Source organism: Schistocerca serialis, chromosome 8, assembly GCF_023864345.2.
Source record: "Schistocerca serialis cubense isolate TAMUIC-IGC-003099 chromosome 8, iqSchSeri2.2, whole genome shotgun sequence".
NCBI classification, from domain to species: domain Eukaryota; kingdom Metazoa; phylum Arthropoda; class Insecta; order Orthoptera; family Acrididae; genus Schistocerca; species Schistocerca serialis.
The window spans coordinates 556411367-557482322 of record NC_064645.1 but is presented as its reverse complement, the minus strand read 5'-3'; the positions used below and the strand labels follow the sequence as shown (position 1 = coordinate 557482322).

Genomic DNA, 1070956 nt, shown 5'->3' with positions numbered 1-1070956 from the left:
ATGTCTTGCTTTCTGTCAAAATGTATTCTTGTTGTGCAGTCTAATGAGACAAGATATTTGTAATTCAAGCAGTTGTGATATGATTGTATTATACATACTTTATGGTAGTTATGTGTCAATGTATAAAGAAGCTTAAACAAATTGAGTTTGAAAGAAGAAGTATTTTTAGTCAATAGATAGATATGACAAGGATTCCACCTTCCTTTCAGCCAGTAGCACAGAAGACGCTGCAAAGGAAAAGAAATTCATTGAGAAGAGCAAAAGCACCGTTATTCAGATCTTATTAGCATGTCTTAATCATAATTAATTTACAACACAGGTGGCCACAAAACTATATTATGTATCATTCATTGATCAATGAAAAGCTAAAGAAAATAATAAACACTTCAGAACAGGTAAGCATGTTGGTACTTGCGAATATGTACATATGATATGGAAGGAGGGTAAGGAGGAGGATATTTTGCTCATGCTGGAGAAAAAGTTATTTATGAAACACTTACTTTAGCAAATGGTCACATTATGCATGAAACATAATATATGGATTGTACGTGTGTAGCAGTAGGAAAGCGTAGCTGTGGAACTCTTGGGGCTGTGTTAAACAAATGTGAAAAACTTATGACTTGTTTTGTTCTTGTGCTTTTCAATCTGGTTTGATACAGCTCTCCATGATAGTCTAGCGTGTGCAAACCTCTTTATCCCCAAATGAGATTTTCACTCTGCAGCAGAGTGTGCACTGATATGAAACTTCCTGGCAGATTAAAACGGTGTGCCGGACCGAGACTCGAACTTGGGACCTTTGCCTTTTGCGGGCGAGTGCTCTACCAACCTTTTTTTTTTTTTTTTTTTTTTTTTTTTTTTTTTTTTTTTTTTTTTTTTTTTTTTTTTAAATGCCTCTGAACTTTGTATAAAAAAATAAAATAAAAGAAGAAAGGAAAGGGTATAATACTTTATTAAATTTTATTTGTTGTTCATTTTGTTCTTATTTTGTTCTTGTGTATTTATTTGGATTTGAAAGCAGGTCTCCTGCCCACGGTTTTTTTTTTTTTTTTTTTTTTTCAATGTGCGAACAGTCACAGTTAACCAAGCCTGGAAAACTAAAACAGAATGAAGACGCCATCGAAGATATGAGACATAAAGAGCATGAAAAGAAAGCTACCACGTCGTAGTGAGGCTTCCCAGCGACTGCGCCCACTGATAAGATTGTTCAATATATGGTCGTTTGCAGTTCGTTCTGACCTCATCTGCCACTGCCTGGAACATTCCAGCTACACGGCGGGCTGTGAAAGGCACTCCATAGGTAGTTTGCAAAGCACTGTCGATATCTGGTATGCCTGGAAATAGCATGATGTCTTTCTTGCAAATAGAGCCAGAAGTCAAGGAAATCCTTGTGTCCGTCACGACGGAGGTAATGGACGGCATGTCCACGTATCCAGGTGACAGAGTTGGTTCGAGTCTTGGGGTAAAATGTCTCATCCGGAAACAATAATGTGCGTGCAGATATATGCTCCGGCCTAACTCGCAAGAGATAAGCCAGCATCTGCCGCACTAGGTGCCAAACCGGTTCCGCCTCTCCACAGCTGAGGCGGTGCTCGTCAGAATCTACTGTATTACAGCCCACACAATTGGGAGATTCTGTCATGTGGATATTGTAGAGACGTTCTTGCGTCACGAGCTTCCCATTAACGACGACGTACCATTGAGAAACAACATCGGAATCAAGCATGGCATCGTGTACAGTCTTCCACACCACGCACCACCGTACGTCAGGATATTTTAGTTCGACCACATTTAGGGGGCAGCGTTGCAGCATGTCACGATATAGGCGTCAAGTTGTGGCCATTTGTGGTGTCGTGAGCGCGACACTGCAATAACTTTGTTCTAAATAGAAACATCCTATATAAAAGAGGGGCGCTGGGATGTCCTGTAGTGGCACCGGCGCTCTTAGTGAAGCAGGACGTAGCGCCGTCAGAAGCAGACTCATGAGGCTCGTAGGACAACAGCGCAGCAGACTTAAATGTGAGCTAACATAGAGGGCAATGGCCCTATCATGGACGTTAACTAGGCCAAAACCACCTTTTTCCTTGGGGAGGGTAAGAGATACGTATCTGATCTTCAGTAACATACCAGTGGTGACGAAGTATCCCAGCACTGCCATAATGCTACGAGCCAAGGGCTTCGGAATGGGTAGCGTTTGGGCGACATGCGGTATGCGGGGCGCAAGGTATACATTGGCATAATACGCCCGCTGAACGATGTTGAGGGATCGCAAGCGCTGATTTGCAATTCCGGCCCTAATTTGGTTAAGAAGGCGTCGATAATTGAGCGTCATCGCGCGTCGCATGTCGTTCATGAAATCTAAGCCCAAGCAGCGTACAGTATCACTGAAGCGTAAGGGGGCAATGTGTTCCTGCGGTAGCCCAATCCCGATGCTCAAGGCGACGGACTTGTCAACGTTGATTTGGCTACCAGAAGCTGTACCGTAGGTTGCAATCCAGTCCAAAGCCGCGGCCATATCGTCAGCTCCTCGTATGACGATCAGCAAATCATCCGCATATGCTGTGCAGCGATAGATGGAGCCGCCGAACTGTATCCCAGCGAGCCTGTCTCGGAGACCACACAACAAGGGTTCTAAGGCCAATGCAAATAACAATGTTGATAATGGACATCCCTGTCGTACCGATCGACGGATCAGCATGGGTGCCGTCAGTCTTCCATTGACAAGAACTCGAGAAGTTGCATCATGTAGTAGGCGTGTCAACACTGTGATAAAGGGGTCGGGGTATTCCATGCGCCGTAGAACGGCCGTGAGGAAAGTGTGGCCCACACGGTCAAAAGCCTGGCTGAAGTCGATAGACGCGAGGGCTGCCGGCAAACGTCTCACCCGTGCAAGGGAGATGAGATCTCTGTAACGACATAACGCAGTTCTGATGTTGTTGGGTCCCCCCAAGGACGTCTGATCGCCGGACAAGATGTGCAATAGTGTGCCGCGAATACGTTCTGATAGCAGCCTCGAAAAGATCTTGAAGTCGCTGTTCAATAACGTTAAGGGACGATAGTCGCGGACATGATTCCGTCCCTTCGGCTTATGGATGGGGACAATCAGACCTTCCAAGAATGGTGCAGGCAATGTTGTATCCGGGGACATCAATTCCTGGCAAATTTCAATCAAACACGGTAGCAACAGTTGTGTAAAGGCTCGATAGAACTCTAATGGTAACCCATCAATTTCTGGTGATTTATGGGGAGCACCTTTACCAATGGCGTCGAGCACTTCCTCTCCTGTCACTTCTCCCAGTAAATTCGGTACCATGTCTGGTGGAACTGTACCGTGGACATGTGCTGAAACGGTGTCTACCGTCGCCATATCAGGGAGCACTGCTGAATAAAGTTGAGCGTAATGCCCATAGAAGGCTTCTGCTATATCTGCTTGTTCTACCACATGTCGACCGTCGTCGGTTATCATGTCGGTTACCAGTGCCCTGCGGCGCCTCCTGCGTTCTATGAGCACGTGGTGCATAGATGGCCTTTCTGATTGTATCATGTCTGGAGCACGCGACCGTATAACAGCGCCTTGTAAATGATGGCGTGCTAAGGAGACGAGCTGTGCTTTCGCGCGATTGACTGTGATCTGCCTGTCAGGTGAGGGCTCCATAGCAAGACATTCCCGTAGGACGGTGTAATAAAAGTTTTCCGTGCTCCTCCTCCATGCTGCTGCTTCCCGGCCATAAGCCATGAAGGAGCGTCTAAGAGCAGGCTTCGCACATTCAATCCACCAACTGAGGGTCGATCGGTACCGACCACGACGCCGTAAGGACGCGTTCCACGACTCTTCGACAGAACCTTTACATGCCGGCTCGTCCAGATGGGCGACGTTCAGTTTCCAGGGGGGCCTACTGCGCCACACACGTGCAGGTTTGAGGGCAATGGTGCAAATATAGGCTGTGTGGTCGGTTAATGCAGTGGGCGAGAGCTCTGCTCCTCTCGTCGCCGTCGAAAGGGTGCTTGTGACGTAAATCCTGTCCAACCGACTTGATGAATGGCTTGTATAATGGGTGTAACCAGGAGATGGGCCATGGATGTGGCGCCACGTGTCAATCAGGTGGAGGTCACGCACTAGCATTTCCAATTCCGCACACGGGACGTGATGCGGCTGCTGATCAGATGGAGATAATGTACAGTTAAAATCTCCTCCGATCACCATATCGTCTATGTGGCCCATAAATAGACGCGTAATATCTTCCGAAAAAAAGCGGGCCCGATCTCTCCGTCTCCCTGATCCTGAAGGGGCATATACATTGATGAGTCGTACACCGTTGACAGTTACTGCCATGGCTCTTGCACTCGGTAAGTACAGTACGTCCGTAGCCGCCAAACCGTCCCGTAACAGAACAGCCACACCACAATCGGTAGAAGAGGCATGGGAGATGTGGGCGGTATATCCGTAGAAGTCAGGGAAACTAGCGACACATACTTCCTGTAAGAGGGCCACGTCGATGTCCGCCGCATCAAGCATGCGTTGTAGCATTGTCAGTTTGTGTGGTGCCCTTATCGTGTTGATATTGATTGTGGCAAGGCGAAAGGTGTGCTGCCTAGCCTCTTCACCTAGGGTAGACGCCATGGCAATAAAAGCTAACCGCAAGAGATGCCGGACCCACCAAACCCGTTACAAATCATGAGTCGTTCACGCTAGTAGTGGCATCCCCAATGCCGCCCCCTCCGCTGTCACCCGTTCCCTCTTCAGAAAGTTCCTCAACATCGTCCGACCACAGTGGGTGCAACACGATGCTGTGTGGCTGATCGGCACCTAAATCTCTCTCACGTACATCGTCTTTGGTAGAGGTAGACGGATCGCCACTCATCGACGCGACCTGCCGCGTTTGTGGTGCAAGAAGTAACTGGGCACTCGTAGTATGGGCAAGTGAACCGTCTACACCACTTAGATCCTCAGCAGGCGCAGCATCCATGCTGTCTGATGAGATGTCACCTTCTTGACCGGCCGTGTGTAGGAGGCAATCATCAGAAGGGGTCCGACAACGTCGCTTGCGTCGTCGGGGCGAACGTTGCTTTCGAACGTGGGAGGCAATCCAGCATCGTATCACCTTCCGCTAGGGAAGCCGCGGTTGGGACAATGTTCGCGTCCACGTCCATCGCGTTCTGAATGTTATGTTGCGTCTGGAGTCCGTGGGACTGTTGCTGCTGTTGTTGCTGTGGAGGGGGCGACATATGGGTTGGCACCGAGGGTCCTTCCTCTTCCTCCTGTGGTACTTCTGGCGTCGATGGATGTGTCTGATCGCCCGTTTCGTTCTCAACTATGCTGCGTATCGTCGTCTGAGCGTACGTGAGGGGCAGGATTGTCGTCCCCGTCGGGGAAACGGAGTCTCCCACTGGTATCTGCATAATTCTACGTTGTAAGCAGCTCGATCGAACATGGCCTTCCTGCCCACATCCGGAACAGGTACGCGGTTGACCGTCGTACATGATGATTGCACGACAGCCACCGATGTTCAAATAGGACGGCACATGTTTCTTGAGCTCAAGTTTAATTTGGCGCACACCATTGTAGACCTTATACGTCGAGAAAGTTTGCCACTTTTCTGCAACGTGGCTGACAACATTGCCATATGGTCGGAAGGCGTCCTTGACAACTTCCTCTGGGACCTCGAAGGGGAGCTCAAAAGCTCTTACAGTCCTTAGGCCCATGCCTGCATGATCCACTGTCACTGCACCGATATGCCCATCAGAATGTTTGAATCGGAGAGAGTTCGAGTATTTAGAAACCACTGTCGCGCAGACCTCTGCACTGGTCATTTTAACATAAACCACGCTCGCCGTTATAGAAAAATGTATTCCGACGACAGTCGCCGGATCTAAACGTAGATCGTCGCGTATGAACTGTTCTATTTCATAGGCTCGAGGACGCGCGTGATCTGGTTGGAAAGTAATTTTGATCGTATCGTGGCGCCATGTGTGTGCCATAATCGGACTGAACTTGGAACAAATACAACTCGCGCCACGAGAAGGTAAACACAAGCAAGCGCTCACGGTCGCGCACGGCGAGGCGCAGCGGACGTCCTCGCCCCACCGCAGCCGAAAGCAGACTGTCCAACTGAGCTACCCAAGCACGACTCATGCCCCTTCCTCACAGCTGTACTTCTGCTAGTACCTCATCTCCTACCTTCCAAACTGTACAGAAGCTCTCCTGCGAACCTTGCAGAACTAGCACTCCTGAAAGAAAGGGTATTGCGGAGACGTGGCTTAGCCACAGCCTGGGGGATGTTTCCAAAATGAGATTTTCACTCTGCAGCGGGGTGTATGCTGATATGAAACTTCCTGGCAGATTAAAAGTGTGTGCCGGACCATGACTCGAACTCGGGACCTTTGCCTTTCGGGGGCAAGTGCTCTACCAACTGAACTACCCAAGCACGACTCACGCCTCGTCCTCACAGCTTTACTTCTGCCAGTACCTCATCTCCTACCTTCCAAACTTTACAGAAGATGAGGTACTGGCAGAAGTAAAGCTGTGAGGACGAGGTGTGAGTCGTGCTTGGGTAGCTCAGTTGGTAGAGCACTTGCCCGCAAAAGGCAAAGGTCGCGAGTTTGAGTCTCGGTCCGGCACACAGTTTTAATCTGCCAGGAAGTTTCAAACCTCTTTATTTTTGCATAACTACTGCAATCTTAGGCCCACTATTGTTCCTCATATATGTAGACAATCTTCTGTCTAATATTCAACAATAAGAATTAGGTCTTTTTGCAGATGACACTAGAATTGTTATCAATCCAAGCATACTTACATTCTGTGAAAGATGTTACCCTCAACTTTAAAAGGCACAACATGTTCCGTTCTGTATATCTAGAGGTATTACACCAATGATAAGTGTAACACTTGGTGGGGAAGTAATAAATAGGGTGGAAACTTCAGAATTCTTAGGTGTCCATATCAGTGAGATTTTGAACGGGAAAAGGAACACTCTGGAACTCTAAAATACTTGGTTCAGCCACATTTGCACTTAAAATCATTGCAAGTCTTTGGAAGAGACAAATTAATAAGTTGACGTATTTTGCACATTTTCATTCAATAATTTCATATGGAATAATGTTCTGAGTAACTCATCTTTAAGAAATAAAATCTTCATTCTTCAAAAAACATACTGTAAGAGTGATATGTGATGCACACCTATGATCTTCTTGTAGACATCTGTTTAAGGGCTACTGTTTCATGGTATATTTATTCCCTCATGAAGTTTGTTGTAAATAATCCATTGCAGTTCAAAAGGAACAATGATATACATAATTACAACATCAAAATGAAAAATGACATTCATTACTCCACATAATGGCTGTCTTTACCACAAAAAGGGATGCACAATGCTGTAACAAGAGTTTTTGAAAACTTACCCAGTGATATAAAATATCTGTCAGATAGCAAAGTAAAATTTGGAAACAAACTAAAAAGGTTTCTACTTAAAAAATCCTTCTATTCTGTAGAATAATTTCTTTTACTGTAATGTGTAAAAGGTTGTAGGTAGGAATTACTACTCACATCTGTAAAAAGATATTATAAATTTTCAGCTTGCAGACATATTTACAAATTAATTTGCTATGTGTATGTAAAATGACTTGATCCACATCACTAAAATTTATCATGCAGATGCTCCATGGAACATGAAACTAATTAACTAACCTACATCTATCTGAACCTGCTTACTGTAGTCAAACCTTGATCAGCCTGTTTGATGTTCACCCCCACACTTCCCTCCACTGCCAAACTGAAAATTCTTCAACACTTCCGGATGTGTCCTGTCAACTGATATTTTCTTTTAGTCAAGTTGTGTCGTGAATCTATTTTCTTTCAAATTCAATTCAGTATTCCCTCATTAGTTATCTGATTTACCCATTCAACTTTCAATATTCTCCTGAAACAATACATTTCAAAAGTTTCTACTCTCTTCTCGTCTGTACCTTCTAACACAGTGGTTCCCACTCTTTTTGAAATCATTATCCCTGAGTGCAATCAGGTATTAGTTAGTACACTCTTCCCCCCACCCCACACACCTTCCTCCCACCACCATTGACATTATGACCTAACTGAACTTTAGAATCAAATCAAATTTTCATGAACTCTCTTACTTTTACAATAATGGATGATGAATTACAATTAGTTTTTATAGTTGTTTTATTAAACTGCAGACTGAGACAGGCAATTAATACTGTTTACTTGTAAAAACCTCTTTTATAGAATGATGAAGCAATTCTCAGTGCATTGCGATTGCTGTCTACAACTCCTCCTCAAAAAGGAATGTGAACTGTCCATACTGAGGATAAACATTTGTTACAAAAGATGCTTCCTCTCTACCATTACTGTCCCTGGAAACACTTGCTTCACCAACACCCTGCATCCCCATTTCAAATCATTCAAGTTAACGCATTATCATCACATAATTAATTCAATATAGAGCACTGACCCACCTACTTGCTTGGAGGTTCACAATGAATTTGACTCCCTGCTCTTCAATCTGATTCTGCATTCCTGATTTCGGGCCAACATCTATCTTCCATAACATCTACCAGGCCACTGAAAACCACAGCCAATTCTTTGAACATTTGACCCCAAGCAAATCAGTCACATTTCCCATTATATTTACACTGAAATTCATTTTTTTTACATTTGCATTCAGAATGGTTCCCATTGCATGTGCACTGAAAATTTGCTCCTGTTTATTATTACCAAAAATTACTTCCTGTACACATGCACTGAAAACTGTACACAAAGTATAAGTATGGAAATTTACTTTTTGAATTTTGGTACTTTTTCAAATTTACACGGAAATCAACTTTTTGCACTTTCTCGTCAAATACTACTCTTTGTAAACTCTTCACTTCTTTATCTGTCTCCAATGCTCTGTACATATCTATCACTGATAACTTGAAAACAGGTTTCTTTACTTTAATGACTTTCCTCCTCTCAGTTGCTTCACACTGCAGCACAATATTACTTAACTCGACCTTCGGTAATTGCTTTACACTTACCACATTACTAATTTCCAAAGCTTTACATTCTTTTACAACAAGATCATTAACTTCAATACTTTCATTTACTACCTGTACACATTCTGTCTCCACATAAAGAACATCAATATGTAGGCCTACATCAACAATTTTCTGTTCAACCCCCAGATCCTGAATATTAACACTGCTTATTTGCACTACATCTGTAATAATTCATTATCATTATTATTATCATCATCATCATCATCATCAACTGCATCAATATTTATGTCTACATCTGTGTGCATTATCACCAGATCAACATCAGTAACAACTTCGCTAACTTTTTCACTTAACACCAACAGACATCCTCTTTATATAGCCCTCTCCCCCTTCTCAATATCAATAGTATTTACCTGCTTTGTATTGGAAATCACTTCATTACTATCTCAAAAGAACATATTGACACTACTATAGTTAAATAATTCTGACAAAAATCAACAACTTCCACTCCCTTATTACATTTGTTTTGAAATACAGTTTAATTTTACAACCTGTGATGACTGAAAGATACTAATTTCAAATCAGAATTTTCTGTTCCATCTTTATTTTTCTCTATGAATTTTGTAAGATTAGCACTAATAATACCAATTCCTTTTTTAAATTTCTTTTAATATCACTAATTCTTCTCATCATCCTTTGAAGCATCTCTCACTGTGTTCAACAAAGACAAGAGTGTTGGCTTATGATGCATATCTTCCCACCCTGTTGTCTTATGGAATTATTTTCTACAGCAGTGCACCTAAAATGAGTAAGTTGTTTACTCTGCAAAAATGAGCACCAAGAATTTTCTGTGAAGTACTTCTTGCAGAAGCTGCTTTAATTACCTTGAAATTCTTACCCTTACTTTACAATACATGTACTCCTTAATGGTTTTCTTTGCCGATAATACAATGTGCATTCAAGGTATAATATCACTGTTTTTTTTTTTTTTTATGACTAGAAACTGAAACATGCAGTTTGTTTTAAAATACGTGTGCACTCATTGTGAATCTCCCTGCTAACAAGTTTTCCAAAGGTCCTCAAGAAATTGGTATACATGAGAATTGTTAATCACCTGAACAGCCATAACATTCTCAGTCAATGTCAGTTTGGTTTCCGGCAAGGCCTATCAATCGATAATGCTATTTTCTATTCTCGAATCTCTTAACAGAAAATTGGCACCAATTGGAATCCTATGTGAGCTATCCAAAGCTTTTGACTGTGTCAACCACAAAATTCTGCTGAATAAAGCAGACTACTCTGGGTTAAATGGAATAATAGGAACATGGATTAAATCCTACCTTTCACATAGGAAACAAAGCGGAATCCCAACTTTATCCAAGTGAGGCACAATCAACACTGGAACGCCTCAAGGCTCAGTACTGGGACCCTTACTGTTTCTCATATTTGTAAATGACATCCCACACATCACCATGTCAGTGAGCAAGTTCACCCTATTCGCTGATGATACTTCTCTTCTAATTGACAAAGCAACAGGGAACAACCGGGCAACATCTGTGAACAATATATTTGATGACCTTCTGAAAAATGGACTCTCTATAAATACACTTCTGGCCATTAAAATTGCTACACCAAGAAAAAATGCAGATAATAAATGGGTATTCATTGGACACATATATTATACTCGAACTGACATGTGATTACATTTTCCCGCAATTTGGGTGCATAGATCCTGAGAAATCAGTACCCAGAACAAGCATCTCTGGCCGTAATAACTGTCTTGATATGCCTGGATATTTAGTCAAACAGAGCATGGATCGCATGTACAGGTACAGCTGTCCATGTAGCTTCAACACGATATGACAGTTCATCAAGAGTAGTGACTGGCGTATTGTGATGAGCCAGTTGCTCGGCCACCATTGACCAGACGTTTTCAATTGGTGAGAGATCTGGAGAATGTGCTGGCCAGGCCAGCAGTTGAACATTTTCAGTATCCAGAAAGGCCCGTACAGGACCTGCAACATGTGATCGTGCATTATTCTGCTGAAATGTAGGGTTTCGCAAGGATCAAATGAAGGGTAGAGCCACGGGTCATAACACATCTGAAATGTAACGTCCACTGTTCAAAGTGCCGTTGATGTGAACAAAAGGTGACCGAGACATGTAACCAATGGCATCCCATACCATAACGCCGGGTGATACGCCAATATGGCGATGTTGAATACAGGCTTCCAATGTGCGTTCACTGCGATGTTGCCAAACACGGATGCGACCATCATGATGCTGTAAACAGAACCTGGATTCATCCGAAAAAATGACGTTTTGCCATTCTTGCACCCAGGTTTGTCATTGAGTACACCATCGCAGGCACTCCTGTCTGTGATGCAGTGTCAAGGGTAACCGCAGCCATGGTCTCCGAGCTGATAGCCCATGCTGCTGCAAACGTCGTCGAACTGTTCGTGCAGATGGTTGCATGATCCGTTACAGCCATGCGGATAAGATGCCTGTCATCTCGACTGCTAGAGATAAGAGGCCGTTGGGTGCAGCACGGCATTCTGTATTACCCTCCTGAACCCACCGATTCCATATTCTGCTAACAGCAATTGGATCTCCACCAACACGAGCAGCAATGTCGCGATATGATAAACCGCAATTGTGATAGGCTACAATCCGACCTTTATCAAAGTCGGAAACGTGGTGGAATGCGTTTCTCCTCCTTACATGAGGCATCACAACAACATTTTACCAGGCAACGCCGGTCAACTACTGTTTGTGTATGAGAAATCGATTGAAACTTGCCTCATGTCAGCACGTTTTAGGTGTCGCCACTGGTGCCAACCTTGTGTGAATGCTCTGAAAAGCTAATCATTTGCACATCACAGCATCTTCTTCCTGTCAGTTAAATTTTGCATCTGTAGCATGTCATCTTCATGGTGTAGCAATTTTAATGACCAGTAGTGTATACAAAATTCATTATGTACGGTTTCATATGGCACATATAGAACTGGGGGATATAAATATAGAATGTAATGGATAACAAATAAAGCAAGTTGACTCAGCTAAGTTCCTGGGTGTGTACATAGACTGCAAGCTAAATTGGACCAACCATATCCTAGATCAGTGCTTCCCAACAGACGCGGACCCCTAGGGGTCCGCGAGCTATGCCAGAGGAGTCCGCAAGATGCGATTAGAATAAAAAATATACTAAATATATCTCGTATGATAACAGATTTTTTGTTTTGACTACTTCCTGCATGAGCAGAGATTTAGCTAATGCTAACTTCTGCGTCTAGTGCCTTCCTAGCGTCAACTGACACCAGCACACTCTAGCGCAAAAATGGAATTAGATAGAGGAAAATAGTTCTGCTGTATGCCCTTAGACTGTGCCCACTGCCTCTTAAGCTCAATATTGTTTCAATAATGAATATGTAATGTTTTTTTAAGGACCAAAAAAAGAAAACGTATAAAAAGACTCTTAATTTGGCTTTTTTAGGTACCTGATACTGTGGTACGACAAGGTACCAATCATGCTCGATGAGGGGGTCCTCGAGCAAATTTTGTTGGGAACCCCTGTCCTAGATCTAGAAAAAAGGCTACATTCTGCAACATTTGCCTTACGCATAATTGCATCAACCACACATAAGGAGCCATAAGTGCTGCTTATTTCGGATATTTCCATGCACTTTTGGCTTTTGGAATCATCTTTTGGGGCAACCAGCCCTTGGCAAAATAAAAAGTTTTTATTGCTCAGAAGAGAGCTATATGTATCATGAGTGGTGTGCAACCAAGGCACTCATGCAGAAATCTGTTTAGGAAACTACAGGTATTTACAATGATATCTCAGTACACATACTCCCTTGTATGTTTCTTTAATAAAAACCACTCTCTCTTCAAAACTAATGGTGAATATCATGGTCACAACACAAGGTCAAAAGAGGACTTTCATAGTAACCAGTCAAACTATACCCTTGTACAGAAAGAATAAATTATACAGACATCAAAATTTACAATGCTCTATCCAGTGTCATCAAAAGTCTTGCTCCTGAAACACTAAAGTGCAAGAGTAAACTGAAGTAATACCTAATACAAAAGTCATTCTATTCGATTAGTGAATGTTTTAGTACACAGGAGCAAGTTTTTATTATACAACCAAGTTAGCCACGCAATGTAAGCATAAATGATACTATTTGTTGCTGTAATGTTATATTGTTGCTCAAATACTTTGATATTATTAATCTCAATGTGTACACATAAGTGTTAATTCTGATGTCCCATGTTCTTAGAAAGAGTTTTGTAATGAATTAACCATATTGTGTGCCGCTGTATTGTTAATATTGTAAAAATATTGACTTGTTCCATATCCTTGTAATTGCATTGCTATCAGGATCAACAGAACTCGCAATAAAATAAAATAAATGTGTGACAGAGATGTCACCACTGTTTGGCACACATAACTTTAGTGGTAGTGGTAAGAGTGAGAACCATTTTTCATACTTAAAAAGATGTTTTTTTTGCTGCAAGAAAAGCCTATAATCATTCATTTTCTTCAATTGTGTGGTATGTCACTGATTTAAATTTATCACCAGTCAAGAAAGAAATGTGGTGATAATGTCATGGATGTGTCTAATGCGTGTTCATGGGTGTAACAGTTCAAAGAAGGCAGAATGTCATGTGATAACAAACTGAGACAATGCATTGCACCAGATAGTCTGAAAATATGAGCTAGCAAGTGGAGAAAGGGGTTTTGGAGGATCAGTTTATGAGTGTGAATTACACTGCTTCCAAAGTTGGTATTTCCATGGGATCCACACACACAATCCTGCATGAAGATCTGAAAATGTGAAAAGTGTCCTCCAGGTGGGTGCCGCTAATGGTGACAGATGACTGCAAGGTTGCGCATGTAGTATGTTTCCAGGGAATGTTGACATATGATGATTGCATACATGGGACTTCCTTTCCATCATGACAATGGATGAGACTTGGTTGCCATTTTTCAATCCTCGAATGAAGTGCCACTGCAGTTTCATTGTGACAACAACTCTGAAGTAATTTCTCATGCTCCCTACTCACCTGACCTGGTTCATATTGACTTTTGGCTGTTTCCAACAATCTAAGTCACTCTTTATGGTTGCGCATTCACTAGCCATATTGCTATTGGAGCAGCAACTTTCCAGTGATCGAACCAGACAGCTAAGGAAGCATTTGAAGAGGCAATGGAATCATGGCATGAACATTGTGAAAAATGTGTATGGTTGCAGGAGATTATGTCAAGAGACGACAAAAGTTTCACTGTTTTCATATGATTAGCTCATGAGAGAAAGAACTAAGGAGTTGTAACTTCAACGCACTCCATAAAAAATAAGTTTCACCTGAATGCAATTTTGCACAGTCACACAAAAAAGGCACAAAAACAGTTTTATTGCAAAGTTTTCTGCCTTCTCTAGGGTTCAAAATGGACTCATATTCTTTGGTGGATAGATATTCAACAAACTCCCAGTTAACATAAGTTCAGAAATTTGATATCCGTACAAACTAAAATGAAAATTAAAATCATACCTCATTAGCCACTCTTTCTACAAATTACTTGAAAATCTAGATTCAAGGAATGAAAAATTGTTAGCGGCATGGTGAGTAGCAGTGTTTATTATAAAGCTGCATGACAAGTAGCAATGTACTGTGAACTGGACTCAGTGTTTACACACATAAGTAAATACACTGCCGGAGAGAAAAAAATCAGTACACCTGTAACAATGATGTCAGTTTTGATTGATGATGGCGTATGTCCCCTGGAGGATAGGAGATATACTGATAAAGGTTTCAATGTTGTCCATGAACAGATAGCATAATGGCATAGCTACCAGAATACTATCTGTGTCTACTCTTAAATAGAGAATGCTCATAGCAGAAGGCTCAATGTGGTGGAGGCACATGAAGCAAGCATGCAGCCATGCCATGGACACTCGTGCTTTCTAAAGCCAACTGAGCGAGTTTGAAAGGGGTCAAATTGTGGCCTTACAAGTGGCAGGATGGTTCTTTTGGAGAACTGCTACAGAAGCTGGATGTGTCGCATCAGTTGTGCAGCTATGCTGATATCGTCATCATGTGCATATTCTCACACCCGCAGAAGAGGTTCTGGATACCCATGCAGCATAGATACCCTCTGGTATTGTCATATTGTCTGCTGGCATTATCATATTGTCAGCAGTGGCAGATCATACAGCTATCACAGCACAGATCAGAATGTTTGTGAGCCCACACATGTCAACAGGAACTGTTACACAGTGGGACTAAGAATATACACACCTCTAGCCTGACTCACAGCACAGTATCAATGTGCACAGCTCAACTGATGCAGGCAGAGGATCACTTGGAAGATGGAATGGCACACCGTATTCTACAGTGATTAAAGTACATTCTGCCCGCATGCAAGTGATGGTTGACTGTGCCTAAAATGTAGAGCTGGTGAGTGCTGTCCCATAGAGTCCATACTGGCCCAACATTGGTCTGTGCGCGATAAGCTACAATTCTTGTTCATCTTTGCTGTTTCTACAGGGGACACTAACTAGCGCTTGGTATGTGCACAACATTGTTAGGCCTGTTCTTTTGCCATTCTTGCAGCAGGAAAGTGATGTATTGTTCCAAAAGGATAATGCTCACCCACACACTACCTGTAAGACTCAATGTGCTCTGCAAGAAGTGCACCAACTTCTCTGGCCACTACAACCTCTGGACTTGTCGCAAATAGAGCGCATGTGGGATACAATTGGACGAGAAGTAGGGGGGGGGGGGGGGGTTGTTGGTTGTTTGAGGGAGGAGACCAGACAACGAGGTCATTGGTCTCATCAGATTATGGAAGGGCAGGGATGGAAGTCGGCCATGCCCTTTCAAAGGAACCATCCCGGCATTTGCCTGGAGCAATTTAGGGAAATCGCGGAAGACCTAAATCAGGTTGGCTGGACATGGTATTGAACCACCTTCCTCCCGAGAAATGACTCATGTGACTCATCAACCAACAATTCTTACACAACTACGTGAAGAGGTCGAGCAGGAGAGAACAGTACTCACCATCTGCATGATAGACTGGATGCCAGAGTCAGTGCCCGCATTGCAGCCCAAGGTGGTTACACCCTGTACTAACATGCTTGTTTCAGCATGGGTCAATACCTGGTACATGAGAACCACTTGTGATATTGATCTGTAAATATGATAATTGGACAGGAATTTCACATTATGCAAGACACCTTTGTGATTTCCAAGCAGATATGTTTCAGTACTTTTTGTGTTACCTTTAGTGGGTTTGTTTATTTGTTGCATACCAAGAGTGTAGTGTACAGCACTCCCTCTAATACGGATGGAGAAGCGGAGCAGTGAACGGAGCTGTTTTATTAAGATTTACAATATAATTTACCACTGGTTGAAAGAATTCATAAGTCTCTGCAGAGACAACTGCAGTATTGCATCTGAATACTGGAACATCTTAACTAACAGGTGTGAGTGTACAGGAAATTGTAACATGTAAATTCCTGAAGTGGTACAGTATTACTTATAAAGGAACACCAAAGGTGAAATTTGAGCTCAGTTACATGGGGATTTAATCAAAAATACATCTGTACTGATTACAAGAATATTTCATACTATACTCAGTGGCGTTGCAGAACTACACATTTACCATTATCTTGCAAACAGTTCGTTTACAGACCTGTGTTTACTGGAATGTTTTTTATTCTATTATTGTATACTTTCATTCTTTCTCAGTTTTCACAACTAATTACAAGGGACATATCACAAATAATCCAAAGGTTGATATTACTGGCTAGCCGGTGTGACCGAGCGGTTCTAGGCGCTTCAGTCTGGAACCGCGCAACCGCTGCAGTTGCAGGTTCGAATCCTGCCTCGGGCATGGATGTGTGTGATGTCCTTAGGTTAGTTAGGTTTAAGTAGTTCTAAGTTCTAGGGGACTGGTGACCTCAGATGTTAAGTACCATAGTGCTCAGAGCCATTTGAACCATTTGATATTATTGTGGCTTCTTTAACGCTACAATGATAAATACCACCAGATGTAGTTGGGAACTTGAGGAAGAAGCAAATGTTTTTGTTTTTTCACTGTTCACTGTAACATAAAATTGGCAAGAGGTAGAAATGGAGCCAGCAGGAGACTTGGTTACTGTGACTGTTGAAGACCAGAGGTTGTACATCAAGATTGAACCTTTATGTGCCAAAAACACAATAGAAATCCACAGAGTGGAAGTGAAGTTTGTAGTGAGTTTATAGAGGGTTATAGTACAATTTTGTGTTGGCGTTTTTAGGGGGAGGGGGATGTGGGCTCAGACAAGCACCTATGACAATCTAAGACCCAGAAGGCCAAAAACATCAACAGATAAATGAAGTGCGACACTTGTGGTGGAAGCTCTTGGAGAAGATCACAGTGTTACTTATGAGGAACTCTGTAACCACAAGAGTTCCCTCAGCATTAGTATTCCATATTCTCACACCCAATTTGGAGAAGAGAAAAATTTCTGTGCGATGGGTCCCACACTGACTGCTGAAGAGAAGCATAAATGTCTGGACATTGCAACCTTGGTCAGACAATGATTTGACTGTGAAGGTCAAGGATTCTTGTGTCAAATTGTCACTATTGATGAAATGTAGATTACAGACTTTGAACCAGAATTGAAACCACGGTCCAAAGTGTAGTCCTTCAGATTCTCCACATCCAAAAAACCTCTACATGCTCAATCAAATGATAATTTTTGTTTGTGATCACCAAGAAATCTTCTTGTCAGACAGAGTCCCATGTGGAACAAGTGTCACAGCAGTGAATTATTGTATCTTCATGCTAAACCAGTGCCAAAAAATGCACAATACCCAACCTCAGTTGCTCAAGGCTGGGCCACCCATTCTCCACGATAATGCTCACCCACATATTGATAATGTTGTAGTCCAAAAGCTGCACGAATATAGATGGGAAGTGTTGCCATATCCCTTCTACAGCCCTGACATGAGTCCCCCAGACTTCAGCTTCTTCTCAAAGCTGAAAAAACTTATGTGTGGATGTCATTATCTTCCACTGGAAGAGCTTTCTATCACTGTTACCCAAGCCACTTGACAGATGAATGGAAGTGGAGTCCTGGATCGAATAATATAGTTTCTGAGATGTTGGGATCAGTCATAGAGAAGCTAGGGCTCTATATTGAAGAACTGTAAAGAGACACTGAAAAAATAATTAATAAATAAATGTGTAAGTGAAAAAAATTTGCGTGCGTTATTTATGAAATGTCCCTCGTATGGTACAGCCTGTACAATAACATACTGTACCCCTTCCAAGAGAAAATTTTCCTTATGGTACAAAGAATAATACAAATAATAAGAGAATATCAATGTGGTCAACCACTATACTTATATGCAAAGCATGGCACACTAACCAAGGCAAACATTCAACTGGTGGGCCAAAAATTGAACAGAAGTCATGATGGGATGAGAAATATGGGCAGCCCATTCTTCAACAAACAACCAGTATCTATTCGAAATAAATACAGTGTGTTTAATAATATTAAAAGGAAACACACTTTTTATTCTGTTGATCAGCATCTGAAGCCACATCTGCATTAATCACATAACTTCCCCTTTCCCCCAAATAACTAAAATCTTGAGAGAAATATGTTGTGAAAACACTATGTACACAGTGATCAGCTATGCACATAGTTTATTTTTATTATTATATCTTGTTCCAACAAATAATCTATTTGTCCTCCATCTTGTATCTCTGGCAACTGTAAAATTGATGCACCATATGAATGAATAAAAGTTCCTTTCATTTCAGATCATTCCTCAACTCCTTCTGTTGTCCATGTTGGCACACTTTTTTTTCAAGTCTCCACATCACTGAAGCTGTAGAAGATCAGGAACAAAGCTAGCAGACTTCTAGCATCTCTTAACCTCTGCCTGAATTGACAGGTATGACCACAATATAGCTATCTACACTAATCATTACTTACTGCCCCCACCACTTCTCTCCTCTGTTCCTATTCTCCTGCCCTATTCCCACACGAGCATTCAAGATCTGCCACTCTTCCTCTACAATTGTTGAGTGACAGACAATATTACTACGGGTCAAATGGTGAGGCATTCGTAGACATGTTTTTTCCTATCATTTCTTTCTACTATGCAACAATTTCCACATCTGTCGATTGTGACAATACCGGTAGTTATCGTGCCTCGACAGACTATTAGATGCAGAGTGACTTCTTGTTAACAGGTAGCACTATATTCCACTTCTCTAAAATAGCAGAATCTATCACAGAGGCTCTTATATACCAATTCACTGAAATAGACTTAATCTATGCGTAGAATTTAGCTTTTAATTGGCTTGGACTTTCAGGCAGGGTACTATACATTCCTTAGGATGTAAATAAATTAAATTCATTGCTCCAGAAAGTATCTCCAATGGGATACCGAATGAATGAGAGTAAATGAACATGTTGGCCCCAGAACCTTTTATGATATAGCAGTACTGTTTTTACTTGGTATTATTTACAGTTCTGGTTTTGGCAAATATTTCTTCCGCAAATTGGTTACCGTTTAGCATTAAAGTGGCTATCAGTGGATAAATCCAACTCAACACACCATACTCACTATTTTATTGTATTGTATTTATTGGTCCAGTAAATCTTACATGTACAATACAGCACATCAGATATTTGACAGGTCAAAGTATATCTTACAATTAAAACACTTTAGAAACTAGAAAATTATGTTCACAAAATTTTACAGCACTTCATATACTGGGCAAGTCAATGTGTAAGTTATAATTAAACCACATTAGAAATTTGAAGTTTACAACTGAATACATGTATAAGCCAATATTAACAATTACAGTATTTGCATGATCCTCACTTAAGCTCTAAGGATTTTTGAGGAACTCTTCTACACTTCACATACTGGGCAAGTCGTTATACAACTTATACTTGAACCCCATTAGAAACTTGAGAATTACATCTGAATGTATTTATAGGCCAGTATTAATGATTACACTATTTGCATAATCATCACTTAGACTCTCGAGAATTTTGGAGGAACTCTTCCACGCTATAAAAGCAATGTGTCAACAGATATTCTTTTAATGCTGCTTTAACATTTTTTACATCAGTCTTTACTTTAATTTCTCTTGGCAGTTTATTGTAGATAATTTTTCCATGGTGTAATGTTCCTTTCTGGCACAAACTGGTTTTTGTATGGAGTACATGAAAGTCAGTTTTCTGTCTTGTATTATGATGATGAACATTTTCATTTTTGGGGAGGATACTAGGATTTGTTATCGTATATTTCTTTATAAACATCGCACTTTCAAATAGGAAAATACATGGAAGGGGAAGAACTATCATCAGTGAATTATCTTTAACCTTTTATTTTCAATTTCTGAATGCGCTATGACAGAAGGTCAATCAATGGTTTCATTAGCGGAACTCAGCATCCCTAATCGAGCGAGAAAAAATCGCAAATCTATGCGCAAACAAAGATTATTATTCGTATGTTTGGGTGAATTCCATTAACTACTGCCGACGAAGGGTATATCCATGAACACACATTTCGGCTATGCACAACAGCCTGTCGATTTTAGTCACGATAAAGAACATTCTTTAAATATACCTTCTTTTTTGCGATTCCTATAAACATTTGTATGGCACTCAAATCATATATGATAAGAAAAACGAGAATATCTGAAAAAATCAACCTAAATTAAAACAAAAAATGTATGATATACTGGATAAAATTCGGTGGAAACTGGAAACCACAGAAAGTACGTGTTTACATGCCGCTGAGTGGTTCAACACCTGACTGTGATTCCCCTTTTCCAGCATAGCCAACAGTTCGTTTTGACTTTTAAAACTCGTAATTTGTGTCGCCTATACTGTGAATTTCATCAAGCATTAGTAATTTTGGCCGTGTAACAAAAGAATATGTATGCAATGACAATATAGATGGTTTTCAGTATGCGCATTTGTGATTATTGTGTTCTGCTTACGCGGGCATTTCAGACGAAGCGCTCACTTGTATTGATTTCGCCGTCGCTTCTGCGCAAGCTCGGAGTTCACGAAGTTTGTCCGACTAAAAATAAAGGGGGTGCGTCGCGTGAGCGCTGTAGTGGTGATGGGCTAATTAAGGTCTACAGTCTACCGCACATTGTAGAACGAGGACGCCGCTTGTGTTCACAGCGGTGGGAACGAACAGCTGTGGCGTCTTACAGGTAGAGCACTACTAACAATTAATCGTTGCCGAAGTGAAAGCAGTAGTGTTCAGTCGAAGCAGAAGCTTGTACTCAGCTGTAGTTCAGTTCAGTTCACGTGAATTTTGGATTACCGGTAGAGCAATAAGTAATATGACGAAAAAAGTATCCCTTTCAACAAGAAATATCTGCTCACATTTAAGTAAATGAGCTACGTAATTAATTTTTAATGCCATCATATGGCGATTGCGGCAATAACATTGTATCCCATCCTTGAGAAAGCACATTGCATAACCTGTCAGATAAAGACCACATTGCGTAAAGAAACCGTCGGTATGTCCAAAAATGCAGTGAATTTATTTATTCACGTTTGGGTGATGTTAAGTATTTCATTGTGTTTTACGGGTTAGGTAACGCAGTGAAGACTTAAGTGTTAAAACAAAAACAAAACAAAAAAAAAGCCGAAAGATAGCTTATTCGGCGACAGTTTTATTTTAAACATGTATGTGTTAAATCCCTTCCTGATTAGTTCACGAAATAAAATAAGGCATAGATCTATCATTCTAGTAAGGAAATTTCTCATTGCCAGAAAAATTATGTGATTTTTTTTAGTGCCCCGTGTAGCTGTCACACTGCAGTTTTCAGATTATTCCTTTGGTTAGTACAGTGTGGAAATATGGAATAAGCACATTGCAAGGCTTTGTGGAAAATAGTGTAACAAAAACTACTATTTTTCTTATTAAGTTCTGACAATTATTAATGATTTGTGGATACTTCGTGAGCAATATCATAATATAACCAACTTCTGTCATTTTACAGCAACATGCAAAGTATTAATAAAGCCAGACATACCATAGTATAAGCATAACCAAGCACACATCTAGTAATACAGAGTTTATGCACATGTGCAAATATAGTCAATTGTTCAAATATTTCTACTTGCCATTGTATGTGTAGACATGCCACTTAAATTTTTAAAACATGGAACTCCATATAATTAGCACACAAAAATCTGATACAAATAAGCAGTAAACAAAGTTCTGCTCTTCTACTTCACCTAAAAAAATATCATTGCCAAAACTGCAAAAACATGACATTTACATGGTACCAAACAAACAAAACAAAACAAGAGTTCATAAGCTACACATAAAACATATCACTGCTAACACCGTAAAACCATGACATTTATACTATACCAAATAAGCAGAACCATAGTTCATAAGCTACACATTTGAGTAGATGTCTACAACATGGAATTTACATGTTACTTGCCATATTCAACATGTAATTTACTTTCCAGTACTGGCTCTTGTAGGTACAAAGTGGACATCCACATTAGTGTACTTCGTGTGTTTGGGTTACTCATAATTCCCAGCCAACCTGACTGAGCTTGATGGCTGCGTACAGCCTCCAGTGTTGCAGTTTCACTGAAGAGTTAAATCATCCATAGGACTTCTTTTACAGCTTCACTGGCAACTAAAAGCTCAGCTTCAGCTGTTGATGAGGCCACACAGTTTGCTGATAAAGTTTACTGCTGTACTCAAAGAGAAGTATGCTTGCAGGACAGCAAGTAGTTGGTTCACTGGCATATTCAGCAGAAGTAAATATTTTCAGCTCTCTAGTAGGTCTAGGTCGTTACTGAAACCCGGGTATCATTTTCACTTTGACGTATTGTAAGATTTAAGATATGTTTAATCATTAACTATCTTCTGGTTTTTCCAGAAGCTGTGAGATAGCTTACAACAACAAAATTTCTAAAATTGTCGCTACAGCCAAATACGTCAACCATGCTAATGCTTCTTAATAGGTGGATTGAGTTGTCGTACCTTTTAGTTCTACCATCTGCACAAATTTCTCAGATGGTGGTAAGACAATTTGCTTTTGCCATATTAAATTAGATGATGATATGGTCCATCTGGTGACTCATAAAAACGGAATTATCTCCATCATATTTTTAAAAAATTCCAGCAGTTGGTACCACAAACTAGAATTCCATTTTCAGTCTTGTTGAAAGCCATTGATGCTAATTATCATTAGAAATGCAGTAATACAGACAGAGATGTATCCTGTTATACAGTGGGCCTAATCCAAAATTGAGCATTAAAAAATGAATCGTAATTTAAATATTTTGGAGATCATTTTAAGCTTTAAAGACTCGTAAAGTGCGTGCATATCATACCAATCTTATCATAAAATCCCTTAAACAGCTCCAGATATTTTTCTTCTTATGGTAGACTTTATATAAATGATGACATCACACCAGAGTGTGTTTTGTTTAAACATTAATGAGATCCAGTCCTCAACAATACTCAAAGTATGCCGCATTGTGTAACATGACCGTTCCATTATAAGCAGGACCATCACATTGACTGAAACTGTGTAGAACTAGGTCTCATCTGTGATGATACACTTTCTACATGTTCTGCATGAAAATCCTGTTTGTTAGAGAATTCATCATATCCTATCTGTTATTTTGTCAAAGTTCATGTAAGGCTTCTCTTCCAACTTTTCAATTTCTTTTTTCAGTGATGATGGACATTTACTCCATCTGGTGTCCTTATTCCACCAGAGTATTTCTGTGACCAGCCTTCTCTTAAGCTTGAAACAGTTGGATCTTTGAGTTTTTATATATATATATATATACACACACACACACACACACACACACACCTGCTTGTGTCTGTGTATGTGTGGATGGATATGTGTGTGTATGCGAGGGTATACCTGTCCTTTTTTCCCCCTAAGGTAAGTCTTTCCGCTCCCGGGATTGGAATGACTCCTTACCCTCTCCCTTAAAACCCACATCCTTTCGTCTTTCCCTCTCCTTCCCTCTTTCCTGATGAAGCAACCGCTGGTTGTGAAAGCTAGAATCGACCTGCCAGCGCTTTTGAGAAGATGTGACTTACCAAACGAAAGCGCTGGCAGGTTGATAGACACACAAACAAACACAAACATACACACAAAATTCAAGCTTTCGCAACAAACGGTTGCTTCATCAGGAAAGAGGGAAGGAGAGGGAAAGACGAAAGGATGTGGGTTTTAAGGGAGAGGGTAAGGAGTCATTCCGATCCCGGGAGCAGAAAGACTTACCTTAGGGGGAAAAAAGGACAGGTATACACTCGCACACACACACATATCCATCCGCACATACACAGACACAAGCAGACATTTGTAAAGGCAAAGAGTTTGGGCAGAGATGTCAGTCGAGGCGGAAGTAAAGAGGCAAAGATGTTGTTGAAAGACAGGTGAGGTATGAGCGGCGGCAACTTAAAATTAGTGGAGGTTGAGGCCTGGCGGATAACGAGAAGAGAGGATATACTGAAGGGCAAGTTCCCATCTCTGGAGTTCTGACAGGTTGGTGTTAGTGGGAAGTATCCAGATAACACGGACGGTGTAACACTGTGCCAAGATGTGCTGGCCGTGCACCAAGGCATGTTTAGCCACAGGGTGATCCTCATTACCAACAAACACTGTCTGCCTGTGTCCATTCATGCGAGTGGACAGTTTGTTGCTGGTCATTCCCACATAGAAAGCTTCACAGTGTAGGCAGGTCAGTTGGTAAATCACGTGGGTGCTTTCACACGTGGCTCTGCCTTTGATCGTGTACACCTTCCGGGTTACAGGACTGGAGTAGGTGGTGGTGGGAGGGTGCATGGGACAGGTTTTACACTGGGGGGCGATTACGAGGGTAGGAGCCAGAGGGTAGGGAAGGTGGTTTGGTGATTTCATAGGGATGAACTAAGAGGTTACGAAGGTTAGGTGGACGGCGGAAAGACACTCTTGGTGGGGTGGGGAGGATTTCATGAAGGATGGATCTCATTTCAGGGCAGGATTTGAGGAAGTCGTATCCCTGCTGGAGAGCCACATTCAGAGTCTGATCCAGTCCCGGAAAGTATCCTGTCACAAGTGGGGCACTTTTGGGGTTCTTCTGTGGGAGGTTCTGGGTTTGGAGGGATGAGGAAGTGGCTCTGGTTATTTGCTTCTGTACCAGGTCGGGAGGGTAGTTGCGGGATGCGAAAGCTGTTTTCAGGTTGTTGGTGTAATGGTTCAGGGATTCCGGACTGGAGCAGATTTGTTTGCCACGAAGACCTAGGCTGTAGGGAAGGGACCGTTTGATGTGGAATGGGTGGCAGCTGTCATAATGGAGGTACAGTTGCTTGTTGGTGGGTTTGATGTGGACGTATGTGTGAAGCTGGCCATTGGACAGATGGAGGTCAACGTCAAGGAAAGTGGCATGGAATTTAGATTAGGACCAGGTGAATCTGATGGAACCAAAGGAGTTGAGGCTGGAGAGGAAGTTCTGGAGTTCTTCTTCACTGTGAGTCCAGATCATGAAGATGTCATCAATAAATCTGTACCAAACTTTGGGTTTGCAGGCCTGGGTAACCAAGAAGGCTTCCTCTAAGCGACCCATGAATTGGTTACCCAGGCCTGCAAACCCAAAGTTTGGTACAGATTTATTGATGACATCTTCATGATCTGGACTCACAGTGAAGAAGAACTCCAGAACTTCCTCTCCAACCTCAACTCCTTTGGTTCCATCAGATTCACCTGGTCCTAATCTAAATTCCATGCCACTTTCCTTGACGTTGACCTCCATCTGTCCAATGGTCAGCTTCACACATCCGTCCACATCAAACCCACCAACAAGCAACTGTACCTCCATTATGACAGCTGCCACCCATTCCACATCAAACGGTCCCTTCCCTACAGCCTAGGTCTTCGTGGCAAACAAATCTGCTCCAGTCCGGAATCCCTGAACCATTACACCAACAACCTGAAAACAGCTTTCGCATCCCGCAACTACCCTCCCGACCTGGTACAGAAGCAAATAACCAGAGCCACTTCCTCATCCCTCCAAACCCAGAACCTCCCACAGAAGAACCCCAAAAGTGCCCCACTTGTGACAGGATACTTTCCGGGACTGGATCAGACTCTGAATGTGGCTCTCCAGCAGGGATACGACTTCCTCAAATCCTGCCCTGAAATGAGATCCATCCTTCATGAAATTCTCCCCACTCCACCAAGAGTGTCTTTCCGCCGTCCACCTAACCTTCGTAACCTCTTAGTTCATTCCTATGAAATCACCAAACCACCTACCCTACCCTCTGGCTCCTACCCTCGTAACCGCCCCCAGTGTAAAACCTGTCCCATGCACCCTCCCACCACCACCTACCCCAGTCCTGTAACCGGGAAGGTGTACACGATCAAAGGCAGAGCCACGTGTGAAAGCACCCACGTGATTTACCAACTGACCTGCCTACACTGTGAAGCTTTCTATGTGGGAATGACCAGCAACAAACTGTCCATTTGCATGAATGTTTGTTGGTAATGAGGATCACCCTGTGGCTAAACATGCCTTGTTGCACGGCCAGCACATCTTGGCACAGTGTTACACCGTCCGGGTTATCTGGATACTTCCCACTAACACCAACCTGTCAGAACTCCGGAGATGGGAACTTGCCCTTCAGTATATCCTCTCTTCTCGTTATCCGCGAGGCCTCAACCTTCGCTAATTTCAAGTTGCCGCCGCTCATACCTCATCTGTCTTTCAACAACATCTTTGCCTCTTTACTTCCGCCTCGACTGACGTCTCTGCCCAAACTCTTTGCCTTTACAAATGTCTGCTTGTGTCTGTGTATGTGCGGATGGATATGTGTGTGTGTGCGAGTGCATACCTGTCCTTTTTTCCCCCTAAGGTAAGTCTTTCCGCTCCCGGGATCGGAATGACTCCTTACCCTCTCCCTTAAAACCCACATCCTTTCGTCTTTCCCTCTCCTTCCCTCTTTCCTGATGAAGCAACCGTTTGTTGTGAAAGCTTGAATTTTGTGTGTATGTTTGTGTTTGTTTGTGTGTCTATCGACCTGCCAGCGCTTTTGTTCGGTAAGTCTCATCATCTTTGATTTTTATATATATATAATTTTTTTTTTAACTGTTCCAGTTGTATCTTCCCCTCACATCCATGATGTTCTCTATGCTAAAAGTATCAGCCTCCTAAATTACTTGATTTGATACTAACTTACTTTCAAATTTTGGTAATACTGTCAGAATTTTTCTAGTAAGTTTTGCAATATGTGCAATATATTGGCCCTCCACCATCAACATATTCAGGGTGTAGCCAACAAAAACTGTTTGTTGTCCATATGCATCCTAGTTCTCCTGAAATTCTTCCACAACTTTTGGTGCAAGTAATACATAACCTAATCAAATGTGGCAAATCTTTGAATAAAGAATATGAATGTTCTATTGAATGTTTAGCACAGGCATTTTTTCAGGGTACTGAATTGTAATAACAAATTTTTATCATTTGATTTCAAAAGACATCAGACCTTTTCACTGCCAAATTCCTATCCATCATCACCCTGAAACACTGACTGGATGATTACATCCATTTTTCACAGTCTGCATTATCTCTTGCCTCATTTCGAAAAATATAGACTTCTCTTTAAAAAGATAAACAGCTGATATGTAAATTCTTGTATAATTACGTGTAGAATAGGAACATATTGAACCTCATAAAGATTTGTTTTCCATAGATCCTGATAAATCTGCATTGATTTTTGCTGGAGTGCTGTTGATTTATATATGATGGTGGCCGAAAATGTGAATATGAAATTCCAGCACTGGTGCTGTTCATCCAGCTGGCACCACACGAGGGCACAGTCATGTGTATGTTTTGTAAACCCTCATCGCCAGATTTTTAAAGGCCTCATTGCTACTGTTGTGGAGGCCGAGTTGCCACTATTGTTACAGTAGGCTAAGTTTGTGAGTTTGTGAAATGGCTTCTAGTGCAGTACACTGCTAAGATAATTTCTCCCTGCCACTATTACAGAACTATGCCCCAGGGTCAGGTAACAGGATAGGAGAACGAAAGTTCTACAATACTCCAACGAATTAGTAACAAAGTGACACAAATAAGTTAAAATGGTTTACTTATCTTTGTGATTAGTTGAAATATGAAGTCTGCAACATTGTCTGGAATACAACACAGAAAAGGCCCTCAATGGCTAATTGCAAATAATCGTAGGTCAACTTCACAGTACATAGCAAATGCAATTTACAACAATTGTCCATTCACTTCTAAGAGCTCACTAAATGGCATTCCCTGTCTAAGTCAGCCCTGGATGATGATTTATAACAAAATGGGGGAGAGCTGCTCTTCTATCTTCAGAGTAGGCTTCTGTCCATTGTAGTCTGGTCATTGGCAGATTGTACTCGCTGGCAGTTGGCTGAGGTGAAGTCGATATCTTCATCCTCAGCACTGCCTGTGGTGCTGGTGGAACTCACGCAAGTGTTGAGTCTCTATGACACTGGCACCAGCTCGCATCTTTTTGCCTGTGGTGATTTTGCCCTGGCTGTGTCTTGTTCGGACGACACAGCAGCATGCATGCCTGTGATAGTGTGTGTGTGCGCGCGCGTGCGCGCATCACACTAGCTTGTTACAGAACGGTATTATGATATTATGAAAAGACAATGTTATGAAAAGGATAGTTGCTTACACACACACACACACACACACACACACACACACACTCACTCACACATGCAGACATCAGTTGTGTTTGCGTGAGAGTGTGTGTTTGTGTATGTTATCTAATTCCGATGAAGGCCTTTTTGGCTGAAAGCTTACTCGTCAGGCAGTCTTTTTATTGTGGCTGTCTGTGACTCTGCAGGTCAACTATATGGTGATTAGGAACTATTCTTTTCATAATATTATGATTCTTACATGATTGCTACTTATCATATAGATGAGACACTGAGTCACAGATAGGCACAATTAAAAGAGTGTTATACACTTTAACTTTCGGCCGAAAGGCCTTCTTCTGAAGATGAAAGTGCTAAAACACATGTTCACACAAGTACAATTCACACATACATGACCATTACCTCTGGCTGCCGTGGGCGGACTACCTTGTTGTAGGATTCGTCCGAAAGCTAGCAAAATTTTCATTCTTTTTTGTGTGCCTGTTAATGACTCAGAGCCTCAACTATTCGGTGAGTGATCTCCTTTACTCCTACATTTTTTAAGTTCTGCCAGAACTTTTCTTGCCATATTAACTAGAATATTGTTTACTTTTATTTGATTTCATTGCTGAGACAAAACAACAATGGTCTTACACCCCTGTTACCAGCTTCGAAACTAAGTTAATTGCGTAGTTTGTCCCCCTGTTATTCTAGTACAACCAGACAATATTCCTGAGGAGTAGTAAGAGATCCTTTACTAGATCATTGTTAAAAACAGTCCCTTCAGAGTGTAATGACCGAAATATCCAAATATTTTGTGTGTTTTAACCTCCTGTGCTTCACATTGGAGAATTAAATGTGGTTTGATGTCATCTCCCACACCACATAGTTTGCACATAGTGGCTTCTTTCACTATACACATCATGGGGAGGTGTTTACCTGAAGCTCCCATGGCCAATCATTAGACCTGCGTTAGTTTGTCTGCCTTTTGTTCAATCTGCAAATTTCAAAACTTCTCTTAAAACATACCTTCATTATATTGCCATGTTCATGTTTCTTGATCTTAGATCAATATTCTTTGTGCTGCCTGTTGATCCAACTGCATAGTTTAGATTTTACTATCGCCCGAGTAACGGGAAAGGTTCTGGTTCAACAAATGAATTCTTCGTCCGTTCCCTGGTCAGCCTATCAGGTTGCTCGTTACCTCTAATTCCTGAGTGACCAGGGACCCACAGCATATTTACCCACTTGCTTACCCTCACCTTACAGTTGATTCTGGTGTTATATTAGTTACTTTATAACAGTCAATCAAGATGTGTCAATAATCTTTCAGCTATGTGTCTTTTCTCTCTCTCTCTCTCTCTCTCTCTCTCTGTATGTGTGTGTGTATGTGTGTTTTACGTAAAGTTCTATTTTCTTTTGATTAATTAAGTGGAATATTGCTTATTTTATAACAATGAATCAATATGTATTGATCAGAAAGCTACTACTCTAGATGTAGTATTACAACTTATATGTACCTGTTTTTTGTATCTGCTTCGCATAAAATTTTATACTACCTTATACTTTGAAAAGTCTAATATCATGACTGTGATAACTGGGTACTAAATAAAGAAATAGAAATAAATGTTACTGGAAATTTATGTGATGCTGCTTCCTTTTGTCAACATGATGGTTCTGGAATTCATAAACATCATTTTTTTTAACAGCCCATTCACTCATGTCAGATTTTCAATGTACTCATAAAAGCTTGTGAATTCACACGACATAGTCACATATGGCAGCTGCAATGGCCCTTGAAGCACAGCACACGGTTTAACAGTACCACAAATCTATCAGCTCTGTGTATTCACTGCACCCTGTAGTGTAAAATGTGCCTTGTAACTCCACAGAATATTGCCCAATCACATGTCATCAACATTGGTATGTGCCAGAAACCTGAAAGCAAATTCAGAACATTGTGGTGGATCATGAGGTTTCATTTGCTGCACTGTCTGGATCTTGTACGGATACCAGTGTAATATAGATTGCATAACTTTCCGTACTGTTGACCATGGGATGGGCATTTCTTGTGACACTGCATGAGCACTAGCACTGCCCAGGCCACGTTGTGTGGTCAGCAACATCATCAGTAATAGCCTTCATCTTCCAGGTGCCACACCTAGCTCACTTGTACTTCCAAATTTCTTTATTATCTTGTTTAAACCATTTATTGACATTGGGCCTCTCCTCACATATTTCCATTGGAGATACTCTCTCAATTTCACATTTTAATTTCTGCCATTCGCATAAAACAGTTTCACTAAAAATGCTTTATCTCTCTTCTCAATAACCATACTGCTCACTCACATTATGGCTTTTCAAATGACAACATGAATGTTGTCATACAACCAGTGTACTTTGACAGATTTTCATCTGTTGACCAAAATTGGGACTAACTTTTTTCCAGCTTAAATCGGTTCCGCATTAATGCATTAGCGTATCTACCAAGTTTTGCTGCCGTACACTAAATACAGCCCACAATGGACCTCTGTGAAGAGCTGCACTTGAATTATAACCATGCGGTAGTTACTTCAGCATGAAGTTTTGTGGCGCCTCAACCCTTTCATTTGACACCACTTTGTTAGTGGTCGCTTTGCCTTTTCCAAATTTGGACATCATCTTCGAATAGCTTCTGGTGCTTTCTTTGCCTTAGTGTTCATTATCTCTGTACGGTATCTTAAACACAATTATTTTTCCATGTGTCTTACATGATGCATCCGTTTCCATCACAACTGAAGTTCTTCAAATGAAACTGCCTTTCTGATTTGGCAGCATGATAGATCCAATTATATTTACCATTGTGTATATTGTGGTCACTGTGAACTTTTGTTGTGATAACTGCACATTGTTGGTGTCACTTTTCATTCAATTTTTACCAGTTAATAACTTTTATAACTATCTATCAATGTATTAAGGAATTTTACCATCAAAGCTGAATCATTAAGTTTAACATATGGCAGTTGCATGTGTAAAACCAAACCTTCAAATTTGGCTGTATGACTCACAGTGTCTTTCACTCGAATATGATTAAAATTATAAAAACAGTCTTAATTTTTTTTCTTTTTGTATATCAGGTTGGGTAGACTAAGCAGCTTTCTTTCTTGTCAAAAAAAGGCCATTTAATTTTACCACTGTATCATTAGCTGTGTCATGCAATCTATAGCTTCTACATAACCTTCTAATGTTCAACATAATTCATGGGAATTATTGACATCTGTCAGTTTCACTTTATATGCTGCAGGTTGTTCACAGTTGCAAACATGTACTAGTGGTTCAGTTTTATGATGCTTGTAACATGAAATTCATTAACTGCTGGAACGTACAGTAAAATTTGTATCATAAGCTTCTACACATTCCTGTTTGCAGCATGTCATCTAATGATATCTCAAGACCGTGGAACTCCGTGATTAATCTACCAACAATATTTGAGCAAGCAGTTTAGACTTATGATGTAATGAATGCAGCAACAGTGGTAAACAGGAAGAACATTTACTCAAAGACTGTAACAATAAAACATGGCGCTCCACGAACATAGTACCATGTTTTGCTAACATATTGATGAATCACAGATACTTCGTGTGACATTGCCGTGCTTTAATGAACACCTGGAATTGTATGGGGTACAATAAGACACAAGCACCATTTTCTGCTACCATATTAATGAGTTGTAGAGATTTCATGTAATGCTGCCATGCTTTAATTAACAGCCGGAATTGTATTGGGTACAACAGGAGATACAAGCATCAAAAAAAAAAAAAAAAAAAAAAAAAAAAAAAAAAAAAAAAAAAAACACGTCTAACAGCAATACAGAGGAACCTAAACACACATGAACATGCACAGTGGGGGGATCTGTGTGTAAATCTTTGAGTGTGTCATTGTGCACATAAACATGCTCCTTTATGGGAAAAAATAGAGTTCTACATAATTAACACCTAAAATATCAGTTGCCAATAAGCAGAGATACAGATTTTACTCTAACAACTGTAACTAATATTTTAACAGAGTTTCTGTCAAATTTTTAAACTGACTGCAGGTTCCTGCAATGGATATTCCTGGTCAGTCCAGTATACTTGAAGCAACAAGGCTGGGTGAAACAGCATTTTCCGCAATGGAAGTATCAGGATCAGAGACAGCAGACAAGACACCTTCACCTGGAGCAGGCAGTGAATTTCTGGTTGACGAAGAAGCTGCCTCCACTTGTCCTCTGTTGACACCATCACCTCCTGCAGGTGCATTCCACATATCTCTCACCGCTGTGGCCCGACCACCAGGTAACTGTATTTGTAACATTAATGGAATATGTGTTTGTGAGTCTCATGTGGAGTCCATACTGAACTTTGGGTTCTACCATAACTGACTGGGCAGTTCAATTCAGAGGTCATATGGAGGCAAGGGCATATGACCTCTAATACGACCATGCCTAGTAAAGCATTGAGGTGCCCAAACCACCATTCTGGTTAAGGACAGCTATTACTTGTGAGTGTGTTGGGAGGAGGGGGTTGCAGAAAGAAGCAAAGTATGCAACCCACTCCTCTTCATTATGTGTAGTATGCATCTTCCCTTGCCTGTGTCATGGTGGGCTTACTGGTGCCACGTTGCTATCCCACTCACTTGCTGACTCTTCCACCCATCCATTTCCCTCTCTTTCCCTCAACCTCTCCCTTCTCCTCCACTGTTGCAATCCAAGGAGAAGTGGTCATAACCTCCCCCTTCCCCCAAACTACATTACCTTCAGAAAAAAAGCTAGAGTCCCGAAAATTGGAAGTAATTCTGGAAAATGACCAGCAGTGTTTAACACAGAATACTTTTCACTGCATATTTGAGGGCGTACTCATGTGGATGGCCTTGCAACTGGAATTGCTGCAGGAAACATTCCGGACAGGAAAAGGCATCATTCAAAGGCTGACCGTATCTGCTGCCAACAATAAATCTGACACGGTTCCGGAGTCCACAGATAGAACTGACAAACCACTGGAAGTTCACTAAGGCAAAACGAAAAAGTAATGCCCTCCACTAAGAAAAACGTGATTGAAAGACTGACTTTCCCAAACATAGGAAAAAATAGCTGAAATATAACAGCGCTTCTCTACTTACACACTATAGTCTGAAGACCCTTTGTTATAATTGTAGTCCTAAGTGAAATACTCATACTGATAATGCTGATTGAACACTTTGATTTTATATCATGTGAATCATGATGTTCTCCTTTGAAGAGAAGATGTGCAAACAAATTTGTGACACAGCTATGGCCACCCACATGACCCTCCTAAGCCAACCTGTTTATGGGCCATCTAGAGGAAACTTCCTATCCTCCCAAACTCCAAAGACTTGGTCTGGTTCAGGCTCATTGACATCATGATGATCTGGACTTGGGGAGAAAGACACCCTATTCTCATTCCTTCAGAATGTCAACACCTTCTCTCCCATCCTCTTTACCTGGTCCTACTCAACACAGCATGCCGCCTTCTTGGATGTTGACATCTTTCTCTCTGATCGCTCCATACACACCTCTGTCGACATTAAACTCACCAACAGTCATCAGTGTCTACATTTTGGTAGTTGCCATCCCTTCCACATCAAAAACCTCTCCCTGTAGTCTGGCCCACCCGAGGATGGCATACCTGTAGTGATGAGAACTCCCTTACACAGTATGCTGAAGGTCTCACAAATTCCTTTCCTTTTCTCACAAATTCAAGACCTAGTCTGAAAACAGATTTCCAGTGCTATATCCCCACACACCCCGCAATCCTCCCACCATGTCTGAGAAACAGCTATAAAGGAGTCCCCCTTTGTCACCAAATACCACATGGACTGGATCACCTGAACCTTGCCCTCTGTCAGAACTTTGCTTATAGCTCATCTTGCCCTGAAATTATCAACATCCTACCAAAGATCCTTCCCACCCTTCCTAAAGTGGCTTCTGTCACGCACTCAATCTCCACATCATTCTAGTCCATAACTGAGCCACTTCAAACCCCAACCCCTGACACAGAGATCCTATCCCTGTGGAACACCCAGGTGCAAGACCTGCCCAATCCACCCACACAGCTCTTCCTATGCCAATCCTATCACAGGCTTAGCCTACCAAGTCAGGTGCCGAGCCACCTATTAAATAAGCCACATCGTATACCAGCTCTACTGCAATCATTGCACAGCCTTTTATACTGATATGACTAGCAGCCAACTGCCCACTGTAATGAATGGCCACCACAAAACTGTGACCAAATGCAAAGTGGACTTCCATTGAACATAACATACTTGATTTCAATGACTACTTCACAAGCTGGACCATCTGGATCCTTGTCTCCAACACCAGCTTTTCTGAACAGCACAGATGGGCGTTATCCCTACAACACATTCTCTGCTTCCAAAATCATGCTGGCCTTAACCTTCAGTAACATATTGCCACACACCCTCCACCCAGCAGTTTCCAACCCCTCTGTCCTATCATCTCCTCCAAATTCCACATCCCCTCACCCTCATTGTGGGCTACTCTCTGCTAACACACTCACCATCTTTTACTCTTTTCTTCTCCTCTTGTTTTCTTCACCCACACTCCCCCTCCCCTCCCTTCTTTTCTGAAGATGGCTTCACTCAAATGCTACTCACACACACATGAGACCAGCCAGAAACAGCGGGCATGTGTGTGTGTTGTGTTTGTGTGAATGTGTATGTGTATGTTGTGTAGTTCAGAAGAAGGCCTTTTGCCCAAAAGCTTATTTGTTTAGTAGTCTTCTTGTGCCTGTCAGCAACTCAGCATCTTCATAATATGGTGAGTAGCATACCAGTCTATCCTTTGCATAATATTGTGTTTATTCCATCCTGGATTTTCCATAGTATGATGGTGGTAATATTGTGTACACAAGGCGTAAAAGGCCAGTGCATTGGTGGAATGGCTATTTGTACTCGGTGGGCCATGTGAAAAAGTTTGTGACATATTATGGTTGCACGTCGGGAATTAACATACTTACCATGCAAAATGGTAGCTTGAGGTAGACACATGGAAATCATTAGGGAACCAAGGATATCAACAATGTATGGTGAACATACAAAATTTCAGGCTTTACCTTTCACCATGGGCAACGCAGGATCCGGTGGCCTTCACTTAATGATATAGAGCAACAGCATTTGTATAGTTTTGTCAGTGCAAAGAAAAAAGCATCACTGCATAAAATAACCACAGAAATCAATGTCGGATGTACAACGAATGTATCTATTAGGAGGGCGCAGCAAAATTTGATGTTAATGGGCTATGACTGCAGAGACTGACATGAGTGTCTTTGCTAGCAGCACAACATTGCCTGCAGCATCTGTCCTGGGCTTGTAACTGTATTGCTTAGATCCCAAAAGACTGGAAAACTGTGGCCTGGTCAGTTGAGTCCCAATTTCAGTTGCTAAGAGCTGACGGTAGGGTTCGAGTTTGGTGCAGACCCCACAAACCCGTGGACCCAAGTTGTCAATAAGGCACTGTGCAAGCTGATGGTGACTCCATAATAGTGTGGGCTGCATTTACATGGAATGGACTGGATCCTCCCATTCAGCTGAACTGATCATTGTTCGGAAATGGTTATGTTCAGGTATTTGGGGACTATTTGCAGTTGTTCATGGACTCTGTGTTCCCAAACAACAATGGAATTTTTATGGATGACAGCGCATTGTTTCATTTGAGTGAATGATTTGGCCACCCACATTACCCAACATGAATCCCAGTGCACATTTATGGAACGTAATGGAAAGTCAGTTTGTTCACAAAATCCTGCACCAGCAACACTTTCACAGTAATGGATGGCTGTAGAGGCAGCATGACTCAGTATTTTTGCATGGGACTTCCAAGGATTTTTTGAGTCCATACAACACCAAGTTGCTGCTTTACGCCAGGCCAGAGGAGGTCCAACACTGCCTGACAGGGAATTAAAATGCTTCTAGAAATTGACTGTAGAGTTAATTCCTCATAATCATATCAATGAATTTTAAAATGCTACTCATTGGTGATTGTTACACTGACAGTTCCACTATCTTGAGCTCTGTTGAAGTGTAGCATTCAAAGAGCCATTTTAGACAATAACCACTAAACTCTAGAATGTGACTTGATTCCATCTTTTGTCTATAAGGCCTGTCCTTGTTTTAGTTGTTAGTTCAATGATAATAATATATTGCCTTGTTTCAATGTGTTACCATTATTATGCTTTCATGATTTCCACCTGGTGTCCTGACAAACAATACTCACCTGTCAATTTCCCCTTGCGGGAGAGCCATGAACATTCCTTATCATGTTAAAGTTGTTACAGAAATGGCTCTATTACTTGTCATGAGTTTGAACTTGGGACAAATAATATTTCCTCTTAGAGAAATGATAGTAAACAACAAAAGATGGAAAAGGGAACTGTAAAACATTCAATGTCTATGACCCAGGCATGGAGGGGGAGGGGGGGGGGGGGGCGCGCATTACTTATTCAACATGTAGAAGAGGCCAACCAGCAATGGGTTTTGTAGCTCTTGACCCATAGTGAAGGGAAAAATGCCTCGTACATGGATTCACATCTGGTTACATCCACTGGTACTTAGTTTTCCAATGGCTGGCATAGAAGTTTGAAACAGCCAGTCTTACCTGGTTAAATCTACATGGTCTCTCTAAGTGGCTCAGGAGTGCATTACACATCAAGAGACAGCCACAAGTGTGTGTGAAGTGATTGCAATTATGTTATTATTATTATTATTATTATTTCATAAAGATAAACAACAATGAGATTTTAGAGTTTGAGCAAGGCATATGTAATGAATAGTTTGAAAATGAGCTGAAACCAAAAACTGATAGTACTGAGATTTTGGGAGCAAATATAAATGGTTACCCTTGAGACAAGGCATGTGGGATGAGAGGTGGCACAGTCATAGCTCAATAGACAAAATATCACAAATTAACCATATTTAAAACTGAATCTGCTTACAAAATTGTTGAGGAAAGTTAGCTATCAAGGACCCTGTTGTTGACCACCAGACTTGCCTACAGAACAGAGAAAACCTCTGTTTTTTGGTATATGTATATTGTCAAGCCATGTCATAAAAGGCAGAGGAGTGTTTAAACACCCCACAATCAGTTGATGAAATCACTGTTTCATAAGTGGTGGATGAGACATAATTTACTGTTATGTTATTCTAAAAGCCATGTCTCAAAGGTACCTAGGACAATGGGTTTGGAACCTTATCCACAGAAGAAATGTTTTAGTCTTCTTGGTGTATTAATCAAGTTTACTTGAGCAGAATAGGTTTAGTCATTTAATTTATAATTGATAATAAGGCTACTTTTTTGGAAAAATTCCAAGTATTTAATGCCTGTACTTTATTAATATTCTTCAAAACTAGACACAGCACTGTTTACTTCAAAAACTTCTGTTGCCATGTAGAATAGATGTTCCAGTAACTAATCATAAATCTTAGTTTAAAGATATTATATAGCTGATTTTGTAAATATATAAAACACTTTAAACAACGTTATTTTATGTGAAATACCAGTCTGTGTTTCAGGGTATCAAAGTCCAGTTTTCCTCTAGTGTTGTGATGGTGTATGTTATCTCTTGTATGAAATTCACTTCAGTTGCCTTTTTTCATTAAGTAATCCTGCATATATATGTAGGTGTATGACAATCAGTATTATGAACTTTATAGAGAGGGACCTGCAGTGCTTCATAGAACTAATTATGCTCATTTTTCTGATAACTTTTCAAAATTTTGACAGTGTAACAGGAATGTCCCCTTTTCAGTATGTCATAGGAGATGTGTGAATGGAAAAATCCAAGTATTCCATCTTCAGATTCTCATTAATGGCTGCACCTGTCAGTTTCTAGCACATTTGATTTATTTGCTTCCCGGCATGGCTAATGTGTCCCTTCCTGTTTAATTTGGAACCAGTGTGAAAGCCGAACAGTTTTATGAATTCACTTTGGGCACCTTAAATCAATACTAGAATTAGTTCATGTGCATTATTAGGCTTACTAAGTAGTTCAATAAAAGAAAAACCAGTTCATTGCTAGTTATAATTTTCCTCAGTTTCCTGATGTAGTGCTGCTGTGCCATGATACATATTAAGCAGTGCCTTCTCATCTGCATTACAGACTTTGAATTACTCCTCCATGTTTCATTAATTGCAGTGAAGAATAGGAACAGAGCAAGGAGTGAGTCCAGTAGCACAAAAGCCTGACCTTTCGTCAGCATAGAGCAAATATTTCTGACTGAGACAAACTGTCTCCTACTGCTTAAATTGGACGATTTGATTACAGCTAAAGATGGCCTGTGTATGCTGTAAAATTCCAGTTTGTGCATATAGGATGTCAAAGAGTGTAAGTCAGTGACTTCACTGAGATCACACAAAATACAATTCATACGAAATCCTTAATTTAAAATGCAGGTGGTACCTAGTTAATGACCTTAGTGACAGCAGAATTTTTACCTTGTTGGAATCCAAACTGTCTGTTGGGGAGGAGATCATGCTTTTCGAAATATTTGTTTAGCTAGTTGCATATAAGAGACTTGAAGAGTATGGAGAAGACAGGACCAATAGAAATCTTTTCCAAATGCCCACAGAGAGATGGGATAAGTGATCATGCTGAAGCTGTGGCAACAGCCTTCATCAAAACACATAGAGCGGCAAACTAAGCAGAGAATTCTCCACGTTAAGTAAACAGAATTAAGATTATGTTACCTCATACTTCAGACAGGAGACAGATTTATATAAGTTGGACAATGAACATGTAGAGGAACTGTGGCTCAAAATTGAGCGAGTATTCAGTCATGCTGTAGAAAAATATATACCTGCCACAATAATCAAAGCTGATGGAGATCCCTTCCAGTGAACAAGCAATATCCTGAGGATTCATAATAAACAGTGGCCGCTGCACTGTAGCTATAAAAGCACTCCATCTTCAGGCTGCAAGTGGCCCATCGGGACCACCTGACTGCTGTGTCATCCTCAGCTGAGGATGCAGATAGGAGGAGCGTGTGGTCAGCACACCATTCTCCCGGTTGTTATGATGGTTTTCTGTGACCGGAGCCGCTACTATTCAGTCGAGTAGCTCCTCAATTGGCATCATGAGGCTGAGTGCACCCCGAAAAATGGCAACAGCGCATGGCTGCCCAGATGGTTACCCATCCAAGTGCCGGCCACACCCAACAGTGCTTAACTTCGGTGATCTGACGGAAACTGGTGTATTCACTGCAGCAAAGCCATTGCCTACTGTAGCTATAAAACAAAGCATAAATCTTTCAATAGATAGATACTAACTGTGTGACCAATATGTGTAGGATACAATAACTGTGATAGCAAAATAGTGTCGCAGAGTCTCTCCAAAAAAACTTATGTAATAATGGCTGTATTTTAAAACTGCCAGCAGCACAAAAATTAGTGTTTGTGAACTTATTAATAATACTTGGACTGAAGAAGGTGGCTATTGAAAACAAATGTTATTTAAATGTTTTTTCAGTAAGGAGGATAAAGTAATATTCCCTGCATTAGATTTCCATACAGATTCTATGTTTTCATTGTTCGATACTTTTGCTGCTCAAATAAAAGAGCAGCTAAAATCACTAAAACCTAGCAAGGTACCAGGACCTAGTAGAGTCCCTGTCAGGCTCTATATTCATTTTCAAACCTACCATTATACATAAGATGCCTCATAAATAAAAGAAATAAACTTTTAATGTTAATACAAATAAATGGAAAGTCAGGTAAATATCAGCAGATTTGTTACAAGAATCACAATGTCACCTCTAAATTTGTGAAATTGACCAGATATTTGTGGACAAATACAAGCTAATGTCATGCTACCACACTATTGTAGAGCAAATAAAACAAAAGGGGGACAAGAGTTGTCTACATACACACATAAATCTGTGTCGAATCCTGGGCCTTACAGGAAAGTGAGTATAGTGTTAGACTATTCTTGGAGTGCTGTGTCACAACAGTGTATTTCCAATAACACACAAACTGTTAGTAGTGGTAGTTTGCAGTCTCCCAGCAGAAAATATTGTACAGACTTAACTGAAGACCTTCTATTTGTGATGAGCTTTTAATATTGATCTCTTTGTAGATGGTGCTGACTGATGTCCAACTTTAAATATCTTCTGCAGTAAAGTTCCCAACAAGAAGACATTAATAAATTTTTATATACAACTACCATCAGTGACCAAGTTCATGTTGTGATACATAAATACTGTAAAACTGGTTCACAGCCCATGACTCAATCACAGTGTTTTGAGAGAACTTACAGGCCTTACACTGGGAGGAGATGTGCAAAGTAAACAGATTATATGAAATATTAACGTCATTTTTAAATATTTTCTATGATCTTTCAGTAATAACTTCCTTTAAAACAAAAGAAGGAAGATGGTTAACGCTATGGATTAAAATGTCTAGTGGATAAAATAAAGATCTATCTAATGCAAAGGATAGTGAAGCACCCAGAAGACATGGTTGGATGTCAATTTAACTTGATACACATACATTCCAGCAGTAGGTATCAAAATAATTAGAGGTGCAATCCTCTGCAAAAGGCAGAATGGCCACCAGAGTACATTAGTATTGTTTGTCTTTAGCGTTCTTCCAGGCATAGTAGGGCTATATGTGGGGCACGAACAGAGTCAGATGTAGAACAAGGACTGTGAAGGACATGGAGATGCCATTACTTGCATGAGACAACATTGTCAGCACCCAATAGGATTTAAAAGGAGCCTAATAATTGGTATCCATTGGGCCAGCTGTTCGAATCGAGCAGTGTTCAGATTTGAGGGGTGTTCGGATGTGGCAGTGGCCCATTGTTGGACTACGTGTGAACGTGAGAGTAGGTACACTACTGAGGGTTCCCATTGACCATGTCTGACCACCACAATGGAGGATTGCCATATTGTGCACCAAACACCTCAGAACCCCTTCACATTTGTGCCTGCCATCCAAGAACAAATAATGGACTCTTTGCAATATTCTCTGTCTTTCCACACAATTCGTCAGAGACTGGCAGCATAGCTGGGCAACATTAATCACAAAAGTTAGCTTCACTGATCATTAAGGCATTAGTAATAAGTTTGAATTTGTTAAACATTAAAGCATTGCTTCACAGGGAATTTATCGGAAGTTGAAGTTAATCGTTAACTTGTAATAGTTAACTTTATGTTGTGGGTAAAGTAAAATGAGCAAATGAATCAAATGCATTACCATTGTTTAAATTTTTTGCATGGGGAAGTTTAAGTGTGACATGGAAGATAGGAAACAGTATAATTATTTATTTTATAATTATTTAGTTGTCAATATTAAATTGTGGGATAATCAAAATACCAGAGAAAAAGACAGCATCGGTGCATATTTCCCTTAATAAGATGCTGCTTTAATTGAATCAATGATGCGTCTTCGCAGTTATTTACTTGAAATTGAACTTTTGCTGGGGCTTAAAGTTTTTATCAATTTCTCAAATTACTTCAGCTCAAGGACATTTAAAGGAATCATGTTTCTATCAGCAAACTTTAGTATGCACTGGTCCACATTGGCTTGAGACTCACTTCTGCCAGTTGCTGCAACATCAAAAGACTCTCCAATGCTTCTCTGTCATATGATTTTAACCTGATTACTGCTACTGGCTCTGCTGTTGAGAACTGAATGCTCAAGACTGATATTTGTTTTGGCTTTCATTGGCTGGACCCAGCATTATTTCTTCAAAATGTAAATAACGCAGTTCATGTGCTCTCTTTGTGTGTTGTTTCAAATTGTTAAGTCTAAAAGTGTGAGCCCTTACAGATTATTTTTTAGGCAATCTCACTTTACAGTCGAAAAGTATTTGTTCTCTTGATCCGGATACAAAATTAACATAATCATTTAAATGCACCCACAGATTTTTGTCAGTTGTAGAGCTAGAATCTGATTCCACAATTTAGTTTCCACTGTCAATCAACTAACAAAAAGTAGTACTTAATGCATACTCTGTAAACAAACAACAATAAATAGTGAACACCTACAGTTATTCTCACTCATACTTGATTTTTACATCAATTGTACACATCCTAGAGTAGCCGCACACCTACAAGACCTGAAGTTGTCGGAACATGAATTCTGCAGGTGGCATGGCCTCATTTTTGTCATAAATAGTAGGTACCTAATTAATGATTAACAGAGTTAAAGAAGGGTAACTTAAGTTAAAGAGTCCATTACTGTTTTTCAGAATTAACTTAAAAGTTAATCCATTACTTGAAAATTTAACTTCATTAATTAATGATTAATGGTCTTGCGCCCAGCTATGACTGGTAGCTGCCGGACTAGAGAATTACCATCGAAGACCTGAAGTTGTCGGAACATGAATTCTGCAGGTGGCATGGCCTCATTTTTGTCATAAATAGTAGGTACCTAGTTAACGATTAACAGAGTTAAGGTAACTTAAGTTAAAGAGTCCATTACCGTTTTTCAGAATTAACTTAAAAATTAATCCATTACTTGAAAATTTAACTTCATTAATTAATGATTAATGGTCTTGCACCCAGCTACGATGGTAGCTGCCAGACTAGAGAATTACTATCCAATTTGTAAGGTGCTGTTAGCACCACAACATGTATGAGGTGTCATTAACACCACAACACAAACAGCTGTGTTTGGAGTGGTTCTGTGACTAGGAAGCATGAGTTGCTGATGAATGGCATCACATTGTGTTCAGCGATGAGTCACGGTTATGCACAACTCCAAATGACCATTTTCGGTTAGTTTGGCGGCAACCTGGAGAGAGGTCTCATGCTTCCGGTGTTTTGGAGAGGCACAGCAATGTTACTCCTGGCATCATTATATGAGGAGCCAGTTGGTTTGATTTCAGGTAAAGTTTGTAGTGATTGAGGGAACTCCAATTGCACCTCAGTTTGTCCTGGATACTCTCTCATATGACAGTTTTGTGGTGCCTTTTTTCATCAGGATAATGCTTGTCAACATATGGCACTGGCTTCTATGAATTGTCTGTTGACATTGAGGTGCTCCCATGGCTAGAAAATTCCCCACATCTGCCCCTGGTACAACATGTATGGGGCCACCTGGATCATCAGTTCTGTCCAAGAAAACCATGAAGAATCTGTGGAACTATTAAATAAGAGACTATTAAAAATAGTGAGGTGAACGTAGCAGCTGCAACAGATACAATGACACATTGAGACCATGTGCAACAAAGTATTAATTCTTCTGGCTATTGCAACCTTTCACTGGCTTGTTAGGACTATCCTTAAGCTATCTTTTCAGCGAATCAGTCAATAACTCCAGTTCTATTTTTCTGACTGTGTTCAGTATGCAGTAGTGATATCAAAATATGAAAATATGTAACAATTAACTTACCCCTAATTACACATTCCTTTCAGTTGTTTTGGTTTTTACAACCATTTGTTACAAAGTAATCTACAATAGGAACCACACTCATTTGTACACTATAATTTGCTAATTGCCTAGTGTTTTGGATTTTATGGAGGATTTTGTAAGAAAATGCACTTTATGTTCTCACAAGCCTTTGGCAAATCTAAATAACAGTAATTATGTTGTGGGAATATCCTGTGGCCTTGTCAAGGCCTTTACTCGTGTGGACCATAACACTGTACAGCTACACCTTTGCTCTGTAATCACTGTGTTGCATGGCAGAGGGTACATTCCACTGTGCTGGCTATTAGAGCTTTATCTCATTCCATTCATGTTTGGAGCATGGGAAAAACGATGGTTTAAAAGTCTCTGTGCCTGCTGTAATTAAACTAATCTTGTCCTCATAACCCCCAAAGAAGTGATATGAAGGGGGTTGTAGTATATTCTTAGCGTCATCATTTAAAGGCAGTTCTAGAAACTTTGTTAGTATAGTTTATTGGGATAGTTTCCCTCTATCTTCAAGAGTCTGCCAGTTCAGTTTTTTCAACATCTCCCAGGGGTTCAACAAACCTGTGATCACCATGCTGTTCTTCTCGGTATACGTTCAGTATCCCCTACCAGTCCTATTTGGTATGGGTCCCATGCACTTTCTAGGATGGATTGCACAGGTGATTTGTAAGCAATCGTCTTTGTGGACTAATTGCATTTCCCTAGTAGCCTACCAATAAAACAAAGTCTGCTACCTGCTTTGCCAGTGTCCTTGCCGGAGTGATGACTCACATCAGATCACCTAAGTTAAGCCCTGTCTGGCTTGGCTAGCATTTGGATGGGTGATCATCTGGATTTGCTGAGTGCTGTTGGCAAGTGCGGTGCACTCAGACCTTGTGAGGACAATTGAAGAGCTACTTGATTAAGAACTAGCAGCATTTGTCACATAAACTGACAGTGGCCAAGAGAGCCATCTGCTGACTGCAGGTCCCTCCACTGCTGCATCCAGTGATGCCTATCAACTGAGGATGACATGGCAGTCAGTTGGTACCATTGGGCCTTCTGAGGAATTTAGTGTTAGTTTAGCTACGTGCTTTACCACAACTGAGTCTACTAAGTGTTACACCCAAGTATTTACTTGGTTTACAGATTCCAGCTGTGACTCACTAATATTATATTCATGGATACTACTTTTTTTATGAAGTGCGCAGTTTTTCATTTTGAACATTTAAAGCGAGCTGCCTGTCATTGCACCAATTTTGAAATCTTACCAAGGTCTGACTGAATATTTGTAAAACTTTGTTCAGACTGATTTCCATTGTAGGTAATTGCATCATAAGTGAAATGTCTTTGGTTACTATTAATAATATCCGCAAGATCATTAAAATATGACATGAACAGTAAGGGACACAACACACTTCCGTGGGGTACACACAAAGTTACTTTCGATGACTCTCCATCCAAGATAAAATACTGTGTCTTCCCTACAAAGAAATCATCAATTCAGTCATATATTTCATCTGATTCTCCGTATGATCATACTTTATTACACTGCAGGAATGTCACTAAATCCAGAATGAAGTAAAATAAAATATGGAGTTCACAAGTTTTGGTACTAATTCCACTATTGTTCTTAACTTACATTAGTAATCTTCCAGTGACCAAAACACTGCTCAGAACTTGTAATGCTTGCTGATGGTACAATTGTATGACTCAAGAACACAAACTCAGCCTTATCATCACACCCCAAATAATGGCAGAAGAGGCATATCGTTGGTCCAAAGAAAACAGTTTATATCATAATCACTCAAGTATTCATATGCAATTTCAGCTAATCAAAAGTACCTCACTGATACTATTGTGTAGTATTTTTATTGGACCTACAGAAGCAGTTTGTCCATAAGACATTGGACAAGACAATTTATATGTGTGCAGATGAAAGTGATTTCTATGCATACATATTTAAAACTACAAATAATACACACTTAAAAATTCTCTAATGAAGTAAAAGCAATCCTGCTATAAATATGACTTTAATGATTTTCCAGAGGTTTTGAGCTTAGTATTTGTTTTTATGTTTTTGGGAAGTTTGCTGTGAGGTTAACATTAGTTATCATACACATTTCTTGTCCTCACTCTGGGTATTAAGGTAAAATGAAAGCAACAAAAATGTTCATTGAAGCACCAAAGAAACTGGCGTAGGCATGCTTATTCAAATACAGAGATATATAAACAGGCAGAATACTGCGCTGTGGACAGCAACGCCTATATAAGACAACAAGTGTCTGGAACAGTTGTTGGATCAGTTACTGCTGCTACAGTGACAGGTTATCAAGATTTAAGTGAGTTTGAACGTGGTGTTACAGACAGTACACGGGCGATGGGACACAGCACCTTCAAGGAAGGGATGAAATGGGGATTTTCCTGTACAACCATTTCACAAGTGTAACATGAATATTGGGAACCCGATAAAACATCAAATCTCCAACATCGCTGCAGCTGGAAAAAGATACTGCAAGAATGGGTCCAACGACAACTGAAGAGAATCGTTCAGCATGACAGACATGCAACCCTTCCGCAAATTGCTGCAGATTTCAATGTGGGCCATCAACAAGTGTCAGTGTGCGAACCATTCAATGAAACATCTTCGATATGGGCTTGCAGAGACAAAGGCCGACTCGTATACCCTTGATGACTTTACTACACAAAGCTTTACACCGTGCCTGGGTCAGTCAACACTGACATTGAACTGTTGGTGACTGGAAACATGTTGCCTGGTCGGAAGAGTCTCATTTCAAATTGTATTGAGCGGATGTACGTGTTTAGGTATGGAGACAACCTCATGATTAGGTATGGAGACAACCTCATGAACACATGGACCATTCATGTCAGCAGGGGACTGTTCGTGCTGATGGAGGCTCTGTAATGGTTGGGGCGTATGCAATTGGAGTGATATGGGGTCTAGATAGGACTCTGACAGGTGACACGTACGTAAACATCCTGTCTGATCACCTGCATCCATTCACATCCATTGTCCAGTCCAACAGACTTGGGCAATTCCAGCATGACAGTATGACATCCCACATGTCCAGAATTGCTGCAGAGTGGCTCAGGGAACAATCATCTGAGTTTAAACATTTTTGCTGGCTGCCAAACTCCCCAGACGTGAACATTATTGAGCATATCTGGAATGTCCTGCACATGCTGCTTAGAAGAGTTCTCCATCCCCTCGCACTCTTATGGATTTATGGACAGCTGTGCAAAATTCGTGGTGTCAGTTCCCTCCAGCACTACTTCAGGCATTAGTCGAGTTCATGCACGTCGTGTTGCGGCACTTCTGTGTACTCATGGGGGCCCTACACGATATTAGGCAGGTGTACCAGTTTCTTTGACTATTCTGTGTAGAATAATCAAGTAACTCAGTTCAGCATGTCTTGCACGTAGACACGTCACACATTGTATTGACTTGAAGACAGTGATGTTAGCTTATTTTGATTTTGCAATGTTTGTGTATTTCTTCTGTGGGAATTAAATATAACTGAATAAAATGTTTATGCAGCAAAACCAAGCTGTAACAATAATGTGCAAAGAGAATACTCCATATCTTGCAAAAGTCTGCTCAAAAATGTTAGTTTCTTACACTTGCTGCTCACAACCCATACTCCCTTATGACAATAGATACTAATAACAATCTGCACCAGTGGAGTTGTGATTTAAAGATGCAAAATAAAAACGTAATTTCCGCGAGGCTTACTTTTCAAAATTTCAGAGTGGGATCTTGTATTCTAGTGAAAAGGTTTTCAGCACAGTACCATCATACATAAGGTAAGGATTTGTTAATACATATTAATTATAAACTTTTTATTTTATCGTCTCATCTGTTTTATTCAGCAGATGGCCATTAATGTGTGTTCATGTTACCAGGAGGCCAATTTCACATGTTTGAAATCAAATAATGTGAATCTCTGTGAGAGTGAGTCTTTAACTGTTTGCTGTGAGCCACTAGTGTGTTGTTCAGCTACTATTTGGGCCATGTCTGGTAAGGTAGAGCTTGGGCCATTGCTTGTTTTGCCAGCAAATGTTGTTGTTGTTGTTGTTGTGGTCTTCAGTCCTGAGACTGGTTTGATGCAGCTCTCCATGCTACTCTATCCTGTGCAAGGTTCTTCATCTCCCAGTACCTACTGCAACCTACATCCTTCTGAATCTGCTTAGTGTATTCATCTCTTGTCCTCCCTCTACGATTTTTACCTTCCACACTGCCCTCCAATACTAAATTGGTGATCCCTTGGTGCCTCAGAACATATCCTACCAACCGATCCCTTCTTCTGGTCAAGTTGTTCCACAAACGTCTCTTCTCCCCAACCCTATTCAATGCTTCCTCATTAGTTATGTGATCTACCCATCTAATCTTCAGCATTCTTCTGTAGCACCACATTTCGAAAGCTTCTATTCTCTTCTTGTCCAAACTATTTATCGTCCATGTTTCACTTCCATACATGGCTACACTCCATACAAATACTTTCAGAAAAGACTCCCTGACACTTAAATCTATACTCGATGTTAACAAATTTCTCTTCTTCAGAAATTCTTTCCTTGCCATTGCCAGTCTACATTTTATATCCTCTCTACTTCGACCATCATCAGTTATTTTACTCCCTAAATAGCAAAACTCCTTTACTACTTTGAATGTCTCATTTCCTAATCTAATTCCCTCAGCATCACCCGACTTAATTCTACTACATTCCATTATCCTCATTTTGCTTTTGTTGATGTTCATCTTATATACTCCTCTCAAGACACTGTCCATTCCATTCAACTGCTCTTCCAAGTCCTTTGCTGTCTCTGACTGAATTACAATGTCATCGGCGAACCTCAAAGTTTTTATTTCTTCTCCATGGATTTTAATACCTACTCTGAATTTTTCTTTTGTTTCCTTTACTGCTTGCTCAATATACAGATTGAATAACATCGGGGAGAGGCTACAACCCTGTCTTACTCCCTTCCCAACAAAGCAAATGTTAGTGAAAGATGAAATTTATACTTGTTTTATCTTATGGCATATTTATCACATAGTGTTCATTTTATGCTGTATTGTAGAATGGTGCAAAAAGAAAATGTATTAGTATTAATGTAATAAAAACTAATCTCTGCTAACTCAGTTTGAGCTGGACTCCTCTAGTGTGTGTGTGTGTGTGTGTGTGTGTGTGTGTGTGTGTGTGTGAGAGAGAGAGAGAGAGAGAGAGAGAGGAGAGAGACTAAAGATATGGCCTAAAATGTATGTAATAACTTTTCATTGAATGCAGAAACCTTTGTCACAGGTATGGCATATGAGCATCAAATCAGTCCATCAATTACTGACCCAGAGCTTTCGTCATCACTGCCAGGTCTTGATGGTGCACCAGGTTTCACTGCTATGAATGATGCCAACGTACCTGCACATGACAGCAGCCCAGCCATAGAAGGTGAAAGAAGCACATGTCCAAGTAGTATGCTTTCAAAAAAATTGGATTGAAGTAGAACCTAATAGATGTTGACTATATCATAATGTATATACACACATACTAGCACTTAATTATGTCTAAACTAAGTGCACACACAAGTCCACACTTTAATGCATATGCTGCTTTCAAAACCATAAGTTGCATTGCCAGAAATGTAGAAACATAGGAAAGAAGGCAGTGTGTCATGAAAATAGTAATAAATAAAAGATACGGAAGAGAGATTAAACATTTGCATACAAACTAAGGTGACAACCTCTCAATCAGAGCTCATAATACTGTTTTAACATTTTTCAGATGGTCCATCTGGAGCATTCCCAGGAGTAGCAGCAACACTGGAGTCGTCTTCCTCAAGCAGTTCTGTTCTGCACGAACCCACTGTCTGTGCACAACTTCTAAATTCTCATCATTATGCACACCTAACCAAGGGACCTGATGTGGCTGCATTTGTATGCCAAGTATGTTGTTTCTCTTAGTTTGAAAATGTTACAATTGATGAGATTCTGTCAAAGATCTGTTTGGGATGTAAATTTTTGGGCTTATTCTTGGACTACAAATTTTTATGGAACAAGCAGGTTGATCATGTATGAAATAAAAATTAACCCAGTCTATATGTATTAACAAAAGTATTACATACAATTAACATACATGTTAAAAATTGAAATGTGGTGTCACACTTTGCAAATCTCACTCTAATAAACATATATAAGTACAATAACAATACGGAAAGTATCGAATGCTACTCATCACTTAGAGGAAGCGGTAATCGGAGAAAGGCACAATGAAAAAGATTGCTAAAATATTGAAGCTTCCAGGCAAAGTGCTTCTTTCAAAACAGAAAATACACACACGGGCCACTGTCTCCAGGTATTGGGACCTATCTATTGTTTCCACGTTGTTATAATATTAGAAAAGGAAAGTTGCTACTCACCATATAGCGGAGATGCTGAGTCTCGATAAGTACAACAAAAAGATTCACTCAATTATAGCTTTCAGCCATTAAGGCCTTTGTCAGCAATAGACACACATACACACACACACACACACTCATACAAACGCAACTTGCACACACGTCTGCAGTCTCAGACACTTGAAACCACACTGCGAGCAGCAGCACCAGTGCGTGATGGGAGTGGCGACTGAGTGGGGGTAAGGAGGAAGCTGGGGTGGTGAGGGGTTAGGGAGAGTATTATGGGAGTGGCGGACAGTGAAGTGCTGCAGTTTAGACGGAGGGCAGGAGAGAAAATGGGGGGGGGGGGGGGGGGGGGGGTTAAGTAGAGGAAAGGAGAGAAAAAAAGAAATTAAGATACTGGGTGTGGCAGTGAAATGACAGCTGTGTAGTGCTGGAATGGGAACAGGGAGGGGGCTGGATGGGTGAGGATAAGTTGAAGCCAGAAGGATTCAAGAACATAGGATGTATTGCAGGGAAACATCCAATTCAGAAAAGCTGGTGTTGGTGGGAAGGATCCATATGGCACAGGCTGTGAAGCCGTCATTGAGATGAGGGATATCTTGTTTGGCAGTGTGTTCATCAACAGGGTGGTCCACTTGTTTTTTAGCCACAGTTTGTTGGTGACCATTCATGCAGACAAGGCAGCTTGTTGATTGTCATTCCTACATAGAATGCAGCACAGTGGTTGCGGCATAGCTTGTAAATCACATGACTGGTTTCACAGGTAGCCCTGCCTTTGATGGTATAGCTGATGTTAGTGACCGGACTGGAGTAGGTGGTGGTAGGAGGATGTATGGGACAGGTCATGCATCTTGGTGTATTACAGGGGTATGAGCCATGATGTAAGGGATTGGGAGCAGGGGTTGTGTAAGGATGGACAAGTTTATTGTGTAGGTTTGGTGGACAGCGGAATACCACTGTAGGACGTGTGGGAAGGATAGTGGGCAGGTCTATTCTCATTTCAGGACACAACGAAAGGTAATCGAAACCCTGGGGGAGAATGTAATTCAGTTGTTCCAGCCCTGGATGGTACTGAGTTATGAGGGGAATGCTACTCTGTGGCCGGACTGAGGGACTTTGGGAGGTGGTGGGAGACTGGAAAGATAAGGCACAGGAGATTTGTTTTTGTACAAAGTTGGGAGGATAATTACAGTCAGTGAAGGTTTCAGTGAGACCCTCAGTATATTTTCAGAGGGACTGCTCATCACTGCAGATACGACGACCATGGGTGGCTAGGCTGTACAGAAGGGACTTCTTGGTATGTAATGGGTGGCAACTGTCGATGTGGAGGTATTGCTGGTAGTTAGTAGATTTGATATGGACGGAGGTACTGATGTAGCCATCTCTGAGGTGGAGGTCAATATCTAGGAAGGTGGCTTGTTGGGTTGAGTAGGACCAGGTGAAGCAAATGGGGGAGAAGTTGTTGAGGTTCTGGAGGAATGTGGATAGGGTGTCCTCACCTTCAATCCATATAGCAAAGATGTTATCAGTGAATCTGAACCAGGTGAGGGGTTTAGGATTCTGGGTTTTTAGGAAGGATTCCTCTTGATGGCCCATAAATATGTTGGCTTAGGATGGTGGCATGCAAGTGTCCATAGCCGTACCCCAGATTTGTTTGCAGGTAATCCCTTCAAAGGAGAAGTAATTGTGGGTGAGGATATAGTTGGTCATGGTGACTAGGAAGGAGGTTATTGGTTTGGAATCCATAGAGTGTCTGGAAAGGTAGTGTTCAATAGCAGTAAGGCCATGGGCATTACCAATGTTAGTGTAGAGCGAGGTGGCATCAATAGTGACGAGCAGGGCACCGTGTGGTAAAGGGAAAGGAACTATGGAGAGTCAGTGGAGGAAATGGTTGGTATCTTTTATATGAGAGGATAGGTTCTGAGTAATAGGTTGAAGATGTTGGTCTACGAGAGCAGAAATTCCATGCTGTTGTTATTCCATCCTGGATTTTCTGTTGTTTGATATACAAGCATAAACAATATTGGATGAATTGTATACAGTTAAACACCAATGTCTGCCAATCCTAGGGGACTACTTCCTTCAGTATGTGGATTGGGCAAGGCAGCATCAGGAGGTGAGGTATGTCCCGTTCTGCAATCACCCATTGTATACAAAACATATCCAAGCATCGCTATGATGAAGTTGCAGTTGTAAATGAGGTACCATATAACACTGATTTGAGTATCTTGTTTTGATAGTATAAATTCACAGTATAGATGATTGTCCTTTCCCTCAAGATTTGCTCTTTCTATTTGTACAACTACTATTACAAAACAGTAATTAATTTATATGTATTAGAGTTAGGCAGTTCTGGCAACAGGTCAGTTGAATATAAAATTAGGGAGATATTACAAGAATGGCTGCAGAGTACTGCTTCGAAGAGTCTTAGCTCTGCAGAGTACTTGAAGCTGCAGTTAACAAAATTATATTTACAAGCGATGCAAAACAATCTACTGTCACCCAAGGATCAGTGGTGAGTATGTACAATTAACACTTTATCATAACACTTAATTGAAATGTATAAGCGATAGGGAGTAACATATAGTCAACTATTACGTATCCTAGCAGAAACTGGCTTAATTAAATTGGTGACCACTCAGTAACAGAGGGAAGTTGCAACTTCTACTAAACAAAATGCAATTTCACATTGGTTTTCATCAGCATTGAACGTTAATTTTCATCAGTATTGAATGATCAGTTCTCAGCCTGATGAAATAACAGTTACTGACAGTCAGTGTAAAATGAGTAGCAAGATTTTTATCTGAATTGAATCAGCAGAAAGAATATTTAGAAATCATAATGTCAAGCAATTCATAACCATAAGCTGATGAAAATTGCAGTAGTGTAAAAGAAGAACGACTTTTTGCTTGCTGCATGTTAAGTTTTTATTTGACTTATGCACACAGGCACATTTTGCCATACTTACAGGGCATCTTTGGTGGGTGTCCTGAAATATTACATGCTTTTTTGTCATTTGCAGATGCGGGTTTGCATATACAGGTTGTAAATTTAAAACAGTTCAGTATTATAATAAAACATAAAGGTACTTACAGTTCACCATCTAATTCATTGTTTATAAACCAAACAGCTTTCTCTCATGTGTCAACTGTTTGCAGAGTGAACACCAAGAAAACTGCAAGCTTTCAACCAGTTTGCCACATGAGAGAAAGCTGTTTGTCTTATAAACAATGAATTAGATGCTGAACGGTAAGTCCTTTTCCATTTTAGTATAACAATGAAATGTTTTAAGTCTGTAACCTGTATATGCAAATTATAACCTATATGTGCAAATGAAAATGCTTTATAATACATTAGGACACCCACTGAAGATGCCTCATAAGTAAGGTGAAACATGTATATGTGCAAAAGTTAAATAAAAGAACTTCATGTGCAGCAAGCAAAAAGGCATTTTTCTCTTAAAGTACTGCAATTTTCATACAGCTGCTGCAAAAATGGCCACCACAAGAAACTTGTTATATGCTGGTGATAATCACTATTAAAACAAATCTATCTCACTACTTAATATCTACAGTAATATCACAAACTAATTAATTAGCGACACACTAACAGGAGAGACGACATACAGTGATACACATTCAGGGCCAGAGAATCTAAATTAAGATTCTCAAAATGATAAGAAGTGTGGAGACTCTTAGTACATTTGGGCTATCAAAACAGTTTTGTTAATAACCTTCTACCTAAGTGGTTGTCAATGTGAGTCAGGGATATTGGTCTAGTAATTTCTCTGCTTCATCACAAGTATGTGATCAAGAAGGAAGATAATTCCTTCATTAATAACATCAATAGGATTTTTCAAGACTTAAAATAGCAAATAGAAAAAATGCAAAAGTGAAATGAGAGTCTGTGGCACTTAGAGATTTTACAACAATGCATAGCAAAGGCAGAAGAGATGAGCTTGAATGAGGTACAATAGCTTGATAGTGACATATGACACTTGCATGTGTAGGAGTGGTGTTTGCAGCCAGCTGATTTGGTGACAGTTCTGAGCTTACAGTAGCTTGTAGTGCACTTATAGGCTTGGTATGCATCATAGCAAATGAATACATGTTGGAAATTCCACTAAGAAACACCTGTGTATATTCCCATTGATTTCTACTACCTGAGGCATCTGTTTTGTGTTCTTCAGTGGAAAACCAGAAAGATAGTACAAATATTTATAGTTATAGAAAAACCTTGGAGGTATTATTGTATTGGTTGTACTGGTTGGGAAAAATCTGTCTGACAGTGTTTCAACTAGCCCAATTGTAGGCTTGACATTAATGTAAAAATCAGTTACAATCAACAAAATACAGTTGTTAAAACCAAGGATTTTGGTTTCACAATCAAAAAGAGGAGTAGTTATACTGTACTAGAAAATAGAAATACTGTTGGATAACCAATCCATATGTGAAATTGTGGCTATCTGGGAAAATAGTCTCACTGACAAGTTGAGTTATGTTTTGAAGAGGGCTGTTTCCCAGAGGTACTGAAATATGCTGAAGTCAAAACACTCTTCAAGAAGGGATCAAGAGAGATCATGAGAAATTATAATCCTCTCTTGATTCTGCCAGTCCCATCTAAAATATATGAAAAATTTGCTGTTGCACAAATCCAAAATTTCTTTGCAAAGTATTCTGTTATTCTAGACAATAAATCTGGTTTTCATCAGGGGAACAGTTTCACTGAGAAAATAAGTACATCATTAGGCAAGAGAAATAAGGTGGCGGGAATTTCCTGTGACCTCACAAAGGTCTGATTCTGTAAATCATGCATTGCTTGTTTACAAACTTGAAAAGTATGGCATTAGCTGCAGTGCCCTACAACGGCTTCAGTCCTACTTACCCAACAGAAAGCAAAGAGTTAGCATATCTTCAAATGGCTCATATTATTTTTCTGACTGGGAAACACAAGGCTCCATATTAGGCCCAGTCCTATTTCTCTTCTATGCTAATGACTTACCATTAAATATCATCTCCCCACCAGTTCTGTTTACAGATGATACTTCTGTCTCAGTTGAAGATCAGGATTCAGAAAAAATTCCCAGATCTGTGATCAGTACCTTAGAAACTTGGTTTCAGCTATATGGGTTGAATCTAAACATATCTAAGACTCACGTGATGTGGTTCAAAACCAAATAGTCAAAATGTGAGCAGATTAAGATTGTATACAACAACCAAGATATGGAAGAAGTTGACTCAGTCAAATTCTTAGGTTTAAATGTAGATAAAAATTCGAGCTGGCAGGCACACATCGAATACCTGGCAAACAAACTGAGCAGCTTTGCATTTGCAGCAAACAGCAAACTGCAACTGACATGGACTCATGAAAAGTAATGTATACAAGCTACTTCAAATCCTTTATGAGGTTTAGTATATTGTTTTTTGTGGTAACTCAACAAACATAGTGTGGATACTAAAAAATACAGAAAAAAATCATTCAAAATATGTCCACTGCAAATCAAAAATAGCCATGTCAACCATTATTTAGGAAACTTAAAATATTAACTCTGCCACCCTTATACATATATGAGATTATTATATTTTTGTAGACCAGGCATGAATTATTTGAGGGAAACCGTGAAAAGATACTAGAAACAAAGAAAATTTTATGCTCCCTACCCACTGCCTCAAACTGTATGCCCAGGGACCTCATTACATGGGAATGAAAATTTGTAATAAATTAAAAGGGAACAAGTTGATGCAGATGAATTTAGGTTCACTTAAAAGAAAGCTATATGAGGTACTGACACTGAAGTGTTATTACTCAGTGGATGAATTCACGCAGGACAAACTGGAAATTTTACACTGGATACAATGTGTTAGATATTCCAAGAAATATCCTTATAGTGTTATTATTTATTGTATTGCTATTATTTATTAATGTAAAAATCATTGTAACTGTGTTATAAATTTTTGTTATTTCTCCTGCACACAAACCAAATGGCTTGCAAATGTAAGTCATGAGATGAATAAAACACAATTCACAATACCGTCCATCCTCAACAAAAGATAGTGCTGCAGCAGAAAAGGATTACCTGGTTATAATTGATATCAGTGAGTCAAGGTTCAGCTCAAGGAACACATGGATCTGGGTCATTTATTATGCCTATAGGATGTTTGTATTATCATGAAATCTCATGGACAACTAAGTACCCTCCCAGACAAAGAGGAAAGCAGTGGATACACTGAAAAGTACTGTATTACACAAGGCTTTGTAGAAATCACAAGAATACTATGAGTGGCTGTATTATTATCTAGCTCTTCGTAAATTACTCCTGCTAGCAGATCAGAATTCAAACTGCCGTTTCCTTTACAAAAAACCCATTAGTTGAAAGAAAGCTCTGTTATTTCTCCTGGCTGCCACTACAGAAGTATTGCATGGCATCACATCCTTCTCCAACATTTCCACTAATGTGTGTATGTTGTCACAAAGCTATACTGTGTTCTTTTGAACTCTGTACTAGTACATTTACTAAAGCATAGTAATTCGTTATATTGACCATTGTATGATAAAGCTAAAATTATTGATTTCATTCACTACAGGCATCAAACATAAAAGGGACATATTCATCAAATAGAAACAATAACTATCTGAGTCTCTTTCTCTCACACCTGATAGCTGCTCAGTCCTTAGAATGAAGGTGATACAGAGGTGCACGTAAACACACTGCCAACTAGTGTGTGGCTTCAGGGCACATGGCTTTGTTTTTTGAGTTTTGAGTGCTGTGTAAGCTGATTTCTGTTTGTCACTGCCATATTGTCTCTGATAAAGTTGCAGTCAGTCAAAGTGTTCCGTGACTATACTGCCTGACAGCTATATTTCTGCATTGATTACACTGGACTTGCATTTGGGAAGAAAGTGATTCAGATCCCCTTCCAGCTATTTCTGTAATTCTCCTGAAGCACTTAAGGCGAATGCTGGGATGGTTCCTTTGAAATGGAATGGTCGATTTCGTTCCCCATATTTTCCCAGTCTGAGCCTGTGCTCCATCTCTAATGACCTCATTGCCAACGGGACATTAAAATGCTAATCTTCTTTCCTTTAGCCTTGTCTCATGAGGTTAGTCATAACATTTTGTAAGTCCCTTCCCTAAGAGGGATGAGCTTCTTAGTCCCAAGCAACACCTATTGTCAAGGCTTGTAGTCCGGAAGTCTCAAGTTCTTTTGACTCTATTTAACTTGGCTAGCAACAGCAATGGCAACACTTGCCTGTATCTGTCCTGGTCAGATCTCAAGCACTGGAGCAGATGTTTCATTGCTGTAGCAATAATATCTGAGGGAAATTTATCTAACCTGAATGATGAATGCATTTTGCACCCCTATACCACCTCAAACGGAGTGCAGCCAATAGATTCAAGCTCTATAGTATTATGATGACACAATGCAGGGGAGCAGTCTGTACCAGTGTGTATGGATCTGATTCATGTGATATGACATCATTTTGAGAATATATTTATGGACACGCTCTATGCGGACATTACTTTTTGGATGGAGTAGTTCACCCCTTCTTGATTTTTAATAATTTGCAAACTTATGTGAAAAGAGATTATAAGAAATAACTTTCTTCATCTGTTTTGATGGTTTCAGGGCTTCCAAATTCAAACTGAATTACATCACAAAAGCTTTGGCAACTGTTGCTGCAGTCACATCCCCCAGATGAGCCATAATTAAGAAATGGGGAAAGTAACCAATAATTGATAAAACATTTACTATTTTGAGCTGAAAAAAGGGACAACAAAGTCAAAAGGTTTAGTGCCTCCTTGAAGTGTTTGGAGAGGAATTTTTGGTTTTACATATTATGCCCTTTGTGCAGATGATACACAAGACCATTTTTATCTTTCAACAGCACCAAGTAGGCCACCAGCACAGTGAGACTATGCTTGCCTTTGTTGCATTCTTCTCACAGTGGCCTGCTTATGTACTACCATGTAACGGATGGAGAATTATTTCTCTAAGGGCTTTTGGAATAACGTGCCGATTGTCCTGTGGTATTTTATGATAAAATACTTTATCAACAACCCAAAAGTTGGGCAATGCTGTAATTTGTTTGCATTCTTTATCCTCTTACTGCTCTTTCTCTAGTTCAGCTATCAGGACTTCGTCGGCCTGTGTATACTGAACTTTCCAACTCGAGGAATCAGCATTTCAGTGAAGCTCTCCTAGCTTGTGCCTCACTGAGTAGTCATGTTCACTTAACTTCTAGGCCCGTCTAGTTAGTTCATTACCAGAGCCACTTCAGTGTGGCATAATCAGTCACACCCCTAAACTTTCTCCCATATAAGTACCATTTTTAATAATTTACTCTGTACACGAGAGCTAATAGCTCCTTCTCTATTCCACTGTAGTTAAGGTCACCTTGGTTAAACTGCCTAGACGTGTACCGAATAGGGCATTCAAATTCCTTTTGAACTTGACAAGAACACACCCAGTGGCACAATAACTGCCATCACAGGAGAGTATAAGTGGTGTCTAAAAATTGGGGAATGCCAAAACAGGTGACTGGGTTAGAATTCGTTTCAATTTTCACTGGATGGTTCACACTCAGGGGTCCCTGTAAATACTACTCCCTTCTTTATCAGTTTGGTGGCAGTTTTGGCATATTTCAGAACAAAGAAACTTTTGCAAGCCCTGAAAAGATTGTAATTCTTTCATGTTATCAGGGCAGGGATGTCTTTTACTGTGCCAGTTAACTGTGGATCAGATCAAACTCTCCTGATCAAAATAATACTTACATAACCTTATTCCAGACTGAGATTTTCATTTTTTATGTGCGATAGGAGAGCCCTTAGTCACTGCATGTGTTCCTCTAGGGAACTGGAAAACACAATGATGTTGTGTAAAAAAAACTAGGGACATTGAAGGTTTCCATCCCCTCACCAGTATATCCACAGACCATTAAATGTTGCTGTATCCGAAAGGTATCCTCAAATACTCTTAGTGCCTTGTTGGCACTACAAATGCAGTTTTTTCATGATGTGTTGGGGCAATAGGTATCTGTTGATAATCAGCTCATATCTGAAGTTGAGAAATATTGTTAATTGCCAAAATGGCCCAATGTTTTGTCAATTCTTGGGAGTGCATAAGTGTCTGGCATGGTTACTTTGTTCAAAACTCTCATGTTGATGCATATTCAGTACTCGTTTCCTCCTTCTTATGTACTTTTAGGAATAATCATGATAGGCAAAGCCCAAGGCTTGCATGACAATTCTATTGTCCCAGTGTTCTGCTATTCCCAAATCCTCTCTTCAACAACAGGTTGCAAATGATAAGGAATAGTAATCAAAACTTTCCTGGCAGATTGAAACTGTGTGTCGACCGAGACTCAAACTCGGGAGTTCGAGTCTCGGTCCGGCACACAGTTTTAATCTGCCAGCAAAGTTTCATATCAGCGCACACTCTGCTGCAGAGTGAAAATCTCATTCTGGAATACTAATCGACCTTGCGTCTCTGGTGTGAATCTCAGCACGCATCAAATTTGTAGTAGGCAAATCCCCTTGTTCCTCGTAAACTGTACTAAATCCTTCAAATACTGAATATGACAAATTTCTATCCTTCTGAGGCAGATGCGGGTACACCTTTCATGTTTTTAAGGGGTTGTGATGTCTACATTATTTACATGTACTCTTCTATATGTCCGCCTGTTCCTTCTTGTTACCCCATTTCCTCAGTGTGCAGTTTTATTTATTTGGCAACTCTTGGATGCTTGTAAAAGCTGTTCCCTGGCATTTGTAATGTCAAAACTATAAATACTACACAGCAAAAATACTTCTTCATTTAGTTCAACTTGTTGACATATTATTTTTCACGTGCACTTGGAACTCATCAGGGAACTTGACTTGCCTGCAAAAGACAATTTAAAATTGCTCAAAGAAATGTCTGCTACCAGATTAACTGCCTTTGTCACAGATTGTGAAACCACAGGAGCTTGTCAACTTGAAACCACTGCTAAAGGCGTATTTGTACATTTTTGTCAGCAGTAGATACTGCTGCAGCTGCAAGTGTCTGGTTTAAATTTTCCTTTAATATTTTTGGTTCTCTAACATAAGAGTTGCAATTTGCTAGTCATTCACAGTACAATACAGTTGAATTACTTTCATTACAAGCATCTTCCATCTGATCTCTAATCTTAACCATTCTCTGTTTCAGCATACTTTCCAAAAATATTTGCAAGATTAACACAAAGAGTAAAGTAATGAGATAAATAGCATAGTGTCACACCTCAGATAAACAAGACAACAAATCACTAGTAATAAACAAATATTATCAGGAAAATACTGCTTCAATGAAAGTCGAGGTAGCCAGGAACTATCTCATAACTCCATTATGCTGTAAATAAAGCTGTTTTCTTGACAGAGATAGTCTCACACCTTTTTATTCCATTTCCTGGCTTATCAGTCACTGTGGCCTCATTCAACACTCACAGTGAGCATCTTCAGGCTGCAACAAGGACAATATCTGGTGTAATACAGCTGGCTGACAAATGGGTTATGTGTGACAGAGTGAGAATCGATCCCACGATCCAACACTATTATGAACAGGCAGGCGGCAGCTGTCCAGATGATCAGGTATCTGTATCCAAGCACCTCCATCCACAAGGCATGCATACCTGGTGTGCCCATGAACATAGACAATTTGAATGCATAGCAATGTGTTACCTTGCCAGGTATGTCCTGCCACACAGAAACAAGAAGCTATTTACTACTCCCAGCTTGCATACAAGCACATGTGGCATAGTGAAATGTGGCTGGCCGGTGTGGCCGTGCGGTTCTAAGCGCTTCAGTTTGGAACCGCGTGACCGCTACGGTCGCAGGTTCGAATCCTGCCTCGGGCATGGATGTGTGTGATGTCCTTAGGTTAGTTAGGTTTAAGTAGTTCTAAGTTCTAGGGGACTGATAACCTCTGAAGTTAAGTCCCATAGTGCTCAGAGCCATTTGAACCATAGTGAAATATGAAAGAATAGTGTGCCAGCACTGTCCAGCAAGCTGGCAAGAAGTAAAAGATTAACAGCCTATTTTATAAAACTGAGATAATAGCAGCTGTATTTAAAAATAGCAGTGTTCCTGTTTTTCACTGTATAAAATGTTACTTAAATAAAGTTATAGCTGTGTAACAATAGTTAATTACTAATGCAGTTCCTAAATGTTACTTCTCTTTGTCAACGAAACCTTTGATTTATTCCACATACCTGAGGATTCTTCTTGATGATAATATCTATGGATCATGATGAATCAATAAAAAGATAAATTGACAGTTCCATTGTTTTGTGTTAATACTTTATCATTTAGGTTTCATCTCGTATCTTTGACTGTTTTGATTCTTATTTACATACTAGCATCTCCAAATGTTATGCTCTAATAAATATTAACTTCATACTTGAAGCTCAGAGTGAAGCAATGTTTTACTGTTTTTTGGTGCATGGAAATAGAATAGTCCTTAAAAAGTTATTTGAAAAGAAATTAAGAAGTAAGTTTAAATTTATACTCTATGGAGAGCTTCACATCATTCAGTGGCCAATTCTGCAACAGGGAAGAGGTGGTATTTCACTATTGGTCTTTTTTTAAATGTACATTTTGGTTTCTTTTATTTTACAATCAGCCTTATCTATATTCTGATTCCTTGGATTTTATCATGTATTTCTTTCATTGTTGCAGGAAAATGGAGGCAAGTCACCTTTGTCTGCTATCCAGTTGGCAGTATCACCATCAGCAAAGGATTATCCATTCCTCAATTGGAACTGGCGAATAATTCGACGTATTTCTTTTTTGGGAGCTATGTCATTAATTGTGGCAACCGCATGTGCTGTCATTGCAATTATGGTCAGCATACCCAAAAGCTGCAAGCCGGCGCATGAATGGTGGCAAGGAACACTTTTCTATGAAATATTCCCAGCATCTTTCATGGTTAGTAATATTTTTTATGACAGCACTGTGGTGTGTCAGGTACCAATGTTTTATTTCTTTGGGCATGTTAGAATGCATGTACAAAAAGTATATAGTGAAAATTCAAACTGTGATAGTGTCATTTATGTATTTTGTTTCATTATTTTGCATCTTCATATCATGTAATGCCCAGTCAATCTGTGGCAGCATTAGGGTCTTTGTCATTAGTTATCAGTAAAGATTAGAATTCCACGTGCTATAAAATCTCAGAAAATGAATGCATTCATGCACTATCAAACTACAATACATGCATGATCAAGTGAAAACTACATTAAAATATGCACAATCATTAATTTTTTGTTCCTGATTTATTAATTCACTCCCCGTTTTGCACAGTTAACAACTAACATTTCTAAATTATTTTCTGTGAGTTTCCTGCACTTACCAGTCAAAATAGTTTTGAGCAGAAAATGACCTCTTTACATCACAAGAAGTTATAGGCACAAATTTAAATGAGCAAATTTGTGACAATGTCAGGTCAACTTTTTCATTCATGCTTTCACCACAAAATACCTTGTTCATTGAACAAAAAATCCATAATCTGGGTTTTTGTTTATGATACAGTCCAATTTGTTCTTTGCATCATCTCTCACTTTCCCATGGGCATGACTGAGGTGTCCTTGAGATTCCTCAACAATTGACATTGAGTCTACATCTGCATCTACACCTCTGCATCATCTACATGGCTACTCTGCATATTACATTTAAATTCCTGGCAGAGGTTTCTTTGACTCAGCTTCACAATAATGCTCTGTTATTCCACTCTCAAACAGCTCGCGGAAAAAACAAACACCTGTATCTTTCCATGCAAGCTCTAATTGCCCTTATTTTAATATGATGATCATTTCTCCCTGTGTACGTTGGTGTCGACAAAGCACTCTCGCATTCAGAAGAGAAAGTAGCTCATTGAAATTTCATGAGAAGATCCTGCCACAATGAAAAACACATTTGTATTAATGATGTCCACCCCAAATCCTGTATCATGTCCTTACACTCTCTCTCCTATTTCTCAATAATACAAAATATGCTGCACTTCTTTGAACTTTGTCAATGCACTCCGTTAATCCTATCTGGTAAGGATCCCACACCATTCAACAGTAGTCCGAAAGAAGACGGACAAGCATAGTGTAGGCAATCTCTTTAGTAGACCCGTTGCATCTCCCAAGTGTTGTGCAAATAATGTGCTGTCTTTTTTTCACCTTCCGCACAATATTTTCTATGTGTTCTTTCCAATTTAACTTGTTCATAATTGTAATTCCTAAGTATTTAGTTGAATTTAAGGCCTTTGGATTTGATTGATTTATCATGTAACTGGAGTTTGATGGATTCCTTTTAGCGTTCATGTGAATGATCCCACACTTTCCGCTGTGTGTTGACAATTTTCGCACCATACAGATATCTTATCTAAATCATTTTACAGTTGTTTTTGATCTTCTGATGGCATTACTAGATGATAAACAATGGCATCGTCTGCAAACACCTAAGACAGCTGCTCGTATTGTCTCCTAAATCATTTACACAGAGAAGGAACCACAGAAGGCCTATAATGCTACCTTGGGGAATGCCAGAAATCAGTTCTGTTTTACTCGATGACTTGCCGTCAATTACTCCATGCTAAGACACTGAGACAGGAAATGACGAACCCAGTCACGTATCTGAGATGATATTCCATAAGCATGCCATGTGATTACAAGTTGCTTGTGAGGTAAGGTCTCAAAAGCCTTCAGGAAATCTAAAAATATGGAGTCAGTTTGAAATTCTTCTTATATATGCATTATGCATGTTTTTTCACCAAAAAGGTCAAAATATGCAAACACCCATGGAAAAAGTATACATATTTGGATTCAGAAAGTAATTAAATGGATACATCCTCCTAAGTCTAAGCTACAAGGGTGAGTCAAATGAAAACCTTAAATATTTTTTTAAATTTTATTTATTGTGTAGAAGTGGTACAAAGCTGTATCACTTTTCAACATAATCTCCCCCATGCTCAATGCAAGTCCTCCACCACTTACAAAGTACAAAAATTCCTTTAGAAAAAAATTCTTTTGGTAGTCCCCGCAACCATGCACCATGACTACTCTGTAAACATGCTGCAATGTCATTCAGTGTCACTCAGTAGGTTTCCTGCACTATGGCTTCAACTGCTGCATTATTCTGTGGAGTCACAACTCGTTGTGCCTGACATTGCCGAGGAGCATCTTCCACTGAAGTCACACCATTTGCGAACTTCATACTCCAGTCGTAGACTTGCTGCTGTGACAAACATGCATCACCGTACTGGACCTTCGTTCATAGATAAATCTCAATAGGTTTCACACCTTCACTACGAAAAAACCGAATAACAGAACGCTGTTCTTCCCTGGTGCAAGTCACAAGTGGGGCGCCCATCTTTATACTGATACTGTGACGATATGTGTGCATCTGCACTATGCTGCCACCTACAGGCCATTCTGCATGCTGTTTGTAACACATTTACCAACTTACAGGATAATGTGCGAAATTTTGATTTGTTATTACAAATTTAAGGTTTTCATTTGACTCACCCTCCTATATCCAGTGATCGTGTAAAAACACATATTTGTATGGAATTCTCATGTTTATTAATTATATAGGAATTTATCCATTTGTGAACTGTAGCATTTATTCCATAAACCTTCAGTTGATGTAGGAGGATATTGTGATTAATGAAAGTAAATAGCTTAGATAGGCCATAAATAATATCAGCCAGTGCTATAGTGTTACTGGTACTTAATATTTGTAACATTTTTCAAGTGAATGTGCAAATGGTGTTCTCTGTTGAACAACTCTTTTAAAATACAAACTGTAATATACTAAGGATGTTATTGTAGGATACCATGGTAGAGTACACCTCTTTCTCAATTTTTTTTGAAAATGGTGCCGGTAGTGCAAAAGGTTGCTCATTATTTACATCTCTCCTCCCACCTTTCTTGTGGAGGGATTTAATAATGGCATATTTCAATTGCTCTTGAAAATTGTTAAGTTCAGAAAAGACATTACTTATTATGTGGGGACAACTCTTAAGTATTCTGTTGGAAACATCATCAAATCTAGATGACAAAATTGTTAAGGCTTTAATGGCCACTTTTTGACAAACTGCCTGTTGGCTTCTGTCTCAGGTTCTTTGGCATATGTTCATCTCATAACTTTCCAGATATTTTGCCAGCACAAGTGGCTGACATTATGAGAGTTTCACCCTCCATTGCTGGTGGTGAACTGAAGCTGAATTCGGGGACACAGTCTACATGTAGCTGGTGCGCCAATGCCCAAAGTCTTCTCGTGGTCATTTCCAGTGCAGTTCTCCTCTTGCTACCTGCAACAGTCATTCACCGCAGCATGGGAAACCAGGATCCATTTACCTTGAGGCTTTCTTCTTTCTTATTGAAACTTTTCTTTTGTTCATGTATTTTTATAGCTTCTCTGAACAAGTGGCTGTTATAACTCTTCTCTATAGCCAGAACTTTTGTGTCAGCAAATTTTACTAGGTGGGCGGTCTCACAAAGCGTGTGCTCTGCCACGACCGATTTCTCGACCTGTCCCATCCTGCAATGTCGCTTATATTCTGTGATCCTGGTGTTGATTGATCATCCAGGCATTCCAACATAAACATTTCCACATGTGCATCGTATGCAGTATATTCCTGACATTGCAAGTAGGTTCCTCTTACCCTTTTCTTATCTAAGACACTCTTTGATCATCGTTTGTCAGTTTGTAAATAGTCTTTACACTGTGCTTGCGCAATATATGGCTAATTCTGTCTGGCAATGTATGGCAGAAAGCCTGTACACTGTGCATGTTCAGAGAAGGTAGAGAAACACACAAACACGAGAATAGCTTCAATAAGAAAGCCTGTACCCGACTTTCTTTTTCTGATGTATCACTTTTCTGATTGTTTGACTCTGTTATACTTTTAATATAACTTGTGGAGTACCCATTGCTCCTCAGAACACTTTAAAGGTGTTGCATTTCACATCTGAGGCACTGTGGCTCACATATTCATGTTGCTCGCATTATGAGCATATTAATCATGCCTCTTTTCTGGCTTGGCTGGTGATTTGATAGTTCGTGGAGGTATCAGTCCATGTGTGTCAGTTTTCAGTACACACTTTGTCTCAAGTTTTCACCATCCCTTGTGACCAGCACATCTAGAAATGGTATTTTTTTTGTCCTTTTCTACTTCCTTGGTAAATATTATGTTGGGATGGAGGCTGTTCAAGTGTCTTAAGAAGTCACCGAGCTGTTCCTTACCATGGCTTCACACAACGTAGGTCTCATTGACATATCTGTAACATGCCTTAGGTTTAAAAGGTGCCAAGCATGGCGTAAAGGCTATTTACAAACCAAAAAAGTAGGTCAAAGAGTGTCTCAGGTAGACAAAGAATAAAGGGGACCCACATGCAGTGTTGGGAATATGTTGCATACCATGCACATGCAGAAAAGTTTATGTTGGAATGACTAGATGATCAATCAATACCAGGATCACAGAACATAAGCAACATTGCAGGTTGGGGCGGGTGGAGAAATTGGTCATGGCAGAGCACGCACTGTGTGAGACCGACCACCTAGTAAAATTCGCTGACACGGGAGTTCTGGCTGCAAAGAAGAGCTATCACACCTGCATGTTCAGAGAAGGTAGAGAAATACACAAACATGAGAATAGCTTCAATAAGAAAGCCTCAAGGTAAACAGATACAGGCTTCCTGCGCTGCAGAACGTTGCAGGTAGCAAAAGAAGAACCACACCAGGAATGACTGCGGAGAAGCCCTTGGACATTGGCACGCCAGGTGCAAGTAATCTGCAGCCGTGAGATCGTCTTAAGGCCACCACCAGCAATGGAGAGTGAAACTTTGACAATGGCACCACTTGTGCTGGCAAAATGTAAGGAAAATCATCAGATGTGCTGCACGAGGTAGCCAAGCAGTCTAAGGCACCCTATTACGGCCCGTGTGGCTTTCTCCGTCAGAGGTTCGAGTCCTCCATTGGACATGGATGTGTGTGTTGTCCTTAGCATAAGTTAGTGTAAGTTAGATTAAGTATGTACAAGCCTAGGTACCGATGACCTAAGCAGTTTGCTCCCATAGAACTTAATACAAATTAATGAATCATCAAATGAACATCGGCCGAACAACCCGAGACACAAGCCAACAGGCAGTTTGTCAAATCTAGATGATCTTTTATTTTTAAAAGAGCATGAAATTTTTTTCATTTTGGAGGGAGAAGTGCGTGAGAAATGGACATGAGAGAATTTTGTGGGATTTGCTTTTACAACATATTGCTTTGATGTTTCTGCTTAACTGCTTGTTCATATTTTTTCAGCTGCATTTAAGAAATGATTATTAATCATACCTGCTACCTATGACTAAACATTTGTAGCTCTTCCATTCAGGCCAGTTGTGATTTTATCCTATCTGTGGTCTTTTATAGATTCAAGACTAGCATCAGAATTACAGTTTGTGACATAATATGCATGTTTCTTCTTTTTAATAACTTTCATTAGCAATTTTGAGTACTTTTTGTAGTGTTCAACTACTGTAAGATTTTTGCTTCGTGTCAACAGATACATTTCTTTTTTCCTTACTCAAGATTCTTTTATGCCCTTAGTGATCCATTGTTGTGGCTGTTTAATGTCCTTTCTGATTAATAATGAGGAAAACTATTTTCAAATATTGATATTAATTTATAATAGAGTAGATTGAAGTTTATGTCAGGAGTTTGTTCACTATACATTTATCCTTCTTATAAACTGTTCTTAAAAACTTTTGTTCTGAAGTAATTTATTTTTCTAACTGATTCTCTCTAAGCAGAATCCATACTGTAAGTCACTATATTTTTTATTCTAATTAACTGAGCATAATTATCAGAGAGCAATTTTTACAGTGAATACAGCTATTTTTTTGTTTTGAGCTTAAGAAACATTGTCATGGTTTGACTGTCTTTATTCACATCTGTTGGCGAGTTAATTACTGAGATGAAACTGTGGGAGCTAAATTAGTTTTCCAGAGCATTCTTTCTGTCAGAATCCTTTTTAATCTACATTGAAAATACCACAACCCATTAATCACCAGTACTTCTTGTTGTCAGATAGATAGCATGGTAAGGAATCTATATGCCTCATAAATGGTTCAGAATTTCTCAGTAGGGTTCGATATACAGTTACAATTAACAGTGAACTAAATACTGTGACTGCAATATCAGAGAGTCGCCCTTGAAATCAGTTAATGTATACAAACACGTGGGTCTAACAATTTGTGGGGACATAAGATGAAATGATTACATAGGCACTGTTGTAAGTAAAGCAGGTGGCAGACTACTGTTCATTCATAAGGTATTGGGAAAATGCAAGTTGTTTACAAAGGAGATTGCTTGCCTAACACTAATGCAATCCTTCCTAAAATGTTGTTTAAGTGTGTGGGACCCATATGAGATAGGACTAGCCACAGCTCGTACTGAAAGGTTGTTAGGCACAGCTGCCCCAAAATACATATTAAAACACATCTCTCAGTTGATAGTTACTGACTTAAAATTATCAGGATGTATTTTGAATAATTCCCACACAGATTTACATAAGACAGTCAACATGCTTGGAACTGTTGCTGTCAGCCGATGGTTTTCGAACAGGTAGTAGGTATGGTTGCACCAAAACAAGTGCAGGTTAACCTCTATTTAGTGTGAGCATTGGGGGCATATCTTATACAGAATACAGCTTAATCCTAATCAGTTGAAGTCCATATTTGGTGGATTTTATATTATAACTTATGAATAAATGCTGTTTCAAAGCACCAACAGATTGGTTATCTGGAAAACATGCCATTATTGGTATGATTTGTTGTAAGAGCATGACAGGAAGTGTCACATTGATGGTGAAAGAATTTTCATATTTCGCTACTTTTATATCATAACTTGTGTCATGAAAGCATGCATTTTCAAGACAGTGGCACATTGAAGGCATATTGAAAATGTGTCACTCTCTGTAATGTTTGTTAGAATTAAATGTCAGTTAATTACACACAGAAAATTAGCAGATTTAGCTGCAGACTTACAGTATCAAAGATTGTGGATTCGTTTTTTTGGGAAACCTCGAGCCACACCTGGATAGGTCTAACTGGGGAAACTGAACATGTACAATGAGGGGCAGCATATGAATGATCGCAGGTTTGTTTGTTTGTTTGATCAAAAGAAGAGCATCACGGAAATATGGAAAAAGCTGAATTTGCCAACCCGTGAAGTTAGATGCCAACTATCTTGTGAAAGCCTAGTCACAAAATTTCAGGAACTAGTATAGCGAGGAACCTAAGAATATACTACAATCCCATACGTGGGCTGTAATTATTGTACAGCAGTGAACCGTGGTACATATGCGGAACTGATTCACACTAGCTATCAAGAAGGGAGACCATGCACTGTTAGTGAAACTGTTTTATGCAAATGGAGCAATTGCAATGCTCTATTGAGAGAGTATGTCTGACGGAAAAGTCTAAGGAGAGGTCCGATGTCATTGAATGGTTTAAAGAAGATGAGGAAGAGGAAGGCTTCCTATCCGAGTGCAACCCAACCCAACCCAACCCAACTATCCGAGAGCAAGTTATTGATTGGGTTGCTGGTGTTGTAACTGACTATGGATGCTGTTTTATGGATGCTGCATCTTGTCGACATCTTTGGTACTCATATTGAACAACATGTGGAAGCAGCAGTTAATAATAAACTCAACATTATGTCTTTCTCACATTCTTGACCTTTTCTGCCCATGTCCAGTTTCTACTCCATTACATGTGCAAACATTTTTACGTATCATTCTAGCATTCTGGTAGCCAAAATCAGAACCTTTTTTTTGTGTAAATCAGTTCCTCATTAATGAATTAGAATATTGTGGTGTGTGTACTGTAAGACCTTCGGTACACACACCATCAGATTATTTGACTTCTCGCTCTAACGAAGTAGACGAGTGTCAGCAATATGTCTTGTGGTATTATCGTGGCATGTTTATCTTCTGCCGTTAGGTCAGACGATAGAAATGCCACATGCACGCTTAGAGTAACAGATTGACGGTGACCAACTTTAAACAGAACTTGATTAATTTTCACACACATTTATTAAAATAATAACAAGCATAAAAATAACTTAACTTGGTTCTGGATGCTATTTACAATTGACAATCTGAAGTTCCTGTGGTCTTGGTATGTTAATCTTATTCTCACATATCTCTGATACTTGACAAAGTGTCTATACATTTCTCTTCATGGCTATGTACAGGAATATGGTAATCTTATTAGGCACAGACTGAAACTTGACTGCAGACTAATGCAGACTGACTAATTGGAGGTCTGTACACTCGTTATAATACCTCGCGTGTTCTGGTATGACTACACGAGTGTGATCCCCGAGGAGAAAAGGTTCTACATATTAATACGCGGATCGGCAGAAGCAGAATTTGGTCCGTCTCTAAGACAGCGCCATCTTGTAGTGCGGAGTCGGACGAGCACTGCGCTTGCGCTGTTGTGCTTAGGGGGGCGCGCTCTATTGGGAAAGTTGTGTACGCGCTGACTACGCAGAACTATGTACACAACAAATATCTACCCTTTTCTGCTGCCATATAATAATTACATCCCATACAAGACATCTTTAAGTAGTTACACTTTAATTATAACCATCTGGTACATTCAAACAAAGATACAAAGTTTAATAAAATAGTAGGTAATGTACTCACTCTTTCCTCATTCAGCTTATATGTAATTCTCAGAGTATCTGTCTAATAAGATTTAGTCCATTTTATTCAACCAAAAAAAGTTTTGTACCATATTCAAACATACAGATAACTTTTCCTGCTCCATAGTGCAGTGTATAATATGATCAACATTCATCAAAACTAAAAACTATGTACCAGATGGGGACTCAAATCCATATCCCTGCACTACTCATGCACTCCTCATAACCAACTCAAAGTTCCAGCTTGCCGGTTATTTCCCTCCAAATCTAGAGAGCTACCCCAAGGCTGCTAAACTTGCCTCTCTGGAAGAAATGATAACTGTGGAAAATTAATGTTAATAACAGCCTCAGGAATGTTACTGAGATGAAATCTTTATACTCTTTTAGTGGATTAAAACTCATTGAACATAGAGGAAAAATTAAAAATTTTGAACAAGTAGTGCAGTGGTCCAGGTTTATGTCCTAGTCCTGCACACTAAGACAAATTAAACCATAAGCTTTCTACCTAGAAACTCTAATTGTACAAGTTCTTTAAGACCAAGGAAGTTAAATAATTTAGATATTTCGTTATTCTGCATGTTGTAATATGTTAATAGTGTGAGCTTCGTATTGAGAAACTAGAGAAGAGTAATGAAATTTCACAAGTCCCCCACATCATTTCCCTTGATACTTTGACATTGTCTTTATCCAGTAGGAATTGTTTAGTTATGATATTTAAGTGATTTGTTAAAGATATTTTAAACGTACTGTTTCTGAAGAGAGAGCTTTTCGAGTACAATTCATGAAGCTAAGTAATTTGATAGAAATATTTGAAGCGTATCATTTCTGTAGAGAAAGTGTTCCTGTGCAGTTCATGAAGCGTATGTTGTATATTTGAGTGACATTCATCTTTCTTTTAAAGCATGGCTAATGAGCTCAATCTGTGACTGAAGTGCTGGCATTGCATACACAGGTTTTCTCATTGGATTTTGTTCACTGTTTTGTTACTACCACATCATGTTTCTGCAAGTACCTTTTTTTCTTTCATGCAGGACAGTAATGCTGATGGAGTTGGGGACTTTCCTGGAATGTTACAGCACATGAAGTACCTTGACAACCTAGGAGTTCGTGTTGTGCACTTGAATTCTATATTTGCTGCCGACCATTATCCAGATCATTTTGCTCATCCAAAAAACTTACTTGAAATAGATCCATCATTAGGAACATTGAAAGACTTTCAAGCTGTTGTGAGCATTCTGCACCAAAGGAATATTTCTGTGGTAGTTGATCTCCCCGTTGCTGAAGCAATTCATGTGTTGGCAGGTAGTGATGTGACTACATATAATGACACAAGTCATGAAGAGACTTACACCAAGGCAATCTTTGCTGATGCTGAGGATGACATAATTGCTGAAGCAGCGGAGTTTTGGTTAAATCAAGGAATTGATGGATTTTATTTAAAAGGGCTGGAATATGTTGTGCATGGCAGTGATTTTTCAGACAGTATAATAAGGTGGCGAAAGCTGATAGATAAGTTTCCAAGCAGGATACTAATGTGCAGCATGGCTGCAATCAATGCCTTGGACTTTGATGCAAATCTGAGGCATATGGTCTTAAGTCATATGGATCTTGTTGATGTATATATTAACATCTCTTCAGCTAATGCTGGAACTGAAATTAAGGAGCAAGTTAATAAGATCTTCTTTGGTCCTGTATTTGGCAGGTAAGATACAGTCAAAAATTTTTACTACCATTTGCTTGGTATTGAAATGTGGCAGTTTTATTGTAGGTTTCTCTTATGTTATGTTAATTAACTGTTCCCTCTCTTAAAAAGTGGTAAATATTACAGAAAGAAAACAGAATAGTAAATCCTTCTCGCAGGCTATCACCTTCTTTTTGTACAGATTCCACAGAAGAATGTTTGTTCATTTGAAGCAGTGGAGTTTCTGTCTTATTTTTTCTAGGTATGTTCCCATATGTCTACAGTCTCTGAAATTCTTCAGCATCATGTTCTACACAGCCATTTTACAATGTTTGTCACAGAGGTTCTTATATCCATTACAAAAAATAAGGATTTCAGTTTATAGTTTATGCTTTCCCCTTTGTTTTTCCCTTGTTTTTAGTGTCTCATAGACGGAGAACACATTATTTTTACTTGCAATAGTGTAGGTGATGACTGAAGATTTCATCATAAATTCACTCTTTTCATTAACGACAAATACAATGAGTATATGTATTATGACACAGATTTAAGAAAACCTAGGTTCCTCAAGAGATTTCTGCAAGATAATTTGTTATTCTCACTGCACACTTCTCTAAAGCAAATACTTCATTGAAATTGACTGTACTGCAGATTTTGACATAGGAGAGTATTTTTGAGATCTTCTAGCAAACCTTTCTGCAGGTCAACTCAAACAGAGAGATTTCTGAGTGCAAAGTAGGCTGAACTGAACTTTTTGCTTAACCTTATTGCTCACTATATCTAATGTTTCCGCTCTGTCTTATTCATGTCTCATTTGGTAATGTGACCCCCTGTTCTCTGTTGTTATGATAACACTGTATCCCTGAAAGAAGTGTTTTTGAGAACACAAGGAGGGTGATTCATCAACAGTTAGAGGTCAGTCGCTTATCTCTGCTTTTATAGATGAGTGTTACTGCCACATTGCGTATTTCAGTTTTACGCCATGGCTCACTTACTGGTTACAGTGGTAACTTATAGGGGGGGGGGGGGGGGGGTGCTACCCTATCAGCACAAGATTTGAAATATCATCATAACTTGGCAAGTTACTGCTTTTAGTGATGTAATGATTTTTGTCATCCCTCTATCAGATGATTTGGCAAAATTGTTTTTTGGTGGCGGAGTTTGCAATGCCTATCTAAGGAAATACAGTGGACTGCCTTTGCTGGAGCATTTTCTGAGCTCTTGTTGTATTTAGTGGCTAATGATTCGAATTTTGTATTGTGTCTTGATGTTAGTGTCATCATGGAGTAAAATATAATTTACTTATCAACTTTATTCATTTCATGTCTAATAATGTTCCAAATTCTCCTAGCTGTGTTCTTAGTATTTTGAATTATAGTACATGATTTTTGGCTTGTTAATGACATGGGGAAGAATTTTGCAAATACTGCTTCTTTTGCATTTCTAATTATTAAAAGAGTTAGTCCTCTGTAATATAGAAAAATCTCTCATCTAAGCACAAGATACTTGGATGCTAGATGTTCGTCATCTTTTCTCTGAGTGTACACTGTAATTTCCTCTGTTTCATGATAAAGTAAAATTGAATTCATAGTGTTGTAAGAATATTTTTAGCAAAAAAATAAGATTTCTTATCTGCTGTGTGCTGTTGGCAAACTTTTTCACATTTTTCATCCTGTAAATTCTCACTAATATTGTAACTTTGTCAGCATTTACAATTCTATGAAATTTTATTTTTGCCTTCTTAGTCAAATCCGATTGATGAGGATACTTTATTGCTGTCCTCTGAAAATCTTGGTCAGATAAACCATTTATTAGGGGGTTCAAATCTGTTTTATGAACTACTGTGTCAGTTCTTGTTGGGAATGTTATTGTGGCAGTGAAACAAAAGCTCCAGGTACTCTTGACCATAAGTATCAAGGGTGAAATCAGTATTGAAATCACCACATACACTTCCCAAATCATCATAGATAATCAGTTCCCATTTATTTCTACTAAGTGTTATTAGTAAGCTCTCAGATTGCTAAATAAAATTTTAAACATATTCTATATAGGCTGTAGATATTCAGAACTGCTACCTTGTACGTTAAGAAGTGTACTGCTGAAGTGCAAATTTCAGAAAACTTTTCAATAACATACTCATCAAGCACTATGGCCTGAGACTTTAATCCATTTTTGTATGCACGAGGTGTGGCAGTAGTCACTTAGTCGAAAACGCAGTACAGTGTTTTGTAGCTTCTGTGGTTTATACATAATAACTGAAATTGTTTAAAGTGTCCTCAGTAGTTATCTGGACATTTAAAACATTGTTTAAACTCATATAATGTCACATAATTCCCCACTATTACCAGCAATGTTTTCAAATTCTTGTTCTATCATATCCCTTAAATGGTGTAGTTTTAATGGTTTTGTAGCACAAACATTGTCTTTCAGTATTCCTCGCATTGAAAAATCACTCTCTCTGAGGTCTGATGATCTTGGAGGCCAACCGATTTAACACTCCAGAAAATTGTCATCCAAAAACGCACAGACCTGTAATCCAAAATGTAAGTGGAGCATCATCTTGCTGCCAGATGAGGTTGTTTCATACAGTTTCAAGTATTGGGGTATTGGTGTAATTCAATAACAGTGTCTCTTGAAAGTTCAGTTATACCTTTCCACAATCAATGGTTCAAATGGCTCTGAGCACTATGGGACTCAACTGCTGAGGTCATTAGTCCCCTAGAACTTAGAACTAGTTAAACCTAACTAACCTAAGGACATCACAAACATCCATGCCCGAGGCAGGATTCGAACCTGCGACCGCAGCGGGCTTGCGGTTCCAGGCTGCAGCGCCTTTAACCGCACGGCCACTTCGGCCGGCTTTCCACAATCACAGTCCCATCAAAAAGATAAGGGACTATCAATTCTTCCTTGCATTTACCAGCCAAAACCATAACTTGTGGAATATTTAACTTCTCCTCAATGGTAAATCATGGATTTTCAGGAGACTGATACACATAATAGTGTTTTTTAACTCTTCCGTGTAAATTAAAACTTGCTTCATTAGATTAGAGGATTGTTTTGCAAAATAAACGTTTGCACTGTGTATCATGCACCAGTCACAGAATTCATGTCTTTGATCAGGATCATTCTCATTTAGGACATGTAATAATGCGATTTTATAAGTCTACAGTTCTAATGTTTCTAACATTCTCCTTAAACTTCTATCAGAAAATTGTAGTTCCTTAGCAGCTATTCTTGCTAAATTGTTGAGTGACTGAACAAATGCCTGTGCAATGAGCTGCAGTTCTTATTCAGTAGTTACTAATTTTGGGCAACCACTGTGTGGTAAGTCAGCTACAGAAGCTGTCATCTTGAACCTTCGATTTAATTAGTAGATTTCTTGTCTGCTTGGTGCCTGTGTATACAGCCACTTTTTAATGGAAGATCGTCTTACATATTCATAATTATGATCAAATTTCCACCTCATCTGTAAATCAAACAGGTTCTGTTTCATAGGTAATTTTCTGTTAATAATGTATAGTTCTCATGTTTACAATGGATGCACAAAGTCGCTTGTTAATATCAAATCAATTATGCTATCACTCTTTAAACAAATTTCACTGGATGCACATTTTGTAAATTTTCAATGTTGGTGATAGTATAATATAAGTGGTCTTCAGTCCTGAGACTGGTTTGATGCAGCTCTCCATGCTACTCTATCCTGTGCAAGCTTCTTCATCTCCCAGTACGTACTGCAGCCTACATCCTTCTGAATCTGCCTAATGTATTCATCTCTTGGCCTCCCTCTACGATTTTTACCCTCCACACAGCCCTCCAGTACTAAATTGGTGATCCCTTGATGCCTCAGAACATGTCCTACCAACCGATCCCTTCTTTTAGTCAAGTTGTGCCACAAACTCCTCTTCTCCCCAATCCTATGCAATACCTCCTCATTAGTTATGTGATCTACCCATCTAATCTTCAGCATTCTTCTGTAGCACCACATTTTGAAAGCTTCTATTCTCTTCTTGTCCAAACTGTTTATCGTCCACGTTTCACTTCCATACATGGCTTCACTCCATACAAATACTTTCAGAAATGACTTCCTGACACTTAAATCTATACTCGATGTTAACAAATTTCTCTTTTTCAGAAACGCTTTCCTTGCCATTGCCAGTCTACATTTTATATCCTCTGTACTTCGACCATCATCAGTTATTTTGCTCCCCAAATAGCAAAACTCCTTTACTACCTTAAGTGTCTCATTTCCTAATCTAATTCCCTCAGCATCACCCGACTTAATTCAACTACATTCCATTATCCTCGTTTTGCTTTTGTTGATGTTCATCTTATATCCTCCCTTCAAGACACTGTCCATTCCGTTCAACTGCTCTTCCAAGTCCTTTGCTGTCTCTGACAGAATTACAATGTCATCGGCGAACCTCAAAGTTTTTATTTCTTCTCCATGAATTTTAGTACCTACTCCGAACTTTTCTTTTGTTTCCTTTACTGCTTGCTCAATACACAGATTGAACAACATCGGGCAGAGGCTACAACCCTGTCTCACTCCCTTCCCAACCACTGCTTCCCTTTCATGTCCCTCGACTCTTATAGCTGCCATCTGCTTTCTGTACAAATTGTAAATAGCCTGTAGCTCCCTGTATTTTACCCCTGCCAGCTTAAGAATTTGAAAGAGAGTATTCCAGTCAACATTGTCAAAAGCTTTCTCCAAGTCTACAAATGCTAGAAACGTAGGTTTGCCTTTTCTTAGTCTAGCTTCTAAGTTTGGTATTTTTCACATCTGTCAACACCTGCTTTCTTTGGGATTGGAATTATTATATTCTTCTTGAAGTCTGAGGATATTTCACCTGCCTCATACATTTTCCTCACCAGATGGTAGAGTTTTGTTAGGACTGGATCTCCCAAGGCCATCAGTAGTTCTAATGGAATGCTGTCTACTCCAGGGGCCTTGTTTCGACTCAGGTCTTTCAGTGCTCTGTCCAACTCTTCACGCAGTATTGTATCTCCCATTTCATCTTCATCTACATTCTCTTCCCTTTCTATAACATTGCCCTCAAGTACATCACCCTTGTATAGTCCCTCTATATACTCCTTCCACCTTTCTGCTTTCCCTTCTTTGCTTAGAACTGGGTTTCCATCTGAGCTCTTAATATTCTTACAAGTGGTTCTCTTTTCTCCAAAGGTCTCTTTAATTTTCCTGTAGGCAGTATCTATCTTACCCCTAGTGGGATAAGCCTCTACATCTTTACATTTGTCCTCTAGCCATGCCTGCTTAGCCATTTTGCACTTCCTGTCAATCACATTTTTGAGACGTTTATATTCCTTTTTGCCTGCTTCATTTACTGCATTTTTGTATTTTCTCCTTTCATAAATTAAATTCAATATTTCTTCTGTTACCCAAGGGTTTCTACTAGCTCTCGTCTTTTTACCTATTTGATCCTCTGCTGCCTTCACTATTTCATCCCTGAAAGCTACCCATTCTTCTTCTACTGTATTTCCTTCCCCCATTCCTGTCAATTGTTCCCTTATGCTCTCCCTGAAACACTGTACAACCTCTGGTTTAGTCAGTTTATCCAGGTCCCATCTCCTTAAATTCCCACCTTTTTGCAGTTTCTTCAGTTTTAATCTACAGTCATAACCAATATATTGTGGTCAGAGTCCACATCTGCCCCTGGAAATGTCCTACAATTTAAAACCTGGTTCCTAAATCTCTGTCTTACCATTATATAATCTATCTGAAATCTGTCAGTAGTGATAGTACTTAATTATTTACCAAAAACTTGACCATGGTCAGAATTGTGCAGCAGTTAACTGACTTAATGCTGCACCCAGTAATAGTGACTCACACATTCCTCATAGTATGCTTACAGTAACGTAACTTGTGTTCATCGTGGTGTATCTGTTCAGTTTCTGTGACCCACTATGATGTTCTGTTATACATAGCAGATTTTTAGAAATATATTTAAATTTTCCATTTTCCTTAAGTGATATGTGAAATCCATTTTTCTTTTTAGCATTCTCCACTGACTTGCAACTATGTCTATGGTTATTTGCCTGCTCTGTCTTTCAGGAACACTTATCCTAAAAAACACCTAGTGAAAATATTAGAAATTGCAAGGATTAGGCAGACAGTGTTTGGGTTACAATCAATGCCTATGGAAATTAGTTGTGGAAGTAATCTGGTACCATAAATATTCAGAGGTAGACCAGACCATGTGTGGTGTGACTGTGTGAGGGGAAATGGATCAATCAAACCCATGTGTGATCACCCTGCTGTACTGAGCAACTCGTAAAGCTCTGCATTTACATATTCAACAGAATGCTACATCCAGGACTTACCGTATTGCTCAAAGAGTGACACAATCTTTGCATTTGTGTGAAGAGCATTCACACTTTCTCCAGAGGGCTAAAATCACAGGGGACATTGCTGAGCTCTGCAATTGGGTTAAAAATATTGTTACTTAGTGTCCTCTATACAAGATATTCTGTACTAGTTCAGACTTTCCCACACATGACAACTCACTAATAGAAAGGTCTTCCTGTGTGATCTGGACGCTTTTGTACTCTGTCTCCACAGCAGTGAAGTGGTTGGAGAGATCTAAAGTAATGCTAACAGATTTGCAGCATCTCATGAAACTCTTTACTGATCTATAGATTTGAGCACTTTCCTGTTATCTATCCTATTCCTAACTTTGCTGCTCCTCTCACTCTGCCTATGCTGCTGTCAGATTTGAGTTTCAAGATCAGCTGCTCTTTGTCCATAATCAACAACTACTACAGCACCAAAGGCTAGCCACAGCTCCAATCAAGCTGGCTTGTTTCATAGCACCCAACATGGAAAAGTGTGGTAGTCTTCACACTGTTACACAGTACTCACTACTCTACCATAGTTTCCACACATCTTCATTGTGACAGTATCTTCTCTTTAGTCTAGACAGTTTACATACTGACAGATGTTTAATGAAAAATTCCAATTACATGACTTTTACTTTTTTTCATAAAAAATGATTGACTTAAATTTGATGTTATGGAAGAAATATGTATATGTGATAACTGATAGGTTACCAAAAATTTTTTGATTAAAAACAATATTTCTAGTATGTGATTTAACTGCCACAAAATCAAGCAATAACTAAGTCCCAAGTTGCTCACCTGTAAAACCTCAAAACTCTCCAGACATACAACTGAAATTTTTGCTACGGGACCACTTTCAATCACATTTGTAGGCACAGATGTCATTGCTCATATTGTAGGAAGCACTGTGTCTTTATTTATTATAATAAAATAACAAATCTTCTTCAGTGCTTTGCTATCCTGTTCCTCATCTAAAAACTGTTCTTATGACTAATTGTCTTCATACTGAGTGTAATATAATCATGTGAACTGCACTGTGGGATTACTGCCTTAACTGAAGTGCCATTTTTAAAAAAAATTGGTAATAGTCATCAATATTTTTTACTTCAGTTTGTCAATGAAAAAAGTATCACATAGAGAGTTCAAACCACTGTGAAAATCAGTACCTATTGAATACTTACAGTCTACTTATTGAAGGTCTGTCAGCTGGGTAATCCTAGGCACATAGGCTAGTGTCATGTGAGATAGCACTGCCGTGTGTGTGTGTGTGTGTGTGTGTGTGTGTGCGTGTGTGCATGCGTGCGTGGGTGGGTGCATGTGGCAGGGGGAGGGGGGGGGGGGGGTGTGGAACACATGTGAGCTTGTACGTGTGTGCATGCTTAGCATCTCCGGTAGCATAACATTATTCTGCTGAAATGTGTGTGCTTTCTTTCCATTAATGGGCTAATCCTTGTGGTGAATACGCACCATTTTTACTGGCATGGAAATGTTAATGTGTGTATAATGTGTCTACATTATGTGTTGCAGTACTGAACCAAATTCTACTATTCACGGCAAACTATTTACATAGTACTGAAACAAACAACAGAAAACAGTATTTACACTAGCTTTTGAACCCTCCCTCTTTCTCTAGTTGAAGTACACGCATTCACACACAGACACCCAAAGATACAAACCTGCATCCATGGCAAGACAGATTGATGATTATCGATAGCAATTGCCTGGACAATTGAGGTGCGAACAGGGTCTGGAAAGATGCTTGAGGTGAGCAGGGGGTAGCACAATAGTGTGATGCAGATCTTTTGATAGGTGACCCAGTAGCTGGACAACTAGACAAAAGGCATTTAGAAGATAGAGCATATAAGAGGTAGAGAGAGGGAGGAGGGGTGAGGATGGAAGGGGGAAAATAGAGGAAGGTAGAGATGAGGAGGGAGACTGGGAGGGGAGAGAAAGAGAGAGAGGTGTAAAAAGAAGAGAGGGCGGTGAGAGAAGGCACTGTGCAATCTCGATGGGGAAGAAGTGGTGTGGTCAGAGGAGAGAAGGCAAAGGCAGGGTGAGGCAATGGGAAAAAAATTAGTGGAAGTTTAGACCAGGAGGGACTACAAGAGTGCAGGATATGCTTGAGAGGCAGTTCTCAACATCATGCTGGAAGGGAGTATCCATATGGCTTGTGCCAGATGGATGGATGGATGGACTAAAGCAGCTGTTGGAGGGATTTGTGTTGTGGTGCACAACATGTTTGGCAAATGAGTGGTCAAGTTTGCAGTTTGTGTTAGTTTGACAGTGGTCATTCATGCAAGTAGGCAGGTGGTTACTTGTCACACCCACATAGAATGCTTCACAGTAATCACAGCATAGGTAATATATAACACGGAAGCTTTCACAGAGGCCTCTGCCTTTTATAGGGCAGGAAATGCCTGAGATTGGACTGCTGTAGGAAGTGGTGGGCGGATGTATTATGAGACAGGTATTGCACTTGGGTCGACCACAAGGGAATGATCCGTAGGGTGCAGGATTAGAACCAGGATTGGAAGAGGGATGGACAAAGATATTTTGTTAGGTTCGATGGATGGCAGGTGGCAACATTGGGTAATGTGGGTATATCCCTCATCTCACACCATGAGAAAGTATAGTTGAAGACATGATAAAGGGTGTGGTTGAGCTTTTCAAGGGCATTGTAATACTGGGTGACCAGAGGTGGCTGGCTAATAGGTTTACTGGTGTCAGAGGAGGTGTCGGCATGGGATATCTGTTTATGAGTGAGTTGAATAGGATATTGTCAAAGGCTCTGGTCAGGTTATTGGTGTATTTTGTAAAACTCCTGCTTTCCACTGAAGATGTGGCGTCAACAAATGGTAAGGTTGTAAGAAAGAGATTTTTTGACATGTAACAGGTGATAACTGTTGGTGGGTGGTGCACTTGATATCAACAGACATATTAACAGAGCCATCTGAGATGTGGAGAGTGACAAGTAGGAAGGTGGCCCATTGAGTTGAGAAAGACCAGGTGAAGTGCATTTAGCATTAGGTGTTGAGGTTGTGGGGGAAAGAGCAAAGGTGGTCCCTGCCACGACTCCAGATCATGAAAATGCCATCACTGAATTTGACTCAGACAAGGGGCTGTAGGTTAGGAAGGATTCCTCCAGATGACTCAAAATAAATTGGCATAGGACAGTGCCATGCAAGTACTCTAGGCTGTACCATGGATTTGTTTATAGATTTTGTTTTTTGAAAGTGAAATAATTGTGGGTCAGGATGTGTTTGGCTAGGAGAATTAGGAAAAAGATTGTGTGTTTGGTATCAGCAGGACATTTGGAAAGGTAATGTTTCATAGTTGCAAGGCCATTGGCATGGGGGATGTTGGTGGACAAGGACATCACACTCACAGTGACCAATAGGGAATCTGGGGGTAATAGGACAGGAACTATGGGAAGGCAGTGAAGGAAGTGAGTGGTGTCTTGAATTAAGTGAGTGGTCTCTTGAATGTAGGATGGTAGGTTACAGATGTTGGTCAAAGAGGTTCGTTTTGTGGGAGCATTGTACCTAACAGCAGGGGGATGATGAGTAGGGCTATCTGTATAGTTGGGTGGTGTTTGGGGAGTAGGTGGTGGTCAACCCAGGTGCAAGACATGTTCCATACACTCACCTGTCACTTCCTACCACAGTCCAGTCACAGGATTTTCTAAGTATAAAAGGCAGGGCTACATCTGAAAGCATCCATGTTACATATCAGCTATGCTGCAATTACTGTGCAGCATTCTGTGTGGGCATGACAAATAACCAACTGTCTACTCATGTGATTGGCCACAGCCAAACTGTGGCAAGCTGCAAATGTGACCATCGAATTGCTGGATGTGTTGTGCATCACAAAACAGTTGATTCACTATGTGAGACATTTGGATACTCACTTCCAGCACTAATTTCTTTGAATTACACAGGTCTCTCCATAACCTGCCTTCTTGCAATCCACCTAGCCTAAACATCAGATAACCTGTTTACCACTGCCTCACCTTGCCTTTCACCTTCCCTCTTCTGTCCATATCACTCCCTTACAGATTGTGTACTGTCTTCTCTCACTGCCACCACCCCCATTCATGTGGGCACTCCCTCTCGCCTTCTTCCACCCCTCTCCTTTTCTCTCTTCCCTCCAAGTCTCCCTCTTCATCTCTAACGTCCTCTACTTTCCTTCCCTCCATCCCTGACTGCTCTCCCTTTCTCTGCCTCTTATATGCTCTACCCTCTGAACTCTTTCTTTTTGTCTTGTACAACTGACAAGATATCTGTCAAAAGACCCACATCAAACTACCATGCTACCCCCTACTTATCTCATGCATCCTTCCCTACCCCCTCCCCACCTCCATCTGCCTAGGTAACTGCTATCAATAATCAACAGTCAGTCTCACTGTGGCCATGGGTGTGTAAATTTAGGTGTGTGTGTGTGTGTGTGTGTGTGTGTGTGTGTGTGTGTGTGTGTGTGTGTGTGTGTAAATGTGTGTACTTTCACTAGAAAAAGAGCAGGAGCAATCAATAATCAACAGTCAGTTTAGCTGTGACTGTGGGTGTGTTAGTTTTGATGTCTGTGTGTGTGAGAATGTGTGTGTTTTGATTAGGAAAAGAGCAAGAGCTTGATAGCATGTGTAAATACTTTTTTCTGTTGCATGTTTCCATGTGCCACACTTCAGTGATTTGTGGGTGAGTGGTTGCCTTTCTTTTATATTATGTGTTGTTCAATCCAGGAATTTCCATTGTTGTTAAAGTGTTTTTATATTAATTCAACATTGTTCGCCTAATACAGAATCGGAATGAGGTAAATTACAGGTCTCCTGTCTTAATCTAACAAAAAATATTATCTAATTATAAAGAGACAAAACGGCTGATAACTACTTGACTACTGGAAGTAAAATACATAGTATGGATGTAGGTGTAGATTGCTGACTGAGACACTTAAAGTGGATGTACTAGTCCTATATTTCAGAGGTTTTTGTATTCTTTATACAGAGAGAAAGGAGGGGTTTGGTGTGGATGGTTGGTGTAGTGGTGTTAACATAAGAAGGCCGATGGATGAGTGATGCACAGTGGCAGGGAGCAGCATACTACATGATGATCCAACCAATGGCATAATTGTGCCACATCTTCCTGTAGCAAGCATTTCAGGATGTGCATAGAATATTTAGCATTGATTTTTATATTAGTTTTGATATGGTGAGGTTATGTAGCCACTATGGTGTTCATTATGGATAGCATAAAACAAACATGACAAGTATTGTGTTTAGGAGTGATAGTTATACGAATTTGTAAATTCTACTAGAGAGAGTCAGAAGCAGAAACAGTGGCCCGGTGTAGTGCTCACCCCAGTGACATCAGTTAACAGGGTAGGCAATGGCCGAAGCATGAGGCATGGACAGAGACAGAGAACACACTGGTATCACTGAAAAATTTCTTTCATCTCTCTTTGCACAGAACAAATCACGTAGCTGCCTTCTTACATGATGCACACCACTGTCAAGTTATTCAGATCCTAAGTTGAGAGAGCCTGTTGTGAAGGCAAGAGGAACAGATATGTCTTGTCCTCACAGCAGGCTGATCCCTCCCAACTAAGGATCTGAGTGACCTGGCCATCCTTTCCAGTTATCACCAACCAATCCAGGTTCCCTCTCTGAAGGAGGAACATACAAGTTCTAAAAACTGAGAATAATATTTCTACTTTCAATGTTTCTATTGGTGGTATTAGGTATTTTATCGGACAACAACTTTGTCCCCTTCTAATATAAAAGTTTTCTCAATTGAATTTTCCCATTGAGACTATAACTATTATTTATGTTTCACATTTTCACAATTTCAGGTTTATGCAGCTCACTATTTTACATGAAAAATAATGATTCCATAGTAATTTCCATGTGTGTTGATAAAAACAATAAGTATGTAAAATGTGAGACCGATAAATGTTACAACGGCCCTGATTTGTGAACATTGATTTTGTGATTTATTTGTTCAGCAGGCCTAACTATCCGTGGATCCACTGGAATATGGGTAGTGTGGAAACTGACAGGCTTGTTAATCGTCTGCAGACAGCCAATGGAAGTCTGGCAGCATTGCTGTTCAACATGATGTTGCCTGGTACCACATCAGTATTTTATGGAGATGAAATTGGTTTGGAAAATTACCACAACATTGAGGTAACTAGTTCTTATTCTTAAAGACTTACCTAGCTCTCAAGTGAAATAATGAAAGATGGAGGAATTTGCAATTGCACTCACTTGGAAAGGAAGATTTCCATTATTTGTTCAGACTTGCCCATTTAATGTATTCTGGAACACATAGGGATTATTCAAATAAACAAAATGATTTTGTGGAGATGTGTCCAAGTACTTTGTATCCAACAGAGTTCAAATTGTGTTAGTGTGGTGTAGAAAATGGAAGTTTGGGGACTGTGTGTCTTGTGTAATTGTCTTAGTGTACTTTTGTGTATTTAAAATACAATGTTATTGTCAGTTGTTGTCTTTTGTGGGAAGCTTCAGAAGGTTCATTGCCTAGTTTCTTTTTATTAGAAAGTGGGGCAATTTTTGTGAATGAATATAAAATTTAATTTGTTTATTTTGTGTTACGGAATAAATGGTGGATTGACTAGCCATTTTTTAATGTATGCATTGGGAACATACCTGTCAGCTCCTATTACAATAGAGAATGCTTTATTTCGAAGGGTTTGGAGGTACGAAAGGGTATGTCTGATGCCATAGATCACACTTCCAAGCCATACAAATGATTAGAAGGTTGTGCTGGTGTCACAGTAACAATTTACAGTTTGTTGTTAACCCTTGGCCTTTAACAAGAGGGCACAATTGAAATGAGAGTGCAGAAACTTTGCTTGTAGCATTGACTACATCCTAAGTTCAATCAACCAAATATTTAACTGACCCAAGGACAAAGCAACATGGCCATCGATGGAGAGTTGGCTGTCAGGAAGATTGTATTTGGCCATGAAGTAAACAGCTTGTCATTTGGTTGAGTTAAGTTTGATCTTCCAAATGTTGCACCACTGGATGGTTTTGTCCAGATGTTGTTACAAGTTACAATGGATGAAGAGAAGGTAGCAACAGCTGTAATGTATAGCAATGTATTGTCAATATTGAGTGCCATGTTTTTGCCAACTGGTTTTGCTGTTTGGTTATATCATTTGTGTAGGCTGTGTGTATAGTTGAATCAAATACCATTTGCTTGACGAATTGGTGCTCCACAAAAATGGAAGCGATAATACAAACTGTGCTCTGAGTACCCAAGTTGATCTAGTTCGTAAATGGGATCATTGGCCAGACATAGTCAGATGCTTTCTCCATATTCAGGAATGCTGCTCTTGTTGATTCTCTCTTTGGTCTAGCTCAGTGATTCCTAACCTCGGGGTAGTTACCCCCTGAGGGGTAAAATGAAATTTTAAACAAAATGATTTGATTATGTTTCTGCAATGAAACTAAATTATTTTTAAGAGATCATTATCCTTATCACTGTTCTGCAACACTGTAATGCTGATTGCATAAATTATCAGTAATCACATGTTTTTCAAATATTAGCTTTAACATGAGACACAATATGGTGGAGGTTACAGCTTATGAAATTAATGTATGAACATATTTTTCCTCACATAGTGTACCCTCTAAACACATACTTGTACTTTGTACCAAGTATCTACAAAAGTAACATTGAGTCATATACAGCACATATGCTTACATATGTCATGAAGGTGTCTTCTCCAAGTTTTAGTTCCAGCAGTGGACCAGAGATTGCTTCTTTATTCACTTTGCAACACATAAGTCAACTAATTTACAGCACAACACAATGTTGTAATGTTTGTAATGGCTACTAAACTGCTGTTTTGCCCACATAGTTTTCTTATTATTATTATTATTACTATTATTGTAATTAATAATGGCATTGGTCAGACACAAAGTATTGACAGCCTGAAGTCTTCCAATTTCTGCCAGTTCAGAAAACTTTTTTTGTTTTAAATGGAGATGTGGATGAAGCTAATGTCACTAGGGAGAGTGTTGGTACAGAGGAAGCATGTTTTGTAGCAAGTGACTTCTGGCCTCAATGTGGATAGTTAGCTTTCTTTTCTGAGGATGCGATGCACTGAGAATTGCTTCATCACTCAGTGAAGAAAGGTTGTTAGAATGAGCAGCACCCATTGTCTCACTGTCTCATTAGACCATGATTCAATAAAAAAACCTACAGAAATTTAATTTTTGTCATTGTAAAAATAAAAGTGTTCCTGGATTTTCCCCGCATTTCAAAGTTTAGGTAGATGATGGAGGAAGGGGAGGGGGTACTAGCTAATATCTGATTACACTCTGGAGCAATGTTCTCACAAAGTTTCGCAACCACATCTTAAGCTTAATAGATGTGCTCAACCAAGTCCAAGGTTTGCTGGATTGTGGAATGCTTGTTATGGAAACCAGATTCGTCAGGCATCACGATGTTGTTGTTTGATAGGAACCATTGTAGGTAGTTAAGAATTATTAGTTCGAGGATTTTGCTAAGGTCTGTTAGGAGAGAGACAGACTAATAGCTTTGTGGATGGAGTAGGTTTTTATCAGACTTCAGGATGGTGACAACTTTGCAGTTTTCCACTGTAGTAGAAGTAAGTTAGCTTAAGACAAGCATTGTATATGCATATCAGGTAGTTTATAGTGGCTGGCAGAAGTTATTTAAAGAGAGGGGCGGGGATGTGGTCATGACCAGGAGATTTATGATTCCCTTGGTGCTTGATTACAGCTCATACTGTGGGTTTAGAAGTGGATCTGAATTTTGCTGCTAGCCTGGTCTTTCTTATCTAAGTAACTCATCCGATAGCTGTTGTATCCTGCCTGTCACCCTCACCATTGACATTAATTCAGAATTGTGACTCTAATGATTTGCCTATTACTTTTTTGTTCACCATATATATTATTAGATTGTTCTTACCACAAAGTGGCTTGTTCTGTGATGGGAGCTTTTTGGTGCTTCATTATTTGCCACATCTGACATCTGTTGGAATTTAAACAGAGTAAGGAAAACAGAAATTTGAATTATTCAGATTAAAAAAGTGGGCTTAGTAGTGGATCTGAATTTTGCTGCTAGCCTGATCTTTCTTATCTAAGTAACTCTTCTGATAGCTGTTGTATCCTGTCTGTCACCCTCACCATTGACAGTGACATTAATACAGAATTGTGACTCTAATGATTTGCCTATTACCTTTTTGTTCACCAAATATATTATTAGATTGTTGTTACCACAAAGTGGCTTGTTCTATGATGGGAGCTTTTTGGTGCTTCATTATTTGCCACATCTGACATCTGTTGGAATTTAAACAGAGTAAGGAAAACAGAAATTTGAATTATTCAGATTAAAAAAGAAAAAGAACAGTGCCACCTTTCTGTGAAAAATAAGTATAAAAAACAGTGCAAAAAGACAGTAATCAGAGGATGGAAATCAAACAGTTTTCACAACATGCTTGAGATATTCTTGTTCAGACCCCGGACTATTGTGTATTAATTTCATTCATACTATTAAAATACGGCACATAAAATGTTTTTTATTGTGTGTCCAGGATAAAACAGAAGCAGAAAATGAAAACACAGAGTGTAATTTCTAGTACCATAACCAGTCTTGTATTAACACTGCTGTAAGACCTGAGAACCGAGAATTCAATTTCCTGTTTTAGATTATAACAAGATTTCGCATATATGCTAGGTGGAGGGAGAAACCCACCATTCACTCTCCATGCCATAATCAAAGGAGTAAAACTTAAGTGTCAGAGTTTTAAAGAGAATTGATAGGTGGGGCCAGTAGCACAAATAAGTGAATCCTTGAGATTTTTGAATCAGTCTAGAAGCTTTTGGGTACCACTTAATATTACAAGTGGCAATATTTAAAAAAAAAAAAAAAAATTCCATGACAGAAACTGTCATTAGATCATGTAAGGCAGTAGTGAAAAGTGGCAGCTGTAATTTGAATATCTGTTCAGCAGTTAGTAATATTCAGTAATCATTTGAATTCTACAGCTTCCATTATGGAGGATACAACAGAACGTCACCTTGAACCCTAAACTAGAATAGTAATACTCGATACAGTAGAGTTTTGAAGTAACCGATACTCCAATGTCTGATTTGAAGACTGTCAGATTCCGTGTATTTATCTTTATGCACTCTAACCTTGCTTACGTGGCAACCTTGCTTATGTGGCAATGGTGTCTACAACTTATGACCATTGAGTCACATATAGTAGTTCCCAAAGCACATTGAATACACCATTTAGCGTAACCTTGAAGCAAGCAGAAAACATTAGCTAGCCTTCTCTGTGCATTCCTCTGTATTTAAACTAATGGTCCGAATCAAAATGGTAATTGTGAGAATGTAAAATCATTTATTTCTGTAATTTCTTTTCATGTAATATTTTATGTAGATATTGTCTTTGGCTTCGAGTTTAACAACTCGAAGAGACTTATCTTTGGTCACGCGGGGAGGAGGTGGATCTTTGGAATACGAGGTTCAGGGTCTTTTATATCACGTGTTGGTTGGGTGAGGTTGTGATACAGATGTGGTGGAAGACAGTGTTTCATTTTATATTGGCATAGAAGTGTTAAATGAGAGAAGATTTATTTAATATGTGATGTGCATAAACTAAAATAACTCTTTTTCTCTAAAAAACAAAATACCACGTTACCATACAAACCAGTTAGTCTCATCCTAACATAAAGAAAACCACAGGAACCTTTCAGTGGAATCACTCCTAGACTTAATGAGGCCAAGATATACTATGACGACAATAATGCAGCCATCATTGTAAGAGCTAAGTACCAACACTGTTCATACTTGTGAACTATAAATTTGAACCTCCTGTAGATCCTAAGTCACCATGTGGACAGAGGAGTAGGACAACTTACAGACTGTGGAAATTTAGGAAGGAAGAGGTCTGTTATAAGGAGAATCCTTAGAATATGGAATAAGGCAGTATATATGTTAATAAAGAGAGGCAAATTCTAAAAGCTCCATTAACAATTAACCATCATCGAACAGCGATGCATTCTTTGTGCGAAATGACGCTAAAGTTAACATAGTAAAATTAGCAAGAAAACTGCTGCATAGGACAATCTGTTACTTGTATTAAATATCTGCTTTGTATGTCCTATTGTCAGCTTAAATCAGAAAATAATGTTTAACAACATGCCAAGTGAATAAAACTTACTTGCCATGCAGCTGACATAAATCTTCAGTCTGTGAGTCTTACATAATCAGATAATTTTTAGGAGTGGCTGAGGTAAAATCCTCCTCCCCCTCCCCCTCCCCCTCCCCCCTTGTGAAGTTTTGGGCATGGTAGGCATTCTTACTTAATGTGTGTTGTCAGCTCATTGAAGATCTTTGCACCAGAATGCATAACACAATCTGAATCCTAAACAAAGAGGCAAAGTGAATATGTTAATTGCTCATGTTTCTTCTATAGCATTTCTCGATATAACACTTCATCTACAAATGGTCTTTACACTGAAGTGAAAGTCATGGGATACCTCCTTTTGCCCAGCATAGTGCAGCAACTTGATATGGCATGGATTCAACATGTTATTGGAAGTTCCCTGCAAAAATATTGAGTCATGTTGCCTCTATATCCACTCAAAATTGCGGAAGTGTTGCTGGTGCAAGTTTTTGTGTATGAACTGACCCCTCAATTATGTCCCATGAATGTTCGATGGGATTCATGTCAATGGATCAAGGTGGCCGAATCATTCACCCAAATTGTCCAAAATGTTCTTTAAACCAATCTTGAACAATCGTGGCCCAGTGACATGGTGCGTTTTCATCAATAAAAATTCCATCGTTGTTTGGGAAGATGAAGTCCATGAATGGCTGCAAATTGTCTCCAAGTAGCTGAACATAACCATTTTCAGTCAATGATGGGACCAGAGGACCCAGTCCATTCCACCTAAATGCAACCCGTACCATTATGGAGCCACCACCAGCTTGCACAGTGCCTTGTTGACAACTTGGGTCCATGGCTTCATGAGGTCTGCACCACACTCAAATCCTACTATCAATTGTTACCAACTAAAATTGGGGCTCATTTGATCAGGTCACAGTTTTCCAGTTGTGTAGGGTCCAACTGATATGTTCTTGAGGCCAGGAGGGGCACTGCAGGTGATGTGCTGTTATCAAAGGCACTCACATTGATCATCTGCTGCCATAGCTGATTAATGCCAAATTTTGCTGCACTGCCCCAATGGATATTTTCATTGTACGTTCTACATTGATTTCTGTAAATTATTATTATTATTATTATTATTATTATTTTTTTTTTTTTTTTTTTTTTTTTTTTTTTTTTTTCCCTCTCATATTGCTGTTTGCCTGTTAGAATTGACACATCTATGCAAACGGCACTGCTCTCAGCTGTTAAGCGAAGGCCATCATCCCCTGCATTGCCCGTGGTAAGAGCTAATGCCTGAAATTTAGTATTTTTGGCACAGCCTTGACACTGTTGATCTTGGAATAATGAATTCCCTAATGATTTCCAAACTGGCATGCCACATGCATCTACCAAACTACCATTCTGTGTTCAAAGTCTGTTAATTCCCATTGTGCGCCCCTAATCACATCAGACACCTTTTCATATGATTCACCTGAGTACAGATGACAACTCTGCCAATGCACTGCCCTTTTGTATCTTGTGTAGATGGTACTACCACCATGTACATATCACTATCCTGTGGCTTTGTCTCCCCAGTGTCTTGTTGGCAATAAATGTCATTAAGGAGGGAACGTAAAAATTTCAGGTCCTTGGAAAATCTTCTGCAAGACATGTGGTTACTGACTATGTGCAATATTCTCACTCCTTGCTGCAGCTGAATACACAGTTAATTTACTTTAGGTGCAGTGCCACAGAAGATAACAGCACCAGAAAACAATGAGTAAAGGAAAGTAAAATAAGCTAGCGCCTTGTCTTCAAGTCAATACAATTAGAGGTACTTCTCAGTGAAAAAAACATATCAAACTGAATTTAAAAAAAAAAACTTAACTCGTCTCGAACAGGCCATGAAAGCCCAATGGTACTGACAGGCCACCAAGTCATCCTCAGCTCATAGGCATCACTGGATGTGAATATGGAGGGACATGTGGTCAGCACACCGCTCTCCCGGCTGTATGTCAGTTTCTGAGACTGGAGCCGCTACTTCTCAATCAGTAGTTCCTCAGTTTGCCTCACAAGGGCTGAGTGCATCCCGCTTGCCAACAGTGCTCGGCAGACCAGATGGTCATCCTTCCAAGTGCTAGCCCAGCCCGACAGCACTTAACTTTGGTGATCTGACGGGAACTGGTGTTACCACTGCTGCAAGGCAGTTGGCTATCCAACTGAATGGCAAGTATAAATATAGTGAGGGAAGTCCTGACAGAACATAAGTAATTCAAGAGTAAAGGATACCACTCACTGTATACCAGCAGCAATGAGTAGTTATCAGGTGCACACAAATAGAATGGAAACTTAGAAGAAATTCTTTGACGAGCCAGAATAAAAATACACACACACATGCAATCACGCACGCGCACACACACACACACTTACACACACACACACACACACACACACACACACACACACACCTGAACCCCTACATTGTGCCAGTTAGCCAAATATTAGCGGGATTGCAGTTCGACAGGTGGACAGGGAGGGATGGAGGAGGAGATTTTGTCAGGTGGTGGGAAGGGGGAAGAGATGTTTGAGGTGGATAACCAGTGGCTCAGAGTGAGGTAACAGATGTGCTGTTTAGGAATGCAGGAGGGAGAGATGGCAGTTAGACATGTTAGACATGTGATACGCAGGTACCAGTGCTGGCAAGGTGTGGCACATGATGGAGATGATGTGGAGGCCTGGATTGGGAGACAGCGACAGGAAAGAGGAAGGAGGAACTGTTGAGACCTGCAGAGACCAATTAGAGTGTCAGTCCACAGGGTGATCTCATCTCTGCAGATCCAGTTCGAAGCCTGGTCCCATCAGGATTACTTGACAGCTTGGAGATTGGTGGCTTCACCTAGTTGATGGTGCTGTTCGATGAGACTGTAGTAACTTGTCTGCACATTCGACCAATGTTGCATGACACCAAAGAAGTGTTGCTACTGGCTGAGCTTGGGGCATTTATACACACTCTGTGACAAAGCAAGCAGCTTGGCCAATCTGGCGAGTGCCGTATAGGGGCAAACAGTGGACAGTCAGCTTGTTGTCATGTGTGGCTGCACTAGGTGAATCAGGAACGTTGGATGGAGATGCAGTATGAGCAAAGGCCAAGAACTGACTGGTCTGCCAACAGAGCATGACATTGCGGAAAGCCCAAGACCAACATGCCTGGAGACAACGGAGGTAAATGCCAAGGTGGCCTGGCAACCAAAAATGTTATATTAAAAGCATTGTACAATCAGTACAATAGCCAAAAATGTCTACAGTTGAGGTACAGGACATTTTTAAGCCCTAGAACACAATTAAATTATTACCATGTTTGTACAATGTCTGTTCAGAAATTATTAGTTTTAGTGTTTATTTATTTATAACAAGTAATAACCATTTGCAGACATGTTAGTAAGTAACATGTATGACACACCAATCAGTAAGTAGTGACTTCAGCTGCTTAATAAGAAAGCTTGGTGTGCGATATGCATGAAAACAAACTGTTAAACAAATTATTTATAATATTTATTTCAGCCTTAATAAAACAGAGAATTATTTAGCTTCAGCTTGTTGACATTGCAGTAGGGACTACTATATAATAATTTATTTAAATATGATTTGTTATGCTTATAACAATTAAGAAATGGTTTGAGTCACGTAGAGTCATGACAGCTACTGGTATTTGACTACGTTCTGTGATTTCCTTCCTGAACAAAAGTAAAATAATAAATTAAAAAGAATGAAGCATAGATATTTAGCTAGGTGTTCAAAAAAAAGTGTTGACTACTTTGAGAGGTAGTAGTACTCATCAAAATGAGAAAAACAAGTCCAGTAAATATGCGTCTGGAAACGCATACTTTCTGAGATAAATCCAATAAACATGGGTTCGCAAATGTATACTTTCTGTGATGAACACATATTTACTGGAGGTTCAATGTGGCATCCATTCATGAAAATGTAATCCCTACCCTCTGGCGTAAGGAATGACGCACCCTTTGAAGTTTACCTGATTGTTGTTGTTGCACCTGCTGGTAAACGAGTGAAGAAACAATCCTGTAGTGTGTGCACATTGTTGATTGGCATGGCATAGACTAATTTCTTCAAGTGTCCCTATAAGCAAACATCTAGGGAATTGAGGCCTGGAGAACGAGCAAGCCAAGTTGTGGGGCCCCCTGACCAATTCAGCGGACCTGGTATGTCTGCGTCAGATGTTCTCACACATTCTGATGAAAGTGTTCTGGTGTGCCTTCATTCATGAACCACATTTGTATTCATTGTTGCAGTGTCATAGCCTCCAACAAGGTAAGCTATACGTTGATGAGAAACTACAGTTAATGTGCCCAGTTAACCTTTGCGGTAGCACTTATGGCCCTATTAATCTCTCGCCAAGGATGCCTGCCCATATAGTGATTGAGAATCTGTGTTGATGTCCTCCTTCCTGAATTTCTTGAGGATTTACATATGCCCATACATGCTGGTTATGGAAATTCACAACACCATTTCTTGTGAAGCCTGCCTCATTGGTAAATAAAATCTTGGATGTGAACAGTGGATCTGCGGCACACTTCTGCAAGAGCCACTGACAGAACCGCCATCCTGCCATGATGTTCCTGTGGCCTTAGGGCCTGAATGCGCTGTAGATGATATGAGTACAGCAATTGTTCATGAACTAGCCCCAGATACGACAGTGAGACATGGCTTCTCCTGCTGCTAATCGTCACACACTGGTCCTAGGAGTTTCTTCCACTGAACGTAGCACACGCTCCTCTATGTCAAGCATGCGGACTGAGCAGGGCTTTTCATTGTCACTTTCTGAGGTGCAAGGTTACCTGTGTCCCTCACACTGGTAAAGTCTGCTGAACAGCTTATCAGAGCCCACTCTGTGCTGTGGATATTATTCTGCATAGAGGGCATGGGCTCGCAGGCTACATCCATTTGCTAAACCATAGCAGAATATCTTATGCACCATTCCACTTGTCGAGTAGTAGACTTCCATTGCTAACAAGTTGTGGAAGAGAGAAAATGTAAATTTACACACCATTTGTTCATACAAACAGCACAATAATAGTAAACATGTAAGTGAATCCACATTTGAAAAAAGTAAAACACCATGATGCGTACCCAGGGTTGACAGTACTGTACAATAAGGCACAAGAACATGACAAAAACTAGTGTATCCTACAATACAACTCGAAACACACAACTGACTTTAAACAATCTAATGGTAGGTAAAGTATGGTCAGTAAGACATCATAATACCCTGCCAACACATTTGACAGAGTGCCAATGCAGCGACTGTGCTAATATCTGCAATCAAGTTTCGTGCAGCCATTCCTATAAACACATGTTTATCTTGGAATATATGTGTTTCTGGACTCATGTTTATTATACTTATATTTTTTGTTTTATTGAATACTACCACATCTTAAAGTAATGGGCACTTTTTCTGAACAACCTGTATATGTAGATTAAAGAATGTGTTTATCGAATTGTCTTGATGTATGCAAAAGAATATTTTTGATAAGGTGGGCCAGGGAAAGTACCAGACTTAGGATGCAATAGTTGGTCATGTGAGCAAGCTATGGAGTAAGTAAACAGAGGGGGCCTCATCATCTTTTGTCATCGTTGTTTGTGGAGTGAAGATGGCCTTTTGACCATTGTTGTTAGAAGAGGGCAGGTGTCTGTCGGTATGGTTAGGCAGCTGACAAGCCACGTGTGATGCAGTGGTTATGGATAGTGTAGTACAGACTTTGTGCTATTATAGTTGACAGTATTGGAACATAAAAGTATTAAGCAAATGAATGATAGGAATGATATCAGTGGCAGAGTTAATTCAATCTTTAACTGAGTTTTAGTGGAACTTTGAAAACGTTGCAAAGAAATGTATTACTGTTCAGAACTTTCTGTTTGATGCTCTGCATGCTTTGCACTGCTCTACCAATTGGTTCATTTAGGTATCTACTGCAAGTCTATTTAGAAATGTATGGCCACCTTCTGGTACATGTTTTCTTTGTTTGCAAGTAAATTTACAAGTTCAGTTTAAACCAGTGCATTAGGCTACCTCATTATCCTTGACAATACTGTACTTCATTTCATTTACAATAATTGTGACTTAATATATACTTGAAAACATATTCTTCATTTTATAAAATTGCACTGGCTATTGTGAAAGCTACATCAGTGCTTAATTATTTGGGTCAAACGGCAGCAATACAAAACAATGTTAAATATAGTTAAGCCAGAATTATTGCCTAATCACTGCATGCTGCCATCCAGACCTCAGCAAACACATGGTTGGTTTGTTCGTCCGAAAGTAGCCAGTGAGGTCACAACTCCAGTAAGTATGCTATGACAGGAGTTAGGCTCATATCACATAGCCAGCCCAGCTGTGGAAATGTCACACTGTGCTACACAGTGAACAACACAGTCCATCAATGATAGTACAGCACTGCATAGCAAGGTGCCAAGCAGTAGTATTGCAGCATCCAGCTGTAGACCTGTGGTAGCGGCTGGACCGCATATTCCTTGGCCTGTTGCACAGGCCCGTTGTGAAGATAAGACTCGTTCCAGTCAATAACGATGCCCTTGTTGCCATATCATTCTACTTTCCCATGTGGAATTCTAGAACCTTGCCAGTTAAAGGCTTTCTCAAGTTCAACACAAAATGTACCAACACTATAATCCTCATTGTTTAGTTCTGCAAGTTCTTAATTATGAATTATTGAAGAAGAAGAAGAAGACGGAAGAGTAGGGCTTAATTGGCTTAATGGTTCTGGCAGTACTTAATTATGGGATCATATGTGGCACTACATAGAGAGAATTGAATTGTTTTTTTCGAAAGAAGGAAGAGAAGTGCCTAGTGTCACCTCAGCAACTAGGTCATTTAACCCTTTTGCTGCTGTGAGCGTGTATACATGTACTGCTACACTGTTTCCCAGTTGCTGTGGACATGTATATGCATGCCACTTGGATTTTCCTACAGTACTATGAACGTCTGAATGCATCCTGAGCCACTGAGCTCTCAGTGCTGCTGATGAGTTACTTCCATATCTTGGTAAATAAAAAAGTTTCGAGTATGTGCCTCATTGAGTGCAGTCATTTGCAGAAAACCTAGGTTTGATATACTGAATTGTTTATGAGATATGATGACTGTTATGACCACAGGACGCACAATGTGCAAGGACATGAATGGGCGCATCGCACGCAATTGTCCTTCAGATGTAAAATCCAATAATTCAAGATCAAAATGAGATATCCTTCTGCTCTCAATTTTAAATAAAATTTTGTTATCTACATTGCATTCACTACAGTGTATGAGCTAAAGTCAACCATACACAAAGTTCACGCAATGTGTTTCCACCTCTTCAAAATCTTTAAAATTTCACACAGTGTATTACTTAATTTGATACAACACAGTAACTATGGCTTATAACAAAAAGAAATTAAGTGTGCAAAAATAAATTTTTTCTCCTAATAGCTTCCTTAAAAATGGATGATAAGTATTTCATAGCAGTCAGCAAGTCTGCATGGACAGAACTGGATGCATCACACCTGATCATCCATCAGACATGAACAAGATGAGATATCATTCTGCTCTCAATTTTAAATAAAATTTTTGTGTCTTATATACATTTCATTCACTGAAATGAGGAGCTAAAATCAACCATACATGCAGTTTACACATTGTGTTTTTACCTTTGTGAACTCTTTAAAATTTCATACAGTGTTTTACTTAATTTAATGCAGTGCAGCAAGTATAATGGATAACAAAATGAACTTCAGTTCTTTGTCAAATGAAGATATCAGACTGTAAGATGCGCAAAAGTCAAATTTTTTCGCCAAATAGTTATAGTGGGTCACGCGATCAAACTATAAATTAGGTAAATTTATAAATACACTTCTTATTTTAATTTTCTAAAGATATTACTTATATTCATCTGTAGATCAGTGATCAGGCATTTGTATTGCACTGAATAAATTAAATGATAAGTTACAATGAAGTGTAACTACAATTAACACTCCAATAAAACAGAACAAAAGAACAAAAAAAAAAAAAAAACAGCCTATTCAAACATTATCCTTCAGATAGTCACAATGTTGTTTTTGATGATGATGATGTTGTTGTGGCCTTCAGTTCGAAGACTGGTTTAATGCAGCTCTCCGTGCTATTCTATCCTGTGTAAGCCTCTTCATCCCCAAATAACTACCGCAATCTACATTCTTCTCAATCTGCTTACTGTATTCGTCTCTTGGCCTCCTCCTGTGACTTGTATCCCCCACACTTCCCTTGATATTTCCGAGTGTGTCCTGTCAACCAATCACTTCTTCTGGTCAGGTTATACCAGAAAGCTCTTTTCTCCCCAATTCTGTTTATACCTCCTCATTAGTTATGTGATCTACCCATCTAACCTTCAGCAGTGTTGGTAGCACCACTTTTCAAAAGCTTCTATTCTCTTCTTGTCTAAACTGTTTATTGTCCATGTTTCATTTTTATACATGGCTACACTCTGGACAAATACCTTTAGAATGGACTTAATTCTATAACAAATTCTCTTCTTCAAAAATGCTTTCCTGGCATGTCAGACTGCATTTTATAGCCACTCTGCTTCAGGCAACATCACTTATTTTGCTGCCCAAATAGCAAAACTCATCTACTACTTTAAGTTTCTTGTTTCCTAATCTAATTCCCCCAGCTTCATGTGACTTAATTCAACTACATTTCATTACCTTTTGTTTGCTTTTGTTGCTGTTCATCTTATATATCCTCTTTTCAAACCACCACCCATCCCATTCAACTGCTCTTCCAAGCCCATTGCCATCTCTGACAGAATTACAGTGTCATCAGCAAACCCCAAAGTTTTTACTTCTTCTCCCTGAACCTTAATTCCTACTACAAATTTTTCTTTGCTTTCCTTTACTGCTTGCTCAGTGTACAGGTTGAATAACATCAGGGATAGGCTACAACCCTGTCTCACTCCCTTCTCAACCACTGCTTCCCTTTCATTCTCCTCGAGTTGTAATGGCTGTCTGGTTTCTGTACAAGTCATAAATAGCCTTTCGCTCTGTGTATTTTATCTTGCTATGTCCATAATTTCAAAGAGAATATTCCAGTCAGCATTGTAAAAAGCCTTATCTAAGTCTACAAATGCTATAAACATAGGTTTGCCTTTCCTATCTTCAAAGAGAAGTTGTAGGTTCAGTATTGCCTTGCATGTTCCAAAATTTCTCCCAGAATTGAAAGTGATTTTCCCTGAGACTGGTTTCTAGCAGTTTTCCATTCTTCCATAAGGAATTTATGTTAATATATTGCAACCATGACTTATAAACTGAAAGTTCGGTGATTTTCACCCCCATCAGCAACTAATTTCTTAGGAATTGGAATTACCACATTCCTCTTGAAGTCTGAGGTTATTTCGCCTGTCTCATACATCTTGCACACAGATGGAAGAGTTTTGTCATGCCTGGCTCTCCCAAGGCTATCAGTAGTTCTGATGGAATGTTGTCTACTCCTGATGTCTTGTTTCAACTTAGGTCTTTCAGTGCTCTGACATATTCTTCTTGCAGTATCATATATCCCATCTCCTCTTCATCTACATCCTCTTCCATTTCTATAATATTGCCTTCAAGTTCATCTCCCATGTGTAGAGTCTCTATATACTCCTTCCACCTTTCAGCTTTCCCTTCTTTGCTTAGGACTTGTTTCCCATCTGAACTCTTGTAATTAATGCAGCTGCTTCTGTTTTCCCTGAAAGCCTGTTTAATTTTCCTCTAGTTGGTATCTACCTTTCTCCTAGTGAAATATGTTTCTATATGCTTACATTTGTCCCCCAGCCACTCCTACTTAGCATTTTGCTCTTACTGCCAATCTGATGTTTTAGACCTTTGCAATCCCCTTTCACCATATTCGTTTCCTGCATTTTTATATTTTCTCCTTCCATCAGTAAAATTCAATATCTCCTGTGTTATCCAGGAATTTCTACCAGGCCTTGTCTGTCTACCTATTTGATCCTCTCGTGCCTTCACTCTCTCATCTCTTAAAGCTATCCACTCAACTTCTACTGTACTCCTTTCCCCTGTTCCAGTTATAATAACATTATTGAATAATAACATTATTGAGTTTCTCCAGTCTTTTTGTCTACAATATAAATGATCTTTCATGCACTTGAATGCGCTCAAAATTTTTATCAGTTGTGTGGAGTTGATAGATGTTCTATAGATCACTGGCTTATGTTTCAATGTTTAATAGTTCCTAGTAATAACTACTATGAAATGTAATATTTGATATTTTCGCACCAGCATCCAGATGTGGATCACCCCAGGCAAGTAGTTCCTATGCATTGGACTGATGGTCCAGGCCTGGGATTCACTACTTCCAGAGTTCTGCCATGGGTATCCCCTTCTGTTAGCCATACCACCGTGAGTAATGGACTCCAGCAAGCCATAGGTAAAATGTCAGACTTGCGCAATGACAATCCTGTCATCTACATGAATGGTGTATGGAAGGAGGGTCAAATACGACCCAACTATTATATAAGGTAAAGCATAATTCAGTTGTAAAATAATGACAAGAATTGAATTATTGGCATAAATAAATGTAGATATTCAAAAGTTTAAGAATTATGACTGAGGCAGCAATTTCCCAAACCACCACTAAGTCTTGTGTTGTGAAACCATTAATAAATATGTTTGAAGCTACTAATTTTGAAGATTTGAATGTAAATAAATGGAAATATACTAATAGCAGGCAATTTGGAAGTTGTGAAACTTATTCTGGCAGATATAACATAAGGACAGACACTATGTATATAGCCTCATAAAAATGGTTGGATGTCAATGTAACTTTGTACACATGCACAACATTGGCAGGTATGTAAATAACTGGAGCTGCAATTGTCTTTGATAGGTAGAAGACCCACCAAAGTGGATTAGTGTTGCTACCCACACTTACTAGGACTGAAAATTTCCACGTATGTGCCCAACCAGGCCCAACTCAGGCCAGATGTGCTAGACTCAGGCCAGATGTGCTAGACATAGCTTTCATCAAGGTTGTCTCATGCACACTCAACCTTACGGTTGAAAACAATCATGACACAGAAGCATGCAGGATACTGAACTACAAGTGTGTGAATTGGACTCTGTTCAAGGAAATGCTCGATAGTTGTATTCCGGACACTCATGAAATTAACAACACACTATAAATTGAAGTGCCAGTGGAGGTTATCTCTACTACTGTCCGAGACACAATGTCTGATGCCATTCCACATACAACACCTCAACAACACTCAACGGCCCTGCCCCAGGAAATCCTGGGCTTTATTTCAGTGAGGAACTGCCTCAGGAGATACTGGCAGCATATCAGGTGTCCATTCTATAACTACACATTAACACTCTCCAGGGACTAATACTGGGGAAAATACAAAGGTTAGAAATGAACAGTGGGAGCAAAAACTCACAGGGCTAAATGCTACACATCCTGGCGTATGGGAGATAGCCAGACACTTCGCCAGGGAGAAACAGTACTTTCCTACTCTACAAGAACCAGACAGCCATGCATACTCCACAGAGGAGGAGGCACACCTCATGGCCAGAACACTTGAAATGTTTTTCATGCCGAATCTGGTTCCATTAGACCCAGTATTCACACTTGAAATGGACCGGGAGGTTACATGACTTGTAGATCAGATGTACTGGCACAAACGAAATCACATGGGCTATCAAGCATACCAATGCAAAGAAAGCCCCTGGTCCCTGATGTTTTAAACATTATTCAACAGATTGTGCTGCCATCATGCAACATCACAATGCTCATCCAGATACGACATGTAGCTTTTTGAACTGTATGCATGATATTAAGGTACTGCTGTGACCAGCAAGATCCCCTGATGTGTCCAGCTCAGATGTCGACTCTATCCTGGTGCTAGTGCCCCGGACCAGTTACAACAGTTGAGGGCCAGCTTGCCTCAAGAGGGGATACAACTACTTTATGACACACTTCCCACCCGAATCAGTGCACACCATCCAGGCCAAAGTGGATGCAATATCATACTGACAAGTGGGCTCATACTCCCAATTCTTTGTAAATATGACTGAATTTTGTAATCACTGAAAAAATGTCACTTACTCTTTCAGCCTGTGAAGTTTCATTTCATTCCCACCTCCACTTGTTGTGGTCTAATTTTTATGTCAGGCAATGTATATAGGAGTGGTTTTGTTAAATACTAAAAATAAAGATTTAAAATGAAATAACCAAGAAAATGAGCGAGAGAGATATAGTTGTCAACAAATGTGTTAGGACATAATAAGAGGCAGACACCTGAGCCAGCTGTTGCAGCTCAGCCAAAAGACAGTGTAAGGGCTGATGTGTAAGGGACAGAGGAAATTTCAAATGCTTAATGAAACATGATACTCAAACTCAAAATCAATTTTAGTAGTGATTCAGTATGATACTTGAGGTGTTTTTTTTTTTTTTTTACTTATTCAACCAACGATTGCTCCTTAGGTAATACATAAGTGTAGTGACACTGATTCCTATTTGTGAAGGTTGAGGATTGTGTGATACTTGTGTGTTGTAGAATGGTAAACTGCGCACTCACAGACACCTAATCCATTATCTGTTTGTGTTTTCCTTTCCCTTTTTAAAAATTTATTTCTGCTATATTATTTTCTTTTTTCCTCTGCTCAATGTTTCATTTTTCAGCATTTCTCAAAGCATTTACTTTTTCTTTGTTTTTCTATTGGCACTTATTCATATTTGTGGTAGTGTAGAGTGTCATTTCCTAAGACAAAGGAAGACAAAGTTACAGAAGCTTGTAAATCTTCTTTCTCCTCCTCTGTCAATCTACTATTGTCTCATAACTAAGATTAATTTTGCCTATATTTGTGTGTACTTGCATTCCAAACTCTGTTTTATGTATTTATTTTGTTTACAGTTATGCTGACAATGATATTGTAGTGATGGAGCGGTTCTATCCTCGTCGACACATGTACATTGTAGTTACCAATCTCGCTCCTCACAAACAGGTGCGAGATTTGTCATACATATATTTCGGTGGAACCATAAAGGTTGATCTACTTGGTCGCACAGGACAGTATATTACTTTCCGTTCTCTAACATTGTACCCAGGAGAAACTATTGTTTTGCAGCTGGACAACTAAATTGCAATTGATTCTTTCATTTTGGCATGTATTAACTTTTACAGCTGTATAGCTGTTTTGATGATAAACAGTGACTGTCATCTATTTACACTACATTAATAGTACAAATCAGATTGAATCTTACTTGTGGAAAAATATGTGATTTTTTAAGTCCATATTTGTCACTGGTGTATAGAAGTAAACATTTGTATTCAGCTGCTACAACAGTGAAATGGTTCGAGCTCAATACAGCATATCAGAATTTATCTGAGGATAATATTTAAAAATAAATTCTCATTCAGAATTTACTTCTTAATGAATGAAGTGAGTGAGAAGACATATGGAGTCAACAATACTGAAAGTAACTCACCCTTCCAAGAATTTAGGACCCAGAAAGTTGCTAAATGCAGTACTACCTTCAGCTGTTAATTGCAGATTACAATTTCAAATTTTATATGTTTTTAATATTTTTGGTCAAAATATAGAACTAAAGAGAACTAGGAAGACTGATGTATATATCACCGCTGACTTTTGTGTATTTATGTGGAATTATAAAAATAAATCAAGCATTACTTTTGGAAAATATTGGATTCTTTCTATTTAATAATTGGGTAAATGAATGCAAAAAAAACCTTCTTCTCTGTACTTCCCTCTCCTCTTTCAAGTGAAATATAGCTTAATACGATTTGATAATCATTGTAGTTGTGTCCACAAAATACTAATTGTTCATATTTTGCCAGAATTAACTTCACTTGAGACTGCAACAAAAGTCTCTAGTAATTATTGAATGAAGAAAAAAGCTGCAAGTGAAGTGAAGACAGAAAATAAGGAAAAAAGGAATTTTCAAACAGTGTGACAAACCTCATTAAACAGGTGGTTACAAGATGATTGAGAGTGAACTCAATGTGTTATTCTTGCAGCACATTTTTGAGCAATGAAATTTTCTTTCTTGAAGATGAATTATCCCATTACATTCCATTGGTCATTTTTGAAAGAAAATACATAAAATACATTAACTTACTGATTTGTATGTCCCCCAAGATTTGAAAAAAAATTAAATTGCAAATGTGACTGAACTAAATTGGTTTTTTTTTTTTTTTTTTTTTTTTTTTTTTTTTTTTTTTTTTTTTTCACTTTAAATTCTCATCAGTATAGGCACCTAACAGTACTGAAGTTTCTACTTTTCTACTTTAGTCATTATTTCCACATCATGTGTTAAATTTATCAGTAGTGTAACATGTCTGTGTGGGCAAAACTCATTCACCCGCCATGTTCCATTGATGCCATCAACAAGGAGGACCTTCAGGGATGTGGAACAAGTCAAGGTATACATTAGCATGAGACAAAGACATCACAGAAACTTCATCAGTGTATCATATTAACAATAAACTATCACTACACTGCTCAGTGCTGCTCACACGTATGCTGTCTAAATTTAATCAAATAAATTAATTGGAAAACTGCTACTCTGAATGAAGCTGCTGGCTCCTTAGTTTTATTATATGGCTACTATTGTCAGCTATTAGTAGTTTAACAGTTACTTGAGATTACAGTGGTATTTTTCAATGAAAATATTTTTACCTCTACAGTTACTAAGCCCTATTTTTAGTACAGTAGAACTCCAAATATCCAGATAATTGGATAATCATGGAAACATATCATTTCTTTTATTAAAAAAGTTAGATTTGTGTGTTCATCCTACTATAATATTAATTTAATGACTAGAAAACAATGTTGTTTGGATTTTGTAGAGTTCTGTACTTACATTGTGTAAGTTCTTGAACATATTGATCAGAGTCAGTTGGTTTGCTGCCTTCAATCATTTTCATGCAGCCAAGTCTCACTTCCAGTTTATTGTGGGGACACTCAGTTACCATTCCATCCATGTTAACACAGTGTCAAGACACTCAAATGCCTCACCAGCTGATGACCCCACATCTAGTTCTGCAACTACGTCATCCTTGTGGCTGTCAGTTTCATCTCTCTCCCTTTGAATGATTTCATCGTCACTTAGAATTTGGAATCTCAGGTTCAAAGAACCACAAGCAAGCCACTTGCCTGTATCCTCTGCAGTGTAACCAGTATGCCCAGGAATTTTCAAAATGATCTTTGTTATGTCCTCAAGTGCTGTTTCCTCCTCTGCTGCTTCTCTTTCTCCCTCTTCATTATCACACTTCTTCTTTTCACCTTTGTTTTTCTGTTTCTCACCTTTGGTAATGTATCAGCAAAAATAATCAATGTTTGAAAATGTAGTACAACTGGATAGATACAAAAGTCTACTCATCAAGTGATGGCAGGGAAAAATACATACAAATGTTAAGAAAATGTGCAAGTTTTCAGAGCCAGCAGGTCCATCTTCTGGCAGAAGGATAGAAGGGAAAGGAAGACAGATGAATGAAAAGGACTGGTGAGGTTTAGAAAATGGAAGGATTACGAAAATGTCACCCAGAACCCCAGGTTAGGGGGTCTTAGGGAGGATGAGACTCTAAAGAAAGTCTTTGCTTCTCATCCCATCCATTAAGTCTCCCCTGGCCTATTCTGAGTGACTTTTCTGTGATTCTACTCAGTTTTTTTTATCTATCCAGTGATATTGTACCAACATTATGAAAAGAATAGTTGCTATTCTCCATGTAGCAGCGAGACTGAGATGCAGATTGGGCCAAAGAAAAGACTGTCATAAAATGAGCTTTTGACCAACAAGACCTTTGTCAAAAATAGACAAAACACACACACACATAAACACAACTCACACATACACATGACAGTCTCTGGCAGCTGAAGCCAGACTATGAGCAGCAGCTGTTGTCATGTGTGTGAGTTGCATTTTCGTGAGTGAACGCGCGCGCGTGTGTGTGTGTGTGTGTGTGTGTGTGTGTGTGTGTGTGTGTGCGTGTGTGTGTGTGTGTGTCTGTTTATTTTTGACACAGGCCTTGTTGGCCAAAGCTCATTTTGTGACAGTCTTTTTGTTATGCCTACCTGCGACTAGGTATGTCTGCTATACAGTAAGTAGCAACTATCCCTTTCATTATATTGTTACATTTCATTCTGGATTTTTTCAGTTATTTTGTTCCATGCTTTTGGTTGAAATACCTTTCAATTTATTCCAAGATCTTTTTAATATGATTGTCTTCACCAAATTCTATGCTTCCATCATCAATTAAGAGCAGTTAATTTTTTTTATTTATTTTTTATTTTTTTAATAATTCAGTTTTTGGTGATGAGCCACAATGCTTTCTTCATTTCCATCTTCTGTCAAAATCTTCCTCAGCAGTTGTCTTCTGGGAAGAGTGTTATGAAACATCCATCTTTTCTGCCAAGAAGGCTTTCTATGGAGTTAGTGGGTGCATTATCACCACCTTACTGCCTTCTTTCCCTATGGCCTTTCGCTATTGTTTTTGCTTAAGGTATGAACATTTGAAAGCTGAAGGTTACTTGATTTTTCTATCAGCAGAAGAAATATTTTGCGATTTCCCACAGAGTTAGCACAGTTCAGTGTAGTAGCACAGTCTTTATTAAGCTTATGGCCAGGAGCACTAGTTTCTCTTTTAGAAGATACACTATGTGATCAAAAGTATTGCACATACAACAATGTGTGTAATGTATTATTTGTTCACAGGAAGATTTTGTCTTTTAATATGCTCAGTGTGGATTGATTGTAGAAAAATAAAGTAACATGCAGTGTACTGTCATAATTATTGAATAAAACCAGCAGTTTTAGTCATACGGTACAAGTTTCTTTTTCCTCAAAGTGATCTGGATAATTGGTGATCCAAATAGTTGGATTTCAGATAACTGGAGTTCTACTGCACATTATAACCAACCCTTGTTACTTGGAATGTAGCTAACACAAATTTTAAATCCCAGTATCTAGATATTCAGATAATTTATAGAAAGAGAGGCTAATGAGATATGATTTTAATTTTCTTTTTAATTTAATACTCAATTTATAGCTTTATGTTAGATGGGAGCTTGTTGAATATCTAACCTCCAGGGCACATAACTCCAATCTGAATTCTCGACAGGGAAGCAAAGTTCCCATGGAAATTTTTTTTGTGCCTTTTATTGTGCCTGTGAGTATCATGGTTCAGTTGCAACAGATTTTTATTATCAGCAAGAAAATCCATTAAGAAAAAAATGTACTGTGATGTGAGTGTGAGGATTCCAAGATCTCTAAAAAGGCTTCTGTAAGTTCTATGATTACTTTACACAATATTCTTACCACTTCCTTCTCCTCAACAAACACTTTATTTACTTTAGAAGACTGTTCTATAGGACGACAGGGAGTGAAAACATGCAAAATAAGCGACACTTATGTCTTTAGGTCAACACAATGGGAGGTGCTTCTAAGGGCACAAAGCACTGAACTGGGCTTCCTAATTAGTTTATCCATGCGTTGACTCCATCTTAACTTGATATCCAGCTGCACCCCATGCACACACTATGCTTCATTTAGTGTATGACCATTGATGTCTACTTACGGTGTTAACAGTTGATTTGGTTTATTTGAAATGTGTAATGTGAGTCTTTATGAAATCAAGACTTAAGCAGTATGTTGTGAACCACTTGTAGACCTGTTCAGCTATCATCTGCACTGTGTCTGCTGGAGAAGAGTTTGGACCATTGAGTAGTATGCTTGTGTTGTCAGAAACATTATAGTTTTTGTGGGATCATGTTCTGGAGTAACTCGTCAAACTGAGCAAAAGTTTTTAGAGCACAAAAATGTGTAATAAGTCTCATTTGTGGCATAAATTCAAGAACATCATGAAGAAATGTGTTCAAGGAACTGTACATTCTAACCACTGATCCTCAGTTTATTTATTCATTGATGAAAATTGTTGCAAATAATATGTCTTTATTTCAATATATAGTATGAGTACTAGGGGTAAGAACAATCTACATAAAGATCTAAAATCACTTACCTTGGTGTAAAATTGGGTCCAGTATTCAGGAACAAACATTTTCAATAATTTGCTAGCAACCATTAAAACTTTATAAATCACAATTTAAACAGTGTTTCAAAGGTTTTTTGGTTGAGAATTTGTGACGTAGCAAGCTGGGATCTCTTTACTTCCTCTCTTGTTTTGCCATCTGCCTTCTTAAATTAATTTTATTTTCATTTTAGCCTAATTACTGTTAACATGCATGAGTATAATCTGCATTTCCATAAAAGAGAAAGGTTCACCCTCAGTCTTAAGGAATGTAGCACCAGGTCTAATTTTGTGCTAGTTTTGTATATGTAATTGATTTCCTAATTTATTCTGACCATTCCTAGTTAATATCTTTTACTACAGATCATTATAGGGTAATTGTTTCATGAGGTAGATTTTATTTTTGACTTATAAACAAATATAAATTCTGGACTAATTATAAACATTTGGAAGAAGAACTACTAGGATTCTTAAAGTATTTATTTGGCTCTATTTGTAAACATATTAGCAAAGCCAGCCCTTAATTAGTTCCAAAGTAATTACCAGGTTTGTCAAAAGTATTGTTTGTATAACTATATCTGTTAATTTCATTATTTAAACAAATAATTCGGCCTAACCTTTGTGGTGGAAGGAATTTTTTGAAGTATTCAGATAAGTGAATGAGTTATGTTTTAATTGTAATTTCTGTAACTTAAACATCGAACAATGTATACTTGCAGTGCCTATTTATTATTGTGAGGATATATAATTGACCAATTTTTGCTCCCGAGGCAGGCAGTCTACAGCCAATTTTCAGAAGTGAAACGTGTATTGGTTAGATTAACAACAATGCATCAACCTTAAAGTGGAATAAGTATAACACAAATAGGCCATGTGTTAGAACATTTAATGACAATGTCTGTTTAATTTATTTGAAAAATATTTTCACACTTACCGTATTATTCTGCAAGAACTGTGAATTGTTTGATTAGCTTTTTACTGCTCATAGTTGTTCAACAGCAAACTATTGTAGCAGTATGCTGATGTTGCTTGCAACCTATTAATGAGGCTTATCAACATTTACCAATTGTGAGCTGGCCATGTTGTTGTTGTGGTCTTCAGTCCTGAGACTGGTTTGATGCAGCTCTCCATGCTACTCTATCCTGTGCAAGCTTTTTCATCTCCCAGTACCTACTGCAACCTACATCCTTCTGAGTCTGCTTAGTGTATTCATCTCTTGGTCTCCCTCTACGATTTTTACCCTCCACGCTGCCCTCCAATACTAAATTGGTGATCCCTTGATGCCTCAGAACATGTCCTGGCCATATAATTGTGTAATATTTGAGGGGAGGGGGGGGGGGGGGGGGGGGGTTGTGAACAGTGAAAGTAAAGAACTGTGAAATGCAATTGTGCAACTGTTGGCTACATCGTTTACAGTAGTCAGTGTTGAACTTTCAACCACCATTTTTCAGCTAGTGTAAGAATGCAGTACATCAACACTGGGGACTATCAACAAAGAAATAAAGCAGGTGAACATCACAAATTCCTCCTACTCTATATATGGATATCTTAACAGGGACTGTTAGACCAGCTTAAGTAAAGATGTCTGTTAGATTTCAGTTTTGACAGCACTTGATCACAACAACCATGATTAGGTATTTTGTGTAAGATAAATTTATTAAAAGTACATAACTATGTTTCATTCTGACAGTGTATTAACTCTGTAAATATTAGCAGTTCCAGTTTAATGTAATGCTTTCACGTATCTTGGCAATCTCCTGAAAAATTACCTGGGAAGTGAGTATTACATTTGGATGTTGAATGTTTTTATGTAGTACTTTCTGATACATTCCACACCCACGAGAATCATCTCGTTTTTGGGTCTATGGAATGAAAACTGAATGTAATCTAACCTACATAGGCTAGAAACCACAGTGGTCCAAGTGCTGATCCTTGTGGAACTCCACATGTTATGTCCCCACATTCTGAGGTCATTTTCATGTATGAGAAAGAATCTGTTAATTTCTTCCTGTTATGGAGGTAAGATTCCATCCATGCAGCAAGAATTCTGTTAATGCCATAACATTAGTTTGCTAAGTAGAATTTTGTAATCCACATAATTGAAGGCATTAGTGAAGTCAACGGAAAATTACATTAATGACCTACTGGGGATAGAAGAAGCTACACGTGCAGCTGAAGGTTTATTATGCAGACTTAGAAAACTGTTTTAGAAATAATAAAGTACAAAAAAAGAAAAAGAAGAATACCATGAGCTTTAAAAACAGTTACCAAAGATAATGAGGTAGTATTAAAAATTGAGGAAAACAAACTTGAACAAGTACCATTTGTAAAAGTTCTGGGTATCCACCTTGAGGATAAATTAACATATTAGTAAGTAAAGTTCAGGCTGCTATGCACTGCAGAAGTTAGCCAAAATTGTAAAGTCCTCAAAATGTTTTACTTTGCTCACTTTGAATCAATAATATCATTTAGAATAGAAATATGAGAAAGCTTAGTACATATGAAGGTACTCATTGTGCAGAAAAGGGCTATACACATACAGACCAATGTCAAACAACAAACACGCTGCAGATCAAAATTTAATGTCCCAAACATTTTAACACTAACAAGTGTTCATATACATAAAATACTAGTACACACTAAGAAAAACATTAATAATTGTAAGAAAAACGAAGAGGTTCATTAGCATGAAACAAAAAGTTGTTGGAAACAGAGCAATCTGATACAGCACAAGTCTATATGAAGGTAACAAGTCTATATAAAGGTAACATGCATGGGGATACATCTATTCAGTTACATCCAATCAGTATCAACCAAACAAGGAACATTAACCCTTTTAAGGACACATCAGAGAAATGCTGGAGGAAAAACCATTTTATTCCTTAAATAATTTCTGAATATTGCAAGGAAAACTCAAAAATGTGATGGGGAAGGGAAATGAAGAAGGCCTTTCGCTTCAGGAAACAACATAAATGCATGTATGCAAATTTAAACATAAGGGAAATACACTGTAAAAAAGAAATGAATAATGCTGCAATGTGTGCTATAAATGCGCTAAGTTGTAGAACACAATATATAACTGTTATTTTATAATCAAAATCTGATACAACATGTACCAATTGATTTACATCTAATGGCTAAATAAATCCGTGTTGCTCCTGTTGGTATTTCATATGTGAAATCTTTTATTGTGTTCAGTGTGCAGAATTCCCTACCAAAGCCAAACAGAGAGGTGGTGAACCTGTTATAATAAGTTAAACGAGTCATTGATCTACCATAGGCCACTGTCTCAGATAGTTTTAAGAAGACTGGAAGGAATTATATAGGTTTGTAAGTATAAGCAGTTTGCATACGTTCAGTTTTGAAGATGGATGTTATTACATCACATTTAAGTACATCAGGAAATATGCACTGAGTTATTGATTGATTACAAAGGTAGCTTAAGAGTACTTCTGTCAGAACATGACAAGATTTTAGTATTCTGCTACAAACACCACCATATCCAGCAGAATTACTGCTTTTTAATGTTGTTTACAGACATGCGGTAATTGTCTTCAATGACATACAAAGAGTACAGTCAGTGAATTATACTTGATGAAATAGTCGCTGCAGGACTGATGTTTGCATATATTAACAATTATTCTAACTGTCCTTTTTTGAAGCCTGAATATCTGATCTATGAAGGCTGCAGGTGCACGACCCCAAATTATAATCTCCTATTGCAAATCCAAGTCTGTTACTCCATAATATATTGTTTACAGGGAGTTTTACTATATTTGTGAGATGTTTCAGAAAGAAACTGTTTCAGCTAATCTTTTTACAGATCTGTTCTTGTTTATTGTATGTTTCAGCTGTAGATTGTGATCAAACAATAACCCAAATAGGGCTTCCCATTCATTGGTTTTTATGAGAAGCCTATGTTGAAATAATCATGGCTGTTATGCAGTGATGAATGTCATGGTGAAGTATAGTGTAGAAGGTTGGAAAACTTTTTGTCAGCATGGGTTTGTTTGGTGGAGGAGACCAGGCAGCTAGGTCATCGGTCTCATTGGATTAGGGGAGGACAGGGAAGTAAGTCGGCCATGCCCTTCCAAAGGAACCATCCCAGCATTTGCCTGGAGCGATTTAGGGAAATCACAGAAAACCTAAATCAGGATGGCCAGATGATGGATTCAACCGTCTTCCTCCCAAATGCAAGTCCAGTGTGCTAGCCATTGCGCCACATTGCCTGGTATCAGCATAGGCAAATGACATATATTTGATTATTTCAGCTACTATTCATATTCATCTGCCAGCAGAATGTCCAATGTGCTCACTCAAGAACTGCTGTGTGGGCCAATACACGAAAACTGGAGCAAGTATCTGACATATTGCCCCCACATAACTGAGAACAAAGGTGACCACTCTTAACAAATGGTTGAGGAACTGTCTTATCTGTTCAACACGAAGAAATATGTGGCAAGATATTACACAATTTATTTTGGTCAGAAATCACTGATTTGTACCAAGACAAGCAGAAACTATGGATCCAAATGGAATTCATAAAGAAATAGGTACAAAAAGTTGATTTTTTTCAATCTGCTTTTTTTCCATCTGATGGTCTTTATATTACATACTCTTTAACAGGGTATACTCTGCACTGCACATTTTTTCCAAGTAAACACTATGTGGCATAGGAATCATATCCCTGCTTTCTGAGTGAGTGGTCTTTCACACTGTGTTTTGTGGTACACTTTAAGTGCCACAAATTAGCTCCCAAAAATAAATCACATTATGTGCAACTTGAACACAGATATAGTGGAAATCAGTAATATCGTGATAATATTTTTCAAAGTTTTTGGCAGACCACAGTTAATTAATAGTGCAACAAGGACATCTAAAAATTCAGCACATGTAACTGATCATGTGATTACAGATGCAGAAATGAAATGTATTGATGTTCCTGTAAAAAATCTTGGACACTCTGATCACGCTGCCCAGGTAATAAAATTAAAAGCTACATTCCTACAAGAAAACCTTTTCAAATTTAAAATTCAGACTTCTTCAAAAGTATTGTTAATCCAAAGCTGGGAGAACTTCAAAAGTATTGTTAATCCAAAGCTGGGAGAAAGTGTATAGAGTGAACAATGTAATCACAAAATTCTATAAGTTTCCCATATTGCTTAATCTGATCTTTGTGGGTATATTTGCAGAAGTAAACACTGTCAGGCTTGGCTAACATTTGGATGGGTGACCATCCTGTCTGCTGAGCGCTGTTGGCAAATGGAGTGCCCTCACTCATTGTGAGGCCAGTTGAGGAGCTCCTTAATTGAGAAATAGTGGCTTCGGTCATGATAACTGACAATGGCCGGGAGAACAGTGTGCTGACCACGCACCCCTCCATATCTGCATCCAGTGACACCTATAGGCTGAGGACGACACAGCAGCCAGTTAGTACAGTTAGGGTCTTCCAAGACCTATTTGGATGAAGTTTAGTAATGTGCAGTAGTATTACCAGTATTGATGTCCGATAAAAACAAGTAGGTAACAGTAGGTGTTAAAATGTCCACCTAGACCCTTAAATATCTCAGTTTCACAAAATAAAACTATAGTGAGGCAGAATTTCTAAACTTTTTATCATTGTTACACAAAGATTTATTGCTCACTGCAAAAAGTAATACAACTATAAGATAATGTTTAACACTGATAGTAAAAGTGAAGCAGTCTGAAATGTTGGAAACCAGGAGAAACAAAGAGAAAGAGTAATAATGTACAACTGAAAGATAGGATAAGGTCACTAAATTATCTACAGAAAGGAAGTAACGAATTTTATGAATGAGTATTTTTCCAGCCGCAAATGACTTGCACTGATCATAACTGGTAAATATGGTACACAGGGCATAATGTAGACATAGCACAGGTGTCAAATGAAGCAAACATTTTTTGTGAAATATATATCAGATTCAAAATACATTAACATATGAAAACTACAATGTTACGGACAAAATTATATCAAAACATTTTGGTTATCATCCAAAGACATCTGCAGTGATGTAGCAGGAACAGTCAACAAATTCTGATTGTATAAAGATTATGAAATTGCTGTGGTTGTGATTCAAATTACCGTTGTTGAACAAGTGACAAACCTATTAAAGAAACTCGGAAAATATAGATGCCGAGCTACACAGCATCCTAAATTCTAATCACACACTTAAATGATCTGGAGATATCATCCCTCTAGATACCGTGGCATTATAGGAAGAGTGAGTAATCAAAATCATTAATTAATATAAGCTGCAATATGAAATAATAATGATGAAGTCCCATACTCCTTGACAGAGCATAGAGGAACGATGCGGGAGACCCCCACCACTGTACTAGGCAAGGTCCTAGTGGAGGTGGTTTGCCACTGCCTTCCTCCAACCGTAATAGGGATGAGTGATGATGATGAAGACGACACAACAACATCCAGCCATCTCGAGGCAAGTGAAAATCCCTGACCCCGCTGGGAATCGAACCCGGGACCCCGTGCTCAAGAAGCAAGAACGCTACTGTGAGACCAGGAGCAGCAGATGCAATATGAAAAAGAGCTGTTAGAAATCTGGAGAGGGTTTCTTCATTTATGTTTACCTTTAGTTTATTCAGCTTACCTGAACATATTTAGGTGATATTTATTTACCTGGAGGCATGCCTGCATGTCCCAGATACTATGCAACGTCTTAGAAGTTTTTGAAATTGATTGTATGACATCTGCACATAAATGACACTCTACTATGGGAAATGTGTCAAACATTGTACAAAAGAAGCACAGGATCCTTCTTCTTGCAAGTGTGCATTAACTGTTGTGAACAACAGACAACTTTGGTGAGGCAATGTCCTGTTTCTACATTGCATAGAAAAAAATTGACAAATCAAAGACAGCATCCAAGGCTTCAAAACTTAAACAGTTCATTGGTTCCCTTGTGGTAGCATTGAAGATATAGATATCAAAAGTCAATGCACTGCAACAAACTAGTGAAGTATTCTGGTAATAACCAGATATGCACCAAAGGTCATCAGTCTGTTGCATCAAGAGGGGAATTTGTTTCTGTGTCTCATATGTTACAAGAAAAAGCACATTATAATGTAGAACAAGTACTGTAATGGAAAGGTCTTGGTGGAATATAAATATTGGAAGCACAGCTACATTGCCCTGGCAGTGTCTGTTATGTATTCTGTTAGTTTTGAGGAAGGGTTGCACTGAAAGCTTAGCATTATTATCAGCCTTCTTTATGTACTTCAAACTCAAATACTTATGTACTTACAACTCAACTATACGATGAGTTGTTACCCTTACTCTGTCCATTATCTCTTACCTCATATGTACAGTACAGCTGCATTAGATGACCACCACAACACCTTGCTCCCTACCATATGTACAGCGTCTGGCACAGTTATCAGGAGCCTAATGTGTTGCTAAAGAATTTAATTCTGCCCTCATGTCTTTAAACTGCTGTTCATGCTTCGCAGCTTGTTTGATTAGTAAGATTTCGAAATGTTTTCTGTTCTTAAGCACCTCTTTCTCACATTTTACCACTCTACCTGACAAATTATGAACCAATTTAGTGGTCGCTTCCACCCAGCTTGTCCTTTATCTTTTCCAAGTTGTCCCCAAAATCTTTTTTTACAACATTGACTCCGGTGTTAACAAGGCCAACATCCTCAAAAAGTTTTCCTGCATCTACCCTTATAGCTTCTAATTTTGGCTCAATCATCCCTTTTCCATCTGATTTAATTTTCTTTACCACAGCTTTTACTGTTTCTGCTACATTTGCCTCTACTGAACCTATCTCTGTTTTTATTGGGCCTATCTCTGCAACCAATATGCCATTTTAGAGTTCAAATTTTGAAATATGCCATTTTAGAGTTCAAATTTTGCAGAAATTCCCTTAGCCATGCCATTGAATAATCCACAATTACATCTCCCTTTCTGGTTTTGAACTATTTGCCCCTCTAATATTGTCTCTGTCCACACTACCTCATTCACATTTTGGACTAACTGGCTCACTAACATTACCTGATCCACACATGCTGGGTGATTGCTTAATCACTCGAAGTTCTGTCACTAATGATGACCATGCAGTTTCACACATATTAATGCTATTGGCTCCAATACTTAACGTATTGGTCATGCTGACTGCCTCTGCTGTACTGCTGCTGCCCGCAGTGTTGATGCTGATGTGGTCAGTGCCGCCGCTGTTGCTCACACACCACTGAAGTCTCCACTGGCGCTGGACACTGGAGACTCAAACTCTGCAGCCTCCTCATAGCTTCTTCATCTATTTTTAAGTTTCAGCTTCCCCACACCTAACTTCTGCTACTGATTATCATGTACACAACTGCTGCAAAAACTTATGCTCAGAGCCTATCATGCAATAGATTTGGGACTGGAATCGCAGAATATTGTAAAGTATTAAAATTACAATTGCAATTCTAAAGGGATGAGACTCATATCCCGGACAAGAAAACTTCAATTGTGATGGTGCCTAATGGTTACTACTAGTGTTGTTGCTTTTCCACACAGCATCCTTTACAAAAAAAACCAGTTGCATGTTTACCTGTGGTTACTCATACTTCAGGTACTTGGGCTACGCATGGCTCCATTTAAAAAGAATAGCACAATAAAGCCATTGTATCAAACCGGGCATTTCAGCTTTCATGTCCTGTAGCTAATTTGCTGCAAATAATAACCTGTTGCTGTGGTCCTGCACTCAAATAGTCTGTTCATTGGCTGGAGTTGTGAATTAGGTAAATACACTGAAATACAAAATAAAAGTTGAATGAATAATTTAATAAGAAGCATTATATTCTAATGTCTGTAATTGATGTAGATGACTGAGAATTATGTTGAATAATGTTTATTCAAGAAAGTACATCTGAAATAAACATGAACTGGTTCTATGACATTCAATTAAAATACAGTCAGAAAATACTATTATCAAATGCAGTATAATTGTGTTGAGAGCATTATCTTGTAGCCAAATTCCCAAAAAATTGAATAGTCATCAAAGATATGTGAAAACTAAGTCAATTTTGTAATCACGGTACATAAAATATTCACCAGCTCAAAACAGGTCAGAGTTCAAGATGATTTAAAAATTATCACACACAATACAAAGCGTAACTCGTTCCCTGGATCACATTCAGACCTGTTGAAATATAAAATCCGTTCAGAAATTACAGTATGGTAGGAGCCATTTACTGTCCAGAATCGAACACCTCCATGATTGAGTACCACTAATTACCACAGGCAGGTCTGCTTCCATCCACAACTCATGTAAAAGTGGCTCGAATCACTCCCTTGACCTCTGCACTCAAAAAGCCTAGTCAACAGTTGCCTCCCATAACGTTCTGCTACTATCTGCTTTTCCATTGCCTGAAGGCTCTCCCCACGATTTCATTGTCCTTAAGCTTTACAGACATGATTTAACTCAGCATGACCTCTTCCACACCAAACTAATATATTAGAACAATATTTAAATAAGGAAATATTATAAACATTCAGTCACACTCAGATAAATATAAATAAAGGGTTGCCAGTAAATAAATAAGCCAGTATTTTTGCACAATTGCACTCATGAGAAATGACAACAGATTGTCATTAAATATTGTTTAAACAATTATTTAGGCCTGCTTGTTGGAAGTGTCTTTTGGCACTCTTTTACAAAGGTGATGTCAGCTAACACATATGACTGACCACTTCCTCAATTACCATGATTCTGTATTATCAATTATAATTAATATTTAAATAAAGTTACTGGTAAAATAGTAAACTGTTCATTAAATAAATCCACAAGTATGACAAAATGTCAGATATTCATGCCGTATTCAATTGCTGCATAGTTGTGGAAGATACAATGTTCTGACAAGCATTTTCATAACTAAAAGATTTAAAAAAATAATAAATCAAGAAATAAAATAGATGCAGGTATTTAGATTTCAGAGTTCATAGCTATAGTGCAATGCTATCATCTGAGGTATTGAATACTGAAATCGCATGAAGCGTTTAAAAGTGGTTAATTCAGGGGTTCATTGTGGAAAGTTTAATTCACTGTGAAATATTAACTTCTGTAGTTCTAGAGATGCTGAAATACTGTTGTGTCACTGGCTGTGCCTCATTTTTCTGAGATTACAAATTCATTCAGATTTACTTTAATGTGTAACTGTGATTTATTGTCAAAGTTCATAAAGCTGTAACTTAGCCATCTTTAGGATTGTCTGATGCTCTGCCATTTCTTGGAGTGTTGTCTGTCCTCTTAAGTGACAGTCTGTCATCAAAATTCCCCATACTGGGGGCCAACCCACATCCACCCCTTTGCTGACACCCTTGCACATGGTTCACCTGTACTGCTTAGTGTGACCTGCCCAGCCATGGCACTTTGGATGGGCTGGCCATCCTGTGCACTGAGCCCCAGGCCCCCAGAAGCAAATTCACCTTACCTTCTACCAATTCAAGAAGGCCAAATCACTCACCTACATACTCATAATGTTACAAAATGGCACCGTAAACACTAGTCTAACTCATCTCAATAAAATTATAATGTAAGTGAAGTTATAAAACCAATTTAGGATCACCCTATAATATATATGTTTTGTTTTACTTTCAGTTCTTTCAGGAAGTTTATACGCTTTGTAATTTTTTACTTCAGTGATGATACTATGAAAAGGGTAGGTTGCTACTCACCATGTAGTGAAGATGTTGATTCTTAGACAGGCACAACAAAAAGACTACTAAACATGTAAGCTGCCAGCCAGACTGCAGTCTGACCCCAGCAGCCAGACACAGTGGTCATGAGAGTCAGCTGTGTTTACGTGAACATGTGTGTGTGTGTGTGTGTGTGTGTGTGTGTGTGTGTGTGTGTGTGTGTTGTCTATTTCAGAAGAAGCCCTTCTGGCTGAAAGCTCATAGGTTTAGTAGTCTTATTGTTGAGCCTGTCTGCGAATCAACGTCTCCTCTATATAGTGAGTAGCAATGTGTCTCTTTCATAATATTGTCATTATGCCATCCCAGATTTTCCATTATTTGCTTCAGTGAATGCATTTAATTTGCTGTGCACAATGTTTTATGTCATTATAGTTCATCTTTATTACATTACTTAAAAAATTATAAAGTTTGTGGAAAAAAACGCAAAAGGTAGATTTAGGGGGTGCAAGGAGGGTGGGAAGATTGTCACAGCTTTATGTTCTGTCACAGTCACAGGATACAGACACAGGATAACCTTGGTAGGGCTCACTTCATTTGTACAAGTAAATGTGTGATAAGGTCATTTTTTTTTCATTAATAACTACTTAGTCCTACAGTGATAATGGACAGAGTAAAGGTAACAAGTGCTCAATCGTATGTGTTAGCTGACACCAGCTTCATAAAAGAGTGCCAAAAGACTCTTGTGACAAGCAGGCCTAAATAATTGTTTAAGCAACATTTAAAACAATCTGCTGTCATGAATCGTTAGAGAACTCGTGCAAGAATACTAGATTATTTATAAATTGGCAACAGCTAGTAGATATACTAGTGGATTGGAGACAACTTGGTGGGATGTCATGGGCCAGAGTAACTATTACAACCTGTTTGTGAAGTTGGGTAGCCACAATAGTCCTGACATTTGTGTGCAGTGTCACCAAATTGTGTATGATACCAGCAGGCAGCAGGACCTGTAGCTAGTGTAGGTTGAATGGCACTGTTGTCATGTGTAGCTTTGAGTGTTGGTGTACACTGCTGCGCAAGCAGTGAGGACTACTGCAGTCTGCAGGGATTGTGGGCCTGTGTGTCTGGTCAGATGGATTCTTGCAGCACAGGAGGTGAAGATCCACTGCACACATCAGAGTTGAATATTGGGATGCTGTTACTTTTTACCTGTGGCAAATGACAGTGAACATTCTGTCAGCCATAGCCAAGAACCACATGGTCGGCTCTGTCTCATTCACGATTATGGTGAGCTGTAGGTGTGTCAGTAACTTGATTAATCAGAGGTACAGAGGCTGCACAAGAGATGTGGCAGTGTACTATCACCCAGTTTGATCTTGTACATGACCTCTTGAAGCTTCTATTCCGGCCTGCAGGATTGTCTCTGTAACAGTGCCATTTTGGCCATCTCATATTTATTCTGCATTGGAGGCAATTTGATGATATCATAAATTAGTTCTGAGTGGCCTGCCAGGTGGCTGATCAGATGCATGTGCTTCAATTGATCACTAAAAATACCAGTTGTCTAAAAAACCAAACAATGGAAAATCCAAGATGGAATGTAACAATATTAGAGAAAGAAAGTTGCTACTTACCGTATAGCGGAGATGCCGAGTCATGATAGGCACAACAAAAAGATTCACACAATTATAGCTTTTGGTCATTAAGGCCTTTGTCAGCAATAGACACACATGCATGCACACACACACTCACGCAAATGCAACTTGCACACACGTCTGCAGTCTCAGACAACTGAAGCCACACTGTGAGCAGTAGCACCAGTGCATGATGAGAGTGGCGACTTGGTGGGGGTAAGGAGGAGGCTGGGGTGGAGAGGGGGAGGGATAGTATGGTGGAAGTGGCGGACAGTGAAGTGCTGCAGTTTAGACAGAGGGCAGAAAAGAAGGTGTGGAGGCGGGCGGGGGGGGGGGGGGGGGGGCGGGGGGGAGGGGGAGGGGGGGGAGGGGGGGGGGAAGTAGCGGAAAGGAGAGAGAAATAAAAAGAAATTAAAAGACTGGGTGTGGTGGTGAAATGACGGCTGTGTAGTGCTGGTTTGCACTAATGTCTAAAAAATGTGCTCAATGATTGCGAACTACAAACTTGGATTCATGGTGTTGAAAAGTGGTAATCTGAGCTGAGCACCACCCGCACATGTCAATTAACTGATGGTCGCACTGTGTCTGTGAAGAGTGTGAGGCAAGAAGCTGCTGACTGTTCATGCATAGTTGGTTGTTGCATGGTGAATTGTGAATGTTGAAATACATTGCACAGTGTAGAAGAGGTGGATGATGTGAACTGAGAAGGCACTCAAAGGAGTCTGTGAAATTCATTGGGTCTGAGTAAATTAAGAGGCAACAACCTTGCCGCAGTGGTAATACTGGTTCCCGTCAGATCACCAAAGTTAAGTGCTGTCAGGCTGGGCTAGCACTTGGATGGGTGACCACCCGGTCTGCCAAGCGGTGTTAGCAAGCGGAGTGCACTCAGCCCTTGTGAGGCAAACTGAGGAGGTACTTGATTGAGAAGTAGCGGCTCCAGTCTCAGAAATTGACGTACGGCTGGGAGAGCGATGTGCTGACCTTATGCCCCTCCGTATCTGCATCCAGGGTTGAGGATGACACGGCAGCATTTTTTTTTTTTTTTTTTTTTTTTAGTGTCAATTAAGTGGTTCATCATATGCCATAATTTTTGATGCAGCGTTGTGCCACTGTTGGCTTCCCAGAACAAAAATGGATTATTTGTGCTCTCAGTTTTTACAGTTGGATTCACACACTGTCCACACTGACCCTTTTCTGCAGTCCTGTGAACAGAGTCCATTGATGTAGGTGTGGTACCTGGTGGTGAAGTGTACCATGGCCAGACTGTCACTACGTGGTATGCAGGATCAAGTTCTGAGATGAATTTGTGGATATTCACAGTTGATGTGGTACCACCAATGAAAGATGTGGGATACTACAATGGTAGTAAGCCATCAATAGAGTCAACATACACAGATCATGAGAATGCTATTTCTTAAACAGAGCACTAATCCAGTCATTTGCATTCCTCTACTCACACCCTTTTTGTGTTGCCAGGTTCCCAAGAGCTTCCACTGCTCATGTCAAAGATATTCAGTCACTCTGGGACAAATGTCCCCAGATTGTTTTTTATTTGACTTATATTATACTGTCAGATACTTCGAAGCACACTCCAGTCTTCAGTTGGCAAAAAGTGACTAAAATCAAAAGTCTTCAGTTAAATAACATATTTGCTTTAGCACCTGTTTGCTAACCTCTGAGATCTTATAACACCATAGCAAAGTTAAGCAGGAACTCCATTGTTGACCTTGAGTGATTTGTGTAGATGGCAATTGTGGGAACCAAGCCCACTGTTGAGAATATGTTAGCAATATCTGCTTGTTCAATATAGTTATTTTTTTATGATACTACTTGAATGAACTGACATTGTTAAAATGATATTGAGACAACAGCGTACATTTACAGTTGAGGGCCGAGGGACAGGCTTCTTCTCATTGAAACACAAGGGGTAAGAGAACATGTGTTTATCTCTCAATTAATTTTCAAACTGTCTTTCTTCCTTTCAGTTGTCATGCCCTCTCTTGTGCCTGTGCCCTTGTTAGGGGCCTATCTTGCCACACATTTGGTATGGCCCTGCAAAAGAACTTGCTATGCATCATAATAAATGTAAATCTATCTGTGCCTCCTCTGTCTTTCAGAAATGCATTAGCAAAGCAAATAAATGAGGAAAAAGAAAGTAAATGGTAATTCTCTATAACATAAGGGGCAATCAAAAAGTTTTAAGGTGGTACAGTCCAGAATCAGTATGTCAATTAACATTGAGGCAGTCATTCCACCAATGCACCAGGTTGGTAAAACACCTTGTCCTGCTGCATGAAGAAGTCCGTAACAGCCTACTGAACTTTCTTGCCCAACAGGGATCATCAACCATTCAAGGCCCTTTTTAAAAGGAACCGAAGTGTGATGACGACATGGGGAGAGATCAGGACGATAGGTTGGAAGCTCAAGTGTCTCTCACTTATCCATAATGGATGAGGCTGACCTTCCATATCAACCAGTATCTTGTGCTGAACTGCATCCAGCACGGAACTTGGCACATAATTCACAATTGTGGTTTTCGACATACATGCTGCTGCATAAACATTCTTCGTTCTCTGATATATGTCTATTGGTGTTTGTCCTTCAGCAGCCAAGAAAAGAATAACAGCCTGTTGGTCCTGTTCAGTAATAACTTGTCATAGTTCACATTTCTGCATTTACCATATGCACATTTGAAAGGTATGAATGGCACACTAATCCCTTGCCTGCATGCTGGTTCTTATATACCCACATTGAAATCACACCACACTGAATACATGCTGCAGCAACACCCTCAAACACAAATGATTTGATTGCCCCTTATACTACAAATGTAACTCTAAATACACTGCATTGCAAAAGTCAAGGATGAGCTAGGTAAAGCAGCATAACCTATTAACTGCTTGGTGGAAGTGAATGAAAGTGTGACAGCATGTTGCCAGATTCTTCCCAATCCTGTACAGAAAGCTGGACATCACATGGCATGAGGTCAGTGTGACTGAAGTGCCAAATGTGGCTGGCCCCACAACACAAGCCAGTTGAAGAAATGGGAAAAGACAGTGTGTGTGAGTTAGTGAGCAGTTATGTCACACTGTGTTTTTCATTACAACGTGGCCCGGAGACAACATTTGGCCGACTTCACACGGGGAAGAATTGTCAGAAAACTGGACAAAGGATGAAGTGTGACAAGTGTAGCCCAGGAGTTTGGTATTATTCACAGCATTGTTTTATGTGCATGGGAAGCCTTTTAAACCACAGGCACTGCTGCTCGAAAGAGAAGAGATGGTCAACCGTGGTCAGCTACAGCACCAGGTGACCACTATGTTGTGTGATAGACAAGAAGGGACCAATTTCAAACAGCAGGTGCAGTTGCACTCATATTTAACTGGACTGCAAGGCATGCCATCTCACTCTCCATAGTTGCATGATGAGAGCATGGAGGTGATCTCTTCACCCAGTGACCAGTATAGCATTTTCCACTGACACCTGCACCTCGGCAGCACAATTTGCAAAGGTGCCATAGAGTGGGGATGGACCGACAAGGAGTGAGGTTGTGTGGTCTTCGTGGATAAGAGCAAATTCAGTCTCAATAGTGATTCTGGACATACCCCCATATGATGAGAGTTGGGAACACATAATCCACTCAGGAACGTTGTTGAACATGATGTTTCTGATGGTCTAGATCTTATGGTGTGGGGACACATAATGTTGAATAATGTTGATCTCCAAATCTTTCAACACGCCACTGTCACTGATCATCAATATTGTGACACTATGCTCCTTCCCATGTGCTTTTTTCAGGGATACATTCAGCCCTAACTTTGTTTTTATGGCTGTCAGAGTGTGACCACGTCGAATAGTGAAGTTGGAGGAGCTCTTGGAACAAGAAGATGTTCGTTAAATGGACCGGTCTGCCTGCACCCCGAGCCCATTCATTGAGCACATGTGGAATGCACTGGGGAGAGGTGTTGCAGCGTGTCCACATGCTTCGACAACCATCCAGCAGTTGTCAACCATTCTGGTGGAAGAATGGGTTGCCCTACCTCAAAAACTCCTTAGAAACCTTGTGGCCAACAAGGGAGAGCGTGTACTGCTGTGCATGGTGATCACACACCCTACTAAGAACCATGTCCCACATTTTGTAATGTCCAGAAGACTACTGTAAACCATAGTGACTTCTGTGTAATTATTGTCTTTAAATAAAAGAATCATTTCCATTTGTCACATTGGATGTTTCTGTACTCTACTGTATCAGTTTTTTCTATGTATGGACCTAAGTTTAATTGAGCTATGTTACTTTGCAGTGACACAAAATGTGAAAGTTATGTTTGTCCTCAAGTTTTTCACACCAGGGTATTTTAGGTTTAGTTCAAACGGTCAAAAAATTGTAGCTCAGTAGAAATACATTATACCAATGTAACCAAAACATTAATTTCAAATCCTGTGGTAGTCATGTGGTAACAAGCTACCAATAACATAGGAATAACAAATCTGAGCAAATGTAGGTTATAGATACCTTCCTCAAGAAAACTTGCCTATCTCTCTTCACACTTCCATTAAAAACCACAATTACTCAATTTATCTGGTGCACTATGACCTTCCCAATATATCATACACCAGTGGTGCGACTAGTCATTAATTGAAAACAAACCACAAAATAATCAAGTGTCCAGGAAAACAACTCAGGATGGAGCAGAATGTAACAAGCATCTACATTCTTTCATAATGCTGGAGCAAGCACTTTCCTCGGTTTAACGGAAGGTTCAGGAAATTTTTCAAGCTTCTGTAGAACAACTTGAGTATTGCACATTTTATTTAGCAGCGTCAATTTCACAGTATTTTAAACAGGCACCATGAATGTTCAGTGGTAAAGGTTAATATTATAAGTTGTTCTATTGTTTGTCAGACAAAGTTTAAGGGATTTGTGGCAGTCATGGTCCAGAGAGGACAGCCACGACAAGGACTCAGTGGGTGATGGCGGCAGAGGCATTGAGGTGCAGAGGTGAAGAGTGTGAGGTGTCCTTCAGCAGTGGCCAGGCAGGCTAAGGGCAGTGAGTAGCAGCTCGGCAGGCAATCCTGCTCAACACAACACAGATGAGGGCAACATCACATCGTGGGAGCTGTGCACACCCACAAAGCACAGCAGACACATAGTGCAGCACAATCTCAATTCATAAATGCACAGCTCATTAGCATAAAAGTAAATTATGGCCACAGTCAACACTGCTTTTGCCAAAGTTGAGCAATAGCTAACATTTATATTCATGATGCCCTTAAATTCATTCCCAAGGCTTTCAATGGTACAAAGTTCACATTAAAGGAACTTATAAATAACGTGGACTAACGCATGAAGCAGACCATCCAATAACCTTAAAATTTGTAAAAATCCATATAAAGAGCTCTGACAGAGTAAATTCCTCATGCATGAATTATCTTCCACATGGGAAGAAGTAAGCCACGTTTTATTAGAAAATTACACATGTAAGTGTAAATTGGGCTTTTATGCCTGTTAGATGATTCCAGTAGACAATCAAAGGCCTGACCAGTTGTCGACTGCAGAAGTAAGGTAGATTCACTTCAACATCAATTTTGTGATGCTGTTCATGGTGCAATGCCAGAATCAGAACTGGTGGGATCTTTGTCACTAGCAGGAAAAATAAGCCAAGCATAAATCATTCAAAGAATGTATGATGATTGCACATGGACAATCTTATCACCCTATGTGAGGCTATGGGAGTATCAATCACAGAAAAAATGGCAGTTATATCTACCAAAGAAAAAGGATTTAATAATAAAAATCATCAGGACAAAGTGGGGAAAGTTATCATTAAGTGTTTCTCATGTGGACATGTAGGGCATACATCTAAGGACTGCAGAAGTAATATTAAGTGCAAAGCATGTGGCAAGGCAGGGCATTTAGCATGAGACTGCCCACTTGAGAAAAGAATTCATCAAACAGAATGAGCTCAAGCATGCACAAGTGTCAAAGACTCTGGAGCCATTCAGACGCAAAAGTTACAACTTATTGGGACATGAAGGTTCCTTTAAGAAAGCAAAGCCAATTGTGTATTTCACATGTCATAGGCCAGGGCACATAGCCAGAAAATATACTGAAAAAGCAGAATTGTCTATGATACAAAAGAAGCAGAGAAATGACAGAAAAGCATAAGATTGCAGTTGCCTTATGCTGAACTGGGAAAAGTACTTAAAGTCAACTGTGAAAATAAAAGTGTTTTTTTTTTATGATTGAATTCCCCACAGAGTAGAGAATGTCTGTTAAGATTGCTTCTAAACACTGGAGCAGAGATTAGCTTGTTTAATATGAAGTATCTGTGAAGCCAGATTGAGTGTAGACCTGAAGAAGGTGCAAAAATTAAAGGTATTACAAGTCAACTCATGCGTATGTATTGGACAGAAGTTTTAGATCTTGGAATAAGCTGAGATTTAAGAGTGAAACTTAAGTTTCATCTGGTAGGAGGGGAACTTGATATTCCCTATACCAGTTTCATTGGTAAAGGCTTCCTCACAAAACATGGTGTAGGAATTGATTACACCAAGTGTACCCTGTGGATTAGGGGCTGTCCCTTTAAATTGTGTATGGAGATAGAAGCACAAGGTGCAAATACACAGGGGCAATGGCTTAGAAAGTCACAAAAAGATTTTGTAACTACAAAGTGTGAAGGCAGTAGAGTTCATAGTTCTCTGATCTGAGCCTCCCGAAGGACCTAGCAAAACAAAAATAAGCTGAAGAAATGGTGACATAAACAAGGTACCAGTAGGTCGATGTGTGATCAACAAGAAAAGGAAGCTACAGAGCCTAAGGCAGGCCAGATGGCTAGAAAAAACTTAGGTCCTCATGAGGGGAGGATTCTGAAGACAAGGGTGCAGATACTAGCCTAAGTAAAGACATAGTTGAGAAACAAGAGTTGCAGGAAGGCAAGTACCTATCAGAGGCTGTGGTGGAGCACAAAAATGCTCTTGTTTAGTTAGTGTTTTACACTACTGGCCATTAAAATTGCTACACCATGAAGATGACGTGCTACAGACACAAAATTTAATCGAAGATGCTGTGATATGCAAATGATTAGCTTTTCATAGCATTCACACAAGGGTGGTGCCGGTAGCCACACCTACAACGTGCTGACATGAGGAAAGTTTCCAACTGATTTTTCATACACAAATAGCAGTTGACCAGCATTTCCTGGTGAAACGTTTTTGTGATGCCTCATGCAAGGAGGAGAAATGCGTACCATAACATTTCCGACTGTGATAAAGGTCGGATTGTAGCCTACCGTGATTGCGGTTTATCGTATCGCGACATTGCTGCTCGCGTTGGTCGAGATCCAATGACTGTTAGCAGAATATGGAATCGGTGGGTTCAGGAGGGTAATACGGAACGCCGTGCTGGATCCCAATGGTTTCGTATCACTAGCAGTTGAGATGACAAACATCTTATCCGCATGGCTGTAATGGATTGTGCAGCCACATCTCAATCCCTGAGTCAACAGATGGGGATGTTTGCAAGACAACAGCCATCTGCATGAACAGTTCGATGATGTTTGCAGCAGCATGGACTATCAGCTCAGAGACCATGGCTGTGGTTACCCTTGATGCTGCATCACAGACAGGAGTGCCTGCGATGGTGTACTCAACGACGAACCTGGGTGCACGAATGGCAAAACGTCATTTTTTTGGATTAATCCAGGATCTGTTCACAGCATCATGATGGCCGCATCCGTGTTTGGCGACATCGCGGTGAACACACATTGTGTATTCGTCATCGCCATACTGGCGTATCACCCAGCGTGATGGTATGGGGTGCCATTGGTTACAAGTCTCGGTCACCTCTTGTTCACATTGACGGCACTCTGAACAGTGGACGTTAAATTTCAGATGTGTTACGACCTGTGGCTCTACCCTTCATTCGATCCCTGGAAAACCCTACATTTCAGCAGGATAACGCACGACCGCGTGTTGCAGGTCCTGTACGGGCCTTTCTGGATACAGAAAATGTTCGACTGCTGCCCTGGCCAGCAAATTCTCCAGATCTATCACCAACTGAAAACGTCTGGTCAATGGTGGCCAAACAACCGGCTCGACACAATACACCAGTCACTACTCTTGATGAACTGTGGTATCGTGTTGAAGCTACATGGGCAGCTGTACCTGTACATGCTATCATAGCTCTGTTTGACTCAATGCCCAGGTGTATCAAGGCCGTTATTACGGCCAGAGGATCTATGCACCCAAATTGCGTGAAAATGTAATCACATGTCAGTTCTAGTATAATATATTTGTCCAATGAGCACACGTTTATAATCTGCATTTCTTCTTGGTGTAGCAATTTAAATGACCAGTAGTGTAAATACATGAGAGGAGGCTGTTTCTATTGAGCTGTCGTGTACTGAAGTGGAAAAAGTTCTGAAATTTAGCACTAGTCCAAAGCAACTTGTACACAGGCTAGAAATGGTCTCAAGCATGAAAAAATTGAGAGTTAGTTTATTAAAAGAGAATTTACAGCTAGATCATTTCAATGCCATAGAACCTGATCCCCAAGGAAATTGATGCATCTGGCAAAAAGAAATGGAGTGCAGTAGCTGATTATAGAAAACTAAATGACATTACTGTCTTCCCACTCTGATGTATTGTTGATGTTCTGGATGCATCAGGTACAGCAAAATATTTTTCAACACTTGGCTTGGCTAAAGGATACTATCAGGCATTGTTAGATGAAAAGAACCAAGAATTTAGAGCTTTTAGTACACATTACATGCATTATATGTATGAAAGAATGCCAATGGAACTCTGTTCCTCACCCTCCTCATTCCAAAAATTGATTAAGTCAGTACTAATTGGTGTACAGGGTGAAAAATGGTTTATTAATTTAGACAACATAGTAATTTTTGGTCCATCTCTGGAAGAACACAAGCCTGATAGGGTGAGGCTTTTGAGAGACTAATGCAACACAATTTGAAGTTGCAGATGGATAGATGTGGCTTTTTATGGCAATAGGTCACATATATGGGACATATGTTAACCGAAGGTGGGTTAAGACATGATACAAACAAGCTAACAGAGTAGCAAAAGATTCATAGCTCGATACAATGAAAGCAGTAAAAAGTTTTCTAACGCTAATGTGGTACTATAGATGTTTGCTTAATGACCATAGTATAGTGGCAAAACCCCTACATGAGTTGCTGATAAAAGGTGTTAAGCATGAATAGGGCATCACGAGATAGAATGCGTTCCAAGAGCTCAGAGAGAAGCTACTCACTCCCTTCTATTACAATACCCAGATATTTATAAAAAGTTTGTAATAAAAACTGGTGCCAGCCACAAAATGACTGGTGCTGTTTCCCGCCAAAAAGACCTTCCAGTTGCATATATGTCCACAATTCTGAACAATGCAGAGCGAAATTATACTATAATTCAGGGAGAGTTACTGGCCTCAGTTTGGCTGGTCAAACATTTCAGAACATATGTATCTGGTCACAGGTTTATCATTTGTATATATCATAAACCACTACAATGGATGAGAAATATTACTGACCTGTCCTCATGTTTAATGATGTTTAGATTGAAATTAGAGGAGTATGATTACGAAATTTTGTACAACAAGGGAAAAAGCAGTCAGGCAAATGATGCACTATCAGAAATAAGGGAAGTACAGTTAGTTGATAATGAAACTATGACAAATGCCAGTGAGGAAAAGGTGATAGTCAAGGAGGATGAATGGCAGAAGATTACATCTGAAGAAAATACTGAAATTTTGCAACAATTCCATGACACACCCATGGGTGGTCATCAAGGGATGGTGAGAACATACAATTGAATTATAAAATACTGAACATGGTCCAGTATGGAGAATGATATTGATGACTATATCAGAAACTGTGTTATTTGTCAAAAAAAAAAAAAAATAGCCAAAAATAAGACAAAATGCCTTTCATTATAACACCAACACCAAAAGTGATGTTTGATAGATGTGATATTGAAATAGTCAGTCCATTGACAGTCTGACAGGAATAACAAGTATATAGTATTATTCCTGGATACTCTAAAAAAGTTAATTGTATCAGAACTGATACAATAGTAGGATGCAGATACAGCAGATCCCCCTGTACCAATGACAAGGATAGACAAAGAAGAATAATTTGTTTGTATTTTGATATATGGTTTGGCTGGTGATAAGTGCACATAACTGCTGATGGGCTGATGAATTTTGGTAAGACATATGCCTCATGTTGACTCAAGAGACTGAGGACTGCAATCAACAGACACCAAAAATCACCATATAGTTCAACCAAATTCAGTTTTTCCTCATTTCAGATTTAAGTGTTATGTGAAAAGTGCAGCATAATGCAGACCAGTTAGGAATAGTATACACATGATAAGATATGATTATAGAGTAATACATATAAGTGCAAGTAAATTAACTTGCTGAATTAAATGCAAGATAGACAATGGGCATGCAACACGCAAGCTGATTTACCACTACGAACCGATACAAATGTTGTGGCACAATAATTAGATGACTGAGAGTATTAATAAATATGTGCTACTTTGTGTCCACCAAGTAAGCTAATATGACACAAGGGGGGGGGGGTTATGTGATAAAACAAGCAACTTTGTCAATCTGATGACCGGTTATAGAGGCGAGCAGCAGAGAGGTAGCATAATGCTGCATATGGGTGGGCGAGATAAGCCAGGAAGGTTGGACAGAGCCATAGCATGAGTGAAGCTGCCAAGGTCAATGGGTCTGCATACAGAGCACAGAACTAGAGAAAGCCCAAGGCTAAAGGCCTGGTGACAAAATGAGTGAATGCCAAAATGTCCTGCTGACCGGATGTGTTACATTAAGGACATATTATGTCCACTAAAATAGTCAAAATGGCCTACACTTGAGTACAGAAAATACAGGGACACCTTTGGAATTGCCAGATACCCTAGAACACAATAAAATTAGTACCACATTTGTACAACATCTCAGTTAGAAGTTTTTTTTAAGTTTAAATGTTTATTTATTTATATTGAAGTAATAAGCAATTGAAAATGTAATTAATGCAAATGACACAGCAATGAATAGGTCATGATTTCAGCTACTTGCTGAGTGAACTTGGTTGTGCAGTGTGGAATAAAATAACTTGTTAAACAAATTATTTATAATATTTAATCCAGTTGTGGTAAAACAGAGAATTCCATACATTCACACTGTTATTTAGCTTCTGTATGTTGACATTGCAGTAGGGACTACGATATAATAATTTACATAAATATGATTTGTTAAGTTTGTAAGAATTAGGAAATGTGCTTTGAGTCATTTACTACAACAAGCAGAATAACATGCATTTGACTAGGTTCTGCACTTTTCCTTCTGAACAAATGTACAAGGGTGTGCTTAATTTTTTTATGTGAAAATTCTTAAAGATGTTTAAATAAAACAAACTTTTTTAACATTTTACACTTTATTCTTTATGTTTACATATTTATATCTCAATATAGTCTCCCAATGAAAAACCAGTTTATTGACACTATCATTGTAGAATGTTTGACTTTATTGACAGAGCCACAGCTTCACCTCTGCTTGCACCGTTTTGTCACTATCAAAGTTAAGTCTTCAAAGCTGTGCTTTAAGTTTTTGAACAGGTGAAAATTGCATGAAGCCAAGTTGGAACTATATTGAAGGTGATCAATGAGAGTGAACGCACGATGTTGGATTGTTGCAGATACTGCAATGCTGTCATTGAGTGCTTTGAGTCATTTACTACAACAAGCAGAATAACATGCATTTGACTAGGTTCTGTGCTTCTCCTTCTGAACAAATGTACAAGGGTGGGCTGAATAGGATAAAGCATAGATATTTATTTAGATATGGGAAAGGTATAAATTTATGTAGATTTAATAATATGTTTGTCAAATTTATAAAAAAACATACAAAGAAATGAAAAGCACATTATTTTCATTAAGGTGGCCCAGGGAAGTAGCAGACCTGACTCAGTAGCCAGTCATGTGACCAAGCTTGGAAGTAAGCAAGCAGAGGGGCCTTGTTGTCTTTTCATCACTGCCATTGATATAATAAAGGTGTGTTGTCAGTGATCTCTGTGTGTAAGCTTGCTAAGATTGGGCGTTTGACAAGCCGCACGTGTTCATGGTAGTTGTATTATGGACTTGGTGTGATTATGGTTGACTGCTTTGGCACATTAAAGTACAGGGCTATTACAAATGATTGAAGTGATTTCATAAATTCACTGTAGCTCCATTCATTGACATATGGTCACGACACACTACAGATACGTAGAAAAACTCATAAAGTTTTGTTCGGCTGAAACCGCACTTCAGGTTTATGCCGCCAGAGCGCTCGAGAGCGCAGTGAGACAAAATGGCGACAAGAGACGAGAAAGCGTATGTCGTGCTTGAAATGCACTCACATCAGTCAGTCATAACAGTGCAACGACACTTCAGGACGAAGTTCAACAAAGATCCACCAACTGCTAACTCCATTCGGCGATGGTATGCGCAGTTTAAGGCTTCTGGATGCCTCTGTAAGGGGAAATCAATGGGTCGGCCTGCAGTGAGCGAAGAAACAGTTGAACGCGTGCGGGCAAGTTTCACGCGTAGCCCGCGGAAGTCGATGAATAAAGCAAGCAGGGAGCTAAACGTACCACAGCTGACGGTTTGGAAAATCTTACGGAAAAGGCTAAAGCAGAAGCCTTACCGTTTCGAACTCATTGATGGGGACATGCTGCGCCGAGTGTGGGAGGAACTTGATTATCGGCTTGATGTCTGCCGAATCACTAAAGGGGCACATATCGAACATTTGTGAATGCCTAAAAAAACTTTTTGAGTTTTTGTATGTGCGTGCAAAGCATTGTGAAAATATCTCAAATAATAAAGTTATTGTAGAGCTGTGAAATCGCTTCAATCATTTGTAATAACCCTGTATTATGCGATTGAATAATAGGACTGATATCAATATCACAGTTAATTTGGTCTTTAATGAGTTTAGTGGAACTTTTGAAAACAGTGCAAATTATTGAAACTGTATTACCTACAAACTCTGAGATTCATTAGTATTCAAACCTTTATTTTGTCACTCTGCTTGCTTTGCCCTGCTCTGTCAATTGATTCATTTAAGTAACTGATGCAATTCTCTATAGAATTATATGGCCACCTTTTTGCACATGTTTTTTGATACTTTACTTGTAATTAAATGTAAGTACTGAATTTAAACCTTCAGATATCAAAACCTTTGCTTAATTCTATAAATTTTCACTATTGTGCTAAGCCACATCAATGCTTAATTATTTGAGCCAAGTGACAGCAGTACACAGCTGACCTTCCTTAGATATAGCTGAGCCACATTTATTGTAGGTCGTGTGTCTGTCCAACCACTGCATATTGAGATTTACAGGAGCTCAGTGAACACACAAGTGGTCCCCTCATCCAAAAAATAGCTGGAGCTCAGCTCCACTCATTCAAAAAATAGCCCAGTGAGCTCACAGTATTTTATCAAAGGGCACTTTCTCTAAAACTTTTGAAAAGATATGAAAGAGTGAAATAGGTCTATAATCAAAAGTGCTTTGCTTATCTCAGTTTTACACATGGATGTTACTACAGCATATTTAAATCTGTCAGAAAATATGCACTGAGTTATTGATTGATTACAAATATACATAGCTTAAGGATAATCCTATCAAAATTTTCATATTCTGCTAGAGATTTGACTCCTCCATGAACCAAAGACCTCACAGTAGCTTGCTTGCCTGAGCGATACAGATAGCCATCCTGTGGGTGCAAAACCAAAGGAGGGTTATCTGTAGAGAGGCGAGACTAATCTATTGTTTCTGAAAAAAAGAGCAGCAGCCTTTTCAGTAGTTTCAGGAGCAACACTCTGGGTGCTTGACTGATCTAGCCTTGTAATGTTAGCCAACATGGTCTTGCTGGGCTGTGAATGGCTGAAAGCAAGGGGAAACTACAGCTGTTATTTTTCCTGCAGCCATGCAGTTCTACTGTTTGGTTAAATGATGATGGCATCCTCTTGGGTGAAATATTCTGAAGGTAAAATTGTCCCCCACATGAATCTCCAGATGGAGACTAATTAGGAGGATGTCTTCATCAGGAGAAACAAAACTAAAACTGGCATTTGGCCAGTCGGAGTACGGAGTGTTAGATCCTTCAGTCCTACAGCTAGCATAGAGAATTCAAAAAGGGAAATGGGTAGGCTAAAGTTAGATATAACCTTAATCAGTGAATAACAGAACTTCTGGTCCAGTGAATGTGTGGTAATAAGCACAAAATTAAAAAGGGGTAATTCAGAAGCAGGTGCAATAACGAATAGGAAAGTAGGAATGTGGGTAAGCTATCATGAACAGCATAGTGAATGCGCTATTGTAGCCAACACAAAGCCAAATTTCACCAAGTTTTTATATGCCAGCTGACTCCACAGATGATGAAGAGACTGAAAGAATGTATCATGAGGTAAAACAAATTTTTCAGGGAGTTAAGGGGACAAAAATTTAGTTGTGATGGGGTACTGGAATTTGATAGCAGGTAAAGGAAGATAAGAAAAAATAGTAAGATAACATGAACTAGCGGAAAGGAATGAAAGAGAAGCTTGCCTAGTAGAATTTTGCACAGAGACCAAGTTTAATCATTGCTACCACTCCGTTTCAGAATCATGTAAGAAGGACGTATACATGCAAAAATCCTTGAGACACAGAAAGGTTTCAGGTTGATTGTAGGTGGTACAGTAGAGATTTTGAAACCAAATTTTAAACTGTAAGACATTTCCAGGGACAGATGTGAACTCTGACCACAATGTAGTGATTATGAACCGCAGATTGAAATTGAAGAAATTGCAAAAAGCTAGGAAATCAAGGAGATGAGACCTGGATAAACTGAAAGAAATGCAGGTTGTTGAGAGTTTCAGAGGATACATTAGACAACAACTGACTGAAAGAGGGGAAAGGAATGCAACAAAAGGTGAATTGGTGGCTTTGAGAGATGATACAGCGAAAGGAGTAAATGAAGGTGAAAAGATGAGGTCTAGTAGAAATTCCTGGACAGGCAGAAGGAGGGACTATAAATATGCAGCAAATGAAGTAGGTGAAAGGAAATAAATATCTGAAAATGAGTTTTGCAGAAAGTGCAAAATGGCTAAGCAGAAATGACAAATGCAAGACTGCATGAGAAGGCATAGCCAGAAGGAATATAGATGCACTTATAAGAAAATTAAACAGACATTTGGAGAAAAGAGAAACAGTAGTATGAACATTAAGAGTCAGATATCAAGCCAATACTAAGCAAAGAAGGGAGACGTCAAAGATGGAAGGTATTATGGAAGGATTATGAAAGGATAATTAACTTGAAAGCAATATTATAGAAAGGGAATAAGGAGTACATGAAAATGAAATAGGAGATGTGATACTGTGACAAGAACTTGACAAGCACTGAAAGACCTAAGTCAAAACAAGGCCATTGGAGTAGATGATATTCCATCAGAATTATTGTAATCCTTGGGTGAGCTAGCCTTGACAAAAGTATTCCATGTAGTGTGCAAGATATATGAGACACATGAAATATAATAAGATTTGAAGAAGAATGTAATTATTTCAGTTCCAAAGAAGACCGGTTCTGACAGGTGTGGACATTACTGGATCACCAGTTTTGCAAGTCATGGTTGTAAAATACTGATACGAATCATTTACAGAAGAATGGAAAAAGTGGTAGAAGCCAATCTACAGAAGATCAGTTTGGGTTCCAGAGAAATGATGGAACACACGAGGCAATACTGACCCTATGACTTACCTTAGGTTAAAGAAAGCATTTGTAGATTTAGAGAAAGCTTTTGACAATGTTGACTACACTACATTCTTTGAAATTATGAAGGTAGCCAAGTTAAACTACAGGGAGTGAAAGGTTGTTCACAACATTTTTAGAAACCAGGTTCATTATAAGAATCAAAGGACGTGAAGGAGAAGCAGTGGTTGAAAAGGAAGTGAGACAGTGCTGTAGCCAATACCAATTACGTTCAGTCTATACACTGAGTAACCAGTAAAGGAAACCAAAGAGAAATTTGGGAAGATGATTAAAGTTCGGGAAGAAGAAACAAAAACTTTTGAAGTTTGTTGATGACATTGCCAAGGACTTGGAAGAGCAATTGAATGGAATGGATAGTGCCTCAAAAATAAATTTTAAGATGAACATCAACAAAAATAAAGTGAGAACAGTAGAATGTAACCTGTTTAAATCAGGTAATGCTGATGGAATTAGGTCAGGAAATGAGACACACAACAGTAGACCAGATGTGCTACTTAGGATTTAAAATAACTGATGATGAATGTACAGGCATTTTCTTACACTCAGGCTTTTATTTATTTCAACTTTTCTTTGGACAGTGTTGTATCTTTGTACATTTCCCACCATATTTGCACAAACTAACAGTCAAATCATTGATAACAGTTAAATTTTTGTGAACCAAAATGAACCTTCTTCTTCTTCCATAGTGCTACAGCCCTTCATGGGTCTTGGCTTCTTCAACCATTTTCCTTCATGCCTCTCATTTCTTTTTGCAGCTGTTTTCTATCCCTGGGCTCACATACTGGTCAGATTCTTTATTAAATCAACAATCCACTTTCTTCTAGGTCTGCCTTTTCATCTAGTACTGTGGAACACACCTCTCATCATCTCCTTTTGTATTCTGTCCTTTGCCGTTCTCTTCACGTGCCCGAGCCAACATGTTCATTGTGATTTGACAAATGTTACTATATCTCTCTTCCTTCTATTAATACCTGTAGCTCGGTGTTATAAGTCTATCCTCCAGTGTCCTCCCCGAGTTGCTGGGCAAAAATATGTTGCATAGTATTTTTTGCTTGATGGTTCTTAAAGCATATTTCCATATTCTGTCAGTGTCCATACCTCTGACTCATATGTGACAACTGGGTGAACTAGGAAATTATATACTAAGAGCTTCATTCTTCTTGTAAAAAGGCTGTTTCTAAACAGTTATAAATTTGCAAAGCTCTGTCTTTGTTTGTATTCTATCCCTTATAGCCTTTCCAGTGCTGTTACCATTTGACATTAAGGCTCCCCAGTAACTGAAAGAGGACACTCCTTTGAAACATTTCCCCATTGATATTTAGATCTTTCTTTTTGTGATATATTTAGCTTATTTTCATTTATTAATTTTCATTCAATGCTTTTGTTTCCATAGCCAGGCATATTTCATGGTCATGGTCAGAACAGTGTTCCATGTAGCTGTGAATGCATTATGTTGGAGCTAAGTGAATTCAAAGGTGGCCAAATAATTGCTGCTCATATGGTGGGTGGTCCGTAACCAAGGTAGCCAGAGTGTTTAGTGCTTGAAGAGGTGCCATATTGAAGATTATAGTGCATACAGGGAAAGCAGAAAAATATCACCTGCTAAGTCACTACACAAACAAAACTGTGTGTTGAGTAATCATGACAGACTGTCTTTGAAGAGGATCCCGATAAAAAATAAGAGGATGATAGCTACAAAAATAACTGCAGAATTGAATGTCACACTCACGAACCCTGGTAGCACCAAAACAACATGAAGGGAGCTCCAGAAGCAGGGAATTGCACAGCGAGCTGGAATTCCAAACTCACACATCAGCGACACAAATGCCCTTAACAGGAAAACATGGTGCTGAAGCCATAAAACCTGGACTATGGAACAATGGAAGAAATTAATTTGGTTGGATGAGTCTTGTTTTGCACTGTTTCCAATTTCTGGGCAAGTTTACATCCCAAGAGTGAAATATGGCAGTGGTTAGTGATGGTATTCCATGGTCCCCATGGTTACTCTGAAACGTCACATTACTGCCAAGTATAAAGTGACAATTTTGGCTGATGAGATCCAACCAATGGTACAATGTTTGTTCTCCAATGGTGATGCTATGTTGCAAGATGAGAGGACACACGTTTTGACACTGCTCACATCATCCAGGACTGCAGCATTAGGATAAATTGTTGCACCTCTCATCACCTTAGTCACTAGATCTCAATATTATTGAGACTTTGTGATCTAATTTGGAGAGAAGAGTGCATAATTGCTATCCATCTCTATGATAGTTACCTGAACTTGTTACTATTTTGCAGAAAGAATGATTGAAAATCATACAGGACCTCTATTTGTCCATTCTGAGACTACTGAAAGCTGTTTTGAATCCAAATGGTTTTCCTACACCATATTAGGTACAGTATTGTGTCGTGTTTCTGATGTTTTCATATTTTTGTCCACCCCCCCCCCCCTCTATACTGAATAAGTCAGTGGACATTCCATCACCTAGTTTCACTCATTTATTAAAGACAAAGTTTTCATTTGTCTAATTGAAAATCTTTATTTATGCTCTTGTCTTTATCATTGTTATTTTGATAATCAAAATGAATGGAAGCACAAAATATAGTATATAGCAGTTTTCCTAGATATTCTGAAACAAAGGGAAAGTGTAAATAAATAACACCCAGAGTGGAAGAAAAAGGCCACACTCAATAAGTACATGGCTGCAGTGCCCTCAGTGAGGAAGATTTATAACTGATGATGGCCAAAGTAGAGACTGATCCTATTGTATATCGACATATACTTTAAGAACATTTGGATTTTTCTCCTTCATTACTGCTTCTATTTTGCACAAACTTAGTGTAACCTGTGGTTCATTATTTATTGATTCTTTTTCTCCAGATCTTGTCTCTTCTGAGAGTCTGCCTTTGGACATACCTGATGTTGCTTGCAATGTTGTGGTACATACATTTACTGTGTGGCTATCTTTTTCTCTTATGCTGTACTGTATTTACACAGCATTCTTCCTTTTTGATTTTTTTTTCATGATGTTTCTTCTCCCTGACAAAGCTGGGTCAAGCTGAGCAATAATCAGCAGTTAATGTTGACTTGTAAACCACTTAAGTCCCATAGTGCTCAGAGCCATTTTGTAAACCACTGATTTATTTCTGTTGTTGGTTCTGGTGGCAAGTGTTCACCTACAGCTGGTGTCCACCCTCCCCCCCTCCCTCCCCCCTCCCTCCTCCACACTCCCCTTCCCCAGTAAACTCTCTCACATTACCATTGAAAATGACAGCTGCTCTGTTATTCTACCTTCAGGTCTCTCTGAAGCAAAGCACAGTTCGCATTTAGTGACTTTTGCTTTGACTGGCGGAGAGCAAATTTCGAGTTTTGCGCAAACTTGTGGTTTCCAACACCCTGTAAGAACAGCAAACTTCAGCTTTTCACAAAACTGTTTCAACAGGTCATGCATGGCAAAAGCTTGATTTGCAATTACAAAAATCTAAATTATGTTCACTTCAACATTTATCAACTTTTGAGAAAATGCTCCTCAATTATTTGAAAACTTCAGTATTTCTGCCAGAACTTTGTTCTGGGTGCTCAATTTAATTTGGATTACTAGTTTTGACTGTTTCTTGTATAATTATGTTTCAGGTAGTACATGAGCTTTCCTTTTTTAATAACAGACTGGAGGATTTTACTATACTGGTTCCAATGAAATTTGAACATTTGACTGCAGTTTGTTCTCTGAAATAGGGAGATCTTTCTCTTCCTACCAGACAGTACTCTAGTCCCTTCTCTTTGATTCCCTTTGAAGTCTTGCAGGAATATGTCTAAGATACTGTTAAATTTTCCATTAACACTGCCTGCATTTGATTTGTATGATACAGCCAGCCAGTTGCAACAAATTTTTACTTTAACCTGGTTTTGACAATGACTGTGGATGTCCTCATCAGAAAACCCAAAAGATTCCATATGGTAACAGATGAAGAGATTTGTGAGCAAAATGCTATCATCATATAAAATACTTCAGAAGAAGATAACATTTAAAACCATATAACATAACAGACATATAACATTACTGGCATAAAATTGGTAATTCTCAGTAAAATTACAGCTATATGGCATAGCACACTATACTATATATACTATATTACAAAATTGTAAGATTTTTAAAAGCTCACTGCCTGCTTTATAAATTTCTGCCCATTTTTCTTTCCATAATTCCTGTCTAATCACTGTGATTGAGTCATTGTTTCTTGTTTTACAATACAATACCATTTATCTGTGTTCTGAACCCAACTGGTCACTATTTTTTATTATTAATGTCTGGCCACCATGACTACATAAACTATTGATGAACCATTTGACAGTTAAATTTCTGCAACTTATTGTGCCTAAAAACAAATTCTCAATGGCTGATGTTGTATCATGTCATTCAGTCCATGTAGAAAAGTTTACTGTGGAAATGAATAAAAATGTGGACATCAAAAACTCTAGGTACTCTTGAACAGTACTACTTGACAAAAAATACATATTGGAGGTACCCACAAACAATTGTTCTCCAATTAAGTCTGCATAACCATTTTAAAGCTGTTTCTAGTTGCTTTAGGAAACTTATGATACTTAATTGATGGCCTATGAACTGTCAGTACTACAAGCATGTGTGTTTTACTATCTGTTATTGTGGCATAGAATTCAAAAAGCAGTTCAGCTTAATACACATTAACCTCAATGGCCAGAGAATTAACTCAATTTTTTGTACAAACAGTGACTCCCACCTCCTTCTAATTGGTTGTACAGTAGCATGGTATTAGTTTGTATCGACCAAGATGGCTCTTTTCAGTTTAAGTGCCTTCCACATGATGTTTTAATACAATGCCACAAAAAAATGGTACACCTTTTTAGAGGTTTCCAATTCACTCAGTATTTATTGTTGCAATGGAGTACACGAAATGATTACATTTACATATCAGTAGCACAAGCAGTTCTGAGGTATCAGGTATAGAGCCATGATGAAACACCCATATTTGTTTGTGGTGTAGTCTCCAAGGGCAGCAACGTAGCTGCTGACTCTTGATTGTATGGATGGTGCATATTGTCATGGGATACGTTATGCCACATCTGCTCGATCTGTTCATGTTGTTCTGTAAGAGTTGTTGGTTGACTCGTCACACAAGCCACTTCTCGCCCATCATATCCCAAATATGCTTGATTGGAGACAAGTTGGCAGATCCTGCTCGGCATGTAAGCTGCCGCACATCTTGCAGAACACATTGAGTTTCACAGGCAGTGTGTGGCTGAGGAGTATCCCATTGGAATAACAAATCCCATTCTTGTTGCAAGAATGGCAAAAGATGGATCTAACAACATTCTGCACATAATGAATGCTGGTTAGTTTCCCTCCAGAAACACCAACGATGAATGAGAGTTGCAGCTTATTGCAGCCCAGTCCATAAGGCCTTGCCAGTGTGTCTTGGACGAATGCACTCTACGAGACAGCTCTCACCAGATGGAAACAACCATCACTGTGTGCAGGCAGAATCTGCTTTCATCACTGAAGAGCACGACGTGCCATTCCATTTTCGAAGTGATCCTCTGATGGTACCTGTCGATTAGTGCATGTTGATGCTTTGGCATGAGTGGAAGACAGGCTAGAGATGTGCATGCCTATAGCCACACTGCTAATAACAGGTTTGCAACAGCTCATGTTGACACATCCTGGCTCACAAGCCCTCTTATCTTTGTTGCGTTCGCTGTACAATCTGCCACTGCTGCCCTTAGGTGGTGGTGAACCTAGCAGGCATCTGTGCTGCGTGGACATCCAGAACCAAGAATTAATTGGAAATATTTCAGTTTTGTTAGTGGTGGAAGTGATAAGACATCCTATGAAACTTTACTAAATGCCTTCTCTGAAAACTACCTAGAACAGACAGTAAGGAACCCCGCTCATGATTAAAATATATTTGATCTAATTGCAACAAATAGATCTGACCTTGTTGAGGACATCCACATTAAAAATTGTATCTGTGACCATGATGCAGTTGTGGCAACAATGATTACCAGAGAACAAAGGACAACTAAAACAAGCAGAAAGATATCCATGTTCAGCAAACTAGATAAAAAATCAGCAGTGTCATAACTCAATCAGGAACTTGAAACTTTCAGCACAGGGCAGGGGCAGGTAGAAGAACTCTGGTTCAAGTTTAAACGAATAGTTGACCATGTACTGAATAGATATGTACCCAGTAAAACAGTTCCTAATGGGAGGGAACCTCCATGGTATATAATCACCGTAAAGAAACTTGTAAAGAAACAGATTGCTGCATAATAGATGTAAAACAAAGTGTAGGGCTATAGATAGAGATATGCCGAATGAAACACATTTAGCTGTCAAGAGAGCAATACATGATGCCTTCAGTGAATAAAATAGCAGAATATTATCAAATGATCTTTCACAGAACCCAAGGAAATTATGGTCGTATGTAAAGGCTGTTAGTGGCGCCAAAGCTAGTGTCCAGCCCTAATGAATGAGACAGGAATTGCAATTGAGGGTAGCAAAGCAAAACCTGAATGGTTCAAATGTTCAAACAAAGGAAGCCCCAGGAGAATTGCCCTAATTTAACCCTTGTACCACTGAAAAGATGAATGAAATAAGTATTAGTGCCAGTGCTGCTGAGAAACAGCTGAAACTGTTAAAACTGAACAAAGTTCCAGGCCCCGATGGGATCCCTGTCGGATTCTATACTGAATTTGTGGCTGAGTTAGCTCCTCTTCTAACTATAATCTACCATAGGTTCCTTGAACAAAAAACTGCACCCAATTCTTGGAAAAAGGCACAGGTCCTATCTATCTACAAGAAGTGTAGTAGTAGTGATCCACAAAACAGCTACCAGTATCCTTGACATTACTTTGTTGTAGAATCTTAGAACATATTCTGAGCTCAAACATAATGAGGTATCTTGAACAGAGTGATCTCCTCAATGCCAATCACTATGGATTTCAAAAACATTGAGCATGTGAAAACCAGTTGGACTTTTCTCACATGACACACTGAAAGTTTTGGATCAAGGCAACCACTATTCATTTCTGAAAAGCATTAGACTCAATACCACACATATGCTTATTGTCAAAAGTACAATCATTGGGTTATCAAGTGAAATTTGTGACTGGATTGGGGATTATTTTGGTAGGGAGGACACAGTATGTTATTTTGGATGGAGAGTCATTGTCAGATGTAAAAGTAACTTCAGGTGTGCCCCACGCAAGTATGTTGGGGATCTTGCTGTTAATGTTGTATATTAATGACCTTGCAGACAATATTAATAGCAAAATCATGATTTCTGCAGATGATGTAGTTATCTATAATGAATTACTTTCTGAAAGAAGCTGCATAAATGTTGTCAGATCTTGATAAGATTTCAAAGTGGTGCAGAGATTGGCAACTTGCTCTAAATGTTGAGAAATGTAAAATTTTGCACTTCACAAACAAACAAAAACATAGTATTGTATGACTGAAATATCAATGAGTCGCTATTGGAATAGTCCAACTCATACAAATACCTGTGTGTAACACTTCATAGGGATATGAAATGGAATGATCACATAGGTTCAGTCATGGGTAAAGTGGGTGGCAGACTTTGCTTTATTGAGAGAATACTGAGGAAGTGCAATCAGTCTACAAAGGAGAATCCTTCAAATCACACATGTGACCGGTTATAGAATATTGCTCAAGTGTGTGGGACCCATACCATATAGGACTAACAGGATCACTGAACACATACAGAGAGGGGCAGCACAAATGGTCACAGGTTTGTTTAATCCATAGGAGAGTGCCACACAGATAGTGAAGGAAATGAATAGGAAGGCTCTTGAAAATAGGTGTAAACTATCCCGAGAAAGTCTGTTAACAAAGTTTCAAGGACCGGCTCTAAATGATGATTGAAGGAACATACTACAACTCCAGATGTGTCACTCACATAGGGATTGTGAAGATAAGATAAGAATAATTGCTGCATGAACAGAGGCATTCAAATAATCATTATTCCCATGCTCCATATATGAATGGAACATGAGGAAACCCTAGTGACTGGTACAATGGGACGTACCCTCTGCCACATACCTCACAATGGTTTGCAGAGAATAAATATAGATGCAGAGTGGGCTTCTCATCCATGACTGTGAGAATGTTCATGTGACCACTGATGCCAACATCATTGCACAACTGGCATAGCACATCCAACTCATGTGGTAATTCTCTGAAATGATCATCACACCACTCAGAAAGCCACCATTTGACACCTTTCAACCTCACTTAGTTGTCTGTAGGAAGCAGAAGTGCATCTCCATGGCATGTTGACTGCTTGTTTCACATGTTTACATCACACTGAGCCTTCTGGCTGTGGGCATTCCCTATTAAAGGGTAGACACAGGTGGCATTCTGGTAACTACGCCACTATGCTATCTATTGGCAGACTACGTTGAAACCATATCAGTGCATCTACTATCCCCGAGGGGTTCCAATTCAACATAATATGTCCAGGTGTAATAATTTTCTTTTCTGACAGTGTATGAACAACAAGTCTACTGAAATTTCATCAGCCCTTTCATTTTAGGAGTAAAGATCACTCACTGAAAAATAGAAGTGTTGAATCGTCAACAAGCACACACACCGAAAATGAAGAAAACTCTTTTGCTTTCGGAATAATCTCTTCTCTCAAGCTAGAGTACACCACACAGCCCCCCCCCCCCCCCACACACACACACCTATGCCCCTAGAGAGTGCCATGTGGATGATGCACAATATCATTGCTGCAGTTCGGCAGGTGGATTAGGTTGGAGTGGAGATTGTATCAAGTGTGGTGGGTAGAGGGAGAAGGGTGACAAAAGGAGGAAAGGGAAACTGTTGGATGGAGTGTGTGGGGACAGTGGTTACCTGGAGATTGAGGCAAGGACAACTCCATGCACGAAGGACGTGTTGCAAGGTAACTCCTGTCGGCATAGTTCAGAGAAGCTGGATCCAGATGCCCTTTGTTGTGAAGTAGCCACTGACATTGATCACGTTATGTTCCACAGCATGTTGTGCCACTAGGTGGTCAAATTTGTTATGCGCAACAGTTTGGCAGTGGTCAGTCATCCTGGTGGACAGCTGGTTGGTAGTCATTCCAGCCTCTCTCTCCCTCGAACCACCCCACCTGACATAGCTCCCAACCCAACATAGTCCACCTGCCAAATTGCAGCACTGGCATTTTGCATCCAGCCAGCACCATGTAGTGACATAGGCATATGTGTGTGTGGGGTGTATGGTCTGGCTTGAGAAAGGATTACTCCAAATGTTAGCATGTTTCCTTTCTTTTTGTGTGTGCCTGTCGACGACTCAATGGTTCTACTTTTCAATGAGTTGTCTCCTTTACTCCTAAGGTATTTACATTCTAGCAGAATTTTCCTTTCATTTCCCTCTATTTCCATGAAAATTTCATCCTTTTTATTAATGAGACTTTTGTTGTTTTGATGGAAGATACTATGTGGATTTTGTTTAATGTCCTTGGCTTTTTCCAACCTGCCATACTTTGTTTTGTAAGCTGTTTCAACAGTAATTATATTTATTCTGCATCTCAGCTTCAGACAAATTTACCCTAAAAAAGGCCAAGTAGCCTCTTACCAGAAGAATTCAGATGTAATCCATTCAATATATGATTGGACGAAATGATAGCCGATGCATCAGTTTCAAAGAACTCACTTAGTTATTTTCCAAACTGTATATTAACATGTTCCATTTAACATTTCATCCATGACTTATCATTCCACTCAGAGAGTGATATGATCTTTATGGCAATGGTCCAACAAGTTATTATCAGCCCCCTTCTCCCCCTGCCCCCCCCCTCCCCCCAATTATTATTACATGATCTTTATAAGACCTCAAAGAGTTTAAATCACAGGTGCCATTGTTGAGCCCTGCACTTGGCTTAAAATACTCTGACATTAATCTCCCATGACTATCATCCAATAATACAAATGGCATTGTTTTGTTACTCGGTGTTAACATAACACAGAATACACATGCCAAATTTTAGCTGCTGACAGCTACCGGAAAATACCTGACTTGGTAACTGCAACAAAGGGAAAGTCTGACATGTCATATTGAAACATTTGCTTTTTATAGGTCTTTCATTTTATTTATGGAAGTGCCTGGAATATATTGTTCTAATCAAAGTTCAAGATTCAAAAACATTACATGTATTCAGTCCTGCAGTACAGGTAACAGGACAACCCTGTGAATATGTTGCCACTTGCTGTGAATATATACAAGAGACCCCCATACAGAGATGTCAACAGAAAACACATTACAGACATGTAACATTGCAAATAATGTTTAAACTTTTAGATGACCATTTAATATTGCAGACATATACGTGCAAATGAATGAAACACTTCTTAATACTGTTTCTAGACAGTGAATCCACCTGTGGTGAAAAACAGAAGAAAGTACATCCATGAAAAATCTGCAAGTGATAGTACTGCATCCTTCTTAATTGCGTCTTGCTTGAATGGGTTTAACTTGGTCTCACAGCACCAACAGTATTATGTGGCAGGAGAAGAAATTGTCACAATTAAAGTAAAAATAATGGAAAGAGTAAAGCTAACCATTCACCATGAAACTGAGTTGTTGAGCAGTAAACAGACAGACACATAAACAAAATTAGAAACTTGAAGGTGAGCTTTTATAGAATGTCCCTCTTACCTAACTAACAAGTACGCATACTATGTTGCTCTAGTGCTGTCATTGCCTTATTTAAGCTACAGCTACCACCCTTTCACACTTCCAGTGTTTTCCTTCTATGTTTTTTCCCAACAATTAACCCTTATGATCATTTCCTGGAGCAATTTCTATTAAATTTCTTTATTAGTAGTTACAACTAAACTTCCTCATGAAAGCTTGGTCCATCTGCTTGCATCAGTTAAGGAAGTCATCCAGGTTCCTAGCAAAAACCCATCTCAAAATCCTGTTCCTGAAAGACAGACTACTCTATGGATTCCCCCTCCTTCCTCCTTGTCCTAAATATAAAAATTTCCATTTCGCACTTGCTTTCATAAAGACCTCAGATTCTGCCAATTCCTTGTCCTCACAAATGTGGTCTTACAAAAAGAAATTTTCAAGATCATTCATCAACAACCACATACAAAAAAGAAAGAAAACTTGTTAGCTTGTGGAGTAATCCTATCTTGGGCTAGAGCACACAACCCCCCTCCCACCCCCACCCACACCCACCCACCCACCCACCCACCCACCCACACACCCACACACATACACACACACACACACACACACACACACACATGCCTTAGCTCCCACATGCAGCCAGTTTGCTGGCTAGGAATGGAGGGGTGGGGGGTGGAGGGGGCAGAGGGATGGCAGGTCCATGGACCAGGAATGTAATGCATGGTTATTGGGGTCGATGATGGAGAGCATCACACACTGAAGGTGATGTGATGTCAGTAGGTACGGGTGACATGATGACAGTAGGGGAAACTGTTGATTGGAGGCTGTGGGGACAATGGGTTAGCAAGACTGAGGCCATGATGATTACAGAAGCGAAGGACTTGTTACAAGTATAATTCCCATTTGCGTAGTTCCGACAAACTGATGATGGAAGGAAGGATTCAGTCACTGAAACTGAGTACATTACACTCAGTTCCATGTTGTGCCATTGGATGGTTGACTTTGTTCTCGGCAATAGATTGGCAGTGGCCATTAACCGGTGGACAGCTAGTTGGTTATCATACTGGCAGACTAACCACAAACAGTATATGGATTTCGACAGTTGCCATCCCTTTTACGCCAAAAAATCCCTCCCATACAATCTGACTACCTACAGACCACACATCTGCAGCAATAAGAACTTCCTTGCCCAGTAAAAGGCCTCCACAGGCAACAGGCGTTATGCCCCCCTCCCTCCCCTCAAACCTAGTCCGCAAACAGATTTCACATGCCATATCCTCACACAGCCCCAAACCTCTCACCACACCCAAGAATCAGCTACAAAGGAGCCCCCCACCCCTAAATCACTCAATATCACACTGGACTGGAACAACTGACCCTTATCCTTCATCAGGGCTTTGGTTATCTCTCATCATACCGTGAGTCCGCCCCCGGTAGCTGAGTGGTCAGCGTGACAGACTGTCAATCCTAAGGGCCCAGGTTCGATTCCCGGCTGGGTCGGAGATTTTCTCCGCTCAGGGACTGGGTGTTGTGTTGTCCTAATCACCATCATTTCATCCCCATCGACGCGCAGGTTGCCGAAGTGGCGTCAAATCGAAAGATCTGCACCAGGTGAACAGTCTACCCGACGGGAGGCCCTAGCCACATGACATTTCATTTATCATACCCTGAAATGAGGGACGTCCATTCAAGATTCTTCCCATCCATCACAAAGTGGTTTTTCATTGCTCATCCAACCGATACAATATCCAAGTCCATCCCTATGCCACTCCCACTGCCCAATCCTTGTTGTTGTTGTGGTCTTCAGTCCTGAGACTAGTTTGATGCAGCTCTCCATGCTACTCTATCCTGTGCAAGCTTCTTCATCTCCCAGTACCTACTGCAACCTACATCCTTCTGAATCTGCTTGGTGTATTCATCTCTTGGTCTCCCTCTACGATTTTTACCCTCCATGCTGCTCTCCAATACTAAATTGGTGATCCCTAGATGCCTCAGAACATGTCCTACCAACCGATCCCTTCTTCTAGTCAAGTTGTGCCACAAACTTCTCTTCTCCCCAATCCTATTCAACACCTTCTCATTAGTTATGTGATTTACCCATCTAATCTTCAGCATTCTTCTGTAGCACCACATTTCGAAAGCTTCTATTCTCTTCTTGTTTAAACTATTTATCGTCCATGTTTCACTTCCATACATGGCTACACTCTATACAAATACTTTCAGAAACGACTTCCTGACACTTAAATCTATACTCGATGTTAACAAATTTCTCTTTTTCAGAAACGCTTTCCTTCCCATTGCCAGTCTACATTATATATCCTCTCTACTTTGACCATCATCAGTTATTTTGCTCCTCAAATAGCAAAACTCCTTTACTACTTTAAGTGTCTCATTTCCTAATCTAATACCCTCAGCATCACCCGACTTAATTCGACTACATTCCATTATCCACGTTTTGCTTTTGTTGCCAAATCCTTATCACAGGAATTATATCCCAATGGAAGACCAAGCTACCACCTACCCAATTCACGTTGCCAGCACTTCCTATCCCACTCCTGTCACATGCTTGCCCTACCCCAACAGCAAGCCACCTGTGAAAACAGCCATGTCATATATCAAATCTGCAGCACACACTGCACAGCTTTTATGTTGGTATGACTACCAACCAGCTGCCCACCAGGATGAATTGGCCACTATCAAACTGTTGCCAAGAACAAAGTTGACCAGTCAGTGGCACAACATGCAATTTCAATGGCTGCTTCACAACCTGGCCATCTGGATCTTTCCCCCCATCACTTCCAGCTTCTGTGAACAATGCACATGGAAGTTATCCTTGCAACACACCTTTTGCTCCCATAATCGTCCTGGCTTCAATCTCTGGTAACCCACTGCCCCACACCCTCCATCCAATAGTTCCCCCTTCCTCCATCCTGTCCCCTCCTCCCAGTTTATGTCCCCAGGTAACCTTCAGATTGTGATGCTCCCCATTGGTCAAGACAATCTGCATCACACACCTAATCGGTGCACCTGCCACCCCTCCCCTCTGTTTTACTACCAGCTAATCAGCTCCCTCCCTCCGATCCACTAGCCATTCACCTTCAACCCTCCCGCCTCTCTCTCCTTCTACCCACCCCTCTTGACAAAACCTCGTCCACCTGCAGAAATGCAGCACTAACATCATTTGTTTAGGCGATGCTATGCAGGGACATAGGTGTGCATAAGCATGTGTTTTCTGTTTTTATTTGTACTCTAGCTTGAAAAAGGATTCCTGTTAAAGCTACCGAGAAACTCTTCTTTTGTGTATACATATCACTGATCCGACACATCCACTTTTCAGTGAGTGGCCACCATTACTCCTAACGTATTTACATTCTACCAGCACTTTAGGTTACAATCAACAGTTGAGATCGCAATAATATTTGTTTATTTACTGGTTTTACTTATGTTAAAGCCATCTTCAGAATTTTTTGGCCCCCTATGGCTGGTGCTGGCAGCTTGTCAGTACATCGACAATGTATGTTCGTAGTATCACGAGGAAACTGATGAACCACCAGTGCCAACCATAGGGTGCCAAAAATTCTGAAGATGGCTTTAACATAAGCCAAAACCGGTAAATAAACAAGTATTGCTGTGATTTCAACTGTTAATTGTACCCAAAATATTCCAACAGATTGCTGCACTGTTGTCTAAATTTACCTACCAGAACTTTCCTGTAAAATTAATCTACTGTTTTCCTGCTCTCCTCACCCATCAGCAGCCAGTCATAACATGCAGCCTCTGCCTTGCTGAACTCATCCATCTTTCACACCCTCAGAATTTTTTTAGTGTGTTTTGAATATTCACTGAAAAACTGATTTCCTATCAAAGCTCTGGAAAAAATTCATGAAGAAGTTTGTTTTAATACATATATTTATCAATCTGCTGTACTGGCAATCTTTATTTGACCACCCTAACTACACAATAAACCTATTATTAATAATGTTGCCATTAATGTTGCATTCCATAATTCATGCTTTCCTTTTCAGTATGATCAGCTAGCAATTTTAAGATTTTATACTGAATAACTGGTGGTGTCACTTATTACTTTCTGAACACAGATATTTTATGGAACCACTGCTTTTATTTCTGTTCATATCATGTTCTCCATCATTATACTTTTCGTGATATAGAGTGTTTTGTATTTCTGAAATGTACATTATATTCTGATAAGTTGTTATATGTATCTCCTTAAGAAGGAATTAGTACTGCTGTAAGCCTGAGGTTAAACCATTTACCATAATGAAACTTTTACATTTCTATGTAATGTTGACTCTTATTTCTTTCTTTTCACAAGAGCAACCATTAAATTTCACTTCTTCCTTGTACGCTCATTCCAGCGTGTCTTTATGCTACAGTATATAAATGCACTAGTATAACAAAACCTAGACCCATTTTTAAGAGGTCAAAAATGCTTTGTATTTTGTGTAGGAGGCCTATATTTCACCTGAAGTACCAGGACAAGGTGAAATGTTCACAGACTCATATGGACGGACTTGTCTGCTGAAGCAAGATAAGTATCCACACAGACAATGCAATGATGTCTGGTGCACTATGATGGCCAATGTTGTGGCTTCCCAGCTTGGTAGCATAGACAAGTGCACTAGCAATGGTGCGTCCAAAGGCAACACCGGGCACAGGAGTGGCAGCAGGTCATCTTTCCAGACAAGCCCCAGGTCTGCATACAGCATCATGAGGAATATCCAATTGTGAAGCTTACAAGGAGAACTGCCATTACATTTCTGATACATTAATGCTGGTGGCTGTATCCCATCTTCAAGGTATCCATGACATTATCTTTCAATAAATTAGTGAAAGACTGCATTGCCTGTGCTGTTGTAACCTACCTATACCTAGAGAGTGTTTGACTGTTGGCATAGCTTACATGTTCTTTGAATCTCTCGCCAACAGAAAACATCTAGTCATGGGCAGAGACACAGGCACACCATCACTCACAAAGTCAGTATGGTTGATGAGCTCTAGCATGGAGTTGAAGCAGCATGATATTCCATATCTTTATCTGTCATCCACACTTGATTGCTTGACTTGATGCCCAGATAGGTATGAACCATTGTTGCTGCCAGTGGCAGGCCTGGTATTAAATTTCACATCTCTCATACCCACAAATCTAATTATGTATACTTCCTGCAAAGAATAAAATTTCTTTATTCACTATTCTTCCAGATTTTGTTATTTTATCCCTCAAGCAAACGCGCCTGCATATAAAGTGCACTAATCTCAAATAATGTTGTTTTGTACCACACTGTTGCTGTTTTACGATTGTGAGCCAGTACCTACTCCTTCATTATTTCTTCACCTAGCACAGTAATATGTTTTGTTGTCATATGTCCAAATGAGCAGCAGTAAGATAAAATAAACAGTAAGCTAGGTGAGAAAAAATTTACAATCCGTGCAAGAAAATGACGATTCCAAGCTAGCGGCATAATCTCACAATGAAGCAGTTGTCTAAAAGATAATTAGCAATCGAATAAGGTGTTGGCAGGGATCTGATGCAACTGTGCTGTTTAATGCTTCGTGTGCATGATTACTGTGGGGTGACAATTGTATGCGGCAACAGAGTGATATAATGAAATGTTTATTTATTTCCAGTGATTTAGCTCATATAATGTAAGTTTACTTTATTGTTGTTTAATTATACTAAGATTAAACTGTCTTTTTTCATAAATGATTACTTTGGTAACATAAAGACAACTATTCCTTACATGCGTACAAAGTGCGCCGCTCACCCACTTGTGTTTTATAACAGCCCACCCGCTCGAAGAATAATGGCTAGCAGTGTATTTGCTCAATTACATTGGTATTTTTCAAAGGAAAGTATTACCTACATCTGTAAATACCAGGCCCTGTTTACTATGTTTACAACCAACATTGCTACTTACCATGTGGCAAACAGCTTTTCAACCATTGAATCTCGATAATCATATTTCTTTCTTTATGTTATATAGAATCTTGTAGAATAGCTTTACTACAGAATACATACAGTGAACTACTTTACGTAATATTCTCACTGTGCGTTTTTGCTGAATAAACATTTAATTTACATTAATTGCAGTATCCCAGAAAATAATACCACAAGAAACTGGGAGTGAAAATAAACAAAATAAGCCAATACTCTTGTCTTCAGGTCACATAGTGGCAGATGCTTCTAAGGGCCAAACATGCTGAACTGAGCTTGATTAGCAATCTATGTTGACTCCATTTCAACTTGTTATCCATCTGGATCCTAAAAAAATTTGTATGTATTTTGTTTTGTGTGCGTGACCATTAATGTCTCATCGTGCTGCTAACTGGTCGTTATTGCTTGTTTAAAATCACATAATATGAGTCTTTGTGAGATCAAGACTTATACTGTTGACTGTGGGCCTGTTCAGCTATCATCTGAGATGTGCAAGGTTGAGTTTTGGTCCTTGATTGGTACTCTTGCACCATTAATGAACAATACTGTTATTGGGCTGTCCTTTAATGCCATTGAAAGATCATTTATGTTGATTAAGAACATCATTTATGTTGATTAAGAAAAAGTGTGGACACACTAGAGAACCTTGTGAGGCCCCACACTGTGTTCCTCCAATCTGAGGTTTGTTTCTAGATTGTGTGACAGTTTTAAAAGAGTTCCTCTGTTTTCTGTTATGAATGTATGATACCACCCATGAAAGGGGGAAACTATTAATGCATTAACACTTAAGTTTATCAAATACAATTTTGTGAATCATGCAATCAAGGAGTTTGGTAAGATCACAAAATATACCAACAGGATAATTTTTCTTGTTTTGCTCTGCAAGCACTTCATTTGTGAAATCTTGTATTGCTTTCTCTGTGAAGAATCCTTTACAAAAGCCATACTGAGAGACAATTAATAAGTTCTGTTCAGCTAAATAAGTCAGTATTCTATCACAGGCCACTGTATCAAAAACTTTTGAAAAGATTTGAAGGAGTGAAATACATCTGTAATCAGAAGTTGTTTGCTTTACATCAGTGATGGGCATTACTACAGTATATTTTAACCTGTTAGAAAACTTGCCTTGAGTTATTGAATTTTTTGCCCCCCCCCCCTCCAATTACAAATATAGCTTATGAGTAACACCATTAAGTCAGCATATGCCACAACATTCTGCTAAAAACACCATCACAGCCAGTGCATTTACATAAATATAAACTATACAAAAAAAGTGTATTGTTTGCCTAAAATATGGTTTTTCACTGCCAGGCCAAGAACTTTTCACCCCATAATGTAAGTGTCACAAGTTTTAATAAGGTACACTCTATGTAAATGGTACCATATGACCTACAAATAAGAGATTTTTGGATAATTGGGTAACTATTAGGAGCACAAAGGTATTTGTTTTATAAAAACTGCAAATGATGATACATCACGATGCTTTTATACACATAATGTTTGTTTATGCAGGCTCACATACACGATGATTAAAGACAAAAAGTTGAGCAATTGACATTTTTACAATGAAATGTGGCCATGAAAACCAATTATGTTTGAACAATTACATACGTACATACAGTCATTAAATTAAGAAATGTATGGAAACAGACTAAAATGGCACCCTGAGAAACAGAAGCTTGCAAAGCTTCAAATAAATTGTTAGTGAGTTAAAAAGGGAAGTGATAATGCCATTCAGTAATGGTTATTGGTAAAGATATACAAATAATTTACTATCTGAAGTAGCAGAGGTGTAGCAGTATGGAAAATAATATAAACAAATGTCGTACTGTTCCTTTTCTTCCTAGGTGTGTCCGCACCTAATCCATTGCCAGATCAGCGAATGAAATGCTTGCATTTATTTTTTGACAAACAATGTAATTTCGTAACTGATTATATTAATATTTCTGTAATACTTTAGTGCAGTACTATGCAACATAGTTTAAAAAGTTCTTCTTGGTTTTCTGTGGTGTTTGGATTAAACTGAGAATCCAAGTACAACAAACACAAGTATAAATGTACATTTCCACTAAGGTAAGTACTTAGTTTTGTACACAAGCTTTAAAATACATGTTGAATGATGAAGCAGAAACAAAATATATTTTTTCCATCCTTTCAAATTATAATAGTTAGATCAGTTATATCTGAATTCCACACTGCTAGCACTTCTGATGTAGCATTGTCCTGGTTTTCAAGAAATTCAATGGGTATTTGTCAAGCTTTACACATGAAGAGCCAACTTAAATAGCATAAGATAGCACCAACTCTTCCTATAATCTTGTATCTTAGCTTGTCAAATTAAGTTAACTGTGAGCATATGGTATACAGTTTAGAACTTCCCACAAAATTCAGTATGTGTTCTTGAAACTGGAAATTGAATCCTACTCAGAAGGTTCCATATTTTGGTAACTATGTTATCTAAACAAATCATGGAAATTGTCTATAATTTCATAGGAAGACACGGAAATTAAAAATTACTTGTGTGGATGTATGGTAATTAGGTTTAAGTGGCTCGGTCGGTGGGTTATAACACAAATTTATGGGCTGAAAGCTAAGCCATAGCTTGTAAAAAGTTTTGAATGGATTGTTGAGCTCAAAAACACTGTAATTTGGAGAATATATTTGTATTTCAGTTATTTATATCTATTTATTAATATAAAAGCTTCTTACAACAGAAGCTTTATAATTTTAAATCTTCAGTTACGATTCATTTAATTCAACTTTGATAATAATCCATTTCATCACTCAAAACACCCTCCATAGAATGAGGTAATGTCTCTGTTCAATGATACAATTACAATACAAGTTCCATTCCAGTGCATAAATACTTGGCAGTCGAAATGGCAAGCATTATGTCACTTACAACTTATTTTCTTTAAAAACTGACACAATATTCTATGGAGGAGCACAGTCACCCACTGCTTTTACACTACACCTGCAGATGAAGTAACAGTTTTCACTCCTACAAGAATTGATGTCACAAGTCCATACTTAATCAAATTTCAGTACATATCAGCATTGCATGTAGGCAGTAAATCAGTGGGTGTATTTTCCTTTCTGCAGCTACTGTTGTAAATTCAGATGGAACTGTGAGTGGAGCAGAGCTCTCCAGTTCAGACTCTCATACTTTTGCAGCTATTTGCTTTATGCAACAATCAAAATGCTAAATCTCCTTATCTATAGTGCAGTAAATGCATTCAGCCACATTAATGATTAATAAATGTATCAAATGCATAAGTATAACAGAAATTATGATAATGCTGTCACAGATACTTTTTGTCTGTTGGCTTATGCCCAGTCTCTGACCAAAGTTCAGATAGCATCCACTCAGGTTCACCAACAAGAAAAACTAATGGATACATACAAACTGTTAAATCATCCACCATTTTGAAAATCCATTACAATTTGCCCCTAAGGTCATGTATATCACAACAGCAGTAAAATGTAAATTATTTTAAGTTTCTATATCTTCTAATTCTCATCGTGAACACAAGTGAAGGCCAAGATTTCAGAGACTGTGCTAAGCACCAAGCAATTGCTTTAAGACTGAACTGTAATAAAAACATCTGTAAGGGAATAAAACTTAACAGTAATAGCCTCAAGTGAATATGTCACTAACTGTATTTGCATTGCTGCAGATAGTGACGTAACAGAGACACAGGGAATAGCAGGTACATTTCACAATGCTGCAGGGATAATGTTGTGGAATTCTTATATCTTGTTGGAGATTAAGAAATACTCTGTCTTTCCTTTAGTGTTCTAACCTGAATATTTATGGCAACATAAACTTTCGGAGAACACCTATATTTTCTAATATTTACAAATCCTTAGAGCAATGCTTCACGGACACAAATCTTAGATTTAAAAATATAAAAAAAACTTTCTAAACAGTAATATATTTCAGGGTATAAGCTTTTCATTTCTTCAGCTTCCATGAAAGCTTTTCATGAAAGTTTCCCATTAGAATTGGTTTATTCAGAAACAAGAATGCACCATACTGTAATGGTTACATCCTAGAATGGAGGGAAAAAAAGAGACAGAAATAAAGAATGAATGAGAAAAAGGGGAGAAGTGGTGATAAAGAGGAGGAGGAAGAAAGAGGAAAGAAAATCCAGTTAGCTGACCAAAAATGAAGTAAGAGAAGTCAATCAAATTTAACATACAACATCTCTGGATATTTTGCTACAATGTAAGATTCATGAAAAATCAAATCCCAAGGACCTTTGTGTAGCGCGGTTATTATTCACTCTTACAGAATGATGAAACAGTTCTGATGAGAACATGAGCAACGATCTCAAATAATGGGTCATTAGAAGATAAGAGAAGACAGTTGAGCAAAGCGACCAAGATGTATAATACTTTTCTTTCTCCCACTAAATTAAGTAACCAACAAGGCTACTCCATGTTCTATCGATAACAATCTAAGATGATGTTTTGTCAAGACTGTGACATAAAGTGAAATTCTGTTCTAATAAAATTGGTGTTAATTTTCAATCATCTTTACATAAAACAATGACTGAAACAACACCAAGTTTCTTAAAATTCATTCAAAACCCTTATCTGTCATTTGTGCAGTTTTTGTGCCTTCTAACTTAGCGCTTCATTTAAACATTTAGTGTTGTGAGAGATTATGGTACATGTCTAATAATTTGCTCTGTTGCCGTGTGTGTGTGTGTGTGTGTGTGTGTGTGTGTGTGTGTGTGTGTGTGTGTGGGCACACGTGCGCACCTGCACATTGTTTGTTATCTTGTCAGGTCATGAATGGGCACACATTGTGTTTTAGTCTGAAGCACAAAATATTCAATGGGATAGAAGATATTCATTTGTTTTTCAGTAGTCTTACATCCATCAATTGGATAAATGTATAAACAACAGATGGGTCCCTCTCCTCCTGGAGTATGAGAGTCTTTTCTAACCTTTATCAACCTATCCCTCTTTACACCCAAGGAAGGAACTAAGACTTCTCATAGCTGGGATAGTTCATTGTCTTTTGTATCACCTATTAGATGGATAGACTGGAGAACTAATGAGGAGGCACTCAATTGATCTGAGGGGGGGAGGGGGGGGGGGGAGAAAATTATGGCACAACTTCACTAAGATGAGGGATTGGTTGATAGGATGTCAGCCATCCAGTAATGTTAATATTGCAATGGAGGGGAGTGTGAGAGTAAACATAATAGAGGGAGGCCAAAGCTTGGCTGGGTAGCAGCTTCAAATGGATGTGGGATGCAGCAGTTGCTGAGGCTTTCACAGGATAGGCTAGAGAGGAGAATTGTCTTAAAACTAACAATTTCTGCTTCTCTTTTGTTGGTTCTTTCTATCTCCATCATCCACACCATCCCTGCCAAGCACTATTACAGGGGGGAAAATCTATTGGGTGCAATCCTTCTGTACTGCCATCCTACAAACCAATATTTCTATAAATGAAAAGAAAAAGAAAGTACCCTGTTTTTAATATATATGTGTTGAGTTACCACATATTCCACATACATTTCCCTGCTGCATGTACAACTTAACTCACAAAAGTACTCACATAAAATTTTCTCATCTGAAACAATAGTTCATTTTTGAGTAAAACTACAGACACATTAATTATTTCATATGTTACAACAGAGTAAATGTTTTCTCAGTCACACTGTGCCTCTGTTATTTTGATGCCAATGACAGTAAAAGTCCACATCTTGTCATGGCATTATGGTATCTCTGCGACCCACATTCCTTCCCTCGTTCTTTATAGCACCAGAACTTGTGCTCACTGAAGAGCAGGGATGAGTGTGAACATGTGTTCCTGATGATGCCTTCCTTCTGGGCTTAGAAATCTGTGTTGTGGACAATCCTGACACAGGATACTTGAGCTTGCTTGTCCCAAGTCCTGATAGAAGTGTTCCACCACTTACACCTGAGAGTTTCCTGCTGCCATTCCCACTACCTACATTTGAAGATGGCACCTCTACACTGGCTGGGACTTCTGTAGTTCCCTCTGAAGATCTTGAGGGCTGACGGCGACGGGGATGTCTCGGCATTACAAAAGCATTTGTCTGTTCCAGCAAGGAGCGGTCATTGCACAATGCAGATATGAGTGGCAGGTCCAGATTCTTACTCTTTTCACGAAGAGTACGTATATCGAGCACACCCTCTGGTTCTGCATCCCTCTGTGGCTCAGGAACAGCTGGGCAGGTTGCTTTCTCAGGAGTCGTAACAGGAACAGTAATCTGAAAAAATAGCAGAAGATTAATCTTCATCAGTGCAGTGACAAATTTTATCATTTAAATTAAGTGAATGGCTCAATAACAGAGCACTGGTAGGTTTCTGTGCTGCAACAGTTTAGTAAATGTAATTACATGAGCTGCTCTCTTCAGTAAGGAGCATGATAATATCCACATTGTCTGTACTACAACCACTCTTAATATGGAAAAATGTAAAACCTGAAGGCTTTAGACAGCAATACTTAAAGAAATTTTGAGGATACTACTGAAAAGAGAGCCTAGAGTAGGAATGTTAAAAACAGGACGTATAAAGTGGATGTTACTTGTTTAGTTCTGGTAATGACACATTCCAGTTATTCACCATTTCTGCTCTTGTTTGATAATGACTTAATGTTGTTGATGTCCAGCACTGGATTAATTACCATATTAAATTTCCTAAAGGGAATTTAGGGAATAAACAATATGCATAATCCGTATCATTTCAGGCAGTGGGGTTACCTTCATAGTCTCGGATGTTATTGAATTTAGCATATGTTAAAATTCTACAAAAAAAAATCCTGCCCTGAGATACAGGCCTCCAAAGAAGACACTGCAAACACCATTTTGAAGATGCAAATTTCGGAAAAATTTTTAATATGCTCTTTGGAAATATCTGTCAAAGTTCTTTTACTGTCACCTTTTGAATTTTTTTTTTATAATTTACAGAAAAAAAATTTTTTTTTCAAGAATGCCAATCCAGAAAAGTTAACTTTTTTAATTTGTATTATTATTATTATTAGTACCATGTAGTACTATATTCTCTGTAAAGGAGAGCGTCCACTTTTAAGGTGGACAGGCTTTATTTTAAAAAATCATTTTTTTAACTTTCAAGGGTAATGTATGTCTTCACTGAGGTTGTTTCTTACTAACTTCTTTATCATATATCTAAAAACAAAGATGATGTAACTTACCAAGCGAAAGTGTTGGCATGTTGATAGACACACAAACAAACACAGACACAAAATTCAAGCTTTCGCAACCAACGGTTGCTTCGTCAGGAAAGAGGGAAGGAGAGGGAAAGACGAAAGGATGTGGGTTTTAAGGGAGAGGGTAAGGAGTCATTCCAATCCCGGGAGCAGAAGGACTTACCTTAGGGAGAAAAAAGGACAGGTATACATTCGCACACACACACACACACACATATCCATCTGCACATATACAGACACAAGCAGACATTTTCTTTGTTACAATGTTTATTTCTACTGTCTTTGCAGCAGTTATTTCTTATCACTTTCTTTGTTGCAGTTATTTCTTTTCACTTTCATTGTTGCAGATATTTCTTATACTTTATTGTAGTTTCTTGTCAGTTTCTTAGTTGTGGTTGTTCATTGCAGGTTTCTGTATTGTAGTTGTTCAGCACTAATTTGTTTATTGAAGAGGCTTCTAAGAAATCTGTGACCATCCAATGAGTTCTGTGTTTTTGTGAGGAAATTACCAGTTGACACAGTGCAGTGTCTTTTTCAAAGAGTCACTTTAAAAATCATTACCAGCTGTTTGAATTGAGTAAGTCACTTGTGCCAACTGACTGGGTGTACAGTGCTACATGTCACGGCAATTAAGATGGTGTAGGAGGCCTGATGAAGCACCATGTTACAAAATATAATCTTTCCAGACCAAATAAAGCTGTGATTCAGAATGCTGAGGATTTTATGAAAGCCATGAAATCTTAAACATCCACAGCTCTCATTGTTTTGTCCAAAGAGGAAATCGAAGGATTCCGTGAGCAGAAAAAAGAAGATTGATCGAAACAAACTACTCCTGTGAAAGGAATTCAGAAGACACATTTCTGGACTAAAAGTGATGGGCAAACTCATATTGCATGCACTTTAAAGAGCAAGAAAGAAGAAATTTCGAATGTTCGGCGAACACCTCAGAAACTGCAGGATAATATTCAGATTCACAACCTGAGAAAGGGGATGTTTGTGGCGTGTGTGTATGACTGTGACTGGTGGATTGCAGAGATTATAGGCACCAGTTATGAGTCAAACAAAACTATAGTGAACTTTATGCTACCACATGGACCAGCTGCTGGGTATAGGTTTCCAGCTTAAGGATAGCAACAACGTCATCAGTGCTCACTTCCTATTCACAATTCTTTTTTAAGATTTATGTGCTCCAGTTCCTATGGGTCAACAGAAAGGCATCACTCTATGTCAAAGGAAGATACTGAAACAGTGGAACACATTTTTAGTTCACTGACTGGCTAATTTCAGTACAAAACAAAGTGCACAGAAGTTGTATAAATTGAAACCTTTAAGTCTTTGGCCTTTCACATACATTTTGGAACCATTTAAAATGCTTGAAAAAGTATCTTACTCATCTTTCAAAACTAAAATTATGTTAAATAAGGCTAGGTTTTCATTTTTATGAGCCTTTTCCGTGATAATGTGGTAATAAAACCGGTTTTATGCACGGCAAAAATTTCAATTGTTTCTAAAACCTGTTCAACCTAAAAGTGGAAGCTCTCCTTTTCAGGGAATGTAGAACTGTATGGTACTGATCAACAGAAAAAAATCAAAATTTTATAGATTGGCATTTTTGTAAAAAAAAGAAAAAAGAAAAAAAAAATTTTAAATCCATAAATTAAAAAAAGTTCAGAACGCTATAGTGAAAGAACTTTGACAGGTAAGTCGTAATGGAGAATTTCTTTGTAATCATAAAGCAATTATGTTTCAAATTTAAAATATATATATATATATATCTAGAACTGTTCCAGAGATACAGCAATACAGCACCTTAAAAAATTTTCCAAAAATCGCATCTTCAAAATGGCATGCACAGTCTCCTCTTTGGATGGCTGTATCTCAGAGCAGAAATTTTTTTGGAGAAAACAAAAAAACACATTTTCCTTACTTAGTCCTTCATTTTAACATATACTAAATTCAATAATATCCAAGACTATGAAGGTAAGATTTCCTCCTACCCTGCCTGAATTGATATGGACTATGCCAATAGCTACAGACAGTTATTTTTAGACTCAACTACATTTAGTGAGTTAGCTGAAAAACAAATAATAAATAGGTAATGTGACTCTGATGGTCAAACGTTAACAATAAAACATGCTGATGAGTTCGAGGCGAAAAATACAAGATAATTATTGGACAACAAAATCCTACATAACATCTCAGTAAAAAAGTATGGAGAAACATTGTAGAAAGACCACTGAAAAACTCTTAAATGGCAGTACAGGTGAATAATTAGCCAGTTATTAAATATATTTCTACATCATTAAAATTTTTGTTTTTCTGAAAGAGAGATGTGGGTAAACTCCTCTCACGTCAAGAAGAGAGAAACCAGTCTAAATGTAGTTTAAACAGGTGAAAATAGTAGCAAAGAGATAGAACACAGAGAGGAAATGAATTCAACAGCAATAAAGCTTTTATAAATACAGATATAGGGCATAATAGCGAGACACAAGTATATTGAAAATTCCTTCAGGTTAAAAACAACAAACAAGCAATAATTATCAACCTGAATCACATAAAGTTGTAACAACAAAATTATGTGAACTAGGAACTCACTGGCTGGTCATAGGGCGGAGGCGGCGGTGGAGGTGGGAGTCGACGATAACCGTGGGTTACGGGTGGTGGTGCAGGCACTGGCCTGTCATACGTATGAGGTGCACATATTGCTGAAATGCCTGTTGAGCATCCCAACAGATCTTCATGGGAGCGTGCCCCTCGCAATATATCTCCACCAAGGGCACGATGTGAAGATGGGGCATACTGGTACCGAGCTGCACTCTGATGATGGAGTGGACGTGACAGTGTCGGTGGACCCAGCAGACTCTCCGTTGAGCAAGAATATGCAGGAAAGCCGCGGCGTAAACCTGTAGCAGAAACAATTGGAAGTTTAGAAACAACTGTATGAGAAATTTTGCTCAAAAACTGTTACTGACAACTTTGTGAATGAGGTGGCAGACATATAGAATATGAAACTTACTGTCACATGTGATGTGGATTGCCACGTTGTATTATGACACAGCCAATATTCAAACAATAGTTAATTCCCACCAAGTATTTTAATATGAAATATCACTTTGAGCCTCCCCCCTGAACCATTATTGACCTCATCGTTGGTGGGGTGGCTTCCGTGCCTCAGCAATACAGATACCCACACCGTAAATTCAACCACAATGGAGGGGTAATTGTTGAGGGGGCAAACAAACGTGTGGTTCCTGAAGAGGAGCAGCAGCCTTTTCAACAGTTGCACAGGCAACAGTCTTGATGCTTTGACTGACCTGGCCTCATAACATCAACGAAAATGGCCTTACTGTGCGTCATTTTTCCTGAGGGCATGCAGCTCTCCTGCATGGTTAAATGACGATGGCACTGAGTAAAATATTCCAGAGGTGAAATAGTCAACTATTCAAATCTCTGGAAAGGGACTGCACAGGTGGATATCGTTATCAGGAGACACAAAGCTGGCATTCTATGGATAGGAGTGTGGAATGTTAGATCCCTTAATCGTGCAGGTAAGTTAGAAAATTTTAAAAGGGAAACAGATAGGTTGAAGATAGATACACTATGTGATTGAAAGTATATGGGCCCCTGGCTGAAAATGACTTACAAGTCCATGGCACCCTTCATCGGTAATGCTGGAATTCAATATGGCGTTGGCCCACCCTTAGCCTTGATGAGAGCTTCCACTCTTGCAGGCATTTGTTCAGTCAGGTGCTGGAAGGTTTCTTGGGGAATGGGAGCCCATTCTTCATGGAGTGCTGCACTGAGGAGAGGTATCGACGTCGGTCAGTGAGGTCTGGCACAAAGTCGGCATTCCAAAACATCCCAAAGGTATTCAGTAGGATTCAGGTCACAAGTCTGTGCAGGCCAGTTCATTACAGGGATGTTGTGTAACCACTCCACCACAGGCTGTGCATTACGAACAGGGGCTCGATTGTGTTGAGAGATGCAATCATCATCCCTGAACTGTTCATCAACAGTGGGGAGGAAAAAGGTGCTTAAAACATCAATGTAGGCCTGTGTTGTGATAGTGCCACACAAAACAACAAGGAGTGCAAGTCCCCTCCATGAAAAACATGACTACACCATAAAACCACCACCTTCGAATTTTACTGTTGCCAGTACACATGCTGGCAGAGGACATTCACCGGGCATTTGCCATACCCACACCCCGCCATCGAATCGCCCCACTGTGTACCATGATTTTTCACTCCACACAACATTTTTCCACTGTTCAATCATCCAATGTTTACACTTCTTACACCAAGCAAGGCGTCATTTGGCATTTATCTGCATGGTGTGTGGCTTATGAGCAGTCACTTGACCATGAAATCCAAGTTTTCTCACCTCCCACCTAACTGTCATACACTTGCAGTGGATCCTGATGCAGTTTGGAATTCCTGTGTGATGGTCTGGATAGATGTCTGCCTATTACACATTACGAACCTCTTCAACTGTCGGCGGTCTCTGTCAGTCGACAGACGAGGTCGGCCTGTACACTTTTGTGCTGTATATGTCCCTTCACATTTCCATTTCACCATCACATCGGAAACAGTGGACCTTCAGATGTTTAGGAATGTGGAATATGTACAGACATATGACACAAATAACGCCCAATCACCTGACCACATTAGAAGTCCGTGAGTTCTGTGGAGTGCCCCATTCTGCTCTCTCACGATGTTTAATGATTACTGAGGTCGATGATATGTCGTAGCTGGCAGTAGGTGGCAGCAGAATGTAATTAATATGAAAAACATATGTTTTGGGGGATGTCTGGTTATTTTTTATCACTCAGTGCATAGTGGGAATTGGTGATGTTTGGTGGCAAGAGGAACAGGACTTCTGGTTAGGTGAACACAAGATTATCAATACAAAATGAAATAGGTGTAACACAGGAGTGGGTTTAATAATGAGTATGAAAACAGGAATGCACGTAAGCTACTATGAACAGCACAGTGAATGTGTTACTGTAGCCAAGATAGACATGAAGCCAACACTGATGACAATAGTACAATCGTTGAATTTAGGTCCTCCAGTTATGCAAAACATGTTTTTTCAAAGTTCCCAAACATTTTTCTGCAGCTCTGTGTGATCATCAGTGATTTTCTGTTTTATTTAATTTGTAATGTGAACATTTTCACTGTTGTTGTTGTGGTCTTCAGTCCTGAGACTGGTTTGATGCAGCTCTCCATGCTACCCTATCCTGTGCAAGCTTCTTCATCTCCCAGTACTTACTGCAACCCACATCCTTCTGAATCTGTTTAGTGTATTCATCTCTTGGTCTCCCTCTATGATTTTTACCCTCCAAGCTGCCCTCCAACGCTAAATTTGTGATCCCTTGATGCCTCAGAACATGTCCTACTAACCGGTCCCTTCTTTTTGTCAAGTTGTGCCACATACTCCTCTTCTCCCCAATTCTATTCAATACTTCATCATTAGTTATGTGAACTACCAATCTAATCTTCAGCATTCTTCTGTAGCACCACATTTCAAAAGCTTCTATTCTCTTCTTGTCCAAACTATTTATCGTCCATGTTTCACTTCCATACATGGCTACACTCCATACAAATGCTTTCAGAAACGACTTCCTGACACTTAAATCTATACTCGATGTTAACAAATTTCTCTTCTTCAGAAACGCTTTCCTTGCCATTGCCAGTCTACATTTTATATCTTCTCTACTTCGACTATCATCAGTTATTTTGCTCCCCAAATAGCAAAACTCCTTTACTACTTTAAGTGGCTCATTTCCTAATCTAATTCTCTCAGCATCACCCGACTTAATTCGACCGCATTCCATTGTCCTCGTTTTGCTTTTGTTGATGTTCATCTTATATCCTCCTTTAAAGACACTGTCGCGTCCGTTCAATTGCTCTTCCAAGTCCTTTGCTGTCTCTGATAGAATTACAATGTCATCGGCAAACCTCAAAGTTTTTATTTCTTCTCCATGGATTTTAATACCTACTCCGAATTTTTCTTTTGTTTCCTTTACTGCTTGCTCAATATACAGATTGAATAACATCGGGGAGAGGCTACAACCTTGTCTCATTCCCTTCCCAACCACTGCCTCCCTTTCATGCCCCTCGACTCTCATAACTGCCATCTGGTTTCGGTACAAATTTCGTTCCCTGTGTTTTACCCCTGCCACCTTTAAAATTTGAAAGCGAGTATTCCAGTCAACATTGTCAAAAGCTTTCTCTAAGTCTACAAATACTAGAAAAGTAGGTTTGCCTTTCCTTAACCTTTCTTCTAAGATAAGTCGTAAGGTCAGTATTGCCTCACGTGTTCCAACATTTCTACGGAATCCAAACTGATCTTCCCCAAGGTCGGCTTCCACCAGTTTTTCCATTCGTCTGTAAAGAATTAGCGTTAGTATTTTGCAGCTGTGGCTTATTAAACTGATAGTTCGGTAATTTTCACATCTGTCAACACCTGCTTTCTTTGGGATTGGAATTATTATATTCTTCTTGAAGTCTGAGGGTATTTCGCCTGTCTCATACATCTTGCTCACCAGATGGTAGAGTTTTGTCAGGACTGGCTCTCCCAAGGCTGTCAGTAGTTCTAATGGAATGTTGTCTACTCCCAGGGCCTTGTTTCGACTCAGGTCTTTCAGTACTCTGTCAAACTCTTCACGCAGTATCATATCTCCCATTTCGTCTTCATCTACATCCTCTTCCATTTCCATAATATTGTCCTCAAGTACATCGCCCTTGTATAGACCCCCTATATACTCCTTCCACCTTTCTGCTTTCCCTTCTTTGCTTAGAACTGGGTTTCCATCTGAGCTCTTGATATTCATACAAGTGGTTCTCCTTTCTCCAAAGGTCTCTTTAATTTTCCTGTAGGCAGTATCTATCTTACCCCTAGTGAGATAAGCCTCTACATCCTTACATTTGTCCTCTAGCCATCCCTGCTTAGCCATTTTGCACTTCCTGTCGATCTCATTTTTGAGACGTCTATATTCCTTTTTGCCTGCTTCATTTATTGCATTTTTATATTTTCTCCTCTCATCAATTAAGTTCAATATTTCTTCTGTTACCCAAGGAGTTCTACTAGCCCTCGTCTTTTTACCTACTTGATCCTCCGCTGCCTTCACTACTTCATCCCTCAGAGCTACCCATCCTCCTTCTACTGTACTTCTTTCCACCATTCCTGTCAATTGTTCCCTTATGCTCTCCCTGAAACTCTGTACAATCTCTGGTTCTTTCAGTTTATCCAGGTCCCATCTCCTTAAATTCCCACCTTTTTGCAGTTTCTTCAGTTTTAATCTACAGTTCATAACGAATAGATTGTGGTCAGAGTCCACATCTGACCCTGGAAATGTCTTACAATTTAAAACCTGGTTCCTAAATCTCTGTCTTATCATTATATAATCTATCTGATACCTTCTAGTATCTCCAGAATTCTTCCACGTATACAACCTTCTTTCATGATTCTTGAACCAAGTGTTAGCTATGATTAACTTATGGTCTGTGCAAAATTCTACAAGGCGGCTTCCTCTTTCATTTCTTAGCCCCAATCCATTTTCACCTACTATGTTTCCTTCTCTTCCTTTTCCTAGTCTCGAATTCCAGTCACCCACGACTATTAAATTTTCGTCTCCCTTCACTACCTGAATAATTTCTTTTATCTCATCATACATTTCTTCAATTTCTTCATCATCTGCAGAGCTAGTTGGCATATAAACTTCTACTACTGTAGTAGGCATGGGTTTCGTGTCTATCTTGGCCACAATAATGCGTTCACTATGCTGCTTGTAGTAGCTTACCTGCAAACCTATTTTTTTATTCATTATTAAACCTACTCCTGCATTACCCCTATTTGATTTGGTGTTTATAACCCCGTATTCACCTGACCAAAAGTCTTGTTCCTCCTGCCACCGAACTTCGCTAATTCCCACTATATCTAACTTTAACCTATCCATTTCCCTTTTTAAATTTTCTAATCTACCTGCCCGGGTAAGGGATCTGACGTTCCACACTCCGATCCGTAGAACGCCAGTTTTCTTTCTCCTGACAATGACGTCCTCTTGAGTAGTACCCGCCCGGAGATCCGAATGGGGGACTATTTTACCTCCGGAATATTTTACCCAAGAGGACGCCATCATCATTTATCCATACAGTAAAGCTGCATGCCCTCGGGAAAAATTACGGCTGTAGTTTCCCCTTGCTTTCAGCCGTCCGCAGTACCAGCACAGCAAGGCCGTTTTGGTTAATGTTGCAAGGCCAGGTCAGTCTATCATCCGGACTGTTGCCCCTGCAACTACTGAAAAGGCTGCTGCCCCTCTTCAGGAACCACACATTTGTCTGGCCTCTCAACAGATACCACTCCATTGTGGTTGCACCTATGGTACGGCCATCTGTATCGCTGAGGCATTTTTACTAAATGATTACAAAATTACTGTAATATATGGTTTAAACAACTTTTGTTTCTGTTAGTTAATACCTTTACATTCGGTTTGTATGATTCTTCAGGACCCTTTGCATATTATTTCGTACTGGTAGTTTGTCATCTGCAACCAAATGATGTTGATGAGAAATTTTGTTGGGAGCTAACCTATCATTTTATGCTTTAAACGTAATTTAGTTTATTGTGATATTTCACGCATATATTTGTTTTTACGTACATTTTTGTGTGGCAAGCCATTTTTCCCCAGAATTCTGATGAGGTGTTGTGGAGCACACATAAATATAACACATATTTTCAGAAATTTGGTTGTAAAAAGCACTTTACACTTCACCAAACCCCTTGTAATTGTGGTTATTGTGTGTCCCAGCCCAGTCAGTGTTCATGTGTTCACCAGTGAGTTTGGTGCCAAATTTGAATTTTGTTTACATTTTATCTGTGTGTGTGTGTGTGTGTGTGTGTGTGTGTGTGTGTGTGTGTTTTTTCTGTACGCTTCTTAGCTCTTTGTGTTGTCTTTTACGTGGTGTTCCTTTAGTGTAAAAGACAACACAAACAGCTAAGAAGCATACAGAAAAAACACACACACAAAGACAAAATGCAAACAAAATTCAAATTTGGCGCCAAACTCCCTGGTGAACAAATGAACACTGACTGGGCTGGGACACACAACAACCATGATTACAGTGTGTTTTGGTGAAGTGTAAAGCACTTTAATGACCAAATTTCTGAAAATATACAGGGTGATTCAAAAAGAATACCACAACTTTAGGAATTTAAAACTCTGCAACGACAAAAGGCAGAGCTAAGCACTATCTGTCGGCGAATTAAGGGAGCTATAAAGTTTCATCTAGTTGTACATTTGTTCGCTTGAGGTGCTGTTGACTAGGCGTCAGCGTCAGTTGATGCTAAGATGGCGACCGCTCAACAGAAAGCTTTTTGTGTTATTGAGTACGGCAGAAGTGAATCGACGACAGTTGTTCAGCGTGCATTTCGAACGACGTATGGTGTTAAACCTCCTGATAGGTGGTGTATTAAACGTTGGTATAAACAGTTTACAGAGAATGGGTGTTTGTGCAAAGGGAAAAGTTCTGGACGGCCGAGCAGCCCGTGACAGAGCACTTCATCACTGGCCTCCAAGAAGCCCTGATCTTACCCCCTGCGATTTTTTCTTATGGGGGTATGTTAAGGATATGGTGTTTCGCCCACCTCTCCCAGCCACCATTGATGATTTGAAATGAGAAATAACAGCAGCTATCCAAACTGTTACGCCTGATATGCTACAGAGAGTGTGGAACGAGTTGGAGTATCGGGTTGATATTGCTCGAGTGTCTGGAGGGGGCCATATTGAACCTCTCTGAACTTGTTTTTGAGTGAAAAAAAACCTTTTTAAATACTCTTTGTAATGATGTATAACAGAAGGTTGTATTATGTTTCTTTCATTAAATACACATTTTTAAAGTTGTGGTATTCTTTTTGAATCACCCTGTATGTTACATCTGTGTGTGCTTCACAACACCTCATCAGGATGCTGAGAAAAAAGGACTTTCCACACAAAAATGTAAGTAAAAATGAATATATGTGCGAAATATCGTGGCAAACTAAATTATGTTTAAAGCATAAAATGACAGGTTTTACTCCCAAAACAATTTCTCATCAACATCGTTTGGTTGCAGATGAGAAGCTACCAGTACAAAATAATATGCGAACGGTCCAGCAAAACCATGCAAAGTGAATGCAAAGCTATTAAGAAACAGAAACAAATAGTTGTTTAAACTAAATATTTCTGTAATTTTACAATTTTAACTGCAAATATGAAAGATACAAGAGCTCCAAATGCAAATGATGAACAGTACTACAGTACAGTTTAGATGCCAACTAGCTCCACAGATGATAAAATTGAAGAAATATATGAGAAGACTAAATAAATTATTCAAATAGTTAAGGCAGACGAAAATTTAATTGTAATGGGGTACTGGAATGCAATGGTAGGAAAAAGAAGAGAAGGAAAAATAATACGTGAATACGAACTGGGGGAATGGAATGAAAGAGGAAGCCACTTGATATAATTTGCACAGAGCATAATTTAATCATTGCAAATACTTGGTGTAAGGATCATGAAATAAGGTTGTATAAGTGGAAGAGACCTGGAGATACTGAAATGCTTCTGACTGATTCTGTAATGGTAAAATAGAGATTTTGGAACCAGATTTTAACTTGTAAGACATTAAAGGGACAGATATGGACTCTGGCCATAATGTATTGGGTATTAAGTGTAGATTAAAGCTGAGGAAATTACAAAAAGGTAGGAAATTAAGGAGATGGGACCTGGGTAAGTTGAAAGAACCAGAGGTTGTTGAGAGTTTCAGAGGGAGAATTAGGCAACAGATGACTAGAACAGGGGAAAGGAACACAGAAGTAGATGAGTGAGTAGCTTTAATACATGAGATTGTAAAGGCAGAAAAGGATCAAATACAAAAAAAGAACAAGTACAGTAGAAATCCTTGGATGACACAGGGGATAAGAATTTAACTGATGTGAGGAGAAAATCTAAAAATACAGCAACTGAATCAGGTGAAATGGAATACAAATGTCTAAAAATGAGATTGACAGAAAGGACAAAATAGCTAGAGGTCAAATGTAAGGATTTAAAAGCATATTTCACCAGGGGAAAGATAGGTACCACCTACAAGAAAATCAAAGAGGCCTTCAGAGAAAAGAGAAGCAGCCATACGAATATAGACCACAGAAGGAAAAGCTGAAAGATGGAATGAGTATATAGAGGGTCTATACAATGGAGATGAACTTGACAGTAATATTACAGAAAGGGAAAAGAACTTAGATGAGAATGAGGTGATAGATATGATACTGCGAGAGAAGTTTGACAGCGCAGTGAAAGACCGAAGTCACAATAAGGCCCTGGGTGTAGACGATGTTCTGTCAGCACTACTGACAGCCTTGGGAGAGCCAGCCATGACAAAATTAAGTATGCTCAAATCGCTTGTTTCTTTTAGTAGCTATTATTATTATTGTGTGAATTACTATTTGTATCTATTCAAATATGGTACACTCAATTGATAAATAAAAATTACTGACAGTGCACACAGAATTTATTTACTACTCATATGTAAAACAATGCACTGAGGAAACAATATTTGGGATATTTAACTCCTATGGGCTGAGAAGACTTGGGAGCCCTCACAAAAGTTCGTCTAAGGACCCATCAAATCTATGGGTGGCCCTGAGCCCATGTACATGAAACAGTTTTTCCAGTGTTGTTTCATACAAGATTTAAACAGTTCTGAGGTATTGTCATCTGCACTAGGTTCCTCACTTTTTCTTGGGTGTTTCTGCACCCCATCAAATTATTGTTGCAGTATTGTGCCTCATCTTGTTTACTTACTCTTCTCTGCCCATAACGTTATCTTCTACGAATTTCTTCCATGTTTCAGCCTTTCCTTCTTAGGAAGCAAACAACACTGTAGTAGGGTTTTCAAAAATGAAAGATCTCAAAAATATTTAACTACTATCCACTTAATCTTTCAGTTCTTGGTACTGCTCAGTCAAATGATGAACAAATATTCATTTTGCTTGGGACTGAACTGCAAAACAGTACTGCCTAAGTATACCACAATGCATAAATTTTGATAACATGAACTCGTATGTGCAATTTATTAACCAGATTTTGTTTCTAGTAGGAGAAGACACGATGTATTATAAATCTGATTTCACTTTTGGTTCTAAAACAACATTCAGTGTTTACCCAATTAGAAGACAAGGTTTGTTTCTAAACTTTTCATTTGAAAAATACAAGATCATCTTACATTTGCAGACTAAATTACTCCTGCTGATGTCAATGTATTTACGTTGTGTAACGGACTAATGAAGGGGTTGTATTAAATTCACAGATAAAGTTTTCACACCGAGGTCATGTGAAACTTTAACTTGAAGGATCTCGAAGGGTTCGAGGAGGAACAGTGACATTAGCTTGGCTGAGAACTAGGATGAATATGGGAAAAGAAATGGTGATTGGGGAAAAAAATTTCATTATGCTGTCAACCATGGGAATTTATACTGTGTACCTTAGATTTTTAAGAACATCTTCCACACTTAAAGTGCAGTTCAGTTTGCCTGAATCCGTTTGCAGTTTGAACTGAATTTAATATGGGACAAATACTAAACAATAGCATAAATTTCTGCAAGAGATGGTAAAGTCTAGATAGGGGTCAGTGGCATATTTAAGTATTTCACGCAGCAATGTTGTCCTTATTCCCCTTGAGGTACAATGGGAACAAAAACGGGTGCGTTAGCTGCTAGTTCCAGACAGCCACTGAGAGAGCACCAGGCAGACAACATGTTTGGAAGCAAGAGAAGGAGGAATATTGTCATATTTTCACTCCTATATAGATGCAGGATCTGCTATGTATTTAGAAAAAAATCAGTTGTGTTATCAGGTCCCACCACAACCACAACCTTTGAAACTGTGACATATCTGGAAGAAACAGGAAAATATTTGTAACAACCAAGATTATAAATTTCATTGCTACTCAAGTATAGAAATATGTTGCCTCTTTTCTCGTCTCTCATTAGTTAGAGGAAATCACCATATGGGGTAATTAAAAAAAAAAAGTAAATAGCAGATGCTAAGTAAAGCTAAAAACAAATATCCAAGAAAGAGTCAGAAAGTGTGAAAGTTTCCAGAATGAGATTTTCACTCTGCAGCGGAGTGTGCACTGATATGAAACTTCCTGGCAGATTAAAATTGTGTGCCGGACCGAGACTCGAACTCTCATTCTGGAAACATCCCCCAGGCTGTAGCTAAGCCATATCTCCGCAATATCCTTTCTTTCAGGAGTGCTAGTTCTGCAAGGTTCCCAGGAGAGCTTCTGCAAAGTCTGGAAGGTAGGAGACGAGGTACTGGCAGATATAAAGCTGTGAGAGCGGGGCGTGAGCCGTGCTTGGGTAGCTAAGTCGGTAGAGCACTTGCCCGCGAAAGGCAAAGGTCCCGAGTTCGAGTCTCAGTCCGACACACAGTTTTAATCTGCCAAGAAGTTTCAGTGTGAAAGTTATTCTAGTGAATTTTTATGCCACCAGACATGAATGACAACTCTCTACCTACTATAACACACAAATTCAAGAGTGCATATTGGAGAAAAAATCACTATAGATAATCAGTAGTGCTTCATTCCCTTACCTTGGCCAGAACCTGGGAGGCCACTGCCCCAGGCATATGGAGGTGGAGGTGGAGGTGCAGCTACAGCCTGGCGAGAAGCAGATGCAGAGGTGGAAGAGAGTGATAGCAACGAGAGTGTACTCGCTGCCTTAGCATCGGCATACTCTTGTCGACTCAGGGCTGGATCACACATTGGATATATTACATAATCCACATCTGAAAACATCTGTTGACGGAACTGTTCAATCTGACCCCGTGTTACCTGCAAAAGAGAAAATTGACAAATTATGCTTCTACCTTCGTGGATTTACATGGTCAACTACCTCATTTACAAATAACTTACTTCTTTACACAGCAATTATTTTGCTGTGTTCTGTATGTCATTTCTTCGAACAGTGCAAACATGTTACAAAATATTTAAATGCAATTATTATATATAGTATGTATATACCTTCGATTGGCATAAATACTGCACAGAGCAATGATTAGACTATAGTGTAACACTATTGGTTAACAAGAAGTATGTACATTGAGTTGGTCATGACACACATTTCATAGTTTTTTTGTGATCAGTGTAAATCACTCATAACCACAGGTTTTTGGTAACTTTTTCTTTCCTCTTTCTGACATTCCTCTTTTCTATGCCCATTCACTTCCTCCAGTGTTACAATCAGCTCAAAAATTTGTAATTCAGCATTTTTTATCTGCCAAAATATGCTTTTCCTATGCATTTTATAACCACAGATACAACGTATTCTTAAACTTGCAAGCTGCCACAACTGCAATATCTATATAAGCTTAATGTTGACAGTACCTATTCCAGCATCTCCACAACCTTACAAAAAAAAAAAAAAAAAATAACACACACCTATGACTGCCAGTTTAAATTTCTAAAAAGCTGTGGGGTAACCAGTTCATTTCAACATTTTTAGTTTAATTCATCATATTTTCTTTTCCACTTTCAAAATGTGTATTCATGTGTTCATGTGCACGCCCGTGTGTGTGTGTGTGTGTGTGTGTGTGTGTGTGTGTGTCGGGACAAGTGGGGGGGGGGAGGGGGGCAGCACTTTATCAAGACATTACTTATGCTGCATCTTGCTACATGATATCTTAATAAGAAATGGTGCCTGTCGATTCTGCAATGTATTATCAATAAAAAAAAAAAATTCTCCACAGAAAAATTTAAGTACCCAACACCTTGGAGTGCTCTGAGAACAGTTTAGCCAAGACAGATTATCAGACCAAAGGTGGTCATGGAGCATCATTATTATTGCTTATTTTCACGATGAAACCTCTTTTTCAACTATAATTCTATCTGAATGATTGCATTGACTCAGTGGCTGAGTTGTAAAGTGCCAAACTACAAATCAAAAGGTCTCGGGTTTGAGCCTTCATCAGTCCTAGGATTTTAATCTGTCACTTACCACTTATTTCATCTCTTGGTTCATGTGAAAAAGAGTGAGCTGCGCCATGGTTCAGAATCCACATTTATCTGTAGGTCCCCCAGTAATTTGCTAGGAAAGTCACTTCAAATGTTGGAGGAAGGCAATCTAGAATAAGTAAAGCACTGTGGTGCTCAAAGCAATCTTCAGACTGATGACTGTTTATCAAAAAGAAAATTCACTCAAGAAAATTATATAATTATGAGACAGAATTGCTGGCCAATATTTAACTACAAGAGGTAAAATATCAGTACTGACAACAGATACACTATTGTAGGTTTCGGAGCTAATAGTTCCTTCCTTGGTCATGGAGAGGGGTTGGCTGTAGCACGGGAAAAGGTTCAAAAGTATGGCATGTCACTCAGACTCCAGGATCAGAGGAACCCACCTGTTGTATGAGGGGAGAAAAAGAAGAAAGGAGGGAGTGCCTCCCTCCCCTCTTTCCCCTCATCTTAGTCTACCCTTGTTCTCACAAAAGATAAGCTGCTCTTTTTTGGGGTCTGTGTGACTTGCTCCACTCTTTAACCTTTCTCCAGCCTGCTGCTCTTGCCTGACTGAGGAAGGAGCTGTTAGCTAAGAAAGTTAAGGTAGTGTATGTACTTTTATGTGTCCATCGTCAGTACTGACATTTCACCTTCTATACGGATGATGTGTCCGCAGTTTATGGCTCAGTAGTTAACATTGCTGCCTCTAAATTGCGGGGCTCTGGATTCGATTCCTGGCAGGTCAGAGGTTTTCTTCGTTCAGTCCTGAGTGTTTGTCTTGTCCTCACTATTTCAGGTCATCTCATATTCACTGACTTGCAAGTCACCGAAGTGGTATCAAATAGATATACTCGCATCAAGTGGCCAAACAACAACAGATGGGGACCCCCCAGTAAATAATACCATACAGTCCTTTTGTTTCATGGAGGATATTCATTTACTTTTTGATTTATGGCCACAAACAAAAATTATCCTTCTGTCCTGTGTGATGAATTGCTTATCATCAGTTACTAACAGTGTAACTGCTCACTCATCATCATAAGCAGCGCCCCCCCCCCCTCCCCGCTCCTGTTTCCTCCATGACTACTGCTTGGTAAAGGCCTTATTTAGACATTTCCATAAATTACTATCTTCAGCTATATGCATCCATGTTGCCCATGTACGTCTTCTACTAAGTTACTGACCTTCTATTAGGTTGCTGTCTCTATCTTTTTCTTATGGGAATACAGCAACAAATGTCTTTGGCCCATCTAACACCCATATACTTGTTACATGTCCTGCCCACCACATCTTATTTTCGTTATAGTCATAATTACGTCCACTGCTCCAGTTTGTTCCCTGCTCTATTTGTTTGTTTCCCTATCTCTTCTCATAATTCCCGTCATACATCTCTACATTGTTCACTGAGCAACTTTCAGTTTTTTAATGATTCATTCACTATTGTGATACTGTTTAGAAAAAAGCCTATGCCTGAATTTCTTCCATGCTAAAGTCAAGGTTTTAATTGTATTTGGCCTCATTCTTTTCCACTCTTCTGAGAACCACTGTATGATCTTTCTTTATTCCTCTTCCATCTCTACTAATCTGTTTTTGGGTCATCAAGTACCGCAATTGATTTTCACCAAATAAAAAGAAGTAGGAGCAGTTCGGATTCTTAGAGGAATGTTGTTATCAATTTTCGCCCCACTTCTTGGAAGATGCAGACTCAGAATTATCTGGTCATGGCCTATGTCCTAAACCCATTGCCTGAATTCCTTCACTCCTGTATCCACAATATTCTTCCTGCGACAGAATACTGACATCACAAGAACTCAAATGTGGCAGTAAAGCCTCTTACAATTCCACCATGGTACGCTAGCTTATCACGCCCTGAAGGGTCTGACAAGACATATAAAGAGTGCTAAACTTCGACAGAGCTATACTTGTAACTGTCAAATCCCAGCCTCACTGTATATGAATTTCAGAGCCTGTCATCAACAGTTTTCCTGCCCTGCAGTCTATAATCTATATTGTCATTTGGATGTCAGTAAGTTTTTGTATCACCTATTTTACATTTATTCAAGAGCATAACACACTTCCACTTAACAAGTTACCTGAAATGTGAATAGGTGAACAACCCAACTATATTTATTTTTAACAGTGTCTGAAGAAAGAGACATTGATAATCTTCCAGCTATACTAAATTTAAGAAATTTATTCACAGCAGCTGAATCTTTCTGGCATTAGCTTCATTAGGTATGGAAGTTTGGATTGGCCATGGAAGTGTGTTCAGATAGCCAAAGTGCTTAAGGCAGCTGCTTGTGACAAGTGGAAAATCTGGGTCAGAGTCTCGGTCCAGCACAAACTTTCAGCGTCCCTTTATATCATCTATATTTATTTCATATACAGCAATCCATCAAGGTTGCTACCTTACATCCACTAACAGCTGCACAGTGTGAACATCTGTATAGTACTGAGTGTGTGTAGGGCAGAATGAAAATCAATTAAGATTTGTCTACAACTTTGGGGTCTATGCTTGTTAGTTCCCTTATCATCTGCACTGCCCCCCAATTAGTAGACTAACCTCTCGCCCAGCTAACAGAGATTTGGAGATAAACGAGTAATTAAAAAGTATAGAGATAACATACATCCCTGAGGAGCAAGTGGGTCTCTACATAACATTCATTATTACACTTTGTACTAATTAATCAAAGCAAAATACAGGCAATTTGGGAAGTTTATGTAGTTAAAAACCTGATACAAAAATTAATTTAATAAACAGAAAAAGCTATCTTAGTAATAAGTTAACAAACAAAATTAAATACATTATGAATTCAAATTAAGATTATTTTTTGTTGTTAAGTATGTTAGTTTTAGAAGTTTGTATTTATGATGTTTTGCTACTATATTCAGTTTCATTCTCCTTCTTTGTTTATTCTTTTTCCATTTGTCTATCCTGTCACAAATGTCAACCTAAGAACAGCCAAAATATCAACACCAAATCTCATAGCTCACAGACAGAAAATAGATGACATATTTTTAAATGTAAGACAAAACAATAAACTGTGTACAGTGCACAGAACCTTTACCTTTAACTGAAGGAAGCCTCTCACCTGTGATGTATATACAGTTGCAAGGCTAGAAGATGAAGGAGGTGGTGGTGGTGGCGGCTGTCGGGGGTGTAATGGCGGCGGTGGTGGAGAAAAGCGACGAGCGTGGAGGTGAGGAGGCGGAGGTGGCAAACGACCACAGCTGCCTGCTGATCCGGTAGCCGAGAATGACAATCCTGTTGCAGCAGCAGCTCGGTGCAAAGCCCCAGTTGAGCCTCCCAAGTAACCAATACGACCTCCCATACTAAAGCCTCGGTGTTCCTGACCGAGTGGCAAGCCTGCCAGTCCTGTGGTGTACTGGCAACGGCTTGAGCTACCACCAGAATAGGAGGAACCAGGGGATGTTGCAGCAGTTGCAACTGTAGACCTAAAACAAAATTTGCATTTTTTCATCTCTGAAGCCAAACAATACATTTAAAGCACATATTCCAACAGAGAACTGGTACCTGTTATTTGCCTGATAAAATGACATAGGGTGACCAAATTGTGAATGAATATAACAACAAAATTATTAAACCTGTACAGAATTTGTATTTAAAATTGCAATTTAAAATCTGCTACCCAAATTGACTTTTGAGATACTGCTTCAGTCAAAAATAAAAATTTAAAAATATTAACAATGCAGGTCACAGTGACCCCAATTAAGCTTTCAGAATAAAAATAGAATAGTTATTTCTTGTTTTCACATCCTGGTAACAGTGAAGTGAGATGGAGTTTACTGTGTCTGGAGCTGTGCTCAGTCATAATTTAGTAATGTAGGTGATTGCATGTAATACTGGAAATAAATTTTATGAGTATGCGCATTAAGAGTATTCACAGTGACGTAAGGCGAACTCTACATTGCTGTTTATTGGTAGAATCCTGAAGCAATGCAGTCCTTCAACAAAGGAAATAGCTTACAATATGTTAGTTCGTCCAGTCTTAGAGTATTGTTCGTCTGTATGGGACACTTACCAGTTGGGTCTGATTCAAGAGATTGAGAAGGTCCAAAGAAGAGCGGCAAGATTCGTGATTGGTACACTTAGCCATCGCAAGAGCATTACAAATCTCATAGAAAGTTTGAAGTGGGACACACTTCCAGATAGATGGCGCACTAAACGGAAGGGGCTGCTCACTAAATTCCGAAATCCGATCTTTACCGAGGATGTACAGCATATATTAGTACCACCAACTTTCAAATCTCACAATGATCACCATTCAAAGATAAGGGAAATTAGAGCTCGTACTGAGGCGTTCAGACAGTCATTTTTGCTTCGCGTAATCCGCAAGTGGAACAGAGGAGGGGTGGGGAGGGGGGGGGGTTGGGGAATATGACTTTGGTGCGAATTGTGCCCTCCACCGCCACACACCGCTTGGTGGCTAGCGGAGTATGTATGTAGATGCAGATGTAGAATTTTGTGGATCTATTGGTACAGGTACTATTTTAACCAGTCCACAAAAGCTAATAACAGAAGAATATATCAGTTCAACTGCAGTGACACAAAGTAGCTTCTTTACCTGCAACTGGCACTGTCATATGCTGTAACTTTTGAAAATGGTTTTGTCAGTTGCAGAGATATTCCTTGTGTGAAAATCAGGTCACATGGTCAATGTAAGGTGCAAGAACATTCTGTACTGGTTTACCTAAAATTCTGAAATACCAGCAATCTACTCACACATCTCCTGCATTATCTAGCTTTTGGAAATCACTTCCGTTATACTGCTAGTCCTTGAGCTTTAGATTCCTTTAGTATTAATCATTCATATTTTCTTCAATAATTCTATTAAATCATGCAGTGTATGAACACAGATACTGAAAATAATATACGAACAAATGTCGGTCATTTCTCCAGTTCTATGTTGTGAATATTTGCATTTTTTCCCATTATTTAGGAAGTAGGTGAATTATTAAAAAGGCTTTAATGACAGATTTATTGTACATAGGTTACTATTCAAACAATAATTTTCGCTGACCTGAGCAATGCAGCACTTCCAGTGGCAGAAAACGATGAACCTGGTGAAGGTGATGATGCACAGCCAGAGAGTGCAAGAGTTGATCTTGAAAGTGAAGCATGTATTAAACCAGCATTTGCACTGGCACGAGAGGCATGTACATCCAAATAATTGTTCCGTCCAACAGTTAATTGAACTGGAACAATTTGTTGCTGTTGCTGCTGCTGTTGATGAAGATGAACTTGAAACTGCTGAGCTGCTTGCACCTACAAAATATTGTGAAATTGGAACTTTAATGTAGTGTAGTGTAGATAAATGATTTATAATTAAACTTAACATGGAGGGTATATACTTCTCTTCTTAACTACAAGCCTTGTTAATATCTAATTTACCACAACTGGGTCCAAACTTTATTACTTATGCAATCCATATGGACAGCACATGAATGATATTACTCTGAAATTAAATTCCACAGCCACAATAAGATAGTGTTCATATCTCATCACTTGCAGTCTTTCAGGCAGCAAAACAGAGTTAATTATTATCAAATTTTGCATGCTTAAGCAACTTGGTGTAACTTTAGATGTCACTGGATCAATCAAAATGTTAAGGATATAAAATACAATCATTAGATTGTATTTTATATCCTTCATATTTTGATAATTAATACAAACACATGAAAAAGCTTCACCAGAAATGAATCAAATCAAGACTGTGACTACAATTTTGAGCAATGAAGTACAATTTTTAATTTTCCTCTACATTGACACTACTGTCTATAATCTAAAAAAAGTATCATTTGGAGTTTTTATGAATGGAACTGTTTTGTGTATTCAATTTAATGATTGTATATATTAATTGAGCAGCTTTAATCATTTGTTATTGGAAGGTAGTCGCATTTTTTTTTATCCGCTGAAATGATCAGGTTTCCCCCCCCCCCCCCCCCCCCTCCCCCAATTAAGAGTATCAGGAACAATTTGAAAATTCACTTCAACTATTCAATGAGAAAATGCCTGATTGGAGAAAAAATTGGTCCTGCTGTTTGCATTTAGTCTTTATTATACTGATAGCCTGTAGTTCTGGCAATTTCTTACAGAAAGGAAAATTAGGATTTAATGCCCTTCGATGATGACGGAAACTGGCCTGTCTTTTTTAAAGGAACCATTCCAGCATTTGCCCTAAGTTATTTAAGGAATCTAAAGAAAACATAAATCTAGATGGCTGGACAGGGACTTAAACCACTGTCCACCCAAAGGGAAGTGCACTGTGCCAACCTCTGCTCTCCCTTGCTCTGTTCTTATAGATATTTTAGACACTAAGTGGGCATATTCCAATCTTGTAATGGAGACTAATTCATTATAACCAACCTTCATTTTATCCATAATGCGGTGACAGCTAGTAGTGTGTGTTGGAGCAGCATAGCTGGGAGCAGCAGCAGGTGGTGCTACACTGGCATGTGCTGTCAGCACTGAGATGTGTGGCCTGGTTGTCACAAGCCGCGCTGCTACTTCCCCGCTGCCCGTCAAGCTGGGCAGTGGCTCTGCTGGAAGGGGAAGAGGAGGTGGTGCTGGATCAGGGGGAGGAAGAGGAGGCACAGGAGGTGGCACTTCAGGCGTATCCAGGACCTGCAGCAACAAGAAAAAGGTATTACCAATGTAACAGGTGCTGAAGTTGCTTTTCTCTAACGTTACCTTATCCAATGAAACAAGATTACAGCAAGGTAGAGGGCATACAGGTTTAAGTCTTCAATGGAGATGTGAGGATTTCCTTGACTTAGGTAAGGCACAGAATTCAAGAGGAAAGTGGAATGATTTCTCCCCCGTTAATGTGTAATTTAATGGCTTCCCGTACAGTGAAAGTGCTAGAAATATCTATTATATCAATAGTGCAATGACATCATGTGAGGCTCCTGTCAATTTTATTTTAAATGTCAGTAAAATTGGAAAGTTTTGATTAAGTTCACATTAATTATTATTTGTGTCATGACAAGAAGATAGCTGTATAGAATTTGCACTTCTGATTTATATATGTATCACTGATGAGATACCTTGTATCAATCTGTTTCATGTCCTTTTGAAGTAGGTCAGTGGCGAAATGCGCCAGGAAATTAATAAAATATTTATTATCACAATAAAGATGCAGTTACACTGAGGTAACACAAGTCATGGGATACTTCCTAATGTCGCGTAGGACCCCTTTTCACTTGGCATAGTGCAGCAACTCAACATGATATGGATTCATCAAGTTGTTGGAAGGTTGATGCAAGGTTTTGTGCACGAATTGACCTCTCGATTATGTCCCATAAATGTTCGATAGGATTCATGTAGGGTGATCTTGGTAGCCAGACCATTCGCATGCATTGTCCAGAATGTTCTTCAAACCCACTGTGGCCCTGTGACAATTTCATTGTTCTTTAAGAATGTGAGGTTCAGAAATGGCTACAAATGGTCTCCAAGTAGCTGAACATAACCATTTCCAGTCAAGGATCATTTCAGTTGGACCAGAGGACGCAGTCCATTCCATGTAAACACAGCCCACACCATTATGGAGTCACCACCAGCTTGCACAGATCTTTGTTGACAACTTGGGCCCACAGCTTCGTGGAGTCTGTGCCAGTCTTGAACCCTACCATCAGCTTTTACCAACTGCTGTCCAGGGCACAGTTTTCCAGTCGTCTAGGTCCAACCGATCTGGTCACAAGTCCAGGAGAGGTGCTGCAGGCAACATCATGCTGTTGGTAAAGGCATTCACAATGGTCGTTTGCTGCCATAGCTCATGAATGCCAAATATTGCCATACTGCCCTAACGGATATGTTCGTCATATATCCCACATTGATTACTGCATTGTGTGACACAATGCTGCTTGTCTGCTAGCACTGACAACTCTATGCAAACACCGCTGCTCTCGGTTATTAAGTGAAGACCATTGGCCACTGCATTGTCCATGGTGACAGGTAATGCCCAAAATTTGGTATTCTCAGCACATTCTTGACTCTGTGGATCGTGGAATATTGAATTCCCTAAGGATTTCCAAAACGGAATGTCCCATGCGTCTAGCTCCACCTACCATTCTGCGTTCAAAGTCTGTTAATTCCCACTGTGCAGCCATAATCACATAGGAAACCTTTTCACATGAATCACTTGAATACAAACAACAGCTCCGCCAGTCTGTTGCCATTTTACATCTTATGTACGCTATACTATCACCATCTGTATATCTGCATATCACTATCCCTTGACTTTTGTCACCTCAGTGTAAATTATGTACGAGCAACTATGACAGCTGAACCTCATTTTGCATTCACACAATATACAGTATTTCCAAGATGTACCTATGTAACATTTATGTAACTTTTCATACAAGAAATAAGTTGCTATGCCAACAATTATACAGTATGAGCATTTTTGTCCAAATTGTAAAAATGATTGTTAACCTTAAAGCAAGACTCCATTTCTCTTCCATTCTGCCCTGCTGTTCACCTGCGATGTGAACAAATTTCTGATTCCAAAAGCTAGTATTTTTCATGTCTTTTTATTTTGTGCCTGCTTGTTGTCAGCTTACAAGTTTTTTTCCTATTTTTATTCAACAGTAATGCACAATGTATCCAATGCTTGTATCTACTTACCCCAGAAGAACTGTTTGCAACAGACAGGAAAACAACTATGCCATGTGGTGGAGCCACCAGAAAGACTCAACAAACAGAATCACTCATCTGCATCTGAATGAAGGATGGTGTGTAAGCACATAAATATAAAAAAGTGCTTTGTTTTTCTGCCCTGAAGGTCTATTATTATTATTATTATTATTATTATTTTTACTGATATTATTAAGTGAGCCTAAGAGTCAAAAGAACACTTTTCTGCAGTTGTCATTTCCTGTTTGTTGTTTCCCTACTACCATTTCTATACCTTAAAAGAAAGATACAACAGAACGTCTTATAAATATTACAAATAAATAAAAGGTCTTGGCTTCGAAACACAGGCAATGAATCAAGAGATTCAAGTTTTACAGAGAATCCTAACAAGCAGACCAATAAGAAAAAAAAAGAATGGAAGACAAAGCATAGTAAAAGTATGAAGAGATTTTAGGAAGATCAAATAGCAGGAACCATTATCTGTCTGTGGCACAAGCCTGTGACTGAACTATCAGTATGACTGCAGATAAAGTGCAGCTTATCTATTCACTGTGGCACTAGGAGGAGGAGGGGTGGCAGGCCCTTCACCCCAGCTGCCTTTTAGACCCAGTAAAGATTCCCACTACTCAATTCGACAGCAGGCTGAGTGGGCGTAGGGCCACCCTGGAAGAAGTGGAATGAGAACCCCTTCCCGTATCTCAACCCAGGGCCTGCAGGGCTGGAGTCAAGTGCTCTACCTGCCAGGCCACCACAGCTACACCATCAAGTCAACTAACAAGTTTAAATGCATCCTTAAGTGGGCAAAACACAGATGTAACAAGAATGAATAAAGAAATGGAAACATATAATGGAAAATCCAAGATTGAATGTAATGGTGAGTTGCAGATAGGCACAACAAAAAGAATGACTGTCACAAATAAAGCTTTTGGCCCTTAAGGCCTTCATCAAAAATAGATCACACACACACACACACACCTACTCACGCAACTGCAACTCACACACGACTGTAGTCTCAGGCAACTTTAGCCACACTGCGGGCAGCAGCACCAGTGCACTGGTTGGGGGTAAGGAGAAGGCTAGGTTGGGGAGATGGGTGGATAGTACGGGTAGGGGTAGCGGACAATGCAGTGCTGGTGGGAACATGCAGGGGCAAGGTGGAGAGGATAGGGCAGCTATGTGCAGTCGGGAGGTTAGACGGGCAGCAAGGTAAAGCGGGTAGCGGAAAAGGAGACAAGTAAAAGGACTGGGCGCAATGGTGGAATGAGGGCTGTATAGTGCTGGAATGGGAACAGGGATGCTGGATGGGTGAGGACAATGACTAATGAAAGTTGAGGCCAGGAGGGTTACGGGAGCATAGGATATGCTGCAGGGAAAGTTAACACCTGCAAAATTCATAAAAGCTGATGTTGGTGGGAAGAATCCATAGGCCACAGGCTGTGAAGCAGTCATTGAAACGAAGGGTGTCTTGTTTGGCAGCATGATCAGCAACTGGGTGGTCCACTTGCTTCTTGGCCACAATTTGTTGGTAGCCATTCATGTGAACATGGTTGTCATGCCCACATAGAATGCAGCACAGTGGTTGCAGCTTAGCAACTGGTTTCGTAGCCCTGCCTTTGATGGGATAGGTGATGTTTGTGACCGGACTGGAGTACGTGATGGTGGGAGGGTGTATGAGATAGGTCTTGTATTTTGGTCCATTACAGGGGCATGAACCACGAGGTAAGGTGTTGGGAGCAGGGGTTGTGTAGGGACGGAAACATAGTGAAATGGAAACATAGTTCTGGTTATTATCTGTGAACTTAATTTTTGCACCAATATTTGAGACAAATAAGGATCATTTTTGTAACAGATGCTACAATAGGAACAACTGGAGCATGGCTGGTGAGAGAGCCACACGCACAAAAAACACAGCTGAAACCGCAGCTTTGGGGGAGGGGGGACAAGAAAAAAAAACAAAAATGACTACCAGTCTTATCAGCAAAGTCACTCAATGCCCTGTCCTAATACCAATTAGCATTCACACTACACTATATACCTGTGTGTAGGTGAAGACAAGTGAAGCAGTAAACGAGAGGGTGAACAGAAGTCAGAACAAAACATACATGAGAGATAAAAAGCTAGAAATAAGTAAAGTTAAGCTTACTAAATTTGTTGCAAAAAATAAAAGTCTTGCATGTGCCCCTGTTCTTCTTGCTACTCAGATGTGTTGTGGTAAAGAATTAATAATGACAGAGATTTGTAGGTGGTCTAATGGCTTGATGGACAAGACAAGATGAAATAAAATTTAGGATGTGAAGTAACACTTTTTTCTCCAGGTAGTTTAATAAACTTGACTTACAACATGAAAGGAACAAGGAAAGACTATAGTATAACTGTGTTCCCCTTTGAAATTTCTAATGTTCAGCAAAGAGCGCAACTGAAATTTACAAAGGATTTTCAAAGTAACCATAAATATTTATTAAGTGCACAATTCATCAAGAAATCTACATACTATTGAGAGTAGCTCTTTTGAGTTTACCGCATAATGTACACTACAATAAAACTTAATGACCAACTAAAAGTGTTATCCAATCTGGGACTCAAGGCCAGATCTTTGTCTTGACTACTAGCTACACAGACCTAGTTTAGCTATTGCACTATCACGAGAGCCCACCACCTACATTTCACACTTACCGTGAATGATTCACTGGCATCAACAGTGGGAGGATCATCCAGTGCAGGTCTGCCGGACATGATGAGGTGCGACAACTCGGCAGCACTCAGAGGTGATCGAGGTGGGGCAGCAGGAGGATCGCTACCATCACCTCGAAAAGAAGCTGCACTCACACACGAGTCAGGTGTGCCTGGACGACTCCCTGCACTTGTTGTCAGAGTGTAAACACCACTGCTGGTGTGAGCACTCCTCACCGAATAGTCCAAAGCCACAGTCGTTGTTCCAGCTGTCAATGTGCTGGGTGCTGGTAGCACACCACCCACTGAGGTTGCAGGTTCTGAGACTGCCGAATTCTGTGCCGTATGTGAGAAACCGAGCTCCAGGCTTGACGACGTCGATGCACGGCGAGGTCTGGCAGGAGGTGCTGGTCCTGTGTACGAATGACCGCTGTAATTACTCTCATTAATGATGTAATGCAAAGGAAATGTAATATCGAGATGAATGTGTGTAGTAAATCCTAGAACTAACAGTACTAATAAATTAAATTCTCTTTAGGATATATGCTTGTATCACTGAATGGAGGAAAACATTTATTTTTGGTGATAAAATGCTGCAATACACATAATAATTATGAGACGGGTTTACAAAGAACATTTTTATGGGATAAAGTTTTCGATTTTTGCCACAAAATCAACTTACTTTCCAATATCAAGAAACTGCAGTTTTTGAAGTAACACTAACAAGATACTGTTGTCCACTTCTGCTCCTCTATGATCACAGAGCACATGTAAACAATGAATAAAAAATAAAATTCATCAAGAAACACCACTAAGTTATACATGAACTATTTGAGGGGATATACAAAAAAAACTTAACAAATGTTTTGGTGGGCAGCAGTTTTGTAGTACCAAGTTTTGTCACTAGGAGTGCACAGAGTGAACATTCCAAAGTCAGTAAGAGGTGTGCCATTGCTGATGAAGATTCGGACTACTTTCGGCAGAGTTTACAGTGACAACTGTTTCGTGTAATTATCGATTTTGGACTGGCTGATATTAATGAACAGCTTGCAGCGATGCAATTCTGCTTTTTGCTCAGAAAAAGTGGAACAGAAACTCTTGAAATGTTAAAAATGACATACAAGGACAATGCTATGGAGACAACTCAAGTGTTTGCATAATTTTGCCATTTCATAAATGGTGAAATGTAAATTGATGACAAACCTTGTGTAATCCTCCCATAGCCCAAACACATGAAAATGTTGAAAAAATTGTGCAATCATCAATGAAGATCGACGACGGACCACTGAAGAAATTGTGAAGCTATCAGGAGTGACATAGTGTTCAGTGCAGCGAATTGTGACTGAAGATTTGAAAATGAAAAGGGTGGCTGCTGAATTCATGCCACAATTGCCAACTGTTGAACTGAAACAAGGTCATTTGGAAGCACACTGTGCTGTGAAAGATGTGAATGATACAAACATGTTTTCAAAAATTATCACATGAAACATAGCGCTAGGCTCATGATTCTGAATCGAAGCAACAATAAAACCAGTGGAAGACTTCAAGTTTGTCTCACCCAAGAAAGCTCATCAGGTGAAATCACACATTAAAACAATGCTGAATTGTTTTTTTAATGTGAGAGGAGTTTCTTCCACAGGGTCAGATAGTTAACCAGGTTTCATAGTTGGAAGTTTTGAAAAGATTGTGCAACAGGGTGCGGCAGAAGCAGCTTAATTTGTGGCAGTTGGGTGATTGGTTTTCCCATCTGGACAATGCCCCTGCTCCCATAGCCCTGTCTGTATGACAATTCTTGGCTAAAAATGGTATGACTCCTGTCTCTCACCCCCTGTATAAACCCGACCATGCCCAATGCGACTTTTTGTTTTGTTTCCTAGAATGAAAAGAAACCTGAAAGCATTTTACTGATGTTGGTGAGGTCAAGAAAAGAAAAAACGATGGAGGTACTGTCAAGCATCACAAAAGATGAATTCAAACAATGTTTTGAAAAACGGAATAAAAGATTAGACAAGATATCAGTGCAAGTGGAGAGTATTTTGAAGGTAACTGAAGGTTTGTGCTTAAAATTTGAATAAAGAAGCTAAAAAAACAAGTTTAGTTTCTTTTGGGTACCTCCTCATATCAATTACACTTTAGTATCTGTAAGTGCCCAAACAAGATGCCACACACAACTTACCCGCAACCACAACAGTGGAACAGGAACTCGAACACTGACTGCCATCTGTTGTGGCAGGGGTTGCAGCACCTCCTCCTCCTCCACTACTGTTGGGAGATGTCTTCTGATGACTGCGCGTCAGACCAGAAGCCATGCCAGTATGGTCCGTCTCCTCTGAGCTCCCTAATGAAAACATCTGTTTACACAAATGTTGGATTACATCCTACTAAATGAATCTCTCCATAACTGTAATCAATAACAAACGAATATTATGGTGTGAAAAGGAAGCAGCACAGTTTCTTCACCGGCATGGCTGCTTAAGGAAATGTGTAACAATATAGCACCAACTACAGCTCAAAATGTGCTGTGGTACTGCCATAAATAACAAGGTACACTGATTCATTTTCTAAAATTATTGAGATTAGAGTAATCATTTTTATTTTTACTGTCTGGAAGTCTTACAATTCAGGTATTCAGGTGAAGCTTGTTATCACTTACACAGTGGGTAAAAAAAACTAAAAAAACTGCTAAGTCATGTGATATTACTGAAATCCCAAGAATATTAAGTGTCATATTCACTGAGACATAAAACTTTTCTTGTGCAGGGTACGGTAGAATACTGGATACATTTCTATTAAAATATGAAAGTTAAATAGATTCACTTATTACTGCATAGTCTATCATGTACACCCTAAATTGGCACAATATAAACAAAAGTAACAGTAAATTCAAATAAGGTTTATTCTGCTGCTCAAAAAAAAAAGGACTGTGCTCATTATAGTTTGTTATCTTGTTTACTACAACCTCTAGTGTTAATTTTATCGTAGCACAAGATTACATTGTAAAATATGACAAGATGGGTGTGTGCCATTATTTATTCACTTCCATTCCTTTCAAAATGTAGCTTTCACATCTACTACTCTTAAAGAACTGGGATAAAGTTTTAGACCAGTTGCTTGTTATGTAATGCAAAGTGTGCTATCTATTATTTTCTTCATAATACCAGAAAGATGAATGATGTATCTCTGATAACAATAAAACTATATTTTAACATTAATACTCACGTGTAAATAACACATACATGTTAGTTGAAAAAAGATTAATCACACAATTTGTAACAGTGTATCCCATTTACAATACAACTAAGACCAAAGTATCGAATATGCTGTTTTCTCAACATATAATTTTTCACAAACCAATGTGTTACTAATTGCTGCCCATTACATCAAATAAATGTATTGAAGACCAGATACGCAAAGTACACAAGAACAGATTACTACAAAATGTAGAGATCTAACATCGATAAGACTCAATAATTCTTGGCATTACCAGGCTGATAATCAATTGGCACACATGGTGGAAGGGACTGTGTACTTTCCATCATTAGAGCAACCAAACTCATAATCTGAGACACTAGGTTTGTTGCTGGATTTTCAGAACATTAATAGAAGCCCATGGAAATGAGATACTGGAAAATTCCAAGTATCGATTTTTGAAGTACATACAAGAATCAAATAAATTACCTATTGTGGCCAACTTTACACTTTCACCAATGCCAAGAACATTAAGTATACAGTAAACTGTATAGACCACTAACAGGGTTAATCTGCTGGTCTTTTTTTACACTTTGTGAAGCACATTCTCTATCTTCTGACGAAGTTAAGTTCTCCAAAAGACAGTAGAATTGTGCTTTCTGAAACATCACAGACATCCTATGGATTGACATGATCATAATCTTGAGATTTTTTTTTTATTTCATTGACACGACTGCATTAATATTCATTTGCATACCAATAAGGGTATTTATGAAACCGTCTAAATAGATGAAAGCAACAAATTATAGGAAATGTTACAAGTTAGTTTGAAACCACTGACTTCAATATTCTATATCATGTTTGACGCATCCAAAAATGACCTCAAGCTACAGTGAGCTTTGATGACACTAGCAAGCAACTTCACTGCAAAGAAAGATACAGATGACAACTTCAAGAAGACATCATCTGGAAAAAATCATCATTGTATTTCATACTTGGATGTGTGACATTGTCTATTGTGCACATGTCATTGCTAGTTGAAAACTTACCTAAGAAAGAACCCATTCCAAGTCCCTGAGCTTGCAGCTACCACTTTTCGACTGTTCCCAAGGCTCAAAACAAAACTGGAGAGGCAATGGAAGGGATGGGAAAATATTGGAACTGAAGGTATTTTAGAGAGAGTTTTAATCAGTGTTTTGGTTGTGGGAATTGATATGTGATTGCTATATGGAAGGACTTTGAATGTTATGTTGAATGTTATGTTAAAGTGATAAAATATCATTTTTTTAATTGATTCCAGGAAAATTTTTGAAACTACCTTATAAATATTACTAGACCACTATTCCTCTAATGCATGGTCAATGGATTTACCTCTTGGTGGAGGTGAAGGTGGAGCATCAGAGTCGTCATCCCGGAGGTGCGCCAGAGCAAGTGACTCAACAGAAGGTGGTGCAGTAGGAGTCAGAAGAGGCGCAGGGGGTGACGTGATCATGATTTCACCCTCCAACTCATCTTCACTTTCATCAAGACTATGTACACGATCTGACACTATTCCTGACGTTGTGTTGGAGGAGGTATTGCTGATGACAGAGGTGCGTTGATCTGCTTTGCACGTACCCGCACTCACCCAGTCACGAAATCTCTTGCGTTCTGCATTAAGAAGAAATACCTTTATATCACACTGACAGGTTTTATTGTCATAAAGCTTTATTTTTGATGAAAATGCCATTATCAGCTCTCAATAAATTATTTTGAACACATTCTGCAGACTACACCACTAGTGAACATCTCTGCGTTTGATAATTAGAAAATGTTTAAAAGAAGACTTACTAAATATACAAAAACTGAATAAGAAATTCACTCTCCATGTGCTGTAATCATTTATTTACAATCAGCTTCAGTGTCACACATAATGAGAAGGATACCACATTAAAAGGCAGCTTTATGCAACTATTGCATAATGTAACAGCGTAGTTAGTTAGTTGTACATTCCAATGTTCACTTTTACACAATATAGGCATATTTTAATAATGTGGGATGAGTCATTTTAGAATATTTACTTAATCAGTGTGTAAATGCAGCTACATGCTGATCACGTACAGATAAATCAACACAACACAAAACAATATTTAATTTAATAACACAGTTAAGAATATAACACTTTGACACTCAACAAACTACAATTTCCTAAACAAAAATTCATCAATCGAATAGGTATTACCCAGAAGGAACATTTACAGCAGCATAACACAAAATTCCTTGAAACTTGCTATTACAGAATACTGCCTTGCATTTTCTGGCACACTCCTTGGCCCAATTATCTCTACTAATTTAAAAAATAGTTATTAAAAATATTTGAAATACCTACAACCCATGAATTAGCTTGTAACCTATCCATTCAAAGCAATATAGACATCACAATTAACTTCTATTATCTGAATTATTAATATCAGATATAACAGAATATTTTTAGACGTTTTAATAACTTTTCTTAATTATACTGAGTAATTTTTTATGTATGTGACTAAACAGGATCTTTATTTGCTCTTATTAACACACAAATTTCCCTTTCAAATCTCACTGGTGAACTATTTTTTCATGGCTTTTTAATGTCCTTTCTTATCAGTTTACTGGAAAGTTATTCTCAAATATCGACACAAACTTATCGCTGAACCTGTTAAATTTAACACTGGGATTTTTCCCTGTAAATTTCATCCTTGTCCAGCTTCTGGACAATACACTGATATACACTGTATATCTGACCCATAACCACAACAGAAGAAAATAAATGCAATTATCTATTGCCTTTTCTAGTAGGAAGATGAAGTCTAAATTAAAACAAAGTATTCACTTTTGGACTGAGATTTTACTGCATAATTTGATCTTGTTATAATAAGTCACTGGGACTGTCACATCAACAAAGCTCTCCAATGAGCAACAGCACAAAATGTGGAGCATTACTTTGTCCCAAAAATTAAAGATTCCTGGGTAATTATCCACCACTTTCTACAACAACCACTGATTTTCATGTACATCTATTTTTTACTTTCCATGGTCACACCTGAACAAAACAACAATTTATCTTTACTTTTAATGTGAATATCCCTGAGGAAAAAGAAGAGCTGATTATATTCACAATGCTTTGTGCCAATGAGACAACACAATACCAAAAATTATTGCTACCTATTAATTTGTCTGAATGTATTTGATTTGAATAATATATACAATAACACATACTGGCAGTGAAGCAAATGGAAATTCTATCTAATATTTCTGTAAACTGGTTGAAAACTATGAGCAAACCAGTTGATAAGACAGATTTCAGATGAAGAAAAGACTTTGCTTTTTACTTCAATATGAGCAAAGTGCTTTCCACTTTTGGAAAGGTCCTAAAAATTACAGAACATAATTAGTCTTTTTGTTTTATTTCTTAAGGAATTCTTCAATAAGAAATTGTTACAGCAAGGAGTGACAGAAGAATCCACGAATATTATTCGTTGTGAAAGAGTTCAAGAGGTATGTAGGGTTCACATAATGATACACTATTACATGTGTACAGGTATGAAAAGAAACAAGCATATTTATTTTTCTGCAAACATGGCGACAGCTGGAAAGTTTTGTTGGTCCTTGATAATTAGAGGGATATGCAGACTTACCTTCTTCTTCTTTCCGCCGCACCTCTGACAGCCGTGGTTGTATTGCCATACTAAATTGATGTGTTGTTCGGCATAGGAACAGCAAATGTTTACTCTTCTCATCACTACTGGTGTAATATGTAAACTTTTCTCCAGATGTTGGCCAGTTTAGAGCTCGGATTTCAAATTTTTTACGCTAAAATATGTGTCTTATTAGTAAATATTTAATACATTGTGCAACATAGGACATTAAAATAATAATGGAGTAAATCAACAGTGAATCAACACTGATAAAGAATTCGTATAACATTTTCATGTATTTTTTAACAAAATAAAAATGACCCTTTTACAAATAAATGAATAAATAAAAGGTACAACTAGTTTACACAGGCCAAAACATTTTAAAAACATCTATTACGAAAAATCTGTCACTTTTCTGAGGTTTCAGCAGCCAGAGACTGTGGTCATTCGTGTGTGAGTGGCATTCGCGCGCGCGCGCGCGTGTGTGTGTGTGTGTGTGTGTGTGTGTGTGTGTGTGTGTGTGTGTGTGAGCTGTCTATTTACGATGAAGGCCTTTTTGGTCAAAAGCTTGTCTTCTGACAGTCTTTTTGTTGTACCTATCTGTGACTCAGAATCTCCGCTATACAGTAAGTAGCAACTATCCTTTTCATAATATTGTCATTTGTTTGCTTGTGTCTACACTGTGTCTGCTTATGGGAAGATGGGTTTTCAGTAAGAAAATCACTATTTCATTTTCAAAAAGGAAAGTGAAATAAAAGTGATGCATTGTAGAGATGATCTCTAAGGTAGACATTGAAGAATCTGAGTTTAGTTACACACTAGTTCAAAAAATACTAAGAAAAGTTTGAACGAAATGTAATACCATTTCGAAATAATAACTCAGGCAGACATTAAAGAAGCTTAGGTTTGTTGGGTTGTAAATCGGGTTAAACTGAAGATCAAATTTGATTCAGTATTTAAAGATATGATAGATGTTAGTTTTTAAATATGTCCCCACCACCACCACCACGACCACACACACACACACACATTTTCATCATGGTACAGAAATTCCACTGTAGTCCTTTAGTGTTCTGAATACTTTGATGCAGTATATTTCTGATCACAGATATTCATATTAAATCCTAATAAAATATAACTGACTCTTGTGCTATGTATCTATCCAATCAATGAAAACTGTTTAATTTCTGGAAACACTGAATCACAACTGTTTTGAATACATTTATGTCAGTCAGAAATGAACAATATAAAACTGATCTGCATGGCTGCTAGAACTTCTGTTTTTAGCTAGCATCTCACAAGTTACCACCATCACTTCACTACACCAATGTATCACTGTCATATGTACAAGCAATGCATATAAATAATCTAAGGGACAAACAGAAAAGAAAAGAATATATCATGAAATGAAATGTGTACATTTCTATGTGAACATGTATGTGCACACACAAGCAAATCATTCTGCTACGCTGTATACTATGCAAAATTACATGCAGTAGTTACTTACATCAAAACACAGTTTTCCTATATTATTCCACAAGAATGTTGCCGTCAATGTCTTTGCAGAGATTTCCTGTAAGCAAGAAACCAAATTTGATTTCTCACAGTAGAGAACATAAAGAAATGTTTTGGACAGTTATTAAACAAATGTGGTAAAAGTGATCTGCTTAATCACTTTGTAACACAAATTTACTATATTTAAGAATTCCATGTTGTAAATAAACTGTGGGGACAGCAATATACCAAACTAAAACTATAGTAGAACACTGATTGAATAGCCACCAATGGGAACATTGGTTAACTAAAGCATTCTAATCAGATGTAGCACTTTTCCCCACCCTGCCAACCAACATGTATGACAATGCTCACATGCCCACCCAGCTAGCCGTGTGGTCTAACGCGCTGCTTGCCAGGCGCGAAGGCGTGCATGTCCCCAGCACTAATCCGCCGGCCGATTAGTGTCGAGGTGTGGTGTGCCGGCCAACCTCTGGATGGTTTTTAAGGTGGTTTTCCATCTACCTCGGCGAATGCTGGCTGCTTCCCCCTATTCTGCCTCAGTTACACTGTGTCAGTGATTGCTGTGCAAACACCGTTTCCAAGTAAACGTACACCATAATTTCTCTACCACAGAAACATTTGGGGTTACACTCGCCTGGTAGGAGACATTCCTGGGGAGGTCCACTGGTGGCCGAACTGCACAGTAACACCGGGTTCAATGTGAGCCGTCAGTGGGGTGGGTGACTGCTGTGGGTTATGGCAGGACGAAGCCTCTCCATAGTTTCCAGGTCCCCAGTTTAATACATACATACAAGCTCACATCATCAGTTGTGTGTGAAGCATCACTTGTGAAAGATGGTATTCTAGATGTTTTACTGGTTGCAATGGGACTGAAATCATTGTCAGTGTCAGTGTCATCAATGAACAAGACCATTGCAATGAGGCAGAGCCTAGTAACAAGGGGCCCATCCACTGAAAATGCTTTCCACTGCCTCGAGAAAGCTATAAATCTGTTAGAACAACAAGAAGAATGTGATCCAACTGCAGTCCTTCACAAGTGAGTGAGATTTAATAAAAAAATATGTCTAAGTTCTGAAATAATAAGAAATTTTGGACTTATTTTCTGCAATTTTAATGACTTTAATCTTATTTGATGTGTCTATTTTTGAAACATATGATAAAAGTTATGTACAGTTTTGCATTTAAAGCACTGTTTCTCTGTTGCATACTGCTCCTATGAAATAGACAATTACTGGTTATCAAAAAATACCTTCAATCTCTAATTGTTTTGCATGATCCATGCTCTACTATTCAATAAAACAAAGGTAGATGAAATTTGATTCAGTAGGCAGCATTAGACAAAGAAAATATGAGAAAATCTTCAATATTTTCAAACATAGGAATTTTGAGAATGATAGAAGAAAGAGCTCTACAAAAATATACATGAGCTTATTTCTTTCTGCCTTGTTGTGTATTGCATGTGTGGGGTCCTGGCTATCTTTTCTACGTAATCCTTGTTTCTTACAATGTTTTCCTAATTTATGTTTACATGCAATGGAACTCCAGACACTGTCAGTTGCTTTCCGGTAAGTGGACCTATCTGATTTTTTCCCCTTTTTGTTTTACGATATGGGTGTAGAAGCTATAGAATCAAGACATGGTCAAAAATTCCTGGAGAGCCCTTCATATTTACTCTTATATCACTATTTAGACGAAAGTGAAAGAAAGAGAAAGAATGATTTGGGGGTGAGGGGGGGGGGGGGGGGTGAGGGGGCATTTGTTAAAGATTCTCATCATCTTCAATTAATACCTTTCTTGCAACTGGTATTTACACAAAGTTTTCTTATTTGATCAGATGATTTAATTCAATATTACAAGACCAATATATTGGCATATATATGCCTAGGCATAAACAGCCAAGACTAAGTAGACAAATATTTGTCCAGCTATTTTCATAGTACTGTAATAGTGAAAAATTATGTCTGGCTATAATTATATATTAAATTACTGTACATGAAATGAAATAATTGCATTTAAGATTTCTTGGACACTCTCACCAATCCAGAAAACGTTTTTTTTTCCAAAATTCACAAACAACAATACCTAATGCAGTATTATTTTACAAGTACTATTTTCGCCATAGGACCACATGTATACTGTTGTTAATGCTATACTTTTATTGTTGTTGTTAACATCATAATCAAATTTTAAATACATGTGATGAATGACAATAATGAGATTTTTCATTCTTTTGGCAATAAGTAGAGTATCTCATGCACAAAAGATTCATCCTTGGTTTGTTCTCTTGCAAAACAACACAAGCCATGGACTTGTCCTAAAAAGTTTCGCTAACACTGGAATACCTGTTGCAGTATTATAACAACAAGCACAATTTTTTATACTTGGATACATGTATACATTCTGTTAATGGTATAATTTTACTGATTCTGTTGGCATATGTCTCCGCAATGCTCAGTAATTAACTGTACACCATAGTAACAACATTCTTACTAATGGTCAAAATGACTGTGTACCTCATAAATCTGAATGCCTTTGGCTGTAATGGCAAGCCAGACAGTGCCAGGGCCCTGCTCATTCTTCTTATATCGAAGGCGGTAGAGGTGCGAATTGTGTGTAAGTGGTGAGACCTCTGTCGAGGAGGCCTCACGAATGTACAGCAACTCCGCCCGCGCTCGTCCCATTCCACGGTTGTCGCGATGTAGAGTGGGAACTGTTTGCACGAGTTGCTGCTCCGAATTCTCCACCATCTGTAAGACCAAAGTGGTGTCAAGTAAACATTCTAAATTATGAGCCTACCAATGAATTATCATTTTATCATCTGCTTGTTGCAAGAATGTGTCAGCAAAGTAAAATACAGGATTTTTCAGAACCTCACTGATAACTTAGAGGGTCAGCTAACAACATTTAAATCATGTGTCATTAAAGAACATATTCTCTTTTATGTGTATATATGATGTATACATTCTAAGGTAGAATAATAACAACTCTACACAAATTATATTTTAGAAATAAATATAGAACAATTGCTCAATACAGACCATCCTCAACCTCATTACATGTCTGGTATTTTGGTATCTTGATCACACTGTGGCTCGCATGTTTACTCTAACTTGATATATCTTGATTATTTTTTTGGTATCATGTAAGGAGTGTGGAATATATAACTGCCACCAGAGATGAATTAATTGCTCAAATCAGTTAAGTGTTTCACAATCCAGAAGAGAATCAGGGAATGCTCAACAGTCATTACTGAGAAAATTTGAAGCATGTAATTTATTTACAATTGTTGTTATTCATTTTCGGAACCTTAAGGATGTCTCATGCACATAACTCATAAATGGCAGACTAAAAAGTGCATATTACTTAACAAAAAATAAGGCTTTTTATATGATCTACTGTACATAAACATTTTTAGAGAGGTTCTGTAACACCCTGCACAATGGAAAAAAAAATGGCAACAGCAAAGTATTGGAGATGTGGCTAGAAGAATGTTTGGGCATCCAGAACCTAAGAGCAATATTACTGTTTATAAAACCTATAAATGCTATAAAAAGATTTCAAGCAACATATGCAGATTTAAAATTCATGTAAGTGCAACAAAACAAAAGTCTTGATCTGACTGATCACAGAAGGAAGTAAATAATACTAACTCTCAGAAACAGGGATTGCTTAACTCATTACTTGCAAAACTTTATTATTTTATTTTGTCAACCTTTTTTACATTAATGTATATCCTGAATGATAAATGAAAGAAAAAGCTGCTTTGAAAAATTTCAGTTATTAGTACAAAAACTATAGACCACCCCACTTTTGGGACATTGGCAAAATTAGCTATCAAAAACCGCATTATTACTGTCAGTGCAAAAAACTGTAAGAAACGTCATGGAATAAACAAAAACACTGTTTCTGATATTTCAAAGTGTCTATTCAGTATGAAGTGAAACAAAACACTTGTTATGTACACCAACATTGCACCCATCATACATTTGTGCTGCTTTTTCTCGCAGTATGCACATCTGTCTCTGTTTTACTTGGCACAGCAAAGCGGTTTCCTCGATCTAGCCACCAATCTTCCTGTCAGTCTGCTTACTTGTGGTCTTCCGTGTTTAAGTGTTAATCCTGTTTTCTAGGAAAGGTATATCACTACTCTCTTTCCGACATCGAAAAGTGAAACCTTCACATTTCTATAAGCAATTTGTTAAGCAAGCATTGTATTATTCAATGATACGTGGCTTTGTAACAGATATTTTCTTTTCTTTACCTGTGAATAACTCAAAGGAGTAATAGTACTGTAATTTGTGACTACACATACTGGTTTGTTGTCCCTCTATTTCACTACCAGAATTTCATTCTCTTTGTCAAACATGTAGTCACAGAATATTTGTCCATTTCCTTCCACTTTATCTTTCTTTTTTTCCAGTAGCTTTCATTTTCCTCTTTCCATTGTGATGAGTGTGTCAACACTGGTGAAAAAGTGTTGAAAGAAAAGTTTTGTATACTCTGTTTCTAAAATGATGAAGTTTAGCTCATTTATTGACCCTTGCACCTAAAGCCTCCTGTTTGTTGTGTCTTGCCATAGTACGGTGAAAAATTATTAAGGAAGCCCCTGGAACTCATAAGATATCAAATTTTATATATTACTTTGATAGGCTTTCCCTTCAGAAACATCTTATCTGAATTTTTGCCACAATAATAATCTTTTCATTAACTTATACTCTGAAGGGAATAAATCAAATTACTTCTTCAGCATTTCAAAGTACAATCCCAGTTTGTACATCTTTGGAACTGTCATTCAGGTGAATGACTTTCTTTATTTCCTCAAAACTATTTCTTGACACTGAGTTGAAGACTACAGAAAAAAACAGCATTGGAGCCTGTTCCCAACACATACTCTCATGGCGAAGCTTAGGATACTCACCCAGCAGGAATATGGCACTGAAGGACTTTAGTTCTTTTTTAGTTAGAAGAAAATTTATGTTGTTATGTTGGCAAGTCTAGATGTTGCTTTGTTCTATGACAGTATGCACTAGTCCTCAACCTGTGGCACTGTCTCATTTGAAAATTTTCACTTCATGTCCTTACGCTTTTCTTCACTTAGCTCCTGGAGGTAAATCACCAACATTAGCTTCATCCCTGCTGGTTATAAGTTCTAAAGTACCTCCAACATTTGTGCAGTGTAATTTTCGTTGACTCAATCTGTTATTTCATCTGCACTGGATGGCATAGTTAACAATTCTAAGTCATCAGCTTTATCATCATTCCCTTTGTATCTCCCCAGTTCTGCTAGAGATTCTTCAGTAGTAAGACCAGGCAACATGTTTTTACCTACCGTAATTGTAAAATGTGAAAGGGAATATTTCACTGTAGTACCTAACCCTGGAGAAAATCTCACAACAGTCTAAATAGTAATTTTTGTGTGTAACACGTGTGTATGGCGACACAGCACATCAACAAAGGAGTGATAATGTAACATGCCACTGCCCCTTTATTGGGAAGTAATAACTTCAGGAAATCAGAAATACACTGAATATATCAATGAAAACAATCAATTATTGACAAAATAATATAATATTGTCAAACTAATGTATATATGACAAACCAGGAATATACTGAATGTTACATGGACAGCTGTGTGTCCATAACAAACACATCCGGACAACTAAATCGCAATTCATTATGGTACAAAAATTGTCAGCAGCCATACAGTGCAGCCAAGTGCAAAAAAAAAAAAAAAAAATTAATTCCTTTTCTAAAATAAACTAAGTAGAGAAATATTATTTACTTTCAACTTGCAGGCATTACAGCATCAGTTCAATTGTTAGATATAAGAATCAAAGCTAAAAGTTTCACTGCTTATGTGGAAACAAAATAAAGACACGCTTCCTGAAAAAGAGAGAATGGCAAATAATGGAAAGAAAAAAAGAGAAGACAATGGTGAAGAGGACATCAGAGATTGCAAGTTGATAAAGGGGTCATATACTTCAACCACAGGGAGAAGAAGTAAAGGAGAGAAGCATATCGAACAAGAAAATTCACCAGGTACGTGTCAACAAGCTTTGACACAGAGCCTTTTCACAAAAGACCAAAGTTACCTGCTTCGGGAAGTATTCTGGTGCGCTGAAGTAGGCGCCCGTGTGCTGCTGTGGGTTGTAATCGCCGAGGTCCGCCTGCAGGGCGAGCCCCGCCAGCAGGTAGAGCAGCTCCTCGCTGGCGCAGGCGTGCAGCAGGCCGCGGGACACCACATTGTGGCGCAGCTGCAGGTAGTAATGGTGCCGAGTCTCCTCATCCCTGCAGACAGAGTCAGAGTGCTGCTCAAAGCCTCTTCTCCGATGTGAACGTTAATTTACTAACAGTCATAATAACTCTTGATTTATCCTTCTTCTGCTCATATGTAACATATTCCACCTGTTGAAGTATAATACCTGCAGCACCTGTCGTTTAGCTCCTTTTCTGTAACCTCAGAGATAATCGGGACGTATGGGAATGGCATTCATTCTACCACAAGGCAGTAATATCTATGGAGTGAGCATACAAAGGCACAGAACAGAGTTTCTGTTGCCAATATGCACAGCTTCCCGGGTCATATGAATGTGGTATTTACTTACGAAACATAGCTGTTACTCCTCACAAATATTTCAGTTTGCATCCATAGCAGTACTGATTATTCACCACAGTATCAGTAATAAACAAATGTGTAAAACAGCACAAAGATGTGTAATATTAAAGTTTCTGTCTTAGTAAAATGTAAACAGATTTCACTGCACTTAAGTTGTGCCACAACACCAGTCAGATGTTGGCGACATGTGCAGTATGATATTCTCACATCTTTCACATTCCTACCCTATGCAATCTACAAAGAAGATTACTTACAAAACACACAAGTATGTGGGACCCATACGAAACAGGATTAACAGAGGATATTGAACAAATTCACAGAAGGGCAACATGTATAGTCATGTTTTGTTAGACTCATGAGAGAGTGTTCTTTAAATATGAAAGAAATTGAGGTAACAGGTTCATGAGGATACATCCCAAATATCCTGTGAAACCCTACTTTCGATGTTTCAATCACCAGTGTTCAGTTAAGAATCTAAAATTACATCACTCCTGTAATGACTGCTAAGACAAGATTAGAATAATTACAACAAGCACAAAGACATTTAAGCAGCCATTCTTCCCAGACTCCATGTGTGTTTGGAATGGGAAGAAATCTTAATATGTGGTACAATGGGAAATATGTATTGATAGGTACTTGAAAAATATGGATATTTTACATAATACATATACATTATTACATACAAACATACATTACATATAATATTACATAATTTTGGACATGCAAGTGACATATGTGATGAGTGTTTTACGCTTTAACTACAATGATATATCTCCTACATTATGACATCCATTTTCTAACGGTCTTTATAATGATAAATATTTTTTAGGCAGTGATCAATGCACACCCATCCTCCTGCTCTTCTCTGGGCTACATAAAAACTTTGGGTTCTATAGAGATGTTGAGTGAGAGGAGCAGGGGAGAGGGAACCACATCCATAAAAAACAATCTTGTACACTTCTTACAAACAGTAATTGAATATAAGACAGAAAACAGTTAATATATGTAAACAAGTGCACATAATTTTTATTTCCTCTTTGAATTTATAATGATTTCATATACTCTCAGAAACAAGAATTTCTGAATACCTCGAACTACACATTACTGCAGTCTAAGGTTCTTTATATTTTCAATACCACAAGTTGCATTCTTTCACTTGCAATAACTGGAAATTAGATGGTTTACCTCTTCTATCATAATAAAAGAAGAATGGCACAGTAATAATTATTTCTGCACATGTTATAATATGGAAATTGGCAACAGGGTTGGTCATTCTGTCTGACCTATCTTAGCATGCTTTGGGACTGCAGAAAATGCTTTTTGACAGCGGGGTAACTCCTTGGGTGTGGGATATAAACTTCATGCTCTATATTCCACAGTTTACATTATGAATCTTCCTCCTTTATAACATATGATCTCTAAGTACAATTGTAAAGGCCACAGACTTCCCACTAAGTATCTAAGAAACTAATTTGTTACCCTCTTAATCATAAATACCATACAGTTAGACAGAAGTGTACGCTTCCACACTTAGCCTTTAGTAAAACATTTTCTGGCTGCATGGTATTAACCAATGTTCTGCCCACTGTCAACAGTGGTTGAAAAGCAGCACAATGACAAACAGTTGAAAAACGAATAGGCTATAAATAGTTCCACATTCTCAAGGGATTTACGTGTGATAAGATTTAGAGAATATGATATGTGAATAAATGAAATTTCCCCTGTCTAGCTACCAGTTCATAAAGCTTCTTCTTGGTCCGACTGAAGAAGGAAACTGTAACAATCTTTTCTACTACCGCATTCTTTGTTTTTCAATAATGTCTAGATGAGTTGAATGCACACCTGCGTCTCACCACTACATCGTCTAAAATAGAATACAAAATATTCTTTTTCTCTTATTATTTTAACATCCTTTCTCAACCACATTAATTTGGTCTAGTATGGCTGAAATATACCAATGAAATAGTATTAGATGGTGCCTTAATTTCTTATTGCTGTTGATTCATTCATCCATTCACAGAGTCCAGTAGATCTCTTTCTGAGAGAGAACCTTCATGGATGTGAAATAAGTCAAGGTCTTCATTAAGAAAGTTAAGTAGCTAGAAGCTAGATGAGATTACATTAATAATTCCAATTATTGTCGAACTACTATAAACGACTTGCGCTTACTTGACCTAAATTTAACACAGTAAAATAATTAGGAAAGCGCTACCTTGAAAAAGTTGTTGCGTCCTCAGTTATTTCAAATAGTTGTTATTTATTACCTACATAGTATTGCTAGCTAAATAAATATATATTTATCATGGGACATCAGAACTGAGACCTGTTCACAAAGCACGTTACGGAGCGAGGTGGCGCAGTGGTTAGCACACTGGACTCGCATTCAGGAGGACGACGGTTCAATCCTGCGTCCGGCCATTCTGATTTAAGTTTTCCGTGATTTCCCTAAATCGCTCCAGGCAAATGCCGGGATGGTTCCTTTGAATGGGCATGGCCGACTTTCTTCCCTCATCCAATGAGACCGATGACCTCGCAGTTTGGTCTCTTCCCCCTAAAAACCCAACAAAGCAAGTTGCCACTTTTCACGTTGAGAACAGGAATCTTCGATATTCAAATCTAAAGCGTGTTTCCGTAATTATGACAAAACTGTCACGCTCTACAAACCTGAGAGCACAATCTCTTACGTCACTGGCAAATATGTCTATACCTCTACATTCATTGGTATGTTATACTTTCTGTCCAAAACCAGTCATAAGAATCTACGCAACTTCACTTCGCATCATTTACTTTTAATACGGATGTATGCTCCGTGCAATATTCCTAGCCCTGACTCATTCAACATCTCTGAGCAGTTTCGTTGATGGGATCTATGGAACATGTTTTATAAACAGCGCTTAATGTCTAAAATGCTGCCAACTCAACTCATTAATTTTATAAGGTTTAATTACCTGAGCAACAATGGACTGTCCACGTAGAACTGGACTCTGAAGTACAACACGAGGGAGGGTCTTCCATTGCCGTCCAAACCCTGTAAAATCAGACAAATTGCAAGTAATAAATGTCATGCAATGCAACACTGCTTAAAAAATAAAAGTTTCATATTTTTACACGCGTATATATTTGGGATTCATGATCCTTCAAGGTTTTTCAAATAGGTACTAAACCTTCACATAGGAAATCGTTTTTAATTAAATCAGAAAAATTTATGACCAACGACTGGCGTACGCCCACTGCAGGAATGTACAACGGAAGTCAAGAAAACTACTTTTTTTCGAATTGTGCAGCACTGCCAGAAGAACTTGCATATCACACTACACCAAATAAGCAAAGAATCTGGAGGGAAGGTTTAAATTCACGCTGTACCACCCAACGCCCGGGACGTTGTTTTATTGTCACTTCTGATTTTTCTTATTGTCAAACATGCTGCTACATTTTCTTTAAAGAGCTACGATCTAAATATCGTTATTATTAATTGCAGATTAAGTTCGAAATGAATCGCTCGAAATACAACAACAGAAACATTATCACGTATTCCGAGTATTTCTGTTGCTTTGAATCGGTCGCGCAGTAACAGTAATTAGCTGTAATGTGCAAAAAGGTCGGTTTGGTAGAGACGAGGACGGCTTGCTGTTTTAGCGAGTATACAGCCCGAGAGCACTTCAATCAACGGCTACGCTAATTAATTTCAGAGACGGCCGTGACCTTCTTGCGCGCAAGCCTCAGCCGGATGCCAGAATGTTCCGAGCATTGCTCAACATGCGCGGCATTTTCAGAGTTTTAGTTTTGTAATACCGGTATATCAAGTTACAGCAGAGATCAAGTTACAAAGAGATAGAAATTCGTTCTAATGATACGTCTGCGCCACAGTTATGATTTTGTAACTTCCATTAAAACAATAGCTTCGAGAAAGAACTTAGCAATGAAGCTAACAACGACATATTCTTGCATTCTTTCTCCAGGGGGAGAATAACGGAACAGTTACTAGACGCTTTTGTCATTCATTTGCTGCAATTGCTGTAAAATATGTTTTGTAAAGAAGCTTGACTTCGCTGTTAAGATAATCGTATCGATGGGCTCATTACTGAAAAGCTTTAAGAGGTATTTTCTGTAGACATAGGAGACAATTTTCTACAACTATTGTCGCTGAAGATCAGACCGTATCAGGCACGTCCTCGAAGTACTTTTGAGTCAAAAAGTGTTTTGTGGCCGCAGTCAGATGCAAGTGATTCAATTTGATCGCATTTTGGTGGCTCTTCAATATCGCTGCTTTTTTTATTCAACAATCTCTAATTTAGCTTCATAAAGCCTTTCCATAACAGAAAAATCAGAGATGGTTACAGGGGAAGGTTCTGTTAATTCTGTTTTAAATGTTTTTGTTCCAGTCTTTGATCACAACATCAATTCTTTCGACGATGACCGGTTTCAGTCAGTAATGACCATCCTCAGATCTTTACTACACCATGTCCTGAGGATAGTCATTACTGACTGAAACCGGTCATAGTCGAAAGAACTGATATTGTGATGAAAGACTGGAATAAAAAAGATTTGACAGTATTGGATCAATGTTCATATACGTGACCATGTCGCAGCTGGTGAATTCTGTTTTAAAACCCTCATGAAACACTGTAAATGAACTTAATTTAGGGTCACAATATTTCGAGTCGAATTAGGGTTGCCTGGTGTCGGCTTTTTACGGTCATGTTCGGCCAATTACTCTTTACACAAGTACGGCCTTTGTTAGGCTTTTTATCGATGAAGTTGAGAACTCACAATTAAGGCCTTTTTCACTAACGACGAATGAAGAATTTCATGCGAAATTACTGAAATTGGCAGAAGTGGGCTTAAATGAGAAATGTTAATACTTAAAAACATATTATTGTTATTTCTTTGTGAGTCTAACTGAAATGACCAAAGTTACTGATTATTCGTTTTCCGTCCCAGAAGAATAGATGCTTGTTTATTTAGTTAAATGAATAATTTTTAGTTTATTTTGACACAATACTAACAGAGCAGAGTGAGCAATTAAGAAGACTAGGTACTCAACTGATATGAGAATTGCTACGATATTATCGCTGTTAGTGTTTTTTAGTTGAAGCATCTTTAAGGTTGATCTCGCAAAAAACCGACTGTCACTGATTATTAATAAACGATTGAAAATGCCCAGTTCTCCCTATTTGCCCGGCTAAGTACGAGGGTTGTCCAGAAAGTAAGTTCCGATCGGTCGCTAAATGGAAACCACAGTGAAAATCAGAAACATTTTATTTGCAAGAGTTAGCCACACTTTCCAGATACTTCTCTACATAGTCGCCGCTCTGATTTAAGACATTTGTCGGAGTGTTATACCATCGTCATAGAAGGCAGCCGCCTGTGCTTCCCGATAATTCTCTACGCTGGTCTACAGCGCGTAGCCTGCGCCCAAGTGTTGTCTTCGCATCCAACGTTTCATGTGAACAGAGATGATACTCAGGACGAGCCAATTAGGGCTGTGTTGTGGGTGATCGAACACTTCCCATCGAAAAGGCTGCAGGAGCGCCTTCACTGCCCCTGCAGAGTGCGGCTGAGAACTGCCACGAAGAAGGGAGTGCGTGGCAGTTGTGTTAGGTGGGCTGCATTCATTAAGGCGAAGCCCCTCAGCGGGCCCTCCTACTTTGCGGGAGACATCGTTGTACTAGGCACCTTTACTCGCTCACAGTGCGCTCACAACTGAAAAGATCTTGATGCGATCGACGGTCATACTAGAGACACTACCCAACACATCTGTGAGAATCTTCATCGGGTTTTCACTGTAGTGTCAATTTTGCAACTGATCGGAACTTACTTTCTGGACTACCCTCATACAACGTCGAATCTGGCTTTTCCATTTTTTGACGTCATAACCCTAAGTGGGGTATGAGATCAGTCCACTTACTACTTCTGCTGAATGAGACGGAGGCAGTATGTGACGTGTTAAAACTATGTTCTGGACACTAATCCGAACCTGAACAGTGAGGTACTAATTACGCGATCCAATCACACCAAAAGACATGAGGCAGCAGTATGTTGCTCATGTCATTACCAGGACAGCCATTCGGATTTAGCTTTTGTGTGGTTTCCCTTAATCTACGGTTAATGCTCAGAAAATGGCACAGCTGGCGTACTTACCCATCCCAGCATGTGCTCGGTCGCTAATGACCTCGATGTCGGTGGGAGATTAATCCCTAAGCCTCTTCTTTTCTACGATCCGAACACGTTTCAAGGACCGACATATTCATTTTATTATGGGTCCGTTCCCTTTCCTTCGGCGAACAGCAGAGGCTTTCTCCCACAATGTTTGAGATCAGGCACTTCCGAAAGAAAGGACATAGTCACCCACAATCAGTATCGAGTAAAATAGTTCTTTCGCAGCGATAGCCCTCGGGCTGTAGATAAGACAAGTCTCCTCGCTCGCTATATTTTCTCTCTCGGAGGAACTAGTCTCCCAGCGACTTGGGACAGTCGCTACGTAGTTTGGAAAGAGGGAGTCAGTGACAAGTGTTGAAGCACAAACGCGCCTGCAAGGCGTGCGCCAATCACATTATTTCAAGCGCCCTACCCGTGAAACACAGGGATTCTGGTCCGACACAAAAGTTTTAACTTGCTAGAGATAACGCAATATGTGCTCATCTACATCTACATCTTGTACCACTGCTAGTCTTTTCCTTTCCCGTTTCACTCGCAGACAGAGCGAAGGAAAAAGGCTCTCTACACTGATAAGCCAAAACATTATGACCACTGCCCACCGCGTGGATGCTGCCTGGTGGCGCTGGAGACACGTAACGCGGTGCCAGAAGTATAAAGTGGACGGAGCAGAGACGAATAGGGAATCATTTTAGCGACGATTGTTGTGGCCCAGAGCCTGGGAGCGGACATCTTGGAAACGGCGAAGCTGGTCGGCTGTTCACGTGCTACTGTCGTGAGCAAGTGTGGAAAGTGGGTGAAGTATTCTGAAACCACGAATAGGCGACAAGAAGTTGGACGTCCATATCTCACCACAGAACATGGGGATCGGTAGCTCGGCCGCTCTCTAAAGCAGGGTAGGCGGCGATATCTGTGGCAGATCTGGCGTCAGAGTACAGTGCTGGAGCAGGTACAAGTGTTTTGGAGCGCACAGATCAGCTCACAGTGATGAACAATGTGTTCCGCAGCAGAGGACACCTGCATGTTCCCACATTGACCCAACAACACCGTCAATTATGATTACAGTGGGCACGTGGTCTTCGAGATTGGACTGCGGATCAATGGGATCGGGGTCACCTGGTCGCATGAATACCATTTCTGTTATACCAGGTCGATGGTCGTGTACAGATACGCCGTCACCCAGGCGAACGGATGCCCGAAACATGTAGCACACCACGGACGCAAGTCGGTGGGAGCAGTATTATGTTATGGCGTACATTCACCTGGGCTTCCATGGGACCTGCGTTAGTAATCGAAGGCACCATGACAGCAGTGGACTATGTGAACATGACTAGGGACACCTGTAACCCCTTACGCCTGATGTCACCCGCAACAGCTATACCATATTCCAGCAGGATAACTGTCCGCATCACAAGGCCACACTCGTGCTGCAATGGCTTGAGAAGCGTTATAGCGCACTCACGTTGCTGTCTTGACCATAAATTGGCTTAGCTGAAACCGATGGAACCAAACTGGGACGCTATCGGGTGTCAGCTCCCCGCCCACAAATCAACCGCCCATAAATTACAGGAAGTGTTTGAGCAATGTGCAGACATATGGTGCCAAAGCCACTGCAAACCTATCAAGTACTTATAAAATCCATTGCATGTAGAATCACTGCTGAACTGTGTTCCAGAGGTGGACCAACACGCTTTTAATTAGGTGGTCATAATGTTTTGGCTCATAGTGTATATGCCTCTGTACAAGCCTTGATTTCTCTTAATCTTCTCTTTGTGGTCCATATGTGAAATGTATGTTGGTGCCACCAGAGTCGTTCTTCATTCAGCCTGAAATGCCAGTTCTATTTGGATCACACATATGCTATATGCAGTCTACTTCACAGATGAACCTCGCTTTCCTAAAATTCTCCCAAGAAACCGAAGTCCACCATTTGCCTTCTCTGCTACCGACCTTACATGTTTTCCATTTCACATCGCCTAGCATCATTAAGTTTAGATAATTAGTCGAAAAGACTCTGTCAAGCACCACGATACTAATACTATATTCAAACACAGCAGGGTTTTTTTTCTTACTCATCTGCACTAACCTTCATTCTTCTGCATTTAGAGTTAGCTGCCACTCACCACACCACTAGAAATTTTGTATATCAGCAGGCCATCTTGTATTCTACTAAAGTCACTCAACAAAGACACCCTCCTGTACAACATAGCATCATCACAAAACAATCGTCGATTGTTGTTGGCCCGTCCGTCAGAATAATAGCGCTCCTATCAAACTTCCCTATGGTACTCCTGACGATACCTCTAGCTCTGATTAACATTCGCCGTCGAGGACAACTTACTGAGTTCTATAACTTAAGCAGTCTTCCAGCTACTCACAAATCCGGGAACCTACTGCGTATGCTAGTGTCTTCGTTAGGCCAGTATTACGCTACCAAATTTCTTTGCCAAAGTGGATATGTCAAATATTTATTTCAAAGAAGTTTGATGGTGTAATAAGGCACTTTGTCAAATCCCGCGTGTCGTCAAATAAATTTGATCAAATCTAGGGCCTCGCTGTAGATTTGATCATAAAAGTCGCTTGTCTTCTGTTCACTGCAATGTGACATGTTACCATGTGGAGCGCTAGCATCGCTGCAGCATTCTGTCATCTGTAGTGTGTTTATGAACGTGGCCGGTAAATACAATTGGTGTGTACCGTCAACTACAAAATTAATAGAGATGTATGAAACTGATGAGACGCTTTACAACATGAGGCACCCTAAATACAAAAATAGATTAAGAAGTTTGGAGAGCTATACAAATGTTGTGGGGGTCATTAGCGGGGATATACGGTTCTCGGACACGAAATGTAATTGATTTGTTTATAAAATAAAAATAGTTTTTAGTGCACATAAAGTGTATTGAACATTTATTTATCTTCAGACATTGGTCTTTTAGTGCTTTATAAATTGCTGCACACATTTCAAGTATTATTTTCGTTAATGTGCAGTGCGGTACTGTAAGCTAGGGTAACTCTTTCTTGTAGCAAGGATTCGAAGTTTTACGGTCAGCCTGCCTTCTGCAGAAATAGCAGTTCTTAAGTGAGTTTTTGTGCTTTGTGATATGAGGATACACTTCACTGAGCACATACTGAAATGTTTGCTCATCTGTTCTTACGTAATTTATGTACGACTTGACGTCCTCCACTACAAGCTCACGTTACACGTTTTGTTGAATGCTTTTATCGTCTCGTCGTAAAACCCACGGCTTCACCCAGGTACATTTCCTTTTTTTCCCGCTTCTCTTCCACGTGTGCACACAGTGCAATTGTGGTACATGCAACTGATGTGGTTTCAAGTTGTTGTCACCCATCTTGAACGTTGATGAAAAATATGATGACAGTATAATACCCCTTTTTAGCGCCACGTCAAAGATCTTTGTCAAATAAATTTGACGAATATTTGATCAAATCTTTGACAAAGAAATTTGATAGTGTAATACCGGCATTAACAATGTGCACTGGGGCACGTGTCAAACCCTTTTCGGAAAACTAGGAACAAACAATCTGTCTGTTGCTCTTCATTCATTGTTCGCAGGATATCATGTGAGAAAGGGGCACGAGCGATGCTTCCTATATCCATCCTGATTTGAGAGGAGGAGGAGGAGGATATTAGTGTTTAAGGTCCCGGCGACAACGAGGTCATTAGAGACGGAGCGCAAGCTCGGGTGAGGGAAGGATGGGGAAGGAAATCGGCCGTGCCCTTTCAGAGGAACCACCCCGGCATTTGCCTGAAGCGATTTTAGGGAAATCACGGAAAACCTAAATCAGGATGGCCGGAGACGGGATTGAACCGTCGTCCTCCCGAATGCGAGTCCAGTGTGCTAATCACTGCGCCACCTCGCTCGGTCTGATTCGAGAACAAAAGCTTTTTCTTCTCTAGCAAATTTATTATATTAGAACCGAGAATACGTTCAAGAAATCTGCAGCAAACCGATGTTAAGCATATCGGTCCGTAATTTTGCGGTTCCATTCTTTTGCCCTTCTTATACAGGATGAACATTAATAAAACCGACAAACTGCGGGGACAGATTTCTGACTGGAAATGGAAAAAGAAAGGTGGTACCGACATGGGTCCGGAAATGGACGGTGTGCGTGCAACGACAACAAATCGCCTCGGAACACAATACTGAGCTGTAGCGAATCTACGTCACAACAGATGTTGGTACTGCATGGTACTGCAGCCGATAAAAATAGTTACGGTTGTCATGCAGGATACACATAATCGTTTACTTCATGTTGGCGGGCCACTTGCCTGGAGCTTGTACAGGGATTATCTCAATATCCTGTAGAACCCGGTCCTCCAAATGCACAGTCCGCCGCTTCCCTGATCATTCGTCTGTCTGAAAGGACCCATCGACACACAAACACCAAATAGGGCTTGAGTTGCGTGATGTGGTGGATGTCTGAGGGTATTTCTTTTGGTACAGCCGTGCTGCCTCTCGACCGTTTCCATTTGCTTGTCCGTACATAAACACCATCTCGGCTTGTTCCCGACATGAGTAACGGGCCAGCCTGCTGCCTTACAGTTCGCTGGGCCAATCACACAGCCAGAAACACGCAAGGAACACACGGCATGTGGTTAGAGGAACTGACATTCGTCAGCGCCATCTACCGAGGCAACGATGCATTTCCGGACACACGTTCTCAGGACCTTTTTTCCTCCATTTTCAGTCAGCAATCCGTCCCTGCAGTTTGTCGATGTTATTAATGTTCACCCCGTATACAAGAGTGCCCTGCACTTTCTTCCAGTCACTTGGGACTTCGCGCTGGACGAGAGATTCGCGATAAATGCAAGCTAAGTAAGGGACAAATGCCGTAGAGCGCTCTTTGCAAAACCGAAATGGTATTTCATCCGAAACTGGCGACTTATTTGTTTTCAACCTTTTCAGTTGCTTCTTTACGCCAGGGACCCCTGATACTACACTACTGGCCATTAAAATTGCTACACCACGAAGATGATGTGCTACAGACGCGAAATTTAACCGACAGGAAGAAGATGCTGAGATATGCAAATGATTACCTTTTCTGAGCACTCACACACGGTTGGCGCCGGTGGCGACACCTACAACGTGCTGACATGACGAAAGTTTCCAACCGATTTCTCATACACAAACAGCAGTGACCGGCGTTGCCTGGTGAAACGTTGTTGTGATGCCTCGTGTAAGGACGAGAAATGCGTACCATCACATTTCCGACTTTGATAAAGGTCGGATTGTAGCCTGTCGCGATTGCGGTTTATTGTGTCGCGACATTACTGCTCGCGTTGGTCGAGATCCAATGACTGTTAGCAGAATATGGAATCTGTGGGTTCAGGAGGGTAATACACAACGCCGTGCTGGATCCCAACTGCCTCGTATCACTAGCAGTCGAGATGACAGGCATCTTATCCGCATGGCTGTAACGGATCGTGCAGCCACGTCACGATCCCTGAGTCAACAGATGGGGACGTTTGCGAGACAACAACCATCTGCACGAACAGTTCGACGACGTTTGCAGCAGCATGGACTATCCGCTCGGAGACCATGGCTGCGGTTAACCTTGACGCTGCATCACAGGGGAAGCGCCTGCGATGGTGCACTCAAGGACGAACGTGGGTGCACGATTGGCAAAACGTCATTTTTTCGGATGAATCCAAGTTCTGTTTACAGCATCATAATGGTCGCATCCGTGTTTGCCGACATCGCGGTGAACGCATATTGGAAGCGTGTATTCGTCATCGCCATACTGGCGTATCACCCGGCGTGATGGTATGGGGTGCCATTGGTTACACGTCTCGGTCACCTCTTGTTCGCATTGACGGCACTTTGAACAGTGGACGTTACATTTCAGATGTGTTACGACCCGTGGTTCTACCCTTCATTCGATCCCTGCGAAACCCTACATTTCAGCAGGATAATGCACGGCCGCATGTTGCAGGTCCTGTACGGGCCTTTCTGGATACAGTAAATGTTCGACTGCTGCTCTGGCCAGCACATTCTCCAGTTCTCTCAGCGACTGAAAACGTCTGCTCAATGGTGACCGAGAAACTAGCTCGTCACAATACGCCAGTCACTACTCTTGATGAACTGTAGTATCGTGTTGAAGCTGCTTGGGCAGCTGTACCTGTACACGCCATCCAAGCTCTGTTTGACTCAATGCCCAGTCGCATCGAGGCCGTTATTACGGCCAGAGGTGGTTGTTCTGGGTACTGGTTTCTCAGGATCTATGCACCCAAATTGCGTGAAAATGTAATCACTTGTCAGTTCTAGTATAATATATATGTCCAATGATCACCCGTTTATCATCTGCATTGTTCTTGGTGTAGCAATTTTAATGGTCGGTAGTGTATGTGCTCCATACAGAGTCTGTGCGATAGTCAAAATTAAACACGAAATTTCTATCTCAGGATGGAGTGTGTTCGAAGACGGGCGTAAGTCGGAGTTGGTTGCACGGACGGTTGCGGATCAGACGGGCCGCGTCCAGCAAAACAGCGTCGGCCTCGCCCGCTTCGCTATCCGGCAAGCACCGCGCGCACTCTAGTCTAATTGGCCGTCGCTAATTGATTGCGCGTTCGCAGGCGGGGGGCCTACCATTCAACCATTGTTCAGCCTGCTTGAAAGGGGTCGGACCGGCTGGCAACTGCGCCCACCCACCTTCTCACTCGCAGTGGGCTAATCTGTAAACACTCTGGTAATCACAACTCATAATAACAGCCTGCTGCCTTTTCTTATACGCTACACACTTAGATGACAAATACAGCAGCTTTGGCATGAACTAAACAAATCGATGTAAGTCCCCTGCGAAAATATTGAGCCACGCTGCTTCTATAGCCCTCCATAATTGCGAAAGTGTTGCCGGCGCAGGATTTTGTACATGAACTGACCTCTACATTATGTCCCTTAAATTTTCCATGGGATTCCTATCGGGCAATGTGGGTGGCCAAATCATTCACTTTAACTGTCCCGAATGTTTTTCAAACCAATTGCGAACAACTGTTTTTCAGTGAGACGGCGCTTTCAAATGGCTCTGAGCACTATGGGACTTAACATCTATGGTCATCAGTCCCCTAGAACTTAGAACTACTTAAACCTAACTAACCTAAGGACAGCACACAACACCCAGTCATCACGAGGCAGAGAAAATCCCTGACCACGCCGGGAATTGAATCCGGAAACCCGGGCGTGGGAAGCGAGAACGCTACCGCACGACCACGAGCTGCGGACCACGGCGCTTTGTAATCGATAAAAATTCCATCGTCGTTTCGGAATATCATAGCTGCAAATGGTCTCCAAATAGCCGAACATAATCATTTCCAGTGAATGATCAGTTCAGTGGAACCACAGGATCCAATCCATACCATGTAAACACAGGCCGTACTATCACGGAGCCACCACCAGCTTGCACAGTCCTTGTTGACATGTTGGACCCATGGCCTCGTGACCAGGCCACGGTTTTCCAGTCGTCTAGGGTCCAGCCGATATGGTCATGAGCCCAGGACAGGCGCTGCAGGCGGTGTCGTGTTGCTAGCAAAGGCACTCGCATGAATCGTCTGCTACCACAATTTACACCACATTTCGTCGCACTGTGCTAACGGATACGTTCGTCGAACGTCCCACATTGATTTCTGCTGTTATTTCACACTGCGTTGCTCGTCAGTTAGCACTGACAACTCTATGCAAACGCTGCTGCCCTCCGTCGTTAAGTGAATGCCGCCAGCTACTGTGTTGTCCGTGGTTAGAGGCAATGCCCGAAACAGATTTTGAAAAACAATTTAAATAGCAAGACATTTCCAGGGATAGGACAGGACTCCGGCCGTAAATTTTTGGCTATGAACTGCAGGTTAAAACTGAATAAATACTACAGAGGTAGGAAATCAAGAAGATGAGAACTTGGTAAGTTGAAAGAACCAGCGATTGTCGAGAGTATCAAAGGGAACATTAGGCAACGACTTGCTGAAACAAGTGTGAACATAACATAAGACGAACTGGTAGCCTTGAGGATGAAACAGTGACGGCAGCAGAGGATCAATTACGCAAATGACAAGACCTAATAGAAATCCTGGGATAACGCAAGAGTTATTGCATATAACTGGGGGATAGAAAAAACGTAAGAATGCAGCAAATGAAGAAAGCAAATGCGAATACAGACGCCTGAAAAATGAGATTGACAGAAAGCGCAAAATGGCTGTGCAGCTAGACAAGCAATGCAAGGAGCAGTCTGGTCACTGTATCTACACTATTTCATCAAAAGTATCCGGACACCCTTACATTATGCGAAATCCAGCACTAGATATCACGAGAGGCGAATCTGCCAGTATAAAAGGAGGCGTGGAGTATTATGTTGTCAACAGAGAAGCAGTGACAGCTGAATGGAATGTTCAGGAGAGGCCCTGACTTCGAGTGTGGACTAGTCATTGGATGTCACCCGAGTAACAAACCCGTCAGGGACGTTTCAGCCCTCGTACAGATGACCAGGTCGACGGTTGCTGAAGTGATGGTGAAGTGCTGACGCGAAGGAACAACCACAGCTTAATAAAGACCAGGAAGATCTCATGTGCTGATGTACAGGGGTCGTCTAACATTGCGGAGGGTGTAGCAAATCACGTGAGACCAGAGGAATGAATCACTTGTGAGTTCCAACGCGCTACAAGCGGTGCAGCTAGCACAATGACTGTGCGTTTAAAAAGAATGGGCTGCAATAGGCGAACTGTTCGTCAAAACCTACACATTTCTGTAGTCATCACTAAGCGACGCTTGAGTTCGAGTAAAGATCGACGCGATTGGACAGTGTGTGACTGGGAACGAGTGATCTGGAGTGATGAATCACGCCATACCTGTGGCAATCCGACGGAAATGTTTTATTTTAGCGAATTACTGGAGAATGTTTCCTGACATCACATTAAGTGCCTGCACCGAAGTACGAAAGAGGTGGAGTTGCGGTATAGGGGTGTTTTTCGAGATTAAGGCGTCATCCCATTATTGTCTTTAAGAAAACGCTAAATGCGGGAGGATATGAACACATGTTACAGCATCATGTACTACGTGCAGTAGAGAAAGAGTTCGGAGACGTTTATTGTTTGTATCAGCTTTCGAAATGTGGTGCTACAGAAGCTGAAAATTAGAAGGGTAGATCACGTAACTAACGAGGAGGTGCTGAACGGAATTGCGGAGACGAGGAATTTGTGGCACAACTTGACTACAAGACGGAATCGGTTGGTAGGACACGTTCTGAGGCATCAAGGGATAACCAATTTAGTACTGGAGGGAAGCGTGGAGGCTAAACATCGTAGATGGAGACCAAGAGATGAATACACTACTCTGATTCTGAAGGATGTAGGTTGCAGTAGTTATTCGGAGACGAAGAAGCTTGCACAAGACAGAGTAGCATGGAGAGCTGCATCAAAACAGTCTCTGGACTGAAGACCACAACAACAACAACAGCAGCAACAGCATAACAGTGCAGCCTCTCATAAAGTAGAAGTATATGTGAGGCAATGGTTTTTGGACGATAGCATTCCTGAAACGGACTGGACTGCTCAGAGTCCCGAGATGAATCCAGTGGAATACCTATGGGCTGTATCAGAACGTCGGCTTCGCTCCAGACTGCAGCGTCCAAAATCGTTACCTTCTTTGCTTTCGGTTCTTGAGAAAAAATAGGCTGCTATCTCCTCCACAGACATTGAGACACCCTGTTGAAAGCGTCCCCAGCAGAATTCATGTCATCATAAAGGGGAAGGGCTGCACACTCAGTATTAATGTCCACTAAGTGGTATCTGGATATTTTTGATCACGTAGTGGATTGTGTATTCGAATTCACAACACGCTGTTAACAAGTAATTGTATTTGTGCCGCTGGAGAGTAGTGTCTATTATAAAAAATGGTTTGCCTTACTGTATTTATATTCTTCGAATTTAACCGATACGTAAGAAGCAAGACGTGAAAATTACGGACACGTGGGTTAGCACTTTTGTCTGCCGACTCCTTCAATTAATTATTTCACAGAGCAAAATATTAATTATTTCACGTGATTTATCACCTAACGACTTCTTTTTGTTCCCTTACGTCGAACGAAAAAGGTGTGAACAGCGATTTTCGTCACCTGAAGAAGCTGTTGAATCCGTCAAAACCATGTTTTGAACTACCTACATCACGATGAAAAAAAAAAAAAAAAATAATAATAATTCTGTAGAACTGATTCGAAGGCATGCAAAATGGTTCAAATGGCTCTGAGCACTATGGGACTTAACATCTATGGTCATCAGTCCCCTAGAACTTAGAACTACTTAAACCTAACTACCCTAAGGACATCACACAACACCCAGTCATCACGAGGCAGAGAAAGAAGGCATGCAAACGTGTATGAATTTTCAAGATAATTCTTTTGAGAAACGATAACTTAATTCGTGTCAAAATAATGGTTTTTCTTTCTTTTTATGTAAAAATTTACAAGGCAACTCTAAGTGATACCCATTGTCAGCAAATACGACGTATTCTGCCTTGTGTGCATTCATTCTCACCCTATTCTTTTAATTCCCTTAGCATATAACAAAAATAACGGCCAACAAGAACGCAATAAAGCTTTTAAGCAAGTGCTCACATCTGAGCGCAAGGTACCTAAGGAAGACTTGAGCCCAGCAAGGTGAAGGGTGAGCGGGTGGTACTCACGTGTCCATGTGAAGACTTCCAGTGTTTGGGCGCGTACTTGGACAGCTTGCTGTCCGGGTCCACGAACAGGAACTCGCCATCTAAAACAAAAGCAACAGTCAGCTCGGGCTCCCTCTTACCATACGCCTGTCCGCTTATTGTCGTTTACTCAAATTTTATTTAACGGACAATTTGTGGCTTTCTCCACATCAAACAAGTCACATTTCACAACAATTCAGCACCCTGCAGTCCACAGCGCATTGTGAATAAAACCGTTGTTTATTTATTACGTCGTTACGGCTACTGCTATCGCCAGATCAAAACAGAACTCGGAAAACAACTCCCAGTGTTAGTATCAACAAAACCAATAGCAGGGCGTCAACCGCCAAGTTTTTCACGGCACGTTCATTCTGGCATTCCAGAAAGCCATTTTGCAGTGCCACTGAGGAATTATTTATTAAAACAGAGACTCGGTAATGTAATAAAGTGCAGAAAAAACCTAAAATTAGCGGTGTCCACCCTTCTTCTCTAATAACAAAAAATTAGCGCGTCTGAGCTGTAACATTTTCGTAAACAAATTGTATTGTATTGTACTGTGTCTTTATTGCTCCATTCAACGTACACCATTCAACGTACAGAAGTGTACAACATGATATCGCACAAGTCAGACAGGTGTAGAAATACATACATACAACACTGTTACACATACTATAGAATGAAATGCCCTTGTATTAATCTCCTAAATGCTCTGGGCCAAGTTAATTCCAGATATCGTTTGCAAAATTTTAAGATACCTACGAATAGCGTGTGCAAAATATATGATACTTTTGAACGGGATCTCTCTGTACTGGCGATGTAACTACGTGAAAAATCTGCTGAGTGCTTAGAGTACCCTGTAAACGATTATACTTGTTTGCCAAATTCGCTTTTTTCTTTCGACGAATTTGCCATACAAGCATGCGCAAGTGAAAACTATGTTTGTCAAATTAAACCTCACTTTTCGAGTAGCTCTCGCAATGTGTAATCACGTCGTGAAATATTCTGGTACGTGTGGGAATGGCTAACACTGCAGACAAAGGAATTCTTACGTTGACTTAAGTGTGTGCTAAACTGTATTCTAGTTTCGCAAAGATTTTCTACAGGGTGTTGCTAGAAGAACGTTCAGTATCCAGGGATGTAACACGAACGGTCATTCGAAGCAAAAATGTCTAATACACACATCACGAGCTATGAGTACTTCTTCATCTTCGATACTGTGAAACAAATCTCTGCTACCGCAATAACTTTGTCTTCGATGTGTTGGTAGGAGGTAGAATGAAGAAAAAAAAGAAAGGAAAAAAAAGACTAGTGAGCAAGGGGTCTAAAATGCATACCTTAAGAGCTATGAGCACTTGTTAAGTAGGAGAGATGTGTTTCCAAGTAGATGAGATGATCAAGTGTCCACAGCTCTTAGCCTACGCAAGTTTAGAGCCCATGTTTTCTGGACCTTCTTTTCTTCTTTAGCGCCATGCTGCCACCTCTAGAAACATGGAAAGCAAAGAGCTTGCAGTAGAAGAGATCTGTTTCACAGTATCGAATTTGAAGATATGTTCATGGCTCCATTTTACCCCACGTTTACAATACTTTTTGCTCGAATGATCTTTCCTTCCTCGAATGACCTTTCCTTCGTTCCGTTAAGGATAAACGTCCCCCTCTGTCTGCAAGTGGTGTATACAAGATTCCGTGTGGCAACGTCTACATTGGAACTACAAAGAGAAGTGTGAATACACGGTTGAAGGAACTTAAAAAAGTCTTTGCCGACTAGGGAAAACAGACAAATCAGCCGTGGCGAACATGCTCTTCAGTCAGGTGATCCCGTAGTGGAATTTTCAGAAACTGAAGTTTTATATACTATGACGAACTATTATCCACGGCTACACAGAGAAGCCATCGAAATATATAAACATGGGGATAGTTTTAACAGAAAAGAAGAAGCCATGAAACTCAGCGATATATGGACAGAGGCGCTACAGAATCGATGAGATGGCTCTGAGCACTATGGGACTTAACTGCTTTGGTCATCAGTCCCCTAGAACTTAGAACTACTTAAACGTAACTAACCTAAGGACATCACACACATCCATGCCCGAGGCAGGATTCGAACCTGCGACCGTAGCGGTCGCGCGGTTCCAGACTGTAGCGCCTAGAACCGCTCGGCCACTTCGGCCGGCAATCGATGAGCAGTTTTTATCTTCGACGTACTATGATCGATAGTTATATTTTATCCTTGACAAGGTTTATCTCTACTATCATGTGAAATCCAGACCACGCCCACTTCCCATAGTATTTAGGCCGCTCTTCGACGTCCGACTCGTCAGTCGGCAAGACTTTGCACACCCAGGAGTACATCCGAAGATGTCTAACGCAGCCTTGGACGAAACGTCAGGGATAGAAGAGTTCCACGGATCACGGCCATACAACGCGGAAGAAATCTCAGCAACTGACAGTTGAGTCTTGGCTTTCACTGGGGCTCTCTCCCCTTGCCTCCGCCACTCCTTACCGGCTTGTATGGATTCGGGAGTGTAGTGGTGGACCCACGTTTCATCGCAGGTGACGATCCGACTAAAAAATGCATAGCGTTCTTTCGCAAACCTAGCTGTAAGCTTCTGACAGACCTCCAAATATCTCAACTTCTGAAAAGGTGAGGAGGGACCCATCCGGATAACGCGTTACGGAATTGTAGGTCATTTGTGACGATCGTTTGAGTGTTCCCATAACTTATTCCGACCTGTTCCGCAATTCCTTATACCCTCGCCCGTCGATTGCCTTCAAAACTGTCTCGAACCGCACGAATGTTTTCGTCTGTAATGTTGGTCCGAGGAGGGCGATCGTGTAGCTGATGATTCCCAGGTTCTCTTCCTTCCTAACTCTTTGTGCCGGGCAAACACACGCGTCCTTGACAATGGTTGATCACAGAATTTCCGTCGTTTGAACTCCCTCACGAGGCAGAAATTTCATAATTATGCGTTGCGCAGTAGAGGGTTACATCTGTGGCTCCTACATCGTGAGCAGTGTTGCCAACTCATTTTCGACCATGCCCCTACACGGCATGTGAAAAGTGGCTACGTAGACCTCGAAAGCACCTACGGACGCAAAAAAATTGTAGACTGACGACCAAAGAAGAAAAGATCACGTACTGGGAAATAACATTTCGCCTTTATTAACAACTTTGCACACTGAACGGTTTTCAAACAAAAAAATATTCGCTGTGTTATTTGGAAAGCTTGCTGCTGTTCGTCTCTAAGCCAAGTGCTGCAGTACAACAGTTCGTGCTTCCTACAGCCTAGTTTACACGACGGCATTGGGTTGCGCCACTCGTTGCGTGGAATGAGTTGCACGCAAGTGGTTTCATATATGACTGCAGACACGGCGACACCAGTGTACACTTCAGTTTCGTCGTTTTGTGGGTCCCTGAGTCGTGTCTGAAATGAAAGTTTTGGCAGCTGCACGTCTCACGAGTTGTGATGGAGTTAAAGCTTGTTACGTGGAATCGCTGCATAAGGAAAAAAATAAGAAACGTGTTTCGTTTCGTGACTGGATGAAGAAGAGACGTCAGCTCCGTTGCTCAGCATCCTTGTTGAAATAATTTATAACGGAAGATCCAAGAAGTTCTTTTAATTATCTTAGAATGTCACCAGAACTGTTCACGTTTCTCCTAAATCGAGTTAGTTATAAGATAAGGAATAAAGGTACTTCAATGCATGAATCACTGTCGCAAGAACTGAAATTACTTATCTTGCGTATATTACAATCGAGAACACCTGGCATGTTATACGATATGGTTGCAATTGGTGATGACGTTTTTTCATTAACACCAATAATTATAATTATTAACATTAACAGTAATAATTATTAACATTAACAACAATAATTATTCGAAGCAGCCCGCATTAAGAAGAGAATGGTTTGCAAACTAGTCCCTTGAAGATAGATCTGTACATTGGCAATATTTCAAAATGAATGGGGAACACTGCAGCGACGTTTTAAACGATGAATATTGAATAAAGAATGCAGCTTTTTGAATTTGTATAGCCTTCCCTCCTGTTAACAATATTCCTTAACAAAGAGTTGGCCAACTAGAACGATGGGATTTTAGTCTTGTAGACGAGAGCATTGCCACAGCTAGAATTACACTTGCTTGTATTTTTCTTAATTCAGTCGTATATGTGCTCCTAACTCAATAAATTTTGCCCTGCAGCTTAGATACTGTCAAACCATCTTTGTTATGATCGCACATGACGGTCCCGGCGGCAGCAACATGTTGCTTATTTTTATAATCATCATCACTGAAATCCCACAAACACCTATGCAAAGCATAGATATCCAAAACGCGAACATTAATCTCCGTTCCCCACTTCATATTTCAGTTTGTCTACACTCTACGAACACACGTAACTTCAAAACACATGCAACTAGTGTCGCCAAAGTTAGAGCACGCTGAAAGTGTTTAGTTTCACCAGTAAACTAGGCTTAAGAAAGGCGTCCACAGACGCAGCGAAATGTACGTTTTCTTTTGGAAATGACGCATCATTTCCAGTTATTCTCCACTGGAGGAGTCGGTAAAGAAAAGACTCGTTTTTGTTTGTAATTTTTTATATGTGTATTTGGGGTGCGCAGCGATATGGGTTTGGGGGGGGGGGGGGTGGAAATACAAATTTCGCATTATACAAAGAAAGGAAGTCAGCTTCCAGAGGCAATATTTTTATTTCTTCAAATGGCTAGTTTCGGGGTTTCTCAAAGTCCCAATCTTCAGATTATCATAATGTGAAAGCCGAAACCCTTACTTGAAGAAGCAAAAACTTGCATCTTGAAGCTGACATTCTTTGTGTAATGATAAAACAAAATAGGTGCAGGATAAGCGCTGAAGCCAGTACCACTGCCAAGACTCTCAAGACGTTCCGCTGCTCTAATAACTTATGCAGCTTTTGACTCTTTCCAAACACTTGCTGCGACTGAAATTACGGACCTAAGTATCACTGTTTCATAAAAGCGCTTTTACAGACGCTCATGCACATATGTGGTTGGCTATTAGTGTCTTTATTCACATGAAGTGCTGAGTGCTATTGACAAGGGATTTCAGATCGATTCCGTATTCCTGGATTTCCGGAAGGTTTTTGACACTATACCACACAAGCGGCTCGTAGTGAAATGGCGTGCTTATGGAATATCGTCTCAGTTATGTGACTGGATTTGCGATTTCCAGTCAAGAGAGGTCAAAGTTCAGAGTAATTGACGGAAAATCATCGAGTAAAACAGAAGTGATTTCAGGCGTTCCCCAAGGTAGTGTTATAGGCCCTTTGCTGTTCCTTATCTATATAAACGATTTGGGAGACAATCTGAGCAGCCGTCTTCCGTTGTTTGCAGATGACGCTGTCGTTTATCGACAAATAAAGTCATTAGAAGATCAAAACAAACTGCAAAACGATTTTGAAAAAATATCTAAATGGTGCGAAAAGTGGCAGTTGATCCTAAATAACGAAAAGTGTGAGGTCATCCACATGAGTGCTAAAAGGAACTCCTTAAACTTCAGTTACACAATAAATCAGTCTAATCTAAAAGCCGTAAATTCAACTAAATACCTAGGTATTACAATTACGAGCAACTTAAGTTGGAAAGAACGCACAAAAATCTTATGGGGAAGGCTAACCAAAGGCTGCTTTTTAATGGCAGGACACTTGGAAAATGTAACAGATCTACTAAGGAGACTGCCTACACTACGCTTGTCCGTCCTCTTTTAGAATACTGCTGCGCGGTGTGGGATCCTTACCAGATAGGACTGACGGAGTACATCGAAAAAGTTCAAAGAAGGGCCGCACGTTTTGTATTATCGCGAAATATGGGAGAGAGTGTCACAGAAATGATACAGGACTTGGGCTGGAAATCATTAAAAGAAAGGAGTTTTTCGTTGCGACGGAATCTTCTCACGAAATTCCAATGCGAAAATATTTTGTTGACACCGACCTACATAGGGAGGAACGATCACCACGATAAAATAAGGGAAATCAGAGCTCGTACGAAAAGATAGAGGTGTTCGTTCTTGTCGCGCGCTGTACGAAATTGGAATAATAGAGAGTTGTGAAGGTGGTTCGATGAGCTCTCTGCCAGGCACTTAAATGTGATTTGCAGAGTATCCATGTAGATGTAGATTAGGTGAGGTAAATAAGAAAGCGATAGTTACTTTTTGTAGACTTTTTTATGTTCTCACACCACCGGTTTCGTGTCCCATTGCGCATCTCACGTACTCCAATAACTTACAGCTCGGTGTGAAGCAGAAAGCACTTGACAAAGTAAAGGTATGTCCACAAGAAGCGGTCTTTCCTCGTGCGCAATCGCTGACGCACTGGAACAAAAGGGCATGCGCGCAAAATAGTAAAAGTAAACACGTAGGCATGCGCGTTCTCGTGTGTGGACGTTGCCTCATTGTGCAAGTGGTCTGCCATGCATCTATTATTTTGTTCGGCAATTTGAGCTGCGCTACCTTGGGGGGCAACAGCTCATCGTCAGAGGAGCGCTAAGCAACAAATACGTCAGTATTTTCTCTGTCACACATCCTCTCCAGACTGTGACTAAAATCCTTTCCTCCCTGGGGGCAACTTCCCGTACGCAATGGAGACAGACGTAAACAATGTTTAAAATTTGTACACTATTGCAACTTTTTCAGTTTTAATTTCTTATTTTGTAATTTTTTTCTTTCTTGGGCAGAAAGTCTTAATTTTACAGAGGGATCGGAAATCCGTCTCTGCATTTTGGAAAAAAGAGCCAAAAGTTCCTACACGTAGGTACATGTTCCTACGGTTGGCAACTATGATCGTGAGTGAAGCTGTTGGAAGCGGGGATATGAGAATATTTAGCTGTAAAACATCTTGTACTTCTTTATGGTAGCTTCGTTTTTGTGCACCAATATTTCTTACATTATTAGTGTCTTTATTACTTCCTAAATCGGCAACGGAGAATGGTAGATTTAGAGTTGGAACAACATCAGTTTACAGCATGCCTACATTGATGTTTTAAATACCTTCTTGCTTCCCACAGTTGAAGAGCAATTCAGGCATGGCGATTGCATCTTTCAACACGATCGAGCACCTGTTCATAATGCACGGCCTGTGGCAGAGTGGTTACACAATAATATGCCTGTAATGGGCTGTCCTGCACAGAGTCCTTACCTGAAGCACACCTTTGGGATGTTTTGGAACGCCTACTTCGTGCCAGGCCTCACCGACCGACATCGATACCTCTCCTTAGTGCAGCACTCCGTGAAGAATGGGCTGCCATTCCCCAAGAAACCTTCCAGCACCTGCTTGAACGTATGCCTGCGAGAGTGGCCAAGGCTAAGGGTGGGCCAAAACCATATTGAATTCCAGCATTACCGATGGATGGCACAACGAACTTGTAAATCATTTTCAGCCAGGTGTCCGGATACTTTTGACCACATAGTGTACCAGCATCAACATCACCCATTTGTCGTGTACTGTTGGTAGGAACGGTGGTAACTATTACTACTACTCCAGTGTCATCTCCGGCCCAATTGTTCGTTTTGCTGAAACAACTGTCGAAGCTCTCCAGGAGTGCTTGTAGGAACTGGCGTTTACAATGATACGAGAAGTCAAGAGACCACGGAAGATCAGTGATAAAATAAGTACTACCAGAAAACAAGTTTTATGCGTATAATTGAGGTGTCGAGGACGATCCAACACAGTACTACGTTATGGCAACTGCGGGCTTCTGAGCACTTTTTGCGTTCATTATTACGGTAGCGGCGCTACCTGCTACTGCGCGTATGCCTCGTGATCCTTACCGTCTGTAGTGGCCAGCTCTCCCCACTCCTAATAGCCCCAACCAACAATAGTAGGAGCGGGAATCCGGTCGCCCAACTGTCGGAGCTGAGGAACAGAAGTCCCGTTTCCATTTCATTCACCCACGTGAACTTGCAGCGCTCCTAGTGGCCTGGCAGCGAACCAACGTCGTGGAACCGGAAATCGCTATACGAGTTTCACCCCTGCAGTGAACAGCAGAGTCACCGCCGCCATCGCTTTCGCGGCAGCACTCGCAGGGGCGCGGAATGCAGCGCCTCTGCCGGCCATTACGGGCGGCGTCGCTGCATTTGCTTGAGCTGCCATTACCGATTCGGCGCGTTGCGGCTTGAGAATGCGAGGCCGCGAGCCGCGGTGACCGGCGACATGCAAAGCTCGGCCGCGCACATAAATAATTCAGGGGGCGCCTCCCGCGCCACGCCGCGGAAAAACGGAGCTCCGCAAGATGAATGGAGCGGCGCGCCGCAAAAACCCGACCGAGTGTAGTACTCGAGAGTCGAGCAGCCGGGGGCGCACGGCATGGCGTGCCCCGCTGCAATGTAGCTTCGCACCTGTCCCTCTACGCGCCGAGCCTAGAAATACAGGCGGGACGACGAGACGCGACATCCCGGCAGTACCGAGGATTTCGCGAGAATCAGCACTCTAGACCGCTCGCGACGTGACTGGTCAAGTCGCTCTGGCCTCGCAAATGTTTCAACTTTACATCTGCACCCAGAAGAAGAGTGAGTCAAAAAGGAATTTAGAGCTTTTGAATGATATAGAAATTTACCGAGATAATTTACACAGTCGGTAGATGTGTCATTTTGTAGCAGAACCCTCAAGTTTGATTTACGTAGTGCTTCAGTACCCCATTTCGTCACTAGAAGCGCCAGAGTAGTGCACAATTAAAATGGCTACTTTAACTGGTATTGTGCATCTGGATATGCTTGAAAACTTTTAATTCCACAATCGATGAAGATGAGTGATATACAGTGGTTTACTACTAGCACCGCCTCAGTTCCCCCAAGTTCGAAATTTCTTCGATCATCGCTTCCCAGGCCTGTGGCAGAGTGGTTACACAATAATATCCCTGTAATGGGCTGTCCTGCACAGAGTCCTTACCTGAAGCACACCTTTGGGATGTTTTGGAACGCCTACTTCGTGCCAGGCCTCACCGACCGACATCGATACCTCTCCTTAGTGCAGCACTCCGTGAAGAATGGGCTGCCATTCCCCAAGAAACCTTCCAGCACCTGCTTGAACGTATGCCTGCGAGAGTGGAAGCTGTCATCAAGGCTAAGGGTGCAGCACTCCGTGAAGAATGGGCTGCCATTCCCCAAGAAACTTTCCAGCACCTGCTTGAACGTATGCCTGCGAGAGTGGAAGCTGTCATCAAGGCTAAGGGCCATCTCGCTCCCAATACTTGACACCACCGGATCTCTATCTTTGGGATCTTATTAAGGACCGCGTGTATGTTCCTCCTTCACCAAACGAATTAGCCGATCTGAAACATCGAATCTACGCTGCAGTTGCACAATTAAGACCGATTTGCTGCAACGAGTGTGGGAAGAAATTGATTACAGGGGGGATGTTTGCCACATCACAAACGGTAAATTGCCACATCACAAGTGGCAATCACATCGAACCAGATACTTGTATGTGATACTTGAGGTTATTTGCTACAAAATGACACATCTACCGATTCTATAAGTGATTTCAATAAATTTCAATATCATCCCTTAGGTGTAAAGTCCTTTTTGACTCAGCCTGTAACTTTCTACATATACACGACATCGACCGGGTATATAAATGATCAAGAATTGCAATTCTCTGTGACTGGTAGTACGGCCACCAGAGAGCATTACTGTTGTTCGCGTTTTGTGTTGGTACGAGGTCTGCTAGGACATACAAGGGGGGTGAAAAGCCTGACATTGAATGGTCACTGTGCAGGACACACAGATATTCAGCACTCGTGTGGGGCACCGTAAACAACAGCTGTCAGAGTTCGAAAGGGGCCACATTGCCGGTCTTCATTTGGATGGCTGGCCGAATCGTGCAGTATCCAGATTTGGGAAGGCCCGATTTTGGACTGCATGGGAAAATGGGGGCACTCGTTCTAATCTGATCACCACAAGGAACGATCGCCGTATTGTGCACCAAGCCATCGTATGTGAGCCCTGTGCGTCTGCGTCTCCCATCCATGAACAAGTAATGGACTCCCCACAACATTGTGTTACGCCGCACCATTGACACTGACTAGCAGCAGACGCACTTGGGAATTACCATACCACCGTAGCTGTCGTTAACACCACAACATTAATGGCTGCGTTTGGAGTGGTGCAATTTCAGCTGTTCTAACGGGTTCCTGCCTAATCACACCATCGGAAATAGTGACGTATTCAGAAATAACCAGCCAAAATATTTGTGAGAAGCAAGAATATGAATCACACTTCCTGGCAGATTAAAGCTGTGTACCGGGCTAAGACCCCGGACTTGGGACCTTTGCCTTTCACGGCCAAGCCCTCAATAGACTGAGCTATCCAAACACGACTCCAGACCCGTCCTCAGAACTTTACTTCAACGCTGTGAAGAGGGGTCGTGAGTCACGCTAGGGTAGCTCAGTCGATTGAGCGGTTGCCCGAGAAAGGGAAAGGTTCCGAGTTCGATTCTCGGTCCCGCAAACAGTTTTAATCAGCCAGAAGGTTTGATATCAGCGCACACTCTGCTGCAAGGTCAATGATTCATTCTTGAAGAAAGTGAATATTATTGCTTTTCATTTCACTCGCAGCAGTTTCAGCTGTACTCTTAGGTTCCTACCTAACCATACCCTCGGAATTTACGACGTATTCGGGGAAAAAAAGACAAGTGAAAATACAAATGTCATCGTTGGTAGTGTGACTCGCCGCAATTTCATCTTCCGTTTTTTACTCAGACAGAAGTCACAAAATCGTAGAAACTCATACCTGAGAAAGTTGGCTCTTAAACATAAACAACATCGACATACCTGTATTATATTAATAAGAAAGTCCCAGAACCTGTTACTAATGCGAAAATGCAAAAAAAAAAAATTGCAAAAAAATAGTTCAAATGGCTCTGAGCACTATGGGACTTAACATTTGAGGTCATCAGTCCCCTAGACTTAGAACTACTTAAACCTAACTAACCTAAGGACAACACACACATCCATGCGCGAGGCAGGAATCGGACCTGCGACCGTTGCGGCAGCGCGGATCCAAACTGAAGCGCCTAGACCCGCTCGGTCAAGGCGGCCGGCCAAAAAATTGCATATAGCGCGACACGAACCTACTATCTTCTACGAAGTATCTCGTACTTCGTGGCTCCATGTTTCTATTCAGGACGCTACATCGAATGATGCTACTTTAATCATTATTTTTTATCTTACAATGTTCTAAGGACTAATGACATAGATGTGGCATTAACTGACATTTAATTGTAACAAATCGTACTACGAGTAACGAATTTGTGACAAATCGTCAATGCACCGCTATCGTGAAACGCCACACCGGTATAACACGCACCTTGTAAGCTGTCTAGCCACGTTACTGTGGCCGCCTGTCAACAGCCTGAGTAACCATCTTTCTCAGTGCGGACTGCTCCGAGACGTATAGGAAGACAGTCAATGGGGTTCTGGAAGGCACCGACGGCGATCTGGAGGCATGGAGACTCCAGTGCCGCGGTCAGCTGCGCTAGGTTTCTCGGATCGGGGTCCATGGCGCGAAAAGCCCGATCGAGGTGGTGGCACAGATTCTTGATTGGGTTTAAATCCAGGAGGTTTGGTGGCCAGGATAGTACGCTAAACTCATCTTACACGTTGCCTTGTTGTGTGCGTAGATGCCATCGTGCCGAGGAAAAGCAGACTGCATGTAGGGTTGGTCATGATCCCAAAGGGTAGATGCATACTTGTGTTGATCCATTGTGCCTTCGAGAAGGTCGAGATCAGCTAGAGAATACCATGGAAACATTCCCCAAACCGTAACGCTCCCTCCTCAGGCTTGGGCCCTTCCGACGATTGTTGCACGGTATTTGGTTTTAGTCCGCTGGAGCATAAAACGCGATTAATCTGAAAAGGCCATCTGTTTCCGCTCAGTGCACGTCCAGTTGCGGCTTTGGCGTACAAATTCCAGCCTTCGTCACCAACGAGCAGCTGTCAGCATGGGTGCATAAACTAGACGCCTGTTGCGGACGTCCATATACAACACGTTCGTCGAACCACATTGAGGAGTCTCTGCTGGCAGCCCATTGGTCCATCTGGGCGGTCAGTTGGTCAACAGTTGCACGTCTATTCTTGGCAGCCGTCGTTCACCTCTGTCATCTATAGCCTGTTGTGCCCACAGTTGCCTCGGTGCCCGTTCTGGATACCGCCAATTTACCACGAAATGTATACTTTAACCACGGCGCGGACAGTTGACAAACTTAGTCGTTTCGGAAATGCTTCCACCATTGGCCCGAAAGCCAACGATCATGCTCTTCTGGACGTCACATAGATGGCTTCCTTTCCGCATTACAACGACCCGCTGTTTTTTCGCGTCCTTCGACAAGGTTTATACACCCTTCAGTGCTAGTATTTTCATCTGCCGTCTGTGAGTGGTTATCGCACGTCGACGTCGAATCTAAGCGGTGTTCAGATCGAGGCCCACGAAAAAGACAGGCTGTGACGCATACGTCACATCACGTGACACTGCAGGTCTTACGACTGCCTCAGTCGTCTACGGCGGGGAGCGAATAACTACAATGAAGAGCCAAAGAAATCGTTACATCTGCCTAATATCGTGTAGGGACCCCTCGAGCAGGCAGAAGTGTCGCAACACTACGTGGCATGGACAGGACTAATGTTTGAGGTAGTGCTGGAGGGAACTGACACCTTGAATCGTGCAGGGCTGTCCATAAATCCGTAAGAGTCGAGGAGATAGAGATCTCTTCTGAACATTACGTTGCAGAGCAACCCAGATATGCTCAATAATGTTCATGTCTGGGGAGTTTGGTGGGCACCGGAAGTGTTTAAACTCGGAAGACTATTCCTGGAGCCACTGTGTAACAATTCTGGACGTGCGGAATTGCTGGAATTGCCCAATTTCGTCGGAATGCACAATGGACATGAATGCATGAAGGCGATGCTTACGTATGAAAAACCTGTCAGTGTCGTATCTAGACGTATCAGGGGGCCCATGTGACTCCAACTGCACACGCGCCACACCGTTAAAGAGTGTCCACCAGCTTGAACAGTCCCCTGCTGACATGCAGGGTCCATAGATTCATGAGGTTGTCTCCATACCCGTAAACGTCCATCCGCTCGATACAATTAGAAACAACCAGGCAACATGTTTCCAGCCATCAACAGCCCAATGTCGGTGTTGATGGGCCCAGACGAGGCGTAAAGCTTTGTGTCGTGCAGTCATCAAGGTACACGAGTGGGCCTTCGGCTCTGAAACCCCATATCGATGATGTTTTGTTTAATGGTTTGCGCCTTGACACTTGTTGATGGCCCGGCACTGAAATCTGCAGCAATTTGCGGAAAGGTTGCACTTCTGTCACGTTTCACGATTCTCTTCAGTCGTCGTTGGTCCCGCCGTTGCAGGATCTTTCTCCGGCCGCAACGATGTCGGAGATTTGATGTTTTACCGAATTCCTGATATTCACGTTATACTCGTCAAATGGTCGTACGGGAAGGTACCTTCATCGCTACCTCCAAGATGCTGTGTTCCATCGCTCGTGCTCCGACTAGAACACCACGTTCAAACTCACTTAAATCTTGATAACATGCCATTGTAGCAGCATAACCGATGTAACAACTGCACCAGACACTTCTTGTGTTATACAGGGTGGTCGGAAATTCCCGTTACAGACTTCTGGGACTTGTAGAGGGGAGTGAGTACATTGTATTTTGAATAGGGACCCATGTCCGGAAACGTCATCCAAAGAGACTACAAAGCGTCAGAGTTATAGGAGCGGGCGCCTGTAAATGTACGTATAGACGGGGTGATTCCGTGCTGATGTTACAGACTTTCTAGGATGATGGAGAACGATAAATGTATTAATTTGAAGTAAGGATACCTGTACCGGAAACGAACGAATCGAAAGTTATAAACGAAAACCGTTCTGATACCTCTGACAGTTGAATACATGTACCGGTTCTTGTGTTGCGAATAGTGTAGGGTTGGTAACTTTCAGTGGTGGTAGTGTGGAGAAAAGCGAGAAAAAATGACCAATAAACGTGGGCTCTAAATTGCATACCTGAGAAGTTATGACCATTCATTCATCTTCGCTAATGTGAAAGACATCTCCTCTACTGAGCAAGTGTTCATAGCTGTTAAGGTTACTTCAAATTAATAAATTTATCTTTCACCATCATCCTAGAAAGTCTTAAACATCAGTACGGAATCACCCCGTCTATAAGTACATTTACAGACGCCCGCGCATATACACTCCTGGAAATGGAAAAAAGAACACATTGACACCGGTGTGTCAGACCCACCATACTTGCTCCGGACACTGCGAGAGGGCTGTACAAGCAATGATCACACGCACGGCACAGCGGACACACCAGGAACCGCGGTGTTGGCCGTCGAATGGCGCTAGCTGCGCAGCATTTGTGCACCGCCGCCGTCAGTGTCAGCCAGTTTGCCGTGGCATACGGAGCTCCATCGCAGTCTTTAACACTGGTAGCATGCCGCGACAGCGTGGACGTGAACCGTATGTGCAGTTGACGGACTTTGAGCGAGGGCGTATAGTGGGCATGCGGGAGGCCGGGTGGACGTACCGCCGAATTGCTCAACACGTGGGGCGTGAGGTCTCCACAGTACATCGATGTTGTCGCCAGTGGTCGGCGGAAGGTGCACGTGCCCGTCGACCTGGGACCGGACCGCAGCGACGCACGGATGCACGCCAAGACCGTAGGATCCTACGCAGTGCCGTAGGGGACCGCACCGCCACTTCCCAGCAAATTAGGGACACTGTTGCTCCTGAGGTATCGGCGAGGACCATTCGCAACCGTCTCCATGAAGCTGGGCTACGGTCCCGCACACCGTTAGGCCGTCTTCCGCTCACGGCCCCAACATCGTGCAGCCCGCCTCCAGTGGTGTCGCGACAGGCGTGAATGGAGGGACGAATGGAGACGTGTCGTCTTCAGCGATGAGAGTCGCTTCTGCCTTGGTGCCAATGATGGTCGTATGCGTGTTTGGCGCCGTGCAGGTGAGCGCCACAATCAGGACTGCATACGACCGAGGCACACAGGGCCAACACCCGGCATCATGGTGTGGGGAGCGATCTCCTACACTGGCCGTACACCACTGGTGATCGTCGAGGGGACACTGAATAGTGCACGGTACATCCAAACCGTCATCGAACCCATCGTTCTACCATTCCTAGACCGGCAAGGGAACTTGCTGTTGCAACAGGACAATGCATGTCCGCATGTATCCCGTGCCACCCAACGTGCTCTAGAAGGTGTAAGTCAACTACCCTGGCCAGCAAGATCTCCGGATCTGTCCCCCATTGAGCATGTTTGGGACTGGATGAAGCGTCGTCTCACGCGGTCTGCACGTCCAGCACGAACGCTGGTCCAACTGAGGCGCCAGGTGGAAATGGCATGGCAAGCCGTTCCACAGGACTACATCCAGCATCTCTACGATCGTCTCCATGGGAGAATAGCAGCCTGCATTGCTGCGAAAGGTGGATATACACTATACTAGTGCCGACATTGTGCATGCTCTGTTGCCTGTGTCTATGTGCCTGTGGTTCTGTCAGTGTGATCATGTGATGTATCTGACCCCAGGAATGTGTCAATAAAGTTTCCCCTTCCTGGGACAATGAATTCACGGTGTTCTTATTTCAATTTCCAGGAGTGTAACTTTGACGCTCTGTAGTCTCGTTGGATGACGTTTCCGGACATGGGTTCCTATTCAAAATACGATGTGCTCACTCCCCTCTAGAAGTCTGTAACGGGAATTACTGACCACCCTGTATAGGCGTTGCCAACCGCAGCGCCGTATTCTGCCCGTTTACATATCTCTGTATTTGAATACGCATGCCTATACCTGTACCTTTTGCGCTTCAGTTTATTTCAGACGAGTTTAACACTTGTTGGCTGCGTGTTTAAATGCAAGCAAGTTCTGGATAGCACACGAAACAATTAAGACCTTTAGTGGGTACATTTTCAATTAAGCATTGATTTTCCATGGGCCCTGCACACAGCCGAGCTTTCACGAAGTGTGGCGGGCAAGCCGACTAGCGTGACGACACAGGTTCGTTGCGAGACCCGCATATCTCGTTGGCCCCTGTTTACTTTAATGTAACTGGACCGTGTAATACGAACGCAATAAAATACGACAAATCCAAGCCGGCCGCGGTGGTCTCGCGGTTCTAGGCGCGCAGTCAGGAACCGTGCGACTGCTGCGGTCGCAGGTAGGTTAGTTAGGTTTAAGTAGTTCTAAGTTCTAGGGGACTGATGACCACAGCAGTTGAGTCCCATAGTGCTCAGAGCCATTTGAACCACTTGACAAATCCAACAGCCTTCGTTGCCGATGAACAGCAGTCAGCACGGGTGCACAAGCCAGACACCTGCTGCGAAGGTCCATACACAACACTGTTCGTTGGACCGTTACTGAGAAGACAGTGTCGGTAGTCCCTCGGTCCATCTGCGCCGTCAGTTGCTCAACAGTTGCACGTCTGCTGCCGGTACACATCCCTATCTTCTACGTATAACACGTTGTGCACCACAGCTCCCTCGGCGCCAGTTTTGGATACCGACAGTTCGCGATCGCGTCTATTTGCACCTCATGCCGACGTATGCTCCCGACGATGCAGTAGTGACACAAACGTCCCCTTATTACCAGTTAACTCCCGTACGAATAACTTCACTCCGCATCATCTTGAAAGCCGCGTAAGTAGTAGAGATGGGCAAACTCGTTCATCCTTGGGAACTAGTTCACTGCTGATCGTTCTTTTTTGGGAACCGATCATTTTTACTCGTTCACCGTTCATTTGTGCTTGGTATATGGTTCTTATGACAAACTGAAAACTAGTAGTGTAGGTGACTGAAGGATGGAGGGCACCAAGAGGGGGCAGTTGCCTCCCCCCTGGAGTATAGAGTTTTTATTCATTGCAGAATTCTTGCACACTTTTAGAAGTAATTTCTGTGATTCTGCAGTACCTCTCGTTTAGCCAACTGTAGCCTTGTGTGGCTGATCGCCGGGAAATAATATAGGGTGGCGCACGGAAAACCGGCCCCGAGTACAGACTGCTCGCCAATTACGGACGATGTGTTGCTCGTTACGAGCAGATACAACAAACATGCAACAATTAGGCAGTGAAGAAATAACAAGCTAATGCAAGCAACAATTGCGAAACAATCGATGACGATGTGTAGAGAGCTGGAGAAGAGAACATGAAAATCTCGCGCGACGCGCATGGGCTATAGCTCATGTAGTCTTGTAAACCTGTTGGTGACTGTTTCCCAACTTAATACACCACAAGTGTCTTGTGTAAAATTCTTCGTTTCGCCTTCCACTACATAGCTATGCTACTTTGTAAACAATAATCGTTTACACCCTATATATGCTTCACGTTGTCTCTTGAGTTCGTAGGCGAAGTAGAGACTTTATGGAAGCATAAAATAAAATGTCGTTTTCTCATATTTGCGTCACACGCTTAGTAAAAATTAGGTTTTTATGTTCCATTATTAAAGTTAATGCAGCATTAATAATAATAATAAAGTTCGCAGTAATAAAGTTTTTGGTTTGAAAGCTCCTTCTGGACAAATGTTTTCGAGATAATAAGTAAATACGATTTTATGGCTTTCTATGTCTTTTCAAATGGAGAGGCACCGCTTTTCCTACAGAGCCAAAATGACCCACAACCCACTTTTTTTTTTTCTTCAAAGGAAACAAACTAGCAGGTAATGCAAATAGGAAACAACCAAACTTAAAAATAATTAGAGCCTTCCTAAATGTAAGTTTTTCTGTATGAAAGATACACGAAAATCGTTTTATATGAATTTTCTTACACTAAAAATTAAGCAAATTATTGAAAGTTAGATGCTAAATCAAGTCGATGAAACCAAAAAATATACGAATAACAAAAAAAAACTTGCCTTGTTATAAGTATGTCTTCTGCTGTTCATCGATATAAAGAAGTGAGCTGATATGCCCTTTTGTTACCTGAAAATACTTACCTATTACATACAACGTAATTATTATGTAATTTACGTAACTATAAAATACTTTTTTATTTCCGGTCGTGGACGCTGAATAGCCAGACCCAAGTGCAAGAACAGTTTGGAACACATGTAAAATAGGCGAGCGCAGTGAACGAAACGAACAACTGGATACTGAACTAACTAGGAGCAGTCGGCAGTGGAACTGAGACAGGTGGTCATGCGAAGAACGAGTGCGGCCGAGGGAGACCGAGACTGAGACGAGCACGCGACGGAGGCTGGAACGAGAACTGCCGAAGTGACCGCCGCGACCGAAGTGAACTACTGAACTATGAACCGATCGTTCCTCGCTCCCGAGAACTATAAGAAGACCGCCGCGACCGAAGTGAACAATGAACCGATCGTTCCTTGGAATTCGTTCCTCTGTCCTTTCGTTCCTCTTGGTGACCCGTTCCTTTGGACCCGTTCGTTCGCGAACTACCCATCTCTAGTAAGCAGCGTTTCCAGTCTCGCCGTCGGAAACGTTAACTTCCGCGTAAGGGTAGTCGTGGGGAGGTGCACGTGTAATTCGCGCGAGTGGAAACCCGGCGTGATGACGCGCAGCTCGACGGCGTGCCGCGGCGGACGAGGAGCGAGGCGCGGCCGGCGTCGGATGCAGGGGCGCGAGGCGAGCGCGCCATGCATATGCATGCCCCGCCCGGGGCATCGAACCGGCGTACCCCGGCCAGCCGCCTCGCATTTCCCGCGCGCCTCAGCACCTGGGCACCCGTTGCTCGCCGTTCGCCGACTGCAGCTCATGCGGCGACCTTACAGTCGCTGCAAACGACGACGCAAGAAAAACACCTACTTTCGAAAGAAAAGTAATTAATGTAGCTTCACAAGCTGCGACATTGTCGCGAATAAAACAGTGACCCGTATATACAATAAATTTCCTTTAATTTACGTTTATGGTCACAAACTTTTTGTGAACAGATTACCGGTTTCGATCTATAATGACCATCATCAGATCCGTTTTATAAAACAAAGTCCTAATGTCCAATGACGATGCTGGTGCTGATTCTGCATTTAACATTTGACGATGCCACTATGGCTGCAGTACATTAGGACTTTGTTTTTATAAAACAGATCTGATGATGGTCATTATAGACCGAAACCGGTAATCTTTTAACAAAAAGTTTGTGACCATAGACGTAAATTAAAGGAAACTTATTAATTAACGTAGAGTACTGAAATTTCGGGAATACACTTATCTAGGTAACATATTTAGGTGATCAACATTGCAAGATCACAGGTGAATATAAGCGCGAGATAAACCATTGCAAATGCGAAACGCTGGTGCATTAATAACCGGTGCAGCCGCTAGAATGTTGAATGCAACCGTACAACTGCGCACGCGTTGCATTGTGCAGGTGCCGGATGTCAGTCTGTGGGATGGAGTTCCTGTGCCTGTTGGTCGGTCGTTACAGCGACTGTTTAATTATAGGATATGGGTTCCGCCTTTTTGCAAACACGCTGCTTTTTCTTTTTAGCCAAACGTGTTCCAGCTTCTCTGTGCCATCATTTAGTACCTTTCTGTAAAACGTTAAAATATTTTAGATTATAATTGATTTAACAAAGTGAGGCCTAAAAAAGGTTTTTGTTCGTTTCGCTTCTTACCGTGATTTTGCATTATATGGTTTTGCAGAACTAACTGCATGGCATCCTACGCTGATAGATTGCCATGTGCAAACAAACGATGTAAATGTAAATTTGATTGGCGAGTTTACACATCCCCTGATTTTTGAAAAAGGTGATTTTGGTGTGTCAAATTTTGGTTGCGGACTACGCTGGATTTGCCGTCCGAAGATGTCCCGCATTGTGCTCGATTCGAGACAGGTATAGTGATTGAGCAGGCCTAACCACCATGTCGACACTTTGTAGAGCATGTGGGATTGCAACAATACTACGTCGGGGAACGTTACCCTGTTGGAAAATACCTCCTGGAATCCTTTTCATGAATGGCGGCACAACAGGTCCACTCAAGATTGACGTACAATTTTGCAGTCAGCCTGTGTAAGATAGCCGGCCGTTGTGACCGAGCGGTTCTGGCGCTTCAGTCTGGAACCGCGCGACCGCTACGGTCGCAGGTTCGAATCCTGCCTCGCGCATTGATGTGTGTGATGTCCTTAGGTTAGTTAGGTTTAAGTAGTTCTAAGTTCTAGGGGACTGATGACCTCAGATGTTAAGTCCTATAGTGCTCAGAGCCATCTGAACCATTTTTGTGTGAGATAGCGACGAGAGTGCTTCTACTGTCACATGAAATCGCAACCCAGATCATAAATCCAGTGTGTCTAGGTTAACTGCAAACTCTCAGATGGTCTTCCAACCAACACACGCCCAACACTGGCACCATGGAAACAGCTTTCAGCAGAAAACGCAACAGACCTACACCCTGCCCTCCAACGAGCTCACGCTTGACACCACTGAAGTCCCAAATGGCGGTAGTTAGGGGTCAGTGGAGTGCACGTTCATGGAGTCTGGCTCGGGACTGTCCTTGAAGTAACTGATTTTTAACAGTTCGATGTGGCACTGTAGTGCCAACTGCTGCTCAAATTCCTGCTGAAGATGCAGGACGACGCGTCAGAGCCATACGTCGAAAAAGATGGTCTTCCCCAAGGGTAGCGCCTCGCGGGCGTCCGGAGACGGTCTTCCTGTGACCATACATTCTCGTGATCACCACTAGCAGCAATCACGTGCAGCGGCTTTATTCCTGCCAAGTCTTTCGGCAATAACGCAAAAGGAATATTCTGCTTCTCGTACCCGATTACACGACCTTGTTCGAACTAAGTGACTCGTTGAAATGGCGTCTTTGTCGCCTTGATGGCATTCTTGACTAACATCAACACACTACGTCCAATCTCAAAGGGTAACTAACGCTCACGAGCGTTACAACGTGTGTTTAAAGCAAGCATGGATGTATGTGATGTCCTTAGGTTAGTTAGGTTTAAGTAGTTCTAAGTCTAGGGGACTCATGACCTCAGATGTTACGTCCCACAGTGCTAAGAGCCATTTGAATTCCTCCAAAAACATTGGTTCACCGACCAAATAAACTTTGGTTCACTGACCAAATAGCTGACGCATTATAGCAAGCCTAACACAAATTACATCCAGTCACAACAGTCTCACAGCTCAGTTGTTCAGAATCGCTGTCGCCAACAATTCTTAATACTACTGCGAGGGTGAGCTTACTGGAGACGTGAACAGTATATTCTTCGCATCCCTTAATTAGTCTAGCCTAGTCTGCGCGGGCGCTGGTGGCTACAGTACAGGGTGACAAAGGACAAGGCCGGTTCTAAAATAAAGAATACTCGGTCAATTTTAAAATTAATGTCTGTTAATTGGCATTAAATCAACGCTCATTACTTGCCATTTAATGTCGTCGAGGTGATGTTCGTCATTTCCAATGCACTATTCAAGTCTCTTCTCCAAGTCCGCCATCACATGGACCAAATGTCTCTCCAGGGACGACAATGAATTTCGTGGTTTGTGGTTATAGGTACCCGCACAAAAAAAAAGTCACACACTGGTTAAGTCTGGAGATCTGAGAGGCCAAGGAACGTTGCCAAAACGTTAGATAATCTGTCACGGAAACATGCTTCGAAAAACTGCCATTCAAGCATTTGCGGAGAGTGATGTAGCGCCATCCTGCTACCGTCAAAGATCTTTTAAAGGGATTCTTCGTCTTCTCAGTTCAAAATCAAGAACATTTCAAGTATATGAATGTATAGAGCCGAATTAACAGTGACTGTTGGCCTCATTTTTTTCTTCGAAAAAATACGGTCCAATAATGCCAAAAGGGCCCAGGGCACATTACGCTGTCATTTTACAGAGTATAAAGGTCACTGCTAAGGTGTGGGTGCTCAAGAGCCCAGTAGCGCAGGTTTTGTTTACTGAAGTTATCGTTTAAATGAAAAAGAACTTTATCCTTCATCAACAAAATCACATTATTACTAAAAATCACTTGTATTCTGCAAGCAAAGTCCTCGCGTTCAGCAACATCTGTTGGCTTCAGTCGTTGCACAATTAGAAACTTCTGTGTATGGGATTTTAATGTCCGCAAAATTCGTCTAACCGATTCACGATTGATTGCTAGCTCACTAGCATGACGTCTATCTACCTACCTAGGAATCACAACTACGAACAACTTAAACTGGAAAGAACACAAAGAAAATGTTGTGGGGAAGGCTAACCAAAGACTGCATTTTATTGGCAAGACACTTAGAAAATGTAACAGATCTACTAGGAAGATTGCTTACGCTACGCTTGTCCGTCCTTTTTTAGAATACTGCTGCGCGGTGTGGGATCCTTGCCAGATAGGATTGACGGAGTACATCTAAAGACTTCAAAGAAGGGCAGCACGTTTTGTATTATCGCGAAATAGGGAAGAGAGTGTCACTGAAATGATACAGGATTTGGGATGGACATCATTAAAACAAAAGCATTTTTCGTTGCGAAATTCCAATCACCAACTTTCTCCTCCGAATGTGAAAATATTTTGTGGAACGCCGACCGACTTAGGGAGAAGCGATCACCATGATAAAATGAGGGAAATCAGAGCTCGTACGGAAATATATAGGGGTTCGTTCTTTCCGCGCGCTATACAAGATTGGAAAAGAGAATTGTGAAGGTCGTTCGATGAACCCACTGCCAGGCACTTAAGTGTGATTTGCAGAGTATCCATGCAGAGATGTAGATCTGACCTTCCTGGGCTTCTGACTAACGCTTACGTTACCTTTGCAGCAGTTTTTGGCGTCGTTACAGTACGTCTCTGTGGCTTGCACGCTTCTTATCCATTACGTTTTCAGTTGATCTGTGGAGTATGTTACGACTCGGAACAACTGTGTGTAGACCGAGATTGAACTGTACACGAAACATTCGCTGCGTCGCTGTAACAAACTCAACACTGTTATAGACGAGCAAACAATGTTGTCCCACTGCTCCATTATAAGTGAAACGACGTCTTTTGTGGAGAACTACCCCCACCACACTCTTTTCCCACCACTGCACTCTCAGTACTACGCAGTTCAAAATCGTCCGTCTTCCGTCTGCCACCATGTATATTCGTATGAGACCTGAGTTTCTCCTAGCGTATACAACTTTCAAATAACTTCCGGGAATTCAGCCAGGTAACACTTTCAGCGCCGGCCGGTGTGGCTGTGCGGTTCTAGGCACTTCAGTCTGGAACCGCGTGACCGCTACGGTCGCAGGTTCGAACACTGCCTCGGGCATGGATGTGTGTGATGTCCTTAGGTGAGTTAGGTTTAAGTAGTTCTAAGTTCTAGGGGACTGATGACCTCAGATGTTAAGTCCCATAGTGCTCAGAGCCATTTTTGAACACTTTCAGCGACCGCCGATATTTCGGCGGGAGAACACCCCGCCATTTTCAAGGCAAACTGCAACGGAAAGACTACGTACATGCAAATTTAAAACCTCGGTTCACGGACTGATTCAGGAAGAATAACACACATACTGAACACTAGCGCCACCAAAGATGACCAAAGTCAGAGCTATCGATAGTGAGACTACGAACTCGCAGGTGAGGTTGCATTGACTCTGTCCCTCTGGTTTATTTTTATTTTATTTTATTTTATTTCATTTTTTACAGCAGCGAAGTAGATCTGCTATTGCCGAACATTGCTTGGATACTGATCACCCCATGTTATATAATAACACCGAGATATTGGCATGCAAGCCCAGATATTGGGACAGTGGGGGCTGTTGAGATTAAATTAGCGAGCAACCTCGTTAACAGGGATGGAGGTTTTTGTTTAAACTCTGTTTGGAATCTGGCTCTCTCCCTTGTCAAAAAACAGAGGGCCAGGGTCAATGCTACCCCACCTGCGAGTTCGTAGTCTCACTATCGATAGCTCTAACTTTGGTCATCTTTGGTGGCACTAGTGTTCAGTGTGTGTGTGTTATCTTTCCTGCATCAGTCCGTGAACCGAGGTTTTAAATTTGCATGTAAGTCGCCTGTCCGTTGCAGTTTGCCTTGAAAATGGCGGGGTGTTCTCCCGCCGAAATATCGGCGGTGGCTGAAAGTGTTACCTGGCTGAATTCCCGGAAGTTATTTGAAAATATATATTCATAGTTTCCTAATTTCATGCTGGTTCTTCAAACTTTGTGAGTGAGCTTTCGCGGGGTAGCCGGTGTCTATCTCTTCCAGCATCTGCCGTTCACGTTCTTCAGTATCTCTGTGACGCTCTCCCATGGGTCAAACAAATCTGTGACCATTTTTGCTGCGCGTTTTGTTAGTCCAACTTGGTACGGATCCCACAATTTGGGCAAATTCCACGAAGAGCCGCACGAGTGTTTTCTAAGCAACCCTCTCTCCAGACTGACTACATATTCCCGGTTATGAACGGAGGTCTTCCAACTCCTTTACTTTTGACAACTTATGTCATCATTCCATTTCACATTCTCTTATGCCCAGATATTTGTCTGAGCTGAGTGACTCACTGATATTGTAAAAGTATGAGACCAACTCTTTTCCTCGTTTTGTGAAGTGCATGAGCAACGATCTACAGGAGTTTGGACAGAATTATGGAAACACCAGAAACAGAACACATTGCCACGCCTAATTCGGTGCAGGAAACCTGTTGAAATTCAACACAGCTTCCAGTCGGCTCTGAATGGAAATAAGTACAAGTCCTGTATGCTTGTCAAGCAACACAGTGCACTATCAGGTAACGATGATGCGATCACGCACACTCCTCTCCAAAGGAGACCACAGAGGCTCAATGATAATGGATCTGGTGACTGTGGTAGTCAGAGTGTGCTCACAAAACAAGTTCTGGACGATGCGAGCTGTGTGGCCAAGGGCCATGTCAAATGGGAACACAGTATCACCATTGGGGAACGTGAGATGTACCTCATGAGGCAAAATGGTAACATAATCGTTGGCAGTAGTGCGATATTCCAGAGTAACGGTGGGGCGCGTGGACTACCACGACATGGCTACCCAATCTCCGCCATGTTTCATCCTCAGGACGTAACTTAGCACGAAGTTGGAAACAGTGTGTAAAAAAACTCATCCAGCCAAATGACTTTCTTCAAGTGGTCCACAATCCAGCTTTTATGGTTTCGGCACCACGTTTTCGTGTCACGAGCATTTGAATGGTTTTGGAATTCTAGGTCACCCTGCAAATCCCTGCTTCTGGAGCTCGCTTCGTGTTGTTTTGGTGCTAACAGGATTCCCGAGTGCGACATTCAATTTGGCAGTGTCTTTTTGCAGCTCTCGTCCTCTTGTTTTTCGTCACCCCCTCGTCAGTGACTGTCTGTCGCGATCACTCAAAACACGCTTTCGTCTGCGTTGTGACTTCCAGATAATGTTTTATTCCTTCCCCAGTATGAGTTGTATATCTTCAACATGGTGCCTCTTGAAAGTCCCAACACTTCGGCTTCCTTGATTACGGAAGTACCCACCATATGATCAGCAACCATATGCCCACATTCGATCGCATTCAGGAGGACGACGGTTCAATCCCGCGTCCGGCCATCCTGATTTAGATTTTCCGTGATTTCCCAAATCGCTCCAGGCAAATGCCAGGATGGTTCCTTTGAAAGGGCACGGCCGACTTCCTTCCCCGTCCTTCCCACAAAACAACCCAACCCCAACCCACATTCGAATTCAATCAGCTCCGATGTAATGCACTCGCAATTACACAGAACACTATTCTGACCGCGACTGACGCTTGCAACGTATTGAGGAGACTGCACAGGTGTCGTTCGTGGTCAAACCGAACAGCGCAATCTGCAGACTTGGCCAGCATCTGCATACGTTCACCCATCCATTCCGCGCAGTGTTCCCATATTTTTGTCCAACGCCTGTAAGCAGTCATAGCGCAAGTGTAAGAACAGCGAAATGAAGTCAGCGCGCGTCGCGCGGCGTGCCTGTTTGACGGTCGCCGTCAGTCGCCGTCGCGTGCGGCGGCTTTATTAATGGAAGGCCTGACCTTGGGCAGCATCCCGTCGCTTTTCGGCGCGGCCCGCCGTCTGGCGCATGCAGTTCCGCCGGTCTGCACGGCTGCCAACCTACCGGCGCTGAAAGTGCTCGAGGGCTGCGAGCGGGGCCGCGACAGACGAGTGGGAAGAATCGGCGACCACTCCCAAAGCGCGCAACTGCCAGCCTCGACCAGGCCCCTACCCGAGTAGAACGGGTAACTGTGCTCTATGTCTGAACTCAGCTGCTGCAGATGAGCTCAGTTAACAGGCTACTGGCACTTTCTGTGACCCGTCAAAAGCCTTTCACTGTGTGAACCACAGCATTCTCTTAAGTAAATTACAATATTATGGTGTAATTGGCAGTGCTGCAAAATGATTCGAGTCTTACCTAACTAACAGGAAACAAAGCGTGTCGTTGTGAAATACACGTGGAGTAAGCAACAGTCTTCATTTGATTGGGAATTAATTTTATGTGGTGTTCCTCGAGCGTCCGCCTTGGGTCCGTTGCTTTTTCTTGCGTACATTAACGACCTCTCGTCTGCTACATTGCCAGACGCTAAGTTTGTTTTGTTCGCCGATGATACAAACATTGCAATAAATAGGAAGTCAAGTAAAGATTTCGAAATGATCACTAATCAAATTTTCACTGACATTAATAAATTCTTTAAAGCTACTTTATTGTTATTAAACTTCGGAAAGAGCTATTATATGCCGTTCAGAGCTTGTAAGAGATTTCCTTCCACCATGTGTATAACATATGAAGTCATGCAGATACAAGAAGTTGGCAGTGTTAAATGTCTGGCATTACAACTTGATAAATTCATTTGGTGAGGGCATATCACAGAGTTGCTGAAGCACCTAAACAAATCTGTATTTGCTGTGCGAAAGATGTCAGACGTAGGAGTTAAAAAAATAAAAAAAACTTGCATACTTTGCTTACTTTCATTCTGTTATGTAGTATGGGATCGTATTCAGGGGTCACTCATCAAACCAAGCAACAGTTTTTAAGAGTGCAAAAGCACGCAGTAAGATTCATTTGTGATGTAAATTGAAGAACATCATGTAGAAACCTATTTAAGGAACTGGGTACTCCAACCACTGCTTCTCAGTATATTTATTCTGTAATGAAATTTGTTGCAAACACTATGTCTCTGTTTCCAATCAATAGCTCAATACATAGCATCAATACTAGGAATAACAACAATCTACATAAAGATGTAAAATAACTACCCAAAAAGGGGTCCAATATTTAGGAACACACATTTTCAGTAAGTTGTCAGCAACCACTAAAAATTTGGTTTCAGAAAAAGCACAGTCTAAACAGAGTTTGAAAGACTTTTTGGTATGCAACTCCTTCAACTCTTGTGACTGCTAGACCAGCTTAACTAAAAAGGTCTATAAAGATTTCAGATTTGTCAGCACTTTATCACAGCAGTCAAGATTAGATATTTTGTGTATAATAAATTTACTAAAAGTGCATGATGACGATGTTTCATTCTGATAGTGTATTAATTCTGTAAATATTAGTCGTTTCAGTTTAGTGTAGTGTATTCATATATCTTGACAATCTCTTGACAAAAGTTCAGGGAAGTGAATATTATATTTAAATGTTCTAAATTCTTATGTTATACTTTCTGACAAGTTAAACACACGAGAACCATCTTAGTTATGGCTCTATGGAACGAAAACTGAATCTAATATAACAGCTTTTTCCCTGAAATCGGGCAGCCAACCGATAGGAAATTAATGGACTCAGTAGCTAGTAAGTATTACAGACACCATTTTCTGGTGTTGGAAATCCTCAGTTGGTCCTTTTCTCTGTTACTTATTATTTCTTACACATGCGGTAATAACAGTTCGTTACCGTGAAAATAATCGCATTACACAGTTAAACTGTAGGTTCCCGTACAACTGTATGGTCAATTTATTTCAAATGTCAGAGGAACGTAATGACGTATCACCTCCCATAGGACCATATCTACGAAAGCACCATGATGTTGAAAGCATATACATGTGCGTGATTCCCATGTTAAGTGTTTGGCAGAGATTTCATGTAACCATTTTCAGGCTATCTCACGTACGTTCCACATTCGAATAAGGCGTAAGAAAAATAACAGTTAAATCTTTCCGTGGGAGCTAGGATTTCTCTTATTTTATTACGAGGATCATTTCTCCCTATGCAAGTGGGAGTCAGCAAAATATTTTTGGCATTCGGAAGCGAAATTTGTTTGTTCTCAAAGCGTCCCAAACTTCCGTTGGGTTCTCTCCACGCAGGGATTCGGTTTTCATGTAGGGACACGGGTCACTATGTATAATCCTACCTGAGTCTGTTTCAGATTCCATTTCACGACAAATACTTAGACGCAGCCACGCGAACCAGCGAACACAGATACGATGGTCACGCCTGAAGTTTCGCTTAACAATTGACATGAATTTCACCTTGGTCACGCCACCGAAACGGTTGCGCAAGCGCAGTATGCAGGACTTTTGAAAAGACCCTCGTATTATTTAGTGTAACTGGATAAATTGGAGTACCGAGCCGTCGTATCATTCTTTTGTTTTTAAAAGTTGATTGTCAACGGAAATTCGTCTACAATGGGTCTGATCCTTCAATTTCAAAGGTTAATAAATGGCAAATGGCTTCAGTTTAAGTAGCGACAGTCACGCAGGAGGTCTGCGACAATTAAGTAAAATCTGAGCACGTCTTAGTGTCTGCGCTTTATTACGTCGCTAAAACCAATAAACCACTTCTTCAAAATCGTTTCGCGCGTCGGGCGCACCTCATCATCAGAACACACCTTGACTGTAAACAATGCAATGGTTGAGGGCAATCGACGAGAAACAGAGTTATTACGTGTGAAATGTGGTAGTACACGATTTGCTCTATTCATATTAGTTGACAGTTCCACGATAAATCGAGAAATGGCAGCTCCATCTCTAAATTCATGTTCTGACTAATGGCAGCTTTGTCAAGATAGGTGGATGTGCCGGCCGCGGTGGTCTAGCGGTTCTAGGCGCTCAGTCCGGAGCCGCGCGACTGCTACGGTCGCAGGTTCCAATCCTGCCTCGGGCATGGATGTGTGTGATGTCCTTAGGTTAGTTAGGTTTAAGTAGTTCTAAGTTCTAGGGGACTGATGACCATAGATGTTAAGTCCCATAGTGCTCAGAGCCATAGGTGGATGCAAACAGCGGTAAGTGCCAGAAACTTGGCTGTTGGCAGCAGTAGTACACGTGCGATCTACGTGTCAGGAAAATGCTTTTCAGGGCTGATTTGTACAAATCCGAGGGTGAAGTGGATAACTACGACTCAGATGTCGATCTTGAATACATTCCTGATTACAAATGCGCTTCAAACGTTGCTGCTAATTAGGTTCAAAATGGTTCAAATGGCTCTGAGCACTATGGGACTCAACTGCTGAGGTCATTAGTCCCCTAGAACTTAGAACTAGTTAAACCTAACTAACCTAAGGACATCACAAACATCTATGCCCGAGGCAGGATTCGAACCTGCGACCGTAGCGGTCTTGCGGTTCCAGACTGCAGCGCCTTTAACCGCACGGCCACTTCGGCCGGCGCTAATTAGGTAAATGTGTATGTTTACTTAAGAAAGTAAACAATGTTAAGTATGTACCTTATGTGGATTTATTTATTTATTTGATCTCTAGAGTTACGATGTACACTGTAACGTGTGAAAAGAATACACAAATACATATTTACATATCTAACAGCTCACACTGTCACAATTCTGCCCACCATAAATTGTTAACAATTAGATGTGGAAGTAAGTTAGGCAGTTGTGATTTATCAGTCCACACCATTACAGAAATCATGGATAGAATTACAAAAATATGTGAGAAAACAATGAGTTCTCTAGAAAAAAATCACAATGGATGTACTTGAAATAACTTTTTTTAAAAGATTTTATTCAAACTTTAATGTGCAATTTCTCAAACGTACTTCCCTAACTAGTGTCTGCAGTCGAGGTCTTCAAACACTGAAGATCCAAAGAAAGTGATAAACCTGCCTAATATCGTGCAGGGCCCCCGCGACCACGCAGAAGTGCCGCAACACGACGTGGCATGCACTCGACTAATCTGGAGGTAATTGACACCAAGAATCCTGCAGGGCTGACCATAAATCAGTAGGAGTAAGAGGGAGTGGAGATCTCTTTGAGCAGTACGCTGCAAGACATCGCAGATGTGCTCAATAATGTTCATTTCTGGGGAGTTTGGCGGCCAGCGGAAGTGTTTAAACTCAGAAGAGTGTTCCTGGAGCCACTCTGTAGCAATTGTGGGCGTGTGGGGTGTCGCATTGTCCTGCTGGAATTGCCCAAGCCTGTCGGAATGCACAATGGATATAAATGCATGCAGGTGATCAGACAGGATACTTAGGAACGTGTCACCCGCCAGAATCGTATCTAGACGTATCAGGGGTCCTATATCACTGCAACTGCACACCATTACAGAGCCTTCACCAACTTGAATAGTCCCCTGCTGAAATGCAGAGCCCATGGATTCATCAGGCTGTCTCCATACCCTTACACGCTCATCCGCTCGACACAATCTGAAACGAGACTCGTCCGACCAGGCAGCATGTTTCCAGTCATCAACAGTACAATGCCGATGTTGACGGGACCAGGCGCGGCGTAAAGCTTTGTGTCATGCAGTCATCAAGGGTACACGAGTGTGCCTTCGGCTCCGAAAGCCCATATCAATGATGTTTCAAAAAAATGGTTCAAATGACTCTGAGCACTATGGGACTTAACATCTGAGGTCATCAGTCCCCTAGAACTTAGAAATACTTAAACCTAACTAACCTAAGGATAGCACACACATCCATGCCCGGGACAGGATTCGAATCTGCGACCGTCGTAGTCACGCGGTTCCAGACTGAAGCGCGTAGAACCGCTCGGCCACACCAGCCGTCAATGATGTTTCGTTGAATGGTTCGAACGCTGACACTTGTTGATAGCCCAGCACTGAAGTCTGCAGCAATTTCTATCACGTTGAACGATTCTCTTCAGTCGTCGTTGGACCCTTTCTTGCAGGATCTTTTTCCGGCCGCAGCGATATAGGAGATTTGATGTTTTCGCGGATTCCTGATATTCACGGTACACCCGTGAAATGGTCGTACGGGAAAATCCCCCCAACTCACCGCTACCTCGGAGATGCTGTGCCCCATGGCTCGTGCGCCAAGTATAACACCACGTTGAAACTCACTTAAATCTTCATACTTGCCATTGTAGCAGCTGTAACCGATCCAACAACTGCGCCAGACACTCGTTGTCTTATATTGGTGTTACCGACGACAGCGCCGTATTCTGCTTGTTTACATATCTCTGTATTTGGATACGCATGCCTGTACCGGCGCTTCAGTGCATAAAATGCCCTAATTTCTGTCACGTAATTACATTCTTGGGATCGGTTCTTCGCACCTGGAGACAGAGAACATGGTCGAACTGGGGAAGAATGAAGAAGGAAATCAGCCGCATGCTTTTCAAGGGGAGAGAACTCTACATTTGTCCTAAACGATGTACGGAACCACGGAAAAATTGGAATCCAGAAGGCCACACGGGGATCTGAACTGGCGTCCTCCGGAATGCGAGTCCTGTGCCTTTACCACCGCGCCGCCTCGCTCCATTTCGAGACGAAGCCTGTCGGTCTGTCGTCACTTTTTCACATACTTGGCCGGCTCTGCGAGTGAAGCTGAACGCCAGACGTAGCGTACTAGTCTCCGAGAGGGCAGGCCAGGCAAAAACCGCCACCGTGGTTTCGTGAAACGCGGCAAGAGCAGTAATCAATTCCGGCACTTACCGCGGCTCCGGCCGCTGCCAACGACTGAGAGCGCGTCTCGGCCGGCAACGTGACCGCGCTGCCATCTGCGCCTGCGGTCGCTTACTCAGCGCGCGAGAATTCCGCACTTGGGCACAGCTGGCTGTGCCGCGGTGGAATTATTACCGGGTTTTAAAATGTCGTGCAGGCACAGTGTACTTCCAGTAACGAGAAACTTGGCGTTTGTGAAACATAAATGATCTACGGAATAGCGTTCTCGGAGGCTCACCTCGGTTCCGAGAGTTCCGGAACCTGAGCAGAAAATTGGAATAGAGCTCAACATAAACATCATTTCCGCACTTTTTATTGCTCATGAAAACCACACATTTCATGTTGTACCAACATACACCTCGCTCGGTATATCCTTGAGGGAATCTTTCGCAGGATCTGCGCGATAGGGGCGCGAATTTTGTGCATAAAGACGAATGCCTGGAGCTGGTGGTCCAGATTGCTGTACACACCAGTAGCACGTCCTCTAGCATTGATTCATGCCTGTATTCGTCGTGGTATACTATCCTACTATCCTCAAGTTCATCAAGGCGAAGTTGATCCAGATTGTACAACTCCTCAACGGCGAATCGGCGTTGATCCCTCCGAATAGTTGGTCGGTCACATTGTCCATAAACAGCCCTTTTCAATCTATCCCAGGCATTTTCGATAGGGTTCATGTCTGGAGAACATGCTGGCCACTCAAGTCGAGCGATGTCGTTATCCTTGAGGGGGTTGGGGTTGTTTGCGCGAAGAGACCAAACTGCGAGGTCATCGGTCTCATCGGATTAGGGAAGGACGGGGAAGGAAGTCGGCAGTGCCCTTTCAAAGGAACCATCCCGGCATTTCCCTGGAGCGATTTAAGGAAATCACGGAAAACCTAAATCAGGATGGCTGGACGCGGGATTGAACCGTCGTCCTCCCGAATGCGAGTCCAGTGTGCTAACCACTGCGCCACCTCGCTCGGTATATCCTTGAGGGAATCTTTCACAGGATCTGCGCGAATTGTCGTGCATGAATGCCTCGCCAACATGCTGCTGATATGATTGCACTATCGGTCGGAGGATGGCATTCACGTATCGTACAGCCGTTACGACGCCTTCCATGACCACCAGCGGCGTACCTCGGCCCCACGTAATGCCACGCCAAAACATCAGGGAACTTCTTTCCACCTTGCTGCACTCGCTGGACATTCTGTCTAAGGCGTTCAGAGTGAACGGGTTGCCTCCAAACACGTCTCTGCCGATTGTCTGGTTGAAGGCATAAGCGACACTCATCGGTGAAGAGAGCGTGATGCCAATACTGTGAGCCGTCCATTCGGCATGTTGTTGGGCCCATCTGTACCACGCTGCATGATGTCGTGGTTGCAAAGATGGACCTCGCCATGGACGTCGGGAGTGAAGTTGCGCATCATGCAGCTTATCGCGGACAGTTTCAGTCGTAACACGACGTCCTATGGCTGCACGGAAAGCATTATTCAACATGGTGGCGTTGCTGTCAGGGTTCCCCCGAGCCATAATCCGTAGGTAGCGGTCATCCACTGCCGTACTAGCCCTTGGGCGGCCTGAGCGAGACATGTCAAGGAATCGACAGTTCCTGTCTCTCTGTATCTCCTCCATGTCCGAGCAGCATCGCTTTGGTTCACTCCGAGACGCCTGGACACTTTCCTTGTTGAGAGCCCTTCCTGGTACATAGTAACAATGCGGACGCGATCGAACCGCTGTATTGCCCGTCTAGGCTTGGTTGAACTACAGACAACACCTCCTTCCTGATGGAATGACTGGAACTGATCGGCTGTCGGACCCCCTCCGTCTAATAGGCACTGCTCATGCATGGTTGTTTACGTCTTTGGGCGGATTTAGTGACACCGCTGAACAGTCAAAGGGACTGCGTCCGTGATACAATATCATCAGTCAACGTCTTTCTTCAGGAGTTCTGGGAACCAGGGCGATGCAAAACTTTTTTGATGTCTAAGCAGTTCACCTACTTTGTTTATTTCGTTGATCGTCCTCGGTGTCGACGCACTGTCTGAAAAAATAGGGGTTGGATGTGCAACTACTGTCTACTGTAAATAATGTAGCCGGCAGATGCACAGTTGCGTTTCACAGTCTTTTACTATCACTTTTCACAACCCCCCAATAATACATAGTTATTTGGCCAGTGCACTACTGCTTAACTTTCGATAAGCCTCGTTAATAGTTAGCAGGCGAACAACTGCTACAATAGTTTCCTGTTGAACTTCAACGAACAGTAAAAACATTACCACATAATTCACAGTTCTTTCGGAATAATCATGTACGTATGGAACAGACACTGTCATTACTTTGCTCACGGTTCATTGGTGTAATACTTATTTCACTGTTAAGTTGATGCTTTGTTATTGTTTTAACCAATACAGGTTCCTCGTCTGAAACATGGCCGTGGACTGACTGTCTCGTGACCAAAAACCGGCCTTTATATATCATCACAATAATAGGTACTGAAACTACACACTCTCCGAAGTTAAATTTACAAAAATTACAATTGAAACTTACTTTATTCAATTAATTGAATAAATCAAAAAATTGCGTCTTTTTAACATTTCTTCTACTGCAAGAGTTAGGCCGAATTATTTGTTTAAATCATGAAATTAACATATACAGTTATGCAAACAATACTTTCGACAAAACTGTTAATTACTTTGGAACTAACTAAGGGCTGGCTTTGCTAACATGTTCTCGAATAGAGCCAAATAAATACTTTATGATTACTAGTATTTCGTCTTCCAAATGTTCATAATTATTACAGGCTTTACATTTGTTTATAGATCGACAATATAATTACTGATTTCGCCCTATCATGAAAGATACTAACTAGGAATAGTCAAAATAAATTAGAAAATCAGTTACATACATAAAACTAAGCGCAAAATTAGATCTGGTGTAAAATCCTTTTAAAACTGAGGGCCAACCTTTCTCTTATATGAAAATTTAGATTATACTCATGTATGTTAATTGTAATCAGTTAAAATTGAAAACAACGAATTTTAAGGAGGCAGATGGCAAAACAAGAGAGGAAGAAAAAATATCCCAGCTTACGATAAAGGATGACAGCCAAAACAGTTGCAGGATAAAAATTTATTAAAATACTTGACCGAGGTTTCGGTATATATAAATATACCTTCATCAGAAGTAAAAAATCCTGAACAGAAAGGTATATTTATATATACCGAAACCTCGGTCAATAATTTTAATAAATTTTTATCCTGCAACTGTTTTGGCTGTCATCCTTTATCGTGAAGAATTTCAACAGTTGCTGATCCAGCCATGTTTAAAATCTTAAAATCTTGATATCCCAGCTTGTTTCGCCAAATCACGTGTAGTAAAAAAATAATATGATAAAGTAACTTTCTCAATTATTCGTTGGTTCTCACTTTCTTCATGTCCCTGACCTATCGAACTATGGATTAAACGTGGATATTTTCTTGTGCATAATTAATAATTGGAGGGAGTAAAAGTTTAAAAGCATGTTATTTTTAAAGATTGTGTGATGCTTTCAGCTGCCATTCTCTATATTTTATGTACGACTGTACAATTTCGGCCTTAGGCCATTTTCAGGAATCTAAAACAGAAGCATTATACATTGGATACATTAATGACACATGTGATTTTGATGTAGGAACAACTCATATCTGTACATATACTGACGGCCGGAGTGGCCCTGCGGTTCTAGGCGCTACAGTCTGGAACCGCGTGACCGCTACGGTAGCAGGTTCGAATCCTGCCTCGGGCATGGATGTGTGTGATGTCCTTAGGTTAGTTAGGTTTAATTAGTTCTAAGTTCTAGGCGACTGATGACCTGAGAAGTTAAGTCGCATAGTGCTCAGAGCCATTTGAACCATTTGTACATATACTTGTGCTGGCGTAAGCTGTCACCAGCACACTGGTCGCGAAAGGGGTTGTGAGAAGGTCGATGACAGGCGCTGGATCAAGCGCACCTATTGAGAGAGAGACCAGAGACAGACTCGCAAGTGACGCGCCGACAACGCCCTCTCGACCGCAAGTATTCTGATTGCCGCCGCTCACCGGAGGACCCAGTCAGTTCCAGACAGTCAGCCTGTCAGTCGCAGTCGCAGTCAGCTTAGCTACTAGCTCAGTCACTATTTTAGTTGGCATCTGTCAGTTCACGTCACCAGCTGAGATAATGTAGTGTTTATAGCGGGACTTGTACTTCACCAGCAATGAGGCTAATGTGGACTCCTCCCGAAGAGCTTATACCACATCAGCTTGCTTAAAGATAAGTAGCTTCTTGTTCTTGTTAATAAAGAACCTTGTTAATACATGTGTGTAGAAAGAGGATTCCGGCCACCAGACAACATCCTGTCCTTGCTTCCCAAGGTACAAGAGTCTGCAGTGGCAACAACGTCACAAAATACGGGGCGCATTATAACTTACTTTAAGGATGATTTTTAGTAGTAAATTATGCCACGTGTGTCGTTGCTCTTATGACTCCAAGTTATGTTCATAAAATAAATCCGAGATGGTTTACGCTATTTTAGGATCATGTTACTTTCGAGCAGTAGTTGCAAATCTCTTATATATAAGGCCTGTGTTTTAACGTTCTTATCACTAGGAAGATTATAATTATTTTAACGAAATTTGTTAATTAACTTGCACGTGCTTTTGTTCTCAATTATATTTAATTATCGTTCATCATTGGTGTAAATATAACTGTATGTAATTTCTTTTAAGTAATTTGTAAATATTTGTTCTTTTACTGTGGGAGCACATCATTTTTGAATAGTTGGTACAAAGATTTTATATATAAAAACTGTCACAGTAATCTAATGAAACAATACTGAAAACTGTGAGAGTCGAGTAAAAACTGCTTTATGGTTGCGTGATGTTTCGCATTACAGTTATATCTTTAATGAGTGTAGCGATAATTTTTCATTCAATGTTTCTGCAATGGTTCGTTGTAGAACTGGTAAAAAGTTGTCTAGGAATTTCCTATTTCGCAGGTCTTTTTGCTCATTTAAAACTCTATCTGACTGATCTTTTAGATGTATGTAAATTTCAATTTCTTCCATTACATCCATGAATTTTCCTTTCTATAACTTACGTAATATTTGAAGTGCTCCATCTATATCACGTATTTTGTGGTTGTTGTCTTTTAAGTGTGCACCAAATATGAATCGGTTATTGTCGCTTATTATCGTGTGTTCTTTGAACGGTCTAATAACATTTTTTGCTGTTTGTCCAATATAAAATTTTGGGCGTTCTTCACAGTTACTTTTGTAGATGCCTGATTGCGAAAACGGTTCCGATTTACGTGGTATGTGTCTCAATAATCGTTGTAGATTGTTAGTTGTTCTGTAACTGATGTATAATTTGGTTGGGTTGGGTAGTTTTTGGGGAAGGAGACCAGACAGCGAGGTCATCGGTCTCATCGGATTAGGGAAGGATGGGAAAGGAAGTCGGCCGTGCCCTTTGAAAGGAACCATCCCGGCATTTGCCTGGAGCGATTTAGGGAAATCACGGAAAACCTAAATCAGGATGGCCGAACGCAGGATTGAACCGTCATCCTCCCGAATGCGAGTCCAGAGTCTAACCACTGCGCCACCTCGCTCGGTACGTATAATTTGGCATGTATTTGAAGATATGAATGGTTCGTCTCCTCTAAGTGGTTTCAAGAAGAGCAGGTAACTCCAGTGGGGATCACCGAGCGCAGTGGAAAACACATTATACTCTCATTTAGGTGTACGGTGGTTCGAATCCACATCTGACATCCAGATTTCGACTGCCCTGCAGAGGTTAACGTAGATGCCGAAACGGTTCGTTTGAAAGAGCGCTGCCCATTTGCTTCCATTTTCTCATCCTACCCAAACTTGCTATCCTTCCGTAATAATCTCATTGTCGACGAGATGCTAAACGTCAATGTTCCTTGCTTTTATTTTTGTTTTGATTCGAATAGCTGTAAATCACTTCCTCCTTTATACAGATGCTGTATGATAGGATGTGTATTACAGTAATGAAAACATTTGCAGTGTTGTGTTGGTGTTTTCTTTGTCCTTAACTGCACCAATATTCACTGTCTCTGCTATTCTAGACCATTAGCAACATGAATCCATTCTGATATTAAATGGATCGTAGTTAATGCCGCCAAGCGAGTTCTCCACGTTGCACTTCGGTTCATACGGCCCTTAAAAGAAGATGGACTATTATCTACTCCGCGAAGTTTCTCAGGAAGGCGAACTGTCAGTAAGGAGGTAAAGTACTCGTAGCCCATAATGTACGGAAGAGCAGCCGTCGACAGTAAAGTCACGTTAGATCATTCTGAAAAGAATAGGAAAAGACGTCGGACGTGATCTTGGAAAGGAACAGTCCTGAGATTTGACTGAAGAGAAAAAGGAAGACGACCAGAAATTTAAATCAGAATGCCCGCACGACAGTTTCAATATCGCCTACCTCCCTTCCCCACCCTCATACCGGATACAAGATTAATTCCTTAATAGCTATGTCACCTCGCCCGACATTGATTTGGAAAGAAGATATGTGATCCTGTTCTTTGCAGTTGTACCACTGCCTTCTCAAATTACATATTTAATTATTTAATTTCTTATTGTCATTATTACACTACTGGCCATTAAAATTGCTACACCAAGAAGAAATGCAGATGATAAACGGGTATTCATTGGACTAATATATTATACTAGAACTGACATGTGATTACGTTTTCACGCAATTTGGGTGCATAGATCCTGAGAAATCACTACCCACAACAACCACCTCTGGCCGTAATAACGGCCTTGATACGCATGGGCATTGGGTCAAACAGAGCTTGGATGGCGTGTACAGGTACAGCTGCCCATGCAGCTTCAACACGATACCACAGTTCATCAAGAGTAGTGACTGTCGTATTGTGACGAGCTAGTTGCTCGACCACAATTGGCCAGACGTTTTCAGTTGGTGAGAGACCTGAAAAATGTGCTGGCCAGGGCACCAGTCGAACATTTTCTGTATTCAGAAAGGCCCGTACAGGACATGCAACATGCGGTCGTGCATTATCTTGCTGAAATGTAGGGCTTCGCAGGGATCGAATGGAGGGTAGAGCCACGGGTCGTAACACATCTGAAATGTAACTCCCACTGTTCAAAGTGCTGTCAATGCGAACGAGAGGTGACCGAGACGAGTAACCAATGGCACCCCATACCATCACGCCGGGTGGTACGCCAGTATGGCGATGACGAATACACGCTTCCAATGTGCGTTCACCGCGATGACGCCAAACACGGATGCGACCATCATGATGCTGTAAACAGAACCTGGATACAACCAAAAAAACGACGTTTTGCGATTGGTGCACCCAGGTTTGTCGTTGAGTACACCATCGCAGGCGCTCCTGTCAGTGATGCAGTGTCAAGGGTAACCGCAGCCATGGTCTCCGAGCGGATAGTCCATGCTGCTGCAAACGTCGTCGAACTGTTCGTGCAGATGGTTGTTGTCTTGCAAACGTCGCCATCTGTTGACTCAGTGATCGAGACGTGGCTGCACGATCCGTTACAGCCATGCGGATAAGATGCCTGTCATCTCGACTGCTAGTGATACCAGGCCGTTGGGACCCAGCACGGCGTTCCGTATTACCCTCCTGAACCCACCGACAGTCATTGGATCTCGACTAACGCTAGCAGCAATGTCGCCATACGATAAACCGCAATCGCGATAGGCTACAATTCGACCTTTATCATAGTCGGAAACGTGATGGTACGCATTTCTCCTCCTCACACGAGGCATCACAACAAAGTTTCACCAGGCAACGCCATTCAACTGCTGTTTGTGTATGAGAAATCGGTTGGAAACTTTCCTCATGTCAGCACGTTGTAGGTATCGCCACCGGCGCCAACCTTGTGTGAATGCTCTGAAATGCTAATCATTAGCATATCACAGCATCTTCTTCGTGTCGGTCAAATTTCGCGTCTGTAGCACGTCATCTTCGTGGTGTAGTAATTTTAATGGCCAGTAGTGTAATTAATGCTGTGTTAGAATATCAAGCTCGAGTGACGGAAGCAATAGGCCACAGGTAGATAGTGTAACTTGCATGCAAACTGGCCAAGAGACGTTCAAAAGGAATGTGAGCGCGCCAGGTGGCTATGTCACCCACCAGGCATGCTATCCAGGTGCGTCCTAGGCTCTAGATGACCGATCACTTGCGTGCTTTTCATATAAGTGGGAATTTACATGACGTAAGTGTTTGTGTTCGGGGTAACAACAATATTAAACGGAATTACCGACGAAATTTGTGGCCTGCAGCCACAAGTGGTTAACGTCTTCATTTACGTTGAGATTCCATGCCTAACAGGCCTTTTCAGGAAGAGTCGAAGACTGTCGCTGTCTTATTCGGAAGATGGCTGCAACATATGCAGCCGAAAATCAGCATACATGGAAATTTCTGTAGTACTCACTAGATAAGAAGAAACAACAAATTATAAAAAAGTAACTGTAGTTGTTTTTGGTAATCATCACATGGACGGCCTGCTATAGGGGTAAGAGAGAGCATTTCACGTGCGAACGCGATTGCATAGTTCAGAACTGAAGAATTCGGATCTCCCTGTAATCAACGGATGGGGAAGTGACTAACCACTGTGAACAGTAGTCACCGACTTGGTTGCCATGTAGCTAATCTCTCTTTACATTCAACTTTAGTGTTTTGACTTTGATCGTCTCGTTAACAATCGCACCAGGAGGGAATGAGTACTAATGAAGTTTCAACCAAAGGTGGTAATAGAGGCAGAATTTTTGGGGAACGGTATAGCTTGTTTACATTCCAAGATTTTAAACATGGCTGCAGCAGCAACTGTTAAAATTCTTCACAATAAAGGATGGCAGCCAAAAACAGTTGCAGGTTAGAATTTTTTTTTTTTTTTTTTCACTGCCTACGTTACGCGAGACTCTCGCGCATTACAGTAGTGCCCTCTCTCGTTAGATGTTCCAAGCGCAAGCTTTATCCGTTTGACACTAGGACACAGGTAAATTTGATTCTATATTTCTAGCTTACATAAATGTCTTTAATTGGCGTGATACGCTTTATTTATTAAGACAAAGTTTGAATTAAATACCTTTAATAATTTTTGATGCGCTTTTGTATGTATTTATGGATTGTAATATGCGCGAGTCTGGCACATGCAAGTGCCCTCTCCCGGCGAAACAATCTGCCTTAGTGCCTTCACACTCGTGTCTCAACAGTTCATAGGCGAAGTAACATTGTTAAACTGTTAGCTTTGATCCTGTGCCCATTACACATGTTGTACAAATGGAGATGATATTTTAATTACTGACGACGCCTTTTGGCATAATTGTTTTATTATTCTCCAGTGCATGATGTAATTTTAGTAAGTACTAAAGATTGTGTGCCTGTATTACTTTAGCAATTTCACCGTTATTTAAGCTTCTGTTTCTCACTTTCGTTGATATGGCTTTTCTAATGAATGTGTCTTTCTATTCAGGAAGTTTTACTTCTGATGAAGGTATATTTATATGTACCGAAACCTTGGTCAAGAATTTTAATAAAAAAATTCTAACCTGCAACTGTTTTTGGCTGCCATCCTTTATTGTTTACATTCCTAAGTTGAGAAGTTAGGGAAGAATTCACACCTCTCAAATTAAGAAAATCGACAAGTTGGCTACTTAAATGACTACTTGTTTGAAAATGATGGCATGTGAACATTAATGAATGTGATGTCGCCAGACCATTCACCGCGTGACTCATTAGCATCTAATGACGAAGCAAAGGCTTCACTCTTTTCTCTGTAGTCCTGTCGATCCTACAGCATGTACCCGACAAACGTCAACGTTCATTGGTAGCCGTTCCGATAAATCTACACGAAACACATTATAGCTGTCTAGCTTCACTTATGAGGAAACTCTGATACCAGAGAAATCTTCTTCGCACTAAGAGCCGGAAACCAAAGTTCGTAAATTTCAGAAGTAGTTTTCGGATTACGTCAAGGAGCACCAATCGAACAACATATAGTTTTACCTAAAGGCGATAGCACACATGTAACTGTATGCTTGACAAGCATGCTTGAGGGTGTGTAGGATAAATCCGCGCAAGGATCAGGACAGTAGAAGTAGCTTGATGTTTGATCGGATTTTGGTTATGCCGATTATGCATCCTTGTGAAAGAATTCACGCGTGTGTAGCTTGAGCGTTTGTACCAAGTATACGAAGGTTTGTGCAAGTATTTATCAGTGACTTGATTTGATTTAATTTTTGTTTGGCCCTGTTAAACCACGTTTTAAACAAAGGTTGTACTCTAATGCAGGTCAAGTCACAGAACACAATATTACGTGAAGAAAGAGAGAAGAAAAACAAATACTGTGAGACAGATTTCATGGCGTATCTACGGCGAAAAATTAATATGGGAATAATATTTTCTTTTCTTTAACCGTTCTTTGTTCCACATGTCACGATTTCTCTTTCGTATTTTTCGTAACAGGCTGCCAAAGCCAGCGCATCGTCATCCGAACTCGACATATTCTGCAAGCATGCTTGAACCGTGTGGAGGTGCGAGGAATTTTTGCACGCTTGCTGAAGCACGTTTACGAAAACGTGCTGGCCAAACATGCCTTTAGGTATGGAGCCGCTTTAAGGCCAGTTTTACACGAACGACTTTCTCAGTCAAAATCGATTATTCGAAATGCGTGCGCCTTTCGTACCTGCGCGTAAGTCAGCAATAACGATGCCACTGTATGATATCAGTGATCTGTAGATTGTTCCGGGTGCAGAGTTCTAAATTGCCGAATATACTGCACACTGCGCATGCTTAGGGACGAGGGAATATGGCGGTGTCTGCTAACCTCGGAAGATATAACCTACTCTGGTAGAGCTCACTCTTATTACAGAAATAGATTTGTGCTTTATTAAGTTGTTTGCTTTGCTTTCCTGGCACATTTAAAAGTCATACAAGAGCCTCGCATTTATACCTTTTGGCGTCCTTCTGCAAGAGACACGAAATTTTCGTTTTTCGGAGAAAAATGACACTATGCATAAATAAGAACGTAAACAGGTAAATGTGTTTTATTGAAAATTATTTCGTTAGTGAGAAAGTCAGTATTACTGGACGAGAAGAGTAATATTCGTTGCCATTTGACACTTCGCCAAAAAAGAAAAGAATAGAAAAACAAGATACAAAGGATAAATCAAAATGGTTCTATTTACCGCGTTCTACGTGTTGTGTGATGTGTTTTAAAGTATATACTCTCTCAAGCAAATATATATGTACTGAAATATTTGGATGACGCTACCCCTATACCTTAAGTTTTCAAGAGTGTGAACAATTACCACGACCTTTAACAAGAACTTGCACTACGAATTCTGCTTTGGTCATTAATAAACTATTGTCATTGCTTGTTCCTACATTTTGTTACTAATTTCGATTTTTCTGTAAAAATAATATTCCCTCATAACCTCACTTTGATGGTTCAAATGCCAAACTGCACAGCAGACAGCTGTTAAGACACCAACAGTTTTGGCGCTGAAGTGTATACGAAAATGACCACTCAAAACAAACGAAAATCAATACGGGACTAAAAAGTTGGAGGCGATGCAGTAGACGTACTTGCCTCGAGTAGTCAACTGAGACAATAAAATCGATCGTGTAAAAGGGGCTTAATGCCTCTCTTATGTCGTAGAGGTTCCAGAGTGAATATTAGAAAAATATTCTGACGCATCATCGAGTTCCAAAATGCGGCATGACTATTTTAAATACCAGCGTTAGGCTTCCGATTCCCGGAGCCACTGTGGTGAGCGCTGACCGCGGAGGACGCAACTGTACGTGAGCGCCGCCAAGGCTGGGGCACAGAGGCGCGCCGGCCTCCGCGGCGGGCCCCAGTTGGGCGCAGAAGCGGCTGTACCGTGCAGCAGCGCAGCACAGTAGCAGCAGAAATATATGTTGTTGTGCCCCCCTCCCCCCTCCGCGCTCCGGACAGCCCCCTCCCCAAGTCCCTGCCCCGTCCACACCATTTTTTTCTCCCCCACGGCTGGCTCGCTCTCGCATTCCTAACGCAGGACCATCATCTTTTCTTATCTGGTTTTGAAAATAAAACAACGAACACAGGTAGCGAGCGAGCCAGCCAGGCAGGCAGGCAGAAGGCCAACGGGGCCCGGACCGTGGCACCCGAGAAACCCCGAACGCAGGCGAAGGGAGCCGAAGCGACTCGCGCGAGTGTTTGTACCGGATGGCCGATGTTCGTTGCCAAGAAGGCCACAGGCTGAAGATTGCCTAATATCGCTATGACGATTACGTAAATGCAAAAAGTATATTTTTAAATTCTTATGGTCAACAGAGCAACACTTCTCCCTCTCCTCCGCGCTAAAATATGCACCATGAACGTGCCACTTGAACACTTGAAGTGTTAGCAGAAGTAGATTTACCATTGAATCGTCCTTCGTTCCAGCATCGTATTTTTTCATGGTGCCAACGCAGAAACTACTATATTCAGCCACACATTGGCCGCATTCGTCGTACGAACGCCACTTGCAACAAAGCACGCCAAATTACGGAGCGCTAAACAGTTCGCACTTTAGTACACGAGCTATCATTTCACAGTTTTCAATAAGCTTTTTCTTTGTTCACGAACGATGAAATTATTTATCTCACATAACTAACAACAACTCAGCAGATGCGCGACTGCGTACGGCGGAAATACGATGGGTGCAGCGAAGGGTAAGGCAACTGTCCATACCACGCATTGAAGTCTCCGCCCGAAGTACAGCGTCACTACGCCTATGTGTACCGGGTGATTCAAAAAGGAAGAAGAGATTTCAGTTATTACAGACGAACTATAAAGGATAGAAATACATTGCGGCATCTCACTGGACAGAGGAATGTTCAAACTTTCGACACAGTTGCGAGTCTTGTTTGTTTGTAAGTAACTTGGCGACTACACCACAAGAGAAATAATTTTGCGTGTTGGAATTTGCGCGAACCCAATCCATTATTCAAGAGCAACGCGCATTTCGCCGTCGATTCAGAGGAAACCATATCTGCACAAGCAGATTAACGACTGTCATACAGAATTCTTGGAAGATGGTTGTATGTGCAAAAGGAATAGCACTGGTCGGACACGCCCGTCTGATGAATATGTCGAGCGCATACGAGATGCGTTCACACTGATTCTTCAGAAGTCCACAAAACGAGCAAGCCAGGAGCTTCAACGTCCACAAACAACGGTGCAGCGTGTTTTGAAACGACGCCTTACAAGTTGCAGTTGCTGCGGCAGTTTCCTCCCGGCGACCATAACAGAAGAGAAGGTACGAATTTTGCATTTCAAATGTTGGAAGTTTGTGGTAAGGTCTTATGGGACCAACTGCTGAGGTCATCGATCCCTAGGCCTACACAATAATTAATCTGACTTAAACTAACTTATGCTAGGGACAACACAAACACCCATGCCCGAGGGAGGACTCGAACCTCCGACGTGGAGATCCGCACGAACCGTGACAAGGCGCCCAAGACCGCACGGCTACCCCTTTGCATTTCAGTTCTCCAGGAGGTGGGAGAGGACACTTTTCCCGAACGATTCTTCTTTTCGGACGAATAGACGTTTGATCTACCGGGTAAAGTAAACCGCCAGAATAAAAGAATTTGGGGACCACAAAATCCTGGCGTCGTCGTCGAAAATGAAAGAGACTCACACAAACTGGACGTGTTTTGAGCCATTTCTGTTCACATACTTTATGTACCTTTCTTTTGTTTTCGGACAAAACTATGACTGGAATGTCATACCTCGACGTGCTGCAAAACCTGTTATTTCTTCAACTTCACGAAAATTCCAATGGTATGATTTTTATACATGACGGCGCGCCGCCTCACTTTCAACTTGCGGTGCGGCGCTATCTTAACAACACCGTCTCACAACGTTGGGCTGGAAGAGGGGGACAACAAGATCTTTTTATTTCTTTTGGTCACCCAGGTCACCAGACCTCACGGCTTGCGATTTTGTTTTGTTTGCTACAAAAAAATGGTTCAAATGGCTCTGAGCACTATGGGACTTAACATCTGAGGTCATCAGTCCCCTAGAACTTAGAACCACTTAAACCTAAATAACCTAAGGACATCACACACATCCATACCCGAGGCAGGATTCGAACCTGCGACCGTAGCAGCAGCGCGTTTCCGGATTGAAGTGCCTAGAACCGCTCGGTCACAGCTGCTGGCCGCTACATAAAAGACAGTCTTTGTCCCTCTATGGCAGACCCTCTGCAAGAGCTGTCGATTCAATAAACAGAGACCTGTTGATTTCTGTGTGGAATAAAATGGATTACTTTTTAGATGTTTCTCGAGCAACGTACAGTGCTCATGTCGAGTGTATGACATAGTGCGCGTGTGCGAACATAAAACTTTGAACCTCTCTCTATACAGTGACACGCGCAATGTGTTTCTGTCTTTCATACTTTGTCTGTAATTAACAGCGGGGGAACTCTCTTTCTGTATCACACTGTATTATTTTCGTGTGAAAAAACACAGACTAACAGTCGGGAAGGAATTTCCTTCAAAATGATGAATTTATGTGTCATGGAATAGTTTCGTTAGTGATCCGTTATATGTAGCGCAGTAACCCAAAAGAATGGTATAATTAAATTTTATTGCGCAGCGCAAATACCGAAGAGAACTATGTCAAAGGCGACAGCATGTGCACATAAACTCAGTTCACAGCAGCGATGGATACTGCTCACATTAGTACTACTATCTTAAATATTTTTTTACAACCGGTCGGTGAGGACTACAGCAAAAGGATTCAGCTAAATGTTGAACTTTAAACCCTGAAGCCCTTGTATCTCAATACTTTCAGGTTTTATTATGGTTTCAGTCTATTTTAAGTTTGAACACTATGAAATTTTTGCTCTTTCTGTTACGTAATTTATAGTAAGCAAGGTATATTGAGTCTCTTGCAAAGTATGTTTAGCTTCCGCAAAGTTTATTTAGCCTCTGGGTGAAAAGTTTTTACATATTGCCATGTCGAAATGAGCGGTATGTCCATGAGCAGTTTCAATAGTGTGAGATACAGGTTCTACACCTCCATATATCCGCTACCGTTCGCGTCGGGGAACATCTAGCGCTACAATAATTTTCTTTCCTCCTTATTCACACACAATGGTAACAACATATTCTGCTGTGTGCACATGCGGCTTATGCCAATTTGCAAAATGGTTCTGAGCACTATGGGACTTAACATCTGAGGTCATCAGTCCCCTAGAACTTAGAACTACTTAAACCTAACTAACCTAAGGACATCACACACATCCATGTCCGAGGCAGGATTCGAACCTGCGACCGTAGCGGTCGCGCGGTTCCAGACTGAAGTGCCTAGAACCGCTCGGCCACAACGGCCGGCCGCCAATTTGCAATTGATACTTGTACTGGAGCGTCATGTCGAGGAAGACAGAAATTAAAAAGGCTTGTAGTATAAGGCACAACGTTCCTTCTCATTCAGGGCTGTGTGAGTCTTTTTCTGATTAAAGAAAACGATTTTTCTGCGCACAGTTTTTACTGTCTCTGAAAACCTTCTCTCCAGGCATTTCCGCCCGACACGTAACCCACTTACTATACACATTGAAGGATTAGTCTATGAAAGTTCCTTCCTCTTAGACGTACTAGAGTTTCTCAGAATTGTTCCAACAAACCAACATTCTGCCTTTTTCCTACGCGTCAGTCTTCATCTCTGTAGGTGGCCTCAGACAGCTTCGAACGATCACACCCATAGAGCTGCTAGGTTTCAACATACTGATTAGTATCAACAATGTCACATCATATTACTCCCTGAGACGTCAAGGGTCGTTTTGAATATAACACACAGGACAGTTCGGTTATTACGAATTCTGCGATAAAAACCTATACTGCCCCCCCCCCCCCCCCGCCCCAGCGAGCCGGCCGCAGTGGCCGTGCGGTTCTAGGCGCTTCAGTCCGGAACCGCGGGACTGCTACGGTCGCAGGTTCGAATCCTGCCTCGGGCATGGATGTGTGTGATGTCCTTAGGTTAGTTAGGTTTAAGTAGTTCTAAGTTCTAGGGGACTGATGACCTAAGATGTCAAGTCCCATAGTGCTCAGAGCCATTTGAACCCACCAGCGATATAATAATTTGAAAGGCAATTCTCCGCTCCAATATTCGAGTCAGTTGCTCCCATGAAGGTTGGTATCTTCTATGACTTTTGGGTTTTGAATGGATTCCTCGTTCTCTTTTCCTTTACAAATCTGCACTTCCTCTTAGTTGTAAACAACGAACCTGTCGCCCTGAAAGCTGTATTTTAGCTTACAGCTGTTTTTCAAGTGTGGATGTCCGTGACGTTTTCTACTGAACCTTATCGTACCCCTTAGATTACTCAGTGTTAGCGGCTATTCACTACACCATACGACGTTGTCTGCGAGTCTTCCATTGTAGCGGCAATACCTCTGTCTGGGCTAAGAAGACCCTGTATGAAATGAAGGTGTCATCCCAGGAAACGATTGAACAGGACCATAATAAAGCGCCAGTAAGGAACATAAACAACATGGTCAAACAGAAACCTGCAGCACTTAACACTTTATAAGATACCAGTTTCATTAAAATTTGTTGCTTATTTGTTTAGCATCGAGAACAGTTACGTTTCATCTTCGCTACATATCGAAGGAAATACAGACGACCTTTACCGTTAATTTCGCATTAAACCATCGTATAAAACACGTATTGTCGTATAGTGCCTTGATGAACAGCTGTATGCTGCAATCAGTACTTTTAGTTTATATACCATTTATTTCTATGATGCGACTTACAGTCGCAAAACACGAATAATGTCCACAGCTATAACTTAGGGAAAATGACCTTCGTAACTCATTGCTGTCAATATCCCAGGAAGGAACTCAGTGCCCACGCACAAAAATCCTTGATAATTTGCTGAATAACACAACCATCTGGGAGGCAATAAAACAATTCTTAAATGTAATCTGAAACTACATGTTCTGACAACTCCTGTCCTACAGAGGAATATTTAAACACTGCTTGCATGTGTAGTACAGAAGGAGTATATGCTTGCTTTGTTATTAAACCTGTGTTTCATTTCTAACATGAGTTACTTATATAAAGGTAATTTATTTGGCACAAGCTCGTGACCGGGCTATTGGCCTGACTCCAAGTAGAGTTCAGTCCTCCTCCGCCACGGCACTAGAAAGGGGGGGGGGGGTGGCGAGCCCATTGCCCAGCCCGTCTTTTAGCTCCGGGAAAATTCCTAGGTATTCACTTGATAGCAAGCTGATCTCTTGCAGGGGCTGGAACGAGGGAAAATCCCCATCCCTGTCCAGGACTGAACACACGGCCTCCATGGCGGAAGTCTGGTGATCTACCCGTTAGACCACAACGGCCACCGACTTATTAATATGGTAATTTTTATTAAACCCACTGGGTAATTCCGTCTATTATAGACTAATTTCACGCTTGCAGTCATATGTGGTTAACTTTTCGCAGGTCCGCCCCCGGTAGCTGAGTGGTCAGCGCGACGGAATGTCGTACCAACGGACCCGGGTTCGATTCCCGGCTGGGTCGGAGATTGTCTCTCCTCAGGGACTGGGTGCTGTGTTGTCCTAATCACCAACATCACATCCCCATCGACACGCAAGTCGCCGAAGTGGCGTCAACTCAAAAATCTTGCACCAGGCGACCGGTCTACCCAACGAGAGGCCCTAGCCACACAACATTTCCATTTCCAACTTTTCCCATTTTCTCTGGGCTTACGTGTGTATCAGTCCTCTTTGGAGCGAATAGCCGTCGCTGTCTCACTCCGAAGGTACGCATCCGAAACTCAGTATATGAGGAATAAGTGAGCTACGAACACAATCAGTCCTAACTGGGCCAGAAAAAAATCATAAAAGGAAGCCCACAACCACAGAGGACCGACTTCGTTGCTATGTAGCTAATCTCGCTTCATATTTGGTTTTAACTTTTTTTACTTCTAGTCTTTCCAACAATGATACAAAAGAAAATAAATAGCCTGTAAACTGACTCATCCCACATCATTACGATGAAATTCGTGCAGATGACGTATGGGACAAATGGTTAACTGACTTCCCCATCAGGGACCTGTGGCACGTCATTATATTACATTCATTGCTCATACTCCATGCACTGAACGGAGAGCAACGATGTACAATGAATATAATTTAAGTGCAATAAGATGAAAGGTCTTAACATTACGAAATACATTATCGATATGGGGCCCACGTTCCGCCCTCCGTCATGATGCTAGATTAAAATATCCTTTAATTTAGTTTTAAATTACAGTACATTATCTAAACTACTTTTAACGTGATCCTTCACTTTGTTGGATACAAAATGTGTATCAACGTATCTGACTCCTGTGTGCATTAACTTAACCTCTTGAAGCGGTTGTTTTTTTGTCTTATGTTACATTCATGATGGTCATTACTTTTCTTTTAGAAACGACTTTTCTTTTAGAAAGTGATAACGATAATAGACTCTAAATCTCTATTCTGAAAGGACAAGGTCTGGTCCACAAATTCACTGCAATTGTTGGTGAAACATAAAATAGTGCAAAATCTGGTCACTCCACAAGGTTACATAATCCTTGGCAGTAATGCGAAATTGCAGAGTAACAATAGGGTCAATGGAATACCACGATATGGCTGCCGAAGTCATCACCAGCATCCACCATTTTTCACTCTTTGGACGTAAACTCGACAGGGTTTTGAAACACTATGCAACAAAACTCATCCGACCAAATGATTCAAATGGTTCAAATGGCTCTGAGCACTATGGAGCTTAACATCTGAGATCGTCAGTCCCCTAGACTTAGAACTATTTAAACCTAACTAACCCAAGAACATCACACACATCCATGCCAGAGGTAGGATTCGAACCTGCGACCGTAGCAGCCACGTGGTTCCAGACTGAAGCGCCTAGAACCGCTCGGTCACAGCGGCCGGCTCCGACCAAATGACTTTCTTCAATTGTTTCGTAGTCCAGGATTTATGGCTTCGGCATCACGTTACCATGTTACGGACATTTGCATCACTGATCAGTAGTTGTGGAATTTTAGGTCGCCCTGCAGTTCGCTGCTTCTGAAGCTCGCTTCGTGTTGTTTCGGTACTGACAGGGTTCACCAGTGCGACATTCAGTTCCGCAGTGACTTTTGCAACTGTCATCCTCTTATTTTTCGACACAGTCCTCTTCAATGATAGTCCGTCACGATACCACAACATACGCTTTCGCCCTCATTGTGAGTTAGCGGATGTCGTTTTTCCGATTTCCTCTATAAATCTTCGATGCGATGCCTCTTAAAACACAGAAGACTTCGGCTATCTCGCATGCGGATGCACCCAATATGCCAGCACTAACAACTTGCCCAAGTTCGAATTCACTTAGCTCCGACATAATGCACTGAAAACCGCACAGAACATTGTTCAGACCGCGACTGACATTTGCAACGTATTGAGAACATCGCAGAGGTACCGTTTGTGGGCAAACACAACAGCGTAACCTGCAGGTTTGGCTAACAGCTGCATTTATGTTCAAGCAAGAATTTCTTGCGGTGTGTCCATATTTTTGTCAAACTCATACATACTGTAGAAGGAACGTACAGGCTAAGAGCAAATAAATAAACTGGAAATTGCACCAATATGAATTCGGATATGAAATAACGCAGATTAAAATTCTGTGGGCATTCTGAAAGACTGGGACCAACCACTTTAAGTAGATAGGTTGAAGAATTTTAGACACTCGCAGTAAAGGAAAAATAGAAACACAAATCGATGCAGCAAAAGAAGACTTCAAAAAAAAGCACGAAAAGCACAACTTTTTATACAGGACAGGAAAACAGCTGGGCAGGAAATTTATGTTCAGGCAGTTAGGCTGTCATAAAAGCCCAAGATGATCTGAACAAGTGGATCTGACGAGTGGAAAAGAGCTAACTGTGAGAGAATGAAAGTTATAGGGCTAAAAATTCCTCATGTTATACGTCGCGTGGTCCAGTGAGTAGTTCTTAGATTACCAACATCAGGATGTTCTAGAACCGGCATTTGTAACGCACTTCTGTATTTCGAAAATACTGTCGCTGGTGGTTAATTTCTCCAAGACAGCATTCTATTTCGCAATAGGAGATGGAAATGAGCATTCTTTGCGTCTGTATTAAGTCTTCTCGCCCTGGTGGACAATATACCATGAGTCTGACTGAGGTAAGAGCCCCTCGGGGGAGCCTGAAACCCCTAGAGGGCGCGTCCCCAGGTGGCAGATCGGGGAACGCCTCTCAGATATGAGTGGTAGGAGGGAAATCAAATACCTCCCGCGGACCAACAGGCAGCTGCAGTGTCTGACTCAAGAGTGGGCGAATGCAAACAGCGTCTGACCCAGAGTGGCCGGCTGGTATCATATGTGGAAAGCAACGGTAAGCTACCATATTACTATTACCAAGGCGAACTTGACATGGCACTCTGTGTGCAAAATAATGATTCCGGAGGTAAAACATCCCCTCAATCGAGTCTACGGAAGGGGAGTACATTGAGGCTAATTGGAAGTGTCAAGATAAAGAAAAAGAAATGGAAAGAGGAAGAGGAAAAGCTAAGGATTGGCACATTGACCTTTCGCACACTCTTACAATCTGGTAAATTGGAAAATGCGAAAAAGAGATGGAGCACAACAATATAGATATTCTTGGAATGTGCGAGGTGAGATTGGGGGGGGGGGGGGGGGCGATGGTGTGTTACAGAGTGGTGACTACAAACTATTTTATTCAGGAGGAGGAGGAAAAAAACGGAATGAATGGTGTAGTTATCATGGTAAAGAAGGAGGTAAAAACCATGCTAATGAACGTGGAATACATAAATTGCAGATTGATGATGCCGAGGTTGAAAGGTCACAAGAAAGATGTAGTTTTGATACAGGCCTACATCCCAGCCAGCCAAGACAGCGACAATGAGACTGAAGAGTGCTACAGCAGAATTGAATCACTGTTGGAGAGAGAGAAGAAAAAGGCGTGCATCATAGTAATGGGAGATTGGAACGCGGTGGTTGGTATGGGGAAAGACGGAAATGTGGTTAGAAAGCTTGGGTTGGGTAACAGAAACGAAAGAGGTGCGAGAATGGTCAGATTTTGTAAGGAAAACCTATTGGTAGTTGGAATCACGATTTTTGAACATCACAAAAGAAGACGGTACACATGGACATCGAATATAGACGATAGCAGATACCAGATCGATTACATACTAATACAGAGTAGATTCCGGACGTGCAACAGAAATGCCAAGGCTTATACTCTGACCACAACTTGGTTGTAGCAGATGTGCAGGTTAGATTGAAAAGAATGTTGGTAGTTAAAGTGAGAGAGAGAGAAATTTAACTCCCTCCGTGTAATAGGCGCTGCTCATGCATGGTTCTTTACATCTTTGGGCGGGTTTACTGACATCTCTGAACAGTCAAAGAGGCAATATTCACAGTCAACGTCTATCTTAAGGAGCTCTTGGAACCGGGGTGATGCAAAACCTTTTTTGATGTGTGTATAATGAGCTTGTACCATGTGAGATCCTACAAGCACGATTGTTCAATTATTCGTAGTTTCGAAAAGAAATTAGTCATTCGCAAAAGCCATGCATTGTGTTAAGCCTCTATGATGTCTTACCGCTCTAGCAGTCAATGTGTAATGTCCTGTTCTGGTCAATGTATCATGTCCTGTTCTGGCTTAAGAAATTATCCTAAGAAATTCTCAAAATTATATAAAGTGAAGGTGGATGGGGAAGAAAGGAATGGGAGGGGACAATTGATGCCAGCTGCATCGGGACTTTATGTGGTATCAGCAGCGGCGAGTGCCAATGTGTGCCGGATAGGGATTCGAACCCGGGATCTCCAATTTACTAGGCAATTGCGTTAACCACTGCACCACCCGGACACAGCGTTTACCGCAACTATATCGGCATGCTCCCGGCCGACCCACGCTCTCACCTAGCATTACCTATCCGCAGTCCCTATACAGCAAATGTATCGCAGCTGCGGATTCCGCGCGGTGTCACTTTTTTTTCGGGCATATCCGAGAGAGCAGACGCCAAGCATTCACAATATTCATTAATATAGTGAATTATTTTGATGTCTTTCCGCTCTGGTAGTCGATGTATCACGAACTTGTCTGCCTTACGACCCTATGAGTACGATTGTTCAATTACTGTAATTTCGAAGAGGAATTAGTCATTCGCAAAATGTCATGATTATGTTAAGCCTGTATGCTGTGTTCCCGCTCTAGCAGTGTATCATGCGCTTGTCTGGCGTGAGGGCGCACGAGTAAAGTTGTTCAGGTAAACGTAGTTTGAAGGAGAAATTAGCCATTCGCAAAAACCGTGAATTCTGCCTAACACAATGTGGTTCCGCCGGCAAGTCGTGGCGCCTAAAGAAACAAAAGATAGCTGGCAGGCGGCACGGAGCGGACGAGCCCAGCCGGCTGGCGTGATGAATCGAAGACGCGGCCCGGCTTATACCTGGCTACCTGGTTACACCACGAGGAATGTTCAGCTGCCCGGGCCCCAACATCTCTTCCAGGCACGTACAACAGCACAGCGGGACGGGACGGGATGGGATGGGATGAGGAGCAAGAGGAGGAGGAGGAGGAGAGGGAGGCGGAGGAGGGGCGAGTAAAACAGTAAAAAAGGACGGAAACGGGGCTGCCCCGGGGGCACGCCGGGCCCGGCGCGGAGCGGCGCCGGAGAATGCCCGCTTCATTATTCCTAACGTACGATCATTTATCAATTCGGGAGATCGGAATTATTTAGATTTAATACATTGTTTGGTGGGCGGGACGGCAGGCGCGCGCGGGGAGGGGGCCCCCGGCTCGGACTAATTCGTGTCGGGTAATGGAGTAACTCCGGTAGCGAGGTAGTCGGCTGCGCGGCCACCGCCGGGCGACGGTGGCGCCGCGCGCGGCCGCCGCCGCAAGTGTCCCGCGCGCTGCTGCGGCCGTGGCCGGCGACAGCTGACTTCTGGGAAGCCGCCGTCCGTACGAAAGGCGAAAGTGGAAAGGAAGGGTTGAGTTATACGTGTCACGTCGTGTCGTGTCGCCTTTACTGAGGACAGCCACGGAAGCTGGCCGTTGGACAACGCTGCTGAGGACGCCGAGGTCCCCCGGTCGAACACCGGCGGCATTAACTGCGTTCACCTCTCACACAGTTGGTTACTGTGCCGTGAAGTGTGTCAGGGGCACGTTGCGAGTTCAGCTACACTCTAACTCATTACGTAGCGTGCTGTTTAGCTCACTTTTACAGGCTGTAATCAAAGTGCTGGAATGAGGTAAATTCCGTTTTCCTTGACCAGAAGTGGTCAACCTGTTTTTCCTGCCGCCCACTTTTGTACCTCTATTAGTAGTAAAATTTTCTAACTGCCCACCAGCTCAACAGTACTTGTCATTAACAAAATAGGGAAGTAGCTTTATTCTATAAAAATTATAAAACAGAGTTACTGCAAGTTAAAGCATACAATAACATTTTTACCAAATACTCTATGTCAATTTCATATAAAAACGTAATAAAATGTTTTTAAAAACCCCACCACCTACTCCTCGCCATGGAAGCTGGAGCACCCATCAGTAGACGGTAGGGACCAGGTTGACTACCACAGCTTATTACAATCATTCGGTGCAGTATAAAAACGAAGTTGAGGGAGATGAAATAAAAACGTTGAGGTTGACGTCGACAATGTAATTCTGCCACAGACGACAAATGGCTTGGAAGAACAATCGAAGAGAATGGATAGTATCTCGAAAAGAACTTATAAGATGAACATCAATGACACAAAAATACTATGCCCAGACAGTTAACCACTTACAATTGGTAACCAAGTTATAGAAACTGTCGATGAATACATGTTTCTTGGCCTCAAAATTGAACTAAGGAAAAAACAATCAAAATGCAAAAATTCCTCGCAGTATAGGACCGAGCTGAGCTTGCAGAGTATTTATGTAGTAAGAAATTGGCTGAAATCTGAGTAAAAAATCCATCAAGGACATTCCAGTCTCTCTAAAGCTAACATAAGTTTCTTTAAGTGGGACGTCCACAACTGTTATGTAAATTGATCATAATTGAAACTTCCGCCACAGTTGTAAAAATTTTTTATTACTCTAATCTTACACCACCTAGTTTCGGCGTCTCAACCCCATCTTCATGTGCAACTGTATACTAGAAATGAAACCATATGTCTGAACAGTAAGACCCACGAAAACGCTACCAGTAGTACCAAGGGAAATAATGACAAAATATACAGACAACAGCGAACACACCTAACATTAGTAAAAAGTGTACATGTCCAAGTTAAGTTAAAAGACAGCACATCTGATGTGTACGGCTCATCAAATGGATTATGGAAAAGTGACCTCGCTAAAACCACCTTTCAAACGTGCCTGAGCTAAATCAACCATATCTTGCAAGCGTCGGGGAGGCCCTAGAGTACAAATAAACCCGAACAGAGCCTGATTTGAGACTAAACGAAGACCAGGAGCTACCAAGTACAGCTAAGCCTAAGAAGCTACTCTTACGGAAGACCAGTCAGTGGCAAGTTTGTATAGCAATATCATTGAAACGCAACACGCAAATTGACATAACCGTAGCAAATGAAAGCACTGTTCAAGTACCCGTAACCAAGCGACTAAACGTCTGAAAAACGAGGCGACCGCAACGTCTACCACATACCAATTACTCCGTCGGGGACGTAGTAACGTAGATCCTGGCCTTCGCATAGCCTCTAATCCGGCTCTGTTTCTGTTTATTTAGACTCTAGGCCCTCGACGACTCTCGCAACATACGGTTGACTTACGTCAGGCGCATTTGAAAGGTGGTTTTAGCGTGGTCACTTTTCTATACTCACTCTGATGAGCAGTCCACGGCAAATGTGCTGCCTTTTAACTTCACTTGGGCATGTGCACTTTGTGCTGCTTTTAAGTAAGTACATTTCTGTTTATACACTGAAGAGCCAAAGAAACAGATACACCTGCCTAATATCGTGTAGGGCCCCCTCGAGCAAGCAGAAGAGCCGCAACACGACGTGGCGCGGGCTCGACCAATGCCTGAAGTAGTGCTGGAGGGAACTGACACCATGAATCCTGCAGGGCTGTCCATAAATCCGTAACAGTACGAGGGGATGAAGGTCTCTTATGAACAGCGACTCCTTTTTATGTGGCTATATTAAAGACCAGCTGTACAGCAATAACCCCAAAACCACTGTTGAGCTCAAAACAGCCATTCAGGAGATTACCGACAGCATCGATATTCCGACACTTCAGCGGGTCATGCAGAAGTTCGCTATTCGTCTGCGCTACACCATCGCCAAGGATGGCAGGCATGTCGAACATGTCGTAACCTAAATCTGAATATCTGTAGTGACGTTTACGTGCTGAATCAAGTGTACGCACGCGGTATTTTGTTATTAATTTACGTTTTTTGATAGTTCAATAATTGTTACCCTGTATGTATGTGTGCATGTTGAACACCTCTTCGTGAACCACTCGACTGATTCCAACGAAGCTTGGTACGTTTATCACTTACTGTCTGGAAAGAATCGCTGTGAGGGGTTAAGAACTACCTGCTTATCAAAGGGGCGGGGGTGAGAAAGAGGTAGAGCCCACGACGCACGAAACCCGGATTTTATTCATCCAATAGTTGAGAATAAGAGTACTTAGTGACTTGCAACAAACTTTATATCGCTGAGAAGCCCCACAGAATGATGGAAGGAAAAGAGTGCGTCGCTTACATTTTCGCAGTCGATGCAGTAAAACTGCCGCACCAGACACGACGTTTTAACTTCTTTACTACTGACTGTATTCGTTTGCAGACAGTACCCACATATAGCACTGAATGTATCTGCAACATTATGTCATTGGATGACACGTAGTTCAGGAGATATGACGCCATAAACACTGTGCAGTGTGAAAAATGGTCGCATCACGCATGACGTTTTAATTTATTCCTCCTTTGCTGCTAATTCTATTCGCAATGGATTTCTCAGACTAAATGCTTCATATACCATTGGATGTACCTACCAGATTATATCATTGTACAGAACATAGTTCAGGAAATCTTTCTTTCTTTCGCTTACGCCATAGTCCCGCAGCGATAGTCGGCGTGGTTACAACGGATTTGGCAATGCTAGTTTTTAGGGATGGCCGGATGCACTTCCTGCCGCCATCCCGTACCCCACAGGACGGAATCAGTGTACCCCAACTGTCTGCATCTAGTGGAAATCGTGAAATAGTGCGGACGTGTTGCAAACGTCTGCGACGCGTGTAACTGAGGCGGAACGTGGGGACCAGTCCGGTATTCACCTAGCGGGATGTGGAAAACCGCCTAAAAACCACATGCAGGCTGGCCGGCGGGCCTACTCGAGTCCAGGAAGCAGCGCGTTAGCGCTCTCGGCTACCCTGGCGGGTGGAACATAGTTCGGGAAATATGATGTCAAAAACAATTAGCTGCGTGAAAACGAAACAGCAACGCGAAATTCGCTACAGACGTAGCCGAAATTTGTGTACAACTATGTGTGAATATGATAAATATACTGACAGAGAAAAACTGCAACATGGTAAAGGAGTTGTGTTACAAAACTAAATTTGGTAGGCGTATTTCTAAGTCTGAAAAATGATGCGTATTCAAATTTTGTGCCGGTCGCGTGAGGATGCAAAACAGGATTGTATTAAACTTCCTGGCAAATTAAAACTGTGTGCCGGACCGAGACTCGAACTCAGGACCTTTCACGGGCAAGTGCTCTACCAACTGAGCTACCCAAGCACGACTCACGCCCCGTCCTCACAGCTTTACTTCTGCCAGTACCTCGCCTCCTACCTTCCAAACTTTACAGAAGCTCTCCTGCGAAACTTGCAGAACTAGCACTCCTGAAAGAAAGGATACTGCGGAGACATGGATTAGCCGCAGCCTGGGGGATGTTTCCAGAATGGTGGTGGTGGTGGTTAGTGTTTAACGTCCCGTCGACAACGAGGTCATTAGAGACGGAGCGCAAGCTCGGGTTAGGGAAGGATTGGGAAGGAAATCGGCCGTGCCCTTTCAAAGGAACCATCCCGGCATTTGCCTGAAACGATTTAGGGAAATCACGGAAAACCTAAATCAGGATGGCTGGAGACGGGATTTAACCGTCGTCCTCCCGAATGCGAGTCCAGTGTGCTAACCACTGCGCCACCTCGCTCGGTTTTCCAGAATGAGATTTTCACTCTGCAGCGCAGCGAAATCTCATTCTGGAAACATCCCCCAGGCTGTGGCTAAGCCATGTCTCCGCAGTATCCTTTCTTTCAGGAGTGCTAGTTCTGCAAGTTTCGCAGGAGAGCTTCTGTAAAGTTTGGAAGGTAGGAGGCGAGGTACTGGCAGAAGTAAAGCTGTGAGGACGGGGCGTGAGTCGTGCTTGGGTAGCTCAGTTGGTAGAGCACTTGCCCGCGAAAGGCAAAGGTCCCGAGTTCGAGTCTCGGTCCGGCACACAGTTTTAATTTGCCAGGAAGTTTCATATCAGCGCACACTCCGCTGCAGAACGAAAATCTCATTCAGGATTGTATTAAATACGCGCTGTAACGGTCATGAGAGTTGGATACCTTTGAGATTGGACATGGTGAGTTGATGTTAGCCAAGAATGCTCGCTCCGGCCATCCTGATTTAGGTTTTCAGTGATTTCCCTAAATCGCAAATGCCGGGATGGTTCCTTTGGAAGGGCACGGCCGACTTCCTTCCCTGACCTTCCCTAATCCGATGAGACCGATGACCTCGCTGTCTGGTCTCCTCCCCCGAAACAATCCAACCCAACCCAAGAATGCCTTCAAGGCGACAAAAGACGCCATCATCAACACCGAACTGAGTTTGAATGGGTTCGTGGCTACGACACGCTGGGTGTTCCTTCTGTGATATTGCAGAAATACGTGATTGCTGGCGGCGGTGGTCACGAGAATGTACAGTCGCAAGAATACCGGGCTCTGCACGGTCACGTGACACTATCGAGAGGGAACACCATCGCATTCGGCGCATGGCTCTCGCGCATCGTACTGCATCTACAGCAGCAATTTGAGCAGCAGATGCCACAGCACTAACACAAAGAATTCTTACAAATCGGTTACTTCAAGGACAGCGCCGAGCCAGATGCAATGAAGCGTGCATCCCACTGGCCACTGAGTTTGATTTCATTGATTATCATACGACAATAGTCGGTGGTGACTTTAATTTACCCTCAATATGCTGGCGAAAATACATGTCTAATTCCGGAGGTACGCGTAAAATATCATTCGAAATTGTTCTAAACGCATTCTCTGAAAATTATTTCGAGCAGTTAGTTAGTTCATGAGCCCATGCGAATAGTAAAGGATTTTGAAAACACACTTGACCTCTTAGCAACAAATAATCCTGAGTTAATAACGAGTATAAAAACCGATTCAGGGATTAGTGAACACAGGGTTGACGTAGCGAAACTGAATATTGTAATCCCCAAATCCTCGAAAAATAAGCGAAAATATACCCATTCACTTGACGCCTTCCTGAGAGACAATCTCCACTCATTCCAAATTAATAATGTAAGTGTAGACCAGATGTGGCTTATTCATTCTTTCCGCGCGCTATACGAGATTGGAATAATAGAGAATTGTGAAGGTGGTTCGATGAATCCTCTGCCAGGCACTTAAATGAGATTTGCAGCGTATCCATGTAGATGTAGATGTAGATGTAAATGTAGACCACAAACCACCGCTGTGGTGTCATCAAGCGAGAGCTCAGCGGAGGGCAGGGTTGAGGTCTCTTTAATGACACAACCGACATTCACGCCAGTGTCGCGCGTGAGTTGAACAACATTCCAAAGAAGGGCTCTTCTGACAGTTTCACATGGCTATATGAACGTTCTGTACGTTGTACTCAAGTGGGAGTTGACACTATGTAGAGCACCTGAGGCAATAAAACCACAATTTCCAGTTTTCTCTTTTTTTTTTATTAAATCAGTCCAGAAACCTTTCGGGCTGGTTCACTGACGGTGTATGACTGTAAACAGCTTACGTTCCATAAACACAATTAACGCTGCTAGGACATGTAAAATGCTTTTAGATTCGTGACCAGAATTTCTAAAGAAATGAGTGCAAGCAGGGACAACTCGACACTACCGAAACACAGGGTCCTTTTCAGTGATGATTTTGCAAAAGTCCTCTGCATGCTAAGACCAGAAGCTGATAAACAGCTGCCGAAAGAGGATGACGCATTGAGTTCATTCTGTTTTCCCGATCATTTATCGATCAGACAAGCAAAACATATTTGCCAGTATGTGACTAATTTTATACATTATTTACTCCAATGAAACAAAAAGAGAAATAGAGAAAGGAAATGCTGTGTTACAGATTTGATAGTTTCCGAAAATTCATGTCTGCAAACTGTTAACGTAACTATACTTATTAGATGATCCATAGAAAAGAAAAAGAGTCTTTATTCGTAGTTAGTTTGATTTAGTATTTTTAATAGGATACAAAGCAACCATGGTTGTGCAGTTTAGTTGTCCATTGACGTCTACAGAGATATAGGGAGAAGTGTTCCCACCAAAAAATAATTAATAATGCTCAAATTTGATGGCTACGTTAAAATGATTTATTGCCTGAACGGCGAGCTAATCATACAAAAATAAGTTCTCTTGTCAATGCTTTCCTCATTCTGCGTCGGTATGTTGCCTCGTCGTTCAGTTGCGTAAATATTTAAAGTGATAGCTTAATCTGTCTTGTACAGAAATGAGATTTTTAAGAAGTTTGATTTGGGTAGATCTTTAGTGGTAATGCGAAAATTAACGTTTGTGAAGAGAGCAGAATAGCTGCAAAACTGATCTTGGAGTGGAGGATTAGTAGGTACGAGTCACTATTAACAGTGAACTGCAAACTAATCCCAGTTAGCGTCACGTAGTTTTAGTAAATAGTAAATTTATTTCAAAAGAATGTGATGGTTGGCACTGACGTATTATGGCGGCTGTGACGACAGATGCCATGGCTCGGTTTCATGGAGTGGTCTCTCCAGTTTAGTATTGACATCACGGGTGCGTTGTCAAATTCGAAATTTAAAAAGTAAGTTATCCCAGTCTTTGCTCTTCATGTTAGTAGATAATAATTTAAAAGGGACAATAAGCAAATAAGGAATGAATTTTGAGAAAATACTCACCAACAACGATAGCCAATCCGAAAAGTTCTGTGTCCAGCATTCCCTGAGAGGACAGGTGAGCGCATGTCTGCTTGTACAGTTCCTTTGCTCTCGACTTCACCTGCAAAGAGATCGTTGGTGTCATTCATCTAACATCTAGGACCAATTCATAACAACTGACGGTAGGCTTACTTATTGTGTAAAGAGATTTTCGGATGCGTAAAATACATAATAGGGCCTGCCAAAAATAATTCTTAACTGAAAAACTACACGGTGGAGTTAGTGAGTAACAATAAAGAATAAATACTTTGCTAAAAGTATCCATGAATAAAGGATTAAAAGAGAAAAATATGGTGAGATATTTAATGCTGCCTCGGGCGTGGATGTGTGTGATGTCCTTAGGTTAGTTAGGTTTAAGTTGTTCTAAGTTCTAGGGGACTGATGACCACAGATGTTAAGTCCCATAGTGCTCAGAGCCATTTGACCCATTTAATGCTGTAGACAAAGGATATGTATGCCTGTGTGAGGACATCTTCAAGTATTTAATTTTGATTACTTATTCATAAACCTGTTTCCAGTACAGCTCTAGAACGTCTGGGGTAGTTTCAGATAATCATGGTAACTTGAGACCTCAAGCAACCTTCGGGAGAGAAACAGAGAGAGGGGGGGGGGGGGGGAAGTGGGGATGAGGGAAGGGGAAGACCTCTGGAAAGCCTAACTACGAACAAACTACGTATGCGTGTAACTTAAAATCTGTGAAAAATAAATAATAAAAGACTGTTTGATACACACCTAATACGCGGGTAGGGGTGAGAAACTGCTAAGGAAAAACGCACATAGTCTCCTTTGCCTCCAGAAATTTCTATCAAGCTTGGTAAACATTTGTCTTAACTGACTAGAGAAAATATCTTGGTGACAGGGCACCCAAGGGTGGGGCAGGGATTGCAGGGAGAGGCGGTGGTGTTTGAGGATGGCATAGGAAAGTCTGCATTACTCTGGAACGCTTGTAGCAATTTCAGTCTGAATACAATACGTAAACGACGAATTCTAAAATTTGCTACACCTGCGTGCCCACACTGTGCACTTCATCTAACACTTGCGCAACACCTGAGAAATTACAATTTCTAACTAATCAATGGGACCAATATGAAAAATCACGGAAAATATCAAAACACGATGAAATTTAGGAATTTTTTATCACTGCATTAGACAAATCCTTCAAAAAATTGTGGTGAATGTCGTTAACTAGGCCGGCGAACAAGCTGTTTGACGACAACAAACCGCTACGGTCGCAGGTTCGAATCCTGCCTCGGGCATGGATGTGTGTGTTGTCCTTACGTTAGTTAGGTTTAAGTAGTTCTGAGTTCTAGGTGAATGATGACCTCAGAAGTTAAGTCCTATAGTGCTCCGAGCCATTTGAACCATTTGTGTGAATAAATAGCACATTTGTTGTCTTAAAAAACAATTTCGAGCGCAACTGGTGTGCTATTTCTTCACATTGGCATTCTTAGAAAACAGTTGCTGAAAATGATGAACAAAAATCTAAATTGCGAGACAGGTCTGTGCACTGAGCGGAGACGGACGAGGGAGATATGTCGTAATCAGCGCTCGGCGCTACCAGCAGAAACTGCAATGTTCAAGTTCACCACACAATTTTGACACAACTGCTAGGTCGCTAACGTTGGCAAAAAAATGAATAAAAAACAGGTAAGTCGAAATGAAGTGTTCCGGAAAATCCAATATATATGTCCATCATTCTGATTGCAGGTCTGAGGGACTTCGGCCGCTCTCGTATGTGATAAAATGGAACACCCACAGTTGTCCCTACGATGGTCTTTATTATATGGCTACAACTTTCGGTACTCCATTACACCGTCTTCAGGCTTTAAATGACGCTGAGAGGGTTAACTCCAATCGTATACATGATTCATTAGCGGCCAACATCTATGAACTGGTTTTCGCAGACTACCTGTAACAAAGATGTTGTCTCCAACCATCAACTAGTCATGACGAAACTGAATGACAGAGCCATCAGACATCTTTTATTATGCCATTTACATTCAGTTACCATTGTTAGCAAAGTAGTTATCGCCAAACTTTTTCCTTCCACTAGTCGCTCTAATGGGGATAGGCAGGCTGTTAGCTTGTTGATGTACATAACATCTAATAATAAATCAGTACTTATATATACAGCTTTGAAACCGGCTGTATATTTACAATGTGCAGCCGATATTTTGATAGGCGATATATCGAAATATCGATAATCTTCTCTATATATTGAGAGACTATAATGATTTTTTAAAAATATCGGCATATTAAACTCCCCTAATTTTTAAAAATATCAGCAGTTCTAACTTCTGACTAGCATAAATGTGCTAAATATTTGACGTCACGCGTGTAAGCGAGGAAAAGTTAAGAAAAGGTTTGAATTACGTTTAAAGTTTGTTGGAAGTCGTTAATGCTCTAATTATCATACACTGGATGAGTATGGTCTGGGTAATTTGGTGTCCGTTTTAAGCTAAACCTAGTTTCTCACACATCTCAATGTTTATGACGTCATCCCTCTTGAACATGCATCGTAAAATGATATAATTTTGTAGATATGTTCAGTGCTACGTGTGATTACCGTTTGCAAAATGCGTTGTGAATAGAATTATTAGTAAAGAAGAAACGAAATTAAAATGTCATGCCCGATGCTCAAGTTTTTCATAATTTTTATGTGTATGAGGGGGGGGGGGGGGGGGAGCAGTGACAGCGAGAAATAACTTCTTAAAGGTTTCATATTAAGTGTAAAGTTTGTTGCAAGCCTAATAAGTGTCCTTATTCTCAAATACTGAATGTATATAATCAGGTTATTTGGCGCGCATCAAGGCATATATACAGTTTGTGACTGTAAAACTTTGTCTTGCTGTGTTCAATTTTTAACACAAGATTGTACCTTTTAATATGTAGATTATGGCAGAATTTTAAAGCTTTAAATGCGGCCAGAAATTATGCGAAATACTGAACATTAAATTTTTATTGCCACTGGAAGCCGTTAGATAGGCAACCTGCAAATCGTGAACCGTGAACCATTAACCGGCGTAAGCCGTTAGAGTAGATTTCTTAGCCTACAGCCGTCGCATCGTGGCTCGAAGGAAACAGGTCGGCGCACGGAAAAACCGCCAGAGCCGGAAAACGACAGTGCCGGGAAAGATAGGAATTTTTAAATCCGACCTCCCCATTCCTACCCTACCGCCGACGGACACAAAAAGAGCGTGGAACAGAAAATAAAACAGCGGGAGCAGAGATCATTCGTGCCGTCCCGGGACGAGTTTCCAGGTAGCCAAACTGATTTTTACGGGCCTCGTCGGCCACAGAGGCTGCGTGGAGCTGGAATGCGCGCCGACCGCAAGACGTGAAGCTCGCGTGGCGCGGCCCGTCCGCGGGACGGCCATCAGCTTTCGTCAGCGGGAGCGCCGAGAGAACGGCGGGAGGACGGGAGGCCCGAGCAGCGGGGAAACCGCATTCCTCTGTCGCCAGAGGTGGCGTTTACTGACGATTAGGCGACGCCGGCCGCGATCTCACAGATAGCAGCTCGATCGCCCCGACGGTATAAATATTATCGCAGCTCGTCGGGCTTTGAGCTCTTTATGGCCCACAAACCAGTGTGTGGCGTGCGGAAGGCGGAGAAATCAGCCGGTGGCGTCTCCTTATACTTGAGGTCAATAATCAGTTAAACTCTGAGCTGCAATACTATTAGGGTAAAAATCTATTTTCTGTGGATATCACCGACAAACAGTAATGAATTACACCTGCAGCAGTCCATTCGAGCAGTCTGGTCCAGCCGGCCGCTGTGGCCGAGCGGTTCTAGGCTCTTCAGTCCGGAACCGCACTGCTGCTACGGTCGCAGGTTCGAATTCTGCCTTGGGCATGGATGTGTGGTATGTCCTTAGGTTAGTTAGGTCTCAGTACACTACTGGCCATTAAAATTGATACACCAAGAAGAAACGCAGATGATAAATGGGTATTCATTGGACAAATATATTATACTAGAACTGACAAGTGAGTACGTTTTCACGCAATTTGGGCGCATAGATCCTGAGAAATCAGTACCCAGAACAACCACCTCTGGCCGTTATAACGGCCTTGATACGCCTGGGCATTGAGTCAAACAGAGCTTGGATGGTGTGTACAAGTACAGCTGCCCATGCAGCTTCAACACGATACCACAGTTCATCAAGAGTAGTGACTGGCGTATTCTGACGAGCCACTTGCTCGGCCACCATTGACCAGATGTTTTCAATTGGTGAAAGATCTGGAGAGTGTGCTGGCCAGGGCAGCAGTCGAACATTTTCTGTATCCAGAAAGGCCCACACAGGACTTGCAACATGCGGTCGTGCATTAACATGCTGAAATGTAGGGTTTCGCAAGGATTGAATGAAGGGTAGAGCCAGGGGTCGTAACACATCTGAAATGTAACGTCCACTGTTCAAAGTGCCGTCAATGCGAACAAGAGCTGACCGAGACGTGTAACCAATGGCACCCTATACCATCACGCCGGGTGATACGACAGTATGGCGATGAGAATACACGCTTCCAACGTGCGTTCACCGCGATGTTGCCAAACACGGATGCGGCCATCATGATGCTGTAAAATGAACCTGGATTCATTTGAAAAAATGACGTTTTGCCATCCGTGCACCCAGGTTCGTCGTTGAGTACACCATCGCAGGCGCTCCTGTGTGTGATGCAGCGTCAAGGGTAACCGCAGCCATGGTCTCCGAGCTAATAGTGAATGCTGCTGCTAACGTTGTCGAACTGTTGGTGCAGATAGTTATTGTCTTGCAAACGTCCCCCATCTGTTGACTCAGGGATCGAGACGTGGCTACACGATCCGTTACAGCCATGCGGATAAGATGCCTGTCATCTCGACTGCTAGTGATACCAGGCCGTTGGGACCCAGCACGGCGTTCCGTATTATCCTCCTGAACCCACCGATTCCATATTCTGCTAACAGTCATTGGATCTCGACCAACGAGAGCAGCAATGTCGCGATACGATAAACCGCAATCGCGATAGGCTACAATCCGACCTTTATCAAAGTCGAAACGTGATGGTACGCATTTCTCCTCCTTCCACGAAGCATCACAACAACGTTTCACCAGGCAACGCCGGTCAACTGCTGTTTGTGTATGAGAAATCGGTTGGAAACATTCCTCATGTCAGCACGTTGTAGGTGTCGCCACCGGCGCCAACCTTGTGTGAATGCTCTGAAAAGCTAATCATTTGCATATCACAGCATTTTCTTCCTGTCGGTTAAAATTCGCGTCTTAAGCACGTCATCTTCGTGGTGTAGCAATTTTAATGGCCAGTAGTGTAGTTCTAAGTCTAGGGGACTGATGACCTCAGATACACTCCTGGAAATGGAAAAAAGAACACATTGACACCGGTGTGTCAGACCCTCCATACTTGCTCCGGACACTGCGAGAGGGCTGTACAAGCAATGATCACACGCACGGCACAGCGGACACACCAGGAACCGCGGTGTTGGCCGTCGAATGGCGCTAGCTACGCAGCATTTGTGCACCGCCGCCGTCAGTGTCAGCCAGTTTGCCGTGGCATACGGAGCTCCATCGCAGTCTTTAACACTGGTAGCATGCCGCGACAGCGTGGACGTGAACCGTACGCGCAGTTGACGGACTTTGAGCGAGGGCGTATAGTGGGCATGCGGGAGGCCGGGTGGACGTACCGCCGAATTGCTCAACACGTGGGGCGTGAGGTCTCCACAGTACATCGATGTTGTCGCCAGTGGTCGGCGGAAGGTGCACGTGCCCGTCGACCTGTGACCGGACCACAGCGACGCACGGATGCACGCCAAGACCGTAGGATCCTACGCAGTGCCGTAGGGGACCGCACCGCCACTTCCCAGCAAATTAGGGACACTGTTGCTCCTGGGGTATCGGCGAGGACCATTCGCAACCGTCTCCATGAAGCTGGGCTACGGTCCCGCACACCGTTACGCCGTCTTCCGCTCACGCCCCAACATCGTGCAGCCCGCCTCCAGTGGTGTCGCGACAGGCGTGAATGGAGGGACGAATGGAGACGTGTCGTCTTCAGCGATGAGAGTCGCTTCTGCCTTGGTGCCAATGATGGTCGTATGCGTGTTTGGCGCCGTGCAGGTGAGCGCCACAATCAGGACTGCATACGACCGAGGCACACAGGGCCAACACCCGGCATCATGGTGTGGGGAGCGATCTCCTACACTGGCCGTACACCACTGGTGATCGTCGAGGGGACACTGAATAGTGCACGGTACATCCAAACCGTCATCGAACCCATCGTTCTACCATTCCTAGACCGGCAAGGGAACTTGCTGTTCCAACAGGACAATGCACGTCCGCATGTATCCTGTGCCACCCAACGTGCTCTAGAAGGTGTAAGTCAACTACCCTGGCCAGCAAGATCTCCGGATCTGTCCCCCATTGAGCATGTTTGGGACTGGATGAAGCGTCGTCTCACGCGGTCTGCACGTCCAGCACGAACGCTGGTCCAACTGAGGCGCCAGGTGGAAATGACATGGCAAGCCGTTCCACAGGACTACATCCAGCATCTCTACGATCGTCTCCATGGGAGAATAGCAGCCTGCATTGCTGCGAAAGGTGGATATACACTGTACTAGTGCCGACATTGTGCATGGTCTGTTGCCTGTGTCTATGTGCCTGTGGTTCTGTCAGTGTGATCATGTGATGTATCTGACCCCAGGAATGTGTCAATAAAGTTTCCCCTTCCTGGGACAATGAATTCACGGTGTTCTTATTTCAATTTCCAGGAGTGTATTAAGTCCTATAGTGCTGGGAGCCATTTGAATTTTTGAGTCTGGTCCAGGGTTCACTTGTGCCGGCACCATGTTGCCGAACCAAGCAGTAAGCCAAAACGTGTCCTCATATAACTGAGCAGCTGAGAACCATAAGGGCCGAAAGCACACAGTCGCCAATTTTCAGGTTTCTGCAAGTACGCATTCTCCTGACATCTGTTGATCTAAGGGTGAACCATTTTATCAGTGCTCTACCCCTACACAATATACAGTGATGAGCCAAAACATTATGACCACCTGCTTAATAGGTTGTTCGTCCGTCTTTGGAACGAAATACAACACTGATTCTGCGTCTCAGGGATCCGACAATTTCTTGGTAGCTTTATGGGGGTGTGTGGCATTAGAAACCTTGTTAGTAGGCTGCTTAGGTTTTTATGTTGTTAACGCCACGTAACGCTCTGTATGAAAATCACTGACTGTGCTGTGTGCAGTCTGTGGCTGGTTTGCATTTTTGGAATATTTGCTATTGCAGTGTTGGACAGTTGGATGTGAGCAGCGCGTAGCGTTGTGCAGTTGGAGGTGAGCCGCCAGCGGTGGTGGATGTGGGGAGAGAGATGCCAGAGTTTTGAGAGTGGACTATCTGGTCGTACATTATGACTTTTGAACACTATTAAGGTAAATACATTGTTTGTTCTCTATCAAAATCTTTCATTTGCTATCTATGCCTATCGGTAGTTAGTGCCTTCAGTAGTTAGAATCTTTTATTTAGCTGGCTGTATTGCACTAGTTCGAGTAACGAAGATTTTTGTGAGGTAAGTGATTCATGAAACGTAAAGGTTATTGTTAGTCAGGGCCATTCTTTTGTAGGGATTATTAAAAGTCAGATTGCGTTGCGCTATATATATATTTCTGAGTCCGTCGAGTTTTGCTCAGCTGTTGGAAAAGCAAATAACGTAGAGGCTTTCCAGTACTGACATTTAATAATTTTCCTAAGGGGATGTTTCAATCTACGCACAAGTCACGTAATTCGCGGAAATAACAGTTCGATGATTTGCGCACGCGGTGTTGGCGCCCGATGGAGACAGATTTCGATAAGCTTGTTCGCCGAGACATCAACATGAATTCACTATGACGCTCCTCAAAATATTGTAGCACTGTTCTGGCTCCGAGACACGGACAATTATACTGCTGAAAATTGGCGTCGCCATCGGGGAAGACTTCAAGCATGAATGTATGTAGGTGGTTCGCATCTGTCAGCGTGTCTTCGATTACTAACAAAAGTCCCAAGCAAGTGTGGGAGAATGTTTCCCACAGCACAATACTGTTCCCACCAGGCTGCGTCCGTGGCGCGCTGCACGCTTCGAGCCGCCGTTCACCTCGATGACAGCGTTTGTGGAGGCGACCGTCGACCTCGTGCAGCAAAAATGTGATTCACCCGAAGAGCCGACACGTTTCCTTTGATCGACGGTCAAATCATTATGGTGCCGTGCCCACTGCAATCGTAATTGACGATGTCATTCTGTCAACATGTGAACACGTAGGGATGGTCTGCAGCGGAGGTTCACGTTCAATAATGAACAATGATCCATGTGCTCCGGAACACTCCTGCGTGCACCAGCATTGTGCTCTTTCGGTAGAGATGCCACAGATAACCATCTATCCTGAAACTTCCTGGCAGATTAAAACTGTGTGCCCGACCGAGACTCGAACTCGGGACCTTTGCCTTTTGTGATGTCCTTAGGTTTAAGTAGTTCTAAGTTCTAGGTGACTGATGACCTCAGAAGTTAAGTCCCATAGTTCTCAGAGCCATTTGAACCATTTTTGAACATTGAACCTTGTGTTTCTCAGTGCCTCAGTTACATTTATTACGTAAACACAGTTGACAAATAGAGTTATAGCCATGGAGGTATAATAAGGGGAGCTGCCATTAATTCACAAACTTGAAGCCGACGTCCGCCCTCGCAGTTGCCCCAGACATCAGCTTCCATGGAAGTTCAAGCGATATTTCTCTCTTATATACAGGGCTATTACAAATGATTGAAGCGATTTCATAAATTCACTGTAGCTCCATTCATTGACATATGGTCACGACACTCTACAGATATGTAGAAAAACTCATAAAGTTTCGTTCGGCTGAAGCCGCACTTCAGGTTTCTGCCGCCAGAGCGCTCGAGAGCGCAGTGAGACAAAATGGCGACAGGAACCGAGAAAGCGTATGTCGTGCTTGAAATGCACTCACATCAGTCAGTCATAACAGTGCAACGACACTTCAGGACGAAGTTCAACAAAGATCCACCAACTGCTAACTCCATTCGGCGATGGTATGCGCAGTTTAAAGCTTCTGAATGCCTCTGTAAGGGGAAATCAACGGGTCGGCCTGCAGTGAGCGAAGAAACGGTTGAACGCGTGCGTGAAAGTTTCACGCGTAGCCCGCGGAAGTCGACGAATAAAGCAAGCAGGGAACTAAACGTACCACAGCCGGCGGTTTGGAAAATCTTACGGAAAAGGCTAAAGCAGAAGCCTTACCGTTTACAATTGCTACAAGCCCTGACACCCGATGACAAAGTCAAACGCTTTGAATTTTCGGCGCGGTTGCAACAGCTCATGGAAGAGGATGCGTTCAGTGCGAAACTTGTTTTCAGTGATGAAGCAACATTTTTTCTTAATGGTGAAGTGAACAGACACAATGTGCGAATCTGGGCGGTAGAGAATCCTCACGCATTCGTGCAGCAAATTCGCAATTCACAAAAGTTAACGTGTTTTGTGCAATCTCACGGTTTAAAGTTTACGGCCCCTTTTTCTTCTGCGAAAAAAACGTTACAGGACACGTGTATCTGGACATGCTGGAAAACTGGCTCATGCCACAACTGGAGACCGACAGCGCCGACTTAATCTTTCAACAGGATGGTGCTCCACCGCACTTCCATCATGATGTTCGCCATTTCTTAAACAGGAGATTGGAAAACCGATGGATCGGTCGTGGTGGAGATCACGATCAGCAATTCATGTCAGGGCCTCCACGCTCTCCCGACTTAACCCCATGCGATTTCTTTCTGTGGGGTTATGTGAAAGATTCAGTGTTTAAACCTCCTCTACCAAGAAACGTGCCAGAACTGCGAGCTCGCATCAACGATGTTTTCGAACTCATTGATGGGGACATGCTGCGCCGAGTGTGGGAGGAACTTGATTATCGGCTTGATGCCTGCCGAATCACTAAAGGGGCACATATCGAACATTTGTGAATGCCTAAAAAAACTTTTTTGAGTTTTTGTATCTGTGTGCAAAGCATTGTGAAAATATCTCAAATAATAAAGTTATTGTAGAGCTGTGAAATCGCTTCAATCATTTGTAATAACCCTGTACATGTATTTTGGTGTATAGTTTGCTACATTAGTTTTATTCCCGTCTTTCGATTTTAGATTTTCTATCAGTTCAGCTCGAAAAACTCTCTGGGTGAACGCTTTGAGAAGGAAAGATTGCGAAAGTGCTAGAGCACTTGCCCGCGAAAGGCAAAGGTCCCGAGTTCGAGTCTCGGTCGGGCACACAGTTTTAATCTGCCAGGAAGTTTCATATCAGCGCACACTCCGCTGCAGAGTGAATATCTCATTCTGGAACCATCTATCCTACTTTACAGAGCAGACAAACCTCCGAACACGACGTTCTCTGAAGACTCGTGGACAACCAACCATTTAGCGCCTAGTAGTAGTTTCACTGCCCTTCTACCTCTTTCCGTAGATGCTCACGACAGTAGCACGTGAACATTCGACCAACTCCACCGTTTTAGATATACTCTTTCACAGGCTCTGCGTAATAATAATCTGCCTTTTGCCAAAGTCGCTATCTCTGTGGCTTTTCCCACTTGCAGGTCATATATTCGCTAGGGTGATTCCTCGTTGTATTTGCTCCGCTTACATACTTTTGTTAACGCGGCACGTGACCGCAAAGCCATCAGGTGGCATTCGACGTCGCGGTAGGGAGTGGTCATACTTTTTGGCTTAAGGCTTATACGACCAATTATGAAAATCTGTATCACCGATTTCTCTGATATCCACTTCCATAAGGGCCCAAAGAACAAGTTTTCATTGCTGTAGGAACGATGAAGAGTTACACCGACGCTCATTTCTTCAGGAAAGCTGGAAGCTGTCGACGGAATACCCGACCATAACCTCATGTTCCATGAATTCAACATTCCAGTCTGTAAAATGGACGCTAAGGACTTCAGAAACTTTAAGACTCTTGTCAACCTCATCATCAAACCAAAAGTTATTGTTCGTGGTAACTATTTACATTTCAGAAGTTTAACAATGATGAAGTTTTCAACACGGTGCTATGAACTGTTGTCTGAAGTAACATTCTTCATTGAAGTCGTGGAAGACCACCATTTTCTTCAAGTCTCATCGAGGGACACCACAATTCGTTATTTCACCGCAGTTTGCAGGTCCTTTTTTAAAATCTAGTACCTAGATACGTAGGTGGGAGGCAAGACTTGACAAAACTACTACATCAAGCTTGAAACACATAGACGTAACAAAAATACTAGATCTCATGCCTGAAGTGAGCAGACAGTTTTATCTGAACCTCAAGCCGGAGAATGTGGTTACTGAAATGATAATGAGGACCATGAAGTGTTGGGATAAGTCATAATTGTGTGTGTGTGTGTGTGTGTGTGTGGTGAATTTAGTATCTGTTCTATATGCTGTAATTCTAGTTTTACATTAATTGCAAACTATACAACAGACCAAGACAGTATTGCCACTAGTTTATATACGAAAATTTTGTGGATTAACAGTAAAGATAATAGTTCTAAATATTAATTGAAATTTCGTAACATAAAATGGATACATGATTTCTTTATAGTACAAATAGGATGTTGAGGCTTGGTAAAAAAAAAAAAAAAAAACAAGTCAAACCTGTGAGACTGGCGGTTTGCGTAAAATATCAACTTTCACAAACATATGTTTTTCGCAAAACTTTATATCTGTGTTTTGGGACCTTGTGTTTCTCAGTGCCTCAGTTACTTTTATTACGTAAACACAGTTGACAAATAGAGTTATAGCTATGGAGGTATAATAAGGGGAGCTGCCATTAATTCACAAACTTGAAGCCGACGTCCGCCCTCGCAGTTGCCCCAGACATCAGCTTCCATGGAAGTTCAAGCGATATTTCTCTCTTATATACATGTATTTTGGTGTATAGTTTACTACATTAGTTTTATTCCCGTCTTTCGATTTTAGATTTTCTATCAGTTCAGCTCGAAAAGCTCTCTGGGTGAACGCTTTGAGAAGGAAAGATTGGAAGCCGAGCAATTATAGCAAAATACGTTCTCAGCATTTTCGGGAAGAGAACATAGACCGAACATCAGTTTTGCAGTCCGCGTGAAAGAAAATTCTGGATGCACGAAAGTAGCCTTTTCTTATCCCGTATTTCCCTTCTTGGTGCCGGTAGTTCTAAGTTCTAGGGGACTGATGACCTCAGAAGTTAAGTTCCATAGTGCTCAGAGCCATATGAACCATTGAATGCCTGCAAATGGTCCCCAAGTAGCCGAATATAACCGTTCCCGGTTGATGATGGATTCAATTGGACCAAAGTACCCACATCATTCCACGTAAACATAGCACACACCATTATGCAGCCTCCACTAGCAGGCACAGTGCCTTGTTGACAACTTGGCCCCATGGCTTGGTAGGATCTGCGCCACATTCGAACCCCACCATCAGCTCTTACCAAATAAAATCCGCACTCGTCTCACCAGGTAACGGTTTTCCGGTCATCTAGACTCCAACCAAAATGGTCAGGAGCCCAGGAGAGGCGCTGAAGATAATGTCGTGTTGTTAACAAAAACAGTCGCATCTGCCGTCTGCTGCCATAGCCCATTAAGGCCGAATTGCGCCGCACTGTCCTAACGGATGCGTTCGTCGTACGTCCCACACTGCTTTCTGCGGTTATTTCATGAAGTTACAATGAAACTAACACCCTTAGCTTCTTACAGGCGTTGACATACGAGGTGCATTCAAGCTCTAAGGCCTCCGATATTTTTTCTCCGGACTGGAAAGAGATAGAAACATGCGCATTGTTTTAAAATGAGGCCGTGTTCATTGTCAATATGTCCCAGAGATGGCAGCACCGTACGGCAGATGGAATTTTACCGCCAGCGGCGAGAATGAGAACTGTTTTAAATACTTAAAATGGCGACGTTTCCCTTACTTGAACAGAGTGCAATCATTCGTTTTCTGAATTTGCATGGTGTGAAACCAATTGAAATTCATCGACAGTTGAAGGAGACATGTGGTGATGGAGTTATGGATGTGTCGAAAGTGCGTTCGTGGGTGCGACAGTTTAACGAAGGCAGAACATCGTGTGACAACAAACCGAAACAACCTCGGGCTCGCACAAGCCGGTCTGACGACATGATCGAGAAAGTGGAGAGAATTGTTTTGGGGGATCGCCGAATGACTGTTGAACAGATCGCCTCCAGAGTTGGCATTTCTGTGGGTTCTGTGCACACAATCCTGCATGACGACCTGAAAATGCGAAAAGTGTCATCCAGGTGGGTGCCACGAATGCTGACGGACGACCACATGGCTGCCCGTATGGCATGTCGCCAAGCAACGTTGACGCGCAACGACAGCATGAATGGGACTTTCTTTTCGTCAGTTGTGACAATGGATGAGACGTGGATGCCATTTCTCAATCCAGAAACAAAGTGCCGGTCAGCTCAATGGAAGCACACAGATTCACCGCCACCAAAAAGATTTCGGGTAACCGCCAGTGCTGAAAAAATGATGGTGTCCATGTTCTGGGACAGCGAGGGCGTAATCCTTACCCATTGCGTTCCAAAGGGCACTACGGTAACAGGTGCATCCTACGAAAATGTTTTGAAGAACAAATTCCTTCCTGCACTGCAACAAAAACGTCCAGGAAGGGCTGTGCGTGTGGTGTTTCAGCAAGACAACGCACCCGCACATCGAGCTAACGTTACGCAACAGTTTCTTCGTGATAACAACTTTGAAGTGATTCCTCATGCTCCCTACTCACCTGACCTGGCTCCTAGTGACTTTTGGCTTTTTCCAACAATGAAAGACACTCTCCGTGGCCGCACATTCACCAGCCGTGCTGCTATTGCCTCAGCGATATTCCAGTGGTCAAAACAGACTCCTAAAGAAGCCTTCGCCGCTGCCATGGAATCATGGCGTCAGCGTTGTGAAAAATGTGTACGTCTGCAGGGCGATTACGTCGAGAAGTAACGCCAGTTTCATCGATTTCGGGTGAGTAGCTAATTAGAAAAAAATCGGAGGCCTTAGAACTTGAATGCACCTCGTACGTCAACGGGGACATATGAAAATGTGTGCCCCGACCGGGACTCGAACCCGAGATCTCCTGCTTACATGGCAGACGCTCTATCCATCTGAGCCACCGAGGACACAGAGGACAGCGCGACTGCAGGGATTTATCTCTGGCACACCTCCCGCGAAACCCACATTCTCAACGTATTTTCACGCACTACATTCGTAGTGCCCCCGCCCATTACACTCATTACTCGCGGCGCGTTGCCGATTCCCGTAAGAGTTCGGGCACTGTTTGTGCATTCGCACAGAAGAAGAAGATGGTCAAGTGGCCGGTGAGCCTTAACTATATATATACTAAGATGGTGTCTTAGTATATATATTTCAGGAAGTGTTGCTTGTCCGTTAGCACTGACAACTCTACTCAAACGCCGCTGCTCTCGGTTGTTAAGTGAAGGCCGTTGGCCACTGAGTTGTCCGTGGTGAGAGGTAATGGCTGACGTTTAGTATTCTCGGCACTCTCTTTGACACTGCAAATCTCGGAATATTGAATTCCCTAACGATTTCCGAAATGGAATGTCCCAACGCGTCTAGTTCCAATTGCCATTCCATGTTCCAAGTCTGTTAATGCCGGCCGGAGTGGCCGTGCGGTTCTAGGCGCTACAGTCTGGAACCGAGCGTCCGCTACGGTCGCAGGTTCGAATCCTGCCTCGGGCATGGATGTGTGTGATGTCCTTAGGTTAGTTAGGTTTAATTAGTTCTAAGTTCTAGGCGACTGATGACCTCGGGCATGGATGTGTGTGATGTCCTTAGGTTAGTTAGGTTTAATTAGTTCTAAGTTCTAGGCGACTGATGACCTCAGAAGTTAAGTCTCATAGTGCTCAGAGCCATTTTTGAAGTCTGGTAATCCCCATCGTGCGGTCACAATCACATGAACCAGCTGAGTACAGATAAGCGTCTCCCCCAGTGCACTGCCCTTTTATGTTGTGTGTAGGTGACACTACTGCCATCAGTATTCGTGCATATCACTATCCCATGACTTTTGCCACTTCAGTGTACAAGAAGTGTAGGAGCATCTGCCTCGAGCCACGTATCAAAGATTCCGAGCCGAGACGAATTCCAAATGTTTTACGTGCCGAAGGTAAATTACGACGCCGCTAGGTGTTGGTCATAATTTTGTGGCTCATTAGTGTACACTGTGCTGACCTCGTAGCGGATACCGTAATTTCCAGATGACTGTGGAGTCCCTTGTTTTTCTGTAGGGGAACAGTCCGAAATGGTGACTCCTCAGACTCATTAGGCCAAAGGAAGAAGAGTTCCCTTAAAAGAAGAAAGAAAAACCACAGGTACGGCGACTGGTGGCAATCTCATTTGTGGCCTTTCCTTGTAAGGGTTTCGTCTGCCACCATATACCTAACGTGTTTCGTTCTTTTAGTTTTATGTCATATAACAACAATAATGAAGTATCAGACTACTGGTTGACCTCCGGACATGCTGGCTATATGTGTCCAAGCAATTACGTCAAGTAAGTATCCGGGTAGGCTACGAAAGACAACTGGCGGTAAGGCTGTACTATTCTGGAGGCAATACGGCTCATAACTACTGACGGCAAAGATATAATAGTAATAGAATAGAATAGAAGCTTAAGCAAACTCAGTTGCGGAAACAGTGGAGCAGGAACTCGTACCAAAGCATCACTTCAAGTCCATCGACAAGTAGTCATACTAAAATTACTAGAAAAGGACTATTTGCGATTGTATTGAGACCGAGAAATACTTACAACAGCGAGCAATGTCACGGAACTGTTCTGACGTCGTGTTTATGTGTAGATGAAGCAGCAGCACATAACTAATTGACAACGAAATTGCAGACAACAACAACTTGCTTTAAACAAAGACAGGACACACTCCGGCTTCAGGCCACGAGTGGCCTACCGGGACCATCCGACCGCCGTGTCATCCTGAGTGGAGGATGCGGATAGGAGGGGCGTGCGGTCAGCACACCGCTCTCCCGGTCGTTATGATGGTATTCTTGACCGTAGTCGCTACTATTCGGTCGAGTAGCTCCTCAATTGGCATCACGAGGCTGAGTGCACCCCGAAAAATGGCAACAGCGCGTGGCAGCCTGGATGGTCACCCATCCAAGTGCCGAACACCCCCGACAGCGCTTAACTTCGATGATCTCACGGGAACCAGTGTATCATCTGCGGCAAGGCCGTTGCCTAAACAAAGACAGTAAATAAGTAAATTTGCTGAACTGAGGAATCCATCACAAGTCTTGTGTCATGTCACATATTTTCTACAGTACTAATAATGAGTACACGAGTCGTTCCCCACACACCACCGAGATAACGGAAATGGGGGTGGCACCAAGAACACATGATTGCATGATACTTCATACAGGGGACAGTTTTTTTAAAATACAAGTGTTAAAACAGTTAAAATGAAACTGAATGAAATGTCCAATGGTTCAAATGGCTCTGAGCACTATGGGACTTAACATCTGTGGTCATCAGTCCCCTAGAACTTAGAACTACTTAAACCTAACTAACCTAAGAACATCACACACATCCATGCCCGAGGCAGGATTCGAACCTACGACCGTAGCAGTCGCGCGGTTCCGGACTGAGCGCCTAGAACCGTTAGACTGTCCAATGGTCCGCTGTAATTGTATTTGTTCAGGTCACTTATAAACCGAAGCAACCGGTTTCGAAACTTTTGAGTTACATCTTCCGGTGTACATGTAATGCTATAGTGTAACAATTGGAGTGACTAGGTAAAGATTTCAGCATTCTTCAGTCGATAAAAAGCCACCGTCAAAAGATAAAAAGAGCATCGTCAATGATGAAAATCTTGTCTGTGCTAAATCGCGAACTGTACACGTTATGAATAAAATATGCTCTTGTCGCCCAATTTCAGCAACTAAATGCCCCTCCCCCCTGCATGTTATTCAGGGAAGTACTGGGCCCTTTAGTGACAAAAGTCGACACGCTCATTTGTATTTGCCATCAACATAGCAGCTGACGGTATAAGCTACGACCGCCCCGTGTGTTGTCGAAGAGTGTGCGCCTATGTTGTCAGCTGTTATGTCGGTGGCAAATACACGTGAGCGTAGCGGCTTTAGTCACTAAAGGGCCTAGTACTTCCCTGAATAACATCTATTGGGGGGGGGGGTGGAGGGGGGGCATTGTTGCTGACATAGACCGACAAGAGCATATTTTAATCAGAATGTGTACAGTTCGCGATTTAACACAGACAAAACTTTCATCATTGACGATGCTCTTTTTATCAGTGACGATGCTCTTTTTATCATTTAACAATGGTTTTTTTATCGATTGAGAAATGTTGAAATCTTTACCTAGCCACACCAACTGTTACACTGTGGAATTCTATAACTTATGACATAGCATGATATTTACACCAGAAGACGCAACTCAAATGTTGCAAAACCGATTGTGTTTGTTTATAAGTGACCTGAACAAATACAGTTTCATTTTAATAGTTTTAACACATGTACTTAAAAAAACCTGTTCACTGTATGAAGCGTCAAGCGATCATTTATAACTTTTTTAGTTGTGGTTGCCCTAGTTTTAAAATTATCTTGAGGTTGAAGCAAAGAGTTGTGATACTTATCAAGAAAAGTCTGAAAATTCGTCATAAGCGAAGGTCAAAAGTGAAAATACTATGCCTACGTTTTCAGTAACTCTTGCACTATCTTCCATTGTAAAACGTATCACTGTACTGAAATGGATATATTGGTATATAAAGAACACAATAAAGTAAAATCTCCTCTATAACTTAAAAAATCACAAAAATGATAATTCCGAAAGTGACTGTCGAACATGATGAATTTAGGCAAAGTGAAGAACACATGGCGTGTTTTAAATAAAATATTTAAATATAGTTGGAGACAAGGAACTGAGGTTCCATTTTAGTGTGTGTTTGGCAAGCATAACTAGATGTGACTGGTGTGGCCAAAGCAACGTGAATACGTTGTATGATTATACCACGAGACAAAAGAGCACAAGCTGTTAATGACGATGTTCAAAGTCCCTTGGGAAATAGACGTCATTCATCTTTCAGGGCTGCCTGCAGTACGGTAAGCGTCAAAGGACGAATGCAGTGAGTAGAAGATTCCACCCGAGATCATCCCGAACATTTTTCTACTGGATTAGGGACGAGATGATGACGTGGTGTCTCGATCCGCGAAACTGCTGCAGAACGTTCCCTGACATCGTGCGAAGTGCCAACAGTGAAGTATGGGGTAGGGGAGAGTTAGTTTTTGGGGGTGTTTTTCGTGATTAAGGTGTTCTCTTCTTATCCTGCTTAAGAAAATGCTAAATTCGAAATGACATGAACAAATTTTACTGCATTTTGTACCGAGTAGAGTACAGGAATAGCTGAGAGATGACTGCTGTTTTAGCATGACAGTGCACCCTACCATAAAGCAGCGTCAAGGAGGCAATAGTTTGTGGACAATAGCTGACTGGAGTCCAGATCTAGACCAACTGAACATCTTTGTAATGTTAGAATGTCGACTTCGCTACAGACCCCAATGCCCAAAATCACTACCTCCTCTGGTTTCGACTCTTGAGGATGAACAGGCTGCCATTCCTTTGTAGACATCCAGACACCTCACCGAAAGTGTCCTCGTCAGAGTTCAACCCATCCTAAAGGCTAAGGCTGGACACAGTCCATATTAATGTCCACTAATAAGAGTCCGCATACTTTTGATAACATAGTATATCTGTCGCTAAACACTACTGAAGATACAAACCATGAAGATGACACAGATGGTATTGTGAGAACTGTCCCAAAACTGAGAATTGTTCAGTGGGCTACGGAAAGGTTCATTTTGGAAATAACTACAAACACAGAGAAACCAAAGAGAGAAATGAAGTTCACGAAAGTGGAAGACGTAAATGTGACTCTAATGAAAATGAAGTGGAGCAGAGTAACATTTAGCGGTGCGAATGGATGTTAGCTGCACCAAGGAAGTTGTGTGTTCGGTTTCAATATAGAGGGTGTTACAAAAAGGTACGGCCAAACTTTCAGGAAACATTCCTCACACACAAATAAAGAAAAGATGTTATGTCCGGAAACGCTTAATTTCCATGTTAGAGCTCATTTTAGTTTCGTCAGTATGTACTGTACTTCCTCGATTCACCGCCAGTTGGCCCAATTGAAGGAAGGTAATGTTGACTTTGGTGCCTGTGTTGACATGCGACTCATTGCTCTACAGTACTAGCATCAAGCACATCAGTACGTAGCGTCAACAGGTTAGTGTTCATCACGAACGTGGTTTTGCAGTCAGTGCAATGTTTACAAATGCGGAGTTGGCAGATGCCCATTTGATGTATGGATTAGCACAGGGCAATAGCCGCGGCGCGGTACGTTTGTATCGAGACAGATTTCCAGAACGAAGGTGTCCCGACAGGAAGACGTTCGAAGCAACTGATCGGCGTCTTAGGGAGCACGGAACATTCCAGCCTATGACTCGCGACTGGGGAAGACCTAGAACGACGAGGACACCTGCAATGGACGAGGCAATTCTTCGTGCAGTTGACGATAACCCTATTGTCAGCATCAGAGAAGTTGCTGCTGTACAAGGTAACGTTGACCACGTCACTGTATGGAGAGTGCTACGGGAGAACCAGTTGTTTCCGTACCATGTACAGCGTGTGCAGGCACTATCAGCAGCTGATTGGCCTCCACGGGTACACTTCTGCGAATGGTTCATCCAACGATGTGTCAATCCTCATTTCAGTGCAAATGTTCTGTTTACGGATGAGGCTTCATTCCAACGTGATCAAATTGTAAATTTTCACAATCAACATGTGTGGGCTGACGAGAATCCGCACGCAATTGTGCAATCACGTCATCAACACAGATTTTCTGTGAACGTTTGGGCAGGCATTGTTGGTGATGTCTTGATTGGGCCCCATGTTCTTCCACCTACGCTCAATGGAGCACGTTATCATGATTTCATACGGGATACCCTACCTGTGCTGCTAGAACATGTGCCTTTACAAGTACGACACAACATGTGGTTCATGCACGATGGAGCTCCTGCACATTTCAGTCGAAGTGTTCGTACGCTTCTCAACAACAGATTCGATGACCGATGGATTGGTAGAGGCGGACCAATTCCATGGCCTCCACGCTCTCCTGACCTCAACCCTCTTGACTTTCATTTATGGTGGCATTTGAAAGCTCTTGTCTACGCAACCCCGGTACCAAATGTAGAGATTCTTCGTGCTCGTATTGTGGACGTCTGTGATACAATACGCCATTCTCCAGGGCTGCAGCAGCGCATAAGGGTTCCATGCGACGGAGGGTGGAGGCATGTATCTTCGCTAACGGAGGACATTTTGAGCATTTCCTGTAACAAAGTGTTTGAAGTCACGCTGGTACGTTCTGTTGCTGTGTGTTTCCATTCCATGATTAATGTGATTTGAAGAGAAGTAATAAAATGATCTCTAACATGGAAAGTAAGCGTTTCCGGACACATGTCCACATAACATATTTTCTTTCTTTGTGTGTGAGGAATGTTTCCTGAAAGTTTGGCCGTACGTTTTTGTAACAACCTGTATAACAAAAGCCCGAAGCGACGACGCAATGTAACGCGGGTAGATGACTTCTGGGTGCATGGATGTATACAGCTGAAGAATGTAATGCGTGGTAAATAATAAAGGACACCTTTTCCAGCAATAGATTTCAAATGGCTGGTATGACGATGTTATACACTGATGAGCCAAAAGATCACGACCACCTGTTTAATAGCTTGTTTGTCTGTCTTTGGAACGAAATACATCACTGATTTGTGTATCAGGTATCCGACAGTTGTTGGTAGGTTTGTGGAGGTATGTGACATTAGATGTCTACGCACAGGTCATTTAACTGGCGTAAATAACGGGTCGCTGATTTGCGTACGCGGTGATGGCGCCCGATAGAGACACAGATGAGTTCCATAGAATATACACTGCTGGCCACCGTAAATGCAACACCCTAAAGGAAGCATCCGAATCAAGTGAAATTTACACCATGGGTTTGCAGCGATGAGATATGCAACTGATTAGAATTTCAGCGCAGACGCACATCACGCGCGCCTGTGGCGCCACCTCTTAGCGCCATTTAAGGCTTGGCGATTTCGACGAGTGTACGTTCGGCACGTGTGTTTACCTTGTGGTTGTTTCAGAAGATGATCAGTTATGCCTCGTAGACAACAGCGAACATCGTTTGATCAAGTATCCGAGTTCGACAGAGGAAGGATAGTGGCTTACCGAGATTGTGGATTATCATACAGAGAAATCGCTAGTCGTGTTGGACGAAACCAAACAACTGTAATGCGGATATGTGACCGTTGGATGCAGGAGGGTACGACGGACCGACGTGGTCGATCGCATTCACCTCGGTGCACCACTGCACGTGCTGATAGGCAAATTGTGCGCATGGCAGTGACGGATCGCTCAGTGACATCCCGAACCATAGCACAGCACATTGCGTCTGTAACGCATCATCCAGTGTCTGCGCGTACCATTCGACGCCGTTTACAGCAGAGTGGTCTGTCCGCAAGACGTCCATTGCTTCGTCTACCATTGACGCAGAACCACAGACGTCTCCGTCGCCAATGGTGTAATGACAGACGGATGTGGACGGCAGAATGGAATGACGTTGTCTTTACTGACGAGGCACGCTTCTGTCTGCAGCACCACGATGGTCGGATTCGAGTGTGGAGACACCGTGGAGAGAGGATGCTTGACAGCTGCAATATGCACCGCCACACTGGTCTTGCACCGGGTATTATGGTATGGGGCGGTATTGGATATTACTCTCGCACGCCTCTAGTACGCATTGCCGGTACTTTAAATAGCCGGCGCTACATATCCGAGGTGCTGGAGCCAGTTGTCCTTCCTTACTTGCAGGGCTCGGCCACAGCCATATTTCAACAGGATAATGCGCGACCACACGTGGCACGCATTGTCCAAAGGTTCTTCGTCAATAACCAGATTGAAGTGCTTCCCTGGCCGGCTCGCTCTCCGGATCTTTCGCCGATAGAAAACATGTGGTCCATGGTTGCTCAACGAGTGACCCAGATTACATCCCCAGCTGCCACAGCAGATGATCTTTGGCAACGTGTGGAAGCTGCTTGGGCTGCTGTACCCCAGGAACACATCCAGCGTCTCTTTGACTCAATGCCGAGACTTGTGGCAGCGGTGATCTCCAACAATGGCGGCTACCCTGGCTACTGATTCTGGCAGGAACCACATGTCACAGACGTCTGTAAACGTAATCATTTGATACTTGGTCAACATGTTATCTACAAAATAAATTTTGTTGTGCTACCTCTTGTCTTTCTTGGTGTTGCATTTACGGTGGCCAGCAGTGTACATAAGGCGAATGGGGGAGACATGAAGCGCGAAGGGATGCAGGTGGTTCGCAGCTGTCAGTGAGCCTTCGATTACCGTCACAGGTCTCATGCAAGAGCAGGAGAATCTCTCCCACAGCACAATACTGTTTCCACCAGCTGCGTCCGTGGCGCGCTGCAGGTTTCGACCCGCTGTTCACCTTGATGACGGCGTTTGTGGAGACGGCCATCGATCTAGAGTAACGACAATGTGATTCACCCGAAGAACCGACACGTTTCTATTGATCGACGGTTGAATCCTGATGGTCCCGTGCTCACTGCAATCGTAATTGACGATGTCGTTGGGTCAACATGCGAACACCTAGGGGTGGTCTGCTGTGGAGCTCCATGTTCAATAACGTACGATGAACGGTGTGCTCCGAAACACTCGTGTGTGCACCAGCAGTGTGCTCTTTCGACAGAGATGTCATAGATCACCACCTGCCCTGCTTTAAAGGTCTGACAAGTCTCCGAACCCCACGTTCTGTGAAGAGTAGTGGACGTGCAACCATTTAGCACATAATGGTAGTCTTACTGTCTCTTTCCGTACATGCTCACGACAGTAGCACGTGAACATTCGACCAGCTTCGCCGTTTGCGAAATACTAGTTCAAAGGGTCTGTTTAATAATAACCTGCCCTTTGTCAAAGTCACTTATCTCAATGGATTTCCCCATTTGCAGCCCCTATCTTCGCTAGGGTGATCCCCCGTCCGTCTCTGCTCCGCTTACATACTTTCGTGACCGCGTCACGTACCTGGAACGCCACTAGCCGGCATCCAACGTCGCGCTGGGTAGTGGTCATTATTACTTTTGAATACATTATGGGAGTGACAGTGATCAATTTGTTACAAATATTTACTATTAAAAACGGTCTTGATCACGATTTATTTATTAAGGTGACCAGTGTCGACTACTACTGTGGTCTCTTCAGACCTATAAGTCGTATACAAAGCTTTAATTAGAGGGATACATACATTAAAGAAAATACATAAAGTTATAAAGCTATAAAACGATGAATTACCATTGAGTAGGAATCTCTTTCTGCTGGAGAATCACTACTGGAGACACCAGTGCACGTCTTACTATATATAATGGAGGCTCCGCCCACTTCTGACGGCATGATGTCATTACTAACCAATGAGGTATAAGTCGAATAACAATGTAAAATTTCTTAGTTAAAAGAACATTGTCAAGAAAAAAATAAACACACACTGAACTTAGATTATTAAACAGCTATTGTCAATTAAGAAGCGTTAAAAAGAAGCCTGCTGCCTCATCTTTGGAACGGTGTCCAACTTCACCATGGCAACCAGTGGTTCCAAATGGTTCACTAACAGGCCTTGAGAGAGCAACCCATGTACTATCAAACTGAAGTTCATGTATCCTACATATTTAAATATTTTTAACGCCTCTTAATTGACAATAGCTTTTTAATAGGCTAAGTTTAGTGTGTGTTTATTTTTTTTTCTTGACAATGTTCTTTTAACTAAGAAATTTTAAATTGTTATTCGACTTATACCTCATTGGTCAGTAATGACATCATGCCGTCAGAAGTGGGCGGAGCCTCCATTATATATAGTAAGACGTGCACTGGTTTCTCTAGTAGTGATTTTCCAGCAGAAAGAGGTTCCTACTCAATGGTAATTCATCGTTTTATAGCTTTATAACTTTATGTATTTTCTTTAATGTTTGTAGCCCTCTAATCAAAGCTTTGTATACGACTTGTAGGTCTGAAGGTGACCACAGTAGTGGTCGAAACTGGTCACCTTAATAAATAAGTAGTGATCAAGACTGTTTTTAATAGTAAATAAAAAAAAGTGGTCATAATGTTTTCGCTTATCAGTGTAAAAATCTGTAAACTGTCCTGCGGGTTTAACTTTCAGGTTTTTGAATGTGAGTTGAAAGGTTTCCGTCTGGCACACACAATTTAGTCTTGCTCTTCGCTATAGTTTCTTATGCACGAGTACTATAACAAAATTTTAAAATCTGCGTCGGAATCATGCGAATTATGTGATTAATCGTATCAAGCCTGAGTAGTTTTCGTTTAAATGGCTCCAAGGAATTAAGAACGAGTTTCAATAAGAACAGAGGTGAGTGGAGAAATCGGCTGTAGCATAAACATAACCGTTTGTCTTCCTTAATTGGACATCAGATATATCGAACATGTGGCTACAAACTTTCAGTCTACCATTAGCCCTCTGCTGCTAGCGTACAGCAGATGATTCCTAGACATCATCCGAGGACGCTAGCTATCCGAGCAGGGCTTACGCATTCTCTAAGCATCACCTGACGTTCAATTCTCGACTGTGGAGTGGTTTTCTATGTTGAAATGAAGTAATAAAATTGCTGCGACGTACATTTGCAGATGGCAGTTTTTCGTACCATACTGTCAGTTTCGGATTTAGAAAGCGTCGCTCCTGCGAAATTCAGCTTTGCCTTTTCTCTTTAGATGGATTAGTGCTCGTACGGAGGTATACACACAGTTGTTTTTCACTCGTTCTTTTTTGCGAGTGGAACAGGAAAAGGAATGACTAGTACTGGAGTACTGGTACAAGGTACTCTCCGCCACGCGCCATATGCTTGCGGAGTATGTACTCTGAAGCGCCAAAGAAACTGGCACAGGCGTGCGTATTCAAATACAGAGATATGTAAACAGGAAGACTGCAGTGCTGCGGTCGGCAATGCCTAGATAAGACAACACTTGTCTGGCGCAGTTCTTAGATCGGTTACTGCTGCTACAATGGTAGGTTCTCGAAATTTAAGCGAGTTTCAACGTGGTGTTATAGTCGGCGCACGAGTGATGCGACATAGCATCTCCGAGGTAGCGATGACGTGGGGATTTTCAAAAAAATGGCTCTGAGCACTATGGGACTTAACTTATGAGGTCATTAGTCCCCTAGAACTTAGAACTACTTAAACCTAACTAACCTAAGGACATCACACACATCCATGCCCGAGGCAGGATTCGAACCTGCTACCGTAGCGGTCGCGCGCGCGGTTCCAGACTGTAGCGCCTAGAACCGCTCGAAGGGGGAGGGGGGGGGGATTTTCCCATACGACCATTTCGCGAGTGTACCGTGAATATCATGAATCGGGTAAAACATCAAATCTCCGACACCACTGCGGCCGGAAAAAGATCCTGTAAGAACGAGACCTACGACGACTGAAGAGAACCGTTCTACGTGACAGAAGTGTAACCCTTCCGCAAACTGCTGCAGATTTCAGTTCTGGGCCATCAACAACTGTCAGCGTGCGAACCTTTCAACAAAACATCATCGATATGGGTTTCCGGAGCCGAAATCCCACTCGTGTGCCCTCAATGACTGCATGCGGCAAAGCTTTACGCCTCGCTTGGATCCATCAACCTCGCTTGGACCCATCAACACCGATAATGGGCGTCGGCCGCTGTGGTAGAGCGGATCTAGGCGCTTCAGTCCGAAACCACGCGACTACTACGGTCGCACGTTTGAATCTTGCGTCGGGTATGGATGTGGGTGTTGTCCTCAGGTTAGTTAGGTTTAAGTAGTTCTAAGTTTAGGGGACTGATGTAAAGTCCCATAGTACTTAGAGTCATTTGAATTTGAACCGCTAATGGACTGTTGATGAGTGGAAACATGTTGCCTGGTCGGACAGTCTCATTTCAAATTGTATCGAGCGAATGGGTTTGTGCGGGTATGAATCGATGAACTCTGATGCGGATTCATGAATCGATGAACTCTGCATGTCAGCAGGGGACTGTTCAAGCTGGTGGAGGCTCTGTAATGGTGTGGGGCGTGTGCAGTTGGAGTGATATGGGAACCCTGGTACGTGTGGGTAAGACTGACAGGTGACATGTACATAAGCATCTTGTCTGATCACCTGCATCCATTCATGTCCATTGTGCATCCCGACGGACTTGGGAAATTCCAGGACAACGCGACACTCCAGAAGAGCAGAATGGTTATAGAATGGCTCCAGGAACATTCTTGTGAGTTTAAACTCTTCCACATGCCACCAGCTTCACCAGACATGAACATTAATGAGCATATCTGGGATGCCTTCGAACGTGCTGTTCAGAAGAGATCTCCTCGTATCTCGTACTCTTACAGATTTATGGAAAGCTCTGCAGGATTCATGGTGTCAGTTCGCTCCAGCACTACTTCGGACATTAGTCTACATCTACATCTACATCCGTACTCCGCAAGCCCATTGACGGTGTGTGGCGGAGGGTGGTTTCAGTGACTCTATCGGTTGTCCCTTCTATTCCAGTCTCGTATTGTTCGTGGAAAGAAAGATTGTTGGTATGCCTCTTTGTGGGCTCTAATCTCTCTGATTTTATTCTCATGGTCTCTTCGCGAGATATACGTAGGAGGGAGCAATATATGTACTGTTTGACTCCTCGGAGAAGGTATGCACTGGGAACTTCAACAAAAGCCCGTACCGAGCTAATGAGTGTCTCTCTTGCAGAGTCTTCCACTGGAGTCTATCTGTCATCTCCGTAACGCTTTCGCGATTACTAAATGATCCTGTAACGAAGCGCGCTGCTCTCCGTTGGATCTTCTCTATCTCTTCTATCAACCCTATCTGGTACGGATCCCACACCGGTGAGCAGTATTCAAGCAGTGGGCGAACAACTGTACTGTAACCTACTTCCTTTGTTTTCGGATTGCATTTCCTTAGGATTCTTCCAATGAATCTCAGTCTGTCATCTGCTTTACCGACGATCAATTTTATATGATCATTCCATTTTAAATCACTCCTAATGCCTACTCCCAGATAATTCATGGAATTAAGTGCTTCCAGTCCATGCGACGTCGTTTTGTGGCACTTCTGTATGCTCGCGGGGGCCCTACGCGATAACAGCAAGTGTACCCGTTACTTAAGCCGTCGGCACACGGACCGTGCTGTCGAACGTTAACGTTGAGCGTGCCAAGTTCAACGTGCTGCTGAACGCTCAGGAACCATACGACTTGTGCATACGGTACGTGGGCCCCAACGTGGTATACGCGATCGCAACGCACTCCAGCGGCACTTGAGGGATGTTTCTAGTTCGTAAATCACATAGTTTACTCAACGGGCGCGCTTAAAATTCCCACTTTAGCTGTATTAAAACGCACATTTCCTCCATCGACCACGAAAAGGAAAGTACCATGACCAATCAATAAGGACACAGGCTCATAAAAGTTCCATTACAAACAGTGCGGTACAAATTTGGAATACTTCTCCGCATAAGATAAACAGTATTTCATCATTCCCACATTTTAGTAAAACCCCAAGGTCAGTCTTACTTGATCACTGTTCCTATCAAGTAGCAGAATGTTTGCAACGTGTGAATTACGAAGCGTAAAAGAAAAAGGAGCAAAATATCGTTGTACAAATAGCGCAAGCTGTCCTGTAGATTAAGCCAATCGAACAAAGTCACCCCTCAAAAAAAGGTGAACTTATATTTACATAACATCAAATATTATGGTATATACTTATATTAAACGAATTATAAAGTATCAGAACCTAATAAAAACGTGACTGTTAGGAAAAAAAATTGGAAGAGGCAAGATGTGAACCACAGCCCCAACAATCAACTCTTCAGGGGGCAGTGACGCTAGTCATTACGCTACACCAATAAAGTACGATTCGTACCTACTCTCAGTATCTTAGGGCGTGCTGAAAATGTTAATTGTAGATATGTTACTAATTGAAATTTAATTATAACAAGAACAATGCGTTTTGGGTGGATCATCAGTGTGTCGCTGCCTTCAAATAGCCTACTCCTATAATACCCAAGTTACAATAATTCTTTGGCACGAATATGATGTTTCTCATTATTTTATTGGAACAAATCACACAGTTAACAACGGCTTTTCGAGTGATTCTCAATTTGCTGGTGCTCACAAACGGCATATAATACACTCCTGGAAATTGAAATAAGAACACCGTGAATTCATTGTCCCAGGAAGGGGAAACTTTATTGACACATTCCTGGGGTCAGATACATCACATGATCACACTGACAGGACCACAGGCACATAGACACAGGCAACAGAGCATGCACAATGTCGGCACTAGTACAGTGTATATCCACCTTTCGCAGCAATGCAGGCTGCTATTCTCCCATGGAGACGATCGTAGAGATGCTGGATGTAGTCCTGTGGAACGGCTTGCCATGCCATTTCCACCTGGCGCCTCAGTTGGACCAGCGTTCGTGCTGGACGTGCAGACCGCGTGAGACGACGCTTCATCCAGTCCCAAACATGCTCAATGGGGGACAGATCCGGAGATCTTGCTGGCCAGGGTAGTTGACTTACACCTTCTAGAGCACGTTGGGTGGCACGGGATACATGCGGACGTGCATTGTCCTGTTGGAACAGCAAGTTCCCTTGCCGGTCTAGGAATGGTAGAACGATGGGTTCGATGACGGTTTGGATGTACCGTGCACTATTCAGTGTCCCCTCGACGATCACCAGTGGTGTACGGCCAGTGTAGGAGATCGCTCCCCACACCATGATGCCGGGTGTTGGCCCTGTGTGCCTCGGTCGTATGCAGTCCTGATTGTGGCGCTCACCTGCACGGCGCCAAACACGCATACGACCATCATTGGCACCAAGGCAGAAGCGACTCTCATCGCTGAAGACGACACGTTTCCATTCGTCCCTCCATTCACGCCTGTCGCGACACCACTGGAGGCGGGCTGCACGATGTTGGGGCGTGAGCGGAAGACGGCCTAACGGTGTGCGGGACCGTAGCCCAGCTTCATGGAGACGGTTGCGAATGGTCCTCGCCGATACCCCAGGAGCAACAGTGTCCCTAATTTGCTGGGAAGTGGCGGTGCAGTCCCCTACGGCACTGCGTAGGATCCTACGGTCTTGGCGTGCATCCGTGCGTCGCTGCGGTCCGGTCCCAGGTCGACGGGCACGTGCACCTTCCGCCGACCACTGGCGACAACATCGATGTACTGTGGAGACCTCACGCCCCACGTGTTGAGCAATTCGGCGGTACGTCCACCCGGCCTCACGCATGCCCACTATACGCCCTCGCTCAAAGTCCGTCAACTGCACATACGGTTCACGTCCACGCTGTCGCGGCATGCTACCAGTGTTAAAGACTGCGATGGAGCTCCGTATGCCACGGCAAACTGGCTGACACTGACGGCGGCGGTGCACAAATGCTGCGCAGCTAGCGCCATTCGACGGCCAACACCGCGGTTCCTGGTGTGTCCGCTGTGCCGTGCGTGTGATCATTGCTTGTGCAGCCCTCTCGCAGTGTCCGGAGCCAGTATGGTGGGTCTCACACATCGGTGTCAGTGTGTTCTTTTTTCCATTTCCAGGAGTGTACATATAGGCTTGAAATGAATGCCAATATCGCGGCTCACAACTCTGTACAGAAGGGAGACGGCGTGCGTGTGACGTAGGCAGCGTTGTGCCATCTGATTGGTCAACGCTCAGACGCACGCTCAGAGTATCTGACATGCCAGATATTGCTCTGCACGTTCGGAAAGACTCCGGAACGTGCTATTTCACGCTATGACGTCAGAAACTCGGCACGCTCAACGTTCGGATGCACGGTCCGTGTGGCGACGGCTTTAGGCTCTTCAGTGTACGTAGATGCGGAATTGCTTATTTAGTGATGTTCGTGATGGCTGTTAACTAATGCGTGGAATGCGTCTGGTGTGTGTTTCTGTGCCGGTGGGGAGCGGCGGAGTGGAACGGCGCGCTGGGTAAGGCACGGGCGGCGTGTGGCGGGTTGCGGGTTGCGCGGGCAGCTGTGAGGCGCGTGGCAGCACGGCGCGTGTCCGAAACGGCGCGCCGGGCCGGGTGCAGCATTTTGGGATGCGAGGGGAGGCGGGCGCCGCGCAGAGCCACTGACCTCGACGACGAAGTATAGTCGCTGCTTGTTGAGGAGCTCGACGGCGGCGTACTTGGCGCTGGCGGCGAGGCTGGCAGGGCTGCAGGAGTGCACGGGCGCGCTGACGGTGCAATGCTGCATGCTACATCCCGGCAGCCGCGGCGCTCGGCGCGGGCGCGCACGCTGCCCGCTCGCAGGCGCGCCGCCTACCTGCAACACACGCGCAGCTGCAGTACTGCCGAGCTTCCACAGCCGCTCCCTTCTTCGTCGAGAACGAGGGGAGCGGAGGGGAGCGGGCAGGGGTGTAGACTCGGCGCTCGGCGCGGACTCGGACGCGGCCCAGCAATGTCCATCTGTAAACTCACACACCCACATACGCCGTAATACGACTAACAAGGGGACCCTCCATACTGTAAATCACCGATTTTGATGCGCTAGAATACACTACTGGCCATTAAAATTGCTACACCAAGAAGCAATGCAGATGATAAGCGGGCATTCATTGAACAAATATATTATACTAGAACTGACATGTGATTACATTTTCAAGCAATTTGGGTGCGTAGATCCTGAGAAATCAGTACCCACAACAACCACCTCTGGCCGTAATAACGGCCTTGATACGCCTGGGCATTGAATCAGAGCTTGGATGGCGTGTACAGGTACAGCTGCCCATGCAGCTTCAACACGATGCCACAGTTCAGCAAGAGTAGTGACTGGCGTATTGTGACGAGCCAGTTGCTCGGCCACCATTGGTGAGAGATCTGGAGAATGTGCTGGCCAGGGCAGTGGTCGAACATTTTCTGTATCCAGAAAGGCCCGTACAAGACCTGCAACATGCGGTCGTGCATTATCCTGCTAAATGTAGGATTTCGCAGACATGGAATGAATGGTAGAACCACGGGTCGTAACACATCTGAAATGTAGCGTCCACTGTTCAAAGTGTCGTCAATGCGAACAAGAGGTCACCGAGACGTGTAACCAATGGCACCCCATACCATCACGCCGGGAGATACGCCAGTATGGCGATGACGAATACACGCTTCCAATGTGCGTTCACACCGATGTCGCCAAACACGGATGCGACCATCATGATACTGTAAACTGATCCTGGATTCATCCGAAAAAATGACGTTTTGCCATTCGTGTACCCAGGTTCGTCGTCGAGTACACCATCGCAGGCGCTCCTGTGTGTGATGCAGCGTCAAGGGTAGCCACAGCCATGGTCTCCGAGCTGATAGTCCATGCTGCTGCAAACGTCGTCGAACTGTTCGTGCAAATGGTTGTTGTCTTGCAAACGTCCCTATCTGTTGACTCAGGGATCGAAACGTGGCTGCACAATCCGTTACAGACATGCGGATAACATGCCTGTCATCTCGACTGCTAGTGATACGAGGCCGTTAGGAAACAGCACGGCGTTCCGTATTACCCTCCGGAACCCACCGATTCCATATTCTGCTAACAGTCATTGGATCTCGACCAACGCGAGCAGCAATGTCGCGATACGATAAACCGCAATCGCGATAGGCTACAATCCGATCTTTATCAAAGCCGGAAAAGTGATGGTACGCATTTCTCCTCCGTACACCAATCATCACAACAACGTTTCACCAGGCAACGCCGGTCAACTGCTGTTTGTGTATGAGAAATCGGTTGGAAACTTTCCTCATGTCAGCACATTGTAGGTGTCGCCACCGGCGCCAACCTTGTGTGAATGCTCTGAAAAGCTAATCATTTGCATATCATAGCATCTTCTTCCTGTCGGTTAAATTTCGCGTCTTTAGCACGTCATCTTCGTGGTGTAGCAATTTTATTGGCCAGTAGTGTATGTTGTGGAGCCACTTAACCCTGAGTTCCTGGCTAACCGATTTATTAGGGACGAGCCTTGGTTTTTGAGAAAATTGATTTTGAAGTTCATTGCGCGCTGTGTATACCCGTAACATTGTATGTGTTCCGAATAAGTCAACGTGGCGCAGCGGTAAACGTTCATAGGTACCGTGTTCGAATCCTGCTCCCATATTTTTTTTCTTTGTATGCAAGAACCGTCCGCAAAATTTGGTCCTAACGTTGAAAAACGAATAGGCGAATTAACTGGGAAATACAGAAATGTAGTCGTGTCCTGCACGAAATCCTGGAAGTTCACGAAACTGGTGTACGAAGAATTTTTGCGTTCTGTAATTCTTCCGTACGTGGGACAGAAAATTTTTTTTGTACCTTAACGACTCGTGGGGAGGGCGAACAGATTCAACTTTATACCGTCATCTATTCCCTAATAAAAGGAAAGCGAGTACCTGCGCCCTAAAAGTGGTCCCATCAATGTGTACTCCTTATTGCCAGCCCTGCGATGTTTATTTTTACCGACAGGTGAAAATCTTCACGAAAATTATTCAGAATGCTCCCGACTTGATGAAAGACAATAGAGAGATCTCTTCTGGGGAAGATTCGATAAATTGCATTCCCTTATCCTACATCAGTTCAGTGCACCTAACTTTGAAAGCATGATTAGATACTCATGGTTCGCATCGAAATTAGCGGATGAAAGAGAAACCTTTTAGAATGCATAAGAATTGTGTTTCCCAGTATCGCTCACGAAGAAACCGTGAGCCTGCAAAACGGTTGCTTGCATAAAATGCGCGTTGTGCTGCGAAAATTTGTGCTTCGGTTGTTTCTATGATAAGTATCACCAACAATATTATTCTGGCACATCAAGTAATTTGGACGATGAAAAATAAGATTTTGTAATATTGAATGACAGAAAAAATTAATAACTGAATATACGTTTATAATTTCGCACACCTTTCACTGTTTGTTGATATTCTTTGAAATAAAATTGAAAAATTCGTTCGATTTTGAACAAAAAGAAAAGTACACGAGCAGCATTTGAACAGGTTACCACCAGCGCGGTAGCTGTGAACCTTTATCGGTGCGCTACGCTGACTTGCTCGGAATATATGTAATGTTACGTGTATACACAACGCTCAATGAACTTCAAAATTGAATTTCTCAAAAACCAAGGCCCGTCGCTAAAAAACCGGATAGCCAGGTACTCAGGGTAAGTGCCTCTACAAAATATTTGAAGCGCATCCAAATCGGTATTTTACAGTATGGAGGGTCCCCTTGGAAGCTTTGGAAACTACTCGCACCTTAATCATGGTAGAGACAAAAGTGGAGGGGAGAAAACCTCTCCTGCATACGAATCCAGCATCCCACTCCTGGCAGCCACAGCACATGGCACAGACACTTGCCCACTCGCAGGCGAGCTACCTACCTGCAACACATGCGTGAGCACATGCACTGTAATACCACTGAGCTCTTCCTCTTCTTCTTCTTCAACAACAACAGGGAGGGGTGGGGGGATGGGGAGGGAGACCAGCTGGCAGGAGGGACATCTACCTGCAAACTCTCTCTCTCTCTCTCTCTCTCTCTCTCTCTCTCCCTCACACATACACATACACACTGGACTCACATTCGGGTGAACGATGGTTCAAAACCGCGTACAATTATTCTGATTTAGATTTTCCGTGATTTCCTTGAATCGCTTAAGGCAAATGCCGGGATGGTTCCTTCAAAATGGCACGCCTCTTTTCCTTCTCCATCCTTCCGTGATCGGAGCTTGTGTTCCGTCTCTAATGACCTCGTTTTCGACGGGACGCTAGACACCACTCTCCTCCCCCTCCTCCTCCTCACATACGTATACACACTAATACTACAATACTGTCGCGCTTGTGGAGCTATTCTGTAGGCAACCTCCAACATTTTTTCAGGAAGGCACTGGCCATCTTATCTCACAGTGGGATAAATTAATTAACAGTTATGGGAATTACTTCTGAAATAAACTGTTTGCTTACCTTTTTTACCATCTCTCTCGTTTTCATTTGAGTGCTCCTTATACCTAATATCATTCAGTAGTATAGGAATACCTATCGTTCTGTAACATTTTAACAAGTTTTTGGCCAGCATTCTGACATTGTGATCTCAAACTACTGGATAAAAACGGATTCACATAAAGATAGCTATTTTCCTTACGACATAAAAGTGTCTAAATTCTCGTATCTATCATTTTATTTCTTTAAATTTCTGTAACGATTTTTTGTAGATTTATTACCCTTCTACATCTCAGCTCTTCGTTTAGTGCAACTGTCTTCATAGTTGACTTCTACAATTTGCACGTGTAACTTTTCGTTAACTGCATACGCACTTCACGGAATACGTGGCATTTCAAGTGAGACAGTAATCCTTTGCTTGAACTTGACATAATAACGTCTCGAATGCTTAAAGAGAAGTAGCGACACTAGAAAATTGTAGGGAAATGCTGGAAGACCGGCGAAGGATCGACGTTTGGTGCAGGGAGTGGCAATTGATTATGGACAAATGTCACGCATTGCGAATACATAACAGAACGACCCTTTATTTTATGGTTACACAATTGTTGGACACTCACTGGAAGCAGATACTTCCGTAAAATACCTGGGAGTACACGTACAGAGCGGTCTGAAGTGGAACGACCACATAAAATGAATCGCAAGGCTGATGCCCGCCCGAGATTCACTCAGGAAATGTAGTCCATCAACGAAGGACGTAGCTTATAAAACATCTGTTCGACAAATACTTGAACATTTCCGTCAGTGTGGGATCCGTAGCAAGCAATACCCAAAATCAGGAGAACAGCAGTACGTTTCTACCTACAAGTGACGGCATAAGTAAGTTCATGTTTATGAGGAAGGCAAAGGCATACCACCACTTTAGGAAAGAAGAAAGGTTAGGTTTTAACGACCCGTCGACGACAGGCTCAATAAAGACGGAGCACAAGCTCAAGCGGAGGAAGGATGGGGAAGTAAATCGACAATGCCCTCTTCGACGAAACCATCTCGGCATTAGCCGTAAGTGTTTTCGAAAACCTCGGAAAACCTAAATCTATCTGTCCGGACGGGGATTTGAATCGTCGTCCTCCTGAATGCGAGTCTTATTGCTAGCCACTGCTCCACCTCGGTCGATCCCATTTGACGGTACAGGAAATATGAACAACAACACCGCCAGTCACAATTTTTTTCAATAAATCACACGGTGCATAGCGGACCCTGGTGGTCCATCATCAGATGCAAATGGTTTTAATGCATTATTTACTTCTGCTCTCAAGCGATGTGATGCGTAAGCCATGTTTCTGTTCTGAGAAGTTACTTGTTCAGTTTCGAAACTCGCGAATCAAATAACGGAAAATATAACGAGAAACAGTGAAAAACTAATGGAAAAATCTAGGAAGAACATTTTTAATACACTCCTGGAAATTGAAATAAGAACACTGTGAATTCATTGTCCCAGGAAGGGGAAACTTTATTGACACATTCCTGGGGTCAGATACATCACATGATCACAGTGACAGCACCACAGGCACATAGACACAGGCAACAGAGCATGCACAATGTCGGCACTAGTACAGTGTATATCCACCTTTCGCAGCAATGCAGGCTGCTATTCTCCCATGGAGACGATCGTAGAGATGCTGGATGTAGTCCTGTGGAACGGCTTGCCATGCCATTTCCACCTGGCGCCTCAGTTGGACCAGCGTTCGTGCTGGACGTGCAGACCGCGTGAGACGACGCTTCATCCAGTCCCAAACATGCTCAATGGGGGACAGATCCGGAGATCTTGCTGGCCAGGGTAGTTGACTTACACCTTCTAGAGCACGTTGGGTGGCACGGGATACATGCGGACGTGAATTGTCCTGTTGGAACAGCAAGTTCCCTTGCCGGTCTAGGAATGGTAGAACGATGGGTTCGATGACGGTTTGGATGTACCGTGCACTATTCAGTGTCCCCTCGACGATCACCAGTGGTGTACGGCCAGTGTAGGAGATCGCTCCCCACACCATGATGCCGGGTGTTGGCCCTGTGTGCCTCGGTCGTATGCAGTCCTGATTGTGGCGCTCACCTGCACGGCGCCAAACACGCATACGACCATCATTGGCACCAAGGCAGAAGCGACTCTCATCGCTGAAGACGACACGTTTCCATTCGTCCCTCCATTCACGCCTGTCGCGACACCACTGGAGGCGGGCTGCACGATGTTGGGGCGTGAGCGGAAGACGGCCTAACGGTGTGCGGGACCGTAGCCCAGCTTCATGGAGACGGTTGCGAATGGTCCTCGCCGATACCCCAGGAGCAACAGTGTCCCTAATTTGCTGGGAAGTGGCGGTGCAGTCCCCTACGGCACTGCGTAGGATCCTACGGTCTTGGCGTGCATCCGTGCGTCGCTGCGGTCCGGTCCCAGGTCGACGGGCACGTGCACCTTCCGCCGACCACTGGCGACAACATCGATGTACTGTGGAGACCTCACGCCCCACGTGTTGAGCAATTCGGCGGTACGTCCACCCGGCCTCCCGCATGCTCACTATACGCCCTCGCTCAAAGTCCGTCAACTGCACATGCGGTTCACGTCCACGCTGTCGCGGCATGCTACCAGTGTTAAAGACTGCGATGGAGCTCTGTATGCCACGGCAAACTGGCTGACACTGACGGCGGCGGTGCACAAATGCTGCACAGCTAGCGCCATTCGACGGCCAACACCGCGGTTCCTGGTGTGTCCGCTGTGCCGTGCGTGTGATCATTGCTTGTACAGCCCTCTCGCAGTGTCCGGAGCAAGTATGGTGGGTCTGACACACCGGTGTCAATGTGTTCTTTTTTCCATTTCCAGGAGTGTACTTTAGTGTCAGCAAAGTTATTTATCCATTCTGCAACTGCACATCATGTCACTCACTTTTCAAAGCACTTCACAGATGCAGTTTGTTGTTTAATGTTAGATGACGAAGGATGAAATATATTATGTAGCGTCAGACATCAGCGTTTCAAATAAACTGAACTAAATATAAAATAAGTCTGTAAAATTACTAAACTAACCATGAGTAGCGAAATCTGTCTGTTCACTTAAATGGATTCGGGCTTTGTGATTTCATGGAGGTACAGTTCCACTTCTTTTAAATACAGGGTCTTACCATTGGCTTCACTGTGTCGGACTACCAAATTGTTTCCTGTTCTATTGATAATGTGTTTAGTTTCCAGCATAAGCTGTACAGTGACTGATTTTTCAAAATGGCTACGTCTGAAGTCAATCGTGTTCTTGGAAATAAGTTATGAAATTCATGCCTGTTTTTTCATACGTATTAGGCAGGACTATAGGGGCATAATATGTTATACACCCAACTTCTGATGAATTTTTGAGAATCTGTTTTTATGGTATAGAGTAATAAGTAAACTAACTTATTGTTAGTGGAGAATGAAATTGTCAGATTGTTTTGTAATAGGTTAGCAGTTTTTTTTTAAATGGGGCCTAGATATGGGAGTGCTAGCAAATATTTTCTTTTTCTTGCTCACTTGGAAATTTATTGCTTATTTTTATATATTTTTGTGTCTAAGTTATCTATTGTATTATCTACGTAGCCATTGTTTATGTCAATACTTTTTACTGTGTCCAATTCTGTCACAAGGTTAAGTGAGTGTGCTCTCTGTAAATAGCCCTAAATGATACAGGTTTGTATGTGATGGGATAGCATAATGAGCTGTCTACTGTTACGTCTGTGTATGCGTGTTTCCTGCGTATGCTGAACTCCTTGATGGAGGTTGTTGATTTTAAGATACAGGAAACTTATGCTTTTGTTGTTCTCACACTCTACAATGAATTTTACGTTTTTGTGGAAAGAATTTCTCCCATTAGTAAACCTATGGACTCAGGACAGTTAATTTATAAAGACGAGAGTAACTGGCGTACTGAGCTATTTTGGGAACAAATGTCAAAGGGGTGGAATATAATCCATTGGAACTAATGAACGTAACATTTGCACACACTCACAGTTGTTTATTTATTTATTTAAATTGCTACACCGGCTGTTCAAAGCACTACTTCACCTTACACGATTATATTATTTGTCTTTCGTAAGCTTCTGCGGCACATGCGATTGATGTTTGCATCGAATACTGCAGCTGGACAATGCGTCCGAATACCTCTGCTTAGCAACCGCTTCACGATCACGTCCTAGTGGACGATGTTTGCCGTGGAGAGCTTTCCCACGCGGAACAGAAGCCAGAGTTTTCACGTGGGACCGGGTCTACAGCGCGGCTTGGAAGCCTTCCCACGTAAGAGCAGTAAAATACTTGTCAAGCCGAAGGAAGAACAACAGTGTTTTATTTTCAGTGCTCAGAAGTGTGTGAGTTCTGTGTTCACTCGGAGGTGATTCCCATTACTGCGGTATCGATGTTGGGTTACTCGAGTAATTCTGAAATTACTGTGATTATTTGCCAGTTCTGTTGAATGATGTGATGTTTATGTTCAGTATTTATATTTATGCATATACAGGGTATAAGTAAAGAAAGTGATGACTGAGGACAATGTATTGACCAACATTACATCAGTATTTACTTAATTTTCAGATTAATAATTACAGCTGTTCCGAGTAGTGTGTTTTTAGGTTGGGTAGTACCTCCAAGTACATTTGGCATAAGCAGATCTGCAAAGTTTATTTTCCTGGGCAGCATGTCAGGTATTGAAGTGTGGATGCATGGAGGCAAATGGAATGTCTATGAGTATACTGACAGCCGTAATTAACTATCCGACGCAATTACTACTGTGCAGAAAACATCAAGTACCAAATTAAGTGATGTGTATGAGGGAAGAAAGTTAGACGCAGAGAAAACACATATTAAGTAACCAATGCTCACAATATTTGTACCTATACCCGTACACCCTATGTAGATACAACGTGTCATCTTCAAAAAATGGTTCAAATGGCTCTGAGCTTATGGGAGTTAACATCTGAGGTCATTAGTCCCCTAGAACTTAGAACTACTTAAACCTAACTAACCTAAGGACATCACACACATCCACGCCCGAGGCAGGATTCGAACCTGCGACCGTAGTAGTCGCGCGGTTCCGGACTGATCGCCTGAACCGCTAGACCACCGCAGCCGGCAACGTGTCATCTACTAGAGAAGTTTTCCATAGTACTGTACATAATCTAGGGAGCAGCCCAGCCGAGCGAAATGAATGCCTAAAACGACTGAAACAGCTTGCGGCTGTTCCATAGCGTCTATTTTGTTGTATTACCTCTTACCTCTGCAGAGAGGAGAAAGTAGTAGGAGACGCCAAAAACTTGTATTTTGTATTTCGATTTTCATGACTCCTATAGAGGTAATACATGTATGACGGGAGTCAAACGAAAATGAGTCAGATGCAATAATGTAAGTAAACTGTTTACTATTTCAAAATTAATCACCATAACTGTTAAAAAAATGTAGCCCACTGTGAGATAAGACGGTCAATGCCTTCATGGAAAAATGTTTGCGGTTTCCTACGGAACAATGGTTGTACCCAGGTCACGAGTGACATTCTTCAAGTTTCAAAAAATATGGAAATCGCAGGGGAGAGATCGTGACTGTGCAGAAGATGTGAAAGGGCTTCCCAGCGAAACTTCTGCAGCGAAACGAGCTTGGCAACACGTGGGTGGGCCCTGTCCTGCAATAGAATGATGCCATCCGCCAACCCGCTGCTCACTGACTTTCTGGAACATAGAGCCACGATTAACGCACTGCGGTACGTGGAACTTTGCAGAAACTGAAGCACTCCAACAAGTCCAAACGCTCAGGCATGTTGACGGAATGCATCATTCCGTTGCAGGATAATGTCCATCCACATGTTGACAAGGTTGTTTCGACATTACACATTCTCCATACAGAAACCGATCCTTTCGCATGCAATTTCGATATTTCTGGAGTCTTGAAGAAAGACATCCGCGGTCGTCGATTTGCTTCGGACGAAGAGCTGCACGCCCGGGTACAATCATGGTTCTTAGGCAACCGCACAAATTTTTCCATGACGGCATTTACTGTCCTGTCTCAGAGTTGGATAAATGTACGGGGTGTTCAAAAAGTTACTCCGCAGTGCTGAACGATTGCTAGCCGCGCGTGCCGTATGCCGCAGTGAAACATAAGTTATTAATTTATTGACATTAGTTGCTTTCGCTGCATCCCAGAAGAAAAAGTGAGGTGGTGTTATGTCAGGCGATCGTGGAGCCCAAAGTCCCTGTGACATTATGCGATCACCAAAAACATCAGCAAGCAGTGACATTGAAACGAGAGCTGTATGCGCAGTTGCACCATCTTGTTGAAAATAACCGTCCAGTATTTCACTTAACACAAGTTCTACTATGAATGGGTACAGAGTATCACTGCAGTATCGTTGTGCGTTTATTGTTCCGTTAAAAAATATGGGACCCACAAAAAATGGCTCTGAGCACTATGGGACTTAACTGCTGTGGTCATCAGTCCCCTAGAACTTAGAACTACTTAAACCTAACTAACCTAAGGACATCACACACATCCATGCCCGAGGCAGGATTCGAACCTGCGACCGTAGCGGTCACGCGGTTCCAGACTGAAGCGCCTTTAACCGCACGGCCACACCGGCCGGCTGGGACCCACAATCTGACGTCTAGAAATTGCAATCCAAACTCCTATTTTCAAAGAATGGAGTGGTTCCTCATGAATACACAATGGATTTGCAGTGCTCCACATACGAGAATTTTGATAGTTCATGTACCCGGATAAATGAAACCGCGCCTCATCAGTGAAAAACGTTTCATTAAAAATATCCCTTCCATTTTGTTGAACGAAATTTTAGAACCATTGACAATAATGCAGTCTCTTGCCATGATCAGTGTGTTTCAGTTCTTGCACGACTGTCACTTTGTAGGGGAAAAGTTCTAATTGTTTCCTTACAACTGTATGGGCCGTTCCAACACTAACATCGATTTCCTGGGCGAGTTTTCGTACTGACTTGTTCGGACTCATGGACATTTTATCGGAAATATCGAGTAGTTCATTCTCAAACAAAACGCTAGGAAGACCACTTCTCGGTGCATCTGTCACTGAACCCGTACTTCGAAATTTGTTAATCAAATCTCGCACGGTATCGCGATGAGGGAGTGTTGTTCAAATGGTTCAAATGGCTCTGAGCACTATGGGACTCAACTTCTGAGGTCATTAGTCCCCTAGAACTTAGAACTAGTTAAACCTAACTAACCTAAGGACATCACAAACATCCATGCCCGAGGCAGGATTCGAACCTGCGACCGTAGCGGTCTTGCGGTTCCAGACTGCAGCGCCTTTAACCGCACGGCCACATCGGCCGGCAGGGAGTGTTGTCTCCGGGAAAACTGAATTAAATGTTTGACGAACTAAAACTGTGTGTTTACCGCCAGCTTTAAACACTTGTTCGACTAGGCGCTACAGCCTGGAACCGCGCGACCGCTAGGTCGCAGGTTCGAATCCTGCCTCGGGCATGGATGTGTGTGATGTCCTTAGTTTAGTTAGGTTTAAGTAGTTCTACGTTCTAGGGGACTGATGACCTCAGAAGTTAAGTCCCATAGTGTTCAGAGCCATTTGAACTTGTTCGACTAAAAACACACGTTCTTCAATGGTTAGCATTTTAAGTGACAAAAACGAAACAAACGAAATAAACTTAAACGTTCACGTCAGCACGTAACGATACACACCAACGGCACTACTGACGCTGGCTGAGATAAACGAAACAGTGGAATGTTTGGAGAGTCCACTTGAAGGGAAGTAACCCAGGCAGGCGAACAATCATACGGCACCCGCGGCTAACAATCATACGGCACTGCGGAGAGACTTTTTGAACACCCCGTATTAACAGTTACGGCGAATACTTTTGAAATAATAAACACTTTACTTGCATATTTCATTCTGCCTCCTTTTCAGTTGACTGCCTTTTGTACATTTATACCTCGATAAACGACGCTTTGGTGTGCGGCAAAGGGTGCTTCTGATAACACTTCCTTTCTCCACTTTCTCTTCCACCCGCGAAGGGCGCGCAGAAAGAGCTTACGTTTGAACTAAACCATGTTCATTTCGTGAGATATGCACTGCCTGACAAAAAAGTGAAGTATCTGGCAGGGGAGAAGGTAAGGAAATAAAACTTCACGGGTTGAGAGTGTATGGTTGTCATTGCAGCGATTACAATGTAGAGTCAGATTTAAAAAGGACTTTGCAGCACGAGCCCGGTTATCAGTATAAAGTTATTCACTCGCTGGCCGGGATCCATGCACTGATTCGGATGTAAAGGATGTCACTGCAACTTCATACTGTATACTACATCGGCGGGTACGTACATGATTAGAGTTTCAGTTTCAGTGACAGTCCGTATCTCGTGGTCTCGCGGTAGGGTTCTCGCTTCTAGAGCACGGGGTCCCGGATTCGATTCCCAGCGGGGTCAGGGATTTTCACCAACCTCGAGATAACTGGGAGTTGTGTCGTCTTGATCATCATCATTCATCCCCATTACGGTCGGAGGAGGGCAATGGCAAGCCACCTCCGCTAGGACCTTGCCTAGCAGGGTGGTGCGGGTCTCCCGCATCGCCCCTACGCTCTGTTACGGAGTATGGGACTTAACCATCATCTCAGTGACAGGTAGGACCGTCAACAGAGTGCATGTCTGTTGTTCGCCTTAAGCGGTGTTTCAAGGCCTGCTAAAGTAATCAGAGGGGTCCAGAAAAAAGATAGTTAATATCTTTGGAACAAAATGACATATCGTGCACGATTTCGAAGTAATGGTGCTATTTAGGCAAATCACGAAAACTTAAATCTGGATGACCAAACGCTGATTTGATCACTCGACCTCCAGAATACCAGTCCAGTGGCTACCTGCACAACCTTGCTCGGTTTGCTGCGTTTTGTTACAGTCTTCTGGCTTTGCGCCCTTCTTATAAGCTGCAGCGGCGTCTGCGAACAGCCTCATGGAACTTCTGAACAAAAATTTGTGATCTACTCTGTGTTTTATTTATAAATGTTGTGCGATTACGGGCCGATCAGCGCACTCGAGACGTAACTGCCGTTGCAGGTGAGTAGCGGTAGCAGACGGCTCGCCGGTTGGCCGTGAAGGCTGCACCCACCAGCGCGGGCAGAGACAGAAGGCTTGCGGGGAAACCCAGGCTTCTCCGCGCCGGTGGAAGTACCTAGCGATGCAGCTCGTCATGCGCCTGCCTGCGGTTTTATGGCGAGGTTATTACTGCGAGCCGGGTCAACAGGGGCCGACCTTATGACGAGCGAGCAAAGTGGAGGTGATATATCTGGAGAGAGTTCGAACGTTGCGGTCTAGAGGAATAGAAAAGATGCGAGGCCATTCTTTTAATCCTGTTTTTGCCCAGCGTGGGAGCTAGATCAGCGACATTGCAATCTGCGGCACGTACAATACATTCACGGATTCGATCTGCCCTTCCAGTACTCAGCTAAACGACCGCAGTTGCCCACGTCATTAACGCACACCAATACGGTGGTTTCCGTCTCGGAGGAAGCTGCCTCGCATGCGGGAGACGAAAGGAACGTCCGTGGCTGGAGAGAACGGGAGAGTTGGTGGCATACAGTTCCTGATCACCAGACTGTGGACCAGGAGTGGAGGCATGTGACTCTGCTAATAGTGCTCCGTCCATCGGAAGCAGAGAATAGTTCCTGTTCTCCACGACAAGATAATTAGAGAAGAACTCCATGTTGAAGGGACAAACGACGCAGCAGAGCAATACAGAAACAGGTGGCGAGCACAATTCCAAAATAATGACGAAATAACTGTTGAAATACAGACTGAGAGGAAGAAGTCCTGGTAGTGCCAGAATGAGATGAGCTCAACAATACTTTTTTAAGAAATTCATGTTTTTTAACCTCTAAAGTGCTTTTTCTAAATAAATATTTTTATCATTATCGATTGTGAAAATACATCTGCACTCTTCCCCAGCACCAGCCATGTAAATAAACAATCCTCCACCTGAAGATGAATGGTGTGAACCAGCGAAACGCGCAGTGGCAAAATAAACAAATGACTGACGCAGAAACTGTATTATTTGTAACAGTGGTCCAAATAAGTTACAAATTGCACCATCCTCCCTTTTTCGTAAAACCCTAAGATCACTCGTTGTAGACATCGGAATCTACTCAGTAACACAATTTTTAGAACATGTGTATTACGAGGGTTGGAACTTCAATAGTGGAAACTATTTATTTATTAAAGTTCCAACCCTCGTACAAGACTTCAAACAAGAAAGTGCAAAATCCTACTAAAAGAGGTGCAAAAAAATCCGTTATTCACTGCAATATTACTAGTGTGTGTGTGTGTGTGTGCGTGTGCGTGTGCATGCGTATGCCGTGCGTATGCCTATCCAATAAATTCTGAAAGATTCAGAAAAGAGACCTTAAAAACCGTCATAAGTTTTTACATTCATTTTTTTAATTTTCGACTTGTTACGACGTTAAATCATCATAAGGTCGGCACATGGGAGGATGTTTAGATGACGTCAAACGTACAGGCAGAACGTAGCAGCGTACTGAATCAAGAATCATAGCTTTACAGTACAGACCAGTTTGTTGGCATCAGATCAATAATTTATGTCCCCATTCTATAGCGCAAAATGACTGCGGGTAAATGTCGGTCTGTACTCTAGTGGGGCGCTATATTACTTGCCTCACCTGTCCAAAGCCTGTAATGAATACTCGTAAACAGGCTTGGATCTGCTTAGCTATGCAAACGTGTTTATGGCTTTACCGTTTTATGGGTTTCCAATTTCCTGTACTTTTGATGTCAACGAAACGTCCTCTCGGGTGATAATATTTGTCGACCTGACGGTAGTTTAGGATCGAAACAAGTCAAAAATTAAACAAAAAATCTCAAACCGTTTGGCGGTTTTTAAGGTGTCTTTTTTTGAATCATTTGACCAGAGAACACTTGAACACTGAATTTACTGTTCCGTATTTTATTCAGAGGAAGTCATACTTTATAGTTAATACACTAATTGAATAAAATTGCCGGCCGGAGTGGCTGGGCGGTTCTAGGCGCTACAGGCCGGAACCGCACGACCGCTACGGTCGCAGGTCCGAATACTGCCTCGGGCATGGATGTGTGTGCTGTCCTTAGGTTAGTTAGGTTTAAGTAGTTCTAAGTTCTAGGGGACTGATGACCACAGATATTAAGTCCCATAGTGCTCAGAACCATTTGAACCATTTTTGAAAATGTTTGCCGGACCGGGACTCGAGCCCGGGATCTCCTGCTTACTATGCAGTTGTGTTAACCATTGTGCCATCCGGACACAGCGTTTATCGCAACTGCGCGGACTACGTAGGTACGGCCCTCGGCCGACCCATATTCCCAACTAGCACCATCTAACCGCGGTCCCCGTCCATGTGCTCCATGCTCGCTCCTCTGAGAGTCCCTGTTTTAAATGCACAAATACAATTCTTTCCAAAAAACAAAAATTCCCGTTATTTTTGTTGTGTTGGGAGAAGAGCCAACACCGTGTTACTAGTGGAGGCCGAAATGCACGCGTTTTAGCTCACGCAGGCTGGCGTGAGGAGAGAAGAACTATACTGACGCGAGGTCTGGAACATGACAAGGAATTAGAATTCAGAAAGCGGACGTAATTAGTTTGATACTTAACTTTAATCCATTAATGATGAACGTCGCTCTTGAAGGTACATGATTCACAAAATTATCTGTTCAGATTATAGTAACTGAATATGGCGCCTTGCTAGGTCGTAGCAAATGACGTAGCTGAAGGCTACGCTAAACTGTCGTCTCTGCAAATGAGAGCGTATGTAGACAGTGAACCATCGCTAGCAAAGTCGGCTGTAGAACTGGGGCGAGTGCTAGGGAGTCTCTCTAGACTAGACCTGCCGTGTGGCGGCGCTCGGTCTGCAATCACTGATAGTGGCGACACGGGGGTCCGACGTATAGGCTACCACCTAGCAAGTGTGGTGTCTGACGGTGACACCACAATTTTCTGGGCAAGTGTCTTGCATGCTCGCTCCTTTGAGATTCCATACTCAAATACAATTCGTTAGAAAGGAGCAGAAATTCCCATTATTGTCTGAGCACACCATCTACATCCTCGTGTTCTGAATTTTCCGGTAATGTCAGACATACCATTCCCGGTGAACCGCCTTATCTGCTTCGTTACGGTTGTTCAAAAAAACTGATCTCTGCTCTGCGGAATAGATTACGAGGAGCCTTTGTAAAGCTGCAAGGTTTACCATTTACAGAACACTTCCGCCGTCTGCAATTTACCAACACCGTGTTTTTGCCGGTACGCCGCGGACTCACACGACCGACTACGAGAACACCGCATTACCCGCTACGTGTGTGTCGGCGGCTCGGCGCACAATGATTTGTAAGCAGGCACGGCCTTTCGCGTCGCGAAGCCTTGTAGGTAGGGACCGGTCTAGGGGACGCTGCGGCGCGTCTACGCCGCTTTAAGAGCGACACGAGACTCACTGGCCGGGAATGTTGTCCGCATAGCTCGGCCGCAACAGATCTTTCTAAAAGATCTTTTCTCTCACGCTCTATTTTCCGTACTCGGCCGCGGCTGAAAGAGCGGACACGGGAGCGTTTTGCTCGCCGTACGTGACGAGCGTAGGCGAGCGGAAGTCGGCGACGCACGAGGCGCTCGCATCACGCAGGCTGCTGCGAGCAGCTGCTCTGGAAACGAGGCCACAGCTAAAAAACCAGACTCTCCAGCAGGCTGAAGCGTCGATACGCAAACGTCCAAAAGCTATACTACAGTGCATACGGCAACTTGGATACAGTTTTCGAAACCCAATTTCCGAGGTATCTCAAAATACAAAGAAACTGGTACACCGGCCAAATATTATGTAGGGCTCCCGAGAGCACGCAGAAGTGCCGCAACACGACGAGGCATGGATTCGAATAATGTCTCAAGTAGTGCTGTAGGGAACTCATACCATGAATCCTACCGGGCTGTCCATAAGTCCGTAAGAGTACGAGAGGGTGGTGATCTCTTCTGAACAGCACGTTGAAAGACATCCCAGATATACTCAATAATGTTCATGTTTGGGGACTTTAGTGACCAGCGGAAGCGTTTAAACTGTGAAGAGTGTTCCTGGAGCCAATTCTGTAAGTGGAGAGTGTCGCATTGTCCTGCTGGAACTGCCCCAAGTTGGACGATGAGGAGGCGATTCACACAGTGAAGCACTGGCTCCGCAACTAGGACAAGGATGGTACCGACAGGGCACACACGCCCTTGTTTCGCGCTGGAGGCAGGCCATAGAACGGAATGGACATTACGTGGAAAAATAGGGTGTATAGATAAAACACCATTCTTTCGTATGTGTAATTCTCATTACGTTCAATAAAGAATTGTTGAAGAAATGAGTGTGGTTCATTACTTTCTGGGCAATCCTCGTACGTACTCCAGTTCCAGTCTGGTGACTTACAGCTCGTTTAAAGTTGATCAACAGCATTAAAAACTGCCTTTAAAGTTGGCTGGCAGCTCTAAAGATTAATCTGCGAGTAGTATAGTACTTAAACTTACGTTTAAAGTACACTACTAAATGATGATATTAACGTTGACAGCGCAAAATTTTCGTATAGAAGAAGAAAAACCCTGCTGTGGATAAGCAAGCTAAATACAATACCTGCTATAACAGCCTAACAGAAATATTTTAAAAACGGTAGGTTTGAATGCACTTTTGTATACACATTTTTAAATATGTATTTTTATAATGTGCTTTGAAAGATATTCTAATTTTTACAGATATATTCGTATTTTTTAAAAGATAAGGAGATATGTAGAGATCTGAGAAGTCTATACACACGCCCATAAAAGAGGCGGCTAATGTAACTTTCGTTTCCTGTAGGTCTAGCCCGCATCTCGTGGTCGTGCGGTAGCGCTCTCGCTTCCCACGCCCGGGTTCCCGGGTTCGATTCCCGGCGGGGTCAGGGATTTTCTCTGCCTCGTGATGGCTGGGTGTTGTGTGCTGTCATTAGGTTAGTTAGGTTTAAGTAGTTCTAAGTTCTAGGGGACTGATGACCATAGATGTTAAGTCCCATAGTGCTCAGAGCCATTTGAGCTGTAGGTCTACATTATCTTTGGTTAGACTATACCACAGACGTTACAAGTATTGTTCTACAGTCAGTTTCATCTTTGGCGCTGTCAGTGTCTATGTCGTCATTTACAACTGTACTCTAAACGTAAGTTTAAGTACTACAGTACAGTCAGCTTAATCTTTGAAGCTCTCAGCTGACTTTAAACGTAAGTCACCATTCAGGAAGTAGAATTTGTACTACAGGTAATGTCAGTGTAAGCTTTCCGTATTGTCTCAATTTGTATCTTTTACAGTCTATATTCTGATGATGCTCTTGTTCATTTGAGGAACTAAACTGGCCCATAACAAATACAACGTGCGAGTTGTGGCTCTTTTCGAAACGCTAGTTTTAAAAGTCGCTCCCCGAACTGGGTCCTGGTAAGCTTGTCGATCTGGTCAGAAAGTTGGAACTACTGACAAGTTTTTGTTTTTACTTGTCCGCCAAAATATTTGTTTTGCGTTACGAACAGCACTTCCGAAAACTGACGCCCGGACCTTGCATAATGCGACAGGAGCAGGTGACACCCAACCCCTGCCGCCGCTCACTGGACGGTGACGCGAGAGTGTAGATTCGAATTTCGTGAGGCCAGCCGTGTATCGAGCCGGGGGCGTGGCTGCAGCACCTCGCTGCGCTCTGCTGGGCTGGGCTGGTTGTGCCGCAAAGCACCAGCAAGTGATACTGCTGCACTGGGCGGCCGGCTAGTGCGGGCACTGGGGAGTTTACCAGCGGCAGTAGAGGCAACTACACTGAAGCGCCGAAGAAACTCGTATAGGCATGCGTATTCAGATACAGAGATATGTTGCGGTCGGCAACGCCTATATAAGACAAAAAGTGTCTGGCACAGTTGTTAGATCAGTTATTGCTGCTACAATGGCAGGTTATCAGGATTTAAGCGAGTTTGAACGTGGTGTTATAGTCGGCGCACGAGCGATAGGGTACAGCATCTCTGAGGTAGCGATGAAGTGGGGATTTTCCAGTACGACCATTTCACGAGGGATAGGGCATAGGATCTCCGAGATAGCGATGAAGTGGGGATTTTCCAGTATGATCATTTCACGAGTGTCCGGTGGATATCAGGAATCCGGTAAAACATCAAATCTCCAATATCGCTGCGGCCGGAAAAAGATCCTGCAAGGACGGGACCAACGACGACTGAAGAGAATCGTTCAACGTGACAGAAGTGCAACCCTTCCTAAAATTGCTACAGATTCCAATGCTGGGCCAGCAACAAGTGTCAGCGTGCGAACCACTCAACAAAACATCATCGAAATGGGCTTTCGGAGCCGAAAGCCCACTCGTGTACCCTTGATGACTGCACGACACTAAGCTTTACGCCTCGCCTGGGCCCGTCAGCACCGACATTGGTCCGTTAATGATTGGAAACATGTTTCCTGTTCGGACAAGTCTCGTTTCAAATTGTATCGACCAGATGGACGTGTACGGGTATTGGGACAACCTCATGACTCCACGGACCCTGCATGTCAGCAGGGGACTGTTCAAGCTGGTGGGGCCTCTGTAATGGTGTGGAGCGTGAGCAGTCGGAGTGATATGGGACCCTTGATACGTCTAGACACGACTCTGACAGGTGACACGTAAGTAAACATCCTATCTGATCATCTGCATCCATTCATGTCCATTGTGCATTCCGACGGACTTGGACAATTCCAGCAGGACAATGCGACACACCATACGTCCAGAATTGCTACAGAGTGGCTCCATAAACACTCTTCTGAATTTAAACACTTCCGCTGGCCACCATACTCTCCAGACATGAACATTATTGAGCATATCTGTTATCTGTTCAAAATGGTTCAAATGGCTCTGAGCACTACGGGACTTAATTTCTGAGGTCATCAGTCCCCTAGAATTTAGAACTACTTAAAACTAACTAACTTATCGACATCACACACATCCATGCCCGAGGCAGGATTCGAACCTGCGAACATAGCGGTCAGGCGGTTCCAGACTGTAGCGCCTAGAACCGCTCAGCCACCCCGGCCGGCTGCTATCTGTAGGCGATTTCGTACAGTGTTGAATGCCTTAAGAAAATCTAGCATTTTTGGGAAGTGTGCTATAGAAAGTAAAAATAGCAATAATAATAATAAGAAGAAGAAGAAGAAGAAGAAAGAGGAGGAGGTGACAATGACAAAGGCAAGATAATGATGAAGAAGGCAAAGAAGGAGGACGAGGAGGAGGAGGAGAACAAGGAAGAGCAGATGATGATAACAAGAAATGAAGAAGAAGAAAAAAAAAGGAGGAGGATGAGGTGATGGTGAGGAAAGCAAGATACCATAGAAGATGGAGAAGGAAGGAAGAGGAGGAACAGAAGATGATGAGAAAAACGAAATACTGAAGAAGACGAATAAGAAGGAATAGGAGGAGGTGATGAAAAACGCAAGGTTACAAAGATGAAGGAGAGAAAGATGATGCAGAATATGAGGAAGATGAAGAAAAGGATGGTAGTGAAGAGGAAGATAATGAATGAGGACATAATGAAGAAGAGGATGATGATGATGATAAAGAAAGAGGAGGAGATGATGATGAAAAAGGCAAGATTATCAAGATGAAGAGCAGAAAGATTATGAAGAATACGAAAAGCACAGAAATGAAGAGGAAGACAATGAACGATGAGATAATAAAGAGGAGGATGATGATGAAGAAGTAGCAGTAGAAGAAGAAGAAGAAGAATACGATGATGACTAAGAGGAGAAATATGTTGAATAAGCGAAAGAAAACTTGTATCAAAACGAGCAGAGTTAAGAAACCACACGTAGATACTTATCTGAGTCGTGACAGAGTGTCCTGTTGCCACTTCAAATTGATGAGGGATTTGAAGTATGCTGTAGACGACATGACGGCATTCCTTACTAGAATCAAATGGCTGCAGCCTGTAAATGTAGCCTGCGACGCGGGGAAAGAGTAGTTAACACGCCGGGGAAGCGGCCGCACGCCCGCTGCATCATTCAGTGGCCAGCTTATTGGAAAGTAAATGAGGCGCAATGTGTGCGCGCTGAGGCGAGGCTCCGCTGTCGTAACAGTTTATTTTACGGACGGCGGAGGCATATGGCGAGCGTCCTCCGCTGCAGCTTGAATGAGAATACTGTCCGTCTGGCCTACAGCGTCGTCCAAGGTTGCTGAGGCCGCCGATGTTACAATTATTGGCGGCGGTGGGCGTAGCTCGCACTCGAAAGTTACGTGCGAATCTTTTTTTAGTGAAGACGAATCTTCTTATGACGCTGACTAGTAATACACTCCTGGAAATTGAAATAAGAACACCGTGAATTCATTGTCCCAGGAAGGGGAAACTTTATTGACACATTCCTGGGGTCAGATACATCACATGATCACACTGACAGAACCATAGGCACATAGGCACAGGCAACAGAGCATGCACAATGTCGGCACTAGTACAGTGTATATCCACCTTTCGCAGCAATGCAGGCTGCTATTCTCCCATGGAGACGATCGTAGAGATGCTGGATGTAGTCCTGTGGAACGGCTTGCCATGCCATTTCCACCTGGCGCCTCAGTTGGACCAGCGTTCGTGCTGGACGTGCAGACCGCGTGAGACGACGCTTCATCCAGTCCCAAACATGCTCAATGGGGGACAGATCCGGGGATCTTGCTGGCCAGGGTAGTTGACTTACACCTTCTAGAGCACGTTGGGTGGCACGGGATACGTGCGGACGTGGATTGTCCTGTTGGAACAGCAAGTTCCCTTGCCGGTCTAGGAATGGTAGAACGATGGGTTCGATGACGGTTTGGATGTACCGTGCACTATTCAGTGTCCCCTCGACGATCACCAGTGGTGTACGGCCAGTGTAGGAGATCGCTCCCCACACCATGATGCCGGGTGTTGGCCCTGTGTGCCTCGGTCGTATGCAGTCCTGATTGTGGCGCTCACCTGCACGGCGCCAAACACGCATACGACCATCATTGGCACCAAGGCAGAAGCGACTCTCATCGCTGAAGACGACACGTCTCCATTCGTCCCTCCATTCACGCCTGTCGCGACACCACTGGAGGCGGGCTGCACGATGTTGGGGCGTGAGCGGAAGACGGCCTAACGGTGTGCGGGACCGTAGCCCAGCTTCATGGAGACGGTTGCGAATGGTCCTCGCCGATACCCCAGGAGCAACAGTGTACCTAATATGCTGGGAAGTGGCGGTGCGGTCCCCTACGGCACTGCGTAGGATCCTACGGTCTTGGCGTGCATCCGTGCGTCGCTGCGGTCCGGTCCCAGGTCGACGGGCACGTGCACCTTCCGCCGACCACTGGCGACAACATCGATGTACTGTGGAGACCTCACGCCCCACGTGTTGAGCAATTCGGCGGTATGTCCACCCGGCCTCCCGCATGCCCACTATACGCCCTCGCTCAAAGTCCGTCAACTGCACATACGGTTCACGTCCACGCTGTCGCGGCATGCTACCAGTGTTAAAGACTGCGATGGAGCTCCGTATGCCACGGCAAACTGGCTGACACTGACGGCGGCGGTGCACAAATGCTGCGCAGCTAGCGCCATTCGACGGCCAACATCGCGGTTCCTGGTGTGTCCGCTGTGCCGTGCGTGTGATCATTGCTTGTACAGCCCTCTCGCAGTGTCCGGAGCAAGTATGGTGGGTCTGACACACCGGTGTCAATGTGTTCTTTTTTCCATTTCCAGGAGTGTAGAAGCCGACGGAATTTTATGAATTTATCAGGTCAGCTGAACTAAATTAACCGTAATGAAATGAATGGGCTTATGGAACTGAAATCAACTAACACGCCTTAACAATACAAAACACATAGAGGTTAGTTGTTCGATAGATAGTGTTCTGATGGTTGTGCCTAAAGAATCTCCCTCAGTACATTCCTGATGAACATCCCAGCCATCACGACACGCCTTGCACTAGGAATAGGTAACGTATACTGACGAAGCGTTATATCTGTGAGCTGGATCAACGCATAGCTAAACTTTCTATTCCTCGGAGGAGGAGATGGAGTGTTTTAATCGTAGAATTGACTGAAATCATTATCAAAGTTGTCTATTCTATCAGTGTTCCAACAGCTGCTGTTCTACGCAGGTCATTCTGCAACAGGCTGAAGCTCTGGTAACGATCCAACTGCGCACATCACTTTTGGCCGGAAGAGAAGAAAAAGAGGAAGGAAGCAAAATTCGGTTTAACGTCCCGTCGACATCGAGATCATTAGAGACGGAGCACACGCTCGGATAGTGTCAAGGAAAGGGCATGAAATCGTCCGTGCCCTTTGGAAGGAACCATCTCGCCTTTAACCTGGAACGATTTGAGGGAAATCACGAAAAACCCCAATCTGGATGGCTGGATGCAGGTTTGAACCGTCGTCCTACAATGGACTACCCACTGCGCTACCCCGCTCGGTGGCGGAAAATAAATCAGAACAGCTTCTGAGAGTTATTTATTTTTAGTTTCTGCTACCAGTCACTTTTTTATTTTATGTTTAATCTAACATAATACAACGCGTTTCGAACATGTTCCGTTCATCTTTAGGCGTTTATACATACATACATACATACAGAGAAATGTTACTTAAAATAAACAGTCTTAAACTAGATTAATCTGCTTTTTTGCCAAGCAGTGTATTTGTGGGGCTATATGTTCCAGACAGCAGTTTTGAAAGCACACTGTTGGCGTAAGTGTATTTGTGACGTGTATACAGAGTAGAGAAGAAGACTTGGTCGACATGTGGAGTTAACCTACGTCCATAATCTCTATCATTATGGGCGCCAGAAATCCATATAAAGGGTAGACAACTGCTGTGTTGTGGTAGCTGTAGAACACCTCGTTAGACCTAAGAGGGGGTCTTGATGGCCCTAATCTTGCTCAACTAAATAAATAAAAAAAATAATAATAAATACCAGTACGCCATCTGTTGGCGGACGACGTCCATCAACAGATATGGCACATGCCGTCATCGCATCAAAATGTATGTCATCTTTCCGTATAATTTTTTGCAGTATATTATCCAGACGCTACATTCAAAAAAGAACAAGGAAAAGATTTTGGCTTCGCACCACTAGGATCGTCTCTTGACCCTATTTTCGTGGTACAATTCAGCATCATGCGAAATATGTAACATCACGGTAAATTTGCAACATTATTTAGGTGACATCTAGTACACAGAAGTTTAAACGTGCTGAACTAATGCACCATTTAGTGCAAGGGGAAAAAGCCTTGGAATAAAGACAGAGGAGTTCTCGCGAAATCCCGTTGGGTAGATTTAGAGAACTTAGGACACGTAAATAGGAATACAAACAGTCATTTCTTCCTCGATCAATACAAGAAAGGAATGGGATATAAAATAGATAATACTGACACGAATTACCCTCAGTCATGCATTGTAAAACGGCTTGCGGAGATTAGATGTAAATGTGGAACAAAACATGGCCGTTCCATCCAATGTGTCCCGAATACATTTGAATTACCTTGGAATATGTTATGTGAGAGAAATACCTGCAGAATCATAACGTGAGGGGGGAATGGAAATAGCAGGCTTCTGTTCATTGATTGAAAAGAAGGAAAATTAGGGTTTAAAGCGCCGTCATTAGTGATAGCGCGAAAGTCCGCACTGAGGAACTAGTGGGAAGGAAGTCTGCCGTATCCTTCACAAAGCAAGCATCCAGGCATTCGACTTTAGCAGTTTAAGAAAACTACAGAAAACCGAAATCTGGATAAATGATCATCAAGGCAGTGAGTCCCGATCCTCCAGTGTCTTGCCCACTGAGCCCCCTTAATTGTTTTTATTAACAATCTGTTGACTGAAGTCCCTGCTTGCAAAGTACTTCTTCGACTATTTACTTTCATAGTAAGTAGGACTGAAAGAAGGTGTACAGAGAAGGGCAGGAGGAATGTTTGCAGATTTTGCTGATCCGCGACAGCATGCCACATAAATTCTGAATAATCTCACCCGGCAGATGCCCCAAGAAAGGTACCTATAATCTCGCGAAATCGACATTACATCATTTCAAGAAATATTTAGTGAGGGACATGTGAATATCTACGGCCTAACTTCAAACTGATTCCTTATAGAGCTAATGGTCATATAAGCAAACCCTCATCCAACGCTCCATAAATGAGTGGTATGGAAGACTCCTTAGTATCTACCAGAATAAAAACTTCCCTCAGCATTGCATCTTCTTCTGACATTCCGAGAACATTCTAGCAACCTACAAATAAAATGAGTTTTGAAGAAAAATACACGTATTCTCCATTTTATCTACGTACCGGAGACACCATAAATTACCAAATTTCCCGTGGCTATGGAAGCCAGTTCTCTGGGAAGCGCAGTCGGAGAAATTACTAGAGAGCGACGGATACACCTTTCTGTACACCTGGCACCAAGGGTCCGTCAGGATGACAGATTTCTCCTAATTGGGCTTTAACTATAAAACATGACCCTTATCTCTCCAAAAACAGTTTTGAAGGCTTGAGGACCTGTGCAACTCATTTGCAGCGGCTGCTCCGTTGACAACCTTGTGAAATCAGTTGTTTTTGTTGTGGTAGTCTTCAGTCCGAAGGCAGGACTGATGCAGCTGTCCACACTACTCTCTCCTGTTTCAGAACGACGATATTTTCTGAATTCATGCTCCTGTGTATCAACAGATTGTTTTCTTCGATGTGGTTCTGTGAGGAATGAGCAGTTTTATTGAGAGCAATATTTTCAGACTTCGTGCTCCAGTGTATCAACTGATCGTTTTCTTCGATGTGATTCTGTGCGTGGTGAGCAGTTCTATTGAGGAAAAATGGCTTTTCAAATTTTTTTCGAATTTGATTTTCTTTCATAAGACATACGGTACTGCCTCTTTGGTAAGACAGTGGCTCATCCTGGGTCGTCACAGTGTCGGATGTTTTGCATAACAATCACCCTCAATCCACGTGAATATCGTCCCACGATAGTACCGCTGACCAGCGATGCTGTGTTTTGAGTACCGCTGACGGAGGTACACCCACTGAAGCACCCTCTGTCAAACAATGGGAGGACTGGGGGCCGGTCAAATGGGGCGCGAGGGACGGGTTAGTGAGAGTGCTTCGGAATTCGGAACGGTCTCTTGCCTGCCAGCTCTGTCTGCGACAACATGTGTCCGCTAGTTCCTCCCTTTGGGGGCACAATGCGTCAAATTTAACTGCGGCAGCCTCCTCTTGGCGTAGCAAATTTGAGTTTAGTGTAGCCCTTAAGGTCAGGCTAGTGATTGGAGTCAGTCTTTCCTTTGGAGGCTTAGCTCCCAACACCACCAGAGGGCTCGCTTTCCGCTCATTTCCCATCCTCACAAGCGTAGTACGCACAATTCATAATGTTCGAACTCAGTATTTGTCCCGAAATCCTAATGCAAATTTTCTTTCTTTAATACTATCGTGACCTGTACAACTGTTTAGTCTTTTGGGATAGATCTGTTGTCCAGCGAGCGGCTGAACATGATTGCTAAGTATGGAACTATTACATCAGCATACTGTAAAAGGAACCTAATTGGTATGCAATCTGTACCGTAAGATTTACCGTTAGTCAGTGATTTAAATTACTTCCTCAGATCCAGGGTATCTACTTTTAAATTAATGATGTTGTTCATTCGAATTGCTGCAGCCGCCTTAACTGTTAGGCTTTCGGGGCACGTTTCCAGGCGTAAGTTTCCACCTACGATTCTCTATGAATAATATGAAAGATTCTGCCAAGGGATATGTGGCATAGCAGCACTGGGGGAGATGACATCGGTAGTTTACTTGGAGGCGCGCTTAGGCACCATGATGTTTGATGTGAGAAGCAGCAAATCCAAGCTCGAGTCTCGTTCTGTCACAAATTTTGAATTGCCTCACTACATGTTTATTACACTGAGTATTCAGCGTCACTAAACAGTTTTTGCTGAAATAAGTTCTCGCCATTGCATCTTAACTGGTTTGTTCCCCGCAAAGCCACTCATTTCATTTGAGGAAGATTAGTGTTTAATGTCCCCTCTACGATCACGTCGTCTGAGACGGAGACCAAACTCGGAATGGAGAAGGAATTTGGCGGTGTACCTTAAAAGTAAGAATCCCAACTTTCATATTAAAGCTTTCACTATCCGTGAGACATGTGTTCCTCGTAATAGATTATCAGAGAATAAGCAGGTTTTTTCCGCATGTTATTGCTACGTGTGCCAGTGTCCCCACTGGTAAAGGGAAACCTGCTAATGGCTTTCAGAGTTCTTAGAATTACAGTTTACTGGCGTATATTGTTCTGTCTTTCAAGTTCCGTTGTTAGCCCCTTCGTTCGCTCCGCTCAGTATTGTAGTATCGAATTAATTGGCGCCAGCAGGTAGGCAACCCTACGAACAGATGTGCACGGCGGGCTGGTGTCGTGCTTCCCGGCCAGTTCGTGTCGATGAACAGCACGCACTTTCTGACGTTCGGCGCATCACGAACAATTTCCATCGATGAGTGCCTGTTTTCCTTAGTCTTGAAGTTCTCGCGCAGTCGTCTTGTTAAACCCCGGAGGTACTCGTGAATAACCCCGTACAGGATGACACGGCGGCCGATCGGTACTGTTGGGCCTTCAAGGCCTGTTTCGGACGGTGTTTGTTTGTTTTTGTCCCACCGTTCCCCACAACAGAAAACGAAACGGGGGGTTACTGTTTTTATTTTATTTTTAATATTGTTACTGCTATTTCATACTGTTACTTCTATCTTGCTCTAGACCTTGAATCAGCGTTTGAAACCGCACATCCAGACTCACACATCCATCCACCTCTGTCGAAGGAAAAGGAACTCGTGAACAGATTCTGAGCATGCGACAAATAATCGACATATCGCGAGAGTTCTGTATTCCTGTTCTCATCTGCATCCTTGGATATAGGAAAGCGTTCGACTGTGTTCTCTGGGAAAAGTTGTCGAAGGTGCTTGTAGAGTTCGGTGTCCCATCACAAAAAATGGTTCAAATGGCTCTGAGCACTATGGGACTTAACTACTGTGGTCATCAGTCCCCTAGAACTTAGAACTACTTAAACCTAACGAACCTAAGGACATCACACACAGCCATGCCCGAGGCAGGATTCGAACCTGCGACCGTAGCAGTCGCGCGGTTCCGGACTGCGCGCCTAGAACCGCTCGGCCACCGCGGCCGGCGTCCCATCACACTTCACAGCACAGATCAGAAATATATGCAATAGTCACCTCGGAGCTGTGAAGACAAATACTGCCACGTCTGTTTTCTTCAGAGTATCAATGGGTATAAGACAACTTTATATGATCATTCCATTTTAAATCACTCCTAATGCCCTACTGCCAGATAATTTATGGAATTAACTGCTTCCAGTTGCTGACCTGCTATATTGTAGCTAATTGATAAAGCCTCTTTCTTTCTATGTATTCGCAGCACATTACACTTGTCTACATTGAGATTCAATTGCCATTACCTGCACCATGCGTCAATTCGTTGCAGATCCTCCTGCATTTAAGTACAATTTTCCATTTTTACAACCTCTCGATGTACCACAGCATCATCCGCAAAAAGCTTCAGTGAACTTCCGATGTCCTCCACAAGGTAATTTATATATATTGTGAATAGTAACGGTCCTACGACACTCCCCTGCGGCACACCTGAAATCACTCTTACTTCTGAAGACTTCTCTCCGTTGAGAATGACATGCTGCGTTCTGTTATCTAGGAACTCTTCAATCCAATCACACAATTGGTCTGATAGTCCATTTGCTCTTACTTTGTTCATTAGACGACTGTGGGGAACTGTATCGAACGCCTTGCGGAAGTTAAGAAACACGGCATCTACCTGGGAACCCGTGTATATGGCCCTCTGAGCCTCGTGGACGAATAGCGCGAGCTGGGTTTCACACGACAGTCTTTTTTGAAACCCATGCTGATTCCTACAGAGTAGATTTCTAGTCTCCTGAAAAGTCATTATACTCGAACATAATACGTGTTCCAAAATTCTACAACTGATGGACGTTAGAGATATAGGTCTATAGTTCTGCAAATATGTTCGACGTCTCTTCTTGAAAAATGGGATGATTTGTGCTCTTTTCCAATCCTTTGGAACGCTACGCTCTTGCCGGCCGTGGTGGCCAAGCGGTTAAAGGCTGGTATCGCATCAGGTCCAGCGGCCTTTCCTCTTTTGAGCGATTTTAATTGTTTCTCTATCCCTCTGTCGTCTATTTCGATATCTACCATTTTGTCATCTGTGCGACAATCTAGCGAAGGAACTACAGTGGAGTCTTCCTCTGTGAAACAGCTTTGGAAAAAGACATTTAGTATTTCGGCCTTTAGTCTGTCATCCTCTGTTTCAGTGCCATTTTGGTCACAGAGTGTCTGAACATTTTGTTTTGATCCATCTACCGCTTTGACATAAGACCAAAATTTCTTAGGATTTTCTGCCAAGTCAGTACATAGAACTTTACTTTCGAATTCATTGAACGCCTCTCGCATAGCCCTCCTCACACTACATTTCGCTTCGCGTAATTTTTGTTTGTCTGCAAGACTTTAGCTATGTTTATGTTTGCTGTGAAGTTCCCTTTGCTTCCGCAGCAATTTTCTAACTCGGTTGTTGTACCACGGTGGCTCTTTTCCATCTCTTACGATCTTGCTTGGCACATACTCATCTAACGCATATTGTACGATGGTTTTGAACTTTGTCCACTGATCCTCAACACTATCTGTACTTGAAACAAAACTTTTGTGTTGAGCCGTCAGGTAGTCTGTAATCTGCTTTTTGTCACTTTTGCTAAACAGATAAATCTTCCTACCTTTTTTAAATATTTCTATTTACGGCTGAAATCATCGATGCAGTAACCGCTTTATGATCGCTGATTCCCTGTTCTGCGTTAACTGTTTCAAATAGTTCGGGTCTGTTTGTCACCAGAAGGTGTAATATGTTATCGCCACGAGTCGGTTCTCTGTTTAACTGCTCAAGGTAGTTTTCAGGTCAATGAGCTCTCCAGTGTACTTCTTCAGCAAGGTGTAAGATAAGACGGTAATCGTCCCGGATGGAGACGCTTGGTTCATGGGATCAAGAAGCTCAGCAACGAGCACAACAACTTATGACGATAACTTCTGATTGCCACATTAATTAACATAACCATAAATTAATGTCTTTCAATCTGAAAAAAATTACTAGTGAAAGGGTTAAGCGATTTTGGAAATCACTGGAGATTTAAAATTACGGGAGCGATGCACGCAATTGTTTATGGGTGCATCGCTTATACGTAATGTACGGTGGAAGACGAGAAGCAGGAGGAGGAGGAAGCGTATTGGAAGAAGGCCTAACACAATGCCAGAGGCTGGTGTAGGTGTGGCCGCAGGCAGGGGAGCGCGGGCAGCGTGTGCGTGTGTGTGTGCGCCAGCGAGAGTGAAAGCCCGCCTCGCTGCGACCCCTGCCCTTCTTCGCGTCGGTGCGGGCGGCCAGTTCCCACAGCTCAGCGCCGCCTCGCTTCACTCACGCCACTTCCGCGGCCACACATCACATCGCAGCAGCCGGCGGCTGGTCTCCTCTACTGCCCGCAATCTCCGCTGCAGTTCGCCGCCGTGCTGCCGTGTCAGACGCCGCGTGCACGACACGGACTGCTGCAGACATTCGTCGCGGTGGCTCGCAGCGACAGATACAGCATGTCGCACATTTACGAGCGCCGTGAAGTACAGACCATTTCGAGCAGTTTAGCAAAATCGTTACTAGATGAGCTCGTGGCGTCAAGTGTACTGACCTCAAGGTCGCCGTTTCGAATCTCGCTGTTTTTACTTCCATTCCATATTCATTAACAAATGGAGATATCAATTAATATTCAATCATACACTGAAGAGCCAAAGTGACTGTAGGAGGATACAAGATGACTTGGACAGGATTTGTGATTGGTGTAAAGAATGGCAGCTAACTCTAAATATTGATAAATGTAAATTAATGGCCGGCCGGTGTGGCCGTGCGGTTCTAGGCGCTTCAGTCTGGAACCGCGTGACCGCTACGGTTGCAGGTTCGAATCCTGCCTCGGGCATGGATGTGTGTGATGTCCTTAGGTTCGTTAGGTTTAAGTAGTTCTATGTTCTAGGGGACTGATGACCACAGATGTAAAGTCCCATAGTGCTCAGAACCTTTTTTTTCCTTTTTTTTTTTGTAATTTAATGCAGATGAATAGGAAAAAGAATCCCGTAATGTTTGAATACTCCATTAGTAGTGTAGCGCTTGACACAGTCACATTGATTAAATATTTGGGCGTAACATTGCAGAGCGATATGAAGTGGGACAAGCATGTAATGGCAGTTGTGGGGAAGGCGGATAGACGTCTTCGGTTCGTTGGTAGAATTTTGGGAAGATGTGGTTCATCTGTAAAGGAGACCAATTATAAAGCACTATAATACGACCTATTCTTGAGTACTGTTCGAGCGTTTGGGATCCCTATCAGGTCGGATTGAGGGAGGACATAGAAGCAATTCAGAGGCGGGCCGCTAGATTTGTTGCTGGTAGGTTTGATCATCACGCGAGTGTTACGGAAATGCTTCAGGAACTCGGATGGGAGTCTCTAGAGGAAAGGAGGCATTCTTTTCGTGAATCGCTACTGAGGAAATTTAGAGAACCAGCATTTGAGGCTGACTGCAGTGCAATTTTACTGCCGCCAACTTACATTTCGCGGAAAGACCACAACGATAAGATAAGAGAGATTAGCGCTCGTACAGAGGCATATAGGCAGTCATTTTTCCCTCGTTCTGTTTGGGAGTGGAACAGGGAGAGTGATGCTAGTTGTGGCACGAGGTACTACCGGTACACCTGTCTAACATCGTGTAGGGCATCTGCGAGCACACAGAAGTGCCGCAACATGATGTGACATGGACTCGACTAATGTCTGAAGTAGTGCTGAAGGGAACTGACACCATGAATCCTGGAGGGCTGTCCATAATTCCGTAAGAGTACGAGGGGCTGAAGATCTTTCCTGAACAGCACGTTGCAAGGCATCCCAGATACGTTCAACAATGTTCAAGTCTTGCGAGTATGATGGACAGCGGAAGTGTTTAAACTCAGAAGAGTGTTACTGGAGCCACTCTGTAGCAATTCTGGACATGAGGGGAGTCGCAATGTGCTACTGGAATTGCCCAAGTCCGTCGGAATACACAATGGACATGAATGGGTGCAGCTGATCAGTGTGCTTACGTGCGTGTCACCTGTCAGAGTCGTATGTAGACGTATCAGATGTCCCATACCACTCCAACTGCACACGCCCCACACCATTACAGAGCCTCCACCAGCTTGGACAGTCCCCTGCTGACATGCAGGGTCCGTGGAGTCATGAGGTTGTCCCAATACCCGCACACGTTCATCCACTCGACACAATTTGAAACGAGACTCGTCCGACCAGGCAACATGTTTCCAGTCATCAACAGACCAATGCCGATGCTGAAGGGTCCAGGCGAGACGTAAAGCTTTGTGTCGTGCAGTCATCAAGGGTACACAAGTGGGCCTTCGGCTCCAAAAGCCCATATCGATGATGTTACGTTGAATGCTTCGCACGCTGACAGTCGTTGATGGCCCAGCACTGAAATCTGCAGCAGTTTGCGGAAGGGTTGCACTTCTGTCACGTTGAACGAGTCTCTTCAGTCGTCGTTGATCTTTTTCCGGCCGCTGCGATGTCGGAGATTTGATGTTTTAGCGGATTCCTGATATTCACGGTACACTCGTGAAATGGTCGTAAGGGAAAATCCCCACTTCATCGCTACCTCGGAGATGCTGTGTTCCATTGGTTGTGCGCCGACTATAACACTACGTTCAAACTCACTTGAATCTTGGTAACATCCCATTGTAGCAGCATTAACCGATCTAACAACTGCGCCATACACTTGCTGTCTATATAGGCGTGCCGACCATAGAGCCGTATTCTGTCTGTTTACATATTTCTGTACCTGAATACGCATGCCTATACCAGTTTCTTTCACCCTTCGGTGTATATCTAATCATTTGCATATCCGCCGATGTGTACACGTGTACCAAGTTACATTGACATGAGGCCACATCTTCTGGTGCTTCGCCTTTCTTATCCGACAGTATATTTTTGTAAAGATAATGAGGCATGATAAGAGGACAATGAAGATAAGTCAATTTTTTTTAATTTTATAGGAATGCAGGTTGGCTAGTTCTAATAGTATTCACATCACGTTCCAAATACCAAGAACACTACCTCCTTTGTAGTGGAGATACTTTTCCCAACCGCATGGCTGCTGAATCAGCTGCATGTTGGCCTGGCGGAAAGGGTGGAGGTATTACAAATCGCAACTGGAAGAGCTGACGTGGCTCAGGAATGTGCTGTGATTCTGTAACGTTGGATAGGGAATTGCCTTGATGATTCCTTGCGTGGATACACGTCAATGCTTACCAATGCGATACGTACGTTTTCCTCGTTTCGCTATAGTCGATTTCGAGAACTGTACTGATTCTTACTAAATACACACACTTAGCAACAGTCGTGTTTTAATTAGTTGGCATTTGACTGCTGCCGCTAATTATACACCGATGGGAACTGTGCTGGTATTATTGGCTCCCAATGCGATGCCGTTTTCACTGCACAAAGCATTCCCCCTGCCAGCTAGCAAGTATCAAACTTTCCCGGACGCTAAAATTTGAAGAAGAAACTTAGCTCCAGTCCCAACTAAAACTGAGAATAGGCTTTGTTTTTCATTTTAGATCTATAGCGCACGTGAATTTCGCAATGTTATCGATCATAGTAAATAGAAGCTTTAAACTTACCTACCATGATAGACGAGCGGTTTAACACGCCACTTCTGAGATTAGGGGAGGCGAGACTGCCCCGGATATAACTTGCCTGGCGGGTTAACGCGAGGGCTGGTGAGGCGACCAGCTTGGATGTGATTTTCAGGCGGTTTCCAACATCCCACTAGTTGAATACCGGGCTGGTATGCAAGTCCAGTCTCAGCTACACGCTAGGCAAACATTAAAGAAACGCCCTCTCACACCTGCACTTAGATTTACTCTAGACGCAGACGGATATGGTACACGAATTCAATCCGGTGGTAATGGTGGCGTCAGTAAGGAGATCCGGTCACCAACCATCATTGCCAAAACTCATATAACAATTCCGGACTCGTAGAGAAACGGGGACGAAGAAGAAGAAGAAGAGACTCTTTAAAACTTCATATTTGTTACGAACTGATTACCAACAATACTGCAAAAATCATCATTTTCAGAAGCTTGGCCGACCGCCGTGGCGGAGCGGTTCTAGGCGCTTCAGTCCGGAACCGCGCTGCTGCTACGGTCGCAGGTTCGAATCCTGCCTCGGGCATGGATGTGTGTGATGTCCTTAGGTTAGTTAGGTTTAAGTAGTTCTAAGTCTAGGGAACTGATGACCTCAGATGATTAGTGCTCAGAGCCATTTGAACCAGTTTGAACGACTACCGCAATTCACTTCACCCCTCCACCGCCCCATAGCGAACCACTCTTTCAGGGTTATTGCGCCGTTCGGCCCCCGGAGGAACCCCCCACCCCCCAGGGAACGTCTCACACCAGACGAGTGTAACACCTCTGTCTGCGTGGTACAGTAACGGTGGTGTACGCGTACGTGAGGAACTTGTTTGCGCAGCAGTCGCCGACATAGTGTTGCTGAGGCAGAATAAGGGGAACCAGCCCGCATTCGCCGTGGCAGATGGGAAAACTGTCTAAAAACCGTCCACAGACTGATCGTCTCAACGGACCTCGACACAAGTCCGCGGCGCTCCTGCCCACTCCGGAAAGCCGTGCGTTAGACCAGTCGGCTAACCGGACGGGCTGGCAATGCAAACACTGCAACGTGCTCAAATGCTGTCCGCAAGGTTAGTGACGAGTTCACGGGGTAGCGCGTCCCGTTGCTCCGCTGCTGACAACGGCTGGATGGTCGATGGAGCATGTGGACTTGCTGCAGTACGCATTCCCAACGCATCCCACACGTGCTCGAAGGGATTTAAGTCAGGGGGAAAGGACAGGCCAGTTACTTCGCCGAACACATTCACGTTCAGAGAGCTCCGCCACCTCTGCGGTCATGAATTGTCGTTCATACAAATGAAGTCAGGGTCGAGCGCATCCCTGAAAAGACGCACTTGGGGTAGCAGGCAGGATCACAACGACGCTGACTGATGGGTGCACCGTGTTCAAAGATCTAGAGGTTAATTCGCTCACGTAACATTATCCCTCCTGTGCTGGCCATTAAAACTGCTACACCAAGAAGAAATGCATATGATAAACGGGTATTCATTGTACAAATATATTATACTAGAACTGACATGTTATTACATTTTGCCGGCCGGTGTGGCCGTGCGGTTCTAGGCGCTTCAGTCTGGAACCGCGAGACCGCTACTGTCGCAGGTTCGAACCCTGCCTCGGGCATGGATGCGTGTGATGTCCTTAGGTTAGTTAGGTTTAAGTAGTTCTAAGTTCTACGGGACAGATCACAGATGTTAAGTCCCGTAGTGTTCAGAGCCATTTGAACCATTTTTTGAATACATTTTCACGCAATTCGGGTGCATAGATCCTGAGAAATCAGTACCCAGAAAAATCACCTCTGGCCATAATAACGGCCTTGATAAGCCTGGGCATTGAGTCAAACAGAGCTTGGACGGCGTGTACAGGTACAACTGCTCATGCAGTTTCAACGCGATACCACAGTTCATCAAGAGTAGTGACTCGCGTATTGTGACGAGCCAGTTGCTCGGCCACCATTGACCAGACATTTTCAGTTGGTGAGAGATCTAGAGAATGTGCTGGCCAGGGCAGCAGTCTAACATTTTCTGTATCCAGAAAGGCCCGTACAGGACCTGCAACATGCGGTCGTGCATTATCCTGCTGAAATGTAGGGTTTCGCAGGGATCGAATGAAGGGTAGAGCCACGGCTCGCAACACATATGAAATGTAACGTCCACTGTTCAAAGTGCCGTCAATGCGAACAAGAGGTGACCGAGACGTGTAACCAATGGCACCCCATACCATCACGCCGGGAGATACGCCAGTATGGCGATGACGAATACACGCTTCCAATGCGCGTTCACCCCGATGTCGCCAAACACGGATGCCACCATCATGATGCTGTAAACAGAACCTGGATTCATCCGAAAAAAATGACGTTTTGCCATTCGTGCACCCAGGTCCGTCGCTGAGTACATCATCGCAGGCGCTCCTGTCTGTGATGCAGAGTCGAGGTTAACCGCAGTCACGGTCTCCGAGCTGATAGTCCATGCTGCTGCAAACGTCGTACAACTGTTCGTTTAGATGGTTGTTGTCTTGCAAACGTCCCCATGTGTTGACTCAGGGATCGAGACGTGGCTGCACGATCCGTGTCAGCCATGCAGATAAGATGCCTGTCATCTCGACTGCTAGTGATACGAGGCCGTTGGGATCCAGCACGGCGTTCCGTATTACCCTCCTGAACCCACCGATTCCATATTCTGCTAACAGTCATTGGATCTCGATCAACGCGAGCAGCAATGTCGCGATTCGATAAACCGCAATCGCGATAGCCTTCAATCTGACGTTTATCAAAGTCGAAACGTGATGGCACGCATTTCTCCTCCATACACGAGGCATCACAACAATATTTCACCAGGCAACGTCGGTCAACTGCTGTTTGTGTATGAGAAATCGGTTGGAAACTTTACTAATGTCAGCACGTTGTAGGTGTCGCCACCGGCGCCAACCTTGTGTGAATGCTCTGAAAAGCTAATCATTTGCATATCACAGCATCTTCTTCCTGTGGGTTAAATTTCGCGTCTGTAGCACGTCATCTTCGTGGTGTAGCAATTTTAATGGCTAGTAGTGTATAATAATAAGAAGAATGGGTACATAAATAAAGAGATTAATAGAAATAAATCATTTTCACTAAATGCCAAAATTTTGGATTTTTTATACTTACGACTTTGTGTCCGTTTGTGTCCGTTTTAACGTGAACTTACTTTCATATTGTCGAGACCTACACACTCCTTTTAGGTGCTTCTCCTTCCGACGCCGCAAAACTTCCCATTCTTCGTGACCGTGTCGGTAATGTAATTTTCATTTATCGGACTTCTTCACCAGTGGTAGGCTGCATACGTGGCATGACATTTTAGTGGTGCGCGGAAGAAAATGAAAAGGCCACATATTTTTGCACTGAGAAAAGTTATTATTCAGATACCGTGAAAGCTACTACACACATCTCATATCTAAACACGCCCTCTCTCCACGAGAACTCAAGACATAAGGTCTCTATCATTTGTTCTCGCCTTCTGGCGTAGCAAAATACATCTTTTCGGGCGCTTACAACTGTTATTCTTGGCTTTTCCTACGTAGCAATACACTCCCGACACCATAACACCTAGCCGGCCGCTGTGGCCGAGTGGTTCTAGGCGCTTCAGTCCGGAACCACGCGATTACTACGGTCGCAGGTTCGAATCCTGCCTCGGGCATGGATGTGTGTAATGTCCTTAGGTTAGTTGGGTTTAAGTAGTTCTAAGTTCTAGGGAACTGATGACCTCAGCTGTTTGAACCATAACACCTGGATTACCAAAACTATCATGTTAGGCAATGATGGACGTAACCTCACATGGTGACAGGTGGGAACAAATAATGCACCCAGGATGATTGTCATACGTGATCGAGCGAGGTGGCGCAGTGGTTAACACACTGGACTCGCATTCGGGAGGATGACGGTTGAATACCCTTCCTGATTTAGGTTTTCTGTGATTTCCCTAAATCGCTACAGGCAAATGCCGGGATGGTTCCTTTGAAAGGGTTCGGCCGCTTTCCTTTCCGTTCTTCCCTAATCCGCTGAGACCTATGACCTCGCTGTTTGGTCTCTTCCTACAAACAACCCAACTCATACGTTATCGTTTTCTGTCCGTCTCATTGGCTATTTCTTTCATTTATCCTCTGTACTAGACTGTAGCAGTTCCTTCTGGGTATGGTCCAAGTTCCATCCAGCTATGTTACTTGGCAGTGACACATCATACGAAAATTATTTCCTTAAGTTTTGGTCACTGGTGTACACTCCATTCCTTTCTTTGAAAATCAATCTACAGATTGCTATTACAAACACTTGTCTGGATTAAAAATACAGCTGTTGGAGAGTGACAGGCGAAACAAGTAGCATTTACCACCGTACTGTCACAACGGAAATGCCTGAGCGTCTTCAATCACGTGTGTGGGCCGACGTCCAAGTGAAAGTCCCTCCAGCGGCCCTCGGGGTTGCCGGTCGCCCGTTCGCAGTTTCCCTTCGTTGTATCTTCTTGTAAATAGCTCAGCGGCATCGTTTTTGCGATTTGTTTATATCTTCTGACCAGCTACACAACAAAAGGGAGAACTGAATGACAATCATTGTCCGGAAGTTTGCTGCAGACTTTTGCCAAATCTTCACCTTCCAAAGGAACAATATGCCTCTGGTTTAAAAGAGTACAGTCAAGAAAGAAACCAGTTCGAAGATGAAAGTTGGCCAGGAACAGCGGTATCACCCACTGTAGAATATAACCAGTTTCAGGTCCGATTATTGAAGACAGTTGACAGAGACAGTCTTTTTCTTAAAAGGACAGTTATTGGCATTATTAAAAGTTTCCCCAGACTTAAGATGAAACTGTAGGACGTAATTCACTAGAAATACGGATGAAATATGTGGTCGAGTATACTGAATGACAACATCGGCACCGGCACACCAGAAAGATCCAGCGAATTTAAAAACACAATCGGGTAATTTAAAATCTCGTTCGCACTCATATATATATATATATATATATATATATATGTGTGTGTGTGTGTGTCATATACGATGAGTGCGAACGAGCTTTTAAATTACCTGATTGAGTTTTTAAATTCGTTGGACCCTTCTAGTGTCCAGCGCACAGATTGTCATTCAGAATCGGCACATCAGTAATTCTTCCGCAGAACATTAATCCACCAAGACTGTGCAATGGCACCAGGCTCGCTATGAAATAAGTAATTTCAAACGACTGCAGTTCCGCGAATACCTTGGATTCTCAATGACCATCAACGAGGCAAAAGGTTAATTACTTCATGTGTTGTGATTACATCTGGATAAACCCATACTTATCACGTGGCCATCTATATGTTGCATGCACAAGAGTGGGATAGCCGAAAAATTTGTTTTTGTACAAGACAGAAAGACCAAAACTATAACACTTCGATAAGCTTATTATTCAATCCACAAAAATCATTGTCTTTCATTTATTTTGTACATGTAAATGAGTCTGGTTTGTAAAATGTCTATCTACTTAGAAAGAGACATAGCAACTCATGCTGGGCACCGCTAGTACATTATAAAAATGTTGTTGTTGTTTTGTACCAGTGACACACGGCCCGGATTCTTTAAAGAGTCGAACTCCCACGTATTAAACTACTTCAAACGTCTGCTTACATGGTTTAAGGGACCGATGACCGTAGCAGTCTGGTCCCTTTAATCCCCCAAACCAACCAACCAATCTGCTTACATGAGTTAATGTTCTAAATATTTAACATTAAAGTTGTAAAACGCCTGTGGTTGAAAACGGAAAACCCTAATTATGTTGGTTATATTTGCTTGTAATTATTCACCTACAGACTAATGAAAAAAAAAACAACGTAAATAATTAATTACACACGCGTTGGTATTCCTTGCTAACTAATTTGCGTTCCGTTGTAAAGAAAGTTAGTTTTCACGCATCTCGATGTTTTTGATGTCATGTGTCCCGAACTACGTGCCACTGCACAATGATATAACTTTGCAGGTATATTCAGGGGTATATGTGAATACTGTGTACCCGCCAGGGCACCTGCCGTGTTAGAACCCCGCTTCAGGAATTTGGGCAGATGGGCGGACACCGGATCGAATCTGCCGGCGGATTAACGACGAAGGCCTGTATGCTAGCCAATGTGGGTTTTAGGCGGTTCCCCACATCCTACGAAAGCAATATCGGACTGATCCCCACGTCTCGCCTCGGCTACACGAATCGTAAACGTCTCGAAAACGTACGCATACTTCCACATAACACTGTACACAGACAGTTGGGGTACACATATTCCCTCCCGGGGGGTTACGGGAAGGACATCCGGCAACTTTTTAAATTAACCGTGCCAATTTCGATTGTAACACTGACGACGTTGAGTAGATGCGGATAGAGGCACAAGAAAAAGATGTGCGGATACCTTCTGCAAAATGTGTTGCGAATCGAGTTATTAGTCAAGCAGTAATACATTGAAACGTCGTTCTTGATCAATTGTGGCTTCCACAATGACGCAGGGAATGCCACGAAAACATTCCCAAGACCATAACTGTCCCGTCTCCGACCTGAACCCTTTTGCTTCCAAACGTTTCACGCCTTACAGGCGAACGGCCATCCGTCCAATGGGGCCGCGCGGGATTAGCCGAGTAGCCGGCACGGTAGCTCAGCGTGTTCGGTCAGAGGGTTAACTGCCCTCTGTAATAAAAGAAACTGAGTGAATGGATCAAGGTTCAAGAATAAACTTCGACGGGCGTTAGGGGACGTGCGCCACGAACAATTGCAACGAACTGTAACGAACAAAATGAGATTTAAAAAAAGGCGATCTAAGGTGCTGCAGTCATGCGGCTGGTCCCGGCGGAGGTTCGAGTCCTTCCTCGGGCATGGGTGTGTGTGTGTCTGTCCCTAGGATAATTTAGGTTAAGTAGTGTGTAAGCTTAGAGACTGATGACCTTCATAGTTAAGTCCCATAAGAATTCACACACATTTGAACTTTTTTTTGTCCAATGGGGCGTAAAATGTCATTCATTTGGAAAGGCCACCTGCCGACACTCGGTGGACCTCCAGTTGCGGCGTTATCGTGCGAATTTCAGCCTTTCGGAAATGCTACCACCTTGGCGCAAAAGCCCTTTTGCACGTCGTATAAGTTGCTCTGTTTCCGCATTACGACAACGACTGCACTGTTTTCCGCGTCCCCCCACACACTTTGTATACCCATCACTGCTAGTGCTGCCAACTGGCGTTTGTGAGTCATTATTGCGTGTTGACGTCGAACATAGGGAGCGGTCACACTAATGTGACTGGACCGTGTAGAACGTTCACAGTAGCAGAAATCGAAAAATCGGATCCAATAAAGTCATCAAAGGATGAAGAAGCCTTGTGAGGCACACTGAGAAATTGTGATACACACCAGAAATACGGTCGAGACAGCGAAATTTTAAATTTAGCATTTGAGAAATCTTTCACGCAGGAGGATCGTACAAACATACCGCCGTTTGAGTCCCGTACAGATTCCCGTAAGGAGGACATAGTGATAGACATCCCTGGGGTTGTGAAGCAGCTGAATGGGTTGAAAATAAATAAATCGCCAGGTCCTGATGGGATCCCAATTCGGTTTTACAGAGAGTATTCTACTGCATTGGCTCCTTACTTAGCTTGCATTTATCGCGAATCTCTTGCCCAACGTAAAGACAGGGAAGTTGCTGTCCATGCATCAGCACGGCTTTAGAAAGCATCGCTCCTGCGAAACGCAACTCGCCCTTTTTTCACATGATATCTTGCGAACCATGGATGAAGGGTATCAGACGGATGCCATATCCTTGACTTCCGGAAAGCGTTTGACTCGGTGCCCCACTGCAGACTCCTAACTAAGGTACGAGCATATGGGACTGCTTTCCAAATATGTGAGTGGCTCGAAGACTTCTTAAGTAATAGAACCCAGTACGTTGTCCTCAATGGTGAGTGTTCATTGGAGGTGAGGGTATCATCTGGAGTGCTCCAGGGAAGTGTGGTAGGTCCGCTGTTGTTATTTATCTACATAAATGATCTTTTGGATAGGGTGGATAGCAACGTGCGGCTGCTTGCTGATGATGCTGTGGTGTACGGGAAGGTGTCGTCGTTGAGTGACTGCACGAGGATACAGGATGACTTGGACAGGATTTGTGATTGGTGTAAAGAATGGCAGCTAACTCTAAATATAGATAAATGTAAATTAATGCAGATGAATGGGAAAAAGAATCCTGTAATGTTTGAATACTGCATTAGTAGTGTAGCGCTTGACACAGTCACGTCGATTAAATATTTGGGCGTAACATTGCAGAGCGATATGAAGTGGGACAAGCATATAATGGCAGTTGTGGGGAAGGCGGATAGTCGTCTTCGGTTCTTTGGTAGAATTTTGGGAAGCTGTGGTTCATATGTAAAGGAGACCGCTTATAAAACACTATAATACGACCTATTCTTGAGTACTGCTCGAGCGTTTGGGATCCCTATCAGGTCGGATTGAGGGAGTACATAGAAGCAATTCAGAGGCGGGCTGGTAGATTTGTTACTGGTAGGTTTGATCATCACGCGAGTGTTACGGAAATGCTTCAGGAACTCGGGTGGGAGTCTCTAGAGGAAAGGAGGCGTCCTTTTCGTGAATCGCTACTGAGGACCAGTATTAGAGGCTGACTGCAGTACAATTTTACTGCCGCCAACTTACATTTCGCGGAAAGACCGCAAAGATAAGAGAGATTAGGGCTCGTACAGAGGCATATAGGCTGTCATGTTTCCCTCGTTGTGTTTGGGAGTGGAACAGGGAGAGAAGATGCTAGTTGTGGTACGAGGTACCCTCCGCCAGGCACCGTATGGTGGATTGCGGAGTATGTGTGTAGATGTAGACCAAAGTTACGGGTGCATGATAACCTTTAGAGACGAGCTGCCGATAGATCACAACACTGGAAACGTGCCGTGAGGCGAAGATATCACAAAAGCTGTGCCGCCGCTCGTCAGCTGCTAAACGTGTCAGAGACAGGGCCACGAGATGAGGCAGGAGACAATGTGTGCGCCGCTTGGCAGTGCGGCCACGTCACGGCGCATCTGCATATAGTAGCGCCGCGTCCACGTGTCCTGCCCACGTGTGGCGGCGCTGCCCGCCGTGCCGTGCCGTGCCGCTCTGTGGCCGCTGCGGCGCTGTGCCCCTGCCCCTGTGCTGCTCCTCTAGCCGCTGCTGCCGCCGCCACCGCCGGACGCACACTTCCGCGTTCCTCGCGATCCGCCGCCTGAGGCGCCAGCGTCGCGGGCCGCTCCGCTGACGTCACGCGCCCCCCTTTGCTTTCACCCGCGCCGCGCGGCGCGAACCGCCAGTGCGTTCCACCCGCGCACGAGTGCGTGCCGCGACGATGGCGTGCACTGCCCGGTAAGCGGGCTTTGCGGCCGCCAGATATTGGGCGAACATAAGCGGTTTTTGTTGACAATTATCCTTTGGAACCGTCTAATCACAACTGAATAGAATAATTTTTTCGTTGCCATAGGCGTTTCATCTTCAGTGGCAAATTTGGAAACAGCTGGTCTATAATTTTGCCACTGAAGATGCCTGGCAGGAAAAAAAACTGTTCTCCTCAGATGTAGTAAGACGGTTATAAGTAATAATTATCAACATAATATTACACGCAACTGAAGACGACAGGACAATAAATAGTTAACGATAAATAAGGGGATTTTTCAATGTGAAAACGTCCGTTCGCTCTAACTGCGAGACTAAAGACGCGTAAGAAAGGGTTGAGCCCACAGCGGATACATCATGTCTGTACGTGTTTGTCAGGCAGAATTTTCTGTTTTTTTTTCTGTAATGTCATCCTATCAGTGTATGAGCATGCGCGGGATAGTTATGAATCAAATTAGAATTATATTAATGTCGTCAGCTGCTCACTGGCGTTGATATATATCAACGAGGACAGGTGAAAGTGTGTGCCCCGATCGGGACTCGAACCCAGGATCTCCTGCTTACATGGCAGACGCTCTATCCATCTGAGCCACCGAAGGCATAGAGAATAATGCGATTGCAGGGACTATCTCGCGCACGCCTCCCGCGAGACTCACATTCTCACCTTGTATGTCCACACATTACGTCCGTAGTGTTCCACCCCAACATACACATTACTCGTGGAAGACATTCTTTCCAAGTCCCGTAAGAGTTCGGGGAATATGTGTGCATCTGCACAGAAGAAGAAGGTCATGGCCGATATTGACAAAACTATATATTTGTATAGCTTTGTGTGAAGTTACAAATTGGGATAGCGTGGAAATGTGTTTAGCTGTAACAATGATTCAGAGTAATTGTGAAGAGCTTCCGGACCACAACTAGGACCCAAAGTGAGAGATAAAAATGCTCCCCAGAATATACGTTTAGGTATTATAATGAAAACTGCAAAATAATGAACAATGTCCTCTCATTTGGTCCGTAAATATTTTCGGACTTAACGCAACTCCGAGGAAAGCTTAGCGTGGAAAGGAATCCAAGAAGCTTACAACGTCCAGCGCTGAGCGAATACAACTACGGCATTGTCGGAAAGGAAAAGAAAGAAATGTTGCAAAGCGATTACGTAGCTGACCCATCGGCATACAGCGGCTAGTGACAGTCCAAACTTGTGATTCATTCGCCGGCCGGAGTGGCCGAACGGTTCTAGGCGCTTCAGTCTGGAACTGCGGGACCGCTACGGTCGCAGGTTCGAATCTTGCCTCGGGCATGGATGTGTGTGATGTCCTTAGGTTAGTTAGATTTAAGTAATTCTAAGTTCTAGTGGACTGATGACCTCAGATGTAAAGTCCCATAGTGCTCAGAGCCACTTGAACCATTCGTGATTCGTCCATTCCGTGACGTTATTCTACTCCGTGCAACCATTATATTAAAAAGAATGATAATTAAATTACTTGTTAATACGAGACACTTGTTACGATATTATCTCGTCGTTTTCACGAAAAATCTACGGCGCGGACTCCTGACTGGTTTGATATGACCCACAATCAATTCCCCTCCTGTGTCAATCTTTTCATCTCAGAGTAGCAGTTGCGCGTTAAGTCGTCTAATATTTGCTGGATGTATTCCAATCTCGGTCCTGCTTTAGAATTTTTACCCTCTGCAGCTCCCTCTAGTACCATGGAAGTTATTCCCTGATGTCTCAACAGATGCCTTATCATCCTGTCCCTTGTTGTTGTCAGTATTTTCCATTTATTCCTTTTCTCTCCGATCCTGCGAAAAACCTGCTCATTCCTTACCTTTATCAGTCCACCTAATTTTCAACATTATCATGTAGCATCACAACTCAAACGCTTCGATTCTCTTCTGTAGCGGTCCCTCCTACATCACATCGCAAAAAAAGGAACATTCGAAATTAACTGATACAACGTAACTCACTCACAGACCGCAAAAGACTTGGCAGTGCAGTTGAAAGGGATAGACAGTTCTGAAAAGAGATTACATCGGGTTGGTGAATAAGTTCGTACCGTTTTTCCATACTTTTTACAAGACAATAGATACACGCAACAGAGACTTGAGTCATCAATAATATATTATCATAATATATTTTCCTTCACCATTTTCAGCAATGCTGGGGTAAATTTTCGATACCGCGACTGTAGAAATCAAGAACTCGTCGCATTTTCGTTCGGAAAGGAAGTAGCATTTTCGTTCGGAAAGGAAGTTCCCTGATGGTTGCTGGACAGAGAGTAGAAAAGATGAAAATTTGAGGATAGAAGATCAGGTGAATAAAGAAGTGCGGAATGACTTTCCAAGCCAACTCCTGTATAGCGTTTTTTGGCAGTCTAGTAGATGCGGGATGCTGTTGTAGTGAGGCATAACCATTTCACGGAATCTTCCTGGTCGTTAGTCTAGTATCTTTTGGGTACGCAAGCAGGTCTTTGCACGGGAAACTGCTGCTATGTTTGAGCTCAGCATTCCTTTCTTCTTTCTTATTTTTGCAGAAAGACACCACTTCTCGTCACCAGTAACGATACAGGATAGGATGGTTCAAATGGCTCTGAGCACTATGGGACTTAACAGCTATGGTCATCAGTCCCCTAGAACTTAGAACTACTTAAACCTATCTAACCTAAGGACATCACGCAACACCCAGTCATCACGAAGCAGAGAAAATCCCTGACCTCGCCGGAATCGAACCCGGGAACCCGGGCGTGGGAAGCGAGAACGCTACCGCACGACCACGAGCTGCGGACACAGGATAGGAATGGTCGGTGTTGTTTAAAAGGCAATTGATGACCAGCAGTCAGATATGGCTACCCGCTGATTTCTGTGAGGTTGGCTCAGAGCGCGTGGTACGGCTGCACCCAATTTTTGAACCTCCCCCACACTCCATGCAAACGTCGCACGACGGTGGAATGATCACATTTCAGTGCATTTGGCAGTTCTCGAGTACAGTGACGTGAATCATTGTAGATTAATACATTTAAACGATCTTCATTAAAACCCGAAGGTCTTCCTGAACGTGGAGAGTCACTAATGTCGAAACTATCCTCCTTAAAACGAGAAAACAATTTTCTTTCCGTGCCCTGTCCAATAGCATTATCACCACACATGGCGCAAATGTTTCTGGCTGCCTCGGATGCTGTCACCCCTCTACTGAAATCAAACAATAGAATATGTCAAAAATGTTTCTATTTATCCACTTGGCACTCCATTTTCTAGCGTCCACGGCTCCACTCACTGTCTCTAAACGACAAAATGACGACGTGTAAACTCAAATAACAAGTGTGAACTACAAATACAAACTAACAATCGATAAAGAAACCCAAGGCATCCGGAATACCAACATGCAAAACAAAAACGCTACGAACTTACGCACAAACCTAACAAAAGTAATGAATATAGTCGAATTAAATCAAGCGATGCTGAGGGAATTAGGTCGGAAATAAGGTACTAAAAGCAGTAGACGAGTTTTGCTATTTACTCGACAAAATAACAGATGATGGCCGAAGCAGGGAGATATAACATGCGGACTGGATATAGCAAGAAAAGAATATTCGAGAAAAGGGATCTGTTACCACTGAATATAAATTTCTTTTAGGAATTCTTTTATGAATGTATTTGTATGGAGTGTAGCCTTGTTTGGAAGTGAAAAGTGGAGTATTGACAGTTTAGACAAGAAGAGAACAGAAGCTTTTGAATTGCGGTGCTACAAAATCATGCTGACGATTAGGTGAGTAGATCTGAGTCGAGTCGGGTGGAAAATATATTTTTTGCCTTGCTTGACTACAAGGAGGTGCAGATTGATAGGGGGCATCGTAAGGTATCGAGTAATCGTCTGTCTGCAAATACGAGAAAATGTCGAGGAGTAAAAATGGTAGAATGACTCCGATGCTTGTATACAGTTAGGTTGCAGTAATTATGTAAAGATGGAGAGGCTTGTACAGAATAGAAAGAAGTTCTAGGGGACTGATGACCTCAGATCCCATGGTGCACAGAGCCATTTGAATTTTGTGTTTTAAGGATAGCACAGTGTACTCATTTTTTTCCCTTTCTTGTTAGAGATCTTCAAGTTTGAAATAGTCTTGCAAAATCTACAGACGTTGAAAAGATACCTTAGCAGATCAGCGTATAGCTGCACTATATATCCTTCAACGTTCATTATCAACAATCCGACTACGTGTGCCAGACATTTGTGACAGACTGAACAATTTGTTTCCTTAGCGACAGGTTTGACAGTTACTTGTAGGAATTGCCGGAATCGCGCTCTAAATAACAAGAGCGCGCATATTTATTAAAAATACATTGTCTTCGAATTTAAATCATGCAGTCTTCTCGGACTCTCAGGTGGGATTTATTTATTTATTTAGCGTAAGGCATCTACAGAGTAAAACTGCACACATACTATAATTAATTAAACGAATCAGAAATATATTATTAAATGATTGAGTGCAAACAACAATATGCGAAAGATCAGGGAGACAGTCACTGCAGCTATTACCAGTGCATATCTAAGCAGGTCACCCACTGAACAACACGTGGAGTAGCATTTATGATATCCCTCCACTCTCCTTCAAACCTCCTCGTGGGGTAATAGTGTAGCCGTGAAGCAACGTTTCAGTACGTTTCTCATCTCTCATCTACAGGAGAAGAGTTATCACCCAAGTAACAAAGCTGTCATGACGCACCGATTGGACTGGTTTCTTATCTATCATCTTTAAGCAAATAGGAAACCCGTCAAGTTGTAATGTCATGATAAGGTTGTTACCCGGATGATAAATTGTCAAGATTTCACTATCGCTTCAATCAGTAAAAGCGCATTACAAATAAGTAAAGAAAATGCGAGCTGATAGCGGTGCCCCTTTATTGTAGGGCGAAATTTCACCTTAAAACGGTAGTGGTTTACTCGATGTTCTAAGATATTCCATCTATCGCTCTTATTTTTACTGTGTGTATCACATACACTGAAGAGCCAGAGAAGCTGGAACACCTGCCTAATACTGTCCATAAATCCGTAAGAGTACGGGGGGAGGGGGGGGGGGAGATCTCTTCTGAACAGCACGTTACAAGCCATCCCGGAGATGCTCAATAATGTTCATGTCTGGGGAGTTTGGTGGCCAGCGGAAGCGTTTAAACTCAGAAGAATGTTCATGTAAAATGGGCATGAATGGATGCATGTGATCAGACAGGACGCTTATGTACGTGTCATCTGTCAGAGCCGTATCTAGACGTATCAGGGGTCCCATATCATTCCAACTGCACACGCCCCACACCATTACAGAGCGTCCACCACCTTAAACATTGAGGGTCCAGGGATTCATGATGTTGTCTCCATACCCGTTCACGTTCATCCGCTCGATACAATTTGAACCGAGACTCGTTCGACCAGGCAACATGTTTCCAGTCATCAACAGCCCAATGTCGGTATTGACGGGCCAAGGCGAAGGGTAGAACTTTGTGTCGTGCAGTCATCAACGGTACACGAGTGGGCCTTCGGCTTCGAAAGCCCATATCGGTGGTGTGTCGTTGAATGGTTCGCACGCTGACGCTTGTTGATAGCTCAGCATTGAAATCTGCAGCAATTTGCGGAAGTGTTGCATTTCTGTCACGTTGAATGATTCTCTTCAGTCGTCATTTTTGCAGGATCTTTTTCCGGCCGCAGCAAAGTCGGCCGTTTGATGTTTTGCTGGATCTCTGAAATTCACGGTACACTCGTGAAATGGTCGTATGGAAAATCCCCACTTCATCGCTACGTGGGATATGTTGTGTCCCGTCACTCCTGCGCCGACTATAACACCACGTTCATACTCCCTTTAACCTTGATACCTTGCCATTGTAGCAGCAGTAAACGATCTAACAACTGCGCCAGACACTTTTCTGATATAGACGTTGCCGACCACAGTGCCGTATTCTGGTGTTTACATGTCCCTGTATCTGAATACATCAGTTTATTTGGCGCTTTAGTCTACATTACACGGTTTGACAGGTTGCTAGTCTTCACAAGCACGCCACCTGTTAAAGGGTGAACACGTTTAACGCATTTCACGCGCTGCCCGAGATAACGCCAAGGTGTGAAACCTGGAAGTTTAAGCGCGCCGACACGCAGTACGTGATAAGTGGAAACGCTGCGCATATTCGGAGCCCTAATCAGAGATAATGCTGCACGTGAGTGGTTAGTAAATTTTGCTTGTGGCAGCAATGGCAGTGCAAACGCAAGGTGAAGTGGGGAGTTCTTAAGGCCAAGCTATATCGACCTCGCAGATCAATTCTGTTTGCGTGTGCAGAAGTATTTCGTGACCGTACACCGAGAAAAAGCGACGCCTCTGTTTTTGCGGCTTTGCTTCATTATCAAGTATAGTTTTCCACAAGGCTTTAAATACGTATTTTTCAACAATTCAGATTTCCACCGAGACTTCCTTGTTTTGTCTGCCTGAAGTGTCTAACTTGTGAGTTGAAAGAACCTTGCATCCTTTCCTGAACTAATCATACTGTTAAATGGTTTCAGTGACATCAAAACCACAGCAAGCCTAAGGTAAGAGGATCCAATCTACATCTATATTTATACTTTCCGAATCGCTGGGAGAAGCGCGAGAGAGGTTACTTTTCATTGTCTCGCATTTTAATATTGTAGTTCTGATAAAGCAGCAGCTATTTCCTACGGCAAACAACAACCCACTTTGTCTTTATGAACTGATGTAGGTGTTTGTAGCCGGCCGCTATGACCGAGTGGTTCTAGGCGCTTCAGTCCGGAACCGCGCTGCTGCTACGATCGCAGGTTCGAATCTTGTCTCCGGCATGGATGTGTGTGGTGTCCTTAGGTTAGTTAGGTTTAAGTAAATAAATAAATAAATAAATAAATAAATAAAAATATGTGTGTAATATTATGGGACTTAACTGCCAAGGTCATCAGCCCCTAAACTTACACACTACTTAACCTAAATTATCATAAGTACAAACACACACACCCATGCCCGAGGGAGGACTCGAACCTCCGCCGGGATCAGCCGCGCAGTCCATGACTGCAGCAGCCTAGACCGCTCGGCTAATCCCGAGCAGCTAGGTTTAAGTAGTTCTAAGTCCAGGGGACTGATGATCTCAGATGTTAAGTCCCATAGTGCTTACAGCCATTTGAACCAATTTTTGAACATTCTATTTAATTATGTATTACTAACCGTGTTAATGAAATTGGCTTTAAATTGCTGAGAAATTAAAGAAACGATAGATTTCTGCCTGCAAAAAATAGACAGTGGCTTCAATTTGGTCTAAATTGATTGGTGTACCCAAAGGTAAACAAATAAAAATAACAAAAAATATATGAAATACCTTACCGTTCCATTACGAGAAAGGAGCGTGGGAAGAATGAATAATTGAACACCTCCGCTTGAGGTGCTATTTGCTTAATTTTACCCGCAGGGTCTCTACAGGGTAATACGAAGTGAGCTGTGGAGTATTCGTAATTTATGCCCTGAAGGCCGATTTTGTAAGTTTTCTAAGTAGGCTCGCGTTAGATGTATGTCATCTTTCTTTGAATATTTCGTAACTAATATTTTTCAAAATCTCTCTCACATTCTCAAAGCAGCTACACAAACATGTGACCATTTGGGCCGTCTGTCAGTGCATACAATCGGTATGTGGGTCATTCCTCATCGTTCTCTTGGCGAGTTAGTAGTGGACACGTACGCCATTGCCTTACGGTAGACGTGTATAAGGTGGATGGTAACTGAAACAGAAATAAATGACAAAGGATAGAAAAGCAAGTGAAATCGCTCAACAGAGGAAAGGGCAATTGAAGTGAAAGGATACCAACACGATTCTACACAGAGTACGCGAAAGTACTTCCTCGTGTTCTAGCAGCGGTGTATCGTAGATGCATCACATTCTCTGATGAAAATAATGGGCCCTCTTACAACCTCACTAATGTGACGGTACGGTTCGCGCGTACGTGTGCCAGGCATCCTGCACGTCTGCTCAAGTCACACTGATCAAAACAAATTGCAAAACGATTTAGAAAAGATATATGAATGGTGCGAAAAGTGGCAGTTGACCCTAAATAACGAAAAGTGTGAGGTCATCCACATGAGTGCTAAAAGGAATTCGTTAAACTTCGATTACACGATAAATCAGTCTAATCTAAAAGCCGTAATTTCAACTAAATACCTAGGTATTACTGTTACGAACAACTTGAATTGGAAGGAACACATAGAATATCTTGTGGGGAAGGCTAACCAAAGACTGCGTTTTATTGCCAGGACACTGAGGAAATGTTATAGACCTACCAAGGAGACTGCCTACACTACGCTTGTCCGTCCTCTTTTATAATACTACTGCGCGGTGTGGGATAGGATTGACGGAATACATCGAAAAAGTTCAAAAAAGGGCATTACGTTTTGTACTATCGCGAAATATGGGAGAGGGTGTCACAGAAATGATACAGGATTTGGGCTGGACATCATTAAAAGAAAGGCGTTTTTCGTTGCGACGGAATCTTCTCACGTAGTTCCAATTACCAACTTTCTCCTTCGAATGCGAAAATATTTTTTTGACGCCGACCTACATACGGAGAAACGATCGCCATGATAAAATAAGGGAAATCAGAGCTCGCACGGAAAGATATAGGTGTTCGTTCTTTCCGCGAGTTGTAAGAGATTGGAATAACAGATAATTGTGAAGGTGGTTAGATGAACCCTCTGCCAGGCACTTAAATGTGATTTGCAGAGTATCCACGTAGATGTACCTTGGTGTATAGCGACAACGAGAGCCGCAGGCAAATTTTAGCGGTAGTTGGTGTTGCGCCGCGATATCGATGTTGACTTTGAACCCGCGGGCCGACATGGTTCAAATGCTAATGACTCCTGCAGAACATTCTGATGTACATGTCCTGTCAATATGAACGTCCTATCCTTAGTCGCTCAAAGTGTTCTGTTTTTTTTTTTTTTTTTCTCTAAACATGAGTGTATATCTTCCTCCTACGTATATCTCGCGAAAAGACCATGGAGATGAAATTAGAGAGGTTCGAGACCACATAGGCTTAACAGGGGTCGTTATTCCAACGAACCGTTCCCGATTGTGACAGGGAAAGAGGAATGACACTGCTACACAAAGTACTCTCCACCGAACACTGTAAGGTGGCTTGCGGATTATAGATGTAGATATAGGTAAGTGCTTTCGCATTGTGGTATTGTATATGAAGCGTGACGGAAGATTATGGAAAAAAAAGACGAAAGAATATGCAATTCACTACCGGTACACAGGCTACTTCTGTCGATTAGCACAGAAGTGACCCTGTGGCGTACCGGCCGCATCCGGAGTCCTGCTCCATCCGAAGAACGCACCTCCATCAACAGTGACACGTGTTCTCGATTCTATAGGACAAGGCGGAAGCAGGGAGGTTCGATGCCTAACCCAGGACATTGGCCCGTAATACCGTGATCAAGAACTGTGCATCAGTAATTGTCTTTCTTCTGTTGTACAAATACCGACCAAGGAACTTCCTTCTGCCGTCGGGATTCGAGCTTGCTACGTGTGCGTTGAGAAGTCACAGCAGTGAGCTTTAGCGACGTCAGCTACGCAAGGGGAGAAGGAGCACGTAACTGTAACAAATAAATTTTTAAGAGCGGATAAAGTATTAAGCGATTTATGCCTGAGGCGATAATCAACACGCTATACATGTGTTACTAGATATACATGGTGATTCAATTAAGGTGAACAGTGAAACGCCGTTGTGTCCTCTTTTTAGAAGTACGTTACTAGCATTAGAAATGTCTATACTTCACTTGAAAAAGAGACGTTTATACCGATATCTCAGCAATTAACATAGCTATGTTGCTTAGTGAGGAATTTCTCAAAATTAATTTTGATAAAAACAGAATTACGATATCTTAAACGGTTCTCGATGTACTTGATCTGAACGGCTCGGCTGAATAACCCTGTAGATATGATCGCTCGGTTGACACCTTCTCGTGTTTGGTCATACTGTATCTCACTTCCCGGGCCGCAAAACACAGCGGAGCTGGCGTTGTGGCGGGACGGTCGATCGCACATGGCGATGAAGCTTTACGACTAAGCAGCGCTGATCGGTTTACGTAATGAAGTTAGGAGAGCGGGTCTTGGCTGGCAAAGGGACACTCACTTCGTCCTCTGGTGCACGTGCGCAGTGTTTGGGGAACTGTGCGCGCGCTCGTGATAACAGCTCGACAGCTGTGGCGCGCGTAGTCCATTTGTACATTAGGCCGTAGGCATTAGGATACATTTAAACAGCTGCTAAAATCACCAAATGTTTTGTACTGACGTCTGGATCTGTCGTTCCAAAGCACGTTTTTTTAACTTTTATTTTTTCCGTCACCTAGTTTTCGGGATCGTTCTGTATTGTCGTGAAACAGAGGAGAGAGAGTCACGGATATGATACACGAATTGGGGTGGTGATCATTAAAAGGCGTTTTTCGCGGTGGCGATACTTTTCACAAAATTTCTATCGCCAACTTTCTCCCGCGAATGCGAAAATATTCTGTCGACGGCTACCTACATAGGGAGAAATAATCACCGCAATAGAATAAGTGAAATCGGAGCTAGCACAAAAGGATTTTAGTGTTCGTTTTTCCCGCGCTATTTTCGAGAGTGGAACGGTAGGGAAACAGCGTGAAAGTAGTTCGATGAACATTCTGCAGGGCACTTAATTGTGAACTATAGAGTAATTATGTAGATGCAGAGGCCTGGAGAGCTTCGAATTCTCAAGCCTTATCACGCACGTGGATTTTGTGAAATACGATAATTTACTGTCCTTTCGGAGAATAACTGAAGAAGACTGTAGACTAGAGTTGAAACCGGTAACTGTAAGGGCGTAGCAACCGGATGGAAAGTGGTGCAAGCTGCTACCCCCAGTCCATTTAAAATTAAAATAAAATAAGTTTTCACACAGAGACACGTATCAGTTTGTAGAAACTCAGAATACGGAATGGAGACTGACTTGCCGGAAGTATACTCACAGCCATTCGTTGCGAAATCTCAAGCAAAACTACTCTGTCATTCGTCCCGCCAAACTAACATGAGTTGCGTGAACCTCGCCCCTCCACCCCCACCCCCCACCCACCAAAAAAGCTCACGTATTGGTTATGCTCGTAGGTAAAGAAAGGCGGGTAAATTGACCACTCTAAGGGAAACTGAGTTTACACCAGACCATGGTTGTTGATAGAGGATTATCGCTTACACATTCCAAATCTACATACTATAAGATACCTCACCAAATAACTTTCAGTGGAATAGAAAATAATACACTCCTGGAAATGGAAAAAAGAACACATTGACACCGGTGTGTCAGACCCACCATACTTGCTCCTGACACTGCGAGAGGGCTGTACAAGCAACGATCACACGCACGGCACAGCGGACACACCAGGAACTGCGGTGTTGGCCGTCGAATGGCGCTAGCTGCGCAGCATTTGTGCACCGCCGCCGTCAGTGTCAGCCAGTTTGCCGTGGCATACGGAGCTCCATCGCAGTCTTTAACACTGGTAGCATGCCGCGACAGCGTGGACGTGAACCGTATGTGCAGTTGACGGACTTTGAGCGAGGGCGTATAGTGGGCATGCGGGAGGCCGGGTGGACGTACCGCCGAATTGCTCAACACGTGGGGCGTGAGGTCTCCACAGTACATCGATGTTGTCGCCAGTGGTCGGCGGAAGGTGCACGTGCCCGTCGACCTGGGACCGGACCGCAGCGACGCACGGATGCACGCCAAGACCGTAGGATCCTACGCAGTGCCGTAGGGGACCGCACCGCCACTTCCCAGCAAATTAGGGACACTGTTGCTCCTTGGGTATCGGCGAGGACCATTCGCAACCGTCTCCATGAAGCTGGGCTACGGTCCCGCACACCGTTAGGCCGCCTTCCGCTCACTCCCCAACATCGTGCAGCCCGCCTCCAGTGGTGTCGCGACAGGCGTGAATGGAGGGACGAATGGAGACGTGTCGTCTTCAGCGATGAGAGTCGCTTCTGCCTTGGTGCCAATGATGGTCGTATGCGTGTTTGGCGCCGTGCAGGTGAGCGCCACAATCAGGACTGCATACGACCGAGGCACACAGGGCCAACACCCGGCATCATGGTGTGGGGAGCGATCTCCTACACTGGCCGTACACCACTGGTGATCGTCGAGGGGACACTGAATAGTGCACGGTACATCCAAACCGTCATCGAACCCATCGTTCTACCATTCCTAGACCGGCAAGGGAACTTGCTGTTCCAACAGGACAATGCACGTCCGCATGTATCCCATGCCACCCAACGTGCTCTAGAAGGTGTAAGACAACTACCCTGGCCAGCAAGATCTCCGGATCTGTCCCCCATTGAGCATGTTTGGGACTGGATGAAGCGTCGTCTCACGCGGTCTGCACGTCCAGCACGAACGCTGGTCCAACTGAGGCGCCAGGTGGAAATGGCATGGCAAGCCGTTCCACAGGACTACATCCAGCATCTCTACGATCGTCTCCATGGGAGAATAGCAGCCTGCATTGCTGCGAAAGGTGGATATACACTGTACTAGTGCCGACATTGTGCATGCTCTGTTGCCTGTGTCTATGTGCCTGTGGTTCTGTCAGTGTGATCATGTGATGTATCTGACCCCAGGAATGTGTCAATAAAGTTTCCCCTTCCTGGGACAATGAATTCACGGTGTTCTTATTTCAATTTCCAGGAGTGTATATAGGAACTATAAGCATTATCCTGTCTGCTTACATAGTGTCCACTTTTCGCTACGTTGGGGGTGGAAGGAGGAATGTGGCTAGTGCCATCGCAACCGCACCCCATCGCTTCAGTCCGGACCCACGTGGCAACTACGGTCGCAGGTCCGAATCCTGCCTCGGGGATGGATCTGTGTGATGTCCTTAGGTTAGTTAGGTTTAAGTAGTTGTCTAGGGGACTGATTACGTCAGATGTTATGTCCCACAGTGCTTAGAGCCATTTGAACCATTTTTGAACCGCACCCCATATACCATCATCTTTCGGGCGTGCGTCAGTGATATTATTAATCCTTGTTTGTTGTTCTGTTTTCGGACATATTTTCTAGCCACCTTGATGTCGTAGTACCTGAAACAGTACCAAGTGGTTGGAGCAGGCCGTTTTCAATAGGAGTTTTGTATTAGGCCAAATGTAACGGAACATAAACGGTTATAAATAATATAAATTTATTAACTCAAACGATATCGTCAAAATGGGATAGAATGATGAATGACCCTCTTATAACAAAACTGTTTATACGTCAGTCAGATTTGTAGCACTACGCCTCATATATTAGATGTAACTAACTCTTTATTTGGATGAAAACCTTAACCACATTTACCGACGGGTACTATGGCGACTTTTTACGCGGGGTCACCATGTCGGCTTTAGTGGTTCACAGAGGAAACTATCAATCTGAAAGAAACAACAAGGAACTACAGTTGAAGGCCAGAACGACTCTCTTTAACCTTTGCTGTGGCAACAAATTGTTGCTCTATGTATGTATGAAGTAACAAAAAGGATTTAAATAACTTAACTGACATCAGGCAACTAAAAATTAGAAAAGTTTTTACTAAAAAATAACGGAACACTTCTACATCTACATCTATACTCCGCGAGCCACCTTACGGTGTGTGGCGGAGGGTACTTATTGTACCACTATCTGATCCCCCCCTTCCCAGTTCCATTCACGAATTGTGCGTGGGAAGAACGACTGCTTGTAAGTCTCCGTATTTGCTCTAATTTCTCGGATCTTTTCGTTGTGATCATTACGCGAGATATATGTGGGCGGTAGTAATATGTTGCCCATCTCTTCCCGGAATGTGCTCTCTCGTAATTTCGATAATAAACCTCTCCGTATTGCGTAACGCCTTTCTTGAAGTGTCCTCCACTGGAGCTTGTTCAGCATCTCCGTAACGCTCTCGCGCTGACTAAATGTCCCCATGACGAATCGCGCTGCTTTTCGCTGGATCATGTCTATCTCTTCTATCAATCCAACCTGGTAAGGGTCCCATACTGATGAGCAATACTCAAGAATCGGACGAACAAGCGTTTTGTAAGCTACTTCTTTCGTCGATGAGTCACATTTTCCCCAAACTGTTTGAGTAAAATCTGTGAATGGCGTCTTGTCAGATACAAGAGAAAACGAAATGTTCTTGATTCGTCGGTCACGCTGTTCTGATACAATCCTGAAGTGCAGAGGTGATGTATTATTTTTCCATCCGCCTGCGAGATGATGCATCACTTCACACGTATCGGACGACATCTTCCTGTACAGTTGTGAGTCACCAATTCATCCACGAAAACATCCTCTACGTGAGAAGCCCCCTACGACGTACCCAAACAGTGCGCTGATGGCAAGGTACATACATTGTGTTTCGGGGTTTTTCCACGTACAAGCACTTTCTCAAAGGTGTGTTACGCCGCTACTGTATTGGCAACGTTTTTCTAGCTTTACGCGACAAATGGCAGTGTTACCAGTCGCTGTGGGGTGCGGTGAGACACACAGATTTTAGCATCCGGTGTGAGTTGGAGTGAAACCACAGTCTAACATATCATTCGCGACACTCCCTCTCCTTCCTGTTACCCACTGCGATTGCAGCGCGTTGAGCGGCCAGGAGTTACACTATTGACTTCGGCGAGATCTTGTGAAAGCGAAAGCGAATCGTAATAGCTTATATAGGTCTATAGAAGTGTTTTTACAAACGCGAACGTCTGTAGAGCAATAAATTGCAGCAACAACAAGAACAAAACACCACATTTGTCTCTTTTTAGGTTTCCTAATGACCTTAGCAGGTGTGAACCGCTACGTACAGAATAGTCTATTTACGATTTTCTTGTAACCTAGAAGAATTTAGTGGAGAATGTCGTGTTCTTTAAGAACAAAAAAGGTGTTGTAAACAGCTTTTGCACGAAAGCCTCGTACATCTGCTCAAGAACGTGAAATTTTCTTCAGTACACTTCCAGTCAAATCAGTGAATGCAGAACAGAGAACACGCATACGAAATGCAATACCTACATTATTTAACGTAGCGGGTAAGTTATCACAACTGTAGCTGAAGGAAAACCGACACAGGCGCTATATTAAAAGAACAAAATCAATAGAGCTGTTTCCTACCACAGAAGAAAGCAATTACACTATTGTTGCTGCATCTGAGACACAAGGTCAAGAATATTCAATACATTCGCTTTTGTAGAAAAAGTAATTACATTTACAGAAATGTTTATGTATAAGACAGTCGAGAGAAGTGTAAAGACTGTGCGAAACAGTACGCTCCCTACAAAGTTGTTACGTGTCAAGGAAAGTGCCCGTCACAATAAGAACAGACAGGAAAAGAAATATGTGTTAATATTCCCCTGTTTTCAGCGGAGTAAACCACAATTACACACATATTCGAATGTATTTCTTCATCATTAAGTTGATGCTTATGTCACTAAATGAGGGAGGATGCGACTGTTATTACATGTATTTCATAGTCATTCGCGTCTCTTGATAATTTTCTAATGCTTGGAACGCAAAAATGTAATGACTATTTCGCTAATTAACTAGAAAAATAATTGAAAACAAACTTTGATTCTAAGGCTGTTTTCCCGCCGCTTGGGGTGCTACTGTCTCGTCAACTGTCAGACGGCAACAACTTTTCACAGCAGTGAGTGTCGCGACTGCACGTGTTAAGACTGTGGTGGAGCTCGGTGGGTGTGCCAGCAGATGTGCTCGCCGCCTCGTGCTGCGTCGGGTGCGTGTGGAGAGGCGCTGTCTGAGGCGACGCCGAAGGCCGGTGGCATTCCAGGCTGTAGTTGTAGCTGTCCTGTCCGCAGCTGTAGTTGTGGCGGCCCCCGGCTTATACTGGGCCAGCGGTGTACATGGCCGGCCGGCATGGCGGCGTCTCGGCACATCAACGTCAAAGACCCTCTGGGAACGGAACTCTGCTAACATCGGAAGGCGGCCTACTCTCGCTGCGCTACGCGCGTTGCAGTAGCGCATTTCGCCATTTGATATCTTGGTAATCTTTATTTTGTTATTTGCTTTATTCTTGTGGCATGTCGCTAATCTTGCGAGAGAACTCTCTGTTTTTCCTAACTGTGCATTCCCGCGAAAGATGTCTGGTATCTGTAAGTCAAATAATAATTAAGTTTTTCAATCGACGAATAAAGAAACAGCCTCCACTGCGCATAAAACTCCTAAAAGTCCTAATTCTTTTTTTTTTTTTTTTTTTTTGTAAATATTGTTCAAAAGTGAAATAATCAGCCCTATTGGGGGAACAAGACACAGGAACCAAGAAGAGTAAAAATGAGAAAGAAAGGATAAATAAAAAGGGTGAAGAAGTTCAGCATTCTCAGCCCCAGCAACAGTAACTTCTTCAACAGTTTGTTGTGCAATTGCCCGACAGCCTTTCCCAGCAGCATTTTCCCAAATCTCTAATAGGGATGTAGTACCTAAAGCGAAATATGAAAATTTGTGCCGGACCGGGACCCGAACCCGGATTTCCCGCTTATAGTGCGCGGTCGCCTTACCACATAGGCTTTCCGAGCTGTAGTTCGTCATCAAACATAAAGATGGACCCACGACGAAAATGACAATGATAGTCTACGACTTCTCGTTATCTTGATTCGAAGAACCCGAACGGGAACCACGAGGTGTGCGGGTGTGGGTAAACGATCTGTGAGAAGAAAGAAATCGGTGTGTGACATATAGAAGTTTGGGTCGGTCAGGGGAGCGTTCTCGGTTAGCCTGGGTGGTAAGGTGACCGCTCGCCATAAGCGGGAAATTCGGTTTTGAGTCCCGGTCTGTCACAAATTTTCATATGGCGCTTTAGGCAGCACATCCATACCTACTACAGTTAAATTGAATATCAGGAATAAATTTCAATACTTGAAAATACAGGTCGCCATCAATTGGCCGACCGATGTGGCCGAGCGGTTCTAAGCGCTTCAGTCTGGAACCGCGCGACCGCTACCGTCGCAGGTTCGAATCCTGCCTCGGGCATGGATTTGTGTGATGTCCTGAGGTTACTTAGGTTTAAGTAGTTGTAAGTTCTAGGGGACTGATGACCTCAGATGTTAAGTCCCATAGTGCTCAGAGCCATTTGAACCATATGCCATCAATTATACATTCCAGAATGGTCAGTTAATTCGAACTTGTTCTTCAATCCTGGTGCGGAGAGAGGGCCTCTCCGTATTTCTTTAATGCGTCAGTATTCGCGAAGAACAATATCATTACGGCTGTTGTTTCTATAAAACAGCTTTACGAATTAAGCCCTGTTCACCCTCTCCAGACCCATGTTGACAGTCTGCAACTGTAATGCACACCGATTCTTGAGTTCCAATCCTACGTCGCCATACCAGTAACGGCGCCTAAAGGCAAGTCATGATACTAACACTACAAACAACGCAAATCTTGCAGCGTACAGTCTGAACACCATTCCTGTTGTTTGTACCTCAAGGAAGATTCAGGACAGCAAAACTGTGCAGCACATCACATTTCGTAAACATCACGGATAAATAGTACAGCACGCAGAATATGCACCTGAAAATCATTTCCCAATAATATAAGTAAAAAGACATTCGTGACTGTTAGCAGAACAAGTTATTCGTTCAAATGGTTCTAAGCACTATGGGACTTAACATCTGAGGTCATCAGTCCCCTAGACTTAGAACTACTTAAACCTAACTAACCTAAGGACATCACACACATCCATGCCCGAGGCAGGATTCGAACCTGCGACCGTAGCAGACGCGTGGTTCCGGACTGAAGCGCCTAGAACCGCTCGGGCACAGCGAAGATTCGTAACAAACCCATAACTGTATCTATTTATGATTGCTGGTCCGAATGTCAGGCGAAAGTGTCATGCTAAAAATAACGCCGAGTCCGGCTTTTATTACTTTAGGGCCTGGCAAGCCTAGTCCACGCTGAATCGGCCTTAAAGCGTTTAGTTGGCAGGGAGGGTGCGGACTAGGGTGTGTGGCCGGCTGGCCCCTTTTGACCGGCGCCGCGCTGGGAAGGCCCCCGAGCCGCACTTGACTCTCGTCGGCGGCGCATTCCGTTCCGCCGGCGGCGCTGGCGCTGACTGGGCGCGCCTTCCGGTGACGTCACGCCGGCTTCCGCCGCCCCCGCAGCCGCCGCCGGCACCAACAAGGGCTCGCCTTCACGGCCCCGCACCTACAGTATCTCCACAACACAGGCCTTCCGGCCGGCTCCTGTGCGCAGCACTGTGTTCCCAACTCTCCCACACACCGTTTGCCGAAAGCAACAAAAAAAAAAGAAAATATTCAGCAGCGGTTTACAAATCGATGACACAAGGGGTGAAAGTCTATTAATTGATGGTTGGAAGATCGTTTGTTCGATAAAAACAGCTGAGGCAATCCAATATCCAACAGTTGGTTCCAGTGCCGCAATTTGTTGTTACGCATGGCCCAGTTTTTGACAATTGTATATCCGTACTTTCTTTCTGAGACCCAGCGAGTTATTTTGCTGAGGAAACGTAGAAAGAAGAGAGTCTGCAGCTCGTGGTCTCGCGGTCGCGTTCTCGCTTCCCGAGCACGAGGTCCCGCCCGATTCCCGCCGGGGTCAGGGATTTCCACCTGCCTCGAGATGACTGGGTGTTTGTGTTGTCCTTATCATTTCATCATCATTCCTGAAAGTGGCGAGATTGGACTGAGCAAAGGTTGGGAATTTGTACGGGCGCTGATAACCGCGTAGTAGAGCGCCCCACAAATTAAACATCATCATCTCAGAGAAAGAAGAGAGAGAGAGAAAGGAATAATAATTTTTTTAGGGCTTCGCACGTGAATCGGAAGAAACAGGACCCTTATAGGATCACTTTTTTGCCCATCCGTCTATCTGTCTGTCTCCCTGCCCGACTGTTCAAACGCTTTTTATTCAAAACGTTTTTTCTAAGGATCGGATATACGTATCAAAATGAAATTTATGACTCATAGTAAGATCTATGGTCTCTTGGCGGTAAAATAAACGTTAGCTTCTAAGTCAGCACAATCAAAAGGTTAGTCCCTTTAGGTCACGTATAGTGATACTTGCAAACTCACTCATCAAAACCTAGGGAGTGCTTCCCATTCGTATAGAATCATGAAATTTCGCAAGAGGCAAAGTTTCACACTACAATCAAACTGAAGTCTCCGAAAACTGTGAATTTTTAATTACACCACAAGAAAAAATTTTTGTTTCAGTTGTTATCTGACTGTCTGCCTGTTAAGACTCCTTTTTCTCAGGAACAGGTAGATATATCAAACTCAAATTTATATATATCACATACTGAGGCCTATAGTCCTTCGGTGGGGTAAAAATGTTACGCTTCTTAGTGAATCCAATGAAAATCATTTATGTCATATATTTTGACACTCGCAAACTCACTCATTGAAACCTACAGGGTACTTCCCCATCATGAAATTTGGCAAGAAGAAAGATTTGACAGCAGAAGTCAAGGAAAAAAAATTGTTAATTTTTTACGATATCACATGAAAAATAATTATTTTGTCCCTGAGAACGATATCTTACCAGTATTAAGTTAATTTGCAATGATACCACGCCAAAAATAATTCTTTTGTCATTTCTTATCAGATTTCTAATTTGTATTTAAAATATCCTTGGAGTCTCTGGGAGCGATGTCTTGCCAGTATTAACGTAAACAACTGGCAAAAATGGTCAATCCTTAGTTCTCGGACTGGATGAAATGTCTATATACATAATTAAGTTTGCAAAAAAAAATGGCTCTGAGCACTATGGGACTCAACTGCTGTGGTCATAAGTCCCCTAGAACTTAGAACTACTTAAACCTAACTAACCTAAGGACATCACACACATCCATGCCCGAGGCAGGATTCGAATCTGCGACCGTAGCGGTCGTGCGGTTCCAGACTGTAGCGCCTTTAACCGCTCGGCCACTCCGGCCGGCGCAATTAAGTTTGCACAGAACCCTCAATGCGCGTGGTGTGTCCGGAAGGACAGACACCTTTCATGAATATATATGCGCCTCAGCACCAATTAATGATCAATCAGTGCAGATGCATTCTTTTAACGAGCTCTTACAAACTTTCACTTGTCGCCATTGAATTTATGTGCCCGATTGCGGCTAGGATCGGAATTTCATTTTCGTCAAAAATAGTTTACTGTTCGAAGTGGAATATCAGACCACACTTGGACCTTGCATCTTCCACTTACAGAAGGCAAAGACGTCACAATAATCAAGGAAGTAAATTTGGAAACAATGCGCACATCCTTCACTGCCATCCTCGACAAGGTCCTAGCGGAAACGTCTTTTTTTGCAACCTACTGTGAAGTATCAAGTGTGTATTCAACACGTGTGGACGATTGTAATGTAATGAGTCGTTCCGCAGTGTAGTGCCGTGAATGTGCTGTTACCCATGAGTGCGGCGGATGATATAAGTAGCGGCTCTGGGGCGTTACATCTAAGGAGTGAAGCAAGACGCGTGACGTGGGGCTCAGCCGCTCACAGCAACAGGCTAAGCATGCCGCCGCGGCTCAGTCTAGCATACTATGACGCATGTGTTGTAATTAATCACGCATAGTCTCTATACGGATACCAACCCTGCTCTGGGCATGGAATTTCTGGTTACCGCTGTGTTGCCATTTCCTCTGTGGTCAGCTGACGACAAACTTTGCTCTGTTCACGGATGACGCGTTTGTGCCTTGGGCAGACACAAAACTGAAAAGAACGAAGGTGGCCGACCATCCTGGCGAAAGAATTGTCATAAACAGTGTCACACGCCCTCAGTCCATGAGGCAAGACAGGACGTCGGTGGAAAGGTGTATAGATCAAGGATAATACTTCGTCTTCCCTCATTGGGCAAATCCTGGCGGTTAATATTTCTTCCATCAGAAATATTCGAATCGGTTCCTTCTACGTCAAATGGTCGATCATTGAGGTGAGCATATTATACTTATAAGAAATAGTAGCAACGTGAACATCGAATCACAATAGTATTCCTAAGGTACACTGCAACTAAAAAAAAAATTAATGACAAGATTATTTAACTCCTACCTTCTTCGGATTAATGAAAGATGGAGCTTACCTCGGGATGAACAAAGACTAAGCGAGAGATTGGACTCTTCTTTTCAAATGAACCGTCTCGACATTTAACTCACATGCTTAGAAAGATCTAAATTTGGATGGCCAGCTGGGGATTCGAACTTGGATCCTTAGGGATGGAAATCCAGTGCGGTCATCACTGCGCCACACCGCTTAGTTGCACGTCTTTACATCACTTATCTGACATCCTCTGAAACTAAATGTTCCTCCAGTTCTTAAACTATGATCGATAACAGTGTCACGATGGCCAAGCAATGCGTACTTATAAATATAATCCGATAAAGTAGGCCGTACTCCTATTATAAGAATAATAACTGGTATAGCTTCTGACACTTCATAAACTACGTATTAGTGTAACAAATCACGTTTTTCTTCTCTCGATTATGTCTGATGTAGCTAATAAACAAAATTTCAGGATGATTCCAGAATTGCGACAGTTCGTAACGTAGCAATCATTCTCCTGGTACGTTCAAAACTTTAATATTTTTAAGTACCGATGTTTTGATAAAGATTCCGTAACTTTTTTTCGAAAAATTCATTTTTACGACGACTTTAGAGGGTTTTTATATGATGGAGAATTGCGAGATGATGCTTGTTAATGTTTGCAGCGCAATTACTCATAAAACTGTTGGGAAATGTGATTAATCAAAACTAGATATAATCGTCTTCAGACTGAATTTGGACTGTTTTAAGGATGATTCACGTCAAAGGAGCGGCTAACGTTAAAATACAGCTTCACGTCTGATGCCACTTAAACATAACGTAACGGGGCTCATACCAGGTGAAATTACACCGTGTCACCTGTCTCGACCCACATAGTCGCCACATTTCTGGACAGTTTTTTTCCGAGAAATTCCGTTGAGCGAATACTGTTGAGAAAAGTACATCCTTTTTGTTTTAAAAGAATCCTAGTGGGTTCGGTATCATGGTACACAAGAATAACGCTGAAGATTAGATGGGTACATTAGATAACCAATGAAGTACTGAATTGACGTGAAGAGAAAATAAAATTAGGGCACAACTCGACTAATACAATGCATAGATTCGTAGAATACATTCTGAATCATCAATGAAGAGTTAATTTGGTAACGGACGCAAGTGTGTGTGTATGTGGGGGGAGGGATCAAATGGATCAAATGGCTCTAAGCACTATGGGACTTAACATCTGAGGTCATCAGTCCCCTAGAACTTAGAACTACTTAAACCTAACTAACCTAAGGACAGCACACAAATCAATGCCCGAGGCAGGATTCGAACCTGCCACCGTAGCAGCAGCACGGTTCCGGACTGAAGCGCGTAGACCCGCTCTGCCACAGCGGCCGGCTGGGGGGAGGGGAAATGAAAGGGAGGGGGGGCGAGGGAAAAGGCAGCGTTTAAGTTGTAAAGAGAGACAGACAGACAGACAGACAGACAGAGATTGAGAGAGAGAGAGAGAGAGAGAGAGAGAGAGAGAGAGAGAGACCAAAGTTTGACTACAGTAAGCATGTGTTCAAGTGGACGTAAGTGGCAGTAGTCACCTAGACATTAAGAAACTTGCACAGCACAAGACTAGCGTTCAGACCTCTATCAGACCAGTCTTCGAAGTGAAGACCATCACCAGCACCATGACAACAGTCGGCCGCGGTGGCAGAGCGGTTCTAGGCGCTTCAGTCCGGAACCGCACTGCTGCTACGGTCGTAGGTTCGAATCCTGCCTCGGGCATGGATGTGTGTGATGTCCTTAGGTTGGTTAGGGTTAAGCAGTTCTTAGTCTAGGGGACTGGTGACCTCAGATGTTAAGTCCCATAGTGCTCAGAGCCATTTGAAGCATGACAACAATAACAATGTTGGCTCACTGCCCGTGTTCGTGCAGTCGGTGTTTCGTCCCTAGGTGAGAAGAAGTGAGATGGCAGGCTTGGCGCAGTACTCACGTGGTGCCACCGCAGGCCCAAGGCCGAGCGCCGGGGCGCGGGTACCATGCGTGCTTCCCTCCCCGCCTACGGCCGAACTGTTGGCGACTTGCAGACGCCGTGTGGTAGCGGCGCGCCGGCTATCGACCACTGCCCTGTTTACTGGCAGCCATGGCGACTGCAGCTATTCCTAACACCGACAACGGTACAGGTCATTCCTACCCTGGCCGGCACCAGTCCAGCCCTTCCTCGTATCGCATACCAGGGGTGACAGCCGGAGCTGCTAATAGCTACTGCCACTGATGGGTCCTATCGGTGCCTCGCTACGCCTTTCGTCCGGTCGTCGAGTCCTCTTTGGCTGGCTGTAATAGCGATGGTGAACAATGACAAGGATGCGATGATCATCAGTGGAGCTTGTTGGCGTCTTTTGGAAGAACATCGAGCAAGTAAAACAGGTTCTGGTTCGTGTCCCTGACGCATCCTCCATTGTTATTATGATCACCACCATCGTCCATATCAAGCAAACTACAGAAAAAAGAAAGTTTTTGAAAGACACCGTCACCGTCCAAGAGAATTAAAATTATTCAGCCGCGTTGTCTAGGGCGCCTCGTCACAACAGTCTGTGCGGCTCCCCCGTCGTAGGTTCGAGTCCTCCCTCGGGCATGGTTCTGTCTGTTGTCCATAGCGTAAGTTAGTTTAAGTTAGATTAAGTAGTGTGTAGGCTTAGAGACCGATGACCTCAACAGATTAGTCCCATAAGACCTTACCACAAATTTCCAAAATTTAAAATTATTCATTCACAAAATTCAGTGCAGCCATTTCGGCCGTGTAGCTATATCTAGCATGATTTATGAAGAATCGATCCACCCGTGATCAGATAGTTTATACTAAGAGAAGCCATACCGAAATATTGGGTATTCAAGCAGACAATGGCAATATTGCGAAAGTAGTTTTTCGCTGCGATATTCTTGAATAGTGCCTTGCTGCGTCAGATTTGTCACAGAGCGAGGAAGCGCAGTGGTTAGCACTGGACTCGCATTCAGGAGGACGACGGTTCAAACCCGCGTCCAGACATCCTCATTTGGGTTTTCCGTGATTTCCCTAAATCGCTTCAGGCAAATGCCGGGATGGTTCCTTTGAAAGGCCACGGTCGACTTCTCTCCCCATCCTTCCCTAATCCGATGTGACCGATGACCTTGTAGTTTGGTCCCCTCCCCAGAATCAACCAATATGTCAGTCTCGAACTTCCGACAACAGAGAAATAAGTGAATCACCCATCGTCTAACGAAATCCGCATAGCCACCTATGTTCTTCACTCACAGAGCACAGCCCAGGCTAAAGTCATGCACAGACTGCGGTAGCCAGTCGCGGCTCTGACATCGAGATGACAGTATCTGAATTGTACAGTCGATACACGTCCGTTATACTAAATGGTTCAAATGGCTTTGAGCACTGTGGGATTTAACATCTGAGGTCATCAGTCCCCTAGAACTTAGAACTACTTAAACCTAATTAACCTAAGGACATCACAAACATCCATGCCCGAGGCAGGATTCGAACCTGCGACCGTAGCGGTTGCGCGATTCCGGATTGAAGCGCCTAGAACCGCTCGGCCATACCAGCCGGCTCTGTTATACTCTGTAACTCTTTAAAGTCAGTACCGCCATTAGACTGTTGTTTATTTACAGTGTTACATTTACACTTACACATTCATGATTTGGGCTTCAAAGTGCCATTATCAAGTGTTTTAAGAGTTATAAACTGCCTAAGATGACATACTGTGGTATTAAAATCCACTATAAGACACATTGTCTAAGAATCGATATTTCTGGCAGAGCCTACTGTTTTGTTTCATTACTGAGTACACCATATTGACTGAATGACAGTTGGCTAAGAGTCAAAAATTTTTCCCGGACATTCTTCCCCGCGTGTAGTCGTTCAGACGTTGTGTCCGGGCCATGTTATAATGAGGAACACCAACACAGTACTCTGCAACTGCTTGCTGATAGACACAAATTGTCATTTCCCGTTTTCCCGTTCCTTCAACTCCTTCGTGTTGCGGAGCCAGCCCCACTTGGCACTACAGTCTGACCTCATGCCATATGGCGTCCAGCTGTCTGTGCGCGACTAGAGGAAATCTGGCAAGACGCTCCCGCACTTCCGTTCATTTCCTGCGAGTATTTAATACCGAGAGATTATAATTAAACTTTCCCCATTTAACACGGGAACTAATTACCGTACGAGTACCAGACTTGGTAGCATTAATATCCAGAGTATGGGGTGCATGATTTCCATGCGTCAACACCCCCCGGTCCACTTCCACCAGGTGCCGTGATCAGTCATCGTGATCCATACTCTCACAGACATGACGAGTCGCAGTGCACTTGTTGACGTGTCAACATGACCTTGGACAAAAGGAGCACGGCGTTACTGGTGGCGCTCTATTAAAGAACAGTAATTCTGCAGCTGCGCTTCGAGAATATTGCCAGCTCAATGCATCACGGAATGGTTCTCTTTCTTCACCTGCTGTGCGGAGCATGATGAAAAAGTTCGAATCAACTGCTGAACTGGGCTTCAGCCCGGGCAGATGCGAGGACCGGTTGCACCACAGGTGGTTGATGAAATCGCTGTTGCTACGGCAGAGATCAAACTACCGATCGTCAGGCAGTGTGCGTGCTTTGTCACGGGAATTGAACATCCCGCGGCCCACTGTACGGAAGGTGTTTTGAAGCATTCACGAATGGTATCCGTACAAGATCCATATCGTACAACAGTCTGCACCACAGGACGCACAACGACATGTTTGACTTCGCTCTCCACTTTCACGCATAAATTGAAGTTGGCGAGGACAGGCTCTGGACCATCCTATAGACAGACGAAGCTCATTTTTCTGTGACGGGCGAGGTGAACACACAGAACTGCCGAGTGTGGGGATCTTCACCTCCAGTCACTCTGCATGAAGTTCCTCTGTATAGTGAACGTGTCGCAGTATGGTGTGGCTTCACAGCTACGCCCATCATTAGCCCATTCTTTTTTGAACAGGTTGGCACTCCAGAACTAAAGACGTACAGTGTGACAAGCCAGCGTTACTGCGATGTGCATGTCATACCCGCCCTACAGCACAGAGACGTATTGAACTCAACTTTTCGTGCAAGATGGAGTTCCACTGCACGTCGCTCGTGAAGTTCACCTGCTCCTCCGAAACACATTTGGAAACGGTCGAATTAACCTCACGCAGCTGATTGAAGACGGCTATGAGAACCGGAAAATAACCGGTGTCGCCTTTATAGACTTGACAGCCGCATATGACACCGTCAACTTACGTCTGCTAATGAAGAAGCTGTATGCCATTACCAGGGACTTTAAATTCACATCCACAGTTAGAAGTCTGTTAGAGAACCGTAGGTTCTCTGTGGAATTCCAAGGGATGCATAGCAGGTGGCGGGCCCAGAAAAAATGGTCTCCCTCAGGGCAGCGTACTGGCACCCTTACTTTTTAACATATACACCAACGATCAACCACTGCCAGCTGGTACGGAAAACTATATCTACGCCGATGACCGTGCTATGGCCGTACAGGGTGACTCCTTTGAGGATGTTGAGACAAAGCTCACGGATGCGCTAGACATGCTCTGTCAGTACTACGCCGACAATCAACTCAAGCCGAACCCTAGCAAAACACAAGTTTGCGCCTTCCATCTCCGTAACAAGCAGGCATCCCGTAAGCTGCGTGTCTTCTGGAAGGACACACTCCTTGAACACTGCGTTAGCCCCAAATACCTAGGAGTAACCCTAGACAGGGCTCTGACGTATAAACAGCACTGTATTAACACCAAAATGAAGGTGAGCGGCAGAAATAATATTCTTCGGAAAATAACGAACTCCTCCTGGGGCGCAAAGCCAGAGGTAGTGAGGACCACAGCACTAGCAGTTTGCTTCCCAGCAGGCGAATATGCAAGCAGTGTCTGGTACAACTCTACCCACGCTAAACCGGTCAACATTTCTCTGAACGAGACCTGTAGGCTCGTCACTGGATGTCTGAAACCGACGCCAACAGACAAGCTCTACCATCTTGCTGGGATTGCACCTCCTGCAGTGCGAAGAGAAGCGGCAGCCTATAGTGAAAGAGCGAGGGCTGAGATGGCAGAGAGCCACCCCCTCCACAAAACTCAACCAGCCACCAAACGCTTGAAATCTAGACGCAGTTTTCTCAGAGCAACCGAAGATTTTAGCGACCAACCTGAAGCGGTCGGGAGAAGGGCACTGGATGGAACCAAAGGAAGAATTGGCACCAGGTTACGATGAGGACTGGGTGGTCTGGAGATCACTAAACAGGCTACGCACCAACACTGCACGGTCAAGAGATAACCTTCTGAAGTGGGGATATTCTACTACATCTAACCTCTGCGACTGTGGAGAGGTGCAGACGACCCAGCGCATGTATAACTGCCCTGAATGTCCATCACACTGCACTTTAGAGGATCTGATGTTGGCAACCCCAAATGCTGTCGACGTAGCCCGCTTATGGGCCAAATGCCTATAACATTTTGTTTCTGTGCACACATACTTGTATATATATTTATATATATTTTCATATGCCTGTAATTAATTTTTTTCTGTGTGCTATTCATTTATTTTTTTATATTCCTGTATCCATGGTGCTTCTGACGCGAATAATAATAATAAAAAAAAATCAGCCGATCGCTTCCAAATGCTTGGCCGACACGATCACCTGACCTCACTCCCTGTCATTTCTGGTTGTGGGGCTATCTGAAGGACAGGGTTTACCAGGGAAACATTCACACATGTGCTGATCTGAAGCGCAGCGTATCAAGAGAGATAGCAAACAAATCTATCTACATGCTTCGTTCTGCTGTGCAGAATGCAATCCTGCGCTTCACACTCTTCTGGACACTAATGGGCGCCATACCGAGCCCCCCTTCGTAGCAGTAATGATACCGCTTTGTAATGGTATGGTGGACCGTAGTAGCACATTAAAAGTGTTTCAATTGATTCTGCATTAGTTCTCTTCCCCATATCCTTGACATTAACACTGCCAAGTTCGGTCCTCGTACGGTAGTCACTTTCCGTGTTATAACGTATTAAACAGGGAAAATTTGATTACAACCACCCGGTATGTTATGTACCTCATCTACCTCGCCGTTACGTTTTGCAGAGAAGTACACAATGACTCTGCTATCCAAGTGGACCTGACTTGCTGCACTGCACTAAGAACTGAGAACGACATTCAGCGTCGCAGTGAGGTCGAGAAGCACGACAAAAACGAAATTTAGTTATTCCGGCGAAAAATTATAAGAAATGCCTTTTTTGTGCGTGTTGTATTCGCACGCCAGTGATTCAGTAATTTGCGTCACGAAAAGTCAAACGTGGCGGGCACAAGAAGAGACGAAGGCGGGCCAAAATGCGGTCGTCCGTCTCGCTCGGTGGCCTTCACCGCCGCTGGCCGCGCAGCAGGTTCTTCTTACTGCTGGGATCGCTACCGGCAGGACGGAACGCCAGCTGTAGCGGTGTAGCAAACTTTTCTGTCACCCGCTGCCATTTCCAGCTCACCGCGGTTTCACAACCAATCATAATTTCAAAAATTACTGAGTGAAGTGATACACTGCAGCCGGCCGCGGAGGTCTAGCGGTTCTAGGCGCGCAGTCCGGAACCGCGCGACTGCTACGGTCGCAGGTTCGAATCCTGCCTCGGGCATGGATGTGGGTGATGTCCTTAGGTTAGTTAGGTTTAAGTAGTTCTAAGTTCTAGGGGGACTGATGACCACAGTCCCATAGTGCTCAGAGCCATTTGAACAATTTGATACACTGCAGTCCCATTCGTGGGTGGCCGGATTTAGGTCCAAACATCCTCTTTGATTGTCTGCGATGATGCTGTCGTTCAGCGTCTAGTAAAGTCGTCAGAAGTTCAGTTGCAAAACGAAGACCAATTACGAAGTGATTTTGATACGACATTTTTATGGTCCTAAATTTGGCCATTGACTCTATACAGGAAAATGTATGACGTCAACCACATGAGTACTAAAAGAAATTACACGATAAATCACACACATCTAATGACTGACGATTCAACTAAGTTCCTAGGCGTTACAGTTAGGAACAACTTAAATGGGGACGATCATATAATATTGTTGGAGGAAGACAAGCGAAAGACTGCGTTTTACTGGCAGAATACTTCGAATATGCAACAGGTTGCAGGATCCCCTCGCTTCTAAACTGATACTGTTATTACTCAGCTTAGACGCGAGTCCGTAGAGGGTGGTATACGTGACGTACAGTATGACTGGTCAGCATTTCCATTCAGAATTTGCGAGTGTAAGTCGGACCTTCCTTGATCCGCCTTGGTGGGTCGTGTCGTCGGATTTCCTCCTATCTGTGCGCGGTGCAGCTCTCGTAAATATCGTCCCGTGCAGATTCTTCATTGGCGCATTGGATGTCTGTCGGTGGAAGCTAATTATCTGATATTGCTGTCGATCAACTTTGGGGTATCTATTTACTCGAAATTAACATTCAGAATGCCGTAACATCACTTTTATTCCTATTACATCAATAATGAAACACTCATGTCTCAAACTACTCGTAACCGAGAGCATGGCTACCATCGAACAAGACAGGAAGAGCTCTTAACGCCGACTGCCGACTTTGGCGCGCAGTCCGTATCTCTTACTAGTTTCGTCACAGTTCGTGGATTTCCGATCAAGTTCGTACTTACTAAGATATGCTTTTTTTAATGAACAGTTGTGAATTTTAACGCGGCAAAATTATGATAAATAGTTTTAAACATCCAGAGGCTCCTCCTGGTATTCATGTTGTCATAAATGACTTTAATTATTAAATATAAATAAACAAAATCGGTGACTTTGGCGCCACGATGGTGGTACTTCCCGTCATGTATATTTCCCAGGCTGACGCTTGTTGCTACAGTCCAGCGCCGAGCCCCACCCTACTACGCGCGACATGTGGTCGCTTCGTCACCTAGCCAGCCAGCGTGGGAAATGCTCTCCGACTCATGGCCGGCTACGGACTACAGCACTTCCTAACTATCGTGAATACATCAATGAGAAACAATAATTTATTAAAACTGGTAAAAATGTCTTCCTCACGTAAGAGGCACCTTACAAAGTCGACTAAAGAGACTGCCTACACTAAGCTTGCACGTCCTCTTCTGGAGTACTGATGCGCGGTGTGCGATTCGTACGAGATAGGATTGACGTATGACATTGAAAAAGCTTAAAGAACTCAGCTCGTTTTGTACTATGGAGGAATAGGCGACACGAATTGGGATGGTAATCATTAAAACAAACGCTTTTTCCGTTGCGTTGCTATCTCTCCACGAAATTTCAATCACTACCCTTGCCCTCCGAATGAGAAAGTATTTTGTTGATGCCCATCTAGACAGGGCGGTATGATAATCGAAATAAAATAACAGAAATCAGAGCTCTCACGGTAATATTTAAGTGTTCGTTTTCCTGCACGCTGTTCAAGATTGCAACGGTAGACACATAGTCTGAAGGTCGTTCGATGAACCTTCTGCCAAGCACTTAAGAGTGAACTCAGATGTAGATGTTTCTATACAGTAATAATGTTACACAGAAAACAGTCTGCTTTGTTTGTAGGTAACAGACTTATAATATCTCTATAACAGCTCGCCCTTCTTATACGAGAAGGGACTGAAAGTTTATTAAAAGAAATTCAGCGCAGGACTTACTGCAGTAGGTCGCTGTGATGGTGCTGGGTTGATGCTGGGCCCTCCCTGTAGCCGACCACGTCACTCTGTCCTGCAATACAAACACAAAACAGTTGTTGTTAGTGAAGCGCTTTCACACGCAGTGCACAACCTGAAATAAATGCCGATACTTTGACACCTTACTCCTGACTTAATCTTAACTAAATACACGGACAATTACGGACCTTATCCCACTGGTTGAACGCTATTCCGCCATCTGAGGCGCCACTCCACGGCGGAGTGAGATGAAAATATCGCCAGCAGTATGTTCCCCCTGCCGTGCTCACTCTCGCCCGTTCTCGAAACCATAGCCATTACGTCATCTAACAGTAGACTGCAGCTGCCATCTTCAGGATGGTTGGAAGTTATTTTAGTTCTGCCATCGAGGAAAAATATTTGTCTATGCCTGGGATCAGTGAAATCAAATGAAATGAGCGTTTGGCATCATTGGCCGGGAAGCACCCTGCGGGGCAGGTCCGGCCGCCTTGGTGCAGGTCTTATTACATTCAACGCCACATTGGGCGACCTGTGCGCCGGATGTGGATGAAATGATGATGAAGACAACGCAACACCCAGCCCCTGAGCGGCGAAAATCTCCGACCCAGCAGGGAATCGAACCCTGGCCCGTAGGACGGCAATCCGTCACGCTGACCACTCAGCTATCGGGGTGGACCCTGGGACCAATTGTTGTCGGTAGACACGTTAACCAGTACACAGCACATTCACGTAATAACATAAATTTATGACATAAATCTGTGTCTCTCATTCGCTTCAGTACCTTTTAATTGATTATCCTCCATACCCATCCAATCTTTTCCGTAGCACCACACTTCAGAAGCCTCTATTCTCTTCTTCTCTGAATAGAAAATACTTACTAACACTGAAACTTATATTCGATGTTAACAAATTTATCAGGAACGCTTTTCTTGCTGTTGCCTCTCCGCTTCTACCGTCGTCAGTAATTTTACCTCTCAAAATAGCAAAACTTTCCTTCTACTTCCAGTGCCTAATTTTCTACCCTAATTTCCTCAACGTCACCTGACTTAATTCGACTACAGTTGACTACCATGGTATAGTTTTGGTGATGTTCATCTCATAATCCCTTTCCAAGATACTATCCAAAGAATAATAATAAAACTAATAATAATAAAAAGGAAAACTGCGATCTGGTGCTGAAAAAAAGGCCGCCGTGTCTTCCTAAAGCCTAAAAATTCATTCATTCTGGATTTAAACGGAACAAACCGTCGCCATCAAAGGGTGGCGTCTTCGTATGAGAAAGAACATCAATCAACACAACGCCACGCCGCTTAGCCCAGAATTCAGCGGTGAAACTGACGTTGTGAGGCACCATCCGCGTTACGAAATGTCGGAATACGACATTAGCTTTTAGGAACTAGAAGTGATTAGTAAAGTTTATTAACAGCCAAAGCAACATTCATAAAGGTCATGGATGCATTTTCGACATGGCCAAGAATTGAAAGAACAGGAAAGTTTCCTCCAAACATTTTTAAACATCAACGTTTATCTGCTTTATAAAATATACATATACAAATACGTCAAATAATACTTTGCAACACGAAGCACCTTCTTTTCTTTTTGATTTTATCCATATTTTTCAGCTATGAAAGTGACTGTATTCACTATATATAAGTTTAGCAAAAGCTCCTTAAGACATAATTTTTTCATGTTTTATTAAATTACACGATACTTTTCGGGCCCTGTGGATTCATCCTCAGGTGCAAATCATCTAACACATAATTTACATTTGTTCTTGAGTGTGGTGAAATGGATTTTCCTGTTATGGGAAAGTTAGATGTTATGTTTCGTATTTCGTGAATCGAGTGTAGAAATATGTGAGAAATAGTGGGAAAAAAAACAGTGAAAAACTTCAAGGCGCACATTTGTTTTCAACTGTCTACAAACACTTCACAGATCTAATTTAACCTGACGTGATCGAAGATGAAATTTATCACATAGTGTCAGGGATATAAGTTTTAAGAATTTGATATATACAAAAAATAAATTTAAAATAAGTCATAGGAAATATATGCCAATCTTCACGCAACCTCCACAATGAGTCTCAAAAATGGAGCAAACAAGAGGATTAATTTTTATACTCAGCATCGGATCAGTGGTCATCCGTGCACACAGAAGAGCTTGTTTTGAGTTGTTACAAACGTAAAATGAAAATTGCTAATTTTATAACAGGCATGCCCTGTGTCATTTGTCTGCCGTGCTTTATGTAGTGCGATACGTAGACGGCAACCATTTATGTTTCTAACGAGAGTAAGTTCTAGCGTTGTACGTTAAGCAGCCACAATAGCTCGCGTCAAATGAAAGTTATTTGTCTGAAAACAAAGTAGGGAGTTTCACCTTTTGAGACAGGTTTAGAACTCTCCACGATGAATGCGAAAAGGTACTTCGAAACCATTCTGTTTCTGGTCATAATAACAGCACATGTTCCCAATCAAATATACTTATTGCCAGAAACCATGTTCTTATGAAATGCACTGAGATTACTCGGCAAAATAGTCCCATTAGATCCCGGTCGCGCTAAACAAGACATAAAAGTGTTCAGTATTGAAACAGACGGGACTATTTCGTATTTTGAACTCATTTTGTCGTATCTTTTCCATGTTTGCGAAATTAATACGGTATTTCGATTATCGAAAATGTCACATGTTTTCTCTTTTTACCAACATTTGCTTCAACATATGTTTTTAATAATGATATTGGTACATCGTATTTCTATTTTTCAATGCCTTTTGTACTGAGGAGCCGTGGACGTCGGAAGGTGGGTCAAGATGAAGCTATTTATTTGTGGTGTAAAGGATCTGTTGTTTGTGTAGCTACAAAACTTGTTGGTGGTTTGACTGTATATTATCATAAATAAAGAACCCTGATCCAATTAAAAAAATAATAAAACCAACAAATTGATGTTGCCACCAGCCGAGAAGCGATTCTTGATGTTGTAGCTCTCAGAGGCACTCCGGGATGTCCTCAGTGTGAGGCACCCCTGTGCATGTCTGTGAGCCGTAGCTCGATTGAGTAGCGCAGCACAGAACTCTATTGCCGATCGCGGTTGTCTGCCTACCGGCCTGTCCCCCCCCCCCCCCCCCCTTCCACCAACAACATAGCACAAACTATAAATGATGACCATGGAAGTATAAGCGAGACCCACTGATGATGACACATGAGTTCTGAAAAAAAGTCTTTGTGTTGCAAAAGACGGAAATAACAAACATATTCGAAACTGAACAATTTCAACGTGTAATAACCGCAGAAGTATATCCCAGGTCGACTTCCTAAAGAATCCTCGCTCGTCACAATACAAACGTCCCCCCACTACTACCATACTAGCAGTGGTGAATGCACATTTCGTTCCATGCATCGTTTCCGCTAAGCACGAAATGTACTAGCTATAGCCCCGTAAAAATTCTCAAAGAACAGAAGTAATCGACTTCCTGTAAGGCGAATGCTTCGGGATCACTCTTCACCATGCAATACTGTATACGAAAATCAAACTTCAGCTGTATGATTGTCTGTTTATCACTTAAGTTATCATCATTCACCACCTCCGAGAAGGTCAGTGTGCGTGCGTGCTTGTGTGTGTGTGTGTGTGTGTGTGTGTGTGTGTGTGTGTGTGTTTGTGTACCTTCATTACCTGCGTGCTTATGAAGCCATCGGAACAGTGCTAAGCGTACGCGCCCCTGACCCTTCCATATCTCTGCTACCCGCACGACGCATCCATGAGGCGTGAAGTCTATGGCTACGAACAAGCCGCTGTAAGTGACAAAGTATTGCACGCCGTCCGTATCGAGTGATGCTGGTTCCGAAGATGACGAGACACGTCAGTCCCTGAGAGCGAAGGATGTGAGAATCCGTTATCGGTGAGACATCTCCAATAACGGAGCAAGCGACGTACACATCTTGTACTTCTACAGTTGCTGGTGTTTGACGACAATAGCGAAGTGTTTGCGCAAACGCTGACTTTTCAGATTAATCTGTTTAGAGACATCCAGTACATTCGTTCACAATGTTCTTCTGTTCATACTTGAAACTAGAAAGATTGAGATTCGCAAACATATTTCACCTTACATGTTTTGAACTTGAGACAGAGTGGTCACCATTTTGATCTTCAGGAGCCGACACTGCCCGGATATTTTATTTTACTTTTTTTTCTTTATTTCATTACTTCTCACGCTGTCGGTGGTTTCTTGGTAGCATAGATATTTCTGATCTTCAGCCAAATGATGTTAAAATCTAGTTCACTTTAGTTGCGATATAAAGTCACACAGGACGTGGGAGGATGTATGTCAGTGCTGAATAGGTCGCTAAGTACGAATTTGTCATTTGGTAAAAAAATTATTGTGTTGATGCGTTTCGGGTGCAGTTCATCTTCAGAACGTCTGCCAAACAAACGTGCAAACCCTTAACCACAAGCGTAATACACAAAAGTCTTCCGAGAGTAAAGATACGGTAGGTATTACAAAAAATATTTTAAAAAAATAAACATACCAAATGGAATAGCGCTCATACAAAGACTGGAGTCGCATGTGTCCCTCCTCACAATCAGTGCTAAACTGAATACCAGAAACTGCCACGAGGTGGCCAGACTGTATTGGTATAGGACTGTTGATATTTTAAAAAATATCGAGAATCTGATGTATCGATATTTAAGAAATATCCTTATATACTATCGATATATAGCGAAGAGGTACCGACATATCGATATATCAACTAAATTTCAAGGCGGAGTTGTGTTTTCTGGAGATGCTTTCCATTCCCCTCCTGCTGTTGATAAAGTATCTCTGTATCGGTATTACTCCCAGAAATATCTATGTATATCGACGATATTTCACTTCCAGATACATCGATATACCGGTATCTAATGGCAATATTGAGTGCCGATATTATATTATAATTTTTATTTTTTATTATATTGTACTATATTATATTTTTTCACAATTTTCGGTAAATATTTGAAATTCTTCTTTTAAAATTGTAGTAGAACATAATTCTAGTTTCGCTGTGTGCAGGAGTCTTACTACTTTTTGGGCTTTCATCACGTCCAGTCCCCCTTTGACTGTGTAATGTAAGTGTGGCACAAAGAAGTCAAGTCCAAATGCATGCATTAAGCGGGGTGAGGGGGGGAGGGAAGTATGTTTTACAGCGTGTGTCTAGCCTCACTGTGGATAGTTAGCTTTCTTATCTGAGAAAGAGTTGTGGGCAACACTTGCGATGCACCGCAAGTTGCTTCATCACCGAGTTTAACACACACACATCATTCATCTTTCACGTAAAACTTCCTGGGACCTTTCGCAGGAGAGCTTCTGTGAAGTTTGGAAGGCAGGAGACGAGATACTGGTGGAAGTAAGGCTGTGAGGGCGGGTCGTGAGTAGTACTTGGGTAGCTCAGTCGCCTGGCTCTGAGCACTACGGCACTTAACTTCTGAGGTCATCAGTCCCCTAGAACTTAGAACTACTTAAACCTAACTAACCTAAGGACATCACACACATCCATGGCCGGCCGAAGTGGCCGTGCGGTTAAAGGCGCTGCAGTCTGGAACCGCAATACCGCTACGGTCGCAGGTTCGAATCCTGCCTCGGGCATGGATGTTTGTGATGTCCTTAGGTTAGTTAGGTTTAACTAGTTCTAAGTTATAGGGGACTAATGACCTCAGCAGTTGAGTCCCATAGTGCTCAGAGCCATTTGAACCATTTGAACACATCCATGCCCGAGGCAGGATTCGAACCTGCGACCGTAGCGGTCGCACGGTTCCAGACTGTAGCGCCTAGAACCGCTCGGCCACCCCGGCCGGCAAAAGGCAAAGGTCCCGAGTTCTAATGTCGGTCCGGCAAACAGTTTTAATCTGCCATGGTGTTTCATATCAGAGCACACTCCGCTGCAGAGTGAAAATTTCGTTCTGGAGCCATCTTTCATATTTTTAAAACTAAAAGTGTTCCAAGAAAAGCCTTTCGTTTTATGGTTTAGTTAGGTGCTAAAGTTGATGATAATGTGGGCGAGGGGCAACAGATGGCAAGAGGGAGTTGGGGTACTAGATAATGTCTGGTTGCACTCAGGTTTAATGGTCTAAGAAAGGTTGGGAACCACTGCAGTCCAGCAGGACTGGTAACAATGTGAACAGCACTACAGCACTGTGGTGCCTTTCTATCTGTCACACAGCACTACAGCTCTAATTATTTACATAAACGGCACATAAACGCGTACGAAGTTACTCTGACACTCGACCCCGTCTTGTGCGTCCTTCGTTTTTTCTTCATACAGTGTACCAGACCACGTTGTGTGTGAAGCCTGGGGTGTCCACCTAGCGGCCGCGCTGCTAGGCGCCGTTAGGCTACCCGCGGCGCACGCGCTCAGTGCCCTGAGCTGCCCTAGCCTCCCCGCGTGCCGTGCCGTGGTGTGGTGTCAGCTCGTGGCCGGGTCGCCGCCCGTTTGGCATTCAGGGGCCGCGCTCGCTTTCTAGCGGGCAGACCCGCCGCGCGGCGCTGCGCCGCGTTTCCAATTCCAGCACACCACCACACGCTCCCAAGTGACACCAAACCGTGGGCCCTCTTCTATACTCACGTATAACGGCTAACAATTACTAGCTAACTGTGAATCCACGTCTACCAGATCTCCTGGAATTGTCAGTGTATGAGGGACGAAATAAAGGGACAAAAGAATTAGCTACAACAACTTTTGCAGAAGCCATACTGCAATAATAAGAGTCGAGGGGCATGAAAGGGAAGCAGTAGTTGAGAAGGGATTGAGACAGTGTTGTAGCATTACTTCGACGTAATTCAATCTGAATGATGAGCATTCTTTGACGTAAACCAAGGAGAAATTTGGAAAGGATATTTATGTTCAAGGAGAAGAAATTAAAACTTTAAGGACTGTCCTAGCCATAGTAATTCTGCCAGAGTTCGAAAAGAATTTCGAAGAGCATTTAAACGAAATGAAATGTGTCTGGCAATGAGGTTATAAGACGAATATCAACAAATGTAAAACAAGGATAATTGAATGTAGTCGAGTTAAATCAGGTGACGCTGATAGAATTAGATTAGGAAGTGAGAATGTAGTCGAAGCTTATCGTACGTTGGGCAGAAAAATAATTGGCGACGGTCGTCGTAAACAGGATACAAAATTTAGAGTGACAACAGCACGAAAAGCATTTATGAAAATGATAACTTTGTTGGCATCGAATAGAAATTTGCGTTTGAAGAAGTCTTTTGTGAAGGTATTTCTCACATGGACGATAAGGAGTACATCAACAATGGAACACAACATTTCGAAATGTAGTGCTGTAGAAGAATGTAGAAACTTAGATGGATAGATCGAGTTACCAATGAGGAGGAATAGAATGCAACTGGCGATACATGAAATTTTTGCCCAACTTGACTAAAAGAATGAACTGGTTGATAGGACACTTTCTGTTTGTTAATGGTAGGAAGTGTGTGTTGAAGGGGTGAGGTGGAGGAGTTGTACAAATTCTAGAGCGAGACCAAGGCTTGAATGTATTAAACACGTTGAAGAGAATATATGTTGTTGTTGTCAGAGATGAAGAGGAACAGACTCGTGTGAACAGCAAGAAAAGCGGTTATGAAAAAAAAAGAGAGAGATTTTTCAACATTGAATATAAATATAAATCTCAGAAATTTTTTCTGGTGGTGTTCGGCTGGGTTGAAGCCTCGTTCAGAAGTGAAACGTGAAGAATAAACAGTTCAAGCACGAATAGAATAGAACTTTTTGGAATGCAGCACTACAGAAGAATGCTGAAAGTTAGATAGGTAGGTCGGACATCTAATGAAGAGATACTGAACAGAATTGAAGGCTAAGAACTTTATGGCACAAACTAACAAAAACACGTTATCGGTTGATAGGTAACATTCTGAGACATCAAGGAATCGTCAATTTCATAATAGATGGGCTATGGCGGGTAAAACTTAGGAGATACCAAGGCTTAACTATACCAAGTATATTCAGATTATAACCATACCTTCACTAACAGTTAATTAGTTCAAAAATTATCACGTCGCGCACTCAAAGTATGATCTTTTTATTGCGCAACTAAAAGGTCTTTAATGTGGCAGGTATTGCTACATCAATGGATTGCACTCACTGAAGAAAATTAACAATATCACTTATGTTGTATTAGCAATCCAACGACGATTTCGCTCTGGCTTTGGCTCTTAATTAAAATTGTTGTCTAGGTAGTATGACTATCGCTGTTGGTGCGAAAGGCGCTCGGATGTTAATTACGCCGACTTGAAGAACTTACGAAGACAATTTTTCACAAAAATTCACATTTGTTAAACTTTTTACACTTTCGCATGTTCAAAACATAACTTCATCATACAATTTCGCAGCCGTTACTGCTCTTAATAAAACTCACAACATTTTTCATTGTCCACAGGTCAGACTCATCTTTTCATTTCCAACACAAAGTCAAGACTGTTCATATTATTCAACACAAAACTTCACTGCTCTGTACGCTTCCGCGACAAAAGTCACAAGCCAGCCTCAAAGATAACAATAAGTACAAAAATATTCACACTAGATATTATATCGATTTCAACATCTCAAAATATCGACGTACCTACATATAAAAATGAAATAAAACTTGAATAGAGTGAAAAATATGAGACATTACGTAGAAAAATATTCATTAATCTACGGTTTCGAAAAATTGGGTTGGCGGGTGGTAATGGTTTCGCAAATAAAGAACCATTACAAGATGGACATGTGGCAGTAGTTATGCAAAGACGAAGAAGTTTATACAAAGTACATTTCCATGGGGAGCTAAAGCAAACCTGTCTTCTGACTAAAGACCAGAATAACAACATCAAATACAAGATGTTTATAAAATGTCCGTTGAAATCACCGATGTCTAAATGACAAGATCTGTTAAAAATGTTAAATCCTGCCTAGTCGTCAAATGTTGCACCCTGCCTAGTTGTCAATTGTGGCGTGTCAAGGAAACCTGCTTTCTCGAATCGCTAGACAAACAATTCAAACAAATCGTATTAATGAGTTTCATTACGAAAAGTAAATGACAAGACTTAACTTTGAGAATTACATAGATGTGTCGCAAGCAAAGAGCGACATACAAAATAAATAAGCTTCTTCGGTATATACAATTCCTAAGTCGTTGCTATACATGTGCATAATCGTGATGCTGCTGTTCCACTGGGTCACGAGCAGTCGGGCGGGACGCTTATGTTCTCTTCATATGGGGGCCACTGCTGTCGCGTTGTCGTCCTGGAGAGCGGTCGGTCAGCGTGCAATTGGCTGACGTCTTGTCACAGTCATTTCTGTTCTATCGTTCCCGACTGGCGTGCCGGCGCTTGACTTTACGCCGTAACAAAAAATATATGTACAAACAGAGCCACATTTATCTGTACTCCTCAAGGCACCATACGGGCTATGGCGTAGGGTACATAGTACAAGTCTCATGCTGCTCCCCCCCCCCCCCCACCCTCCTTCTCTCTCTCTCTCTCTCTCTCTCTTTCTCTCTCTCTCTCTTCCTATTCCGTTCGCAAATTGTACGTGGGAAGAAAGATTGTAAGTATTCTTTTGCACGATCCCGAATTTCTCTGACTTCTGCGTCATTATTATAACGTGAGATGCGTAATGCAGGAAGTAGTCTGTTTGCGGATGCGCTTTGGAACGTGCTCTGTGGGGATTTTGTGAGTAAGACTCTCCAAGTTGGATAAGATCTTGCTTGTAGTGTCTACCACTGCAATTTGTTGAGCATGTCTGTGTCACTTTACCGATACAGTAGTGTCTTTACGTTCTAGCAGACACCCGAGAGAGTCTGCAGGTCTCAGAAATATTAGTGGCGCACATCGGTTGTCTCCAGAGGCAATTTTGAGCTCTTTGGCATTGTGAGAATTACTGAGCCATGCGCCGCACTTTACGGAGAATTTCCTCTTACGAGTAGAGCTAGATTTAAGGTTTAAGGACACCTTAGAACGCCATAAAGTATGATATTTGTATAGGAGAATATCCTCTTACGAGTAGAGCTAGATTTAGCGTTTAAGGATACCTTAGAACGCCATAAAGTATGATATTTGTATATTCATTGAAACTCTGAAGGAACTACTTTCTGTATTCTAACTGTGGCGCAAGCAACGCATGTTTGGAAGGGACCAGCACAGTCTAGGGACCAGGCATACGCTGCTCGGTATCTTTTGGGCTGGGAGCTGTAGTGGAATGTGATCATGATCGAAATTAATTGAAGTAACTGTGGTGTGCTTCTTTCTCAACTAACTGCACAGACCTTTAAGAGACATGAAGTAGTGCAATAACTGGCACCGAAGAGCAGATATTCTCATTGACAACATGAATTAGAGCCAGTGAACCGTGACATGTTCCCTTTCACGTGAGTATTTTGCATCTAGATAGCGCCAGGTACCGTTATAACACTCTAAAAGTTGACCAATCAAATCCGTAACAACTTTTGCAGCTCTTCTTTGGATCTTTTCGATCATCTAACTTCATAAGACTGCAACAGCAGAGAATTACCTGAACGAGAGTTTTGCAAGCAGCCTCTTTCGTGCGTCGATTACAGTTCCGTATGATTTCGACAATAAATTTGACCCTGAGATCTGCCTTCTGCACGGCTATTTTACCCCTAAATGTGCTATGTTCCAACTTATGCAGAGGTGTAGCATGGTACACACAATCAAATCTTCTCCTCCTTTTTCCTGGTTTTTATCCTGTATCTTGACGGGGTAGGTAAGTTAATATGGATTAAAATTCTTTTAATAAAGTAAACAAATTAGGCTTGGTTCTAGATTCAACTAACTGCATAATTGAGACGATTTCTCGTTATTTTTCTATATAAAACTTGTATGTTCCATCGATTTAAATAAATATTACAAAATTCAAGAATTGTAAAATTCTTTTTTCGAATGAGGTTTTGTTTGTTATCATTTATCTACAATTCATGTCTTTATAAAATATTTTTTACATCAAGAGATTCAATAAAACATGTTTAAACCTTTAAAAGTTTTTACGATTTTCTCTTAGATTTTAAATTGTTTTTTGTCTGATGGCCATCTATTCCTTACATGTCTGGCCATCTAAGCCTGATACTCCGGTAAGATGGCCCAGTGTTACATACTTTTTAAGAATTTTTAGCTAGTATGAAAATTTGGTATACTTTGTAAACGAAGACGATTTCGTTTTTTATGAACTGAAAAGGAAACTTGCGGATATTTCAGGTTCGCTTGTGTATTAGGCTGCGAAACAGACTTCTGAAAAAATCATAGCCATCTATCCCAGTTTACCCTACAGTCGAAGTTTGTTGGGTGGTTTTTATAACAAGTTACACGCTATGAATGTATACTGTTTCAAAGCAGCAGCTCATCGAGGATATCTCAAAATCGAATCGTTTTTGAAACGATTTGCTATAGTAAAATGACGGGAAATGACCACTATTTGATACCTTTCGTATCATAACTTGCACGCGATGAAAGTATGGCAGCACATTGAAGATTCGTCAAAACCGCGTCGATTTCATTAAAGTATGCTGTAATTAAATGTCAGTTAATGGGATATCGGTAGCAGCTAAACCCTTCAGACCACAATAACATCAATGAAACAGACTGAAAATCATATGAGGTAATAGCATTGTGGATAGCAGCGTCGGGTGTCCTGTCGGTTGCAGTTTCGCATCCAGTTTCCAGCATATATTTTTATTCACTTTCATGCTTTCTAAAAGATTCCGGAACATTCTTTCTATTTAATAGAACTACATCGTGTAATACTCGATATTATGCATCATATGTAAGAGCGATCTCCGTTCAGCAGTCGTTGGTTCGATTTTTGTGAACATGTTAAGTTACATGCACCAATGAATTGCAAGACTGCTTTCTACGACTCTGCCTTGTTCGATCACTGTTCAGTACATATTCATTCATTGATGCGATTGTGGAATACATTACGCCTTTATAAATATTGTGAATAAATATGCACACACCCACAGACACACACACACACACACACACACACACACACACACCAACCCGCCCACACACACACACACACACACACACATACACACACATCTACTCTTACGTGAAGTACGGAAAAATTTGACGGGAATTCTAAAGCAAGGGATGATTTTTTTGGTGTTATCTATAAAAGAGCTTGGACTAACAGTAGCAGACATTGCACCATGTTGTCGCACGTCTCTTGCGTTGCAGATTTTCTAAAAATTCTACTACTGAATATATGCAGTAATCTGATAACCCTTAGGGCTTTACTAAAAAGTGAAAATGATGAAATAATTTTTATCTTGTGTGGAAGACTATTGCACTTCTGTAATGCAGTATTTGAAAACGAAGTTTCAAAATCTTTTGTCCTGACTGACTGGACATGGAAGATATGTTGCTGCCATGCGTCATGTTCGTGAATGCTGAAGTGTTTGTTTTTAACCTATAGACAGAGCAATATGGCTGCCATACGGTCAAGGAATCAAATGTGCGTTTTAATAGATACAAGGCAGTAATTTGACGCGCGTCCCTTTTCCTAAATAAACGGTGTGGATTTCGCGCCGATAACTTCCGCTCGAGGGCGTTGCAGTCATAGATCACTATGAGGATCACGTTCTGTGTGATGTAACAACTCGTTTCTAAGCGTGCATCAACTGCGATGGAAACAAAGTCTGGCGCGCGGAACGATGAAATCCCACGTCCCAGGTGAGAACAGCATAAGCAACGAGCCAATATTATTCAGCTAACTGGAATACAGCTTTAAATACAGTACCTGGTACAAAAGGTGAACCATTAGCAGGCGATATGGAAACGAAATGTAACCTTGCGGCTTGTGAGGTAAGTCATGTTGTTTCAGTGATTACAGCAGAGTCAGATTCATAAAGAACATGACAGTACAGCCGCACTCGATGGACGCACTGGTTCGATTGCGAGAGATCTCATAAAGGCATTGTATGTTCTCCGGGGGCAAAATGGCCCACAACTCTCCTTGGTCGTTCACATCCTGTATACTGGAACTGTGACGGTGTTATCAGCCGGCCGAAGTGGCCGCGCGGTTCTGGCGCTGCAGTCTGGAACCGCGAGACCGCTACGGTCGCAGGTTCGAATCCTGCCTCGGGCATGGATGTGTGTGATGTCCTTAGGTTAGTTAGGTTTAACTAGTTCTAAGTTCTAGGGGACTAATGACCTCAGCAGTTGAGTCCCATAGTGCTCAGAGCCATTTGAACGGTGTTATCCGAGATGGTCCCTCACATGTTCTTACGGGAACAGTTATGGGGATCTTGCTGGTCATTGGACTACCTCAACATGAAGCACACAGTGTCATGTGTGGATGTGCATTGTCCTATTGAAAACTGGCACGGTATTGTCACGTGATCGGTACCACATGATGATGCAGGATGTCCACGACGTAGCGTTGGTAGTCAGACTTTCTTCAATCACTATCACTCGTGATCTAAAAGCAAAGGCGATGGCTGCCACACCATGACGGCAAGAATAATACCAGTGTGCCTCTCCAAAGCGTAGAAAGAATGGAACTTTTGGTCATAAAGTTGCCTTACTGATAAAAGATGATCATCCCAGGTAGTGCAGAACTGCGATTCATCACTGAACACAATACGGTCACATTCATCAACAGTCCAGGCTTACTAGTCATGGTATCACTCCCAACAAAGCCGTTTGTAGTGTGGTGTTAACGGCAACCTGCACAAGTATCGGTAGTCCCCTAGTCCATCAGTTGCTAGTCTCTGACTAATGGCGCGGGACGACACAGAGTGTTGCAGAATCCATCACTTGCTCTCGGATGGCGGGTGCAGTATACTTGTGGTCAGGTGTGGCAGACTGAGACTTGGACGACGAGTCTGGCTGCCCTCAAGCACCTATGTAGTCCAATATCGGGCCAGTGTCGCCTCCGAATTCCCCACAAATCTGGATATTGCATGATGCGACTAGCCGGCCGAATCGTGATCCACAATGAGACACGTTCAAGTGTGTCAAGCGTTGATAATGCTGTTTGAGGTGAGTATGCGGCATCCCGTGTCCTTCGCAGTGATCACTCAACCTCTGATGCTGTTCACACCACTTATTACAGGACGTTCGAGGAGGAACGGTCAATATTCAGGGATACGACACGACCGATCATTTCCAGCAAAAAAAGTCATACGGACAAATGCCCTATTCCGAATAGCTTCCGAGAAAGAACACATTTAAAGTACGTTGTTCTTTATTTTCTGTATTGTTCAGTACATTGTCAGATTTACACATGCACACGTGCGTCTTAGAACTTTGTGTTCTGCCTTACCGGAGGTCTTGCCATGGAGGAAGCCTCGTCAGAGAGGTTCACCGCATGAGCGTCTAGGGAAGTGATTCCAGTGGTGGTTTCCCGTTGCCTTCCACTAATGATGATGAAATGATAATGAGGACAACACAACACCCAGTCCCTGAGCGGAGAAAATTTCCGAGCCACCCGGAACTCGAACCCGGGCCCCTGGGCGTGACAGACCGCCGCGCTGACCATTCAGCTATCGGGGCGGACGCGTCTTAGAAAGTATCGACTAAAAAATACGTATCTTCAACACGTCATGGGACACTGATACGAGCATAAAGTCGTCGTATGCAGGCCATAGAACCACGTTGCACCCTTTCAACAGTGTGCTGCTGTTCCTGCGCATGTTTTGAGCAACACGTTCAGAAGAGAAATGGGAATTTGGAATAATACCCGCGCCTGAAATGTGCTGAAATCTCTGGTAAACATTCTACGGTCAGAAATTCGACGTGTCGGAAAGCGCGAACGGTATTCTTCCACAGCGTCGGCCGTTGTGGCCGAGCGGTTCTAGGCATTTCAGTCTAGAACCGCGCTGCAGCTACTATCGCAGGTTCGAATCCTGCCTCGGTCAGGGATGTGTGTGACTTCCTTAGATTAGTTAAGTTTACGTAGTTCTAAGTCTAGGGGACTGATGACCTCAGATGTTAAGTCCCATAGTGCTTAGAGCCATTTGAACCATTTTTTATTCTTCGACACCAGTAGCAGCACTACAATCGCGGAAGCCGTAAACATACACCACATCTGCCTATTCTTCATCAGTGTAGACGTATAGCAATACAGGCAGCGCGTGTACACATTTAACCGATGGTTGTCTCTGATGCATTAATTCACTCACGAAGCACCATGGAGAACTGCGCATTCTACGGGCTAACTTAATGGCAGGAAGATATCCCGAGCAAAGAGCTTGAAAGCAACTATGTAGGTTGGGGTAGAATAAAACGTCAATCATAATTAACGGGCAAGGCGAACTCTAGATTGCGGTTTATTGGTAAATCCTGAAGCGATGCAGTCCTTCAATAAAGGAAATTGCTTACAATACGTCAGTTCGTCCAGTCTTAGAGTATTGTTCGTCTGTATGGGACCCTTACCACTTTGATCTGATTCAAGGGATTGAGAGGGTCCAAAGAAGAGCGGCAAGATTCGTGACTGGCACATTTAGCCATCGCGAGAGCGTTACCAATCTCATAGAAAGTTTGACGTGGGACACACTTGCAGATAGACGACGCGTTAAACGGAAGGGGCTGCTCACTAAATTCCGAAATCCGATCTTCGCCGAGGATGTAGAGCTTATATTATTACCACCAACTTTCAAATCGCGCAATGATCACCATTCAGAGATAAGGGAAATTAGAGCTCGTACTGAGGCGTTCAGACAGTCGTTTTTCCCTCGCGCGATCCGCGAGTGGAACAGAGGGGGGGCGGTCGTTTTTCCCTCGCGCGATCCGCGAGTGGAACAGAGGGGGGGGGGGGCGGGAGGGAAATATGACTTTGGCGCTAATTGTGCCCTGCGCCATACACCGCTTGGTGGCTAGCGGAATATATATGTAGATATGTAGAAAGGCATGTGCGCGGCACTAGCTTAAAAAGAAATGTACATTGAATGTATTCTATCTCGCAAACCATCCGGCATAGGTCAAGAAATTTTTTGCTTCAAATGAGCGTTCCTGCTATATCCCCGAATACTGACCATTCTTCCTAGGACCCCAAGTATATCCTTCAAGTCTTGGTGACAACATTAAACACGATTAACACTAATGCACTCTGGTGACCATTCTACCTCGACATCAGACCACATCTTTTCTGTGCTTCACATTTTTTGTCAGGATGCCTATCTCCTCAACAACGAAGAAACCAAAGAAACATGGCAGTGGAGAACTTACGGTTAGTGGCGTCGGTGGGATCGACCATCTCACTTCAACACGGCTGTGATCTTCCCGGACGACGGCGACACTGTGTACTTCGCGCCGAGAGCCGCGGACCTGTCGTGGCGGAGCTGCCGACTGGTACAATAGTCGGGGACAGGGGTACCGAGCGCTCGCGTCAAGCCCGGCGTGCCCACACGCCGACGAATACTTCGCAGCGGCGCTTTCACTGCCGGCATGCAGGTACGCACAAATGAAAGGCAAAACATACCCAGCCGCACATTAATAGTGCTTTCTCTCCTTGGAAGGGTCGCCTGTGTTGGCATGCCGACTTCTGCACTCCGTTCCAACGATCATAAAGGTAACTGAGCACCACCCCACTTTTGTTGCCTACCTTACACACCACGACTGCGGCACACTATAGCTCCGTCGGCAACGCCAGACACACAACAGCTGATGGAAGTGAGCGTGTGGCAGCACACAGTCAACAGACGTGCACACTAAAAACACAAAGCTGCCATAAACCAAAGCTTTCGATACCGTCCGTTGACTTTGACCAATGACTTCATAACGAACCTCAAAACGCAACCCAAAGGTGATCTCAAAATATCGACCAATGACGTTAGACGTTCCCGTGGCGCCAAAACATAAACCGAGCGAGATGGCGCAGTGGTTAGCACACTGGACTCGCATTCGGGAGGACGACGGTTCAAACCCGCACCCGGCCATCCTGGTTTAAGTTATCCGTGATTTCCCTAGACCGCTTCAGGTAAATGCCGGGATGGTTCGTTTGAAAGGGCACGGCCGACTTCCTTCCCCATCCTACCCTAATCCGATGGGACCGATGACCTCGCCGTTTGGCCCTACCCCAAAATTAACCAACCAACCAAAATATAGGATTAACATCGAATACAGAATCGTAAATATTCTTAACAACAAATACTGAAGCTAATGGGGCGACCGCAGTAAATTTGGAGTTTTAAGCGTGGAAAAACTAAAAAATGGTTCAAATGGCTCTAAGCGCTATGGGATTTGAACATCTGAGGTCATCAGTTCCCTAGACTTATGTCCCCTAGACTTAGGGTTAAGTATAAATTTAACTAATCTAAGGACATCACACACAACCATGCTCGAGGCAGGATTCGAACCTGCGACAGTAGCAGGCGCGCGGTTCCGGACTGAAGCGCCTAGAACCGCTCGGCCACAGCAGGCGGCTCACAAAACTAAAATCTAAAACAACAACCGCAAGATCAAGATAATACCAAAATATACAAACTGCAGCAACCGTAAAAACGATAGAATGGTTGATTTCAAAGACACAGAAAACACAAAATCATCGCGAACCATCTACGACTGGTATCGAAAAACACGACTTGGCTCAATTTCAAAAGGTGACTTCAATACAAAAAGCGAAAACTCGACAGCGGCACAAAAAATACAAAAAGCGATACCACATAGTAAAACTCGAGAGAACTAACGAAATGCGGTATCGAAAACATCACTGAACTGAATAGACAAAAATTGCGATAACTAACGAAACGCGGTATGGAAAACATGACATGAACTATACGGTGCAGCTTAACTCCTCGACATCAAAACAGACAGCGGTATGGATTGTAACGAGTCAAGGTTGATTTTCTCTTTTCCAAATTGATTTGATCGATGCCTGCCTATTTATAAATCGCCAGATGCCATGTTTGGTCGTTTTCGGGCGGTTCGCTGTTTTTCCTCTGCAGCATGGTTTATTACCGGATTTATCGGTTATTACTTTTTATTTATCCTTTATGATAAATATGAAAACAATCGATATGCTTTTTTTGTAGTATCATGGGCATTTATGCACTCTAGAAAGGTAGCCGTCCTGATATTTATTATGATCAATTTAAATAAAATAAATACAGTTACGAGAAGCTAAAGAACCGAATTATTGCATTAAATGAATAATTTTGTCATCGATATCGAAAAACACAGTGAACATTGATTTCGATCTAAATATGTATCTATGGCGTGAGGTTGTCTTTAACACTGTGTTGGCGCTATTATGGCAGTTGTTATCGGTTGTAGGAGTCAGACATGTATTGTTCAGACTGTTCAATGTTGGTACTGTCGGAAGTTTTTGAGAATTAAGGCTTGATACTTGTGAAATGGCTCTGAGCACTATGGGACTTAACTGCTGTGGTCATCAGTCCCCTAGAACTTAGACCTACTTAAACATAACTAACATAAGGACATCACACACATCCATGCCCGAGGCAGGATTTGAACCTACGACCGTAGCGGTCGCGCGGTTCCAGACTGTAGCGCCTAGAACCACTCGGGCACTCCGATACTTGTGAAAGTTTTGTCTGTGGATCAATGGTTATTTTTACAAGTGTCTGAATGAAAGTCAACGGAATAAATCGAGAAATTAAAAACGAAAATTATGCTTCAGTCGTAAAAATGAAAAACCGCGACCTGAATAATGGAGTGTGAGAATACAGGGTGATTCAAAAAGAATACCACAACTTTAGGAATTTAAAACTCTGCAACGACAAAAGGCAGAGCTAAGCACTATCTGTCGGCGAATTAAGGGAGCTATAAAGTTTCATTTAGTTGTACATTTGTTCGCCATTTCAGCCAATAAAGTTTTTGGTCCCTTTTTCTTCGAAGGTGCTACTGTAACTGGACTACAGTATATGGAGATGTTAGAGAATTGGCTGTTCCCTCAGCTAGAACAAGAAGCACAACAATTCATATTTCAGCAGGATGGAGCGCCACCACATTGGCACTTATCTGTCCGTAACTACCTGAACGTCAACTACCCGAGGCGATGGATCGGCCGCCAGGCAGCCCGTGACAGAGCACTTCATCACTGGCCTCCAAGAAGCCCTGATCTTACCTCCTGCGATTTTTTCTTATGGGGGTACGTTAAGGATATGGTGTTTCGGCCACCTCTCCCAGCCACCATTGATGATTTGAAACGAGAAATAACAGCAGCTATCCAAACTGTTACGCCTGATATGCTACAGAGAGTGTGGAACGAGTTGGAGTATCGGGTTGATATTGCTCGAGTGTCTGGAGGGGGCCATATTGAACATCTCTGAACTTGTTTTTGTGTGAAAAAAAAACCTTTTTAAATACTCTTTGTAATGATGTATAACAGAAGGTTATATTATGTTTCTTTCACTAAATACACATTTTTAAAGTTGTGGTATTCTTTTTGAATCACCCTGTATATTATTGGTACCACTGGAGTAATGAAGCTGTAATAAGATAAATAATTAAACATTCCTTTCTGCCATCGCTTGAATCAAATTATCCGTATCATTGCTAAAAAAGTGATTTTCACTTGAAGTACGATCAGACTTCATCGTCAAGCATGTGGTAGACGGTGGCTTTAAATAACACATACAATGTGTAACAGAATGAGGCTTTAAAAATTTGTGAGATGATAAAAGATGCACCCTATAGCCGGAAATGTGAAAAAAAGCTTCTAAAGCCGCCGATGGAATCTTGAAAAAAAACCACCCACTCCCTGTACGAGAAGTTACTAGGTGAGATTCTCAAGGAACATTTGGTCTGTAATTCTTGGAGATCACCTTATTCGACCACACATCTTACCAGATCGTTTGAATGGTGCATGGTATTTGAACTTTGAGGACACTCCCTCACCTGAAGTTCTGGAGGACCTTTGCCTTGCAACTGTGCGCTATTATGGTTGTAGAACGATGGTGCTCCAGCACACTTTGGTCATCAGGCCAAGGCAAATCTCACAGACAGCTGCTGGGCACAGAGTAATTGGAAGGGAATGTCCAGTCCCTTAGCCTGTGCGCTCCTCTGAACTCATCCTTGTAGATTACTTTCTTTGGAGTTATGTAAGACCCATTGTGTACTCAACACCAGTAGGAACAGTAGCTGAGCTTACTGACAAGGGAACCTCCCCATCGCACCCCCCTCAGATTTAGTTATAAGTTGGCACAGTGGATAGGCCTTGAAAAACTGAATCCAGATCAATCGAGAAAACAGGAAGACGTTGTGTGGAACTATGAAAAAATAAGCAAAATATACAAACTGAGTAGTCAATGCGCAACATAGGGAACATCAAGGACAATGTGAGTTCTAGAGCGCCTTGGTCCCGTGGTTAGCGTGAGCGGCTGTGAAATGAGAGGTCCTTGGTTCAAGTCGTCCATCGCCTGAAAAGCTTAACTTTTTATTTTCAGACAATTATTATCTGTCCGTCCGTCCGATGCGAGGTAACTGCGCCGTAGTGTTGGGACGCCACACCTAAACAAACACACGATGTTCAAATGGTTCAAATGGCTCTGAGCACTATGGGACTCAACTGCTGTGGTCATAAGTCCCCTAGAACTTAGAACTACTTAAACCTAACTAACCTAAGGACAGCACACAACACCCAGCCATCACGAGGCAGAGAAAATCCCTGACCCCGCCGGGAATCGAACCCGGGAACCCGGGCATGGGAAGCGAGAACGCTACCGCACGACCACGAGATGCGGGCAAAACACACGATGTCAGACGACTACAGCGCACGGAAGAGAGAGGCTCCCTGGCTGGTAGTTGACTGTTCACTACTTTGGACGAGAGTGCATCAAATACGTGAGATGTATTCCGTGGGCAATATGAATCCAGCAAATATAGCTCGCGACTTCAATAACAATCGCACGGTTTTGCGGTGCGGTCGCAAAACACAGGCGCTAAACTTATTACAGTGAACAGAGACGTCAGTGAACGAACGGACAGATCATAACTTTGCGAAAATAAAGAAAGTAAAATTTTCACTCGAGGGAAGACTTAAACCAAGGACCACTAGTTCCACAGCGGCTCACGCTAACCACAGGACCACGACGCTCCCAAGCTCACACTCTCTTTGATGTTGCCTATCTTGCATATGGACTACTCAGTTTGTACATTTTTGCTTACTTTTTTCATAGTTCCACGCAACTTCTTCTTGTTTTCTCGATTGATCTGTGTTCAGTTTTTCAAGGCCTATCCACTGTGCCAACTTATAACTAAATCTGAGGGGGGTGCGATGGGGAGATTCCCTTGTGAGTGCACCTTTACGGCGTTTGATATCAGAGGGGTGCGTGCAGTCTTACAGAGAATCATACAAAACACGGCTTGTCTAAGTAGTTCTAAGTTCTAGGGAACTTATCACCTCAGCAGTCCCATAGTGCTCAGAGCCATTTTGATAACTTCGTTGTAATACACAAAATGAGCCTCGATCCTTCAAAGGAAGTACAGCGCCAGGAAAGATTTTTATATTCGAAAGGAAAATGTGCTCAAAAATTCCAGTTTCCGGTAAATTGTAAACAGTTTATAGAGATAATTATTATAACTTGAAAACTCTTCTGTTGGTTCCTGTTTACATAAAAACAACATGGGCTTATGGGTCCCCACTTTGATGCAAAACAGTTTTGTTTTATCTTCTTCCCCAAATTAGTTTCAGCAACAATATCGCGATCATCAGTGGGTTTTTCTTTGTTCTAAAACATGGAAAATTAGTACCGTTAGACAGGCAGTTTCGGAGACTCAGGTTGACCCCAAGATTGGCTTCGTTAATTTTGTTAACAGGCGTGCTGGTGTAGCTTCAAGCGCAGCGTGGGAACTTGCGAGACAGGGAGGTGAACTAGGGACGAACCGTATCGGGCGGCGGCTTAACGACCTGTAGTCTGGTACACTGGCGAGTCATGTGGGGGAGGGGGGGGGGGTTGTTGGTTCTAGGCGCTTTTTCACGATCGTTTAGGCAAATGCGGTACACAAATAGTTAATGTGGGATACCATAAAGGACAAAGTTAAACAGACAGATGACACACGCGTCTCCCCTCCCTCAGGCTAACCGACGACCGTGGTGCACATGGCATATACTCAGCGATGGTTTACCTCACGGATCTGTTGTTGCTCCGGTGTTATTCACTCTCTACGCAACAGACCAGCCGAAATGACCTGCCGGAAATTCCAGTATACAAATGATCTATCAGAGTGCAGATCTTACTGAATGTGAAGAACACCTAACAAGCAACCTCATTAAACCTCATGAATATTTTAAGACAAGGGGAATCAGACCTAAGGTTTCTAGCAACATAAACATGTCTTCTCCACTCGTCTGTAATCGTCTAGCATCAGTAAAGATCGGCCCATGGTTTGCCCCTCATGGCATAGTCAGATACGAGTACAACAACAAACCAAAATACCATGACGTCACATTAGACAATACGCTGACATACCATAAACACCTTTCCAACGCAGCTAACAAGATACAAACACGTGTGAACACAGTAAGGAAGCTGACAGATGGCACCATGTGTAGCAAACACATCAGTTCTCCACAGGGCATCCCTTGCGTTGGTATGCTTTGCGGCTGAATATCGGGCACCAGTCTGGCTCCCATGCGAATAACGTTGACGTCCACTTGAATGCAACTGTCAGAATCGTTAGTGACACAGTCAGATCCTGATTTGTGGAACATTCGGAAGTGACAGGGGTCGGATGTTGGGCCGCATGGAAACGTGGGGGTAGGCGTGTTCTCGTCAAGGTTCACACAAGGACATACATCTGTTCCTGCCATCAGAGTACAAGTAATGGTCTCACTTCAACATTCTGTGTGATTCTCGCGCCACTGCTCGAAGACTATACTCTGTTTATCATAAGAATAAACCTGATGTAAGCATTACGCGATGTATTCTTCCGCGTTTGCTTGAATCTCATTGGAATTCGTATCACATGGAGCAGAAGCCAAGGTGTGTCCAGTACAGTCAAGTACGATCATAAGGATCCGTTTTATACTGTGTTACACGCACATAGACTGAGCAATAATGCGGGACAACAGCTTTACCGACACATTTAACTTGGACAGCACTGGCCAGCCAGCTGGTCCAACTTGCAATGATGTGAGCAGTTGCAGTTCAAACGTAAAAAGAGAAGAGCAGAGAAACAATATAGCTTCGAAAGTCATTTAAGTATTAAAGAGAACGAAATAATATTCGGCAAAACTCCAGAACTACCGCACGCTTCTTAGCTGACCAGACGGAAAGCATAAAATGTTTTCGTTCTCAGCTAACACAGTAGTCTTATTACAAACAACAGTGATGAAAATTTCTAACTTAAACATAGGGTAATATTTATGAGCGAGCTATGTGTGATGCAAAAGCATACTGCAGGGATTTCACAGTATTGCTGGATGCTGAAGCCACTGAAGGTATTAATTACAGTCAGTCGTCTGGTAATACCTTAGCTCCTTCCTTCTCCGAATCCGAAAAAAAAACCACTTCAGTTCTGGAATTGTCATCTGCTACATTGATAACGAGTCGATAAATAACAGAATCCACAATGCCACCCAGCTGCCGCATTTTCTGCTCTTCTTTTATGACGTGCCGTTCTACATCCCGCCAGCGTTCGGCAGCGACATGTGATAAATCTGCGAGCGTTAGTTCCACTATGTCTGCCAGCTCAACAGTCTTGTTACTTCTCGCGACAAATCCCTTAACATGGCTCCAGATCAGATCTGTTGGGTTCGTACTGTAATGGTACAGTGGCAAATGCAAAAACGCAGCATTTGTATGGTGTGCCCGATGCTGTGAAAATGATTGTTTTTCATATTTCTACGACGCTTATCACTTTGGTTCGTGTGAGAATACATCTGCGATACAAAACAATAGACATAGTCCACATGAAGCATATTTCGTTTTTCACTTTTGTTCTAAAAAAAAATAAACTGTTGTGTTTTCTTACTTTAAACAAGCTTTTTAACAATCTTTGATTAAATATCGATAATTAAGAATTTATATTTGAAATGAAAACAGGACTTTCGCGTGCGATGTGTAATTAGAAAAAAGAACACGTGCATTATTCATAACAGATGATGATGATGTTTACAAATACGAGATATAGGTATTTCAAATTGAACGGAAAGAAATGACTAAGGCGTGACTTGAACCAGCGATCCATAAACTGCACCAGATTATCAATTTCCTTCGCTGGCGATTCCGCTACACAACCAGTGAGTACTTATTTCTCAGCTGTATCAAATACCGCCCCTCAGGAAACTTCAAAACCGGTTTCTTCCTGTAAATTTAAAAAACACATTAAGAACAACCCATTTCTCGACATTTTTAACCGTGTTCCAAACGTGTGTTTCACTACGGAGCAGGATGCAGCCTCAGTCATTTTCATACTGTGTGTTATCAGTGCGACAATCAGAGCAGAACGGTACAGAGACTATGACGGCGCACAATTTTTGAAATCGTTCATTTTCATATTAAAAAGTTTAAAAGTCTTGATCTTAAGATATGTCAGTTGTATTATACACAAGTCGAACTGGAAAAACACGAACAACACAATGGCCAATATCTGAAAATTCACCACGGGCGGAGTACAACGTCATGGCCTCAGTCTCCCATTTGTGATTTGGGCAGATAACGAAGAATAACGGGCAGCTTTTTACATGTGTATGAGTTACACGCTGCGATGTATTTGTAGACACCGATATTTGGCGACCGTGACCGGAGCGACGCTGACTCTCTGCTGCTGTAATTTTGCGACGGTGCTGGAGAGGAATGGTCGGTCAGTACCCTGCTGACGCACAGTAATGATTTTGAGCTGGTCAACAGAGTACGTAACAAACGAAAGAGGTATATTAGATATTTGAGACAGAGCATGAAGAACAATAGGGAACGGCTTTCCACATGTGTGTACGTGTTAGGCGCAGCTATTGCGTCTGTACCTGGAGATTTGGCGACCGTGCCAGGAGAGACGCCGGCGGGCCCCGCGGTGCTCCAGTTTCCCTTCTGCGCGCGAGAGGAGGGTCGGTCAGTGTCCGGGGGAGACGCGCGAGCAGCCGGCGGCACGTGTTTGTAAGAGCTGAGCTGAGCTGAGCCGAGCCGAGCCGAGCTGAGCTGGAGGCACGGCGAGGAACGCCAAGGCCAGCGGGGGTCGCGCCCGCCGCCGCGCCAGCGCTGCCCAAATGGACGCCGGCGTACGGCACGCACCGCCAGGAATGCCGGCCGGGCCCGGCCCCGCTCGCCGATAACGAAACGCCCCTCCGCGGCCCCCGCCACCGCTCCCCTCCACCCACACAACACGCACCGAAGACGGACGGCGCGGCTCGGAATGCGTGCGCGGAGAAATCCCCCCGGCCAGCCGCCTAGGAACGCGCGACCGCTCCGTCGAGGCCCGCCGGGCCATCGCCCGTCCAAATGAATAGTGTTAATGCGTCGCGGGCGACGCCCATTGTCATCCGTCGGGACGCACAGTACCCGTGTTGGCACTCCGTGTATCCGGTGTGGATGTACTGGGCACCGAACCGTCGCAGATCCCTGGTGTCGTGTTGTCAATAATAATAATAGTGCAGTGCAGTGTCTGAGAGAGTACGATGATGATCAACAGCTGCCTTCAGTTAAGAATCAGTTACCAAATGGTTCCGCATCAACCGTAGAATACAGAATGCAAAGCTGCACTGATCAGCCACAACTTTATGACCTAGCCATGTATGGAAGTGAAACATGGACGATAAATAGTTTAGACAAGAGGAGAATAGAAGCTTTCGAAATGTGGTGCTACAGAAGAATGCTGAAGATTAGATGGGTAGACCACATAACTAATGAGAAGGTGTTGAATAGGTTTGGGGAGAAGAGAAGCTTGTGGCACAACCTGACTACAAGAAGGGATCGGTTGGTAGGGCATGTTCTGAGGCATCAAGGGATCACCAATTTAGTATTGGAGGGCAGCGTGGAGGGTAAAAATCGTAGAGGGAGACCAAGAGATGAATACACCAAGCAGATTCAGAAGGATGTAGGTTGCAGTAGGTACTGGCAGATGAAGAAGCTTGCACAGGATAGAGTAGCATGGAGAGCAGCATCAAACCAGTCTCAGGACTGAAGACCACAACAACAACACAACAGCCGGTATGTCCACCTTTGGCACGTTGTTGTGACCATAGAAAATTTTAATTTTAATTCTTGCTTTTGTGGCCATAATAAGAGTCCAGGCTCCATAGGCAAACAGCCAGCCGACATTAAGAAATAGTCCACCAGGATGTAGGGACAAGAGAAGCGGCGGAGGCTGCCAAGTATGGCTTGTTGATCAAATAACTTAGTGTTTGACTTCCTGCTAAAGGAAGCAGCATGATTCAAACTGGCGCAATGGAAGACTCAAACACCAGGGTGATAATACAGCAAGAGAGAGCGTCAGTCACGTGCGGAAAAGACTCGTGTGGAACCAAATTAAGTTGTCTGCAGCTAGAAACGAAAGTGTCGTGTGGAACCGAAGGCATTCTTGCGCAAGCCGACCACTTAGAAACGAGAGTGTTGGTTGGTTTAAATGGCTCTGAGCACTATGGGACTTAACATCTATGGTCATCAGTCCCCTAGAACTTAGAACTACTTAAACCTAACTAACCTAAGGACATCACACAACACCCAGTCGTCACGAGGCAGAGAAAATCCCTGACCCCGCCGGGAATCGAACCCGGGAACCCGGGCGCGGGAAGCGAGAACGCTACCGCACGACCACGAGCTGCGGACAACGAGAGTGTTGTGTGGAACCATAGACATTCTTGTGCAATGCGATCACTCAGAAATGAAAGGGTCGTGTGAAAAAAATTAACTCGTGTGCACCCAAGTATATGAGAAACGAAATAAAAGGCCAGGCAGCGGAATAGCTACAAGCAGAGATTCAGATGCAGATTCAGAGCCAGTGCCGGCAGTTTGGAGATTCCGCAGCGAGACACCAGCGGGGCCGAGTAGGCCCTTAGCAGCCGATACAGCTGATAAAGACTTCAACTACGAGAAGATGGTGATAGACTCTGGTGGACACTCAGGAACTGCAGGTGAAGTAGGATTTTTAGAGTTTCATTGGAATAGTGTTGAACAGAGGCTGTCAGTCTTTGCCTCAATTACTTAGAGAGATTTCAGTGCTAATCAAGAACAAGTAATTGCTTTGCACTTATTTCTTATATGTACCGGCAATTAGCTTTGAAGTAGCAAGTCCAAATAAATAGACTGAATCTTACTACGGGGTTTATGGTTCAGCACCTCACACAAGTATGCGTGAGAATAAACTTGATAGAAACTAACCAATCTTTTCTGCCGATTGCAATTCTGTAACCTACTTTCAGGAAACTTATTTGCTTCAAACCAAGGAGATTCTCTCTCTCTCTCTCATCTCCGATATAAAGGCTGACAGCAATTTATAACCAACCCATTGTCGTTAACGTCCCGATTGCGCTACGCAGTTCGCACTTACTTCATTCTGGTATAGTGAGGCTGTGCCGGGACGCGACAACGTGTGGCAGCGGCGACGCGTCGTGGAATGGAAGCAATGAGGCCTTGGTAGATCGCTGGAGGGAGTTGGCAACACACCTGCACACACAAGTCCCCTAATTCCCGTAAATTATGGGAGGGGGGGAAAATAAGCTCTGACGCCACGTTCAGTCACATCTCAGAGGTGTTCAATTGGGTTCAGATCTGGCTTAAAAGGGGGGGGGGGGCAGCATATGAAATGGAAATCACCACTGTGTTCCTCTAACAACTCCATCATACTCCCGACCTAGTCATATGTCGCGTTACCTTGTTAAAAAATGCCGTTGCCTTCGGGAAACATGATTGTCATAAACGGGTATATGTCGTCTGCAACCAGTGTAAGATACTCCTTGGCCGCCATGGTGTCTTGCACCAGCTCCACTGGACCCATAGATGCCCACGTGAATGTTCCCCAGGGCGTAATGATGCTGCAGCCAGCTTGTCTCCATCCCGCAGTATACATGTCAAGGAGCTGTTCTCCTGGAAGACGAAGGATTCGCGCCCTCCTATAGACACGATGAAGAAGGTATCGGGATTCAAGAGCTCTGCCACAGCCCCAACCTCCAGTGCCGATGGTCACGTGCCTATTTCAGTGGTAGTTTCCGATGTTGTGGTGTTAACATTGGCACATGCGTGAGTCGTAGGTTAGGAGAGTTCGGTGCACTGTGTGCTCAGACACACTTGTACTTTACCCAGCATTAAAACCAGATGTTAGTTTCACCACACTTCATGGCTGTCCTGTTTTACCAGTCCATCCAGCCTACGACGACTGAGATTTGTAAAAGGGCCGCCTAACCCCCGACACCTGGAAGTGGTTTCACCTTGGTTTCGCCATGTGTTGAAGACACTCACAATAGCACTTCTCGAACACCCGACATGCACGTGCCGAGCCTCTGGGCCATTACAATCTGCCGTCAGTCTCACTCAGATACATTAGGCGTCTACCCCATTCTAAAAAATGGTTCAAATGGCTCTGAGCACTAAGGGACTTAAAATCTGAGGTCATCAGTCCCCTAGAACTTAGAACTACTTAAACCTAACTAACCTAAGGACATCACACACATCCATGCCCGAGGCAGGATTCGAACCTGCGACCGTAGCAGCACGCGATTCCGAACTAAAGCGCCTAGAACCGCTCGGCCACAGCGGCCGGCTCCCATTCTACACACGGACAGCATGTTCACTTATACGACATGCACCGTGCGCGTGTCTGACTAGCAATCATTCCTCGCCAGGTGATGCTTCGCCTGGACGGGTTTATATCGGTAGCATGTCAGTAGTCATAATATTGTGGCTGATCACTGTATGCCGGGCCGGGACTCGAACCCATATTTCCCCCTTTTCGTAAGCGTTCGCCTTTACCACTTCTGCTGTCCGAGCACGCTTCCATGAGTGGCCCAAACCTCCATTTGTCACGGTGTCTGCTTAGCGTCTCAGATACTGCACTGCAGTAGTTCATGGCGTCCCAAGGCAATGACGAGAGAAAACACTATCTCACGCTATGCATGAATCACGGTTGAACATAGTGCGCAAGGGAGAGCATTGTATGTTAGACGACTCTCTCCAGAAATCATTATTTGATTGTGAAATTGTAGAAGAAAGCCTGGGAAGATAATGTAACTGTGAACCTCAACAAATTCCGATGTATTTCCGAAAAACGGACTGACGTTGACTTGCCAAGAAAATTCCAAACCGAATTAGAACCAACCAAGTCAAAAGTGCGGACTCGTTGTGTAACTGGAGACTAAATCCATTTTAAAAGTGCGACTGTGGAGCAGACGGGAAGACAGTCCAGCATATAGTGGAGACAAGTTCACAAAAGCCCCACAAGAGACAATTTGAAGATTTCTTGAATACGACTGATAGTTCATTTAGCTATATTTGTAACCTAGACGTATCTTTATGAACGTTATTCTTAACTGTATTTGTAATCTAGATGTTTCTTTATGAATGCTATTTTTAAGTTCATTAATATAATTGTAATAATGCCGTACGATAAATAAATAAATCAAGCACAACTGCCGGCCGCGGTGGTCGTGCGGTTCTAGGCGCTGCAGTCTGGAACTGCAAGGCCGCTACGGTCGCAGGTTCGAATCCTGCCTCGGGCATGGATGTGTGTGATGTCCTTAGGTTAGTTAGGTTTAAGTCGTTCTAAGTTCTAGGAGACTGATGACCTCAGAAGTTAAGTCCGATAGTACTCAGAGCCATTTGAACCATTTTGGACACCAGAACTCAGTCAGATTTTCGCTCACAACAGGAAACGACGTCTGCTTGCAAATTTTTTAGGTATTCCTTCGTTTGGCACTGCTGTTCCTGTCTCATCTCACATTATTTTGCAGCACTAGACACTTCTTGACGTCAAGCGCGACACAATATAGAACCACTGCCGATTGTTTGTGTACTCATAACACAGAAAATCAGACATAAAATGGCAACACTAATGACGTTTTATATCAATAAAGCAATTAGTGTTTGCTGACAAAAATGTGCACTTTGTAGTTGCACAGCCGGCCGAAGTGGCCGTGCGGTTCTGGGCGCTGCAGTCTGGAACCGAGCGAGCGCTACGGTCGCAGGTTCGAATCCTGCCTCGGGCATGGATGTGTGTGATGTCCTTAGGTTAGTTAGGTTTAAGTAGTTCTAAGTTCTAGGGGACTGATGACCTCAGATGTTAAGTCCCACAGTGCTCAGAGCCATTTGAACCAACACAACAAATAAAACTGGAACATCAATAAGATCTGAATGGTGAAAAGAAGCCCAAAACAGAATAAAAAGCTCACAGGAAGGCCGCAAAGTGTTACTAAGTGTCCAGTGCATCCTAAACAGACTCATTGAACCAGTCACCAGAAACATCGAGTGTATTACTCTTGCCTTAGCACACTGCTATCGTCCATTCGGTACATTAGACCCGCATTTGCGAGGACGACGGATCAAACCCGCGTTCGGCCATTCAGAATTAGGTTTTCAAAATGGTTCAAATGGCTCTGAGCACTATGGGACTTAACATCTGAGGTCATCAGTCCCCTAGACTTAGAACTGCTTAAACCTAACTAACCTAAGGCCATCAGACACATCCATGCCCGAGGCAGGATTCGAACCGGCGACCGTAGCAGCAGAGCGGTTCCGGATTGAAGCGCCTAGAACCGCTCGGTCACAGCAGCCGGAAATTAGGTTTTCCGTGATATGCCTAAATCGCTTGACACAAATGCCGGGATAGTTCCTTCGAAATGCACGGCTACTTTCCTTCTCCATTTTTTTCTAATCCGGCATTGTGCTCCGACTCTAATGACCTCGTTGTCGACGGGACGTTAAACGCTAATCACCTCCTCCTCAATTCGGCGTTCGAATAAAGAACACGAAGATCTCCGAAAAGACGCCCTAGGCGATCGAGGCAGCATGTCGTTAAAAGGACCTGCATTGTACTTTTGTTTTCTTCAGACATGAGTGTATGACGTAAAATATTGCGTGTTGCGTTCGGTCATTCTTCAACGCGCATTGTGAGTAACGCGTTCCTTTCTTCGTTAATAGATTACGTGCAGGGCGTATGCGCCGAGTGGTGTATTATTAAGCATGTCGGGCAGAGCGATACACGATCGATAATCTCTCGGCACGCGAATGGCTGTACTGCGAACCTGTAATTAACATGCAGTCGTAGAGCAGGCGACTAGGCAAAGTGAAGAAAACGAAAGTGTTGTATTTGGTTATTCATGATCATCACACTCCCGCGGAACGAACCTCCTGGCAACAATGAACAGCGTAAATTTTGTAGGCCACTTGCGTAAGTGAAGATACACAGCAACATTTGAAATAAAAAAACGGGGAAAACAGTGCCCTCTTTTGTAGCGGACAAATTTACGATAGCCTGCACAATGACTTCGGCTCGCCATAATTGCGGTACTGCGCGAGATCGATGCGAGAGCTTGTAGTGCGAAGCACCGAGTAAATACAGTGCAGTTACTCTTGTCGATTTACAACAAAGCCCAATGGAGTCCATGCAAGAGGTTCCCTTAAGTTGTTGAAAAACATGATATTAACCACCCTATCTTGCAGATGAACAGTCAGATCACTTTATATCAAATCCTCTGCTAATGTGTAGTAACGCCCATATTATTTAATTTCCTCGTCCATGACATACCAAGTAATCTGACAATTGTAAGTGAGAACAAAGAGATCAAGCATTGCGAGAATACACACTCAAGTGGCCTCGTAATATTGAATGAGTAAGAAGAATGTATTAATAATGTAAATTCCAAAAAAAAGGCGAGTTTTGACAGGTGTGAATCCCACCGAACCATCAGTTTAGTAAATCATGGTTGAGAAATATTGGCATCTATGCAGTCCGCGGGAAGCATCCCGTGGATGCTGGGGAGGTTATGGATGCAGAAAGACGTTGGCTTCGGTGTAGACCGGCAGAATGGTACCACGCAGATATGCAGGCCATCCCAGTAATGTGGCGTAAGGCCGTCTCATTGAACGGAGATTATGTTGAAGAACAGGGTTTTGTAGCCAAAAGGATGGAAACTAATATGGTGAATTGGAATCCTGAATTCTGAACGCCCCTCATGGGTTACACACCGTCTTTTACGACTCTAATGGACATCTGATTTAAACAATACCAGTTTCGATTTTTGTTTTAAAGCACATTCAGTGTCATTCTAGCAATGTTCTTTCTCTTACTAATTTGTTCGCCACGATCGTAAACAGTTCTCATGTTTTAAATTAGTACTATTTCCCTGGATGTCCGTGTTCTTATGTTTCACCTGTCCAGCTTGTTTTTTTTTATGTCTTTCTAGAACACGACCTATGGACTTATAATCAGTTACCACAGGAACACACTGTTACACCTTATTAACAACCAGAACTACTTCGAATTTAATATGGCTTCAAATGGCTCTGAGCACTACGAGACTTAACTTCTGAGGTCATCAGTCGCCTAGAACTTAGAACTACTTAAAGCTAACTAACCTAAGGACATCACATCCATGCCCGAGGCAGGATTCGAACCTGCGACCGTAGCGGTCGCGCGGTTCCAGACTGTAGCGCCTAGAATCGCTCGGCCACCCCGGCTGGCCTCGAATTTAATAAAGAATTCTGCTTACATCAACAAGGATTCCAAATGGGTGACCCCATTTCAGGAAAGTTAGCAGATATCTCCGTGGACAAACAAGAGGACAGAATATTTCAGAAAATATTACCAGGAATGTGCAATCTACTCTACTGGTGGAGATACATGGACGAATCCTCTGCTTGCTAGACGAACCAGAAACGAAGATGGAATAATTACACAATTACACACAGAGACAAATACAGTACACGAAAATATAAAGTTCTCTTTAAAGAAATAACAAGCAAGACAAATAAACTTCAGGATATATCCATTACAATGCAAAATAAGGATCATTCATTCAGTATTTACACAAAAACCACCACAGCAGACACAGTACTACACCAATCTTCAAACCACCCCCACCCCATAAACAAGCAACTTCCAGATACATGTTGTTGTTGTTGTGGTCTTCAGTCCTGAGACTGGTTTGATGCAGCTCTCCATGCTACTCTATCCTGTGCAAGCTTTTTCATCTCCCAGTACCTACTGCAACCTACATCCTTCTGAATCTGCTTAGTGTATACATCTCTTGGTCTCCCTCTACGATTTTTACCCTCCACGCTGCCCTCCAATATTAAATTGGTGATCCCTTGATGCCTCAGAACATGTCCTACCAACCGATCCCTTCTTCTGGTCAAGTTGTGCCACAAACTTCTCTTCTCCCCAATCCTATTCAATACCTCCTCATTAGTTACGTGTTCTACCCATCTAATCTTCAGCATTCTACTGTAGCACCACATTTTGAAAGCTTCTATTCTCTTCTTGTCCAAACTATTTATCGTCCGTGTTTCACTTCCATACATGGCTACACTCCATACGAATACTTTCAGAAATGACTTCCTGACACTTAAATCAATACTGGATGTTAACAAATTATACATGACGCACAGATTTAAACACAGTCCCTTTGGACAAAGAAAACTACAATAATGTGCTATACATAATAACCCAAATAGCAAACAGTTATAGCTACCGAGAATCACTAGATACAAAACTGAATAGGAAAATCCAGAAAGACATAAAAATAACACAAGCTAAACATTTAAAACAAAACACCACAGAAATCCAGGGAATAGTAGTTATATAAAGAAGGAGAACTATTTACGATATCGACAAACAAATTTGTAAGGAAAACTACATTTTTACAGTGGCCACTCAATATGCTTTAATATAAAGGAAAACACCTATGGTAAATGGAAATGTCGTGTGGCTAGGGCCTCCCGTCGGGTAGACCGTTCGCCTAGTGCAGGTCTTTCGATTTGACGCCACTTCGGCGACCTGCGCGTCGATGGGGATGAAATGATGATGATTAGGACAACACAACACCCAGTCCCTGAGCGGAGAAAATTTCCGACCCAGCCGGGAATCGAACCCGGGCCCTTAGGTTTGACAGTCTGTAACGCTGACCACTCAGCTACCAGGGCGGACACAGCTATGGTGTAAATGATACCGTTACTGGAGACGGAAAAGGTGGTAATAACCTTTATTACTACAACCAAACTCTAGAAATAGTCGCGCCATAAACTTTTCCTTTATAGATGCACAGCATTTTCCCAGAATCCTTCCAACAAATCCTTTTCCCATTCAACAGATGCAAACAAAAATAAAGTAGAATAAAAGGAATATACTCACAACGCATTTAAATCGAGCAGTTACGGACTTATGAGCAGTAATAAATACACATCACTATACAGAACACCATGGGCGAAACCAGCTTCTATTTTATATGGAACAACAACAAATACAGAATCATTTACTTCACCAAATATTACGGATGCGAGCAAACATGAAGCAGAATACGAGTGACGTACACACAATGCAATTGCCGCGCGGAGTGGCCGCGCGGTAGGAGGCGACATGTCACGGTTTGCGCGGTCCCTCTCGCCGGAGGTTCGAGTCCTCCCTCGGGCATGGGGGTGTGTGTTGTTCTTAGCATCAGTTAGTTTAAGTAGTGTGTAAGTCTAGGGATCGTTGACCTCAGTAGTTTGGTTCATTAGGAATTCACACATATTCTGACACCTTGAACACAATATGATTAAAAACGTGCAACATACACGCGAAGTAGTTATCAGGAACACAATGCAGTAAAGCCAGTTTCTGTTTTGAACGAAACTAAAACAAGTATGGAAGAGTTTTAATGACCCAATAAGTAAACTGCCAGCGCTCCAAGTGGCCTGGCAGCGAACCAAGGTCATGTTATAGGAAGTCCCTATATGAGTTTCACCCCAGCGGTGGTAAGTCTGCAGCTGTGGCTGCGATTTTTGACATGATGGACACGGTACGTTATACGTAATAATGTGATTAGCGTGTGGGACTCCTTTTTCCTGCGTAGTACAGCACCTCGACTTGGCATGGACTCAACAAGAAGTTGGAAGACCCCTGCAGAAATAATAAGCCATGCTGACTCTACAGCCGTTCATAACTGCGGAAGTATAGTCGGTACAGAATTTTGTGCACGAAAGGACCTCTCGATTATTTTCATGTCAGGCGATCTGGATAGCCACATCATTTGGTCCAAGTGTCCATAACGTTCAAACCAATTGCGAACAGTTGTGGCCCGGTTACAAAAAATGGTTGAAATGGCTCTGAGCACTATGGGACTTAACATCTATGGTCATCAGTCCCCGAGAACTTAGAACTACTTAAACCTAACTAACCTAAGGACATCACACAACACCCAGTCACCACGCGGCAGAGAAAATCCCTGACCCCGCCGGGAATCGAACCCGGGTGCGGGAAGCGAGAACGCTACCGCACGACCACGAGCTGCGGACGGCCCGGTTACATGGCACACTGTCATCCATAAAAATCCGATCGTTATTTGGGAACATGAAGCCCATGAATCGTTGCGAATGGTCTGAAAATAGCCATTTCCAGTCAATGATCCACGTAGAAACAGACAAAACCATTACGGAGCCGCCACCAGCTTCCACAGAGCCTTATTGACAACTTGGGTCCATGACTTGATGAGGCCACGCAAGAACCATACCATCAGCTCTTACCAACTGAAATCGGAACACATCGGAGCAGGCCACGGGGTTCCAGTCTTCTTGCGTCCAACCGACATGGTCACGATCCCAGGACAGGCGCAGCAGGCGACGTCGCTCTGTTAGCAAAGGCACTCGCTTCCGCCGTCTACTGCCATAGCCCATTAGCGCCAGATTTCGCCGCACTGTCCTGATGGGTACTTCCTCGTATGTCCCACACTGATTTCTGCGGTTATTTGAGGCAGTGTTGCTTGTCTGTTAGCACTGCCAGCTCTACGCAAACGCCGCTGCTCTCGGTCGATACGTAAAGGCAGCCGCTCGTTGGAAACTGTTTTCACTTGTTTAACTAGCCGTTATAATCAGGTTACACGCCGCAGTAAGAGATTGTTTAAAATCATGTAAATTGATGTTCCTAATATGTTGTTGTGTTTTGTGCCTAATAGTACGCTGTTTCTTTGAGAAGTGGTTGAGTTTGTTATACTCTATTTCTGTGAATGAGGATGAATTGCTTAGCTAAAAATTATGTTACCAGTCCACATGTGTAATAGAACCAAGGCTGAGCGAGACTATGGCGGGACGAAGCCTCTCCATACACAATACAAGAACATGGGGCGTAGACTGTCGCTTAAAATTCACTTTTTACTATCGCACCTTGATTTCTTTCTGGAACATTTCGGAGCCATAAGCGATGAGTGGTGTGAGCTCTTTCACAAAGACATCCGTACGATGGAACCTCGTTATTCAGGTCACTGGAACTCTTGGATGACGGGCAACTACTGGTGGGGTCTTGTTAGGGAGAGTGAAGAAACGACAAACAAAAGAAGAGCATCGCTGTCGCATTTTGGAATACCAAAGAAGACTTAAGTTGAAAATGTATTACGATTTAATTTGGACCTGATATTGGCGTCCAGTCCATAAATACACTCCTGGAAATGGAAAAAAGAACACATTGACACCGGTGTGTCAGACCCACCATACTTGCTCCGGACACTGCGAGAGGGCTGTACAAGCAATGATCACACGCACGGCACAGCGGACACACCAGGAACCGCGGTGTTGGCCGTCGAATGGCGCTAGCTGCGCAGCATTTGTGCACCGCCGCCGTCAGTGTCAGCCAGTTTGCCGTGGCATACGGAGCTCCATCGCAGTCTTTAACACTGGTAGCATGCCGCGACAGCGTGGACGTGAACCGTATGTGCAGTTGACGGACTTTGAGCGAGGGCGTATAGTGGGCATGCGGGAGGCCGGGTGGACGTACCGCCGAATTGCTCAACACGTGGGGCGTGAGGTTTCCACAGTACATCGATGTTGTCGCCAGTGGTCGGCGGAAGGTGCACGTGCCCGTCGACCTGGGACCGGACCGCAGCGACGCACGGATGCACGCCAAGACCGTAGGATTCTACGCAGTGCCGTAGGGGACCGCACCGCCACTTCCCAGCAAATTAGGGACACTGTTGCTCCCGGGGTATCGGCGAGGACCATTCGCAACCGTCTCCATGAAGCTGGGCTACGGTCCCGCACACCGTTAGGCCGTCTTCCGCTCACGCCCCAACATCGTGCAGCCCGCCTCCAGTGGTGTCGCGACAGGCGTGAATGGAGGGACGAATGGAGACGTGTCGTCTTCAGCGATGAGAGTCGCTTCTGCCTTGGTGCCAATGATGGTCGTATGCGTGTTTGGCGCCGTGCAGGTGAGCGCCACAATCTGGACTGCATACGACCGAGGCACACAGGGCCAACACCCGGCATCATGGTGTGGGGAGCGATCTCCTACACTGGCCGTACACCACTGGTGATCGTCGAGGGGACACTGAATAGTGCACGGTACATCCAAACCGTCATCGAACCCATCGTTCTACCATTCCTAGACCGGCAAGGGAACTTGCTGTTCCAACAGGACAATGCACGTCCGCATGTATCCCGTGCCACCCAACGTGCTCTAGAAGGTGTAAGTCAACTACCCTGGCCAGCAAGATCTCCGGATCTGTCTCCCATTGAGCATGTTTGGGACTGGATGAAGCGTCGTCCCACGCGGTCTGCACGTCCAGCACGAACGCTGGTCCAACTGAGGCGCCAGGTGGAAATGGCATGGCAAGCCGTTCCACAGGACTACATCCAGCATCTCTACGATCGTCTCCATGGGAGAATAGCAGCCCGCATTGCTGCGAAAGGTGGATATACACTGTACTAGTGCCGACATTGTGCATGCTCTGTTGCCTGTGTCTATGTGCCTGTGGTTCTGTCAGTGTGATCATGTGATGTATCTGACCCCAGGAACGTGTCAATAAAGTTTCCCCTTCCTGGGACAATGAATTCACGGTGTTCTTATTTCAATTTCCAGGAGTGTACATATTAAATAGTATTGTCTTCTGAAGTTTGGAAAACGTGTTTCTTGTTCGTCTTAATTCTGTCATTATTCGCCAGTACTGTTAATGACTCTGCTGTGTATCTAAGAAAAGTGACGTGATAGAGAAAAACTGATTTTAGCATTGAATTCAGCACCGCAAAATTAGGTAAATCCGCACAATAACAAAACAGATGCAGCAAAAAGTTTAAAATTGTTGACTAGTGTACTCAGAACAATAGTAAAAATAGATACATTTGTAGTGTAAAATGTAAATTAAACGCAGAATGAGTAAAATAAATAAAACATACCGTTGAAAAAGGCAAGAGCGACACGCTTATTTCGATAACACAGAGTGAACAATATAAAGTAATTATCTGCCCAGTAAGCGGAGCGCGCTGTGAGTTTCGCAAAACCAGAGCACGTACTACGTGGCTGAGTCACGGAAAGTTTGTCGCCCCGAAAGCAGGGCAGCCGTTCGGCAGACAAGGACGTTGGCGCTGGCAGAGATTGGGAGCGATACTGGTCGTTGACCTTTAAAATAGGAGGCAGCTTGTGCTGTGTGCTCGACTCGAACCCTGGAGGAGAACTACATTTTCAACGCCGTTATCTGCTTCAGTGCGAGTAGAAGTGTTGGCGGTAGTTCCTTAACAGCAATATTTTTACCAATATCCTGGAATCAATCTCAAACTCATGGAGTGACAGCAAGTGACACTGAATTACCTCGAAGAAAACGGTCTATTGTCACACAGTCCAAATGGGTTTAGAAAACATCGTTCTTGCGATACACAACTAGCTCTTTATTCGCATGAAGTGTTGAGTGCTATTGACAGGGGATTTCATATCGATTCCCTGTTTCTGGATTTCAGGAAGGCTTTTGACACTGTACCACACAACGGCTTGTAGTGAAATTGCGTGCTTATGGAATATCGTCTCAATTATGTGATTGGATTTGTGATTTCCTGTCTGAGAGGTCACAGTTCGTAGTAATTGACGGAAAGTCATCGAGTAAAACAGAAATGATTTATGGCGTTCCGCAAGGTAGTGCTATAGGCCCTTTACTGTTCCTTATCTATATAAACGATTTGGTAGACAATCTGAGCAGCCGTCTTAGGTTGTTTGGAGATGACGCTGCCGTTTATCGACCAATGAAGACATCAGAAGATGAAAACAAACTGCAAAACGATTCAGAAAAGATATCGGAATGGTGCGAAAATTGGCAGTTGATCCTAAATGACGAGGTCATCCACATGAGTGCTAAAAGGAATCCGTTAAACTTCGGTTACATGATAAATCAATCAAATATAAAGGCCGTAAATTCAACTAAATACCTAGGAATTCCAATTACGAACAACTTAAATTGGAAGAAACACATAGAAAATGTTGTGGGGAAGGCTAACCAAAGGCTGCTTTTTATTGGCAGGACACTTAGAAAATGTAACAGATCTACTAATGAGACTGCCTACACAATGCTTGTCCGTCCTCTTTTAGAATACTGCTGCGCGGTGTGGGATCCTTACCACATAGGATTGACGGAGAACATCGAAAAAGTTCAAAGCAGTGCAGCACGTTTTGTATTATCGCGAAATATGAGAGGGAGTGTCACTGAAATGATACAGGATGTGAGCTGGAAATCATTAAAAGAAAGGCGTTTCTTGTTGCGACGGAATCTTCTCACGAAATTCCAATTACTAACTTTCTGCTCCGAATGTGAAAATATTTTGTTGACACCGACGTACATAGGGAGAAACGATCAGCACGATAAAATAAGGGAAATCAGAGCTCGTACGGAAAGATACAGGTGTTCGTTCTTTCCGCGCGCTATACGAGATTGGAATAATAGAGAATTGTGAAGGTGGTTCGATGAACCCTCTGCTAGGCACTTAAATGTGATTTGAAGAGTATCGTTGTAGATGTAGAAGTGGTCCCTTCTACCGTTTAGAGCTTCAGCCATCTGCTTTCTCTTACATCAGGGATTTTACCTTCTCCTTTCCATTCCTACATTACAGCACAAACATTACAGTACACTGCACAAAGACCAATAAAAGTCACCCACTCTTCATAGCAGGAGAAGATAAGGCCAAGCAATTCCAACGGGACCATCCTAGGATGTTAATGTCGGATATCTCTCTAGCGGTCATTTCCTGAGCTCGGGGTTGAATTTGATTTCGTACCGTTTTCTGCGTATGAGTCTAGTTTTATTTATGAACTGTATTTCAGATTCAGAAATGTCTCTACGCAAAGTCCTTCAGAAATGAGGCATTAATTCGACCGACAATAAACCGACTTGCGACGAGTCGTGTGGAAAAAAAAGTTGTCAAATTTGAATATTTGCCTACATCTGCTGAATGTTGCGTTTAGATGCGACGTCTGACGCGAGGATAGACAACAGACTCTGTCAAAAATTAAAGAAAATAAAAAAATAAAAAAAAATACGACGAAAAACGGAAACAATTACCCGAATGGGACTGAAATCAGAAGATGTGATGTACATGTACAGACAAACAGTTGATTACAATTACACAAAAATTGAACGATTTATTTAAATGAAAAAAGCTTTAGAAACAGAACAAGATAACAGCGCGTTGGGCAACTGTGGACCTTATGCAAGCAGTTACTCCGAGTGGTATTGATTGGCAGAGTTGTTGATTGGACATCGTGCCAAATCCTATCCAATTTTCGCTTTAGATTGTCAAAATCCCAAACTTTGTCAACTGGGAAGAGATCCGGCGATCTTGCTGGCCAAGGTAGGGTTTAACAAGTGCGATACAAGCAGCACAGACTCTCGCCGTGTGCGGGCGGTCATTATTTTGCTGAAATGTAAGCCCAGGATGGATTGCCATGAGGGACAACAAAACGGGGCGTTGAATATTGTTGACGTACCGCTGTGCTGTAAGGGAACCGCGGAACACAACAAAGAAGTCCTCCTATGAAAAGATATCCATCCCAGACCATTTTATTCATAACAGGACCCCTTTGGTTATCATCTGTGGCCCCCTTATAGCACAGCGGTACGTCAAAAATATTCAACGCCCCGTTTTGTTGTCCTTCATGGCAGTCCACCCTGGGCTTACATTTCAGCAAGATAATGGCCACCCGCACACGGCGAGAGTTTCTACTGTTTCTCTTTGTACTTGCCAAACAGTACCTTGGCCAACAAGGTTGTCGGATCTCTCTCCAATTGATAACCTCTGGAGTGTTATGGGCATGGCCCTCCAATCAGCTCGGGAATTTGGCTGTCTAGCGCACCAGTTGGACAGAATTTGGCACGATATCAGGAGGATATTCAGCAACTCTGTCAATCAGTGCCAAGCCGAATAACTGCTTTCATAAGGGCCAGAGGTGGATCAACGCATTATTGATTTGCTCAATTTGTGAAGTTCCTTCTCTTTAATAAATCATCCTTTGTGAAACTGTAATCATTTCTTTGTCTGTACATGTACATAACATCTACCGATTACAAACCCCATCGGTAATTCCTTCGTGGTGCATCGATCTTTGTTTTTTATTCTCCTTTTTTTCCCCTTAGACTGTATATTTATGAACATCTTAAGGGCAAGGGCATGTCAGATGAGGTTATGTGGACGTATACGAACTATATGAATAACAAGAACGTGTCTCTATCGTTGTCTGATGACATCAATAAATGGTATAACGAATTTACAGACTGGCGTTTTAATAAAACTGGAAATCACTGATCCATGGATGACTTTCTCTATTTAGGGGCGGGCCGCTGTGGTTCTAGGCGCTTCAGTCCGAAACCACACGGCTGCTACGGTCGCAGTTTCGAATCCTGCCTCGGGCATGGATGTGTGTGATGTCCTTAGGTTTGTTAGGTTTACGTAGTTCTAAGTCTAGGGGACTGATGACCTCAGATTTTTACACAGAACACGTGCTGAATTTGGATGCCGGCTGAAACTGCAGCTGGTTGCGGCCTAGCGGCGGCAAGAGTCGCTACGTCCATCCAAATAACGGAGACCCTAATTCAGGGTAGGCTGGCAGGATGTCGAACCACATTACACCAGACTGCAAATGATTATTTAAGTGCCAATTAGTCCTGTTACGGTTATGAAGAACTGGCTATGTTCATTTACCTAGGTGATTGCTAACTGTTTCTCAATGTCAACTCTTGTACACAAAAAGGGTAGTAAAGTATTAACTTAACCGGAATATTTCAGAACCCGCGCAGACATCCTTACTTTATTCAATACGTTTTTCCGTGTGAAAACTGATCAAATATAGTTACCTAGTAACCGAGCTGTTAACTTTACAAAAGGGAAAACATGGGTACATACGTTTCTATTGAACTTCATACTACATTTCTGAACGCACAAAAGCAATCAAATTGTAACACCTCACGCAGATATTCTCAGTCGCCCGTGCCACATTACGGAGCTGAATAACAATAGTTTAACTAGTACAACAAGGCCCTGTATTTTGCATTTGTTAAGGAAAACAAAACTAAGAAGCCAATATAATATTCCACGGCTCTCTTTACAAATGCAGACTAGCAACGGCAGTCAGCCATACCACTGATGTCTTGGTTACTTTAAGGCAAGAAACGCAAGCGGTTACCGTTCTCAAATCTCACGTTGATTTGTGGAGCAGAGTTGGAGATGCAAAGAATTAAACGTGTGAATACTGCGTGCGTAGTTAATGCAACATTTTTTTTTTTTTATATATATGGAAAGGCTTTGCGGTCTACACGCCTGTTCCAAAAGCTTCCCACATTCCTCTCTATCAAACTGAATGATCACATATACTCTGTCGTAGATAAAGCAGGTGGTAATCTCGTTTAATAGGAAAATGTAATAAGTCTTCAAATAAACCTACTTACAGGAAGTGTGTAGGACCCATACGAAGTCGAAGCAATACGAGATACTCAACGTTTACAAATAAGGGCAGTACGGATGCTGACAGGTTGGTTGGACCCATGGGAGAGTGCACGGAAACGCAGTAAAAACTGAACTGACAGATCCTTGAACGCCCGGGTTCCCGGGTTCGATTCCCGGCGGGGTTAGGGATTTTTTCTGCCTCGTGATGACTGGGTGTTGTGTGACGCCCTTAGGTTAGTTAGGTTTAAGTAGTTCTAAGTTCTAGGGGACTGATGACCATAGATGTTAAGTCCCATAGTGCTCAGAGCCATTTGAACAATTTTTTTGATCCTTGAAGATCGACGCGAAAATCGTTCAAAACGTTCGAACATGTGTGACATCTTATGGGACTTAACTGCTAAGGTCACCAGTCCCTAAGCTTACACACTACGTAATCTAAATTATCCTAAGGACAAACACACACACCCATGCCCGAGGGAGGACTCGAACCTCCGCCGGGACCAGCTGCACACGCGAATAATCCACTAAGTTTAAAGAACAGGTTTTAAGTAAAGTATCTAGGAAATACGCTATAAAGTCCCACGTCTTCCTCCGTAAGATCAGAGATTTTTTTCATTATTGGGATATTTCACTGCACTTAATTAGTTACAAAAAATAAATCTGTCAGAATGAGATTTTCTGTCTGCAGCGGAATGTGCGCTGATATGAAACTTCTTGGCAGATTAAAACTGTGTGCCGGACCGAGACTCGAACTAGGGACATTTGCCTTTCGCGGGCAAGTGCTCTACCAACTGAGTTACCCAAGCACGACGCATGCCCCCTCCTCACAGCTTCAATTCTGCCAGTACCTCGTCTCCTACATTCCAAACTTCACAGAAGTTTCGCAGAAGAGCTTCTGTGAAGTTTGGAAGGTAGGAGACGAGGTACTGGCAGAATTGAAGCTGTGAGGACGGGGCGTGAGTCGTGCTTAGGTAGCTCGGTTGGTACAGCACTTGCCCGCGAAACGCAATGGTTTCGAGTTCGAGTCACGGTCCGGCACACAGTTTTAATCTGCCAGGAAGTTTTAATAAATCTGTCATCTTTGGAAGTCTACAAAATTTAAGAAAAGACAAATCATTATAACATCGTCATACATGTACGTAAATTACAACAAGCGTTTAATAAAAAATTTACTGACTGCTGGATTATAACACGGATAAATAGACGTAAAATTAGAGGGCCGCGTGGTCTCAGGTGCTTTGTCACGGTTCGCGCAGCTCCACCCGTCGGAGGTTCGCGTCCTCCCTCGGGCATGGGTGTGTGATTTGTCCTTAGCGTAAGTTAGTTTAAGTTAGATTACGTAGTGTGTAAGTCCAGGGTGTGATGACGGTCCCGCAGTTCTTACCACAAATTTCCAGAGTTTGAGATTAGAGTAGGACAATTAAAAAGCCCTAGAAAGAAAAGATTTAAGATATTAAAATGTTTATTTAGAATTATCAGATATGCCGTACTGAAGAGAAGGAGAAATAACGTACCTTCGTTTCTGACGGTGATGTAATATGACTACTGAGTGAAATTCCACCAGACAAATAATCTTCCATTACTCTTTAAAACTATAAGATAGTGCCGGCCGGATGGCCGAGCGGTTCTAGGCGCTACAGTCTAGAAACCGCGAGACCGCTACGGTCGCAGGTACGAATCCTGCCTCGGGCATGGGTGTGTGTGATGTCCTTAGGTTAGTTAGGTTTAAGTAGTTCTAAGTTCTAGGGGACTGATGACCTCAGACGTTAAGTCGCATAATGCTCAGAGCCATTTGAAGTTAAGTCCCATAGTGCTCAGAGCCATTTGAACCATAAGATAGTAAGTTAAGCATTGAATTTTAAATTCTCAGTCGGTGCCTCATTTGCTATAAGGCGTCGCTCAAAAGGTGCGTCAAATGTTTTTCTAGTCTACTTTATTTCTTACTTATAGACAGATCAATTCACAAAACATTTTGCCGGCTTTTTTCAAAACTGTTTTAATTTTCAAGTTTTTTTTTCGGAAAGCATGAAGTATACTTTAATATCGTTAAGTGTTGCATCATTATAAAGAGTATATACATCAAGAGAAAGCAGAGAAATTTCAATTTATGCCGCGATTTGATATCTTTTAACATTTCATTTACGTAGTTAACACCACCTGTTTGGTGAAATATGTCAATTTTCCCTGAAATCACTAATCAAGTTTATCTTAATTACCCTGATTACTTTCAAGCAATTCAAACTTTTTTGCAAAAGTGGTCCTCATGCTGGTGAGTTAATACCCCATTTTTCCACTTCCCAGTCTTCGTCTAGCTATGGAAATTCGGACAAAAATCCATTGTATAATTTCTAGGGGTCTTGTTTTTCACTCCGCCTAAAGATTTAACCAGAAAAGAATAATGGGAAAGTATATCTTTTATTTCACTGTAAGGGAGCGTTGATCTCAGTTTACATCTACATAGATACTCTGCAAATCACATTTAAGTGCCTGGCAGAGGGTTCATCGAACTACTTTCACAATTCCTCTATTATTCCAATCTCGTATAGCGCGTGGAAAGAATGAACACCTTTATCTTTCCGTACGAGCTCTGATTTCCCTTATTTTCTCATGGTGATCGCTTCTCCCTATGTAGGTCGGCGTCAACAAAATATTTTCGCATTCGGAGGAGAAAGTTGGTGATTTGAATTTCGTGAGAAGATTCCGCCAGAACGATAAACGCCTTTGTTTTAATGATGTCCACGCCAAATCCTGTATCATTTCAGTGACACTCTCTCCCCTATTTAGCGATAATAGAAAACGTGCTGCCCTTCTTTGAACTTTTTCGATGTACTCCGTCAATCCCATCTGGTAAGGATCCTACACCGCGCAGCAATATTCTAAAAGAGGACGGACAAGCGCAGTGTAGGCAATCTCCTTAGTAGATGTCTTACATATTCTAAGTGCCCTGCCAATAAAACTCAGTCTTTGGTTAGCCTCCCACACAGCATTTTCTGTGTGTTCCTTCCAATTTAAGTTGTTCGTAATATAGAGGGTCTACACAAGGCCGATGTACTCGAGGACAATATTATGGGAATGGAAGAGGATGTAGATGAAGATGAAATGGGAGTTACGATACTGCGTGAAGAGTTTGACAGAGCACTGAAAGACCTGAGTCGAAACAAGGCCCCGGGAGTAGACAACATTCCATTAGAACTACTGACGGCCTTGGGAGAGCCAGTCCTGACAAAACTCTACCATCTGGTGAGCAAGATGTATGAGACAGGCGAAATACCCTCAGACTTCAAGAAGAATATAATAATTCCAATCCCAAAGAAAGCAGGTGTTGACAGATGTGAAAATTACCGAACTGTCAGTTTAATAAGTCACAGCCGCAAAATACTAACGCGAATTCTTTACAGACGAATGGAAAAACTGGTAGAAGCCGACCTCGGGGAAGATCAGTTTGTATTCCGTAGAAATGTTGGAACACGTGAGGCAATACCGACCTTACGACTTATCTTAGAAGAAAGATTAAGGAAAGGCAAACCTACGTTTCTAGAATTTGTAGACTTAGAGAAAGCTTTTGACAATGTTGACTGCAATACTCTCGTTCAAATTCTAAAGGTGGCAGGGGTAAAATACAGGGAGCGAATGGCTAATTACAATTTTTACAGAAACCAGATGGCAGTTATAAGAGTCGAGGGGCACGAAAGGGAAGCAGTGGTTGGGAAGGGAGTGAGACAGGGTTGTAGCCTCTCCCCGATGCTATTCAATCTGTATATTGGGCAAGCAGTAAAGGAAACGAAAGAAAAGTTCGGAGTAGGTATTAAAATCCATGGAGAAGAAATAAAAACTTGAAGGTTCGCCGATGACATCGTAATTCTGTCAGAAACAGCAAAGGACTTGGAAGAGCAGTTGAACGGAATGGACAGTGTCTTGAAAGGCGGATATAAGATGAACATCAACAAAAGCAAAACGAGGTTAATGGAATGTAGTCAAATTAAATCGGGTGATGCTGAGGGAATTAGATTAGGAAACGAGACACTTAAAGTAGTAAAGGAGTTTTGCTATTTAGGGAGTAAAATAACTGATGATGGTCGAAGTAGAGAGGATATAAAATGTAGACTGGCAATGGCAAGGAAAGCGTTTCTGAAGAAGAGAAATTTGTTAACATCGAGTATAGATTTAAGTGTCAGGAAGTCGTTTCTGAAAGTATTTGTATGGAGTGTAGCCATGTATGGAAGTGAAACATGGACGATAACTAGTTTGGACAAGAAGAGAATAGAAGCTTTGGAAATGTGGTGCTACAGAAGAATGTTGAAGATAAGGTGGGTAGATCACGTAACTAATGAGGAGGTATTGAATAGGATTGGGGAAAAGGAAGTTTGTGGCACAACTTGACTAGAAGAAGGGATCGGTTGGTAGGACATGTTTTGAGGCATCAAGGAATCACAAATTTAGCGTTGGAGGGCAGCGTGGAGGGTAAAAATCGTAGAGGGAGACCAAGAGATGAATACACTAAGCAGATTCAGAAGGATGTAGGTTGCAGTAAGTACTGGGAGATGAAGAAGCTTGCACAGGATAGAGTAGCATGGAGAGCTGCTTCAAACCAATCTCAGGACTGAAGACCACAACAACAACAGCAACTGTAATTCCTAGGTAAACGAATAAAAAGGTTAAGCAACGAAGAAAGCTAAACAAAAAAATAGGCGATGTCGTCAGAAGTGGGGGAGGAGGCTGAGGTTTTGGGAGAAAGTCAAAGTCAAAGCTAACCCCGGACGCCAGTTACCTATCCTAGTTCCGCCGCTGTGTGCTCTGATCACATTCGACTATCTTGTGAACAAACTCTTGCGAAGCTACTTCTCCGCTACCCTTGACATTCGACTAGGAAGAGACGGAGGCCATCCCGACTGCGATGCCAGATTTCACGAGAGACGCTTCAAACAATGTGATGCACGGCGAAGGAACGCCGCTCGCGCACGTCTCGACTGCAGCTGCGCGTAACGACGATTTCCCCGAAGCGGCACTGCTCGTGCCGCGGCCTTGGACGTACCTGCAGCCGCCACGGTCGCTTCCAGGGACCGCTGTCACGGCCGAGTCGACGTCAGGCTGACAGAAGGCCCAGAGCAGGGGAGGAAGTCTCAATAGGGAGAGTGAGGGAGTGGGGAGGGGGGGGGGGGGGAGAGCAGCGAAGCGCGGGCGTGCTCGCGAGTAACACGCCGCTAAGCTCAGGGAAGTCCTGCCGTGCCGTGCGCTTTGATCGATAATTCCTGCAGATTCGGCGGTTGACGGACGGGATTTATCTCCTCCTGACTAGCGGCGCGGAAAATCTCAACCTAGTGTCGCGTTCGAGAAACGCCAGACACCCGTGCACCTCCTGACAACCACGCAGCTCCTGGAGCTCCTAGTAATTCTTAACCCGGACAGCAGCAACTCGGAAAGTTCGAACACCCCACGGGAATGTAGCCAGATGACGTCTTCGACAATCGCAGATATCTCGACAGGTGCACAGCCCGTCATTTTAAAGGCACAAATGCAACGAGAGAGCCCTGAAGAAGGGAACTTAAAACCTCGGTGTGTGGGGAATATGCCAAAATACAGCATCAATAGACAAGCAAAGATGACCAACGCTGGCACCGCTAGACGACCAAAGATGACCAACGTCATGAGTCATGGATAGCGAACATCAATTACCAACAGGTGAGGTAGCATTAACTCTGTATCTATGTTGTTTGACCTGGAGGAGAGCAGGATTCCGAGCAGAAGTTAAGCAAAAAGCTCTGTTTTGTAAATTGAAGGTGAGGGAGACAAATGCAAGGAAAAGGAAGGGCTGATGACGTCAGCTGCATCGGAACTTTATGCGGAAGCGTCGGAGACGAGAGAAAATGTGTGGCAGACTGGGATTCGAACCCAGGACCTCCTTCTCTCAAAACAATTAGTTTACGATGCTGTATTGTCCGTAAAATTCGGACACACCTAGGAGACACTGTTCATTGATGCGAGAAATGCCATGGGATTAACAGACTTTGAACGCGGAATGGTAGTTGGAGCTAGACGCATGGGACACTCCATTTCGGAAATCGTTAGGGAATTCAATATTCCGAGAATCACAGTAGAGTTGTCAGTGATAACAGAGAACCAGCAATGTGAGAAATAACAGCAGAAATCAATGTGGGAGGTACGACGAACGTATCACTTAACAAGAGTGCGGCGAAATTTGGCGTTAATGGCTGTGTCGAGTTCGTTTGCTAACGGCACGATATCGCCTGTGGCGCCTCTTTTCGTGTCGTGACTATATCGGTTGGACCCTAGACGACTGGAAAACCGTGGTCTAGTCAAATGTGCCCCAATTTCAGTTGGTAAGAGCTGATGGTAGGGATCGAGTGTGGTGCAGACTCTACGAGACCATGGAGCCAAGCTATCAACAAGGCACAGTGAAAGCTGTTGGCGTTTCCATAACTAAGTAGACTGTTTCCAGAATGAGATTTTCACTCTGCAGCGGAGTGTGCGCTGATATGAAACTTCCTGGTAGATTAAAACTGTGTGCCCGACCGAGACTCGAACTCGGGACCTTTGCCTTTCGCGGGCAAGTGTTCTACCATCTGAGCTTCCGAAGCACGACTCACGCCCGGTACTCACGAGATACTGGCAGAAGTAAAGCTGTGAGTACCGGGCGTGAGTCGTGCTTCGGTAGCTCAGATGGTAGAGCACTTGCCCGCGAAAGGCAAAGGTCCCGAGTTCGAGTCTCGGTCGGGCACACAGTTTTAATCTGCCAGGAAGTTTCATAAGTAGACTGTGTCCACACGGAATGCACTGGGTTCTCCGGTCCAACTGAACCCCTTATTGACTGGAAATGGTTATGTTCGGCTGCTTGGAGACCATTTACAGCCATTCATGGACTTACTATTCCCAAACAATGACTGATTTTTTATGGATGAAGATGAGGTATATGAGGACATTCTGAACAATTGGAAGAAATGGTCTGGATACCCAGATCATCTAACATGAATCTCATCGAACATTTATGGGACATAGTCGAGACGTCAGTTCGTGCACAAAATCGTCCACTTTCGCAGTTAGGCCAGGCTGTAGAGTCAGAATGGCTTATTGTTTCTGCAGGGGACTTCCAACGACTTGTTGAGTCAATGCCACGTCGAGTTGTTCCACTACGCCGGGCAGTAGGAGGTCCGACCCGATATTGGGAGGTGTTCCATGTCAACTCAGTGTATATTAGTTTTCCGCTCGTCGGCGTGGCCAAGAGGACCCAGAAGGAGTGTGAGAGGAGGTGACAGGTGTGTGTGTGTGGTATGCGGGTGAAGGACAGCGGCTCAGCCTTGCTGTGGCGGCGGCGTGCCGCTCGTAAGCTACCGCCACGTACAGCCTTCCATTGCCCGGAGTGTGTCCTCAGCGGCACGCCCGGTATGGGACGAGACTTCCTTACGGCTGGCGACGCTCCTTCCATGGGGTGTCGGTCTGCCCTTACTTGCTGCCAGTACGACGAGGTTGACAAAGCTCTGTTGCTTCATTTGTTTCAACATACGCGCCTGGCGCAGAAGACCAGCTCGTATAGCGTAACGCGCAGCAGGCTGGCCAGCGAGACGTGGGGGGGGGGGGGGGGGGGCGATAGAACCGGAGCGAATCAGCCGATTGGGTTAACGGCCGTTGCTCTGGTACATCGGCCAGCTTCACTGTGGTGTTTAGGTGGTTATCCACTCGTGTAGGGAAATGCTGGGCTGTTCCTCAATCTCCGTCCCAGACAAGATATATAAACATTTCAATACGACAACACACCAAATGAACCTTACACGATTCACGAGATAAATTACACAAAAAAATTCCCTACCACAGGTTAACTGACGACTGTAGCAACTGGAATAGAAACCGATAGCAAAAGTAAAATAAATTAGCTAAATCGTAAAAATTTAGCAGCCGCATAACAAAGAATAAATGCTGGGACAGAGAAGTATACGAGTGACGTAGAACCGTTCAGCACTTACAGCTAAGGTTGTAGTCTGGAGATAACTAGAGAGTGGGTGCTTTTATTTATTTCAGTCACAAGTCAAACTGCGAGCTATATTGTTGTGGCGGCACACAACCTGCCCCGAGTTTCTCCAACGAATGGAGTGCAAGGAAATAGATTCCGTTCCGTGCAGTATCGTAAGCAACCAACAGGATGACAATTATTGAAGTATATGAAATAAAATCGTCATAAATTCTGAAAAGTTTGCGTTAGGACGTTCGAACTGAACGGTTGGCCGCGGGCATGATGGGAATTAGTATGCACTTCGGGACGCGCCTTGTTTGGTTTAGCGACGAAGCCCACTTTCATTTAGATGGGTTCGTCAATTAGCAAAATTGGCGCATTTAGGGGACAGAGAATTCGCATTTCGCGCGCGAAAAGTCTCTTGAGCCTCAATGGGTGACTGTGTGGTGTGCAGTGTCCAGTCACGGAATTATCGGTGCGATACTGCTTCATGGCACGGTGACTACCGAAAGGTACGTGAAGGCTTTGGAAGATGATTCCATCCTCTTATCCAAAATGATCCTGACTTCAACAAGATGGGGTTCATGCAAGACGGAGCTCGACTCCAGCGAAACAGGAGAGTTTCTGATGTCCTAGGGGAGAACTTTGGGGGCCGCATTCTGGCTCTGGGATACCCAGAGGCCACTGGCATGGGCCTCGATTGGGCGCCACATTCTCCGGATTTGAATATATGCGACTCCTTTTTGTGGAGATACGTTAAAGACAAGATGTACAACAATATCCTCAAAACCATTACTGAGCTGAAAACAGCCATTCAGGAGGTCATCGACAGCATCGATGTTCCGACACTTCAGCGGGTAACGCAGAATTTCGCTATTCGTCTGCGCCACAAATGGTTCAAATGGCTCTGAGCACTATGGGAATTAACTTCTGAGGTCATCAGTCCCCTAGACTAAGAACTACTTAAACCTAACTAACCTGAGGACATCACACACATCCATGCCCGAGTCAGGATTCGAACCTGCGACCGTAGCGGTCGCTTGGTTGCAGACTGTAGCGCCTAGAACCGCTCGTCCACCCCGGCCGGCTCTGCGCTACATTATCGCCAATAATGGCATGCATATAGACATGCCATAACCTAAATCCGAATATCTGTGGTGACGTTTACATGTTGAATTAAGTGTGTGCACGCCGTAGTTTGTATCTAATCTAAGTTTTTTCCCCATATAGTTCAATAATTGTTATCCTGTACTTGGACGCGTGAACCAAACGATAAGTTAGTGTACCCATAAATATCATGATCAACCAAATTCGGTACACATATGTCCTACTGTGGGCTTAAGAACAACGTACGTATCATAGTTCAGGAGATATGACGTCATAAACAATGTGATGCGCGAAAACCTTCAGCATAATGTTGATGTTTAAATTTATTACTAACTCTGTTCGCAATAAATTTCGCAGACAGAATCCACATATGCCGTCAAATGCACCTACAAAATTATATCATGGTCCCACACATAGTTCAGAAGACATGATATCATACACACTGACATTCGAAAAAAACTGCCAATCATGCACAAAGTTTTAATACATTTATTCTTTACTGCTAAGACAGTCATACAGTCAAGTCAACTTAAGGAAATTCCTGACACTTGGCAGCGCTTTTGACAGCTTCCAACTGCGAAGCGCAAACGGCTTTAGGTGGAACCTATAGCCGTCTATACAGTTATGAAGAAGCGGTGCCATAGAGACGTTTACAAAACCGCCTCGTAGACACCGAAGAAGCTGCATACATGTGTCATTATGCATATTTCTTTGTACTACCGCTCCATAAGGAGTTTTCTCCAACACATGGAAATGAAATTTTTTCGATATTACACTACAGTTATAGTTCATATTGTGTTTTCGTTGCCCGCGCGGGATTAGCAGAGCGGTCTAGGGCGCTGCAGTCATGGACTGTGCGGCTGATCTCGGAGGAGGTTCGAGTCCTCCCTCGGGTATGGGTGTGTGTGTTTGTCCTTAGGATAATTTAGGTTAAGTAGTGTGTAAGCTTAGGGACTGATGAGCTTAGCAGTTAAGTCCCATAAGATTTCACACACATTTTGTGTTTTCGTTTCTAATAGAAAATTGATAAAATCAATATTCGGGCAATGCCGGGTTTGTCACCTAGTAGAACAATGAATGTTGATCATGGAGCTATTTACCAACAGAATGAGCCACATCACAATCATAGCACCAACAAGAGCCCAGATTTGATAATTCAAATGTAAGCTGCATCAAATGTTTACATGTACCCAAGGAAACAAATGTTTTGCACTGGAGGAAATGATAGCAATAGTACTGGTATCGGGATTCACTGATTAACAAAAAGATCGACTTGAAAAGAGATGGTTACAAAACGAACATCTTCTGATGGTTAGATAGGACTGTAGGGTTGAGAGAAGTATGAAAGAGGAGTGCAGATTGCGGGCCGGCGGTTCATCTTTCGATCGTGTAGATTGTGACGGTGATTTACGTCTCTCCGAAGGTGCAGGTCACGATGATGTTACGCCTGTGAGTGCGTGACCTCACAGCACGAGATTCTCGGCAGCGTGGTGCCTAGCGAGTGGACCACTCAACATCACTTGTGTACAAGGAGTTTCTCTTTGTTTTCAACAACCTTAGCTTATCAATTGTGTCCTTTTTGTAGACCTCAGGTAGTGCGCCACGCTCGAAACCTGTCACATTAATTAAATGGTTCAAAAGCGTATGACACAGACACTGGTTCTCTGTAGCAAATGAGATGTTTGGCACGCCGATATATTTAATGTAAAACGTCGTTCGCGTACTGTGCGCGTAGTAAGCTCTGCTTACTGAACATGCATGCGATTTCAATTTCACAATATACTCATTCGACTAGCAGAATGGTAAAGACATTTTGCTTACGTTACAGCCGTCCTAATAGTTTCATAGTTAAACGCGGCAAAAAAAAAAAAAAAAAAAAAAAAATCGTAGAGGGAAATGTCGAGTGTTAATTGAAGCCATACTGTGCAGAGGTTTTCATACGATGGAGACAAATGTATTCCAAAGATTACGTAACGTGTCTTATTATAACAACAAATATTTGTTTAAACAAGAAATCGGGACATCTTTCTGGATTTTACAGCGATAAAATCACTGGAAAGCTTCTTTACCGTGTTAATAGGAAAACAACTGCAGAGATGATAAATATTTAACATTGATCTTCCATGTTTTTCTTTCGCATGATTAATCTCAAATTAACTATTTCTAACAGTCCATCTCGTTTTTGACCACAGTGTCACAAGTATTAATATATGCAAGTGCACTTCCCTTTCATTTCTAAAGACAACAGCGAAGATCCTTACATACCTGGCCTGTGATGGCTGCCAGTTAGCCTACAATGTATTTTTGCACCATGTAGGGTGCGCCTCTGAGTTTTCCAGACACGCAGGAAGCTTACCTGTAACAAAAGAGAAGTACAGTCAAACAACGTTCAAAAGCACTGTAACAAGTTAAATCTTTCAGATGAAATTACTTCGCTTTTGGCTGTTAAAACATTATTAATTGCCACTGCAGTTTCAACATGCCATTTTCAATCATTGCATTGCAAGCAGTGTAAGAGCAGTTGCGTGAGGTGTTTTGAATTTATTAGCCCTTTCATATACCATATACGTTATACATCTGGTGAACTAACGATGTAAACAAGGTAACTGGACCACAAAATCGGCAAAGACTTGTCATCCAGTTACCATGCCTACTACACGAAATTTGAACTTCATTTAACAATTCATAAATGCGCTCTAGCATTTCAAGTAAAGTTCCTCTACGTATCTCTGGTTTTGATTCATGTGCTGGAGATTGCGAGCATGGGGAGAGAATACCGCAGAGAGGCAACACCGCAACCAGAGTGAAGCAAATGTCTCGCGTAGGCAAAAGAAAAGTGCTTGGTACATGATAGGGTGTAAGGTAATTATGAAATAACTTAAATAACTTTCTACTTTTAGCGTTAAGTAATTGTAGTCAGAGACAATGTTAACTCTGAGTATAGCGCACTAACACTTTGTATACAACATTCGTCGACCGCAGAATGCCTACACAAAACATGGCGGATAGCAGTTCAGTGTGCCACCGCAGGGAGAGCAAATGAAGTGCTACAGTCTAGGTATACTCGATCTCTTTGCTTGCGAGCAACCTGACCTGCAACTAACTATCCAGCTGACACATCTTGCAAAAGTGTTAAAAGTGTTGTTGGAGTAGCTGTTAAACAGAGCTACCTTTGGCCGACGTTCTGGGAGAAATTGTGGAAGTTTTGACATGGCTGTTCTGTTCTCGCCAGCCTTTCTGGAACATCTGTGATACGAAGACGCCACGTGGGTACGAGTTTGTTACATAGAAAGCAAGCTTCAGTAATGACTGCCTTAACTTTTTTTGTAAATTCTACTAGTTATCGAACATGCTTTGTAATATATTCTGCGTTACTTTCCGATGCATAGTAAATTTCCTCGTCAGAACTGTTGCTTTTGAGATGTCAGACCAGATAGTTAGTACTGCTGTTAATAAGTAACATACGTTAGTCACATAATTTTTTGCTCATTATCATCATGTGTTTCAATATTGTTTTAGATTTTTTGTTCTGCTGTTGAAGGCTTACGGCGGAAAGTTGTTTTATTGACCCTCTTTTTAAACTATCGCTAATTAAATATCTCCTCAAAAAGCATTTATTTGAAACAGTGTTTCATCATACTACATTACCCCGCCACCTATCCTCATACCTTTCCTTGAAGAAAAATCGTTTCAAATAAATATTACAAAAATCAAGCATATCAATTTATTGAAGGCTAGCGAAAACGGCGATTGCTAAATATGTATGGGAACTTGATACAAGTCGTAATCTGAGGTATACAACTCCCTCTTTTATTTCTTAACCGGTAGATTATAATTTTCAAATAACTTAATATTATAATGGGTAAAATAATTAAGTTCACATTCATAAAAATTCAGTATGGAAGATGAATGGTATAAAGAAAAAACGAAAACAAATGAAAAAGTTCATACAGTGATGAAAATGATGTGACAATGCAACAGAAAAAGGACATAACATTTAAACCAGTGAACTGAATAAAAATAATGATCAAAGACATTTCTATTAATGTCTAAAAATAAAAAAAAATTATATGAAGATATAAAAATAAAAAATTAATGCACCTCATGAGATTCGAATTCACAACCTTTTGCTAATGATGCCCTTCCCGTATCCGTTACCCTATGCAACCAATTTACAAAATATATATTCTTTAACGGTATTAAGTGTCACGCAAAATTCCGAAATTTTCTTTTGTCCGTTATTTGGAAACGATGGCCCACCAGTATGACTGGCTGCAGCGTGTGATGCCTGGGATCTTAACATAGATCACCTTATATTTGGTTTCAAAATGTCGATCCCAACGCTGAGGAGCTCTCCTTGTAAGTCGGAAGACGACGCTCTTCGGCATCTCTTCGGCTGACGTTTTTGAATTTGGGAGCTGCAGTTGCTAGATGCACATTATTATATGTACAAGGAGCGTGAATGTTCTCAGGAAATAAAGGAAACGAGAGCTACACAAAAATACATTTACTGGCTTTCAAAGTAATCACCGTCATCTAGAATACCGTTCTATAGGTTGTTAGGCTGTTGGAAACTGTCAACAAACGTTCCTTGTAGAATTGCTCGACTCACGCGTTGTGGGACATCTGCAACGCCTGCGTGCTCAACTTTCTCGCTCAACGCGAGATGACTGTTCAATAGCATTCCCCCAGATTTGGCGCCAGCAGACGTTTTTTTGTTCCCCTCCTTCAACTGCCCTGAAAGGATTGCGCTTCGCAGAGGTTACGCGCGACCTCAATGCTTCGAGTGATTCCCGACGAAGCGTTCACTGACAAGTTTCCAAAAGCTTTACAACCAAGGTCAGAAGCATGTTTGTAGTTAATTGCGATTATGTTAAAGGGCAGTAAAGGTAAGTTGTTTGTAACTCTTGTTTCCTTTATTTCCTGAGACCAATCACCGAACTTTTCAGACGCAGCTTGTGAAATACGGCGGAGAGCCGGGCGCCGCGCAAATAATTGATTCGGGCCGCAGTTTGACGACCGATGGTTTAGATGCTCTGCAATCGGAGTTAAAACACGACTGTGAGAAAGAAAACGAAACCAGGTATTTGCACAACAATGCACAGCATTTGCTTTCTCCAGTCCGTTTTAACAGCTAATCCGTACACTGTTGTAAGAAACAGTATACAGTGTGAACATAAACAAAACCAAAAAACTGCAGAGACCGAGCGAGGTGGCGCAGTGGTTAGACACTGGACTCGCATTCGGAAGGACGACGGTTCAATCCCGCGTCCGGCCATTCTGATTTAGGTTTTCCGTGATTTCCCTAAATCAATCCAGGCAAATGCCGGGATGGTTCCTCTGAAAGGGCACGGCCGACTTCCTTCCCCATCCTTCCCTAATCCGATGAGACCGATGACCACGCTGTCTGGTCTCCTTCCCCAAACCAACCAACAAACTGCAGAGACAGATTCCTGACTGGAAATGGAAGAAAATAAGGTACTACGAACATATGTCCGGAAATGAACGGTGTGCGTGCTAAAAAAATAATGTGTGTCGGTTTAGTGATGATCAGAATAAGTAAAGAGAGAAATGTCTGAGTACGTTCAGTTTTTCTCAGCTGTTTGAAAATCAAATAAGGTAAGAGGTTTATCAGCACAGTCATTTATAAATTTTCCAAAGGGGAAATTTCAACACGTACGTAAGCACACTGTCTGATCAGCTGCACCCATTCATGTCCATTGTGCATTCCGACGGACTTAGGCAATTCCAGCAGGACAATGCCACACCCCACACGTCCATAATTGCTCCAGAGTGGCTCCAGAGACACTGCCCTGAATTTAAACACTTCCGCCGCCCACCAAACTCCCCAGACGTGACCATTATTGTGCGTATCTGGGTTGCCTTGCAACGTGCTGTTCAGAAGAGATCTTCACCCCCTCGTACTCACACGGACTTACGGACAGCCCTGCAGGATTCATGGTGTCAGTTCCCTCCAGCGCTACTTCAGACATTAGGCGTATCCACGCCACGTCGTGTTGCGGCACTTCTGCGTGTTAGCGGGGGTCCTACACGATATTAGGCAGGTTCTTTGGCTCTTCAGTGTATAGTCTTTGTCTGCCCGAATGTTTATGAGAGCATCGTGTAAAAATCTGGAGGAAATCGGTCAAGAACTTCTCAAAATAATACGTTTTCCTTTATGTAGTAGTATGGATATTACCGGACCCAATCCAGCTTCCCAATTCACTATTAGTTAATAATTAATTTTATAGTTAACATTTATCACAGGCGCCTCATGTCGGCTATATATTTAAATAAATTTTGGTAGCCATTCGATTATTCCGTTGGGCAAACAATTACATAAAAGTGTATTAGCCCCCCCCCCCCACCCCACCCTCCAATCTTAATAACAGTTACAATTTCTGAACAGTTGCGTTTCCTAAATGTGTGAAAACCTTCCGATTGAAACTGGGGGCATTCAGCTCGATCCACCTGTTTTACTTCCGCGCTCCCCGTCCAACAGCAGAAAATCGGAATCTGTGTGTCAAATGGGGCACTGAATGCCGCCCACCGCCTTCGGCCGCAGCTCGGCCGCGTTCTGCCACACTGTACAGGCTTTAGGCGCCCCATAAGCAGCAGGCGAGCGAAATGTGCGCCACGGAGGCGCCGACTGAGACAGCAGCTGCGGCGGTCGTCTGTGGAGAGTCGTTTGCGGCCAGCCGGGAGATAAGGCAGGCGCAGCGGCGGAACGCAGGAAGGCGCACAGAGGGGGGCTCGAAGGCTGCGGCAAGGACGCGCGCCGCTGTCTGCAGCTGCAGCTGCAGTGGGGGCCGCATCCGCCCGGCTCTTCCTCCGCGAGCTGCCGCGGTCGTCTCAGGCGCTACGGCTATGGCGCTCCTCACTCAACGCTGCATGGCTCCCCAACATACACGTGTTCCAGTTTACCTGCCTTGTGCATCTGTACTGATTTACCAGCACACATTTACCGGCATAAATCTAGCACACACACATCTCAGTCTACCGAAGGTGACAGAACTAATGGGATACCTCCTAATATAGCGTCGGACCTCCTTTTGTACGGCGAAGTGCAGCAACACGACGTGGCGTGGACTCAGCAAGTCGTTGGAAGTCCTCTGCAGAAATATTGAGCCATGCTCCCTCTATAATCGTCCATAACTGCGAAAGCGTTGCCGGTGCATAATTTTGTGCACGAATTGATCTCCCGCTTAGATCCTATAAATGTCGGCCGATCTGGGTGGCCAAATCACTCGCTCGAAATGTCCAAAATGGTCTTCAAACCTGTAAGTTGGCTGTTTAGGTTTTATGTTGGTAACGTCACGTAGCGCTCTGTATGAAAATCACTGGCTGTGCTGTGTGCAGTCTGTGGCTGGTTGCCATTGTTGGAACATTCGCTATTGTAGTGTTGGGCAACTGGATGTAAACAGCGCGTAGTGTTGCGCAGTTGGAGGTGAGCCACCAGCAGTGGTGGAGGTGGGGAGTGAGATGGCGGAGTTTTGAGAGCGGATGATCTGGACGTGTGTCCATCAGAGAGAGTAAATTTGTAAGACTGGATGTCATGAGTCTTACAAATTGTGTATCAGTTTAGTGATGATCAGAATAAGTAAAGAGAGAAATGTCTGAGTACGTTCAGTTTTGCTCAGTTGTTTGAAAATCAAATAACGTAAGGGGTTTACCAGCACAATAATTCATTGATTTTTCTAAGGGGACGTTTCAAACCAATCGTGGCCCGGTGACACCCATAAAATTTCCATTGTTGTTTGGGTCCCTGAATTGCTGCAAATGGTCTCCAAGTAGCCGAACGTAACCATTTACACTCAATCATCGATTCAGTTGGACCAGAGGACCCAGTCTATTCCATGTAAACACAGCCACCACCAGCTTAAACAGTGCCTTGTTGATAATTTGGCTCCATGGCTTCTTGGAGTCTGCGCCACACTCGAACCCTACCATTAGCTTTTACCACCAGAAATCGGGATTCATCTGACCAGGCCACGGTTTTCCAGTCCTTTAGGGTTCAAACCATACGGTCACGAGCCCAGGAATGGCGCTGCAGGCGATATCTTGCTGTCAGCAGAGGCGATTGCTTCGGTCTTCTGCTGCCATAGCATATTACCGCCAAATTTCTCCGCACTGTCCTAACGGATACGTTCGTCGTACGTGCAACATTGATTTCTGCGGTTATTTCAAGCAGTGTTTTGGTCTGTTAGCACTGGCAACTCTACTCAAACAGCGCTGCTCTCTGTCGTTAAGTGAAGGCCGTCAAACTCCGTGTTGTCTGTGATGAGAGGTAATGGCTGAAATATCGTATTCTTGGCACTCTCTTGACACTGACGATCTCGGACTACTGAATTCCCCAACGATTTCCGAAATGAAATGTCCCATTCGTCTAGCTCCAACACCACTACGAGTTCAAAGTCTGGTAATTCCTATCGTGCGGTCATAACCACGTCGAAATCTTTTCACAGGAATGATCTATACCGACCTATAACCATCATAACAACGCATCTCAACTTCAATTGTTACTATGCCTCCGACTGAAGGAGACGTGTTGGTCTAGCATGTTACTGACTTTTTCCTGGCAGGTTTGTGTAAGCTGTATCTCGGTTTCCCCGACTGTGGTGCTACCTGCCGTTCAATTTCGATAAACAATGTTCCTATTGATAGAGTCCAATGAATTCCTCTGTCTTGTTGTTCCCTTAACGATTAGCCATGTTTACAAATTAACACATTATATCGAAAACAAAGGTCACCACATACTAGCACGTCTCAGTCAACTACATAAATAATTCTGGACTCGTTACGTGCTGGCACGGATACACCGACTGAACTGAGAGCTCTAAATGTCAAACCACAACTGGAAACTCTAACAAACGATCCCGTATGATTATTGTTGTTGTCACCCCTCCGAAAGCTAGTTCGACTCAGCTCTCCACTCTACACTATGCTGTGCAAGTCTGTTTATCTCTCGATAGCTCAAAATGGCTCTAAGCACTATGGGAATTAAGATCTGAGGTCATCAGTCCCCTAGACTTAGAACTACTTAAACCTAACTAACCTAAGGACATCACACACTCCATGCCCGAGGCAGGATTCGAACCTGCGACCATAGCAGCGGCACGGTTCCGGACTGAAGCGCCTAGAACCGCTCGGTCAGAGCGGCCGGCTCTCGATAGCTATTGCAACGTACATCGATTTGAACCTGGCTTTTGTGGTCATGTCTTGGTCTCTCTCTTTATTTGTCCCCCCCCCACCCCTCTCCCGTACTACTTTCCTCGATTACAAAACTTTCTTTCCGATTTCAATTCATTACTACTTTGTTAGTTATCTTGTCTACCCATCGAATCTTCGCTATTTTTCTGTACGACCACGTTTCAAAAGCGTCTACTGTTTTCTTTTCTGTACCGAGTTGACTTCCATATAAGGCCAAAGAGTTCCCAGAAAACAGAATTTTATAACGGGCAGTCAAATGAAAACCGGACACCCTCTACAACCGAACCATAGAATGGTTCCATTCAAAAGTAGTCACTGCACGCGTTAAGACATTTACTCCACTGGCAGACGACACGATTAATTCTTGCTTCGTAGAACGCCATCTGCCGCTGATGTATCCACGATCGCACATACTCCAGGACTTTCTCGTCCAATTGAAACCGACGTCCACGCATGTCATTCAACAGATCACCTAATATGTGTGCCGGCCGTTGTGACCGAGCGGTTCTAGGCGCTTCAGTCCGGCACCGCGCTGCTGCTACGATCGCAGGTTCGAATCCTGTCTCGGGCATGGATGTGTGTGATGTCGTTAGGTTAGCTAGGCTTAAGTAGTTCTAAGTCTAGGGGACTGATGACCTCAGATGTTAAGTCCCATAGTGCTTAGAGCCATTTGAACCAAATATGTGAAAGTCACACGGTGAAGGATCCGGGATATACCGAGGATGTTGCAGTGTTTCCCAACAAAATCGCTGAAGCGCTACCTTCATCCAGTTGGTAGTGTGGGAGAGGACGTTATCGAGAAACACGATGATTCCTTGTCGGTCGAAGTGGCCGTGCGGTTAAAGGCGCCGCAGTCTGGAACTGCAAGACCGCTACGGTCGCAGGTTCGAATCCTGCCTCGGGCATGGATGTGTGTGATGTCCTTAGGTTAGTTAAGTTTAACTAGTTCTGAGTTCTAGGGGACTAATGACCTCAGCAGTTGAGTCCCATAGTGCTCAGAGCCATTTGAACCATTTTGATGATTCCTATCGACAGCATTGTAGGGAGTTTTGACTTTATGGAACGTCACAGATTCTGCAACGTGTTTTCATAATACTGCGCATTCATTGTGGTCAACCCTCGAGGGATTCGACGTGCAGAGGGGCCCGGGATTCGAAGCAGGTCATCATGATCTTACAGGAACTTGTATGAACAGCTTCGGATTTCTTTGGCGGGGGATGTGGGATGTTTCCACTGTTGGTTTTGCCGTTTGTTCTCGGTCTGTAGGACGGAATCATCTTGTTGCACGATAATGCCGGCCCTCACACTGCCAATCGGATGAAGACTACACATTTCAACGATTTGGTTGGGGAACTCTGCAACATCCTCCGTACAAACTGGATCTTTCACCGTGTGACTTTCATATCTTTCGCGACCTGAAGAAAGACATGCGTGGAGTTCGGTTTCAGCAGATGGCTTTCAGTCGAACGAGGAAGTGGGAGAGTGGGTACGGCTGTGGATCCGTCAGAGGCTGACCGCTTTCTACGAAAGAGGAATTGATCATGTCATCTCCCAGTGGGATAAATGTCTTTAGGCGTTTGGTGACTACTTTTGAATGGAACCATTCCATGGTCCTTTTATGCGGGTGTTCGGTTTTCGTTTGACTGCTCTGCATGTATCCCACGTTAGCACATTTCTCTTACAGCCCATATTTTGCACGGAAGCACCGTACGTGGTTACGTTAGCAAACAAATATCTGCTCTGAAGGCATAAGAAGGTTCGATTCTAACTCGATGTAATGCGTTGATCTCAGTGTAGAGCTTCCCAGTTGGACATTTAGTGTCTTCGCAGAAACCACAGCTGTACTTGCAGCTTTACAGTGCGCACAGAATCACATAAACGCATTCAGAAAAAGCTTTCTGTCACTTCGATTTGGCTCTGAGCACTATGGGACTCAACTGCTGAGGTCATTAGTCCCCTAGAACTTAGAACTAGTTAAACCTAACTAACCTAAGAACACTACACACATCCATGCCCGAGGCAGGATACGAACCTGCGACCGTAGCGGTCTCGCGGTTCCAGACTGCAGCGTCTAGAACCGCACGGCCACTTCGGCCGGCTTCACTTCGATTTATATACGATGTTAAGAAATTTCTATTTTTCAGAAATACTTTTCATGCTAATGCTAGCCTACATCTTACATATTCTTTAGTTCCATCATTGTTAGCTATTTAGCTATCCAAATAGTAAAACTGTCTATAACCTTCAGTGTTTCACTTCGTAATCTAAGTCCATTAGCATCACCTAATTTAATTGGACTACCTCCCATTATCCTTATTTTGATTTTGTTGATGTTCATCCCATATCCTCCTTTCAATGCACTGTCCATTCCATTCAACTGCACGTCCAAGTTTTTGACCTCACTGACAGAACTACAGTGTCAACGAGACATCCCAAATTTTTTGTTCCTTCTCCCTGAACTTTACTTCCAATTCGTAATTTCTCCTTGGTTTACTTCATTGCTAAGTCTATGTTCACAATGAACAATTTGGGCGACAGGCTACAATCGTCTCTCTCTCTCCCTCTCTCTCTCTTCAACACTTGTTTCCTTTTCATACCATCTGACTCTTTTTAAATGCACTCTGGTACCATTAAAATTTGTATATAACCTTTTGGCATCTGTATTTTATCCCGTTACCTTCATAATTTCAAATATTGCATTCAAACCAACATAGTGAAAAGCTTTTTCTAACTCGACAAATGGTAGTATACATATGAATTTTCATTTCTTCAAACTGTCTTCTAAGACAAGTATTGCTTCGTGTGTTCCTGCAGTACACCGGATCACAAACTAATCTTCCCCCTGATCAGCTTCTAGCACAGATCATCGTATTTCGATTCCTATCCAGTGGGCTGTACAGCCGCTTTCGCCTGCACGGTTTTGTTGGCAAACACGATCTGGTTAATCAAAAATGGTTCAAATGGCTCTGAGTACTATGGGACTTAACTGCGACGGTCATCAGTCCCCTAGAACTTAGAACTACTTAAACCTAACTAACCTAAGGACAGCACACAACACCCAGCCATCACGAGGCAGAGAAAATCCCTGACCCCGCCGGGAATCGAACCGGGGAACCCGGGCGTGGGAAGCGAGAACGCTACCGCACGACCACGAGATGCGGGCGATCTGGTTAATCCCTATAGATATACACTCCTGGAAATGGAAAAAAGAACACATTGACACCGGTGTGTCAGACCCACCATACTTGCTCCGGACACTGCGAGAGGGCTGTACAAGCAATGATCACACGCACGGCACAGCGGACACACCAGGAACCGCGGTGTTGGCCGTCGAATGGCGCTAGCTGCGCAGCATTTGTGCACCGCCGCCGTCAGTGTCAGCCAGTTTGCCGTGGCATACGGAGCTCCATCGCAGTCTTTAACACTGGTAGCATGCCGCGACAGCGTGGACGTGAACCGTATGTGCAGTTGACGGACTTTGAGCGAGGGCGTATAGTGGGCATGCGGGAGGCCGGGTGGACGTACCGCCGAATTGCTCAACACGTGGGGCGTGAGGTCTCCACAGTACATCGATGTTGTCGCCAGTGATCGGCGGAAGGTGCACGTGCCCGTCGACCAGGGACCGGACAGCAGCGACGCACGGATGCACGCCAAGACCGTAGGATCCTACGCAGTGCCGTAGGGGACCGCACCGCCACTTCCCAGCAAATTAGGGACACTGTTGCTCCTGGGGTATCGGCGAGGACCATTCGCAACCGTCTCCATGAAGCTGGGCTACGGTCCCGCACACCGTTAGGCCGTCTTCCGCTCACGCCCCAACATCGTGCAGCCCGCCTCCAGTGGTGTCGCGACAGGCGTGAATGGAGGGACGAATGGAGACGTGTCTTCAGCGATGAGAGTCGCTTCTGCCTTGGTGCCAATGATGGTCGTATGCGTGTTTGGCGCCGTGCAGGTGAGCGCCACAATCAGGACTGCATACGACCGAGGCACACAGGGCCAACACCCGGCATCATGGTGTGGGGAGCGATCTCCTACACTGGCCGTACACCACTGGTGATCGTCGAGGGGACGCTGAATAGTGCACGGTACATCCAAACCGTCATCGAACCCATCGTTCTACCATTCCTAGACCGGCAAGGGAACTTGCTGTTCCAACAGGACAATGCACGTCCGCATGTATCCCGTGCCACCTAACGTGCTCTAGAAGGTGTAAGTCAACTACCCTGGCCAGCAAGATCTCCGGATCTGTCCCTCGTTGAGCATGTTTGGGACTGGATGAAGCGTCGTCTCACGCGGTCTGCACGTCCAGCACGAACGCTGGTCCAACTGAGGCGCCAGGTGGAAATGGCATGGCAAGCCGTTCCACAGGACTACATCCAGCATCTCTACGATCGTCTCCATGGGAGAATAGCAGCCTGCATTGCTGCGAAAGGTGGATATACACTGTACTAGTGCCGACATTGTGCATGCTCTGTTGCCTGTGTCTACGTGTCTGTGGTTCTGTCAGTGTGATCATGTGATGTATCTGACCCCAGGAATGTGTCAATAAAGTTTCCCCTTCCTGGGACAATGAATTCACGGTGTTCTTATTTCAATTTCCAGGAGTGTACTTAGATATACTTGACAGGTACTCCTTGTCGTTTATGGGGGTCTCCAAGCTTCGAAACACTGCGCGCCCCTCATCAGATAAGTTCTTGGATTATTTGCGCCGCTTTGCACAATAACCTAGGGAGAATATAGATACGACTGCACAAACATTTTACGTGAGACAATTTTTACTGACGATATGAACTAAGCAGATGCTCGCCGGCAGCATGCTGACATCCTCAGACTTCTAACAAAGGCTCGGCCAGACGGCTTGCGGTACGGCGAGAGACCACGCGGCGCCTTTGAAGTGCTGGCTATCTTGCTTTATCTGGTCTGCCGCTCAAAGAGCGCATTTGCCGCTGTGCGGGGATACCTGTACACTTAGACAGATGTGCCGTCGTGGGAAGGATATACTTTTTGTATGACACAAGTGATGCACATAGCACAAAAAAATTACGAAAATGGCCCAGGCATGGAAGGATATTACCCTCTGTACTGAATCAAGGTAGTGAGTATTCCTACTTGCAGCTGTACTGTACGCTGTACGTCACGTTACGTAAACTGTAGTACAGAATTAAATACTCAAACAGAAGTGTTGCATATTAAATTCCACTCTGCTGGCAAGATATGCCACATCAATAAGCGACTATTGCTTACCTAACAAAGGGAAGAGCTCAAAGACACGGCCAACCGATTGGGCTCATCTACAATAGTGATGTAGGTTGAATCAACGAATTAAAATTTGTACCAGCGCCGCATCGTGGCGAATGAGGCAGCTGCTGTCCGAGCCAGAACTTTTATGATGCAACTGGAAAGGAAATTCTTCGTTAAAGACGAAATAATGATTTAAATTAAAATCAGTTTTTATCATACAGCCTTTTTAAATCGGACAAAAAAACAAAATATTTTTTCCTTACCTCTTACGGATTGCTGACCCCATACAGGTAGCGCAGAAAATTTGTGACTGAATTTTTAACAGCTATGAACACAGTCAATAAAAATTTATCTGGATATGTGACCGCATTGTCAGTATGTAAAATTACTGACGTTTCGATCACTGTTGCACGAGCGGTCTAAGCGCTTTAGTTGTGGACTGTGCGCTGGTCCCGGCGGAGGTTCGAGTCCTACCTCGGGCATGGGTGTGTGTGTGTTTGTCCTTAGGATAATTTAGGTTAAGTAGTGTGTAAGCTTAGGGACTGATGACCTTAGCAGTTAAGTCCCATGAGATTTCACACACACACACACACATCACTGTTGCAAGTGACATGACAAAAACACCCTGAAGAAGTTACTTGCAACAGTGACCGAAACGTCAGTAGTGTTACATATTGACAATGCAGTCACAAATCCAGAGAAAAATTATTGAATGTGACAACGACCGTGGAAGCCTACGTGTATAGCGATGAACATATTTGTAAGATTTAAAACGAAAAACGTGGGGCGCATGCAATAGATAACAGTAAGCATCAACTATGTACTGCATGCGCCCCATGTTTTTCGTTTTAAATCTTACAAAAATTTTCATACCTATTAAAATTAACAGTCACAAATTTTAAGGGTTATCTGTATAGAGTTAGGAACTTGTGCGAGGCTTATTTTATACTTTTTATTCCGATTTAAAAACGTATCATATTAAAAATTAATTTTTGTTATAAGAATTATTGTGTCCTTTTTAATCTTTTGAGTGCGAAATGTTTCACTAGATTTCAAACATTTTGACGAGATTACAACAGAGAGAAGTGGTAAATTTTAGGTTTATTTCAATTTCTCTTCACCTAATTTGACCAATGTTTTGCTTCCTCCTACGCATATCTCGCGAAATGACCGTGAAGGTAACAACTAGAGAGATTCGAGCCCACACGGAGGCTTACCAGCAATCGTTCTTACCGCGAAACATTCGCGACTGGAACAGGAAAACGGGGAAATGGAAGTGCTACAGAAAGTATCCTCCGCCACTTTCCACACAAGGAAGTCAGTTGAAATTGCCTTATCATCTAACATCTAGGCTATGTTGGAGGTTTCAGGTCTCTGGCTCATCAGGAAATGTTACTGATAAACAAACTACCCTCTAAAAACATGGGACTGGAGGGACCGCCTCGATACAAAATACCTTTTGTTTTAGTTCTTTTCTTTATTTTTACGCAAATATGGACCAATAAAAGAGTGTCAAGAAAAAATGTAAGTACCCTTCACCATATATCAGGAAAGAAGTCGAGTTAATAGTGCACTGTCATCCAGTTTAAAGTCTTTATCTCATTGGGAAGCTAGTTTAAAATCAGTTGCAAAATTTATACTGAAAACACACACACACACACACACACACACACACACACAAAGTGCTACCCCCCCCCCCCCCTGTCGCTACCATCCCACCAGGAACACGTTGCTATACCACCTGCAAAACTCGACTGTCCTGCAGTGCAGCCGAGATTTCTGCGCTACCAATCCTTTCCAACCCACCCCTATGGGAGCTAGGTGGAAAAAGCGAGATACTATTGCACTGTGATCCAGTTCTGAGCTACGTTTAGGATTCCGGATCTCTAGATCATCAGAAAGTTAGTTCAAAATCAATCGCAAAATTTGTACCAGACAGACAGACTAGGAAACAACCTAATAAAAACGTGGTAAAAACTTCGTGGTTTTTCGTCTGGCAACGAGGGAAAAAGTTGTCGCCTTCGAACGCTGAAACAAGTAATAACAAAGACTATACGTAAATTATATCCCAAAATCATAAGGATGAAGTGTTTTTAATCTATAAATAGTAAAACGTAGAAATGTGTTATGTAAACTATATTTACAGGCCTCACCAATGATGCTTTGTAAACAAAAGCGAAATACTTGTGCTGTAAAACTAGCTTAATTTACAGTACTTCAGATGCAAAATCCAAGTAATAATTGACATATAACAGCAATTGTGGAAGATGGCCTTCCAAAGATACTGAAGATATTGCTGGTACATGCACTTCCGTCTGTCCTCTTTACATCTGACATAATGTAAGCTAAGTGATGGAATAGTTCTCAGCTCTGATGCCTATTAGTGCAAACGTTTTTATTCCTATCCTATATCGTGATGAAAGCTACTCATTAAACTTTTTAAAACTTCATGGCTATGTCCTGTAGAGTTTATTGATTTATTTGCAAGACTGTGCAGCTTCTTCTTTTCGTCCCAAATAACGTAAATACGGCGGTACAGGTATTCTCTCTAACAAAAGTAGAAAAGGTTTTAAATACGGCCTGGAGAAAGCGTTTCCTCATACCACTAACAAGGCGTTACATCTACATCTGCATGACTACTCTGCAATCTGTACCTAAACCCACGGCAGAGCATCTGTAGAACCAATTTCAGGCTATTTATCTACCGTTTCACTCTTGAATGGTGCGTGGGAAAAATGAATACTTAAACTTTCCACATGAGCCCTGGTCTCATAATTCCTCTGATGATCATAGGAATAGGAGTCAACAAAAAATTTTCGCTGTAGAATGGGAGTCAACAAAATATTTTCGCAACCAGAGGAGAAAAATGGTGTCTGAAGTATCGTGAAAAGATCACGCCGCAATGAGAAATGCCTTTATTTTAATGCTTACCAGCCAGACTCCTGTATCACATCCGTGACACTCTCTTCCCTTTTTCGCAATAATACAAAATGAGCTGCCCCTCTTTGAACATTTCACATGTCTACCATCAATTCTGTATGGAAAGGTGCCCATACTGTGCAGCAATACTCAAGAAGAGGAGGAGGAGATTAGTGTTTAACGTGCCATCGACAACGAGGTCATTCGAGACGAAGCACAAGCTCGGATTAGGGGAGGATGGGGAAGGAAGTCAGCTGTGCCCTTTCAAAGGAACTGTCCAGGCTTTTGCTTGAAGCAATTCACAGGAATGATGGAAAACCTAAATCAAGGTGACTGGATGCAGATTTGAGCCTTCATCCTCCCACATGCGAGTCCAGTGTGCTAACCACTGCGCCACCTCGCTCGGTTGTACTCAAGAAGAGGACTGAAAAGTGTAATGTAGGCAGTCTCTTTACTAGATTTGTAGCATCTTCTAAGTGTTTTGCCAATAAAACACAGTCTTTCATTCCCCTACCCCGCAACATTTTCTGTGCAATCGTTACTCGTAATTGTAATCAAATGGTTCAAATGGCTCTGAGTGCTATGGGACTTAACTTCTGAGGTCATCAATCCCCTAGAACTTAGAACTACTGAAACCTAACTAACCTAAGGACATCACACACATCCATACCTGAGGCAGGATTCGAACCTGCGACCGTAGCGGTTGCGCGGTTCCAGACTGTAATGCCCAGAACCGCTTGGCCACCCCGGCCGGCAGTAATTGTAATTCCTAGGTATATAGTTGAATTGGCATATTTAAATTTGTGCGATTTATCGTTCAGATGAAATTTAAGGATCCCCCTTAGTACTCATGCTGATTGTACTGGCGTAAACTGTCGCCAGCACACCGATCGGCAAAGAGGTAGCAAGAAGATCGATAGTAGGCACTGGATCAAGTGCGCCTATCAGGAGAGAGGCCAAAGACACGGTCGCTAGCAACGCGCCGCCAACGCCCTCTCAACCGCAAGTATTTAGATCGCTGCCGCTCACCGGATGGCTTCCTCTACACCTCCCGCCGTCTTGAACCTCCTCACCCCCTGGTTGCTCCTCTCCTCTCCGATCCCCGCCCCCTGCCCCGTCTTCACCGTTGTGTCCCCCCTACCCTCCATCTCTACACCCTACATCTCCTTTCCCAAAGTGGCTTCCATCAACTCCCCCTCCCGGATGATGCCCTCTCTCCCTCCATTTATCCCTCCTATCAACTCTGGTCCTCACTGCCCCTCCTTTCCTCTGTCCTTTTCCCAGGCTCCCTCTCCCCCCCTTCCATCCTTTTTCTTCCCCACCTCCCCTCTCTTTGCCCCCTTCTCTCCCCCGCGTCCTTTTACATTTTCCCTCCTCTGCCTCCTCTCATTCCCTCTCGCGTCTGCCCTTCTCCCCCTTTATTAGTCCTCTCCCTCCTTGGTTCCCCCCCCTTTTCGTTTTTTCCTCTCCTCCCTCCTTGTTTTTCCCCCTACTCCAGGTCCCCCCCCCCCCCTATCTGCCTTGGATCGGGAGTGCCATCTCTGTGCCGCCTTTTTCGTGCAGTGTTTTACAGTGTGTTTTTCCAGTGCGTGCTCCGTGTTGTGTCTTTTGGGAAGTGTAGCGAACAGCCATCATACTGTCGCTGGGTGTGCTTTATATCACTTGCGAACAGAAAGCAGCCTGTCGCCATGTTTTTTAATTGTGTGTCTACTATGTTACTTGTCTGATTCCTGTGTCTTTTATTTACATTTCCAACCCCTTTTGCTTTCTGTTTTAACTTTCCGCAATTTTACGCCATTTTACACTTTAAATCGCCATTTTATCGCCTGTTTTTCCTTGTTTCTTTCTTCTTCCTTTATTTAAAAAAAGTCTGTAGGCTGTAGAGCAGCGTAGTAAGCTGCTGCCGGCCCGCCCCCTTCGGGGGGAATTGTAAATCAACAAAGAAAAAAAAAAACCGGATGGCTCAGTCAGTCGCAGTCTCAGCCACTAGCGCAGTCACTGACGCACCAACTATCACTGCAGTTTGGCGCCTGTCATTCATCGCATTGCGGGACTTGTACCTCACCAACAGTGAGGCTCATATGGACCAATATTGACGAGCATGTACCACAACACATGGACTCTTTAGAGTTAAGTGGCAGCCATCTGTTCACGCAAAATAAAGAACTATGTTAATACATGTGCACAGTTGTGTTGTAGAAAGAGGATACCGGCCACCAAACAACGCCCTCTCCCTTGATTCCTATAGTACAGGGTAACGCAGGGAAACGGGAAATTTCGAAATAACGTCATTTCCATGAATAAATTCATAAAACTAGTAATTTATTAACGAAAGTGAATGTATTCAGTATGCCATTATTCAGTATGTCTTTACAATCAATATGTCCAAAAGCGTCTCTTTACTTTTTAAAGATGACATCGGAAAGATGTGCTCCCATTCGGCGTTCACACTCTAACAGCCTGTTATGAAAACTCTGGAACGCGCGGTGTAGCAAATTTTGGGGAATGGCAGTGGTTTCGTTTTCAGTGTTCTCCTTCAGTTCATGGATTGTTGCAGGACGTGTACGGTACACCTTGCCTTTAAGATACCCCACAGGAAGAAGTCGCACACACTAAGATCAGGGGATCTCGCAGGCCATGCAATGTCATCGTTACGTGAAATAATGCGTCTTCCAAACAACTGACGAACTGCTGCCATCAATTGTCGAGCAGTGTGTGACGTGGCTCCATCCTGCTGAAACCACATGTTCTCGACGTTAAGATTAAGCTCGTACAGTCTCGGTGTAAAGAATGTTTGACGCATTTCAACATATCGATCGGATGTTACTGTCACTGCACTACCATCCTCACGTTCAAAAAAATAAGGGCCGACAACACCATGACATGATACAGCACACCATATTGTGACCTTGGCGCTATGTAGTGGTCGCTGGTGAAACTCACAAGGATTGTCCTGTGCCCAATAACGAAAATTCTGTTTGTTCACGAATCCGTTCAGGTGGAAATGGGCTGATATCCATAAGTTACCAAGGAAATTCGCGTCCTCGTTGATTTTAGCCAATATCTGGCTACTAAACTCCATACGTGACGCTGGGTCTCGTTCACGTAAGTGTTGCACAATCTGCAACTTACAGGGATGGAAGTCTAATTCGTGCAGTATTCTTTGTACGCTTCGTCGCTTAATCCCTAGTGAAGATGCATGCGCCGGCCGCTGGTGGCCGAGCGGTTCTGGCGCTACAGTTTGGAACCGCGCGACCGCTACGGTCGCAGGTTCGAATCCTGCCTCGGGCATGGCTATGTGTGTTGTCCTTAGGTTAGTTAGGTTTAAGTAGTTCTAAGTTCTAGGGGACTTATGACCTCAGCAGTTGAGTCCCATAGTGCTCAGAGCCATTTGAACCATTTTTTGAAGATGCATGCTGTCGAACGGAACGGCGAGGACTTCTCTCGATTGCAGCTATAGCAGCTGCAATGTTCTCTGGGGTACGTACCGTTGGAATGCCACCTGGAGGTTTCTTTTTCAAGGCAGATCCTGCTTCTTCAAAATTACGCACCCACGTTGTAATCGCATGCGCAGATGGGACACGTCCATGACGTCCAAGATGGTAATGCTGTCAAAATGTTCTCTGCGCGGCAGTCGCACTATCACCATTTTTGTAAAACGCTCTCACAGCTACTGCACGTTCCGCACCAGTCCAATTCCCCATGAACACTAAATGGCAATGCGTTCACGTCAATTGTGCAAAGTTTGGAACATCTGCCGGCGCTACAGTGCTGCCAACTGTAACGTTCAAAATTTCCCGTTCCCCTGCGCCAAGACTCAACATTGATGACTTCGCCTTCTGGGAAGAGGGTATCATTTTAACACTAACAAGCGGAGTAATGTGGATTTAGGAGGCACAGTACATTAAGAGGAGGACGAGGAGATGTTCGAAAGAGAAATATGTGAGCTTTGAAGACTTACCCAGAATCTCAGTAGTACGTTGTGAGACAGCGGCGCTCTGTCGCAGACTACGCGCTCGGCGGACGCAGCGCCCTCTACTCGTGCCGCGACGCTGCGATTTCGAAATGCGTGCGGCTGCGTGCCGGCGCACAGACAGCGGGACGGGCTGCGCTATTAGCGGAAACTCGCTATCGGCGCTGGACCGTTCCTCGAAACTCTCGTTTACGGAGCCGAAGAATGCGGCCGTGTTGTGGGCGGCTGTTCCGGGAAGCAGGCGACGGCCGGCGCGTTTCGCCGGTACGGGGATTTCCGGGGTACGCGTGCCGCGTGCCGTGACGTGATGCGTTGCGACGTGACGAGCGCACGCACCGCTGCGCGCCCGTCCACCTCCGTGTGATTCACGTCGGCCGCGCCCGCAGAACCGCCGGCCAACTATGCGGCGCGCCCGACTGTAAACAATGACAACGCGGCCCGCTCGCGGCACACGCTTCGCTCCAGACCGAAGCGTCCGCGCTTGTCGTCGCATTTCGAATGTGTACTCTTCTGGAGCACAAGTTCTCAGAAGAGGTAAAGAGAGCGTCTCACTGTTGTGGGCTACTGCCGAGAGAGGTGACGTACTGGCTGAGACATCTGACATCTGAAGTACGGACACAAATTCTGTCGACAATTTTAAGTCGCTCAGGGATATTTTCTGAGTAGGTATTAACCCACGCAATACCAAGAGTGCGTCGGTGGTACATTGCGCCCGCACTTTGGAAACATCGTAATCTAGCCTGGTACTTAATATTTTAAAAATTTGTAAAAAATATTTGTTGTTTAGTTATTTCTTATTTCAGATTACGTATCTGTTTTAAAATTTTCAGTAATACTTAACCCAAAAATTCAAATTTAGTAGTGAATGTTACTTTTCACAGCAAATGTCACATTCATATTTTCAGGTTCAACTTTCAAAGGTATGTTGTGAATAATAATCGACAACAACTATCGAAATTTGTAGTTTTTAATTTTATATCGTCTTCATAAAGTATATCTCCTCTAGGTGTAAACATTACAAAAAATGCGATCGTGTTGCTAAAATTGGGGGTCTTAACTTCTGACGTCATCAGTCGCCTAGAACTTAGAACTACTTACACCTAACTGACCTAAGGACATCACACACATCCATGCCCGAGGCAGGATTCGAACCTGAGACCGCAGCGGTCGTGCGGTTCCAGACTGTAGCGCCTAGAACCGCTCGGCCACCCCGGCCGGCAGCTGCGTGGTCTCAGGCGCCTTGCCACGGTTGGCGCGGCTCTTCCCATCGGAGGTTCGAATCCTCCCTCGGGCATGAGTGTGTGTGTTGTCATTAGCGTAAGTTAGTTTAAGTTAGATTAAGTGGTTTGTAAGCCTACGGACCGATGACCTCGGCAGTTTGGTCCCATAGAAAATTACCACAAATTTCCAAATTTCGTTATAAACTCGTGCTATTGGAAGTAATAAACAAATAGTTCAAATGGCTCTGAGCGTCCGCAGCTCGTGGTCGTGCGGTAGGGTTCTCGCTTCCCGCGCCCGGGTTCCCGGGTTCGATTCCCGGCGGGGTCAGGGATTTTCTCTGCCTCGTGATGACTGGGTGTTGTGTGATGTCCTTTGGTTAGTTAGGTTTAAGTAGTTCTAAGTTCTAGGGGACTGATGACTACTTAAACCCAACTAACCTAAGGACATCACACACATCCATGCCCGAGATTCGAACCTGAGACCGTAGCGGTCACGTGGTTCCAGCCTAGAACCGCACGGCCACACCGGCCGGCTAAGTAATAAAGAGAAAGATGTCTGCAAAAAGATGTTCGGTTATTATTTCTGCACGCAACTGAAGTTACACTTCCACAGAACTAATTTCACTGTTGGTGGCCATTCGATGTTTCTGGCTCTCGATTATGTAAACTAGCAGTCTGTTCCAGCTGAATCACGTGCCGTTTTCGAAGCCAGCTTACGATTACTCGGAACTGTCGCACGGTGACGTTACTCCTCACAGCCTGTGCGCCGGCGGCGACGCTGAGGTGGGCTGGGTTGTGGGGCCTCCAAGGCGCTTCCGCAGTCGCGCTGGAGGGCCCCGGCTTTCCAGACGGCTGGCCCGTGGCGACGCGGCAAGGACGCCGCTTTCGGGGCCTCTGCGGCAATTAGCTTCGCCAGTCTGACCTTCGCTCCCGGCCGCCGGGGGCAATTTTCTGGCTAGTCACCCCAGCCGCACAAAGCTCTGCACAGCGGTTGATACTGAAACCTTCCTTGCCACAGCCTCGGAGCTACTGTGCCGTTACATGTGGCAGAGGTGAACACACTCCTCTTTTAACCTACCCGTACTTGCCTGTTAGCCAGACAGGCAAGCTGACGCGCTTTACCAGCAGACCGGCAGGTTGGTTTACTCCCATCCGAGCCAAGCTATACCCAACTCAGGCTAAAGAAGTCTTGCTTGCCTGCGCGTCTTCCCGTTTTGGTACGCTACGTAACAGTTTATTCAGTACGGTTTCGTTGAAGTGTTATGAGTAGTGTTCTCAAGTTTATGAAAAGTCTTATTTTACCCGTGTATCACAAGACGAGACGAAGCGCAATGTGTATATATTCATTTTGGATCATTCTAGGCCAGAAAATGGTGGATTTTATTTGTCCTGTCTTCCCTTTTCGGCGTATTTCGGGCTTATTTATTTATTTCGATGTGAATGGTTTCCTCTGCAGCTTCATCCCTCTTTCGACTAGTACTGGCTGTTGTCAGTTCGAATCATCATCAGGTCAACTCTAAAACCTAGTTTACACGACGACTCTAGGTTGAAGGCAACTGCGCTACCTGCCACTGCCCATGCGCGCTGCGCGTTTGCTCAGCTCGTCGGTGAAACTAAACAGTTCCAACTCTGGCTACACTAGTTGCATGAGTTTTGAGGTTATGTGTGTTCGTAGAGTATAGAAAAACTGATATGTGAAGTGGGGAACGAAGATTAATGTTCGCTTTTTGGATACCTATGCTTTGCAAGAAGAATATAATAATTCCAATCCCAAAGAAAGCAGGTGTTGACAGATGTGAAAATTACCGAACTATCAGTTTAATAAGTCACAGCTGCAAAATACTAACACGAATTCTTTACAGACGAATGGAAAAACTAGTAGAAGCCAACCTCGGGGAAGATCAGTTTGGATTCCGTAGAAACACTGGAACACGTGAGGCAATACTGACCTTACGACTTATCTTAGAAGAAAGATTAAGGAAAGGCAAACCTACGTTTGTAGCATTTGTAGACTTAGAGAAAGTTTTTGACAATGTTGACTGGAATACTCTCTTTCAAATTCTAAAGGTGGCAGGGGTAAAATACAGGGAGCGAAAGGCTATTTACAATTTGTACAGAAACCAGATGGCAGTTATAAGAGTCGAGGGACATGAAAGGGAAGCAGTGGTTGGGAAGGGAGTAAGACAGGGTTGTAGCCTCTCCCCGATGTTGTTCAATCTGTATATTGAGCAAGCAGTAAAGGAAACAAAAGAAAAATTCGGAGTAGGTATTAAAATTCATGGAGAAGAAATAAAAACTCTGAGGTTCGCCGATGACATTGTAATTCTGTCAGAGACAGCAAAGGACTTGAAAGAGCAGTTGAATGGAATGGACAGTGTCTTGAAAGGAGGATATAAGATGAACATCAACAAAAGCAAAACAAGGATAATGGAATGTAGTCTAATTAAGTCTGGTGATGCTGAGGGAATTAGATTAGGAAATGAGGCACTTAAAGTAGTAAAGGAGTTTTGCTATTTGTGGAGCAAAATAACTGATGATGGTCGAAGTAGAGAGGATATAAAATGTAGACTGGCAATGGCAAGGAAAGCGTTTCTGAAGAAGAGAAATTTGTTAACATCGAGTATTGATTTAAATGTCAGGAAGTCGTTTCTGAAAGTATTTGTATGGAGTGTAGCCATGTATGGAAGTGAAACATGGACGGTAAATAGTTTGGACAAGAAGAGAATAGAAGCTTTCGAAATGTGGTGCTACAGAAGAATGCTGAAGATTAGATGGGTAGGTCACATAACTAATGAGGAGGTATTGAATAGGATTGGGGAGAAGAGAAGTTTGTGGCACAACTTGACCAGAAGAAGGGATCGGTAGGTAGGACATGTTCTGAGGCATCAAGGGATCACCAATTTAGTATTGGAGGGCAGCGTGGAGGGTAAAAATTGTAGAGGGAGACCAAGAGATGAATACACTAAGCAGATTCAGAAGGATGTAGGTTGCAGTAGGTACTGGGAGATGAAAAAGCTTGCACAGGATAGAGTAGCATGGAGAGCTGCATCAAACCAGTCTCAGGACTGAAGACCACAACAACAACAATAACAACAATGCTTTGCATAGTTGTTTGTGGGATTTCAGTGATGCTGATTACAAAAAGAAGCAACACATTGCTGCTCCTGAGACCGTCACGTGCGACCAGAACATAGATAGTTTGCTAATATCTGAGCTGCAGGGCAAAATTTATTGAGTTACGAGCACATATACAACTGAATTAAGAAAAATACAAGCAGATGTAATTCTAGCTGTAGAAATGCTCTTGTCTACAACACTAAAATTCCATCGTTCGAGTTGGCCCACTCTTTTTTTAAAAAGAATATTGTTGACAGGAAGGAAAGCTACGCAAATCAAGAAGCTACATTGTTTACTCAATGTTCATCTATTTAAAACGTCGCAACAGCGCCCCCATTCACAAATGTTTGAATTTTGAAATATTGCCACGGTACAGATCTATCTTCATGAGAATAGTTTGCAAATCATTCTCTTCTTAATGCGGCCTGCTTCGAATAATTAATGCTGTTAATGTTAATAATTATTAATTTTAATAATTATTGGTATTAATGAAAAAGCGTCATCACCACCTAAAACCGCATCTTACAGCAGGCCGAGTGTTCTCGATTGTAATGCATGCAATGTGATATGTAATTTCAGTTCTGGCTACAGTGCTTCATCCATTACAACATCTTTATTCCTTATCGCATAATTAACTCTATTTAGAAGAAACGTTAACAGTTCTGGTGACATTCTAAAGATAATTAAAATAACTTATTGGGTCTTCCATTACAAATTATTTCAGCAAGGATGCTGAGCAACCGAGCTGACGTCTTTTCTTCATCCAGTCACGAATCGAAACACATTTCTTGTTTTTTTTTCTTATGCAGCGATTCCGCGTAACAAGCTTTAACTCCATCACAACTCGTGCGACGAGCAGCTGCCAAGATTTCCTTTTCAGACACGACTCAGGAACTCACAAAACGACGACTCTGAAGTATATACTGGTTTCGCCGTGTCTAATATATAGTCAAATATGAAACCACCTGCGTGCAACTCATTCCAGGCAACGAGTGGCACAACCCAATGTCGTCGTGTAAACTAGGCTTAATACATGTTTTCCGTAGTAACCAGAACCATTTATGAATGTCAAGATCCTTTGTGCCTAAGAACCTGAAGATGTCTATTATACTGCAACCCCAATTGGAAGTCTAGTTTCTGTAACCTTGGTGGGTTTCAGTCGAATATGACGCCAGTTATATCAATTATAATTACTTTTTCCAGGTCGTGTATTTCGGTTTCACTGAGTTCATTCTAAGTGGCCAAAATACTTCATTATAAACTCCCCAAATGCATTTTAGCAAAGACGATTTTCGTTTTCCATACTATGTTAATCTAAAAAGAAATCATATTAAACAAGAAGCTTTTCTTTCATACTAAGCTTTCTTCGCACAACGTTGCGTGCCACCAATATGTGGTTTTTAATATCCACTGGACCATATTTTTTTCCTACTCTAGTCAATGGTAGCCCTAAATTTAGAAAGCCTGCGTACTGCTATAAGACTTCAAGTCCCTGGTACACATTTCCACACACTTGTCAGTCGCTACAACTCCATTCTTTTTCAAAATATTTATGTAGTCAGAAACCTGATGGCCAAATTTACAAGCATGTCGCAACATACTCGGGGTTCCCGAATGAGTGTTTACCAACTATTTACAAATTTGCATTGCGAGACACCTGCAGATTAGATTGGGGCTGCCTCGTAAACAGAGGGTATCTTTTCAGCTGCTGCACTCAGGATCTGTTTCGTGAGTGGTGTATGTCCCTAAATTATTATTTTCTTCCCAATCTTGGGAATCTTTTCAGCTGCTGCACTCAGGATCTGTTTCGTGAGTGGTGTATATCCCTAAATTATTATTTTCTTCCCAATCTTCTTTAAGTTTGGTTTGTTCAGTTTGCTGTTTCACCTTTATTATAAATGACTTGCAGTGAACTACTAACGTAAATATATACCAGGCTAGTCTCGTTGGATTGATGGCGCAACTCGTTGTCGAGTGACCACTGCGGTCGCAGGTTCGAATCCTGCCTCGGGCATGGATGTGTGTGATGTCCTTAGGTTATTTAGGTTTAATTAATTCTAAGTTCTAGGCGACTGATGACCTCAGAAGTTAAGTCCCATAGTGCTCAGAGCCATTTGAACCATTTTTTGCAACCCGTTGAAGGGTGCAGGAGGCTGAAGGTGTCAAATGTTCAAATGTGTGTGAAATCTTATGGGACTTAACTGCTAAGGTCATCAGTCCCTACGCTTATACACTACTTAACCTAAATTATCCTAAGGACAAACACACACACCCATGCCCGAGGGAGGATTCGAACCTGCGACCGCCGGGACCAGCCGCACAGTCCTTGACTGCAGCGCCTCTGACTGCTCGGCTAATCCCGCGCGGCGCTGAAGGTGTCCCTTGAAGATTACCAGGATTGCGAAAGCCCAAGATGGTCTGCTTTAACCATTGTGCTTCAGTGCACACGTACTCTTGTGTCGCCGTTGCGGCAGGCTGAGCTACTTCACTGGTTGCGGCGGAGATAGAGGCAGGCAGGCTCGAAAGGGAATTTGTACACCCCTGGCACGAAATCCCAGAACACAAGCGCTCTTAAGCCGTCGCACTGAGGTCTGGGAGCTGTCGTCGACGTGGAAGCGGACGCGAACGCCGACCACACGAAACGTAGCAGCCGCGTCACACGGGGCGTGTTGTTTAACATGATTTGCGACTCCAGCACATGTGCGACAGACCGCCACACCTATCTATAGATATTTACTCCATAGGTTTGCTATTTTCAAGTAACGACGCGAAAGCAGACTGCCAAAGGAACGTTGCTACAAACTCCGAAAACTCCTTTTACATGCCAGAAAAAATGTTCTCCCGTACAACAGTTTCAAGCGTAAACGGTTTAAAAATTGTCATCAGTAGGATCTGAACGCAGGACCTTACTGGCGACGACCTCACGCTCTATCAACTCACCCACGCCAAATTCATAAGGCAACGCCTCAAAGACACGCTTTTCCTGTGCTCCATAGTACGGGTGTTACCTTTAATAAATGTTTACGCATGATCTACGGGACGACAGCACACAGCACGAACTAATTCGATGTTTTGGTTGGCATTTTATCGACTTGTAGCGCTTTGTACCGATCTGAGAGTCTGACACTGGTGGTTTGGGTGTCAGAATCGGCACGAAAAGGCATTACGGGTTGGCATAAAGGGCGTCAATAAAACCACCCCTTCCCTCGGGGCGTTGATTCCCAGACATTTCGCGGTCAAAAACACCAGTTCGCGGTCAATGAGCAAGAGAATGACGTTCCTGCGATTTTCGACAGTGCTGACATTCCCTGGACGATTCAGTCCAACTCTAAGGGCATCGTGGGGCTGCAGTCTATTCAGAGTGTAGCGCAACAATTTTTTTCTCTGTTATTCAGGGTGCAATCACTAAGAACCGTTCAAAACCATTCGACACAAAGTGTGAACTTGATCCGAAGCAGCAAACGACATGTGCGCCAATAATACGGCAAAGAGTCCATTTAAAACTCCCCAGTCCGGGGTGGCAACCGTGCACATATCCCAGATGATGGTTCATGATCCTAGTTGCTGGTTGCCTACCTAACAGTATCCAGGGGCAGCAAAAATTTGATTTTCAGTATGTCGCACAACTATTGATCAAATTTAAAAATACAAAATGCTTTCACAATCTATGCATTAAGAGACATAATCTTACGTTAAAGATTCTCACAACAAGTCAAGTAGTAGTGTTGGAAGCTGTGTATACGTTTTGGGGCAGCGTAATTCATAGCGTGACAAATATACAGAATGTATTCACCCGGTATTTGAGAATGACAACATTTAGCGACTTCCAACGAGCTTTATGCCAAATTTAAAACCTTTATGAAGCTTTTTCTCGTTAACATCCACCACATAATGATGAAAGGAAAAAAGTTTAATGCTTACTACATTCTCGTCGTTCACGCAGGAAAACTTGTCGCGTCAGGCATGAGGTTGTAATTTATAGTCTTTTTATTACTAACTCAATTCGCAACAGATTTTGCAGATAGTAAGCACATATACCAGACTGTAACGGCTAGAACCGCTTGGTCACACCAGCCGGCTCAACATAAACCAACATTATGTATTACGCATATACAGACAGTGAGAACCCGTATTATATGATTACACAGTTTCAGAAAAATCACTGGAAGCAGTTACTTCCAGCGGGCCGGGGTGGCCGAGCGGTTCTAGGCGCTTCAGTCTGGAACCGCGCGACCGTTACTGTCGCAGGTTTGAATCCTGCCTCGGGCATGGATGTGTGTGATGTCCTTAGGTTAGTTAGGTTTAATTAGTTCTAAGTTCTAGGCGACTGATGACCTCAGAAGTTAAGTCGCATAGTGCTCAGAGCCATTTGCACCATTTTTTTGCAGTCCATCAATAAAGGAAGTAGCTCAGGAAACACCAGTTCGACCTGTTATTGCATATTGCTCGTTAGTCTGGGATCAGTACCAGATAAGATAGAGAAAATAGAGAAAATATAGAAGATCCAAAGAAGAGGAGCACGTTTCGTTACAGATACATTTAGTAAGCACGAACGCGTCACGGACGTGCTCACCCAGCTCGCTACAGGAGAGGCGTTCTGCATTACGTCATAGTCTACCTTTAAAGTTCCGAAAGCTTACGTTCCTAGAACTGTCAGCCAATATACTGCTTCCTTCTACGTGTAAGTCGCGAAAACACCATCAAAGTGAAAGCAGAAAGATTCGGGGACACATGGAGATTTAGCACCAATCGTTCTTCCCGCGAACCATTCGCGACTGGAACAGGAAAAGGGGGAAATGACAGTGGAACTGAAAGTAACCTCCGCCACACACCATGAGGTGTGGATCTAGATGTAGCAACTAACGAGTAAGAACACAGATGTCGTCAGCGCCAACGTGGGGATACAGGAAGGAGAGTGTCTACGACTCCGCTGTTAGCAAGAACTACACGTCGCTATAGTTGCAGGATGTGTGTTGCCACCGGCTGCCTGACCCTGCATGTAGTTCGTCCGATGTTTCGCCGATGCGTGCGGGCCGTTTCCTTCGTGTAAGCCGGCATCAGGTAGGACTCGCGAGCCGGCCACATTACTCACCGGGCTGGTCGACTCCCGGCGAAGGCCGCGCCGCGCCGCGGCTTCACAGATGCGACACACGCAGAGGGCGATTGTCAGCGTTCGCACGACTGGGGCGCGTCCCGGCGCATTCTAAAAGAGCCGGCCCTGCCTGCGATCTGAAACCCGATACTCGCGCAGATAGCATCGAGGCGCGGGCAGGCGTCGCCGTTCGCTGTTCGCCGAGACATGAGCCGGGTGTGAAGGCGTCCGTTTCTCGGAACGCCCGCCTCCAGCGCTCTTACACGGCGCAGCTACAAGGCGAAAAAGGACGGAGCAGCGAGGACCTCGTGTCACAGTGGACAGGCTGCCTGCTGGGAACTCAGCTTACGCGCTTATTCTGAATCTGCCACTTTTTTTTCTATACTGTAATCTCGACGTCCTACATACTCAGAGAATAGAGGGCGATTCAAAAAAAAAAGGAAAAAATATTCAATTGTTATCACAGACGAACTACGAAAGACAGAAACACATTGCACATGTCACTGGACAGAAGACTGTATACCAGTTAGGTTCCTTTCAGAGTATGCTGATGCATTAGCTCCATACTTACAAGGGAACTTCCCCATCGCAGCCCCCTCAGATTTAGTTATAAGTTGGCACAGTGGATAGGCCTTGAAAAACTGAACACAGATCAATCGAGAAAACAGGAAGAAGTTGTATGGAACTATGAAAAAAATAAGCAAAATATACAAACTGAGTAGTCCATGCGCAACATAGGCAACATCAAGACGAATGTGAGCTCAGGAGCCCTGTGGTCCCTTGTTTAGCGTGAGCAGCTGCGAAACGAGAGGTCCTTGGTTCAAGTCTTCCCTCGGGTGAAAGGTTTATTTTCTTTATTTTTGCGAAGTTATGATCTGTTCGTTCGTTCATTGACGTCTCTGTTCACTGTAATAAGTTTAGTGTCTGTGTTTTGCGACCGCTCCGCAAAACCGTGCGATTAGCAGACGAAAGGACTTGCCTCTCCAAGGGGAACTGAAAGCATTTGATCGCAAGGTCATAGGTCAACCGATTCCTCCACAGGAAAACACGTTTGATATATTCTATACGATACTGGTGACGATATGTGCGTCACATGACAGGAATATGTTGTCGACCCACCTGACTTGTACGCTTGGCGAATGGGTAAAAAGATTCTTCTGCCTTGCCCGATTTAGGTTTTCTTGTGGATGTGATAATCACTCTCAAAAAAGTGATGAAAACATAAGAGTTTGTCACATAAACTGCAACAAATGAATGCAACAGTTTCACAGTCGCACAGTTTTCCCTGTGCTCTGTCAAAACATAAGTTTTTAACGTTTTCAAGTTTTTCCGTGTGTAGACCGTCAAATCCTGCATATGTCCAAGCAAATCTGAACATGACCTGGAATTTTGGAGAGCGAAGTTGATTATGTGTGAGTGCCTGAACTTTGATAATTGTCTGAAAATGAAAAATGTAACTTTTCACTCGAGGGTAGACTTTAACCAAGGACCTCTCGTTCAGCACCCGCTCACGCTAACCACGGGACCGCGGCGCTCCTGAGTGCACACTCTCCTTGATGTTTCCTATCTTGCGCATGGACTACTCAGTTTGTATATTTTGCTTATTTTTTTCATAGTTCCATACTACTTCTTCCTGTTTTCTCGATTGATCTGTGTTCAGTTTTTAAGGTCTATCCACTGTGCCAACTTATAACTAAATCTGAGGGGGGTGCGATGGGGAGGTTCCCTTGTTAGCAATCATATACAACAGTTCCCTCGACGAAAGATCCGTAGCCAAAGACTGGAAAGGTGTACAGGTCACACCAATATTCAAGAGAGGTAGTAGGAGTAATCCACTACATTGCAGGCCCATATCGTTAACGTCGATATGCAGCAGGATTTTACAACATATATTGTGTTCGAACATTATGAATTACCTCGAGGAAAACGGTCTATTGACTCATAGTCAATATGGGTTTAGAGAACATCGTTCCTGTGAAACACAACCTCTTTATTCACATGAAGTGTTGAGTGCTATGGACAAGGAATTTCAGATCGATTCCGTATTTCTGGATTTCCGGAAGGCTTTTAACACTGTACCACACAAGCGGCTCGTAGTGAAATTGCGCGCTTATGGAATATCGTCTCAGTCATGTGACTGGATTTGCGATTTCCTGTCAGAGAGGTCACAGTTCGTAGTAATTGACGGAAAGTCATCGAGTAAAACAGAAGTGATTTCTCGCGTTCCCCAAGGTAGTGTTATAGGCCTTTTGCTGTTCCTTATCTATATAAGCGATTTGAGAGACAATTTGAGCAGCCGTCTTCGGTTGTTTGCAAATGACGCTGTCGTTTATCGACTAATAAAGTCATCAGAAGATCAAAACAAACAGCAAAACGATTTAGAGAAAATATCTGAATGGTGCGAAAAGTAGTAGTTGACCCTAAATAACGAAAAGTGTGATGTCACCCACATGAGTGCTAAAAGGAACTGGTTAAACTTCGGTTACACGGTCAATCAGTCTAATCTCACGGCCGTAAATTCAACTAAATACCTAGGTATTACAATTACGAACAACTTAAATTGGAAAGAACACATAGAAAATGTGGTGGGGAAGGCTAACCAAAGGCTGCGTTTATTGGCAGGACACACAGAAAATGTAACAGACCTACTAAGGAGACTGCCTACACTACGCTTGTCCGTACTCCTTTAGAATACTCCTGCGCCTTGTGGGATCATTACCAGATAGGACTGACGGAGTACATCGAAAAAGTTAAAGAAAGGCAGCACCTTTTGTATTATCGCGAAAAATGGGAGAGAGTGTCTCAGAAATGATAGAGGATTTGGGCTGGAAATCGTTAAAAGAAAGGCATCTTTCTTTGCGACGGAATCTTCTCACGAAGTTCCAGTCACCAACTTTCTCCTTCGAATACGAAAATATTTTGTTCACATCGACCTACATAGGGCGGAACGATCACCACGGTAAAATAAGGGAAATCAGAGCTCGTACAGAAAGATATAGGTGTTCACTCTTTCCGCACGCTATACGAGATTTGAATAATAGAGAATTGTGAAGGTGGTTCGATGAACCCTCTGCCAGGCACTTAAATGTGATTTGCAGAGTATCCATGTAGATGTAGATGAAAGTTATATCTCTGAACACACACTGTACCATGCAACGTATGAATGCATGGCTCAGCGGCTACATGAATTAATAAAACCTTCCCGCGCTTCTTCTTTCATAGGAACCATTCCGACATTTGCCTGAAACGATTTAGGGACATCACGGAAACCTAAATCAGGATGGTCGGACGTGGATTTGTATCGTCGTTCTCCCAAATGCGAGTCCATTGTGCTAACCTCTGCGCCACCTCGCTCGATACGCGTATTCCTGTCAAAGAATGTAAAGATCTTCTCTCCCACTTATTCAATAGTACAGTTGTGGGATTGTTTAAGCATACGTTGACATCATCGCATCTCCTACATGGCGGCGAGTATTTCGCTTATTTGGACTGCGTGGCGATGGGAAGACCGTTAGCTATATGCATAGCCATCCTTTTTACCGAGAAATTTAAAGACATCGCTTTGAACATAACTGAGAGAATTTTTAGAACACCTGAATGGTATTCACGGCCACTTAGATTTACGATGGAAGCAGAGATAGATGGTGTAATGCCCTTACTTCAAGTCCTTGTTCGCCGGAAAGCCAATGGACACCTCAGCCATAGTATGCACGGGAAACCTACACACACGGATCGCTATCTGCACGCTCTTACCCACCACCATCCGGCACAAAAAACCTGGCGTTCTAAACACCCTCGTACACAGTGCTAAAGTCGTCTCAGACGTTTAGAAACTGCCACTAGAACAAAGCCACCTCCGAAAAGTTTTTCGGGAAAACGGTTACAGTCACCGCCTGGTATCACAGGCAATTGCTAGTGAGACACGCAGGAAGAACACCATCGAAGAAGAGAACAAGAAACTTTCGTTTTTGTCTACCTGCGACACAACGTCGGGAAAGATTATCCGGTTCCTGAAGAGACACGACATTTCATCAGTGTTCAGGCCCCCAGCAAAAATATGTCAGCTAACGAGGCCCGTGAAGGACGATCCAGGGCTTAGAACGTCTAGAGTGTACAAAATATGAAAGGGGCTGGTGCTGCTTGCCATGACGATTTTCAGTTAGTTTCGGTCATAAATGTGAATGAAGTTGCGAATTTAATAAATGTAGTCAACCTTTTAATATTATATTCTTTGGTCAGAGAGGATACTTTTTTGAAGAGCGTAGTCAGTGTGTGCTGGACAGTCTGGTTATGTACTTGGTTGGAAAATGATGGAAGTTGGCCTGCCACATAACGGACGCAGCGTTGTTTAAAAGAAATTTTGTAATAACATGTTTTGAGGAAAAATTTGGTGGAAATGAGACAATACGAATCCAAGATTGTCAAAAGGTAATCCCGTCTTTTTATATTTACAACTGTGTAGTTTCTTATTGTTAGAACATTGTGCATGATTAAAGTTTGCTGTAGGAATTTTACGTGAAGCACTTGGACTTGTCTGGTAGTTGAAACAGGTGTCAAGGAAGGCAGCTGTACACAAGAGTTATTAAGAAATTTTTTCCTGACTCGTGTAGGTGTAACAACTTTATGAAACGGTATACTGTTGTTATGGCTTAATGATGCATAGTTATACTTAGAGCCTTTTTTCTTACTTATCAGTCGTTAAGTTTAGATCCTCATTTTTCATTCTTTACTTTCATGACTGTGTTTGCATACTCGCATTGCAAATCGAGAGTTGTGTACTGGAGACCATTTTATGAAAAGTGGTAAGATACCGTCTTGCACTGCACATCGTAAGTACGGCAAATGATATGTAATTTTTGACAGTCTCAATATTTTCCTAATAGCGACAGGTTGGAGAGCGAACGAGCGTTCCATGCGCACATGTACGCCGATAAATTTATTTACCATCAAGGTTCATGTCCACTGTAAGATACAATGATTACCAGAGTGTATTTGTGAAAATAATATCATATCGCTTCAGAGGATTCATACTAGTAAAAGATTTCAGTGAAGTGTTATCATGTGAATTTTCGAGCAGTTTTATCAGAACGGCAGATGTGTTAATTTTTATGTCCATTTCACTGTAATAACGGTATTAGTTTTGGTACAGTGATTGTTTACAAGACTAAAATAAAGATTAGCTATTTTCAGGGCCAACATTTTAATCTGAGTCATTTGTTTTGCAGTCAGATGGTACAGTATACGTAAATTTCATTGAAAGCTGCTTGCATTCTCGCAGACGAATTGTTTGATGTACCGGTTGGCCTGGATTTAGCATCGTGTAGCATGTGCTTTATATATTTCCGATCAAAATTAAATTTGCAGCCCGGGTTTCCGGGTTCGATTCCCGGCGGGGTCAGGGATTTTCTCTGCCTCGTGATGACTGGGTGTTGTGTGATGTCCTTAGGTTAGTTAGGTTTAAGTAGTTCTAAGTTCTAGGGGACTGATGACCATAGATGTTCAGTCCCATAGTGCTCAGAGCCATTTGAACGAATTTAAATTTTCACATAGTTCTGTTGCCTTGCACCGATGTTTACACATTTCGATATCAAAAAAGGTTTTATGCATTTTCCAGATACCAACACGACGTTTACAAACACGAGTTTAGAAATACAACACATTACTTTCAAATGCCATGTCAGTGTGGCTGCTACCACGTCGACCAAACTGTACGCACTGGAGCAGCGCACGAGAGGTGTTTACGCGTACATTATCAAGAAAGATCAACAATGTCAGAACATGCTTTAGAATATCGACACCACATTCTGTTCGAAGAGACATATGTCATTATGAGCAGGAAGGGATTTTGGGATAGCGTCATAAAATAAGCAGTAGAAATACAAATATCTGAAAGCACCACTAACAGGGACGATGGTTTGCAGGCCAGCACAGCCTGGGATCCGACCATCGCGAGGTTAAAGCAACCGCGACGGACGTGGGACGAAAACATTGCCGCAGCTGGCGAGGAAGAGGGCACCAGTGACGTCACAGCCAGGGCACCAGTTACGTCACAGCCAGCAGCGTGGCTACATAACGGCGGGGCCACGGCAATACGACAGCCATGTGCCACTTGACAATGACCGAGGAGAGCTCGGTCGAAAGCTCGGAGGATTTTAACCACTGGACGCGGCTGGAAGCCCGAGAAGGTTTTATTAAGTATAGCGTACACTGAACATGAGCACCATGCGTTGGTTGGGAAATACCGAAACGGAAGTCCATTTCATTCCTCACAAGCGGCAGCAGGTCCCTATTTACTGAATCGACACATTCAACAATTCAATTTCTCAACTCTTGAAGAATAGCTGCCGTAGGTGGGACACAGCTCTGTCTTTTATGTACCCCTACAGCAAATGAAGTTGATATTATGATTAAAATTATGTGACGAAGGAATAGAATTTAAAATTACAGTTAAATCACGTAACTGAACAAAAATGGTGATCAAAGTGGTTTCGATAAAGATTTACAAATAAAATAAATCGTGCATTTGGCAAGATTTGAACCCACATCCTCCTGCATAAGAAGCTGTTATCTTTTCCATTCTGCATAAGAAGCTGTTATCTTTTCCATTATACCACAACCAGAGTACGTTACGAAACTTTTATAACGCTATTGGGTATCACACAAAACTATGAAATCTTTTTTTTGTCGTCAATTACTTGCAAACGATGTCCCACCAGGGTGAATGCTGCAGGCTGTGATACCTGGGATCTTAACCTCCATCGCCATATAGATAGTTTCAAAAAGTCGATCTCACTGCTGGGGACCTCTCCTCGTTAGACTCAATTTGCTCTCACCGGATCAGAGCACGCGGCCCCATTCCTTATTGGTTCAGTCCCTATGTTTCTGGCACTATCGCAGACGCTGCCGCCGATGTGTAGGTGTCGTCGGGCAGTGAGACCGCCCCCATGCACTGGCACTGTAGATTGATGGATTGTGTGCCCTTCAGTCCCGTTAAATGTGGTTACACTTGCATACGCTGTACGTTTGACGTGGGGTCCTTGTTTCCTGTTACACACTGTGGCGGTCACCTCCTGCTGCAGTTGACCGTGGTCGATCACCTCCTCCCCTTCGGGTAGCAGTGTGTGTGTTTCGGATCGCTCTACCTGGACTTGATGCGCTGTTGTGTGCAGTACCAAACATTTGCACAACAACCGTCCGTCCTTCCAGTTTCCCGATGATTATTCCCTGTGCGAAGTCATCCAGATATTGTCTCTGGGCCACTTTGTAATGAATAACATAGTAAACAGTAAATTTTCAGGGTCGAAAATGTGGTGTCACCGCCAGACACCACACTTGCTAGGTGGTAGCTTAAATCGGCCGCGGTCCCTTAGTACATGTCGGACCCGCGTGTCGCCACTGTGTGATCGCAGACCGAGCGCCACCACAAGGCAGGTCTCGAGAGACGGACTAGCACTCGCCCCAGTTGTACGACGACTTTGCTAGCGACTACACTGACGAAGCCTTTCTCTCATTTGCCGAGAGACAGTTAGAATAGCCTTCAGCTAAGTCAAAGTCTACGACCTAGCAAGGCGCCATTAGCTTACATAGTTTGATAGTTATCGTATGAAATGTCTCATCAAGAACGATGTATACAACAAGGATTAAAAGTTAAGTATTAACGCAGCTACGTACTTTTCTTGCTACCATTCATTACGTATTCTGTTTCAGACCTCTATCTAGCCTACGTGAGATTACGCGTGCCTTTCGGCTACTTCAGTGTGGCGTAGCTGTCTTGTTACGCCACAACAGAAAATGTCACAATAAAATGTTCCGGGCTATTATCCCGTGGTCGAATGGATTTCACATTTAAACTCTACTTTTCGTCCACATCTGTGGATGACATTTTCAAGCGAGATGGTAGCTTCTTGGAGTGTCTGATTTACAGCCAGGCTCGCTACGACTACAGCAAAATATCGTTTACGCGTGCTCCCGCGAAATGGCGTGACGTCACATGCTTTCAGTACCCGAGCGCAATTGGCCGTTGTCGATTGCCATCGTCCGCCGTTGCTGTCACCCTACGGTCGAAGACTGGTATACATCTTCTTCAGTATTGGGATCCAAATGTCATTCAGTTCCACACCCTTCTCCTTCTACGGAAATTCTTGGGGTGTTTTACAATCTATATGGTCGTAGAGATTGTGAAACACCCCGATAGAGATTGTAAAACACGCCACGAGTTTCATTAGGAAGGAGGAGGACGTGAAATTGAATGAGATTTGGATCCCGGAGCTGAAGAAGATGTGTACCAGTCTTCCACCATGCGGTGACAGCAACAGCGGACAAAGGCAATCAACAACGGCCAATTGCGCTCGAGTATGCAAAGAATGTGACGTCACACCATTGCGTGAGAGCACGCGTAAATGGAGTTTTGCTGCAGTAAGTAATGAGCCAGGGTGTGAATCGAAAATTTTGTTAATGAAGACTATCACCACAGTGCACCGTAGCTACTCGCCGATTGACAGACACTGTCTTTTCCCGTTCCTTCAAGTGCCTCGCGTTGCGGGGACAGCCCCATTTGGCGCTGTAGTCACTGATCTCATCCTATATTCCTTCTAACTTTCCGTGCACGAATGGGAAACCTCTGGCAAAGTACTCGCGCACTTTTTTTCATTTCTACCGAGCATTTCATAAGTTATATTTCTTCATCTACCTCGTCTTTACATTTAGCGGAGAGCGTAGTTCCTTTCAAGTTTTGTGAACAGTCACAGTTTAAGAATTCGATAAACAAAGCAGCTTCACACCATAGTTGCGCAAGAGAGCGACCCTACAGTTTTGTGTGTTTTGCGCCGTTTCCCGTGAAAAGATGTACGGTCCGCTGCATTCGTTGGAGGTCTTGCGTTTTCCAGCACCAGCGAGAACGTGCCAAAAACAGTAATTTTTCAACAAGTCGGAGCACCATTTCATTGGCACCTACACGTAAGGGCATTTCTTAACATACGGTACGTCCACGATGGGTCGCTCGTAGGGGCATACGGATGTCGCATTCTACCATTGGTCTCCAAGCTCGTCTAATCTCAGAGTACGTGATCTTTATATGGGGGTTTGCAAAAGACTCCATCTACCTGCCTCCCCGTCAATCATCTTTGAGCGAACAGCTACGCCGGCTAGCAATGGCACTGAGTGCAGTAACTCCAGACCAGCTCGCTGAAGTGGGTCTGTCGTCTGAAAGTTCTCGCGCTTCCAGCGGACGGCACAGCGAAATATTTGTCAATTTTTTGTAAATACTTTATCGTGAAAGCAATATCAAAATTTACTTAAAAATCGTTTGTTCATACATGTAAAATATATACGCTTGTAAAATCAGACGGTTCTATTGAAAATAATGACTTTGTAGTACTGAGCGTGAGTTAAAATTTACTTTCTATCTTCATCCATGTGGAAGAAACAGGATGAACATTTTTGTAACACCCTGTATTTGGCACGTGGTGCGATCCTATTTTGCACTGTTATAATTTTTTTTTTTTTTTGACGAAACGTTATCAACTTTCCGCGTAAACACATAATTAATCCTATAGTAATTCAGGGAACGTATATATTTGTCTTTCTGAGTGTGGTGACGTGTGTAACAGTACTAACGATTGCCTAAATGGAATTAGTCACAGTGGTGTCATTAGCTTGATGGAGAGCTCTCAGAACAATTAGCGGAAGTTTGTTAGCGTAGGTTGTCACGAACAGAAGATATCTGGGGACACGATTCTGCTCTTAGCTAACATGTGTGAGTCAAGGGTTACTTTTCCGCTGGAAACTGCCGTAGCGGACTTGTCGCTCACCACTCAAGATTCGAAAAAACTGAGACGCTGTAAGAGTCATTGAAAATCCAAGGTACGCATTTTCATAGCGATACAGCCACAGTGCTGTCATAGTATATTGCTTTGTAAGTTGTCCCAAACTGCAAAACAACTTTTCAGTGTATGTAGTGTGAAAAAAAGCAAATGTTGTACCGACACTGGATGAAGTTGAGTGATCAAGTTAAGTTGTGCAACACTTGAGACCCTAAACACCAATTATAAATTGCCGTTCGAACATCTGGATCTAAGGTTTCCTTTCTCTTCCTAAATAACTTCGACGAGTGTCGAGATGGGTCCTCTAGCGTGTCCATTACGAGCTTCCACTTCGTTTGTGAGACGTTAAACGACAGATTTCTTTTGAGACATTACGAAGGATGACTATCCACACAGACGCTGCCTACATTTTTGTTTTTTAACCGATCGATAGGAATTTTCAAATAACTGAATGTTATAACAGATAAATATAGTTAAATTCTTACTCACAAAAATTCCGTCTGGAAAGAGAAAGAAGTAAAGAAAAAGCGAAACAAATGATAATGTTCATACGGTGATTAAGATGATGTGACAAAGGAATAGTAATAAAAATTACTTTTAAACCAATCAACTGAATAAAAATGGTGATCAAAGTCATTTCGATAAAAATTTAAAATTAAAAAAAAAATTGTACACGTGACGAGATTTGATCCTACGTGCTCCTCTACGTGGAACTGTTATGCTGTCAACTACACCACTCAATCACACTACATGTTGCACCTTTCATAATGCAATTGTCACACAAGTTTCCGATTTTTATTTTCGTTAATTACTCACAAACCAGTGCCCACAAGGGTGTATGGCTGCAGTGTGTGATACCTGGGATCTTAAACTACATCAACGTACAGACAGTTTCAAAAAATCGATAGCACCGCTGGACACCTCTCCTTGTAAGCACTGATTCTGGACGTACCCTTATATGGCGAGGGGTGGGAACGCGTAATGCACCCAGGAGCATTGTCGAACAATGTCGTTTTGGTGGTCCAGGTGAGGCATGAGGTTGCATGGGCGTACTGCCCTTCAAATCTTTGGACACGGTACACTCGTCGGTCAACGTTATTGTTACACTGTACTGTACTGTACAGAAAAGGAAACAAAAGAAAAAGTCGGAGTAGGTATTAAAATCCCTGGAGAAGAAATAAAAACTTTCAGGTTCGCCGATGACATTGCAATTCTGTCAGAGACAGGAAAGGACCTGGAAGAGCAGTTGAACAGAATGGACACGGTACACTCGTCGGTCAACGTTATTGTTACACTGTACTGCACTGTACAGAAAAGGAAACAAAAGAAAAAGTCGGAGTAGGTATTAAAATCCCTGGAGAAGAAATAAAAACTTTCAGGTTCGCCGATGACATTGCAATTCTGTCAGAGACAGGAAAGGACCTGGAAGAGCAGTTGAACAGAATGGACAGTGTCTTGAAAGGAGGATATAAGATGAACATCAACAAAATCAAAACGAGGATAATGGAATGTAGTGGAATTAACTGCGGTGATGTTGAGGGAATTAGATTTGGAAATGAGACACTTAAAGTAGTAGATGAGTTTTGCTATTTGGGAAGCAAAATAACTGATGATGGTCGAAGTAGAGAGGATATAAAATATAGACTGGCAATGGCAAGGAAATCGTTTCTGAAGAAGAGAAATTTGTTAATATCGAGTATAGATTTAAGTGTCAGTAAGTCGTACCTGAAAATATTTGTATGGAGTGTAGCGATGTATGGAAGTGAAACCTGGACGATAAAATGAGGAGGTATTGAATAGAATTGGGGAGAAGAGAAATTTGTGGCATAAATTGACTAGAAGAAGGGATCGGTTGGTAGGACATATTCTGAGGCATCAAGGGATCACCAATTTAATAGTGGAGGGCAGCTTGGAGGGTAAAATCATAGAGGGAGACCAAGACATGAATACACTAAGCAAATTCAGAAGGATGTAGGTTACAGTAGGTACTGGGAGATGAAGAAGGTTGCACAGGATCGAGTAGCATGAAGAGCTGCATCAAACCAGTCTCTGGACCGAAGACCACAACAACAACAACTGTACTGTCTCTTTTCAGGGATGCACTCGGACCTGACTTCGCTTTTATGGATGACAATGCGCGACCGCATCGAGCAAAACAGGTGAAGGAGCTGTTGGAACGAGAGGGTGTTCGGCGAAAGGACTGACCTGCTCGTTTCCCCGACTTAAAGCCCATCGAGCCGTCTGGGATGCGTTGGAGAGACGTACTGCAGAATGTCCACACTCACCACCGACCATCCAGCAGTTGTCAACGAAGCTGGTGGAGGAATGGAGCGCCCAACCACAACCACTTTTTACCAACCTTGTGGCCAGCATGGGAGCACGTTGCAGAGCCTGCTTTTTTGTCCGTGGTGATCGCACATCCTATTAAGAACCAAGCCCCATCTTTTGTAATGTCCAGTGTAACATCACAAATAAAGGTGACTTCAGTGTAATTATTGTCTTTGAATAAAAATGTCATTTATGTGCGCCTCATTGCTTCTATCTTCCGTTTCATTTTATACTATAGTGTAGCGCTTCTTTCTCTGTATGGTCTACGTTCCATCGAACTACCCAGCATGGGAGTGACACTTTATACAAAAGTTACTTGCGTCCTGAAGTTTTGCACACGAGTTCAGATGGTTCAGATGGCTCTAAGCACTATGGGACTTAACATCTGAGGTCATCAGTCCCCTAGACTTAGAACTACTTAAACCTAAATAACCTAAGGACATCACACACACCCATGCCCGAGGCAGGTTTCGAACCTGCGACCGTAGTAGCAGCGCGGTTCCGGACTGAAGCGCCTAGAGCCGCTCGGTCACAGCGGTCGGCGTGCACACCAGTATAGTTTTCTTTTACCTCCAGGCTGAGATTGAACTCATACAACATACATGTTATCGTTCATCTCCATAATGAAGGACATGTAGGAACTGTATCATCTATAGTTTGAAACACAAACGTCGTAGTAAAACAGGCCAGATAGACGCATGAGGAATGGCTAAATCTCGCCCCACCAGCGAATGGACTTGCGTGGACTACGTGCAAAACTCTGCTGAATATGCTGTCACCCTATAGAATTCTTCTCTCGCGTTTTCTGGTACATTACAAATGTGTGGCAAAGTGTGGGAAAGGAAGATGGGCGGACAGCTGTTCCGAGACATCAGCTGCTCGTCCGTGTCGCCAACACAGCGGAGGTCGCCCATCGAGATAGCGCGAGGGAGCTGGCCAATAGTGTATCGCGCCGCTACGCGGCCTTTACGCGATAACCCAGGTCAGCAAATGTCGAGTATGTTACACTCGCTCATTTGCCACAATTTCTGTTATGTAGTTCTTAAGAAATCAGTCTCCCTGTCACCGGTCAATTTTTCGATTTCGTTTGTTGTACTAAGGAAGATAATGTTCGAGTGTGATGTTCGTATACAGCATTAGTAGTGAGCTGCTTGACGCAGTCAGGTCGATTAAATGCCTACGCGTAACGTTGCAGAGTCATATGAAATGGAACGAACATTTAAAGTTTGTAGCAGGAAAGACGAATGATCGACATCGGTTAATTGGGAGAATTTTAGGAAAGTGTGGTTAATCTGTAAAGGAGACGGCTTGCAGAACAGTAGCCTGACGCATTCTTGAGTACTACTCGAGTGTTTGGGATCCCCATCAGATCTGATTAAAGGAAGACATCGAAGGAATTCCGAGACGGGCTGCCAGATTTGCTACTGGTAGGTTCAAAGAACAAACAAGTATTATGGAGATGCTTGGGGAAACTCAAGTGGGAATTCCTTGAGGGAAAGCGACGTTGTTTTCGATAAACTCTATTGAGAAAGTTCACGGAATCGGCATTTGAAGATGACTGCAAGACGACTCTACTGCCGCCAGTGTAGATTACGCCTAAGGACCACGAAAAAAAGAGAAATTACGGCACCTATAGAGGCAAATAAAAAGTCTTTTTTACCTCGCTCTGTTTTCGGTGGAACAGGAAAGCCGCGCGGGGTAGCCGCGCGATCTCAGGCGCCTTGCCATGGTTCGCGCGGCTACCTTCGTCGGAGGTTCGAGTCCTCCCTCGGGCATGTGTGTGTGTTGTCCTTAGTGTAAGTTACTTTAAGTTAGATTAAGTAGTGTGTAAACCTAGGCACCTATGACCTCAGCAATTTAGTCCCATAGGAACTTAACCACAAAAAGTGAAATGAAATGAATAGAAACGAAATAAATAGTATTGGTACAAGGTGCCCTCCGCCACAGACCATACGTTGGACTGGGGAGTATGTATGCGGATGTAGATAATGCTTCGAAAATTAATCCTTATCATCAAAAACATACGCCAACCACCTCTGGAGCTCTCACATAAGGCAGACTGCATGTAGAATGATTTTTGGCTTACCATCCATCAGACCAACCGCTGATTTATAACTTCCTGGCACAGTGAAACCGGTACTCGAACCTAGGATCTTTACCTCTCGCGCGCAAGTGTTGTACCGACCGAGCTATGCAAGCGCGACTCACGAGCCGTCCTCACAGCTTTACTTCCGCTATTACTGCATCTCCTACATTTGCCCGGATAGCAGTTCGTGTTAAAGCGCTACTTCCGGCCGGAGCGGGATGTGCACTGGCACCGAATCGAAACCGTGGAAAAGGGGGGTGGTGGTAGGGGGGGTTACGGGGTGGCGACAGGAAGGGCATTTGGCCCTCGTTTAAAGTAAACCATGGCAAATACTTTCATAACCATGCTCTACACTGAGCTCATGCGGGACAGACGTGTAAGAAAAAGAAGATTATGTCATCTCTTATGCTGCATGCTTCATAGGAGCTCTCCTGTGTACCTTGCGGGACTGGTTGTCCTGGAAAAAATTTGGGAATTTGGAAGGTAGCAGGTTGCGTCCGAATTAAAGCTGTGAGGGGGAGTCGTATGTCGTGCTTGGATAGCTCAGTAGGTGCAGTACTTGCCCGTGAAAGGCAAAGGTTCGAGGTTGGAGTCCCGCCCCAGCACTCAGTTTCAATGTGCCAGGAAGTTTCAGATTCCATGTACTTTGGCATCACAGTTCCCTATGGTAGGGTAATGATGTCGTCGACGCAAAGGTAGGTCTCAACACCGCATTCGATTGTGCCAATATTACACTGGCAAAGTACTCTGTCGAGTCTTTTATAAAAGCTGCGAGCGAGAGTCTGCTTCTATGAAAGATATCATGAAGTGCCCCAGTGACCTGCTGATACAGCGTAACGCGTAGTGCACTACCTAGCGTGACAGAGAGGAGACACACACAAGTATCGAATCCGCGCGGTGGATTAACGGCTGTAGACTGGTAACTGGCCTGCCTGTGGGTGGTTTTTAGGCGGTTTTTCACACTCGTTTAGCCAAATGCTGGACTGATCTCCAAATTCCGCTTCAGACAATGCGATATACAAACAGATCAAACGCGCAAACACATTCATACGTTACACAGACAGATGAAACGCTACCTCTCGACCCGTAGATGACCTTGACGGCTGTGGCGTCAGGAGGGCACCCGGCCACAAAGTTAAATAACCTAATAAAATTTGCTGTATCCTAAAGACGCTGAATCTGTATTAAACTGGATAAATGCTAGGAAAAATAAAGAAAGACAGATCGCTACCCCAATACATTGTAAAGGTTTTAGAAAACATCTTTTATTTAAAAAATCTATGGCGTGACTATTTTTCTGTGTAATACGAGTCTAACTAGGCACGTTCCTATTGAATGTCGTAAACACGTGTCTTCTTTCAATAGTTTGAGCTCAATTAGTCACTTAAAAGAGGACCTAAAAGTGGATCGCATTACATTGCGTCATGTTCCGATTTAAGAAATCTTTGGCTGAGGGGACAGAAACGGTAAGTGAAAAAAATCGACTGAGGATCCAACCCAAGACTTTCAGATTTGTAGACCTGTGCTTACCCACTGAGCACGAGAGCAATGTTGGTATTATACTCTTTAGATAGCCAGTGAAATCATTACAAGGCGTCAGATACAACAAATAAGAATACCAAAACAACAGCAAAATAACGAAGTCTTAGTCATTGTTGAAAGTCTAGAAATAATAATAATTACTATTACTAGAATAACAGGAAAAATCAGATGCAAAAACCCCAGCTCCAAATTTTGCGAGATATAAAACAGAGGTTCTGTGAGCTTGTTTTCAAAGGCTGAATCCTTATCTCACTCGGCGCGCACAGGATTTTGGAGACGTTAGGTTTCGAGCGAGGTGCAGACAGGTAGAGAGCTGACGGCGGGTTTCGTTCTCTGCTATTATTCATCTACATCTACATGCTTGCTCGGTAATTCACGGTTAAGTATTTGGCAATGTATGCAAGGCATCTCTTCCGCACTATACCTCTGCCATTCTACTCTCGAATAGTGCGTGGCAAAAGTTAACCTATAATTTATTTGAGTTGACACCCCGCTCTAGCATATGTTTGCAGATCACAAGGAAGTTTGTTTTAAGAATTCTATGTGCTGCTGTGATGATGGCAGCGGCCGAAACGCTGCAATAAATTAAAATATATTAAGCACTCTAGACGCGTTTACTCGTAAAAAAAATTTCTATAATGTGCCGATAAGGAGGACAAACCACTATCAACGCAATCTCTCTTGATGCATCGTGGATACGGGACAGTGGTCGCTCAGATATTTACCAAAAACAAATAATCAAACAGCCGTATATTTTCAGAAGCTGTTATTTCATTACCATTTTCGGCATCTCATTAATGCCATCTTCAGGCCCCTATGTACTCCATGTGTTCAGAATCAGCTATATTGGTGCAGGCATAACAAGAGCCATCAATACCTGGATTTCGCGTATTTCATGTGGAGTGTGCACTACGGAGACCTTTAACAACTAGAGTTGTCAAGTCTTCATCGACACATCTTCTGTTACGGTCTGGCAAATGGAAGAAACAGTCAAGTTCGCCTACTATTTCTCGTGTATAATAATACCCTTCTATTATGCTGGTACGTGTAATGGTAATGCTACAATGTAAAAGCAGTTCACAAACGTATCACAACACATTCTGGTTCCATTAAAACTACCGTATTTGGTGGAAATACCCATAACTGCGAATACGGTTTACGGTAACACCACCAACAGACGTTTACTGCATGTTGTATCCTAATAAAAGAGGAATGTGTCCTCATTTGTTTACTACATTCTGTAGCATATATGACCGGTGTTTCGCCATTCATAGGTGCTCAGTGACACTACACTGAGATGTACAGCTGTAAAGAGAAAAATTGTGCACTTGAAATGAAACGTCCATTCCATTTCGGACACTTGTAGAAGTTTGATACAAAAAAAAAAAAAAAGTTTCCCAAAGAGAGGGAATCGAAGATATTTAATTAGAAGCCGGTAAGAAGGCATTCGTACGTTATACCGACAAAAAATCTGCAAGGAGAGATTAGCAAAAGGAGGTGGGAAGCAAGAAAGTGTATAATACGTACAGGGTGTTATATAATTGCACGCTAATCCTCTGTAAGCATATTCCGAGACACAAATAAGAAAAGGGAAACGGAAGTGCATACATGTGGCGTGGGATGCCTAACTCCCAGGCAACGACCTATTCGCTTTCCATCTGACAATGCGGTTTCTGCATTAACGACGCAGATTAACACTGAGCACACTATGTCCTAGATAAAAGCTGGTCCGCTTCGTAAGCACAACGTTGCGATTTTACTCGCACGACCTTCGATTACGCGACGTGCATGGTTAACAGCTCCATTAGTTGGCTGAAATCGTAGTGGGTATCTTTTTGTCGTCCTGAACTGTACAAGTAGAGAATGCCGTATTCTGAGAATGGAAAGGTGTATGCTAGTGAAGTTGACGCCTGTAGATTTTCACTTAAGAAGGCAGGAAATTTTTATGAACAGTTCCCGATCTCCAATATTCCTCAAAAAAGAAATGTTCGGGTCCAGTCGCGGTGTATCTTATTCTCATCGTAACGTTCAACCTTCAGTTCGAACTCTGGAAGTGGTTGTAAACATTTTGCAGAAAAGTACTGCTGGCCAGAAAAAAAAATTGTCAGGCAGCGTTTCCCAACAGACAGGTGCCATGCATCTTGTCGTTTTGTACTTACGTCTTTACACCTGAAAACTTTAGCGTGATTCATGTATTATTCTGCCAATACTTTCAGCTTACAACGGAAAGATGGTTTAGTATTACGAGCAGTTGCTTAAAAAAGTTGTGGATGGCAAGCTTGTCCCGATACTGGTTTTTTTATGAATGAGAAGTTTGGTATCTCTTTTTTGCCTATATGAGGAGCTAAATCGATACCCGTTCAACCAGAACTCTCACATTATGGATCAAATTCCTCTTCATGATAAAGCTGGAGTTCTGGATTGGACTGTTATGTCAAACATTGTCAAGAATTGTCACTACCTAAAATTTGACAGCAATGACGTACATGTCAAACTGTGTACTTTATTATAGGACATATATCAGATCCTGTCGTATTGACTGACAAGCAAGTCATTGCTATAGAATGCACTGATGATGGGTTATAAACCCGAAAACCGGTTTCGGCAAATAAAACAATTCTAGTGCAGCTCATGGTGTACTGAAGATATTTTTTAATAAATATCTTAGCGCTACGGAGCACCAAGCATTTTTAAATAATTATAATAATTATCACTACAGTACACAGTACACCGACGGTGAACTAGAATTAAAAAAGAAATAATGATTTATTTATTGATACAGTCATGTGTGGATCGCAGTAAAGTCACACAGGGCATTACCTACTTTAACAAAGTACGCATGAATGTATCGACAGATAAATGCTTATCTGACCATGATTCCTAATTATACACTGAAGAGCCAAAGAAACTGGTACACCTGTCTAATATCCAGTAGGGCCTCCGCGAGCACGCAGAAGTGCCGCAACACGACGTGGCATGGACTCGATTAATGTATGAAGCAGTGCTGGAGCGAATTGACACCATGAATCCCGAGTTCTGTCTGTTTACATATCTCTGTATTCGAATAAGCATGCCTGTATCAGTTTCTTTGGCGCTGCAGTGTACTTCAGTTATACCTCAACAGAAATCTATTAGGGAACTTCAAAAAGTGAATTAGTCATTACTATGGCAGGCTATGTAACTTTTATTGAATGTTGCACTATGCTTAAATGATGCTGTTTCTCAACGACATCACCAAGACTCTTCAAGCAGTGATTGGAATGTTCTACCAATCGTTCAATTCCTCTACGAAAAGAGTCCATCCCTTGGTCACGGAACCATTCGAGAACCCCTATGTGAACCCACTCATCGTTGCAACATCTCTTTCCCCGCCCCGAGACGTTCTTTCAGCTTGCCGAAAAGATCTAAATCACATGGTGCAAGATCTTCAAGCATCGCCCACGTTGTGTGGCCTTGGCCAAATCGTTGCGACCATTTCAGTACGACTGGACGCAACATTGCATTTCGTCCACATACCTCCAGAATTCCACAAAAAGTATGTGCCCACTTTGGTTAAAACAAAAGCCTCGAGATCACCATTACATTTATTTATTATGACCAGTTTCGGCTTATTTTAAAGCCATTATCAAATGAAAAACAGAGGAGGCGCCAGCACCAGCCATAGAGGGCCCAAAAAATCTGAGGGTGGCTTTAACATGCGTCGAAACCGGTCATAATAAACAAATGTTATTGCGACCTGGACCGTTGCACCAGTAGCATAGCACCAGATCGCTGCGCTCCACTGACAATCTGTCTGAATTTATGAAGTATGCGCAGTTTAGATGTTTCCCTATAAGAATCGAGCTGTCCCGCATACCTCAAGTGTGGAGCATGGTTCCGGTTGGCGCGTCATTTCATCCTCACACTGTGACGCACCTGTTACCGGCACCGCAGTAAATCTGTGTTTCCAGGGAAATCGGAACATGCACTCTCCTATTGCACAGGGTCTTAGTGTGGTATGATACGTGTATCTCACTTTTTTGAAGTCCAGTCGTACGACAATTATGCATGTACATTCTGTGTCATCCCGTCGGAAGTAGCAGCAGACGGACTAGGAAATAAGCGTCCCATGCATAGAATGCCGTCAGCAGTACATCACGAACGGATGCCTTTTGACTCGTGCCGAAACTGGAACCCATGGACTGCCGATGCCTAGCGTCGCAATTAATTCACCGAAGAGTCGGAGTCCTACGAGGTTGACCATTGTCGGCAAGTCTGACGATGACCTGAGTACAGGTCCCATTCTTGCAATATTTTGCAGAGGTACAGCGGTGTTACTCTTGGCGTCACGGTGTGGGATGCCGGCGCGTATGAGTTTAGGTCAAGGCTCTGACGTCACAACGTCTTCATGTCGTATCTCTAGTGCGACAGCATTGCGGTACAATATTTCAACAGGATAATGCTCGTCCACACGTGGAACGTGTGTTTATAAACTATCTGCTTGATGTTAAGGCACCCAATGGCCAGCAGTATCCACAGATCTGTCCCCGATAGGGCATGTGCACGACCAGCTCGGGCGCCATCTCTGTCCCAGTGTCAATATCCAGGAGATAAAGAAACATTTATAACAGTTTTGAGATGCAGCTTGTCTTAGGAGATTATACAACGACTTTGTGACACCCTTGCCAACCGAAACAGTGCATGCATCTAGGCAGACGCGGCGCCACGTCATATTAATAATTTGGCTGATACTGCCATGTTCTTAGTGCATTTAACTCTATTTCGGATTCACTAAATAATATCACACACTCTCTCACCCGTGAAGTTCCATTTCTTTTCCTCTAACCCTTATGGGTGTTTCACATTATTTGTTAGGCGATGTACATTAATGAACCGAAACATTATGACCACTGCCCACCACTTAGTTTGATAGCCTGATGGCATTGCGGGAAATTGACACGACAAGGAAAGTATATAAGTCAATCAAAGAAAGTTGTGGAATCATTCTAGCGACGACACGTGCCACAACCGAGCGAGGTGGCGCAGTGGTTAGACACTGGCCTCGCATTCGGGAGGACGTCGGTTCAATCCCGCGTCCGACCATCCTGATTTAGGTTTTCCGTGATTTCCCTAAATCGTTCCAGGCAAATGCCGGGATGGTTCCTTTCAAAGGGCACGGCCGACTTCCTTCCCCGTCCTTCCCTAATACGTTGAGACCGATGACCTCGCTGTCTGGTCTCCTTCCCCCAACAAACCAACCAACCAACCAACCAACGTGCCACAAATGGGGCAATCTGCTGACATGAGCGGCTTTGACAAAGGTGATATTATTATTACATAGAGTTTGTGAACTATTATCTCGAAAACGGCGTAGCTGGTCCAATGTTCACTTGATACTGTAGTGAGCATCTATGGAAAGTGGTAGAACGACAGAGAAACTACCGCTGGGCTATAAGTGGTTGGACGCCCACGACTCTTCACAGAACGTGGAGTTTGGAGACTTGCCTGCTATGTAAAGCAGGATAGGTGGCCATCTGTGGCATCTCTGCCAAAAGATCACAATGCCGGTGCACGCATAAGTATTTCGGAGCACACCGTTCATCGTACGATGTTGAAAATGGAGCTCTGCAGCAGCCGACCCCTACGTGTTCACATGGTGGCCCAATGACATCGTCAGTTACAGTTGAAGTGGACACGGGATCATCGAGATTAGACCATGGATCAATGGAACATGTCGAATGAGTCAAGTTTCTTTTTTACACCAGCTCGATAGTTATCTTCACTAAACACCACCATCCACGCGAACAGCTGTTGGAAACGTCTACCGCACTAAGGACGCAGGCTGGTGGGAGCCGTATTGTGCTGTGGGAGACATTCTCCTGCACGTGCATGGGGCCTGTGGTAGTAATCGAAGACACGCCGACAGCTGCGGACCACCTCCACCCCTTCATGCTTGATGTCTTCCCCGCCGGCAATGTCATACTACGGCAGGATAATTGTCCGTGTCTAAAAGTCAGAATCGTGCTACAGTGGTTTGAGGAGCGTGACAGCGTAATCACATTGATACGTTGGCCACAAAATTCGCTTGATGTGAGTCCAGTGGAACCCATTTGGATGTCTATCAGGCGCCATCACCGCATAAACAAATGGATCGAATGGTTCAAATGGCTCTGAGCACTATGGGACTTAACATCTGAGGCTATCAGTCCCCTAGACTTAGAACTACTTAAACCTAACGAACCTAAGGACATCACACACATCCATGCCCGAGGGAGGATTCTAACCTGCGACCGTAGTAGTCGCGCGGTTCAGGACTGAAGCGCCTAGAACCGCTCGGCCACCGCGGCCGGCCATAAACAAATCAGTGGTCCGCTGTTTAAGGAAATTACATGACTTGTGCATGGACATCTGGTGCGACATACCTCCACAAACCTACCAAGAAACTGTCGAATCTATGATAGGCAGAATCGGTGACGTATTGCGTTCCAAAGACGGACCAACAACTTATCAAGCAGGTGGTCATAGTGTTTTGGCTCGTCACTGTATGTTACAATAGCAACTGAACCACGCGCGACTCACCAAAAGAAAGAAGTACTTGGTGTTCACAGATTGTGGATTTCAAAGAACTAAATACCGGCGTGAGTTCCACGAGGCTGCTTCCGCAGGAAAGCTCCTCGACAAACTGGTGGCGCACGTGGGGTTCTGGAAGTGCACGCCCGGCTGAGCGCAGACGCGGCCTTCACAGTTCGGGACAGCTGGCTGGCTGGCGGGTCGCATTGCGTTCGCTTCTGCAGCTCGCGGTCGCCCGCCTATACGTCTGAATGGGCCGCGTATCGCCTTTCCGGGAAAGGAGGAACCTCACGGCCGTGTAAAAAGTGACAAACGCGGAGCGGCGAGGTTGCGTAAGTAGTACAAACGGAGCCGATTTCGTAGAGGCCGGTCGCTCTCCGTGGCGCCGCCGGGATAAACGCAGCGAATCCCCGACCGAGCTTATCTCCGCCGCGGTGACGTGGGGGAGCTCCGCGTGACGTCACGCAGCTGCCGGCGGTTGCGACAGCAGCGCCGCGTCGAAGGAATGCGGCGCAGTCGGACACCTTTCGCAACGCGACGCGCCGGAGGAACGCCTGTGGCAATCCTGCTGCAGGTGTCACTCTGAAGCACTGGAAGCTCCCAAAGTTTTTTTCTATTCCTGTTCGGTAGTACAATTTTGACGTGAAAAACTCTATTCAGTAGCCGTTCGAACTTGCTTCTGTGACGAAACACAGGGTGTCCATAGAACAATGTCTCAGTTCCAGTGGCATATTACAACAATTAGCAACTGACTCACTGTTGTAATATACCACTGGAACTGGGACTTTGCGGAAACTATCGAACTATCAGTTTAATAAGTCATGGTTGCAAAATACTAACACGAATTCTTTACAGAAAAATGGACAAATTAGCAGAAGCTGACCTCAGGGGAAGATTAGTTTGCATTCAGCAGATATGTAGGAACACGCGAGACAATACGGATACTGCGAATTCTCTTAGAAAACACGTTAAGGAAAGACAGTCCTACCTTTATAGCATTTGCAAACTTAGACAAAGTTTTTGACAGTGTTAAATGGAATATTCTCTTTGAAATCCTGAGGGTAGAAGTAGTAAAATACTGGGAACGAAAGACTATTTACAACTTGTACAGAAACCAGATAGCAGTTATAAGAGTCGAGGGCATGAAAGGGAGGCAGTGGTTGAGAAGGGACTGAGACAGGGTTGTAGCCTATCCCGGCGTTACACAACACGTACATTGAGCAGGCAGAAAAGGAAACAAAACAAAAATTTGGAGTAGGAGTTAAAGTTCAAGGAGAAGGAATAAAAATTTGAGGTCTGCCGATGACGTCGTAATTCTGTAAGAGACAGCAAAGGACTTGGAAGAGCTGTTGAACGGAATGGACAGTGTCTTGAAAGGAAGATATAAGACGAACAACAACAAAAGTAAATAAAGGATAATGGAATGCAGTCGAATGAAATCGGGTGATGCTGAGGGAATTAGATTGGGAAACGAGACACTTGAAGTAGAAGATGGTTCAAATGGCTCTGAGCACTATGGGACTTAACTTCTGAGGTCATCAGTCCCCTAGAACTTAGAACCACTTAAACCTGACTAACCTAAGGACGTCACACACATCCATGCCCGAGGCAGGATTCGAACTTGCGACCGTAGCGGTCGCGCGGTTCCAGACTGTAGCGCCTAGAACCGCTCGGCAACCCCGGCCGGCTGAAGTAGAAGATGAGTTTAGCTGTTTGAACAGCAAAAGGACTGACGATGGCCGAACGAGAGAAGATATAAAACGTAGACTCGTATTGGCAAGAAAAGCGTTTCTGAAAAAGAGAAATTTTTTAACATCGAGCATAATTTTAAGTGTTCGGAAGTCTTTTCTGGAAGTATTTGTATGCAGCGTAGCCAAGTATGAAAGTGAAACATTTAGACAAGAAGAGAATAGAAGATTTTGAAATGTGGTGCTACAGAAGAATGCTTAAGACTAGGTTGTTAGATCACGTAACTAATAAAAAGATACTGAAATAGAACTGGAGAGAAGAGGGATTTGTGGCACAACTTGACTAGAAGGAGGATCTGTTGATAGAACATGTTCTGAGACACTAAGGGATCATCAATTTGGTATTGGAGGGAAGTGTGTGTGTGTGTGGGGGGGGGGGGGGGGAGGGTAAAACACGTAGAGGGAGACCAAGAGATGAATATAGTAAGTAGATTGTGAAGGAAGTAGGCTCCAGTAATTATTCGGAGGTGAAGAGGCTCGTGCAGGATAGAGTAACATGGAGAGCTGCATCGAACCACTCTTCGGACTGAAGACCACAACATCATTACAAATTAATTTAGACTATATATAACAAATTTCACATCCAGTTGAAGGTAAACTAACCCAGTTTTTCTTAGAAGTGTTCAATATGTGTAACTTTACTCGGTTCTAGGCGCTTCAGTCTGGAACCGCGCGACCTCTACGGTCGCAGGTTCGAATCCTGCCTCGGGCATGGATGTGTGTGATGTCCTTAGGTTAGTTAGGTTTAAGTAGTTCTAAGTTCTAGGGGACTGATGACCTCAGAAGTTAAGTCCCATAGTGCTCAGAGCCATTTGAACCATTTGTAGCCGGCCGAAGTGGCCGTGCGGTTAAAGGCGCTGCAGTCTGGAACCGCAAGACCGCTACGGTCGCAGGTTCGAATCCTGCCTCGGGCATGGATATTTGTGATGTCCTTAGGTTAGTTAGGTTTAACTAGTTCTAAGTTCTAGGGGACTAATGACCTCAGCAGTTGAGTCCCATAGTACTCAGAGCCATTTGAACCATTTGAACCATTTGTAACTTTACTTGCGTGGCACACATACAACCCGAAATCCAATTCTTCTTACACTTTGGTTACAAGTTCGAAGTAATGGAAGCAATAGTCTCTCAATTAATGTCTGTCAACTCTGGCAAATCATTAGGTCGTGGCGGAACGAAGACATGATCTTTTTTTATAAAGACCCAAAGGAAAAAATCGCGTGGCGTGAGGTAGGGTGAAAGTGGAGGCCAGCAGAAAGAAACTCTGTCATATTGACCATTACGATCAATCTCAACGTTCAGCGATTTCGACGTTCAACTACTCTCGTACGAAGACATGCAAATGGGGAGGAGGACCATCTTGTTGCTGGATAAAGTTCTCAGGTTGACGTTCTAATAAGGAAGAACGCCAGCCCAGCCACACGTGTACGGTAGCTTCAGGGGGAAAAAAATAGTCTGTATACTTGACGTCGGGACAAAGCGCAGAAAACGGTCAATTTTGGGGAATCTCTTTGATATTCTAGAAGTCCATGACGATGTTTTCACGGCAGAAAAGAAAATTATGTGTGTTTATCTCCCTACTTAGACGATGGGTACCTCGCGATCAAGAAGACGTCTTTCCGCTGGAACACTTCGCTTGCGTAGCTATAACGCACACCTTGGTCATCTGGCTTGAAAGCATGTGCCAACTGTAACCGATATGGAGGCATGTGTAAACATTTTCTTACATCTCCTACACAGTCGTCTTTGGCAACTGAATTTCAAGACTATCTTTCCGAACAGTACTTACAAGGGAACCTCCCCATCGCACCCCCGTCAGATTTAGTTATAAGTTGGCACAGTGGATAGGCCATGAAAAACTGAACATAGATCAATCGAGAAAACAGGAAGAAGTTGTGTGGAACTATGAAAAAAATAAGCAAAATATAGAAACGAAGTAGCCCATGTGCAAGATAAGCAACATCAAGGATGATGTGAGCGCGGGAGCGCCGTGGTCCTGTGGTTAGCGCGAGCAGCTGCGGAACGAGAGGTCCTTGGTTCAAGTCTTCCCTCGAGTGAAAAGTTTCCTTTCTTTATTTTCGCAAAGTTATGATCTGTCCGTTCGTTCATTGACGTCTTTGTTCACTGTAATAAGTTTAGTGTTTGTGTTTTGCAACCGCACCGTAAAAACCGTGCGATTAGTAGACGAAAGAACGTGCCTCTCCAAAGGGAACCGAAAACATTTGACCGCAAGGTCATAGGTCAACCGATTCCTCCACAGGAAAACACGTCTAATGTATCCTATACGACACTGGTGACGGAATGTGAGTCACATGACACGAATATGTTGTCGACCCACCTAACTTGTACACTTGGCGAATGGGTAAAAAGATTCTTCTACCTTGCCCGATTTAGGTTTTCTTGTGGATGTGATAATCACTCCCGAAAAAGTGATGAAAACATAAGAGTTTGTCTCACAAACTGCAACAAATGAATGCAACTGCCAGCCAGGGAGCCTCTTTAGCAGGAATACTCTCCCTTCCGTGCGCTGTAGTCGACTGATGTCGTGTGTTTCGATGTTTGCTTAGGTGTAGCGTCCCCATACTACGGCGCAACTACCTCGTATCGGACGGACGGACGGGCAGATAATAATTGTCTGAAAAATAAAAAATTAAAATTTTCACATGACGGAAGACTTGAACCAAGGACCTATTAGTCCGCAGCTTCTCACTCTCTCCACGGAACTACCGCGCCCCTCTGCCCATACGATCCTTGTTGTTGCTTATGTTGCAGATGGACTACTCCGTTTGTATATTTTGCTTATTTTTTTCTTAGTTCCACACAACTTCTTCCTGTTTTCTCGATTGGTCTGTGTTCAGTTTTTCAAGGCCTATCCACTGTGCCAGCTTATAACTGAATCTGAGGGGGGTGCGATGGGGAGGTTCCCTTGTTAGGACTATGAAGGTAATTTGTGCTGACACGGTCAACATCCTCTCCACACACTTTTGGTTCCTTGCTTTTCCCTTTACACACACATCCGGTCGTTTCGAATTGACTACACCATCGACAGATACTTTTTTACCACACGAGAAATCACAATTAAGCTTTAAACGAAACACACACTGAACTGAAATCACAGATTCACTCTTACCGAACCGCAGAACACAAATCGCTTTACGGTAACGAGTCGTCATTTCACGTATGTGGCGTATGTGGAATTGCAAGTGGAACCGCGCGGGGCAGCCGCGCGGTCTCAGGCGCCTTGCCACGGTTTGCGCGGCTGCCCCCGCCAGAGGTTCGAGTCCTTCCTCGAGCATGGGTGTGTGTGTTGTCCTTAGCGTAAGTTAGTTAAGTTAGATTAAGCAGTGTGTAAGCCTAGGGACCGATGACCTCAGCAGTTTGGTCCCATAGGAACTTATCATAAATTAAAAAAAAAAAAAAATGCAAGTGGGAAAACGGGAGAGCACTACTCACGCATCCTCCTACCTAAAACTGTTACTCTTGAACTGCGACCTCTAACCAAAACGCTTGCAGTTGCTGCTACTAAAATTTGTAACTGGGACATTCTTTTACTGACACCCTGCACTGTGGGATTTGAACCGCTAATAACTACGAGATGAATAACGTGTAGACAGTGGTTGCAACCACAGCGAATAGATCATGTCTTTACGCGCTAAACGCGCAGTATTTGTTTTGCTTGTGACGTCATCGTGCCAGTGTAGGCGCATGTGCGTGATTGCTAGTAATTAGCTTTGTGTAAACTTATAAACTGTTGTAGCGTGAAAATGCATTTAGCTAGGATGTTCGGGTGTCATTATGATAAGCTTGCGGAGGACAATTAGGTACTTTTCGTGCCTAATTGTGCTCCTCAAGCTTTTCATAATGACACCCAGCCCTAACTAAACGCACAGCAAAGATATCCACCAAAATATAATCGAAAATCGGTATTAAATTGAAAATTACAAAACAATGAAATACGTAGTCTCATACGACTCGCAAATATGCTCTTAATTACAGAAAACGCAAATCAGAGGAATGTTCGAGCGGAAAAGAATCTAAGAAGCGTAAAAAGTTCATTGCCGAGCGAATGCGAAAGCTACGGCAGCGTCGAAAAGAAAATGAGAAAACGGCACACATCGATTACGTAGCTGACCATCTGGCACACAGCGGCCAAAGACACATTTCAAAGTGAATGCCGGGGTTTTAAGATGCTACAAAGCATATATAGCATTCAACTTACAATTTAAATAATATGTCAAGTGATAAAGCGGTTTAGCTTCTTCCAATTGAGTATAGAGCCATAGTTTAGCGCATCGAGATAAGTAACACCAGTTATAGCAGCTTTCTCGAAAAAGAAAGCCTATAAACTTTCCACTAGGACATGCCACAAAAAATATTCAGTTTAGGCGAGTCTCGTTGTAATTGTACCATCTCGTGCGTATTTACTGATGGCTAGAGGCGCACATTGTGTATGTTCTCGTTTCCACTTAGGCGAAATGTCGATTCATCACTGAAGACGACACGGCCCAGAAGATCTTCATCTTAGTGCAGCAACATTTAATTTGCAAAGTTGGCACGTATCAACTCGATGTGTGCCGTGTGACGAATGGCGCTCATATTAAACACTTGTAACAAAAACTGTTCGAGTTGGAGTTTATGGTAAGTTGGATGTTGTAATGCTACAAGGTCTTAAAACCTCGATATACCGTTTGAAACACACGGTACTGCTCCGTGCAATCACTGTATTAAAGAGATTTATAATTAAATTACATATTAATACCAAACATTTGTTATCATTTTATACCGACGTTTTTACGAAAAATATGCGTCGGGGTCCCGAACTACGCTCACAGATTTTTTTTGTTTTCCTGTATCTATCAACGTAGTTTTCATCTCTGTCAATGCTACCTGCATTTGTAAAATACCACGCCACACTCTTTTAGGGATACCATATTTGTAAGTACTGTAGCTGGTAAAGTATTCCTATTATTATGAGGAATCACTCATTAAAGAGGTACACGGACTTACGCGTGAAACACTGTGGAGAGATCTTGGATTGAACTATCGCCTTTGGTGCAAAGGTTCAGGGTCCGATTTAATCCCTAATGGGTTCTACACACAATTTCAAGTCTAATTTAGTCTCTCTTTGAATGGGTAGATACCCTCTGCCATACACTTCACAACAGTTTGCAAAGTACAAATGTAGACGTAAGGTAAAGCAGTCATCAACCTGATGGTTGATTTGAACAATACCACGTTGTTTTTCCTCTCCGATCGTTGAACTGACAGAAACTATAGCGTGCGTTGTTCAAATGGTTCAAATGGCTCTGAGCACTATGGGACTCAACTGCTGAGGTCATAAGTCCCCTAGAACTTAGAACTACTTAAACCTAACTAACCTAAGGACAACACACACATCCATGCCCGAGGCAGGATTCGAACCTGCGACCGTAGCAGCGTGCGTTGTGTATGTATGTGTGTGTGTGTGTGTGTGTGTGTGTGTGTGTGTGTGAGAGAGAGAGAGAAAGAGAGAGAGAGAGAGAGAGTTTGTGGTTTATGGGCGCTCAGCGGTGGCATTACCAGTGCCCTTACGAAAATTAGTAAAACCAATACGGTTAAAATGTCTAAAATGTTGTAAAACAAGGAGAAGTAACTCTTACATTCTTACACTAACACTCTCCCAACCTAACTTCCATTAACCGGTACAACCACAGAATCTCACATTCTTTAAAATAGTCTGAACACAGTCAGATCTTCTAAACATGTGAATTAAAACACAAGTAATATAAGAGGATTACAGACGAAATAAGATGTTTTCATTTCGTGACTTTTTTTTGTTTTACGAGCATTAGTCCGTGGTCCAAAGCATTTTTCTCTGCCTATTGTTTCGTCTTCCAATGTTGGAAGCATCATCAGAGTTGACAACGACTCACAAATCAGTTACAATCTCAAACTAGTTCAGCTAGCTGCGACTGTAACTACTTTCTAAGTCGTCATAGCTTCTGAAGATCTCATGCCTCGGTCACGGGTTAATGCCCGAAATAAAATCCACCAAATAGGCATTGTACGATTGCTCTCATTATCAGATATCCGTATTTTCAGAGACATCGCTTGAAGGATACAAACATTTATGTTTATTTCTCAATGCCTGTACAATTTTCACATACGTCCGAAAGGAATATAGTTGCGAACTTTATTAGTTTACGTGTTATTTTCATTCAACGAGAAGAATCAAATTATGACTTGCATCTCACATTTGGGTGTATCTGCACAATCCAGAAATTCTATACAGTGCCACAAACCTATTATGCCCTTCGAGCATGCAGTGCCGACTTCCAAAAATTCACGCAACTACATAGGAATGCTGCTGAATTAATAATCAGTATAACAAGTGAAAACCGGTAATCTTGACGTATTACTACAGACCTATCGCACATATATCCGCAAAGGTAAAACGGCTGTACAGCAAAATACTGGAGTACTTACGTGTCTCGATGGTGATAATTCACATTTCCATGCTGTGAGCTCTCGATGGTGATAATTCACATTTCCATGCTGTGAGCTCTGTTACATTTAAAGTAACGTTAGTGAACTTCTGGCAACACCACGCTTACCTGTAAAGAAAAAAAAATTAGTGAGAACTATGTTGACAGCATCGTAAGGAATTTTAATTATTAAAATCTTATAGACATGACCTAGAAGTTAGATTTCGTAAGAACAATTATGAGAACAACATAATTTAGTAAAAAGGTGTTTCTCAAAGTGAATATGTAGATTTCATACAAGCAATGAATCACGATTAGGCCTTAACGTCTCGGCGAGGACTGGAAGATTAGGAACTGACCAGAAGAACGAATGGAACAAAACATGGAATGAAATGTCCCTGTGAAGGAAAACAAGCTCGTATTTTCTTTCGCGTGTCAGGGGTACCACGGAAAACCTAAATCTGGATGACCGGACTTCGATCTAGTAAGACAACTTGAGAGCAATATCAAGTTCACGGACGATCACGTGATTATGTTATCTTCTGTTGATCACAAACCAAAGTGCTCAGTTTAACAGTTATAACGGAACCGGTCAGTGACAGGCTTTCATCTTTAGTATACAACACAATACGTACGATAATGTCGCCAAGTGAGACTTTTCGCACAACGCGCTCGAAACCGTGGCAGTATTGAACGCGATGAACAGCCTCTACTTTGACTAGAGATTTACCAACTTAATACGCTACACATACGAGAATGTCACTCAACATGTAAAAATAAAGAAAGACTGGATCACTGGAAATGTTCCAGTGAGAAGAGCAGTCAGACACGAAGACACAATCTAATGGTTCAAATGGCTCTGAGCACTATGGGACTTAACATCTATGGTCATCAGTCCCCTAGAACTACTTAAACCTAACTAACCTAAGGACATCACACAACACCCAGCCATCACGAGGCAGAGAAAATCCCTGACCCCGCCGGGAATCGAACCCGGGAACCCGGGCGTGGGAAGCGAGAACGCTACCGCACGACCACGAGCTGCGGGCAGACATAATCTCACCTACGGTGTTCACCTTGGCTGTGGTGGGTGTGTTCAAGTGTCTAATCTGGGAACAGAAAGGTGTCAACGTAGATAGAAAACATCTCTATCATCTTCGCTATGCAGATGACATTATCTTCTTTAGCAGTGACACCAACGGTCAATAATGATCTGAGAACTCTAAGATGCTTCCCAAACTGTAGGCTCCAAAAATTAACTTTCGAACGACCATAGCCATGAGCTCAGTCAGTCTCCATCGAAAACCGTGTTCTGGAAGCAGCAAACGAATATATTTAACAGGAGATAAAAGCCACCTTCTGGAAGATAACCAGGCAGCAGAGATCAACTAGTACATAATTTCCAGCGTCACCATTAACTGTCAGCATTCTGACAACATAGATGATACTGACTTAACATGATTTTCACACAATGGGCCTCTTCGCATTGCCACACGTTCATAAACAAATTTTCACCAGCACTAAAAGCTTGGTTATGAAATTATTTAGGTTTGTGTCCAGTACTGGGAACTTTCATACCTTATTTATTGGCCTATTAAAAGAAAGGAATACTCGACAAGATAAACTTAGGCGCGAAGCAAGTAGAATGCGTAGCGAAAGATGCGTCACGTTTTTATGATAGGTTGAGAGAGATGTAATAATTGCATGTTTCGTAACGGTTTCCACCGTTCTTTCAAACTAAAACAAGACTTATCTGACTACTTGAATACAATGCATCGTATGTCTCCACTCCCCTCATCTTACCTGTCACCGTTAAGAATATATCCAGCACCGTACTTAGAAAGCTGGTGGTATTCGAGTTACCTGCAATCATTTCCCATTACACAAACGGATAACGGCTTTCAGACTGGTAGGAAAAATAGTTACCTGAGAAAAATACACTCTATGTCGTTGTTGTATCGCAGGGGGGATGTTATTGACGACAGAATTCCGAGTAAGGTATAGGTATGTCATTGTTCAGTGGCTACGAGCGCGTCTGGTCCTCAATCTCCACCTAAACTTAAATCTCGAGGGCTGAAGGTTTTACAACACGAGTCTGCATTCCATGGGCGATATCCCCAGACGCTGTCGACCGACGAATTCCGCTCTTAATGGTCTCCTCGGTAACGACTCGGCCGTGCCCAAGAATAGCCTCAACTTGATTCAGAGCGCGGAGGTGTATCCTGAGAATTCTTATGTATTGGCAGCAGTTTTTAGTTCTACGACTTTTGACCTGCACATAAAACTACACAAACCAACAGAAGAAAAGAACAGAAAAGTTAAGTCGAAGCAATAGGAGATAATGAATATTCTGGTTCACTATAACGTAATGATCTATGAATAGCGGAATCAACATAAGGACCAACAAACCTGGGCTTAGAAGATGCTACGTATTTTGAGGAAACAAAACAAAGTGTGAAGCAGAATACGAGAATGTGAGAAAAGTGTCAAGGAAGAAGATGAAACTGGATCATTTACAAAAAGTTTTCATCAGGTAAAGCTTTCATCAATCTGAAGGTTCATTTGAACATCTTACTGGCATACTACGTATGGTAGCATTGCCTGTGGTATGCATCTGCCTCCTTCTGAATTTTGAAAAAAAATAATACTTACCAAAATTTTTATGGGAATTTCTACATTTTAAAGTTGTCCTCAAACCAATGCGCAACTCGGCATGTCTCGTACGTACAAATCGTTGCCAGAGGTGACAGAGACAATTAAACACTGGAAACAATAACGAATCAAGATCTGTGGTAATTTCTGCAGATAATCGTAAATTGCGATACCATCTTTTTTCAGAAATATTTTAGGTAAACCTCAGCTACAAATTATGTAATTCACATTTTCCAAATTTTTGCTTTATACACAAGTGTATCTGTTAAAATTTTCTATCTTTCCAAATTGGTATACAACATTTTTCAAAACTCTGCAAATTAATCTTGTGCCAAGAAAATGAATTATACTATAGATTCCATTTTACACGAATTACCAAAAAGGTCTCATATTTCAGGTAAGTGCCAACCGATGAGTCACGCAGTTATTCATGAAAGTTATTCATTCAGTAAAAGGGAAACTGTTATTGTACCGCATATCAAAAATGGGCCTGGTTTTTCATAAGTACTTCCACGCGGTAGAAAAAGCCAAATATTCATTGTCTTAAGCACGTGGCGTATTTATAAATCTTAAGAATTATGTTTTTCAGTCATTTAAAGCAAAGTATGTTGCTAAATGTATCCTTTCATTTTTGTAAAGTTAAAAAATATAGCTTTGCTTAAATTATTCATTATAGAAAAAACAGAAAATGAATATAAACTGTAATCTGAATAACTACTGTTTCTGAAACATTCGAGCATGCTACGTTCTAACATATAGAACAAATTGCGCTTCACAGCGGATGAGACGATGTATAGTCGTTGTTGAGGCTACATCTTGTACATAACTTGCGCATGATGCGCCTTTTCTTTGTCTCACGTAGTTTTAGCACGATGTGTGTGAAAATATTGCTTCCTGTGTTTATAAACCATTTTCTCTGTGAAGTGCTGACGTGCTAACAAGAATCAGAAATGTGAAATAAACCAGTAAATATTGTGATCGAAGAAAAGCTTTGTTAACACGAATTGTAAAAACCTGGACCTCTTTTACATCCCTAGACTACAGAGAAAAGAACATCGACTTCGGAACTATTATACAGATAAGTACAAAATCATACTCAAATTCTAACTTTGTTATGAACTATACGTAATGTTGGCCTATCCGATGATGTTAAAGATTTTCTGTAGTAGAGGTGTCCATTGCTAGAAGCGAATAAATTTTAATTTCAAATCTGCAACAGTGTTTACCTCGTAAATCGTACAAGAAAGGGAGACATAATGAAATGGGAAACGCTAAAAGTGCCAAAATAGGATATTTTCGTTTCCCTTCCCTTTAAACTGCCGAGCGTGTCGTGGCTAATAACTTGAGATGGGTTGAAAGTACTAGAGAAGCCTCCTTGTACTTCAGAATACCTCCACTAGATTTGGCAGTGTAACTTTCTTCGTTCGTGACATAAATGTGTCAAGAGTGTCTAACAGCGGCGCTAAACGTATTGTAATCTGTTTCTCGCTCATTTTCCTGCAAGTAGCAAGCATTTCTAAGGACGTGCAGAAGAGAAATAACGAATAAACCACTGAAAGAAACACATTTTAATTTCCACATCAGTGGGCAACATTTCTTAATAGTGTACCACGTTTACGTTCCGTTTACAAACATTCCTCAGTGTGACGACCACCTGTATCCACGGAAACGTGGAATCGCAGTAGAGGTCGCTCTACTACTGCCCGAAACATCTCAGGTGGGATGTTGGCTACCTCCTGCGCTATGCTGTCTGCAATCTCGAACATGTGTTAATGTCCTGTTGACAAAGCCTGTTTTTCACGCAACCGCACAACCAGAAATCAAATGGGTTCAAATGTGGTGATGTTGGTAGCCAAGCAGTTTGCAACTTCCGAATCATGCTCTTCAACCACAGTGCGAAAAGAGGACCTCTTGTAACAACAACAACGCTGTACTATTGTACATATAAATATTATGTTTTTTTCTCTTCTGAATTTTCGATAAATTAGTGTAATCGATGTTCTGATTTCATTTCTTTTCTTTTCATGTCACTGTGTTAAGAAAACTGTAAACAAATTTCGATATGAATATTAATATTTATGTCAAATTTCAAGCAATGTTATAACAGAATTGAAATGTAAGAAACGTTGAAACTATTGTAAGATGTCGAAGTTGTAATTGTGCGTCTGGTCCATACGTAGGCAATGTATTAGGATATGTAGAATGCAAAACCTCTGGTGAATACCCTGTCTGCAGGGGAGCGGTAAAAGGTGGATGGCAGGCGAGCGCGGGAAAATGCACACGGGCGCTGCACGGCATAACGGGCTCAGCAGTAGTAGTCGGAGTTGGGCTTTGATCTGAGAAACACGTTTCGGATCGAGGAGGCTATCCTGGAAAACGTGATTTCGTTGAGCCTCGGATGAGCCGTTTCCGACGACTATACAGCTCGGCAATAGTCCATAGGCACTAAATGGAAAAGTATTGCGACGTTATGTAGAAGTAAAGTGCCGATAATTCAAGAGCCATTGCCGAGATTGTACACTCCTGGAAATTGAAATAAGAACACCGTGAATTCATTGTCCCAGGAAGGGGAAACTTTATTGACACATTCCTGGGGTCAGATACATCACATGATCACACTGACAGAACCACAGCCACATAGACACAGGCAACAGAGCATGCACAATGTCGGCACTAGTACAGTGTATATCCACCTTTCGCAGCAATGCAGGCTGCTATTGTCCCATGGAGACGATCGTAGAGATGCTGGATGTAGTCCTGTGGAACGGCTTGCCATGCCATTTCCACCTGGCGCCTCAGTTGGACCAGCGTTCGTGCTGGACGTGCAGACCGCGTGAGACGACGCTTCATCCAGTCCCAAACATGCTCAATGGGGGACAGATCCGGAGATCTTGCTGGCCAGGGTAGTTGACTTGCACCTTCTAGAGCACGTTGGGTGGCACGGGATACATGCGGACGTGCATTGTCCTGTTGGAACAGCAAGTTCCCTTGCCGGTCTAGGAATGGTAGAACGACGGGTTCGATGACGGTTTAGATGTACCGTGCACTATTCAGTGTCCCCTCGACGATCACCAGTGGTGTACGGCCAGTGTAGGAGACCGCTCCCCACACCATGATGCCGGGTGTTGGCCCTGTGTGCCTCGGTCGTATGCAGTCCTGATTGTGGCGCTCACCTGCACGGCGCCAAACACGCATACGACCATCATTGGCACCAAGGCAGAAGCGACTCTCATCGCTGAAGACGACACGTCTCCATTCGTCCCTCCATTCACGCCTGTCGCGACACCACTGGAGGCGGGCTGCACGATGTTGGGGCGTGAGCGGAAGACGGCCTAACGGTGTGCGGGACCGTAGCCCAGCTTCATGGAGACGTTTGCGAATGGTCCTCGCCGATACCCCAGGAGCAACAGTGTCCCTAATTTGCTGGGAAGTGGCGGTGCGGTCCCCTACGGCACTGCGTAGGATCCTACGGTCTTGGCGTGCATCCGTGCGTCGCTGCGGTCCGGTCCCAGGTCGACGGGCACGTGCACCTTCCGCCGACCACTGGCGACAACATCGATGTACTGTGGAGACCTCACGCCCCACGTGTTGAGCAATTCGGCGGTACGTCCACCCGGCCTCCCGCATGCCCACTACACGCCCTCGCTCAAAGTCCGTCAACTGCACATACGGTTCACGTCCACGCTGTCGCGGCATGCTACCAGTGTTAAAGACTGCGATGGAGCTCCGTATGCCACGGCAAACTGGCTGACACTGACGGCGGCGGTGCACAAATGCTGCGCAGCTAGCGCCATTCGACGGCCAACACCGCGGTTCCTGGTGTGTCCGCTGTGCCGTGCGTGTGATCATTGCTTGTACAGCCCTCTCGCAGTGTCCGGAGCAAGTATGGTGGGTCTGACAGACCGGTGTCAATGTGTACTTTTTTCCATTTCCAGGAGTGTATGTGTGCTCCGCGCCTCGCCATCTCGCCGCCTGCCGACCGCCGCATCGATACGAACAGGTTGAATCTTTTAGTACTGTATTCGTGTGGACCAGTGTTACTTTTGTTCCTGACTGTTTAATAACAAGTTAACTTTTACCATAACTGTTCTATCATTTAATTTTCCTCATCACAAACCTATACAGGGTCCTTTCCACATGTTGTGCAACCCGAGTGTCCCGAGCGGAAGATTTAAAGTTTATGTTGACAATAATTACCTGCAGACCTATCTGAGTTAGAATGATGTTTAAGGAACTTTGTTGTTAATGAAATAATAACTTAGGTCTGACAAAGTTTGAAGATAATGTTGAAATTGGTTTAGTAACGAAGTTCAATTAATTTGAGACAAAAATAATGGTAGTTAAATGAGCAGAAAATAAGACAAAAATAATAGTAACTCATATATTGGAAATCTTGAGTGCTTAACTATTTAGGTAATCAAAAATTTCAGTACAGTGATCATAACAGTTTCAGCCCCCCCCCCCCCTTTTCTTTTCTATTCATTTGAATTCTGAAGTGTACTGAACCGATTTGACCAGCAAAGTTAAAGTCAATATAAAACTTAAATTTATCAATGTTTTACCTTTTTAAAATTGACATTGTATGTGTGTTTCGAAAGTGCTGTTTCTAGGGTAACCTATGCCCGATTTCAATCAGATCAATAGACAATACGAATTTTGTAGTAAACATTATAGTGTATTGTTGTGTATTTATAGCTTGTCCCTATTAGTACAGAAAGTGAAAATATTAGTTCAGTAGATTTTCTGGTTCTTAAAGTTACCATATAATGCAGTGTTATTACGTGTTGTTGTGCTTGAACGTAATCCCTCTTGTACAGGGAAGAAACTCAGTTAATGCCTAATTAGGCTGGCGACCGTATTATTAACAATTGGTAGCATCTGCTGTGTTGTTTCTTGTCCGTCCCAATGTGTAGTTGCACTTTAGGCTTGCTTGACGTGTCATTGTATTTACTGAGTGAATGTAAGTCTGATTTTGCCTCCATTCAGGTACACGCGGTCAACATATTTACCAAAATCCTTTCTTATAAGGTGAGGCCCGTCAACTTACTATAGTGCAGGCTTTATAAAGTTAACGTACGCAAGAGCGTAGTCGCTACACTCTCCGTATTCCTTTTATGCGTCGACACTCGCGAAGAACAACAGCACAATTATTGTTGTTTTGATAAAAAAATCCTTACAAGCCCTGCTTGCCTTGTCCAGATCTATGTAGACTGTCAGCAACTGCAATCTACACTGATGCTTATGTTTCAACACTACGCTGCCATGGCAGTACCGACACCTAACGGCAAGTCAAGACACTAATACTACTAACAACGGAAATCCTGCAGCGCCCAGTCTGAACATCATCACTTTAAAGTTGGGTACCCACACGGTAAACAGTCTTCTATACAGGCTCAAGTAACGAAAGTTTTATTATATCTACCCAGTATTTGCGACAGAGCATACGGGAGACGCACATGTACAGACATGGTTCAAATGGCTCTGAGCACTATGGGACTCAACTGCTGAGGTCATTAGTCTCCTAGAACTTAGAACTAGTTAAACCTAACTAACCTAAGGACATCACACACATCCATGCCCGAGGCAGGATTCGAACCTGCGACCGTAGCGGTCTTGCGGTTCCAGACTGCAGCGCCTTTAACCGCACGGCCACTTCGGCCGGCTACAGACATGTGTCAGCATCTGATTCGTGCATCGAGATCACAGTTTCCAGCATTTTCTGTGATGGCCAGCTCTCCTGTTCATTAACAAGCGCCAATACCGTGTCAGTGGCTGTGCGGTTCTAGGCGCTTCAGTTTGGAACCGCGTTACCGCTACGGTCGCAGGTTCGAATCCTGTCTCGGGCATGGCTGTGTGTGATGTCCTTAGGTTAGTTAGGTTTAAGTAGTTCTAAGTTCTAGGGGACTGATGACTCAGATGTTGAGTCCCATAGTCCTCAGAGCCATTTTTTTTACCGTGTCAGTCGTATAAGTCTTTTCTGGGCCAGTGTTTGTAAATTTGCGGTAAGGTCTTATGGGACCAAACAGCTGAGGTCATCGGTCCCTAAGCCTACACACTACTTAATCTAACTTAAACTAACTTACGCTATGGGCGACACACACACACCCATGCCCGAGGGAGGACTCGAACCTCCGACGTGGGGAGCCTCACGGACCGTGACAAGGCGCCATAGACAACACTGCGGGTCAGTGTTATTTTGACCACCCTGCAGAAGAATGATGTGGGTGATAGAGGAAAGAAGTTGCTTTCAGCGAGCGCGGCACCAGCTTGTGGTTACAAAAGTGCTGCCCGTTCGTTTACTGCTATTTCTAGAAATGAAATGTATACCGTGTTTCGCCACAGTCAGACGACAGGAATTCTTAATTCGGGAAATGCCTGAGTACAGTCCAAGAAAACAACCAGGCGCACATTCAGCACACTCCGGTTTCCGTCGCAATCTTTCCAGTCACTGGCGGGGCATTTCCGCGTTAATCCCGAAGGCGCTGTCGTTGGAAATTACTGCGTCTTTCTGTTAAAGTATGTGCTTATGTTTGAAACGACTGCCATCATCAAGATCTTTACGGATTAAAATTGGTTGGTCAACGCTGCCTAGACGACAGGCAGTACATCCGAGCAGTCTGTTACAGGCAGATGTTTAGTGAATGTAGTAGCACTTACCGACGTGACCGACTTTGAACGTGCAGTGTAATAATACAAGGGATGATCAAAAGGCTTCCGTTTAAAAAGTCATAGAGTCCAGAATCGAAATGCCAATCAGGCAAAATCGCCACGCGCATTGAGGCAATCATCCCACCACAACAGCTTTCAAAAACTCGTTTACGGTAGAAGACTGCAGCACCATTCCCCCTTTCAATTACTGAACAAACGCAAGGATGGCTGACACAGTGTTTAGTGTATCTGGGATTGTAAAACAGTTAAGATGCTTAGATTCCAGGAAGGCATATTGCTCGGACGGTATCACCTTAAGATTTTATGTTGACAATGGTACAAATATAGCACCATTCTTATCCATCATCATCAGAGAGCGATGGAACAGCGGAAAGTTCCGCGGCACTGGAAGAAGGCGCAGGTCATGGCAATCTATAAAAAGGCTAGAAAATCGGATGCACATAATTACCGTCCGATTTCACTGACATCGATTTGTTGTAGAATCATGGAACATATTTTGTGTTCAGGCATAATGACCTTTCTAGACTTTGAGAAGCACATCTGCAGAAACCAGTACGGTTTTAGTAAACAGCGGTCATGCGATACACAGCTGGCCCTCTTTGTGCATGATATACAACAGGACCTAGATACCGGCTCCCAGGTTGATGCTATATTTTTTGACTTTCGAAAGGCGTTCGACTCAGTTCCGTACTGTCGCTTGCTCCAAAAAGTGCGCGCTTACGATCTATTCGATGACATATGCGGTTGGATAGAAAATTTTCTAAAAGACAGGAAGCAGTATGTCGTCCTGAACGGGGTGACTTTAACAGAAACAAGCGTAACTTCAGGTGTGCCCCAGGGCAGCGTAATAGGTCCGCTGCTTCTTACGATTTACATAAACGATCTGGTTGATAGTATTGACAGCGGCATAAGCCTGTTTGCCGATGATGCTGTAGTCTACGGGAAAATAGTATCACACGAAAGTTGTGGACAAATCAATGAGGATCTGCAGAAAACAAATGCGTGGTGTAACGACAGGCGGCTATCTCTCAATATTAGTAAGTGTAACCTACTGCGTATAAAAAGGCGAAAATCCCCATTAATGTGCGAGTACAAAATAAATGCCCAGCCTTTGGCAGCGGTAAAGTCTGTTAAGTATCTGGGTGTGACTGTTCGAAATGATCTCAAATGGAATGATCAGATTACACAAGTAACGGGTAAGGCGAACTCTAGATTGCGTTTTATTGGTAGAATACTGGAGCGATGCAGTCCTTCAACACAGGAAATTGCTTACAATACTTCAGTTCGTCCAGTCTTAGAGTATTGTTCGTCTGTATGGAACCCTTACCAGTTGGGTCTGATTCAAGAGATTGAGAAGGTCCAAAGAAGAGCGGCAAGAATCGTGACTGGTACATTTAGCCATCGCGAGAGCGTTACAAATCTCATAGAAAATTTGAAGTGGGACACACTTGCAGATAGTCGGCGCGCCAAACGGAATGGCCTGCTAACTAAATTCCGAAATCCGATCTTCACCGAGGATGTAGAGCATATATTACTACCACCAACCTTCAAATCGCGCAATGATCACCATTAAAAGATAAGGGAGATCAGAGCTCGTACTGAGGCGTTCAGACAGTCGTTTTTCCCTCGCGCGATCCGCGAGTGGAACAGGGGGAGGGTGGGAATATGACTTTGGCGCGAATTGTGCCCTCCGCCACACACTGCTTGGTGGCTAGCGGAGTATATATGTTAGTTCACGTTTCCGCATTTGCCGCACGCGCGTAAACTGGTACACTGATCTGTTACCTACACGTCGGTGCTAATATACCCGCATCGGAGTCGCGCTACGTTGCATATACGCTGCAGCATCGCCCTCAAACGGAATCTTTTTATTGCATCTTATGATAATTATTCCGTGTTGGTCAATGGCCTGGTGCAAGGGATTGAATTTGATGCCAATTCGAAGACTCATGTGTCCTTAATGTGCCCCAGTTAACTCTACTGGGGAAACAGGACGTACCATTTAAATGGTTCACATGGCTGTGAGCACTATGGGACTTAACATCTGAGGTCATCAGTCCCCTAGAACTACTTAAACCTAACTAACCTAAGGACAACACACACATCCATGCCCGAGGCAGGATACGGACCTAAGACTTAAGCAGCAGCTCGGTACCAGACTGAAGCGCCTAGAACCGCTCGGCCACAGTGGCCGGCATACCATTTAACGTGAAATCCAAATTACAAATAGTTCCTGGAGAATCTTCACATCATTCAGTGGGTTGGTGTAGGTTAAAAGACAATGAAAATCGCGTTGTCAGTCCAGGATATGTCCCCGCTATCTTTCGGTTTCCAGGCACGCGCTAAAAGACCGACAGGCCTGACTGGAAGTGGCGATGCAGTAACCACAGGTGATAGCTTATCGGACACTACGCAAGAATTAGGGTTTTAACATGTAGTATCGTAGCTCATCGATACTGCCGGAGCCGGCGCCTAGATTAAGATTTCCATTGGGGGGGGGGGGGGGGGGGAGGAGCAAACGGTGTTACCTGACCAATGAAGAACGCCAGGCCGGTGTTACAAGCGGTGGGCGCTTGGGTACAGTCTTGTACAGGGCACGGCAAAAATATCTCCCTGACTTTGAAACCACACACCTACTCGAGGGAATAAAAAATGGCTCTGAGCACTATGAGACTTAACATCTGAGGTCATCAGTCCCCTAGAACTTAGAACTATTTAAACCTACCTAACCTAAGGACATCACACACATCCATGCTCGAGGCAGGATTCGAACCTGCGACCTTAGCAGTCGCGCGGATCCAGACTGTAGCGCCTAGAACCGCTCGGCCACACTGGCCGGCTACTCGAGGGCTACTTCAGTGTCCCAAGATCAGTCGTTTGTCATGAGGACCTTCTCAAGTAGCGATAGTTCAATTATAGCCGGCCGGTGTGGCCGAGAGGATTGCCGGCATGGTAGCTCAGCGTGTTCGGTCAGAGAGCCGGTTGGCCTCTGTAATAAAAAACTGAGTGGATGGATCAACCACCGAACTTGAACACGATGTCTTAAAAAAAAAAAAAAAAAAAAAAAAAAAAAAAAAAAAAAAAAAAAAAAAAAAAACCGTTCTAGGCGCTTCAGTCTGGAACCGCGCGACAACAACGGTGGCAGGTTCGAATCCTGCCTCGGGCATGGATGTGTGTGGTGTCCTTAGGTTAGTTAGGTTTAAGTAGTTCTAAGTTCTAGGGGACTGATCACCTCAGAAGTTAAGTCCCATAGTGCTCAGAGCCATTTGAACCATTTTTTTTGAAGTTCAATTATAACCACTTGAACTTCGCTGTGTCGTTACGTTCGAATGAGTGAGGCGAGCAGATGTGTTCGGTGACCATTTGAATGCAACACAAAAAGGTTCTCACGATCGTTGGAAACGTGTGAGGAACTCTTTGCGTAAGAGTGTAAAATTGGAAGTGTTCGAGCAAAACCTCCTGCAAAGCCCGCAGTGGAAAACTTAGTGGTAAAATGGCGCGAATCGCATCTCTGCGATTATCATTAACACGAGTCAATCCTAAATCAGTCTTATCGTAAATATTTTCCGCCTATGCGTAATTCTGGCGTTAGCGCTAACAGAGGGCGCTAATTATGTTTTCTTTCATTGTCGCTTCTTTAAGGATTTGTTTTATAGCTTTTTTAATTTTATTCCGTGCACAATCAAAGGTGTTTATTACTTATGTCATTATCTAGAATATTGGCACTTGGGCATATGCCAACTACTGCCTCTTAACTCTTCCTCTTTTTAACAATCTGACTTTTGTCGTGTTCCATTTCATCGCTTTTTATTACTGTATTGCCTTTTATACGTTATAAGCTCATTACAGACATCGACTATTGTATCCCCCTTTATTTTATGCTGTTTAATTACTCATTGAAAACTAGTGTATGCTTACATTAGCGATATCTGGTGAACTTACAACACAAACATATTGTGGCAACTGTATGGCTGCTTGTCTTGCACAGTAGTGCAACTGACAACATGACTCGTGCATATGATGTTATTTATATATATTTGACGATGCTGGTGCTGATTTTGCATTTAAGATTTGACGATGCCACTATGGCTGCAGTACATTATGACTTCATTTTTATAAAAGAGGTATGCCTCTTCATACTTAAAGCGCACAAACGCATGTATATGTCAGCAGTACTTGTCATTATGGTCTATTTATTGTTTTTAAGCTGTAGACAATCTGTGAGTGTATTTATGTTTTTCTCCCATTTTTTGCTGCAGATCTGATGATGGTCATTGAAGACCGAAATCGGTAATCTGTTAACAAAAAGTTTGTTCAAAAAATGTTCAAATGTGCGTGATATCTTATGGGACTTAACTGCTAAGGTCACCAGTCCCTAAGCTTACACACTACTTAAATTATCCTAAGGACAAACACACACACCCATGCCCGACGGAGAACTCGAACCTCCACCGGGAACAGCCGATAAAGTTTGTGACCATAGACGTAAATTAAAGGAACTTATTGGAATTTATTTTTCTTCGATGTACTACAAAAATCGTATCTTCTCTTCGATAGTATTGTGAGTCATCAAAGGAAGAGTTCGCAAGACTAATATGACACATATAATCAGTGACAGAAAATAGTAAATATAAATAAAGATACATAGTTTTGAAGCAGCATGACACACTATACGGCGTATTTCATACAAATGTACACAACTACAAAAGATACACTAGATGACATAGTCAGCATGATAACAACGGTAAATGATACTTCTTGGCGAGTTAAAGCAGTATGTCGGACCAGGACGGGAACCCGGCACCTTGTCTTTCACGGACAGTGCTTTTACCGGCTGCGCTACCCACGTACGACTCACGACCCACCCTGTCAGATTCAGTACTGTTCAATGCTGCCAGTACATCTCCCTGTTTTCCGACATTCGTAGCGCTCGTGCACACACTGCTGAATCTATAAGCTGCCTGCTTATATTAGTCGGCAAGAACAGGTCCAGTTTCTGGTTCAAGTCTCGGTCCAACATAGAATTTTAATCTGCCAGGAAGTGTGGAAAACAGCACACTCTCTGTTGCACGGCGAAAGACTCATTCTCGAAACATAAACAATCTTTAAGAAATTTTTTTCCCTTAGTTTCAAATGGTTCAAATGGCTCTGAGCACTATGGGACTTAACATCCATGGGCATCAGTCCCCCAGAACTTAGAACTACTTAAACCTAACTAACCTAAGGACATCACACAACACCCAGCCATCACGAGGCAGAGAAAATCCCTGACCCCGCCGGGAATCCCTTAGTTTCTTTCATAGGTATACATTCACCCGGTCATTCGAGCTTCACTTACCACTAATTGTACCAAGTATAATGATCTCGTAAACGGTACGTTAATACCTCCCCTTTCACCTTAAATATACAAATAAAATAAAATTAAGCATGTTAGGAAAAGGGATCGAAATCTGAACAAAACTGAAATGTTACGTTGACGCAGTAGCAAAAACGACTGCTATGGGTGATGAAGCGAGAGTTCTCACGCGACAGTGTTTTTGTACACAATGCCCGAGGGCCTTCTAAATTTCGTGTTTTATTCTCAAAAATGTCCGTTTGTCTTAATTCCGTTTCTTTGGTTCGTTTCTTTCTAATATTTTTCTTATTCCTGTAATTCATGCTATTATTTACTTCTTTTCCCAGAAATACGGGCGTACTTATTTCGTTTGTCTGTTCTCATTCATTCGATAGAGTTATCCAGAAGATAGTAACCTTTACTTTGACAACTGTGATACTTTCTAAGCTTCTTGACAGATAATATTATTATTATTACGGCAACTATTATAACTGGCGTTGGTAATTGTAATTATTCTCATAATACAATCCCACCTGTATATAACTCAACCACAATTATGCACAGAACTTCAGAGTGAAACCTCCTGCGCAAGAGAACTACTGTGAAGTTTGGAAGGTAGGAGGCGCGGTAATGGCAGAAGTAAATCTGTGAGGAGACGGCGTGAATCGTGCTTGGGTAGCTCAGACGGACACCGGCACGGTAGCTCAGCGTGTTCGGTCAGAGACCTGCCGTGTCTCTGTATTAAAAAAAACTGAGTGAAAAGATCAACAACGAACTTCAATGGATGTCATGTCACGTCCGCTTCCACCAAATACAACTTACCCGTGAAAAGCTAAGGTCACGAGTTCGAGTCTCGATCCGGCACACAGTTTTAATCTCCCAGGAAGTTTCACATCACCGTACACTCCGCTGCAGAGTGAAAATCTCATTTTAGAGCTTCAGAGTGATTTGTGGTACAGCGGCGGCAAAAAAATCGCGACACCAAGAAGGAGTTGAGCGACATAAACGAAAGTTGGTAGGCGTGTTCCTACATCTGAGACATGATGTGTGTTCAAACTTCGCGCCCGCCGCGTAAGAGTGGCGTTATTAGCGCCACTGTGAAGACACAGATCAGGTTTGCGTTAAATACGCGTCGTAAAGGTCGTGAAATGAGTTACCTTTGAGATCGGACGTGGTAAGTTGATGTTAGTCATAATGCCTTTAAGGTGACGAAGACGCCATTATGAACAGCTCACCAGTTTGAACGGGGTCGTGGAATAGGGCTACGAGAAACTGTATGTTCCTTCTGTGGTATTTTAGAAAGATTTGGCGGGAATGTAGCCACTGTACATAACTGGTGGCATCGGTGGTGAGGAGAATGTACGGTCGCAAGGAGACTAGGTTCCAGCCAGTGGTACTACCGAGAGCGAAGACCATCGTGTTCGACGTATGGCTCCGGCGCATCGTATTCCATCTGCAGCAGCAAACTGAGCAGCAGTTGGCTCCACAGTGACAAAAAGAACTCTTACAAATCCGTTACCTCAAGGGCAGCTCCGAGCCAGACGGCCTGTGGCGGGCATTCCACTGGCTCCAAACCACCGCCTTCTGCGACTTCAGTTGTGTCAAGCGATTGCTCATTGAACGGCAGAGTGGAGGTCTGTTGTATTTTCTGACGAAAGCTGGTTCTGCCTCGGTGCCAGTGTTGGCCGTGTGTCGGTTAGAAGAAGGCCAAGTTAGCATCTGCACCCAACCTATCTGTGTGGTATACACACCTGGAGTTATGTTCTGGGGTACGAGGTGTGGCTAGAAAAAAACCGGACTAGTACTGGTGAAACAATAAAACGAATGCAATAAGGCTGAAAGTCGCGTGGCCTGTCACGTGGTTCTCGCTCCGCCTACTGCTCGAGTTTCATCTGCCTCCTGCACTCAGTCTGCCCGTGGCGTCTGTTTTAAGTAGTTGACGTTTTGTCTGTGCGTCGGAAAATGTTGAGTGTACAGAAAGAACAGCGTGTTAACATCAAATTTTGTTTCAAACTAGGAAAATCTGCAAGTGAAACGTTTGTAATGTTACAACAAGTGTACGGCGATGATTGTTTATCGCGAACACAAGTGTTTGAGTGGTTTAAACGATTTAAAGATGGCCGTGAAGACACCAGTGATGACACCCGCACTGGCAGACCATTGTCAGCAAAAACTGATGCAAACATTGAAAAAATCGGTAAACTTGTTCGACAAGTTTCCTTGTCAACTCCTGTTAATTCAGACACTGCTCTGATTGTTAAACGGCGATCTTGTCGAACAAGTTTACCGATTTTTTCAATGTTTGCATCAGTTTTTGGTGACAATGGTCTGCCAGTGCGAGTGTCATCACTGGTGTCTTCGCGGCCATCTTTAAATCGTTTAAACCACTCACACACTTGTGTTCGCGATAAACAATCATCGCCGTACACTTGTTGTAACATTACAAACGTTTCACTTGCAGATTTTCCTAGTTTGAAACAAAATTTGATGTTAACACGCTGTTCTTTCTGTACACTCAACATTTTCCGACGCACAGACAAAACGTCAACTACTTAAAACAGACGCCACGGGCAGACTGAGTGCAGGAGGCAGATGAAACTCGAGCAGTAGGCGGAGCGAGAGTCACGTGACAGGCCACGCGACTTTCAGCCTTATTGCATTCGTTTTATTGTTTCACCAGTACTAGTCCGGTTTTTTTCTAGCCACACCTCGTATGATTTCGTATGACAGCAGTAGCGCTCTCGGGGTAATCTCAGACATCCTGATTGCAAAATTGTACGTCAATATAGCGATTCCAGCTGTTGTGCAGTCATTCATGAAAAGCATTCTACGGGGTGTTTTCCAACTGGATAACGCTCGCTCACATACCGCTGTTGTAACCCAACATGCCGGCCGTTTGAACCATTTTTAACCCAACATGCTCTACAGAGTGTCGACATATCACCTTGGCCTGCTACGTATGGGACATCATCAGACGATGACTTCAGCGTCATCCACAAACAGCATTAACCGTTATTTTCAGCCATAATCGCTATGTTTGTGAATCGTGACTGTATGGGATAATTATTTATTTCAAGTTTCTGCTACCAGTCACTTTTTATTTTATGCTTAATCTAACATAATGCAACGCTTTTCGGACATGTTTTGTTCATCTTCAGGCGTTTACACATACATACATAGATAGAGTAATGTTACTTAAAAATAAACAGTCTTAAACTAGATTAATCTAGAACACTTTGTACATTGTTTTTTACTGTAGCTGCTGGTGTGGCATTTGGGGGGGAAGGAGGGCGGGGCAGTGTATGGCCAGAAATCGAAATCAGTGATGCAAGTGAAGCAGCAAGATGATGAAATTGCTGTGATATACAAAGAAGAAAACCAGCAGAAGACATCATTGATTTCGATTTCTAGCCATACACTGCCCCCCTCCTTCCCCCCCAAATGCCACACCAGCAGCTACAGTAAAAAACGATGAACAAAGTTTTCTAGATTAATCTAGTTAAAGACTGTTTATTTTTAGGTAACATTTATCTATGTATGTATGTATGTATAAACGCCTGAAGATGAACAAAAAATATTCGAAACGCGTTGCATTATGTTAGATTAAGCATAAAATAAAAAGTGACTGGTAGCAGAAACTTGAAATAAATAAATAGCATTAACCGTCCCTGTATTGACCCACCAAGTGCAGTAGGCATGGAACTCCGTCGCACAAACTGACACCCAGAACCTGTACAAAACATTGCATGTACGTTTACATGCTTGCATTCAACATTCTGGCGGTTACATCGGTTATTAATGTACAAATGTTTGACATTTGCAATGGCTTATCTCTCGCATACATTAACATGTGGTCCTGCAATATTAATCGCTTAACTGTGTTACCTGGACAAATGTGTTCCCGAAATTTCATTGGTCTACATCAATTATTTTTTGGTGTTGTAATTTTTTTCCGTCAGTGTATTTCACAATAGGTAAAGCACCTCGTTCCCAATAAGAGAGGGTCAGTCAAAATAAAACAATAAATTTTGTTTTTGATGTGATCTTCAGTCCTGAGACTGGTTTGATGCAGCTCTCCATTTAATCTATTCATCTAGCCAGTCATAGTAAGAACAGTTCACTAGAATGGAAATTCGCCATTTTTCCCAGGACCAAATTGGCTTGTGGCGTTCCATCGAGTGATGGCCGACAACAGGCGTCGACCAAGCACCAAACCCTGTGGGACATCATAATTCATGTTTCCACACGAGGAATTTAGTCTTACGCCTGTCGTGTCATTTGTTAATTTCTGTTGTCAAGTTACGACTCCTTCGGCGCAAGGGAAGTTAACGCCACAGCAGTTTAGTTTCCCTACCAACATTTTATGACCTGAACAGTCGTAAACGTTGGCGAGATCACGGAAGAGGACACTGCGAGTGTCCGAGTGCAGTGGGATGTGTGCCGTCGGTGGCGCCCGGTCGGTAAACACGCAGGCGGCCAGGGCCGAGGTAAAAGTGTGGCGGCGGCGGCGGCAGGGCCGCTAACCTAGAAACACAGTTGCCCCGCCGCGCTTCGCTGCCGTATTTACCTCTCCACGCCGGGCTACGCGGTGAACTCGGACCGGTTGCCCTCCTGTCCCACGCTGCGGAGGCACCCGGCATCTCGCTCTGGACGCCAACGCAGCTGCTGTTTGTTCACCACGGAGTACTGTTCATACAGGTTGACAACTATTGAACTACATGAAATAAAATATCAGCGCACACTCCGCTGCAGAGTGAAAATCTCATTCTGGAAACATCCTCCAGTCTGTGGCTAAGCCATATCTCCGCAATATCCTTTCTTTGAGGAGTGCTAGTTCTGCAAGGTTCGCAGGAGAGCTTCTGTAAAGTTTGGAAGGTAGGAGACGAGGTACTGGCAGAAGTAAAACTGTGAGGACGGGGCGTGAGTCGTGCTTGGGTAGCTCAGCTGGTAGAGCACATGCCCGCGAAAGGCAAAGGTCCCGAGTTCGAGTCTCGGTCCGGCACACAGTTTTAATCCGCCAGGAAGTTTCATATCAGCGCACACTCCGCTGCAGAGTGAAAATCTCATTCTGGATACATGAAATAAAATCGTCATAACTTCTGAACGGTTTGCGTTAGGACGTTCAAACTGCACGGTACGCCGCGGGGTATGTTGAAAATTACTATGATGTGAATGTAGTTTGGTTTAGCGACGAAGCCTACTTTCATTTGGAAGAGTTCGTCAACAAGCAAAACTGGTGCCTTTTGGGGACTGAGAATCCGCACTAGCACGGTCTTCGATTGGCCACCATATTCTATGGATCTGAACACATCCGACTCCGTTTTGTGGGGCCATTGAAAGACAAAGTGGACAGCAACAACCCTAAACCATTGCTGAACTGAAAACAGCCATTCAGGAGGTCACCAACAGTGCCGATGTTCCGACACTTCAGCGGGTCATGCATAATTTCGCTATTCGTCTGAGTCACATCACCGCCAACGATGGCAAGCATATCGAACATGTCATAACATAAATCCGAAATGGAAATGCCGCGTGGCTAAGGCCTTCCGTCTTGTAGACGGTTCGCCTGGTGCAAGTCTTTCGAGTGGGCGCCACTTCGGCGACTTGCGTGTCGATGAGGATGAAATGATGATGATAAGGACAACACAACACCCAGTCCCTGAGCGGAGAAAATCTCCGACCGAGCCAGGAATCATATCCGGGCCGTTAGGTATGACATTCCGTCGCGCTCACCACTCAGCTACCAGGGGCGGACACCTAAATCCGATTATCTGTAGTGACGTCTACATGTTGAATAAAGTATGTGCACGACGTAGTTTATAACTAATTTACGGTTTTTTTATGTAATTCAATAATTGTCACACTGAGCCCGCATCTCGTGGTCGTGCGGTAGCGTTCTCGCTTCCCACGCCCGGGTTCCCGGGTTCGATTCCCGGCGGGGTCAGGGATTTTCTCTGCCTCGTGATGGCTGGGTGTTGTGTGATGTCCTTAGGTTAGTTAGGTTTAAGTAGTTCTAGGGGACTGATGACCATAGATGTTAAGTCCCATAGTGCTCAGAGCCATTTGAACCATTTTTTTTTTGTCACACTGATATGTATGATACCCTCAGTACTGAGCGTATACAGTTACGGTGTGAATGGCCACAACTTGTTCGACTGGGAAGAGAGTGTAACATAAATGTAAAGAAAAAAATCTTTGTTATTAGGCGATAACACGTGAGAGATTATGACACATGAGTTCTAAAAGCAAACAAGCGAAAGTTGAAAGGTGGGAGGAATATGTAGAGGACTTACGAATTCTGTTCAAAAAGTTTCGGGAATTTCAATTTTTTGGAAATAATTTTGTTTATCCGTCGACATTAACGTTATCTCCTGCAAATTAGTCCCCATCAGATATTATACATTATGCCAGCGCTTTTTACAATCACCGAAACACTTCTGGAATTCGTTCTTTGGGAGGGCTATTAGCTCTTCCAGTAATGCGCTTTTAACCTCATGTAAGCTTGTACAACGACGGCCCTTTAAGGTTCTCTTTATTTTTGGAGACAGAAAAAAGTCACACGGTGCCAGCCCGCATCTCGTGGTCGTGCGGTAGCGTTCTCGCTTCCCACGCCCGGGGTCCCGGGTTCGATTCCCGGCGGGGTGAGGGATTTTCTCTGCCTCGTGATGGCTGGGTGTTGTGTGCTGTCCTTAGGTTAGTTAGGTTTAAGTAGTTCTAAGTTCTAGGGGACTGATGACCATAGATGTTAAGTCCCATAGTGCTCAGAGCCATTTGAGCCACACGGTGCCATGTCTGGTAAATATGGAGGCTGGGGCGTATTGTGTTGTTTTTCGCCAAAAATTCAAGAACAAACAATGATGTGTGAGCAAGTACATTATCGTGATGCAAAAGCTGTGAATTTTTTCGCCACATATCCGGGCGTTGTTTTTTTCGGATTTCTTCCCGAAGACAGCGTTGAACTTTTGGGTAGTACTCCATATTGATCATCTGACCTTTTGTCAAGAACTCATGATGTAATATGCCGTTAAAATGGGAGAGACGAGGGAGCAGAGTCTTCACATTCGATCGCACTTGCCGAGCTCTTTCCGGTCCTGGCGATCCGGAATGCCTCCACCGGGATGATTGAACCTTAGTTTCGACGTCATACCCTTATACCTATGTTTCGCCAATATTATAACACGTTTCAATAGTACTGCATCGTTGGTGACTTCCTTTAGTGACCCTTGAACAACTTCCATCCGTCGCTGTTTTTCCCCGAAATTCAACACCTTTGGCACATATTTTGCTGTCACACGTTTCATACCCAAAGTATTCGAAAAGATTTCATGGCATGAGCCAACAGATATGCCAACATCATCAGCAACTCCTCCCATTGTGATTCGGCGATCGTTCATAAGCATTTCATTTACTTTTTCCATACTTTCATCAGTCGTTGATGTGCTGCGGCGTCCAGAATGTTCAACTTCAACTTCTCCACAGCCATCCCGTAAACCCTTATTTTACTCACGGCAGACTCATCAAAAGTAATACTTAGTATTTCTACAACTTTGTTTCATTTTATTCGATATTTGTAGCAAATCGTAATGAAAATTCTCCGATCCATTTTTAAAACAAATCGGTAATCGACACTCGCAAGCAAAAACTTGTAACTACCATTCTTATTTCCTGAAACGAGTACAAGGATTATCAGCAGAGGATTTCCCTCTACGGGAAGGATTTTGTCAATGATTTTTGCACCAGACCATCTCAATTACGGCATTTCTATCATCAGTCCTCTCTACCGACGAAGCAAACTTTAGCAGAAATGGCATCATCAATCTGCATAATTGTCACCTGTGGGCTGCAAACAATCCTCGGGGAATGGTTGGGACGTCTCACCAGCATCGGTTCAGCGTCCATGTGTGGGCAGGGATTGTTGGCGAGCAGGTAGTTGGACCGGACCGGTTATTATTCCACGACGCCTCGACGGGGGAACGTACCTGGACTCCCTGCGGAATACTCTGCCTGGACTGTTTGAGCTTATTCCATTGACAATAGGACAGATTAGGGTTGGAGGACCTGTAGTGTGGCCTGCTACATTATAGGACTGAAACCCCTGGATTTTTACCGCTGCTGGCATCTGAAAAGCATTATGTATGCTGAACCAGTTCCTGATATGCATATACTTCAATGGCGTGTTCACTACGCCTATGACTCTATTCAGAGAGTGGCTGGAACGTGCGAAACTGTGTGGCAATCCATAATGTGACATGTGAACGCGTGCAATTTATCCATGGAGGCCACTTTGAAAGTCTGTTGTGACGTGGATGCGATGCAGCTCTGTACTGTGTTCCGAGACTATTGTTTGTCTCTACACGCACACAGTCCATTTCCGAAAACATGTTCATAGGACGTTTTTTCCTCCATTTCGACTCAGGAATTCGTCCTTGCAGTTCGTCGGTTTTATTAATGTTCATCGTGTATATGCGGGTAGACCTGCAAACACAGCTGTCGCCTCGTCACGGTTCACGCGGCTCCCCACGTCGGTGGTTCGAATCCTCCCTCGGACATGGGTGTGTGTGTTGTCCTTAGGTTAGTTAGGTAACTGTAGAAAACAGAGCATTGTTGGGTCACCGATAACGGTGAAATAATCATCCTCGTTTATGTTCATGGTAATGTGTACGAGTGATGCGAAAAGCAGCCCGAAAACATCACAGAATCATCTCTGGCTTGAACTACACGCTTCCCACACAGCAGGTCAAACCGCTCATTGGACCTTCGGCGCCCTCGACGCCTCGCACAGTTTAAATGACCCAAAATCGCGACTTCTCGGTCTGCACTACACGATTCCAGTGGCCTATTATCCAATTTCTGCGTTGTTTGGCCCACTGCAGACGTGTAGTTGTGTGCGCCACGGTGAGCAATGGCCGATTGAGAGATGCTGACTCTAAATGTCCATTGCCATCAGTTCCCTTAGTAACAGTCGCTTAGAAACTGGTTAGTACGGACCTGCATTCACAAACTGCAGTAGTTCCTGTTGGGTTTCTAACCTATTGTGAGTTGCGTGATACTCGTCTACAGTCCCCGTCGGTTATGACCTTTCGAAGACCAGTGTTCTTATGCCGTGTTACATGGCTACGAGTGTTGCACCATTCCTCGCAGACAGGTCGCACAGTCGGCGTTGATAGCCAACAAACCGGGCACATCAGTCACACTGTTGTCAACGACACGTCCGAACAGGATGGCTCATTTCTGCCGACACGTCCGAACAGGATGGCTCATTTCTGCCATTGTGTCACGTCTTCACGTTTACCTATTTTACTATGCTGATCCTACAGCACTGACTCGCACAAACACGCCACTTCCCTGCCAACCTGTGTGACTTTTATCACCGAAGGGCGATCACGTGACCTTGTCTACGCCATCTACACCTCTCTAAAGCGACTACTGTGCTCTTTTAAAATGAGAAACTAACGTTTGTTCGGTGAACTTCGTTCTATCACAAAAAATCTGTGTCATTTTTCCATAAGTGTAAGCGTCAAGAACTTCTAGTGTACGTTAGAAAATTCATGATATTGTACGCTGTACTTTTAACCACGCCTTGACGTATTTCTCCTTTCTGGATAAATAGGGAGTTTAAAAAGTAATCTCATGCTCCTATAGGAGCTATTGGTCAAAATTAGAAGAATCCTTCGGCAGCCAGCTTCAAATGCCGGTTCTCTAAATTTTCTCAATAGTGCTTCTTAAAAATAACGTTGCCTTCCCTCCAGGGATTCCTGTTTGAGTTCCCAAAGCATCTCCGTAACATTTGCGTGTTGTTCGAACCTACCGGTAGCAAATCTAGCAGCCTGCGTCTGAACGTCTGAATTGCTTCGATGTCTTCCTTCAATGCGACTTGGTACGGATCCCAAACACTCAAGCAGTACTCAAGAAAAGGTCGCAACAGCGTCCTATATGCGGCCTCCTTTACAGGTGAACCACTCTTTCCGAAAATTCTCCCAATAAACCGAAGTCGACCATTTTCCTTCCCTACCACAGTTTTCACATTCTCGTTCCACCTCATATCGCTTTGCAACGTTACGCCCAGCTACTTAAACGACTTCACTATGTCAAGCAGGACGCTAGTAATACTACATCACCGGCCACTGTGGCCGAGCGGTCCTAGGCGCTTCAGTCTGGAACCGCGCGACCGCTACGGTCACAGGTTCGAATCTGCCTCGGGCATGGATGGGTGTGATGTCCTTAGGTTAGTTAGGTTTAAGTAGTTCTGAGTTCTAGGGGAGTGATGACCTCAGATTTTACGTCCCAGTGCTCATAGCCATTTGAACCATTTTAATACTACATCCAAAAGTTACAGATTTGTTCTTCCTGCTCATACGCATTGACTTACATTTTTCCATATTCAGAGCCATTCATAGCACCGATTAGAAATTTTTGTCTGAGTCGTCTTGTATCTTCGTATAGTCACTCAACTTCGACACTTTACCGAACACCACAGCATTATCAGCAAAAACCGCAGATTGCTGAATATCCTGTCAGGCAATTCATTTATGTATATAGAGGACAGCAGCGGTCCTGACCCGCCAGGGTAGCCGAGGGCGCTAACGAGCTGCTTCCTGGACCTGGGTAGGCGCGCCGGCCCCGGATCGATTCCGCCAGCCGACTAACGACGAGGGACAGTGTGCTGGCCAGCCTGGATGTGGTTTTTAGGCGGTTTTCCACATTCCGCTAGGTGAATACTGGGCTGGTCCACAAGTTCCACCTTAGTTACACGGCTCACAGACATTTGCAATTCGTTTGCACTCTTTCACGATATACACTAGACGCAGACAGTTGGGGCACAAGGGCATCCGACCACTCCTTAAAATTAATTCGCCAAATCCGGTTAAGCATAACAGCAGATGCCGGGATTAATGCTTGGAAAGAGCGATAACAGTAGCGGTCCTTCCCTGGGGAACTCCTGATGATATCCTATCTCTGATGACATACTTGTTGAAATATGGGCCGCTGAAGATCCGCATTTTATTTATAGTTGAGGCAGGACTGGAAAGAGATGGCGCACAATACCACAATACGTGTGGGCAGTTGCAAATCCTCGAGCTGTCATGGAGCTGAGGTGTAACGACAGCTTCAGTGTCAATGAAAGGGCAGGAATTTTCAATGACAGACTCATAGATCATACCATTTAGCGAACAGATAGATAGGCATTTGTTATCACCGATTTCCGAGGGATGAATTAACAGCGAAGAGCAGCAGTACAGTAGCTGTTGTTTTGATGAAACGTCTTTACGAGTGAAGCCCTTGTCCAGACCCATGTTGACGGTCTGGGACTGCAATGCACACTGATGCCTGTGTTTTAGTCCTCAGTTGCCATACCAGCACCGGCGCCACACGGCAAGCCAAACACTACTAAGAGTGCAAATCCTGCTACGAAAGCCTGAACATCATTCCTATACAGTTGGGTACCTACACGGTAAATAGTTTTCTGTCTACAATGGCTCAAGTAAGGTTCAAATGGTTCAAATGGCTCTGAGCACTATGGGACTTAACTTCTAAGGTCATCAGTCCCCACTACTTAAACCTAACCAACCTAACGACATCGCACACATCCATGCCCGAGGCAGGATTCGAACCTGCGGTCGTGCAGTTCCAGACTGTAGCGCCTAGAACCGCTCGGCCACCGCGGTCGGCTCAAGTAAGGAAAATTACTACCCTGTACATCATTTCTATCTCTAAGGGCCCAGTACGAAAAGCACAAAGAATGTGCATTGCTCGAGAAAGCTGCATTACGGACGATAGACCCTAATAGTGTCATTTTTTTAAATATATTACACGAGTTCTTCCGTAAATTTTACAGCGGCACGTGCTTATGGGCCTAATAGACCACTTCGCGAGTCACAAAGGTGTATTCCTAGCTGCCGTACACGAAGCCAATTTTCAGTAGTACAAAAAAATAAACGCGAATAAGTAGTTGCAGGAATCGAAAAAGTGCAAATTGTGCGCGCTGCAGTTTACATCATTACGACCTTGGCAGGCAGCGGGTCCGCCATTAGGTCGAAACAGAGTTGGGGCCATTACAGAGACCATTAAAAGAACATCGGTTGTTTGCTACTGTGTGTGTGGATAATTAGAGGCGCTCCCGGATTGATGAGCCAAGCCGGCCGGAGGCGGAATTAGCCGCGCGCCTCTCGTTACACGCACACACGCAGCTATAGGCCTAATACACGGCGGCCCCTGAATTACGCGGCGACGCGACCGACCCACCGGGGGACGGGGAGAAAGTTGAAAGAGTGGCGGGGGGGGGGGGGGGGGGTTAGGGAGGGGCAGGGGCGCATTTCTGACCGCTTTTGTTTTTGTTCCGCGCTTCATTTACAATGCAGAGCAGGGCTGCTGAGGGCCCCTATAACTTTCGGATTCGCTGCGGAGAATTAGCCGCCTTCCGGAGATAACCACGACCGCGTCTCTTCTGCGGATATCCCCCCCCCCCTCCCCAGCGTTTTCCTCTTAGCCCAGCCCTCCACGTAGTGAATCCATCATCTCACCGTCATCGCCATTGTGACGACATTGGATTTCGTATCAATATTTTGATAAGCTAGCGGTGGTGCCTTTATTTGGCGTGTCTAGAGTTACCTTCGCATGCTGCAAGAGGGGGCGAGTTCCGCTTGCGCCTGTATTAAGGCGATCCGCAAGCGCCTTACAGATAGAGGTGCTTGAGCAGTACGTTGGTCACACAATCTGCTGGCCACAGGGACGAAAGTCATGTGGGTACTTCTCGTAATACGCCCTCGTTTCGATGCCACGCCGCTTGGAGCGCTGCAAAGTTATCAGTCCATCATCTCGCTTTCTTGTTGGCTGATTTTTAGTTTTCCACGTTTGTTTTTGTTTCATAATTAACAGAAATTGGTTTCATCACGGTGTCCTTCTAATTAGGATTTCTCGTGTGTATTGCACTCTTTGAATTGCGTTCTAAATTCTCGTATTCTGATTGTGTTCTTCTCGCTTCCGTAATAATTTAGATGCATTGTAAGTACTTGTATTCTATGTTATTTTTCTTTGTACTCGTCTTCTGTACTTTCTCGCATTTAATGGAGAACTCCATCTTAGCAAGTTTTGACCATACTGGCATTCAGCTTCATTGTATCTTACCGCGGAATGAGTATGCAATTCTGCTTTGAGTGGTGTTCCTTATGGCTACTGAGTGGCATGCATTTCAGTGTGGCTTGCGGAGTCGAAAGTAGCTGTAGATAAGTAGGACAAGAAGGATGAGATTAGTATTTAACGTCCCGTCGACGATGAGGTCATTAGAGACGGAGTATAGGCTCGGATTATGAAAGGATGGAGAAGGAAAGCGGTCGTGTTCTTTCGAAGAAACGATCCCGGCATGTGTGTTAAGCGATTTAGGGCAATCAAGGGAAACCTAAATCAGGACGGCCGGACGCGGGTATGAACCGTCGTTGCCCATGGTCTAGGGCGTCTTGTGACGGCTCGCGCGGCTCCCTCCATCGGAGGTTCGAGTCCTCCCTCGGGCTTAGGTGCGTGTGTTGTGCTTAACGTAAGTTAGGTTAAGTAGTGTGTAAGCTTAGGGACCGATGACTTCAGCAATTTGGTCCCATAGGAATTCACTAACATTTTTTTTTTTTTTGAACCGTCTCTCTCCCGAATCCGAGTCTTTTGTGCTGACTACGGCGCTACCCCGTTCGGTCTGTAGATGAGTCGGCCCTATGCTTTGTAGTTTTGGCGACTAGACTGTTCCTTCCTCGCAAATGTTAAAAATGTAACAGCTGTTACGCAAATGTTTTCACACGTTATTAACAGCTACTAAAACAGCACATTTCAGTGGAAGTCAATGAAAATTTCGGTGGCCTCTATTACATGCGAGTGAAAAAAAAAAAACGAATGGTAGCAAGAAAACGTAGAATACGAGCAACATACTTACAGTGCATTTAAATCGAGCAGTTCATACACGGATTTCTAAGCAGTAAAAAACAAACATTAATCCACAGAATACCATGTAACGACATTAGTTTCTACTTCAAGTGAAACAATAAGAAATATGGAATCATGCACCATACCCAATATTACGGATTTTACGGCAATGAAGCCTAATAAGAGTAACATATTTACGGTGCAATTCAGAGACAGCAATGAGCACACGATGGTCGCAATAAAGAACGTAATTTCCACTTAATAACAACCACACAGTCGAAATTTCAATACCGGGTCTTACAAATAAATACATTTTACCACCAGACTACCAGACCCACCCATAAAGTATAACTGCAAAATATAACAATCTACTACAAATATTTCGAAAAGCAATAATACGGATTTTCGCGCCATATTTCTCGTATTCAAAGTTCACTGCCACGCCACTTGGAGCGCTATTGTCGTTCTTTGTTTCCGTCTCGTAACACAGGCCTTGAACTTTGTGATATTTCTGTGTTCTGTGCTGCTGGCAGCGACGAGCACGTCAAGATTGCCCATGAGTGACCAGTGCTAACTTGGAAAGATGGCAGGTTTTCCTGAATGTGACGGGCACCAACGTATAAGGACGTCGGTTCCTTCGTGGCACTGCCATTGCTGATTTGGAGCATTTCCATGTGGTGAATCCAGGGCCTAATTCTGCCATGAAGGTACTTCACTGAAGTGTAGCTGCTGAGAGACTGTTCTGGCAGGCCATATCACCATACAATGGATGTTCTACATCTACATCTACATAGATACTCCAGAAACCACCACACGCGGCGTGGCATAGAATACCCTGCAGCACTACCACTCACTTCCTTTCCTGTTCCAATCACAGATAGAGCGAAGGAAAAACGACTATCTACGTGCCTTCTTATGAGCCCTAATTTCTCATATCTTATCTTTGTGGTCCTTACGTGCAATGTATCCTGCAGTAGTACATCTTAACTAGGCCTAGTTGTGCCCAAGGCGAGTGGTGAACGTACGAGGGTTATTCAGAAAGTAAGGAAAGATCGGTCGCGATATGGAAAATACAGTGAAAATCTGATGAACCTTTGCACAGATGCATTGGGCACTGTGTCTAGTACGTCCGTCGATCACATAATGTCTCTCTTTTCGGTTCTGAGCCCACAGTGAGAACGTAAAGATGGCTAGAAATTAGCGTCACCCACCACGTATGAGGGCCTGACGAAAGATTTCGCCTGAAGCTATGCAATCCACATAGCATAACTGTCATGCAGTTCGTTCTGCACAATTTTCGGCCGCATTCTGCAGGGGCAATGAAGATGCTCCTGCAGCGTTTTCGATGGGAAGCGTTTGATCACCCACAATACAGCCTCTAATTGGCTACCCCTGAGGTCCATCTCTGCTCAAATAAACCGCTGGCTAAGAAGAAAGTATTTTGACACAGATAACGAGCTGCAGTCCAGAGTAGAAAATTGTCAAAAAGCGCTGGCGGCTGTCTTCTATAACGAGGGAACTGAGAAGTTGGTACAACGCTATGACAGATGTCTAAGTCTGAGCGGCGACTAAGTAGAGAAGTAGCTGGAAGGTGGAGCTAATCGTTGCAAATAAAACAGTTTTGATTTTCACTGTGGTTTACATTCCGCGACCTATCGTTCCTTACTTTCCGAATAGCCCTCGTACTACTTGAGAGGGTCAGTCTCCATATTACTCGTGGGAACTGGGCAGCCCCATCATTTGCGTTTCTGTATTGTATTGGACGCTGAGAAATGAGGTACCACCCACTGAGGTACAAGATGCAAATGTATGTGTTCCTTTTACTTAAGATTATAAAGAGGGTACCAGCGGTAACTATAGTGTATTCTTGTGATTTAAATTTATTAGTAAATAGTGCACCTCCTGCGCGGCATCTTGCCGTAAATGATTTTGTATTGAACCATCTGAACTGGTACATCTTGTGGAATCGTTCGAATCACCATGGTCACCCAATGTCGGATATGCGCATCATTGCAGGATATGAGACATGGAGCAACCAATGCTATCAGGATACCAAGCGAGAGTCAATGGCATGGCGTTCATTCTCTTCTCCGCTTCCATAGGATAGAAATTCATGATGGATCGAGCACTTGATGTTGAAAGAGGAAATAAACATCATCATAAACTTGGAATTTGACGGCTGACTATTTTTGGAAGGCAAGGAAGACAATGAATACCGCTCCTTTGATTGTCGCTTGTTCTCTGCATCATATGATACTACTGGGCTTCATCTCCTGCAATGATGCGGATATCCAAAACTCGTGCACACAGTGCTTCGAGCCCATTCCACAAGGTGTGTTTGATGACAGTTTCCAAGATATTTACAACCGATGTCAGAACTGTATTGTAGCTAATGATGATTACTTTCAACACTAGTAATGGTATTTTGTTTGTAACTCATGTTTCCTTTATTTTCTGAGAGCATTCGCCGAACTTTTCAGACACACCTTGTATGCAGAAAACGGAGTGACGCACAGAGAGCCGGCCGCTGTGGCCGAGCGGTTCTAGGCGCTTGAGTCCGGAACCGTGCTGCTGCTACGGTCGCAGGTTCGAATCCTGCCTCGGGCGTGGATGTGTGTGGTGTCCTTAGGTTAGTTAAGTTTAAGTAGTTCTAAGTCTAGGGGACTGATGACCTCAGATGTTAAGTCCCATAGTGCTTAGAGCCATTTGAACCAGTTTGACGCAGAGAGAAAATGTCAGGGGCTTGATTGCTTTGTCATAGTTTTGTTTCACATCTCTTCTCTCGGACATCTGTTCTTCCGTAAACCTGTAATACACACCGAGTAAGAAAACTTCGGCGTAACAAAAATGTTTTATAGGAAAAACAAAGAAACCTTCTCCCCACATCAGGTTGTGAATTGCTCGGGCGCCATCACAGCCAGCCACTGCATCTGATGACGAGCAATCCACACACTTGGAGATCTATGCATAGGAAATGAGGTATTCGAGAAATCTCGGCATCGCCCGTTTACCAGTTGATTCATTCACGGATCGGGAGCCCACTTGTGCTGACAGATGTGTACAACATCTGTAGATGTTTTGCTCTTAGAGTGGCGGTGCATCAGTTGTGAACAGAGTAGCCACACACACGCACAAATCCATTTTAGCGGAAAATACCTTCAGATGGATCGGTTCTTGCTCCATCGTTGCCCAAATGAGCTAGTTTTCCCTTTCCAATTTCTCCTATGTTAACAAAATCTCAAAAACAGTAGACAGGGTGCCGTTAATATCAAAACATGAGAGGACAGTAATTACAAAGTGCCGCACGCGCAGACACAAACACACACACACACACACACACACACACACACACACACACACACACACACACACACACACAAACCCACCCACATATTATAAATGGCAGTAAATACCATACACAAAAATGGTTCAAATGGCTCTGAGCACTATGCGACTTAACTTCTCAGGTCATCAGTCGCCTAGAACTTAGAACTAATTAAACCTAACTAACCTAAGGACATCACACACATTCATGCCCGAGGCAGGATTCGAACCTGCGACCGTAGCGGTCGCCCGGTGCCGGACTCTAGCGCCTAGAACCGCTCGGCCACTCCGGCCGGCAATACCATACACCTTCTGCAACCAAAATGCTTTGTTTTCAACGAGAAACAAGTTTCGAAAGAAATTGTAGATCATTATTGTATTTTACTCAACTGCTCTGAAGCATGCCCGGTGGATAAAAAATAAGAGAGGCGTTGTGCATCACGGTATGCTCTTTTGTTAAAATTCCAAAGGACGATGTTCGTAGATGACGCAACCTATATAATACTTCCTTCTAAGTGTATCTAGTGAAACGACGACGAATGTAAAATTAAAGAAGTTCGAGGTCGCACGGTAGCTCGCTAACAATCGCCATTGTAGCACACCATTCGTGACTGGAACAGGAGAGGAAGAAAGTGACCGTGGTGTTCAAAGCATCCTCCATCACACTCCATAACGTGGTTTAAACGAATATATATAGTAGCACACCCTATTCGCCCTATTCGGTGTAATAAAATCTTATTAAACTTTACTGTTAATGCAAATGATAACGTTAATCTGTGAATCGAACTCTTTACGGAAGTAACATATTGTACTTCTGTAATGTATTGGCTCGTATATTCTGAAAACACTGTGTACACGTTAATGCGCCGTTAATCCCCTCAGTATCGTAAAATATTTAAAGTAATTCAAATTTAATATTATTCCCGTAAAAGATATCCCTGGAGTAAAATACAGGGCCATCCGGGAAGAGTGGTCAGTATTCGGTATTCAGTAAACTTACGTCGCCATACTCATCCTGAGGCGTTATGTTATTGTCGCCACACTCATTTGTTTTTTCCACATGTAACTATTTTCCTTTATTTATATTTTACATGATGCGTATCGGTAAGTGATTCCCATTTTCAAATGCATTTCCCTCTGTGTGCTGTTTTTTTTGTGTGTAGTTTTTTATGTTTGTGATGCTGCAGCTTTGTGTTGCCTTTCCTGTAATATATAAAAACGAGAAAATTTTTAGTTGACGTTTCTATGTAGATAGTGGAGAAATCGGTAAAAACTTGCACTAACAGTTTTCTTGTGGTCCAGTAGTGCTGAGTCACGCACATGTTAAACATCAAGCACAATTTTCTGTGCACAGTATACATCGAGAATAACTTACATAAACAAACAGTTACAAATCTCTTTTTAGGTGTAAATGGCTCTGAGCACTATGGGACTTAACATCTATGGTCATCAGCCCCCTACAACTTAGAACTACTTAAACCGAACTAACTTAAGGACAGCACACAACACCCAGCCATCACGAGGCAGAGAAGATCCCTGACCCCGCCGGGAATCGAACCCGGGAACCCGGGCGTGGGAAGCGAGAACGCTACCGCACGACCACGAGATGCGGGCAATGTTTTTAGGTGTAGTCAACAGTGATAATACTGCAGGTCTTCCATAGAGTATAATATATTTTCGTACAGAACGTATTTATCTTAGCAATCTAGTAAATAATTTGCTTATATCTATTTACAGTGGTGCTGATTTCAATGTGTTATTACGTTTGTTTAAGTTTGCTGTCGAAGCATGTGAAGAAATTCACTGATCCACTTTCAGGTTTTTCGCTTAATGTTTTAGCTTCTTTTTTTTCTAATGTGAATGTATCTCCAGATCTTCTAAGTGTTGTGTCTAGACAAGACAGCCTAGACACAATGAGAGGAAGCCGAAAGGCACGCGCTACGCTAAAGCAGGATGGCGTGAGGTCTGAAACAGGATACGTAATGAATGCTATAAAGAAAAGTACGTAGCTTCTGGAATACTTAACATTAATCCATCCTTTTGGTACATCTGGAGATTGTGGCAATACAAGTGAGACTCTTTAGATACATGCAATGTTACTAATGGCGCCTTGCTAGGTCGTAGCCATTGACTTAGCTGAAGGCTATTCTAACTATCTGCTCTGCAAATGAGCGAGGCTTCGTCAGTATAGTCGCTAGCTACGTCGTCCGTACAACTGGGGCGAGTGCTATTCCGTATCTCGAGACCTGCCTTGTGGTGGCGCTCGGTCTGCGATCACACAGTGGCGACACGCGGGTCCGACATGTACTAATGGACCGCGGCCGATTTAAAACTACCACCTAGCAAGTGTGGTGTCTGGCGGTGACACCACACTAAGAGATCCATTTAATGCTCTTTATTTACTCGGTGGAGTACTCTGACATTTTGCTCTACTGTTGTGAACACTGATCAGCCAGAAAATTATGACTGCCGACCCTCTATCGACATAAACCAGTCCAGGCCATAGCAGTCACCTGGCGAGGAATGACTGCCAGTCGGACACACGCACGTTGCGTGCAGTATCAGTGAGCGTGCTATCCGCGTGCAGATTGGGAGGGGCGTGATCTGTCGGAGTCGGATCGGGAGCAGGTTGTGATGGCCCGGGGGCTCGGCGCGATAATTTCGGAAACCGCACGACTTGTCGGGTGCTCGGGGTGTGCTGTGGTGAGTGAGTGTCTTCAACACGTGGCGAAACCAAGTCCTGACGTCGTGGCGTGGGTGGTTAACCCTCATTACAGATGTCGGATGTCGTAGGCTGGGCAGACTAGTAAAACAGGACAGGCGGCGAACTGTGGCGGAATTAACATCAGTCTTCGATGCTGGGCAGAGTAAAAGTGTGCCTGAACACACAGGGCATGGAACACTCCCATTGGGCCTACGCAGCCAATGACCCATGCATGTGTCAATGTCATCGGCTACTACGACTGAAATGGGCAAGTGACCATCCGCTCTGGACGTTGGCACAGTGGCAGAGCGTTACAAGGTCTGATGAATCGCGATGCCTTCTTCATCATGCTGATGGGAGGGCGCGAATCCCTCGTCTTCCAGGGGAAAAGTTCCTTCACACCTGTGCTGTGGGACGTAGACAAGCTGACGACAGCTGCGTTATACTCTGGGGAACGTCCACGTGGGCATCCACTGGTCTAGTGGACCTTGTGCAAGATAACATGGCGGCCTCGGACTGTCAAAGACGGATCTGAGCACTATGGGACTTAACTTCTGAGGTCATCAGTCCCCTAGAACTTAGAACTACTTAAACCTAACTAACCTAAGGATATCACACACATCCATGCCCGAGGAAGGATTCGAACCTGCGACCGTAGCGGTCGCGCGGTTTCAGACTGTAGCGCCTAGAACCGCTCGGCCACTTTGGCCGGCCACGGACTATCGAACACAGATTGCAGGCCACATACACCCCTTTTTGACGATCATGTTTCACGGCGGCAGTGGCATTTTTCAACAAGATGTCACAAGGCCAGGAGTATGATGGAGTGGTTCGAGGTACACAGTGGCGAGTTCCAGTTGATGTGCTGGCCTCCTAACTGGCCAGATTTGAACGTGGTCGAACACATCTGGGATGCGATTGAACGTGGCCTCAGAACTCATCGCCCCTTTGTCCGGAATATACGAGAATTCGCTGACTTGTGTGTGCAGACGTGGTCCAGCTCCCTCCAGTAATCTACCAAGGTCTCATCGCTTCCATGCCACGGCGCGTCGCCGCTGTTATCCGTGCCAAATGGTGACAAATCGGCTATTAGACACGTGGTCATAATGTTCTGGCTGTTGTGTGACTATAGCTGATTTGTGTCTGTTGTGTGGTTGGTTTCTAATGCGCTCTGCTTACATGATGTTGAAGTCTCGGACTGTTTGTCGTAGGAAGAAAATGGAGCACTCTGGCGTGTTACTCTGTATATTCCAAAGCCTTAGTATAGGTCATGATTACATTTTACCTCAGTTGTTTTAGTATTTCTTAGAGGCAGAAAACCAATTTTTGCTTTTGGTTTTTGAAAATATTTCCGCGCAACCGCTACGGCCGCAGGTTCGAATCCAGCCTCGGGCATGGATGTGTGTGATGTCCTTAGGTTAGTTAGGTTTAAGTAGTTCTAAGTTCTAGGGGACTGATGACCTCAGAATTTAAGTCCTATACTGCTCAGAGCCATTTGAACCATTTGAAAATATTTGCAATCTTCTGTGAATTATTGCTAGTGTATGGGATGTATTTGTTTTTGCCTTTTTGTTCTGTGATGTGGTTTGTGTGTGGGTATTTCTACACTTCGTCTAGTACTGTGTCAACCGTGATAACACAAAAGTGATTTATAAAGAAATCCACTGTTATCACCGTAGCAGGCGTTCACAAACCATTTGCGATGGATCAAAATCAGACGAAAATAAAGTGTCAACAGGAGCTTCTAACAGCAGGAGAGTGATTAACGTTAGAATGATTTAAATACGTCCTCTACCGGTTTGGTGGCTGCAAACGGTTCACATTCTACGTCTACATCTACATTTATACTCCGCAAACCACCCAACGCTGTGTGGCGGAGGACACTTTAAGTGCCACTGTCATTGCCTCCCTTTCCTGTTCCAGTCGCGTATGGTTCGCGGGAAGAACGACTGCCGGAAAGCCTCCGTGCGCGTTCTAATCTCTCTACTTTCACATTCGTGATCTCCTCGGGAGGTATAAGTAGGCGGAAGCAATATATTTGATACCTCATCCAGAAACGCACCGTCTCGAAATCTGGACAGCAAGCTACACCGCGATGCAGAGCGCCTCTCTTGTAGAGTCTGCCACTTGAGTTTGCTAAACATCTCCGTAACGCTATCACGCTTACCAAATAACCCTGTGACGAAACTCGCCGCTCTTCTTTGGATCTTCTCTATCTCCTCCGTCAACCCGACCTGGTGCGGGTCCCACATTGATGAGCAAGTATAGGTCGAACTAGTGTTTTGTAAGCCATTTCCTTTGTTGAAGGACTACATTTTCTAAGAACTCTCCCAATGAATCTCAACCTGGCACCCGCCTTACCACAAATTATTTTTATACGATCATTCCACTTCAAATCGTTCCGTGCGCATACTCCCAGATATTTTACAGAAGTAACTGCTACCAGTGTTTGTTCCGCTATCATATAATCATACAATAAAGGATCCTCCTTTGTATGTATTTGCAATACATTACATTTGTCTATCTTAAGGGTCAGTTGCCACTCCCTGCACCAAGTGCCTATACGCTGCAGATCTTCCTGCATTTCGCAGTAATTTTCTAATGCTGCAACTTCTCTGTATACTACAGCATCATCCGCGAAAAACCGCATGGAGGAGGAGGAGGAGATTAGTGTTTAGCGTCCCGTCGACAACGAGGTCATTAGAGACGGAGCGCAAGCTCGGGTGAGGGAAGGATGGGGAAGGAAATCGGCCGTGCCCTTTCAAAGGAACCATCCCGGCATTTGCCTGAAGCGATTTAGGGAAATCACGGAAAACCTAAATCAGGATGGCCGGAGACGGGATTGAACCGTCGTCCTCCCGAATGCGAGTCCAGTGTGCTAACCACTGCGCCACCTCGCTCGGTAAACCGCATGGAACTTCCGACACTATCTACTAGGTCATTTATATACCGGGTGATCAAAAAGTCAGTATAAATTTGAAAACTTAATAAACCACGGAATAATGTAGATAGAGAGGTAAAAATTAACACACATGCTTGGAATGACATGGGGTTTTTTTAGAACCAAAGTTCACAAAATGTCCGACAGATGGCGCTGGACAGCAAAATGTAACTGCTACCGTGACGGGTGAGAGGTACGTCGATATGTTACAGAATCGCATCATCCCCAGCCTGGCTGATAAACACCTGCTGGAACGTACGATGTTTATGCAGGATAACGCTCCACCCCATATTGCTAGACGCTTGAAAGATCTCTTGCGCGCGTTGTTTGGTGATGATCGTGTGCTCAGCCGCCACTTTCCTCATGCTTGGCCTCCCAGGTCCCCAGACCTCAGTCCGTGCGATTGTTGGCTTTGGGGTTACCTGAAGTCGCAAGTGTATCGTGATCGACCGACATCCCTAGGGATGCTGAAAGACAACATCCGATTCCACTGCCTCACCATAACACCGGACATGTTTTGTAACTGTTCACAACATTATTCCTCGACTACAGCTATTGTTGAGGAATGATGGTGGACATGTTGAGCACTTCCTGTAAAGAACATCATCTTTGCTTTGTTATTCTAATTATTGCTATTCTGATCAAATGAAGCTCCATCTGTCGGATATTTTTGAACTTGTGTATTTTTTTGGTTCTAATAAAACCCCATGTCATTCCAAGCATGTGTGTCAATTTGTACCTCTCTGTCTACATTATTCCATTATTTACTCGGTTTTCAAATTTATACTGACTTTTTGATCACCCGGTATGCTGTGAAAAGCAATGGTCCCATAACACTCCCCTGTGGCTCGCCATTAATCTGTAAGGAACTGATGCGTCGCCGCGTGCCTTACGACAGTGAAGGGCGCCAGTGATTGGCTAGGAATGAGTCTGGAAGCGAGGGAATTACAGCCCCGCGCCGGCGGCCCCGATGACGCAGCGTGGACGCGGCCCCTGTCACTCGCGGCGGCTGGCGGCCGGCGGCCGGTCGGACCGCATTCCAGGCGGCGCTGCGAGCTCTCCCCCTCCCCCGGCCCATGGGGAGGGGTGGGGGAGGGGGGCGGACCCCGCATTCCTGCGCGCCGGCCCTGCCCTCCTCAGCTGCGCCTGCGCGCTGCGCCACAAAAAACGGCGCGCCAGCGCCCCGCGCCACTACTGTGCAAACGCTGCGTACTCTCCACTCACTACTAGCGCCGCCGCTTCCGCCACTGAGCGCCGCCACTGCCCGATTTTCTCGGTGCTGCTAATCACCGGTCGCGCCTTCCGCTGCTGCCAAATTTTTAATCGGTTTTTTCCCACCCACGGCTGGATAAAGGCGTTTTTCAGACTTCACCTCGTATGCCAATCTTTATTATTGTAGCCTAACTCAGGCGCGACTGTTAAGGCGTGTAGCCACTGGCAAGCCATTTCGGCAGCACTTGCTGAAGTGTTTACACTGGAACAAAAACTTGCGCAAGTGTCTTGGGCAAGTTATTTTAAGGTACCTCCTGCAAGTATTTGAAGAAGTGTTTCCACTAGTTTCGTGGTGAGTCAGGCAAGTGAATGTTTACAGTGTCGAGGTTAAAAACCAGAGCAGCCGCCATCGTTGTTGCATTATTATTATTGAACAACATTAAACAGCAGCACACGATCAGCAACCGCTGTATGTGACATTTTTTGACTCGTGGTCTTGCGGTAGACTTCTCGCTTCCCGTGCACGAGGTCCCGGTTCGATTCGCAGCGGGGTCAGGGATATATATATATATATATATATATATATATATATATATATATATATATATATATATATCTTGAAATAAATGGTTAAGAAACGGGAAAAGTTGAGAAAGAAAGAAAGAATGTGTGTGAGAAGAAATGGATGCAGAGGCGTAAACATTTTTAAGTTATCAAGAAACATCATCAAATGATCAAAAATCACTCAGATCAAATACTTCCTGAGAATTTGGTATGCAAGTTTCGCAGATCTCTCTTCTATTGCACAATAAAATATTCGAAAACTGGACACAAAAATGCTGCATGTTGCATCAACGAGAGATCGTCTTTTAATTACTATTCGATTTTTGCAAACGTTTATTACTTTTATTAAAAACGTAAAGCTTCCGAAAACAAGGTACCAAAATGTTGCGACCTATACTACGAAGAGACCACCTTTTAATTACTCTTTCATTTTTGCAAACAGTATTTATCACTTTTGCTACAAATGTAATTTCATTCGGAAACAAGGTACAAAAATGTTGCAGGCTATATCACCAAGAGAGGACCTTTTAATTACTCTCCGCTTTTTGCAAACAAAACTTATTATAAACGTTTATGTTTACGAAAGATTTTAAAGATGTCTCTATTGCCATTCTGCTTTCCCTTCAGCTGATACAAATTAATCGGTAAATCCATTTCGCACTTTCTTGACTGACGGTGGCCATTTATTAAGCTTAGGGGTTCCAGTGGTATATTTGTTCCTGTCCATCTGTCTTTGCGCCACTCTCCTTTTCGACACTGACATTTTCGTATCGGCATTCAACACACCAACTTTCTTCGAGTTTGAGAAAAACTTCCAACACCCGGTATGTACTTGCAGCAGGATGCTAGGAAGTGTTTCTACTACTTGTGTAAGTTCACGAAACTCGCGGAAGTCGACTTACAGGAGGTGTTTCAACGTCAAATAACTTGCAAAAGTACCTTCTGCAAGCGAGATGCGGAAGCTGAATTGTCATGATACAACTCCTCAATTAGTCTGTTCTCAGGCATAAGATTTCGCTCTGGGAATATTCATTTAACCTGACAAGACTATGGCCATCAAGACCCCAATTCCATCTAAACAGGTATTCGACACATTATGGGGACGTGCTGAAAACCAACACCTCCGCCTAACCTCTTACAGCCTTAAAAATAAAACAGACGTAATAACCTCTCCTCTGCTTGCATCGCTTCATCACTATCAAAGTAAGATGTTTGAAAGTGTTTTTTAAGTTTTGGACACGGATGGTAATCGGATGGGGCCAAGACGGGTCTGTATGGAGGATTATCCATGACAGTGAACCCGAGGCGTCGGATTGTTGCAAATGTAGCACAGCTCGTATGTGGTGTAGCATTGTCATGCTGAAGGACTGGGTCCCGCTAACGCACCGACATACTTACGATACACGTCGCTACGTTTACTCTGCACAATGCGGAGTCCTCCAGCGGCAAAGGAGTGCAGACATGTACACATGAAGAATAAATGGGATGAGAAATTCCGCCTTATGCAAGACACCTTTTTTCTGTTTTGTTTCACCCATACATGTTCAGCACTTTTGTGTTATCTTCAGTGGGTTTAATTTTTGTTTCTAACTGTAAAATTGTTGTTACCATTTCATGAACAGCAGTATTATGCAGATCATTAACGCACAAAGACCACTTTGTTTAATTAAAGAGATTAATAGTAAAGCTCAGAATTTAATCAGTTTGCACATTGTTTTAGAAAGATCATAAAATAGGGCCAAAATTCGTGTTGTATTCTAGCTGGCAGATATATTTTGTTTCTCTCGCCGTTGGATATGCATGCAGTTTCCCAAAGCTAAACAACAGCACAGTTAAACAGACCTAGCCAGTTTAAAAAATCGAACAAAGAGAAATACACTGACGAGCCAAAGAAACTGGTACACGTGCCCAGTAGCATGTAGGGCCCTCGCGAGCACGCAGAAGTGCCGCAGCACAGTGTGGCATGTACTCGACTAATGTTTAAAGTAGTACTGGAGGACCTGTCAGGTCTGTCCACAAATACGTAAGAGTACGAGGGGGTGGAGAACTCTTCTGAACTTCACGTTGCAATGATTCCCAGATATGCTCAATAATGTTCTTGTCTGGGGAGTTTAATGGCCAGCGGAAGTGTTTAAACTCTGAAGAGTGTTCCTGGAGCCACTCTGCAGAAATGGACATGTGGGGTGTCGCATTGTCATGCTGGAATTGCACAAGTCCATCGGAATGCACAATGGACATGAATGGATGCAGGTGATCAGACAGGATGCTTACGTACGTGTCATCTATCAGAGACATATCTAGACGTATTAGGGGTCCGATATCACTGCACACACCCCATATCACTACAGAGCCTCCTCCAGCCGGCCGAAGTGGCCGTGCGGTTAAAGGCGCTGCAGTCTGGAATCGCAAGACCGCTACGGTCGCAGGTTCGAATCCTGCCTCGGGCATGGATGTTTGTGATGTCCTTAGGTTAGTTAGGTTTAACTAGTTCTAAGTTCTAGGGGACTAATGACCTCGGCAGTTGAGTCCCATAGTGCTCAGAGCCAGAGAGAGCCTCCTCCAGCTTGAACAGTCCCAGGCTGACATGCAGGGTCCATGGATTCATGAGGCTGTCTCCATACCCGTACATGTCCAATTTGAAACGAGACTCGTCCGACAAGGCAACATGTTTCCAATCATCAACAGTCCAATGTCGGTTTTGACGAGCCCAGGCGAAGCGTAAACCTTTGTGTCGTGAAGTCATCAAGGGTACACGAGTGGGTCTTACGCTCCGAGAGACCATATCAATAATGTTTCGTTGAATGGTTCACACGCTGATACTTGTTGATGGTCCCTCGTTGAAATCTGCAGCAATTTGCGGAAGGGTTGTACTTCTGTCACTTTGAACGATTCTCTTCAGTCGTCGTTGGTCCTGTTCTTGCACGATCTTTTTCCGGCAGCAGCGAAGTCGGAGATTTGCTGTTCCTGATATCCACAGTAGACTCGTGAATAAAAAAAAAAAAAAAGAAAAAAGTTCAAATGTGTGTGAAATCTTATGGAACTTAACTGCCAAGGTCATCAGTCCCTAAGCTTACACACTACTTAACCTAAATTATTCTAAGGACAAATACACACACTCATGCCCGAGGGAGGACTCGGTTGGTTGGTTGGTTGTTTTGGGAGAAGAGACGAAACAGCGAGGTTATCGGTCTCATAGGGTTAGGGAAGGATGGGGAAGGAAGTCGGCCGTGCCCTTTCAAAGGAACCATCCCGGCATTTGCCAGGAGCGATTTAGGGAAATCACGGAAAACCTAAATCAGGATGGCCGGACGCGGGATTGAACCAGGGAGGACTCGAACCTCCGGCGGGATCAGCGGCACAGTCCCTGACTGCAGCGCCCCAGACTGCTCGGCTAATCCCGCGCGGCCTCGGGAATTCGTCATACGGGAAAATCTCCACTTCATCGCTACCTCGGAGATGCTGTCTCCCATCGCTCGTGCGCCGACTATAACACCACGTTCAAACACACTTAAATCTTGATATCCTGTTATTGTAGCAGCAGTAACCGATCTAACAACTGCGCCAGACGCTTGTCTTATATAGGCGTTGCCGACCGCAGCTCCGTAGTCTGGCTGTTTACATATCTCTATTTGAATAGGCATGCCTATACCAGTTTCTTTGCCGGCCAGAATGGTCGTGCGGTTCTAGGCGCTACAGTCTGGAACCGAGCGTCCGCTACGGTCGCAGGTTCGAATCCTGCCTCGGGCATGGATGTGTGTGATGTCCTTAGGTTAGTTAGGTTTAATTACTTCTAAGTTCTAGGCGACTGATGACCTCAGAAGTTAAGTCGCATAGTGCTCAGAACCATTTGAACCAGTTTCTTTGACGCCTAATTGTATTTTAAAGGAAACTTCCAGTGTGTCCACGTATTGACCGTCCAGGCGTGGTTGAACGACAGACAACACGAACCATGTACCTTCTTCCTCATGGAATGACTGGAACTGATCTGATGACGGATCCCCTCCGTCTAATAGGCGCTGCTCATGCATTGTTGTTTACGTCTTTGGGCGGGTTTAGTGAATCTCTGAACAGTCAAAGGGACTGTATCTGTGATACAATATCCACAGTCAACGTCTGTCTTTAGGAGTTCCGGGAACTGGGGTGATGAAAAACTTTTTTTGATGTGTATATTTTGCTGTCTGTGGGATCGACAAGTGTGTCTCCTTCTGCTACAATTTCTCGTATTCTTTCATTTCATTTATATTCACTGCTTCAATAATTGGTAAAGCGGCTGGCGGCATAATTTTATTCACTGAAGGCAATAAATAAATACGAGCCGTATCCCTCAGTTGTATAGCGACGCGAGCAAAGTACTTGCAGGCGCCGTCGAGATGTGGGCTGCATTCCGATCGGAATACCGCAGCAGGTGCGTTGCTGCGTGCTGACGTAGAGTCTGGCGAAGCTGACGATAGCGTGCTGTCGGAAGGCCGCGCATGGCGCACTGCATCCTCTGACGCCAGATCAGTCCGTCCACACGCTACACAGCACGGCTCGGTACTTAACAGGTACCTCTTCCGTATCGTTATGACTCCAGGTTTCACTTTCTGATTAGTTCAACATTGCAATTAGAGATATCAATGGCTGACAAACATATCTGGACATCGGAAACTAGGATATCATCCGTGTATCCTGGATTATAAACCGTATATTTTATGTTGCACGACCAATGCAAATCGAGACACACTTGTGCGCGTCAGCGTCAGTTCGCAATACATGAATGAGATGAAGGTTTCCCAACATCAGACAACCAGATTATCACTAACATTATGCAGTACATATTTACCCTGACCTCCGTTATCGCTTTAGGTACTAGTACTACTACTATTACTATTATAACTGCAACCACTCACTTTTATTTTTATTCATATTTATTCAAAAAATTGTTCAAATGGCTCTGAGCACTATGGGACTTAACATCTATGGTCATCAGTCCCCTAGAACTTAGAACCACTTAAACCTAACTAACCTAAGGACAGCACACAACACCCAGTCATCACAAGGCACAGAAAATCCCTGACCCCGCCGGGACATATTTATTCCTTTCTCGTTGTTACTAAGTGCAAATCATTGTGTAAGTTTTACTTTTGAACTAATAAAGTAACTTTTTCCGCGTTTATTTCTCAATGACATTAATTTACGACTTACTTGGCATTTATGGAAAGACTTTTGTTACATAAGAGTTTTGTCTTCACCATACTGTTTTTGGCGTTCCTCACATGCAGAATGTATATACTACAGTTCGTGCTGAGTGTCACACAATGTCAGTTACACTCGTGTTCACTTAGTACATCAAAGATCAACGTTTTTCACCACGTTGATCGAATCGTAAACTTTTTCTCAACTGAAATATCTCTGTATATTGCGCTTTTATGCAGCATCCATAAAAATGTAAAGAATGTTGCAGTTGGGAATCTGGTGGATTCTGCCTGTTTTCGTAGTTGCACCACATAGCGTCCTCTAACGTCTAAATTTGTTGTCGTCTTTTGCAGGTTTTCGTCTCGTAAAATACGCTCAAACTAAAATTTACTCCCGTTCTCAAGAATTGGAAAAGATATCAGTACGATCTGTTGGACATACTATGTAAAAAGCCTGTTTCAGCCATCTGATGATAAGTAGTTATCCGCTCGAAACTGACTTTGGATTCTCAAACAAAAACTGAAAATCGTAAACGAAGCAGGCTGCGACAGATTTTAATATCTGATCCCATACTCCTTGACAGCGTAGAGGACGATACGGGAGACCAGTACCGCTGTACTAAGCAAGGTCCTAGCGGAGGTGGCTTGCCATTGGCTTCCTCCGACCGTAATGAGGATGAGTGATGATGATGAAGACGACACAACACCTGAAGAAGTGAAACATGGGCGAAAAAAGAGAATAGAAGCTTTTGAAATGTGGTGCTCGGCAGAATGTTGAAGATTAGGTGGGTAGATCACGTCACTAATGAGAAGGCACTGAACAGAATTGGGGAGACAAAAAATTTGTGGCACAGCCTGACTACAAGAAGAGATCGATTTGATAGTAAAGAGACCTCACATTCTGAGACATCAAGGGATTACCAACAATTTAGTATTGGAGGGAAGTGTTCGAGTGGGGGGAGAGGGGGAGGGGCGGGCAAAAAAAAAAAAGAGGGATTGTTGGATGTGAGGTCCGCCAGTTACGCAAAACATCGTTTTTCCCAGTACCCAAACATGTTCGGCACCACTGTGCCATCATCAGTGGGCTTTCGTTTTTATTTATTCTTTACATTTGGTGTGCATGAATTTTCTGGATCACTTGTGTGTTAATTACTACAGGTAGCTTTGTAAGTAGGCTGTTTATGTTTTTATGTTGGTAACGCCACGTAGCGCTCTATATGAAAATCACTGACTGTGCTGTGTGAAGGAGGTGGTTGGTTTGCATTGTTGGAGTATATGCTATAGTAGTGTTGGGCAGTTGGATGTGAACATCGCGTAGCGTTGTGCAGTTGGAGGCGAGCCGCCGGCAGTGGTGTATGTGGGGAGAGAGATGGCAGAGTTTTAAGAACGGACGATCTGGACGTGTGTGCGCCAGAAAGAGTAAATTTGTAATACTGGATATCATGAAATGATATATGTATATATATATATATATATATATATATATATATATATATATATATACATTGTTTGTTCTCTATCAAAATCTTTCATTTGCTATCTATGCCTATCAGTAGTTAGTGCCTTCAGTACTTAGAATCTTTTATTTAGCTGGCCGTACTGGCAGTCGCTATATTGCAGTAGTTCGAGTAACGAAGATTTTTGTAAGGTAAGTGATTCATGAAAGGTATAGGTTATTGTTAGTCAGGGCCGTTCTTTTGTAGAGGTTATTGAAAGTTAGATGGCGTTGCGCTAAAAATATTGTGTGTCAGTTTAAGCACAGTCATTTATAATTTTTCTAAGGGGACGTTTCAGCTTGTCATGTTTTCGTGTGGCAAGTACTTCCATTCTCCGCATAATGCTGAGGTGTTGTCATGCACACGTAACTATAACAAGTATTTTTTTTTTCACACTGTGTTCTTGTTAAGTGAAAAGTGTTTTACTACGTTATTTGTGAAAAATACTTGTTATAGTTACATGTGCGTCACAACACCTCAGCATTATGCGGAGAATGGAAGTAATTGCCACACGAAAACATGACAAGCTACCTGTAGTAATTAACACACAAGTGATCCAGAAAATTCATGCACACCAAATGTAAAGAATAAATAAAAACGAAAATCCACTGATGATGGCACAGTGGTGCCGAAACATGTTTGGGTACTGAGAAAAACATTGTTTTGCATAACTGGCGGACCTCACATCCAACAATTTGAACTGCAAACACGGGCAATACAAGGAGCTGCAAATCAAAATGATGGAAAGTAGAGGGAGACCGACAACGCCATATAGCGATCTTTTGGGTGTGAGGGGACGGTGGAACACTTAACTTAAAGGGTGACTCTTTACCAAGGTAGAAAAATGCTGACTGCTAGACGGAAGTGTCCCACCGAAGTAAGGGGTTGGGCAGAGCATTCTGAATGAAGCCGGCGCCGGCTTCCGCGGCGTCGCCCGCCTGTTTACCGCACGGCACAGCGCCTTGGCGTCGGCAGTGGCGGCGCGTCGGCCTTGGCGGCGTTACGTTTCGTGGGAAGCTGCGAGCGGATCTGCGTAGCGCATTCCGCAGCCGCAGCCGCACACGGATGTGCGGAGCGCGTGCTTCGCTGCGGTGTACGGCAGTCTCTCACAACTAAACGCCACAGACGAACGTAGGGGCACCGGCGAGGAGCAAGTCAGTCTAAAACTGATAAAACAGCGATGGCCATGAGCAGCAAATTTTCGACACAAATAATGACACTGATTTCGTGTGGTTCAGTGGCTGGAGTGCAAACCTTTCAAATGGACGCCATTTCGGCGAATTATATGTATCTACAAAATACTAACACGAATTCTTTACAGACGAATGGAAAAACTGGTAGAAGCCGACCACGCGGAAGATCAGTTTGAATTCCGTAGAAATTTTGGAACACATGAGGCAATACTGACCCTACGACTTATCTTAGAAAATAGATTACCCTACATTTCTAGCATTTGTAGACTTAGAAAAAGCTTTTGACAATGTTGACTGGAATACTCTCTTACAAATTCTGTAGCTGGAAGGGGTAAAATACAGGGAGTGAAAGGCTATTTACAATTTGTGCAGAAACCAGATGGGAATTATAAGAGTCGAGGGGCATGAAAGGGAAGCAGTGGTTGGGAAGGGTGTGAGACAGGGTTGTAGCCTCTCCCCGATGTTATTCAATCTGTATATTGAGCAAGCAGTACAGGAAACAAAAGAAAAATTAGGAGTAGGTATTAAAATCCATGGAGAAGAAATACAAACTTTGAGGTTCGCTGATGACAATGTAATTCTGTCAGAGATAGCAAAGGACTTGGAAGAGCAGTTGAACGGAATGGATAGTGTCTCGAAAGGAGGATATAAGATGAACATCAACAAAAGCAAAACAAGGATAATGGAATGTAGTCGAATTAAATCGGGTGATGCTGAGGGAATTAGATTAGGAAATGAGACACCTAAAGTAGTAAAGGAGTTTTGCTATTTGGGGAGCAAAATAACTGACGGTCGAAATAGAGAGGATATAAAAGGTAGACTGACAATGGCAAGGATAGCGTTTCTGATGAAGAGAAATTTGTTAACATCGAGTATAGATTTAAGTGTCAGGAAGTGGTTTCTGGAAGTATTTGCATGGAGTGTAGCCGCGTATGGAAGTGAAACATGGACGATAAATAGATTGGACAAGAAGAGAATAGAAGCTTTCGAAATGTGGTGCTACAGAAGAATGCTGAAGATTAGATGGGTAGATCATGTAACTAATGAGGATGTATTGAATAGAATTGGGGAGGAGTTTGTGGCACAGCTTGACTAGAAGAAGGTATCGCTTGGTAGGACATATTCTGAGGCATCAAAGGATCAACAGTTTAGTGTTGGAGGGCAGCGTGGAGGGTAAAAATCGTAGAGGGAGACCAAGAGATGAATACACTAAAGAGATTCAGGAGGATGTAGGTTGCAAAAGGCACTGGGAGATGAAGAAGCTTGCACAAGGTAGAGTAGCATCGAGAGCTGCATCAAACCAGTCTCTGGACTGAAGACCACAACAACAACAACAACATATGTCTCTAAGCTATCCCAGTTATCTAACTGGGGAAAGGGAACCTACAGTTTAACCTGGAATCCGAACTACTTGTTGTTCTTAGCGACTCCTCACATCAATGGGAGAAGGAGGCCAGATCAGAGGCCCGGCCGGTATTCGATCCCACGACTTGTATGTTTCTAACACACGCTTTACATATTTTTTCTTCAACAAGTCACTGGACCACCAAGCTGGACTCTACACTCGGAAAACGTGTATTAACTACAGTGGTAGCTTAAAGGTCGATTCACACGGGGCGTCGACGCTACGAAACGGAAAGTCACTGTCAGACGGGACTTTATTCAAACACAGTCGGAAAATCAGCACAACGTGGTCTCGCTTAGCTCAGTACCGATCGATGAAAATGATTTTACGAGGTACAATTCGTTTTATGAAAAATCGAAATACGTTATCAGCTTAAAGAACTAGCAGCTAAAGAGTTCTTTAATAGTCAACACGAAAGTGATAACGATTTCTATAAACAAAAATCGTTTGGAAAGTTTTCGACACTGGTGAGAACTACAACAGCAGGGTAGGTGTAATCTCGAGAAAATATGTACTTATATGACATCAGTCAATAATTACGTAGTGATATACATCGCCCGTCCAAAAGATACCGAGACTGATTTCGTTCTTAGCGTGAGAGCGAAGTCAGAGCAATAATCACAGTTGCTGCTAGAACTAACAACTGTAAACAACAGGTGGCAGAGTTGCAGTGAACCGTCAAAATGGCGTCTACCCAAGACACTCGCAGCACGTAACGTGTAATTGAACGCATGGATGACGAGACTTGGTGTTACGAACATGAACCTACCACAAAACAACAAAGTGCAGAATGGGTGTCTGATGGTCCGCCGGGACCTAAGAACGTGCGACAGCGCCATGAGCGTCAAAAAAAGCGATCAGCATTGTCTTGACTTTTGTTTCGTCGTCCTGAATTTCTTTTTATGTTATACTTACATTATCAAGTTCCTTTCTACACAATCGCGCGTGATAAAGGGTTGTGTTGATTAAAACGCTAGTTTTATTTCATGAGCTCCAGACGCGCATGCCCGAGGCAGGATTCGAACCTACGACCGTAGCGGTCGCGCGGTTCCAGACTCAAGCGACTTTTTTGTTTGTGCGACGCCACTGTCTCTCTTATCTGCGCAGAAAAGTTACAAAAGTCGTCATAATATTTATAGAAAGGAACAGTTAGTTTAAAATATAACAGAAATGGCGACCGTGCTCCAAGAGAGTAATTCTAAAGCTCGATTACTTTCAGTCGAATGTCAGCTGACACTAAGGTTGCCAGATTTTGTAAAATAAAAAAGAGGAGAGACGACTAGTTATTTGTTTGTGACAATACTTTAAAAGCTAAAATACACACACAGGGTGAACATTAATATAACGGAAAAACTGCAGGGACGAATTCCTGACTGGAAACGGAGGAAAAAGGAAGTCCTATAAACATGTATCCGGAACTGCATCGTTGCTACGGTAGATGGCACTGACGAATGGCCGTTCCTCTGACTGCGTGCCATGTGTCGCTTGTGTGTTGCAGGTTGTGTGATTGACGTAGCATACTGTAAGCAGCAGAATGGTCCGGTATTCAAAATGGCTCTGAGTACTATGGGACTTAACTGCTGTGGTCATCAGTCCCCTAGAACTTAGAACTACTTAAACCTAACTAACCTAAGGACATCACACACATCCATGTCCGAGGCAGGATTCGAACCTGCGACCGTAGCGGTCGCGCGGTACCAGACTGAAGCGCCTAGAACCCTCCGGCCACACCGGCCGGCTTGGAAGAATCCTAAGGAAATGCAGTCCGAAAACAAAGGACGTAGGTCACAGTACACTTGTTCGCCCACTGCTTGAATACTGCTCACCCGTGTGGGATCCGTACCAGATAGGATTGATAGAAGAGATAGAGAAGGTCCAACGGAGAGCAGCACGCTTCGTTACAGGATCACTTAGTAACCGCGAAAGCATTACGGAGATGATAAACTCCAGTGGAAGACTCTGCAAGAGAGACGGTCAGTAGCTCGGTACGGACTTTTGTTGAAGTTTCGAGAACATACCTGCACCGAGGAGTCAAGCAGTATATTGCTCCCTCCTAAGTATATCTCGCGAAGAGACCATGAGGATAAAATCAGAGAGATTAGAGCCCACACAGAGGCGTACCGACAATCTTTCTTTCCACGAACAATACGAGAGTGGAATAGAAGGGAGAACCGATAGAGGTACTCGAGGTACCCTCCGCCACACACCGTCAGGTGGCTTGCGGAGTAGTAGAATGTACCCATAAATTCGAATCTCCTTGAATTTCAACGCAGTTGCCTGTTTCATCTCTGAAGTTATCTTCCCCAGATGAGAACGAAACGTTACTCGATTTCTAATCCGACCGCGGTTTCTCAGCTCGCAAGTTCAACAGTTTCGGAACAGGTGCTCCAGCGGCTGTGACCTTCCCGTCCGCACCTGCTGTTACAACCCGAGCTCCTCATAAGCATACGCAACGTCTGTAAGGAACCGGAAAAAGAGCGATATTTTAAAAAAAAAACGAGCCAACAGCGTTTAAAGTCCCGCGAAGTTCCGTCCGTCGTCGAAGGCCGTGAAAGTCGCTCCGTCTGTGACGCGGACTAGATTCAATTATTGGTGTGGCGTTTAAGTTTCGTAGCAGGTGGGGCCAAGGAGGAACGAACAGCTGCCGACAAGGACGGCGCACCCGGTAACCGGTTTTCTCTCTCCTCTCGTCCCCCGCGACGCCCGCGCAGCACCATTCGTGTCGGCGGCCGTCTGCAGACACATCACCCCTACCAGCGCTGCAGAGACACAGACGAGGATCAAGGTTTTCGACTGGAAAATATGGGTTGGTGGGGAATGGGGATATCACAGTTTGCTGCACTCCCTCCCCGTAAATACAACTTGTCATCACCCCCACCTTTAACACGCCTCAGAGGTAACACGTATCATGGGGAGTTTTTGAAGGCACACAACTTACGTGGTGCGGCCACAACGGCTGTCCAGGCAATTTCGTATCACAAAGAAAGAGAGTCGAATAAAATTAATTTAGTACTTTCAATCGCAGATTGCGGTTGGCTGCAAAATTCTGAAATCATTAACAGAAATCTCAGACAGGACGGACAATTAATTTAAAAACTCGTACAACTAAACCAATTAATTCATGTAATTAGATCAGTTTTCCCGGCCAGTGGAAGCCACCGATGGGTCACCTTCATGGAGGATCATCGACAGTTTGGGGCGAAGCTATTATTTTTGAACAAAATGGATTTACATCATATCGCTCATGCGCAGATAACGTGTTTGTGGTTAAAAACGTAGTATAAAAACACAGAGAACATAATATAGAAACCCATATAGCCTTTATCGATCTTCGAGAGGGTTTTGACCGTGTTAGCCTTGATAGGCTATGGAAGAAAAAGTCCGAATGTGGATATCCTTATCACCTAACAGAGGTAGCAGATGGTTCAAATGGCTCTGAGCACTACGGAACTTAACTTCTGAGGTCATCAGTCCCCTAGAACTTAGAATTACTTAAACCTAACTAACCTAAGGACATCACACACATCCATGCCCGAGGCAGCATTCGAACCTGCGACCGTAGCGGTCGTAGAAGTCTTTCCAAAAACACATGCATTGTAATAAACACAGGTATGAATCGATCAGAGGAAATAGTTATTAACCAAGGTGTATTACTAGAATGTGCATTATCACTTCACTTTTTAATATTTCGATTGACTTCATCCTTCGTAAACGGAAATGTAAGGTAAACGAAGTAATTAAGGTAACGAATGAAGAATACCTGATGTACTTTTGTTTACAGATGATATGGTTATTATCAGTATACCAGCTGAACGAAATATATAATAAACACAGCTTCAACATTTATGGTAATAAAAAAAATAGCATTCCGAGGAAATATCCAGACAGGTCAAAAACTATTTTTGATTTAGAACAAGCCTGATTGAATTTTCTCATGCTGAGAAATTAGAAGAAGTGATCCGTTTTACTTTTTTCAAATGGCTCTGAGCACTATGGGACTCAACTGCTGAGGTCATTAGTCCCCTAGAACTTAGAACTAGTTAAACCCAACCAACCGAAGGACATCACAAACATCCATGCCCGAGGCAGGATTCGAACCTGCGACCGTAGCGGTCTTGCGGTTCCAGACTGCAGCGCCTTTAACCGCACGGCCACTGCGGCCGGCTTTTACTTGGTGAATTGAATTTTCTTATGTTGAGAAATTAGACGAAGTGATCCGTTTTACTTGGTGAAACATTGAAACATGTATCTATTTTGTAGGAGTTGTAAATAAATAGTTGCCACTATTAAAGTTCCAACCTTCGTATATTATAGAGTACACTGAAGAAGATGAGAAATGCTAGCCACGAGTTCCATATTACGGATACAGAGGGAGGGGCGAAACGAGAAAGCTTGCGACATTACGATCGGTGGAGTGCAATGCCGGACAATCGCAGTGCAGATGTTGTCACTGCACTGCGGTAATCAACGTCGTTGTTGTTAAGTTTCGTATCGCAAATCATGCTGGCCTATCCGGCGGTCTTAGTACAAGGGTTCTCCCAAGCTGATGAAAGATGACGCTATCATATTAAAGTGGCGGTAACTTCCGCTCTGCCACTAACTGCGAACTGAAGGCAACCAGGACGAGCAACCAAATGAGACTTGACAGCGACTATACGTAGTATCTGTAAACTCGTACGCCGGACCATAGTGTGGATCTGCAGTTAGCGGAATTGTTGCCGCAGCTTCGGCCTGGGGCAGGGTGGCGTGGATTTTTGACTCTCAAGTTGGCACACCTGGTTGGGCGTCAGTTCTACGAACTAGGGAGGAATTACTGGGCCTCCGCCAAAGTGTGCCATCAACCTCAATCTTAACCGGTACAGCCACGGGACTTTACAGATTTCGCCGCCTTGTGTCATCGTCCTCCTCCTCATCATCATCACCTTCCTTTTTATGATTAGGCTGCTGCCTGTTCCGAACTCACAAACAAAATCAATCCCATCTCTTTCGAGGTCTTCCGGTATCTCTTTTTTCTCTCGGCTTGTAGTTCAGGACCTTCTGGGGAATGTATAAAACGCATATTTGAACGATCAGCTACTTTTATTTTAAACTCAAATATCAACCGGTTTCGGTCTTGGACCATCTTCACGGATAAGGGTGAAAATGTTTTAGCGCACCACATTACAATAGTCGTTATTTAAATAATGTATCATGCATGCCATGAATATCAATGTACGACACAGGACTTTTTGAAGAAAATATAGGAATACTAAATGTACACAGAGGAGACTACCATTGAACCATTACGTGTGAAGATGGTCCAAGACTGAAAGCGGTTGATATTTGGGTTTAAAATAAAAGCAGATGATGGTTCGTATACGCTTTTCATACGTTACGTAACGGCTGTTGACAATCACCATCCAAAAATCTTCATGGCAATTCTGTAAAAATGGTTCAGATGGCTCTGAGCACTATGGGACTTAACAGCTGTGGTCATCAGTCCCCTAGAACTTAGAACTACTTAAACCTAACTAACCTAAGGACATCACACAACACCCAGTCATCACGAGGCAGAGAAAATCCCTGACCCCGCCGGGAATCGAACCCGGGAACCCGGGCGTAGGAAGCGAGAACGCTACCGCACGACCACGAGATGCGGACGGCAATTCTGTAACCTGGCGTTCTCCTGAAGTATTGTCTCAGTCTTTTTGAATATTTTTGAATCTTTTTATTGACGTCGAAAATATTTTTTTGATGCTCCTTTTGTACTTAATGGCCCAATGTTCTGCTAGTGGTACTACAGACTGCTTGGGATATGCGTATTTTATTTTCAATGTCAGAGTCTTTCTTTACAAACAACCAGTATCGACAGACTTTGCTGTCATATTCATGTCTTCAAAAATTTTTGTTATAAAATGTTTTGATTTTGAGTTGGACCTCACGCCAAAATGTGTAGATAAAATGTAGCACAATATGTAAAGGTCTGTCATAAACAAAACACTTAAAATGAAAACGCTTCTTTACGCACATGGTCATCTCCAAATATGAACCGAGCGAGGTGGCGCAATGGTTACCACACTGGACTCGCATTCGGGACGACGGCGGTTCAAAACCTCGTCCGGCCATCCTCATTTAGGTTTTGATTCCCCTAAATCGCTTCAGGCAAATAACAATGTTTCAAAGTAGTGACCAGCATTGTGTATAACCCGTTGCCAGCGATGTGGAAGTCATAGGACACTCTTAGCAGTTGTGTTGACGGTTCGAGCGGCGCGGTCTATTGCCCGACGAAATGGTAGCAGTTCTGAAGCGAATGCAATGAAGTGTTTCCTTCAGTTTAGAAACTTACGAGGGCTTAAGTGAGGGCAGTGCAGTAGGTGGTACAGCACTTAGCAGCCCCATCAGTCAAATAAATCAGTAACAGCTTGCACTGTATGTTTTTGAGCACTGTCCTGCAAAATGATCTGCAGAAACTTCTGTCCCTATGCTGTTCATTTTGGGATCACAGCCTACGACCAGCTTAGAGACTGAAGTGAAGACACTTTCTTCAGGACCTGACCATTATTTTGCGGGACAATGTTCAAGCACGTATACCACAAGCTGTTACTGATTTGTTTGACTGATGGGGCTGCTAAATGCTTTACCACCTATTGCACTCCCCTGACTTGAGCCCTCGTGAGTTCAGCTCTATTTCTAAACTGAAGGAAACACTTCACGGCATTCGCTTCAGAAGTGTTACAAATTCGTCGTGCAATAGACCGCGCCGCTCGAACTGCCAACAAAACTGGCACTGCTAACAGTATCCTGCGACTTCCACATCGCTGGCAACGGGTTATAAACAATACTAGTGACTACTTTGAAGGTCAGTAAAACTTTGAAACACGTATCTATTTTGCACGAGCTGTAAATAAATAGTTGCCACTATTAAAGCTCCAACCCTCGTATTTTCCTTCACCGACAGCTAGGTAGCTATCAGACAAATCACTCACGACTGTGAGTGCGATCTACAGGGTGGTCCCGAATTCATGGTACAAACTTTAATGGTAGGTGCAGGACATTGTAACAAGGATATATTGTATAGGAATGTATAGTCCCAGGTGACGCGGTGAGGCGTAAACAGGGGAAATAACGGCCGAAAGGAAAACGAAAGATTTTATTGAAATCGTTGTTGACAAGTGTCATGTTTACAGTAAGTGTTCAAAATTGCGTCCACCATGAGCGATACATGCTTGACAGCGTCGGTGCAGCGATTGGCGTACACGTTCAAAGATGCCTGGTATTTCACGCACACCTGCAGCAGCTACAGATATGCGAGCAACGAGATCCTCATCTGAGTCAACTGGAGTCTCATAAACAAGACTCTTAAGATGTCCCCATAAAAAGTAATCGAGGCAAGAGAAATCAGCAGATCGGGGTGGCCAAGGGACTGGTCCACCACGCCCAATCCATCTAGCACCAAACGTGGCATTCAGGTAATTCCGTACAGCAGTGCTGAAGTGTGCTGGCGCTCCATCGTGCTGAAACCACATGCGGTTACGAATGGCGAGCGGAACATCTTGCAGCAGTTCTGGTAACACTTCTTGCAGAAAAGTAAGATAGCTTTCGCCACAGAGTCGCGTGGGTAGTAAGTATGGCCCAATCAAAAAGTCGTTCACAATACCAGCCCACACATTAATACCGAAACGTTGTTGATACGCATGTGGACGCGTTGCATGTGGATTATCTGTTGCCCACACATGGGAATTGTGCGCATTAAAGACACCCTCGCGTGAAAATGTCGCTTCATCTGTAAATAGCACATGACCTACGAAATCCGGCTGCAACGCACATTGCTGCAACAACCACTGGCAGAAGTTCACGCGAAGAGGATAATCTGCCGGATTCAATGCTTGTACTTTTTGAAAATGGAAGGGGTGTAAGCGATTTTCATTTAACACTCTGCATACAGTCTGATGACTCACATGTACGTCACGCGCAACAGTTCTTGTGCTTGACTCGGGTCTATCAGCCACTATGTTCAAGATGCGTTCTTCCAGTCTTGGAGTGCGTACAGCTCTTAATCGACCAGCGTCATGTCTGTTGACGTCGAACGTACCTGTTTCACAAAGTTGACGATGTAACCGTTGAAAAATTCTATGATCCGGCATTCGTCGATTAGGATACTCCGCGCGATACATTCGTAACGCAGCTCTGGCGTTACCATTTGCACGGCCGTACATGTAATGCATGTCTGCTTGTTCTGCATACGTAAAGTCACCCATCGTCTACGGCAGCACAATTGTGAATGGCGCTTGTCCCTACTGCGATACATCATGTTCATCTACTGCCCTCTACCGGCAGTGACACCAACCGATCACTCCATTTCTCTTTCCCCTGTTTACGCCTCACCGCGTCACCTGCGACTATACATTCCTATACAATAAATCCTTGTTACAATGTCCTGTACCTACCATTAAAGTTTGTACCATGAATTCGGGACCACCCTGTATAAAAGATGGTGACAGGATCACCTCACATTTTTGTCTTTTTCTGCAATATACAGGATGAATCCATGACGATGTTACGAACTTTCAATGATGGTAGAGAAGGGTAATTGTGTCAATTTGAGGTAAGGGACTCTGCTGCGGAGACGACCGAGTGAAAAGTTATAAGCGAAAGCCGATCAGATAACTCTGACAGTGTAATACGTGTACCAGTGTTGTTGTTGCCAAGATTGCAGGATAGCCAATTTCACAGGTGGTAACATGGTTCAAATTAAAGAAAAACAGTTTAGTAAACATGGGCTCTAAAATGCATACCTTAAGAGGTATCAGCACTTGCTCTTCTTCGCTACAGTGAAACACATCTCTTCTACTGAACAAGTGCCCGTAGTTCTTAAAGTGTGCATTTTAGAGCCCATATTTACTGCACATTCCTTTCTTTTCTTTTGGTCCGTACTACCAAATGGTTCAAATGGCTCTGAGCACTATGGGACTTAACATCTGAGGTCATCAGTCTCCTAGAACTTAGAGCTACCTAAACCTAACTAACCTAAGGACATCACACACAACCACGCCGAGGCAGGATTCGAACCTGCGAACGTATCAGTCGCGCGGTTCCAGGCTGAAGCGCCTAGAACCGCTTTTTTTTTTACCTTCTGCGCCAGACGCTGTGGCCGAACGGCTCTTTTTTTCCCACAAAAACAATAACAAAAATGGCTACAATGAAATGACATAAATAAGGTGACAGATAATTGCAATCATAAATTACAGCATTCAAAGAATGAGTCTTTAGCAGTAGCACAATTTAGCACCTTCACTGTCACCTTCAACTGGTGGCCGTTCAGCATGCACATTTCCTTCTTCTGCAGCCTGAGGTTCCTCATCATCTTTTCCCAGACCCAAATTAATCATTCAGGAAATCCTTGATGTGTGTTCCTTCCAAGGTAAATTACGTGGACAGAAGAGCAGTCCCGAGCACCGACATCGCAAAATACTTCACTGCCTTGTTATTTTTGTCAGTTCCAGCCTTCTAAACGCATCCATAGGGAGTTCAAGATCTTCCTTTATATCAGACACCAGATGTTTGTCGCCATATTCTTGTATCTGCTGTACTACTGATTTATTTTTCATGTGTGGCTTGCAGGTGAGGTTAGGGTCGGGAACGTGACCCAACCCATTCCCTCTCTACTAGGAATCCAGTTCCTAACCTATACCCACTCTGTTGAAGACAATTCGGAGCATGTTACCATATTTCTTATTGTGATTCTGATATTTAAGTATTTTCTCGAATTCATTTTCCATATACATCTTGTATTCAATACGTTCATCGCTCCCAATATTGTTAAAAACATAACTTTATATTTGCCCATTAACCAAATCACTGCGTTATTTTTTGCCTGAGGGTAGTAACTTTCCGGCCACAGCGGCCGGCTTTCTCGGCAAAGAAAAATGGACCATACACCTTTTCCCGTGAAACTGCACAAAACACATTAAACTTTGGAGAATCCCTTTCATGTTGTTTAACTTCACGTGCTTGTTCTTACCCCATATTCTCTCCAGTTAAAAGGAATATTGCCTCGTCACTAAACACAGACCGTGGAAGCAACCTGTCATCCTCCATCTTGCCAAGAACGAAATTACAGAACTCGACACGTTATTGTTTGTCACCTTCATGAAGAGCTTGTTTTGTATGGTTTCATGTGCAAACGGTGACGCAACACAAGCCAGACGGACATCGGGGGCATTTTGCGCTGTCGAGCTGCACGGCGAACGGATTTCTGCGGACTCCTTGTGAAACTATGGCGGATGCTTTCGACGTCTGTGTCGGACACTCGCGGACGGCCAGGCGATTTGCCTTTACACAAACAACCTGTTTCTTGGAACTGTTGCTGCCATTGTCTTATTCTCTGCGCTGTGGGAGGATCCAGAACGTACCTAATACGAAAGTCACGTTGAACAGATATTACTGACCTGCACGGCGCAGAACGTACAACACAAAACACTTTCTATTATCCTGACACTATTTTTACTAGAACTGAAGGGGGCGCACACTACTGCTTCCTAGCAGGAACCACGTAAAACTCGAGAGTTTGCTCTTTCTAACAGTATGTTGTTCACGCGTATATCTCAAATAACATGATAGTTATGACTCTTTTTGATATACACAAAAACCATAAAACAATCTGATGCTTTCACGAAAAGGAGAATTAAGTTTTGTGGGTACTTTATTCGAATAAACCCAGTAAACTTGACTTAAAATAAAAAGAGTTGACCATTTCAACAAAAATCCTACAACGCAAATCAGCTGGATCAACGAAGCGAAAAAGGACTTAGCTGAAATTAACGTTATGAAAGAAGAAATTCTAGATAGGTCAACTTTTCTAAACAACATGAGGAAATTTGGGGGTTTTCAGGAGAACGTCAGAAAGTGCACACATGAAAGATGAAAAGAACACGATGAAAGAATGAAGTCAGGAACGATGACAAAATTATGAAGAAGTTACTTCACATAATTCACAGATGGCCGAAAACTGTAGATGGAGGTCTATGTGTGACTGCAATAACGTTGAAGTGAATGTAGGTATAATTCTTAGGCTAGTTTGACGAATTGCACAATTCCTGTCTTCAGGCAAGTATGTTTTACAATTAAATAAAGAGAAACTGACTGGTGATGATGTAACATGAGCGAGTGATCGAGAAACTGTGTTCTGTCCAAGGTGGACTGCTCAAAATATTTATTATGTCGATTACTGATTAGGAGAAGATGCAAATTCTTTCGGAAACGGAGCTAATGAAACGAGTGGCTCATTGTCCACGGTCGTGATCGAAACGAGAATCGATTGCACACCGTTCCAGAAATGGCAGTCGTCCAGATAGGAAACTGACAACCTCTGGCGAGCTTTTACTCCCACTTCCTGCTGCTAATTGGTGGAAACGTGTTGCTGGCCACACCTTGTGGGCGTTCTTCAACTACATACATCCACCAAGCCACCAGCTCCAATGACTGTGGACATTTTTCTGCGGCGGTATCTTATCAGCAAGTGTTGACAAAAGCTTAATGGCAGTAAGACATGTGGTTTCCCTTTTGTACTACTACACAGTGCTCATGCATATTACCTCCTAGAGTAATGCTTTCTCTATAGTTAGCAACGGTTCGAGGAAAGTTGTGAAACCAACAATTACCATAGTGACGCGGCATAAATAAACATGAGAAATCTGATAGAAACTAATAATTTATTTTCGAACATACATGTTCCATTATGATGTGCTCTATTACACTCTACTGTTGCCTTTTCCTACAGTGATAACTGGTTTCCTTCAAATAAGAAATATCATCGGATCTAATGAAAATAAACAGCAGAATTTAAGATGTATAAAATCGATTATCAACTCCACAAAATTTACCATTCGCATTTCGTTTTGTTCATTTGATACGTCAGTGGTTGAATTTTTTGTTTTCTTTTGTCTACATCTGCAAATGTTGTTCAAGAAAATGGCTCTAAGCGCTGTGGACTTAACATCTGAGGTCATCATTCCCCTAGAACTTAGAACTACTTAAACCTAACTGCCGGCCGAGGTGGCCGAGCGGTTCTAGGCGCTACAGTCTGGAACCGCGCGACCGGTACGGTCGCAGGTTCGAATCCTGCCGCGGACATGGATGTGTGTGATGTCCTCAGGTTAGTTAGGTCTAAGTAGTTCTAAGTTCTATGGGACTGATGACCTCAGACGTTAAGTCCCATAGTGCTCAGAGCCATTTGAACCATTAAACCTAACTAACCTAAGGACATCACACGCATCCATGCCCGAGGCAGGATTCGAACCTCCGACCGTAGCAGCAGCACGGTTCCGGACTGAAGCGCCTAGAACCGCTCGGTCACAGCGGCCGACCCAAATGTTGTCCGTACACATGCACAGATATACGTTTAGTCGGAAGATGGTCAACAAATGCTTGCGGTGCAATATTTATTCTCTTTTTATGTCAAGGAATGTGTACTGTTGCACGTCGACATGAAACAAGCAAAAATGCTAGTGCCAACGCAGGAGTTCCTGAGACTTGCGGATGTTGACGGTACATGGGGATGGAAATTGGAAATTTGTGGTAAGGTCTTGTGGGACCAAACCGCTGACGTAATCGGTACCTGAGCTTACACACTGCTTATACTACGAACAATAGACACACCCATGCCCGAGGGAGGACTCGAACCTCCGGCGGGAGGAGTTGCGCAAACCGTACATGGCGCCTCAAACCGAGCGGCCACACCGCTCGGCAATCGTTTACATTACAGCTTAATATGGACCACGTTTTCTTTTATTAAGTATTCAGAGGCTTTGAAGTCACAAAGAAACATTGTTTTAATACATCATATGTATATGTTGGATTGGTTAGGTACAATCACAAATGGAAATCCATTATTTGTTTTTACCAGAGCCGAAAATATTCTCTAATTGGATGAAGCTGTTTCATTTCGTGGAAAAAGAGAGCCATTAGGCTTTAATCAAAGTACATTGCAGTAATTAATTTTCCAGTATGAAATTTGCACTCTGCAGCGGAGTGTGCGGTGATATGAAACTTCTTGACAGATTAAAACTGTATGCTGGACCGACACTCGAACTCGGGACATTTGCCTTTCGCAGGCAAGGGCTCTACCAACTGAGCTACTCAAGCATGAGGTACTGGCGAATGTGCTTGCGTAGCTCAGTTGGTACAGCACTTGCCTGTGTGTGGTGTGCGTACTGTAAGACCTTCGGTACACACACCATCAGATTATTGGACTCGTCGCTTTAACGAAGTGGGCGAGTGTCAGTAATATGTCTCGTGGTCTTATCGTGGCGTGTTTATCTTCTGCTGTTAGGTCAGACGATAGAAATGCCACTTGGACGCTTAGAGTAGCAGATTGACGGTGACCAACTTTAAACAGAACTTGATTAATTTTCACACACATTTATTAGAATAATAAAAAGCATAGACATTACATAACTTGATTCTGGATGCTGTTTACAATTGACAATCTGAAGTTCCTTTGGTCTTGGTACGTTAATCTTATTCTCACATATCTGTGCTACTTGACAAATTGTCTCTTCATTTCTCTTCATGGCTATGTATAGGAATATGATAATCTTATTAGGTGCAGACTGAAACTTGACTATAGACTGTTACAGACTAATGCAGACTCGTGCAGACAAATGCAGACTGACTAATCGGAGGTCTGTACACTCGTTATAATACCTCGCGCGTTCAGGTATCACTGCGCAAGTGTGATCCGCGAGCTGAAAAGGTTCTACGTTAGCAGCGATCTCATTGGCTGCGTTACATATTAATACGCGGATCGGCCGAAGCAGAATTTGGTCCGTCTCTAAGGCAGCACCATCTCGTAGTGCAGAGACGGACGAGCGCTGCGCCTGCACTGTTGTGCTTAGCGGGGCGCGCTCTAGTGGGAAAGTTGTGTACGCGCTGACTACGCGGAACTATGTACACAACACTGTGAAAGGCGAAGGTCCCGAGTTCGAGTCTCGGTCCGTCAAACAGTTTTAATCTGCCAAGAAGTTTAATAATTAAGATGTTGCAGGTTTATCCACTTGTGGGCAGCCTCTTAGTGCTTACTGGATCCATCTTACTGCGCTAAAAGAAATGAAATAAGAGTATGGCATCGTTCGCTGGGAGGTCCCTGTTCGGGGAAAGTTAGGCCGCCAAGTGTAAGTCTTATTTCATTCGACGCCATATTGGGCAACTTGCGCGCCGGTGATGAGGATGAAATGATGATGAGGACAACACAACACCCAGTCTACGAGCGGAGAAAATCAACCCGGCCGGGAATCGAACCCGGGCCCGCTTGCACGGGAGGCGAACACGGGACCACCCAGCTAAGCAGGCGGACTTGCTGGGCTACTTCCTTACTGCGATCTCCCACAGACGCGTCACTTCGCTGCATTGACTTCAATCAGCGGTTATAACTCTAACAAACACATCTGGCTATTAAATATTCTCGTAAAACGTTACTGTTTATTTGGCTGTCTAGGGGATGATTTTACTGTTCAATTCTTTGCCACTTTGCAGTGCAGAGTTTGCGCTAGATCGCGGTTTATTAAAACGTTTAATGCTAGCCGGAAAAAGAAAATTCTCTGTTAAAAGTCATACTTCACTTTAGACCGACCATAAAGACAACATTATTCTTTTAATTATAACTTTGAAGGTTATTACTTTATAACATACATCACTTCACATACTACTTTCGCACTATTTTTATCTTTTTCTTTTTTCATTTCGGGAAAAACTTATCCCCCAAAACTACGCAGTATACGAGTATAACACTGACATATTATCCTCTTTCTAAAGGGATGCTGATTCAGTTTTTTCGGTACACGAAATGCGGTACGCAAAATAGAAACAGGCACACTCGCTATGACGCCCGTATCAGCTGATAGTGGGTGTAGTGTTACAGTATGAAACAATGTGTGTACGGTGTGTGGAGTGGGTAGGAGTGAGAAATGAATGAACAGTGTCACACTAGCCTTTTAGATTATTGAATGGTTTCTTTTGTGAAATAGTATTGTACACTAGGGATGAACACAATGAGGTAGCGCTGTTTTAAATACAATGGCCTTCTATTCGGGATGCTGGAGGCTTCAGTCTTCATGTGGCGTTCCTGATTTACAAATTCCGTGGTTTCCCTAGATTAATTCAGCTAAATGTTGAGATGGTTCCTACAATAACGCCACGGCCGGCTACCTGTTCCGACCTTGTTAAACGAGACCTGTAAGTATGTAAAAGTCTGTCTGTGTGAGTTACATTATGTTTCCCGTTCTTAAATTGTAATACGAAAAAATGTCTAAAATCCTTGCAAAAGTGGTCTACGTATGAATGAAATTACAGCTCCAACGGAAAGACGCCAAGCCCCACGTGCTTCGGTCCCTCGCAAACCGTGCTGCTTGCGCCACTGTTCCAATTATGTAGCATCCACTCCAAAATGACGAAAAATCGTATAAATTTCACGCATTGTGGCATCATCAAAAGATTTATTATGTGTTTAAACGTTACTTTAATCGTCCTTAAAAAAATATAATTATTCGCTTTAAACTCAATGGCGGAAATTCTCCACAGTAGCGGTTCTAGGCGCTACAATCGGGAACCGCGCGACAGCTACGGTCGCAGGTTCGAATCCTGCCTCGGGCATGGATGTGCGTGATGTTCTTAAATTAGTTAGGTTTAAGTAGTTCTCAGTTCTAGGGGACTGATGACCTCAGAAGTTAAGTCCCATAGTGCTCAGAGCCATTTGAACCATTTTTCTCCACAGTACATGGTACATGGTGACAACCACGCTTACAATGCCTAAGAACTCAGATTTCTTGTGGAAACAGCTAACGTGCGCAACTAATTGTTTTGGGGATTTTCAGAGTCTCTGGAACGCTGTCTCTAAGAAGTTAAAAGATGTTATTGTGGAGGGTGTAACCTCCCCACCGAAATTTAAAAGGAAAATGACAATACTTAATACAAATGGGAGCCAAGTGTAACCTCCCCACAAAAATTTTAAAAGAAAGGACGATACTAATTAGAAATGCTGATGGACATTGCTCTATGCGTAACCTGCCCACAATGAAATGTACTGACAATGGCAACAAAAATGTGAAATTCGCAATCTGACTCAAATATAAATTCCTCATGAAAAAATAAAGTCCATTCAGTGATAAGAAAATTTAATTAAACCGAAATATCGGTCTTTGGCCCTGTGTAAAACAATCAGAATCAAAGTCTTACCTCAGAATAAATGGATGTCACATTTCTGCTCTTGTTGTTGCGCACCGCTTGGAGGAACTGCATTGCAAATAATAATATTCTCTTTTTTTGTGATTTTAGTGAAATTTTTCTTCAAAAGAAGTGGAATGAAATGGGAAGTGCAACGAAATCTTTACTTCAATAAAAAATTAAATTTTTGAAAAAATGCTTTTGAAATAAAAATTATTATTGGGGGACTTGTTGGAGAATAATTACAATAAATAAATTTTTACATTATCTAATGATTATATTAATTAATGGTATACCTTATTCACCATCTTGACCAGTGTTGCCGACCGCCTACATCACACAACCGCACTGGGCTGCTACTACTGACCGACCGCTCTGCATGACGACTACAGACTGAGTACTGCTCTCAACTAGACAGAGCTACAGACTCGCAACGACTCACTAACAGACTCGCAACGACTACTGACAGACTCGCAACGACTACTACTGACAGACTGAGAACCGCTCGCAACACTCGCGCGGTCAAGCGCATACTCTCTGGTCACAGATGCTACAATGCCTCGCCATCGCTGTTATATTACATACGTGTTTCATAACCCTCCACTGGGGGGGCAAAAATTTGGCAGCGATGGTGAGTCATTTGGACTTGCCAAGCGCGGCAAAATTTTTCTTTAATTAACAAAATCCTACAACTTACAGAATATTTAAATGTTGTGCACACGCACTAAGTACAAAATATATCAGACAAAGACAAAATGTGAATACTAAACATAGTAGCAAATCAGAAAAATGTATATACAAATTTTTTTGACAGATAACAAAGTGCACAGACACTGAAAAAATTCTTTAGCATATTCAGAACAAATAAACAGACTGGCAAAAAATATTATGTTGACAAGTGACATAAGTGTACTCGCATTGGAGTTCAGCGAATCGAAAAATGTATAACCTATGAACATAAATGATGTTACCAAAAAAATTTTTTTTTTTTTTTATGTGACAAGAATCAGGATAGGAAAGGGAAGGATTGCATCATGGTTGTAGCACTTTAGATTGCACACTGCTGTTCTGAAAGTCCATATCTTTCCACAGAAGTACAACACCAAGTGACACAACTTGAAGTTCTTTTCCCATCAGAATTTATCAGTGTAGCCAAGACACTGAACTGTCGTAGTAATGTTCCATGTTTTCATTTTGGCAGTACATTATGTACACCAAACAGTGGGACCATAATAATGTCTTCATCGCTCATGGTGGTGGACAGCATGTCGTGTCAACACCACACTCTTACAAGGCACACCAACGTAGAATTAGTGCAAAAACCAAATATAGTGCTCCATGATCACTAGGATAAACAGGACGAATGGACATTGCAGTAATTCAGGGTAGTCAGCTTATGAGGTGAAGGACATCAAGTCACATAATATTGACAATTACAGTCTTCATTGATAGTTTGTGGCATTCATAGCCCAGTTATTGAACATTTCTGTACCAAGTATGTAGTATTACAGAAAAATGTTCATTAATTGTTTTACATAGAATCAGTAGCCTTCTTTTCCTGGTTACAAAATATTATGAAATAATCGCATTCTTTTCAGTTACAGAGTATAATTAAGAATCATTAACCTTCTCCTAATTATAGATAATTAATTATTTGTCATTCCAATAAAAATCATTAGCCTTTTTCTAATTACAGTTGATCAATCATTTGTCGTTAATTAATCATTTGTCTAATTACAGTTAATTAATTAATCATTTGTCATTCCAATAAAAATCATTAGCCTTTTCCTAATTACAGTTGATTAATCATTTGTCGTTAATTAATCATTTGTCTAATTACAGATAATTAATTAATCATTTGTCATTCCAATATAGTAAGAATTATTAGCCTTAATTAATTACAAAGCATTATTAAACAGTACCATAGTTAATTAATTATGTGTCATTACAATCTATTAAGAATCACTAGCTGGCATCATGGGTGATCGTATTACAATAAACAGTGGTGGTCCTTGGCCAGTTACAAAGTATATTTAGTACGACAGAATAATGTTCATCAGAAGTCTTAGTTGAAAAGGAGAGTCAATTATTGGCCTAGCATTAACATAATACATTGAGTGATACAAATTATTGGCACTCATTGGCCATTAACCAAAACATGAAAACTCAACATGGGAAAAAAAGGGCTAATTAATGGCATAATTAATAACAATTCTTCAAGTGACATTAATTATTGGCACTCAGTGGCCAGCAAGTATTGAATAGAATCATCATTCAGTATTATTCAGATTATTACGAAGTCATTATTAAAAATCAGTTAATTACAGTCAAATCATTAATAATCACAGGCATTATAAGTAGTATCATTACAATAAACAGTGTTCCTCCTTCAGTAGTATTCAGATCATTACAAAGTCATTATTAAAATCAGTTAATTACAGTCAAATCATTAATAATCACAGGCATTATAAGTAGTATCATTACAATAAACAGTGGCAGTTATTAGCTAGTGACAAAGCATTATTTTGAATATAGTCTCATTAAGAGGTCATTACTCAAGTGACATGCTATTCAGAGTTGATCAGTATTATTCAGAATTATCATAAACTAGTGACCTTATGTGGGACTGGTAATACATTTTTTTTTTTGGTAGCAATGCATTGCGTTGGGATCGATAATTAATTGCTGAAACGTAACACTATTTGCTTTTGACCTATTGCAGCAAATGAGGATAGGTAACGTCATTCGTCATGAGTCAGCTGTAGCAAGATTATGTAACAAGGCAGTACATGTGATCACATTTATAAACGATAGACACAAATGGGTAAAAATATAAAAATGCAAGTACTAGAACAGGTATAATAAGTAACAGGTTTAGTAAGTATCATGAAAAACTTCTCCTGGAAAAAAATACAAAATGGATTATTGACCTGAAAGAAGAAACGCACACTATGCTGAAAAGTAGTGAACTTCGAATTAACAGGCAGTGAAGTGTGTATAAAAATGTGTTCCATAGCTGTCCTTTCCAAAACTTTCAGTCATCCTACTATGCAATGTAACACCTGCTGTCAAAGCAAACTGCAACAAATACTTAAATAACTACGTAGCATAAATACATAACTTCAACATTATCCTCATCTGTAAAGAAAAAAAACTTCATTATCCATATCATCATAACTTCACCATTATCATCACCTGTAAAGAAAAACTTCATTATTCATAATACCATATCCTTCATCATTATTCATCAGTATTCATTATCATCTGCAAAAAATCACTTCATTACTCATTACATAACTATTCCTTATCTCTAGCATATTTCATCACTAAAACTAAGATGTGTAGTTCTCTCTGACAGCCTGCATCAATCACCTTGTATTCTGAAAGAAAAAATTAGTTAAGACTGCTATTCTGTGATGAGTATAGTATATTCTTGTTAATGCTTGTTAATCCTGATCCATTTACTCTTCCTCATAAAGTTATTGCATCTCCTTTCGTTTATTCCGTAGGTGAAATTCCCATTTATGTTAAATTTATTTCTTAGAATCATCATTCCTTTCTGAAATTGATGAACAAAGATTAATGTCCTGCATTTAAATCATATACCCACTAAATAATGACTGGTTTATGGTGACACAATTAACCATACAGCATAACATGACAGAAAACGTAATATGTTAAAGACGTTGACAGTGTTCAGATGCAAAATGTACAGATAATATCATAATGCAGCAGCAAAATGTAAAACAGTCACGATGTTGAGATGTCATAAGGCAAAAAAAAGTGTCAAAGTCAACTGGTGTGTGTTATATCTTAACTATTTCATAGAGCATACAAACAAAACTGGAGTACAATCATATACACTAAAAAGTGGAAAATGTGCACGGTCTGATGTGTAACGACAAGAAAAGCGACCTGCTAACCTTACCTTGCCGGGCACTTGCCAAGAAAAAATGCGATAATCATCAGTAATTAGTCAAGTGAAATAATTGCATTAATAAATGACATCATAGTGTGTTGAATCATAAAGTGTCTTCATTCAATAAACGGTTTAATGTTTGAGATATGGTGGTTGCCTTTCGATTTTCTAGTTCTCAAAGTTTCGACGTGTACAACATTGGGGTGAGGGATGCTGCGAATCCGATATGGACCTGCGTATAGAAGTTCAAATTTACTGCACTTACCTTTTAATTTACTGGATAAATAGTGTGTACGTACTAATATTTTCTGTCCAACGTGAAAGTCTCGGCGTGTACAAACCTGTTTTTGCTGTCTTCTCCGGCGCTCTGCGGCACGTTTGATGTTGTTCAGCGCAATGTCAATTATTTCGTGGTGTCTTAGTCGACGACATTTAGGGAAGTTTACTAATTCTTTAATTTTGTTTGGTGGTTCAACGTTTTTCAGTATAATAGACGGAGATAGCATAGTGGATTCATTTGGAATGGAATTAATTACATCTTGGAATGAGAATATGTGTGTGTCCCAATCAATATGTCTTTTGTGGCAGTATATTCGGCACAGTTTACCAATTTCCTTCATTAATCTTTCACAGGGGTTCGAAGAAGCGTGGTACTTGGATATATAGATCGGAGAAATGTTTCTGGCTCGTAACATGCGTGTCCATACGCTACTACGAAATTGAGATCCATTGTCAGAAATTACTTTCATTACATGCCCTACATGAGATAGAAAATGTTTTACAAATGCTTTCGAAACAGTTTTAGCAGTAGCTTTGCGTAACGGAGTGAAAGTAACAAATTTTGAAGTGAGCTCAACAGCGACAAAAATGTAGCAAAAACCTCTGTTAGTTCTCGGAATCGGACCAAAAATATCTACTGCGGCCATGTGTCTTAATTTAACAGGTATAATGGGATATAAAGGAGGAATATGTGAAGTGGTGTCTGATTTAGCTTTCTGGCAAATTTTACAAGACGCTAAAACTCGTATACGTTTCTCCATGTTAGTAAAATAACAGTTCTGTCTCAATATAAGAAAACATTTTCGTGCTCCGTAATGCGCGTAACTTAAATGAGTGTACCAAATTAATTTGTTAACCAGTTCGTCAGGAATGCATAATAACCAATTGTTGCTGTCAGGATGAGAGCGGCGAAACAGAATGTCATTGCGTACAGTGTAGTGGTTCCTAATCGTAACATTATTCCTATCTTGCCAAAGGTGTTTAATTTCTTTCCACACATTGTCTTTATTTTGCTCCTTTGCTATGTCCTGTAATGACGATGAAATAAAATTTTCAAATGCTACTTGCTGAATGTACATGACACTGAAATTTGCTTTGCAGAAGTTGGTTGCTACGTCTTGCTGATTGTTGCCGAGAGAACGCGATAGTGCGTCTGCTATAACATTTTGTGTGCCGGGAATGTGAACAATCGTAAAATTAAATTCTTGCAAATAAAGTTTCCATCTGCTTAATCTGTCGTGAGTGAATTTAGCCGAAAGCAAAAATTATATAGCTCTATGGTCTGTGTAAACGGTAGTATGTCTGCCATAAAGAAAGTGCCGAAATCTCGTAAAAGCCCATACAACACATAATGTTTCAAGTTCTGTAACAGAATAATTTCGTTCAGCAGGTGACAAAATGCGGCTTGCAAATGCGATGTTTTTGATTACTATTGAACCATCTTCTTCAATTTCCTGGAAAACATGCACGCCCAAAGCGGTGTTCGAACTGTCAGTGGCAATGGAAAAATTTCTACTAAGATCTGGGTGCGATAAAAGTGGAGCATTCAATATAGCATGTTTCAGGTTCACAAATTCAGAATGTGCTTGCTTGTCCCAAGACCAAATACTGTTTTTACCTGTTAATTGGCATAGTCTAGGCGTGTCTAAAGCGGACTGATGAATAAATTTACGAAAAAAGTTAATTAAGCCCAAAAAACTGCGTAGTTGCTTTTTCGTCGTAGGAACAGTAATGTCACGTAGAGCCTGAAGTTTTTCCGGATCAGGTGCAATGCCTTCTGCTGAAATTACGTGTCCAAGAAATTTTATAGAAGTTTTGCCAAAGTGCGATTTACTGAGGTTAACTGTAAGTCCTTGTGCATGGAAAGTTTGTAACAGTTGTTCAACAATCAGATTGTGTTCAGACCAGTTAGCTTCTGCGATAAGAATGTCGTCTACATACGTCGTGATTCTGTCTTTAAGTTCTGTCGGAAGTATAGTGTTCAAACCGCGAATAAAAGCTGCAGAAGAAATAGTTAAGCCGAACGGTAATTTGCAAAATTGGTAACAGTCGCCGAAACAGAGAAAAGCTGTATATTTTCTGCAATTCGGATGAAGCTGAATTTGCCAAAATCCCGATTTCAAATCTAGTGTAGAATAAATAGCTGTACCATGAAATTTCTGTAAAAGTTCCTCTAGTGTCTGTGGTCGATCTGTTTCATTAATAATAATGTCATTAATGTGACGTGAATCAAGTACAAGGCGAAGTGAGCCATCTTTTTTCTTAACAATATGTAGCGGGTTTATGTACGGACTAACTGCTGGTTCTATAATTCCTTGGTCGAGCATATCCTGCAATTCTTTTTTAACCTGTTCTCTGTGAATATATGGAATGGGATAATGCTTTGCTTTAAATGTATCGTGCTGTTTGACTTGAAATTCATACATAAATCCGGACATAGTACCAGGAACGTTGTCAAAAACTGGAGCTTGCTGTAAAAGAATCTTGTGTAACTGCGTTCGTTCGTCGTCTGTACTTGCACTGCTCTCTTTAACCTTATCAGAAATCAATTGCATTACGTCGTAGTCAGCTTCGTCTGGAGTATTATAGTTGTGTACGTACGTATCCGTGAACAATGTGGGATTACAGTCTATGTTACGTGTTGCGGAAATGACCTCTGTGCGGTTAATTGTTTGTTCTTCCGTAGATAAAAAGTGCTGAAATTCTAAAGCCAATTGTACATTTTCATCCTTTAACATTAAATAAGAATTCTGAAAATCAATAACTGCGTCGTGTTGTACCAGAAAATTCGTACCTAAAATAATGTCTGTTGTCAATAAAGGAACAATCCAAAAATTAGAGTGGAAAGTATGACCTCCAATACAAAATGATAAATGCGTCTGTAGTTTAACGTCTACTCCTTTACTCGGTACCGCTCCTTTCACTTTTGTTTTGCCTAATGGTAATGTCGGATACGTATTCTCTTTGTTGCACTCATTAAAAGTCTCTTCATTTATTACTGATATTGGTGATTCGGAATCAATTACTGCTGAGAATTTCGATGAACCAATTTTAATTTCGATAACAAGATGTGAAATGGTTTTCTGAATAACTGGTCTTTCCTGTAAAAGAGTGTCTCTGATGTCGTCAAAAGTAATTACATTTTCGTGAACAACATTTTGCGTGTCTAAGGTAGTGCTTGTGTTATTAGAAGATGCGTCCTGTGCAGTATTTAGTCAGATTCTATCTGACGTGTTATTATTATTAGGAGGATTCTGTGGCATTTCGACTATTTGAACTGTCCTATTACTTCTTCCAGGCGTGTTACGCTCTGGATGGTACCTACTGTCGGGTTCATTCATGAGAATATGTTCTTGCGTATGATTTTGCTGTTGGTATGACCGACTGTTGTTAGATGTTCGCTGAAAATTGTCCTCATTATTTTTACGTCTGTCGTAATAGTCATTCCTATACGGTGCATTACGATAGGAATTGAAATACTGTCTTCTTTGTACGTAGTTGTTTCCTTGCTGACGTACGTTACTATTTGTTGGACCAGGGGCTATACGTCCACGCGGCGAAACATTAAAGCCTGGTTGACCTTGTGTATTCCATTGTTGGTTAGGTATGTTAACCGGCTGGTTTTGATGTTGTTGTTGTGAAACACCTCTATTGTTACTAAAGTGTTGTTCCTGTTGCTGAAAATTTTGACGGTATTGATAATTAGAATTTTGCCTGTTATTAAAGTTTTGGTAGTTGTCGTTCCTAAAACGTCTGTTATCTTTCCGATTGGAATTACGTCCCTGATCATAATTGCAGTACTGTTGTTGACCTTGGTTGTTACTCCAAAAGTTTTTGTTTACAAAAGAATAATCAGATTGCTGTACTTCCAAGAGCTGTAAAAGATCTCTGAATGCTGAAATGTTTTCTTTTTGCTGGCCCGTTAGAAGTGACACTCGTAATGACCGTGGTAATTTAGAGATGCATAGTTGTATAAGTGCGGATTCACTGTACGGTTCACTTAGGTACTGGTTTTGTTGTACCATGTGCTCAAAAAATTGCGTTACACTGGGAAAATTTGAGTTTTCATAGTTTGGCAAACTAATTAGTTGATCTTTAATTCCGCGCTGTGTCGTCTTCGACCAGTACGCTGACAGAAAAGCATTCTGAAATTCCTCTACCGAGTAACACTGTCTCGCGATCGGTCTCATACGAGTTGCCGGTTCGCCTTCCAAAAAACTGCAAATAAATTCAAGTTTATGTGTTACAGGCCAAGTCGGTGGAAGAGCAAAACTAAACTGTTGAATCCAATCCAGTGGGTGAATCTGCGTTCTATCGTTTTTAAATATTTTGAACTTTCTTACTGACAGAAAATGTTTGTAATCGAAATTATCATCTCTGTGTGATGCAACAGGTTCAGGATCGTAAGAGTATCTATTGAACTGTGGTTGTTCGGAATCTAAGTCCCGTACTCTCTGCCGATTACCCAAATTATACGCGCTGCGTGAGTCTGACACATGTTCATAAAGTGGCGTCTGTTGTGGTATGTTATTAACTGAAATGTTTTTCATCTCTGTTACTTCTTGTTGTAAATTTGATAACTTCCTACGTAACGTGTTGTTAGATGAATCGATTTCATTAATTGTCTGCTGTAAATTTTGAAATTCAGGTGTTTGGATAAATGAAACCGGTGCAGTATCGTCTGATTTATTGTCATTAGTATTTTCGATAACATCAATACGACTGGCCAATTCATCACATTTTTCAGTCAGTAATTTAACCTGATCATCGGTTTTAGAATCGGACGCATTAATCTGTTTTTGCAACTTACGCGTAGTTTCGCTCAGTTTTTTAACATCAGCTTTGATGACATCGCAATCCTGTGTTAGATCTAATTGTTCGAATCTGTCTGTCACTGTTTGAATATTTACTGTGTGTGTATCTGTTTTTGATTTAAGATCAGAAATTTCATCCCGTAATTCAGCGTTCAACTGTTCTATGGTATTAATTTTGTCGGACACTGTAGTAATATTATTGTCTACATACGTCTTCGCTTTCGCGAACATTTTACGTTTCTCCTCTTGTCTTTGTGCAGTGATTGTTTCCATAACCTGACGTTTGACTTTATTTTGATCCTGAATAAATTTGCGGAAACGCGTATCACTGTTCTGTATGTGCTGATTAAAGCGCTCGTTAATCTGAGTGTTCTGCTGTTCGAATTTCGAGTCTATCTTTGCGTCCATTGTGCGCGAAAGTTCTACCGTCATTGCTTTAAACTCGTCCCGTAATTGTGTAGCTTTTTCAGAGCACTGTTTGGCGACTCCGCTAATTTCGTCTCTGAGTGTTTCTGTTGCGGCTGTTTGCATTTCCCTTAATTCTTGCGCAACAGACTTAATTTCTTCGCTATTTTTTTTGTGAACAAGCCTCAATTTCCGTGCGCAGCTGTTCCTTAGTGTCATGACACTGCGCGGCAACGGCTCTAATTTGTTCACTAAGCTGTCTCGAATTGTCGTCAAATTTTTCATTTTGTTGTCTGACCTGTTCACTAAGTTGCTTGAGGTTTTCATTCTGTTGTTTGTTATCTTCCCTAAGTTGTCTAAAATTTTCATCATTATTGTCAAGTTTTTCATTAATTTTATTAAATTTTTTATCCTGTTCACAAAATTGTTGTTTGAGCAATCTTGCCATAATTTGTTCAAAGCCAAAGTTAGCGTTTATACTCTCTGTGCTGTTTAGTGGTGGATCTGGAACTCTCTCGCTTACTGTAACCATTTGGTTATTCTGTATTTTAGAAAAAGGTTTGCCAGTTAGACATACACTGTCAGACATTATTTCGGAATTAAATAAATCCGTCGTACTTTCACTACACTGACCATTTTCATTGGAAAAATTTGTCTGTACATTACTTGGATTTTCTAAATCGGGTGTGTCAAGTTCGGCAGCGCTCATTACTATAGAGCGTTCTGCGTCACCAATTGTCGTCAAATTAACAGACGAGACAATTGAGTTCGTTTGTTCATTATCAAGGTAAAAGTCATCATTAGTGGTTGTAATGCACTGATTGTTAGTGAACGCAGGATTGTCATCATTACACTGCGTGTCACATGTCCTATCGGTAAAGATGTTTAAATCGGTAGTTTCGTTCGTAATACCTCGCGATACACTATTCACAGTCTTTCGCGGCATTTTTACAGTAGTCACAATTATTCAAAAACAAATAAGCACAAATGCAAAAACAACACACAAATACAACAAAGCAACAAATTGCCGTTGACCTGTAGAGAGAAAGTCACAATATTATTAAAAGCGTAGCGCCAAATCCTAATTATATCTAAGCAAATAAGAGCAGATATCTGACTGTTGCTCAAAAGACTCTCAACGAAATTCGATCCTGGCAGGGTCGCCAAGTGTAACCTCCCCACCGAAATTTAAAAGGAAAATGACAATACTTAATACAAATGGGAGCCAAGTGTAACCTCCCCACAAAAATTTTAAAAGAAAGGACGATACTAATTAGAAATGCTGATGGACATTGCTCTATGCGTAACCTGCCCACAATGAAATGTACTGACAATGGCAACAAAAATGTGAAATTCGCAATCTGACTCAAATATAAATTCCTCATGAAAAAATAAAGTCCATTCAGTGATAAGAAAATTTAATTAAACCGAAATATCGGTCTTTGGCCCTGTGTAAAACAATCAGAATCAAAGTCTTACCTCAGAATAAATGGATGTCACATTTCTGCTCTTGTTGTTGCGCACCGCTTGGAGGAACTGCATTGCAAATAATAATATTCTCTTTTTTTGTGATTTTAGTGAAATTTTTCTTCAAAAGAAGTGGAATGAAATGGGAAGTGCAACGAAATCTTTACTTCAATAAAAAATTAAATTTTTGAAAAAATGCTTTTGAAATAAAAATTATTATTGGGGGACTTGTTGGAGAATAATTACAATAAATAAATTTTTACATTATCTAATGATTATATTAATTAATGGTATACCTTATTCACCATCTTGACCAGTGTTGCCGACCGCCTACATCACACAACCGCACTGGGCTGCTACTACTGACCGACCGCTCTGCATGACGACTATTAGCGTACAGCACGCGACGACTACTGACAGAGTACTGCTCTGCAACTAAACTGAGCTACAGACTCGCAACGACTCACTAACAGACTCGCAACGACTACTGACAGACTCGCAACGACTACTACTGACAGACTGAGAACCGCTCGCAACACTCGCGCGGTCAAGCGCATACTCTCTGGTCACAGATGCTACAATGCCTCGCCATCGCTGTTATATTACATACGTGTTTCAAGGGTCACACGAACCCGTGACACCACTTCTATACCACATACGGCGCTTGAAAGCGAGTAGTGCGCTCCCTTGTGGAGGTAAAAAATATTTTTTCTCGAGAGCTTATCAACGACACAGTTGGTTTGTGGGAAACAGCCAGCGAACCGTCGTGGCCATCAAACATCCTGCTTCTGCTCTTGCCAACTGAATCTGTGGCACGTATAGATGTGCAGTGCGTGACAGGTAAACTATCTTTCTACCTCGCCTCACTGTTTCTAGGGTTTAAACTTCTGTTCGATTTGTCAAACAATACATACACTCCAGAATGAGATTTTCACTCTGCAGCGGAGTGTGCGCTAATATGAAACTTCCTGGCAGATTAAAACTGTGTGCCCGACCGAGACTCGAACTCGGGACCTTCGCCTTTCGCGGACAAGTACTCTACCACTTGCCCGCGAAAGGCAAAGGTCCCGAGTTCGAGTCTCTGTCGGGCACAGTTTTAATCTGCCAGGAAGTTTCAATACATACACTCCTAGTCATAAGAACCGCGCCCCTTGTAGGCAGCTTATAACAAAAAGTCAAACTGCCATGCTTGGATAAGGAAACAATCAGCACTTCAGCAGAAGTGAACAAAATAGATACGTGTAATGCAAAATGCAGTATCTATATCTATATAGGATGAACATTAATAAAACCGACAAACTGCAGGGACGGAATCCCGACTGGAAATGAAGGAAAAAAGGTCCTATGAAAATGGGTCCGAAAATGGACGGTGTGCGTGCAACGACAAAAAAATCGCTCCGGGCAATGGTACAGAGCTGTATCGCATCCACACACAATATATGTTCAAATTGTTCTCTATGGGATGCAGTGCAGACGTTCACACGTCGCATCATGAACGGCCGCACTCTTTCGCACGTTCCGGCCTCTCTCCGGATACCGTCACAGGAGTCGTGAATACGGTGTTGAAGGGCCTGCACACCAAAAGCGCAGGGGTTTAAGTCCGGTGATCTAGCAGGCCATGCTACGGCGCCTCCCCGACCTATGCAACATCCGGTGGAGATATTCTTGAGGTATCCGCGAACTGTAATGCGGAAGTGGGGTGGTGCTCCGCCATGCAGAAACCACATAACCTGTTGCTAAAGGCAGATTCTCAAACAGCACAGGCAGAGTATTTCGCAGGAAATACAGGTACTTTCCTCCATCGAGACGTTGTGGAATAATAACCGGCCTAAGTATGTAGTCGCTAAGCATCCCTGCGCACACATTGATGCTGAACAGATACTGATGAAACGCCTCAACCATTTCCCGAGAATTGTCTGTAGGTCACAGATGACGATTATGCAGATTGATGATGCCAATTCTAGTAAAGGTGGACGCCTGGGTGCAATCATGGTTCCACAGGCAATCGCAAAATTTTTCCATGAAGGCACTGACCATCTTGTCACACAGCAGGATAAGTATATCAACGGTTGTACCGATTACTTTTGAATTAATAAAGAGCTTACTTACTTTTTTCCTATTTGTCTCGTTTTCATTTGACTGCCCATATATATGAGCGGAGCAGATAAGATTTGGTAATCATTCCAAAGATGATGCGGCCCGATAAAGGGACCAAGAATGTCAAAAACTGCGAAGCTGGTTGGCTGTTTGCCTGCAACTGCCTTAAGAATCAATGGAAAGAAACGAGTTTGAAGGACAGTGAAACCAGGAGTGGGCGACAACATGCTGGTTGTCTCCACCTCATCATAAAGCGTGGTCACACTGATCACAGTGTCCTGGACACGCACCAACTGTGATTTGTGGCTGTACCCAATAGCACCCCACAAAAAAAGGCCTTGAACTGGCGCTGTATGTATTGTGCGAATGCAGTCAATGTGATGCCGCTCGCCCTGTCCGAGGCGAGCTAAAATGCGGCCACAATTTCCAAACAAACAGAACCTGGATTCGTCCGAGAACACTGTCTGATGCCATTCCTGTCCCCAGCGACGTCGGCCCGTACACTATTGCCGTCTATCATGTTTCTGTACATTCGTCAAAGGTCGGCGGAGACGTGGTCGACGCGCACTAACCCATGCCGCAATAAACGGCGACCGACTGTTACCCTTGATAGTGTACGATGTGTTACACTGTTCCACTGTTGCGCAAGAACCGAGGAAGACGCAGATCTATGCTCTAACGCTATTCAGGTGTGAATTCCTCAGGGACCAAACTGCTGAGGTCATCGCTCCCTACAGTTACACACTACTTAAACTAACTTATGCTACTAACAATACACACACCCATGCCCGAGGGAGGATTCGAACCTCCGGCGGGAGGGGCCGCACAATCCGTCACATGACGCCTCAAACCGCGCGCCCACTCCGCGCGGCTCATACTGGGGAGTTCTGTTGTATAAAGAACTGTGGATGCATTGGGGGCGGGGGAGTGTTTACTGGTAGGAAATAAAAGGATATTGTAATCCAAATAACGATAGACAGTGCAGCAGATTACTTTCATTTGGAAGAGTTGGCTGTGAACTTCACCAGAACATGCACGAAGAGGCGGAGAATACAAATCCCTCTCGAGGTCGAAGGCACCTAAAGGGAAAGATGTACGCCTGTGATACGAAGCCGAGATCGCTAAAGGGGCCCTCACACGTTCAATAATATTGTCAGACTGCCAATATATTGACCGTCTGAGGGCGCGTTTCCACGTATTGTCAATCCTAGAAATATCGATGAGCAGTATTGATGGACCTTAAAATATTCTCAATATTGTCAATACACATCGAACATGTGAGGTCAAATATTGACTGTTTGACAACATTCTTCATTCAGAAGCTGTCAGAGCTTCACAAACCAGCCACGTGGCGTTAGTGTACACTGTTTATTTTTTCAGTTCGCTGTAGTATATACATACCTTAGATTCAGTTTCTAAGGAGTCTTTTAACACAAAAGAATTTTAATAGGCGTATGCAAGGGTAATCATTATACAGGGTGTTAAGAAAAGGTACGGCCAAACTTTCAGGAAACATTCCTCACAGACAAATAAAGAAAAGATGTTATGTGGACATGTGTCCGGAAACGCTTAATTTCCATGTTAGAGCTCATTTTGGCTTCGTTCTTCCACCTACGCTCAATGGAGCACGTTATTATGATTTCATACGGGATACTCTCTCTACCTGTGCTGCTAGAACATGTGCTTTTACAAGTACGACACAACATGTGGCTCATGCACGATGGAGCTCCTGCACATTTCAGTCGAAGTGTTCGTACGCTTCTCAACAACAGATTCGGTGACCGATGGATTGTTAGAGGCGGACCAATTCCACGGCCTCCACGCTCTCCTAACCTCAACCTTCTTGACTTTCATTTATGGGGGCATTTGAAAGCTCTTGTCTACGCAACCCCGGTACCAAATGTAGACTCTTCGTGCTCGTATTGTGGACGGCTGTGATACAATACGCCGTTCTCCAGGGCTGCATCAGCGCATCAGGGATTCCATGCGACGGAGGGTGGATGCATGCATCCTCGCTAACGGAGGACATTTTGAACATTTCCTGTAACAAAGTGAAGTCACGCTGGTACTTTCTTTTGCTGTGTGTTTCCACTCCATGATTAATGTGATTTGAAGAGAAGTAATAAAATGAGCTCTAACATGGAAAGTAAGCGTTTCCGGACACATGTCCACATAACATATTTTCTTTCTTTGTGTGTGAGGGATGTTTCCTGAAAGTTTGGCCGTACCTTTTTGTAACACACTGTATATGTCACTTTAGGATGGTTAACGGAGGACTCTCTATAGCATTGCTTACTTCATTGATTTGAAAATATAGTATAGATTGTTGTGTTACATAGCAGTTCTGAAAAACGCTCTGATTTCGGAAAATACACCATATATCTGCAGTGACAAGTAAGATGTCTGGGAAATGCGTGTCAATTTCAACTAATTATCAGAAATCGCAAAAAGTTTGAAGTTAATTGCCTGAACAGGTCCTTACCAGGCAGATATAATTGCTTCATAGCTTTCCATAGAATTTTACTAACTGTGCTTGCTGACGTTATGGAACTAAACTTCGAGCTTTAGAATGATCTGTCTATCGCCGAATACCTCAAAGTTACTCCTCTTGTCGAATGCGTTTGCCTCTCTCATAACCGTATTTGTTTTTTATTATTTTATCTCGTATCAACACTAATAACTTGTCATACGTTCCATAAATCATCGGAAAATGATATATAAAATCTTTTGGGTACGTGATTCTGATTTCAGTCAATAAATTAACATGTGATCAGTGGCTACTTTTTTCAACCAATCTCGGACCCAATCCTTTTTTTTTTTCGCTGTTTTCTGTTGCTTGCAAGCTACAGCTAATATAACTGCAGCTCACGCTTTCTTTTGGGCATTCGACATTGTACCATCGTGAAATCGCGTTGTCAGCTGACAGTTTTTGTCAGTATTATTGATGGTATGAGGTCGCTTCAGTATATTGATGGTCTGACAAACTACACTGAAGAACCAAAGAAACTGGACTAGGGATGCGTATTCAAATACAGAGATATGTTAACAGGCAGGGTACAGCGCTACGGTTGGCAACGTCTGTATAAGGCAACAAGTGTCTGACGCAGTTGTTAGATGGGTTACTGCTGCTACAATGGCAGGTTATCAAGATGAAAGTGAGTTTGAACGTGGTGTTATAGTCGGCGCACGAGTGATGGGACACAGCATCTCTGAGGTAGCGATGAAGTGGGGATTTTCCCCTTTGACCAATTCAAGAATGTGCCGTGAATATCAGGAATCCGGTAAAATATCAGATCTTCGACATCGCTGCGGCGGGAAAAAGATCATGCAAGAATGGTACCAACAACGACTGAAGAGAATCGTTCAGCGTGACAGAAGTGTAGCCCTTCCTCAAACTGCCGCAGGTTTCAATGTTGGGCCATCTACAAGTGTGAGCGTGCGAACCATTCAACGAAACATCTTCGGTGTAGGCTTGCGGAGAGGAAGGCTCACTCGTGTATCCTTGATGACTGCATGACATTGAGCTTTACGCCTCTGAAATGAAATGAAATGTGTGTGAAATCTTATGGGACTTAACTGCTGAGGTCATCAGTCCCAAAGCTTACACACTAGTTAACCTAAATTGTCCTAAGGACAAACACACACACCCATGCCCGAGGGAGGACTCGAACCTCTGCCGGGACCAGCCCCACAGTCCATGACTGTAACACCTAAGATCGCTCGGCTAATCCCGCGCTGCTTTACGCCTCTCCTTGACCCGTCAACACCGACATTGGATTGTTGTGACTGTAAACATGTTGTCTGGTCGGACGAGTCTCGTTTCAAATTGTATCGAGAGGCTGCACGTGTACGGGTATGAAGACAACCTCAAAAATCCGTGGACGCTGCATAACGGCTGGGGACTGTTCAAGCTGGTGTAGGCTCTGTAATGGTGTGGGGCGTGTGTAGTTGGAGTGATATGGGACATATCATACGTCTACATACGACTCTGACAGGTGACACGTACGTAAGCACACTGTCTCATCAGCTGCACCCATTCATGTCCATTGTGCGAAAAAATGGTTCAAATGGCTCTGAGCACTATGGGACTTAACTACTGAGGTCATCAGTCCCCTAGAACTTAGAACTACTTGAAGCTAACCAACCTAAGGACATCACACACATCCATGCCCGAGGCAGGATTCGAACCTGCGACCGTAGCGGTCGCGGTTCCAGACTGTAGCGCCTAGAACCGCACGGCGACTCCGGCCGTCCCCATTGTGCATTTCGCTGGACTTGCGCAATTCCAGCATGACAATGCGACACCCCACACGTCCAAAATTGCTGCAGAGAGGCTCCAGGAACATTCTTCAGAGTTTAAATATTTCCGCTGGCCACCAAACTCCCCAGACACGAACATTATGGAGCACATCAGGGATGCCTTGCAACGTGCTATTCAGTTGAGATCTCCACCCCATGGTACTCTTACGGATTTATGGACAGCCCTGCAGGATTCATAGTGTCAGTTCCCTCCACTTTAGACACTAGTCGAGGCCATTCCACGTCGTGTTGCGGCACTTTTGCGCGCTCGCGGTGGCCCTACACGATATTAGGCATGTGCACCAGTTTCGTTGGCTCTTCAGTGTAGTATTGTCGATACATATTGAACGTGTATAGGGCCCTTAAGGAATGAGAGATTTAAAACACACACATAAAATGTGAGAGGCTGAGGAAAGGGGGTGCAGAATAGCAAGGAAGGGAGAGGAAGGGAACAGGCGGAGGTGTTCTGTCAGGAAGATTTCCCGATAGCACACGGACTTACACAGAGGGGGGGAGGGGGGAGGAAGAGAGAGGGGGCGATGCTACGATGCTTACACAGCACGATTAAAGCAATTAGCGAGCGCGTCCGCTTTTTTCTGGCGTCCGTGGCGGCGGTAGCGGTCCGGCGGCCGACGTGCCTCAGCCCAGAGCGCTGGAGCCGGAATTCCAGTTCTCAAGGCTGGCGGAGCGGAGTTTTTGTAATTGCCGCTTCCCTGGCTAGCGCTGTGACCTTGGACCTGAGCGCGCCCCTGTCTGTGACGGGGCGGGGGCACGCGGCGATGACGTCGCATGTCAAAAGACTCAGCACCGCCACGGTGGGGGGTTCCTTGCAGCCCGACACCGAGACCGCACTACGCGCAGTTTAGGCGGAAGTGGAAGTGGTACTCAACGCTGCGTTTTATTGATACAACTCTTACAAGAAGCAACAAACCTTTTAAATAGACTGTCTGCACTATACTTGTCTATCGTCTTTTACAGTGTTATTGCGGGGTATGGGACCCTTACCAAATATGATTCACAACTCGCCAGGTTGGCGTTATGGGCTGCTTCCTAGACTTAGGTAGGCGCGCCGGCCCCGGTTCGAATCCGCCCGGCGGATTTACGACGAGGGCCGGTGTGCTGGCTAGCCTAGATGTGGTTTTTAGGCGGTTTTCCACATCCCACTAGGTGAATACTGGGCTGGTCCCCACGCCCCTCCTCAGCTACACGACTCGCAGACATTTGAAACACGTTCGCATTCTTTCATGATTTACACTAGATGCAGACATCTGGAGTACACTGATCCATCCTGAGTGGTTCAGGATGGCGGCAGGAAGGGCATCCGGCCACCCTTTCGAATTAACCATGCCAAATCCTATTGGAACAGTGCCGACCCTGTTCAAACTGCGGGATAAAGGTTCAAATGGCTCTGAGCACTATGTCTTTCTTCAGAGCTCCAAAAACGAGGAAATTGCATGTGGAGAGATCGGGACTGTATGGAGGATGTGTAATGGCTTCACAAGCAAATTTCTACAGCATACCTGAAACATCCTTCGCAGTATGTGAGCGGGCATTACACTGCAACAAAATGATGCCGTCCGACAAAATTCCTCGGCTCTGACCTACGCTGCACTGGCAAACACAAACATATTTTCATGAAAGTATTGACCGTGTTGTTATGGCGATTATTTTTGAAATAATAAACAGCTACTTACTTTTTCCATCTACTTCTTTTTCATTTGACTACCCCTTATATTTCGCATTTTGTACATTTACGTGCTGTATATCAAAGCAATATTTTTAATTATTCAGTTACAGGACTTTATGGTGAGTAACATGCTCTCTCTCTCTCTCTCTCTCTCTCTCTCTCTCTCTCTCTCTCTCTCTCTCTCATATATCTGCAGCGACAAGTAAGACGTCTGGGAAATGCGTGTCAATTTCAACTAATTATCAGAAATCACAAAAAGTTTGAAGTTAATTTCCTGAACAGGTCCTTACCAGGCAGATATAATTGCTTCTTAGCTTTCCATAGAATTCTACTAACAGTGCTTGCTGACATTACGAAACTACACTTCGAGCTTTAGAATGATATATATATATATATATATATATATATATATATATATATATATATATATATATATATATAGAGAGAGAGAGAGAGAGAGAGAGAGAGAAAGTTAAATGAGCGCTGAAAAATCTGCAGTTGAGATACCAGAAATATTCAAGCACATGGCTTCTTGCTAGAGATGAACATTTCTTTCTTTTTGTTTGGATCATTAATTTCAGAACCATTATAGGCAGAAAAGTGGAGGTAATGGACTTGTACCAAAGTTGAAATAAGCTCTTTGTATATATTTTAATCACGGAACATGTGATATGTGATACTATCCAATGAACTGAGTTCCTTTAACGTCTTACCAAGCTGACCTGTGTTGAAAATGGAGATGTGTATTACTTTCCAACAGCATCCATTTCAAAGTATGTTTAACTTGTAACTGGTTTTTGGTAATGCTTGCGCTTGATTCGATTTCGCTTATTGATTATTGGCGTGTAATAGAGTAATAATGTAGCAGATAGAGGACTAAATACAGCACTGATGACATTTTTTTCGTTTGCGACACTTTTAAGTTTAAACAGAATATTTGTTCCCCGGTACATGACTACGTTGTACCTTGGAAGGCGTTTTCACATTTGGAAACGTCTTAATTTTGCGGAATGATTTTTTTCTTGTTTACTTCAGAAACAGACTGCGGTACATAGGAGCTGAATGGCATACTACCTAAGCATCACGCGCAAAATTTTATTGAATCAACAGCTGCGCGATGTGATATGCCGTTCTTGCTCGCGGAAATCGGAGAAGTAAAACTTGTACGTGAACAATTTTAATTGCTGTTCGGGCGCTAGGACCGCTTTTCTCAGCAGCCTCGTCAAGCCGTGAACGACAGTCATTTACGCACGCACTTCAGCCTGCAGCCATAAAACGCCTGACTCAAATCGTGAAAAGTCATGTTTCCAGCGAGCCGGACGTAAGGCCTCGCGAATGCTCAGACGCCTATGCAAGCAATCATGCGGCCTATTTCTCCACCTCCTCCAATAAAAGCCGGCAATAACTCGGCCTTAATTGCCTTCGTATCCTCGGAAGATAACGTCATACGACCAGAGCTCGCAGCATTCTCTCAGACGGACATAAATTGTCCTCGACTTCCCTCCTTCGCCGAATTCCCCTCGTTTGTTTTTATCGGGCGATGTAGCAAACCCTCAAAGTCTGAAAAAAAGGAAGCCATTAATCGTCGAAAAAGCCTTAAGCGGTATTTCCCTTTTCAGATTGTAGCCTGGAAAAGGCTCTATAAAAACGGCGACAAAGAATAAAAAGGCTGTTCTAGCAAACACCCTGATTTTCGTGATAAACGGAGTAACAGGAGACAGCACTCTACAGTGAACGATGCCCGTTGCCGGCACGCATAACATCGCGACAATGTGAATAAATCTTTCGCCGTAAGACTATCAGGTTGGCAAACACAGTGTCTCTCCGTCAAGTACGACATTCTCAGTGCTGCGTCCACAGGGTAAGCATTAATTAACATCATCGTAATGGGCTTCACAGTCAAGTTCGTAAATAAGCCTACGAAAGGAGCAGCTCCCAGTTCATTTCATTGCCTCTTTGTGACACACAACGTAACTCTAGTCCTCAAGTACATTACTTACTATTTTACATTTACGATGCGCATTTGTCGCACCTGTAAAATACTCGCAGCAATGGAGTGGAAGGTTACTAAAGTGGATGCCATATACTTCTGTTCTAGTACGCGTCTGGCGCTAGTCCGCTATTAAACTAGCGGTCCACTGGACCATAAACCGCTAGAATTTCTTCCTATTTCGAAAGCAGCGTACTGTTCCTTCCGTGAAGGAGTCCGGAGTCTATACAACGAGCCAACTGAAGATCGTCCAGGCAGCTGCACACTTCCACGACATCAGCACGGGCAGGAAAAACAAAGTACTGTGGCGAATGTTACACAGCCAACGACATCAGTATTCTGCGAAGCATCTTCCACATGATACGTAAATTACACTACTGGCCATTAAAATTGCTACACCAAGAAGAATTGCTGGTGATAAACGGGTATTCATTGGACAAATATATTATACTAGAACTAACATGTGATTACATTTTCACGCAATTTGGGTGCATAGATCCTGAGAAATCAGTACCCACAACAACCACCTTCGAGAGATTCGAGCGCGCACGGAGGCTTTCCGGCAGTCGTTCTTCCCGCGAACCATACGCGACTGGAACAGGAAAGGGAGGTAATGACATTGGCACGTAAAGTGCCCTTCGCCACACACCGTTGGATGGCTTGCGGAGTATAAATGTAGATGTAGAAGATGACCAGCTGGGACATAGGCTCTATCTGAAGAGTGTGCGCCTTCAGTATGTAGCATGAGTACAACAATAAGGGAAGAGGATGTAAGACGACAAGAAGGAACGGAGAGTAAATTTCACTACAGTATTCGTTGCGATGAAAACTGATTCCATTCCACCACTGCAGCACTATCGTAGTATCATGGGTCGGATAACTGTCGTACAGAAAAATGTCATGTCCTGTGTGAATGTGGTTATTACCAATATCGGTGTAGTGCTCCGGTCCGCGAAGAGCGCAGGTGCCTTACTACCGCAGGCGCGTAGAACAAGCGTACTCCTGGAATACGTAAACTACTGACTCGGCCTTGGACGTGACGCAAACGGAAGTGTGCACCACGTGACCAGCTCACTTCCCGAATACATTCCGACGTCTCCGCCCTCATTGCAATCGTCACTGACCTTCTCGTTTGGCGTCCATGGGAGCTAACTGCTGTGGGTGCTATTAGTAAGCACTCTTCCGCATTCGTACAGTGAAGGCTTTCAAGATCGGATGACTCAGTTGCTGGTGAATCTTCCGGCTTGTATGGTCGCGGTCCAAGAAACTTTTCTGTTCATGACGTTTCGTAGAGAGCTGCATTGGACATCTTTGGAAGTGCTCCGGGCGTCGCTATTTTGCCAAACTTGGAAGACTGCCTCGCCAGTAACACCTCCGAGGATGTCCAACGCAGCTCTGGACGAAACGTCAGGAACCAAAAAGTTTCTTGGACCGCGACCATACAAGCCGGAAGATTCACCAGTAACTCTTCCGTATCCTCCTGCTCTTGGACATAAACAGTTACTTCCGCCTCGAGATCCTCTTCGAGGTGTTCAAGGAACTCGCCACATGACTGTATAGCGAGTCGAGTAATTAAAATAATCGCTTCACCCTGAATCTGGGAAATTACTGGAAACATAAGAGACCAAAAACACTTTTTCGTAGGGGAAAATTGCCACACATAGTAAGTTAAACAGAAAAAGAAACGGAGAGATGGCGTCGGTGAGCCGCTGTATTTCAACAAAACTCACTGGCCCCGTCAGCTACACATATAAGGTGAACACTAATTAAACCGACAAACTACAGGGACGGATTCCCGAGGGGAAAATCGTCCCAGTACACAGCTGCATCGCATCCACGTCACAACAGATGTTCAATGTGGCCTCCACGGGGTGCAATGAACGCGCCCATATGTCGCATCAAGGACTGTTGCACTCTTTCGCACGTTGTGGCCTCCCTCCGAATAGCGTAACAGGCGTCGTGAGCATGCTGTTGAAGGATCTGCGCATCAGTAACTGGACCAGCATGCTTTTCAAATGCCCCCAGACGTAAAAATGCAGGGGGTTGAAGTCCGGGGATGTAGCAGTCCATTCTACGGGGCATTCGCGTCCTATCCAACTTCTGGGGAAAAATGGTTCAAATGGCTCTGAGCACAGTGGGATTTAACATCTGAGGTCATCAGTCCCGTAGAACTTACAAGGGAACCTCCCCATCGCACCCCCCTCAGATTTAGTTATAAGTTGACACAGTGGATAGGCCTTGAAAAACTGAACACAGATCAATCGAGAAAACAGGAAGAAGTTGTGTGGAACTACAAAAAAATACGTCTCATATATTCTATACGACACTGGTGACGGCATGTGCGTCACATGACAGGAATATGTTCTCGACCCACCTAACTTGTACGCTTGGCAAATGGGTAAAAAGATTCTTCTACCTTGGCCGATTTAGGTTTTCTTGTGGATGTGATAATCACTCCCAAAAAAGTGATGAAAACATAAGAGTTTGTCACATAAACTGAAAATAAAAAATTAAACTTCTCACTCGAGGGAAGACTGGAACCGAGGACCTCTCGTTCCAGAGTTGCTCACGCTAACCACGGGACCACGGCGCTCCTGCGCTCATATTCTACTTGATATTGCATATCTTGCACATGGACTACTCAGTTTGTATATTTTGCTTATTTTTTCATAGTTCCACACAACTTCTTCCTGTTTTCTCTATTGATCTGTGTCAGTTTTTCAAGGCCTATCCACTGTGCCAACTTATAACTAAAACTGAAGGGGGTGCGATGGGGAGGTTCCCTTGTTAGAACTACTTAAACCTAACTAACGTATGGACACCACACACATCCATGCCCAAGGCACGATTCGAACCTGCGATCGCAGCAGTCGCGCGGTACCGGACTGAAGCGCCTAGAACCGCTCATCCACCGCGGCCGGCGTCTGGGGAAGATGTTGAGGTGTCGGCGAACTATAATACGAACGTGGGATGGTGCTCCATCATGCAGAAACCACACAACCCGTGGTATTGGCAAAGGCACATTCTCAAGCAGGCCAGACAGAGTATTCCGCAGGAAGTCCAGATGTTCTTCCGTTGAGGCGTGGTGGATAATAAGTGGTCCAAGAGTGTGGTTACCAAGGATTCCTACACACACACTGAAGCTGATGAGACGCCTCAACCACTCCCCGAGGACTCTCTGTAGCCCACAGATAACGATTATGCTGATTGGTGATGCCAGTTCTGCAAACGTTGCTTCGTCGGAAAAGATGACTGATGACAGAAATCCCATAACTGTGATGGTCTGGAGCAAAAACCGTTGACAAAATCCTAAACATAGAGGGAAATCGGCTGCTGATAATCCTTGCACTCGTTGCAGGTGATTGGGATGGTGGTTGTCATGCAGGATACACATAATCGTACTTTGGCTTACACCATGTTGGTCGGCCACTTGCCTGGAGCTTGTACTAGTGTTCGTCTCAATGTTCTGTAGAGGCCAGTCCACCAAATCGGGTGTAGCACTGTCCTCCGTCTCCCTGCACTTTCGTCTGTCTGAAAGCACCCATGATCACACAAACGCCCAAAAAGGGTTTGAAATGTTATGTGATGTGGTTGGTGTCTGCGAGGGTACAGTTTCCTGCAGCATAGTAGGAACGTTGTGCGTGTCTCGACCTAATAATTATTCGGAATCCTGGAGACATCCTCTCGTATTATTGCTTTAAGTTCTTGGTGGTAGCAGATCGAGAACGGTAAACCGCGTAGCCCCACAAGAAAAAAATTACACGCTATCGGATCAAGCAGTCTTAGGGTCCATGCAGTGTCCCCGTGCCTTGACATGCCACGGTTACCAAACAGTCGTTGGACAGATTCCATCGATATCCGTGCCGTATCTGCTGTTGCTCCGTCATTTTGAAACCAACTGCTGACAAGAAAACGGTGCATTTCATGCGCAACGAAGCTTTCCGTCAAGGGAGCATACCGAACAGACGTTACAGTGGTTGTGTACCCATCACCATCTTCAAAACAGTTGAGGCCTATAACGGCACTGTCCGCAGCTCGTGGTCTCGCGGTCACGTTCTCCCTTCCCGAGCACGGGGTCCCGGGTTCGATTCCCTGGGGGGTCAGGGATTTTGATCTGCCTCGAGATGACTGTGTGTTTGTGTTGTCCTCATCATTTCATCATCAGTCATGAAAGTGGCGAGTTTGGACTGAGCAAAGGGTGGGAATTTGTATGGGCGCTGATAACAGCGCAGTTGAGCTCCCAACAAATCAAACATCATCATCATCATGATATAACGCCATTCTATGACGTGGTGCGTCACACAATAACCTCGCTGCTGTACAATGGACGCTCGTGTAGCTGACGTGGGTTTTGCTGCAGCCAATATCGAAAATTCTATCTATCGACAAAGCCGCTGAGATGGAACTGATCTTCATCCGACATCCAACAGGTTCCTAATGAAATTTCGTCGTCGTACAGTTCTGCTAATATGCGTTCAGCATAATGTCTACGCATTAGCAGATCGGTAAGTCGAAGCTGCTGAACATCCTGCAGTTTGTATGCATGGAACTTTACACCCACTTTCAGTATTAGTTGAACACTCGAGTGATGGAAATGTAGAGACTCTGCGGGACGTCGAACAGAGCTCTGTGGGCTTCTTACGAAAGCAGTTCGTACAGTCCCGATACTGCATCCTGTACGAGCGGTTCGGGGTCTCCCTGCTGATAGCTTCTTCAATGCAGATCCCCTCCCTGGAGGTTATTTCTTCAGTGCAGCACTCGTCGATTCAGAATTGCGGATTGAGGTGTCGATTGCATGCACTGAGGGAACACAGCCATGCCAGCCGATACTGAAATGACGCGAGAATTCTTGACGCGCGGCCTCCCATTCTTGTAGCAGAGATTTACTGCAAAGGCACTCTGATGATATTTGGTTTATGGAGCGCTCAACTGCGTGGTCATCAGCGCCCGTACAAACTCTCAATTTTTACACAGTCCAATTTTTTTACACAGTCAAATCTAGCCAGTCACGAATGATAATGATGATGATGATGAAATGGTGAGGACAACAAAAACACGCAGTCCCTGGTCAGAGAAAAAAATGGCTCTCTGCACACCGTTCCATTGCTCTATATTTACTGTTTACTACGAGGGTTATCCGGAAACTGAGATCACAAGGCATGTAGCTTTAGCATGGAATGTCCGTGGGGGAAGTTGGTGCCACTGCCGTGTAGCGGAAAGCCAGCGGAAGGAACGAACATTTGGTGACTGTTGGAAATGAGAGTTCTCATTCCGGCTCCCGCCAAGGGTGAAGTGGCGCTGTAATTCGCTGCCTAAATCTAAGGGCATGGACGTCGCTGCGATTCATCGCGAAATTGTTTCATTTTATGGAGGGGACGTAATGTCAAGGCAGCAAGTGACGAAATAGGTACGGAATTTCGATTTTGTAGCGATGGAATGTCACGATGAAGTCAGAAGCGGAAGGCCGTCCGCGGTGAGTGGTGAAGAAAATTAATGAACATCTCTCTGATCGCCGTTCGACAACTGACGACTTGCATGCAGTTAATCCAAACATTTCACGAACTGTTGTTCATGAAATCGTAACTGATCGACTAAATTATCGCAAGTTCTGTGCGCGATGGATGTCCAAGATGCTTTTTGATGCTTACCGAAGCACACAGTGCCGCTCGCGAATTTCATGACCGTTTTGAGACTGAAAGCGAGGTTTTTCTCAACTCTATAGTGACATGAGATGAAACTTGGGCATCTTACCTTTTTCCAGAGCGCAGCGCACTGGCGCCAGCAAAAAGTTCAGGACTCAGCAAACAGCGAGGAAAATCATGGTATCAGTGTTTTGGAACAGAAAAGGAGTTCTGCTCGTTGATTTTTTGGAAAGAGGTGAAACAATAGATGCTGCAGGATTTTGTGAGACCATGAAGAAATTTCGCAGACTCATACAAATGTCACGGGGTGGTGACAACGGGAGTCTGTCTCCATGACAACTCGCGTCCGCACACCGCTCATGCAATACAAGAGTTGTTCGCTTCGTTTGGTTGGGATATTTTAAGCCACGTCTCTCACAGCCCCGATCTCGCACCTACTTACTATCATATGTTTATTAAATTGAAGGAACATGTTCTTGGAAAACACCTTTCCGACGACGACGAGGTGGAAATCGAAGTGAAGAACTGGCTGAAAAAGGCGGTGGGAGAAGTCTACGACACAGTAATCAAAAAACACGTCCCACGGACGATAAAATGTATTCAGGATGTCGATACTTTCCGGATTAGCTTCGTAAATGGCAAGACTGTGCGGTCAGCATTCTACACTCATGCTCATAAATTAAGGATAATTGCAGAATGTGGTGCCACACAACGTGGCACTACACAAAACTGGCGCTAATAGCATAGGCACATTTGAACACACGACACACTGATATGTAAGTCCACAGTGTTGGTGATAAGTTGAGAAAACCGTTCCGAAACACATGTGCTACAAAACGCCACTACTTCCTGCGCACGTACCCTGACGTCAATATGGGATATGATCACCATGCACACGTACACAGGCTGCACAACGGGTTGGCATACTCTGGATCAGGTGTTCGAGCAGTTGCTAGGGTATAGCCTCCCATGCTTGCACCAGTGCCTGTCGGAGCTCCTGAAGTGTCGTAGGGGTTTGAAGATGTGCAGCGATACGTCGACCGAGAGCATTCCAGACGTGCTGATGGGGATTAGGTCTGGAGAACAGGCAGGCCACTCCATTCGCCTGATATCTTCTGTTTCCAAGTACGCCTCCACGATGGCAGCTCGGTGGGGCCGTGCGTTATTATCCATCAGGAGGAAGGTGGTACTGCACCCCTGAAAAGGCTGACGTACTGGTGCAAAATGACGTCCCGATACACCTGATCTGTTACAGTTCCTCTATTAAAGACATAGGGGGGGGGGGGACGTTTACCAATCGTAATTCCACCCCACACCATCAAACCACAACCTCCATACAGGTCCCTTTCAAGGACATTAAGGGGTTGGTATGTGGTTCCTGGTTCACGCCAGATGAAAACCTGGCGAGGATCACTGTTCAGACTATACCTGGACTCGTCCGTGAACATAACCTGGGACCACTGTTCCAATGACCATGTACTGTGTTCTTGACACCAGGCTCTACGGGCTCTCCTGTGACCAGGGGTCAGTGAATGCACCTTGCAGGTCTCCGTGCGAATAAACGATGTCTGTTCAGTCGTCTGTAGACTGTGTGTCTGGAGACAACTGTTCCAGTGGCTGCGGTGAAGTTTCGAGCAAGGCTACCTGCAGTACTCCGTGGCCCTCTGCAGGCACTGATGGTGAGATATCGGTCTTCTTGTGGTGTTGTACACTGTGGACGTCCCGTACTGTAGCGCCTGGGCACGTTTCCTGTCTGCTGGTATCGTTGCCATAATCTTGAGATCACGGTTTGTGGCACACGGAGGGTCCGTGCTACGACCTGCTGAGTTTGACCAGCCTCCAGTCGCCCTCTTATTCTGCCCCTCATAACGTTATCAATATGTGTTCTTTGAGGCATTTTCAAGACACAGTCACCATTAGCACGTTTGAAAACGTCTGCAAACCTAGTCGCTGCACCGTACTCTGACATGCACCGACACAATTCTGCGTTTGTGGACTGCTGCCAGCGCCGCAGTACGACGACCGCAGGTGAAATACACCGCATGGTCATACCCCGAGGTGATTTAAACCCGCAAACCGCCCACCAGAGCGTTGTTTCACCATGTATCAGCATTATCCTTACTACTCTGTAGGAATCAACATGGATTCCGGAAACAGCGATCGTGTGAGACCCAACTCGCTTTATTTGTTCATGAGACCCAGAAAATATTAGATACAGGCTCTCAGGTAGATGCTATTTTCCTTGACTTCCGCAAGGCGTTCGATACAGTTCCGCACTGTCGCCTGATAAACAAAGTAAGAGCCTGCGGAATATCAGACCAGCTGTGTGGCTGGATTGAAGATTTTTCAGCAAACAGAACACAGCATGTTGTTCTCAATGGAGAGACGTCTAAAGAAGGTAAAGTATCCTCTGGCGTGCCACAGGGGAGTGTTATGGGACCATTGCTTTTCACAATATATATAAATGACCTAGTAGATAGTGTCGGAAGTTCCATGCGACTTTTTGCGATGCTGTAGTATACAGAGAAGTTGCAGCATTAGAAAATTGCAGCGAAATGCAGGAAGATCTGCAGCGGATAGGCACTTGGTGCAGGGAGTGGCAACTGACCCTTAAGATAGACAAATGTAATGCACTGCGAATACGTAGAAAGAAGGATCCTTTATTTTATGATTATATGATAGCGGAACAAGCACTGGTAGCAGTTACTTCTGTAAAATATCTGGGAGTATGCATGCGGAACGATTTGAAGTGGAGTGATCATATAAAATTAATTGTTGGTAAGCGGGGCACCAGGTTGAGATTCATTAGGAGAGTCCTTAGAAAATGTAGTCCATCAACAAAGGAGGTGGCTTACAAAACACTCGTTCGACCTATACTTGAGTATTGCTCATCAGTGTGGGATCCGTACCAGGTCGGGTTGACGGAGGAGATAGAGAAGATCCAAAGAGGAGCGGCGCGTTTCGTCACAGGGTTATTTGGTAAGCGTGATAGCTTTACGGAGATGTTTAGCAAACTCAAGTGGCAGACTCTGCAAGAGAGGCGCTCTGCATCGCGGTGTAGCTTGCTGTCCAGGTTTCGAGAGGGTGCGTTTCTGGACGAGGTATCGAATATATTGCTTCCCCCTACTCATACCTCCCGAGGAGATCACGAATGTAAAACTAATGAGATTCGAGCGCGCACGGAGGCTTTCCGGCAGTCGATCTTCCCGCGAACCATACGCGACTGGAACAGGAAAGGGAGGTAATGACAGTGGCACGTAAAGTGCCCTCCGCCACACACCGTTGGGTGGCTTGCGGAGTATAAATGTAGATGTAGATGAATTTATGAGCATGAGTATATATGTCATTCGGCACCAACTACCTCGCAGCGTTGCCACAACACGTTCCAAAAATTCCCATTCTTTTGAATCGCATTGTACAACGACTGCGGTTCGTATTACTGTGGGTCGTAGAACTCAGCAAGTCCTCGATGAATGTACACGCCCTGATCACGCTATCCTACGTTCGAGTACCGGTGTAACTCGCGGCTTTAATGCCGGTAAGAGCACTGCCCGCAAAACGCGGGGTTCCGGGTTTTAACGCCAACCTGCCGGGAAGTTTCAACATGAGGATTAGCCGCCCGGGCGCGGCAGCCGCTATAGAGGAGTCCGGGGGGGATTAGTCTCGGCTCGGTGCTCCCCGTCGCCACAGAGCAGCGCCGGCCCGCTGATAACTGTGCAGAGTCACGCACGGGCCGCGACGCCGCCGGGTCTGCCGGGGCAGAGTGGTTCCCCAGCGTAAGACGTCGATTCCCCGGCGCCGCGCTCCGCTGCGCCGCGCCGAGCCGGCTGCTTTTTGCGTTACTCCAGGGGGCAAGTCTGAAACTCGTTCCGAATGAGTCACGTAATTTATGCCCGCCCATTACACCGCGACCTGCCGGTATTAACGTGTCGGGGCACTTCTCCGGCCGCTCGGGACTTGCATCTCGACCCGGTGTACCGGCTGGGAACAGCAGCGGCAAAGTGATGGCGGCCATTGGTGTGCTGGCACACGCTCCGACACCGTCACATCCCCCACACACGAGAGACACACCTGCTAGAATGAAGACCACCGACAGAGCTAGCAATTAGATGGGTCCTAGACCCACTGAGCCCAAGGACCGCGAACGGCTCAGTCTCTTTCCTTGTTTCTATTTTTGGGGTAGCTGCAAAATACTAAGGCGAATTATTTACAGACGAATGGAAAATCTGATAGAAGCCGACCTCGGGGAAGATCAGTTTAAATTACGTAGAAATGTTGGAACACGGGAGGCAATACTGACGCTACGACTTATCTTGGAAGAAAGGCAAACCTACGTTCCTAGCATATGTACACTTAGAGAAAGCTTTTGACAATGTTGATTGGGACACTCTCTTTCGAATTATGAAGGTGGCAGGGTTAAAATACAGGGAGCGAAAGGCTAGTTACAATTTGTACAGAAAGCAGATGGCAGTTATAAGAGTCGAGGGGTATGAAGGAGAAGCAGTGGTTGGGAAGGGAGTGAGACAGAGTTGTAGCCTATCCTCGATGTTATTCAATATGTATATTGAGCAAGCAATAAAGGAAACAAAAGAAATGTTTGGAGTAGGTATTAAGATCCATGGAGAAGAAAAAAAAAACTTTGAGGTTCGCCGATGACATTGTAATTCTGTCACAGACAGCAAAGGACTTGGAAGAGCAGCTTAACGGAATGGACAGTGTCTTGAAAGGAGGGTATAAGATGAATATCAGCAAAAGCAACACGAGGATAATGGAATGTAGTCGAATTAACTCGGGTGAAGCTGAGGGAATTAGACTAGGAAATGAGACACTTACAGTAGTAAAGGAGTTTTGCTATTTGGGGAGCAAAATAACTGATGATGGTGGAAGTAGAGGGGATGATGCTACAGAAGAATGCTGAAGATTAGATGGGTAAATCACATACTAATGAGGAGGTATTGAATAGAACTGGGGAGAAGAGAAATTTGTGGCACAACTTGACTAGAAGAAGGGATCGGTTGGTAGGACATGTTCTGAGACATCGAGGGATCACCAATTTAGTATTGGAGGGCAGCGTGGATGGTAAAAATCGTAGAGGGAGACCAAGAGATGAATACACTAAGTAGACTCAGAAGGATGTAGGCTGTAGTAAGTACTGGGAGATGAAGAAGCTGGCACAGGATAGAGTAGCATGGAGAGCTGCATCAAACCAGTCTCAGGACTGAAGACCACAACAACAACAATTTTTGGGGTTTATGAAATGAGGGCAGGCGTCATGTGAGTGACGTTATGTCATATTTCTGATTGAAGGAAGTTCAATGAGGGATACACGTGAGAAGCTGAACTGCCGGTCGAGAATCATACAGGAAAATCTGGTATTGGGGTTGGGCACGTTCCAACACTATCACTTCCACCAAACGTGAGGAACACAGCTGCTAGAATGAGAACCACCAACCGACCGATCAGTTTGATGGGTTCTAGACCCCTTGAGTCCAAAGACCGCAACTTTCTTAGTCTCTTTCCTTGTATCTGATTTTAGGGTTTATGAACTGATGTCGTGTGAGTGATGGTAAGGCCTTTTTTCTAATTTAAAGTGAAGGGAGTTCAATAAGGGATACACGTTAGATGCTGAACTACCAGTCGAGGATCATACAGGAAAATTTCGTAGTGGGATTGGGGGCATTCATGCCTATCACTTCCACCACAGACAAGGGACACGTCTGCTACGACGAGGGCCACCGATCAGATGGGTTCCAGACTCCTTGAGTCCAAGGACCAGAACTGGCAAAGCTGTTTTCCTTGTGTGTATTTTTGGAGTTTCTGAAATTAGTGTTGAATTCGTGTGAATGTTGTTAGGGTGCAAAAAAATGGTTCAAATAGCTCTGAGCACTATGGGACCTAACATGTGAGGTCATCAGTCCCCTAGAACTTGGAACTACTTAAACGTAACTAACGTAAGGACATCACACACATCCATGTCCGAGGCAGGATTCGAACTTGCGATCGTAGCTGTCGCGCGGTTCCGGACTGAAGCGCCTAGAACCGCTCGGCCACCGCGGTCGTCCGTTAGGGTGCATTTCTGATTTAAACCGAAGGAAGTTTAACAGAGACTGCATGTTAGAAGCTGAACTGACAGTCAAGGATCAGGTGGGGAAATTTGGTTCCGGTCTAGGGTGGAATGGCGCCTACTGCATTCTCCTACAGCATCACCTCCAGCACACATGAGGAACACACCAATTAGGATGAGGACTGACAGACGATGGAGCAATCTGATGGGTTATACACACTTTGAGGCCAAGGAACATGAGTGACATAGTCTTTTTCCTTATATCTATTTTTGGGATCTATTTCAAACAATGGTGCAAATGGCTCTGAGCACTATGGGACTTAACTGCTGTGGTCATCAGTCCCCTAGAACTTAGAACTACTTAAACCTAACTAACCTAAGGACATCACACACATCCATGCCCGAGGCAGGATTCGAACCTGCGACCGCAGCTATAAACAATGACTGGAAATTTTAATAAGGGCCACATCTTAGATGTTGAACTGATGGTCAAGGATCATATGAGGAAAACTGGTTCCAGGATATTTTGAATGGTGCCTACCACACGCTCTGACACTGCCACCTCTCACACACATGATGGACAAATTTGCTATGATGAAGACCGACTGATCCACCAAGAAAACTGATGTGTTCTAGACCCCTTGAGTCCAAGGGCTGCAACTGGCGCAGACTTTTTTCTTGTGTCTATTTTTGGTGCTTATGAAACTAGTGTTGAATTCGTGTGAGTGATGTTATGACGGATTTCTAATTTAAACTGAAAGAAGTTTAATAGAGCCTGCATGTTAGAAGCTGAATGCACTGACTGATGACAGAGCAATCTGTTGGGTTCTAGACTCCTTGAGGCCATGGAACACGATTGTTTTAGTCTCTTTCCTTGGAGTTTATTTGAAATGAGGGTTGAAGATTTGTGAATGATGTTATATTGTATTTCTGACTTAAACTGAAGGAACTTTAATAAGGGGTACCTGTTAGACGTCGAACTGATGGTCTGGGATCATACAGGGAAATCTGGTCGCGGGATAAATTGGAATGGTACCTACTGCACACTCCAACACTGTCACCTCAGCACACATGAGGAAACATTAGCTATAATGTGGAACGACCGACTAACTGACCCACCAAGCAGTCTGATGGGTTCTAGACCCCTTGAGTACAACGACAGTGACTGTCTTAGCCTCTATCAAATAGTTCAAATGGCTCTGAGCACTATGGGACTTAACATGTGAGGTCATCAGTCCCCTAGAACTTAGAACTACTTAAACCTAACTAACCTAAGGACATCACACACATCCATGTCCGAGGTAGGATTCGAACGTCCTACCGTAGCAGTCGCGCGGTTCCAGACTGAAGCGCCTAGAGCCGATGGGCCACCGCGGCCGGCTGACTGGATTGCAGACTGCGTTTTAAGTGGGCTTGACTGTACACTGCCCACTGTAAGACACTGCAAGGCAACTTCTTTCAAATTTGGTGGTATAGATTTAAAAAGAAATTCGCGTTGTAGAAGGGACACATTCTGATAAGGACAATCTAGTTCCCTAAGCTCACTGGCGTTAGAGAAAGCGCGAAGTTAAAAGAATTCAATTCGTTTGCAAGAATTACAACGATAGTTTTATAGATGTTTTGAGGACGCTGTCGATCTTACAATTGTTTTAGAGACCGTTTGTTGTTTCATTTAAAAGCGCCCCCTGTCCATATGCAGATCTAACTGATTGACCTGCAAGGTAATTCATGGTTTGATTACATATCCTTTTACATTAAAACTGTCCAGGAGGACTATACTGCTTTTTTTAGCTAGATTTTTCCATGTCTCCATAATGAGGTTGCAAAAGTGCTACAATATTTCTATCGACGTGAAAGATCTTTTTCCGATTATGAAACAGAATAAGTCACGATTACGTCGCTACCTGACTGCGAAACTCTGTGAAAGTGACTGCGCCTGTTCGTAAGCCGACAGTTTGTACCAGATAAAAATTATATTACGTCTTAAGTGCACCAAAAATAATTAATTAACACTGAAAACTTGTTTTGTTCGTGAAGTATGTTGCTGAGAAATATGAAGTATAAAAATTATATGAAGTACGACTGTACTGCCATTTGAATGTGGCGTGTTCCCTGTTTTCCCCTCTTCCTCCTCCACGCGCTCAGACAGCGTGGCATGACGGTGGGGGATATGTGAAGCGAGGCTGAGCGCTTTGACACTTGGGTCTGGGCATGGCCCATGAGCCAAAATCTTGGTCAGCCTTGATCATGAATGTAATTATTGTCTTTGAATGACAGTGCCATTTTTGCTTCTCCTGCGTATTTCTTTCAGTTACCTTTTGTACCACAATGCAGCAGTTCTTTCTATGTAGGGGAGAAGTTTCAACAAGCTTCATCATCTTCATCTGTGGTAAGGACTTATGGGACCAAACTGCTGAGGTCTCGGTCCCTAAGCGTACACACTACTTAATCTAACTTAGACTAACTTTCGCTAAGGACAACACACACGCCCATGCCCGAGGGAGGACTCGAACCTCCTACGTGGGGTCCGCGCAGACCGTGGCAAGACGCCCCAGACCGACGGCTACCCCGCGCGCCTTCATCAAGCTACAGGGCGACAATTATTGAACCAAAAACTACTCAGTGCACATACTTTATGCAACATTTAAACGTCACTACAGATATTCGGATTTAGGTTATAACATGTTTGATATGCCTGCTATCCTTGGTGATGTTGTTGCTCAAACGAACAGCGAAATTCTGCATGACCGGCTGAAGTATTGAAGCTGTCGATGACCTCTAGGGTGGCTGTTTTCAGCTCAGCAATGGTTTTGGGGTCATTGTCGTACACTTTGTCTTTAATATAGACCTACGAAAAGGAGTCGCAACCGAAGCCCACGACAGTGACCCCTGGTTACCCCCAAAGTGCTCCTCCACGACATCACTCTCCTGCTTCGATGGGGTCGAGCTTCATCTTGCATGAATGACATCCTGTCGAAATCAGGGTCAGTTTGGATAATGGGGATGAAATCATCTTCTAAAACCTTCACTTACCATCGCGCCGATTATTCCATGCCTGGACATTGCACACCATACAGTCACCCATTGAGGGTGAAGAGATTCTCGGTCCCCCAAATGCCTAGTTTTGCTTAGTGACGAACCCATTCAAACGAAAGTGGGATTCGTCGCTAAACCAGACTCCATTCAAAAGAAAGTGGGTTTCGTCGCTAAACCAGACTATCATGCGCATACTAATAACCGCCGGCCGGAGTGGCCGTACGGTTCTAGGCGCTACAATCTGGAACCGAGCGAGCGCTACGGTCGCAGGTTCGAATCCTGCCTCGAGCATGGAAGTGTGTGATGTCCTTAGGTTAGATAGGTTTAATTAGTTCTAAGTTTTAGGCGTCTGATGACCTCAGAAGTTAAGTCGCATAGTGCTAAGAGCTATTTGAACCATTTTACTAATTTCCATGATGCCCCGCGGCCAGTTGTGCAGTTTGAACGTTCTAACGCAAACACTTCAGAAGTTATGGTGATTTTATTTCATGTAGGTCAATAATTGTCACCCAGTATGTTAAACTACTGGAGATTAAAATTGCTACACCACGAAGATGACGTGTTACAGACGCGAAATTTAACCGATAGTAAGAAGATGCTGTGATATGCAAATGATTAGCTTTTCAGAGCATTCACACAAGGTTGGCGCCGGTGGCGACACCTACAACGTGCTGACGTGAAGAAAGTTTCAACCGATTTCTCATACACAAACAACAGTTGACCGGCGTTGCCTGGTGAAACGTTGTTGTGATGCCTCGTGTAAGGAGGAGAAATGCGTACCATCACGTTTCCGATTTTGATAAAGGTCGGATTGTAGCCTATCGCGATTTCGGTTTATCGTATCGCGACATTGCTCGTCGCGTTGGTCGAGATCCAATGACTGTTAGCAGAATATGGAATCGGTGTGTTCAGGAGACTAATACGGAACGCCGTGCTGGATCCCAATGGCCTCGTACCGCTACATCTACATCTACATCTACATCCATACTCCACAAGCCACCTGACGGCGTGTAGCGGGGGGTACGTTGAGTACCTCTATCGGTTCTCCCTTGTGTTCCAGTCTCGTATTGTTCGTGGAAACAACGATTGTCGGTATGCCTCTGTGTGGGCTTTAATCTCTCTGATTTTATCCTCATGGACTCTTCGCGAGATACACGTAGGAAGGAGTAGTATACTGCTTGACTCCTCGCTGAAGGTATGTTCTCGAAACTTCAACAAAAGCCCGTACCGAGCTAGCAGTCGAGATGACAGGCATCTTATCCGCATGGCTGTAACGGATCGTGCAGCCACCTCTCGATCGCTGAGTCAATAGATGGGGACGTTTGCAAGACAACAACCATCTGCACGAACAGTTCGACGACGTTTGCAGCAGAATGGACTATCAGATCGGAGACCAAGGCTGCAGTTACCCTTGACGCTGCATCACAGACAGGAGAGCCTGCGATGGTGTACTCAACGACGAACCTGGATGCACGAATGGCAAAACGTCATTTTTTCGGATGAATCCAGGTTCTATTTACAGCACCATGATGGTCGCATCCGTGTTTGGCGACATCGCGGTGAACGCACATTGGACGCGTGTATTCGTCATCGCCATACTGGCATACCACCCGGCGTAATGGTATGGGGTACTATTGGTTACACGTCTCGGTGACCTCTTGTTCGCATTGACGGCACTTTGAACAGAGGACGTTACATTTCAGATGTGTTACGACCCGTGGCTCTACCCTTCATTCGATACCTGCGAAACTCTACATTTCAGCAGGATAATGCACCACCGTATGTTGCAGGTCCTGTACGGGCCTTTCTGGATACAGAAAATGTTCGACTGCTGCCCTGCTCAGTACATTCTCCAGATCTCTCACCAATTGAAAACGTCTGGTCAATGGCGGCCGATCAACTGGCTCGTCACAATACGCCAGTCACTACTCTTGATGAACTGTTGTATCGTGTTGAAGCTGCATAGGCAGCTGTACCTGTACACGCCATCCAAGTTCTGTTTGACTCAATGCCCAGGCATACCAAGGCCGTTATTACGGCCGGAGGTGGTTGTTCTGGGTACTGATTTCTCAGGATCTATGCAGCCAAATTGCGTGAAAATGTAATCATATGTCAGTTCTAGTATAATATACTTGTCCAATGAATACCCGTTTATCATCTGCATTTCTTCTTGGTGTAGCAATTTTAATGGCCAGTAGTGTACTTGGTAGTGACATATCGTGAGGAAGTTACTTTCGTTGTCAAATTTTGCATACCAGTGTAGTTCAAACTATTCCATATACCAACATGTCACTTGACTTGATTTAAAGCGCAACAGAAGCCATCAGTGCAATAGGAAAGCAGTCCTTGATGTAAACGCCTGCTCCACAAACTTCGGCGCAGCGCTCGAGTGAGCGTGAAAGGTAGGTGTGCTACCGTAGCCACGCAGGAGCTGCGGCGATGTCGTCCCCGGCCTTCGGCTAGCGACTGGCGCTGGAATTCGGCTGGCCACTCCTTCGCAGCCACAGCAGCAGCCGCCGGCGCAGTTACGTAAACCGGGTCCCTCCTGGCTGCCGTGGTACAGGGCAAGCGGGTCCTCAACTGGGCCCTTCGCCTCACTCCTCGATTCGCGACCATCATCGTCATTATTTTTCTGCATTAGATCGCTTACAGTCGGGCAAGTTGAGGAAAGTGGCAACGAAACGACTATTCACGTTGGCGAGTAGAAGGTATGAGACTGGCGATATACCATGTGACTTTCGAAAAAACATCATCCACATTGAAACTTCCTGGCAGATTAAAACTGTGTGCCGGACCGAGACTCGAACTCGGGACCTTTGCTTTTCGCGGGCAAGTGCCCTATCGACTGAGCTACCCAAGCACGACTGACGTCCCGTCCTCGCAGCTTTAATTCCGCGAGTATCTCGTCTCCTACCTTCCAAACTTCACAGAAGCTTTCCTGCGAACCTTGTTTGAGTTCGAGTCTCGGTCTGGCACACAGTTTTAATCTGCCAGGAAGTTTCATATCAGCGCACACTCCGCTGTAGAGTGAAAATTTCATTCTAGATCATCCACATTATTTCGATGATTGCAAGAGCCGACAAGTACGAGAATTATCGCACAATGAGTTTGACAGCTCATGCATCCGAGTTTCTGACATGAATTATACACAGAAGAATGGAAAAGAAAACTGAGTTTGTGTTAGATGGTCAGTTTGGCTTTAGGAAGGTAAAAATAAATGTAATGTGACTAGGGCCTCCCGTCAGGTAGACCGTTCGCCGGGTGCAAGTCTTTCGATTTGACGCCACTCCGTCGACTTGCGCGTCGATGAGGACGAAATGATGATTAGGACAACACAACGCCATGTCCCTGAGAGGACAAAATATCCGATCCGGCCAGGAATCGAACCCGGACCCTTAGGATTGACATTCTGTCGCGCTGACCACTTATTTTTGTTTTTGCATTTTGTTCGTTGTTGATCGCTGTGTTTGGTCGTTGCGGACGTCACATGACATCCGGTCAAGTTTGTTTGCTCATCCTTCCACTCAGTTTTCTTATTACAGAAGCCAACCAGCTCTTTGACCGAACACGCGACCACTCAGCTACTGGGGGCGGACTTTAGGAAGGTAAAGGCACCAGAGAGGCTGTTCTGACGTTGCGGTTGATAACGGAAGCAAGTCTGAAGAAAAATCGAGACACTTTCACAGGATCTGTCGACCTGCAAAAATCGTTCAACAGTGTTCAATGGTGCAAGATGTTCGAAATTCTGAGAAAAATAGGGGTAAGCTATAGGGAAAGACGGGTAATATACAATCTGTACAAGAGCCAAGAGGAAACTGTGGTGTCACCGCCAGACACCACACTTGCTAGGTGGTAGCCATTAAATCGGCCGCGGTCCGTTAGTATACGTCGGACCCGCGTGTCGCCACTATCAGTGATTGCAGACCAAGCGCCGCCACACGGCAGGTCTAGTCTAGAGAGACTCCCTAGCACTCGCTCCAGTTGGACAGCCGACTTTGCTATCGGTTGCTCACTGGCTACATACACTCTCATTTACAGAGACGACAGTTTAGCATAGCCTTCAGCTACGTCATTTGCTACGACCTAGCAAGGCACGATATTCAGTTACTATAATCTGAACAGATAATATAAGGGTTCGAGTCCCCACCAGAGCATAAATTTTAATTCAGTTCTTCTGCTTCGATCGTTATCGTAGATAATGGAGAGACTTAGATGTCTCAGGAAAAAACATATTATTATATTACCACACGTTGAATTCCTTGAAGGGTGAAACGGGCCGATCTGGAGCAGGAGAGGCACCACAGGACATTTTAATTTACACTGTCTATACTTTTACAAATAAATTCATAAAAGTTTGTTAGCATGACCAGGAAGGATTCAGATTTCACACTCATAGCAGAGGAAGTTCAAAAACATAACAAAACGATTTTTTTTTACATGTGAAATTTCATGAGTTTTTTCACTTGGTATTGGCTGCATTTGTTGCTGTAGGTACACTTTTCTTCATAAGTAAGAGAGATTCATTGATGAATTTTGCACAGCATACACCATACAGGTGTATGAAACTCTAGAATTTCCCAAATCTGTTAAAAATTGTGATAAAATTGTGATAATTAACTATAAAATTCGAGTTTTCTCTAAAACACGAAGTTTAAAACGTAACAGCCCATTCATTTTTCCATAGATTAAATGAATTCTAGAGTTTCATACACCTGTAAGTATGGTTTGTAAGCTGTGCAAAATTCATCGAAGAATCTCTCTTACTTATGAAGAAAAGTGTACCTATAGCAACAAATGCAGCCAACAGTAAGTGGAAAAAATCATGAAATTTCACATTTAAAAAATATTATTTTTTTGTGGTTCTGAACTTCCACTGCTAAGAGTGTGAATCCTGAATCCTTCCTTATCATGCTGACCTAGTTTTATGAATTTACTCGTGAAAGTATAGACAGTGCAAATTAAAATGTCCTGTGGTGCCTCTCCTTCTCGAAGTCGGCCCGTTTGACGTCCCACCCCCCTTAAATACAAGTGACTAGCAGCCTCAAGAGACAGGATTGCTGGGCACAAATTAAGACAAGAGCCGTTGTTGTAAAGGCCAGCTGAATTTGTGGTAAAATGGGAGAACTCTAGGGACAAGCGTGGGGCTTAAGTATTTGTTTCCAGTTGGCGAAATGATGCCACGCTTACCATGCCTTGCCGTCACGGGATAAGGATCTCACGTCAAGCGTGAGTCATGATTCGCGGAAGAGAACACATTTCGAAGAGCAGTGCGGCCGATTGACGAATACGATTACAGAATCAGCCGAACACAACGAAATGTATGCGTGATGCTTGAATGGCCTTGTCAGAAGATCTTTTTACTCGTAGCGAGTCTGAGCACGTGTTTCCAACTCGAATGTTCCATACAAATAGATAGTCGAGCAAGGGTGACAGAGCTTCATTGGAAAACCATGAGTTCCGAGTTCCAGCGATCTGTGAAGCGACGTGTGACCTATCTGCAATGAATAAAGCAAACGCGTGGTTTTATTCCCCTTTCAGCATCTACAAAAGAGGCGTACGAAGGTGTCTGGAGGCCCTAGTGGGGTCGGTAGAGGTAAATACTGCGAATTCCTGTTGGCTGCTTATTCTATCTACCAAATTTCATCAGTACTTCATGGTTTTGCTACTTTGATGAGCTCGTGCCAAGAGCCAAGTTAACTCTTTGTTTGGAGAGTGTAGCTAACTCCCAAACCTCCAGATGTCAGACACTCGGATCGGCACCAAACGTTGTGTGTCGATAGAGTATCAACCAAAACACCGATTTAGTTCGTGCTATGTGCTGTCGTCGAGTAGAACAAGCGTAAACGGTAATTAAAAGTATCACCAAAATTACGGAGTAAAGGAAAAGCCTATCTGCGAGGCGATAGTATTAAGGCGTCTGGCATCAGTGGGTTTCGAAATCGCGACCTTAGCTACGACAATCTAATGCTTTTTTAATTCACCTACCAGACACCTTTACTCCGTACTTTTGGTGTTTCTTGTAATCACCGTTTACGCTTGTTCTACTGGATGGCAGCACGAATTAAATCGATGCTTCGGTTGATATTCTATCGACACACACGTTTGATATCGATCCGAGTGTCTGACGTCTGGAGGTTTGGGTGTAAGTGACAGTGTGAAATGTCGAAAGGGCACAATCGACTCGTATTCGGATGGAACGAGATTCAGTTTCTCTCGAGCAGCCTGCTTCTACTTTACCGCAGTATTCCTAAATCACTTCATCGAAGACTGGAATGATCCCTTCAACAGGATCACGACTGGTCCCTTTCCCGTCCTTATCCATTTCCACGCTGTACTCCCTTTGTAAGGACATGATGTCGACAGAACGTTAACTATGAGCACCCTAGCTTCCTTTTCATAACTCATTTTAATATACTAATAAGCAATCGCTGTCCGTTTTACCACTGCCACACAATCTTGCAGGTCGCTAATATATGCCCACGGGCCATTATCGCAAGAAGATAACTTTGTCCTCACGAAGCATTAAATTCAAATTCTACAAGGATGCCGATAACCTTGACGTTGTGCGCCCTCACACCAACATAAAAAAAAAAAAATGGTTCAAATGGCTTTGAGCGGTCGCGCGGTTCCAGACTGTAGCGCCTAGAACCGCTCGGCCACTCCGGCCGGCGACACCAACATCATCATTATACAATAAATGATGCCTACTAAGCCTCTTATAAAGCAATGAAAAGTGAGACGATTTTCAGATTTAAAATTCTATACAATTGCAGCTCTCGATTCAGTTCGTCTATAGCCAAGTTCTTCCACGCTGTGTGCATCACATTGCATACTTTGGGCCACGGAGGTCAATATACTCGTAACTGCTCCGGTTTTTATGTGAATAGCTGTTAATTCACTTCCTTATTGCAGGAAAGTTAATTATTTGGATGCTTACAGAATCAATGCAGAAATCATGATTGGTAAATATGATCTACACAAATAGCACATTTTGTGATAATTCTAAGTTCTAAAAATCTGTCACTATGAAACGCTGTATCTGTACTACGCTAGTGTACTAAGCTAGTTTGGTCAGATGAACAGCGTTTGAAATTTTCTATATTGTGAACCTGTTAATGAATTTCGTAAGAGTAATTGTTGTTGTTGTGGTCTTCAGTCCTGAGACTGCCTTGATGCAGCTCTCCATGCTACTCTATCCTGTGCAAGCTTCTTCATCTCCCAGTACTTACTGCAACCTACATCCTTCTGAATCTGCTTAATGTATTCATCTCTTTGTCTCCCTCTACGATTTTTACTCTCCACTCTGCCCTCCAATGCTAAATTTGTGATCCCTTGATGCCTCAGAACATGCCCTACCAACCGGTCCCTTCTTCTTGTCAAGTTGTGCCACAAACTCCTCTTCTCCCCTATTCTATTCAATACCTCCTCATTAGTTGCGTGATCTAACCATCTAATCTTCAGCATTATTCGAAAGCTTTTATTCTCTTCCTGTCTAAACTATTTATCGTCCTTGTTTCACTTCCATACATGCCTACACTCCATACAAATACTTTCAGGAACGACTTCTTGACACTTAAATCTATACTCGATGTTAACAAATTCCTCTTCTTCAGAAACGCTTTCCTTGCCATTGCCAGTCTACATTTTATATCCTCTCTACTTCGACCATCATCAGTTATTTTGCTCCCCAAATAGCAAAACTCATTTACTAATTTTAGCGTCTCATTTCCTAATCTAATTCCCTCAACATCACCCGACTTAATGCGACTACATTCCATTATCCTCGTTTTGCTTTTGTTGATGTTCATCTTATATCCTCCTTTCAAGACACTGTCCATTCCGTTCAACTGCTCTTCCAAGTGTTTTGCTGTCTCTGACAGAATTACAATGTCATCGGCGAAACTCAAAGTTTTTCTTCTCCATGGATTTTAATTCCTACTCCGAATTTTTCTTTTGTTTCCTTCACTGCTTGCTCAATACACAGATTGAATAACATCGGGGAGAGGCTACAGCCTTGTCTCACTCTCTTCCCAACCACTGCTTCCCTTTCATGCCCCTCGACTCTTATAACTGCCATCTGGTTTCTGCACAAATTGTAAATAGCCTTTAGCTCCCTGTATTTTGCCCCTGCCACCTTTAAAGTTTGAAACAGAGTATCCCAGTCAACATTGTCAAAAGCTTTCTCTAAGTCTACAAATGCTAGAAACGTAGGTTTGCCCTTCCTTAATCTAGCTTCTAAGATAAGTCGTAGGGTCAGTATTGCCTCACGTGTTCCAACATTTCTACGGAATCCAAACTGATCTTCCCCGAGGTCGACTTCTACCAGTTTTTCCATTCGTCTGTAAAGAATTCGCGTTAGTATTTTGCAGCTGTGACTTATTAAACTGATAGTAATAGGGATATGTTAAGATGAACAGCTGCAATGTGGTGACCAAGACTGGGCTGCAAATTGACGGGAAGAGTTGGAAATGTTGTCGCATTTTTTCTTTATAAATACAAGCATTATGAATTCGTTCACGCTTAGTAAGGAACTGGAGCTAAAAGAAAGGCCATATAGCACTCTCAGGGGTACCTTTTCTCTAGTATTACATTGTTCTTAGCTGTGAAGCCTTGGATGCTGGGCTCGCACACAACTACACCATTGGGGCACGTGGGTGGATCTATTGAACGTCTACAAATAGAGCACACAATGAAAAAGATAACGAGTGCATTTAGATTTCGCGCTGACAAAACTGTGACTCGTAAAGTAATCTGAGCCTCGCGGGATTAGCCGAGCTGTCTAAGGCGCTGCAGTCATGGACTGTGCGGCTGGTCCCGGCGGAGGTTCGAGTCCTCCCTTGGGCATGGATGTGTGTGTTTGTCCTTAGGATAGTTAAGGTTAAGTAGTGTGTAAGCTTAGGGGCTGATGACCTTAGCAGTTAAGTCCCATAAGATTTCACACACATTTGAACATTTGAAAGTAACCTGACTTGATTGGGAAAACGTGCTTTTGTTTCAGGCATTGTCAAAATCAGACCCCGTCATGGGCGTAAGGAAACGTGTGTCGTTATCACCAAAGAGCAGCTGACCTTCAGGTACCGTGGTCAACAATACATGGCGACATTAAAAAAGTTTTGAAAATGAAAAGATTTAATCCGCTGTTTGTGAATGAATTATTTCACATCGACATGAGTAACGAGTTGCAGCTTGTGGTGCTTTGTTTACACAATTCGCAAATGCCGAGAATTGCTCAAGAGAGTTATTTTCTGATGAATGCGCGATACATCGCAGTTTACACAGGAAGCACGTGTTTTTTTGGTGTAAGGAAATTCCCATTAAGCACAAGAGTTGGAAAGGCACCCACTTTGTGTTACACTGTGAGCCAGGATGTCATCACCACACCCATTTGGACCATGGAAATTCTTATTTTAACACGTTACAAAAGTGGTTATACTTCGGCTCGAAGACAAGATAATCATGGTTCATGTGCGGTTAGAGCAGTATGCACTCTAGCACACTTTGCTATTCAGGTGCGTTAGTGCTTTGTCGAACAGTTTTGGAGTCGCTGGACTGGGCATGTTCAGCAACACTTTCAGTCCCACTGAAATGGCCGCCACCAACCCCGCACCTTACCACACCAGACAACTCATTATGTGGAATAAGCAAGTCCTGCGTAGATCAACGTGGGCGCAAGACTAATGAAGATTTGCAAAAAAAAGTGTTGAGGGAGCCTTTCGAAGCATAACTTTTGAGATGCTCCGCAAGATGTGAAGGAGGACATGGGTATGCGAAGACCTCTGTGTAAGGCGCGATGGTGCACATACAGAACCGCCGTATACGAGTACATACACAAATCAACAAAGGTTTGGACTATCATACAGTTTACTACAGTACACCCACTGCGGTTTGTATAATACCTTATTGCCAAATAATATAATTCCTTCTATGCACAAGAATAATCTTGATTAGTTACAGAAAACCTCAACAAAACAAAGGTGTTAGAATGAATGACAAAGGAATTCGTGATGCATCACAAGTGTTACCCACAAATCCTTCTCAAATGAAAAAGCTAGCTATCTATAGCGAGGGTAGATACTTGTTACGAAATATACACTACTGGCCATTAAAATTGCTACACCACGAAGATGTGCTACAGACACAAAATTTAACCGACAGGAAGAAGATGCTGTGATATGCTAATGATTAGCTTTTCAGAGCACTCACACAAGTTTAGCGCCGGTGGCGACACCTACAACGTCCTCACACGAGGAAAGTTTCCAACCGATTTCTGTCTGTGATGGTGTACTCAACGACGAACCTGGGTGCACGAATGGCAAAACGTCATTTTTTCGGATGAATCCAGGTTCTATTTACAGCATCATGATGGTCGCATTCGTGTTTGGCGACATCGCGGTGAACGCACATTGGAAGCGTGTATTCGTCATCGCCATACTGGCGTATCACCCGGTGTGATGGTTTGGGGTGCCAATGGTTACACGTCTCAGTCACGTCTTGTTCGCATTGACGGCACTTTGAACAGAGGACGTTACATTTCAGATGGGTTACAACCCGTGGCTCTACCCTTTATTCGATCCCTGCGAAACCCTACATTTCAGCGGGATAATGCACGACTGCATGTTGCATGTCCTGTACGGGCCTTTCTGGATACAGAAAATTTTCGACTGCTGCCCTGGCCAGCACATTCTCCAGATCTCTCACCAATTGAAAACGTCTGGTCAATGGTGGCCGAGCAACTGGCTCGTCACAATACGCCAGTCACTACTGTTGATGAACTGTGGTATCGTGTTGAAGCTGCATGGGCAGCTGTACCTGTACACGCCATCCAAGCTCTGTTTGACTCAATGCCCAGGCGTATCAAGGCCGTTATTACGGCCAGAGGTGTTTGTTCTTGGTACTGATTTCTCAGGATCTATGCACCCAAATTGCGTGAAAATGTAATCACATGTCAGTTCTAGTATATTATATTTGTCCAATGAATACCCGTTTATCATCTGCATTTATTCTTGGTGTGGCGATTTTAATGGCCAGTAGTGTACTTCCCATGCGTTATTCTGTCCATTGCGGCACTTGCTTGACCTGCACACTGCAACCCCATTTTAAATCAACCAAGTTAAAATGTGTGCACTCTACTTACTGTTCGTAAATCACTTGATTGCTGCACCCATTACTTCTGAACTGGGAGAAATTGGAAGACTGAGGCTGTTAATGCTTTATGTCTGACCAGAGACACTAATAGTAATAGCGATGATAATAATAATAATAATATTGCTGTCTACAGAACTATAGTAGGCCTTAAGTAGTCGCTGCTGTGTCGTGCTGTCAATTAATTCATTTATCTGTTTCGAAACGAATAATGAAGCAATTTTTGAACTACTGCAGGTACCATCTATAGCTTGGAGAAGACATGTTCTTGAGATATTTAGCATTTGTTACGTACATGTCTCACTTTTATCATCTGCGATGTACGGGACAAAACACAACATGTGTGTGTAATGGGTGGGCTATGTGAGGAACCTGTAACCTCCACAGCATTAGTGCTACTAACTGAGAAAAAGTAATTATTGATAACTTATATATTCAGTATTAAGAGTCTTACAAAACTGTGATAATAGTAACGATATTTCGAAAATAATTTAGCTTCGTGAAACAGTATCAAATCGCTTAGTTTTTACCCCTCAGAAAATTTCGTTTCACCCCTCAGAAGGTAATTTCCCCCCGTCTAGGAACGACTGCAATATACAGTTTTGACGTGGATGTACCGGGACTTTTCGGATGCACTCTACTAATAACGGTTGAAAGCAAGGAGCTTCTTATCTGCGGATAACGCGTGTTGTGCACAGCCGGAGCGGAAGCGCGCTGAGGTGAGTCGGGCGGCGGTCGCCGAGCCGGAGTCCTGGCTCAGCACCCGGGCTGGGTGTGGACCCGGTCCAACCGGTACTCTCTATGGAAATACGCGTTGCGTAAGTTGCGCCGCTCTGACAACTAACTGCAGAGCAGTACGGGCTGGGGTCCTCTGTCATAACAAAATAAATGGCATCTGCTGCGACCTGCGTCGCTCCCACTACACGAAGCAAACTGTCTCTCGCTTCTGTGACGTGCTATACAGCCTGCATTACATTTCACATACATCTCCCCATAGTGAATTATTAAACATACATTTCCTGAATTTCGAGCAACTTTCTCGACATTTCTCCCTGGCTTGTTTTCTGCTATATTGTTGTGAAACCCTCCGTTTACCGTGAAGCGTTATTATCATGACCGCCATTACACACATCAAAAAAAGTTTTGCATCACCTCGGTTCCGAGGGTCCCGGAACCTTACAGAAAATTGGAATAGAGATCAACACAAACATGATTTCCGCCATTTTTATTGCTCAAGAAAACCACACATTGCATGTTGTACCACCATACAGCGAGACTTTCACAGGTGGTGATCCACATTGCTGTACACACCGGTACCTCTAATACCCAGTGGTACGTCCTCTTGCTTTGATGCATACCTGTATTAGTCGTGGCATACTATCCACAAGCACTGTTGGTCCAGATTGTTGCACTCCTCAACGGCGATTCGGCGTAGATCCCTCAGAGTGGATGGTGGGTCACGTCGTCCATTAACAGCCCTTTTCAATCTATCCCAGGCATGTCCGATAGGGTTCGTGTCTGGAGAACAAGCTGGCCCCTCTAGTCGAGCGATGTCGTTATCCTGAAGAAAGTCATTCACAAAATGTGCACGGTGGGGACGCGAATTGTCGTCCATGAAGACGAATGCCTAGCCCTGCCGATATGGTTGCACTAGCGGTCGGAGGATGGCATTCACGTATCGTATAGCCGTTACGGCCTTCCATGACCACCTGCGGCATACGTCGGCCCCACATATTGCCACCCCAAAACAGCAGGGAAGCTCCACAATGCTGTACTCGCTGGTCAGTGTGTCAAAGGCGTTCAGCCTGATCGGATTGCCTCCAAACATGTCTCCGACGATTGTCTGGTTGAAGGCATATGCAAAACTCATTTATCTTGTTGAGAACCCTTCCTGACAGAAAGTAACAATGCGGACAAGATCGAACCGCGGTATTGGCCGTCTAGGCATGGTTGAACTACAGACAGCACGAGCCGTGTACCTCCTTCCTGGTGGGATGACTGGAACCGACAGGCTGTCGGACCCACTCCGCCTAATGGACGCTGCTCATGCATGGTTGTTTACATCTCTGGGCAGGTTTAGTGACATCTCTAAACAATCAAAGGGACTGCGTCTGTGATACAATATCCACAGCCAACGTCTGTCTTGAGGAGTTCTGGGAACCGAGGTCATGCAAAACTTTTTTGTGTCTATTTTATTTTTCTCTTCATTATGTCGCTTACGCCAAAGTCCCATGTGCTGGCAACCGATATATCCGAAAATTTTCGTCTTGGAAGAAAATGTTCATCTGGAACTATCAACTGGGTTAATACACCGAAGAGCCAAAGAAACTGGTACACCTGCCTAATATCGTTTAGGGCTCCCACCACCACCCAGAAATGCCCCAACACGACGTGGCATGTACTCGACTAACGTCTGAAGTAGTGCTAGAGGGAACTGACAACATGAATCCTGCACGACTCTCCATGAATCGGTAAGACTATGCGGGGGTGGAGGTCTCATAACAACAGGTTGCAAGGTATCCTATATATGCTCAATAATGTTCATGTCTGGGGAGTTTGGGGCCAAAGAGTGTTCCTGAAGCGACGATGTTGTAGCAATTCTGAGCACTATGGGACTTAACAGCTGAGGTCATGAGTCCCCTAGAACTTAGAACTACTTAAACCTAACTAACCTAAGGACATCACACACATCCATGCCCGAGGCATGTTTCGACCCTGCGACCGTAGCGGTCGCGTGGTTCCAGACTGAAGCGCCTAGAACCGCTCGGCCACACCGGCCGGCTGACGGAGCAGGAAGGACATCAAAAGCAGGCCATCACTGGCAAAAAGGGCATTACTGGCAAAGAGGAATCTGCTCGTATCAAACATAAGCCTTAATTTGCGGAAGAAATTTCTGGAAGGATGGATTGCGGGAAAGCCGGAACAGAAGAGAATCGAAGCATTTGAGATGTGGTGCTACAGAAGAATGTTTAAAATTAGGTTGACTGATAATGTAAGTAATGAGGAGGTTCTACGGCGAATCGGCGACGAAAGGGGTATATGGAAAACATTGGTTCAAATGGTTCAAATGGCTCTGAGCACTATGCGACTTAACTGCTGAGGTCATCAGTCGCCTAGAACTTAGAACTAATTAAACCTAACTAACCTTAGGACATCACACACATCCATGCCCGAGGCAGGATTCGAACCTGCGACCGTAGCGGTCGCTCGGCTCCAGACTGTAGCGCCTAGAACCGCACGGCCGGAAAACATTGACAAGAGCAGGGGTCAGGACGGTAGGACATCTGTTAAGACATCACGGTATAACTTCAATGGTACTAGAGGGAGCTGTAGAGGGCAGAAACTGTAGAGGACTTGAATACATCCAGCAAATAACTGAGAACGTAGGCTGAAAGTGCTACTCTGAGACGAAGAGGTTGGCAGAGGAGAGGAATTCGTGGCAAGCCACATCAAACCAGCTAGAAGACTGATGTCTCAAAAAAAAAAAAAAAAAAAAAAAAAAAAAAAAAAAAAAAAAAAAAAAAAAAAAAAAAAAAAAAAAGACAGCTCTGCTTTTAATTACACAGTCAGCACGGATTCAGAAAATATCGTTCTTGTGAAACACAACTAGCTCTTTATACTCGTGAAGTAATAAGTGCTATCGATAGGGGATGTAAAATTGATTCCATATTTTTAGATTTCCAGAAGGCTTTCGACACCGTTCCTCACAAGCGTCTTCTAACCAAACTGAGTGCCTACGGAGTATCGCCTCAGTTGTGCGACTGGATTCGTGATTTCCTGTCAGAAAGGTCACAAATCGTAGTAATAGACGGAAAGTCATTGAGTAACACAGAAGTAATATCCGGCGTTCCCCAAGGGGGTGTTATAGGCCCTCTATTGTTCCTGATCTATATTAACGACATAGGAGACAATCTGAGTAGCCGTCTTAGATTCTTTGTAGATGATGCTGTCATTTATCGTCTTCTAAAGTAATCAGATGATCAAAACGACTTGTAAAATGATTTAGGTACGATATCTGTAGGGTGCGATAAGTGGCAATTGATCCTGAATAACGAAAAGTGTGAAGTTATTCACATGAGTACTAAAATAAATCAGCTAAATTTCGATTACGCGATAAGTCATACAAATCTGAAGGCTGTAAATTCAGCTAAATACTTAGGGATTACTATTACAAATAACCTAAATTGGAACGATCACATAGATAATATTGTGGGTAGAGCAAACCAAGAACTGCGATTCATTGGCAGAACACTTAGAAGGTGCAACAGGTCTACTAAAGAGACTGCTTTACACCACGCTTGTCCGCCCTATTCTGGAGTACTGCTGTTCGGTGTGGGATCCGCATCAGGTGGGGCTGACGGATGACATCGAAAAAGTACAAAGGAGAGCAGCTCGTTTTGTATTATCGCGAAATAGGGGAGATAGTGTCACAGACACGATACGTGAATTGGAGTGGCAATCATTAAAACAAAGGCGTTTTTCGTTGCGACGGGATCTTCTCATGAAATTGCAATCACCCGTTTTCTCCTCCGATTGCGAAAACATTCTGTTGGCACCCACCTACATAGGGAGAAATGATCATCACGATAAAATAAGAGAAAAGTTTAAGTCCTCGTTTTTCCCGCGTGCCGTTCGAGAGTGGAACGGTAGAGAGACAGCTTGAAGGTGGTTCACTGAACCCTTTATTGTGAATAGCAGAGTAATCACGTAGATGTAGATGATGTAGATGTAACCCACACTATAGCTAACTAGCTCATTCAACAGTCAATGCTGTGCGGGTAACTGAGATATAATTTAGGTTTGGCAATGAGAACTGTTGCACAAACAATTAGGTGAACTGATTCTTCGCTTTCAGACAAGAGAAACCGCCAGCAGGTGCAAGTTCAAGTCACATCGCAGCAGTGCAGCAGTTTTGGTGCACAATATTTTAGCTTGTCAAGCCTTGGAACATGGCTAAGAACTGCGGAGGAGACGATAGTAAACTAGAACGGGACAGCTCTGCTTTTCATTATCCCACACTATAGTTCACTAGCTCATTAAACAGTCAATGCAGTACTGGCTCAAATGGCTCTGAGCGCTATGGGACTTAACTTCTGTGGTCATCAGTCCCCTAGAACTTAGAACTACTTAAACCTAACTAACCTAAGGACATCACACACATCCATGCCCGAGGCAGGATTCGAACCTGCGACCGTAGCAGTCGCGCGGTTCCGGACTGAGCGCCTTAACCGCGAGACCACCGCGGCCGGCAATGCAGTACTAATAACTGAGATATAATTTAGGTTTGGCAACGAGAACTGTTACACAAACAATTCGGTGGATAGATTCTTCACCTTCAGCCAAGAGAAACCGCCAGCAGGTGCTAGTTCAAGCCACATCGCAGCAGTGCAGCACTTTTGGTGCACAATATTTTAGCATGTCAAGCCTTGAAACATGGCTAAGATCTGCGGAGGAAACGATAGTAAACTCCATAGTCAATACGACGAGAAAAGTGTATAGCCATCACGGTATAACTTCTATGGTACTAGAGGGAAGTGTAGGGGGGAAACACTGTAGAGGACTGGAATACATCCAGCAAATAACTGAGAACGTAGGCTGCAAGTGCTACTCTGAGACAAACAGGTTGGCAGAGGAGAGGTATTCGTGGCGAGCCGCATCAAACTAGTTAGAAGAATGATGAAAAAAAAAGAGGCATGGGATAACTCTGCTTTTAATTACCCCCACACTATAGCTAAGTAGCTCATTCAACTAGCAATGCAGTACGGATAACTGAGATATAATTTAGGTTTGGCAACGAGAACTGTTGCACAAACAATTCGGTGAACTGAATCTTCGCCTTCAGTCAAGAGAAACCGCCAGCAGGTGCTAGTTCAAGTGACATCGTAACAGTGCAGCACTTTGGTGCACAATATTTTAGCTTGCCAAGCCTTGAAACATGGCTAAGTACTGCGGAGGATACGACAGTAAACTCCACTGTCAATATGACGAGAAAAGTGTATAGCCTCGAACACCTCAGACGAGTAAGTGGCGAGCGACGGATGCTGAATTCTCAGCGACAGGTGCGTACTGTTTACGAGATGTGAGTACCTCATTCAATGCTGACTGCGTTCCACAGCGGCTGGTGCGGAGGGCATGGCACAGAGAAGAACAAAGCCTCGCGTTCTGTCAGATCATTCTTCCCAGAACCCACTGCAGGGGCGCCACGCAAGGAGAAAGCCAACGCAGCGCGTCTGTTCAGCCAGCACGCGCTGGGCTCTCCCAGCGACAGCTTAAGACTGGGCCACAGGAGACACTTGTGTCTCGTAACCTGCCGATACGGCAAGCTCACCGTTCAACTCAAATGATCAGCTCTAGAGGTGGTGGTGGTCGTCGTGGTGGTGGAGGTGTCGGGAGAGAAAGAAGAGGAGGGAGGTGGTTCACGTCTTCGACACCTGCTGCAAAAAGCAAATGAAGCTGCCTTTACCACTAGAGCATTGTCCATTCATAGATAGAGAAGCTACACCGTCTGGTCAAAAGTTACGGAGCACCTCTATGTAATTCGGAATTTGCCGCTAGATGTCACGAGAGACGGGCCCGGTATAGAGAGCCTGCATAGGGAGAGTGGCCAACCGGACGATACGGCGGCCATTTTTCTGCCAAACTGCGGGCGGGTCTTTTGAATGGCCAGTAGTGGAATAGTGGAGTACACACTCACCGCATCAAAAGCACACGACAATATGGCGAAATCATTCGTTAAATGCCTTTCTTTACAGTTATAATATAGTAGCCTACTACGCACAGCACAGGAAAATTTGATACAGTGGCTGTAAAAATTATTCGTTACTTGCATTTATCTCCTTTAAAGTTCTTTTACTAGACATATTGCAATGAAAGTAACGTAAATAAAAAAAAAATAGTGTATAGCATTGGTTTTGTATCGGAAATGCATAACGCTAAAGATTTGACGTACCTGTATTACGTCAGATGAAAGAAAGTCGTAAGCAGTTGTTTACTTGACATGCAAAACATGGTTCAAATGGCTCTAAGCACTATGGGACTTAACATCTGTGGTCATCAGTCCCCTAGAACTTAGAACTACTGAATGTGACATGCAAAAAGTGTGAGATGTATTAGTACTTCTTGTCACGCCTTCAAACTTTTTGCATGTCACAAGTAAACAACTGCTTACGACTTTCTTTCAGAATACCTCTCGTAGATAACAAACGGAAAAGATTACAAAAAATCAGGTAATGTTTAATGTAGGCTACTGTAATAACGACCAAATATAACAAGAAAACTACCGTATCCTTTCTACCCCACATTAAGTAGGCCTATTAAAAACTGTCTTCAAGAGTACCTACAGTTATTTACTACGAATAATGTTTCAGCAACCACGAAAACTGCTGAAAACGTGCTTACAACTTGCCTGCGTCAACAGTCAGGCAATAATACTGAAACCAAAATAATGCCTAGTGTTCTGATTCGGAACTAAATAAAGTTTGACGGTATAAAGTCGATTGAGCATGGCACAACAATTACAGGAAATTTCAGTTTCCAGCAAGGACTGTCAGCTATTGGCTTCAGAAAAGCTTGTAGGCCTACCGACTTCGTCACAAAACGCTTCATTATTTCAACTCGTATTTAAGATCGCAAACGCTAATTACGTACTAAAAACGATATACAACTAAATCGAACATGCATGCACAACGCATAACAAGTCTCTCAATAATTCAAATGCCTTTTAATCGTTTCCAAAAGTCCTCTGAACTTCAATTCAACTCAAAAGCGCGGCGAACATAGGAAGCGCGAGAGACGTTTGGCGCCATTTTTCTGCCAAAGCTAATCAACCAATCACGGCCAACTTCACCTATGGCCACTATCTCTGAATACAGGCTCTCTAGCCCGGTATAAAAGAAGGCTGGGAGTATTGTGTTGCCTGTAACAGACGGGGGAAGAAGACCTGCCCGAGTGCCTGCCGCTCCCGGACGAGCGCAGCGTGCAGCCCTTCCTAAAGAAGATCGTGGCATCTCTTAAACCGGTATTACACTATCAAATTTCTTTGTCCAATATCTTTGTCTGTCAAAGAAATTTGATGGTGTAATAGGGAACTTCGTCAAATGTCGTCAAATATTTGATCAGATCTAGGGCCTCGCTGTAGATTTGATCAAAGAAGTCGCTTGTCTTCTGTTCACTGCAATGTGACATGTTACCGCGTGGAGCGCTAGCATCGCTGCAGCGGTCTGTCGTCTGCAGTGTTTTTATAAACATTGCCGGTAAATATAATTGGTGTGTACCGACAACTACAAAATTAATAGAGCTGTATGAAGCTGATGAGGCGCTTTACAGTGTGAGGCACCCTGAATACAAAAATAGATTAGGAAGGTTGGAGACCTGACCTAACCTAACCTAACTCTCTCCTGTAGCAAGGAATCGGAGTGTTACAGTGAGCCTGTCTTCTGCAGATATAGTAGTTCTTAAGTGAGTTTTGTGCTTTTTGATATGAGGATACACTTCACTGAACACATACAGAAATGTATGCTGATCAAAAATGGTTCAAATGGCTCTGAGCACTATGGGACTTAACTTCTGAGGTCATCAGAACTAGTTAAACCTAACTAACCTAAGGACATCACGCACATCCATGCCCGAGGCAGGACTCGAACCTGCGACCGTAGCGGTCGCGCGGTTCCAGACTGTAAACGCCTAGAACCGCTCGGCCAGCCCGGCCGGCGTATGCTCATCCATTCTTAAGTAATTGATGTACGACTTGACGTCCTCCACTATCAGCTCACGTAACAACTTTTGTTGAATGCTTTTATCGTCTCGTCGTAAAACCCACGGCTTCACCCAGGTACGTTTCCTTTTTTTCCCCCGATTCTCTTCCGCATGTGCACACAGTGCAATTGTGGTACGTGCAACTGCTGCGGTTAATAACAAGTTGTCAGCCATCTTGAACTTTGACGCAAAATATGATGAGAGTGTAATACCCCTTTTTAGCGCCACATCAAAGATCTTTGTCTAATATATTTGACGAATATTTGACCACATCTTTGATCAAATGTTTGACAAAGAAATTTGATAGTGTAATACCGGCCTTGGGGACGGGGCGTACCCCCATAGGGACAATCCCTGTCCATTCACGCCAGCGGACACTCCCAAGCCTCCCCTTCCACACCAACCATTCGACCTCTGCTGCCACATTCGTAGCATGTTGTACGATGTGGTGGTATCGAGGAAGGAGCTACGGATAATCAACATCGCCAATCCGATCTTCACCCCTCACCACCACCACCACCACCACCTCCCCAGGACAGGGAGCACATCTACCGAGTCTCGGAGAAGTGGATGAAGAAGGTGTGGCGATCAGGCAGGAAGAAGCCTGCCCCTGAAAATCTTGCAGCCATCGCCTACTTCAACAAATACGTAGAGTTATGACAAGTCACCCGAGAGGTCAAGCACATCATCAGAGAAGATCAAGGAGGAACAGCCCCTAGGCTGCTTACCCTCCGCCACGCTCGGGCTCTATGCTCTAGTTAGTGCAGTGCAGTGTGTTGCTAGCAGAGAAGTAACAGCAGAATGGATCCGTCAGGAGAGCTCAGTTACTTACGAACATGGACTAGTTATCGTATGTCACCACACTAACAATACATCAGGGCCATTTCAGTCCTTTTAAAGCTCCCAAGTCCGCTGCTGGAGATGTGAGTATGAAGCGTGAACGCGATGGAACAGCCACAGCTAAACCAGCAGCGAGCAGATCACATGTACTGACGACTAGGGACCATCGAGCTTTGCGAAGGGTGGTTCTAAAAAGACAGCACGAAATCAGCGGGAGGAATCACTTGTGAGTTCCGAAGTGCTGCCAGCGGTCCAACTAGCACATTGATTGTGCGTAGGGAGTTAAAAAGAATGGTGTAAAACGATCGAGAAACTGCTAATAAGCCGCAAATTGCTACAGTCAGTGCTTGCCGACGCTTGAAATGGCATAAAGAGCGACGCCACTGGATAGTGGATGAGTGGAAATGAGCGATTTAAGGTGATGAATCACACTATAACCCGTGCCAGGCCAATAGAAGGGTTTGGGTGCGGCAAATGCCCGGAGAATGTAACGAGCCATCATGAATAGTACCAACAGCGAGGAGGTGTTTTTGCGGCGTGGGGGTGTTTTTCGTAGTGAAGACGTGATCTCCTTATTGCGCTTAGGAAAACTCTAAACGCCGAACAATATGAACACATGTGACACTTCAAGCTTTCCCGGCGGATGTGTTGTAAATACAATACATATTTACAATATGAACACGTTTTACAACACTGTATGCTGCGTGCAGTAGAGGAACATTTCTGAGGCGATGATTGTATCAGCATGACAATAAACTCTGTCGTAAAGCGTCATCTGATAGGCAACGGTTTGTGGAAAACAGCACTCCCGAAATGGACTGAGCTCCCCAGTGTCCAGATATGAACCCAAGAGAAAACCTTTGGGATGTGTCAGAACGTCGACTTCGCTCCAGGCTTCAACATCCAACATGACTACCTTCTTTGGTTTCGGCTCTCGAGGAAGAGTGGTCTTGAACCTCCTGGGGCCACTTTCAAAGAGGTTTCTTCAAAATGGTTCAAATGGCTCTAAGCACTATGGGACTTAACATCTGAGGTCATCAGTCCCGTAAACTTAGAGCTACTTAAACCTAACTAATCTAAGGACATCACACACATCCATACCCGAGGCAGGATTCGAACCTGCGACCGTAGCAGCAGTGCGGTTCCAGACTGAAGCGCCTAGAGGTGTCTTAATGTCTGTGGAGGAATGGCAACCATTCTTCCCCAAGAGCCGAGACCAGAGAAGGTAGTGAGTGGCGCTGGGATATGGATCGCCATCGACGTTCTAATGTATCGCAGAAGTGTTCCATTGGGTCGAGGTTGGGCCTCTTGGCAGGCCAGTACATTTCAGGAATGTTGTCCACAAACCATTGCTTTGTAGATACTACTTTATGACAGCGTTGATTATCATGATGACACAGTCGTCGTCTGCGAACTGTTGTTCTACTGTACCCAATACATAATGCTATAAAATGTGTTCTGGTGCTTCACATGATGGCAAGTACCTTTCAACAGGCATTTGAACTCTTGCATCGGATTGCCAAATGGTATAGTGTGATTCTCCATGGCCCCTGTCCTGCAGCACTTGTCTTGGTCTGCTTGTCTTGGTCTGCTTCTGTACTAATAACACTATAACCCCGCCTTCAAAACATGCGGGTCCGCCTGTAGTGACATCTGCTCCGCGATACTTAGGGGTACCCAGAAAGGTTTGACCAGATGGTGTATACCTTCAATTTTGTAGCTCTGGGGATAGCCTCTAATAACCGAAACCTGCACTGATAATTTACATCTTCTCGTACCTGTGACTGTAATGAACAACCATTTGCCATTAATCTTGAGCTTAAAATCTGTTGTAGCGCAGCAATTTGGTTAGCTCGCTGCAGAATAACGAGCCTGCTATTCGTTAGCAACATTCGGTACAGAAGAAGACAAAATATGGACCTTTGTAAGCACTATGGGACTTAACATCTGAAGCCATCAGTCCCGTAGACTTAGAACTACTTAAACCTAACTAATCTAAGGACATCACACACATCCATACCCGAGGCAGTGTAAAAGTATCAAATGCTGTGTCGTTTGTCACAGAAGTGAAGATGTGTGACCGGAAGTCAGTTAATGCTTTTTTGTGGCTCTTACGACCTACTATCGCTTCAAAGAAGTAAGTCATTTACATAAGCACGTCAAAGAAACTGTTTCTAAAAAAAGTGACAGGTGGCTGTTTCGACATTCGGTAATTGTATACCCGTACGGGACCCCACAGCTAGTGATTAGGCACGTACCAGACGGGCCGCCTTCGTGTCGCATCGCCGCTTAGATTTAAGTGGATTCCAGTGGAGCGGGAAGAGGCGGACAGAAGACGCGACGCCTGCTTTACGACGCTGGCGTCCTTCACGGCGTCGCTTCCAGGAGCCTACTTCCAGGTCCTGTCGCCAGAGAAAGTGCATTCCAGCCGCAGCACGCAGCACCGCACTAGAGATCACACGCGCGGCTCTGGCCGGCTGGAGAGACAGGCCCGCGTCCCCGCGGCGGCAGCCGACGCCATCGCTGGGGTCTTCGATAGAGGTCCGGCTGGTGGTGACTAGATTTACAAATTATCACAGTAGCGAATTCAGCTTTCTTTATTAGTATCGTCTCCTACTGGAGCGTGTACCTGACGAAGAATCAAAGACCGCAGAGTGTCCCGTTACTGACGTAGTAAGTGTCCCAGGCAAGTACTTCATTCAATGCTTGCTGCGAACCATCCCAATGGACACTATTTCGGAGGTACGCGTGCCCTTTGGGAAACGTGAGTTACGGCAGCACGTGTAATGCGTGCGTGTAGAACACAGGGTTGCGTTGGTGCTAGTGTTGATGTTGGTGTCCTTCCTAATGAGTGGCATTTTGGAACTGTCTGAGTCAGATGGCGAACTGGGCAAGAATGCCATAAGTGACGCATACATGTGGTTTGATGTGTTTTGTTGGTGCTAGTACTGGTGTTTGCGTCCTTCCTAAGGGACACTATTTTTAAGGTCTTCATGCAGGATGGAAAATTGGGTAATAATAACGACTGTGATGTGTATGGTTGTATTCCGTGGATCTAAGTTACTCGAGAAGACTGTCAAGATAGTTTCCATCAGACAAATTTCTCCTTCCTTCTTCTGGGAGACTGCGCGACCGCTGCGGTCGCAGGTTCGAATCCTGCCTCGGGCATGGATGTGTTAGATGTTAAGTAGTTTTTGGTTCTAGGGGACTGATGACCTTAGAAGTTAAGTCCGATAATGTTCAGAGCCATTTGAACCATTTCTTCTGGGAGAAGCTGATGCTCTTCCACTAAAGCTTTCAACAGGTCATTTCTTGTGTCTTGCTTTTGGTGCTACTGTTGGTGTTGGTGCTCTTCCTTCAGGACATTATTTTAGTTTTTTTTTATTTACTCGTTTCAGAAACCTACCTTTTGCAGTACAAACAGTATACTTACAGATAAAAAATACCATCGACCAGGTTTCCAAATCAGATGACATTTGTCCACTGTTGATCATAGGTCCTCCGTTCAACAGGTGAATGAAAAAAGAATGCTCTGGAAAGGTATTCCACAATTTGTTCTTCTTCACACATACACAACACTTGCAGTCCTCGTAGTTTAAGGAAGGACTTCGCCCAACCAACACCAAATCTGCCGGCCACGGTGGCCTTGCGGTTCTAGGCGCTTCAGTCCGAAACCGCGCGACTGCTACGGTCGCAGGTTCGAATCCTGCCTCGGGCATGGATGTGTGTGATGTCCTTAGGTTAGTTAGGTTTAAGTAGTTCTAAGTTCTAGAGGACTGATGACTTCAGATGTTAAGTCCCATAGTGCTCAGAGCCATTTGAACCATTTTTAAACACCAATTATTAAGTGGCCCCACTCCCCGTTCTGGCCGACTGTAAAACATTCTCGCGGTTCCATCGAATCCTGTTGTACGGATTTCCTTTGAAAAAGTCTTGCCTTCTCTGAAAGGAGTTTCAAACGCTCCGCTGTTCGAGAAAATCCTTTTTTTAAATTTTAGCCTAGGTAAACGGTAAGTGAGTTCTCAGGCTACAATTGTTCATGATCGGCGGCAGCTTCTCCACGAATATTTGGAAGGCCTATGCCGGAAAGAAAGAAAATATTCTCAACAACCGTATGTTTTAAACAACTTGTCAGCCTGCAAGTTTCGCTCAGAGCAGGGTCCATAGTTTTTGGCATGTGGTGATTTATACCAAACACGGGACACATAATCTGCTGCAGAACAACAGGGCCAAAGCAGTGTTTCTATCAACTTTCGGCTTAACTGCCAAGTTTGTGCCTCTTAACTTTCTCAGGATGTTATTCCGAGCGCTTGTTTTCTCTTTGACGTTGGAGCAGTGTTGTTTGAAAGTGAGGGAGCGGTCCGGTGTGAGCGCCACTTGGGAAACTGGGTAGTTAGAGCAACTGTGATGTGTATGCGTGGACTAGTGTCGTGTTGATGATGCTAATGTTCGTGTTACTGCCCTTTCTAATGGAAATCATCTGGAAAGCGTGCGTACTAGATGGAAAAACTGGATATCAATGGCAACTGTGACGTGTACCTGTAGAGTACGGTATCTTCTTGTGGGCGGTAGCGTTGATGCTGGTGTTCCTGATCGACACGATTTTGGAGGTCGGTGTGCCAGATGGGAAAATAGGTAGCGACAGCAACGTTGATCTCTACCTGCACAGTGTAATATCTTGTTCTCCTTGTTTGCACAACTCCACTAGGCAGTGGTGCGACATCAACAGGATTCGCACAAACCATGGTGCTTGCACCAACAGCTTGACTCAATGGAGAACTTCAGAAAGCCTCTGAAGCGAACGATGTGGAGTTGAAGAGCAAACAGTCGCCCATCTGGCCCTGGTTTGCCCTGACACGTCCTTCCAGGGTACGTTACAGGACGTCCACAGCCTCATAGTGGCCTGCGTTTGTAATAAAAGGTGCAATGGACAAAATATATACCTGTTTCTTTAGCTTAAGTTTTCAACGGTTACTGTAATTTTTAATTTATTTGTCGCACTGTGTGTAAGTTCATTCCCGTTATCCTACAACGCTTTCCCCTAAACGCCAACAACATTTCCCTCTTATTCTCCGACGTTCACACACGTCCTAACACATCTTGGCACCACTCTCATCCACATAAGATCCTGAATTAGGATTGATATGGCCCAAAAACCACATACTACAGATTCAGCGCTTCGGCACAACACTCTGCATTAACTTACACAAGGTAATATGGATCAATGCCAAAACTCTGTGCTTTTGTTCAGAACCTGACTAAATATGGAGGTTAGGTATTGTGTGGATTTAAGAATGTCAAGTTAGATTCCGTCAGAGAAATTCCTCCTTTCGTTCTTCTGTGAGAAGTTGATACTCCATCACCTCAGCATTCAACAGGACGTCAGACATAAAAAAGTAGAATGTGTGCCTTGTGCCGATAAGAGAAAACGCCCTTCCACTCTGGCGGCGGTGCATAACGAGCCAGGGTTCCAGCTGACACTGGAGGCGCTCAAGAGCCACAACATTCAACAGATCCCTCCTACCTACGTGGATAGTCCAGTGCCAGATCCACAGTGGGTTCGAGATCCACTGTGCCATATGCCTTTCCATAACATCTGCAATGTATTTAATGCTACCAAAGTCAACTAACCTACAGAGTGCAGCAACTCCTCTGACATTTGTGAATTGTTCACAGAACCAGTCTGATGCAATTCAGAATCGATGGACGGTCCATTATCATACTGAAAGTGCAGCTCCGGAGTGGGGTACCACAGATGGCTGCAAGGATTCCTGCTTCGTTCGCTTATAACGAACAATTACTCGGATCAGTCACGTTAATGTGATTACCACCTATGCTCGACGTCAACGTGCAATAACCAATCACAGACGCCAGATGGCAACACTGGCAGTGGAGGGTATATAAAGCGTATCAGGGGACGCGGAAAACAGTCCAGTCGTTGTAGTAATGCGGAAATGTAGCGATTGATCTGACGTCCAAAAGGGCATGCTCATTGGTTTTCGGGCCAAGGGTGGAAGCATTTCTGAACGGCTAAGTTTGTAAATCGATGGCGCGTGGCTGTGGTATGGCAAAGAGGCACTGTCCTCAACTGGTGCTGAGGCAATTGTGGTGCACCACAGATGACAGGAGTGAACAACGACGGCAGAGATGTGTACGGGCGAATAGATGTGGAACTGTTGAGCAACTGACCGTCGAGATGAACCAAGGGGCTATCAACAGTGTCTCCGTTCAGCGAAAGGTGCTGCGTATGAGCCTCCGCTGTAGGCACCTGGTATGTGCACCCATGCTGACTGCTGTTCACCGTTGACGAAGGATGGAATTTGCACGCCAATACCGCAACTGGACATCTATTGATTGCCGACAGGTGGCCTTTTCAGAAGAAGTTTTACGCTCCATCGGACACACGACCTTTGGCTTATACAGCATAAAACGTCTGATTGCAAACAAGACCTGGGGAATGTTTTCGTGGCATTCCCTTGATGATCTGGTCTTTCTAGAAGGCACAATGGGTCCTTGGGGACCATGACTACCCCTAAACGCAGTTAGTTTTTTCTCGGCCGCGCGGTGTAGTGTGTAAGCCTAGGGACTGATGACCTCAGTAGTTTGGTCCAATAGAAGCTTACCACAAATTTCCAAACTTTCCTCGATGCAATGGCATCTACCAGCAGAACGATGCAACATGTCACACAGCTTGCATTGTATGTGCGTGGTTCGTGGATGAGTTTACCCTACTCCCCTGGGTAGCAAACTTCCCGGATTCAAATCCAGTGGAGAATCTGTGGGACTACCTCGATGGCGCTGTTCGCGCCACAGCAATGGAGTCGGCATGGCTGCAAATCCCTGTGGACCCTCACTGACTCCCTTCCTGCTCATCTCGCAGTGGTTTGCCCTGCAAAACGTGATTACTCAGACTTTTGACTGGTGGTCACATTAATGTCGCTGGACGGTGTACAAGTACACGCTTGCTGTTTTAGATTCAACCAGTGGCCTGTACCGTATCCTGGTTCTCGAAGCATTGGTACCTTGTCAACAGTGTGTGTCAACTGATTAACCGACGAGTGTTTCTATTTTCATACCTAGGCTGCAATTTTACGCTCTTGCAGACCTCTGTGTTCTGCGAGGGTTGGTTAGGAAATCCCCTGGTACGGCAGGTTCGTTTCGGTACGCTTCAGAGAAGAGATGGGCTCGGTTAGCACTGCTACTGATGTGTTGGTATTTTACTGTACCAAATTAGCCTAAATTAACGAGGAATATGCAGCTCTAAGGTCCGTCTTTTTACTGTTACAAACCCAAGTAGTCAGTGGCTATTCGTGCCAATAATTTACTGATGATGGGAGTTGATCTTGACGATGGCAGTTTGATCCGAACCGACAGACGGGTAGACCCATAGGTCAAGTCCGGATACATGGACGTTATCAACGCTGAGGCCTGCCCTCTATCCCATCGCATAAGCGACTGATACTTGATAACAGAAAGAAGACCAGACGTTATGTATGGTGTTTTGCGCGTGGAACTGTCGAATTAATTCTGTTTTAATCTGGAGTCATGATATCGGCAAACTGCAATTGAAATTTGCTCGTCTGATGCCAACAACTACAGCATGAATTCAAGCCGGATGTCATACTGCTTCAAGTGAACTTTCAAGTGAACCGACAGATCCCCTCCAACTGCTGTAGCGTAAATCCATAGGAAAACTTCTGCAATGATTATAGAGTTTTGCCACGTACCTTATCTACTGCATAGCGTTGCTGGCCATTTGTGCGGAGGTCCGGGGTTAGATTCACAGCAATTTTTCTATGGTGGAAAAGTCTGCAACGAAGTCCTTTCCGTCTTGTGAGGCCAAATGAGAAGCTACTCAAAAAAGGAAGTGGCAGAATAGATACGTACATCTACATATACGTCGACATACATACTCCACAAGCCACCGTGCGGTGCATGTCGGAGAGTACCTTAATAAAGCAAGGGAAAAGCGACTGTCTACAACTATATGCCTCCGTACAGCCCTAATTCCCCCGTCTTCAAGGAACTTACGCGAAATGTACGCTGGCGACAGTAGAATCGTTCTGCAGTCAGCTTCAAATGTCGGTTCGCTAAGTTTCCCTAACAGTGTTTCGCAAAAAGAACGTCGTCTCGATACCCATTTACGTTTATGAAGAATCTCCGTAATACTCGCGTGATGATCGAATCTACCGGTAACAAATCTGGCAGCACACCAGTGAACTACTTTGATGTCTTCCTTTAAACTGTCCTGGTGGGTGCCCCAACTACTCGAGCAGTACTGAAGAACTGGCCGCATTAGAGCTACACCTTCCTAAACATCTCCCAAAACAGACGCCCACTATTCGCTTTCCCTGCTGTTGATCTCATGTGCTTGTTCCATTTCATATCGCTTTCAAATGATACTCCTAGGTATTACTCAACGCGACTGTGTCAAGCAGCGCACCATTGACACTATACCAAAACATTACACAATAGTTTTTCTTCCTCGTATCCTCCCACAGTCACTCAACGAAGACATCTTTCTGTACACCACGGCACCACCGGCAAACAGCTGCAGATTGCTGCTCGCCCAGTCTGTCTGATTATTTCTGTATACAAAGAATATCACCGACCCTATCACACGTCCCTGGGGTACGCGTTACAATACCGTTCTCTCTCATGAACACTCGTCGTTGAGGATAACATACTGGGTTCTATTACGTAAGAAGTCTTCGAGCCACTCACATGTCTGGGAACGTAATTCGTATGCTCGTATCTTCGTTAACAGTTGGCAGTGGGGGAAGTGTCAACATTGTTGTCAACATTGTTGTGGTCTTCAGTCCAGAGACTGGTTTGATGCAGCACTCCATGCAAGCTTCTTCATCTCCCAGTACCTACTGCAACCTACATCCTTCATAATCTGTTGAGTGTATTCATCTCTTGGTTTCCCTCTGCGATTTTTACGCTCCACGCTGCCCTACAATACTAAATTGGTGATCCCTTGATGCCTCAGAATGTCCTACCAAGCCATCCCTTCTTCTAGTCAAGTTGTGCCACAAATTTCTCTTCTCCCCAATCCTTTTCAATACTTCCTCATTAGTCTTGTGATCTACCCATCTAATCTTCAGCATTCTTCTGTAGCATCACACTTCGAAGCTTTCTATTCACTTCTTGTCTAAACTATTTATCGTCCACGTTTCACTTCCATACATGCCTACACTCCATACAAATACTTTCAGAAACCACTCCCTGACAAATCTATACTCTATGTTACCAAATTTCTCTTCTTCAGAAACGATTTCCTTGCCATTGCCAGTCTACATTTTATATCCTCTCTACTTCGACCATCATAAGTTATTTTGCTCTCCAAACAGCAAAACTCCTTTACTACTTTAAGTGTCTCATTTCCTAATCTAATTCCCTCAGCATCATTTCATTATCCTCGTTTTGCTTTTGTTGATGTTCATCTTATATCCTACTTTGAAGACACTGTCCATTCCGTTCAGCTGCTCTTCCAGGTCCTTTGCTGTCTCTGAGAGAATTAGAATATCATCGGCGAACCCCGAAGTTTTTATTTCTTCTCCATGGATTTTAATTCCTACTCCGAATTTTTCTATTGTTTCCTTTACTGCTTGTTAAATATAAAGATTGAATAACATCGGGGATAGGCTACAATTCTGTCTCACTCCCTTCCCAACCACTGCTTCCCTTTCATGTCCCTCGACTCTTATAACTGCCATTTGGTTTCTGTACAAATTGTAAATAGCCTTTCGCTCCCTGTATTTTACCCCTGCCACCTTCAGAATTTGAAAGAGAGTATTCCAGTCTACATTGTCAAAAGCTTTATCTAGGTCTACAAATGCTAGAAACGTAGGTTTGCCTTTCCTTAATCTATTTTCTAAGTTAAGTCGTAAGGTTAGTATTGACTCACGTACTCCAACATTTCTACGGAATCCAAACTGATCATCCCCGAGGTCGGCTTCTATTAGTTTTTCCATTCGTCTGTAAAGAATTCGTGTTGGTATTTTGCAGCTGTGGCTTATTAAACTGATAGTTCGGTAATTTTCACATCTGTCAACAGCTGCTTTCTTTAGGATTGGAGTTATTATATTCTTCTTGAAGTCTGAGAGTATTTCGCTTGTCTCATACATCTTGCTCACCAGATGGTAGAGTTTTGTCAGGGCTGGCTCTTCCAAGGCTACCAGTAGTTCTAATGGAATGTTGTATCAACATAACCAGTCAGAATGACATCACACGTAAAAACCTAAACGAGGTTGGGAGCCTGGCGACGTTTTATTTATTGTAGTAGCAAAATAACTGGTTGTCGGTCGCACAGCAGGCCACGCTTGGCTGAGGCAGACGCCAGGGAGGGCGTCAGCACGGTAGTTCAGCGCTGCACTTGGGCCGCTTCCCTGCCACGCGACAGTGAGTCGCTCTGTTGGGAGGGCGTTCTGGCCACACAGACCATCAAGGTCTCAGTCTGCAGGCTGTGTGCTGACACACCTTTAAAAACAAACTGGCAATTCAATTGTGACAGATTCACAGAAATATTTATAATGTTCTTAGTTGAAATTAATTACTACTAACAAGGGAACCTCCCCATCGCACCCCCCTCAGATTTAGTTATAAATTGACGCAGTGGATAGGCCTTGAAAAACTGAACACAGATCAATCGAGAAAACAGGAAGAAGTTGTGTGGAACTATGAAAAAATAAGCAAAATATACAAACTGAGTAGTCAATGTGCAAGATAGGCAACATCAAGGATAATGTGATCTGGTACCGTGGTTAGAGTGAGCAGCTGCGGAACGAAAGGTCCTTGGTTCGAGTCCTCCCTCGAGTGAAAATTTTACTTTTTTTATTTTCGCAAAGTTACGATCTGTCCGTTCATTCATTGACGTCTCTGTTCACTGTAATAAGTTTAGTGTCTGTGTTTTGCGACCGCACCGCAAAACCGTGTGATTAGTAGACGAAAGGACGTGCCTCCCCAATAGGAACCGAAAACATTTGATCGCAAGGTCATAGGTCAACCGATTCCTCCACAGGAAAACACGTCTGATATATTCTATACGACACTGGTGACGGCATGTGCGTCACATGACAGGAATATGTTCTCGACCCACCTAACTTGCACACTTGGCGAATGGGTAAAAAGATTCTTCTACCTTGGCCGATTTAGGTTTTCTTGTGGATGTGATAATTACTCCCAAAAAAGTGATTAAAACATGAGTTTGTCACATAAACTGCAACAAATGAATGCAACAGTTTCACAGTCGCACAGTTTTCCCTGTGTTCTGTCAAAACATATGTTTTTTACGTTTTCAAATGTTTCCGTGTGTAGACCGTCAAATCCTGCATATGTCCAAGCAAATCTAAACATGTCCTGGAATTTTGGAGAGCGAAGTTGATTATGTGTGAGTGCCTGAACTTTAATAATTGTCTGAAAATAAAAAATTAAACTTTACACTCGAGAGAGGATTTGAACCAAAGACCTCTCGTTCCGCAGTTGCTCACGCTAACCACGGGACCATGGCGCTCGCAAGCTGACATTCTCCTAGATGATGCCAATCTTGCGCATGGCCTACTCAGTTTGTATATTTTGCTTATTTTTTCATAGTTCCACACAACTTCTTCCTGTTTTCTCGATTGATCTGTGTTCAGATTTTCAAGGCCTATCCCTGTGCCAACTTATAACTAAATCTGAGGGGGGTGCGATGGGGAGGTTCCCTTGTAAGTTAGCTGATATACGTGTATTACCTGACAAGAAAAAAAAAGTTAAACATCCAGTAAGCGAGAAGGAAACGAAATGAAACATGCGCGAGTAGAAAGGGTAAGTGATGTTATTCCACTGATTACAGTATCGAGTCAGATTTACAAATAAATTGGTAGTACGAATCCACTTATCAGTATGAGGTTGCACTTCCTCTGGATTGGATGCGTATGCTGATTCGGGTAGGAACAGTGTAATAAAGCTGTTGCATATTCTTCTGTGGCAAGCTGGTCCACAGCTGTAGTAACAGGTAGCTGATATCCCAAACGTTGGCACTGGGATGGAATTGAAGTCTGGACTGGTCCCACACATGTTCCATCAGGGACAGATCTGGGGAATTTGCTGGCCATGGGATTATCTCAACACCAAGCAGAAAATTCATAGACACACCTGCCGTATGTGGACGAGAATTATTCTGCTGAACCATGGCAACCTGATACTGCTGCATGAGATGATGATGATGATGATGATGTGTCGTTTGTGGGGCGCTCAACTGCACAGTTATCAGCGCCCGTACAAATCCCCAACCTTTGCCCAGTCCAGTCTCGCCACTTTCATGAATGATGATGACAACACAAACAACCAGTCATCTCGAGGCAGGTGAAAATCCCTGACCCCGCCGGGAATCGAACCCGCGACCTCGTGTTCGGGAAGCGAGAGCGCGACCGCGAGACCACGAGCTGCGGACGCCGCATGAGAGGTGACACGTGAGGACGTAGGGGTGTGAGTAAGGTACGTGATCAAGAGTACCCTCAAGACTGGTAGCCATGCCCAATGGCACCCCACTTCCTGACTCCAGAAGTAACACCGCTGTACCGCTCCTAAACACTGGGAGAACGGGATCTCTCTCCAGCTCAGCATCACACTGACTACGGTCATCTGGGGCAGTGCAGAACTGCGATTCATGGCTGAACACAATGCGACGCCGTTCATCAGCAGCCCATGCTTCCCCATCACGGCACCACTTCCAACGCAGCTGCCTGTGTTGAGGGGTAAACGGCAGACAGTATGGGACGGCAATACCTTAGTCCGCCAAGAGAGTGAGATGACACAGAATGTTGCATTCCATGTTTTCGGATACCAGGCGCAGATTTGAAGGGGTTCACAATGTGTTTGGTGTACAGTATGTCGATCCTCTATTGTGGTACGCACATGTGGTCGACTGGAACTTCTGACGACGAGTACAGCTGTCGTCACGTTCCCGTACAGTCCAACATCGGGCCAGTACCACATCTGATTTCCGCTCAAATTTCGATATCGCACGATTCGAGCCACCGGCCAAATGATCTACAATGAGGCCTCTTTCAAACTCTGTAATATGCTTATAACACTGTCTCACACAAATACGCGGCGTGTCTGTGCCCTTCACAGTGGTCACTCAACATATGACGTTCTTTACGCTCCTTGTACACCACACTGGGACTTGTAACAACACTAAACAAGAACAGCAGTAATGTACTCTAGTGTTAGTTCTGCCTGCTACAGAAAGTTGGTACTGTAATTTACATAACAGCCGATGGGGTATACATATACGATAAAGTCTTCTGGGTTTCAAGCAGTATATACAAGGTGTAAATTTTATGTTGACAAACCAGAATAGCTCGAAAAATGAGCTTCTCACGAAAAAATGTGTAGAATCCAAAGTTGATTATTTTCGAAGGGGCATCTGCTGGTGCTAAAATTAGCTCGCCAGCCGAGCCCCCTGGGGGCAGGGCATGAGGCAAATTTAAAATTTCAAATAGGAACCCCCATTTTTTATCGCAGAATCAGATTCTACATAAAAAACTATGTAAATTTTGTCTTAAACATTTGTTTTCATTCTTGGTAGTTGGCGCTGTAAATCAAGAAAATCCACGCTCTTTTTTTTGCTTGGAAAATGGTTACGGATAAATAAAAAGTAGGATGTTGGATTAGTTAGTTAGCTAGTCCGGTGACTTGTTTGATAATTAAAAGTTTTGTGGCCTCATGACCACGAAAAAAACAGAACTTATCCGAATCTGTGGACAAAATTAATACAGTGTTTGGGTCAACATTTGTAAAACTCTAATTCCTCTCTCTCAAACCCCACCCTATGGGGAGAGAGGGAGAGTTTTAGTTTTAGTGAATCAAAATTTACGAAGCAAATAAGTGTTTTTTATTTATCCGTAACCATTTTCCACCCAAAAATGAGAACATGGATTTTCTTGAATTACAGCGCCAACTACCAAGAATCAAAACAAATGTTTAAGAAAAAATGTATATAGTTTTTTATGTAGAATCTGATTCTGCAATAAAAATGAGGATTCATATTTGAAATTTTAAAGTTGCCTCCCCCACAAAAATAACCAACTTTGGATACTACACATCTCTTCGTGTGACGCTTATTTTTCTAGTTATTCTGGTTTGTCAACTTAAAATTTACACCCTGTATACTGCCTCGTAGGTCCCCAGATCTGACGATCTACGTAGATTGGCAGATCTATATACAGACACCATACTGGGCCTTGTAACAACACTAAACACGAACAGCAGTAATGTACGCTGGTGGCTATTCTGCCTGCCACAGAAGATTGGTACTGTACTCATTTACATACCACTCGATGGGTTATCTGAGTACGATCATGTCTGCTGGGTGTCAGGCAGTATATATCAGCGGCATGAATCATTCGTGAGTTGCAAAGTTCGACCAGCAGACCAACTAGCGCAATCACTGTGTGTAACAAGTTGAAAAGAATGGAGTAGAATACTCGAGCAGCTCCTCGTAAGCCACATATTTCCGAATTCAGTGCTAACCGACGCTTGAGGTGGTGTAAACAGCGACGTCACTGGACAGTGCATGACAGGAAACGTATGTTTAGAGTGATGAATCAGTGTTTACATTGTGACAATGCGATGGGAGGCTTCCGGTTTGACGAATCCCTACAGGACATTATCTGCCATCATATGTAGTGAAGAACAGAGGAGGAAGTATTAAGATATGGTGTGTGTTTCATTGTTACGTTACTGCCCCTTTACTGCGCTTAAGAAAACACTACATTGGCATCATTGTGTACTGCACACAGTGGGGGACCAGTTGTGACACTACGATTGCACCAGCGTGGCAGTGCACCCTTTCATAAAGGAGCGTGTGTGAGGTGACACTAACATTCGTGAATTGGATTGATCTTCCCAGAATCCCAACCTGAAGGCAATAGAATATCTGCGGGATGCATCTCGTGGAATGAAAAGATCAAACAGCTTTATGTAAGATCCTTTATTTAGGACCACAACCGGTTTCGTAAATTAAAGCCACAAATTTAGGTGGATATATAAATTACGTCATATGAGATTCAAACGTGGGGAGGGATAGAAAACTCAACATCCACTGTCAATGAGTGTCGGGTCATTGATCCATTCCCACATTAGAGTCTGATATGTCATTTACATACCCACCTGAATTTGTGGCTTTAAGCTACGAAACCGACTGTGGGCAGAAAAAAAAGGATCTTACATACAGCTGTTTGCGTTTTTCTTTCCACAAGATGTACATCCACAGCTGTGAATTCCGCGAACACAAAGCTGTTTCCACCTTCGGGACGAATTACATTACTGGCCATTAAAATTGCTACACCGAGAAGAAATGCAGTTAATAAACGGGTATTCATTGGAAAAATATATTATACTAGAACTGACATGTGATTACATTTTCACGCAATTTGGGTGCATACATCTTGAGAAATCAGTACCCAGAACAACCACCTCTGGCCGTAATAACGGCCTTGATACGCCTGGGCATTGAGTCAAACAGAGCTTGTATGGCATGTACAGGTACAGCTGCCCATGTAGCTTCAACACGATGCCACAGTTCAGCAAGAGTAGTGACTGGCGTATTGCGACGAGCCAGTTGACCACACGTTTTCAATTGGTGAGAGATCTGGAGAATGTGCTGGCGAGGGCAGCAGTCGAACATTGTCTGTATCCAGAAAGGCCCGTATAGGACCTGCAACATTCGGTCGTGCGTTATCCAGTTGAAATGTACGGTTTCACAGGGATCGAATGAAGGGTGGAGCCACGGGTCGTAACACATCTGAAATGTACTGTCCACTGTTCAAAGTGCCTTCAATGCGAACAAGAGGTGACCGAGACGTGTAACCAATGGCACCCCATACTGTCACGCCGGGTGATACGCCAGTATAGCGATGACGAATACACGCTTCCAATGTGCGTTCACCGCGATGTCGCCAAACACGGATGCGACCATCATGATGCTGTAAACAGAACCTGGATTCATCCGACAAAATGACGTTTTGCGATTCGTGCACCCATGTTCGTCGTTGAGTACACCATCACAGACACTCCTGTCTGTGATGCAACGTCAAGGGTAACCGCAGCCATGGTCTCCGAGCCGATAGGCCATGCTGCTGCAAACGTCGTCGAACTGTTCGTGCAGATGGTTGTTGCCTTGCAAACGTCCCCATCTGTTGACTTAGGGATCGAGACGTGGCTGCACGATCCCTTACAGCCATGCGGATAAGATGCCTGTCACCTCGAGTTCTAGTGATACGAGGCCGTTGGGATCCAGCACGGCGTTCCGTATTACCCTCCTTAACCCACCGATTCCATATTCTGCTAACAGTCACCGACGACAGCAGCAATGTCGCGATACCATAAACCGCAATCGCGATAGGCTACAATCCGACCTTTATCAAAGTCGTAAACGTGATGGTACGCATTTCTCCTCCTAACACGAGGCATCACGACAACGTTTCACCAGGCAACGCCGGTCAACTGCTCTTTGCGTATGAGAAATCGGTTGGAAACTTTCCTCATGTCAGGACGTTCTAGGTATCGCCACCGGCGCCAGCCTTGTGTGAATGCTCTGAAAAGCTAATCATTTGCATATCAGAGCATCTTCTTCCTGTCGGTTAAATTTCGCGTCTGTAGCACGTCATCTTCGTGGTTTAACAATTTTACTGGCCAGTAGTGTAGAATGTCGACTTCGCTGCTTTTCCGAGCTTCTAACGTTACTATCCTCTCTTGTTTCGGTTCTGAGGACGATCGGGTTGCCACTCCTCCACAGGAATTCAGACACCTCAATGAAAGTATCCCTAGCAGAGTTCAAGCCGTTCCAAAGGCGAATGGTAGACACATCCCAAAATGTCCACTGACACGTGTCCCGATACTATTGGCCAGAGAGCGTACATGGTCACAGATATAAAACGGTCATCCAATCTCGAGTGTAACTCGAGCATGCACCCGTCTGCGACGCTACTCTGGAGGCAACAGCCTCTCACCAGCTTTGCGAGGTGTTGGTAGTCGCGGTGCAAGTCCGTTTGGGTACCAACTGGCGGGCAGTGAGCTAGCTGGTCCGGCCCGCAGCGGCAGCGGCAGCGGCGGTGCCCGCAGTGGGTAATGAGTCAGGGCGCAAGCACGAGGCGGTCGGCGGCCGCCGGCCGGAATGCCAGTCGCAGAACCTGTTTGGAGCGGAGGCGCGCCGGTTCCCGCCGGGAGACGAACCCTGCACCTCCGGCCCCCGCCGATTGCATCAGCCGGACGCATTAACTGCGCCTGGGCAGCCGTCGCTGGTCCAGCGGGCGAATCCCGTCGCAAACAGTGGACGCAGCGGGCCGTCGATTCACACTGGCGTTACGGAAAGTTAAAACATCACACAGCGCGTTCCAAATGGCGGCATCCGCAGAAAACGTCAACGGAACGGTGCGTCGACGTCAAAGGCTGTCAGGAAGCAAGTTTCCACGGTATATGAAATTTTCTCGCCGCTTCATATCTGGGTAAAATTTCGAGCAAAACATCGAAATCCTTCATCGTCTTCGTCACGGACAGCTGAAGAGTGAAAATGGGGAACGTTCCACGTGTGAAATGTGACATTTGTGCGGAAAAAAATGGTATCAGTGCAAGTAGTACTCGCGCATAAAGCGTACCGTACAAACTTAATTACAGTACTGGCCATTAAAACAGCTACACCACGAAAGTCACTAGGCATCAATCAAGCGCGAGGTGGGAAGTGCTCATAATGTTTCGGCTCATCTGTGTATATACACTACTGGCCATTAAAATTGCTACACCACCAAGATGACGTGCTACAGACGCGAAATTCAACCGACAGGAAGAGGATGCTCTGATATACAAATGATTAGCTTTTCAGAACATTCACACTAGGTTGGCGCTGTTGACGACACCTACAACGTGCTGACATGAGGAAAGTTTCCAACCGATTTCTCATACACAAACAGCAGTTGACCGGCGTTGCCTGGTGAAACGTTGTTGTGATGCCTCGTGTAAGGAGGAGGAATGCGTACCATCACGTTTACGACTTTGATAAAGGTTGGATTGTAGCCTATCGCGATTGCGGTTTATCGTATCGCGACATTGCTCGTCGCGTTGGTCGAGATCCACTGACTGTTAGCAGAATATGGAATCGGTGGGTTCAGGAGGGTAATACGGAACGCCGTGCTGGATCCCAACGGCCTCGTATCACTAGCAGTCGAGGTGACAGGCATCTTATCCGCATGGCTTTAACGGATCGTGCAGCCACGTCTACATCCCTCAGTCAACGGTTGGGGACGTTTGCAAGACAACAGCCATCTGCCCGAACAGTTCGACGACGTTTGCAGCAGAATGGGCTATCAGCTGGATCACAGACAGGGGCGCCTACGATGGTGTACTCAACTACGAGCCTGGGTGCACGAATGGCAAAACGTCATTTTCTCGGATGAATCCAGATTCTGTTTACAGCATCATGATGGTCGCATCCGTATTTGGCGACATCGCGGTGAACGCACATTGGAATCGTGTATTCGTCATTCTGGATACAGAAAATGTTCGACTGCTGCCCTGGCCAGCACATTCTCCAGATCTCTCACCAATTGAATACGTCTGGTCGGTCTTGGTGTAGCAATTTTAATGGCCAGTAGTGTATTTATGTAGTTAGTTCCTCCATCCCGGAAATCGTGTATCTCGGTCACTTTTGCCTGTAATCGATATCGATATAGGTAAGATATACAATGATCAGCCAGAACATCTTGACCACCTATCTAATAGCCGGTATGTCCACGGGTAACGCAGGCGACGCGTCGTGGCATGGAAGCAATGAGGCCTTGGTAGGTCGCTGAAGAGAATCGACACTGCATGTGCACACACAAACATCACCTAATTCCCGTAAATTTCGGGGAGGGGGTGCGACGTCTGCTGTCGCGCTCACTCATCTTGTGGAAGTAGGTTTTTGTGTTTTCTCACTCATTATGTTGTTTGTTCAAAATGGCTCTGAGCACTATGGGACTTAACTTCTGAGGTCATCAGTGCCCTAGAGCTTAGAAATACTTAAAACTAACTAACCTAAGGACATCACACACATCCATGCCCGAGGCAGGATCGAACCTGCGACCGTAGCGGTCGCGCGGTTCCAGACTGTAGCGCCTAGAACCGCGCGGCCACTCGTATGAGTGTTCTTCCACATAAGTATTCCACATTAAACCACAAAATGCAACGGCATAATCGCAGAATTCTTTCCATTTATTTCAGTTGCCCGCACACCAAAGGAACGAAATAAATTATTTCATCTTCTGTGCACTCTCGAGTATTCTCAGTTTATACGTCGTACGACACGCTTGTAACTCTATGACGAAAGTGAAAACACGTTTGCACGCATGAAGGTGAACTGCTATCTATAGGAAATTTGTGGGAAAAATGTCCAGTGTTCAACGGTATTCGTCGTTCTAAAGACGTGCCGTTAAACTCCTGCAGCAGAATGTGAACACGTACGGTACTCGGGTAAAACAAGGAGTTTATTGCCCGTGCCTGTGTTTACGCTACGCATTCTCTCACTGCTCACACAAATGCCACCAGCCGACGACACGGCACGCTTTTCAGAAACTTTTTGCTAGCTACGAGACGAGCAGTTTTCGTGTTCATTTTATACACCTAAACATACAGTTTTGAGTTGTAAATTGTATGTTTTCTACACCTGGAAATTTTATTATCATCTGTGTTAACTTACTCTGCCAAAAGTGTATGTTTTATGATCTGGCCCCTGAGTACGGAACTATAGGGTTGATCGCATATTAAAATGCAGTGGAATAACCCATCGAGTATTTCCTTATTTACAGCTTTACCATTACCCCATTATCGATGTCGCCAAACTACATTCAGTGAACCAACTACGATTCAGCAATATGTGTCACGTGCGGACCCAGTCGCATCGAAGAAATATTCCACTTCAAGCATTTATCATTTTTATGTTGACCACGATCAGTAAGAAATACCATTCTTTCGAAAATCTCTTACTTATTCTCGTTTCAAAACTGTTCGCTGTAAAACACCCATATCTGATAACCTCTCAGTTAGAAATTTCAGTCATAACAACAGACTTTTTGGAGACAGTGCAGTTGTGTGTGAAGGAGTGTTATCTCGTAAAAATTGTAATAAAATAGTCAGATGTTGGTAAAACATAAATCTAGGTGATAATCTGAGCAGCCACCTTAGATTGCTTGCAGATGACGCTGTAATTTACCGTCTAGTGAAATCATCAGACGATCAATTCCAATTACAAAATGATCTAGAGAGAATTTCTTATGGTGCGAAAAGTGGTAATTAGCACTAAACAAAGAAAAGTGCGAGGTCATCCAAATGGGTACTAAAAAAAATCCGATAAATTTTGGGTCTACGATAAATCATACAAATCTAAGGGCTGTCAAATCGACTAAATACGTAGGAATTACAATTACGAGCAACTTAAGTTGGAAAGACCACATAGATAATATTGTGGGGAAGGCAAAACAAAGACTGCGCTTTGTTGGCAGAACACTTCGAAGATGCGACAAACCAACTAAAGAGACAGCCTACATTACACTTGACCGTCCGCTGCTGGAATATTGCTGCGCGGTGTTCGATCATCACCAGATAGGATTGACAGAGGACATCGAAAAAGTGCAAAGAAGGGCAGCTCGTTTCGTGCTATCGCGCAATAGGGGTGAGAGTGTCACTGATATGATACGCGATTTAGGGTGGCAGTCACTGAAATGAAGACGGTCTTCTTTGCAGCGAGATCTATTTACGAAATTTCAATCACCAACTTTCTCTTCAGAATGCGAAAATATTTTGTTGACACCCACCTACGTAGGGAGAAATGATCATCATAATAAAATAAGAGAAATCAGAGCTCGAACGGAAAGATTTAGCTGTTCCTTTTTCCCACGCGCCATTCGAGAGTGGAATGGTAGAGAAGTAGTATGAAAATGAAACCTCTGCCAGGCACTTAAGTGTGAACTGCAGAGTGACCATGTAGATGTAGATGTAGATGTACAGAGAAGGGTAACTAGCTCTCAATTTAGAGAAGTACAAATTTATGCACTTCGTGAAACGTAAAACTGCAGTGTCATTTGTCTCCATAAATAATAAGTCTTGCGTGAAGTGGGGAGGGTGGTTGGGGGTGGATATAATTATGTTTATGAAACACTACAAATACAACACGTTACCGTGCCTAACTCGGTGCAGAAAAACAGTTGGCTTTAAAACAGCTTTCAGTCATGTCAGAATGGATGGATACAGATTTGGTACGCTTAAAAGGAAATCTTACACAATTCTTCCTGCAAAATAGTGGCAAGTTGAGTTAACGATGATGGAGTTGGACAGCCATCACACACCCTTTTCTCCAGAGTAGACAACACTGAGATCTGGTGACTGTGGGGCTAGGACATATGCGACATTTTATCCTCGTGCTCACAAAACCAGTCCTGCGCGATGTGAGTGGTGTAAACAGGAGCCCTATCGTCTTGGAAAGCCGCTGTGAAACAAGTATTGTAGCGTAGGATGAACCTGATCAACCAAAATGGTCGCATAATCCCTGGCAGTATTGCGACCTGGGGCCAATGGAATACCACAATACGGCTGTCCAAATCATCAGCGAACGCCCATCTCAGCCGTGTTCCACTCTTGGGACGTGAACTTGGCCAGGACTTGGAAACAGTTTGAAAGATGACGCATCCGACCAAATGACTTTTTCCATTGGAGCGTAGTCCAGCAGTTTTAGCTTCCACACCGCGTCTGCCTGTTACGGGCATTATTGCACATGTATGGTCCTGAAATTCCACTTCGCCCTACAATTCCCTGCTTATAGACCTCTCTCCGTGTTGTTTTGCTGCCAACAATGTTCGCGATCGTGACATTCAATTCTGCAGTGACTTTTGTAGGTATCTCCCACTTATTTTTCGTCACTATCCTCTACAGTCATCGTCTGTCACGCCCTCTCAACAAACATTTTCGCCCGTGTTGTGACTTGGCGGATGATGTTTTTCCTTTTTCCTCGTATGCAGTATAAATCTTGGATGGGATGCCTCTTGAAACACCAAACACTTTGGCTACCATGGTTACGAAAGCACGTACCACATGTGCACCAACAATTTTCCAAGGTTAAAAGTCACTTAGCTCTGACATAATGCACTGTTCTGACCACAACTGACATTTGCGACGTATGACGACAAAGCGCAGCGTCTGTTCGTGGTCAAATACAACATTGCAACCTGTAGGCTTAACAAGCATCTCAATTTATTTTCAAACATGCATTTCTCGCAGTGTTTCTGCGTTTATGTCCAACCCCTGTATGTTTACAATGAGTTCACATTCGGGGAAAATAAATGGTAATAGCTTATGACAAAGGTCGTATTAGATTATGTTTACGTGTATTGCGCAGACATTTTTGTGATAAGAATTCTACTGTTTTGATTTTTTTCTTGGTGTCATGAGGCGTTCAAATTTATTCTTTTTCTTTGATCGAGTCAATGAAGTTTTCGAAATAGTTTTTGTAATTTAGTTCCGTCTCTTCATCAAAAATTTCGTTCGGACATGCGTTTGTACTGCCAACGGCCTAGCCGCAGTGCTAACAACGGTTCCCGTCACACCACCGAAGTTAAGTGCCGTCGGGTTGGGCTAGCACTTGGATCGGTGGCCATCAGGTCTGCCGAGCGCTGTTGGCACGCGGAGTGCACTCAGCCCTTGTGAGGCAAACTGAGGAGCTGCCTGATTGAGAAGTAGCGGCTCCGGTCTCGTAAACTGACATATGGAAGGGAGAGCGGTGTGCTGACCACAGGCCACTTCATATCCGCATCCCGTGACGCTTGTGGTCTGAGGATGACACTGCGGTCGGTCGGTACCGTTGGGCCTTCATGGCGTTTTCGGGTGGAGTTTACTTTTTGTGCGTTTGTATGGATACATATTTTGATTTCTTCCAGGGTATTCATTGTAGTTTCTTTGGATACACGATGTAGAATTTTCATTGCGTTTTCTATTCATTCTGCTTTGTGTTTCTGGATGCGTAAATGCACGTAAAATGTACATGGATTTCTTTCACAGTTTCGAGTATGTTCTCTGAACCTAGCTGCACAGTAACTACCTGTTTGTCCGATGCCAATTTGGTTGTAATCATCGAATGAGAGCTTACATATTCTAGAAAATTGAGATTTTTGCTTTTCCTGATTGTACGTTTTTGCTACGGAACGCCATTTTCACCTTAGGTTTCTTTTTTAAACATATATCTAGTTTTCCTTGCATTTGTCCACTGTATTGTATGGTGTGTGATTTTTCTTCTCTTTTCAGCGTTTAGTTTTGTGTTTTTGGTTACGTGCACTGTCCACATCGTCTCAGCATTATTGCAAGGTTAAAAGCATTCTGCTGTGCTGTAAATCGTGATGTTCCATTTGTTTCAGTGTTGCGTCAGTGTCGAGCGGTAAGTTTGTGATTCGGTTGATCTTCGGGCTAAAGAATGCAACTTATACGAAATTGGATGAAGGAGCGATTGTTAATGATAATGTATGTCGTAGTGGGTTTCCTATACACTTCGAAGCTAACGTAGTTGTTATTATTGCCTATTGTCTGGAAAGTTCAATCACTCGTTTTAGGCCGGCCGCTGTGACCGAGCGGTTCTGTGCGCTTCAGTCTGGCTGCTGCTACGGTAGCAGGTTCGAATTCTGCCTCGGACATGGATGTGTGTGATGTCCTTAGGTTAGATAGGTTTAAGTAGTTCTAAGTCTAGAGGACTGATGATCTCAGGTGTTAAGTCACATAGTGCTTAGAGCCATTTGAACCATTTTTGACTTGTTATTTATCGTGAATTTTATACATTTTTGAGGCATCATTTGTACATCATTGTCATCGCCATTTACAAATAGCAACGTGTCGCTTACGGATCTATGGTAGTAAATAATTTTATCTTACGTGGGCCAGTTGGAGCTGCGAACCGATCTGAAAAGAAACTTTGGGAAGGAATCAATAATGGTTCAACAAGTGCCCTCTGCCATACACTTTATAAAGATCTGCTGCAGCACACGGATGCAGTTGCAGGGATATTGGCGAAATTTGGGCGTGTTAGCAACTTCCACAACAATGAGCTAATCTAGCGAGAGTTGGACGATAATGCAGTGGCAAAGATCTTATTATACTTCGGAGTGTGGCGAGATTGAAAACAGGCGCTGAGCGCCCAAAGTGTAACGAGAAGCGAAGTCGGCGCTGTCGTGTCCAGCACTGCCGGCGACCGCTGGTAACGGAACTCGTAACTGCTTTGAAGGCCTTGTCCATGAGGTGTCTGTGGGAAGCAGAACGAAACGACACGCCACGCAACTACCTCGAAGTAGGACCGCTACCGCGCCGTCGCTAGCCGAAATTGTCGAACACTCGGAGAGAGCTTATAATGTTAACACCCGTCAGCTTTCCCTCATGTGGTATCTTACATTATCCCCACTTCGGTGAAACTAGTTCCTGCTGAAGCGTCATTAGACTGCGGGATTTGTATTTCTCCAGCATTCAGCAAGGGCGTAGAATCGTTAAAATATTTGAGCGAGGCGTTCTCAATTTTATTGCTTTGGTGTTTGCAGACAACCTGTTTTGTTGACGAGTTACACTTTTTAGGCATTATTTTATGTTTCGCCTTCAGCACAGGTGGCAGCAGAGTACTATTTTGTTGATTATTTCATGTCATCAGAAATGTCATCATACCAAGCTTTCCGTTTCAAAAAATAAATTTATCCCCTATATCCAAGTTCAACAACAAGACCAACTACATGCACAACGGTATCCACACTTCATTGTATAGTGGATGGGGAGTGAGTCACACTGAAAGAATGTGATTCGGTCTCCATCCCTCCAATTTCTTGTGAGTGTTATGCAGAACCAACGAGCTACTAGTATGCTTCTATATGAATTCGTCTAATTTTACGTTCACCGATAGTTGTGTGACATGCGTATGCAGCTGTGTGGAAAACTTATGGACGAAAGTAACTTCGTAAGATGTGTCCCTGCTAAGAAGCACAGCTCGATGAAACTTGAGCCATACATAGAAAGAGCTATATATAATATACAATGAGAGCCAAAGAAACTGGCACACGTGCCTAATATGGTGTAGCGCACCCACGAACACACAGAAGTGCAGCAACACGACGTGGCATGGACTCGATTAATATCTGAACCAGTACTGGAGGGAACTGACACCATGAATCGTGCAGGGCTGTCCATAAATCGGTAAGGGTACGAGGGGTGCAGACCTCTTCTGAACATCACGTTGCGAGGCATCCCGGATATGCTCAAAAATGCTCATCTCTGGGGAGTTTTGTGGCCAGCGGAAGTGTTTAAATTCAGAAGAGTGTTCCTGGAGCTATTCTGTAGCAATTATGGATGTGTTGGGAGGGGGTTGCATTGTCCTGTTGGAATTGACCAAGACCGTCGTAATGCACAATGGACATGAATGGATGCAGGTGATCAGACACGATGCTTAAGTACGTGTCACCTGTCCGAGTCGTATCTAGACGTATCAGGGGTCCCATTTCACCCCAACTGCACACGCACCACACAATCACAGAAACTCCACCAGGTTGAACAGACCACTGCTGACATGCAGGGTCCATGGATTCACGAGGTTGCCTCCATACGCGTACACGTCCATCCGCTCGATGCAATTCCTTTTTCTTTCTTTTTTTTTTCATTCCTGCTCCTGATGGGAGGAGGCAGGCACATGGAGAACCTAATGTTCTTTGGTGCCTTAGCTTATCTTATGTACTGCTGTTGGGGCACAATTTATTATTTCAGTTGGGATTTTTCCTGTATGATCTTATATTTTCTTGGCTGGTGAGAGGATGTTAAGACCCTGGCATTCGCCCAAGTGCAGGAGGGAAACCTCTCGAAAACCTCCGCAAGGGTCATTGTGTTGATGTTGTTTGATGTGCTTCTGCCTTTGTTGATTAGTTGTGGCTTTCGTCTTCTGTCAAGTGCTTTAGTATTTCAGTTGCGATGTTTTGAGTGGATCCGCTTTCTATTGCCATGCACTCTTTGATTATTTTCGGTGGGAATGGGTGTTTATACTGTGGGTAATTGAATTCTGTGGGCGCGTAGTTTAAGAGATCTGTTGTTAGAGTTTTGTTCGTTGTCCTGTTGTTGCCAATTCTTGCTGTCAGCGTGATCCATCTGCGTTTTATGGGGATAACTTTGGTGGTTTGGTATACAGTTTCGTTTCTTGTTCGTCTGTTGAGCCGTCCTGCTATTCTTAAAATTTTCCTCTCTAGCGCTATTAGCCTCTGGGTGTTATTTTTGCCAGCTAACCAGACTGGGGCAGCGTATTCTAGAACTGGTCTTACAAAAGCTTTGTACGTGTGAAGCAGGGTCTCGTTGCTTTCCCCGTTTGCAATTCGAAACGAGACTCGTCCGACCAGGCACCATGTTTACAGTCATCAACAGTTCAGTGTCGGTGTTGATGGGCCCAGGCGAGGCGGAAAGCTTTGTGTCGTTCTGTCATTAAGGTTACACGAGGGGGCCTAAGACCCCGAACGCCCATATCGATGATGTTTCGTTAAATGGTTCGTACGCTGACACATGTTGGTCGGGCAGCATCGAAATCTGCAGCAATTTGCGGAAGGGTTGCACTTCTTCCACGTTGACTGATTCTCATCAGTCGTCGCTGGTCCCGTCCTTGCAGGATCTTTTTCCGGTGACAGCGATTTCGGAGATTTAATGTTGTACCGGATTCCTGATATTCATGGTACACTCGTAAAATGGTCGTACGGGAAAATCCCCATTCCATCGCTACCTCGGAGTAGCTGTGTCCCATGGCTCGTGCGCCGACTACAACGCCACATTCAAACTCACTTAAATCTAGATAACCTGTCATTGTAGCAGCAGTAACCGATCTAGCAACTGCGCCTGACGCTTGTTGTCTTAAATTGACGTTGCCAACTACAGCGGCGTATTCTGCCTGCTTATATATCTCTGTATTTGAATACGCATGCCCATACCAGTTACTGTGGCGCTTCACTGTAGTACAGAAGGTAACTCAAAGAAATGCACAATGAGACGGACAGAAATGACACTTTTATTCAAAGAAAATAACTACATTGAAGTCACTGCGATTCATGATGGCCCCCGGACATTACAAGATGCGGGATATGGCTCTTAATAGGTTGTGTGAACACCACGGACAGCAAAGCATGCTCCCATGCTGACCACAAGTTTGCTAATGAATTCTTCTGCTAGGGCGTTGCATTCCTCCACTACCGCGGTTGATAACTGCAGGATGGTTTTGGGTGAATGTGGACGTGCTGCGGTACTTCTCCTCAACGCGTCCACACGTGCTTGATGAGATTTGGCAGTCCATTCACCGTTCCAAGCGCTCCTACACCTGCACTGTTCGATGCGATCGCGCATTGTCACTCATAAACATGAAATCAGAGCTGAATGCATCACTGAAAAGACGAACATGGGAAAAGAGCACAGTGTCACAATAACGCTGACAGGTGAGTGTACAGTGTTTAAAGATTTGGATGATGATGATGATGTTTGGTTTGTGGGGCGCTCAACTGCGCAGTTGTCAGCGCCTGTACAAATTCCCAACCTTTGCTCAGTCCAGTCTCACCACTTTCATGAATGGTGATGAAATAATGAGGATAACACAAACGCCCAGTCATCTCGAGGCAGGTGAGAATCCCGGATCCCGCCGGGAATCGATCCCGGGACCCCGTGGTGCAAAGATTTGGAGATCAGTATGCCCATGCAACATTATGCCTCCCCATACGATAGCACATGAACCACCAAAACGATCATGTCAGACAATGTTCCTGGGCGTATTACGCCTTCCCAAATTTGCCATATGAGGGTACGTCTGGAATCACTACTCAAACTGAATATGTTCTTAAGCGAGAAGAACTCGGGACTTAAGTCGTTTTTGGTCCAGTCCCTATGCTCTTGGCACCATCGCTAAAGGTGCTTCGCTAGTGTCAACGGAACACAGCATAGTGGTTGTCGAGCAAAGAGATCACGCAGATCAATCGCCATGTCACTGTGGAGAGCGCAATTGTGTGCGTTGCAGTCCTGCTAAATGTGGTTGCAGTATTGTACCTGCTGTTCTTGCCTATTGTACAATGCAATAGGCATCTGCTGCTGCAGTTGATCGTGGTCGACCACCTCCTCTCGTTGGGGTACCAGTGCCTTTGGTTCAGAATGCTTCCCAAGCACATGAAACAATGCAATACCAAACTCCTGGGTTACGCTAGTCACACTTCGTTCATCTTCCTATTTCCAGATGATTCTCGCCGAAATCATCCAGATGTTATCTTCGTGCCATGTTGTAGTGAAGAACATCGCCACGGTGCACCGTAACTGCTCACTGATTGATATACAACGTATTTTCCCGTTTCTTCAACTGTCTCGTATTGTGAGACCAACCTCATTTGTCACTAGAGTCATGCTAATCGCACGCAGGCCAACAAGATATACGGCTCATGCAGCGTAAAATGGCTCTCAGCACTATGGGACTTAACATCTATGGTCATCAGTCCCCTAGAACTTAGAACTACTTAAACCTAACTAACCTAAGGACAGCACACAACACCCAGCCATCACGAGGCAGAGAAAATCCCTGACCCCGCCGGGAATCGAACCCGGGAACCCGGGCGTGGGAAGCGAGAACGCTACCGCACGACCACGAGATGCGGGCATGCAGCGTATATTAGAGCAAGTGACACTACAGCTCTTACAAGTTGCAATGACCGTCTCCAGTGGGGAGCGAGTTACTATTTGTGACGACTTTAATACTTCATAGCTGCACATTTAAATCGACTCACGCCCTTGATGATATAGACTTTACATGCATGCAGCGGCTTTATTGGGTACCTTTTCATCAGCTGATCGATTTCCCGCCTGTCCCCGGAAGTAGCCGAGCCTTCGCGATGTCGTGTCGGGCGAGGCAACTAGCGTGACGTCACAAGTTCGTTGCGGGGCTCGTATTTCCCGTGGGCGCCGCCTCCGCCACGTGAGCCCAGCTTTCTGTGCACGACTGGGAGTTGATCCCATACTTTCACTCACTTCCACTGAATAGTTAATAGGCGCATTTTTACGTTTCTTAATCTATATCGTCCTTGAGTTTTGCAGAGCAATGTAGTAAGAGGTAATAAATTCTATCGACAAGAGACAGTAATTTTGAAAGCAATGTATATTTTAGTGATTCTTAATTGGATTGTCTGAGCCCTTCTACAACACTATCGTCGTCAGTAAACAAATGCATCTCGCTTCCCGAGCACGGGGTCCCGGGTTCGATTCCCGGCGGGGTCAGGGATTTTCACCTGCCTCGAGATGACTGGGTGTTTGTGTTGTCCTCATCATTTCATCATCATCCAGGAAAGTGGCAGTTGAGCGCCCCACCAACCAAACCTCATCATCATCATCATCAAACAAATGCATGACGAACCACTTACCTCTTAATTGATTCTCTTCCATCTCCTCTATTAACCTAGATGTGGTAACCCAGTAGCCAGACGAGTGATGCTCAAAATGGGTCGGATGATCTTTTTGTAGCCAGCCTCACTCGTACGTGGACTATACTTTCCGACAACTCTGGCCGTGAATCTTATCCTGGCACATACGGCACACGGGTTTTCCTGGTAGTTCCACAATATTTCGAAGTCTACGTATGGCGCACCGCACATGATAAGACTCTCTCGTCTGTTTGTGTGCATTAGGCTGTGTATGTTAAGTGCTAATAATATGCACGTCTCCTTTTTAAACTAGTGCTGCACGCGAACAGTATAGGAAGACTACGGATCTTATCTGACGTGTCCACATCGCCCCACAGCCTTCCTTGAGGCACTCTCCTTTAACTTCTAAGCGATTTTCACTCTCCTCTATACACCTACGGTCGAAATTGATTTTGCCAGCCTGATAAATTATCGGTTTTCCGACTGTCGAACTGTGTCTGCAGATCAGCTGTTACGACTTCATCAGCACTATTAAGTGAGGTTATCCATACCTTCCTAATATTTTTAACCATGAAGGAGCACGATTTCGCCCTGGACGTCAGAGACCTCTTATGAAGTAGAGAGCGAGATTGTCCAAGAAAAGATGTTCATAAATCTACAGATATTGTGTTTAACTTCCACATGCTTCATCTGAAGGTGAACCTGAAATTGCTCGAAAATTAGTTAACGGAAATAAACTAATATTTCAGAAGTGAGTTGTCGCAGTTAATACCCTTTCACTGTGTTCTAGATCATCCTCGCACTATTGTACAAATTCTTAAACTATTATTCTAAGAGGGTTATTCGGAAAGTAGGGAACGATCGGTCGTGAAATGGAAAATACAGTGAAAATCTGATGAAGCTTTGAACATATGCGTTGGGCACTGTGTCTAGCATGCCTGTCGATCGCATCATGTCGCTCTTGTCAGTTATGAGCTCACAGTGAGAACGTAAAGATGGCTAGAAATTAGCGTCTCCTGCGAAGTATGGGGGCCTGGCGAAAGATTTCGCCTGAAGCTATGCAATCCACATAACGTAACTGTCATGCGGTTCGTTCTACATGACAATTCTCGGCCGCACTCTGCAGGGGCGATGAAGATGCTCCTGCAGCGTTTTCGATGGGAAGTGTTTGATAACACAGACAACGAGCTGCGGTCCACAGTAGAAAATTGTCGAAAAGCACTGATGACTGTCTTCTATAACGAGGGAATTGGTAGCGGCAGCCCATCACATGGGGTTCACTGCTGGCTCTATGCAGGAAATAAATACCAGGACCGGCGGCTGGTTCGATAGTGATTTAAACGTAAGTTTTCTGTGCATCGATTCTGAGAAAATACACTAGGGTACGGGTACAGGCAGTGGGGAAAACTTGCCTGCTCTTACGCTGCGTGGGTGCGCAGCCGGCGCGCGGTGAAAGGTTAAGCCGAGCGAGTGCAGGCCAGCTCCCGGCATTCCTCAGAGCCGCAGCGGGCGCCTTTCGTATTTGCTTACGTAACTGTGCTGGCTGGTCCAGCGCAGACATCGCGTCTCAGCGTCGTCCGCTTCATTGCTCACCCCTTCATTACTCACGCTGCGTGTGTCACATACCGCCATGCCACGGCCCGCCAAGTGCTTCTTCTCTACCGGTATTTTCCCTGTACGTAATAGACGCGGACGTGCGACGAAGACTGCCTCACCTTCAAGAGAACACTGTCTCAAGTTTTAAGCGCGAGACTTGCGTGGAAGAGAAGGTAGACTGCATTTTTCAAGTATCCTACCAAAGATCGTTCCGTTTCATATCCCAACAAACTGTTATATCCGGTTTACTGATTCCAATTTTGACTCATTACTACTGTAGGCATAAAATAGCACGTTTCTGCGTTTTCTGAAATGCAGAATTTTACATTTCTGAACATTTGTGTGTAGTGTGAGGAGGGCTATGCGAGAGGAGTTCAATGAATTCGAAAGTAAAGTTCTATGTACTGACTTGGCAGAAAATCCTAAGAAATTTTGGTCTTATGTCAAAGCAGTAGGTGGATCAAAACAAAATGTCCAGACACTCTGTGACCAAAATGGTACTGAAACAGAGGATGACAGACTAAAGGCCGAAATACTAAATGTCTTTTTCCAAAGCTGTTTCACAGAGGAAGACTACACTGTAGCTTCTTCTCTAGATTGTCGTACAGATGACAAAATGGTAGATATCGAAATAGACGACAGAGGGATAGAGAAACAATTAAAATCGCTCAAAAGAGGAAAGGCCGCTGGACCTGATGGGATATCAGTTCGATTTTACACAGAGTACGCGAAGGAACTTGCTCCCCTTCTTGCAGCGGTGTACCGTAGGTCTCTAGAAGAGCGTAGAGTTCCAAAGGATTGGAAAAGGGCACAGGTCATCCCCGTTTTCAAGAAGGGACGTCGAACAGATGAGCAGAACTATAGACCTATATCTCTAACGTCGATCAGTTGTAGAATTTTGGAACACGTATTATGTTGGATTATAATTACTTTTCTGGAGACTAGAAATCTACTCTGTAGGAATCAGCATGGGTTTCGAAAAAGACGGTCGTGTGAAACCCAGCTCGCGCTATTCGTGCAGAGACTCAGAGGGCTATAGACAAGGGTTCACAGGTAGATGCCGTGTTTCTTGACTTCCGCAAGGCGTTCGATACAGTTCCCCACAGTCGTTTAATAAACAAAGTAAGAGCATATGGACTATCAGACCAATTGTGTGATTGGATTGAAGAGTTCCTAGCTAACAGAACGCAGCATGTTAGTCTCAATGGTGAGAAGTCTTCCGAAGTAAGAGTGATTTCAGGTGTGCCGCAGGGGAGTGTCATAGGACCGTTGCTATTCACAATATACATAAATGACCTTGTGGATCACATCGGAAGTTCACTGAGGCTTTTTGCGGATGATGCTGTGGTGTATCGAGAGGTTGTAACAATGGAAAATTGTACTGAAATGCAGGAGGATCTGCAGCGAATTGACGCATGGTGCAGGGAATGGCAATTGAATCTCAATGTAGACAAGTGTAATGTGCTGCGAATACATCGAAAGATAGATCCCTTATCATTTAGCTACAAAATAGCAGGTCAGCAACTGGAAGCAGTTAATTCCGTGAATTATCTGGGAGTAGGCATTAGGAGTTCAAAATGGTTCAAATGGCTCTGAGCACTATGGGACTCAACTGCTGTGGTCATCAGTCCCCTAGGACTTAGAACTTCTTAAACCTAACTAACCTAAGGACATCACACACATCCATGCCCGAGGCAGGATTCGAACCTGCGACCGTAGCAGTCGCACGGTTCCGGACTGCGCGCCTAGAACCGCGAGACCACCGCGGCCGGTCATTAGGAGTGATTTAAAATGGAATGATCGTATAAAGTTGATCGTCGGTAAAGCAGATGCCAGACTGAGATTCATTGGAAGAATCCTAAGGAAATGCAATCCGAAAACAAAGGAAGTAGGTTACAGTACGCTTGTTCGCCCACTGCTTGAATACTGCCCAGCAGTGTGGGATCCGTACCAGATAGGGTTGATAGAAGAGATAGAGAAGATCCAACGGAGAGCAGTGCGCTTCGTTACATGATCATTTAGTAATCGCGAAAGCGTTACGGAGACGATAGATAAACTCCAGTGGAAGACTCTGCAAGAGAGACGCTCAGTAGCTCGGTACGGGCTTTTGTTGAAGTTTCGAGAACATACCTTCACCGAGGAGTCAAGCAGTATATTGCTCCCTCCTACGTATATCTCGAGAAGAGACCATGAGGATAAAATCAGAGAGATTAGAGCCCACACAGAAGCATACCGACAATCCTTCTTTCCACGAACAATACGAGACTGGAATAGAAAGGAGAACCGATAGAGGTACTCAGGGTACCCTCCGCCACACACCGTCAGGTGGCTTGCGGAGTATGGATGTAGATGTAGATTTAAAGCAAACTGCCAAACTTTGCACCACACTGGAAACTTCTCAAGATCTCACTCGATATAATCTTTATAAATTATATATACTGTATTAAACTATATTAAACTTTCAGACACAATTAAATTATCGCTCATTGCATCATCTGAGAAAAGTCTGATATCACTAGTAATATAGTCTGCCAGGTCATTAAAAACATGGCGAGGCTCCTAACACACTTCCACATCCGTTGATGGCTCTCGAACAGATTATATGATTGCAACAGTGAAGTAAGAAAACGACGTATTGGGAAAAAGAAATATAGGTACAATTACAGGAACACAGTTGTGATTAAGGCACTGCAAGAGGGATACCCTTATGATTACAGAACGTATTTAAGAGTGGACGGTGAAAAATGCAGTCTAAAGCCGTCGACACACGGACCCTGTTGTCGAACGTTAACATTGAGCGTGCCAAGTTCAACGTGCTGCTGAACGCTCAGGAACGGTGCGACTTGTGCATACGGAACGTGATACGCGATCGCAACGCACTTCAGCGGCAGTTGAGGGATGTTTCTAGTTCGTAAATCACACGGTGTACTCAACGGGCGCGCGTAAAATTCCCACGTTAGCTCTATTAAAACGCACATTTCCTCCATCGTCCACGAAAAGGGAAGTACCATGTCCAATCAATAAAGGCACAGGCTTATAAAAGTTCCATTACAAACAGTGCGGTATAAATTTGGAATACTTCTCCGCATAAGATAAACATTATTTCATCATTCCCACATTTTAGTAAAACCCCACAGTCAGTCTTACTTGATCACTGTTCCTACCCTGTAGCAGAATCTTTGCAACATGTGAATTACGAAGCGTAAAAGAAAAAGGAGCAAAATATTACAGCGCCATCTACCACAAAGCGAAAAATGTGGTCCAACTAAAACATTCATATTTCTTTACATACTACACGAATATGTAATAAAAAATGGGGGTTCCTATTTTTTTAAAAAAACGCAGTTGATACCAGTTTGACCTATGGCAGCGCCATCTAGCGGTCCATCCATGGCGCCATCTGGTTTCCCCCTTCAAGCTAGACAAGTTTCGTTCTTTGTAGTTTTTTCGTTTGACGCTTAATTTGTGTGAGATATTTGGCCCACTGACGATCATTGGACCACCATGTGTGTGCAGACTGAAGCGACGCATGAACATTTGTACCAAGGCAGCGATTTGATTCTGGGACTCCTGCTAATTAGGCAGATGCGCAAACCACTACCTCACCCTGGCACAGTGATTTTGCACAACTGCATGGATTACACTAGCATGCCACCTGCCCTTGCCACAGTTCGCGCGGCTCGGCTCCCCCCCGTCGAAGTTTGTATGTGTGTTGCCCTTAGCGTAAATTAGTTTAAGTTAGATTAAGTAGTTTGTAAGTCTATTTAGTCCCATAAGGACTTACAAACATCACCACCATGCCACCTGCCTCAATCCAAATTCCCATTCACGCCTCAGCTCCAACTGTGTTGGAATAGTAACTCAGTGTCGAACAGAATGGGGGATCCTGCCTGAAATCCAGGCATAGGTGCTTTAATCAAAAGAAACTGTGTGGTTCCTGAGACCTAAGTCTCAAACATCAGTGATGTATATATGCAGACTGAAGTGACGAATGGGAATATCAAGTGGGCTAAGGCGTGAATGGGAATCTGGATTGAGGAGGGAAGTGTGCTAGGGTAGTCCATGCAATTGTGCGAAGTCACCGTGCAGCGTGGCATAGTGATTAGCATATCTGCTTTGTGAGCAGGAGACCTGGGTTCGAATCCTGCCTCAGTACAAATTTTCATTCCTTGCTTCAGCCAGCATGTATACATTAGTAGATAAAGTTTTGATAAGGAACACAAGTCTGGAAATGTACCATTTGATTGTAAAATTGGTTTGACGATCGGACCACTTTCAAATCTCCCATTTCATGGTAAGGACGTAGTGGAGTACTGCGCTATGACCGGTTTGCCACTACAGGATATGGGTATTTAATGGGCTGCAGCAGCAGGCGACCGCCTGCAGCTGCTCTACTGGGTTCAAATGGCTCTGAGCACTATGGGACTTAACGTCTATGGTCATCAGTCCCCTATAACTTAGAACTACTTAAACCTAACTAACCTAAGGACATCACACAACACCCAGTCATCACGAGGCAGGGCTCTACTGGGCTAGTGACTCTAGTCGACTGGGAAATCGTGGTCTGGTTAGATAAGTCCCGATTTCAGTTGGTAAGAGCTGATGGCAGGATTCGTGTGTGACGCAGACTCCACGAAGATATGGACCCAAGTTGTCAACAAGGCACTGAGCAGGCTGGTGGGTCTCCATAATGGTGTGGACTGTGTTTACATGGTATGGACTGGGTCCTCTGGTCCAACTGAACCGATCTTTGACTGGAAATAATTATGCTCAGATACTTAGAGACCATTTGCAGCTCCTCTGATAGGGCACAGCCAACTTCCTTCCACATCCTTCCCTAATCCGATGAGACCGATGAGCTCGCTGTTTGGTCTCCTCCCCTAAATCAACTCATCCCAGCCATTTACAGCCATTCATGGGCTTCACGACGGAATTTTTATGGATGACATTGCGCCATGTCACCGGGTGACAATTGTTCGCGACTGGTTTGAAGAAAGTACTGGATAGTTGAAGCCAACGATCTGGCCACCCAGATTGCCCGACATGAATCCCAACGAACATTTGTGGGACATATGCGAGATGTCAGATCGCGCACAAAATCCTGCAACGGCAACACTTTCGCGATTAAGAGCGGCTATAGAGGTCGCGTTACTCAATGGTTCTGCAGAGGACTTCCGACGATTTTTTGAGTCCATGCCAGGTTGTGTTACAGCACTACGCCGGGAAAAAGGAAGCCCGACACGATGTTAGGAGGTATACCATAACTTTTGTCACCTCAGTGTGTTTTACAACCTATCCCATTGTCATCCTCCAAATACGAGAAATCATCAACTGATCCTATGAGTTCATTTTTTCAAAAATGGTTCAAATGGCTCTAAGCACTATGGGACTTAACATCTGAGATCATCAGTCCCCTAGACTTAGAACTGCTTAAACCTAAATAACCTAAGGACATCACGCACATCCATGCCCGAGGCAGGACTAGAACCTGCGACCGTAGCAGCAGCGCGGTTCCGGACTGAAGCGCCTAGAACCGCTCGGTCACATCGGCCGGCCTTCATTTTTTACTTGAACCGTTTTCTTTTCAGTGTGTAACCTAAACATTATTTTAGTCGCACTGTAATTACCGTTCCGACCTATTTTCGAACCGAGGCAAACAGTATAACTTCCAGCAAAAACAATGTGCTGCAGTTATAAACCATTCTCTTTTACCGGTAGGAGAGCGAGAACTTCATGTATGGCTGCAAAATAAAATAAATAAAAAAAAACAGGTTTGATGCCGTAGAACCTCGTTGACTGCCTCCCCTATCAGTTCTGAGTTTCCAAATACCCCGCTGATGTACACAGTTAATGCCGTTGAGGAAAAGACAGAGCAAAGGCGTAAGCTGCATGAACTTTGGCGAACGGACGGCAATTTCTAGATGATAATGGAAAGAGATCGGAACGGTGGAATGGCGGAGGCACTGCGTTCGGTTTGGGGATGAGCGCCGCGCGGGATTAGCCGAGCGGTCTTGGGCGCTGCAGTCATGGACTGTGCGGCTGGTCCCGGCGGAGGTTCGAGTCCTCCTCCGGGCATGGGTCTGTGTGTTTGTCCTTAGGATAATTTAGGTTAAGTAGTGTGTAAGCTTAGGGACTGATGACCTTAGCAGTTAAGTCCCGTAAGATTTCACACACATTTGAACATTTTTTTGGGGATGAGCGTCTATCTCCCTCCGACCGTCCTGATGCACATAGGTTTCCTCTTGTTTCCATAGACGAAACGAGTCCCAGGATGTTCCGTAAACAAGATCCGTTTCCCTATACTTAGAGCGTCCAACTCGGGGAACATTCAATTTTCAATGATTGAGAAATGAATTGCACATTAGAAACGTTCCTTTTCAGATAAAAATTGCATTGTTAAATATGGGAATAGTTAAAAAAAGTGCGTGTGTATCCATAATATCTACAGTCATCTGAGCTCTCAGTTGGACTGATTGCCATGTGCAAGACCTGGATTCGAGATTTGGCACTCCAAAGAATTTCTCCTTTCTTGGGGGGCTGGATTGGAAGGCACGCAACATCATGGCACTGCTGAGGTAAACATGTAGGAAAAACTGTTGTTGCGGTTCGAAATCTGAAAAAATGTTCGCGACAGCGGTGTGTTCAAATGGTTCAAATGGCTCTGAGCACTATGGGACTCAACTGCTGTGGTCATCAGTCCCCTAGAACTTAGAACTACTTAAACCTAACTAACCTAAGGACATCACACACACCCATGCCCGAGGCAGGATTCGAACCTGCGACCGCAGCAGCAGCGCGGCTCCGGACTGGAGCGCCTAGAACCGCACGGCCACCACGGCCGGCAGCGGTGTGTTAATGAGACTGCCCTCCATAGACACGTCTAAGTCACGCGGTTGGAAGAGAATGTCACAGCAGTCGGTTAGCTGGATGAAGTACCCATGATCTGATTTCGGAGTTGCTTTATTATACATGTCGGCTGTGACAAGATGTAGTTAAGAGGAAGGAATTACGTCTTTTAAGTAGCTGACCTAATCGCGGTACTTCCTTAGTTATTTTCTTCCTAATAGCGCTCGACGCGTTTTAAATTAGTCACAAACAGTGAGGTAAAACCAGAAGTATGTGTATCGTACTCTTGGTTATCAAATAAAATTGACATCTGGGAGCATTTAATAGTGGCATAAGTTTTTTAACGTGTCATTGTACCAGCAGTCCGAATTTTATATGTACTGAACATGATTGGGAAACACGAGACAACGAAAGATACGGCTTTGGAGTAACAAGAAAAAAAAATCGCCCTGCTGAAGAGTATAGAAATGTAGGAACACAGATCAGAAATAAGTAGTCCTGTACCTTAGATCTAATACCGACATTACACCATGAACATAAGGCATGTTCAGACTTACGTGTTTGTACTTTTTTTTTGTCAGCAGTCTCGGTGAAATAACTGGCGAACTTTATTTTTTCACCATGTGGGAAACTCTCCAAACATCCACCAGCAACTATAAAACTGACATACGAACGCGTCTGCAACTGCACATCTGCTCATGTAAAACGAATGAACTACAAAAGAACAACAAACAATGAGAGCTTGGCGTCAAAGGAAAACAAAGCAAAAAGAAAGTTATCGTCTGCATGACGCTCAGGTTCCGAAACTCCTCCGAGTGATTGACTCGGAGGATGGCGTTCTTGCACACTCTACGTCACGAAAAATAGCGTGTTGTCAATTGTTGTCATACCGTATACACGAAGAACAGAATCATGCATAAGTTGACAGTCATTTGACGTCAGAAATAAATCTTTTAGGAATATCCAATATCTTCACGATAAAAATAAGATAACCTCAGAAGTTTCTTTTATTTCCGTTTGCAAAATAGTTTGATTTCTCTGTATCCGCTTTGAATTCTGTCTTATTTCTATTTTATTTTGTCTCTTTTTTAATTATCCAGACCTCTTTCACAACTATGTACCATCATATTCTGTGTGATTTTTATTGCCCTAGCGGCATCTCTTGGTGTGTTGTGTGTGTTACACACTGACTTTTTTTTTTTTTTTTTTTTTTTTTTTTTTTTTTTTTTGGGCCTTTATCCATTTCAGTGTACCTCAGTTTCGGAAATTGACACAGAAATGGACGGCACTGAACGAGCTTTTCCTACTCCTACGTAAGTTTCTTAATGTATTTTAATGAAACCAGGGGAACGCTGAAGTGAAAGATGTAAAAATAAAATAAATAAAGCAAGAAGACGTCACACATACAATACGCATACACTAAGAAACGCGGTTAAGACAGGGAAATATGACAAAAGACGTCAAACATGTAATAGACGTCACACGTACAATATACATACACTAAGAAGCGCGGTTAAGGCAAGGAATTACGACATGCTGTTACCCATTACGTGTACCATAAATGGCGAGCTGTAAATTTAAGATGTATATGATAGGAATATAGCAGTAACGTGGAATCCACACACAGTGGGGCGTAGGTACCTAAATACGACTGAGTAAACGCAAAGAGAAAAACGTTTCGTGTTTTGCAGAAAAACCTTTTTCTGTATTTCGGTAATGACTGGGCGGATGACGTGATTCAGGTACTATTAAAGCAGTAGTGCCCTGTTACGAAGGCTGTGTGAAGGAAAACTACGGTAAACTAATTTTGAAGAGGTAACTGAATGTTAAACAACGCATCTTACGGTCAGAAAGAAGTCAAATACGAAAAATAAATAAAAAATAAAATAAAAAGCTGCTGAGTTTTGCTAAATTCCCACATGACATTATCGCAGTGTATCCGTCACACTGCCATAAACTCATATTGCAATACATTTTTTTATAAACTTATTGGATACTTTGAAATTCGCAGAGCAAGGCGGTTCTGTAAGGAGTAAAGAGAGCTGAATAGCAGGCAGCATACATGTGACGCAGGCATAGGTGCTACGTCGGCCTCCTGCGGGCCAAACAACATTCCTGCGCTCCTGCGAGACTATCTCAGTTTCACGCTTGACATTTCAAACGTTTCTATCTGGAACGACGGGAGGGAGAGAAAAAGAACTAGAGAGAGAGAGAGAGAGAGAGAGAGAGAGAGAGAGAGAAACAGGGGGAGGGAAGGAGGGAGAGAGAGAGAAAGTTTGCGGCACAGAAGGGCAGCACCTAATACGCGGGGTCATTGCCCCCCACCACGACACAAAGCTGCATGGACGACTGCGTACGCATTCCGTATTAGCCGCGGCATCCGAGGCGCGAACAGACAGAAAGATCCCGCTTGGTGCCGCGGCCGCTCCGACGGGAATCGGCACAAGCGAGATGACCGGAAAACGCGGCCAGGGTCCGCTTCGCCTCACTCCTGTGACACGGTTCGGTCAAGCCGGCTGCGCCCGAGTTCATACGCCGGTCGTGACCACGAGGTTTTCTAACGAAAATATCGATGGTCACGTTAATCCGGATGACTAGCGAGTCCTTCATAGAGCAAATGAATTAGTATACAAAGCCTGTGAGCCGATAAATGTCTGGATTAGGGTGAGGGCTGACGCTCCTGCGACAAAGAAGGAGAAAAAAATGGTGTACATTTCACTTACCTTTCAGCAGTGTTCGTACGCTTGGAAAATATTCTTCAGTGCTGGTGGTCCTCGAATGACGGTCGGCGTACGGAAATATCCTCACAGTTTGTCATTCCACCTCGTCGGTCACAATTGCCAGTAATCACTGCGGTCAAAACACTACACGAAGTCAAATAGGTACAGTGTGGAGAAAGAACTGTGGAGGCAGCTTTGCGCTGTCACTTCTCGAGCAATGATAAAAAAAAAATTGTATTTTAGTCGATGCGGAAATATGTGACGCGCACTGATTTTCGACGCGGTAGCACCACCTCGGCAGAGAGAACGCGGCACACGAGAAACGCGGCAGCAGCGCCGGCTCGCGGTTGTTTGTTGTTGTTGTTATTGTTGTCGCAGGAGGATCGCCGCGTGTCGACGCCGGCGCACAGACAGCGGGCGCGCGCGCCACTGGAGACTCACGCACAGTAGCGGCGGCACGCAGAGACCGGCCGACCGGCGAACCAGCCAACCAGGCAGCAGCACAGCCCCGCTGGACTGACGCGGCGGCCGGCGCGCGCGGGCCCACACCGCCGCCTCACGCACACACACACACACACACACACACACACACACACACACGTACGTACACACACACGGCCGCGGAGGAATGCGGCGGGACAGAGACGTAGAGAGGCGCAGAAAGAGAGCGGACGAAGGAGGAGGAGTAGGAGGAACGGAGGAAGGAGGGTGGGAGGAGCGCACGCGGGCGCTGGCGCCGCCGCTGCGCCCTGGCGGCCGCCGCGCCAACCAGCCGGCAGGTAGGCGGCTGCGGACTCGCTCGCTGGGTAGGTAGGGCTCCGGAATGCGCCCTGCCCGCCCCTCCTTACGGCTCGAGGCTACATTCCAGCCGCCGCCGCGCCGCCACCGCCGACCGGACCGAGGCTAGCCTCGCGCGCCGGGTGCCAACTTTACAGGCAAAAATTCTACTCCTTCTATAGAATGAAGGATTATACCCCTCCTATAGCAGGCGAGCGACCTCGAATCCCCTCCTGCGAGCCGAGCCGAGCCGAGCCGCCGGTATCACATTCCTGGCGTGCCGCGGCCGCGCACCCCGCCAATGGCCGAGCCGGAGCAGAGCTGCGCGCGCGCCTCCCAGCGGCAGGAACGCCAACCACCGCCAGGCGCAGAAGACTCGGCCGCACTGCGGGTCCGCCGCAGAATCGCAGTGGATGCTCTGCTAGGTGTTTTGCGAGCGGCACCTGCTACTCCCCCGCACTCCAACATACTTACACAACTTATTGCACTCTAAAGGATTTTTGACAAGAGTCTTTTAAGGAGGATATGACGTCAAACGGGCCGACGTGGAGCACCACAGGACATTTTCATTTCCACTGTCTATACGTTTACAAATAAATTCATAAAACTTTGTCAGCATGACCAGGAAGGATTCAGAATTCACACTCATAGCAGTGGAAGTTCGAAAACATAACGAAGTAATTTTTTTTACGTGTGAAATTTCATCATTTTTTCTTTTACTTACTAATGGCAGCATTTGTTCCTATAGGTACACTTTTCTTCATAAGTAAAAGAGATGGTTCGATGAATTTTGCACAGCATACAAACCATACTTACAGGTGTATGAAACTCTAGAATTTTCCAAATCTAATAAAAACTGTGGTAAAAATTGAGGTAATTAACTACAAAATTAGTGTTTTTTCTAAACATGAAGTTTAAAATACAACAGATCATTCGTTTTTTCATAAATTAAATAAATTCTAGAGTTTCATACACCTGTAAGTATGGTATGTGTGCTGTACAAAATTCATCGAAGAATCTCTCTAACTTTGAAGAAAAGTGTACCTATAGCAACAAATGCAGCCATTAGTAAATAAAAAAATGATCAAATTTCACACGTAAAAAAAATTTATTTTGTTATGTTTTCGAACTTCCATTGCAATGAATGTGAATCCTGAATCCTTCCTGGTGATGCTGACAGAGTTTTATGAATTTATTTGTAAAAGAATAGACACTGGAAATTAAAATGTCCTGTGATGCCTCTCCTGCTCCAAGTCGGCCCGTTTGACGTCCTACCCCCCTTAACAAAGCCATTTGGTCCAACCTTTGACAATCTACTTCAGTTAAAGACATCTTTGATAAAGGGGCGTGGGCCAAAGCCAATAGCTTTGATCAACGTTCGCCATTGTACACGTGTTGCATTGTTTGCATGAGGGCCTTTAACCCATAAAATGACGTGGAAGTATATTTGGAGCATGGCTATCGCCACAGTGGTCATTGCAAAGTATGAAGAACGCGCAGTTGTTCACAACATTAAGCAAGCGGACTACAACAACCATAATAAGCAGAATGTTACAAAGAAACAACTGAAGTAATCAGCTGCACGTCCGCCCCTGGTAGCTGAGTGGTGCCGGCACGGTAACTCAGCGTGTTCGGTCAGAGGGTTAGCTGCCCTCTGTAAAAAAAAACACCTGAGTTAATGGATCAACCAAGAACTGAATCGGGTGTCTTCCGACGTCCTCCCCGAGCAGATACAACGAACGAAAACGAGCAAAATGAGATTACCAAAAAAAAAGTGGTCAGTGCAATAGAGTGTCAATCCTGAGGGCCCGGGTTCGATTGCCGGCTGGGTCGGAGATTTTCTCCGCTCAGGGTCTGGGTGTTGTGTTGTCCTCATCATCATCACTTCGTCCTCATCGACGCGCAAATCGCCGAAGTGGCGTCCAATCGAAAGACTTGCACCGCGCGAGCGGTCTACCCGACGGGAGGCCCACGTCACACGAAATTATTATTATTATTAGCTGCATTCGAAACGTATGCACTGTGGGTGATCTAACGAAGATACGAAGTGGACTAAGGAGTATACGAAGATGTAGAAAGCCAAATGTTGACAACCTTCATAAATTCAAAACCGTGCATAACCACCTTTTGTAGAGCGGACCGCTGCGAAGGGTGCAGCAAGAGAGTCAGTGAGGTTTTGGAAGGTACCGAGAGGGATGTCGAGCCCTGCTGGCTCCAGTGCCCTGACCAGCTGCGCTGGGTTTCTCAGTCGAGGATCCACGGCGCAAACAGCCGATCGTAGTTGTCCCACAGATTTTCGATTCGGTTTGGAGGCCAGGGGAGCACAGTAAACTCATTCTGGAGCTCTTAGAACCACACACGTACACTGCGAGCTGTTCCATTGTCCTGCTGGTATATGCCATCGCGCCCAGGAAAAAAACAAACTGCATGTAGAGGTGGACATGGTCCCCAAGGGCAGATGCATACTTGTGCTGTTCCATTGTGCCTTCCAGAATCAGGATCTCACTTAGAAAAAGCCACGAAAACATTCCCGAGACCAAACGCTCCATCCTCCCACTTGGACCCTTCCGACGTTTGCCGGCCGGTGTGGCCGAGCGGTTCTAGGCGCTTCAGTCCGGAACCGCGCGACCGCTACGGTCGCAGGTTCGAATCCTGCCTCGGGTATGGATGTGTGTGATGTCCTTAGGTTAGTTAGGTTTAAGTAGTTCTAAGTTCTAGGGGACTGATGACCTGAGAAGTTGAGTCCCATAGTGCTCAGAGCCATTTGAACCATTTGAACCTTCCGACGTTTGTTGCAGGATGTTTTGTTTCAGACGTTTCGCACCGTACACGCCAATGACCATCTGTCCGATGGAGCATAATATGTGATTCATATGAAAAGGCTTCCTGTGTCCATTCATCCTGGACGTCTTGTTGCGGTAATGGATGCAAAATGGTTCAAATGGCTCTGAGCACTATGGCACTCAACTTCTGAAGTCATCAGTCCCCTAGAACTGAGAACTACTTAAACCTAACTAACCTAAGGACATCACACACATCCATACCCGAGGCAGGATTCGAACCTGCGACCGTAGCGGTCGCGCGTTTCCAGACTGAAGCGCCTAGAACCGCTATGCCACTCCGGCCGGCAGCTGTGCTAGGTTTCGCAGTTGAAGATCCATGGCGCAAACAGCCGATCGAGGTTGTCCCACAGATTTTCTATTGGATTTGGTGGTCGGGGGAGCACGGTAAACTCATCCTGGAGCTCTTCGAACCACACACGTACACTGCGAGCTGTTCCATTGCCCTGCTGGTACATGCCATCGCGCGCAGGAAAAAACAAACTGCATGTAGAGGTGGACATGGTCCCCAAGGGAAGATGCATACTTATGTTGATCCATTGTTCGTTCCATAATCAGGATATCTCTCAGGGAATGTCACTAAAACATTCCCGAGATCAAGCGTTCCATCCTCCTATCTGGACCCTTCCGACGTTTGCTGAAGGATGTTTTGTTTCAGACGTTTCACACCGTACACGCCAATGACCATCTGTCCGATGAAGCATGATATGTGATACATCTGAAAAGGCTTCCTGTGTCCATTCACCCTGGACGTCTTGTTGCGGTAATGGATGCAAAATGGTTCAAATGGCTCTGAGTTAACTTCTGAAGTCATCAGTCCCCTAGAACTGAGAACTACTTAAACCTAACTAACCTAAGGACATCACACACATCCATACCCGAGGCAGGATTCGGACCTGCGACCGTAGCGGTCGCGCGTTTCCAGACTGAAAGGCCTAGAATCGCTCGGCCACTGCGGCCGGCAGCTGCGCTAGGTTTCGCAGTTGAAGATCCATAGCGCAAACAGCCGATCGAGGTTGTCCCACAGATTTTCTATTGGATTTGGTGGCCGGGGGAGCACGGTAAACTCATCCTGGAGCTCTTCGAACCACACACGTACACTGCGAGCTGTTCCATTGCCCTGCTGGTACATGCCATCGCGCGCAGGAAAAAACAAACTGCATGTAGAGGTGGACATGGTCCCCAAGGGCAGATGCATACTTATGTTGATCCATTGTTCGTTCCATAATCAGGATATCTCTCAGGGAATGTCACTAAAACATTCCCGAGATCAAGCGTTCCATCCTCCTATCTGGACCCTTCCGACGTCTGCTGAAGGATGTTTTGTTTCAGACATTTCACACCGTACACGCCAATGACCATCTGTCCGATGAAGCATAATATGTGAGTCATCTGAAAAGGCTTCCTGTGTCCATTCACCCTGGACGTCTTGTTGCGGTAATGGATGCAAATTCCAGCTTTGGCCGCCTATGAACAGCAGTCAGCAAGGGTGTACCAACCAGGCGCTGCTGCGGAGGTACATACGCAGCAACTTTCCCTGGATGGTCATTTGCCTCATCGGGGAGGGGGGAGGTCAACTGCTCAACAGTTGCACGTCTGTTCGCCCGTACACATCTCCTCAGCCGTCGTTCACACCTGTCATCCATGGCTGGTGGTGCACCACAGATGCCTCGGCGTCGGTTTTGGATGGCACAACTTTGCCATGAACGGTGTACTTTAACCACGGCGGCACGTGAACAGTTTACGAACTTAGCCGTTTCGGAGATATTTCCTCGTTTGGATGAAAAGCCCTTTTAGACGTAAGATAAATCACTCCGTTTCCTCCTTACGACGACTGCACTGCTTTCGCCTTCCCCCGACACTCTTTATACTCTCCACTGTAAGTGCAGCCACCTGTCATTTGTGAGTGGTTCTTGCACGTAAAAAAATGGCTCCAAGCACTATGGGACTTAACATCTGAGGTCATCAGTCCCCTAGACTTAGAACTACTTAAACTCAACCAACCTAAGGACGTCACACACATCCATGCCCGAGGCAGGATTCGAACCTGCGACAGTAGCAACAGCGCGGTTCCGGACTGAAGCGCCTAGAATCGCTCGGCCACAGCGGCCGGCTGTTGCACGTAAAGTCGAACATACTCGGCGGTCACATTAATGGAACTGGGCAGTGCATATTGCAAGCTGAAAGAGCTTTCGCTTGTCGGTAACAATGTTAACCTAACCATGAGATAACCTTTAGCAAAAATGGCATTCATAATTTACATACTGAAACACTGCCCAGCTGAATATATATTCATGCTTAGCACGAAGCGTTCCGTGAATTTATTCTCATTATCAAACGCAAATATTTAAATTATTATTATTATCGTTAATTCCCCATTAAGGAGAGCGTTAAAACACAATCAATATTCACAATGACAATATGGTACATAAACTGGTACATTTCAAATTCATGGCACTTTTTTCTGTCTCTTTCTTTTCTCCTCCCAAAAACCTTTCATAAATTCACTGTGTTTCTTCTTCCTCTTCTGTCCACTTCTTTCCTGGTTTCTTCTCTTTTGGTGTTTCTTCGAATTTCTGTTTGTTGATTTTTTCTCTGTATTTTCCTCTGTTTGATATTTCTTCTGTGGAGATGTTTAGATTTTTGAGGTCTTCCATGGTTTCCTTTACCCAGTTAGTTTTCACCTTATTCGTCACCACTATGTTAAAAATCTTCTTGGTCAGCCTATTTTCATTCATCCTATGAATGTGCCCATAGAATTTTGCCCTTCTTTTTCTGATATTGTCTGTAATTGTCTCTGCCTGTTTGTACAATTCCTTTGTTGGTCTCTTTATCCAGACCCCCTGTCTCTGAACTGGCCCATAGATCTTTCTCAGAATCTTCCTCTCTTGCTTTTCCATTTCCTTGATTTTAGTTCTTCCTCTGATTACTGTTGTTTCTGAGGCATACAAGGCCTCAGGTAAGACTACTGTTTTGTAATGTCTTAATTTGGCATTGACAGAAATATTTCTTTTATTGTAATGGTTCCAGGCAAGTCTGTATGCTTTTTGTAGTTTTGTAACCCTTTCTTCATTGGCTGTTAAATTCAGTCCTGTTTTCTGTATAATCTCTCCCAGGTATTTGAAACTTTCTACTTGTGTTATCTTTCCGTACTTTGTTATCAATGGGCTTCTGTCTGCAGATTTTGTGTCCACGTACTGGGTTTTTTCATATGATATTTGTAGTCCTGTTCTGGCTGCGATTTCATGCAATATCTCTAGGGCTTCTCTGGCTTCTTTTCTGTCATTTGTAATGATAGCTATATCGTCGGCAAAGGCCAGACATTTTATGTTGACGGTTCTATTTTTCTCTCTCCCCATCTTTACCCCATTGACTCCTTTGTCCCACGTCCTGATAATTTTCTCTAAAACAGCGTTAAATAAAATGGGTGACAGGCCATCTCCCTGTCTCACTCCTGTCTTGATTTCGAAAGATTCTGAGATCTCGCCCATGAACTTCACTTTTGACTTTGTATTTGTTAATGTTTCCTGAATTAGTTTTCTGGTCTTATTGTCTACCTTCATTTCTTCTAGTGTATTAAAAAGTGTTTCTCTATCTATGGAATCGTAAGCCTTCTTGAAATCAACAAATGTTACTGTGGTGTTTCTGGACTTTCTCGTTGTTAATAATGTTCTCAGACACCAGATCTGCTCACTGCATGATCTTCCCTTCCTGAACCCTCCTAGGTATTCTCCGATCTGTGGATCTATCTGAGGTTCTAGGCGATTTAACAGAGCTTTTGATAGAATTTTGTATGCCACCGGCAGTAACGAAATCCCTCTATAGTTATTAGGATCTGTTTTGTCTCCTTTCTTATGGAGGGGGTGTATTAGGGCTGACTTCCATTCTTCTGGTATCTTTTCTGTTTCCCAGATGTTTTTGATTACACTATGAATTTTGGGTGTAATTTTTTCATGGTCTAATTTCCAGATTTCTGCAATCAGTCCATCTTCTCCTGGTACTCTATTATTTTTCAAGGATTTTATTATTTTCACGATTTCTTCATATGTTGGGGGTTCGGAGTCCCGGTTGGGTTCTGGTTTTGTAAACTGTAATCTCTGCTTTGGTTTATCACAGTTAAGTAACGTGTCAAAGTATCTGGCTAATATTTCACAGTTTTTCTTCGGATTTGTCTCCAGTGTTCCATCTTGTCTTTTGAAGCATAAGCTTGGTGGCTGATATCCTGTCAAATTTTCTCGGAATACTCTGTAAAAATTTCGTGTGTTGTTTCTGGTGAAGTCTTCTTCTATCTCCTTCAACCTGCTGTTTTCGTAACCTCTTTTTTCTCTTCGGATTATTTTTGAAGTGTTTTTCTGTATCCTGTTGAAGTCTTCCCATTTTTCTTGTGTTTTATGGCTGTTAAATTTTTTCCAGGCTTGTATTCTGTCTTCTATGGCCCTGTCGCATGTCATGTTCCACCATCGGTGTTTCCTTTTTCTCGGTGGCTGCCCCAATTTTATCAGTTCTTTTATTTTTTCTGACAGTTCTGTCCAGTTGTTGCTGTTGATTTTCGTAATTTCTTCTATTATTTCTTTCTTGTTTATTTGTAGGTACTCTGGATCTGTTCTGAAAGATCTGTTGGTTCTCTTGATTTGTCTATTGGGTATAAATTTTACTTTAATTTGGAGAAGGTGATGATCAGATTTGAAAACTCCTTTCCTTGTTCTTACGTTCATTATTTCTCTGGTGTTTTTTGTGGATATTGCTACGTGGTCTATCTGAAATTCTCCTAGAGCATGGTTGGGGGATTTCCAAGTTACAAGTTTTCTGTGTGGTTTCTGGAATTGCATTGACATGATTTTCAGATCAAAATTTCTGCAGAAGTTTATCAAGTTCTCTCCATTTTTGTTTGTTCTCATGTGGGCCGTGTGTTTCCCTGTCGTGTCTCGGAATTTTCTTTCCTTGCCTAACTGGGCATTGAAGTCTCCTAGTAACACTTTTATGTGATTCTTGGGGATTTTGCTGGTAGTTTCTTCCAGATCTTCCCAGAATTCCTCAATCATCTCTGGGTTCTTCTTGTTATAATTGTTTGTGGGGGCATGTCCATTGATTAATGTATAGGCTTTGTTTCCAGATCTTATCGTGAGTGTCGACATTTTTTCTGATTTTGAGGTGAAATCTATTACGGAGTCCAGTATCGATTTATGTACTACAAAACCAGTTCCGAAGAGTTTGAGATTTCTTCCTGGGATGGTTATGGCTGGTTTCCCCTTATATATCCTGTAATTTTCTGAATCAAAGTGGTTCTCATCTGCAAATCGTGTTTCCTGTATTGCCATAACTTTGATGTTGTATTTATCCATGGCATTTGTTAATTGTTTCAGTTTACCTGGCCTCAGTAGTGTGTTGGTGTTGAGTGTTCCCATGTAAAATAAATAGGTATTTTATATGATGTTTCCGAAAATCGGACAAAAGAAATCATTATCAAATGCAAATATTTAAATAGGATATTTATGTGATGTTTCCGAAAATCGGACATAAGTAATCCGTTCGATTTCCGATTGCGGTAAACCACAAAAAGACAACTGGAGAGAAAGAGGAGCAAAACAACACACATATAAACATCGCAAAAAAATCTATTTAAGTATTTGCTCCTGATAATAGAACCAGTTCTCGAAACATGTCGTATTAAGCATAAGAAAACGTAACTAGTATAGTGATTCATTATTTAAATCGTGAATGACACAGTCGCAGACTTTTCAAAAACGTCGGTCATGTTGGATGAAACTAAGAAATGGCATTTCTAAATAAGTATCTTGTCGACAAATATAGGAGGCTACTTTCACGAAGACAAATTAAAATGTTTGTTCGCCCATTACCAAATAATTTTCGTAGCTCTTAAGTCCTCGCACTGCAGCTCTCGAAGCAATTTCCAGTGAACGTTTCGTGCTGCTATTCACGCTATCCACGGTTCCATTCCCAACCGTTTCGATTTTCCCTTTTCTTCAAGCAATATGCTCGCCACCAACATTATATTAAATGCTGTTCTAGAGACGACTAACTATTCGACATCCATTCCCGTGCAGTTACGATAAAACTTTACGATAGTGTAATAGGTCCAGTGAACTAACTGGTCAAAGAAATCTGGCAAAATCTTTGACAAAGATCTTTGTCAAAGATATTTTACAGAGTTGAAAGTAATATCTGCTGTTTCCCAAAGAAGTGCTACAGGCCTTCTGTTGTTCCTGATCAACATTAACGATTTAGGAGACAAAATGAGCAGCCCTCTTAGACTGTTTGCAGGTGATGCTGTCATTTATCGTCATGTAAAGTCATCAGGTGATCAAAAACAAAAATGCAAAATGACATAGACAAGATATCTGTATAATGCGAAAAGTGGCAATTGACTCTAAATAACGAAAAGTGTGAAATCATCCACATGAGTGCTAACAACAATCCGCTAAATTTTGGTTAGGCCTAAACGATAACTCACACAAAGCTAAAGTGTGTGAATTCTAAATACTTAGGGATTACTGTTACGAATAATTTATATTCGAAAGATAACATAGATAATGTTGTGGTGAAACATAAACCAAGACTACAATTTATTGACAGAACACTTAGAAGATGCAAAAAATCCGCAGCTGCCTACAATACGGTTGTCGGCCCTCTTCTAGAGTGTTGCTGTGCGTTATGGAATCCTTAACAGACAGGATTGGCGGAGGATACTGACAAAAGTTAAAAGAAGGGTAGCTCATTTTGTATTTTATCGAAATAGGGGGGAGAGTGCCACGGATATGATACACGAACTGGGATGGCAATCATCAAAACAAAGGAATTTTTCGATGTGGCATGATCGTCTTATGAATTTTTAATCACCAGCTTTCTCCTCAGAGTGTAAAAATATTTTGTTTGCGCCCACCTACAGAGGGAGAAATCAGAGCTCGCTTGATAAGATTTAAGTGTTCGTTTTTCCCGCGCGCTATTCGAGTGTGGAACGGTAGAGAAATAAATTGAAGGTGATTCGATGAACCCTCTGCCAGGCATTTAACTGTGAATTGCAGTGTAATCATCAAGGTGCAGGTGTAGATGTAGTGCAGCCCTAACAAAGGTGCCAGTATTTGTGTGTCCACTAGGAAGTAGCGCCTGCGTCTAACTTCCGCAATTACCTGCTGAGGTGTTTCCTTTCGAATAAAAACTTACGCAAGTTTAATTCTGCAAGACGCTTGGGAAAGTACACATCAGGAACTTCCTGCAACTACTTGCAGAAGTGTTTCCACTAGAACTAAGGGCACTTCTTAGGTCAGTGCTAAATGAGTCGTTTGAAATAAACTGGTAATTTGCTCAAAAATTTAATATTGACGCGTTTCGGGCGTGGCCCATCTTCAGAACGTCAAACAAAAATTGTCTTCATACCGAGTTTGGCGTCTCATGCATAAGTCGTTACCATCATTGCTCAACTCTTTGGCGTACTCCTATCGATGGGCTCTGATTTATCCTGGGAGGTTAATTCTTCCTTCATCAACACTCCATAAAAACTTGGTTGCACCTAGTTTCATCCATCTAAGTAGACGCTACACAAAGGGGCCTAAAAATATACATCCACTCGTAATTTGCCAAGTACAAGGTGGGGCAGAATGGACTCTCTGATTTGATGGGTGAATTGTAAAAAATCCAACTATGATAATTGAAAAGGTTTTTATATCTGAAAACCACATCCAATGAAATTTTATTTTCATTACGTTTTCAAAATTTAATCATCTAGGTAACGACCTTGGCGAGCAATGCACATACTGGGTCGTTCAAAAAAGTTTTCGAAAACTCTTCTCAGTATATCTTGCGTTATTCCTGCGATGGCACCTGTAATTGCCCTCTGAAGAGCTTACAAGATCCTGGTCGAGCTTTATAAACCTCTGCTTTGAGATATCCCCGAAGAAAAAACTCAAGGGGCTCAAATCCGAGAAGCGAGAGGACCATGGAACATCCCCTCGTAAGGAGATCAGGCGACCGGGAAAAATGTTCTTGCAGAATCGGGCGTGAACGACGGGCAGTATGAGTTGTGGCACCATCCTGTTGAAACCAAAAGGCTTCTGTGTCATACTACTCACCACAATCTTCCACTTTGAGAAGTAAAAATTTCTACATCTACATCTACAATTATACTGAGCAAGCCACCCAACGGTGTGTGGCGGAGGGCACTTTACGTGCCACTGTCATTACCTTCCTTTCCTGTTCCAGTCGCGTATGGTTCGCGGGAAGAACGACTGCCGGAAAGCCTCCGTGCGCGCTCGAATCTCTCTAATTTTACATTCGTGATCTCCTCGGGAGGTATAAGTAGGGGGAAGTAATATATTCGATACCTCATCCAGAAACGCACCCTCTCGGAACCTGGACAGCAAGCTACACCGCGATGCAGAGCGCCTCCCTTGCAGAGTTTGCCACTTGAGTTTGCTTACCAAATAACCCTGTGACGAAACGCGCCGCTCTTCTTTGGATCTTCTCTATCTCCTCTGTCAACGGATCCCACACTGATGAGTAATACTCAAGTATAGGTCGAACGAGTGTTTTGTAAGCCACCTCCTTTGTTGATGGACTACAATTTCTAAGGACTATCCCAATGGATCTCAACCTGGCACCCGCCTTACCAACAATTAATTTTATATCATCATTCTACTTCAAATCGTTCTGTACGCATACTCCCAGATATTTTACAGAAGTATCTGCTACCAGTGTTTGTTCCGCTATCATATAATCATACAATAAATGATCCTTCTTTCTATGTATTCGCAATACATTACATTTGTCTATGTTAAGGGTCAGTTGCCACTCCCTACACCAAGTGCCTATCTGCTGCAGACTTACTGCATTTCGCTGCAATTTTCTAATGCTGCAACTTCACAATATTGCACAGAGTTCACTGTAGATGCGCCTCGAGAGTCATTAAAGTAAGGCCTAGTAACGCCTATGGAGGACAGAGCGCATCAAACTGTCGCTTTGGGGTTGTGCAGTGGTCTTTGGTGTAGTTCACGAGGGTTTTAAGTCGTCCAGTAACGAAAATTTTGCATATTTATCGAGCTGGATAGGTGAAAATGCGCTTCATATCTAGACCACAGAAAAGAGTGGGTTAAACAGGAGCTAAGATTGCATTGAAACCATCTGTACGTTTCACACAGTCTTTTGGACAAAGTTCTTGAAGAACCATCAACTTGTAAGAATGTAAGTGAAGGTCAGAACGTAAAATTCGCCTTACCATTCTGGATGATACTCCAAGAGAAGCAGCATGTTTCCAGGCAGAGTGCGATTAGAGACTGTTGAATGGACGCTCTCATTGCCATTTTCAGGTGGCGTCATACATTTATGTCGGCCAGCTGGTTTTCTAGGAAGTGCACAACCTGTCGCCCTAACACTAGTAATCCATTTCCTAATAGATTTAGCATCAGAAGCACTGTCTTGACAATTCAAACCAAAGTGCCTATGAATAGCCCTCTGCATCGCCTATACACTGTCATTGTTTTAAAGGACATTTCTACGACAAAGCCTCGATGCTCACCAGACCACGGGATGGTGACTACTGAAAATGACGTCGTTTCCCCCACTGCTCTACTCTGCTACTGCACCTGCGCGTTTTTCAGTGATTATTTGAAACTAGGGAGTCCATTCTGCACCACCTCGTATCTCAGTTGGAAATATGAAAACTGCACCTGGTGAAATTTGCACCCAACCAGAAACCTGTGAAATTTACTCCTAGTGTGCCTGTACACAACCTGGTCACTATGTCACGGCCTACCTGCACACCGAGTCGTCGCTCACCAGCTCCAGAAAGCCCATTTTACACGATCGACTTTCTTGTCCCAGCTGACTACTGCAGCGCTCCTGGCGTTTTATTCCTGTTCTGAGTCTCGTCTGTTGCGGCTGGTCATTTTCCTTCAAAACTGCTTGTATTGCGAGAGTTGTCTCCTGGTGGTATGACATCTGAATGGTGAAAGTGAGGTTATGGGGAACTATCCTTTGTTCGCAAAATTTGAAGTGTAGTAGCAAAATGTTGGAACAAGCAATGTCAACAGAGTTAATTAATGGCCAAAGCAGAAGTCATGATGGCAGTTCTTATCGAAGGTCGTGTGGTTAATTATTTACACTCCTGAGAACTGAAAGACTAGGAAATGTGTCATTGAAACATTTTATACTATAAACATTTATTTGTTCGAGAAAATATACACACGCAAAAGCATCTAACAATATCAAGTAAGCCGTAAATATCAATTTTTTGCTTTTTTTCGTCAAATAATATCATTGGATAAAATATTCCGGATGTAAAATAGTCCTCCATTCGGATCTCCAGGCGGGGACTACTCAAGAGGACGTCGTTATCAGGAGAAAGAAAACTGGCGTTCTACGGATCGGAGGGTGGAATATCAGATCCTTTAAACGGGCATGTAGGTTAGAAAATTTAAAAAGGGAAATGGATAGGTTGTAGTTAGATATAGTGGGAATTAGTGAAGTTCGGTGGCAGGAGGAACAAGACTTTTGGTCAGGTGGTTACAGGGCTATAAATACAAAATCAAATAGGGGTAATGCAGGAGTAGGTTTAATAATGAATAAAAAAATAGGAGTGTGGGTAAGCTACCACCAACAGCATAGTGAACGCATTATGATGGCCAAGATAGACACGAAGCCCATGCCTACTACAGTAGTACAAGTTTATATGCCAACTAGCTCTGCAGATGATGTAGAAATTGATGAAATGTATGATGAGATAAAAGAAATTATTCAGGTAGTGAAGGGAGACGAAAATTTAATAGCCATGGGCGACTGTAATTCGAGAGTAGGAAAAGGGAGAGAAGGAAACATAGTGGGTGAATATGGATTGGGGGAGAGAAATCAAAGAGGAAGCCGTCTGGTAAAAATTTTGCACAGAGCATAACTTAATCATAGCTAACACTTGGTTCAAGAATCATAAAAGAAGGTTGTATACATGGAAGAATCCTGGAGATACTAAAAGGTATCAGATAGATTATATAATGGTAAGACAGAGATTTAGGAACCAGGTTTTAAATTGTAAGACATTTCCAGGGGCAGATGTGGACTCTGACCACAATCTATTGGTTATGAACTGTAGATTAAAACTGAAAAACCTGCAAAAAGGTGGGAATTTAAGGAGATGGGACGTGGGTAAACTGAAAGAACCAGAGGTTGTACAGAGTTTCAGGGAGAGCATAAGGGAACAATTGACCGGAATGGGGGAAAGAAATACAGTAGTAGAAGAATGGGTAGCACTGACGGATGAAGTAGTGAAGGCAGCAGAGGATCAAGTAGGTAAAAAGACGAGGGCTAGTAGAAATCCTTGGGTAACAGAAGAAATATTGAATTTAACTGATGAAAGGAGAAAATATAAAAACGCAGTAAATGAAGCAGGCAAAAGGGAATATGAACGTCTTAAAATTGAGATCGACAGGAAGCGCTAAATGGCTAAGCAGGGATGGCTAGAGGACAAATACAAGGATGTAAAGGTCCTGTATATCACTAAGGGTAAGACAGATACTGCCTACAGGAAAATTAGACATTTGGAAGAAAGAGAACCACCTGTATGAATATCAACAGCTCAAATGGAGAACCAATCCTAAGCTAAGACGGGAAAAGCAGAAAGGTGTAAAGAGTATATAGAGGGTCTATACAACGGCGATGTACTTGAGAGCAATATTATGGAAATTAAAGAGGACGTAGACGAGATGAAATGGGGGATATGATACTGCATGAAGACAGAGATTTAGGAACCAGGTTTTAAATTGTAAGACATTTCCAGGGGCAGATGTGGACTCTGACCACAATCTATTGGTTATGAACTGTAGATTAAAACTGAAAAACCTGCAAAAAGGTGGGAATTTAAGGAGATGGGACGTGGGTAAACTGAAAGAACCAGAGGTTGTACAGAGTTTCAGGGAGAGCATAAGGGAACAATTGACCGGAATGGGGGAAAGAAATACAGTAGTAGAAGAATGGGTAGCACTGACGGATGAAGTAGTGAAGGCAGCAGAGGATCAAGTAGGTAAAAAGACGAGGGACCTGAAAGACCTGAGTCGAAACAAGGCCCCGGGAGTAGACAACATTCCATTAGAACTACTGACGGCCTTGGGAGAGCAAGTCCTGACAAAACTCTACCATCTGGTGAGCAAGATGTATGAGACAGGCGAAATACCCTCAGACTTCAAGAAGAATATAATAATTCCAATCCCAGAGAAAGCAGGTGTTGGCAGATGTGAAAATTACCGAACTATCAGTTTAATAAGTCACAGCTGCAAAATACTAACGCGAATTCTTTACAGACGAATGGAAAAACTGGTAGAAGCCGACTTCGGGGAAGATCAGTTTGGATTCCGCAGAAATGTTGGAACACGTGAGGCAATACTGAGCCTAAGACTTATCTAAGAAAATAGATTAAGGAAAGGCAAACCTACATTTCTAGCATTTGTAGACTTAGAGAAAGCTTTTGACAATGTAGACTGGAATACTTTCTTTCAAATTCTAAAGGTGGCAGGGGTAAAATACAGGGAGCGAAAAACTATTTACAATTTGTACAGAAACCAGATGGCAGTTATAACAGTCGAGGGGCATGAAAGGGAAGCAGCGGTTGGGAAGGGAGTGAGACAGGGTTGTAGCCTGTCCCCGATGTTATTCAATCTCTATATTGAGCAAGCTGTAAAGGAAACAAAAGGTAAATTCGGAGTAGGTATTTAAGTCCATGGAGAAGAAATAAAAACGTTGAGGTTCGCCGATGACATAGTAATTCTGTCAGAGACAGCAAAGGATTTGGAAGAACAGTTGAACGGAATGGACAGTGTCTTGAAAGGAGGATATAAGATGAACATTAACAAAAGCAAAACGAGGATAATGGAATGTAGTCGAATTAAGTCGGGTGATGCTGAGGGAATTAGATTAGGAAATGAGACACTTAAAGTAGTAAAGGATTTTTGCTATTTGGGAAGCAAAATAACTGATGATGGTCGAAGTAGAGAGGATATAAAATGTAGACTGGCAATGGCAAGGAAAGTGTTTCTGAAGAAGAGAAATTTGTTAACATCGAGCATAAATTTAAGTGTCAGGAAGTCGTTTCTGAAAGTATTTGTATGGAGTGTAGCCATGTATGGAAGTGAAACGCGGACGATAAATAGTTTGGACAGGAAGAGAATAGAAGCTTTCGAAATATGGTGGTACAGAAGAATGCTGAAGATTAGATGGGTAGATCACATAACTAGTGAGGAGGTATTGAATAGAATTGGGGAGAAGAGGAGTTTGTGGCACAACTTGAGAAGAAGAAGGGACCGGTTGGTAGGACATGTTCTGAGGCATCAAGGGATCACAAATTTAGCATTGGAGGGCAGCGTGGAGGGTAAAAATCGTAGAGGGAGACCAAGAGATGAATACACTAAGCAGATTCAGAAGGATGTAGGTTGCAGTAAGGACTGGGAGATGAAGAAGCTTGTACAGGATAGGGTAGCATGGAGAGCTGCATCAAACCAGTTTCAGGACTGAGGACAACAACAACAACAATATCATGTGAAACTTCAGGAAAATTTGTTGCTGTATTATTACACTTAGCCAACGGCGTTGCCGTAGTAGTTAACACCGGTTCCCGTCAGATCACCGAAGTTAAGCGCTTTCGGGTTGGGCTAGCACTTGGATGGGTTACCATGCAGTCTGCCGAGCGCTGTTGGCAAGTGGGGTGCGCTCAGCCCTTGTGAGGTAAACTGAGGAGCTACTTAATTGAGCAGTACCGACTCCGGTCTCGTAAACTGACATACGGCCGGGAGAGCAGTGTGCTGATCACATGCCCCACCATATCCGCATCCAGTGTCGCCTGTGGTCTGAGGATGACACGGCGGTCGGTCGGTCCGGTTGGGCCTTCTTGTCCTGTTGTTGTTAAGCCGGAGATTAGTTTATTATTACACATATCTTGCCCGCATCTCGTGGTCGTGCGGTAGCGTTCTCGCTTCCCACGCCCGGGTTCCCGGGTTCGATTCCCGGCGGGGTCAGGGATTTTCTCTGCCTCGTGATGGCTGGGTGTTGTGTGCTGTCCTTAGGTTAGTTAGGTTTAAATAGTTCTAAGTTCTAGGTGACTGATGACCATAGACGTTAAGTCCCATAGTGCTCAGAGCCAGCCAGCCACATATCATTTTTCTGGCAAAACAAGATAACAGCTCTTATACAAACGAAGGCCACTGCTGCACTGATTTGTTTGCGGATACCAGAGATGCAGCATTCGATTGAGAAAGCTTCACGCTTGACAGTTATTGGTCGTTCATTTTTGGAGCATGCGTAGTGACAGCGTTACTAGCGTTATTTTATAGTTGCACCTCGTATCTTAGTTAATATACAGTTTTATGAAGCTTATATATCTTTCACTTCGAAGTAACGATAATGATATGCAGAATGATCCAGGACTATTGCTTCTGCATAATTCTCGCACCACTGCTAAGATGAGTGAAGTAGATGTTAATGTCAATGATGCTGAGAAACAGCTGAAATCGCTCAAACGTCAAGGCCCGATGGAATCCCTATCAGATTCTATACCAGATTTACGTCGGGGTTAATCCCTCTTTTAGCAACAAGGTAGCACAGATATCTTTTTTTAAAAAAAAAAAAAACAGTGCCCACTGGTTAGAAGAAAGTACAGGTCATATCCAGCTACGAGAAACATTTGATACGTAAACAACAAAACAAAACTAACGTCCAATATCCTTGAGATTAATTTGTTGGTGAATCTTAGAAAATATTCTGAGCTCAAACGCAATGCGATGTCTTGAATCGAACGACCTCCTCCATGCGAAGCAGCACGAATTTCGAGAACATCGATCATGTGAAACCCAGCTGGCGCCTTTCTCACGTGACATCCCAAAAGTCATGACTCAAGGCAGTCAGGTTGATGCAGTATTTCTTGGCTTCCGAAAAGCATTTGACTTGCGTTAGTACCGCACCTACGTTTATTGTCAAAAGTACAAATGTATGGGGTATCAAGTGAAATTTGTGACTGGACTGAGAATTTTCTGGTATGGGAAAAAGCAACTTTTCTTGCATAGTGTAGCGAATCATTATGACTCAGCGACAAAGACTTTACTACACTGCGAAAGATTACCCCTTGTGCGTATTCTTATATCTTAGGGGGTTTTTGTTTTTCCAATGGTTTTTTTTTTTAAAAAAAAGAACCATGCAAACGATGTACAGCTGACTGTCGTTCTCCTTCCTATTCGAGCTTCTACATGAGAAGTCCTGTATACTTTGCTAGCGTAGTTTGTTAGCGTAATGAAATAGTAATGATATCCTTGAAATGCATTGTCGTTTATTTAGTAGAGGTATACTTAGTGCGTTCTCCACTAATCAAAAATGTAGTTTTCTGCCTGTTAAATTAATAGGAAGTGATCAGTTTGGTGATGCAACGTTCGTACACCATAAGCTCGCTGTTATTTCCAAATTACAACGTACATCATTCAACCATGCAGATTATAATTTTAACGAAGTCCGACCACAATTATTACTTTCATGCGAGGGTGCCTTTTTGCGTTAACTGTATCAACTACACAGTCTGGCGTCGCTGTGCTTACATTTTCCACCTACGACCTCTGGCTATGATACTCAACGTTCCGACTGGAAAAGGTGTCTTATGGTACTAAAGATAAATGAATTTCGCAGAAAAGCATTTTCCTTTTCTTGTCGATTATGTGATGTGTATCTCCTTTGTCAGAAATTTAACTTTCAAATATTTAAACTTCAAAAGACGTATTGTTACATGAAAGGGGGATACATTACAATAGAGAGTCATCAACAGATGTAAATTTATTTTGATTGTGCCACAGGTATGTACGTTGGGACCATTGTTGTTAATGTTTTATATTAATAACCTTGTAGACAATATTTTAATAACCTCAGACTTTTTTCGTGATGAAAAAAATGGCAACTAATTTTAAATGTTCAGATTTTAAAACTGTGCACTTGACAAAACGAAAACAGTGTGGTATCCTATGCTTACAATACCAAGGAGTCTTAATTATTGGAACCGGTCAACTCATACAAATATTTGTGGAATAAAAATCCGCTTCAGCTGACAGTAATTTTCTTAATTTATTCCACGACCAGTTTCGAATCTTAAAGCTTCATCTTCAGGTGCTATCAAAAAATTATGAGAACATAAATGTGTGGCGCTCGGGCCAGTCAGTCATGGGGGATCACACCCACGTCAAACAAACGCGTGGTACGGTAGGACCAGCAACGATATCGCCCGCTTGGACAGCACGACACGAAAGTGGGCGCTACAGTTTGTAAGGGTATAAATGGAGCGATCACGTATGTTCAGTCGTAAGTAAATAGGTGTCAGACTTCGATTTAATGGTGCAATATTGCGGAAACGCAATCAGTCTACAAAGGAGATTGCTTACACAATATGCGTGTGACCCATCCTAGAATATTGCTCAAGTGTGTGGAACCCTATCAGGTAAGTCTAAAAGAGGATAATGGATATACAGAGAAAGGCAGCACTAATGGTCCCAAGTTTGTTTGGCCCATGGGAGAGAGCTACGGAGATGCTGACGAAACTGAACTGACAGAAGCTTGAAGATCGAGGCAAACTATAGCGAGAAAGCCTAATTACAAGAAGAGGTCCGCAGGGGTGGAATGGACATATTGAAATCATCAATGCGGTGACAAGGATTAGGATCCCAGGCATCTTACCCTGCAGCCATTCACCCTGGTGGGCACTCGTTTGCGAGTAATCGACGAAAAAAAAAAAAAAAATCGTGATCGTGCGCGACTGCTCAACAGCATTAAAGTCGGTGACAATAAGCACATGGTCACAGTGGGGTAACGTTTAGCATAGTGTCTTGATGTGTAGAAGGTAGTGGGTTTAAATCTAGCCAGGTCATCCAATAATTTTTTTTCAAATCTTTATAGAAATAAGTGATGAAAAATAAAACAGTTCATGGGTTTAAATATATTTTTTAAATTTCTAATCCTTTGTCTTTTTTTTATCGACACCAAAAAGTCGTCGTGCACTGATAATATAAACATAGAGCTGATTAAATATGCATCTGATCAAATAAGGCGTAGACTTTTAAATTTTATCAGTGTTTGCTGGCTGAGCGGAGGCGCTTCTAACGAACAGAATGAAGCTTCAGTATGCCCTACTTATCAGAAAGCGGAAAAAGACAATGCCACATTACCGAAGAATAAGCATATTAAATTCTTGTTACAAACTGTACACTAAAATTATGAACAAGATATTAATACTACTCGTAATAGCGGAAGCAACGTGGACACATTATTTAAAATATCAGATATCTTTGAACTTGGTCGGTTATACATACTGATTAGTGTGCTTCGTTTTAAGTAAAGAAAAGTTTGATTTTAATGAATGTTGAAATTTTTTTTCAATTTCTCCCCAGCGTCATGTTGTATTTTTAAGTGTTGTGAATGGCTGTTTCATTTTTAATGAATGCTTAAAGTTTCCAGCCAAGGCCATCTTAAATTTTTAAGAGTAGTCATTGGCTGTTTCAATTTTAACACATGTTAAAAAAATATTCCCGCCAATGCTATCTTACCACTGTCATCTTGTACTTTTAAATTTCCCACCAGCAAATCGCACTGAGAAAGGGCTTCTTGGGTAGAACAGAGGCCTGATCACACGAAGTCAAAAAGTAAACAATTTACGTCAGTTCATACCCATATTTTTACTTATACAGAAATTTGTATCTTGTGTTAGTTATAGAAAACCCTACAGAGAACTCTTCAAAACACATGGTATTTTGATAATTGCTTCCAAACGTACACATTCATAACGTTTGTTGTCAATAATAATATGTCTCATTTCTTAAAAAATAATGAAGAGCATTAATGTAATATATACTAGGACCAAAAACAATCTCTATAAAGACTACAGGGGGTAATATCAGTAAAGAAAGAAGGGAAATTTGTGGGTACAAATGTGTTCAACAAAGTGCTCGATTATATTAAATGTGTTAAGAATGTGCTATAGAATCTTCTGTTAAATGGTTGCTAATCCACTGAAGATCGACAGAGAAAACGTTAAAATATTATTTCATGTTAAGGGGAGCCGGAGGTGCCTATGCTGCCCATGTTAAAATCACTAAGTTTGAGGAACATTTATGAATAAACTACCAAATAGAAAAATTTGAATTTTTTTTACATATAGAGTGGTTTAGTATTGCAGTTATGACAGAGGGATTTTGGAGTATCTTTTGTAGTTTCCTTCCAATTATTTTTTTTATTAATGACCCAAATTTTTTTTACAAATAATTGCTTTATAATTAAACTGAAATGAAACTACTGAACATATTGCCAAATGGCTGTGTTACAATGTAAGTTTGACCACTAGGAGTGCTGTATAAAAATTTCATCTCTCTAGCTTGAGTGGATTTTGAGAAAATGTTCCTTATATTCGAAAAATTCTAATTTACAGGAAATAGCTATCAAAGTTTCTCAATACATTCCTGCACTATAGGATGGATTATCAGGGTCTTCTTCTTCATCCTCCAAAAGCTTCCTCTTCTGTCTTCTTTTCTGGCCTGTTGTTCCATCATACTTCATATGCCTTTCTCTTCTTTCTGCTTCTCTTATCCTTACTCTGTCAATATTTCTTAGTGCTCGTACAGTGTTCACTCCAGCTGAAAATCCTAATGCCTTCAGAACTTCACATGTCACACTGTTCCCTTGGTTGTAAGTTGCTATTGCATCATAAATGCCAAAGTGCAGTGTTTTTATGCTTACAAACACCATTTTAGGAATCACTTTCCAAATCAAATTGTTTACGCTGTCATTAGGATTCTGCATCTTTCCGTGTAGAAATTTGTGTAACAATTCTGGCTGTGCTGTCATGAAAAATTGGTTTTATTGCATTTATCACAGCTGCTGGCAAATCATGTTTGTGATCATAGTCCTTTTTTGCATTATATTTGCACCAGGAATCTTTTGGGCACAGGCTGTGTTCAGAGTATTCATTGGAAGAGGCAGTATGAAGGAACAATGCCCACACTGCTTTTTGCATGTCACTAACATTACTAGTATTTTGCCTTATAGCATACCCATAGTATCTCTGTAGACATTCAATCACCTCATCAGTAAGCCTGCCTCTCCCTCCTATTGTCTTTCCATCACTGATCTTACTTGAACCCAAAGTTTGTTTGAGACTTCGAAGCCGTGCACCCATACGCTTTTGCACATGCCCAATGCATTCCAACTTTTCAACTACAATTTCCATGTGGTTTCAGTTCCTCTATGGTCTTGAAACCTTTGGAGTCACCATCCCCAAGGTAGTATTTGTACCTAACGTTGTATCTGGGAACTGAACATTCAAAAATTTGTTTCACTCCATCCACTTCCATTGCTCCACTTGATCCACTAAAATTTGCCTCATGGGTTCCACTGTGCTCTCCTTTGATTTTAGTTTTGCACCTACAATTTTTCGATAATATTGCAGCATCTATCACTTTTGCACTGTCACCACAGGTAGCAGTTACAACCCCATTCAGGGATTTATGACCCCTCTTTTGCCAGGAATCATCTAATGCCACTACCAAATCCCTAGAACCACCGTTCATTTCTACAGATTCCTCCACTGCTTCCTTCATGGTTTTCAAAGCCACATCTTCAACAGAGGATCCTACCAGTTCACAGTAGTACCCAAATTTGCTTGGAGGCGATGGCAAGTTCATAATACCACAAAACAGTTTACCAGCAGCAGACCCTTTTCCAATGGACCGAAGACCATACACAAGTCGAACATTCACATAAAACACTCTAGATCGTCCATTTTCAGCAAAGAGACTGGCATGTGAATTGTAGAAAGTCACTTGATACTTGCAACATGCACAGATTATCTTCATCTCACAAGCTAAACCAAAGTGCTTTGTTATCTCTAGTCCCACTCCTACACTTGAACACATTTTGCACAGAACACTTTCTTTCAGCACAGCAGATAATAATCCAATATTCAGTACTTCGTTAATATCATCACTGCCACTAACATATTCACGAAATCTGTCACTTCCACGAGTCAGCTTCTTGCTAGAAGATGTGACAGGGCTATGGCCGGCCATGTGTTGCTTAGCAGAAGAACGCACTGTTTCAGTAATTGTAGTATCGCAACTTGGTATTAGTGTTAATTTTCTTTTCCCTACGTTCTCCCTCTTCTTATATACATGGTTACTAAAACGTGGCATCGTAACCAGAACAACGCTTTACACAACAAGTAGAATACTACCAACAACAGGCGCAACACTGAACTAATTCGAAACGGTAAACAGCAGAGAGACGATTTTCCGCGCTCTTAGCGCTTCATTTGTCACAGAAAACAATGTAGCCAACCCTTGCACACTCGCTGTATGCGTAACATAAGGCGCTGTATGCGTAACAGGCCGAGAAAATCCCAAGCAGTTCGCCAGGAAGTCACGAGAGGGTGTTAGATGCATTCAGCGGCCGCCCATTTCCTCTGCAGGCGTGGGGGAAAATGGTAATAACTCCACTTCTGGGGCGAGTAGAACAATAATTGAAAGTTTGCATTAAAGAGGAATGTTCCAATTAATTTTCAGCAGAAAAACAAAAAATCGTAATTTTTTGGATTTGACCACCTCCGGCTCCCCTTAATTCTGGCACTATAGCCTAATAATATTTCACGAAGTTAAGTCATTTCATGTATTCCAACTAAACTGTAGACCAACTTTATAGACTGTTTCCACATTTGAGAATGCTAACACTGTAGACTCCGTGGAATAAGACTAATGACTATTGTTCTCCATTCTTTGCTTATCCTTAGCAAAAATTATATCCTTCATAGACTGCACATTCAACAGTTCTTATAGGCCTTCCTTAGGCCCATTTTCTGTTATAATGGCTAAGTCGTCTGTGAGTCTCACAGCTGGTTATTTACTGCAAATGAAATTTAATTTGTATAAATATTTCACCTCAGGCAGAGTATGTTTATATTAGTACTGAATCGGAGAAAAATGCTTCTAATAATCTCAAACTTACTGAAAACACATCTAAAAATAACGAATTTAGGAAAAAAACAGACAAAGCCCCTCCGTTGCACTATATGTCAGATCTTTCTTTTTTTCTTTAATCTCTTTTGTATCTTACGGGGGTTGGTTTTGCGATACAACAAATTTTCACGCAAAACTACGAAAGACAAGACTAAACGAGTGCAATTTAAATAGGTCTGAAAATAAGTATAAGAAAAAAAGTTCAGGAGGAGAAATGGCAAGTTTCTAGTGCACAGGGACAGTGAATAACAAAGACGCCATCTTGAAACCGAAAGAACGTGTGATGCTAAATAGGAAGTAGGCCTATTCGCTTCTCTCATGAGACAAAATTAACTAAATGAGGACTCGGAACAGAATTACTGAACATGAGTCACACAGCTGTATTTACATTTATCAGCTACGATCTAGACTTGAAAAAGACCAGACAGAGCAATAATCCCTAGGAAAGTAGGCTGTATGCGCAGCTCGATTTGAATAAAACATGGAACGCTTTGGTTGTAACAATCTGAGCTGTCTACATGTTTAATTTTCCAACCAATGTGGAAAATATATCAGACATAACTTCACTGACAAATACACCTATCACAAGAAGTATTACATCACCTCGGTTCCGAGAGTTCCGGAACCTGTACAGAAAATTAGAGATCAACATCAACATCGTTGCCGCCCTTTTTGTTGCTCATGAAAACCACACATTGCATGTTGTACAACCATACAGTGAGACCACCAGGGGTGGTGGTCCAGATTGCTGTACACACTGGTACCACTAATACCCGGTAACACGTCCTCTTGCATTGATGCATGCCTGTATTCGTCGTGGCATACTGTCCACAAGTTCATCATGGCACTGTTGGTCCAGATATTCACGCGTCGTACAGCTGTTACGGTGCATTCCATGACCACCAGCGACGTACCTTGGCCCCACAAAATGCCACCCCAAAACAGCATGGAACCTCCACCTTGCTCCCCTCGCTGGACAGTGTGTCTAAGGTGTTCAGTCTGACCGGGTTGCCTCTAAACACTTCTCGACGATTGTCTAGTTGAAGGCATGTGCGACACTCATCGGTGAAGAAAACGTGATGCTAATCCTGAGCGGTCCATTCGGCATGTTGTTTGGCCTATGTGTATCGCGCTACATGGTGTCGTGGTTACAACGAAGGACCTCGCCATGTACGTCGGAAGTGCAGGTGCGCCTCATGCAGTCTATTGCGCACAGTTTGAGTCGTAACACGACGTTCTGCGGCTGCACGAAAAGCATTATTGAACATGGTGGCGTTGCTGTCAGGATTCCTCCGAGCCTTAATCCGTAGGTAGTGATTATCTACTGCAGTAGCAGCTCTTGGGCGGCCTGAGCGAGGCATGTCATCGACAGTTCCTGTCTCTCTGTATCTCCTCCATGTCCGAACAACAACGCTTTGGTTCTCTCCGAGACGCCTGGACACTTCCCTTGTTGAGAGCCCTTTCTGGCATGAAGTAAGAATGCGGACGCGATCGAACCGCGGTATTGATCTATAGGCATTGTTGAACTACAGACAACATGAGCCGTGTATCTCCTTCGTGGTGGAATGACTGCAACTTATCGGCTGTCGAACCCTCTCCGTCTAATAGGTGCTGCTCATGCGTGGTTGTTTACATCTTTGGGCGGGTTTAGTGACATCTCTGAACAGTCAAAGGAACTGTGTCTGTGATACGAGTACAATATCCACAGACAACGTCTGTCTTCCACAGTTCTGGGAACTGGAGTGATACAAAACTTTTTTTGATGTGTGTATAATGTGGAAAAAAAGAGCACAGCCGGTCGTGTCTTTTTCTTTGATAATATTACCTGTTCACTGACGACAATAAGCCCGAATTCTTACTGGTCACAAAAATTCAAATCCTTCTGTGCTTTGAAATTACGATCAAAACGCTTCACTCATTTGTGAGCGGTATTAAAATCTATGTACTTTAAAAATTCTCGCAGTACAGTAAAATTTTCAGATTTGTTCGAAGATTTCTTCGCTGTTCCTGAAAGAAGTACTCTTCCTTTCAAACAATAATTATAGCGAAAGTTCTGTGACGCTAGCAGTTCCAAATATAAAAAGCTTTCCATATATTATAACTGAATTAATTTTTGTCATTGCATACAAGCGTACTGGGATTTTTGTGCCTACCATTTCGGTACATGAGTCACTAACGTAATGAAACATCCCCTTAGAAAAATTAAGAATGACAGTACTGGTAAACCTCTTATGTTATTTGATTTTCAAACAGCTGAACAAAACTGAACGTACTCAGACATATCTCTCTTTACTTATTGTGATGAACACTAAACTGACACACAATATTTTTAGCGCAACGCAATCTGACTTTCAGTAATCCCCACAAAAAAGGGCCCTGACTAACAATAATCTATACCGTTCATGAATCACTTACCTCACAAAAATGTTCATTACTTGAACTACTGCAATACAGCGAGCGCCAATACTGCCAGCTAAATGAAAGATTCAAACTACTGAAGGCACTAACTACTGATAGGCATAATTAGCAAATGAAAGATTTTGATGGAGAACAAACAATGTATTTACCTTAAAAGTGTTCAAAAGTCATTTTATATATATATATATATATATATATCAGTTCATGACATCCAGTCTTAAAAATTTCCTTTTTCTGACGGACACACGTCTGATCGTCCGCTCTCAAAATTCTGCCTTCGCTCTCCCCACATCCACCACTGCAGGCGGCTCACTTCCAACTGCGCAACGCTACGAGCTGTTCACACCAAACTGCCCAACACTACAATAGCGAATATTCCAACAATGCCAACCAGCCACAGACTGCACACAGCACAGTCAGTGATTTTCATACAGAGCGCTACGTGGCGTTACCAACATAAAAACCTAAACACCCTAATTACAACGTCAGTAGCATGCTCTTACTAACCAATAGAAATGATTAGAACTTTTATGGGTGTCTTTTATTTTGACCAAGGCGTTTCTTGATTTACAACTTTCGACTACAAAATCGAATACTTCTTTTATGATAATACATAGGATGAACTAAATTTTAGTCTAGCTGTCTAGATAGGTCGCTAACAAGCATCTTTGCTTTCTTAACATAGACGTTTCAAAGTACATTACGCCGAATACTATTCTCAACTAAAACTGTACAAAATGGATGCATCTCAGTCACTTAGCACAAAGATCATACGAACCAATAATTTGTGTCTTTAATTCACACTTATCAAATAGAGCAACATGAAGCTGCTTTAATTGAGCACAGGTACAACTCTTCTTATCTTCTGCAATAGAGTATAAATATCTATGGAGTGAGCGTAGTGTGCTGCGAATGTCGCCAACATCAGATTGGGATGGTAACGTGACTTTCCTATAACACTGTTTACATTTTGAGCCAAAACTCAAACTTTGATATAATATCTGTTTGACTGTATCACATATTTAGTTATTAGTAACAGCAATGGTTAATCACTGTTGCTGCTACAGATGCAAATCGAAGTATATCAGAGGAGGAAAAGCAACTTTTCACGCAAAGGTTTAATCACAGTAACCATATCAGATACAGTCGCTTTATCTGTTGAAAAATATCGATACACAATGTAACTAAGTGCTAGCATCGTTGGATAAATTTAAGTAAGAATGGTCATATGTTTACGAAACAATTGCTGTATAAACTGGGTTATCTGATAATGTGCTTCTATTCAATTCATTTCGAGAAATGTTCACAAGCAACTAAAATGTATGTTTTATAATTTGTGACAATGTCTGGACAATACAGGTTTCCACCACTGTGCTTATTTTAAAGTAGTCGCAGCACGGAAGTGTACTTCTGCTTCTGATGACGCGAAGAACGGCTTTGTATCTTAATATTTAAGTTTCCCTAAGGATGAGCGAAGATTAAAAAGACTGTACCAGAAACCAAAAACGAAAGAATTTCGTCCTTAAAATAAAGCAATTATTTTTCTAAGCTTTTGAAACCATCAAAGTCACACTTAGTATATTCTATTGACCTGTTTCGCTCTTCAAATAAACAAAAGCATGATCAGAACATACATTGTGAAAGACACAAATTGAGATAATACGGAAAACTTACATTGACGTTCTGGTGTCACCGCCAGACACCACACTTGCTAGGTGGTAGCCTTTAAATCGGCCGCGGTCCGTTAGTATACGTCGAACCCACGTGTCGCCACTGTCAGTGATTGCAGACCGAGCGCCGCCACACGGCAGGTCTAGAGAGACGTCCTAGCACTCGCCCCAGTTGTACAGCCGACTTTGCTAGCGATGGTTCACTGACAAATTACGCTCTCATTTGCCGAGACGATAGTTAGCATAGCCTTCAGCTACGTCATTTGCTACGACCTAGCAAGGCGCCATTACGTCACTATTGATGCTATAAAACATGTACCGTCAAGAGCGATGTTCACCAATTATGGATTAAAGTTAAGTATTCCAGAAGCTCCGTACGTTTTTTACTAGACTCAACTCCTTTAACTGTTCCAGACCTCACGCCAGCCTGCGTGAGCTTAAACGTGTGCCTTTCGGCTTCCCGTCATTGTGGATTGGCTGTCTTGCCAGTCCACAACAGACGTTCTGTAAAGTACATATTCTACTTACGTTTAAAGTTGGCTGACAGCATTAAAGACTGTGTTTCAAGTTATCTGACAGCTGTAAAGATTAAATTGGCTGTACTATAGTACCTAAACTTACGTTTAAAACACCTTTGAAGTGCAGTAGTGATCGATGACATTGACAGCACCAAATATGAAACAGACTGTACAACAGTACTTGTAACGTCCATGACATAGTGTATCCAGAGATAATTTACAACTAAAGAAAACGAAATTTACATTTTATTCGCCTTTTCTATGGGCGTGTGTATAGACATCTCATATCTATACATATCTGCTTACTTTTCAGAAAATGCGAGTACATCTGCAAAAATTAAAATAGTTTTCAAAATGCGATATAAAAATTACATATCAGCCAACTTTAAATGTAAGTCACCGTAATGGATGCAGAATATTTACGGTATTAACGTCAATGTAAGCATTCAGTAGTATCTCGATTTCTATCTTATACCGTGTATATTCTGATGATGCTCTTGTTCACTAGAAGAGAGAAACTGGTAAACAATAAATACTAAGTGCGACTTGTGGTTATTTTCAAAAACTTAGTATTAACAGTCGCTTCCCCTGAAAACAATGCCTGCTCTTGCTAAACTATTTTTCTGTATATCATAGCACTAACTTCACTCCACGAACCGTGGACCTTGCCGTTGGTGAGCAGGCCTGGGTGCCTCAGCGATACAGATAGCCGTACCGTAGGTGCAACAACAACGGAGGGGTATCTGCTGAAAGGCCAGACAAACGTGGTTCCTGAAGAGGGGCAGCAGTCTTTTCAGTTGTTGCAGGGGCAACAGTCTGCATGATTGACTAATCTGGCCTTCCAACATCAACCGAAACAGCCTTGCTGCGCTGGTACTGCAAACGGCTGAAAGCAAGGGGAAACTACAGCCTAATTCTTCCCGAGGGCAGCTTTACTGTACGGTTAAACGATGATGGCGTCCTCTTGGGTAAAATATTCCGGATTTAAAATAGTCCTCCATTGGATCTCCGGGCGGGGACTACTCAAGAGGACGTCGTTATCAGGAGAAAGAAAACTGGCGTTCTACGGATCGGAGGGTGGAATGTCAGATCCCTTAAACGGGCAGGTAGGTTAGAAAATTTAAAAAGGGAAATGGATAGGTTGCAGTTAGATATAGTGGGAATTAGTGAAGTTCGGTGGCAGGAGGAACAAGACTTTTGGTCAGGTGAATACAGGGTTATAAATACAAAATCAAATAGGGCTAATGCAGGAGTAGGTTTAATAATGAATAAAAAAATAGGAGTGTGGGTAAGCTACTACCAACAGCATAGCGAACGCATTATTGTAGCAAAGATAGACACGAAACCCACGCCTACCACAGTAGTACAAGTTTATATGCCAACTAGATCCGCAGATGGTCAAGAGATTGAAGCAATGTATGATGAGATAAAAGAAATTATTCAGATAGTTAAGAGAGACGAAAATTTAATGGTCGTGGGGGACTAGAATTCGACAGTAGGTAAAGGAAGAGAAGGAAAAGTAGTAGGTGAATATGGCATGGGGGCAAGAAATGAAAGAGGAAGTCGCCAGGTAGAATTTTGCACAGAGCATAGATTAATCATAGCTAACACTTGGTTTAAGAACCATGAAATAAGGTGATATACGTTGGCGAGGCCTGGAGGCAGTGGAAGGTTTCAGGTGGGTTATATAATGCTAATACAGAGACTTAGGAACCAGGTTTTAAATTGTAAGATATTTCATGGAGCAGATGTGGACCCTTACCACAATATAATGGTTATGAACTGTAGATTAAAACTGAAGAAACTTTTAAAAAGGTGGGAACGTAAGGAGGTGTGACATGGATAAACTGAAAGAACCAGAAGTTGTAGAGAGTTTCAGAGGGCGCATTAGGGAACGATTGACACGAACAGGGGAAAGAAATACAGTAGAAGAAGAATGGGTAGCTTTGAGAGATGAAATAATGAAGGCCGCGGAGCATCAAGTAGATAAAAAGGCGAGGGCTAGTAGAAATCTTTGGGTGACAGCAGAGATATTGAATTTAATTGATGAAAGGAGAAAATAAAAAGTCAGTAAATGAAGCAGGCAAAAGGGAATACAAACATCTCAAAAATGAGATCGACAGGAAGTGCTAAATGGCTAAGCAGGGATGGCTTGAGGACAAATACAAGGATGTAAAGATCCTGTATATCACTAAGGGTAAGACAGATACTGCCTACAGGAAAATTAGAGAGACATTTGGAGGAAAGAGAACCACCTGTATGAATATCAACAGCTCACATGGAGAACCAATCCTAAGCTAAGACGGGAAAAGCAGAAAGGTATAAAGAGTATATAGAGGGTCTATACATAGGCGATGTACTTGAGAGCAATATTATGGAAATTGAAGAGGACGTAGATGAAGATGAAATGGGGGATATGATACTGCATGAAGAATTAGTCAGAGCACCGAAAGACCTAAGTCGAAACAAGGCCCCGGGAGAAGACAACATTCCAGTAGAACTACTGTTAGCCTCGGGAGAGCCAGCCATGACAAAACTCTACCATCAGGTGAGAAAGATGTATAAGAGAGGTAAAATGCCCTCAGAATTCAAGAAAAATATAATAATTCCAATCCCAAAGAAAGCAGGCGCTGACAGGTGTGAAAATTACCGACCTATCAGTTTAATAAGTCACGACTGCAAGATTCTAACACGATTTCTTCACAGACGAATGGAAAAATTAGTATAAGCCGACCTCGGCGAAGATCAGTTTGGATTCCGTAGAAATGTTGGAACACGCAAGGCAATACTGACCGTACGACTTATCTTAGAAGATAGATTAAGGAAAGGCAGACCTACGTTTCTAGCATTTGTAGACTTAGAGAAAGCTTTTGACTGGAATACTCTGTTTCAAATTCTAAAGGTGGCAGGCGCAAAATACAGGGAACGAAAGGCTGTTTACAATTTGTACAGAAACCAGATGGCAGTTATAAGAGTCGAGGGACATGAAAGGGAAGCAGTGGTTGAGAAGACAGGGTTGTAGCCAGTCTCCTATGTCATTCAATCTGTATGTTGAGCAAGGAGTAAAGAAAACCTAAGAAAAATTCGGAGTAGGAATTAAAATCTATCGAGAAGAAACAAAAATTATGAGGTTTGTCGATGACATTGTAATTCTGTCAGAGACAGCAAAGGACTTGCGAAGAATAGTAGAACGGAATGGACAGAGTCTTGAAAGGAGGATATAAGATGAACATCAACAAGGATAAAACGAGGATAATGGAATGTAGTCGAATTAAATCAAGTGATCCTGAGGGAATTAGATTACGAAGTGAGACACTTAAAGTAGTAGAAGAGCGTTCTATTTGGGGACCAAAATAACTGATGATGGTCGAAGTAGAAAGGATATAAAATGCAGACTGGCAATGGCAAGGAAAGGCATTCCTGAGGAAGAGAAATTTGTTAACATTGATTATAGATTTAAGTGTCAGGAAGTCCTTTCTAAAAGTACTTGTATGGAGTGTAGCCATGTATGGAAGTGAAACATGGACGATAAATAGTGTAGTCAAGAAGAGAATGTAAGCTTTAGAAATGTGCCACAGAAGAATGCTAAAGATTAGATGGGTAGATCACGTAACTAATGAGGAGGTCCTGAATAGAATTGAGGAGACGAGGAATTTGTGGCTCAACTTGACTAGAAGGAGGAATCGGTTGGTAGGACACGTTCTGAGGCATCAAAGGGATCACCAATTTAGTATTGGAGGGAAGCGTGCAGGGTAAACATCGTAGAGGGAGACCAAGAGATGAATACGCTAAGCAGATTCAGAAGGATGTAGGTTGAGTAGTTAATCGGAGATGAAGAAGCTTGCACAGGATAGAGTAGCATGGAGAGCTGCATCAAACCATCTCTTAACCGAAGAGCACAACAACAGCAATAACGTAGCACTAAATTAAGAGCTTTAAGGGACGCTTGCAATTTGGTGTGCTAGGAAGTAATTTCATTATGCCACCGTGGTATAAGTAATTAAAACAAAAACCTGATAATAAGTTAAAAGTGCATTCCAAAACCTAAAAACTGCAGTACCTATTCCTTCATTCCCTCTAACAAAACTTTAGTAGCACCTGAGCTGTGAAACGGAATGCCCTGGCTCATTTTCTCTTCGAAGCTACACGTTAATTTCAGCCCAGAAGGCGAACTGAAATTGTTCGAAATGCCTCTCAATCTCATGTATAAAATTCATGTCATTTTTCAAAGGGCGATGTAACGGCGTTCGAAATTTGCAGGGCGCTTACAGGCAAACCTTATCCCGTGGCGAAGTCAGGTGACTGCGGAGGTAATGTTTGTCAGATTCAAAAAATTCTGTTCTGGGCATCTGAATGTTCATTCCATAGACGTTGCTCCTCTATGCTGTTGCGACAGCTACATAGCATTACCACGGTTACGCCCCCGCCCCCCTCCCCCCAAAAAAACGGCAAATGCTTTCAGTAAATTGTCTCGAAAAGAGAGATCTACACTCATAATTCGTAGTTCATAGCCCTAGATTTTACAAACATATCCATGAATCTGTTTTCGTAAATAAAATAAGTTAATTCTTGCTAGTAAAATATCTTTCCACCTGTGACCTCGAATGTGGACTGGTCACCTGCTAACAAATACATCGGAGACATTTCAACCATTCCAGAGCTGCCCAAGTCTACTGTCGGTGATGTGACTGTGATGCAGAAACGTGAAGGAACGGCCACAGTTAAACTAAGACCAGACTGACCTCATTCTGGCCGACAGGGATGATCGAGCATATAGGAGGATGGTAGTAAAAAAGTTGCGTGGAATCAGGGTAGAAACGGGAAAAATCGACCGGTTAAAACACGTATCGGTATTTTTGTTCTGAATAACCGGCTTTTTCAGTATGTGTTTGGTCTCGGTTATAACAGATGTTTTTATTTTATACCATAATCCGTTCATCATAAGAATAAACCTGATGTAAACATTGCACTATGTTTTCTTCCGCGTTTGCTGGAACGTCATTGGATTTCCATTTCATGTAGGACTGCAGCCAAGCTGTCTCGAGTACTCTCAAGTACGATAATAAGGGCACGTTTTGTGCCGCGCGTTACGCACATATAGACTTATCGATAATAAGGGACAACAGCTTTACCGGCGCATTTAACTTGGAGAACACTGGCTGGTCAGCTGTTACAGCTAGCCTGCTGTGATGTGAGCATCTGCAGTTAAGACGTACAGTAAAAGAGGCGAGCAGAGGAGCAATACAGCTTCGGATGTCATTTAATTTTTAAGCAGAATGAAATAATACACTGCAAATCTACCACAATACGCCCCCTTGACGACTAGACGAAAACCACAACACGTTCTCGTTTTTAGCTAACGTACTGTTGTAATTAAAAACAAGAACGATGAAAATTCCTGCATAAGCTCTGTGTAACGTAAGAGAGTACCGAAAGATTTCACTGTATAGTTAAATATTAAATCCACTGAAGGTATAACTTACAGTCAATCGTCTGGTAATCCCTTAGCTCCTTCCTCATCCGAATCCGAGAAATACATTTCAGTTCTGGAGGTGTCACCTGCTACGTTGATAACGAGCTTATCAACAACAGAATCCACGAAACCAACCAGGCCAGCATTTTCTCTTCTTCTTCATGGCGAGCCGTTCTATATCCCGCCAGCGCTCGGCAGTGACGTGTGAAAAAGCTGCGTACGTTTGTTCCAGTACGTCTGGTAGTTATAACAGTCTTGTTACTTCTCGGGCCAAATCCTGCAGCTTGGCTCCAGATCAGTTCTGTTGGGTTCATATCGTAATGATACAGTAACAAATGGAAAAATGCAGCATTTGTATGATGTGCTCGATGCTGTGAAAATGGTCGTTTTTCATGTTCGATACTCATCTATCTCTGTGGTATAAGACGATGGACATAGCCCAAATAAAGAGGATGTGGTTTTTTTCCTTAAAATTTTCCTTAAAAATTAAATTGTTATGTTTTCTTAATTTAAACAACTTTTATGAACAGTCTTACATAAAACATAGATAATTACGAATTGGTATTTGAAATGGAAACAGGAATTTCGCGTCCAAATACGCAATTAGAAAAAAGAAGACGTGCATTATTCATAAAAAATGGTGATGAGTTTTATAATTACGAGATGTAAGTATTTCAAATTGAACGAGGGTAAAACTGATACTGGGGAGATTTGAACCTATGCATGAAATTTGGTTCAAATTCCATTACAAATAAAAAAAAAAAAAAACTGGCTGGGCTCACGTTCAATGTGGGTTCGTTGATCAACTGCAGTACATACAACGCTGGGAAAACTTCAAAGCCGATAATCTCCGTAAATTTATGAAAAACATTAAGAACAGCTATTCCTCGTCACTTTTTAACCGTGTTTCACGCGCGTGTTTCACTACGTAACAGAAAGCAGCCTCAACCATTTTCATACTGTGCATTAATAGCGCGACAATCAGAGCAGAACGCTGCAGGGGCTGTGACTACACGATTTTTGAAATAAAAACTACTTATCTAAAGCGTGATTAAGAGAAACGTTGATGGCTGTTAATACATTTGAACATCTTAAAGTTTCATTTAACGTTACTTAGCAATAAGATATCTAATACATAAGTAGGACCTACTTCCAAGAGCGTAACAACACCAGTGTACGTGTGCTACGGCTTCTGACCAATCATCGCGCTTGTGTTTGTTTTCATCAGGTTTATTCTTATGACGAACAGATTATAATAACTGGGTAAAGAAACCGAAATATCAATTAGCCATAGCAGCAGTGCTAAAATTTTACGCTGTTCAATAAACCTTTTTTAAAGAACGAGTAAGTTTTATTCGTAAAATTTGCATTGAAATATTGCGTTATTATAGAATAAAGGGCGAGCGATTAGTGCTATTTTAATAACAATACCGATAGAAAAGAGCAACAAACAAATTGTGTAACAATTGTTCAGCGTTACCTGTTGACCATGTGGTGTTTTCTGTTCGATTTTACGTGTGTACGTGCAGTGTGCAAGACGAAATGTTTCTCACGATCGTCATCGGACATCAGTTGCATTACAGAGTGGCACCATCCCTAGTCTGGAAGTATTTTATGAAGAGCGGCATCAGTGAAGTGCAATGCTCCACTTGTTTCAAAAGATTAAAAACAGGAGGAGCGAAAACAAGCTTACAATATAATATAAGGAGAAAACTTGATAGTTCATCTTCTGCTACCTGTCACGATTTTTCTATATTTTCCTTTTCGCACGATGCGTTTCAGGAAATGATTCCCATTTTCAAGTGCGTTTTTTTGTGTGTATTTGACCATTTCTATTGATGTTGTCAATGTGTGAGTGTCTCATTCATTTCGTTGACTTTTACTACAATATATAAGAAACACGCGATTTTTTAGTTGGGTATCGATTCTTTTGGTGAAGTTAGTGGCGAGATGTAGAAGAATTTGTACTTACGGTCTTCTAATCGTCCATTAGTGCAGAGTCTCACACACACTAAACATCACATACAACTTACTGTACACTTTACACATCGAAAAATCTTATTTTAACAAAACAGTTACAAAGATCTTCTTACGGGTAGTCCACAGAGATAACATTACAGGTCTTCCACAGATTATGATATGCTTTTGTACAGAGGTTATTTATCTTAACAATTTGCCTCATAAATTACTTATATCGATGTTACAGTTGTGCTTATTTCTATGTTTTACTATTTTTATTTAAGTATACTATCGAAACATCTGAAGAATTTAACTGATTCACTTTCAGGTTTTTCATTTAATATTTTATCTTCATATTTTCTGTAATGTGAATATATCTCCAGTTCATCTAGCAAATCCATTTTATGACCTTTATTTAGTCGGTGGAGTACTTTGACATTTTGCTTTATTTTTCAAAATGGGTGTCCTTTATTATGTATGTGTGTTGCTATTGCTGACGTAGTGTGTTTGTTGTGTGTGTAGGCTTTAATGTGCTCTGTGTACCTGATGTTGAAATTTCGGCCTGTTTGTCCTATCTAGTACATGGAGCATTCCTGGCATGTTACCTTGCATATTTCAGAGTCTGAATATGGATCATGATTACAGTTTATATTATGTATTAGTTTTTGTTGTAGTTTATTAGATGTAGAAAATCCAATTTTTACTTTGTGATTTTTGAAAATATTTGCAATCTTCTGTAATACATTGCCTGTGTATGCAATACTAGATTCTTGTTGCATATTTCCTTGGTTCAATGGTTCACCAAAAGAATCGATACCAAACTAAAAAATCGCGTGTTTCTTATATTGCACTAGAGGTCAACGAAATGAAGCAGACTCTCACACATTGACAACATCAATAGAAATGGCTTAACATACACAAAAAACGGACTTGAAAATGGGAATCATTTCCCGAAACGCGTCGTACGAAAAGTAAAATAAGGAAAAATCGTGACTGATAGCAGAAGATTTATTTATAAACAAACCTATTCTTTACAAGAAAAATATAGTTTTTCAACCTCAGCTTTCACTCTCCAGCACTGACTATTCATAATGTCCTAATAGTTGTATGATCTCCGATTTCAGAACGGTTTTTGAGCAGAGTTTGAAAGAAATAGAATCAATAGGAGAATACTGGTGATTTTTGTAATAGTCAACCACTTATCACTTTCGAGAAAAGCAGTGAACTGTGGACGAAATTTTCTTTATTTGACTATTTAATTTAATATTTGGATTCTATGTATCTTGGAGCTGAGGGAGTCAAAATTTTTCAATCTTCGTTCGATATCTACATTTATTACAGGAAATAATAGGAATAAAAAACCGAAAATAGGTTATTTCAGAAACTGGTATTTTTAGCGGTTTTAATAGTCCAGTTACACTTATTCTAAAAAATAAAGATATAACCGAAAACCAATTGTTTCAGCGATAACCACCTGTCCACCTAGCACAATAAAGTAACGAGATTGGGTTACATCGCTCGAGAAATTCCTTGTAAGCCACACATTTCTTTGTCCAATACTAAGCGACGCTTGATTGTAACAGTCCGATGGAAGGGTGTGGGTTTGGCGAATGTCTGGAGGACGTTAGGCGCAGCCAGCAGTGAAATACGGTTTTGTGGTTGTACTGTGGTGCCCTTACTGCGTTTAAGAAAACGTTGAATGTGGAAGGAAATGAACACATTTTGCAGTATTGTGTACTACACTGAAGAGCCAAAGAAAGTGGTACACCTGCCTGATATCGTATAGGGCTCCCACGAGCATACAGAAATGCTGCTACATGACGTGGCATGGACTGAAATAATGTCGGAAGTAGTGCTGGAAGAAACTGACACCATGAATCCTGCAGGACTCTACATAAATCCTGAAGAGTACGGCGGGGGGGTGGGAAGGAGGGGAGGGGGGGATCTCTTCTGAACAGCTCGTTGCAAGGCATACCAAATATGCTCGGTAATGTTCTTGTCTGGGGTGTTTTGTGGCCAGCGGAAGTGTTTAACCTCAGAAGAGTGTTCCTGAAGCCACTCTGTAGCAAGTGTGGGGTGTCGCATTGTCCTGCTGGAATTGTCCAAGTCCGTCGGAATGCACAATGGACATGAATGGGTGCAGTTGATCAGACAGTGTGCTTACGTACGTGTCACCTGTCAGAGTCGTATGTAGACGTATCAGGTGTCCCATATCACTCCAACTACACACGCCCCACACCATTACAGAGCCTCCACCTGGTTGAACAGTCCTCTGCTGACATGCAGGATCCATAGATTCATGAGTTTGTCTCCATACTCGTTCAAGTCGATCCCCTGGATACAATCTGAAACGAGACTCGTCCGATCTGCCAGTCATCAACAGTCCAATGTCGGTGTTTACAGGCCCTGGTGAGACGTAAAGCTTTGTGTCGTGCAGTCATCAAGAGTATACGAGTGGACCTTCGGCTCCGAAAGCCCATATCGATGATGTTTCGTTGAATGGTTCTCAAGCTGACATTTGTAAATGGCCCAGTATTTAAATCAGCAGCAATTTCTGTCACGTTGAACGATTCTCTTCAGTGGTCGTTGGTCCCGGTCTTGCAGCGTCTCTTTCCGGCCGCAACGATGTCGGAGATCCGACGTTTTACCGGATTTCTGATATGGTCTTACGGGAAAATCCCCAATTCATCACTGCCTCGGAGAAGCTGTGTTCCATCACTCGTGCGCTGACTATAACACCACATTGAAATTTACTTAAATCTTGACAACCTGCCATTGTAGCAGCAGCAACCGATCTAATAACTGAGCCGGACACTTGTTATCCTATATAGGTGTTCCCCACCCCAGCGCCTTATCCTGCCTGTTGACATATCTGTATTTGAAAACGCATACTTATACCAGTTTCTTTTGAGCTTCAGTGTATGTACAGCAGAGGAACTGTTTGGATTCGGTGATTGTTTGTATCAACATGACAATGCACACTGTAGTAAAGCAATATCTGTAAGGCATTGGTTTGCGTACAATAACATCCTGAGAAGGGCTGGCTTGGACGGGGTCCCGACCTGAACCCAACGGAACACGTTTGAAGTGAGTTAGAGCGTCGACTTCACTCCAGACCCCAGTGTCCAAAGTCACTACCTCCTCCGCCTTCGGCTCTTGATGAAGAATGGGCTGCCATTGCTCCACAACAATTCACACACAACATTAAATGTGTCCCCAATAGAGCTCAAGCTGTCAGAAATGTGAAGGATGGGCACTTCCTGAATTAATGTCCGCAAATAGGCGTCTTGGTACTTTTGATCAGAATGTCTGATTTGAGATAGACAAGGCTGGGAAAGGAAACTAAATGTACCCCTTTAAAACGAACCATCCCAGTTTCGCATTAAACTTGCAAAATCGTGCTTGTGTGTAAGGCAAATTTAACTGAACCGATCTAATCGTGAATGAGGAACACCCTTGAGAACCAGTGCTGAATTTAATGTATGAAACGGATTTGCAAACGTGATAATTTATTTTCGCCGCTGCAATGAAGGTGAAGGAATTGACATACGAGGATTGTCCAGAAAGTACGTTCCGATCAGTCGCTAAATGGAAACCACAGTGAAAATCAGAAACATTTTATTTGTACGAGTTAGCTACACTTTCCAGATACTTCTCTATATAGTCGCCGTTCCTACTTATACATTTGTCGTAGAGCTGTAGTGCCAACTTTCCAATACCCTCGTCATAATAGGCAGCTGCCAGCGCTTTCCGCCAATTCTCTACGCTAGCCTACAGCTTCTTGTCTGTGCCAAAATGTTATCTTCATAGCCAGCGGTTCATGTGAGCAGAGATGAAACTCAGAGGGAGACAATTACGGGCTCGTACATATATCGTGTGACTACGGCCTCCCGTCCCTGGAAATTGAAATAAGAACACCGTGAATTCATTGTCCCAGGAAGGGGAAACTTTATTGACACATTCCTGGGGTCAGATACATCACATGATCACACTGACAGAACCACAGGCACATAGACACAGGCAACAGAGCATGCACAATGTCGGCACTAGTACAGTGTATATCCACCTTTCGCAGCAATGCAGGCTGCTATTCTCCCATGGAGACGATCGTAGAGATGCTGGATGTAGTTCTGTGGAACGGCTTGCCATGCCATTTCCACCTGGCGCCTCAGTTGGACCAGCGTTCGTGCTGGACGTGCAGACCGCGTGAGACGACGCTTCATCCAGTCCCAAACATGCTCAATGGGGGACAGATCCGGAGATCTTGCTGGCCAGGGTAGTTGACTTACACCTTCTAGAGCACGTTGGGTGGCACGGGATACATGCGGACGTGCATTGTCCTGTTGGAACAGCAAGTTCCCTTGCCGGTCTAGGAATGGTAGAACGATGGGTTCGATGACGGTTTGGATGTCCCGTGCACTATTCAGTGTCCCCTCGACGATCACCAGTGGTGTACGGCCAGTGTAGGAGATCGCTCCCCACACCACTATGCCGGGTGTTGGCCCTGTGTGCCTCGGTCGTATGCAGTCCTGATTGTGGCGCTCACCTGCACGGCGCCAAACACGCATACGACCATCATTGGCATCAAGGCAGAAGCGACTCTCATCGCTGAAGACGACACGTCTCCATTCGTCCCTCCATTCACGCCTGTCGCGACACCACTGGAGGCGGGCTGCACGATGTTGGGGCGTGAGCGGAAGACGGCCTAACGGTGTGCGGGACCGTAGCCCAGCTTCATGGAGACGGTTGCGAATGGTCCTCGCCGATACCCCAGGAGCAACAGTGTCCCTAATTTGCTGGGAAGTGGCGGTGCGGTCCCCTACGGCACTGCGTAGGATCCTACGGTCTTGGCGTGCATCCGTGCGTCGCTGCGGTCCGGTCCCAGGTCGACGGGCACGTGCACCTTCCACCGACCACTGGCGACAACATCGATGTACTGTGGAGACCTCACGCCCCACGTGTTGAGCAATTCGGCGGTACGTCCACCCGGCCTCCCGCATGCCCACTATACGCCCTCGCTCAAAGTCCGTCAACTGCACATACGGTTCACGTCCACGCTGTCGCGGCATGCTACCAGTGTTAAAGACTGCGATGGAGCTCCGTATGCCACGGCAAACTGGCTGACACTGACGGCGGCGGTGCACAAATGCTGCGCAGCTACGGCCATTCGACGGCCAACACCGCGGTTCCTGGTGTGTCCGCTGTGCCGTGCGTGTGATCATTGCTTGTACAGCCCTCTCGCAGTGTCCGGAGCAAGTATGGTGGGTCTGACACACCGGTGTCAATGTGTTCTTTTTTCCATTTCCAGGAGTGTAGTTAGCCAGGTGCAAGTCTTTTGCTTTGACACCATTTCGGCGACTTGCGAATCGATGGGGATGAAATGATGATGCCGGAGGCGAATAATTGCGGGCTGTATTGTGGGTAATCAAACATTTCCAACTGAAAACAATGCAGGAGCATCTGCATTGCCCCTGCAGAATGCGGCTGAGAATTGTCTTGAAGAAGAAAACGCACGACGGTTATGTAATGTTGGCTGCATAGCTCAGGCGAAATTTCTCACCAGGCCCTCGTACTTGGCGGGAGACACTATTGTTCTAGGTATCTTTATGTGCTCCCTGTGTGCTCAGAACTAAAAAGAACGACGTAACGCGATCGACGGCCATACTAAAGACACTGCCCAACACACCCGTGGAAAACTTCATCGGATTTTCACTGTGGTTTCCATTTAGCGACCGATCGGAACCTACTTTCTGGACAACCCTCGAATATTTATCATTGATAGTCTGAATGTGATAATAAACCTGAGATTTAAGAGTGCTCTAAGGTTTACTACAAAAGAGAATTGGAATTATAAACCACTGAAAACAATAACGAAGTTCCGTTGGGTTCAGGTCGGGATCCCGTCCAAGACAATATAAGGTTTACAATTATGTACTTTTCGATGAGAATTGCAAACTAAAACCCTGAGTTGGCAAAGTTACTCGTTTCTGATTCTGTGAATGTAATGTAACCTGACGACGACGATAAATGTGGCTTTTTGTCTGCAGCAAGAACTTAAGAATCCCAAAGATCTGAGGAAGCACTGACGAATATGATGCAGTGAAATCTATCATGAATTAGAATTACAAACTTTCGGTCGTCCTAATATGCCGGAGGTGTAAGCGACGCTTACCGTAATATTCAATGTAATGCAAGCAGAATAAAGGCACTATGGCTCTCTGGTCTGAAATTCTGTAATGTGATTGGGCGGCTGAGGACTCGAACATGGGACCTCAGACGACTCTGCCACTAGAGAATACAGCTGCAACTCTTCTCACCGTCTCCTGACCGCGACACGCCCACGGCTCATATTTTTTAAGTCTCCAAAAGGCAGCTTGCTCCTTACTTACCACCAACAAAACGCGTCCACTAATCGTTGCAAAAGTTACTACAGCCTGCCAATGGCGTAATTATTTCTTTGACAAAATATCCCGCCAAGAAATGGCGAAATATAAACAAACCAATGAACTGACTTTTTTACCTCTTTTCTCAGGAACTTCCTGCTAACAAGGGAGACTTCCCATCACTCTCCCCTCAGATTTAGTGACAGAAGTGCCCAGTGGACAGCCCTTTAAAACTGAAGCATGAAAACAGGATGAATGTATAGCGGACTGCGAAAAAAAAAGGCAAGTAGAAACAGTTGTACGGCCCAACAACAAGAAGCGCAATATAGAGCAATCTGGTACAGAAACGGCGTGGTGATTAAATGGATACGGTGATGAACTGCCAACAGGGCGAGCCGTATTCATAATAAAAACTATACAAAATAAAATAAAAAATAAAAATAAAAAAACCTCCTTCGTGCTTTTTTTTCCTTTGCTGTGCGTTTTAATCAAATTTATTTGCAGCTGCAGCATGTATGGTAAGGGACCTATAATAACAGTTGATTCTGGCCAACTACTCTACTATCAGCCGAAAGGAAGTGGTTTTCCAATGGGAATCGTAAACGTTTGATGACAAGGCGACAAGTCAACCAACCCTCCAGCGAAAAATACGTGTGGTGTGTCACACACACCGTTAGTGACAGTACGTGTGTCATATGATAGGAATCTCTTATCGACGCACCTAATTTGTACGGCTGGTAAGTGAGTGAGATATGCCTCCTTGCCCGATATAGATATTCGTATGAATGTGATCGCTCCCAAGGAAACGATAAAAACATAATAATCTGTCGCATAAGCTGCAACAGATGAAAGCAACAGTTACACTATCACACGGTTTCTCTGTGGCCTGACAAAAGATATGTTTTTAACGTTTTTGAAGTTGCGTTCCGTTTTGGAAGTCTTAATCTTGAATTCCTTTTTTGTAACATCCACTCATGCTCATAAATTAAGGATAATTGCAGAATGTGGTGCCACACAACGTGGCACTACACAAAACTGACGCTAATAGCACAGGCACATAGGGAAGACACATGACATAGATTTGTAAGTCCACGATTTTGCTGATAAGTTGAGAAAACTGTCCCGAAACACAGGTGCTACAAAACGCCACTGTTTCCTCCGCATGCACCCCGACATCAATATGGGATATGATCACCATGCACACGTACACAGGCCGCACAACGGGTTGGCATACTATGGATCAGTATGGATTTTCACTCTGCAGCGGAGTGTACGCTGATATGAAACTTCCTGGCAGATTAAAACTGTGTGCCGGGCCGAGACTCGAACTCTGGACCTTTGCCTTTCGCGGGCAAGTGCTCTACCAAGTTTGAAAGGTAGGAGACGAGGTACTGGCAGAAGTAAAGCTGTGAGGACGGGGCGTCAGTCGTGCTTGGGTAGCTCAGTTGGTAGAGCATTTGCCCGCGAAAGGCAAAGGTCCCGAGCTCGAGTCTCGGCCCGGCACACAGTTTTAATCTGTCTGGATCAGGTGGTCAAGCAGCTGCTGGGGTATAGCCTCCCATTCTTGCACCAGTGCTTGTCGGAGCTCCTGAAGTGTCCTATGGGTTTGAAGACGTGCAGCGATACGTCGACCCAGAGCATCCCAGACGTGCTCGATGGGGTTTAGGTCTGGAGAACAGGCAGGCCACTCCATTCGCCTGATATCTTCTCTTTCAAGGTACTCCTCCACGATGGCAGCTCGGTGGGGCCGTGCGTTATCATCCATGAGGAGGAAGATGGGACCCACTGCACCCCTGAAAAGGAGGACATGCTGGTGCAAACTGACGTTCCGAAACACCTGACCTGTTACAGTTCCTCTGTCAAAGACATGCACGAGTATACATGCACCAATGATAATCCGAGCCCACACCATCAAACCACGACCTCCATACAGGTCCCTTTCGAGGACATTAAGGGGTTGGTACCCGGTTCCTTGTTCACGCCAGGTGAAAACCCGGCGAGATCACTGTTCAGAATATGCCAGGACTCGTCCGTGAACATAACTGGGGACCACTATTCCAGTGACCATGTACTGTGTTCTTGACACCAGGCTTTATTGGCTCTCCTGTGACCAGTGGTTAGTGGAATGCACCTTGCAGAGCTCCGGGCGAATAAACCATGTCTGTTCAGTCGTCTGTAGGCTGTGTGTCTGGAGACAACTGTTCCAGTGGCTGCGGTAAGGTCCCGAGCAAGGCTACCTGCAGTACTCCGTGCTCATCTGCGGGCACTGATGGTGAGATATCGGTCTTCTTGTGATGTTGTACACTGTGGACGTTCCGTACTGTAGCTCCTGGACACATTTCCTGTCTTCTGGTATCGTTGCCATAATCTTGAGATCACACTTTGTGGCACACGGTGGGCCCGAGCTACGACCTGCTGTGTTTGACCAGCCTCCAGTCGCCCTAGTATTCTACCCCTCATAACGTTATCAATATGTGTGCTTTGAGCTATTTTCAACATACAGTCACCATTAGCACGCCTGAAAACGTCTGCACACTCACTCGCTGCACCGTACTCTGACATGCACCAACACACCTTTGCGCATGCGGACTGCTGCCAGCGCCACCGTGCGACGACCGTAGGTCAAATGCACCGGATGGTCATACCCCGAGGTGATTTAAACCCGCAGATCGCCCACCAGAGCGTTGTTTCACCATGTATCAGCATCCTTAATTTATGAGCATGAGTGTAGTTCAGAGGCCGGCCGGAGTGGCCGAGCGGTTCTAGGCGCTTAAGTCTGGAACCGCCCGACCACTACGGTCGCAGGTTCGAATCCTGCTTCGGTCACGCATGTGGTGATGTCCTTAGGTTGGTTAGGTTTACGTAGTTCTAAGTTCTAGGGGGCTAATCACCTCAGATGTTTAGTGCTCAGAGCCATTTGAACCATTTTTGTAGTTCACACCCGTTTATTTGTTGTTTTCATTTCTGTGAGATGTCTATATGTGAGATGTCTATTTCGCCTGCTATCACTTTTCATCATATTTACAACTGTCAAGGCTACAGAAAGAGAATTAAAATTTCAATGACTGGACGCACACTTCAAGATATCGTGGGGAAAAAGAAAACGGCGCAAGGGAATTTTGAACACAGCTCGCCCGCTTCTCAGTGCAACATCACGCCCACTTGCTCACGATGCCGTTTGTGTCTCACGCCCCTACATCTTGCACTTCTTATTTTTGGACCTTTCACTGCTTCTATTTTGCTTTTCTTCTTCACAGTTCAGTACACCGTCTTCCTGTTTCCATACTTGATCTGTCTTCAGTTTTTGACGGACTATCCACTGGGCGATCTTACCACTAAATCTGACGGGAGTGCCATGGGGAGTTTCCTTTGTACGTACTACCTCCTCCTGACGTCACTACTAACACACCAAGCGGTGCCCTTTCAGGCACCAGTTAACCTCACGCTATAGATCCTGTGAAAACGTTACAAACTGTTCACGAGGTGCATCGCCAACTGTCTACATTTTTAGGAAAGGCAGGAGATGTTTATCTACGAAAGTACTTCTTTTAACAAGCTCCTTGTACCTACCATTCGCTGACAGACGTCCATCTTCTGGAACAAAGGCTTTCACCTCGGCAGTCCCCCAGACTGTACTACACTACTGGCCATTAAAATTGCTACACCACGAAGATGGCGTGCTACAGACGCGAAATTTAATTGACAGGAAGAAGATGCTGTGATATGCAAATGTTTAGCTTCTCAGAGCATTCACACAAGGTTGGCGCCGGTGGCGACACCTACAACGTGCTGACATAAGAAACGTTTCCAACCGATTTCTCATACACAAACAGCAGTTGACCGGCGTTGCCTGGTGAAACGTTGTTGTGATGCTTCGTGTAAGGAGGAGAAATGCGTACCATCACGTTTCCGACTTTGATAAAGGTCGAATTGTAGCCTATCGCGATTGCGGTTTATCGTATCGCGACATTGCTTCTCGCATTGGTCGAGATCAAATGACTGTTAGCAGAATATGGAATCGGTGGGTTCAGGAGGGTAATACGGAACGCCGTGCTGGCTCCCAAAGGCCTCGTATTACTAGCAGTCGAGATGACAGGTATCTTATCTGCATGGCTGTAACCGATCGTGCAGCCACGTCTCGATCCCTGAGTCAACAGATGGGGACTTCTGCAAGACAACAACCATCTACACGAACAGTTCGACGACGTTTGCAGCACCATGGACTATCAGCTCGGAGACAACGGCTGCGGTTATCACACAGAGGAGCGCCTGCGATGGTGTACTCAACGACGAACCTGGGTGCACAAATGGCAAAACGTCATTTTTTCGGATGAATCCTGGTTCTGTTTACAGCATCATGATGGCCCATCCGTGTTTGGCGACATCGCGGTGAACGCACATTGGAAGCGTGTATTCGTCATCGCCATACTGGCGTATCACTGGCGTATTGGTATGGGGTGCCACCGGTTACACGTCTCGGTCACCTCTTGTTCGCACTGACGGCACTTTGAACAGTGGACGTTACACAGCAGATGTGTTACGACCCGTGGCTCTAGCCTTCATTGGATCTCTGCGAAACCCTACATTTCAGCAGGATAATGCACGACCCATGTTGCAGGTCCTGTACGGGCCTTTCTGGATACAGAAAATGTTCGACTGCTGCCCTGGCCAGCACATTCTCCAGATCTCTCACCAATTGAAAACGTCTGGTCAATGGCGGCCGAGCAACTGGCTCGTCACAATACGCCAGTCACTACTCTTGATGAACTGTGGTATCGGGATGACGCTGCATGGGCAGCTGGACCTGTACACGCCATCCAAGCTCTGTTTGACCCAATGCCCATGCGTATCAAGGCCGTTATTACGGCCAGAGGTGGTTGTTCTAGGTACTGATTTATCAGGATCTATGCACCGAAATTGCGTGAAAACGTAAGCACATGTCAGTTCTAGTATAATATATTTGTCCAATGAATACCCGTTCATCATGTGCATTTCTTCTTGGTGTAGCAATTTTAATGGCCAGTAGTGTACATACTGGACAGTGAAACGTCCCCTTTGAACAATTATACACGACTGTGCTTAACCTGACACACAATATTTTTAGCGCAACGCAATCTGTCTTTCAAAAATCCCTACAAAGGAATGGCCCTGACTAACATTAACCTATACGTTTCACAAATCACTTACCTCACAAAAATCTTGGTTACTCGAACTACTGCAATAGCGAGCACCACTACTGCCAGCTAAATAAAAGATTCAAACTACGGAAGGCACTAATTACTGATAGGGATAGTTAGCAAATGAAAGATATTAATAGAGAACAAACAATGTATTTACCTTGATAGTCGTAATATATATAGCAGTTCATGACAAATTACAAAACTCCGCCATCTCTCTCCTCACATCCACCACTGCTGGCAGCTCACCTCCAACTGCGCAACGCTACGCGCTGTTCACATCCAGCTGCCGCTGCCCAACACTACAATGGCAGACAACAATGCAAACTAGACTCAGACTGCACACAGCACAGCCAGTGATTTTTATACAGATGTGGCGTTACCAATAAAAAAACCTAAACAGCCTACTTACATAGCCCCCATGCTCCCCACAAAAAACTTTACAAATTGTTTTGGGCAGTGGCCAATAATGATTTGATAAAATTTTTCATAATTACAATAACAAAGATATCAAATGCACACACTTATTGATACAATGTTGGTCAAAAGCTAAAATTTTCTCACAGTCTATAAAGACAGTCCTCATCATTCGTCACAGTAAAATTGCCGTTTCTTTTCTCAAAGTCTGAGAAGTAAAAGACAATGCACACGGAAGTAGTGGATTTCCATGCAGTCTTGAAGAAGTAGTGTTGTCCTTCCAACGGAAAGACAGTGCTGACTCTTGACATGCTGACAGGTAATGGGCCACAACAGAGCAAACCCACAGCAGAGTCAGTCGAAATTTTGAAGAATATTGGTAGGTCATCACAGAGCAGACCCACTATAGTCTTGGTAGAGAGTATGGTATAGGTGGGCCACCAAAGGTGCAGATCCACTACAGTCCTTGTAGAAATAATGGTACTGATGAATCATCAAAGGTGTAGACCCACTGTAGTCCTTGTAGAAATAATGGTACTGATGAGTCAGCAAAGACGCAGACCCACTGTAGTCCTTGTAGAGATGGCCAGCAGCCATCTGTTGTGACTGTGCGGGTGCACAATCACCATTGAAGAGTCTTGCGGATAATATAGCAAGTCCATAACCACCACTTGTGCACTCACAAAGTTTATGAAATTGTCCTTAGAACCAGCAATGCTGTTATCCAGTCCCTTGCAGAATTATTAACACACATGCAAACACTATCAGTCCCTACTTCTCACATATTGTCCATATACTATGACCAACAGAAATGCGTGCAGTGAAATGTAACTTACAAGTTACTTAATTTGATGAACTGGTGTCAATTACAATTTTATAACATAAGAATACAATAACAACGGTACAAAATACATCATTAAAAACATAATAATACAGATAACATTTGTAGTACAGGCTTTACAAAAGAATAGAAATAAACATATACATCAGTGTTACTGGAATTATGACATAAGTACATACATAAAAGGTCTGAATAACTTTCGAAACATCAACTTCACACATGAGCATTAAAACAAAACAGAATAAATAGTATCTAAACATCTTTACAAAGAAAATAACATATTATAAATGCAAATTATATTTGAGGATAACAGTATTCCTCATCATAGTGAATGTAGCTTAGTACTAGAAAAATTCTACAACATAAGTCTTATCAGATAAACACATAAAGACAGGAAGTACACAAATACACAAGGGTACACAAACACATAGCATAATAAGCAAAAGGAAAGGACAGGGCTCGTTTTACTGCAGTATTTTGCAAACAAAACTTTCTTTACTTCTTGGAGATCTCCCTTCATTCATCATTATTCCCAAAAGGTCCTATCTATACCTGCTTTCTGTATTCTATTCATATTTCTTTCAATATAATTATTTCTCAGTGTACAATACTCATTTTGGTCCAAATCTTTTTCATATAACTTCGCAACGCATTCTTTACCTATTCTCCATAGTGAGTTTCTTATATAGTTTACCCCTCTTAAGCTAACTTAAATCTACTGAGCTCAGATGCTAAACTAAGGGATGAGGCAATGCAGCAGCACAAAACAATTAACACAAACAGCAATGAAAAAAAAATGGAAATTTGTAAAGCAAGCTACAGTAAATCTAAATCACCAAGCAATTCAACATTACAACTAATATGGGGCAATGCGCAGCAAACAAGAAAAATAAATCTGGATTAGCAGAGTACCACAAATTGAAATTCAGTAGCACTATGCCTGGCAACCAACAACAGAAAATGAAATAACTTATACCTAAACATGAGAAAGCTCAAGCAGAAAAAATAGTACACTAAAAATGGCCATGTCTAATACCTATGTCACATCTTAATACTAGAGTGATGCATCACAATTTATTCTAGAAAAGAAATTACCAAGTCATTAAAAATAGTATTTATGCAATTCCTGTGAAGGGAAATGTCTTTTTGTGCTCCCTCTTTTTTTTTGAAAAAATTATTATTTACTCGATCTGTAGACAGAAAATATTTATATTAGTACATCTATAAAATTTTATTTTAACCAATGCTGCAGTGCAGCTAGAAACTAGATATTAGACAAAATGAGTAAATAAATACATAAAGGCAAGCCATATGGCATTTCTCTCAATTGGCAAGACAGTAGCCGTGAAATGTTCCTCCGTTTCATTAGGCATTTTAGTAAATATCATAAATTAAGAGCTCCACAGTGTAATCATGTTTTCAAGTTTGAGGGTGTCGTATTTACGATGCTTTCTACAAAGGAATGTTGATAGCGAGGATAATGGCCTCCCTTTTTTTTTTTCACCTGTGCCTCTGGAAGGCACACGCTAATGGCTTTTTTCAAGGCGACTGTCGCCCAGCTGGGTGCCCACGACGCATTATGTGCAGGTGGTCACTTAACTTTCTTACCAAAATATTTACGACATCAGTTTCCGCTACAGTGACAGTCTCATATAAAAATATTTCACAGGTCGAGAATTTACGTTACAAATGTGTAGAAACAATATCCTGTAAATATAACAGTGTCCAAAAAATTTTCGTCGGCATTGTGGTACATTCAAGCATTTACACACATTTCATAACTCTTAAAGTACGATTCTTGGTTTCCAACATCCTGTTCCACAAATCAGAGTCCCTAACCACTACTCATTATTCATATATGTATTCGTCGACACTTCTTCAATATTTCATGATAACAGATACATAGCATACTCAAATAACTCATATAGCATCAGCTTATTGATCATAAACATACCTCAACAGCATAATACACATCACCGTCGTAAAAATAACATCATAACACCTCAGTCAAATCTCAAAATCGTCGTAGCTTCCTCCAATAATTTCAAAACCTAAAAAAAAATTCTCTGCTCATTTCAATAGTGTCATCTACCTCAAACGTACTTTAAAAATTATGATCCCATACCAAATACATCATTCAAAGCTCTCATAGTATCACAATGGTTCTGAAAAAAAATGAACAGTTCACCAAGTACAAACAACATACAATTTCGTAAGTGTGAAGTTATCCAACGGTGTAATTACGTAAACGTCTGTCACTGTTGTAGTAAAATAAATGTTGTATCTCTCAGGTAAATAATCAGATAGCTGTGTAATTCTGTGTCAGAGAAATATAGTACCGATGTGTAAAGTTGTATAAGCAAATACTATATTAGCTAGGGCTCCTTGTGCTTGCCAAACACATGGTACATAAAGTAAGCGTGTACCCCCCTGAGGATTAATGTAATTATACCCTCAGGTGTTACAGATTACAGCAATGGAATGAAATGTGTCACGGAAAACCTTTGTATCATTGTGCTTCAAATATCTTTAAAAATAAATGATTTAAGTGCAAAATTAATCACTCAAATATGTGTCCTGTAGCACTAAATGTGCGTCTTGCTGTAAGATAATCTCTGTGGAAGTGTCGTAGTTATCGTCCTCCGAAAGCTAAGTTCTGCAGAAGCCAATGTACTTACCTCATGATACACCAAATTTCAAGTAAACCAAAATGTTGCATTAAAATCTCATTAGCAGTACTGGTAAATGTTCTAAGTATGTAAGCCTTATAGTCGTTACGTAATCGTACAACTAACAGGCAAGAATGTACAAATAACAACATTGCGCCGTCTGTTCACTATAACAATGCATTCGTAATTTCTGTTTAAATAAGTTCTCTTGGTTCTTGATTGGATATTTAACTTCAAACATTGTTGTATGTTAACAGATTCTAAGTCTGACAAAGCATACTAGGAATGTAAAGTGAAAAGTTATATGGCAAAGACAAAGTTAAAAGCAGATTATCTTTCAATAAACGGTTTTACATGTGAAATGTGGTGTAAACCTTTACTCTTCCTAGTATGCAGAGTTTCAACTTCAACTCAATTATCATGTGGTATACATCAGATTCTGTATGGTCCATTGTAAACTAGAAAGAATTTGTGACTCAAGTGTTTCTTCTTATGTGACAATGAATGAGCTTTAATGAGAACTTTCTGACCAATATACAATTTCTTTGCATTTGCTTTACCGTGTAGTTTTCTCCTTTTGTCTGCTGCAGATTTTATATTTTTAAGAGCCAAATCAATTATGTCTTTGTGTCGAAGTTTACGTGTATTCGGGAAAGGTACAAGCTCTCTGATTCTGTTCGGTGGTTCTTCATTCTTTAGTACAAAAGTGGGTGGTAAAGCAGTGGAATCATGAGGCATTTCATTCAGCACATTTTGAAATAAGTGTAAATATCTGTCCCAATACTGATGCTTTCTGTGACAATAAAGTCTGCAAAGCTTATTGATTTCTTTCATAATCCGTTCAGACGGGTTACAATGTGGTGAGTACAATGAAATAAAAACAGGTTTGATTTTATGATTCCGAAGCATGCGTGACCAAACAGAAGATCTGAATTGAGGTCCGTTATCTGAAATGACTTTGCTAATGTGTCCAACTTCACGTAAGAAATTTTTAACAAAGGCGTTGGATACAGACCGTCCAGTGGCTTTACGTAACGGTGTGAAAGAAACAAATTTTGAAGTAAGTTCAACAGCAACTAGAACGTACGAAAATCCATTAGATGTTCTGACAAGCGGTCCCAAGAGATCAACAGCAGCAAATTATTTTAATTTAGAAGGAATAATAGGAAACAACAGAGCACGATGTGAGACAGTAGATGCTTTAGCCCTTTCACAAAGTTTACAAATAGACAGGACCCTTCGAATTCTCTTTTCCATATTGTTAAAATAACAAGTCATTGGAAGAATATGATAACATTTTCGTGGGCCAAAATGTGCATAGCTGAAATGAATGTACCAAATGAGCTTATTAACAAAATCGTCAGGAATGCAAAGTACCCATAGCTTGTCATCAACAGTGCAGCGTTTGAACAGTATGTTGTTTCTAACCAGGTAATAATGCCGAATCTGTGTGTGTGTCTTTCCATGCCATTTGCTCTTGATGTCTTTCCAAATCGGATCTTTATCTTGTTCATGAGCAATGTCCTTTAAAGATGTGGTGATGAAGTTTTCAAAGGCGACCTTCTGAATGTAAAGAATACTGAAATTTTTTTCGAGGTTGCCTTCTGTGTTACTTTTCTCAAGCCCAGCCGGTGCGCGTGACAGTGCGTCCGCAACAATGTTCTCCTTGCCGGGAATGTAGACTATTGTGAAGCGGAATTCTTGCAAAAACAATGCACAACGTTTTAACCTGTCATGATTTAATTTTGAAGACATAAGAAATTGTAATGCGCGATGATCACTGTATACTTTTACGTGCTTACCAGAAAGAAAGAAATGGAATTTGTTAAATGCCCAAACGATAGCTAAAGCTTCTAATTCAGTAACGGAATAATTTTTTTTCAGACTTTGTTAGCACTCGGCTAGCAAAAGCAATGGTTTTCTGAACGGTAGTGTCATTTTCTATGGCTTCTTGAAATAAATGGGCACCAAGACCGACTTTAGAAGAATCCGTGCTAAGGCAGAAATCTTGTGACAGATCTGGATGAACTAGTATTGGCGCGTTAAGTAGCGATTCTTTCAAAGAATTGAATTCCAACTGTGCTTGTTCGTCCCAGTTCCAAATAGTATTTTTTCCAGTGAGAGAACAAAGTTTTGGTGTAACAAGAATTTCCATATTCAGAAAACGACGGTAAAGATTTACGAGACCTAGAAAACTGCGGACTTGTTTTTTTGTGGATGGAACTGGAATGGCTCTGATTGCTTCTAACTTTTCAGGATCCGGCTGAATGCCTTCAGAAGAAATAATATGTCCCAAAAACCTCACCTTTGATCTACCGAATTCAGACTTTTCCAAGTTAACTGTAATTCCAGATTCTGCAAAAATACGTAACAAACTGTTGAGGATGCGATTATGTTGTTCCCATGAAGCTTCTGCTATTAGAATATCGTCCACATATAAGGTGATGTGACGTTTTAAGAACTCAGGTAATATGGAATTTAGCCCACGAATGAATGCTGCCGAAGAAATGTTCAAACCAAAAGGAAGTTTCCGAAACTGATAACAAACGCCGAAACAAAGGAAAACTGTGTATTTTCTACATTCTGGATGAAGTTCGATCTGATAAAAGCTGGATCTGAGATCAATGGAAGACAACACTTTTACACCATTAAAATTTTGAAGAAGTTCTTCCAACGTTGTTTCAGGAATAATGATAGTATTGATTTGTCTCGAATCTAAGACAAGCCTGATCGATCCATTTTTCTTCTCAACAACATGTAATGAATTGTTGTATGAGCTTACTGCAGGCTCAATAATGCCCTCGTCAAGCATAGATTGTATTTCTGTTCTAACACGGTCCCTATAATGTGCTGGAATTATGTGTGGTCTAACACAAAATTTAGTATGCTCACGAACACGAAATTGGTATTGATATCCCTTGATTGTTCCTGTTTTGAGAGTAAAAACTGTGGAATGTGCTTGTAAAATCTCAAAAAGGTCCTGCCTATCAATGTCATTACAGTTCTCAATTGTTTGAATTTTATTTTGAATTAACTCATTAGTATCAAATATGTCGTCGATATCATCCCTGTCAGTACTTGCAGAGTGATTGTTAGTGTCTAGTTCCGTAGAAAACTCCGAACTGTTGTCTAACAGAAGGTTTGAGAGCCAATCTTCAAATTTCAAAGCTATTGACTTACCTTCTTTCTCTAAACTTATTTCAGCATCGTGAAAGTTTAAGATTGCTTTGTATTCATTCAAAAAGTCTACTCCCAATATAATTTCCATCGACAATAATGGAACAATAAGAAAGTTCATAGAGAAGCTGTGGCTTTGGCAAAAGAATTCTAAATTGGTTTGTTGGCATACATCTACACTTTTTCCAAAGATTGCACCTTGTAATTTGATCTTACGTAACGGAAGTGTGGGGCAATCGTTCGATTTGTTGCATTTGCTAAAAGCTGTTTCACTAATTACTGAAATGGGACTGCCAGAGTCAAGTACTGCTGTAAATTTTACGTCATTTACAGTAATGTGAATCACAGGATATGCAATGTTGTTATGTTTTACGTCGTGTTCCTGGAGTAAGATGTCCCTAATGTCTTCCATTTTTACGTAATTACTAGCTACGGCAGTTGCGTCGTCAGTTTCATAAGTACGTTTTGTGGCTGCCAGTGGTGTGAGTCATTGCCTATTGTCTCTTTGTTGGCGCGCATCGTTATTGGGATTTGGAGACCTAACTTCTACAAATTCACCTCCTCGAGAGGGCCCTGCTCTGTTTGAATCCCGCCAGTTCTGATGCAATTCAGGTCTGTCGTTACGATCATATCATCTGTCGTCATGTCGGTAGATGCCATAGTTTCTTTCTTGTCGGTCACGTGGTGGAGAATTTCTCCCTGAATCGTACCTGCGCGCTGAACTGTTGCGTCTGAAGTTATTCTGTCTCCCTTGATAATAATTATTTTGGTTCCCAAATTGTCTGTTTCTCTGATTGTCTCTGTGATAGTCACTACCGCGGAGAGGTGATCTTTCCCTGTAATTATTACTACTCTGCCAACGGTTGTCATACGGGTGGTGTCTGTTTTGGTCACGATATGTGTTGTGAGAATAGCCTTGTCGTGTCCAGTTATTATTTCTTTCATCGCGGAATTGTGACAGATGTGACCTGTAATTGTTGTGCTCCTGTTTCCGCGTTCCGCGATTGACAGTGTCAATTTACAGTTCTTGTAACAGTCCCTGAAAAGCTTCAATGTCGTCTTTGCAACGTCCTGCCAAAATAATATGCCGTAAATGTTCAGGTAATTTGATTAAGCAAATCCGGATGAGTTCTGAGGTGCTGTATGGGTTTGACAGGTACTGATTCTTGTGCAACATGTCTTCAAAATATTTCACAAGACTGGAGAATTCAGATTGTTCGAAATGTTTCATTATTATGATGCCATGTTTTACTCGGTCTTGTGTAGCTTGAGACCAATACGCTGAGAGGAAGGCATGATAAAATTCTCCTTCACTGTGACAATCGTGAATGACCGATCGCATTCTTACAGCTGGTTCATACTCCAAGTAGCCACACATAAATTCTAATCTGTGTTCTAACGACCAGTTGGGAGGAAAACAATGAGAGAATTGATGGAGCCATGCTTGTGGATGAATGTCGTTGGCAGAATTCTTAAACGTTTTGAATTTACGTGTAGTAATGAACAGCTTATAGTCAAAATCATCATGACGGCGAGTCGTATATCGGTCATTGTTAGGTCGTGTCGGCCGTTCCATCTCAAAATTCGGTGCACATTGCCAATTTCTTTCATAACTTCCGAAATGCCCTGTGTTATTATTTTGTGGCTGTTCCGTATTTCTATGTCCCTCTTCCCGTATTGGGGCGTGAGTGTCCTCTGAAATACGTAATTCTTGTATTACCTGTGTCCCGGATTTCTCTTTCTTGTATTACCTGTGTCCCGGATTTCTCTTTTGTACTGTGTATTGATTTGATTTTGATTCTGTTTGAATTTTCTAATTTGTTCATACTCTTCTGTGTCAGTGAAGGCTGCAGGTCTTGTGTCATTCAGATCATCATCTACCTCTGTAGATAAGTTAGTGACCTGATCCGAAAGTTCGGCTACTTTCTCCGATAGTGAACACATTTCCTCAGTGTGTTTTTCTGAACCAAGTTTCAGAGTGTCCATCTGTGTTGAAATCGAATCTACTGTGTCCTTTAAGTTTTCCTGAGTTTTTGCAAGTTGCGTAACCGAATCGGTAGATGCAACTGAGTCAATTTTAGCCCACAAGGTCTCATGATTTTCATGAACAATGGTTTGCAGTTCTTTTATGGCTGCTTCGTGATTCTGTAATGCATTTTCATGCCGCGAAAAAATAGGTTGGAAATGCTCACAAATTTGTGTTTTTACGTCATTACAGACTTTTTGACATTTCGATTCAATGTTATGTAACTCAGTAGTTAAATCTTCACGTGTTTGTTCAAGTGTGGTGTCTAACTTTTGAAGATTTTGTTCCATTGTGTCTAACTTTTTAAGATTTTGTTCCACTGTGTCTAACTTTTTAAGATTTTGTGCCACTGTGTCTAACTTTTTAAGATTTTGTCCCATTTGTCTCTGATTTTGTTCCATTTGTTGCATTAATTGCAATAATAATGTATTAGTGTCTGGAATCTGTTTCTCTACGCTTTTCAGCAGTGCATTTGCACCGGCAACATTCACATTTTGACAAGCAGAAAATGTGTCTTGACTTATTTGAGAAAACGGTGATGACCCAAAACCTGAATCTACAGTATTTGCGAAATTGTGTCCTGTCATTTCGGATTCCTGAGGCGAGCTGTTGCCGACCGATCGATCGATAATGCTTCCCTGTTCACTACCTGTTTCACTGTCTACACCATTGTTTGCAGCCCGCTCCATTTCCCTATGCACAATTACCAAATTACTACTTTGAACATCAGTTAATTCATTACTCGGTGGCGCTAACACACTGCTTTCGTCTTCACTGTCATTTCTCAGTTTACTTTGGAGCCTAGTATTACGTTTTTCACACGCCATAATTGTCACAATATTTCACACGATAACACAGAAAAGCACAATTTGAAGAGCAAAATAAAATAACATAGCAATGGATATAATGTCTACTAATTGCAAGCGCAGCTGCGAAATACTTGGTGCAAATCTGCATGCATGCCACACCTGTTTTACTGTACAACAATGAAAGACTGCAACTACAAAGGAGATTCTCTCTACAATTACGCGCCAGCAATAAACAAAATCTACACGAATTACACAAACTGCAAGAAAAAATCAGAAGATTCCCGTGAAGTATCCTCGGCTAAGGGTCGACATATGAAACGTCCCCTTTGAACAATTATACACGACTGTGCTTAACCTGACACACAATATTTTTTAGCGCAACGCAATCTGACTTTCAAAAATCCCTACAAAAGAATGGCCCTGACTAACATTAACCTATACGTTTCCCTTTATGGCCGATCTTAGGTCCGCCATGTTTAACAATGCTACGTCTCCTTGGCCACAAAAGCCTTCTACTGGGTTTCCCTATGACGTAGGTTCTCGTCTGTCTCACTCGCGCCGTACAGCCCTTAGGCCTCAATAGACAATAGACGACTGTGAGTTTCCCCATCTCGTGGTGAATCTGCGCCCTTTGTGACATCAGGTCCTGGACGTCAGGGTTCATTTCACAATTCCTGAAAGCTGACTCTTTCGACAATATACTTAAATCAGAGCGAACTGCTCGTTAACTCACAAGTTTAAGTAGAGGAAACGAAATCAGCTGACTATGATCTCATGACTCCTGTTGAACTAAATCATTGAAGGTGAATAAATGAAAACGGGGGGGGGGGGGGGGGGGCATAGGGCTTGCCACCTTTCCAACTATTGCAATAAAGCACGAAAAACCTAAATCGGAATTATTAGATGGAGATTTCAATCCCTCTTCTCTGGGATGCGACTTTGTAGTTGTATTCATGAAGGATGGCGGTATAGTTTAGGCTTGTTCTGTGCATCTACGTCACGCATTCTCCAACAGCGACAAGCGCGGAGTAGTGCACCCAGGGTTCTGCCGTGAATGTCGTAGCCAGTGCGAGCATTAAACGTGATCGTACAGAGTTATTTAGACAATTTTTATTCCATTTGTTGCGAGTTGTCACGGCTGATGGTGTTGGTTAGCGACAAATTCTGTACAAGCAAACGACAGACATAAACTGCAGTATGCACGCTTTCTCCATGCGCAGAGCAAAGTGTATGCGGTTACCGCAACCGTTGCTTGGAACCAGCAACAATGCAGTCCCCGTCTGTGGCTCGAACTGCGCGAAACGCTGTCGTTCGGGATCGGACTATAATATGCAAACACTGAGCTGCCACCATTGGCCAAATAGTCTGGCTTTTTGTTTGTACTTAAATTTGGAATATCATTTTCGGTCATCAGTAATTTTTTCCGTGATAATTAACGTTTAGTCCATCTGGTTAAGATAAATGCCTTCTTGTAGTTTGGGTGAAGAAAAGTCCTTGAACAGGACTTTAACTCTTTAGGGGCAGTTGCTATCACCAGGCAATATCTCTTTCAAGGGCGGTGGTTATAAATGTTAACCACCTATTTTGCGACACCTGGTGACCGAATGGGGCAGCAGTTGTCACTGCGAGCCACACAGTTAGTTGAGGGAGTTCTCCCTAGATGGCACGGCATTGGATATCACGCATTTTGCTTTCCTATTGTTGGTACAGCACAATTCGTTTGTTGCCTTGCAGCAGTTTTGTGCTGTTTAGTTGGTGTACGTTCTGAAGAACAAATTTGGCACATATATACTACTTTCATTTCCAAGTAAGTATTTTCATATGTAAATTTAGTTCATGCTAATGACCTTCAGTGGAATAGTTACGTGAAACAAGTTTATTTATTTCATATTTTTGTTACTTTAATCTAGGTTAGCACTGCTGTTCATCGTGCAACTGGGATACAGCTTTCATTCAGTATGGCTAGGAAGTGTCTTAGTGATGATGAAATACGAAAAGTACTTTTCGAGGACCTTCCATCAGACTCAGATAGTGAAATAAGTTTGTTTGAAGACTCTGACATTGATCCTACATATGAACCTGACTGTGATAATATTGTGTTATCATGTTCTGAAGAGTGTAGCAATGAAGCAGATGATAATTTACCAGACAGTAATCATCACTTGTGCGATAATAAACAACCTTGCATTGCTAAAATTCCATCAAATGATGATTCTTCAGCCTCTGAATCACTTTCTCTGTCCATACCTACACGTTCGAGATCACCACTGGCTAAAGCAACAACATCTGTGACAGTTAGTTCTTCACGTATACAGCCAAATCATTCTGGTACCTCTGGTGGATCTGGAAGTGTACCCATTGTTCAGATGATCCTCCACAATGGAGCCAAAATTTCAGAATTGAAGCACTACCTAATTTTGTGGAAAAAATTGGTCCTAGAGCTGTTTTTACAGAGATGTCAAATCCATCACCACATAAAATATTTTGTGAATTTTTTACTGATGAAATGGTGAAACATATTACATTTCACACCAATGTGTATGCCACACAAAAAGAAAAGTCTTTCATTCCAACTACTGAAGATGAGATAAGGGTTTTCTTAGGCATCAATTTATTTATGAGTGTCAAAAAATTCCCAAGTTATCGAGATTATTGATCTTCATCTCCAGATTTAAAAGAGTCATAGATATGTGACTTGATGACTGTAAAACGATTCAGTTTTCTCCTCAGTCATATCCCTTCAAATGACATCTCGATGATACTTCAAAGGGGACAGGCCAATTTTGACAAGCTTTTTAAAATAAGGCCTCTTGTTGAAATGCTGAATAAAAGATTTGCATAATGCTATCAGCCTCATCAAAAAGTATCAGTTGATGAGTCAATGGGGAAATTTAAAGGCAGAAGCTCACTGAAGCACTACATGAGGGACAAGCCTCTGAAAAGAGGCTGTAAAGTATGGATGCTGTCTGATGAATCTGTATATAATTTCCAAATTTTCCAAATTTATACTGGAAGATTAGCTACAGAGAAACCTGTACTGGGACTGGGAGCACGGGTAGTAATGCCAATGCTGAAGTGCTACGAAACTTACTTATGCAACATTTTGAGCTTTGGACTGACATGCGTTAAGATGATAATTTTTGCTTTGACAGATTTGCATACTTTCATCAACTGTTTCAACAGTTACTTTTGATGATGACGTATTATAGATAAAAAAACTGAACAAGAACATCAATTATCCTCAAACAATATTAGTTTCAATGTTGGCATTCTCATAACTCAGGTTGAAGTTCAATATTCACATTAAATTATTATTAATTTATTGTACAATTAAATAAATATAGAAGTTTATATCAGGGCATTACATTATAAATAAATGAAATATGAAGTAGCAATTTCTTTTAACTGAACTAATTCATTTATTTGTTTTATTTAGTAGTTTGGTTTAGCCCTTTCTTTCGTGATAGGATGCACACTATAGCCAATTGATTACCCCTATTTAATTATTGAATTGTAGTGACTGGAACATCAAACTTTTGAAGCAGCAGAGAAATGACACATAAAGGACGAAAATAACTCCTGCCGCTCTCAGCCTGTATCAACTGACCCCTCCCCTTTCGATATTTTTTAAGATGTAGATATACAAAGAAACAATTTTCTTGATCTTCGTCTGTTATTGGTCTTCAATATAATTGCCAAGCCTCAAATTCATTAATTAGTTGTTAGTTGATTAGTGAGAATAATGGACCATCAAAGGAACGAGATTGATGTCATTAGGAGTGTATAATTACTCATTTGAAGAAGGATCGGGAGAAGAATTTGGTCATAGTCTTGTTGAATGTCTGGAAGAGGTTCTTTTACACATCATTCCTCTGAAAGACAGGCGTAATACACCACCTCTAACAATGACAGACTATCTTTTTGATGTTAGCGATGCAAAGGTGATCAAGTGGGTATACACAGTGGACTATGCCTCATCGAAAGACGTGCGGATTGAGATTCTTTCTTTCTCTGCTTTTTCCAAACTATGAAATATTTGTACTAATATGGCCACAGTTGTTGGATGGATACTATTAGTCAAGAAATGATTTACTCGAAAGTCTGTAAACTGTGATGATTTAATATCGTGTTTTCAGGTGAAGACTGCTGTAAACGACCATTAACTGTGGCGATTAAGCCATATGTAACTGTCACTGCGCAACAGTTACACACTGAAATCGTATGAGATATCAAGTAAAGTACAATATATGCGTTCAGAAAGGAAATGTTCCCTGGCCCCTGACTCACTGCGCATTCCGTTGTATCAGCGCTAGGCCAGTCAGCGTTTCGATGGTGAATTTCAAGTGATTCATCACTCCTTTTGCTCCCTCTCGTCACGTCCGTTATCAAGACCAGGTTCTGACGGGTGTGCAGGACGTGTTGTGACTCACTCCGCTCGAAGGAGTTGGAGTTGACGATAACGTAAACTTGTGGGGTAGCAGCAATATACGCTGTCTATCTGAGTTTGAGAGAAGCCTTTTGTCGAGTGTATGACTCAAGACCTCTTCAGAGAAACAATCCATTTCACATGTTCGCTTACTGGATTTGTAGCGAGTAGTGTGGACTCATTCAAAAGAAACTGCGACATTATATACACAGTAGAAGATTTTAGTGCAGAGAAGTTTCCGCTTTTTTTGTGGCCGGGGGGGGGGGGGGGGGGAGTAGGCAAAACTCAGGTTTTCAAATACACAGGGTGCGAAAAAACAAAGTTTACAAACTTTGAGAGAAAGTATGTGAAAGCAAACAACTTTAAGATGAAAATCCAGATGTTATAAGGTATTAGTTGTTTCTAGAAATCCTAATACCAAAGTCGTAACAAAATATGTATAGCTACCGCTATTCGTTGACTTTTTGAGTATTTTATATTACAGATACTTCGTTATGACGTTAAATGTCAAGGGTTTCATCGTCGCCACAGTACAGAAAGGGCAACTGGTAAGTCGCAACTGTTGGACGTAATCAGAGATTCGTGGCGCTTAGCTGACAGTTTCGAAAGCTACCGAACTGCACGACAAATACAACTTTATGACTGTCTGTATACATATTACTTGCGAATGCAGTTTCGATGGTTCGTCATTTTGGGGCATACATATGTAGTGCCTGGCGCACGCGAGCAGTATTACACGCTAAAAAGGTGGGAAAACTATTACCGAAAAGAAAAGCAGGGCATGCTGTCTAAAATCTGTCATTCGTATTGCTAAATCGGTTATCCAACCGCCAATGAAGCAACGCAAGCGTCAGATTCCAGACGACATGTTTCTTTTTTGTAATTATTTGTTTTTCCACTGGCAGTAGTTGTTTATTGCAATGAAATGGGATCTGGACGATTCTTTTTCACTTTTTACAATACTGATATGCGCCACAGCTTTCTATGTCTATGTTTAAAACCGAAAAATTTTCAGTCGCAATTAATAAATGCGTATTTCGATAGCCAAAGGTCGATGAGCGGTATTCGTTGTGTTCAATAATTCATTCCACGTCAGCATATTCATACTCTGGAGCTCCGACAGTGCTTTCAGATAAATGTTACGGGAATGTTCTCAAGAGCTATGACCCCTAGCTATGTATAAGGGTCTCTGCGTCATTCTTTTTTATATAATCACGTTTTGTTTGATATAGTCAACTTTTCCTAGAACTGTATTAAAAAGATAGTCCCCCCCCCCCCCCCATCCGCAGCCCTCTCCCCTTGTCTACAGAAATGTTAGCTTTGTCCCATTTAGTTCATAGAATCAAGCGAGAAATAAAAAGCAAATTTCAGATAAGTGTTATCGAAAAGCAATACGTATCTTGTGACGTATGTGCTCTGGAAGCCAGTTGAAACGTGTGGCGCAGGATTAACATCGCAGGACAGCGACACCGAGCGAGATTGGTCAGTGCTTAAGACATGATTTCCCTAAATAGCTTAAGGCGAGTGCCAGGATGGTTCCTTTGAAAGGTCACCCTTCCTCAGTCCGAACCTCATGACATCGTTGTTAACGCCACGTAAACTCTATTCCCCTTTCCTACCTTTCTTGGATAGCGACGGATTATTTAAAAGCCTCTACATCTACATCCATACTTCGCAATCCACCTGACCGTGTGTGGCGGAGGGTACCTTGAGTACCTCTATTGGTTCTCCCTTCTATTCCAGTACTGTTCGTGGAAAGAAGGATTGTCGGTAAACCTCTGTGTGGGCTCTATCTTTTATCCTCAAGGTCTCTTTCGCGAGATATACGTAGGAGGGAGTGATATACTGCTTGACTCCTCGGTGAAGGTACGTTCCCGAAACTTCAACATAAGCCCGTACCGAGCTACTGAGCGTCTCTCCTGCAGAGTCTTCCACTGGAGTTTATCTATTATCTCCGTAACGGTTTCGCGATTACTAAATGATCCTGTAACGAAGCGCGCTGTTCTCCGTTGGATCTTCTCTATATCTTCTATCAACCCTATCTGGTACGGATCCCACACAGGTGAGCAGTATTCAAGTAGTGGGCGAACAAATGTACTGTAACCTACTTCCTTTGTTTTCGGACTGCATTTCCTTAGGATTCTTCCAATGAATCTGTCTGGCATCTGCTTTACCGACGATCAACTTTATATGATCATTCCATTTTAAATCACTCCCAGATAATTTATGGAATTAACTGCTTCCAGTTACTGACCCGCTATATTGTAGCTAAATGATAAAGGATCTTTCTTTCTATGTATTCGCAGCACATTACACTTGTCAACATTGAGATTCAATTGCCGTTCCCTGCACCATGCGTCAATTCGTTGCAGATACTCCTGCATTTCAGTACAATTTTCCATTGTTACAACCTCTCGATATACTACAGCATCTTTCGCAAAAAGCCTCAGTTAACTTCCGATGTTATCCACAAGATGATTTATGTAAATTGTGAATAGCAACGGTCCTTCGACACTCCCCTGCGGCACGCCTGAAATCACTCTTACTTCGGAAGACTTCTCTCCATTGAAAATGACGTGCTGCGTTCTGTTATCTAGGAACTCTTCAATCCAATCACACAATTGGTCTGATAGTCCATATGCTCTTACTTTGTTCATTAAACGACTGTGGGGAACTGTATCGATAACCTTGCGGAAGTCAAGAAACACGGCATCTACCTGGGAACCCGTGTCTATGGCCCTCTGAGTCTCTGCACGAATAGCGCGAGCTGGGTTTCGAAACCCATGCTGATTCCAACAGAGTAGATTTCTAGTCTCCAGAAAAGTCATTATACTCGAACATGGTCCAAAACTCTACAACTGATCGACGTTAGAGATATAGGTCTATAGCTCTGCACATCTGTTCGACGTCCCTTCTTGAAAACATGGATGACCTGTGCCCTTTTCCAATCCTTTGGAACGTTACGCTCTTCTAGAGACCTACGGTACACCGCTGCAAGAAGGGGGCAAGTTCCTTCGCGTACTCTGTGTAAAATCGAACTGGTATCCCATCAGGTCTAGCGGCCTTTCCTCTTTTGAGCGATTTTAATTGTTTTTCTATCCCTTTGTCATCTATGTCGGTATCTACCATTTTTCATCTGTGCGACAATCTAGAGAAGGAACTACAGTGCAGTATTTGTCTGTGAAACAGCTTTGGAAAAAGACATTTAGTACTGCGGCCTTTGGTCTGTCATCCTCTGTTTCTCGAGTAGTGTGCAAGATTGTGGATAGTGGTTCACGATGCTGTCGACGGAATCCCTGCGTCAGGAGGAATAGGAGGAGTTTAGTGTCGAACGTCCCGTCGACATCGAGGTCATCAGAGATGGAGCACAAGCCCGAATTAGGGAAGGATGGAGAAGGGAAGCGGCCGAGCTCCTTGGGAGGAGCCATCACGGCATTTGCCTTAAGCGATTTAGGGAAATCACGGGAAACCTAAATCAGAGCGACGGGATGCGGGTTTGAACTGTCGTCCTCCCGAATGCGAGTCCAGTGTGCTAACCACTACGCTACAGCGGTCGATGTGTCAGGAATGAGGCCTTGAAGAGATAATGGGAGTTTTTCCTAAGCGAACCTTGAGTGGGGTACTGCGCAGCTACGCTTAGAAAAATGTGTAGAATGAGGCATAGCGAAACGAAAATCGCTCAAAGAGATATTGTGAGAAAGCATGTTCTCACTTCACTTTACATGTACACAAGAGTGCAAAAATCCTAATTGTCTTCTGTAGTCTGACTGTGTCCTGATTTGTTTCACTTCAAACTGTGCTTCCTGCTCCACAGACAAAAATTATTAAACAGCGATAAGTGCGTGGTGTTCAACGCAAAGGGAGATGGCTCGAATTCTTTCAGAATTCTGTGTGGAAGGGGCGAGGAAATGTCAACATGCAGCTTCTGGTTAAATGAATGCGGCCTAGCGGCACAAATTAACTATAACTGTAACTTCGTACTTTGTTTTGTTCTCTCGGTCAGTCCATTCCCGTATCCATGATGGAAAAAGAGCATTCTAAACATTTTTTATTACGTAGTTCTTTGTTTAGCTGTAAACTTTGAGTAAGCAATTTCTATGCCTCCAACGCCGAGACAGTTGTTCTGAAAGGCATTTATGATTTGAAAAGAAGAAGCTTGTTTCATTACATTCACTGTTTCTGCATTTAGCTAATATGTTGTAATATTATTCCGATTATCTGCTGACTTTATTCATAAAGTATCGATAACAACTACTAGGTCGATAACTGACTCATGCAGACAGGAAGATCTTTAGCATACACTACGTTTACTTAATATTTCAGTTATATGCCAACTTCACACGATATGGCTTCCTGACAATAACCTAATTTTGATAAATGTTTGATTTGTTTGATAGCTGAAACACTAGGCATCTGCGAGGGAGTCGAAGGTACGCATCCAGTACTCTGTTTTCTGTACATACGAAATTATACCAAATTTATCGGAAGACAGGAATACACGACTTTGGTAGTGACCTAAAAGGTTTTGTAAGTGTGTTTCATTTGTCTAATCACGCTAGATATGAAATGATTTGCATAGGTATGTATCACATTCTATTTTTACTACTGGCTGAATAATGCACTAGAGTTTTTGAACTGGAAATGTTTTATGGCCTTTAACTGTGAAGTCATAAATGGAAGTTAACGAAATGCCTTTACGGCCGGCCTGCCGAACAGACACAATCAAACATACCTCAAATAAATTTTCTAGGAAATTTAATAGCAAATGTTCATAGTTGTATTTTCTTCTCACAGGGAAACCTTACCTCTTCTTTCTGCTGCGATGGTCGTCTAGAATACAGCTGCCGTAGAAGTTGTTTGTTGTCGACCGTGTTGCCTAATGAAAGAAAGGAATATTTCGATGCAGTGAGATGAATTGTTTGTCAAATAGACAGGCACTGTATTTTACATGAGATTAATAAAACTGTTATAAATGGAGTGATAAAATGTTCGCGCCCTCTCGTCATCAAGCATCAAGCCACACCACAGACTCCTCTCCTGCCGACGACAAAAAAAAAAAAAGGCAACACTGACCTCTCTCACATCTAACAGCATCTCTGCTGCAATGCATTGCTTTCTTTTTTGCCTTACTTATACCTCTTTGGAAACATCTAGCAAGTGCCATTACACCTGCTCCTTACTATGGATTCATGTACATAGCACACAGTATAAAATTTCCTCTTCTTATTCATTTATACAAATTGATATATTTTAGGTTTTTTACCCTGAGGGGCAAGGTGCAGTCCTCCGCTTCCATGGTCGAAGGGTCAGAAGCCTTTATTTTGTCCGTGCAACTACTGTATTGCCATTTTGTCGATTATTCTTTAATATGCTGTTTGGCTAATGTGTGTCAGCTATGTGGGAACCTCGTTTTTATCAGATTCGTTGTCTGTCATATACACTCCTGGAAATTGAAATAAGAACACCGTGAATTCATTGTTCCAGGAAGGGGAAACTTTATTGACACATTCCTGGGGTCAGATACATCACATGATCACACTGACAGAACCACAGGCACATAGACACAAGGAACAGAGCATGCACAATGTCGGCACTAGTACAGTGTATATCCACCTTTCGCAGCAATGCAGGCTGCTATTCTCCCATGGAGACGATCGTAGAGATGCTGGATGTAGTCCTGTGGAACGGCTTGCCATGCCATTTCCACCTGGCGCCTCAGTTGGACCAGCGTTCGTGCTGGACGTGCAGACCGCGTGAGACGACGCTTCATCCAGTCCCAAACATGCTCAATGGGGGACAGATCCGGAGATCTTGCTGGCCAGGGTAGTTGACTTACACCTTCTAAAGCACGTTGGGTGGCACGGGATACATGCGGACGTGCATTGTCCTGTTGGAACAGCAAGTTCCCTTGCCGGTCTAGGAATGGTAGAACGATGGGTTCGATGACGGTTTGGATGTACCGTGCACTATTCAGTGTCCCCTCGACGATCACCAGTGGTGTACGGCCAGTGTAGGAGATCGCTCCCCACACCATGATGCCGGGTGTTGGCCCTGTGTGCCTCGGTCGTATGCAGTCCTGATTGTGGCGCTCACCTGCACGGCGCCAAACACGCATACGACCATCATTGGCACCAAGGCAGAAGCGACTCTCATCGCTGAAGACGACACGTCTCCATTCGTCCCTCCATTCACGCCTGTCGCGACACCACTGGAGGCGGGCTGCACGATGTTGGGGCGTGAGCGGAAGACGGCCTAACGGTGTGCGGGACCGTAGTCCAGCTTCATGGAGACGGTTGCGAATGGTCCTCGCCGATACCCCAGGAGCAACAGTGTCCCTAATTTGCTGGGAAGTGGCGGTGCGGTCCCCTACGGCACTGCGTAGGATCCTACGGTCTTGGCGTGCATCCGTGCGTCGCTGCGGTCCGGTCCCAGGTCGAGGGGCACGTGCACCTTCCGCCGGCCACTGGCGACAACATCGATGTACTGTGGAGACCTCACGCCCCACGTGTTGAGCAATTCGGCGATACGTCCACCCGGCCTCCCGCATGCCCACTATACGCCCTCGCTCAAAGTCCGTCAACTGCACATACGGTTCACGTCCACGCTGTCGCGGCATGCTACAAGTGTTAAAGACTGCGATGGAGCTCCGTATGCCACGGCAAACTGGCTGACACTGACGGCGGCGGTGCACAAATGCTGCGCAGCTAGCGCCATTCGACGGCCAACACCGCGGTTCCTGGTGTGTCCGCTGTGCCGTGCGTGTGATCATTGCTTGTACAGCCCTCTCGCAGTGTCCGGAGCAAGTATGGTGGGTCTGACACACCGGTGTCAATGTGTTCTTTTTTCCATTTCCAGGAGTGTATTTTACCATAAACTTTCTTACACTCCATTAAAATTACTAATAAATTACTTTACAAACACGAGGAAAATATTACAAATTTTGTTTCATGTCATATTTATCTTCCTTTATTTACATTTATGACATTTGCGCGTCTTTCCTTCAGTATGCAACAAAAATTTGTATCTTCTCTTTCCTTTGTTTTTCTAATGTCGTTGAGTCGTTGGCATGACCTAGCTCCACTGTTTTAAGTTTCTCGCGGTTGTTTCCTGCACCGCGCAGAGCGTTATTCGCGTGCGTGCTGGAGTAAGAATAGTTTTTAATGTCCAGTTTACACCTATCTACGGACTCCATAAGCTACGACACTAAAAGGACCTTCTAGACCACCTATGTCTGGATGAAATCTTCGTCGACATTTTGGCGGGTGTTTACCGTCCCACCAGCAAACACGTGCCACTGTTAAGCTTATTCGGCTTGGCACTGTAGATTCGTTAAACTTTCTGCACTGCTGATGACGAATCACTTGGCGACTGCAAACCTGCATCGTTGCACAGCACTTTTTTTTTAACCACGAGGTGACAACTTCACATATTTTAGATACGGTACGTTGTACAATTTATGTACCAATCTTACAAACGTATTTGCTCTTTCCAATGTGTCTGACGTCGCGTAACATTGGTTTTCACAGGTTTACAAAATATATATGAACATATTTACAAAGACATGGAACAAATAAAAGTCTTACAAGCACAGTTACAAGAAAATCTCACCTTTATTCTAACTTGAGATTTCTCGTAATTAATTTTTGCTGACACTTCTATTTTTAGCTCTCAGAAAGTTTTCTTCTTTTTATTTCTTTCTTTGCATGAAGAATTAACTTGTCATATCTCGTAACAACCTGAAAACTGATATTATCATAACACAATCAAGAGCAATTTCACCACTACACAAGGAAAGGGAAGGCATAGGAATTTCATATTATTCTGTTCTATGTAAAATAAACATCATGCACCTTCTTGTACCAGTATTTGTTTTCACAAACAATTTACTTTACTTGATACGACGACAGGTGAAGTTCTGGTTGTAAATTCATTTCTGCTCGCAGTACAGTGTTTCTTATGTTCCTATCTTCGTCTCATAATCTTTTGTTTAATATTTATATTTTTCGCTCAGTTAATCACTGTTGAAACCGTCTCTGTATGCTACAAACCATATATTTCCATTGCATTTTATGTTCAGTTTCACTGGCAACTCTGCGTTTGAATGTAGCGTTCGAGTGTTTCTACAAAGTTAGTTTTGTATTTCTCTTTGTACAACGTGAACATAAGTAATAATTTACGCTCAGATGTGGCTTGCATAACCATGTATGGATTTCATTGGAGATAACACACAAAGGTTTACATAATCGCTTAACATACTGGCTAAGTTAGTGTGAGATCCACTGTACTTGTCATTACTCTCCAACTAGAAGACGACAATCGTGTTTAGTTGTTTCAATGTACTGAATATAAATGTACCTACTTATCCTTCTTTCCGTAAATTCATACACAATTACAGTTATATAAAACTTGTGATCTAGTATGATGGGAGGGGGAGCTTTTATTTGTTACCTTCCACCTCCAATTAAATTCTTCCTTCAAGCCGGACGTGCTACTTCGCATAATTCCCTACAAAATTCTTGTTACTACATTACCTCTTAATTATGCCCATAGGTCAGTCAGCTTGTTCATTCACACATACGCACACATAAAGTACAACTCGGTACGGATAAGATTTTTGCTAATAATCTTTCATCATCATACCTCTCGGGATATATGTTTATCAATATTTCTTACTTCCTTATGCGCTCTTTGACAGTGATATGTATGCTGCACTGTGTTTGTATAACTAACGCTAATTTGGAATAGTAATCCTCAACTTACCTTGAGCCTTATAGTTGTTAGCTATGCAAAGTTTTTGCGATTTTAATCACATTTCATTTCTTCTCATTTTTTTTTGGTTCCATCATGTACAGTATATTAATATCATTTCATTTCTTCTCAATTTTTTTTTTTGGTTCCATCATGGTACAGTATATTAGTGTTTGTGTTAACTTTAATGCAGAGGTAGATTTCAATACGATAGTGGAAGTATTGCAAAAGCGTCATAGCGTAATCGGTTGTAGTTTTGTATAAACAGCGTAGATCTTCCTTATTGCAAATAGCTGTAGATAGTGTAGTATAAATCACGCTAGTAGCGTTTGGCTGGGGCCACCAAACAATTCGTCGGCAACTGTCCTTCGCTGCAGCCTGAAAAAGTTCTAAACTGCAGCATAATAATTTGATATTTGAAATTAATGAAAAAGGAAAGTAGATTCTGAATTAAAACACGGCTTTTGTAATTAAATTAGCGTAATTATTTGGCCAAAAGTTACAGATACGAGAGCGAAACTTACATTTTGTGAAAAAGTCATCGAAAACAAACGAGAGACAGAGGGAGAGAGAGCTCAAAGCTCCAGCTTTTATATAATCCAAAAACAAATTACGGCGACTGCCTTCAACTTGCTTTACAGTTTCGATGGGTAAAAATTTCTGTGGAACATTCTTTATCGGAACAGCAAAAAAATACATTCCTTATATTAAATCGTGACTTTTGCTACTTACTTTACAGATTTATTTATACAGAGAAAATGTATTCTTAGTGTATTTTAGCCTTAATTAAACGATTGGGGCATATTCTATTAATTATTCAAAAAAGTAACATTTCATGTGTGTTAAAGGTTGTACGCAAATTTTCGAAGTCGTTCACAAGTGTCGTGACTTTTTGGTTTATTGTACTGAGACTATGATCTAAATTGCCAAGGCCAGTGGACGCGCTCGTGATTTTGGTACATAAGTCTGTACGTAACTCAGTATTGATTTGTATTAATTTCTATAAGTATTGTTCTATGGTTGATATCTGCGAATGATAATTGTCTAACGTGTGTGTAGGCTGAGTTTGTGTGTGTCCGTTTCGTTCAGTCAGTATTGAGGTCGGAAAATTTCCTACGTGTGTTGCATCGTTTCTATTTTGAAAAGAGACAGTTCCTATAGAGATTGGGGATTAACCTCATCGACGTCATTTGGTCTAACAATCTGTCAATTCACTGAACTTTCGATCAGTTGTATGCTGTTTTCGACCGTGATACTGCCATCCTGTTGCGATGCATTTTCATTTCATTCTATAACACATTAGACTTTGAAACAGTAATGTTGTGATAACTACCGTCAACATTAATTTTTTTTCATTGACACGTAATTCCATTTCTACTAACAATAGGTATACTCTGTAATCGAATTACTGGAATACAGCAGAAACTCTACAGTTGTGGAAAATTTCACTCGTTATATACTTTCGCGACAAGATGCCTTCCCATTATTCTCACTGTTAAGTATATAAAAATCGTTTAAATAACAAGCTCTGCCAACGGTATACTGTAGTGTAATAAATATGTAATGTACTGAATCGACTGTGAGAAAGCTAAGTGGCAAAGATGTTATCAGAGAGACTCTGTGATAATAATATCGTTGACTCGGAATATTACTTTCTCTGTGGTTTACTCGTAACTAAGGGTAACTAGAGTTTTCTGTTCGCTTCTTTTGATGTTATGTGGAGAATTGTACAAGAGACACAATAAACCGTTATTATTTCATGAGAACAAAGGTGAGCGTCACGACCTTTATTAGTGTTTTTGGAAGTATTGAAATAGTAGAATTGTTTCAGATTGAATCCGACGTGTACGGGAAGAGACGTGGACGACAGCACTCGAACCTGCAATCTCATGTATGAATAGTTACTAAAAATATCCAGCCGTCTCTCCCAAGACTCTTCACACGCGCAACAAACAGTAATTCTTTTAACAGCACTATCAGAGACAATTTTATCGCGTTGTTACGACCTTTTACTGCGAGCATAATACATCGATAACAGACAAACAAAAAATAGACAAACACATAAAAGAATCTATCACAGTTGGCGACAGATGATCAGGACACCATACATGAGCACACACACGGTTGTCATAGCAGCAAAACTTTGTATGTTTATTGTGATTAATATTGTATGATGTTAATTGTAGTCCGCAGCTCGTGGTCGTGCGGTAGCGTTCTCGCTTCCCACGCCCGGGTTCCCGCGTTCGATTCCCGGCGGGGTCAGGGATTTTCTCTGCCTCGAGGTGACTGGGTGTTGTGTGCTGTTCTTAGTTTAGTTAGGTATAAATAGTTCTAAGTTCTAGGGGACTAATGACCATAGATGTTAAGTCCCATAGTGCTCAGAGCCATTTGAACCATTTTTTTTTTGTTAATTGTATTTTCTTTTTCATGTAACCATTTGTGACGAGACGAGAGAACAAAGTTACAACAAAGGAGATAAATAGCGGAGATATGCCAGTCTATATCGCAGTTATCTACAAGGAGTAAGTGTACGTTTTCATATTCTATTCTGCTGACTCGTCTATGGGTAGTAGCAAAGAGTTAAGTGTAGATAGGCACATACTTCCTTAGTAGATTAGCGGTAGTTTGTGTTACAAATTGTGTGTCAATTCAATATGTTTGTCACAAAACGGTCATCTGCATAACCATTAGAACGTCATTAGCTACTATAAACAGTATATGTTACACACGTTTTTAACGGATCATTTAGTATTAATTATTGTGTGATTATATGGTTAAGACACGATTTCAGACCAAGATGACTCAGTCGGGTGAAACTAGTGTGCCTCAAACTAATGTGCAGGAGTTAGTTGACTCAATGACAGTTTTACTGAAACGAATAGAGGAAATATCTCGAGAATTTCGAGAAAGTCAAGCTGCGTCTCATAACGAACTACAGTCTGCTCAGCAAAAACAAATAGCAGAATCACAGTCGATATAATAAAATCAGAGATTAATATAATGAAAACAGCTTTACAAATGCAGATTGTAAATACGCAAGAGGAACTTAAAACTAAAATAGAACAAGTTTCTCTTACGCAGACAGCTTTAATAACAGAGCTTGAAATTTTTCGGGAAGCACACAAGCACCTACCCGAAGCGGTTAACAATCTTCAGTTAGAATTCGATAAAGCGTCACAAAAGCAAGAGCAGCTATCAACCACAGTTACAGAGCTGTCACAGGAATTACATAACGTCACAATAGGGCAAGCTAACGTGGTTAAGCAACAGCTTACACATGAGATGTTTTTAAGCAGTGGCTTGGTGAGGGTGATTCGCAATTAGCGGACGCTGTTGAGCAGAAAGTTCAGTCTGCAGTCACCGAAGCTATAAATGACAGAGATTCTCAGAATAAAGAATTATCAAACGACTTATTGAAAATTCGGAAACAATTCGAAGAAGTATTGACAGACACAGAGCTTGCACACCAAGAATTTTTCGAATGGCTGCAAGAGGTGCGTAAACAAATTGACGATATGCGTCAGTCTGACCAAGATTTATATATATAGTCATGAGTCTTCTGACGACTCAAAAAAGAATATATATATATATATATATAGGCAAGCTAACGTGGCACACACACGGTTGTCATAGCAGCAAAAGTTTGTGTGTGTATTGTGATTAATATTGTATGATGTTAATTGTATTTTCTTTTTCATGTAACCATTTGTGACGAAACTAGAGAACAAAGTTACAACAAAGGAGATAAATAGCGGAGATATGCCAGTCTATATCGCAGTTATCTACAAGGAGTAAGTGTACGTTTTCATATTCTATTCTGCTGACTCGTCTATGGGTAGTAGCAAAGAGTTAAGTGTAGATAGGCACATACTTCCTTAGTAGATTAGCAGTAGTTTGTGTTACAAATTGTGTGTCAATTCAATACGTTTGTCACAAAACGGTCATCTGCATAACCATTAGAACGTCATTAGCTACTGTAAACAGTATATGTTACACACGTTTTTAACGGATCATTTAGTATTAATTATTGTGTGATTATATGGTTAAGACACGATCTCAGACCAAGATGGCTCAGTCGGGTGAAACTAGTGTTCCTCAAACTAATGTGTAGGAGTTAGTTGACTCAATGACAGTTTTACTGAAACGAATAGAGGAAATGTCTCGAGAATTTCGAGAAAGTCAAGCTGCGTCTCATAACGAACTACAGTCTGCTCTGCAAAAACAAATAGCAGAATCACAGTCGATATAATAAAATCAGAGATTAATATAATGAAAACAGCTTTACAAATGCAGATTGTAAATACGCAAGAGGAACTTAAAACTCAAATAGAACAAGTTTCTCTTACGCAGACAGCTTTAATAACAGAGTTTGAAATTTTTCGGGAAGCACACAAGCAGCTACCCGAAGCGGTTAACAATCTTCAGTTAGAATTCGATAAAGCGTCACAAAAGCAAGAGCAGCTATCGACCACAGTCACAGAACTGTCACAGGAATTACATAACGTTACAATAGGGCAAGCTAACGTGGTTAAGCAACAGCTTACACATGAGATGTTTTTAAGCAGTGGCTTGGTGAGGGTGATTCGCAATTAGCGGACGCTGTTGAGCAGAAAGTTCAGTCTGCAGTCACCGAAGCTATAAATGACAGAGATTCTCAGAATAAAGAATTATCAAACGACTTATTGAATATTCGGAAACAATTCGAAGAAGTATTGACAGACACAGAGCTTGCACACCAAGAATTTTTCGAAGGGCTGCAAGAGGTGCGTAAACAAATTGACTATATGCGTCAGTCTGACCAAGATATATATATATATATATATATATATATATATATATATATATATATATATATATATATATATAGTCATGAGTCTCCTGACAACTCAAAAAAGAATATATATATATATATATATATATATATATATATATATATATATTAAAAACATCTCATGTGTAAGCTGTTGCTTAACCACGTTAGCTTGCCCTATTGTAACGTTATGTAATTCCTGTGACAGTTCTGTAACTGTGGTCGATAGCTGCTCTTGCTTTTGTGACGCTTTATCAAATTCTATATATATACACTGCTGGCCACCGTAAATGCAACACCAAGAAAGACAAAAGGTAGCACAATAAGATTTATTTTGTAGATAACATGTTGACCAAGTATCAAATGATTACGTTTACAGACGTCTGTGACATGTGGTTCCTGCCAGAATCAGTAGCCAGAGTAGCCGCCATTGTTGGAGATCACCGCTGCCACACGTCTCGGCATTGAGTCAAAGAGATGTTGGATGTGATCCTTGGGTACAGCAGCCCAAGCAGCTTCCACACGTTGCCAAAGATCATCTGGTGTGGCAGCTGGGGATGTAACCTGGGTCACTCGTTGAGCAACCATCGACCACATGTTTTCTATCGGCGAAAGATCCGGAGAGCGAGTCGGCCAGGGAAGCAATTCAATCTGGTTATTGACGAAGAACCTTTGGACAATGCGTGGCACGTGTGGTCGCGCATTATCCTGTTGAAATATGGCTGTGGCCGAGCCCTGAAGGTAAGGAAGGACAACTGGCTCCAGCACCTCGGATATGTGGCTCCGGCTATTTAAAGTACCTGCAATGCGTACTAGAGGCGTGCTAGAGTAATATCCAATACCGCCCCATACCATAATACCCGGTACAAGACCAGTGTGGCGGTGCATAATGCAGCTGTCCAGCATCCTCTCTCCACGGTGTCTCCACACTCGAATCCGGCCATCGTGGTGCTGCAGACAGAAGCTTGCCTCGTCAGTAAAGACAACGTCATTCCATTCTGCCGTCCACATCCGTCTGTCATCACACCATTGGCGACGGAGACGTCTGTGGTTCTGCGTCAATGGTAGACGAAGCAATGGACGTCTTGCGGACAGACCACTCTGCTGTAAACGGCGTGGTACGCGCAGACACTGGATGATGCGTTACAGACGCAATGTGCTGTGCTATGGTTCGGGATGTCACTGAGCGATCCGTCACTGCCATGCGCACAATTTGCCTATCAGCACGTGCAGTGGTGCACCGAGGTGAATGCGATCGACCACGTCGGTCCGTCGTACCCTCCTGCATCCAGCGGTCACATATCCGCATTACAGTTGTTTGGTTTCGTCCAACACGACTAGCGCTTTCTCTGTATGATAATCCACAATCTCGGTAAGCCACTATCCTTCCTCTGTCGAACTCGGATACTTGATCAAAAGATGTTCGCTGTTGTCTACGAGGCATAACTGATCGTCTTGTGAAACAACCACAAGGTAAACACACGTGTCGAACGTACACTCGTCGAAATCGCCAAGCCTTAAATGGTGCTATGAGGTGGCGCCACAGGCGCGCGTGATGTGCGTCTGCGCTGAAATTCTAATCAGTTGCATATCTCATCGCTGCAAACACATGGTGTAAAATTCACTTGAATCGGATGCTTCCTTCAGGGTGTTGCATTTACGGTGGCCAGTAGTGTAATAACGCCGCCATTGCCGGTCGCAAGTCCGGGGCCTCATCTCGCAAGTAATGAGAAAGGAGGAGCGGGGGGAGTACCAACCTCGTTAATAGACGAGGGTCTATCTGGCTCCAGATGGTAGTACCCTGTGATAAGTCTCTTTGCCCGCGTTACTTTGAAGACCTCTACGACATCTGTGGTGGACAAGATGGACTTCAAAACAGGGTAGGTGGCGGAAGAGGCAGCCCAGTACTCGGGACTAATGGAGTATATCAAAGCCAAGTCAGCCCGCATCTCGTGGTCGTGCGGTAGCGTTCTCGCTTCCCACACCCGGGTTCCCGGGTTCGATTCCCGGCGGGGTCAGGGATTTTCTCTGCCTCGTGATGGCTGGGTGTTGTGTGCTGTCCTTAGGTTAGTTAGGTTTCAGTAGTTCTAAGTTCTAGGGGACTTATGACCACAGCAGTTGAGTCCCATAGTGCTCAGAGCCATTTGAACCATTTTGAAAGCCAAGTCACGTCTGTAGTGCTAGCCACCGGCGACTGGTCAGCATCTGTTCATTCAGTGAGTGCGGCTGCAATACGTGCTTCAGGAAGCGACAATCCTTGATTCTAACAAACTCAGTGGGTAACCACTGGACACCAAAGCTTACAAGCAATCATGACTCGTGTAAGTAATAACAGCAACACCCCAGGTGATACCCAAACCACCAGTTGACAGGCGGCAACCAGGCACTCGGATTCTGGGGGACCCGGACTTCCACAACCACAGAGAAAGTCGGAGTTCTCTGGCAAACTCCCTCGCAAGATACCAACGTACATAGGCACCTTCAACATCAACACTCTCATACAGCCTGGAAAGCTGCGCAACCTAGTGACAGAACTCGATAGGCAGAAGATACGGATCCTCGCACTGCAAGAGACACGAATCATAGACGAAAACACCACAGACTACGGCCAGTACCCCATCTTTAAGAGCAAAACTGACAGGCCAGTTGCCAAAGGCGCTTCGCTGCTGGGGATGGCCTTCGTGGTCCATAATACCATATTCGAATCCATTAGAGAAGTGACACCAGTAAACAACTGACTCATGACCATGCACATTCATTGCGCCAACACAAAAATATACACTGATCAATGCACAAGCCCCTACTAACCAGAGCAACGAGAGAAACCCACAGTCCGCAGATAAATTCTGGTCAACCCTTGAGAAAGTATTATCCAAAGTCCCCAAGGATGACATCAGACTTCTTATGGGCGACTTCACTGCACAGATCGGCAGGAAAACAATTGGAAATTAACCCGCACATAAATTCACCAACAAAAATGGCAGACGGCTCATAGAACTTTGCCAACAGCACAATCTCAAGCTCATGTCGACATTCTTCAGAAAACACACCAGAAAACAGAAAACCAGGCTTTCACAAGTCCAGCAGTTAGGCGAGTTCCAAATTGATTATGTGGCAATCTCGTACCCAGTACAGAAAGAGATCCATGACATACGGGTACGCAGGGGAGCCATCATTGATTCTGACCACTACCTAACGCGAATCAAAGTCAAGTTAACTCCCAAGAGAATTTTCTGTAAGAAAACTCCCCTACTGAAATTTGACACAAAAATGATCGCTGACTATGGAGTGAAAGAGTCTTGGGAAAAAGAACCTACAAATGACAGGTAAAATTTCCCCCAAAAAATCACAGAAAAAGCACAAGCCCTCATTCCTCTGAAGAAGAACACCAAACACCCCTGGTGGGACACTGATTGCGAGAATGCACTCGTCACCAGGAAATTGGCACACCAGAAATACAACAGTAACAAGTCCCCAGAAAATTTATAGGTGTTAAACGAAACACGAAAGAAAACAGCAAAAATTATTAGACAATCCAAGAGAAAATACCTGAAGGAACAGCTAGACTCTACAGAGGACGACTTCCGCAACTACAATGCAAGGGACTTCTACAGGACGTTCGCAGGGCACATCCAAGGATACACACCATCGAACCTCTGCTTTAGAAATAGTGACGGAAAATTGGTACTGACGGATAAGGAGAACCGCAAGGTGCTGACACACTAATTCTCAGAACTTCTCAATTGTCCAGAACCCACAGAGAGAACCTACAGACAGACATTCCAGCACAGGAAGTCCACAGGGTCATCCTCAGCCTCCAAAACAAGAGGGCATATGATGAAGACGACATACATCTACATCTACATCTACATTTATACTCCGCAAGCCACCCATCGGTGTGTGGCGGAGGGCACTTTACGTGCTACTGTCATTACCTCCCTTTCCTGTTCCAGTCGCGTATGGTTCGCGGGAAGAACGATTGTCTGAAAGCCTCCGTGCGCGCTCGACTTTCTCTAATTTTACATTCGTGATCTCCTCAGGAAGTATAAGTAGGGGGAAGCAATATATTCGATACCTCATCCAGAAACGCACCCTCTTGAAACCTAGCGAGCAAGCTACACCGCGATGCAGAGCGCCTCTCTTGCAGAGTCTGCCACTTGAGTTTGTTAAACATCTCCGTAACGCTATCACGGTTACTAAATAACCCTGTGACGAAACGCGCCGCTCTTCTTTGGATCTTCTCTATCTCCTCCGTCAACCCGATCTGGTACGGATCCCACACTGATGAGCAATACTCAAGTATAGGTCGAACGAGTGTTTTGTAAGCCACCTCCTTTGTTGATGGACTACATTTTCTAAGGACTCTCCCAATGAATCTCAACCTGGTACCCGCCCTACCAACAATTAATTTTATATGACCATTCCACTTCAAATCGTTCCGCACGCATACGCCCAGATATTTTACATAAGTAACTGCTACCAGTGTTTGTTCCGCTATCATATAATCATACAATAAAGGATCCTTCTTTCTATGTATTCGCAATACATTACATTTGTCTATGTTAAGGGTCAGTTGCCACTCCCTGCACCAAGTGCCTATCCGCTGCAGATCTTCCTGCATTTCGCTACAATTTTCTAATGCTGCAACTTCTCTGTATACTACAGCATCATCCGCGAAAAGCCGCATGGGGCTTCCGACACTATCTACTAGGTCATTTATATATATTGTGAAAAGCAATGGTCGCATAACACTCCCCTGTGGCACGCCAGAGGTTACTTTAACGTCTGTAGACGTCTCTCCATTGATAACAACATGCTGTGTTCTGTTTGCTAAAAACTCTTCAATCCAGCCACACAGCTGGTCTGATATTCCGTAGGCTCTTACTTTGTATATCCGGCGACAGTGCGGAACTGTATCGAACGCCTTCCGGAAGTCAAGGAAAATGGCATCTACCTGGGAGCCTGTATCTAATATTTTCTGGGTCTCATGAACAAATAAAGCGAGTTGGGTCTCACACGATCGCTGTTTCCGGAACCCATGTTGATTCCTACATAGTAGAATCTGGGTTTCCAAAAACGACATGATACTCGAGCAAAAAACGTGTTCTAAAATTCTACAACAGATCGACGTCAGAGATATAGGTCTATAGTTTTGCGCATCTGCTCGACGACCTTTCTTGAAGACTGGGACTACCTGTGCTCTTTTCCAATCATTTGAAACCTTCCGTTCCTTGCGGTACACGGCTGTTAGAAAGGGGGCAAGTTCTTTCGCGTACTCTGTGTAGAATCGAATTGGTATCCCGTCAGGTCCAGTGGACTTTCCTCTGTTGAGTGATTCCAGTTGCTTTTCTATTCCTTGGACACTTATTTCGATGTCAGCCATTTTTTCGTTTGTGCGAGGATTTACAGAAGGAACTGCAGTGCGGTCTTCCTCTGTGAAACAGCTTTGGAAAAAGGTGTTTAGTATTTCAGCTTTACACGTGTCATCCTCTGTTACAATGCCATCATCATCCCGGAGTGTCTGGATATGCTGTTTCGAGCCACTTACTGATTTAACGTAAGACCAGAACTTCCTAGGATTTTCTGTCAAGTCGGTACATAGAATTTTACTTTCGAATTCACTGAACGCTTCACGCATAGCCCTCCTTACGCCAACGTTGACATCGTTTAGCTTCTGTTTGTCTGAGCGGCCGAACTACTGAAAAACTACGGACCAAACTCACTCAGAGAACTCACACAGATCATCAAAGACATATGGACGCCAGAAAAGTTGCCAGACGACTGGAAACGTACACAAAGAGGGTGACCCCAAAGATGTGAACAATTACAGGGGGATCTCACTAACACAAGTCACATACAAGGTGTTCTGAGCGTGCCTACTCCAAAGGACACGGAACCAACTGGAACATAAGATCAGCGAGTACTAGATGGGCTTCTGCCCTGGTCGCTACTCTGCAGAACAAATCTTCAATCTGAAGACTACCCTGAAAATCAAAGCCCTCAATAACAGTCCATTCATATGCACCTTCCTTGACTTCAAGAAGGCATATGACTCCACCGATCGCCAGTCATTGTTCAACATTCTACATGAACAAAGTTTGGACAGCAAGACACTGCGACTGATCAAACAGACACTGACAGACATGACATCTAAGGTGAAATTCAAGGGGGAAATCTCCGAACCCTTTGAGACCAAGACAGGCGTTCGCCAACGTGTCGAACTCTCACCGCTCCTCTTCAACCTAGTGGTGGATAAGGTCATCAAGGAATGGGAGAAAGAGCTGCAAATACAAGGCCACTGGAAGCCAGTGCTACTTGGACAACCTAAGGACAATCTGGCGGTCGGCTGTCTAGCCTCCGCAGACGATCTGGCACTACTCACAGCTAACGAAACCACAGCAATCAGACACAGAAGAACTCAAAGAGTGCCCAGAAAAAGTAGGGCTACAGATCTCCTTTCGGAAAACTGAGTTGTTCTGCAGGAAATTAACCATACCAAATTTGAAAAGTATGGCAAGATCAACAGGGTCACACACTTTAAGTACCTAGGTGAAGTTCTCGAACCGACAGGACAGGAGAAAATTGCCCCGAACACTGGGTTATTGAAAATATAGAGAGACTTATACAAAACACAGGGTATTTACAACAAGAAATGACTGTCCACCTGCACCAAAATTCGTCAATACAACACTGTAATCAAACCTGAGGTGCTATACGTCAGTGAGACGCTGATGTAACATACAAAGGCCGACCTTGAGAACATTCTGACACAGGAAAGAAAAAACATTAGGAAAATTATTGGTCCAAAACTCACGGACGAAGAATATATGCTTCACTCCAGGAACACCGCAGAGAAGTTCTCCAACATCGCAGCGGACATTAGAAAGAGGCGACTAAAATTTTATGGACATATCAGCAGACTCCCACAGGCCAGACTTACCAACAGAATCCTCAGGTACATCCAGGGGCTCAAGACCGCTACACCTTGGATGACACAAGTCAAAATTGAACTGGGAAGAGCTCAGATAGATTCAGCGGGAGTCATGGACAAAGGCGTCTATAGGCACTAGGTGTATAAGTGGGAAGTGGTGTCAGAGAAAACAGCACCTAAAGCCCAAAGGCCAAAGTGGACAGAAGAAAGGAAGAGAGCCTTTAGTGAACGAATGAAGGATTGCTGGATGAACAGGAAGAAAAAATGTTCAAATGTGTGTGAAATCTTATGGGACTTAACTGCTAAGGTCATCAGTCCCTAAGCTTACACACTACTTAACCTAAATTATCCTAAGGACAAACACACACACACCCATACCAGAGGGAGGATTCGAACCTCCGCCAGGACCAGCCGCACAGTCCACGACTGCAGCGCTTTTGACCGCTCGGCTAATCCCGCGCGGCAACAGAACGAACAAGTACTCATGAATGTTTCGCGTGGTCTGATAAAAGGCCTGTAACGTGTGTAATATATATATATCACAACAAAGAGCCACTGTCGTGTCAATAAATACATAAAGGCCACACACTTTGGAACTCTTTTAATTAGCGGCAGAGGTATACAGTCTCTTGCAGATACAATACTTCCGAACACTCACAATAGTAATAAAATACTGCTTTCATTACTCGGAGCTGACAATAAAGAAAAACAAAGAATGAGGCACTGGCCAAGAAATCACAGAGAATTTAAGAAGGTAACGTAACGAAAGGCGATATTAGTTGCCTCCCGCTCTTGAAGCTTCTGAAACGAAGTAAAGATTGTCGAAGGTTCTCGAAGCTCGCCGATGCATTACTTTATCAGTAGCTGTTTAAAACGACGCACCACGAAGGAATTATCCAAATAGGAAAAAAATCTGTAGATATGATGTACATGTATAGACAAACAGATGGTAACAGTGACAGAAAAATTGGATGATTTTTTTTTTCAAGAGAAAGATCTTCACAAACTGAGCAAGGTAATAATACGTCGGTCCACCTCTGGCCCTTATCAAGCAATTCTTTGGCTTTTTAGTTATTAACAGAGTTATTGGATGTCCTCTGGGGGATATCGTACCCACTTCAGTCCAGCTGATGCGATAGGTAATCAAAACGCCAAACTTGTTGGAGGGCCCTACCCATAATGTTGTAGACGTTCTCAATTGGAAAGAGATCCAGGGACCTTGTTGGCCAAGGTAGAGTTTGGAAAGCACGAAGAGCAACAGCACAAACTCTCGCCGTGTGCGGGCAGTCATCTTACTGAAATCTAAGCCCAGGATGGCCTGCCATGAAGGACAAGAAAATGGGGCGTAGAATATCGTCGAAGCACCACTGTGCTGAAAGGGTGCCGCGAATAACGGTCAAAGGGGTCATGCTATGAAAAGATATGCCACCCCTGACCAGCACTCCTGGTTGTGAGGCTATATGGCCGGCGACATTCACGTTGATATTCCACTGCTGTTAGGGGCGTTTGCAGACACGTGTTTGGCAAGGAATCTCATTGACTGGAAAATGACTTCCATGAGTCTGTATGAGCACTGAGTCCCGATGACCAGCGATGACGTGTCTGGAGATGTCGTGTACAGCGGTGGGATGTCAACGTGACTGTCGCCTGCCATAAAGCCCTACAACCAGGACTGGTGGTCTAGGGCGCCATTTCATTATATAGCGGGACCCATTTGATTGTCAGCCGCGGCACCCTTACAGGACAGCCGTGCGTCGACAATATTCAACATCCCGTTTTGTTGCCCTTCATGGCAAGGCGTCCTGGAGTTACATTTAAGCAAACAAATGCCCACCCAGCCACGGCGAGAGTTTCTACTGCTTGTCTTCGTGCCTGTCAAACCCTACCTTGGCCAGCAAGGTCGCCGGACCCCTCCGCAATTGAGAACGTTTGGAGCAACATGGGCACAGCCCTCCAACCAGATTGGTATTTTGACCATCTATTGCGCCAGTTGGATAGATTTGGCACGACGTCCCTCAGGAGGACGTCCAACAACTCTACCAGTCAACGAGGAGCCGAATAACTCCCTGCATAAGGCCAAGAGGTGGACCAAGTCGTTACTGACTTGCTCGATGTGTGAAGCTCTTTCTCTTGAATAAATCATCCATTTTTCTGAAATTGTAGTAATTTGTTTGTGTATACACGTACATCACATCTACTGCTTCCTGTACTACTCGGATATTTCCTCTGTGGTGTGTCTCTTTTGCTTGAGAGTGTAGTAAAGCAAACACTTACAGGGTTATTACAAATGATTGAAGCGATTTCACAGCTCTACAATAACTTTATTATTTGAGATATTTTCACAATGCTTTGCACACACATACAAAAACTCAAAAAGTTTTTTTAGGCATTCACAAATGTTCGATATCTGTCCCTTTAGTGATTCGGCAGACATCAAGCAGATAATCAAGTGCCTCCCACACTCGGCGCAGCATGTCCCCATCAATGAGTTCGAAAGCATCGTTGATGCGAGCTCGCAGTTCTGGAACGAATGCGTGAGGATTCTCTACCGCCCAGATTCGCACATTGTGTCTGTTCACTTCACCATTAAGAAAAAATGTTGCTTCATCACTGAAAACAAGTTTCGCACTGAACGCATCCTCTTCCATGAGCTGTTGCAACCGCGCCGAAAATTCAAAGCGTTTGACTTTGTCATCGGGTGTCAAGGCTTGTAGCAATTGTAAACGGTAAGGCTTCTGCTTTAGCCTTTTCCGTAAGATTTTCCAAACCGTCGGCTGTGGTACGTTTAGCTCCCTGCTTGCTTTATTCGTCGACTTCCGCGGGCTACGCGTGAAACTTGCCCGCACGCGTTCAACCGTTTCTTCGCTCACTGCAGGCCGACGCGTTGAGTTCCCCTTAGAGGCATCCAGAAGCTTTAAAGTGCGCATACCATCGCCGAATGGAGTTAGCAGTTGGTGGATCTTTGTTGAACTTCGTCCTGAAGTGTCGTTGCACTGTTAGGACTGACTGATGTGAGTGCATTTCAAGCACGACATACGCTTCCTCGGCTCCGGTCGCCATTTTGTCTCACTGCGTTCTTGAGCGCTCTGGCGGCAGAAACCTGAAGTGCGGCTTCAGCCGAACAAAACTTTATGAGTTTTTCTACGTATCTGTAGTGTGTCGTGACCATATGTCAATGAATGGAGCAACAGTGAATTTATGAAATCGCTTCAACCATTTGTAATAGCCCTGTATTTCTATGACTGGACACACCGTCCCTTCGACCTTGTCTATCTGGGCCAACGAGTCATTTCTACTTCAACCATATTTCAGTTTGTTTAGAATGCAAACCCGGCCCTCGTCTACATTCGATATCAGCCCCGCTATCAAATTAGGACCAAAGTCTGCGGCTTGGACCAGGAACCTGTACTTCTATTATTCCAGCAGCTCCGTTTTTCCCGCTCCATCGTCGGCGCCGCCAAACGTGATTTCTGAGGCGTCTCTTCCTCAAACAGCTGCGGATTTTTGCTACACCACTTTGGCTTTGAAACATGGCTTCTATTGATTTTACTAAATTTCTCTACATTCTCGTTCGCAATCTCGTTAGTCGAACAGCTTCCGTATTGCCGCGTTTTTTACGCACCATTCTCTCCCTTCTTCTGCTTGGAACCACCCACATCAAACAGAATTAATCTGAAAGCCTCGCCATCGTTCTTTTGCACACCAATGAGGGTTAGTTTTCACTCTGCTGCCATCGAGTTTAGCAATAATATCTGGATCTGTTCACAACTGAAATGTCGATGATCGAGACGTTGCTTTTAACTAAGAATTTTGTCGAAGTATACTGTAGGGAAGCAGCCTACTCACGCCGTAGTAAATTCACATCAGTCTTTCCATTGTATGCCAGCCAGTCCGCTGGAACTAGCTCTGACGTCATAAATGTTGCGCAATACTTTAAAAATCAAGCAAATAACCTGAAACGGTTCTAGCATGTCAGGAGTAATACTAAATTAATATGTGTTGAATATCAGTTCGATAACTTTAACTATTTTCGAAATTTGGGCGTTTTTCTGTAAAAATCATTGGCGAAACAGAAAATAGCTAGAGACTTAAAAATTTATATTTAGATTCCTTATTCATAATTATTTAATAGAAACAGTCTTCTGGATCTCACAAATTAAGATTTTAGTTGAAATTCATGATTTTCTAGTTTTTGTCTTAAAAATTAAGGAAGCAAGATAGATTAAGTAGGCTAATAAATAAGGCTAGGATGTTTATATTTAAGTAGACTGGAGATCCGCTATAATCATAAAGATGTGAGAAGTTTCATTTGAATTACTATAAAACTATAGCGATAGCGTATCTCCAAAGGGCAGGTTCAGAGCTCGTCTGCTGCGTGTAGTGTAATTAAATTAATTCTCTCGCCCAAAATAATTGACTTAGCCACATCAGACTTTTATTATGATTACTTACCTGTGTGCTGATTGCGCATTTAAATTGAGAGCTTCATCTGCCATCAGCAAAAGAAGCTATGATTTATTCAATAACTTAATGTGGTGCATTACTAGCACAGCGGCTAGTCGGGAGAGCCGATTTGATCAGGCGTTCCCTTAGCCGTCCGCACCGCGGCTTTATACACTCCTGGAAATGGAAAAAAGAACACATTGACACCGGTGTGTCAGACCCACCATACTTGCTCCTGACACTGCGAGAGGGCTGTACAAGCAATGATCACACGCACGGCACAGCGGACACACCAGGAACCGCGGTGTTGGCCTTCGAATGGCGCTATCTGCGCAGCATTTGTGCACCGCCGCCGTCAGTGTCAGCCAGTTTGCCGTGGCATACGGAGCACCATCGCAGTCTTTAACACTGGTAGCATGCCGCGACAGCGTGGACGTGAACCGTATGTGCAGTTGACGGACTTTGAGCGAAGGCGTATAGTGGGCATGCGGGAGGCCGGGTGGACGAACCGCCGAATTGCTCAACACGTGGGGCGTGAGGTCTCCACAGTACATCGATGTTGTCGCCAGTGGTCGGCGGAAGGTGCACGTGCCCGTCGACCTGGGACCGGACCGCAGCGACGCACGGATGCACGCCAAGACCGTAGGATCCTACGCAGTGCCGTAGGGGACCGCACCGCCACTTCCCAGCAAATTAGGGACACTGTTGCTCCTGGGGTATCGGCGAGGACCATTCGCAACCGTCTCCATGAAGCTGGGCTACGGTCCTGCACACCGTTAGGCCGTCTTCCGCTCACGCCCCAACATCGTGCAGCCCGCCTCCAGTGGTGTCGCGACAGGCGTTAATGGAGGGACGAATGGAGACGTGTCGTCTTCAGCGATGAGAGTCGCTTCTGCCTTGGTGCCAATGATGGTCGTATGCGTGTTTGGCGCCGTGCAGGTGAGCGCCACAATCAGGACTGCATACGACCGAGGCACACAGGGCCAACACCCGGCATCATGGTGTGGTGAGCGATCTACTACACTGGCCGTACACCACTGGTGATCGTCGAGGGGACACTGAATAGTGCACGGTACATCCAAACCGTCATCGAACCCATCGTTCTACCATTCCTAGATCGGCAAGGGAACTTGCTGTTCCAACAGGACAATACACGTCCGCATGTATCCCGTGCCACCCAACGTGCTCTAGAAGGTGTAAGTCAACTACCCCGGCCAGCAAGATCTCCGGATCTGTCCCGCATTGAGCATGTTTGGGACTGGATGAAGCGTCGTCTCACGCGGTCTGCACGTCCAGCACGAACGCTGGTCCAACTGAGGCGCCAGGTGGAAATGGCATGGCAAGCCGTTCCACAGGACTACATCCAGCATCTCTACGATCGTCTCCATGGGAGAATAGCAGCCTGCATTGCTGCGAAAGGTGGATATACACTGTACTAGTGCCGACATTGTGCATGCTCTGTTGCCTGTGTCTACGTGCCTGTGGTTCTGTCAGTGTGATCATGTGATGTATCTGACCCCAGGAATGTGTCAATAAAGTTTCCCCTTCCTGGGACAATGAATTCACGGTGTTCTTATTTCAATTTCCAGGAGTGTACATTTATTCTTTACTGCTAAGACAGTCATACAGTCAACGCTGCGAGAGGAAGCAAGGCCCCAGTTCTCTCCAGACGCTGAATAGCACACCATCTGCGTCGGGAGTCGCGTCGCGTCGGTATCATTGCTATAAACAGCCTCGGATGCCGTATTAAGTTACTCGGGATACGCGTAACCATGAAATCGTTTTCGAGTGAAGTGTTAATTCGGGGATGACTTTAATGATCTGTCTTCAGTTTGCGTATGTCGTATTTTCACGTGCCGTCGCGGGACAGACATTCTACCATTATTTAGCGTGGCGTTTGATGAACCTAATCATCAAATTATGGCGAGCATTCACTTAAACATTTAATTTGGACAGTTATAGTTGCATCAGCGCATTAGACTCTGAACTGCTCTGTTAGTTAGATTGTGTGGATTCTTTTTTTTTTTTTTTTTTTTTTTCATCTGTGACTTTCAGAATACAGAGAACGTTTTTTTTACGATCGTTTTTGATTATGAATCCCAGACAATCTCCTAATTCCTCAGAGCTATAAGCTGTAGCTATAAGTGTATTTCTCGGATGAAGTGGGCACTAGGAATTCCAATTACAGGCTTCACGTTTTGCTAATCTCTTTCTGGTTGCCATAATTGTAGTTAGAGAGCCAGTGTTGAGAACGGCAAAACAACAGCATAAATAATAGGAACACTTATATAACAATTAATTCCACCCGCCGCCCCACATATGGTTAATCGGCCGTGAAGTGCGTGAAGTGTTTCAACATTCAAACATTTATACAACAGTAAATTTTCTAACCGCCGCTCCACAATACGTCGCGCGACAGGAAACGCTTCACATCAAGGGACAGAGCTTTAACTATGCTGAAGTGTACCTACCTCCTTCTGTTCCACTGCTGACCAATACGACTTCATTGTTTCGGGCTCAAAGCCCACGTTCGTTGCAGTTGCGCAGTTTTGTCTCTACTGGCAAAACTCCAGCAATAGCTTCGCCACTCAAGAGGTCACTCATAAATTTTAGTCGTACTCGGACAGGCCAGTAGCTTGTTAGGCTATTTTTAAATTCGGCCATTCAAGTTTCGAAACGTGGGTCTCTGTCTACAGTGCACATTGCAACTATCCGTCCGCATCTCGTGGTCGTGCGGTAGCGTTCTCGCTTCCCACGCCCGGGTTCCCGGGTTCGATTCCCGGCCGGGTCAGGGATTTTCTCTGGCTCGTGATGACTGGGTGTTGTGTGATGTCCTTAGGTTAGGTAGGTTTAAGTAGTTCTAAGTTCTAGGGGACTGATGACCATAGCTGATAAGTCCCATAGTGCTCAGAGCCATTTGAACCAACTTTCCGTAACGACGCGGAGTGTCTTATCAAATGATCCTCCACATGTAAGCACGGACCCCGAAGACAAACTCTCATCTTTAATAGAGCGTCCCTCCGTACCCAAAAGTGCCACGCTATTACACTATGAATTCTCGCACACAATACTCACAAGCTCAGGTACTTTTAAAAGCGGCCCTACCACTTGTTCCTCTTTTCACATTTTAAAACTCGTGTATTCTGGAAACTATCTTCTCATTTTCAAGTAATTACACTGGCTCTGTCGCCTCCTAAACTGATTGTCCACCAGATTATGCACTCCTTGTGCATGGTCTTCATTTATGTCTCTAGTGTTTCCGTACCGGATAGCGCCACAGTAGTACACTGCGAATCCTCGCTCACAATACAGGGTGTATCAAAAAGAATCATTCGATTTTAAGAAAATCATAACTACCTGTATTTGAGATACGTGCGTGAACAACGTACTGTTGGAAAGAACAAAGTCTCGTGCTTTACATGGTACCCGCTAGGTAGCAGCAGTGTGCGCCCACTTCAGTGCTAGTAAAAATGGTGTCGGGACAACAGAAAGCGTTTTATTCAAATGGTGCAAATGGTTCTGAGCACTATGGGACTTAACATCTGAGGTCATCAGCCCCCTAGAACTTAGAACTACTTAAACCTAACTACACTAAGGACATCACACACATCCATGCACGAGGCAGCATTCGAACCTTCGACCGTAGCGCTCGCGCGGTTCCAGACTGAAGCGCCTGGAACAAGCTTTTTATGTTCTACGTTTTGCGCAGTGCGGGCCAGTAATAACTGTTCAATGTGACTTTCGTACTAGGTATGGTTTGGATCCTCCTACAGCACAGAGCATTAGACGATGGTATGAACAATTCCGAGAAACAGGTTGTTTGTGTAAAGGCAAATCGCCGGGCCGTCCACGAGCGTCTGACACAGTCGTCGGACGCATCCGCCATAGTTTGACAAGATGTCGGCAGAAATCCGTTCGCCGTGCAGCTCGACAGCTCAACACGACCCTGATGTCCATCGCACGTGTGTTGCGTCGACGTTTACACATGAAACCATAAAAAGTTCAGTTACTGCAAGCTCTTCATGAAGGTGACAAACAACAACGTGTGGAGTTTAATGCAGTTCTGTAATATGATGACAGGGTTGTGACGATGGCTGTTATTTGAAGACACATTACCGAAATAAAGTCAGATCCTACAATAAAATTCCAAACTAAACTCCGTGAGCTACTACAAAACGGTAACTTTTTATTGAACAAATATGAATTACGTAACTGTATAACAATGAATCTCTCAGCACCAAAACTGCGTGCACAGCCAAAGGTTCATAAAGAAAATTGTCCCATTCGCCTGACTGTTAACTCAAGAAACAGCCCTGCATATTCATAAGCCGTAAACTAAAAGACCTGATTACCAAATACTGTACATTTGAAAGTAACTACACCATACGTAACACAAATCAACTCACAAGCTTAATTAAAGACAGCCACATCCCATCAAGAACTAAATTAGCGTCACTAGATATAGTCAACCCATACATGAACGTCCCTACCAAAGAGACTACTAACATTACAAGAAACAATCTCCTTAAATATAAGAAATATTCTATGAGCTCATAAAAATACTTACACTTATTCTAGAGCATAATAACTTTAGCTTCAACAACAAGCTGTACCAACAACATGGTAGTTTGGCAATGGGAAGTAGCTTAGCTGGGATATTGGCTGATATTTACATCAACAATATAGAACAAAAGTTCTTCTCAACCAACAAGCGTATCTCAAACAAAATAATCTACTACAGAAGATATGTTGATGATACAATCTTGCTTTTTGATGGTACAAACAATGAAATTGATACATTAGCAGCAGATTTAAGCAAAATGTACAAAAATATTAAATTCACAGTTGAACATGAAACTAATAAAAGCATTAACTTTATTGACCTGAAGATTTGTAATAGTAACCATAAACATCAATTTAGTATTTACAGAAAACCTACCACCATATATGTCAGTATTGACAACTCATCTTGCCACCTCCACCAACAAAAAAATGGCATATTTCAGAACCATGATACATCGAATTAAAAAAAGTACTAATGAGTGACAGAAACCAACAAAATGAAATCAATATATTTAAAAGAGTTGCTCACAATAATGGATATAAAGCCATAAGAATAGAAAAACTCCTCAACAAAATGCAACAGATCCACTTAACAGCAATCCACACAACATGCTCCAAACCAAATCAGTGTGCCACAGAAGCCAAACCTAAATATGCTGCTCTCCCATACATAGGCCCACTATCATACCAAATAGCAAACTTATTTAAAAAGAAAAATATCACAATCAGCTTTTCTACAAATAATAAATTACAACAAAAATTAATCCATGATGTAAATACCTCCAAGAGTCCGTACAATAGATCAGGAATATACAAGCTCAAATGTGGTACATGCCCAAAATTCTACATTGGACTGACAGGCAGAAGTTTTAAAGTTAGATACAGAGAACACATTGATGCTTTAAGGCTTGGCAACTTGACCAAATCTGCATTTGCAGCCCATTTTGCTGAAGAAAACCATTCAGTGAGAAATATTGAGAACAACTTAAAAATTTTACATCTAGCAGAAAAAGGAGCCACTACGAATATATTAGAAGAAATAGAAGTACACACACACAAAACAGTAGCCCAGACTTTCCGACCCAGTAGCTGAGTGGTCAGTGCGATGGAATGTTATGCCAAGGGGCCTGGGTTCGATTCCCGTCTGGGTCGGAGATTTTCTCCACTCAGGGACTGGGTGTTGTTTTGTCCTAATCATCATCATCTCATTCTCATCGACACACAACTCGCCGAAGTGGCGTCCACTCAAAAAACTTGCTCCAGGCGAACGGTCTACCTGACGGGAGGCCCTAGCCACACGACATTTCATGAACAAACTGAGTTAGCTAACACTCATTTCCTGAAAAACTTCCAAAAATTGTTTTCCTCCCTCCAAAGCAAATAATATTCCTACACCTATCTGCAGATCAAGTATCAAGTAGCAAATTTATATATTACAATTCTCATGATGCTAAATGTACATAAATAATGCACTTACCCATATATAAAAAATCTTTGACATGGAACATTTTTATAATTAATGCAACAGTATTCGCTCCAATATTCACAAAATCAATGTCTATCTGTACAAGTGTAGAAGACGTTCCTGTTGCATAACTGAATATATGATCCTTTTCCAAACATGCGATATCTTCATAATGTTACGATATTTCATAGCATCTTTGACCCTCATGTGTTTGTGAACACTTTGTATCTATCAAAACATGCGGCCCATGTCAGAAATCTATTCTGTGACAAATCTAAAGCGCTCAGTGATACAAATTTACGTGTGCAACGATAAGAATGTGGTGGAAATGTATTCAGTGACAAATCTAAAGTGCTCTGTTATACAAACTTATGTGTGCAACGATAAGAATGTGGAGAAAACTACGAACATCAGCCGGCCGTTGCGGCCGAGTGGTTCTAGGCGCATCAGTCTGGAAGCGCGCGACCGCTACGGTCGCAGGTTCGAATCCTGCTTCGGGCATGGATGTGTGTGATGTCCTTATGTTAGTTAGGTTTAAGTAGTTCTAAGTTCTAGGGTACTGATGACCTCAGATGTTAAGTCCCATAGTGCTCAGAGCCATTTGAACGAACATCATCTGTTGGACGAAAAATATGAAAATAAATACTCCAAACCGACATTTCACGTAAGTCACATCCCAATACAAATCTGTAACGCAAGCATCTGTGTGGCGTACTTATAATTATGTATTACTTATATTTTAGGACATTAACCAATAAAAAAAGCACCACATGTTCTAATGAAAGCATGAAAGCCTTCTGACGATGAACTGTAATGATTCGAAACCGGTAACGATTTACCAACAGAATGGGACACCGCCACACTGTCACCTGGAAATGCGGGAGTTTTGAAATCAAGGGATTACTGAACGATGGATCGGACGCACTGGACCAAATGATTCAGCCTTACGTTACTGGCCTCCAAGGCCATCGGAGCTGACTGTATAAGATTGTTTCATGTGGGGGCTTATAAAAGACTGTTTATGTGCCTCGGTTACCAACAACAATGAATGAACTGAGACATCGCGTAACAACAGCTGTGGAAGCTGTAACTCCTCTACACTTGCTCACTGCAGTGTGGGAACAATTTGAACACGGCATCGGCATATGCCGTGCGTCTCAAGGGGCCGTATTGAACCCGTCTGAAAAGGTATGAAAAAAACGTTTTGAGTTTCCCGTTCATCAAGAAACAAAATTCATTGTATATGTTTGTTAGTTTCAGAAGTATAGATGTGCCAAACCGGTGATTCTATCTGATACACCCTGTACTCTTGTCATTTGATACTTTTAAAAACGGCTCCGATACTTGCGTTCGCTCAGCTTCTTTTTTCAGATTTTTCTTCCGTTTCAACGTATTGTTCTGACTCAGTCGCTATCGAAACTGGCCATTCGCTATAGTGGCGTGTCTCACATGGCTCCAGAAATCGAAATCCTCTGTGGAACGTCCATTTCGTTGTCGTCAATCAGACTCTTACCGTTGCCTTCCCTCAGGAAATTTAACACTACTTTCTTCCGCCTTTGCTGGACTTCCGTCTTGCGTATTTTTTCTAGTCTCTCTCGAACTTCCATGCTCTGGAAGGATGCAAATCTAATCAAAATACAGTAAAAAATAGACAGCCTATACAAATAAAATATCTTCACACACAATTTTATCTGTCTTCACACGCAACATCATTAAGAAAAACAAAACAGCCCAAAAATTCTACTGTAACACATAAATTATTCGCAAGCAAGGATGCAACTGTTGAAAATAATGCAAGAGAGAGAATTTATGATAGCAAAATGGTCGCTACACCAATATTATGCGCACTAAATTGCGTCTCACCATGCTTGTTCCAACTACCATTATCAGACCATTCCAGAAGTAGGAATCCTGAATCAGGGTCGACATGAAATGTGCAGCTTGTAGGGATCGTTGCTGTGTGCTTGACGCGCTAGGGCCCGGCTGTGGAATGAGCTATCTGCCTAACACTAACGTGTTCAACACACAAACGATATCCAAACTGGTATAAACCTTATATTGCCTTAACCCATCAGATTGCTAATCACAGTAACTGAAAAAGACCTGTGCTCTCAAGACTGTATTGAATGCAAATGAGAGCAGGTCTCATTAGTCATTTGTCATGCAAATTAGTTAAATTTCCTACCACTTCCTACCTGAGTCGAAACAAGGCCCCCGGAGTAGACAACTACTGACGGCCTTGGGAGAGCCAGTCCTGACAAAACTCTACCATCTGGTGAGCAAGATGTATGAAACAGGCGAAATACCCTCAGATTTCAAGAAGAATATAATAATTCCAATCCAAAAGAAAGCAGGTGTTGACAGATGTGAAAATTACCGAACTATCAGTTTAATAAGGCACAGCTGCAGACGAATGGAAAAACTAGTAGAAGCCAACCTCGGGGAAGATCAGTTTGGATTCCGTAGAATCACTGGAACACGTGAGGCAATACTGACCTTACGACTTATCTTAGAAGAAAGATTAAGGAAAGGCAAACCTACGTTTCTAGCATTTGTCGACTTAGAGAAAGCTTTTGACAATGTTGACTGGAATACTCTCTTTCAAATTCTAAAGGTGGCAGGGGTAAAATACAGGGAGCGAAAGGCTACTTACAATTTGTACAGAAAGCAGATGGCAGTTATAAGAGTCGAGGGACATGGAAGGGAAGCAGTGGTTGGGAAGGGAGTGAGACAGGGTTGTAGCCTCTCCCCGATGTTGTTCAATCTGTATATCGAGCAATCAGTAAAGGAAACAAAAGAAAAATTCGGAGTAGGTATTAAAATCCATGGAGAAGAAATAAAAACTTTGAGGTTCGCCGATGACATTGTAATTCTGTCAGAGACAGCAAAGGACTTGGAACAGCAGTTGAATGGAATGGACAGTGTCTTGAAAGGAGGATATAAGATGAACATCAACAAAAGCAAAACGAGGATAATGGAATGTAGTCGAATTAAGTCGGGTGATGCTGAGGGAATTAGATTAGGAAATGAGACACTTAAATTAGTAAAGGAGTTTTGCTGTTTGGGGAGCAAAATAACTGATGATGGTCGAAGTAGAGAGGATATAAAATGGAGACTGGCAATGGCAAGGAAAGCTTTTCTGAAGAAGAGAAATTTGTTAACATCGAGTATAGATTTAAGTGTCAGGAAGTCATTTCTGAAAGTATTTGTATGGAGTGTAGCCATGTATGGAAGTGAAACATGGACGATAAATAGTTTGGACAAGAAGAGAATAGAAGCTTTCGAAATGTGGTGCTACAGAAGAATGCTGAAGATTAGATGGGTAGATCACATAACTAATGAGGAGGTATTGAACAGGATTGGGGAGAAGAGAAGGTTGTGGCACAACTTGACCAGAAGACGGGATCGGTTGGTAGGACATGTTCTGAGGCATCAAGGGATCACCAATTTAGTATTGGAGGGCAGCGTGGAGGGTGAAAATCGTAGAGGGAGACCAAGAGATGAATACACTAAGCAGATTCAGAAGGATGTAGATTGCAGTAGGTACTGGGAGATGAAGAAGCTTGCACAGGATAGAGTAGCATGGAGAGCTGCATCAAACCAGTCTCAGGACTGAAGACCACAACAACAACAACAACAACTACTTAAGTTAGCCAAACAGGCCACTGTGTGCACACCAGAGATGGTGTTGCCAAAGATGTTCTTCGTTTGATTTCCTATAACCGAACAAAAGAGCGATACAAAAGCTGGACGTGAGGCGGTAGTACAGATCACACCCAAGTCAAAGGTTGAGCTGTCTCGCGCGCTATCACCTACGCTATAGGAACAACTGATACTGATCGTATCTGGCAGACCACTTGGATTTGCACGTGTGATGACATGATTGCCTAACTTCAATGCTAATGTACTCCGAAATGGCGCAACTTACAGAATTTTTACTCCTCAATTATTTCTCAGCACAAGACTGTTTCCGAAGGCTTTGTATGGTACGGATGAAGATATTGATGCTCAGCATGAGCAAAGACTAAACACCGTACCTTTTGAGTATATACAGGGTGTTACAAAAAGGTACGGCCAAACTTTCAGGAAACATTCCTCACACACAAAGAAAGAAAATATGTTATGTGGACATGTGTCCGGAAACGATTACTTTCCATGTTACAGCTCATCTTATTACTTCTCTTCAATGCACATTAATCATGGAATGGAAACACACAGCAACAGAACGTACCAGCGTGACTTCAAACACTCTGTTACAGGAAATATTCAAAATGTCCTCCGTTAGCGAGGATACATGCATCCACCCTCCGTCGCATGGAATCCCTGATGCGCTGATGCAGCCCTGGAGAATGGCGTATTGTATCACAGCCGTCCACAATACGAGCACGAGGAGTCTCTACATTTGGTACCGGGGTTCCGTAGACAAGAGCTTTCAAATCCCCCCATAAATGAAAGTCAAGAGGGTTGAGGTCAGGAGAGCGTGGAGGCCGTGGAATTGGTCCGCCTCTACCAATCCATCGGTCACCGAATCTGTTGTTGAGAAGCGTACGAACACTTCGACTGAAATGTGCAGGAGCTCCATCGTGCATGAACCACATGTTGTGTCGTACTTGTAAAGGCACATGTTCTAGAAGCACAGGTAGATTATCCCATACGAACTCATGATAACGTGCTCCATTGAGCGTAGGTGGAAGAACATGGGGCCCCATCAAGACATTACCAACAATGCCTGCCCAAACGTTCACAGAAAATCTGTGTTGATGACGTGTATGCACAATTGCGTGCGGATTCTCGTCAGCCCACACATGTTGAATCTGAAAATTTACAATTTGATCATGTTGGAATGCGGCCTCATCCGTAAAGAGAACATTTGCACTGAAATGAGGATTGACACATTGTTGGATGAACCATTCGCAGAAGTGTACCCGTGGACGCCAATCAGCAGCTGATAGTGCCTGCACACGCTGTACATGGTACGGAAACAACTGGTTCTCCCGTAGCACTCTCCATACAGTGACGTGGTCAACGTTACCTTGTACAGCAGCAACTTCTCTGACGCTGACATTAGGGTTATCGTCAACTGCACGAAGAATTGCCTCGTCCATTGCAGGTGTCCTCGTCGTTCTAGGTCTTCCCCAGTCGCGAGTCATAGGCTGGAATGTTCCGTGCTCCCTAAGACTCTGATCAATAGCTTCGAACGTCTTCCTGTCGGGACACCTTCGTTCCGGAAATCTGTCTCGATACAAACGTACCGCGCCATGGCTATTGCCCCGTGCTAATCCATACATCAAATGAGCATCTGCCAACTCCGCATTTGTAAACATTGCACTGACTGCAAAACCACGTTGGTGATGAACACTAACCTGTTGATGCTACGTACTGATGTGCTTGATGTTAGTACTGTAGAGCAATGAGTCGCATGTCAACACAAGCACCGAAGTCAACATTACCTTCCTTCAATTGGGCCAACTGGCGGTGTATCGAGGAAGTACAGTACATACTGACGAAACTAAAATGAGCTCTAACATGGAAATTAAGCGTTTCCGGGCACATGTCCACATAACATCTTTTCTTTATTTGTGTGTGAGGAATGTTTCCTGAAAGTTTGGCCGTACTTTTCTGTAACACCCTGTATATTACGATGACCTATATGAAATCATAGGACTGGTAACGGCAGCGAATACAATGCACACGAATGAAATCGTATCAGTAATTTCAGAGCTTCGAGTAAGATGATGGATCATCGAGTGACTATGGAGACAGACGTTTATGAACTAAAAAAGCCCGCACTAAAACATTCCCCCACACGGACTTCTTAATATGGAGTTCGGATGATTTATGATAGGCTGACCTTGACATGAATCAGTATTCATGATTGTATAAAGGTTTCAGATGGTTACAGATACATATAGAAAATTCATTTCAGCCCTGCCTGCGAGGAAAAAGACAGGCGTCTCAACAATTACATCATATGGGAACAAATTGATGTCCTGACAATCTTCAAACTCACCACGGATGTAAATTTTACAACATACATATCAAACTTATATGAATGAACTCAAACAGAAAGAACCACTTCTCTACTTTCTCCCACATGAAACCGAGTATTGTGGAATGTTTGAACAGGTCTATAAAAACCACACGTTGATAAAATTTAATCTTCAGGTGTCATACAAATGGTTAGACTTTCTCCCACTAATAATTGAGCATTTAATATCTCTGTGGTCAGTGTTGTCTAATGTTTCTCCTGATGAATGCATAAAAACAAACAGCATGTAGATCACTATATCAGTAGAGATTTAGATTTTATGTATGTCATTACTTTAAAAGAATACTCATAAGTATTAAGAGTGAAACACTTTTCCTCAAGAGGTCTAAGCAAGAGGGAGCGGTGTTTTGCTTTGATTGGTCTAGACACATGTCACATCAGAGCTAATGTCACCAAGAAGACCAATAAACTTTATCTAGTAGGTGATGAAGTTGAGGTAATACCTTCAGTCTCATATGATACTGATAATTTGATGTGTATATAAAACGTTTTGTACAAGGTTTTGAGTTATGTACGAACGTTAATACACTTAAAGCAGAGATAAAATCAACACAAAAGAGAATAGGCTTTACACATAATGATTCAATTGAATCGCTGCTAGGTTTCTCGAGGAGCCAGGTGTTCGGGGAGAATATTTGCAAATTTATTAACAAGTTGAATCAACAATATTCGTCCTGTTAGTACGATCCGAGTTGAGTGTAATATCACAAAGAATTCATACCTTAATGACAGATTAATTCATACCATTTAAGGAATTTTTCCTACAGTGGGTACAAGCTACAAAACTGTAGAAGTCCACAGTGATCCAGTATACCTACTAGTGACTATTCAGATATTACACCATCTCAAGTTTAATATTATAGATCATATCGGGAATCTAATCAATTTATACGGTGAAGAAATTGTAGTGTGTCATCATCTAAAGTAGTATCATGGATATGAAGTACAAATACAGCACACATAGTCATCAGAACACCACTTCACAAAGGAAGAAGAACGCAATAAAATACGAGAATTACAAGATTCTTAAATCGATAGCACTGAAACCTCACAATGACGTCGCTTGATATAACTCCAGTTCAACATGACGGTCAAATTATTCATCAGGAAATTTTCTCTAACAAAGAATACAGTGCACACGAATGAAATGGTATCAATAATTTCAGAGCTTCGAGAAAGATGGATCGTCGAGTGACTGTGGAGACAGACGCTTTATGAACCAAAAAAGCCCACACAAAAGCATTCCCTCTGCACGGATGTCTTAATGTGCAGTTTGGATGATTTACGATAGGCTGACCTTGACATGAATCAGTATTCATGATCGACTAAAGTTTTTAGATGGTTACATATACATATACAAAATTCATCTCGGACCTGCCTTCAAGGAAAAAGACAGGCTCTGAACAATTACTGCAGATGGGGACAAATTGATGTCCTGAAAATCTTCAAACTCACCACGGAGGTAAATTTTACAACAGACATTTCGAACTTATATGAATGTACTGAAACGGAAAGTACCACTACTCTGCTTTCCCACACGAAAGCGAATGAAGTGTAATGTTTCAACAGGACTATAAAAACCACACGTTGATAAAATTTAATATTGAGGGATCATACAAATGATTCGACTTTCTCCCACTAATAATTGAGAATTTCATACCTCTGGTCAGTTCTGTCTAATATTTCTCCTGAAAAATGCATAAAAACAATCAGCATGTATATCACTACATCAGTAGAGATTTAAATGTGATGTCGTATGTTATTACTTTAAAAGAATACTCATAAGTATTAAGAGTGAACTACTTTCCCTCAATAGGTCCAAGCAAGAGGGAGTGGTGTTTTGCTTTGATTGGCCTAGAAACATATAACAGCAGACCCAATGTCACCAAGAAGAACAATAAACTTGATCTAGTAGGTGATGAAGTTGTGGTAATACCTTCTGGCTCATACGAATACTGATGATTTGAATGCGTATATAAAACACTTTGTACAAGGCTTTGAGTTATGTACAAACGTTAATACACTTAAAGCAGAGATAAAAACCACACAACAGAGAATAGACTTTACACTTAATGATTCAACTGGATCGCTATTAGGTTAACACTACCAAGCAACAGCTTCCTATATAGGATGTTACAAAAAGGTACGGCCAAACTTTCAGGAAACATTCCTCACACGCAAAGAAAGAAAATATGTTATGTGGACATGTGTACGGAAACGCTTACTTTCCATGTTAGAGCTCATTTTATTACTTCTCTTCAAATCACATTAATCATGGAATCGAAACACACAGCAACAGAGCGTACCAGCGTGACTTCAAACACTTTGTTACAGGAAATGTTCAAAATGTCTTCCGTTAGCGAGGGACATGCATCCACCCTCCGTCGCATGGAATCCCTGATGCGCTGATGCAGCCCTGGAGAATGGCGTATTGTATCACAGCCGTCCACAATACGAGCACGAAGAGTCTCTACATTTGGTACCGGGGTTGCGTAGACAAGAGCTTTCAAATGCCCCCATAAATGAAAGTCAAGAGGGTTAAGGTCAGGAGAGCGTGGAGGCCGTGGAATTGGTCCGCCTCTACCAATCCATCGGTCACCGAATCTGTTGTTGAGAAGCGTACGAACACTTCGACTGAAATGTGCATGAGCTCCATCGTGCATGAACCACATGTTGTGTCGTACTTGTAAAGTCACATGTTCTAGCGGCACAGGTAGAGTATCCCGTATGAAATCATGATAACGTGCTCCATTGAGCGTAGGTGGAAGGACATGGGGCCCAATCGAGACATCACCAACAATGCCTGCCCAAACGTTCACAGAAAATCTGTGTTGATGACGTGATTGCACAATTGCGTGCGGATTCTCGTCAGCCCACACATGTTGATAGTGAAAATTTACAATTTGATCACGTTGGAATGAAGCCTCATCCGTAAAGAGAACATTTGCACTGAAATGAGGATTGACACATTGTTGGATGAACCATTCGCAGAAGTGTACCTGTGGAGGCCAATCAGCTGCTGATAGTGCCTGTGCACGCTGTACATGATACGGAAACAACTGGTTCTCCCGTAGCACTCTCCATACAGTGACGTGGTCAACGTTACCTTGTACAGCAGCAACTTCTCTGACGCTGACATTAGGGTTATCGTCAACTGCACGAAGAATTGCCTCGTCCATTGCAGGTGTCCTCGTCGTTCTAGGTCTTCCCCAGTCGCGAGTCATAGGCTGGAATGTTCCGTGCTCCCTAAGACTCTGATCAATAGCTTCGAACGTCTTCCTGTCGGGACACCTTCGTTCTGGAAATCTGTCTCGATACAAACGTACCGCGCCACGGCTATTGCCCCGTGCTAATCCATACATCAAATGAGCATGTGCCAACTCCGCATTTGTAAACATTGCACTGACTGCAAAACCACGTTCGTGATGAACACTAACCTGTTGATGCTACGTACTGATGTGCTTGATGCTAGTACTGTAGAGCAATGAGTCGCATGTCAACATAAGCACCGAAGTCAACATTACCTTCCTTCAATTGGGCCAACTGGCGGTGAATCGAGGAAGTACAGTACATACTGACGAAACTAAAGTGAGCTCTAACATGGAAATTAAGGGTTTCCGGACACATGTCTACATAACATCTTTTCTTTATTTGTGTGTGAGGAATGTTTCCTGAAAGTTTGGCCGTACCTTTCTGTAACACCCTGTCTTTGGAAGGACGATTTGCAACCAAGAGAAAGGATATACGTGCTCTACCATCAGCAACACTGCAGCCTACACGTAATTCATTCCTCTTTCAAGAAATAAGATATGAACGTAATGGTACTGAGCTTGACCAAGCAAGAAATTTTGGAATCACTTCTACCACCTAAATATACATATGTGCATCAACTTCAGAACCAAATTAATGGTTCATAGATGGATCGATGATATTCGCTTTTAGCGCCTGTATCACACTCCAAATGTTAATGTGCTTCTTTGAAGATAATAACACATTATTATGAATACTAAGCAGGAGCTGACTTTAGTCCTATGTGAGATAATATCTCACATGCCCGAGGAGTTGTAGAAGGGTAGAGTAAAATTATGTTGGATTAATAAACTTGTGTGGAAGTTTCTCATTTATAAGTATCAGATGAAGAACACATCAAACTTTGGTGTGTGTTGCATTCAGGTGCCCAGCTACCATTAACTTTCTGTACATGGGAAATATACAGTTATCTCTTCCAGAAACATTAAGACAACCATGGACAATTAAGTCATCTCTTCAACTAGAAATGCCTCGATTTATTATTCTACCACTGCAAACAGACAGGAGGGGGAATATGAAAAAGAATTCGAGCAAGTTGAAATGCTAAAGTGTATTTACATCTAGAGTGTTTTTCCATATTATAACATACAGCTTAACTGGAGCAAAAACAGTTTGGATCTACTGTATGACGTACATGCAAGTTTTTGGTCTTCTTACTATGAAGGTGATGAATTTGTTGCATACTTAATCCTAAGAAGTTTAAAGAATTAGCATCTGCAGTGATTATTGATTGCTACAAGAACAAAAAGGTAGTGAAATCTAGAATTTCAGATATACATACTGAATTTGAATCATTGCAAAACTACCCCCCAGGCACACCATAATTGCGTTACTACAACATGATGGCCTCATAAAATACTCACCTCTAACGGGAATCATACAAGATGTAATGTAAATGTAGTGGTATTGCACCACATGCACAACGACATCTCAGAGTCCAAGCATAGTTGAAGGTACACAGGAGTTTTATGGTGATTGTGGACAATGTGTATTTAAATGTGTTGCATTCGGTGCATTCTCCAACACTAGACGACTCTTAATGAATTATTCCACAATTGTTGCTTTGTCTAAACCATTTAGTGCAGTACAGTGTGCTAAGACTAATTGAACAATGCTTGGCTTACTTGAAATCATCACAGAAAGTCGTGGGATGCTGAGAGAGCCTTGTCTGAAAATATGGTGACACCTCTCTGAGATTACGATTATAAGGATAACATAGTTTATGTCAAAGCCCATGAAAAAGTTGTGTGGTTGCATGACAACTTTCAAGAGTGCATCAACATGGAATCTCGAGGAGTGCAGGTGCCCAGCAACTAAGGGACTAAAGCAAATGTATGGTGACAACAGCGGTAGCAGTTATATGTGTAGTTCAGAAAACGTGCAAATACTTTTAAGTTGGATTATGAAATAACTTTTTCTTAAAAGAAAGCTTTGTATGTATTTATTCACATCATATTGCACAATAATACCATTTACAGGCTTCAGGTATGTGTGCAACGCACGTTGCCTGTGCTAGTCATGAAGAATTGGAGATATAATTTTCGAGAGTTTGTCTATACGACATTGAAAGAGTAACATCATTCAGTGGCTGCTTGTGGTCAGGAGCCCATGCCAGGCTCTCTGTATGTTGAAAAACTCCAATCATTTAATATGTGAAGTGATACACATTCATCTTTCAGAAAACAGACTTTCTTCTCCTGCTCCATATTTGATCGTCCTGGCTTACCAGTAAATGATAGCGTGTTTTTATTAATTCAGGTCTGTATTTCAGGTGGAGGAAATCCAACGCCCCAGCGAGCGGTCATGTGATATGTGCAAGCTGCGCGTCATATCTCAGATTCTAAGAGCCGCCGATCGACGCAACGTCTGTGACATGCCTAGACCAAGTTCTGTGAAGTGTCTCTGTGTTCCAGAAATACTGCAGTCACAATCAAGACAAGACAGGCGTGATGGTGTCTTCTTTAAATAAAGCACACTGATTGGCTCCTATCCCACTTCAATATGAGCACTGATTATGTCAGTATGAAGAGACAGTTCGACTATGGTAGCAGCGATGGAGCCGGTAAGCATGCTCATTTGTGGATATTGACGACTTGTTGCCAAGCATAACATCGCCGTTCATCAATGATCTGACCATGGCTTCTCTCAAAACCGATTTACAGAAATGTGATTGTCAACTAGATTCGCAACTCTCAACCTAAAGTTCCTGTGGTTTTGAGCCAAATGTTGAGAATCGGATATGTAAGTAGTATTAATTTTACATCTTCTTCTTTTACAAATAACTTTTTTTAACACTTGCATGTAATACTTACAATGTATGTTTGTTCTAGATGTACTTGATATAAACATAGTAGGAGATGTAAATGCTGAACTGGAGCATAAAATATCTGAATACACCCACAGTATACTAGATGGTGAAGGCAACGAGTGGATAAATCACTTATTGGCGGTGAACCACAGTATTAATATGAATGATGGATATATATGTCTATTGTCTGTGTTTGAGATACATTATTAATATGAATGATGGGTATATATGATTATTGTCTGTGTATGAGATACTTATCAAGCCCACTTTTAGTTTTTTTGTGCTGGAGTATGGACGCCTTATGGAGGAGGGCTTACAATGCTGCAGCTGGAACTAGGCGTGATGCATCCTTGATCAGACAATCAAACTGGTGGCCACCATCAGCCTGGCTCAGGCCATCAAACTGGCGACTCCCGTTGGCCCAGCCTGAGTTGTCAAATTGGAGGTCACTGCTGGCAACCCCGTTGCTGACATCATGACATAAATATTGGAAATTAATATTAATGATGGATATATATGTCTACTTTGTGTGTTAGTGATGCTTATCAGTTCCACTTTTTTGCAGGAGTTTCGATGCCTTGTGGAGGAGGAATTAGAACACCAGAGGTGGACACAGGCATGATGCATCTGTCACAAACGTAGTCACAACCAGGACCATCAAACTGGTGGCTACTGTCAGCTCAGTCTGCACTGTGCAACTGATGGCCACCACATGTGGCAGCCCCATCACCCCGGCCTGAGGCACCACAGCGACATTCTGGGTCTAACAGCAGCAGCAGTCTAACAGCCTACCTTGTTAATAACACCAACTAAACTGAGCAGCTGCACTAAACTACTTCATAGTTGTTGGTACTTTTGGGAATAGGATCTTGCAATCCTGCATTGATAATATCAGTGCAGGGTATCAACATCTGGCTACTTTCCTTCGTGCTTCTTGAGCAGTGTTAGAAAAGGAACTCCCTGAAATCATCAACACCTCATGGTATTCCAGCCATCAGCTGCAGGGCAGTTCTGTGCTGTGAGCTGTTGCACCACCCTCATCCCCTCCCCCCCCCCCCCCTCCAAAGAAGTTGGTAATGCTGCAGAGAAAAACATTTCTTAAATTTGGGGGAATGATGATGCGATATCAAGGGACATGTCAGTGGTAGGGTGGTCTGGAAATTCAGTGAGAGCAGCAAACTGAGCCATTTTTCCGATACGCAGGATAGAGGGCTTGGTAAGGTGCTCAGTTGTGTTCCCCATCATATGTATACGCATGTCTTTGATCCATTTAATGAGGGTTCCAATTATATCCATCTTCCTCTGGATATTGCCGCTAGAAAATCATGTATTAATGTTCAGGATTATTAAAATGATGATAGTTATTGTTTTCCATGGTCACTTTTGGCTTGCAAGAGAAATTAGCCAAATCACAGATATCACAAGGGTACCTAAGGAAAAAAGAAATCTGCAGGCTTTGTGGGAATCTCGTTCCCCTCACAATTATGTATCTACGAAAATTCTAGAGGCAAAACTCTAATTATTCAGTTCACATTTGTGGTCTGGATATACACTACTGGCCATTAAAATTGCTGCACCACGAGGATGCCGTGCTACAGACGCGAAATTTAACCGACAGGAAGAAGATGCTGTGATATGCAAATGATTAGCTTTTCAGAGCATTCACACAAGGTTGGCGTCGGTGGCGACACCTACAACGTGCTGACATGAGGAAAGTTTCCAACCGATTTCTCAAACACAAGGAGCAGTTGACGGGCGTTGCCTGGTGAAACATTATTGTGATGCCTCGTGAAAGGGGGAGAAATGCGTACCATCACGTTTCCGACTTTGATAAAGGTCGGATTGTAGCCTATCGCGATTGCAGTTTATCGTATCGCGACATTGCAGCTCGCGTTGTTCGAGATCCAATGACTGTTAGCAGAATATGGAATCGGTTGGTTCAGGAGGGTAATACGGAACGCCGTGCTGGATCCCAGCGGCCTCGTATGACTAGCAGTCGAGATGACAGGCATCTTGACGCATGGCTGTAACGGATCGTGCAGCCACGTCTCGATTCCTGAGTCAAAAGATGGGGACGTTTGTAAGACAACAACCATCTGCACGAACAGTACGACGACGTTTGCAGCAGCATGGACTATCTGCTCGGAGACCATGTCTGCCTTACCCTTGACCCTGCATCACAAACAGGAGCGCCTGCGATGGTGTACTCAACGACGAACCTGGGTGCACGAATGGCAAAACGTCATTTTTTCGGATGAATCCAGGTTCTGTTTACAGCATCATGATGGTCGCATCCGTGTTTGGCGACATCACGGTGAATGCACATTGGAAGCGTATATTCGTCTTCGCCATACTGACGTATCACCCGGCGTGATGGTATGGTGTGCCATTGGTTACACGTCTCGATCACCTCTTGTTCGCATTCACGGCACTTTGAACAGTGGTCGTTACATTTCAGATGTGTCACGACCCGTGGCTCTACCATTCATTCAATCCCTGCGAAACCCTACATTTCAGCAGGATAATGCACGATCGCATGTTGCAGGTCATCTACGGGCCTCTCTGCAAACAGTAAATGTTCGACTGCTGCCCTGGCCAGCACATTCTCCAGATCTCTCACCAAATGAGAACGTCTGGTCAGTGGTGGCCGAGCAACTGGCTCGTCACAATACGCCAGTCACTACTCTTGATGAACTGTGGTATCGTGTTGAAGCTGCATGGGCAGCTGTACCTGTACACACCATGCAAGCTCTGTTTGACTCAATGCCCAGGCGTATCAAGGCTGCTATTACGGCCTGAGGTACTGATTTCTCAGAATCTATGCACTCAAATTGCATGAAAATGTAATCACATGTCAGTTCTAGTATAATATATTCGTCCAATGAATACCCGTTTATCATCTGCTTTTTTTCTTGGTGTAGCAATTTTAATGGCCAGTAGTGTAGATAAGTAAAAAAGCATGCCAGGAGATGCGAAGCACAAGTAATGAGGCTCTTCTATTTTCCCAAGGTAGCTGGTCAGCATCCTGGAAATTTAGATTTAAAACTGTTCTCCACGGACGAGGGGCATCACCATATCAGGATGAAATGTCACTGGCAGTGGTGCAAAACGGTTTGCGTTTTTCCTAACTTATAGGAAGCAAAGGGTGTCGTTGCAAAATACCTGACTGGCAATTAATTGTATGTGGCTCCATCTTGGGTCTATTGCCTTTACTTGTGTACGTTAATAACCTCTCGCCTGTTAAACTGCCAGATGCTAAATTTGTTTTGTTTGCAGATGATACAAACATTGCAATAAATAGTACAGATTTAGAAATGGCTGCTAATCAAATTTTCTCTGACATTAATCATGGTTTAAAGCTAATTCACTGCCATTAAACTCTGAAAAGACCTACTATGTGCAGTTCAGAACCTGTAAAAGATTTCCTTCCAGCATGTGTACAACATGTGAAGACATGCAGATGAAAGAGTGTGGCAGTATTAAATTTCCGCGACTACGAAGCGATAATAAATTCAATTGAGAAGGGCCTAAACAAGTCTGTACATGCAATGGCAAATAATGTCACATGTAGGAAATATAAATATAAAAAACCTTGCATATTTTCCTTAGTTTCAGTCTATTAATTTATATCGAATCATATTTTATGGTAAATCGTCAAACCAAGCATAAGTTCTTAAAGTGCAAAAGCGTGTAATAAGGCTCATTTGTGGTGTAAATTCAAGAACGTCATGTAGAAACCTGTTCATGGAACTGGGTATTCTAACCACTGCTTCTCAGTATATTTATTCCATAATGAAATTTGTTGCAAATAATATGTCTCTATTTCCAGCCAATAGCTCAATAAATAGTATCAATACTAGGTGTAAGAACAACCTAGATAAAGACCTAAAATCAATTACCTTGATCCAAAAACAGGTACAATATTCAGGAAGACACATTTTCAATAACTTGCATGCTACCATTAAAAACTTGGTTTCAGATAACGCAAAGTTTAAATAAGGTTTGAAAGGCTTTTTTATAGGCAACTCCTTCTACTCTGTAGATGAACATATTAATAGGGACTTGTTAGACCAACTTCTGTTTTAGCTGCACTTGGTCACAACGTCAGGACGAGGTATTCTGTACATTTTAAATTTGTTAAAAGTGCGTAACTATGTTTTATTCTGACAGTGTATTAATCCTTTAAATATTAGCAGTTCCAATTTAGTGTAATGTATTCACATATTTTGACAGTCTCATGAAAAATGATCAGGGAAGTACTATATTCAGTTGTTCTATGATTTTTATGTTATACTTTCTGACGTATTCCACACCCACGAGAATCATCTCATTTTTGGGTCTATGGGACGAAAACTGAATTTAATCTAATTTAAATCGTTATCTCAGGAAGAAGTTCCGGGGTGCCGCTTGGAATGCATGCAATTTGTAGTACAAACTGCCAAAATGCATTACCATCTTCTTCCATTATTTGAGTGGGTATGATACTGACTGTCTTGTGTAACACATTGGTGATTTCGGGTCTGAGAACGATGAAGTCAGTGTCATATTGGCAATGTAGATAACTACATTTAATTCTTCAAATAAAACATCCAAAACATTCCATTAACTGGATTCATTACGATTTATTCACACACCTCTTCAGAAACTTACTAAGACAATATGTCAGCAGTATAAGTATCTCACAAGAGCAGAATATCGCGATGATGTAAAGTTTTAGCTTGTCACAAAGAAGCGGGTCTTTCCTTGTGAATACCAGGATCCGACGGCGAGGCTCCACGAAACTGTGTTGCCCAATATAATTGCGTTTTCTTACAAGCTCACAGACACTGTCATAAGAGATCTGGAGTACATATACATAGTGAATGTTTGGCAAGAGTTCGACATCTCTAATTTAGAGGAATATACTAAATTACACATAGAAACAGATGTGTGCCTGGACACAAAAATTTTGAGGAAGTCCAGAGTATATGCCTGGGCACATACACTCTGAATCCTACTTTTTATTACACCGTAACAGGGATTTCGTGGGATGAAATGTTAAAAAAGACACTTATAAATTTCGAACTGTTGACCAATTTTGATTCGTTGCTTTATATAGAACGCAGAATTCGTTGGGGACTCCGCCAGTGTGTACAGAATTACGTCAAGGCAAATAATTCACAAATGAGTGAGGAAGTGTAGAGACCATCCGACGATTTCAGTTACATCCTTTACTTGGATGTAAACAATCTCTACAGGCATGCCATGCAACATCCTTTGCCTATCAGAGGCTTCCAATGGCGGTCCTAATTTTTCTAGTCTCTCTCGAACTAGTGCGATTTGCCCCTTCCATGCTCTGGAAGGATGCAAATCTAATCAAAATACAGTAAAAAATACACAGCCTATACATATAAAATATCTTCACACACAATCTTATCTGTCTTCACACGCAACATCATTAATAAAAACAAAAAACCCAAAAATTCTACTATAACACATAAATTATTCGCAAGCAAGGATGTAACTGTTGAAAATAATGCAAGAGAGAGAATTTATGATAGCAAAATGGTCGCTACACCAATATTATGCACACTAAATTGCGTCTCACCATGCTTGTTCCAACTACGATTATCAGACCATTCCAGAAGTAGGAATCCTGAATCAGGGTCGACATGAAGTGTGCAGCTTGTAGGGATCGTTGCTGTGTGCTTGATGTGCTAGGGCCCGGCTGTGGAATGAGCTATCTGCCTGCCACACTAACGTGTTCAACACACAAACGATAACCAAACTGGTATAAACCTTATATTGCCTTAACCCATCAGATTGCTAATCACAGTAACTGAAAAAGACCTGTGCTCTCAAGACTGTATTGAATGCAAATGAGAGCAGGTCTCATTAGTCATTTGTCATGCAAATTAATTAAATTTCCTACCACTTCCTACCTGAGTCGAAACAAGGCCCCCGGAGTAGACAAAATTCCATTGGAACTACTGACGGCCTTGGGAGAGCCAGTCCTGACAAAACTCTACCATCTGGTGAGCAAGATGTATGAAACAGGCGAAATACCCTCAGATTTCAAGAAGAATATAATAATTCCAATCCAAAAGAAAGCAGGTGTTGACAGATGTGAAAATTACCGAACTATCAGTTTAATAAGGCACAGCTGCAAAATACTAACACGAATTCTTTACAGACGAATGGAAAAACTAGTAGAATCCAACCTCGGGGAAGATCAGTTTGGATTCCGTAGAAACTGATGTGTTGGTAAATGTGCCAACACCTTGTAGATAGAGGAGGCCGAAATGGAAGCTATCTAACGCAGACGGGCGTGAATTCTGGAACAGGATAAGTAGTGAAAGCTAATAAGAAAAGTATGCAGCTCCTCGAATACTTAACTTTTATTCTTTGTTGTATACATCGTTCTTCTTGTTGAGACATTTCATACGATAACTATCAAACTATGTAAGGCTAATGGCGCCTTGCTAGGTCGTAGCCATGGACTTAGCTGAAGGCTATTCTAACTGTCTCTCGGCAATTGAGAGAAAGGCTTCGTAAGTGTAGTCGCTAGCAAAGTCGTCGAACAACGGGGGCGAGTGCTATTCCGTATCGTATTGAACAGGATTGGGGAGAAGAGGAGTTTGTGGCACAACTTGACAAGAAGAAGGGACCGGTCCGTAGGACATGTTCTGAGGCATCAAGGGATCACAAATTTAGCATTGGAGGGCAGCGTGGAGGGTAAAAATCGTAGAGGGAGACCAAGAGATGAATACACTAAGCAGATTCAGAAGGATGTAGATTGCAGTAGGTACTGGGAGATGAAGAAGCTTGCACAGGATAGAGTAGCATGGAGAGCTGCATCAAACCAGTCTCAGGACTGAAGACCACAACAACAACAACAACAACAACAACATTCAGTTTTCAAATTTATACTGACTTTTTGATCACCCGGTACATGTACATAAAGGTGCCATCAGAAGGCTGGCGAAGGGTGTGCGCTGTGCAGTCTACAACAAATTAAATTTTGCCATTCAACTATGTAGCATTCGGAGATATGTATATTCTTGAACTAGATGTGCAAGAGTCTCTGAAATAATTTGGTTATGCTTTTATATGAAATACAGGAAGTTGTGTGGAGTGGTATGTACTTCACACTCTTTCTTCTGTCTAAATCTATGTAAGTTCGACATGTTTGTAGCTTTAAGCTATTTATGAATAATAATCTTGCTATTAAATTAAAATGACTCATTGTCGTTGTCACTGTACTAATTGTATAAGTTGATTATACGTTTCATCAGATTAATTCCGCTGGGAAGCCAAAGTTCAGTGATGTGACGATTACGCAGCAGCAGTGAGCCATCATACACATATGTGCATCTCGTCTCCTGGAACCTGTAGTCTAAATTGTTTGTTATACGAAGTGCGATTATACTTGCTGTGCTGCACTTTAACACGGTAAACCAACACCTAACTTATTGCTATCCTGCAGCGTTCTCAGAACCTGATTTCTTCATAATAGGAAAAATAATGATAACAACACACATAATCAGCTTCAGGGAGGCTTTTTTTTCAAATCATATCGTAACAATTATCATTTTCATTCCCGTTACAGCCTTTGTGATGTATCACACCTCGGGAAATTAATATTCTGAGCCACGCAATCTAGCATTCCATCTCTATTTTCATCAGATTTGTGGGGTAAGAAAATCACATGCCTCATAGGTTCTCACAATCGAGGACATCAAGGACGGTGGTGGAGATGATTCTCTGCATGTGCTACGGCATGCAAGGTCGTGAGGTACATACTGCACTGCAGTTGAAAGTCGGTCTGTCGCGGCGTGACGAAAAATGCTTCATCTGTGTGGATGGTATCGGTAACCACCTACCGTCACACAGTTCTCTCGAGAATGATTGTGTGTGTGTGTGTGTGTGTGTGTGTGATTGAGTGTGTGTGTGTGTAACGGATAGATGAATCGATTGTCATAGTTGTGTGTATGAAAGACTGTGTAATTGCAACAATTATATACACTGAAGCGCCAAAGATACCGCTACAGGCATGCGTATTCAAATACAGGGATATGTAAACAGGCAGAATACGGCGCTGCAGTCGGCAACGCCTATGTAACACAAGTGGTGGTGGTGGTGGTTAGTATTTAACGTCCCGTCGACAACGAGGTCATTAGAGACGGAGCGCAAGCTCGGGTTAGGGAAGGATTGGGAAGGAAATCGGCCGTGCCCTTTCAAAGGAACCATCCCGGCATTTGCCTGAAACGATTTAGGGAAATCACGGAAAACCTAAATCAGGATGGCCGGAGACGGGATTGAACCGTCGTCCTCCCGAATGCGAGTCCAGTGTGCTAACCACTGAGCCACCTCGCTCGGGTAACACAAGTGTCTGGCGCCGTTGTTAGATCTGTTACCGCTGCTACGATGGCAGGTTATCAAGATTTAAGTGAGTTTGAACCTGGTGATATAGTCGGGGACACTGCATCTCCAAGGAGCCATGAAGTGGGGATTTTCCCGTTTGACTATTTCACGAGTGTACCGTGAATATCAGGAATCCGGTAAAACATCAAATGTCCGACATCGCTGCGGCCGAAAAAAAGATCATGCAAGAACGGGACCAACGACGACTGAAGAGAATCGCTCAGTGTGACAGAAGTGCAACCATTCCATTGTAAGATGGCAAGAACCATGCCCCTTACATGAAGTCATTAAAGATCAACTAACTCACGTTGAGCGAACAGTAGGGCTGAACAAAATGACTGACAAGGCACAATGCATCTTGTAGATGGTATAAGATGGATATATTGGAGTAATCATTGTCGGGTGATGGTTTTAAAGTAATTCACACGAAATGAAAACTTTGGGGAAACGCGTCGATTTACTGGAGGCTAGTTTATCCCAGGGAAGTACCCAGAAATGACCGCAGCGCGCAGCTGGGGAGCGACGAAGGGCAGGGACAATGGGCAGCTTAGGGCGGCTCAAGCTCTGAGAAAGCGGTAACGGGGCGCGGCCTCCAGCCGCCTTAAGATGAGGGACAGCATGGGTGGTTGACCCCGACCCCATGCTGGTGTACCGGGAAGCAGACGGAGAACTTGTACGCCTGTTGATACGTCCGTCGTCCCGTTTTCAGTTAAACATGCGAGAAAGCCGCGCAAAGCTATGGTGGAGCTTTCAACAGAGATCAAAGTATGCATGTTCGTGACTATAGCAACTTCACGCTCAATTCACGGTCTGCAGAGTCTGAAGTAAATCAGGTGAAGAGCAACAGAATGAAATACGCCGGCCTCTGATGGGAACTAGGACCGAGGAATTTGAAGTACTCTCCTGAGAGTCAGAATTCCGGAAAAATTGGTGTTGTGGAGATGCTAACCTTGATGGGTGGCCTGGGAGGAGCTAAATAACAGAAGTTGAGAGGAAGCGAAATTTTGTGGGAATTTGTTCACTTCCCAGAGCAGGCATTGGTCGGCGCTGGGAAGCGATGCATAATTAACGCGACTTGCGCTGCAATTGGCATAAGTGATTTTGCTGGAGGGGAAACCGAGGCGAAGAGAGGACTGTGAGAAGCCTCCGTAGAGGTCTTCCATTCCCAGCTTGCCTAGAGTGCGGACGTGGCGTTCTTCACTCAGCTTGCCTGAGAAAGAGTGAGCATCTCTGCAGTTTAGGACTTAGCAAATGGAATGATTGAGCTTGGAGATAGAAAGTTTTGGTTCAGCTATGTACTGAGCAAGATAGCTAGGAGTGAATAGACGAGCGCAGCCCTGCAGCACCACAAGGTCGGCCGACGTCCACACAACGACGACGCTCCGGCACGCCTTATTCGGTGATATTGCGCCTGCTCCGGCCACTGATTAATTTGTTGGATCACGTCGGCAAAGTTTTCACGAGGATTTCATGGGCCATGTATTGTAGAATTCTTCTCGCACTTCGCATTACGCCTGGGTCAGTCGATAGGAATTACTTTTGAGTTGTCGCACTTTACTCCACGCAAACGCAATTAATTACCACTGTCTGATAGGAGCGTCTTGTAATGTGATGATTGAAGGTCGGGAGTTAAAAAATAAATTTGTGCTAATCGACTGCATCTGTTTTCAATCAAGTAGTTGAAATCCCAAGTCACTTTCTTAATTAATTTTATGTTCAACATTTGCATCTGGTGTTCAATAGCTAGATATAACATCAATGTGGACCCCTTTTTAATTAAAAGTGATCAATTCTGAATAAATTAATGTCAACACTGCCACCGCAGTTCAATCAGGAGTCACAGGGCCATATTACTTTTTTGCGTTATCCGATATTGCGGCAGTTTTGCACTCTCTGTTGATCTGTTAGTCAATTAGTTGGGGTGAACACACGCCAAAACCAACTAGTGATGGGTGGGATGTTATACCACAAACTGCTGCAAATTCCAATGCTGCACCATCAACAAGTGTCAGCGTGCGAACCATTCAACAAAGCATCATCAATATGGCCTTTTGGAGCCGAAGGTCCACTCGTGTACCCTTTATGACCGAACGACACAAAGCCTTATGCCTTGCCTGGGCGCATCAATACCGACATTGGACTGTTGATGACTGCAAACATGTTGCCTGGTTGTACGAGTCTCGTTTCAAATTTTATCAAGCGGATAGGCATGTACAGATATGGGGACAACCTCATGAATCCATAGACACTGCATGTCATCAGGGGACTGTTCAAGCTGGTCGAGGTCATGTAATGATGTGGGGCATGTGCAGATGGAGTGTTATGGGATGCCTGATACGTCTAGATGCGACTCTGACAGATGACATATCCATAAGCATCCTGTCTAATCACCTGCATCCATTCATGTCCATTATTCATTCTGACGGACTTGGCAATTCCAGGAGGACAATGAGACATCTCACATGTCCAGAATCGCTACAGAGTGACTCCGTAAACACTATTCTGAGTTCAAACACTACCGCTGGCCATCAAACTCCGCATACATGAACATTATTGAGCGTATCTGGGATGCCTTGCAATGTGTTGTTCAGAAGAGATCTCCACCTTCTCGTACTCTTGCGGATTTGTGGACAGCCCTGCAGGATTCATGGTGTCAGTTCCCTCCAACATTACTTCAGACATTAGTCGAGTCCATACGTCGTGTTGCGGCATGCGGGGGTCCTACACGATATTAGGCAGGTGTATGTTTCTTTGGCTCTTCAGTATATATGCAGGGTGCGTCAAAAAAATGTATACACACAAGATTAAATATCTGTGAAAAAGTAATGTTATGTTTCTGCAGCAGTGACAAGGAAGTAACTGCAACATGGCGGACATGCGTTTGAGCTTTGAAGCGCGGAAGCAGATAATTATGTGGTTCTGGAAGTTTGAGAATGTAGCTGCGGTTCGAAGACAGTGGAAAAGTGAGTATGGTACAGAACCACCTTCAAAGTTAACAATTACACGTCTACGAGACAAATTCTAATTTCATGGAACAGTGTGTGATGTGCATAAAGGTCGATCAGGGCGACCTCTTACAGCTACAAGTGATGATTCCACAACTGCGGTCTTGGAACTGGTTCAGCGTTCGCCTCAAAAATCTTCAAGGCAAGCGGCACATGAGAATAATGCAAGTGCTAGTAGTGTGCTACGCAATCTGAAGAAAGGCAAGTTCCATGTGTACATTCCAAGGCTGGTGCAACAGCTAAGTGACGACGATCCAGATCGAAGGTTAGAATTTTGTGAATGGGTTCAGAAGATGGTGAGACGTGAACCGGGATTTGTGGGTAGCATAATTTGGTCGGATGAAGCCCAATTCAAACTGAATGGAACTGTCAATAGGCACAATTGTGTGTACTGGGCTGAAGATAATCCTCACATTACAGTTGAAAAGGCTGTGAATTTGCCTGGTGTAAATGTGTGGTGTGGCTTGTCTGCAAGGGGACTCATTGCGCCTTTCCGCTTTGAAGGTACTGTTACTGGAGAAACGTACCTAACAATGCTTGCCGACTCCATATTCCCTGCCATTCGTGCATTATACGGTAATGATGAGTTTTATTTCCAACAAGGTGGCGCCCCGCCACACTATCATAGGGACGTACGAGCATACATGGATCACAATGTGCCAGGCCAGTGGATAGGAATTAGGAGACCAATCGAGTTTCCTGCACGCTCTCCAGACCTCACGCCGCTGGATTTCTTCTTATGGCGCACAGTAAAAGATGAGGTGTACAAACGTAAACCACGCAACCGGGACACACTTTGGAATGAGATTCAGGCGGTGTGCGCAGAAATCTCATTGGACGCTTTGGTATGATGTATGGAATCAGTGGTGACTCATACTCAGAAATGTATTGATGCTGAAGGCCACCACTTTGAACATTAATCACATTTGCAAAGTACATTTATTTTTACAATTGGACTTTAAGCTTTCCATTTCCAGAAATTTAACATTGTAGAAAGGGGAAATAAATTTTCTATGACGCTTCAAATTGTGTATACGTCTTTTTGACGCACTCTATATGTTATTGTATTCCCTGAAAACTGTATACGCAGAAAATATATATGTCTTCTGCAAAATTGAATATATAGATGAAGTTCCCATATGAAAAAACAAAAAAATGTGCCTCTGCGGTATTTTGTATATAGATCATTTTTCCACTATTGCGCATATATATCTATATATATAAATTTCTGGAAATGGAAATATATATACACCAAAACTAAAGTAGTATAAGCACGAAGGACAAAAAAAATACCTCTGCAGTATTATATAAAATCATCATTCCACTGCTATATATACTATATACATACCTCTGCAAAATTATATGCTATATAGATCATCTTGCTTTAAAAAAATCTCTGAAAACAGGCACACATCAACATACAATCATTCAGTTTTCATTACAATATTGCCTGAGTATTGTACACACTTTGAATCCAGCCTAAATTGTATTCATGTCTTCTAGACACTTACATTCTTTGACACTGGTCGAATAAATACATTTAAGTACTGTTCTAAATGCACTATATTTACTCATTCACACACAAATACTTTACAAATGCAGCTCAATCATTCAGTTTTCATTACAATATTGCCTGAGTATTGTATACACTTTGAATCGAGCCTAAATTGTATTCATGTCTTCTAGACACTTACATTCTTTGACACTGGTTGAATACATACATTTAAGTACTGTTCTAAATGCACTATATTTACTCATTCACACACAAATACTTTACAAATGCAGCTCATATATATGGGCACCAGCATGTTAATCTATCCACTGCAATTGTTAATGCACAGTACAAATCATACTAATACTGAACACCTTGTATGTTTTAAGTAAATGTGCATGTCCTCTGAAGTTAATTCAGTCACAGCTTCGCTGCATATATCAGCCATCGAAATATATGAACTCAATAGGAGTATACAATGGATTGTATTCCATCATAATTTTCTTCTCTGTATATTCTCTTGTGCCACACAGATAGTCCCACTCGCACCATGAATACTGCACTTTAGTACCAAGACACTGAAAATTTTCTACTTCTTTAACTACTCCAAAGCCACTGTCAGGTGTTAGGCCCACATTTACATGTTTAGAGCTACTATCACTTACGCTGTATGTGTTGGCCGATAATAGTACTCTTGTGGTACTTAGCTGAGACTCACTGAGTTAAGGGAGCTCTTGTGGTGGTACTGAATAGTTGAATGATAGCAGGCCTGACAAATCTGGTTGACCTCCTGTAGGCCACTGATGCTGAGGTGGTACAGACGGTAGTATAGTGAACACTTGAATGTCCATGTCCAACTCTTCCACTGAGGCGTGCTGCGATGCAGAAATAAAAAAGTAACGAAAAGTAAGTAAGGTGAATCTATTTATGTATTATTAACAACAATATTATTATTACTCAGTGGATAAATACTTACTTTAAACCTTCTTCTGCATTTTGGTTGATCTCAGCTGATAGTGCTCCATGATGATGCTTTCACCAATACTTGCAGATATCAAATGATCGCTATTGGAAGACAGCAAAGTGGGTGTGGAGAGGGGAGTGGAGGGGAGAAGGGCGATGACCTTACCACTGCTGGCAATGGTCTTCACTAAAGCTTTAATGTGACACAGGCCAAAAACTCCTGACAGCTAATGAGCCACCAATATGGACCAGTTCTCTCAGTAACCCTCTACTAATAACGCACTGAAAGTATCAGCCACAAAATTCAATGATTAATTCTCATTAAGGCAGAACCTATTATACATAGGCAAATAGGGATGCATCCACCATCAAAAGATATTAGTTTCAAACCTACAGCTTCCAAGACATTACGAAATTCATTTGGTTACTAAAAAAAAAAGTAATTTACCTTCTAGCTACGGTAGTGTTACTAGTACAGTTATTACAGTCTTGTGCTGACTTGACAGAACTAATGTCAAACTGCCTTTGCAATCATTCAGTGATTCAGTCCATGTTTCCTGACAGTCTTCATTGCTGTAACACCCATGTATGAAACTGAGGGTAAACAAACCACCTGTATATGCAGACCCATTTCGTCCCTCCAGTCTTTTCAAAACTTTGTGCGGGAGAGCCGCGTCTTGTTGTCGTACTTCCGCTGCTATTCACAAAGTGCCTGGCAGAGGGTTCAATGAACCACCTTCAAGCTGTCTGTCTACCGTTCCACTCTCGAACGGCACGCGGGAAAAACGAGAAATTAAATTTTTCTGTGCGAGCCCTGATTTCTCTTATTTTATCGTGATGATCATTTCTCCCTATGTAGATGGGTGACAACAGAATGTTTTCGCAATCGGAGGAGAAAATTGGTGATTGAAATTTCATAAGAAGATCCCGTCGCAACGAAAGCGCCTTTGTTTTAATGATTGCCACTCCAATTCTCGTATCTTGTCTGTGACACTATCTCCCCTATTTTGCGATAATACAAAACGAGCTGTCCTTCTTTGTACTTTTTTGATGTCATCCGTCAGTCCCACCTAATGCGGATCCTACACCGCACAGCAATACTCCAGAATAGGGCGGACAAGCGTGATGTAAGCAGTCTCTTTAGTAGACCTGTTGCACCTTCTAAGTGTTCTGCTAATGAATCACAGTCTTTAGTTTGCTCTACCCACAACATTATCTATGACATAGATTCTATGTGATCGTTCCAATTTAGGTTATTTGTAATTAAAGCACAGCTAGGCGGTCGGCAGGATGTTTATGCTCTTTCTGTCTTCTTTTTTTAATTTTTTTTTTATTTGGTCCCTGCCATTGCGTACGAAAACCGACAACTCATAGAGAGTTTAGTACAAGGCTGTTGTCAGTATGATTTTCCCATTTTATCCGTTAAGACGCTGTAGCTTTAGCCCAATTTCCTCTTTTGTTTGACTGCAGTCAATCTGAAGATGTTCTACGAACGGAACCGGTCGTAACACAGTCAATGTCTAGAAATACAGCTGAGCTGGTTTTAATTCATCATTAACGTTAGTGTTAGCTGTGGTGCTCAGCATGAACAAGAATATAGTCAAATCAGCAGGTTATGGTAGTTCGGTGATGGGATTTCCATGTGTGCTAAGACTACAGACATGTGCCTGTAAACAAACAGAAAATTAATTACATAGCTTTGCCCCTCGTAATACTTCCTCTGATGCTTGCGCTGTCCATCTTGTGGTGCTGCAAAATTTATCGCAATAAAGGCTCGGTGTAGGACATGTATTCCTGAGAACATTTCATCTTCTTATGATCCTAGGAACCACTCCTTTACGCTACAAATGTTTAAGTACACAACACAGATATACAGGTTGCGTGAAAACGACGCGGAAAATCGACGTAAATGAATGAAAAGAAGGAGGTCATTTTTTTATTTCGTTCTTAAATTTCTGTTTTTATTTTGTTGAAGATACCAACCATTTTCAGTAAACTCTTCCAAGGCGCAACATTCTTTCGAAAATATGTGTGCAAACACCTAATGGTTTTACCTAGACCCGCTAAACTTCTGTGTGCGGGTGCACTGGAAGCGTATGGCTGATCACACCACAAAAGCATGAGACGAGTGCCTGGCTGGGCACACACAGAATGTAAAGAAGTTTCCATTACGGCACGCAGATTCGACAGGGTGCATTAGTCGACGCGAGACATCTCTACAGCTGTCAGACCCACTAAAATTTGGAAGGATGCTTTCCCAACACTAAAGCGTTTAGAAATTCTCTTCATTTCCTATTACCATTAGCTTGAATGATAGTGCTTCGTGGGGGAAGGTTCCATTTAAGCATTAGTTTTATCTATTAGGATTTCTGGGTGATTAACAACAAATTTCGGAAAGGTCATGTCTGTCGTTCTAATTTGGGAAACGTCAAGTCTGTTGTTCTACAAATAACATATGTATTTGCGTCTAAATATTTTATAGTAAACATGTTTGCATTCGCCAGAAGCATGTACTACAAAAGTTACAACTTATATTTAACAAAAAATTGTATGGGACGTGCTCGTATTAAACCATTTTAGAATTTCAATTGATCACAAACTATTATATTCCATTTAAAAAGGGATACAAAACTAAAATAATGGCGGGTCAGAAAGGAATTTGTAAATCCACATTGTCGGAATTTATTTAGATAATAGTGAAATATAGCAGGTTAAATGAGGCAGCATGTTAGCATTTTAGAAATGAATGTTACGCGGACGTAGAGGTGCAATTTTTTAACAAAGGGAAAAGTATAAGCAACCGTATGGGAAAAAAACTGAAATGGAGGTCAGACTTTCCACCAAGCGACAACAGAACACAATAGAATGTGCTGAATCAAACAAAATCAAGTAAATATAAATATCGTCATATCATAAGAACTCCTTTAATTACGCCAAATTAGGCGTAATTTTCCGTATTTACAGAGGTGTCTTTATGGCGCGGGCGACTGTCGCAGCAGACTTACTTGATAATGGAGTGGAATCGATCTGGCTACGGAATCAATAAGCTTCTTCACTGGCACCTGCACTAAAAGGGGAGACATGCCTGGCGTAATTCGAACTCCAAACACTCGACGGACAAACGCATGGCCAATGCTTCAGATCACGTTACTGCATACTATGCATGGCTCCTACAATGTACCATAAACACTCTAAAACTCAGAAGATCCTTGTATTCCTTATAACACGCCGCATATAATTCCGGGAATCGTTGAGTTCACAGTAGGCTTTGTCAAGATCTGGAATAGACTGTCGTATTCCGCAGCCTCTGGTGCGCCGGACCTTCACTCCATTACTGCGTTTCTAATTTTTATTTGTTTAAGTATGTCCCATTAAGTCAAGTAATATTACATGCATTGGTGCATATACAGGGTGTTTCAAAAATGACCGGTATATTTGAAACGGCAATAAAAACTAAACGAGCAGCGATAGAAATACACCGTTTGTTGCAATATGTTTGGGACAACAGTACATTTTCAGGCAGACAAACTTTCGAAATTACAGTAGTTACAATTTTCAACAACAGATGGCGCTGCAAGTGATGTGAAAGATATAGAAGACAACGCAGTCTGTGGGTGCGCCATTCTGTACGTCGTCTTTCTGCTGTAAGCGTGTGCTGTTCACAACGTGCAAGTGTGCTGTAGACAACATGGTTTATTCCTTAGAACAGAGCATTTTTCTGGTGTTGGAATTCCACCGCCTAGAACACAGTGTTGTTGCAACAAGACGAAGTTTTCAACAGAGGTTTAATGTAACCAAAGGACCGAAAAGCGATACAATAAAGGATCTGTTTGAAAAATTTCAACGGACTGGGAACGTGACGGATGAACGTGCTGGAAAGGTAGGGCGACCGCGTACGGCAACCACAGAGGGCAACGCGCAGCTAGTGCAGCAGGTGATCCAACAGCGGCCTCGGGTTTCCGTTCGCCGTGTTGCAGCTGCGGTCCAAATGACGCCAACGTCCACGTATCGTCTCATGCGCCAGAGTTTACACCTCTATCCATACAAAATTCAAACGCGGCAACCCCTCAGCGCCGCTACCATTGCCGCACGAGAGACATTCGCTAACGATATAGTGCACAGGATTGATGACGGCGATATGCATGTGGGCAGCATTTGGTTTACTGACGAAGCTTATTTTTACCTGGACGGCTTCGTCAATAAACAGAACTGGCGCATATGGGGAACCGAAAAGCCCCATGTTGCAGTCCCATCGTTCCTGCATCCTCAAAAAGTACTGGTCTGGGCCGCCATTTCTTCCAAAGGAATCATTGGCCCATTTTTCAGATCCGAAACGATTACTGCATCACGCTATCTGGATGTTCTTCGTGAATTTGTGGCGGTACAAACTGCCTTAGACGACACTGCGAACACCTCGTGGTTTATGCAAGATGGCGCCCGGCCACATCGCACGGCCGACGTCTTTAATTTCCTGAATGAATATTTCGATGATCGTGTGATTGCTTTGGGCTATCCGAAAGATACAGGAGGCGGCGTGGATTGGCCTCCCTATTCGCCAGACATGAACCCCTGTGACTTCTTTCTGTGGGGACACTTGAAAGACCAAGTGTACCGCCAGAATCCAGAAGCAATTGAACAGCTGAAGCAGTACATCTCATCTGCATGTGAAGCCATTCCGCCAGACACGTTGTCAAAGGTTTCGGGTAATTTCATTCAGAGACTACGCCATATTATTGCTACGCATGGTGGATATGTGGAAAATATCGTACTATAGAGTTTCCCAGACCGCAGCGCCATCTGTTGTTGAAAATTGTAACTACTGTAATTTCGAAAGTTTGTCTGCCTGAAAATGTACTGTTGTCCCAAGCATATTGCAACAAACGGTGTATTTCTATCGCTGCTCGTTTAGTTTTTATTGCCGTTTCAAATACACCGGTCATTTTTGAAACTTTGTTCTAGATTTGGTACTGATATTTTAAACTGTAGATCGTTTTTATTAGAGTTGTTACTGTTTTAAAATTAATTCCGCATCTCAGTCTCTACGAGAAACTGAACAGTGCATGGTGGAGGGTACCTTCGTCGCGTGCACCGAGAGCACTTTACGCTGGACTGGGTTGCAAGGTTGGGTTTGCACTATGCCGCGAGGACGACGAAGTAAAAGAATGAGAAAATAGCAGGGTATAAGGAGGAGATGGTGTCTCAGAAAGCGGCGCCTCGACACTGCTGGGAGAAGAAACGGCTGGATACGTGAGCGGCGAGGCCCTGGCCGAAACCCAAAGGGGAAGTGTGTGCTGGTGCCAGGGACAGCACACAGGTGGCAACGCCCAGATAGGCACGTGCTGCAGTCAGCCGCGGTCGCACCGGCCAACAGCCACTGCTGCGGCCCAGGCATCGACACGTCTCTGCTCCGCAAGCCGTCTCATAGTGCATGGCCGAGGGCACTTTCGGTACCACTAAAAGTACCCCCTTCCTTGTCCCATACGCGAATGATGCGTGGCAAGAATGATTGTCGATATACCTCCGTACAAGCTATAATTTCTCTCATTTTCTCGTTGCGGCCATTTCTTCGAGACGTATTTGGAAAGAAGTAATATATGGCGGAGGGAGGGGGGGGGGTGGACAAAAATATGGAAACACCAAAAACACAACACATTACAACGTCTAAGACGGTGCAAAATCCGTTGGCATTCGAAACTGCTTCCAGTCATCTCTGAAGGATAAATACAGGTACTGTACGGTTTTCAAGGGAATCTTATACACTGCAGTGCCAAAGAACTGATGTAGGCATACATATTCAACTACAAAGATACGTAAACAGGTAGAAGACTGCGCTGCGGTCGGCAATGCCTATATAAGACAACAAGTGTCTGGCGCAGTTGTTAGATCTGTTACTGCAGCTACAATGGCAGACTATCAAGATTTGTTTGAGCGTGTAATATCTCTTTATATTCTATGAATTATTCTGATCCAACTCTACCCTTGAATGACGTTTACAAATTTTCTATCTTCATACTCGCAGAATCCATGCGCAAAATAGTTTCATACAATAGCTATGCCATGAGCGCATAAGTATTCTTTGTAGTACTCTCTCTGGTGGTTGTTAGAAAAAAAAAGAAGGGGGGCTTCCGAGATTGTCTTCGTGCCGATTAGCCTGAGCTTGGTTTGGAAGAACTGTAATCTGATTATTGAAATTTATCACAGAAGATAACTGAGACGAACTGTACGATTGCTCGAACGAATTGAGAGCTACATAATCACGTAGATAGGAGCAATCAATCATTCATGATAGGAAATACAGTCATAGCTCAGTCACTCAAAATGATTCTGAAATTTTACTTGTTAGAATGAAATCAGGCGATGATTCTTCTTCTCTGCAGGCTCGTGCTTTGCGGCAGTCTGCTAATCTGTACAAATAAAATGCCTCGTAATTTTGGGAGCGTTGTATAATCAGTCGGGAAACCTCATATCAAGCGGATATTTGGCTTTGATGAAGTTTAACCTTCCGAAGAAGTAATGGAGCTCTTGGATTATTAAATGCAGGTTCGTATCCAGTCTTTCGGAAGTTCCCTTCTGATTAACAACTACGCAATATATCGATAAATATCATTAATTCTCATATTTCCAATACACACCTTTTATTTGAAGGAGCAATCTATATATATTTCCTCTTAATCGTACAGTTCGTCTCAGTTATCTTCTGTGATAAATTTCAATAATCAGATTACAGTTCTTCCAAACCAAGCTCAGGCTAATCGGCACGAAGACAATCTCGGAAGCCCCCTTTCTTTTTTTTTCTAACAACCACCAGAGAGAGTACTACAAAGAATACTTATGCGCTCATGGCATAGCTATTGTATGAAACTATTTTGCGCATGGATTCTGCGAGTATGAAGATAGAAAATTTGTAAACGTCATTCAAGGGTAGAGTTGGATCAGAATAATTCATAGAATATAAAGAGATATTACAATTGCCCCTCGCAGCGAGCAAAGTTAATGATAATACACTTTGCGAGCTAACAGAAAAAAATTTGTTGGGTTGTTTATTCAAAAGAGGAATATTTTGAATTCGTAGAATTTTACTATAGAGAGTATGGGTAACATGTTAAGACAATATTACGAGAATACCTAAGCTGTAGCTTTTACATGTACCGGGGTATACCCGCATCCCGAGTACATAACCAGGGAAGATGTAGATTGGTGTAATTACGAAAAAGGTCTACCCATTTGGGAACTGGCCTTCACAGGGAAACCCTGGAAAACCCGGAAGAATAGACCCCAGCTCAGGTATTAAAGAAGATAGGAAAGCCTAAATCCAGTAATTTTGAAATATATAGAAGCTCTATAGATTAGATCGAAGGAAAAGTGCCTCATAGCCAAAAAAAATTTTTACAATATTGCTCAAAAAAAAAATTTTCAAAATTCTTCTTTCGACGATGTAGCCGGCGATCTCGTTGTGAAGTCGATGGAACAGGAACACTGGGTACGGACACCGGGTAGGCGACGTACAGCGTTTGGTGGACGCGGCACGGAGGACAGGCGATGGCTTATGGTACAGGATAGAAGCTGGTAACGTGCCGTAGAAACAAGAAGATGATCTCAGGAACAGATGGTCAGGTACGTGAACATGAAACAGGTTTAAAGTGGAATAAGAAAAGGTTCTGACTGAATAAATCCCTGGAAGAGAGTGGATTAAGGCAACGAAGTCCATATTTCATCGTTGAACTCAAAATCGGAGTGGATCCCTACATTCTTCCATCTGTACTAGACTGGAACATCCATCAGTCCTGACAATCGCGATTTTTTTGTAATCCTCAATACCAAAGTTGTTTTGCATTACAACTGCTGATTGTCCAAAGCATTGCCAAATAGACTGTGGGCATTTACATTTTGTTGTAGCTCATATCGAATGTATTCCTCTCAAAAAAATTTTTTATCTAATCTTCGTTTTGTTATAGTGCAGGTGGAAGTAGAGCATTGAATCTGTCCGAGGTTTGCTTTCAATTACGAAATTATGGATAAAATTTAAGTTTACACCTGATGAAAAATTTTAAACATAGGCATATGACACTGACTCCAATAATTTGAAAAATTTTCATTATTCTTATAATTAATTGATTTATAGATCCACTTGCAAATAAATATCATTAATGATGACGTATATTCATTTAACAAATCATCCACTCGCAGAATCTTCTTCATCCTCTCATGAACATTTATGGAAAAATATTTCAACAATTATGTCCATAATATGAAACACACAAACTGTTATTCTTAAAATGTTAATTAAAATTCTTAAATTAATTCTCCTGGCAAAGAAGGCATAATGATAAATCTAAAAATTGTAATAATTTTCTCTCGCGCAACCAGAGAGTTTCTTCAATTGTTTGCAACAGTGACATTATCGACTGTTGCTTCATTTCACAGTTCATTTGTTATCTTGCGCGAACAGCGCACATCATACACACAGCGTATTTACCTACATATCCCACACTGTTCAAGTTTCACACGCAATTCCCACATAAGTGCTGTGTCTTGAGGAAATGTAGATGCACTTTCATTGTATATCACTGTGGCTTCTGCTCATTGTCCACACTTACAAACACTAGTAATTAAGAAATTCTTTTACCTATCTTAAAATTTTTGTGCTAAACTATCACAGGAGTAATCTCACTGTCTCTTAACCTATCACAGGAGTAAGCTCACTCTCTCTTAACCCATCACAGGAGCAATCTCACTGTCTCTTAACCTATCACAGGAGCAATCTCACTGTCTCTTAACCTATCACAGGAGTAATCTCATTGTCTCTTAACCTATCACAGGAGCAATCTCACTGTCTCTTAACCTCTAGACAACATAAACTTCTTGATATTTATATACACATTCGACTCATAGTCAAATTCCACACTAAATTTTTCTCCATATTTGGTATCACAGATCTACGATCCTTCACTAAATTTCTTAATATCATTATGCGGGAATAATCCCTTTATCCTTTTCGATTCGGGATATGCCAACAAGTATGATCCAGGATTTGGTATATTTACAATAACATATGGTCCGATATAAATAAGATTCCATTTCTTTATGTTCTTCATCAGTTTCGAGGAATGGATGTGTCGCCTCAATAAAACCTTTTCTCCAAGATGAAACGTCTGAATCCGGTGAATCCGTTTATCATATGTCAATTTCCGTTGTATTGCCTTTTTAGTTAAATTGACAAGTGCGAGTCGAATCTTTTCTTCCTATTTTAAATTTTGGTCTTCATACTTTTCGTCCGTTGCCTCCAGGTTTTGGAACGACTAAGAGTGGAGAGCAATATGGACTAGTTGATGGCTCAATCAAGTTCCATTCTAACATTCTATTTATCTCCCTTTGAACGGATTGTTTTAAACGCCAGGGGATCGGATAGTGCGTGTAACAGTAAGTCTGATGTGGCTTCACTTGTAGGTGACAAATATACCCTTTAATAATTCCTGGTTTCTCATCAAAAATCTCTTCATATGCCTCTAACAAATAATGAAGGTGCTGCCTTTGTTCTCCGGTAAGCTGATTTGATTCACTAGCTTTTATCATTGTTGTTTGGTTAAAGTCCTCCTGTTGCATCAAATCCTTTGAAAGCTCCTTCCAACGACCGTTTGTAGTGTCAATTAATTGAATTATGGCACCGCGACAATATTTCTCATGCACCGTTTCCTTTCTATTTAAATCCAGTGCTATCTCTTCTCCATTTAATCTAAATTTAACTATTCCTTCCAAAAAATCTATCTGACAATCGTACTCCTGCATACTCCCAATACCAAGAATACAATCCACTAATAACTTCTCCACTACAAGGAACGTGCATTTTATTGCTACATTTCCCATTTTCATCTCTAATTGTGTTTGTATTTTGACATTGGGAGAGCGTGCTCCAACAGCTCCGATGATTTTGCAGTTCTGTACTGGCAAAATTGGTACCTTCTTCTTCCTAATAATTCTCCGAAAAAGAGCGCCTGAGATGACATTGGCGGAAGCGGCGGTGTCCAATATCACATTCGTTGGAACTTCCTCTATTTCAACACATACTTCCGATACCGGAACACTCGATCTGTCATTATGACACGTTATTAAATCCTTTGTTAACTCTTCAGTCAACAGCTCACCATCATTATATCTTAACAATTGTAATTTTACTGTTTCGCCCTTAACAGATCCCCTGACCGCTCCTCTGGGGCACGATGCGGTCATGTTTAGTTTGACTGATTATTGGTCCGATTGGTATTTATCTCTTCAGCTACTTCAGTGATTATCGGTTGTTGTGGTGAATTCGGTCTATATTGTCTTGCTTGATTTGTGTAATTATTGTTGTTGTTCTGCTGGTGTTGGTAGAACTGTCCTGTGTTGCCATACATTGGATCATATCGATTAAAATTCCTACTGTTTCTAAAATAGCCCCTCGCTGCACCATTACTAAAGTTTCCATTATGGTAATAATTATTGTTTGCATTTTGTCCATTTCTAAGTCTCCTCGGAGAGTGTAGTTTGTTATGATTATTGTTACTGCTACCATTACTGCCATTCCCATTCGAGTTGCAGCTCGGATTCGCTTCTGTTACTCCTCTTTGATATGACATTTCTCTTGCCCTTTTATTGTCCTCCTCAATTATATCAATATGATCAAGCGTAGTCATAAATGAGTCTATATCCTTATCATTTATATATAACAGCTGATTCCTTATACTGGTGGGTAGTCTGGACTTGAGTATTCTAAGTATATCCGGCAAAGGAATCGGTACATCCCAATACAAAGATTTATTAATGTATTTCTCAAAATATCTCTTTAGAGATCCTCTAGAAAATGAGAAAGGCTCAGGATATAATACTTCCTGCCTAAGTCTTTCTTGTATTCCAGCAGACCAATATTTTGCTGCTCAAATTCTTTGTAACATTTACAAGAAGATGTTTGTTCGGATGCCCACAATGCTCCTGTTCCTTGTATGTATCCAGATACAAAACTAATCTTTTGCCATTCTGTCCAAGATCGTGGAAATAGACCATTGAAACTTCGAATAAAGACTACAGGATGAACATTCTTTTTGTCAGGGTTAAAGATTTGAAATTGTCTCTGTTTAATCATCTTCTCCTCAACGCTACTACGATTCCAAAAATCATCCTGTTCGTACTTTTCCCTGTGGCTATCCGTTATATCGAATCTACCTTGTGACGTTCCAGTTCTGTCTACATCGGATCTTGACGTGGACGGAATGTCACGCACAGATTGAGAGTTTTGTTTCCTACTTCTCGGTGTTTCTAAATCCTCCTGCGAGAGATTTAGTGATCTTTCGATATTTTCTTTCCAACGCGAGAAATCTTCGCCAAGTTGTTCTCGAACTTCCTTTAACCCTTTGTTAAAAAAATTATCCTCGGAACTCTCTGAAATTGACTGTAAAGCTACTTTCACAGTTTCTTCTATCGTTTCCGAAGGAGAATTTTGCCGCTCTAATGTCATTTCTGAAAACTTTCCCGCAAGTACATTCATTCTATGTTCCACTGTCTCCTGTTTTTCCTTCACTTCGTCAAATTGCTTCTTTAAATTATCTTGGGATTCTGTTATTTCTGGTATCATAGCTACGGAACACTGTATGTCCTCTTGAGCTTGTATTACTTGAGGAAACAGTTCTACTTGTTTTTGTATCGTGTCAATTTTGACGGATACATATTCGGTTAGTTCCGCTTTTAATTTACTATTGTTTTCTTGGCATTGTTGGCGGACCTGCTCAATTCGAGCAATAAGATTCTGTTCGGTCCTTTCTGCCTGTTCCTTTATTTCCTGTGTCTGGGTATTTAATCTCTGATCTAATTCGGTAAAGGTTGCTCTTAACTGATTTTGTAATTCTGTTTGATTTTCGGCTAGTTGACTTTGGAGTTCATTTTGTATAACGGATAAGTCTCGTTTTACCTCCGCTTGTCCTTCGGCTAATAGAGACAACTGTTGCATAATAACAACTAATGTGTCAACAACAGTCTGATCAGCGGTTGTATGAATGTTTTCTGAACCAGCGGGATTATTTATATTGCTACCGCTAGCCACAACAGTCTCAGAATTGCTATCCGTGGCCTCTGCTGCTGCGCAAACAGCTGAAGGCTGTTGCACTTCTCGTTGCTGATTCAATGACATTTTAAATGCCTCTCTAGTCAATACCATTAAATAACTGTCAATATCAGGTTCTAATCACTATATACAGTTTCAAATTTACTGTCGTAGACACACTTAACTTTCAAATTACTTCACAGATGGTATAAAGTTCACTGCTTAGATACGAAAATCACACAATATACAGTTCTACAATCTAACTACTATCTGGAAAAAAGTTCTTTCTAAATTGATTTCAAACTATTTTAACTACAGGATGAAAAAAAATTAGATTTCTCTGGCCTTGTTCTGTAGTCTCGGTGTTGTCCAATAGTTGAAATCGTTTCTTGGTATCAGCAATCTTTTACTATGGGCACCAAATCTCTCTTCAGATTAGTTACCTCTCGTTCTCGTTGGTTTTCATGAAACAAAAAAATACATATATTATATAACAATCCAAGAGAGTCCTGTCACGGTCGCCACTGTAATTTTTCCTCCTATCTACGTGATTATGTAGCTCTCAATTCGTTCGAGCAATCAATCATTCATGATAGGAAATACAGTCATAGCTCAGTCACTCAAAATGATTCTGAAATTTTACTTGTTAGAATGAAATCAGGCGATGATTCTTCTTCTCTGCAGGCTCGTGCTTTGCGGCAGTCTGCTAATCTGTACAAATAAAATGCCTCGTAATTTTGGGAGCGTTGTATAATCAGTCGGGAAACCTCATATCAAGCGGATATTTGGCTTTGATGAAGTTTAACCTTCCGAAGAAGTAATGGAGCTCTTGGATTATTAAATGCAGGTTCGTATCCAGTCTTTCGGAAGTTCCCTTCTGATTAACAACTACGCAATATATCGATAAATATCATTAATTCTCATATTTCCAATACACACCTTTTATTTGAAGGAGCAATCTATATATATTTCCTCTTAATCGTACAGTTCGTCTCAGTTATCTTCTGTGATAAATTTCAATAATCAGATTACAGTTCTTCCAAACCAAGCTCAGGCTAATCGGCACGAAGACAATCTCGGAAGCCCCCTTTCTTTTTTTTTTCTAACAACCACCAGAGAGAGTACTACAAAGAATACTTATGCGCTCATGGCATAGCTATTGTATGAAACTATTTTGCGCATGGATTCTGCGAGTATGAAGATAGAAAATTTGTAAACGTCATTCAAGGGTAGAGTTGGATCAGAATAATTCATAGAATATAAAGAGATATTACAAGCGTGGTGTTATAGGCGGCGCACGAACGATGGGACACAGCATCTCCGAGGTAGCGAAGAAGTAGAGATTTCCCCGTATGATCATTTCACGAGTGTACCGTGAATATCAGGAATCCGGTAAAACATCAAATCTCCTATATCGCTGCGGCCGAAAAAATATCGTGCAAGAACGGGAGTAATGATGTCGGCTTTTGGAGCCCAATCGTGTACCCTGCGTGAATGTACTACACAAAGCTTTGGGCCTGTCAACACCGACATTGGACTGTTGATGACTGGAAACATGTTACCTGGTCAGACGAGTCTCGTTTAAAATTGTATCGAACGGATGAACGTGTACAGGTATGGAGACGAACCTCATGAATCCATGGACCCTGCATGTCAGCAGGGGACTGTTCAAGCTGGTGGATGCTCTGTAGTGGTGTGTGACGTGTGTGGTTGGAGTGATATGGGGCCCCTGATACGTCTAGATACCACGATACCACTCTGACACGTGACACGTACGTAAGCATCCTGTCTGATCACCTGCATCCATTAATGTCCAGCCGCGCGGGATTAGCCGAGACGTCTTGGGCGCTGCAGTTCAAATGGTTCAAATGGCTCTCAGCACTATGGGACTTAACTTTTATTATAACACTCTGTAATAGTTAAGAAAATTTTCTGATTATTTACACAAAATCAATTTAAATGGTGCCTCTTTATATTAACTTGGCACTTCATAAGTCGCTACAAGAGGATTCTCGGATTAATCAAACACCAGGTAGGAACGCTATATAGGCGTATGATTAGGATGAAATAACAGGGCGAACCAGTTTTTTTTTAAATACACATTTTAAATTAATGGTTCACGCTGTACAAAAGTAAAATATCAAAAAATCTTATCTGGCGGCTGTAGGATTGGGTGTGGCGAACAGTTATGGCGGCTACACTACCCACAGTACGGCCTGCAAGTATCTTGCTGTATGGGCTCAGTTTCTCCTCTTGGCGTCGTTCAATTTTACATACAGTAGCCCAATAACTCGCAGCTATGACGTAAGCCGTTTGAGTCTTCACCCGAAGAATTTTTGTGGAAATTTGCAGGCAAAGCTTCCCATGCTCCACAAAGGGGTTGCCTCAATCACTGCTGCCTAGGTAGCGCGCGAATGAGCCCTTGCCACCTTTTCCACTACCCAGAGCCACTTTCGCTTCAAACAAAAGCACACTGGCTTTTACATAACACCTATTTCTTATATTGTTCCTAAGCGTGACTATTTCTTACAACTGTCAAATTTACATCAACATAAACAGTTTACACAAACAAATATTTTTAAATACAAAATGTCACCAGAAAATTATTTAATGTAACAAACAATTAACATAGTATTTTACATACATTACTCACATACATTACAAAGAACTTGAACCTGCAGTATAGCACACTTCACTTTACATATACAGAAAATATAGTACCAATATGCGAAAATTTTAAAACAAAAAATTATAAAAATTTAGATGAATCATAAACAAACTCTAACCTTGATCACAGAGTAACATATCGGAAGAGTTGAAAAATCATGTAATACACTCCTGGAAATGGAAAAAAGAGCACATTGACACCGGTGTGTCAGACCCACCATACTTGCTCCGGACACTGCGAGAGGGCTGTACAAGCAATGATCACACGCACGGCACAGCGGACACACCAGGAACCGCGGTGTTGGCCGTCGAATGGCGCTAGCTGCGCAGCATTTGTGCACCGCCGCCGTCAGTGTCAGCCAGTTTGCCGTGGCATACGGAGCTCCATCGCAGTCTTTAACACTGGTAGCATGCCGCGACAGCGTGGACGTGAACCGTATGTGCAGTTGACGGACTTTGAGCGAGGGCGTATAGTGGGCATGCGGGAGGCCGGGTGGACGTACCGCCGAATTGCTCAACACGTGGGGCGTGAGGTCTCCACAGTACATCGATGTTGTCGCCAGTGGTCGGCGGAAGGTGCACGTGCCCGTCGACCTGGGACCGGACCGCAGCGACGCACGGATGCACGCCAAGACCGTAGGATCCTACGCAGTGCCGTAGGGGACCGCACCGCCACTTCCCAGCAAATTAGGGACACTGTTGCTCCTGGGGTATCGGCGAGGACCATTCGCAACCGTCTCCATGAAGCTGGGCTACGGTCCCGCACACCGTTAGGCCGTCTTCCGCTCACGCCCCAACATCGTGCAGCCCGCCTCCAGTGGTGTCGCGACAGGCGTGAATGGAGGGACGAATGGAGACGTGTCGTCTTCAGCGATGAGAGTCGCTTCTGCCTTGGTGCCAATGATGGTCGTATGCGTGTTTGGCGCCGTGCAGGTGAGCGCCACAATCAGGACTGCATACGACCGAGGCACACAGGGCCAACACCCGGCATCATGGTGTGGGGAGCGATCTCCTACACTGGCCGTACACCACTGGTGATCGTCGAGGGAACACTGAATAGTGCACGGTACATCTAAACCGTCATCGAACCCATCATTCTTCCATTCCTAGACCGGCAAGGGAACTTGCTGTTCCAACAGGACAATGCACGTCCGCATGTATCCCGTGCCACCCAACGTGCTCTAGAAGGTGTAACTCAACTACCCTGGCCAGCAAGATCTCCGGATCTGTCCCCCATTGAGCATGTTTTGGACTGGATGAAGCGTCGTCTCACGCGGTCTGCACGTCCAGCACGAACGCTGGTCCAACTGAGGCGCCAGGTGGAAATGGCATGGCAAGCCGTTCCACAGGACTACATCCAGCATCTCTACGATCGTCTCCATGGGAGAATAGCAGCCTGCATTGCTGCTAAAGGTGGATATACACTGTACTAGTGCCGACATTGTGCATGCTCTGTTGCCTGTGTCTATGTGCCTGTGGTTCTGTCAGTGTGATCATGTGATGTATCTGACCCCAGGAATGTGTCAATAAAGTTTCCCCTTCCTGGGACAATGAATTCACGGTGTTCCTATTTCAATTTCCAGGAGTGTAGATTATCTTGCCAAAGTGCGGTTCTCATCATAAATTCTTGAATAATCTTGGCAAAACACAAGACAGAAGCGTCTGAACTTTACAGATAATACCATATTAGCCCCATGCGTCTCCACGGGAAGAAGCAACACCCAGCTAGATGCAGGATCGGGTGAAGAGAGTATCTCTGTGTACTTGTCCACATGGTTAGACGAACTCCAACTGCCCAGCTGCCTGGCTGACCAGCGGGGCTCCGCGGTTACAGTACCCCTTGCAGATATGCTTTGACTATGCAGCCGAAGATGTGACTTCCCTGGCAGACGAGAACAGCACGTAAAAAGCCTTTTGCAACTTGCTAGTGACTTACAGCTCGAGTAGTAGTGTTAGTATTCAAGGCTTATACTGTCAATTCTCGCATTTGTCTTTCAGTGATACAGTGCCAACTGTGTTCTCTCATATTCTGAACATCTCCACAGCCATTGCAGTTGCAGAACAACCTGTCGATTTTATGTGCTATGAACAGTCTCCGTAAGACACTTGTGAACATTGAATTTTCTTTTTTTGAGAGTTCTGAAGGAGTGATCTGTTTTACTTGTTAAAGACACTCAACTGATTATATCGCATTAAATATTTCTTTGTTTAAGGCAACCGGTCTACAGACTTTGCTTTCATCTGACCTGAAGATGACATCAAAGACTGAAAAACAGGTTGTCTTAAATAAAGAAATGTTTTATGAGATCCAGGCTGTTGAATGTTTGTTAACCCTGACATGTTCAAAATAAGAACGAAGCATGTTACCATTTTAAAGACAAACGTGACAGTAGAGCGCAGTAAAAAATTTCAGAATAATGATTCAGTCTTCCTCTATCTACCGTGGTACATTGGTAGCGTCTTTGACTACTAATGGAAAACGCTTGGGTTTCGGATACGGTCCTAGCCTCCGCTTAAATTTTGAATAAAAATCGTAAGTAGTGGCAGGCCGAGGCTCTGACGTAAGGAGTCACCCTCATTCTGCTAACGGCCTTACCAAAGAGGACGGAGGAGCGACAGACATTCAGAGCACTCTGTTGCCCTTGGGATGGGAAAATGCTCCTTGAAGGTGGAAGAATCATCAATGATTAACGGCATGAGAATGCAGAAGGCAAGCGATACCTCGGCGTTGAAGGGACGCAATATATGTTAAACAGGACATGTGGCCTATAATTGAAAATAGTATCATGATGATTTCTGCATTGGAAAAATATTCCAAATTAGTGCCGCATTCGGATCCCTGGAAGGGAGCTACCGAGGAGTAGGTGGCCATAGAAAAAGATCGAATAACTAACGGAAGTGTAAAGTGCTACGAGGCAGAGCGTGGAATCGGAATGTGGTAGTTAAGCTAGGAAATCTGAAAAGGGAAATGCAAAGCCTCAGTTTAGATATAACGGGGGTCACTGAAGTGAAATGGAAAGAAAAATTTCTGGCCAGACGAATACTGAATAACATCAATAGCAGCAGAAAACGGTATAATGGGAGTAGTATTCGTTACGAATAGAAATGTAGGGCAGAGAACTGGTTACTTTCAGTAGGTCAGTGATACAATTATTCTCATAGAAATCGACAGAAACCGCTGACAACAACAACTGTACTGGTATTCATGCCAACGTCAAAAGCAGAAAATAAAGACATCGAGAGTGAGCATGTGAAGGCATTGAACTGGTAGCTTAGTAATAAATGGAGATTATCTAATCATAATCACGGATTCGAACGCTCTGTTAGGTGAAAGAATTGAAGACAGAGTTACGAGAGAATAAGGGTTCGGTAGAATGAGACAGGAGAAACACTAATAACTGAAATTTATTGCCGAACTCAGTTAATGACGGGTCCACTGTACAAATATCACAAGAAAATGAGTTATACTAGGAAAAGGCCTGGAGACGCGGGAAGATGCAAACTATATTACATCACGGTGAGACAAAGATTCCAAATTCACATACCTGACTGTACTGCGTGCCCAGGCGCCAATGTAGACGCAGATCTCAATTTAGTAGTGATGAAGAGCAGCATGAAGTTTAAGAGAATCGTCAGAAAGAGTCACGGTGGATAGCAGTGGGATACTGAAGTACTGGCAAGTGGCGAAGTGAGTATAGCTTTAAACCTGTAGTTACCGTGATAATGAATGCCACAATAGCTACTTAAGTTGAAGAGGAATGAACATCTCTAAAAAGGGTAGTCACAGAGGATAGAAAGAAAAAATGGCTCTGAGCACTATGGGCCTTAACATCTGTGGTCATCAGTCCCCTAGAACTTAGAACTACTTAAACCTAACTAACCTAAGGACATCACACACATCCATGCCCGAGGTAGGATTCGAACCTGCGACCGTAGCGGTCACGCGGTCCCAGACTGAAGCGCCTAGAATCGCACGGCCACACCGGCCGGCGATAGAAAGAAAAACGTAGGTACAAGGACGGTACACAATGTGATCAAAATTATCCGGACACCCCCAAAAACACGCGTTTTTCACTTTAGGTGCATTGTGCAGCCACCTACTGCCAGGTACTCAATATCAGCGACCTCAGTAGTTATTAGACATCGTGAGAGAGCAGAATGGTTCACTCCGCGGAACTGACGGACTTCGAATATGGCCAGGTGATTTGTGTTACTTGCGTCACACGTCTGTATGCGAGATTTCCACACTCCTAAACATCCCTCGGTCCACTGTTTTCGCTGTGATAATGAAGTGGAAACTTGAAGTGGCTAGTACAGCACAAAAGCGTACAAGCCGATCTCGTCTTTTGACTGACAGACCACCGACAGTTTAAGAGGGTTGTCATGTATAATAGGCAGACATCTATCAAGACCATCACACAGTCATTCCAAACTGCATCAGGATCCAGTGCAAGTACTACGACAGTTAGGTGGCAGGTGAGAAACTTGAATTTCATGATCCAGCGGCTGCTCATAAGCCACACATCGCGCCGGTAAATACCAAACGATTCCTCACTTGGTTTAAGGAGTGTAAACATCGGACAACTGAACAGTAGAAAAACGTTGTGTGGAACAATGAGTCACGGTACCCAATGTGGAGATCCGATGGCAGGGTGTGGGTATGGCGAATGCCCGGTGAACGTCATCTGCCAGTGTGTGTAGTGCCAACAGTAAAATTCAGAGGCGGTGGTGTTATCGTGTGGTCGTGTTTTTTATGGAGGGGGCTTTCACCCCTTGTTGCTTTGCGTGGCACTATCACAGCACAAGCATACATTGATGTTTTAAGCACCTTCTTGCTTCCCACTGTTGAAGAGCAATTCGGGGATGGCGGTTGCATCTTCCAACGCGATTGAGCACCTGTTCACAATTTATCGGCCTGTGGCGGAGTGGTTACACGTCAATAACATCCCTGTAATGGACTGGTCTGCGCAAAGTCCTGACCTGAATCCTGTTGAACGCCTTTGGGATGATTTGGGACGCCGAATTCGTGCCAGGCCTCTCCGACCAACATCGATAGCTCTCCTCAGTGCAGCACTCCGTGAAGAATGCGTTGCCACTCCCGAAGGAACTTCCCAGCACCTGCCTGAAAATATGCCTGCGAGAGTGGAAGCTGTCTTCAAGGCTAAGGGTGGGCCAACACCATATTGAACTCCAGCATTACCGATGGAGGGCGCCATGAAGTTGTAAGGCATTTTCAGCCAGGTGTCGGATAATGTAAGTGCGGAGAAATTTTCGGTAACGGAGAACAAGACTTCAATTGATCGACGAAAGAAGAAAGTGCGAAAATGCTCTAGGAAATACTGGAGTACAGCAGCGTAAGTCATGTAGGAATGAAATAAATAGGAAGTCCTGGGATCTAAGACAAATGGCTGCAGAAAAAAATGTGAAGAAATCGAAAAAGAGATGGCCTTCGGAAGAACAGATTTAGCATATAGAAAAATCAAAACAACTTTTGGTTAAATTAAAAGCAATGGTGTCAAAATGAATTGTGCAGAAGGCAAGAGGAGAGCTTGGATAGGTGAAAAGAGTACAATGAAGGCCTTTGCGACGGGGAGGAACTGTTTTCTGAAGTTGTGAAGGAACATATGGGAGACAATTTGAAAGGCATCGAGAATTCAGAGCCTGGGAGAGCTTAGGAGAGCGGCTTACAGATAAGGCAGAAAGCGTAATAACATTCCTTCGGAGGTTCTAAAATCATTGGGGCAAATGGCAACAGACGTCTATTCAAGCTGATGTATAGAATCTATGGGACTGTGGGCAGACAATCAGTCATGCGGAAAAATATCATCCATAGAATCCCGATGATAGCAAGCGCTGTTAAGTGCGGGAATTATCACACAACCAGCTTATCACCTCATGTATCCAAATTACTGACAAGAATAATATACAGAAGAACAAAAAAAAATCTGTTAAATGACGACCACTTTAGCTTTAGGAAAGGTAAAGACGCCAGAGAGGCAGTCCTGACATTGCCCTTGACAATGGAAGCAAGACTTCAGATGTAGGATAGTATTTATAGACCTGGAGGAAGCATTCGACTGCTTAAAATGGGACAAGGTATAAGTAAAGTAATGTACAAGAACCAAGAAGGAACAATAAGAATGGAAGGAAATTTGGAAATTTGTGGTAAGGTCATCTGTCCCTAAGCTTACACACTACTTAATCTAACTTAAACTAACTGACGCCAAGGACAACACACAGCCATGCCCGAGGGAGGACTCTAACCTCCGCCGCGGTGAGCCGCGCGGACCGTGGCAAGGCGCCCCGGGCCGCTCGGCTACTCGGCGCGGCCGGATGGAAGGCTAAGAACGTATATGCTCTGATTGAAATGAGTATCTCAGGATTGCCCCAGGGAAGTGTGACAGGACTGCTGTTGTATATATACAGTATATAAACAACCTGGCGGGCAGGGTGAGCAATAATCTGCGCCTGTTTGCTGATGACGCTGTGTTGTTCAGCAAAGTGGTGTTCAGTCACTGAGTGACTGTATTTATTTGGTGTGACGAATGGCAGCTTACTCTAAATTCAGAAAAATGTTAACTTAATGCAGGTGAGTACGAAAAATAGTTCTGTAATAATCGGGTATGACACAGTCACATCGATTAAATATCTAGGAGTAGCGCTGTAAAGGCATGTGAAATGGAATGGAGCACGTAAGGCCGGTACTACACTATCATATTTCTTTGTCAAAGTTGTGATGTCAAATACACAAAAATGTTTTGCATCACCTCGGTTCCGAGAGTTCCGGAACCTGCACAGAAAATTGGAATAGAGATCAACATAAACATCACTTCCGCCCTTTTTATTGCTCATGAAAACCACACATTCCATGTTGTATCACAACACAGCGAGACCTTCAGAGGTGGTGGTCCAGATTGCTGTACACACCGGTACCTCTAATACCCACAAGTTCATCAAGGCACTGTTGGTACAGATTGTCCCACTCCTCAATGTCGATTCGGCCTCAGAGTGGATGGTGGGTCACGTCGTCCATAAACAGCCCTTTTCACCTTTTCAATCCATCCCAGGAATGTTCGGTGGTGTTCATGTCTGGAGAACCTGCTGGCCACTCTAATCGAGCGATGCCGTTATCCTGAAGGAAGTCATTCACAATATGTGCATGATGGGTTCGCGAATTGTCGTCCACGAAGACGAATGACTCGCCAATATGCTGCCGATATGCTTCCACTGTCGGTCGGAGGATAGCATTCACGTGTCGTACAGGCGTTACGGCGCCTTCCATGACGATCAGTGGCGTACGTCGGCCTCACATAACGCCACCCGAAAACAGCAGGGAACCTCTAGCTGGCTGCACTCGCTGGACAGTGTGTCTAAGACATTTAGCCTGACCGGGCTGCCTCCAAACACATCTGTGACGATTATCTGGTTGAAGGCATATGCGACACTCATCGATGAAGAGAACGTGATGCCAATCCTGAGCGGACCATTCGGCATGTTGTTGACATCGCCATGGACGTCGGGAGTGAAGTTGCGCATCATGCAGCCTATTGTGCACAGTTTGAGTTGTAACACGACACATCCTGTGGCTGCACGTAGTAGCATTTTTCAACATGGTTGTGATGCTGCCAGGGATCCTCAGAGCCATAATCCATAGATAGCGGTCATCCACTGCAGTAGCAGCCCTTGGGCGGCCTGAGTGAAGCATGTCATCGACAGTTCCTGTCTCTCTGTATCTCCACTATGTCTGAGCAACATCGCTTTGTTTCACTCCGAGACGCCTGGACACTTCCCTTGTTGAGAGCCCTTCCTGACACAAAGTAACAATGCGAACGCGATCGAACCGCGGTATTGACCGTCTAGGCGTTGTTGAACTACAGACAACACGAGCCGTGTAACTCCTTCCTGGTGGAATGACTGCAACTGATCGCCTGTCGGACCCCCTTCGTCTAATAGGAGCTGCTCATGCATGGTTGATTACATCTTTGGGCTGGTCTAGTGACATCTCTGAACAGTCAAAGGGACTGTGTCTGTGATACAATATCCACAGTCACCGTATATCTTCAGGAGTTCAGGGAACTGGGGTGATGCAAAACTTTTTTTGATGTGTGTAGTTAAGACAAGACCTTCCCATGAACCATGGACCTTGCCATTGGTGGGGAGGCTTGCGTGCCTCAGCGATACAGATGCCCGTACCATAGGTGCAACCACAACGGAGGGGTATCTGTTGAGAGGCCAGACAAACATGTGGTTCCTGAAGAGGGGCAGCAGCCTTTTCAGTAGTTGCAGGGGCAACAGTCTGGATGATTGACTGATCTGGTCTTGTAACATTAACCAAAACGGCCTTGCTGTGCTGGTACTGCGAACGGCTGAAAGCAAGGGGAAACTACAGCCGTAATTTTTCCCGAGGACATGCAGCTTTACTGTATGATTAAATGATGATGGCGTCCTCTTGGGTAAAATATTCCAGAGGTAAAATAGTCCCCCATTCGGATCTCCGGGCGGGGACTACTCAAGAGGACGTCGTTATCAGGAGAAAGAAAACTGGCATTCTACAGATCGGAGCGTGGAATGTCAGATCCCTTAATCGGGCAGGTAGGTTAGAAAATTTAAAAAGGAAAATGGATAGGTTAAAGTTAGATATAGTGGGAATTAGTGAAGTTCGGTGGCAGGAGGAACAAGACTTTTGGTCAGGTGATTACAGGGTTATAAATACAAAATCAAATACAGGTAATGCAGGAGTAGGTTTAATTATGAATAAAAAAATAGGAGTGCGGGTTAGCTACTACAAACAGCATAGTGAACGCATTATTGTGGCCAAGATAGACACAAAGCCCATGCCTACTACAGCACTACAAGTTTATATGCCAACTAGCTCTGCAGCTGATGAAGAAATTGATGAAATGTATGACGAGATAAAAGAAATTATTCAGGTAGTGAAGGGAGACGAAAATTTAATAGTCATGGGTGACTGGAATTCGAGTGTAGGAAAAGGGAAAGAAGGAAACATAGTAGGTGAATATGGATTGGGGGGAAGAAATGAAAGAGGAAGCAGCCTTGTAGAATTTTGCACAGAGCATAACTTAATCATAGCTAACACTTGGTTCAAGAATCATAAAAGAAGGTTGTATACCTGGAAGAATCCTGGAGATGCTAAAAGGCATCAGATAGATTATATAATGGTAAGACAGAGATTTAGGAACCAGGTTTTAAATTGTAAGACATTTCCAGGGTCAGATGTGGTTTCTGACCACAATCTATTGGTTATGAACTGCAGATTGAAACTGAAAAAACTGCAAAAAGGTGGGAATTTAAGGAGATGGAACCTGGATAAACTGAAAGAACCAGAGGTTGTACAGAGTTTCAGGGAGAGCATAAGGGAACAATTGACAGGAATGGGGGAAAGAAATACAGTAGAAGAAGAATGGGTAGCTCTCAGGGATGAAGTAGTGAAGGCAGCAGAGGATCAAGTAGGTAAAAAGACGAGAGCTAATAGAAATCCTTGGGTAACAGAAGAAATATTGAATTTAATTGATGAAAGGAGAAAATATAAAAATGCAGTAAATGAAGCAGGCAAAAAGGAATACAAACGTCTCAAAAATAAGATCGGCAGGAAGTGCAAAATGGCTAAGCAGGGATGGCTAGAGTACAAATGTAAGGATGTAGAGGCTTGTCTCACTAGGGGTAAGATAGATACTGCCTACAGGAAAATTAGAGAGACCTTTGGAGAGAAGAGAACCACTTGTATGAATATCAAGAGCTCAGATGGCAACCCAGTTCTAAGCAAAGAAGGGAAGGCAGAAAGGTGGAAGGAGTATATAGAGGGTTTATACATGGGCGATGTACTTGAGGACAAGATTATGGAAATGGAAGAGGATGTAGATGAAGATGAAATGGGAGATAAGATACTGCGTGAAGAGTTTGACAGAGCACTGAAAGACCTGAGTCGAAACAAGAGCCCGGGAGTAGACAACATTCCATTAGAACTACTGATGGCCTTGGGAGAGCCAGTCATGACAAAACTCTACCATCTGGTGAGCAAGATGTACGAGACAGGCGAAATACCCTCAGACTTCAAGAAGAATATAATAATTCCAATCCCAAAGAAAGCAGGTGTTGACAGATGTGAAAATTACCGAACTATCAGTTTAATAAGTCACAGCTGCAAAATACTAACGCGAATTCTTTACAGACGAATGGAAAAACTGGTAGAAGCGGACCTCGGGGAAGATCAGTTTGGATTCCGTAGAAATGTTGGAACACGTGAGGCAATACTAACCTTACGACTTATCTTAGAAGAAAGATTAAGAAAAGGCAAACCTACGTTTCTAGCATTTGTAGACTTAGAGAAAGCTTTTGACAATGTTAACTGGAATACTCTGTTTCAAATTCTGAAGGTGGCAGGGGTAAAATACAAGGAGCGAAAGGCTATTTACAATTTGTACAGAAACCAGATGGCAGTTATAAGAGTCGAGGGGCATGAAAGGGAAGCAGTGGTTGGGAAAGGAGTGAGACAGGGTTGCAGCCTCTCCTCGATGTTATTCAATCTGTATATTGAGCAAGCAGTAAAGGAAATAAAAGAAAAATTCGGAGTAGGTATTAAAATTCATGGAGACGAAGTAAAAACTTTGAGGTTCGCCGATGACATTGTAATTCTGTCAGAGACAGCAAAGGACTTGTATGAGCAGTTGAACGGAATGGACAGTGTCTTGAAAGAGAGGATATAAGATGAACATCAACAAAAGCAAAACGAGGATAATGGAATGTAGTCAAATTAAATCGGGTGATGCTGAGGGGATTAGATTAGGAAATGAGACACTTAAAGTAGTAAAGGAGTTTTGCTATTTAGGGAGTAAAATAACTGATGATGGTCGAAGTAGAGAGGATATAAAATGTAGACTGGCAATGGCAAGGAAATCGTTTCTGAAGAAGAGAAATTTGTTAACTTCGAGTATAGATTTAAGTGTCAGGAAGTCGTTTCTGAAAGTAGTTGTATGGAGTGTAGTCATGTATGGAAGTGAAACATGGACGATAAATAGTTTGGACAAGAAGAGAATAGAAGATTTCGAAATGTGGTGCTACAGAAGAATGCTGAAGATAAGGTGGGTAGATCACGTAACTAATGAGGAGGTATTGAATAGGATTGGGGAGAAGAGAAGTTTGTGGCACAACTTGACTAGAAGAAGGGATCGGTTGGTAGGACATGTTTTGAGGCATCAAGGGATCACAAATTTAGCATTGGAGGGTAGCGTGGAGGGTAAAAATCGTAGAGGGAGACCAAGAGATGAATACACTAAGCAGATTCAGAAGGATGTAGGTTGCAGTAGGTACTGGGAGATGAAGAAGCTTGCACAGGATAGAGTAGCATGGAGAGCTGCATCAAACCAGTCTCAGGACTGAAGACCACAACAACAACAGCAACAGTTAAGACAAATAAATTTGCCAGTGTAATAGGGAACTTTGCCAAATCTCGCCTTTCTTCAAAGAAATAGGATCAAATCTAAAGCGTCGCCGTAGATCTCATCATAAAAGTCGTTCGTTATCTGGTCACTGCAATGTGAAATGTATTCGCTTGGAGCGCTGACATCGCTACAGCTATTGAACGCTACAGCTGTTTGACATTGTTTCAAAGTTTATCTGGTCTGTTCCTTCGACTCTCTTCAATAACTTTGCTTCGAGCTATAGCCATCTACCTCTACGTGTGGAAACAACCAGACAACTTTTCAGCAAGCCAGACTAGATGAAGAGGAACACTGTAAAATAAAAAAATCTTAGTTTTCCATTCTACTTTGTCCATTTTTGAACTGGATGCCACAAGTTAAAAATTGCTTCATATGTTTCGTACTTTTTGTTAATTTTATTGTTGTTGGAACATTACGCCTGTTAATTAAATAATTCAAAAATAAAAGTAGTTGTTATTGACCATATAGTGTACTTAACATCTACACTCCTGGAAATTGAAATAAGAACACCGTGAATTCATTGTCCCAGGAAGGGGAAACTTTATTGACACATTCCTGGGGTCAGATACATCACATGATCACACTGACAGAACCACAGGCACATAGACACAGGCAACAGAGCATGCACAATGTCGGCACTAGTACAGTTTATATCCACCTTTCGCAGCAATGCAGGCTGCTATTCTCCCATGGAGACGATCGTAGAGATGCTGGATGTAGTCCTGTGGAACGGCTTGCCATGCCATTTCCACCTGGCGCCTCAGTTGGACCAGCGTTCGTGCTGGACGTGCAGACCGCGTGAGACGACGCTTCATCCAGTCCAAAACATGCTCAATGGGGGACAGATCCGGAGATCTTGCTGGCCAGGGTAGTTGAGTTACACCTTCTAGAGCACGTTGGGTGGCACGGGATACATGCGGACGTGCATTGTCCTGTTGAAACAGAAAGTTCCCTTGCCGGTCTAGGAATGGTAGAACGATGGGTTCGATGATGGTTTGGATGTACCGTGCACTATTCAGTGTCCCCTCGACGATCACCAGTGGCGTACGGCTAGTGTAGGAGATCGCTCCCCACACCATGATGCCGGGTGTTGGCCCTGTGTGCCTCGGTCGTATGCAGTCCTGATTGTGGCGCTCACCTGCACGGCGCCAAACACGCATACGACCATCATTGGCACCAAGGCAGAAGCGACTCTCATCGCTGAAGACGACACGTCTCCATTCGTCCCTCCATTCACGCCTGTCGCGACACCACTGGAGGCGGGCTGCACGATGTTGGGGCGTGAGCGGAAGACGGCCTAACGGTGTGCGGGACCGTAGCCCAGCTTCATGGAGACGGTTGCGAATGGTCCTCGCCGATACCCCAGGAGCAACAGTGTCCCTAATTTGCTGGGAAGTGGCGGTGCGGTCCCCTACGGCACTGCGTAGGATCCTACGGTCTTGGCGTGCATCCGTGCGTCGCTGCGGTCCGGTCCCAGGTCGACGGGCACGTGCACCTTCCGCCGACCACTGGCGACAACATCGATGTACTGTGGAGACCTCACGCCCCACGCGTTGAGCAATTCGGCGGTACGTCCACCCGGCCTCCCGCATGCCCACTATACACCCTCGCTCAAAGTCCGTCAACTGCACATACGGTTCACGTCCACGCTGTCGCGGCATGCTACCAGTGTTAAAGACTGCGATGGAGCTCCGTATGCCATGGCAAACTGGCTGACACTGACGGCGGCGGTGCACAAATGCTGCGCAGCTAGCGCCATTCGACGGCCAACACCGCGGTTCCTGGTGTGTCCGCTGTGCCGTGCGTGTGATCATTGCTTGTACAGCCCTCTCGCAGTGCCCGGAGCAAGTATGGTGGGTCTGACACACCGGTGTCAATGTGTTCTTTTTTCCATTTCCAGGAGTGTATTTACCTTCAGATATTCCTACTTCAGTGCTTTATAAATCGCTTCACAAGTTTCTGGACTTATTTGGGTTAATGTGAACTGTGGTATTCGAATGCTGTATTACAAACTAGAGTGGCTCTCTCCTGTATCAAGAAATCGCAGTTTTATGGTGAGCCTGTCTTGTGCGCTTACAGCATTCTTCAAGCGAGCATTCGTTTTTGTAACATGAGGGGCCACTTTACTGAGCATATACGAATGGATGGGAGTGCATTTGAATAAGTGTTTTATATAAGACTTGACGTCCTCCACTTGCAGCTCTCATAACAAATTTTACTGAATGCTTTTATTATATCGACGTAAAATCCACGGCTTCATCCAAGTATGTTTCCTTTTCTTCGTCCGCTTCTCTTCCAAATGCACACACAATGCAATTGTGGTACAAGCAAATGCGGCGCATAGTAACTAGTTGTTGTTCTCCGCCATCTTGAACTTTGGCGAAAAATATTTCGCCTGCGCCATACCCCTTGTTAGAGCCAAGTCAAAGGTCTCTGTTAAAGGAATTTGACGAATATATGATCGTATTTCTATGTCCAAGAAGTATAATTGTGTAATACCGGCTTAAGGTCTGTAGGTGGCAGGGCGAATGGTCGACTTCAGTTTAGTGGCAGATTTTTAGGAGCGTGTGGTTCATCTGTAATGGACACCGCATACAGGATACAGGATACTAGCGCGACCTACTCTTGAGTACTGCTCAAGTGCTTGGGACCCCCACCAAATCGGATTAAAGGAAGACTTCGAAACAATTCGGAGGGGTGTTGCTAGATTTGTTACCGGTAGGTTCGATCAATACGTGAGTGTTACAGAGATTCTAAAATGATTAGATTAGATTAGATTAGATTAATACTAGTTCCATGGATCATGAATACGATATTTCGTAATGATGTGGAACGAGTCAAATTTTCCAATACATGACATAATTAAGTTAATTTAACAACATAATTAAGTTAATATAACAACCGTTTTTTTTCTTAATTTATATCTAAAAATTCCTCTATGGAGTAGAAGTAGTTGTCATTCAAAAATTCTTTTAATTTCTGCTTAAATACTTGTTGGTTATCTGTCAGACTTTTGATACTATTTAGTAAGTGACCAAAGACTTTAGTGGCAGTATAATTCACCCCTTTCTGTGCCAAAGCTAGATTTAATCTCGAATAGTGAAGATCATCCTTTCTCCTAGTATTGTAGTTATGCACACTGCTATTACTTTTGAATTGGGTTTGGTTGTTAATAACAAATTTCATAAGAGTTTATATATACTGAGAAGCTACTGTGAATATCCCTAGATCCTTAAATAAATGTCTGCAGGATGGTCTTGGGTGGACTCCAACTACTATTCTGCGTCCCTGGTTGGAATCGTTCTGCAGTCATCTACATGTGCCGACTCTAGCTTTTCTCAGTTGCGTTTCGCGAAAAGAACGCCAGTGATTTTTTAGAGAAGAACATCAAGAAAAGTGATCTAGAGGACGTCTACTCTCAAATGAACTGGAATATTGTCTGGAGCTTACGCAGCAACGTCCTACCATCCAATGTTAAAACAGTGTGATGCACCATTGATAACCATAAAACAGCCACCAACGAAACATTATACAACCTTCAAAAAAATGGTTCAAATGGCTCTGAGCACTATGCTACTTAACATCTGAGGTCATCAGTCCCCTAGAACTTAGAACTACTTAAACCTAACTAACCTAAGGACATCACACACATCCATGCCCGAGGTAGGATTCGAACCTGCGACCGTAGCGGTCGCGCGGTTCCAGACTGAAGCGCCTAGAACCGCTCGGCCACACTGGCCGGCTACAACCTTCCCCTCAGCACTAGTTTCATATGTGAAACAGTGGCCTCGATGATACATTAAGTCACAAGTTGAGCTGCGGAACCGTGTCTGACATCTGGTCTTACATGCGAGGGAGACTTGCAATTGTAGATCGCACAACCCGAAATTGCACACACAGAATGGCAATGATTAGGCCGCAAAAGCAGCGATACCCACCAGAAAAGAATGATCCAGCCTTTTGGGTGATCGGACACACGGCTGCTGAAAGAATTCACAATAAATCAGACGTTTTCAACGGTAATAGTTCATACGAAAAATCGGGTTAAGAAACAATAACAGACCATAAGAAATATGGAGAATTATTTGGGAATTGGCTAAACACAAGGATACCACTATAACTAAGATGAAGGGAATGAAGAGGAAAGAGAACGAAAAAAAGGAGGCTGCAACAATAGTCGGTTAAGAATGCAGTGTTCCAAAGCGTTGAGCTTTAATTTAGATGATGGAAGAAACCCTAGATCCATCATAAGGAAAAATTTGTATTATACTTCCAAAAATTTGTAAAATCATTGTTAATCAGTTTCGTAAAACAAATCCAAGTCCAGCGTCTTAACAACTTTACGACTAAGTTCAGTTCGGCTTCAGTCCAGGCAACATGTTGTACCATACTAGAAAGGCCAGATGCAAGATAAATGTAGTGTCATAAAATGTTAAGCCAACATCTTGACTTGTGCACCACATTATAGCATTCCTCATATTTCTGTTCCTGTACCTATGGGCACAAGTGCCTTGGGTTTAGAGTCCACTGCAAACCCCAGGATGAAGAAGATTTCGTTCATCAGAATGTAGAGGAAGTATAACAGGTGTTGGATTTGACCCACAATGTGAAGAACGCTATCCTTGCCAATACCACTGGTTACGACATAACTGTTGCTGCCGTCTTGGCACCTGGCCGCAGATATGCAATAAAGTGATTTCGAAACGAGGCGGTGTTCCCCTATAAAAGCTAGTCTCGCATTCTTCAGCAACAGCTCATCTGCCCTTTAGCAGCGTACGACGTTGTATTCCTTGGGCTGTTGACCTTATTTGGAGGATGAACAGGTGGTTGCTATTGAAATGATATGCTATTACTACGTGGTAGTGTATTGTTACAGGTTTTTAAGAACCGTAAATTAGGACACAGCGACGACTTTAAAGTGACTGCATGACCTCCGCCTGCCTCGCTGGCAATGTGGGCACACACAAGTCCGCGTCGATTTAGCGACGGAGTGTTTTCTTTGATTCTAGGAGCTATGTCACCAGAGAGTCCGACGCAAGTCGCGCATTCACAGTGCTTAAAATTTCGTTGATGAACTAGTGTGACTCCCGCCCTGGTGCTTGCCTTTTCTATTTGTCGCCACTGATGTCAGTTACTTGTCACGTGTCTTAAGTGTCACTTTCTTGTGTAGATTTAAAGCCTAATCGCGTATCTGTTTTAAGCAGTACAGGAAGCGGTCTTCGCACAATGCACAGTCGGAATATATCAGCCACTACATTAACTCCGGGTTAATAGCGTGTTGGTCCATATTTGGAACGCAACACAGAAGCGATTCTGCGTGGCGTGGCATCGACAACTTCCGGAGGTACCGTATGTGGCGCCATATTTCTAGACACATGCCAAGCAACTGTTGTAAATTAGGTAAAGTGCACATATTTCGGGCGGTTGCCTAATTCCGGGTAGCTGAATATCTCCCTTGCTTGGTGCTACACTCTATAGCTAGCTCCGACAACCAGTAGCAAAGTCATTCTCATACGCCATTGTGGGTTCGGTGACGGTGCTGTTAAAATTTCCTTCTCCACAACTATTTTTGCATTGTGATCGAGATAAGCTTATTCTACAGAGCTCAGTTGCAAGTCCCCCCCTCAAGCCACCTAAGACGTACTTTCAAAGTCTTTCGTAGGAGACAGTAGTTTGAAGCATATTCTTTCTCATCTAATTGATGATAAGAGTCGTCCACAGCTCACTTAAGGGTTAGGTTGTGGCTAAATAGAGGTAAGGGATGGTCCCTAGTAGCGGATAGCAACAGGTTGCACTATTTCGGATACCCATTTGGCGTCAATAGATGTTCTAAATTTTATTCCAGATGCCATCTTTCCAGTGTTAGAGAGAGAGAGAGAGAGAGAGAGAGAGAGAGGGAGGGAGAGAGAAACACGTTAAACCACTCATAGGTTGGGCATACTGCAGAGCCACAGCAATGGAAGTGGCTGCAAATGGTTTCAAAAAATGTGGGCTCTGTCGTTGTGGCCCCCGATTTCTCCACCTGTGCATTTTTCTCCTCAGCAATCTACAGCAAATGCGGATAAGGCGTCAGAAATCATGGCAGAGCCATTGTCGACTGCAGGTAATGGAAGGCAAGAAACAGCAATGTCTACTTTTGAATGAGTACACCTCCTGTACTTTCACCAGAAAACTCAACACAAGATCAGGTTAAGCAATAGTGTTGACCTTATCTCCTTATAAAAAGGCTTTGCAACAGTCCCTGGCTAATGGGAAAAAGAAAGCAAGTACCACGACCATTGGAAAGACGCTTCCTTCAACAGAACTTACTCCAGGAGCTGCATTTCTTACATCTGATAGACCTTCAACATCTGGATCTATCAAAAGGAATCTGTTCATAAGAAAGAACCAGTGAGTCACGTAGCTTAGGATCATGGTGAGCAAGACTCAGATTCAAGCGTTGACGAAACCGTGTTGAAGGACTCTTTATCTGAATATGAAGAAGACGAGAGGTGGATGTACTGCGGCGAACTGTAGTCAACTGATACCTCTAAAGAGACCTAGATTGATTGCATTGTTTGCTTTCGTTGGTGTTGTGAGCTTTGTGCAAGTGCCGATGATGAATCTTGGAAAGTTTATAAATATGACTGTAGTATCAAAAAGACTGATCATATGGTTGAAACATCTGTGAATAGCCGACAGCTATGCAGCACTCCTTACTTTTGAAGCAAATATGTAGTGCGAATGAAGGCTATGTTACTAATTCATTAAATTTTAGCGTTTATTTACAACCTGTAACTAAGAAACCCAAAAAATTTAGTTCTATAACAGCAGACTGTTATAGAATGAGAAAATATTCGGAAGATTTTTTGCAAAAATGGTGTTTAAATATTTCGTAGTAATAGCACGGCACATTTTCCGTAATTTAAAGACTGCCAATTTACTGTTGTTGTTGTGGTCTTCAGTCCTGGGATTGGTTTGATGCATCTCTCCATGCTACGCCATTCTGTGCAAGCTTCTTTATATCCCAGTACCTACTGCAGCCTACATCCTTCTGAATCTGCTTAGTGTATTCATCTCTCGGTCTCCCTCCATAATTTTTACCCTCCACACTGCCCTCCAATACTAAACTCGTGATCCCTTGATGCCTCAGAACATGTCCTACCAACCGATCCCTTCTTCTAGTCAAGTTGTGCCACAAACTTCTCTTCTCCTCAATCCTATTCAATACCTCCTCATTAGTTATGTGATCTACCCATCTAATCTTCAGCATTCTTCTGCAGCAACACATTTCGAAAGCTTTATTCTCTTCTTTTCCACACTATTTATCGTCCATGTTTCACTTCCATACATGGCTACACTCCATACAAATACTTTCAGAAAAGGCTTCCTGACACTTAAATACACTCCTGGAAATTGAAATAAGAACACCGTGAATTCATTGTCCCAGGAAGGGGAAACTTTATTGATACATTCCTGGGGTCAGATACATCACATGATCACACTGACAGAACCACAGGCACATAGACACAGGCAACAGAGCATGCACAATGTCGGCACTAGTACAGTGTATATCCACCTTTAGCAGCAATGCAGGCTGCTATTCTCCCATGGAGACGATCGTAGAGATGGTGGATGTAGTCCTGTGGAACGGCTTGCCATGCCATTTCCACCTGGCGCCTCAGTTGGACCGGCATTCGTGCAGGACGTGCAGACCGCGTGAGACGACGCTTCATCCAGTCCCAAACATGCTCAATGGGGGACAGATCCGGAGATCTTGCTGGCCAGGGTAGTTGACTTACACCTTCTAGAGCACGTTGGGTGGCACGGGATACATGCGGACGTGCAGTGTCCTGTTGGAACAGCAAGTTCCCTTGCCGGTCTAGGAATGGTAGAACGATGGGTTCGATGACGGTTTATATGTACCGTGCACTATTCAGTGTCCCCTCGACGATCACCAGTGGTGTACGGCCAGTGTAGGAGATCGCTCCCCACACCATGATGCCGGGTGTTGGCCCTGTGTGCCTCGGTCGTATGCAGTCCTGATTGTGGCGCTCACCTGCACGGCGCCAAACACGCATACGACCATCATTGGCACCAAGGCAGAAGCGACTCTCATCGCTGAAGACGATACGTTTCCATTCGTCCCTCCATTCACGCCTGTCGCGACACCACTGGAGGCGGGCTGCACGATGTTGGGGCGTGAGCGGAAGACGGCCTAACGGTGTGCGGGACCGTAGCCCAGCTTCATGGAGACGGTTGCGAATGGTCATTGCGTATACCCCAGGAGCAACAGTGTCCCTAATTTGCTGGGAAGTGGCGGTGCGGTCCCCTACGGCACTGCGTAGGATCCTACGGTCTTGGCGTGCATCCGTGCGTCGCTGCGGTCCGGTCCCAGGTCGACGGGCACGTGCACCTTCCGCCGACCACTGGCGACAACATCGATGTACTGTGGAGACCTCACGCCCCACGTGTTGAGCAATTCGGCGGTACGTCCACCCGGCCTCCCGCATGCCCACTATACGCCCTCGCTCAAAGTCCGTCAACTGCACATACGGTTCACGTCCACGCTGTCGCGGCATGCTACCAGTGTTAAAGACTGCGATGGAGCTCCGTATGCCACGGCAAACTGGCTGACACTGACGGCGGCGGTGCACAAATGCTGCGCAGCTAGCGCCATTCGACGGCCAACACCGCGGTTCCTGGTGCGTCCGCTGTGCCGTGAGTGTGATCATTGCTTGTACAGCCCTCTCGCAGTGTCCGGAGCAAGTATGGTGGGTCTGACACACCGGTGTCAATGTGTTCTTTTTTCCATTTCCAAGAGTGTATATACTCGATGTTAACAAATTTCTCTTCTTCAGAAACGCATTCCTTGCCATTGCCAGTCTACATTTTATATCCTCTCTACTTCGACCATCATTAGTTATTTTACTCCCCAAAAAGCAAAACTCCTTTACTACTTTAAGTGTCTCATTTCCTAATCTAATTCCCTCAGCATCACCTGACATAATTCGACTACATTCCATTATCCTCGTTTTGCTTTTGTTGATGTTCATCTTATATCCTCTCTTTCAAGACACTGTCCATTCCGTTCAACTGCTCATCAAGTCCTTTGCTGTCTCTGACAGAATAACAATGTCATCTGCGAACCTCAAAGTTTTTATTTCTTCTCCATGGATTTTAATACCTACTCTGAATTTTTCCTTTGTTTCCTTTACTGCTTGCTCAATATAGAGATTTAGTGGTAATTTTAAATCTAAAAACGGTACCCGGTGATTGTGCTTTTTCCCCTCTAGGGCAGTAGTTGGTAGGCGCGGGGCTGGCGCCCGATAATGTTCCAAGTGTGTGCCATTGCATCCAGATCAGGTGAATTTGGTGGCCAAGACATCAACGCGAGTTCACACTAATGCTCCTCAAACCACAGTAGCACGATTCTGGCCTTTTCCACGAAAATTTGTGCTGCTGGAAGATGCTATAGTCATTGAGGGAGAATTCAGGAATGAAGAGATATACGAGGTGCTATCCAAAATTTTCGGTACTGGTGCTGAAATCTGTCGAAAACCTTACCTTTGGGCTAATGGTCACCATCACCCTCGAAGTAGTTCCCATCCGCATGTACACACCGGTCCCAGAGCTTGTGCCACTGGTCAAACGTTTTCTGGAAGTCCTGATCTTTGAGGGTTTTTATCACCACTAACAATGCTTCTTTAATCCTCTCTAGAGTGTCGAACCTACGGCCTTTTAACTTGAGTTTCAGTTTTGGGAATAGTGCGAAGTTGCAGGGTGCCAAATCTAGCGAGTACGTGGGTGAGGTACAAGAGCCTTGTAGTTTTTTTCCAAAAAGGTCCTGGTGAGCAAGGACGTGTGACTGGGCGCGTTGTCGTAATGCAGTAGCCAGTTCCCTTGACGCCAAAGATCGGGTTGTCGTCGCTGCACGTTTTCACGGTGCCGTCGCTAAACATCACAGTAGTACGCGGAATTCACTATTTGGTTGGTTGGGACGAATTAATTGTGCCAAATTCCCTTGGTATCAAAGAGAACGATGATCATGCTCTCCACCTGTCTCGCTTTTTTGGGTCTTGGAGACCCCAAGCTCTTCTTCCAATGGGTCACGTTGTCTCTGGGTCATAACTATAAAACTAGCTCTCTTCGCCGGTGATAACCCAAGACAAGAAGGTTGGATCATCAGATGCAGTGTGACGAAGGTCCGTGCACACTTCAACACGCTGTGCCTTCTGATCGGCAGCCAAGATCCTTGGCACAAATTATGCAGCGATACAATGCATGGCCAATTCATCAGTCAACATTCGTCGACATGTCCCATAACTAATACCCACTTCATCCGCAAGGTCTTGAATGGTGGGACGTCGATCCGCACGATCCAATTGTTGAAGTTTGACAACAATGTCTGGCATTGTGTGGCCAACGGGTGAGCATCATCTTCGACGTCTGTACGGCCGGCCATGAACCGAGCATGCCACTCAAGCACACGCGTACGGCTCATGCTCTGTCCCTCAAACACTTGTTGAATAATTGCAAGGGTCTCCGTAGCACTTTTCCCGAGATATGCACAGACTCTGATACACACACGCTTTTCTGTTCACGGATCCATCGTAAAATCGCCATACACCAAACACAGATTATAACGGAAATCACTGTGGACACGCAATATTTCCTCCCAGCTGAATGCCACTCCGCACACTGACTCATCAGATACGCAGCTCTCGCCACCTAGCGGTGCGAAGATCTACTACTCCTACTTTCCATATGGCAGTACCAGTCCCGAAAATTTTGGATTCCACCTCGTAATGTTCACGCAGTCCACAGCTGCCACGGCGCCTTCGGACACAGCATGGTGTGTGCTCTCCTTAGCATAATGCTGTCCCAAATCTGCGTCGTCCAGGGCATGGTGCATGGTTTGAGCAGATGTTCGCCTGGATGACTGCAACAAAAAACGTGGTTCATTCGACAGGGTGACATGTTACCACTGATCCGTGATCCAATCTCGGTGATTCCGTGGCGACTGCTATCGTAGTTGACTGTGTCGTTGGGTCAACATGGCAACGGGTAGGAGTCATCTGCTGTGGAGCGCCATGTTCACCAGCGGCCTTTGAACGATGTGAACTGCAACACTTGTGCCTGCACCAGCCATGTACTCACCCATCATATCTGCCACACATCGACGTCTGACCCTCTTTATAAAGTGGGAAAGCCACCAACCTCGACGTTCTGTGATGGAACATGAATGTTCAAAACATTGTCACCTACTCGCTGCCTCAATCCCTTCAACCGCTCTCTCTCTCTCTCTCCCGCTTCCACTTGTCTCTTGCTCCGCTTATTCACAGTGCACTTATACACTACTGGCCATTAAAATTGCTACACCAAGAAGAAATGAAGATAATAAATGGGTATTCATTGGAAAAATATATTATACTAGAACTGACATGTAATTATATTTCCACGCAATTTGGGTGCATAGATCCTGAGAAATCAGTACCCAGAACAACCACCTCTGGCCGTAATAACGGCCTTGATACGCCTGGGCATTGAGTCAAACAGAGCTTGGGTGTGTACAGGTACAGCTGGCTGTCCATGGAGCTTCAACACGATACCACAGTTCATCAAGAGTAGTGACTGGCGTATTGTGACGAGCCAGTTGCTCGGCCACCATTGACCAGACGTTTTCAATTGGTGAGAGATCTGGAGAATGTGCTGGGCAGGGCAGAAGTCGAACATTTTCTGTTTCCAGAAATGGCCCATACATGACCTGCAACAAGCGGTCGTGCATTATCCTGCTGAAATGTAGGGTTTCGCAGGGATCGAAGAAGGTTAGAGTCACGGGTCGTAACACATCTGAAATGTAACGTCCACTGTTCAAAGTGCCGTCAGTGCGAACAAGAGGTGACCGAGACGCGTAACCTACGGCACCCCATACCATCAGGCCGGGTGATACGCCAGTATGGCGATGACGAATACACGCTTCCAATGTGCGTTCACCGCGATGTCGCCAAAAACGGATGCGGCCATCATGATGCTGTAAACAGAACCTGGATTCAGCCGAAAAAATGACATTTTGCCATTCGTGCACCCAGGTTCGCGTTGAGTACACCATCGCAGGCGCTCCCCCTGTGATGCAGCGTCAAGGGTAACCGCAGCCATGGTCTCCGAGCTGATAGTCCATGCTGCTGCAAACGTCGTCAAACTGTTCGTGCAGATGGTTGTTGTCTTGCAAACGTCCCCATCTGTTGACTCAGGGGTCGAGACGTGGCAGCACGATCCGTTACAGCCATGCGGATAAGATGCCTGTCATATCGACTGCTAGAGATACGAGGCCGTTGGAATCCAGCACGGCGTTCCGTATTACCCTCCTGAACCCACCGATCCATATTCTGCTAACAGTCATTGGATCTCGACCAACGCGAGCAGCAATGTCGCGATACGATGAACCGCAATCGCGATAGGCTACAATCCGATCTTTATCAAAGTCGGAAACATGATGGTACGTATTTCTCCTCCTTACACGAGGCATCACAACGACGTTTCACCAGACAACGCCGGTCAACTGCTGTTTGTGTATGAGAAATCGGTTGGAAACTTTCCTCATGTCAGCACGTTGTAGGTGTCGCCACCGACGCCAAACTTGTGTGAATGCTCTGAAAAGCTAATCATTTGCAAATCACAGCATCTTCTTCCTGTCGGTTAAATTTCGCGTCTGTAGCACGTCAGCTTCGTGGTGTAGCAATTTTAATGGCCAGTAGTGTAGTTAAACTTACGCTTCTTGAGACAGCCCCCATGAAAAAGGAGTGATCATAGGTCAATGAAACTTTGTGGAAACATTTGTATGCACATGCACAAGAGAAATAACAAATAAATCATTGAAAGAAATGCATTTTAATTTTCACACGATGGGTTAACATTTGTTAATTGCGTACTATGTTTACGTTCCAGGTTACAAACGTTTTCAATGTGACGACCATGTACAGCCACGACAGCCTGGAACCTCACTGGACATGCCGTTTCACAATCGTTCACAGAATTTTCGCATGATGGGTCATCGAATGTTCAGCTGTCACTACACAGCTCGTGCACTGCTGGATAATCGTACATTGCGTCCAGCATTCTCACCCATGCCAACAGTAACTTCTTCGACAATTTGTGGTGCAATTGGCCGTCGACCTCTCCAAGGAGCATTTTCCAAATCGTCAATTACTTTGAACTTCCAAAGCACTTTCTTTAAGCCTGGCGCATAAACAGGACCTCTCCATATTCCCTTAGCAAATCGATACTCGCCAAGGGTGGCAGTACTATTGCTCCTATTTTGACAAAATAGCGTTGCGAGTATAGCTCTGATCACCTTGTCCAGACGTATATCCTGCGGAATATCATTCCTATATAGTTGGCTACCCATATTGCAAACTGTTTTTCCGAAATGGATTCGCATTCTGCGAATACGTATTGACGTCAGTTGTTTGCAGATTGCATACATTCAGGGGCAAGCATACATTCAGAGGCAAAGTATTCCTCTCCCGTTAACCTATTGTTATGCTAATTGGGCCGGCCGATGTGGCCGAGCGGTTCTAGGCGCTACAGTCTGAAACCGCGCGACTGCTACGGTCGCAGGTTCGAATCCTGCCTCGGGCATGGATGTGTGTGGTGTCCTTAGGTTAGTTAGGTTTAAGTAGTTCTGAGTTCTAGGGGACTGATGACCTCAGATGTTAAGTCCCATAGTGCTCAGAGCCATTTGAACCATATGCTAATTGATTTATGACCCCCTGAGGGTTGATTTATGACCCCAAGGGATAATTCGTCCTTTGGAGGAGTTCCACACTACTCCCTGTCCTGCTTGCCCACTCCTATGAGAAAAGTAGTGCCGAATCTGGGACACTTTTTTGTCACCCCTCCGCAGTTCAGTTCTGAGCCAGTCCTCCCCTCCCCCGCCTGGAACTGTCCAGAAGTAGGAGGGCACTACTACTACAGTACGTAGGTTCGATATCTTGTGATGGGACCGAGCGAGCTGAGTTCCGCGTAATCAGTACACTGTGGTATTTTGACTTCGGAACGAGCATAACACGCATTACAGTGTAGCACAATCCACCAACGCTAGTGATATAAACTGGTATTCTCATCCCAGTACCGTAACTGCCATTCTGTGATGACTCTTCCGTCCCAATCTTAGTCACAGCATCCGTCCAGGTATACAAGAGCTCTCTAGATGCGTGCATGCTGAGGAGGTTAGCACTCTGAGCCAGAAACATTTGAGAGTGTTGTTGTGATATAACAGACGGTTAAGAAGAAGAAGAAACATATGGTTTTTGCACGATAGAGCTCCAGACAGAGGGAGTTTGAAACATTTTACATAAGTCACTTGTGCTATCAGTTCTGGAATATTGTTCTAAAGGTTGGACTCCATATCAAGAATGTTTTGGAAAGAGAGAAATGACTGTAGGACATAAACTCAAAGTCCTAAGGCTACACGTATCTGCACTTAAACATGATATAATGTTGAAGGTTGTAAGTAGGTTGTTTAGGTTTTTTTATTGGTAACGCCACCTCTGTATGAAAATCACTGGCTGTGCTGTGTGCAGTCTGTGGCTAGTTTGCATTGTTGTCTGCCATTGTAGTGTTGGGCAGCGGCAGCTGGATGTGAACAGCGCGTAGCGTTGCGCAGTTGGAGGTGAGCCGCCAGCAGTGGTGGATGTGGGGAGAGAGATGGCGGAGATTTGTAATTTGTCATGAACTGCTATATTTATATATGATGATATCAAGGTAAATACATTGTTTGTTCTCTATTAATATCTTTCATTTGCTAACTATCCCTATCAGTAGTTAGTGCCTTCCGTAGTTTGAATCTTTTATTTAGCTGGCAGTAGTGGCGCTCGCTGTATTGCAGTAGCTTGAGCAGCGAAGATTTTTGTGAGGTAAGTGATTTGTGAAAGGTATAGTTTAATGTTAGTCAGGGCCATTCTTTTGTAGGGAATTTTGAAAGTCAGATTGCGTTGCGCTAACAAAATATTGTGTGTCAGGTTAAGCACAGTCTTGTATAAATTTTTCTAAGGGGACGTTTCATATGGCGACCCTTAGCCGAGGATACCTCACTGGAATCTTCTGATTTTTTGTTGTAGTTTGTGTAATTAGTGTAGATTTTGTTTATTGCTAGCGCGTAATTGTAGAGAAAATCTCCTTTGTAGTTGCAGACTTTCATTGTTGTACAGTAAAACAGTTGTGGCATGCATATAGATTTGCACCAAGTATTTCGCAGCTGCAATTAACTTGATATCATTTTCAATGCTATGTTAATGTGTTCTCTTATTTTTGATCTTCAATTGTGTTTTTCTGTGTTGTCGTGTGAAATACTGTGACCATAATGGCGTGTGAAAAACGTAATACTAGGCTCCAAAGTAAACTGAGAAATGACAGTGAAAATGAAAGCAGTGTGTTAGCGCCGCAGAGTAATGAATTAACTAATGTTCAAAGTAGTAATTTGGTAATTGCGCATAGGGAAATGGAGCGGGCGGCAAACAATGGTTTAGACAGTGAAACAGGTAGTGAACAGGGAAGCGTTATCGATCGATTGGTCGGCAACAGCTCGCCTCAGGAATCGGGAATGACAGAACACAATATTGCAAATACTGCAGACTCAGGTTTTGGGTTCTCACCGTTTTCTCAAATGAGTCAAGACACATTTTCCGCTTGTCAAAATGTGAATGTTGCCGGTGCAACTTCACTGCCGAAAAGCACTGAGGAACATGTTTCAGACACCAGTGCATTGTTATTACAATTAATACAACAAATGGGACAAAAGCTTGAAAAGTTAGACACAATGGAACAACACCAGAGACAAACACAGCAACAGTTAGACACAGTGGAACAAAATCTCAAAAAGTTAGACACAATGGAACAAAATCAGAGACAAACACAGCAACAGCTTCAAAAGTTAGACTCATTGGAACAAACTCTTGAACAAACGCGTGAAGATTTAACTACTGAGTTACATCACATTGAATCGAAATGTCAAAAAGTCTGTAATGACGTAAAAACTCAAATTTGTGAGCATTTTCAACCTATTTTTTCGCGGCATAAAAATGCATTACAGAATCACGAAGCAGCCATAAAAGAACTGCAAATTATTGTTCATGAAAATCATGAGGCCTTGCAAGCTAAATTTGACTCAGTTGCATCTACCGATTCGGTTACGCAACTTGCAAAAACTCAGGAAAACTTTAAGGACACAGTAGATACTCTGAAACTTGGTTCAGAAAAACACACTGAGGAAATAAGTACACTATCGGAGAAAGTAGCCGAACTTTTGGATCAGTTCACTAATTTATCTACGAAGGCAGATGATAATCTGATTGACCCAAGACCCGTAGCCTTCACTGACACAGAAGAGTACGAACAAATTAGGAAATTCAAACAAAATCAGAATCAAATTAATACACAACACCAAAGAGAAATCCGGGAAGTACAAGATCAGCTGACACAGGTAATACAAGAATTACGTATTTCAGAGGACACTCGCGCTCCAACACGGGAAGAGGGACTTATAAATACGGAAAAGCCGCAAAATAATAACACAGGGCATTTCGGAAGTTATGAAAGAAATTGGCAAGGTGCACCGAATTTTGAAATGGAACCGCCGAAACGACGTAACAATGACCGATATGCGACTCGCCGACATGATAACTTTGACTATAAGCTGTTCATTACTACACGTAAATTCAAAACATTTAAGAATTCTGGCAACGACATTCATCCACAAGCATGGCTCCATCAATTCTCTCATTGTTTTCCTCCCAACTGGTCGTTAGAACACAGATTAGAATTTATGTGTGGCTACTTGGAGAATGAACCAGCTGTAAGAATGCGATCGGTAATTCACGATTGCCACAGTGAAGGAGAGTTTTACCATGCCTTCCTCTCAGCATATTGGTCTCAAGCCACACAAGACCGAGTAAAACATAGCATCATAATGATGAAACGTTTCGAACAATCTGAACTTTCCAGTCTTATTAAATATTTTGAAGACATGTTGCATAAGAATCAGTATCTTTCAAACCCATACAGCCCCTCAGAACTCATCCGCATTTGCTTAATCAAACTGCCTGAACATTTACGACATATTATTTTGGCAGGACGTTGCAAAGACGACATTGAAGCATTTCAGGGACTCTTACAAGAATTAGAAATTGACACTGACAATCGCGGAACGCGAAAACAGGAACACAATAATTACAGGTCACATCCGTCGCAATTCCGCGGTGAAAGAAGTAATAACTTGACACGACAAGGCTATTCTCACAACACAAATCGTGACCAAAACAGACGCCACCCGTATGACAACCACTGGCAGAGTAATAATAGTCACAGAGAAAGATCGCATTTCCGAAGTAGTGAATATGACAGAGACAATCAGAGAAACAGACAATATGGGAACCAAAACAATTATTATCAAGGGAGACAGAATAACTTCAGACGCAACAGTTCAGCGCGCAGTTACGATTCAGGGAGAAATTCTCCACCACTTAACCGACAAGAAAGAAACTACAGGAACTACCGACATGACGACAGACGATGTGACCGTAACGACAGACCTGAATTGCATCAGAACTGGCGGGATTCAAACAGAGCAGGGCCCTCTCGAGGAGGTGAATTTGTAGAAGTCAGGTCTCCAAATCCCAATAACGACGCGCGCCAACAAAGAGACAATAGGCAATGACTCACACCGCTGGCAGCCACAAAACGTTCTTATGACACTAACGACGCAGCTGCCGTAGCTAGTAATTACGTAAAAATGGAAGACATTAGGGACATCTTACTCCAGGAACACGACGTAAAACATAACAACATTGCATATCCTGTGATTCACATTACTGTAAATGACGTAAAATTTACGGCAGTACTTGACTCTGGCAGTCCCATTTCAGTAATCAGTGAAACAGCCTTTAGCAAATGCAACAAATCGAACGATTGTCCCACACTTCCGTTACGTAAGATTAAATTACAAGGTGCAATCTTTGGAAAAAGTGTAGATGTACGCCAACAAACTAACTTAGAATTCTTTTGTCAAAGCCACAGCTTCTCTATGAGCTTTCTTATTGTTCCATTATTGTCGACGGAAATTATATTGGGAGTAGACTTTTTGAATGAATACAAAGCAATCTTAAACTTTCACGATGCTGAAATAAGTTTAGAGAAAGAAGGTAAGTCAATAGCTTTGAAATTTGAAGATTGGCTCTCAAACCATGACGAAGAAATTAATCGGCTTTACCTCCTGTTAGACAACAGTTCGGAATTTTCGACGGAACTTGACACTAACAATCACTCTGCAAGTACTGACAGGGATGACATCGACGACATATTTGAAATTAATGAGTTAATTCAGAATAAAATTCAAACAATTGAGAATTGTAATGACACTGATAGGCAAGACCTTTTTGAGATTTTACAAGCACATTCCACAGTTTTTACTCATAAAACAGGAACAATCAAGGGATTTCAATACCAATTTCGTGTTCGTGAGAATACTAAATTTTGTGTTAGACCATATGTAATTCCAGCACATTATAGGGACCGTGTTAGAACAGAAATACAATCTATGCTCGACGAGGGCATTATTGAGCCTGCAGTAAGCTCATACAACAATCCATTACATGTTGTTGAGAAGAAAAATGGATCGATCAGGCTTGTCTTAGATTCGAGACAAATCAATACGATCATTATTCCTGAAACAGACAGGCCGCAAACGTTGGAAGAACTTCTTCAAAATTTTAATGGTGTAAAAGTGTTGTCTTCCATTGATCTCCGATCCAGCTTTTATCAGATCGAACTTCATCCAGAATGTAGAAAATACACAGCTTTCCTTTGTTTCGGCGTTTGTTATCAGTTTCGGAAACTTCCCTTTGGTTTGAACATTTCTTCAGCAGCATTCATTCGCGGGCTAAATTCCATATTATCTGAGTTCTTAAAACGTCACATCACCTTATATGTGGACGATATTCTAATAGCAGAAGCCTCATGGGAACTACATAATCGCATCCTCAACAGTTTGTTACGTATTTTTGCAGAATCTGGAATTACAGTTAACTTGGAAAAGTCTGAATTCGGTAGGTCAAAGGTGAGGTTTTTGGGACATATTATTTCTTCTGAAGGCATTCAGCCGGATCCTGAAAAGTTAGAAGCAATCAGAGCCATTCCAGTTCCATCCACAAAAAGACAAGTCCGCAGTTTTCTAGGTCTCGTAAATTTTTACCGTCGTTTTCTGAATATGCAAATTCTTGTTACACCAAAACTTTGTTCTCTCACTGGAAAAAATACTATTTGGAACTGGGACGAACAAGCACAGTTGGAATTCAATTCTTTGAAAGAAGCGTTACTTCACGCGCCAATATTAGCTCATCCAGATCTGTCACAAGATTTCTACCTTAGCACGGATTCTTCTAAAGTCGGTCTTGGTGCCCATTTATTTCAAGAAGGCATAGAAAATGGCACTACCATTCAGAAAACCATTGCTTTTGCTAGCCGAGTGCTAACAAAATCTGAAAAAAATTATTCCGTTACTGAATTAGAAGCTTTAGCTATCGTTTGGGCATTTAACAAATTCCGTTTCTTTCTTTCTGGTAAGCACGTAAAAGTATACAGTGATCATCGTGCATTACAATTTCTTATGTCTTCAAAATTAAATCGTGACAGGTTAAAGCGTTGGGCATTGTTTCTGCAAGAATTCCGCTTCACAATAGTCTACATTCCCGGTAAGGAGAACATTGTTGCGGACGCACTGTCACGCGCACCGGCTGGGCTTGAGAAAAGTAACACAGAAGGCAACCTCGAGAAAAATTTCAGTATTCTTTACATTCAGAAAGTCGCCTTTGAAAACTTCATCACCACACCTTTAAAGGACATTGCTCATGAACAAGATAAAGATCCGATTTGGAAAGACATCAAAAGTAAATGGCATGAAAAGACATACACTCAGATTCGGCATTATTACCTGGTTAGAAACAACATACTCTTCAAACGCTGCACTGTTGATGACAAGCTGTGGGTACTTTGCATTCCAGACGATTTTGTTAATAAGCTCATTTGGTACATTCATTTCAGCTACGCACATTTTGGCCCACAAAAATGTTATCATATTCTTCGAACGACTTGTTATTTTAACAATATGGAAAAGCGAATTCGAAGAGTCTTGTCTATTTGTAAACTTTGTCAAAAGGCGAAACCATCTACTATCTCACATCGTGCTCCGTTGTTTCCTATTATTCTTTCTAAATTAAAAGAATTTGCTGCTGTTGATCTCTTGGGACCCCTTGTCAGAACATCGAATGGATTTTCGTACGTTCTAGTCGCTGTTGAACTTAGTTCAAAATTTGTTTCTTTCACTCCGTTACGTAAATACACTGGACGGTCTGTATCCAACGCCTTTGTTAAAAATTTCTTACATGAAGTTGGACACGTTAGTAAAGTCATTTCAGATAACGGACCGCAATTCAGATCTGCTGTTTGGTCACGCATGCTTCGCAACCATAAAATCAAACCCGTTTTTATTTCATTGTACTCACCACATTGTAACCCGTATGAACGAATTATGAAAGAAATCAATAAGCTTTGCAGACTTTATTGTCACAGAAAGCATCAGCATTGGGACAGATATTTACACTTATTTCAAAACGTGCTGAATGAAATGCCTCATGAATCCACTGCTTTACCACCTACTCTTGTACTGAAGAATGAAGAACCACCGAACAGAATCAGAGAGCTTGTACCTTTCCCGAATACACGTAAACTTCGACACAAAGACATAATTGATTTGGCTCTTAAAAATATAAAATCTGCAGCAGACAAAAGGAGAGAACTACACGGTAAAGCAAATGCAAAGAAATTGTATATTGGTCAGAAAGTTCTCATTAAAGCTCATTCATTGTCACATAAGAAGAAACACTTGAGTCACAAATTCTTTCTAGTTTACAATGGACCATACAGAATCCGACGTATACCACATGATAATTGCGTTGAAGTTGAAACTCTGCGTACTAGGAAGAGTAAAGGTTTACACCACATTTCACATGTAAAACCATTTATTGAGAGATAATCTGCTTTTTAACTTAGTCTTTGGTATAAAACTTTTCGCTTCACATTACTAATATGCTTTGTCAGACTTAGAATCTGTTAACATACAACAATGTTTGAAGTTAAATATCCAATCAAGAACCAAGAGAACTTATTTAAACAGAAATGACGAATGCATTGTTATAGTGAACAGACGTCACAGTGTTATTGTGTGTGTACATTCTTGCTTGTTTGTTGCACGATTACGTAACGACTATAAGGCTCACATACTTAGAACATTTCCCAGTACTGCTAATGAGATTTTAATGCAACATTTTGGTTGACCTGAAAATATATTCTGGATTTAAAGTACTTTCTGTGAGATACCAGATGACACAGTGTTAGTTTATGTGACAGTTACACGATTTTATCACGGCGCTACTAATGAGTGACAATTTACAATGTTGCTTTTGTAGTGTTTCTGTTTTATTTCTGCACAGTTTTTCTGTTTTATTCTGCAAAGTAAAACATGTTTTAGTAGTAACTTTTGTGGTATAGCTACAATGAGATTGCCTTTTCCGTAGCACAACAATACGTTACAGCACAGTACTTTCTTCATCATGGCAATAAGCGTAATAACTACGATATCTATACGCAAAGCATTTCACTTTTGTTTATCATGAGGTAAGTACATTGACACTTCCACAGAGATTATGTTACAAGACGCACAGTTTAGCGCTACAGTACACGTATTTGAGTGATCAATTTTATACTTAAAACATTTATTTTTAAAGATTTTTGAATTACAAAGAAAGTTTTCCGTGATATATTTCATTCCATTGGTGTAATCTGTAACACCTGAGGGTATAATTACATTAATCCTCAGGGGGGTACACGCCTACTTTGTGTACCATGTGTTTGGCAAGCACAAGGAACCCTAGCTAATATGGTATTTGCTTATACAACTTTACACATCGGTACCATATTTCTCTAACACACAAATTACACAGCTATCTGATCATTTAACTGAGAGAGACAAACATTTATTTTACTATATCAGTGACAGATGTTTACGTAATTACACAGTCGGATAACTTCACACTTATGAAACTGTATTTTGTCTGTACTTTGTAAACTGTTCATATTTTTTCGGAATCATTGTGATACTATGAGAGCTTTGAATGATGTATTTGGTATGAGATCATGATTTTTAAAGTACGTTTGAGGCAGCTGACACTTTTGACATGAGCAGAGAATTTTTTTAGGCTTAGAAATTATTGGAGGAAGTTACGACGATTTTGAGATTTGACTGAAGTGTTGTGATGTTATTATTACGACGACGATGTGTATTATGTTGATGAGGAATGTTTATTATGCTACGTATTTCTCATGATGAAATATTGAAGAAGTGTCGACGAATATGTATATGTATAATGAGGTAAGGAATAATGAGTAGTGTTTAGGGACTCTGATTTATGAAAAGGATGTTGGAAACCAAGAAACGTACTTTAAGAGTTATGAAATGTGTGTGTATATGCGTGAATGTATTACAATGCAGACGAAAATTTTTTTTGGACACTGTTATATCAATAGCATTTTGTTTCTACAGATTTGTAACGCAAATTCTTGACCTGTGAAATATTTTTATGTGAGACTGTCACTGTAGCGGAAACTGGTGTCGTAAATATTTCCGTAAGGAAGTTAAGTGACCACCTGCACGTAATGCGTTGTGGGCACGCAGCTGTGTCAAACACCTGGAGAACAAGCCATTAGGGTGTGCCTTTCCGGAAGCACAGGTAGAAAAAAAAAAAAAGGAAAAAAAGGCAGGCCTTTATCCTCGCCATTGACATTCCTTTAGAGAAAATATTGCAAATGCGACACCCTCATTACTTCCATTAACCTTGCTATTGACATTCCTTTGTAGAAAGCATCGCAAATATTACACGCTCATTACCTGAAAACATATGATTACTTGTACTTTGTGCTAATTACTGCAATGCTTATGAATTGATGGGAAATATTCGTACATCTGCACACCTGATTATGACAAGTGTCTTTCTATGAGAGTTGAGAGCTACTGACTTACGAAATGCCACATGACTATTGAATGATGTTTTTATGCTTTGGTTTGCATAATTGCTTATTTCATTTGACATCTGTTTTACAGCTGTGTTGCAGCATTGGTTTCATAAAATAAAATTAAATGCATTTGCTAATGTGAACACTTTCTGTCAACAGATCTATTAAATAATAATTTTGTGATCCACATTCTTCAAAAAAGGAGCACTTGGAAAGGAAAGAGTAATAAGAAGGGACTAGTAACAGTAACACGTAATTTTCTTTTCAAGTACATGGTAATATTTCTTTTACAATAAGTTGTTGTGGTGCACCACTATAATTACATAGACATTAAGATATGATTATACATTTCCCTTATCTGCATTGTTGTTTTTACTGTAATATTTTTTCTGCTTGAGCTATGTCATGTTTAGATATAAGCTGCTGTTTGCCAGGCATAGTGCTACTGAACTTTAATTTGTGTTACTCTGCTAAGCCAGATTTATTTTTTTGTTGCTGCACATTGGCTCATATTAGTTGTAATGTTGCATTGCTTGGTAATTTAGATTTACTGTAGCTTGCTTTGCAATTTTCCAATTTTTTTGGTCATTGCTGTTTGTGTTACTTATTATGTGCTGCTGCATTGCCTCGTCCCTTAGTTTAGCATCTGAGCTCAGTAGATTTAAGTTAGCTTAAGAGGGGGTAGCCTCTAAGAGAATGAGTTGCGATGAATTGGAAGAAATGCATTGAGAAAACAGGTTTAGGTAGGATTTTCTTGGAAATAAATGTTGAGGTAAGAAATGTGTGAACATATATATACAGAAAGCATGCTTAGATAGAATTTTTTTGGTGGAAACAAAGGATGAAATAAGAGGAAAGATATATGAAGTTTTGGGTTGGACTGCAGTACCAAATGTTACACTGAAAACGAACCCTGTCCTTTCCTATTGGTGTTATCCCACTATGTGTTTGTGTACCCTTGTGTAGTTGTTTTCTTCCTGTCTCTGTGTAGTTTCATAGAATTTTTTCCTCTTTTAATATTAAGCTACATTCACTATGATGAGGAATACTGTTATCCTCAAATATAATTGGCATTAATAATATGTTATTTACTTTGCAAAGATGTTAGACATTATTCATTCTGTTTAAATGCTCATGTGTGAAGTTGATGTTTCGCAAGTTATTCTGATCTTCTATGTATGTACTCATGTCATAATTCCTGTAACACTGATGTATATGTCTATTTCTATTCTTTTGTAAAGCCTGTTTTACTACAAATGTTATCTGTATTGTTATGTTCTTTAATGATGTATTTTGTACCTTTGTAATTGTATGTTCATGTTGTAAATTTATAAAATTGTAATTGACACCAGTTTATCAAACTAAGTAACTTGTAAGCATTCATTTCACTGCACACATTTCTGTTGGTCATAGTGTATGGACAATATGTGAGAAGTAGGGACTGATAGTGTTTGCACGTGTGTTGATAATTCAGCAAGGGACTGGATAACAGCATTGCTGGTTCTAAGGACATTTCAAAAAAAAAAAATTGTGAGTGTACAAGTGGTGGTTTATGGACTTGCTATATTCTCTGCAAGACTCTTTGATGGTGATTGTGCACCTGCACAGTCGCAACAGATGGCTGCTGGCCATTTCTACAAGGACTACAGTGGGTCTACACCTTTGCTGACTCACCAGTACCATTATTTCTACAAGGCCTGCAGTGGGTCTGCACCTCTGGTGGCCCACCAATTCCGTAATCTCTACCAGGACTACAGTGGGTCTGTTCTGTGATGACCTACCTACCAATATTCTTCAAAACGTCGAATGATTCTGCTGTGGGTTTGCTATGTTGTGGCTCATTACCTGTCTGCATGTCAAGAGTCAGCACTGTCTTTCCGTTGGAAGGACAACACTACTTCTTCAAGACTGCATGGAAATCCACTACTTCTATGTGCATTTTCTTTTACTGCTCAGACTTTGAGAAAAACTCTGCATTTTTACTGTGACGAACAATGTGGACTGTCTTTATGGACTGTGAGAAATTTTTAGCTTTTGACCAACATTGTATCAATAAGTGTGTGCATTTGATTTCTTTGTTATTGTAATTATGAAAATTTTTTTCAAATCTGTATTGGCCACTGCCCAATCCAATTTGCAAAAATTTTTGTGGGGAGCATGGGGGCTATGTAAGTAGGCTGTTTAGGTTTTTTTATTGGTAACGCCACCTCTGTATGAAAATCACTGGCTGTGCTGTGTGCAGTCTGTGGCTAGTTTGCATTGTTGTCTGCCATTGTAGTGTTGGGCAGCGGCAGCTGGATGTGAACAGCGCGTAGCGTTGCGCAGTTGGAGGTGAGCCGCCAGCAGTGGTGGATGTGGGGAGAGAGATGGCGGAGATTTGTAATTTGTCATGAACTGCTATATTTATATATGATGATATCAAGGTAAATACATTGTTTGTTCTCTATTAATATCTTTCATTTGCTAACTATCCCTATCAGTAGTTAGTGCCTTCCGTAGTTTGAATCTTTTATTTAGCTGGCAGTAGTGGCGCTCGCTGTATTGCAGTAGCTTGAGCAGCGAAGATTTTTGTGAGGTAAGTGATTTGTGAAAGGTATAGTTTAATGTTAGTCAGGGCCATTCTTTTGTAGGGAATTTTGAAAGTCAGATTGCGTTGCGCTAACAAAATATTGTGTGTCAGGTTAAGCACAGTCTTGTATAAATTTTTCTAAGGGGACGTTTCAAGGTGTGTATTTTTCCTATATATTATTCATGTGGAATGCAACACTGTTAATATTCCAATGCAGGAAATGTATGTTCACCACCCAACGTACATTTACCTTGCAAGTTTTGTATTCCACTGACTATGGTGAGAAACTTGAAGATGATGAAGCTACTATCTTCTACACTAAAAAAATCGATTCTTTGTGACACATGCAGAACCGTGTAGCCTTAGGACTGTGTGTTTATGTCATACAGTCATTTATCTCTTCCCAAAACATTCTTAATATGGAGTTCAAACATTAGAACAGTATTTCAGAACTGGTAGCACAAGTGATTTATGTAAAATGTTTCAAACTCCTTCCATCTGGAGCTCTGTCAAGCAAAAACCATATGTTCCTTCTTCTTCTTTTTCTTCTTAACCATCTGTTATATCACCACAACAATCTCAAAAGTTACTGGCTCACATCTACTACACAGCAATAAGGAGTGCTAACCTCCTCAGCATGCATGCGTCTAGAGAGATTTTGTGTACCTAGACGGATGCTGGGAGTAAGATGGGTACGGAATAGTCATCGCAGAACGGCAGTTGCGGTACTGGAATGAGAATACCAGTATATATCACTAGCGTTGGTGGGTTGTGCAAGTTTGGAATATTTAAATGTATTGATTATATGGAACTCAGCTCGCTCTGTTCCATCACGAGTTCTCAAATGTAGCGGTAGTGGCCTTCTACTTTTGGTCAGATCCAAATTAAATTGGAAACACTGTCGTAGTGAGGGTTGGCCAACGATAGAGGAAAAGTTGCAATATGCATAGAGAGATAGAGACAGTCTAGAGTTTTGCTCAGGATCCTCAGTCCACAGCTTCAACGAAGGGGCAGCATATCTGAGATAGGAGGAAGAGTGTTGCTAACATGGTTCATAGTTTTACTTCGTTGGATGTTACATAATAACAAGGAGAGAGAGAGAGAGAGAGAGAGAGAGAGACATGTGTGAAAGACACTTCTGTATCGATATTTGATGCACCTGAAATGTGTGTAATACCCATGTGCATAATTATTTATTTACAAGACTTTCAAAGACACTGATTTTGAAAACGAGAATCGGTCTCAAACTATACTAATTTGTCCATCAAACTGAAAGAAATCGGTTGTATCTGTTCTCATGAAGTCGTGACTGCTTTATTATCATAGTGATTGTGTTTTTTAATAGCCGGTCGCCGGTATGAGGTAGGGTAACATTAGATATGACTATTCCAATGAAACTTTCTGTCACACAACAGCTTATGGCACAGATATTTTGGAGCTTATAGTTTGATCCGAAATAGTTCTCACTTTTACTCAGATGGGTATTCCGAAATAAGAAGAACATTCTGCGGTGTTCGGTAGTCTTCACCCAAAATAGTGAAACTTTTCTATTCATTTAGGATGTGTTATTGGTTTTACACATGGAAGACATATACAAGAGATGTGTGATAGGTTAATTCATGTATGGTGGGCGATGGGGGCAGTTCGAGACAGTAGAATAGGGTGACAGATGTAGGAGAACACCCTCTAAAGTAGGGTGTTTGTCGAGTGGTATTGTGGTGTGAGGCGCACATTACTCCTGCATTCCTCGCTGTGTTACAGAGAGTCGATGTTTTCTTTGGTGTACAAGGTCGTTGGTCTGTCAGCTTAATTTTTGTCGCCATAGTGCGTCAGAGAGAGACTTGCAGGGTGAATGCATGTCTGACAGTGAAGGCGACTGCTATAGGATGACACTCCTGAAAGTAAATAAAGACAAGGCCTCAATTACCCACCGACCGGTATAGGTGGATTAGGGCAGAATTCTACGTTCCACACAATTTCGAACACCCTCTGTAAACTAACTCATCTGAACCCCATAAACCCATAGATCATTATTATTAATAACAAGTTGGTAATGGGCCACTCACATTGCGAGTCTTCGTCCTGCAAGCACAGGCCTGTCCAAGAGCTGCCACAGCTGCAGACTTGGTCATCGGAGAAAGTGCTGGTGGTTATAGGACAGTTTCCTGCCAATTTCGAATGGTATTGTGGACTAGGGCACACAGCAAGGTGAACATATACACAAACACGCACGGTGGGAAAAAGTGGTCCATAGGGATGGCGGAAAGTGGGGGCAGGGGTTCGTGGAGTGTAGAGACAGCTGTAGGACAATCCAGCAGGATAACACTCTCAAAAATAAGTAAAACAAATAAATTCCTTTCATTCTTCCCCTCCAGTAACTCAGAACAGACTGACTCTTATTCCTGCCAATTCAAAAATGAGGGAAAGGAGGGAAAGTTGTGGAGGTGTGTGGGGGGTGAAAGCCTTGGTCTATGGATTTGATAAAGGTGTAGCTACTTAAGGAAGTAACTACTTAAGCGAGGGCAGAGATGATTACCTGGGTATCGAATATCAAAAGACATCAATTTCCTGACCACAGTTGCTGGACTGTGAGGTGAAATGGAGCTTCGCAGCACATGGGTTACACACAGTGCATGGAGGAGGGTGCTTGTGTTCTCAAACGACGATGCATACAAGACCTTGGATACATTTAGTGCTATGATCTATTTGTGGCTAAAATTTAATTACTTGATCTCCAAACTCTATACGTGTTTCTCAAATGTTGAAGGCCTCTTGTATGCTTTATTATGAAGAAGAATCATCGAAAGGTGGTGAGGAGTGTTTTAGGCTATTTGACTTCTGTAGATTGTTAAACAATTAATTTAATAGGGTAGTACAAACTGACTGTTTTCCAATAACTCCGTCCGAACAGACCTTGGAAGGCCCAAACAGTACCGACCGGCCACCGTGTCGTACTCAGCCCACAGGCGTCGCCAGATGCGGATACGGAGGGGCCTGTGGTCAGCACACCGCTCTCCCATGTCAGTTTACTAGACCGGAGCCGCTACTTCTAAATCAAGTAGCTCCTCAGTTTCCTTCACAAGTGCACCCCGCTGGCCAACAGCGCTTGGCAAACCAGATGGCCACCCATCCAAGTGCTAGCCCAGCCCGACAGTGCTTAACTACAGTTATCTGTTACCACTGTAGCAAGGCTGTTTTCCAAGAAGAACAAGCGATTTCTTCGAAATTTTTCTATGCGTATTCGAAGATTTTTTTCATGATATGCGGTTATTATCTGACCATTTACAAAGGGTTTACAATGTGTAGCCGAGTTTATGATTTTGTTTCACTATCGTTTCTGGTCCTGTGTGATTAGGGCAGTTTCTATTGACGTTTTCTTGTGGTATCATGTGTGACCATTTCACTGATGTTTTTCGTGAACTGACTTGCCATTTCAAAACACACAAACAGCTCCAGCACAGATAATAGCTTCCGTGAGTTTCAAGATGCATCCTCAACCCACCCTGCTGCATCACCATTATTTGCTTAAAAATATTCCCCCTGCGCTCGTCCATTATCACCTTCTTCTGTTCCCTGTTCCCTAACACATTCCTCAGCTCCACTTACAGGTAATACATTTATTAAACTCCTCGAGATCGAACACCAACATCTCACCAGCTGAACACATTTCTCCCCAAAAATAAAGTCAGAACATTCGTCTCCAGTCTTTTTCCCGCCAGTTCACACATGGAGGAAGGCAGGGGAGGAGCCCTGTCTCCAAAAGACTGTTAAATGAAGAATATGCAAATTGCATTTTATAAATAAATAATGTATTATTATGTCCTCTCAAAGTAATTGAAACTGATTTGAATTCTGTGTCAAGAGATCCTTCCCCTCCAGTGGCTCGGCATAGACTTGGTCTTCTTGCCACCAGTTCGCAAGAGGGAGATGAGAGAGGAAGCAATAGAGAGGAGGAGAGAAATCGGGGATGGGAGGGGTGGCTGGGGGATGTTCCAGGAGGGAGAAAGTGCCCCAGAAGAACTGAACTGGGGTATGACAAAAAAGTGTCCCTTTTCCTCAGGAATGGGGGAGGAGGACTGGGAGTGGGAGAGGAGGGAGGTTTCACAGAAGGGTGTATTATACCCAGCAGAGGATAAATAAACCCCCAGAGCATTGTAAATCTATTATGATAACAATAGAATAAGGGGAGGGGGATAGAGATAATTTGCCCCTAAATGTATACTTGCCCCCAAATGTATGCAACCAACACAAACTATATGGACCAGAATCGGCTGTACCCATTACTTAACATTATTGATGGTTACAATCAATAATAAATAGCTCTCCATCTACATTGATTGAAGTAGCAAAAGTTTCATTATAACCATTATGTACTTTCCATACCATATTATGTGCTTACAAAGTCAGTAGGCATCAATCAAGCGCGAGGTGGGAAGTGGTCATAATGTTTCGCCTCATCTGTGTATATACACTACTGGCCATTAAAATTGCTACACCTCTAAGATGACGTGCTACAGACGCGAAATGTAACCGATAGGAAGAAGACGCTGTGATATACAGATGATTACCTTTTCAGAGCATTCATACAAGGTTGGCGCTGTTGGCGACACCTACAACGTGCTGACATGAGGAAAGTTTCCAACAGATTTCTCATACACAAACAGCAGTTGACCGGCGTTGCCTGGTGGAACGTTGTTGTGATGCCTCGTGTAAGGAGGAGGAATGCGTACCATCACGTTTCCGACTTTGATAAAGGTCGGATTGTAGCCTATCGCGATTGCGGTTTATCGTATAGCGACACTGCTGCTCGCGTTGGTCGAGATCCAATAACTGTTAGCAGGATATGCAATCGGTGGCTTCGGGAGGGTAATACGGAAAGCCGTGCTGGATCCCAACGGCCTCGTATCACTAGCAGTCGATATGACAGGCATCTTATCCGCATGGCTGTAATGGCTCGTGCTGCCACGTCTCGATCCCCGAGTCAACAGATGGGGACGTTTGCAAGACAACAACCATCTGCACGAACAGTTCGACGACGTTTGCAGCAGCATTGACTATCAGCTTGGAGACCATGGCTGCGGTTACCCTTGACACTGCATCACAGACAGGAGCGCCTGCAGTGGTGTACTCAACGACGAACCTGGGTGCACGAATGGCAAAACGTCATTTTTTCGGATGAATCCAGGTTCTGTTTTCAGCGTCATGATGGTCGCATCCGTGTTCGGCGACATCGCGGTGAACGCACATTGGAAGCGTGTATTCGTCATCGCCATACTGGCGTATCACCCGACCTGCCATTGGTTACACGTCTCGGTCACCTCTTGTTCGCATTGACGGCACTTTGAACAGTGGACGTTACATTTCAGATGTGTTACGATCTGTGGCTCTACCCTTCATTCGATCCCTGCGAAACCCTATATTTCAGCAGGATAATGCACGACCGCATGTTGCATGTCCTGTACGGGCCTTTCTGGATACAGAAAATGTTCGACTGCTGCCCTGGTCAGCACATTCTCCAGATCTCTCACCAATTGAAAACGTCTGGTCAATGCTGGCCGAGCAACTGGCTCGTCACAATACGTCAGTCACTACTCTTGATGAACTGTGGTATCGTGTTGATGCTGCATGGGTATCTGTACCTGTACACGGTATCCAAGCTGTGTTTGACTCAATGCCCATTCGTATCAAGGCCGTTATTACGATCAGAGGTGGTTGTTCTGGGTACTGATTTCTCAGGATCTATGCACCCAAATTGCGTGAAAATGTAATCACATGTCAGTTCTAGGATAATATATCTGTCCAATGAATACCCGTTTATCATCTGCATTTCTTCTTTGTGTAGCGATTTTAATGGCCAGTAGTGTACTTAGCTACTTGGCTCAAGATGATTGACGTGGAGGAGACTAAAATTTGTGTAGTATGGCTCTGTGGGGATGGGCTTCTCCCTTCACACTATGTGCCTCTGGTCATTCTCCTTTATACACATGGGTTATGACTGATTGTTCGTTTAAAACAGTTTAAGTAAATACAGAGTTAAGTAGGCGTTGAACCGCAGTATAATTGCAACAGTACAGCAAAACAACAGCAGTAAAGCGGCCTCACATACGACACTTGCAAATATATTGCCTTGGTACGCTTTGTGATGCATGCAGTGCCTTACCAAGCAGTTCCAAACGATACAGGACAAAAAGCGTCTAGCCTTCCCATTCAGCTGCGGCTCGAAACATGGAGGCAAATATTTACTAGTGCGTCTCTCATTTCAAAGAAGTTAATGCACCTGGCCGACCGACATAGCTTAGTAAGCTGAAAATCCATCAAATATCACTAAGTGCATACTACAAAGGAATGTGATGTGATGGAAGAAATGAAAAAAAAACTAGACCTCTGTCATGGTAACCTCAATGAGTGCATGTGTAGTGTTGTGTTATATTGTTGCTGTTGATGATGATGCAGGCTAGAGAAGGGAGAGGGGGGAGCTTAGTACTGGCACATTCTCCTCCAAAAGCCCGAATGGACTTCAACTTCTCCATTGGATGGACATATCACGGCATAAGACACTGACAAGAGGTTTGGAACTCAACACAGGACTTCGGCGTAGAGTCTAGTGATCAGAACTGCTACACCACCATCTCCCCTCCTCTTGCCGACAAACTACTGGGGATGAAAGTTTTTTACCATCAGGGTTTAGATTCAGTAACTCCAAAATGAGTGTATCTACAATTTTGGTGTTTTGTCAGAAGAAAGAATTCAGAATGTAGTGTCCTACTATTTACTACGTGGGTCGAACTGAATCAACAGCTGTCCTTGTAGTTCACTTATACTGTGTCCGCCCCTGGTAGCTGAGTGGTCAGCGTGACGGAATGTCATACCTAACGGCCGGGGTTCGATTCCTGGCTGAGTTGGAGATTTGCTCAGCTCAGAGACTGGGTGTTGTGTTGTCCTTGTCATTTTTTCCCCATCGACACGCAAGTCGCTGAAGTGGCGTCAACTCGAAAGACTTGCACCAGGCGAACGGTCGACCTGACGGGAGGCCTTAGCCACACGGCATTTACTTATACTGAGATCAATGTGTACTGCAGCGTCCATGACTCGTAAAGCGCTACTTACCCAGTATTCTGATTGTTGTTGGAACTTACTATGTTTCCTCTTTTCATCTGTGTATCTATTTATATGTTATGTTTTCAGATGCTTGGTAATGACAAGATGCCATTGGTGACCGTGCAGCTACCATGAATGAAATTACAATGAAATCAATACCATTAGCTGCTGATGGTCGTTGATGTACATCAAAGGGGACAGTTGAAAATGTGTGCCCCGACTGGAACTCCTGGAACTCGAACCCGGGATCTCCTGCTTACATGGCAGACGCTCTAACCATCTGAGCCACCGAGAGCACAGAGGATAGTGCGACTGGAGGGATTTATCGCCGGCACGCTCCCCGTGAGACCCACATTCTCAACTTATAGTCCACACACTACATGTCCGAAAGAACAGATGCCATCTTCATATCGTAAGGCTAATCGGCTGATGACCTTCTTCAGTGCGGATGCAGACGATTTGCTTGCACTCTTACGGGACTCGATGGATTGTCTACCACGAGTAATGGATATAATGGCAGGGGCACTACTCAACTACAAGTTGAGAATGTTGGTCTCGCGGGGAGCGTGCCGGTGATAAATAGCTGCAGTCGCAGTATCCTCTTTGCCCTCGGTGGCTCAGATGGTTACAGCGTCTGCCATGTAAGCAGGAGATCCCGGGTTCGAGTCCCAGTCGGGGCACACATTTTCAACTGTCTCCGTTGATGTATATCAACGCCCATCAGCAGCTAATGGTATTGATTTCATTGTAAAATTGTAATTGGCGGCCGATGAAATTTTTTGACAGCTGTAAACTGTATTAATGATTTTAAAAAGTTATTGATAGGTTTTGGACATGAAAGAGAAGCAGTAGTTGAGGAGTGAGACAGGTTTGTAGCACAGTCCCAATGTTATTGTGCATTGTGCAAGCTGTAATGGAAACCAAAGAGAAATTTGGAAACTGAAATATGTTCAGAGAGAAGAGGTAAATGCCGATGACATTATAATTCTCTTAGAGTCGACAGAGAACTTGGAAGAGCAGTTGAATGGAATGGACAGTGTCTTGAAAAGACATTATAAGCTGAATATTAACAAAGGTAAAGCAAGGATAATGGAATGTAGACGAATTAAAGAAATGATACTGATGAAATCAGACAAGAAAATGAGATACTTAAAGTACAGACGAGTGTTACTAATTGGGCAGCAATATAATTGGAAATTTGTAAATTTGTGGTAAGTTCTGTGGGACCAAACTGCTGAGGTCATCGGTTCCTAAGCTTACGCACTACTTAATCTAACTTAAACTAACTTACGCAAAGGACAACACACACACCCATGCCCGAGGGAGGACTCGAACTTCCTACGGGAGGAGCCACGCAAACCGTGAGAAGGCGCTAGACCCCGCTGCTACCCCACGCAGCAGCAAAACAATTGATGATAGCCGAAGTAGAGAGGATATAAAATGCAGACTGACAATGGCAAGAAAAATATTTCTGGAAAAGAGGAATTTGTTAACATTGAATATAAATTTAAGTGTTAGGAAGTCTTTTCTGAAAGTATTTGTCTGGAGCGCAGACTTACATGGAAGTGGAGCGTGGACTATAAGCATCCTAGACAAGAGGAGAGTAGAAGCTTTTGAAATGTGATGCTAGAGTTGTGAGTAACTAATGTGGAAGCACTGAAACAAACTGAAAAAAAGAAAAACAGAATTGTGGCACAGACTAAATGAAGGAATCCATTGATAGGACGCATCCTGAGGCACTAAGGAATCGTCAGTTTAGTAATAGAAGTAAAAAGATAGGAGAGAGGGAGGGGGTAAAAACTGTACAGAGCGACGTAGGCTTAAACACAGTAGGTAGGTTCAAATGAATGTAGGTGGCAACAGTTATGCAGAGATGAAAAAGCTTACACAAGAAAGACCGGCGTGGAGAGCTGCTTCAAACCAGTATTGAGACTGGACGACTACAACAACACAAAAGCCGTTGAGCCATTTCCAGTCAAACTATTCAACACAAGATTTATCGGATAGGGTCTACCGCCAGAGATGAGGTACATTACCCTTTTTGGTGACACGAAAGTTTCTCTCGGACTTCGATAAGCCACTCCAGAATTTTCCGATAAATGAGCGACATTTTCCATAACAATAGCTATTGTTCTAGAGTAGTATTTTTTTATCCCAGATGCTTATATTGATTGCTGACCCTCTGTTAACCTCTTATGCCCCGAAGAGATAACTCGAGTGTAGTGTGGCTTCAACTGTCGGAAAGCGCTGGAAAGTTTCATCGCGTATGATTCTAACACTGTTCCTCCTTTCAGTCGTCAAACGAATGTAAATGTGGCACGTACTGAGACACGTGGTTTCCTAGCAGAAAAGCACCTACAGTGGTTTAATACTGCAACAGCTTCTGGAGAGGATGAAATACCATTGCGATTCTACAGAGATACATGAAATAACTTGTTTCTCTTCTAGCAGTGGTTTATCGTGGGCCGCTGGCACAACGAACGGTAGCTACTGACGGGAAAAAAAAAACGCAGGTCATCGCCGTTTGCAAAAACTGTCATACGACATGTTGTGGACTGGCAAGACAGCCAATCCACTATGACAGGAAGCCGAAAGGCACGCGTTAAGCTCACGCAGGCTGGCGTGAGGTCTGGAACAAGACAAGGTCTTGAAACTAGCAAAAAAGGTACGTAGCTTCTGGAATACTTAACTTTAATCCATAATTGGTGAACATCGGTCTGACGGTACATGCATCACAAGATAAATAGCAAATGATAATGGCGCCTTGCTAGGTCGTACAAATGACGTAGCTGAAGGCTATGCTAACTATCGTCTCGGCAAATGAGAGCGTATTTTGTCAGTGAACCATCGCTAGCAAAGTCAGCTGTACAACTGGGGCGAGTGCTAGGAAGTCTCTCTAGACCTGCCGTGTGGCGGCGCTCGGTCTGCAATCACTGATAGTGGCGACACGCGGGTCCGACGTATACTACCGGACCGCGGCCGATTTAAAGGCTACCAGCTAGCAAGTGTGGTGTCTGGCGGTGACACCACACGACACATGCGTGTAAGTACAGGCCTACAACGCTGAGTTAATTATCTTGTAGAGTTGTGGAACATGTTTTATACTCACATATTCTGACGCTTTTGGGGAACGTAAATCTCCTTTATAAACGTCAACATGGATTCCAGCAATAGATGTCTTGTGAAACTCAGCCAGCTCCGTTCATCCATGAGATGCAATACGCCGAAGATGTCGTCACCCAGGTTGAGGCGGTGTTCCTTGATGTCGCGAAGGCATTCGAAACAGTTTTACACCTTCGTTTAGAGAACAAAAATCTTACCGAGTACCGGTCTAGATCTGTGACTGGATTCAGGACTACCTTGCAGATAGAACTCCACACGGCGATCTTAACGAAACAAAATCGTCAAACTCAATAGTAATTTCAGGAATACTTCAAGAAAGTGTCATAGGACCGTTACTGCCAATAAAATTCTTCTGGGTCTGTGACCACACTGCAGTGTGCGAAACTTCCGACATTTCGGCTGCTATTGCTAGCTGCCATTCTCAGGGTGTTTGAAAAAAAGTGCCATAGGACCGTTACAGTCAATAAATTTCTTCTGCGTTTGTGACGGCATTTTCAGTTAACAGAAGAAACACCGCGAAAACGAACACTTGCAATAGCGGCCGAAACGTCGGACGTTTGGCACATTGACAACGGGTCACAGACCGAGACAATTTTATTAACTATGACAATGGCCGAAGAAGCCTACGCTTACAAGGATAATCACTATTTAAATTATCTAACGGATAACAACGGAACAGCATGAGGCTACTCACAGCACTGAGAAGGTAGCAACGCCGGAGATCCGGAAGACCTGCAGAAGATCGAATGTTGGTGCAGGGATTGTATTGTGTTGTGCACAAACAGACACAGAAATGTACAATTACACTATTGGCGAGCAATCGCTGGTAACAGTAACTGCTTTAAGGGGAGCCGGAGGTGGTCAAATCCAAAAAATTACGATTTTTTTTGCTACCGAAAATTAATTGGAACATTCCTCTTTAATGTAAACTTTGAATTATTGTTCTATTCGCCCTAGAAGTGGAGTTATTACCATTTTCCCCCACGCCTGCAGAGGAAATGGGCGGCCGCTGAATGCATCTAACACCCTCTCGTGACTTCCTGGCGAACTGCTTGGGATTTTCTCGGCCTGTTACGCTTACAGCACCTTATGTTACGCATACAGCGAGTGTGCAAGGGTTGGCTACATTGTTTTCTGTGACAAATATTACCCGTATTTCCTTACAGCTTACTCCTATTTTCCTCAGAACTTCGAACATCTTGCTCCATTTCATATTGTCGTACACTTTTGTTCTGGTTAGGATGCCACGTTTTAGTAACCGTGTATATAACAAGAGGAAGAACGCAGGGAAAAGAAAATTAACACTAATACCAAGTTGCGATACTACAATGAATAAGAGCGCGGAAAATCGTCTCTTTGCTGTTTACCTTTTCGAATTAGTTCAGTGTTGCGCCTGTTGTTGGTAGTATTATACTTCTTGTGTAAAGCGGGTAATATGCAGTATGTACAAGACTCAGGAGGGAACAATAAAACCACTTTTTCATGACTTAGCACAGCCAGAATTGTTACACAAATGTCTACACGGGAAGACGCAGAGTCCTAATGAGAGCGTAAACAATTTGATTGGAAAGTGATTCTTAAAAGGGTGTTTGTAAGCATAAAAACACTGCACTTTGGCATTTATGATGCAATAGCAACCTACAACCAAGGGAACAGTGTGAAATGTGAAGTTCTGAAGGCATTAAGATTTACAGCTGGGGTGAACACTGTACGAGCACTAAGAAATATTGACAGAGAAAGGATAAGAGGAGCAGAAAGAAGAGAAAGGCATATGAAGTATGATGGAACAACAGGCCAGAAAAGAAGACAGAAGAGGAAGATTTTGGAGGATGAAGAAGAAGACCCTGATAGTCCATCCTATAGTGCAGGAATGTATTGAGAAACTTTGATAGCCATTTCCCGTAAATTAGAATTTTTCGAATATAAGGAACATTTTCTCAAAATCCACTCAAGCTAGAGAGATGAAATTTTTATACAGCACTCCTAGTGGTCAAACTTACATTGTAAGACAGCCATTTGGCAATATGTTCAGTAGTTTCATTTCAGTTTAATTATAAAGCAATTATTTGTAAACAAATTTGGGTCATTAATAAAAAAATAATTGGAAGGAAACTAGAAAAGATACTCCAAAATCCCTCTGTCATAACTGCAATACTAAACCATTCTATACGTAAAAAAAAATTCAAATTTTTCTGTTTGGTAGTTTATTCATAAATGTTCCTCAAACTTAGTGATTTTAACATGGGCAGCATAGGCACCTCCGGCTCCCGTCAATATACTTACGCATCACAATGCAGAGCAACCTAAACTGGAATGACCACATAAAAGAACAGTAGGAAAAACAAATACCGGACTGAGATTCACAGGAAGGATCTTAAGAAAATGAAATTTAATTCATCCACGATAGAAATCGCTTACAAGACACTTGAAAGTTTGAGATGATATAAAGTGGAGATAAAACGGCGATACATTTCAACTGTTTTGATGCGACACGCTATTACACCATACGTTCTCAATTATTTGTTGGATGTATTCCACTCTCTGTCTCACCCTACTGTTTTTCCCTCTATAGCTCGCTCCAGTATCATGAAAGTTATTCCTTGGCGTCTTAACACGTTCCATTACCCTGTCCCTCATTCTTCTCAGTGCTTTCCACAAATTTCCTCTCTGAGTCTCCAGAGAACCTCCTCATTTCGTTTTTCCAGTCCACCTAATTGCTACATCCTTCTATAGCACCACAACTCAAATGGTTCGATTCTCTTCTTCTCCGGTCTTGCCACAATCCATGATTCATTTCCATCCAATGTCGTGCACCAGATGTACATTCTCAGAAATTTCTTCCTCAAATAAACGCCTATGTCTGATACTAACAGAGTTCTTTTGGCCAGGCATGCCCTCTTTGGCTATGGTCCTCGTTGCTTCGACTGTACAAGTACTTTGCTTCCAAGGCAGAAATCTTTCACTTCGTCTACTTCGTGGTCTCCACTTTTGATCTTAACTTCATCACTCATTTCTGCTAAATCTACATACATATTCCGCTAGCCATCATACGATGTATGGCGGAGGGTACCACTACTAGTCATTCCCTTTCCTGTTCCCCTTGCAAATGTAGCGAGGGAAAACTGTGTATACGCCTCGGTACGAGCCCTTATATATCTCAGCTTGTCTCCGTGGTCCTTCTGCGAAATGTACGGCAGACTTGCGTCTCTCGTGCCTTTACCTTTTCTAAAGCAAAACTGATCATCGTCTAACTGATTCTTGATTTTCTTTTCCATTCCTCTGTATGTTTTTCTCTTCAGCAACTTGGATGCATTAGCTGTTAAGCTGCTTGTGCGATAATTCTCGCACTTGTCGGCTCCTGGTATCTTCTGGATTGTGTGGATGATGTTTTTCCGAAAGTCTGATAGTATATCGCCAGTCTCATACACGCCCTCATGAACAGTCGTTTAGTTGCCACTTCCCCCAATGATTCTAGAAATTAAGATGGAATGTTATCTGTCCCTTCTGCCTTAATTAATTCTAAGTCTTCCCCGTAATACTGGATCCCCTACCTCTTCCCTATCCATTACCGTTTCTTCTTCTACCATGTTATCAGGCAAATCCTCTCCCTCATAGACAAACAAATTCTTTCCACCTATCCGCTCTCTCTCCGAGTTTAATAGGGGAATTCCCGTTGCACTCTTAATGTTATCACCCTTGCTAATGTTATTAATAATACTGATATTTTCTTTCTTAGATAATGGCAAGATGAAGCTATCTCTGTAAGCCGCAAATATATTTTCGGCATCCAGTAACACATTCCCCATGTCAAGCAGCGCGGGTCCTAAAATGACCCAATAGTGTTAGTAAATTCCCGCGGGAGCCCGTCCGGTCATGGTGGTTTCTCTTTTGAGGCTTTGTTAAGAGCTCTTTGAGGTCTCCGGTGAAGGGTGCCTCAAGGTCCGCTTTTTCATTATCTCATTCGACCGACAATCTTTTCGATAACCTTGTCACAAAGTTACTCGTTAAACTCTTTGTTTGCTGCAGAGGTTGCTGCGTGGTTTATGATTTCGCGCTGATTTGGCAGTTTGTTTCCTGCTTCTTCGGTGACCTCGTCCAAAAAAATCGCGTAGCGGCATCTGACCGTTCGCAGAAGGAGGTAAAAGGCAGCGGCTTCTTCAGAGGCTACGTCTTTTGTCTGAGGTCTCACTAAATTGACCTCTATTTTTCCCCGCTGAAGAGCTGTAATTTTGCCTTTGTACTTTTTGATGTGCCAACCGACGACATCATTCGGGATGGCACTGCGTAATACAAGTCCGCAAACGACAATAAAACGCTGTTGTTTCCTTCTGCCAGGTTTTCCGTCTGGCGTATTCTGTGACTGTATTCCTTAGTTTAGGTCTAGCTATGCATGTTTACAATTGTAGGCTCCTGACAGGGGTAATACGGCTTAACACTGAAATTCAATAGGTGATAGTGCAATGGTATATCCTCCTCATTCATTTTCCTCAACAGTAGTTATCGATACCAGTATTATTTCTCGAATTTTGGACAGGTCAATATTATCTCAGGTGCTTTTCTGAAAACTTTCATATAATTTTGCACGCAAAATGCTTTATTTAAAGTTAAAATTTATGAAAAGGAATTACTTCATTATCGATGTTACAATCGATAGGTACTAGCTCTGAATGTACATTTGAAATTATTTTTTAGAAGCATTTGAAATTACGAATTATTTGTCACACTTAAAATTTCTGTTATTAATTACACAATCTAGTACTGTTTACTATGTTTATTTCTGGATTCATTTATGAAATAATAATCGAAACTAATAGAAATTCATTTGTCAAGAAAACTTGTAAACCCTTTGGAATATTGTTATTTCCGCTGAGTGAGATAGCAGTAAGCATACCTCTGTTGTGATTGGACGTATTTTTGTATTCTGGGCGAACAGTGTTTTGTTAATGTGAAAATTCAAAAGACTGTATGACATACTAAAATGTGACAAAATATATTAACATAACAACAAAAATTCTGCACCAGCATTCTTCAAATTTATTTTGATCAATTTAGTCATGAGGACCTAAAATATGAAAATTTCAGTTTCAAGGATCAGACCCCTAGACAAGAAGTACTGGAGTCAACTTTACGTGAAAAGCTAAGTAAACTAGAAAGTTTACAGAAATCTTCTCTCCTCTCAAATTTTCCATGAAAGACTTTGCTTATTGTAGACAGTAACTGGAATTAGGAACAAGGGGGGAGATTACAATAGGAAAAGTTGTTTTCTGAGCCTGGCCTACACAACCTACCCGAAGGTTCAGTAGTGGCTGCCCATTCCTCCGTGGCTCTGTCGCTTACAATGACTCTGAAATGCAACACAGTGTAAACGGAGGGAATGGGTACTATTATAGCAGTTAAGGTAACAAAGTTCTGGTAATAACGGAGCACTGTTCACACACAATTCTCATACATAAGTGTGAATCTTTTTTACAGCCAAACCACACAAGTTTAGTGATCGCTTTCTCGAGAGCATTATCTCTATCTCCCTGGTTCAGTCAACGCGACACCGCAGATGTGTACGAAAATAAGTTTATAATACATACGAATGGTCTTAAACTGTGCCATGTGCAAAATCCGCTCTCCGTGCTTTTGTGTTCCCTGCCCAGAAAGCTAACTGTGGGGAGGCCACTTCTTTAAAATCTACCCTACTAATTTGCATGTATGCAAATTTAGGTGAATACTGCAATTTTTATATGGCACCAGACATAGATTCTACAGTGGGGGATGTAGCATTCCCATATCGGTAGAGCAGCGATAAACTTCGTTTAAGAACCTTTAATTATGCTCTGGATGTATTTTGTTTAAATAAATGAATGATTTTTTACGTCTCACTCGCTGCTGGGAAGGAGATACACTTCTCTTTTAACTCTAGTTACGACTAGACGTCTTTTCGATTACGGATGCGGTAACCATTTTGTAATGTGCAACATTAGCGTAAATATCGTAAAATATATTTAATTCAATCTGTTTCTCTAATGATTTAATTAACATTAATCACCACTATATTAAATAAATACCCGTATTTCTCATTACAGCTTTAGATTGTCTGTAGGACTGTCGCCATATGCCGATAGCAAAGAGATGCATTTGGCCAGTAGAAATTGTCAGTGCTGTTCCAAGATGCTACTCCAGGCAGGTGTAAAATGAATGTGCGCAACGGAAAATACTGAACGCAAAAATGAAGATTTGGCCCTGTCTGACTACCCCCTGAAGCAGATCTTAGGCTCTCTTAATGGTGATATTATCTCCTCCCTCTTGCTCTTTAACATACAAATTACAACATAAATATAAATGAATGATTAAGGGACTTAGTAACTACAAAATGATAAATGCTGTTTCTGCTTACACATTTATTGCAGATTAAAACACCTTATATATTTCAAATGTTTATACATCAATGTCGAATGGACATAAAGAGATACAAATGAATTTCTTAACTAATATGATTGATAAATTTCGCAAATCTGACCCTTTTTATGGCTGCGCGATCTAATATAGATAACCCGAGATGATTGACATCATCTACATACCAAACACTAGAAGACACTACTTTCAAAGATGATCTATAGTGATGCGAAAACTCAGTGGAAATAAAATTTACGTGATCACAGCTATTTAGCTTTATAGCCCTAATAAGCCGAAGCAATTAGCAGTATTAGTGTATGTACTGCGTCCGGTGCGTTGGCGTGATGGTTCTCGTACACGTCTGCGACGACGGAAGAACTCCAGCCACAAAATATTAAAAAAAAAACCTCATTCTAACACTAGGATGGGAGAAGACGGTCCTCTGACTAGTATAATCTAATACTGTCTTCTCCTCTCTGTGTTCTACAAATGAGAAACGCGAAGTCCCAGCCCCAAGGACGGAGTTCAGATAACGTCTCAACGCGTGTGTAGGCAGAAGTGCTCTCAGTCACTGTACGCTGCATACTCAACGACGACTCCCTCCCTGCAGGCGAAGTCCAGAATCGTATAAGTTCGCAACAGTACAGTGCCTAACCGTTATAACTATAAAATCTCCTGCGAACAAAGACAGCAAGTCCATCTCTACCAACAAAAGCTGATACTGAGCGACCAGCAAACACGGGAGCTCTACGCGGAAGACCCCTTTCTCTCCACTGCTGGCTTCCCAGCAAAGCTCAGCTCCCCTCCCTCGTAACTGAAGAAGGCGAATCATATTCTCGAAACCACAGAATATTCTCCCTCTCTAGAGATTCTTGCTAACGCCGACCAACAATATTTTTGTTTTTTGCATCCAGCGCGGATTTTTGCGAGGAAATACCTACCCCCGTTAATTAGAAATACATACAATGGTATGCTTCTCAAAGTAAATATCCTCGGAAATAACATAGCCTGCGTGATTTCCGAGGTAACGCTTCCTCGTTCCTCTCTGTGGCGACCAAGATTTTCAGAGTTTCCGAAGTATTATCCGGTTATCCTTCCGACCCCACTACAAAACCGGCCGGTCGCCGCTGTATTGTGCTTCAGCACTCAGGTGCCCCGACCGTCCGTCTTAGCTATTTCCTGTGTCAAGCAGGACCAGCACACCTGTGTGGGCTTTTCCACCCAGTGCCTGAGTTACGTCTGCCGTTTCATTTCCACTGACGTTCCAACCTCTAGTAATATAGGCAATCATTCGTTACGCCGTTTTGATAATAAAGACACTCTGTCACCTTTCGTGTAATAAGCGTTAAAAGCTATTTACAAGATGTAAGTGACAATGTCAGTCTTCTTTAAATATTCATATGTACGATGTACAACATGTCAAATGATACCCAATTCCGGTTGTAAATCACGGCAAAGTATGTAGTTGAGTGCTTGTAAGGTGCGAAATTATAGCCACCTTACACTGTTAGTGTAAATTGCACGGCCAAAATATCTAAGAACCTCGTCTTCTCGAAAGGTTAGTTCCGGGATTTCAAAGTCCAACGCCTTCAAATTATTCTGTCATTAATTCTGTTTCAAATAACACGATCACAGCATCTCTTTGTTAGACAGGCAGTGGCATAGCTGCTAGTATTTTCTTAATAAGATTACAGGTCTTCCAGATAGTCCCACGCAATTACGCTGTTATGTAAGAAAGATGCTTCTTTATAACTGACCCTCCCATTTGAGCTAAATTTTATTGCAATCACTAATTCCGAAATTCACTATCCAACCATTAAACCTTTCACGGGATCGTCGCCTGTTCGCATGTCATTCCTTCTCAGTAAACGAACAGGTATAAATTGCCGAAACATCCGAGGGAGGACAAAACAGTTATAGGGATTCATGTAATAAATAATGTGATAGGAAAATTTATAACGAAAACAGCCTTTCGTTTATTCCAATAAAACAAGGATTATTACTATTCTTACAAGAAACTGAGAAACTATGATTAACGCTGTCTGTTTGATACTAACGACTACCTTGGATGACAGAGCTACTCTCCTGTCTCCCACATAAGCCCAGTGGACTCAAACACTATCTATAGCTTGAGAGGCCCTCAAACCTTCAATAATATTGTCAAACTATCAATATATTGCCCGTCTGAGGGCGCTACTGACGTATCGTCAATACTAAAAATGCTGACGAGCAGTATTGATGGACCTCAATGTATTCTCAGTATCGTCAATACTTCTGAACGTGTGAAATCAAGTGTTATGGTTTGACAATAGTCTCGATTCAGATGTTGACAGATTTTCAGTAACCAGCCACACGGCGATAGTGTGCTCAGTTAATTTTTTTAATACGCCGCCGTGTACATCATACCTCAGATTTAATTTTTAAGGACTCTTTTAAACTAAAATAATTTTAATAGACCTATGCAAGGATAATCATTGTATATATCACTGCAGGATGGTTAACGGAGGATTTTCTATGACACTGCTTAATTCATTTATTTGAAAATATAGTATATTACATACAGTTTGGAAAAACGGTCCCATTTCGAAAAATACGTCATGTCTTCAATGACTAGTAAGAGACCTGCGAAATACAACCCAGTTTCGCTAAATTACCACTAACCTTAAAAAATTGTTTAACGTTAATTGTCTGAACAGGTCCTTGCAAGACAGATATACGAGGGTTGCCCAGAAAGTAATGCACCGCATTTTTTTCTTTTTCTTTTCCTTTTTTTTTTTTTTTTTTTTTTTTTTTTTTTTTTTTTTTTTTTTTTTTGTCAGCCGAAGACAATGTTACGAATGCAAAATTTTACGTATGCATTATTTGAAGTCTCCTGAGTGAGCCCATCAAGTTACAAGTAACGTACCATCATTGAATATCTCACTCCAGAGAAAGAAACTGTGGGGAATATTCACAAAAGCTTGTGCAAAGTCTATGGAGCATCTGTTGTCGACAGAAGTGAGTTAGTCGCTGAGCACGTTGGGTGAGGTCATCAGGCGGTTCTGCGGAGCTCCACGATTTGCAGCGGTCGGGGACACCATCCACAGCTGTCACACCTGACATGTTGCAGCACTGACCTAACCCCCTCGGACTTCCTCTAGTTTTGGGCTATTAGAGGGTGCCATTCGTGGAAGACATTTTAAGGACGATGAGGAGGTGACTTACGCAATGACGCACTGGCTGCGCCACCAGGACAGAGATTAGTACTGACAGGGCATACACGTCCTTGTTTCACGCTGGAGTAAGGCTATAGAACGGGATAGATATTACGTGGAAAAATAATATGTTTATAAAACACCATTCTTTTGGTGTGTATTTCTCATTACGTTCAATAAAAAATAATGTTCAAAAGTGTGTGAAATCTTATGGGACTTAACTGCTAAGGTCATCAGTCCCTAAGCTTACACACTACGTAACCTAAATTATCTTAAGGACAAACACACACACCCATGCCCGAGGGAGGACTCGAACCTCCGCCGGGACCAACCGCACAGTCCATGACTGCAGCGCTCCAGACCTCTCGGCTAATCCCACGCGACTATGTTCAATAAAGAATTGTTGAAGAGAAAACTGCGGTACATTACTTTCCGAGCAATCGTTGTAATTACTTCACAGGTTTCCACGAAAATTTTACTAATTGTGCTAGCCGATATTACAGAACTAAAGTGCTGTAACCAGACATCTCTAAGTTATTCCTAATCTCTTGTCGACTGCGACTGCCTCTCTAACATATTTTGCTTCTCTGTTTTATCTCGTATCAATGCTAATAACTTGACATACGATCCAGGGCTCATCGGAAACTAATTTATGAAATCGTTTTGGTCCATGGTCCTGTCCTGTCAGTAAATTAACGCGTGACCAGCCGCTATTTTTCTTTTCAATCATTCTCGGAGCCATTTCGTCTTTTTCGTTGTTTTCTGCAGGCAATACAACTACAACATACGCTTTCTTTTGGGTGTTCGAAACTTAATTATTTAAGCCCGCTGTCAAATGACAATTTTTGTCGATGTTATTGACAGTGTGAGATCGTATCAATATACAGGATGTATCAAAAAGAATCTCCGGATTTGGCACATTTATATTTCTGAAACTAATAAACATATACAATGAATTCTATTTTTTGATGAACGGGAAACTCAAAAAGTTTTTTCATGCTTTTTCATAGGTGTTCAATATGCCCCCTTGAAATGCACGGCATATGTCAATGCGGTATTCAGATTACTCCCACGCTGCAGCGAGTATGTCTTGAGTTACAGCTTCCACAGCTTCTGTTACGCGATGCCTCAGTTAAAAAGAAAAATGGCTCTGAGTCCTATGGGACTTAACTTCTGAGGTCATCAGTCCCCTAGAACTTAGAACTACTTAAACCTAACCAACCTAAGGACATCACACACATCCATGCCCGAGGCCGGATTCGAACCTGCGACCATAGCGGTCGCGCGGTTTCAGACTGTAGCGCCTAGAACCGCTAGGCCACTCTGGCCGGCGTATCTCAGTTCATTCACAGTTGTTTGTAAGGAGGCATATAAACTGAGTCTTTTATAAACCCCGACAAGAAATTATCACATACAGTCAGGACCGGTGACGTTGGAGGCCAGTAATGTAAGGCTGAATGATTTGGTCCAGTGCGGCCGATCCATCATTCAGTAATCCTTTGATTTAAAAATTCCCTCATTTTCAGACGACAGTGTGGCGGTACCCCATCCTGTTGTTAAATGAAGTCGTTCGAATCAGTCTCCAACTATGGGAAAAGAAAGTTCTGAAGCGGTGGTGGTGGTTAGTTTTTAACGTCCCGTCGACAACGAGGTCATTAGAGACGGAGCGCAAGCTCGGGTTAGGGAAGGATTGGGAAGGAAATCGGCCGTGCACTTTCAAAGGAACCATCCCGGCATTTGTCTGAAACGATTTAGGGAAATCACGGAAAACCTAAATCAGGATGGCTGGAGACGGGATTGAACCGTCGTCCTCCCGAATGCGAGTCCAGTGTGCTAACCACTGCGCCACCACGCTCGGTAGTTCTGAAGCATATCGAGGTATGTGGTTCCTGTAAGAGTGTTCTCAGCAAAGAAAAATGGACCATACACCTTTGCCCATGAAACTGCACAAAACATATTAAATTTTGGAGAGTCCTTCTCATATTGTAAAACCTCATGTGATTGCTCTGTAGCCTGTATTCTTACATTGCAATAGAAAGTTGCCTTGTCACAAAACACTAATCGTGAAAGAAAACTGTCATCCTCCATCTCGCCGAAAACGAAATTACAGAACTCCACATGTTGTTGCTTGTCACCTTCACGAAGAGCTTGTAGTAGCTGAACTTTTTATGGTTTCATAGGTAAACGTCGACGCAACACGCTTGAGACGGATATCGGGGGCACGTTGAGCTGTCGAGCTGCACGGCGAACGGATTTCTGCGGATTCCTTGTCAAACTATGGCGGATGCGTTCGACGTTTGTGTCAGATACTCGGGGGCGGCCCGGCAATTTGCCTTTACAGAAACAACAACCCGTTTCTCGGAATTGCTCATACCATCGTCTAATGCTGTGTGCTGTAGGAGGATCCTCACCGTACCCAGTAAGAAAGTCACGCTGAACAGTTATTACTGACCCGCGCTGCGCAAAACGTAGAACGCAAATTGATTTCTGTTGTCACGACACCATTTTTACTAGAACTGAAGTAGGCGCATACTGCTGCTACCTACTGGGGACCATGTAAAATTCGAGAGTTTGCTCTTTCCAGCTGTACGTTGTTGACGTACATATCTCAAATAACATAATAGTTACGATTTTTTTTAATCGGGTGATTCTTTATGGTATACCCTGTACTGAAGGTTAGACAAACTACAATTGTCAATTAATATTGAACGTGCGGAGGACTCTTTACGTTCACCCCACAGAAACAGTGACTACACTCATGCTCATAAATTAAGGATAATTGCAGAATGTGGTGCCACACAACGTGGCACTACACAAAACTGGCGCTAATAGCATAGGCACATTTGAACACACGCCACACTGATACGTAAGTCCACGGAACTGGTGACAAGTAGAGAAAACCGTCCCGAAACACATGTGCTACAAAATGCCACTGTTTCCTGCGCATGTACCCCGACATCAATATAGGATATGATCACCATGCACACGTACACAGGCCGCACAACGGGTTGGCATACTCTGGATCAGGTGGTCGAGCAGATGCTGGGGTATAGCCTCCCATTCTTGCACCAGCGCCTGTCGGAGCTCCTGAAGTGTCCTAGGGGTTTGAAGACGTGCAACAATACGTCGACCGAGAGCATTCCAGAATTGTTCTATTGTTTTTAGGTCTGGAGAACAGGCAGGCCACTCCATTCGCCTGGTATCTTCTGTTTCAAGGTTCTCCTCCACGATGGCAGCTCGGTGGGGCCCTGCGTTATCATCCATCAGGAGGAAGGTAGGGACCCACTGCACCCCTGAAAAGGAGGACATGCTGGTGCAAACTGACGTCCCAAAACACCTGACCTGTTACAGTTCGTCAAAGACATGCAGGGGTGTACGTGCACCAATCATAATCCCACCCCACACCATCAAACCACGACCTCCATACAGGTCCCTTTCAAGGACATTAAGGGTTTGGTATCTGGTTCCTGGTTCACGCCAAATGAAAACCGGGCGAGAATCACTGTTCAGACTATACCTGGACTCGTCCGTGAACATAACCTGGGACCACTGTTCTAATGACTATGTACTGTGTTCTTGACACCAGGCCTTACGGGCTCTCCTGTGACCAGGCGTTAGTGAAATGCACCTTGCAGGTCTCCGAGCGAGTAAACGTGTCTGTTCAGTCTTCTGTAGACTGTGTTTCTGGAGACAACTGCTCCATTTGCTGCGGTAAGGTCCCGAGCAAGGCTACCTGCAGTACTCCGTGGCCGTCCTCGGGCACTGATGGTGAGATATAGGTCTTCTTGTAGTGTTGTACACTGTGGAGGTCCCGTTCTGTAGCGCCTGGACACGTTTCCTGTCTGCTGGACTCGTTGCCATAATCGTGAGATCACACTTTGTGGCACATGAAGGGCCCGTGCTACAACCTACTGTGTTTGACCATCCTCCAGTCGTCCTAGTATTCTCCCCGTAATAACGTCATCAATGCGTGTTCTTTGAGGCGTTTTCAACACACAGTCACGATTTGCACGTCTGAAAACGTCTGCACACTTACTCGCTGCACCGTACTCTGACATGCACCAACACACCACTGCGTATGTGGACTGCTGCCAGTGCCACTGTGCGACGACCGCAGGTCAAATGCACCGCATGGTCATACCCCGAGGTAATTTAAACCCGCAGACCACCCACACGTATCAGCATTATCCTTAATTTATGAGCACGAGAGTAGAAGCTTAGTGAGTGCTAACGAAAATCATGCACCCAACACATGTGCTCCTGAGACTAGTAATCGATCGGATCCCTCAAGTGCGAGACAAATGGCCTATGTCGCCGGTGCCAACTGCAATGTTTACTGTGAATTCTCGTACGCCGTGATGAACTGTACTGATTTGGATATGGCTTTCCTAAGAAAATAACGGCGCGTCGCAGTAGCTGCAACTGCGTCCCCTGCTCATCTGCTTAGCTGCACTGCTTTCACTTCAATGAAGTCCGCACTCGGATCTCCTGGTCCTCTCCATCCAGTCCAGGTCAGAGCATCTGAGCCTCGCGTTTTAGCCGCGCGGTCTTGGGCGCCTTGCCACGGTTCGCGTGGCTCTACCCGTTGGAGGTTCGAGTCCTGCCTCGGGCATGGGTGTGTGTGTTGTCCTTAGCGTAAGTTAGTTTAAGTTACATTAAGTAGTGTGTATGCCTAGGGACCGATGACCTCAGCAGTTTGGTCCCATAGGAACTCATCACAAATTTCTAATTTTCTAAGGTAAGTCATAGGGTCAGTACTGCCTCGCGAGTTCTTTCATTTCTGCGGAACCCAAACTGGTTTTCCCTAGGTCAGCTTCTACCAGTTTCTCCATTCTTCTGTAAATAACTCGTGACAGTATTTTGCAACTATGGCGTACTAGACACTGCGGTAATATTCACATCTGTCACCGTCTGACTTCCTTGGAAGCGGAGTTACGACATCCTTCTTGAAGTCTGAAGGTATTTCTCGTGTCTCACACGTCTTGCACACCAGTCTCTCCGAAGTAGCTCAGTAATTCTGAGGGCATGTCGTGCACCCCAAGGCCTTTTTTCGACTTGGATCTTTCAGTCCTCTGTAGAATTCTTCTCGCGTTATCATATCTCTCACCTCATCTTTATCTGCTTCCTGTTCCCTTTCTACAATATTAAATTCCTGTTCATTTACTTTAGATAGCACCTCTATATATTTCTGCCAACTTTCAGCTTTCCTTTCTTGGTACTGCCTTGTCGTGTGAGTTCTTGATATCCTCATAGCTGCTCTTCTGTTCTCTCGAAAGGTTTCTTTCCCCTAGTTACACAGGCTTCTATAGCCTACCGTTCGTCTTCTAGTCATTCCTGTTTTGCCATTTTGCACTGCCTCTTAATCTCATTTTTTAGATGTCTCTATTCCCTATCGTCTGCTTCGTTTACTGCTTTCTTATATTTTCTCCTTTCGTCCGTTAAATTCAGTAGAATATGTCGTGGATCATCCAAGGACTTCTATTGGGTTTTCTCTTTTTGTCTATTTAATCCCCTGCTGCCCTAACCATTTGATCTCTAAGGTTACCAGTTCGTCTTCTGTTGTGTGCCTTATGTCTAACACTTCCTCTTAAACTCTCAACAATCTCTGATTCTTTTAACTTATTCAGGCTCCATTCCCTTAATTTTCTACCTTTTTGCAATTTCTTCAGTTGCAGTTGGTGGTGACTTCAATGTACCCTAGATATGTTGGCGAAAACACATATCACAGCCGGTCGTAGGCATAAAACAATGTCCTAAATTGTGCTAAATACATTCTCCAAAATTACTTTCAGCAACTGGTCGAGGTGATCACTCTAAGTGTAAATGGCTGAGAAAACGTACTTGACCTGTCAGCAAAAAATAATCCTGAGCAGCCGGCCGCGGTGGTCTCGCGGTTCTAGGCGCGCAGTCCGGAACCGTGCGACTGCTACGGTCGCAGGTTCGAATCCTGCCTCGGGCATGGATGTGTGTGATGTCCTTAGGTTAGTTAGGTTTAAGTAGTTCTAAGTTCTAGGTGACTGATGACCACAGCAGTTGAGTCCCATAGTGCTCAGAGCCATTTGAACCATTTTTGAATCCTGAGCAAGTAGGGAATATCTTCCTAGATATGGATCTTAGTGGCGAAAATGTCGTGGTAGTAAGACTGACCATCGTAACATCAAACCCGCCAAAAATAAAAGCAAATTATATCTATTAAGAGAAATCTCTTGGCATCTTCCTTCCGAACAAAGTATGTGAGCCTAGACTAGATGTGGGTGAAATCAATGACATAGTATCGACAACAGTTGAAAGATTTATACCAAATAAATAACTGATCCTCCATGGTACACGAAACAGGTCAGAACACTTTTACAGAAGCAACGGAAAAAGCATACCAAATTTAAAAGAACGCAAAATACGCAAGTGTGACAAAGTCCCACAGAAGCTCGAAATCTTGTGCGGATTTAGGTGCCAAATGCTTTTAATAGTTTCCAGAACCAAATTCGAGAGAAAATCTAGAGAGATCCTGGCCGTATGTGAAGTACACCATCGGCAGGACACCACCTTCACTATCCGATAGCTATACTAATGCAACCGATGGACGTACCACTAAAGCCGAATTACTAAATACGGTTTTTCGAAATTCCTTCACCAAAGAAGACGAAATAAATATTCCAGATTTCGAATGAAGAATTGTTGCCAATGAGACTGATTTAGAAGCAGGTATCAATCGGACAAAGCAACTCAAACCACATATTAAAGGCAACTCCGGGGAGTGCGGTGGATGGTACAGTACTTACCAGTCCCATCGACCGAACAGAGCAGCCACAGCTTGCGCTGTATGAGCGCACGCATTTTCGTGCAAAATACCAGTTAAATTCCTTTCAGAGTATGACGATATGATAGCTCCATACTTAGCAGTCTAATAAATCCACTCTCTCGGCGAAAGATCCGTGCCTAAGGACTGGAAAGTTGCACGCCTCAGACCAACACTCAAGAAAGGAAATTGGAGCAAATCGCTGAATTGACTGACACGATGTCGATTTGCAGGAGGGTTCCAGCACATATACTGTGTGCGAACATTATGAATTACTTCGAAGAAAACGGTCTATTGCCACATAGTCACCACAGACTCAGAAAATTTCTTTTCTGTGCAGCACAATTAGCTACTTATTTTCATGAAGTAATGAGTACTACAACAGGGCATCTGAAACTGATTCTATATTTCTTGATTTCCAGAACGCTTTTATCATCGTTCCTCACAAGCGGCTTCTAATCAAATTGGGCGTCTTCATCTCTGTTATACAGCTGGATTCATGGTGCCCTGTCCGAAACATCGCAATTCATAGGAACTGAGCTTGATTATGGTGTTTGCACAATTTACGCTTTATCAGTTTAAGATGAGAGGTAAGTAAGAGGATTGGAACTTAAATAGTGGCATCTATTGATTCACAACCGATGCAAAAGAGTTACGTGTTTGCACCTGTTATTATCCTTCAAAGTAGTCACCAGCGTTGTGTAGAACCCGTTGCCAGCGATGTGGAAGGCGTAGTATAGCGTAAGCAGAGCCTGTTCTGTTGATGGTGCGAATGGAGCGGTCTACTGCCTGTCGAATCTCTGGAACAGTACTGAAGCGACTGCCACGAAGTGGTTTCTTCATCTTCGGTATCAAAGTCACAAGGAGTTAAGTCCGGGGAGTATGGTGGATGGTACAGTACTTCCCAGTCCCATCGACCGAACAGAGCAGCCACAGCTTGCGCTGTATGCCCCCGCACATTGTCGTGCAAAATGATGGGTGGGTTACGCAGAAAGTGTCGCCGCTTCTTTCGTAAAGCTGGTCGCAGGTGATGCTCCAAAAACGAACAGTAATACTGTGCATTGACGGTCTGCCGTGGAGGAACGTAATGCGTTAGGATAACACCATCACAGTCGTACACGAGAATCACCATAACTTTCACTATACTAGGGTTTTGACGCACTTTAGACTTACGCGGCAACCCATAATGACGCGATTCGTTGGATTGGCGTTTCAGTTTTGGCTCGAACGATGTGGCCCATGTCTCATCCAGTGTTACGATACGGCGTAAGAAAGCCTTTCTTTCGCGCTCATAGCGCTCCAAGTGCGTCTGAGCAGCGTCGTAACTCATTTCCGTCAATTCATGCGAAACCCATGGTGATGTAATTTTTCGCATGCCCAGGCGTTCCTTCAGGATGCGAAGCACAGTCATATGCGCTAATATGGTTTCGTGGGCAAGCTCACGAATCGTATAGCGTCGATCACTGTCCACTAAAGCGGCAACAGCATGCACTTCTTCAGAGACGCTAGGACGATCTGCCCGATGCATGTCTGCCGCAGTTTCCCAACCTTCGTTGAAGGCTTTTACCCAACGTGCCTCTGTTCTGTACAGCAATGCCGATTCCCCGCACGCCCCTTGAAGACCTTGATGACACTGTCATGCTGTACGGTACGACCCCTGGCACATTCAGTCTTGATCCAACTCCATTGTTCCTGTTTCGAAAACATAGTGACACCATTACGTTAGAGCGCTCGTTCACAAGTGACTATGTTTCCCTAGATTGTGCACACGTCGGTAACGTGGGACGGGCGAGTCCATTCCTTGGAGGTAAGGTAGGCATGTCAACAACCTATGCTATCAGCGACAATAGTAGATTCCATTGCATAGTGTCTCCACAGCAGTGTTGCCACTATTTAAGTTCCAACCAATGTATATAAAGCAAGGACAGGAATGCTCCTAGAACTGATCCCTGTGGAACCGTAGCATGCTGTTACTACAGTACATCTCTCGTAGGAATCGTGAAGATAAGAGAGATTACGGTGCGTACAGACGCTTATCTAAACATTCACTTTTCCCTTGCTCAGTACAGAGAGGAAAGAAAATCGATAATATTGGTGCGATGTACCGTCCGCCATGCACTGTACAGCAGCTTGCTGAGTATCCAAACCGAATCTCGTCATAATTTCTTTTCACATATTCCTCCACATTCCTTCGCATTTTAGCGCCCAACAGTTGCTCTTCCTCTTGTTCGTCCTACCTCTTCCTTCTTCTTTTGCTATTCCTCCTTTTCATCTACATCTACATGGATACTCTGCAAATCACATTTAAGTGCCTCGCAGAGGATTCATCGAACCACCTTCACAATTCGCTATTATTCCAATCTCGTATAGCGCGCGGAAAGAATGAACACCAATATCTTTCCGTACGAGCTCTGATTTCCCTTATTTTATCGTGATGATCGTTCCTCCCTATGTAGGTCGGTGTCAACAAAATATTTTCGCATTCAGAGGAGAAAGTTGGTGATTGGAATTTCCTGAGAAGATTCCGTCTCAACGAAAAACGCCTTTCTTTTAATGATTTCCAGCCCAAGTCCTGTATCATTTCTGTGACACTCCCTCCATGTTTCGCGATAATACAAAAAGTGCTGCCTTTCTTTGAACTTTTTCGATGTACTCCGTCAGTCCTATCTGGTAAGGATCCCACACCACGCAGCAGTATTCTAAAAGAGGACAGACAAGCGTAGTGTAGGCAGTCTCCGTAGTAGGTCTGTTGCATTTTCTAAGTGTCCTGCCAATAAAACGTATCCTTTGGTTAGCCTTGTCCACAACATTTTCTGTGTGTTCTTTCCAATTTTAGTTGTTCGTAATTGTAATACCTAAGTATTTAGTTGAATTTACGGCTTATAGATTAGACTGATTTATTGTGTAACCGAAGTTTGACGAGTTCCTTTTAGCACTCATGTGGATGACCTGAAACTTTTCGTTATTTAGGGTCAAATGCCACTTTTCGCACCGTTCAGATATCTCTTCTACATAGTTTTGCAGTTTGTTTTGATCTTCTGATGACTTGATTAGTCGATAAACGTCATCTGCAAACAACCGAAGACGGCTGCTCAGATTGTCTCCCAAATCGTTTATACAGATAAGGAGCAGCAAAGGGCCTATAACACTAACTTAGTGAACGCCTGAAATCACTTCTGTTTTACTCGATGACTTTCCGTCAATTACTACGACCTGTGACCCCTCTGACAGGAAATCGCAAATCCAGTCACATAACTAAGACGACATTCCATAAGCACGCAATTTCACTACGAGCCGCTTGTGTGGTCCACTGTCAAAAGCCTTCTGGAAATCCAGAAATACGGAATCGATCTGAAATCCCTTGTCAATAGCACTCAAAAATTGATGCGAATAAAGAGCTAGTTGTGTTTCACAAGAACGATGTTTTCTAAACCCGTGTTGACTGTGTGTCAATGGATCGTTTCCTTCGAGGTAATTCATAATGTTCGAACACAATATATGTACTAAAATCCTGCTGCGTATCGATGTTAACGATATGGGCCTGTAATTTAGTGGATTACTTCTACTGCTTTTCTTGAATATTGGTGTGACCTGTGCAACTTTTCGTCAGTAAATACACGTCCTCAAGGAAACTACGCCCAGGGCATGCGCTCCGGCCCTAGTTACGTCTCCTGATAGCTCGTACTGATGAGAACACCGGAGAGTTATTTGCTTCTTGGTCAAACACATCGCTGCCGGACCTGCTGCGAAATCGCTTCCACGTTCGCGTCCGCAGCCTTATCTAATGCCTCCATTCCGATTTTTAACCGCCCCCGTATAACTCCTGCTCCTCAGGTGCAGCGCCTGGAAAGCGACCCGCCTAAATTGCACCGATTTCGGCAATTTCGCTGCTCGCGTTTTACTCCCCCCCCCCCCCCCCCCCCTCTCCGCTTTGTAATTCTCCACACATAAGCTGCGACGGTCTCGCATCTGGCTACGGCCGAATTAACGCAGGGAGCGGTCGGCCGGCCGGCCCGCGGCACTTATTTCACGATTACGGGCCGGGCCTTTTCCCCAAAGTGAATAAAGCCATATTTCATGCGGCTGTGGGCCGTGACGCTAATGCTTTTTTAAAACGGCCTGATGTAAGGCGGGGAGGGGAGGGGGTGTGCGACCTGCTATTAGCCTCAGGCAGGGGCGGCGCGCCCCTTCCACCAATTACGGGCGGCCAGGAATTCGGGAGGGTGGCTCCGAACGGGGGTGCGATTTATGCCGCGCTCATCCCGTCTGCATCCCCCGACCTTCGGACCTCCACAGACTCCACAACACAGTCGCTTGCGTCTCATCCATTTTGGCTACATCACAGTCTCATGAACACGGTCACGAGACGCACTGGTGTGAAAGTTGTTACAGTTTGACTGCTAGAACGACACTAGCGCTCCAAGCGGTGAGAAAATTCACATGCGCCCGCATCTCGTGGTCGTGCGGTAGCGTTCTCGCTTCCCACGCCCGGGTTCCCGGGTTCGATTCCCGGCGGGGTCAGGGATTTTCTCTGCCTCGTGATGGCTGGGTGTTGTGTGCTGTCCTTAGGTTAGTTAGGTTTAAGTAGTTCTAAGTTCTAGGGGACTGATGACCATAGATGTTAAGTCCCATAGTGCTCAGAGCCATTTGAACCAACCAATTCACATGCGTCTTACGGGTAATGTTCGTTTTTATCTTTATCGTAATTAACTTTACGTAATTATCTTTTACGTAATTAACGAAATAGTTTTTATCATTGTGCTTTCCGTGCGTTTGTACACTACAAAGAGACATGAAGGATCGTGAAATGCATGTAAAATCAGTCGAATCACACTACAACTTATTCATGAAGTATTTTTCGAGTATGTGTATATTTGCACTTTACTTCGCTGAAAGCAAGAGACTATAAATATACACTACTGGCCATTAAAATTGCTACACCAAGAAGAAATGCAGATCATAAACGGGTATTCATTGGACAAATATATTATAATAGAACTGACATGTGATTACATTTTCACGCAATTTGGATGCATAGATCCTGAGAAATCAGTACCCAGAACAACCACCTCTGGCCGTAATAACGTCCTTGATTCGCCGGGGCATTGAGTCAAGCAGAGCTTGGATGGCGTGTACAAGTACAGCTGACCATGCAGCTTCAACACGATACCACAGTTCATTAGGAGTAGTGACTGGCGTATTGTGAAGAGCCAGTTGCTCAGGCACCATTGACCAGACGTTTTCAGTTGGTGGGAGGTTTAGAGAATGTGCTGGCCAGGGCAGCAGTCGAACATTTTCTATATCCAGAAAGGCCCGTACAGGACCTGCAACATGCGGTCGTGCATTATCCTGCTGAAATGAAGGGTTTCGCAGGGATCGAATGAAGGGTAGAGCCACGGGTCATAACACAACTGGAATGTAACGTCCACTGTTCAGGGTGCCGTCATTGCGAACGAGAGGTGACCGACACGTGTAACCAATGGCACACCATACCATCACGCGGGGTGATATGCCAGTATGGCGATGACGAATACACGCTTCCAATGTACGTTCACCGCGATGTCGCCAAACACGGATGCGACCACCATGATGCTGTAAACAGAACCTGGATTCATCCGAAAAAATGACTTTTTGCCATTCGTGCACCCAGGTTCGTCGTTGAGTACACCATCGCAGGTGCTCCTGTCTGTGATGCAGCGTAAGGGTAACCGCAGCCGTGGTCTCCGAGCTGATAGTCAATGCTTCTGCAAACGTCGTCGAACTCTTCGTGCAGACAGTTGTTGTCTTCCAAACGTCCCCATCTGTTGACTGAGGGATCGAGAAGTGGCTGCACGACCCGTTACAGCAATGCGGATAAGACGCCTGTCATCTCGACTACTAGTGATACGAGGCCGTTGGGATCCAGCACGGCGTTCCGTATTACCCTCCTGAACCCACCGCTTCCATATTCTGCCAACAGTCATTGGATCTCGACCAACGCGAGCAGAGCAGCAATGTCGCTATACGATAAACCGCAATCGTGATAGGCTAGAATCCGATCTTTATCAAAGTCGGAAACGTGATGGTACGCATTTCTCCTCCTTATACGAGGCATCACAACAACCAACAACGTTTCACCAGGCAACGCCGGTCAACTGCTGCTTGTTTATGAGAAAGCGGTTGGAAACTTTCCTCATGTCAGCACGTTGTAGGTGTCGCCACTGGCGCCAACCTTGTGTGAATGCTCTGAAAAGCTAATCATTTGCTATCATAGCATCTTCTTGCTGTCGGTTAAATTTTGCTTCTGTAGCACGTCATTTTCGTGGTGTAGCAATTTTAATGGCCAGGAGTGTATATTTGATGCATACAAAGCCTGTGTTTCTGTTGTTGCCCTTTGTTATTATCATAGGCACTTCCCTTGAAACGTAAACATTTTTTATGGAATTTAATGATTCGTCCATTCTTACACTCTACTCGACTAGCTAATACACGAATATTGTTCTAAATGTATTAATTTTGCTTAAAAAACGAACCCGTTGAAGATTCTTACCGTTTGTGGCTCAAACTCAACAACAATAGTAGAACTAGTTTCTTCTGTGTTGGGAAACAGCTTTATTACTTTTGAGGATTTATTAACGTCTGTGTCGTTTTCTCTTAACGTACAGCTGTGGTGACTTATTCCATAGTCCGCAGCTCGTGGTCGTGCGGTAGCGTTCTCGCTTCCCGCGCCCGGGTTCGATTCCCGGCGGGGTCAGGGATTTTCTCTGCCTCGTGATGACTGGGTGTTGTGTGATGTCCTTAGGTTAGTTAGGTTTAAGTATATCTAAGTTCCAGGGGACTGATGACCACAGATGTTAAGTCCCATTGTGCTCAGAGCCATTTTTTGAACTTATTCCATACACTACATAATGCAGTTATTACATTCCATATAGGTCACCCACATTCCGAATGCACTGATTTGGTTGAAAGTGTAGCGAACAAAACTTCCCTTTGTTAGGTAGATATCAACGTCTTTCTGCAAAACGTCACGTCTTACGGTGTTAACTAGCACTTTTTTGTTATTAAAGGAAAACGACGTTATTTGGTAAATATCTGCACGTTATAAGAGCGTCGTAAATTAACTGTCCTGTAATGCACGGTTTCTTACCTTTCCAGGGTTCGTAGGAAACTTACGAATGTCAAATGTGGAGACATTTTTTACTATCGATTTTTTGGCACTGCATGGACCCCATATTGTAAAAAAACTATGTTACAAATTAACATAAACATTAGTATTCGCACTCATTCCATATCGTTGAGATGCGTCGCTGGCCGGCCGGTGTGGCCGTGCGGTTAAAGGCGCTTCAGTCTGGAACCGCGTGACTGCTACGGTCGCAGGTTCGAATCCTGCCTCGGGCATGGACGTGTGTGATGTCCTTAGGTTAGTTAGGTTTAGTTAGTTCTAAGTTCTAGGCGACTGATGACCTCAGAAGTTAAGTCGCATAGTGCTCAGAACCATTTTTTTGATGCGTCGCTTGCTGGCCGCTTAGGGCGCTGCTATAATGTGGGTAACAAAAACGAGACGAAGTGTCGCGACTGTATCGCGACTGTTCTGTTAGACCAACACCGACTCAAAGGAAGGTCTCGGTGCTTGTTCGTGACGTCACGTCAGCTAGGCACGGCGAACGCCAGGTCTGTTGAAGGCATACTCATAATGGCGGTGTCTCCCTCTCTGACACAGGAAAATGTGAAACTATCGGCGGTAGTTGACCAACACACATTGTTCTGAGAGATTTCTGCAATCAATTAATTGTGCAATTCATTACACTTCTTAACAAATAGTGTACTCCTGAACTTAAATTTCCACTTGTTTTAAGAATTGACATACAAAAACAACTTCATGGTCCAGCAGCAACAGAATTCGTGCTTCTTTACCTTATTTGTAAATCTGAGGAAGTTACGTTTGTACTGGGTTGCTTTTACAAGAAACTGTGAACATTTTGGTGCTCTTCTTGAGGTATCTTGGTTGACTATGGGGTGAGGAGCGCTTAATGTTAATGAAATATCTTGCGATTGTACACGTTGGGGGAGGGGGTGGGGGATAGAAGAAGAGGCAAAAGAGAGACTTGTTTTATCAAATGAAATTTTTGTATCTTATAAAGTTTCTCCCTTCAGTTGCAAGAGGGGAATTTTTAGCTTTTCTAATGTGCACGTTTAAAAAGTTTAAGCTCAGCAGTATTTTAGATGCATGAAGCTATTTGGTTTCCTGTTTAGAATTCCTTTCGTTGAAAACGACTGTAATCTAATGACTGGCAACAGTTAGGCATTTACACATGTAAATTAGTTCACATTTCCAGTGACGATGTCAAACGAAAATAAATAAATAAAAGAAACGAGTTCATTGTAAGGGGTTGGGGTAAGTTTCGATAGCAAAATGGATCAAGTAAATATAGTTACTTGAACGTAAAATTTCCGAAGCTTGCAATGGGGCAAAGCATCTTCTCATATTGATCTACGCTTGTTTCGACAGGATTCAGTAATACAGAACTATGATCTTCATTTGTAGGTATACGATAGTAAGAAAATCTTTCATCTAAATAAAACTGCAGAATTCAAAACAATACCCAACATTTTGTCCAAAAATAAGAGATTTATAGTGATAAGCACGCCCAGGCGTTTCTGCCTGCAACAGACCTGGCGTTCGCCGTGCCTAGCTGACGTGACGTCACTAACAAGCGCCGAGGCCTTCCTTTGAGTCGGTGTTGGTTAGACTGTGGTTACACTTACATCTGTTAGGTTGATGCGAAAGTCGGTAGGGTTTTGTTTTGTACCTTGGCATTCCAATTCCAGTTCCTATCGATTTATTTATCGATTGTCATTTTTTATTAGTAACTTACTGTTGTTATCTGAGTTCACAGTTTGTCATTTTGTCATTTGGCGGTAGTGAATGGATCCGTGGACACTATAAAACGGAGTGCCAAGTGGGGGAAATCGGAACATTTCCGATGCATTCTTCTGGTTGAGTTCAGTAGAGGAGTGACAGCGGTGGAGTCAGTCAGAAACATTTGCGCCGTGCATAAGGATAATGCCGCTGGACACAGCGCGGCAAGATCGTTTTGGCATTAGTGACTCTCCACATTCAGGAAGAACTTCTGTGTTTGATGAAGATCGTTTAAACACATTAATCCACAATGATAAACGTCTGTGTACTAGAGAGCTGGCAAAAGTGATGCACTGTGATCATTCCACCGACGTGCGACATTTGCATGCAATAGGGAAGATTCAAAAATCAGGTGCACAGGTACCGCATGCTGTAGGGTAGGGCGAAGTCACAAAAACCAGCGGGCGGCTGTATGTACATCTCTGGTTGATCGTCATCAACTGGCTCTTGAACAACACCAACAGTTCCTATCCTGTGTCGTTACTGGTGGCGAGACACAGTGTCGTTATGCTAACACGAGGAAAAGAAAAGAATGGTTGAGATCAAAGAAAGCAGCAACTCTCCAGACAAAGATGTGCGTGTATTCCACAAAATATAATGTTATGCATCAGGTGGAACAGCGAAGGTGTGGTGTACTACCAATTGCTTCCCAGAGGTGTAGCCGTCACTGCTGTCATTTACTGTCAACAACTGAGACATCTTGTAGACGAAATCCGAGAACGACTCCGCGATACCGAGCGAGGTGGCGCATTGGTTAGCACACTGGATTCGCATTTAGCACGACGACGGTTCAAACCTTCATCCAGCAATCCTGATTTAAGTTTTTAGTGATTTCCCTAAATCGCTTCAGACAAATGTCGGAATGGTTCACTGATAGGGCACGGTCGACTTCCTTCCCCATCCTTCCCTAATTCGATGCGACTGTGGACCTCGCTGTTTGATCCCATCCTCCCGATCAACCAACCAACGCGCAGTAACACCCGCCCCCGTTCTGCCAGTCTAGCAAAAAACACAGTGCAGGAGTTGTGTTAAGAATTCATTCCGCATCCACCTCATTCACCTGATTCAGCACACTTAGATTTTCACATTCTCCAATCTCTATCGAACAACATTCAAGGAACTTCCTTTCCGCGTGAAAATGAGTTCCGAACATGGCTCGACGGGTTCTCCGCCTCGAAACCACATGATTTCTACAATACTGGAATCGAAAAGCTACCCCAGTATTGCCACAGTGTTGAAAATTGACAAGGAGAATACATTATTGTTGACTAAAGCCTGTGTTACGTATATCTGTAGTTTTTATTAAAATAACTAATGAGGAGGTATTGAATAGAATTGGAGAGAAGAGAAACTTGTGGTACAACTTGACTAGGAGAAGGGATCGTTTGGTGGGCATATTCTGAGGCATCAAGGGATCACCAATTTAGTATTGGAGGGCAGTGTGGAGGGTAAAAATCGTAGAGGGAGACCAAGAGATGAATACACTAAACAGATTCAGAAGGATGTAGGTTGCAGTAGGTACTGGGAGTTGAAGAGGCTTGCACAGGATAGAGTAGCATGGAGAGCTGCAGCAAACCAGTCTCAGGACTGAAGACCACAACAACAACAACAACAATGGACAAACGCTACGAACTTGGGCACCAATCCAGTAGATATTCACCATTTGGTCACAAGTGTCCAGACACCTATTAGTGGATATTAATATGGGGTGTGTTCACCCTTTGACTTTAGCTCTGCTGGGGAAACTGCCAATAAAATGTCTGTGGAGAAATGGCAGCCCATCCTTCCTCAAGAGCCGAAACCAGATAGTGATGTGGATACTCGGGTTTGGAGCAAAGTCGGCGTTCTAACTCATCCCAAAGGCATTTATTAGGGCTCAGGTCTGGACTCTCTGGATGCCAATCTATTTGAGGAATGTTTTGTCCACAATCCATCCCCTGCAAGATGCTGATTTATGACACGTTGCCTTGTCATGCTGATACAAACAATACCATCTCCAAATTGTTCCTCTACTATATGTAGTAGACAATGCTATAAAATGTGCTCCTAAACTAAACTTCACCCATACTGACCTCGGAAGGCCCAACGGCACCGACCGACCACCGTGTCATCCTTAGTGAGTAGGGCGTCAGGGTGGATGCGGATATTGCGGGGGGGGGGGGAGGGGGGCACATGGTCAGCATACTGCTCTCCCGGCCGTTGTGTTTTCGTGCCTCACAACGCTGAGCGCACCTCACTTGCCAACAGCCCTCGGCAGACCCAGATGGTCCAAAGAACTACTGCAACTTACATCCTTACGTTTCTTGGTCTCCCTCTACAATTTTTACCCTCCCCCACACACTTCCCTGCAATACTAAATTGGTGATCCCTTGGTGTTTCAGAATGTGTCCTATCAACGATCCCTTCATCTAGTCAGATCGTGCCACAAATTTCTTCTCTCTCCAATTCTATTCAGTATTGCCTTGATTTCGACGGAACCACTTTAATGTGTCCAGAAGTTCTTGTACCTAATGTGTCCAGAAGTTCTTGTACAAACGAAAGCTAACGTCCCATTTTTTTGTGGTTTCCTTTTTGTCGCTCTTGCTGATGCACGAGAGTTAGAACGTTAGTAGTGGCATCTATTTATTTAAACTAAAAATGACTCCCCCCGAAGAGGTCCAACGGTACCGACCGGCCGCCGTGTCATCCTCAGTCCACAAACGTCATTGGATGAGGATATGGAGGGGCACACCGCTCTCCCGTCCTTATATCAGACCGGAGCCGCTACTTCTCAATCAAGTAGCTCCTCAGTGTTGCCTCAGAAGGGCTGAGTGCACCCCACTTGCCAACTGCACTTGGTAGACAGTATGGTCACCCATCCAAGTGCTAGCCCAGCTCGACAGTGCTTAACTTCGGTGATCTGACGGGAACCGGTGTTACCACTGCAGCAAGGACGTTGGCTATTTATTTAAAACTTATGCAAAATAGATATACAAGGATCACTTCGAACGTCTTGCATATTGAACATGCACGGCCGTTAGGTTGCGTGGGCAAGTTGAAATTCATGTCAGTTGTGAGCGAGACTTTAGATGTTACGTCGTGTATTTGTTTGCTGGTTTGAGTGGCCCTGTCGTGAGTTAATTCAGTTTTAAAAAGTAAGCTGAAACCGATTCAGGTTGGATTACATGTAGTTACTAGCATTCATTCATGAAAATCGAATCCCTACATGGAGAGAACCTAACAAAGCTTTGAGAGAGGTGTGTGGGATAAGTGTAGCGGATCACAGTACAGTATCCGTGTAGGTCGAGTAAACACTGAGGACAACCCAAGGAGTGGAAGGCCATCACTTGTAACAGTCTACAACTCTCTGGTTATTGATAATGACACTTTGAGAGAGGATCGACGAAAAACATGTGAGGAAATTGCGTATGCATGTTACTTTAACTTATTGAGACAACTGAAAAGTTAAAGATGAGAAGCAGAAAGCAGGTCGCGAAAGAATGACAGAAGAATCGAACAGAAAGAGAACCGTTTCTGATGAAACCTGGATACGAGATATTGAGGCACAACTGAAGTCTCAGTCACCACAATGGAAAAGTTCCAACTTTTCATGCCTGAAAAAAGGCCTGAAGTGCTTGCAGTTGGTGTTCTCATTTTGTGCAATAATGCGAGTGCAAACTGCCCTACCAGTGAGAGAAACGTATGGATGGGAAATACTTCCCTACACACCATATAGTCCTGATACGAGCCCATTAGAATTTGATTTGTTTCCCAAATTGAAGGAACTACTCCGTGGAAAACATTTTGGTACAATTGATGAGGCTTCTAGTGAAGTGACCCGAGTAATCAGACAGCTCAGCAATGAAGGTGGTCTATCTGGAATACAGAAGTTGCCAGAATGTTGGGAAGCTGTTCAAAGATTTCCTATCCTTCAAAGTAGTCACCAGCGATACGGAAGTCGTAAGACGCCCTTGTCAGCGCCATTTGCGTTGATAGTTTTCGTGGAGCGGTCTATTGCCCGATGAGTACCTGTAACTGTTCTGAAGAATGGTGGAAGATAGTAGGTAACACAGCTAATATCATTTACCAACACGAAAAATATTATTGTGTCATGATACGACACTTACAAAAACCCTCCCACATAACATCGTCATAGAATCGCAAATGTGAATGATGACATGCTAGCGTGTGCATGTAGTATTGTGGAAGACGTGAACGCGAGTATTGTGTTAGAAAATACGTGTGGAACCAAGATCACAGCGTCACACCTGGCAGAACCCGCATTATCACTTTTTCCCCACGCCGGCACGGTGCCCTGTGCCACCTACCACCAGCGAGGAGTAATTACGCGTCGGACGGAGGCAGGGATGTGCTGTTGATGCAGTGTGAATGATAGAATTATTCTTCTTGGTGGTAACAATGAGGAAATTGACACATTAGCTACAAATCTGAGCAGCATGCAAAAATACATTAAATAACCATTGAGCATTGTAATTCCCGCCGCCCCCCCCCCCCCCCCCCCCGCTCCTTCCTACTTCCATTTATTGTCTACATTAAACAACGACCAGTCCAAGTAATTAATAAGGAAAGTCTTTTATGAAGGTTTGAGAGGAGCGAAGATTACATTAAACTTTCGAGTTAACTTAGCGTAGCCGGCCGAAGTGGCCGTGCGGTTAAAGGCGCTGCAGTCTGGAACCGCAAGACCGCTACGGTCGCAGGTTCGAATCCTGCCTCGGGCATGGATGTTTGTGATGTCCTTAGGTTAGTTAGGTTTAACTAGTTCTAAGTTCTAGGGGACTAATGACCTCAGCAGTTGAGTCCCATAGTGCTCAGAGCCATTTTAACTTAGCGTATCATGTTGAGATGTATCCAGTTCTTCTTGTCTAGGGGTCTGATTCTTGAAGCTGAAAATCTAACATCAGGTTTGAACTAAATAAGTTGGAAGAGTGTTGTTGCAGAATATTTCTCACATTTTAGTAATCATACAGTATTTTGATTTTTCACTTTAACAAAGCCGAAATTACATTGTTCACACCTATTATACATCACACACTGCTGAAATAACAATATTCCAAAGGGTTTACAATTTTTCTTAACACATGAATTCCTACTGTGTAAAGGTTTTTTTTTTTTAAAAGTTACCGCTACCAGTAACAAACTTTGTCAACTATTGTATTACTTATTTATTTAGCGACATGTTTCGAGGGTTAAACCTCACCTTCAGGCTAAATGGCATTACAAAATCAACTTTACAATAAAGTCATACTGATATTACATAGTCTTTTCGTAAATGCTGTGATCATCCTGTGGAAGAAGAGCAAACTTAGTAAGAGGCGAAGTCACTTTGGATGCTGGACTGATGTTTGCACAAAAATGTTGTGCAACAGTCACTCACTTTGTTCTTCTGGCGCGACAATCTCGCTGTGATGTGTTGTGGTGTATCCATTTCCGTGCCGGCCGGAGTGGCCGTGCGGTTCTAGGCGCTACAGTCTGGAACCGAGCGACCGCTACGGTCGCAGGTTCGAATCCTGCCTCGGGCATGGATGTGTGTGATGTCCTTAGGTTAGTTAGGTTTAAGTAGTTCTAAGTTCTAGGCGACTGATGACCACAGATGTTAAATCCCATAGTGCTCAGAGCCATTTGAACCATTTTAAGTTGCGAGGTGCCGGGGCTAGCAGTGTATTTAACACTAAATTCTAGAATCTACATATGTAAATGATGCTCTAAGCCCCCCCCCCCCCCCTATTCTAACTCCGACTTTTGCTGTTGCACAAGGATAAAAAAAATATACGCGAACTGACTGTAATCAACCCTGCAAGTGGAGTAGAAAAGAGTTTGGCACCTGCAATAATTTAATTTGATAAATAAGTTAAATAAAGGAAGGTTTCATTAACGTAGTGAGAAATGATGGGTTGCTCTACCGATTAACAGAATGAAAGTTCTGTCCAAAATAACAATATGATTTATTAAGACTAAACACAAAATAATAAAGAAAAACACATGAAACATTTATAATACAACAAATTGGCTCAAATTGAATACTCAAACAAACGCTGTGAAGGTGAAGTTGTCCCTAAACTAGATTGTGAGGTTTATGACGAAGTGGTATGTGGAGCCAATTCCTTGCCACTCAAATCTTAAGAGAGACACACAGCTAACCCGACATTAATTGCTGCTACTCAAGACACAACAAAGTTAGAAAAAGACGAACAGGTGCGCTCTGCTGAGCTCTGATTATCACCTAGGAAAATCCCTATCTGCCGGTGCTGCGGACATACATTACCAAACTGTCTTCTTAACTGCCAGAACACGATCTGGCGTACCGGAGGCGATGGCTGGTTGCTTCAACGTCCTCGACCGAAAGGCGAGAGCTGACTACTTAGAGCACCCGTACAGGCCGAACACACAACATTCCCGCCCCCACGACAGTGGCCGTGGTTAAACGTTCCAATCAGCAACTCGAAAACCGGCGGAAAATTCCACTCCATTGCCGGAGCACTACCATTCCACCAATGCAGATTCTTGGCGCCAATTTCTGCGCTGATTTTGCTACCTCACGGAGCTATGCCCTGAGCCAGCCAATCACAGTTACTATTTTGCAGAAAGCGCGGGAATTTTCCCGCCACAACTGCCTGGGTACACAAGTCATTCCCACGCCTCGCTGGTAGCCCGCCAGAAAGTGTTTTCGCTAAGATTCTGCAAAGTAACGGAACCTCTAGCCCAGTCGCTACTTCAGACCCCTCCGGGCATGTCTTTTGACAATGTCGGCGTCTGCAAAGCATTCACTCGACCTCCTCACACCCGTCGGCTTAACCCTCTCCAGATCAGGAGATCCCGCCTGTCACCCAACCACCCGGGTGACGAGAGACGCTGCGTGGGAAGTCCGCGTGTGAAGGAATAGCAACTTTTCACCGCATGCAATTAGAGACGAAAATCGTAAGATAGAAATATGAGTGGGGGCTCATGCCACCTCTCAAAGTCGCATAGTGCTCAGAGCCATTTGAACCATTTTATCCATTTCCGTGGCTCTCATGGTCACAGTTCACAAATTGTCATTAATATAGCAGTAACTTGGAAACACGATCACAAACAGTTCTGTAGTGCAGTGGACAAGATGGCGGTCGAAATACAGCTGGTTTCGATTTGACTATCGATTTGTCAATCTATGTGGTGTCAGATGTTTACATGTCGTCTTGCACGTCTTGTTATCGTTTTACAGATGTAGGTTGACGAAATACATTACAAATTGAGCACCTGTTACAATATTATTGAACACATCACGATATAAACTATTTATTTTACATATTTCTAAGCTATTGCTGGGGCTAGAGTCAAACGGCTGTCATGTTATGTATCTTTTATTCTAGCAGTACTGTAGTGAAATTGGAAAAGAAATGTGAATTTTTGCAGTCTGTCATTTCATTCAGGATATCGTTATTCGCCATGTGGCCAAGGATGAATATTTCCATTTCTTCCGAGATGTCCATTTTCTAGCTCTTTTCTAAATTATGTGGTACTTTGAGATCGTTGTCTATTGTAACACTGTGTCCTGTTTCATTTATATGTTTCGCTATAGCCGATTTATTCGGTTTGCCAAGTCACAAAACTGTCAATATGTTCTTTAAATTTGTCCCCTTTCGGCAATGTAAAATTGGTGCAATGACTGCATGTAATTTTATAAATTCCTGCTTTGTTAAGTTTCTCTGTGGGATGTGAGACGTCATGTATCAGTTTCTCTTTTAAGTTGTTGGTAGCAAAGGTGATCCTGATGTCTGTTTTCTTGAACAGCTTGGCTATTTTGTCTGATATGACGCCTAAATATGGTAACGTTATGCACTTGAGTTTTTGGATGTTGCATGAGGAAGCTGTGTCACATTGTTTATTGTTATTTTTAGCTGTGCGTTGTGATAGTGTGTCTATTTCATGTTCCTACTAGCCTTTGTTACATTATTAATTTCGATTATTATTTCATAAATGAATCCAGAAATAAACATAGTAAACAGTACAGGATGCGCAAATAATAATAGAAATTTTAAGTGTGAAAACAATTCGTAATTTCAAATGTTTCTAAAAAAATCGATTATAACATCGAAACCATCTGGTGAGCAAGATGTATGAGACAGGCGAAATTCCCTCAGACTTCAAGAAGAATATAATAATTCCAATCCCAAAGAAAGCAGGTGTTGACAGATGTGAAAATTACCGAACTATCAGTTTAATAAGTCACAGCTGCAAAATAGTAAGGTGAATTCCTTACAGACGAGTGGAAAAACTGGTAGAAGCCGAACTCGGGAAAGATCAGTTTGGATTCCGTAGAAATGTTAGAACACGTGAGGCAATACTGACCCTACGACTTATCTTAGAAGACAGATTAAGGAAAGGCAAACCTATGCATCTAGCATTTGTGGACTTAGAGAATGCTTTTGACAATGTTGACTGGAATAGTCTCTTTAAAATTCTAAAGGTGCCAGGGGTAAAATACAGGGAACGAAAGGCTATTTTAAATTTGTACAGAAACCAGATGGCAGTTATAAGAGCCGAGGGGCATGAAAGGGAAGCAGTGGTTTGGAAGGGAGTGAGACAGGGTTGTAGCCTCTCCCCGATGCAATTCAATCTGTATATTGAGCAAGCAGTAAAGGAAACAAAAGAAAAGTTCGGAGTAGGTATTAAAATCCATGGAGAAGAAATAAAAACTTGAAGGTTCGCCGATGACATTGTAGTTCTGTCAGAGACAGCAAAGGACTTGGAAGAGCAGTTGAACGGAACGGACAGTGTCTTGAAAGGAGGGTATAAGATGAACATCAACAAAAGCAAAACGAGGATAATGGAATGTAGTCGAATTAAGTCGGGTGATCCTGAGGGAATTAGATTAGGAAATGAGACACTTAAAGTAGTAAAGGAGTTTTGCTATTTGGGGAGCAAAATAACTGATGATGGTCATGTAGAGAGGATATAAAATGTAGACTGGCAATGGAGGGGAAAGCGTTTCTGAAGAAGAGAAATTTGTTAACATCCAGTATTGATTTAAGTGTCAGGAAGTCGTTTCTGAAAGTATTTGTATGGAGTGTAGCCATCTATGGAAGTGAAACATGGACGATAAATAGTTTAGACAAGAAGAGAATAGAAGCTTTCGAAATGTGGTGCTACAGAAGAATTCTGAAGATTAGATGGGTAGATCACATAACTAATGAGGAGGTGTTGAATAGAATTGGGGAGAAGAGGAGTTTGTGGCACAACTTGACTAGAAGAAGAGATCGGTTGGTAGGACATGTTTTGAGGCATCAAGGGATCACCAATTTAGTACTGGAGGGCAGCGTGGAGGGTAAAAATCGTAGAGGGAGGCCAAGAGATGAATACACGAAGCAGATTCAGAAGGATGTAGGCTGCAGTAGGTACTGGGAGATGAAGAGGCTTGCACAGGATAGAGTAGCATGGAGAGCTGCATCAAACCAGTCTCAGGCTGAAGACCACAACAACAACAACAACAACAACAACAACAACATCGAAACTAAAATATGTTGTAAAGTAATCCCTTATCATATATTTTAGTTTGAAATATAACACACTGTGTATAAAATTATGAAAGTTTTCAGAAAAGCAGCTGAGATAATATTGACCTGTCCAAAATTCGAAAAATAATACCGGTATCGCCAACTACTGTTGAAGAAAAGTAATGCAAGAGGAGAATGTCCCGTTACAGCATGAAGCAAATAACAGCATCAACTTAGACTTAAAAATCTCCAACAAAATTCATGAACATTATTTTGAATTTTACAGAAAACCAACAGACACTGATGTGTACATCAACAGTTCATCTTGCCATCCAAACCAGACTACGATGACATATTTTAGGACCACACTGAATCGTTCACAGAAAATTCCACTTGAATCAGTTGAACAACACAAAGGTATTAATATCATTAAAACCATAGCTTTGAACAATGGTTGTGACCCTCTCATGACAGATAAAATATCATAAAAAATAAAAAGAGGCAAACAACAAAAATTGACACGATGCACCACTGTGGTTAACATCAAACACAGCAGAAAATATGTTGTACCCCCTTTTTAGGAAGCATATCCTAGAAAATAAGCAATGTGTTTAAAAATACAAACAGATAAGCTCCCACACAAACAACGAATTTTACGAATTAGCAAGTCATAACTTAGGGAACTACAACCACCCATACAAAAGATAACGCATATACAAACTCAGCTGCCAAAGCTGCCATTTCAACTATACAAACAAACTGAGAGAAGCTTTGAGACTCAGAAAGAATGTAAAAACTCTCAATAAGTATTGTAATGTGGGTGCTTGTTCTAGAATTGAGAACAACTGTGTAAGTTGAATGGACAAGTTTAATGTCGCTAATTTTAGCACAAAAATTAAAGCTTTTACAGTTTTCAACTCGACAACATAAAAACGCATCTCGCCAACATCAGAAAGCAAAATAATCCTATACACAACACTATTAAACATTAACTCTCTGAAAGAACATTAATCCTAAGCAAATAATATGAAAGTTTAATTGGAAGTTTCTTTACAAAATTGTTCCTACACATACGTTATGATGTTGGTCAGTACTACGAAAATCGTCCGATTCCGATTCAAAGTTCGGTATTATTTAGGATGACAATCAAATCTACGGTGTGTAAGTAGGCTGTTTAGGTTTTTATACTGGTTCAAAATGGTTCAAATGGCTCTGAGCACTATGGGACTCAACTGCCGAGGTCATTAGTCCCCTAGAACTTAGAACTAGTTAAACCTAACTAACCTAAGGACATCACAAACATCCATGCCCGAGGCAGGATTCGAACCTGCGACCGTAGCGGTCTTGCGGTTCCAGACTGCAGCGCCTTTAACCGCGCGGCCACTTCGGCCGGCTTTTATACTGGTAACGCCACGTAGCGCTCTGTATGAAAATCACTGGCTGTGCTGTGTGCAGTCTGTGGCTAGTTTGCATTGTTGTCTGCCATTGTAGTGTTGGGCAGCTGGATGTTAACAGCGCGTAGCGTTGCGCAGTTGGAGGTGAGCCGCCAGCAGTAGTGGATGTGGGGAGAGAGATGGCGGAGTTTTGAGAGCGGATGATCTGGACGTGTGTCCATCAGAGAGAGTAAAGTTGTAAGACTAGATGTCATGAACTGATATACATATTATGTCTTTTGAACACTATTAAGGTAAATACATTGTTTGTTCTTTATCAAAATCTTTCATTTGCTAACTATGCCTATCAGTAGTTAGTGACTTCAGTAGTTAGAATCTTTTATTTAGCTGGGAGTATTGGCGCTCGCTGTATTGCAGTAGTTTGAGTAACGAAGATTTTTGTGAGGTAAGTGATTCATGAAAGGTATAGGTTATTGTTAGTCAGAGTCATTCTTTTGTAGGGATTATTGAAAGTCAGTTTGCGTTGCGCTAAAAATATTGTGTGTCAGTTTAGTGATGATCAGAGTAAGTAAAGAGAGAAATGTCTGAGTACGTTCAGTTTTGCTCAGCTGTTTGAAAATCAAATAACGTAAGGGGTTTATCAGCACAGTAATTCACAGATTTTTCTAAGGGGACGTTTCAGGTGGATTGTTAGTTATGTGACAAATTTAAGCGCAAGATTACCCAAGGCCACTCGAGTTTGCAGTGGACGCTAGCTGGTGAACCAACAAAGTTTACACCTCTGCACGTGGTATTTACCTTGAGCTGCCGACTGCAAGGCTGCTCTCTCCCACAGAAATTCCTACAAAACTAATCTGGCCTTTGCTGAACTTTCCAGCAGAAACTTTCCCTATGTTTCTCGTTATGCGAGAAAACATGTACTCAGCCCTAGTCTTAGTGTGTGCCAGTACACACTCGCATGGTTGGAACAGCGTTCATATTATAGTGCCGTCTCAGTTCTCACAGCAACAATTAACTAATTTGGCTGGTTCGTTCCTCCACAGTTGGAGTTAAACGTTGCTACAGCTAATCTCTAGCTGGATTACAGCCACTGCGAACGCAGTGTCCACACAAATTTCTTCTCTGCGCTGTACAGAGCGTTGAGCGCTCTGTTCTGCGCTTGATGCCATTTCAGAGAAGAGTCCCCGAAAACTTCTCTCTTGTTCTACTCATCGCAGAATTTCCTCCCTCACTTCAGTTCATTCGTTCTTCACGTCACGGCCTTTTTCGACCAATAGGAGCGTTCCTCTTATTTTGTGGAAACTCTCTCTACCAGTCGCAATGCCCTTCTATCAAACTGCGTCGAAACTTCGGTATTTTTCTCCTTCCTGTCCGTTTCCGCCAATCGGACGTTTTGTGCCCATTCTAGACGTGTAAAGTACATTGACCTTTCCGTGTGTCGCACTCGCTGGACAGGGGATCGAAATGCGTTACTAGTTTTTGTTCGTATCCCGTTGGAATTCCGAAACGCAGCTTTCTAAAGCTTTTTCTCTATCCCTTGTGCAGATGTGCCGCTACACGCAGTTCTCCCTCCTGAATCACCCGGTCGGGGTCACTGACCCTCCTCCCGCCACCCCTTCAAGTGGTTTCCTTCGTAACCCCTGCAGCACGCCTTCGCTACGCCGTTGTCTGCCTGGCTTTTCAAACTAAAAACGACTCGCATTGCCTGTTACACCTTCCACTCAAAGACATGCATTGTATAGGAACGGTGTGTTAATTACCGTCGATTGACTGTCGTCCCTTTTTGCATTACATACTGATAGGCAAATGTTCTCATAACCGCCACATTACGTTAGGTGTCATATTCACCTTCTCCTTGCGACGTATAAAGCTCTCATGTAAGGTGCGAATCTGACCATTTATTGGCTCTGAGCACTATGGGACTTAACATGACCATTTATTCTGGCACCTTACAGCATGAAGTAAAAATGATTGAAGACCACATCCAAATGTTGCACTATGCTGAGAAAGGTAGCCTTATGAATCTACTCGAAGAGATAGAAATATATATACATGAATGTAAATCAAATGATCTCCACAAACAGAGTTAGCCAATACAGTCTTTCTAGAAAACTTCATACATCTGCTTTCCAGCTCGAAACATAGATAAACATAGATACTCCCTTTGACACAAATAACATGCAGACATTAAACTTAACATGAAATACTACAATATATAACAGCCTGCTTAATCATAACCGAGCAGGGTAGTGCAGTGGTTAGCACACTGGACTCGCATTTGGGATCCGTGATTTCCCTAACTCGCTTAAGGCAAATGGCGGGATGGTTCCTTCGAATGGGTACAGCCTTCTCCATCCTTCCCTGATCCGAGCTTGTGCTCGGTCTCCAACGACCTTGTTGTCGACGGGACGTTAAATACTAATATCCTTCCTCACTTAATCATTCCCTAATATTATAGTTAAATTAAACTCTCAGTAGCTATCATATGTTAATATAATGTCCCTGCCATGTTATTTATTTATGTGTAATTGTTTCTCAACATTTACTGTGTTTCCTTTTGTATACTACAATATCATAATCATCATCATCAGCCAGTTCTATTACTTAATGACGTGACCTCTTTGAGTCGGCGTGTAACAAAGCATCGCAGTAAGATTTTCCATTTCTTCCGATCATGAGCTTCCTGTTGCCAATTGAATCCTACTGTCTTCCTTATATCTCTGTCCCATCTGTCTTCCTCTAGGTCTTTTTTTTTGGTAAATTGGGCTCCAGGATAGGACTTGTTTAGACCACCTACCATCTTTTATTGGAGCAAAGTGACCATTTCATTGTATTCACTCGTTCCATTATGTCGGTGACCTTCGTTGTTTTAACTGCTCTCTTCCTGTCTTTTTTCGTGTAACCCAACATTGATCTTTGCTTTCCTCTTTGGGCTACTTTTAGCTTCCTAACAATGAACTCATTTAATGTCCATGTTTCGCAGCCATATGTTATTACTGGCAATATACATTGGTCAAAAATAGATTTCTTCAGCTCAACCGCCATCGTAGATTTCAAAATTGAAGAGTGTCTCCCATAAACTTGTCAGCCCAGTTTAATTCGTCGTAATATTTCTGGTTTTAAATCTCTCCTTTCATGTTTATCAGTTGACCCAGATAGATATATTTTGTGACTCTTTGGAGTTGTGGACTTCCAACTGATATACTTCCCTCAGGTGTCCATCATTATCTTGGTTTTATCAATGTTCATTTTTAGTCCAACTTCAGAGCACGCTAATGCAAGTTCGTTTACTAATATTTGAAGTTCTTCTATATCATTTGCAAATACACTCCTGGAAATTGAAATAAGAACACCGTGAATTCATTGTCCCAGGAAGGGGAAACTTTATTGACACATTCCTGGGGTCAGATACATCACATGATCACACTGACAGAACCACAGGCACATAGACACAGGCAACAGAGCATGCACAATGTCGACACTAGTACAGTATATATCCACCTTTCGCAGCAATGCAGGCTGCTATTCTCCCATGGAGACGATCGTAGAGATGCTGGATGTAGTCCTGTGGAACGGCTTGCCATGCCATTTCCACCTGGCGCCTCAGTTGGACCAGCGTTCGTGCTGGACGTGCAGACCGCGTGAGACGACGCTTCATCCAGTGCCAAACATGCTCAATGGGGGACAGATCCGGAGATCTTGCTGGCCAGGGTAGTTGACTTACACCTTCTAGAGCATGTTGGGTGGCACGGGATACATGCGGATGTGCATTGTCCTGTTGGATCAGCAAGTTCCCTTGCCGGTCTAGGAATGGTAGAACGATGGGTTCGATGACGGTTTGGATGTACCGTGCACTATTCAGTGTCCCCTCGACGATCACCAGTGGTGTACGGCCAGTGTAGGAGATCGCTCCCCACACCATGATGCCAGGTGTTGGCCCTGTGCGCCTCGGTCGTATGCAGTCCTGATTGTGGCGCTCACCTGCACGGCACCAAACACGCATACGACCATCATTGGCACCAAGGCAGAAGCGACTCTCATCACTGAAGACGACACGTCTCCTTTCGTCCTTCCATTCACGCCTGTCGCGACACCACTGGAGGCGGGCTGCACGATGTTGGGGCGTGAGCGGAAGACGGCCTAACGGTGTGCGGGACCGTAGCCCAGCTTCATGGAGACGGTTGCGAATGGTCCTCGCCGATACCCCAGGAGCAACAGTGTCCCTAATTTGCTGGGAAGTGGCGGTGCGGTCCCCTACGGCACTGCGTAGGATCCTACGGTCTTGGCGTGCATCCGTGCGTCGCTGCGGTCCGGTCCCAAGTCGACGGGCACGTGCACCTTCCGCCGACCACTGGCGACAACATCGATGTACTGTGGAGACCTCACGCCCCACGTGTTGAGCAATTCGGCGGTACGTCCACCCGGCCTCCCGCATGCCCACTATACGCCCTCGCTCAAAGTCCGTCAACTGCACATACGGTTCACGTCCACGCTGTCGCGGCATGCTACCAGTGTTAAAGACTGCGATGGAGCTCCGTATGCCACGGCAAACTGGCTGACACTGACGGCGGCGGTGCACAAATGCTGCGCAGCTAGCGCCATTCGACGGCCAACACCGCGGTTCCTGGTGTGTCCGCTGTGCCGTGCGTGTGATCATTGCTTGTACAGCCCTCTCGCAGTGTCCGGAGCAAGTATGGTGGGTCTGACACACCGGTCTCAATGTGTTCTTTTTTCCATTTCCAGGAGTGTAGGACAATATACTGGCCTGTAAAACTTAAAGACGAAAGTAACTTTTCCATAATGTGTCACTGCCAAGTAACACAGCTCGGTGAAACTTGGATCGTAAATAGAAAAAAACCGCTGCAGTGTAGCAGAGAAGGTAACTGATAGAAACACGAAATGAGTCGAACAGAAATGACACACTCATTCAATGACAGTAGTTACAATGAAGTCACCACGATTTATGATGGTCCCTTGGCTCTTAAAAAGGGCGAGACGCGGTTCCTAATAGGGTGTCTGACCACCGCGGACGACAACAGATGCTCTGCAAAGTGCACCAATAATGGCCACAAGGTTGGTAAGGAGTTCTTGTAATAGGGCATTCCATTCCTCCATCTACGCGGTTGACACCTTCTGACTGGCCTTTGGTGGATATGGACGTGCTGCAGTTTGTCTTCCCAACGCATCCACACTTGATCCACGGGATTTAAGTCAAAGGAATGGGCAAGCCAGTCCATTCACCGAATAATCTCTCATTCCAGCTGCGCAGTTCAGTGTGGTTGCACACATTGTCATCCACAAAAATGAAGTCAGGGCCGAATGTAACCGTCATAAGACGCACATGGGGAAGGAGTACAATGTCACAAAAACGTTGACCAGTGATATCTCCCCACACTATAACACCTGGAAGGCCAGAACGACCATGATCGAAAATGCAGGACGAAAGGTGGAAACACGAAACGAAGAATAGTTTTTAGGGGCAATTAAGTACCAGAAGCTTAAGAGGAAGTACTGTAAAGATAATTTTACTACTCTGTCAACAAATGGTGAAAGAACATTGCCTATGGTTAAGGGAGACACAAAGGCAACAATAAAATACACCACTGGCCATTAAAATTGCTACACCACGAAGATGACGTGCTACAGATGCAAATTTAACCGACAGGAAGAAGATGCTGTGATATGCAAATGATTAGCTTTTCACAGCATTCACACAATGTTGGCGCCGGTGGCGACACCTACAACGTGCTGACACGAGGAAAGTTTCCAACCGATTTCTCACACACAAACAGTAGTTGACCGACGTTACCTGGTGAAATGTTGTGATGCCTCGTGTAAGGAGGAGAAATGCGTACCATCACGTTTCCGACTTTGATAAAGATCGGATTGTAGCTTTAATATTTCTAAAATTTAAAAACCTCTCACACACCGGCCTGATTTAGCTTCACTGATCAGGATAGTAAAAACATGCGTATATTAAGGGAATTTTCATTGACAAGCAGGCTTATCACGTTCACACAGTTGAATACTGTTCTATCCTGATTAAATTGAGCTTAACTTAAATTCCATAAGGCAGTGAAGCAATTTCGAAGTCTCGGTGCGACGAAAATTGTCAGTCGATCTCCTGGAAACATTTGTAATAATTATTAACTTTCGGTGATCACATGGGGAAGACCGGAGATATGCTAGTAAGACCGTGTTAGCCTATTTATTGGAAGTAACTGGATATCTTGAGCATACAAAACGGCAGGTTCGTCCAGTGTAAATCAGACGTTCCCAACTGATCCCGTGCAACACAGCGTAGTAAGCAGACACTGTCAATAATAAACAGCTAAATAATACGCGAACACACTTACTTTAGTTTAGTTCATGTATTAAATTCCTTCTCATACAGAATCTCATCAAGATGGCGACTAGCTCAACAATACATACATATACCTCCTCCTTCTTTCACGACTAATCGGCAAGAAGTCCCCCCTTCTTTCCAGAAGAGAAAACATAGATAGCAGAGAAGCTATTCCATGGAGTAAATGCACGCTCCAAGGAATAATTGGGCTTGAAACTACTTTGCATTGATAATCGGTAAGATAAAAAGAGATATTTCGAGATATGTACTGAGTTATATAATTTATAAAATTTCTGAAAATATCGCGGAGAGACCGCTGCAAGAGACATTACATAGCCTATCGCGAATACGGTTTATCGTGTCGTGACATTACTGCTCGCGTTGGTCGAGATCCAATGACTGTTAGCATAATATGGAATCGGTGGGTTCAGGAGAGTAACACGGAACGCCGTGCTGGATCCCAACGGCCTCGCATCACTAGCAATCGAGATGACAGGCATCTTATCCGCATGGCTGTAACGGATCGTGCAGCCACGTCTCGATCCCTGAATCAACAGATGGGGACGTTTGCAAGACAACAACCATCTGCACGAACAGTTCGACGACGTTTGCAGCAGCGTGGACTATCAGCTCGATCACCATGGCTGCGGTTATCCCTGACGCTGCATCACAGACAGAAGATAGTGTACTCAACGACGAACCTGGATGCACGAATGGCAAAACGTCATTTTTTTCGGATGAATCCATGTTCTGTTTACAGCATCATGATGGACGCATCCGTGTTTGGCGACATCACGGTGAACGCATATTGGAAGCGTGTATACGTCATCGCCATACTGGCATATCACCCGGCGTGATGGTATGGGGTGCCATTCGTTACACGTCTCGGGCACCTCTTGTTCGCATTGACGGTACTTTGAACAGTGGACGTTACATTTCAGATTTGTTACGAACCGTGGCTCTACCCTTCATTCGATCCCTGCGAAACCCTACATTTCAGCAGGATAATGCACGACCGCATGTTGCAGGTCCTGTACGGGCCTTTCTGGATACGGAAAATGTTCGACTGCTGCCCTGGTCAGCAAATTCTCCAGATCTTTCTCCAATTGAAAACGTCTGGTCAATGGCGGCCGAGCAACTGGCTCGTCACAATACGCCAGTCACTACTCTTGATGAACTGTGGTATCGTGTTGAAGCTACATGGGCAGCTGTACCTGTACACGCCATCCAAGATCTGTTTGACTCAATGCCCAGGCATATCAAGGTCGTTATTACGGCCAGAGGAGGTTGTTCTGGGTGCTGATTTCTCAGGATCTATGCATCCAAATTGCGTGAAAATGTAATCACATGTCAGTTCTAGTATAGTATATTTGTCCAATAAATACCCGTTTATCATCTGCATTTCTTCTTGGTGTAGCAATTTTAAAGGCTAGTAGTGTAAGTACCAGAAACTTAAGACGAAGTAATGTAAACATGATTTTCCAACTCTGTCAACATATGGTGAAAGAACATTGCTTATGGTTCAGGGACACACCAAGGCAACAATAAAACATTATACAGAGGTTCTTTATTTTATTTAATATCATTCTACAGGTACCTACTTCACGAATTTGCGTTATTATTTCGGAGTCCCTGACCTGTGGGATAGTTCTGAGCATGTTTTACAACGGCAAGAAAACAAATGAAATGAGCGTTTGACATTGTTGGCCGCGACGCCCCGTCCGGCGATGTTTGGCCGCCGGGTTTCAAGTCTTCTACATCTACATCTACATTGATACTCCGCAAGCCACCCAACGGTGTGTGGCGGAGGGCACTTTACGTGCCACTGTCATTACCTCCCTTTCCTGTTCCAGTCGCGTATGGTTCGCGGGAAGAACGACTGTCTGAAAGCCTCCGTGCGCGCTCTAATCTCTCTAATTTTACATTCGTGATCTCCTCGGGAGGTATAAGTAGGGGGAAGCAATATATTCGATACCTCATCCAGAAACGCACCCTCTCGAAACCTGGACAGCAAGCTACACCGCGATGCAGAGCGCCTCTCTTGCAGAGTCTGCCACTTGAGTTTATTAAACATCTCCGTAACGCTATCACGGTTACCAAATAACCCGGTGACGAAACGCGCCGCTCTTCTTAGGATCTTTTCTATCTCCTCCGTCAACCCGACCTGGTACGGATCCCACACTGATGAGCAATACTCAAGTATAGGTCGAACGAGTGTTTTGTAAGCCACCTCCTTTGTTGATGGACTACATTTTCTAAGCACTCTCCCAATGAATCTCAACCTGGTACCCGCCTTACCAACAATTAATTTTATATGATCATTCCACTTCAAATCGTTCCGTACGCATACTCCCAGATATTTTACCGAAGTAACTGCTACCAGTGTTTGTTCCGCTATCATATAATCATACAATAAAGGATCCTTCTTTCTATGTATTCGCAATACATTACATTTGTCTATGTTAAGGGTCAGTTGCCACTCCCTGCACCAAGTGCCTATCCGCTGCAGATCTTCCTGTATTTCGCTACAATTTTCTAATGCAGCAACTTCTCTGTATACTACAGCATCATCCGCGAAAAGCCGCATGGAACTTCCGACACTATCTACTAAGTCATTTATATATATTGCGAAAAGCAATGGTCCCATAACACTCCCCTGTGGCACGCCAGAGGTTACTTTAACGTCTGTAGACGTCTCTCCATTGATAACAACATGCTGTGTTCTGTTTGCTAAAAACTCTTCAATCCAGCCACACAGCTGGTCTGATATTCCGTAGGCTCTTACTTTGTTTATCAGGCGACAGTGCGGAACTGTATCGAACGCCTTCCGGAAGTCAAGAAAAATAGCATCTACCTGGGAGCCTGTATCTAATATTTTCTGGGTCTCATGAACAAATAAGGCGAGTTGGGTCTCACACGATCGCTGTTTCCGGAATCCATGTTGATTCCTACATAGTAGATTCTGGGTTTCCAGAAATGACATGATACGCGAGCAAAAAACATGTTCTAAAATTCTACAAGAGATCGACGTAAGAGATATAGGTCTATAGTTTTGCGCATCTGCTCGACGACCCTTCTTGAAGACTGGGACTATCTGTGCTCTTTTCCAATCATTTGGAACCCTCCGTTCCTCTAGAGACTTGCGGTACACGGCTGTTAGAAGGGGGGCAAGTTCTTTCGCGTACTCTGTGTAGAATCGAATTGGTATCCCGTCAGGTCCAGTAACGCCACCTTGAGCGACTTGCGTGTCGGTGGTGATGATGATGACAACACAGCACCTAGTCCACGGACGGAGAAAATCTCCGACACGGCCGGAAATCGAACTCGAGCCCGCTGCATGGTAGGCAAATACTTTACTACTCACCTAAGCAGGCGGGCACGACGGCAAGAAATTTCCACATCACAGGTTATTCATATCAGTGAAAAGTGTTGCAGCACACTCTTGTTAGACGTCCAATACAAATACTCGACTGTTATTTCACAGTGATTTCTTAGGTGACCATATCTTGCTTCAACGACTTTTCAGAATGTCCGCGTGTCACACATTACGCATCGATCAGCTTAGTGTAAACGGCAGACGCTGCGTGGCGCCCGTAACTCAGAGAGTAATCGATACATAAGCGGGGCAACAGCTCCAAACACGATGATAAATCATGGGAGCGTTTCCCACGTTCATACAAAGGCACTTCAGACTCTTTCTCTCCGCCTCGTCGAACCGATGTTAGGACAGGGATTCCGACCCGTTTGGTAAAAAAAACGCAAACAAATATCAGGAGAACGAAGCGTGTGTGTACACTACTGGCCATTAAAATTGCTACACCAAGAGATGGGGTGTTACAGATCCGAAATTTATCCGACAGGAAGAAGATGCTGTGATATTCAAATGATTAGCTTTTCACAGCATTCACACAACGTTGGCGCCGGTGGCAACACCTACAACGTGCTGACATGAGAAAAGTTTCCAACTGATTTCTCATACACAAACGGCAGTTGACCGGCGTTGTCTGGTGAAATGTCGTTGTGATGCCTCGTGTAAGGAGGAGAAATGCGTACCATCACGTTTCCGACTTTGATAAAGGTCGGATTGTAGCCTATCGCGATTGCGGTTTATCGTATCGCGACATTGCTGCTCGCGTTGGTCGAGATCTAATGACTGTTAGCAAAATATGGAATCGATGGGTCAGGAGGGTCATACGGAACGCCGTGCTGGATCCCAACGGCCTCGTATCACTAGCAGTCGAGATGACAGGCATCTTATCCGCATGACTGTAACGAATCGTGCAGCCACGTCCCGATCCCTGAGTCAACAGATGGGGACGTTTGCAAGACAACAACCATCTGCACGAACAGTTGGACGACGTTTGCAGCAGCATGGACTATCAGCTCGGAGACCATGGCTGCGGTCACCCTTGACGCTGCATCACAGACAGGAGCGCCTGCAGTGGTGTACTCAACGACGAACCTGGGTGCACGAATGGTAAAATGTCATTTTCGGATGAATCCAGGTTCTGTTTACAGCATCATGATGGTCGCATCCGTGTTTGGCGACATCGCGGTGAACGCACATTGGAAGCGTGTATTCGTCATCGCCATACTGGCATATCGCCCGGCGTGATGGTATGGGGTGCCATTGGTTAGACGTCTCGGTCACCTCTTGTTCGCATTGACGGCACTTTGAACAGTGGACGTTACATTTCAGATGTGTTACGACCCATGGCTCTACCTTTCATTCGCTCCCTGCGAAACCCTACATTTCAGCAGGATAATGCACGACCGCATGTTGCAGGTCCTGTACGGACCATTCTGGATACAGAAAATGTTCGACTGCTGCCCTGGCCAGCACATTCTCCAGATCTCTCACTAATTGAAAACGTCTGGTCAATGGTGGCCGAGCAACTGGCTCTTCACAATACGCCAGTCACTACTCCTAATGAACTGTGGTGTCGTGTTGAAGCTGCATGCGCAGCTGTACCTATACACGACATCCAAGCTCTGTTTGACTCAATGCCCAGGGGTATCAAGGCCGTTATTACGGCCAAAGATGGTTGTTCTGGGTACTGATTTCTCAGGATCTATGCACCCAAATTGCGCGAAAATGTAATCACATGTCAGTTCTAGTATAATATATTTGTCCAATGAATACCCGTTTATCATCTGCCTTTCTTCTTGGTGTAGCAATTTTAATGGCAGTAGTGTAGATTCAGTCTGTAATCGTTAGCGCACCCATTCTATGACAAATGGTTTTATTTCAAACTAATTTCGATGGCTTTTATTATTATTTGTTGTGTACGCTTCCGTGATTTTTAGTTCCTCGTGCTTACCTCTCCCGTACATGCAGTACCACGCTTAATATTTGCCGCGCAGGATTAGCCGAGCGGTCTGGGGCGCTGCAGTCATGGACTGTGCGGCTGGTCCCGGTGGAGGTTCGAGTCCTCCCTCGGGCATGGGTGTGTGTGTTTGTCCTTAGGGTAATTGAGGTTAAGTAGTGTGTAAGCTTAGGTAGTGATGAACTTAGCAGTTAATTCCAATAAGATTTCACACACATTTGAACATTTTTTGAGCTTAATATTTATGGACGACTTGCGAGCATATACATGGAAACCTTGCTGCTAATGTTATCACTAGATGGCCGAATAGGAAGATTGCACGCTTCCGCAACTTTTCCTGTCTTTACGAACATAAACTGGATAACTAAACTCTCGAAACTTGATCTGAACCGCACGACGCTGGCTGGCCTCTGCCACACGACGTTTCTCGGATGTGTTATGGAGCAACATGGGGCCAACGCGCCGCCTTTCCTGTCTCTGTCGGCTTTTCAAACATTAGAGTCTGTGCTTTACATTCAAGTAGGTTCTCAAACTGCTTCACGAGGCTCTGTCGACTCTCTTCCAGTCCTCCCGCCGAGGAAAAAACTCACACTATAGTTGCGCAGTAAGGCTTGTTGGTTTTACTAGGTATGCAAATGACTGATAAATAATAGTGACTGTACTCATATTTAAATGCACTTTTGGATATGAGACACCATCACAAAAATTTCGTAAATGACATAAATGGCAATTTTCTTCTACTCATTGCGTTGTATTACAACAGCCTCAATTAATTTAAAGTTCCTTACTGCAAATAAGTACCGTATTCGAAGATGAACACTGATATATTGCGATCTGTGGAGCGATATTAGCGCAAGTGTTTTGCCGAAATAAGTACTGAAGACAGTGACACAGTGGCCCCGGTTTTAACTATGTTTTTGGATTTGTGAATGCTCGATTAAACTGTTATACACTGTTAAAGAAAGCAAGATGCTAACACGAAATGACAGCCAGCGAGATCAGAAATCTGTTCTCACATTCATGGTGTGCGTGGAATGTGGTGAGGAAGTTTTATCTGCACTCGCTAAGTAGCGGTATTGGACACTTAACAGTAACTGTGCTTTGGCATGGAGTAACCGACAATCCCGTCTGCTGTCAGTAAAACTCGGTTGTTGACATGAGATCATTATTGACTTGTGGGAACATCAACAGCTTCGAGAGGTCTAAATCTCACTGACGTCCCAGGGAGAGGACCTTGGGGGGAGGAAAACCAGAGACTAGCTGTGCATTCCTGACGTTGCCACGATGTGGAAGGGCTCTAAATTCGCTCTATATAATAAAAACGGTTCAAGAATAGCCGTGTTGTTAATCATTCGGTAGTGGTTCTAGTATGCCTTAGTACCCCACTTCCACAGACTTAAACTGCACAGTAAATGTAGATGAAAAATTGTCCGACGGAGACATTCTCGGTGAATGTTGTGTGGATATAAATTATGCAAGACCGCTATTGACCTCATCTGCTGATTCAAACCCATAAATGACAGTTTAAGTACTGGATGTTAAGCTGTGCTATGAGGATGAAATATAAGAGGTCCCCCCAATCTGGTCACAGATTCATCTCTTTTATTTAAATCATTCTTTGTTATCCCTATATTTATGTGAAAGATTACTTGCACAACCTATGTCAGTGGAACATTACGCGTTTCTGATTCGTTTGTACAGCTGTTGCATGTAACCAGATTACGAAGGATTATGCCTCATTGAGATGCAACCGAATTATGCTGAGGGCCCCTACCTGCTGTTCCGGTTGAGCCGTGCACGTCTCGCGTTTATCCCATTTATTGCTTTCATCTATTACGGTACTGCCGCCTCGTTTTCTTATTCCATTTACTGGCGTCACTAACTTCCTGCCTTACTTGCCTGTGAGCGGTAGCAGTAGCGCGTATCGATAAGCGCACTGTCGTACCATCTCTGGAGCGACCGATAGTATTTCGGGTCGTAGTGTGTCTGGCAGTAGGTTCGAGACGGTCCAACAGTGGAGTCGGGACGCAGCAGCAGTGAAGTCGGGGACGGAGCGCCGTTGAGGCGCCGACAGCCAGTGCTCGCCGACCGCTGGCGACACACATGAACTGTCCGATGGAGGGAGATTGGAGTGGGACGATCGTTGGTTGGTCGTTTCACCGTTTCCAAACCTAGGCAGTCAGTCGGTTGGCCTGGAGCAGCGAGGAATTCTCCGCGGGACGCAGTTTGTCAGGGGCCGCTGCTGGTCTCTACGCGGTGTCGGAGTGTGTGGGGCTGTTCCCATTGCTATGAGGTCCATGGCTCACCAACCCTGAACACGAAAGTTGAGTTCTGATTTAATCTATCAGCAAGTCAAGACTGTTCACATTGTGTCGTTTGGAGTTCGTTGTCGGCTGTTGGAATATTCCCGTGGTTTTCATGTTGGAAAATTCTGACCACCCTCTGGTGGAGTTTCACTGAATTTCGTTATTTGAATTCAAGTGCACCAGCGGAATATTCTGACTCGTGGCCGTTAACGTTTCGGTTGCCTGCCCTGGCTGTTGACGTAAATTTCAGGCAGTGTAGTTTCCTCATCGTGTTGTTGCTGTCCAACACAGCGTGTAGTTTGACAGCTCCATGTATGATTGGTTGTGGGCGCCAATATCTTCTACGTTGTTCCATTGAACTTTCTGTTGTGCCCTGGTCGGGTGAAGCGGAAGTTATCTTGTCGGTGGGTCCGCTGACTGTCGGTCGGTTGGGTTGTCGTCCGATCATGAATGTTTGGCCGATTGCCTGTCTTACCTAAGTGAGCATTAGTGTTTGAATTCTAAGCCGACCTTCGGAACCTCTGAGCGCCCTTTAGTATACTGCCTTTTTTTTATTTATTCCTGTTGTTTGTACATGTATGGCTTCTAACCGATTTAAAAAAAAATTAAGGTTGTTTTGCCCTTAAAGTGTAAGATTCTTTAGGCCTTCCGCCTAATTTAAAGGACTGTTTCACATAAGACCTTCGGCAGTTTAAAGGTTTTAATGTTGTTGAATTTTAAGTGTTGGGCCTTCAGCTGATTTTCAGTTGGAGTTGTTTTGCTCTTAAGGCCTTCAGCCTAGTTCAAAGAACTGTTTCACGTAAGGCCTTTGGTATTTTTAAAAAAAATTAATGTTATGGGGTTTTATGTCTTAGGCTTTCAGCCGATTTGAATTTAACTTGTTTGCTCTTGAAGTGTCTGATTCTTTGGTCCTCCAGCCTAACTAAAGAACTGTTTTAAGATAAGGCTTTGCCTTTTAAATTTGTTCTGATTGAGTTTTGCCTAATTAAGAACTGTTTTTCTTAAGGTTTTTGCTTTTTTTAAAAAAAAATTAATGGGCTTGCAGCCGATTTTGGATTCAAATTGTTTGCTCTGAAAATCTCAGATTTTTTGGGCTTTCGGCCTAAATAAAGAACTGTTGTAAGATAAGGCTTGCCTTTTAAATTTATGATTATGCTTGCGTTTTAAGTTATTGGCCTTCAGCCATTTTTTAAAAAAAAGTGGCTTTCAGCTGGTCATTAAGTCCCAAAGGTTAAAGCTGTGTGTTTCAAAAAAATTTATTGGGCGCTTGTAATGTTTGATCAAATAATAAAGTTTTATATTTGAGTGTAACTGGCAGCCCCCTTTTTTGGTCCCTTTCCATAATTTAAACTACCTGTCCTGTCCTGTGGGTTAAGCTGGGCGTTTCACTGGTCATCAGCCTCACTGTCCGGATCCTGTCCTTCACAATGGATACTGTCCTTGATTCCATTTACCTCACCTTCATCAGCTAAAACATCCAGCTATCACCACAATCAAACATCTCGTAACTCCTCATATTCATTATCACGAAAACGTGAACCGAAATCATTTTCTCATTGCACTTTTACTTTTTGTTAATCTTCACATATTTGTACTATAAGGCTGCCTGTGTCATTAAACAAACTCAAAAACAAAGACAATATCTAAATCTGTACATCTACATTGATTTCGTAAAACAAGAAAGGTTCGAATGAGTACAAGTTGTGCGCACCAGAAATTTGAAAACATACACTGAATGCTACTTACGTAAGCAATATGTTTTGTTACCTTCAAGTTACAACAAGAACAATATCTAAACAACTCAGCATCTGTACTGCACTTTGTAAGGAATCCTGAATGGAGGTAAAATATTTTTCCAATGGCCTGTAATTTCATTACAACGAAATCACTACGCCGGGACTCGAATCCAGGATCTCCTGCTTACATGGCAGATGCTCCATCCATCTGAGGCACTGAGGACACAGAGGATAGTGCGACTGCAGGGACTTATTTCGGGCACGCCTCCAGTGAGACCCACATTCTCAACTCATTGTCCCGCACTATATTCATAGTGCCCCTGCCCATTATACTCATTACTCGCGGCTTTTTGCCGATTCCCGTAAAGAGTTCGGGCACTGTTTGTGCATCCGCACAGAAGAAGATGGTCAAACGGACAGTGAGCCTTATATATATATATATATATATATATACAGGGTGTTACAAAAAGGTACGGCCAAACTTTCAGGAAACATTCCTCACACACAAAGAAAGAAAATATGTTATGTGGACATGTGTCCGGAAACGCTTACTTCCCATGTTAGAGCTCATTTTATTATTTCTCTTCCAATCTCATTAATCATGGAATGGAAACACACAGCAACAGAACGTACCAGCGTGACTTCAAACACTTTGTTACAGGAAATGTTCAAAATGTCCTCCGTTAGCGAGGATACATGCATCCACCCTCCGTCGCGAGCACGAAGAGTCTCTACATTTGGTACCGGGGTTGCGTAGACAAGAGCTTTCAAATGCCCCCCTAAATGAAAGTCAAGAGGGTTGAGGTCAGGAGAGCGTGGAGGCCATGGAATTGGTCCGCCTCTACCAATCCATCGGTCACCGAATCTGTTGTTGAGAAGCGTGCGAACACTTCGACTGAAATGTGCAGGAGCTCCATCGTGTATGAACCACATGTTGTGTCGTACTTGTAAGGGCACATGTTCTAGCAGCACAGGTAGAGTATACCGTATGAAATCATGATAACGTGCTCCATTGAGTATAGGTGGAAGAACATGGGGCCCAATCAAGACATCACCAACAATGCCTGCCCAAACGTTCACAGAAAATCTGTGTTAATGACGTGATTGCACAATTGCGTGCGGATTCTCGTCAGCCCACAAATGTTGAATGTGAAAATTTACAATTTGATCACGTTGGAATGAAGCCTCATCCGTAAAGAAAACATTTGCACTGAAATGAGGATTGACACATTGTTGGATGAACCATTCGCAGAAGTGTACCCGTGGAGGCCAATCAGCTGCTGTTAGTGCCTGCACACGCTGTACATGGTACGGAAACAACTGGTTCTCCCGTAGCACTCTCCATACAGTGACGTGGTCAACGTTACCTTGTACAGCAGCAACTTCTCTGACGCTGACATTAGGGTTATCGTGAACTACACGAACAATTGCCTCGTCCATTGCAGGTGTCCTCGTCGTTCTAGGTCTTCCCCAGTCGCGAGTCATAGGCTGGAATGTTCCGTGCTCCCTAAGACGCCGATCAATTGCTTCGAACGTCTTCCTGTCGGGACACCTTCGTTCTGGAAATCTGTTTCGATACAAACGTACCGCGCCATGGCTATTGCCCCGTGCTAATCCATACATCAAATGGGCATCTGCCAACTCCGCATTTGTAAACATTGCACTGACTGCAAAACCACGTTCGTGATGAACACTAACCTGTTGACGCTACGTACTGATGTGCTTGATGCTAGTACTGTAGAGCAATGAGTCGCATGTCAACACAAGCACCGAAGTTAACATTAGCTTCCTTCAATTGGGCCAACTGGCGGTGAATCGAGGACGTACAGTACATACTGACGAAACTAAAATGAGCTCTAACATGGAAAGTAAGCGTTTCTGGACATATGTCCACATAACATCTTTTCTTTATTTGTGCGTGAGGAATGTTTCCTGAAAGTTTGGCCGTACCTTTTTGTAACACCACACACATATATATGAAGTTGGTATCTGTTCTTTTGGACATATCCGAAAAAACAGATACCATCCTCATACATAGACCTGTCAAGTCTTTAATCGTATAAGTGTTGAAGCCTGAATGCCCTGTCGCAGTTTTTCTCTCAGGTTTCCCTGTATGAAGGGGGAGGGGGGGGGGTGGCCAATTTACTTAAATACACTGCCAGAAAAAAATTAGTACACCCTTTTAGAGGTTTCCAATTTATTCAACATTTGTTGTTGCAACAGTGCATATGGAATACATGATTATATTTACAGATTAATAGCACAAGCGGCTCTGAGGTACCAGCTATCGACCAATGTTAAAAGACTCTTATTAGTACATGGTGTAGCTTCCATGGGTGGCAATGCAGGAGCCGATTGATCGTACAGATGGCGGATTCTGTCCTGGGATACATCATGCCACGCCTGCTGGACCTGTTTAAGTAGATCTGCAACAGTTGTTGGCTGACAAGTCTCACGAGTCACTTCTCGTCCTATCATGCTTCAGTGGAGACAGATCCGGATATTGTGCTGGCCAGGGAAGCTGCTGCACGTCTTGGAGAGAACATTACATTTCATGGGCAGTGTGTGGGCAGGAATTGTCCTGTTGGAACAACACATGACCTTCCTGTTGCAAGAAAGGCAAAAGAGCAATGCTGACAACATTCTGCACGTGCCGAGCACTGATGAGCGTCCTCTCCAGAAGGACCAAAAGTAAACGAGAGGGGTACCTTATCGCGCCCCAGATCATAAAGTCAAGGGGTGGAGAAAGTGTCTTGGACGAATCTACTCTCCGAGACAGCGCTCAAAAGGTCTACGTCATAACCGCAAACGAACATCACTTGCGAGCAGGCGGAATCTACTTTCACCACCGAAGATCACGGCGCGCCATTTCGTCTTCAAGTATTTCAGTGACGGTATCGGTCGTGCACGTCGATTCTGTGGCGTGAGTAAGACGTCCTGGAAGTGCGTGTGCCTGTAGTCCCACAGATGTTAATAACCGGTTCGGAAAGTTCGTGTTGACATGTCTGTGCTGTGGTGCCGCTGCTGCCCTGGCAATACGAAGATACTGACAGGCGTTTGTGCTGGGTGGACGTCCAGAACTTCGTTTACGATGGAGGGATTGTTCACGTGACCACTGACACCAGCATCGTTGCAAAACTGACGCAGCACGTCCAATTAGTGTGACAGTTCTTTGAAAGGACCAGCCTCTTTCAAACTCACTCAGTTGGCTGTAGGAAGCATGAATGCGCTTCCGTTGCATTGTTGCCTGCTTGCTTCACACGTTTGCACCACACAGAGTCTTCTGGTTGCGAGAATTCCCTATTACAGAGTAGACACAGATGGCACTTTGTAGCTATGCGTCAGCGCTATCTGTTGGTGGACGACGTTGAAACCACTATCGGTACATCTGCTATCCGCCAGGTGGCATACGTCGTCATGGGATCAAAACAGACATCATCTATCCAGGTGTACTAACGTTTTTCCGGTAATTATATTCCTAAACATAGAACTAGAGACTTTAACCCTGAGTCATGACAGAGGGGTCATTCCTTACGATATTGATTTATTGAATAGCTTTCAAGAAACCGTTATTATTCTGCAATAAGACAATTGTTTTAACAAAACCACTCCATGTTCAGTTTAAAACGGCTATGTGATTATTATTCCTGGCTGTCAATTATTCGGCATCATGAGTGAAATGTGTATGAAGTGACGTTGAATGTCGGATCTATGTACTATGATAGACAGTGTCTCCGCCGTTCAAGGGGGCTGCGTAGCAAAGCATTTCATTTCAAGAAGTTACCTTGACTGAATTTGATAGAATCTATGGAAATAAATCGTTGCTGATCAACGTCGCCTTTGTACACATTATGCCTGTGAAAGTTATTCTGATCTTTTTTGTTAAAATAATAGAATATAGTGATTTTTTATTTCTTCTTTGCTGAGTCTCGCTGCTAGAAGGTTGCATTATTCCTGTATCTTGAATTCTGGTGTGAAATAATAATGCTGTTTGAATTATTTTTATTTCTTTTTTGGTATGGTGCATAACCCTGCAATTCTGTACTAATGAAGTACTGCATATTTTTTGGACTTTTAAATTAGTTGGAAGTAGTAAGTTCGGTAAGTCTAACCTGCAATCTACAGAGCGAGTGAGAAGTTGCTCCCTAGTTTTAAATGTTCGTAAGTTTCGTAATTGTTGATATTTATTAATGAACATTGTTGTGTTTTGTTACAGGATCCCTGAGAATGCCTTGAGAGTCCGTAGCATCTTCTTACGTTGAACGACGAGATGGTAGGAAAGTTGACTTTACAAGAAGGCGCCCAGGTCGCTTCGTGGTTTGAAGTGTGGAGATCTGTAGTCCTTGTTCAGCAAAGGTGGCGGGGTGTTCATGGCCCTCACGCCATAACTGATGCTGAAACCATTAGCAGTTGTCACACCAAGCTAATGGCAACTGGGTCAGTTGTGGACAAACCCACGAGGAGGACGACCTCCGACAAATGCTAAGGCAGAGAGGGATATCTTATCGCACAGTCCTGGTAAATCAACACGCCAGGAAGCTCGTGAGAGTGGAGTCGGCAGGCACACGGTGTGTGTTTTGTTATAGGACGACATGATCTGAAAACCCTGGAAATCCCATTATGTCCGGGAGTTATCGACGGAAGAGTGTGACAGGCGGGTGGGGTGTGGGGAAATCAAGCTGTCGTGGCATAACGATTGGCCGGACTTGTTCAAGAACATTATTTGGAATGATGAGGCGGTTTTTCACATTGGGGGATTCGCCAATGGACACAACTGCCATCATTGGACAGAAAAATCCAGGAATGAAGACTGAAAAATCACAGGGTCGACCAAAATTAGCAGTGCGATGTGGTATGACCGCGGACTGACTCATTGGACAGCAACTGGTATCGCCAGATGCTGAATGAATAAGTATGGCCACTTATATCACAATGGGACAATGTTTAGATTATCCTTTTTCAGCAAGGCCGAGCACCACCCCATTTTGCCTGCATCGTTTTGACTGCGTGGACAGACAATTTCCAGGAAATTGGCTGGGACGGCGAGGACCCCACGAATGGCCTCCGAGAAGTCCCGACCTCACCCCTTGTGACGTCTTCTTGTGGGGTTGTGCCAAAGAAGAGGAGTACCGAGTCAACCAACGTACTCTGAGCGAATCAAAGGAGGGGATTACAGTTGTCCTCGGAAATTGTAAGTAGGCTGTTTAGGTTTTTTTATTGGCAACGCCACCTCTGTATAAAAATCACTGGCTGTGCTGTGTGCAGTCTGTGGCTAGTTTGCATTGTTGTCTGCCATTGTAGTGTTGGGCAGCGGCAGCTGGACGTGAACAGCGCGTAGCGTTGCGCAGTTGGAGGTGAGCCGCCAGCAGTGGTGGATGTGGAGAGAGAAATGGCGGAGTTTTGATATTTGTAAGAATGGATGTTATGAACTCCTATATATATTATGACTTTTGATGATATTAAGGTAAATACATTGTTTGTTCTCTACATATCTTTCATTTGCTAACTATCCCTATCAGTAGTTAGTGCCTTCCGTAGTTTGAATCTTTTATGTAGCTGGCAGTAGTGGTGCTCGCTGTATTGCAGTAGTTCGAGTAACCAAAATTTTTGTGAGGTAAGTGATTTGTGAAACGTATAGGTTAATGTTAGTCAGGGCCATTCTTTTGTAGGGATTTTTGAAAGTCAGATGGCGTTGCGCTAAAAGTATTGTATGTCAGTTTAAGCACAGTCATGTATAATTCTTCAAATGGGACGTTTCATATGACGACCCTTAGCAGAGGATACCTCACTGGAATCTTCTGATTTTTTTCTTGTAATTTGTGTAATTACTGTAGCTATTGTTTATTGCTAACGCGTAATTGTAGAGAGAATCTCCTTTATAGTTGCAGCCTTTCATTGTTGTACAGTAAAACAGTTGTGGCATGCATGTAGATTTGCACCAAGTATTTCGCTGCTGCGCTTGCAATTAACGAGATATTATTTTCAGTGCTATGTTAATGTGTTCTCTTATTTTTGCTCTTCAAATTGTGCTTTTCTGTGTTGTCGTGTGAAATATTGTGACAATAATGGCGTGTGAAAAACGTAATACTAGGCTCCAAAGCAAACTGAGAAATGACAGTGAAGACGAAAGCAGTGTGTTAGCGCCACCATGTAATGAATTAACTAATATTCAAAGTAGTAATTTGGTAACTGTGCATAGGGAAATGGAGTGGGCGTCAAATAATGGTGTAGACAGTGAAACGGGTAGTGAACAGGGAAGCATTATCGATCGATCGGTCGGCAACAGCTCTCCTCAGGAATCGGGAATCGGGAATGACAGAACACAATATTGCAAATACTGTAGACTCAGGTTTTGGGTTCTCACAGTTTTCTCAAACGAGTCAAGACACATTTTCCGCTTGTCAAAATGTGAATGTTGCCGGTGCAAATTCCCTGCCGAAAAGCACTGAGGAACATGTTTCAGACACCAGTGCGTTGTTATTACAATTAATGCAACAAATGGGACAAAAGCTTGAAAAGTTAGACACAATGGAACAACACCAGAGACAAACACAGCAACAGTTGGACACAGTGGAACAAAATCTTAAAAAGTTAGACACAGTGGAACAAAATCTTAAAAAGTTAGACTCATTGGAACAAACACTTGAACAAACACGTGAAGATTTAACTACTGAGTTACATAACATTGAATCGAAATGTCAAAAAGTCTGTAATGACGTAAAAACTCAAATTTGTGAGCATTTTTAACCTATTTTTTCGCGGCATGAAAATGCATTACAGAATCACGAAGCAGCCATAAAAGAACTGCAAACTATTGTTCATGAAAATCATGAGACCTTGCAAGCTAAATTTGACTCAGTTGCATCTACCGATTTGGTTACGCAACTTGCAAAAACTCAGGAAAACTTAAAGGACACAGTAGATACTCTGAAACTTGGTTCAGAAAAACACACTGAGGAAATAAGTACACTATCGGAGAAAGTAGCCGAACTTTCGGATCAGTTCACTAATTTATCTACGAAGGTAGATGATAATCTGAATGACACAAAACCGGTAGTCTTTAATGACACAGAAGAGTGCGAACAAATTAGGAAATTCAATCAAAATCAAATCAATATACAGTACAAAAGAGAAATCCGGGAAGTACAAGATCAGTTGGCACAAGTAATACAAAAATTACAAATTTCAGAGGACACTCGCGCTCAAACACAGGAAGAGGGACTTAGAAATACGGAAAAGACGCAAAATAATAACACAGGGCATTTCGGAAGTTATGAAAGAAACTGGCAATGTGCACCGACTTTTGAGATGGAACCGCCGACACGACGTAACAGTGACCGATGCGACTCGCCGACACGATGATTTTGACTATAAGCTGTTCATTACTACACGTAAATTCAAAACATTTAAGAATTTTGGCAATGACATTCATCCACAAGCGTGGCTTCATCAATTCTCTCATTGTTTTCCTCCCAACTGGTCATTGGAGCACAGGTTAGAATTTATGTGTGGCTGCTTGGAGAATGAACCAGCTGTAAGAATGTGATCGGTCATTCACGATTGTCACAGTGAAGGAGATTTTTATCATGCCTTCCTCTCAGCATATTGGTCTCAAGCTATACAAGACCGAGTAAAACATAGCATCATCATGATGAAACACTATGAACAGTCTGAATTTTACAGTCTTGTGACATATTTTGAAGACATGTTGCATAAGAATCAGTATCTTTCAAACCCATACAGCCCCTCAGAACTCATCCGCATTTGCTTACTCAAATTGCCTGAACATTTACGACATATTATTTTAGCAGGACGTTGCAAAGACGACATTGAAGCTTTTCAGGGACTGTTACAAGAACTGGAAATTGACACTGACAATCGCTGAACGCGCAAACAGGAGCACAATTACAGGTCACATACGTCACAATTCCGTGACGACAGAAACAATAACTGGACACGACAAGTCTATTCTTACAACGCAAATCGTGACCAAAACAGACACCACCCATATGACAACCACTGGCAGAGTAATAATAGTTATAGAGAAAGATCGCATTTCCGTAGTAGTGAATATGACAGAGACAATCACAGAAACAGACAATATGGGAACCAAAACAATTATTATTACCGGAGACATAATAACTTTAGACGCAATGGTCCAGCGCGCAGTTACGATTCAGGGAGAAATTCTCCACCACGTGACCGACAAGAAAGAAACTATGGAATCTACCGACATGACGACAGACGATATGATCGTAACGACAGACCTGAATTGCATCAGAACTGGCGGGATTCAAACAGAGCTGGGCCCTCTCGGCAAGGCGAATTTGTAGAAGTTAGGTCTCCTAATCCCAGTAACGACGCGCGCCAACAAAGAAACAGACAATGACTCGCACCGCAGGCAGCCACCTGCGCCCGCTGGCTCAGGGAAAAATAACATAGACGCTAACCTTGAGCAAATTTTAGCATTCCTTACCGACGTATACAACATGATAATTGCTTTGAAGTTGAAACTCTGCGCACTAGGAAGAGTAAAGGTTTACACCACATTTCACATGTAAAACCGTTTATTGAAAGATAATCTGCTTTTTAACTTTGTCTTTGCCACAAAATTTTTCACTTCACATTTCTAGTATGCTTTGTCAGACTTAGAATCTGTTAACATACAACAGTGTTTGAAGTTAAATATCCAGTCAAGAACCAAGAGAACTTATTGAAGCAGAAATTACGAATGCATTGTTATAGTGAACAGACGTCACAGTGTTATTGTGTGTGTACATTCTTGCTTGTTAGTTGCACGATTATGTAACGACTATAAGGCTTACATACTTAGAACATTTACCAGTACTGGTAATGAGATTTTAATGCAACATTTTGGTTTACTTGAAAATACATTCTGGATTTAAAGTACTTTCAGTGAGATACCTGATGACACAGTGGTTAGTTTATTTGACAGCTACACGACTATATCACGACGCTACTAATGTGTGACACAGTTTACCTTGTTGCTTTTGCGGTGTATCTGTTTTATATCTGCACAGTTTTTCTGAATTCTTCTGGAAAGTAAAACATATTTTAGTAGTAACTTTTGTGGTATAGCTACAAGGAGACAGCCTTTTCTGTAGCACAACAATACGTTACAGCACAGTACTTTCTTCATCACGGCAATAAGCGTGATAACTAAGATATCTATACTCAAAGCATTTCACTTTTGTTTATCATGAGGTAAGTACATTGACTTCTGCAGAACTTAGCTTTCGGATGACGATAATTACGACACTTCCACAGAATTAGCTTACAGCAAGACGCACATTTAGCGCTACAGGACACGCATTTGAGTGATTAATTTTGTACTTAAAACATTTATTTTTAAAGATATTTAAAGTACAATGATACGAAGTTTTTCCGTGATACATTTCAATCCACTGCAATAATCTGTAACACCTGAGGGTATAATTACATTAATCCTCAGGGGGGCACACGCCTACTTTGTGTACCATGTGTTTGGCAAGCACAAGGAGCCCTAGCTAATATGGTATTTGCTTATACAACTTTACACATCAGTACCATATTTCTCTAACACACAAATTACACAGCTATCTGACCATTTAACTGAGAGATAAACATTTTTTTTACTACGTCAGTGACACATGTTTACGCAATTACAGAGCTGGATTACTTCACACTTACGAAATTGTATTTTTGTCTGTACTTCGTGAATTGTTCATATTTTTTCAGAACCATTGTGATACTATAAGAGCTTTGAATGATGTATTTGGTAAGGGAGCATGATTTTAAAGTACGTTTGAGGTAGATGACACTATTGAAATGAGCAGAGAATTTTTTTTAGGTTTTGACATTGTTGCAAAAAGCTACGACGTTTTTGAGATTTGACTGAGGTGTTATGATGTTATTATTATGACGACGATGTGTGTTATGCTGTTGAGGTATGTTTATGATCAATGAGATAATGCTATATGAGGAATTTTATTATGCTACATATTTATTATAATGAAATATTGAAGAATGTCTACGAATACGTATATGTGTAATAAGGTAAGAAATAATGAGTAGTGGTTAGGGCCGCTGATTTGTGAAAAAGGTTGTTGGAAACCAAGAATCGTACTTTAAGAGTTATGAAATGTGTATAAATGCATGAATGTATCACAATGCCGACGAAAACGTTTTGAACACTGTTATATTCATAGGATTTTGTTTCTACACATTTGCAACGCAAATTCTCGACCGGTGAAATTTTTTATATGAGACTGTCACTGTAATCCAAACTGGTGTCGTAAATATTTCGGTAAGAAAGTTAAGTGACCACCTGCACATAATGCGTCGTGGGCACCCAGCTGGGCGACAGTCACCTGAAAAAAAAAAAAAGCCATTAGCGTGTGCCTTTCAGAGGTACAGGTGGAGAAAAAAAAAGGGAGGCCATTATCCTCGCTATTGACATTCCTTTGTAGAAAGCATCGCAAATACGACACGCTCATAACTTTGACACATTCTTACATCTGCACACCTGATTAGGACAAGTGTCTATCTACGAGAATTGAGAGAATTTCTACTAATTTATGAAATGCCTCATGACTACTGAATGATTATTTTATGCTTTACTTTGTACATAGTTGCTTATTTCATTTGATATCTGGTTTCCAGCTGTCTTGCAGCATTGGTTTCATAAAATAAAATTAAATGCATTTGCTAATGTGAACCCTTTCTGTCAACAGATCTATTGAATAATAATTTTGTGGTCCACATTCTTCAAAAAAGGAGCACTTGGAAAGGAAAGACCAATAAGAAGGGACTAGTAACAGTAACTGCATACATAATATTCTTTTCAAGTACATGGTAATACACTCCTGGAAATTGAAATAAGAACACCGTGAATTCATTGTCCCAGGAAGAGGAAACTTTATTGACACATTCCTGGGGTCAGATACATCACATGATCACACTGACAGAACCACAGGCACATAGACACAGGCAACAGAGCATGCACAATGTCGGCACTAGTACAGTGTATATCCACCTTTCGCAGCAATGCAGGCTGCTATTCTCTCATGGAGACGATCGTAGAGATGCTGGATGTAGTCCTGTGGAATGGCTTGCCATGCCATTTCCACCTGGTGGCTCAGTTGGACCAGCGTTCGTGCTGGACGTGCAGACCGCGTGAGACGACGCTTCATCCAGTCCCAAACATGCTCAATGGGGGACAGATCCGGAGATTTTGCTGGGCAGGGTAGTTGACTTACACCTTCTAGAGCACGTTGGGTGGCACGGGATACATGCGGACGTGCATTGTCCTGTTGGAACAGCAAGTTCCCTTGCCGGTCTAGGAATGGTAGAACGATGGGTTCGATGACGGTTTGGATGTACCGTGCACTATTCAGTGTCCCCTCGACGATCACCAGTGGTGTACGGCCAGTGTAGGAGATTGCTCCCCACACCATGATGCTGGGTGTTGGCCCTGTGTGCCTCGGTCGTATGCAGTCCTGATTGTGGCGCTCACCTGCACGGCGCCAAACACGCATACGACCATCATTGGCACGAAGGCAGAAGCGACTCTCATCGCTGAAGACGACACGTCTCCATTCGTCCCTCCATTCACGCCTGTCGCGACACCACTGGAGGCGGGCTGCACGATGTTGGGGCGTGAGCGGAAGACGGCCTAACGGTGTGCGGGACCGTAGCCCAGCTTCATGGAGACGGTTGCGAATGGTCCTCGCCGATACCGCAGGAGCAACAGTGTCCCTAATTTGCTGGGAAGTGGCGGTGCGGTCCCCTACGGCACTGCGTAGGATCCTACGGTCTTGGCGTGCATCCGTGCGTCGCTGCGGTCCGGTCCCAGGTCGACGGGCACGTGCACCTTCCGCCGACCACTGGCGACAACATCGATGTACTGTGGAGACCTCACGCCCCACGTGTTGAGCAATTCGGCGGTACGTCCACCCGGCCTCCCGCATGCCCACTATACGCCCTCGCTCAAAGTCCGTCAACTGCACATACGGTTCACGTCCACGCTGTCGCGGCATGCTACCAGTGTTAAAGACTGCGATGGAGCTCCGTATGGCACGGCAAACTGGCTGACACTGACGGCGGCGGTGCACAAATGCTGCGCAGCTAGCGCCATTCGACGGCCAACACCGCGGTTCCTGGTGTGTCCGCTGTGCCGTGCGTGTGATCATTGCTTGTACAGCCCTCTCGCAGTGTCCGGAGCAAGTATGGTGGGTCTGACACACCGGTGTCAATGTGTTCTTTTTTCCATTTCCAGGAGTGTATTTTTTTTACAATAAGTTGTTGTGGTGCACCACTTTAATTACATAGACATTAAGATGTGATTATACATTTCCCTTGTCTGCATTGTTATCTTTAGTTTACTATTTTTTCTGCTTGAGCTTTGTCATGCTTAGGTATATGTTATAGCATTTACTGCTGCTGCTTGCCAGGCATAGTGCTATTAAATTTCACTTTGTATTACTCTGTTAATCTAGTTTTACTACTGATTTATTTTTCTTGTTGCTGCACATTGGCTCATATTAGTTGTAATGTTGCATTGATGGTAATTTACATTTACTGCAGCTTGCTTTGACAATTTCCATTTTTTTTTCATTGCTGTTTGTATTAATTGTTTTATGTGCTGCTGCATTGCCTCGCCCCTTGGTATATATATCTGAGCTCAGTAGATTTAAGTTAGCTTAAGAGGGGGTAGACTATATAAGACACTAACTATGATGAATTGGAAGAAATGCATTGAGAAGATATAAGTAACAGATTTGGCAAAAATGAGTATTGTGCACTGAGAAATAATTATTTTGAAAGAAATATGAATAGAATACAGAAAGCAGGTATAGATAGGAGTTTTTGGGAATAATGATGAATGAAGGGAGATCTCCAAGAAGTAAAGAAAGTTTTGTTTGCAAAATACTGCAGTAAAACAAACCCTGTCATTTCCTTTTGTATTATTATGCTATGTGTTTGTGTACCCTTGTGTATTTCTTTTCTTTCTGTCTCTGTGTACTGTTTCATAGAAATTTTTTTCTGTTCTAGTACTAAGCTACATTCACTATGATGAGGACTACTGTTATCCTCAAATATAATTTGCATTTATAATATGTTATTTTCTTTGTAAAGATGTTTAGATATTATTTATTCTGTTCTGTTTTAATGCTGAGGTGTGAAGTTGATGTTTCAAAAGTTATTCTGATCTTTTATGTAGGTACTCATAATTCCTGTAACAATGATGTATATGTTTATTTTTATTCTTTTGTAAAGCTTGTATTACTACAAATGTTATCTGTTTTGCTATGCTTTTAATGATGTTTTCTGTATATTTGTAATTGTATTCTCATGTTATAAAATTGTAATTGTCACCAGCTCATCATATTATTAACTTGTAAGTTACATTTCACTGCACACATTTCTGTTGGTCATAGTATATGGACAATATGTGAGAAGTAGGGACTGTTAGTGTTTGCACATGTGTTAATAATTCAGCAAGGGACTGGATAACAGCATTGCTGGTTCTGAGGACAATTCCAAAAACTTTGTGAGTGCACAAGTGTTGGTTATGGACTTGCTATATTATCCGCAAGACTCTTCAATGGTGATTGTGCAACCGCACAGTCACAACAGATGGCTGCTGGCCATCTCTACAAGGACTACAGTGGGTCTACACCTTTGCTGACTCACCAGTAGCATTATTTCTACGAGGACTGAAGTGGGTCTGCACCTGTGATGATCCACCAGTACCATTATTTCTACAAGGACTGCAGTGGGTCTGCACCTCTGATGGCCCACCTATACCATACTCTCTACCAAGACTATAGTGGGTCTGCTCTGTGATGACCTACCTACCAATATTCTTCAAAATGTCGAATGACTCTGCTGTGGGTTTGCTCTGTTGTGGCCCATTACCTGTCAGCATGTCAAGAGTCAGCACTGTCTTTCCGTTGGAAGGACAACACTACTTCTTCAAGACTGCATGGATATCCACAACTTCTGTGTGCAATTTCTTTTAATAATGAGACTTTGTGAAAAAAAACTGTAATTACTATTATGATGAATGATCAGGACTATCTTTATGGACTGTGAGAAAATTTTTGCTTTTGACCAACATTGTATCAATAAGTGTGTGCATTTGATTTCTTTGTTATTGTAATTACGATTATGAAAAATTTTAACAAATATGTATTGCCCAGTGCCCAAAACAATTTGTAAAATTTTTTGTGGGGAGCATGGGGGCTATGTAAGCAGGCTGTTTAGGTTTTTTTATTGGCAACGCCACCTCTGTATAAAAATCACTGGCTGTGCTGTGTGCAGTCTGTGGCTAGTTTGCATTGTTGTCTGCCATTATAGTGTTGGGCAGCGGCAGCTGGATGTGAACAGCGCGTAGCGTTGCGCAGTTGGAGGTGAGCCGCCAGCAGTGGTGGATGTGGAGAGAGAAATGGCGGAGTTTTGATATTTGTAAGAATGGATGTTATGAACTCCTATATATATTATGACTTTTGATGATATTAAGGTAAATACATTGTTTGTTCTCTACATATCTTTCATTTGCTAACTATCCCTATCAGTAGTTAGTGCCTTCCGTAGTTTGAATCTTTTATGTAGCTGGCAGTAGTGGTGCTCGCTGTATTGCAGTAGTTCGAGTAACCAAGATTTTTGTGAGGTAAGTGATTTGTGAAACGTATAGGTTAATGTTAGTCAGGGCCATTCTTTTGTAGGGATTTTTGAAAGTCAGATGGCGTTGCGCTAAAAATATTGAATGTCAGTTTAAGCACAGTCATGTATAATTCTTCAAAGGGGACGTTTCAAAATTTACCTCTGACTTTCCAGCAGAAATCACTGGATGACATTCGTATACTTTTACGTCGTATCGTCGACAATTCAGGAGTATATTTTAATGTAGTACACATGTTCTCATGGTCCTGAGAACCGACTACAACTTCTTCCGTGTGCAAATATTCATTAATAAACGTTAATTAATAAACAAGGGAGCCATTTCTTACCCAACTGTATGTTTTCTAAATGAAGTCCGATTATTATTATGAAAACTATTTCTCTGCATTCACAATTAACGACAACACGATTTCTAGTCATCAAGCTCGATCCATTCCAACAACGATTTCTTAATCTGCAGCTAATCGTTCCATGTGAATCGGCACGCACGCTACAGCATGCACAACGTAATATGTTCCAAAACATGGTGCATCGAAACCGGATTCTTCCGCGGCATACACCTCGGGCTCTGTTGGTAATAGAAAGGTAGGGTCAAGTATTTTGGACAGCTCTTGGACTATCCTACAGTACAGAATCAAAGTATGAATACTATGCACTTCCACTTCCTTAGGCAAATGGAACAAATCGGTTGATTCCTTTTGCTTTTGATGTAGTCTACGATGACTCTGATGGGGGCATAATTAGTTCATGGGGGTTTCTTAGAAAACCCCCAAAAAGGATTTATTACCATTTTTTTTTACCAAAACGGAGCCGCGGATTCCGAGACGAGTATGCACAGGAAATGGCTGCAATTTTTAGTATATATTTTTAAGATTCCGATCTCTTACAACCTTGAAAATTGTCTTGATATTTTTATCCGTTGCGAGATACAGAGGTTGAAAATTATTAGCTCATGGGAAGTTCCTTAGGGAAACCCAAAACGTTGTTTTATCATTTTGTCGTAAGAAAACCGAGCCGTGGATGCCATGGAGGCTACGGACAACAAATAGCTGAAATCTTTACGACTTATTCCAAAGATCCCGATCTCGAATAGCCTTGAAAATTTTCTTGATATCTTTATAAGTTTCGAAATACACAGGTTCAAAGTTATCCTTCTTGCACACTTGACATATGGGCGTAAAATCCAGTGAGAGGCGAAAATTTAGTTTATAAAGTGAGGTAGCATGGAGGAATATGCTTTACCAAAGGGTCTCTGTTATCACCAGAATTGTTCTGGGAACCCAGTGTTGTAGTACTGACGCACATGCAAAATTTTTGTGCATGTAAAATCTGGTCTGAAGTGTGAAATCTTACAGTTTCGCGTTATTTCAGTTTCACATAAGTAGACTATCAAAATTCTGACCAATTTCTTTTCGTATCAGTAGCTGCGATAGCAGGAGAAAGATGGGAACCAGAGGAAAAATACTTCTATCGTAGCAGAAAAAAGGCGTATATGCTTCTGTTTAAAAGACTCTGACTGAAAAGTGGAGTACCAGCTGCCTCATGCAATCTTCCTTGGAACTCTTAAATTTTTTTCCAAAAATTTCGGCAAGCGAACACATTCGCGATTTTTTATGCTCTGAGAGAAGGAGACAGAGGCACAGTGGAAGAGACAGAAAAGTAATAAATACTTTAAGATAGTAGACAGTGGTTGCGGTGTAAAAGGGTGAAGGAGAAAATGGCAATATGAGAGAAAGAGAGGGACACAGTGGCAGTGGAACACAATTGACTGTGACAGAGCAGTGGTAGGAAAAGTGTGAAGGAGACAGTGCCAATAGCGGATAACTAAAGAGGAGGAGAAAGTTGAAATGGGTGAGAGTCAGTGATATAATCTGATACAAAGTCGGCCACAATGACGACGAGGCGAGGCAGAAGCAGTGGGAAGGAATGAATGAGATAGTAGCAGCAATAGAGAGCAAGATGGGGACAATGAGAGGAAACGTTAGTAGTAGTAGGACAGAACGAAGGAGACTGCAGCTGTGTGACAGGGACAGTGACACACAACGAGATAATGACAGTGAGCAGTGGTGAATGAGTGAGTGAGAATGGGCAAGGGGAAGTGAATGAGTATGAGAGAATTACAGCGATGGACTAGTGGGTGTGAGCGATAACAGGTAGGGCAGCTTGTGTGAGTGATAGGAGAATTGCATGACAAAAAAAGCACGAATTTGTTCACATGCCAAAACTTATGGGAACATTGTTAAAAGTGCTGAGGAAGGTAAAATGAGCCAGCTGGTAACCCAGTATCCAGTCAGAGTCGAGTGTTGAGAATTAATTGTTTTTCTACGTTTTGTTGTTATATGTTGTGCGAGATGTTTGTACTCGTATGTTCTACGAATTTTTTTGATGAGGCTGTATCAATTACTCTTTTCCAAGACAGTTGTTTCCTTTCCAACCATGGTGCATGTTTCCTAAGAATCTCAATAATTCTGAGGGAATCCCATGTAATCATGGCGCGATTTTGCTGCCCACCCCGCAACCATCCCCCCCCCCCCCAAAAAAAAATGGTTCAAATGGCTCTAAGCACGATGGGACTTAACATCTGAGGTCATCAGTCTCCTAGAACTTAGAACTACTTAAACCTAACTAACCTAAGGACATCACACACATCCACGCCCGAGGCAGGATTCGAACCAGCGATCGTAGCAGTCTCGCGGATCCGGACTGAAGCGCCTAGAACCGCTCGGCAACTGAGGCCGGCAGTTCTATTTGTCTCCAATTTAACCCGACTATTGAAACCGCTCAAAATACCGGTTTCTGAGATAACCGATTTTCAGTTTTTTTCTGCTATCACATCCAATAATAATCTTAGACTTCGAACACAGGTGGAAAATTTTACTGAAGGTGAAACAGTAGATGATCACCACCTATATGGGGTTGAGGTTGTGGCAGAAATCGGTCTCATTGGTCTGCAGGAAAGACTGTGAAGGTGAAGGGGTCGGTTGCGGGGACGGCGTAAGAGAAGGTCACGCGTTGCCGACTTCTCTGCATCGTCACTTTTTCGCTGGTATCATTTTCTCACTCTGAAGCAACCACAACACTAAGCGTTCAATTATTATCCATTGTTTATAGCGCGCAAATAAAATTACATGTGTATCAATCAGATTAATCTCTTCTTCCAAGTAACAGTGTGGATGTTTTCTCCTTGTGTGACCTCGTGAGTTTGTTATGCCTCCTCCCGCTTTTGACTTTTTAAAGCAAGTTCGTTGCTACCGCACTTTGTAAAATACACACATCAAAAAACGTTTTGCATCACTCCGGTTCCCAGAACTCCTGAAGACAGACGTTGATTGTGGATATTCCATCACAGACACAGTCCCTTTCACTGTTCAGGGATGTCACTAAACCCGCCCAAAGATGTAAACAACCATGCATGAGCGGCCCTATTAGACAGAGGGGGTCCGACAGCCGATCAGTTCCAGTCATTCCATCAGGAAGGAGGTATACGTATCGTGTTGTCTGTAGTTCAGCCATGCCTAGACGGTCAATACCACGGTTCGATCGCGTCCGCATTGTTACTTTGTGACAGGATGGGTTCTCGACAAGGGAAGTGCACAGGCGTCTCGGCGTGAACCAAAGCGATGTTGTTCGCACATGGAGGAGATACAGAGAGACATGGACTGTCGATGACATGCCTAGCTCAGGCCGCCCAAGGGTTACTACTGCAGTGGATGACCGCTACCTACGGGTTACGGCTCGGAGGAACCCTGACAGCAACGCCACCATGTTGAATAACGCTTTTCGTGCAGCCATAGGACGTCGTGTTACGACTCAGACTGTGCGCAATAGGCTGCTTGATGCGCAACTTCACTCCCGACGTCCATGGCGAGGTCCGTCTTTGCAACCGCGACACCACGCAGCGTGGTACACATGGGCCCAACAACATTACGAATGGACCGCTCAGGGCTGGCATCACGTTCTCTTCACCGATGGGTGTCGCATATGCCTTCAACCAGACAATCGTCGGAGACGTATTTGGAGGCAACCCGGTCAGGCTGAACGCCTTAGACACACTGTCCAGCGAATGCAGCAAGATGGAGGTTCCCCGATGTTTGAGGTTGCACCATGTGGGGCCGACGTACGCCGCTGGTAGTCATGGAAGGCGCGTTAACGGCTGTACGATACGTGAATGCCATTCTCCGCCCGATAATGCAACCGTATCGGCAGCGTATTGGCGAGGCATTCGTCTTCATGGATGACAATTCACGCCCCCATGGTGCACATCTTGTGAATGACTTCCTTCAGGATATCAACATCGCTCGACTAGAGTGGCCAACATGTTCTCCAGACATGAACGGTATCGAACATGCCTGGGATTGATTGAAAAGGGCTGTTTATGGTCGACGTGACCCACCAACCCCTCTGAGAGATCTACGCCGAATCGCCGTTGAGAAGTGGGACAATCTGGACCAACAGTGCCTTGATGAACTTGTGGATAGTATGCCACGACTAATACAGTCGTGCATCAATGCAAGAGGACGTGCTACTGGGTATTAGAGGTACCGGCGTGTACAGCAATCTGGACCACCACCTCTGAAGGTCTCGCTGTATGGTTGTACAACATGCAATGTGTGGTTTTCATGAGCAATAAAAAGGGCGGAAATGATGTTAATGTTGATCTCCATTCCAATTTTCTGTACAGATTCCGGAACTTTCGGAACCGAGGTGATGCAATACTATTTTTGATGTGTGTACTTTCTAACTAGGTATGCTGCCATTGTCCAATGCAGCTGATGTCCGAGGACGACAGCAAGAAACTAGCTTACACACCATGTGGGGGCACTTCTTGCACCCTGCACATACACGGGTACCATCTAATAGGACATGCAACACGTCAACAGTTACGAAATTTCAAACATGTTCTGATGAGATGTGGTTATTGCTGCAGGCGTTGTTATTAAAACAGTGCTGACTGATTCAAATGGCTCTGAGCGCTATGGGACTTAACGTCTGAAGTCATCAGTCCACTAGACTTAGAACTACTTAAACCTAACTAACCTAAGGACATCACACACATCCATGCCCGAGGCAAGATTCGAACCTGCCGCCGTAGCAGCAGCGCAGTTCCGGACTGAAGCGCCTAGAACCGCTCGGCCACAGCGGCCGGCTAGTGCTGACTGCTTTTCCCAATTTCTACAATAACCCAATATTTCGATGCAATGGAAATTTTATGAGTACTGTATATATTATTTGTTTAAAGAAAGGTTTTATTTGAAAACCAAAAATTTTAGCACTGCTGCTGCGACAAGTTGATATGACGGTTTTTAATGTGTTATTGTTAAAAAACGGATTAAACCTGTTACATCCGAGACCACAGAAATACCGAAAAATACCGGTTATTAAGAACTAAAATAACAGTATCGGTTTTCACCGATCGGTTTTTCCTGCCCTAGGCCTCCATACATTTGAACCTTCTTGGTGTCATCAAGCCTTATTTCTCCTCTACATTTTTTTTCCTCCTACGATGCCATTACCAAACTGACCGTTCCGTGATGCCTCAGGTTGTATCCCATCAACTGATCTCTTCCTTTAGTAAAGCTGTGCCGTAAATTTCTTTTCTCTGCTTTACAGTGTTGTGGACAAACCATCAACTTTCTGTTTATTTCCGAATATCTGCTTACTTCCTTTCCCGCTTACCTAGCATACAGACTGAATAACGTAGGGCGTGGGTAACAGTCGTGTCTCACTCGCTGCAAACGCATTTCTAGATCTATAAATGCGGGTATGTATTTCTTCAACTTATCTTCTACGATAAGTTGTAGCGTTCGTACCTCTCTCTGTAACCCAGATTTATAATTCTCGAGGTTGGCTTCAACCAACTTTTCCATTTTTCTGTAATTCGTTACTACTGCATTTTGCGAGTACGACCTCCAAACCGACGGTTGTCAACAAAAAATAATTCAAAGTAAACATATTTACGAAACATTTTGACAATGGTAGCTGAAATGAATGTTCTTGAAAGTTGGTAGGCGTAACTGAGTTTGTTGAAAGTGATAAACGTTCATTAGAACTTACTTCTTTTGACTGCTTCGCTGCAGTTGATGTTGCCTGTAGATAGTGAAAACGGGTCAGAGAACACCATGGCTCTCAAAAGACCAGAAACTTCAGTTATTGTTCAGGTGTCAAAGAGTTCTGATCAAGATCTTACATCATGCTAAACCTCCCACACATTTTCTAGAGGGTCTATTTGCTAACAAATGGTTCAAATGGCTCTGAGCACTATGTGACTTAACATCTGCGGTCATCAGTCCCCTAGAACTTAGAACTACTTAAACCTAACTAACCTAAGGACGTCACACAGCACCCAGTCATCACGAGGCAGAGAAAATCCCTGACCCCGCCGGGAATCGATCCCGGGAACCCGGGCGTGGGAAGCGAGAACGCTACCGCACGACCACGAGCTGCGGACTATTTGCTAACAACTGGTGTATTGTTGCGTATTGTTAATTCGCTAACCAGTATTACAGAAGTTGTTGATAATTACAAAAAGTGTTATCATCCGGTGGCTACAACTGAAATGCACGGAATGTGATACAAAGACGTTTACACATCTACGGTATGCAATATCGTATTTACCTGCCGATTCCGGGCAAGCGACTTTCAAGTACTACGTCTGCCTGTACCGGAATCTACGTAATGGATGCACGAATGAAGGTTGTAGGCGCATAGTTGAGACATATGGAAGGTTGGGTGTAGCCGTGAGTCTTGCACGGATAGCCAAATGGTATGATGACCGCTCGTAATAAGCGAGAAAAGCGCGTTCTAATCCCCGTCCGGCACTAATATTCATTGTTGTCATTCCATTCTACAGCTGATGGTTGTCCTCATTAGCAACTGTGAATGCATTTAATCGATTACATATCTATTGTTCTCTTGGAAAAATAAGTGAAATGGTGGGAATAAACCATGCTAATTACATTTTTGTTAATCACACTGAAATTACATTATACCAAGCATTTTTACCGTGTGACTTTTCATGCCTTTTCGACGGATTTGTTGCAAATACATTTCTCGGGTTTGCCGTCAGATCGTATTGAGTAAGTCGCACAATATTGCATCGATGCAACTGCTCGACGTCATCAGGTGGTGATACTCTATATGATCAAAATTATCCGGACACCTGGCTGAAAATGACTTACAAGTTCATGGCGCCCTCCATCGGTAAAGCCGGAATTCAGTATGGTGTTGGCCCACACTTAGCCTTGATGACAGCTTTCACGCTCGCAGACATACTTTTAATCAGGTGCTGGAAGGTTTCTTGGGGAATGGCAGCCCATTCTTCACGGAGTGCTGCAATGAGGAAATGTATCAATGTCAGTCGATGAGGCCTGGCACGAAGTCGGCGTTCGAAAACATCCCAAAGGTGTTCTATAAGATTCAGGTCAGGACTCTGTGCAGGCCAGGCCATTGCAGGGATGTTATTGTCGTGTAACCACTCCGCCACAGTCCATGGGTTATGAACAGGTGCTCGATTGCAATCGCCATCCTCGAATTGCTCTTCAACAGTGGGAAGCAAGATGATGTTTAAAACATCAATGTAGGCCTGTGCTATGATAGTGCCACGCAAAGCAGCAAGGGGTGCAAGCCCCCTCCGTGAAAAACACGACCACACCATAACACCACCGCCTCCGAATTTTATTGTTGGCACTACATACGCTGACAGATGACGTTCACCGGGCATTCGCCATACCCACACCCTGCCATCGAATCTCCACATTGTGTACCGTGATTCGTCAATCCACACAACGTTTTTCCATTGTTCAATCGTCCAATGCAAGCAAGACGTTGTTTGGCATTTACCGCCGTGATGTGTGGCTTATGAACAGCCTTTCGACCACGAAGTCCAAGTTTCCTCACCTCCTAGCTGTCACAGTACTTGCAGTGGATCCTGATGCAGTTTGGAATTTCTGTGTGATCTGGATATAAGTCTGGCTATTACACATTATGACCCTCTTCAACTGTCGGCGGTCTCTGTCAGTCAGCAGACGAGGTCGGCCTGTACTCTTTTGTGCTGTAAGTGTTCCTCCACGTTTCCACTTTACTATCACATTGGAAAGAGTGGACCTAAGGATGTTTAGGAGTGTGGAATCTCGCGTACAGTCCGCAGCTCGTGGTCGTGCGGTAGCGTTCTCGCTTCCCACGCCCGGGTTCCCGGGTTCGATTCCTGGCGGGGTCAGGGATTTTCTCTGCCTCGTGATGACTGGGTGTTGTGTGATGTCCATAGGTTAGCTAGGTTTAAGTAGTTCTAAGTTCTAGGGGGCTGATGACCGTAGATGTTAAGTCCCATAGTGCTCAGAGCCATTTGAACCATTTTTTTTCTCGCGTACAGACGTATGGCGCAAGTGACACCCAATCACCTGACCACATTCGAAGTCCGTGAGTTCAGCGGAGCGCCCCATTCTGTTCTCCCACGATATCTAATGACTACTGAGATCGCTGATACGGAGTACCTGGCAGTAGGTGGCAGCACAATGCACCTAATACGAAAAATATACGTCTTTAGGGGTGTCCGGATACTTTTGATCTCATAGTGTAGCTGCTGCTGTCACTGCTGCAAGGCCCGAGGCACGATCTGGCGGCAGTACAGAGAAGCGTATTTGCATTTTACCATGATTCCTGTTTCAAATATGAGTACATTAATTTTGAGTTTGAACAGAATTTCAGTATGCAGGGTGTCACGTAAGATGTAACACCCGCTTTATTTCCTGAACGGTTACTCATATCGAAACGCGGTTTTCGGATAATGTTAAAGCGTCGAGGCCACGTACTTTTTGTTTGTTTGTTTGGTTTTAGCCGTCCTTTCAACGCAGACACTGAAATAAGTACTTTTTTAAAAAAATGAAACCGTACACTTTTTATAACTGCGTTCGCTAGCTCTTGAGAAGACAGTTTCAGTGATACAGCGTTTGATAATGTTGATATTGAAAACTGTCGTAAAAAATTCGTGAAACGTTCTAGAATTTGAGGGCACTGTGGCCGGAATCGGCATTAGCGTTGCAAAATTCGCCAAGCAGAGCTCTCGTGTTACACTGTGTCAAATTCTCAACACATTTTCCTGTTTACTTGTCTGCATTGCAGGCTGCTCATTTCTGCTTCGACATTCGTTGCGTGCAGACATGTACACCAATGAGGAGAAGTTGGATATACTACTTTTATATGATGATGTAAGAGAAATATTGTAAAAAAGTACAGCGGTCTAGGGCCATCTATCCGGATCGCCCGCGTCCGGCGCCCCATGCAGTAGCACGAATTATGAAGACACTAGTGCGGACAGGCTGCTTGAACGTCGAAAAGAGGACAAGAAAGAAGCCTGCAACTGACAGGGGATCAAGACGAAGAGGGGCCTGGCTACGACGCTAAATGATTCCTCACCGTGGAAGAGACTTACTGCCAAGGAATGTGTAATCATTCAGACGAGCCTCATTCAAATCCTGCATCGACAGAATTTTCATCCCCATCATCCTTCACTACAACAGGCACTCGACGACCACGATTTAGAACGTCGTACAGAATTTTGACGGTTTGTCCTTCAGCAACGGAGAGATGTAAGGTACGTATGTAGAACTGTAAGAGGATCCTAGCCAAGGCTCGACATACGTCACGTACCATGAATAATGGAGATGTAACCCTTGTGCGCAATTTCTGGTTAAGCCACCTCACAAGGACAATTATAAACTGAAAAATTACAGGGTCGCCACCAAGTCAAGCCCTTCCTAACAATTAAGAAAAGACCGACCTGGAAATTATCAGTTTAATTGAATTAACAATTTAATTATAAGAATGCAGTTTTTCAAAGAAACTAACGAGATGAAGAGCGTTGTATGTCGTATATCAATGAGCTTAATTAAATGTGATAATTTCTTAATTTTGAGACAGTACACCGTTCACTTAGATTTTTTTTCCATTTTTGATGATCACAAGCAAGCAGATTAACTCAAAAAAATCAGGGAATAGACAATTAATTTGAAAACTGGCATCAATGAGAAAGATAAAGGACGCAGAGGTTATCTTTTGCGTAGCACATTTATTTCATTGCTGAATTTGATGCACGTCCTATGAATACACACGACTGGTGCCTGAATAAAAAAGTTTAATTAAATAATTCGCAAAAAATTGTAGAATCGCGCAATTAAAAAGGAAAAACACACGAAAGGTAAGTGGAACAATAATTTAATCATTCCATCTACATACCCACGATTGTCCGAAAGGAACAAAGCAACTTCCACACTTTTAATTTCAACCACCATCATCGCCGATTTTTAACTAATTATGCCACATTCCGAAAATACGTAACTACACACGTTTCAGTTCAGCTGAAGTGCTTAAATGTGCCATGAATTTGAGATAGGGAGGTTCTAATTCGACCTACTTCCTATCAGCAGAAACCTTCTCTAGGAGCTACGTACTGTACTCACCAACCGCTAGCTGCAGAGTCTCTTTCTCCACCGAGATTCGCCCAACTACCGGTGCAACTGAAGCTACCAGAGCGGTAGGCTTCCGCCACCAACCTGACAGACAAACCAACGTCAGATTAAAAGGGGTAAATCTCTCTGCCCAGGTACTGGGATCCTAAGTTGGTCATCTTCTGCTACCCTCCAAACGAGAAGCAAACATCACCTGCTCCTAGCAGACGGCAACCAACCAAGCGTCCCCCACAAAAGAAACCCGAAACCACTCGCAAAAACACTCATTCAGTCACATCTACGCACACATAGGGTATGATGAAGGGAAAAACGTAATAAATACAGGTCGTGATTTCCTATGGAACACAAAAAAATTAAACATAATATCATTTAATAAGCCTTAGTTTGATTGCTCAGTCTTTTTGGAAGGGTTAATAAATTAAACCTCCATCAGGCGGTGGACAGAATAGGATGCACAGAATCCAGTGAGACGAGCGTCTATGAAACGACTCCACAGAGACGTTTCCGAGACGACCCAACTTTTTTTTTTTTCTCAAACGTTTTCTGTTTACCTATGAAGCAAAGTTTACTAGTCACGCTAATGTAAATTTTCATATATGCACTATTGAGCGGGTGAAAATCCACGCTGACTTCGTCATGTCGAACATCAACGTCCGTGGAGCGTAAACGTTCGGTAAGGCATCATACGAAATTACACTGTGGGACCTTACTTCATCTCAGGACATTCAAAAGGATATTTTCTGAGAACATTCTGCCGGTTCTTCTAGAAGAGGTACCACTTGATATTCGACAGTGCATGTGGCTTCAACACGACGGTTGTCCAGCTCACTCGTTGCAACCAACGCAAATGCGGAGTGAGAACTTTCGTGGACGTTAGATAGGACAAAATTCTATTGTCAAATGGCCTGCGAGGTTCCCCGATTCGATTCCTCTTAATTTCTGTCTTTGGGAGCAATCAAAAATGTAGTCTGTGACGAAGCACCAACTACGCAATATGATATATGTTGAATCGCCAGTGCATACCCTACCATATCATCCACTGTAATTACATCTGTTCATTGTCCTTTCGAACACGTTCTTAAATAAACGATAAAGCCATTTTTGTGAAAAATAAATTTATGTTATGCGATTTGAGTGATTACGAATTCGCTGTTAGTAAATTATTTATTTCATTTACATGTGCACGAGACTGCATTGCAATGTCAAATAAGTCGACAGAGTGTATTGCGCGTAACTGGTAACACAGTCATTAGGCTCTTACGTTCAACATGAAACGACATTTCGTTAAGAAGAATATTTATTTTGCAATGTACAGGTAGTCACCAAAGTATTTTTGGTAAAACGTACAGTTCAGTGAATGTATCCCATATGATATAATTTAGAGCAGTGTAGACAGAGTCAGTTGTCCGACAGCATGTATTTTACTTCTGAGCACACAGCCACATGCAGGAAAAGATAGGCCAAACCTTCCTTCTAACATTCAGATATTTCAGACAGTGGTTGCTTTTTGTAGCGTATAAGACCTCATTATTTTTTAATAATGAACAGTTGGTTCCTCTGTTTCAGTTCACATAAATCTGGGAGGATACACAAATGTAAAATTGGTTTCCCCAGCCCTTTGCGAAACGCTAGATTCTAGCCTATATCGCATTTCCATATATAACATTCATAGGTGAACCTGAATCTAGGGCATAAATTGGTTCAAGGGGAAATAAAGCTTTATTCTCGTAATGCGGTGCTACCTTACGGTATACAACTGCGCAGTCTGGCCCGCACCGAAAATGCCGTTTCCGGCCACCACACTCTTACATTCTAGGGCAATTCTCGAATTTTTGCTAAAGGTTTCAACGGCAACATTACCAAATGCTACAGCATTGTAATTTTGTCTTCTCAAGAGATATCGAATGCAGTTATAAAGAGTTTACGGTTCCATTTAAAAAACGTACTTGCGTCAATATCTCCGTTGACAACAGCGCTAAAAACATAAACCAAACAAAAACATACGTGCCCCTCCACGCTCTAACATTTGCGGAAAACCGCGTTTCGATGTGTGTTACCGTTCACGAAATAAAAGGGATGTTACGTGTTACGTGTAATACAGTAGCCCAAATAAACATTTTATTTACATTGTTAATCTGGTTTCGTTTTCTGAATTACAGTAATTACTACGTAATTAGATGTTGTTATGTCAGCAACAGTACTTTAGCGACAGTATGATAAACAGAGTTGTTACAGGTTTCAAACATAATACACTGAAGAGCCAGAGAAACTGGTACACCTGCGTAATATCGTGTAGGACCCCCGCAGTATCCTGCAGGGATGTCCATAAATGCCGGCCGGGGTGGCCGAGCGGTTCTAGGCGCTATAGTCTGCAGCCGCGCGACTCCTACGGTCGCAGGTTTGAATCCTGCCTCGGGCATGGATGTGTGTGATGTCCTTAGGTTAGTTAGGTTTAAGTAGTTCTAAGTTCTAGGGAACTGATGACCTCAGCTGTTAAGTCCCATAGTGCTCAGAGCCATTTGAACCATTTTGTCCATAAATCCGTAAGAGTGCGAGGGGGTGGAGATCTCTTTTGAACAGCACGTTGCAAGGCATCCCAGGTATGCTCAATAATGTTCATGTCTGCGTAGTTTGGTGGCCAGTGGAAGTGTTTAAACTCGGAATAGAGTTCCTGGAGCCACTTCGTACTAACTCTGGACGTGTGGGGTGTCGTATTGTCCCGCTGGAATTGCTCAAGTCCGTCGGAATGCACAATGGACATGAATGGGTGCAGTTGATCAGACAGGGTGCTTACGTACGTGTCACCTGTCAGAGTCGTATGTAGACATATCAGGTGTCCCATATCACTCCAACTACACACGCCCCACACCATTACAGAGCCTCCACCAGCTTGAACAGTCCCCTGCTGACATGCAGGGTCCATGGAGTCTTGAGTTTGTCTCCATACCCGTACAAGTCTATCCTCTCGACACAATCTGAAACGAGACTCGTTCGATCTGGCAGCATGTTTCCAGTCGTCAACAGTCGAATGTCGGTGTTGACAGGCCCAGGCGAGACGTAAAGCTTTGTGTCGTGCAGTCATCAAGAGTATACGAGTGGGCCTTCGGCTCCGAAAGTCCATATCGATGGTTTTTCGTTGAATGGCTCGCACGCTGACATTTGTTAATGGCCCAGCATTGAAATCTGGAGCAATTTGCGGAAGGATTGCACTTCTGTCACGTTGAACGATTCTCTTCAGTCGTCGTTGGTCTCGTTCCTGCGCAGTGATGTCGGAGATTTGATGTTTTACCGGATTCCTGATATTTACAGTACACTCGTGAAATGGTCATATGGGAAAATCCCCACTTCATCGCTACCTCGGAGATGCTGTGTCCCATTGTAGGTGCGCCGATTATAACACGTTCAAACTCACTTAAATCTTGAGAATCTGTCATTATAGCAGCAGTAACCGATCTAACAACTGCGCCGGACACTTGTTGTCTTCTTCTGTATAGGCGTTGCCAACCGCAGCGCCGTATTCTGCATGTTACACGTCTCTGTATTTGAATACGCATGCCTACACCAGTTTCTTTGGCGTCATTACAGCATATTTATTATCTCTTTTGTTACTCGATTGTTCGTAAATGATAAGTTCCAATTGCAACTAAATGAATCGACAATACGTGTTCCTTCCAATGGGTGGAAGTAATATTAGCGAGTATTTCGACATGAAGTTGTTGAAAATTACAGTAAAGAGCGAAATTACATGTATGAGTCCTACGTAACTACATAACAGTTAATCGTGCAATCCAAAATAGCTTCGAAATCGTATGTAAAATGAGCTGTTAAGCTCCATACTGTTTCCTAAGAATGTCAATAATTCTGAGGGGGTCCCATGTAATCATGGCCGGTTCGCGGGATTTTACTGCCCACCCCCAACCTCCCCCCCCCCCCCCCCTTCCGGCCAGACCGCTCCTTGCACTTTACACACAGTCAACTTTTTTCTCAATGTCATTCATACATGGTGTCTTATTTTCACGTATCACACTTACTCATCCGTCTTTTTGGCTTGAATACGTATTAAAGACCAGAGCCAGGTAAGGGGCATCAGTCACTGAAACAGAAATGAAACGTGTGCAGTGTAACACTTTTGATTTATAACATGAAAATCAATTATTCAACCAAAATTATTTATGTCACTCTCAGAACATATAACTAAAATCTGTTCACTCTTTCTCGTTCCCTGAGCAGGGGTGAGCGTGCGGGGGCGAATCTTTTGATAGATAAGAACTTTCAACATCGCAGCGCGTCAACAATCGTTGGTTAATATATTAAAAAATTAGAAACCCGAGGTGGGTTTCTAGTTTTTTAATAAACTTGTGATAGATCTTATTTTGATTTAGCCACGAAGCATACAGGGTGATATTTCGCACCATGTACAAATTCTAAGGACTGATCGATGAGAGGATACGGAGCAATAAAGGTCTATTGAACTTATGTCCGTAAATGCATGGTTTCCATGCTAGAGGCCATTTAATCACTTATACGTTGTTACTTCTGCCAGTACCGCGAAAGGCAAAGGTCCCGAGTTCGAGTCTCGGTCCGGCACACTATTTCAATCTGCCAGGAAGTTTCGTATCAGCGCACACTCCGCTGCAGAGTGAAAATCTCATTCTGGAAACATCCCCCAGGCTGTGGCTAAGCCATGTTTCCGCAATATCCTTTCTTTCAGGAGTGCTAGTTCTGCAAGGTTCACAGGAGGGCTTCTGTAAAGTTTGGAAGGCAGGAGACGAGGCACTGGCAGGAGTTAAGCTGTGAGAATGGGGCGTGAGTCGTGCTTGGGTAGCTCAGATGGTAGAGCACTTGCCCGCGAAAGGCAAAGGTCCCGAGTTCGAGTCTCGGTCCGGCACACAGTTTTAATCTGCTAGGAAGTTTCATATCAGCGCACACTCCGCTGCAGAGTGAAAATCTCATTCTGGTATCCAATTAATAGTTTCGTCCGATTGTCAAGTATGACCTCTACTCATACTATTTAGCAGGAACTATCTAATTCAGTTTCACTACAAGGTAAAATACATCTGACAGCAATAAATACTCCCCCACCAACTGTATTTATTCTATCCTTTCTGAACACTGTCAGGTCGTTTGAAAAAATTTCAGCTGAACTTATTTTCGCCTTTGCCAGCTTTCTGTACCTATAACTATTTGAGATTCAGTGCTTTCTATTTCTGTCAAACCGTCTTTGCAAACAAAAAAGAGACTCTACAGAATGCAAATATATGACTTATCACAAGAGTTGTGTTTAAGCACTGATGCATCTTTGCAGGGTCTGAGGGAATGCCTATACCAAATCACTGATACAGATGGACAACAAAAACCCAAGATTATTCTTTTTGCGAGTAGAACTCTTACTGAATGTGAATCATATTCAATAAGAGAGCTTGGGGCTCACCCCATAGTCTGGGCTTTTAAGAAACTCGGATATTATTTGTGGGGAAAACACATCAAAGTTTTCTGTGACCATGAAGTGCTTTCTTTTCTCTTGACATGAAAACTGCTGTCCAGAAAATAGCTAGATGGTGTTTTTATTTTCCAGAATTTAGTTTCAAGGTAGTGTACGTCGAAGGTACACAGAACATAATTGCTGACACTTTTTCGAGGCTACCCCAAGGGTTAAATAAATTTTTAAAACTCACCAAACAAAACTCTGAACTCCGCATCCCATTTATGCAAGACAAAACATAACAACTCCATCACGTAAAAATTTGCAATAGTCTGGTGCAATTGCAATATCCACGCTGGAAAAAGGTATGACGCAAACTACGTGAAGCAGATGAGGATAATAACTTAAAAATTTTTATGCTATTTATAAAGGAGTACTGTTTCACTGAAGTACATCTATTTTTACCTGCAAAGTTTGTAAATGAATTCATTCTTTACACTCAGGATGTATGGGATCATTATGGTGTTTTTAAATGCATCGATAAGATAAACATGTACTGCTACTTACTCAACAAGCGGCGCCGAATTCTCCGCGTAATTCGAAAATGTACTACATGTCAGAAGACCAAACACTCCAACAAATCAAAATTAACTGAACTACATCCAATAGTTCCCACAACACCTTTAAAATTAATAACATAGGATGCTGCCGGTCCTTATACAAAAGCAAAAGAGAGTCCTAAGTGTGTAATTAACTAATAAAATTTTTTTATTTCCAAGTGTGTTAAGTTGTATGCAGCACAGTTTCTGTTATTAGAAAAATTACAGATGACTATCTCCCGAGAGTAGGGAAGCCGCAGATACAGTTTAACTGGTAATGCATCGTACTTCACAGGTAACAGATGAGAGGAATTCACGACCGCTAATAAAATAAAACACATATTCGCATCACGATTTCATACCATAGCAAACCCCATAACATGGGTGTTTAAGGAATCTATTAGATCTGTACGCTGCTACACACTAAAGAAACATACAAAATGGCTCGAATTCGTCTCACCATTTCAGCAAATAATTAATAACTTACCACATAATTCGACAGGTTTTATACCAGCTGAGTTAATGCTTAAGAAATGAGAAATGGACGAGTGGGAAAGACCACTGCCTAAAGTACCTAAGGGAGATATGTCATTTGAATAGAAAATATGCCAAGCCTTGAGTAATCCCAGAGAAAAGCCCGAGTATAAAAACAAAGACTATGGTGTAATGTACAATTCCATATAGGACAAGAAGTAGTGTTGTGAATGAATCCAAAGTCTTCCAAAGACGGAAAACTTAACCGCAAATGGCAACTTTTATACACTGGCCAATTTGCAATTACACTAATCCCTCATCCAGGATCATGTAGACTAGCTCACCCTATAAATGAGAAGTACAAGGGTCATTATCCACACAATGATCTAAAGGAATATGTACATGGAATGGAGCTGACAAAAGGTTAAACCGACTCATGAAGTTATTGTACTACGTTATTGTGCTCAAGTGCAGTGAAAATATTTCACTATAAATTATGAAAGATGTTCACTTGGTTTTGGGATAAGTTTCTCTATTGTTATTATTGTTATTTATATTTGTGTAAACAGAAATACGGTAAGCCATTCGTTATTTAAAATTTTGTTTCTGGACAAGGCTGATGTGAAATACGTAATAAGCTGAATTTAATCACCGTGATACGAATTCACTGCTAAAATGTATACACCTTCAACCACAAACTGATAAATGTGGTAGGGAAAAATTTATGATGTAGCATTGTGAGAGACGCAACGTGTAACTGCAGTAGAAAGCTCTGTCACAGGACGGTGTTCACGGCGCATGCGTGTAGGCAAAACAAGTCCAACACACTGCTTAACACGCCAGACAGCTAACATTAGTATCTGTACACCAAGTAGAATATACCCGAAAGTTTATGAATATTAACTGATTGCTGAAATAAATATTAAGGTCTATACTGTAATAATAAAATAAATATAAGGAAAGAGAACTGAGATAAGGAAATATTTGCATGGAAGAAAGAAACATGAACTACATATATACATATAATAGTACACAGGAGCTATATCCCGCAGTGAAAAGCATAAATTAAGTACACTAAAGTACAATTATTACAGGGACTTTTAAGCAAATGACCTTAATAAATTTGTATGACGCAACGATGTTAAAATTTTATTTATAGTGCTGCAAACACTGGGCAAATAGTTTGTTACAAAACACAAAGAAGTGTTCACAGAGTAATGGTGCCTTTACTGCATCTTATCTCAAAGCTACCCAATCGTCTTTTTTTGTGTTCCTTTCTCCTGTTTCACTCAATATCTGTCTAATGTCCCCTTTGACACCTTCAGCAACTTCTGTTTCTTTCAATTTATCTAAATCTCACCTTCTAAATTTCCTACATGTTTGCAGTTTCTTCAGTTGTAATATGCAATAATTGTGTGTAGAGTCCACATCCATTTTTGGAAATGTTTTGCAGCTTAACATCTTGTTTCGAAATATCTGCCTTACGATTATATAATCTATCAGAAACCTTACGATGTTTACAGTTCTCTTCCACATACACAACGTCTCTCATGATTCCTGAACCAAGTTTTAGCAATGATGTGCAAAATTCTGTCAGGCTGCTTCCCCTTAGGGCTACATTCCTTTCCCACAGTCGACGTTCTCTTACCATTTTTCCTTCTTTTTCATTTTCCTGCTGTCGAATTCCTGTGCTTCACCACAATTAAATTTTCGTAATGACTCGAAGTTCTTCAAATTCTAACTGAAAGTGGCGGCGTTTCTGAACCGATTCCCATCAACTGAATGACATAGCGGTCGAAATTGTTTAATTATTCGACAAAATTGACTTTAATCTGTTAACAGGTCATGTACTTCTACTGACAACTGTGACATAGTCGGAACTACCCTCTGTAAAGCATTTCAGAATAGTCTGCAAAGCTTGGGTGTATATGTTGACACTACTCTGTGTGGACAGCTACAGGCAAAGTCCAAAGGATTCATACCTTTAACAGCTGCCCAACTAATTAAATGAATTTCGTCCACTTTTTTGCGGGACGTAAGTCCTTAGCAAGCACTTCCTAAGGAATCTCTTACATGTGTCATGACGAAGGTTAGAGTACCGCGCTATTACTGTGAGTGCCTAATAAGGGCGACGGATTAGTTTCTCTTCACGTGGACTTTTTAACTAACATGTCGTCTAGTTCCCCACAAATCGCCGATCCGCGCAAGGCTATGTAGTTGTAGATTACTGAAAACCCAACTGCAGCTTGAGCGTGAGCATTTGTCATATTATTCCGCACAGAGTGAGTTGCGCATAACTATGACCAAGTAAACCTGCTCTAGTGGCGGATCAATCTCGCGGCAGTCATAGTGATGCATTCACTGTGACACTCCTTAACTAGTTTTAAAGACATGACACGCATTTTCAGTTGTATTGGATTTTATTGATGTAATTATCGCAGTTACATAACGAACGTAGTGAGAGTAAGGTCATCGCTATCACTTGTGTGTCCAACTTCGTCACTTCATGGGCACCTTATCGCTACGACAGAAGACTATGTTTGAATTACGCTAATGAAGACTATTTGTTTGCAATTTGCTAATGAACTTATCCGAACTTGCAAAACTAAGAGAATTGATCAGTTACGACGATACTTCGTCTCGAGAAACGGAAAGTATCTAATTTGGTTATTACAGGCTCATATGCACTTAAGAACGAACAAAGGAAACTGTGAAGTGTGGGTAATAACCAGTTGTCTATCATTGCGAAACATTTACATGTATATGTATTTCCCTTTATACCACACAGTTAAATGTGTAACAAACTGCCTCAATTATAGTTCCCGGCAAACTATAAATTATTGATTAAAGACCCCGGGCAAATTCCCACTTTGTTGTGGTATGACTGTAATCACGTCTATCACTGCTGACAAATGTGATCTGTGATTTTGCAATGAAAACACAACCAGAGATATTGTACTCGATGCGACATCTATGAACTGAAAGTCGAAGTATCAGCGTGGTCAGAGACTCGCTCTAACTGCAAATGGGTGTACCAGTTGAATGAGTTTTGCTAGTTGGCGAACCTATTTCCCAGGTCCTTGTATATGACGTCACAATCTAAACATTGCTCAGCTGTAGGAAGGTGTAGTGCTGTCGGAAGAGTGGTTGACGTTGGATTCACACTAGATTTCTTCGGGAAACTGAGTGTGTCTCCACAAATTTCACCACGGCGACCCGTTAGCAAGCCTGGCCTCGAGCGGAGAGTCGGACGACGGTGGACTTGCTCCGCCACCGCGAAAGAAATCGCGTACTTTGGACGCTACAATGCAGCAAGCAGCTAATGGCTGTGCGCAACGCAATGGAGTGTCCGAAGACCATTCCGATACTTTCAATCAACAAAACGGTGCCGAGATCTCGCCCGATGACAACGCTGTTAATGGAGGACCAAATGAGGAAATTACTCCGAAGATAATGGACAAGACCACTCAGGACATTGTGCGACTTATTGGGCAGCATTTGAAAACAATCGGGCTTGAGTATGTTTCACTCGAATTTATTTATTTAGGCGTTTCTTAATTGCTGTGGTTGTAGTAACAGTTTAGAAATATGTTTATATAAGAAGGAGTTGGTAGTGGAGAATCTTCATTACTCATGTTTATTAGCTGACCTATAAGTGACCTTATTTAGGCAAGGTGTAAGATGCATTCAACACAGCTGTTCGCCCAAGGTTTAGCTGTCAGCCTGCCTTTGTGTTTTCATCACATGATTGGTTGACCCACCCTTACGTTTGTTTACTGTGTTAATGTTTTTCACTGTTAGCAAGAAAGCCATTAAATGACTAGTGCATGAACTACATCAAGAAGAAAGAAAAAAGTAGTATTACTAAATGTTGTAAACAGACAATTAGCCTCCAGTGTTAGCGAAAGATAACATCATCGATTTTTTTGTTTGACCAAATCTGGTGGTACTTTGCGAAGTATTCCGTTGCATTTTGCTCGTTTTGCGCAAATAAGTTCAACGGACTGTTTATAATGTGGTGAAAAAAAAAAAAAAAAATCGTTCCACGTAATGACGTTGCAGACTCTTATCCAAGATTGAGGATTTTTTTTTACAAAATTAACTTTACAAATCAATCGTTTCTAAATGACAGAGTAATAAGTAGTTTGAAAGGTTATGAAAAGTATGATATTGTGAATTTGACACGAAAACGGCATAAATTTCATAGGCTGTGTAAGACGGACGAGACAAGAGAGAATACATAATTACGTCCATGGAAGACAGTACATCAACGAAGACAGGTTATTTCATAGTAACTGTAAAAAAGAAAAATGTTACGTCCAGTTCTAGAAATTATTGTCATTCTTTATTAAATGTTTCGAAGTTAAAGCGCAAATATTGTTCAGGATTCAGCGTTTATTTGTGCCATTTTTCCAACCTCAAAGATAGAATAAACTTTTGTATTGTAATTTACAAAGAGATTTAATTTTTGAACACACTTTTTAAGCCAAATAAAACATTGCTTTTTTTAATGTTTTGCATTTGAAATATTTAACTTGAAGAAAATTTTCTGCTTTGTATTGTTTTATTGTGTGAGGAGATTGACAGGCACTGCTTTTCAGTATTGTTTCAAATCTGGCATTTCTTGTAAACACTGTAAAACAGCACCAAACAGGCAGGTTTACAATTTTATACTGTACCTGATATCATAATTATATTGCATTTATCATCCATGTGTAATAATTATGCCTCATTTCTTGTTCAAGCTCAATCATTCTCCAACAACTCAGTCTTGAACAATTATAAATTTTATGAAGAAACAGAATTCTCTCATCAAATATGATACTTGGTTTTTGGTGAGGCTTAAGAAATAAATAGATGGATTTATCCTCACGCACTAAAACTATTAAAACATTGTCTTAAAGTATCGGACATGAGTGTTAGTATGAATATTTTTGAACAGTTCTTTGAAGATAAATTAAACATCATTGTGTAATATTTTTGTAGTTATCTCTCATTACACCCTTTTTGTTTGGAAGCTGCTGGAAATGCAAAAATCATCTATATCCTCACACTGGCTTTGGTCAAATGTCCCTTATTGACTGACATATTCCTGGTGCCCTGTAAAATTCGTTTGAGGCGCTAGTCCAAGTAATGTCCATGAAGAGGAATGTGTTTGGAAAGCTGTGTAACTTTCCTGTTTCACAATTCTTTACAAAAAAAAGATATTACTTTGGCTTATACAAAAGTTAATTGAATTTGTTACTTAAGGGACATAGTTGCAGTCCATTACCATTGGGTGTCAGTTACTTGTTATTTTTGGGTGTTTTGTGTGTAACTTTAACTCCTTGAATAATTCACTACACTCATGGTACCAATACTGTGCAGTGTACTTCTGAAGACACAGTTCAGTGGTTGGTTTGTGAGATTCTCTTTATTACCATACTGGCCACAAAGCATAAATAAAAACAAATTTGCTCTAGTGCCAGTTGCATACATTCGTTGGCTGCCTACTACAAATGATTCTTTACAGAGTATTAACTATTGTTATTTGGTGAATTGCAGTACAGAGAAGTGTGGAGTACTGCCGATAAATAGAGAGAATTCCAAATGAACAGCTTTTTTAATCTATAAAAGTGTCTAAGCTTCTATATGTTTAAAAAAATGCATATCGAAGCTATGATTTTGCGGCAACAACATAATCACCACCATGAAAAATATAGAAAAGATTTAGAATTTTAAGCTCGGTTCATTTATTGTTTCTCATTGATGGATATGCAGAATGGAAAAAAAATAAGGGCTATTCCTGCTGTTAAATGATGAAAGCACCAACTAATTCATTGGCTGAGAAGCATTTGTTAGTCAATATAATACTGAAAAATCTATTTCAGAATGGTGTTTTCCTATAACATTTTGTTGTTGTAACATGCCATATCCCTCATATGGTTCAGACGCAAATTATTCGGAAAGATCGGTCTCCAAGTTAACGAATTATGGACATAAATATTTTTTTTAGGTGGACTGTTATTGTTGCCCATGTTTGGTTCTACTTTCAGAAGAAAACATTTGAGAAAGCAATGAACATTGTGTGAATGACTAAGAGTTATAGCCTGGGACATGTTGGTATTCATTGTTATTTTCATCATTCAGATTCTTCAACGAATCCCATACCGAAAGTGAACCATCATGGATGTGGAATGAGTCAGAATGTAGCTCACCACACAGGTGGGATTTTTGATTAACTGCTGCTGTTTTCAAAATCAACAACTGATTGACAAGCAGGCTTGACTCCTTGTTAGGCACTTTAGCCACATACCTTAAAAAGTTACAAATTAACATGTTATATAATTAGCAGAAGAGACATTACTTTGTAAAACATGCTTCAGAAAACCACTGTAACTACACTTTCATAAGTTTGTGTTGATTGCTAGTAGTATAGACTAGTTTTTGAAAACATTTAATAGTTGATCCAGAAGCTAACGGTTTCAATAAAATATGAAAAATTTGTTGACTTATGTATTCTCAACTAAATTATTCCCTTGTGCAGTATATCCATATACTCCACAGCATACTATTATAGTGCTAGTGGGTATTAAAAATGGATTTATATTGTTAGAAAGGGCCTACAGGATGAATTTGTCGTTTCCTTTGTGGTGAAATGTGTTAGTTGTTAAATGTCAGTAGAGCTGAGGGCAGAAACAAATGGTTATGTTATGTGAGAGAAAGAGAATTGATGATGAGAAATGACAGTCATAATCCCCAGAGCTAATATATTTAGAAGTAACAAATTGTTGTCAAAGATCGTAAGAATTTTTCAGTTTTGTTGAGATGCTGCTATATAGAAGTATAACAACTATATTTCTACACTGCATTCATGGGTTAGTGTCAGTGGAGACAAATGTTTTGTATGTGGTTGGCCGTATCTTGTGTGCGCTTGAAATTTGATTTTTTTTTTTTTTTTTTCCTTTTTTAAAAGGAAGCTTGAAGATGTAGTTTTCTGCAGGCATAAATTGCTCTGTAGGTGTTGCAGGAAATGATGACATATGAACTGTTGTTGGATTGCAAGGGAAATGTTTTCAAAAAGAAATGTATTGTTTTCACAATACTTATGTATTGTTTTCACAATACTTTTGTTCACAGTTTAGGATAATATAAAGTAACAGCTGTTAATTTTTGTGTATCATGTGATACAGATGTCAGGGGGAACCATGTTCTTTCCTGTGTACTAGTATGTTGTTCACTGATTTGAACAATGTATATTTCTCTACCTGTCAGCTACTGTGCCACTTTTGAGGAACATTTAAAGTGAGGGGAAATTTAATATTAGACTAATGTTGGGAAATAGTAGACATAAAGGCTTTTTTTCTGGGTGTGATCTCCATAATACTCTGTCCTTTGCCAGAAGTTATTCACCCAAAAGCAATAGAACTGAGGTCATAAGCAACATTTCATTTACTGTTTCCATCAGTTGTCAAAAATTCATGGTTAAAATGAAGTTAATACTGTATGTGGCTAAAAATAAAATAACAGTATAGACGAGGCATTGAATCACAGGCAGGCACAATAGAAAAGGCATCTAAAGTATTAAAGCTTTGGGTCAAAGTCCTTCTCCCGCTGCAGCAGAAAGAAAGCACACACACACACACACACACACACACACACACACACACACACACACACAGTCGCGCGCATGCATGACCTTCCACCCCCCCCCTCCCCTCCCCCTCCTCTCTCTCTCTCTCTCTCTCTCTCTCTCTCTCTCTCTCTCTCTCTCTCTCGTACTTTCCATTGTTTGGGGGAGAAAAAAAAATTATTTCTGTGGCAAGCAATTTTCTTTCACACTTTTATAACTGTGTTTGTAGACATATTTCTGTAATGTCCAAGGCTTTTATTTATTCATCTTTGTATCCAGACTCATGACAACGTATTCTGGCACCTATCAATTTTCTGTTCCTTGCCATATGAGACAAAGGATTAAATGCATTGTAAAGTGCTTTGCCGTGATACAATAATCAGTTCTGTTGTTAGTTTTTCATCAAATAGATTAGCTATATGTCAAGAAATTGAGGACGTGATGTCAGTTGTATTGCTATAGACAGAGGACCATAAATTATAGGTATTCTACAGTTGATTATTTTCTTGTAACATATTATTTGTTATTTTCTTTTCTATGCATTTCCCCATCTGTTGTTTTTCCATAAGAAACCTTTCTCATTAGCTCCCTTTTTTGTCACCAAGCAAGTGTAGCATAGTGGGGGTAGTAGCACTACTGCCTGTTCTAACAGAATCTTAAGTTGAGAGAGAGAAAGAGAGCAAGAACTGTATGATGGTGACCAATATGTTAAAATTCTTTTTGGGTTGGTTCTTTTGAAAAAGACTTAGCCAGTGTTGTTTCCCACCTGTGTTCTGTCTGAGCTTACACTCAATTTCTAGAGACCTTATGGTTGACTGGATATTAAACCCTTTTTTAAAGCTTTTTTTTTTTCTGTGTGTGATTTGTGCCATAGAGGTGGATTAGTGCCAGAGCGGTGGAGGTTAACATATTCACTATGAGGGCTGATGGATATAGCTCAGCATTGCAGTCCTCCATCCTTCTAAAATTCGTAAAATTTACTAGCTTTATGGGAAGGTTTATAATTTTGTGTACGTGAGCCGTAGTATGTAATATGGCCAACTGCAAAAGCTGTAAGTTAGTGTTTAAGATTCCCTTAAGTCATCTAAAGTGAACAATGCAATGGTTTCATCGATAAGCTGTTAGCCAGCTCTTCCTTCCGTGCACGTGAGCTGTTGCTCTTAGTCTTGATGATGATCTTTCAGTTGCTGCTTCTTTTTTTGTGAGGAACACGGGAAAAATGATTATGTAAATGGTATCTGAAATCAAATGCCATGCATTTACCATTAGGAACCTACTAATATTTTTTTTCAATGTCTGTTTATGTTAGATCATTAGAAGCACAATATGATTTGCAGGTGTTACTGAATGTGGGTATTTTTATTTTCATACCATTCATTACAATACAGAATACACTTTACTTGGTTTATGTTTCTTAAACAGTACATTTTGTGAAAATGTATGTCTTTCTTTTAATGTTATACTGTGGTGTGTATACTGTGAGGCAAAGTAAAGATTTCAGCATTTTATGAGACAGAATGTATCTTTTACAAAAAGTTTCAGAATACTTGGTTTCAGGAATTTGTAAGTATAACTCAAAATTTGTTACTTCAGGTGCATATTTCTTAAAAACCTATGTTGTTTTCATCTGTCATGGGTAGATTGTCACATTTAGTTATTCAGTCCATTATTTCTCATTAAATGGAATCACCTGTTTAAGGTATCAGCGTAGGCTATAATTGTCTCATAATGAGATGGTGTTCTGTCTGTAATGACAACGTTGTTAAGCTTACAACATATTCATTGCTTGGTAATGGTGACTTAATGCTTCTGCACCTGAACATCAAGGTGATGTATTCTGAGTGTCTTATAATAAAAAGACAAGCTGCGAGTGTGAGTTACTCAATTTGAAATAGTTAAATCACAAATGTTCCCATTGGGATTGTTTTTAACACAAACCAGTGGTATCCATATTAATTGAAGTTAATGAAACTAAAAACGATTTGGGGCTAGATAGTTATAATCCAGAGGATTGTAGGTGACAGAATATTTTTATCTAGTCAGTTGTCTGCAGCCTTATTTGTTAAGGAGAACCCAGTCAACACCAAAAGTTTAGGGGGAGAATCTTCAGTGGTCTTATAAGAAGAATGATCAACAATGTCTTATATAATATGAGGACAATGTGGCAAATGTAAATCTTTGATCCCACCTATTGCAGCACATAAGGGTGAGGAAGAAACTCAACCATGGCCTTATCAAAGGAACAATCTCAATATTTCTCTGAGGTGATTTAGAGAAAACATAGAAGACCCAAACCTGAACTGCATGACAGACACTACTCCTTACCTCCCAAAAGTTACTATAGTGCTATAAACAATGTGTCAGCAAGCATTATAACCAGAACTTAAGATACATTGGAAACATTATGTGGAAGACTCCGTAAATGGATCTCATTTTGAACATCGAAGACGTAGTTGTGGTGAAACTGTCTTGTGTTCAAGAGACAGATGACTGTCATTTGATAATGTAAGACTCAAATTTCAATATGTGTCATTTTAATGCAAATTAAACATAGCACTTATTTTATTGTAAATTTTTGGTTGCTATGAAATCATGTTCCTTTAGAGCTAGGACAAATATGGAGAGTTGTTTAATACTGTATACATGGTTTTTATTGGACCAATGACATATCTTGTTTAGTAACACAAGTGCCTATGATGGTTTATTGTCAGCTATTTTATTGCTATTTTTATTTGAATAAAGGTAGTTGTGGTTAAGTTTAATCAGCATACCACAGGGACAACAAAATTTCAGTTGTTCTGGTATATGTTGCTTTTGATTTTGTGTACTTGGATAGTAGATTTTAACAATTTAACAGAAGCTATAAAGTGTCTTTGGTTACATGAACTAATAAATGCATGCATTCTTTCCTACAGCCGGACTGCGGACTTACTGATGCAGGAGTCTGGGTGTCGCCTTGACCATCCGGCTGCTGCCAAATTCCGACAACACGTTATGGATGGAGACTGGAATAAGGTTTTTTGTTATTACATTGGTTTACTTGACAAGTGGAACTGGTATAAAGTTCTTGGGTTTCCAAGTGGTGTCATCAAATAGATGTGACAGTCTAAGATTCACTGCCTTTATTTTTTGACAAAATGTCAGTGACATCCCTTTCCTCTTTGCGTATCTATCACTGTGGAGTGACATGCCCCCTACCCCACCACAAGGTCGTTGCATGTGGTGGTGGGGTTATGTGGGTAGCATTAAAGTCATACCGCTAGCATTCTGCTTCTGATACATCATCGAGATATATGTCTCTCAAGAAACACTCTCTTGGTATATGGTTGCCACTATGAATTTCATGCATTGAGTTGGTTCATAAGTTCATAGCATTTTTCCGTAAGTTTATTAAACACAGCAGACATACGTAGACTTTAGTGATCAGTAATGTATTATACTGCACTATTTACAATAGTCTACCAATGCTGGGATAACTTTTCAATTCTGCAACATACAAATCATGTGGTTTGGAGGTGCAGGATTCATCAAGCCATGTTCAGAGCTCTTTTTCATCTGGAGAGGAAGTTCCTTAAAGGTTGCTGAATAGAGAGTGGAAAATGCGAAAATCTCAGGACAGATGAATAAGATGGGTGTGGAATGACTTCCCAACCCAACTCCTGTGTTGTGTTTTTTATCAGTCTAGCAGAATGTGGGTGGGCGTTAGCATAGAGCAACATCACTTAAAGTCTTCCTGGCCATTGTTCTTATATTGTGTTTGCAAGATGTCTCCGTTGTTCGTAATAAATGTCAGCAGTGATGGTTACGCCTCAGGAAAGCAAATTGTAGTACATAGTACACGACACCGTTGCCGTTCTACCAGATGCATAACATTATCTTTTGTGGATGCATGCAGGCTTTTGTATGGGGAGTTTTGGACTTGTTTGGACTCAGTCATTCATTTCTCTCCCTTATGTTAGCATAAAGACACCATTTGTCATCACCAATAACAATACAGAGTAGGAGTAGTCGGTTGTTTGAGCCAGTTGATGAGAAAGCAGAGATGCACATATGACCACCTAATGATTTTTGTGATTTTGGCTTAGAGCATGCAGTACCCATTTTTGAACCTTCCCATTGCCTGAATATGTGGCACAATGGTGGAAGGATCACAGTTCGTCACATTTGCCAGTTTTTTAGTACACTGACATGGATCATTGTTGATTAAAGCATTAAATGATCATCAAACCCCGATGGGCTCCTGGATGTGGAGAGTCACAAATGTGAAAACAATCCTCTTTAAAATGAGAAAACCATTTTCTTGCCATGCTCTGTCCAGTGCTGTTATCCCCAGACAATGTGTAAATGTTTCTGGCTTCCTCCACTGCTGTCACTTGGAAATGTTCAGATTTTTGCACTTGGCATTTTCTAGCACCCACAGCTCCACTCACTATCTCCAAATGACAAAATGACTGTATGTAAACTCAAGTAGCAACAGTTAACTACAAATATAAAATGACAATTGATAAATAAACCCATAGCAACCGAAATATCAAAATACGAAACAAAAATGCTACGAACTTAAGCACCAACCTAATGCATAGCCTTAACCTTGAAGATGGCCAAAGGCAGTCACATTAAACAACATGTGTATTGTGAACATTAAGTTCAATTTGGATCCTTTCCAGTGACAGCACTCCAAAACTGCATCGAACTGAGACATATACAGTTGAGCCATGGATTGGAACCTGAATGACGTCAAGATTTGAATGTAGTCCCTTGCCATGCCAACATCAGTCACAGGTGGTAGTGGTATAGGAGGTGAGCCACTTCATGGCAACGATCTAAACAGGGATCAGGCTCCTGATCAGCAATATGCCAGAAAATGAAAGGAGGGAATTTCGTGGAAACATTACACATCTTTCACAGATGCACATGTTTGGAAGTTGAAGAACATTATATCATTGTTTACATTACTGTGTCCACACGACAGATCTGCATGAAATTGCATGTGTGGTCTTTCAGCTGTGAATGGGAGCATTATCATACTGAAAACTAAAGGAAAAGAGTAACAGATAATCTCAACTGAAATACGAAGCTTAATGGGTATTGCTTGCAGAAGGCTAGGGTTAGAGATCAAATTGGGTTAGAGATCAAATTCAAATTTCCTGCACAATTTTAATGTGCCAGCAAGTTAAACAGGAGCATAACACTGCTTCAGTGTGGGAATCAGTAGACTGATATGGTCTTGATCATGTGCTTCCTCCAAATGCTGGTCAAGTGAGGTATTCCTGACAGCTTACATAGAGTTCAGACAGAAGGATCAGAGGGATATTGGGAAATTGAAATTGTGGAACAGGCAGTGAGATGTAATACATTACTTGCAGAAATTCAGCAACCAGCTACTAACTAAACCCCCCTCCCCTCCCTTGCCCTCATCTCCTGAAGTCTCGGTGGTGGTGACAGACTGATCTATTGCTCAGTCCGAGATCTAGGTTAGGTTGGAAGGTGACAGTTTTGTAGTGAGTTGGCGAAGCCAATAAATGTGAAAGTAAGAACTGTGCTTATGATAACAAATTGATTGGTGATGAAGTCTGATGTTAACGGCTGTGCTTTGTTGAAAGGATCAAAGGGGTACAATACATATCTTTTACCCCAGCTACTCGTTATAGCTTTATTTATGTCGAAATACCTTTTGTTCTTTCAGCCATCTTCGGTTGATATGAAAATTTGTCTTCATGAGTCCAAAGTTTTTTTCGTTGGATGCATTTTGATTTCTACAGCTGCCCTGTGAAAAATAGCAGTGTGTTTAGGTACCATGCTTCCGAGTTGTATTTTTTATGTTTAATCAACATTTAGGTGCACTAATTTTTGTTTTGTAATTTATAGCTCATATTTCCATATAAATACAAAAAAAAGAAGCTACAAGTACAGAATAAAAATAAGAACACCTACACTGACAGAAAAAAATCACAACACCAAAAAATAATTAATGTAGAGTAATGAAAATTCTGGAATATATTTGTCTAGGTAACACAATTAAGTGATTAACATTGCAAGATCAGAGATTAATGTAAGCACAAGATAAGCCATTGCAAATGTGATATGCTGTACATTAATTGTCAGTGTAACTGCCAGAAAGCATTGTGTTGTCAGGTGCTGGATGTTAGTTTGTGGGATGAAGCTCCATGCGTGGTGCACTTTGTTGGTCAATACAGAGACAGTTAATGCTGTTTGTGCATGACTCTGGAGTTGTTGTCCAGTGATGTCCCATATGTGCTTGATTGGAAATGGATGTGGCAATTTAGCAAGTCAAGGCAACATGCTGACTGACTGTAGAGCATGTTGGGCTATAGCAGCATCATGTGGACAAGCGTAACCCAGTTGGAAAACAGCCCCTGGTATGCTGTTCACGAATGGCAGTACAACAGATTGAATCACCAGACTGATGTACAGATCTGCAGCCAGGGTGCAGGGGATAAACATGAGACCACTCCTGCTGTTATATGAAATTGCACCCCAAACTATTACTTCAGATGTAGGTCCTGTGTGCCTAGTGTGCAGGCAGGTTGGTTGTAGGTCCCCAACTGGCCTCCTAATCAACATACAGCCATCATCAGAAAAAAACAATAGACCTCCACCCTGCCCTCCAATGAGCTCTCGCTTGACACTGCTGAAATTGCAAATGATGGTAATTTGGGGTCAGTGGAATGTATGCTACAGGGTGTCTGTCTCAGATCTGTTCTTGAAATAACCATTTGTAACAGTTTGTTGTATCACTGTGGTGCCAACTGCTGCTCATATTGCTTCTGCAGATGCAGTACAGGGGGCCAGAGTCATACGCCGAACACTACGGTCTTCCCTCTTGGTAGTGCCACGGGTCTGGAGCCCAGTCTCCTTGTGACCATACATTCTCCTGACCACCACTGTCGGCAGTAATGTACATTGGGTACATATCTTCCACATCTTTCTGCACTATCACAGAAGGAAATGCCAGCTTCTTGTAACCCTGTTACACGACCTTGTTCAAATTCAGTGAGATGTGGAGAATGGTGTCTTTGTCACTTTTATTGCATTTTGACTAACATCAACTCAACCTATCCAATCTCAAAGGTAACTAATGCCCACGACCGTTACAGCGTGTATTTAAAGCAAACTCGATATGCATCCTCATACCTGCACCACAAGTGCCACCCTCACCCCACTGGTGTGAAATTTGAATAGACATCATCTGTCAGATGTAGAAATACACTTACCAAGTTCTGTTGACGTCATACAACTCCTTCTTGGTGCCGTAATTTTTTTTTCTGTCGGTGTAACTATTAATAAACATGAAAATATACAAATTGAGAAATATGATAGCTAAATGAAATGTTGCTTTGCACACGGTAGCTGCAGCCTTCAATATGCAGTCAACGAAAACATTATATTGATAAAGAGATAAATGTATTATGCCAACTGAAGATGGGTAAAAGCTTGTGAAGTACATCTTAATAGAAATAAGCACTATAAAAAAAGTGTCTAGTTGCTGTATTTCTTCAAGTAATTTAATCCATAGCCACAGAGCTCAACCACCATTATGATGTGTAAAAATCAAACAATGGAAAATCCAGGATGGAATGTAACAATACCAGAGAAGGAAAGTTGCCACTCACCATATGGCGGAGATGTTGAGTCGTGATAGGCACAACAAAAAGATTCACACTATTATAACTTTCAGCCATTAAGGCCTTTGTCAGCAGTACACACACACACACACACACACACACACACACACACACACACACAACTTGCACACACGTCTGCAGTCTCAGAGAGCTGAAGAGACTGCAGACGTGTGTGCAAGTCGCATTTGTGTGTGTGTGTGTGTGTGTGTGTGTGTGTGTGTGTGTGTGTGTGTGTGTTTGGGGGGGGGGGGGGGGGCTCAGCATCTCCCCTATATTCTATGTTATGATGGGTAAATTAGATATGATACTTGTCTGGGCAGTTTTTGTTGTTGGAGCATGACCTGTGATAGGCAACAGTTTCAGTTTAACTCGTGGTCTGGCCTACTCTTAAAAAGTTACATGAAATCTTCTGAAATATGAGAGTTTCATTATAGAATCATTGTTCTGTTGATGTATGGTAGCAGTAATACATAGAACTATTCATTCATTTATCGTGCCCATGGTTCACATCAAGAAGGAGGACCTTTGGGGATGCGGAATGAGTCAAGATATACATTACCAAAAGACACTCATATTGTAGAAACTTAAACTGTATATTGTATCAGAGATAAGCTATCTCAGTGCTACTTAGTACTATTTGTGCTTACAACAGTTAAATTTAACATAGTATCATATATCTTATGTTTACCTCCTATTAATAGCATATGTGCTTGATTACATTGGTATCTTTATTCTTCATAGCAAATACTTATCTAGGGCTTTAAATACTAAGTCCTATTTACAGTACGTTACTACTTGTCATGCAACTTTACAGCAAGCATGGAACTACTTTCCATGTGACCAACAGAAATTTCCAATCCTTGAATCCAGATAATTTATAGAAGGAAAGAAGTGTGCTTATAATTTTCTTTTGAATTACTCAGGATTTGAAACTGCTTTCTTTATGTTAGATGGGAATTTGTTGAATACCTTTGCACTAGAGTACATAATCCACTCCGAACCCTAGGCAAAGAGCAGAGCCTGGATGAAAATTATGTTTGTGTCTTAGATTGAGTATTCGTGTTTCACAGTTCAACTGAAACTGATTTTTATCATCAGCATCAAAAATCATGAAGGACTAAATGAATTGCTAATTGAATTAAGAATTCCTGGATCCTGATTATTTAATTTACACAATATTCTTTCTGCTCATTTCTGCTGAATGAATGTTTTATTTACTTCAAGCGCTTGACCCCATAAGGTAATTTCATAAGACAGTAGGGAATGAAACTGTAAAAAAATAAGTTATTAGGCCAAACAATGAGAGAGACTTCTATGTGCAAAACACACTGAACTAAGCTTGGTTACCTTCATGTTGGCTCCATTTTAATTTGTTATCCTACTGGATCCTGACGAATTCTACGCAGTGTGTTTCATTTAATGTATAACCAATCTTTCCTTACTTGCGCTGCTAGCAGTTGGCATTATTGCATGTCTGAAATTGAATGAATGAATCTTTACCAGATGAAGGTTAAGGTACGAACTTTATATTGCACTCCGTATTATTATTATTATTGTTATTATTATTGTGTGCTCTTATTTTCCAAGATCCTTCCCCAAAGATCCTAAATCGCGGATAACATTGTTGAGCCCTGCACTTGTCTAAAAATTGCTATAGTTTGCATCACAGCAGAAGGCAGCTAAGTTTTTAAATGTTCTGCGCATCCCTTCTCTCCCCTCCCCTCTCTATTAATGCCTGGCAGCCAGTGTGATTTATCCTGCATCAGATTTCTTTGCCCTGAACATTGCTGGACAATGATTAATCCTCTTATTCAGACCGCAGTATGACCATTTTTCACTGGCAATGAAATTTTATTAACTGTTGTGTGCAGTAACACTTTGTAATTCTTGGCAACATGGAAGACATTTTCCTTCCTCTTTACTGTTGTAACACTTCTTTATTACAGTACTACTTTGCGCAGAGGTGCCTTTATGTGTGACGTGCGTGGTAGTTGTGTTGTAATCACTTCCCAAAAAGGTCTGTACAGGCTCTGACAGTTGCCACTCATGGCTTGAACAAAGTATTACAATGTCTTCATGGTCTTCTTAAACCTTCCTTGATACCTTATCTTGCACCTTAAACTATATATGGTCAAACTATTTTTGAACTTTTTGGGTTGTTTAAATGCTTTTGTTTCATCAGAGTGTTGATGTTATTGGAGACTGATAGACAGAGACTATCATATTTGTGGCAATTCCTGTTTCTTTCCACTGATTTGGAAGGCTTCACTGTAAGTCAGTCTTCTGATTTAGCTGTAAAATTACAAAAACTGACTTAGATGTTCTTATTCCTGTATCCCATAGCAGCAGTGTCAGTCATTGCATGTCTCGAAGAGGCTAGTGACATTCCGTTTGTTATGTATTTCACAACATCTAATTTGAAAACAATGATGACATTCTTCACACTGATTTCTATGTCTGACAACTCTGTGGCAGTTTGCACTTTGTCTGTCAAGTTTTGCTTAAGCTATTTGGTTAAAACTCTTTGTTAAAAGAAAGGTAGCAATTAAGGGATATCTCAAACTGATTGTTGGTGACATATGCTGAGGTGACAAGTCATGGGATAGTGAATTCACGTATACAGATGGTGGCAGTATCAGGTAAATGAGGTTTAAAAGGGCAATGCATTGGCGGGTCTCTCATTTGTACTCGGGTGATTCATGTGAAAAGGTTTCTGATGTGATTATGGTTGCTCAACAGGAACTGACAGACTTTGAATATGGATTGGTAGTTGGAACTAGACACATGGGACATTCCATTTTGGAAATCGTTGGGGATTTCAGTATTCTAAGGTCCACAGTGTCAAAAGAGTGTGCCGAGAATACCACATTTCAAGCATAATGTTTCACCACAGACAACGCATTGACCAGTGACCTTCACTTAAGGATTGAGGGCAGCAGCATTTGCATAGAGTTGATAACAGACGAGAGACACTGACTGAAATAACCTCATAAAATAGTGTGGGTTGTGTGACGAACATATGCGTTTGGACAGAGCTGCAAAATTTGGCATTAATGGGCTATGGCAGAAGGTGACCGCAAGTGCCTTTGCCAACAGCATGGTATCCTGTTCAGTGCCTTTACTGGGCTTGTGACCATATCAGTTGGACCCTAAGTGACTGGAAAACTGTGGCATGGTCAAATGAGTCCCAATTTCAGTTGGTAAGAACTGATGGTAAAGTTTAAGTATAGCGCAGACACCCCCCCCCCCCCCCTCCCCCCCACACACACAAAGCCATTGACCCGAGTTGTTAACAAGGCACTGTGCATGTTGGTGGTGGCTCTATAATGGTGTGGGATGTGTTTACATGGACTGGGTCCTCTGGTCCAACTGAGCACATCATTAGCAGGAAATGGTTATGTTTGCCTACGAGGAGAAAATTTGCAGCAATTCATGGATTACATGTTCCCTAACAATGATGGAATTTTTATGGATGAAAATGCGCCATGTTACCGGGCCACAGTCGGTTTGAAGAACATTCTGGACAATTGGAGTGAATGATTTGGCCACCCAGAGTGCTAGACATGAATACCATCGAACATTTTTGTGACATAACCGAGAGGTCAGCTTGTGCCTAAAATCTTGCACTGGCAACATTTCCACAATTATGGATTGTTATAGGAGTAGCATGGCTCAGTATTTGTGCAAGGGATTTCCAACGACTTGTTGAGTCCATGCCACATCGCGTTTCAGCACTACCCTGGGCAAAAGGAGGTCTGACACAATGTTAGGAGTTTTGTCACATCAGTCTAAGTTTGCAAATGAGAATTATTTAGCAATAGTTCTTTTATGTAATTTAAATGTAGCCTTTAAACTGAAATATTTTGTGTAATGAAATTTACTTGTGCAAGTCCATGAAAATTATTCATGAAGAGTTAATTTATGTATGAAAGAGGATTTGAATTATTTATGATAAAAAATTTATGTATGAAGACATTTAAGTATTTACAAACAAGCAACATTTCCAGTGGAATTTACCATCTGGAAGAAAATAAACAGCATAATATTGTAGACTTGTGTAAATTATAAAATTTTCATATGAATATAATAGAGGGGAACATTCCACGTGGGAAAAATATATCTAAAAACAAAGATGATGTTACTTACCAAACGAAAGTGTTGGTACGTTGATAGAGACAATAACAAACACATACACACCCACAAAATTCAAGCTTTCGCAACCCACGGTTGCTTCATCAGGAAAGAGGGAAGGAGAGGGAAAGACGTAAGGATGTGGGTTTGAAGGGAGAGGGTAAGGAGTCATTCCAATCCCGGGAGCGGAAAGACTTGCCTTAGGGGGGAAAAAAGGACAGGTATACACTCGCGCGCGCGCGCGCACCCACACACACACACACACACACACACACACACACACATCCATATCCATCTGCACATATACAGATACAGGCAGACATATGTAAAGACAAAGATCCATCCGCACATATACAGACACAGGCAGACATATGTAAAGACAAAGCTCTTTGTCTTTACATATGTCTGCCTGTGTCTGTATATGTGCGGATGGAGATGTGTGTGTGTGTGTGTGTGTGTGTGTGTGTGTGTGTGTGTGTGTGTGTGTGTGTGTGCGCGCGCGCGCGAGTGTATACCTGTCCTTTTTTCCCCTTAAGGCAAGTCTTTCTGCTCCCGGGATTGGAATGACTCCTTACCCTCTCCCTTAAAACCCACATCCTTTCGTCTTTCCCTCTCCTTCCCTCTTTCCTGATGAAGCAACCATGGGTTGCGAAAGCTTGAATTTTGTGTGTGTGTGTTTGTGTTTGTTATTGTCTCTATCAACGTCCCAACGCTTTCGTTTGGTAGGTTACACCATCTTTGTTTTTATATATATTATAAAATTTTCATGTAGTCATATCACTTTATAAGGGGACACCATGAGGTATACTTCTACGCAACTCGGAGGTTGTGTGGACTGTCTGCCAAGTTGAAAAAAGGAGCGAGTTTTATGAGGAAGACATTGTGGAGCAGATTATCATAAGTATCCATAAAGAGTTCCATTAAGGCCGAAAAATATACTGCCTGCTTGCAGGTTCAGAGGTTTCTCACATATGAGAAGATTGCAAGAAGTGCCCTTTCTCCTATATAGTAACAAAGGACGCTTTGATTCCAAAAATGGAGAATACAAGAACACCTTCTTCTCAGTAATTTTGGGATTTTCCCAGTGTGATTAATGGTGTGGTGCTGAGTGTTCAGTCATGTTATTGTTTTCATGTTTCACATAAAATTGAAACAACTACTCAGCTGAACACATGGAAGTACACCATTGCAGAAACATTTAATAATTAAACTTCACAAATCACATTTTTCTGATGTTGCTTCTTATGTCATGGAATTTTGTTGTTAATTGATTTTTCTTTGTGTCCAGGTTCTGTGTTAAATCCTAAATTTTTTTGTTGTTGCATAATTTTTGTTTTCATTGTAGGCTGACAATGACCTGAACGAGCTCAAACCTCTTTTGGAAGGCTCTTCTCAGTGTCTTGTGGTAAGTAAATGTGCCTTTACATCCTAATAATTTTAAATTAATTTTGAAATTTTGTATGTTCATTTACCTGTGGTATGTTTGGATGTGAAAAGTAAATCAGTATGTTAAAAAAGGAGCAGTTTTAATATTTTTGAGCTAAGGGATATACTAAAATCAGATGAAACATTTTTCTTGTGGAGCATGGAAGACTAGATATAACGCATTTGGAACGGCAGATGAGATGGTAAAAGTCAGAAAAGCAAGAATTACTTGTACTATTGATGTGCAAGGAAGGAAGAAAGGAAGAGTAAAGAAGAAATGATACTATGAGAGGTTTTAAAGAAAAGAGAATAGAGGATTGTTTAAAAACAGTTGTTAGAACACAAGAGGATTTGAAGAGAAATTAGTATATGAAAGAATGGGCACTCGACAGAAAAAAAGTGGAGAAAGTTTTATGGATGACAAAAGCTGCTCATGAACTTTGGGTTGTGTGATAAGTACATTGCCCAATAAAACAAGTTAAGCACCCAGAAGGGGAGGAGGAAATGATATTAAACTTCACAAGTTGAGATGGTATGTGACGTTATTTCAGTTTACAAATAACTTGGCCGTATAAGACCACTTATCAGTATGACGTTGCATCTCCTGTGGCTGGAATGCCTACACTGATTCACTTAGGAAGCTGTTGTATTCTCTTGTGAGGCAAAGTGGTTCATAGTTGTAAATGCCCCTTGATATCCTGGATATTGGCATTTGGTTGGAGTTGACGTCTGAGCCGATTCCACAAATGTTTCATTAGGGACAGATATAGGGATCTTGCTGACCACGGAAGTACTTCACCACACCTGCCAGGTGTGAACGAGTATGGTCCTGCCGAAAAATGACACCAGAAATCTGTCACGTGAGAGGTAACCCATGGAGATGCAGCATGTCCCTCACATACTGTTTTGCCATCAGAGTTCCCTCAATCGCTACCAGTTGTGACCTGTGCCTCTCCAAAACATTGGAAGACTGGTACTTCTCCCCATGTCATCACCACACTCACCAACAGTGGTCAACCGATGTAGAGCAGAATCTTGCTGTATCACTGAATACATTGCAGTGCCATTCATTAGCAGTCCACGCTTCTTAGTCAACACACCATTCTCAACACAGCCATTTGTGTTGTGGTGTTATTGGCAGCATAGCTTTTTAAGGTAGTTCTCTAGTCCAGCTACTATTAGTCTCTGACCAGTTGCGTGGGATGATACAGAATGTTGCATGGAGTTTATTACTTGGTCTTGGATTGCAGGTGCAGATGTGAAGGAAAGGATTATGATGAGCTTGGTGCGCAATATGGCGATCGCACTTGTGGCAGTCAGATGTGGTTGACTGGAACCTTGATGATGAGTATGCCTGCCCTCACATTCCCATGCAGTCCATCAGCTGACTGTCAAATCCAAATGCTCCACAGATCTGTATAATGTTCAATTCAACCACCCGTCCAAGTGGAGCCCCCACAGTGAGGCACCTTTCAAACGCCTTCAGGTGCTGATAATGTTATCCCACAGGAGCATATAGCGTTTTCATGTTTTTCACAGTGATCACTCAACATATAATGCTGTTCATACTCTCTACATACTCTACCAGACCTGGTAACAATACTAAACATCAAAAACACTAATGCACTCTGGTGGCTATTCTACCTGTAACTGAGAACTGCAAACTTTCATCATTTGCATCTCCGCCAGTCGTCATTTACATATCTGCCAGTGGTTTGTTCATATGCAAAGTTACATTGACATCTGACCGTGTCTTGGATGCTTCACTCTTTTTTTTCTCTGTATATGCCTTGGCAAACATATCCATTATCCAGGAAGGCTACCAGAATATGAATATATCTAATACAAAACACCATTTGCCAAATACTTGGTGATTTTTGGGGTATACATTTAAATTGGAGTTCTTTTAATGTAAGCCATGTTAGCAATAGTAAACAGTATGAATGACATCTCAGATCTCTCTGTCTATTTTAGAGTATTCTTTTTTGTACTTTTCAAAGAGCCTTTCTTATTTTTGCTGCATCTTTTTAAAACTGATGAATGTTTCAATATACAGGCAAAATAAATTGTGTTTTCGAAAGAAAAGTAAGATGAAAATATTATACGAGATGTGAAATTTTGTTTTTCTTAAGGAATTTGTATTTATTCATCAACATCAATTTTTTACCCTTTAAAGTAATCCATCTCAGATATGATACACTTTTGGTGGAAGCACTTCTGGCACTCACTTTTCGTTATGGTGTTCAGCTTCTTCAGCAATTCTGTTTTTATTTCAATGGTGGTGGCAACCTATGTCCGGTGGAACAATGAGCGAGTCAACATAACCCTTTTTTTGTCAAAAATTTGTGAACAAGGGTTGAGATGTGAGCAGGAACATTATCGAGTTACAGTTACCACTAATGGTTTTGCCACTATTCTTGTCATTTTCTTCATGTAAAGGGTGCATAATTTCCAGGTAGTATCCCTCATTGACCATACATCCATAAGGCAGGAATTCATGATACACTGCCTCTTTGTAATTGAAGAAAACAAGAGAACAACTTTCACTTGTGAGCAAACTTGTCAACTTTCTAGTCTTGCTCTTAGGGCAGTTTCAATTGGGATGATTGGGCCTTTGTTTTGACATCATACCTGTATACCAATGTTTCTTGACCTTCTGTTGAAGTTCTGTATTGTTGTCAGCTTTATTCAGCAATTGCTGAGCAGTGTTTATGCGACATTTAACAATATCAGAAGAAACTTTGCTATTACATGTTTCATGTCCAAAACATCCAAAACAATTGCTTGGCATGTGCCAAAGGATATGCTGAGATCAGCAGCAACCCCTCTGATGGTGATTTTTTGGAACCATTTTCTTCACATGTTCCACATTCTTGATGGTAATTGATGTGCTAGGCCGTCCAGGGTTGTCGTTGTCTTCAAAGTCATCTCGACCCTATTTGAAATGTTTATACCACTCGTAAACTCTTGGTCTTATTCATAGTAGATTTGCCAAAAGCCACAGTCAACATTTAAAATGCAGTGCTGCCCTTTATTCCACTTTTCTAGCAAAATTTAATGTGAATTCTTTGATCCATCTTTTTCAAATGTAATAACTTGCTGATCACTTGAAAACACACATAACCTATTTGATTGTCAACAATAAACTAAATATTCAAAACAGCCGCAAATGCAAACCTATATCAGGAACATGTCCACCAACAATATGATAAAAATTGAAAATCGGATGTATAAAGCCTGCAATCACACCTTGTATATGATTATAACCAAGTGAATAGTGAAAAGTGGACACTTTTAAAGACACTATGCAAAATACTGTTATTATGTGGGTTGACAGTAGACATCAGTAAATGCAGTCTTAAAAAAGTACTATGCTGTGAACTGAAAAGCAACCACATATTGACCATGATAGGTCTGAGCCCATAGCACCTGTATTTGATGTTATGAAGCCTTGTTCTGTTGTTAAATATCATATAAGATTGTAAAACATTGTAGACATGACAGGTGTATGCAATTAATTGCACATCAGTGATGTACTGTATGCAATATGTGCATTAGCCATGTTAGATATCACTACTAATGCTGCCATCTCTTCACACTTGTATGCCAACAGTTGATGCAGCAACCTTCTGCAGCCCTGTCTACTATGATCTCTTAATAAATGTCTTTTGTGACATAGGTTTGAAATTAGCTTTATATGAGCTGGAAAGTCAAAAGGTATAAGCTGCTCTCCTGTGTTGGTGGAAGGTGTCCAATGAAGGTGCTCTTGCTCATCACCCTGGGCCACCATATTAACTGAGTAATCTTTGACAATGACTGCGAGACTGTAACTTATGTTAGGGTCACATGATGCACACAGGACGATAGCTAGGACCATCAGGAACTTTGCTGTTAGCTTGGCTCTGAACAAGGACGCCACTTGCCAGGCTTCCTGCCATCCTCCTCGGCTGTACAGTCCACCTCCAGTTAGCAATGGGACATCCTACTGGTTTTAAAAATTGATTGACCAGTTGATTGTTTTTTTGTTCCATTGGTTTTTCTCTGTCAGATAAAACAACTGAGTGAAACTAGTCTGTTAAGCCATGTCAGCTATATGAATGTTTTCGCTCACTTCTGGGTTTGAGTGGCTACACTTAATGTGAGACAACTGAGTGTCACAATTCTCTGACAGTTACATCAGTTATACAAATGTTTTCACCCACTCTGTAGTTTTTGTTTTCATTTGCGTACTTTTCCAGCCTTGTCAATTATACATGTACCATGTCTAGGGTTGTTAAGTTTTTTAGAGTGACAAATAACACTATTATTTCAACGAGAGAGGAATAAAAATTATATTTTTCTAAAAAAATTAGTATTTTCCAAATTTGTGTGTTTTACTACTTAATTACAATTTATTTGTACTTCTGGCAGTATATACAGATTTTTGGTTGATTTCAAAATGTTAATAACTTATACTTCATTATAAATTTGTGTTTAAATGAATGAACAATTACTTTTTTATTTAAATTTATTGAAGCTTTCTCTGTGTGCCCACTGGTTTGCTCACATCACCAATACTTCTATTTGGTTAATGCTGAGGTGATGTAAACAGAAGGCATATGAAATACGATTTCTTTAATTGTTTAGTGAGATAATCACTTGCTTTTTAAGCACATACTTTCACTCGTCAGGATCTTTTAATGAGAAATTTGTGTCATCATGTGTCAATTTTTTTTGTAATTTCTTTAATTAACACAATTTCAGAATATGAATCATTCATACAGATACTGTGTATCATGTAGAATTTATCTGGATAGTAACTTTTTATACAGTCATATGCTTTCTTCCATTTCTATGCCTCTGAGCATTTCAGGACTTTGATGCAGACACGAAGTTCACTGTTACACTAATGCCTGTTTAGACATAGGAACTTAAAGCTATTTATTGGTACTTAATAAAAAAACAAATATTGGAACAATAATAACAGTGATGACAGGCAATAATAAAGTGCTGTCAAAAATAATGATCTAACAGTACCAAAACAATCAAATGGTTCCACCTCAGAACAGAATGTGCCATGGAGACTCCAGGTGTCACTCAAAGTGGTTCACATCGATGACTAGAGATAGGCTTAACTATGAAATTGAAGTACGAGTGCGTGAATGTCAGCAGTACTTCTTCTTGGCCATGAAATGCTATACATGCTGTTTTTCAAAGGACATAAAATATAAACATGTTTGTGTGTGCGGGTATGATTTTTATGTATACAGCCAGTAATGTAACTTTCCCGTAATATTATTTACCTTTCATACAAATAAATTGCTGAATGAATGTGAGGCTGGATGCAAATGATTTTTAATTAATAGACATGTTTCAGTAAAACAGATTACAAGCAATTGCTAAAATTTAACAATGTTCCTTTCATCTTCACATATACCTAAGGGAACTTTCATACTCAACTTTGTACTCCTAATAACACACCAGCTTAACAAGTTACGTGTTAATTGCATCTGGAACAACTTAATCCACAACAGTATATTAATCATATGAATATAATAGAAAGAAACATTCCACGTGGGGAAAATATATATAAAAAACAAGGATGCTGTGACTTACTAAACGGGAAAGTGCTGGTAAATAGACACACAAACACACACACACACACACACACACACACAAATTTCAAGCTTTCACAACCCAAGGTTATTTCATCAGGAAAGAGGGAAGGAGAGGGAAAGACGAAAGGATGTGGGTTTTAAGGGAGAGGGTAAGGAGTCATTCCAATCCCAGGAGCGAAAGACTTACCTCAGGGGGGGGGGGGGGGGGGGGGTGGGTGGGGGGGGGGGGGGGGTGGGGGGGGGGGGGGGGGGGGGGGGGGGGGGGGGGGGGGGGGGGGGAAAGGACAGATATACACACACACACACACACACACACACACACACACACACACATACATATCAATCTGCACATATACATGGTGGTATATGTGCGGATGGATGTGTGTGTGTGTGTGTGTGTGTGTGTGTGTGTGTGTGTGTGTGTGTGTCTATATATACCCGTCCTTTTTTTCCCCCTGAGGTAAGTCTTTCCGCTCCCGGGATTGGAATGACTCCTTACCCTCTCCCTTAAAATTCACATTCTTTCGTCTTTCCCTCTCCTTACCTCTTTCCTGATGAAGCAACCTTGGGTTGCGTAAGCTTGAAATTTTGTGTGTGTGTGTGTGTGTGTGTGTGTGTGTGTGTGTGTGTGTTTTATTGTGTCTATCTATCAGTGCTTTCCCGTTTGGTAAGTGTTTTTTATATACAGTATATTAATCAGTTTTAAATGATGAAAAGATGAATTAATCTATTTTATATATAGTTAAATGAATAAGTATAACACATATTTTAACCTCTGCATATCCCCTGAGATGTCTTTGTGTACCCCAAGAGTAGAGCTATGCTCTAGGGGTGTGTATATCCCAGTTTTATCTCAGTCCTTTATTTAAACTAATGAAAATACTAAAGACTGGTGCACTCAGAGCAGTGAATGGATAACTCAGTCAACCAAAGTACTAAAGAGTGGTTTCAGTTGAAAGAAGGAATACATGGTTCAACTGACAAGAAAACTATAGACTGGTTTTACCTGAAAAGAAAAAAAAAATGAATAATTCAGTTAACATGGACTGTGTGCACTGTTTTCATTCAGTTGCCCCATAGGCTGCTTTCACTCAGAAAAACTGAATGAATGATGATCCAATGATATGTAAAACTGCAACTGCCTAAATCAGTTGTTTTCATTTGGTTGGTCCCGTAGACGTGTCTCACTCTAAAGAATGAAAGAAAAATTCAACTAGTATGTAAAACTATAATTGAATGAGTTTATAGTTTTCCAGCAACTGACTGAATTGGTAAATCTCATTCAGTTGTCACTCCCACTACCCATGGTGGTATAGCAAAGTATTCAACTGTTGACAATATAATGTAACTGCATAGATAAAAAACCTACACACCAAGTGAGGGCAGGAGAAAACTCACACCACAAAAAGGTTATAACTCATGCAAGCCGTCAGAGCTAGTGGCACCTTCTTCCGCAGAAGAGTTGAAGGGGAAAGAAAAGAGGTGAAGGAAAAGAACTGGAGAGCTTTAGGAAAAGTGTACAGTTCAGAGAAGTCAAACCAGAACCCCAGGTCGTGGAAGTCTTAGCGGACAGGATGAGAAGGAAAGACTGGTTGTTGTGGACTAATAGGGACAACTTTCAGATTTTTCTTTGAAACTCCATCAACCTTATAATAGCTTTTTCATTTTTTATTTTTTTATATAATTGTATTATTGTCATGACCACCTCTGATTCACATCGCCAGTTATTTGGACAGTAGATGTTACATTTCTGTCATGTTAAGGCTGGTGGCTGTGCTCTGTCTTCGTGGTCTCCAGGACATTTTCTTTAAACAAGATGATGAAAGGTTACATGTTAGCTGTGGTCTCTTGACCCGTCTTGATACAGTGTGTGTCTCATTGTTGGCCCGGCCATTACGTTTTCCAGATATCTCACCCACTGAAAACAGGTAATCATGGATTGCCAAGAGACTGGCATCACATCACTTGTCAGCCGTTACAGTTGATGAACTCTGGCAAAGAGTTGGAGCAGTTTGGAATGACGTATCCATGTATGTCATCTAAGCATCAGTTTGATGTGATACCTACATCTGCATCTACATCTATACTTGGCAAATCCCTGTAGAGTGCATGGCAGAGGGTACATCCCATTGTACCAGTTACTAGAGTTTCTTCCTGTTCCATTCACAGTGGACTGTGGGAAGAATGATTGTTTAAATGAATCTGTGCATTCTTTAGTTAATCTAATCTTGTCCTCATGATCCCTCTGTAAGCACTACATAGAGGTTTATAGTAGATTCCTAGACTCATCATTTAAAGCCGGTTCTTGAACTTTTGAAGTAGGTTTTCTCAGGAGAGAAAAGAGCCTGCCAGTTTAGTTTCTTCAGCATCTCTGTGATACTCTCCCATAGGTAAAACAAACTTGCGAGAATTTGTTCAATATCCCCTGTTAGACCTATTTGGTATGGGTGCCACACACTTGAACAATATTCTAGAATTGGTCCACGAGTGATTTGTAAGCAGTCTCTTTTGTAAACTGATTGCATTTTCCCAGTATTCCACCAGTAAACCAAAGTCTAGTACCTGCTTTACCCATGACTAAGCCAGTGCGATCATGCCCTATAAAGTGTTACACCCAGGTTTTTGTACAAGTTGGACGATTCCAACTGCGACTCATTGATATTATCATCATGGGACACTATGTTTTTGCATTTTATGAAGTGTAAAATTTTACATTTCCGAAAATTTAAAACATGTTGCCAAACTTTGTACCAGTTTGAAATCTTATTGATATGTGACTAATTATTTATACAGCTTCTTTCAGACAGTACTTCATTATAGATGATTGTATCATTTGCAAAAGCTTGAGGCTACTATTAATATTGTCCACAAAGTCATTAATATACAACATGAGGAGCAAGGGTCTACATCTGATGCTGACTCTCCATACAGGATAACATGTTGCATTGTTCCTACCAAAAAATCCTCAATTCAGACACCAATTTCACTTGATACCCTACATGATCATACTTTGAACAACCCAGCTGAGATATATCCTTGTTTATGCCAGAGATGACAAATATTCAGGTGATACAATACATTAGTATGATGTGTAGCCTATAATACATTGTTGCCATTTTCATTAGTGTTAAAGGCTTGTCATTAAATGTAAAGAATGCAAATTTGATTTTGTGTCAAAACATAAAAATATGGTTCTTGCATATTTTTATGTAAAATAAGTCCATTATTGATTTAACTGTGAAGAGAGAACATGTCACAATGTATGCTTCATCAGAGTTGAACATAAATGTACGATGGTTTGATACTATTTGTTACTGTCTGATACATTGTTTTCTCCTCAGAATTAGTTTGGAAATTTCACAGCCCATACTATCCAATATGATTGATACTCTCTACTGTGAACTATGCCCTTTTGATTGTACAGGAGATGAAATTCCTACTGCTGGAGCAGAAGTATTTGGAGTTCCTCGAAGATGGCCGTGTCTTGGATGCATTGCACGTATTGCGCAATGAGCTCACTCCACTAAACCACAATACAGCACGTGTGCACAAGCTCAGCAGGTGTGGCATTCTATACATGTTACATATTGAATATTATATTTACAATTGAATAAGTAAAATATTTTTGTGATTGTGTTAGAAAATATTATGTGCAGGATGATAAGGAGTAAAAAAGTCTTTAATTAGAGAGAAATTTTGCACAGGCTTGTGCACAGATTTACCTGATTTTAAATTTTACAGTCAGCTGTGCTTACACAAGACCTTATGACACCATGCCTCTCTTAATTTTGAATATAGGCTTTGTAATTTATATGTCCTAGGAGGTGCTTCACAACAATCTTCCAACACTTGTCAGTTCTGTTTTGTGATGTTACCTGCTACCTCCTCAATTTCCATAGGGGGTTGAAATAGTAATGTATGAATGAAGTTTTTCAATACATTTTAGTAACGGAATAATACTGTTTTTCATTAACATCGAATTTCCAATTTTAAAGATAAACATTTTGTAGAACCAAAAGGAACCCCGTATTCTATCTGTTCCATGGATTGCTTAGAGAAGGCTTACTTGGAAGCTAGGAATTTATGGCATTATGCCTGGTCACAATATTTTGAGTTTCGTTTTATTGCCTGTAAACAATGTGAAGTTAATTTAACTTCCTAGAGCACCTGATTTCATTTTTCATGTAATATTTTTCCAAATTCAAACAATGGAAACTCCAGATTGGAATATCAACTGTATTAGGAAAAGGATAGGTCGGTGCTCACTGTAAAGATGACCCATTGAGTTGCAGACAGGCATAACAAAAAGATTGCTATGCATTATCGCTTACGGCCAAAGCCTTCTTCAGCAAAGAAAACATATACACATTCACACAAGCAAGCACACCTCAGGCACACATGACTGTAACTATCGGCAGCTCCGACTGGAATCTTTTTCAAAATTCCTCAGTGTAGCTTATAGCTATCTCTCTACTTTTGTGTAGGTCTAATCCACTAACAGAAATGCTTTCATTTTTGTGGACATCAGTAATTCCATGTTCAGATGCTGATTCACAGTCCACTGCTACCTACACTTCTCACACTGCATCAAACTATGAACTCTATCTCAAGTATGGAATACTTCAACAAAGGAAGAAATATTGTGAGGCAAGAAATGTCATATCCATGTTAATGTGGAACCACAGTTACGCTTTTTATTTCAACTTGACTTCTGCTGTCAGTGAGAATAAGTGGGCACATAAATCATGTCTCTACAGAAAATATACAATACCATTGGGCATATCAGACATCATTACAGATAAGTAATAATCTAGATTCCTGTGTCAGTTTGTGGTTACACTGGCATCTCCACAGATTCCATAACTTATTTTAACATAATGCAGATGGGATTTAATAATGTAGGAAAAGATAGAATGCTACTTACCATAAAGAAGATGCTTTAAGTTGCAGACAAACACAGTTAAGAGACACTTGTATAAAGCTTTCAACCACAGCCTCCATTAGCGAAAGAGAAAAACACATCAATCACACACATAAGCAAGCCCGCCTCATGCACACATGGCCGCCAACTCTAGCATCTTTTGCTGATGAAGGCTGTGGCTGAAAGCTTTATGTGCAGATTGGCTCTCATGCCATGTCATAAATTAACTACTATTTTTTTTCTGTCTCTTTAATCACTACTCCACCGCCCCCCCCCCCCTCCAAATCTACTTCATTTCTGCCATGTTCCACATAATAGTGTCTGTAAAATGTGTACCTAACGAACAGAGCCATAATTTTCCTATTATTCCCATTTAAATGATTTTTTTCTTTTGTTTTTTTTCCATCTTTGAAAACTTTTGCATTAATTGCTCCCTATTTCTTTTTGCCATTTCACCATCAGTGTTTGTTCAATCTTTGCATCTATTTTCAGTGTGTACTTCTCTTGTATTTCTTTGACCCTTCTAAGTTCTCCAATTTTTAAATATCATTTGCTGCTAACATTTCATAGCTAATTTCCCTTGCGGCCCTTCCTTCTGTGTATCCCCTTCTTGGTTCTAATCACAAACTACCATGACTGAATATGTTGATTGACCATGTCAAGTATGTTTACTGTGCTAACAATAACCTTGTTTCTTTCCAGGTGTATAAAGTATGCTGCTTCATCTTTTGCTTTTCATGTAACAGGATTTCTGCAGAATTATAACAAAATACATGCTTGCCCTGAACACAAAAGTTAATATATGAAACAACATTAAAGTTGGAAATAACAATATCAAAACTGCAAACACTAATACTAATTGCTGAAAGTCATTCAATTGCTGTAGTACTTTTTTTATGATTTTCTCACTTTACAAGTGTTGCAGTTTTATTTTAAACAGGTACTTAGAAAAGAATTGTAGCTTCTGCTTCTTTTGTTTGCTACAGAAGGAGCAGACTGGTCTGTAGCAGTCAGTATTTTAGTGTAAAGCTACTTCATTATACTTTTTATGTAACTTTTCACAAACATAGACATTTTCTACTTCTAGAAAGGCATGAAGTTTTTGGAGTTTTAAAAAATTGTTGAAATAGTTATATTGCCAGAATATTACAGCATTATTTGTTCACAGTGTTTTAGTTACGATTGAGCAGTATAGCTATTGATTTGAAGAAAAAAGGCCAGAATTTGTGTTTCCTACATTAGACAAGGAAGTAAAAATACAATATGTGTGTTTTTGTCGGAGAGTGCTTATAACACTATTTCTTTTCAGCTATATGATGTGTAGTGGCCGAGATGATCTGATGCAGAGGGCAGAATGGGATGGGAAGGGAATGAAGTCACGCCAACAGCTGATGGACAAGCTTCAAGGGTTCCTCCCTCCATCAATAATGCTGCCACCACGGAGGTAAAATGCTTGATCTCTTTATTGAACTGCCTTGAAACTGCATTGTAGTTTTGTGTAACAAATCACTGTTTCCCATCATTTCCTTACTAAATACCTGCATGCACACTAATATTGAGCATGAAATGTTGCTTCTTGCGTGAGTTTCTGCTCCAAATGACGATAAGCAAAACAAACTATCATAACCAAAAATGCCTAATGATGCGTAATGCTTCACAAACCAGTATAAGCAAACAAACTTCAAAGATTAGTGATGTCAGCTGAAGTAGTTAGACCTGTTGACATTCCACATAACTTAATGCTGCTGTGATGTGATTTATCATCCATTCTAATGTGTATTAAAAACAGGCATTTTAGTTATGAGCTTTTACGATCTCGTACTTGATGGAAATGAGTGAGTAGTTGCTAAAAGCCTAAATAAATAAATAAAACTCATACACTCTTTGTATATGATCTGTGGAATATATATTTTCATCAAGGGAATTTAAATTACAGTTTATTTGCATATTTAGTTTTTGATTTTTATTGTATTTTACCATCATCTCCTATGACACACACACACACACACACACACACACACACACACACACACACACGTCATCCACAATATTTTAATATTATAATGACAAGGTAGCTGCTGGGTGAGGATGCAGGGCAGAAAGGAATATATATCAACATCTGTACTTGTCATAATTTTTCTGATTTTTTTTTTTTTTTTTCCTTACTCTGTATTGTTGTTTACATTTCTTTATTCTTTTATTAGTTATACCTTAATTGATTGCTGTTACCTTAAGGGAACGGACTAAATATGAATATCTACATCTCAATCCTCATCTTAAAAAAGATACATTATTAAGCAAAAAAAAAAAAATTAATTTTGGTGGTGTGGCTTATCTAACCACCAACAGATGCAACACTTAATTTGTTTGTCATAAAACCAGAAAACCTACATCTTCCATCTGTTTATCATTTGTTGAGATTATTGGATGTCATATAAATTGAAGTATTATTTTGAAATGACAATTGTATCCATGTGGTAATTTTCATTATTTTTCTTAGTTTCAGTCTGTGATATGGTACCAACATAAGTGGTGGTGTGGCAGCAAAAGCTTTATCCTTGGTCTCACTTTTTTTTTTAATTCCGTGTAGTTAAGACTAGTTGCTGAGGATCAGATTTCTTATGTTTTGAATAAATAGTCATTACAAAAAAGATTTCTATCATTAAAGTACTGCCACATTATTCCTCCAGAATCAAAAGTAATTAATGAAAAAATAAGGAAACTTCACACTAAATACTGTCTTAGGCTTTTCCATTACTCCATGCTCCTCAAAACATGTATTATTACCATTTTTCTTTTAGCCTTAAATTAATGTTCATTGTGATAATACAAACTGTATAACATTAGAGTACTTATTACTAAAAATGAGAACTGGTCTTAATGTTTTGTGATGTTAAAACAGTGACTTGTGTTGTACTTTCACGAAAAATTTCTTTCTATAGTGAACCATTCAATATTAGTATCACTGTATAAATGAAGCTGTGATTTACGTACCTGCAAATTCTCAATGGACACATTGTAGCGATGCAGGACACCTCCTGGTCATCTGAAATAATTCTGATTGCAATGAGGTAATGGAATAACTTTTGTATTTTTGGTACAGTACAATTCTCAAACTTCTCAGTGAATGTAATTTGGTTCCAATATGCAACCAAAAATGGATCATTATAGCCAATCATTGGATGGTCTCGGCACATGGATTGCACCTGACTTCTCCAAGGCCCTGTATTGCAAATGCATTTGCATAGGTACTTTTATAAAGACTGGCTTCTTTAAATGGTTCGTAGTATACTACATAGGTAAATGCCCATTGCACTCTTTAAGATGTTGAACAAGCCAGAGAAAAACGAAACTGAAATTTCTTACACAGGCAATATAAAAACAGAAGCTTCATGGTAGGTTAAACACTGTGCCTGACTGGGACTCAAATATTACATTATTGCCTTTTGCTGTCAAGTGCTGTACTGACTGAGTTATCCAAGCATGACTCATGACCTTCCGTCACAGCCCTACTTCAGCCAGTATCTCTTTGATACCTTCCAGACTTGATGGAAGTTCTACTTTATACCTTGCAGGATTGGAACTCCTGGAAGGAAGGACAAGTTCAGCAAGGTCATCCACATAAATAATAGAGTAATGGGCTCAGTATTGAACCCTGAGGAACTCTGCATTTTATCAGTAACTCTACTGGGGAGATGCTGTCTCTGATTTTATCATAATTTGAGTCATACTTGAGTGATACCTTCCACCTGCAGTTCCGCATACGTGAACATAACTTCCTGTGTACTATGTCTCTTCATATCCCGTCTTTGTAATTTTGCAAACAGAGTTTTATGATCCAAGATATTGAAGACTTTTGAAAGGTCAAGAAAAATTCCTGCAGGGACACCATGCTGAGGGAGTTTAAATCAAGATTTAAAAACTCAGATTGCTGAGCGGGTAGACTTAGATTTCCAGCAGCCAGACTATTCAACGATGAGTGTCTGTCATGGAAAAGTTTTTGTAGCACATTTGGGGGGAAAAGAAACTGTGGAACAGGTCTGTAGTTGAGCACTGTATCCAGTTGAACCTTTCTTGAACTATATCAGGTTGAACCTTTCTTCAGTAATGGTGAAATTTTTTCTGTTTTGAGAACTTTCAGAAAAAATGTGTTTATAGTGAAATGTTGGAAATATTTGACAGTGGCATTGCTATGTGCTGAACTCGTGCTTTTAATATGAAGTCTGCTCTTTCATCAATACCACTTCAGATTTTATTACTTAAATCTTTTATTTTAAACCATAATTTCATTCTGGTTTGTTTTGCACACATCACATACATACAATGACTTGTTGCCATTTATTTTCTGGAGGACAATGTGTGTGATTCTTTAAAATGTACTTGAATGATTTCTTCAGTTAATGATATGAAGTACTGCATTTTTCACAACTAATTTAGTGTCTGTCACATTGACATTGACTCCATCTGATGATAAACATAATTATATATTCTTTTTTAGCAGTGCACTAGAAGTTTCTCTTTTGATAACATTCCATATGGGTAACATTTTGTTTTCAGATTATCTTTGTAAACAATATTTGCTTACTTGTTCATCATACTGTATATCTTTTGCTCAGATTTTGGAGTAGTCATCAAATTCTTGGGAAACTATATCTTTTACAACAATATTGCAGAGATTTGTTTCTCTCGGAGAAAGTTTTGATGCTTTTGTTACCTGCCACCCTCTTTTTTTTTTTTTCTTCTTAAAAATTAATATTTTGCTTTGAAATAGAGAACTGTATTAAGGTAGTAAAGGAAGATATTTTGGAAACACATTTACGTACTTTTAGTATTTTCCCAAAGAAAATGTTTTCCCTATTTTGTTCTTGCTTATTTATATCTCTGTGCATAACTTTACTACAGGAAGAAAGAGATAATATTGTTACATTCCATCTTGTATTTTCCAGTGTTTGAAGGACAGATATAATATAGATACAGTAGGGTAGTATATGTATCTTACAGTGCCTTCATAGTTCGATGAATGTGTACATGTCCAAAGGAGCAGACACTGCTGATTATTCACAGCATTATTAAATTATGAAATGCATACACAACTTGTGAATACAATTGTACAATGGATGTATGATTTACAAGTGACACGTGAAAATTTGTGCGGGGCTGGGACTCAAACCATACTTCCATACGTCCAAGTGTCTACATCCTATTCTGCTCACATGGAAATCATATGATTCCCACACAGAGAGAGACATTGTTTTGCTCATCATATTGCCTTGCTTTGGCATGAAACACAGTATGGTAGCCTCTGTATTTTACAGTGTCTGTATATTTTTTTTAATGATGCGCCGCCATTTGACTTTAACAAATTTTATTGTTACACAATCCAGATTTCAGGCTTAGGTCATTTTCGAGTACAAAAACTGTAAAAAATGTTAGAAGTATAAATCACAAAAGCAAAAAATAGGGCAGCCATGAGAAATGATGTATACATACTGCAATTCTTTATCTTATTCAATAGATATCATACTGGTATGAAACAAAAGTCCTTGCCAAAAAAAAAGCGTATCTGGTCATACAGACCAGATCTGTCATTGGGAAAAGTGAGAACATCTCTAAAATGCAGAAATAAATTACTCACTTTAGTTTCCGGACAGAGCTGTTACATGAAACTGCTATGCAATGAACAGATATGTGCCACACTGTTACTTCTGGACAACAACTGGAATGGACATGGTCGAAATAATCTTCCAAAGATCGCCTGAGAAACATCACACAGTGCACAACACAGTCAGCGTGTGTGTGTATGTTAGGGGACAAGTTGGCTGAAATATTTATTTTGTGTGATAAATACATTATCTTTGTGTACATTGGTACGTAAGTGTTAACAGTATATGACATGGAGGCCCACTACTACAGTTCACATGTAAGTATAGTGCATCAACCACAAATAAAACTGTTTTGCACCATTCCATTGTTGTTTCACAATTCCAAGCCCATACCTATTCCCTCATTATTGCTTCAGCTAAATTGTGTTGTCATACGTCCAAGTGAGCAGCAGTAATATAAAACGAGCAGTGAGCTAGGTGACAAAAAAATTTATATTGCATGCAAGAAAGTGACCCAGATTATGAGCTAGCAGCACAATCCCACAATAAGGCAGTTGTCTATGAGATAATTAGCAATCAGATAAGCGATTAACTGGGTTCTGTTGCAACAGCGCTGTTTAATGCTTCAAATGGGTTGTTACTGTGAGGTATCACCTGCTTGTGGCTACAGTGTGACACAACGAAAGTTTATTTCATTATCGTTTGGTTAAACAGGGTTTTAGCTCATAATATTCAATTTATTTTACCATTGTTTAATTAAACTAAGATTAAACAGTGATTTTGCTCATACATCTTTACCTTGGTAACATAAAGACAGCTATTCTTTACATGTGTACAAAGTACACCGCACGCGTACTCGTGTTATGAAAAGTGGGTCACCTGCTCGAGTGTTAACAATAGCTTTAAATTCAATGGTTAAATCAGTATGTTATTCTTTAAATAAGTGACATATGAGGGAAGCTATATGATGTAGCAATGCTAAATACTTTCTGTTGATTTTGTTTTGTATCTATAAAATCAAAGCTTATATGTATGTAATAATTGAAAGACTTTTTTTTGGCGGCGCCATGATGGAGGGTGGATTGGAATGATAGAAGCTGTAGGTGGAAAAGGCGCTAGATAGCTAGATAGGGGGAAGGGGGGGGGGGTTGGAGAGGTAAACAAATATTCACAAAATATTTGAAATGCATTTACATACCCAAACACTTTAAGTAACGATTATAAATGTGTGGGTTATTGAAGTATTTATAAAAGTATTGGAGAACATAATCACATTTTAAAGACACATTTAAGTAACCATTAGAAATATATGCATCTTTGTCTACTTGTGTTTGTCTACACAGCTGCATTCACATTTCTCCCCCTCCCTATCATTTTGTCTCCATTGCATCTTGGGCCTTCCTGGATGATTGTGCTGGAGGAAATTTAGGGAGCATTTGGGAGTGCTGTTGCAATTTGTAATGATACATACTACTACTTGCCTATATAGTGCACCTTGTTTTACCTAATTAACGGCTCGACCTTTTACATCGGCATGAATATCACCCAGTTTTCAGTCAGGGTGAATGGGCATAGGCAGAGGGTGTGTACACACAACACACAATATCCTGTTGAAGAGCATGCTGTACTACATGACAGCCATGACCTTGGTGCCTGTTTCACCACAGCTCCAGACATTAGTGTCTCAGAACTTTGCAGGTGGGAACTAGCACTACAACATGTCCTTGGTTCTCGCCACCCACCTGGCCTTAATTTAGAGTAATTCCTTTCATCTCAGCTTTTATTCACAGCAACTACTCCTTTCCTGACTCCATGTTAGTTTTCTACATCTTACATTTTCTGAATTGTCTATTTTTCGCCACCACCCCCCTCCCACCTCTGTTACATTCAATGCACTTAGCTTTTCACTCTTATCAGCTCATGCACAATGTTTTAGTAGTAATCTCTGTCTTGCTTATTATGCTTTCTTCCACCTTTAAGTTCTTGGGTTTTCAAATCTTGCCTGGTGCACTACCCAACAATCAGTCTTTCCTTCTCAGCCCGTACGGTAAGTCTCCCCTGAACTGGAGTTCTTAGTGACTTTTCTGAACACTATCCCTTTCCCTAAATCTCTCCAGTCTTTTTCCTTCACTCCTCTTTCTTCCCCTTGAACTCTTCTGCCAGGAGGAGGAGCCACTGGCTCTGAAAGCTTGTAAAAGTTAAACCCTTGTGTGTGTGTGTGTGTGTGTGTGTGTGTGTGTGTGTGTGTGTGTGTGTGTGTGTGTTTTCCCCTGCTGCTGCCTGGCGAGTAGATTTTTTACCTGTCCATTTATATTATATTATCAATAACTTTATTTCAAGATAGAAACAACATGTTTGTCACAAATATATTATGATAAGACGCTTCATGATGTTTACATGTGAACTGTAATACTGGCCTTCAGAGTCGTACTGTATATCTGTTGTGTACCAATGTATGCAAGGATAATGTATTTATCATGCAAAATAAACATTTCAGCCACCTTGTTCCCTAAACCTACATTCACACTCGTGGATTTCTGGTGGAGATTTGTGCAAGTATCTTGGCACATGTACATCTGACTTAGTTCAGGGACATGTGCCCGGCACATGTAGCCAGTGCGAGTGTTCTCACTGGCAACATGTAGCCTATCAGTTTCACAGAACATGGTGTCCGAAGCAGAACTTCTATTTATTTGTGCTAGTGCTGTGAATATAATTGTGAAAAGGGAAAATATAAGCAGAAAGGAACATAGCTGGTGGGTGCGTATGTTTCTCAGCAAACGGTGTAGTCATGGAGCTTACAGTTCAGTGATGAGTGACGTAAAGGTTCAAGACGCACATAGTTTCAAACATTTTGTTAGTATGTCAATGACGGACTTTGAAGTTTTACTACATATGACAGCACAATACTACACATCAAAGGATACAAATTTTTGAGAAGCTGTAAGCCCTGCTGAACAACTAGCCATTACATTACACTTTTTAGCTACTGGAGACTTGTACAGCTCTTTGGAGTATATGCGTAGGATCTCCAAATTTAAAACCAGTGAAATAATACCAAAAGTTGACACTATAGGAACTGTATCTTTATCGATCCCTTTTTTTTTTTTTTTGACTGTCTTTAATTAAAGTCCCCCCAGGGGGCTCGCTGCTCTTTGCCGGGTTTCGTGCTTGGCTACCATGGCGCCCCAGCCATTGCAGCATCTATTCCCTTCCGTGCCGCATGTCTATCCTCTTGCTATTCTTTTCCCCCTCCCTTGGGGAACATATCTCGGATGTTTTTGGAAATGTGTTCTGCATTTTCAGTAGCTGATATCAGAAGAGTCTCTCCGTTGGTTTTTGTTCCCTTTTCCTTTCTTCAGTCCCCTTCTGCTTCGGCATTTTAGGTCCCCCTTTTTCTTCTTCCTCCCTGTGGACTCCTGAAGCCCAGCCATCTGAGACATAACAGAAGACTGGGTAAAGCATAATTCTCAGCCCCAGGTCAACAGATAAGGTTTGCATGTATCCCCTTGTATAGGCCAGGCCCAGGGAGGGGTGTTTGCCTGAGCTGCTATTATCCCAAATTGCCAAATGGCCCCTCTGTTAGGTGTTTGGGAGGTATGACCTGAGGTGTGAACAGTCATCTAAGGTGGATATTCTCCCAGTTGGAAGGAGCGCATCTTTGGAGATGCTGGAAGTCATCATGGATTTTCTCGCAGTGAGCCCATCATAATCTTCAGTCAATGTCAACTAAACATAAATGGAATGAGGCTAACTATTCAAAGACCAGCTACACCACAGTTCGTTGTGGTTTCACATACTGAAGAAGGTCAGTCCTTTGCTATGATAAATCCATTTATTAGCTGGAAAGGTGATGAGGCAATTGCCGGCCCTGTGAAATCCTGCTCTCGTTTGCATAATGGCACTTTGCTTTTGGAGAAAACTTCTGATTCTCAAGCACAACAACTGCTTACAGCTTTGCTCCTTCATGGCTATCCTGTTCGTTTCGAGGCCCATCGAACGCTGAAGTCTTCCAATGGTGTTATTTACAAGAGGCTGCTTGATGGTCTGACTGAGGCAGAAATCCAAATGTACTTCTCTGATCAGGATGCCATTGGGCAATGGAAAAGATAGATGCATCCTTAGTGACCCCACACACTTTTTTCCTCACTTTTGATAGAGTGATGCTTCCATCAAAGATCAAAGCAGTGTATGAAGTTATCACACTCTGACCGTACATTCGAACCCAACGCACTGCTACCAGTGTCATCGTTGCAACCACACTTGAATGTCCTGCCGACAGCTGGCCAAATCTGTAACCTGTGGTAGTGATGCTCACAAGCGTGAGCCACCTTCTCCCCACTGTATCAATTATGTGTCCTCCTCCCAAGATTGTCCAGTGTATCTCAGTGAGTGGGCTGTCCACGAGATCTGGGCGAAGGAAAAAGTGCCTTTCCCAGTCGCTCTTGCATCGTGGGCCAGTCGGAAACCCTGCGTTCTACTTCCGTCACTTAGGTACACTGCTGTTCTTGCTACATCTCACTCTACGAAGGACATGGCCACTTAGACATACAACCTCAAATTCAGCACCGTGGTTGTAAAATCGCCCAGTATCATGATAGCATCTCTATCACCTTCCTCAGCTTTGCCACAGGCCACCAAACTTTTGCGTCACGGGGCAAAGTCACCTGATATACAACTGGCTGCACAGAAAGGACAGGAGGAATACTTCCATGTGGACTTCTTACATCCCTTCAGCCAACAAACATTTGAGTCTTCCTTTGCCAACCAGAAAGGCTCCAAGAAATCAAACAAAGGCAAATAGTCTTCTCCTTGGCCAACTCAGAGGTCACCTTTGACAGGGTTACCATGTGACACCCTTGTCTGGCCAACCTCTGTTACCGGTGGTTTTTTGCCGTGGACTTCGTAGACCGACAGAAGGAGAATGCCGATGCCTTTGTAGATGTCGTGGAGCGGGATCTTTCGGCCATGGCACCCTGTAGCAGTGAATCTCTGAAGGCTGGTACTTAGCAGCCACTGAGGTGACACCCCTTCATGTTTTTCCTCCTTCCCTTTCCTTGTCATGACTCTCCTCTAATGGAAGGTTCACAGCCTTTGATCCAACAAAGTGGACTTATAGCTGCTGTTGGAATCACAGCGTACACTTGTTCTCTGCCTCCAGGAAACAAAATTGCGTCCTTACGACCGCTTTGGGCTCTCGCATTTCTTCCCAGTCTGCTTTGATCTTCCCCCATCTCATCAGAAAGTCATGCTACTCATCCAGGATGACGTTCATAGCGAACCCATCTCCCTGACTACCCAGCTTCAAGCTATTGCAATCCACGTTTTCCTTCCTCACTTGACCTTTTCCCATTGTACCATTTACATCCCTCTGTCATTCGGTGTCACCAGGTTCTAACTTCCTCCATCGTATTGGGCAACTCTACCACCCCTTTCTGCTGCTTGGCGACTTTAATGTGCACCATCTCCTTTGTGGTTCTCCCAGAACCTGTCCGAGAGGTGCCCTTGTAGCTGATTTTCTCAATCAATTTAATGTTATCTGCCTTAACACGGGAGCACCCATGTTCCTGTCAGACACCATGCACACCTTTTCCCATTTGGACCTCTTCTATTGCATTGCCCAGCTTGCCCATCGTCTCGATTGTTCCATTCTCTCTGACACATACTCAAGCAACCATTTCCCAAGTACTATCCATTTGCTGACTCCTACCTCACCTACACACACACACCCAAAAAGTGGCTTTCTAAGGCTGATTGGAGGCTTAATTCCTCTCTGGCGACCTTTGAGGAACTAAATTGCCCCAGTTGTGATGACCAGGTAGAATATCTTACAAATGCTATCCTTACCGCCGCAAAATGTTCCATTCCTTGCACTTCCTCTTCACCATACCATGTCCCGGTCCTGTGGTGGACTGAGGCGTGCCGTAACACAATTCGCTCACAGATACATGTTCTCTTCATCATCCTACAGTGGCAAACTGCATTTGTTGTAAACAGTTGCAAGCACAGTGTCGTCACATTCTTTGGGATAGCAAAAAAGCTGGCTGGATTTCCTTTACTAGTTCTTTGAACAGTTCCACTCCTTCTTCCATCATATGGACCAACTTCCGACAGCACTCTAGGACCAGGGTCAATTCCCCAATTTCCGGCCTGACCATAGCAGATGATCTCGTAGTAGTCCGTATTGCTATCTCCAACACCTTGGGCCAGTTTCGTGTGGAGATTTCGAGCTCCACCCACTATCACGCAGCCTTCCTCAGTCGTAAATGACTGGAAGAGGCTCAGGTAATACCCTTCTCTTCTCAGAATTGTGAGTGCATCAATGCCACCTTTACATTGAAGGAGCTAGATCATGCTGTCACTTCATCCTGATCCTCCACCGCCATGCCATACAATATTCACATTCAAACGTCGCAAAACCTTTCTTTTGTGGGTAAGCACTTTCTCCTTCATACGTACAATCGCATCTGGGCAGAGGGCATGTTACCCAGATGCTGGCACGAAGCCAGTGTCATACCCATACCCATATCTGAGCCTGGTAAGGATAAAGACCTTCCTTATCAGCCCAGTACTCTCACCAGCTTTGTTTGTTATGTGGTAGAATGTATGACTCACGCCAGGCTGGTAAGATGGCTTGAGTCTCGCAATTTCCTAACCACTGCACAATGTGGGTTTTGAGCATGTCGTTCTGTAGTTGAACATGTCATCACTTTATCAGCCCATGTCATGAATGGTTTTCTGTGGAAATACCGATTGTGGCTGTGTTTTTTCATTTGGAGAAAGCCTATGACACCTACTGAAGGATTTGTATCCTCTGTACTCCCTACAAGTGGGGTTTATGTGGCTACATGCCTCATTTCCTTCAGGAGTTTTTAAAAGACCGAGTTTTCAGGGTATGTGTGGGTTCTGCCTTTTCGGACACCTTTATCCAGGAAAACAGTGTGCCTCAGGTTTCTATCCTGAGTGTTGTCCTCTTTGCTATCATCGTTCATCCTATTATGGCCTGTCTTCCACCGGGTATCTCCGGCTTCCTTTTCGTTGACAATTTTCTGACCTATTGCAGTTCTCCACAGACTTGTCTCCTTGAGTGGTGTCTCCAGCAATGTCTCAATTGTCTTTACTTGTGGAGCATCGACAATGGCTTTCGCTTTTCCATTGACAAAACCATTTGTATGAATTTCTGGTAGTGCAGTTGGTTTCTTCCATTGTCTTTACATCTTGGGCCTGTTGCTCTTCCATTCATTGAAAGTACGAAATTCCTGGGGCTCATGCTCGATAGGAAACTTTCTTGATTCTTCCTTAGGGTTTACTTGGCTGCCCACTATACATGGTCCCTTAGTGTCCTACGTGTCATCAGCAGTACTTCCTGGGGAGTGGATTGGACCCCCCTCCTCTGTTGTACCGGTCCCTTGTCTGTGTGAAATTAGATTAGGAGTGTTTTGTTTATGCATCTACACATTCTTTCCTCTTATGCCATCTCAATACTATCCACCATCGAGGCATCTGTTTGGCCACTGGTGCCTTGTACACTAGCCCAGTTGAGTATCCATATGCAGAAGCTGCCGAACTGTCGCTGTTGTACCGCCATGACTTTCTTCTCAGAGGATACGTATGCCATTTATTTGCCATGCCTTGCCACCCATTCTATGCTTCCTTCTTCGATGAGTCCTTTGATAGCCAGTATGGGGCGTGTCTCTCTTCTCTGTTACCTCCTGGAGTATGCTGTCGGCGCTTGCTCCGGCAGCTTAACTTCACGTTGCCTGCCACTTTCTTGATAGCTGTGAACATTTCACCCCTTTGGCTTTGTGCGGTGGCCCATGTTCACCTTGACCTTCATTCGCTTCCTGAGGATACTACAGCCTCGCTCTATCACCATAAGTTTCATGACCTTCACATGGAACTTCGCAATAGTACCTTTGTGCACACTGATGGCTCTCGGACTAAGTGTGGTGTTTGTTGTGCCTTTGTCATTAACACTGGCAGTTTTCAGTATCAGCTTCCAGAACATTGCTCAGTATTTACAGCAGAACTCTGTGTTCTGTATCAGGCCACACAGTACATCTGGAGACACGGGCTTTTCGCACTCTCTGTGCCCTTCAGAGCCTCTGTGTGCTGTATGCCATCCCTTAGTGTAATGGGTCCAGGAAAGCTGTCACTTGCTCACTCTTGATGGAGCTACTGTAATGTTTATGTGGGTTCCTGCTCACTTCAGAATGATGGGAAAAGAGGCCACTTATGATGCTGCCAAGGCCCACTAGTTCTTCCATTCCCTCTGATGATATCTGTGTTGCCGTCTGTCAGCAGGTGGTGTCACTTTGGCATGACCAATGGTCCTCCCTTCATGGGAACGAGCTCTGGGAATTAGACCTCTCCCAGCGGCTTGGATGACCATCTTTCAGCCCTCTCACCGTGAGGAGATCATTTTAGTTAGGTTGCATGTAGGGCACTGCCTTGTTAGCCATCACCATTTAAGTGGTGCTTCCCCACAACTTGTGCCCATTGTCCTCAACCTTTGATGCTTCACCATTTCCTGATGGAATGTCCTTTTTTTTAACCACTTATGTTCTCATTCATGTTTGCTGTATGAATTATTGGCCATTTTAGTGAACGTTGCACAATCTGTCAAACCCGTTTTACTTTTTGTCCATCGTAGCAATATGGCGAAGGACATTTAATCTTTAGTTCAGGGCCTCTGTTTCTCAGTGTTGTATTTTATGGACCTTTTGCCAAGTTCCTGTTGTTAGCTGTCTTTCCTTTCATCAATTGGGCTTAACGTGTCTTTCGTTTTGTCAGCTGGGCTTAATGTGTAGTGGCTTTTAACTCCTTTTTCTTTTCTTCTTTTTCTACGGTTTTGACATGGGCACCCTGAAACAAAACAAAACAAAACAATACAAACCTAATGAAAGTTTAATTCAGTTACTGTACTTGAAGACTCACTTTCAAATTCATCAAGCTCCTCAGTTTTAGTGGCAAAAATTAAGTCTTTTATCCTCGTTTTTAGAATAGCAAGACTTTTTTGGGAATTTCTTGAAATTCACATTATACGTAATTCTAAAACAACCTTAACTTGTCCTCCTTTTTCCTGAGAATGTATTCACTAGTATGTTTCAAAACTTCGAATGTGTGATGTTACTTTAGCCTTCTTTTGTGGAGGATTGGTAGAAGTCTCTGAATTAGTATTTGAAGTACTTTGTCTGTCTTGCAGTGATGTTGATGGCTCTTCACATCTCTCTTACGATATACACTAGAAAAAAGGGGGGAAAACTTCCTTCAGATTTTTTGTTTATCTTTTTTCAGGTACTGAATTCTGAAGCACAATGGGAGGAAATTGCACGAGAATTTGAGGTTTGCTGGAACTTTCCTCACTGCATAGGGGCTTTAGATGAAAAACGTGCAAATTGTTAATCCTGCTCATGTTGAAAGCGCATATTACAACTATAAAGACACTTTGAGCACTGTGTTAATGGCATTAGTGGATGCAGATTACCAGTTTCTATATGCAGATGTGGGAGTGAAAGGATGTATTTCAGATGGAAGTGTATTGAATCATACAACCTTCAACAAAGTCCTTCAAGCAGACAAGTTGCACACACACCAGAACTGGAACCTCTGTGTGGAAGAGATGTGCCCACCCCCTATGTAATTGTTGCCAACAACGCCTTTGCACTACAAGGACATGTCATGTAACCCTTCCCATGTAGTCATTACAAAGACAGCAAAAAAAGACTGTTTAATTACAGGCTCAATAGAGCCCGATGAATTGTTGAAAATGCCTTTGGCATACTGTCGTTTGTTTTTCATGTTCTACGAAAACAAGTTCACTTTGATCCGCATAAGGCAACTATTGTGACTTTATGCTGTGTTTCCTTTCACAATTTCCTAAGAAAAAATTGAGAAACTTGCCTAATTTATTCACTGCCTGGCAGTTTTAATTCTGAAAACATAGAAAACATAGAAAGAGGGACTGAGAACCTGGGAGATGGAGAGACCACTCACCATTTCCATCGCTATCAAGAAGTGGCAGAAGTACTGCCAAAGATGCTAACCAAATGAGAAGTGAATTTGCAGCATATTTTGTTACTGATGAAGACAACTGGAGAGGCAGTATTTGTGTGTTTAGAATCAAGGATAGTTCAGTGATTATAATTATCAAGTTCATAGAAAATGTTTTCTTTTTTTTTTTTCATGCGCAACTGTAAACAAAAAATTTACATTTTTTATTGTTATGTAAATAAATATTTGTGTTAAAAATCATGTAAAATAAATATGCTCAAACTTACCTCAAACGTGAATGAACTCATTCTTGGTTTGTTTATATCCTTCAGGAAGAGCAACAATTCATAAGCATACCGTTTAGAAATGTACACATCTTCTGTATTTGATATTGATGTCTTCGATGAAGCTCATTTATTGAATTCATGGAGGAATTGTGACCTCAGGTTATGTAGTTTGCTGTCCAATTCTTTCTCAGAAACACTGGATAAACATGCTACCTGGTGAACTGCATTCAGTTTCGTGATGCAGTTTTTATAATTGTGGAATGTGGGATCCCACAATGAACACCTTTAGTGAAATTCTTCAATTAATTTTATGGTATTTTTTGACCATTCCATCTTCGCAAACTGCTACTAAAAGGACTGCTAGCACATTGAATGTAAACAACAATTGTAACCTCCTTGTACACATCCCCAAGCTGTAGGATGAGTCAGCCCGTGAACTGCACATGTTCAGTGGAAAATGTATGTGGGATTTGTGCTGTGTTTCGGTGAGCACATGGACACAGCACATGTGCCAGAACAGAGTATTTCTTGGAATTCTAGCGCTGATGTTGCAGGTACATGTCACAGGAACTTGAAACTTGTGCCACACCGTATTGGCTACATGTGCTGGGCACAAATTTCTGTGACAAATCCCTCAGTGTGAATGTAGCTTAACACACCACGATTGTGTTGTGCAGGCTCTGATGCACTTCAGGCGATCTTCGGAAGATCATTCTGTCTATGTGCACTCCAGTTGTTGTTCGGATACAGTAGTGTGGTGCATACCTGTTTCATGTAATAGCTGTGGTATAAGGTCCAGAAATTAAAGTCGGTAACTTATTTAGATGTTTTAGAGATGTTTTCACTTTTTCTAATGATATATCTGGACTATATGACCAGATATGCTTACGTGACATGGGCTTTTATTTCATACCAGTCTTGATGTCTGTTGTAATATAAATAAGATAAAGAATTCCTGTATTTATACATTATTTCTCAAGGTTGCCCTGTTTCTTGATTTTGTGATTTACGCTTCTGTTGTTTATTCCAGTTTTTGTACTTGAAAATGGCATAACCCTGAAATCTGGATTGTATAAGAATAAAATAAAAATTATTATAGGTGTGGAAGTAACAATTAAAAAATTTACCATGACTGTGGTTCCAGGTACGAGGAACATTATCAAGTGTTATTTTCAAAGGAACAGACAATCCCTGATGATTGACAGCCGATTAAATTATGAAATACATTCAAAAAATACGAATACAATTGTGCAGTGGCTATAGATTATACTAGTAACATATGATACTAGGGCATAACAGAAGTTTGGGTCAGTCCTGGAGGCACGTTTGGATAGCTGAGGTGGTTAAGACGAGTGCTCGCATAAAGCATGAAACCCAGTACGACACAAATTTTTACATGTTACTAGTATATCATATAGCAGTTGTACAGTCACATTTGTAATTTGTAAATGCGTTTCATAATGTAGGTAATTACCAGCAAATTTCTTTGCTATTAGTGCTTTTTTCAAAAGTTGTTGAGAACACATTGTATAAGAGAGCAATGGCGCATATCAGTGCATGTAATTTGCTGATACACTTACAGTTTGGTTTCAGGAGAGGAGTATCCATAGGAAGTGCAGTGTTATTCTTTTTTATATGATGGACTAGCAGGGCTAAATGACAGGCTGAGGGCTGTCACGTTTTCCTTGATTGAACAAAAGCATTTGATTATGTGGACAGTGCAATACTTTACATAAGTTGGAACATTATGGGTTTAGGGAAAAAGATCAACAATGATTCACTTCATATTTGCCCAGTAGGAAGCAGAAAGTTGTCCTCTATTGTCATTAAACAGATACATGACTGGCATAAAGTAAAGTGGTGTGTGCCACAGGATTCTGTTCTGGACTATTGCTTTTGTTGACATATATCAGTAATCTACTAGTAAACGTGACAGAAGATTCAAAAATGGTTTTATTTGCAGATGGCACAAGTGTTATTGTGAAAAATGTAGAACATGATGCAAATGATCTAGCTGATAAAGTTCCCATTAACATCAGCATGTAGTTTTGAGAGATCAGATTAATACTCGACTGCTCTTAATGCTCAATGCAACAAAATGCAATGTGTGCGGTTTCTGATATGGCAATGTTGTAAAAGCAGAATTTTATTATGTATTGGTGGGTGTAACAGTCAGGGATCTCAACAATTTTAAATCCTTCGGACTGGGGGTAGATTAAAGATTTCTTGGAAGTATCATGCTGAAGATCTTGTGCAGAAACTGAATGCTGCTGTCTTCACTATAAGTATAATATGCACTGCCTCTGACACTGAAACATGAAGACTTTTGCTCAAACAGTCCACGGATGTACTGCCGGTCCATAGTGTCCAACGGGCACAATATTTTGACGATCAGACATGTCACCATCGTCAGCACACCTGACAATGGCGACATGTCTGATCGACGAAATATTGTGCCTGTTGGACACTATGGACCGGCAGTACACCCGTGGACTGTTCGAGCAAGAAATATGCTGGGAGAAGTTGAACAATCACATGAAGACTTTTGTTTACTTTGCTTATTTTCACTTTATTATCTCGTATGCTGATACACTATGTGATCAAAAGTATCCGAACACCCCCAAAAACATGCGTTTTTCATATTAGGTGCTTTGTACTACCACCTACTGTCAGGTACTCCATATCAGTGACCTCAGTAGTCATTAGACATCGTGAGAGAACAGAATGGGGCACTCCGTGGAACTCGCGGACTTCGAGCATGGTCAGGTGATTGGTGTCACTTGTGTCATACGTTTGTAAGTGAGATTTCCACACTCCTAAACATCCCTAGGTCCACTGTTTCCAATGTGATAGTGAAGTGGAAATGCGAAGGGATACAAACTGCACAAGAGCTTACTGGCCGACCTCGCCGACAGTTGAAGAGGATCCTAATGTGCACTGTTGTAAAAGCGAAATTTTATTGTGTAGTGGTGGGTGTAACAGTCAGCGATCTCAGCAATTTTAAATCCTCAGGACTGAGGGTAGATTAAAGATTTCTTGGAAGTATCATGCTGAAGATCTTGTGCAGATATCTATCCAGACTGTCACACAGGAATTCCAAACTACACCAGGATCCACTGCAAGTACTGTGACAGTTAGGCAGGAGGTGAGAAAACTTGGATTTCATGGTCAAGCTGCTGCTAATAAGCTGTATGTCACACTGGAAGATGCCAGTGACAGTTAGGCAGGAGGTGAGAAAACTTGGATTTCATGGTCAAGCTGCTGCTAATAAGCTGTATGTCACACTGGAAGATGCCAAACGACGCCTCACTTGGTGTAAGGAGTGTAAACATTTGATGATTGAACAGTGGAAAAATGCTGTGTGGAGTGATGAATCACGGTCCACAATGTGCCATTCCAATGGCAGGGTGTGGGTATGGCGAATGTCCAGTGAACATCATTTGCCAGCATGCGTAGTGCCAGCAGTAAAATTCGGAGGCGGTGGTGTTATGGTGTGGTCGTGTTTTTCAGGGACGGGGCTTGCACCCCTTGTTGTTTTGCATGGCACTATCACAGCACAAACCTACATTGATGTTTTAAGCAGCTTCTTGCTTCTCACTGTTGAAGACCAATTCAGGGATGGCGATTGCATCTTTTAACACGATCGAGCACCTGTTCATATTGCACAGCTTGTGGCAGAGTGGTTACAGGACAGTAGCATCCCTGTAATGGATTGACCTTCACAGAATCCTGATTTGAATCTTATAGAACACCTTTGGGATGTTTTGGAATGCCGACTTGTGCCAGGCCTCACCAGATCGATACCTCTTCTCAGTGCAGCACTCCATGGAGAATGGGCTGCCATTCCCCAAGAAACCTTCCAGCACCTGGCAGAATGTATGCCTGTGAGAGTGGAAGCTATCATCAAGGCCAAGGGTGGGGCAACACCATGTTGAATTCCAACATTACTGATGGAGGGCGCCACGAACTTGTAAGTCATTTTGAGCCAGGTGTCCCAATCCTTTCGATCACATAGTGTACTTGGGTTTTTGTAACTGTTCTTGTTCCTCTTTAAACTTTCTTCAGTTGGGGATGAGGGACACTGTCCTTACTTTTAAAGAAACAGTGAGGTTTCTGTGCCTCATAATTGACTCTAAGCTTACATGCTTACCACATCTTACGGACCTGAAAAAATGGTCACTTAAGGCTTCAGTTATTTTAAAATGTCTTAGTTACAGTACATGGGGACCAGACAGAACTTGTCTGCTCCAGTTTTACAAGGAATTTGTGTGATCTTGGCCTGATTATGAGTGCATGGACTATGGGTCTGTGAGACTCTCTTAAAGATGTTGGACGTGGTGCACTATGAAAGGATTCGCTTGTCCAATGGGGCATTCAGAACAAGCCCCATACCAAGCCTCAGTGCAGACAACTACTTATGGTGCGTCAGGCCTGTAAAACACTGTCCACACCATACACACATACCTACCATACGATTGCTCAGCTTCCACTGGCAAGGCTTTTCCATGACCAGCAACAGGCAACGAGGCCCTATGGGACTCATGCACGGGATTGCCTTCTAGAGATGTGTGGGGCCAGTCTTCATGTTTTACATTGCGGTAGGAGCAGATTTCCACCTTGCTTTCTCCGAAGGCCCAGACTTATTTTAGACTTGACAAATTTTAAGAAAGCTCGTACATCAGACTTTACATTTAAATCTCTGTCTTTTAACCTTTTAGATATGCATCACAGTTTCACAATACTGTGCACTGATGGCTCCAAGTAAGGGAATTCCCTTGGCTGCTCTGCCGTGTTTCCTGACCATGTCACCAGGATTCGTCTTCCTGATGAGTATACAAGTTTCTCGGCAGAGCTCCATGCGATCCTGAAGGCTCTGGAGCAGATGCATTGTATTCGGGGCAAACTGTTTCTCATTTGCTCAGATTCCCTTAGTGCCTTACAATCATTACAGAACCTGTACCCAGCTGAGGAATTGGTCCAGCTGATATATGACCAACTGTACTTGCTCCAATGGCAGGGTAAGCAGGTGTCATTTGGCTTTGTGCCAGGTCATGTGGGGATATGGGGAAATGAACAGGCTGATCGGGCTGCCAAGGAGGCCTACAGAGGACAATATGTAGCACAGTGTCCCATTCCCTTGCAGGCTGTTGTTTCTGCACCACACAGGAAGTGCATGCAGTTGTGGGATGAGGTATGGCTGGCGGTAACGACCAGTAATCTGCAGTTGGTGAAGTCAACAGCCCAGCCTTGGCGTTCCTCCTGCCAGTTGCTCAGGTGGAATGAAGTCACGCTCACGCGTCTTAGAATTGGGTTCTGCCTTCTCACACATAGCTTTTTAGTACGGCGAAAGGATCCCTCATTTAAGGTTTTAAAGTTTTGTGATGTGTCTGGACTCCGGCCTAAACTTTTAGGCTGGAGGTCTTAGTGTGTTGCAGAGTGGCTGGCTTTTCCTTTTTTTATTCTTGTGGTCAGCCAGCCACGTTGACATTCTACAGGGTGATTCAAAAAGAATACCACAACTTTAAAAATGTGTATTTAATGAAAGAAACATAATATAACCTTCTGTTATACATCATTACAAAGAGTATTTAAAAAGGTTTTTTTTCACTCAAAAACAAGTTGAGAGATGTTCAATATGGCCCCCTCCAGACACTCGAGCAATATCAACCCGATACTCCAACTCGTTCCACACTCTCTGTAGCATATCAGGCGTAACAGTTTGGATAGCTGCTGTTATTTCTCGTTTCAAATCATCAATGGTGGCTGGGAGAGGTGGCCAAAACACCATATCCTTAACATACCCCCATAAGAAAAAATCGCAGGGTGTAAGATCAGGGCTTCTTGGAGGCCAGTGATGAAGTGCTCTGTCACGGGCTGCCTGGCGGCCGATCCATCGCCTCGGGTAGTTGACATTCAGGTAGTTACGGACAGGTAAGTGCCAATGTGGTGGCGCTCCATCCTGCTGAAATATGAATTGTTGTGCTTCTTGTTCGAGCTGAGGGAACAGCCAATTCTCTAACATCTCCAGGTACTGTAGTCCAGTTACACTAGCACCTTCGAAGAAAAAGGGACCAAAAACTTTATTGGCTGAAATGGCACAGAAAACGTTCACCTTAGGCGAGTCACATTCATACTGAGTTGTTTCCCACGGATTCTCAGTGCCCCATATACAGACATTGTGACGGTTGACTTTCCCATTAGTGTGGAAAGTTGCTTCATCACTAAACACAGCTTTCTGTTGAGCGGTCGCCATCTTAACATCAACTGACACTGACGCCTAGTCAACAGCGCCTCAAGCGAACAAATGTACAACTAAATGAAACTTTATAGTTCCCTTAATTCGCCGACAGATAGTGCTTAGCTCTGCCTTTTGTCGTTGCAGAGTTTTAAATTCCTAAAGTTGTGGTATTCTTTTTGAATCACCCTGTATATTGTTTTAGCTCCTTATACCACTTTCTTACTGTGTCGTTAATGGTTTACTACTGATCCGATACTTTGCTCTGAGTTTCTTTGTGGGTACGCACATAGTTTTCCAGCTTTTGTTACCTGTGTTTTACATGCAGTTTTATCTTCCTGTTTTGTGTATTTTTCTGACAATCATGTCAGTCTGTTTTTGTGCGGGCGCTAAAGACCTTGTTGTCGTGCACCCATACAAACATGTTCATGTCCATGTCAGAAGAAGGGATTGGTAATACCTGTTACCCAGTGTCAGTTCTGCTTTTGGTGAAATTCAGAACATGGGTGTAGGCTGCTGCCCTGCAAGACAGGGGCAGGACTTGCTTCCATCCACCACTCCTCTCCCCTCTGGTGGTCATAATTTGTTTGTTTATGCCCATGACTGCCTGCCAGTGTATAGTGTCAGCACTACAGTGATCGAAATAGAAAACCTTTCCACATATTTTGGTTGCACAGAAATTCTATCTCGAACATGTAAATAAGAGTTATTTTCAGTTGTACATCTATGCTAATCTATGCTAAATGCCTTCTCAGTTCTGTTTGTAGTGTTTTCAAGTGTGAGTTGCGTATCTATGAATGCTCACAAAAGGTTGAAATTTTTTGTGGATTTTCTAATTATAGATTTGGGTGCGAAAAGAAAAATAATGTTGAGAAACACCTTAAATCAGCTAAGTACTCAGTTCACCAGCAGGAGAATGCTGCTGCTTTTCGGGAACAATTGTTTGTTGAAAACCTAAGTAAATCCAAAACAGAAAATAACCAAACACCATTTCAGAAAAGAAACTGTTGACATTTTTGCAAAAGCAAACATTCCAGTCAGAGGCTCCCCAATCACCAGAAAGTTACTGCAGAGCATTAAGGCTTCATCTTCACTTAATGTGACAACCTTTTAAATTTGTTTGTTTAATCATTAAAAAAAAAAAAGGCGAATTTTGCCAGAAACAGATGCTACATTTTCAAGTCCCTACTTACGGCACTCCTATTCTGTATAGGAGTGATTGAGAAATTTTCGCTATGTGTTATTCATTTGTATACTAGCTGACAATGTTTTTCATGTTTTATTTATTCTTTAGTTTGTTTGTTTATAAATTTTTGTTGGCATTTTGTCAGCTGTGCACTGGCTTGTTTCATAATCACACTGCTTTGGCTCGCACTGTTCCATGGAACCTCATAAGTAAATGAAAAAATAAAAATAGTAACGTTGCTTCGTGGTCACAGTATCCAAGGCACAATTCATTTCTAATGAAGACATAGTTTATTCCTGAGATATATATTTGATCATTGATGAAATTCATATCTGCTCTTGATCTTTTTGGGAAGCATATTGTGGGGACCTGACGTAATACTTTTGTTATATTTGGTAAAGCATCCCTCTCAATACTGGCCTTTTTTCCCATGGGTGGAAGATCAGTGTTAAAACTGATCACAAAGCATCTGTCTTCATGTTTAATGGGTTGAGCCTGTTCAGTAGAACCTCCAGTTTGTTCATAAAAATAAACAAATTACAACTTGGTGTTCTATTTGTGTTAATGACTATTGTTGTGAAGTAAAGTTCTGGCAGTTAGGATGTAGATAATTCAGTTTTTTTTCTGGGATTATGCAATATATATTCACCATCTTTAAATTTATCTGCTCATTCACAAAAATTGGGGTACCACCACGTGTGAAGAATTCTCTAGTGTAAATCCAGCTATTGAGCTTAATTTTATTTTGTCATTTCATAACTAAGATTCAGTGAAACAGATTATATCAACATTTAATTTATAATTGAGCATTACGTCCAGGTTTTTTTTTTTTTTTTTTTTTTTTTTTTTTTTTTTTTTTTTTTTTTTTTTTTTTAAATTAAGAAACTGGACATTGTGATGTAATATAGTAAATGATGGGCTTTATGTACTTCAACTAATGCTGTTTCTGAAGGCATTTCTAATCAAGCAATTTTAGTGATATCACTGGTATCATCAAGGCAGACATGTATGCTAAACACTAGTCTGTTACTTGTGAGTGAGAGTCACTTTGAGACTAAAGATTATTATCATTAGATTTGAGTATAAAATAGTGCATCAACTGAACAAGAGCAATTATCAGTTATGAAAAGAAAGACACACTTGTTTTGCAATTACCTGTTCTCAAATGTATAATGAATGTAATCGTTTAATATCTCATATACATCTATTTTGTAATAGGTTATATTTTTACCCTTTTAAATTAGATATGAGAACTGTAGGCAGTCACATCAGCTTTACTGACTGCTGTTTGGATTATTTTTATTCTGTGCTACTCACTTGAGTGGGGGACACCTTCCTTCATGTGTACATTTGAGAATGTTGCATAATTATCTTCTATAAAAATTATACTCCATTTTACAATGTGTTCTTTTATAGTTTTTTATATTTGTTTTGTGTAAACTGATGATAGCATGCAAGTTTTACAACTGCCAGCTTTAACAATGTTCTATATTGACAGTTCACATGGAAAATAGAATAACTCTAGTGTTTGTAGTCTAAAATTCAGTTCAGTGTAAACGAACAATGACATGAAATCTATGCCTGCCGGTGGAATGACAGAAATTTCTTTATTTATTCTCTCCTGGTTTTGATACGGTTTAGTCAGCTAGAAATGGATGGGGATTGCTTACAATTATACTTATTATATTGACACTAACATAAAATAAGAGATACGCAAAAGGAGATCGCTGTCTCATATTTTTTCGTGAACTTCCAACAGGGCTGTTAAACACAAAACAGATTTCTTGTTTGACATTTTCCACGTGAGTAGCAACTTAAGAAATTGGCAATTTCCCTATCAAATTGGTCTTATTAATAAGAGAAATGTCTTTTTAACAGTATCGTGAAAAAGAATGATTGCTACTCACCGTGGAGATTGTAATGGTGCTTGAATTACGCAACCATTACGGCACTTCACCTGAACCTCTCGATACCAGTAATATTCTACTGTGTTTCTGCAAAGTAGTTGACATATTTCTGAGACAACATTCAGATTTGATTTCTTTTGTGATACATCGATATGTTTATATTGCAATGATATTATTCTTATGTGTATTCTTTCCTTTGTCACTATGATCTTTCACGTACTTGTAACTCTGATTTTTGGGCACGTAAGCGATTATTAGTTGGTTGTTGACTTGTTAGAGAGTTGGACCTTGAAAAAGTCAAGTGTTGGACGTCATGTTGGAAAGACGCATAACGTAGTCCGCCTATAAAATGTGAACTTTAACAGTGACTGTGAGAGAGATGTTTTCAAGTATGTTTTGTATTGTGAAGTGATGTTTTGTGTGATACGTGATATTGCAATAAAAGCAGTTAAAAGGAAGTGTAACTTAAATTCGGAGTGCTAATTATTTTTTTACATCACTATTGTGCTAACTTTGAAAGGTTTAATCTCCAAGAATGGTTTGAGAAGCGCATCTACAAAACTTTTGAATATAGCAGGATAAAACCTAGGCCTCTTTGCATCCGAGCTTGGAATCATAACCACCTAGATTTTCAACGATTGAGCCATGATTTTACGACGAGACCAGCGTGGGAAACACAAAAAGACGAGTGCCTAGTTTTTTCATTATTACATGAAATGACTATTAACTGTGCTCTAATGACACCTGCCACATAATATGACTGTTGTTGCCCGATAATGCGGTATTTAGCAGCGTTATTAAAATTTTGACCTTTGTTGTGGTAGGGTTGTTAGAAAATGAAACTTTTGAGCTGCAGACAGGCACAACAAAAAGACTGTTACACGTTGATCTTTCAGCCAAATCCTCTCCAGATAATAAAAACACATTCGCGAAAACAAGCAAATCTCATGCACTCATGAGTTCTATTTCCGGCCAGAATGCAACTGTTGCATGGGATGCGAGAAGCAATTTGGAGTGGGACGGGGTAGGGCTAGCAGACTATGGGTGGGGAGAGAGGAGAGAGCTACTTGCCAGAGTGTGCAACTAAAGAGTAGCAGGATGAAGCTATCAGGTGCAGTCTCGGAAGGTTGTAAGGGCAGGGGAATGGGGTGTGGGGCAATGGGGAGCAGGAAAGGAGAGGAGTAAATGCAGGTAGGTGTGTTGACAGTGTGTACAGTGAGGGGGAGGGAATGTAAATCAGGAGGTGGTGATAGGATTGGGGGGGGACAGAAACTGTTGGGTGGAGGGTGTGTGATCAGTGGGTTACCATAGCTCGAGTCTGGGATGATTTCGGGAGTGGAGAATGTGTTGTAAGGATAACTTCCATTTGCACAGTTCAGAAAAACTGCTGATGGAGGGGAGGACCCAGATGGCCTAGTTTGTGAAGCAGTGATTTAGATCAAGCATGTTATTTTCAGCTGCATGTTGTGCAACAGTGTGTTTCACTTTAGTCTTGGCCACAGTTTGGCAGTGTTCATTCTTCCTGGTGGACAGCTTTTTGGTAGTCAGTGATTGCAGTGATTGCAGCAGAGCTGGGATATGACGGCTGCTTTCAGAGGTGACTTGACCTCTGGTGGGACAGGATAAGTACGTGACAGGACTGGAATAGGAAATGCTGGGTGAATGGATTGTGCAGATATTGCGCCTGGTCTTCTGCAGGAATATGATCTCTGTGGTGAGGGGTTGGGATTGGGAGTAGCATAGGGGGATGGACTAGGATGTTGTGGAGGTTGGGTGGGGAAGAGGACACCACTTTAGGAAGAGAGGTAAGTATCTTAGGTAGGATGCCCTTCACTTTAGGGGATGATGGCAGATAATCAAAGCCATGACAAAAGGATGTGGCTCAGTTGTTTAGCTGGTTCTTGAAGGTAGTGGCAGGATTGGGGGTGTGTGGGGGATATGGCACAGGAAATATGTTTGTAGACTAGGTCTGAGGGATAGTTCCTGTCTGTGAAGGCCTTTGTGAGACCTTCAGTGTACTGGGCAATGGAGTTCTTGTCCCCAGGTGACCAGGTTGTATGGGAGGGATTTTTTTGCTGCAGATGCGATGGTAGCTGTTGAAATACAGGTATTGTTGGGGGATTTAATGTGGACGGAGGTGTGGACGGAACCATCAGAGAGGAGTATGTCAATGTCCAAGAAAGTGTCACACTGGGTTGAGCAGGACCATGTGAAGCGGATGGGAGGTTTTTAAGGAATGAGGAAAGGATGTCTTGGCCTCGAGTCCAGATAATGAAGATAGTATCAGTGAAACTGCACCAGACAAGGGGTTTGGGAGGCTACGAAGATGTGGCCCTTACACATGTTGGCACAGGAGGATTCCATGTGAGTGCCAGTATCTGTGTTGCAGATTTGTTTGTATACTGTTCCATCAAAGGAATAGTAGTTTTGTGTTAGGATAGAGTTAGTAAGGTGTGTGGGCAATGAGGCAATGGCTTTGGAGTCTAAAGGATGTTTGTAGAGATAGTGTTCAAGAACGGCAGGACCATGAGGAGTATCTTTGTACAGGGAAGTGGCATCAACAGTGTTGAAGGAGTGTGGATTGTGAGGAGTCAGTGAAGGAAGCAGTTGATATCTTTGATTTGAGAGGCTAGAGTTTTGACAGTTGGTTGAAAGTGTTGGTCAGTCAGGGCTGAAATTCTTTCAGTGGGGGCCTAATAACCAGCTACAATGGGGTGTCCAGGATTGTTGTGTGTGTTGGTATTTTGGAGCCCCAGAAAGTGGGTGTGCAGGTTGTCTTTGGGATGAGGAGGGAATTGGATTTAGGGGAGAGGTTATCGTCCAACCTTCCATTGTTGGAAAGGTCTTTTTCATTTAAATGAAAAATTATTTTGTTATTTTCTGTTGAGACATAACTAACAGGTCATTTTCCAGTACTGTTTGTATGATACAAACATATCTTTAGCTGCATGGATTCCTCTTTCCTGCTTGAAATGTAGCCAAGATATAATCTTCTACATCTACACGTGCTGGATCTTTCATTGCGATAGGATCTAGTGTGGATTTCTTGCTGCCATCACTCTTCAAAGTGATGTTGGGATCAGAATAAGTCTCCCTAGTTTGCTTCTTCTTTTATGTACTTAACACAGCTTTGGTTACAGCCGTAGCTTTCTGGCTCTTCTGATTTTGGCCTACTTCTTTTTCAGCTGTGGGTTTGCTGCTGGAGATGATGTCTCCCCACAGTTATGTTGCTGGTGTATGGGAAGGGCAGCCCGCAGTACACCCGTGTGTAACTCGTGGCTGGGCCGTAGGCAACCGGTGTATCACGTTTGGGAATTGACTGTGTCATATTTTGGAATGGAGTGTATCATGTTTAAGGATTATATTGACTGCTTGATAATTAGCATCATATAATAAATGTGAGAATAATTAATAATACAGCAGATAGAACACAGAAAATTGTGTATGTAACACAAATTTGGTGGATGTATAATCAGTATTTGCATAAGTGTGGCAGTATTCTGGAAGTGTGTGCACATTTATTTTCAGTCTGAAAGTGCTATTCCTCAAAATTATTTTTTGCCTCCCAAGTGAAGTTTCTAAAGAAAAAACAAATTATGACTGATTATTCCTAAATGGTTGCAGCATAACAAACAGTAGGAACATTTTTGAGAGATATTATCATGGGCTGGGTGTATCAGTTTTTGGAAAGTTCTATCAGTTTTAGGATATCTTACCCTAGTACATTTACTGAATCTAAATTATCAGGGATGCCATCACTTAAAAAAAATCTTCAATTGTTGTTTCTGGGACTATTCACTTGAGTTCATAATAATAACTGTAACACTTGAATAGCAGCTAGGAACTCATTGTCTGAAAATACACAGATACATTAAAATCAGGTAGTTTTGCTCTTGGTGTTGTTGTGTACACTATCTTAGTATTAGTGTGTGCTGTGTTGTGTGCAGACTCCATACGCTGCTGTGCCAAGCAGTGGAACACCAGAAGCATAGTTGCCCCTACCACAACACCTTAACAGAAGAAGGGCTTGCGGGTGTCTCGCTCCTTGTTGACCACCATTGTTCCAGGCAAGTAATGTTTGCTATTGTTTATGATAGCAACAAAGGGACAATAATTCTTGCTGAAATGTCACTAACACTATTAACCTCTTAACATAAAACACCATGATATCTCATTTTTCTTATTTTGGCAGGAACTTAAAATCCCAAGCATACTTGGGCAACTTAAGAACAGACCTTAAAGAAAAAATAATAAAACCCCGCTTATACCCGTTTCAGCACTGACAGTTAAGTGTTCAAGCCACTAGAGAGCATATGGTCGTACGTTTGTATCCCAGCTGCTGTGATTTGGTTGAGGTGGTTGCCACTAGATATCATCTTTGCTGTGTGCAGCTTTGGGTACTCGACAACAAAACACACATTTTCAGCCTCTCTCCTGTATGTTGATTAGGTAATGTTTTCAAAAAAGGATGGCTACAGTGATCCTGAGTTTGACATTGTATTTTGCAGATCAGAAAGTGAAGAATGTGATGTTACTTCATTAGAGGCCAAACGTGATGACAATTCATCAGTTGAGTGACAAGTGATCACCAGTGGTATGAGATAAATACAGCCACTGTGCTCCAGTCAGCTCCTCCAAGATTTATGTTCACAGGAAACTGTTGTGAAATATATGGTTAGCCTTCATACCTGCACAGAAACCAAAAAATGACTTCAAGTTTCAGGATATTTTAGCTAAAATTCCAGTGCACGAGTATACTTGGGGTTTTATTGTTGGTGGTCTCCAAAATTTTTGACTCATTATTTTGAGCTTTAAGAACTCTCTCTGTATTTCTATATGTAATGTCATTCATTATGGTATGTTTTTCAAAAAAATATCAGTTTTTGTAACATAATTTGAAAACAAAATCAGTATGTTAAGGGGTTAATGATTATAACTTGTTTGATGCATAGTGAGCTTTGTTTGCATTTTTTTCATGTTGTTAGTTGATAGTACCTATCTCCGTTGGCTACTGGTGAGAGATTTAATGTGGAAATTAAGTAGTAAAAGTACTTTTATTTCAGCAAGTATGGATTCAGTAGTTTTCTTCATGTGAGTAAAATGATCTTTAGCTTTCCTAGGATTAGTGTGCCACATTTACAAAGAAAACTGTTCCTTACGTGGTGTATTTATAACATTCTCTGCACACACATTTTCATGTTTTGGGGTATCTTTGTTTAAAATTTGGATCATACATAGCTAAGATCTGGGAAATATCTTTGTCACTGAGTGAGTTGCAGTCTCTACTAGCCACTGGTCCAACAACAAATTGATCTGCTAACAGATGAGGTGTTGCACTGTTTAAGGTATTGGACTTTTATTGGGAGATGTAGGGCTCAGATCCCTGTTCAGCTCTTGTGGCTTTTGTTTCTTCTTGTTATTTCCTCAAATCACTTCAGGCAAATAAAACAATAGTTACTTTCAAGCACATGGTCAATTTCCTGTCCAATCCTCACCCAGTCAGAAAGATTTGCTCCATCACTAAATGACATAATCAGTGGTGCATTAAAATTGTAACTTTTTTCCCCCCTTCCAGTTGGTCTTTCATTTTGCCATGCTTATTTATTTGCCTGCCTGACTATTAAGTCTTTCTTATAGGAGTTTCAACACCAGATGGGCATTATGTTTATCTACAGATAGAAAATGGTTATAAAAACAAGAGAGTACTCTGAATGACTGGCCCGCACATAGAGAACATTTTGGTGTAAGCAAGGAAAGGTGCTGCTGTGGCTCTGCTTTACTGAATTCATGCTTGTGTGAAATGTGACCCAGCATGTGCTAGTTTTTCACTATTGTGAAACAGGAAAAATTAGGGCTGAAATTTAAGAAAACACTTGGCCTTCCATTTTAGTAAAGGAGAATATTGTTTTATGATAGAGATTATAGTATTTTCAACATTATGTTATGAGATGCTTAATTGGTTCATAGTTATTATAATACCCATTTCAAGTGCTTTGCATAGTCCACTGCTGCTGCATGTTTTAAAACTTAAAAAAATGTGTATTACAATATGACATTAGTTTATGCAGAATTCAGTCATGGAGCAGCCTTGCATGGCACTTGTTGTAGAATGAGAGCTACTTTTGTTTAAATTTATGGTTTTTTTGTTTGTGCTAATAATTAAATAACCATTGGAAATGTAATATCCATTCAGCTGCTAGTCTGTCACTGTGTGAAATTTTAAATCAGACAGACACTTTTCGTTATATGTGTTACGCTGGATAAACTAGAATTTTGACATCTAAAGTTCAGGATCCTGTTATATTTCAAATCTCAGAAATCTACACTAGGTGTAGTGAATTTCATGATTATGAAAATTATTTTTTAATTCATATATAATTTCTACAGGATATATTTCAGAATGTAGATAGAATTATTGTTTGTGGTAATTTAGCAGCTGTCTGCAGCATAGTCAAGTCCAGTGCCGAGCTGTCTCTTTGAAATATATGAAGACTTAGTGCTACTTCTATCGACAACTGACAGGACATATCTTATGTAGCATGTTAAAAGGAACAGGTGTATATAATGCTTGAGTTTATAGGAAAGGGCAAACCTGTAGCATCTGTTCCTGTATAGTGCAAATTTTGTTCTTTGGGTCTTTTCTTATCATATCCACATATTATATGAATTTACAGTGTAAATTTCAAACAGATCCAGACCTGTCATCTTTCATATAGCATATTAGATTGTTTAAGGTAGGAAAATTCATAAGCATGTAGTTGTTTGCATCGTGTCTTCCTTTGGTATGATAACCAAAATATAACGTACTTCACATTATAACAGAAGGCATCAACACGGAAAGTTGCCAGAAAATATGTACTGCAATCTTCAAGTGTATTATGACAACAGTACTAAAAGAAATAAAAAAGCACTCATAAGGTCTTCACTGTTAGAGCGTTGTTCAAATTGCTCATATGTTTGAAGATGCTTGTCTTGTATACAAAGTTATACATGACATAGTCTGTACTGTGTAGTAGATAGGGGACGGGGACCATGGGCATGAACTTGTTTGCAAACCATCATATTTGTTGCCAAAGAGCTATGTGGTGCTACATGATTATGGTGAATTTGGATTGCTTTCATATTATCGTGTGACCTGTTTCTCCTAATGGCTTCTCTATGACTGAGAGGTGTCACAGTGTTGCACTTGCTGTTCACGGTATCATCTCATTCCACAAAATGAAGGAAATGACTCCATTGCCACTGCAAAGTGTCTTGATAACTTCCTGTGCTGATTGCTAGTTCGTAAGGTCTTTGGCTTTGGAGTGAAGGTGTGTCACCATCCTGTGAACCTATTCTTCAGTCTTAGATAAAAAATACACAACCATCTTTTGTCGCTTGGTGCCACGTCATGAAAAAGGCATTGAATACCTTAAGCAGATCAGAGCAGGCTTCCTCCCGTCTGTAACTCAGATTGAGTGCCAACTATTTAGACACACCATTTGCATATTTTCCTGTATTTGAAGGAAGAGTCCCTCAAACTTGGTGCTCAGTTTACATGACCTACATCAGTTAATAAAGAAATACTTTCTGCTTTTCATGACTTTCAGAACAGTCGTATATATTCAGAAGTAGAGAAGTTATTTTCGCTATTTATCAATATAATTTTAAAAATCAGATTGCAATGAAAGATTTCTGGGCCTACTCACATATTTTAAAAAAGAGAGAGATAATAAGTTTACCCAGATGGTTTGCAGCCTAGTCAGTTATCAGGTAATTCTGCATAATGAATTGATCAGCACAAATTACAAAATAATCAAACAGATACAGCTTTTTCTTGATGAAGAATCATTTAACTTTTTGTTGGTATATACTCTAATTTTCCCTTTGCTTTTATTACCCTATGTGGTATAGAATGCGAAATTCTGTGCAGTCAGCTGATGCACTTGTTGTATCATATTTCCATTGATGAAAACAAGAAACGAGGATATAGTTGTACCCTGTCCAATGTTATGGAAAGCTGAATCGCTGCAAAGGATGTCCTATGAAAACATGTGAGGTTCACATGCCATTTATTCTGAAGTGTAAATTTGAGGAATGGGTGAATTAACTGAATGAGACTGGATGTCACAATACTTTGGAAGGTAATCATCTGTTACTGGCATAGTGAATAATTCAGGTGAATTCTTAATCTGTTTGTCCCAATGAATTCACTATCATGATGCATACTATATACATTCATAGATACCTTATCTTCAATTTATGTGGAAGTCTAGACATACTACTGAAGTCAGGCCCTTCATTTCAGTTTGTGATATTTGTATGCACTTTAGTAAGTTAAAAGATATTTTTGCTTGTTGGATTTGTGATCAGTGACCCAAATGCAAACTATACCATATTCCATTCAAAGTGAGAGGGTATGAATGCTCAATAGAAAATACAAATACAAATTGAAAACAGTATGTTTAGTTGAGAAAGATTAATGCCTTTGTATACACTCCACAGCAAAATAAACTGTAGGGAAACTATTTAAAAATGCAGATTCCCTTGCTGATGAATGCTAAAACACTGATGAGTCAGAAAAGTTTTGAAATTAGCAGTTTAACAGCATGGTACCTACAGGAAGTAGTTAGAAATATGTGATATATTAAACACCAACATTTGTAAACTTATATATGTATAAAATAACTGTATACTTAAAATGTAACTGTCTTCACTAACCTAAATAAGTAATTTTAATGGCTGTATTGCTTTCAGTAAAGAGCCAGTAAAATAATAAAATGAAATGCAGAAAACTGATAACAAATTATCAGAAACCTAAAAGGGATAGATGGTTTGATTTTAGGATCCAATCCTTGTCGTATTTTGGGAGTGGACACTGGAAAGGGAAAAAGTAAGATGAGAGACACAAGTGGGTATAATTCTGTCTAGTATTAATATTGTTCTTTTTCTTTGTTGTTGTTGTTGTTGTTGTTGTTGTAAAAAATGGGAGAATTGCCCAAAATAGATGGAAGGAGTCAGTAGAAACACTGCATTAGAGAAGCTGAGTTTCCTTAGTTACTTCCAGTTCCTCTTGTGTAGTTGATTATTATTTAGGGCCAGTGGTCTTTATGGCTCTTCCCTCTGCATTTTTCTTGTTAACTCTCTTCCTACAGTTTGAAATGTTCCTTTGCTCTGTATGCCAGAGAAAAAATATTCTCAACAGCCATTCATGTTGTCCACATAGTGTGTGGCACACATCCGATGTGTCATGCGTAACTGTTCCATGGTTTGACAAAGAAAAAGATTTATTAGGTGCTACTAAATGACTTTGTTCTTTAAATGATTTAAATAAGGGTTACCAACTGTACTTCGATTTGTGAGAAGAGTAATTACTAACAAGTTTTCCACCACTGATTTAAATGCTACTGCTGCCTGAATGTGTCCAGGAAACCCTCAAATCTGGTCGCTGAAACATAAGTCAAACACTCCTTGCTGTCTGTACTTAGTGACCGATTGATGTTAATCAAAATGTTCTTGAATTATGGGTGGGATAGTTGACTGAAAACAGATTAGCATTCACAGTTCCTCAAATGTAAACAGATTATGTTCTGGAGAAGAAATACCATTTATTTAGTTTAATCTATCTGAGCTAAGCATACTCCTTTAACTTTGTCTTCTCTGGCTCAGTATTAGCACTGCAACCTCACATAGCTGTTGCCATAAAGGCAGTTTGGTATTTTGGTAGTTTTCTTCCACCTCAAGTACTTTGTTCGTTTTGAACAATCTGTAACTAGAAATCTTATGTCAGCACCTGTAAATAAATAATTTTATGTATGATGTGACATGGAAAATTTGTCTATTTATTGTCTTATGAAAGTCTATCAATCTTGTGGACATGGGACAGTAGCTGACAATAGAAGTAGTGGAAATGGAACACCACAGCTGTATTTTAAAAGTATTTATTATTTAGATGTTTGGTTTGAACGTTAAGTTTGCATCATCTTCAGGTCCTATAATAAACCAAATAAATACTTCCAGCCAAAGACTCGTGTATCATAGGAACCATACAATAACAAGGCCCTGTGGACTAATATTCATCAGGAGTGTATATTCTGAATGTGTCACTGTCACAGTCACTTCGTAGTATTAGGCCCCAAGCTTTGTAACTAGAGTTAATAGACTTTTCCACTACATAATCTGAAGTTACGTGAAACATTGAAGTTCTTGCAATTTGTTCACATTGTTAACTGATTTTCATGTGCTTGTAGTTAGTCAAAGAGGATTGTTTCAGAAGTTATATCCAGGGTGTGTCTAGGGCAAACCTAATAACTAAAAGTATTATTTCTATATTAATATTAATAAGAAACCACCACAGCAGTATTGATACCCATTTATTGATTCACGGCCAGTTTTGTTCGAAAGAACATCATCAGATTACACTGCCAACATGACTTAAGAAGTCAAGTTATCAAACGTAATGTTAAAGGCAAATTCTGAAACATGACAATCGTATAAACACTCCATCCATCACATGACAGTAGCATGGTGAACAGTGAGCATAGGCAATTTGGCGTGCGATAGCACTCGCTACTCTGTGCTTCTGCCAGACAATCGATGGGGTGTTTATGTGAATGTCAAGTTCCAGAATTTGCCTTTAATTTATGAGAGATAACTAAATCATAATACTGTCACAACACTGTGGGGATTTGTTATGAAGACTGTTGGCAGTGTATCTTTTGAATGAAGTCAGTCATGACATATTGAATGTATAACAATTAAGCTGTGGTGCTTTTATATTAATATTAACTAGAATCAGCTGTGGAGATCAAGATGATCAAAATCATTTCATTTTATTTTAATGTACTACAGTTTGCTTCAGAGTAAAATGCTTCTTAACTCAACATCAGTGGTATCACAGACCTTCAAACGATGGCAACTTCTTCAAAATTTAAACTTCTGGAAAGGTGAAAGATAATAATTTTTCAAAAGTAGTTCAGTATTAAGGGATTTTTCTGTGGTTGCATTGGCCAGTAACTGATATCTGAAAGGCATTATAAAATTTAAATCAGTTTTGAAAATAACATGATATTTTGTATTACCTCTTTAATGCTCTTGCCTGTTTTCTTAAGCTGTAGAATTGACACAGACGAGTAAATTGTTGAGGTACATTTGTTTACTAAATTGTTTGTAATTTCTATTGTTTATGCAATTCATAATTAAAGATGTGTTTTCTGCAGGGATCAATTTCCATGTGAAACAGTGCAAATACTCAACGATCATTGTGATGAGGTGTGGTTTTGTCGCTTCTCCCCAGATGGTCTCAAACTTGCCACTGGATCGAAAGACACTACAATTGTGATATGGGATGTCAACCCAGTGAGTACAACTCAGGACATTAGTGTGAATTTATTTCAGTTAAAATGTCTACAATTTTTTTTATAATAGACACAAAGATAGCCTGAGATATAATATGTAAAAATATGAAGGCGTTTGACGTAAACAATAAAAAGTTTATTAATAAAGGTAATATTAATTGTAGCATTGTTTGTCGAATAATGAAAAATCCAGGATGGAATAATGACAAGTTTATGAAAAGGATAAATTGCCACTCACCATACAGTAGAGATGTTGAGTCACAGACAGACATAACAAAAAGACTACTAAACATATAGTCTGTCCTTGGCAGCCACAGACAGCGGTCATTTATGTGTGAGCTGCATTAAGCTTATGTATTGTCTGTGACTCAACACACTGCTATATGGTGAGTAGCAGTCTATCCTTTCCATAATATTGTCATTATAGCATTGTCTGTAATATATGACTGAAATTGTGTATTGTGTGCAGCCTGATGATTCAACATGTCTATGGCCTGTTCTACATAATCATCATACACTTGACTTGTTCAGTATTACTGGTCTTGAAGACAGTATAGCTTTCACTCAGAATGTCACATTGTGTTCATCAGCATCTTGGTGAAATGGTGAAATCATTCAATTTATGCCATGAGGCAATGCGCCAAGGAGTTTGTAATCGGTACTAATCAAACTTTGAAGGAACATTCGCACATGTCCCCGCTCAGCATTGGCTGCGTTTAATGTTCATCAAAGCAATACTGGCCAAAATGTAGTCATTTGTTTGACTCCATGTGTGGCTTTGTGCAGAGCAAGTGTGTGTTTCTACTGACTTTGAGCTATTATGTCTCAGGCAATATTCAGTTGAAAGAAACGCAGTTTGACAAGTTCATGCGTTCTCTTAAGAATAATAATGAAAAGAATTTTATGAGCCATATCCAGCCAAAACCTTTTGGGCAGAACCTTCCAAAATGATCATGCCTGAAGAATTTCAGAGCTAGGCTTCTTACAGTTCATGTACTAAAAATATGACAAATGTGAAACTTCGCACGTAGTAACCTAACAGTACAAGGTTCTCAAATATAAAGTTTGATTTATGTTCCACTTTCCAATATTGACTAAATTAAGTGCAAAGTTGAAACCTTTGTAAAAATATAAAAAATTGCAATATTTTCAATCTGATTTTGCAAAAAACTGTGTTGTAACATGAACTAACATTGCTAGCTAATTTGAATCAAAGTTCGGCACAAAAATTGCGGCATGAAGAAAATGTAAACTTTGTCTCTTATGCCTCGTAGAGTAAACATCTGCTGAACATAAAAAAAGACAAAGAACTCAATAGCTTGGCAGCACAAGAATGTGGAATACAAATTTTCATTCATCTACCATTTTCCAACGATCTACAAATTCGTCAAGAAGTTTATTAAATCTTCAAAACCAGTTTCATTCAAAACACCATGTTTTAACCCACTGCAGATTGCAAAAATGTGTGAAACAAGCCAACAATCTTGTCTTTAGGTCAAAACAATGAGAGATACTTCTGTACACAAAACATTCTGAACCGAGCTCCTTGGTTAGTATAGCTGCATCTACATCTACACTCTGCGAACCACCTTGGGGTGCATGGAAGAGGGTTACATCTCATTGTACCAGTTATTAGTGTTTCTTCCCGTTCAATTCACATATGGAGCATGGAAAGAATGATTGTTTGAATGCCTTGAGCTTGCAGAAATTAGTCTAATCTTATCCTCATAATCCATATTGGAGTGATATGTAGGGGGTTGTAGTACATCCCTAGAATAATCATTTAAAGATGGTTCTTGAAACTTTGTTAATAGACTTTTTCAGGATAATTTGTCTATTCTCAAATTCTTCAGATCAGTTCCTTCAGTATCGCTGTGACACTCTCTCTCAGATCAGACAAACCCATGACCATTTGTGCTGCCATTCTCTGTATACATTCAGTATCTGCCGTTAGTCCTATTTGGTACAGGTCCCAGACACTTAAGCAATATTCTAGATGGGGTAGCACAAGTGATTTGTAAGCAATCTTCTTTGTAGACTGATTGCACTCCCACAGTATTCTACCAATAATCTGAAGTCTACCTATCGCCTGCTTTACACACAACTGAGCCTGTGTGACCAGTTTACTTTGGTATTTGTATCAGTGGGTCAATTCCAGCAGTGACTAATTGATATTATAGTCATGGGATACTCCTTTTTTTCGTCTTGTTAAGTGCACAGTTTTACATTTCTGAACATTTAAGGCAAGTCGCCTGTTTTTGCAGTTCTTTGAAATCTTATCAAAATCTGACTGAATACTCGTGCAGCTTTTTTCAGATAGCACTTCATTATAAATAACTGCTGGATCTGCAAAAAGTTTGATTTTGCTATTACTATGGTCTGCAAGGTCATTAATATACAACATGAACAGCAAGGGTCCCAACACCCTTCCCTGGGGCACACCTGAAGTCACTTCTACATCTGATGATCGCTCTCCATCCAAGATAACATGTTGCATCCTTCCTACCAAAAATATCCTCAATTCAGTCACAAATTTCACTTGATACCCCATATGATCATACTTTTGTGATGTGGTACCGAGTGAAATGCTTTTCAGAAATCAAGAAATACTGCGTCTATGTGGCTGCCTTGATCCAAAGCTTTCAGAATGTCATGTGAGAAAAGTGCTAGTGGGTTTCACATGGTCAGTGTTTCTGAAATCCATGCTAATTGGCATTGAGGAGATCATTCTGTTCAAGATACCTCATTATATTTGAGCTCAGAATATGTTCTAAGTTTCCACAACAAATCAGTGTCAAGGATATTGGATGGTAGTTTTGTGGATCACTTCTACTACCCGTCTTGTAGCCAGGTGTGACCTGTGCCTTTTTCCAAGAACTGGATACAGTTTTTTATTCAAGGGATCTATGATAGATAATAGTTAGAGGGGGAATATAGAATCTGACAGGGAATCCATCGGGTCCTGGAGCTTTGTTCAGTTTTAACGATTTTAGCTGTTTCTTAACGCACTGACACTACCACTTACTTCAGTCATCTTTTCAGTGGTACGAGGATTAAATTGGGGCAATTCTTGATTTCTGATTGTAAAGGAAAGTTTCAAAACAGAGTTAAGCATTTCAGCTTTTGCTTTGCTACCCTCAATTTCAGTTCTTGTCTCATTTGCTAGTGACTGGATACAGACTTAGGTGCACTAACAGCCTTTATATATGCTGTATGTTGACTGCATTTTAATCTATCAACTAGACCCCAATGATTTTTACAGTGTGTTTCCTGCAGTGTTTAACTATTAATGTCCACATGTAGTGTTTGCAGTGCATTTTTCCTTATTCAAATAGTATAGTATTAGTTTTTATACAGTAAAAGTTCTGGGCCACTAGCTTCCCACCCAATCCCTCTTACCCTACTCCACCTGCTGAATTGCAGTCCCAGCATTGTGTATACAGCTGACACAATATAGGAGACAAAGAGTTTATTCTGAAAGCTAACAAGTTTTCTTTCTCTTTTCTGCGCCCGTCTGCGACTCAGTGGTTCTGCTATTCGGCTTGTGCTCTCCTTTACTCCTAAGTTAATATATATTAATATTAGTTTTTGTGAGATTAAGACTTAAACTTACTGCTATGAACCAGTTGCAGGTGTGTTCAGATATCGCCTATACTGTGTGATAATTGTGCTTGTGCCATCACCATACATTACAAGTTTTCAACATTCATTTAAAGTCATTTTTAGTCATTCATGTAGGTTGAAAACAAGAGTAGTCCAGTACTAATCCTTGTGGAACCCCATTCTGACATTCGTTTCATATGCCTTTGACACAGTCTACCAATGTGACCCTCTGCTTTCTGATAAACTTGGTCCAAATGTTCGATTTCTCTGTAGTCTGATAACAGTATTGTTTTGTTATAACAATGATTTTATTTTGCCATATGTATGCAGACAATAAAAAAAAATCAGCCAATAATAAAATCAAACAATGGAAAATCCAGGATGGAATGTAACAATATTATGAGAAGGAAAGTTGCTACTCACCATAGCAGAGATGCTGAGTTGCAGATAGGCGCACCAAAAAGGCTGTCACAATTATAGCTGTCGGCTGCTAAGGCCTTCATTAATGATAGACAGACATACGCAAGTGTGTGCACACATGACCCCACCCCCCCTCCCACACACACACACACACACACACACACACACACACACACACACACACACACTACTGCAGTCTCAGGCAACTTAAACCACACTGCGACTGCGAGCAGCAGCACCAATGTGTGATGGGATGGCGACTAGGTGGGGGTTAGGACGACCTTGGGGTGGGGAGGGGAAGGAATAGTATAGTGGGGGTGGGAGACAGTGAAGTGTTGCAGGCAGGTTAGACTGAGGGCTGGTGAGGGGAAGGGGGGGGGGGAGTAGTAAAGGAGAGAAATAAAAAGACTGGGTGTAGTGGTGGAATGATGGCTGTGTAGTGTTGGAATGCGAACAGGTAAGGGGCTGGATGTGTGAGGACAGTGACTAACAAAGGTTGAGGCCAGGAGGGTTTTGCAGGGAAAGTTCCCACCTGCGCAGTTCGGAAACGCTGGTGTTGGTGGGAAGGATCCATATGGCACAGGCTGTGAAGCGGTCATTGAAATAAAGGATAACATGTTTGGCAGTGTGTTCAGCAACAGGATGGTCCATTTGTTTTTTGGCCATAGTTTGTCGGTGGTCATTCATGCGGACAGACGGCTTGTTGGTTGTCATGCCTACATAGAATGCAGCACAGTGGTTACATCCTAGCTTGTAGCCTACATGACTGGTTTCACAGGTAGCCCTGCCTTTGATGGGATAGGTGATGTTAGTAACTGGACTGGAGTAGGTGGTGGTGGGTGGATGTGTGGGACAGGTCTTGTATCTAGGTCTATTACAGGGGTATGAGTCATGAGGTAAGGGATTGGGAGCAGGGGTTGTGTAAAGGTGGGCGAGTATATTGTGTAGGTTCGGTGATTGGTGGAATACCACTGTGGGAGGGGTGGGAGGGATAGTGGCCAGAAATTTCTCATTTCAGGGCAAGACGAGAGGTAACTGAAACCCTTGCGAAGAATGTAATTCAGTTGCTCCAGTCCTGGGTGGTACTGAGTTACAGCGGGAATGTTCCTCTGTGGCCGGACGGTGGAACTTAGGGAGGTGGTGGGAAACTGGAAAAATGAGTCATGGGAGATTCGTTTTTGTACAAGGTTAGGAGGATAATTACCATCAGTGAAGGGTTCAGTGAGACCCTCGGTATATTTCGAGAGGGACTGCTCGTCACTGCAGATGCGATGACCACGGGTGGCTAGTCTGTATGGAAGGGACTACTTTGTATGGAACAGGTGGCAGCTGTCAAAGTGGAGATACTGCTAGTGGTTAGTAGGTTTGATATGGACGGATCTTCCTCCTCCTCCTCCTCCTCCCCCCCCCCCCCCCCCCTCCATCTAACCTGCAGCACTGTCCGCCACCCCTACTATACTATCCCTCCCCCTCCCTGCCCCAGCCCCCTCTCACCACCACTCAGTCGCCACTGCCATCATGCACTGGTGCTGCTGCTTGCAGTGTGGTTTCAGTTGCCTGAGACTGCAGTCATGTGTGTGAGTCATGCTTGTGTGTGCGCATGTGTGGGTGTGTGCGTATATCTGTCTATTGTTGGTGAAGGCCTTAATGGTTGAAAGCTATAATTGTGAGAGTCTTTTTTTGTTGAGCCTATCTGCGACTCAGCATCCCCACTATGTGGTGAGTGGCAACTTTCCTTCTCATAATATAGCCAATAATAAAAGCAAGATACAAAATCATCAGCTGATCGTCATCGGACGAGGGATCACGTATACAGTTTTGCATATATGGCTGTGCATTAATTGCCTAAAGCTAGCCAGTAAAATTAAGTTTTATGGAAACAATATATGAGAAGAATGATGAATGTTTCAAATTTCTAATAAATAAAACGTAATTGCTGATATTTGTTTTATGGGCGTAAGGCCGTAGTCAAAGACATAATTTGCTCTCCAGTGTTTCATTTTCCAGTGCTGGAGACATCATCAGAGGCTTTAATACAAGCAACTGTTGATTTTTGATGTTGTCAGATCTCTGCCTAAGATTGCAGAGTCGCACTGACTTATGATATGGAGCTTGTAATGGGGGAAGATTTGGTACTATTCATTTGATTTAGTACTAAGGCCCACAACTTGTCTAATTTCAATCGATTTTCTTTTCTTTTAAAGTTGTTTTTGTGGTTGACACCATCACAGCATTTATCAAAGATACAAAAAATACTAACGGATGTTGTAACTGAATGTTACTATCAATTCAGCCCAGAAATCCATGGAAGCAGAATAGTTATTACATACTGTTGGTCTGTAAAAGGTGGCACTATGCGTGCTTGTAATAACTATCGGGGGAGATCAAAAAGTTGCCATTCGGAGGCGTTACAATCCAGAATTGGTATGCTAACTGGATAAAATTGCTTTGAGCGTAGGGACATTGATCCCACTGACACCAGGTTGAAGATAGCTGTTGGGTAAAACACTGTGTTCTGCTGTGTGAAAGGGTCTGAAGGCATGACAATCTCATGGGGTGAAATGAGGACTACAGGACAGGTGCTAGAGTGTTTCCCAATTTAGATGGCGTAACTTCTGCCTTACAACATGTGCAATATGGGAATGTGCATTATCATGAAGCAGCAGCACCCCTTCTTGCACCATTCCACGACAGTGGTTTTTGACAGACAAGTTTCACCGTACACATTCGTCATTTGCTGATGTTTATCTTTCAGCAGCCAAGAGAGGAATAATGGTATATTGGTCCTCTTTGATGCATTTGGTAGTAACATCACCATAATTAACATTTCTGCATTTACTACATGTGAGTCAGAAAACTGTGAATGCCACACTTATCCCTTGCCTTCAATTTGGAGCTTATATACCTCCATCAGTCACACTATGTTGCTTACATGCTGTAGCAATGCCCTCAAACAGAAACATTTTGATGGCCCCATATACATATGCATTTGCTCAGCAGGACAGGACTAGAAGAGAGATGTGGGAACACAATACGAAATAACCAGTAACATTGTTAACAATGATTGTGTTCAATTTACTTAACTTCTGGTAACAGTTTGATGTGTGTCACTAGAGATCCTATACCTAATCCCATGAAATTCTAAATAACTGTGCTCTCTCTTGTCAGTCTGTGATTTAGTTGCTGTGACTGAATGTATTATGCAAACCCTCATAGTTAACTGTCGTGTTGCTCAATAAATAGCGACTGCTACATCAGAACTGTATTCTTCTGAAGAGAACTGCCAGAACTCATGTTCTGTGTAACTGTAGGAATTGTAGCAACTGCTGGAGCCACAGGAACTGCGTGTCAGTGGCAGAAAGATTTCCATCTTCACCAGTACTAAGCAGAAGCGAAGTAGTCCAGGATTGACAGTGCTGTCTCTAGCATTGGGCAACACTGTGTGCAGATGTATTTGGTATCCTATTGCTTGTTAAATAGCGACTGCTAAGTCAAAACTGTATTCTTCTGAACAGAACTTGTGGACTGTATAGCTGCAGGAACTGTAGGGACTGCCAGAGCTGCAGGAACTAAGTGATCATCGGCGGCCCATCATCTGATGTGCCTGTTGGCAGAAGGATCTCCATCTGCACCAGTAGTAGGCTGAACCAAAGTAGCCCATGGTGGGCAGTGCTTCTCTGGTTATGGGCAACACTATCGGTGATGAATTCGGTGTGCCAGTGGATGTTGGGTGTCAGCAGGAAACTGTCCCATTAACAAGTGCCATCTGGAGATGGCTGCTCTGAACTGAGAAGGCAATTGGTGTGTGGTTGTGATTGTGTACTTCTGAGCCATGTCCACAGCACAGACAATTTTTATTGTTCATTTGTGAAATCTTATATGGTTTTCTGTGTGAAGAATCCTTCAGGAGAGGCAGTTAACAAATTTCGCTGAGTTACATGTGTCAGTACTCCACCATAAACTACTTCCTCAAAGGACTTTTGAAAATATTGGAAGAATTGAAATGGATCTATAATTAGACATTGTTTCCATATCTCCAGTTTTATTGATGGGTGCTACAACAGTCTGTTTAAGCCTGTTAGGAATTACATGGCGGATCATAGATTAATTACAAAGATAGCTTACAGGTAGTCCTATTAGACCAACACAAGGTGTTAATAGTAGACTACGAACACCATCATAGTCACCAGAATTATTACTACCTTGTATTTTGTATTCTCCTGAGTTGCTTATATTTTCAGGCTATTTTCTATGGGTGCTACATGCAGTGTGTGCACATGTAAATTCAATGCTTATTTATTTGGTTATTTACTAGTGGGTGCAGTGTTTGGTGTTACTGTCAGGAAGTGATCATTGAATTTGGTAGTCAGTGGTTTGATGTCACCATTTCTGCCAGAGTTACTTTCTGGGGCATCAGTTTCATTTGGATCACTATTTGTTCCATGTATAATAGTGTTCCAAGTTTGCTGTACTTGTTGTGATAGAGTTTCAGCAATGGACTACAGCTTGGCCTCTGCAATAGAGGCCTTTCTTCCTGCTGCAGGTACTTCATTGCCAGCAGTTAGCCATCTCTTATCCTTGCTCTTCTTCAGTTTTACCCAATTGTTTTAATTTTTAAAAAAGGAAAAAAAAAAAACAAGAATGAAAGCGATGTAGGAATATATTTAAGAAAGAGTTAAATTCCCCTTCTGCATACTACGATTTATAAATTCTTCCCAACATTCTTCCCATAACTTCTATCTATACTCCGTGATCAAGTAATTATTTATGAGTTTGTGATACATGAGTTTTTCATATGATCTGAAAATAATGGGCAATAATGGGCTAGCATATTTTAGTATGTCTGTGTCTGTAACTGGGTGGTCAGTGTAAATGTCCTCCAAGCGGAGGTCCCAGGTTTGGTTCGTGGTACTGCTGGGGATATTTCCTTGGTTGGAGGACTGGAGCCGGGTGCACTCAGCCTCATGAGGCCATCTGAGGAGCTGTATGATTGAGAGGTCTAAACATCGACAGTGGCTGACCCCATGCCCCTCCACACCAAATTCGGATGATGCTGTACAGTGGAGCGTGTCACAGCAGCAGGTTTAAGTGCTCATTTTTCCCGCATGCCGTTTGAGAGTGGAACGGTAGAGAGACAGCATGAAGGTGGTTCATTGAACCCTCTGCCAGGCACTTGATTGTGAATAGCAGAGTAATCACGTAGATGTAGATGTACATCACATGGTCTTTGAGGCCTGAGAAGGGCCTGATCACTGTGTTTGTTTTTTAGTTTTGTTTTATTATTAATATTCGTTCTTCATGGTCAGGTAAACTATCAACTATTGGTTTGTGAAATTTAAAATTTTCCTGGTGAATTAAATGTTTGAAGAGATTTTGGGATTGCAGTCAGTTGTCGTAAACGTCACTCAATGATATTTTGACTGGCAGGTGTCCAGACAAAATATCGTGGAGTGGAGTTTACGATGACTGACTGCAATCCCGAAATCTTGTCAAACTATTATTTTTACATCTGAACCACTGAAGGTTATTGGGCCTGAAGGCAATTTGTCAGTGGCTTTTGCACTGTGTCCTTCAGTTGTCATAGTGAATGGTTCTCTAGTTAAGGCTGCATAACCTTATTAAAACTTAATAAACGCAAACATGGTCCATAGTACGTTGTAATGTGATGTTTATTTAATTTTATTTTCAACTATTTGTCTTTCTCAAGCACCTGTAAAACGAACATGGAAAAGCACTAAAAGGTGTGCATGCATCACCATGTATAAATAACACTTTACATACCTCACATTAAGAAAAAACATTGCTGTACAAATTCTTTACTTACATTTGTAACATCTGTATCTCATGTCATTTTCAAATCACTCCTAATTACAAGTAAAAAGTAGCCACATTCTGTAATTTTAGAAAAGGATCCACACTACAGTGAGACCTTTCAAGATCGTATTCTGAACTTTGCTCTATGTACAACAATGTGGTAACTGACAGCAGCTGGTAATTTGCTATCACAGATATATATATTAATCAAAAAACTAGACTCTCGGTAGCACATGTCATAGGCATGTTTCATATATTGCTGGCGTGCCAGACTCAGTTCATGTCATGTATAAAAACAGTCAGCGACCAAACAATACATTAAGTGTATACAAATGGCATAAAACATTGTATACAGGTGTATACTACATTATTATAAACGTAATATTAACAAGAATATGTATGAGGTATGTACACAATTCAATAAATAATTGAAATAGAATACTCCGCAAATTGCTGGCTTGCCAGGTATAATGACTGCCTTCTATTGTAAGTCATCAGGGTCTGAAAGCTATTTCTAGACACACAGAGGCCAGACTTGCTATCTGTACAGAAAGATAACCCACAGGACTTTTTTTAAAATTTTAAGTAACTAACAATATACAATTATTTAATTGGATAGATAAAAAATCTACTTGCCAAGTGGCAGCAGAACACACAGAGAAAATACTGTTGTGATTGGCAAGCTTTTGGAGCCAGTGGCTGTTCAGGCAGAAGGGTTGAAGGAGAAAGAAGAAGCGTGAAGGAAAAGGACTGGAGAGGTCTAGGAAAAGGGGCAGATTTTGGGAAGTCACCAAGAACTGTGGGTCAGGGGATACTTACCGTATGGGATGAGAAGGAAAGACTTATTGTTGGGGAGTGCATCGGACGAGATTTGAAAACCTGAGAGCTTAAAGGTGGAAGACAGCGTAATATGCAAGACAGAGATTACTACTAAAACATTGTGCATAAGAGTGAAAAGCTAAGTGATTGTATTTAGCAGAGGTGGGAGGGGGCAGTGAATAATAGATGGGAAAGTCAGTGAAAGATGTAGAAAACTAAACCAGAGTGACGCAAAGAGGAGTTACAGTGAAGAAAAGCTGAAATGTATTCCAGTTCCTCCATCTCAACTTTTCTTCACTGTAACTACTCTCTGCTTCACTCCGTTTTAGTTTTCTACAACTTTCATTGTCTTTCCCATCTATTTTTCACTGCCCCCCCCCCCCCCCCCCCACATCTGTTAACTACAATGCACTTAGCTTTTAACTCTCGTGCACAATGTTTTAGTAGTAATCTCTGTCTTGCATATTACCCTATCTTCTGCCTTTAAGCTTTCAGGTTTTCAAATCTCATCCGATGCATCCCCCAACAATCAGTCTTTCCTTCGCATTCCATATGGTGGTACGTCTCTCCTGACCAACAGTTCTGGGTGACTTTCCCAAAGTCTACCCCTTTTCCTAGACCTCTCCAGTCCTTTTCCTTCACCCTTCTTCCTTCCCCTTCAACCCTTCTGCCTGAAGGAGGAGCCACTGGCTCTGAAAACTTGCCAATCACAACAGTCTTTTATGCATGTGTACTGCCATCACTTGGTGAGTCGATTTTTTTTTTATCTATTCAGTTAAATAATTTTATCAATAATTAAACAATATACAATGCGTGAAAGTGTGGCAACCAAATGTCACCTGCGTTATAAAATGTATCAACCAGTATTTGGAACATAAAGTACTTCATGACTTACAGTGTTTGATAGTATCATAAAATACATTAAAAAACCTTATAACAATGAAAACAATCAGTTTTTGACAAAATTAATTAATTAGGTAGATAAAAAATATACTCAGCAAGTGGTGTCATAACACACACATTAAAGAAGGTTGTAGTTAGGCAAGCTTTTGGAGCCAGTGGGTCCTGCTTCAGGTTATGCCCTGAGTTATCAGTCTTCAAATCACAGTCTGGCTCTACAGCTTCACTTCTGCCAGCACCTGTCTCATAGTTTCCAAACTTGATAGAATTTTACTTGCATATTTTGCCCAACTAGGACTCTTGGAAGAAAGGATGTCACTAAGAAGTTCTGAGACAGTTCACACTTTGCTGCATAATAAGAGATTCTACCTTGAATAACCCCTAGGTTGCGCCTGAGCCATTTTCCATTGTATTCTTTCCTCCAAGAAAACTAGTTAAGAGGGATATGCAGTTCGCCCTTCCCACATGAGATAGTGAAAGCTTTGGATTAAAGCAATCAGGTAGATGCAGTATTTCTTGATTTCTGAAAAGCATTTGACTCAGTACCACACCTACACTTGTTGTCAAAAGTATGATCGTATGGGGTATCAAGTGAAATTTGTGTCTGGACTGAGGATTTTTTGGTAGGGAGGATGCAACGTGTTATCTTGGATGGAGAGTTATCATCAGATGTAGAAGTAACTTAAGGTGTGCCCCAGGGAAGTGGGTTGGGACCTTTGCTGTTCATGTTGTATATTAATGACCTTGCAGACCATATTAGTAGTAAAATCAGATTTTTTTGTAGATGATGCAGTTATCTGTACTGAAGTACTATCTGAAAAAAGCTGCATAAATATTCAGTCAGATTTTGATAAGATTTCAAAGTGGCGCAGACGCTGGCAACTTGCTTTAAATGTTCAGAACTGTAAAATTGTCCACTTCACAATATTTCTCGAGTGTGTGGGACCCATACCACACAGGGCTAACAAGGGATATTGAACGTATACAGAGAAGGAGAGGAGTTTGGAAAGTAAGAGAAAGATAATAACTGAAATGGAGCTGTGAGTGTGGGTCGGGAATTGCCTGTACAGGTCAGTCAATAAAAGCACTGTCCTCAAAAGGGATACTCTAGGTTTGACTCTTGAACCAGAACACAGTTTTAATATGCTAAAAAGATCCAAGCTAATTTACTCTGTAGACCAAGTGAAACTGTTAGAATCTTGTTAGAGCCTTTTTATCTCATGAACTAATGAATTTGATGAATTTCTGGAACCTATGAAAAAATCTGTGCCACAAATAGCAATTTTTGTGTCTAACAGGAAACACTGACATGCACACATCGCAAGACGCTTGAGGGTCATTCTTATGGAGTTGCCTACATTGCATGGAGTCCGGATAGCACACACTTGGTGGCCTGTGGACCTGAAGACTGCCCAGAGCTGTGGATCTGGAACATCGAATCAGACGAGTTACGTGTGAAGGTTTCGCATTCGCCTGAGGACTCCCTTACCTCCTGCTCATGGCATCGTGATGGCAAAAAATTTGTCACGGGTGGCATCCGTGGGCAGTTTTATCAGTGTGTGAGTACATTTGTAAGTCTCGATAACTGTTTTTAAGACTGTAGTGATTTGATAGGAAGTAGCTTGTAGTTGTACAAATATATTGGTAACATGGCAGTAATTTATAATTATATAAAAAAAGAATATTGAATTCCAAAAATTGTTAAATTTATTAATGATAGAGAGGCTGCCCAGAGTCCAGAAACACACAAAAATAGATCAAAAGTACTCATAATTTTCAGACAATAGGTCTCATCTTATGGAAGCTAAAAGAAGTTGGTTTGTGAAGGTTAGTGTGCTTTTTGGGGTACATGGTGACAGATCACTTAAAATTCAAACCATTTAGCAAGGTGAGGGGCGGGGGAAGGGGGGGAGGAGACAGTCAAAGATGAAGGCAAAGGCAACGGAAAGGGTAGGAGGTTAAAGACAGTTCTACTGTCTTCAGTTCAGAGATGACCTGAGGGATGGGTAGAGTGAGCAGTAAAGATAGAATTGAAGAGGAAGAGAAAATTACAGGTAAAAGGAGTAATGTTATTGACAAATAAATAATTAATGGAATGGAAGGGAAAGGAAAAGGTTGAGAAGAGAATGAGTATAAAGCAAGAGAAGTAAAACCAGAAAAAGTAACAAGAAGAAAAAAGGAAGGGTTCCGGTGGAAGGAGAATAAAAAGTAAGTAAATAAATAAAATAAGATTATATTCCAACAAGTACAGGAAAAAGAGTACAGTTTAGACTTTCAGAGGTTAAAACTAGAAGGTTGGTGGGATGAGAGGATATATTGGAGAGCAACTCTTATCTCTGCAGTTCAGGGAAACTGGCACTGATGACAGGAGTGCAAGTGGTATGTGTGATCAAACAACAGAGCATGTTTGGCATCCGGGCTCTGGACATCCCTAAAGCACATATTTCTTCTGTATTATTCACACATTCTGACAGTTAAGTGTGTGTGTGTGTGGGGGGGGCATGTGTGTGTGCGTGCGTGCGTGCGTGCGTGCATGCATGCATGCATGCATGCATGGATGTGTGTACGTTTGAGTCTGTTAGCTATGAGGAAGGACGTTATTCAAAAGATAAATCTTGTTCATTTGCTTATGGACTGTTCAGTGCCTCAGCAAGGAGAGTGGTTCGCTTTTTTCCATTCATTGTTCATATTCTTGCCACCATTCTCCAGGTAGTATTGAGGATTTGTGTAACTAGACATACCAGTATATTTCTATGGGTGTCTTAATATCCATACCTCTATCTGCAACATTTCTTGTGTATTTCCTACCATGGTATTTGCCTGAAATGGCTCCTGCTGTGGCACCTATTGTGGCATCCTGAAACTGTACTTGCTCATGACTTTCGTTGCATTGTGAAAACATTTAAATTACACTTGCAATCATCTGTAATCTTCACAGGATCTTGAAGGCAATGTGCTTGACTCGTGGGAAGGAGTGCGTGTGAATTGCCTTTGGTGTCGCAGTGATGGAAAGACAGTCCTTGCAGCAGATACCCATCATCGTGTTCGTGCCTACAACTTTGATGAGCTTTCTGATTATAACATGTAAGTTTTTCAGTGCTCTAAAAATTTATGTTGTTGCTGGATGATGAATTCCTAAGTACCTTCTCAGATTGCAATTACAGTGTAAGTGATTTGGTGAACAGATCTGGATGACAGAGAAGAAATTGATTTGGTAATACAATATAACTAACCAAATCATGACAGGAAGCACCTGTTGACATACTATACCAATATTATATTTTAGAGAAAATAATTTAACTACTTCCAATTAATTTTTGACTTCTGATGAGTGTGTGTTGATGTGATGCTGTCATGGGATGAGAGTTTGCTACTGAGTATGCCAAAGGGCCTGTGGCAGTTTCAGATTTGCCATTGAGGATTTAAAAAAAATTAATGGTAAGACATATTGTATAAAATTGCTTGCTTTGTGTTGACATAAATCGGAGCAGAATTTATGGAAAGAAACTGTCAATACAGACAGAACTTACACTGACTGGGCTTTGTGCCGTGGAGGAACACTGTGACCATCCTGTAAACAAAATTCTACCCTATGTCCCTCATACTGATGCCCTTGTGGCTGTTGAACAATACCTCTCCCAACATCCTTCTGGCTCCAAACCCACAGCCTCATTCCTTACACATCTCACCGATTACATCCTCACATGCAACTTCTTCTCCTTTGAGAAGAAGACACACAAACAAATCTATGGCTCAACCATGGGCACTCGCATGGTACTGTCCTATGCCAACCTCTTTATGGGCCATCAGGAGGAAACCCTCCTAGGCTCCCAAAACCCCAAGCCCCTTGTCTGGTACAGGATCATTGATGATATCTTGACCCAAGGACAAGAAACCCTACGCTCATTTCTCCACAAGCTCAACCCCCTTTCCCATCCGCTCCATCTGGTCCTCCTCAGCCCAGTGTGCCCCCTTCTCCCTTATCACTCAATCCATACATCTGTCCATTTCAAACCCATTAACACTCACAGAACATACTTTTGACAGCTGTCACCCCTTCCAAACAAAAATGTTGCTCCCATTCAGCTTAGCCACCCATGGAAGGTGTATCTTGTGGACTGATGAGAATTTCCATGACCTGTATACTGAAGGTACCAAAATACCTTCACAAACAGGAATTCCACCCCCCCCCCCCACCTCCACCATCACTCCCTCCCAACCCCCATCCACACCCACCTACCCACCAACCACTACCTTTCCCAAAAACGTAGTCTGCAAACTGATTTCTCTTACCATATCCTCAGACACACTTAATGATTCCACCACCCCTCAGAATCAACTGTAAAGGAGCATTCCCTTAAATCACCCAGTATCACCCCCGACTGCAGCAACTGAACCATGTCCTTCACCATGGCTTGAACTATTATTATACCCAGAAATGAGGGATATGAAACCCACGACCCTTCCCACCCCTCTTTAAGTGGTATTCTGTGCCCATCCAACCTACATGTCACTCTGGTCCATCCCTATGCCACTCCCATTCTCAACTCCTTGCGCTACAAATTTCACATCCCTGTGGAAGATCCAAATGTGGAAACTGCTGCATATACCCACCTAGCACATCCTACTCTTAGTTCTGTCATAGCTTATCCTATCCTGTTAGAGAAAGGAGTCCATGACGTATCTACTGGAATTTCTGCACAGTATTTTATGTGGACCTGACCACTAACCAGCTGTCGACTTTGATGAATGCCCTCCACCACACTGTGACCATGAAAATAGTGGTGAACATGCAGCTGAGGACAACAGACTCAATTTCAGTGGGCTGCTTCACAGTCTGTGCCCTCTTTATCTCCCCCTCCAGCACCAGATTTTCTGGACCTCACAGATCGATGGGAGCTATCCTTGCAACACATCCTTTGCTCCAGTAATCGTCCTGGCCTCAATCTTCAGTAACTCACTGCACTCACATCCTCTACCCAGTTGCCTCCTGCTAGTGTGTCCCATTACTATCCTGCACACCTATTGCCACCCTCCAAACCATCAGCTACCCCACCCCAACCTCTCCTTCTGCTACTTTACTCCTAAAGTATTTACTTTCTATGAGTACTTTTCTTACCAAATTTCTTTATCGGCAATTTTAAATCTTAAGTCACACAAATAATATGATAATCAGTTTTGACTTTGTAGCTGATCATCATCAAAAGAGTGATGAGGTACTATGTAACATACTCGGAAGTGCAGCTGAGACACCCTGGGATAGTAACTCCTCACTGTTTTAATACTGTCCCCTGTGTAATAAATTCACATCATCTGATGATGACTTTCTAAGAAGTTAGAACAGGTTATGATACCATTAATGAGATGTAATACTGAAAAATATAGTAACATAAACTGTTATTTCCTTAGATTGACTTTCTTGATGTTTATTAAGCATAGTCATATTCTGTGTCCTTGTTTCTGAGTGAAATGGTATGCCAGTTGTAACCACACGCTGTTGAATAAATACTAATTATTTACAATTTTAATGCAGTTGAACCTTGCAAATCTGTTCTTGGATCATCCGACTCCCATCTTAGCCTGACTCTCTCATTTCCACTGTTTATTAGGACTCATTAATGACCCATCATTTGCGCTATTGATCAGTAGACATATAGGTACTGATACGTGTTGTTGTTGGATCAGTTTTAGTATGAAATAACTTATTTCTAACTTGATCAATAAACTTTTTGTGCACACATTTGTCTTATAAATCAGTATAGTGTTCTTGTCACTTATTAAAGTGTTTAAAACTAAATTATGGCCTGAATTAAATGTAAGCATGTGATAATGTCTTTGGTGGAGAATCTGAAAGTGCTTGAAAAAGTTTTTAAAGTCATACAGTGTTGATCGATGATGTGAAAGGACTGGAAATATGCAAGACTTTGAAAAACCTGTAAGTGAAATTCTAGACAGTGCTTTGTAGGTGTATTTTGAGCAGGAGAGGAGGAAAGGAAATCTGTTGTCTGGACCAATCAGAAAGAAAAGGCACTGATTTCATATGAAAAATTACAGGAAACTGAAAAGTTTATGGCCAGTGAAGACTGGTTAGACATGGCACTCAAAATGTAATTATTCATAGTGAGAAGCTGTCTGCTGATGAAACAGCTGCCAATGAATTTTTTCTGAAATTTGAAAACTTATTTACAGAGCTAAATCTAACCCCTAATCAGGCATATATAACATTGATGAGTCTGTCTCGAACTACAAAATGCTCGCTACAAGACTTCTTGCTACACACAATCAATCTGTAACAGTTACAAAACTTGCAGTTTACTATTGCTCTTTGTAGTGCTGCTAATGGCAGTCACAAGATGCCATTGTGATCAAAAAAGTGAAAAAAAGGGTGGTGGGGGGGGGGGGGTTCAAAAACATTATTATTGTATCACTACTTGTATATTATTGAAACCAAAAGTGAACATAGATGGAATCCAGCCCATTTAAGGTATGGTTTTGTGACCAATTAGTTCCTGTTGCTACAAAATACATAAAATAGAAAAACTCCCTAAACGTACCACATTGATACTTGACGCTGCGACACCTCATCTGTCTGAAGATGAACTTTAAAAGACAAAATAAAAGCTTTATTTCTTCCTTCCATTGCAACATTTCTAATCCAACCCATGGACCAGGGATTCAGTGAGTGGCTGAAGAAGCGATATTGTCAAAAATACATTTGATCAACTTTAGAGAGGACTCAGGAAGGCAGAAGTTTGTTTCAAGAGATGGGAAGGCAGCAGCTCGTTTAAAGCGATGAAATCAATAAATATAGAAGTTGTGATTTGCCATAGTTTGGGAAGAAATGTCAGCATCAATGCTAGAAAAATCTTGTTGCAAACTAGGCAAAAATGAATGAAATTAAAGGTGCAACATCAAAAGAAACGAGTGAAGAGAATTAAGATGAAAGAGACACCGCAACAATTGACGAAAGTAAAAAATAGAAACTCTAGCAATTTTGAGGCATTTTTGAACTTTACAACTGGGTGTTGAGCCCTGTGATGTAAGTGAATGGACCAGTACAGCTGACATTGACTGCACAATGGAAGAAGAATAACTGACAATCAAATCATTGACCCTGTAATTCAAAGAACCAATGAGAATGAGAAAGATCATGATAGCAACAAAGACAATGGACTTTCGGCTCAAATATAAACATACAGATGGTCAAATTGTATTTGATATAATGTTTCAGTACATTGAACAAAGCTCTATGTCTACCCCAAAAGACATTTTGTGGATAGGTAATGGCAGAACATCGTGGCAAAATCAAGTTTGTTGTTTACTATGCGAAAGATTATTACAGACCTTTTTTGAACTGCTTAAGAACAGAACATTTTTTTACTGTGTGATCTCATGTTTTAAGCAGTTAATTGAAAAACAGTTGTGTGTCACTGCGATACTGTAATAAGGTATGTACAGCTGCTAAACTTTCTCTCAAAGCAGCAGTATCTTGCCATGTGATACAGACATATTTTAGAATACAGGCAGTACTTTACATTACACTTTTGAATACGAGTTTTTAGTATGTCGGCGTTTTCTTTTCATTTCATTACGGTTTTAACATGGCATCCACTATTTCAGACAGTATTTCCAATTGAAAACTAAAGTTTTAATGTACTGTATTGTAATGGTAAGGGTCGATAAAAGTGTTCCTCTGATAATCTGATCTTTTTTGTATTCCGACCATGCTCTCAGTCCCATAGGTAACGAGTTAGTGAGGTTCTACTGTAGTAACTTAATGTGGACTTTTTCTTTTCTTCACTGTAGGTGACTGATGTTATAACTTCATTTTTGATTCTTTCAGAAGCAGCAAGTATGTTATTAGTGTCAGGTCCTAACAAAAATAACATAAACAGTTTCAGAAATAACTGCAACTACTCGTCTTTTGTGATGCTTCAATTTTATTTATTTATGGTGACATGTTTTGAATCATCTAGTGACTCATCTTCATCTGGTGCACGCTTTTAATAAATGTAGGGAGCATTGTCGGGGTCGTGTAGCTGTGGCAAAATAAAAAAATGAAACAAGCAAGCACTGAATGTGGTGAAAATTATTTACATTGTTGTACAGACTTAAAGGCATTACTTACAGTCATTAGCATTCTCATTCAACTTGGGAATAGTTCACATTACGTGTTGTTAGCATCATTTATCCAGTGAGCTTGAGATTTCATCATACACTTTGCTTCCATGATTGCTGATGCCTCTCTCATATGTCCTGGGTGATGTTCTGTGTGACATTGGGCCCTCCCTTCAATATTTTGTAACAGGAAGTAATAGTGTAATTCTCATTGTGGTTGTATAAACTGAGAGAACACCAAGTAATGAACTGTGGTATAAGGTTTGCAGGAAACTGAAGCGCACAAACAAGTGTATGCCTGCACTCACTTCATTATCCATCACAAAATCTTATACTGGTGCCTCAAAAAACCCCACTGCTGCTAACAACTTCAGATGTGAATTAAATGAGCTCTGAACAACATTTGATAGAAACACATGTGGAAATAAATGTATGCAATGAGCTATGAGGAGTGGCAGTAACAGGATAGATAAAGAAACAGAACAAATTCCTGTTGTCTGCAAACCGCATTTCAGAAATGTTAGTAAACATGTAGTCTAGGTGCTTTGCTGCGAAGATATGAAGACAATATTTCATAGTAGGCGTAAGAACCATCATTTTTTGAGGCCCACAAAGGATTCATAGATTTGTAGGTGCTCTGCAGGCGTCAGGGAAGTTCAGCTTTCAGATGAGTCGTGCAATGTCTGTGTACAGGAAACCAAGAGACTAGTAAACCCAAGTGTGCATTTTCCTTTCCTTTCTTTTCTCTTTTCTTTGCCATTGTTTTCCTCTCATACATATATTCATCTGAAAATGGAGTGACGTAAACATTGTGGATATATTTTTATTGTTGAAATGAATGTGTTAAACTGTGCAGTGCAGTAACTTGTCTGCCAGTGTGCAGTGATTTAGTGTCAATGAAAAGCTCAGTGTAGTAGCTCGCATTCATGTTTTTAATAAGTTTTGATGTACAAATCCTTGTCTATAAGACAATAGATCTTGTTTTTTTATTATTATTTTCATTCTTTGTGACTTGTAGTTTTCGGAATGTAGCTTAGTATTACCTGCACCACGCAGATGTGTAGTTTTGAACGTAGTAACCTGTATCCATGCTTGTTTTTGTCAGAAAATGCAGTGAACTGGTGTAGGAACAGACTCATGTTTTCATTTGAAGTTTGTTAATGGGATGGATAGGGAGTGCACATCCTGTGTGCAGATACAGGAGAAGAGGTTGCAGTTCATGAATAGCTGAGGAATGTGTTGGCTATGCAGCCATCTGCAGGCTGCTGCTTTGGGGTTTAGCAGCAGCAGCAGAAAAACAGGCATGTCACATGGGATACATGAGGTATTGCTTGTTTTGCCCATGGGCTGTGCTGCCAACGCACTTTTCCAGGGTACATGACATGGGGGACTGTGCTCACCACAGAATGAGTGGCAGGTTATTACATGTTTTTGTTGCATGAGGCAGAGGGTGACCCAATTGTTTTCACCAATTCACCCTTATCTTGATTGAAGCAGGAACACAAAATGGGGCATGGTAGTGACAGTTTACTAGTTATTATTTTCAGTATTGTCCCCAGAGTCGATAGTGGTACTTTGGTTTGGAACTGACAGGAATACCTCAACCAGTGGCTCTGTCAATCCTTGACAGTTTTAGCTGCTGGTTTTTGGATCTGCAGTGTGGGTTGGAGAACTGTAGAATTCACCTTGATAAGTTAAGGTTGCATTACACAGAGGAAGCAGCTATTCAGGTAGTAGGGTACATGTAGAATCCACATGGTTTTTTTAGGGTAGTTTGAGGGCTTGTGACGAACACTCGTGACAGTATGCAAAGCGAAATCAGAGAGCTTGCAAAGCAGATTGAGGTGACTTCAACCTACTGAATAGATACTGGGATGTCTGTGGAGTCGTTGCAAATGATATGGGCAGACAGTTTTATGAAGTAATTCAGAACACATGTTCTGAAAACTGTGTTGAGCGGCTAGTTCGAAATAGAAGTACTTAAGACCTTGTAGCTATAGCTACAGTCGGGCCTGATCTTATTAACAGTATCAGTGTAGAAATGGGGTTAGTAATCATGGTGTCATCATTGTGACAATATTTACTAAAATTAATAAATCTATCAAGAAGCCTAGCGGAGTTTTTATGCTGGAAAGAGCAGTTAAGCAGTTGTTAGCATCCTACTTTGACAATCAATAGGAATCATTTAGTTCCATTATGATGGACATAAAGCAGTTATGGGCAAACTTTAAACTGATCGTAAATCATGCTCTGAAAAACTGTGTGTCAAGTAAGTGGATTAAGGAAAGAAAAGAGATTGTTGCATTCTCACAAGTGAAAGGCGCAGGACTCGTCCCACCAATTTGACAAGTATATAACCCTTTGAAGTTTCTAAAATGTTTCATTCGAGTAGGCTGTAGGAAAAGAGCAAAGTCCTCGAAAGTTTTTTAATTATATTATGAATGATGTTTTAATAACAATTGCGCAGTTAGTGGCAAGGCACAGTTGGTAAGCATACAGAGTGATAATTCAGTGGCTCCTGTTGAATTCGCGCTGCTAGCCAGTTTTTTTATTCATTGTATTTTATTCCTTGCAGTGTTAAACTATCAGTTCTAAAATTTAAATATAATTTAACAATTCAATTTATATAGGTAAAATTAATATTTGCTATTTATAGTTTGTTACGATTACTTTTATTTGAATAATGAAAACAGTTAAACAGTGAATTTTCATAACTGCATGAAGTTCTGTATGAGAGTAGTATTTACAAAAATTCTAGTGAGGAATTATAAGCTTTTTATTTATTACAGGCAGTTGCATTACAGTTTTTTGAGCGATAGTCATTAAAGAAACATTTAAAACCTAAATATTATTTTCACCATACAGATTTTATGAATGTAGTTTTGAGCAAGAACATTTTTCCGAAATATGCTTCAGTGGAAAACGTGTTTCATTCATGTTTTAAATGGTCTTCCCTCTGTCAGTTTCAATGCATACTGAGCATATCAAATCATCAGGGTGAAAACAGGAGCAATGAATTGATGAAGTGTAATCAGGTGTATTTTAATTGCATCTTTCCTTGATGATAATTCTCGCTGTTTTTGTTACACTTTGTAATCTTTTAATTAGATTTTTGATTTGGCGATAGAAATATACATCACAGGGTTGAGCAAGATGAGTACATTTGGATGGAGTGATCTTCACTGTACACTTTAATTTGCCTTCCTCATTGCCAAATCTTTCTTTATGCATTGTCAAATCTAGCTGGCCACTCCCATGAACCCACCAATAGAAGGAATTTGTTGTTAGCAGCATATGGTTTTAATGTTGTTTTCAAAAATTTTGCAGAAAGCTCTTTTGTTAGTTTTCCTGACCTGGAACAAGTAATGACGACATTCTTGTATTCTTCTTCTAATTTCTTTGTGGTACCAGCATCCTGAGGGTCAGATTTATTGCCAGCCTCTTGCATTCATAAAAATGCAGGGGGGGGGGGGGCAGTTAACAGTTTCCCTGAAGTGGTTAAACTGTACACTGTGTAAGAGTGGGTGGTGTTGGAGAGATGATTTTTTTTACCAAAATGGTCTTAACACCCTTGTAATCCAGGTCCTGTTATTGGTTGATTCATACTGGCATCCAATCTGGTCAATGTTAACTGCATAATCGAGGTTGAAGTTTGTAATTCTATATTTTGTCTGTATACAAAACTTCTCTGATGCTTCCACCATTTCTTCCACACTTGCAACGTCATTTTTACAGACACACTTGGCAATTTTTCACTTTCTTATTATTGAATGTTTACATTTAATGGTTTTTACCCAGGTATCACTAGCAATAAACTGAAATTTTTCTGATAAATATGAGAATGTGACAGCCATTGCTCATTCTTGTAATATTCTCTGCATCACTTATTTGTAACAGTCTCATGCATCCTGAAATATTTCCCATGTTTCAGAGTTAATGAATGATATTTTGTTGTTTCTAGGCCCACCTTGTTCTGTTTTTCCCTCCAAATCTGAAGATGATATTTCTTTCTTTTTTCAAAATTGGGAATCAACATTTTAGTGATGAGGACTTCCGTTTTGGATGAGCGTCAGCAAAACCAATCACTTTCTTATCAGCCAGGGACACCAGAGTATGAGAAGAATATTTGTCTGGATCATAATCATTACCATTTCCATCTGTCCTTTGAAACTGTTACAAGTAAAACTGGACTGCATACAGCAAGAATCTATGTGGGCATAGATAGACAGAGAGAATGAGAAAATCTATAATCTCTTTCTTGAAGATTTTGTTCCTCAGGTTCAGTGTATAATATGAAGTCTTCATCATTTACCATGAAATTATCAGTTATAATTTCGATAACCTGCTCTGCAGTTGCTTGCCCTTCAGCTATTGCTGCAGGACCCTCATGTGCGTGAGGTTTTTTTTGGTTATCATGTCTTTTTCTTTATAAACTGAATAAGCTTAATAAAGAGCACTGGTTTTTTTTATTTTTTTTTAAAGATCTTCATCAAATTTTAAATTTTCTCTTCTCTGGCAGGAAATTCTTGCTTGGGTTCCATTTTCCAATAAGATAAGTCTCTGTGAAAAATCACGGCAGAAACTTGACGAAATGCTATTCACAACTGTAGAGACTGTTGCAATATCTCAGAAAACGATTAAATCAGACATGAATCATTTAAAACGATCCATTTAGAAACAATTCTCATTTAACTATATTGATTATTCAAATAAAGTAATTGTAACTAAGTGTAAATTGCATGTATTAATTTTACGTATATAAGTCGAATTATTAAACTGTATTTAAATTTTATGATTGATAGTTTAACATTGCGAGGAATAAAATACAACCATAAAAAAAATTGGATAGCAGTGAGAATCAAACTCAAGCCATCGAACTATCACTTAATACCCTTACTGATTGCACCACACCACTAATTGTGCAATTGTTATTCAAACATTGCTCACAATATAATCAAAAAACTTTTGAGTGTTTTTTCTCTTTTCCTAGGACCCAGGAACTTCAGAGGATTATAGACTTGTTTCATAGAGAGCTATGGTACTAAAACACTCAGTTTACCCTTTTGTTGCATGATTTCCTGTGAACCATGGATGGAGGATAGCAGGCAGATTCCACATTCTTAGATTTCCGGAAAGTGTGTGGCACAGTGAGACATTGCAGACTGTTAATGAAAGTTCAGACACATGACATAAGTTCTCCATGGTACGTGTGTGGCTTGAAGACTTTAAGTAATAGAACTCATTATGTTGTTCTGGACAGCGAGTGCTCATCAGAGATAAATGTATCATCAGGTATGCCCCAGAAAAGTGTGAGAGGACTACTCTTGTTCTCTATATACATAAATAATCTAATAGATAGAGCACCCAGCAATCTGCAAATGTTTGCTGTCAAAGCTGTACATTAGAGGTAGTGTTGTCGTTGACTGACTCTAAGAGATTACTGGATAAATTAGACAGAATTTGTATTTGCTGTAATGAATGTCGGCTTGCTCTAAATGTGAAAAAATGTAAGTTAATAAAGATGAAAAGGAAAAAGAGTGATACAATTTTTGAATGCAGTATTAGTGGTGTGTTGATTGACACAGTCATATTGATTAAATATTTAGGCACAATGTTGCAAAGTGACATTAAGTGGAACAAGCACATAAGGTCCGTAGAAGAGAAGGTTAATAGCTGACTTTGGTTTAGTGGAAGAATCCCAGGAAAGCTTAGCTCATCTGCGCAGAACTTGTGTGTGGTCCATTCTTGAGTACAGCTTGAGTGTTTGGCATCCCCACCAGGTTGGATTCAAGGAAGACATTGTCACAATACGAAGGCATGCTGCAAAATTTATTACCAATAGGTCTGACTAGCATGCGAATATTACAGAAATACTCCAGGCACCGTTGGGAAAGTTTAGTGAACAGTCATTTGTGATAGAGCGCTGAATGATTCTACTACCACCAATGTGCATCTCACATAGAAACTCTAAAAACAAGATAAGAGGTATGAGGGCTTATATGGAAGCATATAGACAGTTAATTTTCTCTCATTCTGTTTGTCGGTGGAACAGGAAAGGAAATGACATAGCATTGGTACAATGTACTCTCTACCATGCACCATGGACTATGTATGTAGATGTAGAAAATGGCTCTGAGCACTATGGGACTTAACAGCTATGGTCATCAGTCCCCATGTAGAAAACTAATGTTTAGTATATATGGTTCTCGGGCGAGACGTCGGATGTCATAGTGAAAACTCCACAATATTTCATCAGCGCAACTGGCCGACATCTTCAGGTGCGACGAACACACTGCTAAGGCACGACTATAGCCCACTATTTATGCCAGTCTTAGGCAGGAAGTGCACATGCGTGGAGGTGCCAAATTCGATGGCCAATAGCAACGATATCAACCGATAGCAGGAAGGACAGCAACGCCACCTGCAAGTGAAGAACCAAAGACTTTGGCACACTCACAGAGGCTGCCGCTGCTGCTCTGCGCTGCCATCGGCTGCCCCAGCGACCTCTGTCGGAAGCCACAAGCAAAAATGTGTGTCCACATAGGCGCGTGACTATCCTCCCGTTGTCAACAGAATATTTATGTTGCTGGCGAATCGTCATCTGTCGTGTGACCAATAGTACACCTCTGTGCTTGATGCGACTTCAATATGGCCACTGCTGGATCCCAAGCTGTACTGAGCTGAAAGCCTGTGTCCCTGTTTAAAAGATTCGTCGAGCTACATATTTTCACTGCTTCCTTAATAACACTGTCCCAGTACGAACTTGTTGACACGAGAATTTTGGTGTGTTGATAATTCATAGAATGGCCTGTACTGAGACAATGCTCGGCCACTGCATACTTCTCTGATTGCTCCAGACGAATGTAGTGTCGGTGTTCAGTACATTTCTCTTCTACAGTGTGACAAGTTTGTCCGATGTACGGCATGCTGCAGCTACAAGGAATCTTGTAAACACCGGGTCTTCTTAGGCCAAGGCTGTCCTTAGATGAGCCCAAGAGGGCTCTGAGTTTTGCCGGCGGGTGAAAGACACATTTTACTTTATGCCTCTTCAATAATCTTCCTATTTTTGAAGAGAGACCGCCAGTATATGTCAAGATGACCATTCCCCTTTGTTCTTCGCCTTCTTCCAATTCCTCACGTTGGGTAACCCGCTTCGGGTGTAAGGCACAGCGAATCTCCCATTCGGAATATCCATTTTGTTGGAAAGTGGTACGCAGATGGAGTAGCTCATTGGATAAGCTGTCTGAATCAGATATGGCTTGTGCTCTGTGAACCAACATCCTAAGTACGCCACTTTGTTGCGAAGGATGGTGACAGCTGGTGGCCTGTAAGTATAAGTCCGTGTGTGTTGGTTTACGGTACACTGCCTGACCTAATGTGCCATCTTCTTTTCTCTGTACCAACACGTTCAGGAATGGACGTTTGTAGTTTTTTTCCATGTCCATAGAGAAGTTGATGTTGGGATGAAGCGAGTTAAGATGCTCAAGAAATACATTCAGTGATGCAGTGCCGTGAGGCCAGATAACAAAGGTGGCGTCCACATATCGCCAAAAATACGTAGGTTTCAAATCTGACGACTGGAGTGCTCTCTCCTCGAAGTCTTCCATAAAAAGATTAGCCACAATGGGTGACAAGGGACTCCGAACGGGAGATTCACCGTGCCTTACACCCGAAGCGGGTTACCCAACGTGAGGAATTGGAAGAAGGCGAAGAACAAAGGGGAATGGTCATCTTGCCATACATCGGCAGTGTCTCTTCAAAAATAGGAAGATTATTGAAGAGGCATAAAGTTAAATGTGTCTTTCATCCGCTGGCAAAACTCGGAGCTCTCTTGAGCTCATCTAAGGACAGCCTTGGCCTAAGACGACCCGGTGTTTGCGAGATTCCTTGTAGCTGCGGCATGTACATCGGACAGACTTGTCGCACTGTAGAAGAGAGATGTACTGAACACCCACACTACACTCATCTAGAGCAACAAGAGAAGTCTGCAGTGGCCGAGCATTGTCTCAGTACAGGCCGTTCTATGAATTATCAACACACCAAAATTCTCGTGTCGATGAGTTCGTACTGGGACATAAACAGAGACACAGGTTTCAGCTCAGCTCAGTACAGCTTGGGATCCAGCAGTGGCCATATTGAAGTCGCATCGAGCAGAGAGTAGTACTATTGGTCATACGACAGATGACGATTCGCCAGCAACATAAATATTCTGTTGACAACAGGAGGATAGTCACGTGCCTATGCGGATGCACATTTTTGGTTGCGGCTTCCGACACAGGTCGCTGGGGCAGCCGATGGCAGCGCAGAGCAGCAGCGGCAGCCTCTGGGCATGTGCCAAAGTCTTTGGTTCTTCATCTTGCAGGTGGCGTTGCTGTCCTTCCAGCTATCGGTTGATATCGTCACTATTGGCCATCGAATTTGGCGCCTCCACGCATGTGCATTTCCTGCCTAAGACTGGCATAAATAGTGGGCTGTAGTCATGTCTTAGCAGTGTGTTCATCACACATGAAGATGTCGGCCAGTTGCGCTGATGAAATATTGTGGAGTTTTCACTATGACATCCAATGTCTCGCCCGAGAACCATATATACAACATGTCCGTCGGGAAAGCCTCAAGCAACACAACTAATGTTTAGTTTGGATGTCTGCCTGACAACTAACTTTTGTTGATGTTTGTTACTGTGCAAATATGTTGTCAAAATTTTAGATGTGGAATAAAATAAAGATGCACTGACGATGGTACAGATGTAAGAGGGGCATTTGAAAAGTTCGTGCAAAGTCCGAGAGATGGCACCACTGGTGCGTATTGAGGTGATGTTTAGTTAGTAGCATCTTCGGAAAGAATGCCCACCAAGTTTCAGCCATATTGGTCTATTTCTTTGTGTTTGGCATTCGTATGACTCAAGGAAGTTGAGTGATTGTCAAAAAATGGACGAAAAAGAATTTCGTGTGGTGATTAAACATTACTTTATGAAGGGTGAAACACCTCAGGAGACTAAAGAGAAGCTTGCTAAACATTACAGTGACTCTGCACCTTCGATTAGAACAGTTTATAAGTGGTTTCCAAATTTTCGGAGTAGCGATATGGGCACAAGTGATGCTGAACGTTCTGGACGCCCCATGGAGGTTACAACTCCATAAATCATGGATAAAATCCATGATATGGTGATGGATGACAGAAGAGTTCAGGTGCGTGAGATTGTTAGTGCTGTGGGCATATCAAATGAATGGGTACATAACATTTTGCATAACATTCAGACATGAGAAAGCTATCCGCAAGATGGGTCCCGCGATTGCTCACGCTTGACCAAAAACGGAATCGTGTGAATTGTTGCAAGGATGGTTTGCAGCTGTTCAGGAAGAATCTGCAGGACTTTTAAGTGTCATTTCATCACTGTGAATGAAACATGGATACATTACTATACTTCTGAGATCCTACAACAATCTAAACAATGGGTTACCAAGGTAGAATCTGCACCAAAAAATGCGAAGACCATTCCTTCGGCCGGAAAGGTTATGGCGACTGTATTTTGGGATTTGCAAGGGATAATTCTCATTGACTATCTGGAAAAGGGTAAAACTATTACAGGTGCATATTATTCATCATTATTGGACTGCTTGAAAACGGAGCTGCAAGAAAAACGCTGGCGATTGGACCACAAAAAGTCCTTTCAATCACGACAATGCACCAGCACGCACCTCATCAGTTGCGGTCGCAAAATTAATGGAGATAGGATTCCAATTCATTTCACATCCCCCCTGTTATCCAGACTTGGCTCCCTCAGACTAATATTTGTTCCCCAATTTGAAGAAGTGGCTGGTGAAACAAAGATTTTATTCAAACGAGGAGGTGATTGCAGCAACTAATAGCTATTTTGCAGACTTGGTCAATTCCTATTATTCGGAAGGGATCAACAAATTAGAACAGCGTTGGACGAAGTGTTTAAGTCTAAAAGGAGACTATTTTGAAAAATAAAAATGGTTTACCCCAAACACGTAAGTAGTTTTTATTTTTGTACAGACTTTTCAAATGGCCCTCATATTTTTACAAGTGTGGGTAAACTAATCAAGAAAAAAGTCATTTGGAAAACCTGGCAGTTTTCATATTATCATTGCAGAATATGTATTGATAGTCTTGCTGTAAGGTGACTAGTGGACTAACTTTAAAACACCGAGATTAGTGACGCCTGCCAGTTATTTGTAGTGTCCATCTGATACAGTACAGAAGGTATAACAACAAAAACAGTCAATTTTTAACAAAATTATTTTTGACAAAAGTCAGAGTATAAAAGGTATCATTCATGTGCGATGTATACAAGGAAAAAAGTATGACATTTTGATTCTTTGTAAGAGTTATTGACAAATATGGATTTCCATGCTGTAGATAAGACAAAGTTCTTTTACATATTTTATTGTGTGAAATTTTAGTGGGTTAGAATGACATGAGGAAACCAATGAGATCTATGAATAGTGAAGTTAGCTGTAATGACTTTGGTTAGAGGAGTGTAATTTATGTCCTCATTGGGATCAGGTGGCAGAGAGTGTGAAACACATTAGATACTTAACATGTGTTGCCATCTGGAAGAATCTTGCATATGACCTGTGAGCAAGTAGTCAAGTAGTCAAGATAATGCAGATGAGGGAGGGATGCAGAGTTAAGTGTAATACAGGGACAAGGGACTGACTTTAACCAGGGATGTGGTAAGATGAAGGATATCTTGGCGGACAATCATCATAGACCTGACTCACAGAAAGTAGTGGGAGGGGAGTGATGGGAATTGATAGGCAGTTCGAACAGGCTGATAAAATGAATACGAAACATAACAATACTCTCGGATGGGACTTTTTGAAAGCTGCTCAAGTGATTATAGGTTGTGGTTGCTCGAAGATTATGCTAGACAAGATCAGATACTGTGGACATGAAGATGCACATCCAATTGTGTGGAGACTGTGTGTGCTGGATGAAGTGATCATTCCTGCAATCAGCGCTAGGAAGGTAACTGTCATGTGTCAAGCCATGCATCAACCCATGGATCTTGTTGTGGAATGTAAGAGAAGCATACCACTGAAGAATGACTTAGTCATCACAGCCTCTGTCATCTCGTTTAAGAATGGATTCGGTGAATTGTGGATAGTTAACTATTACCGAAAACCGCAGATCCTTCCAAGACACATGTGCGTAGCAAACACTGAGCCATTACTTGAATAACAGCTGAACATCATCGAAACTTCCCATGCCGAGTCTGTGGGCGAAATTAGTGCTACCACTACGAGACAAGATCTTCTTGCTCTACCATCACCAGATCTCACTAAGGAACTTGCCATTCTTCAAGAGTTCTCTGAATGCTTCAATCCACAGGTGAAGAGCAAATTAGACAAATCGATGGTTAAGCACCGGATTAGCACTGGAGACCATCAACTAATAAGCCAGAGAGCGTATCGTGTGTCAGTAACGGAACATCAAATAATTCGCGATGAAGTAGAGAAAATGATGAAAAATGACATCATTCAGCCTTCGCAGAGCCCATGGTCATCACCAGTGGTCCTCGTCAGGAAGAAGGATGGCAGTTGGCACTTTTGTGTTGATTACAGGAAGCTTAATAAGATAACTAAAAGGGACATTCACCCTCTTCCATGAACTGTCAATACACTAGATTGTATGAAGGGAACTAAGTTTTTCTCAACCATGGACATGTACTCGGGTTACTGACAAATCGAAATAGATGAGGCTGATCGTGAAACAACTGCATTCATCACCCTTGAGGGCCTTTCTGAGTTCAAGGTAATGCCGTTTGGTTTGTGTAATGCACCAGCAACTTTTGAACGGATGATGGATAATCTTCTAAGGCACCTGAAGTGGACGATGTGTCTTTGTTATTTAGATGACATTATAGTGTTCTCACAGACATTTGATGAACATATAAAAAGACTGAGGGCCGTTCTTAAGTGGCTCCAACAAGATGGACTGAAACTTAATCCAAGGAAGTGTCTCGTTGGAGCAAAAGAAATCAGAATACTTGGACACCTTGTTTCAAATGAGGGTGTGCGGCCAGACCCAGAAAAGGTGAGATCTATAACGGAATTTCCTATTCCTAAAAGTATTAGAGATGCGAAAAGCTTCCTTGGATTATGTTCTTATTACCATCGTTTTATCAAAGACTTTCATATCAAAGCCAGGCCACTCCAAGAGTTGTTAAAAGCTGATGCTAAATTTATCTGGGGTGGTGCTCTACAAGATTCTTTCGATGTGCTGCGAAAAGCTGTGACGACAGACCCTGTACTTGGTCTGTATGATGGGAGAGCACTTACAGAACTACACACAGATGCCAGTGGGCATGGGATCGGTGCTGTTCTGGTGCAAATTTCTGATGGAAAAGACAAGGTTATAGTGTATGCTTCTAGGACACTTACAAAAACCGAGAGAAACTACTCAACTACAGAAAGAGAATGTCTTGCTGTGACGTGGGCCATGTGAAAATTTCGACAGTATCTCTATGGAAGGCCATTCACAGTTGTTACAGACCATCTTTCACTTTGTTGGTTGACAGGTCTTAAGGATCCAACAGGACGACTCGCCAGGTGGGCATTATGTCTTCAAGAGTATGACCTTACCATAGTGTACAAAAATGGAAGAAAACACCAAGATGCCGACTGTCTCTCAAGAAACCCTGTGCAAGACCAGCAAGACCTTGATGAAGATAGTGACTGTCTCGCTGCACTCCAGGATCTCTCTTCTGATCAGAAGAAGGACGCCAAGATATCTCAAATTATGCTTGCCTTAAGTTGGTCAGAGGATGGGAAAGGACAATTTAAGGTAGTTAATGGATTACTTTGCAAGAAAAATGTTGATCCGTCTGGAAAGAGGTGGCTACCTGTGATTCCTAAACACATGCGCTTAGATGCTCTACAGAGATTCCCTGACACACCTGAGGACAGACATTTAGGATTTATTGTGACATACGATAGTATCCACAAGAGATTTTTCTGGCCAGGTTTATTTAGGAGCGCCAGTCACTATGTGTCGCACTGTCGAGAGTGCCAGAGGAGAAAGGCAGTTCCTCAGAAACCACCTGGTCGACTCTACCAATTCCACCAGCTGAAAAGCCTTTGCAATATGTTAGGAATGACCTTCTCGGATGATTTCCAATGTCTGCTAGTAGTAATAGATGGATTATTGTTTGCACTGATTATCTGACACGCTATGCCCTTACAAAAGCCGTGAAAACAGCTGAAGCATCCGAGGTAGCCAAATTCATTGTGGAAGACATTGTATTAAAACACGGTGCCCCAAGGTCGTTAATTATGAATCAAGGGAAAGTTTTCCAATCGAATCGTGTGACAGAGATAAACTGTCGGTGCAACATTACTCATCACAAGACGACTGCCTACCATCCACAAATTAACAGGCTCACTGAATGCATTAATAAGACCTTGGCAGATATGCTATCAGTTTTCATCATTCATCTAATTACACCTTCCTCTACGTGGCAATATTATGAAAAGGAAAGTTGCCACTCACCGTACAGTGGAGATGCTGAGTCACAGATAGACACAACAAAAAGACTATCACAAATTACCTTTCAGCCAGTATGGCCTTCATCGAAAACACACACACACACACACACGACTGCAGTCTCTGGCAACTGAAGTGTGTGTGTGTGTGTGTGTGTGTGTGTGTGTGTGTGTGTGTGTGTGTGTTTGTCTCTGTCTTTGTTTTCTCTTCCTTGAGTTTCTAGTGCTGTTTCATTTGCCTAGAGTTAACTTCTTCTTCTTTCTAGACGATATCCTGTGTCTTCACAGGGTCGGCATGTTAATAATTGGCTTTGGCAGTGTTAGTTGGTTGGGGGGGGGGGGGGGGGGGGAGGGACGAAGGATGGATGCCCTTCCCCCTTCCTGTCGCTGCTGCCATTTCCATAGGTTGGCTGGCCGAAGTGGCCGAGTGGTTAAAGGCGCTACAGTCTGGAACCGCAAGACCGCTACGGTTGCAGGTTCGAATCCTGCCTCGGGCATGGATGTTTGTGATGTCCTTAGGTTAGTTAGGTTTAACTAGTTCTAAGTTCTAGGGGACTAATGACCTCAGAAGTTGAGTCCCATAGTGCTCAGAGCCATTTGAACCCTTTTTTTCCATAGGTTGTTTATATCAGTGAGATTAGTTCCCCAAAATTCTCTTCCATGTTCCGTATCCATTGTTTGTTGTAGCCTTGTAGCAGTTGAAATTATTAGGGTGGTGCATAATTTTGTTGCGATTTTGTTTTTCATGTTGGTATTCTGGTTTTACAGGTTTACAGATCGATTTGTCATTTTTTATTTGTAATTCTATAGTGCTATTTGAGTTTACATATTGTCATTTGGAGATAGAGAGTGGAGCTGTGGGCACTAGGAAATGGAGTGCTAAGTGGAGAAATCTGAACCTTTTTGAAACATTTTTCTGTTTAAGTTCAGTATGGGGGCAACAGCAGCAGAGGCAGCCAGGAACATTTGCATCATGTAAGGGGATCATGCCATTGGACAGAAAATGGCAAGAAAATGGTTTTCTCCTTTTGAGGAGGACTGTGTTGACATTAGGGACTCAACGCGTTCAGGAAGACCTTTGGGGTTTGACAAAGATAATTTTAACGTATTAGTACACAATGATCCACATCAATGTACTCGAGAACTAGCAAACATGATGAATTGTGATCACCCCACCATCGTGTGACATATGCATTCAGTGAGGTAGGTTAAAAAATTGGGTATACCGCATGTTCCCAGCCAAAATATGAAAATTACCAGGTGGACATATGTACATCTGTGGTTGCTTGTCTGTTGGTTGCTTGTCATCCACAGACTTGTGAACAACACTGACCATTCTTACACTGTATCATTACTGGTGATGAGAAATGGTGACTCCCTGTACAAAGGCCTGCACACATCCACAAAAAATAACTTGATGCACCTGGTAGAACAGCTACATTGTAGTGTTCTACAAATTTCTTCCCAGAGGTGTAACCATCACTGCTGACATTTATTGCCAATAATTGAGATGTCTTGCAGATGCAGTCCAAGAACGATGACCAGGAAGGCTGCGTGAAACGATGCTATTCCACGATAGCACCCGCCTGCATTCTACTAGATTGACAAAAAACACTATACAGGAATTGGATTGGGAATTTATTCTGCACCCACATTATTCACCTGATCTTGCATCTTCAGATTTTTCACCTTTTCTGACTCGACCAACAACCTTCAAGGAACTTACTTTCCAGATGAAAATGCGCTCTGAATGTGGCTCAGCGAGTTCTTCACCTCAGAACCACATGTTTCTACAGCCACGGAATCAAAAAGCTGTCTCAACATTAGCAAGCTGTTGTAAATACTGAAGGAGAATATATTATTAGTGACTAAAGTCTCTGTTATGTATATTTGTTGTGTTTATTAGACTTACGGAAAAATGCTATGAACTTGTGCACCACCGCAGTAATTTCTGTGGAATGTTACTCCTTTCGTAAACCTCAACCCTATTTGTTTTTCCTTCTTTCCTGCATCCCCAGTTTATGAAATCTATGGAATGTGATGATTCAGCTGCTTTTTTCGTATGACAGTGTGTCCAATGAAACTTCCTGCAGATTAAAAGTGTGTGCCGAACCAAGACTCGAACTTGGAACCTTTGCCTTTCATGAGCAAGTGCACTTCCAACTGAACTAGCCAAGCTGAACTCGCGATCCATCCTGGCAGCTTTACTTCTGCGAGTACCTCATCTACTACCTTCCAAAGTTCATAGATGCTCTCCTTCAAAACTTGCAATACTAGCACTCTTGGAAAAAAAGGATACTGTGGAGACATGGCTTAGCTACAGCCTGTGTGATGTTTCCAGAATGAAATTTTCACTCTGCAGGGGCGTGTGTCTGCTGATATGAAGCTTTCTGGCAGATTAAAACTGTGTACCGGACCGAGACCTGAACTCGGGGCCTTTGCCTTTCATGGGCAAGTGCTCTACTGACTGAATTACCCAAGCGTGACACATGACCCTTCCTCATGGCTTTACTTCTGCCAAGTCCGGAGTTACAGTCTCGGTATGGCACAAAGTTTTAATCTGCCAGGAAGTTCGATATCAGTGCTCACTCCACTGCAGAGTAAAAATATCATTCTGGAAGTGATTCTGCAGTTTTGCAGTGATGATTCTGCAGTTTTGTTAATGCCATAATATGTCTCTTACTTGGCTAGATACTAAATGCACAGTCTAACAGAGTTTTGCGTATTTTAATTGTTTTCTTTGTCTTCTGTTCCACTGTTTTCACTAGGCAGTACTGTTGCTGGTACCACCGTGCACAATGTGACACATTTTATTGCTTTATCCTGCTAATCATGATAGGTTTCCCAGTGACACCATATGCTTCAAGGTCTTGTTTTATTGCGATATTCTCCCAATCATCTCAGTGTTCTTTCATGGTGACACATTTTTGGTAAATACACTTAATTGAATTCTAGCTCACAAATTATTCCAAATCTTTTTGTTTTGTTTTTTATTGGTATGAAGGGGCACTAGTGGTAACATAGCCCCATTGCCCATTCATGTTCTTTGATAATGCAAACTCTTTGTTAGTATTGATTTAGTGAATGGTTTTGAGAATATTTCTTTGATGGAACAACGAGAATGGAACATTTACAAGTTGCAGACTGTTTCTTAGTAACAGCTTTCCTTTCCTGTCACAACTCAGTTCCGGTATATGGGTTCTAGGGTTCTGTACCGAAGTTGGTAAGAATGCAACCCTTGTAGAATCACTTTTTGTCTGTCTGTCCAGGTGTTAAAATCCCCCCCCCCCCCCCCTCTTTTTTTTCAAGAACAAGTAGATGTATCAAGCTAAAATTTACGTCACATATGAAGGTCTATGGTCCCATGAGAGTATAACCATGAGAGTATAATAAATGCCATTTATGTTACATGTTTCGATATTCGCAAACTCATTCTTGAAATCCTATACACTGTGTGATCAAAAGACACCCCCCACCCCCCACCCCCCACCCCCCACCCCCCCGCAAAAAAAAAAAGAAAAAAAATACTTTTCTCATATTAGGTGCATTATGTTGCCACCTACTGCCAGGTACTCCATTTTAGCGACCTCAGTAGTCATTAGACATCGTGAGAGAGCATAATGGGGTGCTCTGTGGAACTCACGGGCTTCGAACGTGGTGAGGTGATTGGGTGTCACTTGTATCATACAACTGTAAGCGAGATTTCCACACTCCTAAACATCCCTAGGTCCACTGTTTCCAATGTGATAGTGAAGTGGAAACGTGAAGGGACATGTACAGCACAAAAGCATACAGGCCGACCTTGCCGACAGGCCGAGACTGCCGACAGTTGAAGAGGGTGATAATATGTAACAGGTAGACATTTATCCAGACCATCACACAGGATTTCCAAACTGCATCAGGATCCACTGCAAGTACTATGACAGTTAGGTGGGATGTGAGAAAACTTGGATTTCAGTCGAGCGGCTGCTCATAAGCCACATATCACACCAGTCAATGCCAAACGATGCCTCACTTGGTGTAAGGAGCATAAAAATTGGATGATTGAACAGTGGAAAAAGTTGTGTGGAGTGAAAAATCAGGGTACACAATGTGGCGATTTGATGGCAGGGTGTGGATATGGTGAATGTCTGGTGAATGTCATCTGCTAGCGTGTGCAGTGCCAACAGTAAAATTTGGAGGCGGTGGCATTATGGTGTGGTCTTGTTTTTCACAGAGGGGGCTTGCACCCCTTGTTGTTTTGCATGGCACTAACACAGCGCAGGCCTACATTGATGTTTTAAGCACCTTCTTGTTTCCCACTATTGAAGAGAAAATCAGGGATGGCGATTACTTCTTTCAACACAATCGAGCACCTGTTCATAATGCATGGCCTGTGGCAGAATGGTTACATGACAATAACATCCCTGTAGTGGGATTCCTGACCTGAATCCTACAGAACATCTTTGGGACGTTTTCGAATGCTGACTTCATGCCAGGCCTCACCAACCGACATCGATAGCTCTCCTCAGTTCAACACTCTGTGAAGAATGGGCTGCTATTCTGCAAGAAACCTTCTGGCACCTGTTTGAACGTATGCCTGCGAGAGTGGAAGCTGTCATCAAGGCTAAGGGTGGGCCAACACCATATTGAATTCCAGCATTACCGAAGGAGGGCACCACAAACTTGTAAGTCATTTTCAGCCAGGTGTCCAGATACTTTTGATTACATAGTGTAGGTCCTTTCCCTTGATGTAGAATTGTGAAATTTGGCAAGAAGGGTTTCACTGTACAAAGACAGGAAAAGAATTATAAAATTGTTAATTTGTAATTATATCACATGGAAAAAATATTTCTTTTGTCATTTGTTATCTGACTTGTAACTTGAAATTAAAACATTCTCAAAAGTCTTTGAATCCCTGAGACCAATATCTTGCTAGTATCAATGTTGATAAGAGGCAAAAATCTTAGAGATCCTCAACTCGTGGAATGGATGAACTGGCTGCATACATAATTTAGTATGTATGGAACCTGCAGTGCTCGAGTCATACTTGCACGTCACCTTTTTTAAGTGAACTGCGCACTGAACATTATCTTTCCAATTAAATTTTATAAATGAGTGATACAAATCTGATACTCTCAGTTATTAATTTATCTTGCCATTACTGTATTCATATTATATTTGATGTTTAAGCATATTTAATTTTAATTATTAGTTCTGTCTTTCTCTTGTTTAAATAGATGTAATAAAGTTCATTACTTTTGCCGTGTGTGTTTATGAGTGGCAGTCAAATGAAAACCAAATCCCTGCCCCCCCCCCCCCCCCCCTCCCCTCCTCCCAGTGGTACCACGGAATGGTTCCGTTCAAAAGTAATCATCGCACATGTTACGATATTTATCTCAGTGGGAGATGAGATGATCAATTTCTGTTTTGTGGAACATGGTTGGCAGCTGCCAGATCCACAGCTACATCTGCTCTTGCACTTCCTCGTCAGACTGAAACCAACACCCATGCATGTCTTTCTTCAGGTCACCAGTAATGTGAAAATCACACAGTGAATGATATGGGCTGGGCAGAGGATGTTGCATTGTTTTCCAACCAAATCACTGAAACGTAGCTGTTGTCAGGTTGACAGTGTGGGCAGTCATTATCATGCAACTTCAACTGCTGGGACCCTCTGCTCATCAGGTTCCTTGAATGTAGAATCACAATCAATGCTTAGTGCTATGAAGACACTCTGCAGAAACTGTGATGTGCTATGAAGTCAAAATGCCCAAGAACGCTCTCCGGCGGAATCATCCTGTTGCATGGTGATGCCTGTTTTATACTGCCAATCGGATGAAGGCTATCCTTGAGTGATTTGGTTGGGAAACATTGCAGCATCCTCTGTACAGTCTAGATCACTCGCCATGTGATTCACACATTGTTGGTGACCTGAAGATACACATACGTGGACGTCCATTTGAGTCAGACAAGGAAGTACAGGAGTGGATGCAGTTGTGGATCCATCAGTGGTTGACCACATTCTACAAAACAGGAATTGATCATCTCATTTCCCAGTGGAATAAATATCTTAATGTGTGTGGTGATTACTTTTCAATGGACTGATTCCATGATCGTGTTGTGGCAGCTGTTTGGTTTTCCTTAGACTGCTCCTAATGATTAAGCTTCTTTATTGTTTCTTTCTAAATCACAGTCATTCACGTAATTGTCATCTTATATGTTCTCTGATTTAAGCTATTACTGTTTGCACAAAGAACAGTTAATACTACATTTATTCCTCACAAGAAGAAATAATTAAACCAACATAAAGAGTTTATTCATAACTATGAGGGTAGCTACAAAGTTTTAATTATCACCTAATACCACAAAATTTGGTTACCTGTAGAGGCAACAGGTTTGAGAATGGCACTGTGCAGAATGACTAGGATGTCATCATTGAGCCATAAATCACCCTTGGACAGCTTTCTCAAACATTTCCTGTTGACAACCTCCTGTAACCTTGTAAGGAGATATGAGTAGTGCTAATGTGACAATTTGTTCCAACAAGCTCCACACCGCCATATCAGCCCCAATAAACAGTCATCGCCGCCTTGGAGAATGATAATTGAGTCTCCACATTTTTCAGCATTGGTGAATCCACATTTCCACTGCTTGCACTGCTGTTTTGTCTCCTTTGTCTGGGTGATACGTCCAGCACTCAACCAGGCGTATTAGGTGGCTACAGAAGTCATCTTCTGGATTAACTTGACACTGTTGCAATATTTTTGTTGCAGCCTCTGTTTGGCAGGCTTTTTTAATGGGTATGAGCAATTGCAGAACCCTGTAGGCAGAAACCTCTGTCCTGTTCAGAATGTTATGCAAGATGCTGAAAACTGATCTGAGACTGATTTTTACTTTTTCCACTGCCATTTCAACTGCGGTACATGGCCCTTGAGCACCACAGCCTCAGCTTCTGTTGTGATTCATGGTTCTTCGCAGAGAGGTGGTCTGCCAGTTCATTATTTGTCATTCAGACTTGATTGACCTCACTGTAAGTATCTGTGCTGCCTAATAAGTGTCATACGATTCATATGATGATGTGCTGTCACTGTACTCTTCCACCAACTCCAAATAGATTGTTGCATTGTTGTTCCCCTACAAATGCAGAAAATGAGTTATCTCACTCGACCCCACTTCATAAATGTGCTCTGCCCTTGTATTTTTGCTCTGGCAGTGGCATGCTTTAGTACTGTGACATGGAAATTTCAGTGTGTATCAGGACTACACACATGTACCAAAAGAATTACATAACTTTATTTTCTTGATGTGATAATTGAAGCTTTAGGACTGCCCCTTTGTATCTTCAAGATTCCAAAATTCGACTGCTAGTTATCATTGAGAGAGGGTCCAAGAAGATGTAGACAGAGATGACAGGGGGATCATTGCCTAGCCATATTATTAGAGTGGATGACTAAGAGGGACTAGAGTCAGAAGATCGCGAGCTGAACAATTGTGTGTTCCTTGTTTGTGTTCACTGTTTATTTCTCTCCACTGCAGCTTCATGCTTCTCTTCAAGGTACACTTATGAGGAGATAAAACACCTCGAGATCAGTCTAATCAAATTGCTGGAGAGTGCAAGATGAATTCTTACCAAAATAAGAGTCTAAATGTAGCTTTTAGCAAAATAATGAAGCACAAACAAACCATCAAATCTTGTGTATCACAAAGTGCTAATGCGTAAGCCAATTGCCTGCTGCATTGTGAGGTCTGTTCAGAAATGTTTTTGATGTTGATTCTGAATCATTATAGGTGAATACTCCTTCAGCTTTTTTTACAGTTAGTTTGTACTTATTTGTCAGTTCTCCATCTATAATAAATTCACTGATGAGGGATCTTGCAATATAAAAGCTTTGGTTCAAGATAGAGGTCTTGCAGTTCCCCCCAAACACACATACAGACTGAGTCTCTTTTTCTTCTTAGAATTTCTTAGCCAGAAGTGTTTCAGTTTAGACACATCTACAGTAGGAAAATATCTGAGGTGAACTGCTTCTCTTATTCTTATGAAGTAATACTGTGTGAGGTGTAAGGTCCTTTCTCACTGCCATAATGATGGAAAGATGTAAATTTTACTGTGGTATTAGGTGGTCATGATGAATGAATTGTTTTGGAAACAAGGCAATACAAAAGTTAAATTTCATTTTTTGTTTGTATTAGATAGTTGTAAAAATACCTTGGAATGTTTAAAATAAATTCATAAATAAGTTTGAATATTGGTGTCCTTAGGTAGAAATGAGACATGTCACTTTTATACTTTCCTTAATATGAAACAAAAATTTAATTCCAACTGTCGGTGTGCCCCACGACCCATGTACAGCAACAAATTTGTGGAATTAGGTATACTTTCCCTTATGTTAGTGTTAAACATGTGCTGGAAAGTAATCTTTGGAGTTTGCAGGTAATGATACTACCAACAAAAGCTGAAGCATACTACTGTGCTACTAATGAATTGGTTATTGTAAGTTGCTGTATAATAATTGGAAACAAAAATAGCACCTCAAGTTCTGATTTTCCAGTCACAATAGATCTAACTATGTTTATGTTTGCTTTTGTGATAACTGGCACTTTTAAGCTTCAACACTTTGTTTTTTAAATACTTTTGTTAATAATTCTCCATTCAGATAGGAAATATTTTTAAAACTGATTCTGCACCTCCAGACATAGGACAGCTTTTATACACTTTCTTTTTTCTTTATAATACAAGGTAGCAATGGGAAAATTGTTTATACTTCTACATTACCAATGACGGCACCATTGCTGCCTCTCTTGAAAGTGGCCTTCATCTCAACCAGCCTATAATAGCCCCCAGTGCCACAGATGTTCCTCTTATCTACTCTCATCTGGGGTGACTTTCTCTATCTTCTTATTGCCAGCCTCTGTGGAACACATGTTACGTCTTTGCTGCAAGTGAGTTTCTTATTTAGTACATTTCTCTTTATATTGGTATTGTCATTTTTTAAAAATTAGGCATATCTGTTTCAAACACAAGTGTCTGCATTATAAATGACAACTTAATGAAAATATAATTGTTAGTAATGAGTTGGGTACACTAAACAGCACAGAAGTAGGCACAAGAAATTGTATTGAAAGATTCTTCTTCAGCTGTTTTGTTGGAATATGATACAAGTGTATGCCCTACAGCAGTGGCGGAGAAGACATCTTGAAGTTTGTGTCAGATTGACGATTATATTCTCGATTGGTAGCAAAATGACATTCTTTTAGAAAATGCTGATCAAGGGGGAAAGGAATGCTATAGTGGTACTGTGTGTACATTTTCTGATTGATTGATTTACATAGCACCTTTTGGAGAGAAAGAACTCTCTTGATTTCACTCAGTATATTCTTTTTTATTATTATTTGTAACCTCTTCTTAATGAACTGTGGTATATCATTCTTACAGTTGTGTATATTATCTCAGTTTCATTGTCAGGACATGATAAGTTAGAATTTCAATGTTAGTTGTGTCCAATTAATTTTGCACTACAGTGGTGGTATGTAATATTAACAAAGTTGTAAATAGCAACAATTTGCAAAATACGATGGAGTTGTCACCAGTGGAAGTAAGTGCCTGCTTGACAATGTGGAACGTGATTGGAAGAAAGAGAAATACATAGAAAATAGCAGAAAGCACTGAAGGAACAGATTAACCATTGAGTGAATTGGCTCTAGATGAATTTAGAGGGTGGGGCGGGGGAGGGTGGGGGGATGTCATTATTTAAGTTTTTTGGATGCAACAAAACTTAATCTAATTAGCACATACACTGATGCACCAAAGAAACTAGTAAAGACATGCGTATTCGAATACAAATATCTATTTAAACAGGCAGAATATGTCGCTGTGGTCAGCAAAACTTATATAAGACAAGTACTTCCGGCACAGTTGTTGGATGAGTTAGTGCTGCCACAATGGCAGGTTATCAAGATTTGAGTGAGTTTGAACTTGCATTATAGTTGTTGCACAAGCAATGGGACACAGCATCTCCGAGATAGTGATGAAGTGAGGATTTTCCTGTATGATCATTTCATGAGCGTATCGTGAATATCAGGAACCCGGTGAAACATCAGATCTCTGACATCGCTGCGGCCAGAAAAAGAACCTCCAAGAACGTGATCAACGACAACTGAAGAGAATCATTCAACATGACAGAAGTGCAACCCTTATGCAAATTGCTGCAGATTTCAATTCGGGAGCATCAGCAAGTGTCAGTGTGTGAACCATTCAACGAAACATCATCAATATGGGCTTTCTGAGCTGAAAGCTCACTTGTGTACCTTTGATGAATGCACGACACAAAGCTTTAAGCCTCGCCTGGGCCTGTCAACACTGACATTGGACTGTTGATGACTGGAAACATGTTGCCTGGTTAGATGAGTCTCATTTCAAATTGTATCAAGCAAATGGACGTGAACGGGTATGGAGACAACCTCATGAATCCATGGGCCCTGCATGTCAGCAGGGGACTGTTCAAGCTTGTGGAGGCTCTGTAATGGTGTGGGGTGTGTGCAGTTGGAGTCATATGGGACCCCAGATACATCTAGATACGACTCTGACAGGTGATACGTACATAAGCATCCTGTCTGATCACCTGCATCCATTCATGTCCATTGTGCATGCCGATAGACTTAGGCAATTCCAGCAGGACAGTGTGACACCACACATCCAGAACTGCCACAGAGTGGCTCCAGGAACACTTTTCTGAGTGTAAACACTTCCACTGGCCACCAATCTCCCCAGACATGAAGATTATTGAGCATATCTGGGATGCCTTGGAGCTGTACTCTTATGGATTTATGGACAGCCCTACAGGATTCATGGTGTCCTTTCCCTCCAGCACTACTTCAGACATTAGTAAAGTCCATGTCACATCTTGTTACAGCACTTCTGTGTACTCGCGGGGACCCTACATGGTATTAGGCAGCTGCACCAGTTTCTGTGGCTCTTCAGTGTGTATGCCATTATACAACTGTGTTTTATTGCTTTTCATTGTTGTTCACTAGCATTGGCAAGTAAATTTTCTCACTGACTGCACTGATAATTTTGTGACAGAGAGGTATGGACAAACACTTTTGCTTTGGTAGTGAGTGGAATGAGAATTGTTAGCATTATAACTATTCCTTTTCATTGATGTTTGATGAAATTTATTTCTTTGTAGTTGTTGCATTAGGTCATTACTTGTACACTACACTCAGTGGATTAACATGTTCACTCTTACTGATTTATTAGCACACACACAATTCCCAATAGTCTATGAGGATGGAACTTTCACCCTGTGGTAAAGTGTACTTAGAAGCAAATATTCCTTACAGTTGCCTTTTACAGCAAATTTCTGCTAACTGAACACATGTGGTAGAGCATTACGTGAGAAAGCCAAAGGATAGACTGTTTTTTCTCCAGCCTTACATGCACTAGCATTTGTGGATTTTATGGCACTATAAAAACACTCAGAGGACAGGAAGGAAATTTAGAAAATGAAGGGAAGTTTGGTGAATAGCTAGAAGTGTGTCGTAATGGAGATATCTAGGTATGCCAGTGTATTCTGTATATTTTTGTGAAAAGTTTTACAGAACGTATCCAAATAATGTATATTTTTCAGTGTGTTTTAAATTGCTGTAACAAAGATCACCACCTTGTAATCCTCATACGCCACTTCATAAGCAAATTGTACCAGTTCGTGGTCTCGCGGTAGCGTTCTCGCTTCCAGGGCACGGGGTCCCGGGTTTGATTCCCGGCGGGGTCAGGGATTTTTTTCTCTGCCTCGAGACGACTGGGTGTTGTTGTTGTCATCTCCATCATCATCATTCATCCTCATTACAGTCGGAGGAAGGCAATGGCAAACCACCTCCACTAGGACCTTGCCTAGTATGGCGGTGGGGTCTCCCACATCGTCCCCTACGCTCCTTGGAGTATGGGACCTCATCATCATCATCGAATGGAGATAAGGGCTCAGCCATTGTGAAGATTCATTCAAACTTGACATTGCTACTTATACAGGTTTCAGTGCCATCATTGAACATGACGTTTCATAACAGTGACGATTCCATAGCATCAGACCAATCAAAACTCTGACAGTTGAACTCAATGTCAAATGGTGTAGCTGATCAACATCCTTCTCAACAACAGCATTAATGAACCATGCAGGATTTTCCAGATTGTTAGCAAATCATTGAACATTGTTATCAATATGGCATTTAATGATTCCATAATTAGTGATATTGTTTGGGAATGAGTACCTTTAGGAAGAGCTTACTTTGCATAATAAGAGTAAAACTGCACACATTTATTTAGCTCGTAATGCATATCTCACACACACACACACACACACACACACACACACACACACACAGTATATAATTCTTATGAACAGCCAGTTTAGATTGTCCTAGCAGAATGCTTCTACAGTATGCATGCATCTGCCATTGTACACATGGATATTTCTACTGAATGGGGAGGTGTAGGTTTAAGACTCTCAGTTGGAAGGACTGCAGTTCAGATTCATGATGAGACATTCAGATTTAAGTTTTCTGTAGGTTCCCCAATAACTAAAGCAAATGCCAGAATGATTTTTTCGTAAGTATATGGCCAATTTCATTCCCTGGCCTTTCAAAATCTGAGATTGTGATTTGCTTCTAATGTTCTCATTGTCAGTAGGATGTTAAACTCTATAATCTTCCTTCTTCTTCTTTGTTTCTCCTGAATGAAGAATATATAATGAAAGAAAGAAATTACACAGTAAAGCCATCTGATTATAACAGCCTTACATGTGAAGCATACTCAGGGTAAAATAAGAATGTTAGGAACATTGATCTCTTAGTGGTTTATTTCATCAGTTGCTATACTCACAAAGCATTTCCATGTGAATGAAGTACCTAGTAGTCTTTACCGCAGTTCAGAACCGCTTACCTGATGGGTCCAACAGTTGCCACACTCATTATGCTGTATTACATTTTAGCTTATACTGCAGACTACATAACACAGCACGTTAGTACTATCCCAGATAGTTTGATTGCCTCTTGTAATCATCCACAAAAATATTTGCATTACATTGATGTACCATATATTTCTCCACAGCAGTTTTACTTATCTGTTATAATATCAGAATTAAACTTTAAACAGTCCAGTAGTATTCATAAATGGAAATTTGTTATTTACAGGCACATTGAGCACAATTAGTTGAAAATTTCTATGATATTTCATGAAATTCTTGTTGCTGTAGACGAATACAGTGTCAAAAACGAAAAATACTTGCTTAATTTTTTTAATGACTTCCAGTAACAAGGGAGTCTTCTTCATGGCCTGAAAATGATCCTCTCCTTTAGCTGAGCAGGTTAATATTCAGCCAAGAGTTCTCTCTGTATTCTGTGTTGAACAGGTAATTTAAGTAGAGTAAGACTGGAGTAGTTCAGAACTCGATAATCAGTTAGTCCCACTAGACTGGCATGCATATTTTTAGCTCAGTGCTATTGACATTATAATGGACAGCTTTGAGAAACATCGGAACCATTTGGCGTGGTGCCTCATCAGTAAGAATTGTCTGCCTCACTTGGCAGTTACCTTCTTGCCAAGATAAGCTGGTTGCATTGCTAGCTTTGTGCTAGTATAAATGATTCTGAACCGTCACTGGCAGATACCAGTCCGATGTATTTCATGCCCTTGACAGTGTTGGGTATGTGTGCTATTCCTGAAGACAGTGATTCCAATTAAACTGTACAAAATTCTTGGTAGCAGTTTTATTAATAACCTTGTTCTTGTTCTTTTCAAATCTGTGGTACATATTTTATTTTGTACTAGTGTACAAAAAATTATTTATGTACGGTACATTGAACATTTCTAAAACATGGAGCATTAAACTGATTTAATAGAACAGTATCATATTTGACTTCTACTAAAGTTTTATTTTTACAGAAAAAGTATGACATAATTTTGATTTTTTTAACACTGCAATCTCTTCTGTTGTGTTTAATAAATAAAAGTTCATTGATTTTGTATGTTAAAACTAGAGGTTTTGCTTATGTCCCTTTTTTTAAACCAAGTTTCTAAAAATGATGTTGATAATCGGGCACATTTTATAATCTGGCATTGACAGAGCCCTGAATGTGGCTGTTTATCAATGTCCTACTGTATTTGTTTTCATAGTGGGCTAGTGAAAAATTATATTTTGCTAAGCGAGATAAATATAATTTCTCTGCTTGCTAATTACTCAAAATAAGGCAACCAGAGTGGTATTGACAGACACAGAAACTGAATCAGCAATGTTAGTTTAAAAGATTTCAGAGCATTAGAGGATAGCTGCTTCATCAAAATTAAGATTTGATTTATTACCTACAGCTGCTATCTTGTTCCTTCAGAGCTACTTTTGCTCACCTCTTTTATGTCTACATCTTTTTCATGGTTTCTCCTACTTTCAGGCTGTACCTCTTTGCCAAGAGGGAATTAATATCAAATTTCTTAAAACCTAAGATTTTACGCCATTTTTTGATTTACATGCCTATAAACTCAGCTCTTGTTGCTCCTGACTGTGCTGGTGGTAAGTAAGTGTTCCTTTCAATTTCCCAATTTATTTTTTATTTTTATTTTTTAAGAAAGAGATATTGTGATTTTTGGTCTGACGGTAATGATTGCCATTTCTTTTTAAGACTTAAATTTTTAGTGACTAAGTTTTCGGTTTGTTCTTAACTCATTTATTTGCAACAGATAATTCCTCTGTTGGCTGTTTTTTGAGTATGAAAGTTAAGTGGAGGGCATTTTTCCCATTTTTCTTATTTCTTAAATGTACACACAGCTGTGGACATGTCACTTTTCTCAGTCTCTGTACAAATGGAAAAAAATTATCCCCATTTGTATATTATCAATGATTCATTTTCTTCTTGTTCTTCTGTCCCATTTCCTCCTTGTCCCGCTCCACATCCCCCTCCTAATATTTTACAATTTCAACTGGATCTTGTTCTTCTGATCACCAAACACTGTTCTTCTTTATCTCTTGTGGCGTTTGGGCACAGTCCAATGGTTGTTGCCCCTCTGTTAATGACATTCTGCCAACATTGAGTCAATCATCCACATGTTAGTCTGTCTTGTTTTTTCGGTGTTGCCCACAGTTGAAGAAGTTTTAAGGGATCTAATGCTGCCATAATTAGACTGCTTTTATTCTAATTCTTTCATCACTAATATGTTCATATTAGTTTGTAGATGAGATCCAAGACAAGAACCAAGATACTGGAATCAGCTTGCCATCTTTATTTTGCCTTTAACATTCACTACTGAAAGATTAGGACCAGTTTACAAATACTCAGTTTTTGTGATATTTAATTGTGGTCCAGATATTTGATTGTGGTCCAGATCAACTGAGATGATCATATCATGCAATCTTTCTGTTTCTTTGTTTGTTGTGAAGTAATAGAATTAATGATGATGTCTGGTGGAGGCATTAAAAAAAATTCACATCTCAACCACTTATTTATAATTTTGACAAATTCTTGAATAGAGGTGTATCTAAATGATGTTTTGAGAGTTTAATTAGTCCACTGCAGTACTGAATGTAGTCTGCGCAGTTGAGAAAAATCTATCACTGTACTTTTAGTTGGATGCTGATTGTAGTCCTAATCTTTCTCCTGTGGTCAAAAACTTTTTCCGTGATGAATCATGTTTTGCTTGTGTGGACATAGTCTCACTTCATTATCATGTATGTGCCAGTTATCACTTCTGCCAGTTGCTCTCTATGTATTCCATTAATAATGACCAAATATGCAAATAATTATGCTTAACTTAGCTACTACTATAACTTATGATTAAATTTTTTTAACAGTTTATGTTTATATGACCTCACTTAACAACTAACTCCCAACTAATACTATAAAGAAAAGCACCAAAATTTTACAAATGGACTCTTCTCTTTTAACTCGGCCCCTAAGATTATTATTGCTATTATTACTATCTTACTTAAAATAAAATGCTCTAATCACATGCTTTCATTATTTTTATTGATTTTTTTCCATTGTGAGGCCACATTCTGAAATGCAACCTCAAAGCTAATTCTACAATGTTGTGGTGGTAAATAGTTAATGTTTTTGTACATACATTCAAGGAGGAGAACCAACACAGAAGCTTGCATATGTCTTAGTAGTAAGTGTTATGATCTTGTTCACGCCAATCAGTTGACATTTTCTTTACTTGGTTTTGATTTAGATACAGTCACAGAATTTTGTTGGAGTAATAACTAGTTTCAGCCATACATTATCTGAAGATGGGAAATGTATGCTGGAACCAGTTATGATTGTAATCATATTCTGTAACTGTGACTAAAATTAAAAGAAGTATATAATGTGTTAGTCACTCAGTGTGGAGTTTATTGAGCTGATTAAATCATTCGCTAATTAGTGTATGCATTCCCACTTAAGCGTTGCTAAAGAGTAGAATTTTAGTGTGCATTTAATGTCACCTGCAGGATGAGTTGATTTGAAAAGATGTCGCTGTTTGTGTTGTTAGCCTGAAAATTTTATTCCCAAATAACTTCAGAGAGACCATGGCTGGCTATAACCATTCTTTATAGTACATTGGAATAAGCACAAGTTTCAATGTCAACATCACAACCTAGTCATTAATTACTATGATTTTTGAGGATGCTGATGTTATGAAATAAAATGTTATGTGCCTGTTGGGTAATAAAATTACTGGTTGTAACTAGTAAAATTATTAATAGAAAATGGTTGTCAGTATTCAGTAAATCCTATAATTCATTATATTGTCTGTAACTTGTGTTATGATGTGACATATGTGTCTGTGTGTTCATTTCTGAACCCACTTAGAAAAATGAGGTAATACAGTAATCAGAAATTAGTTCCACAGTCATCAGCAACATATTTTGATACCAGTTTGCAGGAAGATCACCCTGTGATGGCATTTTCCGTAAATGCCGCAGATCGCCTTGCATTGTTAAATGTTGCCACCCAGGGTGTACACTTATGGGACCTACAAGATCGTTGCCTTGTGCGGAAATTCCAGGGAGTTACACAAGGACATTTCACTATACACAGTTGCTTTGGTGGAGTCAACCAGGACTTCGTTGCCAGTGGAAGTGAAGGTAGGTAGTACTTACTTATGGAGTGCCTACTGTTAGACGTTTGGGGTGCAGCTTTCATTCAAATGATATGCATGTATGCCACAAAAAAAGTCAGCATATTGCTTATGCCTGTGTCAATTCAATAATGGAATGTACTGTTAGTGCACATTTTTATTTACAAGTTTCAGAGAACTACATTTGTCATCAGAGAGGGGGAAAAAAAAAACTAGACAAAGCCACTGGGGTGTATATCCAAACTTTACATTGCTTGTTTAGTGCAGTCAACAAAAGACATGACAGTTGTGTGTGAGTGTGTGATGTATTGCACTAGACGCCTGCCAAAGTCATAAGTGACAGGCAGAGCTAATTAATACCCAATCTGTTGCCTTTTGAGGAGTCATTGTGGACGCTTCTGTGATTAGGCAAGAAGTGCTAACTGTAGTAACCAAGTAATACACACAACTGATCCAAGTGACGCAATATAGCTTTATGAATAAACTTTGAACAGTAATGGAAATAAGCCTTTCATGACTTCACATATAACGAGACAAGAAAATCGTACAGAAGGTGTAACATAAGTGATACACAGAGCAACTGATATGAGCAGCACATACTAAAAGAACATACTGAGCGTGAGTCAGTGTATAGTGAGCGTGAGTCAGTGCTGCTCTGTGCATATAGAGGCGCGAGTTGCCAGTAGGCAGTACAGCGGAGACTGAGCTGTGTACATGCTCCCTACAGGTGGCCTCTAGGGGCTGATCTGCACTGATAACATTGACGGTTAATTTAAGTACATACGCATGGTGACACTACACTGGGCACACTCACACCCACACTCAAATGCACTAGTAGCAGTATACAGCACACCTCTGCCTTGTGTGAAGAGGGTGCCCAGGTGACGGAGGAGATGTCAGTGGTCCTATGAGAGAGACATCCATCGGATCTGGAATGCCAACTGCAGAGAGTGGGATGATGTGCTGGGACGGTACTGGTACATTGGACCAGAACGTGTGGAGACATGGGCGTGCCCGAGGGCAGTGGGCCCAGACAGTGCATGACAAAAGCACTGGGGAGGCGAGTGCCTTTACCATATCTGTGTCGCCATCAGCAAGCAGGTCCTAGGGGAGCTGGAGCCACTGATGTTGATGTTGATGATGATGATGATGATGGCTGAAGCAATGATGGTGAGATGTGGCCCGATGGTACAGCAGGGTGTGATAATGGACCCGATGTCAGAGACGGACTGAGATCTGCTGCCGGGAAGCTGGAACCCCAGGGCACTGCACATGGAGGAGGCAGCCAATGGGCTTGGGGTGGAGGACAGCAGGGCGGGCTGTGGTGACGGGGGCTGCATCCACAACTGGTAGGTTCTGGCAGTGAACGGGACACAACTGTTCAAAGTGGTGTGCCATCAGCCTGTCAGCTGTATGGCCATCGTGAACTTCACATCCCGGTGACAGACAACAGTGGCCAGTATCCATTTGGGCTATTGACCAAATCCTCGTGCTCACACCGGCGATCCCAGTGCAAAGCAATGAGATGAACCTGACTACGGCAGGTGCAGCACAGACTGCAGAACGTGGAGGAGCATGTGTGACTGCCAGTCATGAAGCAACTTAGCCAGGCTCTGTTCCCCCTGAGGCATGAAGTGATACATGGTCAGAAAATGGAGAGAGGCATTGTCTGGTGAAGAATCCACTACAGACTTTTTCATTTGAGACTTGAACATACACATTAGTTGTTCTGTCTCGTCATTTGATTAAGGGTGGAATGACAGAGCAGTAACATGAATGATAGGAAAAAAGCAATGGAGAGTGTGAGAAATGAACTGGGGCCCTTATCAGAAACTGAGGTACGAGGCAACCCCTTGATAGAAAAAAAACCCTAAAAAGTGTTTGAATTGTGACGTCAGCCAATGTCGACATACAGCGGAGAATGTAAGGAAACCAGGAAAATGCATCCACAATCAAAAGCCAATAGAAATTCAAGGAGACCCACGAAGCCTACGTGAATGCATTCCCATGGTTGGCATGGAGTGGGACAGGGGAAACAGAGATGCCTTGAGAGCTGCTTATTATTGGGCACACTGCTCTCAAGCCACCACAAAAATGGACAATTCCACCGTCAATCGCCTCCTAGTAAACAATTTAGTTCGCAAAACTCCCCAATGGTCCTGGTCGAGAAGGTAGAGAACCTTGCACTGTACTGTGGCAGGAATTACTGCTCTGGGATAGAGGTCTTCTGTGGACAACAGCAAAACAGGATCAAAAACAGAGAGCAATACTGTAAGGAAAAATAATTGCACAGGGGTTCCAAAGCCTTACCCGGCAGTTTATCTTTCCAGTCCCGTTGAACAAACTGAACCATCTGACAGAGAACTGGATCGGTGGCAGCAGCAGGTGCTATGTGCAAACTCATAGTTGGGAAACCCTCAAGTGTGACCTGCATTCCAGTATCAAGACGGAAGCAGAGCAGTTCTCAAAGATCAAAGTGATCAGGACCCACGGGAAATTGGGACACAATGTCCCCATTGGCATCTTTAGACATAAGAAGGAAATGGATTTTGCAATTGTAGTGAGACAAAAACAGCAACCAGCATTGTAGGCAGTGTGCTGCTTTGTCGGGAAAGGAAGTGAAACTGAGTCACCAGTTTTTCAGTTCATTTGCTATATTCTTTGAATGTTATTTTGATTTTATATCAGCTACAGCAGAAAAGACTGTCTCATATATATATGAAAATCTGACCGTTTTTGATTGATAATATCTCACTTACTACATGACATTTTAACATGTTTATTCCTCCAAGATGCTGCAAATATATGCCATTTGAGTGACATAAAAAGGAAAAAATATATATATTTAATGTGTCCCATACATCATTCCACCACCACCTACTCCAGTCCAATCACAAGCATCAACTATCCCATCAAAGGCAGGGCTATCCGTGAAACCAGTCATGTGATCTACAAGCTAAGCAGCAACCACTGTACATCATTCTATGTGGACATGACAACCAACAAGCTGCCTGTTAATATGAACGGCCACTAACAAACTGTGGCAAGAAACAGCTGGTCTGCCCAGTTACCGGACACACTGCCCAACACCACATTCCTTGTTTTAATGACTGTTTCATAGCCCATGCTGTCTTGATCCTTCCTACCAATATCAGCTTTTCTGAATTGTGTAGGTGGGAACTCTACCTGCAATATATCCAATGTTCCTGTAACCCTCCTAGACTCAACCTTCATTAGCCATTGTCCTTTGCCCACCTATCCCCTTGCTTGTTCTCACTCCAGCACTACACAGCCATCTCTAATTCCACAAGCACATCCACAGTCTTTTTACTTCTGACCTCACCCCCCCCCCCCCCCCCCAGTCTCTTTACTTCTGTCTCCCCCTCCCACATTCACAGTCTTTTTGCTCCTATCACCCCCAACCCCACCCCCAATCTAATCTAAGAACACTTTACTGTTCCCAACCCAGATCCTGCTCTCCCTCCCCTTCCCTGCCCCAGCCTCCTCCTTACCCCCACCACCTAAATTGTTTCTCTCATCATGCGCAATTGCTTGCAGCCTGCCCTTGGCAGCCATAGACAGTGATCATGTGTGTGTGAGCTGCGTTTGCTTGAATTTGCGCGCGCGTGTGTGTGTGTGTGTGTGTGTGTGTGTGTGTGTGTGTTTATTTCAGGCCTTCTGGCCAAAAGCTTGTGTTTAGTAGCCTTTGTTATATGGTGAGTAGCAATCTATCTTTTTTGTAATATTGAAATCTATAAAAGAAGGGCTGATGATGTGAAAATGACATCACCACTTTGCACTATGCACTAGTACTCTTAGTCTGCAGCTGAGAAGTACACCTGAATTCTTCATGATTTGTTTACGTACACCCTCAATTTAAGTAACTCACTAAAAAATCATGTACCCCATCAGTTCAAAAAGTTTCAAGACTAGATTAATAAAACAAGAGAAATGATAAGATGTTGGTATGGTGGTTTTAAAGCTTCAGCTGTTCTTTGTAGTCTCCATCCACTTTAGTATATTGTACAGAACATTTGTACAGCCGTGTGAAACTGCCAGAAAAGTATTTTTTTGAGATTTCATTCAACTTGTGTGTCACACTGGCTTGAACAATGTAATTGGATAGATAAAAAATCTACTCACCAAACAATGGCAGGAAAACACACTTATAAAAGGTATTTCGTATGCAAGCTTTTGGAGCCAGTGGCTCCTTCTGGCAGAAGGTCTGAAGGGGAAGTAAGACAGGTGAAGCAAAAGGACTGGTGAAATTTAGAAAAGGGGTAAAGCTCGGAAAAGTCACCAGAACCTGGCGTCAGGGAAGACTTACCGGATGCGATGAGAAGGAAAGACTGGTTGTTGGGGACTGCACCAGATGAGATAACTCATAATCACAAGAACCAGTCACAACAGTACAATGTTCTCATCCTCTTGTCAAAACCACTCTCCCTCCTGAATTATCTGTGTTATCTAAGGGTCTCACTTTCAGCCCTAAATTGGCTTTTAATCTTGGTACTTGGGTGAAGGACCTACTTTCCTTCACACACAATGTCTCCAACAATCAGTTTCCTTCTCATCTCATCCTGTATGTCTCCCCTGACCTGGAGTTCTGGGTGTCGTCCATCCTCTTCAGTCCTCCTGCCAGAAGAAAAATCTACTGGCTCCAAAAGCTTCCATACTTAATACCTTTCATGTGTGTTCTCCTGCTGCCACTTGGTGAGTAGATTTTTTTATCCAGCCATTTACATTATATTTTCAAAAAATTGATTATTTAGACTGGCTTGAATGTTTGGTTATAGTCTCAAAGCATTGACCCTTCATATGAATTTCTACACGTACTTACTTTTTGGTATGTTTGTATTGACAACACCAAGTTCATCACCTGTAATAATTGTCCCCAGAAAAGATTTGTCAGTTTTTGTATTTCAGTCAAGCTGTGGCAGGCATCTACATGTCATTGTTCCTGTTCAGGATGCATGGTATCTGGGACAAACTTTGCACATGCTATGCTCTTCTTCAAAACATTCTGAAGACTGTCTTGAACAGTTGATTTAGAGATGTGGCACCATTGCTGTCTGTGACATGACAGTGTTGACACACTATGGTCACACATCTGCTGTTTAACACAGCTTGCTTGCAACTGACTGGTCAAATGCACATTTGTTGTTTACAGTTGTTAGTTCAGGGGCTGCCTTTGTAGTTACCGCTCATCTGTGACTTGTATGCCAGGAATAAAATGTCTTGAACTTTTGGGATGGACGGTGTATGCTGAGATTTGGGGAATGTGTGGGCTAAGCTACTGTTCGTCGCCATTGTGGGAAACTAAGTTAGCTGGGAATTTAACCCTTTAAAGAATTCATCACAGTGTTATCCATGTCAGAAGTTTCTCCATCTTGCTGGAAACATGACCATTTACAATTTAGGTGCCTTTTGTTCGGATACTAGAGTATTTTCAGGCATTGACAGGCAACTTTGTCCATCAGTCCACTTAAAGAAGTATGGTCCAATTACAGATGTCTTCATAACTTCACACCACACTCTCACTTTATTGCTGTAAAGAAGACATTCATGCATGTCTTTAGGGTTTTTATCTGACCAGTAACAGTTTTGATTATTAACATAACCATATAAATGGAAATGAACATAGTTGCTCATCATAAGACCAAAAATATCAGTCAACTTTTCAAACACTTTTTTGGTAAATGTTATGCATTTTGTATAATCTTAAGACATTAGCTGCTGAACCACAGCAATTTTGGTTTTGTAACAATGGAAGTACAAGTTATAATGAAGTGCCTTGCAATATGATCAAAGAGCTACAAAGTAGGAAGGTGTTTACAAGCTGGTGGTGTTGCATGTTGTGTCTCCACAGTGTTTTCTGGTGTTCTGGCTTGGATGACTTGTTGACAACATTTTGCTGTAGGATGGAATATTGATGTACATAGTGGTTTTACAGCAAGAAATTTATTAAAAGAATGTGCATTTTTCCACTTCTGCCTTTTGGTCATCTTCTTTGCAAATGAGAGCAACTACGTTCTCTCCATGAATAGAAAGGTGATGATATGAATGTAACTTATTAGAAAGATATTACCTGCAGTAGTAAATGCCATACACATTAAAATGGCAGCATCATTAAATTTATCTGTTCTATTTGTTTTGGTTGACATATATGCTGAACAACAAACATACATCTAAAAACATTAATAAAAAGCTCCAGATTCTGTATTAAGTCAGCGAGATACACTACTCAGTGAACATCTACAAAAGAGGGAGTTTCTCCATAACTTCAGTCACTAAAACAAAATTTAAAATTTAGTCTTACCTCACTATATATGTTTAATATTTTTTTTATTTTAATATTTTTATTTCTTTCTATTTATTAATTTTCCACAAATATACACGCAAGTGGTCATAGTTATTTGAAATTGTGGCTCTTTAGTTTATCCATATAGATAATTGCATATAGCATTAGAACCACGAGAATTAACTTTTTATTCTTCATAAATGCATTCAAGAATGTTGAATTATTGTGGCAAAAATAATAAAACTAAGCATGTCCAAGAGTTCACATATACATCGTAATATTCTCACAACACACTATTTCAAATATATATTGCTGCCACACAGCCCCCATTCTTACTCCTTGCTGTAGTGTGGAGCACCTGGAATGCCATGGTAGTTAAATTGGATTTGCTGACCGGCTCTTTTGTGGATTGGATGACAGGGTGACGATGATGCTTTTGACTGTAGTGCAGGTGTGCCCAAAAGTTGAGAGAGAGAGAGAGAGTTGGTCAGTGTCTGGTAAGTATGACCCAGTAACTATGGACCATTTGTGGTGTTATGTGTTGGCACGGTATCCTGTACCATTGAGGGTAAAATCCATGTCAGTTCGACACATCTCATGGATAGTTTCAATGGTGTGTCATTATATAGGATGCCCATAGTATGATTCCCTCCACTCAGCACTTGGAAAGAACTAATGTATGGTGTGGTGGCTGTAGTGGCAATCTGAGTGAGTCCATGGGCAGCAGCACATGTGAACAGGTGTGAAAGCCTATGTGCACAAATTCCTGATGGTTGCCTTGGCGAGAAACTGGTGGACAGCGGATACTGATGTAATTGTGTTTTAAATGCTGCAAGTGTGGAAGTTCCACCATGTCAAGTAGAGGTGCTAACCCTAAGTAGTCCGCTGGAATGCGTAGAGGCTTACTATAAACAATTATGGCCAATGACAAGTTTGTATGGAGTTGGGAAGCCTAAGAGGGCTAAGTGAAGTGCCTGTATCCACCCTTCTTGGCGATACATGAGTGATGCTTTGAAGGTTCTGTGCCACCGTTCCACCATACCATTACTTGTGGTGTGGTAACTGGGTAGTGTATGGTGTCACCAAATGCCACACAGTGTGGCTAGTTTTTGGAACAGAGTGGATTCAAACTGGCAACCATCATCAGTTGTAATTCAGAGAGGACAGTGGAAACCCTCAGTCTATGTAAAAATAAATGTCTTTGCCGTAGTTTCAGCCGAGTTATCAGTGATAGGTATTGTCTCCACCCACCTTTTACATCTGTCCATGGCGGTGAATGTGGATCTGGTATATTCAACCTGTTTGACCTGAACATGCACAGTGAAATTTACTGATGTCAGTATATACGTGACAAGCCACTCTATTATGTTGCCATTGGACACAGGAACGTGCTCATGTGAGTGCATGTATCTTCTGAAAGACCACAGAGAGCAGTCTGTAAGCAGTCTGAGCGTGGTGTTGGCCTCTGGATCAGGTAAGCCATGGACATATTTGAAGGCGGTCTTGCAGAACTTCTGGCCAATTATGAGCACCATTTGTTCAGAGAGATGTCACATCACAGTTTCAACTTGGAGTTGGGCCAGGAATCTGATTAGCCTTGCAGATGTATCATTCAACAACTGTTGTAACTGTGGACCTGTGACCTGATCCACGGTGACTCTGTGGTCTATAATCTCTGCCACACCACAAATACAAGAAAAGTAGTCAGCCACAAAATTTTCAGCACTTCTTATGTGCCAAATGTCTGTCATAAGCTGGCTTATGAACTCAATATGTCGAAACTGCCTACATGAATGCTTGTCACCTTCTTGAAGACTGAAATAATGGATTTATGATTTGTAAAAATAGTCACTGGTCACACTTCTATATGAGGTCAAAAATATCTGTCTTTTGTATGCAGTTTGTATATATTAAGTGTTAAAGTGCAATCACACATTCACCAGTTGCGCTATCCTCCATAGGCTTCTGTGTTGTAGTCGTGCCATGTTTACTAGAGGCACAAGTGTTGTCAGTTTTGTGTAACACACTGTAAACAGGGTGGCCTTTAGTACTTGAGACTGTACCATTGTCAACTGAGCTCAGTAACACTGTTCCCTGTGGGTCAACTGCTAGTGCAAAATGTGCCAGAAGGTATGCACCTAATATGGGTTCAGAGATGTCAGTGACTACAAATGATCATGTGAAAGTTTGGGGAAACCAACACTTTTGTGTCCATAAGTATTGATCACAGTGTTGTTGCCTGCTTGAACATCCTGTTTGTTGTCTGGCGTGTGGCTGACAGCCAGCATGTTGATCTTGAAACCAGTGTCTGTGAGGAACATCATGCCTGTATGCTTGTGTGATATGTACAGTCTTTTTGATGCAGTTGAATATTCATGTGGAGGTGGCTGCTGCCAGCAGTGTGCGGACACTGCTCTGCTACTGTGGACTCACTGACTATTCAAGTAATGGCTTAGAGAGCTGCACTTGGCAGCACGTTCGCCAAAATATTTGTGGTATCAGCATACCCCAAGAGAGCTCTTCTGTTGGTCCTGAGTTCCTGTATTAGCACGTTATTGCTATTGCATGCTCTATCTCTACCCTCTTATAACCCAAAGGTGATTCATTATGTTTATTTTGAAGTAAATTTAAATTTTGGTGCCTGGTCACAATTTCAGAGCACTTGGGATGCTGAGATAGTGACAAATTACAGAGAGAGGTAGCAAAGGCAGAATTTAAATTAACATTTCTCATAGTACTCATCTGTTATTGTTCTTTGTTGTTGTCGAAAGTTGTAGGCTTCTAATCCACTAGAGTCTGAAAAGCAACTTCATATACTGGTCTGGGATATTCTTGGCTTCATTGTGTTAAATTATATGACCACTGGTTGAGTTTCTGTTGTAGAATAGATATATTTTCAGTTATTTCACTTCACAACACAATTAAGTTCAACCTCTATGCTAACTCAACTCCATACTTGTACTGAACAAGAACATACATTTACCTATAACAACATGTAGCAAGGAAAACACTATCATATATTGATCTATTCATGCATAATCATCTTTGGAACATACATTGCAATAAACAAAGTATAAATAATTGTTTATTATTGCCTATCTTTCTAAGAAATCCATAGTAATTACATAAACTGTTTATATGTGTTGACAATTACACATTTTCATATAGCTATTTGGTAGTGGATTTCTGGATTTTGAGTCTTTAACTTGGGAATCAGTCATTTCATATTATTCAAGAATGGTTAGTGCAGTTTATCTCACCATAACCAGTTTTATTACAGTGCACATCTCTGTTGCCAGTGGTTCTGCAGTGGTTCTTAAACTTTGGATTTCATTGGAAACACTCAATGGGCATTATGACTTGACGGCAATGCAGTCTAGAATCTTTGCCTGAGGTGAACTTGGTTGGCTATGGTCCACTGATGTCGTGGGAATTGTAACCATTGACTCGAGTGTTTCATAGACCCTATCAGAAAACTTGAGTAATATGTTGGATGACTTATCGTTGTATATCACCAATGCTATCCGTACCTATCAGCAGTTGTTGTTGCCAAATGCTTAATGACAAATCATTGGACACTGTGGAGCCTTTCACTAAATTCTGTAATGTCGCTAGAACTATGTTGGAGTCTTGACACCACATTTTTCTTGATGTAATACTTACCTGGCTGAGAGTTCGGTGGACTTTATGCGTTAAGATATGAGCTTGTCTTTCAGTTTTTATAAGCTGCTTCTGGTGGCATCAGTGTTGTGGTTTGTTGGTCCAAATTCCTAATCATCAGAGTGAATTATTAGTGACCATTTATCACATGTTTCAGCTGAAATATTTTCTCCCCTGCTGCTAACCACCTTTGCAGCTGGGTGGGTGTAATTGCAGATGGGGTATGGACAGACTGCTGGAACAGACGGATGGGTATCTCATTTCTTCAAACTATGGTCATGGCCCTGTTACAGGGCTTGTCATTGCACATATTTGTAACCTGGAAGAGCTTATTTGAACCGATAGTCTTTAAGTCTGACATGACATCCCTCTCAACAGAAATGAGCACTGTGATGTGACATGCGGGCATTGCAGAATTAATACCATTTTTGTTATACTGCGTGGGCTTCATGCTCATATAAGATGGGAGAGCGACTCCCAAAACCTTTGTCATCACATAGTTTCCCAATTTTGTCAGTGATGGCATGGAATAATCTACTGTTGTTGCTTGTTGTCTTCGTGTGTATTTCCACTGTTTGTCAAAAATGCCATTTGTGGAAAGTTCTTAGATGGGGTCACCTGTTATGTGGTCTCTTAGTTTATAAGCACAGATAATTGCACATAGCTTTATTACGTAAAAAATCATGATTCTTCATGAATGCTTAGAACAACATATTGGAGGGGGCGGGACTATAAGCAAACACAGTGAATTTAAATTACAACAACAAAGATAACAAAACTAAGCACATCAGAGATTAATACTCTCATGACACGCAAGTGCAAAAATTGTATCACTGCCACAAAATTAGTAATCCATGCTTAGCTTATTCATTGGTCAGTGTAATATACCTTATTACAACATCAAAATGTCAAACCAACAAGACAGAATATATGTGATCCAACATCAATAGAACACACAAATTTAAAGATGCTGCCCTTTTTTTTTTGTATAAGGCACACTTTTCTACTTACGTTTCTAATAAGCTACATTCACATCATCACGTTTCTACTAATGGAGGTAATGTAGTGTGCTCTCTTTTATTAAGAAAACCAGTTGAAAATGGGATAAAAGGTAGAAACTTGTCTTGTACCAAAAAATAAGCACAGCAGAACTGAAAAAATGCAGCTTTCTTTCACATTAAAATGCTGAGTTGTAATGCAAGAATCATTACTGAAAGAAAGAAATGCATTGTTTAGGCAACAATGTGTCACTTGGAGAGAAATTCTGCCGTGTGCAAAACATCTTTGTAGTTTTGTTTCCATCCAGACATGTTTCAACACTTTCTGCACTTTTGTCAGTGGGTTTGTTTATTTTGATTCTCACATGGAGCTGCAGGACATTTATGCTTGTAGCTTTAGGTCTAATGCCCATTCTGTTGCATTTCATAGATTTTTGATGCTGTTTTTTTTTTGCCAAATTTGGCAAGACATCATATAAAATGAATGTGTAATGACAAGAACGAAAGAAATACGTTTGTTATCTCTGCACAAAAAAGTAAAAGCACTGCAGCATAAAAAAACTATGACAAGCTGTAGATTGCATAGGAGACCTAAAGGTACTAGCATAAATGTCAGGTAGCACCACTGAGAAGGAAAGAGACAAAACCACTGAAGAAAGCACAAAAAGCGCTGGAACATGTCTGGGTGAAAACAAAACTACAAAGTTGTCTTGCATAAGACTCAATTCCTCTCCAATTTTCTTAGCAAGCACTGAAATAAGAACTGCAACATTCACAAGATGATTAGTGAATGATTATTCAACAATGAAAATGTTGTGTAGTACCGTCAATCATTTTGGCACATGCTGTACAATTATGTTGTTATAAAAAGAATTAGAATCTTCAGTAACTTTGGGAGAGACAGGGGAGAGGATGTGTGTGTGTGTGTGTGTGTGTGTGTGTGTGTGTGTGTGTGTGAGAGAGAGAGAGAGAGAGAGAGAGAGAGAGAGAGAGAGAGAGAGAGAGAGCAAAAGACTTCAGAGCAGCCGTCACAATACCTGCTAAAAACTAGCTCATCCATCCCAGTGTTAGAATGATGAAGTTCTCATTCCTTACAAATGTCCTATTTTTGCAGCTTATAATATTCTTTAAATACATTTTATGAAGAAGAATCGTAATTCTGAATTATATGAAGGTGTTCAACGAGCCACTAGCAAAACTGTCACGTACTGCTACATGTGCACAGTACAGTTTGATCATAGGTGATTATAAAGATAAAACAGTCTTAAGTTTCTGCTATGTAATTAAGAAATTGTACTTGACCAGAGTCATTGTGATAAACTGGGTCTGATACCAACTGATAAAATAATGGCCCTGAATCTTATCATCATAGTAAAAAACCTAGATGGAATGTAAAGAATGGTATTAGTGAAAAGAGACTGCATTAAGCAGTGCATAGACACACAGTGTGTACATATTGAATGTAGGAAAAATGAGTAGTCTCATATTTAAAAAGTAATAATTGATCTGGGTGAACTTACTCATTGGTCTCTTTAGCAATTTTAGAAACATATTGTATCTTATGAATTGTGATCCAAAAGTAATGGGAATTTTGTAATTACACACACTTTAGACCTCCAATTTTTAAATTTTTTTTATCTTGATGCCACACATGCTCCTGATATATGTTTGCATTTTCAGCTGTTTTCAATATTAAGTTTATTGCTATAAGTGGTTATAAGTGTTCTCGAGTGCTCGGTGAATTTTTACTTTCAAAAAATGTGGAGCAAAGAATTTGCATTAAATTTTGTTTGAAAAATGGAATAAAGTCCAATACCACATTTGAAATATTGGCTGTGGCTGTTGGTGAATTTCCCATAGGAGTTTACAAGTGGTATAAACATTTCACCAAGGGTCAAGAAGATGTTGAAGATGACTGCCGTAAAATTATTTTTTATATGAAAACTTTTAAAGCTTTTGAAACGAAACAAATGTTGTTAACGTTCTAAATCTATATTCTTCATGTTTGCATATTTGCAGCTGTCTGCCTTTAAAGTGCTTTGAATTTTAGTGTGTAAAATAGCGTTGTACAATAATGTAACTATGTCAGTGCATGAGAAACAGCTTGCTGTAATAGTGTTTAAAATTCAGAGAGTTCTTCCACACATGGTGCATACCCCCCTCCCCCAAGCATGAAAATGCCAGACAACACATGAGAACTGCAACATCTGCAACAATCAGGCATCTTGGGTTCACTGTCATCGATAATCCTTCATACAGTCCTGACTTTGCCCCATTTAATTTTCATCTGTTTCCAGAATTTAAGGGAAATAAATTTGTACATGCAACACACATGTCCTGATGGTCACAAAAGGGTTAATACTCTTATCTACAAAAAGAGCATTGTATCATCTTCATGAGTGACTGATCAGACATTTAGTGAATGGTAAAATAATGCTAAACTGATGGTGCATATTTACTAATAAAAGTAACTGATATTCACATAGGAAAATACTATCACTTTGTCTTTCCAAAGGAAATAAAAAGGAAAGAAACATTAGGATTTAACATCCCATCAGTGATTAGGTCAATAGAGACAGAGTACAACCTACCTTAAATACTTGTTTATCTTGATTATGCTTTTCCTTAAATATACAAAACTTTGTGCCTTCATATATAAGGGGCAGTCAAATGAAAATGCGACAAATGGAGCGGAAAAAAAGAAAAAAAATTGCCTTTGTGTAAAAATGTTGTGGTTGCCTAGAGAACCATAATTGTACTCAAGCATGAACATCTTTCTGCAAGGCGAATCATTGGCCACGGATGTCTATCTTCAGGGCTCCAAAGACATGGAAATTGCATTGGGAGAGATTGGGACTGCATGGGGATGCGTAAGGTCTTCCAGCGAAACTTCAGCATAGTTGAAATAACCTGTCAACAAAATGCGTGCCCACATGTTGCCAAGATTGTTGCGACTATGCTGCAGAAGTTTTGCTGGAAAGCCCTTACACATCCTCCACACAGTTACAATCTCTCCCCATGCAATTTACATATTTGTGGGGTTCTGAAGAATAGGATTTGTGGCTGTCAGTTTGGTTCAGGTGAAGAGGTGCATACCTAGCTACATTCATGGTTCCACAGGCAACTGCAAACATTTTCTATGAAGGTATTGACCATCTTGTCTCATAACGAGATAAATGTCTTAAGAGTTAAGGCAATTGCTTTTGAAATAATAAATAGTTTACTTACTTTTTTCCATCTGTCTTGTTTTCTTTTACTTACGCTTATATGTTCTGCCTTAGCTTAATCAGACTAGACGGAAGTTTCAGTCTAGTATTTCTTTCTCTTTGGCAGTGTGATACTGATTGCACAAAACTCCTGTTGTGAAGGGCATCCTAAATATCAGAGGTTTCTTTTGTAGAACAGGAGTAGTGAAAAGTCTGCATCATTGTCCTATAAAATTCATCTCATGTGCTTGGAGACCCTTTAGCCTGGTAAATGGTGACCCACTTCTCCTCTGTTAGCTTATATTTCAAGGTGCAAATGTTGACTCTACTCATACCTTGTAGTTGATATTGGTGCAGAAGTGCTTGGAAAATCCAGTATGGAATGTAACAATATGAAAAGGGTAGTTGCTACTCACCATATAGTGGAGATGCAGAGTCGCAGGTAGGCGCAGCGAAAAAGACTGTCGCACAATAAGCTTTCTGCCAAGAAGGGCTTTGTCAAGAATCGTCTGTTGTCTATTTTTGACAAAGGTCTTGTTGACCAAAAGCTTATTGTGTGACAGTATATTTTTGTTGTGCCTATTTACAACTCAGCATGTCCGCTATATGAAGAATATTGTTACAGACGCGCCTAAGTGTTCTAACAACTGGCAATAGTGATCTGAACAATTAAAATCAACACTTCCGTAGTTAACCCTGTCTTATGCATGTCCGTTGATTATCGCACAATCTATTCTACTCAAGTTTGACTCTGCTACCCTATTGTCAGAGCTTACTATATTTGTTAGACTAGCCTTTCACCGCAGATTCATCCTCATATGTGTTCTCTACATATTTCATGCATCTCCTCCTTCCCCCTCCCTCCATCTTTCTCTTCTTCCCCCTTTTCTCGGTGCAGGAGATGTGGAGTATTTATCTATTCCAACCTGTAATTGTAAATGAAATACTGTGAACTATCTTTGCAGTGCCATATCAAGAAAATAGTGCTATTTTGACAGCTATTGTTTTGATTTTGTAGTTAATAGTGCTTCGCAGTTGAAAGCTATCTGAAGCATCCTCAGCTGTGAGGATTTTCCTTAACTTTCTCAACAATTGGGGTGTATTGTTGTCACGGTATGCGTATCCATGGTCCATGTAATACATGTACAGCTTGTCTATCCCCCACTTCCTCCTCCTCCTCCTCCTCCTCCTCTTCCTCAGCTATGTCCTCCTTCCTACTGCTCTGTGTTCATCTCCCTTATTGCTGTCCATCTCCTCTTCTCTCTACACAGCTGTGACTGTCGGCACATGTAGCCTCTGCAATTCATGCTGATACTACTTGCACAACACTCGTGTTGTGAAGGGCATACTAAATGTCAAGAGATTTCACCTGTATCTCTGCCCATAAGGGAGCTAGGTAATTCCACCCTTCAAAGTGTTGAATACCAGGTAGCAAGTGGTATGTACACCATATTGGTTGAAATCGACCCAGTGGTTAGCAAGAGCATGCTGGACATATTTGCAGAGACATCCACATACATTCATTTGTATATAATAGTTTGGTGCATAAGATTGTAGAACTCCCCCCGCCCTCCCACCTCCTCACGTTGGTTGCTATGGGCTTGTTTATTTATTGTCATTTGTATTTGCAGTTCACTGTTGCTGTCTGAGTTTACATATTGTCATTTTGGGCTAGTGACTGGGCTGTGGATGCTAGGCAGTGGAGAAAACTGAGCACTTCTGACATACCCTCTATTTTTCATTTCAGTAGAGGCGTGAAATCTACGGAGGCAGCCAGAAATATTTGTGCCATGTCTGGAGATAATGCCATTAGACAGAGCACAGCAAGAAAATGTTTTTCTCATATTAAGGGGGCTGTTTTTGCATTACTGATGCTTCACATTTCACATCCGGGGAGACCTTCAGGAGTATTGTATGTTCTGAGCCAAAATCACAAAAATCAGTGGGTGGTCATATGCATATCTCTGGTTGCTCATCATTAATTCGCTTTTGACCGTCACTGACCATTCCTGTTCTGTATCATTATTGGTTCAAATGGCTCTGAGCACTATGGGGCTTAACATCTGAGGTCATCAGTCCCCTAGAACTTAGAACTTCTTAAACCTAACTAACCTAAGGACGTCACACACATCCATACCCAAGGCAGGATTCGAACCTGCGACCGTAGCGGTCCCGCGGTTCCAGACTGAAACGCCTAGAACCGCTCGGCCACACCGGCCGGCGTCATTATTGGTGATGAGAAATAGTGTCTTTACGCTAGCATAAGGAAAAGTAAGGAATGGCTGAGTCCAAACAAAGCAGCAACTCTCTGTACAAAGACCTGCACACATCTACAAAAGATACTGTTGTGCATCTGGTGGAACGGCGATGATGTGGTGTACTACGAATTGCTTCCTCGAGGTGTAATGGTCACTGCTGACATTTATTGTTAACAACTGAGACATCTTGCAGAGAAAATCCAAGGATGACGACCAGGAAGACAGTGTGAAGTAATGTTTCTCCATGATAATGCCCACCTACATTCTGATAGATTGACAAAAAACACTGCATGGGAGTTGGGTTGGGAAGTCGTTCCACACACACCTTATGCACCTGATCTTGTACCCTCAGATTTTCACCTTTTCTGCTTTCTGTTGAACAACTTTCAAGGAACTGTCTTTCAGGATGAAAATGCTCTCCAAATATGGATCGAAGAGTGCTTTGCTTTAAAACCATAAGATTTCTACCGTCTTGGAATCGAAAAGTTACCTCAGTGTTGGCAGACTGTTGTAAACAGTGAAGGAGAATATATTATTGATGACTGAAGTCTCCGTTATGTGTACCTTTTTTGTTTATTAAACTTACGGAAAAATGCTGCAAACTTATGCACCAACCCAGTATGTTTACACTAGACTTTTCCTCATGGCTTTGCCCATGTACACATTGGACACATATGTTGCACCCATCTCTTCCTCCATTATCTCTGTGTCTACCTCTTTCTCTCCCTACACCTCTGCCCACCTGATCGTACTCCCTCTTTCCGACCATATCTTCCCCCCTTTCTCTATCCATATCCTGCTCCTGCCTCTTCCTTTTCCACCTGCCTACTATCCCTCTACACCTCCCACCTGCTCGCTGCATCTCCCTCTCCACCTCCTCTCTGTGTCCACTGTCTCCTCCCCCCTCTCAGTCTGTCCATCTCCTCCTTCCCCTTTCCCTGGGCAACTCATCCTCTCCCCTCTTTCACTATTCATTGTCTGCTCCCCCTCCCCCCCCCCCCCCCCGTCCCCCCCCCGTCCCCTGTCTCTCTCCACTCAGCCGTGTACTTCTGTACAAATAGCCCCTGAAGGACATGACAGTACTACCCACATTACATACCTGTCATACAGGGCAGCTTATGTGTTGGGTGTAGAAAATGCATTTTTTTCTATATATGTGCTCCTCTGGGAGCAAGGAGGTTCTAACCACCACAGCACTGATTTGCATATAGCAAGCAGTAGGCATACCGAGTTTGGTTGAAATTGATTAATCCTGTTACGTCTATGACAACAGTACAGCACGACATATCTGTGCATGTCCACATACCATCCGTAAACCATTTGCAGGTGAGTAGATCCCATTTGTTTGTTTCTTTTAGGGTCTTTATTTGCCAATAAAAGTTTCTCAATTACTGTGATTGCAGATAACAAAGTGTATGTGTGGCACATAAAGAGAGAACTGCCAATAGCTACTCTAACTGGCCACACCCGGACAGTCAATTGTGTTACGTGGAATCCTGTCTACCACCAGATGTTGGCATCAGTATCTGATGACTGCACTGTCAGAATATGGGGTCCTGCTAACCAGCATCGTACCAACAAGACAGGTAAGCAAGAGAGACATGAAGCAGTAAGAACTAATAATACCTCTATTGTCACCAGTATCTCAAGAAATGTGTGTGGTTTGTATAGCTTATATAGCTGAAGAGTAACAATCTAACGGCTTCATACTCCTCCCTTCCAAACTTTATTCTTAATTCCAGATAAATTTAAATTTACTGAATAACAATTTTTCATGCCAGTGACAAAATAATGCTCCCAATTTAATCGTTATCCTGTATGTTATTGTAAGAAACCTGAAGACTAACATAAATGAATTGTAAAAAGTAAAGAAAACTGTATACTTACTTCAAATTCACAGAGATCTTCATTGGCTGGGGATATAACTATATTATGTAAGATTCAAGTTCAGAAATGTCATCACCATTGGTAAATAAACTGTTGACACAGCTACTTGCATTTCATCTTCTGATTTGTTAGTTCAGAGTGTATCCTTCCATTTTAACAAAAACTTATACTCACGCCAACCTCAGCGGTTTCCTAAAAATCATAATAAAATGGAGTACAAGAGAGACACTTATGTTGCTGCGTGAAAACTTTTAAAGCTTTTAAAAAAACAACAAATGATGTCAACATTCTACATCTATTTTCTTCATCAAAATATCCACGGGTGTACTGCCGGTCTACAGTGTCCAACGGGCACAATATTTCGGCGATCATACATGTCGCCATCATCGGGTGAACTGACAGACTGAGCTCCTGTGAACGTGCCGGTACGGAGATCCGTGCGCTATGGCTGCTTAGGGGGAACTGGCTTCGGTCACGACGGCGGCCGATTTAAATATCCTCTGCCCGCGGCACGCTCCCTCCGCCGTCTGTGCCCCACGCCACGGTCACGCGGTGGAACAGATTGCGACGGCGTCTGAGATGACGTCGGTGTGATGTCTCTGTCTGCTGTGGTCGTCACAACTACAGGTTTGCTCGATTTACTCTCGATTTACTTTTGATTAACCCAATCGCTGGTTCTCAAGCCTTGCTAAGATTATAGCCACAGTCACGGCTTATGAGGTTGTCATTGGTGTGAATTTCGATGGCCTCTCTAACAATGCTGTCCCAGTATCTCGACGTCTGTACCGGAATCCTCGTGCATTCATACTCCATAACGTGATTTTCCGACAAACAATGTTCAGCGACCGCCGACTTGCTCGGATACGTAAGTCGAGTGTGCCTCTGCTGTTCACAGCATCGATCCTCGACGGTACGCATCGTCTGACCAATATACGACTTGCCACATTGACACGGAATGTGGTACACGCCGGCCTTCCTCAGACCGAGGTCATCTTTGGTGGTCCCCACCAGTGCACGAGTTTTATTCGGAGGACAAAACACAGTTCTGACCCGGTGTTTCTTCAAAATGCAGGCGATTTTCCCCGAGAGTGCACCTGTATATGGAATAAACGCAGTGCCTACCTCCTCCCTCGTGATTTCATCCATCTCCACAGGTTGTGCTGTAGTGATTGGGCGGAGAGCACGTTGAATCTGCCACTCTGAGTACCCATTTTTTCGAAATACAGTTCTCAGATGTTCCAATTCCTGGGGTAGACTCTCTGCGTCAGAGATAGTGCGCGCCCTATGTACTAGAGTTTTAAGTACCCCATTCCTCTGTGAAGGGTGGTGGCAGCTGTCTGTGTGCTAATACAGATCAGTGTGCGTTGTCTTCCGATACACCCCATGATCTAGGGTGCCGTCAGCCTTTCTCTTGACCAAGACGTCAAGGAAAGGTAATTTACTATCCGTTTCAGTCTCCATAGTGAATTTGATGTTGGGGTGTATGGAGTTTAGATGTGTAAGGAAGTCAAGGAGTTTATCCATACCATGTGGCCAGATGACGAATGTGTCGTCCACGTAACGGAGAAAGCAAGTAGGCTTCCATTCGGATGATGACAGGGCTTCCTCCTCGAAGTTCTCCATGTACAAATTCGCTACCACCGGTGAGAGTGGGCTACCCATGGCGACTCCCTCCGTTTGTTCATAGTATTCTCCATTAAAAAGAAAATACGTGGAGGTCAAGACGTCGTTTCCTTGTTTACGAGGGTTCCCCTGCGAAAGTCACTAGAATTGATTAGTCAGAAGTTTGACGAGAAGCCCACTGAACTTTTTAGGCATGTCTCGACCTCCACGTATTTTCTTTTTAATGGAGAATGAATTAAGTACATTTTCACTGTAGGTGTAAATAGTCTTCTCGATATCAGAACCCTTCATAAATCCAAACTGTGTTCTTGATAATATGTTATTTGTGGTCAGATGGTTGAGAAGCTGCCTGTACATTACTTTCTCTAAAATTTTTGAGAATGCTGGCAAAAGTGAAATCGGTCTGTAGTTTGATGGTATCTCTTTATCCCCTTTCTTGAAAAGAAGCTTAACATCTGCATATTTTAGCCAGTCAGGAAATGTCCCAGTTATAATTGATTGGTTACATAAGTAACTTGGAATTGAAATGATAATTAAATGGACACCCTAGCTGCAAACAGGCATTGATGTACTTCATTGGGGACATGTTGAAAATGTGTGCCCCGACCTGGACTCGAACCCGGGATCTCCTGCTTACATGGCAGACGCTCTATCCATCTGAGCCACCGAGGACACAGATGAATAGTGCGACTGCAGGGACTTATCCCTTGCACGCTCCCCATGAGATCCACATTCCCAACATGTCAACACCACTACGTTCGCAGTGCGCCTAATAGATGTTTGCCCATCATACTCATTACTCGTGGCAGATTAATCTACCAAGTCCCGTACGAGTTCGGGCATAGTGTGTGCGTTCGCACAAGAAGGTCAATGGCCGGGAAGCCATATTTTAACTATATATGACGGTAGTATCTGTTCCCGAAAGAACAGTTACCGTGGATGACCATGCAGCTTGCTAGAAATGAAATGATAATTAAATGTACACCCTAGCTGCAAACAGGCGTTGATGTACTTCATTGGGGACATGTTGAAAATGTGTGCCCCGACCGGGACTCGAACCCGGGATCTCCTGCTTACATGGCAGACGCTCTATCCATCTGAGCCACCGAGGACACAGATGAATAGCGCGACTGCAGGGACTTATCCCTTGCACGCTCCCCGTGAGACAGTCACAAAGTCATGATCCAGTTATTTTACATGGTAGTCAAGATGCATTCATAGTGGTGCTTGAGCATTTACTGCTGTAATACCTAATGGCACACTGCTTTCTCACGCATAGATAAAAATAATACTTGACCAGGGCCCAAAATTGAAGCTAAAGAGTCTAGGTTTCTTATAGCAGCTTTACAGAATTTACCATGTTTATGCTTTACATGAAACATAGTCTGATTTGCACAATTTAACAGGAACAGTTACCACGTATTATTTTGCTTCTTCTGTGCTGACTTGTCTGGGAGGAAGGAAATAACTCTGATCCACTGATAGTAGAGCCTTTTTTGCATAGTTCGGCTTGTAAGTCATCCAATGATGTGCAGCACCTTAGAATTTCAGTGTAACGTTGATCTGTCACCATGTGCCGACATTGTGTGCTAACATCAAACTACAGGGCTCAGATTCTAGTATTACAATTTTATTCCAGATTCCTGGAAGTGTTTTGAATAGGCATTGATTTAGGTGCTGTTTCCACTTAGTTGCATGCCAATATATTTAGTGTCTTTGGTTTCTACCTGTAATTAAAGGTAAGCATGCAAAAAGATGAATATGGACATTTAATACAATATGTGTACTAAATCACTTTGAAGAATCCAGCTACACTATATTGAGAACTATACCTTCTGAGATGATTACCTCCAACAGACAGACAGAAAGGTGTGGTTTGATTTTCGAATCCAACTCACCTTCAACATTGGCACTACTTTTCAGACTTCATACCAAGGTGTTAATTTTGTCTTTCACTTTTTTAGGTTTTTTAAATTTTTTAGGAAAACTGAAAATCACAAAATAGTAGACCCAAGAAAAACAAGTCCATCACTCAGCAAGTCACATTTCGACTGAATGATGTTGCCAGTTCAACATAGACAAAATGAGAGGGGTGGCAGTTTTTGTCAAAGCCTCAAAGGCATATATCAAAGGCAGCTGAAGTAAGACACCGTAGATACAGTGAGCGTGAATGACAATCACTTCGCACAACCACCACGTATCAGAAAGTGATACAAACAAATTAAAACCTTAATGAATAATAATGATAGAATTAGTGATATTTTACAGTTTTTCATTAAAATTGGAGTTCAGAGTTCTCATAAAAAACTAAACAAAACCATACAATTTAACAACATGAAGCTTATGTCTCATACACCCCCCCCCCCCCCTCCCGCCCCAGTCACACAGTGTTGAGCCTTCCTCTTCCTCCCCCTTAATGTGTGATGTAATTTATGGATGGGCCCACAAAATGGTGACATTATTTTATGTCAGATGGTCACAACATGTGGTTTACAGTATCATGGGACAAAAAATACGGTGAAAAAATTTTCGGATATGAGCATGAAAGCAAACAGAAAAGGTAGTACCAGTAATTATTATTATATTGTTGTTATCCTGGCTTCTAAATTTCATAGAAATGTTCTTCTTGAAACTGCTACAATTTTAAATAATGTTATGAAAAAAATAGTTGCTACTAACCATATAGCGGAGATGCTGAGTCGCAGATAGACACAACAAAAAGACTGTCACAAAATAAGCTTTCGACCAACAAGGCCTTTGCAAAAATACACACACACACACGACCAGTACTAAATTGGTGATCCCGGGATGCCTCAGAATGTGTCCTAACAACCGATCCCTTCTTCTAGTCAAGTTGTGCCACAAATTCCTCTTCTCCCCAATTCCATTCAGTATCTCCTCATTAGTTATGTGATTACCCATCTGATCTTCAGCATTCTTCTATAGCACCACATTTCAAAAACCTCTATTCTCTTGTTGTGTAAACTGTTTATCATCCGTGTTTCACATCCATACATGGCTACACTATATACAAATACATTCACAAAAGACTTCATGACTCTTAAATCTGTGCTTGATGCTAACAAATTTCTCCTCCTCAGAAACACATTCCTTGCATCGCCAGTCTATATTTTATATCCTTTCTACTTCAACCCCCCTTACTGGCCAAATAGCAAATCTCATCTACTACTTTATGTGTCTTATTTCCTAATCTAATTCCCTCAGCATCACCTGATTTAATTTGAGTACATTCCATTGTTCTTGTTTTGCTTTTGTTGATGTTCCTCTTATAGCCTCATTTCAAGATTCTGTCCATTCCATTCAACTGTTCTTCCAAGTCTTTTGCTGTCTCTGACAGAATTGCAATGTCACTGGCATGCCTCAAGGTTTTTATTTCTTCTCCCTGGATTTTAATTTCTGCTCCACATTTTTCTTTGGTTTCCTTTACTGCTTGTTCAGTGTATAGATTGAATAACACCGGGGATAGGCTACAACCCTGTCTCACTCCGTTCTTAACCATTGCTTCCCTTTCATGCCTCTCAACTCTTGTAACTACCTTATGGCTACTGTACGAATTATAAATAGCCTTTCATTCCCTGTATTTTACCCCTGTCACCTTCAGACTTTGAAACAAAGTATTCCAGCGAACATTGTCAAAAACTTTCTCTTAGTCTACAAATACTGTAAACATAGGTTTGCCTTTCCGTAACGTAGCTTCTAAGATAACAACATGCAGCTGGTTGTTGTATAAATTATAAGGTTTGTAATTATACTATGGCCATGGTTCTCAGTATGTCAGCTTTCAGTAAGTTAGCATATACTGTATGTATTATTCACACAAACCAAGTTGGCACTCAGCATGGTGGCTGCTGGAACTTACTGTACATGAATAATCCCTTTGTGGTCACTCCTATGAGCTGCCGCACTGAGTGTCAACTTAGTTTGCGTGAATAGTAATGTTTTTGACACTGTTTCTTCACACTCCTCTGCCTTTGTTTTATGGTGTGTGGTTCATTATTTAACTGATTAGATATACTTGATGATGACAAGGTGTTGTAATAGGTCAATTACTAGAATGAGTATTAATAAATACACACACACACACACACACACACACACACACACACACACACACACACACACACGCACTCATGGGATTGGAATGACTCCTTACCCTCTCCCTTAAAACCCACATCCTTTCATCTTTCCCTCTCCTTCCCTCTTTCCTGATGAAGCAACCGTTGGTTGCGAAAGCTAGAATTTTGTGTGTATGTTTGTGTTTGTGTTTGTGTGTCTATCGACCTGCCAGTGCTTTCGTTTGGTAAGTCACATCATCCTTGTTTTTAGATATATTTTTCCCACGTGGAATGTTTCCCTCTATTATATTCAATTCATTTTAAAGTTATACATGGTTTTTTAAGAAACATATGAATAAGTGCTCAAAAGAAAACACAGTATTTGATACAGACAGTAGGGCTCATAAATGATGTTGATACTCATCACGTTTTAATTTAAATGGTTAATATGTAAAATAAGTAAATTCTACAAACTCTGTAAGCTGATCTTCCATTCAGGATGCCAGAAAATTGTGAGTATTTCCTTACGTGAAGCAGGAATATTGCACTTTCTGGGTTGCTTTTGTAGCAGACAATTAAGTATACAGCTGTTACCAATATAGTAAACTGTTGAAATACTGTAACTCTCATGCAAATGTTTGCTATGCTTTCACAATTATTTTAAAGCTCATTTTAACGGCATAAAATTTTGTTCCAGGTTATGCAAATTCAAGTAGTGAAGGAGGTGTCTTTTCATCGCCATCTTCGAATGGTAGTGTCTGGCATGACTTGGGTTCATAGTAGTCATGTGGTCCTCTGCTCCATTCTACTTCTCCCTCCTTCCCTTCTCTATTTCTCCCTCTGTCACACTGTAGCAACACATGGGCATCACATCAAAGAAGATTTCCATACCTGGAGCAGGTCCTGCTTGCATGTTGTCGTGCATATCAAGTAGGAAGAGAAGTGAATGAAACACCTGGTGGAATAGAGAATTTGTGCAATCATTTGTACAATGTTTCTGTGATTTATTTCTGTAAAAATTAAAATAAAAGTGAACATGTTTCTTCATATCAGTCTGTGTGGTACTGCATCAGTTCTCTTAGAAATGAATACTGGTATTGGTTTTCAAAAAATAAGAGGGCAGTATGGTCCATTGTGATAAATTGCATGGTTTTTCACTTGCTACTCTGCTGTGAGAATTATGTGATTTTTTTTTGTCCTGAAACACATGAAGCCTTTCCTTTCTCTTAATCTTCATTATTGTTGAGTCAGCTGGAGAATATTTTAGAATGATAAATGTCAGAGGACAGTCATCTAGGGCCATCACAACAATGGATGTGAATTGTGAGAAGTCTTTTGTTATGAATACTGATAAGAGAAAAGGTCTGACATTTATTACTGCAGTTTGAATTTTGGGTTTCCTTATTGGATTAGCTGAAGAAAGAACAGAAATGTCATAACTTTTTTTAGTCTTTTTTGTGTTAGACTACATAGGATACAGAGCATCGGAGTGAACTTAATTATGCAATCTATTCAAATTAAAATTTTTCTCACAGTGACTGTAAACAGTTACGCTTGTTAATGATTTGTAAGGCATACTGAATACAAACAAAGGATTGAGCTGATTGAGGGTGATGCTGTTTCATGTAAATACTGTTTGAATTAATGTGCTGTCAGTAACACTGTTTACTTTGAGATTTCATGCCGTAAAACGAATCAGAATTATTTAATTGTACTTTTATCAAGTTCAAAGTACTCTCTAATGATGTTATTTATGCATGATTTTCATTTAATGCCAGTGAAAATCTCAAGAATTTACTTGATTGTCCATGCTATTGGAACAACTGTGTTGTGCACAAAAAATTTAATTTCATTGGAAGACCTACATTGTGCACAAGAAATGTACAATTTACTGAAATGTATATTACGGTCTTTTGGGCAAACTGCTGTGATAAATGAGTCCACAGTGCTCATATTTGTTACCTTGTCTGTCAGTGAAAAGTGACAGAGCAATAAGTTGTCTCCAGTTGTGAAGCGTATTTAACAATCCTTTATTGCTTTTGGAAACCATTTTCTATTTTTATGCACTGAATACTAGTTCAACAAATTCAAATGCCTTCCATGTTTTCCTTATATTGGTATTGTCTTTGCATGTGAGGGTGTTTGTACTTATCAGTCCTGGTGATAGCAGTCCTTTCTTTGTATTGTGTTTATCTCCTGCATCGTAATTGTTAGTGACTGATAAGATGATCAGTTGCACATTACATATTTTCATTAATGTACAGTTCTTCGAGAGTTGCCATGCTGATGTTTGTAGTGTGTAACAATCTGCACGTAATATAAGGTTTTTAATATTTATGCATGAATGAGAGTTCCTTAACAAAATACGAAATCTGCGGCAATACTTATAATTTATAGTAAAAATTCCGTTACTCATTAACAGATATTTTTCTGTATTTTTTATATGGTTCATGTTACACAGCCTATCTTTGATATTTATTATTATTTGCAGCAATAATCAGGAAGTTTTGTTGCTCTGTATGCTTAAAAAACAGCAGCGTTTGATTACCAACTATCTCTTTGTTGATGTTGTTATTGTTATTGTTGTTATTATTATTATTGTTAAGTGATGTAAAACTGTACTAAATTGAGCTTTTCCGGTTTTTGTCCTGCGTTATATGAGTGTTCAATTTCTCTCTATTACTCAGAAATTTGGTCAAACTGAGTATGAAATGTGCCTTTGTTATCATTACCGGTCTTTGGAAGTATACCACTTCATATTTCTACACATTTATAGAATTGTGACACAAGAAGTGTATGCTGCAATAAATATAATAAGTAGGATTTTTTATACTAGGAGGGAGAGAGAGAAAAAAAGAAGAAAATTTAATGTGATACCACAATTCAGCCCTTTAATAAATAAAATGACCCATAAACAAATTGCACAATTGGTGTAATGCTTTTAGGATTGTTGAGATGAAATGAGTACTGTGATCACATATTGTATCATTCCAAAGTATTGATGTCATTTTTTGAAATTAATAACAAGGCCTTACTGATTATCAGTATCGTAGCAAAGACTGATGATTGTTTAGGTGTTTCATTTTGAAACTGTAAGGGGAGAAAGAGAGAGAGGAGCAGAGACAGGAAAAGAGCTGTTTTTGCAGCAAAAGTGCCATCTAAACGGATTGAATGCTGTTCATAATTTGTATATAAGAATGCTAGTGTGTAATAATTTTTATACATTTGTATCGTACCTTCTCTTTTTTCGTGTTTATATTTCCAATGACATTTCAAGAAGGGGATGATGGAGATGTAAGACTCAGGCAATAGTAACAAGGTTATGTTGTTTATATTATAATTTTTTGTCGGCAGAACTTTCTTAGTGTGTACCAGTTCAAATTCTGCTTCCATATTTCTTGTGTACAGGAACATCAAAGTTTCGGTCACTGACACTAGTAGTAGTTACTGTGCAAGTGCCATTTCAATAGTTTTCACACTATTTTCCTCATAACTTTTCTTCATAGTAACTTTCTTAATACTTAAACTGTCTTGCGTCTCTATAGCTGAAAATATTACATCCGTTTATCTGAGACCATGTTCAATGCTCTAACTTTTATGCCACAGCAACCTCAGGAAATAATTTTGTTCCTATTAACCATATCAGCTCACATATTTGGTTATGTTAGACCTTGAGGAACTGGGGATGTATTGATCATTTGCATTGCATTTGCACCACTGTGTTTCTGGGAATTTCAGTAACTAAAAAGCCACAGTTAATACTTTGTTTTGGAGAATATAGCTCACATTTGGAGTAAACTGTATCTTTCAAAATGTCATAAAACCAAATAGGTCTCTTTCTTTGAACCTTTGAAATAAGGGAAGTATTACTTTTTCCACTTAATTATCCAGTTGACAGTTTTGATTTTTCACATTTTTAATGCTCTCGGTTGCTTAAAAAAATAAATAAAATTTCAACTGTGGTTGTTTAGAGAAATGTGGTCTCTTGTAATGCATTATAGTTGCTCTAGATTTTGATAATTTCTTTTTTGTTTTGGTGGGATGTGAGCAACATGTGAGAGTTAATAACATAAATGCAGTTGATCT

The 1070956-nt window shown here is 42.4% G+C and overlaps 3 protein-coding genes, 1 non-coding gene and 1 pseudogene across 5 annotated transcripts; 2 read left to right on the top strand and 3 right to left on the bottom strand.

Annotated features, from left to right (window-relative positions):
- Nucleotides 1–21085: 21085 nt before the first annotated feature.
- On the top strand, nt 21086–104109 carry LOC126416519 (neutral and basic amino acid transport protein rBAT-like). Of its 2 annotated transcripts, none has more exons than XM_050084264.1 (9): nt 21086–21232; nt 32751–32988; nt 49382–49525; nt 49859–50019; nt 62167–62415; nt 72210–72880; nt 85214–85391; nt 100687–100925; nt 103320–104109. In XM_050084264.1, the coding sequence occupies exons 2-9, from the start codon at nt 32760–32762 to the stop codon at nt 103543–103545; spliced, it is 2097 nt and encodes a 698-aa protein (XP_049940221.1). In that variant the 5' UTR covers nt 21086–21232; nt 32751–32759; the 3' UTR covers nt 103546–104109. The 2 variants fall into 2 exon arrangements, with proteins under 2 accessions (XP_049940221.1, XP_049940219.1); XM_050084262.1 differs by having other exon boundaries at nt 85211–85391.
- Nucleotides 39825–39942, bottom strand: LOC126417910 (5S ribosomal RNA; annotated as a pseudogene).
- Nucleotides 104110–154685: 50576 nt separating the features above from the next.
- LOC126416186 (protein expanded) lies at nt 154686–660024 on the bottom strand. Its single transcript, XM_050083768.1, has 19 exons — nt 659544–660024; nt 384583–384652; nt 310853–311041; nt 280550–280649; nt 218616–218695; nt 204723–204802; nt 201251–201446; nt 197672–197905; nt 195148–195213; nt 193641–193815; nt 191356–191634; nt 188972–189133; nt 186799–187208; nt 181858–182115; nt 180512–180756; nt 178562–178925; nt 174065–174305; nt 163027–163334; nt 154686–159472 (listed from the first exon to the last, which is right to left on the bottom strand). The coding sequence occupies exons 3-19, from the start codon at nt 310970–310972 to the stop codon at nt 158945–158947; spliced, it is 3846 nt and encodes a 1281-aa protein (XP_049939725.1). The 5' UTR covers nt 310973–311041; nt 384583–384652; nt 659544–660024; the 3' UTR covers nt 154686–158944.
- A 267793-nt stretch (nt 660025–927817) lies between these two features.
- LOC126416767 (WD repeat-containing protein 26) lies at nt 927818–1067919 on the top strand. Its single transcript, XM_050084612.1, has 12 exons — nt 927818–928229; nt 935239–935338; nt 945446–945505; nt 954547–954683; nt 957353–957487; nt 985202–985321; nt 992453–992591; nt 1005445–1005705; nt 1007085–1007230; nt 1042660–1042868; nt 1060688–1060870; nt 1067568–1067919. Exons 1-12 carry the CDS (start codon nt 928018–928020, stop codon nt 1067648–1067650), a joined length of 1785 nt encoding a protein of 594 aa, XP_049940569.1. The 5' UTR covers nt 927818–928017; the 3' UTR covers nt 1067651–1067919.
- Trnat-ugu (transfer RNA threonine (anticodon UGU)) lies at nt 1063833–1063906 on the bottom strand. The gene has a single exon. It is a non-coding gene; the product is annotated as a tRNA-Thr (tRNA).
- Nucleotides 1067920–1070956: the final 3037 nt, after the last annotated feature.

Excerpts from the sequence above, each read along its gene's own strand:
- LOC126416519 (XM_050084262.1), top strand. The coding sequence starts at position 32,760 with ATGGATATTCCTGGTCAGTCCAGTATACTTGAAGCAACAAGGCTGGGT. Across the intron at positions 62,416-72,209 it reads TATTCCCAGCATCTTTCATG|GACAGTAATGCTGATGGAGT; the intron begins GTTAGTAATATT and ends TCTTTCATGCAG. Across the intron at positions 85,392-100,686 it reads AAAATTACCACAACATTGAG|CATCCAGATGTGGATCACCC; the intron begins GTAACTAGTTCT and ends TTTTCGCACCAG.
- LOC126416767 (XM_050084612.1), top strand. The coding sequence starts at position 928,018 with ATGCAGCAAGCAGCTAATGGCTGTGCGCAACGCAATGGAGTGTCCGAA. Across the intron at positions 957,488-985,201 it reads ATAATGCTGCCACCACGGAG|ACTCCATACGCTGCTGTGCC; the intron begins GTAAAATGCTTG and ends TGTTGTGTGCAG. Across the intron at positions 1,042,869-1,060,687 it reads CGTTGCCAGTGGAAGTGAAG|ATAACAAAGTGTATGTGTGG; the intron begins GTAGGTAGTACT and ends CTGTGATTGCAG.
- LOC126416186 (XM_050083768.1), bottom strand. The coding sequence starts at position 310,972 with ATGCAGCATTGCACCGTCAGCGCGCCCGTGCACTCCTGCAGCCCTGCC. Across the intron at positions 193,816-195,147 it reads TAGGAAAACTGTGTTTTGAT|CGTAAAAAATTTGAAATCCG; the intron begins GTAAGTAACTAC and ends CACATATTTTAG. Across the intron at positions 182,116-186,798 it reads ATGCCAGTGAATCATTCACG|GTCCTGGATACGCCTGAAGT; the intron begins GTAAGTGTGAAA and ends TTGTTGCTGCAG.